Source organism: Podarcis liolepis, assembly GCF_965112155.1.
Source record: "Podarcis liolepis genome assembly, chromosome: 5".
In the NCBI taxonomy this organism is placed as follows: Eukaryota; Metazoa; Chordata; class Lepidosauria; order Squamata; family Lacertidae; genus Podarcis; species Podarcis liolepis.
This window is the reverse complement of record NC_139556.1, coordinates 24,486,743-25,640,175: the sequence shown is the minus strand read 5'-3', so window position 1 is coordinate 25,640,175 and position 1,153,433 is coordinate 24,486,743. Positions and strand designations below refer to the sequence as shown.

The 1,153,433-nt window shown below is 42.5% G+C and overlaps 1 protein-coding gene and 19 long non-coding RNA genes across 35 annotated transcripts in view; 11 read left to right on the top strand and 9 right to left on the bottom strand.

Annotated features, from left to right (window-relative positions):
* LOC310706662 overlaps window positions 1-1,007 on the top strand; it is a 6,609-nt gene extending 5,602 nt beyond the window's left edge. The window contains exon 3 of the long non-coding RNA XR_014526025.1: window positions 1-1,007. This exon is cut by the window's left edge and continues 1,100 nt beyond it. This is a non-coding gene — a long non-coding RNA (uncharacterized lncRNA).
* Window positions 1,008-93,426: 92,419 nt separating this feature from the next.
* Window positions 93,427-104,340, bottom strand: LOC310706632. Of its 8 annotated transcripts, none has more exons than XR_014525963.1 (7): window positions 103,915-104,340; window positions 101,866-101,972; window positions 99,415-99,582; window positions 99,147-99,244; window positions 98,534-98,544; window positions 96,348-96,442; window positions 93,427-93,705 (listed from the first exon to the last, which is right to left on the bottom strand). It is a non-coding gene; the product is annotated as an uncharacterized lncRNA (long non-coding RNA). The 8 variants fall into 8 exon arrangements; XR_014525964.1 differs by having other exon boundaries at window positions 101,884-101,972; window positions 103,878-104,339; XR_014525965.1 differs by having other exon boundaries at window positions 101,884-101,972; window positions 103,915-104,339.
* Window positions 104,214-106,799, top strand: LOC310706687. The gene is made up of 2 exons (XR_014526067.1): window positions 104,214-104,342; window positions 106,711-106,799. It is a non-coding gene; the product is annotated as an uncharacterized lncRNA (long non-coding RNA).
* Window positions 106,800-139,259: 32,460 nt separating this feature from the next.
* LOC310707623 lies at window positions 139,260-142,804 on the top strand. Its single transcript, XR_014526622.1, has 3 exons — window positions 139,260-139,348; window positions 139,760-139,895; window positions 142,614-142,804. It is a non-coding gene; the product is annotated as an uncharacterized lncRNA (long non-coding RNA).
* A 90,395-nt stretch (window positions 142,805-233,199) lies between these two features.
* LOC310706648 lies at window positions 233,200-252,840 on the bottom strand. Of its 2 annotated transcripts, none has more exons than XR_014525998.1 (4): window positions 252,716-252,840; window positions 240,097-240,229; window positions 235,018-235,142; window positions 233,200-233,326 (listed from the first exon to the last, which is right to left on the bottom strand). It is a non-coding gene; the product is annotated as an uncharacterized lncRNA (long non-coding RNA). The 2 variants fall into 2 exon arrangements; XR_014525999.1 differs by having other exon boundaries at window positions 235,018-235,139.
* A 12,958-nt stretch (window positions 252,841-265,798) lies between these two features.
* Window positions 265,799-267,430, bottom strand: LOC310707878. The gene is made up of 2 exons (XR_014526752.1): window positions 267,347-267,430; window positions 265,799-266,703 (listed from the first exon to the last, which is right to left on the bottom strand). It is a non-coding gene; the product is annotated as an uncharacterized lncRNA (long non-coding RNA).
* Window positions 267,431-267,552: 122 nt separating this feature from the next.
* LOC310706627 lies at window positions 267,553-293,186 on the top strand. Its single transcript, XR_014525952.1, has 4 exons — window positions 267,553-267,706; window positions 286,482-286,539; window positions 289,576-289,716; window positions 292,822-293,186. It is a non-coding gene; the product is annotated as an uncharacterized lncRNA (long non-coding RNA).
* Window positions 286,761-893,601, bottom strand: NRG3 (neuregulin 3). 2 transcript variants are annotated; one of them, XM_083502598.1, is made up of 9 exons: window positions 891,413-893,601; window positions 645,032-645,161; window positions 441,538-441,611; window positions 385,642-385,668; window positions 321,898-322,000; window positions 315,942-316,068; window positions 301,825-301,952; window positions 292,775-292,945; window positions 286,761-289,352 (listed from the first exon to the last, which is right to left on the bottom strand). In XM_083502598.1, the coding sequence occupies exons 1-9, from the start codon at window positions 892,161-892,163 to the stop codon at window positions 288,848-288,850; spliced, it is 2,016 nt and encodes a 671-aa protein (XP_083358724.1). In that variant the 5' UTR covers window positions 892,164-893,601; the 3' UTR covers window positions 286,761-288,847. The 2 variants fall into 2 exon arrangements, with proteins under 2 accessions (XP_083358724.1, XP_083358725.1); XM_083502599.1 differs by lacking the exon at window positions 385,642-385,668.
* Window positions 371,916-403,492, top strand: LOC310706765. The gene is made up of 3 exons (XR_014526159.1): window positions 371,916-371,942; window positions 399,154-399,250; window positions 403,459-403,492. It is a non-coding gene; the product is annotated as an uncharacterized lncRNA (long non-coding RNA).
* On the top strand, window positions 421,615-429,936 carry LOC310706637. Of its 2 annotated transcripts, XR_014525983.1 has the most exons (4): window positions 421,615-421,814; window positions 427,429-427,546; window positions 428,153-428,396; window positions 429,443-429,936. It is a non-coding gene; the product is annotated as an uncharacterized lncRNA (long non-coding RNA). The 2 variants fall into 2 exon arrangements; XR_014525982.1 differs by lacking the exon at window positions 428,153-428,396.
* LOC310707610 lies at window positions 663,369-669,296 on the top strand. Its single transcript, XR_014526615.1, has 2 exons — window positions 663,369-663,637; window positions 669,026-669,296. It is a non-coding gene; the product is annotated as an uncharacterized lncRNA (long non-coding RNA).
* LOC310708088 lies at window positions 857,762-860,430 on the top strand. The gene is made up of 3 exons (XR_014526842.1): window positions 857,762-858,009; window positions 859,659-859,847; window positions 860,185-860,430. It is a non-coding gene; the product is annotated as an uncharacterized lncRNA (long non-coding RNA).
* LOC310706685 lies at window positions 867,816-871,701 on the top strand. The gene is made up of 3 exons (XR_014526065.1): window positions 867,816-867,907; window positions 869,458-869,619; window positions 871,564-871,701. It is a non-coding gene; the product is annotated as an uncharacterized lncRNA (long non-coding RNA).
* Window positions 893,602-925,475: 31,874 nt separating the features above from the next.
* On the bottom strand, window positions 925,476-928,680 carry LOC310706774. Its single transcript, XR_014526169.1, has 2 exons — window positions 928,626-928,680; window positions 925,476-926,401 (listed from the first exon to the last, which is right to left on the bottom strand). It is a non-coding gene; the product is annotated as an uncharacterized lncRNA (long non-coding RNA).
* Window positions 928,681-932,036: 3,356 nt separating this feature from the next.
* On the top strand, window positions 932,037-1,012,394 carry LOC310706669. Of its 3 annotated transcripts, XR_014526038.1 has the most exons (7): window positions 932,037-932,630; window positions 968,559-968,662; window positions 982,499-982,614; window positions 984,957-985,147; window positions 985,289-985,391; window positions 1,011,952-1,012,062; window positions 1,012,163-1,012,394. It is a non-coding gene; the product is annotated as an uncharacterized lncRNA (long non-coding RNA). The 3 variants fall into 3 exon arrangements; XR_014526037.1 differs by lacking the exon at window positions 984,957-985,147 and having other exon boundaries at window positions 985,243-985,391; XR_014526036.1 differs by lacking the exons at window positions 984,957-985,147; window positions 985,289-985,391.
* Window positions 955,661-961,071, bottom strand: LOC310706737. Its single transcript, XR_014526131.1, has 3 exons — window positions 960,968-961,071; window positions 956,376-956,559; window positions 955,661-955,844 (listed from the first exon to the last, which is right to left on the bottom strand). It is a non-coding gene; the product is annotated as an uncharacterized lncRNA (long non-coding RNA).
* On the top strand, window positions 1,003,186-1,006,234 carry LOC310706739. Its single transcript, XR_014526133.1, has 3 exons — window positions 1,003,186-1,003,735; window positions 1,004,077-1,004,553; window positions 1,005,814-1,006,234. It is a non-coding gene; the product is annotated as an uncharacterized lncRNA (long non-coding RNA).
* A 25,309-nt stretch (window positions 1,012,395-1,037,703) lies between the features above and the next one.
* LOC310706680 lies at window positions 1,037,704-1,040,930 on the bottom strand. Its single transcript, XR_014526055.1, has 3 exons — window positions 1,040,812-1,040,930; window positions 1,039,475-1,039,792; window positions 1,037,704-1,039,346 (listed from the first exon to the last, which is right to left on the bottom strand). It is a non-coding gene; the product is annotated as an uncharacterized lncRNA (long non-coding RNA).
* Window positions 1,040,931-1,047,524: 6,594 nt separating this feature from the next.
* LOC310706667 lies at window positions 1,047,525-1,050,499 on the bottom strand. 3 transcript variants are annotated; one of them, XR_014526031.1, is made up of 2 exons: window positions 1,050,405-1,050,499; window positions 1,047,525-1,048,015 (listed from the first exon to the last, which is right to left on the bottom strand). It is a non-coding gene; the product is annotated as an uncharacterized lncRNA (long non-coding RNA). The 3 variants fall into 3 exon arrangements; XR_014526032.1 differs by lacking the exon at window positions 1,050,405-1,050,499 and adding an exon at window positions 1,049,443-1,050,012; XR_014526033.1 differs by lacking the exon at window positions 1,050,405-1,050,499 and adding an exon at window positions 1,048,763-1,049,436.
* Window positions 1,050,500-1,131,226: 80,727 nt separating this feature from the next.
* Window positions 1,131,227-1,139,647, bottom strand: LOC310706722. Of its 2 annotated transcripts, none has more exons than XR_014526114.1 (3): window positions 1,139,567-1,139,647; window positions 1,135,513-1,135,559; window positions 1,131,227-1,131,267 (listed from the first exon to the last, which is right to left on the bottom strand). It is a non-coding gene; the product is annotated as an uncharacterized lncRNA (long non-coding RNA). The 2 variants fall into 2 exon arrangements; XR_014526115.1 differs by lacking the exon at window positions 1,131,227-1,131,267 and adding an exon at window positions 1,134,764-1,135,178.
* Between the last annotated feature and the right edge of the window lie 13,786 nt (window positions 1,139,648-1,153,433).

The following is a 1,153,433-nucleotide window of genomic DNA, read 5'->3' as shown; positions in this document are numbered from 1 at the left end:
CAGTAGTTGCCTTTAATGGTACCCCAAACTGCAACCCACCCATGGCCAACCCAGGGACTGTTGACCGTGCCCTGAATCAATTCCTGAATTAGTGGACAAAAGATGGGGAACAGGAAGGATGGATAATCTGAGACTGTCCCTGAACTCCACCCCTCTGCTTTCCCCTCACTCCCCATCATCACAGAGGCCATTTTGTCAGGCAAAGGGGGTGGGGTAGGGTAGGGTAGGGGGGAGATTCATGTTGTTGCTTCTGGTTTCTAATTCCTTCCCTTTCTCCTGTTCTCCTGAGCAACCACCACACTCTGCAGAGGAGGAAATAAAGGGCTTTCTGTGGCCAACTCAAAAGCTGCCTTTAGGGTGTAGAGGAAACGAGGCAATTCTCCGCCTTTCTGCTTCTTCTAAACCAGAAATGTGGAACCTGAAGCCCTCCAGATACTGTTGAACTTTGTTTCCCATCAGCCCCGGCAAGTACAGCCAATGGACAGGGATCATGGGAGTTGGAGTTCAGCAACCTCTGGGGGCAGAAACGCCAACTTGCGCAGAAGAGTGGGATGCTAATGACATCTGCATGGTGCCAGGATACCGGGAGGAGCCAAATGCGACGGTAGCATGACTTCAATGGCTGGCAGCTCCTCTCTGGGGCTTGGCCTCATCCCACTTGATAAATACATCTGGAGATGTCAGTTAAAGTAATTTTGACATTATCGCCCTATACAGACAAATGGGCCCTACAAAAATATGTTTCAGAGGGGGTTTCAGGGGGAGACTTAAAATTTACAGCATGCTGCATGCTGAAGGAAAATTATATGAAAATGGTGTATCATTGAGATTTAACACCTACATAATTAGCCAAAATGTATAGAACTGCTTCAAATGTATGTTGGAAGTGTAAGGAGAAGGAAGGCACTTTCTACCATATGTGGTGGATGTGCAAAATAAAAAAGCATTCTGGGAAATGATATATAATGAGTTAAAAAAATGTTTAAAATAACATTTGTGGGGGACGGGGGGACGGAAGGTTTTCTACTAGGAATTCTGGATGCAGAAAAACCAAAGGAGCAGAAAAGATAATTCATGTATGCGATGACAGCAGCGTGGATACTAGTGGCCCAGAGATGGAAATAAGATAAACTCCCAACCAGAGACAAATTCCTGCCTCATTACATATGCTAATCATCTGGATACTAATTTTTGCTTTTTCCTGTAGGACTAATTGCAGTCGTTAACAGTCGTCAACAGGTTTACCATACCCATTGAGTCAACCACCCATCTCCTACTACCCTCCTGAGAAAAAACCCCACCCTCCCACTATATATAAGGGTCTGGTGACTTCTGTTTCAGTGTATCTGAAGAAGTGTGCATGCACACAAAAGCTTATACCCAGAACAAACTTAGTTGGTCCCTAAGGTGTTACTGGACAATTTTTAAAATATATTTTGGTTGATAAAGATGATGGACAATGCTGAAATGGCGAAAATGACCGGAAAAATCTGAAACCAAGAAGGTAGAAACTTTCACAAGGAATTGGGGGGGGGATTATAAGTTATTTAAGAGAAGACTGTAAACAACTAAAAACTTTGGCAGAATTATAGTAACACTTGTATTAAAAACTAATGTAAATATGGATATTTTTTTAGAAAAATAGATAAATTATATGATGCAGTATAAAAAGATTGACAGTGGAACCCATGGAGGAGTGGAGGGAAGTCTAAGGATTCGGGGATCCTATATGTTTATGTTTATGATTGTTGTTTGAATTCAAATGTATATTGTAAAACTGAATAAAAATATATATAATAAAAAAAGTTTTGGAGGGAGGAGTAGACAGGTGTGTACTGGGGAAAGTTGATTCATAACATTGGGATAAACATGGAGAAAACCCTACTCTTTGCTGCAGATGTTCTAAGGTACTGAACACTGGGGTGGGTTCAGATGAGGAGAGACACTTTCTGAAGATGAAAGAATACTGGATTCAGTCTGATCCAGGGGGGTTTCTGATATTGATAGGCTGCTTCCTCAAATTGCAACATCATGCAAACCTCACCACGGTAAACAGTTAATTTTTGTTCGTTGTCTTCTCACTCCCTCTTCTCCTTTTCACACTCACACACACTTTTTGTGTGTACCTACCTAACGGTATCTTTAACACCAGACTCGTCAGAAAAGCCGATTAGGATAAGGGATCGTAAATCATGAACAACCTGGCTGAATTAGCTCTTCCCAGAAGGCTTGTAAAAGATAGGATTTTTATCCACTCCTCATTGAAGCAACCTTAGCAAGCACTGTGTGCATTATAAATCAGCTCTCAAGCATGCATAATAACAGAATAGCAATTATCACTTGGAAAACAGGAAATGCAGCTCTTCGTTCCCTGCCAGCTCCCTATGAGAACAGTGACACCAATCAATAATTGAATGTGCCTGCCTATCTGTGGCAAACGTAATCTTGGCAGGAGCCCAAGGTCATGCTGGGTCAAGATTGTGAGATTTATCTACATATCTATCTATCTATCTATCTATCTATCTATCTATCTATCTATCTATCAGCAGTGCTGACTTGAGCCCCAGATTGAAGAGGGTAAAAGGAATTCATAGATGGAGAACGCAAGAATAGACCTCACTCCTGATTCACTAATCTGTTTGCCGCAGGCCAAATTTAGGACTTACCTAAATGATGGGGAGCCTTGCTCCCGACCCTCCGTATTTGTGTCTTCTTTATTTGACCATAGGGTACCCTATGGGTCTTCACCTCTGCTCCGTCGATCACATTCGTTCTCTCCACTTGAAAAGTTTAAAGAGTGTTACTTTAATGGTTTGGACTTGACATGTGACCCACCTGTCAAAAATATTGCTCAAATGCACCTTCCAGGCATTTTGGAAGAGACTGATTTATGCCTAAACCCTCGATCATGTTACGTTTTTATTCTACACTAGGAGGAACATAGGAAGTGACCTTAAAGCAAGGCAGATCATTTCTCCATCTAGTTCAATTCTGGTTGTTGTTTTTTTCTGACTGGCAACAGCTCTTCAGGGTTCAGGTAGGGGTTTCCCTAGCCTTAACATGAAAAGCATGCCCACAAGGGAACAGAGTGAATATTTAATTCTGATTTTAATGCAGACCTATCTGATTGTTAATTCCTGAAAGAACGTGCAAACTAAAATGCAGGCATCTTTTGGAATTTGCACTCCTCTGAATTTTGTGGTGCATTTTCCCAGCCAAAACAATGCGTACCTCATGTGTATACATGAGGAAAGTGTACAGCAAGTGTCTTACATACATGAAAATAACAGAAATCATGCTGTAAGCTGCTTTGGGACAGATTTCTCCATGTGAAAAGTGGAAGGAAGGAAGGAAGGAAGGAAGGAAGGAAGGAAGGAAGGAAGGAAGGAAGGAAGGAAGGAAGGAAGGAAATTGGAAAAGAAGCAAGCAAAAATTGTATACTGGACAAGACAGCATACAAAAATACGTATATGGGGATAAATACACACTACAATACTGATTAATTTTCATGTAGACTGACATTTTCACCAGACAGATAAGAAGTAAAACAAAAAAGAGCAACAAAATAAGAAATATAAAACTGCGCTAGAACAGCTTATTAATTAAGTCTACAGCCTTGGGTAGGATTGATTCAGAAATATTCAATTCAATATAGATCACAGAAGGTGAAGCTTTGAGAGAAGCACAAAGAAGAAAGACAGGGGAATATTACATATTTTCTCAGTCCAATGATCTTAGGACCCCTTCAGCTCCCCCACCTTAAGAAGAAGGAAATTCACTTATAGTGGTGTGTGACCTCTGCTTGCTGAGATGCGGAACTGATGCAAGCAAAGAATAAGAACCAAGGTCAATACTGGACTATGACTATTTTCAGGTGGGATTCAATCATACTGGCAAATTCAGGTTAAATTTGATTTTGCCTTCCACCTGCGCTGCATCAGGATGAATTTTGGCATCACATGGCAGGACAGAATCTCCAAGAAAGAGGTGCTCTCCCAACCCCACATTCCCAGCATGTTTGCAGTCCTGTCTCAGCGACATCTACACTGGCTTGGTCATGTCCACAGAATGGAAGGATCCCCAAGGACGTGCTCAGCAGGTAGCTGGCTTCAGGCACCAGACCCCTTGACAGACCAGCTCAGTGCTACAAAGATGTCTGCAAACATGATGTGGAGCCTGGCGACATCAACCCTGCCCTTGCAGTACCCGAAGACAGACAGACAGACAGACCATGTATCCATAACGGTGACCAGAGGAGGAATAACTGCTGGGAAAAACTTTGAGAGAAGAAACACCATGGTGCATATGCAGCAGCAGAGTGGGATACCTTCATCTGCCCTAGCTGCTGTGGGATGTGATCCATGAGAGGCAGTCAAGTACAACATTCCTTGTAATGCTAGAGAAGACATGCGAGGGAATGTTTGGTCCAGCCAGTCAAAACTTCCTGTTCCTTCTTATTTCTGCTCAGTTGGTGCAAGATGGGAAATACCCCAGCTTTCAACGGTACAGTGGTACCTCGGGTTAAGTACTTAACTCGTTCCGGAGGTCTGTTCTTAACCTGAAACTGTTCTTAACCTAAAGCACCACTTTAGCTAATGGGGCCTCCTGCTGCCGCTGCGCCACCGGAGCCCAATTTCTGTTCTTATCCTGAAGCACTATTTCTGTGTTATCGGAGTCTGTACCTGAAGCGTATGTAACCTGAAGTGTATGTAGCCAGAGGTACCACTGTAATACGTATTGATATAACCCTGTCCCAAATGGTGCACTTAATCACTGCTACTTTAATAAAGTGTCCCTTTAATAAATAGCTTTGAAACCACCGAAACATGTTTAGGAGACACTTTGCAAACAGAGGCTCTCTGTTTGCAATCTCTCTTTGGGAGAGTAGTTTTGCCTCTCAGAGCCCTTCCCCCTTGTACAATGCCGACTGCATCAAATTTCAATTTCATCAATGATGGAAAGTGTACCTCTGAGACCAAAATCTGCTTAGGCCAGCAGAGCAAATTTATCATCAAAAGCATTTTTAGCACATGACGGCAGGCGAACACCGTGCTAACGAGAGGACCATTGAAATGGCGGGCTTTGCTTTGTTAATAGCAAGCTGCTCTGAAAGCAGCATGTCAGCATTCTGCTGGCTTTCCTTTGCAACCCAACCCTCCAGCTTTCCAGCATGGCCTTTTAGGGTAATCTAACAACAATTCGTGACCTCCCTGGTCTCCTGCGTGTGCAAATTTGATGAAACCGCAACAGGAGAAATAACTTTTTCTAAAAAAGGAAAATCTGGATGAATCCTATGGAAACATTGACAGAAATAACAGAGCCTGGTGGTTTTACTTTCTGGCTGAATGATTCTCACTCATCAAAGTCACATTATATATTTTAATGATAAATTGACATGTGCCATTAAAATAAGACGGGGAATATGCAGGAGAAATGATTTTGAGGAGATATGGTGGGTGTTCGTAGAATTTGTACTGTTAAAATGGAAAGGAGTCAAACCATCGCAAGAGGTGTTGAAATTTTGGGAGGTTGGATAGTTACAACGGAATGGTCTCGGTGGTGGGGTGGACATTTTTATTCTTATTTATGTATGATTGTTACTTTGTCAATAAAATAAAATAGCAAAAAGAGCCTAACCCACTTGGTAGCAGCTAGGACCAAAAGCTTTTCTACAAGATCTTTTGCCTTCCAAAACTGCCAAAGTTTCAGTAATTGGAAGAGTCAATGTGGTGCTGTTCAGATACTGTTGGACAACAACCCCCATCATCCCTCATACTAGCTGAGATGACCAATTGTAGTCATCTAGCTAAGAGTTGTAGTCCAAGAAAAAGGGCTCTCCATGGAGAGCATTATGTTTTGTTTTGAGCGGGGAGCAATTTGGAGCAGAACAAATGATACAGGAGGGTGTGTGGGCTGTAACCTTCTCCTCAGCTGCTGCTTTCTCCACAACATCTCTCCCCCACTTAGCTTCCCTGGACTTTGTCCCCTAACATGCTAGTTTTGTCTGTGCAAGGCTACATTTTCAACATTGGGGAGGATTCCAACATGCAGTCCCCACCTTCATCCTGAAATGGTATAGCCCAGCTCACAGGTGCGTCATCCGACATGCCCTTTGTGTTTCAGGTCTCGATCCCGATACATTTCTCTCCTAAGTGAGTGTGGCTCAGATTTCAGCCGAATACACATACGCTTTGAACTGAATCCACAGCTTCTTTTTAAAAAATGGAGTCTATATTCAGCCATTAAGTTTTGAAATGCCCTTAAATGATTGAGAGCACTTTGAGGTATCTGCGTGTAAAGAGGATGCAAAAGATGTGTGATGTTTGGCATAGCCGCAATGTTCTCGATTGTAGGTAGAATTTGCTAGATTGTGATGAGGTTTTATTTGTGTGTGTGTGTGTATAGAAAACATTTTAAGGCTGAAAACTGGGCCCGGGATTGCAGAGATGCACATCAACTAAATGAGTCCAATTTGCCATAGTTTCCAAGTACAGTAAATACGTCCAAGCCTAATGGGCTGGTAGACACTACAGTTGATGGAACTCAGAAAAACAAGCTTGTTTGTGAACAACCATTTGAATGAAAAGCAGCTGCAGGTTTCAGCCAATGCACGACCGGCTTCCTCAGTTACTTCAGCAAACTGGGTCATCCTGGTGTTTCGGATGGTGGTGAAGAAAAGCTAAATACTCTCCTCTCAAATTACTTTCTCTCTCTCATTAAATACATAAATGTCCCCTTCTACTTGCAAACATTTCCATTTACCCCCCCACCCTCACAGACAAGCCACAAAAAATTTGAAAGGGCCAAATGTCTGGTTCATAATTAACTTCAGCCATATTTGCTTGCCACCAGGAGGGACAGCCTGGATGGCTCACTTGGTTAGGGCATGGTGCTGATCATGCCAAGGTTGAAGGTTCAATCCCCATCTGAATATTCTTGTGTTGCAGAGGATCAGACTAGATGATCCGCAGGGTCCCTTCCAGGTCTGTGTTTCTATATTCCTCCCTCAACCACTGGAAAACTGACAGCAGAAATGGCAAAGATAACAGCATCAATTAGAGGTTGTCCTAATCAAAAAATTTATGAAGAATGGGAATGCGTAAAGGTCCACATGAAAAGAGTTGGTTTTGGAGCTTAAAAATTCATATGCAATAGCTTAAAGGGCACAAGGAGATAGGCTAATTTCATAACAAAGATGGAACAACATATATAAACAGCGGGTAATGCAACAAAATAATAATAATAGTTGTTGTTGTTGTTTAGTCGTTTAGTCGTGTCCGACTCTTCATGACCCCATGGACCAGAGCATGCCAGGCACTCCTGTCTTCCACTGCATCCCGCAGTTTGGTCAGACTCATGCTGGTAGCTTCGAGAACACTGTCCAACCATCTCGTCCTCTGTCGTCCCCTTCTCCTTGTGCCCTCCATCTTTCCCAACATCAGGGTCTTTTCCAGGGAGTCTTCTCTTCTCTTGAGGTGGCCAAAGTATTGGAGCCTCAGCTTCAGGATCTGTCCTTCCAGTGAGCACTCAGGGCTAATTTCCTTAAGAATGGATGTGTTTGATCTTCTTGCAGTCCATGGGACCCTCAAGAGTCTCCTCCAGCATCATAATTCATAACAAAGATGGAACATCAAATATAAACAGCGGGTAATGCAACAAAATAATAATAATAACAGTATGCAAAGAAGATCGCACATGGGTGGAGAGAAGCAATGGGTCTTGGAGGAGGGAGATGAGGGCACTAATTGAAAAATTGTTAAAGATATATATAGGATTTAAGAGACTGAGAATGAGGAATTAGAACAAGGAAACAAACATTAAGTAATATTAAAATAATGGAATCTGAGAAGAGATTAGTATAAATGAAAACATGAGACTCCAAAAGAAATTTTGGGTGTGGTCTTTTGTAGTAAAGATTGTACACTAAATGAATAAAACAATAAAACGCAAAAGAAGAGGAAAACTGACAGTGAAATCCTATTTTTGTCTGCCCAGAATAGTCCTATGATTTCAACAAGAAACTCCCTATTAAATGCATATAAGATTGCAGGCTTTTTAAGCCATTGAAAATCTCAGCTGACAGTTAACCCCCCCTCCCCCCACTTCTAAGCACATCTTTCCAACCATAAGGTTAAAAACTTGCTCTTTAAAAGTGATTAAAGCTGATATTCACAGGAATCAAAGGATACCCTGCATTGTCCCTGTGCAATTATGGCTAACAGACACCTTGGCTTAGCTGGGGAATGAGAACGCTGCCACCTGCCTTCATGGGTATGTTGCAGGATATGAAAGAGCATGCAACACTATGCATGTTTAAAGAGGTTCCATAAAATCATTCATAATCATAATCCCCGCAGCTGGCAGCAAACACAAATTAGATATTCAGTGGAGGGTTCACTTAATACCAAATTGTAAATTAAATTTGCTTCCTCTTGTTTGTCTAGGCTATTGTTTACCCAGTGTACTTTGGAAGCATATGAGAGCATATAGAATTATAATTTTGTATATCATACAAAATTGCTGGCTTGGAGCAAAGGTCTGTTTTTGTTCCAACAACGGCCATCTAGATCAGGGGTCAGCAAACTTTTTCAGCAGAGGGCCGGTCCACTGTCCCTCAGACCTTGTGGGGGGTCGGACTATATTTTGAAAAAAATATATGAATGAATTCCTATGCCCCACAAATAACTCAGAGATGCATTCTAAATAAAAGGACACATTCTACTCATGTAAAAACACGCTGATTCCCGGACTGTCCGCAGGCTGGATTGAAAAGGTGATTAGGCCGGATCCAGCTCCCAGGCCCAGTGGCGTAGCGTGGGGGTGCAGGGGGGGCCGGCCGCACCGGGCGCAACTTCTGGGGGGCGCGCGCTCGCTGCCTCCGGAGTCGCTGAAGAGCCTCGGGCGCAGGCTGTAGCAGAGCCCCATGTCTCGTGGAACCGACGAGCTGGCAGCGGCTCTCAGCGCTCGCCGCGGTCCCCGCGGGTCAGGGCCGCGGAGGGCGCACCAGGCAGCCCCTCCTCACTGACGGGCAGCGTTCGCCTGCGGGGCTCGGCCAGTGCGCTGGGCTGGCCGCATGGAGTCGCCGAGGAGCTGCCGCCGCCTGCCATGCCGCCCTGGCTGCTTCAACCGCGTCAGACAGCCGGCTCGAGGCTCCTTCCGGCCGGGTCTCCCGACGGGGCGCTGCGGGCGGAGGCTCTGGCACCAAGCGCCACGCCGCCCAGGCTCGGGTCGCTGTCTGGACGCGGCAGCCCGCCAAACGCGCCATCGGCGGCGCTCTAGTGCCTGCGCACCAAGACTGCCCACCCGCCCCGACGGCCCCCCCACCCGCGCCGGAGGCTGGCCGACGCACTGGCCCCAGAGCCGCCCCCTCCCCACGCCAGAAAGAAGCCCCCTCCCTGCGCCAGAAAGAAGCCGCGTCGGGACTAGCCGGGCCGGGGAGGGAGACCGAGAAGGCTGCGCCGCGACGTCCAAAGACGCGCGTCTTGGCGCAAAGGGGCCCGCGGCACCCAGACGCGGAAGGGACCCTCTCCCCCTGACCCGCCACTGAACTGCAATTTCCAGCTCCCTTGGCAAATCCCAGTCCCCAATCCCCAAGATGCTTTATTTGAGGCAGGGGTCCTTTAATTGCAAAAACAACACCACGGAGGGCAGTAGTCACCACGAAGTTTGCCCCAGAGTAGAGCCGTCAGTATTAATGACCATGGTTAGGGGTTAGGGGGCGCAAATTACTTGCCTTGCCCCGGGTGCTGATAACCCACGCTACGCCACTGCCCAGGCCTTAGTTTGCCTACCCATGATCTAGATGGTTCTAGTAATCTGAGAAGCAGGAGCTGGTATTCATAAGTATACTTACGGGTGGAAAAATGGGTCAATTTCAGTCTCGCTCAATTGCAAGTTTTCCAACACTAACTTTAGTTCTCCACATTTTCCATACCAGTTTGTGATTTTTAAGTCTTCAGACAAATTCGTCAGCATTTTACCGTTTCTTCAAATATGCAAACTTTGTAAGCAATTTTCCTTTATCTGCACATTTTTGCAATACAAATTCCCGTAAAATAATGCATCTTTGTGTCTTCTTTTCTCTAATATGATGCACAGCTTGCCCTAGCAGATACATTGTTGTACACTTTACTTGGCCAGAGAACACCACTGCAAAATTCAGAGAAATGTGAATTTTGAAGGATGATTGTATTTGGACAATGTTTCGGACAGTGTCAATTAGGTAGTTGCCTTCTAGTGTGAACGAAATTGAAATTCTACCCCATTCTCAGGTATACTGCCTTTGTATATGGAGCTTCCATTTAGCTATTGTGGTGAATACTCAAAATCTTTTATCTTTTTTTTTTTTTAATCATCTAAGCTTATGGTCTGCACCACATCTCCAGACCCTCCAAGTGCCCCTATTTTCTAGGGACAGTCCCAGATTTACAGAAGCCATCCCAGTTTCTGATTTGATCCTGGAATGTTCCACATTTCCTTAGGACATCCCTATTTTCATCTGTGATGTGTTGGAGGGTATGGATTTATGCAACCCCCAAGTCAAGGAGATAAGTAACTATACAACCTTTAGAAGATGTCTGAAAGTAGTCCTGTATGGGGAAGTTTTTAAATGTTTTATTATGATTTTATATATGTTGGAAGCTGCCCAGAGTGTCTGGGGCAACCCAGTCACATGGTCAGGGTGTTGTTGTTGTTGTTGTTGTTGTTGTTGTTGTTGTTGTTATTGTTATTGTTGTTGTTGTTGTTGTTGTTATTGTTATTGTTGTTGTTGTTGTTATTATTATTATTATTATTATTATTATTATTATTATTATTAATGTCCCTATTTTCATTGGAGAAATGTTGGAAGTTATGCATGAAATCTTGCAGCAGTCAATTATGTACTCTGGTCTTTGTCTTGAACTTACTGCCCATCTTTTTCATTGAGTACAAATTTTATAAACTTCCCATATATCCCTCCCCCCAGTTGTCTTTTTTCCTTCACCAAAGAGTTCATATTTCTTTTCCCATCTTGAATGCCATCCATTTATACCCTTCATTGTTTAGCTCTTATTTGCCGACAAGTATTTTGGCAGCTCCTTATGTGTGCTGAAGCCTTCCTTTCTCTCCCCGAAGCAAACGTCCCTGCATTAAATGGTGAATGACCTTTGCTTAAATTGGCCGAGTTCTCATAATTCAAGCTGTCAAGGTTTTAGCAGGAGCTTCCCTCACTCCAGGCAGTAATGGCGAGAAGTAAGCTTATAAAACTGGGCCCATCCTGAGGATCTGTTTCCCACCACATAATCGCAGCCAGGAAGTTACGGAAGCCAAGTACAAATGACTTTGCAAGATGCAAATTAACTGAGCATGAAATCAGCCAACCGGGAGAGTCTGTGGAGGACAGACAAGGGGTCTAGCCAATGTGAATAAAGAAGACAAAAACAGCCCCACCCACCAGTACATTTTAAAAGCTGTCTTCGTCAGTCTTCTGAACTACTACAATTCCCATCATCCCCAATCAGTTTAGCTAATGGTCAGGGATGATGGGAGTTGTAGTTGAACAAGGCAAAGAGCACACAGATTTTAATTACTGGCAGAGTGAATAATAATGCAAAGAGTAAAGCACAAAAACACAAGACAGATGGCTCACATCACTTCAGTCACTGGGAACCTTTCAGGACAGCAATGGAGGGACTCTTGCAATGACCAGTCCGTAGCACTATATATATATATATATATATATATATATATATATATATATATATATATATAGATATAGATATAGATATAGATATAGATATAGATATAGATATAGATATATATATGTATATGTATATACAGTGGTACCACGCAAGACGAATGCCTCACAAGACAAAAAACTCGCTAGACGAAAGTTTTTTCCGTTTTCGATTTGCCTCGCAAGACGAATTTCCCTATGGGCTTGTTTCGCAAGACGAAAACGTCTTGCGACTTTGTTTCCTTTGTCTAAAAACAAAGACATGTTTTGTTTATAAAGTTAATTTATTTTGCCTTCAATTTTTGAACTGCTCTTTACAGTATGTGTGACTTTAAAGAGCAGTTAATAAACTGTTGTTGTACCAAATTTGGCTTTGTTTGGACTTTTTTTGACCATAGGAACGCATTAATTGATTTTCAATGCATTCCTATGGGATTTCGTGATTCGCAAGACGAAAAATTCGCTAGACGACAAAACTTGCGGAACGAATTAATTTCGTCTTGCGGGACACCACTGTATATATATATATATATATATATATATATATATTTGCTTTCGTAGATTTTCACGGGTACAGGAATGCAGGTTTTGGTGTCTTCGGGTGTCTTCCCGTGTAAGAGTTGGGGTGTCTAGGCGACGTTTCGACGAGGTCTCACTCGTCATCTTCAGGCTGGTAACAAGAAGCCGAAAGCACCAGCCTGAAGATGACGAGTGAGACCTCGTCGAAACGTCGCCTAGACACCCCAACTCTTACACGGGAAGACACCCGAAGACACCAAAACCTGCATATATATATATATATATATGTGTGTGTGTGTGTGTGTGTGTGTGTGTGTGTGTTACATTTCGTTAATTTTACAATTCATTTAACTTTTCAAAATTTGACTTCCGTCCTCCTCTTTCTACAGTTCCTTAAATTTATTTTTTCATACCTAAATTCATACCTAAATTTAACTTACTCATTTAGTTATCTACTGTAAATATATACTACTATACTATGTATATTACTATAATCCTGCTAATGTTTTTATCTGTTTACGATTTATCTGTAAATATTCAATAAACCATTTCCATTCTTTTATAAAGAGTTTTTTTATCTTGATTTCTTATTCTTCCAGTAAGTTTCACCATTTCTGCATATTCCATAAGTTTTTGTATCCATTCTTCCTTTACTGGGACTTCTGCTTCTTTCCATTTTGGAGCAAGTAACATTCTTGCTGCTGTAGTAGCATACAAAAATAAATTTCTATACAATTTAGCTAATTCTGTCCCTATAATTCTCAAAAGAAAAGCTTCTGGTTTTTTTTAAAATAAAAGTTATTTTGAACATCCTTTTCCATTCATAATATATCATTTCCCAATAAGCTTTAACCTTACTACAAGACTACCACATATGATAAAAAGAACTTTCTTTCTCTTCAGTCTGTAGCACCTTCCATGGTCTCAGTCTATGCTGAAGTTCACAGAGGAGAGTTTCCGTGCCCTTTTTATAACTTGCAAACATAAGTGATCCCACAGACTACACAACTAGACATCAGCACTTCTTTAATAGGCAGCTGAAGTTGAAACCTTGTTGCCTGTTACTAAGCAAGAGATAAGAACATTATCAACAGGTGTCTGGACACAAGGTAAGAGATGCAGCTGGCTAAGCAGAGGTCCCCAGTCTACCCCCACCCCCAAAAAAAGTATGGACATGCAGGGAGCCATTGTTGTACATTGCTAAGTTGGATCCTCCTAACAGATGGTCTATGTTGTGCTCGGCCCTGAAACTCTTCCCCAACCAAGCTGGTGGTGCCACAGTCATGCCACTGGCCTTTAGCCAATCGGCATTGTGGCAAGGTTGGGGGTATTTATTTGGCAGCACAACGTAGGGACTTCCTTTTGCTTCGCGCTGCCGAACACCCGCCCACCCACCCTCCCATTAATTAGGTGTGTTTGGCCTTGCTTTGGACTTCGGTTAGTCGCCTATTTTGGAACGGGGGCCGGGTAGGAATTTTCCCCAATGTGGCAGATTGGCTGTGGCCACTTGGTTTTTGCCTACCTCTTAGCAATCATCACAACTTTGTAAGGTTTGGCAGTTAGGCATTGGCTTAGGGAAATGTGGGGAGGGGAGGTGCGGCCATCACCTGCCCCTAAAATGAACAGGGTATTCCATTAAAGGAATCTGGGGGTCTGGATCTCGTCCGAAGCCTGGAGAGGGGCTAGGGCCATGCCAGGACCCCCGGGAACCCCAGGGGTGAACACCAGTCAATATACACTGATGGAACTCCCCCTGCTGGTTGTTTACCCTTACAGGCTTCCTTCAAGGTGGGGCAGGAGCCAGTTATAGTTTGATACCAATGCCTAAGTCAATACCAGTCACATTTGTGTATTCAATAAAGTTGTGGCCAAAATTTGCCCATTAACATTTAAACTAAATTCTGTCTCCACTGTGTCTTTATTTTCATGAGGGATGGGTTTTGTGGCTCGGAGCACAACTCCTCATAATACAAAGGTCTTCCACATTTCTAGTACACCAGGGATTAAGAGCACAGTTTTAATGCAGCCTTCTTATCTTTGAACATGGTGCCCAAAACATTCTCCTGCCTGAGGCAAATGACCACATGGTGCTCTTGAAACCATTACAAATAAGTAAGATGACTGGGTTGACAATTTAATCTTACCTTCAACATCACCTGTTGCACCTGAAGACAGCAGGCTAGCTTTGGGGCTGTAGGCAGGCCATGTGGCATTCCCAGTTCTGCCCCCCAATACCTTACCACTGCTCCTCACACCCAGGGCAGTTGATTCCCTCTGCCCAATAGCAGGGCCAGCTCTGAGGAGTTACCATCATTCATAGGACCCTGCAACACTTTTATTAAAGAGCAGCTCATTTGCAAACCATCACTGACAGGGCGTTGGAAGCAGCTTGCCAGGCATGTGTGACATGCATCCGGGTTAACGTGCAACTTAATTGCATCATGTCAATATGATATATATTTCTCTAATGGATTAGGAGGATATGATGGTTTGTGATAACAAAAAAGCACAGGTCACAGTCTGTCGCAGAGAGGCACTCGGTGTGAGACTTCAGCACCACGTCAAATGTCATCGTTCATGCAGGAAGCAAGAATTGGAAATCTCAGCTGTTGGGACACCATACATAGACCGCTGAATTATGATAAGGAATAAGAAAATGTAATGAACAGCAGCACCATCCCGATATGGCTTCCCCGGCTTGTATTCATAAACAGCCAATTACATCTCTCGGTCTAAATGGGAACCTCTCTTGCTCACAACTTTGTACCTTTATTATCTCCCTAAAAAAGATAATTGGCGGCAGGGTAGGCTGGCGTAAAGCTTCTATTCCAAATGCATTTGTCAATAAAATTAAAAGAGTAATTACTGAAAAGCGAAGGCGTAATATTTTATTAATGAGAGAGACTGCAGGAAGGCAGAGGTGGCAAGGAGAATTGGGGACAGCATGACTATTTATGACGGGAAGGCGTTTTCTCATTTCATAAATCTCCATCCCATAGGAGCCCGGCAGAATAATCCAGGCTTCTAAAATACTTGAATAGAGTGTTGCTATCAGCTTTCTCTATAACTCCGAAGGTACATGTATTAATCTAATTCATGAGCTATCTCACTGTGGTCACTTGGGTGATTCCATTTATGACTTACACTGCTCTTCAGGGACCCAGGCTGCCTGATAGGTTAAGCTCGAGAAGCCAGTGTTGAAATCCTAATTTAGAAGAGATGATCAGACTCATTTTCACCCACGACCCATATTCATAATATGCACATGCTTCAAAACCACACAAGCCGGCTAGCCAGAAATTGGCAATTGTCAAGGACCAAGCCTGCTGAGACCTTTGGCCATACCCCAGAGTCACAGCAGCCGTGGGTCAATGCCTCCTAGGTTTGAAAGGCAGATCAGCGTATATCAGGCTCCTAATCCAATGTTCAGCAAGGACTCACATTTGAAAAGGCAATCAGGGGACAAGAAAAAGCTGAAAGAGGTGGAAGAGGATGACGGAAGGCTGCAGGTATCCAGGTGTGAGGAGTTAGTATGGCTGAAGCTTCTGAGAGCAGACTGGAAGTGAAGATAAGGCAGGGTCCGTAAATGCAACAAGAGCAAGGGTGGGGAATAGGGATTTGAAAAGCGTACCTTAGACCAGCATTCGCCAGTCTGGTAACTGTGGGTGCAATGGTGCCCTGAGGTTTTCCCATAGCACCCACAAAGGCTCTATTCATTGCCTTTATGAGCTATGAGTTGGTGAAAGTGGTTGCCTTTTTCTCTTCTGAGAAGCACATGGAGCTGAAGGAGGAAGATGGAAGAGTGTCAATCATTCAACACTTCCTATTTTGGTTCTATGTACTTGTTAAGTGCTCTCTGTCTCTTAGGGAATGGGGGAGTCTATTTTGGGGGAGTGGGGAGGATGTGCCCAGAGGAAGGGTGAATGCTCTCAAAATGAATGCTTGCACAGTGTTTGTACATATGTTTGTACAGTGTTCTTTACTTAACAAGTTTTGGGAGAAAGTGCTGGACTGTGCAACTATGACTGTGCAGAAAAAGTTAAATCTTTCAGCGGAGAATATTTTATTGAACTATATACCTGCAGTAAGGAAATTATCAACGGAAATGGATTTTCCATGCCCTAATGGTGGCCAAGAGGTTGATATTGAGGAATTGGAAAAATAAAGATATGATACACTTTAGTCAAGGGACTGATGATATGATATCACTGGCAACTTATGAACGGACTGCTTACAGGCGCAGACTCTGTATGGATAAATACGATAACATTTGGAATGAGTTTATATGAAATGGAGTAGGCCGCTAACATTTACATAAGCATTAGGACAATAATACTATACCAAATTTATACAAGAATGTATGGGAATATAGTATATTGCTTTGTGGGGGTATATTTTTGCTTTTATATGTATCTTTGTTGTTGTTTTTCTTCCTCTCACTTTTCCTTCTCCCCCCCCCCCATATCACTTTATTTCTGAAATCACCTTAATAAAATATAAATATTAAAAAAGAGAATGTGTCCAGACGAGTAAGCAGAGGGCGTGGTATCTTGCCATTGTGCCCATGGCCTTAAAAAGGCTGTTGACTCCTATGTTCTAAACTTAATGAAAACCTTGGCTTTCCTGACAATTCATTACAGCTTACCATCTTGTTATACATTACTCCAAATTTCATTGGAAGTAAAACCTATTGATGCGTGGAAATCCCCTGAGAGATTTCACAAAAGTTCTCTCACAACCAATAAACTGAAACTGACACGGGGACAAATAGAAGAAGACGCCATCATCCTGGTATGGCTCCCCTTTATCACATACACAGCCCAACAAGACGATGACAAAAATCCACCAACAACATACAAATCAATATGGCTCACTTGATCCAAAACACCCACCCACCCCACTCACACATGAAAGAAAAGATCACCACAGCCAATCACAAACAAACAACCACACCCTAGGCCAACCCCAACCTCTCTCACCACCAAAGGAACACAAGTGAATAGCAGAGAACCTGCAAAAGTGACACTGACACAAAACCCCACATATATTAAGTAAAATAGAAACATCGCCACCCGACTCCACCTCTTTCCCCTTTTTCTTCCTAATGTCTCAACAAATGAAACTGATCTGTAAAAAATGCTACTTGGGAAAAAAAGAGAGAGACATTGCACATACTTTTGTAAACCAAGAAAATCTTTAATAAAAATACATTAAAAAATACAAAACAAAAGTTCTCTCGCAAACTTTTTTGGAGTTTCCCTTCAAAATCCTCATGTATTCTGTCTGAGAAGAAGCATCTCGATCTGCCATGTGATTTGCCCACATGGGAACCATAAACCCTTTCCCTTCCTGGGTGGCCGACGGTACATGCAGCACACAGTAGAGTGCCAGACATTTGTTCAGAATGGCTAGTGTTTCTCTCCAGCATATTCATCCCGCTGTCCAAATCACCCCATCCCCTGCCAAGGCTCTGAGCTGAAAGGTACACTGCAGGGCAGAGCGGTGTAAAATGGCTCCATCAACCCCTATCCAAACCTCTCCCTATGTATGTATCTGAGCAGGAATCAATCTCTTTTTTATAAAAAAAAAAGCAAAGTGCTTCATTTTAAAGGCTTCAGCTTGCCCTGACCATTTTGGCACCTCTATCTCTTAAATACAATAGTGTTAAAGACCCACCTGCCAAATTCAATAATGTCATGCTGTGTTTTCCCTCTGTAAATCCCCAAATCCAACAGCACCCACAACTGGTAATGCATTCCAGTCACTTAGGGCACACAACATGTCAATTTATAGATAAATATGTAAAATGAGAAGGAATGTATTAAGTATTTTTACGGAGCTCAGCTTTTATGCCAACAGAATGCCAAATGCAGCTCCTTTCCCCCTTTGCAACCCCAGCTCATGAGCAAATTCAAGTCAGGACTTTGCAGTCCACCTTTGCTCACCCCACCTTTCATCTGGGAATAATGATCAAATGGGAAAGTCTTTGAACTTATGCATGTGCTCTTTCATCTAAAGCTTTGCTATAGGTTTGAGAGAATGCAAGTCTGCCTGCCTGCTTACATGCCTGCCTGTTTATCTGTCTTCCTTTCTCTCCCCCCCTTTTTGAGGGTTTCTCAGCAAATCTATTTTCCATCCTCCTCGACATGTTGGTGCTTGGTTTGTTCAACCACTGTTCAGAAGGATCAGAAGGATCTTTTGCTGTCTCACGTCATGAACCAATTTGCAAAACCATCAGGCTCAGTCAGATGTGAGTTGTGGTTCGAGGACCCGACCCCGGTGAAGTGAAATGAAGACACAAGGACACGTGATATAAGGTTGATGGGCTAGAGAAAGGCCACAACTTTATTGGTTACAGCATTTGAAAAGGTATTGGCTTAGGCATTGGATCGAAACAATTGGGTTCTTCACCAGTAGGTGGAGCCTGTCGATGCTGATCCGACTATAGGCTCACCCCTGCTGTCACCGAGGGTCGTGCCAAGGCCTCCCGCCAAGCAGGCATCGGACAGAATACACGACCCCCAGATTCCTTTAACGGAATACCCCTAAAAATTGAAGGCATAGGCGATGGCCACACCTAGCACTTCCACACAGCGCAACACATTATTCCAATGCCTAACCTACCCACCAATACCACAAAAAAGTTGTGACGATTGCTACGAGGTAGGCGAAAAAACCAATTAGCCTAGTGCCAAATGGAAAAACTCCTACCAGGCCCCCCAGCCAACCAGGGCGACCAACCTAAGGTCCATAGCAAGGCCGAAAAACCTGAGCCCTAACTAAAGGGAGTGGAGGGTGGGTGACTCGTGAGGGGCGAAGGCAGGAAGAATGAGGCCGGGCGAAGGCTGGCGCTGCAGCAAAATGCTGCTGAACACGCCCCCACCGTGGCCCCCGGTTGGATGGCCACCGAGGGGGCGTGAGCGCCAGCCAGGTGAGTGGGCAGCAGGGGGCCACGCCCCCTGCTAGCCGGGGCTCGAGCCCCGACCACAACCCCTCCCCTCCCCTTCGGGGAGGAGAGTCTTTGTGGTTCGAGGACCCGACCCCGGTGAAGTGAAATGAAGACACAAGGACACGTGATATAAGGTTGATGGGCTAGAGAAAGGCCACAACTTTATTGGTTACAGCATTTGAAAAGGTATTGGCTTAGGCATTGGATCGAAACAATTGGGTTCTTCACCAGTAGGTGGAGCCTGTCGATGCTGATCCGACTATAGGCTCACCCCTGCTGTCACCGAGGGTCGTGCCAAGGCCTCCCGCCAAGCAGGCATCGGACGGAATACACGACCCCCAGATTCCTTTAACGGAATACCCCTAAAAATTGAAGGCATAGGCGATGGCCACACCTAGCACTTCCACACAGCGCAACACATTATTCCAATGCCTAACCGCCACCCGAGCTAAAGGCTCGCCGCCAATACCCTCAAAGCTGCAACCAATCCCAGATGTTTCTAATGACACTAGCTAACCAAAAATCATTCCCCAGATCCGATAGATGGACACCGTCATCCCGGTATAAAGCCTTGTCGCTAATCCGGATACGGTCATGATAAATCACTTGGCCATCCGTAAAGCGCACCCAACGGGCTACCGCCCGATTTACGAGTTTCCTGGTTCTTTCAATGGCCATCAAGTTTTGCGCACCGCGCCACACAGTTCTTTTCAGGAAGGAGGACCAGAATACTGTCGTTCTGGGACACGAGGCAGCGAATGCATTCAAGTCTCTTTTTATGCTTGACAACAAGTCCACACTCCTTTTGTTGACAAGGTCATTCTCCCCTAAATGAATCACCAGGACGTCGGGAGAGCCGAGCTTGGCTACTTTCTCCCGCAGCAAAGGCATCAGTTCTTCCCAACGCATGCCTCTTCTCGAAAACCAGGAAACTCGAACATCTCGCGGCAGACCAAGGTTGGGTGCCAGGCCGCAGCTCACCGCTCGCACGCGGGCCCAATGAACAATGCTGTGACCGCAAATCCACACGTTTCTTCCGGGCATAGCTGGGAATAAAGATAGAACAAAGGAAGGGTAAGCGGACTAAGGGGTAGGCGCAAGGTTGCGAATATATGACTTATAAACATTGGATTTCCACCGGCCCAACTCTTTTATCCTTTCTGCCGGCAACCCGAGGTGCGCGGCCGTGGTGGCGGCCCCGATCCTGAACGAATGTGCAGCGTACTCATGGGGGGGTAGGCCACAAGCCTCAATAGCCTTGCGCATTACTCTAGTGAATTGGCACCTCAACAGGGGCGACCCATCCTCGTGTATCAGGAACGGTCCCGGGATGGCGGGTCTAAGGCGGAGAAACCGCCTCGTGTCCTTCACCGGACATGGGCCCTGCTGGGCCGACGCCGTGAGCTTGAGCAGGACACCCTTGCCAGTCTGATCGGTCTTGGACTGACGCACCAGTACTGACACAGTAGATTCGGATAGCTGTACATCCTCACACAGGAGGCCGCGAGTTAAACCCCGCGCACTAGCTTCACACACAACCTCACCAACTCTGAGCGCCCCAAAAAAGGCTATAGCGTAAGCCGCAGAGAAGAGCCGTGCCTCAAACTTAGACCCACAAATTGTCCTGAGCTTCACGCGTATCTGAGATAGCAATCCATAAGAAATAGGCTTACGACCAACGGTCCTGGGCGGTTGTAACCTGCCCCAACCTTCAATGGCTCTACGGATCAGAAAATCGCTACAAGGGTCTTGCGCGAACGTCGCCTTTGAAAAGAAGCTGATGGCTGCTACATGGATCTTTAAGGTTTTCGTAGCACGTCCGAGGTCATCCAGATGGGACAAGTACTGCAGGACGTCATCAGTGGTGGGGGGTGTGTTATGTGACAGCCCAGACAACCCAAACCTGAAACCCAGGAAATCACACCAGGCCTTCTTATAGGACCTGAGCGTGGAAGGTGCCACAGACGCTAATACTCCCTGTATCACTTTGCGTCTCCAACGTTCCACAGGTACTCCGGAAAGGGTTCGGGCAACAGTTGTGCTCCAGGTGCGAGCGACCGGAAACGAGGAATCTGGAATCGAGACAAGGCGTCGGCTATATCATTATTGGCACCTGGTACGAATTTGGCTGAAAATAAGATATTGTACTCAAGGCAACGGAGGACGAACGCCCGCAGGAGAGAGGAGACCCTCACAGACCGCGATGACTGCCTGGCAAGAATGTTCACCACCGCCAGGTTGTCGGTCCTGAAGCACACTCGGTGATCTCGGAACTCCTCTGTCCAGATGTGCACGGCCACTACTATTGGAAAGAACTCGAGAAAGGTGAGATCCCGCGTGATGGCCTGACCCTGCCATGCTGAGGGCCAGCGTTGCGCGCACCAGCGCCCTTTGAAATACAAACCAAAACCTAAAGACCCTGCTGCGTCCGATTGAACCTGAAAGTCGGATGATAGATTCAAAACATCCTGCCAAAGAGAGACCCCGTTATATTTTTCCAAAAAGGCTGTCCAGACCTCGAGATCTGCTTTGACCGACCTGGGGAGGCGAACCCTGTGGAGGGGGTGTTTCAGACCGACTGACAATCTGGCAAGGCGAGCACAGAAGGGGCGTCCGGGGGACACCACCCTGCACGCGAAGTTAAAGTGGCCCAATAAAGACTGAATTTGCCTAAGGTTGATCTTCCTAAGCTTAAGAGTGTCCTGAATTAGTTGTTTAAGGGCTTCGATCTTTTCAACAGGTAAGCGGGATGACTGGGCCACTGTATCCAGCTCAATGCCAAGGTAAGTTAAGCGCGTGGCTGGTCCCTCCGTTTTCTCCGCCGCAAGAGGGACCCCCAGGTCCTCTGCCAGGGCTGAGAAGGCCTCCAGCAAGGAGGCGCACTCCCCCGTGTTGGCTCCACCCACGAAAAGGAAATCATCCAGGTAATGCGTGACCCCAATGGTATTTGCCCTGAAACGCAGGGCCCAGTCCAAGAACGTGCTGAAGGCTTCGAATGCCGAACAGGCAACAGCGCAGCCCATTGGCATGGCCCTGTCAACATAGTATTTTCCCTGAAATTTAAAACCCAGCAGCCGGAAATCAGCGGGATGTACTGGCAAGAGGCGGAAGGCCGATTCGACATCACACTTTGCCAACAACGCCCCGGGGCCGAAACTGCGGATCAACTTAACTGCCTGATCGAAGGTGGCGTATTTCACTGTGCATAACTCGGGCGGGATGGCATCGTTGACCGAGCCGCCCTTTGGAAAGGACAGGTTATGAATGAGCCTGAATTCACCGGGGGTCTTCTTGGGCACAATGCCTAGCGGAGATATGTGCAAATTTGGTATGGGGGGACTATCGAAGGGGCCTGCAACCCTGCCTGCGCTGACCTCTTTTGCTATCTTTCTTTCAGCAACTTCCGGTCTCTCTCTAACTGATTTTTGATTGGGTGAATCTTTTGCAATTAATGAACCCGCTATGGGAATACGAAACCCACTGGAAAAACCTTCCCTGAGGTAGGAAGCTGCATCCTTATCCGGGTAAAGAGACAGAAGATTACAAAGGGGGACGAGCTTGATGGGGGAAAAAGCCAATCCCAAGACTACCTCACCGTCTGTTCCCTGCTGCGGGGGCCCCCCTGGAACTGGGATGATGGAACCCCCGGCCCCCACGAAAGGGCTGCTTCCCCCCCTTAAGCAGGATGTAACAGGGTGGCCCCCGGCGCATCTTTCGCATTCGTGTGTGAATTTACAAGATGGCCTTTGGCAAAACCCTTTGTTGTACTCCCAGCACACCCGACGCTTAAAATCCTTCCTTTGGTCACTTCTGGCCGACCGATATGAGTCGACCGGCCTCTTTTCCACATAGGGAGCAACAGCCACGGACCATATACCATTCTCAATCTGATCCCAGCGTGCTAACGGGATCCTGGACGCCTTCCTTCTGAATTTTTTGTCATAGCTTATGGCCGCCGCCTCCCCTGAAAGGGCACAGGCCGTGCGAATATGTGAAAGGTAGGCGACAAGGTGAACCGCCCGCTTGGGGTAGGCAGCGACAATCGTCCCCATAAAGGCTTGAAAACCATCAAGCCAATTTTCAAACGTCCTAGGCACAGACGGGTATTTGCTCTTTCTCTTGCCATGCGAGGGCCTCTTTTCACCCCTGCCTAACTCCTCTGCTGGGGGCACTAATTTAAACATGTCCACAAACTCACCATTTAAGATCTTTGCTCGCAATTTAGGAGATAGATGATCCCCTGGTATAACATCTGAAGTTGAGTAGGTGGATGTGGTGGCATCTTTTAGCAGAGCCCCATCCTTCCACTCCTGGGTCCCCCCGAACTTTTTACGATGGCAATTGGCCCTCCTCGACAGGGCCCAGTCCGGAAGACCAGATACTTCCTCGCCCTTCCCCCAATAGGAACCTAGAGACGCGTCGCTATCATACTCTGAAGAAGTACCTGTATCATCATCCGAATCCTCCCTCCGAGACCTGCTCTTCCTACATGTATGCTTCTTCTTTTCGCGCCTCTTACCCGAAGGCTTCTCCGCGGTCGCGGCGGCGGCGGCGCCCTCTTCCTCCTGTCGCGCGTCTTCGGCTGCCGATGAAGCCTCAAAATCCGGTGACTGGGCTCTGGGCCGCTTGTCCTGCGAGCGATTGGAAGAACTAGGGGCAGCAGGATTGTTATTGCGAGTAGACTTAGAAGACGCTTTCCCCCCCCGCGCCTGAGCCCCGGATGCCGAAGCCCGTGACTGGGACCTAGTCCGCACCGGTTGCGGGTTGGAGCTCGCAACCGCCCCCGGCACATGCGTGTCATTAAATAGGGCGGCCGATGTACTAGGCAGTTCGTCCCATTGAGAAGATTGTGAACTCCCTGGGAAATCCTGAGTATCCGGGATGACATCAGGAGAAGAGGGGGGACTGGGGTTCGCGTCTGGGAAGCGTTGTTCGTATTCATCTATAAAAGATCTAAAGGCGTTTAGGAAGTGGGAGACGGGAGGCCTTGTATTATTCCCCCTGCCCTGCTGTCCCCGTGATGTGCTCTCTGCTGAGCTACGTGTGGCTACAGATGCACGCTTCCGTTTAGGAGCCATAAGCTGCGCCTTGTACAGAACAAAAGTGACGGTGTTTGTTAGTGTGTGTATGCGTGTGGGCGTGTGTATATTTTATTAATTAATTTATTTATTTTTTAATTTATTATTATTATTATAATTTTTTTATTATTATTATTATTTAATATTTTTAATTTTTTATTATTATTTTTTTTTTAGTTTAATTTATTGTCTATTTTTCTATTTATTTATTTATCTGTTTATTATATAATCGGTTCTCTATTTCTTTTTTATTAAACTATGTATTTATTCTCTCCCCCTGTATATTCCAACCACTATTCTTCAAGTATAGATTGTGCTAATTAGCCAGTCCAATATTGCTATTGCTATTGAATTAAATTGCAACTCCTGCTATCAACTGATTAGCGGATACTACAATGAATTCTCACTATTATTCACCAATCAATAATCAACTTTCCAACACCTTGTTAATATTATTGTTAATAAAACAAATGTACTTGCCAACTTGTCTGTGCTACCACTGTGTTGTCCCTAGGCAGTAAATCAAGTCCCCTTTGTGTGTCAGCCAGGTGAGGGCAGCAGCTTGGAGAGAAGCCACTCCCACTAAACTTCAAGTAATAAGCCAAGGAACTATAGGCGGCTCCTGACTGCTGCAAAGCTTCACTTCCTCATACAAAAGAACAATAGCCCAGCTATCCTCTGCCTGCCACAGGTATGAAAAGCTGGCCAGAAGCCTTGAAGGTGAGCCTCTGGGGAACAATAGGCTTAGTATTCACTTCCTCATACAAAAGAACAATAGCCCAGGGATCCTCTGCCTGCCACAGGTAAGATAAACTGGGCAAAAGCCCTTTGCAAACGTGCCTCTGGGGAACAATAGGCTTAACTATCGCTCGTAACAGTTAAATTGCCCTGCTGCCCAGCAACAATAATGGCGTTTCTATGGCAACATACGATCTAGCTGACAACAATAGCTATTCTTCAAGAGGCAACAGCAAGGGCGTTTGTATGTCACCCCCTAACGGGGTCCCCTTTAAACAACAGAAAGGCAGACCAGAAAATAAGCAAACACCTTTAAACAACAGCAAGGCATACAAGGAAATAAGCAAACACCTTTAAACGCCAGAATGGCAGGCCAGGGAATAAGCAAACACCTTTTAAACAACGGCAATGCAGACCAGGAAATAAGCAAGCACCTTTTAAACACCTTCACCACGTGAACAGAAGCCCAGGGAAAAGCAGGGGAAACAACCGAAAGGCAAACCGAAATAAGCAAGCACCTTTGGAAATAAGCCAACCAACCTTTTAACAAAAGAGAAGAAAGGGGGGGAGAGGAAGGGGGAAAGGGCTCAAAGGATTTAGAAGGATTGAAACTAGGTGAAATAGGAGATAGGAGGCCCCCAGCAACAGAGAAACCACTGATCCCCTTTTAAACTAAAAACAAGACTCACTAACTAGCCCAAGAAAAGAGGGGGGAACGCAAAACTTGCTGGGTTGGCTAGCACATGGGGAGCGCACCCAGCTCCACTGCTTTAAACCAACTTGGAAACAACCTTCTCTTCCACGTTATAGATCAACAGCAAGAGGAGAAGATACTAGGTAACAACAAATACCTGCCAGCTAAGCGAAGGAGAGCAAAATTACGGCCAGCCAGATGGGGGGGGGGGCAGAAGCGGAACTCAAAAAATGGCCGGGCAGGACTAAGAACACACACACACCTACGCCCAGGACTACTAGCACACTCACACCCGCACACACACAGAAATACCGAAGCGCCGGATAAGGCAAGCGTTATCAGAGAGGCCGCCAACAGTGAGGAGCCCCGTGAGGCCAAAGCACGTGGGCAGCAGCCTTGGTAAGCTGCAAAGACGGGGTCCCCCAAGCCAGGTGAGGAGGAGCTGCAGAAATCTCGCACGGTAGCCGCGGCAGCTACACGTGGGCTAACGCACGTGGGCAGCAAGAATTGCAAAGCAAATGGAAATGTAGGCACTCAAAGCCACGTAAACAGAAGTGGATGCGGCAACACGAGAAGGGATTGGGCGCAACCCACGTAGGCAATTAGCTTAAGGCAACTTGGCACCCCCCACCGTCTTGAAATTTAAATTCTACTGATGCAGGGAGAAACCCCCGGCAACGTCCTTTTAAACTCTTAAACTTCCGCCCAGCGCAAGGCTTCCAATGTTGAATTGCTCAAGCGGGATAATTAGCGGACACACACAAATCAGCGAACACTCACACACCCCGCTCAAACGTGGCGCTGCCCCAAGGATCACCCCTCTATGGAGGAAAGGGGAGAGAGGGTGAGAAGGGAGAGAGAAGCACAATAAGCAAACAAAACGCGCGCGTCAGCTGTTGGGCGGCCGAACACCGAACCGGAGACACAGAATAGCAGGAGCCGCCGCGAAGCCCAGGGAAAAGCGGAGGAAACGGACAGGCTAAACTCGTACTGAACAACACTCACCCCCTCAACTCACACACTCAACTCAGCCTAGCGAATAAACAACGTGACCCAAAATACTTCCCTGGCTTCTGCGGAGACCTCCTGACTCGTGAGGGGCGAAGGCAGGAAGAATGAGGCCGGGCGAAGGCTGGCGCTGCAGCAAAATGCTGCTGAACACGCCCCCACCGTGGCCCCCGGTTGGATGGCCACCGAGGGGGCGTGAGCGCCAGCCAGGTGAGTGGGCAGCAGGGGGCCACGCCCCCTGCTAGCCGGGGCTCGAGCCCCGACCACAACCCCTCCCCTCCCCTTCGGGGAGGAGAGTCTTTATGCAGGCAATATACTTGGCCAATCCTGATCATGTACAGTGTCCTATGGGGGGGGGGTTTGATTCAATGTGCATTGTTTTAGCACTGCCTTATCCCTTTTGATTGCATTTTTATTACTTAATGTAAGCCACACTGGGATTTTTTTTGGGGGGGGGGTCATTGAAATTTTCACAATACAGTGGTACCTTGGTTCTCAAACTTAATCCATTTTGGGAGTCTGTTCGACTCCCAAAACAGTTTGAAAACCCAGGCACAGCTTCCGATTGGCTACAGGAGCTTCCTGCACTCTCCGAAAAATGTTCACAAACAAGAACACTTATTTCCGGGTTTGCGCATTTGGGGGCCGATTTGTTTGACAGCTAAGCCATTCGAGAACCAAGGTACCACTGTACAATAAAGAAACAAACTAATCTACAGGAAATAAAGAAGAGAAAGAAACTCAACATAGGAATGAGGCAAGCTGGAGAAACCTACTTCTATTACGCCCTGTTGTTTGTGTTAGTTTCTGTTTGTGCCACTGTGAAGTGCTTTGAGTCACAAGGCTCTGTTTACATTCCAGACATTCCAGATTGTTGGAAGTCTCACGGAAGACAGGAGATGGATGTGATGTTACTGGTTTCCTGTTCCTTTGTTTTCCAGTTGCTCTCTGCTCTCACAGAGAGAGGATGCATTTTCTTTTCTGTCTGCGTAATTAGGAATAAAACTCATAAGCCATGTAGCTCATACTATTTCGTCCTTCTGCATGCTGCTGTATACTCTGCGTAATGGGAACATGCTTGGAGCCTTATCAGAGGCTCAGGTTGTTAATCATCGTCGGAGGCGATTCTGAAGGACTCGACTGAGGGAGTAGCTCAGTTGTAACGGAGCACAAGTCCGACAGTTTGTAGGACAAAGGCTGGCCTCCTTTTTTCACTGGGCCTATGACAGAAGCAAACATCAAACAGGTGAGGTTTACCTGGCAAGGGGACAAAATGACAGGAAAGAGGGAAGAATCACTGACTACATTATTGTGTCTGCTGTCCTGGTCTTAAAGACACAAGACCTGGGCCAGTGAAAAAGTTGGCAACCTTAACTAGGGCTGTGGGTTAATGCAGAATGCCTTTTAGTGAAGTTCCTATGCTTTTCTTGAGTGGCAATGGGGAATTCAGTATACAAATCAATGAAAAACAAATAGTTTCAGTTACTGCACTTTGAGAGACAACTCTCACATCCTTTTAATCTTTATTCTGTTAATAAATTTCCCCAAAGCAACTTCCCTGTAATTACAATTCTGATTCTATTGAGCATCTCCATAGTTTTGATGGCTTTCTAAATCATAACAACTGGCTGATGAACGACGTCTTGCCTGGTAATTTAGTTGCACTGTGTAAAATGGCTGAACTATGGTGTAATTAATGTTTATGTTAAGATATGCCATATGCTGCAAAGAACTGTATATGTGCATCTATTTAAGTGAGTCTTTCCTCTCTCCCCAAGTGCAAAACCTTTTGGCAGCAAATCCTAGAACAAAAAACAACAAAAAAGGAGAATCCTGGTATCTCTTCCATTGCTTGTTACATTTACAGTTCACTCATAAATTGGCATGAAATATGAGCTGAAAATATGCCGACGAGGCAGGAAGCAATTGGTGTTTCCATGGCAACTCAGATACCAAGTGAGATAGTTTTTCTTTTTGTCAGAACAGGCCGGGATCCAGCAAAGAACTTTTGATGGAAATAAAGCAGAGCAAATGCTTAAGGTCACCACATCTTATACATATACACAGAGGTTCTGGACCCTTAGCAGCTGCATGGCAGCCCAAAATTCAGCAGGTGTGGTGTTACTGTAGCATGGAGATGCCATCATGAAGGAAATGGCATCTGAAGAATTTCTCCCTAAAACAACTTCTTACTGAAAAAAATAAATGCAAGCATTTGTGAGTTTTTCATTGAGCCCTGTAGAAAGTCAATACTGTACTTAATTTCATGCACATATGTGGGGGAAAAAATCAAACAAACAACAGTTATGGCCGTTTTGGTTTCCCACTGCAGGTGAATGGGAAAACCCAAGATTCAGACCTAGGGATCCAGGAGGAATGTGTTGGAGAGAGAGGTTTGGGAGAGAGATTCCTATTCTCCAGTAGCAGAATTAACACCATGGCAATTTCTCCAAGCGCACTGAAACTCAGTTAGATTTGCATCTGCCCTCATCTACCTTTAAGTAAACATTCCTCATGAAAATCAGCTGGAATAAATCACAGACACTCAGCTATGTAAATAAATGAACGTTTTACAGTTTCCAAACAAGTCTCCACCCCTTGGCAGTAAACTGATGATGGAAAAGGGTTCCAAATGACTTAAAGGTGAAAAATACATGTTTCCTTAAGAAAGGATGGTATAATCTTTGGTTTAGCACAGATGCATGCTTTAAAATTTCATTCATGTGCAGCGTTTGCTGAGTTGGGAGCCAAACCACATGGCTCCTTCTTTGCTTGTTCCAGGAAGCACACAGACTAAGAGAGAAAAGGCCTGCTAAGCCACATTGACATTGTTAACTTGAGCTCAGGTCTCAAGTTAACCCTTTCATGCACACTAGTATGAGTCAGTAACTGTAAATTACAACAGAGTAATGAGTAGCAGTAGCCATTTCCCCCCAGGGAGATACAACAGCTGAGGCATCTCAGGCTTGCAGGCTGAATTTGGCCCTCTGGACCTTCTTCTAAAAGTTGTGTAGTTCTTTATCTCCTTGACATCTGACGGGAGGGAGGCACTACCGAGAAGACCCTCTGCCTGGTTCCCTGTGACTTCACTTCTTGCGGTGAAGGAACCACCAGAAGACCCTTGGAGGTGGACCTCAGTGTCTGGGCTGATTGATAGCCCTCTAACTGGCCCTCAAAACCCAAACCACACATGCTGCTTAGGCCTCACCTGCTTTCCCCAGGCCAAAGCATCTTAAGTCCCAAGTAAACCAGGAAATCTGATGGATGCTGAGCATAAATTTTGACATTAACCTCAAAACAAGAGCTTCCATGGTTAAATCTACATTGCTGTCTTAAATCTCTAAGTTTCAACCTTTCCAATGGAGCTATGTTTCCACTGTAGCAAAAACAAAAGAACAGAAAGTTACAAAATGAAAATATGACAATTTACTAGGATTTCTATGTCACCGGAGCTGTAATTTCCCTTCCCTTAATCCCATTCCTCATACATTAAGTACAAATGACATCAATTCACTATACAAGGCTTAGAATGAGACTCCTTCACTCGATAGGTATATTTAAGGAGTTTTATGCTATTAGAGGCTAGGGACTTGTCAAAGTAGGATTAACTTCTTTCCTGCTGACTTAATACTCCCCCAAATCCTTGATTATCCACATAAATGGTGGAGTTTATGTTTATGATTCATATGGAGGGGCATGATAAGCATTGTTGCAATTTCTCATTTGCCGGCAGCATTAAGAAATGTATTTCATTCTGATGATATCAAATATAAGGTTAATGCTGCTTAAGAGACAAAGTGTTGCATCTCTAAAAACAATTTTTTTTTTGCAAAAAAAGTGTAGTTAAGATCTCAAGCAAAGAAGTTGCATGCATGGGTTGTTTTTGTTGTAGTAGTTAATACTACTACTACTAATAATAATATTCATTAGGGGAAAATGTACTTGCAAGCCTAGTTTTGAAAGATATCAGCCATAATCTGACAGAGAATTAAGTGTGCATCAGTTGATTGGAATCAATTAGCTTCACTTTGGCTTCTGTTGGGCTGTGGCAAGAATTATAACAGGACTGAATGATAAGAGTTGCCATCAGTCCTGTGATTGTTCCCGAAACCTCCAAGTATCCTAATGAAAATAAGTCCACTGTAAGCTACTAACTGATCTTGTCATCCACTCTCCCTTTTCAATTCTTGTGAGGTCTGTTTGACTATCTGCTTGTCACAACAGATGAGGGAGGGATCCAGGAATCAGAATGGTCAAGAGGAGCCATAGCTGCCTTGTTTCCTGCTGAAGTGGACTATACAAGCATCTCTACTGAGGGTGAGAGGGGGCAACAATCTTAATGGACCATGACCATTTTAAAAATGAATCCACTATGCCTCCACTAACACCAGGTGAGCATACTCATTCAAACAACTGAAACGATTTGCACTGATGGCTGGGAGCCCGGGTGGCCCAGTGAAAAGAGTGTTTATTTGAAATGTGATCTACCTTTGAGGAATGCAGGTGGCATTGTGGGTTAAACTACAGAGACTAGGACTTGCTAATCAGAAGGTTGGCAGTTCGAATCCCTGTGACGGGCTGAGCTCCCATTGCTCGGTCCCTGCTCCTGCCAACCTAGCAGTTCGAAAGCACGTCAAAGTGCAAGTAGATAAATAGGTACCACTCCTGTGGGAAGGTAAACAGCGTTTCCATGTGCTGCTCTGGTTCGCCAGAAGTGGCTTAGTCAAGCTGGCCACATGACCCGGAAGCTGTACGCTGGTTCCCTTGGCCAATAAAGCAAGATGAGTGCCGCAACCCCAGAGTCGGCCACGACTGGATCTAATGGTGAGGGGTCCCTTTACCTTTACCTACCTTTGAAGGTGACCCGGAAACTACAATTAATCCAGAATGCGGCAGCTAGACTGGTGACTGGGAGCGGCTGCTGAGACCACATAACACTGGTCCTGAAAGACCTACATTGTAAAATGACTAACCAATGGGAACTCAGGGGGCAGAGTTAACTGTGTATAAGGTTTAAGCACAGAGGTTTTTAGGGAGTTAGAGTTAGAGTTGTTGAGAAGACAGTCTGGAGTTAGAAGAGACAGAGAAGATAAGTCTGTGGGTTGGGCTAGTCTGGTGTGAGAGAGTGATAGAATTTGTTAAGAGGAGTCAGTCAAACAGTTGAGATAATCAGAAGGTATTAGGAAGGTATAGGCCGGTAAAGAAACTAAAGTTAAGATACTGACAGCAATATTATCTGAGAAACCATAAATTTGTTAATGTTTGTAAAATAAACTTGTTTCTTTCGGTTCACTTTTAACAACTGACTGGACTCAGTGTTTTACCAGAGAGTAACTGGTTAGAGGGACGCGGGTGGCACTGTGCCTAGGGCTTGCCGATCAGAAGGTCGGCGGTTCGAATCCCCGTGACGGGGTAAGCTCCTGTTGCTCCTGCCAACCTAGCAGTTCGAAAGCACATCAAAGTGCCAGTAGATAAACAGGTACCGCTCCGGCGGGAAGGTAAACGGCGTTTCCATGTGCTGCTCTGGCTTGCCAGAAGTGGCTTAGTCATGCTGGCCACATGACCCGGAAGCTGTACGCCGGCTCCCTCAGCCAAGAAAGCGAGATGAGCACTGCAACCCCAGAGTCGGTCATGACTGGACCTAATGGTCAGGGGTCCCTTTACCTTTTAACTGGTTAGTGGCAGCGGGGAAGCGAGCACAGTGGTGTCACAGGGATCAATAAACATCCAGGGACCCTGTGTGATCACTGCAACGAGAAAGAGAAGAAACTGGGTTGTCAACTTTTCCACCGGCTAGCATACCTGTGCCTTAAAAGCAGCTTGAGACACAAATATTAGTAGAGGATAATGCTTTCCTTCCCCCACCTTGCTGTGAAAAATTTCATCCGGTAAGAACAAGGCATGCTACAGTAGGTGTTTCCCCCCCCCCCCAAAGGAAGGAAAGAACAAAGAGGCAAAGGTAAGGAAAAGGTAGAACAGAGTGGAACAAAAATACGAGTGCAACAATGTTCCAGAGAGAGGAAGGATAATTCTGCAGAAATGAGCACTTTTGAATGGAGTGTTTCCTGCAGCCCTCATTGGGTTCCATAATAATCAAACCCTTTGTAGAGCATCTTTTTCACGCAAAGCAGTTTGTTACTACGTCCCTGAACCCAAGTGTTCATGACTAATCATCAAGAGATAGAGAAATAGGTAAGTCAAGAGAAGGTGACTTGCTGAAGTGCACAACGCTCGTCAAAGACTTGGGTCAAGAGGAAGTTGAGAAGGAACACAGTGGTGAAAAACCGATGCATTTGAAGTCAGGGTGAATGGATTTTGGTTCAAGCTCAAAACGCAACATGGCTTACAACCTTGAATTACAGGAAGGAAGGAAAGTTGTCAACACTTTAGAATCCCACTTCGTCGTAAGCTGTTTTAATGGTGATGTTGGTGGAGGAAGAATCACATTTCCTCCATGCACCTTTGCAGAGTTCTATATTTATAGCAAAAATCCTGCCAAACAATAACCAGAAGGGTCAACTGTCATGGAGAGATTTGGTTTATCATATCAAAATACTTAAAAATGAGGGTTGGGAGGAAACAGGTCCCAATTACACTCTGAAGACTGATTAACAGACGGAATAGCCACTTAATTAAATAAGAAAGCTCCATTGACATTGCTGAGAAAAATAATTTCTCTCCATGTTTTTTCTTTATTAAGCACCCATGTTTTCCTCCTACCCATCAGGACAATTGCTGTTACAGGATTTGCACAAGTATGTGTGTGGTAGAATAGGGTCTCTAAGCTAACTGGAAACCAATATTGTCATGAATGGAAATGCTGCAAAATAAGAATTTTTCTTTTATTAGTAGTTGAAAAGGAAATTGACACCTAAAGCTGTTCCCGTTCATCACATCTTTGTGGGGTTTGGAGCTTTTAGATTTTTAGCTAAGGCTCTTTTTTCTGTCTAATAAGACTTGATGTCATCATAATTTATTCCTCTGTCAAGACTGGAGACCTCCAGTGTAGTGGGGCTTTCCTTAAAACATAATCCCACAGGTTTTTTTGTTTGCTTCTTCTTCTTTAGCTCCCTGAAAGTAGAAAACTTTCTTGTCAGGAAGTTTACCCATGGTCCAAAGTGCTAGTTTTCTGCTTTTTGTTTATTGCTTCAAGAGATCCTTTTTTCTACCTCAAGATTCTATGCAGTGCTACCTCAGGTTACATACGCTTCAGGTTACAGACTCCGCTAACCCAGAGATAGTGCTTCAGGTTAAGAACTGCTTCAGGATGAGAACAGAAATCATGCTTCGGCGGCGCGGCAGCAGCAGGAGGCCCCATTAGTTAAAGTGGTGCTTCAGGTTAAGAACAGACCTCCGGAACAAATTAAGTACTTAACCCAAGGTACCACTGTACTCTCACCTTATTGCATATGTAGATCGTGCCTCTACATTTCCCTAAACACTATTCCGTAAGCAAAGCATAATTATGCTAGATTGTTTTAGCTATAGACTGATTCCAGCTGTGCATATGAATTCTAAGGTCGTTGTGGCTATTGCATTCATTGATCAACCATTTTCAACTCTGGGAAGAGTCCTGAGTTTTTTGAATTTCCGTTAATGCTCTCGTATGTGGGGAAGCTTGATTCAACTAATCATCGTGGGTGAGATTACGGCTATTATCCCCTGCAAACCTTAGACATGCCATTACTGACATAATTTATGCAAACACCTTTGTTTTTTTATGTCTGTGAGCAGACTGGCCTTCTGGTAGAGATATGTTGCAAAGGTAGAGAAAGAAATTCTCAGCTATCAAACTGGGGGGGGGGGGGCTTTTGCAAGTCACAGTCGTGCTTATGGCAAAGGAGATAACTGCCTGCCTTGACAAGCTGCTGATTACGCCATTTGGAAGTGCTCCTATTTGCAGATTGTCTCAGCAGTTTAAAATCAGATATATATCTGAGTGCCTGCAACTTGAACCCTGCCCTCCTTTCCCCAGGTTTTTGAAGACGAAGGAAAGACAGAGCATCAGTTTTCTCATTCAAAGCAAATTTGCACCACCCCTGGATTGTCGCTAGCAGCAACTGTCTGTTGATCATTTCTCTTCGGGGCCTTAGTTGTTGGGCATTGCCTTCTCCCCAGGACACACCAGCAGTACACAAAAGACTGCCTACATCCTGATATTTGCTGATAGTATACCAAGGCAGAGCTGAAGCTACTCACCATTTTTAAAATCAATGCTCCCCCCCCCCTGCTCCCCATCCGCTGCACATTTCAGCACTTCTCCTTGCTTGTGGTGCAATCCTATACAGTGGTACTTCGGGTTAAGTACTTAATTCGTTCCGGAGGTCCGTACTTAACCTGAAACTGTTCTTAACCTGAAGCACCACTTTAGCTAATGGGGCCTCCCACTGCTGCCGCGCTGCCAGAGCACGATTTCGGTTCTCATCCTGAAGCAAAGTTCTTAACCTGAAGCACTATTTCTGGGTTAGCGGAGTCTGTAACCTGAAGCATATGTAACGTGAAGCATATGTAACCTGAGGTAGCACTGTAGGTGTTTTGATTAGTCCGTGACGTGCTAATTGATTTACTATCGGCAATTAGCTCCTTATGGCAGCTTCGGCAGGTCCGGCACACTTCCTCTGCGCGATTCTGCTCCTTCTTTTCCGTCACGCCCAGCAGAGTAAAACACAGCGGCAACTTGTCACTTAGTTTCCCACAAACACACAGAGCACAGTAATGTCCATTTACAGCTCTTTTATTGCATCATTTTCTCAGATATTTCCAGGACTTCTCGCAGACATGGCAAACTCCCTCTCTCTCTCAACGATCGGAGAGGAACAGCCAGGGAAGCTCCTCCCAGCTTCTAAAACTGACGTCAGAATGCTGAGGCATCATGGGAACAACTTAACCTCTTAAGTTCCAACTCCCATACCCCCTCTGCCACACATTCTGACAATACCTGTGGAACATCCACGTAACTCTCAGGTTCACACTGTGCGAAACTTACCAACGCACCTGTGGCTTGGTATCTCTCCGGTGGAACACCCTTCGTTGTGCGACTGGATCGCCTGGGCACAAACTCAGATGTTACCTCTGACTCACTGCCACCAGGAACTGTGTCCTCAGCATCATGGGATTCCCCCTCTGACTTAAAGCGTTTTCGAATCCTCTCCATTACACTCACAGGAGAACTGGGCTCACTCTTGGCCTCCCTTTTAACAACTTGTGGAGATGCCCCACCCTGCTCCAGACCTTGATCAGTGACCTGATCGTCATCAGCAGACTCAGCCGCTTCTTCCTCCCCCTCAGAATCTTCCTGTTCTGAATCAGAGAGACACTCTGAGAGAACATCACGCTTGACAGCAGCCTTTGACTTTTCATCCTGCTCATAGAACTCAGCGTGTTTGCTGATCAGCAGTTTACTCTGATCACCTGATGGGAACGCAAACCTCCATGCATGCGCTGCTGGCTCATACCCACAGAAGATCATTTTCCGGAACTTGGATCCATCTGGCCCCTGCAAAACTTTAGCCACTGGCACAGATGCACGCGACCCAAACCTGCGCAAAAAATAAATCTGGGGTTTCCTGCCATGCAACAACCCAAACGGTGTGTCACCTATCACTGAATTGTAGGTCCGATTCCAGGTGAAGCTCACATACCTGATTGCCTCCAGCCAAAACTTTGGTGGCAACCCAGACTCCTTCAGCAACACCTTTGCAGTCTGGACCAGAGCCTCACATCGGAGCTCTGCCTCCCCCCTCTGATTGGGTGAAGTCACTGTGTGACGTATCCCTTTCTTGTGAAAGAACCTCTGCAAAGCAGAACCTGTAAACTGAGCACCTCTGTCACTTGTGACAGCTTGCACTTTGGTGGCAAACCTTTGTTCCACCTCCTCAATCCACCTTTTGATCAGCTGTGCTGCATCATCCCTGGATTTGAGACCATGGGTCCAGGAATTCTGCGTAAAATTATCCTGCATCGAGAGCAGAAACCTTGACCCTCCCAGACTTGGTTCTTTTACAGGACCAAACAGATCTATGTGAACTAGCTCAAAAGGTTTTTCGGTTACCCTATCCACTTTTGGGTAACTGCACCCTTTTACCTTTGCATGTCTGCATGCTTCACAATCCATCGCACATCCACATTCTACAATGTGGCAACCGTTAGCGACCTCGGATAGCGTCTGTAGTTCTTCTACAGAGCCATGAGCTGTCCTAGCATGCCAAGCGTGTACACATGCATCATGATTGGGAATTGTAGCACGCAGTGCTTGTGCTTTCTCAACCTTCCCCTCACCCTCCAGAGACGTTTCAAGAATGAAAAGATCATTCTGCCCCTTTTTAACCTTGGCAAGCATCCTCTCTCCTTTGGAGATTGTGCACACATCACCCTGAAAACAAACCGTAAATCCCATTTTCAGTAGATAAGGCACAGATAAAAGACAGTGGTTCATCCCAGGAACGGTACAACACTCCAGCGTTTCCTGTAAAATACGAAAATGCAGATTTACAACGTTAGTCAAATTTCCTTTCTGTCCATTTGCAAACAGCACAGTTTTCCCGGCCGGAATTGCCTTGCAATTCCACCCCTCGACAGCAGGGGTCTCTGGAATCAAGTTGCGATTAGCTGCAGAGTCTATAACGAAACGAAACTTTGAGCCTTTCTCACAGTTGTTTTCAAACAACGCCAGACTCGCCGTGATCTCATACGTCTCTTCCTGGCACCTGGCACGTACACTAGCCTCAGTCCCACGCCTGGCTGTTTTCCCAGACTTGTTGCCATGGAAACCCGACTGATTCCCATGAGAGTTGTCCTTGAAAACATCCTGCCTTGCCTCTCTGCTCCGGTGGGGGCAATTTCGACGCAGATGGTCAGTTGAATTACAAATGTAGCACCGACGAACGGAAAACGCCTGAACCGTGCATTCCGCGGGCTTGGCTCCGCCTCTGCACCCCGAGCTCCCTGTGCCAGCTCTGCCCTCTTTTTTGCGTTTCTCTTCTTCGTCCTGCAAGCGTCCCGCCACGTAATGCAGCGTCAGCTGTTGCGGATCCTGAGACTCCAGAGTTAGACACAGATTGTCATAACTCTTGTCCAGAGAACTGAGCAAAATGTACACTTTCTGCTCCTCTGGAAAATCGACACCCAACAGTCTCAGCTGGTTAAACACGGCCAGCATATCAGTTACATGCTTCCTGATGCTATCCCCAGGACGTAACTTCATCTCAAACAAGCGTCTGGTGGTGTGGATCTTTGCCCCAGCCGTGGTTCTGTGGTGCACCCGTTCCAACGCCTGATAAGCCTCACAAGCATTTTCCAGGCCCTCAACCAAAGGTAGCTGCGAACCATCCAGGCTAAGCACGATTGCTCCCAGGGCCCTCTGGTTCCTCCTCTGGGAATTTCGGGCGTCTGCTATCTCAGCTGCTGTAGCTCCAGCCCCTGGTGTAGGAAGTGGCGGTCCCTGCACGGCCTCCCACAGACCCTTCGCCACCAGCCATGCCTTCAGCCTCCTGCTATATTCTTGCCAATTCTTTCCGTCCAATTTTTCGAAAGGTACGGAATAGGAATCGTGGCCTTCTGCCATGGTCTCCCGTTCTCCCCAGGGGCCCCAAGCTGTACTCACAAAAACACCAGCTCTTCCGGCTCCTGCTGCGTGGAGAAACGATTTCCGCTGTTCTCAGCTCTTGGCTCCACAGCACAGGCAAACCTTTGCGTCTTTCAGCTAGCTGCTTGCCTCAAATACAGACCTCCGCTTTCGCCAACTCCACTGCCATCCGAACGCAACTTCAAAGCATTCCAGCAGCCTCTAGTGACAAGTTTACAAGCGGTAATTTATGGTCCATAACCTGTAGGTGTTTTGATTAGTCCGTGACGTGCTAATTGATTTACTATCGGCAATTAGCTCCTTATGGCAGCTTCGGCAGGTCCGGCACACTTCCTCTGCGCGATTCTGCTCCTTCTTTTCCGTCACGCCCAGCAGAGTAAAACACAGCGGCAACTTGTCACTTAGTTTCCCACAAACACACAGAGCACAGTAATGTCCATTTACAGCTCTTTTATTGCATCATTTTCTCAGATATTTCCAGGACTTCTCGCAGACATGGCAAACTCCCTCTCTCTCTCAACGATCGGAGAGGAACAGCCAGGGAAGCTCCTCCCAGCTTCTAAAACTGATGTCAGAATGCTGAGGCATCATGGGAACAACTTAACCTCTTAAGTTCCAACTCCCATAAGCACTGTACATCAGAGACAACCTTCCAATGCCCACTTGCCAGTGGTGGGCAGAACCAGAGGTGAAAAGAGAGGATGTGTGTGGGGGGGGGAAATAATTTCACCTTTGTATAGTAGATTGTTTTTGACACACATAGCTTTCTCTATTAACCATTCAAACATGCAACGGGTGCTACCAAAGGGCCCATTCCAGCCAATCAAAAGCTCTTAGGATGGGGCAGTTATGAAGCCGGGCCAATGAAGGGTTGTGCTTAGAGAGTTCAAAGGGACAGACAAAGGCCTGGAGAGCTGCCTTTGTTCCCTGAAACTGAGGTTCTCCAACCCTGCTAACAGGGAGGGCCCTGCCACGGCCACCCCTATGTTGCACTGCCCCTGCCGAAGCATCCCTTACCTAGGTTGTGCAGCACCACCGAGCGGCACTGATGATGGCATATCGATGGATTTAGACACTAGGGGAGGATATATCGTTTGGTTATTATCCTTCTTTGCTCACATGAGAGAGATCAGCGGAGGACCATTCTTTGCAGCTTCAACTTGGAAGCTGAGACAAGGTTGATTTTGTCAGTTTGCATTTCTTAGTGCAGAAAGCATTGAGCTGATGTGTAGAGATCTTTCCTATTCTACTTAATTCAAGAGGTTCCTGGAAGCTTCTGGAAGCTTCTCTGTGTGAGAGAGGCAGGCAGAAGGTTGCTGATGTTTGGGTTATACCTTCAGAGAAGCTGAGTACAGCTGGCTTGAACTGGTTCTCTTATCTCTTCCAGTTAAGGTCATGTTGACTATAACTATAGGCCAGAAGGAGCCTAGGTCTTACTTCCTCTTTCTGTCTCTTTTCTTTCTGGTGAGATGTTCTGTACATAGTGTGTTTAGTGTTAAGGTTTAGGCTTGTTATACGTTTTTGTAAGTGCTGCAACTGGATTTTTTATTGACTCTGCCAATCCTGAATGTAAGGAATTTGTGACCCTTATGCTCATTTGCCTTCAGTAGCAAGTAAAAGCTCTGCTGGATTAAGTAGAGTTGCCTCTGGTCTATTTTTTGGTAACTCTGCTACGTGTTTAAGTTTTTTCCTCCCCAGAAGTGGCTGGAGCGACAGATTTAACCTTCTAGAAGCCTCCACAGCTCCCTTGCATGCCAGATCTCAGCAGAGAAGCAGGGTGGTGAGGTGGCCACTGCCTTTCCTCGTCTCCACCACTTCTGCCCCCCAAGTCAGGCATGACCTGGGAGTGGAGCTGTGGCCGGCTGGTGACTGTGGCCTTCCCCTCTCTTGGCCAGCCCAGGGGCGACCCTAAGGAGAAGGAGCCACCAACACTCCAGCCTCGAAGACTGGGCCCAGGCACAACTTCCCATCAATTTACATTCTACAAACTAGCCTATAAATGTCCTGACCCACTCCTGAAATTGGCAGGCAAACAAGCAATGTTCTGCCTACCAAGCTTGCTAACTAGTGACTACTGCCCTTCCACCTAAACAGCAAGATTTCCATAAACTCGCTTCCTTCTCATCGATATTTATTAAGAGTCTTATCAGCTTAGAACTGGAAACTGCCCGCGATTCAGTAAAGAATTGGAGAGGATTTCTTGTTACACTGGAGATTTCAGAAAGTACCTGGGTCGTAAAGCTAACTTCTAATAGCACTGTGTTTCTGTAAGTTATATCTATTTGCCTTCCCCCAGAAAACTAAGGTGACCATTTTAATGTCTGGAAAGGTGCACTAAATCAGTCCATTAAACTGCTCTAGAGCAAGAGCAATACAACTTGCATTTAAAGGGAATATCTAATAAAAAAAAGAAATCAAGAAAATAAACTGGAGCAATTTATACGAGCGCCCTGCAGCAGCCAAGCAACCTAATTCCTAGAACTGATGGCTCTAATGGAGGAGAAGAAAGTAAATAGGGCCATGTTAATTTTCTCTCACAGCCACTAGGAGCCTGTGGCTGTGAAGATACTTGAAAAGGAACATTTTTATAGTGACTATCTTGTTAACTGAAGCATCGTAAGCTTCCTGCTCATGAGCTGTAGTAAAGTGGGAGAGCTTGGTAGACTTGCCTGATGTCTCTCATTTTAAACTAAGGGTGATAAATTGAGATGGGGTGGAGCCCCTGCCTTGCAACTGGTCAGAAGCCCCTAACTTTTCACCTGAAAGTTTCGACAAGCGGTAGTGAGGGGCATGGGCAGGGAAGAAGCAGCACATGGGGTGTGTGTGGAGTGGCAGAGGTATTCACAAATGGGGCACCCGTCATATGCTGGATTCTTTTGCTTGGTTGCAAGTCACTTTGGAGATAATTCAACTGAGGACATAAGCCATAAATCTTAAAAATAAATAAAGTATTTCCCCCCGAGGTAGGCTCATACTTCCTTTTGCAGACCTAACTTTCCTGAACACTGACTTTCTGTAACTCAGGAAGGCCCATTTCACCTACCCAAAGTGTAACCTATGCTTCTTGACATGGCATATATTTCTATTATCGCCTAAGGACTTCTTACCTTTAAAGCAATGCCTGGCCCGGCGTCCTCCCCTTGAAAGATACATGGAACTGCAGCTATTTAAACATTTATATAGTGGCATTGCAAAATGTATGTCTACAAAGGCAGCTCTTTTTTTTTTTTTAAGCATGTAGGCATAATTAAAGCGGCAGATGAGTACATGAAATATTTAAGGATTCATTTTGGAATGTCTTAAAGGACTTTCCCCTAAACTGATAAAGGGATGTAGGCACTGGAGACTTAAAACTTTTACACAGTGTGAAGCAAAGAGCAAAATGAAATTGTCTAGTCCCTAACATGAACTAGTTAAGCCTGCTCCTTAACTTGAGCTTTATAAAAGCTGTTCCCTAAAGTCTGTGGCATTCTAATATTACCAAGCAATGGATTCCAGGGGGAATAGATCAGTGTTTCCCAACCTTTTTTGGGCAAAGGCACACTTGTTTGATGAACAAAAATCTCGCGGTACACCACCATTACAGCCCCGTGACGTCAGCGCGCAGCGTCACGCCGGGAGGGACGCACGAAAGTGAAAGTTTTCAATTTTTTCCCTCCCCCTTGCCAGGGAACCTCCAAGCTTTGGGGGTGGGGGGGGAGGAGGCAGCAAAGCGAGGGACTGAGGGACCCTAACCCTAACCCTAACCCTCACCGATCACCCGGGAAAGCATGCGAACGAGGAGCCCCCGTGTCCTGCTCCCGGCAGCGGACGGCACAAAGCGAGGAGGCCTGGACAAGGCAGCACGCTCCCCGCTCTCGCTGCATCGGGGCTTTTCTCCTCCAGGCTGCTTTCGAAGTCCCCTTCTCCGCTCCCAAGAGCCGGAGCCGCTGCTTCCAGGCCCTGTCCGAGCCCCGACTTGTGGCCTCACTTCGAGGAGCGCCTGTTGCTGGGGACGGGGCTGCATCCCCCTCAGCCGCCGCCTCGCTTCCTTCCAGGAGACCCGATGGCTCCCCCTCTCCCGCTCGCCCTCCTGCGCCCACAGCAGACCGAGACCTCCCCGCCCCCGCCCGGCTCGGCCCTACCTGGGCGCCTCCAAGCCTGGCCGGCTCCGCGTCGCGCTCCACGCCGGGCAGCTGCAGCGGGGGTGCGTGGCGGCCCGGCTGAGCGCGCCCCGGAGCCGCCGCGCCGTCGCTCGCGAGTCCCTCCGAGAGCCCTCGGGACTGACTCCGGAGTCGTGAGGCGGCGCGTCACCCAGGGAAGGGGCGGCTTCCCACAAGTCCTCCGGGAAGCAAACGCCCTCGCCCGCCTCCCTCCAGGCAACATCTCGCGGCACACCAGGCAACATCTCACGGCACACTAGTGTGCCGCGGAACACCGGTTGGGAAACACTGGAATAGATGAAGGTTTAGTCCCAAACCCAATGATGTCCTCACCTACACCCATTTACTGCCTCCATATGGCTGGAACGTGTCCAGAAGAGGGCAACCAAAATGGTCAAAGGCCTGGAAACGATGCCTTATGAGGAACGGCTAAGGGAGCTGGGCATGTTTAGCCTGGAGAAGAGGAGGTTAAGGGGTGATATGATAGCCGTGTTCAAATATATAAAAGGATGTCACATAGAGGAGGGAGAAAGGTTGTTTTCTGCTGCTCCAGAGAAGCGGACACGGAACAATGGATCCAAACTACAAGAAAGAAGATTCCACCTAAACATTAGGAAGAACTTCCTGACAGTAAGAGCTGTTTGACAGTGGAATTTGCTGCCCAGGAGTGTGGTGGAGTCTCCTCCTTTGGAGGTCTTTAAGCAGAGGCTTGACAACCATATGTCAGGAGTGCTCTGATGGTGTTTCCTGCTTGGCAGGGGGTTGGACTCGATGGCCCTTGTGGTCTCTTCCAACTCTATGATTCTATGATTCTATGATTCTATGATTCTATGAGTGAACAATTTCTATTCTATCTTATGGTACATTTTTGTGCTGTATATACAATTCCCTTGTTTGAATATATAGCGCTCAGCATCTCCACTCAGGCTACCAAATGTCCCAGCAATGACAAAAAGTGTTTCACGTCATCCAGGAAGGCATGTTTATTAAAACACCATATTTAGGACTGTGTGTAATTCTGCTCCCAAAAACTAAAACAAACAAAGAGGAAAACCCCACTTGCTTGAACAAGAGATGGGCTAATATTTTCAGCCAAGATCGCTTGGGCTATTTACAGGGAAAGAGCAGAAAATAAATTACTTGCTGATTCATTAGCAACAAGTTTCATTGAACTCATGGTTTTATTATTTTTGTAGGGCATTATTATTAAGGAATCGGGGAACCAATGCACTAGAGTGGTTAGAGCGTTGAGGCAGATCTACGCTCATGGTTTTTAACGCTAAGAAAGTGTTAAGGAATAGTTCTGATAACCTAACCATATCACAACAGACTTTTGCAGCTGTTGTTAAAGTTGCAAAACAATGGCGCATGAGACAGAGCCATGGAGAATTTCTGAAACAACAATGGGATATTAGCTCCACCCAAGGCATGATGGAGAACAGCAACAACCGGGAAAAGATAAACATAACATTTTACAAGGACAGGACGAAACATCACGGACAGAGAAATTGCCACAAACAGGAAGAACAAGGATACAGTTTGAGCACCTCATTTGTAGTTTTATATATTATTTAATGTGTCAATAAGAATGGAAGTTGTTAATATTGCAGTTGTTATATAAGGGATTGTTATTTTGACTGGAGTGTAATTGAAATTCATAAGATTTTGGAACTCAGAAATAAAGTAAATAATCAAACCATCAATTCTAGCATGCGGGAGGCTACCTAAATTATATAATCTGGTATTTGAATAATTGGTATTAGTTATTGTATTATAATTTGGCATTGTTATAATGAGGCTATTATTGGAATGTAATTGAAAACTAATAAAAATTATAGATAGATGATAGGTAGGTAGATAGATAACCTTATCGCCACATGGCATCCTGCTCTTAAGGTTGCTAAAATGTGACACATTTTAATGGAAAGCAGTTCTTTCACCCAGTGCATAGTTAAACTAGGTAATCTGTTCCCACAAGGTATAGTCAAGGCCACCAACTTGCTTTTAAAGGATTAGGCAAATTCATGGAGGAGGCAGCTATCAATGGCAACTAGCCATGATGGCTGAGTTCTACCCCCACAAAGCGTGTTCTCCCTCATGGAGAGCACGTGTTGCGGTGGGGGCTGACAAGACACCTCACTGTTGCTGGGCAAAAGAGTTTGGCCATCTTTAAGCAGGGGTGGGCTGTTACTGGGGAGATTTATATGTTGCCATTTATTGATTGACAGCCCTGTTTGTTAAATACACTGCATGCAGTGACAAGCTTCCTCTTTCGCTGTGTGCTTCGGATCACCCGCCCTCCCTCCCTAATGTTAGGCTGTTTGCTTGACCTTGCTATACCTGTCAGGGGGTCGTCTGCTTTGGGGCAGGGGCCTGGTAGGAATTTTGTCCATTTGGCTGATTGGCTGGTGCCATTTGGTTTTTGCCTACTGCGTAGCAAATCGTCACAACTTGTAAGGTTGCCGTTAGGCATTGGTTTGGGAATTGGTTGGTGGAGGGGTATGGATTTGGCTGTGCCTGCCCCTCCAAAATGCTGCTGCTGCAAGGGTTTTCCATTAAAGGAACCCAGGGGCTCGCCATGCTTTTGTCTGAACCCCCTGGCAAGGGGCTAGGTCCATGCAAGAGCCCCTGGGAGCATTCTGGGGAGAGGTGAGGCATGGTTCCCAGTCCCGTCTCTCTCCCCAGGTGACTTACCCTTTCTGACTTCGCAGGGGGTGCAAATGTCAGAGCTGTCCCCGTTCGGGGTCAGTTAGTCGCTACCAATGCCTAAGCAACCACTCACATTGCTGTATTTTTAATAAAGCTGTGGCCAAAATTATGCCAAAACCCTTAAACAAAAATCAAGTGTCATTGTGTTCTTATTTGGGGTGTCTTGGGGACCTTGACGCACAATTGGAGGAATCATGGCTCTGAAAACTGGTTGCTGGGGACCCTGAGCGGGCAAGTGAGAATGCACTTATATCATGTTTGGCGCTTACCATCATAGGTGTCTGTGGGAACAGAATGATGCACCAGATAGGCCTTTCATCTGATACAGCAGGGCTTGTCTTAAGTTGGGGTTTAGAAAATGCAAACTACTCCTTTTCTGTTTTACTTTGAAAGCAGGGAAATGTTAAGCAGGATGCTTGTGTTGCAGCTGCGCCCTCTTTTATTTTGTAGTGGCTGTTGCATTCAGAGCTGCTGTTGGCTTTGTTCTCAGCTGCTGGAAGCCGAGCATAAGGAAGCAGAACAATTAAGATTTTTAAATGTTTAATTACAAACCTTCCCCCCTCCCTCCTCGCTCCATGCTGCCTATTCCCTTTCAGGTGTGCCTTTAAAACCGAATAGCTTCCGCTACCTGTACTTAAATGGATCAATTTTATGTTAATTGCTTGAATGAATAGCCAGGTGGGGGTCTTCTAGTCCAGGCGACGATGTTATTATACGGCACAGAGGCAGTCTTGAGCAGGTGACTGTGTTGGAACCTGAGAAGCAGTTTATTGCTTTTAGAAGAGAAGTGAGTGGCCAGCAGATGGAGGTTTATTGAATTATCCAAATCTACTTTAATGTGAATATGCACAGGTTCTACAGGTGGGCTTTACCAAACGTATTGAAAGCATCAAAGCAGCAAATTTCAGTGACTCTCTCCCATCCAGGATGGTTCAGAACAATTATTTACTAACAAAATGCCCATCCATCCATTACAGAAAATGGGATATGTCACATGCCATACTGCCATTTCCCTATGCACAGAAGCAGAGGCTCTTCTCTGGATAACCACACAGGGTGAAGGCTCACTTGTTAACAAGATATAGGTCCTTTTTAGTGGTTGCACCAATATTGTGAAACATCTTGCCCCATGAAGGTCAGATGTCCCTCTTGCTAGCTCTCTTGATGGCTGTTCAATAAATCTTTGTTTACTTGTTTTCCCCTTTAAATCCAATTTAATCCTACTCACGGGTAGTTACTTTCAAAGTCAAATTGTCCCAGGAAGAAGTCAGCGCTCTCCGATAACGGCTATGCGGCTTCACTCCACGGAAGAAGCAGTTGACTCTCAGCACCGCACTGCTCACCCCGTCTCGCAATTTGGGGGGTTCCTTTCGCAATTTGGGGGCGCAAAAGGTGCCTGCCGAGTCCCCACGTTCACAGGCTTCACCCGCCTGTGATTTTTAAAGGGCCCCCGCTTCGTCGCAGCGGTCAGACCCGATCCCGCAGAGCTAGTCCCTCAGAGACTCAGAGGGAATCCGCCATTATCGATGGCGCCAACCCGGAAGTCCTTTATTCCTGCAGGCTTTCACCTGTTAAGTATTTTCTGCTCATCCAAAGGTTATGCTTTACCTGTGGCCTCAGCCTTTGCTGTATTTTTTACTGTTGAATTTTTATTGTGTTTTAAGGCACTATTTTGAATATATTATGCCACACTTCCAAGAAAGTCATTTGTGGTATGCCACATACCTCGTGGCAGCCATTTTGTGAGTGGTCACCACAGTACTTTCTCAAATGTGCCCAATGTCCTAAAATGGCTGGTCGCCCCTGAAGTAAGAACAGACCTAATCCTTTGTCTCTGATGATAGGTTGTCTATCCCCAAATTCCAGACCTGGACAGAGCACTAATTAAAAGCCTTGTTGGAAGAGAAGGTCTTCAGTAGGCACCAAAAAGCCAACAGTCTAATATTTAAGAGGAGAGCATTCAAAAGGTTAGTTGTCACAACACAAAAGGCTCAATTCCTATACTGTGTCTCCCAATAAGATGACATATGCAAAATGCCCTCACCAGAAGAGTGTGGTGATTTTATGCCTGATAGGTTTAGCTTCTAATCTGAGGCAATATTTTTACCAAGGCTGTTCATAACAATGCCTGGGGGTGGGGTGGTTGAATACTTTTATCAGTGCCATCATGTCTGTTCTGTGCTTTTGGTTTTCTCATGCATATATGGATCCTGTATTTTCATGCTTGCTGCAGTCTCCATTTTTTTTTTTATTCTAGCCCAGCTATCCAAAAGACTGCAGCCTTCTTGCCTCTTCCATAATAGCTAGGCAGGATTGGGGCTTACATAACAGAGTTTGCAAACATTACGTGATGTTTTATCGCTGTATTTATTATTTGATATTCTTATAAATGACTTTGGGGCCTCTGGTGTGCCAAAAGGTGAGGCTTCAAATATACGATAGATTAAATAAAAAGTGTTTTGACTGTAGCCATCTGATTAAGAAGTCCTCCCACGAGGAGGTCTACACAGAAGACGATGTCACATAACTGAGTTCAGTGCAAAGTGATGAACCTTGGGAAATAGTTTCCATCTAAAAGTATCATCCTTGTCTTTACAAAGCAGTTTCACTAATTAGACAATAAAAAATAATTTCCTTGTACCTTAAGTTCACATCACAGACAGCTGTCTGTTGCTGTTTATGGAGAAACCCACCAGGAAGGGCTGGGATTTACATTTTAAAGAGTAGTTTCAAAGATCATGTTTTATTGGGTGAATTTTGATTAAGGCCGACACATGAACATTCTGCTTGGAAAAGCAAATCTGCACCTAAGTGCACTTAGTGAAGAGATTCTCAATCCTGTGAATGGATTTTGGGCCAGCGACTCTTGTTTCTGATCCTCTCGCCACTTGCAAGCGCCCGACTATAGGCAGGCAAAGTCGAGCCAAACCTGAAAACCTGCCAAACTGGGGTCGGCTGCTGACGTTGCAGTTTAAAAATCAACCCCTCTTCCCAGAGAACTCTGGGAACGGTAACTCTGAGAATAGGGATCTCCTAACAACTCCCTACACCCTGAACAAACTACATCTCCCAGTGTGGCACTGACTGTAAGAACTTCATGGTGTTAGTACGGGCACATTTTTTTCCAGAAGAAAAGTATTGTTCAACTTCAACGGTGCAAAAGAAGAAGAAGAAGTTGTTTCCACACTCTGTTGCAGGTAGATATGGCTTCTAATACATTCCACAATAGTTCAGTGCTATTCTTCTAGAAAAAAAGGTGCTGGAATTCACCACGAACGCCTCCCATGTTCTCTTATAATGGCAATGGCACCCACCTGAGAGGAGCTGGAACTGAGGGGGGAAAGCCCTGGTATGGTTTCTTTTTTAAAAAAGTGCTAACCCAAAGGGACACTAATGGTCATTTAGGGAACACCTGTTGTTCACCATTGACTAGTATACTCATCCCGGTCCTTCTGAGCTAAAATGTCACCGAGAAGCTTTCCAAGAGAAGTAGACATAACCTTGAAAGTGAAATGTTCTTGTCATAATCCACCAGCTTTCATCTTGCCTTCCTATACACTGCCCTTGCTCTAGCTCATTGCTGCCTCCAATCAAAGTGTCTCTCCCTCACCAGAATGATTTTGCCTCAGTAGCCCATTTGCTTGCTATTTTTAAAAAGTATTAATTAAGGAAAGCTTTGCTTTGCTTAGTGTCCTCTCTGAGCACACACGTGTGAGGAAGAAGGATATAATTAATCCCCAGCAGAGCGCTGCTGTTCCAGGAGATGTCATAATCTCTGTTGTGATTCCCTGAGGACAATTGTTTGAGGCTACAAAACAGCATTTCAACTAAGAGCACTATTTAAGGAGCAACATGGAAAGCAGCTGTCTTCTTCATCCATTTATCAAAGCAGTTGCAGCTCTCCTTTTCAGGGAAGATGAGATAATAAATAAAGAGAAAGGAAATGTACCTGTCTTCTAGGCATTTTAATAAATAATCTATCTCTCTCTCTCTCTATGACATGATGCCAGGTAGATTGGCTTATGACAACTGTTTTTGTTGTCCTCATTAAGGAAAGTATTTAATGAGTTGATTCCATATGCATTCGTAATGCTGATTCATTCCCCACAATGCAGCTGTTTGAATCTGGTATCTGGTGACTGTCTTCTCTCTGTTGCTGGGCAGAATTGTCCACATCGTGCCCCCCCCCCATGTAGATAAGGAGCAAAAGTTACCGTGTTCAGTGGTGGCTGAAAAATTGTGGGAGAAACTGGAGCACTCTATGAAGAGCTGCAATGACATTGGAAGCAGCTGAAGACAGGAGAACTTTTGAAGAAAAGAGCCCTCTCTGGGATCAGAGAGAGGTCAACTTGCAACAACTGTATATAGAGGCTATGTTTATGTGTGCCAAGTAAAAGTGAACTCTGCTAAACATCTATTTCATGTGGTGAGCTTAACCACTTGACTGAAGCATCTGTGGCACATATTACTGTAAGTCACTTAAGGACCTTTGGGTGACAAGCAACTAATAAGTTTTATCATTATTAATCATAATAACATGGAAGCCACTGATTGCTTCTGGATGTACTCCAGAGTTCTTTGGTTTGTCACTTCATGCAAAAAACTTGTGCAAACAATAGATTAGGTTAGGAAACTGACATTCCAGGCCCTATAGATTTTCCCTGAGTCCCCAATAGGGGCCCTTTTCTCAAGAGACCTCACCTTATTATGCTTTTCGGGGGCTTTCTCTCGCACAAGCCCAAACAAGCAGCAAAATGAAATAAATGAACAAATAAAGCCAAGAATCATTTCAACCAGCTTCCTGTGTTGATGGCTCTTTATGATTCAAATGGAATGTAGGCTCCACAGGAAATAGAACACCATTAATATGTGGCTTCAGGTACACATTGTTGGTCTTGTGGTTTTGAGGGACATGCATAAGGTGGCGATGAAATGAGTAAGATTATCTGAGATCCCACTGAAACTTCCTACATGAATTTACTGCAAAATTCATTGGAAGCATTAGATGTGTGTTGATTTTTCTCATTGACTAATCATACTCATTTTATAAACCCAGAAAGAGTTAGGAAATCAATGAGGAATGATTCTTTCAAGGACTTACTGTGTAAACTGTGTGTAGTGATTTGTCAGCAGTGCAATCTTGCAAGTTTTGATATGGACCGACCCTTATATACAACTTGCCTAGATTGCGTAGTTATGTGATTTACAGTCAATTTCTTACAATTACATATTTCTCATGACTATCTTGTCACTGGTAGTTTTGAGTGCTGTTCTTTGGTTTTCTTACAGATCAATCTTGCATGTCAGCTGTTGGGGAATATGTGGGAATAAATAACTTTCTTTCACAGGCTTACACTATTTAAATTAAAGGCATATTTGCTGGCAGCAATATAACCCCTCGGTGGAAGGAGGGACAAGCCATTTTTCACAAAGAAAAACTGGGAGTTCTTTAAAAAAAGAAAGAAAAAGAAGCTGTGTTTATTCCAGTGTTGCATCTGGTACCATCGGAAGAACCCAAATCCCTGCAAAATACACACACTGACAAAGTTACCAAGGTATCTTATTCATTACCAGACCACCTAGCAAAGATGATCGCTGGGCATATTTATTGGAATTCCAAATAGTGAACAAGAAAACAAGGGATGAGAAGGTGGGGGGAACTGTGTGAGGGTTTATGGTGTTTGTCTGTGGATATGGTGAACTAGAGCCAAAAGTCCTCACCCACATTTACATTTTGTCATTTCCATCAAATAATCCCTGTTATGGGGAATGTTCAGCAGTCAAACCTAGATATTATCTATGTTTGCCTGAGGATTGCTGGAGGTATTCAATCTTGGTGAATTCCAGTATGAACTAACTAGCACTGTACCAGTTCGACAAATGTGCAGAATGAAACCTATCTATGCTCTGACTTCGTCACCTCCTGAATGCTCTGAATTAGTTCTCGGCTCAAAGCTGTGTGTTGGAGGGGGGATACTTAAGTGATATGAACTGGAAACAGTACTGGACAGCATGGTGGGGTTGGTGGTGCTCCACTGACCTTCCAACAGCTGACTTCCTGCTGCTTACAGGAAGTAGTGGGGGATTAAGGTAGAGGGGGGATCAGCACAGTGCTAACGCATTGGCAGAGCCAATCTGGTGTTCCTGCCAATATATTTGCACCATGCTGAATTCCCCACTGCCTCATCCTCTCCTTCCTAGCAAGCAGTAGTGACTTTGGTTTGGGGAAGTCAGGTGAGCAGTGCCAGCTGATGCCATCTGCTACTTGCCAGAAACAGATGGATTTGCCCATCCATTGTTTTAGCCATTGTTTATGCACAGAATGATCTAAAACTCTGCTGCAGCTTTCTTTGTTGTTTGCTGGAGATGAGCCCAAGCCACATAATTCAGACATCCAATTGTGAAATAGATTTATATATTATGAAGCTTCATTGTCGGTACAGCTATCCCGGTTCAGTAATCATCATGATGAAATGCTGCCTAGTTCCTCAGGTCGGGACAACAAAACTAATTGAAGAGATCAAAGTCCCATCTGGTTGAAATTTGTACAGCCAAGAAAGTGAATGACAAGTGTGTGCTATAGCATATTGAAAGAAGGCTACTTTATTCTAATGATACGGTGACAAACAGGACAGTTACCATTTAAATTAGAAGAGCTGAGAGAGGCAACAAAATGGTCAAGATGGAATGCACCTCTTCAGGGATCCAGCCAGTCAGTCGTGCCCTTTTCAAGAATATGCCACTCCATTCCATCCCCCTTTCCACCAGTTCTCTTTCTCTCTCCTAGCATTCTAGGAGCATTCTATGTCTGCAGAACATGTTTAGTCCTTTCTGAAGTGGGTTTCTTTGCAGTGGGACTTTGGCTCCCCCTCACCAAGTTTATTTCTCTCTTGTGTTTCTTTTCTTGTAGTTTCCCCAAGCCTACTGATACCTTCCTCTTTTGCGTGGATGCTGCTGCTTTGGCTCCAAGGGAACCTGCACTAAAATAATGAGCTGGCTATTTGTATACTTTCAGTAGTGCACTTGTAGTGTCTCCATACGTTTTAAAGAAGGTGAAAATAATGACCTACCGTATCAATGAATTTTGAAATCATACAGCCATGATGACACAACTAGCATGTTAATAATCATGTTTCCTGATTATTAGAGCAACTAACAGAATTTGTCCTCAGAAAATCCCTACAAATATTACCTTGTGATTATTCAAATGCAGCTAACTTGGGGAAGCAGGAGTAAACTTATTCCTTGTGAAATAGATCAAGAATCATGAATTACCAGAAAACGAGTTGTTGTCTTTTTTTTTAGGGGTGTGTGTGTCTGATAATAAAATTAATGCTCATTCAGGTAGTGTCAGAGATATTCTATAGTCTCAAATACAGAGTATAGCATAAATCACTGATTTGTTATAATACCTGCTTCATATCTCTGTGGTCATGGTTTGAAACCTGAGGGATGAGGAAACATTTCACTGGGAGCTTCACCAGCTCTGTCAAATATCTCAGTGATGTTCTTTTGTTTAAATCCATACAGCTTTGAGCTGGGGGAAGAGGACTTGGAGATCCTAATGACCCATGTCTAACAGAATAGCTGTGCAATCAGAGTTGACAGCCCTGATCATCTATTAAGTGGTGCTTATGTCACTCTGTAGCATTATGTGTGCAGCCTAGGTACTCTCTCTTCATCTCTTCTCCATCCCTTTAAGCATCTGATAGGGGTGATTTGCAAGCAGAATTATGTGTACTCTTGCAATCTTCTTTTGGAGAAATGTCTGGAGTAGAGGCATTTTCCTGAAGAATTTATATTTGGTCATGAGTTATTCTACAAGAGTATGCTGCACTCATACAAAAGTTATCAATAACAACTTACCACTTTGGTTGCACATTCCTGAACAAAATGATGTTCAGAGCATCTTTTTGCAAGTACATTTGCTGTAGTATTAGTTAATGCCAGCACCATTTTTCTAGAAAAAGAGGTGCCGGAACTCACCATGAACATGGCCCTCATTCTCTTAGAATGGCAATGGAACCCATCAGAAATGTTCTGGAACCCACCCGAGAGGTGCCTGAACTAAGTTCTGGTGAGTTCCTGCAGAAAAAAGCCCTGTAGAAAAAGCCCAAATGCAAAATAGACATTATGGGGTGGCAAGAACAAGAATAAGCTAGTTACAGTATTGTCAGTTCAGTCTTTAGGACAGTTTATAGACAGTTGAAGGTTGGGCCTATGAGTAAAAGGAAGAAAGGAATCAAATTCTTTCCCAGCTCAGAATCAAATCTAAGCCAAAGAAGTATTATGGGTCATAGTACTCACTTTGGATTTGAAATAAGCATTTACAGGCCAGGAAGACACACATTTACAAACTAGGAAATTCACCAGAGCTGGAACGCTGTAGCTCAGTGAGAGAGCACATGCCTGGAAAGAGAAGATCCTAGGATCAATCCCTGGTATCTCAAAAAATAAGGAACGCGAAAGATGTCTGAAATCGGAGAGAGCTGCTGCCAATCTTTCAGAGCTAAATGGACCAATGGGCTGAGTTGGTATGAGGCAACTTGGTGTGTTCCTACCTCGTGCATTTCCCATCTTGTGCAGAAATATGTTTCTTATTTATTGTCAAAAAGTAAAATTGTTGAAGAGTTTAATTATTTCCTAATTTATTTGTACTTCTTAAAAGTCAGCATTTGCTGCAATGATTGCAAGGGGATCTGTGCTTATTTGGTAGCTGTTCTGAGCTAATTTTTTGTTTCTAAAATTAAATCTCCTATTTTAAAATCTGCAATCGGATGTTTTGCCTGCAACACATAATTATGGGTTAATCAAGACATAACGCAGTGCCCCCTGCCTGCCTACCTTTCTGATTTGATCTCTCTCTCCTTTAAATCTTAGAATGCTTACTAAGAGCCCAGGAGTCAGGCTCTTTTCCAATACAGGAGATGCAACGTTTATGGTTTTGTTTTAATTGGCTGTAGAAACAGTCTCTCCTCCAGACGTAGGCTTCTGGGAGTGAAAAGGAGGCCGACACTTTCAATGTAGGCTTACCGACAACACAGTCCTGGACATATGTACTCTGAAATGAGTCCAGGGAAGTGGGCATTGAATTGCAGCCTGAGTGTCTCTATTTGTCTGGGATAGGCCAGGTCACGCAGTTGCATTAGGAAAGATTCGGGAGTCAAGAATGAAGAGAGAGATAAGGCTGAAGGACCGTTCAGGAAGAATGGTGAAAGACGACGCCAGGAGTCAAGTCCAAAAGGCAACAAGAGAAAGAAGCCTCCTTAGGGAGCAGTCATATGTCTCTTGATGAACCTGGGAAGAGCTTTACGGAATGGTAGGGCTACTGTCACATTCTCAATCCTGCCACACATGGCAGCCAGGGTGGAAGGCAGGGAAGACAGGCATATTGCTAAAAAAGCCTGGACCCTGGATTGGCTTTTTGATAGCCTTGTGCCAAAGAGTGAGCCAGCAGTAAATCACATAATTCATAGTTGGAGTTAACTCTTTATTAAGAAAAACATGATCTCGATAGACTTGGCTGGGTGTTAGGTCTAAGGAACAAGTAAAAGGTAAAGGACCCCTGGATGGTTAAGTCCAGTCAAAGGTGGCTATGGGGTTGCAGCGCTCTTCTTGCTTTCAGGCCGAAGGAGCCAGCGTTTGTCTGCAGACAGCTTTCCGGGTCATGTGGCCAGCACGACTGAACCATTTCTGGTGGAACGGAATACCATGACAGAAACCAGAGTGCACGGAAACGGCGTTTACCTTCCCACTGCAGTGGTACCTATTTATCTACTTGCACTGGCATGCTTTCAAATTGCTAGGTTGGCAGGAGCTGGGACAGAGCAATGGGAGCTCACCCCATCGAGGGGATTCGAACTGCTGACCTTCTGATCAGCAAGCCCAAGAAGCTCAGTGGCATAGATCGCAGCGCCACTCGCATCCCTGCAGTTCATTCCCAGTGGGTCTTCCTCTGAGACTGAAAGTTCCTGCCTCCCCACAGTCATTTACGTCTCCTCCTCTCCAGGGCTGTTTCTAAGCAATCAGAGACTCTGCCTGTGTGCAGCCTGTTACTGCTCTGCTCATTTCATCCCTCTTCTGGTTCTGGGGAGCTTGTTGCAGCAGCAGCAGGAGACACCCGTGACTCTGCACGAGCCTGACTCATCTCTGCCTCTTGGCCTTCCTCCTCTCACTCACTTCTGATTCTGGACTTCTCTCTTTTCCCCCCTCAATTTTTTTTATTCATTTTATAACACAAATAAAGAACACAAACAGAAAAACAAACAATACAAACAAATACTTTTCATATCCTTATTTTTCTAGACATTGTTAGGTGGGCTTCCCCAAGTCCCACCTATCTGATTTTCATTTTACTTCATCTTTAGCAGTTTACATATACAGTGGTGTTCTTGTTGTTGTTTAGTCGTGTCTGACTCTTTGTGACCCCATGGACCAGAGCACGCCAGGCACATACAGTGGTACCTCGGGTTAAGTACTTAATTTGTTCCGGAGGTCCGTTCTTAACCTGAAACTGTTCTTAACCTGAAGCGCCACTTTAGCTAATGGGGCCTCCTGCTGCTGCTGCACCGCCGGAGCACAATTTCTGTTCTCAACCTGAAGCAAAGTTCTTAACCTGAAGTACTATTTCTAGGCTAGCGGAGTATGTAACCTGAAGCGTATGTAACCTGAGGTACCACTGGTTCATAGTTTCTAACCATCTTTTTTATCACACTTAAAATAACTTCACATTTTATCACTTATAAATAATACTATTTTAAAATGCACTATCTTCTACTTCTAACCCTACATCCTATATCCAATTCCAAAGCTATTCTAAGATTTAAATATTAACATATTTTTTCAAATATTCCTTAAACCTGATTCTGGACTTATCTCTACCACTGACTCTCCCAGCTCACTAAGCCCTGTTACCTCTTCAACTTCTGACATCTCTTCCTAGCCTCTTTCCTCTTCCCCATCTGACCACATCAAGCTAACCACTGTGGACTACTAACCACTGTTACATACAATCTCACACTTGGTGAAGCCACAGGTTCTCCTCAAATTGCAAACCTGGCTAAGTTTCAAAAGTATCCCTCAAAGAGATTTTTATCACACACACACACACACACACACACACACACACACACACACTACATGAGAAGGGGTGAGGTGTTTTATTATTTCACTTTGAAGAAAGGGATCTTCTCCTGCAAGAAAACTCAGGGGAGTACTGCACAAATGATCATTTTGTAAGAGAATTAAACAAAAGGAAATGTGTCAAATAGGTACGAAACTCTGAGAGAGAGAGAGAGAGAGAGAGAGAGAGAGAGAGAGAGAGAGGGGCTTGTAAAGAAAGAAGTGTGACATAGGAAGGGTGGGAGAGAGAAAGAAAGAGAGCAGGGAGCAGCAAACATTTAAAAGTGTGTTTGAAATATTTGAAGTTGGTCCTAGGTCCCTGTTCGGGGCTTTCAGCTTTCATGTGTTTGAAAGCAAATGAGGTTTCTACAAGGTCAGCATTGCATTTAAACTAGGACAGTTTTTGTTCATCCTGATGATACAGAGAGAGAAAGCCAAGCCCTAAGACACAGGCGAGGATAGCAGAGCATTGTTGTTAAAAGACTGTTGCAGGAACCTTTTGCCTTCACTGGAAAGAGCTGGTTCTCGAGAGGGGGGTGGGGATTTGAGGCAGAGCGAGTACATGAGGGGGAGTCAGTCTTGGGGGCTACTTTTGTTCTCCAAAGCCTTTTGAAGATCCTGCTTGAAGATCCTCTGGTATGGCTGATGGTTTTAGTGCATGCATTTGAGGGCTGTTTTGCTTCTGTGCTGCATACGTGAATTTTATTCTGCTGGTTTGGCTTTTGGTTTTTTTTTATCCTGACATCCCTCTTAAGCTTTTTATGTAGTACGTGACGTTTTTATTCTTAGTTTATTCTATATGGCATCTCCTGATAAAATAGATAAAATTTGTTTCGTGAAATGTCTCATAAAGACAAGTCATAAATAAGAACTCTTTGGGATAGGAGTAGCCAACATGGCGATGCTGTCGGACTACAACTCTCATCAGCCACATTAGCTGGGCGTGATGGGAACTGTAGTCCAATCAGTGGCGTAGCGTGGGGGGTGCAGGGGGGGCCGGCCGCACCGGGCGCAACATATGGGGGTTAGGGTTAGGGGGCGCAAATCCATGGGCTAGGGGGTGCAAATTACTTGCCTTGCCCCGGGTGCTGACAACCCACGCTACGCCACTGAGTCCAATGTGTGGAGGGCACGACATTGTTTTAACTGCTTTTATGTATGTGACTGCTTTTATATATTTTCTAAAAATATATATAAATGTTTAGGGGTACTCTCATTTTTCTACTCATATTGAAATACTGCCCCTCAAATGAGGCCAAACATAGATTCACAAAATGTTTAGGGGTATGCGTACCCCTTGCGTACCCCGAGAAAAAAGCACTGTATGTAACTGTTTTTATTATATTATAAATCACTTGGGGATGCATCCTGGGAAGCGATTCATATATGAAATGAAAATATGGCGACAACAACAACAACCTTCTTTCCTTTTGGGAATTATAGGTACAGAGCTACCCAAACTGTATAGAAATTTATTCATGTATACAATTACAGCGGCAAGAACGTTACTTGCCCCCAAATGGAAAGAAGCAGAACTCCCGACGAAAGAAGAATGGATACAAAAACTTATGGAATACGCAGAAATGGTGAAACTTACTGGATAAATAAGAAACCGAGATAACAAACTTTTTATAAAAGAATGGAAATGGTTTCTTGAATATTTACAAACAATCTGCAAACAGATAAGAACATTGGCAGGATTATAGTAATAACCTGCAGTTTTATAAGAGCGTACAATTAAAGTAGATGAATAAATGATTAAGTTAAGTTAATTTGGAATATACAGAAAATATATGTTAAGAAAGTTAAGGAACCGCAAAAAGAGGGGGAAGGAAGTCAAGTTTTGAAATGTTAAAAATGATTGTAAAATTATTGAAATGTATCAAATTGAAAATCGTGTGTGTGTGTGTGTGTGTGTGTGTGTGTGTGTGAGAGAGAGAGAGAGAGAGAGAGAGAGAGAGAGAGAGGTTTAGGGTCACTTCACACATTATATATTTAACATGCAAGTCCACTCACAGCACTACCACATTTCCATTCCCTCATACAAAACCTGTAGGTTCAAGCTTAGCAACCAGCCATGGCTGGAAATCCTTCCCAGGCCATACAAATTTCCACACATTAATTTCCCTTTTTAATAACCCTTAGCCAGTCCTGCTAATGTGCCAACATTATGCTTCCACAGATGACCTGAGCTGTTTGCATATCGCTCATGTAAGCTAGCTGATCACTGTACAGGCTGAGAGAATCGCAGTGGATTCAGCTTACTTTTTTAGAAAGCAAATAATTTATGGAAGGAAAATCCAATGTGCTAATCATTGTTTACCAGTCTGGAGGGAAATGATCAGAGTACACAAATAAGAAGTGCAGAATGGAGTCTGTGTCTTCTATGCCTCTGGAGAATTTATCTCAGCTCCCAGGCAAATAGATTTGGTCTCAAACATTCTTTCAGTGTTAATCCCTTGAAGCTCTGTGTAATGTATTCGCAGCCTCCCTGCCCTTGCCTTACAAGCAATTGGTACAACGTTTCATTTCAAGGGAGTGGAAGAAAAGATGGCAAGGTCACGCTTTCTCTACCCAGTTTGCTGAGGCAATTGAATGTCATGATTCCATAGGCTAGCTGCCAGCTGGGCTGGACTTGAAATGTCTTCCAATGTGTACTGCCACAAATTTAGCTTAATCCTGCCACCCTGGAATTTTAAAAGTCTAATTTGGATTCCTCTCATGAAAGGACTCCTAATTCGATCAACCTCACCTGTTTCTCATGCAGAAGTGCTTTGTGTTACTACAAAGTGGGGAAGACCACCAGTAAAAGGACTTTTATATCATTTTCCACTTTATGAAAAGAACTGTAATTCTGTATTCTGGAGCATGAAGGATGGATGGGAGGAGAGGATGGATGTAATAATTAGCTGGGCAGAGAGGGAACCAAGTTTTCAGAAAAGGAAATTCTGGTCATTCCCTCACTGTGAGAAGTCAAGTTATGGGAAACCAGGCAGAGGGCCTTCTTGGTAGTGATGCCCACCCTGTGGTATGCCCTCCCATCAGATGTCAAGGTGATAAGTAACTACACAATCTTTAAAAGAAATCTGAAGGCAGCCCTGTATAGGTAAGGGTTTTTTTTTTTAAGGTTAATGTTTCCATATGTTTTTATATATGTTGAAAGCCACCCAGAGTCACATGAGCTGGTTACAATGAATAAAATTATTGTTATTGTTGTTGTTGTTGTTATTATTATTATTATTATTATTATTAAAAAATGAAGCACTGGCAGGGCAAAACTGTAGCCCAGCAATCGGGAACCTCTTACCTGTAGGGCTGATCAGGTCCGTCAAGCCTCCCCAATTGGCCTACGGGGCAGTTTTGGCCAAGCAAGGCCTACATCTGATGTCAATCCAGTTGCCCTCCATACAAACAACAGGGGAGTGCAATTTTGTCCTTTGCCTCAGGCAGCAAAATGCCCAGCATTGTCCTGCTGAGAGCTACAGTGAAGCAAACAGAAGACGTTGCTTTGTTGAGCAGGCAAAACCAGAAAGCCACCTCCAGTTTTTAATATCGGGATTGACCAATCCAGAGACCTCATGGTGTCTAGCAATGGCAGAAGCCCATCTTGCACACCCTGGGTTCCCATGCATGCCTGGAGAAGTCTTGGAAACCTGAGCAAACAGAGTGCTAGGTAATCCATCAGTCCCAACCTCACGCCATGAAATTCTGCCTCCATATAGTGCTAGATTACCCAACAGGCAGACGAAGAAAATGCTTAGAGCACCAACAAAGTAGTGGCACACACACAAATGTGATTTTTCTTTTTCCTTTTGGAAAGAATTTGACATTCAATTTTTTTTCAAGCATCAAAGTCAGACTTCCTCAACCTCGGCCCTCCAGATGTTTTGAGACTACAATTCCCATCATCCCTGACCATTGGTCCTGCTAGCTAGGGGTCATGGGAGTTGTAGGCCAAAAACATCTGGAGTGCCAAGTTTGAGGAAGCCTGCTCAAAGTAGTAATCATGGGAAAAATTAGTACTTCCTTACATTAGACACTCTTCCCTCATTTTTTCTGTTCAGTGCATAGAGCCTGTAAAGTTCTCAACCTAGCCCAGGCCCATTGCCTTGGAGACCCTGACAAACACAATCTATTCCTGCAAAACAGTAGACTTTTGAGGGACGGTCAAGAAACTTGAGGGAATTCAAATATGTGGGTAGGGAACTTAACAAAAACCAACTGAGCCCTTAAACTACTTTCAACAATAGTAGACCAAGCCTTCACTGTGCTCTCCACAGCTTGCTAAAAACATCCTTGTTTAGACAAGCCTCCCAGATGCTTAGAAAGTTGAGGTAATTTTAATCTGTTTTAGTAAGTTGCAAAGCAAAGTTGTGATTTTTTCTTGATTTTATTGTTTTATCTGTTTGTAAACTGCCTAGAGGTGGGGGGAAAGAAAGAGAGAGAGAGAGTTTACAATCAAGTAGTGTATAATTTTTATGAAATAAAATAAAGAGCATCAATTGAGATACATCTGAGTTTTTCTCTCATAACACTAGAGTTCAGCAACATTGAGTGAAGCTTATTGTGTCATGGAAATTCTGCTCAGTATTGATCCAGAGTAGATTCTAATGTATAGTTAGTAGAGTAAAAACTTAAACACATTGCAGGATTCCCAAAAAATAGACCCGAGGCAATAGTATTTCATCCAACAGAGCTTTACTGCTACTGAAGGCAAATGAGCATAATAGTCACAAATCCAATACATTCAGGATTGGCACTGTCCGTAAGACAGCAGACTTAACTTAAACTTACAATAACTTATAATGTCTAAACCTTAATACTAAACATATTATGTACAGAACACCACACCAGAAGGAAGGAAGGAAGGAAGGAAGGAAGGAAGGAAGGAAGGAAGGAAGGAAGGAAGGAAGGAAGAGAAAATGAAAGTCAGGCTCCTTCTGGCCCTATTTTTATAGTCAGCATGACCTTGACTGAAAGAGATAACAGAACTATTTTAAGCTTGTTGTATTCAGCTTCTCTGAAGGAATAACCCAAACATCATGAACCTTCTGCTTGTTTCTTTCACACAGAGAAACAAGCAACACTGCAAAACGGGAACTTCACAAACTTCCAGAACCCTCTTGAATTAATTAGAATAGGAAAGATCTTCACACATCAGATCAACACTTTCTGCACTAAGAAATGCAAACTGACAGAATGCTGGGCAATTCAGGATAGACAAAAGAAGGTACTATTTTACACAGTCCATAGCTGAACTAATTAAAGAATCTTTTAATGAGGGTGAAAGAGGAGAGCTCAAAATATGGTTTGAAGTTCAACATCAAAAAAACGAAGATCATGGCCACTGGTCCCATCACCTCCTGACAAATAGAAGGGGAAGAAATGGAGGCAGTGAGAGATTTTACTTTCTTGGGCTCCATGATCACTGCAGGTGGTGACAGCAGCCACGAAATTAAAAGACACCTGCTTCTTGGGAGAAAAGCAATGACAAACCTAGACAGCATCTTAAAAAGCAGAGATGTCACCTTGCCAACAAAGGTCCGTATAGTTAAAGCTATGGTTTTCCCAGTAGTGATGTATGGAAGTGAAAGCTGGACCATAAAGAAGGCTGATCGCCGAAGAATTGATGCTTTTGAATTCTGGTGCTGGAGGAGACTCTTGAGAGTCCCATGGACTGCAAGAAGATCAAACCTATCCATTCTCAAGGAAATCAACCCTGAGTGCTCACTGGAAGGACAGATCCTGAAGCTGAGGCTCCAATATTTTGGCCACCTCATGAGAAGAGAAGACTCCCTGGAAAAGACCCTGATGTTGGGAAAGATGGAGGGCATGAGGAGAAGGGGGCAACAGAGGACAAGATGGTTGGATAGTGTTCTTGAAGCTACTAACATGAGTCTGACCAAACTGCGGGAGGCAGTGGAAGACAGGAGTGCCTGGCGTGCTCTGGTCCATGGGGTCATGAAGAGTCGGACACGACTAAACGACTAAACAACCACAAAAGCTGAACTAATGCATTTGTTCTCATAAGAAGTAGTGGTGGCTGCCCACATGGGTGGCTTCAAAAGAGGCTTAGACAAATGGGGTATAATTTTATACTAACCCTGACGGCTTTATTCTGCCTCTGTTCTCAGATGTAGTATGTTTCTGAATACCAGTGGCTGGAATCTGTAAGAAGGTAGAGCGCTCTTGCACTTGTGTCCAGCTTCTGGGTTTCCTAGAGGCTCTGGTTGGCCTCTGTGAGAGCAGGATGTTGGATGGGCTATCGGCATCATCCAGCAGGCTTTTTAAAAAAATGTACCTACAATGAAGTCCTTTTTGATACAGCTGCCGAATTTTCTGTGTAACTTCAGTATGATGGAGTAGCTTTTCGAAGCACAACTTAAAATAAATGGTCAGAAAGCAAGCCTGCTCCAGGATAGCCCATTATCACTTTCTTTCAGCTTGATTGCTCTAACATCTTCTATTAATCATGTTGCCCACAGCTATGGTGAAATGCACAATTAGCTTATGAAAATCAACAGTAAAATGATGGCTGGGTTTAATTACTCACTCGTTTTTCCAGACAAGCTATCATTGACCCTGGAGTGTTACAGTCTCCCTTGGTGTGCAAGCAGGAGGATCTGCAACATTAGCATCCGTCGTCTTGGGAGACAATGGAAAAGTGAACCTTTGGGGGCAACGTTGGAGCAGTTACAGTTACAGTTACAGTTACGTCTCTCTTGTTGGAGAGTTACAGTGCCTATGGTGGCCATGGAGACCAATACAGGAGAGATATGTTTTGTTGCAGCTGGGGCAGATGAAAGCATCCGGTTTTGCTGCTACAGGTGCACCATAATGTTTCTTCTTTCTGCACTCCTCCCAGCGGTCATTCCTCCTCGGGCCACTGCTCTGGATACAGGCAAAAATGTTCCTTTTAAACCAGCACTTTAGTTGATCTGATTGACATCCTATGCACTTTAAAAATGTGGCTTTTGGATTTTTTTGGGGGGGTGTGTGATTCAGGTTGTTGTTTTTATTTTGATTATATAGTGGTACCTTAGAAGTCAAATGGAATCTGTTCTGGAAGTCCCTTTGACTTCCAAAACATTCGGAAACTGGGCACGGCTTCCGATTGGCTGAAGAAAGCTCTTGCAGCCAATCGGAAGCTGCGGAAGCCATGTCAGATGTTCGGGTTCCAAAGAATGTTCACAAACTGGAACAGTCACTTCCGGGTTTGCGGCGTTCTGGAGCCAAAACGTTCAACTCACAAGACATTCGGGATCCAAGGTACAACTGTATATAGTGGTTTTTATGTCGATCTTTTCTGAGACCTCCGGGTATAGGGCGGTATATAAATTCAATAAATAATAATAATAATTAATAATACACAAACTATCTCTAGGCACTGTGATCATCTACAAGGGATTCTCATACGGCTGAGTTAATGTTGCCAGCCTTCATGTCATGTTTGCAGTCATCTTTGTAATGTAAGGTTTGTCTGCTGACAGGCCTAGTCCCTGAAGCTAGCTCCCCCTAGAGCATGTCCGTGCAAATCCTTCCACTTTCCATTCTGTGTACGTGACCAAGCCAGCATGGGTGTCGCCAACACAGGAGTACAAACATGATGGGAACAAGGAAGCATCCTCCCAAGAAAGCATGCACAGGTATGTGCTCTCGAAGTGCTCAGCCTGGAATAAACATACAGTGGTACCTCGGGTTACATACGCTTCAGGTTACACACTCCGCTAACCCAGAAATAGTGCTTCAGGTTAAGAACTTTGCTTCAGGATAAGAACAGAAATTGCGGCGGCAGTGGGAGGCCCCATTAGCTAATGTGGTGCTTCAGGTTTAGAACAGTTTCAGGTTAAGAATGGACCTCCGGAACGAATTAAGTACTTAACCTGAGGTACCACTGTATACATATGCTATATACCACCACAGCACTGAGGTCCAGCTCCGTGAACCTTCTGGCAGTTCCCTCCCTGCGAGAAGTGAGGTTACAGGGAACCAGGCAGAGGGCCTTCTCGGTAGTGGCGCCCACCCTGTGGAACGCCCTCCCATCAGGTGTCAAGGAAATAAACAACTATCTGACTTTTTGAAGACATCTGAAGGCAACCCTGTTTAGGGAAGCTTTTAATGTTTGAAGTTTTATTGTCTTTTTAATATTTTGTTGGGAGCTGCCCAGAGTGGTTGGAGAAACCCATCCAGATGGGAGGGGTATAAATAAATTATTATTATTATTATTATTATTATTATTATTATTATTATTATTATTATTATTATCTACTCTGACTAGCGGTGGTTCTTCAGGATCATTAGCTGGGACTTTCCTCAGCTCCACTACCTGAGATCCTTCCATCATAGCACAAATAAGGCGTTTCTGCTGTAAGCTCATATTCAGACACTCCAAAACTTCCAACTTAGGCTTGATGTACCTTCTTGATTTGGTTCTTCCATCGGTGGTCCTCCTGATGGCTTCACTTGTTGCTGTCTGAGTGCCTTTGGGGAGGATCCAGTGATAGGCAACTGCCTCCCCCCCCCCCAGCCCCTGTTAGTTAAGATGGAAGCACTTTTTGCTGGAAAGGGAGGGGTGCAGAGCAGAGGCAGGGTAGCTCTCTTTAAGTTCCTGGCAGACAGATGTGTTTTGGCTGATCAGTTTCATTTCTTCAGCCACTGAGCTATTGTGATTTCAAAGTTCTCATCAATAAGGCTGCCTTCATGATCCAAAACAAATCAATCTTGAACATGTAAGCAGGTATTGGTTGCAATCCTGCTCTGGTCACGGACCATTTCAGTGCAATCCTTTGCTCACTCGTAGGCCCCATCATGTTCAGTAGAATTTATTTTCAGACAAGCATTATCTGTCACATAGAATAACTAGTGGTTCCAAATGGAGGTGTGCTCCCAGCCCCAGATGTGCAGGTGAGCATGGAAGACTGCTTCTATGAATGGATCTCCCTTGCTAGACCAAAAAAAATTGTCATTAAAGGCTGAATATAACATAAAATACACTGCAAAACCTGAACTTCACAAAATTTGAACATGAAATGCCACAGATTATGGGTGTATCATAAACCAATCCTAGCTTGGTCAACAATTTGTTCCCAGTTTTCCTGCAGACATATGACCCTGAAATCAAAAGAAGGAATACTTAATCCATGCAATGCATATTGGCATTAAAAAAAACCTTTTCTGATATAGCCTGGAGGCTTCAAAGTTCAAGGACTTTACTATTGATCTGTTTCATTCCTGACAGCCTTTTAAAAATAACTACCCACCCCAGCCTTCAAACAATACAGAATAAATGAATAAGTCAAATCATTTTCTCAAGCCAAATAAAACACTGCATTAAAAACTAAGCTTCTCTTCATGGGACTGAATACAGTATATTGCAATCGGAATGCTAGCTTTAAAAGAATAGGAAAGAAAAATACCCAGAAGGACAATCCGATCACAAATTGAGCAGCAAAGCAACTCATGTATTTTCATAATACCAGTTCAAGTGGAAAGGGTTAAGGTCAACAGCTAATGGTTTGTTTGCATGAAACGTTAATATCTGTTCTCCTGAAAATATTGGGGTTTTTTTGCTATAAAATATTAAAACATTTTAAAAAAAACATTTACTTTCCCCAGAGCAGAAGAGCATGCTTCCATATTTCAGAATTCACAATGATTGGTTCCCTTGGGTTAGAAGTATGAAGATTGGCTGGCAGATTTGGAGGTTGCTACAATGAAGGCTTGCATCTAACAGTTCTGAGAATTTTCAGGTGCCTGCTGGTTAATGTAAAAAAGGAATTTAAAAATAAATCTAGGGTTCTGAGTGACTCTTATTCCCAAAGCTTTCATGACATTTTGCTGCCAGTAGACTAATGTTTTATTGATAGACTGCCCAAGGTAGTGGTGTGACTTTCCATACTGACAAATGCTTGACCAACGTTTCCACATCTGATCCTTCTCCATTAAAACTTATGTCCAATGCATTTTCAGACTAGATTGTGATGTCTATTCATTTACATAATATTAGGAGATATATGAGGTCAAGTAGGGTCCCCCCCATGAACTTTCTTGCATTGTATCCTGGGATTTCCTTTAAAAACCAAAAACAATAGTTAACTTGCTGCCCCCGGAAACACATGGAGCCTCCACAAATTGGTTGTCCTTCTAGGCTAAGCCCTCCAGGCATTCCAGCTCTTCCTGGAAATCCAAACTGTTATTTACTAGTAGCCTATTGGACAACAGGGCAGTTAAGGTTGCAATACTCTATGCACATCCCTGGGAGTAAGACACACTGAATTCATGTGTGGGGCTGTACTGCAGGTACTTACAGCACAGAAGATTTATGCTGATAGTCACCTTAATGTATTAAATAAGTGTATTAATAGGATGTCTGAAGGCAGCCCTGTTTAGGGAAGCTTTTAATGTTTGATGTATTACAGTATTTTAATATCTTTTTGGAAGCCACCCAGAGTGGCTAGGGAAGCCCAGCCAGATGAGTGGGGTATAAATAAATTATTATTATTATTATTATTATTATTATTATTATTATTATTATTATTATTATTATTATTATTATTATTATTATTTCAATTCATTTGGCATTTAAATCATAAAAGAAAGAAAAAACACTGCTGCTAAATATTTCTTAGCCCTGTGGGGTGGGGTACATAATTCATAGCTACAATTTTCAAGGCTTTATTCAAGGCTTAGAAGGTTGTCCACCGTCACAATGTCACTCAAGCAAAATCTCCAACCAAGCAGAGGAACCGGAGTAAGAAAATTACGGTGAGGAAGATTAGGCAAGTTAGGGAGTATTCTCTTCAGGTCAGGGGAAATGCCAGCTACTCTCCCCCCAGTGATGCGGATTAATTATTGCACAACTATCAGAGGCAGAACTTGCGAAAGCCAGTTGGATAGGGCATGTAAGTCACCACAGAGCAGAGCTATGAAAACTCCACCTGCCCAAGCATCCTAAGAAAATGGAAGTATCCTAATAAGTTCTCTTCAAAACACTTACAGTTATTTAAGGTTGACGAGGCACTAGACAGAAAAGACAGAAGTCAACCATTTTCCTGTTTGCTGAAAACAGAGGTTTGCTCTTTAAATTGAGGCAAGTACAGTGGTACCTAGGGTTATGAACTTAATTTGTTCCAGAGGTCCATTCTTAACCTGAAACTGTTCTTAACCTGAGGTACTTCTTTAGCCAATGGGGCCACCCGCTGCTGCTACGCCACCACCACATGATTTCTGTTCTCATTCTGAAGCAAAGTTCTTAACCCGAGGTACTATTTCTAGGTCAGCGGAGTCTGTAACCTGAAGCATCTGTAACCCAAGGTACCACTGTAATGCCAAGCTGATCTTTCGTAAACATCGTGGCCAATTCAGATAGGATGCACTATATATAATGCCTGTTAAAAAAACACTGGGACCTAACTGGATTATTTATTTATATTTATTAAATTTATATATGGCCCTATACCCACAGGTCTCAGGGTGGTACACAGAATAAAATCAAAATATAAAACTAGAAAATCCTTAATCAAAATAAAAACAACCCAATAACCCCTTACCCCCTCAACCCCTCAACCCCCCCCCCCCATTTTAGAAGGGCATAGGATGTCAATCAAATCATTCCAAGGCCTGGTTAAAAAGGAACATTTTTGCCTGGCACCTAAAGGTGTATAATGAAGGCGCCCGGTGAACTTCCCTGGGGAGAGCATTTCACAGATGGGGAGCCACTGCAGAGAAGGCCCGTTTTTGTGCTGCCACCCTCTGGACCTCTTGAGGAGGAGGCACACAAAGAAGGACCTCGGAAGATGATCAGGGTCTGGGTAGGTTCATATGGAAAGAGGCAGTCCTTGAGGTCCTGAGGTCCTGAACTGTTTAAGGCGTTATAGGTCAAAACCAGCACTTTGAATTGGGCCCGGAAACCAATTGGTAGCCAGTGCAGTTGGACCAGAATTGGTGTAAACTGTCTTGCTCCGGTGAGCAACCTGGCCACTGAATTCTTCACTAGCTGAAGTTTCTGAATACGTATAACACATTGCAGCAATCTAACCTTGAGGTTACCAGAGCATAGACAACAGTTCTTAGGTTATCCCTATCCAGATAGGGGCATAGCTGGGCCACCAGCAGAAGCTGATGAAAGGCACTCCGGGCCACTGAGGCCACTTGAGCCTCGAGTGACACAAAAAATCCAGGAGTACCCCCAAGCTATGAACCTGCTCCTCTAGAGGAAGTGTGACCCCATCAAGAGCAGGCAATCTCCCACCCATCTGGTCTAGGGAACCACCCACTAACAGTGCCTCAGTCTGATCTGGATTGAGCTTCAGTTTGTTGGCTCTCATCCAGTCCATTACTGAGCAAAATGTCTGTCATCTTGGTGGGCGGGGCTTTTGTGTTGTGCTCCGGAATCGGCCCCTCCCTTTGGGTGTTCAGTGAAATTCAGTTAGAGAGGCCAACTGTCCTTCTTGCCTCATTCTTGCCTCATGATGTTGTTTTAGTTTCTCTCAGACACTACGTTATTGTGTTACAGTTTTCTTTATTATTAAAGCTTAGTTTCCATTTACGTGAGCCACTTATTTTTCTCAAAGGAAAAAAAAAACTCTGCTGAAGAATGGTGGAATATCTTGAACCGGGTGAGAGGATATTCCCAGTCTGACAGGGATTTTTTTAATCACCCCACCCTCCACAACGGTGCATTCGGTGTTTTATCAAAATACATAAAAGCAAGACACATGCTCTTGCCTTAAGCTGCTCACACTCTAATTTCAGCAGTGGGGGAGAGGAGAGGCAGAAGTGACCAGATAAATGTGATAAATATAAAATTGCAGCCTTCATGCTTGATTTTGGGTGCGTGGAGGCCTCCACAATCACATCTGCATACTCTCCAACATTTCTCTGATGAAAATAGGGACATCCTACCATATCGTTCTGTTTTCATGTTGGACATCCTAAGGAAAAGTGGGACATTCCGGGATCAAATCAGAAACTGGGATAGCTTCTGTAAATCCAAGACTGTCCCTGGAAAATAGGGACGTTTGGAGGGTCTGAAATCGCTGAGATAAAGTCTGACTTACAGTGCAGTTCTATGCATGTTTAGTCCATTAAGCCTAGAGTCAGCACAGATGCTGAGACTAATTGTTCAGTGCAGTCAATATTTATTGAAGTGTTTGCTTTTACTTTAGCCACATATTGCTTTGTTTTATGATATTGTTATGTTGATACCAATGTTGGCTGTCACTTTCTAATGCTTTGTCATTATCGCGAACTCCTTTGTGCAAAACGTTGTTTCTGGAAAAGCAGTCTACAAATATTGCAATAAAACACTCACAGAAAAGGAGCACAATAAACAGAGGTAAGTCATTTGAACTTGGCCCCAATTTCATCCTAGATCATTAAGATAATAAAATCTCCTGGTCAAGCTACTCCCATTGTTGATGAACCTCTCATTTTTCAATGGAAGAATTCACTCCTAGGTTCAAAGTGGTAATTCATACCGACAATCTGGCTCAAAGAGAGGTGGAATGAGTTGTTCACCATCTTTGCTTTAAACAGATATAACTGCAATTGGACTTGAACGTTTTTCCCTGTAAGAGCGAAGCTCATAAAATCATGTTGTTGGAACTATGAATGCTGTGCTTTATTTCAAATGTGCACGGCTGTTTCAAAGATACACACCCATTACATAGAAAGCATTAAGGCCTCGTAAAGAGGAGGCAGAGCCAAGACTTACATTGTTCTCGCAGAACATAATTGCAATCATTTAAAGAAACCTTTTTACACACTTTCAGATTTGTCCTGACTTTTCTATGCTCTGGGTAAATTAGCAAGCCTTGCAGGATCTTGTTCGTCCTGCATACGACTAATTGCCGTTTTGTATTTTCCATTACAAGGAATAGCAATAAGGCGGCCTCTTGTGCTCTTAGCTGTTGGAGGCTGTAGTGAAGTAAGTACTGTTTTTAACCATTTATGAATGATTCATTGCTTGAATGCAAACACTGAAGGGACAGGAGACAGAAAATTCAAATATTACACAAATGTTTAAGTGATCAGAATAAACTGGATAGCAGAGCGGAGAAGCAGCACGCTTTACACGGAAGTAAATCCGTAGCAAAAGGAAGAACAAAGAAACAGTGGGGTCACTCAGAGGAGAAGATGGTGAAATGCAAACAGGGGACACAGAAAGGGCTGAACTCCTCAATGCCTTCTTTGCCTCAGTCTTCTCCGATAAAGAAAACAATGCCCGACCTGAAGAATTTGGAGCAAATGATTCAGCAAAGGAAACACAGCCCAGAATAACTAAGGAGATAGTACAAGAATACTTGGCTAGTTTAGATGTATTCAAGTCTCCAGGGCCAGATGAACTGCATCCAAGAGTATTAAAAGAACTGGCAGATGTGATCTCAGAACCACTGGCAGTCATCTTTGAGAATTCCTGGAGAACAGGCGAAGTCCCGGCAGACTGGAGGAGGGCAAATGTTGTCCCTATTTTCAAAAAGGGGAAAAGAGAGGACCCAAATAATTACCGCCCAGTCAGTCTGACATCAATAGCAGGGAAGATTCTGGAGCAGATCATTAAGCAAACAGTCTGTGAGCACCTAGAAAGGAATGCTGTGATCACCAATAGTCAGCATGGATTTCTGAAAAATAAGTCATGTCAGACTAACCTGATCTCGTTTTTTGACAGAATTACAAGCCTGGTAGATGAAGGGAACGCAGTGGATGTAGCCTACCTTGATTTCAGCAAGGCATTTGACAAGGTGCCCCATGATATTCTTGTAAAGAAACTGGTAAAATGTGGTCTTGACTATGCTACCACTCAGTGGATTTGTAACTGGCTGACTGACCGAACCCAAAGGGTGCTGATCAATGGTTCCTCTTCATCCTGGAGAAGAGTGACTAGTGGGGTGCCACAGGGTTCTGTCTTGGGCCCGGTCTTATTCAACATCTTTATCAACAACTTGGATGATGGACTCAAGGGCATCCTGATCAAATTTGCAGATGACACCAAACTGGGAGGGGTGGCTAACACCCCAGAGGACAGGATCACACTTCCAAACGACCTTGACAGATTAGAGAACTGGGCCAAAACAAACAAGATGAACTTTAACAGGGAGAAATGTAAAGTATTGCACTTGGGCAAAAAAAATGAGAGGCACAAATACAAGATGGGGGACACCTGGCTTGAGAGCAGTACATGTGAAAAGGATCTAGGAGTCTTGGATGACCACAAACTTGACATGAGCCAACAGTGTGACGCGGCAGCTAAAAAAGCCAATGCAATTCTGGGCTGCATCAATAGGAGTATAGCATCTAGATCAAGGGAAGTAATAGTGCCACTGTATTCTGCTCTGGTCAGACCTCACCTGGAGTACTGTGTCCAGTTCTGGGCACCACAATTCAAGAAGGACACTGGCAAACTGGAACGTGTCCAGAGGAGGGCAACCAAAATGGTCAAAGGCCTGGAAACGATGCCTTATGAGGAACGGCTAAGGGAGCTGGGCATGTTTAGCCTGGAGAAGAGGAGGTTAAGGGGTGATATGATAGCCATGTTCAAATATATAAAAGGATGTCACATAGAGGAGGGAGAAAGGTTGTTTTCTGCTGCTCCAGAGAAGTGGACACGGAGCAATGGATCCAAACTACAAGAAAGAAGATTCCACCTAAACATTAGGAAGAACTTCCTGACAGTAAGAGCTGTTCAACAGTGGAATTTGCTGCCCTGCCAAGGAGTGTGGTGGAGTCTCCTTCTTTGGAGGTCTTTAAGCAGAGGCTTGACAACCATATGTCAGGAGTTCTCTGATAGTGTTTCCTGCTTGGCAGGGGGTTGGACTCGATGGCCCTTGTGGTCTCTTCCAACTCTATGATTCTATGATTCTATGAAATCAAGTTGGCCCATTTCCAAGTGGAAAACCTATAGTAGGAAATGGAAGCACTTTTACAGGCATGAGCAAACACCCTCAGCATGGTGGCACAAAAGCAACTGCACACAGGGACCTAGATAGTGTGCCTTTGATAAACGGCTCACAGCCGAATGTGTGAACTGTCTCCACTAAAAAGCAGCGTGTTTAAGTTGACATTCAGCAATATTTCTATCTGTGGCAATGTATTCAGTGATTCTAACTTATCAACAAAGCAATGACAAACCTAGACAGCATCTTAAAAAGCAGAGACATCACCTTGCCAACAAAGGTCTGTATAGCTAAAGCTATGGTTTTCCCAGTAGTGATGTATGGAAGTGAGAGCTGGACCATAAAGAAGGCTGATCGCCGAAGAATTGATGCTTTTGAATTATGGTGCTGGAGGAGACTCTTGAGAGTCCCATGGACTGGAAGAAGATCAAACCTATCCATTCTGAAGGAAATCAGCCCTGAGTGCTCACTGGAAGGACAGGTCCTGAAGCTGAGGCTCCAATACTTTGGCCACCTCATGAGAAGAGAAGACTCCCTGGAAAAGACCCTGATGTTGGGAAAGATGGAGGGCACAAGGAGAAGGGGACGACAGGATGAGATGGTTGGACAGTGTTCTCGAAGCTACCAGCATGAGTTTGACCAAACTGCGGGAGGCAGTGGAAGACAGGAGTGCCTGGTGTGCTCTGGTCCATGGGGTCACGAAGAGTCGGACACGACTAAACGACTAAACAACAACAACAACTTATCAACTCATTAGCATCAATTAGTGGATTTAGTTCAGAGCTGGATACTGTGTGTGCGTGTGCTTTAAAAAATAGCTATCTATTTATTCTTCAGACAATTTTTCATCCAAATAGTAAATTTAATGCTGAGTCAGCAAAGGTCAGTTAGTAGTGCTCACGTATTTGCATGAAGCTTGCTTGATGAGATCCATTGGGATATTTGATGCCACACATACATACATAAGATAAGATGGTTTGCTGACTGCATATCTTTGTTAAAGGGCAGTCTCTGCAAATTTCACCCATTGCCACATGGCAAGCTCAGCATCAATAAATAAACTGATCAGTGTTTTGGACTTTCCCAGCTGCTGATAATGGCAATGCTGACAAAACCCCTTTAACTAGGAAATATGGATGGGGGAGAATTCAGGCCAGTTTCATGCTATAGGGGCTGAGACCACATTTTATGTACGGACCATGAAAAGTTTGGGAAATGATCACCATGCTGAACAGTCTTTTTTAAAAAAAAAAATCCCAGAAGAAAGCCATTTTGTAACGATGGAAATCCCCCTCCAAGAAACCTGTTGATAGATCATGGAAATATTCACCTCCTTTCACAGTGCTGTTCAGATCAACTTACGCCTTCTGTTTGCTCAATCATTGCAGTGGCGTAGCGTGGGTTGTCAGCACCCGGGGCAAGGCAAGTAATTTGCACCCCCTAACCCGTGGATTTGCGCCCCCTAACCCGTGGATTTGCGCCCCCTAACCCTAACCCCCAGATGTTGCGCCCGGTGCGGCCGGGCCCCCCTGCACCCCCCACGCTACGCCACTGAATCATTGCTGATCCTGGTTGCTGCACCCTCCAACTTCCTGGCTTGGTTACAGGGGCTCTATTCTGTATTTTTGTTTATTTTTGTGTATTGTAAATTGCCTTGGGCCCTTGACAGGATTTATATAGCATCTTCCTCCATCAAATCAATCAGTCTGTGAGCAATCCAACTGAATTTGAAGGTTGAAAGGAATGATATCAGTTTGCTTAATGGCCAATCAGAAGCAGCTATAGCCCTCTTCAGATATTATCATTGGAAGAAGGAACATGAGTGGAGTGGAGCTGCAGAAATGCATACTCAGCCTGGAGCCATGTGACTCTTCTGCCTGCTTTGGGTGTCTACATCAAACTTCTACCTGTTTCAGTGAATACAAGCAAAAATGAGCACTAGCGAGGGCAATGTTTATGAATAGGGAAGCATACACACCCTCCCCCCCCCCGCAAAATGTTATAAAAATCAGAATTGGAGGTTGTTGTTTCTGACAGTGCCAAAAATGTTAGGGAATCATGGAATAGTTTGGGCTCAGTTTGATGGGAAAAGATGATCAGAACTCACATGCAACTGCTATGTCTTTGGGATGCCAGACAATGACTGCCTCTGCCCACTGTTACTGCCAGCTTCAGGGACATTGGTACCGCTGTGGTCTAAACCACTGAGCCTCTTGGGCTTGCCGAACAGAAGGTCGGCAGTTTGAATCCCCACAACGAGGTGAGCTCCTGTTGCTCTGTCCCAGCTCCTGCAAACCTAGCAGTTTGAAAGCACACCAGTGCAAGTAGATAAATAGGTACCCCTGTGGTGGGAAGGTAAACAGTGTTTCCGTGCACTCTGGTTTCCGTCATGGTGTTCCGTTGTGCCAGAAGCAGTTTAGTCATGCTGGCCACATGACCCGGAAAGCTATCTGTGGACAAATGCCGGCTCCCTTGGCCTGAAAGCGAGATGAACACTGCAACCCCAGAGTCACCTTTGACTGGATTCAACCATCCAGGGGTCCTTTACCTTTTACCTTTTTACTGCCAGCTTCAAGGAGATTGATAACTACAGAGCACAATATATCTCTTCCTACTTAAAAGAGAGGGATTGCCATAGCAACTTTATGCTGATACTGCTTGACTGAACATTGTGGCCTCCTGGTGATTCAGCCTGCTTGAAGGAGGCAGACTGGGCATTGTGATGTCATGATTATGATTATTGCTTTAAGGGGAGGGGCTAGCCATTGTGATCTCATTCTGACACCGGCTTTCTTCCATATCATTTTCCTTCTTCCCACAACTTCCTCTCTACATCCCTTAGTGCAAAGTAGATCTCTGGGTGATTTGCAGCAGATTGGCAATGATTTCTGATAACAACAGGAGTGACAAAATGCCCCACTTCAACTTAAGCTGTTTAAATGAAGAATGCTCTGGGTAACAGTAGGTGGAAGATTTTGAGCTCCATCCAGTTCAGATACTCAAAACTTAATTTCCAGGCTCAGACTTATTTAATTCTAAGTTTATGGGTTTTGCATCAGGGCTCTAGCTGGTGGATCTTGGGGGGGGTTATAGTTAAAAACAAGGTAAATCTGCAAATCTGAGATCTGCCTGCCCACAATGCTTTTTATAAACTCTTACCAGATTACTGCTTTGACACTATTCCTCCTTTAGATGACAGCAACCCTGACAGCTAGTCCAAGCAACTCTTCCTGAGAGGCAGCTTTGGCATTATATGTGGCAGGGGTTCACAAATGGTGGTCCGCAGACAACTAGCAGCCATTTCTGTAAAAATACAATTTAAAGGATTATACAGCACCTCCCAGTGGAAAAGGGATTAAGCATTCCACTTGTTCAGCAATTTTCAGTGGTTAGTGGGGGCGGGGCGTGTTTTGGAATGACTTGCCCAGGGCCTGAGAGCCAATGGTTCAGCCTCCTTGCTTAAACTAAGCAGCCTTGGGTCTGCTCAGTGGTTGGATGGGAGCTGGATGGGAACCTCCACTGGTGCTGCCTCCAGTTCCATGATGGAAGAAAGGCTGGTTATAAATGCACCATATAAAGAAATGTGAATATAATTCATAAAGGACCCCTGGACGGTTAAGTCCAGTCAAAGGCGACTATGAGATTGCGGTGGTCATCTCACTTTCAGGCCAAGGGAGCTGGCTTTTGTCCACATAAAGCTTTCCAGGTCATGTGGCCAGTATGACTAAACCGCTTCTGGAACAACGGAACACTGTGACAGAAACCAGAGTGCACGGAAACGCCTTTTACCTTCCCACTACAGCAATACCTATTTATCTACTTGCACTTGGCATACTTTCAAACTCCTAGGTTGGCAGGAGCTGGGACGGAGCAACGGGAGCTCACCCCATCATGTGGATTTGAATCACTGACCTTCCAATCGGCAAACCCAAGAGGCTCAGTGGTTTAGACCACAGCGCCACCTGTGTCTGATAATTCAAAGCACCCTACATATCTGCGGTCCGCCTGCCTTCTGTCTCATGCTGACCTGGAATTTATAGGCAAGCTATGGGAGCTAATGGGCTGTCTGGTGTCAGGACCATGCCAGAACCCAATGAGGATAGCAGTTTCCTTCTATTCCTTATCCTGGGAAATCTTGCTACAGGCACAGTTGAGCATAGGCTGAGGAATTCTCGGCTGTTCCTGACATAAATGTTGCTCTCCCTACCCTTTGGAACCCTTGTAAAATTGGACATCCAAGCCCATACCTGTCCCCTTCCCATCAGGACAATGTGACACAGCAGAGTTTGGGAAGATCTCTAATCCCTCTTTAAAAGTTGGTTTTGTAATTTCAATCTGTCATTAGGCATGCAACTTTCATCTACTCCTCCACCATAATTAGTGGTGGCCACATCATTAATTTCTGAATTAGCAAAAACAGTTGGTTTAAATTAGATCATCAATGAAAGTTAACACTGTAGACAGGAGGTGTTAAAGCTGTGCCGAGATGATGAATAGCTCGATGGTGCATTTAATCTCCAGGCTTGGATCTTGGGTAGAACAATGGGACCCTGTACATATTTTGATTCTAGTACGTAAGCACCCTAAAGAGATGGCAGGGTGGGAAGCGGAAGCCCCCCCTTTTTTAATCCTTGTAGTTTTAGTTGTTGTAAAGCCACTTTAGATGGGCTTTGCCTGGAAAAGTGGCATATGCAAATTTTAAAATTATTTTAATGAGTATGCATCTGGGGAACAGAGCTATGAGGGGATCTGGCAGGTGCATGGTGGAACCGACATACAGTGGTACCTCGGGTTACAGACACTTCAGGTTACAGACACTTCAGGTTAACCCAGAAATAGTACCTTGGGTTAAGAACTTTGCTTCAGGATGAGAACAGAAATCGTGCTCTGGTGGCGCGGCGGCAGTGGGAGGCCCCATTAGCTAAAGTGGTGCTTCAGGTTAAGAACAGTTTCAGGTTAAGAACGGACCTCCAGAATGAATGAAGTTCTTAACCCGAGGTACTTCTGTATAGGCAGAAGGTTGTCAAGACTGCCTGTAGCCCAGTCAACCTTGAATTGAACATTTTTAAATCACCTGCCAGGTGAGGAGGATCCATGGATGGAATCTCATTGGAGGATGGATGGATGGAATCCCATTGGAGGAGGTGGCACATCATAGCCCTCATGACCTTTCAACCTGAAGTCTTGAATGGCTCACCTCAATGGGCAGTAGCTCTAAGGAGTTGCTGGTTCTAGTTCTGATGGTACAATTAGTCCTAGCAATCACTGCAGAACTATGCAGATTATTACAATGGCTGAAGGTTGGTACTGGCACCCAGATCAAACTGTAGAACAGCTTTATTCTTATGTATCAATAAACATTGTCCAGCCCTTTACTGGTGTAAATAATATGGCCTCTTCTGCGTTGCCAAAAAAGGGACAAAAAGTGATACTGATTGTACCTCCTGCACAAAAAAGGACAAAAAGTGATACAGATTGCTTGAAATGTGCGTATGCTAATACATTTAACTAAGTGCAACTATATAAATGCTTACAAGTGGCATCAAAATAACTCAAACTTAGAGAAGACCTATTGAAATAAATGGGCTTAATATACTTAAATCCACTTATTTCAGTGGGTCTACTCAGAATACAGCTAACATTGCATATCACCCTATACTTTAAACAGAAATGCAATGTGTCTCACCATAGCAGGGAAGACTGTGGCAGATGACTGTCCTCTGTAAAGTAGGGCACATACGTACCCTTGTTGTGTGTGGCTTTGCACCTGACGATTGGTTTGGCTTTGCAGAAATGTGCTTCCCAAGGTTACTGATGACATTTCAACCAGACATTATGGGTACTTTATGAGGAAATGTGTTTTATTTTGTATGATGTGCTATGGCAAATGTTCAGGAAGACTCACTCTCGAGGTACAGCAGCTGTATGATATCTTGCATTTATTGTAATCTGGAGATGGCACGTGCAGTGTGTGTGGAGGGCATTTATCACATTTCCCCATGACCCACTCCATCACTGAGGTTGTTGCCAATGGCAAAACAAGAGGCAGCTCCTGGCCTCTGCCCAGAACTCAATAGTATGAAGACTACACATTGCTGGAAATGCAGGGAAATAATCCTTTGATTTCCCTGGCCCCAAGGATGGGCGTTCTAGTGTGGGGAAGGAAAGCAATGCGCTGCATCATCACAGATACACTGTCTCCCAGTTTCCCTTTTCTAAGTCAGTTAACACCAAGTTCTTGCTCTTGTCTGTTTTTGTCTTCCTTCTCTTCCACTCTCCAAATTAGGCAGACTCCTTTCCCGTATGCCTGACTGGTTTCCTTCTTCTCCAGTGACAGCAGTGTGCACTGGTACCTGAGAGAATTTACCCCAAAGCTGTGTCATCTCACTTAATATGGTGCCACCCTAGGACAACCACCCTTGAAAGTCATCGTTTAACACAGAGGTCTTGCCACTACCACTAGTAGAGAAGGCTAACCAGGTACAGGGGATCTGTATCTGAAGAAGTGTGCATGCACACGAAAGCTCATACCAAGAACTAACTTAGTTGGTCTTTAAGGTGCTACTGGAAGGATTTTTTTTGTTTTGACTATGGCAGACCAAAACGGCTACCTATCTGTAACAGGTATAGGGGAGGGCAGGGATGTTGAGGTTGACTAGGGTGAAGGTGTGATTGAAGTGGATTAGCTACCATTCATCCAGACATCAGATATGCTATAGATGGTTATATTTGCTGATGGAAAAGGAGACACACCCATGGTTCCTCTCACCTTAACCATATAACTCCCCATGAGCCATGCTTAGCACAGCAGGTGAGGAATCAGCAAGTATCAGGAAGAGAACAGATGGGAGAAGCTGTGGTTGTCTTTTCTTCTTCTGCAACAGGTCCCTAATTTATTCCCTTCCACCTTCAACCAAGCTGATTTGGTCTGAGAATTCTGTCTCCTACTGGTTGTGGTGATCCACAGGATGATGTCAATAATGACATGTAACCTGATTTACTATGATGTAATGCAACACAATGGAATTGATGATGTAACACACAGGTGGGAAACCTGCAGATATTGCTGTACTACAGTTCCCATAACCCCTGATCTTTGGCCACGCTAGCTGGGCCAATGTACGTTGGAGTCCAACAACAACATACATTATTGTACGTTGGGTACAACATTGCTGTACATTGTTGTACGAAGGGTGATGGCAGGTACAGACTTTTGTCTTTCAAATTTCAGCAGCACCCTGTGTGAGGCCAAAACCTGGTGCACCCCAACCTTCCATTCTGCATGTTTACTAGTCTATAGTGGTCATGCACTGTGGTGCCCATTGCAGGGAAACCAGTTGTGCTGCCCTAAATCTGCCTCTGGCGGCTTGTTCCCCATCCCTGATTTAATGAATAATAATAATAACAAGAATTTATTATTTATACCCCGGCCATCTGGCTGGGTATCCCAGCCACTCTGGGAGGCTCACAACAGAATATTAATAATAAAAAGTGATAAAATATCAAATATTAAAAACTTCCCTATATGGGGCTGCCTTCAGATATCTTCTAAAAGTCAGATTGTTGCTTATTTCCTTGACATCTGATGGGAGGGCATTCCACAGGGTGGGCGTCACCACTGAGAAGGTCCTTTGCCTGGTTTCCTGTGGATTCATTCTCGTAGTGAGGGAACCACCAGAAGGCCCTCGGAGCTGGACCCCAGTGTCCAGGCAGAACAATGGGGGTGAAGTCGCTCCTTTAGGTAAACTGGGCTGTGGCCATTTAGGGCTTTAAATGTCAGCACCAACACTGAATTGTGCTCAGAAACATACCGGGAGCCAATGTAGGTCTTTCAGGAACAGTGTTATACGATCTTGGCAGCCATTCCCAGTCACCAGTCTAGCTGCCATCCGTCCTCCAACCACCTCCAGATACTCACATAGGACATTCACCGCCTTCACTGGATTCTCATTTAAAAGAGAGGTAGAGCTGGGTATCATCCACATACTGATGAACACCCAGCCCAAATCGCCTGATGAGATCATGGTTGTACCCTAAGTTCCAGTGAATTTTATGGGACTTCATGATGATGATAAACGGAGTAAATATTCTTAGGGTTGTACTGTATGTCTGACATGATGGTCATATGGATGCTTGCAAACAAAGTCACAGCGACCACCATAGCTGCCAATCAGATTGCCCAGCAATGTGGAGCAAACAAGGCTGAAGATTGTTTGAACAAACTCAATAAAGGAAAATGGCACCTGCACCAGTTTATTTTCAGCATTTTTTAAAAAAATTGCATTGCACTTTCTATTGAAACTAAAGGCTATTCGGTGCAGTTCTACTTATATGACTCAAACAGTATTACATGTTGGCAAAGTATTCCCCCCCCCAATAAAAAAACCCCACATCAAAATGAACTTACATTCTCCAAAGAATTTTCTTTCCACAGAAGTAATTCATTCAGTGCCTTATTAAAACAAAAACCACCCTTCATCTTTTACTGAGCTAAAATTGCTTTTGGAAGGCTTTGAGAAAGTGAATATAAAATCCTGAGAGAAAATACTAAGAGTTAAAATAAATAAAGCACATGTCCCATTATCCATGAGTGCAGAGGTCTTTCTACTTTGTTATGCTCCAGTAATGAGCATAATGGTTTTATCTGCATAAAACCTAGATCCCATTACACAGTTGTTTTTTCTTGTTAAGGGTTACAATTATACAGGTTTCTGAGCTATTGAGGGTTGGGAAGGGACTACTTCTGCATAAACATTTGTTATGGCTTTCATCTGCAGAATATGTTTTATATAAAACTCCAGGCTGCCCAGCGGAGGTGCTGCTGGGACATTTCTAAATATTAAGGACCTGGAAAAGCTGCCTTCTGCTCTGATAGTTTACTGTGTGGAACATAATCTATGTAGCTCTTTAATATCACTGTTGTGGATGTTGTTAGTTGTTATTCATATATTCGACACACACAAACAAACACACACACTCACACATATCCATGGCATTTTACACAAGGCAAGTATGACAGGCCCCTATCTCAACAGGATGACAACATTGTACAACAGGTAAAAAGGTAAAGGGACCCCTGACCATTAGGTCCAGGCGCGGACGACTCTGGGGTTGTGCGCTCATCTCGCTCTATAGGCTGAGGGAGCCGGCATTTGTCCATAGACAGCTTCCGGGTCATGTGGCCAGTGTGACTAAGCTGCTACAGGCAAACCAGAGCAGCACACGGAAACGTCGTTTACCTTCCCGCTGCAGCAGTACCTATTTATCTACTTGCACTTTGACGTGCTTTTGAATTGCTAGGTTGGCAGGAGCAGGGACCGAGCGACGGGAGCTCACCCCGTCATGGGGATTCGAACCGCCAACCTTCTGATCAGCAAGCCCTAGGCTCTGTGGGCAGGCAAATGGTTCAGGTTGCTGAACTATTCTCCCACCATCCTGACCATTGGCATGCTGTCTGGGGCTGATGGGAATTTGAGACCAATGACATTTGAAGGGTCACAAATTCCCCATTCCTGCTTTACAGGGACTAGGGGAATGAGGAAGGAGCAATTCCAGAGGGACTAGGAGAAGGGAAGCAAAGAGGAAGGAAGCCAGTGAATATGAATGAGATCAGGAGAGGAACATATGAAACCCCATTTTATGGAGCTCGATATTTGATCTCTCTTCCCTAGTGGGTGGCTTTCCCCTCCAAAAATGCCTTTTTATTAAATATTTAAGCTGTATTGCCTTCATGGAACTAAAGTAGAGATGCATTTCTTACATCAAATAGTAAGAAATCCCATTCATATAATAGGATTGCAAAGCCATTACATTTGTTATTATCAATATTACACTTTGGTTTCCCAAAACGAATAAACGGGTACCTATTATGCTGAAGATCTTTTTTTAAAAAAATGTTTTTGCAGATCTCTTTGCTCCATCCTGTTAATTTAACATTTTCCTTCCATTTAGACATTTCAGCAACATATCAAACTTTAGTGATAATTAATATTCCGTTAATGTTTGAAAGATAAGATGAAGCCAGTTCTTATTTTTGCACTACTAATTTTAGCTGTGCTTAATAAATTTGAAATGAGAGGCTATTGTGCATTTTGTACCATGTTAGCCAATAAAGCCAAGCAGAATGACTTTGGAATTCAAGGGCAAACTGTTATTCATTATTCTCCGAATCTTTGATTATTTTAAGCCAATAGGTCTGAGGCTGTGTACACATTTACTGCTCTCAACACTGAGTGCACATGATGTTAGCCACAATCGAACTGTATCCTGTAGTTTCATGAGAAATACTGCTGTCTGTTGCATTTCCCTCTCATCCAACTTTCATCCAGCTTTCATCCAACTCGAAAGCATGAGCTGCGGTTAAACTGAAGTGTGCACATTTCAGATATCCTATGCACATGTGCAAGTGTGCTGGGCAAGACAGTGCATGGAAAGGTGTTTCTGAAGACACCTTCAGCATCCCCTTTGAAAGCCCTATTTTGCAGAACACTTTGCAGGCAACTGGAAACCACCCTTTCAGCTGATCCAGCTTTTAATGTACCTCACCCTGATGTCATATGACCTGATTTATGCATTCACTGTTTGTGCACATTATTTTGTCAGAGAATTGAATTGCAAAATTCAGAGAAGTGCAAATTTCAAAGGAGAGCTGCATTTAGTTCGCACACTGCTCCAGGAAGTGCAAATTACATTATTTCCCTCCTCCACCCAAAAAAAAATAGATGCTGGACCTCACCATTATGTTGTTACAGTAAGACACTGGTCAACAGGATGCAGTCCTGAACAGATGCTGGTTTGACAACAGCCAATGGAGGTGCTAAAAACTACAGAAAGCTGTCTCCCTAGCTGGCTTGATGGTCAACTGTCAGGCTTCAGGGAATCTGACCCCGCTCCCTCATGGCTGGCAGCCAGAAATGGGAAAACAAGAAATTATTACCATGGTATTTTATTCAGTATTCACAGAGATAGACGTATGATGTCGCCTCTTGGATAATGGCATTGCTCTGAGTAAAGTCCCACCCCCTCCGTCTCTCCTATTATATGTCATCCCTACACTGGCCGATCTGAGCTTTCTGCCTCTGAGCTTTCTGTTCTCCTACTCTCAATGCATGCCGGGACCTGGGGGGGTGGCGGTCTGGAAAGCTTTCCAAAGACACTGAATCTGTCAGCTGTCTCTCCCCTGGTGCTTCTTCTTCTTTCTCCTGCTCCTCTCCTAATATTTCTCAGCTTCTCCCCTCTGCAGCCTCTGAACTATGACCTTCTGTATACCACCATTCTAAATCTATCTTCTCTGGGAAGTGCAGGAGAAGGGGGGGCAGTCTCCATCATTCCTCCTCAGTCAGACATCACTCCTGGTTCTGGTGCAGGTCAAATAAATGTGCCCTCGACTCTCTCATTCTCTTAGATTTAGGCTGATGGCTAGGGCACCTTGGAAGGGCCCTCATGCAAACATGGCCATGTGCAATGCTAGAAGCCTGGCTGGAAAGCTTAAAACCTGACACTACTACATGGGAGATGGATTGAAGAAAAGGAAATACAAATTGGCCCCGCCTTGTAGCTTGACCACTTGCGGCTTGGAGCGGCTAGGAGCTAGCTAGAGTCTTAGATCTAAAAAAATGTGTAGACTCGCACACACTGGCAAGCTTCTGTCTTGACTTGAAATGTTTGTTCTGGGCTTCTCAGAAATATGTAACAGGCAGGGGGAGCACCAGCCCACAATGGCCCCCATCTGAGAGGTTCTGATCCCCCTCTGATCCCTTGTTTTACCTAGTAAACATAAGTATTGAGCAAAAAGACTGGTATGTGAAAAGTAAAAACATGTTCAGGATGCTCCCAATTTATATCTTCTGTCAGATTGAAATATATATACATGTCCCTGAATCTAGGTTGTACAATATGAGAGTGAGTCTTGGGTTTTTGTGTGCAACCCACATCTGTAGGACCTTAAATGCCAAGCCCCTGAGCAGATTCTGCTCATATGGACCTCCTGCTGCAAAGGAGGGGGGTGGCTCATAAATTTTGTTCATATTTCATAGATGCCATTTTACATGAAAGCCCCAATCTCAAGCAATCTCACTTGAGAGCAAGTCCCCTTGAGCTAAGTGGAGGCTCCTGCTAAATAGACATGAATAGTTTTGGGCTCAGTGGGGAAAATCTCTTGTGCATAAAATATACCTGTTGGAGCATGCTCTCACACACATTAGGAAGATGTCTGGCCATTCAAAATGCTACCAATTGTATTAACAGGAACACTTGAGCAACCTTGAGAAGAGAACATTCACACAAAGGAGAAAGCATTCGGCATGGTTAAGTGTTCCTGTTAGTCACGCTTGAAGTATAGGGTTTAAAAAGGCCCATTTCCCCCCTTTATGGCCCACGGTCGCCTTCTCCTTGATCTCCAGGTAAAGGCAGAATGGTGTGTTTATGACACCACTTGGTTGCCATGGAATCCATTATGCAGAGCACAACTTTGACCCTGGAATTTCACCGTCGGTTAAGGCCATTTGAAATCAGACGGAGGAGTGGTTTGATGTCCATGATTATAAACTTGGAGAATCAGCCAGAGCACAAAATGTGAAAAAGAGGCATCATGGATGCTGCTAATTATCTTCGTTATAAATAGAAAAGGCAGGCTCCATCTGCACAACTTGAACTCTCGCTTCAAACTTTGGATGCACCTGCATTTTGGGGTGTGGGACCACAAGATGTCCTCTCTGATCTGAACACATTCTGGATTTCTCAGAGGTAACATCTGCTTTTCTGTTAATTGGCAGTAGTGCAAAAAGGATTTCTAGAATGATGATGATGATGATGATGACCACAATCACAGTCACGATCACTTATTTACACCCCACCCATTTGGCTGGATTTCCCTAGCCACTCTGGGTGGCTCCCAACAGAATATTAAAAACACAACAAAACACCCAACATTAAAACTTCCCTAAAGAGGGTTGCCTTCAGATGTCTTCTAAAAGTCAGATAGTTGTTTATTTCCTTGACATCTGATGGGAGGGCGTTCCACAGGGCAGGCGCCAGTACTGCGAAGGCACATTGCATCGTGCCATGCAGTGTGTGTTTGATCTACTGGGTTTTATTGGCTTTCCCAGCTTTCATGCCATGTCTCCTTTGATTACATCACATAGTCCTCACCCCCAACCTGCTGCCTTTCCCCTGCCTCATTCCCTCCCTCCCTCCCTTCTACTGCTGCTACTTCCAGTCCTCCAAAGTCCAACTCCTTCAACTTTACCCACATGTTGCTGCTGCTCCTTGCTCACTCCTTGCCTCAGCACATGTTGGTGGCCTCTGCTTTCCTCAGCATCTCAGGTGCTTGCATGCAAGAGGCAAGGGGGCAGTAAGGGGTGCACAGTAGTGCTTACCTCTGAGTAGCATTATTAAGTGAAATCACTCACTACCCTACTTCAGCCTGACTTGCTCTCACCTTCTTCTTCTTCTTCTTCTTCTTCTTCTTCTTCTTCTTCTTCTTCTTCTTCTTCTTCTTCTTCTCTGAGCCTTGTAGGGACAATGATGTGCACCTCCATAACCGGTGCTTTATTTGATGTTATTTAACGTTATTTAAATTTTAATATTGTATTTTTACTTATTGCACGACACATGCTTATGTAAGCAGGCTTATGTGAGCAGCCTTGAATTCACTTTGTGGCAAAAGGTAGGATATAAGTGCTTTGCATAACTTTTTTTTTTTAAAGTGTCATAAACCATTGCATTCAAAAGCAAGTTGATGCAGTCACAATCAAAATCACATGACATGCACACCAGAGAGAAAGGATGCGATGGACCAAAGGAACTGAGTGGTGAGGCTAACTGGTAATGCTCTAATTCATGAATCAGTTTGAGAAAATATCCAAGTTAAATTAGAATTTGGAAGGAGTGGGATGCAAGAGAGAGAAATAGTAAGAAGAAAGGAAGGGAGAAATCCTCGCATCCCTAATCTTGAAAGCCTTTTGGCTGTTCAGTCTGGCCTGGAAGTGCATGGTCAGTACAACTGGGACCATTCAGAGGAGGGTGGGTACAATAATTACTACTACTACTACTACTACTACTACTACTACTACTACTATATTTATACCCTGCCCACCTGGCTGGGTTCCCCTAGCTACTCTGAGCAGCTCCCAACAGAATATTAAAAACACAATAAAACATCAAATATTAAAAACTTTGCTAAACAGGATTGCCTTCAGATGTTTTCTAAAAGTCAGATAGTTGTTTATTTCCTTGACATCTACAGGGCAGGCGCCACTACCAAGAAGGCCCTCTGCCTGGTTCCCTGTAACCTCACTTCTCGCAGGGAGGGAACAGCCAGAAGGCCCTCGGAGCTGGACCTCCGTGTCCGGGCTGAACGATGGGGGTGGAGACGCTCCTTCAGTTGAATCCAGCAAGGTAGGGTTGAATCCAGCAAGGTCATTGTACATTTGGAATGTGTGTTCAAGCAATTGAACTTCCCTGTCTTCCTCTCCCTGTGGTGCCCCTGCGTCCCACTTCCCAAATCTACTCCGGAGAGGTGGGGGGATGTCAAGAGTTGGAGGAAGTTATGGAAGAGGGAGGGCAGGGAGGAAGGAAGGAGGGTTGGGAAGTGTGTTTATCATTTGGGCATCGAGGTTTCTGCCAAAGTTCATCACAGAAACAGCAAACTACCTTAGGTTGCCACCCAGGCTGCCCAATTTCTCTTCTGTCAGTGCTCCCTTTCCTTTAGAACATGTGCGAAATTCAGAAATTCTGAATTTGCAGTGTGTCCTGGCATGATTAAGAAGGCTACATCTTCACTTACTGGTTTTATGATGGTCAAGGAGCTATGAAAGCAGAGTACCTCAGCTGAGAGGGAAGTGGTAACCTCTCCAAGGAACAACCTTATGTATCATTAAGGTGCACTTTATGCTACCCAGTGTGGGGAGATACGTCAGCAAAGCCAGTTTTGTTTCTATGCCTTCGGGGAACCTTGAAGCTCCTTCCCTGAGGTGCTTAGATCCTTGCCCCACCTGTAGCAACTAAGGGCATTCGGACTAATTCCTGCTCTTCTTCTGTTGCTGAGTTTGCCAGGGGAAAAAAATCAGGCTTCTTCGCTTATTACAAAGTGTTCCTTGGGCAGCAGCAACACAGCCACTCATTTTTAACATTACTCTTTCGTATGTTGTGAACCACCCTGTGATCTTTGGATGAAGGGCAAAATACGCATTTATTATTATTATTATTATTATTATTATTATTATTATTATTAACTACAATAGTAACTGAAGCTAAATACAATGCTAATTTGGGTTTTCCTGCTCAGGCAAAACATTCTGGAGAATTTTGAGGGCAGATGAAGAGCATCAATAAGGCTAGCAAAAAATGTTTGAAAGCTATTTCTCGTGCAGACAGCCAACAAGCTATGGGGAACACTCACTTCTCATTAGAATCCACTAGGTGCCTTTGAAAGTCTCAGCTAGAATGTCTGATGCAGTTTGTCGCTGACAATATAACAATACTCTGTCTTGGCAGGCCTAATGCTGGAGAATGGAATAATGGTCCACGTCGGGTGTTTAACCACTTAAGAAATTCAGGGTGATAAGCCTCTGGCCGGGAGGTTATGAGTCAATTGCGCTGCCATATTACACTCTGCTAGTTTCCAGTCACAGACATTTCAGAATTGTCACCCCCCTTTCCTCCGCCCTCAACCAAAATATGCTCTCCCTAGTGTGATACTGTCACATAGGAAACCTGTGGTGATACTTCTCAAAGGCAGTGACATTAAGACACCGCATTCAATTGAGCACATCGCCTAAGTGAAAAACCATTTAACCCTGGGTTTAATAGGTGCCTGCCATCCCCACAGACAAATGGATTGAGGATTGAGTTGAGGTTAAATCAGATTCAGTTAGAAGAAGTTGTGGGATGTGTGCTTTTTTTTTTTTTTAGCAAGTTAAATTAGAAAACAGCCTGTGGCAAGTTATTAACTTTTCATTAGGCTCAAACAAAAGAACATAATTCCTATTATAGCATGTCAGAGGCTTTATTTTTAGTAGCAGAAATGCAAAATAGTGGCGGGAGGAAATCAATGTAAACTTGTAAAATATTAAATCCGCTTAAGGCGTAAGTGCAACCTATTAAACCCAGGAACTAGCACTGTGGAAAGCAAACTCCTAGAAACTAAAGGCTTGGTTATGCTGGAGGGGAAAAAAAGGGTACCAGCACTATGAGGGAAGGGAATGACTTGGGAGATTGCTGAATGGATGGTGAACATTGTTCTTCTGCATCAGTGGTGAACAAAAAGAATTACCTAATGTTGGCTCCAATGGCTTCTGTGAAACAACCCAATGAGCTCAGTCACCAAAAGCAGCAGTAGGAAATATTTTCTGAACTTCCTATGTATTGGGGCAAAATAACAGATGGGGAGGAAACCACTCCCTTGTGGATTGCACATATTTATTCACTTATATGCAGGAAACGTTACAGGTGGTATGTCCTGAATACCAGTTGCTGGAAACTGCAGGGGAGTGCTGGTGTACTCGGGTCTTGCAGGCAGACTTCCTATTGGCATCTGGTCGGATGTGGTGAGAACAGGATGGCGGACTAAATGGACCTCTGGCTTGATTCAGCGGGATCTTATAAAGTACTTGCTAGATCAAGCCAAAGCCCTTCCAATCCAGCATTTCATCAACAGTAGGTAATCAGATGCCTCTAGGAAGCTCACAAGGCAGGAATGAAAATTATGATCACTCTTTCCTGGGCATATCTTTTAAGTTCCTCTGAACACAGAGGCTCCACTTAACCATCATGACTGATACCCGTTCACAAATCCTCCATTAATTTGCCACACACCCTTAAACCTACCCCTACCGTTTGGCCATTCTGGCCATATCTTTTTGGGGGTTCATCTGGCAGTTTGCAAAGAAGTACTGCTTGATGTCTTTGATGAACCAAATATCCATCAAATCTACCAGGCCTGTGAACCATTGTCAGGTTCAGTGAATTCCGATCCACCCCCCTCTCACGGCAGACAGCCGAGGAAGGAAGCTCTTACCGAGTCTTTATTCAATATTCACAGTGAGAGGCCTCTGTATGCTGCCTCTTAGGTTAATGGTGTTGCTCCAACTGAGCCCCTCTAATTTTCTCTGAGTCATTTGCTCTTACACTTACAACGCATGCTGTGTTCTGGGAGAAGGGGGGGGGGATCAGAAATGCTCTCCAGTGATAACATGTTAGCTGACTGCTCTGTCTCTGTCTCCCCCTTCTCTTCTTCCTACACCTTCCAACTCTTCAGTTCATCTGTATCTGAGCTGTGACCTTCCTCAAACCACAAATTCAATACTGCCTTCCTCTTCTCTGGAAGATTCAGGAGGAGGTGGGCGGTCTCCACCATTCCTCCTCAGTCTCGTCCCTGATACCCATACATTAAAGTTTACCCCTCACAGAACTAGAATTCCTGTCATCCTTAACAAAATACAGTTCCCATGATTCTTAAGGTGTGTGTGGAAAATGCACTTGAAATGCATGGTGTGTATGCAACCTGGGTGAAGCAAACATTGCATTTTGTGATAGAATCATAGATTTGTGTGTAGTCCTGGTTTCAATAAGTCAGCGCTGAAGACACAGCAAGGTGGGTACAGGGTTTTGGAGCCTGTGTGGCTTCTGGACATTGTTGGACACCAGCTCTCAGCAGCCCCTGCCAACATGGCCAGTGGCCAAGGCTGATGGGTACTGGAATTGAAAAACATCCGAAGGGCTGCAGTTCCCGCTTTCCTGAGCTAAGGCAACAAAAAAGCTATGGTGAAAAAGAGCTGACAGATGGAACTGAGCAACAAAATGGCTTACCAATGTAACATCTTGACCTGACTGAAGAGTAAAAGCAGGTCATGGCTTTAAAAATACAGTGGTACCTTGGGTTAAGAACTTAATTCGTTCTGGAGGTCCGTTCTTAACCTGAAACTATTCTTAACCTGAAGCACCACTTTAGCTAATGGGGCCTCTTGCTGCCGCTGTGCTGCCGGAGTACGATTTCTGTTCTCATCCTGAAGTAAAGTTCTTAATCCGAGGTACTATTTCTGGGTTAGCGGAGTCTGTAACCTGAAGCGTCTGTAACCTGAAGCGTCTGTAACCCGAGGTACCACTGTAGGACAAAGTGGAAGGTTACTGGATTCTCCTGATTACCTGACTCTCTGGCCAGAACGGCTCTGGCAGCTAGCTTGAAGGTCCTGCATTTCACTGTTGCGTTCACTATAGTGCAATGGGAGAGGTGTGTGTGCCTGCTGGTTTTAAGCTGTTTTGTGCCAATTCACACAAGAAACCTGTCCCAAACCCTGCTTTGAAACACAAGTGGCTAACTGGCATAGGCGCCAGGAAACAGTGGTACTACTGGAGAGGAAGTTTCATGCGACTGGGTGTGAGCAGACTCATCTGAGGTGGGCAAATGCACTATTATGTGCCCTAGGTTCATTCTTTAAGCTTTATTTGCTAGAAAGATAAGGCACTATTACATTGAAGAACTAGGAGCCCTCTGAGGATATCCTTCTCTCCTACAACTTTCCTAGTCGTTCCATTTTGTTGTGCATTATCTAATATGACTGACAGACTCTCAAAACCAGCTTCTACAGCAATTTCTAATACCCAAAGCTGAAGGATGCACAGAGAGAGCTGGCCCAACCTTCACTTTAATTACTTCTATAGCTATTGACATTCTGAATCCCAACATTTCAGTTTTGAATTTTGGTTGCCACATGGAGTCAATTCTGATCTCTTGTCTCTTAGATCTCCAGGGTTTAGCTCTGTCCTTCTGTGCCCAGAGAGGGGATAAGATGCCTGTCATCTCAGCAGCAAAATAGTGCATCTAGGTTTAGGCTGATGCCATATTGAACTACTTGTTTCCTCATAGCTGACACCGATGTAAATCACTACAGTTCATTGACTTCAATGGATCTGTCAATCTTCCCAAGCTGGGAGCCTGGCCCTTGGAGTCTCATGAAAATCCAGTTGTCAAGCTATCTGCCAAGATGTTAATGTTGTTCATATTACCCCAAAGTGACAGGGAGGAATCAGAATTTAAAGCAATTGTTTGCCTTTCAAACGCCAGCCATTGTGATGCTTTATTTGCTGCCTGCATCTGGCTGCAAACAACTGCACAATAGATCAACAAGTTGGCATCTGGCATTAAGCCAGCACTATAAAACATTATGGTAGAGAGGAAGGGAGGAAAGCCTTTACAGCAAGCTTACTCTGCTGATTGCCTCATCACTACAGAAACCCTCAGCTTAGACTGGCTAGGCGCCATTAAAGCAAACAAGCAGTAATCAGACCCGCACCTTCCAAAAGTAGTTTTTTGTCTTTTTAGAAACCAGCTTGTGAGACTTTTGTTATGCAGATCTGCCACTGGAATGTTGTATTTGTTCAGGACCCAGGGCTTGACCCCACCCTTCTGATGCAACTAATCCAGAACACGGCAGCTAGACTGGTGACTGGGAGAGGCCGCTGAGACAGTAGAAGACCGGTCCTGAAAGACCTTCATTGGCTCCCAGTACATTTCCGAGCACAATTCAAAGTGTTGGTGCTGACCTTTAAAGCCCTAAACAGCCTCAGCCCAGTATACCTGAAGGAGCATCTCCACCCCCATCATTCAGCATGGACACTGAGGTCCAGCTCTGAGGGCCTTCTGGTGGTTCCTTCACTGTAGGAAGTGAAGCTACAGGGAACCAGGCAGGGGGCTTCTCAGTGGTGATGCCCACGCTGTGGAACGCCCTCCCATCAGCTGTCAAAGAGATCAACAACTATGTGACATTTAGAAGACATCTGAAGGCAGCCCTGTTCAGGGAAGTTTTTAATGTTTGGTGTTTTATTGCTTTATTATTATTCTGTTGGGAGCCACCGAGAGTAGCTGGGGAAACCCAGCCAGGTGGGTGAGGTATAAATAATAAAGTATTATTATTATGGCTCCAGTTTATACAACTGTCTGTGAACCAGCCATCATGGGTTCAGAAGCCTCTGAGTGACTCTAACAGCCACTGTTACAACTGATCACCACAGGGATGGAAAGCCTCATTTGAGCTAGGGCTGCGGGGCAGAACTTGTTCATCTCCCTTTTTGCAGCAGATGGACTTGATCCAAAACTCCTGAACTTGCTTGGAGATTGGAACACAATTCCGTGAATACACACCCCTCCAGATGTGATAGTTTTGGCCTGCAAAAAGTGCAGGCAAAAGGAAACATTGACATAAAAATGCATGCAAAATTCATATTTTGCAGATGAATGCACTGGTTGTGTTTGTACGCCACCCTAAACCAAACAATGTTGTTGTTTAGTCATTTAGTCATGTCTGACTCTTCATGACCCCATGGACCAGAGCATGCCAGGCACTCCTGTCTTCCACTGCCTCCCACAGTTTGGTCAAACTCATGTTAGTAGCTTCGAGAACACTGTCCAACTGTCGTCCCCTTCTCCTTGTGCCCTCCATCTTTCCCAACATCAGGGTCTTTTCCAGGGAGTCTTCTCTTCTCATGAGGTGGCCAAAATATTGGAGCCTCAGCTTCAGGACCTGTTCTTCCAGTGAGCACTCAGGGCTGATTTCCTTAAGAATGGACATGTTTGATCTTCTTGCAGTCCATGGGACTCTCAAGAGTCTCCTCCAGCACCATAATTCAAAAGCATCAATTCTTTGGTGATCAGCCTTCTTTATGGTCCAGCTCTCACTTCCATACATATTCCATACATCATATTGGGAAAACCATAGCTTTAACTATACAGACCTTTGTTGGCAAGGTGATCTCTCTGCTTTTTAAGATGCTGTCTAGGTTTGTCATCGCTTTTCTCCAAAGAAGCAGGCATCTTTTAATTTCGTGACTGCTGTCACCATCTGCAGTGATCACGGAGTCCAAGAAAGTAAAATCTCTAGTGCAAGTGTACAAATGCACCCAAAGAAGGAGATCACAGCGTCTTGGTATCTCCTTGTGCTTTTGATGTCAGTGGAGTGCTGCAGCTAAGCCAAGGTATGGCTTAGCATGTCATCCAAACCCAGAATTGTGGTTTACCCCTCTCTCTTTTAAGCATGACCTACAGCCAAGATTTTTCCTGTGGCTGCAGGTTGTGTATCCTTTTGATATCTGATCCTGCAAATCAAACTTAAAGAGACCAACCACAAATACATTGCATTTATCTGTCTCAGAACGGCAGGATTCATTTCGTATTCCTGAAAATTTAATCCAATTTCTTTTTTAAACTAAAAAAGTGGGTTTTTCTCTCTCTCTTTTTTAAAACAACACCAACACCAATACCAACTTTTAAAGTTGGCTAGTACAAAAATCTGTGCCTTTATTTGCCTGAAATTTGGCATACTCCATCCACTCTGAAAGGGCTATTATGTCTGCAAATTCCACCCAAATCTGCCAAAAGACAAAAAGTGGTTAGGTTAGATGAGTGGAGTCCATCCCGAAGGCTCTTCCTTGAGAAGGCTGGAAGCTGAAGTTCAGATATTTACCACATGGGGCAGCCACATGCAGATCCTAGCAGATCCTGATTCATCAAGCAGCCAGGAAAGCTGGCAGGGTGGAATGCTGCAGGCTTGAAATGGAATCTGTGGGGTATTCAATAAGCATGGGAAGAAATATCATGCACAGGAACTATGATCAGTGCTGAGCACTGCTGAAGCCTGACCTGGAGCCGAGACTTCCGGGTTAGCGCCATCAGCGAATGGCGGAGTTCCTCCGACCGAAGGAACTGGCTCCATGGAAACTGGGTCTTCCTGCCGCGGCGAAGGTGGGGACCCGCTAGAAATCCCAGGCGGAGGAAGCCTGGGAACGTGGGGTTCGGCAGGGCACCAGAAGCGCCTCCCCTACTCACGGGGAACCCCATTTCGGGGTCCTGGAGTGAAGTGGGGTGAGTGGCGCGGTGCTGCGAACTGATTGCTATTTTCACGGAGTGAAGCCGCACAGCCATCACCGGAGAGCGCTGACTTTTTCCTGTGGACAATTGGATTTAAAACAAGTACCCGTGAGTAGAAACGGAAAATTGGATCAAGAAATATCTTAATTTGGCACCGAAGCGGGAAGGTTCAAAACAGGAAGTCCGCCTTCCGCTTTTTGTATATAGACTGAAGCAAAAACCTTGTAAGCTAAAGCCTGGAAAGTCGTTAAAAAAGTCTAAATTTCCTTCATTTATAAATACTGAAACCCCCTTGGAAGCAGGAGAAAAGGGGGGGGGACTTTGTTTAATGCCTGCAGGAGAGGGAGTGAAGAAATATAAGTTTCCACCGTCTCTAACCTGGGAACGGGGTGTCAGAGACAGAAATTGTTGGAGAGGTTCACTCACTGTGAATGGAATACTTTGACAGACAGCTAAAGAAGAGAAATAAACTGATTCCAAAGTTGCCTTTTGCATTTTAAAGAAACAAAATATCTGAAAAATGAAAGTAATTTTCTTTTGTTGGACTTGCCTTAAAAAGATGGATACAAATAGAAATTGTCTCCTCTAGAGGGAGCTTGCTAAATTGTTGCTGCAGCTTACTTGAGGACTACAGCTGTGAGATTAAGATCGTGGGACCAGTCCTTTTGACCTTGACTAAATATGAGGTGGGAGGAAGTTTTGGTGCTTTATTTACGCAAGACAAATGCTTTGTTGGAACAGATGCATGAGAAGATGGACTTGATGAATGAGAAAGCAGATTTGATGACTGTTGTAGTCAATAACTGTGGACAAATAGGGAATATTGTCACAGAAACCATTCAGGGACCAACTCAGGAACCTGTAATGATTGGGCAAGTGCAGAAGATAATGGAGGAGGTTGCGGTTGCACCTCAAATAATACAAATGGAGAGATCCGAGGCCCTGCAGGAGCATAAGCTGCTGGTTTTGAAGATTGAAGTTGGAGTGGGCCAGGGGGAGTCTGGAGCTGAGGAGGTTCTTAACTTCGGAGAGACTTTGAAATATGCTCTTAAATATTTTTTTGACTACATTGATGACTGTGGGGAGTGGGACTGTGGGGAACGGGCTGGTTTGATGAAGGGAAACGGAGATAATTTTGGATTGGAACCTCCCAGAGACCTACTCCTCAATGAGAAAGGAAAGAAATTAAGAAAGAGACCAACAAAAGACAATAAAAAGTGCAGGTATGAACAAGAAGAAGAAGATCTGCAGAAGGGACATGGAAGAGACTTAAGGGCCTCGGACATAAGATTACCAGGTTGATGGACTAGATGGAATGGACAGTAAAGACTGACATGACCCGAGACCAGGAAGAAGAGACGTTGGATGAAGATTGGAAGAAAATTTATAAAGAAAATTTTTTATTTAGGGAATTAGCCTAAAATTAATGAATAGTAGGGAAAATGTTGGAATGAAACTATATGGCTCTAGTAGAAATGATATCAGGAGTTATGTATAATTGAGTATTAAGTTTTAAGCTCTAAGGTATTTTACGGTAAGATAAGGTTAAATAAATTAAGGCAATTTGAAATAGGTTAAATTGTTAAGATAAATTATTTAATAAAAATTGAGAAAGATGGAAAGAATTTGCTGAAATAAGTAATTAAATTAGAATACAAAAAGGGAGGTGTGAGGAGGTCAATGAAACAAGCAAATGGAAGTTAAAGATATGTAATATGGGATTTGTGTCTTTTTTATCTTTTTTCATCTTTTTATTGTATTGTTGTATTGGTTTTTATGTTTTGGTTTTTTTCCTACTTTTTATGTATTGTAGTGTTGTTTCTTATTTTTTTCTTTTTTCTGTAACTCTGAAACCATTAATAATTTTTTTTTTTTTTTTTAAATGAAGCCTGACCTGGAGCCTTTCATAGTCCTATTAGGTCATGGGGAAATAATGCCTAGGTGTGTAGAATTATGCTGGCCCTCCAAGGGCATCATAGCTCTGGGAACAGAGCATTTTGCACTCTGGTTCTGAGTGGCTCAGCACGATGGGGCAGCAAAGCAGAGTGCTAGGGGTCATTGGTTCTAGCCTTGAAATCCCCCAATATGCAAGAAGAAAATAAAATGAAAATAGCCTAATAAACCATTCTCAAATTATTCTTCTGCTGAGCATGAAAATGAATATGCTTCTATTTCATTCTGCCCACCCTGTTGCACAGGTATGATTCAAAATGATTCATGTATTTTTATTATTTTGAAAAAAAGAAGAAGAAGCAATAGTTGCTCCAGGCGCTATAACGGCTAATTAACTAGGAACTATTTCACTTTGACAAGTCCGTATGACGGGATACTCACTAATGGATACGTTCAAGGTGTTCTGTTCTTTTCCTCCCCTTCCTAGCCGTAGTAGAAAATAGTAATAATGGAAAATAGCAACCACTTAACACTCCCTTAAAAAGAAAAAAAAACAGCCTAGTTTTTAAATTAATTACACATGCTCATACACAGAGCTAATGGGCATGGGAAGGCTTTTTTGTGCTTTTGCTTGAAGTCTCGGGTTTTGTGAATTACTAAGGCCATACAGAGGGGCAGATAAGACTATTCGAAGACTGGACAGCACTGATATCTTCCAGCACTCAATGCTTTAAACAGGACTGAATTCCCTGTCAGGTTATCTGCTTCATACAGCTTTTCTGGATTTCAGCTCCTTATGCATATATTTCTGTATCTGTGCCTGAGCTACACGGACAATTGTCTTTTCTAATTAATAATCTGTACATGAGTTAAGATACATCCACTATTTATTTGGTGTATTTTCTCTCCCTTATTTGGCTCATAGCATCCCCCCCCCCCCCAAAGACCTGGGCAAAGGAACAATCCCTCAGCTGTTTTTATTATAGATATCTCTCATTATTACTGCTGGCACTTATGTTTGCTCTATTGGCAGGAGATATTAAGGAAGGTAAGGGGAGAAGCTGTTTCCTTGGTGTTTAGCTTAATTGCACATCTGTGTTTTGTGCTGGTGGCCGAATGACCTTGACTTAACTTCTAGCATTGTTCATCTCCTTTGAGCCATTATAGTTTACATGCTAAATCACCATGCTGTTATTTCTGATCGTAGAGAGGGTGCTAATTTTGGTTTATATTACACACAGTGCCCAGAGATGCCACATTTCTGGAAACTGTATTGCCTTTATGGTCTTGTGAAGAATAATGAACACTAGGGGAAATACTCATCTGCAGATGTAGGGGTGTGAAAAGTTATTGTCAATCTTTTGTTTTAGCCATGTAAATTTCATCTGCAAGCAAAACAAAAATGAGCATCCTTTATTCACATTAATCTCTTCCTATACGTACCCCAGAACATAAAAAGAGACCATCTTGTCCATCGCCCCGAGGCACTTCCAGAACAATCTGTTTCTTAAGCATTCATCTTGAGTTGGCTATTTAATGAGCATTCATCCTGATTTTTTCGTGATTTTAGGTGATGCATTAAACCAAGCCGTATGAGGAATGGTTGAAGGAACTGGATATGTTTAGCCTGGAAAAGAGGAGACTGAGAGGAGATACGAGAGCCATCTTCAAATATCTTAAGGGCTGTCATATGGAAGATGGAGCAAGCTTTTCTCCAGCTCTGGAGGGTGAGACTCGAACCTATGGCTTCAGATTACAAGAAAGGAGATTCCGACTAAACATCAGGAAGAACTTTCTGTCAGTAAGAGCTGTTTGACAATGGAGCAGACTCCCATGAGAGGTTGTGGACTCTTCTTCCTTGGAGGTTTTTAAGCAGAGGCTGGATGGCCATCTGTCATGGATACTTTAGCTGAGATTCCTTCATTGCAGGAATAATTGGGTGCACTCTTCCCACCTGGGATCAAATCTATGCTTCCAGGTGTCATAAGAAAGCTGCAGAGATAATGTAGGATAGTGTGCACCCCAGAAATGATCTCTTTCAGCTTCTGCCTTCTGGAAGAAGGTACAGGATTATAAAGACCAGGACTAGCTGCCTGAGAAAGAGTTTCTATCCAAAAGCGGTTTTGGTTTTAAACACAGTGTATGGTAGTCTCTATGGGAGTATATTGTATTTAATTATGGGGTATCAGAGTTTTTAGGGGGTGAACCAGGCTGGGATAGCTGGGATTGTTGGTTTTTGAATGTCTGATGTAGATTTTTTCAATTTCGTTGTTCTGTATGGGACAATGACCATAAAGATTATCATATCAATTGGACTAGATGACTCTTGGGGTTCCTTCCATTTCTACAGTTCTGTGATTCTGAGTGCTATCCCACACTTTCCAGTGCATTTCCCCATCCCATTCCTTCTCACAAAACACCTGATCTTTGAGTGTAGAGGGTCTGTTTTACAAAACTTCCCAATGTACTATAATTGTGCAACCTGAATTTGCCAGGACATGATTGAATCCCACTTGAAAATAGCAACAGTCTGAAAGTGCTCCTCTTCTCACACCAGAAGCCCATGGGAAGGCCACAAGCAGAACATGAGTGCAACAGCAACTTCAGTTATTCCCAGAGTCCCTTACCTCTCTCTATCCTTTTGTGCTGGTCCCGGGGGGGGGTTACTGTGAGGCGTGGTCAGAGTCCGGTCCTGGGCCGAGGGCCTGGAGACTGTCCACCAAGGGCGAAGCGGAGTCCAAAGCAAGAAGCCGGGCGTGGTTGGGAACTCTGGAAAAACAGGTCTGGGTGCTGGCAGAAACAGGTTTCCAACGTCGTTGCTCCCACAACCTGGGCTGACTGGACTTTATCTCCTCTGAGGCCAGGGGCTGTCCCGGCCCACAGGTGACCCGCCTCTCCTGGCCTTAAGGCGAGCACTCCTCCTGAGAGAACCCAGTTCCCTCCGCCTCTCTGCCCTGAGCCTCTGCAGCTCAGGAGAGGCTGGAGGGTTACTGGACCCAGGGGGAGGCTCACCTTCCCCTGACAGGGCTGGGAGAGGCGCACCTGCCGGCAGTGGGTCCTCGATCACCTCCGGAACCAGAGTGGATACATCTGGTGTCTGCTCCTGAGAATCCGGCACAGGTGCAGGCGCTTCAGATTCAAGCCCCTGCCCCGGCTCAGCCGGCCCTGGAGGCGGGGACTCCTGTGCAGGCTGGGACTCCTCAGGTTCAGATTCTGAATCAGATTCCCAGGCCATCACACCTTTTCTTCTTCCTGTCTCTTGTCTCTTTCCTTGCTCCTAAGGAAAAGGGCTTGCCTTTTCTTGCTCATGAAATTCTGCAAAGCATCATGCGTTTCCACTGTGAAGGTATAAATAATATTGGCCATAGGTGCCATATCTCGATAATGATGGTACGTATTTGATGCAGCCTCTAATACCATCACATACTGGATACAAAGCCAGAAATAAAAGAGCAGGACAAATGACATGAACTCACACAAAGCCTGTCCTCTGAAATGGGAGGCTTACCAATTGAATTCTCGCTGATTCCTTGGTGTCTTCAATCAAGATCACATTACTCGGTCAGAAGGTTACATGTGGTAATAGATGCAAGGAAAAGATGCAGCCAGGGTGACAGAAAATAGGATAAAGCTGTCTTGGAACCAGAAGTCAGAAGGCTGATGGGGGCTTCTGTAACTAAATGGAGAGAGAGAATCTGTTTGGGGGTATTAAGACTAGGACAGACAGCAAAACCAAGCTGCCTGGTTATTCTGTTATCTCTCTCTATAATAGACAGGTATTGATTGTCATCTCTTTGTCACACTCTTGCATCACAGTGCAGCATAGGTGAAATATATTCCTAGGACATGACCATACCAATGCCGTGGTAAAGGCTATGCAGCCAGAATTAGTGACTTCCTTTTTCTTTGTCAACATGGGGCATGATGAAAATGCAAGCATCGTGAAACTGGAAGATGTTTCCTCTCCAGCTTTGCTCAGTCAGCGTGGCAATGGGCTAACTGGTTTGATAAACCCAGAAGATAGCTTCTCCTCTCAGCTTGGTATCTACAGTTTTTTTTAAAGGGTTCCATATGTTCAAAAATATAGTAAAGGTTCGCTATCTATGCTAGCATTTGATTGACGTTGGAGAGAAATTGAGTTGAGAAACAAGATTAAGGGTGCATATTGATATGGGAATGTATTAGATAAAATGTAAAAAAAATATACAATAATAAGAGTGCATTCATTTGTAAAAAAAGAATATACAGCAAGATTGACAGGAAGTCCGTAGTGTTGGTACAAATATTATTTTGAAATGGCTTTATGTCTTTGTTTTTTTCTTATTTCTTTCTTTGGGTACATGAATTTGGTATATAAACTTTGTCTACATGTTGGAAATTATATTATAATATGCCCTGTAATGTAATATGATGATGTATACATATGTGACATAAGAACGTGTGTGTGTGTGTGTGTGTGTGTGTGTGTGTGTATAGGGTTTCATAAACTCAGTGAAGTGATTTCTTTTTAAAAGAAGTTTAAAATTGCACTTGGTGTTGGGATCATACCAACAGCATTTGGGTTCCTGTCTCTAGGCTTACGGCATTTTGAGTTCTGGCAGGTACCTCAGCTTTATTATTAAGACGTGGCATGTAAATTCACCCAGACACGCAATATTGGACTTTATCCCAGACTAGGAAGAGGGGCAGAGCGGGCTGTCTATGTAGCCATAGTTAATATGCAGGTGTGCTAGCTGGAGTGCTAAACCTTGTTAGAGAAAAAAAGCAAGCCAAAATAAGACCTTGGGGGGTGAGATATGGATCTTCTTTTTTCAGCTTATTAAAATGGTGTCTGTTCTGGTTTGGCACCTGAGGCTGTTTGTTACTCTCTGTCTACGTGCGTGGGGTCTGCATATGTGTGGATTTTTGAGAGGGTAAATGCACTTAAATATTGCAGAACTTATAATTCTGTATGGACAGTAGCCATTAGTCATAAAGTCAGGCAACACATCTACAGGCACATCCACAAAATATAGTCCTTCCCCAAACTACCCATCTCTCAAGGGAATAAAACAGAATTATTGATACAGTGTTTACCAGCAAAAGAAGAGATATATATCTCTAGATACCTTATTGGACATTATTCAAGGCTGCTGAGATAATATATGTTTTTCAGAACATGGCATGTAGCAGTGTCACTCAGCTAAGTTTCACTTATGGAATCCAGCTGCATAATGTAATCAAAGCTAAGCCTGAAGTATTCACCTTAAAAATAAAAAGAACGTTTTTATCAGTACCAAAAACGCTTTCCCTCATTTGGCAGTTTTTGGACACTCCTTCTGAAAATTTCCACTGATTTCTTTTTGAATTGCCCTCACTTGCCCTCACTTCCTAGTCCTACATTTGATCTCGGTGCTGTCATCCAGTAGCCAAATCGGATGATTTATTTACTGGCATCTGGCAACAGCATCCCATCAGATGCAACATTGTGAGATCATCCTGATTTCTATATGATCCCCGGTCACATGTGCTGCTTTTTTGAAAATGATATAGTGAACCTTTCAAGCTGCAGAATGAAATAATGTATGTGATCATTGCCTCAGGGGTAGCAGGAAAGTTTCAGCATTATATTTTATAGTGAAGCTGCAAATATAGTTTTCTCAAGTGTTTGTTGAGTACTGTAGTACTCTTAAGGAGATCATGTGAAATCAATTATTAGTTTAGCGGCGAAATACACAAACATGCACAAAAAGGCAAGGACAGCAAATGTAACCTTTGAGAATCACTGCCCCATTTGTTTGGAAGATGTATGAACATTTTCTACTAGTCTGCACTCAGGGACATAGTTCCTGAGAAGTCTAGAAGGGCCATCCATTATACAGACCTTTATCAAGCATGCTAGTGTTTTTGCAGACAAATTAAGCAGCAATCATTTTGCTAGCCAACAACTAGGGATGGGGATAAATTCAATTCAGTTTACCTTTATAAGCAAACCTACCCAATTTTCACTTTCCTAGGCAATACACAAACTGAAACACAGCCTTCCTTTGACATTTGCACTTCTCTGAATTTTTCAGAGCAGTTCCCCTGCGAAATAATGTGTATAAAAATTCATATACTAAGGTAAATAAAAATAGCATTGAAAAATGCATTACATAAGGTGAAATTGGACAAAGGCATAGATTAGGCAAAACTGCACACAAAAGATGTGGCTATTAGGAGAAATTTGCACTACAGTGCTGCTGAAATATTTTTCAGGATTTCTCGATTATCTAACAAAAGCTACTCTTCACCTGGGTCCACCCCTTACCTGGCATACTATGACAAAGTTCCATTCCTGACCTGGCAAAGATCCTACCCAGGGACTTAATAAAACAAATATAAAAGAGTGAAAGTGTTTATGTGACTTCTTTCAGACAACATAGTATCTCCCTCCTAGAGGAAGACCCTAAGCAGCTGCCAAGCACATGATTTTGCCTGGAAGGAGGAAATGAAGCAGGATAAAAAGGTAAAGGTAGCCTGACCGTTAGATCCAGTCGCGGATGACTCTGAGGTTGCGCATTCATCTCACTTTACTGGCCGAGGGAGCCGGTGTTTGTCCGCAGACAGCTTCCGGGACATGTGGCCAGCATGACCAAGCCACTTCTGGTGAACCAGAGCAGCGCACGGAAAAGCTGTTTACCTTCCCGTCGGAGTGGTACCTATTTATCTACTTGCACTTTAACGTGCTTTCAAACTGCTAGGTTGGCAGGAGCAGGGACTGAACAACGGGAGCTCACCCCATCGCAGGGATTCAAACCGCCATCCTTCTGATCAGCAAGCCCTAGGCTCAGTGGTTTACACCACAGTGCCACCCACATCCCCCCATGAAGCAGGATGTATAATAATAATAATAATAATAATAATAATAATAATAATATATTATTTATACCCCGCCCATCTGGCTGGGTTTCCCCAGCCACTCTGGCCACTTCCAAAAGAATATTAAAATACTGTGATACATCAAACATTAAAAGCTTCCCTAAAAAGGGCTGCCTTCAGATGTCTTCTAAAAGTCTGGTAGTTGTTGTTCTCTTTGACATCTGGTGGGAGGGTGTTCCACAGGGATGGCGCCACTACCGAGAAGGCCCTCTGCCTGGTTCCCTGTAACTTGGCTTCTCGCAGTGAGGGAACCGCCAGAAGGCCCTCTGTGCTGGACCTCAGTGTCCGGGTAGAATGATGGGGGTGGAGACGCTCCTTCAGGTATACTGGACCGAGGCCATTTCGGGCTTTAAAGGTGAGCACCAACACTTTGAATTGTGCTCGGAAACGTACTGGGAGCCAATGTAGGTCTTTCAAGACCGGTGTTATATGGTCTCGGCGGCCGCTCCCAGTCACCAGTCTGGCTGCTGCGTTCTGGATTAGTTGTAGTTTCCGGGTCACCTTCAAAGGTAGCCCCACGTAGAGCGCATTGCAGTAGTCCAAGCGGGAGATAACCTATACTAAAACGTATCTTGTATATCCTAAAACGGTCTTGTAGCAGACTTCCAATGATCAGCAATAAGAATGGACAATTTTTGCTTTATTCATCCCTTGCACACTGCTTGCAAATTTCTAAACCTTTTGATCAACTAAAAAAATAGACCCTCTTTTGCAACACTAGCATTTGGGGTCACCCAATGGAGAAGAGGATTGCCAGTGGGTTCAAGACAAAGAGAAGTGCTGCTCCACATAGTGCATACAGTGTTACCTCAGGTTAAGAACTTAATTCATTCTGGAGGTCCGTTCTTAACGTGAAACTGTTCTTAACCTGAGGTACCATCTTAGCTAATGGGGCCTCCCATTGTCGCCACGCCGCCGCCGCATGATTTCTGTTCTCATCCTGAAGCAAAGTTCTTAACCCGAGGTACTATTTCTGGGTTAGCAGAGTCTGTAACCTGAAGCGTCTGTAACCCAAGGTACCACTGTACTGTACTTAAGGAATTTAGTACCTCGAGAGTTTAAGATAGTCACCATCTTAACTGACTAATTCATAGTCTATTAAGAACACCTAGTTCTTCATGGTAAAACTGAACTTCCATTTTCAGCCCTAGTATACTTGTAATATCCTTTGCTGATAAGGACAAACAGCAAGTGATGCCCTTCACCTTCATGCCTGGCTTGTGAGCTTCCAGAAGAACCTGTCTGATCACTGTTGGGTTTGGAACTTTGTTTGAACTGTCACAGCAGTTCTTATGTTAAAGGAACAGCAGAATCCCTGGTGCCATTAGGAGACCAAAGATGGTCAAATAACAGGAATAGTGACTTTGGAAAGAAGGTGTTAGGCTCAGAAGGATAATCTGCAGCAATGTGTCAGATCTGAGATGAAGAGGCCAAGATAAGATACGCCAGCAGAATCTTCTGGTTTTGTCGCTATGAGGATACAGGATGATGACATGACCTGTTGACCTCAGGAGAAAACAGACCTCACAATGGTGGGTGAGAGAGAAATTGAATGCCTAAGTGAACCTGAGCAGAATAGAATATGAACAGAATGGCAACTATTCACTACCAAAAGGTCCCCCCTCAACAAGGACAAGTAGCCAGCGGCTGGGGAGGGAATCTGTCATAGCAATTGCCTCCTCCTCTGGGTGAGAGAACTGACTGCTGTGACAGAACTCTGTAGCTGCTACTTGACTCCAGTGTCCAAGTCTGATCATAGCCTGACCCATTTCCTCATTTGTAAATTGGGGGGAGTAACCTACCTCAGAGGTTTGCTTGTGAAGGCAAAACAAATAAAGGTTGGAAAGCACCTCCCCAATTAAAATCCTTGTTTAGGGAAGCTTTTAATGTTTGATGCATTACTGTATTTTAATATTGTGTTGGAAGCTGCCCAGAGTGGCTGGGGAAACCCAGCCAGATGGGTGGGGTATAAATAATAAATTATTATTATTATTATTATTATTATTATTCCATCAAGTAGCGTTGACTTGTTCCATTTTTTGACCAGGGCCAACACAGGTGTGGCCAGGCACCTGTCCAAGACCCATGCTCCTGCAAGAGTCTCCTTCCCTTCAGCAATGCCGCTTGTGGGCCTGCCCCTTGTCTCTGGCTCACGGGGGAAATGGCGGGAGGGAGGAGCACAAGCAGCAGCCAGTAGCAAGTGCTGCAAGAAGAAGTGGGAACTCCTGAGAGTTACGTGACAGAACTGGATTTAACAAAGTAGAACACTGATCCGTTTTAAATGCATACATGGCCAACAGGATTCCACCACAACACTGATAAAGGCCAGTTCCCAAAGTTCCATCTGGTGGAGGCTGCCCTCAGCCATCCGCCAATGCCCTGCTTTCTTACTTATAACCAGGCTGGGATCTGACACTGGCTGTCAGCTCCCTCCTCCTTAGTATAAAAGTCAGCAGGGAGGAGGATGGAGGCAAAAACAAGGATTAGCCACTGATTTGTTGTGTTGTCAACTACTGTTGCCCTCCCTGCTTCTGCCCTACCAATGCTCAGGACCGCAATACCTCAAGGACCGCCTCTTTCCATATGAACCTATCCGGACCCTGAGATCATCTTCTGAGGCCCTCCTTTGTGTGCCTCCTCCTTGCAAGGTCTGGAAGGTGGCAGCACAAGAACGAGCCTTCTCTGCAGTGACTCCCCATCTGTGGAATGCTCTCCACAGGAAAGTTCACCGGGCGCCTTCATTATACACCTTTAGGTGCCAGGCAAAAATATTCCTTTTTAACCAAGCCTTTGGTTGATCTGATTGACATCCTATGCCCTTTTAAAACGTGGCTCTTTTTGGGGGGAGGGGGGTTATTTGGTTGTTGTTTTTATTTTGATTATATATATGGTGGTTTTTATGTTGATCTTTTCTGTGAACTGCCCTGAGACCTCCGGGTATAGGGCAGTACAGTGGTACCTCGGGTTAAGTGCTTAATTCGTTCCGGAGGTCTGTACTTAACCTGAAACTGTTCTTAACCTGAAGCACCACTTTAGCTAATGGGGCCTCCTGCTGCTGCCTTGCCACCGGAGCACGATTTCTGTTCTCATCCTGAAGCAAAGTTCTTAACCTGAAGCACTATTTCTGGGTTAGCAGAGTCTGTAACCTGAAGCATATGTAACCTGAAGCGTATGTAACCAGAGGTACCACTGTATATAAATTTTAAAAAGAATAAGAATAAGAATGCCAAATGGATACCGCCCCCCACTGGCTCCATCATATTGTACCTTCAAAAGCACGCACCTCAGAGAAGTATTTCCTCACCTGTGTTCCTACAACACGCAGACCCTCAATCTTCACGCCCACCTCATTTGTCATAACAACAGGCATTTTGATAATGTGCTCCAAAAGTACTATGGGAATGTTACAGTGATTCTTTCTCTATAAATCAAAGTTATAATTAAAGGAGGGTGAGGGGGAATGGAAATGCCTAACCGGAGTTCTTCAGCAGTTCATCAAAATTCTGCAAGATTCAGATTACAGGAACTCTTTATCAGTTCTTAAATTGCTTGCAACCCCTCACCTCATAGCCTGAGGGTGTACAATGTAAAAACGGAGAGAACATTCTCGGAGCATTTCCGTGCTCTTACGCGGCATTTATAATAACAGAGGCACGAGCAATCTTTATGTAAGAATATGCATTTTGTCTTGATGACTGGGGGCAGGTGAAGAATGTAACAGCTATGAATTTAAAGCATGCACACAATTCTGGAGTCTGCGGCGTCTGGATTACTAAACATCTCTAAGTGCCTTCGGGAAATGCATGGAGGTGGGGTTGCTGATGGCAGGGCCATTCATTTATTTTCAAAAATAGAAGGTGCCGTGGCAGGCAAAAATAGTCATCCATCTTCCACTCTATTCCAGGAGCAATGCCCTGAATCTGAGGCCAGAAGGCAAGGGCCATGGTCCAAAACACACATCCATGCCTGTAAATAAATGCATTTGAGTCAAAAGCCAGGGTGCCTTCCTTTTTGCAATTGTTGCCCCTTGGAAAACATCAGGGAGTTTTATTTCTTAGTCCCAGATTATAAACATGGGGGGGGGGGGCAAGCCACCAGGATGCGTATTGCTTCTCAGTATATAAGATGAATGTATCGCAGAGATGGGGATGCGGGTGGCGCTATGGATTAAACCACAGAGCCTAGGACTTGCCGATCAGAAGGTCGGCGGTTCAAATCCCTGCAACGGGGTGAGCTCCCATTGCTCAGTCCCTGCTCCTGCCAACCTAGCAGTTCGAAAGCACGTCAAAGTGCAAGTAGATAAATAGGTCCTGCTCCAGCGGGAAGGTAAATGGCGTTTCCGTGCCCTGCTCTGGTTCGCCAGAAGCAGCTTAGTCATGCTGGCCACATGACCCAGAAGCTGTACGCCGGCTCCCTCGGCCAATAAAGCGAGATGAGCGCCGCAACCCCAGAGTCGGTCATGACTGGACCTAATGGTCAGGGGTCCCTTTACCTTTACCTATGGCAGAGATGGTCAGGCACCAGGCTTGTGGGATCTATTTTGTTACTTGCTAGAACATTGGTGACCAGCATCAGATGGAAATGAGTGGCAACTGAGTGGCTGGTGGTACAGGAGGCACAAAATGGCGGCTTGAGGGATGGAGCCAGCTACCCAATGCTTCCCATGGGCCATGTACCAGGATAGCTATGAATACCAGAACCACTCTGCACACCTGCATTTCTGCAGGTGTGGAGGGAAATTATCCCACAAAAATGAACAAGCAATACCGCATAAAAACCTGGTCACAGACAATGATTGTATATGTGGCTTTTACAGGCCCAAGTTCAGCCATGTGCAGATATTTCTTTTTCTATTTCTTTTTCTCATGTTTTTACTTGGGACTGTGAAACAAGAGGTAGTCTGAAATGCTTGTGGAACTAGCACAATCACTCTGAGATTTAGTGATGGATCCCAATCCATTTTCTGCCTATCCCAGGTCCTCGGCTACCAACCAATCAGAAAAAGAACAGCCCAGCTAGTATTCTTCAGGGAAGTTTTTAATGTGTGAGATTTTAATGTATTTTTAATCTTTGTTGGAAGCCACCCAGATTGGCTGGGGAAACTCAGCCAGATGGGCAGGGTATAAATAAATTATTATTATTATTATTATTATTATTATTATTATTATTATTATTATTATTATTACTGCTGCTATCGCTTTTGGGACAGTTGCGTGTCAAGACCCTGAGGCCTCTCCCTTATGTTGAATAATAACACGTGGATACCATATCGTGCGCCACTTCAACCCGCTTCTCAAGGGCTGCCCTCCGGAAGACTGAGCACAGAACAGTGAGGCAGGCAGAAAGCTGGCTATCACCTGTTCCGATCCGGCTGAGAGGTGTGCGCATTGCTGTAAAGGAAACAAGCAGACAAAGTAAAATATGGAGGGAAGGAGACTCTTCCAAAAGCACTTCCTGCTGCGAAGCAGGGAAGGCGGATCTCCTGAAGCGATTCAAGGTAAAAGCTGGAATACTCAAGGTAGCAGGAGAGCACGTTGCAGATCTTACAGAAGCCGGAACAAGAAGGAAGATGTTGTTACGATATTGAAGCAATGCAGCCGCGAGCTGCTGGTAGCTTGAAAACAAAACATAATGGGAATGTTGGGACTGTTCCGTGGGAAACAGAGGGACAGTCAATTCACAGTGCAGAGGGCACCAGAATTAGCTCAGAGTGTAATATGAGCTGGACAGGAAGTGTTTGTTCTCTCTCGACTGCAGGAGTATGAAGAGAGCAGTCATGTTTTCTGTAACGCTGCAAAGACAGAAATAAAGGCATGTAAATATGTTTCTGTCTATCTCTTTCCCCTGCGGGGGGGGGCAGGAAAGAGGGGTGTGTTCTTCTCACACTGAGAAGGATCGCCTATCGCGACCTCTGCCTGGATCCTGCCGGGAAAGCAGACAGGGAGGTCAACAGGAGACCAAGCCGGGTGCCTGGGAGAGTTACCAGTTTCTCCTGATAAAGGCTTAATTTCCGACAGATCCCCCTGGCCGCACGGCTGATTTAAAGGGATAAGCCACATCCTCTGGCCAACCGGATTGGCTGGCCGGGACCATGACGTGGGACTCCACCAGCTCCCGCTGTGTGGGGAGGCCATGTGGCCTGACCGCAACACCACCCCACCCGGAAGTGGAACGGCTTTGTGCAAAAAGTACCCAAGTTTTGGAAAAGCAGCAGCAACAGGGATCATTTGATTTGCAACAGAAGTGCTAATTCTGTTCTCTGTTTTAAGTCTGCTACCCAGGAGGGTGTTGTAGGTGTTGCTTAGCAACCACACAGGTAGCATGTGCTATGATTGGATGTGCAGTTCTGAGGGAATTTTCCTCTGGATATTAAACTGAATTTGCTCCTGTTGTCAACAAGGCCTGTCTCTAAAAGACAATAGCTCCCTGTTTCTTTCTTCCTAAATTATACTCCATCTATCTATCTGAACATAAAGGTAAAGGTAAAAGGACCCCTGACCATTAGGTCCAGTCGTGACCGACTCTGGGGTTGCAGCGCTCATCTCACTTTACTGGCCAAAGGAGCCGGCGTACAGCTTCCGGGTCATGTGGCCAGCATGACTAATCCGCTTCTGGCGAACCAGAGCAGTGCACGGAAATGCCATTTACCTTCCCACCGGAGCGGTACTTATTTATCTACTTGCAGTTTGATGTGCTTTCGAACTGCTAGGTTGGCAGGAGCAGGGACCGAGCAACGGAAGTTCACCCCGTCACAGGGATTCGAACCGCTGACCTTCTGATCGGCAAGACCTAGGCTCTGTGGTTTAACCCACAGCGCCACCTGCATCCCATACAATACATACAACATACAATAAAAGCCAAACTAATCTGAATAAAACTAGAAACAGGAGAAAGCAAAACAAAACAAGACCCAAAAAAAGAAAGACAACAGAGGGAAAAACTGGAAGAAAAAGAAATACAAAGCCCACTATCGGGGGTGCATCTTAACCCTCATCCCACACAAAAGGTGGTAGGCCCTGCCAGCTCTCACCTGGGAGCTCCCCCTCCTTTTCCCACCCTGGGAGTTCTTCCCTTTCCTGCTTTTCTTGTTTTTGTTTTTAAAAATTCAGTTTATTCAGTAGAATGTTAACAGAGTTCCTATTTCTGGACTCTGCTTTATTTAAGTATCTTTGCAAACCGTAATCCCCCCCCTTTTTTTTGCTCTGCTTTTCAAATGCTGTACATTATGTGAATACACAGCCTTTGGGCCCAGGCGTGGTTTGAGCCACATGTATATGATCAAATTCCCATTATGTGGAAAGATGCTACAAAGAATCTGGACCCCATGAAGGTGTGTTCCCACTAAGGTTAGATGACAGGGGAAACTGGTTGTTGTGGTTCAAGGACCCGACCCCTGCTTGGAGGAATAAAGACACGTGGACACAGTATATAAGGTTAACGGGCAAGAAAAGGCCACAACTTTATTGATTACAGCAAGTTAGAAGGTATTGGCTTAGGCATTGGACCATGGAAGATTTGACTCCACCCACTTGGAGAGGGGTGAGTCTGAAGAGGGGTTAACCACCAATAGGGGGAGCCTGCTGATGCTAATACAACTATAAGCTCTCCCCTGATGTTACCGAGGGTTGTGCCATGGCCCCCCGCCACACAGGCATCGGACAGGATCCACGACCGCCAGATTCCTTTAACGGAATACCCAAATTTGAAGGGGCAGGCGATGGCCACACCTTGCCCTTCCACACACCAACAACACATTCCAATGTGACGAAAAGGTGAGCAAATGGGCTGAATGGCTGGCACGGCTGCATCTTGAGCAACAAACCAGGCCCCCAACAAGCCGCCTGATTGGTGCTCAACCGGGGGTATGGCGCACCAGCCATGTGAATGGGGCAGGGGGCATAACGCCCCCTGCGTGACGCGGGAATTGTCTCCATCCCACAACACCTCCCCTCTGGAAGGAGGAGAGGCCTTTTAGGCCGCTTCCATCGCTGTACGTATCCACAATATATCCATATTGTGTGCATTTTACTTTACAGCGTAAAACAGGCCAAGTAGTTAGTTCGCACCCCAACCCCACTTCCTTTGCAACAATCAATAGCTTGTTTGCTTTATATTCTAGTGCACCAACAACTTGGATATAATTCAATCTTCCAAAGGAGCAGACACACAAATACAACAGAATGGCATGTGCAGGGACAATAAAAGCAAGAAAACAAAGGAAAGAGTCATCTATTGGAGGTTGGATTTCACACTTAGCTTATTGGATTTTTCTCTCAGCAGCTAAAGATACACCCAAAACAAGATCCCTCCCCCGCTGTCGCCCCGCTGGCAAAAAATAAACCAAGCAGAAAACCAGCCCTGTTTTTTTCATCACTTGCTGCATCAATATTTCATATGATTCATGTGGGATATATTTCAAGTTGAAAATTGTAATAGTACAGCTCCATGGGGAACGGTTTACACTTAATATTCATTGATCAGCTCAAGGTATTCTGTAAAACTCATACCAAAACATCCAGACTATTTATTGTGATAACAATGGTCAGCAAATGTGTGTTTTATAAGCTTCAGCTGTATAAATGGCAGAGTTATCTACGATTTCCCTCCTCACCGACTGGAAGAGGTCATGGAAGAGATAACTGTTCAGATCTGGTTGCCGGAGCTATGAAGGTATGATCAAAGCTGGAGAACGGGACAGCCTGTCTCCATGTGGGAAATTTGGAGGTATCATTAAAGGGAAACTTGTCGATCAAATAGTTGTGTTGTTGTTGTTGTTGTTAACCAAACAATCAGTTCTTTTTTATATAAATTTATTTATTTGGTTTTTCAGATTAAAGTTTTACAATCACATATCCAACATAGAATATAAAGACAAGATTCCGAAGGATCTCCTGAACTTCCCTCACCCCCCCCTTTGTGGGTCGTATTTTTCATCATTTCCTCCTGCATTTTTTATTATAATCCAAATCTTTTACATCTCCGTTATGTTCAAAATTCAGCATTAAACTACAAGTGTTATTCCAACCCTACTAAGGATTTCAGCTGTTTACAGTGGTTTTTAAGATAAATTATTTTTTAAAATCCCCATTCCTTATTAAAATTTTGGTCTGCCCAATTTCTGATTCTTCCAGTCATTTTAGCCATTTCAGCATAATCCATCACTTCGTTTGCCATTCTTCTCTGGTAGGGACTTTATCTTCTTTCCGTTTCAGTTTTTATTGTATAAAAAAACACTTCCCAAAAATATGGGGATGGGCAATCGAAAGATACAATATTTTCAGACAGATTACTTACACAGTCATAAAAATTATGAAAGCCACCATTTTGTGCTTCAGCCACACCCACTTTTAACATGTGATTCCCCCAGAGTGTTGCCATTGGTCAATGCAGCCCTTGGCATGAAAGGGGTTAGCCAGCCTTGATCTATAGGAACATATATTTCTTTTCTCAAGCTGCAATCCTAAATGTACAATGAGAATTCAATTGGATTTTCTTCAGAGTAGACATGCATAGAATTGTGTTTGGAAACCAGTAAATTACCTGACTTCAGCCTCTGCTAAAAGTCCCAGTAGTGCTCATGCATAAGAGGGTAGAAAAAAGAAACACAGACCCCAAAAATATACAGTTCCATTTGAAATGCTCTTTTAGTAATTAATGCATTCTGGATTTTAATTTTCCAAACCCTTCCCTCATCTGAATTCTTGCCCTCTTATTAAGCCATTGCTTAAGTGTAATAGAATGAGCACTTGGCACAGAATGTTCCCAGGTTTAAAACCTCAGCAGTGTAGTTGTGAGAGTAAAATAAACAGACTGTTCCATAATCCCATTTAAGCTATAATAGTACAATTTCAGATTTAGCATGCAAAGGCTTCATTGACCTCAGACATCTTGCATTATTACATACTGAACACAATGCTTCAATGTAGGAAGAATAATATACTGGCCTACGTCATAGGCTGACTAGAATGATATTTGTGAAGTACTTTGAACATCCTGTATTTCGGTAGTCATTCCAAAATATGCCAGAGAACAGAGAACTTTCACCATTCATTAAATCTCACCTTTAATCCAAGCAGCTGTAGATGGTAAGCAAGGGAAGCGGGTGGCGCTGTGGTCTAAACTACTGAGCCTCTTGGGCTTGCTGATCAGAAGGTCGGTGGTTCGAATCCCCACGACGGGATGAGCTCCTTTTGCTCCGTCCCAGCTTCTGCCAAGCTACCACTTTGAAAGCACACCAGTACAAGTAGATAAATAGGTACCACTGTGGTGGGAAGGTAAACGGCATTTTCGTGCACTCTGGTTTCCGTCACGGTGTCCCATTGCACCAGAAGCAGTTTAGTCATGCTGGCCACATGACCCAGAAAGCTGTCTGTAGACAAATGCCAGCTTCCTCAGCCTGAAAGCGAGATGAGTGTCGTACCTCGTAGTCAAGTCCTTTACCTTTACCTTTTACCTTTAGATGGACATAGTTCTGCCCTTCCCAACTTTTCCTCACAACAAGCCTGTGAGCTGAGTTAGGCTGAGGGACAGTAACCATCCCAAGGTCACCGAGTAAGCCTCATGGCGAGCTGAATCTTGGTCTCTCAGGTTCCAGTCTAGAACTTTGACCACATTATAGCAATGGACTCCACATCATCTAGGTCAATGAGGGTGTTTCACATCTCTTTCTCTTTGCAGCTCTTTAAAAGGTATCCAATATTCTGCTACAGCCTCATAGGTCAGGAGGTACCTTAATCTCTCCCTGTTAGAAATGAATTATGAATTAATCCTTCCAATAGTTTGATATTAAGATTTGTTTTAGTGTCTATTTATTGAACTCTTTTTAAGAAGCTGATGTGGATGGCAATGCATTTTTTGATGGATTTACCTGTGTTTTCCTTTAACGTTTGTTGCAGGATCATAGAATTCTAGTGTTGTCATCCCGAGGGTCATCTAGTCCAATGCCCTGCAATGCAAGCATCTGAACACACAAGTCCCCCATCCAATTTGAAACCACACCAGATCCTGCTTAGTTTTGCAAATGTGCAAGCAGTTTCATTGCTGCACCACTGGGAGGATGCTGTGATGTCTTCGGGGAAAATGGTTTGCCAATGATGTAACTTACAGGTACAGTCCTACACACATTCACATAGTAAATTCAGTGGGATTTAGTAGCACTTAACTCTGAGTAGACATGCATAGTGTTGTGCTGCATAACTATGGCTACCAGTTGGATACAGGCCACATGGTCCACAGCACTTTGAAAGAGGAGGGTTCCAAAGGAATGGACTTGCTCAGTCTTGCTGTGCAAGAAAGCTGGTTCCTTTCCAGAAGCATAGTGATGCAGTCCTACCGCTCAATCCCATGACCACTCCAAGAAAATTAAATTTATGAAACGGGTGCTGATATTGACAGGGTTTCTCAGCCCTGAGAGGAGAGAGCCAATCCCTTTGATCTGAGTGTATTTCCTGAGACACTTTGGTCTCATCTCACTATGTAAACATATAGATCACTGCCTCAGTACTGAAGGGAAAAGTGAGTAACGTAGATGCTAAATCTCAGATTTAGGGAAGAATTTTACTTTCTGGCAGCTGGGCAAGTGTGATGCTGAGAAATTCAATCTAACATGCCCTGCTGTTCTTTGCTAAGTCACAGTGGACTCTGCATGGACAGTAGATGACTTGCCAAGAATTACCAAGATTATTCAGGCACATGGAGATTTCAAGGAAGAAGAGCAAGGCCCCGGGAGGTAAATAAGCTGCTGCCACCTCTTTAAATACGTAGAGTTGAGAATGGCAACAGAATCAGTCTACCTATCACAGACAGGCTAGTGTGATGCAAGAGGCCTGCTAGTGTGCTGTGAGAAACTCAATTAAATGAAGTTTCTGTCATCAGAGAAAACCGTGTGTTGCATCTGTGTATGTTTTCCCATTCCAGCCTTTCTTTCCCCTGATCAGGCTCCACCAGGACAGGTGAATTTGCTTCTCCTCTCCTAGAGGAACACTTTCATCCATAATTTCTGGTGCAGAGATGCAACAGAATTCCCCATCTTCAGAGAGACTGCTCATTGCATCTCGGTATAGATCAGGGCTCTCAGATTGTCTTCTTTATCAGAAGCCTCTCAAAATAGCAATATGCAAAAACCTAGGGGGTGGTGGTCTGAGGATGGACTGTCTTTCTATACATGTACCCACCCAGCTCTTTAGACTCAGAAGCACTGTCTCTACCCTGACCTTGAGAACACCAAATGTCTTTCTCAGAGTGGCCCAGTCAAGTGAGGTACAATGAGTGGCTATGGGAGAGAAAGTCTTTGCGGTGGCGGCGCTCTGGTTGTAGAATGCCTTTTCCACAGAGGCTCTCCTGGCAGCTACTTTTGCTATCATTTCAACACCAGCTAAATTCCCTTTTATTTTCCCAGTCCTTTTACCGTATTTTTCGCTCCATAAGATGCACCCGACCATAAGACGCACCTAGTTTTTAGAGGAGGAAAACGAGGGGGGGGATTCTGAATGAAACAGTGGATGTATGATTTTTGTGGTTTATGCTGTGGCCACAGATATGATACATGATTTGACGGTGAGTTTGGGGTAGCCCAATGTAAAAATCCTGAGAATCCATGTGGATCCGTGCTTTGTAACCATGTTTTTGTGCCATTTCAGCCCCTAATCCTTGATGGCTGGTTTACCCAGCTTTGAAGCTCCAATCCATAGCGGATGTATTTATTGGGTGAAGCCAGTTCAGACAACATGGACAGCAAAATATAGAACTGCTCTGGTATGAAGAATTAGGGCATTCTATTGCTTTCCTTAAGCTCTTGGTTTCATTGCTTGTTTTATAACATGTGTTAGAAGGCATACTGTAGATAGACACAAGTACACTTATGCATTGGAATGTTTCCATTCAAAACACACACTACCAAGGTTGAATAAAAATGTACATTTTATGGCTTAGTTCTCACCCATGTGATAAGCCCATGCTTTCCTTTCCTGCTGGAAACTAATGAAGATCTCAAATACTCATATTGTTCTACATGGCAGGACCCAAGGACAACAAAGGTGCCATAATTTGAAGCAGCTGAAGTTTCTGAATGCATTTCAGAGGCAGTCCTACTGTGTTCGTGGGAATCCCTATGTGTGCCCACCCAGATACAGTGGTACCTCGGGTTACATATGCTTCAGGTTACATATGCTTCAGGTTACAGACTCCACTAACCCAGAAATAGTACCTCAGGTTAAGAACTTTGCTTCAGGATGAGAACAGGAATCGTGCTCCGGCGGCACGGCAGCAGCGGGAGGCCCCATTAGCTAAAGTGGTGCTTCAGAACAGTTTCAGGTTAAGAACGGACCTCCGGAATGAATTGAGTACATAACCAGAGGTACCACTGTACAGATTTTCAGTGAGAGTAACAAAATCTTGTGCATGGAATCAACCACACATGGTTCTAGATGTTTGCTGAATCGAAGGCTTACACCCAAGAAACACACTTTCATGCATATTTGCAAGAAGGGGGGGGGGAGGCACACAGGCTATATGAGCATTAACTATTGTAAATTTAGGAGATATGCAGGTCAGTGATTACAACTACATCACCCACACCGACACTTTAATTTACGAGAATAAGAAGCCCTGCATGTGGAACCTGAGCACGAGCACTTTCTCCTCCTACCATTTGCAGCAACTGGCATCCATTTCTGCATGTTCTTTACTCTAATATAGACACTTTTTGTGCACTCTTTCCTTTAATATACCGTAATCATCTTCTTCTTCTTCTTCTTCTTCTTCTTCTTCTTCTTCTTCTTCTTCTTCTTCTTCTTCTTCTTCTTTTACTACTACTACTTCTTATAATTTATATACCACCCTATACCCAGGGGTCTCAGGGTGGTTCACAGAATAAAATAAAGATATAAAACCACAAAATACATTATAAAAATAAAAACAACAACCTAATAGCCCCTGGCCCCCGCCCCCCCCCCATTTTGTGGTTGGGGAACTGCATTGTAAAATTTGAGAAAGCTGCATTTTGGGCTGCATATTAGTTTAAGAGGTGTGGGTTGTGCGCTGAATTAACTACCCCTCCATCCTTAGCCGAGAGGGCATTTTCAGGACAACTTTTACCTTTCTGCCCTCCTCGAATCTCAAGCTGAAAGTTCTCACTGGCAAACTTCCGCATCAGTCTTAGGGTTTGTGAGAAAAGCCTGACTAAGCACTGGCAATGTTTCTCTTCATCAACTGGCTCTTCAGAAAGACAGATGCTCTGGTTTATGTTGGCGTTTTCTCAAGCCTGTGGGTGTTAGAGGAATTCTTATGCCCATCCGAAAACTTCATTAACATCCATTTTTTCTCATTCTCTCTGCTATCGCAAACAGGACAAAGCACTTCTTTTTAAATTGTTTAATTCATCCCCCTTGGCTGGAAAATCTCCCAGCACACTGAGATGGCTAAGAATCGACCTTCTTGGGCAGTTTTATGTATTCTCTGTGATCACAGGACCTGAACACTTAGGAGCAATTAGGCCCAGGAAAGACTGAAGGCTGTTTTAGGAAAACCCACAGTTGTAATTGGCATTTCCAAAATATGTGTAGCAAACTAGAAGGGAGTGACAGCATCCAGGTGTTTGTTTGTGTGCATGTGTTTCAATGTGCTGGAGCTGCGGCCATTGGTATTCTTCAGTTGCTAACAGATGAAAGCAGGGGCATTTCTTTCCTTCCCTGTTCTCACTCCAAGGATGCAATGCTAAGGCAAGGAGGGAAATCCATTGAACATAGGGAGTCAATGTGCATAGATTTGTGTTGCGCAGACCACTGCCTGAGATGCTGTCAAGGCTTCAGGGAATCCTATCCCTCCCACGGGGGGATGCCCAGAAGCAGAAAAACAAGAAGAGTTCTTACTAAGTAGTTTATTCAATATTCACACAGAGGGAGAGATGAAGGAATGTGGTCTCTCTTAGATAATGGCATTGCTTCAAGTAAAGTCCCACCCCCTCAGTCCCTCCTATTCTACATCACCCCTCCGCCAGCTGATCTGTGCTTTCTGCCCTTGAGATTTCTATTCTACTACTCTCAAGGCACACCTGGTCCTGGGGGAGGGTGGTCAGGAATGCTTTCAAGAAACACTGAGTCTGTTAGCTGTCTCTCCCCTCGCCGTCTTCTTCCTGCTGCTCTCCCAATATTTCCTAGCTTCTCCCCTCTGCCACCTCTGAACTATGACCTTCTGCAAGCCACTGTTCTAAATCTATACTGCCCTCCGCTTCTCAGGAAGGTGCAGGAAAAGGGGGGACAGTTCCCAACATTCCTCCTCAGTCCAGCCCCTGACAGAGGCCCACCGTCCACTATTGCACAGCGGCTAATTTCCATCTGGTTCTATAGTCAACATGGTTTAGTGCTTAGAACTCTGCCCTACGACTGGAGAGACCCAGACTTGACCTAGCCACTATGATCCACGCGACGGTCACCTCCAGACTTGATTATTGTAACTCACTCTACGTGGGGCTGCCCTTGAGACTGACCCAGAAACTCCAGCGGGTGCAGAATGCCACGGCGAGACTCCTTACGGGATCCTCGCCGTGGGATCAAATTCACCCTGTGCTATACCAGCTGCACTGGCTCCCAGTGGAGTACAGGATCAGGTTTAAGGTACTGCTTTTAACATTTAAAGCCCTATACGGCCTAGGACCCTTGTACCTATGGGACTGCCTCTCCTGGTATGTCCCACAGAGGAACTTACGGTCTTCACACAAAAACATCCTGAAGGTCCCAGGCCACAGAGAGGTTAGGCTGGCTTCAACTAGAGCCAGGGCTTTTTCGGCTGTGGCTCCAATCTGGTGGAACGCTCTGTCACAAGAGACTAGGGCCCTGCGGGACTTGACATCTTTCCGCAGGGCCTGCAAGACAGAGCTGTTCCACCAGGCCTTTGGCCAAGGCACAGTCTGACCCCCTCTTTTGGTAATCCTCATAGAACGCTAGCCCAATGGTTGCCATTAATTTGATCATGAATTGATTTTAGAATGAATTGATTTTAGAATGTATTTCAATTAATTGACTGTGATTTTATGTAAACTGTGTTACTTTTATTGTTGTTAGCTGCTCTGAGCCCAGCTTCGGCTGGGAAGGGCGGGATATAAATAAAATTTTATTATTATTATTATCCCCACTTACATTGAAACTCAGTAGGTGACATTTGGCCAAGTCAATCTCTCAGCCTAGCCTAAGTCACAAGGAAGGGGGACCACGAATTCCTCATAGGAAAGGTGGGATATAGGTGCAACAATCAAACAATCCATATTAATATACACTGCAACAGCCAGTCCTGTCCTGATTCAAGAGAATGTTTGTTCTTTAGGCTAAAGATACACTTTAAAAAAGACCATTGTACTATGATATGTGGTCAACAACTCAAACTGAATATCACTAGTGGCAGCAGGTGAAATGATCAATGAGGCACTATATAGTGGCTTAGTATCCACATGCAAATATTTATGGGCACGAGCACCAGGCTGACAAATCATTACTCCCCTCCTTCCCCCCCTGCAAAAGATTTAACTCCAGGTGACCAAAAGGATGGAAATGAAAAATGAAGACGGCGTTGATATATGTGTGTTAACACTAACAAGATGTCTAAAAGGTAGCCCCAATCATCCCAGGGTTGAAATATGGATAGTGATTTGCCCTAGCAGCAGAATAATAGGGACAGGGCACCGGGGACTCAGCTACATTAGTAAAAAAAAAGCAATACTTTGAACGTGTTATAAACATGCAACACCAGATGGTGCCGGAGAGCAAAAAAACTTTTCTATGCGATTTTCACATAGCATTTTTTTCTTTTTTATAACGATTCAATTTTTGACTTATTTATAGCGCCCCCCCCCCCAGTGTAGATCCATCCTCAGTGTGGGGTAGAAAATCAAGCCCAAACTTTACAGACTGCAGCAGGGAAGGCAGGGGTGGCATGGCAGTAGGGCAAGGATCATCTCTTCATTTCATTCAGCCCTTGCTGGTGGGTGGAATCTGGGAAGCACCAAGTCCCATCCATGGGAGTAACCCAGCATTGAACCCTGTTACGGTGCAAGCCAAGCATCCAGGGTCTTGCTGAATGACTGGGGTGAGGATTTCAGCCAGGCAGAGACCCCAACCTGAGCTTAGAGCATGTCATGGCAAATCCTCTCCTCTGGCTCCTTGCCATTTCTGCCTCCATACACACAAATGTTCTCTTTAAAAAATCATTTCTATTTGATTTTACAAATATAGAGTTAAAACAATACCATATATCCATATATAGAGATTCCTCTGAATCCCGAGACTTCCCCCCACCCCCTCCCTGGGTCCTATTGTCAACATTTTCAACTGTATATTATTTTGTAATCTATTTTTTGAAGATGAACATATTGTCCATAGTGTTTATTACATCACAAGTTTTATTAGAATCCTGCTAATGTTTTCATCTGCTTATAACGGACTCCTAAATAAATTATGAATTTTCTTGAAGTTTTTGTCTTCTTGGTTCCTGAGCTTTCCAGTCAGTTTTGACATTTTGACGTAATCCAACAGTTTGGTTTGCTATTCCTCTCTGGTAGGAACTCCTTCTTCTTTCCATCTCTGGACTAGTAGCGTCCTTGTGCCTCTTGTCACATACATTAAAACGTTTTTTCTCTCCTTCAGGCAAATGTTATCAATGCCTAGCAAATGTAAACCATAATTTCACTGAAGCAAATATATAGACAACCCCCCCCAACCTTGTGCATATTAAGATTGAGAAGAAAAATTCATTTCCCGCCCTGTCAACAAGTTACCCAAGTTGCTTAGTGAAGGCTTTAACTCCTTGTTGGTGGTGGGGAGGAAAGCTTCCAGGGCAAAATGGCCATGAACCCTCATAGGAGAGGCCTTTTAAAGCTTCTGCCCCCTCCCTCTCTTACAAGGACCATGAAGGAGGTTTTCCTCTCTTGGGGTCCAGTGAGAGCCCTAACATGGAGGTGGGACTCTGCCCAACTTTGCCGTTCTCTGGGCTCTGTACTGCCGGCAGGGATGGACTTGGTAATATTTTGTAATATGGCACCCTGTGCAAGTCTGAAGTTTGGTGCCCCCAAATGGACCTTCTCAATTATGGATCTTCTCAATTTTGCACCCCCTCTGTTTGGCACCCTTTGCAGGGAAACCAGTCACAACACCCTAAATCTGGCACTGCTGCCAGGCAAAGTTGCCCCACATGGCTTTAGTCTGCAAAGTGAGTGGCTCCAGTTCTTAGGCACCAGACATGTGTTGGAGAACACACCCCTACAGATCTAAATATGGGTGTTGCCTTCCACATCCTACACTTGCCCCAAACATTTTCATCAAACTGCCTATTATGTTTCACTTTAAGTAAACATAAATATGAGAGAATGCTGGATTTTCACTAAATGTGGGCTATCACCCTTCTCCAGATATGGGGAATGAATTTGTACCAACACCCACACAGAGAAGGTGAGTAATAGCCCTGGTATGGGTATCGTGAGACGACTGTATTTTTCTTGAACATCCTAGTCATTCAATATGTGCTTGTGAAGATGTGCAAACAGCATGAATATTACACTGGTTAAAGTACTTCTTAAAACTACCGGTAGTTCTTTGATAGCTGCAGAGACACCAAATAAATTTAGCTTTCATAACACGCCAAGTAATTTGTTTTTTTCCTTATTCAGAGATTTCAAAACCCTGCACACTGAGTGTAACTCATTAATCTATCCACTGGGAATGCAAAGCTCAGCTGGTGCCTAGAAAAAGGCTGCAGAAACTGACTACACAATCAGGATTGCTCCACCGTCATTAATAACGAAAAGGAAATACATTTTCCCTGTTGTCCTGATTTGCATTGCGAATAGAATTTTGATTTTGGGAGAGGGGTAGTTCCCCATTCCCTCTCAATCCAGCAATTCCATAAGGAGGTCCATGCTGCTATTAGCTGTATTCAGCTTTTCTGAATGGTAGGTGCAGTGCACACCACAGATGTGATTTGTTCAGGCACAGAAGAGGACAAATATTCCACACTGCATGAAGCACTTTGTGACATTGCAATGAATGAGGCAACCCATGCTCACCCCAACTCAACCTGCATATTACCATAGACAGGGCTGCCTGCAACCTCGGACCTCTTCCTTTCACCCCCTAATGTTTTTCTTAATGTGTTGTGATGTCATGGCAATTTCCAAAACAATTTCTGCACTTGATTGGCTGCGAAAGCAGGGGAAGGAAGTTCTAAGCATGAAGAAGTCCAATTATACACCTGCTACAACAAAGAAGTAAAAGGAATTGGGGAATGAGCTATTGGACCACATGTTTGGGGTTTGAGAGATCTGGAATGCCACGGAATGAAGGATCTCCCTAATGGATCCTGTTGCAGACACTTAGAGTTGTGCTTCTATCTGTTTAACTGCAAGTCTTCTTTGTCTTCTGGCTTTCCCTGACTCTCCATCAATTAGTGCCTGTCTTCTTGTTGCTAGAGCAGGGGTAGCCAATGTTGTGCCCTTCAGGCATTGCAGGGGTACAGTTTCCACCACTCTCATTCAAAATGCACAATGGTCAGGGGTCAGAGAAACTGTAGTCCACCAGTAAAAAAAATAGGTTCAGATCCCCATGGTGGGGTGACCTCCCTTTGCTCTATACTAGCTTCTGCCAACCTAGCAGTTCCAAAGCACTCCAGTACAAGGAGATAAATAGGTCGATTGGACATGGTGACATCATGCTGATGCTGCCAGCTCCAAGGACCGGCTATTGTGATCTCATGCTGATGCTCCCCTTCAGTTATTGTAGGCTGCCTCTCCAAAATCGGCCAGAAATGTTAGGGAATCATGGAATAGTTTGGGCTCAGTTTGATGGGAAAAGATTATCAGAACTCACATGCAACTGCTATGGGATGCCAGACAATGACTGCCTCTGCCCACTGTTACTGCCAGCTTCAGGGACACGGGTGGTGCTGTGGTCTAAACCACTGAGCCTCTTGGGCTTGCCGATCAGAAGGTCAGCGGTTTGAATCCATGCAACGAGGTGAGCTCCCATTGCTCCATCCCAGCTCCTGCCAACCTAGCACACCAGTGCAAGTAGATAAATAGGTACTGCTGTGGAGGGAAGGTAAACAGCATTTCCGTGGGCTCTGGTTTCTGTGACAGTGTCCCATTGCACCAGAAGTGGTTTAGTCATGCTGTCCGCATGACCCAGAAAGCTGTCTGTGGACAAACGCCGGCTCCCTTGGCCTGAAAGAAAGATAAGCACTGCACCCCAAAGTCACCTTTTACTGGACTTAACCGTCCAGGAGTCCTTTACCTTTTACCTTTTTCCTGCCAGCTTCAAGGAGATCAATGGCTGCAGAACACAATATATCCCCTTCTACTTGAAGGAGAGGGACTCCCATAGCAACCTTGTACTGCTTGACTGAACATTGTGGCCTCCTGGTGGTGCAGCCTGCTTGAAGGAGGCAGACTGGGCATTGTGACTTCATGATTATGATTACTGCTTTAAGGGGAGGGACTAGCCATTGTGATCTCATTCTGACACTGCTTGGCTGAAGGGCAGAGACTGGACATGGTGACATCATGCTGATGCTGCCAGCTCCAAGGACTGGCTATTGTGATCTCATGCTGATGCTCCCCTTCAGTTGTTCTAGGCTGCCTCTCCAAAATCAGCCAAAAAAGTTAGGGAATCATGGAATAGTTTGGGCTCAGTTTGATGGGAAAAGATAATCATAACTCACATGCAGCTGCTATGTCTTTGGGATGCCAGACAATGACTGCCTCTGCCCACTGTTACTGCCAGCTTCAGGGACACTGGTGGCGCTGTGGTCTAAACCACTGAGCCTCTTGGGCTTGCCGATCAGGTCAGCAGTTTGAATCCATGTGACAAGGTGAGTTCCCATTGCTCCATCCCAGCTTCTGCCAACCTAGCAGTTTGAAAGCACACCAGTGCAAGTAGATAAATAGGTACTGCTCTAGCAGGAAGGTAAATGGCATTTCTGTGTGCTCTGTTTTCCATCACGGTGTTCTGTTGCACCAGAAGAGGTTTAGACATGCTGGCCACATAACTCAGAATGCTGTCTGGACAAATGCCAGCTCCCTTGGCCTGAAAGCGAGATGAACGCCCCAACCCCATAGTCACCTTTGACTGGACTTAACCAGCCAGGGGTCCTCTAGCTTTAGCTTTTTAGTCCACCAGGACCACACTGACTATTCCTGCACTGCTGAAAACCTACAAGAATAATACCATGTATGAAGCACGTCAGCATATTGTAAGAAAGTCACATACATAACAATGCTACTGCTGCTGCATCAATGTGCAAGACACACGGCGTAGTGCAACAGGAAAAGGCATTGCTCAGAATACTTGCTGCCTATAACTTGTTACAGAAAATATTTAAGAAGAGTATATAAGAGCCCTGCTGAATAAGACCAAAGGTCCATCTCATACAGCATCCTTCTTCAGCAAGATCTGCTCTAGGTGCTCTTCAGATCCCAGCTGCAGCTCAAAACATCTGGAAGACACTTGCTTGGTGAAGGTGGTTCTACTGTATATGCTTGATAAATTTAATAATGCCTCCATCCATTTACCAGAAGCAAACACTATACTGGCTGATCTTTTAATTTTCCAGATCCCTTTTAAATGATTGGTGTTAACTCTGGCCAGACCAGCAGTTTCACATTTGTGTTCTTAATGAACACTTGGGGGAATACCATTCCTGGAGAGTTCTACAAGAGCAACATTGAGACTTGTCAGTTTGCATTTCTTAGTACAGAAAGTATTGATCTGAAGTGTAGAGATCTTTCCTATTATAATTAATTCAAGAGGGTTCTGGAAGCTTCTCTGCATGAAAGAAAAAGCAGGTGGTTCATGATGTTTGGGTTATTCCTTCTGGGAAGCTGAGTACAGCTGGCTTAAACTGGTTCTGTTATCTCTTCTGTCAAGGTCATGCTGACTATAAAAGTAAGGCCAGAAGGAGCCTGGGTTTCCCTTTCTCCTTCTATCTCTCCTCCTTCTGGTGTGGTGTTCTGTACAGAGTATGCTTAGTGTCAAGGTTTAGACTTATTATAAGTTATTGTAAGTTTAAGTTAAGTCTGCTGCAACTGGATTTCTTATGCACAGTGCCAACCCTGAATGCATTGGATTTGTGACCATTGATGCTCATTTGCCTTCAGTCGCAGTAAAGCTCTGCTGGATGAAATATTAATTGCCTCTGGTCTTTTTGGGGGGTCGGGAGGGAATCCTGCAATGTGTTTAAGTTTTTACTCTGCTAACTATACGTTGGAATCTGCTCTGGATCAATATTGAGAAGAATTCTCTGACAAGACAAAGGGGGAGAAAGCCGACAGCCTGGACCATCTTTTGGACTGGTTGTAATGACAAAGGCAGACAAGTTGGGGCTGGCTGAGGGCAGGCTGAAGTTGGTGCAGCAGTGCCCCATTGGCCCTAATGGACAAGCCTCCATTCGATGTCACAAACAATTTTGACATTCTATTATTTTTCAATGTTTTAAGATTATTTTATATGTGCTCACTTGTAAATGACTTCTGATGTCCTTCCCACACCCAACACGTTCACATTTTCTGATAACGTGGGGTATGATGACTCGAATGGTCTTTGGGCAAGGGGGCACAGCACAACTGTGAATCTCCTTCAATTTAACGACTTGCTACCTTCGCTGGTATTTTCATTTAATTGGTATTTTTCATATTATTTCAAACCAATTGCCTAGAACTTTGAAAGTAGAAGACTGGGAGAGTTAAGTGGGTACTCCTAATATGGAAAACAAACTCAAAGCTACACTTTGGTATATAATTAGTTTAACCTTCTGCTACTGATGAGCAAATGTATCTTGTAAAACCAAAGAGCATTTTGTAACCATTAGAAGGGGCAGGGGAAATTCGTATTTCCTTTTTTAGTGAGAAATTCACATTATTGTATATATTTTAGTTATTTATTTCTCTCTCTCTCTCTCTCTCTCTCTCTCTCTCTCTCTCACACACACACACACACACACACACACACACAATAGAGAGAGACATAATAATAATAATAATAATAATAATAATAATAATAATAATACACACACTAGAGAGACTAATAATAATAATAATAATAATAATAATAATAATAATAATAATAATAATTTATACCCTGCCCATCTGGCTGGGTTTCCCAGCCACTTTGGATGGCTTCCAACAAAATATTTAAAATACATTAAAACATCAGACATTAAAAACTTCCCTAAACAGGGCTGCCTTCAGATGTCTTCTAAAAGTCAGGTAGTTGTTTATTTCCTTAACTTCTGATGGGAGCGGATTCCATGGGGTTGGAGCCATTACCGAGAAGGCCCTCTGCCTGGTTCCCTATAACATCCCTTCTCGCAGTGAAGGAACTGCCAGAAGGTCCTCGGAGCTGGACCTCAGTGTCTGGGCTGGATGGTGGGGGTAGAGAAGCTCCTTTGGGTATATTGGGCCGAGGCCATTCAGGGCTTTAAAGGTCAGCACCAACACTTTGAATTGTGCTTGGAAACGTACTGGGAGCCAATGTAGGTCTTTCAAGATTGGTGTTATGTGGTCTCGGCAGCCACTCCTAGTCACCAGTCTAGCTGCCGCATTCTGGATTAGTTGTAGTTTCTAGGTCAGCTTCAAAGGTAGCCCCATGTAGAGCGCATTACAGTAGTCCAAGTGGAAGATAACAAGAGCATGCCACTAATCTTGCGAGACAGTCCGCGGGCAGGTAGGGTCTCAGCTTGCATAGTGGATGGAGCTGGTAAACAGCTGCCCTGGACAAAGAATTGACCAGCAGCTCCATGGACAGCTGTGACTCCAAAATGACTCCCAGGCTGCACACCTGGTCTTTCAGGGGCACAGTTACCTCATTTAGGAACAGGGAGTCCTTCACATCAGCCCGCCCCCTGTCCCCTAAGAACAGAACTTCTGTTCTTGTCAGGATTCAACCTCAATCTGTTAGCCACCATCCATCCTCCAACCGCTTCCAGACACTCACACAGGACCTTCAGCGCCTTCAGTGGTTCCAATTTGAAAGAGAGGTAGAGATGGGTATCATCCGCATACTGATGAACACCCAGCCCAAACCCCCTGATGGTCTCTCCTAGCGGCTTCATGTAGATGTTAAAAAGCATGGGGGAGAGGACGGAACCCTGAGGCACCCCACAAGTGAGAGCCCTGGGGTCTGAACACTCATCCCCCAATACCACTTTCTGGACATAGCCCAGGAGGAAGGAGTGGAACCACTGTATAACAGTGCCCCCAGCTCCCATCTCATCTAGACAGTCCAGAAGGATGTCATGGTTGATGGTATCAAAGGCCCACCGGCTGTGAGTGCTGACAGCCACTCCCTGGAAGGCCCTTTCCATCTGGCTTTGGGGGCAGGGCCCAGGCTCACCCTGCCCTACTTCTGCTACTCCTGGGAGGCTGGAGATACACCTACTGGCGGTGAGTGCTGACGGACGCACAAACAAACAAACAAACAAACAAACAAACACACTGCTTGGTTGTAAAAACAAACAGACAAACGAAGCAGTTTTGTAAAAATCCTCAAAGCAGGTAAAACCACAAAACTGCTTGGGCTGTTGCGATTTGTGAGGGCTTGTTAATGTGTAGCTATGCTGGTCCCGAGGGTTAACCATGTGGCAAGGTCTGGGTCCAGTCCGAGGTTGAGGGTGCAGTATGGAGGCTGTCCGTCAAAGCTGAAGCGGGGTCCAAGGCAGGGAGTTGGGTGAGGTCAGGAACTCTGGCAGAAGAGCAGGAACAGGCTACCAACAATGTTGCTCCCGCAACCTGGGACTGGGGCTGGCTGGCTTTTATCTGCCCCAAGGCATAGGGTGGTCCCGGTCCACAGATGACTTGCCTCTCCTGGCCTGGAGGCGAGCACTCCTCCTGCAGGAACTTAGTTCCCTCCGCCTCTCTGCCCTGAGCCTCTGCAGCTCAGGAGAGACTGGAGGGTTACTGGACCCAGAGGCAACCTCAGCTTCCCCTGATGGGGCTGAGAGTGGAGCACCTGCAGGCAATGTGTCCTCCATCACCTCAGGAGCCAGAGCAGACTCAGCTGGTGCCTGCACTCGAGGATCCAGCACAGGTGAGGACCCTTCAGGCTCAAGCCCCAGCCCCAGCTCAGCTGGTTCTGGAGGCTGGGACTCCTGTGCAGGCTGGGATGCCTCAGGTTCAACCTCCGAGTCCAAATCCCAGGCCATCACAGTAGCATTCCTTAATAGATTGTTAGAATGTAAGAATGGCCAACAATTATGTGGTTTGGACAAAGAATTTGCACTGTACTCTGCCTCCAAGTCCCTCCTAAGTTCACTTTGCAACATTTGGTATACTCATGTCGTATTGATCCATATGACTTCCACATAGGTTCTTTGTCCCTTAAAATCAGCTGTTCTTCATGCTTCAAGGTCCCAATGCCTATATCCACTGTTTCTCAAACTTGGGTCCTCAATTGTTGGACTACAACTCCCATCATCCCTAGCTAGCAGGACCAGTGGTCAGGCATGATGGGAGTTGTAGCCCAACAACAGTTGGGGACCCAAGTTTGAGAAACACTGCATATATCACACGTTTATGAGTTTCCATATTGTGAAACTTGCACCCATACCATTTATTAAGCTACAGATGGTGTGGAGCATATCTAGAAGAAGCCGCTGCTCCCACAAGTCCTCTTCCTTGATCTGGTAATACAGAACTCAAGTTTTTCCTCTAAAACACCAAGCTTTGTGGCAGCGGTAATTAACACATCTCATTTTCAAGCCTTGAATTTAAAGGCGAGAGAGCAGCTTAACCTTTGTAGATTTAAAAGGTGCATCGCAAAAACAACTCTTGTTTATTCCTGCACAGGACCGGATGAAGAAATCGTATTTGCAGCTGAATTTGACAGACAGCTTCAATCTGGCTATTTGTCTTCTGTCTGGAAGCCCTAATCCTGAATGCTGTCAAGTGCTTTTCTGAAAGGTTTTTCTTTTTCATCATTCTCTACATCAACATTGCCAAGCCATTGCCCCATTCAGCAGACGTCCCCTGCGAACAAGTGTGTTGAACGCAGATAAGGAGGCGAGAATTGAATCTCCTGCTTAAATTCCAGCTTGAATCCTTCCTATATATTTTGAAGTGAACCAGAACAGTACAGTCAACACCCCTTGTACCTGCTCCGCCACCTAAATAAATCTGAATCGAGGATTTCACCATACATGGGTTAAGTGAATAGGAAGTTTTCTTGGACTGTTATCTGAGGGTCTATTCTAAGGACATTTTGTATTAGAGACTGTTGGGGAAGAAAAATCTTACCCAGAGGTGGTGCCCTTGGCCATTCGTCAATCTGCCAGTGGCTGTTGTGGGATCATGACATTTTCTTACTGAAGCAAGTGAAAGGTATAGCACCATGATATATGACTTCTTGCATTTGCAGAGAAACATGGCAACATGATTTCCTAGAACCAGGTTTCCACTGAGGATTCCATTTTGTCCATATTAACATTTGCCTTTGTGGTTCCACATTTTGCATCCACAAATACCAATCCATACATCCACACTCTCCAAATGTTCCTTTTGCTAAAATAAGATACAGCTTGTGCTGCTCAAATTATCGCAGACCCATGCAGCTTTGTGTATTCCTAGCAGCACTGAATCTAGGAATCCTCCACAGGTAAATGCTCTATTGCCTCTTATTAATTTAATACATGCTGCAACCCTGCGCATATGGAATTTCTATATAACCCACTTATGTAGATTGCTATTAAAGTAGTATCAAAATTGTATTAATTAATAAATAAATGCTACCTTGGTTGTGAGTCCTGTTGAATTCAAGGGGACTTACTTCTGAGTAGACATCTAGAGGATTGCACTGCTGATCTCGTCCAAGGGCTTGGTAGGAAATCATACAGAGAATGTTTCATGTCTCTGTCTCCCTACTCTTCACCCCGCTATGACTTTTAGTCTAGGCAGGTAGGTGTCATTGTGATGGCTGTCACTGCAACCACTGATCATGTGTTTGGGAAACATGCAGTGCTATTTTTCTAGAAAAAGATGTGCTGGAACTCACTATGAACACGTCCTTTGTTCTCTTAGAATGGCAATGCCACCCAATAGAAAGGTGCTGGAACCCACCTGAGAGGTGGGTATTTAAAGGTAAAGGTAAAGGACCCCTGGCTGGTTAAGTCCAGTCAAAGGTGACTATGGGGTTGGGGCGCTCATCTCACTTTCAGGCCGAGGGAGCTGGCATTTGTCCACAAAGGCAGCTTTCTGGGTCATGTGGTCAGCATGACTAAACCGCTTTTGGTGCAATGGAACACTGGGATGGAAAACAGTGCACAGAAATGCCATTTACCTTCCCGCTACAGCAGTACCTATTTATCTACTTGCACTAGTGTGCTTTCGAACTGCTAGGTTGGCAGGACCTGGGACAGAGCAACAGGAGCTTACCTCATTGCGGGGATTCGAACCGCCAACCTTCTGATTGGCAAGCCCAAGAGGCTCAGTGGTTTAGACCACAGCGCCACCTGTGTCCCTGAAGCTGGCAGCAGCAGTGGGCAGAGGCAGTCATTGTCTGGTATCCCAAAGACATAGCAGTTGCATGTGAGTTCTGATCACCTTTTCCCATCAAACTGAACCCAAACTATTCTATGATTCCCTAACATTTTTGGCTGGTTTTGGAGAGGCAGCCTACAACAACTGAAGGAGAGCATCAGCATGAGATCACAATAGCCAGTCCTTGGAGCTGGCAGCATCAGCATGATGTCACCATGTCCAGTCTCTGCCCTTCAGTCAAGCAGTGTCAGAATGAGATCACAATGGCTAGTCCCTCCCCTTAAAGCAGTAATCATAATCATGAAGTCACAATGCCCAGTCTGCCTCCTTCAAGCAGGCTGCATCACCAGGAGGCCACAATGTTCAGTCAAGCAGTATCAGCATAAGGTTGCTATGGCAGTCCCTTTCTTTCAAGTAGGAAGAGATATATTGTGCTCTGTAGTCATCAATCTCTTTGAAGCTGGCAATAAAAAGGTAAAAGGTAAAGGACCCCTGGATGGTTAAGTCCAGCCAAAGGTGACTATGGGGTGCAGCGCTTATCTCGCTTTCAGGCCAAGTGAGCCGGCATTTGTCCACAGACAGCTTTCTTGGTCATGCGGCCAGAATGACTAAACTGCTTCTGGCACAACGGGACACTGTGACGGAAACCAGAGCCCATGGAAAAGCTGTTTACCTTCCCTCCAAAGCAGTACCTTTTTATCTACTTGCACTGGTGTGCTTTCAAACTGCTAGGTTGGCAGGAGCTGGGATTGAGGAATGGGAGCTCACCTGGTCGAATGGATTCAAACCGCCGACCTTCTGATTGGCAAGCCCAAGAGGCTCAGTGATTTAGACCACAGCGCTATCCGCATCCCATGCAGGTGGGTATTTAATGTCTCAGAGCACTGTGAGTTTCCCCTGAAAAAAAAGCTACTGTTTGCTGCCTGTCCTGTCAACCCCTTGTTTCTATTTTCAACAGCCTTTCCTTTCCTTTCCTTTCCTTTCCTTTCCTTTCCTTTCCTTTCCTTTCCTTTCCTTTCCTTTCCTTTCCTTTCCTTTCCTCAGCCCTGTTGACTTTAATTGGGCTTGCTCCCAAGTGTGTATGGTTAGGTTTTCAGCCTTATTTATTATGTTATTCAAAATATGACTGACCCACCCTTTGTCCATAGATTCCTGGGCAATGTTCAATAATCATGACATGCATACAAAAAAAGGCACCATGAAACCCAAGCATAGTGGCACCAATGTTTTCCGCCAACATTCTGAATGGAAAACCATTTTCACTCCTGAAAAACGTCCAGAGACCTTTTTTATTTTTTTGCAGAGGAGGATGTACAGTCGTACCTCAAAAGTGTGTGTCAAATATTTTGGCTCCCAAACACCACAAACCCGGAAGTGAGTGTTCCAGCTTGTGAACATTCTTTGGAACCCAAAAGTCCGATGCAACTTCCGTAGCTTCCGATTGGGTGCAGGAGCTTCCTGCACCCAATTGGAAGCTGCGCCTTGGTTTCCGAATGTTTTGGAAGTCGAATGGACTTCTGGAATGGATTCCATTTGACTTCCAAGGTATGACTGTATATTGCAAATATGCCTTTTGTTTCAACTCAGCACTAATAAAGAGTGCTACAAACCAACAATTTTTGGGAGAAACTAAATGCATAGCTGGATTCTTGTTGATTAAGGGCAGGGATAGAGTTGCCATGAGACAAATTCGAGTATATTGGAGGAAAATGCAAGGGAAGCAAAGAGTTTTAAATAGACTTGCAAAATTTTTGAATGGGGAACTTTGGCCCTCCAGCTGTTGCTGAACTACAGCTCCCATCAGCCCCTGCAAGTATAGGCAATGGTCTATGGTGATGGGAGTTGTAGTTCAGCAACATCCTGGAAAGACAACGGTTCCCGACACCTGCCTTGCATCAATGTTCCCCACCTTGGTGCCATCCAAAGGCTGCTGTATTATGTCTCCCAACATTTAGGACCATTTAGATTGCTGGTTGCGGCTGATGCGTGTTTTGCGCCAAAACATTTGGAGGGCAGCAGGTTGGAGAAGGCTGCCTTATATGAATGGCGCCCTCAGTGCTTTTTTTCTGGGGGGACATTTTGTGAATCTAATGGGAGAAGAAATTACATTTTTTAATTTTTTTAGTTTCTTCTCTAGCACGGTGAATTGTCAGTTCCATTGCTACCCCCAATGGCGGCCTCATTTCCTGTCACATGTTTCCTGAGTCTCAGACGGAAGCGAGTGTTTAATGTGTGAAGTAGGAGTTGGAATTTAGCACGGTGATGAATTTAATACTGAATCTAACAAGAGCTTCATTGCACTGAAACACTGTAGCCAACTTAATGCTTGTAAAATTGGTAGGCCCTCCCTTTGAGTTTGTTTAAGCCTTCAGTGTTTGTAAATTCATGGTTTTTGAAAGGACGACATCTGGTGACAGACACCAAGAGCAAGCAGAGGAATCAGGAAGATGTTAGTGCCCACAACCTCATGCCAATATGAAGTTACTGTGAGCTGTCAGCTGCGTAATATGAGGTAATGCATGGTTTTTGTACTTTTGTCCATTAACTGTATTTATTTTTCCCGATTTGAACTATAAAATTGTGATTTTTCTGGAGTAAAAAAGAGAGTACCCGTAAACATTTTATAAGAAAAAAAGCACTGGGCGCCCTCATATTTTAAAATGTCTGTTGGTAGCCCTGAGCAGTAGCACTTGGTGGTAAGCTGACTGAACCACATCTTCAAAATGTGTCTTGCTTTTAAAATTTAAGGGTAAGCATAAGTGATGCTATGTACAGTGGTACCTCGGGTTAAGAACTTAATTCATTCTGGAGGTCTGTTCTTAACCTGAAACTGTTCTTAACCTGAGATAGCACTTTAGCTAATGGGGCCTCCCGCTGCTGCCACACCGCCGGAGCACAATTTCTGTTCTCATCCTGAAGTAAAGTTCTTAACCTGAGGTACTATTTCTGGGTTACTGGAGTCTGTAACCTGAAGCGTCTGTAACCTGAAGCGTATGTAACCCAAGGTACCACTGTATTGTGGGTATGAGTGGCAGCAGAAAAGATACTTGGTTTCAAAGCTTTTGGGGATGTTTAATTAACTTCCTGGTGATGGAGCAAGCAGCGTTTAAGGCATCTGTCTTCAAAAATACTCTTTAAGTCACTCACTCCACAGATAACTACAGGGCTGGTCCCATTGCCCACATTGAAACAATCTACCTACCTGCTGCATTTCAAATTAATTTACCAGGATCCAATTGTAGGCATGCTGCAGATTTGGAACAACCATTTCTGCTCAAGCTATAACTATAGTTATGCTGGTGCTTAGCAAGAGCTCTCCAGATTGTCATTTCAAGTCATACCATGCGTGAGTATTCTGTTTACACTGAATGGCAATTGCCCTGCAACTAAATCTGAATCTCTTATTGGGAAATATTAAGTTGGGGTTTTGTGTGTGTGTTTCTTCTTCTGTAAACATGACTTAGGTGACTTTTTCACTAGAGACAATTTACCAAGCTGGACCTGATAATTTCTCTCCCCCACCCCCACATCACCACTTTGAGATGAAACTGGAACACATCCTCCATTTTCCCCCAACAGGAAATTTGTCTTGTTGTCTTAGTCCTGGAATATTATCTCATTTGGAAGGTACCCTGGGAGTAGAAATCGATTTGTTGGGAGAGGGACTCTGGTTCTGTGGCAGAGCATAAGGGCTTTCAGGTTCAATCTCTGCCACCTCCAATTAAAAGCAGATGGTGAGGAAGACCATCCTAAACAAATAAATGCCATCATCATCATCATCTGCTCAATATACTGTGGTTTACGTGCTATGTTCATCTTTTATTCTTTTTTTAAAAAATGACCTGGATTCCTCTCAAGCTTCTTACTCTGGGGTAGTATTACTATTCAAGATGTAGTTTGTGAATTCATGGTCTGTAGAACTGCAGTGTAGGCCTTTAAAAAACATGAAATCTCTCCCTTCCTCAGCATACATAAACAGATCAATAAAAGGATGTGGGGCAAAGTAGAAATCAGACATTGGCAAATCCATCATCACTATATTATCCTACTCAATAGCAATTGATTTGGGGTTTTGGAGTTCCAGACTAAATGAGAGTTGTAAACTCAGAGGCTGTAAAACAAATACAGGGGAGTTAGGGTAATGCATGCAGATCGCCCTGGTTCCATTCTATTCTATTGCTATTCTCCCCATTCTATGACGTGTCATGCGCTTTTCCAGCTTTATTCCTGGCAAGGAAGGGGAATTTAAGAAAGGAAGGTCCTAATTCTCTGGCAAAATAAAATGTTTATTCCTTTTGAGATTCTGTTTAATGCTATGTTTCTGGAAAAGCATATCAGCAGTGCTAAAAAGATCAAAATTATTTTAAATGATCCCCCCACCCCACAAAGGCCATCCAAAAGACCTTCAGAAGAAGAAAAACACTATTTATTCCCTTGCTAACCTCCCAAAGGAGTAGTGTTCTCCTTCTGTGGACAGTGGTGTTTTACAAAAAGATGCATGTGTGTGTGTGTGTACATGTGTGTGTATACTGTATTCCAGCACACCTCTATACTTTTGCAGAAGAGGAACACTTAACAAAGTTATAGCAAGAAATTAAGCTTTGTTTTTCCTTTGGGGAAAGCAGATTTAAAAATAAAAAATAAAAAAGAGCATTTATAAATAAAAATTCCTTCTGTCACAATTAGTGGGGACACCCACTACCAAGGAAGGGTGATAGTCCATGCCAGAATGGGCTGGTGGTTCCTTGTTCCTTAGACAGGTAGGATGGCAAAGTAAGAACACTGAAGGGAAAAGTGTGAGTTTAGTACCATGGACAGCGCTCTTGCAGCAAATGTCAAATACTGCATCCAAGCCACGTAGTGCAACAAAAGCGAGGCAAAAATTAACCCAGAACCTTAGTGGTATAAAAAGTTTCAGGACGTTGTGGGGCATCCCCTAATTGGAAACAAATAAACTTTTGCTGGTGGAAATAGTATGGAAAGCAGGATGGCGTATAACCAACTTGATACAATCATGGGCAGAAATCATCATGAATGCACAATAAAAAGGCATCTGGTATATTTTGAAATGAAGTAAACGATGGAGAAATTTCTCCTGGCAGAAGCTAACTTTATAAAGCCAGATATTTCTGCAAACACTGGCACTTACCCACCATCACTTTTTTTTTTTTTAACCCGCACAGATCAACCGTCCTTCTAGTTCATTGCTTTGCTGAAGTACTCTCCCTGAACAGCTTTTCTCTGTCTTTTATTCGCTATTGTATTTCTCGAGAACAACAAGTCCAACAAACTGCACCTGGCTATGATTAATTATTTAGCCCCAGGATGTGGCAGATGAACAAGATAACTAATTCATTTCAAGGGAGGCACCAGAGGTACTTATTTAGGTTTTAAATAAAGGGGGAAATGAGTTTCCTATAATGGGTTGTTTTTTGAACAACCGGGGGCGGGGGTAAGGTTCCTGTGAAAGCATTTCAAGAGTTGACTTTGTTTCACTTAAATAAGCAATAGTAAAACGATCCCCACGGGTATAGGAAGAGTGGCACAGGCTGGCAGGATTAGAACAAAACTTTCTCAAAGGGCAAGCATAGAAAAAGCCCCTGTGTTTGTGTTGGAAGCTGATTCAAAGTTCTCTGTGACCCCAAACAGGAAAAAAAAAAAACATATTACAGCCTTTCCAGATAGTTGATAGAGGTAAGGAAAAGGTAAAGGACGCCTGGTCAGTTAAGCCTAGTCAAACCTATGGGGTGTGGTGCTCAGCTCGCTTCAGGCCAAGGGAGCCAGCATTTGTCTTGCTTCAGGCCAAGGGAGCCAGACAACTTTCTGGGTCATGTGGCTAGCAGGAGAACTACTTCTGGAGCAACAAGCACCGTGACAGAAACTGGAGCTCATGGAAACACTGTTTACCTTCCCGCCACAGCAGTACCTATTTATCTACTCACACTGGTGTGCTTTCGAGCTGCTAGGTTGGCAGGAGCTGGGACAGAGCAAAGGGAGCTCACCCTGTCGCATATATTCGAACTGCTGACTGATAGAACCTGACATTGAGTGACCGTTTCAGAACAGTAGGTGGAGAAAGGGGCCTTCCCCCACCTGTCCCCCCCCCCAGCCAGGAAGTGTGCTAAAATGAGTGTTGTTATTTTTAATATGCGCCATGATTATATGTGCAGAAAATGGGAAATTGCTACGTTCCGCACACTCTCTCTGCTTGTTCTCTGCCCACCCCACCCTTGCCAAAAAAATTCTGTTACTATCCTTTTTGTTGAAATAATTCAATTATGCAAATACGTATTTGCATGCATTTCTGGCAGCAAGACTAGCAAAATCTGGACGTAAGGCTGGAATTCGTGCAAGTGTGGGAGGGGGAGATTTAACTAGCTACAATGGCCTAGGAGTACTGTAGGCCAGTACTAGGCATTCCTTAAGAGGCACATCTGCCACCAAAAGCAGCCCCATTTTATTACAACAACCCCATGAGACTAGGCTAGGTAGTCTAGCCTAGGTAGTAGGAGAGTGGTGGGGGATAGTTTCTAGTGACACTTTGTCCATGCAGAAACTGCATTTTCAGAGTATTAGAAATTAAGGTCCCTTTCCCAGTGAGTGCAGGTTAAGAGAGGCAGTTCCTCCAGAAGGTGCGCTCTTTAAAAAGAAATCACGAGAGAGCATGATTTCCAGAGAGTAAGTGTCGGCATAAGGGTCATGGAGCTCACAAACCCGTAAGAGCAAAGTTTCATGGTTTTGTCACTGGTGCAACCATGCAGTAGATTATCTGCCAAGAGCTGCAACAAATGGAAGTCCACTTCATTTTCTCATTTAATTAATGAATAAGGCACTGGAGTGCAACTTTTGAGGAAGGGAACGGTGCAACACAGTGGCAGGAAAGGATCTCAGCTGACCAGCAACCAAATGTGTTTATTTTGATAGGAAAAATGAGGGGATCCTGTAAGATTACTACTATGTTCCTGAGACAGAGACAGCTGGAGGAAGGAGGAAATTAATTTTTGTTGAATTTCTGAATTGTTTTTGAGTTGGGCTACTCCACTACCTCAAGCAAAGTTTGGATAGGAAGGGAGGAACAGTGGCTGTATAATGGCTGGTTTTCCTTCCATTTATCTCCGTATTCAGGATTTCATAATTACAATGGCGGGGAGGGAGATTAGATAGTCATTAAATAACAACCAATATTCTTGAGAAGCTCTTTCCACAATGATACAAGCAAGTTTCATTAACAAACGTCAGAAACCCAGAGCGGTCAAATAATCAATCACTCTGAGAATTGTACTCCCTGAGGGAAATAGGGGCCCCCTAACAACTCTTAACAGCCTTTGTAAACTAAAGCCCCCAAGATTTGGGGTGGGGACTGTTTAAAGTGGTACGATACTACTTTAAATGCATAGCGCAGTTGACACAAAATGTGGGCACAAGTCCCCTATTCCACATTTTTCTCATATGCCTATCTGGTGGATTTTAACACATCAGGGGGATGCAACCTAATGAAACAGGGTGTGGGACCGCATGATTCCCCCCCCCCCCAATGTATCTCCATCCAGAATTTCTAATTTATTCTAACAAAATGCCCAGCATTTAACTCAAGGGAAAAACATCAAATGGGCAAGTACAATTCCTGATGGTTGCTTAAACTTGTAAAGCAAGCTTGACTATGAAACAATTGTAGGAAGTATCACATGGCTCTTCATCATCAATCGGTGTAAGGAACATTCCTTGGTTACTACTGACAGTTTGCATTTCTTAGTACAGAAAGAATTGATCTGATGTGTAGAGATCTTTCCTATTATAATTAATTCAAGAGGGTTCTGGAAGCTTCTCTGTGTGAAAGAAACAAGCAGAAGGTTCATGATGTTTGGGTTATTCCTTCTGGGAAGCTGAGTACAGCTGGCTTAAACTGGTTCAAGGTCATGCTGACTACAAAAGTAAGGCCAGAAGGATCCTGGGTTTCCCTTTCTCTTTCTATCTCTCCTCCTTCTGGTGTGGTGTTCTGTACATAGTATGCTTAGAGTCAAGATTTAGACTTACTGTAAGTTATTGTAAGTTTAAGTTAAGTCTGCTGCAACTGGATTTCTTATGGACGATGCCAACCCTGAATGTATTGGATTTGTGACCATTGATGCTCATTTGCCTTCAGTCGCAGTAAAGCTCTTGTGGATGAAATATTAATGACCTCTGGTCTATTTTGGGGGAATCCTGCAACGTGTTTAAGTTTTTACCCTGCTAACTGTACATTGGAATCTGTCGTGGATCAATTTTGAGAAGAATTCCATGACAACTCCTTTTGCCAGAGCTGAGTAAGGGGTGCAGCTGTGGATTCCCCACCCGATACCGCTCAGCTTCCCAGTTTTGGGTCAATATACAGTGGTACCTCGGGTTACATACGCTTCAGGTTACATACGCTTCAGGTTACAGACTCCACTTAGCCCAGAAATAGTGCTTCAGGTTAAGAACTTTGCTTCAGTATGAGAACAGAAATCGTGCTCTGGCAGTGCGGCAGCAGCAGGAGGCCCCATTAGCTAAAGTGGTGCTTCAGGTTAAGAACAGTTTCAGGTTAAGAATGGACCTCCGGAACGAATTAAGTACTTAACCTGAGGTACCACTGTACATGGAATGTGATATCAGAACAAAGGGATTTAGAAGACTAAAAACAAAACAATGAACCAACTTCTGTTTGTGATGGATAAGTGCTACTGAAGCAGAAATAAATAATGAGCAACAGGTAGCAAGTCGAAAGGATTAAGGATGAAGACCCGCAGTGGGGGGAGTGAGAAGTGACACATCCAATGATGTCCTTTCTGGGTTGTTGTTTTCCCTCCTCTATGAATGCGATGGGCATTTATCGGAAAAGACTCAGAGCATGTGCATTTCAAAAGAAGCGTGTAGCAAACAGGAGTATGAGAGACTTGATCTAATCAGCAAACTGACAGAACTGCTTAACTCCCAGGGCACAGAGCTCGCTGCAAGGACAGATTCGAGCATGGAAATATACTGCAGGAGGAAAGGGAGTCTATGGCAGAGAGGAAGAAACAAGGCATGCAGGCTGACTTCAATAGCCGAGGCAATTTGTAGTGAAGTGAAAGATATATGGTTAGAAATATTACAGGAAATTACAGCCGCACTCCAGGGCAGGATAAGGTGGCAGGTCTGGAAAGCTTCAGGAGAGTGGATATTTTTTATTTTTTTTTAATGCCTTTTTAAAAATCCACCCTAGAATAGCGATCAAGGAGGATTTGAATTACCTTTGTACTGGCAGGAGTAAAAAAACAAAAAAAATCAAATGGCACAGAAAGGACATTTATTGTGCAAGTTGCTCTTGGGTTGGTTTTTTTATTTTTAGCCCCTCTTTTGTACAGAGCTGTGCAAAATGAATTAGAATCATAAGCACCGGCAGAAAAAAGGTTGAGTGATCAAAATATGATCAAACTGGATGTTTATCATACAGGTTGGGGTCCGTCAAGGTTTTTGCACACACAAGGAGTCACCTAAAGCAACTGTGGAAGTGGCGTTGAAGGAGGGCAGCAGCAAGCAGACCGTAGATTGCAGTCAAGGGTTGTATGGAGACATTTTTCGTCTGGGAGGTGAAAAGTAGTTACAGTTCAATCTAGTCCACCCTTTACCGGAAAAAGGAGTGGGGGTGGGGAACAAGCCAGGTTATTTTTCTAAATTGAAATATGGGACCACTCAAGTGATAAATAGGAAGTTTCCCATAAGATGGGGGGAAATAAGAGGGCTGGGTAGGATGGCATGCCTCTTTCCTGATTCAGTCCAAATGTGGAGAAATGTGATTCCTACCCACTTGGAATGCCGCTCCCACTTTGGCTGACCTCACTGGGATAGACAGTCCAAAAGTAAACATGGGTGGCGCTGTGGTCTAAGCCACTGAGCCTCTTGGGCTTGCCGATCTGAAGATTGGTGATTCGAATCCCTGCGACAGGGTGAGCTCCCATTGTTCTGTCCCACCTCCTGCCAACCCAGCAGTTCGAAAGCATGTTAAAGTGCAAGTAGATAAATAGGTTCTGCTGCGGTGGGAAGGTAAACAGCATTTCCATGCGCTCTGGTTTCCGTCACTGTGTTCCGTTGCACCAGAAGCGGTTTAGTCCTGCTGGCCACATGAGCTGGAAAGCTGTCTGTGGACAAACGCTGGCTCCCTTGGCCTAAAAGTGACATGAGTGCCGCAACTCCATAGTTGCCTTTGACTGGACTTAACGGTCCAGGGGTCCTTTATCTTTATCTTACCTTTAGACAGTCCAAATATATGTGCACATACAGCTTAGTACTTCTTCAGGCAGTGCATAGCCAACATGTAAAACTCACAGCCACAAGACCTGGTAGTGGGCACCAATTTGGAGGCCTTCAATGAGAATTTGATAAATTCCTGCCTCTGATAACACTTGCTGGAAACTGCAGGTGAAGAGAGTGCTGTTGTCCTCAGGCCCTGCTTTCTAGCTTTCCACAGGCACCTGGTTGGCCACTGTGAGAACGAGATACTAGACTAGACGGTCCATCGCCCTGATTCAGCAGGGCTCATCTTAGGTTCAGTGTGCTGAGCTGAAAATGGCATGATGGTTTTCCCCATTAAATTAAGAAATCAGCTCCACATTTGCTGCCTAAGTGCACTTAAATGTAGATGTGTAAGTGGAATTTGTATATTCCACCCCTGCTTGCACGTATGAGACCAGAAGAGGTGGATCCGGTACCCTGGATTTGGGAAACAGAAGGAGATGAACTGCATGTAGATGCACGCAAACACACGGAGTGGAGGCTGGTCTATTTGAGTGAATGGGGAAGTGCTCTACCACTCTCACCCTGCTCACAGCCAGCACTCATCTGCCTGCCTTCCTGTTTACAATCTGTCCAGGGGATGACATTGGCTGTGAGCTTGCTCCTTGTAGTCCCTGTAGAATGTAACAGGGAGGAAGGTGGGACAACACTAGACTTAGCTAACTCTGGCTGTCATGGGTTGTAGCTCTGTCCTGTGCTGGCCTCCCTGTCCTCTGCCCCACCAATCCAAATAGATACAGTGGTATCTTGGAAGTCAAACGGAACCCGTTCCAGAAGTCTGTACAACTTCCAAAATGTTCGAAAACCAAGGTGCGGCTTCTGATTGGCGGCAGGAAGCTCCGGCAGCCAATCGGAATCCATGGAAGCCATGTCAGATGTTCGGGTTCCAAATAACGTTCGCAAACCGGAACACACACTCCCAGGTTTGAGGCATTTGGGAGCCAAAACATTCGACTCGCAAGGCATTTGGGATCCAAGGTACGACTGTACTACTGTTCTTCCTCTCTCTCTCTCTCTCTCTCACACACACACACATGTTGGGATAGACTGGGAGTGATATATCATCTGTTCTATACCCCAAAAGAAAAAAATATATAGTGTATTTAAAGTCCAGTTTACAACAGAGCAATAAACCACAGTAAGGTAAAGGTAAAGGTACCTTTGCCCGTACGGGCCAGTCGTGTCCGACTCTGGGGTTGCGCGCCCATCTCACTTAAGAGGCCGGGAGCCGGTGCCGTCCGAAGACACTTCCGGGTCACGTGGCCAGCGTGACGAAGCTGCTCTGGCGAGCCAGCACCAGCGCAGCACACGGAAACGCCGTTTACCTTCCTGCTATAAAGCGGTACCTATTTATCTACTTGCACTTAAGAGTGCTTTCGAACTGCTAGGTGGGCAGGAGCTGGGACCGAACGACGGGAGCTCACCCCGCCGCGGGGATTCGAACCGCTGACCTTACGATCAGCAAGTCCTAGGCACTGAGGTTTTACCCACAGCGCCCCCCGCGTCCCTATAAACCACAGTACACCTGAAGAAATGTGCACTTTATTTTAAATTTCCTTCCAAAATGTGGGGCAGGGGAATGAAATTATATCAAAACAAAAAAAAAAGAAGGAAAGGAAAGGAAAGGAAAGGAAAGGAAAGGAAGAAAGGAAGAAAGGAAGGAAGGAAGGAAGGAAGGAAGGAAGGAAGGAAGGAAGGAAGGAAGGAAGAAAGAAAGAAAGAAAGAAAGAAAGAAAGAAAGAAAGAAAGAAAGAAAGAAGGGAAAAAAACAGTTTCACTCATTCAAATTCTGCTCTGGAAACACAGTTAGCCATCCCCAAAGCTGCCAAGCTTTTGGTGATTATATTTATGTTTATATGGATGAACATGTATTGCAGGGAGGCCTTCATTCTTCTGATATTTTAGACCTTTTCATGCCAAGCTGTCTGCCTACCCATGATATTCGTGTTCTGTTGCACAAATTCATGCCTGCTCTGTCTTGATGGTTAACCCTTTAATGCCTAATCCACTTCCAGATCATGAGTGACATGTTCCTGGGCAAGAACAAATAACTGTTTGGGTGGCCTTTGAACTACAAATCCACTATGCGTGCAACTGCGAGTAAAACATGCGTGCACATAATTATTCAGGGCTTTGAGCTGAAGGGAGCATTCAGAGACAAAAAAGAGAGGACAGAACTGCAATACAAATTAAATCCGCTGAAATTCATACCAAGAGGTGGATTTTCCACGAAAGCGTGCTGCTCACTGCAAATAATGGAATGGAAAACTGAATTGCTCCTATGGATTTTGCAGATGCTGTCGCCTAAAGAATTACGAGTGAAAGGCAGCATTTCCAGTGCTGGAGAAGGTAGTGCAAAAAAAAAAAAAAACTTGTGGTGTGTTTATATTTGCATGTGTGCTTGCATGCGAGAGTGTTTGCATGAGTGTGTGACTTCATGTATGCGTGTGAGAGAGAAAGACAGGGAGAGAGTGTTGGGTGCCTGCATGTCAGGTAAGTGTGTGTGTGTGTGTGTGTGTGTGTGTGTGTGTGTGTTATTTGCAGCAGCGGAACGTATGCCCACGCTGCCCAGGGCAGGCATGCAGGGCATGCCCCCAAGGGGGGGGCACAGAAGGCACCCTCCGCGAGTCACAGTTCAGGGTTAGGAGAGGGGCAGGGAAGCTATAGGTTCCTCACAGCCAAGGAGGGTTGGCAGCAGCGCTGCTACCCACTCACCTGCTCTCTTTCCCCAGGTCAGGCCTGACCCGGGCCCCACGGAGCTGCACCAGGCACAAGCACGGCAGCTGCAGCACAGCTCCTTCTGGCATGGAGTCAGGCTCCAATGAAGGAGCCTCCTGTGGAGGCACCTGCTTGCACCCCCTCTCAAAACTCGGCCCGGGACCAGGACACCCTTCTGCTTGCTGCCCATTCCAAATTGCCCAGCTGAAGCCTTCTTGGAGGGGTAGTTGGTTGCAGACCTGTTTGCTATGCTTTGCTCTTGTTGTTTGCAATCTGTAGCTGGTTCCTCCCCCCCCCCATGCAGTGGCATAGCTCAGGCGCCTAGCAAGCCACCCATTGGGCTGGGCGAGCTGGGGCAGGGTGCGCTGCATCGAGCCTCGCCACCCCCCCCCCAGCTGTAGGGTGGCTGAGGGAGAGGTGGCGGGCATATGGAAGCCCCACGCTGCCGTTTTGGGCAGCGTGGAGCCTGCAGGTGCCCGAGCCACTGCATCATATAGCCCATAGCCATTTTGTCACCCCCTTCAGAGATGACACCCGGGGCGATCCGCACCCCCCCCTTCCTATGCCACTGCTGATTTGTTGTAAATGCCTATGTGTGTTGTATGGGTTGTTTGTGCATGCATGCATGTGCATATATATTTGCCACACCCAGCACTGACTTGTGACTTTGGGAGGTGTGGCTGACCATCAATATGGCCCACAGGTCACCTTTTTTTTTAGCCGCTCTTGTCTTGAAGGATGGAGGGAAGGTTTTCATGTCAATATGTACCCAGCAGTTTTGGGCACAAGCAAATTGCAGAGGCAAAAGGAATTCTTGCTTGGGTGAAACCTCTGAGCAACTTACAAAAAGCAAAAAAGATCTTTGATAAGACGAGGAAGATTTGTTAAGGGTGAGGGATGACAATTTACTCCTGCCCCCCCCCCCCCGATTTATTACATTTACATCCTGCTATCTTGCATGATTTAGATTAAGGCTGTATAATTAAGCTTCCAAGATAGGGCTTATTTTGGACTTGAGCTGCTCCTTTCCCCTGAGAAAAACTGCCCTTTAATGCTCAATTGGAGCAAACAGGGATCAGGTTTCCCACAGATAGCCATTGGTTCTGATTTACTGCTAAGAGCAGATTTTCCCTGAGAAAGGAACAGGGCAAAGGGAAAGCCGCCAGGACACAATATGGGTCAAGCAGAAAACTTGTGCTTTCTAGGCATGGAACAAGTGTGGACGAGCCTTTTAGGAATTATAGGGGTAGAACTACCTAAGCAGTACAGAAATTTATTCATGTATGGCACTACAGTGGCAAGAATGTTATTTGCCCAAAAAACGGAAAGAAGAAGAAGTCCCAATGAAAGAATAATGGATACAAAAACTTATAGAATATGCAGTAGCAAAACATAATGGAAAAATAAGAAATCAAGATAACAAACTTTTTATAAAAGAATGAAAATGGTTTATTGAATATTTACAAACAAACTGCAAACAGATAAGGACATTAGCAGGATTATTGTAATAACCTGCAGTTTCCTAAGAGCATATATTTAAAGCAGATGAATAAAAGAATAAGTTAATTTAGAATATGCAGGAAATGTCAAAAAATAAATTTAAGGAACTGCAGAAAGAGGTGGAAGGAAGTCGAGTTTTGAAATGTTAGGATGATTGTAAAACTATTGAAATGTATATAACTGAAAATCATATTTTTTAAAATATTTTTTTTTAAGGAAGTGTAGCTGAGCCTGTAGTTTCACATGTAGGCTCCGACCCAAGTCTAGCACTCAACATACTCAGGCAACTACTGAGTGAAGGCTTGTGAGTGACGGTGCTCAGGATCAGACTATCATCCCCTATCATCCCCTATATTTCCCCTTCTTCACTTAATTTTAACTGTAAGCTGCCTGCCACCTGTAAATTTCCCACCGGATCATGCTACATTAGAGTATTGCAGAGAATGTGAAACAACATGAACTGAAAGACTGTGGAAATGTGGGATTTCTGTTGCCCATCACTGGTAGTCCCATGGGGCAGTTGAAGATGTTACCTTGGCCAACATCCAGTTGTCTCTGGAGCTGGTCCGGAGTTTGACCAGACCAGGTCCATAGAACCTCAGGAACGTTGCTGCATCCTGTGCCTTGTCAGACCCACATCCTGGGATGAAGCCTTAGGAAACAGCATCTACAAACAGCATGATGAAATACAAAACACGATCCCATCTTGCTCTTCACTTCTGAGCATCCTCTGCTTTGAAAGTGTCCTTCAATGGCGACAAAGCCAAAATAATGGGAAACCCCATGCATTTTTAAGGTGAACAAAGAGCAGAGAGATTCAAAGAAGCCATCAGCTGGCTATTGATTAGTTCACTTTTAAAGCTTCACTTTTCTGGCCGGCACATTCTTTCCCTCACTTGTAGCTATTAACTGGTTTTGATCTGCCATAGCTCACCCTATGGTATTGGGCAGTTCCCAGAAGGCAAATGCTTCAAAGGATCTTTCATTCCTGAACCAAAATCAATAGCACTTGTTCAGCCCTTCACGAGCAACCCTAAAATAACCAGCAAATCTACAAACCCAATAAAGGGCACTGGGTTCAACAGGGAAACAAATTTAAATGTGCAAAGCTTTAAGCGTTCAACATTGCTACAGTTAATAAGGCTGATGACACTTCTGTTGTAGCTGCTGACTTGAACGTCAGCTAGCTAAAGGCAGAGTAGGTAGCTTTGGGGGGTGTATCCAATTTTTTCGGGGACCATGATTCTTAAGATGTGTGTGGAAAATGCACTTGAAATGCATGGTGTGTATGCAACCTGGGTGAAGCAAACATTGCATTTTGTGATAGAATCATAGATTTCTGTGTGGTCCTGGTTTCAAGAAGTCAGCGCTGAAGACACAGCAAGGTAGGTACAGGGTTTTGGAGCCTGTGTGGCTTCTGGACATTGTTGGACACCAGCTCTCATCAACCCCTGTCACCATGGCCATTGGCCAAGGCTGATGGGTACTGGAATTGAAGAACGTCTGAAGGGCTGCAGTTCCCGCTTTCCTGAGCTAAGGCAACAAGAAAGCTATGGCGAAAAAGAGCTGGCAGATGGAACTGAGCAACAAAATGGCTTACCAATGTGACATCTTGATGTGAGTGAAGAGTAAAAGCAGGTCATGGCTTTAAAAATACAGTGGTACCTCGGGTTAAGAACTGAATTCATTCTGGAGGTCTGTTCTTAACCTGAAACTATTCTTAACCTGAAGCACCACTTTAGCTAATGGGGCCTTCCACTGCCGCTACACGATTTCTGTTCTCATCCTGAAGCAAAGTTCTTAACCCAAGGTACTATTTCTGGGTTAGCGGAGTCTGTAACCTGAAGCAGGGGACAGCCCATGATATCGTGTGCTGTCTTCACCACCCTCTGTAGGGACTTTCTGTCCATGGCTCTCAAACCAGTGTACCACACCGTAATACAGTATGAGAGAACACTTTCTATCATGGACCGATAGAAGGAAATCATCAGTTGCAACATTGTTCTTTCACAAGACCCTAAAGAAATGAAGTCTCTGTTGGGCCTTCCTAACCACCTGGGCTGTATTGACCTTCCAAGTAAGTAAGAAAAAAATGAAATACCGTAATACCTCCGTGAACGTCTGCCTTGTCTAGCAACCATTCTGTCCGTGGCAAACACAGAAGTACTGGAATGGGTTAGTTCTGGGTTTGCTGCTCGTGCAGAATAGTGCTTTGCGTGTGTGCAGAAGTGCAAACCGCTCCGCGAGCGTGTGCAGACGCGGTGCTTTGCCCTGCGTCCTTTGCGTCTAGCAGCTGGGGCTCCGGAACAGATCCAAGCCGCAAAACAAGGTACGGTTGTACAACTATTCTTAAAAACATACAAAAGTTAAAATCAATAAAACAATATAGCTCAGCATCAATCAGTGAGGCTAAGTGGTTCGTCTGACTCTGTGCTGGATATTTCATATTGCATTATTGTGGGTCCTCATCCCAATTAAGGAGTAAACATATTTTTTATCAACCTTACGCCCAGGCAAAACAATCTTAACGAAGGGAGAAACAACAGCAAGTACGAAACACATGAGCTGTCAACTTTGCCCCGATACTGTGTACAGGCTTTGAACAGCAATGAAAAAGGACCTCTGGATGTTTAATTAGCCTTAAAGAAGGAACACATACATCACCCCATGAATGGAGAGTGACAAAGGTAAATTAATTTGTATTTCACAAAAGGCTGCTGAACCGAGACAGGGTTATTCTCTTATTCCTATCAGTGTCGGCAGGCAAGCTTAATTTCATCAAAATCTGGCTTAATGTACTTGCGTTTCACAGCTATTAAGAATATTATTAAATAAAGGGAATCTTTCTCATTTCTTTGACGGGAGGGATGTCTTCCACACCGGGCTAATGGAAAATATGGTTGGGTTGTTCACATTTTTCAGTTGTGAAATTCCGCAGGGAATGTGATAGCGAGTGCAGAACGGTCTTTCCCCCTTTCCTTTTAAAAATGCATGGGCAGCTTTCTTCTGCTCCTATAGGGGAGAGAAGTGTGCCTTTGGGATGTATCATAGGCACATATTCTTTTTTTCGTCTATTTTTTAAATTAGATTTTTTAAAAATATAAACATACAACAAAAAAACAGTTCCAAATTCAAATATCGAGATTACTCTGAATCTCCTGAGTTCACCCCATCCCTTCCATGGGTCCCAATGGTATTCCTTCTAAATTATCCATACTCTCCGTTACTTTACAAACGTGGTTGAAATCCTGCTAATGTTTTAATCTGCTTGCAGTGGTCTCGTAAATAAATTATATATTTTTTCCATTCCTTATTGAAGTTATTGTCTTCAATAAGACAACTTCCCAGTTAATTTTGCCATTTCGGCATAGTCCATCAACTGGGTTTGACATTCTTCTCTGGTCGGGGTAGTTTCTTCCTTCCATCTCTGGGCTAGTGGCTGTTGTCGCATACATAAATAATATTTTCCATTCCTTTGGCATCTTGGTACCTATAATTCCTAGTAAGAGAGCTGCTGTTTTTTAAACAAAGGTTATTTTAAACACACACACCCATTTCATTATATATCATCTCCCAGAAATTTTTAGTTTCTTTACACATCCACCACATATGATAAAGGGTACCTTCTTTTTCTTTACATTTCCAGCAAATATTTGAACTTGTTCTATACATTTTTGCTAACTTGACAGCTGTCAGATACCACCTATCTACCATTTTCATATAATTTTCTTTCAGTGAACAACATGTATTGTAGATGTATATTTGTGCCAACTGCTCCCAACCTCAGTAGACTGTCCCTACCTAAGCACACTTCAGTGCTGATGGCTTTCTGACATGATCAACCACTTACAGAGAAACAAAGGCCTGAAGAGCAGCCTGCAGACCTTCTCCTCTCCGGAAACTCAGCCCCTATAGGCTATTCACACTCTGTTGAACATTGCAGATGAAGCACGGAGTATAACAGGCTACTAGCTGTGGCAAGCTGCAATGCAGGAAGGCCTCAGTTCCCAGGAAATGGCCCAGCAAATTCCAAAGTGCCTGGTCGGGCTTCTTTGCTAAGCCCAGATTCTCAACAGAACATCCAATACTAGTCAGAAGCAAGACTGAGGAGATATGGAGGGTGTTTGTAGACTTTGTACTGTTAAAATGGAAAGGGGTCAAACCATCGCAAGAGGTCTTGAAATTTTGGGAGGTTAGGTAATTACAATGGAATGGTCTCTGTGGTGGGGTGCACATTTTTGTTCTTATTTATTTATAATTATTGCTTTGTTGATTTTTTTTTATTAAAAAAAGAGAGTGGGTAACTGAACTCATGAACTGAACTTCACATTAATCTGTGAAGGAAGCTGTATGGTGTTAAAAGTATTTAACTGTCATAACTAAGTAACAGCAACTGAAGTATAACAACTGATTTTGAGTAAAGAAAGGTTAAGAGAAACTGTGACTGTGACACTGTGTTTAAGCCTGTGGCATCTTATAGTTAGTTAAAGTAAATAAGTTAACTTCTGCCTGAAATAACACATTTCCTGACTCACTTTGTTTCACAGATTTTTTTGTTAAGAAAACTTTTCTTGTTTGTTTGATCAAAAAGAAGAAGAAGAAGCAAAAGTCACCTACAGCATAGCTTCAGTAGCAACCAGCATTAATATTCTGCCCCCATGGGTCCCAAGGAGAGAAGTGGAGGTGGTACCTGAGAAATTTCTCCTACTTTTTGCTTCCTTTGAAATTATTCAGGAGTTTCACACAACCTAGCTAAATGTGCTGAGTTTGTGATGAAAGTGTCACCATTCATGGGATCTACACACATAAAAAACCCCACAATGCAGTGAAAATGCTTTTTTAAAAAAAGTTTGAAAAATACGTTGAATTTTGCATAGCTCACTTTCGCCATCTGATGTCACATTTGTATATTACACTTCACAACACATTTAAAATGTTTTATTTGCAGCAATGGAGCTGAGTCCATGCTGAAGTCCTAAAACTTGTTATAGAGGAACACTTTCAAGACTGGTTGTTTTCTGTCATGTTTCAGTCCCTTTTGCCGAGTATAATCGGGGAAGAACACCACACTGAATATGAGGCCCAAATCGGCAACAAAATCACTAGTGCTAAGGAGCTGAGCATAAAGAAAGAAAACCCCATTGAGGTTTCAACAGGCAGTGGGGAAGCAATGAATTATTTCAACTTCTTGGCAAGTAAATGTCACGCTCCTTTCAGAGAAATTGGTAGGTCACAAAGTAGCAGGATAATTTACTTCAGCACTGTCAATTAATGCTCCTCACTGAAGGTTGCTTCTCTTGGAATACGTCTGTGTGGCATTTCCCCCCCTGAAACTCTCCCTCTGTTATTGCTCATTTGCTGGGCCTTCACTTCCGCCTCCCCACACACATCAATAGCAAAGCACGACTGCATTCAGCGCTGCCATTTCCAGGAAATTTCCATAATATTACAGGTGCTCTAGTCATAATACTAACTAGGTCTGCCCTAAATTTGCTTGGGGTTAAGGGTGCCATTTCAGCACAGCTGGGGCAGTTTGACCACCAGCAAAACAAACTAGTTACAGGCAGAGACATGTTGGACTTTTAACAGACAGATTCCTTCTCTCTTACTCCCCAAACTGAATGTTTTCTTGCTGCTTTGAGTTTGCTATTGCAACCGAGACCTTAATTTGGTTAGGTAGATGTGGTGTTTTATTAGTTAAATATTGGCATTTAGTTAAATATTGGTATCGTCATGAGTTTGTGGGCGCCAGACCAATTTCTAAGACGGTTGCTGGCAACAACATGCACATTTCTAAATGAGTTTTCTGTCAAAGTGAGATTTTATAAACAGTTTTTAAACTGCTGAGAATAAAGCAGTTCATTCAGACAAGCGTGGATTATGGTGGATAACTCAGGTGGAATCTAGACACATATATAAAAAAAATGCTGCGAACATGCGTTTTTAGAAAAGCATTTTGAAAAATATATTGAATTTGCCATGAGCTCACCTTTGCCATCTAGTGTCACATTTGTGTAATGCACTTAAAACAAACACAACATTATATTTGCAGCTGTATAGCTAAGTCCTAATAAGTTTCAGTTTGCACATTAGACCTGGGTGCAAGTCAGGTCAGTTCATACTGAAATGCACTAAGTTTGAATTCCACATACCTCCTTATGAAATAATCATTCACATTTACAAGCTTGAGGTTCTTTTTGAGCAATGCATTTCCCATAATGCTCCTGATACCTTTTTGGTTTCTTGGAAGATTCCATCAATGGTGTTTCTGAAAATTTTTACACATCACTTGGGAAGACAGGCGAACTAATGCCAGTGTACTGAAAGAAGCAAAGATCACCAGTGTCAAAGCAATGATTCTTCAACATCAACTTCGTTGGACTGGTCATGTTGTTCAGATGCCTGATTATCATCTTCCAAAGCAACTACTCTATTCCGAACTTAAAAATGGAAAGTGTAATATTGGTGGTCAACCAAAGAGGTTTAAAGGCTCTCTCAATGCATATATATATATATAATGTAGTATAAACACCCACGACTGGGAAACACTGGTCTGTGAACACTCCAGCTGAAGAACAGCCTTTACAGCTTTGAAGACCACCTTTGAAGACGTTCAAACTCAGGGTGAAAAGCAGAAACGTGCCAAGACAAAGGCATGCTGGGCAAATCCTCACCATGATCAACTCCCACCCAGAAACGTATGTCCCCACTGTGGAAGGACGAGTGGATCCAGAATTGGCCTCCACAGTCACTTACGGACTCACTGTTAAGGCTGTGTTTATGGAAGACAATCTTACTCGGCTACGAGTGATCGCCAAAGAAGAAGATTCTCAGGTATGTGCTCTGCAAGAACAGATTGTTGTTGTTTTTTAAACACCCTTACATGTTCTTGGGTGCTTGCCAACTTCTCACATTTGAAGGAAGGCAGTGTTTGTGCAGTCCTTTGGTGTTTGTAGCTGAATGTGGCAGCTAAGATGCTTCTGCTTCTGGGGGCACCATTTTTTGGGTACCATTTGCATCCACCTAGGGAGAAACAGCCAAAAGAACAGCCAACACATGCATTTACATGTACTTACATCATAGGCTGGCACACATATGTATGTTTAAATCTTGTCTATCATAAATGTACAATGAGGAACACATGAGCTCCTTGAAGAAAATGTGGGATTCAAATGCAAATAGATAGATAGATAGATAGATAGATAGATAGATAGATAGATAGATAGATAGATAGATAGATATGGGCCATTCAAATGCATACATGTTTGATAAAGAGAGACATAAATAAGCAAAAAATTAAAAAGAAACTGATTTTCAAGACTGACAAAAGGAAAAAGAAAGTAGCACCCCAATTTTGCTCAGACCTAGTGTTTGCTAACTGTTGCAATTATTTCTAGACATATTAGAAGTGAATTCAGAGACATAAAGGGGGAAAACTGCCCCCATTATTTCTTCTGATTGCCTGGAGGTGCTGAGAAAGTAGCAAATGTGAAGTTTCCCCAAAGATACTAGTTCATATTTTAAAATAAAATAAAGATCAATAATGAATCTCATGACATTTGTACGGTGACGCCAATCACCATGTTTACTCTCCGTGTGATCAAACCACAGAATGATTAATAAAGTTGGTAGGGAAGCAGCTGACTGAAAATAATTGGGAAATAACAAGGTGTCAGTTTAGTCGTCTCCATAATAACAACATCCATGCAAGAGAAGGGGAACCTAGTTGATAATATGTATTTGGTTTATTACTGCTCAGTTAATGGCTGGAACTGCTTGGGAGAGACCACAGATCAGTGATGGGATTGTATCCCACCAAGTCACCATGTTAGCGCAAGGAATTCTGTCTGTGCAATGTGAGTTCACCTCCTTTTTCAACGGGCCTCCCAGAATCTCTTCTGGGGGTTCCCTCAACCACTTGGGGAGCATGTGGGAGAGAAAATCCTCTGGTGCAGGCGGAACTCCTTGTGTTAATGGTGCGACTTCTTTGGTTACAGCCCATGGCGTTCCAGGTAACAGAACGAGAACAGATATCTGCCTGACAGGTGTCAGGAACCTGGCAGTGGCTCCCGGCTGGTTGCCCAGGAAAATATAAAGACAAGGAAAACTTTCTTGCAGTCCTTTTTTTATTCCAAACTTTACAGAGAGAGGCTATAGAACCCAGCCTCTAAGATAATGGCGTTGTCCCAAGTAAATCTCCACCCCCTTCTTTCCCATTTCCTCACTTGTTGTCATCATCACCTCCTCTATGGGTGCTGCTAAATGCCCTCTGTCTTCAAGCTCTTTGCTCTCCTACTTTTAAGGCTCGCCGGATTCTGAGAGATGGAGGGTCTGGAATGCTTCTGATTGGATACCAGGATGTCCTTTTTTTGACTCCCGTGAGAGCGCAGCCCCAAAAGATGAACGTGACTCATGTGGGAACACAGACCTGAAAAACACATGCCCCAATTTTCCTCTGCTGCATGGAAAGTATGGCACAGACACATCTTCCTCAGCACAGCAAATTGAGGGCTATGAGGGACTATAGCTAGAGAGCTAATCGCTGAAGGAACAAGGGGAGTATGTCCAGAAAAGAAGTTGTGATTCAAGAAGAAATGATCCAATAGTCCAAACTCCAATACCTCAGCACTATAGGGAATTTCACCTCATTGCAAATCCGTTAAACTTTGCAGTGTATAACAATTGATGCTCATTCTTCCTGCCTGAGAAAGGGGAATGCATAGAGAGTGTGGGGGCACTTTTTCTTATTTTGGTAGGGTACATTCCAACATGTGACCCCTCCCCTCCAGTCTGAAATAGTACAGCCCAGGAAAGGTTATTTCTACACACCTGAAATGGATGTCCAATTTCAAATTACTGTCAACTAGCCTGGTTCTTTCAAAGGAAATGAGCTATAAATCAAAATAAGTAGATCTGGCCACCGGTGACATACTAGGAGTAATAGTCCCTTCTGTGAAGTCTGTTCATCACAACGCTGTTGGCAATGAAGGGCTGGTTTCAAGGTTACTCTTTTGTGGAGACAGATATAAATTTCCATATTTCCATATACTGGATAAACTTTTGCAATCCACAGCACATTATTAATTTTGCCACTTTAGCTTGCAGGTCAGGGAGTCATACCTGTAGATTACCAGCAGATTTACAGATGCCATCCCAGTTTCTGATTTGATCCCAGAATGTCCGGCTTTCCTTAGGATGCCGCTATTTTCATCGGAGAAATGTTGGAGGGTATGTAGTTATGTGACCACTGAGCCAAGGAGATGCAACCTTTAGAAGACACCTGAAGGCAGCCCTGTATAGGGAAGGTTTTTTTTAATGTTTCATGTTTTTATATATGTTGGAATTTGCAAGGTGCCCAGAGTGGCTGGGACAAGCCAGTCAGATGGGCAGGGTAATAACAACAATAAAATAATAATTGACGTCCCTATTTTAATTGGATTAATGTTGGCGGGTACGGCAAATTAGTGGCAGGAAGGGCCAGAACCAAAAGTGAGAAAGCCTGAACCAAACGTGAGTGAAGATTGCAGCATTACATAATCTCTCTCCCTCTCTCTCTCCTTCCCTCTCCATTAACACTTGATGAAGAACTGATTGACTGCAGAGGACTTCATCCTACTTCCACTGCTCTGTCCATTTTTGCTCTTTCAATTTCCACCCCCCACCTGTCCTCTTTCTGTCCCACCAGGTTCCCAAAACTCCACAGGTCACTGCAAGTCTTACTGCAAGAGGAAGCGATTCCCAGCAGGTTGGTCCTGAGAGCAAGAGCTGGCCCACAATCTCTGAAGGCTTTCACACAGCTTCTGAACTTCATGTTTCCCACACAAATGGATGAGAGGTCCAGCGAACCTCATCGTTGGGATTGGTGAAACGGCAGGAGATTGGAATGTTCGACTTGTCCTGTACCAACAGGAGAGTTGTAAACAAGGAGTGACAATGCTTCAGGGCTTGACCGCTCTTGTCTAACAACAGTGAGTGCCACATTGGTTGTACAAAAAGAGGCTTCCATTCCGATGCAACTGGAATGGAAACAAGAAGAATCAGCCAACAGGGTGGGGCATGACTACACCATCACACAAAATGGAAACTTGGAATCTGCCCGTTTAATTCACTCTAATCTCTCATATTCAGGGCATTGGTATGGGTCCAGCTGCAAATTCCTGACAGGTGAAGCTTCTCCACTGCCATCAACTTTTCTTGCAGCTTCGTACTTGTATCCTGGGTTATGCACCAAACATGTTTAAGCTTTGTTTTGGATTCTTCAGTCCTTGGTTAACCACCCACCTCCTTGTGTTAACATTGCTTCTTGACATGTATCTTCAATAAAACTCAAAAAAAAATTTTTTTTAAGGGATTAGCTGCCCAACTGTCAGCCAGATATTCTCATATACAGTGCCATATTTCATCAAGTTGCATGTCTACAGCAGCATCTCTCAGATCTCCCCTCTCCAACCCTCTATTAAGATGAATTGGTTCCGTTTGTTTGCAAGGCGCAATTGCCAGTTTCCGCTGCATCATAGCCTGGCGAGAATTTCCAGGCTGTTCTCCTGAAAGAAAATAATAAACCACAAGCCTGAACATCACTCAAACAAGCTGAGCAGCCACAGAGCAGTAGCAACCCATTACCAGAACAAAAACAACTTTCCAAAACCGGGAATGCTTTAAATGGGGGTTAAAAATAAACGTTGGCATACAAATTAGTCAGGGAAGATAAGATGTACTAAGGATTGCTGCTGGCAACCTTTCAGATGCTACAGCCTGTTAGCAGCTCCTATTTAAGTTTCAGCTGCTCAACAGCATTTCCGAACACATCAAAGTCCCCACGGTTAGTATGCAGAGATTGACTGTGATTTGGACCCATCGTTTATTAAGGAGCTGCTTAGCAATGCTCATGCATACCAATCAGGAAAGTATTTGCTGCCTCTTGAGGGAATGCCTAGGTCATAGGCTGCACAATCTGATCTGTGCTTACATATCACCAAGGTCTGGTGAGATCAAAGGGACCCTCTCCTATAAGCGTGCATCTGCAACTATATTCCAGATATGCACTCCTGATTTTCATAGGTTCCAGAATTTTCAGTACACGAATGGCTTTCACTTTGTTTCATTTTTTTTCATTTGTGGACCACCTTTCTACATTACAGTACTTAAGGCAGTTCACACCTACAGAAATGGCAGGATATGCAGCAAAAATCACATTGGTGTAACGATGCAAACCAAAGCTAGCCTAACTGAAAGCCAATTAACACATCCAACAATCCATTTCCCATGCAGTCTTATCAGATAATAGCAACAAAGCATCATCCCACAGGAAAACAAAACCACTAAACCCTAACTTACCAGAAATTAATCACAAAGAACCATGCCAGCACGAGCAAAAATACAACAAAATGCCGGAGACTCTGCAAAAAGGTGCATCTATGTCTACATCAGGGTTACCCAAACTTGGATCTCCAGCTGCTGTTGGACTACAACTCTGATCATCCCTAGCTAGCAGAACCAGTGGTCAGGGATGATGGGAACTGTAGTCCAAAACTAGCTGGAATCCCAAGTTTGGAAAACCCTGGAGCCAACTGTGGTGCAACTCCAGCAATCTGTTCCTTCTCCTGCCACTGAGGAGAATGAGGATCAAAGCTGTCAGCTTGCATCTCTTAGCATTGATCTGATGTGTAGAGATCTTTCTTATTCTAATTAACTCAACAGGGTTCTGGAAGCTTCTCTGTGTGAAAGAAACAAGCAGAAGGTTCATGATGTTTGGGTTATTCCTTCAGAGAAGCTGAGTACAGCTGGCTTAAACTGGTTCTCTTATCTTTTTCTGTCAAGGTCATGAGGAAGGCTAGAAGGAGCCTGGGTTTCACTTTCTCTTTCTATCTCTCCTCCTTCTGGTGTGGTGTTCTGTTGCTATAGTGTTAAGGCTTAGACTTATTATAAGTTCTTGTTAAGTTTAAGATAAGTCTGCTGCAACTGGATTTCTTGTGGACAGGGCCAATCCCGAATGTATTGGATTTGTGACCATTATGCTCATTTGCCTTCAGTAGCAGTAAAGCTCTGCTGGATGAAATACAATTGCCTCTCGTCTATCTTTTGGGAATCCTGCAACGTGTTTAAGTTTTTACTCTGCTAACTAAACATTGGAATCTGCTCTGGATCAATACTGAGTATAATTTACATGTCAAATACAACCTCCCGCTGGTGGCAGTGCCAAGAGGTGGAGGAGCCACCAACCATAGAAGCTGAAGTCCCACCCAGTGTTGCAGATCCTGTGTGGCAAAGAGGACTAGATCAGCAGACGTCGAAGGTTCCTCCTAGTTCTATGCTTCTGTGAGGATTGTAGCACTGTGCAAATAGTTAAGTAGCATCAACACATAATCCCAGTTAACCTGCCATCATTTCCAAAGGCTTCTCGGTTGCCCAAAGATGACCATTTCTTTTTAATAGGATTCTTAAACAGACCAATTAATTTATGCATTCGTTTATAACACCCATTTATGATGGTAGATCGCCCTTTCGATTTCACCACAGAGTCCTCCTGCAATAGTCAGGAAAGCTCAAGGGACATCTAATAATTTATTTGTAATTAACCTCCAGGATCTATGCAATTACCACAGCGAGCCTTTATGTATATTATTCAGACATTTTCATTAAATGCTTTATACCCTAATTTATTGGTGCAATATAGTTTTACTTGCCTACAGTTAATGATTGACTGGCAGGATGGACTCCAGCCGTGTTCTGCTGCAATGCTGTGTACAAATCAGTGGGTAACATCCAGAGGAATTTCATCTTTAAAAATATATATATTCTTATTAAGATTTTTTTTGGGGGGTTGCAAGGTACATACATTGTCTCTGTTTTCACACTGTAAAGTTGTTTCTACAGATCAGCCATATTCAATGTTCATTGACAACTGGTCATTGGACCTTGAAAGTTCTGTGGCAAATGAAGAAGAAGCAGAAGAAGAAGAAGCTGTTTCAGGGATGTCATGATCATCCTCTAGGACATGAGCTCTGAGTCAAATGATCTGTGTACTGGTTTGCCTTGTAGTGAACCCCTTTCCCATAGGATTGAGCTCCCCACGTGCTCAGCTGGGAATAAGGCCCAGTTCTGACAAACAGAAGCAAATGCATTTGGTAGAACTGGTGAAACTTCATAGAATATGTTTCTGTGCTCCTTTTGAACTTTCATTTAATTCTTTATCAATTTTATTTTAAAATGTTACTTACCCACTCTTCATTGCCAAACAATCGATTTTTTTTTTATTTTGCTAAAGCTGCAATCACTTACCTAGGAGTTAAGTCCTATTGAACTCTGTGGGGCTTCCTTTTGAGTAGACATGCACAAGATGACACAGCTGGAATTTATATGCATCTTTTGGCCAAATTGGGCCCCAAAACACACAACAACAGCAGCAATCCAACATATTATGAAGAGACTTATGTTCATACGACAGGGTTTTTCCTTCCTCTAACCTCCCGCAGCACACACACACACTCAGCCAACTCCACTTTTCAATCAAAATAATGCTAAAAATGGTTCACAAGGGCAATGAGACCAAAACATCAATATAACAATACCACAAAGATGATATCCAAAGATATCCAAAAGTTGAACAAATGGAGGGATACCACCTTGGGGTGCCATTTGGTTTAGGCCAGTTGCTGCATTGCCACTGTTGTTGTTGTTTTTAAGGCACCCATCCACTTGGATTCTTCTTCAGAAGCTCTGCTCTCTGCACAGGCCCTTTGTAGAAAAAGAAGGTGCTTTTGCACAGCTTTGTTATTTAACTTGAATTATCCTGTGATCTAATCGTCAGTATTTTTGGATAGTATGGCCCCAAATACTAAGATTCTTATCATGAAGAATAAGTAGAATGAAAGTCAAGGCCTACACAGCCCCAAATTGTGTTTTCAACTGCATTCAACCTCCAACTCCTTGTGTTACCATTCAGCTTCATTGTTTCAGTGTTTCACAAGAGACAAGCTGAGTGCAGGGATTTTCTTACTTCTCTGCTCTCCTCTAACATGTATTATATTTGATTCCCCATAACATACTGCTAGAAAACAATAATTTGGAAGTGTTACCAGTGAAGCAACTGTTGCTGTAATGAAGAACCCTGAAGAGGAGCAAATAAATCTTGTAAGAATTGTTCTTTAAGTAGATGGTGCTCTTGAGTATGGCTCCAACATTGTCAATTACTCTGAAGAGCTAATACGTATCTGAAAAACCTATGCAGTTTTGATATATTCGGGTATAGCTACATGAATAATTCTACATTAAACTTACTATTGCAGGAGTTCTGAACCCTTAACTCAGTAACACTCGAAATGTGTTGGGCACACTAGTGCCCCACAGGAAAATTATTTTTGTGCTGTAAGAATACCTTGAATCAATGTTTCCCAAACCTGGGTCTCCAGGTGTTTTTGGACTACAACTCCCATCATCCCTGGTGAGCAAGATCAGTGGTCAGAGATGATGGGAACTGTTGTCCAAAAACAGCTGGAGACCCAAGTTTGGGAACCACCACCTTACATACCCAAACAAAGAAGACTATCTTTGGTTTTCATTACCTCTGCCCATTATTTGCAAACCTTCACAGGTACAAAACTTTCCATGGTTGTAGCTTATTTACAGCATCTTATGTCTTACACTAAGAAAGCCTATTATATATCTAGCTTAGTATAGTCTACACTGGAGGACCTTGTTTAAACAGGGACACTCAACAGTTTTGTTGCAGGTGTGACTTGTAATTCATAAAAAATAGCATCAATAAAACATACAGCCGCCCAATAAACACATTCCATAATCCTAATGAAAAGCAACAATTAAATATGTCCCGCTAGGCAACAGAGGGACGCGGGTGGCGCTGTGGGTAAAACATCAGTGCCTAGGACTTGCCGATCGCATGGTCGGCGGTTCGAATCCCTGCGGCGGGGTGAGCTCCCATCTTTCGGTCCCAGCTCCTGCCCACCTAGCAGTTCGAAAGCACTCTTAAGTGCAAGTAGATAAATAGGGACTGCTTTATAGCGGGAAGGTAAATGGCGTTTCCGTGTGCTGCACTGGTGCCGGCTTGCCAGAGCAGCTTTGTCATGCTGGCCACGTGACCCGGAAGTGTCTCCGGACAGCGCTGGCCCCCGGCCTCTTAAGTGAGATGAGCGCACAACCCTAGAGTCGGACACGACTGGCCCGTACAGGCAGGGGTACCTTTACCTTTAGGCAACAGAGAATGATTTCTGAAAAAGCCAGCTTTTCAATTGATGCTGAAAAGGTAACAAGTGTTGGAACCATCCAAGCCCAATCGGAGCTCTAGAATCAGTCTCTAGAATTGCACTCTCATCCTTCCCACTTTTAGAAGGAGGGTATATGCACAGTAGTAGTAGCAATAAGGATTCAAATATTGTCCTTTAATGTTTGCTGTGATTTAGGAGATTTTTCTGGGAAGTAAAGTACAACCATGTGAAACCGTAGCCAGAGCTAAGGTATGGGATCCCTTCAGAATTTGGATCGCCATAGCACAAAAAATTACACCAGCAAGGTTTTAAAAATTAACACAGTCCTATGCAAAACATTGCCCTGCTTCCCCAGGATATCAAGTCTGGCATATTCACTGGGCAATTTAGCTTAGCTTTCCTGCCATGACAGTCGTTTGAATAGTGAGATCATATTCTCCAATCTGACAGCACTGTCATCATATTGATATAGAACAATAATACAGCTCAGAGCTGGGAAATGACTGCAGGACAAAGGCAGCGAGAGTTTTCAAGAGTGGGAGACTCATATGCATACAATGCAATTTTAAAATCCCCCTTGTAGAGAGCCCCAGAAAACTTTAATAATACTAAAATATTGATAGCAATTTGCATTTCTCTTCATATCTGCCCCGGAAAGCATGGCCGTTTAGAGTATATGCGGAATAATAACTGCAGAGTTTTCAAGGTTGTTATCCAAACTTAACAATTCAGTTTTAGGGACCTGAAATATAAATGAGGTGAAGGTGAAGCTAGTCAATATTGTGAATGCCATCCACTGGAATCTTCTCCCATGCCAGTTCCAAAAAAATCAGTGAGAGTTTAGCAAGCACACATTCATCTCAGTGGGGCTTGTATGGAAGTACATAGTACATTGTGCCAAAGGATACATTAGCAGATGTTACAAAGCAGGAACAGAAGACTACAGTATAAATCAGCAAATCCCCAAGCTATAGATTTTCTGCAAATCACATGTGGGAAGTATTAATTAACTATTATTATTTATGCTTCTCTGCTGTTAGCCTAAAACCAGAATTTGAAATAGATCTTATAAGCCACACCAGCCCTATGTTACGTTTTACCAGTGTGCAACTGTTTCATTGTCATGTACAAAAACAATTTGGCAGCAGGAATATAAGCAGGGTCTGTGTATACAAGGATTGGCTAACCTGTGGACCTCCAAAAATTGATGAACTGCAACTCCTATAAGTCCTGACCATTGTCCATGTTGGCTGATGCTGATGAGAGAAGTATGAAAAGAACGAGAAGTCCACAGATCATCCACCCTTTTCCTTCTCTTTCCACCTTTGGCATGGGAGATGATCAAAGACATCAGATGATGATGATAATTTATTATTTATATCCTGCCCATCTGGCTGGGTTTCCCTAGCCACTCTGGATGGCTCCCTACAGAATTAATGATGATGATGATAATGCGATAAAACATCAGACATTAAAAACTTCCCTGAACAGGGCTGCCTTCAGATGACTTCTAAAAGTCAGCTCGTTGTTTATTTCCTTGAACTCTGGTGGGAGGGTGTTCCACAGGGTGGGTGCCACTACCAAGAAGGCCCTCTGCCTGGTTCCCTGCCTGCACTTCTTGCAGTGAGGGAATGGCCAGAAGGCACTCGGCGCTGGACCTCAGTGTCCAGGCAGAACAATGGGGGTGGAGACGCTCCTTCAGGTGTACTGGGCTGAGGCCATTTAGGGCTTTAAACGTCAGCACCAACACTTTGAATTGTGCTCGGAAACCAATATAGGAAGCCAATATAGGTTTTTTGGAACTGGTGTTAGATCATCTCAGTGGCCACTCCCAGTCATCAGTCTAGCTGCCACATTCTGGATTAGTTGTAGTTTCTGGGTCACCTTCAAAGGTAGCCCCATGTAGAGCACATTGCAGTAGACCAAGCACATCTCTGATGGCTTCACCTTCAACTCAGATCTAGTAATTCCTCTCCCTGGATGCTGTTCTCTGCCTCCTGATCTCCGCCAATCCATCTACCTTCCAGATTTCCTAGAGAGTTGTGCAGGGAAAAAGAGAATCCCTCAGTCCCTGCTCTCACCCCAGTGCTGGATGGTGCCCAATGAGACTAAAAGGGTGGAAAGCAAGGCAGCCAACGATAATGACAGGTGGGGCCAGCTCATTCTAGTTTGGTCCCCATCCTGTTCCCTGCTGAGTTTTACACAAGCCAAAATGAGATTGAAGAGGAGGAAGCTGACAGCCAGGACCACTTACTGGACTGGTTCTAACTAAGAGGCCTCAAAATAAGGACTGCCAACATCTTACCCCCAAATATTAAGGCACGATTTTTGTGGCCCACAAAAAGCAACAACAGGTTGATCAGGAAAGGGAGAAGAGACACAGTGGAAGCCCAGCCTAGTGATATTAGCTGGTGGAAGAAGACTCTCTGCTTCTATCCTCCTCTTGAGAAGATTTCAACATGCCCACCTTAAAGGTCTGGCAATACTTTGGGGAAGAACTACGTGGGGAAAGGCAGAAGATAATAATAACAATAAAAACTCAGTTACGTAACTGCAGATTAGCCAGCAAGCTGAATGGTGATGCCATTATCCTGTCAGCCATCAGAGGCCATTTTCAAACTCTACTGTTGCCAGGGAAATAACTGCATTTCATATACATATAAATGAATGCTGTACTGGAACTGACAATGAAATGTGAGAGTTAGGACAAATCCCCCTTCACACACAGGCATTGGCTCTAGCAACCACAGAAGGCTGGTATGTCCAGATTTGGCCTTCATGCATAAATCCAACATATACAGGCCGAAACCATGTAACCAATCCCTCTTGGGGGCAGGGGGGAATTACTGATTAACCATGCAAGTAGTTGTGCATAGAAAGTGACAAAAGAAAAAATACTGAGGGCAGATGAGGCGGATAGAAATTAGGGCTGAGCTGAAATAGCCCTGTCCAAAACAATGAAGGAAAGCAATTGGTTTTTTTGTGCATGTACTATCTCTACCTCAACCCACAAACATCTGAGTCAGAAGTTCTCATCTAAGAACTTTGTCTTCTATACTGAGAGAAATGGCTGGTCTGGGAAATAAAATATGAAGAAAACAACCCTCCAGTTGAAGATGAACCTCAAGTTATCTGTGGGAAGCTATGCGGAAAGCAGTGATTCATACAGAACACCAACATATGCAAATCCTCAGACATCAGTAAACAAAGTTCATAGAACAAATTGCCAATTATACTAAATTCCCAAGCAGTAAAAAAGACTTAAGAATTTTCAAGGCTGGATTTTTCCCTCCAGCAGCTTTTAATGATTGATAATTCTTGCACATTTATTTGGGTCACAATTATCATTCCAGAGTTGCAACTCCTCCTGAAGAAGGCATATGATATGTTAGCGAAGATTACTTTGCTGCTGCCTTATCTTTACATTGCCGGCTGAAACTTATCAGGAATCTTACTGCAAAATGTCTCCCGTATCCTTCTCTGTGATTCAGCTGGCTGTTGTGACCACATGGAGACCATCAGTTTGTGGTATCGGCAGGCAAGGATGTATTCTCAGGATAGGTCAGGCCTGATATAAAGAATGACATAATCAAATATGGGATTATGCATCAATGGCAAAACAGGATATATAGTTTTGTCTAGAGGGAGTAAGTTGTTGAGTTATTGGAGAAGATACTGGCTCATCCTAGTTTGAAAGCAAGAGATAATTCTGGGGCAATTCTCTGTGCCTTCTTGATACCGCGTTTTTTTCTTTTCCTTGTTATTTTGAATCTCAGTTTTATTTTATCTCTTAAATAAGATGGGTGTAAAATAAACAACAACAACATCCCTGTCTTTCTGTCTTTGTGGTAAATAAAGCAACACCTTTGGCTTTCTGTTCTTTGGACTTTAGCTGCCAGTTCCTAACCTAGTGTGTTCGCCATCTAGATTTGGTTATTGCTTTCAATAGCACCAGCCTGGCCTAAGGGAACATCAAAGTCTTGTGCTAATGTGTTTTTTCACCTTTCCATGTTCCTTTTGGGGAATTAAAGTCGCCCTCCCGCAGGGGGAGATAAGGTGAATTTGACATTCTGGTAGGTCCCTAGAAGGCATTGCTGGGTGCCACAAAGAGAGAAAGACAGTATACTTGCAATCACACAATACCTAACCAATCCTGAGACTTCATACTGCCTGCCAATAGCAGGAATTGATGCTGCACACCCTTATTCCCTTCTGCCTTGAGTATGCATCAGTAATCGTCGCTCACTTGGCTAAGTCCCCAGCCTTGGAAGGTCTGTGGTCAAACCCCGGAATCCTTGGCATATGAGGCCTTAGGGTCAGCCTCCAAATAACTACATTGTCAAATTCTGCATTATTATTTAACCACACTAATCTAAAAGAATAAGATTATCCTTCCTAGCACGTAACATTCCTTCTAATGAAACATCCATCAAAGCTTCCAAAATCAATGGTGTATCTGACAGTTGCATTTGAGATGTTTATTAACACAACAGCCAGCACAGCCTGACATACTATTTTGTTTGGGTTTTCCTTTTCCTTTTCCTTTGCCGGCTTTGATATCTGCTAACTATTAGGATTTAGCCTGAAGAATCAATATGCATACCCCAAGGCTTATTATCGTGTTCTGAATTTCCTCCAAGTTGGCCTAGTCAAGAAGTCATTTCAACATAACCAAGCATGAGGAAAACAACTCTGGGCTCGATCCACATTCAGCTTAGCAGTGTTTGCATGACTATGGAACACTCTCTCTCTCTCTCTCTCTCTCTCTCTCTCTCTCTCTCTCTCTCTCTCTGTTTGTGTGTACACACACACACACACACACACACTGCTTCACAGCCCAAATCTGCAGATGCTGTGCATACAATCAGATAAGATAAAATAAAATACAACAGACAACAGACCCTATAAATTAAAAGCAATAAAACAATTTCTGCAATTCGACTCTGAAATCATGGCAGGTATACCTGGGGTCAGGATTGCCAATGAAATTCTACTCAATATTGATTCAGAGCAGATTCCAGTTTAAAGTTAGCAGAGTAAAAACTTAAACACATTGCAGGATCCCCCCCAAAATAGACCAGAATGAATTGTATTCCATCCAGCAGAGCTTTACTGCGACTGAAGGCAAATGAGCATAATGGTCACAAATCCAATATATTCAGGATTGGCACTGTCCATAAGAAATCAAGTTGCAGCACTTAAGTTAAAACTTACAATGCTTTATAATAAGTCTAAACCTTAACATTAAGCGTACTATGTACAAAACACCACACCAGAAGGAGGAGAGATAGAAAGAGAAAGTGAAACCCAGGCTCCTTCTGGCCCTGTTTTTATAGTCAGCATGACCTTGACTGAAAGAGATAAGAAAACCAGTTTAAACCAGCTGTACTCAGCTTCTCTGAAGGAATAACCCAAACATCACGGACCTTCTGCTTGTTTCTTTCACACCGAGAAGCTTCCAGAACCCTCTTGAATTAAGTAGAATAGGAAAGAGCTCTACACATCAGATCAATACTTTCTGCACTACGAAAGGCAAACTGACAAGGTTACTGTCTATCATGGCTGCCATGTAAATGGCTGTCACTGGCTGAAGCAGCTGCAACCAGGTCAGAAATCACAAGCCCATATCAAAGCAGAAAGTGATAGCTGCTCTGTCCCTGCCATTCACAGCCAGAGATGGGGGAATCTGTCCATTTCAACTTCTCATTTTTCTCATGTTAAGTCCAGTTCTCCACGTTTCCATGTCCGTTTGAAAAGCCATTAATCCTCATGAAAATTCACCAGAAAATTCTCCCAATATGGACATGTGTGCATGCAATTTTGCCCATATTCGATAAATTGTTTTGAAAAAGACGCATATTATGCAACACTATATGCACAAATGTGCATCTTAGGAGAAATTTGCACTACAAACCCATGAGCGCTTTTTAAATGAAAATCACAAATTGAAGTGGCAATGTGGAGAATGGAAGGTTGAGGGGGAAATGAGAAACTGAGAGAACCCAAAATCAACAGATCTACTTCCAGGTAGACATGGGATTGTTCTGGGCATCCCCTAGCCCAGTCTTTCCCAAACTTGGGTCTCCAGCTGTTTTTGAACTGCAGGTACCATTATCCCTGACCACTGGTCCTGCTGGCTAGGGATGATGGGAGTTGTAGTCCCAAAATAGCTGGAGACCCAAGTTTGGGAAGCACTGCCGTGCCTTAATAAAAAGTTCAGATCATTGTGAGAGTAACATCCATTCTAATGACAAAGCAGAGGCTACGGATTTATTAAAAGAACAGCAATGGGGGGGGAATTGCATGAAAATGATATTCTCCCACCAACAAGGGATTTTTGGAGTAAACTGAGGAAAAGAGCATGGATTGTGTGGCAATAGACTGGATGTAACTATGCAGAAATACCTGAGCATAAGAGTGAATATCTTGTCAACATTATTGCCCAGAACAATTTGTACAAATATTGTGCTCAACATAAAGCATTTAGAAGCTGTTGTATCATGAAGGAACGTAGCAAGTTGAAATCAAGCGATGAGAGGCAAGAACTTGCACACCAAATGAAATTATTGCTGCGCTTTCCTGGCTCAAAATCAAATGCTTGCCTAATACAGAAACCCAACAATGACATGCAATCAGTTTGCTTTGCTTAAGGGATCATCAGTGACTTGGAATAACAATTGATGCTAATGTCTTGTTCACAGGTCTAAAACAAATTTACTATATGAATAGGGATGCTTGTGTAATGTTGGGGTCCATATTCCAAACTCACCTGATCCTGGAATGATGGGTGGGTTGAAAGATAGTTCCCCTTCAGGAATCTGGACCTCAACTGATTTATAAAGGTGGTCTGAGGGCTGCTTTTTTAAAACATTTTTTTAAAAAACAACAACACTACAACTGTCTAGAAACAGTGGCATAGTATGGGGGGGGGGGCCACAGAGGCAGTTGTCCTGGGGGCAAGATTGTTAGGGGGTGCAAAATTTCAACACCCGGTGCTGCCTCAATAAAGCTGCACACTTTCGGCACTGATATCATAAGGTTCTTTTTATGCTCTTCTCTTTATTGATGAATATGCATCTCAAATGACCCAGCCTTTGGTTTACCCGTCATATCACAACTCATGGTCTCTTGAAACCCTGCTGCAGAACCCCAGACAGGTCAACTTTTTAAACTGTACTTGAGGTGCTTGTAGTTATTTCTTCTAAGGAGGAGTATGCAATAGGTTTCAATATCACACAAGTATTGCCGCCAGATAATGTTCTGTACTAGTCCTTGAAGTCAAAGGCCCAATTAAAGAAGTTGAAGTTGCAGAAAGAATGGTCCTGTCTGTACAAGGGCACTTTCCGTACAATTTGAAGTGCTTCAAACTCCACTGGTGATATCAAAGTCAGGCTTTAGAGTTGATGGGCTGGACGGATGCTTCTGGCATTTTAAAGCCATGTAAATCAGACCTGTTCTGAGCAGCAATGGACAGCAGGGTGTTAATGTGATTGCAATGGATGGCATTCCATCTTCACAACAGGGATGTGAGAATTAACTGGAAGATCTCCCTAGGGCAGGTACATCTTCAAACGATATAAAAGAAGATGGCCTCTCTATCTTCAACCTGTTGTTGCTTTTATTCAATAAACTCAAAGACTAGGGAGAGTGTTCTTCCTCTTGTTTATATAATCTACACTGGTGGCTCTTTTCAAGGTCCATTTAGCACATTACACAGAAGCAAATCTAGGTTTGCCACCAATTGCACACTCAGCAGGAAACCGAAACCAATCACTGGGGATCCCAGGTTTAAGATTTAAACTGACTGATATTGAAACCAGAGTCCTTTCTGTTGGGGGTAATTCAGACTGAAATTCCCAGGTGTCGAAAAAAGGTTATTTATGTATGCTACTACTGTGGTCCATGTTTTGTTAGACCCAAAATGGAAAACGAGGAAGGTACCAACAAAAGAGGAATGGCAACTTAAGCTGACAGAATATGCACAACTCGGAGACTTAACATACAGAATAAGAGAACAAGAAGAGCATACATTTAAAGAAGATTGGAAAACTTTTGTTGAATATATGGGAAATAATTGCGTACAGTTGAAAATGCTTGGCAGCATTAAGATAAATTCAACGGTGTAAACAAGTTTTGATGGATGCAATAATGGAATGGTATAGTTTTTATAAAATATGCAGGAATTTATTATATGTTAAATGAATCATGGGAAGAGTAGAAGGGACGTCATTGATATCTTAAGGCTGTAAAATGAGTATTTTAAATTGTAAAACAGAAAACTTAATAAAATTATATAAAAAATAAATAAATTGACTGATACTGAGTTTCACTAAATAGATTCAGTGTTGGTTTCCCATGCCCCCATCCTGATTTCCCTTCCCCCACTATGTGGCGAAGACAAGAAGCCAACCCCAGAGGACTGGATACTCTTGGAACAAAGGGCTAAGATGATTCTACATCACACTGAGATAGGGAAAGCATTGTGGCTTGCCAGATGAAAGGATACCCCTTCTCCTCCCTTCATGCGTTGTTTCAGCAGTTCTCCCAACACCTCTCGAGCCAATTTAGGGGGGATGATGGGAGCATCAGGGTGGAAGTCCCATTGCATAAATGGAAGCCCTTGCACAGGGCTTATGCTGATGGGACTCATTAGTTGGAATCCTGCCCAGTAGTTTCCAGCAAGTGATTTGTTTTTTCAGGGAAAACACTAAAGCCCAAAGTACTGTTAAATGCTTATTTAGTTATTATTAAAATTTATATGCTGCTTTTCCATATAAATATGCTCAAAGCAGATCACAGCAGAACAGTGTTAAAAACATGCCTTTAAAAAAAAATTCTGCTGATATTTGGAAAGCATGTTCCAGAGGCAGTTCCATTTTTTTTTAAAAAAAATCAAAATTAAAACAAAAATATTATCCAGAAACATATCATCCTTATTCCCCCCCCCCCATTTTTCCTTCCTCCTCCCACCCTCCCACACAACCCCCCCACCCCCCAGCTTTTCTCAGTCCCAGTCTTTGGTTTCTCTGAGAATGCTGTTTTCTGCATGTTACAAAGTTGTATAGATCCTCAAACTATTTAGCTGATTATTATCAATACAAAGTTTGTGAATGTTTATTCAAAGCCAGCCAAGGAGTCCAGTTCACTTTGTTGCGTCTTCAAATACTTTGGAAAGGGTTCCCATTCATCTTTCAAGTCACAGTTATCCTTGTCCCGTAGCAGTTCCATTAAAAACCTATTGCACTACTGCAAAGGAAATTGCACTACCTGAAAGGAACAAAAGACAAAGTGTGAAGTCCCAAACCCCACACTGTTTACTTCAGCCAGCGAAATGGGCACAATTCTGCAGGACAGAGTGTGGGAACAGAACACGCACATACACAAACATGCATGTGGAAATCCTTGTCAGTTGAGGCCGGGCCACCAAGTGTCAAAGGTCGAGACTGGGATTTGCCCTAACTATGCCCCCAAATGTAGCCCATTTGCCTTGCAACTTTTCCTAGTAGAAATCAATGGGAGCCAAGGGCAATTCTGCATAGCTCCATCCTGTGCTCTCTTTCACAGCCCTGCTCAAGTGTAATTCTACAGAGCAGAGAATTGGCAGGGTCCCCACCAGTTGTTGATGCCCTTTTGATGCTAGTGAACCCCCAGTAATTTACCTGCTTTTGTCCTTACTGTACAATTCAGCACTAGAGACAGATTCTTATTCTTAACTATTACATATGTGAACATGTCCTCTGATAAATGAACATGTCCCCTTTTAAGAACAGAAGCTGTGGCAAACTCAAGCTTTCAGTTATTGCTCAGGAACTCGACACAGTGAGTTGTTCCGCCAGCAGTGGTAGTTTTACCCAAATGAAAACGCAGATAAATTCTTCTCTTGTACTGAAAAGATTGTACAAACCGTCAGATGTTCTTGTTCCTTTAGAAAAGAACTCGGCGGTGTTCTACACTGGAAAAAAAAAAGATAACATGGAAGAAAGACATAATTATCTGAAGTAGATCAGATGAAATCATTACCATTACTACTGAGCAAAATTGTTGTTACACCGAGTGGCCGCGTCTAATTGAAGAATTCTGGATTCTTTTGGTGAAAAAGCTTGTTGAACTAAGAAGGATTTCTTGTTGCTGTCACATTAAATTAGCTTTCTCTTTCCCTCTCTCCCGCCAAACCCTGCCTAACAACCTACTGTCAGCACTGAAATATCCTGGGTGCATGTGTGGAATACAGTACGCTACAATCTATATTAAGTTACATATAGGATATAGATGATTAATCTAAACAATCTTCAGAATATCTAGTCTATAGATGTTAGCCCTTTTCAGGCAAGCATGTATGGAAGCAGGTGAGCAGGTTTGTGTGTACCTTGTCTCCACAGATCATAATGAGATCTGAAAGGTGGAGGCTCAACTAATATGGCTTCCTCAAATTGTCCATACTATCTGTAAATGGCAAAAGGTTTATGTGAGGATGGGAGACACTTTAAGGAATCAGTGCCAGATTTATTTATCGGCTAAGTAGGCTGAAGCCTAGGGTCTCTAAATCTAGGGGGCCTCACCAGCCTGCCCTCTCCCCAATGCCGCAGTCTCCCCTCTCCCAAAATTGCAAACCCAAGACTTCATGTGAGGGCAGGGCAACTCAGGCCCAGCAACTATGAGACTCAGGGATAGCCAGTGGGGCCCAATTTGAAGCAGTGGGGTGCAAATTGATTTTTCTTTTTTGTAGGGCCCCAGTTCAAAGCCAAAGTCTGCAAAATCTTATAGATATAAATAAAATCCATCTAGATTGCCTTAGGAGTGGCACGCGGGGCCCAATTTGGCCAAATTACTCCAATTGCCTTAAGGTCAGCCCTGATTAGACTGTGCAGGGGTTGGACTGACAAGCCCTGCACCTTCTGGGTCCCTCATGCCACTATTCAGAGTACAGACTCAAGGACTTGTTATGGAAATAAAGAGGGGGCACTTATTGGAAATCAGTTTTGTCACCTCTTCCCCACCCTACACTACAGCATGGCCATAAACCTGTACGTTCAACAACTGAAATATACACCCAATATGTACCAATGGAGATTTATGTTATTGCTTTATGAATGAACACTGTGTTTTATGAATGGACTCTGTATTTTGTGAATTACCTAAGAGCCACTAATAGGGAGCTCTAGAATCTGACAGCTAACCAATTGGGTACTACCAAACAGCAACCCCTATTGCTGAAAGCAGGTAACCAGCAGGGAACGCTTCAGCTCAGCCTTTGCCCTGTTGACTGAACACCCCCTGCTGTGCAGATAATGCAGAAAGTCATAAACTGTATCCCTTCTGGCATCCTGGCCAACTCTATTACACTAGTGTAAACCCTGGTGCACTAGAAGCCCAGAATAGAATCAAATAAAATCTGCTCATATGACTGATAAGACTTGTCAACCAATTCTTCCAAAGTCTTCCTAAATTATAAAGCTCCAAAATACAGGCCAAAAGTGAGCAGCTCTGAGAACGAGGCATACAATGGGCACCACCAGTGAAAAGGCCCTGCTCCATGTAGCTCCTGCCCTGTCATTTGATAGGGTGCCCACTTGCCCTCCTTCTTGACATGGAATGCTCTCTATTGGAGTCTCCAGGGCCAGTACAAAGACCATAAGAAGGGAGAGCAGGGACCTTGAAGTTCCCAACAGCTGTTAAGCAAGCAAGCAAGCACACAGGTTACCTTTGTCAGTCAGGATGCCTATGTCCTGGCCAGGCCTGCACCCAATCTTGTTTTTGGAGAATCTTGTTTGTCCTCAGTAACCAAAATTATATCAACAACATATACAAGGGGAAAAGTTGTTTCCCTTCATTTGCAAGGAATCATACAAAACAAAGTGGCACTAATAAAGAAAAGTTCCAGGGTGGCAACAGAAAGCAAACTAAAAATGCTTTTGCAGTTCATCAAAACTATCCAGCAATATCAAGTTATAGGAACAGAGTGACAACACGATGGCCAACATGCATGTGTAAGAAATGGAAGAAAGGAGAAATCACAAAAGAAGAGTATACGCAAGTAGCCAACTGGTGCAGGGAGAAGTTCAGGAGTGCCAAACGTCAGAATGAAATCGGGCTTGTGAGAAAGATGATGATGATTTTCCTTTGGCTATGTTTGAAGGAAGAGGAAGAACAAGCAAGCAGTAGGTGCATGAAGAAGATGGGGAAATGCTATCGGGTGACAGAGAGAAAGAAGAATTGCTCACACCACAGAGCCTAGGATGCCGATCAGAAGGTTGGCGGTTCTAATCCCCGCAACAGGGTGAGCTCCTGTTGCTCGGTCCCAGCTCCTGCCCACCTAGCAGTTCGAAAGCACGTCAAAGTGCAAGTAGATAAATAGGTACTGCTCCAACGGGAAGGTAAACAGCATTTCCGTGCGCTGCTCTGGTTCACCAGAAGCGGCTTAGTCATGCCGGCCACATGACCCGGAAGCTGTACGCCGGCTACCTCAGCCAATAAAGCGAGATGAGTGCCGCAACCCCAGAGTCGGTCATGACTGGACCTAATGATCAGGGGTCCCTTTACCTTTACCTTTACTTTGTCTCTGTCTTCACCCAAAGGGAAAGCAGTGCCCAACCTGGTGATAACAGAATAAACAATGCAAGGAGGAAGATGCAGCCCAAGATAGGAAAAAGATTAGATGATCGCAGTACTTTTTTTCCTTAAAAAATATGTTAAGGGGTACTCTCATTTTGACTCAAGAAAATCACCATTTAATAGTTCAAATCGGGGAAAGTAAATACAGTAAATGGACAAAAGTACAAAGAACATGCATTACTTCAGATGCCGTCCTTTCAAAAACTGTGAATTTACAAACACCACACATCCATATGCCACACTGCTTCACACATTAAACGCTTACTTCTGTCTGAGACTCAGGAAACACCATGATACGAAATGAGGCTGCCATTGGGGGTAGCAACAGAACTGACGATTCACCATGCTAGAGAAGAAACTATTTTTTTTTAAATAAAAAAATTAAAAAATAGTTTCTTCTTCCCAATTCACAAAATGTTTAGGGGTATCCGAACCCTTGTGTCCTCCCAGAAAAAAAGCATCAGATGATTCTGTTATCATAACTAATTCCAAAACACAGTGTCCCCCCCCCCCCCGGCGCACTCAAGGGTACGTAGTACCGCCACTTTCCCCCAAACGTTAAACGTGTGGCACTTATTGTAACAACTATATTAAAAAAAGCACTGCCAAAATGTATCATCTGTACTACAACACCTCAACAAACAAAAGTCAGAAAGAGAAACAGATTTTCCTTAGTATGACGCAGCACAGCATCTGTAGCTGTGCAAAATTGCAAGACACCTTGACATAGCAGAGTACTTTATCGCTAATTTGTGGAGAGGTGTGTTGATCCAAAATAGATCGGATCATGTAGTTACCATGACAATGACCTTCCAGATACAAGAATTTCTTTGTCTCTCTTCCAGATTCAGTTACTGACAGCTGTTCCGTCACCGGTGCCAGATGGAATAAAGTTTGGCACTTTAAATGGGAGAAAGATTCTCTTTGCTAGAAACCAATGCCATACTTTCATTCACTGGTTCTCCCTTCTTAGCTCGTGGATTTTCTGCCTATCCCCCCCATGCATGCACCCCCCATTTACTGGGCAGTCTATTCCATTCAAGAACTTGCTATTGCTTCTTCTGACAGCATCCCCATGGGGTGCCAATAAACAGAGGAAAGGCATGAATTTACATGTCTTACAAGGATCAACATTTCCAATCTTCTCAAAATAACAGCAGCTCTCAGTACGAATAAGGTGACATTTGGGATTTTGTGCATGCAAAATTTTGTGCTACAGCCCTTCTCCAGTTTTGTTATTTTATAGGAGAGATTTCAAAGTGATGGGGAGATGTTTCATCGAGAAGATTTACAGCAGTGTCTCAACAGCAGCTTTTTAAAATATTCAAGAGGAGGTGAAATTCAGGAGGGATTCCAAAATGAAATTTCAAGGTGAACATGGAAGTTCTCCTTGGAAAACATCTGAGGAAATTTTGAAGAGAAGTAGGAAGTCTTTGGGTAACAGTAGTGAAATATCTGAGGGGTACCTGCTCCATATCCTTCTCTGGGCTGGGACTTGTAGAATCATTAAAGCATGCTGATAGCAGGGACGTACTTTACAGATGTGTACATCTTTTCCTAAAATATATATTTTGTATGCATTATTCCCATAAAATATGCATTGATATGTGCATTTTTGAACCAAAAAAGCATTGCAAATTTTTGAGAGGTGTGAAATAATATAGCAGCATTCTGATCTGCCCATCACACTGGGCCCATAACATTAGGTTGGCTCATTTTGAAATGTGGACTAAAATGAATTTCTCTTCCATCCCAAGTTGGCAGTCAGTCAGTACTGAGGACAACACACACAAATGCCTCTCCTCAATACTTGATGCCCTTTGGGGAGCCCAGGTTCAATGGACATACTCTCTGTGCAATCAGCAAAGCAACAGTCCCCAAATTTCACTGAAAGGGAAGTTTGATGCTGAATTTGAAAGTTCTTGCTAAGGAGAAACAGTGGAGGAATACTGAGAGAAGCATAGAGTTCTAATAAGATTAGACAAATTTCTCCAGAGTGGAGTCTGCATATTCTGAATTCAAGATAAAATTTCTAGAAAACTACTAGGGTTGGTGTGTAGAATGGAAAATGTTCAACTGGTCAGACTGGACCTTGGCTATTTCTTAGGGAGAGATGTAATAAAATCAATGCAGTGGGAAATAATCTATTACAGTGGTACCTCATGTTAAGTACTTAATTCATTCTGGAGGCCCGTATTTAACCTGAAACTGTTCTTAACCTGAAGAACCACTTTAGCTAATGGGGCCCCCTGCTGCTGCCACACTGCTGGAGCACGATTTCTGTTCTCATCCTGAAGCAAAGTACTTGACCCGAGGTAATATTTTTGGGTTAGTGGAGTCTGTAACCTGAAATGTTATGTAACCTGAGGTACCACTCTATCATCTGTCTGTCTGTCTGTCTGTCTGTCTGTCTGTCTGTCATCGATTGCCAGCATATCCATCTCTCTCTTTTAACATTTCTAAGGTAGCAATTGCTGCTGCCATCTGAGATTATCTTGGAAGCTTATATCTGTATTTGGGTTTTACATTTCAGAAGCACAAAGGATTTGCTGCCTGAGAGGAAGGAAGAGTGCATGAGGAAAACATGAAGGATCCTTCACACACAATTGTTTATCCAGCCTGCACACACCTAAAGAACCTGGGGCGCGTGCGCGATTTGATCCCAGCACTTCTCCAGGGCTGTCATGATGGAATCCTGTATCTCAGGTCTACTACTGAGTGGCTTTGCGAGGAGTTTCAGAGAAACGCATTATGAATGCTGCTGGGATCATCTGCATTTTGCAGAGACTAAACCTAGAGGAAGAAGCCCTGAGGGCATTCTTCCAGGGGGTTAAACCTTTCCCCAAACATTACTGAATTCAAGTAGGCTGGTGCTTTCTTGCTTTCCATAATGCTACAGGAGATATGCTTTGAGTGGCTTTAGCTGCCTCCCCAAGCCCAAACACACACATTAGCATGAGGAAGGGTAGCAAAAGAAAATAAATCCTCCCCCTTTGCCAAACGAGAAACACTTTGAGAGCTTTGTCTGAGAGAAGAAAGGAAAATCCTGGCAAACCTCAAACAATTCGCACTGTAAAAATCCCCAACCAAGGTGGAAACAGCAAGTACAATCAATTCCACAGTAATCTGTGTCAGAACACTACATTAGGCCATCTGTAATGCTTCCCTGTGGTACTGCTGTGTTTGGTTTCTTATTGGCCCCTCTTAAAACTGCTCATCAAAAGGGCCTCTCCGCTACCAAAAGGAGGGGGGGGGGGACACAAGACAAATGAGGAGAGGCTGAACCTTGAAGCTTTCGGAAATGAACGCCAGGAAAGTACAAATTGATGGGCAGGCTGATCAAACCAGAGCACGGAAATCCACAGGACTTTTCCTCCTCTTGCAAGGAAAAAGGCACTAGCAGTCTTGTTTCCCTTCCACCATGAAACTAGCTGCTCTTGGATTCAATGGGGTGGATTAAAGTACAAACTTGGAAAGGACCGTAAGTGACAGACCATGTTGATTCTTCTGGCAAGAGCATCTGTGACAGCTTTCTGAGCAGATTATCCTATTTATCTAGCAAGGATGAGAAGACCAGTCTGGCCCCATTTCTTGGCCAGAGGACCAAGAGCTCCAGGCAACTGAGTCTGGAGAAAATGCCTGGGTTTGTGTGCTTGTTTGTTTCTATACATGTTTTCTATTTGTCAGTCTCAAACTTATGGAACTGTCAGCTGTTGGCATAGATCATCCTTCCCCAACCTGATGCCCCACAGATGGACCACAACTCCCATCATCCCTCACAACTGGTCATGCTGCCAGAGGCTGATGGGAGTTGGAGTCCAACATCACCTGGTTGGTTACCCTGTTCTAGACTCACACCTGAGCCTGCTGGGCACCAGCATGTCCTGGTTCTGGTCAAACATTCTCTGATGAAAATAGGGATGTCCTAGTCAATAAAAATAATTTTATTATTTATGCCCTGCCCATCTGACCAGTTGCCCTAGCCACTCTGGGTGGCTTTCAACATACAGTGGAACCTTGATTTTCAAATGTAATCTGTCCCAGAACACCGTTCGAGTTCTAAAACCGAAAACTCAATACGGAAGCAATACAATACAGAAAACTCAAAATGGAAGCCACGTGCATGTTAGACTTCCAAAAATTGTTTGAAAACTGAATCATTTTCTTCTGGGTTTATGGCGTTTAAGTTCTGAAATGTTGGTCAATGGAGCCGTTTGAAAACCAAGGTTCCACTGTATATAAAAACATTAAACATTTAAAAAAAAACAACAAAAAAACCCCTTCCCCATACACGGCTGCCTTCAGATGTCTTCTAAAGGTTGTATAGTTACTTATGTCCTTGGCTCGGGGGTCACATAAGCCCATGACTGATGAAAATAGGGACATCCTAGCATACCCTCCAACATTTTGCCAATGAAAATAGGGACGTCCTAAGGAAAAGCAGAACATTCCAGGATCAAATCAGAAACTGGGAGGATTTCCAAATTTCTGGGGCTGTCCCTGGAAAATAGGGATACTTGGAGGGTCTGGAACCAGAAGGTTGGCCCCATCTTTTAAATGACTGAAAAGGGTAAGAACAGGATACTAAGAAACAGTGTGTGCCTATCCCAGCCTTCCTTATCCAGGTGCCCTCCATGTGTGTTAATGAATAAGCCCAAGGCAACATAGCCAAAGGCCGGGGATGATGGGAGTTTTATACAATATCTGTTTTACACAATACCTGATAGTTCCATGAGTGAGACAAATGAGCTGATGAACTCAAGAGCCATTCTCAGATTTGAAATCCCCTGAGACACCTTTGACATGACATGGGTTAACTGAAGGCCAAATGGGAATTAACCATCCAAATGGATAAATAGAAAAATCATGGCCTTTGTTACAAGTGTGCAGAGGAGTTGACTGTGAGCAAATTGTGACCTATGAAAAAGATCTCAACAAGACTCTGCTCAAATACACACTGGGATTTCTTATCTATGTAATAAAGGATGCAGATGAGGGTAATTAATTACAAACAACGATTTTGAATAACAACCCTGAGTCACCACCTTCTGAAGCAACTGTTAAGTATTCTTGTTTCAGTAAACAAGCCTCTTGGGGACCATTCCTACAATGTGAGCATCATAATTCAGAGCATGGTTTCTTTGGCCTCATGTCTTCACATCATCTTGATCTTAAATCAATAGCGGAATCCTCACCTGAATCCTTGCTGTGTTGCATTATATATTAGTGTGATTGAAATTTCCCTGGCTATGCCGCTGGAGGGGGATTTTTCTTAATGAGAAGGGGCAGTGACCCATATTGACTAAAACCACCTATTTGGACCTCAGAATTCTTTCCCATTTTCCAGCAACTTTACAAAAACAAAACAAAAATAACCCCAAAATTCAACCCCCTGCACATTGTTTTGTCAGACATCTTAAGGCTGCAAGTTTATGCACACACAGGGACACCTTGTAGATTGAAATTAACAAATTAACACTGAACTACAGAGTTGCAGATATTTGAAAAATGAAAAGCAATATTGTTATACACTTTCAGAGCAATCCATTCTTGAGGTCTCAGTTGATGTCTTGACGAAATGAATTCCTTGGCGCAAAATGCCCCTATTTACACACTAAAACCACCTTCCTAGGACTTCTGCAATGCACTGTGCATTAAAATGGCAGCCATCTTACATATTTCACATAGCAAATTGTGGAGTCATTCTGCCCCAACATATTCTCCACTCTGTCAAGATAGCAAAACAATAATCATATTTTTTGCCCCAAAGAAATGGTCACGGAATCCTACAATTCTGCCTGTACTAATATGACTCTCCTTCAATCCCTCCTAACACAGGGAGAGTTTTTGTTTTGTTGTCCCAATTCTCACTGCACAATTTCACAATCTTAGCCATTTGCCTTGCAGCAGAAAGTTAGCCTTGAAAGCAAAATCTCGCTAACCCATTTGAAACAACAAACATTCCTTGTTTAAATACATAGCTTATAACCATCAATCTTCTTTGGACGTATGGACAATCCATGTTAATTTATACATCTGTGTGAGGATTGATGGATTTTTTTTATTGTTAATTTCAGCTGTCAATGTTCCTTTTTTCCTCTGTAATATATGCAAAACATATTCAAAGGATTTATCTATTATGCTTAAGGATGTGGCAGAATTCTGACAAAAACAGGAATGGGAGCAAAACCTGCCTTTGTTCACTTATTCATCTCATGTCAGAATGGAAATCAATCCAGGAAATCAATCTGTGTTCATTGTTCCTTCTGCTGTTGCTTCCAGTGCATAAATGATGCACAATTAATTGTGCCCCTCCCACCATGTGCATTGTGTTTCCATTGCATGGAAATGAATGGCGAGCAATAATGTAACACTATCATAACTTACATATTTTATGTAATCAGTTATGCAAGTTACATAATTTGGCTGCAGCAAACAGCAAGACAAATAAAATATTTTTGGTGGAGAACAAACTGCAGCAGAACAGAAACAGTTCTGCAAGCAAGAAATACAGGGTTAATGGGAAACAGTGCCTTCTTACCTCCCAAGTTTTGTGGCAGACCTAAACATGCATGGGAGCGAGTCCTATTGAAAACAGGTAAAATTCTGTGTGGGTAAAGAAATTTGAATCGTGCTGCACATATCCTTACAAATTTCCATGTTAAATTATTTCATTCCTACCCCTTAACTGAAATTCTAAGGCTATGAAAGTGAAGAAATATTTCAGCTGATGATCTTATCAGGACTACTTAATGTTGAATGCAGTGTGTCATCTCAAGATATATATAAAAAATCATTCTGCATATTTGTGCATAGAAAGGTTGCAGTAAGTATTGTTAGAAGGAGATGCTAAAAGCCACAGATTAACGAACAGCATTGGACGTGGAAGCCCTCTGAAAGGGATAAGGTTTGGGGCTGAATGTATATAGCAGAGAGCTGGAGGGTGTTTTGTTTAATCCCTGCAGTAAAAGAAAGATCATGCAAATTCATAGCATTAAGGCAGGAGGAGTCAGAGAACCACGTTTCATCAGAATAACAATTTGAAAATCTTTTGTTGGGACTGAAAATTGTATTTGCATCATTGACAAGAAATGCTGCAGAAACCAAAGCAGATGTTACTTTCATATTATAAATCATGGAAATCTCTCTGCCACTCAGCAAAAAACAAAAGAGCATGGGGGGAGGGGCATATCTGGATTTTGTGCAAATAACAAATGTTGAAGGGAATGATCAAGTGCCTTCAGTTTGTTATATGGAGATGCAAAGGAATGTGATGTCCAAAAATACCCCCTGGCAGGTGGAAGAGAGATGCTCGGCCCAGAGAACACAATTCTGTGTGCAATACTCTGGGAGAACATAAGCAGGGCTCTGCACATGATGTGCTGCAAGAGCACACACAAACTGTTCAGGGTGACAGGAGAGGATATATTGTTTATTAACACCCTTCCTAACTTGCGATAGCAAGTTCCTTTACTTAGCAGAATTTACTTCTTGTTGTTGTTGTTTAGTCGTTTATTTGTGTCCGACTCTTCGTGACCCCATGGATCAGAGCACGCCAGGCACTTCTGTCTTCCACTGCCTCCCACAGTTTGGTCAAACTCATGCGGGTAGCTTCGAGAATACTGTCCAGCCATCTTGTCCTCTGTCGTCCCCTTCTCCTTGTGCCCTCCATCTTTCCCAACATCAGGGGCTTTTCCAGGGAGGCTTCTCTTCTCATGAGGTGGCCAACGTAGTGGAGCCTCAGCTTCAGGCTGCATTTTAAGCTGCATTTAAAATCGTATTTTAAGCCGTATTTTAATTATTATTATTTTCTTTTTTCTATTATGTTTTATTGTAATTTATATTCAGTGTTAGCTGCCCTGAGCCCGGCCCTTGACGGGAAGGGCAGGGTATAAATAAATTATTATTATTATTATTATTATTATTATTATTATTATTATTATTATTATTATTATTATTATTATTATTATTACCAATGATATATCACTTTCATATAATTGTTCTCTTAAACCATAACATGCTGTAAACATTTTTACAGCATACATGGAATACATGTTGCCCTCACTTGGACAGTTTTAAGGAGAAAGCCCACTTTACATTTATGTTTACACTGCTGAAAATGCTCAGTTTTAGGAGGAAGTAAAGTGGCTTCAGTTCCACTCCCCCTGGAGCAATCTAAGAGGCTGAGGCAGGCAAGGACCACAGCCCAGCTACCTAGCTGACCAGGTGGAGCTCGCTAGCTCTGCAAGGAAGCTTGTGATCCTTCAGCTGGAGCTGGAACAGGTGAGGGTCATATTACTCATCAAGCCCAGATGCTGCAATCAGAATGCAAGGAACAATAGGGAAGCAGAACTGAGATGGTGTGCCTGCTTAACTGCCCATGTCGATGGACCTCAGCTTGGGTGTGTGTGCCAGGATCTCTGAGGGACTTTGGACCCGCGGATTGACCCTGGACCGGGAACTGAGTTGGCACCAGGTAGGCCATCTTGTGCTGCAAGCTGATGCTTGAAAGTGTATGGGAAATGGTATGTGAAATTGCAGGAGCCAGGAAGGTTTTGGCAAAACATGGGTGGGGCTTTTGTGCCCTTCGTAGTTCCTTGAATTTTTCCATGGCGCTGTGGGTTAAACCACAGAGCCTAGGACTTGCCGATCAGAAGGTCGGCGGTTCGAATCCCCGCGACGGGGTGAACTCCCGTTGCTCAGTCCCTGCTCCTGCCAACCTAGCAGTTCAAAAGCACATCAAAGTGCAAGTAGATAAATAGGTACCGCTCTAGCGGGAAGGTAAACGGCATTTCCGTGCGCTGCTCTGGTTCGCCAGAAGTGGCTTAGTCATGCTGGCCACATGACCCGGAAGCTGTACGCCAGCTCCCTCGGCCAATAAAGCAAGATGAGTGCCGTAACCCCAGAGTCGGCCACGACTAGACCTAATGGTCAGGGGTCCCTTTACCTTTACCTTTTAACCGCAGCAGAATAAATGACACAGATCTCATATATATGTGCAGCTCACATATCTCAGCCCCCATTGGAGAAGTTCCTTAAGCATTTAGAAGCTCTGCTGGACATGGAACTCTCCCTTGTAAAAGCCTTAGCAGTCCCTTTTTATTGGAAAAGCTAATACTGCGAGTTTTGTGTGTACGGAGCTCTTAGTTGCATTCTGTGATCAGAAGAAGACCATGATGATGGATTCAGAGGATTCCTGCAGCAAGATGAATAAACCCCCATTTTTTTAAATCTGTTTTTAATGAAAATTGCCAATATTTACACTACCGATTTCTGCCCAGACACAGAATACCGGCTATGTCCGGAAAATTCCAGATGTATGGCAACCCTATATATTATTCTTTTTTCCCCATCAGTGTGTCCACAACATACAGTGTTTCTGGCCAGCTTTATGCCAATTCTGGTTCATTTTAGCAGGTTAAAAAAAAGGCTTTAGATTTATTGCCCTTTACGTTTGCCAGCAACAATACAGAAAGTTTCTGGCTGGCAGAGAACATTTTTCTTTTACGTTTCTGGAGTGATTAAAAATAAACCTATTGGATCTTTCTGTCAACTTTCTAATATGCTCCCTCAGCGGAATTCAGATTTTTACCTTGTTATGTGAAGACCCACGATTCCAAGGTCATACATCTGCCACAAGGGTGCTCTCTCGCAAATGGAATTTCTGTTGCATTTTGAATACATTTAAGAGTCAGTTGAGAAAATGTATTTGTGGCGAGGTGAAGTAGCGCACAGTATTGACGGTCAGCCAGTTTAAGTGTTGGGGAAAAACTTCCATGTTGGGCCAGGCTAATTCAATAGGTGTTTAGGTAGCTGCCAAGCTAAATAAGAAAATTCCTCAAGGGGAAGTAGAATTATATACACACTCGCAGATACACACACACACACACACACACACACACACACACAGGTTTTTACAACAGTAAGGTCTGAGGTGTGGGGCAATTGGTTTTCTTAAATGGAACACTTTGTCTATGGAATTAAATGGAATGAAAATATCAATTCATTTGGTACAGATTGGGGAAGATGTAGGGAACCATTGGCCCTCCTGATGTGGCTGAACTACAACTCCCATCATTCTTGGCCACTGGCCATGCTTGCTGGTGCAAATGGGAGTTGTATTGCAGCAACATCTGGAGGGCCAAAGGTTCTCCACCCCTGGGTTGGTGGGAAGGTGCTGCAACTGAGAAGACCATAAAGGGGGAATAGCAGTTCCTCCTGTGTGCCAGATCCTGATGGCTCCTTGAGAAAGAAACAATTGTCCCCTCCACAAGCAATGGGGTGGGGAGAGATACAGACTAGCCTTCTCCAACTGGTGCCCTCCAGATGTGGATTACAGTTTCCATCATCCTTGACCATTGACCATAGTGGCTTGGGCTGATGGGATATGTTTTTTAAAGTTTTTATTTATATTTTTCCAATTTATACATTTCATTAGTTTTACAATCATTTAAACATTTCAAAGTTTGACTTCCTTCCCCGTCTTTCTGCAGTTCCTTATATATACATATTTAACATCTTCTGCATATCCAAATTCATTTAATTTGCTCATTTAATTATCTAATTTAAATATATACTCTTATGAAACTGCAGGTTATTACAATAACCCTGCCAATGTTTTTATCTGTTTGCAATTTTTCTGTAAATATTCAATAAACCATTTCCATTCTTTTACAAAAAGTTTGTTATCTTGATTTCTTATTCTTCCGGTAAGTTTTGCTATTTCTGCATATTCCATAATTTTTTGTATGCATTCTTCCTTTGCTGGGACTTCTGCTTCTTTCCATTTTGGGGTGAGTAGCATTCTTGCTGCTTTAGTTGCATACATGAATAAATTTCTATGCAGTTTAGGTAGTTCTAAATTGGGCTGATGGGATATGTCTGGCCTCACTCACCACTGTTATGTGCCCTCATGGAAGGTTGCCCATGGAAGATATAAGGCTTTCAGGATGAAAAAGACTCTCCAACTCTGGCTCCCTGGAAGAATACTCAATTGCTTCCTGTCTACATTTTGCGCATGAGGTTCAGAGGTCAAACCTTTGAAAACAGTTGTGGCCTCCCAAAACAGGAACACTAGACAGAGATGTAGGCGAACCCAACAGGCAACTTTACAAACCAAACCTTTACAACTGCACAACTAATTTTGTCGTCTGATCCAGTTGTGCTGCTGAAATGTGTGTTCCCTTGTACTCTGTTTCATTGAAACTATTGGCATTCATTTTTATTCTTCTAATCCTGTCTCTTACTTGGGTAGCTCTCCCCTCAATTGCATGACATGATTGGGGGGCACAGTTAGTAATGCTTAATGGTTACTAGGAGGGGCTTTATAAAGAAAATTTAGACCGTTATGAATTCCACTAGTTTTATTCAGTCTCATCTCTCCTCCTCAACTCTTCATACATTAATATCGTGTTTTTCATTTATTTTTCCTACAGAAGAGGAAGGAACACACAAACTTTATTCTATCAATGAATATCTGGAAATGGTAAGGACAAGGAGTTGATGTTTTTATTTAAAACGTGAATCTTACTGAAAATATTTTTAAAGTTCCTGATTCATGTTGAGCAAGTAACATCTTTCTTAAAGGCAGTGCTTTTTTTCCTAAAAAAATTGTTTAGGGTACTCTCATTTTCCTAATCACATTGAATTACTGCCCCTCAATAAGGCCAAACTTAGATTCACAAAATGTTTAGGGGTATGTGTCCCCCTGCACCCCCCCCCCCCAAGAAAAGAGCACTGCTTGAAGAAATCATGTTTTCTTGGAAAAAGTGAATGCATCATATGCTTTTGTTGTAGAAATATTTCCCTTGAATAAGTTATTTAATTGTTTTCATATCTCTCACGCGTTTTGCAATATTTCACTTGGTTTCTTCAAGTATTACACAGATACACAGACCATGAGGTTTATGGTCAAAGTGAATAATTTTTTCTCCAAAGGAAGCCTTAAGAAATTTTTCAAACTCTTTGAGCAATTATTACAGACATGAGTCTTGTCGGCATCACAAAAACAATAAACACAAAACAACTGGTGCCAACAAAACGACTAAGGATCAGTGAGAGGAGTGTACATTAAAAATTGCCAATTAGTAAAACAAAGTACTTACTCTTTGTTGTCATACCTGTACCAATGGGTAGGTGCTATGGTCTAAACTACTGAGCCTCTTGGGCTTGCTGATCCAAAGGTCAGCGGTTTGAATCCATGCGATGGGGTGAGTTCCCATTGCTCCATCCCAGTTCCTGCCAACCTAGCAGTTTGAAATAATGTCAGTGCAAGTAGATAAATAGGTACTGCTGTGGTGGGAAGGTAAACAGTGTTTCCGTGTGCTGTGGTTTCCATCACGCTGTTCCATTGTGCCAGAAGCGGTTTAGTCATGCTGGTCACATGACCTGGAAAGCTATCTGTAGACAAATGCCGGCTCCCTTGGCCTGAAAGAAAGATGAACACTGCAACCCCAGAATCGCCTTTGACTTGACTTAACCATCCAGGGGTCCTTTACCTTTTACCTTTTTCCTGCCAGCTTCAAGGAGGTTGATGGCTGCAGAACACAATATATCCCCTCCTACTTGAAAGAGAGGGACTGCCATAGCAACCTTGTACTGCTTGACTGAACATTGTGGCCTCCTGGTGGTGCAGCCTGCTTGAAGGAGGCAGACTGGGCATTGTGACTTCATGATTATGATTACTGCTTTAAGGGGTGGGACTAGCCATTGTGATCTCATTCTGACACTGCTTGACTGAAGGGCAGAGACTGGACATGGTGACATCATGCTGATGCTGCCAGCTCCAAGGATTGGCTATTGTGATCTCATGCTGACGTTCCCCTTCAGTTGTTGTAGGCAGCCTCTCCAAAACCAGCCCAAAATATTAGGGAATAATAGAAGAGTTTGGGCTCAGTTTGATGGGAAAAGATGGCCAGAACTCACATGCAACTGCTATGGGATGCCAGACAATGACTGTCTCTGCCCACTGTTACTGCCAGCTTCAGGGACATGGGTGGTGCTGTGGTCTAAACCACTGAGCCTCTTGGGCTTGCCGATCAGGAGGTTGGTCCCCACAATGGGGTGAGCTCCTGTTGCTCTGTCCCAGCTCCTACCAACCTAGCAATTCAAAAGCATGCCAGTGCAAGTAGATAAATAGGTACTGCTGTGGCGGGAGATTAAATGCATTTCTGTGCACTCTGGTTTCCATCACAATGTCCCGCTGTGCCAGAAGGGGTTTAGTCATGCTGGCAAAGCGAGGTGAGCGCTGCACCCCATAATCATCTTTGATGGGACTGATCTTTCATTATAAGCAATGATTAACAGTAGCAGAACTGCAAATAGTGATATCCTTTGCACAAGAAGCTTTCTCACAACAGTCAGGAGAACTCGTGACAGTTATAGTATTTCACAAACAGTGAGATTGAGCCGAGCTGACATGTTTTACTCAAGTCCAACCCAATGGACTGAGTTTGCACAAGGATAATATTGGGGGGGGGTGCAAGACAGCAAATCCCATCCCTAATAACCACAATCGAGGCCTTTCAATATGGCAAAAAAGCAAACACAGAGTTTGTTGTTGTTTACTCGTTTAGTCGTGTCCGACTCTTCCTGACCCCATGGACCAGAGCACACCAGGCACTCCTATCTTCCACTGCCTCCCGCAGTTTGGTCATGTTTGTAGCTTCGACAACACTGTCCAACCACCTCATTCTCTGTTGTCCCCTTCTCCTTGTGCCCTCAATCTTTCCCAACATCAGGGTCTTTTCCAGAGAGTCTTCTCTTCTCATCAGGTGGCCAAAGTATTGGAGCCTTAGCTTCAGGATCTGTCCTTTCAGTGAGCACTCAGGGCTGATTTCCTTCAGAATGGATAGGTTTGATCTTCTTGCAGTCCATGGGACCCTCAAGAGTCTCCTCCAGCACCATAATTCAAAAGCATCAATTCTTCGGCAATCAGCACAGAGTTAGGTCCTCTTAAAGAGTTCAAAGGTCTTGAAAACAAGTTTTATATTGTCTTGTGACCATAGTGTGTTAGGAGGCAAGTACAGTGGTACCTCGGGTTACATACACTTCAGGTTACAGATGCTTCAGGTTACAGACTCTGCTAACCCAGAAATAGTACCTCAGGTTAAGAACTTTGCTTCAGGATGAGAACAGAAATTGTGCTCCGGTGGCGTGGCAGCAGCGGGAGGTCCCATTAGCTAAAGTGGTGCTTCAGGTTAAGAACAGTTTCAGTTTAAGAACGGACCTCCGGAATGAATTAAGTACGTAACCAGGGGTACCACTGTAAGTACATATTTGTTTAAGCAGGATTTATGCCACACTGAGTGCTTTAAAAAACAACACACCACTCAAGCAGTATATAAATTTTATAAAGTAAATAAAAGCAATGCCACCACAATTTTGTGATGTCTGCCCTACAAATGGGGTGCTGCGTTTAAAATTCCCTAGTCCAGTTCCGCAGCTGGGGAAGCATGTAATACTGTACCACTCATGAGAATGCCAAACTGCTATTTTGGAGAGAGATCAGCAGACTGGATTGAGTCGTCTTCTTTTCTCTCTCTCTCTCAGCTAAACTCATTTGGTGCAACTGCCACTAGCAGGGCTATGAACACAGAGCGCTTGACCCTGCAGGTGGGTCAGCGTCATCAAGTATCCTTTCTGAAGGTAAATATGCACTTTGAATATATAAATAAATTAATGCCAGTTGCATTCTAAAATAAAATAAAAAACCCATTGTTTTCCTTCCCATATTTTCTTCTGTGTACCTGAAAGCAATATGACATTTATGTAAAACAAAAGCAGCTGCTTCAATTTACACGGTGCCTTTCCTGTACTGGGATGCCTCTATCCTTGGACTCATGCCAACAATTTTGATGGATGTCAGTAGATGTCTGAAGACGGTATTGCTTATTTAAGTACTGCTGGCAGAACCTAAGCTTCTATTCCTTCCCTTTACACCCCTCCCCAGTAGTATCTCAATTAACATGTCCATTGCTGGCAATGCTGTTTATTTGTTGCACTTTATTTAAAAAAAAGAAACGTATATGAGATTAACCGTGTTAATTCACCTATACATGTATCACGTACAAGGGACACAGAAAGCCAACCTCAGTGCTGCAAACATAATGTCAAACACTGTATCTTCAAAATTAATAATCAAAACAGGGGAATTAGGCCATCTTCAAGGATGTCGCCGATTGCTGCTCTGATAATAAATAAGATTTGCTTTGAAGTGACAGTCAATAAAATTGAATGTGCCAAAATAGCTAGGATGCCATCCAGAAGATTTATCTGCACTGAGCTGCTTGTCACTGCTAACCGCATTCTAATTGCTTTACTAATCTTCAATGGGAAGTCCATGGAAGAAGCATTTTACATCCATACCTCAGTTATGCACTAAGTACCAACCAGTTGCTCACACTCAAGATGCTTGCTTTGACCTATGTAGCTGTGCAGAGCCTTGGTCCAAGCATATTTTAGGAAACATCTGTCTGCTTATGAGCCTCCTTACCCTTTGAAATCTCAAATGAAGTGCCTGTTCTGAGTTCCGTATGCGCAAGAAAATCACAGAAATACAGAATTGTTGCAGGATATTGATAGGCATATGTCAGGGATGATGATGATTAAAAGTACACACACAGGCTTTAAATATTTGCAAAGAATGGCATATTATACGTTTTTGCTAACAAATATTTTTGAAGAAGTGTATAATGCCACTTATTAGGCCATTATGTGCTAATGGTTATTTCCTAAAGAGCTATACAATTTTATATTTTTGCTGGGTGCTGAGCAGGGCAATTTGTCTAAATCACAGCCTTCACTTGCACCTAGTCATTCCAGGAGTCCTAAATTCCCTTCTTCGGGAGTATGGCTGCACATCTGATTTCACTTACCTGGGAGTAAGCTCCATTGAATTCAATAGGTCTTGATTCCAAATGGTGCAACCCAGTGGGATTTACTTCTGAGTAGATATTGGGGCCCTGTTGCTAATTTCTTTCCATCCCATTCTATTTTTAAGGCAATTGGGCAGTGTGATTTAGCAGAGACATGCACAAGAAAACAGGAGACTCGGCTACATTAGTCAAAAAAACGTTTTGAATTTGTTATATAAATGCAACACTAGATGGCGCCAGAGAGCAAAGAAAATTCTAAGCGAGTTTTACATAGCTCCCCACCCCCCTTTGTTATAATGATTTAATTTCTGACGTAGTGGTTTTTCCCCCACCCTGGGACTGTCCCTGGTAAACACTATAGGGACAATTGTTGGGTATTGTCATCCTTCCATTTTTTAATCATCCTGGCCCTGGTGAGAAACTAATAGCGAGAAACTAATAATGCCAGAACGTTATTCCGAGACCAAGGCTGCAACTCCCACCCTGCAAAGTGGCCTGTTTCCAAGTCGTATCACAGCAAATGTTGCCACACATATCTTTTGCTTCTGAGGTTGGCATCTGGAGGCGGAGCAAACAGTATTACTCATCAGGCCAGATTCAGCCTAGAGGCTGCTAATCACTGATCTTTAATTCACTGAGAACGTTGCCATATGCTCCAAAGTATTTTAAATACCTGCACTTCATATAAACAAGCAATACCCGTGTTCATTACTCACACTGTTTAATTTGCTGCTCTCCTCGGTGTTGACTCTGAACCTTGAACCAAATCTTTGTGGTATTTTTTTTTACAATTCCCCCTCCAAAAAGGAAAAAAAAGAGAGAGAGAAACACTTGTTAGCGTTTCACAACCAGCAACCCTTAACTGTAACTGACAGACAGAATTACTTTGTACAGTATGGGCTTCTTAAAAGTATTGGGGAGATGAAGGGCATTTGCAATTTCTTTTTCCCATGCCTTCCTTCCTGTTGAGAGAAACGGAAAACAGTCGATAGAAGCATTTCATGTTCCTCTACACACTGTAGGGCCATGCTGGGAAGGAAAACGGAACATACACTTTTAGAAGCTGATCCTATGCCTTGTCACTGTGTATATAACACACAATTTGCTAAGCCATCATTTTGGTACATGTAGTGCTGCTTAAATATCCAAAGGAGCTGTCAAGTTCCATAACTGGGCAAACTCAATTGATATTGGTCATTGGATGGTACCATTTCAGACCCTTCTCTATGTAAGACTCTTCTCTATGTAAATCCCATCACCATTGAAAACTAGGAGGAGGTTCTTAATCTGTCCCAGGGGTTCGGTGCACAAACAGGATTTCAGAGGCCAAAATCCATTAGGATATTTTTATTCGAAATACACCCACTGAAAACCAGTGAATGTATTTCAATTAAAGTCCAAGTGTCAAAGAGAAATTGGCAACACATTATATGTAGATATAAACACTGGGGAAGGGGAAAATAAGGAATGGTGCGTGGAAAATGAGGATTCTGCAGAAAACAAAATGGAATATGAAGGTGCAGCTTGGCTTTTAAACTTAACTCTGCTCAGAAAAACATTGTTAGATTAAAATGAACTTCACTGTTGCTGAATGGCGCACTGGTCCACATAAACTCCAGCACATCAGTGACCAGGATACATATAGTCTTGGGTTAGTTCCCAGCTTCTGATCAGGCAGCACTGAGCTAGAAATCAGCTTTCTATATTTCTAAATTCAAAATTCAGATTCCAGAATCCTTGACAGTTATGTCAGGAAAACAGCCTGGAGTCAATGGCCGCTGATCCTTGTTTCCAAACTTCAACGTGCCCTTTCCAGTACAGTGCTACCTTGGTTCTCAAACACTCCTGGAGCCCATGGAAAATATAGCCAGTTTTCCTTCCTGCTTTGAAAAGCCTCTGAATAAGGTACATTAGAAATATAGATGAAATATTTCAAATGAAACTACCAAGTACGTCATCCAAAACAAGGTTTGACTTGCACGCCTTGCAAAAGTTATAAACTTTGGGCCAGCCTTCTAAGTCACATTTTTGGATGAAAAGTGTGTGTGTGTGTGTGTGTGTGTGTGTGTGTGTGTGTGTAATGAAATTCGGTCACATTTTTAAGTACCCTACCATTCTGCATAAAATACACATAAAATGTGTATGGGCTCTGCTAAAGTCAGCTGTAAAAGATTGAATCCTACCCCCCGCCCCCTGTGAAATTACTTAATGTCAAGTTCAGGAAATATACAACATATGAAATTCAAGATTGCTAATCGGCTGGCTGGCAATTTCCATCCTTATCGGCTAGTAGGCTCTGAGAGAAAAGCGCAATGCCTTATTGGAATCCTGAGAGCGCCAGCAAATGTAGGGCCTTGTTGATCGAAGCAGAAAGAACAGAGCCAGTTTCTTTCTGGCTGTTATTTAGACTTCAGGATAAAGAAAAAGAAATTATAAACCTCCCTCTGGCGTAGGGCTGGGGCAAAATATACTACTGCAGTCTCTTGAGATTCCTTTGGCCATTACTCTCCTTGCCCTTAAGGGAAGGCGAAACTAGATCTCGCCCCAGCTCACAGGAAAGAGAATGTTAACCTTGCCTCAAATAGCATCCTTTTTCTTTGCCACATAATTTATTCTGTTTAAATTCCTAATAGTGTTATACTCATAGTTCAGTTAAACAGGGACAACAATATGTTTATGCAGCTTTGACCTTCTTCTTTCCCATCTCATTTCTTCCCATGTGAGCAACCGGAGAAGGCTTTCATCTACCGACGCTAAGAATCAAAGCTATGAAAGAACTTTGTTTATAGTCTCTCTCTTCTCTGAAAAGGAGGGGGGGGGATCCTGTGAAATGAAGTTCATTCTTTCTTCTTCTTCCTTCTCTTCTTCTTTTTTCCTTTTGGGCAACCCTGCTAAACATTCTAAAAAGGCACAAAATAGATTGGATGCACCTTGCTGTTGAAACATCTGAAAGCATCAGTTGATGTAGCTTTTTCATCAAAAGCATCTAAAAGCATGTGGATGCTTAGCAATCCTCGTGGCAAGATTATAAACCACTGCCTAAATCCTGCATTTCTTTAGCTGCAGTGTCAAAATATGGCCAAATTCATCACCATCATTCCAGGTTAATTTACAGATGTGGAGGTTTCAATGGTGTGCTGGAACACACTTGCATGACTTAGGAAAACCACCAGTGGCTGGCAAGAAACATATTAATTATAATTATAATTATCATAATTTATTATACTCCGCCCATCTGGCTAGGTTTCCCCAGCCACTCTGGGCAGCTTCCAACAAAATATTAAAATACAATAGTCCATCAAACATTAAAAGCTTCCCTAAACAGGGCTGCCTTTAAATGTCTTCTAAAAGTCTGGTAGTTGTTCTCCTCTTTGATATCTGCTGGGAGGGCGTTCGACAGGGCGGGTGCCACTACCGAGAAGGCTCTCTGCCTGGTTCCCTGTAACTTCACTTCTTGCAGTGAGGGAACCGAAGGCCCTCGGCACTGGACCTCAGTGTCCGCGCAGAACGATGGGGATGGAGACGCTCCTTCAAGTATACTGGACCGAGCCTGGACACTGAGGTCCAGCTCCGAGGGCCTTCTGGTGGTTCCCTCCCTGTGAGAAGTGAGGCTACAGGGAACCAGACACCACTACTTTCTTGGTAGTGGCACCTGCCCTGTGGAATGCTCTCCCATCAGTTGTCAATGAAATAAACAACTATCCTGACTTTAAAAGACATCTGAAGGCAGCCCTGTTTAGGGAAGTTTTTAATGTTTGATGTTTCATCGTGTTTCTAATATTCTGTTGGGAGCCACCCAGAGTGGCTGTGTGGGCAGGGTATAAGTAATAAATGTGTTGTTGTTGTTGTTGTTGTTGTTATTCTGTGCAATATATTTAAAGCAAGATCCTAGCACTATAAACAGTCATGGTGTCCCCCAAAGAATCCCAGGAAATGTGGTTTGCAAAGGATGCTGAGAATTGTTGGGAGACGCCGATTTCCTTCGCAGAGCTCCCTAGGAAGAAGGCTTGATTGTTAAATGACCCCCATTCAAATTTTCATTGATTATATTATCTTCATTCGGGGGGGGGGGTAGTTTCTGAACTGCAGCATGCTCAGCTCCCTTTGACCCCCTCCCCCAAACAGCTTAAAAGCTGCTCAATTAGTTTAAAAACAGTCTGGTTCTCTCCTGGTTTGTGGAGCCTGTCACTTTTGTAAGGCCCAGCTTGCCCCAGAATGCTCCCCAGTGCCTGACAAACCCAAACCCCTCCTTCCTACACTATTGTCTCCTCCATGTATGCTGGAATCCCTGTGAGGGAGTGAGCTCCTGTCGCTCTCTCCCAGCTCCTGCTAACCTAGCAGTTCAAAGGCACACCAGCACAACTAGATAAATAGATACCACTGTGACGGGAAGGTAAATGGCATTTCCATGTGCTCTGGTTTCTGTCATGGTGTCCCATTGCACCAGTAGCGGTTTAGTCATGCTGGCCACATGATCCAGAAAGCTGTCTGTGGACAAACACTGGCTTCCTTGGCCTGAAAACTAGATGAGTGCTGCAACCCCATAGTCGCTTTTGATTGGACTTAACCATCAAGGGGTCCTTTACCTTTTTACCTTATTGAGACCACAAAGCTGTGCTTGTCTAGCTGATCCCACACGTGGAACCCGTAGCATTTCGGAGACCTTGTAGGTCCTTTTTTCAGCATTCTGCCTAGCAAGCTACATTATTGCTTCCAGGACCTTACGATTTGTGTTGTTTGGTCTGGCGAAAATTGTTTGGGCTCTCTCCAACTTTCCTGAGACATTTCACCTGAGGAGAAATCCCCCTCAATAGCCTTTGAAATTTACATTAAGCGAAACGTTGATGGGAAAGAACAAGTTCAGTGTTCTTTGAAGTTCACCGTAGGTGAAATGTATTGCGTACAATATTCATTCTCAGTCCTGACTCTGGCGCCATTTCTTTGCAATGTCATAGTTCAGTATGATTCCGTTACAAAGTATCTGGTGATGGGAAACGTTGGATTACAGATTGATCGGGTAGCAGTGTTGGGCCAGTGGAAACTGCTGGGTTAATTCACAAATGCTAACACAATGCTATTGGTCATGATAAGGAGCAATAAGTGCCAACCACTTATTTGTTGATGAAATCTGGAAATACTTGAGCATTATTGGAGGAAAGGTTCTTTGTGCAGGCAGCAAATGGGAACCGTTCTATTAAATTCAATCTGCAACAGAGTGCATTTTACAAGGAACTATTAGAACTAATTAATTGAAAAAATAGGATTTTTAATTACATAGAGCTAGCCGCTATTAGAGCCTTGTTGTCGCCAAACTTTTTTTCTTTTTTTTAAAGCTTGCCAAGTGCTATTTTTAACTCTGGATAATGATCTAAACAAATATTTGCCTGTTTGCTTTAATTCCGAGGTCAATTGAACACTTACGATTATTAAATGTTATAATTAGTCCTTGTTTCTTCTCTACAGTGTTCCAGGGACAGTCAGCAATACCCAGAGAAAAATTAAAATGCTGAAATGTGAGGTTTCACTCATTGGAAAATTAGAGCAATTAAATGATTCACAAAAACACAGCCATTTCATAGCGGGTCAGACGCAGAAGTCCAGTATCCTATCAGTTTACTGTTGATGAGAATCAACTGCCTCGCAGTTGTAATAATGCTGCCTCTGGCCAGTTAAGTGTCTGCCAGAAGTCGCAAATTATGAAATGGGGCAGTGCTCTGCTTATGAGCCCACAGACAAAATGGGCATTTTGGATCACGACCACGGTTGGCTACACTAGCATATCGAGAGTTTGTGCAGACGGAGAGGTGTTGTTGCCTAGCAGGGCTGCCTTTCTTGAGACGCAGACTCTGGCACTTTGGGTCAACTCAAACATGAACAGCTTTATTTAGGTATACTAGACAGGAGGCCCTGTTTACTCCTTGTCTGTTCCATGGCACAGTTGCTAGAAATAGACCCATTTTAATTGTCTAATAGTGTCAGGGAACTGCCATCAGCTCAGGGACGAGAGGGGAAGGAGCGGATGGATTACAGAGAGCCCCCAGGGATTGTGGGAAGCAGCACCTCCTCAGCGGAGGAAAGAAGCCATGCCTCTAGTGAGGAGGAGATGCAGGGCTCAGAGGCTGCAAGGCGGTGCCAGGACACCTTGCCTGAGCAAAGCGGGGAGGAGGGAGGTCCCCCGTTGCCCACGCCTTTCGTGCACAGTAGGCTAACGCGCCGAGAAGGGAGGCGTAGACTGGGGGTCAAGAGATTACTCTGCTGGGGAAGATTCAAGGACCGCCCACTCTCAGATTCTGCCAGTGAATGAGCGAGCCACGGAAGAGTGGCGCTCTGCATGGTGAAAGTTTATTTTGGCACCAAAAACAAGGCTTTACAGCTGACCAGGGGGGCATTTGCCTGATTGCTCTCGATACCTTTACAAATAGTAACAATCAGCCAGTGCACAGAAGCGGTGAGTTGGCAGAAATACAGCGGCTTTTGTGGAGTAATATATAAGCTAAAATATGAAGCAGAATGGCACATGCCCTATCTAAATGGCATCCTTTGCATGAACCCATTAACACATCGCCTCCAATTACAGTGGCTGGCCCAGATTGGTTCCGGGTTCATCAGCTTACATGGCAACTGTACCCAGTTGCTCTCATTTGGTTTAATGCAGCAATCCTGTCAAGAAATTGCGAAAACAACCCTCCCCTGGCCCATTACTTTGATTATCAGATTGCAGCCCCAATTCATTAGATTTGGTGAATCTGCTTGTTGAAACATCCTTTTAAGTTACCAGTGTGTCACCCAAGACAGATTTTGGTGATACACTGCACTTAGAGCAACCCTCTATTTTAACTAACCACTATCATCTCCTTATTCTTTAAAAATGAGAAAACATCATCTTTCATCTCCTTTCCATTTCCACTGTGATGTTATTGAAAATAAAAAGTTAGAGAAGGAAGGAGAACATCAAAGGGGGGTTGCATTTATTTGTCCCTTTCTCCTTAGTGGTCTTGTTTAGGGAACATAAGTATCTTTTTTTTTGCAAGGCCAGCTGCCTTCCTCTTCTCCCACCCTCCAATTTTTTCACGCTGTCGGTATTTATAGGGGAGGGAAGTTGGTGCTTTGCAAACATCGCTGGAAGGCTGTAATACTTTTCGTGTATCTGACAAGCCAAAATGCACATTTTCGTCATCTAAAAGGGAGGTGGATTAGATGATATGATCTCACACACAGTACAGTTGGCTCTCAGAAGGATGCTTTAGATTGGAAGACGCACACTGTTGTTGGCAAATAGGAGGCAAACATGTGGTAGCTTCAGGAAGACCGATATAGTTCCCAAACCTTGCTGAGGGGATGGTTGCTGCTATTCAGCTGGAGGTTGCAATCCTCTACCCATTTGGCACAAAATAGGCTCCATTTGGGACACAGGTGGGACTGTGGTCTAAACCACAGAGCCTAGGACTTGCCGATCAGAAGGTTGGTGGTTCGAATCCCTGCGATGGGGTTAGCTCCCGTTGTTCAGTCCCTGCTCCTGCCAACCTAGCAGTTTGAAAGCATGTCAAAGTGCAAGTAGATAAATAGGTACTGCTCCGGCGGGAAGGTAAACGCCGTTTCCGTGTGCTGCTCTGGTTCGCCAGAAGCGGCTTAGTCATGCTAGCCACATGACCCGGAAGCTGTATGCCGGCTCCCTCGGCCAATAAAGTGAGATGAGCGCCACAACCCCAGAGTCATCCGCGACTGGACCTAAGGGTCAGGGGTCCTTTACCTTAGGCTCCATTTAACTAAATTCATGTGTGAGTAGATACATAAATACTTGCACGGCCCCCATAAAAATGCTTAACAACTTTGGATTCCCCGCCCCCCCCCCCAAAAATGGTAGATCACTGCCAGTTTTTTATTCCAGGAGTAGATCGCAGTCTCTTGGGAGTTGGATGTCCCTGCCATATAGGGATGATGTAAGGAATACCGAGCTAGCCTGTTTTAATACAGTCAGTATTTTTTCCCCCTTAAAATAAAAATTAGGGGTACTCTCATCTTCCTACTCATATTGAAATACTGCCCCTCAATGAGGCTAAATTTAGATTCACAAAATGTTTAATGGTATGTGTACCCCTGCGTACCCCCAGAAAAAAGCACTGAATACAGTCATATTCACAAGGTGGCATACATGAGATTTTCCAGGCAATCTCCTGACCAGGCACAGCCCTGACCCAAACCCACTTTCAACATAAAAAGAAAAATGCAAATATTTCATATTATTCATCTTTCTAACTGAAAGGGCTAAGCCATGCAACTGAAAGTGCAGCTCTTTTAGCAGGTCACATATGTTACTTCAACCACAGTGTATATTGGCATAGATAGCATGTAATACTACTAATTTGCACTTTCTGAATTTACTCGGCCATGCCTCTGTTTCCTGTGCTAGTCTATATTTAAATGGCTCTTTGCCCTTTATGTACCTTCTTCATTATGTTTGGGGATGAATATTCATAGCACTGTTCAGATTGTTTGATTGCTCCAGCGTTGACCTTGAAAGTGCCACCTGTACAAAGCTGTAAATAGACTCATGAAGCCGTTGTATAATCTCAGAGGTGGGAAGAAGGGAGCATTGTTGAGTGCAGTACACAATTTTTAATAAAGTAAAACAAATGCTTATAAGGTCAGCATGCACGAGCTTTAATCTTGGCCTTTAACTGGAAACATCAGTGGTACCTTTCCTCACACTACATAGTTCTTCTTTGGAGGAGGGTAAATTGAATTACTCGGCTTCCTGCTGAGGGATGTGGAAAACGAACAGAACACTGCTGAGATATTCCACTATTTGCCTAAAATCATGTTATGTTTCCATTGAAATTCCTTGCATGTCTGTCCCTCCCCGCCGCAACCTTGAGTTGAAGAAAATAATAACAATAATAATATAATTTATTATTAATACCCTGCCTATCTGGCTGGGTTTACCCAGCCACTCTGGGTGGCTGCCAACAGAATACAGTCATACCTCAGGATAAATGTGCTTCAAGTTAAGTATTTTCGGGTTGAGCTCCATGGCAACCCAGAAGTAACGGAGCACATTACTTCCGGATTTCGCCACGCGCACATGCGCACATGGTCAAAATGACATCACACGCATGCGCGGAAGCAGCGAAACATGACCTGCGCCTGTGCAGACACACAGGCGTGGGTTGCGTTCGCTTCAGGATGCAAACATTCCATTTGCATCCCGAGGTACCACTGTATTAAAAACACAATAAAACATCAAACATTAAAAACGTCCCTAAACAGGGCTGTCTTCAGATGTTTTCTAAAAGTCAGATAGTTGTTTATCTTCTTGACATCTGATGCGAGCACGTTCCACAGGTGCCACTACTTAGAAGGCCTTCTGTCTGGTTCCCTGTAACCTCACTTCTCGCAGTGAGGGAACCGCCAGAAGGCCCTCGGAGCTGGACCTCAGTGTCCGGGCTGAACGATGGAAATGGAGATGCTCCTTCAGGTATACTGGGCCATGGCATCTAGGCAGTGGCGGCGCTTCATGCTCTGGCACCAGGGGGCGGAGAGCAAGTGGGGATGGGGATGGTGTGTGTCTTGGGGGTCGGGTGGGTTGCCTGTAGGGGTGTGGCGCGTGTTCTGGGGGCATGCTGTACTGCTTGCAGGGGCTGGGCGCCCAGCACGGGCAGGGGGGCAGTGCACTCCCCCCACAATCCTCTTCTTCCACCAGTGCATCTAGGTCCCATGTCTGAAGGAACGAGGTTCAGCATAGCTTGAACAGAGAGAACCATTTCTCCTTCACACATTGAAATAGCTATAGGGCAGGATTGAGGAACATGTGTCTCCACAGATGTTGGACTCCAAATCCCATCAGCCCCAGCCATGCAGCATACTTATGGCCAAAGATGATAGCACTTAAAGAGGAGTAAGACATCTGGAGGGTCACAGGTTCCCCATCCTTGCAATACAATGTATCAAAACCCTCCATGTACCAAAGCAGACTTGTTCCAGCAGGCCTTTAAGAATGAGCACTCACACTTCATAATGTGGATGCCCTTTGCATGATCGCCTGCGGGACTACAGTTCCCAGGGAACTTGCTAGTAAAAGGGGGCTGGCTTGCTTTTCAGCTTATTATTCAGAGGCTTATGCCTCAGTAATTAGTTTTGCTGAGAGGTGGGGGCAGCCCCATTTATAAAAAGGGGGCGTAGCTGACGATAGCCAGGCAGACGGCTCTGGAGATTCACCCTCCCTACCCTCCCTTTGTTTAATGTTTCATCATTTGTAGGTTAACCTTTTTCTTCCTGTTTAGCGAGCACTGCTACGGTCTTTGACTGGTTGCTGTTGAAGGACCAGAAAGAAATTTTCCTGCATTGGCAGGTTTTGTCTTCCTCATAGCAGTTCATCAAAACTTTGGCGGTTATGGCCTTGGGTGAAATCCTTTAGTCTTTTCTTCCCTGTAATTGGGGGAGGGGCATGAAATGGTGATTCACCTCCCTGTGGCACCGATTCCAGGGTCCCCTCTTAAAGGGGTTATATAATGGGTGTCACTGGCCATACACTGAAAGGGGATATGGGCTTGGCTGCCTGCCTACACTTATGCCTGGCAGAGCACCCCCATAGCCCAATTATCCCGCTGTGCCCCATTTCCCCTGGCTGGGGGGCTGGGAGGGATACATGTCCAAGGTCTAAGCCAAATCTTCCTACATTTGGAAGCTTAATAAAGTTTAATAAAGTTGTGGCCTAATTTTAATTCCATAACGTTGTCTCTGTCCTTATTCCTTTTCTTGTGATCCCTGGGGCCTGGGACTGTCGTACCTGGTCTTGCAATGGCAAAGCAATTGTATGCTGCCATTGTTATACTTGGATGGTGGCTTGTCTTTTCTTGCAGCAAATTATGGTAACCTACCCATTATTACTTCCATCATGGTAATTGAGTTCCATGAAATGAAGGAAGCAAAAATCAGATTGTTTCCCCTCTGACCATAATGAATTGTGTCAGTTGACATAGAAAACAAGGCAGGTTGTTGTAGGATCTGGTAGAAGGATCTGTAAATTGTTGAAATAGCAGAATACTGGTACTTGGGCAGGGACAGGTCTTTCAGTCTTCTCCTCAACAAAAATGGGGCAGGTAGCATCAGTTTGCTGGGCTTCTAGACCTAGCCCTGGACCTCAGTGAGAAAAGGGACTGGTCCTTGTGGAATGTAGTTTGAATGCTTCAGACACAACTACGGTCTTCGGCATATCAGTTTATATGTTTTAGTATTGGGAAAGGGTTTGACTTAACTTCCGGAAAAGTCTACCTGGTGCCATTCAGAATAAGACAATAAAGGAGTATGTGGACGAATAGACTGAGTCATATGAAAGTCCTGTCTGGTGGACATGACACCACATCCTCTGGCTTTGCAGATGTTTCTCATGTGTGTGTTGCATGTTCTTTTACAAACACAATGCTTGTGAAACATGGACCACTTATAAATGCCATCTGCAGCTCCTCGAAAGATTCCATCAACGGTGTCTCTGAAAATTTTTACACATCACTTTGGAAGACAGGTGAACTAATGCCAGTGTACTGGAAGAAGCAAAAATCACCAGTGTCGAAGCGATGATTCTACAGCATCAACTTCGTTGGACTGGTCATGTTGTTGTGATCATCGTCTTCCAAAGCAACTGCTCTATTCTGAACTTAAAAATGGAAAGTGTAATCCTGGTAGTCAACAAGAGGTTTAAAGACTCTTTCAAGGCAAATCTTAAAAAATGTAGTATAAACACCAACAACTGGGAAACACTGGCCTGTGAGTGCTCTAGTTGGAGAACAGCCTTTTCCAAAGGTGTCATGGGCTTTGAAGCCACTCAAACTCAGGAAGAAAGGGAGAAACATGCTAAGAGGAAGGCATGCTTGGCAAACCCTCGCCATGATCAATTCCCACTTGGCAACCTATGTCCCCACTGTGGAAGGACGTGTGAATCCAGAATTGGCCTCCACAGTCACTTACAGACTCACTGTTAAGACCGTGTATGTGCAAGACAATCTCTACTTGGCTATGAGTGATTGCCAAAGAAGAGAAGAAAACGAAGCATGTTCTTTAAAGCAGTGGTCCTTCAGACGTTAAGACTCCTCATCAACCCCAGCCAGTGTGGCTAATATTAAAGGATGATGGAAGTAGTTGTCTAAGAAAGTTTGGAGAGGCAGCCACAGGTTAGCTGCTCCTTTTCTAAAGAGCTCAGGATGGATGTCAATAATCCAGGAAGCTTTAGAGGCAAATTCTGGTCTCTCTGCTCTTATGCTGACCACATGGGCTCTCAGTGACTGCAAATATGAAGTTGCACAATCATACATATCTGACCTATTTAAACTGTAAACAACTCTTCCCATAGCAACTTGATTCCAGTTTTATCCCCTTCTGAATCTTTAATCAGACTTTATTAATAGCTATACTTCCCATTTTGAAACTAGATAGCCCTCGGGGTCCCAACTCTACAATTTTATGTCCTGAAGCTACCTTGAAGCCATCTTGCATTTTTACCCCAGACAAAGTGCCTTAAAATGACTTGAAATCTGAAACTGTTCAATAAATAGATTTGCATGCTTGAACTAAACGACTCAATGTCGCTGGCATTCTCATTATTCAATATTTCTAATTGGGGAGCATGCATCACCTTATTGACAGCGTTGCTTGAGGTAACTATGACGTGAATTGAGAAAAATGGCAAACACAGGCAATGATTATTATTATTATTTACATTTCTCAGACACCATTTTTCGACAAAAAGAGATTCAAGGTGACTTAACAAAAAAAATGCACATTTTAAAAATGGCAGCAATTTAATAAAAGTAATGCAAAAAAACAAGGCCACCGACCCGTAAAAATTGACACGGTCATCATCTGCAGTATTCTGAAATGCTATCTTGTCACAGAAAAGAAGCGTTAGAATGACCAGATCTAAAGATTCCAAGTATCCATGAATGGGAGAATATCATACAATCCTTATTCCTGCCATAAATCTCCCCCAAAGGAACTTGCTATTGTTGCACTGTGAGCCTCAAAGATCTGAACTTTTCCTGCTACAGAAATCTACTTCTGCATTTTAGGCCTGTGTGAGGTTTAAATACCAGATGGAATAGCAACTTTTCATTCTCTCACAAAAAAGTGGACCCTGCCATTCTGACATTTTTGCCATCTTAGTAGCCAGAATGTTTATGAATAGACAACAACAACAACAATAACAACAACATTTATTACTTATATCCTGCCCATCTGGCTGGGTTTCCCCAGACACTCTGGGAGGCTTACAGCATATATAAAAATACAGCAAAACACCAAAGATTAAAAAACAGAATATCATATACAGGCAGCAAACAAATCAATCAATGACATCATACCTGTGAAGCACTTCACGGATGCATGCATAGCACAAAACAAAAACAGGAGCAATGTCTATCAGTTTCAAGGCTCCAAATACATGATTCTATTCTATATGTATTTATTTTCATAAATTTATATTCAAGCTTCTTTCCCTCATGACATCCAAGTTGACACACACGTGAGACTTCCACCCATACCAGACGCAGGCCTTGCAGGAGCTCTCTTTGACATTGTTTCACATGAACTTTGACATGGGCGAATTGCATGTTAAAATGCACATCTGGAGGAAAACTTGTTTCTACATGAATGAAAAGATTCCTTTCTACCTCTTTCCCCGATGGACTGGGTTCCCAGGTGAAACAAGGTGGATTTTTTAAAAGGGCGAGAATTAAAAATGCAGTCGCCCATTGTTGTCTGAAATGGTAGAGTCCTAATTATTCTGAATAAGTTGGCTCTAATGAATGTTTCCAAAACACAGATCCAAGCGGACATTAGCAGAATAGATTTTTAAGAAAACTGGAGGAAAATAATTCCAATTTTGCTTAGTCAGTCCTAAGGCAAAAGCAGATGATTCCATTCTGCCCGGTGCCTATTGCTTTGTTGAAAACAATATTCGCATGGATTACCCTGGTCTTAAACATGTCCTGGGGGTCTATAATCACCTTAACTTCCACCAGAGTAAGATCAATAGCTCAATATGATTTCTGTATTATTTCCCCTCACATCTTGCAAGAATATATTTGCTCGTTTGCTGAATGCTTTTTTAGCTAATAGAAAAAGTAAATGTCCTGAAGCAAAGTTAGATTTTAACTATAGGTCCATGTCCAGCAAAGGGGGGGGGGGAGTAATTGTCCAATATAAACACAATCTAGGAGAAATGGCTGAGAAACAGATATTACTTAGCAAAAACAAAAACAAAACAAAACAAAACCCTAAAGCTTCAGTGAATATATGTTTTCCAACTGCATTGTAGTTTGCAGCCGTTTTCAGGAAATTTTCATGACAGGTAGCCAGCCCTGTGAGTCACACAGAGATAACATATTGCCACATGTTTTAATTCACTGCTAACCTTGAGGGATAGTATTTGCAGGGCTTTTTTTCAGCCAGAACTCAGTTCCAGCACCTCTCAGGTGGGCACCATTGCCATTATAAGAGAACAAGGGAGTTTCATGGTGAGTTCCAGCACCAATTTTTCCAGAAAAATAGCACTGGATATTTGTGTGTTGCATATGTTAACAGCGAAGGTCAAAAATGCAAAGGCTGTTGACAATCCTGTTTACACCCAAATGCAGGCCTTGTTTCCACAAGCATGAAGTTCACTCGACTACTGTGTATATTTAATGATGGATAGCTGAATGTGAGAACTTACAGCAAGGGTTGGGAACCCGCAACCTTCCAAATATTGTTGGACTCCATCTTCTATCAGCCCTGACCAGCATGGCTAATTGTAGGGGATTATGGGAATTGTAGCCCACCAATTTATGTAAGGCCACAAGCTTCCCACCCACCACCGAAAAGTATTGCTTTTGCAATGAGGAATTACCTGTAAATTTCTGCCTTGATGGGCATTATACCTTTAATGATCCAAGTGCAGAACATGAATGTGTGAACCAGGTTCTTGATGGAGTTGCCATCAACTTTTTACCTAAAGCAAACGTTGAAGCAAATTGAGGGTTCCATCTCAGGCAAATCATCTGAGGGATTTTGAGACAACCAGAAGAAACCAGAGGACATTTTTCAGGGGACTTTTGTACATTTCACTCTCTACAGCCAAAACTTTGGAGAATGTTCACATTCAGTGGTATATCATCTAGCATTTATTACACACGTGAGCAGCCTTGTACTTAACACTGCTCAGGAATTCTAAGAAACCAAAGAATCGGAGAAGTTTTGAAATAAGTGCTTAAAATCAGCGCAGTTCTGAAAGGTTCTGTCCACCATGTTTATTCAAGACTACATCCAATTGTATTCAAACCTAGTTAAAAACTTGTTTCTTGATGTCGGGAATCATGCAAAATTTGGTCACAATGTCTTAAGAGGTGTCCAAATGCATATTGAACAAAGAACGTCCCTAAATATATGGTAGATTCACTAATAGAACTCCATTACCGACAACTCCTCATTTTGTGCACTTACCTTGAATTTATATGATAACAGTAACATTCAAAGCTAAATCTGGATGTAATCAGAGCAGGATCTATGTATGGTGTGCTTATAATATAGAGGCATATTTAGGGATGCCTGAATAATTCAATATTCTGAGGCAACATGACCTGATTTGCACCTCCTGCATGAATGTGCAGATCTGAATGCAGTTATGCTTTGTTTTTCCCACTTCTTGAAATGTTGCAGTACAGTTCCTTACTCTAAAAAATCATCAAAATGCATTTAATCCCACAAATATGAACCCCACAATAACATGAGACCTGCAAACAATAAAAGAAAATTGGTCTTAACTTGCCTTCACATGTTTAAATTCTTGAGAATGGAAGCGACTGCACCATTCTCCCCCAAATGTGCTCCCTCAATCTTATTTAATTCAGCTGCATCTGATATTGGATTAAGTTTCCTTGGAAACATTGATCAACAAATCACATCAACACAGCAATAAGTGAAGAAGAATAGGACTGATATGTGGCCATTACAGATATTTGAAGACAATTGTGCTATCTTCCTTGATGTACACGATAAGCTTTCTTAGGTGATGCCATTGATTGGAAATAAGAGAGAATGAACACAGAGCTTCAGGCTCACAGCTTGAAAATGAAGAAGCGTTGTTCGTGCAACATTTTCATGCCGAGATTATGCTCCTCTTAAATATTGCTTTATTTCCTTTTCAAATGAATGAAGAGAAAACAATTTCCTTGGCCTCCGCACCAATGGATACTGTTACATTTTCAGCATTAGAAAGGAGGAAAAGTTGGTCACAGTATAGAAAGAGGGGCCACAATCCGAAACAAACCAAAGTGCACTTAAGAAGACCGGAGCCAATGGCTTTAGCATGCTGAACTCCCCTTTGGACTGTGCTCAGGGTGCATTATCTGAGGCAAGAACACTCAATGAGGTTGAAAACTAGGGCTAGTAGGGGGCATGGCCAAGGTAGACTCTTGAGGGGAAGCTAGAGAGGCCTGGGGGGGCACATTTGGCCTCTTCGCTTGATGTTCCCCACCCCTTCTGGATGATACGCCTGTAAAAATGAGGCTGAGCAAACAAACCAAAAACCTCACCTTGAAAACCCTGTTCGACAATGCCTTCCCAAAAAATATCCCTTCCATTTTCAGCCATCTAAAAAATTATTCGCAAAACTACATAGTTACTTAAATCGCTTGACTTCAGTCACATCATCCAGCAGATGAATCAGATTCCACATAACACCGGTCCTGAAAGACCTACAATGGCTCCCAATACATTTCCCAGCACAATTCAAAGTGTTGGTGCTGACCTTTAAAGCCCTAAACGGCCTCAGCCTAGTATACCTGAAGGAGCGTCTCCACCCCCATTGTTCTGCCCGGACACTGAGGTCCAGCTCTGAGGGCCTTCTGGTGGTTCCCTCACTGTGAGAAGCGAAGCTACAGGGAACCAGGCAGAGTGCTTTCTTGGTAGTGGCGCCCGCCCTGTGGAACGCCCTCCCATCAGATGTCAAAGAAATAAACAACTATGTGACTTTTAGAAGACATTTGAAGGCAGCCCTGTTTAGGGAAGCTTTTAATGTTTGATCTTTTATTGCTTTTATTATTAATAATAATAACAATATTCTGTTGGGAGCCACCCAGAGTGGCTGGGGAAACCCAACCAGATGGACAAGGTATAAATAAAAATCATTATTGTTGTTGTTGTGGCTGCTGCTGTTGTTGTTATTCACCAGGCAGTATCTTTCCCCAAATGTTCTAGGGTTCTAAGCTGAATATATTTAATCATGTAAGAGATCAAAACAGACTTTATTTGTGTGTGTCCCCAAGCCATTCTCTTGGATACATCTAGTGCGGGAAATGATTGGTGCACTTGTGGCAGAGGGCCAATGGGTAGTGGGGGGTTGGTTCTTAATCTTTGAGTTGCCTGAACATTCAGTTCCAGAGCCTGAGAGGAGTGGGGTTTTTTTTCTTTTGTTTTTTTGAGGAAAGGAAATAATTTAATGTTTTGGGGAGCATCTGCAGGGGGGGGGGGTCAGAAGGGGGGAGAAGACAGGGTTAAGGATTGCAAACCCTGTGTTTCTCCCATAAAGCCAAGTTCTGGCCTGAAACTGATATTTGTTAAGAAAGAAAGATATTTCTGGGTGTTTAATTTAGATCTAGTATAAATCACAGTATTCAGCTCCCGCCGCTCCCCCCCCCCCCCGCACACAAACAAACACACACCATTTAATCGCTGGCTATTGCTGTAAAAAAAGTACAATGTAAACAGAAATAATTGACTGTTCTGAGACTGGAAGCTATGATTAAGGGGGGTGGGACTCGAGACATGCCATAAATTAATTAGGATTAAATCTGTATACACTCCCAACCTTGGCAGGTTTTCCACTTTCAGCACAATGGCAGAGAAATGTTTGGCTCAGCAATGCACTTGACAGAAAGAGAAGCCGTCTCGGACTTCACAGGTTAAAACTGATATGAACTCTTAACTCAGCAGCCTGATGACTGCCTTTCCCTTTGTGTACACTCAAGATGTTCTACCCACTTTCCTGTTAGTGCTTGGTCAGCGTTCGAGAACATATGCTAAGCAATGTGCGTGCATGCGAGGGGGTTGGCTGGGGGGAGGAATCTGCATTGCTCTGATCTGGAAAAGATGGTTATATTAAGCCCCCGAGGTTTCTTCCTGCAGCTGCTTCCTTTCCATCCCCATCTGGTTCTCTGACCCTAAACCGACTGGACATCAACCAACTCTTGCAGCGCAGCCAACTTCCCCAGCTTTCCACTTCCCTCGCCAATAAAGAACATCTAACTAAGCATTTGCTTAAATGAGGCTTTTAAAGAAGAAGAAGAAGAAGAAGAAGAAGAAGAAGAAGAAGAAGAAGAAGAAGAAGAAGAAAACACGCACAATCCAAAAATACAAAAGCATTTCCCCCCAAAGGTTTCTCTCCAGCCATTTAATACTTTATCCCTCTTGATCCTGTTATGATACGCATTACTTATATATCTCAACTGCTTATGAGCATGACTACATGTTGAGGCTGGTTCAGCTGCAGGTCGGCACTCGCGATGCAGAGACGAGCAGAAAAGTGAACTCTTCATTCATGCAGTATACAATAATAATAATAATAATAATTTATTATTTATACCCCGCCCATCTGGCTGGGTTTTCCCAGCCACTCTGGGCAGCTCCCAACAGATAACCTAGCAGCATTCTGCAGCAACCAATTTATTTACATTCTGTGGGGGCAGGCAATTAACATTTGCAGCAATGTCACTGTAAAAAGCTGCTATACAATAGGAGTTATCAATGAAACATTATCTAGAACAGGCATGGGCATAATCATTGCTTATGTATTCTAACACTGTGACACCAGATGGCGCTGCAGAGTTCCATTTTTGCTTAACCCGATTTTTCATATATAGGACTCGGCTATGTAGCTGCAAATAAAATGTTTTAAGTGCAATACACAATGTGAAACTAAATGGCGGTGGTGAGCCTTATGGAAAATTCAATGTATTTTTAAAAATGCTTTTTAAAAAAAGTAATTTCAAAAAAAAATATTATATGTGTGTAGATTCCCACCAGATGTCAAAGAGAACAACAACTACCAGACTTTTAGAAGACATCTGAAGGCAGCCCTGTTTAGGGAAGCTTTTAATGTTTGATGTATTACAATATTTTAATATTTTTTTGGAAGCTGCCCAGAGTGGCTGGGGAAGCCCAGCCAGATGGGCAGGGTATAAATAATAAATTATTTTATTTTATTTTATTTTATTTTATTTTATTTTATTTTATTTTTCCACAAAAGTTTGCAATGTGTTTAACTGAAAAAGACTCATAAGGATATAATCAGCCTTCCCCAACTTATATAATTTTTATCAAATTTTCTGTTTTACAATTAAAATACTCATTTTGCATCCTTAAGATATCAGTGACTTCCCTTCTTCTCTTTCCATGGTTGATTTTACATATCATAAATCCCTGCATCTTTTACACCATTTCCCTATTTCATTATTGCATTCATCAAAACTTGTTTGCACTGTTGAATTTATCTTAATACTGCCAGCGTTTTCAGCTGTACACAATTATTTCCCATATATTCAATAAATGTTTTCCAATCTTCTTTAAACATATGTTCTTCTTGTTCTCTTAATCTATTTGTTAGGTTTGCGAGTTGTGCATATTCTGTCAACTTAAGTTGCCATTCTTCTTTATTTGGGACCTTGCTCATTTTCAGTGGCGTAGTGTGGGGGGGGCAGGGGGGGCAGGCCGCACCAGGCGCAACATCTGGGGGTTAGGGTTAGGGGGCGCAAATCCATGGGTTAGGGGCGCAAATCCATGGGTTAGGGGATGCAAATTACTTGCCTTGCCCCGGGTGCTGACAACCCACGCTACGCCCCTGCTCATTTTCCACTTTTGGACCATACATTTTATTCTCTATAACTATACAGGTAACTGGCTCTAATTCTAATAACAGCAGTGCTTTTTTTTCTAAAAAAAAAATTAAAAAATATTTAGGGGTACTCTCATTTTGACTCAAGAAAATCACCATTTTATAGTTCAAATCGGGGAAAATAAATACAGTAAATGGACAAAAGTACTGAGAGTCACAAAATGTTTAGGGTTATGCATCCCCCCCCCAAAAAAAAGCACTGAATGACAGGAATTACATTAATGACAATATAGATCCTGCACCCTCACTAACTCTCTTGCCCCAGAAGAAACACAAGTCTACCAACAGCTGATACACAGGAAACTTGGAAGTAGCAGAGGAACAATAATGAACAGAATATATCCATGCCAGGCTCCTTAATGAACCAAGGCTGACCTTCAGATTGAGGGCAGCACCAGCAACACATCCGGTCAAAAAGAATATGGATCAAAGAAAGGAGGATTGGAGTCCTTCCAGGGAGAGTTTAAATCCTGGAAACAAAATTTGGGACACAATTTTGCACCGTACACCTGATCTACAGTGAAGGATGACCTAAAGAATGTAGAGGACTTTCAACAAGACAAATTATCGGGAGGCTGGGAAATAGTTGAATTTGATCAATGGCTTTTCTAAGTCAGGGCAGCTCGGAGGAAAACGTACATTGAATGCTGGCCAGGCAAGAGGGGAAACAGAGCGAGTGTGGAATACATGTTGTCTGGGGAGATGACTCAGGCTGAGTCAGCTGTGGATTCATGACAGAAGCAAAAATGAAGCATCTCTGTGGAGGAACTCATTTTATTATAAGCAGATATCTAAGTGCTTTGTTCAAACCTGATGCTGCCTAGGGATAGGCTGTATCCTTTTTTTAACGTATTTTTTATTAAAGATTTCTTGGTTTACAAAACTATGTGCAATGTCTCTTTTTTCAAGTTACATTTTCTACAGATCAGTTTCATTTGTTGAGACATTAGTGTTACATTAGGAAGAAAAGGGGGGAAGAGATGGAGGGGGCCATGGTGGGTGGGGGTGGGGTCAGGCAGTCCCACGTTTCTATTTTACTTCATGTATGTGTGGGGTTTTGTGTCAGCGTCGCTTGTGCGGGTTTTCTTTACTATTCACTTCTGTTCCTTTGGTGGTGAGAGAGGTTAGGGTTGGCCTAGGATGTGGTTGTTTGTTTGTGATTGGCTGTGGTGAACTTTGTTTTCATGTGTGAGTGGGGTGGGTGGGTGTTTTTTTGAATCAGGTTAGCCATATTGATTTGTATGTTGTTGGTGGATTCTTGTCGTTGTCTTGTTGGGCTGTGTATGTGATAAAAGGGAGCCATACCGGGGTGAAGGCGTCTTCTTCCATTTGTCCCCGTGTCAGTTTCAGTTTATTGGTTTTTCTAATAAGGCTGTTTCCCATACTATTTGGTACCATTGGTCCATGCTTACTCCTGACAGGTCTCTCCAGTGTCTGGCTATAATGTTTCTTGTTGCTGAAAGTAGGTGGGTTATGAGTTCTTTGTGATGTGTGTGATGTGGAAGATGTTTAGTAGGGCTCTATCCTTTCGAAAACAGAAACCCAAACACGTGCCGTATGAATTGTCAGTTGATCTCACTTGGCTTTAGGGGGTGTTTCAAGCAACTAATACATTTCGGGCTCTACAAATGTTAGGACCAGAATGGAAGTTTCTTTTTACCAAGCCAGCCTTTGAAAATGATATAAGTCGTTTGAAAAACAAGAGATGAAGTCCTCCCCATCAGCGTATCTGGAATGAAGCTGTACTGATACCTGGACACCATCTAGGCAGGGTCGCACAGTGAGCAAAAAAAGATGGTGTAATTTTAATAACAATTTTAATTCTCCCCAAGAATAGAAGAATTAAGCATGTTTTCAAGGTGAGAAACGATCAAAACAAGGTGCAGGCTTTCTAAGAGGCTTAGTAAACCTGGTGGTATGAAACACAGTTTCGTATTACCTCTTTGTCTGTGCCCTATTCAGCTATTGACTCATTAGAGAAGAGAAGAGATATATGACGTTAGACAAAATAATTGCTTGCTTCCCAGATCTGTGGTTGGATTGAAAACTTGACTCTCTCCCAGATTTTGTAGTCGGAAAATGTTCCAGTGTGTAACTGCGGGAAAGTATAATGGCAGAAATGGGTTTCGCTTTTTTAGAGTTTGCATCTTTAGGATTTTGTCTCATTTTGTCTTATTGTCTTATTGTCCACTACCATGCTGACAGCTTTGGATTGTGAAGCCCTTTATAAATCTGTAAATTAATTAAATAAATGTGCTTTTGAAATAGGAAGCCCGGCGACACCTAGTTAGAGCCACTAATCCTTCCTTTCAAAGCTGGTTTAAAGCTTAAACAATGCCAGATTTTTTTAAAAAAAGCTCTGCACTATAGGGCCCCAGGCGGTCTGTGAAGCTAGGTTTTCAGTGTTGCCAATATTCGCACCATTCTTGGGATCTGTGAACCCATTACGAGAAACTTCGCCAGTCTTAGTGAATGCATTTGAAGATTATTATACAGATTCCGCGTGTCAGTCTTCGCTGGGTGCTTCATCTCTAAAGGCAACTCTCCGAGTCTACTCAAAGTTAAATGAAAGCCAATCCAAGAATGACCAGGTCCCCCATCTTCCCCAAAGGGCTCTAATCAGGAGTTTGTTTTCATTTGTGTGTGGGGGGGACATGTGGGGAGGAGGCTGAAATGTGCCTGCAAGCACCATGCCCGACATCCCATGTGTGTTGGCTCAATTTCAGACTTTCCCAAACTCCACTTCAGACCTGTCCTAAAATCAAGAACCCTGCCTCCAAATCCCTCACAGACCTGGAAAGGTCAGAAATGTAGTCAGAACAGCAGGGATGCTGGAGGCTGGGTTTACATGTATGCCCCTAACTCCTTTTCTATTTGAAACACAGACATGTTCACCTCAAATGGGTGAAGATGGCTAGTATATGTCACCAATCTCATTGGCATTTTCTGTTTACTTCTCCCGAAACTCCTCAGAAGCTTTGCCTAAAGAAGAGCCACAATACAGTTGTACCTCGGAAGCTGAACGGAATCCATTCCAGGAGTCCATTTGACTTCCAAAACATTCGGGAACCAAGACGTGGCTTCCAATCAGCCAATCAGAAGTCACAGAAGCTGCAATGGACGTTCGGGTTCTAAACAACATTCGCAAACCGGAACAATCACTTCCGGGTTTGCGGCGTTCGGGAGTCAAAATGTTCGTCTCACAAGGCGCTCGGCTTCCGAGGTACGACTGTATCTGCTTCAAATTCCGCCACAGACGAATTTTTAGCGGCACCCTTTCATATCGCGTGCTGTTTACTTTGGTCTCCGCTGGAATTTTATTGTGTGGAGAGCGGAGATTCATTGCCTTGCAGTGGAGTTTGTGATTAAATAGCCAAGAAATGATATGCTGTACACATGTCTGTTCCCATAATATGCCTTCATTTATGAAGGCAACACTAATCAAAGTATATTGCTCTCCTGTGCTGATAAATACAGGTGGTGAGTTAATGAGGAGAGCTAGTGAGGCTGGAGCTGAGGGAGCCCCTCAGCATTTAATACCTCATGGTCTTTGTGCCACCTCACGTCTTCCTTTTAGCCTCTGTAGCTCCTTGAAGCTAATTCCCCCCCCCTTACCTCTTTGGAGGGTTTCTTTGCCTGCAGCCTTAGAGGTGCTTTTGGGATACCTTTTCATCTTGCCATCTTATCTCTGCCTTGCAAATGCCTCCTTTCAAAAGAGAACCTTCTGAGGCACAATTATTTCCCTGTTATGTGAACAAGGCATTTTTTGGTCACGCCTTCTCTCTGACACTTGGGTTCCCAAATACGGAGGATAACGGCACACCGTGTCTCACTGTGCCGCGCAAATGCATCCCTCACAGATGTAAAACAGAAGGGCATTTGGCAACATTTGCAATAGGCCTGGGCACCATTTTCGTTTGGCTCTCAGCAGGTTGAGAAACACCTCCTATAGCAGCAGCTCAGAGACTGCAGAGCTCTTTCATCCACAAGGCTCGGGAAACATCCCAGGGTTGATTCCTTTGGAATTAGGTCAGGGACTGCAGAGATTCCTCTTGCTCAACTTGCTCAGATAGTAGCCCCTTTGGAGGGAAAATCGCATGCATCTTGCCCTTCACAGACATAGAGCAAAGTGGCCCTATGACAGCTGGAATTTGAAATAGATTTGATTCCAGACATTTTTTCCTTTATGAATTTTTTTGTGGGATACTCTTTGACTACTCAAATATTATCTGTGCATTTGACAGCCCCTTTCCCCTTTGATTTCAACATGCAAAATCATATAGTTGGTCTCTGACGGCATTTGATAGTTGGCATGATGTGGCATGTAGCATTTGACAGCTGGTGGCTATTTTGCCATAGTTGGGCACCATTTCTGCAGCAAACATGCAGGGATGCATTGGAAAGCACATTGCCATGGATACGTAACCTTTTTTCCCATGTCAGGGGCCACATTCCCTCACAGATATTGTACACACAGCCAGGAATAAAGGGACAGGAGACAAGTGTTGGTTTGCCATGCCTGGAAAGAAGTGGTTTGCTGTGGGAAGAGAAGCCAAGCAGAACTGATAGCTAATGTGTGGAGAGTAGGGTTGCCATATTTCAAAAAGTTGTGTGTGTGTGTGTGTGTGATTTTTTTTGATTGACTTGCCTAAGAGTCAAGCCAAAGCACCATCTAAGAGTCAAAGAGCCGCCTTTTGGAAATTCCCCCCCAGAAGTCAATTCTGCCTTTGAAATCCTGGTAATGTCTGGGAAAATCTATACGTATGGCAGCTCTAGTAGAGGGAGAGTTGAGGATGAAGAGGCCAAACTCTGAACAGTTAACTTCTATAATATTCATGAACTGCGTTGGAATCCCTTTTGGGTGCAATTTTAATTCAATATTTGACTACCTTGAACTCCCCACTGCACACACCTTAAAAACATTTCCTTGCAATGTCCCTCTAATAAATCTAAAATGATTCTCCTTCCTTATGTCCGTTTCCATAGTCGCTGTAACCCTAGCATGCGGCTGTGTTGTTGCTCTCCTTTTTACAACAGTACGGTGTTTAAAAAAGAAGATATAAATAATCTGACATCATTTGCTATAGAGCACACAGTGCAAAAGAGTTTTTGACAATTGTCAGCTGAGAAAGTTTTGTGTTTGAAGTTCGTCAAAATCAAAGTTGCCAAGAAATGCCAACATTCTAGAGCATTCCGTTTTGAATTTTGAGGTTCTTTGTTTTTAACAAAATCACAATGTGAAATGTGAATTCCTGTGTCAAAGTTGAAATGTCTGTTTCAAAATTGGAACATTGGGAAATTAGGAAGCTCAGCTAATCTCTTGAATGTTTGCAGATATTCTGTTCTCTGTCTGATGATCCCCTCTATGCCAGAACAGTGAAGAGAAAAGAACGATCTTATCTTTTTACACATAGAAATCCCGGTGGGGAAAATTCCTTAAAACTACAGCTTCTTGCTGAAGATGCAATTTGTTGTTTAAATTCATTAGTATCTGTGGCTTGCTGCAATAAAATGGTACATTTTATATGGCTCACAAAAGGGCTGTTTTATTGCTCCTGCTTTTTTGGTATTGCCTTCTGGGGATATTATGATCTCCCTCACCCCACAAATCCATTGGAAAGAGCAAGGCATCATGGTTTAATGTACTAAACTCTGTGCTAGCAGCATCCTTTATATAACAGATAGTTAACTTAGCATGTAAATGTATGGATCACAGAACTCACTCTGCCCATTTTTATTTACGCTCTTGACTGTCTGCTGCAGCTTATAATTATGTTCTTAAATCTCAGGACTGTAACACTCTCCAGTCGCCTTACAATAAATCCACATGTTTATTCGGCTTGGGAAGCACCTTGCTGACACTTTTAGCAGTATGCAAAATAAGTATTTCCTATTGAAAATACCAAATTGTGTGCCAGTTACATAGAATAATCTCCCGTGGCTAGGTCCCATCTCTTTTCTTGCGCTTTTCATGCCCATTCAACGTCTACTTTTCCCTCTACCTCTCATTTATATCTCTTCAAAGGGCAAATAATTTACCTCAGTGATGGAGCATCTGATTTGCATGCAGAAAGTCCTCAGTTCCATCTTTGGTGTCTGCAGGTGGCGCTGAGGAAAACTCATGCCTGAAGTCATGTTCTACTGAGGGCCAGATGGACCAATGATCTGACTCATTATAAGGCAACTTTCTGTGTTCTCAAAATATATCTCTTCGCAGTGGTTTAGTTCTGTGAGACAGGCAAGCTAGAAATGGCTGGAGCTGATGTTGAGATTATGTCTAAAGCAAAACTCAAGGGCAGGTTTTGGACTTTTGCCTCAGGTGAAACACGATCAATTCTGACGAAAGCCCAAGGAGTTTTGATAAGAGCACCGTCATGTAACAAGATGTCCCACAAATCCCAAGTACAGCTGTCACTAGATTTTGCTTAAAGCAAAATAATCTGAGATGAATTTTGAAGTTCCTACCCAGGCAAATATCTGATAAATCTTGAGAGAGGCAAAAAAAGAGAGTTCTGATGAAACAAGTTATAATTCTTGCATGTGTTGGGAGTGTGGGATAGGGCTGTGTAGAGGACTCACACGTCATTCAGAAAGCGAATTCCTTACAGATGTTGTGCCTACTGTGTTTTGATAGTAAAGCAATGGTCCTGCCTTCCCATACTGCAGCAAGATTACCCTATGCTGAAATATAGGCCACATCAGTACTTGTACTCCACCAACCCTTGAAGACACATCTGTTTAGCCCAGCATTTATCCAAACTCCTGACTTGAATCTCCTACTTTGATTGCTGTTTCAGCTGTTATTCTGTTTTGATGGGCTTGTTAGTTCCTGATTTTAAATTATAAATGTTTTAATGTAGTTGCATTACTATGCATTACTGGTGGCTGTGTTTTTAAAATGTGTTTTATTCTTTTTATTTTTCTATTGGCTTTTATTTATTTTTTGAACTGCCTTGGTGTTTCTTCTTGAAATGAATGGCAATATTAAAAAATGGTATTATCGTTATTATTAATTACAAGCTGAAGCCCATTTCCTGCTTTGAGCGCTACTATTTTAAATCTACTGTTACTCTTTTCCTCATGTGTTATGTCTTTCTTTGGATTTGTTTTTAAATTGATTTAAAATGGTGACTTTTCAGTGTAAGGAATTGGGGGCTCCAAGCTTGTGACAAAGATGTATCTTATAGAAGACTGGCCACACTCTCATGCCAGCAGTGAATTTTAATACATTTGTTGGGCAATTTGTGTAATATTCCTATATAGAAAGAATAGAGTTGCAACTCTAGAGAACAAATCTGGGCAGTAGCAGGCAGGAAGTTTAACCCATGTTTAACTATACACCTGAATCTATATAAGAGTAATAAGATTCTCCATACTGCTTGGTAGAATGATACACACACCTAGGCTGGGCTGAGAGAGTTTTGTATGGACTTAGAGAGTATGGACTGATTCCACTGCATTTAGGATGTAACAAGCATTTTTTTAAAAACCCATTAAGGATAGCCCAATGAAGTATCATGTCTCATTAAAAACAAATTATATGTTAACTAAAATTCCTCAGGGCCTGCAATGCATAATATTCCTTTTGCTACAGGTAAACAAATATGGTCCCTCAGTAGCGTCATTGGGTGATACTTAACTAAAATTCTCTTTATGGCTGGCTGGCTCTGGCACTGTTCCACAAAAAACAAATTAGCTGGCTCCTTGTAAAGATTAGAACATCAGGACAGCCAATTTTCCCCCCAGAGGGTTGTACCTGCAAATTGCTGATGCTCCTAAGTACCCACAGGGAAGAATGTACCGGCCAGTCTATTTTTGGTCAATTTTCATATGTGCTCATTCATAAGCCCATTCTAGATTGTTTCCTGGTTAATCTGTATTTTTTAAAAATACTGTGTGAACTTTTGCATTCAAATATGTACTTTTCTAACACATTTCCTAACAAAACACACATTTTGTTATGTTTCCTGTGTGCGGAACTGCACTGCAAAATTTAGACAAATGTCAAGGGTAATAATAACAATAACAGCTTATTTATTCATTTAGTTGCATTCCAGCACCACACATTAACCCAGAAGATGCAGATCAAGTCAATTTGTATCAATATCCACAAATAATAAATCTTCCGTATTCTGCCGCTGGCAGGACATAGCCTCAGGATATAGTTTCAGTCTGCATCTGGAGGAAGCAATGTTTGTAGAAGACTATATAGGAAAAGGGGGGGAGGAATAACTGTTTCATTTTTTAAATTACTGCTGAATGTTGGGCGTTGTTTATTTAACAGATCTTTCAAAGGTTGTATTCTTCTTCTTTTTCAATATTTAAGTTGTGATATGGGTTTCAGTGGGTAGGAGAGGATTTATTAATTGCATTTTATCCTTCCAGGCACCCACATGTGTTGGTTGAACAGAATTTCAAAATCTCATCCTTGGCAGAAAAATTAAAAGCATAGGAATTAGGCTGTAAAACCGAGTTTTCAGCAAGTCTAGTTATTAAACAAGCTGGCTCCCCTTTCTTATCAGGTAACAAAGAATTGGGCAACAACTTATAATTTTAAAAATAATATTTACTTCCTTTATAATCATGCATTGGTTCACAGCAATGACAGCAGTGAAAACTATGCAGGCAAAATACTTGTATTTCCTGTATAACCAGTTTCAGACATTTGCCTGAACTGGAGCAAGCAGAGGCATGTCTGCATCCAATGTTGGACAATAGAAGAGAGAAAGAGAGAGAAAGAAACAGGAAGTATCATATGCTCCTTCCTCTCCAGGAGAGAAGGGGAAATGACATCACACAGAGCCCTGTCTACCAGTGCTAATTGTATTTCTATGGTCTTAGTATCGGCCTATCAGCAATACAGCTCTGGGATTTAGCCCCTTCTCATTCTAACTAGCAACAATATGCATTTGTTAGGTTTGACAGCTTATCTACCACATAAACTAACATCATCATTTTATTTTTGTACTTTGTGGTCAAATCTACTACCTCTGTTGGACACTGATATTCCTAGTGTCAGAGATTTGTGAAATCCTCTAGAGGAAGTTTGCTAATCTTATCAAAATCTGCTTGGCTCCTCTCAAAACCCCTACAGATATTTCATCTGAGAAGAATATCTAAATTTCCTATGAAGTCTCATTTAGGTAAAACCCAGTGGCAGTGTAAAAAATGCCTCCTTGAGAAACCTGGCGAATCTTGCTCAAATCCTTACATATCTCCTCAAAATTCTTCACTTGAACAGAACTTCCAAATATAAATGTGGCGACAGCTCTAATCTTACTCCTGGGATCTTATCTGGTGCTATTTATCCTTGTTTCTGTCAAATTGGCTTAAGTTTCTTCCTAATTTATGTTGATGTTACTAGCCTTTGAATTATTCTGATTACTTTTAAATGAAACTAGCCAGAGGTCAGTTTTATATTGGGACTTTGTAATATAGTTGGAAATTGCTGGATGCGCCACAAATTTCACTATAGCTCCATTCACTCTGATCCAACTAAGATTGGCGTGACTTGTTCAGAAAGACTTCCATGCACATATCTTCAGCAGGGCACAACAGAGCACCACCGACCAGGGGAGAGGATTGGGACATTTCCCCCAGTTTGCTTGCTTGCTAGTTTGTTTTTGCTGTATGCCCCAAATAAGGCCTGTCTCTGGGATAAAGACCAGCTTTGGATCCAGCATATCTATAGTGTGCTGGGCCCGGGGGTAACCCTTGAAACACTGTCCAGGACCAGTCCAGAATCCAGAGGTTCTGCTAGGAGTCAGTCCGACAGGGCCAAGGCAGGATACGAGGCAGGAAACCAGGCAGGGGCAGGTACAGGATCTCAGGCAGGATCTGGCATACAGCAATGTTGCTCCCGCAACCTGGGGTGGGGTCCGTCAGCCTTTTATCTTTGTCGGGGTAATGGCCAGTCCTGATTCCCCGGTGACTCACCTCCCTGTTTTGCCCGAAGGCGAGCACTCCTCCTGCGAGTACTCAGGTCTCTCCTTCTCTCAGAACTTAGTCTCTGCAGCTCGGGAGACATTGGTGGGTTACTAAACCCAGGGCCTCCTCAGCCTCCCCTGACCCAACCGGTAGTGGAGCAGCTGTAAGTGATGGCCCAGCTGAAGGCAACGAGGTAATCCCCGCATCTGGAGCCAGGGCAGGCTCAGGCCCCTAACTTGGCCCAACTGGTATTTGTTGTAGGGGAACCTGTGCAGACTGGGACTCTTCAGGATCAAGCCCCAGACTTGGTTCAGATGATGCCTGAGGCAAAGGATCCGGTGCAGACTGAGACTCCTTTGGTTCCGACTCTGCACTCGAGTCCCAGGCCATCACACATAGCTACCCTTGATCTACCCCATCCTCCCTCCATAATGTCAGATTTCAGGGCCTTACACCAGCTTCCAAAGTGTTTGGTTGGTTCTGTGGAGTCTCCCACAGTGGTGGCTCCCTCTCTTCCAGTGCATACCAGTGCTGGGATGCCTCCACCTGTTATTTACCCACTCCAGTGGCACAAAGCTAAATGCTGTATGCATTGGTGTGGTTGTGCTGATGTCATAGACCAGTATTGTATCATCTCTGTGTGGCTTTACTGCAGGCAGGTGAAGCAGTTTCTCTTCTCCCATATCTTGCGATTTCCAAAACATTCTTGTCATTTTGTACACCCAAATGTACACAGGAAATGGCAACAAGTTTCTACAGAGGACTCTCTCTTCGCTTCTTGTCTCATCTGCCAGCCCTGAGCCCCATTCACTGTCTCCACGTCTGGTATTTATTGATATGAGACTAGGGTTGCCATAGTGAGGCATCTGTTCATAGTCTGCATTTTAATCAAGGCTTATATTTTGATCAGATACCTGTATTCTTAAAATGAGCTTAAAATATATTTTAAAATATCTGTATCTCTCATGCCAGGCAGCATCTCTCATGCCAGGCAGTGAGTGCATCGGCAGATGTGCTCATCTTAAAGAGGGCCCCTGGTTTATTGCGGTCATAAAAAGGCTGAGAAGCGAGGTCACTGACCTTACAAATTACAGAATAATCAAGTTGCAAAAACAATTATTATGCCTCCCATTTGAGACTTAAGCCCAAAGGGTAAATTGAAGAAGTTGCTTTTAGAACAGCAGCTGTTTTAGCAGCAAAAGGGGGGCTGTAAACTAAGAGGCTTCTCTCGGAAGTTGCTTTTGGAAACTGTTTTTTTACTAAGTTCCCTTTCTTCTAAAAATATATATATATTAATGTATTAAATATATAGGCTTAAATGTAATTATGCAAAGGATTTAGAAAGCATGAAATTTAGATGTTAGATTCTTATTTCATAGAGACATAGAGTCCTAGAGTTGGAAGAGACCACAGACCCATGCCAAACGGGAAGCACTATCACTCCTGACATCTGGTTGCCGAGCCTCTGTTTAAAATGAAATTAAAAACCATCTGGTTTGTAGGGAATAGAGAAAGAGGGGCCAAAGGTTATCTGGTAATTAAGGTGCCTTGTAGAGGTTAATGGCTACTTGTTTGCCATTTATAAATAGAAGAAAATATAGCTCTCTGTCTCCCATAAAAGGTAATAGGAAATGGGTGTATCTTATATGATTGGTTCTAGCAATCAGCCAATAGGAAATTCAACCAGGCTGATTGGACAGAGGCAGCCAAAGGAGGAGCAAGGGGACTGGGCTGAGGGAATATAAGTGCTGGCCATGAGGGCTGGCAGGCAGAGCATTGGTAACCATATACCACTGTGTCTCTCATTTATTTGTCTGACAAATAAATAATTATTTTAATTTCTCTATTGCTGCGTTGAATATTTCATTCCAGCTAAGCGTTAACCACAAGCAGAGTGCTACAATAGGTCTGGAATTTCCCCGTACATATCTGGAAGACTGCAGTTGGCAGTAGTGAAAATTGGCAAAATGTCCAGGACAATCTGGACGTATTGGCAGTGTCGTTTTTGCCAATTCGATTTTAGGCAAAAAACCCTCAACTTTTCTGTTCGGATTTTCACTGTTTGAAATATGGCAACCCTTTATGAGACCATCTTGTGTTGGAAATAGAGCTATGCAGGGGTCAGCAAACTTTTTCAGCAGGGGGCCGGTCCACTGCCCCTCAGACCTTGTGGGGGGCCGGACTATATTTTGGAAAAAAAGAAAGAAAGAACGAATTCCTATGCCCCACAAATAACCCAGAGACGCGTTTTAAATAAAAGCACACATTCTACTCATATAAAAACACCAGGCAGGCCATACAAATAACCCAGAGATGCATTTTAAATAAAAGGATGCATTTTACTCATGTAAAAACATTCTGATTCCTGGACCGTCCGCGGGCTGGATTTAGAAGGTGATTGGGCTGGATCTGGCCCCCGGGCCTAAGTTTGCCTACCCATGGGTGTTTTTACATGAGTAGAATGCGTCCTTTTATTTAAAATGCATCTCTGGGTTATTTGTGGGGCATAGGAATTCATTCTTCTTCTTTCAAAATATAGTCCGGCCCCCCACAAGGTCTGAGGGACAGTGGACCAGCCCCCTGCTGAAATAGTTTGCTGACCCCTGATCTAGAGGCACAATGCGATCTTGCACAATGCAACCTTGGGGCTCCTTCCAACTCTATAAAATATGCTTCCAGCAATGTATGCACAGGTTACTGTAGCCATGAAGCGCATGTGTATTTAAAATTCCAAAAGTAAATTAAAACAATGCAAAACAAAGCCTTCCCGGTTTCATCTTCACACAGAACATTATTGTGCATTTAAAGCTGCTAACCATGTCCAATGAACATTTAATTTACCTAATGAAAAAGGAGAGTATTTAAGCTAATGAAGTACGCAGCCCTTACTTGCAAATGCAAATAGAGAAAGAAACATTTCTTACCGAGAACAGTTGGCAGAGGGAAAGACACAGTTGTCCCCACAGCATTCAGACCTGCCTCTAGTCTCCAGGAAAGCAGATCTACGCAGTCCCAAAGTGGTATTTAGTTCAACTGAGGCTTGCTAAAAAGGAAGGGCTAATTGTATGTTCCTAAGCAGGTCTCTAATGTCTGATGAATAATGTTTTGCAGTGCACAAGTGTCTTTTCTAACCATCAGTCATAAACTGATGGGCAGCTATTGCTAAATACCTCCATGAAACTTTGATGTAAGGTTCATAATACAGTACTGTGTAGAGCAGACAGGGACTGTCCAAACCTGTGTTACTCACTGTCCAGGTCAAAGGAAAAGTACCACTTCAAAAGGTGTGGGAAACAGGCAGAAGGCAGCTGGGGAGGCAGAAAAAAAGCCTAATCTAGAGGGTAGCCAAGGCTTGATGTGGAAGATCCTCATTTAGGGTAGCTTTTAATGTTTAATAGACTATTGTGTTTTAATAATTTGTTGGAAGCCGCCCAGAGTGGCTGGGGAAACCCAGCCAGATGGGTGGGGTATAAATATATTATTATTATTATTATTATTATTATTATTATTATTATTATTATTATTAATTATGTTAGTTCAGCGGGAACCAACAGACTGTATGAAGGGGGAGCCATCCAGGAGTACATTGTATGGTCATTTTTGACTAGGTTTGTGGGTGACAAAAGGCATCAAGAAGGCGAACAAGGAGATTCCTGGCTGAAGGCATGGTTGATTCTGGTAATGCATGTGGCAATGTAACCACCATAATAATAAAAAAGCTTCTCTAGCAACGGTTCATTCCTGCTTATTGCACATGCACTGACACCATCCCATGACAACAACACAGTAACACTCACCTGTTACTCACTTGTGACATCTCAGCATCATAAAGGAATAGTCCCCCTGTTATTTTTGTGACTCGTGGCATGTGGGGGGACCCCAGTGTCTGCTGATCAGATTTGCACTGCTAAACAATACAGATGGCAAATTCCACCTTAGAAACACCAATATATATGACAAGATGATGTGGTATTATTTATTTATTATTTAAAACATGAAAGGGCCCACACAAAACACACCCTCCCCACTGTCACCCTAACCTATATAAGCGTCAGGTGGCTACTAGAATAAGCAGACTAAGGGGGGGGGGGAGTTAGAATGAAAGAAAGTGGGAAACATTGTCCAAAGAGAAAGTCTAGGAACATATTACCCCAGGTATCATTCAGAAGAGTCGGTGCTCAAAGAAATTAGGTATTTAACTTGGGGGACCTACCACATATATCTGAAAATAGGGGTGTTCCTTTGTTTGTTTGTTTGTTTGTTTGTTTGTTTGTTTGTTTTTGCGGGTTGAGGTCTCCAGGGCCACCCCAAATAACTCACACATCACACAGAAATTTTGGGTTTTTGGCATAATTTTGGCCACAACTTTATTGAAATACAAAAATGTGAGTGGTTGCTTAGGCATTGGTTGCGACTATCTGCCCCCCAGTGGGGGACAGACTGACATTCCGCAAGCCTGCGAAAGTCAGAAAGGGGGAATACATTTGGGGGTAGCAACAGAGCAGAGAACCTGCCCTCAGCCCTCCCCAAATGCAACTAGGGGCTCTTGCATGGCCCTAACCCCTTGACAGGGTTCAGACAAAAGCAATAGTGAGCCCCTGTATCCCTTTAACAGAATCCCTTGCAGCAGCAGCATTAGAGGGGCAGGCACAGCCAATCCATGCCCCTCAACCAACCAAACCATGAACCAATGCCTAACCGCAACCTTACAAGTTGTGGCGATTTGCTACGCAAATCGTAGCAAAACCAAATGGCACCAGCCAATCAGCCACATGGACAAAATTCCTACTGGGCCCCTGCCCCAAGAGCAGACGACCCCATGACAGACATAGCAAGGTCAAAGCGAACAACCCTAAATATAGAGAGGGGGGGACGGGCAATCCGATGCATGGGCAAAAAGAGGAAGCCCTAGTCCCATGCAAGGAGTTTTAGCATTTCTGGCTATCAATCAACAAATGTCAACATTAACTTCTTCCCAACGACAAGGGAAGCCCAATCACAACAGTGGCCAACGATCAATTAGCCCGCCCCACAACTTTGGAGTGTCCTGTCGGCCCCCAAAGCAACATGTGCTCTCCATGAAGGAGAACACACTTTGCACAAAGGTCAAGGGTTGGGCAGAAAGTGTAAACATGTTATAAAACCAAAAGTCTCCATCTTGTTCCTACTCAAGGTGACCCACTTCACAAAACATCCAGTGCTTGTGATGTACAGCTGGTCAATAGTAGCCTTAAATATTTTTGGTTTCTATTACAGCAAATGATTTTAATTATCCTATTGATATCCTCACCTGTTCTCCTAAGCGGTTCAAGACAGTATACATGGGGCCTTCACATTTTTACCTCACAAGAAATTTGTGAAGTAGCTTGGGCTGAGAGCTAATGGCTGGGTCAACATAATCCAGTGAGCTGAGTGTGGTTTTAAATCTGGGTCTCACCAATCCTAGCCTGATGTTCAAGCGGCTACACCTCACTGGCACTAACCAAAAGCCAATGTACAGTATGAGGCAGCTTTGAGAGCCATATAACTCGGAAAGCTTTTCCAGAATGGATCCATCTTTGGCAGGGAAGATCAGGCAATGATGTGAGACCATGCAGATCAGTCAATGTGGAAAGCGGTCCCTAAAGGTATAAAGTTTGAAAACCATTGCTGCATACTCTTTGCCAAGTTGTTTCAAGCGCACAGAGGGTGGAATAAAATATAGATATCATGGCTAGTGCATAAGCATAAAAAGGAATAAAATTGTTCAAATAGATTAATTGCTTTGAATTATGCATTGATCTTTAATAAATATTGTTGACAGGGGAGCAACTAACTCTGCAAACAAGGTCTTGCGGTGTTCTCTGAGACTGCGCTCTCAGTTCCAAGGGGACTTCCTTAATGCATCTAAAATTTCAACTGCAGAACCTAGCAGTTGCTTATTTTGCCCAATAATTAGAAGGAGATACCTGGGGAATAGCTATCCTTGCAGAGGTGGTTGCAGAACAAATGAACATATAAGCAGACAATTTCATGCACACCGGGTGTCTATTCAAGGAGTGCATTTATCACACACAAACAAAATATTTCTGCACTCTACCATATTTTTGTTCTCACATATGAGCTGTTATTTATTCAGTGAGCACTGCAAAGGTTTATGCTAGGGTACAAGGAGATAAAGAACTGCACAACTTTTAGAAGACATCTGAAAGCAGTCCTGTACTGGGAAGTTTTTAATGTTTGGCATTTTATTGTGTTTTTATATTTTGCTGGAAGCTGCCCAGAGTGCCTGGGGAAACCCAGCCAGATGAGTGGGGTATAGTAGTAGTAGTAATAATAATAATAATAATAATAATAATAATAATAATAATAATAATTTAAAACAGTACAACCTGCCCTCACCTCCACTTTAGGAATTTCTCTAATTGTACTGAAACTCATTCTTCAAAATTATTTGAATTTCAGGAAACCGTAATATTGCCTTTGGTGAAATTTAGTAGTGATTTTAGTCCCAGGTCTTAACACTAGCCCTGCAGTTCCTCCACATCAGGTGAGCCACTTCCTGGGGGTGGGCATCATACTTGTCTCCCTTTGGTTACTTGTGGTACCCATGCTTGTACAGACAGGAGGACTGCCCTGTTAGCTCAAACTAAAGGTTCTGTCCATATGTGTTTCTTTTTGCTTTTACTGTGGCATCCAAGATGCCTCTAGCTAGCTAACAGATCACAAATGCAGTGCAGATCCTCCAAGTGTCCCTATTTTCCAGGGACGTCCCTGATTTAGTGAAGCCACACTCGTTTCTGATCTGATCCTGGAATGTCTCGCTTTTCCTTAGAACGTCCCTATTTTCATGGGAGAAATGTTGGAGGGTATGGAATTATCCGACCCCGAGCCGTCTGAAAGTAATCTTGTATAGTGAAGGTTTTTCTTTTTTAATGTTTAATGTTTTATTATGTTTTTATGTACGTTGGAAGTTGGCCAGAGTGGCTGGGGCAGCCTACTAAGATGCATGGGGTATAAATAGTAAAATTTTCATTATGGATTAGGACGTCCCTATTTTCATCTGGGAAATGTTGGAGGTTATGGCAGTGGTCTTCCCTGCTGTCAGACCTCAGCATTTGTCACCATAGCTATAAGCATCATATGACGAGATCTTGTGGGGGTGGTGGCTTGGCGTTCAGATGACCAGGGGTGTGTAAGAAAAAAGTCAAAGTCAGATATTAGTGTAGATCTGATTTCTTTCCACAGGGCCTGTAAGACAGAGTTGTTCCGCCTGGCCTTTGGCTTAGAATCAGTTTGATTCCCTCCCCCTCTTTCTTTTTTCCTTTCTCCTCCTGTGAAGAGGCTGCATCTTAACGTTTTAATGTTGTATTTTAATCTTGTTTTTTAAGTTGTATTTTAATCAACTTGTTTTTATTATTGGTAGTTAGCCGCCCTGAGCGGGTCTTGGCTGGGGAGGGCAGGGTATAAATAAAATTATTATTATTATTATTATTATTATTATTATTATTATTATTATTATTAATTATCCACAGCAATGGATAGTGTTTTTCAGAAGGGAATGCTTTTCCCTCTGAAGTATTCGGAAGAACTTAAGAAGAGTCCTGCTTGATCAGGTCAAAAGCCTTTCCGGTTCGACATCCTGTTTTTACAGTGGCTATGCAGATGACTCTGGGAAGCAAGTAGAGAGGTCAGAATGAAAGTAAATGCAGAAAAGCACAGGTGGCCCAAGTGCCCACTGTTAATAACAGAATTATCACCATCTGCACTTTTCTGTATTCCATTTCCCCATGGCCTTATTTATTTTCTGTATTCCGTTTCTTTATGGCCTCATTATTCCATGCCCTCCACTACCACCACCAAGTATATATGTAGCTGTAGCTCAATATAACATTTGGTACATCTGATGCACTGGACTGTAGTCCACGAAAGCTTAGACCATAATGGTTCATCTTTCAGGTGGCACAATATTATTTGTATGGTAAAGGGCCCCCTCACCATTAGGTCCAGTCATGGCCGACTCTGCGGTTGTGGCACTCATCTCGCTTTATTGGCTGAGGGAGCTGGCGTACAGCTTCCGGGTCATGTGGCCAGCATGACTAAGCCACTTCTGGCAAACCAGAGCAGCGCACAGAAACGCTGTTTACCTTCCTGCTGGAGCGGTAATTATCTACTTGCACTTTGATGTGCTTTTGAACTGCTAGGTTGGCATGAGCAGGGACCAAGCAACAGGAGCTCACCGTGTCGCGGGGATTCGAGCCACTGACCTTCTGATCGGCAAGCCCTAGGCTCTGTGGTTTAACCCACAGCACCACCCACGTCCCTATAGGTAAAGGTAAAAGGTAAAGGACTCCTGGACGGTTAAGTCCAGTCAAAGGCGACTATGGGGTTGCGGCACTCACCTCGCTTTCAGGCAGCCGAGGGAGCCAGTGTTTGTTTGCAGACAAACTTTGTATATATGGTGTTTGCTTTGGGAACGAAGATATGCAAGTTCCTTGCAACTCTAATCTTCTGCAGTTGAACCAAGAAAATACAGTGGAACCTTGGTTCTTGAACGCCTTGGTACTCAAACATTTCAGCTCCTGAACACCAAAAACACGGAAGCAAGTGTTCCGGTTTTTGAACGTTTTTCAGAAGCCGAACGTCCGATATGGCTGTCGGCTATTGTTTCCAGGGTGCCTGCGCCCATTGGAAACTGCACTTTGGTTTTTGAATGTTTCAGAAGTCCAAAACAGATTACGTTTGAAAACCAAGGTACCACTGTATCTACCTGGCTGTTCTTTATTTCCACAACTAGCTGCAAAATAATTCCACAGTATTTCCCCTTCGCATCACGCACAAATGCAAATAAGAAGTAAGGAAGGAAGAAGGGGGAGGGGAGGACCTGTGGTGGTGGGGCTTCACTAAACATATAGCAAATGACTCCAGAGGAGTGAGGAGAAAAAAACATAAAATCAGCAGCAGATGCAACTGAAAATATTGCCTTATTTAATCTTCGCTATAAACATTATCATGTCTTCTTGAGATGTGTGTAAATTTGGCCACATATTTATTTTCATTAATTATCATTTTCATGAGGCTGCGTTGTGCCAGATGCATGTTAAAAATGTAGCAAGAAAGAGGGTATTTCTCCAGGTGGTTTCTGCTTGATTGAGATTAGAAAATGCTACCATTCCCATCAGAGTAAACCGGCATTTCAAGGTTCTTGGGATTTTTCAACCTCAAAGAAAAATGAAATATTCTGCATGAGGCTGAAGGAACTAGATACATTTCTAAATCAAGTGACTGAACCTAAACAAGTAATATCAACTGAAAGAATAATTGTTGCTGATTTTCCCAAAGCCCTTGTTTCATAGCCTTCTGCTTTAACCACTTGCTCTATTTATTCCAAGGAAACAATATGCTACCCAGCAGATTTCTAAAATGGTGCAGCCTAGAGGGAATGACACTATGCACTTTTCTTGCTTGTTTGACTTGGCTCTTGAAGCCATCTATCAATGTAGAGTGTTTCTTTGAGAGCTGGGGTCATAGTAATGATGGAATACTATGGAGACAATGGCAGGGTTTCCCACATTTGGGTCTCTGGCTGCATTTGGGCTGCAATTCCCATCATCCCTGGCTACCAGGACCAGTGGTCAGGAATGATGGGAATTGTAGTCCAAAACAGCTGGAGGCCCAAGTTTGGGGAACCCTGCAGCTACATTTAAGCATTGCAATGCTACCCCTTCAGATCAATAGGTCTTAAAAATGTTTACATGGCTATGAATATATCCAATTGGTGCCTTTGCACAAACAGAAGGACTTTTGATCCGAGTAAGACTTGATCTGAGTAAGACATATGCTGCTTTTTAAAGATGTTAAGACATATGCTGTTTTTAATCAAGGTCTTTGCTGATACCTTACAAGCATTTGTTAATAAACCGTAGAACCATATGTGATCCTTATAAATAAGCCCATAATTTACCATCACTATCACAGGTGTTCAGCAAAGCAGATAAAGTGGGCAATCTAAGGGGGGTGGGACCATAAACAACTGGCCATTTTAGGAAGAAAAAGGACTTGTACAAATATTCCCCTAATCTTCTGAGCGGCTGATGTAAAAAATGGACCTTTATAAAGTGACACACTCATGTTCCAATCTGAATGGACATGATGAACATGGGCAGATACCGCACGATCGGATTTACAAATGAAGATACAGCTTGACTGCAGAATTTCAGACCTTTATTATATGTGGTTTTCTTAGCATCATAGCATTGGAAGGGCCTATAATTAGGAAGTGGGGGGGGGGAGGCAAATGTCCAAAGATGAAATGGACTTGATGCAGATTATCACATAAACAGGAAAGTTGGAAGTTATGCAAACTGTTGCCTGTCTCTTTAAGAGGTCTCATCTGTAATAGAAACTCCCCTCTCTGGGTTTGGTTCTCTGCACAGCTGAGTGGGAACGATATGGAGTCTTTTCTTTGTGGAGCAAGCCCACAGCTTCTGTGCTGGGTGGTTAATCCGTTGTTCACAAATAAATACAACTATTGGAGATCTCCTGACCCCTCCTGCTTCCTGGTGTTAAGACAGAGGTATCTCAAGGTCTTCTCGCACAGTAAGTACTCTTTCCAGACTCATGGGATACTATGTAAAAATTTCTTGGGGAAAATTAATTGTGGTATCAATTACAGCCTCTTTCCTGGAGGAGTTTTGTGACTTTGTAGCTAAGCCACCAGTAGAGCTTAGGTAGGCTTGCCATATGTCCGGACATAGCTGGTATTTGGCCCTCATTGTGGTAGGCCATGTCCGAAGTGTGGATTTTGGTGAATTTCATTAAAAATAGCTCAAAAACTTTGTTGTGTGTGGGGGAGATTTTGCAACAACTTTTTTTTTGGGGGGGGGGAGCTCAACCAGTTTGCCCCCCTCCATTAAGCTGTTTTACAATTTAAAATACTCATTTTATGTTCTTAAGATATCAATGACTTCCCTTCTTCTCTTTCCATGGCTCATTTTACATATTCTAAATCCCTGCATATTTTACAAAAACTATGGTATACCATTCAGTATTCCATTGTTGCATCCATCAAAACTTATTTACACTGTTGAATTTATCTTAAAGCTCAGCAACCTGGGGGTTAGGGAAAGCTCAATACATTTGTACCCTCCAAGAAAAGAACTCAGCAACGTTTGTGTCCGAAAGTTTACATTTTGAAATACAGCAACCCTAGCTTAAGGAAATCTCCTGATATTCCGATTCCAGTTTAAAAGAGACTAGTCCTTATGACCAGAGAGAGCCAAAGACCTGTTATTGCCTGAGGCAAAAAACAAGATGGCCCCTTTCCCCACTCTGTGTATAGAAGCCTGCGAGAACAATGGGTTTGGCATCCTCCGCCCCACTTGAGGCAGCTGGCTAGTTTAGGGAGCCTGGGACAGGTAGTATCTGAAACATAGCTCTGTCCTCAAACAGAGTTAGGAAGACAAGGCAGCTGCCATCCAACACCTCCTGCCGCCTCATTTTGCCTGCTTACGATTTAAGGAAACGGTGGCATTTGAGAAACAGGCTTGGGCACCTCAGGCTGTGACTGGGGTGGAATCTAGACACATATCAAAAACGCTGTGAAAATGCATTTTGAAAAATATATTGAATTTGCCATGAGCTCACCATCGCTATCTAGTGTCACATTTGTGTAATGCACTTCAATGTTGCATTTGCAGCTGTACAGCTGAGTCTTTGGATTACAGTGGTACCTCGGGTTACATACGCTTCAGGTTACAGACTCCGCTAACCCAGAAATAGTACCTCGGATTAAGAACTTTGCTTCAGTATGAGAACAAAAATCGCGCGGCAGCAGCAGGAGGCCCCATTAGCTAAAGTGCTTCAGGTTAAGAACAGTTTCAGGTTAAGAACGGACCTCTGGAATGAATTAAGTACGTAACCAGAGGTACCACTGTACTGTCTGTCCAGGTGTTCACAGAAGGAGCCAAAAGTGCACATTGAGATTAAAGTGCCATTGAGCTGTGGGAACACGGACCTCTCTCCCCATTACTCTTTAATTTATCTCGGGAACCTCTTAGTTTGTGCTCCCAGAGAGCATCCCTGATATTATAGGGCCAGATTTGGAATGCATAAGCCATAAACTCCAGCATTCTGCAAATGATGCCTAAATATGCTTAGATGCTTCTAAACTGGTAAGCCTTTTAAATCAATTCTCCAGATACATTGTGAATTGGGGCTAATCTGAAATATGCTACTGGGAAATCCTACCTCAGTCTTTTTCATGGATTTCACCTACAACCTAAGATGACAGCTGAGAATGGCTATTTGAAGAGAATATTTTGGTTGACTGATGCCTAGACAAAACCACCGTAGGCACAGGAAGTGGAAAATCATATTATGGCACATTATTATGCTTGTTTACTCAGAAGTACAACCCACTGTGTTCAAAGGGGCTTCTTCATAAGTGTGAATAGGATTGCAGCCTTAGTGAAGTAAGGAGGGAAGTAAGTGTCATTCAAATGAACACTCTCCCTTGGTTCTTAGGGGTTTATCTGTTTACGTTTTTCAATCAGATATACCAAACTAGGTAAGATTTGCATTCTATGGAACGCAGAACAGCTGTTGCTCTCTTTACCAAGGTTGAATTTCGCAGAGTCTCATCCTGAATATAAAAGCTCCCAAAGCATTCATACCTCAAACTTGGCAGTGGGAACATCCCAAATACTATGCTATTCTAACCAGGTGGTGTGAACTAGAGTCCAAATGCATTGTGGCAATGGCAGACTTTGGGCTGTTGAGTTTCAGTGACGCCCTATGCAATGCCAAAATTCAGAACTCCCTGCCTCTCAGGCGCCATTCTATGACATTGTTGTGGCTTCCCCTGTGGCATCCTCTCAGCTAGGCACATGTTGCGAGCAAACTGGTCGTGCTCCCCTAAATGCGCCTCTGATTCCTTACTATTTAAGGAGGCCAAAAAAGAGGGAAAAACCTGGCTCAGCCAGGGCAGATGGCTTTCGTGTAATTTATCAAATGCTGTCAGGTGGCAAACGCCCTTGTATGTTATCTATTAATATTTTACATGCCAATTATTCCAAGCTGGCCATGGGTTATCAGATGTGCTCGGGGGTGCCAACTTGAAGAAGCTCTGCCCCACAGAACTGATCACATGACATGGCACACACACAACATTTGAATGACTGCCCATTAATTTTTTGGGGAGGGGCAAACCCTCAAATATTTTATTGTGAGGCTGAAGGGACCTCTGCCCCTATGAGTTCACTCCTATGAATGTGCTAATAACAGTGGTTTTTGAACATTTCCCAAGGAACCTTCGATTCTCTTGAAGCGCATCAGTGGTCCCTCATTGGTGAGATCAATGATGATGAAGCTTCCCTGAGAGGCAGCCTGCCACAGCTGACCTTCCTCTGCAATGTATAGCCGCAGTAAAATGTTGGGTGCATTTAGGGATAGGGAGGGAAATTTGGTTCAATTTGCATATAAAAGCTAGCCTACATAATTCACACCCTGAAATGTCATACCTAGTGGTTGCTAACCTTTTTGGGTCCGAGGGCACACTGAGCATCTTGAGAAGGTCCCAAGGGCACCATCACAAAATGGCTTCCACCAGTGGTATGGCTGAAAACAAAATGGCTGCCACCTTCCAGATAGCAAAATAGGATGGGAACATTAAATGTTTCAAAAAAGGATTCAATTTTTTAAAAATAAGAAATCTGTATTATCATTTTATTTTGGGAGAAGAAGCAGAACTTACACAGAGACTTTTTGCAATTAAACGGACAACAATAAAACATAATAAATCAGGAAATGGGGAGAGGAAAACTAGGACATAATAAAAACATGCAATGTAGCTTTGCATAGTGAATGTAAATAGAACATACAGGGAGAAGAATAAAAAGTAGGTTAATCTTCTACGAAACTTCTCCACATATTAGCCTGGGAAATTGGAGGTTTGGTGGAAAACAGTTCGAAATACTTTTCTTTTCTTTTCTGGGCTACATTAGGTCACGTTTGTTACATTCTGTTGCTGTTGTGCTGCTGTAGATTAGAGCCATAAAATTAAAGAGAACTGATTCCAGGAATAATTCTGAGTGCATCCATGGTCACAAATAAAAAGACACAATGCTCACTGGCAAGTATTTCCCCCTATCTTTGAAAAGTAGAAAAGAATTTAAAAATGCAAGGGAAAGGCACAGAAAATACATTTTAAAAACTTAATACTGTATTTTTAAAAAGTCATTCAAGCAGTAGTTGAAAAATACTTGCCCAGACTAATGTGATATTTGAGGCTGAATGTCATCTACAAGGTTCTCAAAATTTGTGGCATATGAGGAAATATGTGCTCTCCCTTCTCTAAGCAACCTAGAACCTCTGAAAATGGGTCCCCATAGCAGGAACGGATGCGTTCCTAAAACTGAAATTGACATATTCACCCACCCCTAGGCTTAATGTACTTATGAGGCAGCGCATCTGAAAGTTATGTGGACCAGAAATGGACTGATACATCCATCTCTGGCCTAGGTCCTGGCTACCACATTTCTTTCCTTCCTCCCTTACCTGCCACTGTTTTTAACAAATGACCATTCTGCCTCCTGGCAGAAATGCTGTGAAAGACTATACTGTTCAATGATTTGAGGACATTTCTGAAAAAGCTCGTTGAACTCTCCAACATAAACACTGAATGTGTGGGCAGGTGGGGTTTGTTTGTTTTTTAAAGCAAAAACACCCTGTTAGCTTGCTAAAGTGCAATGCTGATCTTCAAAGTCACATCTCGCAGTGCAGCCTTAAGCTTCCAAGTTAAGAGATTTGTAGCAGAACCCCACTGCACATGATCCAATGCAAAGCCCGCTTCTGATTATCGAGAGTGCTTTATTTCCCTTCGAAACATGAATGAATGTGTTAGAAGCCTCGTTTTTCACATGTGACTTCAATGCAAAGGGACATCTGATCACCCCATTCAATCTGAAAAGCACCATCTGTTCAGAGAGAGGTGAGGAAAGGATGCTTTTAGTGACGGCTAATGCACAAATTATTTGCAAACAAGAAGCAAACAGAATTAGGATAATTCAGGGGTAAAAAATAAAGCAAACAAAATGGAAGGGTTCACCTTCAGGCATCCTCTAAAAAGAAGCCAAAGCTCTGTAGGGGAAAGTTTGAAATAACTTTGAAAGTTAGGAAATAACCTTTTCGTTGCAACAACCATCTGCATTTCAAGCCCTGCATCTGGGCAGCCACAGGCAGGCAGGAGGAGGCAAAAGCAGGCGAAAAAATAAGTACAGTGGTACCCTGGTTCTCAAACTTAATTCATTCCGGAAGTCTGTTCCAAAACCAAAGTGTTCCAAAACCAAGGCATGCTTTCCCATAGAAAGTAATCCAAACAAATTAATCACTTCCAGACTTTTAAAAACAACCCCTAAAACAGCAATTTAACATTAATTTTACTATCTGAGACCTTTGATCCCTAAAATGAAAGCAATAATTAAATATTAAATAAAATTTAATAAATGTAATATAAAATAAATAAGACAGTATTGTAGATAATAAAAATAAAAAATTGATTTTTTTTTCTTCCCTGCACTGATGATAGTCATTGTTTGGATGGGGGGCCTTTATCCATTTCCGCAGTCACACAATCAATCAATCAATCAATCAGTAGCTGAACTGGGTTCCACGCAGTCACAAAAACAAATTAACTGAAAAAGCCTCAAAAACAAAAACACAACATAAATAGCAAAAAAAAAAAAAAGCGCCAAACTTAATCCGTTCCGGAAGTCCGTTTGACTTCTGAAATGTTTGAAAACCAAGGATCCAAAAATCGGCTTCCAAAAATCAGTCAAAAACCAGAACACTTACTTCTGGGTTTTTGGAGTTTGAGAACCAAAGCGTTTGAGAACCAAGGTACCACTGTACTGGTAGTTGAACCACCCCAAAGAGCTTTAATTTCCCAGGCTTTCTGGTGTCTAGGATGCTGCTGTAGCCGCATCTGAGCAGGATCGGACCTTAGTAATATGCCGCCCTGTGCGAGGCAATTTGACTCCCTCCCCCCAGCCTTCACAGCACTGGCTTAAGGTGGGCTTTGGGGATGAGGCAAAGGCTCTGGGAGGGTCCTAGAGCCCTCCTCCTCCTTCCCCAAGACCAACAAGTGCTTGCCCAACTTTGAGAAGGAGGCAGGAGGAGTCTAGGACCCTGCTGGAGCCTCTCACCTGCTTCCTGAAACTGGGCAAACGCCTACTAGGCTTTGAGAAGGCCCCCTCCTCAGCTGCTCACCTGGTGCAGCCGCACCGCTTGCAATGCCCCAAAACCGCCTCTGATCTGAGGCACCGGGGGTTGGAGCTTCACAAAGAGGCCTCCAGGAAGATCTGCCCCATCATTGCTATTGACCAACTCCTGTTCCATGCCACTGCCACCATTTTCTTTTGGCAGGGGGAATTGGGGCATAATCTAGGGGCTTGCAGGGGTCTGAGAGGAGATATTTGGCTCTGCCACACAGGTTCTGAATTTGTAACTGAGCGGATGGCAGCAGCGTGGAATTGAGAAATCCATTGTCCAATGCAGGTTGAGTGGACTGGAAGCCTGAACGACCCATTAGCCTGCCCTCTTGGCCACCATTCCTGACAGCTTGCTAGCTTATGCCTTATATATATCTCCTGTATCTTCTGATGTTTACCTGTGTTGTGTCCGCTGAGCTGAATGAAATTGCTTCATATTGGCCGTCTGCAGCTTTGAGTGTCGCTCTGCTTGGTTTTTTCGGTATGAGTTTTCATCGCTGAATTATGAATGAATCAACATCTGCTAAAAAAAAAATAGTGTTGGGAGGAAAATAAGCAAACAAACCCAAGGCAGGATGAAAGATGAGACCGAATTTATCTGATGTGCATACACCATTAAGTGGGAGGAAAGAAACAATTTATTGATTTGACTCCTCGCCGCATCATTTTTATGGCTCTTTTGGTTGGCTTTGCACAAGGTATTCATATGATGTCACGTAATGCGGATCCAATTTACAGTGAAAACAGTCCAAACTGATTGTCTGCTCTTTTGTTTATTTCAATACAATAACCCGCACATTTGTATGCGGTTAAGTGAACACAGCAATCAAGATTACAGCGATCTTCTTTGTAAAGCTTGAAAGGATGGGTGCTTCAGGAAAGATGTATCATGTATCTGAGTGTCATGAACTTGGTGAATATTATCTCTACAAGCCTCATATCTGTTCAGGCTTATAACCAACTCCAAAAGGGTGTATCATTTGTAACTTTCTTACCCATTTTCCAGTTCCTTCTCCTTGTATTCTCTCTCTCTCTCTCTCTCTCTCTCTCTCTCTCTCTCTCTCTCTCTCTCCCCCCCCCCCATTTTAATGGGTGAGGGGAGGTTCATCTGTTGGTACGTTTTTTTGTTTTGTTTATATCTTGTATAACCGTCCTGAGATCTATGGATGAAGGGTGGTATACAAATTGAATTAATTTATTTAATTTAATTAATTAATTAAAGGGTTTTGCTTAAAGGGTATTGGAAACAGACTCCAATTCAAATGAAACTATGGTTGTCCTAGGCACTGGGGGTTTAAAATGACCCTGATATAAACATTCTTGGCGGCTTTATGGTGTTGCAGAAATTAAGATAAGGAGGCCCTGTTCTCACCCATAAGTACCTGATCCTGTCACATGATAGAATATCCAGTTCTCTTTACAAGCAGGGTAGGTGACAATTCTGTCTGTACCCCATTTCTCCTCTAGATGTTCATAAGTTAGATGCCTCATCATGCAACCCCTGTGGACTCTTTAACACCTCAATATGAACCTCACTACATAAAGGGCACACACATGACACAGACAAACAACAAGAAAGATTGAGAGGTGGAGTTGCAACATCTGAGAAGGGAGCCAAAGGTGCCTACAGAGACAGAGAAGGGGTTGATCAAGCCATCTTTCTCCTCTCATTCACACTATTTGACCTATTACTCTGAAGGTACTCCTAGCTCGGATTTTCTCTCTCCCGAGCCTCAAGGAGGTTAGATTGGTCTCAACTAGGGCCAGGACCTTTTCAGCACTGGCCCCGACTTGATGGAATGCTCTGTCACAAGAGACCAGTGCCCTGTGGGATTTGATATTTTTCTGCAGGGCCTGCAAGATAGAGCTGTTCTGCCTGGCCTTTGGTTTGGACTCGCTCTGACCCCTTATATGGGATTTGGTATATAAATTTCCCCTTGGCTTTTTTGCTGGCCCATGTAAGACCAGCATGGATAGCTGTCGGGTGAATATCTGATGTTTCCTCCCTTTATGGTCTTGATTTATGGACTACTACTAAAATGAGGCTGCATTTTAAGCTGTATTTTAATTAACTGTTGTTGGTTTTTCCCTATTACGTTTTATTGCAATTTATATTCAGTGTTAGCTGCCCTGAGCCTGTCCTTGGCCGGGGAGGGCAGGGTATAAATAATAATAATAATAATAATAATAATAATAATAATAATAATAATAATAATAATAATTATTATAATTTATTATAATAAATAATAATAATTATTTCTTAATTTGGGTTAACCATTGGGAAATCTTCAGTCTTGCTCATGGTCAGTTTGCAGAGCATGAATGGATAAGCTGTGACCTTCCAGATGTTTTTGAATTCCAATTTCCATCTGCTCCAGCCAACATGACCAATGGTCCAACAGCAAGTTAGGATTTTGGAGCAAAGCACAGACTATTTAGTATGCACGTCCCCAGACATTAAGTGAGTGCTTCCTTCACCAGCAAGTATTGCTGGGTGTTTTTCTGTTTGCGGGATTGCTAGAGATGGAGGAAGGCTCCATTTTAAAAGGATTTATACACAGAATTTGCTAGTTCTGACCTGACTGAACTTTGTCTACATCAGGCTGCCACTTGCTTGAATGCCTGATAATGTCTGAACTGCTCGTGCATTGCATGTTTTTTTTTAAAAGATCCACTAATTATGTGCAGAATTTTATGCAGTGTGTGTGATATGAATCGAACCACATTCAGTACTTTATTTCTGCAGCATCATACATATAGTTAAATGTGCTTGTTACTTTAGGAATCCTGGAGTGTGTATGTGTAGCATAGATCTTTCATTCTAATAAAAACATAAGAATGTAATAGCACAGTTCCCATTGGAGGATTTCTATACCACATCATAATCATGGATTTGCATAAAGTCAGAGTGGATATTCTGATCATTTCTATTTTTAGCCTAGTATTTTTATTTATTAATTAAGAGGAGCAGAGCTCCTCCTGCCCACCCCCAGATGTGTGCACAGCCCATCCCCTAGTGTATATAATATTATGACTCTAACAAGTACAAAAATATAATACTATGTTTTTTTCAGTTGCACTAGTTAAAAAACAACTTGCTTTTCATTAAGACCAAGGAATGAGATGGGAGTTAAAAATATATCTGCAACTAAGCACGACATTGAGGTTTTTAGGAAATTTTATCTGTATTTAGGGCAGACCAGGGTTGTGCTTTCAGCCGAGTGTTTAGGATTATAGTGGAGACGTAAAACCAGGAAAGTGGGTGTACTTTTTGCAATGATGGTGCAGCAGGTGGAATTTGGGGTTTGAACCCCTCCTGAGCCTGGCTGTTCATTGGGTTGCTTCAGACAAGTCACTTCCTCAGTCAAATCTGAGGGAAATCAGTACTATAACTTGTACATCCATAACCTGCTAGCATAACAAATAGCAGTAACTGGCAAATTTTGTTTTTATTGCTGCTTAGTAACGACAACAAATTTTGATAATCATTTATTTGTCCACTTCCATAGAAAACTAATTAATGTATAATTTGCTAAACCAAGCACTGTTGATTTTTAATTAGCCGTGGCCTTTTTCATCACTACTCTCTTTCCATGTGTTGGTTTTTCTTCCCTCTAGTGCAAGCAATTTTGCAAGTGTTCATCCTAAGGACAGCCATTGGGTTCGTTATCCACATTGCCAGTGCTCCACCTGATCGGAAGTATAGGATAGTATTTTGGTGGCTGGATCACTAGATGGGGCTATAAACTACATCATAATCTCAATGTATGTCATCAGAACTCATATTACATGGCATAATTGTTGAGGATTACAAGCAAATTCCCAGGCAACAAATTATCCACCTTTTGTGCTTACAGATAAGAGCTGTAAAATCAGCGCAGATTATCCACGCCCCTAAAATTGGGGGCAGATTTTTGTGGAACGTTTGGCTTTCCAGACAAATTCCACTCAAAACTGAAGGAGAGGGGCCTGTGTATGTGTGGCAGAATGTACTAATTCTGCTAACATCCCTGTTTGTCTAACGGTCATCCTGGGCTTATCAAGCGCTCTAAACTCTAATTATTGATTAGGGTTGCATTTGTTGTACGAGGAGCAAGGAACAAGTTCTCTATGTAGTTGTACCAGCCATTGGTGTTGCCTGAAAGATTAGAGGACCTGGTTATAATGTTATATGCCACCCCTATCTCCTAGCGGTGTGAAATATCAGGGGTTTCAGGCACTTACCCAGGGTTTGTGTTTTCTTCAGAAACTAGGCACAATGGAGATTGTGGTGTCTTTAGGATATATGGTTTTATTTACACACATATATACAACCAGCACCTAGATGGAGGGATTGCAGAGCACATCCTATGAAGCTCTGGCTTCCCCCTTTCAGGTAGCATTGGATTCAAAGGACAGCAAAAAAGCATCCTCTGTGTCTCTGAGAGCCAGTGTGGTGTAGTGGTTAGGAGCGGTAGACTTGTAATCTGGTGAACTGGGTTCGCGTCTCCGCTCCTCCACATGCAGCTGCTGGGTGACCTTGGGCTAGTCACACTTCTTTGAAGTCTCTCAGCCTCACTCACCTCACAGAGTGTTTGTTGTGGGGGAGGAAGGAAAAGGAGATTGTGAGCCGCTTTGAGACTCCTTAGGGTAGTAATGAAGCAGGATATCAAATCCAAACTTCTTCTTCTTCTTCTTCTTCTTCTTCTTCTTCTTCTTCTTCTTCTTCTTCAATCCAGACTGTCATCCTCAGCTCACATGGAGTTCTGCCCCTTCTTTTTACAGCTAACCAACTCCAAGGACCTTCTGTTGGCCTACGTCATTCAAGGTTGAAACCCTAAGCCTGGCCTTTGCCTCTGCCCACTAGCACCCAGAAAACAATGGACCCCACTCCCCCTTGTCTGGCAGTCTTGCCCTCTGATGGTTTCCTTGATGGGCCATCACCAGCCTTGGCACATGGAGGGCAAATCTATACTGGTTGGTTATAACGCTTAAAATGTGTTATAAAAATGCAGCACCAGAGGGTGCTGTAGAGCAGCGATCTGTTGGCAATGGAAAATTACCTTGAGAGCTATATTACATTTCTTTTACAACGTTCTAACAGATCAGTGTAGATCCACCCCAGTTAGCTGTGTCAAGCTGGCTTGGCTCATTAGCATAACTAAATCCAGGGGGCTTCTGTGTTTAGCAAAGCTTAATCAAACCTGGATTAATTTTAACTTTTACTACATCTAGGAATTATGGGGGGGTGTCTGACACTCCAGAATTTAGGAGAATCTGCCCCCCCCAACCCATAATAGAACTAGATCATCATTTCCATCAGAAATTGCCCCTCCAAAAAAGCCACTCTGGAGCTTCATAACTGAGAAGGAAATTTAAATATAGATTTATCCCATCCAAATCCAACCAAACATTCAAACCACTACCCCACACTGGCTGACTGGGGATGGTATTGACAGCCATAGAATCAGCATTTCATCTCTAGGGAGTGGACTTACCTACCAGAATCAAAGTTGTCTAGTGATTTCAGAGAAGAGAGTACGAGGGATGTGTGTTATATATGATCCATCTGGTTCAGTACTGACTACCGTCAATAGCAGTGGCTCTCCATGGCTTCAGGCAGGATCCTTCCTAGTTGGTGGAAAGTATCATACTGGATTCACAAACAGGATCACATTATGGTGCTGGTTAACAGCAATACATCTCACCTTTCCCTCCCTTTCTGATACATAAATCATTAAGGGGCACCAGACACAGTGGAGTTAAAATATTTCAATGTGTGTTGGGGTGACTATAGCTAGAAATGAGAGTAACAGCACAATCCTATGCATGTATATTCAGAAGAAATCCCATTGAATTAAATGGGACTTAGGTACTCCTATCCAGGCATCACAGGACTGCAGCTTAGGTGCCATTCTTAACAACATCCTGTTCTTAACAAAACTAATGATTAAGGTTGATTGATCTGCTCACACAAAACCTTGCCAATTCATGTTTGTGGGAGAAATCCACCCAATGAAATTGCACATGGCAACATGTCCCATTAAACTCAATGAAACCAATGTCTGAGTCAGAGTTGTTTGAAGTTGGCACTTGTGATGGGGGAAAGAAGAACACAGAAGAGGGTTATTTTAGGATTCTTATGCTCTTTCCACCATTATTCCGAGGGGATCATTCCCCTGTAGAGTTCTCCATTGTTTGCTATAACAAAACTATGAAAATTTACTTGTTCTCTTCGTAGCAGAGATTAGATTACATAATACGAGAACTAGGAGACAGATAGCCTGCAGGTATTTATTAGTCAAAAGAAGACTGATAACATTATGTAAGGATAGGCCATATTATGAAAATGAAATCCCTGAAGTGATGTACATTTATTGAAAAGGGAAGAACTGAAAAGACATCTTTTGTATATATGTGCATTGAACTATTCCACTTTCTTGCTCACCCTCTCCTCTTAGGAGAAACTTCATTAGATATTATGGGAGAGAAAGTAGATGAATAAATGAGCAAATTAAGTTAATTTGGATATGCAGAAGGTATTAAAAATAAATTTAAGGAACCGCAGAAAGAGGGGGAAGGAAGTCAAGTTTTGAAATGTTAAAATGATTGTGTGTGTATATATATGTGTGTGTGTGTGTAATGGGAGAGACGCCTGTCCCTTCTCATCCTGTCTTGCTACCCTTGCCTAAGGTTCTCTTCAAATTCAGTATAATATAGCATAATATTTATATTCTGTCCTTCCAAAAGCTTTGCCCTAGATCAGCAGTGGCTCCTCTCCCATAAATGTTTAGTGGCTCCATTGACTCACCATGTCACAGGATTGGAGGAAGTAGCTCCTGCTGCTGGTCATTTTCCAAGTTAAGTGGCTGGGAGCTTAATTTTTTATTTTTATTTTTACTTTTTTATTTTAAAGGTATTTAAAATGTTTTCAGTAAAAAAATAATTCATTTTTATTTTTTATTTTTTATTTTATTATTTTAAAGGTATTTAAAATGTTTTCAGAAAAAAACATATATGACCATTTATACCCCACTTTTCCACAATATGCCATTTTAAAGTCCCTGAAATTATGATAAAGGATAATAAGTTAATAAATAAATCAGGTGTGAGAGCTCCCTAGAATGAACTATATGGACAATACAGATACACACACAAGCAGGTTTTCAATTGGAGGAAGGGGCCATTCGAACTGTTGTCCTGTGCCAGCCCTGAACAGGAAATAATTTAAAATGTGAGTACATTGCCACATTACAATTTAATTCTGTTCCCTGAACCTTGAGATGCCAATATAAAAATGAGTACATTCGCTGGGAAATCAATATGTTTCAATTAGAATAACATTGCCTTTCAAAATAAGCAACAGATCTGTGATACAATACCCCGTTACCTGGTAGCACTGATGGTTATTCTAACATGAAATAACAATAAAGGGTATAGCAAAGGCATATTATTTGATGTTTCTGAACAGCTTGAAGAGAAAGGGCATGATCCAATCAAGTTTATGTACTTGAAGGCTAAAAAAGAATAATCTGCATTTAGCAGAATGATACTGACTCATCGCAGTTTTCCTAGGTCCCATCTCCATGTATAATTTACATTATTCCTAGCTTGTCCACTGAAATCAGTGAGACCTAACCTTGAATGGATCATACCCAAATAGCTTGTGGGGTAGATTATATTGAAGCTAGTTTTATATTTTGCAGTAATGCCCTCCCCCCCCCACTTGGATGTTTATTTTAATGCTGTTGATTTAGTTAATGATACACACAATCTGTTATGATTTTAAGTAGTGTGGTTTTTAAAATTACATTGAGAAGGTTTAAACTTTTTGAGAACAACTGGATATGGGGTGTTCCTGAGAAAGCTACAACTTCTGGGGTTTTCTGGGGAAGAAGGGTAGATTGCTAAACAACTCTGGGAATGTAGTTCCGTGAAGAGAATAGGGGTCTGTCTATCATCTGTCAGTACCTTTAACAAACTAGGGTTGTGGGCCCAGGTGGCATGAGGTAGCAAGCAGCCAGGGGCTAACCAGGGAAGATAAAATAATCACAAGACAACCACTTTGGGATAATACAGGCCACCACATTATTTATTACAAATGAAAGCAAATCTTGGCATAGGCGTTGTGTATTTATCCAGAATCACCCAACCTGACTGCTGGTTGATTTGGAGGAGGGTTAATCTTGGGTTAACCCAGTGTGGTGTAGTGGTTAAGAGTGGTAGTCTCGTAATCTGGGGAACTGGGTTCGCGTCTCCGCTCCTCCACCTGCAGCTGCTGAGTGACCTTGGGCCAGTCACACTTCTTTGAAATCTCCCAGCCCCACTCACCTCACAGAGTGTTTGTTGTGGGGGAGGAAGGGAAAGGAGAATGTTAGCCGCTTTGAGACTCCTTAAAGGGAGTGAAGGGTGGGATATCAAATCCAAACTCTTCTTCTCTTCTTAAGGATCACCCCGTGGCATACATAAAAGCGGGGTGACTTCTAAGATCACTGTTGTGGAGTATTACTCTAACCCGTCAGCCCCCGCCTGGGCATAAAGATGGAAGCACCTCCCCCTGGAACCCTTTAACGGGATACCCCTATCCCTTGGAGCGGGTGGTGAGAGTCCCACTCACACCCCTGATCCACCTTGACTAGGTATACAACCCAGTGCCTTATCTGCCCAATCTGTGACAATTGCTATGAGGAAGGCAAAACCCCCAGACTGGCCCAATTTGCCTGGAGGACAAATTCCTCCCTAGTCCCAAATAAATTTAGTTTACTAATTAATTAATAAATTAGTAAATTTAGTTTACTAATTTATTAATGGCCTTCCACAGTGTCAAGGTGATTTACAAAATAACAAAAAAACAAATAGCATTGTATTCTTTAAAAAGAGATTTACAAACAACAGGGAATAAGCACCCTTTCACTCAACTGGAAAAGCTTGTTGAATCAAAAAGGTCTTCAATCATTTCTACAAAGCACAAAAATAGTGGGTACCCACTGTATCTCATGCAGGGATGTATGATGTTCGTACTTTGGGCAACAAATTAACATCAGGGTCCCTTCCAACTCTACAGTTCTGTGATTCTGTGATTTAAGTGTTGAAAGCAACATCTTTGTAAACCAAACTAAATGATGGCAAAACTGTTCTCATTCAAATAGGTTTTAAAAAGTGGGTTTTCAAAACCCTCTAGGACATTATAACCATTTTGCATTATAAAATACCATGTTTCATGTATTCCCAATTGCTGGTTTATGTCAGTATATCATACCAAATGGAAAAGGATTCACTTTGTTCTTTAGAGACACTTGTGCTTTCCTCTAGTAACTCCTTTCCATTTATATTGATGAATGAATCCAAAATCTAATTGTTACTCATTGATTGAACCAACTGCGCAAGCTGCTAGTTGTGAACAAGCTGATAACAATATTGCACAGCATAGATTCTCATCCACAAATGAACTAAAAATATCCAGATTGTTTAATCTTAGTATATTAGCACTTATTAGGCCCCATCAGCTACAGTTGGTCATTAACATCTGGATTCTGAAAGTCTGTAACAATATGTCTCTGCGAAACACTAGCACAAAAATCACACTTTTTGTTTCTATTGTGATTCAAGTAAAATTCACAGTGCTGATCCTCACCTCTGAGGTCCTAAATAGCTTGGCTGCAATATGGTAAGAAATCAGCACCAAGGAAGTACCTGTGCAGTAATGGTAGGTGTGTTTAGATATTGTGGACAAGGTGGCCAGGAGAGTTGTTGTAATTTATATAAGGCCTTTCATTTCGAGCAGCACCATAGTGGTTCACAGACAAATAAAAGCCAACAGAAATATAACAAAAATAAAAAACATAGCTGCCAATTAAAAATAAATAAATAATCTTACATACATACATACCCCGCCCATCTGGCTGGGTTTCCCCAGCCACTCTGGGCGGCTCGCAGCAGAATATTTAAAACACGATAAAACATGAAACATTTAAAACTTCCCTAAACAGGGCTGCCTTCAGATGCCTTTATAAAAAATACAGCTACCAATACATAAAATACATAGTGAAACAGCTACATTAAATCATAATTAAAATAAGACACAGATGAAACAATCCAAACTTGAAATTCAAATCAGGAAAGCAGGGAAATGGCAGCTCCACACAGATTGCTGCAGGGCTATGGGGCTAGGAATTATGGGACTGCAAATGATGTCACTGGAGACTGTTTCCTAGACTGTCATTTCCACCCAGGGATTGGTTCAGTAGTGGATGATGGGTGGGCAGGCAGTGCTCACATGACCTTGATTTCCTGTGGGGCCCATCACATTCTCCCAGTATGCAGTTGCAAGACAACATCAAGGTTGACCATGATGAAGCTTCACTGCCCCCTCTCCATCCCAGTATGGGGCAGGGACACAGACAACTGGAAGTTGGTTGTGTGCCACCACTTGATCCTGCCCACTACTAGATTGGTGAAATCTCTGGCTGCAAATGGGTTCAAACCCCAATTCAATCTTGAGCCACTACAGGAGGCAGAAATAAAGAACAATAGTAGTCTGGCATTTAAGTGACTTGCAAACAAGTTGTTTTTCCAGTCTGAGATACCTATTCTATGCCCTTAATTTGCAATAGATTCTTTAAATTTTATATGGCTTTAGATAAAAATTATCTGTTATATATGGATCCTAATCATTTCAAATTATACTCTTTGCTTCAGTAATAGCTTGATATGTTACTGTATCAGAAATGGCCAATTTGAATTTATTCATGAAAGGCAAGACAATCCATGGTCAACAAGCCCTTTCCGCATCTCCAAGGATGGATCGACCTTAATTCTAAAATGCGTATGTGGTTACATTGATGCCGTCACTTTCCATGGATTTTCCCATTAAAATGGGAATAAATATTGGGGGTTATTTTTCAATTGGCTGCTTCATAGGGGTAAACCCAAAGATAGACTTTGATTGCTCAAGCTACGATTAAAAATATATATCAGAAAATCCAGCAAAATGATTCATTGCTACATATGTCAGCAGCATTTATCATTCACATCTTTAGCTCCAAGAGCATATAAACTTTCAAGGATGGTCAGTCAGTGGACAATGTTTATATATTACTTAGAAATCAATTTCAAGATAGAACATTCTGAACTTCCGAACAAGGAATGAGGTGCACAGATGTTACGATGGCTATTCCCCAACATATATAGATTTGATTTATATCAAAGAAAGCGCTCTCTCTCTCTCTCTCTCTCTCTCTCTCTCTCTCTCTCTCAAAACAGACCCCTCTAACCTTGCTGGAACTATGGGCTGGAGCAAATACTACTTGATAGTCTCAAGTGTTGTAAAAATGATTTTATGAATAAACTAGGGTTACCATAACGTCTGGAAAGCTCAACAACCTTTGTGTCTGGATATGAAATATGGCAACCCTAGAATAAGCTAAATAGCTTTCATTGCTGCACTAAACTCAGTGTCTCTACCACTACTTCACTACATATAAAGATCTAGATATACTCCCTGGAAAAGACCCTGATGTTGGGAAAGATGGAGGGCACAAGGAGAAGGGGACGAGAGAGGACGAGATGGTTGGATAGTGTTCTCGAAGCTACCAGCATGAGTTTGACCCAACTGCGGGAGGCAGTGGAAGACAGAAGTGCCTGGTGTGCTCTGGTCCATGGGGTCACGAAGAGTCAGACACGACTAAACGACTAAACAACAACAACAACAGATATGCAAAAAACCCAATTTTTGTAAAACAAACAAAGAAAGAAGAAAACCCAAAATAACAGTGTTTGCATGATGTATCTGGAACCTTTTTGTACTTAATGCATAGGCCTTCCACAGTCACCATCTGATGATGGGAATAAAGGACAGGAATAATATTAGAACAGGAATTATATATATATATATATATATATATATATATATATATATATATATATATATATATATAGGAGCCAATACAGGTGTAGGTTTCGTATAAGGGAAAACATTTGAAACAGAGAAAATGGAAAAGACTGTAACAGCACAGAAGAAAACAGATAGGGGGGCAGCCCACAGGTTACATTATTCTTGCTTTTAATAGCAACTGATAATGTTTATTTTGAAGAAAAAGCAGTCATGGGGCCCTGATCCGAAAGGTCTTTTTTTGGTGGGGGGGGGGGACATTTACTACCACGGTGCTCCCTTCCTTGCTATTTGTCCATGAAGCTGCTGTGGTGGTGAACAGCACTTTTGGGAACAAATATGAGCTGCCTTGGGTGGCAGTGTAGTTTGGCCTAATATACTGCCGAAGCCAAGATGTTGAAGGCTATGAAACATGGTTCGTAAATGTTTACAGTTTCAACGGACGTTATGAGTCTAGTTCTAGCAGGTTATGGTTCTTTCTACTATGGGGCAAAGCGAACATTTGCCGCAACTTGGGGTGGGTGGTACTAGAATGTGATGCCCACATTGCTACTTTTCGCAGAGAAGACCATGCCCGTGAGAAATTTCTCATGTTAGTTTAACTAGAAATCAGAATGAAAACTAATATTCAAAAGTTGGCATACTCTAGTCTAGCTTCACTGCTCAGAATGAGTGCAACATTTCAGAATTCAGATACGAACTTTCAATGTGACAGTCTATTCCAAAATTCAAGTGCTCGTTGGCATCATCTAGGAAATATCAGAGGCTGTCAAACACTGTCAGATACCATTGCATGCCATCTGACAGATGCTATTGGATGCTAAATACTGTCCGTTACTAAAGTGCTTACCATGCCAGTGATCAGACAGCGACATCAAATGCCACATATCAAATGGCAAAATAAAATATGACAGGGCATCAAATATACAGAGAATGCTTGGCAAATATTGGAATATTCTGGAAAAAATATTCTGCGTTAAAATTTGCAGAGGAGCAAATTGCTCTCGGCTCTTTTGGAAGCAAATCAAAGCCTTTCAGCTGCTGTTTCGACAGAGGATTTGGAACCAAGTCATGGTGTGCAGGAATAAAGTGAATTAATTAGCACTGAGCAGCATGTGTGGTCCAGCAACATCTGAAGTCTGAGATCATGTAGTGATGCTGCCCCTTTTGATGTCAATATTGCTAGTTTTGCACACAGAATCTTGGCTTTCAGAGATAACCAGAGTGATGGAGGGTAGACACAGAGTGCAGGAGTAAAGAGGAAACAGCAAGGATTAGAGAGTAGGAAAGAATGGTTTGTTATCACAATGGAGAGAGATGAGTCCCTAGTATATGTGTATGTGTGTTTTATATGGACCTATATATACATGGACCAATACATATGGACCAATGCCTTTTAACTTATTCATACATGATCTGGTCATTGGACTGACAGATGTGTATATGAATGAGAAAGGGCTGCTCCCATAGGCATCTGGTGTTGGTGCCTGGGTACACTGAGATAGACCTCGCTGGGGTTCTTGCACCAACTGGAGAATGCCAGGCAGCTATGTCCGTCCCCCCCCACAAGCAACCCTTGGGATGATTCATCACTCTTCTTTCCCGATGCGCTTCTGCGACACATACTGTATTTGGAGATATATGCACACAATACAATAGCAGAGTTCAAACAGAAGCTAAGCATTGGATGTGTGGATTTCTAAGCTACTTTATTATGTACAAAACAGAACAAAAGAAAACATGGTTCCTCTCTTTCTTCATCCCCAAGACAGAAGAAAAACAAAAGTACTACACAATGGAACAGTGTAACTGAACTTCCGCTCTCATGACTCCAACAATATGGAATGTCAACACAGACATGTGATGAAAACAATCACACATCCTGCAACGGGAGGAATGAAATCCCAACATCTGGTTGGCTATGATGAGACATGTTTAGGATTGTGGTCTTCACATCAAGGTTGCATCTGATTTTTATAAAAGCCTGTAAAAAGAAACCAAGATTCCTGGGAGGCTCCTATCTATTGTCTCCCTTCTTTTAACCAAATATATTTGGTCATTTATTGCCATCATAAGGATTGTAGTCATGCACTACAGTCCTAACCATGCTTGCTCAGAAACACAATGGGGGGGATGAACTCCCTGTTGCATGTGGAATCCTGTACCAATTTTCCTGGGTTCAAGGCCATTAAACTCAAGCTTTTGGGTAGGCATGAACAGTGTTAAAATGTTTTTGAGAATTCAGCCTGAGTCTGCTAAGAGCTGCTGCTCCAGCTGAGAACTGATATTGGTGCTGACCACTGCTGTACTTATCAAATATTGAGCACTGCTGTAGAAGCAGGTTTCTTCCTGAAAATCTCCCAGGCAGGAAACTCCATACTGAGTCCCTAGTGCTCAGTTGCCAGTATAGTTAAGAATCTATTCCTAAAGTTTAGCACCTAAACTTTTAGATAGTCCTACTTCCTTAAGTGAATAGGAAAGAACCATTGTCCTGGTTGGAGTGCGAAGGGGAACCCTTTACATTCAAAACTGATGCCTTTGTCCTTTTCATGCCCCACATGAATATGAGATTAAAAAAGAATAATGAGCCTCTTACTGAAATCAAGGTGTAGAATGAGCTGAAAATGCCTATTAATGTGGGACATCCTGCATAATCCATCACTGTTACATGAGGTCATAGGATCAAATAGCAGGGTTTTTCTTTTCTTTTCTTCTTAAAGGACCAGAAACATTTGATGGCCATTCACTTTTTTAGATGAAATCCTAACAGCATTCAAGCTACTGCTTTCTCATTGGCACATAAAGTCAAAATATTTCTGTATGAATGTCATAGTCTCTAAGTCTATGTCTCACTTCTCACGTCATAGTCTCTAAGTCTAAGTCTCATAGTCTCACTTCTAGTAGTTCAGATATGTACTTTTAACCCAGTATATTCCATGCAATTTCAGTTCCATTTATATTATTTCCACTGCTACTCTAACCCCTTTGGCCCAGAATAAGGGGTGGTGATGGATTGCTCTGCCTGATGTGGCTTAGTGAGCTGCCTTTCCCAAGGCATCCTTTTCAGAAAGTTGCTTATAAACCTGTGAGGCAGGTCATCGTTTGTGGAAAGTAAAAGCAGACCTATGCCATTGGTGCAGAGTAGGGAAAAGTGTTGAGCTGAGGAATCTCTGGCTCTGCAATAGTTGTTGGACTCCATTCCCATCAGCTGGAGTCAGTGCGGCCAAAGTTAAGGGATGATGGGAGTTGTAGTCCACTAGCATCAGGAGGGTCAAAGGTTCCCCAGCCCTGCCATACAGAAATAAACCCGAGGAGACCCTTGAGAGTCCCATGGACTGCAAGAAGATCAAACCTATCTGTTCTTAAGGAAATCAGCCCTGAGTGCTCACTGGAAGGACAGATCCTGAAGCTGAGGCTCCAGTACTTTGGCCACCTCATGAGAAGAGAAGACTCCCTGGAAAAGACCCTGATGTTGGGAAAGATTGAGGGCACAAGGAGAAGGGGACAACAGAGGACGAGATGGTTGGATAGTGTTCTCGAAGCTACCAGCATGAGTTTGACCAAACTGCGGGAGGCAGTGGAAGACAGGAGTGCCTGGCATGCTCTGGTCCATGGGGTCACGAAGAGTCGGACACGACTAAACAACAATAACAACAAAAAATCAGACCAGGGGCTTAAGCAATGATTCATACACAGGGACATCATTTCTTGACAAGCATACATGCAATGGTTTATTTTGCACTAAGTTTTGAATGTGGTCCTGAAGGAAACGTGTGGTGAAACAGAAGTGCTAATGGCTTACAGGTGGCTGAAAGGATATCACTTGGGCTACAAAGTGAAAAGCACAAAGATAAAGACAAGCAAAGGAGCCATTTTTGATTGAGTTCATTCTATAAAAGCTGTTGGTACTTAACCGCACACAGAAAACCCTATTTTGGTTTCAAAGAAATCATGAAATGAAAGGCTGCAGTGGAATCACATGGTAACAAAAGCACAGTGGCAGCAGTTCTGGCCTCCCATAAACTTCTCACCCAGCACTCTAGAAAGAAAGGAAAATATTGGTTGAACTTTCAGAGAGCAGGAGAGACTTCCGTTGTCTTTTGAACTTCAGTGTTATCCGTGGAAAGTCAGTTTCAATTTTGTATGAAGAGAAATGCTTACCTGGTCATAAGCCTCCTTTTCATGCAAGATAAGAATTTTCACCGGGAAATTATTTGTTAGCAAATCTCAGTGTCAGCTCAATTCTGGAAGATACCGGTAACTATTTGTGTTTAAGGTTGTGTTGCTTGCAAAGAAACTGCTCTTTGCTACCTGTTTATTAAGGACAATGTTCAAAATACGGCCTTTTTCCTTAGAATGAGTAGTATAAAAGGGTATAAAAGTAGTATAAAATTTTATCTTACCTCCTCCAATATTGTCAGAATACAGACAGAGAGACAGTCATAGAAATATAAAACATGATATTCTGTGTGTATATAAGCCTAATAGACTAGATCTGAACAGATATCTTCCTCCCCTAGTTCCATCAAGGCCCTTGGGATTAATTTGGAGGGCTCCCTGGGGCTGAAAGGAAACTGCCTGGAAAACAATAGGCTTACTTCTGACCAGACATGTGTGGGTGACACTGTTAAGCATGCAATGTATATTGCCAAATCAGATCCACAAAGGTATACCGAGACAGGTGCCTTTTCCATGGCAGCCTCTCAGCTTTGGAATGTTCTCCTCAGAGACCTTCCAAAACTACATCCTAGATGTTGCTTGGAAGTGGTACAAGACATTTGGATTTTGGTCTCTCTGAACCAGAAGGGTTAGGGTAAAATAATTACCTTGTTACTTGTTGCAAGTATAGTTCTAGGCAATTAGGGTGGGGTGGACAGTAAATCTGACTAATCAAGAATTCAAGATCACAAACTAGGAAATAAGATTGGCAAACTGTTCAAAGCCATCAACACCTTTCCTCTCACATTACCCAAATCTCAACTCACGCCAAAAACATTATCCACCTAGGCCAGGAAACTACTAGTATAGCCAGTGCATTTTTCTGGGGGGATGCAGGGGTACGCATACCCCCCAAAAATTGTGAATTTTTGTATTTTTGTCCATTTACTGTGTTTATTTTTCCCGATTCGAACGATAAAATGGTGATTTTCTTGAGTCAAAATGAGAGTACCGCTATACATTTTTAAAGGAAAAAAAAACAAAAAACACTGAGTATAGCACAGTATAACTCAGTGGGAATTAATGTGCACTTAACATAACCCTAACCATACCGGACCCTGCTTAGCTTTGCACTTGAGGCTAGGATGCTTAATCCTTGGCTGATAAATGGATTAAATTTATAGCACAAGTCTGGAGCCCAAGGAGCCAAAATAGGCCACACAGTTAAAGGAATGCAGAAATAAATGTACTCATACCAAGCCCTGTTGAGAAAATGCAGAGAGAAATCCTTCCATGAAATTCATTTAGAATTATAAATGGTGCTAAGAGTTTTCTAGGAATGTGGCAATGAAAGGATCCATCTACATTTCAAAACAGCAAGACAATGCCATAGAGACTGTAGCCCTGACATATGTAACTTGACGAAGGCCACACATATTAACCTGAACGCAATTACAGAAAAGCCCCGTGAGCTAACAGACCTATTCATCTATGGTGTGTGAAACTAAGGTCATCTCAAATTACACAATGCAGGAAGCAAGCCAGGCTGTCACTCAGAGGCTGCAGACGAAACTACTGTGTATTAAAAGCCTGGCAGCAAAACAATCCACTTCTAATCACGAACCTTTGTCCTCACCAGCTTATAGAACTACTTGCTCATTTGAGCATGGGTAGCAAAAAGCTGCTTTGGTTTTAGTTCGAAGAATCAATGAAAGCACAAGCATGGATGAATGGAAGTTGATCCACTGGAGGAAATAGGAAGCTGCCCTTCCAACCTCTGCCCTCAGTTGGCCTACATCGGCCTGCCTTCTTACAATGAATCAGGGTTAAGCTTCCCCAGCACTGTAATACCGAGGACTTTTGTTGAAGCCTCTCCTGACCTGTTAAAACACAGGTCTGTATCTGCTGTCCTATCCTGGAATCTTCTTCAGGCTCTCCTACCAGACACCAGTCTGTTCTTCTAAACTGCCTCTCCCTTACCATTCAGCACCACGGACAGGTTCTCCCCTTGTATCTTCCGCATAAGCCAAATGTTTCAGCTACTCCATCCACCAAGCCACTTTGCCTACCTCTCAGGCCTTCCTTCTCAATCCTCTTCCTTTGCTGACATTGTCGTCATCTTCTGCCTGTCCACTAGGAATCACCAACTGACACCCAGCGACTAACATCCAGCTAAATACTCACTTCTTCTGCCTTCCACCCAGCCCCAGCCAATCACACTCTCTAGCTAAGAATTCTAAACCTGCAACCACCAATCGGAATATGAATATATCTTCTATTCTTCTTTTGCATACTGAGGGTTCTGTCTCCAACCCCTTTTGAGTGGTCAGTTAAACTCCCTGCCCCATGACAGTTAAGCCAACTTTCACCTGACCAGATAGAAGACTTCCCCCATCAAACACTTTGCAATGTATATAGTGACAGAATACATTACACAAGCCCCACTAAAACAAACAAGATTTCATCACACTGGGCAATGACTGTCATTCTTATTTTTGAACAGTAGGCTATGTTCCACCCACAATGAAGTCAGATGTTTGCGTGGCAAGTTCCCCAGGAAGAAATAAAGAAATAAAGACACAGGACACCAAGTATTAGGTTAATGGGCGAAATAGGCCACAACTTCATTGATTACAGGAATGAGCGGTATTGGCTTAGGCATTGGTCCTATCGACTAGCTGGCTTCAGCCCGATTGCATGAAGACCGGCAAGGGTTAACCACCAGTAGAGGCAGTCTTGCTGAGGCACGTCAACTAGGAGCTCCCCCGGGGTCACCGCTCAGGGGCATGCCTTAGGCCCAAACCTCCATAGGCTTCAGACAGGGCAACGCCCCCTGGAATCCTTTATCGGACTACCCTTTGCTGTGGGGGGAGGCGATTCCTCCCCCCCATACACTTAACCCTCCCTTACCAATGCCTAGCCACCAGTGCCAAGGAGTTGTGACGAGTTGCTACGAGGTAGGCGAAAAACCAATTGGCTGGAGCCAATTTGCCAGTTGGAAAAAATTCCTACCAGGCCCCTTGTGGCAACCAACCGAAGTCCATAGCAATTTTAAGGAGGCTGCCGGGAGGGAGGGTGGGAAACAGGAACAGCTGGCTGGCGCGGTGAAAAGAGGTGGAGCCTCAGCCACGCCGGCCCTAAATAGAGTGGGCCACGCCCCCCCAGTCAGCCAATTGGTGACACGGCCGAGGATTCCCCTGATCTCACGGGGGCTGGGCGTGAAGCCCGCAAGCCCACCTCCTCCCAAGCTCGGAAGTGGCTTTCTAACGACACACCTCTCCATCCTTCATCCAGCCAAGCAGGTGGTATTATAATAGTTCAAGGACATGTTACAGTCCGACAGAATCACCAGAGGTGGTGCAGAACAGTGAGAGATGTGGCCTGCAGAGGAGGTAGACCAGGTAGAGCATGTCATTTCAGGGGGTGAAACTTAATTTTTGCAAATTACTTCAGTGAGTGGTTTTCAGTTTTGGGGGTGTGAGGAATTATTACTTTTGCCATTGGACAACATTTAGCTTGGTAAGTCTATGTTTGATGAAGAAGCCCATAAACAGCTTGCACATAGTTATTGATGAGCTGGGGTGAATCCAAGGAAAGAAATGTTTTGGGTGACAGAGACATATATGAGAAGACCAGAGACAAACATGACTTAGCGTATAAGTACCGTAATTTTTGCTCTATAAGACTCACTTTTTCCCTCCTAAAAAGTAAGGGGAAATGTGTGTGCATCTTATGGAGCAAATGCAGGCTGCGCAGCTATCCCAGAAGCCAGAACAGCAAGAGGGATTGCTGCTTTCATTGTGCAGCGATCCCTCTTGCTGTTCTGGCTTCTGAGATGCAGAATATTTTTTTTTCTTGTTTTCCTCCTCCAAAAACTAGGTGTGTCTTGTCTGGTGCATCTTATAGAGTGGAAAATACGGTAGTTATATACAGTTGTACCTTGGTTTTTGAACAGCTTAGTTCTTGAACGTTTTGGCTCCCGAATGCTGCAAACGCAGAAGTGACTGTTCCATTTTGTGAACTATTTTTGGAAGCCGAATGTCCAACGGGGCTTCCACAGCCAACATCCTGCAGCCAATCAGAAGCTGCACTTTGGTTTTCAAACATTTTGGAAGTCAAACGGATTCCGGAATGGATTCCGTTCAACTTCCAAGGTACAACTGTAGTTGTGGTTCGAGGACCCGATCCCCGCGTAGTGGAATGAAAACACAAGGACACGTGATATAAGGTTAATGGGCAAGAAAAGGCCACAACTTTATTGATTACAGCAAGTGAAAAGGTATTGGCTTAGGCATTGGATTACGTCAGCTGACTCCACCCCCTCAGAGAGGGGTGAGTCTAAAACAGGGGGGGTTATTCACCAGTAGGTGGAGCCTGTTGATGCTAATCCAACTATAAGCTCTCCCCTGATGTCACCGAGGGTCGTGCCATGGCCTCCCGCCAAGCAGGCATCGGACAGAATACACGACCGCCAGATTCCTTTAACAGAATACCCAAAATTGAAGGCGCAGGCGATGGCCACACCTAGCCCTTCGACACACCACAACACATTATTCCAGTGCGTAACCTACCCACCAATACCACGAAAGTTGTGACGATTGCTACGAGGTAGGCGAAAAAACCAAAAAGCCTAATGCCAAATGGAAAAACTCCTACCAGGCCCCCCGGACAACCAGGGCGACCAACCTAAGGTCCATAGCAAGGCCAAAAGAAAACTGAGACCCTGAGCTCTAAGGGAGTGGAGGGTGGGTGACTCGCGACGGGACGACGAAAAGTGAGGCCGGAAGGCTGGTGCCGCAGCAATTTTGGCTGCTAAACACGCCCCCTCGCAGGCACCTATTTGGGTGCCTGCCCGTGGGCGTGGGCGTGGGCGTGGGCACCAGCCAGGTGAGTGGAAGGCAGGGGGCTAACGCCCCCTGCTTGAGGCGGAATCCAGATCCCGACCACAACCACTCCCCTCTCTTGCAGGAGGAGAGTCTTTGTATACTAGTGAGAGGGTGAATGAGAGGGAGTTGAGACAGTCCTCAATGTATATCTAGGAGACTTCATTTCAAATATCTTCTTAGCTGTAATGCTCATTGGATGACCCTGGGCCAGTCACAGTGTTCCTGTCCAAGGTTGTTGTTAGGTAAAATGGGACAAACCCCATATCCTCTTTGAGAAAGGTTGGAATACAATTTTTTTAAATAAATAAATAAATAAATAAATAAACAAATACTTATGGATGTTTTATGATGAAACCTAGCCCTTGGTGACCCTAATGCTTATATTAAAAATGTTTTCAAGAAACTGCATCCAGTAAATATGTGACTAATATTTAAATGCGCAATTGGCTTAAAAAACTAAATTTAAAAACAAAACAAAATTGGCGTTCTAAATTGTTAGAAATGAATGCAAATGTATCATAAGGATAGTAAAATATCATTAAAGTGTCAGCGGTGAAATTTAATAATCTTAAATGAAATTAAGGTAATAAATTAACCTAAAAATTAATTTAGTTTAGAATTTAGCATTGAGTTCATGAGTTAAATAATTATGTACTATTATAATTTTTTAAAAGATTGTAATGAGTAATTAATATTTAAATGTAAAATTGTACTCATAAGTATTCAGGTATGAAAGATTATATATCTGTAGTAACATACACACTCACTCACACACACACCCAAATCAGGTTGTAGCTTGAAAGAACTAATTTTAAATGATCTATCAATAAAATTTATTCAATGTTTTCTTGAAGACAATCCAAGGTTTGTGCAATGATTTCTCCGTATCTGAGTTATTAACATCTTATAACATTGTGTTATGCTGCCCCTGTTCTAATTTATAAAGTGTCAAAGCATTTAACCACTTGCATCCAAGAACACACACGAAGCAGTTGTTGTGCAGCCAGTGGCTCTTTAGTCCTCTTCTATTTTATTTAGTATTTCTGTTTCCTTTTGCTTTTCAGCGCTGCTTTTCCCATGACACAGTGCACAAAACCACACTAAAACCTTTTCAAAATTAAAATGTTGTGCATGCTTGCAGAGAGAGAGAGAGAGAGAGAGAGAGAGAGAGAGAGAGCGCATAAATTTTAAGATTTGAATCTGAAAAGTACTGTGGGCACAAGTCATGATTTTGGTGGGTGGCTGGATTAGAGGTGGTCTGATCACAGTGCCTGATCTTCCAAGAAGACATGACTGTCTGAGAGGCCTTTCTTCTGACTTATGTCAGAGAGAAGTCAAATTTGGACTGCAGTCAAGGCCAGTAGATGAAGTGACTAGATCCTGATAAGTAATGAAATAGTATATACAGAATAACAATCTGTAAAGAGGGACCCATCAATGTTTGACTGGTAGGATGGGGTGCCTAGAAATTTATGGGGCAGACTAGGGGTGCACCTTCTAAGGCATTGTGTTCCCTCAGTAAACCTTACGGCAGAATCAGACATGGCATATACAATATATCCTTCAGGTACATCCAGTATACCTGAAGGAGCGTCTCCAACCCCATCATTCTGCCCGGAAACAGGTCCAGCGCCGAGGGCCTTCTGGCGGTTCCCTCACTGCGAGAAGCCAAGTTATAGGGAACCAGGCAGAGGGCCTTCTCAGTAGTGGCACCCACCCTGTGGAATGCCCTCCCACCAGATGTCAAAGAGAAAAACAACTACCAGACTTTTAGAAGACATCTGAAGGCATGGGAAGTTTTTAATGTTTGATGTTTTATCGTGTTTTTAATATTCTGTTGGGAGCTGCCCAGAGTGGCTTAGGAAACCCAGCCAGATGGGCAGGATATAAATAAAGGTAAAGGGACCCCTGTCCAGTCGTGGATGACTCTGGGGTTGCGGCGCTCATCTCGCTTTATTGGCCGAGGGAGCCGGCATACAGCTTCTGGGTCATGTGGCGAACCAGAGCAGTGCATGGAAATGCCGTTTACCTTCCCACCGGAGCAGTACCTATTTATCGACTTGCACATTGATGTGCTTTCGATAAATATTATTATTATTATATTTATATACACACAAGCTACTGTATTAGGGGAATGGATGGAACCCACACAAAGCTAATGTTGTTATGTCAGATCATCTTCTGCATTATTTCAGCAGTCTTTCCTAGCTCCTCTCACCTGCCTCTAAAGCTTTTAGACTTTTGGATTTTCCATTTAGCCCGAGGTCTTGTACATGTAATCAAATTGTGGGAAACAAAAACAAAACCCACCCCCCCCACCCAAATTGCTGAGGATTTCCAGCTCCCTTGTACGCAGCAAGGTGACATGGTGGACCATTGATCATTTCACAAAGAAGACTGTTAAGTTAAGCTAATAAATCAAAATAGAAAAATAACTGATGGGAAAATGGCTTTCCTATTCATTTTTTGCATGTGTTCAAGGTGTACAGCCGACCATAATGCTCTGCATTTATATGGAAATGAAGGCCGCCTAGGGACTGGGTGTATTAATGTTCTTGCTCTAATATAATAGCCCGTGATTTTGTGATGCTATCTACATCTAGCCACAATCATCATGCCTAGCCAAGGTTGCAATAAGCAAGCAAATGGAGTTAACAGTACAGTGAAACAATCATTCACAACTTACGTAACTGTTTCAAAAACAGAAACAGAATGTCACTTATGGGTGCCAAATAAATAAACCAAGTCAGGAGTTATACAAAATTATGCTGATGGTGCCTATTTAGCAGTGTTTATGAGGGGGCAGCCATGTTTCTTCTGTCAAATTCCCCCAGGGAGCAATGCATTATCACCAAGCTTTGTTGATCCCAGGGGGACTTGCTCTATGTTCAATCTAGGCACATGGCAGCAAGGAGCTCTGTGGGGAGAATGGAGACACAATATATTAATAATAATAATAATAATAATAATAATAATAATAATAATAATAATAATAATAATAATTTATTATTTATACCCCACCCATTTGGCTGGGCTTCCCCAGCCACTCTGGGCAGCTTCCAACAAAATATTAAAATACAGCAATGCATCAAACATTAAAAGCTTCCCTAAACAGGGCTGCCTTCAGATGTCTTCTAAAAGGCTGGTAGTTGTTCTCCTCTTTGACATCTGGTGGGAGGGCGTTCCACAGGGCGGGTGCCGCTACCGGGAAGGCCCTCTGCCTGGTTCCCTGTAACTTGGCTTCTCGCAGTGAGGGAACCGCCAGAAGGCCCTCAGCACTGGACCTCAGTGTCCGGGTAGAACGATGGGGTGGAGATACTCCTTCAGATATAGGTTTAAAAGGAAAACTTTCTTGGATCAGAGGCAGTGCACAACCCTCAGACCACTTCACAACAGAATCTACTGAACTGCAGATTCTGAAGTCGATCATTGATCCAATCTGGGTCAATATTTGCCTGGATTACAATCATAGAATCATAGAGTTGGAAGGGTCCTCAAAAGTCATATAGTCCAGCCCCCTTCAACGCAGGAATTTCAGCTAAAGCATCCGAAACAGATGGCCGTCCAACATCTGTTTAAAAACCTCCAAGGAAGGAGAGTTCACCACCTCTCATGGTAGGCTGTTCCACTGCTGAACAGCTCTTACTGTCAAAAAGCTTTTCCGAATGTTTATTTGGAATCTTGAAGCCATTGGTTCGAGTCCTGCCAATGAATTGCTACAGATCAAACCCCACTGATGTACTCACAACATCGCTGACTTTTAAAATGCTGTTTAATGGAATCAGTTCACACATGCAGTTATGAGACATCTAGGGTTGGTTCGCACATAGTTAAGAACTGGCACCAAGCGGTGGTTTGCATGTTAAACAGATATCACAGACCGATACATAATGTATAGAACTTTTCTATAACCTCCAATCCCTGCACAGAATTTTTTGTTACTGGAGTCAGAGCACACATTCAGTTGAGTCATCAGGTGCTAAGAAGCCACTTAAGGGAGGATGTATAGCTCAAGTAGGACAGTGCATGCTTTGCATGCAACATCTCAAATTCAACCCCAGGCATCTCCAGATGGGGCAGAGAGATTCCTTTCTAGAACTCCGGAAAGCTCTTGTCTGTCAGCATAGATAATACTGTTCTAGCAAAACCAGTGTAATGACTCGGCATGAGTCAGCATCTTGTGTTCTACGTAACGAGTTCTGATGATATACCTGCATGCCTAAATTGACAATACAAGAAGAGGTGGCTATTAAATACTATCCTCTCTTTTTATTTTTTGCTGTTGCATATTAATCATGGATAAGGCCACGTTATATGAGAGTGATTTTGAGAATTCTTACATTCCCCCACCCCACCACCAAAAAATCTTTTCAGAAAGTTTAATGTGAGGAGGAGGAGAAATTTTCTCCCAGTCTCTTCGTCAACCATGAGGGAATTTGTTCTTGTGTTCAGTCTAGTTAATGTTTCATACTACCCTCTAGTAAAGTTCAAGTCAGAACGGAGCTCGTCTGGGTTTTGTGAGGATAATCCCTTTTGCAAGCCCTGTGCAGGCACCCATCAGAAGGCTATCTGTCTAAGTTCAGCAGAGCATCTCATGATCTGGGTGTCAGGCTGATGGTAAGATTTCATCAATAAGCAGCATAGAGCTGTCCGATCAATACAAGCCTAGATAACCTCATGCTATTTCCCCTGCCCCATGGGTGAAGAGGAATGATGTGTGTGTGTTCATACTTGGAACCGAAGCACAGCAAAGAGTCCCAAGTGAGAGACAAGCTTTTGGTGGAAAAAATACTTAAATAAGTTAACCCTGTGCTCATTCTGTTGCCATCACAGCACAGGTTTTGCTTTGGATAGTTATTGAACCACTGCTGCAAAGAGATGGCATCTTTGGGGACAGAAAGGGAAATAAAGTCAACTTGTCATCATTGTACAGTGGTACCTCAGGTTACAAACACCTCTGGTTGCAAACACTTCGGGTTACAGACTCTGCTAACCCGGAAGTAGTACCTCGGGTTAAGAACTTTACCTCAGCGTGAGAACAGAAATTGCACGGCGGCAGCTGGAGGCCCCGTTAGCTAAAGTGGTACCTCAGGTTAAGAATGGTTTCAGATTAAGAACGGACCTCCGGAATGAATTAAGTTCAAAACCAGAGGTACCACTGTATTGGACTGATTCAATTGTAGTTATTTTGAGAGTGGCACCATTTTAACACCACTGGGAAGAAAATACTTTGTTGTTTGCTTTGTCTGCTCACATCTGTGCTGGGCCTTAGTTTGCCAAGATGGGAAGGGCCATAGCTTGAGATGTTAAGGCCTCAGGAGGGAGAAACACTGGGAATTGCCTGACCCCGACACAGTTTTTGGTGTGTGGTTTTTTCACACCTTCACATCTCAAACCATTGCTCATTGGTATAGAGTACAGTGGTACCTCGGGTTAAGTACTTAATTCATTCCGGAGGTCCGTTCTTAACCTGAAACTGTTCTTAACCTGAAGCACCACTATAGCTAATGGGGCCTCCTGCTGCCACTGCGCCGCCGAAGCCCGATTTCTGTTCTTATCCTGAAGGAACGTTCTTAACCTGAAGCACTATTCCTGGGTTAGCGGAGTGCGTAACCTGAAGCATATGTAACCCGAGGTACCACTATATCTGCTTTGCATGCAGAAGAATTTCAACGCCCAGCATCTGCAAGTAGGCTAGGAAAGAACCCTGCTTGAAACTTTGGAGAGATGATGATGATGATATTTGTGTACCACCCTTTACCAACAGGTCTCAGGGCATTTGGAACATAAAATCACAATATAGAAACAAAAGATACATAATAAAAACAAAAACAACACAATAACCCCCCCTTCCCAGCACATTTTATAAGGGACTGGCAGTCAGTACAGACAATACTGAACTAAATTCACCAGTTGTCTGACTCAGTCTGACCACTTGGATCGTTTATTTATTTTTTAAAAAATTATGAATGTATCTAAGTGATATACAGCAGAAAGCAGTTAACAGTCTCATTAGAAAAAATATACAACAGAAAAACAGTAAAGCAGTTGTATAAAAGCTAAGGCTTTGCACAGCCCCCCTGATCTTGCCCCAAATCAATTTAGGGGTGCAGCTAATGTTTAAATGCAGCTGCATCTCCATCGCCCTGCTCCACACTAAGAGAAAGAGGGTTCAGTCTGCTGGCTGTTGCTTTGCAAGTGAATGGGGAAGACACTTGTGAGCCTGCAGGATTCGACCTTAGTGGGGAATACACCAGTAAAACAGACCTCTGCAGCTTTCCAACCCAGTCCCTCTTAGCAGCTCCAGGCAGCCCGGCCCAATCTAGGGCAGCCCAGAGTTCTCCTGACCCCAAGCTTGGATCCTTGAAAATGTGCTATATACCAATTGTACCATCCATGCACAAGGGGGAGATAGCAGTATGTTGGGAGAATCCCAAGCTTTGAGGAACTTGTGTGGGCGGGGGGAGCATCTTAGGGAGGAAAAACCCCTAAAGAAGGAAAATACCCAAACAACCAGTATGGAATGTTTATGTTCAGTAGGTACCCAATTCTGATTTACTGTTGTGGGATGGAAAATTGGGAGGCAGAAGAGAAAATGGAGTGGAGTATTCTGGGAGGAAGGCATGGCTGGCACCTGAAGGAGGAACACTTCACAAAGCAGCATTTTCTTGTATGGCCCATTTGTAAAGCAAATAAATGAAAATTTGCTTTATTTGAACCCTGAAGTCTGCCACTTCACCCTATCTAATGCAGCCCTGAGAAGCATTAGGTATTTAGACTTAATTCTGATTCACATTAAAGGCAGATTTTGCCAATCTATGTTCCTAAGACTCTTCACGTAAGGTTACGGCCAATTAAAACCCCACTGTACATCTCCTCTGTCTTTGTCTTTAGAAGAAGTATAGGAATAATCATGGCCAGATAATAGGATCACCACAGCTCAGAGAGATAACACACTGAAAATACTTGCTAATGAATCTCTGTATCCCCCCACTCCCTGTGTGCTTTCTCCTTACAACCTGCCCTACAGGAACAAAACAGTTTCTCAGCTGCAGCCATGCCTACAAAGAAAACTCATTATTAGCCAAAGATTTGCAGAGAACTTTGCTCTGCCAGCCAAGTTTGGTGAGTGGCCCCGAGCCTCAAGCAAGAGACCTTAAACTTTTTAAAGTCTCGGTGACTTGCACGAAATAGCTTGAGCTATCGAAAACCGAGATCTTCTAAAGCAGCAATTCTTAAACTATGTGCTGAAAGAGAACAGCAAGTGTGCCGTGAGAAATAAATTAGAAGTTTCCTGTAAGTTGAAAGCACCTCCCCGCAGATGAGACTGCCTGTTGTGTTTCACTGTGGGATGCACTGCTCTGGCATTGGCACATTCCACCACATTCCTATTTGCACTACAAGATTACATAGCTAGATAGATAGCCAGATAGATAGATAGATAGATAGATAGATAGATAGATAGATAGATAGACATGCCCCTTAATCACTGCAACATCAAAATTTCAGGCATTCAGCCCGGACACACAAGTGAGAAAGTGCGTTGTGGGGTAGTGTGTGCGCAGATGGCATATTGAGGCAGCATCACTCACCTGACCTCTGATTGGCTGTGTTGCTGCTGCTTGTCAGGAGGTAGAGAAGTGGCGGCGGCAAGCTCAGTGTCATAAAAACACCAGCAGGAGCACGAGATTGGCTCTGCAGGTGTGTTTCCACCTTGCTGACTTCCCTATCCTAGTAAGCAGCAGCAGCAGCAGCACAACCAACTGGAAGTCAGGTGAGCGTCGACACCCCATGGCGTGATCAACTGCTGAGCCTGTGTTTGCCCTACCCCTGAAAGTCCCCGTGTGTTCTCTGCCCAAAATGCAAGCATCCTCACAATAACCTGATGAGGTGGAATGTGGCTTGCAAGGCCAACATGCAAGCCCCTTTTCGACCTGCACACAAAACATGTGAAGGTTTGGAGAAGGTGTGCCTGGTGACCTTGCGGGAGGGCATGCATAGAAAGGTAAAGGTAAAAGGACCCCTAACCAATAGGTCCAGTCGTGGCCAACTCTGGGGTTGCGGCGCTCATCTCGCTTTATTGGCCTAGGGAGCCGGTGTACAGCTTCCAGGTCATGTGGCCAGCATGACTAAGCTGCTTCTGGCGAACCAGAGCAGCACACGGAAACACCGTTTACCTTCCTGCTGGAGTGGTACCTATTTATCTACTTGCACTTTGATGTGCTTTCAAACTGCTAGTTTGGCAGGAGCAGGGACCAAGCAATGGGAGCTCACCCCGTCGTGCAGATTTGAACCGCCAACCTTCTGATCGGCAAGTCCTAGGCTCTGTGGTTTAACCCACAGTGCCACCCGTGTCCCCATGCGTAGAAACAGGGTTTAAATTGGAGCCATGTATAGGGTTGACTCTATTCAAAGCTAGCATTTGAGGAGACGTCAGGTACTCGGCCATTTCTGACTTGTTAAATCTGTGATGAAGGATTCACCCATGGTTACAGTCTCCACCACTGCATGCTGCAGGCATCAAGCATTAAATGTGCAAATGTGGGCACACACTCTAGGTGTTGTATATTCATTTCTTGCCCAAGAACTGGTATCAGCTGCCAACTCTTATCATCATGTTCTATAAATCACGAAACTGTTTTGCAATTTGTGTAATGAGGGGAAAAAAGGTTGTTTGGGTTTTTAAGGTGTTTTTTTCTCCTCCTTTCAAATTCAGCACATTCTATAGAAAGAAAAAGCTTGCTGTGAAAGAGCTTAAAGAGGAAGTTAATAGTGCCATAAAATATGCATAATGTTTTAGTGAGAATCCATCTTCTTTTAGAAGCTCCTTAGAATTTAAGGCCTTAATGGGGTTGAGTATTTCTTGTGAAGGAAGAGTGGGAAAGACCGACGGAGAGAATTATCTTTTCATTTTTAGAAAGACATTATTTTCTTGTAATTGCAGCTTTCTGTGGTGATTAAAAAGCAATGCAAAATCTTTTGATTGAATAGATCTGTCTTCTTGTCTGAAAATTTTAGTTCTGATGGGTATACTGCCTTATAAATTTCATTAAAAAATTATTAAAACTTATATGGCTGCCCATTAAAGTCCTTAATAATTGTGTTACATGGACAGAATGAGTGCCATCTGTTTTTCCCTTAGCGCAACAGCTGAGTGGTAATCCAATTTATGCATTCCCCTTAATACATTCTTCTCGCTGTTTCAAATAAAATGCATTTTCTCTTTGACAATAAGCTTCACTAATTGCAACCTGGGCATAGGACTGATGCCTCATGTGTGCATGTGTGTGTGTGTATCAGCATTCACTGCTACTAACATTTTGAAATGGCCTTTAATTATTTTAATTGCTTTTTAAAAACACTCTGCTTTTTATGTGAACTTCAAATCCCCTTTGTTGGATAGTATAGAAAGCTTACACTGAATGAGGCAGGAACTGAAGCCCTTGCTAGGTGTTTGCTTCCCTTCCAAGACATGCATGAAAGTGGGGACACACTGTCCAAGTAGGTTTTGAACTTCCTCAGGGAGTGAACACAAGGAGAGCAGGCAGCCTTCTGCAGACGTTTGCCGTCAACATCTGGGTGGTTGTCAGGCTACATACAGTAATGTCACAACGGCCTGCTACTGAGTGTTAGTACAGCAATGCTGCTCACGTCTGTTCAGAAATAAACTCCATTGAACTCAGTGGGGCATATTCCCAGGTAGGGATCGGGAGAAATTCAATTCCATTCATATACAAAGGCAAACTTTCTGTTTCCAAAACAATGCACAAATCAAAACAGAGCTGCCATTCAAAAAAAATTGTACTTCTCTGAATTTTGCATTGCTGTTCTCCAGCCATGTTTGCAAAAATACCTACATTAAGGTACATTGTGCACAACTATGCACATATCAGTAAAAATAACATACAAGAAATGCAATATAAGAGGGGATTTGTTTTTTACAAAAAAAATTAGGCAAAGTTGCATACAAATGTGGATATTGGGGGGAAATAATTAAAATGCTGACAAATTTTCGTGATGGTGTTTTTAAAAATCACAAGCTGCTGTGGAAATGTGGAGAACTGAGTTTAAGCTTGGAGAAATGAGAAACAGGGAGATCGAAATTCATCAGTTTGCCCATACTCTTCCCAGGTATGTGGATTTAGGACTGGAGTGCTAAGCTTCAATATATAAAACCTCATTAAGAGACTTTGTCCCTTTTCTCCTAAATCTGAAATGACATCCCCTAACATCCACCTAACATATAGCATAAGAGAAGAACATACATTGAGAAAATATTGGAAAATGTTTATTCCCAACTGAAGAGCACAATAAAGCTGTTAGAAAGTCCCTCATAATACTCCAGGTATTCCTGACAACAACAGACAAAAGTTCAGGTAGAGTTCACAAAGAATTTAAGGAATCTGTGAAGTCAAGACAATGGTGGCTGTGAAACTTAGGGGGACAGTTCCACTATCAGTTACAGATGGTTCCTCATACCTCTTTTTCATGCATCTATCTCCCGATGTCATTGACGTCTTCATAAAGGCTTCAGGGCATGAGTAACTGTTTCCACAACTGCTGCCTGAATGGTAAGTTTGGCTGCAATTCTAAACACAATTCAGGCCATCTGATGTTTTGTTGGAGCTGCGCATTTGAAGCTCCTGGTGTAAAGGTGTTGTATGTGTGAGAGGAGAGAGAGAGCGAGCAGCTTTGGAGGCCACAATTTGAACAGAACCTGCAGAGAGGGAGATCTAATCCTTTCTCCAGCCCAGTCAAAATTGGGAATCCCCACAGCTTCTTTTACAAAAAGAACATTTCGTTGGGCTCCAAACGTGAAGCTCCAACATGACATCTCTGGCTCTTTCAGCTTTGAGAGTAAGTCCAGGTGAACTCTGTGAAATTTACAGAGGATCATACTGCACATTTCTCATTTGCAATAATGAGAGAGAAAGGAGGCTCTTCAGATAGAGAGTGAACTTAAGAAGCAGAACCAGACTCCATGATTACACACCAGCTGTCCTTATTTCCTGGTGGTTGTCTCCAGTAAAAATCTTCATTCTGACATTTATATCTCACTCCTGATAGGGGTCGAAGAATGTCAGTTTTGATAGCTCTCTCAGTCTCTTGTTTTCCCCGTCTTCAGTTCAGTTAAAGCGATTTCCACATCAGTTTGCACATTTTTTAAAAGTCTGCAAAAAAAAAAAGTCTGGGTTTTCATGCACACTAATTAATGCATTTTTGCTAGCAATTTCCCCTAATAAAACACATTGTCAAACATTATTGTTGCTCATAGATATATTTGTGCACACTCCCTTCTAATGTATGCCATCTTTGTAGGAGGAGAATGCATCATAAAATTTGGAGCAGTTCAGATTTTGAAGGACAGATGTGTTTTGATGCAAGTATTGGAAGAGGACGTTTGTCCACAAACAGCTTTCTGAGTCATGTGGCTAGCACGACTAAATTGCTTCTGGCACAGCGGGACACCATGACGGAAACCAGAGCACAAGGAAATGCCATTTACCTTCCCACTGCAGCGGTACCTACTTATCTACTTGCGCTGGCGTGCTTTCAAACTGCTAGGCTGGCAGGAGCTGAGACAGAGCCACAGGAGCTCACCCCATCGCGGGGATTCGAACTGCCGACCTTCTGATCAGCAAGCCCAAGAGGCTCAGTGGTTTAGACCACAGTGCCACCCACGTCCCTTAAGCTGGCAGTAACAGTGGGCAGAGGTAGTCATTGTCTGGCATCCCAATGACACAGCAGTTTCATGTGAGTTAGGATTATCTTTTCTCATCAAACTGAGCCCAAACTATTCCATGATTCCCTAACATTTTTGGCTGGTTTTGGAGAGGCAGCCTACAACAACTGAAGGGGAGCTTCAGCGTGAGATCACAATAGCCATTCCTTGGAGCTGGCAGCATTAGCATGATGTTACCATGTCCAGTCTTTGCCCTTCAGTCAAGTAGTGTCAGAATGAGATCACAATGGCTAGTCCCTCCCCCTAAAGCAGTAATCATAATCATGAAGTCACAATGCCCAGTTTGCCTCCTTCAAGCAGGCTGCACCACCAGGAGGCCACAATGTTCAGTCAAGCAGTACAAGGTTGTTATGGCAGTCCCTCTCTTTCAAGTAGGAGGGGATATATTGCGTTCTGAAGCCATCAATCTTCTTGAAGCTGGCAGTAAAAAGGTAAAAGGTAATGGACCCCTAGATGGTTGAGTCCGGTGAAAGGCGACTATGGGGTGCAGCGCTCATCTTGCTTTCAGGCCGAGGGAGCCAGCGTTTGTCCACAGATAGCTTTCTGGATCATGTGGCCAGCATGACTAAACTGCTTCTGGTGCAACGGAACACTGTGACAGAAACCAGAGCGCATGGAAACGCTGTTTACCTTCCTGCCACAGCTGTATCTATTTACCTCCTTGCACTGGTGTGCTTTTGAACTGCTATATTGGCAGGAGCTGGGATGGAGAAATGGGCGCTTACTCTGTTGCGGGGATTCGAACTGCCGACCTTCTGATTGGCAAGCCCAAGAGGCTCAGTGATTTAGACCACAGCGCCACCCCCATTCCTGGTTAACCCATGCCTAAGTTTTAATTCCAGTGAATGTACCCTGAATATGATTTAGTTGACTATAACCCTTTGGCTCCATTCATGGTTGGTTCTAGATCCTGCCACCATCATTCTGCATCCCCAGAGAAATTGCTCCAAGGGAATGCAGAGCTTGACAGAAATGAAAAAGGTGGTTCGACTGAACAAAATTTATTGAATGGAATGTCACAATACCAATAACCAAACAGATCTGATTTATAGCTGTCAACGTTTCCCTTTTTTTAAGGGAAATTCCCTTATTCCAAATAGGATTCCTCACAAGAAAAGGGAAAAGTTGACAGCTATGATCTGATTCTGTGATGGTATTATTGAGGGTACCAGGACAACTGGCAATTTAAAGGAGAATGTGAATATTTCCATGTGAAATGTTGAAACATTGCTGGAAAGGGGTTTGTTTTGGCATTGCTGATAATGTCTACCCATACAACCTCAGAACGTAAGAAGGGCCTGCTGGATCAGACCCATCTAAGTCAGCATCCTGCTCTCAGGCTGACCAACCAATTGGCTCTGGGAAGCAAGCAAGCTGGTCCTGGGTGCAGCAGCGCTCTCCCTGGGCATTCAGAAGCATGCCATGGAGGCAATAGGCATCTGAATAAGCCCACTAAAAATGAGTGGGTTTTGGCACAGCTGCGGCATTATGATGGCACTGTAGCAACAGCAATTTCCCCCCTCTTCAAGGTGTGATGTAACCGGGATTGTGAAATGCTACACTGATTCGATTGGAAACTCGGGGGGGGGGATTTCTTTACCCGTCTTCTCAGGCCAATAGCTGGCGTTGCAATATTTCTTGTACCCACTAATGAGAACATTTATTTTTAGATACAGACGAGTAGCTCAGTAAGTGTAGGTGGTGACCTGTGCGTGTATCTTGCCTGGTGGGGGAGACTTGATACCTCTGCCAACATATTATTGAATCTTGAACTCCCACACTGAGCCTCCACTAATTTCATTTAGTGCGCAAAATTCAGCACAATGTTCAAAATGAAAGATTTCTTTTATGAACTCTCCATAATGGGTGCTAAAGGCACTTTCTCCCCACCACCCCTCTGTCTGTCTCTCCCTCTTGGCCCTGACAGAGTGAGAGCGAGTGAGCTCGTGAGTTATATTCTGGTCTGTTAAATGTGCACTTATCTTCCCGACTCCATTCCCTGGCAACAATATTGCTGCCTCTTAAATATTATGTTGCAACTGAGAAAAATATTATACAGGCCCAAGATGCATGTGCAGCAATGCACCTACCAAAATAGTGGGAATGTGTATGGAAAATATGACCAGAAATCTGGGGAGGAGTTGAGTTGACAAATGAGTGCCAGTTCCAAAATTCCCTTGTTCCCATGCATCATTGTTCGACTTCCCTTTCTTTTATCCCTTGACTGTCTTGCCTCTACTTATTGCCTCTTCCACCTCACTCCCCTTGCGTTACCTTTTCTCCTTCTTTTTGAAGGCACTCAAGCTGGTTTGGGTCCAGCCCCTACCTTGACATCTCTAGGGGACTTTGGAGTCCTTAACCATCTTCCTTCCCTTTCACTCCAAGGCAGTCATTTGGCCAACTTATGCAATGGGTGTCTGGTTGTTCCAGTATTACCACTGGGATGAATTCTACCCTAAAATAACCAAACAAGCAGTAGATGTTGGCACCTTCTGGACAGAAGAGAGGTGAGCAGAGGTCTAACTGGGGAACCAACTGCATACCTGCCAGATCCCTGTTTTTCTCTTTGCAGCTCCCCAAAACAGTTAGCATAAACTTTCTCAGTAACTCACCCAGAAGGACACTTGAGAATATCTGAGGTGTTCTGCTGGATCAGGCGAAAATCCCATCAAGTCCAGCATTCTTTTCTTCTAGGAGCCAACCAGATGCCTTTTATATCACCTTTCCTGCTGTGTTCCCTTGGAAGTACATAAAGGTCTCGTCCACTTTGGTTGAATCTCCCTCCCCCCTCCACCGCAAACAAAGGTGGAGGGCCCAAAAGTCATTTGACTTCCAGGAAGATGGCAGTACTTATAATAACGTATGTGAGAGCCTCATGGCTTTTCCATTTCCCCCTTCGGGCCATGCACTCAGAAACCTAGCTTAGCTGATGCGTGTTTTAAAAATGGGACTAGATTGCCCTGAGAGTGACCCTTCATGAGGAAGCATTGCTAGTTCCAAGGACAATGTTCAGGGGTCTGCTGGGGAGGGGGGTGTTCTTTGTTGCGTGAGGTCTCAGCCATCTTGCAATTGCTGTCTGGAATGGCACCCTCTGTGAATGATAGGTTTCTTCTTGGGGGGGGGGGGTCGTGAGGTATGCACACAATTTATAGCAAAGCCAGGACTGGAAGAATTATGACAAATATAGACCTATTTTTTGGTACCACTCAGATTATTATCCTGCCCACAAGTATGGTTCTGCTGCAAACAAGCAGTGTAGATGTTGCTGGAATGGAGCAGAGAAATGGCATCCCATAATACCTTGTTTCCTGTGCCTTGTCTGGCCCATTTTCACCTGACCTGAGAGGACTGGAACAATCTGACTGTGGGCAGAAAGCTGCCCCTCCCCAAGAGGTTAGGACAGAACTATTAATGCAATGATTTATTATGTGATTGATTTTCTTTGTCGCTATATTGTGATAAATTGGTTCATAGACCCTTGTTTCATATCCCGATTATTATGTATTTTTGTCATGCCACGAATTGTTTATTCTATAAATGCAGACATAGTGGGTTAATGGTTTATGCCATTGAGTTTTGTACTAAGGTAATATTTTTGTCAGTTTTGCCATAAGCCGCCATGAGCATTGGGTGGAAAGGTGGTGTAAAACAAAAATCCTTATTGTCATTGTACATTATACATTTGGGTGCCTGGAGCAAAAGACATTTGGCACGCACGCACGCACGTACACGCACACTGTAAAAATAGAAATAATCAATTGTTGATATTTTGATTTTAAATTTATCAACACCAGCGACATCGGTGCAGTTTTGAAAACAGTGGTTAAAATCAACACGGTTTTGAAAAAAAAAAATATCAGTCCAGCATCTTGATTCAAAAGGGCACCCAACTGTATCCAAACATAGACAAAAACCTGCTCCATCATCTCAGGAACCACCATGCAACATTTGGTTAGAATATCTTAAGAGATACCCAAATTCATAGGGAGCAAACAAATAACTTTCCAAAAGATGTAAGTTCTGTATTTATATATTTCATATTTTATCTATATCTATATATCTATATATCTATATATCTATATATCATGCACACCCTCTCTCTCACACACACAATATGGATATATAGATCAAGACAGATACACTATATAGATATAGTCTCTCTCTGTGTGTATTCACTCTTCACTCTTATTCTTGCAAGGACTGACCCTGGCATGCCCTGCTGCCCTAGTAAGCCACTTTCTCCCGCCCTCTCTGACACTTTTCTAATGAACAACTTGTATGGTGCAGGAAGAAGCACCTCCAGATAATCAACAGGCAACGTAATGATGGTTTCAATCACTCTGATGATGTTGATGATGACAGTGATTAAATTGGCTACTTAAAGCACCGTCCTGATTAAAATTATATTAAGAGTTGCCGCTATACTGTGTTGATGATTTCTCACGTCTTTCCATTCTGTGATAGATCTTTAAAAAATATTCCAAAAATAAAGGAAATGACTAATTTTTACTGCACTTCCCCCCCATGCTGCTCTCCTGGAGCATAGCATGAGGTAGATTTTTTTGTCAGCTCAGGGAAAGTGATGACAATCAGGAAGGCAAGAATTTTACGTGTATTTCCAAAGAGAGAGAGAGATCTGAAGACAATGCTAGTCTCACTGACACAGCACTCTCTAATTACAAAATGATGACAATGAAACTGCAGTTTTTCAAATTTAGCTTTTGAGCCAGCACACATTAAAATAAATGAAAGCTCACTTAATTATTGTGACATCATCACGTCCAAAACTGGCATTTAATGGTGAATTCTGGAATTTGGGAGAGAGAGAGACAATACATTTCTGAGGCACTACTAAATGTCTATTGTATAAGAGGCAACTTGAAAATAAATAAATCAGAATATTCATAGACTTAAAGCAGACAATAGCTAACTTTTACCCCCTTCAGATGTTGCAGGACTACAACTTTCACTATCCCTATTTGCCCTGTTGGATGGAAGCTGATGTGAGTTGAAGTCCAACAATATCTGGAAGGGGTTAGCCACCCCTGGTTTAAAGCTTCTAGCAAATTTTCTAAGTTCATAGCTACCCTTGTCATCAACCCCTTGATGTATTTGGTCTTTGCTTATTCACACAAGCCTCAAGTAGGCTGGCAACATGCACATAGAATGTGAGTTTTTTTAAGGCTGTAAAAAGCATGTGGACCTTGTATATTGAAACAAAATTATCTTAAAGCCTTCATGTTTTGATGTAAACATAAAGGCTGTCTTTGTCTTTCATTTGCCATTTATTCTGAGTCATTTACAGCCTTGAATTGATTTGCTGCATAAAAGTATAAAAAGAGTTGGCGACTCTTGTGTTTGTGTTTGAGAAATAGAGGGCGAATTTCTTTTAATGTTTTGATATTGTATAGCTATTTATCATTTCTTAGGAGGTTTCCTATTTAAAGTGTGATCTGTATATGCAATATGGCTTCTATCCAAGGTGAAATTTTCCAATAATTTTCTAAGGATAAAAATAATGTATAAAAATGGCTCTTTGCATCCAGGTCTCTTCTCTCCCTGCAGAAAAATTATGTGGGAGGAGCACCTTGCTGCAAACAATTATATTCCTATAGAATATAATTTCAGACATAACCTATATTTAATTGGACTACGTGTATCCCTCCTACAGCCCATGGGGCAGTCTAGTGTAAAAACAAAACAAAACAAATGCAACATTATCTTAGAATTTCCTGAATCATTTAGTTTGGAAAGTATCAGCAAGAGAAATGGAAATGGAGCTCAAGATCAATTATTTCTAGGAATATTGAATATTTACCTTGGGCTTTTTTGACAAATACTTCTGAAGAGTTAATAGCTCAAAATTGAATAAGGTTAACTGAGAAGATGAGCACTTTATATTAGAGAAACTATATTTATTCAGTTTTGCAAATGTTATTTCATAAGCTTGGGCTTCAGCCTTTGTCAAACTAATCTGGGCTGAAACCTGTACTCAGCAAGGTGGGGTTTTTTCCTTCCACTTCCTCACTGGCTAGAACAGGGTAGCCAATGTGGATATTGTTGGACCACAGCTTCCATCATCCCTGACCTTTGGCCACATGGACTGGGGCTGATGGGAGTTGTGTGCTACAACATATGGAGTAGAGCAGACTGGTGACTCCTGGGCTAGAAAGTGATGTTGCTTGGAAAGGCCAAATCATGCTAGATTACTAGCCGCGGGAATCAGTTTCTCCAGAGACGAAGAATGGGGGTACACATTACTTGAACAACAATATGACACACACAAAAATAACCCCAGCAGAAAAAGCTTTACTTATTTTGCGTCTCCCTCTTTGTTGCTTCATGGGTGAGATTCAAAAGTGAGAGACTTGCCCTTCACTTTCTATGGATATCCTTTTTATCGATTTCAAGAAAACAAAATATCACTTCAGTATCAGTTTTTAGAACAACAGTAGCAGCAGCAGCAACAGCAGGAAAAGCTGCTTCAACTCCACAGAAGCTCAACAGAGGAGGCAGTAGTTGGCCTCTTTTGGGAGGAAAAGTGGGATTAAAAAATTGAATCCATAATGATAGTAATAATGCCTTTTTAAGGGACTAAAGGAAAGAATCCAGGGAGGCAACAGAAACCTATAAAAACCCCAAGCAGCCCTAGGGTCAGTATAATAAAATGGATAGCATGCCTTAGGCCCATCCACTTGAGACATTTAAAGCAGTATCATACCACTTTAAACAGTCATGGCTTCCCACAGAGAGTCACAGGGCTATAGCTTGTTAAGGTTGCTGAGAATTGTTAGAAGAGCCCTATATCCCCGGCAGAGCTACAATTCTCAGAGTGGTTAAGCAATCGATCCTCCTTTAAAGTGGCATGATACTGCTTTAAATGTATAGTGCAAATAAATGGGGTCTTATATGTAAAGGAAGCGCCTCCCATCCTAGCTAGCTCTTTAGGGGCAGCTGGGGAAAACAAGGCAGGTTTTGCTTTGGCTGCTCCTGTCAAAAGAATATGTTTCAAAGATGCCCTTCAAAGGGTGGTTTTTTTGTGTTTTTTGTAGTGGGAAATAGAGCGAGGGAGTGTTGTGTCTGCCTTGTAAAAGCAGAGTGGATTGCAGCACTCAAGGACAAAGATCCAACTAGCACAGTTCTGGGGGAGCTGGATTGTTCGCTCAGAGCACCTTCTGAGAAAGAAAGGAAGAAAATGAGAGGTTGCATTTAGACAACACTTTATTCAATTTTCCTGATGTTTCCTTACCTGGTAATTTCTTGTAATTTCTAGCGGAAGCTCAGTACTCAATTCCACGTTAATTCCTTCCAGAGGGAGGGAAAAATCTGTCTGCAATGCCTTTAACCTGGAAAGTTGCAGGACATAATTTGGGTCATACTATTCTTTCCCACTGTTTTTGTGGGTGCAAAGGATTTCACCTTATATCAGTTCGGTGATCTGACTTAACTGTCTGCATCTTCTGCCTAACGTAAGGCATGAATTCCAGACTTGCTCTGGTCTAAGTAGCAGTTCAAGGGGCGGCCATTTTGATCTGGCCATAGAATGGGGCTGTCAGTTTTCATCTGTGAGCTGGGCGCATTACAAGGTCCAAATTGCTTGCAACGCCTGAGCAAAATTTCAGCTCCCACAGCCAAGCGGACAAGAAAAAAAACGCTTGGAATTATTGTCGCGGGGTGTTTCCGGAGCTATATAACATGCACTGTAGTCTTGCATGAGAGGGCACTGATAATTAATGTGTTTTTAACAGTGGCAAATAGGATTCCGCAAGCTAGCTAAATTTTAACCAAGTGTCAGGCCTGCTTCTTAATAGGAATTTTATGAACCGCCCGCACTACATCTTATTGCGCCCAATTTAAACAGCCCCCTCGGAAGTCAGTGCAGCGGTTTGCCACGCCAGAGGGCAACTCGTTTCACGGATGGCTCAACTTAGGGAGATGCCTGTCTGAGCCATCAGTCACCCACAAGAATAAGTATCCCTTTTCTAAGCAGGAAAGTGGCAAGCAAGATGCCTGCCTCTTGCCTCTGGGTGGAGATGAAATGAACGTTTAAGTCCTTTCTTCAGTGTGGGAACACAGGCCTAGTTTGGGGAAACGGAATGAATCTACAGTAGTGCAAAGATGTCATTTTGTCCATTGTGATCTACTCTAGGGTAGGGATGGGTAAGTCTGTCAGTTTTGCTTTCTCTCAGTTTCTCATTTTCCCAATCTTGGGGTCAGCTTGCATCATTTCCACATTAGCTGGTGTCAGCATTTTATTATACATTTCCCCTGTTTTTACATATTTTGTATTCAGTTCTGCCAAATATGTATCTGTGCTGCAATCAATTTCCCTTAATAATACGCATTTTTGCAAGTTATTTTCACTAATACATATCTTTTGTGCACTTTCTCCTAATATACACATTTTTGACACTTTTAAAATGAAGGATAGCTGTGTTTTGGCTCATCTATTTTTTTCAGAAAGTGCAAATTAGGGCTAAACTGACTTCATCCCCATCCCTTCACTAGCCAATTGAAAGTGGCATATTTTTCAGGTGGGTGGGGGATTTAGTAATGTATGGAACAGATCAGGAACATTCTATATGGAAATATTAAAACAAATATACGAATCTGAGTCTAAATTCAAAATGCCCTTTATGGGCCTCTCTTGGTTATTTGGATTTTGGCAGTACAATAGGAATTGCTTTTCAATATATATATTTTTAAGCAAATTGAGAAGTACAGAAAAGAGTCCTTTCTATTTTTATATACTTACACTGTGTGTTCCAATATAATACGCAGAATTAGTTTTTTCTCCAAGTCAGTTAATCTGTCATTTTCAGCATCCAAGACTTTGGTTACATGTTGCACATTGAGCAGACAATAGCTGCATCCCGGGAGCGTGTTTTGACAACCAACATTTCTGTTAGCCATTCCTTGATTGCCAAAGGCTGGGTCTCCCCTGCCCCCCACTATCAAACCTATGCCTTCATAGCAGAATATTTAAAGGAAGCCTAAAAGTATATGAGATAATCTCTTTAAGGACGTTCAGTACTACTATCAATGGCTTAGAATTCCTAACAATCTCAGTCAATTGAGAAATAACTCCTAAAATCAAGGCTAATGCCCTAGAGTGGTACTAAGGGTTTCTTAAACTGAAGAAAGTATTTGTAGGAAAAGAATCTTGGGATTAGCAACTAGTAAGTGGAGCTACCTACCTGAAAGGGCTACTTCTTTCCCATCAGCTGGTCCTTAAATCCTTTTGCTGCTCCTTCTGAGGACCGCAGCCAAGAGTGTGATATCAATTCAGGGCTCAAATTGTTGGGGAGAGGGATGAGGTAGGGGCCTTTAATGCAAACCAGAAGCCTTGCCCCCTGAAGCCCCTCCAATCTGAGCAAAATCATTCCCCCGCTTTAGCCTTCTAAAAAAATAGTAGCACCGCATCACCTGCTAGGAACCAGAAGGCACTGCATACAAACACTTAGGACACATAGTCCTAATATAGTTCAATGCTTTGCAGAATTTAATTGCAAGCTGATTTGGAAGCCAACCTTGGCTAAAAAGCTGGTAAGATAAAACAAGGAAGCAAACAGTTAATGGTAACAGCAGACACTTAGTAAAAAACATTCCCATGCTATACCTTCGGCCACTGCCTGTGGAAAACCCCATGTCTGTGTGTTCCTCCATAAATTCCCATCCCCAATACATAGAAAATTAATGTACCAGGAAGATGGCGATAAAAGAGGAATGGAGAACCTCCAGCCCTCCAGCTCTTGCTGGGCTACGACTCTCATCAAGACTCAGCCAGCATGGTCAAGATGCAGTAACATATGAAGTGAAACAGGTCCCTAGGCACTTTGCTGCCTGAGGCAAAAAACCAAGATGGCTCCCCACCTCCAGTGTATGGGCAGAAGCGGACTCTTAGGCATCTTCAGTCCTGGCAATGGGCACCTGAGGGCAGCAGGCTAGCTGATGGGGATGTATAACAGGCACACATAGCTCTGACTTCTAACAGAGGAAATGGCCAGGGGTCCCCATAAGAACTGTGCTTAATGGCAGGACTGGCTCTGCATTCTATAGAACAGTTCTCCCTAACAACTAGTTTTCATTGTCTGTAGTAGATGTTGGACCATAAAGAAGGCTGACCGCCGAAGAATTGATGCTTTTGAATTATGGTGCTGGAGGAGACTCTTGAGAGTCCCATGGACTGCAAGAAACCTATCCATTCTGAAGGAAATCAGCCCTGAGTGCTCACTGGAAGGACAGATCCTGAAGCTGAGGCTCCAATACTTTGGCCACCTCATGAGAAGAGAAGACTCCCTGGAAAAGACCCTGATGTTGGGAAAGATGGAGGGCACAAGGAGAAGGGGACGACAGAGGACAAGATGGTTGGATAGTGTTCTCAAAGCTACCAGCATGAGTTTGACTAAACTGCGGGAGGCAGTGGAAGACAGAAGTGCCTGGCGTGCTCTGGTCCATGGGGTCACGAAGAGTCAGACACGACTAAGTGACTAAACAACAAGTAGTTGTTGAGCTTGTGGGAGCACTCAGTCACAAAAATCTGTAGACAGAAGAGTCCAGAAGCAGTTTTCCTACATGGTCTGCTGCTTGTACAAACTCAGCTTTGATGTGCGATAACTGGAATCTGGCCTTCCTCCTAACAGCTGGTGCAACCCAGGTTCACCCTGTGAGTTCTCTGCCATTTCACTCTTGACATGTGGCCCCTATATAAAACGCTGTGAATTCATAGGAAGAAGGATAATATTTACTATATCCCATAAATGTAACTGTACAGAAATCCACTTTATCTGACATAAACCACCATCTGGGCACCACTAACTGCAACGAATATGTCAGTGGGGGTGTGTGAGAGAGAAATCGGCTCCAGGATGAAGGCAGGAACCATCCTACAAACAGGCAGCCTGGAGCTAAATTAGCTTATCAAGCAATTTCCCTGCTGGTTGCAAAACCACTGCAGTCATAAAAAGAACTTGAGGTGGCAGCGGCAGAAGTAGCAGCAGCAGCGCTAAAGGTCAGAAACATGGCATTAATCAAAAATGTGGGATGCAATGTTAATGGCAAACTCATATACCGTAGAGAGTCCATATTTACAGACACAGGAATGCCGCCAGTTTGAATTTGTGTAGGTACCTGATGTGTTCTATTTGTGTACTTACAGGGGGCAAGGTATGGACACAATCTGTGGGGCAGACAGAAAGGCAGCAGTGAGAGGGGTTGAATGGAAATGAGGATGACTGGCCAACCAATAGGGTGGCTAGGTGAGAAGCCTGGTCTCCGGCATCCTTGGTTTTTTGTGTAGATGAGGGATTTTCACCTTATCATGCAGGGATAGCTGGATAGCTGGCTTTTGCTCAGCCTGCTCCAATACAAAGGAGGAAAACTTCCCAAATTTCCTTGTACTTATTCCAAATGTGCAAACCCCACCGATGTTAATTGAAGACAGTACATTTGTACTTTGGAAGTCGAACGGAATCTGTTCCGAAAGTCCATTCGACTTCCAAAACGTTCAGAAACTAAAGCACGGCTTCTGATTGGCTGCAGGAAGCTCCTGCAGCCAATCGGAAGCCCCAGAAGCCCCAATGAATGTTTGGGTCCCAAAGAACGTTCGCAAACCGGAACACTCACTTCCTGGTTTGCAGCGTTCAGGACCCAAAAGTTGGAGTACCAAGGCGTTTGGGATCCAAGGTTCGACTGTATATGTTTTGGCAGTTTTCATGCATATTCCATTTTAAGCTCCACACATTTGTTAGCATTGCACTTTTCGAAGAGTATTAAGTATAAGAGGACAACAACTGACAACAATATTGATTTCCATGTCTCCTTGTTGCATGGAATTGGATTACATTTTCTAGTTTGAGTTCTGACACCAGAGATAGAAGCCCATTTCATTCAGGCCCGCTTCAAACCTGCCGCTGACAGTCCATTGCTTTTAGAACTTTCACCCAAACTCCATGCTACAACACATTATTATTTTTAAACTGATGTACAGGATGCCATGGGGTCCCGTACTCACTGGTGAAGGAAGAGGAGTGGGGGGGGGGATGCACCGCCCCTGGCAGCGTGATACCAGTGGGGTGCCATCGCAGCTGCCCCCACCGCCCACGCTGGGTGCCATGCCCCCACAGGTGGCATGCTACGCCCCTAGGATGAGCACCACGCCCCTGGGATGCATGCCAGCCACACCCCCACCTGCTCTCTGCCCCCCCCCCCGGTGTCAGAGCATGAAGCTCCTCCACTGCCCGTACTATAACAAACTTCTAATTGGGCGTGGGAGCCTGGATCCATTTCCTGCCGAAACTTTCAATAGCTCTTTTGTCCCCAAGAGTGCAGTATTGTGCACTGCAAACATCAGGGGAAAATATACAATTCAGATCAGATATTTTCTCTGGAGCGGGGCTTCATGTGTCTGCTTTCTCCCCCTCCCCCAATCAAAATAAGGGTGGCCAGTTCAAGCACATGCTTGCCAAGTGTGTTTAATGTATACTTTGGCCCTGTGGCATCATTTGAGTGCATAAGCTGACGGACATTTTTATCAGTGAGAGGTCTCCCTTCCCACCAAAGAGCTAAGGAAAATAGCTAAGCAGCAAAGAACTTTTGAGTGAAGGCCCACAGGCAGGGCATAAATATGATAAATTTGGGAACTGTATGTAGCATCTCTCTTGCCTTTTATTATGAGAATGTTTCCTCAATATCCTCTCACTGTTCTAAAGAAAGCACCTGTGTTTATAGGCTCCTTACCTGGAAAATGTGCTTGTCTGTGTCTTCAGACAATCAGCAGATTGAACCATTGTCATTGGTGCTTTATTGAAACGTGGGGGGTGATAAACGACACATACACAAATGAGCACCTGCCCCAATCCATCCCACCCCACAAAGCCTGTGGGTCTGAATTATTTTTTAATAATACAGGGGGGAAACACACATTTTCAACTTTAAAAAATATATATATGAAAGAAGGAAATAGAAGGAAATATGCAGCCCAATCCTACACATGCTTTCTTTAGGAGTAAGTCCCACTGAGTTCAATGGGAATTACTTCCAAAGAAGTGGTACATAGCATTGCATCCTACTTGCAAACTTTAAAAAAATTATATTTTTATGCATCTTTGTTAGAGGCATGTACAGGAAATTCTGCTTTGCTCCTGTTGTGTTTCTCTCTTTTAGATCTAATGTTTTGTGATGGTACTGTTCCTCTAAATGCAGCCCTGTGGCTCTCAGAGTGCAAGCAGCCCTTGTTCACAGTTTTTAATTATTCGCAAAGAATGAAATTATTTGCAAAGAAGCAGATAAACTGAGCAATCCTATAGGTCAGAAGTAAAGCCCGCAAATTCAGCAGGGCTTATCGCAAGACAAGTAGGTATAGGACTGCAGCCTTTTGTTTGTGCATTTCTGAAAAAGATGTTCAGGTTTTCAGCACTGGTTCATGGAACCAATCCTGCTTTTGTCATATTTACAGTTTAGATGTTGAATATGTGATAGAGCATGTGAGACTCTTACCTATGTGCTGGTTCAAATCTAATTTACTGCAACATTCAGGGTTAAACCCACTGTTTCGAGTTTTTGTTTCCAACAATATTGGGAACATTTAAATGTTTACCGTATTTTTTGCTCTATAAGATGCACCAGACCATAAGACGCACCTAGTTTTGGGAGGAGGAAAAGAAGAAGAAACATATTCTGAATCTCAGAAGCCAGAACAACAAGAGGAATCGCTGTGCAGCGAAAGCAGCGATCCCTCTTGCTGTTCTGGCTTCTGGTATAGCTGCGCAGCCTGCATTCGCTCCATAAGACATACACACATTTCCCCTTACTTTTTAGGAGGGAAAAAGTGAGTCTTATAGAGCAAAAAATACGGTAAATGTGTGCATGTTGAATATTTTATCTGAACTAATGTTCAAATAGAGACCCCTTAACCCTAGGAAGATGGTGGCTATGGTAGGACACCCAGTGTTTTGTCACTGATGACTGCATGACTCTTGTTGACCCCAACAGATTTTTCACATGCAAAATAAAGGGTAGCCCACACTGCTGTGAATCAGAAGGGAATGATTCATTTCATTAGAAAGCATCCTTCAGCAATAGGTCACAATATCAGCAATAGATCAGATCCAGCAATAGATCAATGATCCTTGCTTCAGTAGGAGTGAGACACTTTCTGTAGGCCAAATATTTGTTTAGCTCTATAAAACCCATTTGCAGAAAGCTGAAAACCCCATTTGGATAATCTTTTATTGGACTTATGATCATTGAAAGAGACAAATGCTGCATCTGATTTAATCACCGAACAATTAGAGTTCTGTTCTGCTAACAGATCTGAATTTCTTTTCTCTTTAACTAAAAGAAAATAAAAGAACAATGAGAGTTGCATATCACCACTGCAAATGGTTTTGTTTGTTAGTTCCCTGAACCAAATAAAATGAATTCAACAAAAAAGGATGAAAAGTAGTTTAAGATGGCAGGCTGTAGTTTTTGAAACTTCAGTTACTATTGGCTTTGAGCTCTCTGGCTTTGTTGAATTGTTATGAGTCCTCCCTACTCATTGACCCAATTAGGATGATCATATATTGGCTTGATAAGCCCAGAGACCAATGAGCTTTTTGTCTGAGCACTCAGCCCCTGTTCTCCTCCTTTCGCAGTCATCTGTAATCAAACTTCCAAGTCTCCAATGAAACATAGTTTCCAGTTCCCTCCAAATTGGGAGACTATAGTTTGCCAATTTCAGAACAAGCCAAAATCTTAAACCAGCTTCAAATTGTGATTTGTGATCCTGACTTGTTCTGAAGTTGCAAGCAGAGCTTCCCAGTCCAAATAAAATGGATGCAATAAATGGGAAGCTGGACATTTAAACCTGCTCCTCCTCTAAACATTCTTCCTTGCTTTTCTTTAGAGTACCCTCTCTCCCTCCCTTTATTATTGTTGCCTCTTGAAGGGGCCGAGTTGGATTTTTTTTTTGGGGGGGGGGAGGTGAGATTCATTGATTGTCCTTAATGGTAAAGTCAGTTAAAGACAATTAAGTCCAGTCGCAGACAACTTTGGGGTTGCGGCACTCATCTTGCTTTACAGGCTGAGGGAGCCGGCGTTTGTCCGCAGACAGTTTTTCCGGGTCACGTAGCCAGCATAACTAAGCCGCTTCTGGTGCAACGACACATCGAAATCGGAGCAGCGCACGGAAATACCATTTACCTTACCGCCAGAGCGGTACCTATTTATCTGCTTGCACTTTGTGGTGTGCTTTCGAACTGTTAGGTTGGCAGGAGCTGGGACCAAGCAACGGGAGCTCACCCCGTCGCGGGATTCGAACCACCGACCTTCTGATCGGCAAGCCCAAGAGGCTCAGTGGTTTAGACCACAGTGCCACCCACGTCCCTTTGATTGTCCTTAGGGTTCCTCTATTCATTGCCTGGCTTCTGGCAGTGGCATGGTGTGGCAGCCTGTTTAGGGCATTGAATACGGGCAGGTAGGGAAGTGGTGGAATATAGGGTAAACTGAGGCATTGTTGGGTTGTGATCACTTTTCAAAGCTCTGCCAGGGTGCATGGTGAGGTTTAGGGGTGCCCTGTAGGCTTGGCATGCGCATGTTCGATGAACACTTGACAGCGGGACCTAGTGTTACTTGCACATATTTCTTTGAATTTGGATAGTTGGTTTATTGTTGCTTTGCAATTCCTCCAACTTGTCTCATGCGTCTTTTGGGTTTGGGGGCAAATGGGTGGTTGTGTGAAAGACTTTTTGGACAGATTTAATGTTTGTTTCCAAATTGAATACCATTTTCTAATTCATACTCCCATCGTCTATTTTATAGAATCATAGAATTGTAGAGTTGGAAGGGACCACAGGGGTCATCTAGTCCAACCCCCTGCAATGCAGGAATCTTTTGCCCAATGTGGGGCTCGAACCCACGACCCTGAGATCAAGGGTCTCATGCTCTGCTGACTGACCTATCCCTGGCCAAACTTACATGTTGCTCCCTTTGAAATGTGCATGCTCACATATCATTTCTGGAAAACCTGTGGTCCTCCAGATATTGCTAAACTACAACTCTCCTAATCTTTGACCACTGTTTATACTAGCTGGGGCTTAGGAGACTTGGAGTCTAACAACTTCTGCTCTCCACCTATGCTAGGGACGATATGGGATTGGGGGGGGGGAGCAACTCCCATCTCTTGCAGGAGTGCAGTTAGTGCCAGCGCCATCCGTTAAGAGTTTGGGTGTAATCTTCGACACTTTCCATGGAGGCGCAGATTGCAGCTATAACAAAGGCGGCATTTTTTCATCTCCACCAAGCTAAGCAGTTGGCTCCTTACCTCTCTCGCCCTGACCTAGCCACTATGTTCCACGTGACGGTCACCCCCAGACTGGATTATTGTAACTCGCTCTACATGGGGCTGCCCTTGAGACTGACCCAGAAACTCCAGCGGGTGCAGAATGCCACGGCGAGACTCCTTACGGGGTCCTCGCTGCGAAATCACATTCACCCGGTGCTATACCAGCTGCACTGGCTCCTGGTGGAGTATAGGATCAGGTTTAAGGTCCTGGTTTTAACCTTCAAAGCCCTATATGGCCTAGGACCCTCGTACCTATGGGAACGCCTCTCCTGGTATGTCCCACAGAGGAACTTAAAGTCTTCAAACAAAAACATCGTGAAGGGCCCAGGCCACAGAGAGGTTAGGCTGGCCTCAACCAGAGCCAGGGCTTTTTCAGCTGTAGCTCTGATCTGGTGGAACACTCTGTCACAAGAGACTAGGGCCCTGCGGGATTTGACATCTTTCCACAGGGCCTGCAAGACAGAGCTGTTCCACCAGGCCTTTGGCCAGGGCACAGCCTGACTCCCTCCTTAGGCAATCCTCACAGAACGTCTAGCCCAATGGTTGCCATTAATTTGATTAGAATTAATTTTATAATGAAATGATTTTAGAAGGTTTTATCATTTTACTGTTGTTAGCCACTCTGAGCCCGGCTTCGGCTGGGGAGGGCGGGATATAAATAAAATGTATTATTATTATTATTACAAATCCTTCAGTGGAGCCACGTTCTTATGAGAGTCTCCATAGCAGTCCCATTTCAGAGAGGCAACACCAGTGTGCTCATAGCCACAGCACGGCAGTTTCTTTAGGTCTCACCTTCCACCGATGTGTTACTACACAATGCATCCATGAGTGTGTTTTCCCTGTTGTGGGTGGGAGTTGCACCCATTGGCAGCAACTCAAGATATCAGTGCATCATTATAGTTATTTAATGAATTTTCCTACCACCAGCTTCCTCTCCCAATTTCCTTTATGGACTAGGTAGCTCAACAGCTGGGAAATGCCCAAAAGACTAGAATTTGCCGTAAAGGGGCAATTCCTCTTTCAGAATCTCTTTCAGAACCAAACTGCTTTTGTATCTTGGGGATTTACTTAGCAGTTTCCAGATGGTGGAGAAACTGCTAATGGGGCACTTTACAAAACAATCATGTTGTGCATTTTGAGAGTGTGTGTGTGTGTGAAAATGGTACACAGTGGCTTTATTCATTGAATGGATTGTTTATGCAAATGAAATGCATACACAAAAGATCACCATGTTTTTTAAAAAAGGAATTGGATGTATTCTGTGTTAGCCTTCCCACCCATTTCAAAATAGGTAGTCTTCATATTTTACAGATTAGAATGCTTGAAATGCTATGCATATCAGGAACAACCATTTGTGCACACCTAACATATGCAAGCACATTTGAGTACAAATCATAGGCGCCAACTGCCTGGGGCCCTGGGTGCCCGAGCACCCACAAAATTCCCCATGAAGTGGCCAGGCACCCACAAATTTCAGTGCCAGGGTCATGCATGCTGTATGACACCCATGGCCCCAGGCACCCACTGTCACGGGGCCAAGCTGGCACTTGTGGTACGAATGACTGTTCAGCGTCACAAGGCATAGGGAATGTCTATAACATATTTTATGGTCATCTTAAGATATGAGATTTTTCCTCATGAAACCATTAAAAATCTCCAAATACTGTCGGTACAGGTGATAGGCACTGAATTTCTGCCTTGATCAATGGCACACCTAGCTTGGACCAAAGCCCAGGAGTTCTGAAATATTGACTAATGAAATCACTGGCCGTCACTTTATAGATGGATGCCTTCCCGTGCCTTTGAAATGACCTGTTTCATATGATGGTTAAAGCAGAGCAGAAATTTTCCTAGTACCTCCTGAATTTGTGTACCTGTGTGTGTGTGTACATGCAGCAACTTGCTATACTATTTTGTGCAGTCTGAGTAAGGAATTAAAATGCTAGACTGAAGTGAGCGTGGGGGGGGGGGAGAGAGAGAGAGAGAGAAGCGTTCATAGTACAAACTGTTAATTCAGATTAAGAATTACCCGTGCCAGCATATCTTGACACACCTCCCCTGCATCGAATTTGTGAGATGAAGTTGTATTCTTAACAAATAAGTACACTAGTCTTTCAGATGGTTAATATTAATGTCTCTCTATTCAAACATGCTGAAAACTGAATAGAACAGTTAACATATAACAGTCACACATCCTTTGCTGGATACAGAGAGCATTGCTAACACAAATGGAAGGTTTCCCACCGTTTCAGATCTTCATCTCTCATGTCAATTAAAAAAAGAAACCAAGAAACCACATCAACTGACCATTAATACATTGCTGCTCTGCTCTTCCTCCTTTTGAGGATGGCAAAATGATAGAATGCTTTAAGAAAGGCATTGCCAAAATCAGATTTGTTTTTTTCTCTCCAGCAGAAATCATGCAGTGTGTTTCCAGTAGATTTTTAAGACTGGTTAGAAGGGGAGGTTCTTTGTTTGCTCCCCACTCCAGCAAAACAGCCAACTCTGTGTTCATTGTCTTTCCCTATGATTCTGGGTAGCACCCCAACCCCAACCCTTTTTATCCAATCTTATGAGAACTTCTGACATTGGTGGAAAAGTATAATTGGTGGTACCATTCTGGATCAGATCAGTCAGAGTTTGCACTGAAATACCGCTTTAGTGAAAACACACAGCAAAGATTAGAGCCATAGAAAGTTATGTAAACAAGACAATTCCATCAACATTGGGGAAAAACAAAAAAAGGATTTGTGTGTCTACGGATTTTGAATTGTGTCGGGGATTTGTGAATGGAAAGTAAAACAAGTGGCATTTTTAAAGCATCTTTATCCAGTTCATTTGACGGGGAGTAAAATATTGCTTTCTTCTCATTATCACAGGAACATATCTACTGTGCTATTTTGGAAACCTGGCTCTTGAGAAAACTTGGGAATCAAGGTAATGCAATTTTTTATAACAATATTCTGGCTGTGGATTAGAGTATTAATGTATTCCATCTATATAGTGTGCATATATTTTAGAAAATATGATCTCTACCATTAAAGAGGGAAGGCTGTTTGGTCTATTTTTTCCCTTTTCTTTACTATAGAGAGTAATTTGTACAAACAGTTTAAGCAGATGATACTCTTGTTTAAAAAATAAAAAAGTACTAATACATAGGTTGTTACTGAACACAAGTTCTTTATTCTGATGCCATATTGTGGTTTGTGGTTAAATAAAAACAATACAAAAGAAATTTCAAGTTCTTAGGAAAACCCCAACTGGCAAGTTTATCTTATTTTTAAGGACCTGATTTTGTGCTCACCCAGATCTCCATTAATATCAATGAATATTTTTCTAAAACCACTTTGGCTCAGTGGATTGCACGATGTGTAAAAGAAGCATCTGAGGACAGATTGCTGCTAATGTGTCCATTCAAATTCAGGGGTCTCCCTACACTTAGGATTGTGTGATCCAGGTTTTAAGGTTGAAAACCTAAGGGCAGCTCTGGCCTTTTATAATTTGCAGGGAGAACAAGACTTATACTTCCCATTTCCATGTAACCCCTGAAGGAAAACCGGCACACGTCCCATACAATGAGATGTGCAGCTTTTGCTAAGGATGATACGGAAAAGCAGGAAGTGCCAGAAAGCTGAATTTTCTGTTTTTATCATCCAATGCTGCTCTACACATGGACAATGGGAAATTAACATACACAAACTGAGCATTTCCTCTCCGAGGGGCCCAAAGGAACTTTGGATCATGTCCAGTGAAGATGCTTCACTTGGTTATGGATCAGGTTGAAAGTGAATGGGAATATTAGACATGAGAGTAAATTAAAGTGACAATCGCATATATATATGCCGAATACAGAAACGCACAAGATCCTCCAGGCCCCTGGACAAGGAGTTAATAAAATTAAAACGCACACGTATGCACATACTTGAGCAGTCCCTCTGGAGTTCACAAATGACTTCCAAGAATAACATTCTGACAATACTCGAAATTCCATGGCAAACGTAATGTGGTTTAAGGTGTGGGCTTTTGTTGTGTTGTTTGAAAATAAAATGAAATAGGTAATATACACACAGGCTGCGTATCTGCCATGAGTAACCTTCCTCACAAGTGGATTTTTTTTTCTGGTTTGATATTAAGAGGGGGAGGAAATTGTTTCCAAATAAAAGTCGTTGATAGCGAGTGCTGATGTGAGAAGAAAACATCCTTAGATTTACCTACTAGAGTAGTGCTCATTTGGATCAAACCTCCTGGTATTAAAAATAATAATAATAATACCATAAAGCATCCACACTTGCTGAAGTGCTAGAATTTAAGTCTTGACGTAACACATTCTAGTTTTTGCAGGAGAGTAACATATTTGCATTAGGGATATGCTTAAACTCTCCTGAGAAATGTTACTAGACTTACCAAACCATCACTGGAGGAGGACCTAAATTTTCAAATCCCTTTCTCCCTTACAACAGCCTCCTGCAGTCCTGCCAAAGCTGCTATGACTTCATTCAGAATTCCTTGTTTGTTTTGCTTGTGGAACGAATGGCCAAACTGACGTTGGATTTCATTTCCAGTGATATTTTGGTACGGCTCATTCGGATTTGTTTTACAAATCTGGATCAGTGACAAAACTCTTGTGTTAAACAGTGGTCTGAATTGTGGAGGCTGTGGGAGCCAGACTACTCAAAAGGGATTGTGGTTAGGAGGCATGGGGGAGCATTGGCACTGGGCACAATGCCAGTGTCACCCAAGCGAGCCCCATTGAAACAGCGAAATAAGAACAGTAACTGTGCTCTTGCTCCCATTCATTTCAGTGGAAGATGCGCTGGTAAAATGCCCAACAACAGTTCTCATGTAGCACTCTTCTGAAATTCATACATCTAAGGTGTTGTGCCAGACTAAACCTTCAAACAGGACATCTGTAAAATTGTGAAACTGTGTTTTGTAAGCCCGGAGGAAACAACAGAATAAGGGGTGGGAGAAAACTGGAAGAAAGGAAGAAAAAATAAATAAATCAAAATTTCTGATTAAGTGTTTTCCCTCCTGGTACCTCTCTTTCCCTTAAAAAAATATTTTGTTAAAAAACACTGTTATGAGGGCGATAGACTATTTGGTTTCTTCTAAGTAGATGCTCTTAAATTAATGCATATAAATAATTTGTATTTAATTTCCTCTCTTTCCTGTTTAGCAAAGCTTCAAATGCACAGATCCGTACATCCCTCCCACCCCCCACCCCTACCCCCACCCCCGGTCAAAGTCACTTGACTGATGCTGAGTCTCTTTTCATTTCACTTTTTAAGACAAACTGTGCCTCTTGTTCCGATTTCACCACAGGACTCATGGGCAGAAATGCTGTGTTTTCACTTGTACTGTTCTTGGCGTCGGCATTTGACAGCGCAAAGTCCTCCGACCTCCTTGTGTCAGTCAGGATTCGGATCTGCTCCTGGACAGTTTCTAACAATATTTTGACTTCTTGTTGTTCTGCAATAAGACAACTGCTGGCTGGGGCACTCACATTAACAAGTTCAGTGGAATAGGAGTTTTTGCACCATTTGATGCCTGTTATGTCTGAAACGTTTTGTGTCTGCATGCAGGCTTCGTCTAAGCCCACCGAAGGAATGATGGGGACGGAACTGGCCCGTGGAGATGGATAGCCAACCATATCCTTTGGAGCCACGCTATTAAAATAAGAGCTTGTCTCTCTTGAAGGCAGTTGCATATTTATTGAAGTATTCTGTGGTGTTTTTAAACCAGTAGATAACCTAGAGGAGAGGAAAGGTATGAGACTTGTTAGCTTTTCCAAAAGGCACACTGATACAGCAGGATAGATAAATTCATTTCACAAAAATGTATTGGGAGATGCATGAGAAATTGCACAAGTCCCTGAGCAATTGCACTAGACTTACTGAAATTCCTTCACCTTTTCTCAGCTGCTCTGCCTCTAAATTTGCTTCAGATTTAATTCTGTGAAAAATTAATTTTCAGGGACCAGGGTGCCTGAAGGGAAACTTCCTTCCTGTTCCATATACTGAAGTCATATGAAATCTGGCAAGTGGTCAAATGAGGATCAGACATTTTCGATAAGGGCAACCTCCCCATGGAACTCTCTGCCAGGGAAAATTGTTGGTAAGTTTTAGAAGCTGGTGAAAGTTGATCATTTTGTGGGCTGATGCAATGAAACTGCTCCTATCATGACAATGTAAGTTTGCACAACAGTCATGTTTAAATGGAGGTTCCTGCATAGTCAGGTTTTTTCCTACCCCAACACAGGACTGTTATGTTAAATATATTGGCTTAATTCAATTTATCCTTTGGTGTTTCACTACTTTATTCCTGGCCTCTATGTACAGTCTTAAGTTTAATACAGTCCACTCATGCTTTCCCATTTCTGTTGGCAAAAAAAATTAACATCCAGCTATTTGAATTAGCCTGTCTGATCAACCAAGTGGCATTTTGCATCCAGTTGTAACATGGTTTTATGACAAATCACCCTTTCCCCTCTGCCGTCTTCATAGCTCTAGTGGATTTTGTGCCAGTGGGATCATATTGTTTGGAGCTGGACTTTGGAGTGGGGGAATCTGTTGTGAACTGATGTGTATCAATCTGAACTCAGGGGATGGTTTATCCCTGTAGGTCATGGCATGAGCAGGGCTTTTTTTTCAGCAGAAACTCACTGGAACTGCGTGCAGTACCTCTAAGCTGGGCCCTGGAAGTGGGAGGAGATGCCTCACCAAAGCACCTTTGCACCTCTGGCTCATGAGGAGTAGGGCTGGGCGATATCTGTTTTCCAACATTGTAATATACTGGTGGCGCTGTGGGTTAAACCACAGAGCCTAGGGCTTGCCGATCAGAAGGTCGTGGTTCGAATCCCTGCGACGGGGTGAGCTCCTGTTACCCGATCCCTGCTCCTGCCAATCTAGCAGTTTGAAAGCATGTCAAAGTACAAGTAGATAAATAGGTGCCGCTCTGGCGGGAAGGTAAACGGCGTTTCCGTGTGCTGCTCTGGTTCGCCAGAAGCGTCTTAGTCATGCTGGCCACATGACTGGCCAATAAAGCGAGATGAGTGCCACAACCCCAGAGTCTGTCACGACTGGACCTAATGGTCAGGGGTCCCTTTACCTTTACAAAACACTGCAATATGGCAGTATATCACAATGTTGGAAAGGAGCTCATGTCAAAGCAGCGGCGAAGGGAGCAGGCTTCCTCTCCATCACAGGAAGGGAGAGACAACCTGTACGCATCTCCCCCCATCCGCTGCCTTGAGACGGGAAGGCTCAGATGGGGTGGCGGCTGTGCTGCTTTGGGCCTTCCTGCCCCCCAGATCAGCAAGCCCCATGTCCCCTCCAGCATGTATGAGCCAGAGGGACATGTGGCTTGCTGAAGCGGAGGGAGGAACAAGCTGCACTGCAGCTCGCCGATGCAGCTTGTTTCTCCATCTGCAACAGGAGAGCAGAGTTTGGTGGTGGTTTCACTTAATGGTATGTCGCTGGTGAAACCACCACTGCTCCTAATCTGCCTCCAGTGCCCAGTGTGCTGAGGGAGAAACAAGCTAGAGGCAGTTTTACCAGTGATATACCACACGGACTGAAGCCAGCATCACACTCCGCCCTCATACAATGCAGAGGGAGAAACAAGCTGCCTGCGTGAGGTGCCAATATAGCTTGTTCCTCCCTCCACTTCTTTAAACTGCTTGGCTGAGGAGCGCGCTGCTACCTTGCCTCGGCCAAGCAGTTTTACGGAGCCCTGACCTGCCAGCAGTGGGGTGGAGTGGGGCCTCTGTTAAAGTTCTTCCCCTCCCCCGCTGTGATTGTGTTCCTGATTGCTCACAGGTAGGAGTGGGATCACAGCTGCTCAGCCCTCAATAGAGAAGTTTAAAGACAGTGTGGGCACCAGGCAGATGCAGCCTTGCTTGGCTACTGCCTGGCTGCCCACATCCATGAGGGGGGCTGCATCTTTCTCCCAGAAAGATACAGCCTGGTCCTCCCAGTGGATGGCATCCAGGCTGCTCACCGCAGCCCCAGCCCAGTGGGCTGTGTCTTACACAGAGCCTGACAGGCTCCCTGTGCTTGGGGTACTGTCACCCCATCTTCAGGGAGTTGGGGATGAGGTAGCTTGCCCCCCGCCCCAAGCAGCAGGCTGGGGCCAGCTGCATTAGCCCCAGCCCACTGGGGTGAAAGTGCCTCAGCTCCCACGGTGAGAGCGGAGGCAGTTTCACCCCGTGCCAATGCAGCATCTTTCAACATGGCGGTTGATTGCCAAACCGCGATGTTGAAAACACAGCATCGCCCAGCTCTAGTGGCTTTGTTAAACTGTTCCGCTGAGGTTTGGCAGCCGCATGCCCCTCAGCGGAGTAGTTTAAGGAAGTCTCCTGCCTGTGCCACCTCTTTCTCCTGTGTGAAAGTGGCTGAGGCAGTCTGCCCATCGGAAGGCAGCTGCACTCACAGGGCTGCCTCAGCCGCCACCACCTCCTTTACATGGGGTGGGCAGGCCACCTTCCTCCTGGGAAAAATAGGCACACCATCTATCCGTGCAAAGGTGGCTGAGGCAGCCCCCAAAATGGAGTCCCACCCCAGAACCCAAAGAGGATGTCTTTGGGCTGGGGGGGGGTGGATTCTCCTTATGAGCCAGAGGCAGCCTCCCTCACATAAGGAGAATCCACCTCCCAGCCCAAAGACATCCTCTTTGGGTTCTGGGGTGGGTCTTCTCAGGGAGGTGCATTCTTGCACCTCTAGTACTGGGCATGAGTATAAATGAGTGACATAAATATGACATGAGCACTTTGCTTGCCCTTGGTGCAGGCCTGATATGGGCCTCACCTCAAGAAATATTTCACACTCTGAAGTAAAGCACGTTGCTAGCAAAGCCTGTTCAAATTCCTGAATGGAGGCCTCCAAGCTAATGGTGGTACAGGAGGTAGACGAAGAGATGGCCAGGGTCAGTTAATCACTCACGATCACAGGTCTGGCAGAAGGGGGTGCCATTTTGTGGTTTTCCTCAGGTGCCAGCATGTTTTGGGCTAACCTTGGCCCAAAGGGAAGGGTATTGCTGAAAGCTACCCAATAAGCTTTGGTGTTCATCGAATTTTTTTAGACACATTTTTTCATCTTTGTCTACTTTTTCATGTTTTGCTTTAGTTTGAAGCTGATGGAAACATTGGCTGGCTCCTGTTGTTTTTCTTGCCTACCTTTGACAAGGTATTGTCTCCTGATCTGTGATCCTTGACTCTTCTAGTTGTTGGTATGCTGGTCCTGTGATCCCATTGAACCTGCCCCGAGGTAAGGGAGGAGTCCTCCGAAAGGCATTCCTGTGGAGCATCCCGGTTCGTTGACCTGGGCTGCAGCATGAAGAGAGACTTCTGGGAACAAGGACACAATAGAAACCATCAGAACTTTCATCATGTAAACCCATGGAAGATGAAATGCAATATTACTAAGTCATGGAGTGCAGCATTTTAATCCTGTTTTTTTTTTATAAATGCCAGTTCAAAATTCTACAGAATTAGTGAGTCACAATTCTAGCTTTGCATTTTACGCTTAGTTTTCTGCTCCTACACCTGGAGAAATAGAATAAAGAGATTGATGCTACAAATGTTGAAAGCATTTGTTCTTGTGAGAATTTATTGTATGCTTGTCTGATTCACCCACTGTGGCTAGCCCTGCTTCTGGAGGCTCAAGAGTTCAAATAAATCTGTGGGTAATTCAGACATGGCAATGGATCACCACAGTAATGCCTTTGATTCAAGGAGCTACAGCAGAGAGATGTCCATAATGGTATGAGGTACTTTCTCCTGCTAATGCCTGCAGCGGGATAGCGTTCAAAAGCCACACCCCTGAATCACTGCCAAAGTGGCAAAACAGTGTAAGGAGCAGCCCCTTTCAACTGCATTTACACAATTGTTACCATCAATTAGCTCTTGTTCCAGACTCTGAGCTACACCATCACTTTTCCATTGAACAAAGCTGGAACTTGGAGCAGGCATACTCTAAACAGTCAAATATACCCAGCTCTTCCTCGAGGTATGTGACAAAAATCACATATTCCAATTAATCAAGCAGTGGCTCTACGACCACAAAAGACAGAGCTTGTTACCTCATACTCCGAGATCTTGTTCTCCCGGGGGCTTAGGTATCACAATATCCTACAGAACCTGTGCCAAATATCTAAAGGATCTACTACTCCCTTCCCATCGAAGAGCCTTTATGCTTGCAAGACTAAATGCTTTCCTCTCTGCAGTGACCAAAGGCAGATTCTCACACATTCCATTTCAAGCCCGTTTGTGTGTCTGCAATCAATAAGTACCTGATTCAATGGACCACATTCTCTTAGATTGCCCTTTACACACCAACTGATGCTGAGCAAAATGTTGAACCTCCGGCCCACAACTCCGAGAAGAAGCCAAAGAAGGTTTCTCCTGGCAGATCGGGACAAAGATATTACTGCTTTAGTAGCTTCCTTTTTAGCCACAATTTTACCCAAAAGGGTTCCCAATGAACTATCCTTTCGGAAAATAGACAGGGCATTGCAGAATATCCAAATGCACATGGCCATAGTGGGACCTTATAACTCTTGATAGCTTCACCCTTGTTTTTTTTAATTATTCCAGTTACTTGAAACATGCCAATAAAGGTATTTGATTGATATACGCAGCTCTAGATCCTCCAGAAAGCACCTCTGAAGCAGACAGGTTGACAAGCCTAAGATGAAGCCCAGATCAAAAGGACATGTCTGCCATGTGACAAGTGGGAAGAACAATTATGAATCCATGTGTTTTGGATCAGGACATCACTGATGCTCCAGAAATGTATGAGAAAACAAGGCCAACTTCCTGACACCACATTCTGTCCACATACTAATTCTATACTAGTTAGGGCTTCAGGGTCAAGTGAGGTCCTCTTAAGGAGGAAACATATCACTGTCCTTCAAGGCAGAGGGTACTACCCCCAGTTAAACTACAAAGCATTCATCACTCCCTGGACTCGGTCAACATCTACTTTCCTCTGCCTTTGTGAGAACCAATCAATTTACCAAGACTGTTGACAATCTAGGTTGTCATCAGTTAGATGCTCGAAATGTTGGTTCAATGTGGACACCATGCCTAGATGAAGAAACTGGTTAAAAAACAAAGCCATGCTCACATTTTCCTCCCATTGCACATGCTTGTCTCCCCGTGGAGGCAAACAAGTTTATGAAGCACAAAACACACACCACTGCGTTTACAACAACTCCGAGAACAAACACTTCTTTTCCCGTATGTTACTAAACAAAGCTGATTATCCATCACGTTATGGACAAGCACTTTCAGAAGCAGATTTTGTTTCCTCCAGCCTGGAAAGCTTCAACAGGAGGGAACACTATTTAGGCAATCAGAATGTGAGACAGAAATCAAAAGGTAATTTATTGCGTGCAACATCTGTCTGAAAACTTGAGGCGAGGGCTTGTGCAAAATCTGTGCACCTGCAGATGCTGCAACATACTTAACTAGGATTCTTCGCAAGAAGCAGAAGTCTTAATCTGGCTGGGAAGATCCCTAGGAAGGCATTAGAACTGTCAGCATCTAGCTTTTGTTGGCAGGTAAGCCGATTACAGCTGTGCAAAACAAAATCACAACCAATGCAATGGATCCCAGGGTGCTTTTCATGGGGAAGACAGAGACCTATGCTGAAGCGCTTTTATCTCTGGGAGAGAGGCAAGCAAATGCTTTGCCCCCTCCTCTTTGCCACAGTTTCCAAGAAGAAGAAAAGAGGGAGAATAAAGCACACATTATGTGCTTCCTCTAGGACCAGTTCATATGCCCACATCTTATTTGCTCTGTCTTTGCACTTGCATGGGACAGTGAGCAAAAGCTCGCAAGCTGTGATGCATTTGGAGTGCTGAATCTGTTACATATATATATATATTCTCAACAGAAGAATATTTATACTAGAATATTTGTACTAGAGGGGAAAGGGAATAAATGTTAAAATGCACTCAAAGTTTCTGAATGTGAAGGTTTCCAATTCCTAGGTTCAATATTAGGTTTTACCATGGAATTAAAAATTAGGCTTTGGGGAATATTGATCATTTTTATAGGAAAAAAATATGAAACAACATCAATGGTCAAATACCATTACCTTTTAAATACAACAGCGTACTTTAAAAATGCAGTCAAATGCAAAATAAAAATTATACTGCATGCAAATATGTCAAGTATAGAATATTATTGTAGGTCAGCTATCAAATATGCTAATGTGCTCATCACATGCCAACTATTAAAGGTAAAGGGTAAAGGGACCCCTGACCATTGGGTCCAGTCGTGACCGACTCTAGGGTTGCGACGCTCATCTCGCTTTATTGGCCGAGGGAGCCGGCGTACAGCTTCTGGGTCATGTGGCCAGCATGACTAAGCCACTTCTGGCAAACCAGAGCAGTGCACGGAAACGCTGTTTACCTTTCCGCCGGAGCAGTACCTATTTATCTACTTGCACTCTGACGTGCTTTCAAACTGCTAGGTGGGCAGGAGCAGGGACCGAGCAATGGGAGCTCACCCCGTCGCGGGGATTCGAACCGCCAACCTTCTGATCAGCAAGTCGTAGGCTCTGTGTTTTAACCCAAAGCACCACCCGCGTCCCTATGCCAACTATCACATGGTGGAAAATACCAGCTCACAAATATAGACATCAGCTATAGGGTATGTAGGTATAAAATGCTTGGTGAATATTTAGCAAATCTTTGATTAATCAGGAGAACATGAAAATTTGAAGAGGAGAATTTTTGGAAACAAATTACAGAAGGAACAAGGGATCTCAAGAAGTCAAAGAGCCTTCCTAGTAGAAACATAACTGTAAAGAATGGACAGTTGAGCCCCACAGACAGCGATAAAACTTATGAACGCCAAACTCTGTGGTAGACTCTGGCTAGCAGACACATCCAGAGGAAAATTATGCTGATGGTTTATATTTTTAGGTTGTCCATCAACCAATTCCTCTTGGTAGTTAACTTGCCAGATTTAAGTGCTCTTTCCCCCACTGTGAAATCAATACATGAGGAGACCTCTCATATACTACTTTTAACTTCTAGATATTGTACAGATCACAGCATATATAGCACAAATTGCTGCATAGCCACAACTTTCAGCTCATTCAGTTCATTTTTGCTTTTCCCAACTCCCTGTACATTATCAATGATTATATTGAGTTGCATCAAGATTCTTTTTCGTAAGGTGTTTTGCCACATGTACACAAGAATGAAACACTGCACAAGAAGAATCCTGATCATACGTACTTCTAATACAGAAGTAAATCTGGGGGTAAATTAGAGCGTAGATTCTAGTGGATTCTTGTAAATTCTAGTACTAGAATTTATACAACATATAGGCCTACAATATAGGCCTTCTGGGACATTTTCAACTGCACAGAGATAAAGTGTCCTCAAATTGCAGCCACTTGACATCTATAGTTTTCTTTCTGTATTCAAAAATTGCCTGGTGTTTTTTTTTGGGGGGGGGGGGTTGTCGTTTTAAAAAAGTTCATAAGAAAACTCCCTGAATTTTATATTGGGTGCTTTTTGTTGTTTTTGCCAACCTTTTCCCCAAACAACAACAACAAAAACCCTAAAAAATTAATCCAGGGATACAGATTTAAGAGTTCCAGCAGTTTTATTTTTGAAAACCAAGAAAAGTCTGAGACAAAAAAGAAGTCCAATAAATCGATTGATTATTGCCACTGGGGTGTTTTGCTTTTATTTTGTCCTAGCTAATGTTAATGTATTGGGGGTTTAAAAAGGGGGGACGGGGACCAGACACCAATTGTGTGACTTTTTTGGGGAAGCAGACTTTAGTGCCTTTCCTTCTGAGATGGCACCCATAGCTGTATGGGGGGATTTTACGATCCCAGGATACATTTAAATTTAGCCCGGAGTAGAAAATCCACACACCCCAAAAAAATCCATTTGTGTAACATTTTTCAGGAGTCTAAGTTAGTGAATCACACTAAGATTGTGTTTTCGCAGTGTTCTGCCAATGCACATGCACATGTTGGTACTATGGGCTGGGGAAAGGTTGCAAAAGAATAGGAGGAACTGAAAACTGTGACAAGCTGCACATGTTCCAGGGGAAAACATTGTTCCAGACATTCTTCCAGTGAAGCTAAAATCCAGGAGTAGCAGAAGGCAAGGCAGAGACAAACCCACTGAACAAGAAATGAACAGAACTTGGAAATGTATTTCTCCCTGGAACATGGGCTGAGAATTCAGATTCACATCTAAGCAACTAGTCACAAGTAACTAAGCTTCAATTTTGGCTTTAAAGCAAGATTAGTAGGTATATGGGAAATGTGGATGCGAGAGAAACAAGCAAATCTAACTATCTATTTATCTAATAATCTTAGCTGACATTTTGCAGGATAAATCCATGTTTGTGGGTCTGCAAATCCAACTTACTGCACTTGTGCTTGTACTCTGAGGCAAGGTAGAAAAAGAGAAAGGAAACGGGTGTGCCCATTTCAACACTTAAGCACATTTTGTGCTATAATGCGCACCAGTTTGTGTGACATTTTGGGGTGGGAAACCAAGTACTCGACCAACGCAGAGAATGCTCAGAAAAGCAAAGATATCTGAGATATTTGGTATTTATTCAAGCGGAAAAGGCAGTGGAAATTAAGGGACTGATTTTGCACCTCCCTAATTGAAATAAACGAGACTCAACTGTTTAACTATGTGATTAAATCCCACTGATTTTAATGGGACTTGCATGTGTCAAACATCCTCTCTATTAAGCTTCACTGGGTGCTATCCAGAGGAAGCTAAGCTTTCTTAATACTCACTGGAAAGAATAGGATTGAATGCATGTGGCGAAATGCTTAAGTTCAATTGATTTCAAGAGTTCCTGGTAGGTTCACCACAATGCTTCTTAAGAACCAGTGGAAAAAGAAGATAGTTAAGAAAATAAAGAAAACATAGCAGAAGAAATTAAGCCACAGCACTGGAATCGAGAATTTATACCTCAGTACTAACAATATTTATGTCAGAGTAAGTCCACAATTGTTTCAAGTATGTGAAAAGAGTGCACCCATGCACTCTTATGTTTTTAAATTTAAGCTCCTGCCTGGATTGCTTTTCAGAATAAAAACTTTGCTGCCATGGGGTGTCCGGCATCTTTTTCAGAGAATCTGTGAACGTGGATATGAGTCAGGATACACTAGATTACTCCAGCAATTTTCAGCTAAGATGAATTTCAAAGGTGTATGCAGAAGTTCTTGAATGGACAAAACATCAGTGGAATTATAAAGGAGGAGAGGGATGGATGTGTCTCTGTGCACAGAAACTCTACAGTTGTGAGACCCAAGCCTTGGCGAATGTCTCACAAATTCCAGGAGTAAATATAATTGGTTGGATCCAAGCATAGTTATGCTTAGAGATAACCACTGACATCAATGGGATGACAATGTTAATGTTCAAATGAAGTCAATGGGTCTAGTATAGATCTCACCCAATATGACTTGTGGTTAGACTCTTCTGTTTGAATAGCTCTAAATGATGTTTTAAGTGTGCACCTAAATATGTCACTTGTGAATGTGGTAAATGTATGTATCTCACATGTACATTCACCTGAAAACCAAAATTGGCTGGGGCTTCCAGCAGGGCACATGATAGATGGCACGTCTAGATTTGTTACTCTGTAATTTGCAAATGGCTCTACTTCTGCTGGGAGCCTGAAACATTTATAAATCTTGTTGTAAGTTAGCTTTAGTGATAATTGATATTCTTCATAATTTCCCAATTGACTTTTCCTGCAGGTCAATGACCTTTCACAGAAATGAAGTTCCCTTCTCATGCCTTAAGGAATATAATGCCTTCCATGATAAACACCGTCAGGTCTTATTGAAATTCTTTAACCTTCCCTCAAAACTCAAATTGACATTTTGCTTGAGCGGGACTTTGAATTTGCCCTGAATTTTGCTTTAGGTAGAATCAATTTGGTGGTGACTTTTACACAGGCACCTGCATTTCCTAGACTGATCTAAAAAAAAATATTGCACAAGCAAGAGTTTATCATGATGTATTTACTGTTATCATGCTATATCTGTCTGCTGAGAAGAATCAAGTGAAAAACCCCAGATGACTAATCTGTCTCTTGTACAGTATTTGTAGCATAAAATAACTTATAAAGCAATTGCACAATGCATACAATCAATGTTAGGCTTATAAATCACTGACATTCAGAAGTCTATTGCCTGTTCTAAAAAACAATGGTCTGGTGTATTAAATAGTAAATTATAAAATGACAAAAGCAATCACCTATAAATCAAATCAGGCCCATGAATCTGCAAAGGCACATATTTAAAACACCAATACTTGCAAAAAGGACTTTCATTACTGCATCCTTTTTATAAATAAAATAATTATTTTTATATAACTATGATCATTATCATATTTATAGTTAAATATGATAATGGTCATATTTATATAAATAGAATTGTTTTATTTATAAAAAGGATGCAGTAAGGGAAGTCCTGTTTTAAATAGTTTAAATACATTTAATAGTATTTTAAAGAATCATCAGATCACCTTGTGCTTACCCTGAAAATGCATTGTGGATTTTGGATATTAAAATTGAATGCTGAGTTCTCCAGCAACTACAGTGACAAGTGTGGAGGTGCATCCACTCCTTGTTCCATTCTATGTGGTTTCACAAGCACTAAGGCCAGTCTCTCCTCCCCTGATGAGCTACCTCTGCCGACAGACTCTGATAGCTGATCCACAGACTGCTTGCAGGACCCAAAGGGCTCTGCAAAACTGGAAACTCCATCACATTGAAAGAGCCAAAGGCTGCGGGAGTAGGCACTGGTTCTTTAACTGGCCAAAAGGCAACACCCAGGGTGGGACTGCAGACAATGGTTACCTTACTCTGCTCTAAAATTCAGGTCATGGATCCAGGACTTTGCTGACACAGTGGGATGTTTGACCTCATGTACAGGAGCACTATGGGACGTGAGTGGCGCTGTGGTCTAAACCACTGAGCCTTGGGCTTGCCGATCAAAAGGTCGGCAGTTCGAATCCCCACGATGGGGTGAGCTCCCGTTGCTCGGTCCCATCTCCTGCCAACCTAGCAGTTTGAAAGCACCCCAAAAAGTGCAAGTAGATAAATAGGTACCGCTCTGGTGGGAAGGTAAATGGCGTTTCCGTGTGCTGCTTTGGTTTCGGTGTTCCGTTGCGCCAGAAGCGGCTTAGTCATGCTGGCCACATGACCCGGAAAAACTGTCTGCGGACAAACGCCAGCTCCCTTAACCTGTAAAGAGAGATGAACGCTGCCACCCCAGAGTTGTTCGTGACTGGACTTAACTGTCAGGGGTCCCTTTACCTTTACAGGAGCACTATCCATGGTTCTGAATTCCAACTTCGTTGACTTTTGTATTGCCCTGCCAGAGAGAATCTGGATTTTCTGACCTGCCCTTGTTTGGGCTAGCACACCTCTCCTGTGGTCAGGTGGATGAAGTGTTGTCTCTAGAATTATAGCAGCAGTGAGGAACCTCTGATACTCAGATCTAATGAGGTGTGCCAAATCTTTCAGTTTGGCCTGCGAAGCCACTTGGCAAACAATGCTCACCTGTCAATCACTTGACAACATATCAGATAGAGTCATCTATTATCTCTGTTCTAAGGACCACAGAGAGATCCTTCCAGCCACCCCCACCCCGGAATTGGAGTGAAGAAAACTGGAATTGTCAATGGGGGGGGGGACATCTAGTTGGCCACTGTGAGAAAAGGATGCAAGACTAGGTGGGCGATTGTTCGCTCTCAGGTGAATATATAAAGCAGCCATTTTTCATATTGAGTTCTATTTGTTTGGGGGGTGGGCACCGAGAAAATCTGGTCATTGGCATCACTGTCTGCCTACAAGAAGATGAGTCATTAACTTCATGAACTGAAATGAGGCAGGAGAGTGGGGAAAATCTTCTATTCTGATGGTTTCTCAGAATACAATTGCCTCCTTCACTGGTCTGTGACTACAGCTTTGATGGCATCCTTAATACATCCTCTAGGCCTTTTAGAAAAAAAGAGAGAGAAGAATGTGGAACACGGAGAGCAGAAGTAATGGCTGTTTTACATCTGCAGTGGAAGAAACGCTGGACATCTGCTTAATGAACAGATCAAGGCTCCTTCCATGCCATACACTCTTAAATGTCCCCCTAGTCACTGTGTACGACTGTGCTGCATATGTATCACAAAACAAATGTCAATTAAGAGTCGCTTCCTTACCTGTGTGGCTTCATAGCCTGGCTACCTCTGTCAGGAGACAAGGCTTCCGGAAAGGACTGAGTTCCTGAAAAGCTAGATTCCATCATTTTTTCCATCACTGGCTCTGGATGTCTGTTTGCCTTTGAATACTGTAGCAAAGAAAACAAGGGGCAGGAAGAGAGATTAACGGTGCATTAATAGCCATGATATGACTCCGTATATGTAAGTACCATGAGATAATGTCTGCTCATGGCACAAAAGCAGGAGTTGCCAGATTTTGATCTTAAAAACACCGTACGCTTCCCAGATCCAGGGAGTGGGCTTAGATTGTGCCAAGGGATAAGACCTGGTGGATCAGGTGAGCATATTCTGCTACTAGCCACAATAGCTATCTGCTATTTGCAGGGAATTACAGGTGGGAGAGCAGTGTTGTGCTTCGTGTTCTGCTTGTGAGCTTCCTACAGACATCAGGTTGGCCACTGTGTGAACCTGAGCTTGGAAAGTTCATTTGAAAGCTAGTTCCAGCTCCAGCTCCTCCCCTCCAAAAAGGATTTAGTTCAGTTCCCATCAATTCACAGTTCATCCTCCTGGTCCTTCAGAATTTTACAAGCTGTTCTGCTAAAGTATACTTAAGAAGACTCAGAAAGTCTCAAAAGACACACCCAATATAATGAGAACAATTGTGGTATTTATTTCTCCCCGAACACTTGTGATATTTATACTTGAGCAGGAGCAGCACTTTTCAGAGAGGTACATAAATGGTAAATGCACAGAGTTAAGTACGATCAAACCCACAGAGAAAGACTATTTGCAACAGATATATTTTATTTATTCTCTAGGTTTCTTGCAAGACCATCAAATGCATACATAATATGCCTCTTGGTCATTACAGGGAGGCTTACTAATACTATGCCACAGTGCAAATGCGCCACCACTCTGGCCTTAAGGGGCTGGAGCTTGCAGTCACTTTGTCACACACACACACACACACACACACAGCCATTTGCACCACTGTCACAATCATGGTTCCCACCCCCCAATAATCTTGGGAAAGAACAATGGTAGGAATTGTACTCCATACCCTTAACAAACTACATTTCCCAAGATGCTTCATTCTGTTAAAGAACTTATCATTATTTATTATGACAATCAAGAAAAAATAAAGATAAAATTAACCAAATGCAGTGCTCCTAAGGGAAGTTGCACAGCAATGTAAGACTGATAAACCAAAGCAAAATCAGTTCCTTGACATTCAGAACATCTCAAAGCTGTACAACATTTTTGAGACAATACTGGGATCCAATTTGCCACAGAAACACTTTGCATTCTTTTGACTTTGATAAACTTAGACATTAAATCAAATTCTCAAATTGCATCTGTCCATTCATTAATACTAGCTATTATTGGCATACTTGCTATAGCAACCATATAAGGAAATAGTTCTTGGTGTTCTTTCCTCATTGACTCAGCAGTATAATTTAATAATAATAGCAGAGGATCATACGAGATTTCATAACCTAATTTTTTTTATATTAAATCTGCAATCTTTTCCTAATATTCTTTTACCCCATTGCACTTCTGCCATATGTGATATAGTCTCCTGTTTCTTTCCGACAAGTCTTTGGGCAATTCTCATTTCCTTTACTTATGATTTCAGGAGTTACATACCAACTTAGCATTATTTTAGAATAGTTTCCCCTCATAAGCATGTGTATGGAGAACATGTTTTGCCATAGTCCAAAATGTACCCCAAGTCTCCATTTCCAACATCTTGTGCCCACTTAATCATTTGCGAGGAGGTGGCAGGAAATCAGCTCCACTTCAATGTGGTGAGGAGTCGCGGTGGACCACGTGGCCACCCACTCCCTTCTGGGGGCGGGGGATGAAGTTCCGTGTCACCCGGAGGTTCCTAGCCACACCATCATCCAGCCAGCCAATCCGCTGGCTGGGGAGGCATGGCCAGGACCCATTTAAACTGACGCAATTGTCACAACTTTAAGAGGTTTGGCAGTTAGGCATTGGTTGATCTCATGATGGGGGAAGGGAGGTGTGGCCATCACCTGCCCCTCCAAGCTTAAGGGTATTCAGTTAAAGGAATCCAGGGGTGTGGATCTTGTCCGACGCCTGGGGCAGGGCTAGAGCCATGCCACGACCCCGTCAGGAACCCAGGGGGAGCTCAAGTTGGTTTGCATCAACGGAAAAGTTGATTTGAGGATTAATGAGGTTCAGCACATGTTCAGTATAGCACAGTTTCTGCATAGCAAAGACTGCGTTTTTGAGAAGCTATGTAATTATTTAACTGGGAAATTATATTGGAGGAATTTGGAGGCAGGGGGAAACTAAAATAGAGTTATACTGATGCATTGTCAGAAAATAAACACATATTATGTGTATGCACACTGTTGTTTGCCAGAGTTTGCCATAGAGTATATACACTTTATTGTTTGCAAAAGTTTCAGCTCCTGGTTCTAATCAGCATTATGACAGCTAATTATTTTATGAGGAAAATATTAATTCTTTATTTAAACTGAGGCAGAAAAACCTTTTTAGTTCTGGTGACATTTGCATAGCTATTGACGAAAAACAAAACAGCTTGTCTCAAAAATGCAAATTTTGCATTCTGAATCCTCCCCTTTGTATATCAGTAGATTATTTTGACAGATGGGTGGGGCCCCATCCACCTGCCAATCACCTGACATCGCCATGACATCAACTGAGCATATTTCCCCCCTTTATAGTGTGGCAGACTGTACTACAAAAAGCAACTCCAAGCCAAGTGAGGCATGAAGTTACACAGCCTTCTCTCTTCAGCAATTGGCTGCTCTACCAGGAACACTGTCCATGCTATCTGGGACCTATGGGAGTCAGAATCTAGATGTTGCTGGATTCGGACTCCCATAGGCCCCAGATAGCATAGACAGCGTTCAGGGATATTGAGAGTTGGAGTCCAATACAGGCTTCCCAGTCCTCTTTTAATGAACTGCTCAGGACTTAATAGCTTGAAGGGATCTGGAAGAGGGAGCATGCTTTGGCCCGGTGGTCCCACTAGTCAGTGGAGAATGGGGACCCTGGCAGAATCTCTGCAGCTTCTTTCTGAGAGTGCATAGACTATGAAAAGCAAAGAGTGGGATAATTACAGCTAGAATGATGTAAGCTAAGACAGCATTGTCCAAACAAGGTGAGTTGTGCAGGACACCCTATTTCCCATTTCTCTCCTTGCAAGTCAGATGGGTTGGTGAGATATTTGGCAGATCTTTAGTCAAGTATTCTGAAAATCAATGAATATCACTAAATAAAGTTGTGGCCCTCAGCTCAGTCCGTCTAATCTGTTTTGTCACTTGATGCCCAGGCACAGGGCAAATAATAATAATAATGTTATGATTTATATCCTGCCCATCTGGCTGGGTTTCCCCAGCCACTCTGGGCAGCTTACAAGACACAAAAAATTGTAAAACATTAGACTTTTAAAATTTTCCCGATACAAGCTTGCCTTCAGATGTCTTCTAAAAGTTTATTTCCTTGACATCTGATGGGGGGGGGGTTACAGGGCGGGTGCCACTACCGAGAAGGCCCTCTGCAATAATAATAATTTTATGATTCTTAAAACCGTTAGTTCCAAGACTTCTCATGGATAAAAATCAACTCCCTAAAAGAAACTTTACAGATATGGCATTTTAAACCATTTTAAGTAACTGAGATGCAGTGGGTTGTCTTTCAGATAAACAGAAGTCTAAACAGGTCAAGGTCTATCATTATGCTATTCGGTGTGAAGTAAAATTCTGCAGTGTGGAAGGCTTCTCACAAAACAAAAGCTGGATTTATTAAAAGAGGGTCGAGGAGGAGGGGTACAAGATAACTGTGAAATACAGAGGTAGCAGGGAGGAAAAGGAAAACATTTCACACTTTCAATAGAACTTTTCAAAACTGAACCTGCACCCTACAGGAGGAATGTAAATTAATACTTTATTAATAATTGTTTTTAAAATACCCCCCCAAAGTGCCCAAGTCTGTTAGATTTTTAAACAACCAAGAGCTAAACCCCCCCAAAAAAACCCATAGCATAAACTACCAGCCATGTATACTGACTCACAATAGGTTCACAACGCCTGGCTCCAATCTAGCACCATGTGCAGTACTGGATTTACATATAAGCTAAACAAGCTATAGCCTATGGCCCCACTCTCTTGGGCCCTCCCAAAAAATATACTACTTCTTAATTGTATTTCACTATTAATATACTTCTTCTTAATTGTATTTCAGTTCAACAATTACTTTGATAAAATACATATTTTGTAAAAGTAAAGGTAAAGGTCCCCTGGATGGTGAAGTGCAGTCAAAGGCGACTATGGGGTTGCGGCACTCATCTCACTTTCAGGCTGAGGGAGCTGGCATTTGTCTACAAACAGTTTTCCAAGTCATGTGGTCAGCATGACTAAACCGCTTCTGCCACAATGGAACACTGTGATGGAAACCAGAGTGCATGGAAACGCCATTTACCTTCCTGCGGCAGCAGTACATATTTACCTACTTGCACTGGTGTGCTTTCGAACTGCTAGGTTGGCAGGAGCTGGGACAGAGCAATGGGAGCTCATCCCGGTGCTGGGATTCAAACTGCTAACCTTCTGATCGGCAAGTTCAAGAGGCTTGGTGGTTTAGACCACAGCGCCACCCACGTTTCCCTAGGTAATATGTGGACAAAATCCATGGCTACTTGCTGGACTGAAGCAACAGTTACGCTACCTTGGACTGCAGATCTTGGGAAATTGTCAAACACACTGTGGAAAGTAAGCCATGAGCTGCGTCCATCTTGCCTCTGCACCTGTCCTTTAGCCACTGGAGTTAACTTTTCATTGCCAGGATTCCCTGAACTGCCATTCTGACTTAGGGAGAGTGACAGACTGACTACTCCAGGTTGAGTATTACTACTATGTGATGTCTCTACCTGTTTCTAGCTCCTTCTGTCCAACAGCTGCCCTTTGTGATCTCATGATTATGACGCCTGCCTGAAGGAGAGACTGGCCATTGTGACTTGGCGCTAATGCTGCCAAAACATTGGTCCATGCATGTCCATTTGAACAAAAGATGCTAGTCCCATTCCCACACATTACTAGTTTAATGCCACCATAGGCCAGGGTTTTCATCACTATCTTCATCTTTCCTCTTCCCCAGTGCAACTTTCAATGCTCCCAAGGCAGCCAAACACCTCCGTCTAACAGTCCTTTCTCAGGCATGGGGTAAGTGCCCCTTAATTCCTGCTGTCTGTCTGTGGTAGCACCTCTGCTATTGCCAGTTACTGCCTGACAGTCATTTCTCCAATGAATGGGAGCCACTGAAGCACCAGCAGCTACTGGTGGGAAGGCAAAGGGCCTTCTCGGTAGTGGCGCCCACCCTGTGGAACGCCCTTCCATCAGATGTCGAGGAAATAAACACCTGACTTTTAGAAGACATATGAAGGCAGCCCTGTTTAGGGAAGTTTTTAATGTCTGATGTTTTATTGTGTTTTTAATATTCTGATGGGAGCCATCCAGAGTGGCTGGGGAAACCCAGCCAGATGGGTGCGGTATAAATAATAAATTATTATTATTATTATTATTATTATTATTATTATTATTATTAGGAATCAGAGAACCAACTTGAGGTGGGTTGCCATCATTCTCATAGGAAACAATGGAAAGCTGAAATGAAATGAAAACTAAATACAACTACAGTGGTACCTTGTGTTAAGAACTTAATTCATTCCGGAGGTCTGTTCTAAACCTGAAACTGTTCTTAACCTGAAGTACCACTTTAGCTAATGGGGCCTCCCGCTGCTGTCGTGTTGCCACCGCACGATTTCTGTTCTCATCCTGAAGCAAAGTTCTTAACCCGAGGTACTATTTCTGTGTTAGCGGAGTCTGTAACCTGAAGCATCTGTAACCTGAGGTACCACTGTAAACTAAACTAAAGCATGCACCCCATGCACCCCTAGAAGGCAGAAAAAGGGTCCTGTCCCATCCCTTGGCCACTATGGAAATGTTAAACTAAAAAAAAAGAGTTACTACTTGCTTGGCCCTGTCAGCTAACCTGCTGATATTGCACTGCCTGAAAGTGAAGTGAGCCAAGTCAGTTGACTCCTGCCAAGACCAAGGAGAAGGACTGGCCCCTTTAAGCACTCATGCTCCGTGCCAGCCCAAGACATTTTGGCACCTGAGGCAAACCACAAAATGGTGCCTTCCCCCTTCCAGGAAATGGTGGGGGGGGGATAAAGATCTATATTGGCAGCAAGTGTGGGAGGAGACCGCAGAGCCTCCTATTCACCAAGAGGCTACTGTCGAGGCTGCACTGAGGTAGTGGCAGATCTGGCCTCTAAGGAGGACACTCCCTGTTGCTGCCATTGCAGTAGAAGTAGTGCAACTCATTGGCGATTAATATACATACTTTATCAACCTTCTGAGAAAAATACAGAACATCAAAGCCACAAAGGCTTGCGAACTACCCAATCTAAAATGAACTTATAATGTCCGGTTTCAATAGATTTTTCAAATGCTTAACTCGGTCTTTTAGATAAGTTCATGAAGATACCAACAAAAGGTAAGTTCGGTGATATTCACAATACCGAGAGGTGCTAGTAGAGTTGTAGAGACAGGGTGCCGGCGTTTTGCACAGGTTGCCTTTTTCTAGCCTTATTGCAGTAGAAGTGGCAACACTGAGAGCGGGTGATGCATTCCTTAGAGGCTGGACCTTCTGCTCCTGTGAATCCTGCCACCCAAGGTGGCTGCCTCACCTTGCTTCATGGGTGAGCTGTCCCTGCTGGGGCAAATGCTGGCTGCCCACTGATGGGGCTGCACAAGGCCATTTAACCCATGGGTAGGCAAACTAAGGCCCAGCACTGGATCCAGCCCAATCACTTTCTAAATCCGGCCCACGGACAGTCTGGCAATCAGCGTGTTTTTACATGAGTAGAATGTGTCCTTTTATTTAGAATGCATCTCTGGGTTATATGTGGGGCATAGGAATTTGTTCATTCTCTCCCCCCCCCCTTCAAAATATAGTCCGGCCCCCCCCCAAGGTCTGAGGGACAGTGGACCGGCCCCCTGCCGAAAGTGTTTAACCAGTTTACCACCTTCCTGAGCCTTGTGCAATAGGGGCCAAGCCCCTTCTAGCCAGATTTCACTGGTGCGGGAGTGTTGCTGAAGAAGCCTTGCATAAAGTTGTTACTTTGAGGAGTAAATTCAAGAAAAGGTTCCACTTTCTTGCTCCTCCTTCCTCATCTGTGCTTATTTTCAATTTCCTTACATGTTTAAAGGCCCATGTTCATAGCTGGAATCTGTGCATGATTTGTCTTTTCACTTAGGGTCAGAATTGCCAAGTGCACTTTGAAAATGCTTTTGCTCCACATGGCAAGCAACCCAATACCCTGTCCAAGTGCAGCGAATTTGCTCTGGCTACTAGATCAGCTTGGCATTTTGGTACAGTAAAAGGCTTAATTGTGCTATTATTGTGAAAGTGCTTATTGTCTCCTGGCTGATTATATTTGTGCTTGTTGTTAGAGCAATTACTGAAAAGCACTTTTGAGGCATGTAGTTAAATAAATTAATGAATAATGATAGCATTTAAAAATAAGCTTTTGTGCAAATTTTCCAATTATTCACAGTTTCATGGAGAAAATCAACTGTCAAATGCAATTACCTAGCCACTCACTAGCAATTTTCCACTCCTACCTCCCAAGGCTGGCTGTCCTAAAGAAATCAATGGAGACAGCATGGTCCAAACACAGAGGAGACTGACCTCACAGCCAATTTCAACCCCTCACACTGTCGTGGAATCAGCAGTGTGATCTTGGTTGGTCCTGTTTCCTAGTTTGTTTAAGAGAGGATTGCTGCCTTCATCTGCGAAACACTTTGATAGCTGGTGGAGGAAAGGCACTACATGTCAGCTCTAATAGAAATGGTAGCTAATGGTGACGTTTAGAATAGGAAGTGAACCGCAGTTCAGCAACAAATCATGTGCTTTGCCTGCATAAAGTTCCAGGTTCAATCTCTGGCAGACTTCCAATTAAAAGACTGCATATAGCACAGTTGGAAAATACTCCTTCTTGAACGGCAAAACTGCCACCAGTTACAGTAGGTGATAGTGGCCGTTGCTTGAGACAATGATATGAAAAACAGATGGGTGTTCCCCAGTATAACTTTGCTGGAAGTGAAAAACTCTCCTCTAATGTTATTATTGTCTCTCAAAAGTGACAAATCCCCATAGCCACTAATCCTGCCCAGGGGTGTAGCATGAGGGGTCATGGAGCAGGGAGGCCATAGCCCTAGGCACATGATTTTGAGGCGTCATGAACCAGGTGCCCACATGCAGGTGCATGCCCCGGGCACCAGCAAATGCTGCAACAACACTGATCCTGCCTGTTCCATCATGTATATCCTCTCTGCTCAGTGCTGAAATGAAATTTCATTCACCCCTTCTTCCATCTTGACGGAACCATGCATGACACCATGAGGGATTAGGCTAGAAAGAGATTTAGGAGGGGGGCATTTAAATTCTGGTCCTCAGATGGTACAGAGGTTCAACCTTTGTCCATTAGATATTGGGGCAGGAAACTGCATTTGTGGCTCAACTGAACGTAACACAGAGTTGGAGCCGGATTATCATCGTATTAAGAGTAAACCTTTAAAACTAACTGGACTTTATAGCTATGGCTATATGGGATGGAATTCAGTGTGGTGCTAAAGAGATTGTTCCAACAGCACAAGCATCTTTGTGTGCCTGATGGAACAATCTTCTTGGATTTGTCACTCCAACTACATGCCATTCTCTTATAATTTTTATAGATTGGTTCTTATTTGCAAAAGTTTCTTAAGTTTCCATCTATGAGGAGGGAGCTGATGTATGGAGCAAATAACACTAAGGTACCTTTTGGTTACCTAGCAGTTCAAAAGCATGTCAAAGTGCAAGTAGATAAACAGGTAGCACTCTGGCAGGAAGGTAAACGGTGTTTCCGTGAGCTGCTCTGGTTTCACCAGAAGCGACTTAGTCATGCTGGCCACACGACCTGGAAAAACTGTCTGCGGACAAACGTCAGCTCCCTCGGCCAGTAAAGCGAGATGAATGCCGCAACCCCAAATTCGTTCGTGCCTGGACTTAACTGTCAGGAGTCCTTTACCTTTAACTTTACCTTTCAGTTATGTACTTCCATGACTATACATTGGCTTTCAATCAATTAATACTTATTTATTCCCTTTCCAACCTCAGTAAATAGAAATGTGCTTCACTGAGAGGAACATAGGTGTTACACACATTTCCATGGAAATGAAAATAAGACAAAATATTGACACAGAATATTAACAGCTCAAGAAGATTGTTAGGCTGCATCCTTTTCCCCTAACATTGTTTTCTATGTACAAGGAATAATCTTGTAGGCAAGAACTATGGGTGGACTGAGCAGCCTAATTCAAATGTTTTAAAAGTATGCACAAAAAGTATTTAAGTTGTACACAGTTGGTATACACTTTTAATGTAAAATACATCTTTGTGGACTTTCTACATGCCAAAACTTCATTACAAAATTCAGATAAATGTGCAATCTGACTGGGAGTTACCTTCTGATCTACAAGCAAATTCAAGAGGGTTGGTTCAAGTTAGCCCACTGAGGAAAGCCGACCAAAGAATTTCTCCCCCATCAATTGTAGGGACATACTATACAGTAATGTGATTTGAAGAAAAATTGCCTTTTTAAAGTCTTAGTGGCACTCAGTCACAGGTCCATCCCATCCCATTACATGCCATCTCTAGCTTTTCAGTTCTCCCCCCAATAATAAATTCATAGGAACCACACATATCTGGTCCATACTGTTCTTCTGAAGTCATTTCCAACAGAAAACACACAGCTCTGTTTCTCCATAATATCTGAATCAGGAGAGATTGTTAAAGCTCTAGACTGATTTCTAAATGCAGTGGTGGATCTGAGGAGGGCCAAGAAACTGTGCTTGAATCCAGAAAAGATGGAGACTCTTGGGGTAGGTTGTTCTCATGTCTGAAAAATGCCCATTCTGAACAGAGTCACACTCCGGCTGCAGCAGCAGATACACAGCTCTAGGGTACTCTTGAACACAACATTGTCACAACAGGCCCATGTATCCTCTTTGGGTAGGTGAGCCTTTTACCTGCTTTGCCTGGTTCACCAAATATGAACATTCTTGGACTGAGATAGCCTGGCCACTGTAGACCATACACTGGTAACCTTGAGGGTGGATTACTGCAGTGAAATCCATGTAGGGTTTCCCTTGGACCTGGCCCAGAATATCCAGATGGGGAAGAATGTGGTGGCTAGACTGCTGATAGGGAACACATAGCTGCCAACACGGGACACTACTGTTAAAACATCCCCATCTACTTCTGAGCCTGGTTCAAGTTCCCTGTATTAATTTACAAATCCCTAAACAGGTCCAGGGTTTTTACTGATTTATAATTTTTGAAAAATGCTTTGATTTTTGAATTATTTTTTTAAAGAAATAGGGGTAGACAATGCTGACTTCCAGACTGGTATCTGAGCATAAGGAGAACCAAAGACTCATCTATTCTGGCACCCTATTCTCACAGGGCCCAACCAGATGAAGAAAATAGTAGCCATCAAGAATACAGAAGCTGGCTGTCCCTGAAATCTGAAATATGTACCTAATTTTCTCTTAGAAAATAAAGAATGAAAAGGCTCTTAAATGTTATATAATTAGGTATGTCTGTTACTTCCTAAATATAGTGTTGCCGATCGTAAGTATTAGTTCCACATCTTACAGCGTGAGACGTATAATGTCAAATGTAACCCTCCTAATCTGAACCTTCAGTGAATTTAGGGAGCTCGCAATTTATTGAGCAGTTTGAAAGAAGAATGCAAATGAGAAAACATGCCATTTTAAAGCGCTGTGTGAAGTGCTGTGTCACAGATGAAAAACACCTCTTGAAAGCAAACATCCATGTTTTTAACCTTGCATGCAGATTTGATAATCAAGCTATTGAAGCTTTCGTTGGCACAGAGGTGAGCGAGGGAAGAGAAGGAGGACTGTGGTATTTTTTAACTGCAGTTATGCAAACAGCTGAAAACATAAATGAGGCTAGCTGAAGTGAAAAGCAAATTTGCAATGCATTTAAAACGGGCTGCAAAAAGGAAGTGGCAGGATTATAGTCACTTCCTTGCATTTACATAGCATGGTCTCTTGAAAACAAGATCCCAAAGGGACATTGAATCTGGCACATATGTACAGAAGGGTCTTTCTGCCGTGCAAATCCAGCCTGTCAAAGCGCTAAGGTACAATAGTATACCAAGCTATGGGTAGAAATGATGGGGGGGGGGGAGTCCTAATCCACCATGGGGTGGCAACCTGTGGCCATAGGCAGTGCTATTTTTCTAGAAAAAGAGGTGCCAGAACTCAACATAAACGCCTCTTATAATGGCGCCAAGACTGAGTTCTGGTGAGTTCTGGCTGAAAAGCCCAGGCCCTAGGCCTAATGCTGAAAGCTGCCTGCAAGTGATCAGTTCAGGCTGCTGGCAAGATCATAGCTGTCAAGTGTCCCTTATTTGAAGGGACAGGCCCTTATTCCAGCGCCATGTCCCGCTGCTGTCCCTTATTGATGGATGTCCCTTAAATGATGCCCCTTAAATTTCAAAGGAAGCAGCTCCTCTCCCTCCCTCCCTGCCGGCCAGGGAGGAGGGAGGCTCCAACTGTGTTGCTTGGCTGTGTTGCTCACCCAATAAGAAGTCTAAGAACGACTGGGGGGGTGAAGCTTGCATGCCTTGTGTGGGGCTAGTTAATGCAAGCTGAGGGGGGTTTTGAATGGTGGACGCCATTTTGTTGCACGTGCTGCTGCAAACTTTGCAGTGCAAAGCCAGGCCGGGGAGTCATCTTAAGTTGAGGCTACATAGGCCTTGTGGTGCATGTGATTCAGATTCTATTCAGTTGAACCTCTGGTTACAAAGTTGGTTGGACAGTGTTCTCGAAGCTACCAGCATGAGTTGACCAGACTGACCAGACTGCAGGAGGACAGGAAGACTGGAGTACCTGGAACAGGTGAGGCTGCAGGTCCCTTATTTTGGCTGCTGATCCCTTATTTTAAAGGCTGCTGGTCCCTTATTTTCAAATCTGTAAGTTGACAGCTATGGGCAAGATCAATCAAGTTTTGGTTCCAGCAGTCTGCTGGGCAGGGAGGAAGGGCGTTTGATGGGGAGAGGGAGAAAAGAGAACAGTAAAGATAGAAATACAGCCCTCCTTGGGTTCTGGCCATGCCCACTTTTTTGAGGGGGGGGGTGGACACAGTGCTAACCAGAACAGCTTCCATTTTGTAAAACTGTATTTTGCAGCTGCTGGTGGCCATTTAAGTTGTTGTTTTCTTAACCCCTAAATTACCCAGAGCAGTATTATTTGGGGTCAGCTTGTGGGGGGAAACCTGAGCTTTGCGAATGAGGCCCTCAGAAAAGCATAGGCAGGCAATGCAGTCAGGGCAATGTGACTGGACCATCCGGTCACCATTAACAGCCAGGCAATTCCGCTTTCAGTCAGGGGAACTATAAATGCTATGAGCGGTCTGGAATCTTTGAACAGAAAGGAGCCGGCACCCTAACAGTCCCCCTGGGGGCAGAGGAAAGCCGCCACAAATGAGCCACAGTCCCCACTAAGTGGCTCACATGAAGGGTAGCAAGTTATCATTATTATGGTTATTATGACTGTAACTATCAGGGAGGGCAAGCAGATATCTTGGACTGTCTCTAATGATGGCTCAACTTGTTGAAAGGCAGTTTAAGTTTGGTGAGTGGATGAGACAGCAGGGCAAACCGGGCTTTGGTTTTCGGCAAAAGATCTGTCTGGGCAAAAGCTCTTTGTGCGCCCAAAGTGCAGCCTGTGCTGTTATGCAAAGTAACCTTCAAGTAGAACGCAACCTTCAATTACGAGATAGTCAATTGCAATGCATAATGAAGGCACCCCATTAATCTTGTCTTTCCGGGAGGTGAGAAGAAAGAGAAACGAACTATCAACACCAGTAAAATGGAGCATTAAAAACTGAGATGGAGAATATTCTTGCTTATGGGCTTTGAATCCCACTACCTTGATGCATCTGTTCATGGAAAGGCAGTGACATTTCTAAGATAAACAACAACAAAAATAATGAAGGACTGAAGCAGTAGGAGTGTGTGTGTGTGTGTGTGTGTGTGTGTGTGTGTGGTTTTTGATGATATTACTTTTATGTATTCCTATCACTATCAGTACCATGGTTCAAGGAAAGAACCCAATTACTTTAAGAGCATAAAAGGACAGAAGAAGATGTGGCTCAAAAATATTGATGGGGAGCTTGACACTAGGATCATACAACCAACTCTGTGTGATCTGCATTGGTTCCGATTTGTTCCTTGGTTCAGAGTGTGATACTGTCAACCTCTGAAGCATCATGCAGCCCAGGACAAGGTTACTTCTAGAATGGCCTTCTGTCCAATCTTTAAGGTCATTGCACGAGAACCTGATCATAATCACATGCTGATTTCTGCTATTGAAGGCAAATGAACAGGGAACAATAACGGAAGATAGCAACTCTAATTACAGTCCCACAATCCAACCCGGGGCTCTGATTCAGCACCCCTTCAATTATGCTGACCCATCCTGGGTCCACTTAGGAACCATCTGCCTCCAGACCCAAGTTCTGAATTAGTTCAGGCTAATGTTTAATTTGGAGTTTCTTACATAGCCAGCATATAATTGAAAACCTTGTGTGGAGATAACTAAATGTGTTTTTTTCTCATAGCCTGCTGTTTTGCACCATAAAGCTATATAGTTCCCAAAGTCATTGAGCCAACATGGCTGGCTGTTCAAGGCAACTTTTTTCCCCCTACATTCCATTTTGCTCCCTGAGGTTTTCCTATAAATTTTACATCTATTCAGATGCTGGCGTTTACTATGGCAAACCACGACAAGGCAGCATAATAAAGCTCCAATTTGCACTGTTTTAACAAAGACCGTTGGACAAATAAAATGATTCTGTTCAGTCCCCCCCCCCCATTCCACAGCACCACAGGTGCAAATTAGTGGCACATCTGGGGGTGACGAAAACCCAAACCATCAGCATTAAAGCATTCAACCAGTGAATTAAGGATGGAGATTGGCAAAGTTACTTACATTTTGCAGCTGGACTCGGCTTTCGGCCCTGGTCTCTGATTTTGCCATCATGCTGGAAGCATTAAGGCTGTAGGTTTTCCCATTTCGTGTCTCTTTCAGCTGTTCCTGAATAAGTTTTGTTTGCTTTCTGCAAAGAAGAAGAAAAAAACAAAAACAAAAAAATGTCCAGATAAAGATGGGCAGTGATTATTATTTTCCTAATCTCAACTATTCTAATGTGGTTTCTATTTCCAACTGTCCAAATATTTTCAATGACCACAGACTAGAACCGAAACCTTTGTGAAGGCAACCCCACAGTAATGTAGGGTTTATGCTGAAATGAGGGATGAGTGAATCTGTCTGTTTCAGCTTTTCATTTTCCCAGTCTTACTTTCATTTCTCCACATTTTCACATCAGTTTGCATTTTAAAAAATAAAAAAAATAAAATTCATGACAACTTGTAAATTCATTTAAAAAACATTAAAATTCATCGGCATCTTAGTGCAAAGTTCTCCTAATATGCACAGTTTAGCTGTGGTAAGTGCACATTCCCCAAGGCTTGTGTATATTGACCAGGAAATATGCAATATGTGGTTGTTCTGCACATTAACAATATCTAGTTGTTAATGCACATTAACCACTGAACTTCCATTCATCTGAACATCTGTTATTACCAACAGTAGAGCTGTATGCATTTGTGGACAGAGAAATTGGGGAAAGTACCTCAACAAAATGCTAGAGCAGCAAGGGAGAAATTTTCCTACAGGTTCTCAGGGGTGGGGAATCTTTTTGTTTGTTTCTTTGATTCTTTTTCACTGCTGCTGCAAGTGGTTACAGCAGCAATAAGCCTACTGGCAGCCTGGCCACCATTCTGCATCCTTCACAGTGCTCTGGAGCCAGGGTTGTTCTGGAGCATTGTGTGGGGAAATGGAGAAAAATCAGAGAAAATTGTGCAAAGTGCCCTTTTTTGGTAGGGGGGACATGTTCTCAGAAGAATATGCCTCATCTTAGCAATAAATAAGCTTTCCTTTTTGCAATTAACACTAGAAGTATGGCTCTATCTGCAACCATCCCTGAAGCTTGATCTATAATTTGTAACAGAATTAACACAATTTCACTGCAAGTGAAATTCCACTGTGGAGTATGCTTATTTGGAACATTATTACAAACATCCATTTTAAAAGAATTGGGGAACAAACGTTCATGGTTCATGGGAATTATATGAATTGCATGTTTTATGTGCTTTTTAAAAACAGTTGTTTTTATTAAAGGATTTTCATAGTTATCAAGTGTACATACAACGTCCCTGTTTTCCATTCACATAGCCTTTCCTACAGATCAGTTACATCTGATGTGAGACACTACTGTCATAGACAGTTTGGTGCAGGGTGGAGGGAAAGAGAGAAAAAGAAGTGGCTTTTTGTTCTTTTATGTGCTTTTTAATTACATCTCTCACTTCTGCAAGCATCAGTACATTGCTGGCTGTCACTGTATATCTATCTACACACACAAACTCAAACCCGCCACATCTGTGGCTGATTCAAGGGTGTGAACTGCCAGAGTGGCTTGACCTATTATGATGTCAGAAGGATCATTGTGAGACGAAACTGTTCTGATGTTCTGGCTGGGAACTGTCCATTCAATTTGAAAACACTTCAGCTAATTTGGCCATACATATCATGTCCCCACCCATTTTCGGACCGTTCTAGTAATCAGAATATCTGAGGAACGTAGGAAGCTGCCATATATTGAACCAGGTCAGCGTTGTATACAATGACTGCCCACAGTTCTCCAAGCTTTCGGACATGAGACATTCTCAGCCCTGCCTAAAGATGCCAGATGGAACTTGGGAGCCTTCTGCATCCAGAGCACATGCTTTTGAGCAGTAGCCCTTTTTGGTTGTTGTGAGCTAGTTTCAGATGCTTAGCTGGTGAGAGAATACCACAGCAATTTCGAGACTGCTGCGGACGACTCATATATAAATGTATTTTGTTCCCCGACCACCACAGTGGGTAGATGGAGTTCACCTTCAGGTATTTCTCGCCTCAAAACAGCTTCACCTGATTCCTTTTTCCTCAGAGGATGCCCTATCTGTGAATGAAAGCTTAGCTTGGGGAAAGTGTTTTTCAAATGGAAAAATGACCAAAGGGAAAGGGGTTAAACCGCTTTTTTACACCCACCCTTCTTTCCCTGAGACTTGCAAGCTTGTGCAGGCCGATTTTTGCCACAAAAATCCACCACACAGAGCCTGCTGCAATGTACAACTTGAGCCAAAGTGAGCCAGTTGGTCCCAACCTTTTTTTTTATTTGTCACACTGACTGCTTGAAATGTGGCTCATACCAACATTCAAAGGTGAAAATGGGCAGTCCCAGGCCAATGTTGTTAATGTTTTGGGGGAACAAACAAATAAACAAACAACAACCAGCAAATGATGACATCTGGCAAAATGCTATTGTCAACATGAAGGGATGCTTGTCCAAAATGTGGGGAGATGTATTCACAAGTGTAGGGAACTGCTAGGTCTGTTTGTCCATGTAGCTTAGTTTTGCCTGTGCTGACTAGTTTGCTGCTCTCCAAGGTCTCAGAGGTCTTTCTCATCACCTAGTACCTGAGTTTTGTAAGTATGCTGAGCATCACCCCTTCTACATGCAATGTATGTGCCACTGAGGACCAACACATGTTCCTCCTTCAGCATCCATTCTTATACCTCTGCATTTCTGTCTGCAAATAGAAACCCCTTTCTCCAGCTTATGATAATTACAAAAACCCAACTTCTACATATAGCCATTGCAATATGTATCTGCCATTGCAGATATTTTTAATTTGATTGAGTGTTCCCACAAAGGTCTACCACTGAGCTCTTGTCCCTTCTGATTATTTCAAAATGTTCATTATACTCATTAGGGGTTGTCAGCATTCACACATTAATGTCAATGTTCACTAAGTTATGGGCATTCCCTATACCAATAATATGCCCGGATATACTCTGATAGTTCGCCGTCATCTCTCATAATACTAGAACCCTCTAACAAAGCTGAATGTCGAAAGAGTCAGGATGGGCAAAAGAAGGTACTTCTTTACAGCTCATATAAAAGGGTGGAATTTGCTCCCACGGGCTGTAGTGATGCCCATCAACTTGAATGGCTTTAAAATTCAGACAAATTCAGAGATGGCAAGGCTATCAATGGCTACTACGCACAATGGCTGTGTATTACCTCCACAGTTGGGAGGCAGAAAGACTCTAAATGCCAGTTTTTGGGAATCACAAATGGGGAGAGTGCTGTTTTGCTCATGCCCTACTAGTGAACTCCCCATATATCTCTTGCTGGCCACTGTGAGAACAGGATAGGGGATCAGATGGGCCTTTGGTCTGATTCAGCAGAGCTCTTCTTGTGTTCTTAAGAGCCACCCATCATCCAAGAACTGCAAAATTCAGCAATACTAAATTTCAAAAACTTCTGAAATTTTCACATTTTAGACTCATGACTCAGTCACTTCACATTCTAGATACATATAGGGAGCTATGGTAGATTCTGATAGGGCAAGACCCTATATTGTTGTGATATATGCACATTGACTCCTGGTTTCCTGGTTTAAGAACCATGAAACTGTTGCTTGCATAATTTGCAGCTGATGAACTATGTGCCATAGCAAGGACAATGAGAGCTACAGAGAAAGCTTTGATTTTATTTGGTCAGTGAAGCCAGTTCAATGGTGGGGGGGGGGTCTGTTCTACTCAATAAAAATTAAGAAATTAAATAATGCATTTGTGGATTTGAGTATTCCAAGGATGCCAAGCACAGGTTGTACAATGTGTAAGTGTGACATCCGAGAACACAAATTTCCTCCTTCAGAATAATTATCTAAAACACAGAACATAAAATGAAAACATAATGGTTAATCATAAAATAACAGAAAAGTAATCAATGCCTTGTCTAGACAGCATTTTATTGCAATGGGCATAGGTCTAATAGGGACATATATTATCAGTTTCTACTTTTTTTTTTTTGGTGGGCATAAACTGCCAGAGTCAAGTGCACTTAAATTCTACTTATTTCAATGAGGAATAAAATCATGTCCTGAAATTTCTCCCATTGAAATTAATGGAACTTAACCTGGGCTGCATCATTCTCTGACTGCTAAACAGTCCCCAACCATTGTCCATCATTGACTTTTGATGCAGTATGGTTCGCCAGAGAGCTTTTGAGTGGCATACATGTTCCTCTCTCTTCACAGAAACAGGATAAGAACAGGAGGTGACACGAGGGAAGAAGGACTTGTCCTTTTCAAAGGGCCTAACATTTATCACACAAAAGGCACTCAGCCTAAGAGACATTCAAATCACTTTTTGAATCACCTCCTCCATTTTCTAGGCCCAGTTCCCAGGACAGCGGCCTAAATGTGATGTTTCTCAAGGGCAAAACCAGATTTTGGTGGCTACTAGTAATAAATTTCAGTAGGTTATAGACTTGACTGAAGTAGAAGTGACATCAATTGCATGAATGCACTTAACATGCATATTATTTGTTAGGTAAATTACTGCCATAAGGAAGTCTGAAGAAAAAAAAGGGGGGATTATAGCTGTAAAAGATCAAGTAAAAGAAAAGAACAAGGGAAAATTAGATTAATGTAAGGGGGAGGATTTGCTGAAATGAATTTGGAAATAGGGATGCAGAAAGGGGAGGTATGGGGAAGTCGGTGAAGTAAGGCTTATGAAAAGAAAAGATTTGAAATTATACTTGTGTGTTTATGTGTTTGTTTGTATTGCGTATTGTAATGTATGTGTTTTTATAAATGTTGAAAAACCAATAAAAATTTCATTAAAAATTTTCATAAGGAAGTCTGAAGCATTGGGGTGGGGGGCAGGAGAAGTATAACTCTTCCTTTCCTTGCTAAGTTCCTGGCACAAACTGCTTCTCCGTAGTGACTATTTGCCTTTGGAGGAAGCCTACACTGCGGGCAATGGAGGTGTCTCTTGAAATGCAAATAGCCAACGTGAAGTGTTCATTTTCGTCAGAACTGTAACGGGGAAAGGAAGTAAGAGTCAAACTACGGCTTCCCCAAAACTGCAGTCCTGAGGCTCCTCTTTACATTCAAAAAATCTGCAAATTAAATGGATTACTGCAATGAACATCACATCATCTAGGTTGGCTCCAAATGTAATTTTAGTGTGGGCTTGAGCATGCTCAATGGAATTTTTGACTTTTCCTCTTTTAATGGCAGACCCTCATGCTATGTAAGAAGCTGTTGTGAGGGGAATAACAACTCAGTGCCCATGACAAACCACAGTTCCCAGGATTCTCTGAGCGACACCATGAATGTTTGAAGCAGTATAATACTGCTTTAGAGGTGTAGCATGGTGCAGACAGGGCCATTCTCCCTTCCTTTCTTTCTAAGCAAGCTTGGACCTTCATTTATTAACTGCCAGCAGCCCAATCTTGTGAGTCATTGAGCAGTTTGAGCCATATAAACTACCAGGCCCTCTGCATCTTCCGATATATAACCGATAAATCTGTCATGAATCAAAATAGATACACTCGAGCCAGATGCAGACATTACCATACTATGAATTTATTTATTTTATGGATCACAAAATTGTCGCCAGGATGTTCAGCATTGTTTCACCCAAAGCCAGTTTTTGTGATATATGAAAAGCTGGTAGGAAAATGATGCATTTTCATGCCTTTCCAGAAGATCAAAGAAGATTAACCTCTTCAAACCCTTCCCATTCATCTGTGTTCCTGTATGCAAACTCTGATAAATGACATTATGAGTGTCAGTCATGGAGATGGCGGGGGCGTTTTTACATGCAGGGGTTTTGGGGGGGAGGGGGAGCATGTTAACTGACAAGGAAATAATGTATATCGGGTCTCTGGTATCTTACTCTCTTCAGAAATAATGCCATGGAGGAAAAACACAGAAGAACTGAAAAAGGCATAAGGATGACAGGACAGAGGCTAGACAAAGGCTCTTACTTTGTTTTGAAGTAGAACGCTGCACAGATCATGCCCACTATGACTATGCCAAAGACGATACAGGAAATAGACAGCACTTGTCGCTGGTAAACCTCTTCGCTCTCTGTGGACAGCAAAATTGAAAATTATGGCAACATTAAACAGCAACATCTAGAAATAGGGGAACTTATTATTATTATTTTAAGGGTGTGTGAATCAGCATGACACGTTCTTCATATGGCGAACAGGAAGTGTGCTGATTTTGGCTTGGAGAAACCATCCCCAACTTAGGATCCCCACCTGCATGCTGTTATGAGAGACGTGGGCCTGCTGCACTGGCCCAAACAGAATTCTCCCCCCAAGGAGACCCTAAAACATGTAATCAGGATTATGGCATGAAGTGGTGCCACCACATTTTGCGTTTATGTACCCCGGAGGGCAGGGAAACGTATGATCTGGTTATATGGCTCATCAGACAGGAAGTGATCCTACACATTACAGGAAAATAGGATAGACTGGACATGGAGGGGCTTGTTTGATGTGGCAGTCCTGTATCTCAAGTGACACATCATCCCATCCATGGGATGTTATCCTATACCCCCACTTGCTAAGGGACATGCATGCAACTGTGCTGTTAGTTCCTTATATAAGACTTTGGACTTTCGAGAAAAGGAGCCAACTTCTCGTGAGGTTCCCTTCAGGTGACTGCTGTGGACCTTGAAGAAAATGACTATGGAAACCAAGGGCATTTATCTGATGTGATTGTTATCCAATTCTTCAGAAAGCTATATAAATAGCATCCATAGGGCAGGAGGGAGGTGGTGGGTGAAAGGTTGGAAGCTGGACTCTATTTTTAATACTCGGTCATGTTCATCACTTACAAGGCTCATTGGGATTCACTCATTTCATGGCCACAACCCCATTCCTTTAAAAATGTACAGGGTGGTTTGGGGGTTATTTTTTTGCTTTGGACTATATAGCACTCCTGCCTAAGCCTCCACGTTGTTCCCCCAGATTCCAAGTGTACAAACAACATAAAACACTGAAAGATTTACAGCGCTGAAAAGAAAGGAACAAAGCCAAACCAAAAAGAAACCCCTGCAGTTTGATAGAGTTGGATGAAAGCCAAAGTCTTTCCATAGTTTCTGATGTGCTCCACTGCACAGGATATTACTTTCATGGGAATTGTGTAGTTTATTTTTGGGGAGCAGGGGGTGGCAGGCAAGGAGGGGAAGCAATTGCCTTGGTAAACATCACTGCTGCATAATTAACTTGAAGAGAAGGATGAAATGGAAATCAAGAATATGAGAAAACATTCTGTCTCATGTGAGGACAAGCAGTTGACAATTAATAGGCAGCTGGAACACCGTATGTGGAAATGAATCAATAATTCTTTAAGTGATTTATTTTAATTTCAAAAGGCTTTTTTAATATACCAACTGAGTATCAAATTGGCTGGATTATATTGCTACCTGTTAACATATGACAGGAATTAAACATAAGGCTTGAAGGGGAAATGTATAGATTCAAAAGTATGGATGGATGTTATGGGCAAATATTGGCGTGGGGGAGGAACCCTTGCTCTGGTCAAGAAATCCAGGCATGCATCTGACTGTGGCCCCATTAATTCCAAATGAGGGAGCAGAATTGAATGAGTGAAAAAAAATGACCACTGGATCAGCTGCTCTCACTGAAATGAATGGGGAATCTTTAGGTGACAATGAGGGTCAGCAGGACAACTCAGACTCTCGTGCCCAGGAATCAGTGCTGCTCCAGAGTAATTGTTTTTGTTGTTTTACAACAGAGTGAAAACCATCCTCCCCCTCACAACAATTTGTGTTGATTAAAAAAATAAAATAAAAACCCCTTCTTTTCAAAAGGAAAGATTTGAGCATGCATTTAAGTCTCCCATTTAAATCCATAGGACTGAAAACCATTTCATAAACTGCAAGGCGATCTGCATACAAATTGGATTTGCAACTGAGCGTACACTGGGCAGGGAGATGCAGACAACTCTTGTTGTTTGGAGCATGTTACCTATACGATACATGCATTTCCAAACACATGGTTGTCTCATTCACACATTACATTTTTAGGGGCACAATGTGTGCCCTTAGAATTGTTTTACTTTGAGTGAATAGTGCACAATATGTTTTTTCAGCTGAATTATATACTTCAAAAAGGTTTAATTCTTTTAAAGTGTTACCAACAACAGAATTACAAAATAAACCTGTTTGAACACAGGAAAGAGCATGTTACAAAAACAGCGGTAGATAATTATTTTTCACCCACTCAGGTTCAGAACTACAATCAATAATTGTAGTATATATCCAACCATACTAGAATCACCCACTGAGTTCAGCTGTAGTTACTTATTCTCTCTCTCTCTCTCTCTCTCTCTCTCTCTCTCTCTCTCTCTCTCGGGCTAACTTCTTCCAGGGGTAAGGGCAACTGGAAAGCAGTGTTCAAGTGGGGGAATGGGAGCTTGGTAAGGGAGGAAGAGGGGTGGGTGACAGGGAGCATTCACTAGAGAGGGGTGTCTGGGAGGCGAGGAGTGGAGGAATTCAGGAGGTAGACAAGACTGGAGGCAAGTAGTGTCCTTGATAGCTGGGAAAGGGGAGGAAGGAAGTGGAAAGGCGGTGCCGGCAAAGGTGGCAGAGGGGAAGGAGAAAATGGGCTGCAGAGAGTGGTCCGGATCGGGTAGGGCATGGGCGTGTGTTGGAGGAGGAGGAGGAGTTTGGATTTGATATCCCGCTTTATCACTACCCTAAGGAGTCTCAAAGTGGCTAACATTCTCCTTTCCCTTCCGCCCCCACAACAAACACTCTGTGAGGTGAGTGGGGTTGAGAGACTTCAAAGAAGTGTGACTAGCCCAAGGTCACCCAGCAGCTGCATGTGGAGGAGCAGAGACGCGAACCCGGTTCACCAGATTGCAAGACTACCGTTCTTAACCACTACACCACACACAAATCTGCCCTCTCAAAGGGGAAATTTGATGGGGGGGGTGGGATCGCGTGAGAGTGCAGGGCCAATGAACGCACATCCCGGTTTTCACCACCAGGAAGTTGGAGGGTATGAAATTGAATCCCTCACATGTCCTTAGCCCAGGGTGGATCTAGACACAGGAAAAACAACAATGCTATAAATAAGTCAGAAATGAGATAACAAAGAAAAAAATCTCTACGGAAAATCGCGTCTTGAAATTTCCTGCTCTCTGCCGCCATCTGGTGTTGCATGTTTATAGCACATTCAAACTGCTGTTTCTTTACTAGTGTAGCCGAGTCCTCAGTCTAGCTTTCAACTGCCTCTTATAGTCAGGGGTATTCTTTTGCTGGTGACAGCCTCCCTTCTCTCTTAGTGGTGGATTCCCCCCCCCATCCATTCATAACCCTCTGCTTCCCCTGCTTTTGTGCCCTTTACTTAGCATCTGTTTCATCACTAGGTCTTTCCACCTTCCCTGCTCTTCTCCAGCATTAGAACAACTGAACCAACTGCTTGAAGATGGTTCCCTATCTGCACAAAATCCCTAAGCACAGACTCCAAGGTATATTGCAGTACAGATGCCAAAATGCTCATAAATTACACCAAAACTTGAAAAACCAGTGGTTGTTATTTTTGTTTGTTTTTACTTGCTTGTGTTTGGCTTGGCTCTCACACATAAAACACTTTGGAGGGCTAGAAAGTGGTATAAAATTGTTGTTTTAAAAATATAAATAAATAAACTGGAACCTCCTCTATTGGTCCGAACCTTCATTATTGGGGATATCCTTGATACCTACACATTAATGTAACCCAAAATAAAGAGGTGTCTGTCAGCTATCACCTTGCAGCAGATATTATATCAAGCTGTAACAGAGGAGGAAAGAGAAGGGAGCATTTGTGGTGAGTGCCTCCTCTCCTTGAACCTTCCCGTATCAGCTAGTTATCAGAACATCTTCTGATTAAGAACATGAACCTGAGTTCATCCGTTTCCTTCTCCCTCCCTCCCAATCCATTTTCCTTTCACATCTTGTCTTTTTAGAAAGTAAGCCTGAAGGCAGGGTCTGTCTTTGTGTGCATGTGTGAAGAGATTTTTTAAGCTGCCCAGGAAGCCTATTTTTGACCGAAAGGGGCAATTAAGAATAAGTAAACAAATATGATTCAATTTCTTTGAAATGATTATCATTCCTAGGTCTTCAATGTTCCACAGAGCTTTCAAAAATGAGCATTCAAAAATTAATTTTCCTCTTATACTGTGTGTTCTACTCTGTGCAAACAAATGGGTGGAAGAGATTTTCTATACACCTCAAACTGAATCTTTCTATTGTACATTGGCTTCCTCAAGACTCAGGCACTGTTTGCACAGCAGGATCAATATTTCTTTGCTCTTATATATTTTGTTCTCTTTCCCTCCTTTGCGAGACACCTCCCTTTTCTTCCACTCACATCTCCCCACCCCCAACCTGAATCCAAATTCCTCATTTAAAGATCTCTTCAATTGCTGATATAGAGCATTTAAATTGCCAGTGACCCAGAGAAGCAAACTCTTCTTTCCGTACACCTCCTCATTCCAATGAGCCGAGTGCATCTAATAAACCAGCCGAGAGAATGAGCATGTTTTGAAATCTTACCTAACTATAGGTGAGATCCAGCAAAATATACAATGAAAAAGTGCGGAGGTGTGATTAGGAGACCTTTGGCAAAGCATCTGGTCCTTAGGAATTACATCTTGAAGAGTTAAACTGTCAAACCCAAACTTTTAAGAAATTGATGCAAGCACAGAGTCTTATCAGGGAATGAGCAGAAAAGGCTACATTTTGCATAATCCAAATAAATATTCTGCAGGGACTGAACATGCTAACTGCAAATTATGCTGTGTCACATAATTTAAACACACACACACATACACAAATTTAATTATCTCTAGAAGCGGTTAAGCAATTTAAGTTGAGTAATTAATTAAGCAGAATATGGATTCAGTGACTGGTTGACTGTATCGGTTGCGCAGATACATATTGTCATAAAACGAATAGCAATGGCAAATGGTTTGGGGAATTCAGAGGGCCTACCCACCATGACATCTGCCTTGCTCATTGTGATGATGAAGCTGGTTCTAATAAATGCATAGCATGGCATCTGGCAAGCTATCAAGTCAAGGTGCATGATATTCTACTATTTGACATTAACAATTAAAGAAAACAAACCACCTTCTCCTTAAGGGATGCTTCCACAGCTAAAAGAAAAATGATCCGGAATGCTATCTTGTCACATACACCCAAATTTTACTTTCCCCACAATGCAAATAAAACACAGGATTGTAGTTGACCCTGAATCCCTTCCTCCTCAAGTGTCCCTAATTGATGGACCCTATGAGGGTGAAAGAGGAGAGAGCAAAATATGGTTTGAAGCTCAGCATCAAAAAAACGAATATCATGGCCACTGGTCCCATCACCTCCTGGTAAATAGAAGGGGAAGAAATGGAGGCAGTGAGAGATTTTACTTTCTTGGTCTCCCTGATCAGTGCAGATGGTGACAGCAGCCACAATATTAAAAGACACCTGCTTATTGGGAGAAAAGCAATGACAAACCTAGACAGCATCTTAAAAAGCAGAGACATCACCTTGCCAACAAAGGTCCATATAGTTAAAGCTATGGTTTTCCCAGTAGTGATGTATGGAAGTGAGAGCTGGACCATAAAGAAGGCTGGTCGTCGAAGAATTGATGCTTTTGAATTATGATGCTGGAGGAGACTCTTGAGAGTCCCATGGACTGCAAGAAGATCAAACCTATCCATTCTCAAGGAAATCAGCCCTGAGTGCTCACTGGAAGGACAGATCCTGAAGCTGAGGCTCCAATACTTTGGCCACCTCATGAGAAGACTCCCTGGAAAAGACCCTGATGTTGGGAAAGATGGCAGGCACAAGGAGAAGGGGATGACAGAGGACGAGATGGTTGGACAGTGTTCTCAAAGCTACTAACATAAGTTTGACCAAACTGTGGGAGGCAGTGGAAGACAGGAGTGCCTGGCGTGCTCTGGTTCATGGGGTCATGAAGAGTCAGACATGACAGGACGACTAAACAACAACAACAACAACAATTCCCCTTTCCATACAGTTTCATTCCTTTTTGTCTAACCCAAGAGTTATCAAGTGCTACAGCCTAGGGCTTAGCCTCTTTCACACATGCTTGCCCACACAGAAATAACAGCCTTCCCTGCATACAGAAAATGGTATATCAAAGTTACAGCCCACCAAGTGCCTTCCTCCCTAATGTACCAGTTTTCATGGGAAAGGATTCAACTTTATTCTGAAGTGCACTGAGAGCAGCATGTGATACGTCTCCCCACCAAGATCTGATGTTGGCAGTGTCCCTCGAGAGCCATAAGGCATGGTTTTGCTGCATGCATCAATCAGCTCAAATTCACCTGTGCCATCAAGTGGCCTGCCATTCAGGACTGAGTCACTGCATGATGTGCTGTGCATATACAGTTGCAATCAAAAGTATTCAAACCCCCATTGCAAATCAGATTTATTATCAAAGTTTACCAGACTTTCAGCTGTTTGCGATGAGCAAAGTGGAGGGGGCAATATTCTTAACAAGCTTTAAATTACCATTCTTGGACACGGTATTAGATTGCAAAGTCTTGTGAAGACCTTATACAGTCATTCCTTGGAAGTCGAACGGAATCTGTTCCGAAAGTAAGGATTTTGGATTCTATTCAATTAACTTTTACTCAGAGTAGATCCACAGAAATTAATGGCCATAAGTATGCCGAGATGGCAAAGCTTACAGTAAGAATTAGAAACCAGGAAGAGGAGGTCTTTAATAAAGAATGGGGAAGTTTATAATTTATTTTAAAAGCTATTGTAAACAATTACATACATTGGTAGGATTGACAGAAAACTTGTAGTAAAAATTTGAACTATGGCTTGACAAAGAAGTTATAAAAATAGAGTTATGAAAGAGAAGCAGAGGGGGAAATCATTACATTAAGATCAACAATGGGGGGAGGGAAGTCAAAAGGGATTGTATGTTTATGTATTTAATTCATTTGTTTATGTAAAATAGAAAATGCAAAAATGATTTTTTTAAAAAAAATGTAATTAATAACCGTAAGTCACTTAGGTCCATTATTTTCCATGCATCTACTCTGAGTTAGTTGAATATGCCCCTTTATAATGAACAGTTTGAAAGCAAAAATAGAAGTGAATTTTTATTTTTAATTTTGCCTTTGAAAAAGATATGTAGAAAAAGAAAAAGAAACACTTTGTATTATGACTCAGCTAATTAAGACAAGCAGAATTCCATTTGTCAGGAATTAAAACAACAAGGACATTTCTGTCCATGACTGTGTGATCTATTAATTCCTTGGCATATTAAGAAAATTTCAGAAGAGAGTGGAAAACGTTCTACAAGATAATCGTGTCAAAATGCTTCATGGGTGCAAATTCATACAACTGCAATTCATGGGGTGTGACAGCCCTGGTCTTTCCTGCTGTCAGTCAGCTGATCAGTAGCATAGGCTCATGCCTTCTCTGTAGCTGCCTTGGACACCCAGGCCCTCAGATGCAGGGGAGCTTCAACACTCCTTGGAAAGTAACATTCTCACTGGCTGTATTGTGACATCAGTAGAAGTTCAACCAATCACTATTGGTGGCAACCAAATCCCCAGCTAGCTTGCAGTAGTGGCTGGTGACCATTGGAAGAGATAGGAGGAAGAGACACAGGAGACCAATGTTAGGTAGAAGCAGAACCAATGGCAGGCAGAGCAAACTATTTCTACTTTTGTGCCTATCTTCCTCCCTGCTGAATTCTACAAGTTCAACACTGAGACAAGGAGAAGCTGTCTGGATGGGTGCTGGTAGCTCAGTGCTCCATTCACCCTAACAGGCCAGTCTGAGGGGCGGAGGAAGGGGGCGGTGGGGGCGATGTGCCCTGGGTGTCATCACTGGGGGGGGGTGATATTTGGCGTGCCACCTGCCTGCGACTCCCAAGCCTACCCCGGGCTGTTGGGGAAAGGGGAGGAGCTGTGCCGCCTTGCTGGCAGCCTCCACCCCTTCCCCCTTCATTTAGTTTTTTAAAAATAATTTTCATTAAATTTTTCACTTTTATCATATTCACATTTTTTTACATAATTCTATAACTTAATACATTGCTCTATAAGAGCATCAACCTCCTTCCCCCCCTCTTTCTGACTTCCACATACCTTTCCATATTCTTCGCTTTTCTATAATCACTTATTTACCTTTTATCATATTATAATATTTCACCTTATTATCAGTAATTCAGTTCCTTATATTTACATTACAAAACATTTCAGTTCAAACCTACAAACATTTTCAAATGTTTACAATTTTCTTTCATGTAAGATATAAATTTATTCCAGTCCTTTTGAAACAGTTTGTCACACTGATTCCGGATCTTCCCCGTCAACTTGGCCATCTCTACGTACTCCACCATTTTAACCTGCCAGTCTTCCAGTGCTGGAAGTTCCTGCTGCTTCCATTTCTGAGCCAGAAGTGTCCTTGCAGCCGATGTGGTCTTCCCCCTTCATTTTGACAGCTCAGGGAAGGCTTGCAATTTATATAATTCCAATGAACCATGAACTTTTGTTCCCCTGCTCCAGGGCTGCCTCCTGGGGGGGGGAAGCCTCCCCCAAGCTGTCAAAAGGAAGAGGGAAGGGAGGATGGCTGCTGGCAAAGTGGTGCAGCTCCCTCTCCCCCTCCCGCCCAGGAAGCAGCCTGCCATGGGCGGCTCGCTCCACCCCTCTGGGCGGCTCGCCCCCTGGAATGCTTGCCACGATGCCCCCCATGGACACTCGCCCCACCCGCATGGCCCCACCCCTGGGTGCACAGCATGTGTGCCACTCTGGGTGCCAGAGCAGCTAGCTCCGCCTCTGACCAACCTCTGCTGGTTTTGGAAATGATTAAAAGGGCACCTAAAGAAATGCAGTGACGCAGGGGGCACTGTGGGTTAAACCACAGAGCCTACGGCTTGCTGATTGGAAGGTCGGCTGTTCGAATCCCCACGACGGGGTGAGCTCCCGTTGCTCAGTCCCTGCTGCTGCCCACCTAGCTGTTCAAAAGCACGTCAAAGTGCAAGTAGATAAATAGGTACCACTCCAGCGGGAAGGTAAACAGTGTTTCCATGTGCTGCTCTGGTTCACCAGAAGCGGCTTAGTCATGTTGGCCACATGACCCGGAAGCTGTACGCTGGCTCCCTCGGCCAATAAAGCGAGATGAGTGCCGCAACCCCAGAGTCGTCGGCGACTGGACCTAATGGTCAGGGGTCCCTTTACCTTTAAACAAATGCAAACAGGGCACCCTGATCTTCTGTGATGTCCTCAGAATGGAGGACAGGATAAGTGACTCAGAAGCTCCGCAATGGGAAGAGAAAGGATAATGGTCAGTGGCTTTACATATGAGGCTAATGCAAAATAGCGCACTGCAGAGCAACAGGGTCTACACATTCGTGGACCCTTTGAAAAAGTGCTCAGATGTTTGGGAACAAATGGAGAACAGCCCCCAACTCCAGAAAGCTGAGCAGTGGGATTCTGTGTTTTAAAAGAAGGCTACAGCTGTACAATTCCAACTGTGTGCATAGGAATCTTGTGTGCATTTCTCCACATCTGGCTAGAGAATGGAGTATGTTTGCAGAAGTCTGCTTTGGGGTGCATATTCTCTGAGTTGAAATGGGTCAACGGGAGAATGTGCACCCCATCAGCGTTTCAGCAATAATTGGCTGCTACTTGTGGTCCACCATGCATGCTGCAAAGATAGTGGGCGATATTCTCCTTGGAGACTAATAAAATATATTGCAAAAAAATAAAATAAAAATGGTTTAGGCACTTCAATATTAGACTGACCACAACTATCATGCACATCAACCACTGACTTTAAATTATGAGCTACTGATATAATATTTGAACTTTATTGGCTTATAATGAGTTTTTCAGCTGTGACTAAAGCTCAGGCATATAAATTTAATTCTAACAGAGGCTTTGGGAGGGTTTGCTATTCCATTCTATTATCTGTGCTATCAGTGGTTTTATGTATCAGAAATATTTAAAAGCTAACACTAAAAAAAGCTAATACAGACTGCACCCAAGTGGATATTTTTTTTTTTTTTTTTGTGGGGACAAGGGTTGGAGGGGAATTATATAGATATATTGCATTTTTAAAAATTTAAATCCATTTTTAAAATTTCATTTACAGTACCACCTTGTAAAAACAACAGGCTTAAAAGGAAAGCTGAAGTTAACAAAAACAAACTTGTCGGAATCCCTTACAATGGTATCGTGGTTAACTGTCAGATACATTACGTTAGAGGCTGTTTTCCATGGACAAGAGTGACTGTCAGGCAAAAAAAATTTCTGACGTTCAACCATTATAAGGATGCAATAATGCATGCATTGTAATTAGTAGTTTGGGGTTCCTACTGAACCCAGTTGTCTTTGTCCATGGAGTTTTCTTGGCAGGGATACTGGAATGGCTTGCAGGTGGATCACGTTTGGTCAAAACTCTCCACTATGACCTGTCCATCTTGGGTGCCCTGCTCGGCATAGTTCATAGCTTCTCTGAGTTATTCAAGCCCCTTCACCATAGCAAGGCAGTGATCTGACTGCAAGAAGATCAAACCGATCCATTCTTAAGAAAATCAGCCCTGAGTGCTCACTGGAAGGACAGATCCTGACGCTGAGGCTCCAATACTTTGGCCACCTCATGAGAAGAGAAGACTCCCTGGAAAAGACCCTGATGTTGGGAAAGATGGAGGGCACAAGGAGAAGGGGACGCCAGAGGATGAGATGGTTGGACAGTGTTCTCGAAGCTACCAGCATGAGTTCGACCAAACTGCGAGAGGCAATGGAAGACAGGAGTGCCTGGCATGCTCTGGTCCATGGGGTCAAAAGAGTCGGACACGACTAAACGACTAAACAACAACAACACTGAACCCAGAGACCTGAAAATCATAACAATCATGATTTAAAAGGTCCTATAGCTCATCAGAGAGTTGTTCATTCTTGAAAGACAAAATTCAGGAACCTGAGTGGGCCCCGATGGGGAAAAGAATGGATCCTGGCAGGTAGAGATGAAGACACCTTGTCTGAAGCCCAGCAGTCAAAACACAAAGGTTATACAAAACCTGTGGTTGATCTAAGGCAGGAATGGTGAGGATCTGTAGCCCTCCAGATGTTTTTGGACTACAGTTTCCATAATCTCTGAACATTGGCCGTGCTGGCTGGGACTTCCATGTTGCCATCAATAAATGTTGAGTGAGTGGTGGTTCAAGGGACTAGAAGTGCAAGGTTAGTATATTCATACTTCGACATTCATATATTCGACAGTGGAATTTGCTGCCAAGGAGTGTGGTGGAGTCTCCTTCCTTGGAGGTCTTTAAGCAGAGGCTTGACAACCATATGTCAGGAGTGCTCTGATGGTATTTCCTGTTTGGCAGGGGGTTGGGCTCGATGGCCCTTGTGGTCTATTCCAACTCTATGATTCTATGATTCTACTTTTCTGTGCATATTTAACCATTTCATGGTTACAGCTTGCGTACCGATTCTGTATAGCAAATAATAATGATGTGCTACGTGTTGTGTGTGTGTATACAAGATTAGGGAACAGAGCCAGAAAGAAGACAACGACAGGATCTTATTGACAGACGGGAACAAATGCTGAAAAGTTTGGCAACCACTACTTTAAATCTGCAGTCTTTCAAAACTCCATGCATATTAAGGCCGCTTTAATCAACACAAGCTGTATAAATCCAGGGCCGAGTGAATACAGGAAATGATTGCCAAATATTTGACTGAAACAAGAAATGAATTAACTTTCACCAGGCTGATGCCCCTTTTAATTCTGCAAACATTCAACCTTAGCATCAATTACTTGTGTAAATGATTGCAGGGAGGGGAATCTTCAGCATGGACAAGAATGGGCCAATCCTGCACTTTAAGCTCGTAGTCATTCACCTCTGACCTGAGTTTCTAGACATGCAGCCTTAAAGTATGGTCATTCATCCAGCCAGACTCAGTATTAAGAGTTCTCAGATGACCTGTACACATTCACAACAATGCAGCTACGTGGTCGTATACTGATGTCAATGCATGCTGCATGCAATCTGCCAGCTCAGGTGCATGGCTCTGTGAAATAAGATGCAAATATGTTGATCAGCTATTTGGAAAGGGAGCTTCCTTATACCAGGTCAGGCTATTAATCTGACTACCCAGTACTGTCTGTTCTGGCCTCCAAGATGTCAGGCAGAGGTCTTTCCAATCTCCCACCGCCCGATCTTTTTAACTGGAGATGCCAGGATTCAATCTGGCACGCAAAACATTTGGTCTTCTGCTACATTACAATATCTTTCTGTTCCCAAACAAAGCACCGGTGGGTTGTATGTTGTTTTACAGGGCTACAAATGTGCCCTCTTGGATACTTTGCATGCCCAAGTCTGGAACTGATGTGGCTGAACTCAGAACAAAGGAGGATATGCCCTGTTTTACTATGGTTGATGTTGGAAAACAGAATTGTTGGAACTACAACCCCCATCGTCTCTGACCACTGGCCATGCTGGCTGGATCGAGTGGAAGTTCGAGTCCAGCAATATCTGCAGGGCTGTAGGTTCCCTATCCCTGACTTAAAGGGCAAAAGGAGGGTTTTCCCAGACTCTCAAAGCCATTAAGCTCAAAGGAAGCAGGGATCCTTGAGGGCCTACCTGTGTGTGATGTAGCCAGGCCTCTGTTGGCATGTTAGAAGGGAAGGCTCTGATGGCCAATGAGTGGGAAGTGTACTCTTGGGCTCTGAGCCAAGGCAGTTACCTGAGCAGAGGTAACTACCATATCTTAAGTGTTGATACCCGGACTTCCAGTTCTCATAACCCCAAAGGCTTGTGTGTTGACTCTTCATTACTGGCTTGCATGGAACTCACCATCCTAGAGACAAGCTACTGGTCACATGATTTTCTTTGTCTCAGGCATGACATCATGAGGCAGCAACAGCAACAACAACCTGGCTGTATTCCTTGTCTTTCCTAGTGCATAAATCTCCGTCACTTCAAGGATATTTAATAACCCAAGAATGGCTATTGTCCAAATTCAACTACGAGTCCCATTAAAGGAAACCCATGCAAGGACTTCTGCTAGTGCCATGTGCCTTAGCCCCATTTCTTGCCTCTGCACATCTCCTCCTCCTCAATATTAGCTCCAGGGGGCCAGGAGAAACCCCAGAATAGCATATAGGGGGAGGAGAGGGGATCTTTCTGTCTGGCAAGCTGAAATGCTTACGCTAATAGAATGACTGCCATAGCACTACATTGAATTCCCCCCTATGTGCCTTGAATGTCTAGTAATTGATAGCATGACCCAGGAAACAGGAAACTGAAAAATAAAACCTGTAATCAATACCATTCTGATTAAAAGGACACCCTTCAGTGGTGACCCCCTCGCCTCCACCACCTGGTGTGGCTTCTGCAAACTGTTGCAGCTTATAGGTGCCATAAGTCTATAGGTGTAACACAAGTCACATGACACACTCCTGCATGGGCCGCAGTCAAGTCCCTGAGGTACAATAAAAAAGCTAAAGGGACCCCTGACCATTAGGCCCAGTCGCGGATGACTCTGGGGTTGCGGTGATCATCTCTATTGGCCGAGGGAGCCATCATACAGCTTCCGGGTCATGTGGCCAGCATGACTAAGCCGCTTCTGGTGAACCAGAGCAGCGCATGGAAACACCGTTTACCTTCCCGCCAGAGCAGCACCTATTTATCTACTTGCACTTTGACGTGCTTTCGAATTGCTAGGTTGTCAGGAGCAGGGACCGATCAACGGGAGCTCACCCCATCGCGGGGATTCGAACCACTGACCTTCTGATCGGCAAGCCCTAGGCTCTGTGGTTTAACCCACAGTGCCACCCACGTCCTTGAGGTATATTGGATGCTTGAGAAATGGCCTAAGACCAGGGTGGGGAACTTTTTCAGCCTGTGGGTTGCAGTCCATTCATGAGTCACATGCCAGGCTGTGGTGGGTAAGGCCAGAGGTAAAAATGAGATAAGTAATAAATATCACCTTCATACAATAGGATAGTTTCTACACATACCTCCACCCAGGTAAGAACAGAGTTCAAGTGCACAACCTAGCCAGGCAAAAACCTTCCAGGAGTGTCCAGTTCATGGCTAGTGGTGGGTGTGGCTGGGGAGGGGCATATTCCAAGAGTCCCGCGGAGTTGCATTTGGCCCTTGAACCCAAGATATTCCATTGTTTCACACCTAAAACGGCACCCTCCTCCTGATGATAGAACTAACCAAGTGAATAACCGACCATTATTCACCCCTAGCTTTGCCTCAAGATCTGTCGCCTGAATCTTGTTGCAAGGTTCAGGACAGAAGAAAGAAAGCACAGCACTTCTTCACAAAGCACACAGTTCAGCTATGGAACTCCACTCCCACAAGAGGCAGTGATGGCCACCATCTTGGACTGGAGAAACTCATGGAGGCTAAGGCTATTGATAGCTACTAGCCATCACAGCTATGTTCTTGTTTTCAGAAGCAATAATGCTTCCGAATGTCAGTTGCTGGAAACTACTGAGGGGAGAGTGCGTTTGTGTTCAGGTCCTGCTTCATAGCTGTCAACTTTTCCCTTTTCTTGCAAGGAATCCTATTCAGAATAAGGGAATTTCCCTTAAATGTTGACAGCTATGTCCTGCTTGCTGGTTTCCAAGAGGCATCTGGTTAGCCATGGTAGGAACCAGATGCTGGACTAGACGGGCCACTGGCCTGATCCAGCAGGCTCTTCTTAGGTTTTTAAGAACTAACTCGCCCTCATAGTTGGACCACTGGGGTGATGTTTCACCAAGCGGGTTTTCCAAAGCAACCCCAAGAGCTGTTTTGCTTGCACCGTGCATTGTTCAAACAACCACAAACTATCCAAATAGGAATCCTTGTAATAAAGCAATGATGCCAAATAAATAATGTATGAAAAACACACATTCTTCATATACCATTCTCTGCATTGTTCAATAGCCTTCAGCTATTTGTCTTGCTGTAACTTAACGCTCACTATTCATGCGTAGTTTGATAGTTTCAAAAAGGGTGGTCAAGGGATGAGAACCGTAAGATTGATATTTATATAAGCTGAGCAAATCATTGTAGCTTGGGGTTTTCATATCCCTCTGAATCTCCACCTCCCGCTTACAATGCAAAAGTTATAATAGATGTAATCTTCAACGTAAATATAATGGTCAAAGGCAATCAAGGGCTCGGAATTAGTATTTTCAACCCGATGCAATTTTGTACTTGATAAAATTAAGTGAAGCATGCTTAGCATAATCGTATATGACCTGATTCACAATTCCTTTAATCACAGGCTGCATGCTGCAAATCAGTTACTCCAGAGTAATGCAAAAGAAGTCAATGGAACTTTTGTAGATTGTTTTGATTGCTACAATGTATTTTTAATAATAATAATAAATTTTATATATTCCCCGCCCTCCCCAGCCAGGGCGGCTAACAAGCAATAATAAAAACAAGTTGAATGAATACAACTTAAAAACAAGATTAAAATACAACATTGAAACATTGAAACATTAAAATGCAGCCTCATCACAGGAGGAGAAAGGAAAAACGAAAGAGGGGGAGGGAATCAAATTGACTCCAAGCCAAAGGCCAGGTGGAACAACTCTATCTTACAGGCCCTGCGGAAAGAAATCAGATCCTGCAGGGCCCTGGTCTCATGAGGCAGAGCATTCCACCAGTGTTGAAAAAGCCCTGGCTCTGGTTGAGGCTAATCTAACTTCCTTAGGGCCTGGGACCTCTAGGGTGTTGCTATCTATGGACCTTAAGGTCCTTCATGGGGCATACTGGGAGAGGCGGTCCCGTAGGTACGAGGGTCCTAGGCCGTGAAGGGCTTTAAAGGGCTTTTTATGCATCATTGAGTCTGATTTCAGACAAGCCATTCTTAAATGCAAAGAGATAATTTCGAGATCTCTTATTTTTCTTGTGATTATTGCAGGGAAAGCCTGCACAACTTCTGACCAGGCAAGCTTAGAAATGTAGAATCATAGAATTCTAGACTTGGGTGGGACCTTGAGGGTCCTCTAGTCCAATCCCCTGCAATGCAGGAATATGCAGCTGTCCTATACGAGAATTGAATCTGCAACTTTGTCTATGTTCTAATCTGTGCATGGGTCCAGGTAAGGTAAGTCAGCCAAGCTTGTATCAAAATGCAGAGTAAACAATATCCCCCCTTTCCTATTTCCAGGAGTCCTGGTTCACTAAAATGTGAATGCTCAGACTCCCCCTTCTCTGTTCAGGCTGCAGGTAATGCTGACACAGCCAATTATGACCCCTTTTTTTGGCCATTATATTTGGCTGCTGTGTACTAAATTTAATTGTTTGTGTTACTGACAACAATTAGGGACACAATCCAGGCCGAAGTAAGCAGTTTTTAAGTCCCACAGGTTTCTGCGGGAGATTTAACTGCATAATTAACTCTCCCATAGTAATCAATGAGACTTAAATGGGTTTAACTCTGGCTGGATCATGGCTTTGTGTTGGAAGGAGGAAAAAAAAAAGGTTTTGAGACACAGGGAAAATGTCTCGTTGACCTGCATGTCTCCAGTTTTGTTTAAAGAATGCAGTCCTTGACTCGGTCACCAGGTGGTGTGTGAATGTCAAATCAAAAGCTGAAAACAATCTCCTCAGCAATTCCAATTAAAAGGAAGAGGGAGAGGGATGGAGGGAGAGAGATTTGTAATGTAATAGGTATAATATGTGAACAGCTTAATAAAATCAGCTATTATTGATTAGTAATGCTGACAATGTAATCAGTAACAGTGACAATGTCTATAATTTGGCATATGAATTTTTCAACCTCAAAATGTTCTCAGGACTCACCAGGGAGCTTTTGACCGATTCAAAATTATTAAATGCAATTTTCAACATGCATTGTCAATGTTGAGAAGTCCAGGGCCCCACAGGCAACTGCACCGGCACTATGGGCCTTTAATATGAACCCCTTGCTCCAGTTCTCCACATTTTAAGATTTTTTTGTGCAAATTTCTGCTAATAAACTTGCTTTTATATGCAGCATTCTATTTTCTGCTAATATATTCATTTTAAGCACATTTCCCCATAATACACACATTTTTGTAGACACCAATTGGAGACCGGCATCGCAGTATTCAGATAGCTGTGAATTTGGGCAGCTCTCAAATCATTTCAGAAAGTGTGAATTTGTCAGATTTGTTTTCAAATGTGAGCTGAATTTATCTCCCAGCCCTTGAATGAATATCACCAGGGCTTTTATATATATAGAGAGAGAAAGAGGTGCAGGAATTTGTTGACCAACCAAAGTTGTTCTTTTAGGGGAAAGCATCCTCCAAAAGTCGAGCTTTTCTTAGGAGGGAGCATCACCACAGCAAAGGTATATACATTGCCAACTTGCAACATCACCCTCCGCCTGGGCCGTGCCACAGCCTCCAATGCAAAGCCATGATGCTGCCTGCAACCTCCGGTGAACACCTCCAGACACTGTGCCACTAAACAGCTGCCAGAACGCAACAAAGAAGTGCCAGAACTCACCAAATAGGTGGCGGGACTCAGTACCGGTTGAAAAAAAGTCCTGACTATCGCCATGACTGAAAAGCATCCCCATCTAAGCTACTATAGTACGAAGCAGATGAGAAAGAGCTGTCATAGCATCCACACTTTTAAGAATTCCTAAAAGAAAACTTTAATCTCACAGACAGATGTAGAATTGCCATCAGCATGTCAGTTACAGTGAAATGTGAAGCAAACCTGGGTAAAGAATCTGAGGAATTTTAAGGAAAGGGTTTAATCAAGCCTTCAGACATTTTTCAGGAGCAGAATCAGCGCATCTCTAGGTTGTCAATCACTGGATGTAATCTAAAACAACATTTGAAGCAAATGTGGATGTCTCTGACCAGGCAGAACATCTGGGGAAACAAATGAGTGAATAGCAGCATGATTCCCCATGGATGTTTTGCAGACCTTGGCTCTTGGCCGCCCTGCTTTCCAAGAAGCAGGTTGCTTTGTTACTGAGAGATGCACCTTCTAAAAATTCATCAGCAACATTGTTGCATGGTTCTAGAATTTCACCGAATGTGAATCAAATTCCTGTTTGCTTTCCTTCTCTGCCAAACAAAACCTCAGCTCCTAAAGGTATATGATTATATTCCCAGCGTTACACAGCCAAATGCTGTGGTGACTCTTCACTGAATGCCTTTAGATAGTTTCATAGACCTATTCACACATCAGATAACAACACTAGTAGGCTCCGTGTTCTACCCTGCCCCATTTCGCCACATTGGATGTAATAAGTGAATAACCCCACACCCACCAAATTTTGTTAGGGACCCAGCTTATCAGTAGATTTCTGCATTTTTAGGGCTTCTATTGAGGTGAATCAGGTAACATAGACGGAAGACAAAAGGGGTGTTTTTTTGAAGAAGAAAAATAGGCTAATGAAATTCCACATGGAGGGTCTGCATACACACACACACACCTAGATACTTAACAGATTTTCCCTAAACCCAATTTCAAGGTTCGTTCTGAGTCAAAGCAACTAAAAACTGTAAAGGAAAAACCAAAGGGATAAGATTTGCACCATTTCTATGTTGTTGGATTATTTGGGAGGGAGGGGTAGCACCTTTAGTTAGGAAGAGATCTAGAACCCCCCCCCCCGTATGTTTGTGAGTATGGACACTTATAAACTGAGCCCAGGGAAGGCACATTTATTCTATGTTCAGATTCTATGTAAGTGTCTAGTGCTAACAACTCAGTTAATGTCATGAGCCCCCACACTGCTGCCAGGAGGAAGCTTGTATTGGCAGGTCTTGAAATGGGAGAAGGAAGAAACCAGGAGGGGGGTACTGGTGGGAATCTGGATGAAAGGTGAGGGGATCTCCTTTTCTTTCCCAACTTCAGCTGCTTCAGAATGGGGAGCAGGGATGCTGGCTCTTTCCCCCGCCTCAGTGGAGGTTAGAGGGGTTATGAGCAATTGAGGTGGGAGGTAGCACAGTAGGTGCCAATGACTGAACAAGAGTCCCAACAGGAAGGTGAAGTCTTGTTGCCTAGAAACAGGCACCACCTTCCCAGATGGGAGCAGACCCTGTTAGAATTGCTGATCTATGATTGCAGTCATGGGATTGTTGTCTATCACATGACGGTATAGGTTTTGACTCCACAGAGTGGGAAGTGACGAAGACAGGATGTTTGTGTTACTGTCTTTCGTGAAGTGGGACTATTGTCCTTTGTTCTTTTTCTCTTTGCTGTCTGATGCTGGGGGGGGGGGAGCCATGTTGCAGTGCTCCGTGTGTGTTTATATGTAAATAAAGTAGATTAGCCCAAATGCTGAGTTGCTGAGGTCTGTTACGCAACTGCGCAAACTCTGCAGATCCCTAAGTGTGCCGGTGTCGGTTGGCATCGGTCGCTGTGATGTTCAGGCTGAAGAAAGCTTATGAAGCTCCCGAATGATCGACCAGGAGGGAGGGAACATGCCAGTCGAGCATGTGTCTCAGCCAGAGTCCTACTCGAGTGTAGGCTGAACTCCTGACAGACCCACCCACCCTGATGGGAGTGCATGCTTGCAATCCCAACTTTGCTGCAAAGTGAGGAAGTCTAGTGGAAGTTAGTGTACCATTCTTCATCTTAACAGCTTGGCAGGTGGGATGTAGGACCTTGTTGGGACACCTTCATTGCTTCCATTCAGTTCTGAACTTCTTCCATTGTTCTTGAACTTCTGAATTGTGACTCCTGCCAAGCTTGTACTGTTACTAGCCTGAATAGAAATGTGCCCCCCCCTTTACAAGTAATAGCTGCTGTTTACGTGTGTTACATGGGAGCATTAAATCATCACAATCTCACTTGTTTCTCTGTGTCACAGTTATTCATAAATACAGATCCTGCACCCAATATAAAGCAGTTTTCCAGTAAGTGCATGTAGGATGCACCTTTGTTACCAAACAACCTTAAGCAAAAACCCTAACAATCAAGGTCAGCCATGTTCCTTATCAAAAGAGCACATTTATTTTTCCTCTTTCCCTTTTTTAAAAGAAAATTTCATTTCAATATAGGGCTAAGATTAGGAGATATAGAAGAGAAAGGGGGGAGGCAGTCATAAATATTAATGCAGCTGAATGTTTGAGCATCCCGATCAAATGTGCAGTTGTTATGAAAATTCCTTTTTATCATGACAAAGAATAAACAGATTTACATCTGTGTGGTGGAGGGAAGGAGTTTGTAGATTGTCTTCTTTTCTATCACAATCTATTTCATACTCAGAACCTATTTGTGAACACACTGCTAACAAATAATTTCCTTAGTGTAGGGAAATACGCTCCCCCTTTATCATTCACAAAAGACTGACAGGTGCATCTGTCATGATGTTAATCTCAAATTAATATTCAGAACTATATATTTGGGAGCAGAATTGGGTCTTTACCACATGCTGCTGCAAACATGTCTCCAGATCCCAGGCAGGCAGAATGGGATCGGGGGGGGGGGGAGAGGGTTTGGAAAACAATTAAATACCCCCACCCATCCATCACTTTTTCACTGCAGCTCAAGCTCCCCACTTCGTCATTTATAGCTGTTTGGTGATGACCCAGGTTCCCTGATTCCAAGTCTGAAACCAAATGTGTATTTCAAGGGTTAGCAACAGACTGGTGTTTGACTTCTCAAATTCTGATAATTTAGCATTTTGGTGTGCATCACTCCTTTGCAAATCAATGTCAGTCACAATTTGTTTTGCTAGTCTACAGGTTGTTGTTTTTTTATATAAGGGTTAAAAAAACCCCAAATGGTTTTTAAAAAGTGAAGGCAGGGCCTTTTTTCATTCAGAACTCACCGGAACTCAGTTCTGGCACCTCTTAGGTGGGGGGCATTGCCATTATAAGAGAACAAGGGATGTGTTTGTGGTGAGTTCTGGCACCTCTTTTTCTAGAAAAATAGCACCGAGTAAAGGTAAATGTGTAACATCACGCAGATGTCTAAAGCAGAACTCAAAGCAAAACTAGCAGTTCCTTCCCCTCCACACCACAAGAAAGCAAAAGTGTTTCTACGAGGCTGGAGGGATTTTGCAGTATGTCCAAAACATTCCTGAATTGACTGAAAGTGAATTTTGAAAGTGAATGTGCTTGTTACAGCTCAGGGAAAAGTATCAGAAGAATGTGGTGGGAAACCATTAAAATGTTTTGATACAGCGAGAGAAATATATCAGAAGATTTGACATAGTCCAGCTTCAGGCATCTGATTTTAGAGGAGGCATATTTTTTTCTATCCCCACATCTCTTACTTAGTTGTCCTGGCAACCAATGAAGGTCTGGTTTAGAACCACACAAAGTGCCCATAGCTTGTGGGCAGAGGTTTTAGATGGGACCTTTGTGAAATGGGAGCAGCCACAGAGGCACTGTTTAATTGAGGAACTATGCCCCAACCATTTGAAAGGGTAGCATTAAACTGGATTAAATGAACAGATTGCATTCACAACCCAGTCTTAACTATATTTATTCAGAAGCAAGTCATATTAATTTTAATAGGACTTTCTTCCAAGTAACTGTGCTGCCAATTACAGCAGTCCCTGATCTCTCATTGCTTTATGTTTATTTTTTATTCATTTTTATACAATCAAAGTGTGTGTGTGTGTGTGTGTAGATAGATAGATAGATAGATAGATAGATAGATAGATAGATAGATAGATATGAGAGAAAAAATGAATATGAAATGCAGCATAGTCACCCATATAGCTAAAGGGTACAGCACCTAATATTCTTCATTGAATTAGCTCAACAACTGAGCTCTAAATTTGCTTGTGCATTGTTCAAATCAGTTCCTTCTTGAAGGGATCCCTGAGCTACCAGTTCCTCTGTGACAGAGACATTTAGTAATTATCCTACCTGTTCTTCATTTTGGGGGCGGGGTAGAGGGAGAGAGACTAATTCAACCAGCCTAATGCATCTTAAAAAGCAGAGACATCACCTTGCCAACAAAGGTCCGTATAGTAAAAGCTATGGTTTTCCCAATAGTGATGTATGGAAGTGAGAGCTGGACCATAAAGAAGGCTGATCGCTGAAGAATTGATGCTTTTGAATTATGGTGTTGGAGGAGACTCTTGAGAGTTCCATGGACTGCAAGAAGATCAAACGTGTCCATTCTTAAGGAAATCAGCCCTGAGTGCTCACTGGAAGGACAGATCCTGAAGCTGAGGCTCCAATCCTTTGGCCACCTCATGAGAAGAGAAGACTTCCTGATATTGGGAAAGATTGAGAGGACAAGGAGAAGGGGACGACAGAGGACGAGATGGTTGGACAGTGTTCTCAAAGCTACTAACATAAGTTTGACCAAACTGCGGGAGGCAGTGGAAGACAGGAGTGCCTGGTGTGCTCTGGTTCATGGAGTCACAAAGAGTCGGACACGACTAAACGGCTAAAAAACAACAACAAATGTAGGGCAAGCTGACTTTGGGTGAAGCTTCTCCACCACTATCAATTCACCCTCTAAGGAATCATTGTGGGTTGCCCATCCCATTTCGCCACCTGAAGCAAACCAGGAAGGTGCTGTCCAGCCCCACCCAAACCCTCACTTATCAGGGTTTCTGGGTACTGGCAAAATTGCATGGGAATCCACTGCAACCACTTCTCCTTGCTTCTCTGACAGTGCCCATGGGTGGGGGTAGGGAGCACCTGCAGAGATGCTCTTTGGATTTTGCCACCTGAGGCATCTGCCTCCGTTTGTCTCATTAATGGGTCGGCCCTTTTGTGGTGTCTTAAAAACATATAAAGCTCACAATTCTAAAAAGGAAAGGAAGCAAGCTTCAAAGAAGTTCCAGGTTTCCCTAGAAATCAGTTTGGAAACTACTGATAATGTAAACTAACACGGCTCGGTGAATTTCAGAGGAATGACATGGGCAAAGGAGACCATCCCAATCTCTATTGTTGTTTCAAAGAACAGCTGATGATTGACTGAAGAATTTATCCATTATTTTCTGACACTTCCTTTTCATGCTATAAGTAAAATGTTAATTCTGTGAAACCACCAGAGATGCATCAGGAGTAAAAATGGGCTAGTGAGCTATTCCTGTTTCTTTCATGTTGTTTGCTATTCCTCGGCAACCACCACAAACATGCCATATCTCTCTACACATGCAGAACTGTCAGTGAATTCAGTATTTTGGAAAACTGCTAGCACCACACCCTATTTCATATTAAATCTGGTGAACTATGCTAAAGGAGAAAGCTTTTGCTATTTCCCCCTGACTCCGAGAGCATTTTGCCTGTTCCCACCAATACCTGGGACTGAGAAGAGGCTTTACCTGCTTTTTAAAAGTAGGGATATTTGAGGAAATGGATTTCCATGCATTGAGATGCAAACTGCCCTGCCCCCTGCCTCTTAAAGTTATGTGCTGAGTAAAATGTATTTATTCTTCAGATTTTGCACTTTTGCAAATTTTGTGAAACACTCCTCTGCTCAAGCATAACCAAAAAAAAAATCTTTAAAACATATTTTTGGATAAAATGCATATGTTAACATTAGAAGTATATTTAAACCCAAATTTTCATTTGTGTTGTGCTTATCATTATTATTATATTTATATGGAAATGGGATGGAATGGGCTTATGAATGAACACATGCAAAATGGCACAGACTGGAAATAAAATGATCTATCCATTCCTGTAAAAATGGGCTCCTTCTGCCACTCTGACCATCTAGATCAAAGGATGTCACACTTTCTTCCTGTTAGTTATGAATTATGAATGAATTATTTTGATATTATGATACTGAGGTTATTATGAATCTATTAGGAAACTGTTTTGAATTATCTTTTATTCAGAGGAGTAGTGTGTAACAATATATTTTGCTTGTTGTTCTGCAAGCTGCACTGCTTTGAGTGTAATGTGTACAGAATAGCAGTATGCAAATAAAGAGAGTTTGAATTAGAGATTTCTATTGCGATGGGACATCAAATATATATATATACTATCTACTTCTATCTCTTTCCAGGGGGTTGTAACTTAGTCTGATGCAGCAAAAACAATAAAGTGAATGTTTTCTGTTCCCTGAAGACTTCTCCCATGAGAAAATGTGTTAATTTTTAAGGTGCCATAAGCCTCTTCGTTGCTTTTACTATCAACTTGCTTCCCTCAAACAAATCTGATTAAGAAAATGCTTAAGAATGGAAGCATTAAAATTACCCCCCCCCCAAAAAAAATGCATTACACACACACACACACATACATATATATATATTACACACAGTGGTACCTCGGGTTACTTACGCTTCAGGTTACAGACTCCGCTAACCCAGAAATAGTGCTTCAGGTTAAGAACTTTGCTTCAGGATGAGAACATCCTCCAGCGGTGCGGCAGCAGCAGGAGGCCCCATTAGCTAAAGTGGTGCTTCAGGTTAAGAACAGTTTCTGGTTAAGAACGGACCTCCGGAACGAATCAAGTACTTAACCCGGGGTACCACTGTATACATATATAAAAACAGCTTGCAAAATTTGTAACTTAGTCAAAAGTGCATACAAAAATGCATTCATTAGGGGAGAAAATGCTGAAGTTTTATGGTTTCCTTATAGAAAAAATCTCAAGTTGCTGCAGAAATCTGGAGATCTGATTTTCAGATTACAAAAAGTAGACAATGAGCGAACTGAACTGGAGAGATCCTGCTACCCCTAATCTGCATGGTGCCGTTTTATCATATGTGTTGCTCCCCACCCCAATTGACAAGCTCTGCTTCAACACAGTGGAGACCCCCAATCCTTGAAGGCATGATAGAAGGTGGAAGTTTCATATGCACAGGCTATCGAAAGTGCAAATAAGTGTTATTTTGTTCAGCCACTCAACCTCTCATTGCCTAGTTTTGAGATGCTGTGCTTTGGCAGCGACTCATTTGTGGCTCATCCAAGCTATCCACCTGGCTTTTGGGGTGTAGGGCAAGAACCGCAGGAGATGGGAGACTCCGGTAATATATGGCACAACAGGTTGTGCAGCTGATCCTTGCTCACCAGAAGTTTGGGAATGGGTGGGAAATGGTGTGGGTTGTGGGGGCAAGCAGCACCAGATTTAGGGTGGTGCGGGCAGTTCCCTGGTACAGGGCACTGAGCCAAGGGGGAACGAAATTGAAAAGATCCATTTGGGGATGCCAAATTTTGGCCTTGCTCAAAAGCCTGCCCCCGAGTTGGCGGGGATGGTGGGTGAATGACCGCCTAACACTTTCAAGCTCCTCCATTCTTAGTGGACCCAATTCTAGCACATATGTGCTAACCTCGGTTCACAAGGGTGGAAGGTGCTAATGCTATTTGCCATGTGCTTTGGAGAAGATCCTGGGGTGCAGTGTGGGATCATTTGCCTGTCAAATAATTTTTGGACCATTTTTCAGCAACAAGTCTGAGGGTGTCTTACTAGCTTTCATCAATCAAGGATGGACAAGCTGTGGCCTTCGATATATTGTTGCATTCCATTTTCCATCAGCCTCAGCCAGCATGGCTAATGGTCATGGTTGAAGGAAGTTGTAGTGCAACAATATCTGGACAGCCACACATTCCACACCATTTCATAAATTGACATATTGGATCTTAACATAGAATCAAATGAAATAATCAAATGAAAATGTGCACGACACATGCAATTTGAATCCCTTATTTGCTGAACATTAGTTTTCAACTTACGGTAAACCAGGACAAAGAAGTTAATTTGAACATATCCTAGGAGCCACCTGTTGTCTCATTTATTTTTTGTTGCAGTAGCACATCTAGAACTTTAGATGACCATCATAAAAAACCATTATAACACATTGTGATATTTAGCTACTGGTGATTTTCTACAGTGCACCCCCTGGGACAAGTATTTGGAGAACAGATACGCACAGTCTAACCCAACACTGGATTTCACCAAGTGAATTGCAACAGCTCAATATAATCAGAAGGTGATTATACAATAAAGAAACTCTGTTACACTCCGCAGGATAAAACTCTTATTTACTGGAAGTCAGGGCTTAATCAGTTTAATCGGCGGCTTACTCAACTAAAGCTTTAGTGATTACTGATAGCAAATTTTAATTGGCAGGGATAAGACTGAAAAGCAAACCTGTTTATTGTTTGAAGCCATTTTCCTTCTATAATGTTTTTGAATGTAGAGATGGTAAATGTTGCTCTAACCATTGGAGTAGCTTTTGATTATTAAACTGTACCTTTTTAAATACTACTTCATTCAGTCTGAAAATTCCATTTACCTGCAGTTTTGTAAACGTATTTAATTCATTTGACTTATTATTGGAACAAGTAAACAGGCTGAAAGCTCTGCTTTACATAGGATTTTACAGTAGTCTAAATTTTGCATATGTATCCAATTGCTTAACATAAATCAGCTGAAAGCACCAGTTCCTTCTCCAGTGTTTCTCACCATCCTCCATACTAGACAAAGGAAATCCCACTCCTGGGTTCAATTGATATCCTACCTTTTTTTCTTATTTTACTTTTTGCAGGGGGAAAAACCCTCTGACTTCTGAGCATATGTATGAGCACCTTCAGGTCCCATCAGCGTCCCAACATGGTCACTGGGAATGTGGCATCTGATCCAATGAGCCCACCTAGGAAATGTTGTTTGCTCAAGAGGCCTGGCAGGTAGGTTCCTGACATAGCAGGAACAGCATTGCAGGGCATGGGACTAAAGGACCCCAACTCTACAGTTCTAGGATTCTAGTCTGCATGCTCCCAAAGGATGAAAGGTCCTATATCTGCTATCATCATCACAGCAGCTGCTGCAGCAGCCAAGTAAACAGATGAGGGTGGGGAAAATGGATTGGAGGGATTTAGGAGTTCTTCTGGAGTCTGGATTACAATAAGAGCTGCAGAACTCAAGAAGCAGAATGCTCACGTTTGTACTGACAGTGAGCATTACAAGCCGGTACATTATGCATTCTCAGCCAGGGAATTACAAACTTCATCAATGTTTCTAATCCATGATGAACTAGTTTTTTCTCTCTTTTTTGGCACGGGAGATAATGGCCAAGTGGTGAGAATCATCACCATCATTATGCAAAGATGGTGAGAAAAGAACCATATTAAAATAGAAGCTTTGAAGGATGGAATGACACACTGTAAAAAAGACAAGTCTTTTGTAGAAAGCTGAAGCCGCTTATCATCGTCTTTCTCTGGAGGGCATGCCCCTGACGTGGGAGGAAAATACACGATGGTTTCAGGACATGGGCTACGTTCCCCTGCATGTTTTCGAGGGGAAGTACCATTTTCTACACTGTGCTTATGTAAGATGAAATCCTGCTCTAACAGAGCAAGACAACTGAAAATTCTGGTGTTACGAACATTCATTCATAGCTATTGCTACACACTCACATACTTAGTAGGTCTCCTTTGTTCATCGCCATGGTTAGGAAAATGGTCTCTTTCCTAATTGCATTAGATAAAATAAAAGTCAGCACATAAATAGTCCATCCCTGCCGGAAGACCATGGGGTCCGAGGGCTTGCCACCGGCTCAAAACTATTTCTCTGCTTGAGACTCAAAATGTGTAACCTGAGAAACATTGCCATGCAGGAGACAACCACAGGGGGCAGCACACATCCATCGCTCCTCCTGGGCAGGGATAAAAAGGCAGAGCTTTGATCTGTGGCAGCTAATGCAGGAGCCATTATTAAGCAAGCAGTTGTAAACCTACTAGCTGCTGTGCTGTAGTAAGTGCCTGTCACACTAATAGGAGCTATGCCATTGGATTCCTTTCTGGAGGGCTTGAGTTGTGCATCTAAACATAACAGAACAAAAAAGCAAACACAAGCACACGCGCACACACACACAGCCCAATCTTTCAGAATCTAGGTCTATGCTACAATTTCTTTGTGTCTTGTGCAGCAGCTCATCACTGTGTTTCCAACCATCACACCAGAGCAGCACTCAGAATAAGTGAGACCAGCAGCTGAATTTCTGAACAAAAGCTTCCTCCTCTTCTCCACTAATAATTTAAATGGGTGGCATAATAATCAGTAGGCATGCCCAGGACATAAATACATGTTTGCCAAATGGATATTTTTTGTCATTTTTTAAATTTACTGTTCTGTATTTTGTACATTTGTATTTTCAATGCTCTCTATTCCAGTGTTTTGAATGTTTGCTGTAAGCTGCTTTGGGTGCAGCTCATGGTGGGAAAGTGGAATATAAGTAACCTCAATCAATGGGTCAATGTTTCCAGCACTTTTCTTCTTTTTTAAAACACATTTATGAGAATACATTAATCTGGATTTTTGTGAAGAGTACCACCAGTTCACATTCTGTCATAAATCAGTGGCCATATACATAATGTGAACTGGAGAAATTGCATTTCTAACCACTTGGAAATGCACTTCAAAGGCAATGTCACTCAGCGCCTGTCAGCTGATAGGTACTGAAAGACAGCACTTTGAAGAGCATTTCCAAGCAGTTTCTATTGGAAATGTGCTTCAAAGGTGATGCCTTTCAGCACTCATCAGCTGATGGGTGCTGAGAGACGTTGCCTTTCAAATGTCAAATTTGGTCCATGGGGCTTGTGAAAATAAGAATATTGGCATACTGGGCTTAAAAGGTCCCCCACCCCTAGTCTAATGGGTAAAAATTCATAAAAGAAACAATTCAGGTTCTACAGCAATGCACTTTAAGTCAATGGGCACTCAAATTTGCCTTAACCTAAGAAGAAGAAGAGGAGGAGGAGGAGGAGGAGGAGGAGGAGGAGGAGTTTGGATTTGATATCCCGCTTTATCACTACCCGAAGGAGTCTCAAAGCGGCTAACATTCTCCTTTCCCTTCCTCCCCCACAACAAACACTCTGTGAGGTGAGTGGGGCTGAGAGACTTCAGAGAAGTGTGACTGGCCCAAGGTCACCCAGCAGCTGCATGTGGAGGAGCGGGGACGCGAACCCAGTTCACCAGATTACGAGTCTACTGCTCCTAACCACTACACCACACTGGCTCTCACACCACACTGGCTCTAACCTATCTAATTTGCTTTTATGGGTCTCCTTCTCTTTGTCTCACTCGCCAACTCCCCCACAGTATCTTGGCCTTTGGTTTTCTTATTGCAGGCATGGCCAAACTTGGCCCTCCAGCTGTTTTGGGACTACAACTCCCATCATCCTTAGCTAACAGGACCAGTGGTCAAGGGCGATGGGAATTGTAGTCCCAAAACAGCTGGAGGGACAAGTTTGCCCATGCCTGTCTTATTGGCTGCAAGAGAGTCAGAACGGCAAACCTCTCAACCAATAGAAAACCAGCAATTCCTCACTCAGGCAGGGAATTAATATCCTCATATAAACATTCCAAGGCTGATTAGATGGGCTGTTCATTGCAATATCTTCTATCTAGAAATTAATAATTCCCCCCATACTTATCACTCAAAAGTTATTCTCACATATGTATTTGCAAATGGACACTGGCACCTCCAAATTACCACTATGTCTGCCCTTGATCTGAACTGAATATTCAGAAATATTCAAAATGCTCCAAAAATGTTCAGTCCTTAAATGCAATGCTTCAAACCTTGATTTTGGGTGTGGAATTTTGTCTTGGCATTCAAGCAATTTAGACTTTTGGCCCTGTTTTGACTTTCACAGGCATGCAATATGAAATCTCATTAACATAGCCAGTAGATATTAAATGACACTACCTGTCAGTTCTCAAAAATGGGGGAAAAAATCTTATCAGTCCTTAATACTGTCTTATATTATAGACTACTACATGTTGTTAGCTATCAAATTTCAATGATCAAGTACCTAATAGTGGCAAATGATAACAAATGTAAAATACAGGCATCAAGTATTCATTATAAATAATCTGTAATAAAAATCTACAACAATTCATGGAGAAGGGTTATTTTGGAAGCAAATTTGTTTCTGCTGTAGTCTCCATGCAACCAGAAACAGTAGCATGTGTGACAGGGACCCCTATGTTCCACATTAAACTGTTAAATGAAGCAATTCAGAAATTTGGGATAAGGTGCTGTTAACACACAGAAGACACAAAGCTCTGTTTCTCTTTTTCATTTGGCTTGTGAGGCAGTAGAGACAGCAATGAACTGGGTAAGGGCTCAAAAACGGAACTCCGTCCAGATAAAACAGAGAACCTTTGTAGTTGGCTTGCCTGGCCAGTGGAGGTAGTGTTTAATATATTCTGGATAAAACTGCACTCCCTCCTAAAGTATCAGGTTTGCAGCTTGGAGGGTCTCCATAGATCCAGAAAGCCCAAACATCTTTCAACAAGAAGCTGGTGGATGAACTGTGATTCCTCCATCAAGCCACAGTACTTTGGTAAGCTCTTAACTAGACGATTGCAATTCATTGGAGATGGTGCAACCTTTGAAGGCTTCCAAGAACGTTCGGTCAGTAAAAAACACCACAGCTAGGTTGCTTACTCAGAAAAGCTACAGCAGGGGTGGGCACAATGCATTATCAGAGTTCAGGGACACATTCTGGTAAAGCATAAATACTCAGGGGTGAAACAGGGCCACTGAGGGGGTGTGGTGTGGGCCAGATAATAGACACCTAGAACTGAGCATCTCCACTCGTGAGCTACTCAGAACATATTCTGCTAGTGCTGAAATTGCCTACCTTCTCATTTCTGGCCCAAATTCAACGTGCTGGTTATTAGCTATAGCAACCTAATGGATTGCTAAAAGAATTTGAGAAGGATTGCCTTTGCACTGCCTGAGCATGCCCAAGTTATTCTATTGTCATCAGAGGCCATTCTCCAAGTCCTTCTGCCATCTGAGGCTATGCAGCTGGTGACCAGGGTCCCAAAGAACCTGGCACAAACTTTTGAGACTTTCCATGCCTTCTTGAAAAGAGGCACATCCTTTTAAATTTGCTAAGTATTTCCAGAATGCTTTTGACTCTGAATATATATGCAAAGGATTAGAGGGAGGGCATGCTCGATCCTTCCCCATGTATTTTAAATTTTGCTGCAATCTAGTAGCGATGCTGGAAGTGGATTTTTTGCGAATGCTGAAGAAAACAGATGTGATCTACAGATCCTAATTGCAACGTCCTTGTCACTTAGATGTCACACTTCTCCAAAAGATGCAATACAGGCTTCAAAAACTGTTAACAAAATCTGTTGCACTACATGTAATTTAGGATAAAATAACTAGAAGTGTGCACATTGGGATAAAATATGTATTTAAATGCCTATCTGTGCATATTTTTAAAATAAAGATTAATGCAGAAACAACAGAACAAAAGCAACTTATGAATGAATTCATGTGAAATTCTCATCAATCAGAAATAGAATGAACAATCCAGTGAGATAAATATACAGGTTATCTTCAACCAGTTTTTATTTTTTAAAAAAATATTTTAAAAATTGCAAGGTTCTATGTCTGTAAAGCTACTGAATAACGACAGAGCTGAAGCTACGAGACTTGGATTTTATAATGAAACAAAATTCATTCGTTCCCCTCTCATTTAAACAGACAAGTTATTTATTTAGAGTCTCTCCAGTTTCCTACTCTCCCTGGGAAGCTAGACCCCCATTTTACTGACTGATGGTTGCACTTCCTCAGCAGAGAGAGGCAATAACAGCAAGCTGCAAACCCCTTTCCCACATGGGGAGCTCTTGGCTTTGAACTATTAGAATAAATGGAAGCCCATTTTGGCTTTTAATTATTTATACAATTTAATTTTAATATAAGAGCTGGGGGGAGCAATTAGATCTGGAGTGCAGCACAACCCATGTGCAAAGAAAGACAAACACATTTCTGAACAAGGAACCATTTTTTCCCAATAGTGAGAAAGGCTTGATGTTTAGAGCACAGCCTCCAACAATTTAACAGTTCAGGGAACTCAAACAGTAGCAGGCCACACATATTGTGGCATACAAATCTTGGAGTAAATTGCAACAAACATTCTTCAGACTAATGGAATCAGTAATTTGCTGATGGTTTTAATGGTTTTTAAGCAGAGGAGGGGGAATTCTCCCTTGAATTGGTTTGCGTTAATAGCTGGAGCAATGAGTGTTGTGGTAAGTTCAGATGAACATGAAAATGTGATGTTTAAGAAGCTGAAATCATGCAGATTTTCTCTGCACAAAGCAAGTCACAGAAATTATGCAAAAGTTGTTTTGTATACCTAAAAGCACACAGCCAAATCAATCAAAACATTTACCTAGACACAAACTACATTCAGGTTCTTCATGCATATTATTTATCTCTATGGAGATATGTATTTATTTATGTAGAACATTAGTGTATTAATCTGCAAGGCCCTTAGCAATATGCACCTTGAATACCTTAAGAAATGACTTTGGGGAGTGTCTTAGATGAACAGCTCACATGTACCAGAAGCCACAGATTCAGTCTCAGGGGCTTGACTCTGGTGAACTCTCTCCCAGCTGAGGTTAGACAGCCCTGCTTCCCAGCTGAAATTTTGTGCTTGACAAAGAATTATTTCAGTCTTTCTTTCTTTCTTTCTTTCTTTCTTTCTTTCTTTTTGCTGTTTTATGACTTTCAACTGATCTTCTTGCCCCTTGTAAGCTTTTTAATTTTTATGTACACTGCTTAGAAACTTTGGTAATTAAGCAGTATGGAAATAAATTAACTTTTTTTAAATGATATTTTCTGATGGGCATTCTTAGGATGTAAAAAAATCTAAGGACAATTTCTGAAGGCAAATGATTTTCTGATCTTAGAGGCTGTCTATGTCTGTGGCCTCTTTCCTTAAGGGGGGTGCACTGGAGCTCTGGGTCATTAAACATTGTGCAAGGTAGGGTAGGCTGAGAGTAAATTACTGGCCTAAGCTTAAGGACTGAGTTTGGATTTGAACATGGATATCCCTGGTCTTAGTGTTATACATGAAAATATGCACCCCAATGGCTTTCAGTAGTCAATAATATTGCTCTAGACTGCAGTGGTTTCACAATTAGCTAGGTACTGTGAACCCCCTGTTTTTCAAAAGCCAAGTCATGGACCCTCTGCTTTTGAAACTTTTGATACCTCTGTGGTAGATTTTGTGATGTGAATAGCGCCATAGACCCACCGAGTGGGTTACACAGACCCCCTGGGGTCTATGGCCCACCAATTGGGAGCCACAGCTCTAGAGTGTTGTGGATCAAGGCTGGTCTATACACTGGACAAAATTGTTTCCTCACTGTAATTATTTTACATTAGCATCCACATGCTGGGTGCCACTGAAAATATGCCGAAGAACAATACCCTTGATGAATGACAATATCTAGACTATATATTTTTAAAGGCTTTAATACTTTCAAAGGAAGTCAGGAAAAATTGTGAAGCAAGGCTGTGGAGGAAAATGTATCCCCAAAGGGAGATCATTAATATTTTTTCCTCATTTGATAATGTTGTCATGGAAACAGAAGAAAAGGAACTCTGTATGAACTTCATTTCAATGTATTCAGTTGCCTGTTCATTGTCACCCAATCAACATAAAAATGGGGCAGGCACCCCTTGCCTAAGAGTGTCATAAAACATCTTAATCAAAACAGGCATCAGGAATACTAGGGAACAGTTCCTTTCATAAACAGCCCATCAAATGTAAAATTATAAAATGAGGGTGCAGGTAAAGTCTAAGGTGATCTTGTCATTTCCACTTCAGTAATGTATTATATTAGACTTCATAGATAAAATTTATTAGCTAAAAAACAATGACATTTCCAAAGAGATGAATAGGGAAAGAGGCAGAGGCAGAGATGATGGAGGCAACAATGCTTCTAAATACCAATTGCTAGAAATCACAGAAGGGGAGAGTGCTCTTGTGCTCGAATCCTGCTTGTGGGTTTCTCACAGGCATCTGGTTGCCCACTGTGAGAACAGGATGCTAGACTAGAGGGGCCATTGGTCTGAGCCAGCAGGCTGTTCTTATGAGAACTCTGTCCCCTTAAACAAGGCGGTAAGGGAAAATCTAGCAAATTCAAATCTCCAGGGCCTGCTGAGCTACAACCAAGGGTGCTAAAGGAACTTGTGGCTGTAATCTCAGAGCCCTGTCTATAAACTGAGAATTCTTGGGTGAGGTCCCTAAAGAAGAGAGGAAGGCAAATGTTATTTCCATCTTCAAAAAAGGGAAAAAAGAAGACCTAGGTAACTATCAACCACTCAGCTTTCTCAACACCCCTCTGGGATTGCTTCTCCTGCCCTAAGTTATGATTCTTTCCCTTGCTTTGTCCTACAACTAGATTTTGTTGCTCCCCCCAAATCTGGCTCTTTTTCTCCTATCTACTCAACATTGCCCAGTTTCTCCCCACCCCCAGCACACCTCTGATTCTCCTGCTCCAAGCTTTACTTCCCTCCAAATGAATGACCATTCACTTATATAGGAGAAAGTAAGGGGATGTCCTCATGGGTATCATTAGTCCAATATAATGACTAAGTTTTGGTGCACGGAATCATTCATTTGGATTATGAAACCAAATTGAGCCAAGAACTCTCTGTGTTACCTGGTGTTCCATGATGGGACTAAACAAGGGGGGAAAGAGAGAAAGGATAATTGTGTGGTGCAGGAGAAGACTAAAAGTTAGAGAACAGTAATCATGAAGTGAATAAGTAGTATATCAGAGAGAGCTGGAGCAAGAGGCACACACAGGGAAAAATAAATGACTATATATAACTCCAGAGCCACTTCTAAATTAATAGCAAGCACTTCTTGAAATATCAGGGCCATTTATTCCTCTCATTTTATTTCATTCTCTGGCAAACCTCTTCAATGGTTCAACAAACCAAAGATTTGTGTTCTTGAAGAGTTTGATAATAGGGTGGCTAAAAGGAGACACACAGAAAATTTCATACGATTTCAATCTTTTCTTCCTCTCTCTGTCCCTCTCACACACAAACATACTTGATAGAAAGGAAACAAGTCCGTGTTTGGGTCACAGTGATATCCTGCTGGACTTCTGCTCTGCTGTCTTACACAAGATGCCCAGCATGCTGTCTAGCAGGCTTTCTTACGAGGAGACCAACCAGTGCAGTTGCCACCCAGATTCTCTTCATGTCCTGGAGCTGGACCTGTATTTCTATATTCCTCTTTGTCTGCAACCCTACACATATTTATCTGAAAGTAAATCCCTTAGAACGGGGTTCACTTCTGAATAGGCATCATTAGGATTGTGGAGTTAGGCAGCCATTTCTTTTGTTCTCCAACTGGCTATGCTTATATCCTTGTTTTTAGAAACTGAGTTTACTTGCTGTAGAGGACATGCCTACTGTCTGACTGGAGAAATGAACTCGGGTATTTTTGTTGTGGGGTGAGGTATTTTCTGCAAACTTCCATAAGGTAAGATGTACTGGAAGCCATGACAAACCTTGGGAAACAACTCTGTTGCTCATTCACAAGGCCTCTGGCATATTTATCAAACAATGTAGCTTCAAACAATCCTTTCCACATTGATTTTTTTGGAAGGAAACACTTCCGAATTTGCCACATGCCCCCTATGCATCACTGAACGAATATTCTAAGAAGTCTTCTGAATGTACATTCAATTTATGTGTAATACTGTGACTTCCTAGAAGGTATCCAACACTCCATTGTGGCTGCATGTTGCTGGGGTGATTGTAGTTAGGAATGTAAGAAGGCATTGTTTTCTGTTGTATCCTATATTCATTGCCTCCAACTTCGCTTCTGTTCTGCCACCCAAAACTATGCTATCCATCTCTCTTTCTACCGTAGCAACGTTATGTAAGTTACATCTCTCATAAAATCAATCACACAAATTATATCATTATGTTATTCCACCCCATTCATTTCAATGCAAAGGAAACACAATGAAAATGGCGGGAAAGCATAATCACTCATGTAGCATTTGTTGACCTAAAGCAACAACAAAAGTGGATAGTGATTGCATTTGCTGTAGTGATTTCCTTTCCGGGTATGGGACGAAAAAGTAAACAGCAGCCACTTCCACTCCCGTTTCTGCTTCAATGGAATTATCCAGCATCCCTAGTTGTGGTAGGCAATGTATTTCAGGGAAGCTTGGCCAGCATTACTGCTATTCTCGCTAAGAAACCCCTAATATGATTTCAAGGAACCCCAGTACACAGTCTAAAAGACACTGGCGTATCCTGGATTCCAGGGTAATTTTAGTGGATAGAAGGTAGACTGGATAGCCTCCTGGTGGCCTATTTGTGCAGGACCATCTAGTAACAGCAAAGAATAGTGGACAATGATGACATTCATCTGATCAAGTAAGGTTCTTCTTGTGTTCTTAAGCCATGCATACACGAATGCTTCAATCAGATTTTGTTGTTCTCTTGTTTTGTAAATGAAAAATTCAGCAGTGGACCTTGGGATCCCAGTACAGTCATACCTCAGAAGTTGAACAAAATCCGTTCCTGAAGTCTGTTTGACTTCCAAAACGTTTGGAAACCAAGGCGCAGCTTCCGATTGGCTGCAGGAAGCTCCTGCAGCCAATCGGAAGCTGTGGAACCCGCAATGGACGTTTGGGTTCCAAAGAACATTCGCAAACCGGAACACACACTTCCGGTTTTGTGGTGTTCGGGAAATGAAACATTAGACTTGCAAGGCATTTGGGATCCAAGGTACGACTGGATAAGAAAAGCAGCAGACTATGCCAAACTGAAATCAGCCCACCCACATATAAATAAACTCTTCAAAACTTAGTAAGATGGTGCCTGAGCCTACATACAGCCAAGAACGGAAAAGTCCAAAGCCTATTTATCTAAAAACTCTAAAGCTCCAACTTTTCCCAGCTTTCAGAATATTTGCATGTCCCATTCACAGCTGTATCTGAATATAAAATCTGATAGACAGAGAATGTGTGTTTCCTGGATTTGTGATAGCATATGCAGGGGGGAAATCACTAAACTAGAAAAGTATTGAACAGGTTCATTATACGAACAAAAAACCCATTTCCATTTAGTTTTAAAATTCCCCTTTGAATAGCTGAACAAATTCTTATAGTGCAGTCTTGGAAATGGCTGATAGCAGATGGAAATGGGGAAATGGATATTCACTCATTTGTCTTTCCTGCTAAGAATTTTGGATTCAAAGTGAAATCGTTGTCTGTCTGTATTTTTTTTTAAAGATGCATTTCCTGAAGTGCATGACAGCAGATTTAGAGTCCAATCTACATTCCACTGGAGACAATGGCAAAACACCCATTGATTTTAATAGATCTGGATTGCACCCACAGAGAGGAAAATGAAACTACCATATGATGAAAGACACCATATAGCCTAAAGCTAAAGAAGCTACTTTCAAAACTACAGTGCTGCTCAGGAATTAAGAAGTAAATTAAAGCTATCTGCTTTGGATAAGGAGCTAGACAAAGTTTTCATTTTGCCTTAAAAATAAGTCATTATTATAGATCATGGAAATATTCCACAAGATTCCACATAGTACATAAAATATGGAATGCAACTATGGAATTCTCTTCCACAATGTGTAGTGTTGGCCACAAACCTGGATGGCTTTAAATTTTTACTTCTGTTGGAGGTACTATGTCTCGATTTCTGGTGGGAGTATTATTGCACTCAGGTTCTGGTTGTGGGCTTCCCATGGGCATGTGGTTGGCCTCTATGAAAACAGAGTGCCGGGATAGATGAGTGTTTGGTCAGATCCAACAGGAAACTTCTTACATTTTTACGATTAATAAACTGTCCTTGATTCAAACTGAAATCCATTAATTCCACCCCAAGCTTTCCCAATGATTATAAACCCTTCCTCAATACAAGTGGTATTTTGTAGATTTTCCAGAAAAGCCTGGAGAAGAAGAAAAAAACCACACAGATGGATCAAGTGCCCCATCTTCCCTGCAGAACCCTCCCTCATTCTTAAACATAAAAGCCACTTCCATCCTACAGAGGAGGTGGGATTGCGGGCTTCAAGGTCCCATCGCGCGTGTGGTGGCTGGAGCCCAGCCCCCTCACGATTGGGGGGATCCCCGCCACGTGACCTACTGGCCAGCCAATCAGCTGGCTCTGGGGGGTGGCCTGCCCTATTTAAGGCAGGACGCGGCCGGGGATCTCCCTCTTTGCCACCTGCCAGTTACCGAGAAGATGGTGTGCATCTTTCTGATGCGGGGAATGATGTGTGGTTGGCTGTTATAATTTCTGGGATTAGGGATTGGTTGTAGGTTTGAGGGTATCGGTGGTTAGGCATTGTTATTGTTCAGTAGATGAAAGAGGGGAGGTAGCGCCATCGCCTGCCCCGCATATTGAAGGGTAGTTCGATAAAGGATTCCAGGGGGCGTGGCCCTGTCCGAAGCCTAGGGAGGTGAGGGCCTAAGGCACGCCCCCGAGAGGTGACCCTGGGGGAGTTCCTAGTTGATGTGCATCAGCAGGACTCCCCCTACTGGTTGTTTACCCTTCCCAGACTTCAAGCAGACAGGCTGAAGTCGGATATAGTCAGTTAGAACCAATGCCTAAGCCAATACTGCTCATCACCTGTAACCAATAAAGCTGTGGCCTTATTTAGCCCATTAACCTTAATAATTGTGTCATGTGTCATTATTTCCATTGTGAGAAAGGAGAGTGAAGCAGAGACTACAATCCCATGCCCCCTAGCAGGAGCATCATTTTCAAATTAAGGACAGGGCCTCTAAATACTGATTACTTTATTTATCCCCATACTATTCCCAAGACAAAGTTGCCATCGTCATTTTTTTGCCTCTAAAGGGGAGTGTGAGGAAGCTCCAACAGGCAGTGGGGTTGAGCTTGACTCATATTTGGAGATGTCTGAGAGCCCAGGTCAAACTGAGGTTTTCCACGATAGGTGACATTATTGCCCCAGTACTGAGTGTGTTCTCATCCTTACATGCACTGGGCTTAATATGCAACATCTTGTGCAACATTTCTCTCTCTCATTGTTTGTGGGGGGGGGAGGGGGTAACTGTATGGAAACCCTTTGCTTTATTTTGAATACTTAATATGAAACTGCAAATTTGCAATTTCACTCCCAGAAGTGGAATTCATGCTTATTTGCAGCATTCCCAAAAATGACCATACAATACCACAACTTTTGATGCTGCTGAAGACAGAAAGAAGTTGAGATGGGGGGAAATGCAGAAATGTATGTCTTATTATACAGTATAGCAAGTTCATAGCTTAACAATAAAGAAATAAAAGAAGGCGGCCAGCAAAGTAAATACAAGGTGTTAATGTATTCATTCATGCATAATGCAAGAAATATAAGATTACAATTCTGGGTAGGATCCCCCCCCCCCAAAAAAAAAGCAATATGGAGACTAAAAGAAAATTATTATCATTATTTTTTAAAAGTAAATAAATAAGTTTACCATAATGAACTGCAGAAGAGCCCTCTACAGTGAAGTAGATAGACATGCAATCCTTGTTCATTAGAATCATTGGGGTTTTACCATTTATTCCAATGGGACAAAGACTTCAACAGCCCAGGTCTGTGATAAAAAGATGCCCTTATAAACAATAGCTGAACAGCAAAGTGGCAATTCCTTGAACCGAAACCCACAGGGAGAAAGACTATCTTCACAACTAAGCTATCAACACAAGGGGCATTATTACGTTAGTACGCTAAACACACACACAAAGTACTGAAGGAAGAAATGAAGAGATTGAAGAGAAGAAATTGAGCAGGCAATAAATATGACAAAGGGATAGTAGACTTGATGGATGGTGTTCACTGCTGGAACCATACAAAAAGGATGTTGGAAGTGCAGTGCTCTGAAACAGTGTTATGGGTAGAGAATTCCAAACTAGAAGATTAACATGTTATTACTGACATGTTTAATATTAATAAGAATGAGATTCTTTCACAGATGTGGATTGCAAAATATTCGAGAGCCAGAGTTCTGAACTATTTTGGTTTTTGCACAGTTGGTCAAAGGGCCCCAATTTTAGTCTTCCCCAATCTGGTGCCCTCTAAATGTTTGGGCTAGAACTCCATCCCTGTCTATTCACCATGTTGGCCAGGAGTGCCAACTTGAATAAATTATTGGAGGGGGGAATATAAGCTCCACCCCACACAATTAATCACATGACACAGCATGCACACACACACACACACACACACACACACACACACACACACCATTTGAAGGGCAGTGTCCATTAGCTTTTCCATGATCACTGCAGATGGTGACAGCAGGCACGAATTTAAAAGACGCCTGCTTCTTGGGAGAAAAGCAATGACAAACCTAGACAGCATCTTAAAAAGTAGAGACATCACCTTGCCAACAAAGGTCCATATAGTAAAAACTATGGTTTTCCCAGTAGTGATGTATGGAAGTGAGATCTGGACCATAAAGAAGGCTGATCACAGAAGAATTGATGCTTTTGCATTATGGTGCTGGAGGAGACTCTTGAGAGTCCCATGGACTGCAAGAAGATCAAACCTATCCATTCTGAAGGAAATCAGCCCTGAGTGCTGAGTGGAAGGACAGATCCTGAAGCTGAGTCTCCAATATTTTGGCCACCTCATGAGAAGAGAAGACTCCCTGGAAAAGACCCTGATGTTGGGAAAGATGGAGGGCACAAGGAGAAGGGGATGACAGAGGACGAGATGGTTGGACAGTGTTCTCGAAGCTACCAGCATGAGTTTGACCAAACTGCGGGAGGCAGTGGAAGACAGGAGTGCCTGGCGTGCTCTGGTCCATGGGGTCACGAAGAGTCGGACACGACTAAACGACTAAACAACAAAGCCCATTAGCTTTGGGAGGCGGCCCCCTCAAATATTTTCTTGGGGTGGTGAAGGCACCTGAGCTGCTAGGAGTTGGTCCTGCAACGCTGGCTGGTGCTGATGGAAGCTGTAGTCCAAAATATGTGGAAGGAACCAGGCTGTGGAAGGCCAATATGAAAATTTACACATATGACCTAAGAGCATACGGAGAGTCAAGTGGGATCAGATCAAGGGCTCCTCTACTTTACTATCTTGCTTCCTTAAGTGACAGGTTACAGGCTTCTGGGAAGCTCACACTTAGGATAGAAAGCAACCATTTTTTGTTCCAGTGTTGGGGTTCCCCAAACTGCTTGTGACTTGGGATGAGTGGCACACTGCCAGGTCTAAGGAGATTACTGCTGATCCCACTCACATATCTTTCGCGTATCTGCTACTCTGTCCAATTCTGGCTGCTTCAGAAGCACCAGCTGCCAAGGAGGAGAACGAGTTAGGAAGAACAGGGAGTAAGGGAATACACCTAAACAGACTGCGGCAGGAGAAGATTAAAATCAAATAGAGCAATCAAAACAAATCAATACCCAGGTAAAATAAGAGGAATGAATGAAGCACAGAGAGTCAATGTAAAAATGAATTGGTTTGGAATGAGGGTATGATATGGAGGAGAGAATCTGCCATGCAATCCGCTCACAAGAATTAGCAGTAGGGGGACATATATAATCAATAATTCTGTCTGCTTTCTATATCATTTTAGTACATGCAATGTTTGATTTATGTAGCTACTGCATTATCTAAACATCCACGTCCTTCCCTTTTACAGAGCAAATGAAGATCTATCCCTCTGAATGTGACACCATATTTATTTTGTCCTACTTATGTCAAAAGGGGACACTGGCTTGGCTCACACACATCAAGCTCAACCAAACCCCAGCTTAACATGGACATGCGAGTATGTTGGCTCCTGGAGAGGAGATACTTTCTGCTTCACTCCTCATGGTGGTTTGGCTGCTGCACTGGGAGATCTGGTGAGGGAGTAGGAGGCCTCATCTACTTGAGGCGAATAGCTTGCCATCTTATTCTCTACAAACAGAGCTGGCCCTTCTCTCTGGCAGAGTAAGGCAGTAGCCCAAGGCAGCTTATCTTGGATATTTTGAAAGAGCACTGAAATGACTCTTACTGTATATTTCACTCCCAGGGGATGGGACTTTCAACCTCAGGTGTCGAAATAGCTTGGTCAACTTTGGGCACTATGCACCTTAATTTGGGGTGGGGGACATTTGCTGTTCCACATCATGCAGCAAAATGTCCTGGGCTGGCCCTCAATATAAATGTTTCTACAAAGAAAGGATGAACGAGTCCAACGAACTGGAGGACTGAGCCCCCACCTCCCCGCACCAGAGGCAGATTTAGAGCAGTGCGTCCGGTTCAGCTGCACTGGGTGTCAAGGCTAGGGGGTGGCCCAGAGCACAGCAACTATGACAGTGATTTGAGCAGAACAGAAGGCGAGGCGTGGGAGGTGCTGAATTTTCACCTCCCTCAGGGCATCACTGACATTCAAAACAGCAAAGCCCACCCCTGCCTGCAGCAGCATCTTCCCTTCTACATGGCTGCTACACATCCATTCCCATCTTCCCCATGTCCCAAAGTAAATCAGCCCAACTCGCTCCCTATTGCCATTCTTTATACCTCCAAGACAACGCCCTCAAAAAACCCCACACCCCTCCTACAGTACACCTTTGCAAGGCAGTGCTGGCAAACAGCTCCTCTCACTATGTGCAGCATCATGGAAAGTTGTGCTGCAGTGGCTGCATGCTTGAGACTGGAACTGAGGCCCACCCCGGATCTCTGGCACCCTCATTGGCCCCATGCCCCAAAGGTGGCATCTGATTGGCTGAACTATTGCCACTCTTGCTCTGGCGCCATGATTCAGTTGAAGATGGTGAATGTAGCTGTTGTGCATTGTGCCTCTGTTACCTGTCACGCAATCACCAATGTTGTACTTTGGTCTTGCCGTCCAGCCATAACGGCACCACAGCAGACAACAGCCCCCCCCCCAACAGCACACCCAATTTCTTCACTATTAGCCCTAAGCAGTTGATGTGGAAAAGACAAGCTCTCAAGGCAGAAACACTAAGAAGCAGAGGCCTGTTTCGCATACAACAGAGCCTAAGAGCAGTAATATTTCTTCAGCTGTGGGAAAGCACTTCTCAATGGGCAAAAGCAGTGATGTGCTGGGCCAGTTTAAAGATGGTGGGCTGTTAGGTGCATTGTTGACTAACAAAAAGCATATATCCACACGAGCACTTCACACAGTAACATTGGTTTCAAAGGCTTTTAAGTGGTCATAAACCTATTTGCTCATGCTACTCATCCACCACGACCCCAGGTGACCGATGTGAATGAGACCTATCTGCACTGGCATTTATGCATAAAAGCCTCATTTCTTTCTAAAGTCTGAGGCTTGCCATGTGGCCAACCGACACTGTATACAAAACTGCAGAACATGATCTTTATGATGCCATTCACCAAATTAACAAGGATTCTCTTTTTCTGTTTGCTAGCTGCTAGATAACGGCAGTCTCCATGAGATTGACTGAATATCCCTAAGAGCTTGCTCCAAGCGGCATTATTTGCAATGTATGTGGGTTGCAGCCCAATTAACTCTCATGGAATATGTGAGCTTTCTGTATCAACAGCTATTAGTAAGCAGCAACACTGAATGTTATAGGCATATTAATAACACAGAATGGCTTAAACACCTTCGCAGAATGATTACCAACAATAACCTGAAATTGTAGTGCCAAGGGTGTGAAATGTGGGAGGTACTGCTAACCGGCTAGGTCTGTTTCCTCACATTTCAAAGCAAGCATAAATGCATAAAAGACGACTTCAGCTATCACACGCGAAAGATACCTCTTTTTGTCTGTGAAAGCAGATTTGCGCAGAGCCCCCCAGTCATAAATAGCAATGCAACTTCTTCCCTCTGATTTCTGGCACTCTTGGATCTGCCTACTCCCATGTTGAAATCAAAGAGGATGTAGGAACAAGGAAGAGCAAAGAACAAGGTGAATGGAAAATAAGTTTTGACCATACCTCAGGACTAGAGAGCTCACACACAGGAGGAACCCTGTAAATGTTCAGAAAATCAGAAATGTTTTGCTCAGAGTTCCCTAGTTGAAACCCAACTGAGAAGTCACTCGTTTTTTCTGCCTTTCTGTTATTTTTTTTTATTTATTTGTTTGACCTGCTTCCATTAAAAATATATGAAAGAAAACTTTAAAAAATGTTTTTAAAGAGAGAATTCAATGCTTCAATGAATTTCAGTGTTTCAGTTCAATAAAGGTGGGAGGCTATTGGGTTTTTTTTTTTGTTACCATGCTATGTATTTTTGTGATTTTATATTGTAAACTGCCCTGTAATCCTCAGGTGAAGGGTGGTATTGAAATTTAATAAATAAAAATTTCCTCAAATTGTGGGGTGAGCCCTGCTGGAGGGCAAGGTTCTAGGGAGGGGGAAAGAGTGGCTGGGGCAACCCAGCCAGATGGGCAGGCTATAAATAATAAAATTATTATTGTTATTCTCCTGCAGCAGACAAAGCTCAAGGCACTTACCTTCCAGCAGCAGCAAGGATTTAGCATTGTAGCCAGCAATACTGCTATGCTAGCCATGAATGTTTTGCCTTCAGGTGCAGCTGCCTCATGTGATTAAGTCACAAAACTACAGGTTGGGGCAGCTTCCTTTGCAGTTAAGTACCCTCAGGCAGCCATTGGACGCACCTGGGCAGCAAGGGATATGTTTGTATGGAATTGTATGCAATTCTGCCTAATATACAAATCTTTGCAAAGCAATTGCCCATAATACAATGCATATGTGTATGTTACTTTTACTAATGCATGCATTTTAATCCATGCTTTAGCCTAGTCCATGCATTTTTTACACACATTACTTGGCTGGAGAACTGCATTGCAAAATTCAGAGAAATGTGACTATCAAGGGACAGCTGTTTTCATTTTCATGCTGTTTTAGAAAGCGCAGTTTAGCTGGGTTTGCTTTTATATGCAAACTGAATCAAATTTCTTCTCTATCCCTACCTGGTAGGCACAGGTGACCAGGAATTGAAAAAGAGGCAAGTAAATTGGCAGGCAGGGGGAAGGGAGGAAGGGATTTGTCCAATTCTCCTCAACCAGTCCACTTGCTTTCCACACTGGCTATGGAGGAACAGAAGCCTTTCCTTACGTTCTGTCCCTCCTTAACCAAACAGTTTGCTAGAAGACTTTTTAAAATTGTTATCATTGGCCAGCTAAGAGCTTAATATCCTATATTTCCATGCTGGCTGTGGAAAGTGGGTTTGCCCTCCCGCCCCCAGCATAAAAACACATCCTACCAACCTTTAAGTTGGGGAGTAAATGAATTGTAGCCCAGTAGCTTTTTGTGGGCTAATTAATGAATCAATATACAGTGGTACCTCGGGTTACATATGCTTCAGGTTACATATGCTTCAGGTTACACACTCTGCTAACCCAGAAATAGTGCTTCAGGTTAAGAACTTTGCTTCAGGATAAGAACAGAAATTGGGGTCCGGCGGCGCGGCGGCAGTGGGAGGCCCCATTAGCTAAAGTGGTGCTTCAGGTTAAGAACAGTTTCAGGTTAAGAACGGACCTCCGGAACGAATTCAGTACTTAACCTGAGGTACCACTGTACAACTGACTGTCAAAATTAGCTTTACAAATCTGCATTAGAAGGAGCGGCATTTCCCCAGCATTCTATCGCCTCTGCAAACATTCTGAGGTTAAGGAAAAATAAACAGAAGGAGAGTACATAGGGATGAGCACACTGCTCTACCTTTCTCCATCACTGTTTCTGTAGGCCTCAACTCACAGAGCAAGATTGTGTGAAGTTGGTGCCTCTATGGGTACAGGAGAAGTTTTGGGAATCCAGAATTTTCACAGATACTGTGGGGTCCCTGCTTCTCCTAGTCACTTCCATTCAACTGAGACTTCCGGGATCAGTTGATGGCAGGGACTGCAACTGGTGTGCTCATCCCTACTCACCCCTCTCAGACATCTACACTTCATGGAAAAGCCTGCAGAAAGCTTATGAAACTCAGCACAAGCCTGCAGAAAGATGTCTTAAAGACTAGATTCAAAAGCTGTCACTTCAATGGTACTCTTTTACTTACTTCCATGCAAGTACACAGCGACCATGCAGTAGATTGCTGCTGTTGGGGAAACTGATTGGTTTAATCCATATGTTTCTGCTGATACTTGATCATTCTGAAATGTTCTGTTTTTATTCCTCCCCTCTTAATTCCCTGTACATTTTGAAATCAGTGAGCTTTTTTGCATTGTGTTTGGTCAACCTCTGAGAAACACTGTAGTATCAAAGGTGTAAGGTTGGAGTTGGATAGGGGAGATATATACCAAAAACCACACTGTCCTGAAATCCACAGAGTGACTTTAGACAAATCTCTTTCTCAATATAGGCTGCAATCCTAACCCTGTTATCTGAGCGTAAACTCCACTGAATTCAATCGGACCTATTGCTGAGTATGGATGGGCAAATCCAACCATTTTAGTTTCTCATTTTTCCATGCCAAGCCTACATTTAAATCTATCTTTGCTGAACAAATGTAGTGGATATAGAAAAGACCAGCACAGAGGCAAAGATGCCATTGTTATGGCTTCATTAATATCCCATGGAACTGCATCTTATAGTAAGTAAAATGTTCCTTTGTTTCTCTAAAACTGATTAACCGACTTAACATTGGTGTATTCGTTTTCTAGGCATTCATATTTTATGAACTCAGCAATTTAACTCACGTTGCAACCCCAGTTTTTCAACAGTTGTATCATTTGCAGTGACAAGAGTAGCCATTCTAACTGCAAATGAGAAAAACTTCAAAACGCCCCTCTCAACATTACAGTAAGTCTGAGCTAATTTGTTCTTTAGCAATGACTCCTAGTAACTGCACTTCATGGCTAATATCCATCATCTCAGTCCACTAATCCAAGCTACCAATGGATTAAGTTTATGGAAATGCAAAGTAAGGGGGGGAAGCAAAGGCTTGGGAGCAGCGAAAGCAAACTAGGAGATGCAAGGGGAGAGGATGAGACTGCTTACTTCTTGCACATATTCATTCATATGTCACATTTATTTATTAGATGTATCCAATTGTCACCCAAGGGCTCATGGTACACTAAGTTCTCTAATTACATACTCTCAGGAATACTATGTGGAAATGGGGGGGGGGGGAGAGAAAATGTCTGAGGTCACATCCACAGCATACATTTAAAGCACAAGGCTTCCCCCAAAGAATTCTGGGAAATATACCTCTCACATAGCTACCATTCCCAGCACTCTCAACAGTTTAGTTCCCAGGATTCCATGGTGGAACAAATATGCTTCAGATGTGCTTTAAAAATGTGGTATGAATGTGACCTTGCTCAAGGCTGCCCAATGAGTTTTCTGGCCAAGTGGGGAACTGAATTCCCCACATGCAGAGGCAGGACTCTGGGCCAACATTTCCTGAAATGTTAAGACTTGGAGCATAGGGTTTCTCCAGATTGAATTTGGAGGGGCACACTCTTCAGGTGCTTAAAAAAAAAATACATATATTTTCTCAACCAGTTTACTAAATGATGGACAGGCATCCTCCTTGCAACGTACAAGATTGATAGTTAATTTTTTATTTTTTATTTTGTTTTCACACTGCTCTTCCTCTCAGTTGGGAGGCTTCTGTTTTATCTACTCTTCCCACATCAAACAAGTGTCTGGAGTGATGCTCTGAAATTCCCTTGTGCCTGGCAGCTGCAGGTTGCATCAGGGAATCCTGGTGCATTCTTCTTACCTTCTTCAGGATGAAGGTACTACCCATATACTTGCAAACAGAGGGAGGATAGATCTTCTTCAAGCACATCAATTTTTCAAGTCACATTTCAGCCACTTTCATGGTACGCTAATATCCCATTCTGAATTGTGGCCATCCTGAATTGTATGTTCACTCTGGGACCCATCACAGACACTCTTTGCCCCATACGTTAAGAGAAAGCAAGCTGGAAAGTCTCTACAGCAAGGGCTGGTTCTGTCTCATAGGCTGGACTGCCAGACATATGTGGAAAAGAATTAAGAGTTGTACCAGGACATTCATGCATTAAATGTAAGGTAAAGGTAAAGGTACCCCTACCCGAAGGCCAGTCGTGTCCAACTCTAGGGTTGTGCGCTCATCTCACTCTAGAGGCCAGGAGCCGGCGCCGTCCAAGGACACTTCTGGGTCACGTGGCCAGTGTGACGACGCTGCTCTGGCGAGCCTGCACCAGAGCAGCACACGGAAACGCCATTTACCTTCCCGCTATAAAGCGGTACCTATTTATCTACTTGCACTTAAGGGTGCTTTCGAACTGCTAGGTGGGCAGGAGCTGGGACCGAACGACGGGAGCTCACCCCGCTGCGGGGATTCGAACCACCGACCATACGATCGGCAAGTCCTAGGTACTGCGGTTTTACCCACAGCGCCACCCGCGTCCCTTGTAGGACAGCGCAAAATCTTCCAAAGTATTTTTGCGAATATTTACAAGTTGTCGAAATGTGATATCAGATGAGGCGCCTGCAATTGGTCATGAAATCAGATGCACAAGTGTTGAGAAGGGCAGGATTTTTCAAGATTTCCACTTGTACTATATGTGGTTCACCATTTGAAGACACAGTGGCCTAGTTTAATTGGGGATGGTTCATCAATCTAAAGCACAGACTGAACTGTATTATTTCGAGATTAGAAGTGATGTTTTATAATAATAAAATACGGAGGAACACCATATCCTTTCTCTTGTTAAAACATATTCCCTCAACAACAAAAGTTATAGGGATACATGGATATACAGTGGTACCTCAGGTTACATACGCTTCAGGTTACAGACTCCACTAACCCAGAAATAGTGCTTCAGGTTAAGAACTTTGCTTCAGGATGAGAACAGAAATCGTGCTCCGGCGGTGCGGCAGCCGCAGGAGGCCCTATTAGCTAAAGTGGTGCTTCAGGTTAAGAACAGTTTCAGGTTAAGTACGGACCTCTGGAATGAATTAAGTACTTAACCTGAGGTACCACTGTATTGATATAATTGTTCTTCTATTCAGAACCAGATATTCAGATTCAGCTTACTGTGAACCTATCCATCTTCAACCAGACATCTCTATTGGATATGTTTCTCCATTCATTAGACAAATCTTGTATAATCACTTTTTTCATGGATCCATAATTACTTTTTATAACTGTCACTATATTCCAGTGCTTGGGGGGAAAGTTCTATTATCGTTCCAGCAGGCATTCTAAGTAATAGTTTCTGTTGTACAGTGCTTAGAAACTATGGCGTTAAGTGGTATATCCATTGTAGAAATAAACAGATATTTGGGACAGCTGTCAATTTATAATGTGGAAATGGGCTTTGTAGGTTGCTTGCATAAAGACGTGGGTGGTAGTGATGATGTAAGGAGACCGCAAAATAAAGAAATGAAACCAAGAGAGAGAGTATTTTATTTAGACTCAGTACACACATCAGCAAGCAACAACAACAGCATTAGCCACATCACAGCACATTTTCTTCTCTTGCATTCCACTTCCTCTGAAAAGAAAAGAAAAACATTTTTTTTAAAGCAAACAGTTGACTAAGATTTTTCAATTTCAATTGTCTAAATTGTTTTCCCAGTTAACAAAAACAAGCAAACAAAAACCCCTGGTGGATGCATATTACTTTCTTTTCTGTCCCATATGCAGCCACGGCGCCCACTATTTCTAAGCTGAAAACCCTTCCCTCCCCAATTCACTGATTCATTCTAAGCTGGCAGATTTGTGGTGTGTTTCAGCAACTTACCCCCCAAGTGGTTTGGGGGCACAAGATGACTGGGTAGCGCCATCGTTTTGCCTTTCATTGTTTTGTTAAGGTGTTGTTTTGATGCTGCCATAAGCAGCGCTGGCAAGTCGTGTGAGGGTATTGCTGCAAGGGAGTCGAGAATGGCACTCAGACATTTGGCTCCACTGGCCATTTGGATCTCCTTCCATCTCACCCTTGTGTCCAAAATTTGGGCTGGGAAAACTCTCATATTAGAACTTTGGGCTTGCTTTCTCCTTCCGCACTTACCTGCAGGAAATTACCTTCTTTCAGCTTGTTACTTTTTTTCCACGGAGGAGAGAGCCATCATGGCTATTAGCCATTATGCCTATGCTCTGCCGCTGCAATAAGGAGGCATTATGCTTAATACCCATTGCTGGAAGCCACAGGAAGGCAGAGTGATTGGGGCTTGAATTCTGCTTGTGGGTTTCCTGCAGGCATCTGGTTGGCTGTTATGAAAACAGGATGCTGGATTAGAGATCCAGCAGGTCCTTCTTATATTCTGACTTGAAACAAGACTTTATTGGATGCTAAAAGCATGGGCTTTATATGGATCTGGTTGCGTCTCCCAAGCTTCACTGCATGTGTTGTCTGAAATAGTCCTAAGGTAGGGCTGGTCTCTTATTCTCTTGATTACAGGAATGATTAGGTGGAACCCTGATCAGTTTAAATCATTTAATCATGCAACACTGTAAAGTGAATTCATACGCGTTATTCTGGGGCTTACCATTTCGCTGTAGCTGGATGCAAAATGCAAGATGCAGTTGCTTTCTAGCCAAAATACATGATATGATGGTGGAGAATCAGTCCTGGATGTGTGAATGTAACAAAAATGTTGACATCTGTCAACATAGGAAAAAATCATGTGCCCATAAGAGCAGAGAATAAAAATTAACACATTTAAACTGAAAGTAGAATGTGTATAAAACAGGAGGTGTCTCCACTTACCTTTGTAGGAAATGTCACATCCCAGGAAAATGCACCAGCAGTAACTGTGCTGCTTCTCTTCTGACCACGTGTCTGGGACTGAATATTTCACCATGAGTTAAACAAAGCCTTAACTGAGAAGAAATGTCACTTAGAGAAGAGTCAGTGTTACAAGATAGGGGCAAGTCTTCCTGTGATCTTCATGCTTTTAAAGTTCTAATCCAGAAACCCACTGCTCCCAAGAATACTTGTACAAATGGAGGAATGTTAATTTGAAGCTCTTTCATTTCTTATTTTTCCAATCCTATATTCATTTCTCCACATTTCCACATCAGTCTGTGAATTTCTTTAGAAGTTCAGCATTTGAGTGCATTTCTTTCATAATTTTGTTTTGTACATGCACTTTTGAAAAAAAATGCACATTTCTGTAAGCAATTTACCCTAATGTGATATTGCAATGTTATATTCATTAACGTATGCATTTTTAAACCATTGCTTAGCTGGAGACCTGCAACACAAAATCTGGAAGTGTGCGAATTTTAGAGGCTAATCATGTCTAGGTTCATATACAGTTTCAAGAAAAGCAAATTATATAGTTTATCATTAAAATGTTAAGAAAATCAAATTTCTCTCCCATCCCTAATTATGTCAGTTGAAATCCAAACTCGTCCAAGCAAATGTGTTCCGAATCGAAGTACTTAGTGGCTTCTTTCACATAAATCTTCACCGATGTTGAAATCTGAAATGCATTCTTAAAACACATAAACCACTATTCCTTAAAAAGGACTTGAGACAACGAGCAACATTTTTTAAAGACTGTATTAATTTCATCATTAATGGAGAGCTGGTGTGATTCAGTGAAGTGAGTAGGCTTATGAGAAGGCCTGTGAAGGAGGAAGTTCCTAGTCTACTGCTTCTTCTGCCAAGAACTCACTTGGTGGTCTTAAGAACATAGGAAGCTGTCTTATACAAAGGCAGGCCATTGGTCCACTTGGTTTGGCATTGTCTACACTGACTGGCAGTGTACATACAGGAGCATTAACAGCCCACATCTGAAAGGGTTCCACCTTTGAACACTCAAAACCTCTATACAAATGCTAAGCATTACTACTAATCTAAGCTTTTCAACTGTTGGCTTCATAATATTCCCCTGAATTCCAATACCTGGAGAATGCTCCTTATTGGTTCCTTTGAAGATGACTCACCTTACATCATGTTGACACCTGATAAATGACAGATGGGCAGCCCCGCCTATCTGCCAAAGTGATCTGCAGGAGGTCAGGGTGAGCTCAAGTTCCGGCCTGCTAGGTGGATCCTGTTTTCCATTCCTGGACTAAATGCCTATTCCCTGATCTCATGCTTGGTATCATTTTGGAGGTCTCCCTGCCTGTTAGGTGGACTTTCTTCTAAGTCCCCCTGTCAGGACTGGATTTTCAGTATGAAAAACATTCTGAGAATTAGATAACATAATTAATTGCTTTTAGCTGTCATCATTCCTAAGTCATCTATCAAGCACTGTGCAGTTCTTTCTACATGATGTTGATAGCCCCAGAATTAAAGTATTGTTAGTATAATGTATTTGTTACCTTCTAACATGAGTCAAACTTTTGTGATACTGAATTCTTAAGTACCTAGAGAAAAAAACTATGTAAGTCTTGCAGCTCATCACAAATTCCCAGTGTCATATTCTTGGTATTTCTAATGTCAAATCCCTTGTACTGTTACAGACTTATCATGCCAGACAGCAATATGGACAGAGTAGCAAGCAGGGCAGGCAAATATATTTAATGTCTTGTGCTGCTGAATTTTTGGTTGCAAAATAGTATATATCGTTTGAAGAGTTTTGCTGATCTCATCGTTAGCAGAGGCAACCTCTGTGGCTTGGTAAAATTAAAGTTTGACCGTAACCACTGACGGTATAATTCAAGGTGACCAATTAAATTTAGCTAAGCATGTCATGTACTTTCAGAGCCTGATTCCCAGTGTTACTGTGGTAATGTTCACTTGCAATTATCCGTGTGCTTAGAAATGGGGGATGTTGGTACACATTAGCCAAGGGAGGAAAACAAAAAAAAAGGAAAGCACTGATTTTCACTTCTCCCCTGCCTTCCAGAAGTGCCTGCAAATGAAACAAAGGCACCCTTTCCCTTTTCTCCCACCCTCACGTTTTTGCATGCAAGCTTTAACTGAAGTTTAGTTAGACACATTTGGTGGAGGGGAGAGGGGAGGCAATGATGTTTTTTGTAGGCAAAATTTGTCCCTCCAATGTTGAAGTCTTAATATTGCGTTGAGGTTTCTTTGGAAAGTAATGGTCTTCTCTTAAATATGGTTCTGAAGTTGTTGTTTTTTATGAATGTCAGCATTATTATTATTATTATTATTATTATTATTATTATTATTATTATTATTAATTTATTTATATCCTGCCCTCCCCAGCCAAAGCTGGGCTCAGAGTGGCTAACAACAAGTAAAAATAGCACAGTGTACATAAAATCACACAGTCAATTAATTAAAATACATTCTAAAATCAATTCAAAATCAAATTAATGGCAACCATTGGGTTAGAGTTCTATGAGAGTTCTATGATTACAGAAGGAGAGGGGGGGGTCAGACTATGCCTTAGCCAAAGGCCTGGTGGAACAGCTCCATCTTGCAAGCACTGCGGAAAGATGTCACGTCCCACAGGGCCTAGTCTCTTGTGACAGAGCATTCCACCATAACTAGCACCACTTTTAGCTTTTAGCTTTTTTTCCCTTCATTTTTTCCCCAAAACCTTCCCTTGCTGACTGTTACCCTCACTTTCAGTCGCTTCTTTGCATGACCAAATAGTGCCGATCTTGTAACATTATCCCATTCACTGAGTGATCTCTGATCATACTCAGCTGATCAGCTCAGAAAGGAGGAAGAAACAGTAGGAAGTGAAAAGGCAGTACCAAAAAGGTTGAAAAGGAAAAAGATGAATATTCACACAAAGCCTGACTTGGGAACTCCTCTATTTATAGGGCCCATATGAGGCTTAATCAGTGCTAAACAGACAACTATCCCTTCTCAGAGAAACTGGATTCTAAACGTTTTGCTGTTGACAGTTTTGTTCCTCATGTAGTTGGAATGTTACAAACCATCACATCAGCTCAGCTCATTAGTGCCAGAAGCTTCATTGTCAAAAATACAATATAGCATAACTGACATTTCATTATTTGATTATAAAACTCACAGAACAGACCCAGAGAGGCGCCTCCCAACATAACCCGGACTAATTTTCCAACATGGAACGTGAAGGATTTTGCTGATTTTTTTCCTGAGTGGCACTAATAAGATTCAAATAAACCTTTAGGACGATTTCTATATGCTAAGCTCTATTTCAGTAATCTTGACATTGTAAAAATGCCAGATGCCAGTTTGTTCGGCGGAAACACCTGCTGAAGTGCTATATTCATGCTACGGCAATATTTAGTTTAGAGTCACACATGGTCTGGCTTTATGCCTTTCGTGCATAAAATTGTTTATGGTTTATGCTGTTGACATTGGTTTGGTCACAGGCTTAGGAGAATGCTCCTTCAGAATAACAATTACATGTCGACTGCCAGTGAAATGTTCCACCCTGCCATGGTTCAGAAAGGATTAGAATAACAGTGACTTTGTACAGTCCATGTAAGTGGTAAAAATATTTGCATCAGGGAGAAGAAACATGCAAATTCTGCTTTTAAAGAGCTTTCTCTTCCCCACTCAACACTTTAATGTTCTCTGGCTGTCCCTATTAAAATTTAAAACATGCATTTGAGTGCCACCCTTTGGATTTAAGCCCTCTGCCCCCAAGTCTCTAGAAAGCCATTCCACTTCTGAGTGGGATGGTGTTGCGGTCAGATCATGTGGCCTTCACACACAGCGGGGGCTGGGGAAGCCCCATGTCATAGCCCCCGGCTGGCCAATCCGGTTGGCCGGGGGCATGGCTTACTCCAGGGGTCAGCAAACGTTTTCAGCAGGGGGCCGGTCCACTGTCCCTCAGACCTTATGGGGGGCCAGGCTATATTTTGGAAAAAAGAAAGAAAAAAGAACGAATTCCTGTGCCCCACAAATCACCCAGAGATGCATTTTAAATAAAAGGACACATTCTACTCATGTAAAAACACAGGCAGCCCCCACAAATCACCCAGAGATGCATTTTAAATAAAAGGACACATTCTACTCATGTAAAAACACCAGGCAGGCTCCACAAATCACCCAGAGATGCATTTTAAATAAAAGGACACATTCTACTCATGTAAAAACACGCTGATTCCCGGACCGTCTGTGGGCTGGATTTAGAAGGTGATTGGGCCGGATTCGGGCCCCTGGGCCCCAGTTCGCCTACCCATGGCTTACTCCTTTTAAACCGCAGCACGGCAAGTGGATCTCCCTCTTGTTCTGGCTTCTGCAGATCTCCCGCCCTCCCGTCCTCTTTTCATGCATTCAACATATTGGCCTTGCTATGGACCTCGGTTGGTCGCCGCTGAGGGGCCTGGTAGGAATTTTTCCACTTGGCAAATCGGCACTCGCCATTTGGTTTTTGCCTACCTCATAGCAACAACTTTGTAAGGTTTGGAGGTTAGGCATTGGTAAAACCTTGTTCGGGGGAGGAGAGGTATGGCCATCACCTGCCCCTCCATAATAAAGGGTATTTTGTTAAAGGAATCTGAGGGGCGTGGTCTCTGTTTGAAGTCCAGACGGGGTCTAGGGCCATGGCACAACCCCTGCCGGTGACCCTGGGGGAGATCCTAGTTGATGCGCATCAGCAGGGTTCTCCCTATGGGAGGTTAACCCTTGTGAGACTTCCTGCAGGTGGGCAGGAGTCAGATATAGTCAGTTCAATTCCAATGCCTAAGCCAATTCTGCTCACATTCTGCAACCAATAAAGTTGTGGCCTAAATTTTGCCCATTAACCTAAATATGGTGTCCACACATTCTTATTCAACAAAAAGGGGTGGCTCGGGGTCATGACACGCAAGTGAAATCTCTGAGGGAAGGGTTGGATACTTCTTGATTCTTGTGCTCAGGCACAAACACATGCATGTGCACGAACCCTGGCACATCAACCGTTGCTCTTTCTGCTGTTTTTCACACTGCTGCTAGCAAGATTTATTTTGAACTGTTCAGATATCACAGACAATCGTAGTGTTTCTAGTGTAGTATTAAAGCAAAATAACATCTCTCTACTTTTTGATAAGATTGTGACTATGCTGATCCTTCCCTGCCCCCAATTGTCCAAACACAACATACAAGTGCACCGCTATTCAGATACCTATTACCTCCTCTCCAGATGGCAAATGTGGCTGAATGAGCTGCAGATTCTCTACAAAAAGTACAACCACGTATGTTCTGAGAATGTGTACTATTTAATACTTTATTTATATTCAAAAAAAGAGGAAAACCTGCAGTCAGTGTTGCTTTCCCAATCCATTTGATTTAGAAGCTAATGCAGGACATATTACAGGCAGAGAAGGGGTATCAGTAATAGGGCCTTTGCTTCTTTTTGTGAGAAGGGGGGTACTCGGATAGTGACCTTTAGTGTGGGATTATAACTAAAACCCTAAGCATGTTTACTCAGAAGTAAGCCATCTTGAAAGCAAGGGGGCTTACCTTTGTGTAAAGCCATTTATGATTTTATAGCACAGTGTTAATAAGTGCTAAATCATACCCCTATTTTAATCTACTGTCAAGGAGTAATTATATATATATTAGGAGACATCTGAAGGCAGTCCTGTATAGTTTTACTATGTTTTTATATATGCTGAAAGCCACCCTGAGTGGCTGAGGCAACCCATTCAGATGGGCAGGGTACAGATAAATAACTACTACTACTACTACTACTACTACTACTACTACTACTCAATTATTATTTACAGGTTTCCCCTCCTTATCCTGCCTTTGTTCATTCACTTGTCACTCTTGCCTCTCCCATTCTTCCATTCTGTCCCTTCTCCTCTGCCTTTGCTATTTTCACCCACTGTTTGCAGTGTCGTCGACATACTTGGGACACAGGTACCTCTCTCCTTTTCCCTTCTTTATTTCACACTTTTTGTAGCAGACACTAAATAGGGAGATGGAGCCCGCCATCTTCACTTCCTAACAAGTGTGCTTGTGTGATACAGGTGTTTGCAAACAACTGTTTGCCACATTCAAATATTTGCATTTTCATATGTACAGTTAGATAGCTCCAGTGTATATACACACATATACAGTGGTACCTCGGCTTACATACAGCCCTGTTTACGAACTATTCAGCTTACAAACTCCGCAAAACTGGAAGTAGGTGTTCCGGTTAGCGAACTTTACCTCAGTCTACAAACGGAAGCCGAACGGTGGAAGGGCACTGGTGGCAGGAGGCCTCATTAGGGGAAAGTGCACCTCAGTTTAAGAACGGATTCGGTATAAGAATGGACTTCTGGAACGGATTAAGTTCATAAACCAAGGTACCACTGTATAAGCTGTGGCTCTCCCAATGTTAGTGCTGATTTAGGGCATTCCCCCATGCATATGAAGCTTCAAGGAGTCATTGCTCCAAGGAGGTTTGCCATGTGAACATAAAACCCACATTAAAAATGCATTAGCCTTGCTTTCTCTCCCTCGTGATGTGGGAAAGTGGTGTGAACTTTGCTCACATCACATATTTGGAAACCCTCTACATTTTGAATTAAAGCAGTGCTTTTCCAACCTCTTTATCTTTGAGGAACTCCTCCCATATCAGCATCTAACAAACCTGCATGCGTTGGCCACAGAAGCATCACATATTGCAAGGGATTCTGGGAATGTTCTAGATTTCACAGTTGGTTCTCATTCGGTGATGGGTCAGGTCTGCTGTCTGTTTGTTGGGTCTCAACAAAATAAGATAACATTCGAGGCCACACCCTACTCTCTCGTGTCACTGTACACTGCTGGGGAAGATTAGAGGAGGTGAGCACCCTGTTTTCCCAAGGAAAGTTAAGCACCATTAGGGATGAGGGAATCATCTGCTGAACTCAGATTCCAAAGTAGGCTCACCTGCTTCAATTCAAGTGGAACATGACTTTGGTCAGTTCACAGTCCACTTCAGAATCCACAGTATTACTGATTCCTTTACAAGGACATACGGGGGTTGCTCACTGCCCCCACTCCTCTAAAAATGTTATTGAAATATACTCAGGGTTGAGTGTGAATTTCATGCTCTTTATTCAGCTCATAGTAGCAATGAATGAAACTTTCCCCAAAAGTCCAGCTATAAATACATTATTTACACAATGGGCCCTGCATGATTGGCTAATTCCAGGCTGCTCCTGTAGGCCAATCAGATAGAGAGAGACACCTCCTCCAGAAGCTTGATTGGCTGCTCCTGCAGGCAAATCAGGTTGCTGATTCACTTCATCCAGGAGCCTGATTGGCTGCTCCTGCAGGCCAATCAGGTTGCTGATTCACTTCCACCTGGAGCTGGATTGGGTGGCTCCTGTGGACCAATCAGACTGCTGCATTCTGGATCCTATTGTTCTAGGATTCAGCTCAGTACATAACAGTTTTTCTTCTCTTTCTTTCTTTTCAAAATAGAGTAGCCAGTCACCCACAGCCTAGAGCAGCTAATACACGGGGCTCCTTGCTGCTGCACACTTTGGGTGCAGATGCAGTAAGTGCTCTGTCATTTGATGACATCCCATCTCTCTCCAGAGGAACTTTGCTGGGGGGGAAACATGGCTGCCCCTCCCCAACACCTTTTTCTGTCAAATTCCGCCTGAGGGTGGCAAAACGCTAGCACATTCCATCTCTCCCTGTGGGACTCGCTTCTGTATTCTCAAAGTGTGAGGCATCAAGGAGTCCCCCCACACAACCCACTCCAGGCTGCGAGCTACCTTATGTCCTATTTGGAAAAGTTCAAAAGAAGATTTTGTTTTATTTGAGGGATGGGGGCAGTGTGCAACCCTCAGAGCACCTTGTAAGAACTTAACTTTTTATGTTTCTGCAGGATTTTCCATTAAAAATTCACCTGGAAAGTCACATGAATTGCTGGGATGGACTAGGCTTAAATGGGCCTATCCATCCCTTTGCACCATTACACCATTAATAATAAGTGCCCAATAAAGGAATCTCAGGGTTTGTGGAACACTGGTTTAAAGTATTGCAAAGGATTATATGTGGTAATCTAAACATATCTTCAGAAAGTACCCACTATTGCTGGCTCCCAAAATGTCAACTGATAAGCAGTACGTGAAATTATTACTATTATTTTCTGTGGGAAATGAAAGCTGCAGCCCTCTATACAGTTACTCGCAAGTAAGTCCTGTTGAATACAGTGGGACTTACTTCTAAGAAGACATGCACAGGACTGCACTAAAGAAACATTTTATTTTATTTTATTTTTGTAGAAAACAAACATCATAGAAGCCAGTGTCCAAATCCTTTCAAATAAGCTAACTTCCCACTCACAGTTTAACAGCTGTTTGCTCTGATTTTTATAAGGTTCCCTCATGAGTGTGTCAAAACAATGCTTTACTTCATGTCACCATTAGCATAGCTGTAAACAAACTGAGCCGGTGGTGGGAGAGCTTCTGTCTGAAATAATATGGGTAAGTGACATGTTTCGCTTGTGATTTTTTTTCCTGGAGAATTTTAGCTGACTCTGTGCCTTGAGCATTTCAGACACTCTCAAAAGGGATTAGGCAAAGTGTCAGGGGGAAACACTGACAGATCTGTGTTTTCTAACCCAGAGAGGCATTGGCTTGAGATTGCTAACAACAACAACAACAACAACAACAACAACAACAACAACAACAACAACAACGTTATATTATCTGATAGGCATTCACTGACACATGAGGTTTTGCCCTACAAAACACAGCCCTCCCATTGGTTTCTACAATCTCACACCAGTTAAATATCTAAGCTATGAGGATTCAGGTCTTGTAGACTAAAACACCATAGCCTAAGACACACTGACAGAGGCATTAGCAGGTGCCTGCAAAGATACAGCAGTGTTTTGCAAGATGCAATTTGGGCAGATCTAACTTCCTATTCTTGAGACTCAACTGCCATTCCTATTCTAACAGATTGCACTATGAGCCAAAAATGCCTTAGAAGACCATTTTGGGACCTATTTTTATTTTCTTCCAGAAACTATTGAGTCAAGTATCCTTCTTAGTTTCTCCACCTGAGAAAAGGGTCAGAATTTCAGGAAACAGTTAATATAATTTGGAATTATTTGACTATGGTTAGAGGCAGCAAGGGGTTTGGTTCTAATCCTTCCATTACTCTACTTTTAGTCCACTGTTTCCTCCATCCATCAATATGACCTAACAATAGAGTCTCGTCCAATATTATGCAAACCAGAATTCCTCAAAGGGAAGTTTTCAGGGGTGGGGAGAAGGCTGGAGTATTTCAACTCTATGCAACTCCATCACCTCAACTTTATTTGGAAAGAAAAGGCCCTGTTGCTTTTTTCTTCAGATGTTTAACCATGTGTACTTTTAGAAGGGAAATTTTGAGAAATCTTGATCTGTTTCCCTTCTAATGCCTAAAACAGGTTGTGTATACAGATTATTGTCTCATGCCTGGTGATTAGATCATTGGAAAGAGGCCTGCTGAAGGTAGAAGAAAGCTGAAATCCTACACACACTTACCTAGGAGTAAATCCCACTGAAGTAAATGCAAATTATTTCCAAGTTAACAGCTATAGTATTGTGTAGTAGAAGGCCCTTGTTGTTGTTCCTTTAACCAGTTCTAAGAGGCCTGTTGTTTGTAATCTTTGTGGCACCACTTCCTTGTCCACCCCTAATAAGGAACTGCATACCTCTGTGTGACCATATGATTAACTTCACATTATCATGAATATGTATTTTAATTTTCAAATCTTTCACTTCCTCATTTCCTTGAAATTCATCATCATATCCATTGCCTCATCCTTTGGCAATGTGTTTGCTTTGCAAGTAGGCTTGATGATGTTCAGAGCAATGGCTGCTTCTTAAACATAGAGCCTTAATTTCCTTCAGCTCTGAAAACAGTAGCAGTACTGTACTCAGTATTTTAAATTTTTGCCATAGTAGTAAATGTGCATTAAACTTGGATTTTCACCATGGACTCATATGATCCACTGTAATGGTTGCATGTTCAAGTGTGGAACAGTTACTGATTCAGTTCTCCCAATATTGCTTCATCTAGAATGGTTACAGTTCTTCCTTATCAACATGCAGTTATATTTCAGTGTTTCTCATGTAAACAGTTGCTTTGGGCTGCCTGTATCTTTCTCAGTATTCTTTGGTGTTGTCTTCATTCCAAAAACACAATCTTATTCATTGCCCAGCTCTTGAATTCTTTTATTTGCTTGAAGCTGTGCTGTGTTTGTAGGCTTTTGCTTCTTTTGCGTCTTTAGGCATACTTTAAGAATAAATTCCCTTTTCCCCAGAAAACTCCATACTTTCCCATATGCAGGGAATGGGTTTTGTGGAAATCACCCCCACCCCAGAAGGGCAAGCTTCCTTTTCTGTCTCAGCCTCGGTACTTGATTTGCTTATTTTTGGCTGCCATCCTATACCCGCTTACCTGGAAATAGACTCCATTGAACTCAGTGGGACTTACTTTTGAGTATACATCTATAGCAGGCATGTCCAACTCTATAGAGACTGTGATCTACTCCCAGTATAATAAAACTGGGAGTGATCTACCCATTGACATCGCACACAGCTGTTGAGGGGGGAGACCTAAGTTGTTGAGCTTTTTTTTAGGGGGCGGGACCCTTGCATTAAATAGGTGGTAAAGCTAAAGGGACCCCTGACCATTAGGTCCAGTCGTGACTGACTCTGGGGTTGCAGCACTCATCTCGCTTTACTGGCCGAGGGAGCTGGTGTACAGCATGACTAAGCCGCTTCCGGCGAACCATAGAAGCTCATGGAAACACCGTATACCTTCCCGCCAGAGCAGTACCTATTTATCTACTTGCAGTTTGTCGTGCTTTCGAACTGTTAGGTGGGCAGGAGCAGGGACTGAGCAACAGGAGCTCACACTGTCACGGGGATTTGAACCGACGACCTTTTGATCGGCAAGTCCTAGGCTCTGTGGTTTAACCCACAGCACCACCCGCTTCCCTGCATTAAATAGCTCACCCTAAAGCAGACTTCCTCAAACTTGGCCCTCCAGATGTTTCTGGCCTACAACTCCCATCATCCCTAGCTAGCCGGACCAGTGGGCAGGGATGATGGGAATTGTAGCCTCAAAACATCTGGAGGGCTGAGTTTGAGGAAGCCTGCCCTAAAGTCTGCAGCTCTCACTCATTCACACACTTTAACCGCAGACGCAGGAAAATAAGGCATTCACTAAAGCACCAGCGCAATCGACCATGATCAACCAGGAACGCCACGGGATCGACTGATGGATCGCGATTGACTGGTTGGACATGCCTGATTGCACATTTAGGCAGCGATCACATGGACTTTAAGAATAAGCAGCTCAGAACACAGTGGGAAGTATTTCTGCACAGATTTGAAATACATGCCCCTTTTTCAGTCCGCAGCTTTTGATCTTCAGTACAGTGCCAGTCACTTGTATTTCAGTTACTTCCATGGCACATGCAAGATCTAGGAGTTCTGTTACTATACCACAAGCCAATGTGGTGCCCTCCAGATACAACTTCCATCAACCACAACCAGGGTGACCAATGGTCAGGGATGATGGGAGTTGCTGTCCACCAACATTTGCACTATGTTTGCTACTCCTGACGCAGCACCAGAATTAGAGAGTCCTGGCTTTGTCAGATGAGCTGAACTGCAATGTTGCATGAGCTTTGATCTGATCTCTTTATCAGTGTTTCCAAATGCTAAATGTCTCAGCCTCATATAGTATTCATCTATTCCCTCTGCAGCTGGCCATGTTGCTTTCCCAAGCATACATATTTTAAACTCAATGTTGGCTTTAGGGTCCAAATAATCTAAAGAGGCATTTTACGTCTGCTTGGAACTTCTCCTCCTGCATAATGCAAAAGGCAAAGCTCTTTTCCTGGTATTGTTACTGTAAAGGCCAAGTATATATTTTACAGTCCTATTGTCCATTTTATCCCTCACCTTGTACCTGCAGTGCTATCTGAATGTACTTCCCATCATGAGGACATTGGCAGTCCTCAAGAAGCCACATTGCAATTGGAGAACTGACACCTGCAATTTGCACCTCTTCTGTTCCCCCAGAGAAGGAATCCATTTTTTCCTGTCACTTGTTTGCTTTCCCAGTCCATTTCTAGGCTTGGATTTCTCATCTGTACTGATGTGCAAAAGCACAAGCAGCCCACCTTTCAACATTTGAAAGGAAGAGCCAAAAGTCCAAATGGCTTTTGCACAACTCAGCCACTCTTACAGTTTTCCCCCTTCAATGGCAACCCACACAGAATATTGCAGGGGAGGAGTCAGCAAATGCCTCCCTACTTCCAATTACCCATTTTGCTGAGATATGGGATTTGTTTGCTGGCAATGGGAGGGCTGGGAGGGGAGGACCTGTTGTGTCACGTGTGGGCAGATCCCATTTCAAGTTGGCCCTAGACTCAAAGGAATCTGGGATCAACTCTGAAATAGACCACACCCTTCTGAGACAGTGGTATATGCCTCTTGAGCCTGCACCTACCCCCACAGTCAATATTGCTATGCTTTACCTCATTCACCAGATAGACTATTGAAGGAAACCCTCAGTTGCCTTCAACTAACATCTTTGATCCAACAGCTTTTAACTTGCTTTCTTTCCTCACCTCCACTTCTTCTGTGTGAGCTGCCTTCATCTGAAGTGACAGACACACCTTTTCAGAACATGCCACTGCACAACCAGTCTTACTGTTCTTCAAAACATGGCTTCTGTAAAAAATATATGGCTGACCAGTGGCTATGAACTCATAAGGTTGAGTTTCAGTCTCTCCTTATAAAATAGAAAGCTTTGTTTTATACGGGCACTTCTCGTTTATCTTCAAAAGGATTTTCTAAAGCTCACAATCCATGTTGCAATTTTTATCTTTTATCACCCTGAAACTTTTTCAGCTCAAAGTGGCTCTCTCACAGCTGCTTTTTCATTTGTGAGGAGAAAGATGCAGGGTTCCCTCATCTTTCCTTTGCTTTCTACTCAGAGATGAGATGGCAACTCAGAGAGGAAAATTTTGAGCTGAAAATGACAGAAGAGGAATCTAAAGGAGCTTCTCCCCAATCTAAGCCTGAGATGCCCGATAACTCCCGAATAGTAGATAGTTGTCACAAAACTTTCATTTAAACGCAGCAGCTTTAGACCTTGTCATGACAAGTCATGGCAATGTTTGGGATCCTGCACAGTGCCTGAAATTCTTTCACAGAATGTAACACAATAGATTTTTTGAGGATTTAAATATCAACAGCAAATTTAAAAGAAAATTGAAAGCTTACCCATGAATTCAATTCCTAAATGGTGAGCTATACACCAAGGAAAGCATGTAAATGAAGGACAAAAGAAAGAGAAGGTAAACATTAGTAAGGAGCCATTGAAACCAAATACATTATTACAAGCTGTAAGCACAAAAACATTTGAGCCTCATTCATGGATGTATCAAAATTGCTAGGATACTCCCATATGACACAGAATGATAGAATTTGGTGCACATATAGTCCAAAAGCATTCCTGTTAATAGACAATACATATAATTGGGACATTTGTACACCTCTCCATCAAAGCAAGTGTACCCCAACATTGTTATGGAACTTCCACACTAAATCCTACATGTGTAGAATTCGTAGCACATACAGTCAAAAGATGCTGCTTCCCGGAAAAGGTTGCCAAATGTATATGAAGTATATCCCCCAAAAGTTGAAGTTTTCCATGTCTCCAAAAATATATTAAAAAACATATATTACAATACAAGGCCCCATGATTAATAAATGCATTTAGAAATGACACACATTGGGGGCATGTTGGACTGCAGTGGAGGAGAAGAGGAAGGGAAAGCCCTATTATTTGTGGAAGAGAATTCTGACTTTTGCCTCACAGGATATCACCCATTTTAGGGTCCTTCACATCAACTAAAACCTGGAAAAAGATTATCCAAGACAATATGGTTACTTTACTTGAAATGTCTAGAAAGAGTGCAGTTATACACGTCTCCCTTGGTGTTTTGTTTTTTTTCTTGTTTATGTATTTCATGCAAAAGGTTCTTTTCCTTCCCTTTCCTTCATTCTGTAGGAATTTATACTTGCAGGTATGGTAGCTGTTCTTTTGAATGACTGTACTTTAATCATAGTTATCATTGTTGTTGGCTTGACGTTTAAACAACTTACAATTGCTAGGCAACCTCAGAAATGCAGGGTACATCATGAGAGCAACAATGCAAACCTCAAAAGCTTTTCTCATAAGTGTTTCACACAATAGTTCGGCAGTGTTGGTTCAGCAATGTTCAGATGCTTCAGAATGTCCTGTACTTTCCGAAGTAGCTAAAAATAAATGCCACCTGGAAGAGAGACCTTCAGAACTCTGAATACTGATCATGTATGCTTTATATGGAATTATTTAAAATAGAACACTGCTTATCTCACAAGAAATAGCTCCAAGTGGTATCGGGAACCTTCAGAAACAAATATCTGCTTACATTATATAAGTTTTCAGCCTAGTTTTTACACTGCTATGGCTACAATCCAGCTGGAAGTTCTCTTGTAAGGCCCACATAACACACCAATCCTTTCCTGACTTGCAATTTTCACACTCCATGTTGCCCCCAGCAGTAGCTTTCCTCCCTGAAGATTTCAAATGGATGAAGAGCAACACATTATTTGAGTTTCTACTGGGTAAAAGGACCCATTTGCTTTTGATCTAGGTCTCCTCTTCAGTGAGACTTGTTCAGGATAACAAACCTGCGAATTGTTTCCAGGATGTGTGCTTCTTAAAGTACCGTATTTTTTGCCCTATAGGACGCACTTTTTCCCCTCCAAAAATGAAGGGGAAATGTGTGTGGGTCCTATGGAGTGAATGCAGGCTTTCGCTGAAGCCTAGAGAGCGAGAGGGGTCGGTGCGCACAGACCCCTCTCACTCTCCAGGCTTCAGGAAGCTATCCACAAGCCGTGGGAGCCCGGCGTGAAGTCGCACAACTCTCCCACGGCTTGCGGAGAGCTGCCTGCAGGCTTCGGGCTTCCGGAGAGCTGCCTGCATCCCGAAGCTTGGGGCGCGCTGAGCTCAGCGCGCCCCGGGCTTCGGGCAGATATCCAGAAGAATGGGGAGACCGGCGCGACTTCCCGCAGGGCTCCCTAGGCTTGCGGATAGCAGCCTGTTCTGGGGGCTGGGGCCGGGGGAAGCTCGGGCTTCCCCCACCCCAGCCCCATGCCTGGGGGGGAATAATTTTTTTCTCTTTATTTTCCCCCAAAAAACTAGGTGCGTCCTATGGGCCGGTGCGCCCTATGGGGCGAAAAATACAGTATATGTTTATTTTGTAACAGACAAAAAGCATCTGGAGAGCATCCAGTTAATAAGAGATGGACAAAATCTCATTATGTCATTCAGACTATCAATGGCTAGCCCCTTGCACCCACTGAAAAGTTCACCAGGGTAGCTTGAAGTTACAGAAATCCAGTTTCCATGGTGTTTTGATAGAAAATAATCATAGTGATGCATAATTTACCAAACATTTCATATTGCCCACTGATCATTCATGCAAATAGGCTTGCATTTTGCTGTACTTTGATCATACACAAAAGCATACACAATGGCTCTGTTGGATAGCTAGAAAGGGCTAGGCATACCTTTCACTGAAATTAATGGCTTTCACCCCAGACCATTTAATCCTACACTGTAATGTTCTAAAATATATTTGTAGTGGTGGTGAGGCTGTGTACAATGATTGACTAAAATGACACAGTGGCTTAGGACTCTTAAGACTCTTGTTGACTTACTATGATGTCAAAGAGGAAGCAGGCTGAAAATCCTATGGGTGGAAGAGTAAGCAATAAGCAGCCTTGGAAAAGAGGACCAGAGGCCCCAGAAACATGGGTCAAGGTAAGGCAGAAAAGAGCTGGTAGAAAGGAGATGGGACTACAAGTAGAAGTATAGTGCACTGGGATCCACAATTAAATTCAAAATAAAACACTATATATTTGGCTGCAAGACTCTTGTCCCGTTGATTTCAGTGGGACTTAGTCATGCCTAACTTTTTCTGGATTGTATCCCAGAGATGTGGAGAATCTCATTTAAAGACATATGAACATGTGAAGTCCAAACTATGGAACTGTTAAGGGATGAGCTCTTATGCTGTGAGGTAAGGGAAAAGTCACAGCTCAGCAGGAGGGCACAGGTTTGGTATGGAAAAGGTCCCAGATGCCATCTCCAGTATCTCCCAGATTGGGCTGAGAAAGACTCCTGTCTGAAACTGTGGAGAACTGCTGCTGAATAGATTGACCAATTGTTCCTATAATGGTTATTTCACTAACCCTTATTTTGAAATTATAGAAATATTTGGCATTCAAACACCCAATGTGTGCTTGAAAGATAACACTCAACCACGTTATGATACATGACATCCACATAAGTGTTTGTCTGAGGAAAAAATATGCTAATACAGTAAATATTTATTGTGCATGGTTTATTTGGTTTGGTAAACCAGCTGAGATACCAGTAGTTTGCTTCCTTTCCAAAATATGTTATCTGATCTCCAGGAAATGAGAAATTCAGCTATAAAGCAAGATCAAGCTATGCTCCTTTTGAAAGTCTATGCAGAAGATAAAGAAATTTTATTTTCAAAACTGGGTCAAATGCGTTACAGAAATAACAATGCTTTTCAATGGCAATCTGCCATCTCCTTCAAAGGAACAGTGGTGTATGATAACAGAGAAAGGAATACTGTTGTCTTTTCTATTAAAAAAAGGTGAATGGGAAGTTGTGTATGTTTGTGAAAGCCTATGAAAGAAGTGCTTTGTTTTAAGAACAGGCAAACAATCAGAACTGAAACAATGTTCCCCAGTCGTCAAAAGCTGAGCATGTTTGTTTGATCCCAGCCATTAAAAAGGGGGAAGAGGGTGTCACCAGTAGGATATAGGGATCCTCTCGAGAAAGCAATTCTACCCCATCCCAAAATGCCTCTGGTCTTCTACAAACATGATGTCTCCCCAAAATTCTTCCTAAGGACCTTCACATTTGCTTGAATTTTGCTGCAGATAAAATTTCAGTGGAAACTAGTGGTGTCCAAACTTTTTTCAAAGAGGGCCAGATTTGATGAAGTGAAGGGCCGTGGGGGCCAACCAAGATTGTTGACCTTTTTTTAGGATTGGAGTTGTTGAGCTTCTTTTAGGATTGAAGTTGTTGAAGCTTTTTTTTATTGGATTTTAGCCCGGGAAGTAAATTGCCACTGACCAGCGGGCCGGATTAGGCCCCCAAAATGGGCTTTGGGCATGCTTGCTCTAAGCAAAATGTTCCTGCTCTAGGGAGGGCGGGAACGGACACCCATTGGCAGTAGAGAAACAACTCATCAAGGTTAACTAGATAGTTGCTGAAGCTGCTTGATAGTTTGATGTCAGTGATGGCTGGTGCTCACTGGGAATCTTAGGGTGGAAGGCAGAGAGGTTAACCATAGGTTGATTCAGAGCCAGTGATAGGGAGAGTCAGCTAATTCATATTTTGGTCCTGTTCCCATTCTGAATTCTCCAAGGGCAAAACTGAGACCGAAAAGGAGGAAGCTGATAGCTGGGGCCACCCCCCGAGGTGGTTTTAAATAAGAAGGAAGACAGTTGGAGATGGTCAGGGGTTGGTGGAGCAATGCTCCATTCACCCTAATGGACTAGTTTCCAAATGCATGTCTCACAAGTCTTCTCTCCAGGTGTATGAGGCCAAATAAGGCTTTTATTTTGAAGCAGACATGTTTCTTTTTAGATACAGGAATAACTAAGGCCCATGATACCACAAAACACCTAATTGGACGTCTCCCAAGCCAAAGTCCCTTAGATGGAAGAGCAAGAGTTCCAAGGAGGCATTTTTATAGGGAGGGAGTAAACCCCTCCTACCATTTTGCAGTCTTCATTGGGAAAACACCCCCCTACTGTACGGGCAGGTAGTCCCTCCCCCTACGTGGCCTGATCACCTTGGCAATGTCTCCCAAGGTGGGATTGGGCAACTGGCTAAGGTAGGCGGAGACCTCCAGGTATCCCACCTGGGGAAGGTGAAGCCTAGCCTGTGCTAATGGTACCGCATAGGGTCCAGGGGGCTGTGCGCGAGCATGCAAAGGGTGCCCCCCATTTAATGTGGGGAGTGGTCATGGCAGGAGTATTCATAGGTGGCATGACACTTGATTATCAAATGCCAAAAAAATAAAGAACAATGGATAGCCATTGCATACATTTCCTGTTCATGAGCTTCCATGGACATCTCAATGGCCACTTGTGGTCTGGCCCAGCAGTGTAGTTCTTTACGTGCTTTTTTCATTTGCCAGCAGAAAGGCTAGAGTGACAGCACTCAGATGACACCTTAACTCGACCACGCAGCCAGGCTTTGTTCTTCATGGAGTTCTTTGTGCAAACAATGTGAATTTTCATTCATGCAAATTAGTCCTAAATTAGCTTGAAGCGAGTTCCACATACCCTTAAGGGACAGAAAAATCAATGCAGGGAGGAAAATCTACTACCCTTTCTTCCCATATAAGGTGGTTCGCAGTGCTTTAAAAACTGACACCAACAGAGCTGCATAATATAGTCCCTGAAGAACCCTAATGGAATACCAAAGGAACAATGGTGACTGGAACAGCTTCTCACAAAAACCTTTCTTTCAAGGTTCAGGGCAGACAAGAGGAATAAACTATTGATTTCAGCTCCCTGCAGTTAACATAGCGCAACTCACTTGAGTCTGCTCTTTGCTGAACAGCTGGAGTTGAAAGCCCCTTTCTAACTTTGGAAAAGAAAAGATAATGGTCAACTTTACATATTGTGAAATGTTAGAGATATAAATAAAGTGGTACCTCGGGTTACAAACACCTCGGGTTACAAACACTTTGGGTTACAGACTCCACTCACCCAGAAGTAGTACCTTGGGTTAAGAACTTTACCCCAGGATGAGAACAGAAATCGTGTTCCGGCGGCGCAGCAGCAGCAGGAGGCCCCATTAGCTAAAGTGGTACCTCAGGTTAAGAACGGTTTCAGGTTAAGAACGGACCTCCAGAACGAATTAAGTTCATAACCAGAGGTACCACTGTAACAGCTTACCTAAAAGATTACGGTGTTTTCCTGCTATCTTTCATCAGTTCAACAAATTATTCTTGTTTAATAGTACTGATTAAGATCTCTTTACAACCAGCCAGTGTGATATGTAATCTATTTGGGCACTACATTCATTTCTAAAATTGGACATGTCCTGGGCAAAATCCAAACTAAATGTGTGGTATATTCAAATAAGCAGATCCAAGTGATGCCTGCAACAAAATGTTGCAGTGTGTGGTTTTCCTGTTTAGGGTTCCAGCCAGCCTGCTGTGCCTTCTTTCAGGATCTTCCCTTCCCAATACCTCCCTACTTTCTTTCCTCTTGCAACAATTAGCTTTCTAAAGTTGTTGGGGGTCCCCCCCTGTAAATCTGAATACTTTGTGGCTCTTCCCAAAGCCCACTAAATACCTCCCTCTTAAGTGAAGATGGTGCCATTTTGCCAGCATAAGAATCCTGCTATTAGCATAAATGATTTTGGGCTGGTGCTATTTTTAGCACAGGTTAATATCCTTAGTGTCCTTCAGTATGACAGAGCTGCATGTCTGGAGTGGCTGCCCAAGTTGACATGTCCAATGCAGCCAATAGTATTTAAGTCTAACATCAAAACAAATCAGAACAAACTCTAGTGTTGTTGCCACTGTGCACTGAGTTGGGACTCTAGAATCCATCAGCTAGGAGTGCTCTGTCTGCAGGCAAGAACATTATGCTAGTGTTATTGGATTAATCCCTGGCTTTCACTTTTCTTCCTACTCACAGATGAAATGATCACATTAATGATAGTAAGCCTTCATAGGGAGACAGACAATTACAGGATTTAATGTATCTAATTTAAAGCAAAACTCATATTTTGCCTATGATTCCGAAACAGGGGTGTTTTATTCTAGGGTGTGTATATACACAGCCATAAAGTGCACTCATTATATTGTTTGGATATCATTTTGGGGTGTTTGTTTTGAAAGCACCTTTTGGTTATAAGCCATCTTGCATTTTATAGAGCATTGCAGAGCCAGGCGCAGTGATGCAAAGAATGTCTACTAAAATGCTTGTAGGACTTTTAATATTGCTTGATGTTATGTGACATTTTCAGAAGACCGTTGTGATCATCAGGAGATTAGGAATGATGCTCAGCAATTATCCATTTTGGTGCCCAGGCACAGGCCTAGATTGAGCATCTGATCTGCAGGTATAATATTGTAAAGTTGTAGACTGGAGTCCTGAAAGACTTTATCAAATTCTGCTAGAGTTAGCACTGCTGAAGGAATGCAAAAGAGAAAAGCCATGAGCTGTGATTGATATGTGGCTATCTCCGAGACACCAGGGGGAAATCACATGCTGTGATAGCTGCACCTGTAATCTTATGACTCATCCCTTTGATCCTCATGGAAGGGTTTTAGGTTCTCTAACGTGTGACTCATGTGGGCACAAGTTATGCACAAGCTAGCTTCCTTAGTAGGTTACAGCCTATAAGTATGAGAGCTGAGGGAAAACCCAGCATAGACCAGAATGGTTTTATGTGTTAACCAGCTAGAGGTGGGGAGAGGATTATTTACTGTCATGTCTTAGGGTTCTCATTTTTTTTTTCTAATTTCCCTCCTCATTTTGCCTCATTTTTCAATCTTAATTTCTTCCCATTTCCACATCAGTGTGCTATATTTATTTCTTAAAATCCTCATAAAAACTCATTATTTCACTACCCATTTCTCCTGATAAACACAGTTTTCTAGGCACTTTAGCCTAATAGACAAAGGGCTTGCAAGCAATTTCTCCTAATGCAATGCACTTTTGTATGTCATTTTCATAAATGCATTCATTTTTAGGCACATTTTACCTTGGTATATGCACTTTTTGCACCCATTACTTGGCTGGAGAAATGCACTGCAAAATTCTGAGAAGTGCCTATTTTGAGGGGTGGCTGGTTCATATATTGTTTCATATAGGGCAAATTTGGTAGATCTTTACATATAATCAAATTTCTCCTCTACCGTGCTCCACAAAATTGTGCTTTGGTCCTCCATCTTCCTCTGTCCTGCTTTTCTGTGGCTTATAAAGCAGAACCAGCCCCTCACTTGCATCTGTTTTTGCAACCCCGCCCAACTTCAGTACACCTGAATTCCCCACTGTTGGTGTGGGTTGGAAAGCAAGCAGCCTAAGCAGCTTCTCCAGCCTCATTGCACGGTTTTCAGTATTCTGGTTGGCATTGGTTTAAGTTGGGGGTCAATGTAAATATCATCCACGCTTCTAAGGGACTGAAGGGGGTGAAGTGTCATGCAGAGAGCAGCATGCACTCTTGTGGCAAAGTAGTTGGGAGCATTGAATGCTCACTGGCGAAGTATGAGGAAAATTTGCCTCCATTTGCATGAAATGCAGAATGCAGCACACTTCATCCTGCTGCTTTCAGATACGGCAGAGGGGCCCTTTGTCTGCACGCACAAAATACCAAGCAAAACATTTTACCTCTTGCCCTCCCTTCAAGTTCTTTAATCTAACTCTGCTAATTGCTTTCCTCAGATTCCAGGATGAAGATGAGAAATGAATATTAAAATAATAAGTGAAAATTCAATTATAACATTATAATGCGACACTATTCCCCAGTCTATCAAAAGATTATTCAGGAAGGAGAAAGCAAAAAACATCCAGCCCTAATTTAAAGCAATACATGCTATAGCTTTCACAAATGGGTATAAAAATTAGCTAACCATTTGAAAAATGCAAAGGGCTTGCCTTATATACACCCATCAGGTTAACAAAGCATTCATCTTGAGATTATTATATTTCGTCTGGATAGTTGCCAACTATCCCCACATTATTCCAGATGCAGATTGTAATTATTTCCTTGGACAATAGCACTTAAACTTCAAACCCCCAGAGAAGGCATCTTGGGGCCCACAGCCTCATTTCATGTGGGTGGGTCGAAAGGGGGGCAGGACAAAGGGTATGGCAGAAAGTGAGAGAAAAAGAGACATTTGCTTACTTTTGGACCTGGTCCCACCCACAACTGCCTGCCCATCACTTGCCAGACAGCAGCCTCTAAGAAATTGCCCATCATGGTGCCCATCATCAGTTATTGCCCATCATCAGTTATTTGTAGTCACTAACAACATTACTCTATGCACACGGTCAAGGTTCTTGCATTAGTCACCCTGCACTGTCCAATCTGAGCTAGAAAACCATACTATATACCTTTTTATGCCCTTTCTAAAATATTCTGTTCTTTTCAAGCTCAGTTCGCCCATGAGGTGGGCTGAGGCAACTGGAGGAACAGGGAGAAGCAGTAACTTCCGACTAGATCTTGCCACCACCCACTTCTCCTCCTTCTCCCTGTCTGCCTGACACTTCTGGAGAAGCGGCTGTGGTTTCTGGTGTGATCCTGCTGATCCCTGGCAAGATGTCACCCAAACCCAGAACCATGCATCCCTGGAAATCAAAGTTTCAGTAGGGATAGGTGGCAGCAGCAGGACCATCCCATTTTGCCTCAGACAGGACAGGCAGCCCCTGGCTCTTCTAGAATGGGTTGAGCAGTCTTCTGGGTTGTTGGAACTACTTTGCTGTTTACAAGAACCCCAAATTCTACTGATTAGAGCCAGGTGCAAAACTGGAGCCTAGAATGAAAGACCTGTGTGCCTCTGAGCATATAGTGATGCTAGCAGAACTTAGCTCATCCTTTCACAATGAACTTAGCTCATCCTTTCACAATGAAGCCAGCTCCATTACATATTCAGAATAATCTTAACCAATGTTTCCATCACACAACCACAAACAATATTCCTATTGATGTTTTATAGAATCCTTCTTGGACTGCATGAGATGGACAAGCCTTTTATTAACCCAGGGCATTCCGAAATACTGGCTCAGATCAATGAATGGGCTTGTTGCAAATTTCTCACAGCCCCCAGGGAATTACCCTCAGAACATGGTGTAGCATGAGAAGACACCAGGATAAACAAAGGGCCTACAAAGCTAATAACTCCAGGTCACTCAAAAAAGAGAAAACAATCAGTTCTTAGAATACTATTGTGTTGCCACCTCCATTTGGACTGGGGGTGTCATAAATATCTGATACTTTAAACTGCCAGTGCAAACAGGCAATGTCCCAAACCAGCAGAAAGGTTGATCATATTATCACCATATCCAATACAAAACAAAAACTAGTGACTGCAAACTGTTGTGCAATTGGCTTAATATGATGCACAACAATTCAGATCTGCATTAAATGATTTTCAGAAATGTGTGTGCTTTGAATGGAAAATGATGCACAATTAAGCCGCTTGCAGGTGGTAATAGGCATGCAGCTAAGGGTCCTAAATATATGATAATGCTGGACAGGAAAGTTGAAATATCAGTGCCCAGTGATTTGTTTTATGTATCCTTAGCTTCCAGTGGTATGCATGGACTTCTCATATCGACCCCAGAAAAAACAACAGTATGGGCCTTCTCTTATCCGGCCATTTAAAACTCTATCCTGTCAACAACTGCAGTACAATTCATTGTTGTCCTTTTGGACATTCCTTTGGGGGCTGTTGTTGACTCTCTCCCAGAATCCCACATCCAGCTATGCCACAGTTGAGAAAACTGTTCAAAAATAAATACTCTGTTGTTGTTTTTACTGTGCAGCTATTACAAACAAGCAGAAGAAAAAGAAATTACCTACTGGCATTCATAGCCCTGACATTTTGTATTCCAACACCATGTCAAATTAACAGTTTACTTGAGAGAAATACCCCCAGGATTTCAATATATTGCAAAGGCAAAGAGGGGAAAGAATTATTTCAGTGACCTTCACAAAGGTTTTCCCTTCCTTTTTAGAAGCATAGCTAAGCAAGTATATTTAGATAAATATGATGTTGATTTGTGCAGAGATTTTCCAAGCAAAAACAACAAATAAGAAGTCAACCAATGCATAGAAAATGTGTCTGGTTTTGGATTATGATCTCTCTGAAACATAAATTCATATTTTTTGTTCACACAGGGCCAGATGCTCAAGCTGATTTTTTAAAATATGTCTATCAGTCATGAGTCTTACAAAAATGTTATCAATAACTACCAAGCAGTTGGAAGTTTGGGCTTTCCACTCACTGGCCCCAGTAAATTCCTTAAAGCTCCTGACCATGAAAAGTACAGTGGTGCCCCGCAAGACGAAATTAATTCGTTCCGCAAGTTTTGTCGTCTAGCGAATTTTTCGTCTTGCGAATCACGAAATCCCATAGGAATGCATTGAAAATCAATTAATGCGTTCCTATGGTCAAAAAAAGTCCAAACAAAGCCAAATTTGGTACAACAACAGTTTATTAACTGCTCTTTAAAGTCACACATACTGTAAAGAGCAGTTCAAAAATTGAAGGGAAAATAAATTAACTTTATAAACAAAACATGTCTTTGTTTTTAGACAAAGAAAACAAAGTCGCGAGACGTTTTCGTCTTGCGAAACAAGCCCATAGGGAAATTCGTCTTGCGAGGCAAATCGAAAACGGAAAAACCTTTCGTCTAGCGAGTTTTTTGTCTTGCGAGGCATTCGTCTTGCGAGGTACCACTGTATCAGCTGGCTCTTTGATGATTTCATAATAAACAGCATGTTCTTCCTCCATAGAGAAATGCTGTTTTCTAGAAATATCAGCTCCTCAAACCATTCATGTAAATTGTCTTAAATAGCCAAAGATCCCAGTGGACTCAGAATAAGCTGTATTAGCCTGTCTCTTTCCATTGACATCTAGTATTATTTGTATGTTCAATGATGATGTTAGGATGCTGAGGGAAAGGAGGTCCAATGTCAATTATGCCTTTTCCAGCAAGTATTGGGTCTTCTTTCTATTCCCAGCTTCCCAGAAAGTCCTGAGAGGATGAGAAGTGGGGCAGGTCCAATCCATCCCAGAAGCAGTATGGTAGAAGTCGAAGCCTGATGACATTATCTTATGCCCAGTAGGGATGGACAGATCAGCCTATTTCTGGTCCAAGTGAGCTTTACATCTGGAAGTCTGCTATTTGGGGAGGGAAGGAAGCAAGAACAGTTGTTCTAAAAGATGAGACAAGAATGGAAAAGAGGGGTGAAAACTGACCTCCTCTTCTCACCAACAGACGCCACACTCTTTATATAATGCTAGACTTGGCTTGGAAGTATGTCAAGCAGCAATTTGTATCTGGGCTACTGATAGACTAGTTATCCTGTATTAAGTCCATTTTTGTGTTAGCTTCCAGAGCCATTATGGTCTAAACCACTGAGCCTCTTGGGCTTGCTGATCAGAAGGCCAGCAGTTCGAATCCCCACGACGGGGTGAGCTCCCATTGCTCTGTCCCAGCTCCTGCCAACCTAGCAGTTTGAAAGCACGCCAGTGCAAGTAGATAAATAGGTACCGCTGTGGCAGGAAGGTAAACGGCATTTCCATGCGCTCTAGTTTCCTTCATGGTGTCCCATTGCTCCAGAAGCGGTTTAGTCCTGCTGGCCACATGCCCCAGAAAGCTGTGGACAAACGCCGGCTCCCTCAGCCTGAAAGTGAGATGAGCACCACAACCCCATAGTCGCCTTTGACTGGACTTAACTGTCCAGGGGTCCTTTACCTTACCTTTACCTTCTGTACAGCACAACACCTTACCTCCACTTAATAGAAAGCTTCCCAACAAGTATTCTGTATTTAAAAAAAAACATGCAAGACATCATAATAGATTGTAAGATCTATTCTATACCAGTATATCTACTCTTCCTCAAGATAGTGTTGACACTAGCTCTAACCAGTAACACAACATCACAATGATTTAATTAAATCCAGTACTGCACCTTCCAGGACAAGTCTTTTTAAAAGGTTGCACTTATTTCTTTTACAGAGAAGAATTGAAAGGTATGTTGTTGCAAGAAGTCTTCACCCACCCTTCAGAAATAATTCACTACACCAGTCATTACGGAACATTCAACAAACATAAAACCTTTTGATCCTATTTAAACTGGTGGGGGCAGTTTTATTAAGATTGCCAAATGTTCTCTGCAAGACAACATTGTTTCACTTTAAACAGAATGTTTAGCACATAATGCATGCATGTTGAATTAACAACAGAAATATAATTAAGAGATTACATTAAGCCAACATTTTACTTAAGACTGGAGCACAGGGTGCAATCATGTTGATTGTATTGTAACAAGGAGGGAGGGGGATATTATCCTCATAGCATGCTTTTCTAGACAATTAAAATGTGTTAAATAAAGGCTCCAATTGGTAAGTCTTTACAAACTTGGAATTGTTAGTAAAGGCTGCAAGGTTTTGTTATTGTGCTCAAAGCAGATCTGTCAAGCCATGAAGGGAGTTCAAATGAGGTTCAAATGAGGAATTGGGTGGTTTAGCCCCTTCTGTGTGTGACCAACATGGCTAATATTAAGAATATCCTTTAAAAGAACAGGATTGAAACAAATAACCAGTTTCCCCTCTATCATCCAATAAGATAGAAGCTAGAAAACCTGGGTGGTGGCTCATTTTGCTCCTTTCTGGTTTCCCAGATAGCAATTTAATGATGGGTGGGTGATGGTGCTGCTTTTGAATGGAAGGCAGTTTCAGCTTCCATTCAAAGTGAGCTATTCTGGATTTAAAAGAACCGATTGGTCTTCATGTTAGAGATGGACGGGCTGGTGAGGCATTAAAGGTAGTCAGTGTGGAAGGCATGACTGATTATAAACCCTGAAATGCTAAATACTGTAGTTGCAAATGGTTGGCCAATATGTTTTTGTTTTTATGTGTTATATTTATATATTCTCATTGACAGGGCTTTTTTTTCCAGCCAGAACTCAGCAGAACTCAGTTTCCAGCACCTCTCAGGCAGGCACCATTGCCATTAAAAGAAAACAAGGGTGGTGTTCACGGTGAGTTCCAGCACCTCTTCTTCTAGAAAAAATAGCTCTGTTCATTGAATATGCTTAACCTTTTTTTGGATAAATATTGGTGATATTCCTTGAAAAGAGGATTCTGTGAACTTGCAAGCTTATAAGTAATGACACCTGCCTGGGAATGCTTAAAAACTACTTTTTCTTTAAATGGATAGTGGAATTTGTGAGTTTGGACCCATCACACCCAAAATCAGATGAAGTGAATCCAAAGACACATTTTAGTTGGCCATCTTGACTCAAAATGGTGCCCAGCATCGAAACAGCAATGAAGGCTGTTGCCCACACCTTGGGAACCTTTGTGCCAAGTTTGGCAACAAAGAGGCAGCCAAACCTATGCCAAAAAACAGGCACAGTCGCACTGAAGTAATGTTTTGATCCACCATCTTGATTCAAAATGGCGCCCACATCCAAACAGTGACTAAGACTGCCACTCCCACCTTAGGAACCCTCATGCCAACAATATCATGAGAGGTGTATGAACCTATGTCAAAAAATGGGCAAACTCACACCAAAGTGACTTTGGATTTGCCATTTGATTCAAAATGGTGCCTCGTGTTTAAATGGTGATGAAGAGCACCACCCTCACCTCAGAAACCCTCTTGCCAAGTTTGGCGACAATATGTCAGAGTTGTCCAAATGTACAGAGAACCAACAAACAAATGGACAGACAAACCACTTTCCAAAACATCTACAGTGGTACCTCAGTTTTCGAACGTAATCCGTTCCGGAAGACCGTTTAAGTTCTGAAACATTCAAAAACTGAAAATGCAATAGCCCCCAGCTAGGCCTTAGGATCCTGCACTCAGCGGAAGCCGCATTGCATGTTTGACTTCCAAGGTGTGTTTGAAAACCAAAGCATTTACTTCCGGGTTTACAGCATTCGAAAACCGAAATGTTAGGCAACAGAGATGTTCGAAAACCGAGATACCACTATAGTAGGTTGTATTTGATCGGCATTCCATACTGTGAACTTCCACAGTTCTCCATGTCCAGACTACTTTTGTTCTTATTGTTCCTATCAGCAACCATGAAATAGATTTCCAAGAAGCTACAAGTTTTATTCTTTCAATCCTCTTGTATTTTTATTTGGGCAAAAAAGATTGAATTGGCCAAGATGTCAGAGGCTCCAGTGCCTGGGATGTAAGCCTAAAGCAGAAAAATATTATGGGGCAGGAAGTTATTAAAGTATCAAGTATACTATAAAATAAAATGATGTAGAGGGCAAAAAGCTGTACAAAAACATGTAGGATTTGGAGACAAGGAGGACCACAACCATTGCAAAGCATATAAATATATTTGAACTCCAATCATGCAAGAAACCAACTCCTTGGCAACAACAACATAGCCGACAGCACACGTCAAAAGGTGACTTACAGCACATCCCAATGCATATTTACTGAGCTCCTCCTGGGCAAGTGTGTATAGGACTGCAGCCTTAACAGCACACTCTCATGAGATCTGAGTACCTCAAAGTACAATAAGTTCAAGATCCTATTAAGTCTAGAATAAAAGGTGGGAGTCATCAAAATTAAATGTTGAGAGAGTAGAATGAGCAGAGGCAAAAGTCTCTTATCCACCAAACTGTGAGTGCCAAGTAGCCTAGAGCAGAGGCACATATCTTTCAGCTTAGTTCCAGAGGCACATGTCCTCTAATACCACCTCTCTATTCCTCCTTTCCCTGTGGAGGAAAGTGACAGAATAATTTCCTGGTAGAAATGGAAATCATGGGAATGGGTGACAGGCCATTTTGGAAACACATACAGAGAGAATAATGGGACACAGCCGTATTCAGTGCCGTCTTTACCTGGGGGTGCAAGGGATGTGGGGCACCCGGGCACCAAATTCTGGGGGGTGCTGAATGTATACCAAATGTATACCAGTCCCTCTCGATCGGTGGCAGTGTAAAGCAATGAGTTCGCCCTCCCCTAAAAAAGGACAACAACTTTGGCCTCCCCCCTCCCCCCAAAAGCTCAATACAAGTTAATTTGGGGGCAGTTAAACTAATTTTGGGGCGCTGGGTGGATCTTTGCACCCCGGTGGCGCATATGCTAAAGACAGCCCTGGCTGTATTATCAGAAAGAAAGGGCAGATTCTCACAAAAGTGTAAGTAGTCATGTTCTGATCATGTACCAAAAAGTGTCTCTCAGCCTTGCCAGCTTGGTCTGATTATTGTTGACCCCACAAGTTTCAAGGAGGGATATCAGCTCAAAATGCATCTCATCACCAATTACAGACAAAGTAAGTGTCCTAGGGTAAGAGTGCCTGGATCATGGGGAAGGGGGGACATTGTAGCCAGTTACAATTGGCATTGTGAGCCTGTTATTTGTGAAGTTGTTGGCATCACTAGACGTGCAAATCTTTTCTGGGACAGATTCGGGGAACTCATTCCATGCCTGTTCCTTAACCTCTTCAGTCTCGGGCCAAATTGAACCAAAGCCTAATTAGGTAGAACTTCAGTTCCTCATCACTTCTTATCCTGCCCTTTCTGTCTCTCTCCAGTCCCTTTGTTATCTTCTTCATTGTATAATTTTGACTATTTCCCGGAAGCAGAGACTTCCTGCCCCTCCTTTTGCATATATTACTCTCAACAGTACAGAGTAGTAATAATAATAATTCCTTTCACCTTCCCTTCACCCTACTATCTTAGAGAAATAAATCACAAGACTTCTTCATTGTGCAGAGTTTTCACCTTACAGTAATTAGAAGCCTAATGGACAATGATGCAACACCCATTTACCACTTTTCAATTAATATCTAGGTATCAGAGAAGCACACTTTTTATTACTGACAGAACTGTTAATTATCCCCAAAACATTTCCACATTTTCATTTTATGCCTAAAGCTTTGTGAGAATAAATGGGCAAGACATTTCTATTAATTTCAAAAAAATGGGGGGGGGGGCGGAGGAGGGAGAATCCAGCAAGTTCTCGTAACTATGCTATAAGAGGTATTATAATTGATATGCAGTGGGCACATTAGGAATAACAGTGCTCTTGCAAAAAAAAACCTATTAAAATTGTTTGGATTAAGAGGTTTAGAAATGAAAGAGTGCACAAGTGATTAAAGGCAGAAGTCTGAAGCCACCTAGTTTTTAAAAAATTGCCACAGAAGGCATTCCAACTATTTATGTATTTGGTCTGAGCTCTGTAGACCTCTGATGTACAACTGGATTTCCAGTTTGAAGAGGGGATGGAGTCCCCAGCCACTATTCCTTTCTCTAAGCTACTGTCAAGATTGGGCAATTGATTTCTCTTCTATATATAGAAAGGGGCATTTACACAAGAGGCACAATCATAACTCAATATCCCCAAAAAGTTTTGTTCAAGCAAAAACCAGTAAGATTGCCAGTAGCTCAAATATATATATTTCTAAATTAAGTGAATGAGCAAAATGGAAAATAAGATCCAATATAAGCAAATGCAAAGTCATCCATTACGTTGGGACATAATCCCTCAAACTAACATTTACAATCAAATAATCTGCTGCTGGTGTCTAACCAGTCCTGGGGTCCTAGGAAAAAACAAAAATGAAAACAGTGAATGTGTCCATATGGAGCACAACAGCCATGAAAATGTCATGCTAGGGATTGCTCCCATGATTGAGCTTCTCCATACAAATAATACTACCAATAAAATTTTAAAAAATAGAACTGTGCTTGTTATCAGATAAATCAGAGCAACAACATCACAGCCAAGCCAAGAAGCTTATACACATAACTCTTTAGTTTTCATAGCAGAATAGTATGCAACCTTGATCAGGTTGGATTATGGTACTGACTTTCTTTGGAACAGATGTAAGAAAGTACTGCTGCTTCAAATTCTGGCCTTAGATGTGAATAAAAACAAAATGATGTTGTTTCAGATAGTGGCAAGTACAGAACGACGGTGCATGTCAAGTTTCAGGTATTTTCAGATGTTAACTGCTACTAAAAAAGCTGTTTTCAGTGATATTAAATATTTAATACTTGCCAAATATTCACACATTTGCAGGTGTTTTTTATATTTTGTTGGAAGCTGCCCAGAGTGGTTGGGACAACCCAGTCGGGTGGGGTACAAATAATAAAATTATTATTATTAGGGATCATATGACATCAAAAAGGGGATTTTAAAAAGAATCAGGGATCAGCTTCGCTCAGGATTTCCTCAGCAGGTACTCCTTTTGCAGATTACTGAATTCACCATCAGTGCCAATCAGCTGGTCGGTCTTGCCAGCCAGCCCTGCTTGCAAAGAAACAACTGGGAACTCACTGTAAGCTCCTAATTGTTCCTTGGGAGCCATGTCCTTATTTGCTCCACATCTATGATGTCAGGTCTGTGGCAGGTAGGTATGATTAAGTATTGACTTTGTTGGCCAAATTGAGATGTGAACTGGGTCTAACTCATTAGGCTTGCAGGGCATAGGTTCCTCACCTCTGATCTAGTGTGATGAAGCATTCTGCAGAACTCAAAAACTATTCTGTGATATTTTGCTTAGCCTAATAAAAGGGTTGCCTTGGTGCAGATTTTGGAATTAAAAACAATTTGTCTGGTTTCTGGAGGCAGTCTATTTAACACTTTGTACTGCCATGCTGTGATTTTTGAATGAGTTGATGAGAAAACCTTGGCATGTCCAGGAGGAGATAAAAGTACTCACATAACCAGAAAAAAATGTCCTATTCTGATAAGGCTTAATGGCCATGCTGTGCACCAATACCTGCTAAGAGATAGGGACATAGCAGTCAAAAATGGATTATCTTCTCTGGAGCAGGGAAGACACTCATGCTTCAGATTTTTATTAAGGGCACATTCTTAAGACACAAGTGAACTGGCAAGGGGAGGGGGTGCTTCTTCTTCTTCTTTTTTTTTTTAAGAACTGCTACATCAGGTAGCACAGTTAAGTCCCAACCTAAATTCAACAATGCTGGACATTTGTGAATGCTAAACTTCATAGTTTTTCAGTCCCAGAGTGGGGGAAACATTGGAATTTATGAAGTCCATCTAGTCCAATACAATCCAGTGCAGTGTCGGATTTGCTTGAGCTTTGAATTTTGATGAAAAGTTTGCCATTTGAGGAGGACAAAAGTCCTTATTAAGGAGGTGTGCCTTGCTGTTTCTCCTGCAGCTTTCCCCCTATCTGCTGCTGTTATAGTACCACTTTTCTTTTTTTACTTGAGCAAACTTCATTACTCTATTGAAGGCATAGGCAAACTCAGCCCTCCAGATGTTTTGGGACTACAACTCCCATCATCCCTGACCACTGGTCCTGTTAGCTAGGGATGATGGGAGTTATAGACCCAAAACATCTGGAGGGCTGAGTTTGCCTATGCCCATTCTATTGCACCAAATAATGGGCTGAATTATCTACCTACATTATGCAAATATTCAGCTTTTCTCTTTTTTTAGATTCATCTCTGATAATGAAAAAAAGGTTCAGCTCTTGGTTTCCACTAGCTGCTGCTGTTTCCATCGATTCCCCTCCCTGTCTTGAATAAGCTGCATTGTGTGAAGTCACCTAGCACAGATATCTAGGCCAGTGTTCCCCAACCTTGGCCCTCCAGCTGTTTTTGGACTACAATTCCCATCATCCTTGACCACTGGCCTTGCTAGCAAGGGATGATGGGAGTTGTAGTCCAAAAACAGCTGGAGGCCCAAGGTTGGGGAACACTGATCTAGGCAAAGAGGATGACACTTGGTGAGTAAAGCATGTTTTGCATGCAAAAGGTCCTAGATTCAATTGTTGGTAACTCTAGATAGGGTTGAGGTGCCTGGGGGCCACACATGCCAGGCCATACTTGCCAGGAATCCCTGAGTGGTTTTGGAGGGCTAGAATGGGGTGTTTCTGTGTGTATAAACCTCTGACTATTCTGTGGTTAGAATACAACCTTCTGTATAAAGGAGAGAGTCCTGTGTGTTTCTCACACCATCATATGGTGTATATATAATACAGAGCTATTTGACTCAGTATAAGAAAGCTTCCTGTGTTATAATGACCGCATGGTGAATCCATGAATGACGCTGCATCTAGCATAATGCTGGTGCCACTTGGCATCAGTAAATAAAACATTTTGGGTGTGCAAAATCATTCAGTTTTGCCTCCATGGTGATGCCACTCGGGACCATTTGGGGAAGAACTGAAATGCGCCTTCAGTTTAAAAGGCCTTATTCACATGAGGCAAATTTGTGGGGCAAACTTACCAATAATGGTACTTTTGGTAAGTCATGAACTGTATGGAGACAGAGGGGGAACAAGTTGGGGGACCCCCAAGGGAAGAAGGCTCAGAGCCCGGGGAGTGATGATGGGGCAATGATGAGTGGTCAGACTGGGAAGAGGTGTCAGAAGCTTAAGGGTTAACAGGGTTCAGTGAGTTGGGAAAGTCTGTGGCAGAGAAAAGTCCAGAATCAGAGGCAGAAGCTGAAGCAGGTGAGTGGGAAGAGGGAGGTCAAGAGGCAGAGATGGGTCTGGCTAGTGAAGAGTCATGGGTGTCTCCTCCCCACTGCTGCATCAAGTTCTCCTCCCTCCCTGACTCCCAGAACCAGGAGAGGTATGAAACAGGAGGAGCAAAGGCTGGCTGCACAGAGGTGCAGTCTCTGATCGCTTGCAAGAAACCCTGGAGAGGAAGAAACATAGATGGCTATGGGGAAGTGCGGACTTTTAGTCTCGACGACTGATTTCATGGAGTAAGACCAACAGGGCCTGAAACTCAACCAAGTCTGTGAAGATCGTGTTTCGCTAATAGCAACTTAAAACTTTGAATTGTGTGATTTCCTGATCAGTTTGCTTGGTGACAAGTGGCAACTGTGCTTCTGATTACTGACAGGCACCATTTATTCCCAACAGAGCACTGCTGTCACTTGGATAGCTTCATGGGAGAAGGAAAGAAGATACAGTCCCAACCAAGGAGGAGTGGCAGATCAAATTAATGCTGAGATGGCAAAACATACTAGAAGAATAAGAAAGAATTTTCAACAAAGAATGGGGAAGATTTGTAGATTATCTGGGGGGGGGGGAATGTAAATAACTAAGTTCATTAGCAGGACTAACTTAAAACAAGCAGTTAAATATATGTATGATGGAAAACATTTGGAGTAATTAATAAATGGACTTAAGGGAAGATGCAGTATTGAAAATGTAAACATAAGAAACCATAGAAGTCAGGAAAGTCAAACTGTGTATTTTGACTGGAAAATTTATTTAACTTGTATAAGTATCTAAAATTTCAAAGATCCACAAAAATGGATTGTTTCAAGACAACACTTTGTGATGATGGTACACAATTTTCATGATGCCAAATCACAGTGTTTCCTCTCTTGAGTTTGGACTTTGTTGGGGGGGGGAGGAATGGCATCAAAATTAGAGCAGAATTGCCTTCACTTTCTGGACAACAGATGTGGTGGTGGCAAAATAAAGAAAGAAACAATGTGGAGTAAATTTTGTAAACCCTACCCTGCACTAGGTTTTGGCTTAGCCCTAATTTAAACAAATTGATGAACAGTTTCAGTTGTTTTGTTTCCATTTAGCTGAGGTGAATTAGAGTAAGTTTCTGTAGCACCATATGAAGCGCCCGTTTGTTCAATTCTACCATGCTTCTTCTAATGCAAAATAAAGGTATTAATCACTCACTCTCCTCTTTCATAAAAAAACAAAACAACCCCCCCCCCAAAAAAAACAAGCCCCCTAGCACTCATTCTGAAATTTTCCATGGAGGTAGTGCTTTTTAAAAGAAGTACATGTGCATGTGTGCCTGTTTCTGTTTAGTTGGCAATTCACAGTGTAAAGTTAACTTGGGAAAAGTACATTAGGATTAATATAAAAGCTAAAATCAAAACAAAGACCAACAGGCTAGAGAAGTTGGCTAAAGCGTATTCAGCTTTGTTTTGTTTTTTTTTATGTAACAGGTGTGCATTTAATGAGACTAATGCAGCTAAATGGGAAATCTAAAAAACAACAACCCAGCAAATAAATGGAGGAAGCTTTAAAACAAAAGTTTTATGCTACATTATCTCCTCCTGTTTGCCGCTTCTCTGTTCCAACAGACGATTAGAAAACATAAAACAATAAACCAGCCATGTGTGGCTTGACATGTCAGTGGCAATCATCCCATTACCATCAAAACCCCAAGACATTTGTGCATAATCTACTCATTAGCATTTTTTATGGGAAACAAACAAGTGGAAATCACTCCCATTTCTGTGCCTCAGCGAGTGGCATGTAAAAAGTAAGCGAGTTTACAGGCTTACTCAAATGTAATTAGATTCCTCTCACATGTTAAGTATGGGGCTTGGATACAGTAAATACCAATTCCAGGGTTTCATATCAAGGTCAGCAGCCCCTGTTGAATAGGGAGGCCTACCCAAAAGGCTGGGACTCAGCTACAGTGGCAAAGAAAAAGTGCTTTACAACTTTGATGGCAGAAAGTGAGGAGGAATTAAAGAACCTCTTAATGAGGGTGAAAGAGAAGAGCACAAACTATGGTCTGAAGCTCAACATAAAAACCCCCTAAAATCGTGGCCACTGGTCCCATCATCTCCTGGTAAACAGAAGAGGAAGAAATGGAGGCAGTGAGAGATTTTACTTTCTTGGGCTCCATGATCACTGCAGATGAGGACAGCAGTCACAAAATTAAAAGATGCCTGCTTCTTGGGAGAAAAGCAATGACAAACCTAGACAGCATCTTAAAAAGCAGAGACATACCCGGCTGACAAAGGTCCATATAGTTAAAGCTATGGTTTTCCCAGTAGTGATGTATGGAAGTGAGAGCTGGACCATAAAGAAGGTCAATCGCCGAAGAATTGATGCTTTTGAATTATGGTACTGGAGGAGACTCTTGAGAGTCCCATGGACTGAAAGAACATCAAACCTATCCATTCTTAAGGAAATCAGCCCTGAATGCTCACTGGAAGGACAGATCCTGAAGCTGAGGCTCCAATACTGTGGCCACCTCATGAGAAGGGAAGGCTCCCTGGATGTTGGGAAAGATTGAGGGCACAAGGAGAAGGGGACAACAGAGGACGAGATGGTTGGACAGTATTCTTGAAGCTACCAGCATGAGTTTGACCAAACTGCGGGAGGCAGTGGAAGACATTACTGGGATTTCAAAGGTGGAATTGACATGGGGGGGGGGATTTCCGAAAGGTGCCATTTTGTCCTGGATCTTAGGCAAGTCAATAGAAATATAATGTTGGTTATTTTTTTAATATATATGGGCAACCCTAATTCAACCCAATTTATCCCTCACCACCTATTCAAAACAGCCCTTCTTCACACACACAAAAATCCACCATCAAAAGTTGTTCCTTGCTGATGAGGTCAGATTATGTGTTTTCCAGTAGGTTTCAACTCCTCAGTCTCTAATTTTACTAATTAAAAATTGGCTGTAATATAGATTCACAGTATAGTGGGACGCCATGACAGTATTTCACCCCATCATTCCAGCATATTGTTCTCGTGAATACATAATTTCCAGCACAGCGTCCAACCAATTAACATTGCTGGCAGCAATTTTGTATATAATTTGCAGTCCGGCAATAATGCTTAAATAAAATACAAACTAAGCAGGCCAAGTGGACAGCATTTAGTGGAGGATGCAGCTGCGTGGAATGTGAAATTCAATTCAAGACTGTCAAGGATTGCCTGCTGTTACCTCCTCCTTGTGTATGGAAGGTGCCCTTTGGCAACATAAGAATCCACACTCTGAGAATGAGCTTGCTGTTGTTTCAGTCTTGATTTCAATTTGAGATGCAGACATTTGTATTTGATTTGGTTTTCAATATTCTCAATGGTGGTGGTGCAGAACCTCTGGTCCACAGAGCCATTTCCCCCAAACCATGCCCATCTATCCCTCACCTGACAGCAGGTAGGGTAGGTATAAAGACTGGTGCTTATAGCAAGTCCTGATCAGCAGCTGTTTGTAATCCATATTTCATTGCTCATGAAATCTGAAATCAAACCGGAAGTGGGGGATACAGCATTTTCTATCCAGCCAGCTTGCAAAGGAAAAAACTTCACCTGGTATCATGGTGATGTTAGGTGGTTAAGTGGAAGGAAGGTCTGGCCCAGTGGCCCAATCCAGTTCCCCGCTCTTTGTCTAGGAAAACAATCCCAACCCTTCTCAAGCTGCTTCTCTGATCCTTTGCCATCCCCAATAATTAACAGCTGCTAGTTCCTCAGTAGGAAAATCACTGTCAGGTCAGAAAGCAGGCTGACACAATAGAGAGAGATGCTATCACTGGCGGTCAGAAAGAGTGATAGGAATGAAACACGCAGGCAAAATGAGGGTGCTTGCAATGGCAGTATGATTCGGGAAGCAGACCCCCAGAGGGGAAAATCAGCAAAGTATTTTGTATCCAAATTAGTACACTGGAGCTCAAAGCAACAGTCATTTGTGGTAAAGATTCTACAGTGCCCCACCTGTGTATTGCCAAACTGTGGCCCCAGCTCTGTGCATAGCTGTCAACTTTTTCCTTTTTTAAAGGGAAATTCTCTTATTCCGAATAGGATTCCTCGCAAGAAAAGGGAAAAGTTGACAGCTATGGCTCTGTGACAGGATTTCCTTTGTGTGCTTGCAATACAAGTTGCCCAGCAGGGATGCTAATCCTTGTAATTCCTGCTTTACCCCCTCCTGCCCCTACCCTCTGACTTAAAATTGCTGCAGACTTTACATCCCAGACCTTCCAAGGGCAGGCAGCTGTGACATAATAGTTAAATGGAAATTAAATCTTGCTTGCTTTCTATTTAGTTTTAGTTAATGCAATAGCCAAAATCAAATTCACTAATTCCATTTTCGTCATTGTATTAACTAAAATTAAATGCACATCTCTAGTCTGGAAGGATGTAGCTCCATCAAAGCAAAATAAGTACTGACTGTGATAATGGGCACAGCTTCCTGGGAAACTGAGCTTTAAATGATATTTCTGCACCTTTGTGATTGATAGGACTAGCCGGTAATCAGGTGGATTTTAACAGGGCTCTCCAATCCTGGGGCTCTGAGGGAAGGATGTTGAAGGAAGGAACTAGTTTTGTTCTTCATTGTTTCTTGTCCTTTGCTAGTTTTGCCTCTTAAGAGCAGCAGTGTTAAAAAATCTAGTAGAGTTAGTTGGAAGCTTTACTTTTGCCTGGGATTCAAGGCGGCTCACAGATAAAAATAAGAACATAAAAAACCATTAAAGAAGAATTAAACATAGCTAGAAGCAAAACTACACACACACACACTTTTTTTCAAAAAAAAAAAATCATCTATTTAAACCATACAAATAATTTCAAAAAAACAACAACACATTATGGCACAAGCCTTTTCATCGAAAGCTGTCAGTTCCCAAAAGCCTGTTGGAGCAAGACTGGTGGAAGGACAACAAGGAGGGAACCAGCTTCTCTAGGGAGGATGTTCCAAAGTCTGGGGGCAGCCACTGAGAAGGCCCTCTGCCTCATCCCTACCAACTGTGCCTTTGAGGGTGGCAGAGCTGAGAGAAGAGCCTCGCCTGAAGATCTCAAAATCCAGGCAGGTTCAACGAGGTACTACAGTCTTTCAGATAGCTTGGACCTAAGCCATAGAAGGCTTTATAGGTCATATAACATGTGGACGATTCTTTGGCATATCTATAGAGGCTCCTCAGCAAACAAATCAACATGCAAAGTGTTCCCTCAAGCTGGAAAGTCTGATAACCAACTAGGCTACAGGAGCACATTCACAGCAATATTGCATATGTTTATCAGTACTTCTGAGCACCAACATTACTATTTTACTATGTATAAAACCTTCCCGAGTATATATTCTGATTAAATGCCAAATTCCTTTTGTCGCTGAATAGTTTTTTCTAGTAAATATGCTCCAGAGTATCTGACAGAAGAGTGATTTCCCCGGTGGTAGCACCCAAACACGATCCTTCCTTTGTTCATATTCCCTTTCAGATAAAGTAACTTGGGTTATTTTAAGATTTCTCTAATGGCACATTAGCACTTCCAGGGATTCCCCAGGGTCCCAATTTACTGTTTAAGTAAAGCACTCTCAAATGCACACATGCCTCCATATCATTTCCATCTGATGACTTTGCAAACCAATGACATAATTCCTTTCAGCCAAATCCATTCCTTCAGAAATAAATATAAACTCATGCACCAAGGTATAAACTTCACTTTAAAAGACAGTAAGATAACAATGGTAAGTGGTACACCTACAGTAATTTATTTATTATTAACTGCCTGCCTGTTTTTAAACTGTCATGTGGATGTATTAATGACCCAAGCCAAAAATGAGGTGGGGAAATTGTTCCTGGAATGTAAAAGGTAAAGATAAAGGACCCCCGGGTGGTTAAATCCAATTAAAGGCGACTATAGGGTTATGGCACTCATCTGGCTTTCAGGCTGAGGGAGCCAGTATTTACCCACAGACAACTTTCTGGGTCATGTGGCCAGCATGACTAAACCACTTCTGGAGCAACGGAACACTGTCATGGAAACCAGAACGCATGGAAACACTGTTTACCTGCTTGCCACAGCAGTACCTATTAATCTACTTGCACTGGAGTGCTTTCAAACTGCTAGGCTGGCAGGAGCTGGGACAGAGCAATGGGAGCTCACCCCGTCGTGGAGAATCGAACCGTCCAAGAGGCTCAGTGGTTTAGACCACAACGCCACCTGCAGTCTATGTGGACTGTACCACATGAGGCTCCAGGAGATTTTACAAAAAAATAAAATAAATATATGCCAGTTTCTCCCCCCTCCCATATTTTTTGGAGGAGGCAGGCTTCCCCAGTGTCCAAAAAAAATCAGGGGGTGGGAGAAGGCCAAGCACTGTCAAGCACAGCTCAGCTTCAGTGAGCAGCTCTTTCCCTGCCAGGATGACCATTTCACAGAGTTTCTCCAGGGGTAGAAGAAATTCTCCAGCTGTTTCAGGGATGGGGCTCACCATTGGTAGTGGGAACAGCACAGCTTCTGAAGGGGAGGGGTGAACAAAAGACAAATCTCAGAAAATTTCTCAGGATTTTGTCCCCAGAGAAACTTTGATTCCACTTTAGCCAACAGAAGCACCCGACAAAAGCAGCGGAAGGCATCCACAGCCATAGGGAAGGCTGCATCACCAAGTGATCTGACTTATGTTGTCATTAAAGTTAAAACCTACTTATTGCCTTTTATGACTGCAAAGAAGATGAGCTGCCACAGTGGCAAACGGCAGGGAGCTTGGGTATTATTATGATTATCCATGTGCAGCTCAGAGTCCCTAAGAAACAAATAATGTCGAGCTAGTCATTTTACGTGGCTCGGATTCCATGCAAAACAGGTAAAATTTACATCAAGTGCATAAAAATGCTTTGGAAAGAAGGCAGGAGCAATAATTCAGCCCTCTGCCTGCCCTGCAAGGAAGGGAATGAGATAGAGAGGGAACATTCTTTTTCAAGCTGCACATAATTGGAATTCTCTGGCCACAAGAGACAAGTTTGTGGAATCCAGCCATGATCACTAAATGGCAACTTTGTGTTTGGAGGCAACATACTGCCGATGACCAGACACAGGGAGCAAATAATATGGGAGAATCATTGTCTTCATCTTTAAAATCAAAATGTGTAGGCTCAGCTCAGTGGTCTCAGATGTAGGTCATAAAGGGTAGCACATAAGGCAGGTGGGGTGCTTAGGTTCATAATAATAATAATAATAATAATAATAATAATAATAATAATAATAATAATAATAATTTTATTATTTATACCCAATCCATCTGGCTGGGTTTCCCCCTGCCCCCTAGGCAGCTTCCAAAACATATAAAAACATAGTAAGATGTCAAACATTAAAAACTTCATGATACAGTGCTGCCTTCAGATGTCTTCTAAAAGTTGTGTGGTTACTCATCTCCTTGACATCTGATGGGAGGCATTCCACAGGGTGGGCACCACTCCTGAGAAGGCCCTCTGCCTGGTTTCCTTTAACTTCACATCCAGCAATGAGGGAGCCACCAGAAGGCCCTTGGAGGTGGACCTCAGTGTCCGGGCTGAATGATGGGGGTAGAGACGCACCTTCAGGTATACTGGGCTGAGGCCAATTACGGCTTTAAAGGTCAGGACCAGCACTTAGAAATGTGCTCAGAAATGTACAGGGAGCTAGTAAAGATCCTTTAGGACCAGTGTTATATGGTCCTGGCAGCCACTCCCATTCACCAGTCTAGCTCCCACATTCTGGATCAGTTGTAATTTCCAAGTCACCTTCAAAGAGCATGTTGCAATAGTCCGAGCAGGAAATAACCAAAGCATGTACCATTCTGGCAAGACAGTGTGCAGCAGGTAGCTGGGTCTCAGCCGGCGTACCAGATGGACCTGGTAGACAGCTGTCCTGGACACAAATTGACCTGCGCCTCAAGAAAATCTGGTTTATGGAACTCTCCCCAAGCCACAGCCTTTGTTTGGTCTCTTTTGCACACCAGTTTGGGCCTTGGAGTCGTGGCACCTGCTCCGTGTTGGGGGTGACTCCCCAGCACAGGGTCAGTCCCGCTGGGTTCCTATCAGCCAGTATGCAGGCTGCCTGATGCTGAGTAGATGCCCAGTGCCTTAGCAAAAGCTACCTCTTACCTGTAATCAATAAAGTTGTTGCCTAATAATTCAACCCAATACTAATCTCCTGTGCACATTTTCTCATTCCTCCCTGCACTGGCCACAGACATCATGTTCCTGTGGCAGCAATCAAAGATACTCCTTTGAGAGTCTTCCACCATTGAAAATCTTGAATTAAAAGGTGGCATATAAGCAATAAATAAACAACTCTGTGATGGCCAGCATTCTGTAAGTCTCAACTGCCCAGTGAGTCAAGTATTACGACGAATGTTACCTGCTCACAAATTCTCCTCTGAATTTCTAAAATTGCAAGACCATGGCAACATTAAACATGGGTGGAGTGTGTTCATGATTGGGTCTTCAAGCTGTTAGAGCCACTGCCACACAGGAAGTTTTTAAAATGCCAACACACAGCAAGGGATTGTCTGTTTCCATAGTATTTTTCTTGTGATTCCCCACTGCGTTTGAGCAAAATCTGTCCAGCATTAGCATTTCATGTTCAGGCTGTTTATCCACAAAAATGGATTTGATTTTTTTTTCCTTCATGCAGAGCTGAATCATTCTTGAGAATCACATGTGAATTATTATTTGTCATCGGCTCAATTAAGCATCAGCTTCTTTATCCAGTTCTCCATTTAGTGATTATATTCTGAAGCATATTGGCAACAATAAGCATGCAGCTTTCATGTTTCAGAAGAAGCAAAGCACATATATTGGTGATACGCCTTTTCCCCACCTCAGAAAGCTGACATTGTATGCTCTGTACCCCAATGTATGTGATACTATTTGTTGTATTTTTCAGGAAGTTCTTGTCCTTGAAAGGCATTTGCAAATTATCTTAAAAATGATTCTGACATAATAGATGCATCAGTTTCCTCCAAAATCCCCACTCAATATAGCTCCAAGCACGTTGGGATTGTCTGCTAACCACGGTCTTGTATTTCTTTCTGTTTTTATTTTGCCATGTTTAGCACACAGCACACAGAGATGTTAACACTTTTGCTAAATGTATCATTCAATAAGACAAGAAAGGTTCAAGTTGAGATATGCCTGCTTTCCTCCCCTTTCTTTTTTTTAAAAAGAACAACCCAAGAGAATATTGCAGGTTGTCCAGAATATCACCATGCTTACACTCTGGTGCTATAAGGGCTGTTTCAAGTGTGAATATGTACATAAATCCAGAATGCCCCTTGAGAATAGTCAGATGAGGGTCAAATTCACATGCTTTTATTTCCACATCTCCTGTGCAATGTTGATACAAAATTGACACACATTCAAAAACACATTAATAGAAATCTCCTTGAATAAAAACTAGTCTCTACAGTTGGTCAATTCTGACACGAGTATTTTTGGAGGAGGATGGCAGAGAGAAAGAAGTCCTACAATTCCAAGAAATAGGATAATAATAATAATAATAATAATAATAATAATAATAATAATAATAATAATTTATACCCCGCCCATCTGGCTGGGCTTCCCCAGCCACTCTCAGGATGAAGGTAACAGTTAAGGAGAGGGGAAAGATGGGTTAACAATAGGCTATTCTAAGCTGCGTTTCCAAGAACACAGTATTATTTTGCAGTCTCTTTGCTCATGTGCTGAGGAATATTTTTCTGCTCTGCTTCATGAAAAAATAAACATTTTAGTGTGAATAAAACATACTGCGGCACTATGGAGATAAGTAACTTTCACTAACTTCTGAAAAGAATGTACAAACAAAAAAGGAAGTTTTCTTTCTTCCAGAAGATGTGTTTTTGTGTGTGTGTGTGCTTGCACAAAACCACCTCCCTCACTGAAAAAAATACCCCAGCCCCTGCCCTCTGACATCTTACCGTAATAAACCCCTTATCTCCCTTCCAAGTGTTTTTCCCCCAACAATTAGCTACTAATTGCAGCTGGTAAATGAAACATTCACACCTTATACTTAAAACAGAAGGCTGCCACCCCCAAACTTGATTATTCATACAAATGAATATGTGAAATTTAACTCCCTTCTTCAACTGCTTTTGACCTTTATTGCCCTTTTAGGAATTTCAGATGTATGAATGCATTTTAAGGCACCAATTTTGAATATCCACACATGGAAATCATTCATAAACTAGAAAAGGGGGGAGGAACCCTTGCGCTTTTATTTTTGTACAGGAAATCCTTTTGGCATTATAGTATTATATCTACTATACATAGCCAGACTGTACTGCAACTGCCAGTGCCTACAGCATGGGAAATTAATGGGAAGTGGGGGGAATTACGATACAAACAAATGATTTTGACTGCTTTTCAAATGCAATCTGTATCCTTCAATCTGACTGTGGACAGCTGATCCAAATTTACTAATAAATGTAAAAAAAAAAAAAGAAAAATAAAAAGCAGCCTCCAGGCAGACAGCTGGTTCACAGAATGACTCTGTACATTTTTTAAAAGAAAACCCCTGTATTTACATCAAAACTATTCATTTCAGCAGCCAAAGACTACCACAATGCCAGTGCATAATGAAAAAAGGTTATTCTTTAATGCCAACCTCACTCAAAGAATATTTGCATCACTGTGCACAGAAATATGCATGTGTATGACAGAAGGTTACCCAAGGATCAATCACCGAAAACAACCACTCTTTACCTCAGCATTAATACTATTTCTTTCTTTAAAATTAGTGGGGAGTGCCCAGATCGGGGATTTGTAAAAACCCACAAGTACCGTGATATTTAAATGCACAATGCAATCTGTGAGTTTGGACTCATCCCACCCCAAAAATGGGCGGTCACAACACAGTCAAATTTCAGCCCACCATCCTGAATCAAAATGGTGCCCAGCACCCAAAAGTCAATGAAGACTGCCGCCTGCACTTTAGCAACCCTCATGTTGAGTTTGGTGGCGATATCTCAAGTTGTGTCCAAATCTATTCCAAATAAGTCACATCAAAGTCATATTTAAGTCCACCAACTTGATTTAAAATGGCCCCCAGTATTCAGTGACAAAGTCTGCTGCTCCCACCTTGAGAACCCTTGTGCCGCGTTTTGTGATTATACCTTGAGAAACAGCTGAACCTATGTAAAAAAAAATAGAAAAAGAAAAAGTGCCTGCCAGCTTCTCTAGTTTACCTTAATAAAATGGAAAGATAATTGCTTCATATTGGTTTTTTGATGATACTTTTTGTTTCATTGTACCTGTACATTGCCTAGATATTTTATATAAGGGAGCAGCCTATAAATATTTTAATAATCAAATAGGACAAATAAATATGGGTGAAGATGGTCCTTTAGACAAGCTTCCTCCCAACTATTTAGGGTTTTCACGATCATCGCCAAATAGAATCATAGTTATATATCAAGGTCAGCCATTATCTTACACAGTCAGATCAGAAGTACATTGCATGCTATTAATATTTTTTGGGGGGTAGCAATTTAATATTACATTCCATATTTTAATAATCTTCCAATAAGTTATGAATCTTAATTTAGACTCTGATTAACAAATGCCTTATAGAAAAGACTTCGTTCCCCTTACTATATATTGCGACAATGCAGAAATAAGGATACCCAGATCCATCGCTGAGGGTAATGCGAACTGCTCAATTTTGTGCTTCTTTCCTATTGTGCCAGGTTCCAGTCCCCGATACCTCCAGTTAAAGATAGCATGGCTGATAAAGACCACCACATGACTGATCATTGAAAAATCTGCTAACAGTCAAAGTAGGTGGTTCTGAGCCAGATGGACCAATGGTCTGAGTCACTGGAAAGGCAGCTTCTTATAAGGAAGTGATAGGAAAGGAAAGAAGAGGGCTGATGCTTGGTCCTTTTTTGCAGCAACATGGGGAACATTTCACAGGCATACCGAGAAACTTAGCAGATGGAAAAGCAGGAGCAGGGCATTTAATTTGTATTAATAGCACAGATTTAGACATCTTTGTAATGTTTACAAAAGCAGACAGAACGTCTCTTGGAGCTATGAGTAATGCTTAACATCCTTGAAGTGATACATTGATCAGGATGCAAGAATGAGATTTTATTCTGTCTTTTAAAAAATATGAAATAAACAAAAAAATCCTTGTCTGTGTTGGGAGCAGATCCTTCCCTTGGACCTGGGGAATTACAACTGAAGAATATGGGGTTACCAAAATGAAGGTGATGGGATGGAAAATAAGCTTCCCCCCCAAAAAATTTCAGCACTGCTGATTCCCACTCCTCTATGAACATCAGCTCAAAATATTTCAGCTTTGGTACAGCACAGTAATCCATAGGAAATCAATCCAATATTATTCAGAGCCCAGTTGCTTTGTTAATCACGGTAATCTTACTCCGATAATAATTTTAAGCAAAAGAAAACATTTCAATAATTGTTTCTGTACTTAAGATAATAAGAGTCATCAGTTCATTTTCTTAGCAGAACATATGGCCATTTTGTGAACTAAATGCCTTGTTATCACTACAGGAAAATGAGGCCTTATGCCATATGAAGCTAAATTAAACATGCAATACAAAATACAACATTGTGGGTTTTATTTAACTAAGCTTTATTAAGAGAAGACCCATTGAAGCTAATGGGTCTAGCTTAGCCACAATTGTCCATTTCAATGGGTTTACGCTGAGTACAGCTTAGTTGACTAACATGCTGCATGCTTCGCCATTATTCTATAGGCTTTTCAGCGGTGTGATATTCTTAATAAAGAATGCCTCACATCTCTATTTTCATCAGTCTTCATTGGGCTCTTTTGAGGGGCTGGCTCTGTCTACTTTGGGGCTCTTTGTTTTGTGTTTGTCTGTTTACTGACCTGAACTTCTCCATAGCTCACTGGATGTGAGGGCAATCTGGCTGCTACATCTGTCACCCCATTGATCACCAGGGTTGATTCGGCTGATCTGGCTGGCTTGGCGGGTGTCCCCTTCCTCCCTCACCGCTCCATGTGCATCCCATGCGCGCTTGGTGGAAGAGGACGGCCATCCCAGATAGAAGGAGTGTACTGTTCTTCGGTCAAGGGTATACAATAGCTGCGCTCCCCTGCTAGAACCTCCAAACCAGCTCCATAGCTCACTATTTTGATTTCAAATCTGCCAGCAGTCAGCCATGTGAGCTTACAATTATTAGGAGGAAGTGGTGATGGAGATATCAAAGGAATTCTGAGGAGAGAATTTGAGGCTTGAGAAATTAGGTGTTGAAAGTGACAACTGAAGGAGCAGCTAAATTAGTTTCTTCTAGGCTCACTGTGCAAAGCAGTTTTAGCCAAGTGTCTCCAAGGACTGATATGTTAGAGAACTGGAACCTTTATGGCCTGTATAAAGTGATTATGATCCTGGGCTACATAACTGGATTGGGTCGTCTCTCTGCCCTCCCCCCCCCCCATTCTATACAGTGGCAAAGCATGAGCACTGTTCCAGAGTATTTCTCATTCTCATGTATATTATATCTATTCGAAAAAAGATTGGTTAATGAAGAAATTATATATCTTTCTACTCACGAGTGCTGAACTAATTGGCTGATGAAGAATTCAGCAAACAGTAGTTGTTATCCGGAAACACTGTTCAGCAGGGTTCAGAGTTGGACATCAGAATCAGACATTTGCTGATTATACAAAGCTACACAGCTTGCTCTCCGCTGGGTAAAGTCTGGCACCGTGATTCATTTAAGGACTTTCAGAGACTTTCAGAGACTTCAGTTTGTTAGTTTTGATGTTTTGAATTAGTTCATAAAGTTTTTCACATTGTAATTGTTTCTGGCCATCGTGTTGCATTTGATATTGCTGACTCCCCCCATTCTATACAGTGGCAAAGCTACCTGCTCCGGCACCGGGAACAACGTACAGCCGGGGGTGTGGATGGCGCACGTCCCAGGGGGGCGTGATGCACTGCTCGTGGGGGGTGCACCTCAGGGCTGCGCAGCAAGCAGTGCATGTCCCTGGGTGTGTGCAGCATGTGGCGCACATCCCAGGGGTGCACTCGGGGCGACCTGCCGCCCCCGCCCCCACCATTGTCCGCCAGTGATTATATATGCTATAAAGACTTCCCAGTGTGGATTGATATATGTATACAGTATTAGAATTTATCATTACAACTTTAGTTTGTTCTATGTGAATTAGTATTCAATCAATTTTATAAGATTATTTCAATCTCGGTAAGTTTTCCATTTTTGGTTGAAAGTGTGTGATGAAAACAAAGCAAAAAGTCTGAGACTGTAGGCCATGAAATAACTTTAAGCTTTATACATCCAGACCAAAAGAGACACACCTGAAATGCAGGAATTCCTGTCCCTCTTCTTTGAGTGTCTTATTCTTGCAGTAAAGACGGCTTGGTGATACATCACTTCAATTAAACATTCTAAATGTCACTCACTGGTAGCTCCCCGCACTTTACCCACCTTTGAAGTCTCATTCATTCAGAATGTCTGACAAGGTTGTGCAGTGAAACATGGAAAGAATAGGAGACTGTGTGCCAGAAATGAATGAGAAGACATTAACCCTTACACTGCCATCCAATTTCTAAAAAGCCTCATCTTTTCCCCCCTTTTTTAAAAAATGGTTTCACAGGCATTTTATTTGGGGTGGGGTGGGGGTTTGTATAGTGATGGTTAACTGTTCTATGAATGAGCAAGGGGCCAGACTACTTTAGACCATAGTCAACAAAACTGCCCATTGCCACACAGTTAGAAAGATGTAGCCCGCCCACCCCCTTTGAGAAATGTTGCTAATATTACTTATTGGCGAGGAACAACAACACCAGAAGACTTAACAACAAGCAGACCCAAACCCATATAAAACAAAGAGTTGGGGGTGTGTGTGTCTAAAATAACAATTTCTTTTAAAAAAAACCCAGAAGCCTTCCTTTTAGGAATTCTAGGTACCGAAATCCAGAAGGGAGCAGAAAAGACTGTTTATGTATGCAACCATGGCTGCGTAGATGTCATTGGCCCAAAGATGGAAAGAAGATAAAGTCCCTACCAGAGAAGAATGGCAGATCATGTTGATGGATTATGCCAAAATGGCTAAAATGACCGGAAGAATCAGAAATCAAGAAGACCAAAATTTTAATAAGAAATGGGGGAAATTTATAATTGATCTTAAAAACCATTGTAAACGGTTAAAATCATTAGTAGGATTGAAATAACACTTGTAGTTTAATGGTTAATTTTAGACACAATTGAGAGGTAAAAGATTTGGATTATTATAAAAGATGCAGGAGGAGAGGATTAACAATAGGACCCACAAAGGGGGCAGGGAGGGAGCTTTCTCCATCCCGGGAAGGCAGGGAAAGTGAAGGACTGAGACTGTTCCACAAGCTGCGTGTGCTTACCTGACCTGTTGGATGTGTTGTGGAATGAGGCCTTCAGGATCTCCAGCCATCAGTTTTCAACCTGAGTAGCTGTGCAATGTAGCTCAGGATCTAAATTAGACCATATCCCTCTATAGGACAGAATGATCAGGACCCTCTGCATGCTATCCATATACAAAGATCCAGATTGCAGCCTATTATCTGAAATTAAATATTATGCAAGTTGTGGAACAGATCAATATCACTGGTTTTTAAAGGCTGTAGAAAAGAAATTATATCATTCTGTGCTATGGCCTCAGTGGATTTTGGCCAGCACAATGAGCCTAGATATCAGTGTTTTCAAATACCGCTCTAATGTTTGAACACCAACACTGGACAGCTACTTGCCACAGCAACCCATCATTAATCTATCTAATTCCTAGCCATCTATATCAGTTAAACAAATGAAACCTCTACCCACAGCAGAGGTGATCCTCCTGGACACTGTCAGCAGCCCCAATGAGAACAAGAGATATGTCAGCTCTTCCATCACAAGTCCATTGTGAAGTCATGTGTGAGAGAAGTCACAGCCATGCTGAAGATAAAGCATTGTCTGCCTCTGTAGCTCTGCCTTATCTTTGTGTAGAGGTCACGGTCTTGTGACTCCCAAGGGCAAATACAGTGAGACAGTAGGAAAAGGGAGCGAAGATGAAACTCACAAGCTCAGAATGCCCAATGATGAAAAGAAGTAGTATTGGGGCAAGGGGGAGAAACCTCCAATGGCTTCTGGTATGTTTTTGAGAACAACTCAAGGTGCTTATGCTCATATTTAAAGCTCAATATGGCTTAGCACCCAGGAAAATGAAGTTATACATTCTCAGTTCCACTTCTTGAAGTCATATTTGGAGTTGGTGACCAGAGAGAGCCATCTCAGTGGTGTTACCTTGCCTGTGGAATTCTCTCCTGGTGCCAACATTATTGTGTGTGTTTTTGGCATCAGGCAAAGGGGTATTTAGTCTCTCAGACTCTTTTATTATTGAATTTTTTACATACTGCTCTTCCATAAAGCTTCAGGATAAAATATAAATAATGTTAAATAAGTAAGAAAATAGAAAGCAGGATTTTCTTTGATCAGTCCTGAACCTAATGCCCGCTGCTTAGCTCTACAGAGTGATCCCAAGTTATAGTTATGGGTGAGGAGGAAGAGAATCAGCTATCATACCAAGTAGAGTACACGATGGCTCAACAGACAGACCTGCAGTGAACCCTTGTTCATGAGTCCAGAAAGATCTTTATTTAATAAGAGGTGACTGTCGGCTGTCATTTCATGAAGAGAAAACTGTCATGTGAATCAGACTTTAAAGAATGGGAAAGATGGCTGGAAACAGACAAAAGATTTTGAGAGAGTTGAAGGCAGTATGACAGATGCTCTGTTACCCTTAGGACATACAGGCTTTTTCTTAGCTCACTCTTGTCTCTCATCAAATAAATTTTGAAACTGGCAAACCTTTGTTACCACTGGTGATAGTGGGATAAAGTTGTGTACAAAAGGCAATGATTTATGTCTCAATACAACCTTCAGTTATTTTGGGGAGGGGTGTTCTTCCTTCTCCTGACTTGGTGCACCTTATTTAGAGTTAATTCCTACAAACAATATTTCAAAACCTGTTGGAATATATTCTCGCCTTAAAACAACTTACAGCTCCATCATTGAGAGCATACTCAAAGCATGTTTTGCTCAAGGTGATTTCATTTCCCCCAATTACCATGACACTTTTGATTCTGTGTGGAGGAAGAACGGGGCATACTCATTCAGAGAAAAATTGCTTCCTACCATGTTGCTTACTCAAGTGGGAATTTCTATTACCCTGTGCAATGGGGAGGAGATGCTTAATTTTTAATGTCTGTAAAATAAATTCAGATTGTTTCCTTAATAGAAATGTCAATCTCAATAGCCAAAGGATCTCTTCAAGAAGGTGGGGCGCTTTTTTGAAGTGTACATTGAACCACCAGCATTAAGATTGGTATCTTTGAGAGGAGAAACAGCTATTTTAGTGAAAGGATTCATATTTTCCTATTTGAAATATCCATCTGTTCCGCAAATGCAAGATACAGCATTTTAGCAGCAAGCATAGTTTATTTACTCCCTTCCATCTTTAAAGATATTCATCTTTTTATACGTGAGCTCCCCTCTCTATGCTATTTGATTCGGCTGTTGAAAATTATCCTGATTCACAGTGAATTTTGTACCATAGAGTTCCATAGGGACTTATTTCCTATGGGCCTGATTGGAGCCTGTTCTGGACAGACACAGTGAAAAGGCCAAATCCAAATTGCTTTATTGCTTAGCAAAAGACCATCCTCAGCCATACAGCGGTACAATGGAAATCGTGATATCACTCAAAATAAGAATAACATAATCCATTGCAATAGCAGAAAAGGAGAAAGTAGGCTAGCATCAGACCCAGCTGAGAATAAGCCCAACCCTGTAAACTCTTAGATTTGGTTGAGTAGCTATTTAGTTAATAAAGTGTTTTTTTCTTAATTGGTCTATTGCCTTCAGAAAACACAGTTTGATTACCTCCTGGCTGATTTAAAGCTTAAGAGTAATCAAGGTTTTGAGGCTACATAATCAAAGGCTTGGTATCAAAAGGCACTAGAAACTGAGTCACTGATTAGCAGTAGATTCCAGCTGGACCAAAAGTTGCTCAAACAAAGCATCACTGTCTTATTGAATTAATTTCTACATGATAGTGGTGGTCACTAGTTAAGCCTGCTTTTTAAAAAGGATTAGATAAATCTCTGGAGAACGTAGGTCTATTAATAAACCATTAGCTATGACACATGAGGCCTGCAACAAAACATTGCAGTGGATCTCATCTCCTAACACCAGTGTTTGTGTTTAACAGAGCTGGAATCACTGCCAGATTTGAAGCCACAGGGCAGGTGCCTTAAATATGAGGTGGTCAAGGGCTGCTTCACTGTCACCCCCCCCCACTCCTCCTTCCTCATTCCCTTGCTAAATTTGAAATTTTGTTGCTGCTGTAGCTGTTGATATGACATTAGCATGGGCACTCTTCCCTGCAGTCTGAGGAATGGAGGAGTCCCCATCTTAGAACAGGGAATTCTGGGTGAGGTGGCCCAGGAGAGTGATGGTGCCACTGCTGTTCTTGCCTCAGCGCAACATCAGTAGTGGAGGGGCTCTCCGCAACCACATCACCCAGAATGCCTCACTCTAAGGGAGGGTCTGGCTAGCAATCACCACCTGGCTCTACTCTTGGGGGGGCAATAGCGAAATGGAATAATCATCCTTGCAACAGTCCCATTTTCTGATATATGTCCTTGGTAAATCACTGCCCCCACATCCAATCCTTATTATTATGGCTGTTTGTGCCATGACAGTTCATGGTCTGGTGGCACTATCTTCTCCCACAGTGGTTCTCAAACTCTGGGCCACACTTTCAGAATAGAAATTTGCTTGCGGCGCGCTGAATTTTTGTTAATTAGAAATACCGTACATTGGAAAACAAAAATATCTCAGCTAGGATCGTCGTTAGTATCATTTGATGTTCTTGCTCTCATTTTGAAAATAAATCTATCCATATTCTTTAAAGACAGAGATAGAGATTATATAGATAGATAGATATACATGGAAATGTTTAAATGTTTCTTTGATTGTCCTCGAATCTTCCTGCCTCTCTTGCCATCCTCTCCTGCCACACCAGCGAGGCACACCACATCCTTTGAGAACCATTGTCCTACTGGCTGAGATTTCTTCTTCTTCTTCTTTGGTGATCACTCATAGCCGAGTAAGATTGTTAAAACCATGTTTATGGAAGACAATGTTTCTGAAAGTGACTGTGGAGGCCAATTCTGGAGCCACACGTTCTTCCACAGTGGGGACATTGGTTTCCGGGCAGGAGTTGATCACCGTTTGGATTTGCCAAACATGCCTTACTCTTAGTTGGGATTTACTGCACAAGCAGTAAATGGTGCTTTGCTTTAAGTGCACTTCTGTATTTCAGGCACCAGGAACAGTGGTAACTGCTAATGTACACAACAGACAATGGAGGAAAGGCAGCAGAAGCCTTGGCTTCCTGCTCTTGATGTTGGTGATTTTATAAGAACACCTTGCAATGGTGTTACAGTGGAGGGACAGTGTCAGACAAGTGCTCACTCAGTATCAACTGAGCCAGGTTAGAACAGCTGTCCAGTTAACCTCATTTAGGCTCAACATTTTACTGCTCAAAATTTCAGCTTAGCCCTAGTGTCAAAGACCAAGGCAGGACCTCGAATTGTGAAATGTTGTAGGTTTGGCTGACTTTCCTTTCAGCAAAGTTTCTATATCCTCCCTTCATTTTTATTGTGGAACTTTAAAGGTATTCCCCAATCCCTGCAGGATAACAGCTAATTATTTCAATAAAGAATCACATTTCATTATAATGCTGCTTTCTGCAAGATTCGGATAATCCTCAAAAGCCAAGGCAGTGCAAATATAGAAGGATTGTGTAAATTCAAGGAAAAATACATACCAGAATCCCATGATGTACCGAGTCCACAATTTCTCTAATGAACCCCAAGTTTATTTCAGTGAACTTGAATCTATGCCTGACCAGAGTCCCCATGTGAAAGAAGTGGCATAACCATACAAATTGCCTTAATAAGCATTGTTAAAGCAGCAAAAAGGTTCAATGTGAAGAATGAAGATAAGAGATGTTCACTCAGATTTAAATAAGAGCTAGGCTCTGAGTCAGTGAGCCTCAGAGTTCCTTTCATGCAGCTGAATGCAAATTTTGATAACGGAATATTAGTCATTTGGGGAGACACTATTCTCTGTTGTTTGGCCCATGTTGCCATTTATATGAGACACCTGAACATTTCTCAGGCATGTCCAAAGTCCGTTTTGGCAGCCTAATCCAGCCTGCCGGTCGGTTTCATCTGGCCCCTGTGGCAGATTTCCTGGGGTAAAATCCTAAAAAAAGGTCAACAACTTTGGTGGGCCCTCACGGCCCTTCACTTCATCAAATCTGGCCCTCTTTGAAAAAAAAGTTTGGACACCACTGCCTGAAATGAATGGGGAACATTCAAAACTGAAAACACAAATTCAAAATTGTGTGGGGGGGGGAAACTTTATGCTCTGCAAACTGAACTCCACATTATTTCCCAGGATATTTTTTTTAAAAGTTTTATAAACATTCAGGAAGGTATTATTACAGTATGCAGCCAATCACATTATGATGATCTAAGCCAGCCTTTCTCAACCTGTGGGTCTCCAGATGTTGTTGAACTACAACTCCCATCACCCCTAGCTAGCTAGGTCAGAGCTCAGGGATGATGGGAGTTGTAGTCCAACAACATCTGGGGACCCACAGGTTGAGAACCACTGATCTAAGTAGATGTACAGTCAGTTGAGAAAGTATGGGCATTCTAATGAAATATAAAGCATGAACTTACCCAAAGTGATTGTCCTATTGATTTGAATGCAGACTTTTCCCATATTGCCCTAATTCTGTCTGCACTGGTTGTATTGGGCCCAATTTAAGGTGCTACTGTTAGTGTGTAAAGCCCTAAATAACTTAGGATTTGGGTATTTTATGGTAAAGTTCAACCCTGAGCTCAGGTGAGGGGGCTTCATATGCAGGCCTGCTGGTGAAAACCATGGTAACATGGTTGCTCACCATGTTAGGATACTCTGAATCTCCTCCTAGAGGCATGTCCAGCCACAATGATGTTGACTTTCTGTCACATAGTGAAGACTTCCCCCCAATTTTTTTTTTCTGATTAGTCTACTGTAGCCTTTAGATTTCCCTATTTTATTGCATTCATTAGATTATAGTAAATTACACCAATAATCTTAATAGCATTGGGGTTTTAATGTATGTATTGTTTTATTATGACTGGATGCCACTTTTGGACCTTTTATTAAAAAGCATTGAAAAGTAAAATATTTTATCCAATGCTGAATGTGTGGAGTTTCATGGACCGACCCCCCCCCCGCCAGATTTGCTCTGAAGTGTCCTCCTCTAGAGCAGATTTTGAGGCTGGAGAGAGGAGACAAGGGGGAAATTCTGTTCTTAATGCACAATGATGGCATAATAAATCAATCAATAGAAAGGAAGTCTGAATTATTATTATTATTATTATTATTATTATTATTATTATTATTCAAAACCTATTAAAATCCTTACAGGTATCTCAGGAAAGCATTATGGGACAAAGCAATTCCTTACAACCTTTCAAATGGCTACGCTGAATATTTAGTACAGAATACAACTAGTACCCCCTAGTAGCTGGTATTCTGGCTCAACATATCAATGGTTTTTTTCATTGACCTTGACTCCTGTTTCTGTGGCCACTTTGCTGAGAGTTGACTGTAAGTGCTCACTGTTTCATTCAATTACAGCTTTAAATTGGTGATTAGCCAATTAATCCTCACAGAACCCGGAGGGATTCAAGTGTTATTGAAATCTGCAAAGTGTTTTTGAAGATATCAAAGAAAATTCAAGTGCAGCATCCTCAACGTGAGTAAGACCATTACAATAATGAACTTATTTGAAGGGCAATCCACAATAACAGCTGTCGAGAAACGAAGCCATTTTACATAAAGAAACACACATTGTGTTGGCTTCATGGAATCCTATGTCAGCTTTAAATATAGAATGTGCAAACCAGGTCATACATTTTTGCAAAACAGAGCATATATTTATGCAGCAGTTCAGAAGTAGTCAGAAAAACATTATTTTAATATGATAGCCTTAACTCTAGACACTTCAATCCAGTAACTGTTTTGTTCAATATTTTTGGTGTTTCAGAAGCCAACAAAAAAGATGGGTGACTATTACAACCAACTTTAAATTTTAAAGAAAAGAGGAAATCCAGCGGATCATATTTTTAAGTCAAGTGGGTAGGACTTGTCCCTTTTACATATGTATATACTTGAATGAGCACTTTAGGTGTTGGTTTATTGCTGTTTATATATTTGAGTATTTTGAATGTAGAGTTTGGTTTTGGGGATAAATTTATTTTGGTATGTACTTCCATTCATGGAATGATGGGGTCTGTTGGGACATGTTTCTACACCAAGACAGAAGTGTGTGGGATTCTTATCCAAGAGATACTGTTTGCAGATGAAGCATTGCCAATAGCATACTCCGAGGAATCTCTACAGCGACACATCAATCTTTGCCCAAGCTTGAATGGAGTCTCACAAAGACCAGCATCCTGTGTCTAGACATCATCAGCACTCCATGCGTCAGCACTGATGAGCACATGTTTGAAGTAATAGACAACTTTGTCTTCCTCTCCATCAATGCTGAGCTGGACTAGCTTCTTGGCAAGGCAACTACAACAATGGCTTGCCTCTCCAAACGGGTATGGAATAATGTGATGCTAATGTTCAATACCAAGATGAAGGTCTACCAGGCTTGTGTGTTGAGCATGCTGCTTTGTGGAAGTGAGTCGTGGGCAACTTACACACTCCAGGAGTGACATCTCAGTGTCTTACATATGTGCTGTGTGTGGAAGATTTTGGGCGTCACATGGCAGGACAGAGTCTCAAACAAAGATGTGCTCTCCCAAGTTCACATTCCCAGCATGCTTTCACTTCTGTCTCAGGGACATCTACACTGGCTTGGTCATATACATGGAATGGAAGGTGGCAGGGTCCCCAAGGACATACTCTATGGCAGGCATAGGCAAACTCGGCCCTCCAGATGTTTTGGGACTACAGCACCCATCATTCCTGACCACTGGTCCTGTTAGCTAGGGTTGTAGTCCAAAAACACCTGGAGAGCCGAGTTTGCCTATGCCTGCTTTATGGGGAGCTGGTTTCAGGCACTAAGCCTATTGGCAGACTAAATCTGCATTACAAATGTGCCTGCAAACATGACATGAAGGCTGGCAGCATTAACCTGCCATTTGGGAATCCCAGTAGATGACTGTGGTGCTTGGAGACAGACACACATTATTTGACTGGAGAACTGCACTGCAAAATTCAAAGAAGAGCAAATCTGAAGGATGGCTGTGTTTCAAAACGTGCAAGTTAATTAGATTCACCTTTAAATGTGAACAATATCTAATTTCTTCCCCATCCCAAGTGGTGAGGTGCAGGTGTCTGTGTTTCCTGCTACCATGTGCTAAACTTTTAATGTGATCCAAAGCATGTGCATTCCAAGTAGGCCCTGACTATGACTATACAAGCAAAAAAATAAAAATAAAAGTTGGGTGGTACTCATTCGTAATGTCTATTCACACAGTGATTTAGTAGTGGTGATTGCTTCAGATTGCACATTAATGGTGGTTAGATCAATGCTTCCAAGGACCAGTGTTGAACTTTCTCTTTGCTAGCTTGGTGTGAGAGATATCCAGAATGCCTTTGTGAAATCTCATTGTTATTATCTCTTTTTTGCTTTTCTCAGAACAATCCGGATGCTTCCTTCCAAAGAGGAAAGCCAAATTTACATTGAACTTGCTTTCTACGTAGAAAGTCCCCCCCCCCCCATCCCCGAGTCACAACAGAACATCCACTGCTGATCAAAGTTTCATCTACTATGTCCAAACTATCGTCAGTATTGCTGGAAGGTCTGGGTTGAACTTTCCTATTTCATTGGAATGTGTAACAATGTGGGTGGTGGTGAAACATCATTGCCAATTACCACCAGGATATTCTGTATGCTAGACACAGATAACTCCCAAAGTTATACTTTGAGCCTAATGACCTTGGATTCCTGCAAAAAGGCATTTGTAAGAAATGGTATAAAGTGGTGATGATGCATACAGCATGTAATTGGAAGTCTCCAAAGCAACTATACAGATAGCAGGGGTTAATAAAGTTTGGGACACTCTGCTTTATGTGCAAACTTAAGCAAACAATGAAATCTAATTGTTTTACAAAATAAATATGGCACCAAGATTCTCTGTTTGTTTTCCTGTGTGGAAGGCCTTTAAGATGCTGATCAAATTCCAGTCAGTTACAGATGCCTGTATTTTTTTTTCTGACTAGGATGTATATATGATATATAACTTATATATACTATAGTTAGGGAGCTAGTTGTCCCAGAAGCATAATATATTAAAGACTGCAAAAGGCAGCTTTCTTTATTCCTTAGGTGAGCTTTTTGTACTGGCGTGTGATATATATGTGTTTTTCTTGCTTATATTTTGAATTATGTTTCAAAATAAAAAATGTATGGGGGAGGCAGGGGAAGAGAAGACACCAAGGGCACACACAATTTGACTAAAACCCTGCCATTTTCAATTTATTATTATTAATTTGAGGGTCCCAGTTAAGGGATGGGGCATTTTTGTGCTTCCTTCAAAATTCCTCAAATTCCTTGACTATGCTGGAGCCTGCAAATCCACCTCTTTCACTTTAGGTTAAACTAGACTGAATAGTGGGTCATATTTTCATACCCTCAATGCTCAAGTGACTGTGTCACCCTAAGTTACTTCACTGTTGTGAGGGGAAATTGTCTGAAAACAATGAAATAGAGAATGTGCTTTTCACGTTGTCTTTATTTGTTCAGAGCCACTCATATAATAGTTCTTTACAGCAGAAACGGTTAGAAGTTCATCACACTGTTTAACTGGGGTGGTTCGTATGTTGGCAAAACTAGTAATTTTCTGGGGCATGACTCCTCACAGCCTCACTATATTCACAAAACAGCACGAGCTACTTTGTTCAGCTGGGGCTTGCAGGAGAGCCTCTTTAAGGCAGGTCCATCAAGTTGGCTCAGAATCAAATCAGATCCAACAAAGCAAAGCACATCAGGACCTGGATAGCTCCGAGTGAGCTTTACTGACTGAGCTGTAGGAGATGTTGTCTCAGCAAAGGACCAGAGTCATCTGAAGAATCAAGAAGGCTAGCAGGACCCCTTTTTCCAGTAGTTGAGCTGTATGCAATCCCTAAACGGCCTGCACCTGACTCCAGCATGGCTGTGGATCAGGAGATGCTACAGGGGAGTCATCCCCAGAGTATGAGGGAGAACCATGTTTTCTGGCTTGGATAATGTAGGAGGAGTGCTGAGGCCCTCCAGAGTATAAACTGTGTCTCAACCTGTGACTCAACCTGAGTGCTCATTAGATGGTGCCGGAACCATGGTGCAGGGGAAATGATGGAAACCCACCCCCATTTCTGTGATTATTCTACCCATTTTTAAATGCGAGGTTCCACATATATGCATATGTGCCTCATTCATTTTCCACTTCTTACATGAGGTGGCACATATGCCATTGTGAGTAAACCAGTTTGTGTGTGTGTGTGTGTGTGTGTGTGTGTGTGTGTGTTTGGAGGGGATGTGTTTTAAAATGTAATCAGGCCAACTTGATAGTAGGGTGCCAACCATTTAGCCTTTGCCATTTAAGAAGCATTTCAAAGGAAAGTGGTGCTGAGTCCATGGAGCTGGAAATTAGAATAACTAGGCAGGCTGCTAGGATCAGGCCCAGAATGGCAAGTTGTAGGATTCAGAGTGCAAGTTGGCAAAATGCAGGGGAAATTGGGGGAGGGGAGAAAGAGGACAGCCAAGCTCTCTATTATCATCTAGTTCCATGATAACAAAGGAACATTCCATGTTGCTTCCCAAGTGTCAGAACTCTGAGACATGAACCGAGTTCCTTATGGATATAGACTGTCACAATGCCAAATGAGTTGCCATGAATTGCGTGTGCTTAAGCCCAAAGGCTATACAACGCAACCAGCAGATAGGACCACCAATTTCATGTCCCTGATTTAACTGAACATTTTACAGGGTTTGTCCTTACAAATAAAAGATAATTGCTCCCATTCTGAATCATCTGCCCAAGACTACCCAGGGAATCCATAAACTGGTTGTATTTTGAACCCAGGTCTCCTTTGTAGAAGTCCAATTATCTGTCCACTGAATGACTTTGACTTTTAAAGCAATTGCTAAAGGTGGGGGAGACATGCTTCATTTACAAGCTATCTTTCTGACTTCCAATAATACCCCATATTGATCACCACAGGTAATTTCAACCCTTTCTGTAATGAAAGGTCAGTTCTCTGTACTTTGAGACTGGGAATGCTATCGTAGTAATACTGGTGCATTATTTTATAAATAGTCAACTCATTACTGTTTCAATTGAGAAATGCTAACACTTCAAACTTTCCAGCACCAATCATGCTCAATCTAGACGCTAAATAAAACAAATCTGGAAAGTATCCCAGGACGGGCCTTGCCAGAACCATTGTTCGTAGGCCCCAGCTGCAACATTGCCTGCTGAAACTTTAGATTTTCTTTGCTCTGCTCCTCTGAACTTTACCAAGGTTAAGGCAAATTGGATTGGTTTTGCCTGCTAACAGCAACCAGGCCTGTGAATAAGCACCAATTTCTCTGGAGAACAGAATCAATGTGGACCATAGTGCTGGAGAATGAAATTTGAATCCACTATAGCATATGTACCTGGTAGAGCAAAGTTTAGTTTAGCCTACCCACTAGGGGAGAGTGGTTATGTAAGCTTTCAGAATATTTAGAATTAGCCAAATTGACAGATATAATAAGACAAAAACCAAAAAGTGAAGTGAAAAAGGAATGGGAGTGTCTAAATGAATACCTTAAAAGCCAAGGTTCGAGGACAGAAATCTGCCTGAGTCTAGAATAACCTTGTGAAGTGAAAGAATAAGAAAGGGGGATTTATATCTGGATGCTAGGATAGAGATGATAAGGAAAACACAATGAGAGGTAAAGGAGGTGCTGTGGGATTGGTGGAAGTCAATGTTTGATTTCTTTTTAATGTTTAGATTTTTAACTTGTAAGATATGGATTTTTTGTTTTTTTGAACGTTGGTTTTTGTGTTTTGTGTATTGTTATTTTTCAATATTTTTTGTGTTGTTGTGTGGAAAATACTAATAAAATTTACAATTAAAAATTATTATTATTATTTTAAAAGGAAGAGCCTCCTCTTGGTTAACAGGTAAGGTCCTTTAGGAAGAATGCCACCAAGGAGGAAGGGCTTAATCTCTGCTCCCAGACTGAGTTCAGAGGCAGAAAGAAAGCTCATAAGCCTCCACAAGTACAAACTACATATAAAAACACAAGACACAACATTCACTGGTATAAGCTCATTATGAGAGTTCGGCTTGTGTCTTTTCTGTTCTTTAGTGTCTTTCCTGTTCTTTTTATTTCAGCTCATCTCTCTATGTTAATTTTGAATTGATTCTGACAGTCTAGTAAAATTCTCATGAGGTGATGAAACAGCACACCAGTGTCCACATTAAATGACTTGTGAGCTTGGATAGCTCCGTTGGTGAGAACATGGTGTTCATAATGCCAATGTTGCAGGTTCAATCCACCATATGGGACAGCTGCATATTCCTGCATTGCAGGGGGTTGGACTCTATTATTCTATGTAGATAATAATAATAATAATAATAATAATAATAATAATAATAATAATAATTTATTTATACCCCCCCCCCAATCTGGCTGAGTTTCCCCAGCCATTCTGGGTGGCTCCCAATCGTGTGTTAAAAACAATACAACATTAAATATTAAAAACTTCCCTAAACAGGGCTGCCTTTAGATGTCTTTTAAAGATAATATAGCTGCTTATTTCCTTCACATCTGATGGGAGGGTGTTCCACAGGGCGGGCGCCACTACAGAGAAGGCCCTCTGTCTGGTTCCCTGTAACCTCACTTCTCGCAATGAGGGAACCACCAAAAGGCCCTCGGCGCTGGATCTCAGTGTCCGGGCTGAACGATGGGGTTGGAGTCACTCCTTCAGGTATACATGACCCAGGCCATTTAGGGCTTTAAAGGTCAGCACCAAAACTTTGAATTGTGCTCAGAAACGTACTGGGAGCCAGTGCAGATCTCTCAGGATCGGTGTTATGTGGTCCTGGCGGCTACTCCCAGTCTAGCTTCTGCATTCTGGATTAATTGCAGTTTCCAGGTCAACTTCAAAGGTAACCCCACATAGAGTGCATTGCAGTAGTCCAAGCAGGAGATAACTAGAGCATCTAGAGATAACTACATAGATATACTCTATGTAAATATTTTGTACCCACCAAAATTTTACATATGTTGTAAGTACCTCAAGCATCAGTACGCAAGCTCATTTGATTTTTTTACCTGCAGTCAAGTTGACTTTGCTGAACCATGTAATCCTGTGTGTCCTTGTTAAAAAAAAAAGTGTGAATGACCAAAGAGGGTGGGAGTGGAGGAGGAGAGCACAAGAGTGTGGAAGCCTTTGAAAACTGCCCATGTTCTCAGTGACGCTGCATAGAAATGATGTTCCTAGGTTCACTGCATGATGTTTCTTAGTTGCCAATACAATGCTTGTGTGTCAAACATCCATTTTGAAGTGTGTTTGATGGGAGAGAGACAACATTAAAGCACCCATGAAGAGCCAGCTCCTTCAATTTTTTAAACTTTGAACTTGAATACTGGGGGGGGGGGGGACACGACAACCATGAGCACAGCAGTCAAGATAGATGTGGCGTATCTTTTGAAAACTCTCTTCAACTTAATTGCCTATATATAGAGTGCTTTCATGGTTATCCCCAAATACCATCTCCAGGTGACCTCTCCTGCTTATATTCATTTCCTTGGGCATCAAGAATTATGACTGCTGAAATGCTGAACTTCCCTGCTTTGAGGCCAGTAAATGTGATCTGACAAGTTACTGGAACAATTTCACCTTCCTATCAATGCAGAAGTGGAGAAAAGCGTATTAAGAACAGCAGGTCAACAGTAAGGCACCATGGTAAAGGTGCGTGTATGCTCAGAAACAGTCTGGCTACGAATAGAAAACAGGCCAGTTTAAAAAACTAAATAATAAGTATTTTTTTAAAAACCCTCCAAAGTTGAGGTACCAAACTTCATTGCTGAGCTGTGGATTCAAGACACTTCTAAATGAGGCAAAACCTGGACAAAAACCATGCTAGATACACCAGAGGTTGATAGTGATCTCTTGTTTTGTTTTAATCTAATTGCTAGGTGGTGTTGATGGTGGGGAAACAGCCCAGAAACTGCTAATACATTGGGAAAAGGCTTTACATTTACACAGCAAACCCAATTCCTTTGAGGAACACAGGTTGCCAATGCAGATGGTGCCTTCGTTATCTTGGCAAGCGCTGCGGCATGTGTTCTTAATGAAACCAGTAGGACTAGTTGGGCAAAATGTGAGTCCAGAACCACAAGGGTTCTGCAGCAGGATGCATATGCTACACTGCACTTCCCCTTGATTCATGAAGATTATATGCCAGTGCTGACTGAAGTCCAAAGAGGCTATTTGTTGGAAGCCTGTTTCATTCAGTTGATTGTGTATGTAACTTATGGAAGAGTGGTGAATCTGCATGCCTAAATGCCTGACTCCATGTGGAAATTTCACACCCGTACACCCCAAAAAATGCTTTGAGCATGTGAACATTCACCATATTTATGATTCTCTTCAGCAACATTGTTCCCCTTGATTTTTTTTGCTTCTTCGGGGTCATCCTCCCAATCCCCCTCCTCTTTGGATTAGTCATACACATATATATTTAAATTAAAACACATTTATTCAAAAGTTAGCATACAGCTTTGTCCACTGCCGTAATATCACAGAATGATCACTCCAATCCTCAATCCCTCATCACTGATGTATATACATGACAGTGATGAGAAATTGAGGATTGGAGTGATCATTCTATGAGTATGTGTGTGTGTGTGTGTGTGTGAATGACAATATATATATATATATATATATATATATATATATATATATATATATATATATGCAGGTTTTGGTGTCTTCAGGTGTCTTCCCGTGTAAGAGTTGGGGTGTCTAGGCGACGTTTCGACGAGGTCTCACTCGTCATCTTCAGGCTGGTGCTTTCGGCTTCTTGTTACTGGAACAGAGCAGGATCTCAGTGTTTGAGTTCCTATAAATACTGTTGAGGGGGTGTGGTGTATAGCCTCCAACGTTCTGGGCAGAGAGGAAGTTCCCAGGTTAGTGTGCCTTTTCTTCTTTTGTTCCTTAATTACTTGAGGGATATCTTGAGTGATTTCTTGAGTGATATTCTGAGTACCACTTAGGTGGGTCATTAGGTGTGGATTAGTTGCTAAAGCTTTCGTGTCTTGACCTCTTGAGCTTGTGAAGAGTTTTTCTGAGAAGATGGCTGTACTGCACTTAGTTGTGCTCTGGCTTGGCTTCGTGTATAGGGGCGAGCTGTGGTTTTGTGCCCTGTGCCAGCCAGATCTGTGTAGGGATTGCAGGGGGGTGCAGCATCCGGAGGTGCCATTATGGTTTGGCTACTGGATGGTGTCTGTAATTTATCTGTGGAGAGGGTCTGGGTTTGGGTCTGGTGTGGTTGATTGGTGATGGCGTTCTGTGTGCCTCTGGTTCTGGTGTCGGTTTTTGTGGGGAGGGCTAATTTCCAGATGTCTGGCAGGCGGGACGTGTCGTCACGCTTGTTCATGTTGTGAGGGTGTTTCTCTATCTCGATGGCTTCCATGATTATTCTCTTGTGGTGATGTTCCATGTTAAAGAGCAATTTGGAATCTGCAAAATTAATTTCGTGTCCTGTTTCTTTCATGTGTTGGAAAAGAGAGGAAGTTTTTTCTTCTTTTTTGACGGCATTCTTGTGTTCTGCGATACGTGCATTTATTCGTCTGTTTGTTTGTCCAATGTACGTGGCTGGGCAGACTTTGCAGGGTATTTCATAGACCCCTTGGTTTTCCAACTGGATTTTATCTTTGGGGTTTCTGAGGATATTGGCTATTTTTTGGTTGGTGCAAAAGGCTGTTTTGATATTGTGTTTATGGAGGATTTTGCTAATTTTATCTGTAGTGCCCTTGATATAAGGAAGGAGGGCCATGCCATTGTTTTCTTCTGTGTCTTGGTTTTTGGGGGGTGTTTCTTTTTGGATTAGCTTCGTAACCCTGTTTTGCTGGTATCCATTGGCGATTAATACATTTGAGAGATTCTGTAACTCAGTTGTCAAGTGGTCTTTGTCAGCCAGGCGTTTGGTTCTGGAGATGAGAGTCTTGGCTACGGAGTTTATTTGTGCAGGGTGGTGGTGTGATATATATATATATATATATATATATAGGTTTTGGTGTCCTCGGGTGTCTTCCCGTGTAAAAGTTGGGGTGTCTAGGCGACGTTTCGACGAGGTCTCACTCGTCATCTTCAGGCTGGTGCTTTCGGCTTCTTGTTACTGGAACAGAGCGGGATCTCAGTGTTTGAGTTCCTATAAATACTGTAGAGGGGTGTGGTGTATTGCCTCAAAAGTTCTGGGCAGAGGGGAAGTTCCCAGGCTAGTGTTCTTTTCTTCTTTTGTTCCTTAATTACTTGAGGGATATCTTGAGTGATTTCTTGAGTGATATTCTGAGTACCACTTAGGTGGGTCATTAGGTGTGGATTAGTTGCTAAAGCCTTCGTGTCTTGACCTCTTGAATTTGTGAAGAGTTTTTCTGGGAAGATGGCTGTACTGCACTTAGTTGTGCTTTGGCTTGGCTTCGTGTATAGGGGCGAGCTGTGGTTTTGTGCCCTGTGCCAGCCAGATCTGTGTAGGGATTGCAGGGGGGTGCAGCATCCGGAGTTGCCACTATGGTTTGGTTACTGGATGGTGTCTGTAATTTATCTGTGGAGAGGGTCTGGGTTTGGGTCTGGTGTGGTTGATTGGTGGTGGCGTTCTGTGTGCCTCTGGAAATTAGCCCTCCCCACAAAAACCGACACCAGATCCAGAGGCACACAGAACGCCACCACCAATCAACCACACCAGACCCAAACCCAGACCCTCTCCACAGATAAATTACAGACACCATCCAGTAACCAAACCATAGTGGCAACTCCGGATGCTGCACCCCCCTGCAATCCCTACACAGATCTGGCTGGCACAGGGCACAAAACCACAGCTCGCCCCTATACACGAAGCCAAGCCAAAGCACAACTAAGTGCAGTACAGCCATCTTCCCAGAAAAACTCTTCACAAATTCAAGAGGTCAAGACACGAAGGCTTTAGCAACTAATCCACACCTAATGACCCACCTAAGTGGTACTCAGAATATCACTCAAGAAATCACTCAAGATATCCCTCAAGTAATTAAGGAACAAAAGAAGAAAAGAACACTAGCCTGGGAACTTCCCCTCTGCCCAGAACTTTTGAGGCAATACACCACACCCCTCTACAGTATTTATAGGAACTCAAACACTGAGATCCCGCTCTGTTCCAGTAACAAGAAGCCGAAAGCACCAGCCTGAAGATGACGAGTGAGACCTCGTCGAAACGTCGCCTAGACACCCCAACTTTTACACGGGAAGACACCCGAGGACACCAAAACCTGCATTCCTGTACCCGTGAAAATCTACGAAAACATATATATATATATATATATATATATATATATATATATATGGTCACATATATGATCCCACCTAATTAGGAGTCATGGTAAATGGGATTATGTCAAAACACTATGTTGCTAACCTGTTGTTTTTTGGGGTTTTATTTTTGCCAATGTCACAAATTTTAGTGAATGGGAGCAGTTATACTAGGTGGTTTCATCTTAGACCTACTTCCCTCCCTTCAGCTTGCAGGCTTCTGAATTTTACCTGTGATAATTTGTCTGCAGCAGAGTAGGTGTCTCTATATATTGGGAAATGTTTGTGGGGATACATATCCATTGTCTACTGTCTATCCCCCAAATCTTACTGGCAGACGTACAAGTTTTGTCTGCATGACGGCTGTTAATGGAGTACCCCTCCGAAGGGTCAGAGCCAACTGGAGTACTCACTGGAAGAAAGAAGCTCATTTTGTTGACATAATGCCAGGCACAAGTGAAGAGTGGAAGTCAATGGTGCATGAGAAGTATTAAACTCTGCACTGACTACCACCTCCCCTTCAAAATGTGATTGTTGCAGAACGGTTTCCTCCCCACTGCCCTTAAATAAGATTTCCGGTAAAAGATTAGTTCACACTAAAATCTCATGTCAAATTTTGAGTCAAAGTTTTCTTGCAACCATAACCGAAACACATTTGTTTCCCCCAGTTATTCTCTGTGGAGTTTTGTGATGAATATCCACTAGGTAACTCTAAGTAGATGAATATTCTGTTTATATTTCCAGGACTTTGATATTAAAATGTGATATCTCATGATATTTGAGTTCAACATTTGGGTCAGGATCCACAGTGCTTTCTGCAGGTGTTTTTGTGTGTGCATGGGGACATCAGCAATTTTTACTTCATCTCCTGTGCTTTCTTGGACACCACGATAGGTTTTGTGCTAGCTCCTCTTCCGTACAGCAGCTACTGTTACAAAAAGACAGAAATCCCCATTCAGAAGAGCACTCCAGTGTTCTCAGAACAAACGGAGGGCCATATTCAGTGGGTGTGCTCCTAACATCCATGTGCCCAATGACTTTGCCCCACTTCCAACACTCATGAGGTCAGCAGAAGGTCTGAATGGGGAACCTATGCATGTACAGGGGTGTGTGTGTGCAGAAGCTTCTCCAAGTGATGGTGATTCCCCCATTGCAGAAGATTAGTAATTGCAAGGAGTCTACATGCACTGGTTCCCTGTTCAGACCTTCAACTGAACACCTGGGGCTGGAGAGAAAAGCCAGTGGGCAAGTTGTCATTGGGCATGGGACAATGACTACATCACTAACCCCACTTCTCTGTGTTTGCTGAATACACAGAGAGTTTTTCTGAATAAGGCTGCAATGGAAAGACTGGACAGGCAACCAAAACTGACAATGGGGAGCAATGGTATTGCAAATACCTTCAAAAACTATCAGGTTCAAAGTTTCATAGTTGAACTCCATACATCCATATCTCTTTGTACCTACATTAGCCTTACATTTTCCCCTATAGTACACCATGACTTAATTTCCACAACAGAACCAAAATATCAATGTCTACCCTTCTGATAATAGTTTCAAGGCTGTACTATGTCAAGTTCAAGCAAAAATAGAAGTCCAGGTTTTAAGTTGGATCCCTATGATGTGTGGAACTCCAGTCAATGTTGCTTACTGTTCCTATTTTACCAATAGGGATGTACATTCAGTGAATCCAGCCTACCTAACAGCTTCCAAACTTATAGATGCATGAAGTTTTAAATGGATGGAAACACAGGCTGATTTGTCCCAGGTCATCTTACTACAACAGTTAATGGCAAAGGAATAAAGAAAAGGCCACAATGCAAGGCACAGGACATACAATACAGAAGAGCAAGTCAAGAAACTTTGGCAAAATGACAAAGAGCAGCAGCAAGAAGGGGGGGGCACAAAGAGGAAGAATCAAATCCCAGCCTTCATAAGGGAAGAAGCCCCAACTTTCAAACACGAACCTCCTGTTTTGTAGACTCAAAAAACAGTGAAGAATCAACACTGGACTTCATTTTATATTTTAAAAAAGAAAGAGTAAAACTGCTAACTGAAAGACTTTGATGAGTACATCCTCTTTTTGCGCTTCTGGTGTAATATGCTAGGTTGCATCTCTCAAGCCCACCCCCCACCCCCACCGCAGTGAGATGCATGTGTTCACAATTTATTTAGTTGTTTCTTCCCAGTTTTCTCATTCTCAGGACAGCTGACAATCATTTTTTAAAAAACAAAACAAAGCAATCCCCTACAAAATACTATTCAAGTCCCTTCCAACAAATGTAGCAACAGCAGAAACTCAGTAATGAACAAACAGGCCCAGTTCAGATGCAATACTAAACAGTGGTTTAAAGTGGGCTGCTTTCAACCAACCATAGTTAGGAGAACTAACTACAGTTTGTCCAGGTTCAGATGTAATACTTGGTTGCAGTTAGTCTAAGACAAAAGCAAAAATTTTGAACTCCTCCCAGCCACATCAGAAGAGGAGGAGGAAGAATATGTGAGCCGGAGGTTCATGGTGGCTTGTTCCCATAATGATAAATCATGACTTACTGTAATGTCTGAACGTAACATGCATACAATAAAACCAAACAGTGATATATTTCCAACTACACACTATTAACATATAGATAGCATACAGGTATAGAAAAACAAATCCCCACAACCATGGGAACCCCCCCCCCATGACCAAGAATTTGAAACCAAGACAGGGTTATACTGAGGAAAGACAGTGGCTATCTCAGTTTTTAGTGGGGTAAAGTGAGGACCTCTTCCAACAAATCATCCCGGACTACAAGCATGCCCTACCAGCTATAATGACAAGCATTTTGCTTGTATATATTCTTAAAAGCTGGTGTATTGTTTTCAACTCACAACAACCCAACGATAGGAAATTCTAGCTGGGGCTAATGGGAACTGTAGTATAGCAAATTCTGGAGGGCATCACATGCCCTGTTGGAGAGACAGTGGCTAAAGGAATATGTTATTCTGTATAGCTTTCCCCCAGAAAATATAACATGATGAGGAAGACTCAAGACTATTTCATTATACAAAATACTTTACAAGCTCCTGAAATGGGTTTTGATGTAATTCTGACAATGAACAAAAGGTCACATCATATGGCAAAGGTTACCTCCGGCATGTAATAAAGACAGAAGAAGAAAAAGGAAAAAAGAAACATTTGACATACTTGGATCTGACAAGATTGAGTCGGTTTTCGGCAAAAATTGGTCACAGCGGACTCCTTGGTAGCCCTCTTTGCACCTGGGAAAAAGGGGAAAAATGACAAACATACGCATGCGGTAGTGACAGGCTAATTGCAAGGCATCAGTCAACTGCAAACATTGCTCAGAAGGCTAAGACAGAGCTAAAACGTTTTCAACCACCTGGAGCAGTAGTACAAGTGGTTCCCAAACATTCTGCCTCCAAGAAAACCTTTCAGCACCCCCTCCCCTGCTGAGGAACCCTATATGTCTGCCACAGGACCCAATGTGTTGCAAAGGATCCTGAACCACTGCCTAGGATGCACACTTGGTCCACACACTTGGCCAAATATGTGGGGCCTCACCTTTGCTCCACTTCAACTGAAAGGTTACTACCTTTTTATGCTTAGGGCAGAGCAGCAAATGGTGCCTCCCTCCCAAAAATAATAATATCCAAGGTGCATAATATAATACCCATAGTACCCAAGGCCAGTCATTTTATTTTGGCACTTAGAGAGATGCCACAAGCACCCTTCCCCATCCATGGCAGGAAAAAGAGCAATAGTTGTAAATAAAGTACTAATAAATCTAAATTAACTAACTCACAATTTGCTGCTCTCTCATGACAACTCAGATCAGCTGCTTGAAGTGGCCACCTCACTCTGCCTAGCGACAGGGTACCTAAGGCTACATCTCCTTCACAAATATGACCAGCAGCCATAGAAGCTGTTTCAGCGTGGCAGGATTCCCACTTGGGTCTTTGTTATGGCATCAACACCACAATGTTATGGCACTGAAAGGTTAAGTTTTCTGGATATTAAAATATGTTCCCTAAGACCATTAAAGGTAAAGGGACCCCTTACCGTTAAGTCCAGTCACGGACGACTCTGGGGTTGTGGCACTCATCTTGCTCTATAGGCCGAGGGAGCAAGCGTTTGTCCACAGACAGTTTTTCCAGGTCACGTGGCCAGCATGACTAAGCCACTTCTGGCGAAACCAGAGGAGCGCATGGAAACACTGTTTACCTTCCCGCCAGAGTGGTACCAATTTATCTGCTTGCACTCTGACGTGCTTTCGAACTGCTAGGTTGGCAGGAGCTGGGACTGAGCAATGGGAGCTCACCCCATCATGGGGATTCAAACCACCAACCTTCTGATTGGCAAGCCCAAGAGGCTCAGTGGTTTAGACCACAGTGCCACCCATGTCCCCTTCCCCCCTAAGACCATTACTTGATACCATAACAAGAAAATGGTGAAAAACTGGGTTTGCTCTTTTAAAGAATGTGCATAATATTACAAGAATTTCCAAAGTTGCCATGAAACCATTTTTGTTAAAAAAATTATCATCAAATCATAAATTACCCTTTTTAAAAAATGTGCAGGGGTTTGAACCCAGGTCTCAGTGGTCTCAGTGGTCCAAGTATTATCAGTAATGGGGAAAACAAGAGATGTGCAATTCATGGATAAACCAGCCCCATGATCACTGCAGTCCTGTATTTCTTCATTTCTCTGAGTTTTTTTACTTTGACTATTTTGATGTTTCATAGTAAGACTGATCTTTCACTGGTGAAATGACCCCCTAGCAATCTGTTCAATCTGTTTCTGCCCATGGAGGCAGAAGCATACTGAGGCTACAAATATTCGGAAGTACAACCCAGTCAATATGGGAAATCCTACTCTGACAGCCATAAGGATTTCTAGCCATTATTGCCCGATTCTTGTCTGGATTTAGCTTCAATTGACTTATCCACAGACAGTTTCTAAACACAGTTTGACACTTAGTAAGAGAGAACTTGGGCTGGAGGAAAAAGAGAGATATTTGGGTGTCACCGGAACAATGATATGGAATTTCACATCTCTGTATAAACTCACCCACTTGTATCAATAGTAAGAGAGAGACAGAACAGAATTTTGTGGATCAGGACTTTGAAAGGGCGTGGGAGAATGACAAGAAGCTGTTATATTTGGGGCAGCATCAAGACTCCACACATCCTCAGACACACAGTGGTCACCTATATTCCTTAAGTATCTACTACCTAGCCATCCCCAATGGTCTCTGAGTATCTAGACTGTCCAGATGGCAATTGACAACTATGGAATACAAAACTACCAGCATCACTAGGTATGTCTCTTGAAAATAATTCAGAAATTAACCCATCTAATTCCTGGGGGAGGAATAATGCTTTCATTGAACAGCAGAATTTTCATCATATGGAAGTCCCTGCTCCTAGCACTTGATGGCTTTATTTGGGAAAGTTATGGAATACAGACCAGAACCAGAACTTGATTTCAGCAAATGGGGATGAATATATGGGACACAGTGGGACAGGACACCAGTGAGCGCAACGGCACTTAATTATTTTTCCCCCTATCGCCGTTGGACCCACTCTCACTTGATTATGTTGCCCCGAACTCTCAGAACAACCATTAACCCACAGGCATACAAATGTTCCCAGAGCATAATGTTGAGGGTCCTTCGTGAGGGGAAAACTAAGAATTGGAGTCTCTGTTGGGTTTTCTTTTTAAATAAACAAGAACACTTTACTTAAAATCCAAGGTAACATGCAGTGGCGTAGCGTGTGTTGTCAGCACCCGGGGCAAGGCAAGTAATTTGCGCCCCCTAACCCGTGGATTTTAGCAGGGGGCAGAGAGCTGCGAGTGCCAGCGCCCCCCAGATGTTGCGCCCGGTGCGGCCGGGCCCCCCTGCACCCCCCCACGCTACGCCACTGGTAACATGACAATGTAGAGGGATAAAACTTAGGTACTGCTTTAGAGTTTGGCTCCTTTCCAGGGTTGTACTTTACTTCAGACACACACCCCGTTAAACAGTCCTGCTCCTAAGGTATCTTCCGTATTACACTCAGAGTGGGTGTTTATCTTGAACCAACTCTCTCTCCTGACAGTCCCAAAATCTCCAGCTATACTCTGGTTTCTCTTCAGATCGTATAAATCTTTCGCCTTTTACAAAATCTCCAGCTATCTCCCTACCTAACTAACCTCAATTCCCCAAACCCACCTCCGAACCAACCAACCTCACTCCCTTTCCCTCCTCACACCAACCAACTTCCCAAATCCAACCAACCTTCCTTCCCAACCAACCTACTGTCTCTTCAGAATCCGTTCCTTTTATATTTTCCCTCCTGAAACCTCAGCCAATCAGAGGCTGCCATGCGTTAACCCTTCTTTTAACCAACTTTTCCGTCACACACAACCATTTAGGGTTTTAAAGATAACCATCAAGAACTTGAATTAGGCTTAGAAAAAAATCAGTAATTGAAGAGATATCTTTCCTATGTTGTCCCTGTTAGAAGACAAGTTTCAGAGTTCTGCACTAATTATTGTTGGTAATGATCTGCAACAATTTGTATTAACAAAGTTATCAGGCTGCTGATATTCACTCCATTTTTTTGTAGTGCTTCTAAACTTAATTGCCGGAACACAAGCATAAAACCAAGACTGTTTACAAACTATGCACCAAGGAATTCAAATTTCTGTGACATGTATGAATAGTGAAAATTGAGAGAATTTTCATATTTTTCCCCGTTTGCTAGTTATGAGAAAGGGCAAAGGATTATGTAACCTTTGTCCACAGGAATTTAGGCACAATCATTCCATGTTCTGGCTTCTAGAATTTCACCAAATTATTGGATATCAGCTTCAATCCCACCCTCTCAATCTTGAAATCTAATAAAACTTTGCCCCACATGCATACTGGAAATGAAAATTGAGGTTCTCAGGATATACAATTCTGTTTCAACCGAATCACATAAACGGCTGTGCTTGAACGGCAGGACTGCAGAACTGCATACAGTGGTACCTCGGGTTAAGTACTTAATTCGTTCCAGAGGTCCGTTCTTAACTTGAAACTGTCCTAACCTGAAGACCACTTTAGCTAATGGGGCCTCCTGCTGCTGCTGCGCCGCTGGAGCACGATTTCTGTTCTCATCCTGTAGCAAAGTTCTTAACCCGAGGTACTATTTTTGGGTTAGCAGAGTCTGTAACCTGAAGCATATGTAACCTGGAGCGTATGTAATCCGAGGTACCACTGTACTGCAATACTCTTGAGCATAACACACAAGTGGTGTTTTCAAGGTGCGAAAATATAAGAGCTCCCCTTTCTTGATTCGTATGACCCTAAGAAAATAAACACTCCTACAGTCCGTGCTGAAGAAGACAATACATAAACACAAAAGATAGAAAAGAACTTTCAGCAATGTGTAATGGAAGATGGACATGGGGCTACAGATTTGGGGGGTGAAATGAATTCAGCATGCTCATAAAATATGCCAGTATTCTGAACCAGGCAACCCTGACCCTCTCATGTTCTCCAGTTGAGACTGCAATCTGAGCAAGATGTTTCCCCCATTTATTTATCTGGCTGTGGTGACAACAGAGTCAGGCAGGGAAGTAGTTAAATAACTCTTGGTCCCTGGCATTTGAAATTACATTTCCTAGTATTCCTGCTACCTGCAGCAGTGCTGTGGTAGCATTTCAAATTTCAGAGAGGGAGGGGAAAGAAACCCCCTCCCCATCACCATAAAGCAGGCGTTTCAGGTCTCACAGAGGAGCTGGAGGGAGGGACCCATCATCTCCTAATGCCAGGATTGACTTGGAATCAACTCTGCTTTTTGGTTGTTTGCTTGGTTTGGTGACCCAGTTCAGAACAGAACAGATGCGCTTGGCCATTGCTACACACGTTTCAGGGCTCCTTGTCTGGAGACAAGCTTAAAAGAAGCAGGAAGACAGGTGCTCAGTCTGAGAGCTCAGTCTATGCCAGAGTGCCAAATTGCTCAGAGCAAGGCCAGTGTCTGTAGCTTTGTAGGACCAAGTAAAATCCTCTTGCTTTTGTGTGTCACCTGCTCCTTGCTGAGCTGGCAGTTGTAACCCATCCCTCTGGGTGCTCACAATTTGGCTCCAAAAAAACTACAGTGTAGTCCAGGAAAAACCTTCTTCTGGCAAGTAACTGTTATGGCACAAAGTATGCGATACCTGGGTTCGGATAGCCAGTTCAGGGCCTGTGACATTTTCAAAAGCCTTCCCATTTTTATCTGCGGCCCATTGAAGCATATGGGAAAGTGAGTATTCGAAACAGCAAAAAAACCTACGTTTAAGGGATTTGACTCACGCAGAATATGAACATGACATTATGTCTGGCTGTGGGTGGTCTCATCAAAGATGATAGCGCTGTATCCTCTGAGTGATTTGGCTGAGAAATTTCTCACTTCTACTGAAAGAGTGTTCACACCCACCAGCCCACTTGCAAATTTGTACCACATAAATATACTGTTTAAAACTCTAAATCAGGTAATTATTAGGGTTGTCTTATCAGAAATTATAGGGGTTTGCTGACATAACTTATGTCAAGAAGAGTAAACAGAGTCCCCCCCCCATGCGGCGGCAGAAATGAGACTGCAATTTTCAAACAAGTTGACAAAAAACTACTAAAATTTTCCTCTTTAAAGATGCACTTGACATAAATTGCAAGTGAAACGCTAAAAGTGAAGAAATGTTACCAGTATCTGCATCTATATCAATGTTTATTTACTCAATTTTCATTCCTTTTTCTTTCCTTACTGAATTAGCTTAATTAAATGAAATAAGAGTTGAAAGTAGGTCAATATTAAACCTTCCATGTAATTTTTATATTTTCCCTATAATCTATTCAATTTAAATGAATCTGGTTTTCTGCACTTTTCTATATTTATTCTTACTTCTCTAAACGTAAATTTTAGATGTAAAGAAAGGTATATTCTTTATCCTCCCATTATTGAGGTAACAGGTGTCCTCTCTGAGCTCAAATAAGGGGTGTGTGTCGTACTAAACATGCAAATAATGGGAGGATGAGGGGGAGCGGCATCCAATAGACAAACAGAAACTTTGAAGACAGTTCCTAAGCAACAGACGTAGGATATTTGCTGGTTGATCATTTTATTAGATCTGACATACATAATTGATTTTAGGAATGAATTACATTTGCAGTGACATCCATAAATTCACAGTTTTGCCAGAAAAGAAAATAGTAGCCTGCCTGCCTACGCATGCCTATGTAAGTGTACAGACATTATTCACCAGTTTTGATAGCTGGATTTTTCTTTTAAAAATAAATAAATAAGTGCTGCCTTATAGATTTTTATTGGCCTGAAAGTATTCAAAAGTGGCAATTTAGATGAAGCAAAAATGTTTCCATACATATGGAGTTATAGTTCATATCAGGAGGGCCAAACACACCTGATGTGCCAAGTGGGATGATGTCACAATGCACAACATGAATAATTATCAAATAAAAGCACACACAACAAAAAGCCCTCAACAGGGCCTCTGGAGCATGTTCAAAGGCTCTGATACACCTGCCCCCTGAGACCTTGTAGAAAAAGATGCAACCAGTGTCATTACAACAGTAGCATCCTATACTGCTAGCCAGGAATGCATAGAGATGCTACACTGAACCCCTTCCCCAATATGACTTTCCCCCCCATTTGGAAGAGGGTGGCAGGATATTAAGTGGCAGAGGTAATCATAGTAGAGAGCAGGATTTGGGCAGTAGGCCATGTCTGTGCTGATTCTGCTCAGAATTAACATTACCAGCTCTTTTTGCAGAGCGTCCCTGGTGAATTTTGTTGTTGTTTAGTCGTTTAGCCATGTCTGACTCTTCGTGACCCCATGGACCAGAGCATGCCAGGCACTCCTGTCTTCCACTGCCTCCCGCAGTTTGGTCAAACTCATGCTGGTAGCTTCGAGAACACTATCCAACCATGTCGTCCTCTGTCGTCCCCTTCTCCTTGTGCCCTCCATCACTCAGGGCTGATTTCCTTAAGAATGGAGAGGTTTGATCTTCTTGCAGTCCATGGGACTCTCATGAGTCTCCTCCAGCACCATAATTCAAAAGCATCAATTCTTCGGCGATCAGCCTTCTTTATGGTCCAGCTCTCACTTCCATACATCACTACTGGGAAAACCATAGCTTCTACCATACGGACCTTTCTTGGCAAGGTGATGTCTCTACTTTTTTAAGATGCTGTCTAGGTTTGTCATTGCTTTTCTCCCAAGACCCTGGTGAATTAGCATCTTGCTAATTTGGTTGTGATTTCTAGCGTCTACATTGACGACTGCATGTGTGGAGAACTGATGTAGATTTCTGTCTGTTCCTTGCTAGACTTTTTTATTTTACTTTTCCAGGTTGCTGAAGTGCACAAGTGCTTGTGCACAATGATGAGCTGCAGCACAAAAACGAACCTTGATGTTAACTGTTTCTACAAGGACATCAAGATTCTTTGGTGCACCCAGCACTTTTTGCCTCAATGCACACAATCACTTCTGCCCATCAGGATAAAAGAAGCGGAATACACACCAGTGGGCAGAAGGCATTGAAAGCCATGGAAAGCTGCACAGGCACCAGTAGTGGAATTAATTTTAGAAACTCTCCATGCTAAATTAGGAGGGCAGAGCAGCCTGCTGGCCAACCCACAGAACAATACCAAAATGTACAAAAGCCCACTCATCCCAAATAGATGATTTAAAATGGGCATTACCTGATTAATTCATCAACTTCCAGGATTAAGATTCTTTCTGAAAACCACACACCACAGGATTTATTTCAGAGCCCTTCTTGCAAAAGAAATACTGAACTGGTATCAGATGTGATTTATGTGGTCCAAAAGCAACATGGTGCTCTGTGCTTCTCTTTATTCTTATTCAGATGGTGTGCTTGGCTGGCTTCCCCTGTCACCATCTAAAAGAGATTATCCAGCTGGCTCTCATTCAAGCCACAAAAAGCTCAAGCCAGACCAGACTGAAGTAATGTCAAGGGAGAGAGCACAACAAAACAAACACCCCTAGGTCCTTTGATGGAGGAAATGCCTCCTTTTCCCTGTTTCTTCAGCTTCAAAGCCTGCAACGCATGTGACAAGTGTAAAGGTGAGCTTGCAACCACCCTCCTTAACTGCCCCCCAAACCAAGCCACACAGTTCCTTCCTTGATTCTTCTGTCCCCACCCTGCCATTTTCTCCATTTCCCAAGGTATAAAATCCTTATTCTAAGGGAGGTGGAATAAACAGGCAGTGGAGGGAAGGGGAGCAGGAAATAAGAGTGGGCCCAACACCAAATTCTAAGTGCTCCAGCTTCTGCACAAGTTTGGAGAAAGGTCTAGCCCATGCTGGTTCCATGTGGATTTTTTAGGAGGAATCAGCACCATTCCCGTAACCAACACAGAACTTTTTATATATACTGTATTTTTCGTTCTATAAGACGCACCAGACCACAAGACGCACCTAGTTTTTGGAGGAGGAAAACAAGAAAAAAAAATATATTCTGAATTTCAGAAGCCAGAACAGCAAGAGGGATCGCTGGGCAGTGAAAGCAGCAATCCCTCTTGCTGTTCTGGCTTCTGTGGTAGCTGCGTAGCCTGCATTCGCTCCATAAGACGCACACAATTCCCCTTACTTTTTAGGAGGGAAAAAGTGAGTCTTATAGAGCAAAAACTATGGTAGTTAAGACAACACAAAATGGTCATTTCCCCTTTTCTTCTCTTGCTGTACAGAGGCACCCACCTCCCCATTTCCTCCAAGAGTGATCACATGTCATGAAGTTGCATCACTCCCAGGGAGTCTGTTGCCATAGTTTCATTGTTTTCATCATAATGGTGGCAGGAGACCCTTCAGTTACTTGGCCAGTTGTAGGCAGCTGCAATTATTTTAAAATGGAAAAAAGCAAGAGGAGACGGGCATCCCTTGGACTACCCCATATGGAATCCACAAGGTTACCAGGGGATTTGGCAGATTTCCAGGCAGGAATTCAATCCAATCAGCACATTTGGCAGATCTGCATATTTACAGCTCTATAACACAGTTCCATTCAGGTCAGTGACCTATTGGCCTCTGAAAAATGAAAAGTTCTTTTAACATTTATTCCTGTCTGTCAAAAAAAACCCTATAACTTTCATTGCTATCATCTGCACCAATGTTATAATCTGTTCTCAACTCTTTTTACACTGTGGCATTTTTTATTTTTTTACAGTTCAGGCTAATTTTTTAATGTTATTACTTTCAAATTTGGAAAGCTGAAACATGTAATTAAGACAACATCATTCTGAAATGCCACTTCCTGTTCATTATATGTGCAGCTGCAAATTTGATGAATGTCAGGGAAATATGCCATCTGAAAGATCGGTGCTGGAATTTAGAGAAATACATAAAATAGCAATCTTCAAGGTTTTCAAGTGAGATTTTTAGTGATTCTGTGTTTGGGACTGTCAGCAATGGAACTAACCTTAGAGCAGTAGCAAAGCAGAGGAGCTGACTATTGAAAGCACCTGATTGGGGAAATAGGGGGGAATGCTGAACATGAGCCCAGACCACAGATTTCTAGAATAAGTGAACAAAGTTGTAGTAGTTGTAGCTCATATGGTCAGTAGTGATACTCATCTAATAGACTGGTGTGGCTATAAACCAGTGTATTGAGGATGCATGCAGTATATATATGTAAATACCTACAAACACCTTTTTTCCAACTTGGAAAATATCACAGTAATCAAGCCTACACACTATGGACTATGCATTCATCAGCTACCATACAATATGATCTTACATAAGCATGGGGCACTTGCTCCAGTCTTGCAAAAATAATTTCTGCCCAGCTAAATATGTGAAGCAGTCTTAAGGGGTATAAGTTATAGACTGCCCAACTCCACAGAATGATTTCCCAAGAACCATAATTTCAACAATGGGAATATTTATCTAGATTTTTTTTTCCCTTCCCGATAATAGTCTCTGACATTTCCCATACACTATTGCTCATATCTCCCTGTTCTTGCACAGTTTGGCTGTGTTAGCAGGGGGATTTTGAGTACGGAGGGAACTATACATATAAGCTCTTTTGACAACTGTCTCCTTGCTGCCAGGGTTGTTTCTGGAAGACTGCACTCAAGAATTATCAATGCATAAAGCAGAGCAGATTAAAATGATTAGAAGAAAGACCTGACATTGATCAGCTGGGAGGATGTACAGTAATTGGTGGTGGTGAGTTAGAATGAAAGAAGAAAGATTCAAACAATTAGAGAGATTGAATATATTGTGCTGCCAAAGTTGGGGGGAGGGGAACAACTCCAAACAGAAGGAACTGCATTTATCAGTTCCAAATGCATGGTGAGATCTATGAAAGCTAAGACTGCCAGAGACAGATTCAGGCTCTAGTGAGTCATCATGAAAGAAAGAAAGGAAAGAATAGAGATAGACACTAAGGATGACCAGTGGTGCTAAAAGTGCACTGGGTTCTGCAAGATTTCGAAGCAGGGAAATCAAGCATAAAAACCACCCTGAGATCTATGAATGGAGGGTGGTATTAACAAAAAACAATATATCAATAAACACAAAAATGAATAACAGGGAAATGCAATGTTTCCTCCCCACCCCACTTCAAAGTCTCTTTTATTTACAGAGAAAATGTATTTTATATATCACTAATGGTTTTCCCAGTAGTGATGTATGGAAGTGAGAGCTGGACCATAAAGAAGGCTGACCGCCGAAGAATTGATGGTTTTGAATTATGGTGCTGGAGGAGACTCTTGAGAGTCCCATTGACTGCAAGAAGACCAGACCTATCCATTGTTAAGGAAATCAGCCCTGAGTGCTCACTGGGAGGACAGATCGTGAAGCTGAGGCTCCAATACTTTGGCCACCTCATGAGAAGAGAAGACTCCCTGGAAAAGACCCTGATGTTGGGAAAGATGGAGGGCACAAGGAGAAGGGGACGACAGAGGACGAGATGGTTGGACAGTGTTCTCGAAGCTACCAGCATGAGTTTGACCAAACTGCGGGAGGCAGTGGAAGTGCCTGGCGTGCTCTGGTCCATGGGGTCATGAAGAGTCGGACACGACTAAACAACAACAACAACAAAAGCTGAAAATAAGTCAAAATTCCTTTTAGAGCAGGACAGGACTGTGAATGTAGTGGCCAGTTGCAAAGACAGCAACAAACAGCAACGTAAAGTGCTCCTGCACTTCCAATAGTTGTGTAGAAGAAGGAATTTCAGACCCTGGGTGCAATTGTAATGAAATTATTAGAGAAATTATTAGAGGTGCAGGAGCCTTGAACTTTTTTTTTTTTTGCACCTGGCCACCATAGTGAAGAACGATAGACGGGACCAAATATAGTCATTGGTAAATAGTGTCTAAACAAGAAAACCCCTAGCATTCAACTAATAATGGCCCAAGTTGCAGACCCTCTGCTGTTTTTAGAGGCATTTTGCCCCTTTGATCTGTCTTTTTTCTCCTTGTGGCATGAGAAAAAACACACCTTTTGCAGAATTTACTCCAAATATTCTCCACCATTCCCCACCTCACCTCCCTACAGTGCCTGGATTCCAACATCTGGGGCCTGGAAAATGTTGGTCAGACTACCAGCTCTGATACTGCTTATGGAAAAAGGAAGTTGTCTGATTGTGACCACTAATGGTGAGCCCCACCCACAAGAAACTGTGGGATGAAACTGTTGAACACTTCATTCCTCCCTTGGAGAAATTGGTGCTCTTCTGGGCTACCTCCTCAACTGAGGTTGAAAACAGTTTTCACTCTGTCAGTATCACTGGGACTCGAGCCAGGAGTCTCCTGGTCCATGTACTGCCACACATCATGATGAGTCAAATGTCTATGGAGCAGGTGAGAACATTATTGTCCAAATAGTCCACTGTGTGGTTCTCCACCTGCCCTCAGTCTGCCTCTGGAAGCAGCTGATTTAATCTCCTCCTTACCTGGGTATGAATAACTCTAGTTCAGGTAGAAGATGCTACAGTCTTGTGTGGTTCCTAAAGTCTCTTTCTGGATGTGTCTTTTTGTCACCCTGCCTGCCTACCTACCTTTTTATCTTCTAGTTTTGTTACCTGTCTGCCTCACAACCATGATTCTGGCTTCCTTGTCCATTTATCTGCCACCTTTACTGTGAAGGTCCTGTGTGAGTGCCTAGAGGGGGTTGAAGGATGGGTGGTGGCTAATAGAGGTTGAATCCTGACAAGACAGAAGTACTGTTTTGGGGGGACAGGAGGCTGGTGGGTGTGGAGGACTCCCTGGTCCTGAATGGGGTAACTGTGCCCCTGAAAGACCAGGTGTGCAACTGTCCATGGAGGTGCAGGCCAATTCTGTGTCCAGGGCAGCTGTTTACCAGCTCCATCTGGTACGCAGGCTGAGACCCTATCTGCCCACAGACTGCCTCGCCAGAGTGGTGCATGCTCTGGTTATCTCTTGCTTGGACTACTGCAATGCACTCTATGTGGGGCTACCTTTGAAGTTGACCCGGAAACTACAACTAATCCAGAATGCGGCAGCTAGACTGGTTGACTAGGAGTGGCTGCCGAGACCACATAACACCAGTCTTGAAAGACCTACATTGGCTCCCAGTATGTTTCCGAGCACAATTCAAAGTGTTGGTGCTGACCTTTAAAGCCCTAAATGGTCTTGGTCCAGTATGTCTGAAGGAACGTCTCCATCCCCATCGTTCTGCCCGGACACTGAGGCCCAACGCTGAGGGCCTTCTGGCAGTTCCCTCACTGTGAGAAGACAAGTTACAGGGAACCAGGCAGAGGGCCTTCTCGGTAGTGGCACCCACCCTGTGGAATGCCCTCCCATCAGATGTCAAAGTATACAACAAGTACCAGACTTCTAGAAGACATCTGAAGATAGCCCTGTTTAGGGAAGCTTTTAATTACTGTATTTTAATATTTTGTTGGAAGCCGCCCAGAGTAGCTGGGAAGGCCCAGCTAGATGGGCGGGGTATAAATAATAAATTATTATTATTATTACTGCTCTTTTACATTCTTGTTCAGTTCTTCTTTAGATGGACCTCTTGGTTTGGATACTGGCCTTTGATTGTCTCTGCCTCCACAGACTGAGCCATCGCCCCTATTCTGCACTTATGGGACCATGCTTCCTAAAGTCCTATGTTCCCAGGCCTTTCTATGGGATGTGTCCCAGTGCTCCCTTCCAATTCTGACATACATTTATGTGTATCGTGCAGCCATGAGAAGAAGCTCCTGTGAACATCTGAAAGCAGATAAATACAAGGCTCTGTGCTTACACTGGAGCCACAAACACACAGGGATGAAATCCCCTTCGCTGCTCGACCAAGTCAAGGAGGTGATGATTAGGTGGGCTTTGGATATAGGGGAAATTATTAGTTTATCAGCATGGGAGGAATTATGGAAAAAGAACTGGAAATTTACAGCCTGTGAAACATTAAGAGAAAATCTAATCAATATCTTTTATAAATGGTATTTAACACCGGCCAAAATAGCAAAAATGTATAAAACGAAAACAAATTTGTGTTGGAGGTGTAAGAATGCAGCATATTTGATGGACCTGTGATAAAATAAAAAGTTTCTGGGATAAAGGTTTATGATGAATTAAAAATAAATAAATGTTTAAATACAACTTTGAGAAAAATACAGAAGCTTTCCTATTAGGGATAACAGATAATGATAGAGCAAAAGAAAATCAAAAAGTATTTCTCTGTGTCACAGGTCTGACGAGGATCTTAATTGTCAGAAACTGGAAGAAAGAAATCACGCCAACAAAAAAGGAATGGCAGGATAAACTATTAGATTATACTGAATTGGCCAGACTAACAGAGGCAATCAGGGGCCACCCCAGACAAGAATTTCAAAAACAGGGAAAATGTAGAGAATATTTTATCAAGCAGTACCCCCAAATAACCACCTGGACTTGTTTCAATTAATTCCTACAGGAGGATTTATGGTTCTTAAAGTTACAATTTGAGATAACCAGTAATAATTATCTATACGGGAAACAGTTTATAAGAAGTAAATAAGGAAGCCATGTTCAGGATAAAGGAAGTCTTTTGTTTCTTTTTTATGTTTTTTCTTTATTGTAAGTGTCTTGTTAAGTTTGTTTTGTTTTAGATGTTATGGTGGTAGATTTATTGTTTTAGTTGTTGTTGTAGTAGATTTCTGTTGTACATAACTTCAATAAAATTTATTTTTTAAGAAAAGAAAACCCCTTCCCTAACTGCCCAGGAGAAAGTAAAACATGAAAGAAATGACAGGGGTACTTGAACGGTCTCCCTTTGGTTGGCAGGTGACAGACTGTCCCTTTAAGGCCCCGTTTTTACACAGAGTGCAGCAGTTTCAGGCTGCAATTCATCAAAATTGACCCGTTAAGGAAGGAACTGTAAGAAATACTTAGCAATACTAGTAAGGTTAATTGTAGCAGCCAGCACTGATTAGGCTCAAGTGTGTTGCCGAAATGCCACTCATACAGGTGCAGGCTTGACTGACACCATTTGTGAAATAATGGGGAGCAAGAGGGGTAATCAGGTCTTACACGTAGGATAAATCGGCCATTTAGTAGCAAACCCCCTGAGAAACACAGTTTCGCCTGACCTGTATTTGCAATCCAGTCTGTACCACAAAGAGCACGCCTAGCACTCTGTTTCTGAAACTCAGCTACAGAAACGCCACACTATTTGTAGACTGCCTCAAAAGATGCATGCTTGCTGTATCCTATATCTGACAAAAAAGTGACTAAAATGGAACCATACGAAAATATGCCATTCAGCAGCTACTTAAGAGACGCGATGCCTCACCATCTCTTGAGAAATTTCATGACACCTATCTAAAACTCTTTAGTTTCCTCAGCTGCTTTGGGTGAGTGAGGAGGGACCCACAAATATACTTAAAAGTATATACGTGAATGCAACTAGTGTGTGAGGTCCTAACTTGACTCTGCTTCAGACAAGCATTTGAACCCTGGACACTTCACAGACATGCATCTAGACTCCTGTAGGGTTGCAGGGAAAAGCTGCTGAAAAGAGCTACAAATATTGGCGGCGACAATATGGTTAATTTACACAACCATCTCTCACAGGGCCTTTGCTCAAAATCCCTGCTCCCCCCCAAAACCTGTTTCCCCCCCTTTTTTAGAAAAAGACACCACTAAGGAGCTTCATGGCATATATTTACCTATAGCATGTTATTTGCCCTCCAGTGTGAGTAAAACGTATTTGCTGGTATATACTTTTGGACATTAATGATGTTTGTCATTGCCAAGCTTTATATAACAACAGCAGCATTCATATGAGGGTTATTCTTCCCCGTTCTTGAGTTGATTAGACCTTTCATACAAACTCTTTATCACCATGAACGCTGAATGGAATGACTTTTTTTTTAACAACAAACAGTAAAAATATTATTACGTTTCTAAATCTTTAACCACCAGCTATTTTGGATAACATACACATTTAGAAATTGTCCTAATCTTACTGACCTGTCCTATATAAAAGAATAAAAGGAGATGCTGCCCTCTTCTAAAAGACATGCATTAGTACCTTTCAAGCACTAAAGCGCAATTGTGGTTGTTATGAGCATTGCAAAATGTCATCTAGCAGTGCTATTCCTCTGTAGGGCTAGGGAAACACATTGGGTTTCCTTCCAATAGTGACAGAAGACAATTGGGTCTGCTTCAGTGACTACCACCTTTTTCTTTTATAGTTCTGTGCAAAGAACTATACATAGCTACTCGCCTGTGACAAGAAATAAGAGCTTCCAGGTGATCAGGAAGCTTTACCAAAGTGAAGCTGAGGGTAGCTGCACCCGTTGAATTTCTACCTGTTATGCAGGCCTTGGAGGCATGGATTCTCTGTCAGGAAACAAGACAAAAAAGTCAAATATATTTGTTTTTATAGATTCAATGATTGAATTAATTCAAGTTTATTCAATTAATTAAATTAAATTAATTGAAGTCCTAGATTTTTAAGTAAGGACTCTTGTGAATGGACTCAACACCCTCTCCAAATATATAATAGCATAGTTACTATCTTAACTATGCAGAAGAGGAGTTTATAATTCATCATCACTCAACTGTGGTCTAATAAATGCCACATAAAATGAGCCAGGCCTATGATTCCCTACCTCTATAAACAAATATTGTTTTAGGAAAGGAATTCTGTATCATTAACTTGTGCACAACATTTGATTCCCAATAACTTACAAAGGATTGCAGAGTAACACCTTTCTGTTAATATTTACAGGAAACTAAGCCAGATCAGGAAACTAAGGACAGATCGTGAAGCTGAGGCTCCAATACTTTGGCCACCTCATGAGAAGAGAAGACTCCCTGGAAAAGACCCTGTTGTTGGGAAAGATGGAGGGCACAAGGAGAAGGGGACACCAGAGGATGAGATGGTTGGACAGTGTTCTCAAAGCTACCAGCATGAGTTTGACCAAACTGTGGGAGGCAGTGGAAGACAGAAGTGCCTGGCTTGCTCTGGTCCATGGGGTCACGAAGAGTCAGACACGACTAAACGACTAAACAACAACAAAAAGCCTCATCAAACCCTGAAGGGCTTGCTTCCAAGTAAATGTGCATAGGATCAGGCTCCAAGTCCAAATAAAAACTAGGCATCACCACTGCAGGGGTGTAACTTGCATATTCCTGCAACCCACAACATGTCACAGAATCAATTTACTTAATTAGTAAAGCAAAGAGGGTAAAATGAAACTCTTGCCTTTCCATTTATTAAAGGGGAAAAGAAGGAGAAAACTAATGCAGTAGGAAATATAATCTGTTTTCTCAGAGAGAAAAGCCATTATGATTTGTGTTTAGAGATGTGTCATTTCCATCTCTGATGCAGTGATTTGGTTATGCATCTTCATTCACCAACAATTTCTCAGCAAAATGGCAAAGCTTTTCATACACAGACAGTACCACCACACTCAAGGGAGAACAGAAATCCGCAGGCATAGTCCATTTCACATGATGTTCTAAGTTCAACATAGTGAAAATTCTAGCTGAAGTCAGGCTTTCCCCCCCAGCTGGAACTCTGTTCTAGCACATCTCAGGTGGGCACCATTGCCATTGTAAGAGAGCAAGGGAGGTGTTCCTGGTGAGTTCTGGCACCTCTTTTCTTAGAAAAATAGCTCTGGCTGTAGTTATGAGGTTTAGAGTCACCACATTATTTTTTTCACCAGCTTGCTGATACTGATTTTATTTCCCAACTCCTCCAATTGGAAATAGTTGCACTCTGCTCCCTTCCAAAGTGCGGCTCGGCTTCCCTCAGGACTTGGCCACGGCCAGGCCAGCATTTATTTTCCTCCTTCCCATACTTATATTGTGATGGAGAGTAGGTAGGAAAGTCCAGAGAGGACTGCAACCAAGGAGACTTTCAATCCTCTGCTATGTACTGGTTTAATTCATTTATCCAGGCTCAGAGGGAGTCAATTGGGCCACATCAGGCCTGACAGAAAGCATTTCCCAAATCCTTGGGAAAAGATTGGCATGATCAGCCAATTCCAAATCAAGAAGAACAGAGGGATACCTAAGCAACACTATCTACAGGTTACTAGCCCTGAATAAGTTTTTATTAGGCTATCTGCCTTCACCTCCCTGTGTTAGTCACTTCTGGCATGATGGACAGCCTGAAATGGAGGAAGGGGAAGACCCTGGTAAAATTGTTGTTCATAACCACCCAGCATCCATGGGGTTAAACCAGTGGTGCCCAAACTTTTTTCAAAGAGGGCTAGATTTGATGAAGTGAAGCACCGTGAGGGCAAACCAAAAGGCCAACCAAAGTTATTAACCTTTTTTTAGAATTGAAGTTGTTGAGGTATTTTAGGATTTTACCCCAGGAAATAAACTGCTACAGGGGCCAGATTAAACTGACCGGTGGGCCGGATTAGGCCCCCCAAATGGACTTTGGACATGCCTGGGTTAAACACACAGATATTGTGACATTGTAAAGAGGCCAAAATATCACAGCTGATTGTTTTACTTTTTTAATGTAAAATTACATTCTTATTTTAACAAGCTCGTTCTTAAGAGATTTAAAGCTTAATCTGCGGAATGGTCTCATGAGCCATATCAGGAAAAATTAAAGAGCGTTGATAGCGATAAGTAATTTCTTTTCAAAACTATCTCATCCCACAGAGAAAGTTAAAGGTAATTAAAGTTCCACAAATTTCTTACAGCTTTGTCTTTCAAAGGCACATACGCAACCGATCCCCATAATACCCCTTGCAAATAAGGGGCTGGATGGTTTATCCAAGAAAATTTCCCCCCTAGGTCAAACGCATATGGGAACTTTCTATTTGTGCCCTTCCTTCCTTCTTTCCTTCCTTCCTGGCAGAACTGTGTGATTGCAAATTCTCCAAAACTCTGAAATATGAAAACACTATCATTTTTCACCCCTCCCTTTTGAGACAAGGCAGAATAACTAAGGCAAAGGCGGATGCAACATTAAAAAGACAAGCCACAGCAGGCTCTTCACCCACAGTATAAGCCTGGCTTCCTCCAAAACTTGCCATTTTCATGTGGGTTCATGATGGCACCAGCCACATCTTATGACAGCAGGTTCCATAAACTACATCCTGTGTGAGGAAGGACTTTCTTCGCTCTGAATCTACTGGCAAACAATTTCATTGGGCGACCTTGAGTTCTAGTATACAGTGGTACCTCTGGTTATGAACTTAATTCGTTCCAGAGGTCCGTTCTTAACCTGAAACCATTCTTAACCTGAGGTACCACTTTAGCTAATGGGGCCGCCTGCTGCCGCTGCGCAATTTCTGTTCTCATCCTGAGGTAAAGTTCTTAACCCAAGGTACTACTTCCGGGTTAGCGGAGTCTGTAACCCGAAGTGGTTGTAACCCAAGGTACCACTGTATAAAACTGTGAGAAAAAAATGTGTCGATATCCACTCTACACGTACCTCTGTCCAATGTACCTCCCAAACTCAAATTTTTGAAGGTGACTTCCCGTGTTCATCCCTTCGCCGCTTGCTTGGGAAGAATAACCGGTAGAGAACCACCTTGTATACTTGGTTCCTCAACCAGCTAGAATTCTTCCATGGATGCAGGCCTGTGTGTGCGTTGTATGTAGGCACACACATCTCCAATATACATATCACGCTTGAAGTGAGCCAACAGTGTGACGCGGCAGCTAAAAAAGCCAATGCAATTCTGGGCTGCATCAATAGGAGTATAGCATCTAGATCAAGGGAAGTAATAGTGCCACTGTATTCTGCTCTGGTCAGACCTCACCTGGAGTACTGTGTCCAGTTCTGGGCACCACAGTTCAAGAAGGACACTGACAAACTGGAATGTGTCCAGAGGAGGGCAACCAAAATGGTCAAAGGCCTGGAAACGATGCCTTATGAGGAACGGCTAAGGGAGCTGGGCATGTTTAGCCTGGAGAAGAGGAGGTTAAGGGGTGATATGATAGCCATGTTCAAATATATAAAAGGATGTCATATAGAGGAGGGAGAAAGGTTGTTTTCTGCTGCTCCAGAGAAGCGGACACGGAGCAATGGATCCAAACTACAAGAAAGAAGATTCCACCTAAACATTAGGAAGAACTTCCTGACAGTAAGAGCTGTTCGACAGTGGAATTTGCTGCCAAGGAGTGTGGTGGAGTCTCCTTCTTTGGAGGTCTTTAAGGAGAGGCTTGACAACCATATGTCAGGAGTGCTCTGATGGTGTTTCCTGCTTGGCAGGGGGTTGGACTCGATGGCCCTTGTGGTCTATTCCAACTCTATGATTCTATGATTCTAAGTGCAGTCATCAAAGAAACAAATCAAACCAATTGCTTCAGCAAGTCAAAGAAAGCTTTCTACTCTGCAATTATTTTGCTGAAACTTCCTTTCCCCCCTCCCCCTTGCCTCTCTATGAAAGTATGCAGGACTTTTGACCCCTTTTTCCTAGTCTGATTCTGAAGCCAGAGGAAACAAATGGGAAATCAGAAGACAAGGAGTAAGCAATAGCATGCATATGGCTTGGAAACAGTCCTTTATGACAAAACAGATGGCTGCAAAAAAAGAGGGGAGTCAGGAAACGGTTCTCAAACATGGCTGATGTTATACTAATTAGACTATCAGAAGGCACCTACAGAAAATCATTTCATTATAATACTAACATTTGTAAAACGTCATGTCACATCTACTTTCCATCAACCTCTGTCAGAATTTAGTGCAATAAAATAAAATAAAATATTCATGTGAGGAAGTGGGGTGTTGGATTTTGGGGGGGAGGGGTTGTGCAGTTTTATTTCTTTCCATATTCCTTAGTTGTAAAGGCTGTGGTGTGTGTGTGTGTGTGTGTGTGTGTGTGTGTGTGAAATAGAAATCTAAGGTCCATTTCAGGAAATGAGGCCTGAGGTGATCTCCAGCTGGACTGGAAAATGGCCTCTGTATCATCTATGTCTGGCATACTAATAGTTTATTGTGTGAACCAGGAAATCAGATGTGAAATGTGCTTACAGCTTTTGGTATGATTTTTCCATCCTTTCAGGGAAGAGGAAGGATCTTGCATAATGTCATGAGCATTATTTGCCTGGCTCACAGAAGATGGAATTTACTAGGTGCTGATTGTGCACATTCCTGAGGCCTAGTCATGGTGCCAGGTATTAAAATGACATCTTTGCAGACTCATATGTCCTAAAGGTTACAGAAGCAACAACAATTGATAAAATGCATTTAGTGGCGGGAGTAGCCGCAAACTTCTGATACTTGCATTGCCTTGTGCTTCCAACTTTATTGCTTATACAGTGGTACCTCAGATTACATATGCTTCAGGTTACATACGCTTCAGGTTACAGACTCTGTTAACCCAGAAATAGTGCTTCAGGTTAAGAACTTTGCTTCAGGTTGAGAACAGAAATTGTGCTCCATCGGTGCGGCGGCAGCGGGAGGCCCCATTAGCTAAAGTGGTGCTTCAGGTTAAGAACAGTTTCAGGTTAAGAACGGACCTCCGGAACGAATTAAGTACTTAACCCGAGGTACCACTGTATATTCAAGGCTTCATTTACTTGTGCTTTTCTCAACATGGTTGCTTCCATACCTGTGCAGGTATGTATAAAGAGCTCAGACCATACGGTTCCACTACTTCATATGTTTACAAATCAAGTAAATCTTTCAAAGGTGTGTGCACACACACCAAATACCCCTTACAAATAAGGCGCTGTATGGTTTATCTTCAAAACAACTAAATGAATCTGAATAAATTTCATTTAAAATGGACAGCATTGTCACCCCATGACCAAGTACTGGATCGCTGCTTTACATTTCACAAAAAACCTGCCATCTGTGGGCAGGATATTTGTTAATTAAATCAAGATTTTGAGATCCTTAAGCCATCTGTTAAGATATTTTGTTAAATTGCTTTCTTCAGTCACAGCAAAAATATGCACAAATGAGCTGCTTGTTCCTGATAGGGGGATGCATCTTAAATGAAACAAGCTATGCACTCTTGGAACATTGCTAGCCAATGAACCAACACTGAGTTCAGTTGCTAAAGAGCCGAAACAAAAAGATATTGTGGAGGCTGAATTCAAATGAGTCTAAGGTATTGCTCTTTGAATAGAGCCTTAAAGGTAATAAGAGTCTACTGATGAAACTAAAATCAGTGAATACACCATGGTGCCTCAATCAATTCAACACACAAATCAGGCTCCCAGTTCTATAAGGATAAACCCAGTTAAGAACAATTGCGGATTTTTAAGAGACCCATCAATGAAATTCAAACATTTAATTTGTCAGATAAGACTACTGCTCCCAAACTGCAGGTCAAAGAAAAAGGGACACACAAACAGCCTGTTGTGTCCAAAATCTTTTTGTTTCCCATTTTTATTCCTTCACATCAGTATTCAATGGCTAAATGCGCCATATTATAGAGAACAAACAATATATTCCTATTATAGAGGATAAACAATATACTCCTAAAACATGGCAACATTTTCAATGTCACCAGTCCAATTTTTACTGCAGATTTCTGCCTCAAATTTCAAAATTAGACATTGTTTAGACATTGTTTTCATTCAGGCAGGTGAAATCTCCTAAGCTGCCTATTACTCTCAGATATCTTCTAATTACTGTATACCATTGAATATAAACTCTTAATGCTGTAGAACATTAAATACTAACAAATAAAATACAACAAATGTTGGGTACTCACACAGTGAAATATTCAGTAATATCTGGCACCTGTTTGAATATCCAGGGAACACCCAATAAATAAATAAATTCAAATGGCTGTTTTGAACAGCACTATTAAGGATTAATTTATTCCAGTTTTAATGATGATCAATTTTCATGGGTAATTCCGAAACAGTTTCCAGGAATGGTGTGATTCCAGGAAACACATCCTCCTTAGCAATGGCTTACGATACAGTCATACCTTAGGCTGTGAATGCTGCGGGTTGAGCGTTTTCGGGTTACGGACTGCACCGAACCTGGAAGTACTGGAATGGGTTACTTCTGGGTTTCAGTGCTCACGCATGCGCAGAACCAGAAAATGACATCACACACATGTGCAGAAGTGCATCACGCACGTGCGCAGACACAGTGCTGTGGGTTGCGAACATGCCTCCTGCACGGATCATGTTCGCAACCTGAGGTATGACTGTACACTATATGCGCTTACGTAATTTCTGTCTGTCTGTCTGTAGGATTGTTCATTCTCCTTTGCTATATTGACTCAGGGCCCTCCCTACCATACAACGTGTTGCAGGCCGAACCATGAGTCTCAAGAGGCTGAGGTGGTTCAGGCTCATCACTTCTCATATACAGCAGCCGTGGATAAACTGTAAATACTGTAAAGATATGTGCAAGAGGAAAGCACCAACATAATTTGTCCTGGTTTCTGTTAACAAAGAATTCAGCTACAGTGGTGCCCCGCAAGACGAATGCCTCGCAAGACGGAAAACTTGCTAGACGAAAGAGTTTTCCGTTTTGGAGGTGCTTCGCAAAACAAATTTCCTATGGGCTTGCTTCGCAAGACGACAATGTCTTGCGAGTTCCTGCTGGTTTTTTTCCCTCCCCCCTTTTTCTAAGCCACTAAGCCACTTATCAGCTGATCCGATCAGCAGATAAGCCGCGAAAAGCAGCGAAAAGCCGCTAATAGCACTAACAGCGCTAAGCCGCTTATCAGCTGATCCGATCAGCAGATAAGCCGCTAAAAGCAGCTAAAAGCCGCTAATAGTGCTAATCCGCTAATCATTCAATGGGCTTGCTTCGCAAGACAAAAAAAAAAACCGCTAGACGAAGAGAATCACAGAACGGATTCTTTTCGTCTTGTGAGGCACCACTGTATACAGCTGCAAATATAACATTTTAAGTGTGTTTTAAATGCATTACACAAATGTGACACTAGATAGTGCTGGTGAGCTAATGGCAAATTTCATATAGGTTTTAGAAAGTGGGGGGGGGGCATTTTCATAGTGTTTTTTACATTTGTGTAGATCCACTCAAAGTTTCCTTAGATTGTTTTCAGTATCCACTAGTAATCACTCCTAAGATCCCCACAGATCTCTGATGGGCCCTGCCCCACAATTTTTAAAATTTGTAAACCTACCAGGGCTTTGCAGAGCCAGGCAGAGGCCCGCGCCAGGTAGATAATGTGCCCCCCTTTTTTACCCTGGGGATAACTGAAGTCTTATAAATAAGTAAGTATATAAATAATATTCACAAAAGTTATGCTGACAAATAACTTTATTTCAAGGCTTGAACTGTATCTGCATATAAAGACAAAATGGAAAATATAGATTGTGAATATGCTGACCGAGGCCCCCTTTGGAATTGGAGGCCCAGACCAAGTGGCCCATATCTCCCCCCCTCTGTCTGGGCCTGAAACCTATTGTTAGGATGGGGAAAATGAGACTGTTTTTCAGTCTGTGTGGCTTTTGTGTGTGTTCAAACATTAATCTATTTCATCCCATTTCCACATTTTTAAAAAATGCAGGCTACTTCACATTATTGTAATTTCAAAACGTACTTTAAATGTGTTGTCTCTCAAATACACAATTCTCAACATGCTTCTCAAAACACAAATTTTAAAAGGAATTTTGAGCCAAGAAGTGTAAGAACATTTGGAAAATGAGAAAAATGGTGGATAACTATTTGGTGGGTAACCGATCCATCCATTTGTCTGGGAGATCAGATCAGGTCAGTTCGTATTGGAACTGACAAAAATCAAATTCCTTAAGCAACCCTCACACAGGCTTGGATAATCAGCCCTGCTGCTATTGTAGCTATAAGGAACAGCAAAATTGTGAAAATGTGGTTTAAAAACAAACAAACACAGCCAATATGATTAATAGAATGTCTGCTAGAGAACTGAAAACAATCCCCTATGCAGGAATCACACTGCATTGTGTAAAATCCTGACAAATTTCAGTGGCAGCCACAGCAAATATCACTAAAAAGCTAATAGGTGCAGCTAGTAACAGCAACCAAAAGTACTTCTTAGTTGGTGCTGTGGCCAGCTTCTTCGTATGAGAATAGAATATAGAAAGGCAGGTTTTCTGTAAACATAACCCTTGTAATGTTTTACTGCACTTGTGGGTGCTCTTGCAGAAGAGTCCAGCTGTCTCTTCAGTTTTAAAACTCTGAGCAGGTGTTCCCCACTTCATCTGACTGCAAATGTTCAAAAGTTGCAAGTCATGCTAAAAAATTCAGGGATGAAAGGAAGGGCTTTGAAATTTGTCCCTCGGCAGAGAACAGTGACAAATTAGTAGAATTTCCTTCTGCTAAAAACACGACTGGTGCCGGACATATTTTGCATTTCCACGCCAGGTCAAACACTGCCCAGGTATTTATGGAATGTTAGCTAACCGCTGTAACTTGGTGCTGTGGTTTTCAGATTGAAATTTTAGATGCGTTTTGCTTCTTACATACTCTTGACTATTGGAAGTGCTCTTCTTTTTATCCTGTACTGATGACTGAGAATTTTGCAAAGACTTATACAAAAGGAATGACCTGATTGGCACCGCTCAGATTAATGCCTATCCACTGAATTTTGCACTCCTCCATATGTTGCAATGCAGTGCTAGGCAGTTCAATATATGCATTTCAGTAATTTTGAGAGAAAATACACATTTAAATTCAAGGAAGTAAGCGTCAAAATACATATTTAGGGTTATGCCCAACCAAATTATATTTAAATTAGACATGATATAAAGAATATATGTACTTTTAGTCATGCCCATTAATTTCAGTGACTATACTCTGTGTAGGGTTAACAATAGATGCAAGCCTTATATTCTAAACTATAGGACTCAAACCATTTTAAAGAAGTTTGACCTAGTTAAAAGAGCTAAATGCATATTTAAATATATATGTTTGAGAGACTTTTTGTTTACATAAATGCAGTTTAATGTGCAAACAGACCTAAATTATATAAAATATGCTGAAGTCACAAATATGGAAAAAAGTCCCAAATTACTTCTTGTGTCTTGGGACATATATTAGTGCAGCCTTCTGACCTGTCCTCAGGGCAAGTTGTTGTTGTTGTTGTTGATGATGATGATGATGTGGCAGAAAACAGCCACAATTTGCCTACCCCTAGCTTAGCGGGGGGGGGGGTTGTAGGGGTTGTAGGGGGCTGTAGGAACACATGCTTTGCTTGCAAAAGGTCTCAGTTTCAGTCTCTAACATGTCCAAGTAGATCTGGGAAAGATTCCTGCCTGAAAACCACGCCAGTAGAAGTTGACAATACTGCACAAGAGAGACTAATGGTCTGATTTCGTATAAGTCAAGCTCCCACATTCCTTCCAATCAATCATTTACTTTATTTGTCTGCCATCTTTCCAAAGTTAAAACCAGGTGGCTTACAGCATACAAAAAATTTACCTAGCTACAAACATAACAAAAGTAGTCGTAAACTATAAACACAACATCCAAAAGTACAAACCAAACTGAACCATTTCCACATAGATCATAAGATCTAAAATAAAGAAACAATAACATAAATAGCAGCAACCCCCCCCAACAAAACTCCCTAAATAACACCTCAGTCCAAGATTCCAGTGGTCAACGGACTCCTCCAAAATAACCTCAGATTTTGTTTCAGCACTATTGACTCACAACACTAGTAAATAACTGTCTCAATAGACAATAGAGTGGGGGTTTAATCAAACTGCTGCACTGCGGCACCCAAGTGTATATGGAGGTCCTGGGCTGACCAGATGACAAAAACCTTCCCCCCAGCTTAACAAATGGGGACAGATCCAGAGAGCAAGGATATATATATTTTTAATCAGGTCTGCCTTTGGGATGAAAATATCATCTAGCGAGCTTCCAAGAATCCGTCAAAATGAAGAGTACAGAATTTCCCTCATGTGTCCCATTCTCAGGCACAGTGTCGAAGTATTCCACAATGCCACTACCGAGCTTCAGGAGGGGGTGGGGTTGCGGGCTCACGACCCCGCCCACACTCCCGCGGGGCTGGCCCCAGCCTCGCAGGAGCTGGGGATTCCCTCCATTAGCATACCCACGCACCGCCAGCCAATCGGCTGGCGGTGGGGGCGGGCCGTCTACGGGCCATTTAAGGTCAGGGCAGCCCTCGGCTCGCCCCTTTTCTCCTTTTACCCAACGTGGTTTCCCACCCACCCGCCCTTTAGGTTTGTCCTTGACTTTGCTATGGGTTTCGACTGGTCGCCGCAAGGGGCCTGGTAGGAGTTTTTCCATTTGGCTAATTGGCTGGATTTTGAAGCCACTTGGTTTTTTCGCCTACCTCGTAGCAAAACGTCACAACTCCCGGGTTTTGGCGGTAGGCATTGGCCGGGGTATTGTCATGCAGATGAGATCGGGGGGGAGGAGCGCCATCACCTCCCCCAAGGCTTGGAGGGTAGTTCATTAAAGGACTCCGAGGGGCGTTGCCTCGTCCGAAACCTACGGAGGCTAGGGCCTAAAGCGCGACCCCAAGTGGTAACCCCTCGGGGAGCGCCTAAGGATATGCATCTCGGGTGGCTCCCCCTGTTGGTGCTTAACCCTCACCGGTCAGACTGGTTAGTCTGGTAGGGCCAATGCCTAAAGCCAATACCACTCTTGCCTGTAATCAATAAAGTTGTGGCCATTTTCGCCCATTAACCTAAATTCTGGTGTCCTGTGTCTTCATTTATCCATCTGTGGAGGGGGAGGAAATAGCCACGCAAACATCACATTGTCTTTAGCTGCTGAAGCTCATGAGTGAAACCACACGGTCCACAACTTTTTCCAGCTGAATCCACCTTTGCAAAAACATCTCACTGGGAGATGTTGCAGCAGCAGACAATAAATCTGGTAAAGTTGGAGTGGTGTTTCCTTTAAAGTCCATTAAAAATCCTAACACCCAACAATAGGGAGGCTATTAATAATGGTGCCACAGGATAGAAAAACACTCCTGTGCTGGGCCACACATATTGATTGGTCTAAGGCTACTGATTGAGAGTCGATCATGGCTTACTTACTGAGAAGATGAAATGTTTCAGTTTGTCAGCAGGTGTGTTAAATTGAATGTTCTCCTATTTCCCTGACAGGAAGTGGTTATTCATGTTTGCTGGCAAACAACAAGGAGCTCTCGCTGTCTCCATGTACCTAGGAGAACATTTCACAGACCCTCACAACTTGCTTATTTATGATTATATCATCCCAGAGGGTGTTTTTAGCAATACACTTCATCAGCTAGCAGGACATAAGTCAACATGGATGTGAGATGATGTAGGATACACACACATACAAATTACCAACTCCATGGGTCATATTTGAACAACAAAATCAAAGCATGCATGTGTGCATGATGTGTTCAGTGATGTTTACTCCTAGCTAAGCATGCATAGGATTTCAGCCTAACTTTTGTTGTTTTTACCAAATGGAGGTTGACAGAACATTGCTCTCAGAATGTCCGTTTCTTTTTACTAAACGAAAGAGTGTTCAAAAAATAAAAATTCCAAACACAACAACATAGATTACCCTGAACTTTCAAGTGTCATTGTTCATCACCAATTCCTTACTCAAGAGCTAGAAAAGAGGTGGGGAGCCAGTGCCCCCCCCCAAATGCTGTTGGCTCACAACTCCCATCCTCCTGACCATGGGCCATGCTGGTGGGATATGATGGCAGTCAGAGGCCAACAACCGCTGGAGGGATTAGGGCCGGCCCAAGACATTTCGGCACCTGAGGTGAACCACAAAATGGCATGCCCTCCTCACCAGGGAAGAAGTCACATACGTCTTGTTGAGAGGGCAATAAACATGCATAAGAGCGCATAATCTTGCCTACTATGTGGTGGCGAAGGCTGTGAATCACAATAGAGGAGGAAATCAATTCAGGACACATTTAAAGCTGCATATATAAAATTTGTACTTTCAGAAACAATATGCAAATTGGAAACATAGCTGCCCTTCAAAATTCATACATATCCAATTTTTGTGATTCAGTGGTCCAAACAATGGTTATAAAAATGCATGTATTAAGGGAAAGTGTGCATAAAAATGAGGATATCAGTGAAAATATTATACAAAAATACTTTATATTAGGGGTAATTGCTTGCAAAAATGTGTCCTTTAGTCACAACTGCATATAAAAATATGTTTATTGAGATATATTTGCATTAAAATGCTGAATTATTTTAATGAAGGTTTTTTACAAAAAAAATATAAATTGCTGCAAAATTTGGAGAACTGAATTAAACATTGGAAAAATGAGAAACCGAGAGAACTGAAACTTACAAATCCATCCTTCCCTTGCTGTGAAGAAGGCCTATTTGCTGCCTTCATTTTATTGTTGAGTAGCCCGCCAATGGACCTTTCTCAACTTGTACAAAGGTTACTTTCATCTACTGTAGTCAGCGGTGGAGCTAGCCGCTCGGGCACCCAGGGGTGGGACAATCTGCCCAGGGAGCAGGATGATTGCACCTGGGGGTGCCATCCGGCATGGTGGCGATTGTGCCCGGGGAGGACTTTGTCAGCCCCCCCTCAGGGATGACGCCCAGGGCGGACCACTCCCCCTTCCAGTTTTGGGGCCTGCTCAATTTTGCAAGACTCTCTGAGGACAAAAATGGGAAGACTACAGAGGTGTGATGCTGTGAATGCAATATTGTTACATTTATCGTTTTGACATGTTTTTCTTCATGTTGTTATTATTGCTATGATTTATTGTGTTATTATGAAATTGTTCTTGTGATGATTGAGCTCGATATATACGCCTGTTTTCTTTGTTGTAAGCCATGTTGAGTATGATACCCTTTGTGGAAAAGTCGGATACGGATAAAATTGTGAATGAGTAACATTCGCAATGGAGCCGCTTTGTAATTTTTCCAACTGTTGCTGCAATTATCTTGTTCATGCAGCTCAAGAATAGGAATAGGGAGCCTGTGGCCAGCAGTAAAAAGTGAAATGTGTGGCAGCACCTACCTGACTGCTTAGGTACTGAGTTTGTGCTGCTTACCAGAAGGGAGAGTAGGAAGGAAAAGGAGGTGGGCAGGAGGTGTTGTACAAATGCATGAGGAAAACCACCAAACCCAGGGCCAGCCCACCCAAGAAGCAAGAGGTCCCAACCACCTCAGTTGGCAGGATCCCCAGGGGCAGCAGATCCTGATGGAGATCTTTCTTCCCTCCCATGTTTCTGACATTCATTCACTGGGCTATTGACACAAGTGCACCTGAATGCTCTCTCTGACACTGTGGAGCTTGAGCCAACCCCAGGTTCATTGGGGAGCTTCTCACAATGGAACAAACATGGAGACACTTGGACTGCAAGCCACATATGGGTCAACTCTCGAGTATGGCTGATGTTCGCTATCGCTCTATATAATAAGGGGATAGCTGCTGATAAAAAATGGTGTAACCTGTGTATCCCTGTAAATGTTGCCATAGGGCTTGGAATGGATTGTGAACTTTGCTGGTATTTATTTGAGATTGGGGGGGGGGGGTGTCTTCATTTCAATATATGAAACAATATCTGGATAAGCTGACCAAAAATAAAGGATTAATGGGGGGGGGCTGTCAGCTTTGTTGAAAGATCCAATTTATGGGCTACGCTAAGGCTTAAAAGTGCTCTTCTTACACTTTATTCTATGACATAATAGGGCAATTCTTATTTTCATTGAGACCCTTTTATGCTTCATATGCCTCCGGGCAACATAATTACAAAATTGTCAGGCAACAAAAGCTTTAAATGTAAATAAAACCCAGGAAAACCTATTCTGAATAAAGAGGATTCTCTTCTAACTTGTTCCTTTCTCAGGGCAAAATAATGATTTTATAATGACGACTAGTAGTCATTGTAGCGTTGTGCTGAATTTGTATTGTGTACTAGAACATTTAGCTATTTATTTTGGATATCTGATATGCATCTCTCCAACACAAGTTTTCAAAGCACTTCCAGTAGCAAAATACAAAAGATCAATACCTGAGATTAAAAATTAACAGTTACAGCACAACGCAGCAGGAACATATTCAAATGAAAAACAAAAAGAAATTATCTAAAAGACTTTGGAGAATAAAAAGGCTCTCAGCGAAAAGACAATAGTTAATTCTAGGCAACCCTTTTTGAGTAGTGAGTTCCAAACTGGGGTATCACCACAAAGAAGACCCTGCCCCCAGGCACCACTGTCTCACCTCACTCAAGGGCAGTGGTTTTGGAGAATTTAAGCATCAGGGCTGTGTTGAAATTGGTTATATTGTTTTCTTGTCAGTATTTCTAGCACAGTTGAAAATGTCTTCCTTTTTCAAAGATTTTTCAGCACATTTAAAACTGTCTATGTATTCATTTACACTGCCACCTCCTGCCTTTTCTCAGCTGTGCTCACCATGTAATTTTCATATGCCCTGAATGGCATCATTGCATAACAAAAATCTAACTGGATACAAAGTGCAGTGCGGCTTGTGACCACACTACGGCATGCACTCCCATGAAGAAAATCCAGAAATTTCAAGTGGTTGCCACTGTTCTAGTAATGATAGGCACATGCTCAACAAGTCACATCACACCTGTGTTGAAACATCTACACTACTGACTACCGGTAATTTCTTTGAGACCAATTCAATGGGTTTGTTTTGATCTCTAAAGACTTAAATAATCTATCTCCTGTGTATTTCCAAGAGCATGTCTTCCCATATGAGCCTTGCTGAAATTTTAGATCACTTGATGAGGCCCTACATCAAGCCACAGTCAATGAAGCAGATGAAAGGCAGAAAAACTCAGGATTGTGGAAGTAACATGTCATTCATTTTCTATCTCTAGAAAGGAGATGTCTGTTTCTGGTGTGAGCCTGGTTTCTGTTGTGGTTTTCTTTGTTGCCTCAGCTAACTTTATATTGCACTGTCCATTTAGATGAGAAGCATTGTGTGATGCTCCTTCTCTCTCTTATTGAATCATTTCACATAATCAGAATTATCAGCAAAGATCATGCAGCTGTCATTTATTATTGGCTGGAGAAAAGCAGTTGAGAGGCATTGTTGCCTCAGAAAAGCAATGAACAAGAGGGAGGAGGAAGCCACTGCTAGTCTCAAACCAAGAACCTGGAGAATTAGACACTACCTTCCTGCTACTATGCTATCAAGGCTGCTGGCCAGGGGAGGTTACTATAGGTAAATCCAGCCACAAAACTCACAGAGTCTTTCCAGTCTGGGAGGTCACGTGAGTGGACATGACAGTCTGGTATCACAACTAGCAAGCATAAAGTCAGGTTCGTTGACTTCCTTAGTTTCAGCAGCTTGTCACCAAGAGAGGCCACAAGTTTTGTTCTATGCAGCAGATTTATGGCCTGTCCTTAGCCCAGGAGTGGGGAACCTGTGGCCCTCCAGATGTTACAGGTCTACAACTCACATCATCTGAAATGGAGTCTTGCGACACCTGAAGAGTGAAGGCTAGGCCCTCTCCAACTCATCTGCCTGAACCCTGTCTCTATCCTAAGTGCTTGGAAGATGGGTTAAACACCCCACCCACATGCTCATCAACAAATGTCCTACTCTCACTTTGCATGTCAGCAGCAAACAAGAGGTTGGGAAACCCATGTTTCCCACCACCAAATGTGATGTTCTATCCTGAGAAAATGCTTTTCTGTTAGTTTAAATATGCACAATACAATCAGTAGGGGTGTTTACTCAGAATCAAGTCTCATTATATGACTTCCAGGTAAGTATGCATAGAAGATTGCTGCCTAAAATTATAAAAGCACCATTCATAATCAGCCAATGCAGCACCAAAGATTAACCAGAAAGAAAACAAAAATGGGTCAAAACTTGTGAAACAGCAAGCATTCATGCAAGCCGAATAGCACACAAACAACCTAGAGGAAACCATCTATAAGAAAACAAAAGCTATTGCCCCCAAAGACAACTACCGCTGATTATAAACGCCATGGAAAGCATATCCAAACATGATGAAAAGCAGCCGCATATCTGCAAAAAAGGTTCTGCCAAATGAGGAGCCAAAACAATAACAATAAAAGTTTTGAGAAATGAACGAACGCATATTAACAAACGGCAAGAAAGGAATTCACACCGAGAATTATTTTCTGGTGCTATTCAGATAAGGATGTCTTTCCCACATGATCTCAATGAACTGTGTATTAAAAATGCATAAAGCTCTCTTCTAAAGGGATAACATTCCATTAAGGATTCCTAGTGGGTACTTGTAGTTTTTGCTTCAAACAGCAAATGGAATTATTTGGGTGGTGACCCCTTCCAAGACACAGAGAGAAGAAAAGTTGTTATGAGATGGACCGTGTGATTGGCACACAGAGACTGTGAGGAAGCTAGCTCAGCCACAACAGGTAAGGTGTAAAGGGAAGTCTTCTTTCTACACATAGCTGTTAGTCTCTTTCTGCATAAAACTGCTCCATTTTGGGGAAGTTTTGCTCCTCTTTTTCTCTTGCTTTCTGAGAAGTCTTGCTCTAGGTTTTTCCCTGCTTTTGCACACACTGTTACGAACCTGCTCTTCACGCCTAGCTGACCACATCCACAGAACCTGATTACATTGTTAACATGCTATGATCAATCATTAAGTAACAGACATCCCAAGCTCATGGAAAACAAACTGTACCTGCTCTCCATGCCTAGCTGACCGCATCTACAGAACTTGATCGTTATATTGTTTGTGCCAATTAATCCCTAGTTACATGTAATCCCCACCTTTCAGATGTAATTCCCGCCTTAGTACTTATGTTAACCAATTACAAGTTTCTGTGTGTATGTATCAACCAATCAACCACAGGCCCACCTGGGGCAATGCTTGCAATATTCAATAAAATAGGCTCTCAGGGCCCGCCCTGACAGACGCCTAGCTACACCTGCCTCTCTCGTCTCCCATGATTTTTCATTTCTACATCTGGTGACCCACGACGTGCCAGATCCCTTGCGCAGCCGAGCAGTCAGCCAGCCTCATACTTCACTCAACTGGAGAAGTCTTAGCCGGCTACACCGTGAGTATGGGGGGGGAGCTTACAAAGTCCCAGAAAGTGCATGCTACTGAACTGCTTCATTTAGCCAGACAGAGAGGTGCAGGTGCTCATGTTTCTTTAAAGGAAATTGAACAATTGCTAGGTGAGATCGCATTCCGATGTCCCTGGTACCCCGAGGCAGGCTCCTTGGGGGTAGAGGCTTGGCAAAAGATTGGAAAAACTTTTTTTGCAAAACCCAGGGCTCCTATTCATTGTCTGCTAACTTGGCAGAAATGCGCAGTTGCCGTGGCAAACTTAGGGCCCCTGGCCTCTCAGGCGTCTCCCACGGCTCCTGCACTTCTAACTATTGCAGACAATCCCCCTCCTTACCCCAAGCTTTTGCCTCCTGCACAATCCTGCCAATCCCTCCCTCCTTTGCCTGCTTCCACCTCATCCATTCCCCCTTCCCCCCCTCCTGCATCTGCTCATACAGGAGCTATGCCTCAGCCCACACCCATTCCCCCTTCCCCCCCTCCTGCATCTGCTCATACAGGAGCTATGCCTCAGCCCACCCTCATCCCCCCTTCCCTCCCTCCTGTGTTTCCTTTGCCTGCACCTGCTTCTTCAGAAGCTGTGTCTCAGCCCACATCCACTTCCCCCCCTCTTCCTTCCCCCCCTCTTTCTTCCCTCCCTCCTTCCACCCCTCCCTTGCCTGCCTCAGCTCCTGCCTGTTTCACAGGAGCTGTTCGTGTTGCACTTTCTCAAGCCAGGCAAAAAGGTCTCCTTTCCTTAGAGGAAGAATCTGAGTGGGCTGGTGAAATGCCATCAGCTTTCCCTGTCTCCAGCTCAACCCCATCAGCTTTCCCTGTCTCCAGCTCAACCCCATCAGCTTTCCCTGTCTCCAGCTCAACCCCATCAGCTTTCCCTGTCTCCAGCTCAACCCCATCTGCTTTCCCTATTTCTTATGCAAACCCAAGCACAGCACAACAACAGGTGCTATACGAAACCCTTTCTTATTCTGTAATGAGAGAATTGAGAAGGGCCATTGTGGATTCCAGTTTAAAATCCACTTATTTGACAGGAATGCTGGAGGGAATAGCAACTGCTTCAACTGCAATCGCCCAGGTCATTTTGCTAAACAATGCAGAGCACCTGGCGGTGGGGCGCACAGGAATGGTGATGCCAATAAGGCTAAACCTTCCAAGAAATGCCCAAAGTGCGGTAAAGGCTATCATTGGGCAAATCAGTGCAGGAGTTCGGGAAACTCCTTAGGGGCCCCACTCCCGGGCCAGGACAAATAGGGAGCCCCCCCTCCGCCATTAGTCTCCACTATTAAAACCATCTCAAAGGATACACGCTCTGATTTTACCATCAACTTAATTAATCAAAAAACCAAAGACACTGTTTTACCTGGTGAAATTGTGCTTATGACCACCCAATTACCTCCTAAAGTCGCAGGCTTAATTTTACCCAAATTTTCTGCGGCCAAAGAAGGAATCCAGGTTATTCCAGGAGTTCTGGATCCTTTATCCCACTCTTGATATTGCCGCTCTGTGAAATTGACTAACGATTGTGATGCTTTTGTCTCCTTTTTCAGTAGGTCTGAATATATCTCTTTAGTTGTTTCTCTCTTAGGAGTTCCTGGATTGGCTGTACGGAATCGTATGAACATTAATTCTTTAGCTTATTCTGCAGAAAAAGCCCTGAATTTTACTTCAGAAGCTCTTCACCTTTTGAATAAAGAACAGAGTGGACTACATAATGGACTTTTACAAAATTGCGCTATAGATTATTTGCTGATGCTTCATCATTATGGCTGTGAACAAGTGGACAACATGTGCTGTTTTAATATTACTGATAATTCCAAAGCCATCCAAAAGCAGATCTCTCATTTGCAAAATCTTACACACCACATTACACAAGACGTTAGATTTTCTGGCCTCTGGGGTTCTTTCACCCAGTGGCTTACTGCTTGGCTACCTAATCTTACTTGGCTTCGTAATCTCTTTCAATATGCCCTTGTCATTATATGCATCTTAATTTTGTTATGTTGCTTCCTTCAATGCGTTCCTGGCCTCATAAGCCTTTTCTCTCGGCTTCTCTCTCCCCCTCAACCACCTAATAAACTTCTCGCCGCCTACTTTGCGAAATGGCAACACCAACAGTAAACCTAAGGTGAGATGTGGACGGGCTTATTTTGGGCATGCGTTGGCAAACCACGTATCCCGAAGTATTCTTGTCCCATCGACCCTGGCGAACTTATTTTGGGCATTTGTTGGCACACCACTAATCCTGAAATATTTTTGCCTTATCTACCCAGAATGCCTCGCAAACAAGAAAAGAAAGGGGGAGATAAAGGGAAGTCTTCTTTCTACACATAGCTGTTAGTCTCTTTCTGCATAAAACTGCTCCATTTTGGGGAAGTTTTGCTCCTCTTTTTCTCTTGCTTTCTGAGAAGTCTTGCTCTAGGTTTTTCCCTGCTTTTGCACACACTGTTACGAACCTGCTCTTCACGCCTAGCTGACCACATCCACAGAACCTGATTACATTGTTAACATGCTATGATCAATCATTAAGTAACAGACATCCCAAGCTCATGGAAAACAAACTGTACCTGCTCTCCATGCCTAGCTGACCGCATCTACAGAACTTGATCGTTATATTGTTTGTGCCAATTAATCCCTAGTTACATGTAATCCCCACCTTTCAGATGTAATTCCCGCCTTAGTACTTATGTTAACCAATTACAAGTTTCTGTGTGTATGTATCAACCAATCAACCACAGGCCCACCTGGGGCAATGCTTGCAATATTCAATAAAATAGGCTCTCAGGGCCCGCCCTGACAGACGCCTAGCTACACCTGCCTCTCTCGTCTCCCATGATTTTTCATTTCTACAAAGGTGGGTGTGGGGATTGCTGGGAAGGGGAGAGGGAAGTAAAACACACTTCTGAGATCCCTTCAGTAAAATGTTCAACTTTATCCCCATGACTTGAGTTTCTATTGGAGTCTAATATGGTTGCACTGGGGCGCAGGTGGCACTGTGGTCCAAACCACTGAGCCTCTTGGGCTTGTCGATCAGAAGGTCGGCGGTTTGAATCCCCGTGACGGGGTGAGCTCCCGTTGCTTGGCCCCAGCTTCTGCCAACCTAGCAGTGTGAAAGCACGCCAAAAGTGCAAGTAGATAAATAGGTACTGCTCCAGCGGGAAGGTAAACGGCGTTTCCGTGTGCTGCTCTGGTTTCGGTGTTCCATTGTGCCAGAAGTGGCTTAGTCATGCTGGCCACATGACCTGGAAAAACTGTCTGTGGACAAACACTGGCTTCCTCAGCCTGTAAAGCGAGATGAGTGCCGCAACCCCAGAGTCATCTGCAACTGGATTTAACTGTCAGGGTTCCTTTACCTTTGCGGTTGCACTATCAACCTATGGACCTACCTGCTTACAAACTACCTCCTTGCATTCCAACACAATCCACCAAGACAACAGAACCCAGCTTGGGACATGACAATGGGAGTTTTATGGCTGACAATGGCTTGTGTCCCTAACATGACCCTCACTTCTAGGTATCACAAAGGTGTGTCAGGTGCATATGTAAGGGATCACAGGTGTCCTTGCTGTGTACAACTCTTCCATATATGCCCCTATCTGGTGGGAATCATAGCTTTTGCACTGGTATGGTGGGTTTTTGGGGGAATTACGTTTGTAGTTTGCGACGTGTGAATGTGCATCCATGTAATTCCCATTTTCACATCACAGAGATAAAAAACACAAGCCAATGACTTTGGCCCTTGAGGGAGAAATAAAACCATCATCTCTGCACCCCTGCACAGTGGAGTGAAGTACCCCTCCACACACTTGAAAGTAGGCACGAACAGGGTTTTACAAAACACCATTGCCATCTACTTTTGATCTGAATGAACAAATGAAAAATAAACCTAATACACTGAGGCAGTGTGACTTCTTGGAGGGGTAACTATGTAATTTTAAAATCCCCCTTTTGTCAAGAAGGTTCAGGCAAACCTGGAGACCATATGTTTCAAGCTTCTAGATGTGCTTTCTAGTTTTTGATGAATATGTCTCTGTGGGGCTGTTTCTGTCAATGGCAACACTTTTAATGGCTCAGAATTTGCCTGCTAGCAGCCACCTGGTAATAACATCGCTACAAATTACTAGGGTGCTCTAGAGTTTGGAGGCAGATTAAAAAGTAATTGAAAGGGTGGGCTAAATTCAATTTAGCAGCCATAAAACCTTGTGTTAGCCATCTCCTTCTGTACCTTACCTTACGTTGAACTGATTTCAATTAGAAAGTTCCATTAGTTAATCAGATTGGTCAAATAGTGGTTGGAGGGAGGGGGGAGCCTCATATACTTGAGTAATTTCATGGCACATGGCTCTTTTGTTACCACATTTTTAAAATCTGAAAGTGTATCATGTTTTGCTCTGTTTGTTTGGGTTCTCCCCACCCTGCCAGTTTAGGTCAGCTTTATATGTATGTTCTAATATTGAAGCACACAATATTTTCTAATATTGCCTATGATCAACATATCACTTTAATGGGTCCCGATTAACAATCATGCTACATGTACTGTGTTGCATGGCACAGTTGTGAGGTTTCTGCTGATAACGATATGGGAGTTTCCAATTAAGGAAAACATTCCCTTTTTGCTTGTGCTTAAAATTTTGCGCAGCTCAAAACACAGCGGCAAATTTTCACAAAGCATCATGGGAACAGTGACCATTGGTTGAGCAAGAAAGGAGTGTGAATTGGTGGTTACGAGTATAAGACTTTTAATCCTCACTATGTCAGGAAACACACTTTGCAGGGTGGTTTTGAAGAGATAATGTGGATTTGGAGAACTCCTTGAAGAAAATGTGGTATATACCTGGGGGGGGGGGGAGAGAATGACTATAAAAATGTACTGCCCAGTATGAGAACCAAAGAACTGGGGGCCTTTTGGGGGAGGGGGACAATATTCTTGGGTGTAAGGTGATAAGACTTTTTTTTTTACATTCACATATAAATTCTCTTATGCCCTCATGTAATTGGTTTGTTAGCCCCATTCAGCCTAGCCTTACCAGCAGTGGTATTTCCAAGGCTTCACAGACAGTTTTTTTAAAGTCTTGCTCAGGGCAGAAGGGCCTTAGCAGCCCCTACGGGTGGTCTCCCAGATATGATGCACATTGTAGGGTGGCCCCTGACATTGGTCAACCCCTATTAGCCATTGATCAGCAGGAGGTTGGTTGATTGCTATATAAATAACAAATGCCTATGCCAAAACCAGCATACATCTGTAACCAATAAACTTGTGACCTTGTTTTATCCCGGCACTGGTGTTTTGTGCCTTAAACTGTGTGTTCACCCCTCTCCCTTCATGGCTTCACTGCGCCTGGGCCTGCAAATCCTTGCACTGACATGACATGGCAGTTGACTACCACTCATGGTATATGTGTCAAATGTGATATGTACAGAAACTAGAGTTTGTGTTGTGCAACAAGTCATTCTATAACACAATATACTCAGAGGTGTACCTAGGGGTTGGCAAAGCTGGCACAGGCATGGGACAAAAATCACCTATCAGACCATGGGGGGTATTGCAAATTTGTGTGGCATCGTGCTGCCACTGTTGTAGAGAGATCAAATGAGATATATGTATCCTGTTCTTCTTGCACCATGGCACAAAGGTGTGCAATTTTTTTCCACCCTTCCCCCTTGTCTCACACCCACTCCAGACCGTTAAAGTACCTGAGTTGTGTAAAATGTGGTAATTTCTAATGTGGCTACTGCAGCAAAGTGTTTTTTTTGGGGGGGGGAGCTGATACAACTCCTTGCCAATAGCATAAGGGACCCTAGGTACACCTCGGAATATAGTGTATTATATTAAATAGTGGATTTTGCTTGTTGCTTTTTTCAAAACAAAGCTATATTCCATATTGTTTTGACAGATGATCAAAGGTCCAACATAGATCAGCTCAATAATGCTAAAGGTATCAGTCTGTACTGATTGTAAGGGGATGCTTTTGGGATTCTCTTTTACTGAAACATTATGCATAAAGACTTTCCTAGGAGCTCTGTCAGTATCGCCTTGAGGCCTCCACACTCAAAAGGAAGCCCTCCATGTCACCTGTGACTTTGACTTTCTCACAGTTTGTTAGTCCAAAGCTTCAGAGCTTGTGAAATCCCAAGGGTCTGTGTTCCAGTTGCTGCACCTCACCAGGAAAGGCACACTGTAAAATGCTGAACATTGTTATTTTGTTGTCTATAGAGCTAGAATTAATTCATTTGGGTAGTGACCAACATTAGTGCACATCAGAATTCTTAAGTAGCTATATGCAAAGTTTTAGCCTGATGTGTTTTGATCAGTTGGACTACGAGAGTGGGGTGGCAAAATTTGAACCAGGGTTTTCCTGGCTTACCACTATAGTGTATCTGTTATAGAGTTGGGCTGCAATGGAACCCACAGTGAGATTCTTGTATGGGTCCTCCTGTCATGAAATGTATTGTGGGTGGACACTAGCAAGAGGGCACTTTGGGCTGTGGTGCCCAGAATATGGTATGCTTGGCTCCATTGCTGCATGCTTTTAAATAAACAGTAGACACTTTTAGTTTTCCAGGATATTGCTTTTCTTATAGATTTTACTGCTACTGCAGCGTCAACCTTATTGTAAATTGTTTTAGTTGTTGCATTATTGTTGTTGATGGCTGCTTTATTGTTTGTAAACCATATTGATTATATTCTTACATTAAAAAGTGGGACAGAAAATTGAGATTATGAAAAATCTTACAGCTAGTATTCTGTGAGCACAACTGAACAACTCCGAAACAGGGCAAAATGAAAACAATGCTAGTCTATCTACAAAGGACATTGTATTTTTTCTGTCCACTTAAGTTAGAGGTAATTTAATCTGTCTGCTTTGTAATATTTGTTATGTTTAAAATGGAAAAAAAATGACAAGCAAAAAATAAATAAAAATTCCAAGACATATTCTTCATAAAACAGAAAATGACACTGGGTTACCCGTGCTTTCCCATTAGTGTACCTGGTGGATGCACATTCTTCATATTTGTTTATTAGCTAGTAAGTTAAATTTATATCCTTGTTTTCCTCCCTGAAGTGTGATTCAAGATGCAAAAAACACAACTCCAGCTAATCATGGAGCCATGCAATAACAATATACACACTTTTGCAAAGCAATTATTGCCTAAGATAATGCATTCTGTGTCTTGTTTGCAGCAATATATGCATTTTATGCACTGCAAAATTCAGGGTATTGTGAATTTCAAAAAGATGGTTGTGTTTCCGAAAGTGCAAATTAGGTAGGTTTGCCTTTTAGTGTGAACTGAATCAAATTTCTCACTCATTCCTAGCTATGAGTCAGTTCACGTTCAAATCTACCTTATGTAGTAATGAATCGCTTTCCCCACTTGAAGACAGCGGCGTAGCGTGAGTTGTCAGCACCCGGGGCAACGCAAGTAATTTGCACCCCCTAACCCGGGGCAAGGCAAGTAATTTGCGCCCCCCCAACCCCTAACCTGTGAGTTGCCACTGGCGCTGCCGCGCAAACAACGCTGCTTGCCCGGAGGAGGATGGAGGCAGAAGCAGCCGCCGCCTGTGGCTCGGCCGAGGGGATGGCGGCGGCGGCAGGGTGCAGAGGCTGCCCGTGCCCGGCCAGGCGTCAGTGGCGGCGTCGGCGCTGCTGCAGCGGCTGCTCCTCCTGCGAGCAGTGAGCGGAGCGCAGCCACAGCGACTGCGGGGGGCGCGCGCGCTAGGGCGCAAGGCTGGCGGTGGCGGCGGGGAGCCCGGCGGAGGAAGGAACTTGTCCCTTCCCTCTGGACTCGCGCCCCCCCCAGATGTTGCGCCCGGTGCGGTTGGCACCCCTGGCACCCCCCACGCTACGCCACTGCTTGAAGATGTCATATGAAATCAACACCGTGGGTTTTATGCAGTGTAGTGCAAAGAAAATGGTTTCAACCGTACAAACATTTCTGTTTGACAACAGAAAAATCTCCCTGACCCTCTGGAGCAGATTTGGGGAGGGCTCGGGGACACACTGAGAGAGGAATGCAATAATTTAGTTGAATGCAACCTATAACTATCTGATCTTTATTATTATTATTATTATTATTATTATTTTCAAATAATTGGATCACAAAGAGTGGTAGCTCCATTCTGGTTAACCAAAACACCAAGCCTCTGACATTCCTGCTCTAAAAGGAAATAAAATCAGAAATAGAAAGACAGGCACCGGAACAAACAATCTAACCTTAGACATAGCTGTGCTGCATTTGAGAATTATCTTTGCTAACTTCCAATTTATCTACTGAAGGAAGATGTCACTTAAAACACTTCACTATTTAAAAAGTCGGGATAGTAATAAAGCAAAGGAAAAGAGTAGAAAAAAAAACAAAACAGCCATTTTGTCAGTAAACACCAGAGGATTGAACTGGCAAACCTAGCTGAGAGAAATTGTATTTGGAGAGTTAATCCTCTGAGGGTGGAGTTAATCAAAGTTGAACTTCTAAGTGAATCTACAGAGACTTCTTTGCCTCCTGTTCCTGCAAATCAAACTGCAGTGTGATTCAGGTTGTGAAACCCATTGCAAAGCTCATACCAGGGGATTCACTGAGCCATGAAAGAGCATAACCCACTACTGTAGAGCGGTTAAGTCTTTTCAAGAAGGAATCAGTCGGGCTAACAAGTTACTTCAGCAGTGGAGCTATACTGTCAGCAGCAAATGCAGGTCTGTTCTCTCCCCATTCTCCCATAGAAACCCTGCCTGCCTGGCTTGTTCAGCCTAACTGAGGTTCCCAGATGTGTACTTGTTGCATCAAGTGAAGAAATGCATGAGAAATGCAGATGGCATCTGAAAGTCTAAGTAATCCCACCTGCTACTTCTCCACTATAAATTCCTCATCTGGAGAAGCAGTGGCTAGAGTTTGCCACCCAAGGTTTGCTAGTGGCAGTATTGTTGTTGTTTAGTTGTTTAGTCGTGTCCGACTCTTCGTGACCCCATGGACCAGAGCACGCCAGGCACTTCTGTCTTCCACTGCCTCCCGCAGTTTGGTCAAACTCATGCTAGTAGCTTCAAGAACACTGTCCAACCATCTCGTCCTCTGTCGTCCCCTTCTCCTTGTGCCCTCCATCTTTCCCAACATCAGGGTCTTTTCCAGGGAGTCTTCTCTTCTCATGAGGTGGCCAAAGTATTGGAGCCTCAGCTTCACGATCTGTCCTCCCAGTGAGCACTCAGGGCTGTTTTCCTTAAGAATGGATAGGTCTGGTCTTCTTGCAGTCCATGGGACTCTCAAGAGTCTCCTCCAGCACCATAATTCAAAAGCATCAATTCTTCGGTGACCAGCCTTCTTTATGGTCCAGCTCTCACTTCCATATATCACTACTGGCAGTATAGCTGGCACCAAAAACATGGAAATACTTTGAGAGAGCCTTCTTCATGCAACCACCATCATGTGCTTGAATTCATGTAATGTATGAGTCAGTTCATACATAAACATACTCATCAGCATCAAAGTATATGAAAACAGCTCATATACCAGAGGGAGAACATTCATTTTACTTCAAATACTATAGTTATCAGTGGGGAACAATTTGCAGGAGAGAATGAAAAGACATCTAGTGTGCCTGGCCATATCAATCAGATTTAAAGTTGGAGCATGCTTAAATGTAGATGATCTACAGAATCACTTGTATAACGTGATTATGCCATTTCAGACTGTGGATAGGAAACAGCATGTTTAAATTGCTCTTTGAAATAAATAAAATAAAATATAAATTGCTCTTTTTAAAAAAGGATTCAGTGCATATAGAAAACTAGCATACGAGAGAGAAAACAAGGCTGGAAATGTTATTCCTGATAAGCTAGTTTTCCATAAACACAAAATGTTGCTATGGAGGTGAATTCAATACACACCGGCAATCACCTGCAGTGAAACCACCCACAATTCTCCTGATCATGAAGTTCAGCTATGAGAGATAACCATGTAGCAATTCTTTTTAACATGCATGAATTCCATGGCTGGAAGCATCAACAAACATTAGGAATGAGGCACATTGGGCTGCTCCCAATTTATTTTTAAAAATGTGAATGGGCTTCTGTGAGTCAATCTCATATAGCAGGGATAGCCAATATGGTCTGTTGTGAATGACAACTTCTTTCATTCCAGAGTTTTAATGATCGTTCTGTGGGAAAATGATTGCTTGCAACAATAAGAACTTTGCTCATGCTCTCATGTACAAGCAATCATTTTCCCACAGACACCCCAGTATGGGTGGATCAGTGGCCTTTGCCTAGACAGAAGCTTGCAGTGGCAGCCCAGTTAATTGCGGAACAACTTGAACTGGGGCATATTGAACCTTCTACCAGCCCATGGAATACGCCTATTTTTGTCATCAGAAAAAAGGCATCTGGGAAATACCGTCTGTTGCACGATTTACGAAGGGTTAACAACCAATTGCACCCTATGGGGACCTTGCAACCTGGCATTCTAAATCCCAACATGTTGCCACAAGACCATCAGCTTGCAGTCATCGATCTCAAGGACTGTTTTTTCTCTATCCCTTTGGCACCACAAGACAGACAGCGTTTTGCATTCACTTTGCCGGTCCTGAACAACTCCAAGCCAACCCAGCGCTTTCAATGGACGGTTCTCCCACAAGGTATGAAAAATTCTCCGACCTTATGCCAGTATTTTGTGGATAAGGCGCTTCAGCCATTCCGTGAGCGCCACCTAGCGGTCATCTGTTGTCATTACATGGATGATATTTTAATTTCATCATCACACATCCCTGACGCTCTTATAGAGGACCTAATCCATACTCTGATGCAAGCAGGATTGACAGTGGCTAAAGAAAAAATCCAGCGGACCTTACCTATTACGTATCTGGGACACAAGCTGACAGCATCTGCAGCCATTCCAGTTATGCCTCAACTACAGTTTCCTGGTCATCTTAGACTGGTAGATTTACAACAAATCCTTGGACAGCTGAATTGGATAAAGAGTTATTTGGACCTGCCCACCTCTACCTTGTCTCCACTATTTTCTGCCCTTAAAGGACATAAGGATCCAGCAGACAAGATCACAGTCACCTCTGCAATGGAAGACGCTCTAACCACTGTGAACAACCATCTCCGCAGGTGTATGGTGGACAGGATTCCTTCTCTTTCCATGGCACAATTATCACTTGCAGTATTTGCCACCCCGCTCCTTCCAACAGCTATATTGTACACCACAGGCCAAAAGCCTGGGACTGTGTCTATTGTGGAGTGGCTTCATTTGCCTCATACTCCTCCACGGAACGTGTATGCTACACCCAACAGCGTCATGGACCTTGTTATTAAAGGCCGACATCGAGCCCTTGCCCTTTCTGGAATGGACTTACAGTCAGTGTACCTGCCCTTCTCACAGGAAGAATTTCAGCATCTGATGATGACAGCCGTTTCTACCCAAATAGCTTTTGCTGATTTCTTGGGAAAAATCTTTCACACTCCTCCTAAAGACCCTCGTTTGTCTTTCCTTACAGGGCTACGTTATGTCTTGCAAACTGCTTTGTCCCCCTTACCCTTACCCTCCGCCCTTACTGTGTTCACTGATGGTACCAAATCCAGAGGGGTGGTGGTGTGGGAAGAGGAGGGGGGATGGAAAAGTTTGTATACTACTGAGCAGTCCTCAGCACAACGTGCTGAATTGGCAGCTGTAATTTTGGCATTTCAACAGTTTGCTAATATCCCTTTCAATCTCATTGTGGATTCTCAGTATGTATATAATCTTTTGAATGTCTTACCATTGTCTTATATCACTCCTGCTATTGACAAAAATTTGTTTACATTGTTTTCCACTTTGCAGAACTTGGTACAAGCTAGAACTTGTCAGTTTTATGTTGCCCATCTCAGATCTCACACTGGCCACCCTGGGTATTTGGCAGAAGGTAATGCCCGGGCAGACCATGCTTTGAAAACTGGTATTTTTTCATTGTTTTCAGACCCATTTGAAAGTCATTCTGTATTTCATCAAAATGCTAAAGTTCTGGCAAAATCTTTTTCGTTGCCCATTTCTCAAGCTCGAGACATTGTGTCACAGTGCGCGGTATGCGCTAAATCTCCCTCAGTCATTCCTTTTGATGCAGTCAACCCTAGAGGCCTGCATCCTCTGGCAATCTGGCAAATGGATGTCACCCACACGCCTTCTTTGGCTCCATTTTCTAGGGTACATCTCACTGTGGACACTGCCTCTGGCTATATCTGGGCCTCTCCGCTCAAAGGAGAGACCACTCGACATGTTATCCAACATTTAATGCGCTGTTTTGCTGTTATGGGAAAACCCCATACCTTAAAAACTGACAATGGCCCTGCGTACACTTCTCAGGCCTTTTCTGATTTTTGTTCTTTGTGGGATATAAGGTTGACTCATGGCATTCCTTTTAATTCTACAGGGCAGGCGATAGTCGAGCGTTCTCATTTGACCTTTAAGACCCTTCTCAACAAGCAATTGGGAGGTCGATCGCCTACTGTATCTGAAATACCTAATGCTGTACATCAAGTATTGTTTACTCTAAATCATCTTTTGTATCCCCACAATAAGGATTTTACGCCTGCTGAACTTCATTTCCGGAAGGAAGAAGTATTGCAACGCCCTTTAGTGTCTTACAGGTTGCTTCCAGATCCACAGTGGAAGGGTCCAACTTCCTTGATTTCCTGGGGTCGAGGATTTGCGGCAATTGACGTAGACGGAGTTCCCCGATGGGTTCCAGCCCGCTGCGTTCGACCTTGGCGCTCTTCTGTTGCCTCGTCTTCGCCCAAGGAGACACCAGCGCCTTGAAACCGTATTTTACGCTGTTTGCCGATGATGACCTCTCACCTGACCTCAACCCGCATTGCAGTTGGAGACATCGCCATATTGATGTGCCCTGGATAAAGTCACTTTCCACAGCTGTTCCAGTGTTTCCTGGCACGTTGAAAGGCCATCTTCAACCCTATCGCGTTGGCCCCCCTTCCCCCTGGGAAGCCACCGTTTCTACCACTTATCGTTACAGTTTTGCCGCCTCTTGTCTGGGAAATGAACCTGGCTTTGAAGGATGCCCTCGTCAGACCGGCATCGCTTGGGTTTTGCCCCCCAATAGCGACCATCCCATCTGTGTCGCCACGTTTCGTTGGGCTTGGATTCTTGGCTCAGCAGTGCACGGAGCAGTACATGAGGCCTATTTACAGCAAATGGGCTCCTGTATCTGCAGAAATGGCTGTGTGGCTTCTCCTGGATTGTGGTTTTTACATGCCAATAATCGAGCCACGAAATATCACGCAGGTTGCTCGGAAACAGCTATTGGAATAATTCACCATTCTCACCCTTATTGCCCCCCCGAGCAACCAATTTGGCATCGTCCTGAGTGGCCCCACAATTCCACTTCAAACGGGTGGAGCCTCTCCGGGAACTTTGTAAAGCGCCGCTTTCGTCGTGCTGCTCTCTTGCAGAAGACCAGGAGGCCTGAACTTTATCATCAGATTTGGACTAACAATACTTACGTTAGAGATATTAATCATTTTGCTTCTATGCTTAACCTTTCTGATTGTTGGATGTGTATGCATATCCCTCCTCAATCAAAAAGATCTGGCATTTTATTACATGGTATTCCTATAAATGCTTCATATAAGATTAGCAATAATATGAAAGACAATCGCATAAGTTTACCTCCTGTATCTCTTTCGCTTGTAGAATTAGCTCCGTATTGTTTTCATTTTAATCACAATAGCAAAAAATTTTTAGGTCATTATCCATATTGTAATTGGACATATGAATACATTAATGGATCTTCTTGTTTTCTAAATGTTACAACCATGAGTGGTAGGCCAAAGGTCTTAATTAATAATGTCACAACCTACATGACCTATGAACAACAAGCTGCGTGTAGAGACTTTTATATTTGGTTCGACTGGATGAGAAAGAGCAGCAGAACTACATGTTTGCTTCAATCTGACTTATGGTTATTTTGTGGCACACATGCCTACAAAGAAATTCCCTCTGCCTTTTCTGGTACCTGCACGTTAGGCATAGTGGTACCCTTGGTGTATAAAATAGATAAGCTCCCAGCGGTCCGTTTGCGTAACAGAAGGGAAGTACAATCACCTATTTCTCAATATACAGGGACAGCCATTTCTAGGTCCCTTCTGCCTTCTTTAGGCGCAGCCATGAATTACCGTGATTTGCATAAATTGGCAAACTGGACAGAAAATTTGTTTAATTCCACCATTTTGGCTTTAAAAATGATTAACAAAGAAATATCAGAAATAAGAAATGTAGTTCTTCAACATCATTATGCTTTAGATGTGATCCTTGCTTCTAAAGGTGGAATTTGTGCCTTAATTTATTCTCATTGCTGCATGTATATAACTGATCAATCAACCAATATCTCTGCTACTATTGATCATATGGAACAAATGATAGCTCATAATCCTTTGAATCCACCTGAAGGTTTTGATCCATGGGAGTGGTTGTCTTCTTGGTTACCCAATGGAGTATGGTTAAGAAAAGTATTATTGATTGTAATTGCATGTGTTGCTGGATTCGTCGTGGTGTGTTGTTGCATTCAATGCATACCCTCTTTGATTTCCCAATGCACTGCATGGTGGTACCGACCACGGCCCACCACAGGGGTTACAAGAGGAATTTATGTTGCAAAGTGTAGACGCTTAGGCAATGAAGTGTACGATTTGGACTAATGGTCCCTCTTTTCCTCTAATAATATAAATAAGAAAAGAGGACATGTGGGAAAATGATTGCTTGTACATGAGAGCATGAGCAAAGTTCTTATTGTTGCAGGGTGATCTCATAGCTAGAAGCATCCTTGGAGCATGAATAGCGCGTGAACAGCTCGTGCTGTCCCATATGATTGGCTAACGTAGCATGGCCTGATCGCTCGCACGGTTTACGAAGGTCTTTATCTGCTGGCTAGAACAAATTGCTTGACTTGTATTTTTTGTATCCTTACTTGGCTTGTATCTTTCTGATTTTCACACAATAAAAGCTGTGCTGCATTAGCCCTAGGAGCTGCCATATTTCCCTAGGAGCAGCCATAATTCGGAACCTATCTTGGTGTGAGACTGATTTTTCTCTGGATGCCGAGCTGCAACTCGACATCGTTCCAAGGTTTCCAGGAGATGGGCAAATAATCCAAGGAACAGACTATCACCTGCTTATCTTGGGACCTTTTCCAGTTCCAACAGTCCCTATGTTCACCAGCTTCCCTAAGCCACCAAGCATAGCCAGGCTCTGTCTCCTGACCCACAAAGTGTCATCCCTACCAAGCTGCCAATCATCTCAACAAGTTCTACCCCATGACTTACTTATAAAGCACCACCCTTTAGCTTCCAGGCTCTGTTTCCACATCTCATGATCTCATCCTAAAGGAACTTGATTTAATGCATAGCTGTGCTGAAGTGCAATCACACCAGCTTTTTATAGGTTAGGCCCCTGACCCTCCTCCACGGTTCTTCCAAAGTGATCTTTATTCCCTGGTGCTGAAAGAGCAGAACAACTGGTCAGCTGTGTGCTTAATTATACAGTCATACCTTGGAAGTCGAACAGGAAGCTCACAATAGTTCACAAACTGAAACAGTCACTTCTGGGTTTGTGGCGTTCGGGAGCCAAAACGTTTGAGAAGCTGTTTGAAAACGAAAGTACGACTGTATTGAGAAATGATGAAAATTAGGGGTTGACTTTTCTGTCAATGCTCTGCTTTTATGAAATTTCCTTCCCACTGAAGACCACAGGTGACCAGCTTCCTTGATTATGGGGGCTGTTCAAAACAGATTTGGGGGAAAGGGTGTTTGACCTCTTACTTTGAACAATACTGCTTCTGTGGTTATCTTTTAAATGCAGGTGCTGTTTAAATATTCTTGCAATACAACGCTATCTCAGAACAAATAGTCTACCAGTCAAAACACGGCATATCAAGTGTCAGGATATAAACCTAACAAGTGATTGGCCTGTGAAAACACTGGTACTTCAAAATGGTTTGCAGCCTGACTTGGCTGCATGTGCCAAAAAAACCCCTGCAATAGAAGATAAAACAGCTTTGCAGTAATCAAGTAAGAATTCAACCTTTTTTTCCGCATTTCACATAGTCTCTGCTCTGTGCTGCTAAGCCAAGGATATGGGGAAGAGAGGCATGTTAGACCTGTCAATATGTTGAAGTGCCATATAGGATAACATCTAGTGAAACATTGAGAAGAAAATGTTGTTTGTAGATCTATTTCTCAAACCCTAAAACTGCAGAAATAATTTATTTCTGTTGTATAACTACTACACACACATGTCTTCATGGCTACAAATTTTGCACTGCCATAGAACCTCTGCCCACTTTGGAGAACTGAAACTCAACAGTGGCATCTAGCGGCTGTTCATTCTTGACAGAAACAACCTCACTGTTTGCTTTGAACTGTCTCCTAGAACACCATCACTTTCTGCTTGACCTAGCTAAAATACAAGCAATTACTAGGAAAACCAAGCAGGTATTTAAAACCAGATTCACTACGGTGCTAAGCATTTTGTCAGATTTTTTTTTTATTGTGTAGACAATTGCCATTAAAATAAAGCTCTCCCTCAAACAAATGAAGACAGTCCAAGAGTAAGTGAAAACATACATTTTCAGAAAGGAAAGCTGTCAAAACATTAAATTGTAATGTTCTCCAAATAATTTAGATTAAAAGAATCATCTTGGCACTCAACAACATTTTGGTTTTAAGAAGTAGCCCATAACTTTCTCACGGCAAGCGTATACAGGCAACTCCCTATTTGCATGGGGGTTATGTTCCAAGGCGCCACACATTTATGTGAAATTGTGCACACTGGAAACCAGACTGCAAACATCCTCTAAACCTCTGGAAGCCCTTGAAAAACCCTTAAAAAAACACCAGGAACCCTTACTAGACAGGCATGCATAGTGACAGTGGTGGCTCTCATTCTTCCTCATTACTGAAGGACAATGTGGAAAACAACAGTAAGGTGGGTAGACCGGTACTTTGAAGAGCTTGGCCATAGGTCAGATTCACTTGCTGCTGATGGTGCGGCTGACAGTGTCTTGCAGAGGGAACATGGTGATGGGCAGCTGGCACTTTTGTCTCTTCAGCTGGTGAGGGTATCCTTGGATAGCTTCCTGGTCCACATATGCAGCTTCATCACTGGTACCAATGTACTTCAAGCTGAAGCTGCGCTTGAAGTGGACCAGCCAACCGGAGCTGGCATGGAACTCATTTGCAGGCTGCAAACAGCTTGAGAGCTTTCTTGCATAAGGTGCTGCCATCAATTGGAATATGCTGGTGGTTCATGTCCTCTAGGTTCAGTGCATTGTCTTCACCAAGACCTCATCCCACACCTGGACAGTGACCTTCACAGTTGTACCTGCTGTCACTGATGCCTGGATTTTCTTCTCCCATATCTTAATGACATATGCTGGACTCATTCCTGTCATACGTCCCTGCTACTACACACATGGTCATGCCATCTCATAAACAGTCCAGCACTCCCAGTTTTCTTCCAACATGGGCACCACTTACTGCTTCTTGGGTCTGTCAGCACCATTGGAAGATGGTGGTACTGTGCATTTAGGTGCCATCTAAAAAAAAAGGCTAAACAATTTCTAGAAACCTTCAAGAAACCCTCCCAGAACTCAAAAAACCTTCACAAGACATTTTTCCTCCTCCAAAAGCTCTGCCAGAAATCTGCCAAATTCCATCACAATCGCTACCTCCAAACCTCCTCCTTCAAACTCCAACTCTCCACAGGCCTCAAAGATCAGTGCAAGGGGTCCTGAGATTGTACTTGCAAAGGCTCATGCATTGCATACATAATATTACTGAAAATAGCATGCTAGAATGATATTAAAATAGGTACAATGTAAAGAAGGAGAAGAATGAGAGTACTCCATTTGTGCTTATATAGTAATTCTCATAGAAGCCTTTTGTGTATAGTTCACCAGAATAGAGGAAAGGAGATGACAGGAGTCAGGCCAAAAGGAAACAAGGGAATTAGGATTATGAGAGGGTGAAGGAGGTCTCAAAAATGAAGGGTAAAAAAATGGCATATCCAGAAGGAGAAGAGAAATAAAATGTGGAAGAGGGAGGGGGAATGGAGATGGACAGTCTCAGAGAGTTGAATGGAAAGGACCAGAAGAAACCTACAAGATATTGATACAACCATTTGGTTGCAAGCCTCTATTGTTACATGACAAGTTTAGATGTGCATGATTCCTTGTCTTTCTGTACATAAAAATTGGACAAGAAGTGTACCCATCCATGTGTTTGCAAGCAGCTGCCCGAGACAAAGAAAGTATGATAAATATAAGAAAAGGCCTTTCAGAAAGTAGGCTGTTTACCGGACTGTGCTTCATGAGGTCAAATGGCCAAACACCTTTCCTCGTGGGGGCTCCATTTCCCAGCACCCACACAAATGTACAAAATGACAAATGTTTCAATGTACATTGGCTCAAGTAATGCTGGAGGCTGGTGACAGCTGCAATTCCTCACTAACAGAAATGCAATTCCTAAAACCTCTATGGGTCCCTTTACGGGCCCTTGGTTGAAAAGTGAATCATGTTATCCATTTGATACTATCCCTCACAATGCACATTTTATAGTGTGGTAAGACTACAAGGTGGATTCAGAAAGTAGCATAAAAATGGCCACCCACACCAAATGTTGACAATTGCCATTATCCTACAAACAGTCTCATATAGCGAGCACCTCATAAATAGTATCACATCCATAGTTCAACACACCCTCTCATTCACATACACACTAAAGGAAAGATTGAACACTATGAATTACACCCCGTCATGTAAGAGGTCAACAACAATGTCTCTAATATCTTCAGAAACTGTTTTTTTTCACAGAAATATGCCTCTGATCCAATGTTACCCACATAATGAAAGAAAATATAAACAATAGTTTCAGCGAACAAATTTATTTAATTAAAGGAGAGCCTTATCATATGCACTCAATAGATAAATTTAATGTGTGAGGCTGACATTGCAGCAGCAGGCTTCACCCCAACCTACACTCATCTGCTTCAACATCTGCAGTACATGATCACCCACATCTATAGGCATTCATTCTAAGCAGAGATAACAAATAACAAAAGGGAGATTAGGCAGATATTCTCAGTGAGAATGGTAGATAATTTGTTGCAAGGAAGCCCTGTGGGCAATTGACCTAACAGAGCACGGTACTGTGTGATCTCATCCCACCTTAACAGACACACATATTTGGTGAAGATTCTAATAAGTATTTAAATATCTGGGGATGGAGGAAACATTTAACAATTTACTAGATGACAAGCAATAAGACAGCCAACATTTTCAACAGGGTGACTAAAAAATGGCAATGGGAAAGAGAAACTGTTACAAAGAACCCAGACACCTAATTAACCAAGTGTTCGTAAGAAGAAGAAAAAAGTTAATTACATATTTATTTCGAGTATGTTACTAAAATGTTTGGTAAAATATTCCTTTCAGGATGTAGAATAATAACAGGGGAGAGTGGTTGTATTGGGAATACCACTTAGCTTCAGTTGGCCAGCTCTATTTGTCATAAACCATCTTGAGCATGCAAATACAAGATGGGTGACACCTGGCTTGAGAGCAGTACATGTGAAAAGGATCTAGGAGTCTTGGTTGACCACAAACTTGACATGAGCCAACAGTGTGACGCGGCAGCTAAAAAAGCCAATGCAATTCTGGGCCTCATCAATAGGAGTATAGCATCTAGATCAAGGGAAGTAATAGTGCCACTGTATTCTGCTCTGGTCAGACCTCACCTGGAGTACTGTGTCCAGTTCTGGGCACCACAATTCAAGAAGGACACTGACAAACTGGAACGTGTCCAGAGGAGGGCAACCAAAATGGTCAAAGGCCTGGAAACGATGCCTTATGAGGAACGGCTAAGGGAGCTGGGCATGTTTAGCCTGGAGAAGAGGAGGTTAAGGGGTGATATGATAGCCATGTTCAAATATATAAAAGGATGTCACATAGAGGAGGGAGAAAGGTTGTTTTCTGCTGCTCCAGAGAAGCGGACACGGAGCAATGGATCCAAACTACAAGAAAGAAGATTCCACGTAAACATTAGGAAGAACTTCCTGACAGTAAGAGCTGTTCGACAGTGGAATTTGCTGCCAAGGAGTGTGGTGGAGTCTCCTACTTTGGAGGTCTTTAAGCAGAGGCTTGACAACCATATGTCAGGAGTGCTCTGATGGTGTTTCCTGCTTGGCAGGGGGTTGGACTCGATGGCCCTTGTGGTCTCTTCCAACTCTATGATTCTATGATTCTATGATTCTATGATTCTATGAATACTACTGAGAATGTTGGTCCAGCTTATATCCATCTAGTTACCATTTGGAAACTTGGGGATGCAAGGATGATCGAAAGCTTTAATCACAATTTAATGCCACATATTTTAAGTACAGACATATCCCAGTACTTGTAACAATCACATTATAATGCATCATTTATTTATTTTTAAAGTGAGACCTAATATGGACATTTTATTTTGATCATCATGCCTTGGGCCTCTGGTTCTAAAACGTGGATAGCCTTACTTGCTGGGCTACCACAAAGTAAATGATATGAAAGCCTTACATTCCCATATTGGAATACTGCTGCCCTTAATGACTAGAGCTAATCTTACCCTATAATGAAGTAATTATAATTGCTGTTTTTGCTCAATATTTATTCTTATTATGGTAGTTTTTTCTAGCATACCAGAGGGAATTATCATCCCAGATGCATCAGATAAATAGGCATTCATATCCAGTTGAGGCTGGGTGGCCAGAACCAGCACAAGACATTTTGTTGACTCAAAACACACACACACACACACACACACACACACACACACACACACACACACAATATGATGATATGATGCCCTCATTCCATATATAGAAGTCACCTAGGCAGGCAGTTCCATTACACTTCAACATCGGTAATGGGATAGCACACCTGAAGGCAGCAGGCGAATCACACACAAAGCTCTGTCCTCCAACATTTGTTGCTGCTCTCTGAGCAACTGCTGCTCTGCATAATGACAAGGGCAGCCCTTCTGATGAAATTCCTCCTAAAACGGAAATGGTGCAGCTGCACATTGGCTTTTGGGCCTCCAACGTGGGGGCTAGAGAGACCCCCTGCAATCAGTTGAAAAACAGTTATTTCTGGTAGGGAAGGGCAAAGCAAGGTCATTTGTTCTCAGGAGAGTAGCTGGATCCATGCTAGTTCCCACCTTACTGTGGTGTTCTTCCTGGAAGCAAAGGGATACTTACTTCAAAATAATACTTCAAATTTCACCCACCTTCTCTGTCATGCATGAAGCGCCGAACCCTCTAATTCATTGATATCTACAGGGTAGACTCAGGGTATTCTACAGCCTACTGACAAGTTCACGTGTCCTACAAATGGAATGTGGTGATTTGAGGTTTTATGCAGCCTCCAATTTTATAAAGATCATGCCAGCTCATGTCACAAAGCTCAATCGTTTGTGAACTGCTGGTGCTTAAAGCCAAAAGCTAAACATTCTCTTTCAGCAACACATTCATCCTTTGTCCCACAAACCTGTTACTATAGTGACTGTTTCTCTAGCGTAGCTTGCTATGACATTTTCAAGTGGTTAGCTGCTCTGTAATTTATGACTAGATCTTAGGAACTGTTGCCCAAACAGCCCTTATCCCACTGCAACAGTTGGTACGACAAAGCAAATAACTAAATTAGTTCCTTCAAAATTTCATGGCAAAAGGTTTTCCTCCCCAATCCCACCCCAAGATTGTTAGGGCGAGCATCTCAAAAGGAAAGAAAGAAAAATCAGTTCTATAATACAAACTATATATATTTTTACTATGTCCTTGAACATAGCTCAGGCAATATAGTTTTAAAGACATATCAATGCTGTCATGGAAGATGGAAATGCTTTGACTTGTCACGGCTTGATTTTGTTCTCTTCCCAAAACATCATCTCTTTAAAGGGATGTACCAAAATTGGCTAGGTTGGTAGAAAGAGTAGCATATATATATTTTGCCATAGATACAACACATTGGCCTCGTTCACACAACCCACTAAACCAAAGCTTTGCTTAGCCATTTTACTCCTCCCTGATCCTTTTTGCTATAATTATTTTTCTGCATCAACTCAGCATTGGCAAATTCTAACTAGTCATGTATCAAACTTAGGCCACAACTGCTTAGCTACTGAGTGAAACAAGATGGGAGAGCTGGATTGATGCTTTGAAACCACTGAGATATCATCCTGATGGTATATATGATGCTTTAATATAGATTTTTGATGACACAAGCCTAAAAAGGTTGATCTGGAAATACTTCCCAATTTGAAGCAAAGCCCTTGCTGGTGCAATTTGTAAGTTCGCGTTTGTGGTATCCCCAGTGGCATTGCATGTGCACGTGTACCAGAGTGGTGCACGGGCACACTTGCCAGGTGATGGGCATGCACCAGGGGGTACAGGTGTGCCAGGGGGTGGGGCGCAGAGAGTGAAGGAGGCTACTGCAGCACCCCAACCCTCAACGCTGACCCCACCAGAGTGACCTCACTCCAGAGCAAACCAGCCCTCCTGTGCAAGGGGGAGCCTGGTCAGCTGATGTGGAACTTAGCAGGTGCAAAGCAGGCATTCCCATGCCAGTGCCATGTCCTTGTGCTCTTCTCTGCAAGCATTGGTTCCTCTGATACTGGGAGAGGAGTGCCAGACTGGGCTGCACTGGGGGTGCCTGTTTGGTGCCTCCAGAAAAATCTGTGGCCAGGGCCCCTTTGGCACACAAACCCATGCTATGACCCTGGGTATCCCTTGTTCTATGGAACAACATCCTTTTTGGAATCCATCTTACAAGCAAGAGACCACAAAATAAGGAAGCTGATTTAAATTCAGCTACAATTCAATTGCAAGTGACAAAGAATTGCTTTTTGGGCTGCAGGCATGTTGAAGGTTTTCAACAAGCTTTGATAGATGCCACTGAGATTGCAAAGGAGCTAGAAATACTACCAAACATTGAGATGAACAAGTCGGAAAAAAGGTGAAAGAAATTGTAGTTGGAGTATGAGGCCCAAGAAGAGACATCACAGGATCCAAAGCAGAAATTCAAAGCAGGTTTCTGGTATGCTGTCTTAGACATGCTGAAGAGAGCTTACAATAGCTACAACAATATAACTCCCTGTTTGGTGTCCTGAATGATATATACAGTATCAATGAAAAAAATCTATTGAAGGTGCAATTAAGGCCTACGGGAAACAAAAATATTGATGATGAGTATCTGTGCTGTGCTACAGCAATAGCTCAAAGACTTCCCAAGTCCATGCTGCCACAAGGAGTACTTCTCTTCATGCTACAACAAAAACTGCTGGATAATGTGCCAAATGTCTCCCTTGCTCTAAGCTTCCTTCTCACACTTCCAGTCAGTGCTATCTTTAGCATATGTACCGCCGGGGTGCAAAGATCCGCCCAGCACCCCCAAATTTAGTTTAGCCCCCTAATTAACTTTTATTATGCTTATGTCAGACACCACACTTATGCCTTATCTCTTGTTTATGAAAGAAGGGAGGAAAAAGAAATAAACTTTTTTATTGCTCATTTATTTACAATACACTTGTACTTAAGTATACAACACCACCACACTTAAACTTATAAATATTGTTTAGGAACATCAGTCGTGTCAAAGGTGCCACTGACCCCGCTGCCGCATGGCAGCTCAATAAAATACATAACATAATATTTTGATGTAAGAATTAATTTCGCATGCATGGTGCCATTGTAAATGACAAGCGCCATCGTTGAGTCTGAGAAGCGCCGCCATGGTGAATAACAAGCGCCACTGCTGGTGCGGCACATCTTTGGTAAATGAGCACACAAAGTCGAAAGTCCGTTAGTGAAACAGTAGATATACATTTCGGTAATACCTACGTATATATGTATTTTGCTTTTCTAACTTGATCAAAATTATTTATTATTTCATAACAGGTAGATAGTTAAGAGCTTTAGGCGGCTTCAGCAGCGGGCACCTGGTGCTCCCCAGAATTTGGCGCCTGGGTGCACTGCACCCCTTGCACCCCCGGGTAAAGACGGCCCTGCTTCCAGTGTCAGTGACACGTGGTGAACCCAGTTTCTCAAAGCTCAAATTTATAAAAACTAACTTATGCTCAAAAAGGCCCACTTGACCTAAAGTAATTTGTGACAAAATCAGAAAAGGAAAAGGCATGCAACGTGAGATTTGTATGTACCCTATATTGGAACTTTTATGAAACTTAACTTTTAACATCACAATTTACAAGACTATTCCAAAAAGATTTGTGTGCTAAAACATTTTCTCTTGTATTTGAGAAACATAATGGAAGATGGTTGTATTACTTGTTCTTGCAATTTAAAATAAATTTAGCAGTTTCAAATTTTGTGTTTTTATATTTTTCTACAAGACATCTATCTTTGAAAACTGAAGTTAGCAACAACATGAAAATGGGGTGAACAAGTAGTTAGGCTTGCCCAGAGCACAAAATAGCCTGGTATCAGCACTGTGTGTAAATGATGACTAATCATTTACTAATAGGCAGGCTCTTTCGGAGATACTACTTGCTTTGTCTCAAGCTACAGAAGAGGCAGCTCTTTAACTTCCTCTTCCCCAGTACGCATGCCAACAGAAATTCTGACACAGTTCTCCACTCCTTATAGACCTTGTTTGCTAACTTCTGAAAATGGGAGCACACAAGATATCTGATAGGGAGTCTGTTCAAGGCTGTGGTCCAATATGTTTTGTCACCTGAGATGGACAAAAATGGCACTTCCTACGACTCAGTTCCACATCCAGAAGCCAACCAGCCCAGCAGTTAAATTTTACTTCATCACTGGCTATGGGACAGTGACCTTCATCACTCAAAAGGGAAACAGACCAGCTTTGGGGTTTCAGGCCACATAGCATACACAGCTTTGTTTCTCAACTCTTCACAGCCACTCCCTGCCCCCTACCAAGCATCTGCTGCTTGAGGCAGACCTCCCACTCTGTCCAATGGTAGGATAGGGCCTGATATTGCTATTCACATGAGGGTGGTGAAAAGCCCATGCCAATGGTTATGTAGGAGACTGTTGTGACCCTTCAACCTTAGCTCAGTTCTAAATATAGTTGATGCTAAAGAAAATCACTTGCTGGCCTGGGTTGTGATCTTTTTCTGGGAAGCCATGGCATGACTGCAATTTGGAAAAGTGTAATAGGCATGTAAAGGTACATCACTTTCAGCCTACGCCACACTTATTTCCAAACGTTAGAGTCTTAATTCCCTCTCAGACATATCTTCTTTAGAAATTGTTGATTCAACATAATGGAAGTGTTTCATTCATTTGCATTTAACAGCATGTTCATGGAGGTTCTTAAAGAGCTATTTAAAACCAATTAACCAATATTACCATGTCAAAGGGAATTACATTTAATAAATTTTCTACTTTTATCTAATTTTTGTTTCAGTAATTTTTACTAAGATTTGTTAAATCATAGGTTTCAGAGTCAGGGAATCTCAAAAGCATACAGCAATGGTGATAATTGTTAATCTAAGGCAAGGTGTCCTCCACCAAGGGTCGCAGAGGCATTCTACGAGTGACACAATGCTTGTTTTTGTGTTTTTTTAGGGGGGTGGCTGATGTGTGTGGATAAAGCATTCCTAGCAGACAGAACTTAGGGTAATGTCAAACAAGAATGGACTTGGTGAACATCTGGATAATAGATAATTTCCTCACAATTTCCCTTCTTGGCTTTTCCCATCCCTCAAGTCTATCTATCTCACTAATGAATGGTGAAGTAACTTCAGATGGTATCCATAAGAGAAGAAGTGGCTGCCTTATTTTAAGCGACTAAGAGCCTACCTGCAGTCATTCACAGCTCAGTACACCTCAGAGCTGGTTCACACAAGCATATTCACAGTTGGAGGAATGCAACATCCTCAGGTGACTTGCATGTGAGAATGGGTTGTCACAGCTCTAAGAGTGCAAATAAAATTTGCATACATCCAACTAACAATGCTTTTCAAGGGAAAGAGTTCACACGTGCAACTGCAGTTTGGAGTACAATGCCACAGTACAGTCAAACTTCAGTTGTCAAATGTAATCCGTTCCGGAAGACCGTACGATTTCCAAAACGTCTGACAACCGAAAACAGAAAGCGGAAGCCTCAGTACAATAGGGAAACTCAAAACGGAAGCACGTTCAGCTTAAAAATTGTTCGAAAACCAGAACAGTTACTTCCGGATTTTTGGTGGTCGGAAGCCGAAACGTTCCAAAATGGAGGTGTTCGGGAACCGAGGTTTGACTGTATTTTATTATGAGCTGGCAATTACTACACCCCTCTATAAAATAAATACAATAGTCAGGCCAAAGTTACAAAGCACAGAGAAAAATTACAGACACACAGTGTGGTGTAGTGGGTTAAAGTATTGGGCTGAGCTCAGGTTCAAATCTCCAGGTTCCTGAAGCTTGCTGGGCATCCATGACCAGTCACTATTTCTTGGCCTAGCCTAAACCTTAGAACATTGTTTTAAGATAAAATGTGGGCGGGGAGAGACCATATATACTGCCCTGAGCTCCTTGGAGGAACAGCAGGATACAACTATAGTAATAAATAAGTGTGTGAACCTGGCTTCTGGCTTCATCTGCTACCAACAAGCACCACCAGCCATCTCTTCTGCAAGTAGCCGAAAGCATTTATAATGGCAAAAAAACTGCAGTGGCATATTTTTAGCTTTAACTGTGGAAGTGAGGGGAACCCATTCCCCCCCCCCCCGAAATGACTAGTGTTATTGGAACGTGCTTAGCTTCACTTAGGTTCCTGGGATTTTTTCTTGAATAGAAACCTCCACCCAAATTTACACAGGGATAGAGAATGAACCATTGGTGAGCAGTGGGGTACTGCTAACCTTAAAGCTTAATAATGTCACAAGGAGGCTGAGATATATGTGTGTTCTTTTTTACAACAATCCTTCAAGGCTACCTGCACTCCACAAAACCCTTCAGAGGATTTTATGCCATCCTCCCAAGGGTTTTCAGAGAGTGCAGGTAGCCTGGGAGGCTCTGGGATAAAGCCCAAGGACTGTGTTAACCAAACACACAGGATTTGCACTTTCTAAAACAAATCAAAACCACCATCCTTCAAAATCCACACTTTTCTGAATTTTGCAATGCAGTTCTCTAGCCAAGTAAGGTGAACAAAAATACACATACTAGGGTAAAAGGTGCATGAATATGCATACATTAGTGAAAACAACATGGAAAAATGTGTTATAGAGGAGGAAATGTTTTGCAGAAATGTGTATCTTACAGAAAATTGCCAACAAAAATACGCATACAGGCAACAACTGATTTACATACGCCCAGAAGTGGCTGGGAAATGGGGCATAAGGGGACAGAGCAGGGCTTATGCCCCCATGCAGATCAGTTGCTATCTGTATTAGGATATATGAACACTAAAATGCTATTGAATTTTCCCAAGGACTTGGGAAAATCACATATGTTGAAACATGGAGAATTAAATTTAAGATTGGGAAAATGAGAAATTGTGAGAAACTGAAATTGACTGATTTGCTCCTCCCCAGAGCACACTTTGGCCATCTAGTAATGTCATCAAACATTAAGGTTACTGCAATTCCCCTACACCCACACAATTTCACACTATTTTCAATAGGGATTTCTTCCCGGCCCCCAGCAAACATCAGAATTATCAGCAGAGCACTAGTGAATCCACAGAAAGAAAAGGCGAAAGGTTAGCTGGAGCTAAAGAATAGATACTGAGGGTGTTGGGAGATGCTGGTTGATGAATACTACAATGTGAAATACTGAAGGGCCTTCTTTTAAGTGAGTATCTGGCTGTGATACATGGAATGCTTGGAGTTATATTGGTGGCCTCCAATGCTTTTGCCCCGCTCTCTACACATGGATCAAACAGAATTGTGTCCACAGTCTTTCTTACCCATCATGACTTTTTAAACCACTACTTGTTATCTGTTAACCAAACAAGCTATAAGACATGTTTTTCAAGCTTGATTTGCTATCTCAAAGTTTATAAACCACATTGAGCCATGTCTCACTTCTGCTACAAACCCCTATGAGCTTGGCAGAGAACTGACTGGCCCAGTGAAATAGGGAATCTGATTGAAAACCATGAAGCTGCCTGCAATTTACATTTGGTCTGTTCTGTGAAGGCCAGGCTAATGGTGAAAAGAACAAGCACCAAACATTTCTATTCTCTCAACAGCCCAGGAAAAGATTGCCTCACCATTAAGCATCCATTTTACAATTTGCTGCCAACATTCATTGTGAAGGGGGGGAAATGCTTTACACAAATAACATTTTCTTTTCTTAGATATTCTTCTTTCTAGGCATTTGGGAAACACGCAACAGCTAGGGCTATTTGTATCACATATATTGCTTCTGGCTAACAGAGAAATGAACACCATCCTTTATAAGAGTCTGCCAGTTTGAAATAAGCAGAGACACAAATTCATCTTTGGATCAAGCAGATTAAGATTCATTTGGTTGTTATGCATTGCTTTCTGCTGCTAAGAGGCAAGTTCTCTCTCGCGCGCTCTCTCTCTCACTTTTTAAAAATCCAGCTTGCAAGCATGAAGCCACAGATTCCAGGCTTCGGTTCCAGGTTCATCTGCACACATATTTACTATATGATCCAGTTAACTTTAACTTGCTAATTTGTCAATATCTGTCATATTTCCAAATACATGAATGTAAATAATAGTATTTTTCAATTTAAAAATTGTTTAATGTTAGGGGGGAAACCTAGCTGTCCCAAGCATATTTCCAAGTGCAGGAAGCTTCTCAGTTTTTTTCACCTCCCTGTGGTCAGCAAATCAGTAAGTTTTCACCAATCATCTTTAGTTCTTTAATTGATTGTTGCCTACAATTCCACATCACCTGCAAGCAAACACTAGAATGCCACAGATATTCTAACAAGGATAAGGTTAACTTCCAAGGAACCAGCACTGTGCTTCCCCAGCTCATGCAGTTTTACTAGATCTGGCAATTTAGTGCAGGCTATACAGCAGGGTGGCGCTATGGGTTAAACCACAGAGCCTAGGACTTGCCGATCAGAAGGTCAGCGGTTCGAATCCCCGCAACGGGGTGAGCTCCCGTTGCTCGGTCCCTGCTCCTGCCAACCTAGCAGTTCGAAAGCACGTCGAAGTTCAAGTAGATAAATAGGTACCACTCCGGCGGGAAGGTAAACAGCGTTTCCGTGCGCTACTCTGGTTCGCCAGAAGCGGCTTAGTCATACTGGCAACATGACCCGGAAGCTGTACGCTGGCTCCCTCGGCCAATAAAGCGAGATGAGCGCCGCAACCCCAGAATCGGTCACAACTGGACCTAATGGTCAGGGGTACCTTTACCTTATATACAGCAGGGTGCTATCAGGTCAACTCTCAAGTTTAAATATTTCAATTTTGTATAGCATACTAAACAGCTCTTTGAGTAGCTCATTTTGGCAATGCCAGCAGTCACTGGACCCCACAGCTTGATCTGCAGTATAGGAAGGTGATGGTTTGGTGAGTGAAGGAAAGCATTCATCCAGAGTGACTTCTTCTAGCACTGCCACACAAACTAGATATTATTGCATTCCAGCATAGCATTTAGAGCCAGGAAATCATAGGGGGAGGGGGGGGGAAGTTGCCTATTTTAGAATCTGCTTGTAATGCAGAGTTCTTTCTAAATTCACATCCTACACCTACACAGTTGTCCAGGCAAAATAGTCCTGAATAATAAGTCAGGCCTGTTAACATTATATGTAATTAATGACCACTATAAGAAGCTAATTGAATATTTAGCATCAAATCCACAACATGTGGACTTGCAGATTTACAAACTTGAAAAAAGCTAAAGCAGGTGTACAGGGTTACATTCGCTTCAGGTTACACACTCCGTTAACCCAGAAATGGTGCTTCAGGTTAAGAACTTTTCTTCAGGATGAGAACAGAAATCGGGCTCTGGCGGTGCGGCAGCAGCAGGAGGCCCCATTAGCTAAAGTGGTGCTTCAGGTTAAGAACAGTTTCAGGTTAAGAATGGACCTCCGGAACGAATTAAGTACTTAACCCAAGGTACCACTGTACTGAATTATTAAGATCCCTGTATCTTAAATGCCAAGTGTCTAAATCAGAGTCAGGGAAGCAAGAGATGTAAAAGAAAAGCGGGGGACGGAATGTATTTGGATTATTCCTTCTGTTTACTAAAGTTCATAAATTCAATTAATTGCATTAAAAAAACAAAACCATTCCACTCATCTGGATTTCTTCTATCACTTGTCTTATGAGTGGCAGGGAGAGTCACAGGCCCAGCTATGTGCTGTTCTCATGACAGTGCACAGCAGAGACAGGTAGGCTCTCAAACAGACTATTATTTCTCAGAAAACAGCAACAGTGAAACATGGCCAAACAGAAGCCAAGCAAAAGCTGCTAACACAGGGAGAGAGCAACCCCAATTCTGAGGCTCAGAATGACATCCAGTTGGGACTAAACCATACCAGGCAGCTAACAGAGCACAACAGGAACTGTTCAATTACCTGCCCCCTCAAAGGTACATTCAATATACCACCATCACTATTCCTATCTGTGTAAGACAGGATAATGTATCCTCCAGTTAGGGTCCACTATTAGAATAACAGGCCATGCATCTCTCTCTCTCTCTCTCTCTCTCTCTCTCTCTCTCTCTCTCTCTCTCACACACACACACACACACACACACACACACACACACATTCATCAGGGCCTGTATGGAGCTAAGAAAGTCATGTTTGAGTAAATCAGACCTCAGAAACGATTCTGCAGTAGGATAGCACAAAGCTCTGTAATCCAAACATAGGGGGGAAATGTCAGGCTCCGGTTCTAATATTTATAGCAATCTCTCCGATTCAGAGATGCTGCACTACTTGATAACTGCAAGAGCTGATGCTGTGCTCCATTTATGACTGAGCCGATACATATCCCGCTCAATTTTGCCACCCCTTTTTGGCAATTTGCATATACTCTGATTTAGTTCGTGACAATGACACTTAGATAAATTGCATTGGCTATGAAAGGACACCCAAAGGGACAAGAGAAAGGGGGCCAAGCAATGGTGGAGACTATGGTTGCTGCCAGAACCAGGTCCACAAAAAGGGTTCTGAGGGCTGAGCATATGCCAGCATCTTAGACCAAAATTCTTGAGGTTCCCGATTCAAGCTCCAGATCCTTTGAAAACAAGGGGTAATGAAAATATGCAAAAAGCACTACCTCAAATCTATTAGTTTCCAGGAAAGTACTTATTACCTTGCAGTAAACAAACACATACAACAGCTTGCACTTTATAGCTAACGTTCATGATCCAAATCTGTTGTTTCAAGCACGTGGACAATTTGCCAATTGTGCTGCTACTTTAAAGCGAAGAATCCACACAAAAATGTATTAAGGAGGAATCCAAGTGGCTTCTTTAATCTCCAGCACATTCCCTGACCTTTGCCTTTTAGAGTTTTGTAATGATGGTGAACAAAAGTTATCTTCTAAAATAAAGTGAGAAGGCGGTACAAATGGTGATATAATTCATACTTTTTGAAGATCATCATGCAGTGATGTTGAAACACATACTGTTCTGGAAATTACACATTTTATCCCTACCTACTTGCAAGATGGTGTTACCAGACCATTTTATTCCAAAAATGAAATCTGGGGAAATAATGTAGAAGGATAAATCAGTAGAGAAACTAGAGAATATTGGGGTTTTCACAAATAACAGAGCCATTCTTTTTTCTTTTTTTAGGATGTGCCTTTTGAGACAAAAACACACACACTAAACAAAGGTATGTTTCTCATTTCAAACAATGGTGCTTCAACTAAATAATAAGTAACTATTATTCACATTTCTTTCTTCTGGTGCTGTGGTTAATTAATTGCTTGTGTGGCGCCACCTATGCAGAATTAGGGGACATTTTAGCTGTTTTCAGAGTGGGGTGGGGCAAATGTTATTTTTATGTAAACTGCTCGAATAACTTAGTTGAATGGACAGTATGTAAATGTAACAAATGATTATTTAATTTAGCAGGAATTTTTGTTTCAGTTTTTAAACGCCAGCTGAAAACCTTTTTATTCTGTCAGGCTTATGCAAGCAATTCAGAATATATTTTTCTGCAATAGTTATAAGAGTTTAACTTTTGTATATAATTTTGATTGTATGGTTTTATGTACAGCTGTGAACCGCTTTGGTGTTTTTTTAATGAATTGGCAGTATATAAAGATTTTTGTAAATAAATGAAATTTGGGAAACACTAAAATTTCTGTGCTATCTTAAGTATTATGTCTTAAAAGCAGCACTGGAGTAGTGGCATGGGGAATATCTTTCCTCTGATCAGTTGTTTTATCCTTAAACATGATATCAAGCTATATGTAACAGTGTTAGATTGAAAGACAGCCTATGGGTAAAAGAATTAACTTAGCTTTTCATTTTCTAACCTTAATCAAACCAATCCCTTGGCAGCATAAAAGTGCAATTAAAAATTATTTGGGAGAGCTTAATCTATCATTAGACAATCTATATGTGAATATTCTGTATATATAATCAGACATTCACTGTATTATTGTAATTACACTCTGTAATCCTCAAAAGGATATTTATCATAATTTAAAACTATCTGGAGTTAATTGCAGGTGTCAAGGGGTCCAAAATTAAATTTATAAAGGTTTTGCAATATTAACCACAATTTAATGGATTTACAAAGTAAGTAAGGAATGAATGACACTGGCAAATGCCTTTTTAAATTGTTCCTCGCCGTCTTCCACACCCATACCTATTAAAAATTAAGGGAACCAAGGCAAAATGAATTGGACATTAAGTGTTCAGTGAAAATCATGCAAGTGATTTAAGGTTGTCCATTGACTGGCAGGGAGAGAGTCTTTTTATACTACCAAGGTTTGGTTTTGTTAAGGTTAGATTAAATTGTTTGTTTGTTTGTTTGTTTTTTAATAGCCTGGCTTGCTCTTGTGCCTTCAAAATAAACTTGACCTATAAATCAGTAGATGATAAATGTATCACCTTCTAGTTGCTGCTGATTCAGCTACTGTTAAACACACAAACAGATACAGGATCCAGTTAAAACACTAAGGTGGGCTCAGAACTGCATTTCCCTTTGAAGTCTCCGAGGATGAAAGGTGAAAATGAAAACTGTTTGTGTGGAGTGTACAGACCAGAGATGCTACGTCCTCCTTTTTGACAATGACAAGAATCGGAGAACATGTAAAACCAGTTTTAAGGCACCTGTACTGGCTACCTATTAGCACTTGGGCCTATTTCAAGGTGATTTTCCGTCTTACTAAAGGCCTACAGAACCTAGGTTTTTGCGTAACTCAGGAAGGGCTTCCTCCCAAACTTCACTTCGTGTCTTCCTGATCACACCTCGTCCTGCAAATTTTATTTTGCTTTCTTCTTGACCAGAGTTTGCACTGTGGGTATGTGAAGCAAACAAGGCTTTCATGGGTGTGGCTCCCTTCTTCTAAAGCACACTACCCCAAGAAATGCCACAGGATTCACTAGAGAATTATTTATTTATTTATCATATGAAACAGAACAACTGAACAGCTCCAAAAATTGTAAGAATCAAACAACATGTTTAACACAACAGCAGCAGAAAACCCCACTTCAAACATAGACCGTTTAAGAGAAGCAAGCTAAAAATTAATTAGCATGGAGTGAAAGCTGGATCTAGACCAGGGGTAGGCAACCTAAGGCCCATGGGCTGGATGCGGCCCAACCTCTTATAAATCCGGCCCTCGGACGGTACAGGAATCAGCATGTTTTTACATGAGTAGAATGTGTGCTTTTATTTAAAATGCATCTCTGGGTTATTTGTGGGGCATAGGAATTTGTTCTTCTTTTCAAAATATAGTCTGGCCCACCACATGGTCTGAGGGATGTTGGACCAGCCCACGGCTGAAAAAGGTTGCTGACCCCTGATCTAGACTTAGTTTCTGTAAATGGAAAGGGTACTTCTGCAACAGAAGGCTTCTGATTCCATGGAGGGATCCTGCTTGTCACAGCCTATGATCTGGGGACCTTGCAGTACATAGCAATGGGCTACAATGAGGACATATTTCATATTGCCAGTGGGAGAACAATCAATATCTTACTCAGGGGTCTCCTGGCCAGAGGATGCAGCCCTGACTCAAATCCCCATAGTGCCTGTTTCCTCAGCCCTGCAAAAGTAAACGACTACAAAATATGGCAAGCATCCTTCAGCCAGCCAGCCTCTCCAGGAATGTGGAACCTGCCAATCTTTATGTTCTGTGAGCCTACATAAGGTTTCAGATCAGTGCTTGTTCCTGCAGAGGTATATTCTTTATGCCTCCAGAAAATGGTTGTCACTAGGGCCTCCTTGGAGCTGTCCAAGGTTCTATTCTTGCTCTTTGGTATGACTTGGCTAAGACCAGCCCCAGTCCATTTCTTCTGCAGGTCTCAATCTCCCAAGAGTGGAGGCAACTTCTGTCAATCTAAATATTGGTGAGCAACTAACAAATATGTTTCTATTGTATATTACTTAAGATATGTTCCGATTTACATTTTTAATAAAGGGTGCAGGCAAACAAAATCAAAACAAGGGTTGGCTTAAGCAGAACTCTACCTGCCTTGATTCTCTTCAAATAGATGAGCTCCCCTGGTTCAAATGATTGCTACACACACACACACACACACACACACACACTTTTCAAGCATTGCTACTCAAGGTGAAACACATTCACATTGGATGTTTTACTTTTTTTTACAAATAAGACAACTTTCTTTGTTTCTGTGCAGTTGGATTTCCCCCTCTTTGGGTTGTGTGCCAGCATAAACTAGGCTAGCAACCTAATAATTAATTCTGAAGTCCCGATTAGCTCAATAGGATTTATTCATAAGTAAAGACTGCAGTAAAGCATCCATACATCATGGCAACAAATAAGAGCATCTCCTCTGCTACAAGTGAAAGGAGCCATCACTGTCCTTAGTTGTATTCTTTGCCTTCAATTGTCTGTGTGATAATTGTGGGCACCAAACATTCCAATCCTTATTCAAGAGTTCATGACAGCCACTTTATTTGTAGACATCTGTACATCTTGGATATGTTGAATGGTAGTTGTGATCCCCATTTTATCACCCAGTGACCCAGTTCTGATCTCACAGCTTCAGTCTTTGTTATCTTGGTTAATTTCACATCATCTACAAACCTTGCTTTGACATTCTTAGATTCTTGTTGGGCCATATCTGAAACTTGACCCAGTTGGTAAGTATATTTCCTTAAATTTGTGGGACAGAAATCTCTCTTCAGATTATTCTCCTAATGGGAGAAATGCTGTTCTTTTTCATGAATCATTAGGATGGTTTAGCTTCCTTAACAGCCTGGGCATTTAAAATAAAATGGTGATGTCTAAGATAATTATTGTTTATTAGGTTATTTTGCATTATATTATGTTTTCTACATTCTGAGTAATAAGTAGTCAGAGCTATAAAGTTCCATAATATGTTAATGTGTTAAAATGGAAATTCCTCTAACAGCATTCATTACTTAATTGCTTATAAATATAGCAATCATAATCTTTCTTTTTCTGTTTGGGATCAGCAAGATTTAGCAAGGGAATGAGTGGAGCATGATCTAACACAGGGACTATCAATGTTATTATTTTCCAGAGGGGGGAACTCTGTCCTCCACAAGGCAGGGAGGGGGTGGAAGACTGATTGCAGAGCTTCTACAAAATGATGGTGTAGACAGGAGAAAGGATTCTACTAGGAATCATTCAATAAAATTGTGTCAAGGGAGATTCAGGAAAGAGATAAAAGTAAGTACGAAATATAGTACTTCGTACTATACATAGCGCCTTGATGGAATTCACTGCCACATAATATGGTAATAGTCACTAAATGACAAGGAGATGTGTCTGACATTTGTTTGCCTTTACAAAAGTGGCCAGTTCACAAATGAAAAAGGCCAGGGAAGACGCTGTCCACAAAGAGTCTGGTAAATCACTAACCTGTATTTGTACTGTTTGCATAATCTTTTCTGCATTTCTTCCGCTGATTTTGTGTGTTCTTTTAAACAATTACCAACTTGTTTAGGAAGCAGCACATGGTCTGCTGGATTTAGGTTTAGATTTACTGCACTAGCACTGGAGAGAGATTGATTGATGGCAGCTTATGAATGCGCTGTTTGGTAGAAGTCTGGCTGGAAGCCTAAAATAAATGGAGTATGCCAGCAGGCCTGTAAGGGTTTTGTGAACCAATGAATTTATCCCTAGGTTTCCAGGATGTCTGACTATGTAGTAAGAACAACTCTGGTGAAAGCCGTCAAACTACATCCATCGTGCATGCTGATAATTTCCAAAGGCTCAGAGCAGCAAATGGTACAAAGGCAGATATGAAAGGCAGAATGTTAACACTCTGCCATGATCCTCAACATTCACTATTTTCCCTGCAATTAACACTCTAAGCGGAGGATAGCTTAGTAGTACAGTGCATGGTTTGCAAGCCGAAGATCCAAGGTTTAATCCCTGTCATCTCCAATTTAAAGAATCCCAGGTAGCAGTTACTGGGAAACATCTCTGCTTAAAGCTTCAAAGGAATAAGGTTGCAACCATGTTCCCACTCCACAGAGAAGGTGAGTAAATGATCCCAGCATTGCAGGATGCAAAACAAGTGATCAGGATGGGGAGAGCCAAGTAGATTGGGCTTGTTTACTCTGCTCCCTCCTCTTTCTTGCTAGTCAGCAATACTGGCAGAAGACAAGGGCCAGACTCTACATATCAGTTGCTGTCATTCAGTGGCACGTGATGGGAGAGGGGGCAAGGCAGGAGAAGTCAATGTCGAAAAATAACTTCTCTAGGTCAGGCTTTTGTATTGTGCCCATCTCTCCCACAACCCCTTGTCTCATTTTTTGGGGTGTGATAAATTGGTCGTGTCTTTATTTATAAAGGTCTCTTCATTTAAACATGTTGAGTTATTGGTGATTTGATTTGTATTTATAGCCATACATGGCAGTATGGCACATATGTATAATAATTACACAAGACTATGGTTACCAGATTTTTTTCAATGAATCCGGGGGACCCGCCCACCCTTTTTTTGAAGCTGAGTAGCAACAAGGAGTCAGTAGTGGGGATGGTGAGGCAAAAGATCCTGGTCCCAAACACACATGCATATTGTATAAAGGTGCAAAGCCCTTCTTTCGCACCCTGTGAAACATAAATGCGCAGAGTTTTATTAAAATCTGGGCAACAGTGCGCTGCCTGCCTATGACTCCTGAGCCTTCCCCAATCAGTCAAAACAAAGGGGGAAGGGGGCAGGAGATCTGTACCACCAGACATCCCCAGTTCCCCTTCAGCAGTGGCGGCAGCAGCAGCAGTCAGCAGCCCGGAGCCAGCCTGGTAGGGCAGTTTTATCCAAGTAGTAATCAGACACAGGGAAATAAGTTTGTATCCTCAAGGATACAATTAAACCTTAATTTAGCTTCATGGTAATGGGGTTATAAGCAAGCCCATTTCCCCTGGTTTTGGAGCGTGAGGTTGCACAAGTTTCCATTTCACCTCCAGCTTGATTGGTGCTGAACCTCTGATTTCAAAAGATGCTGAATGTCATCATTCCATATAGCTCGTTGTGCCCCAGACAGGCATTTTCTATGTGCCTTCAGATCGTGTTTTACATGGCTGCTCACGGGGAGAGGGCCCCATACTCTTGTAACCCACAGGTTAGCGTAATGGAGTTCATCTTTATATTGTTGTTGTTATTTATCATCATCATCATCGTTATTATCATCTTTTAAAGTCAGTCTTCTCCACATCCTGCCCTATGTGAAAACCAGTGCTATGCACCCAAAGCCACCACCAGTTCCAATTAAGAAGTTACATTTCTTCCTTTTCTCCACTTTAAATACATTTATCTGCACGGCTGCAGCAAAAACAGAAAAGCTTCTAAAAGAAAGGTTGTCTCAAAGTTACTGGAGCATCAAATTACTGCCTCTTCCACCTGAACTTAATGTTAGAACGCTTCCTTAAAAAAAAACAAAAAAACTTACTTAATTCTGCATATCTGTCGAACAAAGATAGTAATCCGAGAGGTCGCATGCATTGTTCTGGTGCAGTGACTACAGGAACTGAGCCAGAGCTAACGCACTAATTTGAACAAGCAAGTCTGTACCCATCGACAGGAACCGATAACGACTCCTGGCACACATTTTACGTGCTAGCAACTCAAGTTCCTTACAGTGCAGAGCTTGCTCAGAAACGCCTCCCCCATCATTAAGCAATTATAATTTCACTGAAAAAGATAGAAAAGAGAAAAGATAACCCATCCTAAGCCAAAATATCCAGTGCAATAAAAAGTGATTCCTAACAAATAAAGCAGAATATCTTGTACTATTAAATATTTAGCACAGTGCATATAATATATGCAACATTGCTGCCCATTAACATCTGTTATGCTAAATCTCTCAGAAAACAACCACCATTCTGGAAAAACTAGGTTCAAAAGGTGCCTATTAAAATCCTACTTTTACACTTTTTTCATACACACACACACACACACACACACACACACACACCCCAGCAAATTGATTCTAATAGAATGTAAAGACCAACAATCACCTGCCCATTGATACAAAAAAAAAAAAAAAGCCACTAAACTTTTTCCAGGGACACTATACTCATGTCAAGTAACTGCCACTTTTTGAGTCAGTCCTTTACAATCAGAAACGGCCTACATTCCTGTCATCTTCTTCCTTTTATTTCTCCCTCACCTTCCTCCTTCCCCTTTTTGGTCTGCAGGAACTGGACTGTTTGGAAAGAAGGAAATTATATTTCAGTGTGCTGATAGCTGTGAGAGGCTTCCAATTATCACCTTGAAAATGTAGTATTTGAATGCAAAAGATGGCTACCCAGCTACCCATTGAATCCAAAACACCATAGTTCTCCTAAATAAAAGAGAGCTTTTAGTTGTGAAAAGAAAAGAAAAATCTGATTCAGGCCTAGTTTTCATAAACAACAAATGAGGTAGTAAGTCTGTGTATGACACTAGTGTTATAAGAATTCTAAGGTCTCATATATATATATATAAATCATATGTTCATAAATTTACAAGGCAAACACATACATAAGTATATAAACCACATGTCTGAAATAGTACAGGAGAGCAATCCTGAAACCATTTTGACTCTCCCAAACTGACCTCAAATATTTCTCTGAAAGGAGGAAGAAAATGGGAAAGCCTCTCCATTGTCTTTTGCTTACCTGTCTCAAGGGTGATTTGTGTATGAATATTTAGCATCTCAAAAGGAATGGCTGCCCAGGTAAAGCAATCAAGTGACCATTATCAGTATCCTGCCAGACAGGATTTCTGTTGTAGACCGCCCCCTGTGATGTATTTCTGCTGTCACCCACCTCCTTCTGTGATATATGTAGGATGTTTCGGGGGGGGGGTATTGAGCTACAGGGAGGGCAAATTCAAAAGTCTGTATAAGGGTTTGCACACCATTGTTCTGGGTCCCTCCTGCCTCCTACTTGGGGGGGGGGGAGTTAGCACCCTGTTGCAACAGTTAATAAAGATCAGGCTTACTAGCTGCTTTGCTTCTCAATATTCTCTGGTTGGCCTCTGTTATTTTCTCCTTCCAATAGGGAACCTACATAAGGACTCTATAGGGCTCTATAGGGCAGTTTTTTCCCCTTATAACAGTTTGGCTACATTAAGCAACATTATACCATTGCTAGCTCCAATTCATGCCCCCCCTTCCTTTCGTACCAGAATATCTATTATACGCCTTACTGCAGATGACACTTACCCATCTGATCAGATAATTGTTTTCCTAGTTCCTCGGAGTCTCACTGGGGAGAACAAACTGCAGTGGCGGGGAAGGGGGAGCATCACCTTTCCATCTTTTTAATGCCATGTAATCAAAAAATCTTAGACACACAATTAAAAGTTACTCAAGTGAAGCTAGCCATAGACCACAATTTGCTAAATAATTTATACTGAAATGTTCTTCCTTCCTCATATCTGAGATGTTCAAGACAGGCAGCCAGAATCTTTTACTCGAGTCTATGGCATCTCCCCAGCCCCTGGTGAAATTATTATTTGGACGTACTTATTGCACTATAGCGGGGCTGTTAATAGCCATATATTTGGTCACCCACATTTTTAAGCAGACAGGGAAGCTTTATAGCAGTTGGGTTTTGTTTTACAACTTACAAGTTCTGTGTGGGCTAGTAACATCGTTGCAGGCTAGCCATTTTTTATGAGGGCTATACCTTGGTGATAGAGAATCTGCTTTGAATGCAGAAGGTCCATGGTGTAATCATCTGCATCTAGGGTAGGAAAAGACTCCTCTCTGAAACCACAGAGAGCTGCTGATGGTCGGTGCAGACAATAATGTGCTAGATGGACCAACTGTCTGGCTCAGTATTTGTTGAGAATTTCCATTCCACCTTAAGGAGCAGACATGGGATTGTTACGTGTCACATGTCTGTTTATATTCCAGCACAGTATGCTGGGAACTTCCATTGTGTGCATAGCTTTTGCTTTTCTCTGTCTCTCTGAGAAGACAAAGAGAGAGACGACATATTTCTTTGTCCTGATTTATGATTAATAAATCCGTAGTTGTAGTATGCTTCCACATGCCTCACGCCTATTCTGTATGCACAGTTCGCTCGGCTGATATAGTGTGCCCTGGCTTTGAAGCCTGGGTCGCTGATTTACGACAGAGCAGAGGCCGATGGGTCTTCGCAGAGGGAGGCTGGAAGGAGACGACTCAGCTGGGGGCTAGTCAGCTGGCCCTTCGACCCTCTGCATGCTGACAGTATTCCTATGATAGTGTAAGAATTTAGAGACCATGTGGAGAGGATTGATGACATGGAAATAACCATGCTAATGCCAGGTGTTTAATTCAGCATCTGATGTGACCATTCATCTATTGCAGTGGTGGCCAAACTTGGCCCTCCAGATGCTTTGGGACTACAACACCCGTCATCTGTAGCTAACAGAACCAGTGGTCAGGGATGATGGGAATTGTAGTCCCAAAACATCTGGAGGGCCGAGTTTGGCCACCACCGATCTATTGTGATCCTATTTAATACACATGGTTTCTACACGCTCAGCACTTGGTGAGATAAAACCACACAGAAGTGGTATTTGTGTAAGAGTCAAGCCCTACTTGTCGGTATCTGACAAGATTATAGTGCCATGAAGTCATATACTACCTATTTTTTGTGCTTTATGCTCTCCTCAGGGAGGCTCACCTGATACTTTATTTACTTATCTTTCGGCACGAGGAAAAAAACATTCTTCTCCCAAGCTTTTGGCTAATTAATCAATCTATGTTCTTTTAAACTGGAAGTGGGGTATTGTTTTTGTTTGTTATTATGGTATGTATTTCTGTGTTTTTATATTGTAAATTGCTCTGATCTTTGTATAAAGGGTGGTATAGAAATTTGATAAATTATTACTATTGTTGTTGTCATCACTATACTCTTTAATGCAACATTAATATGAAAAGTGATGCAACTGTAACACTGAATTTATGAAGTGAGAGGCGAAGGTGACAACCTGCCCTTCGAAGAGTTTGAAGGCCTGAGACTTCAGAAGAAGTCTAGATAAAGTTTTAATGGATGTAATAATACTGAGGATCATAAATTGCGTGAAAACAGAAGGCAACGAATTAGAGGTCTTCTCTACAAGCTACAGAAAAAACTTTAACCTTAAGCTAAGACATTGACTATGATTTGGACATCCCATGTGTCAGAGAGCAAAGTGACCTGCCACATCAAAACCATTTCCCCACCAGGCTGAGAAGAACAAACACAAATATATACAGAGGGAGGAAATCTGACTCAGCACAGAAATGCAATTTCTCTGGGACAGATACTTGACACTGTCAGCATAAAGATGACATTGGGCGATGCTGGGATGAAAATGAAATTGATTTTTGAAATACGGGATAGAGGAATTACTTCGAGGTGACTCTCTTTCTCTCTTCCTGGATGATGATTGCCACTGGAGACAGCATGTCTGCTTTTGAGAGTGAGGTTCCATAGATTTTATCCTAAGTTCTTCCATTGATCTGCTATGTGCCTTTTGCTCAGTCAGATGATACCTCACCTTACCGCTATGTAAAATGTTCATGTCAATAGATCTTTACCTTGGAGGAGTCTTTCGAGATTAACGAGGGTTGCATTTGCAAAATATTTTGCTATCAAAAAAGCACTCAAATGGTAAACATCATTTGCATCTATAAAGTTCCTTTCCAGCTTTGCTGAGCTGTCAGAGGATGATCTGCCAAAGGTACCTGGCTTTTGCTAGTGCACAACTTAATATGCTGCAACATATTTCTCCTATTCAGGCGGGTGGGAGAGGTGTCCCCTAGACAGCTATATAAAAAAACCATTCTTCATAAATGAAAATAGATATGGAAACACTATAAAAGAAACTAGAGTTGCATCAAATGCTTTCCCATTTTAATATTCAGTTCAAAAAGAGAAATTCAAAGAGGACATAAATGGGAGGGGGGAGTCACTGAGACTGTTCACTTTTTCACATAGATGAGGACAAACAAAAGCCAATTGAGAATCAAGAATCAATGAAAATCAGTAAAGAGGGGATACTTCCAAAGCTACCAGAAATGTTCAGCAAAACAAACACGAGTATGAATTTCTTGTTTGTTTTGTGCTTCCATATAAATCCTTAACAAAAATGTTTAGTCATTGTGGCACCATGAGAGAAACCTCCGGAGGGGGGGGGGGAGGATCACTAGCTACAACAAAACTCTTGGCTTCCCTCAAACTACCTCAAAAGTTTCACCTGAGGAAGAACCCTTTGATTTGAAATTCTCTAAATGTCCTCCCAAGTAGCAAAGACCTTTTTACTGTAATTGTCTCTCCAGTCAAAAATCTAGGGAAGCAAGGGGATAGTAGAATTCTCCTCCTCACTATGGCATGTTCCAGACAACTAGATTACAAGCAGTTTTTACAGGAATTTAATCAGATGTTCATCTGCATTCACTCAGTCTGGATCAAGGCCAATCCAAAACATTTTGCAGCCTGGTCCAAATGGCAAATTGGAGCCCCCTTTTCATATACAAAAGCTTACTGGATTGGCAACTGAATCTTATATTGATACTGATGATGGGACAGCATCCTCCTGAAGGCATCAGGTTAGCCATAGGCAACCTGTCCTCCCAACACCTTGCCACATATATTTTCCTTGATTTATGAAACAAGGCAAGGCAGTGCTACAACATACATTAACTTTTGATTTAATACAAGAAACATCAATCTTTATTTACTTTCCAGTTCATTCTATCCCACTTACTCTCTGCAGTTGGCCACACCCATTGCCTCCTTGTTCCTTGCAGCCCGTCTCTTAAAGGAGCCCTAATAACCATTCTCCAGTCTCCAGCACCTGCCTTACTCTGCCAAATGGTAGGACTAGGTCACAATCTGGATATATGACCACTGAAGTAATGTAAGAATTCCACCCAGGTTTCTTCCACCACATCAAAATGGCCAGGTTAAAAAATATATATCTGAGTGACCTTGAATATCTTTTTCATAAAATGCATAAAAAACTTCAAAGCAGTTTACAAAAAAAATATTCCTTTTAGTTCTTGTTAACAATGCATGTTTACCATAAACGCTTCTCTGGAAGGAAGTGAATGGAAGACAGCCTATTGGTAGCTTAATGCCTATCTGGACTACATGAATTTCTCAAGTATTTTCATCCTTGAAGGTATGTAAAAAAATAATAATAAAATGATATGCTAAATAGTGCTAAATAGATAACCAAATACATCACAGTATCAATGGAAATGGAAAAGTAATATCATATTTGACACCATTAATGTGTGAGGCACTTTGCAAAATAAACCAAGATGACAGTTGTGTGCATCTAAAGAGATGACGCTGCCCTTTCAGTACTTTTTTGTGATGTCAAAAAATCTGAAACATCTCCATTTTGAACTGGCCTGCAGCACTGGAATGCAGCAAAAGAAATTTCCTCAGCATGCCTTGTTTCGTGGGGGATGAGGTTTCTTTCCCCTTCCTACAGGCATTTTTGGAAATCTCCCTACTTTGTTCCATGCCGTGGCTCAACTGTGAGCTCAGCCCTTTCAAAAATCTATGCTGATTTCTAGCATGCAATTAACCAAAACAGTTAACAACCATTACTCTTTCAAGAGCATCTTAGAGCAGATTCAGCTTATCAGTTCACTGGACTATTAGCAGATGTAACCAATACATTCACTTCTGTTAATACCCTTCTTTGTTTTTTGACTGAGCATAGTAATAAAGACTTCATCCCCCCCCCCTTTCCCTTTTGCTTACCAAGGTGCACCTACATTCGAGGAAATGGCAGCTGCCAGTTACCAACCAAAGTAAATCAGTAAAAGGCTTTGCTCACACCTTGAGGAGAAGCAGTCCTCATCAATCTCCATCACAAGTGGCCCAGATGGAAACCATCACAGCTGTGACTTGGTATAATTCATGCCACTCTGCAAATCTTTTCTATTGATCTATCTGCTTGGAGTAATCTCTGTATTGAATTTTCTGATGCCCCTCATTACACTTCCCTGACTTCTACAATGTCCCATTTCAAAATGCAGCTGTGCCACTGGTGAATGAAGAAATGGAATGCCCAGACCTTTCTAGTATCTCACTATTACAGCTGTCTATCTTTTTCACATGGCTACATACAATCTTCAGCCAAAGGAAGCACACATGCCCCTAGATGTGAATTAAAAGTACTTCAGGTGTAACGGTTGTTTTGGCTATGGATGTCCCGGTCTTGGTCATGCTATGTAGTGACAGCAGGCTGGTGTTCCCCCTCCCTCTTTGTCAACCAAAGAAATTCTTAAAAATAGCTGCAATGCATATAAGATTCTCATCAATAAAGTGACTCGACTGCTCTAGAATATATGCATGATTTTAGTAGGAAATTGATGCTAAGCAATAGCCTGGTCTGATGCACAATAGCTAACCCGATCTGTAGGAAAGAAATGACCTTTTTGTAGGTCAGATGCTAACATAATCTGTTCTGCTGTCCCAATTCTATTTGTATTCTGTGGAGATCAGTGAAATCTGTGATTTGCACAAAGCTAAGTGAAATGGATCACACCAGTGCAGACCTTACCTGGCAAAATGACTGTTTGAACAAACAAACAAGTCTTAAGATGAATAAAATGCAAAATGAGAAAGGCACAATTTGCATGTCCTTCCAAGAAGTGTGTGTTACCTTCCCCTGCATCTTAAAACTAGACTCTCTGCAATGCATTGAAGTGAATAGGGGCCCTTGATAACTGTCAACCCTGCTGGGGTGAGTGGGTGCAGAATTCAATATGACTTGTCTCCACTTACCCTTCTAATAACAGATAGGATTAACATAGCACTGTCCATGATGGCAGTACTGAACACAGTAATGCAAACAAAATAGGCAAAGTAAATTGAAAAAAATATTGCTGTGATTAACAACAAAATATGTTTCAAACATCATGTGTCCCTATTTTTCTCTCTCATTTCTACCTCTGTGTCACAGGGTTGCTGACTGTCCCCTACCAACACCGTCACCACATGACCAATTCAGGGAGGAACATTCGGCAACACATGGTAGGCTAGCCTTTGTACACATAAGAGGCTTGTTTCAGCCCACTGTGGTTGCAAATCGCATTGAGAATTTGTGGGCTGTATGCAAATTAATTGAAACAAACAATGGATTTAGTACAATAGTTTATTGTCCAAAACTCACATATACGTGTACAAAAGTCACATATATGTACATTAGTAACAGATATGACCTCCACTATTTTTAAGCAGCATTTGAACACGGTTTGGCATAGAGTCTACTAGTTTCAAACCACACTTGAATCAGCGCCTGAATGAGCTTCTCCATCATCGTACACTCTACAGCACAGAGGCGACTTTTGCATATAGCCCACAAATTCTCAATGGGATTTACATCCAGGGAATTCCCTGGCCAATCAAGTACCTGTATTTGCTGCTCTGTCATGAATTCCTTCACCACTTTTGATGTGTGACAGGGGCTAGGTCCTGCTGCAATATCCCAGTACCGCCAGGATACCTCTTTTCCAGCTCTGGAATAACTCTCTTTCATAGAACCTCAATATATTGTGGCGAGTGCATCATTCCTTCTATTGACTGCAGGCTTCTGACACCACAATAACTGAAGCATCACCAAAACATCTTGTTTTGTGGGTCCTTGCCATAGAAAACATGCTCTGTTTCAATTAATTTGCACAAGGGTGTAAATGTTGATAGTTGCCAATTTTTGATTTTTCCTTTTTACACACACAAACATGTGTGTGTGTGTGTGTGTGTGTGTGTGTGTACAGTACAGATATATTGAAAAGCTTTCTGAATTGAGTTATCTACAGGTTTAATGTCTGTTAACTTGGCTGCTTGTATTTATTACTATACTGCTGTCCTGCTGATTTGTTTTATGGTTTGCTGGTTTTTATTGCTTTAGAATCTTATTGATAGCTGCTGCAATCTAGCATCCATATAGGATGTAAAGTATGGGGTATATAACCTTTTAAATAAAACTTTTTGCATATTGATAAGAGATATTTTCAAACTTAGTAAACTACTGCCACAGCAAGTGGTGAATTCCATTGCTAAAAAATGGATAATTTCTCCTCCTAGGGAAATTTTGTGAAATAGTTTCCCCAGTTTCTCTGTCCAGAAATATGATGGATTATTACTAAAGGCCATCTGAGCACAACTATTTTGAACAAGCAAATGACAGAGAGAGTTACTGACTTGTGTCACCATTTGCTGAATACGTTTGGTTCATCTAGCTTCAGGGTAATTCGAACGTTATACATTTAACTTTTACTACACAAGAAAGCTGCGCATAAGAATTTCCCAAGTACCTTGCCCTGATTAGTAATTGATTACCTGTTTCACATTACTGCTTTCAATATTCATTCTTAATGATTTCATTAAATGTGCAGGGCTCGATAAGCCTCATTGCCATAAAGGAATGGGGTTTTCATTCTGAGAGGGAACTAGAGTGGACAGTACAAATCATGCTGCCATTGGCTCCATAATATTCTTTGACATGGGTAGATACTGACTTTTAACTAGTTACAGCCTAAGTTATTATACCCTGTGGTGCTAGGGCTCATACATAACTCGACTGTGGTTTACTGAAAACAGAAGCAAAAGCTTCAGATCTCCTCTTTGCAGCCATGAAAGAGAAGAAGGGAACAGGGAACCCATGATCCCAAGGCTCATTCACATAATGATAAAATGTAATTTTTTGTTGCATCCGAATGCAGTCCCTTTCTTTCATGTACACATTCTATTTGCAATTGGCAGATTATTAATATTAAAGCAAACAGCATATAAAGTCATGCTAAGGATTTGTGCTGCACTGAGTTTTCACAAGGATTGATTTTTTTTTTTCATTGCAAAACTTCTCGTTCAAGGGAGGGAAGCCCCCATTCACGTAAAGTAGTTTGAGGAAAGAGTGGCAGGGACTGACTGCACAGTGGATTGCCTCCTTCAAAGGGCTAGTGTAAAGGAGACTATCCATTCTGCAATCTGAATTCCTCCAACTTTTTAAACAAAATATCTGCCAAGGGAGTAGAAACAATGCAGCGAGCACTGGGGATTGTCTTCTTTTGAACTCCAAAAATGCTTGCCTCCTTTCAAAATGCTAAAGTGATATTATCATTTTAAAAGAGGGAAAGGAAGCAAACATTTTCATCCCTTTTTCAGACATCGTACCCCAAAAAAGATCACCAAAAGTGGTAGAAAGGTTTTAAGAAGCTGTAAAGGCAAGGCTGTAGTGCGGATTAATGAGATAATGTCAGGAAAGCATCTGAACACTAAAGCAACAATGACTAAGCTTTTCAGCAAGTGTGCCACATAACAAGTCCAAGGAACAAAGCACACATCCTGATTCACACTGCTATACACATGCAAGGAGCATGCCTTGGTGTAATTCTAGCCCTCGTCTCCTGAGCAAGAGAGAGAGAGATAGGAAAGAGACGAGACCTAATTCTAGGCCCATACACCCCCAGACTTCAGTCTAGAAATAATGACAACCTCTCACTGTTTGTGGTGTTTTGCTGCAAGTCAGTCACCTATTCCCCAAAGTGCTCTATAAATGTCACACATTATTAAACTGGGTAAACAGCTGGTTATTTTGTTGTTGTTGTTGTTTCCTTTCTGTCCAAAAGTCAAATCTGTAAAACAGGATAACAACAACAGTGATGATGATAATGATACTAGTATTCATCACACAAAACTCTGTGGAATGAGCTACAGTGGTACCTCGGGTTACAAACACCTTGGATTACAAACACTTCGGGTTACAGACTCGGCTAACCCGGAAGTAGTACCTCGGGTTAAGAACTTTACCTCAGGATGAGAACAGAAATTGCATGGCGACGGTGGCGTGGCAGCAGCAGGAAGCCCCATTAGCTAAAGTGGTACCTCAAGTTAAGAGCGGTTTCAGGTTAAGAATGAACCTCCAGAACGAATTCAGTTCACAACCAGAGGTACCACTGTACTGAAAAGCAGAGCTGTAGTCTCTTTTAGATATTGTAACAGATGATGCCCTTTGTGGAGGGTGGGGTTAGGTCAACTATAGTCGGCAAAGAAAAGGATAACAATAGCCATGGCACTGCAAAGCTGTAATTCTGTAATTTACCTCTGAGGGAAATGAGCAGGATTGCCAAAACATCCAGGTAGGGACTGCAAAAGCAGCCCAAAGAGCACTGAGCATGTGTAGTGGCTATGCAATGTTATGGTGGCTGCCTGTTGGACAAGCTAAAATACAACCATAACAAAATAATACACAAGCAGCAGCAATCACATATCTTTGAAAAGTCTTTTCTACTTTCCTTGTAATTCCTTCCCTAACACAGATTTTGCCTTTTTCACTGCCACAGCTCATCAAATCGACAATTTTCATTGAGATTGCCACTGTGACCAAGTTTGCTTTCCAAACAATCACAGCTAGCTCCTACCTCATCACTACAATTAATTTTACATTTAGTGACAATGCATTCCTCCTGGAGAGAAGGTACCAAATGCCTTCGGGAACATACTCTCAGAAAAGAACTGCCAAAATGTAGCTAGGTTACATACCCAAAAAACAGACACCAGTGACACTTAAAAAGTGATAATGAATTCAAAGGTATTACCACCTACTCCACATTCAGTAAACGCCAACTGCTAATTTTTGAAGCTGTGTTTAAACAAGGTTAGACACAATCCAAAATGAGCCTGTAGTTTCTTGAGAAATACTGCTGTTTGATGCATTTCCCCCTCAAACCAGGTTCAGTCTGGCCAGAAAACTTGACATATTCACTCTTGGACTATGAATCTCAAATAAGCAACAGGCTGGCAAATAGTTTTTACAGACCCATAAAGAAAACAAATAACAATATCTTATTGCACAATGTATCGCATGAATAAGCAAAATTTAGAAACTATTGATCAATGCAACATTAGACTAACCTGTGCTTTTAAATGGCACAACAGCAAGATCTGTGCTCTTTCGTAGGAAACCATATGCAATTAAACCACTCATCTAAGTTCCACATTTATTTCTTTATTTAAATATTAAAAAATGAACAGAACCACACATTATGTGCCTTTTAAAATATTGTATAGGTGGATGCTCACATCTTTGGCATTGTGGCTGGTAGTCACATAGGTCTTACTGAACGTATAGACCTATTGAAATAAAGGACCTAAACTTATATATGTTTATTAATTTCAATGGATTTACTCTGAGTAAAATGTTGTTGAACACCACCCTATATTATCCTTTATGATGGAAAAGTAAGTCATACGATTTGGAATGGAGAACTATGCAGAAGTAAATGACCAATGAAAAATTATTTGGAAATAAGAGGTGGGATCAAATCTGCTTTTGGAGGACTGTTTCTCCAACTGGATGGAAGAATTTGTGGATATGAATATATACTTGGAAATTAGAGGTATGTGACACAGTCGCCAACACACCCCTCAAAAAGATTCAGTCTTTTGTTTTGCCACAAAATTTCTCAGATATTTTACCCAGAAGCTTGCTACAAATTTTGCTTTAGGGGAGATGCAGCATTCATGCACAGTACCATAAAATTTCCTCCTCATATACTTCCAAAGCTTCCTCACACTTTCCTTCATATCCATTTTTTGTCTTTGTCTTTCTAGGAACCACCTTATTAGGTTGCTCCTTTCCTCAGCGATTCAAGCAGAGTACTCATAGTTTGACTACCAAAACAGTAAAGGTAGTCAACAGCTGGGGCAGGTCTGCACAACTTGAGAATGAATGCAGCAGATCAGCCTTGGATGAGGCCTGCCAGGTGATTGACAACTTCCCTGCTTTTTCATCCCGGGCAGGCAGCAGAAACAGAAGATTTATAGAGTTGCTGATGGGTACTCCATAAGACTGCTCAGCTGAAATCAGCTTGGTGAGCCATAAATTGTTCAGCCTGACCTAGGATGTCATCTTGGGACCATTGCCCAGGACAAAACCTCCATGCTCTATTGCAAGGATCATACCTATGAGGTTTTAAATAAAATCCATCCCTAAATGGGGTAAGCATGTACCCCACCTCTCCAGCATGTCAGGACTCTCACATTTCCTGTAATGCTTCAAAAAGAGAAATTACAGATGCTTTACTAAGAGTTTAAAATGTGTCAATTACAAAAAAGGGGGGAGATTTGTAAATATTTTCTTGCACTTTAATGATCATTTCAAAGAACCATGGCAAAAAAGACACAAGTCTCAACTGAAATCAAGAAAGAAAGACAGTACATTGGGCTCAGACCAAGTTACCTGAACTTAGGTCCCACTGAAATCAATGTGAAATGTTATTTCGTGACTAGGTTGAGTCTTAATGGTTTTAATGTGAATTAAATTAAACTAGTTTAGTCTGTGTCCAAAAATAAAGATAATCTCTAAGGGAGGGGGAAGTGGTAAAAAAAAAACCAAAATCTGTTACATTTTAAACATACATTTGAACGGGGCAACAAAGCAAAACCAGAATGTGAGCAGATGAGCAATAATATACAGAGGTCTTTCCCAACCTCTGGGAGGAAGACCTTTCATTGCCTACAGACAGTCACCCAATCTTAAACAACTCTTCACACACAATAATAGAGCAACCAGACTTAACATGGGCACTGGTAGCAGAGCCTGCAATAAACACAGATGCCAACCTTACTGCCACATACACCCAGACAACACCATCACTGGACCCAACAACATCAAACATACCACCTCAGCCTATTTAATTGCTCATCTTTTCACATTCTGTATGCCATCAAATGCCAGCAGTGCCTTTCAGCTCTCTATATTGGACAAACAGGCCAAACCCTACGCCAAAGGATAAATGGACACAAATCTGACATCAAGAATCATAAGACAGAGAAGCCAGTAGGAGAACACTTCAATTTCCTTGGACATTCAATACAGGATCTCAAAGCAGCTGTCTTATTACAAAAGAATTTCAGAAATAGACTTGAAAGAGAAGTTGCTGAATTACAACTTTTACTAAACTGAAAACTATGGAGAGACCTGGTCTGAATAGAGATACTGAATTCTTGTCTCATTACATATGCTAAAGCTATTTTTGGTCATCTGCATACTATCTCTTGTTTTTTCCTGTAGGACTTATTTTTTCCTGTAGGATTTGTAACTGGCTGACTGACCGAACCCAAAGGGTGCTCATCAATGGTTCCTCTTCATCCTGGAGAAGAGTGACTAGTGGGGTGCCACAGGGTTCTGTCTTGGGCCCGGTCTTATTCAACATCTTTATCAACAACTTGGATGATGGACTCAAGGGCATCCTGATCAAATTTGCAGATGACACCAAACTGGGAGGGGTGGCTAACACCCCAAAGGACAGGATCACACTTCAAAACGACCTTGACAGATTAGAGAACTGGGCCAAAACAAACAAGATGAACTTTAACGGGGAGAAATGTAAAGTATTGCACTTGGGCAAAAAAAAATGAGAGGCACAAATACAAGATGGGTGACACCTGGCTTGAGAGCAGTACATGTGAAAAGGATCTAGGAGTCTTGGTTGACCACAAACTTGACATGAGCCAACAGTGTGACGCAGCAGCTAAAAAAGCCAATGCAATTCTGGGCTGCCTCAATAGGAGTATAGCATCTAGATCAAGGGAAGTAATAGTGCCACTGTATTCTGCTCTGGTCAGACCTCACCTGGAGTACTGTGTCCAGTTCTGGGCACCACAGTTCAAGAAGGACACTGACAAACTGGAACGTGTCCAGAGGAGGGCAACCAAAATGGTCAAAGGCCTGGAAACGATGCCTTATGAGGAACGGCTAAGGGAGCTGGGCATGTTTAGCCTGGAGAAGAGGAGGTTAAGGGGTGATATGATAACCATGTTCAAATATATAAAAGGATGTCATATAGAGGAGGGAGAAAGGTTGTTTTCTGCTGCTCCAGAGAAGCGGACACGGAGCAATGGATGCAAACTACAAGAAAGAAGATTCCACCTAAACATTAGGAAGAACTTCCTGACAGTAAGAGCTGTTCGACAGTGGAATTTGCTGCCAAGGAGTGTGGTGGAGTCTCCTTCTTTGGAGGTCTTTAAGCAGAGGCTTGACAACCATATGTCAGGAGTGCTCTGATGGCGTTTCCTGCTTGGCAGGGGGTTGGACTCGATGGCCCTTGTGGTCTATTCCAACTCTATGATTCTATGACTAATTGCAGTCATTAACAGCCATCAACAGGTTTACCATACCCGTTGAGTCATTTACCCATCTCCTGCAACCCTTCTGAGAAAAACCCCACCCTCCCACTATATATAAAGGTGTGGTGACTTCTGTTTCAGTGTATCTGAAGAAGTGTGCATGCACATGAAAGCTTATACCCAGAACAAACTTAGTTGGTCTCTAAGATGTTACTGGGCAATTTTTTTATTTATTTCAATAACATACAGCATTAGTTTCCTCTACTCAAGACTTTTCATGTTCTCTTTTGATGCTAGGTCACATTGCCCACCTTCCCGCATTGGATGGGAACCAAAGTATCACACAAGTAGCTCCATCCACAGGCCTCTGGACTGTTTATTGAACAGCAGCCCCCAAAATTACATGCAAACCCATTTCTGAAACTGAGCACACACTCATAAGTGGTTTATAATGGTTCAGTACTCAAAAGTGTTGAAGTTTTGAGGATGGGCAATCCCACTGGGAAAATGCTCAAACTCTTGAATATGCCTAAAATAGCCTTTAGGATCCCGACCCTGGATATGATCTTTTGTGACTCATTCATGCTCCCTTACTCACTTCTCCGCCTGCAACTCTTTTTACTGATCTCTCTCTCTCTCTCTGCTTTCCTATATCTTTATCAAAGACACCAGGGCACCTGAGATTCCCTTCTGCATAGCAATGCCGTCAATTTTATCACATAGGCTTCATTAAGAGAAGTGTACCATAAATTATTAGCTATGGTGTGAAGGTCTAAAGTGAGCCTAGTTAGATTGCCTTGTGCACTGTGAAATGTCTAGGAAGTCGACATAATTAATTTATGGAATATTTAACTTGCCCAAAATAGAGTTGGAGTTAATACTCACTTAGCACCAGTATGATTGATATTCTGTGAAAATGGGCAATTGCCCATGAGGATCCCTCTCTCTCTTCAAACAGAGCACAAACTCTGACCTTGTAGCTTGTCTGATCTCTCTCTTGAATCTCTTACATGGAAAGCAAATTTAAAATAAAATAATAATAAATCCTGCAATTGTTCCTAGCCTTTAGCCGAGTTCCTTCATTCCTGACAAGCATAGTAAATTTGACATGCTGCTTCTAAATTCACTGCCTTTCTGCAAATAAATCTTACTTGGGCCTTCCTTGTTTAAACCAATAAGCTACCCCAGGGGCATGGATTCCAGTGTGAGCACCTCACATTTTAGAAATGAACAGTTAATGGAACTACAAAAAGAAGAGGTTACCCCAAGGGAAAGATATTGTGGAAAGAATCTAGAACAATAAATATTATGTCCCTTTTTTCACAGGAGATCCTTTCAATGCCTCTCTCATTATGGGCACAGCGCTATGCTACAGTTACTATTTTGAATAGGGAATACACATCTAATGGGGCCCCATACTGCTTTCCTTCCCCCAAACACCCCTAGCTAATATTTGCCTCCAGAATGTGGTTTAATCAAAACAGCATATTTGGTTGCAAATAACAGCTGGAGGGTGGGGGTGTCAGAGGTCCTGCAGCAGATTTTTCTTCAAAATAAGTGGCCTATTTCAGAATACTTTTTAGCAAGGGGGTTTATCATACCTTGCCATTTTACCCCAAGAGTTCCACATGTAAGTCTGTATTTCACTTGATAGCAACTGAAAAGTTTGTTTTGCTAGTCCCTCAGGCTCTGAGGGTTCTATTAAAACAGAACAACCATTTCTCTGGCGCTTTAATGAAAGACAAGCAAAACTGTTTGCTGTCCTTCTCAACCATTAGACCAAGGAAATTATTATTGGGAAATTTAAATTAGCATGATTCCTTGCTACAATGTACTGAGGCAACTGCCTCAGGTGATGGAGTGTGGGCAGCATTAAAGGGTGTCAATTTGCCATTCTTGTTATTTATTCTTCCACCATGTGGGAAGGCTTGGCATGTTGCCTCAGGTTCCAAAATGGCGTCTACTGTCCCTGCAGACAACCCTATCAGACAGGCCTAAAGCCTGTATGGTGCCATGGGGCTGGTTGGGAAAGTGAAGTGAAGGTAATTTCAATTGGTGATTAAAAAAAAAAACACCAAGGGAAAAAAAACCAAGCAAGAAATAATGAGGTAAAGACAAATTCCTTTTAGTTTGCCTGTCTTCCAAGTCATGTGTAAAATCTTTCAAGGAGCTGGAGCTGGAGTTTATAAATTGTCCACATTTCACAAGCATACAGTAAAATGCTGGTAGTACAATAGCTTTTTAAACAACCATTTTTCACATAAGCACACAGCTGATGACTGAAAACAGAATGCTATACTAGACAGACCACTGGCCTGATCCAGCAGGTCTTTCTTATGTTCTTGGGTCACTATATTGTACTTCCATATCATGCAACATTTCTACATCACTGCAATCCACTATGAGGATATGAATGGCACCAGCATGGAAACATTTTTCTTTGATGCAAATGTACCATTGCTGGCTGGTTGTATTAAGTTATGTATGTTAACTGGGCTGGGCATAAGAAACATATTCAGAGAGAAGGAATGCCACACAATTTAATCCTGGCCGGAAACTTTTGCCCTGGAATTGAAATCTGATATGTGACTTAATTAAAGGGGATATCCTTCCTCATCTCCTGGAGGCAAAATCACCCCATCTTCATAGCAAAACTCCTAAATATTTGTATTCCTTACTATACCTTCTCTGTTAAATTTTAAAGAATATTTTCAGTAGCAAAAACGCTAGGTTGAATGACTGATACACACGAGAAATCAAAAACTCAAAATGCACAACAACCTCTCCTCCAAAGACCTTTTGTATGTGTGAATTATTAGTTAATAATGTCGAGAAATAATTCTGCTTGAAGCACTGACAAAATTCTCCAGAGCAGGAAAGCAAAACAAATGCCAAAACAGGCTATTTATAATGTCTCCAGAAAACCTGCAGTCAGAAGCTCACTTCTCACAGCAAAAGAAAGGCATTCTCTGCCTCCCCATCCCACACATGCTGTAAGCGCACAGATCACCTCATTTATTGTGCCATTTCAATGGGTATCACGTAACAACATACTGTGTCTGCCTGTCATTCATCACTAATAAATAAATAAATATCCAGGGAAGTAAACTGAGCCAAAATCAGGAAAGCTGCAGAAACATTCGATCCCTAGATAATTAATCATCCGCAATAAGTGCTGTGATTATTCTAGCAATAATGCCTGACTTACATAGGTTGCCTCCAAATGATCAGCATTTTGGGGAAGGGATTCAAGTGTATACAGTGGTACCTCGCAAGACGAATGCCTCGCAAGACAAAAAACTCGCTAGACGAAAGGTTTTTCCATTTTCGATTTGCCTCGCAAGACAAATTTCCCTATGGGCTTGTTTCGCAAGACGAAAACGTCTCACGACTTTGTTTTCTTTGTCTAAAAACAAAGACATGTTTTGTTTATAAAGTTAATTTATTTTCCCTTCAATTTTTGAACTGCTCTTTACAGTATGTGTGACTTTAAAGAGCAGTTAATAAACTGTTGTTGTACCAAATTTGGCTTTGTTTGGACTTTTTTTGACCATAGGAACGCATTAATTGATTTTCAATGCATTCCTATGGGATTTCGTGATTCGCAAGACGAAAAATTCGCTAGACGACAAAACTTGCGGAACGAATTAATTTCGTCTTGCGGGGCACCACTGTACTAGGAATTTAGGTTTGTGCAATTAGAGTGGATTAAAGTGCCCTGAGCTCATCTAGACTTCCTTTTGCATCAAGGTTCCAACACACAAGTCTGGAATTTAAAGCTCTGTGTCTGAGCATTTTGTTTTTTGTCCCAGCGCTTTCCCTGTGTGTCATAGTCTCATTGCAGGTCCACAACGTTCAGAGCTCAGTGGAATGGGAGGCCAGCCAGCCAGAAGAGTCTCTGGTGTGTACTTGCCTGAAGGCAGAGTCAGCACCTGAAGTCGGGTCCAGTTCTATGGTCAGGCGAACACCAATCTGCCTGGTCAGATGGTCCAGGGGTCAGGGAATCCAATGATCATGGGGTGAAGACGAGCCGGAAGCAGCAAGGTAGGGCCAAGAACTACAAGTGTTGTTTCCATCATCTGACTGCCACTGGAAGTTCTGCTTAAGAAGGCTAAAGACTACTGGTACTCATCAGCACCTTCTCCTCTGAATCCTTGAAGGCTGATTGGCTGCAGGTGGAGTCACTCTACCTTCTCCCCCTTCAAACTGCTGTTCAGCAGGTATAGCTGGCACTAGGAAAATACATGTTTTACCACTGAATTGGAGCAATCAATCGGGTTTTCCATGGATTGCTATTTGCTCTGATTTAGCAATAAAATAGTAGTTTTCCCTGGGAAAATACTGGGACAAAAACAATTTAAAGCATGGACTTGTGCCTTGAAAGTGTAGCAGAAAAGGAAGTCTAGATGAGCCCTCCATCTGCCTAGTGCAACAAATCCAATTCTTCTTTTTAAAATGACTTTGCGGTTAGGGAAGTCACAGGGAGATGTGCAGAAATGTATGGGGTGAACAATTAACAGGAAAACACTGCAGAAGCAAATTAGGTGAACAGTCATTTTCATATAAGCTCTCCCCAACAAATCCGAATAAATGCCTAATAAAGAATGGACATAAGCTAATGTCTGCAGTTGCCTTGCGCAAACAAATCAGGATGAATGCTCAATAAATAGGTCATAGTCTCCTCCAGACAATCTATTTATAGAACGTTCCTCCTGACTCACTTGCACAAGGTAAAAAGGTTCCTCTCTTAATACCAAGAGCAAACAAACATAGGTATTTGGACAATTAACGAACTGGAGCATCAAAAAGGTGATGGTGGCGTTAACTAATGTTTTTGCATCTCTACTGTGTCCAGTACCCAGGGACTGCCTGCACTTTAATATCACAGTAAGAATGGGGGGAGAGGGATGCGGGTGGCGCTGTGGGTTAAACCACAGAGTCTAGGACTTGCTGCTCAGAAGGTCGGCGGTTTGAATCCACGCAACGGGGTGAGCTCCCATTGCTCGGTCCCTGCTCCTGCCAACCTAGCAGTTCGAAAGCACGTCAAAGTGCAAGCAGATAAATAGGTACCACTCTGGCGGGAAGGTAAACAGCGTTTGCGTGCACTGCTCTGGTTCACCAGAAGCGGCTTCGTCATGCTGGCCACATGTACGCCGGCTCGCTCGGCCAATAAAGTGAGATGAGCACCACAACCCCAGAGTCGGCCACGCCTGGACCTTTAAGAATGGGGGGGGGGAGTGTTAAAGGAGCCAGAAAAACTGTAGGAACTGCTTTAATGGCGTTGGCAGTAGATAATTATTTTCTTTGTTAGGGAAATTACAATTAAATATCCAGCATAATTATTAGAACATAGCTGACAATTTATTTGGAAGGTGAGAGACATTTTGGCAAAATGGCAGGCCCTAGTATTCTCTCACCCACCCACCTAGCCATATGGAAGAACTAATCTAGTTCTTGGTGATCTAGGTCTCTGCAAAGGAAACAAATGACAAGCTGCAGCAGACTTTTGGAGAGAGAGCTTGGGCTCTCTGCCTATCTTAGGGTTTTAGCTGTCTCTCCTGAACATCGGAGATGGGAGCTGTAGACTTTGGTTGTCAGGGTGCTTAGCTGTGTGCTGAGCTGTGCTCAACCTGAGCAGCTGCAAATAAATGCAAATACTACAAAATGCCAATAAGCTTTCAATGACCTCCTTCAAAGGAATGCAAACACATCTAATTACAACACTAACTTCTCACCACTGGGTAAGTATAAAATTACACTAGTTCACTTTTTTAAAATGCAGAAAATATTTGCATATGTAATCAAAGTAAATCCCAGACCCCAAAAAACCCCAAAGGAAAAAAAATAATGCTTTCATGTGCATTCAGTGACCTATCTGTATCAAGCAATTTAGCAAAGATTTTCATAGATATTACCAGGATAGGCAGAGGCTAGACTCCACTTACATTTAAGAACGAGGCACAATATTTTTGAGATGAATATTTCAGAAGCCAAAATTGTCAGGTTCTCAAAAGGTTTTGCCTATGACCTTTGATTACTTTCTGGAAGAACTTATTATTGAGTTGAAGGATACATTTTTATGTAGTCATTATGTTTTGGCCATTATGGAGAGAGAAAGGGATGGAAAGTACAGAGAAACTATATGGAAGGGTCATAACCTCCTGAAAATGAGTTGAAGAACGAAAAGAGCCTCTGCTAGGATTCAAGGCCATGGCTAGAAGCTCATCAAAAAGATTTTGCATACCCCTTTTTGGCTCTGGGGGCATCCTTCACTCAAAATTTCAATTTGTTCATCCACGGTTCCCTCTAATTGCCCCACTGATTCACTGTACTTAAACAAATGTCTTAACTGCAGTTTCTACATTTTTACAGGTCAGGAAGGCTTTGGGCATAAACCAGTGAGAAATAATCACACACGAATAAGAGCTGTGGAGGCATAGTAATCTTGCACTTTTCTTTTTCTTTTCTTTTTTTCCAGTATGCAAGAGAACATCTCACTACATTGTAGCATCTTATTGCCAAGTCTGCATCTTGTAATGATTTTTTTTTAAGCCTGACAATCAACTGGTAATCTATACCAGCTCTGGCATACCTTTTCCTGGTGATTATGAGCAATAGGGGGCCTATGTTGTTAATATGATTGGGTGGGAGGGCATTACCGAACAATTCATTACAGTCACAAACCATCTTTACCATATGTTTATTACAGACACCCCTCCCCCAATTCTGCATGGGTTTCATTTCAGACCCCCGCATGCATAAATTGCATAAAGCGGGGAGCAGCACCTTCTAAAAAGCCTTTAAACGGCTATTTCCCCTGCTCTCCAGCGCTCTCTCCAATCCAGACCAAAATATCTAGAGTGGGAGTTCTGAGGCCGGCTGGAGGCTGGGCGGAAAGCAGCTGCTGCTACCACTACTGCACTACCCCACGTCAGCTGTTCAGCGGGGAGGCTGAGCAACGTTAACAAAGCCCTGCTGCACCTCCAGCCTCTGGGGCTTTCCTCCACCCTCGCTGACATCCTCTTCAGCTCCAAGGAGGGTCTCCTCATGAGCCACAAGGACTCTCCAGCTCTCTCCCACCATTTCCTACTATGATTCCATTTATTTATTTATTTCCAGGCACCACACGTATATGTGGTCATGAGTAGAACATGTGTGGGTGTGCCTGTAATTTGTATTGAGCATAGAAAGAACTGGGGACGTGGGTGGCGCTGTGGTCTAAGCCACTGAGCCTCTTGGGCTTGCTGATCAGAAGGTCAGCGGTTTGAATCCCCGTGATGGGGTGAGCTTCCGTTGCTCTGTGTCAGCTCCTGCCAACCTAGCAATTCGAAAGCACGCCAAAAGTGCAAGTAGATATTTTACTAGGCATTACAGGGAATGAGATAAATAAGAAAGAGAAGAAGTTGTTTTTATATGCAGTGACAGCAGCAAGAATATTGATGGCTCAGAAATGGAAGCAAGAGGAGCTGCCTACAATAGAAGAATGGAGAACTAAAATGATGGACTATGCGAAATTGGACAGAATGACAGGAAGGATCTGGAATTGATGAGATCAAAGATTTACAGAAGATTGGGAAAAGTTTATTCAATATTTGCAAAAACTAAGTGATAACCAGATTACGTTTGTAAGTTTTAAAGAAGTTCTGTGATGTGAAAATGTAACAATAAGTAAAAATAATGAATTGAATCTAATAGTTTTAATAACAAGGGGTAGGAATGTGTTAAAAGTGATAAAATGAAGGAAGCTCAGACAAATTGAGGGAAGTCAAAAATGGAATTAAGATGTAATTAAGAAGCTGAAATGTACAATTTTGTTTTTTGTATTTGTAAACCAATAAAAATATAATTAAAAAACAAAAGTGCAAGTAGATAAATAGGTACCGCTCCGACGGGAAGGTAAACAACATTTCCATGTGCTGCTCTGGGTTTGGTGTTCCGTTGCGCCAGAAGCGGCTTAGTCATGCTGGCCACATGACCTGGAAGAACTGTCTATGTCGCTGGCTCCCTCGGCCTGTAAAGCAAGATGAGCGCCACAACCCCAGAGTCGTCCACGACTGGACTTAAGTGTCAAGGGTCCATCACCTTTTTATAGAAAGAACTGAGCTGGATTTTCAGTACCATAGACAGCGACATGACTAGGAAGATACCAGAGTTTGGATAGGTCTTCAGAACACATTTCTGAATAAGCCTCTCTCTGGACTCCTTGTATGCAAACTGCAATAGTGAAACACACACCACACAGATCTCCTCTCTCTCTCTGATTCCAAGTGACAAAGATATTCATTAAGTGGAACTTTACTAAATTCACTAGTTATCAAAGTGGAAGGCAGAATGTTAAAACATGCAAACATAAATTCTCTTCTTTGTTTGTAAATAGTGAATGTCTGCAAGCATCAAGCTCTGGCAATTCCACACTTTGAGATATCATTAATAAATAGAAGACAGCAAGATTTATCACTGCAAATCTTGGTCTATTAAGCTTTCAGTCATAGAGTACTGAGCCTTCTTTGGCCCGTGATTACCCCAAACCATTGAGGAGAAACCTAATACAGTATACAAATTTTCTTTCTCGGACATAGGAATCAGAGCAGCAAATGAATATGACTAAAGATAACAGCAAAAAAATACAGGCACAATTACAAGTTGAAGACATTTATCCAAGCTTTATATTCAATTGATCATTCCCCCACTTCCATGTAATGAATGTTAAGCCAAAAATCTATCTAAGAAAACTACACTGAATTCTTTCCAGTTGAGAATGGAAGTCACTTATCCATATGGAATGATCAAGTTAAGCTGAGCCAAAGACTTGGCAAGATTAGTCAAAACTTGGCTTTAAAAGCTTGAAGGAATAAAACAGCCACCTTGTGTAAAACAAAACAAAAAACTTACCCTTTATTGTGAGAGATTGATGTTTGTTTGTGTCTGCTACCACTGCTGATTCGTTATTTAGCAGGCACCAAGGTGCAGTACCATGATTGTTACAATTATGAAACTGGGAGTGAATTGGTGGAATTAAAAAGTAGAGTGGGTAAAATACTTCTGTAAGTACTTCTGCTATGTATAGCTTTGCACTGTTTGGTTATACAAACATCTAATGAAAAATAACAAATGTTTATATACAGACGTTTTATTTAATTTGGACCATAGAAACTCCCGCACAGCTAAGTCAGATAATGAGAGCAGGAAAAAAGTTTGCTACCAAGAACTGAGGTATATTTCACCAGCAAATGGGCAGGAGGCATTGGTTACAGATGGTAACTTTTCATATTTAAACCAGTTGTTCTTTATAAAGGTCAAATACAATATCTTAAAACACTGGAAGAGAGTCAGATCTTCATTAATCAAAGCATATTGGTGACAATTTATGATTCCATTAGTAAGTGTTTGCCATTTCCCCCAGAGGTGAAGTCTAGGGGCAGTGCTACATAATTTAGATTCCTTTTGATAATAAAGTGCTGGAGGGTGCTTTTTCTTTTCTTTTTTAAGTTGAGCCAAAAGTTTTCCATGGAGAATTTTCAGCTCAAAATTAGGTGCTGGTGTTCTTGAAAGGGCAGCAATTTCCATAAGAGAAAACATGTTTGAAGGATTCCTAGGAAGGGGCTTTCTGTTGGTAACAGCAGAAAAATGAAAGTGGGAAAACAGAACACAAAACAAAACACTGCTACTGGTAAGGTCCCACAAACCCTTTGAACAGTTTTGCTCCCCACAAAAAATGCTGAAATGCCCCCTTCCTCCTGTAAAAAAATGGGGTGGTAAAAATTGGATGTGACTTTTAAGAAAACGACACAAATACAAATAGAGCCTCTTTGAAGCAAGCAGACTAGATCAGTTTGGAAATGCTTTTTCTTTAAGAACATATTTTATTGCAGGCATGTCCAACAGGTTGATCATGATCACCGGAGATCTTTGGTAGATCAGCGGTAAATCACTGGCTCCCCCCAAAGAAGCTCAATCACTTTGGCTTCCCCCCAAAAAGCTCAACAACTTTGACCTGAACTAGATAACTGCCAGTTTTCAATTCTGTTAAGTTGAGTTGAGTTTTCAACTCTCAGTCTCTTGGGAGTTGGCCACCCCTGTATTATTGATTTTTCAAACTTAAACAGAATTACAGAATAATAACAACAAATGAAACTCCCTCCCACCCTCCTGATCTTATATGAGAAAGAACATGCCTTCAAAGCTTCTTCCAGTTCATGGCACTCTATGCTACCTACTTCTAAATTCTCTACAAACTTACAATTACAAACTGACCATAATCCTTCTTTTCTCATGTATTCACCACAGACCTCACCCTGCAGGTAAACTGCTCTGTCAGGAAACAATCTCCAGTCATTTGGTTCTTCTGAGGAAACATCAACAACTTGTTCCTATTAGCAAGTAATCACCTTCCCAGATGAAAAGAACCCTGCAGACATCGAACCACATTGTTTATATACTTTCTTTGCTTTGAGTTTCTTTGAGATGTTGGTACATGTGACCTGTAATGATTTTCTGGAACTGATTTATGAACATCTTTGTGGTGATTTCCCTTCCTCTGTTGTACTGCTAACAAGTTTTTAATTTATTTTACAATAATTTTATTTTACGTTAGAAGCTTAGAAACTCGTTATTACCGTGGGCCTATATAATCCACCCTTGCCAAATACAAATAACTCTATGGGAATTGTGAAGCACTTTTACAGCCAAATTTTATTCCTAAATCCATGGCATCACAACATAATACAATACATAATTATGGGGGGGGGGGGGACTTTAGCATAATCATAACAATGAAGTGCACAAAATGTTAAAAGAGAAAATCCACAAACAAACTAAATGAATCCTATATGAAACCAGTGCCTCTGTAATGAATCTAACAACAACAACAACCACAACAAATCTAGAGAAGGGGCTCCCTAATGTTTAGTCAGAATCTCCTTTCTTGTAACTTGAATCCAATGATTTGAGTACTACCCTCCAGAGCAAAAGAAACAAGCTTGCTTCATCCTCCATGTGACAGCCCTTAAGATATTTGAAGATGGCTACCATATCTCCTCTCAATCCCTTCTTTTCAAGGCTAAACATACCCAGCTCCCTCAACTGTTCCTCAAAAGGCTTGGTTTCCAGACCCTTGTTCATCTTGGTCACCCTCCACTACACACATTCCAGCTTGCCAATATCCTTCTTAAATTGTGGTGCCCAGAACTGGAGACAGTACCCCACGTGTGGTCTGACCAAGACAGAAAAGAACAGTGCTATCATTTCCTTTCTATTGATGCAGCCTAGAATAGCATTATAAAGCATGTTAAGCTTGTGGTCTACTAAGACCCCTAGATCCTTTTTACGGTTACTGCTGGCAATCTTATATTTGTGCTGTTGGTTCTTCCTGACTAAGTACAGAACTTATATTTGTCTCTGCTAAAGCTCATTTTGTTCTCCAATCTATTACAGTCATCTTGAATTCCAATTCTCTGTTCTGTTCTGTGACATCAGCTACCCCTCCCAGCTTGGTTTCATCTGAAAATTTGATCCCCTCAATTCCTTCATCCAAGTCATTTATAATGACATTGAACAACAACGGGCCCAGGACAGAGCTCTGTGGCACCCCACTTGTAACTTTATTCCAGGAAGACAAGGGACCATTAGTGAGCACTCTTTGGGTTTGATCAGTCAACCAGGTACAAATCCACCTAACAGTTACCTCACCCAGCTACATTTTACCAGCTTCTCCACAAGAATATCATGGGGGACTTTGTCAAAAGCCTCACTGAAATCAATATATACTACATCCACAGCATTCCCTGATCCACAAGCTTGCAACACTTTCAGAAAAGAAATGAGATTCATCTGGAATAGTTTGGCATGCCAGCTGCTGAAATTCCCTCTTCTGCACGACTATCAAAGGTTGCATCTAGCCACTCTACTGTACATGCATGATACCCTTTTTCTATCAGGTACAATGTAGTTCAGGTACAATTTTGATTACCATGATTTCCCCCCTCTCATGGTTTCACAAATAAATTTTTACAGGAAACCAGTCTTAAATCAAAATGGCTGTTTTATTAAATACATTTTCAGTAGCCATAAACATTCAAAGCAATCAGGTTTCTACCAGTAATTTGGATAGGCAGATAATACAATTGAAACAGTCTTCTATCACATCCAGCATGTGTGACATTTAATACTTTATATACTGTGTAATATATTTTCTGGCACCAACCTAAGAATATTGAAAACCCACACTATCAAGATGAGGCTGGGAACTACCTAGTAGCATCAATATAAGATAAGGATTGTGGAATATATGCTGTTTTTATTATGATTAGAAACTGCAATTTCATCCGCTGCGAAGCTATCCAACCTCTAACTGTACAAAACAATATTGTCTTCAAGGGCAAAATCAATGTAAAAAAATCAGGAGTGCAAGAATTCCTAGGACCTTGGTGGGACTTATTTTAAAAGGAACCATACTTTGAATGAAGGCAATGGCTGAATGGGGAGAAATGCTGGTAACAGTCACTGACATATTTCTATGTGAGCTGAGAGTGAGCCAAATAAACAAAGGTGTGCAACTGAGGTACATAACAGAAAAAATGGGGAGAGAGAGCCTTCGTTGTTGTTGTTTATTCCAGTGGATGGATACAGCCTTTTTGTAGACATTAAGCAGGCCAAGTCTAAAGCTATTGGACCAGCTCTACCTCTTAGTTGATGATTAATTCCGGAAAGGAGGGTAATCTAGCTCAGCAGTCAATATTTCTGCTACTACAGGCCCTTGTCTCAAGGCCGTCTTACCCATAGGGGCTAGGGGTGCGGGGCACCCGGGTGCCGGGCTCTCAGGGGTGCCAGGCCAAGAGTCCAGGCCCAAGAGTTGAGTCCGGGGAAGAGCCCGTCCATCAGTTGGAGCCCTGTGGTGGGCCCTTCTGCTGCTGGCAGCTCTCCACTCCAATCCCCTGCCCTCCTGTCCAGCGTCTGACGGTGGAGTCATCGTCAAAGTCTTAAGGTGCCACAGCACCACGGGATCAAAGCAAGTGGGTACTCTGGGTCCCCGGAAGGGCTTGAGCGAGCCATCCACAGAGGCTTGCCACTAAGGTGCCCGGCGGCCACCAGCCTTAACTTTCCTCCTTCCCTTTCTCTGCCTCCCAAATTTTAGGCACCTTGCTGGATATGGAGGGCAACATGTGAACAAGGAGGGCAATGCAGGCGACATAGAAATTGGCTCAGCAGAGTCCCTGGCCATTTTATTTTATTTGTAACCCCCCTCTCTGTCGCCAACACCCGGCATCCGACTGAGCTCTGGCTGCAGCAGCTCTGTGCAGAAGGCAGGTGGGGCCCCTGCCAGGCAGATTTTTGCACCCTGGCACTGCATACGCTTAAGACAGCCCTGCCTTGTCTATACATGTATATGATTCCACATGAACACCCAAGACCCATAACCTAGAGCTGCAGTGTACTACAACAAAACTGCAATTTCCAGAAGATGGGCGGAACAGGAATGAGGCAGAAAGTCAGAGATTAACAAACCTGATTGTGCAGCTTAGTACAAAAATAGGTAGAATACATACATAGACAGCAGCCAATTTGAGCTGGCAATTATTTGGTTAAATCTAGAGAAGGAAGAAGGGAAGAAGAATGGGAACACTGGATGAAACAGAGCAATGTAGGACTGATATAAGAAGGTGAAGGAGACAGGAGAGCTAGATAAGCCAGACAGATGCAAGGGGAAATGGTACAAAACAACATAATGAAAACGCTTTCTTGCTGAACAGAAGAAAAATTACTTCTTTAAAAAGACTGTTCTTATGTTTTCTCAATATATATGAAAGGGGATATATAAGAATGAATAGGCTTGATTTTCTCACTGTGGATGCTGTGTGCAGAGAAGAAAAGAAGAAATAACTGTAGGGGGGGTGTCATTTGGATCTTTGAATATGAGTTCCTAAGTTTAATGATTGTGGGTCCACTAAATGCTTTGTTCTTACAGTGTCTTTCTCAATTTTCCCTGTATTTCTCCCTTCCACTTTAGGGCTTTCATACTCCTATCAGTAGTGCACAGGCAAGGCTTTGATTGGACTAGAATGTAATAAGGCACTTCGTGTTCTGGAGGTCCCATGCCTGAATTGAGGGTGGGAAGCCCTTCTTTATCAATGCCAATAAAGGCCTTACAACTTCTTTCCCCCCTTGTGACTAATTCTGTACCAGTTCATCTTCCCATGCAAAATGGGAAAACACTTAAAATGGCACAGTATGCGCTCTTGGAAACAATTAAGTTACAAGAACATTCTTTTGGAGAACGACTTATGGAGTGCCTCTTAAAACAGTATCTCTTGAACCAAGCCTGATCTCCTAAACTTATTTTTACCTCTCCCTCACCACACACTTCTAAAACATCTGTTCCACACCATAATGTGCAGCATTCATTGCTATTTGCTGATGTGTGTGGGCCCTAATCCAACACTAGCATTACAAAGTGGAAGACAACGAGCCATCTCTCATCTCTTATAAAACCATATGCAAGGAAATAACATGAGAACAAAGAAGCAGCTCTTCCCAAATCAAACTTGTATTATGGAGCGAATGAGGAACGATGATCTCCCCTAATCCAATGTCAAAACAAAAAAAAATTCATTCCAGTAGCACCTTAAAGACCAACTAAGTTAGTTCTTGGTATGAGCTTTCGTGTGCAAGCACACTGTATCTGAAGAAGTGTGCTTGCACACGAAAGCTCATACCAAGAACTAACTTAGTTGGTCTTTAAGGTGCTACTGGAAGGAATTTTTTTGTTTTGACTATGGCAGACCAACACGGCTACCTATCCCTAATCCAATGTGAATCACTTCATAAAGAGCATTAATTCCCCTTGTTTACTAACGCACATCCGCCAAACCCGAAAGTCAGTTGCCCTGTTGTTATCTTTTCATTCAGCAGCCTAACAGCCCACAGATAGAAGCTGTTCTTTACCCTGTTGGTGCGACTAATCATGCTTCTATATCTTCTGCCTGAGGGCAGGAGATCAAGAAAGTGCCGGCCAGGGTGGGAATCATCCCTGAGAATTTCCCTCACTCTCACTCTCGTGAGGCAACGTTCTTCCGCTATTTCATCCAGTGGATTCACGGGACAACCCATAATATCTTGTGCTGTATTCACCACCCTCTGTAGGCACTTCCTATCAGTTGATGTGAAACCAGTGTACCACACCGTGATGCAGTAGGAAAGGACACTTTCTATTGTTGACCGGTAGAAGGAGATCATCAAATGTTGATTGACATCGTTCTTTCACAATACTCTGTGGAGATGGAGTCTCTGTTCGGCTTTCTTAACCACCTGGATTGTATTTATTTTCCAAAACAAAAAAAATCCTTCCAGTAGCACCTTAAAGACCAACTAAGTTAGTTCTTGGTATGAGCTTTCGTGTGCAAGCACACTTCTTCAGACACACTGAAACAGAAGTTGCCAGATCCTTCTATATAGTGAGAAGGTGGGGAGGGGTATTACTCAGAAGGGTGGTGGGAATGGGTGATTGGCAGATAGCTGAGATGAGCCTGTTGACGACTCTTAACGACTGCAATTTATTTTCCAAGTAAGGTATTCACTGAGATAAACTCATAGGAATTTAAAGGAAGAGATTCTCTCCACACAGCCCTCCCCAATGTGGCTAGTTCTCCTCTCTTCCTCCAACACCATCTCCTTTGTCTTGCTGATATTAAGGTGCAAGTTGTTCCCTAGGCACCATGTAGATATTACCAACATAACAAAAGTCATAAGCAATAAATAAAACACATCAAAAAGTACACAGCCAAATGGAAAACAATTTCCACATAAATCATGAAATCTAAAGCTAAGAATACATCATTAATATCAATCGCAATTTAAAATGACATAGATAAAAAAATATAAACATTTTTTTAAAAGGAGCCCTCTGCCCAGCAGAAGCAGCAGCAGCTGCAGCAGTCCTTTATGAAGCCTGCCAAGCCCCACCCCAAGCCAGGTGGAGAGAAGCAGGGCAGGGAAGTTGCCATCCTGAACTTGCAAGTTCCAGTGCCTCTCAGGTGGACACTATTGCCATTATAAGAGAACAAGGGAGGTGTTCATGGTGAGTTCCAACATTTCTTCTAGAAAAATAGCACTGTGGTGCATCTATTATACAATTTTAATTTGTTGTGGGGATTCACTGGGGTGGGGGAAAACTGTATCAAATTCATTATACAGTTAAACGTTTGATGATTTGGCTGCAATCCTAAACATACTTTTACATACCTGGCCTTTCTGTACACTACCGACAAATACCAGGATGCTGAGAGGATGGGGCAGGTCACAGGTGAGGTCGTTTGGGTACATTGGCAGGAGGGCAGAATTGGCTCCACCAGTGTGTCTGAACCACTCTGATGCCATTGCTGCCAGGTTTTGTTTTGGTGGGCAGTAGTGACCCTGTTGCTGGGAGGCCAGGTCTGCAACAGTGCCTTTGCCCACTGACCACCCCCATTTACAAGGAAATAAGTTTTATTAAACTCTGTGGGATTTACCTCTGAGTCAACATGTATAGTAGGACTGCTCTCTTATTGCCCTAATGCTTTTAGTAAAAGCAAAACATTTGGAAGTGGTGAAAGAAAAATGTTTCCATTGCTTCCATTGATGTTTGATTAATGCACGGTTTATAGTTAGCTGACAGAGCTGAGGTTTTATCTCTCTACAGATCTGTCATCTGTTCAAAAGACCGAAGTAAAAAGTCTAGAGAGAAATAAATCTTTGTTTGATTCCAACACATTTCACAACTTTCCCTGACTTTTCATAAATTAATCTATTTGTCCAGATATTTTGCTGAGAAGGCAGCCAGGGTCAGACTCTGGGATTAGATGGTCCCATTAAGACCTGATGCAGTTTCCTCTCTGATGCTCTGGAGGGAAGATTTTCTTGTGCTTAATAATTCTTTAAGTAGATTTGCTTGCAATAGTGTCAGCATTTCTGCCTTCAGAATTTTCCAGGATATTTATTATCATCATATTCAACCTGCAGTGCCACAATTCCAAAGCATCTATTTTTTCCCCTCAGTTAAAAAGTCAATATATCCTTTTTGAAATACAGGCACATTATCTTTCTTTATCGTTTCTCTGCTCATGGGGTGAGAAGTCAGTTGTGGTAAATATATTTTAATTGCATTTTTAAAAGAACATGTTATCCACAGAATCCCTTTCTTAGTGTTTAGTTACTTCAGCAGTTTTTTTGTTTACCATTCCCTGACAAATATAACTGTCTTAACTAAGCATTATGTAGACAGTGATCGCTTGCATCCTGAGAAACTGTAGAGGTTGGATCACAGCCACTGGCTTGCTTCCAACCTCGTCATGTACAACCAAACTTCTCAGCATAGCCTATGTACATACATACATACATATTGTACATACAAAAGCTCTACACAAGTTTCTGGGACTAGAAGCCCTGCAAAAAGCAGAATCTGCTATCATGCAGAGAGCCTCTACACATAAATTCCACCTCCCCTCATACATTCAGTGTACACAGAGACATTGTCTCAGTAAGACTCTAGTCCACAGTGAAGACAATTGTCACTGAATATGAATATGAATATGTCCACTGACTATGTAGACCTATATTTTGGGGGCCCTGAAGCTGTTATGGGAACCCTTTCACAACCAGCAAGAAGAAGAAAGAAGCTGTTATGGGAACCCTTTCACAACCAGCAAGAAGAAGAAAGAAGCTAACCACACTTATCTTCTTCAGTGGGGTTGTTCCATGACAGATCACCACTACTGACTCTCAAATTTTGGGACTGTTGAAATATACACTGGAAAAAAATCAATTTGAATCTTACAACTCAAATTGGATCTAGTAGACTCAAAAAAGTTTTAGCAATGGGGACTAAAGTTGTTTGGGGGCATCTTTGGGATTGGGGGCCCTGAAGTTTAAGCTTCATTAGTTTCATACTAGTTCCACCCCTGAGCAATGGCCCTTCCCATTTCCTAATATGACATTTATAAAGTTATAAGATGACTGACACAATAGACCTCTATATATTTACCCGTTGAAAAATGAAAGTGTTAAATTATGGAAAACTGACTTAAAATTTACAGATTGTTCTCTATTGAAGGAGAACTACATGAAGATGATGTACAGATGGTACACAACACCAGTGCAGTTAGGGAAAATGTACAAAACTAGTTCAAATATATGTTGGAAGTGTAAGGAAAAGGAGGGAACATTTTATCATATGTGGTGGGATTGTAAAGTAATTAAAAAATTTTGGGAAATGATATACAATGAACTGAAGAAAATGTTCCATTTAACATTTGTTTAAAAACCCGAGGCATTTTTGTTGGGGATTGTAGGGAAAGACCTGCCAAAAAAGTTGAAAAACATCTTCATGTATGTGACAACAGCCGCGAGAGTTCTGGTAGCACAAGGATGGAAGACTGAAGAAATCCCAACTAAAGAATCATGGCAAGAAAAACTGATGGATTATGCAGAACTGGCAAAATTGACACATAAGCTACGGGACAAGGATAACTGTGACTTTAAGGATGAATGGGAACCTTTCACAAAGTATTTGAAGACGCAACAAAGCGAACTGAGGGAAGTCGGGGGATGTGGTGGGGGGATGGGTTCTGGGGGGGGCGGGAGGAAAAATGGGGGGGGGAAATAAGGATATGTTTTTGGAAAATATGTTTTGTTATAACTTTGAATAAAAAAAATATTAAAAAATAAAAAATAAAAAAATGAAAATGAAAGTGTGAAGACCAGTTATACAACTTCAATGATTGTATGGTGAGACATGGACGCAGCAGTACTTTTTCCACCTATGCCGTTGGGCCTGCTCTCACTTAGATAAATTGCCCCCACCTCACTGAACAACCCTTTACCTGAAGGTTTCTTTTCCTTTCCTCTTAAAATTCTAGCCCAGAGTATCCTGCGGGAGACCTTTATGAGGGTATATTTAGTAAGTTGGAGTCTCAGACAGGTTTTCTTTAAATAAACAAAAAAAGATTTATTTAAAGCAAGGCAGTATATAACACTGTGGCAATCACACAGGGTCCCCGGACGTTTAATGGTCTATTGATCCCTGTGCCACCACTGTGCTCGCTTTCTCACTGCCACCAACCCGTTACTCTCTGGTAAGACACTGAGTTCAGACAGTTGTTAAAAGTGAAACAAAAAAACAAGTTTATTTTACAAACATTAACAAGTTTATGGTTTCTCCGATAATATTCCTGTCAGTATCTTAACTTTAGTTTCTTTACCGGCCTATACCTTCCTAATACCTTCTGACTGATTATCTCAGCTGTTTGACTGACTCCTCTTAACAAATTCTCTCACTCTCTCACACCAGACTAGCCCAACCCACAGACTTATCTTCTCTGTCTCTTCTAACTCCAGACTGTCTTCTCAACCACCCTAACTCTAACTCTAACTCTCTACCCCCAAAAACCTCTGTGATTAAACCTTATACACAGTTAACCCTGCCCCTTGGGTTCCCATTGGTAAGTCATTTTACAATTAGTTAACCCTTTCCTTATGAACCCAGTATGATGTCACACACCTAGGAGGGCAAACGCCACAAACACAAATGGATTAAATTTAGGTTACTTCAGGAATATAGTGTGATTTCACTTTAATTTGTCCTCAGTTGTTTTTGCATTATAGGTTTGGTTCCTTTATATGGTGATACTTTCTTTCAGTTATCCACCCCCTTTAACAATCCTGCCCCTGAGTTACTTTAAGTAATAGACCAAAGGGTTCTCCACACCCCCTCCCTTCACTGGGTCTGGGAGTTTCTTCTTTTCCTTAGAAGAAATAATCTCTCCCCTCCAGACTAGATTTGAGTCCCAAGTAGGCTGTTCCATTCCAGCTCCTACTTCTCCTGGCTCAACCACTGCCTCCCAGTAAAATTCCGGTCTATTCCTCCTACAGGACACCACACATTGTCCTTCACAATACGTTCCGAGTGGAAGTTGGTTTTTTCCAGAACCAACTCTTTCTCCCATTCACTCTTTATACCTCAACCTGTCTCCCTACCTATGTGACAACCTCTCCAACCTCAATTCCAACCCACCTCAACCAACCCTCTCAACCCCCACAACTACCTGTCTCTCTTCAAATCATCTCCTTTTAAACTCTCCTTCCTGGAACCATGGCCCATCAGAGGCTGTCATTCATTAATCATTTGCTGGCAGGGGGGGGGGAACACTTGTTGATCCAACCTATCCAGCAAAACCAACTTTTTTGTCACATATGGCATCACCACATAATAGACTCACAATGAGAATTCCACAGGTACATTGCACAGAACATCTACCTAGACTGCCATGCTGAAATATAACCAAAGGCTTCAAGGATTGCTTAAATCTTAGATCAGCAACAACTTGTTTACCTTCTCAATTATGGTGGCTAACAAAGCTGGTTGTGTTTTGACGTTTCCTTCATGTATTATCTGAAGACATTCATTTCAAGTCCTTTTTAGATATAGTCATATACTTTGAACAATGAACACCTTTTTGAAAATTACTTTCAAAGTCAAAAGCTGTTTTTCACAGAAATCAAGCATCAAGCACAGCAAATTGATCCTGTCAAAAGGTTGTCTACCATGGTGTACAATGTAATTTTTGTGGGGACTCAATGAAGAAGGGCTTTTTTGAATAGGTTTTAAATTCCTATTCAAATTATCATGTGCTTTAAATCACAAACTCTTTTAGATTTCTCCTATGTCAAAGGAAAGTGCGCCAGATATATAGAACTAAAAATATACATTTTTTTTTAATTCTTCCAAAGGGAGTATGTTGATTACACACATCAGGATTCTCAGCACAGGTGTTGTGATCATTCTGCTTGCTAACATAACCCTAAATTTTTGCTTTAAAAAGAAACCTGCTGTGACATTTTTGAGGTAGAGCTTCATGGAGAACTGCAGAGGCTTTGTTGATTAGTGGTTGATCCCAGGCTACGTAGGTGCTAGAAGCATGTGTGCATGTATATCTAGTGTGGCTTGGGGCTGCTGTAAGTGTATGTTTTTGTCAGTGAAGTATTAACTATCTGCTGTTTGTCTTCCTTGGCTGGGACACTATGCCTTCTGTTGCATTATGAATGAAACAAAATGGTGGTGATGGGCAAATGACTTAAAATCCTCAATGGAGATCCTTTGAACACAGTGCCACAAGCACTCACAAATTAAACAGTAGACACTTTTGCTACCCACTTAGACAATTCATTCAGAGACAACAGAAACACTGCTTAGTGAGGGGACATTCCCCAATTCCAGATGCAACCAGTAACAATTTAGCAGTAGTCAGTGCTTTTTTTTTCAAAAGAATGTTTATGGGTACTCTCATTCCGTCTGGGGCTCAGGAAACACCATGACAGGAAATGAGGCCGCCATCGGGGGTAGCAACAGAACTGATGATTCACCGTGCTAGAGGAGAAACTAAATTTTTTTTTTTTTAGTTTCTTCTCCTGTTAGATTCACAAAATGTTTAGGGTTCTTCCCATCTCAGTCTGCCTCTCCATTTCTTATCCCTTTTCTTCCTAATGATCTGGAATACCTAACATCGGGCATTCCTGAAAGTTTCCTAACCTGCCAAGTCAGGGATGAACTCTGTCATTTCTGTCCACATACTTTTACTTCCTGCTTCCAGCTGTTTTTGACCAAATGTCCCCTGCTGCTCTCTCACTCTTCATTGTCTCTCTTCTCATATTGTACTGCTCCTGTGCCTACCAGTCACCACCTGGTCTCTCGAGATCCTCATCTCCACTTCTCTCTCTCACGCACATGACACAATTCAGCTGGTTGAGCCCCACGGTATTTTGGGTACCAGACAACGCCTGCCTCTCCCTCATGAGGATGCTCAAATACCATCTACCACCATCTGGTGCCCCCTCCTAAGCTTCCCCTGTGGACCATACCGAAAATAAAAGCTGGGGGGGGGTCATGTCAATGCCTGCTGTTCTGTTGCTTAACTTCAGCTTGCCAAATGTGTCCCTCAAACTGCCCAACTCTGGAAGACTCTGCAAGTTGTCAACCTGTTGTTGTTTGGATTGCTGCCAACATTTCACTGTCTGTCTCCATTATCCCTGCTACTATTGATACAAGGCCATTCTGGAGTACTCACTCTGCATCAAAGAGCTGTAAAAGCTGGGACAAGTGCCTGCCAGCACTCCTCCTATCATTGCTTGCTACCCATTTAAGTCAGAAGGATGCTGCTGGCTGCTGCCTGCTGCCTGCTTTAATGACAGTGAGACTGACCTGAAGGAGGAGACTGGCCATTGTGACCTCATCCTGATGCTGCTTGCCTGAAGGATCCAGAAACTGGAGTACAGTGGTACCTCGGGTTAAGTACTTAATTCGTTCCAGAGGTCTGTTCTTAACCTGAAACTGTTCTTAACCTGAAGTACCACTTTAGCTAACGGGGTCTCCTGCTGCCGCTGCACTGCCGGAGAACAATTTCTGTTCTCATCCTGAAGCAAAGTTCTTAACCCGAGGTAATATTTCTGAGTTAGCAGAGTCTGTAACCTGAAGCGTGTGTAACCTGAAGCGTATGTAACCCGAGGTACCACTGTAATGTGTTTGGGTTAGAAGTCGCCATCACTGTATCTTTGGAACAAAAATTTAAGTCTTGAAGGAAAATAATTTCTTTTCGACCATCTATTCTAACTTGATCTCTCTTATTCAGTATGTGTAGCTGATGGTTTGTATCATCTTATTTACACTATGAAGCATAGAACTGCCATTTAGCCTGGAAACAAAAAGTAACATTCATAAATATTACAGTGAAAATGCCACAAAGGCTTTTTGAAATATAAATGCCAAAAGAATAGACAACTTTAATATGTTGCATCATTATGAAATATCTTGCTATATGCCAGATCGAGACAAGAGTAATGATAGACGCAGAGTTTGACAGACGAAGAATTAAACAGATGTGCCCTAAACATTTTTTACTCTGATGGCTGCATTCAACATGACATGTTTTTAAAAAGCTAAAGCTCTTGCATGTAGAAAGAAAGAAAGAAAGAAAGAAAGAAAGAAAGAAAGAAAGAAAGAAAGAAAGAAAAGCATGAGGAAATAGGAAGAAAATATTTGCTCTACTGTATATTTTAAAACTATCTTGAGGAATAATCTGAGCAAAGCAAAAACTATGATACAGAACAACAATGAATAAGTCAGCTGGTCTAAACGTAGTAGGTATAATAAAACAACAACAGCAACAACAACAATAATAGATATCACAGGACTATTAGGACCGCAAGGTTAAATGTTCAAATTGGCAAAACATATTTATGGGTGTCTTTTTGAAGGAAAATATGTACAAATGAAGATGTTACAGCTACCATTCATGTTGTCAGAACTAAGGGCCATAATTAGTATTTTATTCTAAATGTCAGTTACGCGAAAGGTGCAAAATAGCTGCTTCTTTTTTTTAAGTGATCTGGATTCACAGATCTGTCCATGAAATTTTGATTTCAGCAGTTAAACTTGGCACCCACCAATCAGCTAAAGCTTTGATTTAGGGAAAGTTTATGGGAGGAAAACCTCAGGAACAGGAGTAAATGTTCTCCATCTAACCCTCACAATTCTTCCAGGTCACCTCCCCTCTCCCAGTCCATACCCCCCAGTGGTTCTGCTGAATGCCCATCTCAAAAGCTTTTGCCTGGTTGAAATACCTCCTTGAATTCTTGCTTGCATGGATGGAGAGATGTGTCTGTCTGTAGAAACCTCTGGCTTCCACTTAGTTAGAATGTAGCTTCCCGTACATTTTGTTTCCTTGTTTCCTCACCCACTTTTCCCTCTGCCCCCACCCACATTTTGCCTCTCAGACTGTCCACCACAGACATCACCCTGGAAGAGTGCCCATGAAGAAACATGTCTCTTGAACTGAAAAAGCTCCCCAACCCTGATTTAATTGACCAACATACCAATTAAACAGTGTGACCCTAGATGTTAATGATCACAATTGTACCCTTCTCTCCCTCCCTTTTTTGCCCTTACAACTAATTTGAAAAAATGGGTCAGGAAACAAAATGGCTAGAAAATCATTTTCTGAGAAATTTCAGCTGAGCCCTAATCACATCCACATCTCTACCAACGTTGGGTTCACCTTATAGGATTTGATGCGAGGGGTCCAGCTGTCTCCACTGCTGCACCTTCCATGTTCCCTAAATACAGCAGCATTTGTGAAATATGGTAATGAGAGCAGCAGCAGCAGCATTGGGGAGCCCATGCTAGGGTGGCCATGTGTCCCACTTTTCAAAGGCCAGTCCTCTGTTTTGAAGGGCTGTCTGAGGACAGTCCTCACTTGGTTTGCTTATGAATCACCTTTCAGATAAATTTCAATGTGATTTACAACCATGCAGTGTAACAACTAAAAATAGGTTTTAAAACAATACGAATCAACACCCAAGGCAGAGATCTGAAAATGTTTTCATCCAGGTGGAAAAGCTTGCTCAAGCAAAAGCATTTTCAGTTCTTTCCATAAGCTAGAAAGTGGGTCCCTGTCTTTTCTCAACAGAGATGCAGTTCCTGCTACATCTAATTATAGTGACAATTCAAAAAATAAAAATAAATAAAAATCTCTATACAAATAGAACCATAGAATTGTAGAGTTGGAAGGGACCATTCAGATCACCTAGCCCAACCCCCTGCAATCTCATCTGAGCTATATTGTATGAGAATTATTGCCCTCTTTTGTCTTCTGTTTTGGTGGCATTTTTTTTTGGGGGGGGGTATACTTCATAACTGGCCATCCTTATCCCAGAACTGAGGCTTCTGTTGTACCATGCACCAGTTCCCTTGGGGAAGTATAATGTTCCTGCAGTCCAGCAGTCTGCTGTGGCAATATTCTCAGCCATAGACACCTAGCAGCAGCCTATAATTCTATAAGGATTGGGGAATCTTTAAAGAATATTTAGAAAACTATGGAATAAAAGGAAATATATTGGCAGAATTAGACTGATCCCTGTATTGTATGAATATAAGTTTGTAGGGAGGTAAAAAGAAATTATATAAGAAATACTGTATTTTTCGCTATATAGGACACACCCAACCATAGGACGCACCTTGTTTTAGAGGGGGAGAACAAGAAAAAAAATTATCCCCCTCTCTGCTCAGCGCCCCTTCAGCGAAGCGGCAGGAGAAATGGAGCCCCTTCCATTTCTCCTCCCGCTTGGCTGAAGGGACGCTGCACAGCTCTCCCTCTCTGCTGAAGCCAGGAGTCTTGCTCTCCCGGTTTCAGCAAAAGGAACCTGAAGCCTGCGGAGCGCAGCGGGAACTTGCTTCAGGCTATCCCTGAAGCCTGGAGAGCAAGAGGGGTCGGTGTGCACTGACCCCTCTCGCTCTCCAGGCTTCAGCGAAAGCAATGCGAAACCTCCGGAGCGCGGAGGGAGCACTCCCTCTGAGCTTTGGAGGCTTCACGTTGCTATCGCTGAAGCCAAGGAGCCTACATTTGCTCCACAGGACACACACACACACACACATTTCCCCTTAATTTTTGGAGGGGGGAAAGTGCGTCCTATAGAGCGAAAAATACCTTTGCTACAAAGTAGGTTTGTGGGAAAGGGAAAGGGAGATAATGACTCTAGGAGGATGTGCTTTGGACCACTCATGCCCATAATGATGTCATAAGGGGGGAAAATCCTACCATTTCTATTACTTTAGGTGGGGAATTATTTGTTTTAACTGAGCTCAATCAGTATCAAGAAAAGGCTTATATATTGTGAATGAAATCATGGAGGGAAATGCAGGAAGATTTTATAACACTGTATTTGTTAAGCCAGGTACCTGTATACATCCTGGTCTTTTATATGATGCAAGGGAGATTCAGAGACTCAACTTGTTCTCCTAATATAGGGTTTTGACTGTTTTCTAAGAACCAGTACTGATTGACAGCTGGAACATTTGTTGTAGTACTCACAACAGTGGGGTGCCTATGGACATCTGCCACAAGATAACTGAAGAAGACCATTTTCCTGGAGCAATATGACAGCAATCCTGGATTATTTAAATGTTTGCATTTATCGTTTTGGTTGTAAGAAAGGATGTGTGTGTTAGAAATGTGTTGCAGCAGCAAATAAACAAAACAGAAAACAAAAACAGGTGATGGTTCAGGCATAAATGCACATTATCACTTGATGCTGCCATGAGCAAGGTTTTCTTGAATAGTTTTTTATGCTTAAAAGATCTATGCAGTTATATAAAATTTTCTTCAGTAGCCAGCCATTTCAATGATTTTCTGTGGTATTGCTTTTAAATGTGTTTAATGTTTTCATATTATCGTACACTGCCCTGATATTTTAGGAGGGAACAATTTATATTTATTTATAAATACATAAGAAGCACACAAATGTAAAACAGCCCCAACTTTTATCATGATCAATTGTGGACTGGGCCAAAGTTACACAATGACAGATACCGAAGCCTAGTGATTCCAGTTTGTGATGTTGACGCAACTGTTTGTTTGGGCAAACAAAGAATTCAGAAGCGTATTAACCACACTCCTTTTTCATTTCCTGGCAGAATGACCCTGCTATTGTTTATGGGGTCAATAAAGCCACAATGAAACTGGCAGTGCAGTTAAACTAATGTGTGTGTACTTGTGTGAGTTTTCAATGGATTTCTTTAGCCTTCCATGAATACCTACATCCTATAAACAAGCAAATGAGAGGAAGGCAGTTAACACTTGTCCCCTGCATGATGCCATCAAACTTAGGTTATTTATGAGGGGAAAGATATTTGGCTGTGTCCCCCACTTATCCAAATAAAGCTTCTGTCCCTATCATGTTTGTTGTATCTAATCACTACAATCATGCAAATCTAATTTAGAAAGCCAGTCAACTGCAGCATAACCTATCATCTGCTCCACTAAAGTGTTCCATGGGCATTTTTTTATTTATTATCGAATAACTTCTGCTTATATTTACAGTATCCAAACCACTGCATTTCTCTAGGGAAGCCATTGGGTCTCAGCCAACAAACCCCACACCCAATATGCAATAAGGACAAAAATGCTGACCTTCTTTTACTGAGTTGCTTGAAAAAATAATTACTGAGGCAATGTATGTGAAGCATTTCAATCACAACTGGACAATCTTTTCACAAAGATCTTATATTGGATCCTCACAACCCTTTTCCCAATTCTGCCTTGGGAATGGCTGCCCAATAATTTTGAACCGTCTGTTAATAATATTATAGAAATCTCGATTTCTAAAACGGTAGCTGTGTGAGTCTGTCACAGTTAAAACAACAAATAATCTTGTGCCATGGTTGTTTTCAGAAATAACCTGGCCCAGTAATACCAACCTTCCAGGGCTAGTAGTTCAGCTGCAATTAACTATCATTAAAATGCAGTTTTTAGAAGCTTCTCTGAGGTGCTTTTCACAAGTCCTGCTTCCAGAAGTCTCAAGGACTTGTAAAGCATAGATTGGTACATGTCACTGAAGGTGGGTACTCCTTTCCTAAATCCATATTTTCTCTTGTTAAAAGGTGAGGCTGGAATTACTGGATATATTCCTTTGACTATGCAGATATTCTTCTGCAGGGGGGTAATTCTGAGTCATTCCCCTCCAATCCATTACAGTCATACCTTGGAAGTCAAACGGAATCCGTTGTGGAAACCCGTTCAACTTCCAAAATGTTCGGAAACCAAAGCGTGGCTTCTGATTGGCTGCAGGAAGCTCCTGCAGCCAATTGGAAGCCTGGAAGTCTCATCAGATGTTCGGCTTCCAAAAATAGTTCGCAAACTGGAACAGTCACTTCCGGGTTTGCGGTGTTCAGGAGCCAAAACGTTCGAGAACTAAGCTGTTCAAAAACCAAGGTATGAGCGTGTTCATTTTATTTCTTACATTTCTATACCACCTTTCCCTCTAAGGAGCTGAAGGTGGTGTACATGGTTCTTCTCCTCCCCATTTTAACCTCACAAACTTGCAAGGCTGAGAGGCTGTGGCTGGCCCTAAGTTCGTGGCTCACTGAGGTTCGTGGCTCAGTGGAGATTTGAATCCTGGTCTCCCACATCATAGACAAACACTTTGATCATTACATCATGCACTGGGGCTGCTGGAGGGTGGCAGGCTGCCTCTTGGGCCATTTAATCTGTCTTTGGAAATGGACTTTGACTCTTAGAACCCTGTAAACACCACTACTATGGAACTTACTCCCATGGGCTACAGAATTTTTATAAATATATTTTCCATTATGTCCTAATTTTCAGTTATCTGATTTCCTAAAAATAAATCTATTTTCATCAGTTGTGGACCAAACTTCCTCTGCAGTTTTGCCTTCTGTGTCTTTCTACATTTTTTTGATGCACTGTTATGCTATATCCTGTTGGTAAACAGATGCTTTGGTTTTTATGGGAGAAACTGAGGCACTAGAGGAATCATAAAAGGGAATGATACGGTGCTCTTTTTCAAGTTGCAGCAAGCAATTACTATCATTTTTGCAATTTATGAATTTTAACATCTAAGCATGCAAGAGAAAGTGATTGGTTAAAAAAAAGAAAAAAAGGATAATCTATAGTGCCCTGGGTCTTCACAGCACTCTAGAGGGTGATTTAATCCCTTAGGTGTGAAGACCCCAGGCTGATTGCATCATATGCGATGTGTGCAAACTCAGATGTGGTGTTTAACACAAAAGTCATTTTGACCTGTGGGAATGCATAGTCTTCAAGGCACAGAGTGTTCATGTGGAGCCGTTAACTAGAAAAATCCTATGCATCCCTATGTATATTTATGAGCAGCTGTGCCAATAACTTTCCTACAAAAGAAGGAGCCAATAGCTAGAAAGGCAGCCATATTCTCAACGTAGTAGAAACAACAAAGGCTGGCAACAATCTAAAAGATTAGAAAATTAACATGTAAAAGCCATACTGGTATAGTACCTTTATTTCCCCCATCAGATGTATTTGTAATAATATTGAAATAGTAATTTCCTTTGGCAAGTTTTGTTATTTAAATGCAGATGCTTTCACTTCTTAAAAGAAAATGATAACAGGCATCAGGAAGTCAAAGAAAATAATGCCTAAATCTTGCAGCACAGCAAAAGGCTAAACAAACAAAAAGGAGAATGGCTCCTGTGCTATAGTACGCTGAGTGAGTTAGGACTATTGATTGAGTTATTAAGCAAGTAAGGAGGAGTGATTTCTGAAGCCTATCAATGTTCTCAAATGCTCTGCTGTGCTATACAAATGTGTCCAGTTGTTGTAATATTACTGTCAGGCTGGCAGACTGGAGGCAAAGGTGGGGTTGGGGATTCTGAGACTAGGACATTCCAGCTATTAAATGGTGAAGAATAGATTGCTTCAGGTGGCACATTTTAGTGTTCTACTGAAGACGCATTGAACTGTCAATTATTATATTATTATCTCTGCCATGGGTTGGGATATTCTGCTTCAGGCACCAAAATATATCTTGTCACATCAAGGGTTACAGAATCTCCTTGAGCAAATGTTACACAGGTGGAAGAGCCAGATCTTTAAAGGACCTGGTGACACACTTTGTTGTGAACCACCCAGAGATCTATGGATGAAGGGTGCTATACAAATAAGTAAATAAATAAAACAACTAGCCTTCTTGTGTCACCTGAGCTGGGCTGATAACTGCACTCCCACCTTCTGGTCGACTGCAATAGTGGTGCTGAAGCTCCTCAGAGAGCAGGCTAGCAACTCTCTTCTGACAAGATACCACGACAAACAGAGCCATAAAGCTACAATCCTGGATTGAGACCTTTGGTGCCTTCTCATTTTAATGTCTGGTATAGGGTTTAGGTAAGTTTTCTGCAATAAGGGGAAACACATTGGTTGAGATTTCCACAGGGAACACTTTATAAAATTACTTCCTCCTCCTTAACTGCAAAACAGGGGCTATCTTTTAAATTATGGGCTGTTGAGAACTATGATTTATGTCAAGGAGAAGCTTTACAAATTCACTGACCAAACATCACCTTTTGCTAGAGATTTTACGTACACCAAACAGTACTCAGATAAAGCCCTTTTGAAATAGCAGACATGCTGGAAAATATTTTCACATGAAATCTCATCTGATGCATTAAAGTACAAGCATATATATTTTCAAGGCTCCCATAAGAATATGGACATGATATAAACATGAAATATTTGTTTACAGTTTTGATCATCCAACACAAACACACATTTTGTCCTTAAGTTTTTGAAGACATCCCCATATACAAACAATAGCTTATATTCAGAAAGGTTAAAGAAGTCTATAGGCTGTGTGGAGATACGTAGCTCTGCGTTTTGAATACTTTCATTGTTTTTATTGTTTGTAACCTACCCATAATTTACCAAATTTCCTGGGTACCTGATTCCCCCACCTATTTTCTTGAGTTAGTAGCTGTAGGAGTTTACTAAATGCTTGAAGTCTTTACCCAGGTGTGACACAGCTTAGCAATGTAAAAATGTAGACTGAATCAGTTTCCTGGCTGGGAATTGCTTGGAGAGAAAAACCATCATGTAGTTCAAAGGAAGGTAATGGGTGATGGACCCAGTAACCTTGTGCCAAGCAGCAGAAGAGTGTGAGCCTCTCCTAGCATGAGAGTATAGTGAGCAGAGACAAAGGATTTCAGTGTTTGATGATGTAAGCTGGGAGGGGGAGGTTGCCAGGGTTACAGGGTGCACGATGTCACACAAGAAAAAGATATCCTTTTAAAACAGAGGTTTGGAGCAATGGGGGAGAAAACTCCATGTGTGCTGGTTGGGAGATGCTGTACTGAGAGACCAGAAAGCATGGCTGGCTTCTGCTCTGGACCCAAGCTTGTTGAAGCTATGAGGGGAGCAATAAGAGACATTAAGAGCAATAACATCTATATGAAGCTTCTGGGAGAGATCATCAGGGAGTTTGGGCTGGGTGTTCATCAGTATGAGGATAATAACCAGCTCTTCATCAGAACCAGTGAGGGCAGTTGAAAGTCCTGTGTGAGTGTCTGGGGGTGGTTGGAGGATGGATGGCAGCTAACAGATTGAGGTTGAATCCTGACAAGACAGAAGTACTGTTTTGGGGGGACAGGGGGTGGTCAGGTGTGGAGGACTCCCTCATCCTGAATAGGGTAACTGTGCCCCTGAAGGACCAGGTGTGCAGCCTAGGAATAAATTTGGACTCACAGCTGTCCATGGAGGCACAGATCAATTCTATGTCCAGGGCAGCTGTCTACCAGCTCCATCTGGTACGCAGGCTCAGACCCCACCTGCCCGCAGACTGTCTTGCCAGAGTGGTGCATGCTCTAGTTATCTCCTGCTTGGACCACTGCAACATGCTCTACGTGGGACTACCTTTGAAGGTGACCCGGAAACTACAACTAATCCAGAAAGTGGCAGCTAGACTAGTGACTGGGAGTGGCCGCTGAGACCATATAACACTGGTCCTGAAAGACCTACATTGGCTCCCAGTACATTTCTGAGCACAATTCAAAGTGTTGGTGCTGACCTTTAAAGCCCTAAATGGCCTCAGCCCAGTATACTGGAAGGAATGTCTCCACCCCCATCATTCACCCAGGACATTGAGGTCCAGCTCCGAGGGCCTTCTGGTGCTTCCCTCACTTCGAGAAGAGAGGCAGAGGGCCTTCTCGGTAGTGGCGCCTGCCCTATGGAACGCCCTCCCATCAGATGTCAGGAATATAAACAACTATCTGACTTTAAGAAATCACCTGAAGGCAGTCATGTTTAGGGAAGTTTTTAATGTTTGTTGTTTTATTGTGTTTTTAATATTCTGTTGGGAGCTGCCCAGAGTGGCTGAGGAAACCCAGCCAGATGGTTGGGGTATAAATAATAAATTATTACTATTATTGTTGTTATTATTAGAGCAATAAGACTATAGAACTGTGTAAAAAAATAGCTTTCCTAATATAACCTTTGATTTTTAGTTTATTCCTAACTTGTTTATTCTTGTGAACTGCCCTGAGATCCTTTGGTGAAGGGCGGTATATAAAACTAATAAATAAGAATAAGAATAACAACTAATTGAGGTGTAGTGTTCCGCACTCCCCTCTACCTAAACTCATGTGTAAATAAACAGGTTTTTTTAAAGACACTACAGCACAGGTTCCCAAACTTATTTGGCCTATCACCCCCTTTTCAGAAAAAAACAAACCTAGTGGAAATCTACATTTTTAAAGAAGAAACAGAAAGATAAAGTGACAAATTTGTGTCGGCGGACTTGACCACTGATTGGTTTTAACTTGCATTTTGTGTGTTTATTTGGAAAATAATTACTATGACTTTAACTCTATGTTACATCACCAAGCATCATTAAACAACAGATGAAACGTGTATGAATATTTTTTCCAAAATTCTCTTCTTTCTTTATGCTTCCACCAACCCTTTATTTTTATTCAACGCCTCCCAATTGCACCCTAGGCTACTATCGCCCCCCCTGGATCATTCCAGTACCCCCTAGGGAGCGGTATAACCCACTTTGACAAACACTGCCCTATGGTTTCTGCCGTGACTCATTCCGAAGGAATACCAACCCTGGAATCATGCTACCATTCGGCAGAGATTGGGGTAACAATAGAGATAAATGTGCTCTTAAAAGTGGCCGAATCACTCATTGTTGGTGATGATGACTCACAATGCAATAGTATTTTAGAAATGCAATCTGTCAAGAGAGAACTCTCAACATATGAAACTGTCTTACTGTTGACCTTCAACCTGCAGTGGTTCTTCCAAGGTCTCACCTTTCTCCTTGAGATCTAGTTGCAGCCCTGCTATCAGAGTTCCTTTTAAACTGAGATGCCAGTGATTGACCCCGCGCCTGTCTGCAAACAAGACAGATGCTCTACTAAAGTTATGAGCTGCTTGCTTGTTTTATCAGCTATACCTCGGACCAAAAGGGATAAAGACACATCAACTCCCTATTAGAATATATAAAGACGAAGATATATTGCACAGCAAAACTTGTTAGCACCTCATTAGGACAGATGGTACCAATAAAAAAAGAATAAATAGCCTGGAAGCAACACAAGAAGAGAACCTGGAGAAAATCCACCAGTACTTATTACAGAACAATCTGTCTGAGGAGGCAGCATTTGTTGAGCAGAGAATGGAACCAAGGAGTTGAAAGTCACACTAATAGGAGTAATTTTGAACCCTGGAGGACCTTCAGCCAAATGATGAAGCAAGACCTCAGATAAGCACCACACAATGCTTAAGTGTATGATTTAAGGCATGTGTCTCCTCTTCTGCATGTTATTAACCTTATCTCTCAGTCGCTCTTATTTCTCAAGACTATTCAACACCATCCCAGTAAAGGGGAAGCCCTTTGATTTCATCTTCAAAAAGAGCTGTGGGGAACAAAGTTTGTTTTCTAAGACTGATATAATGAGCTACTTTCTGGACCTCCCCAGATCATTAAAATGTTCAGGCGAGCTTTTGAAAACAAGCTCTTAGATTTATCTGCCTGATCTTCTGTATCCTACAGAGCTGCAATTCCAGCTGGTATATCTGAGATGACAAGGAACTTGAACATTTGCTTGCCTTTATCTAAAATGGTCTCTGGTGGACTGTTGGAGGGGGAAAAAACTGTTCATGAAAATGGCCATATTATTAAGCATACCAGGCTCTCTTCAATGAAGTCGTGACCGTTGGTCTACCTAGCCCAATATGGTGAATTTCAGTGTTTTCTCAAATTTCTGATGCTATGATAGCATCAACCGTAGCCCCCTAACTTAACCTTTCCTGTGGTCTTCACCACTGCCATCAAACAGAAGCCATTTGTTTCCTAGTAATTCCTAGTAATTCCTTCAAATTCTGTAGTTTATAAAAGCCCAGTCAACTCACTGTACCCAATAATGTGGGAATGCTATCAAGTATGTGGTGAAAATTAAGGCATCAGACTAAGATTTAAGCAAATTAACTTTTACTAAAATATTTTAAACAGCAGCAATTTAACAGATATTGGGCAATATCTAATTTTGACAGCTCACAAATGCAACAGCGATTCTACTATCAGGAGCTAAAATTAGGATGCCTTTGAGTGTGCCAACAGGGAACCATAGTAAGAAGTATACTCAGTGAAATATCCAAGTTTCCAGGGTTCCTTTTCTTTCTTTAAAACTTTGTCTTTCACTCATTATTATTTGTGTACTTAAACAGTGATACCCAAGAGGGCATAGGCATACTGAACAAAAGTAATAATCATAATAATAAATTAAAGCTTACAACTTTTCTAAATGACAGGATTGCCACTGGCCTGCAGCTGATGGGTTTAAATCCACAGATAATTCAATTGTGACACATTTCTAGTCCAAAAACTGTGATACACAAGGCATCATAATGGAATTATGCTAATAATAAAAGCAGAATTGTAATATTTGTGTGGGCTTTTTTAAAAAAGCTAAGTAATGACAGTATTTTGTTTTCTAAAAACACTTAGATACAAAGAAACAAGCACTTGCGAACCAGTGCCTGGGAAGAAAACAACTCTCATGTGATGAAGGCTGGCATTCTTCCTTTATTGGGTATTTTAATCTGCTAGGGATTTGTTTGCAGTTATGTAATGATAACAAGCTAATAGTTCAGAAGTATAGCAAAGAAACATGTTCTTTTTTAAAAAAAACAAAACACCTTACAAACAAAAAAATACTGTTCTGGTTTTGACATCAAAGAGACCTCAAACAAATCATTAATACAAACAAACAAATCAAACACACGAGAGGGTAGAGTCCATTTTTACATAAAATTTAAATTAATGATTTTTTGTCATTGCACAGGGGTACAATTAGACAGGGCTAGTATCTGGTGGTGTGTGTTAAATAACAGATACAACAAAAGAGACCCCAGAAACTGAAAAGATAAACAGCAACAGTATTGGTTGTGTAGGCAAAATAACATAATAATAATAATAATAATAATAATAATAATAATAATAATAATAATAAAGTATTCTTTACTGCAGGAAAGGGGACGCTGTGACTTGCCAGCTATTTCTGGACTAAACTCCCAATATCCATGATGAGTTGCATTCTGGCTAGGGCCACACCACCAGTCAATGACATTTCATGAGGAAGATTTGGGGCATTATATGGCAGGATAGTCTCAAACAACGATGCGCTCTCCCAAGCACACATTCCCAACCTGCTTGCACTCCTGTCTCAGCAACGACTACACTGGCTTGGTCATGTTGACAGAATGGGAGATGGCGGAATCCCCAAGGACACGCACTATGGGCAGTTGACTTCAGGCACCTGGCCCATCGGCAGACCAACTCTGTGCTACAAAGATGTCTGCAAATGTGACACGAAAGCTGGCAATCTCAACTCTGCTGCATGGGAATCCTTTGCAGATGACCACAGTGCCTGGAGACAGAATCAGGTCATGCATCCATAGCAGTGACCAGAGGAGGATTGTCTTCTGGGAGGAGTGAAGAGTGAAGGAATTTCATGGTGCACCTGCAGCAGCACAACTGGATGCCTTCATCTGTCTCATGTCTCTCCTCTATTGATCACCATAGCCAGAGCAGATATTGTAACTCTCCAAGAGTTTGACTTCAGCTCCAAAGGTGCCCCCTCCACTGGTTCCCAAGACAGAAACCAACAAAGAGTCATTCAGCAGAAGGAACATTGTATCATGTTTGGTGGGGATGCGATAAAATTAAAAAGCTCTGGGGGAACATATATGAAGGATTGAAAAAAAATGTTTAAATTAACATTTGAAAAGAGACCGGAAGCCTTTTTGTTAGGAATTGTGACAAAAGATATCCCCAGGGATAAGATAAAAAAAAAGCAATGACAAACCTAGACAGCATCTTAAAAAGTAGAGACATCACCTTGCCAACAAAGGTCCGTATAGTAAAAGCTATATGGCGCGGCGGCGGCAGGAGACCCCATTAGCTAAAGTGGTGCTTCAGGTTAAGAACAGTTTCAGGTTAAGAACGAACCTCCGGAGCATCTTAAAAAGCAGAGACATCACCTTGCCAACAAAGGTCCGTATAGTTAAAGCTATGGTTTTCCCAGTAGTGATGTATGGAAGTGAGAGCTGGACCATAAAGAAGGCTGATCGCCGAAGAATTGATGCTTTTGAATTATGGTGCTGGAGGAGACTCTGGAGAGTTCCATGGACTGCAAGAAGATCAAACCTATCCATTCTTAAGGAAATCAGCCCTGAGTGCTCACTGGAAGGACAGATCGTGAAGCTGAGGCTCCAATACTTTGGCCACCTCATAAGAAGAGAAGACTCCCTGGAAAAGACCCTGATGTTGGGAAAGATGGAGGGCACAAGGAGAAGGGGACGACAGAGGACGAGATGGTTGGATAGTGTTCTCGAAGCTACCAGCATGAGTTTGACTAAACTGCGGGAGGCAGTGGAAGACAGAAGTGCCTGGCGTGCTCTGGTCCATGGGATCACGAAGAGTCGGACACGACTAAACGACTAAACAACAACAAGACAAAAAATAATAATTGTATGCAACAGCCGCTACAAGGATTCTGATCGCAAAAAAATGGAAGGGAGATAAAGTCCCGACAATATCAGAATGGCAAATTAAATTTTGCAAATTTATTGAATTGGCTAAATTGATGGCGGCAGTCAGATCACAAACTAATCAAAATCTAAAGAAAGAATGGGTATGTGTTGACGAACACATGTCAAAATGATGTTCCAAAAGTGATGCACTGATATGTTTAGACTGAGATCCACAAAGTTAAAAGGAAATAGAAATAAGATTTCAAGGTTAATTGTAATAATATATTGGTGAAACACAATTTTTAAGATACCGTAACAAAGCTAATAACACCAAACACGGATGGAGGGAAGTCACAGGGGGAAAAGAGGGTGGAAAATAATTATTTGGATATATGTATGTTGAATGTATTGTTAAAGTGTCAAAAGAAGGTTTATCTATTTTTGTTCATACCATTGTACTGTTGTGATATGGTAAGAATTAAATAAAATATTTTTAAAAACCAAAAAAAGCAAGAGTCATTCAAACCCGAAATACCTTAGAGATGCAGCACATCATCCTGTCTCCCCTAAATTTTAATTTGTCTGGTCCCCCCCCCCCAAAAAAAAAGTAAGGCTCTTAAGTTAAAGCACACATAGGTCCTGTATAAGCCCATGAATTCAATTTCCAGCATGCACAGACAGAGAAGGAACTTTCAGTGGATAGACCAGAATCATACAGAATAACATGTATGTTGTGACATGCAAAAAATTACCTCCTCCTGTTCAAAACTGAGAGGGGAGGGGTAGTTGGACACGCTGTTGGCAAATATACTCTATAAGCAGATTTTGTTCATACTTTAGGGAAAAATGCATGGAGGGGTTTGCTTTGTTCTTTAATTCTGGTTGAATTTTGCTTAACTTGCCCCATAATTGGACTCATGCTGCAAACACTGGAAAACCAAATAAATTAATATATGATTATAGCAAAATGCCTATTGCAAACAAAACCCTATTCAAGCACCACTGAGGCATAATTAGTAATAATTGCAGCAGACAAGTGACAAAATTCTACTTAAAACAATTTTATCAATTTTAAAATGCATACAAACACCGCTTTTCATTGCCATGGTTTGATTATTTGCAAGCTATAAATTGGGATATGTATAACAAGAGTAACATCTAGCATAATGAAAAATGTTCAATCCTGGAAACACAATTGAGAATCTACTGCTAATGCAGAATGTGGAAACCTGGCTGCTGCTGATGGTTGGTAGATAACCCATAAACCCAATATTTGCTTGTCTGCACTGGCTACTACTTAGCTATGGTTCTCGGCTCAAGATACATTAAAGCCCCTTAGCAGACTGAGTCCTGCATAGTTGTAACATCATCTTCTTCCATATATAGACCATGCTATACTCTTAGATCATCAGTCCAGGCTGTAGATAACAGCTCAGAGGACACACATTGGGGGCTTTTTGGCTGAATTGCCCACCCTCTTGAACTGTTTCCCAAAACTTAGGGTGCTCTTCTTCCAATATTTTTTTAACGCTGCCTGCTGTAGTATTTCTATACAGTGGTACCTCGGGTTACATATGCTTCAGGTTACATACACTTCAGGTTACAGACTCCGCTAACCCAGAAATATTGCTTCAGGTTAAGAACTTTGCTTCAGGATGAGAACAGAAATTGTGCTCCAGCGGCGCAGCAGCAGCAGGAGGCCCCATTAGCTAAAGTGGTGCTTCAGGTTAAGAACAGTTTCAGGTTAAGTACGGACCTCTGGAACGAATTAAGTACTTAACCTGAGGTACCACTGTATTCCATGGATTTCAATGGAAGATGTTGAAGCACATGCTTCATTTTAACGCTAAAATGAATTGTAGTCTAAAGCAATAAACTTTGGCTGGATCATGTTTGGAAAGAGCATTAACCAAACGGAGTAAAAGCAACCTGAATAAAGCTGAGTAAACCGGGTAAAAATCTTGAATGCAATTCTAGCATAATAATGCTGATTCCCTAGAATGGTTGGTCCAGTTTACTTGCAGCATCGTGACTCTCTCAGTTTGACATCCATCAAAGGTAACACTCTTGGAACTTCACTTTTCTTCTACAAAATTCCTATTTTACAAAGGATTCTGCACTGCTTTAAAATACCACATAACAGACCATAGTGTCCCCCCGTAGGATGGCAATATTCAAACACTTTCCCATCTCACAATCTATTTTTTCCTTCTCTTTACTACCATTCGTTCCATCGTGTCTATTTTTAGGCATTCTATCCCATTCTTCTCATCAAACATCTACTGTACTTGCAAAAGTCTTATAACACAGACTTGAAAATAGTGACTCACTCAGTCACCAATAGCAAAGCCAGCTGACCAAATGGGGAAGCTTTTCTTTTTTTTACTTAATCTTTACTGATTTTATACAATGACTCACAGTTGTATTTCTCCATCAATAATGTAAATAAAAGAAGTAGTATAAATAGAAGAATAAGGTAAAGTTATTCCCATATTGAGACTTCCCTCGTTCCCAACCTGGGAACAATTCTATATCAGCTGCATATTAAACCACATCTATTTTGCAATTATCCAATACTTCCAAGAATTATATCACATTACAGGAGTCATTCAAAGCCTGCCAAATATTTAAATGTTTACAGTGATCTTTTAAATAGTGTCTGTATTTATCCCATTCTCTGTTAAACTGTTGATCTTCTTGATTCCTAACTTTCCCTGTCAATCTTGCCATCTCAGCGTACTCAAATAATTTCGTCTGCCATTCCATTTTTGTCGGTATGTTCTCTCCGTTCCAACATTGGGCTAACAGCATTCTCGCAGCTGTGTTGCATACATAAAGAATCTCCTTAAATCTTTTGGTATTTCTACACCTATAATCCCCAGGAGAAAGGCTTTTAAACTGGGGGAGCGTTTAAAACTGTATTGTGAACTTGATGTAAGGTTGTTGTTACAATCCTAACCAATATGGATGCAGCCAGTTTATCAGATGAGGTAAAGCAAGCATGGAACTAGGGGAAAGCATCTTAGGTCTGTCCTTTGGACATGCAAGGTGATAGTAATGCTGCTCCCACCATGGCAGTGCTCATTTCCACTTCACGTTGGTGGCTTAGACAGCAGTAAAATGAGACAATAAAACCCAATTAAAATAAAACTGTAATTCCCCATACTAAAACCTCAGTAGAAACAAATTCAATTAGAGTAGAACAGTAAACAACCCCAAGAGGGACTCACAACTAGGGCCTGACACAACCGTGCCTGCTTCACATATGTTCATTTATCATTCCTTTCCATCTTAATATACAATTAAATATACATATTAATATACAATTAGAAAAAGAAAATCCACACAAAAATGTGTATTTAAGGATATATTTTTTAACAAAAACACATTTTTAAACATATTTTCCCTCACGTTACACATTTCCAAATACATTTTATTCTGAAACACTCATTTTTACACACATTTTGGTCTGGGGTTTTTAGTCAAGAACTGCATCACAGAGGTTTGATAAATACGAAATCTGAACAATGATTTTGTTCGGAACTGCACACATTTTGGGTGAGGGTGGTGTGGATCAGACCAATTTGTATCAGAATTTGCAAAGAACAGATTCCTCAAGCAACCGTTACCAACACGAGACAACGTCTGCCTCCGCCTCACTTAACAAATGCCATCTTGAAAAGGTGGTTTCTACACAGCTCCCAGAAGCTTCACACCAAGGATTTCCCTCCACAACCTACAATAAAAACTATAGCGATCACCAATTGAGCAAAAACCCATTATTGCTGAAGGATCTTGACCAACAGTACATTGAATTCATTCTGCTAGAGCCCATTCTGCCCTTTCTTCTGAATCCCATGTGTTACTACCCTATTCACAACATTTCCGCTTTTATTTAGTTTTAAATCTACACTCACTTTTTGACCTTCTGAAGGTTTTAATTAAATCTTCCTATAAGGCAAACTAGGGACAGTGATTTGGCACCTCTGGCAAAATAGGGGCAGTTGGGACAAGTGAAACATATCTTGATTAGCATATGTGCATATGGTACTTGGGGGGTATATCCCACTGATGAGTGCAAATCCCACTAAGAGGAACTTACTTCCTAGTAAACATGCAAAGGGTCAGACTGTAAATATAATAAAAGAATACAATAAGCCATAAAATATTAAAGCAAGGTCAAGAGATGTGGGAGGGAGGAAATGAAGTAGCAGATTGCTAATTAACATTTTTATTATCTTGTACAGAAGCAAGAGAGGGCTGCATGTAATTGCTTTTCTAGGAAGAGCCATAACGAGCGAAATTCAAAAAATGTTGCATCCTATTCTTAAATAGCACAGCTCTTTCAATTAAAATGTTCCTGGCTAAAGTGTCCTAGATAAAGGAGCTCTGGGGACGCATTCTGTAAGGCTGCTTTGGTGAGGCAAATGGTGACTGTGCAGCACGGCCCTAAGCATGTTGATTTGGCATCAAGTCCCACTGATTTCACTCCCTCCCCACTTCAAGGGAGGGAGACCACTTCAGGTGACTTATTTAGGGATATCGTCAAATGGCAGAAAGTTGTCCATTGGAAGGATTATTCCTGTATTATTTTTTTTACACTGGTGGATTGAGGGGGAATTCAAGTAACAAAATGTATTGGGTCACCTCTAGCCAATTTCCATGTGAGACCTTGCCTGATACTAGAGGTGAAGTGAGTTGTGTGTCCAAGGTCCCAAGCCGCCCCCCCCCCCAATTTGTTGAATAAAGACACAAGGACTCAATATTTTAGGCTAATGGGCGAACAAAGGCCACAACTTTTTTGGTTACAGAACGTGAGTGGTATTGGCTTAGGCATTGGAATTGAACTGACTATATCTGACTCCTGCCGGCCATGCAGGTAGTCCAGTAAGAGGTAACCATCAATAGGGGGAGCCCTGTTGATGTAAATCAACTAAGAGCTCCCCCAGGGTCCCCATTGGGGTCGTGCCATGGCCCTAGCCCCTCCCCAGGCTTCGGACAAGATTCACACCCCCGGATCCCTTGGAATAACCTTAAAGTGGAGGGCACAGGTGATGGCCACAACCTCCCCTCCCCCAAACCAGGTTTTACCAATGACTAACCACCACTCAAACCAAGAGGCTCACAATTACTGCTGTATTTTTTTTACATTGGGAGACTGATGGGGGAATGCTGCTTCAGGTAACAAAATGTATTGGGTTACCTCTAGCCAATTTCCATTTGAGAACTCGCCTGATATTAGAGGTGAAGTGAGTTGTCATATATCTCTACCCCTGAAGCTTAACCCATAGATCAACTTTCTAATCTGTGCATGGGTATTCTGGGGATGAAATCCTCCTCAACCCTATTTGGTATGCTCTGTCAGTAAGTAGAGATAATGGGTGAATGCTTTGAATTCCATTCCACCTCAAAACCGAGGCCAAAATGAGGGGATTCTACAGCACCTTCTGTAACAGTCTTTTCACTGCCTGCTGCTTCCAGAGTTCCCATTTCAGGATCTTGGGGTCTAACTACATGTTGGGGTAGAAGACCTGCACTGTAAAGGGCCAGGTGAGGGAGCAATTTCAAGTAGAGAACTAGCAGGCTAGGAGCCCAAAGCCTTAACCAGCTGTTCTACCCATAACCTCTCCACCTAGTGACTTTTTTCATAGACTTGTTCTGTGGCTATAAATAGGCCTGGTGATGAGAAAAATGTCTGGGGAGTAGAGTTGTGTGTGGGGGGGGGGAGAGAATAGCAGTAAGGGACAAGCTTCAGGAGCTCTCTCCCACCTTCTGCTTGAAGTCACTCCCATGCCCAGTGCTCTGCTGTTTTATAGAATTTCATTGTGATCAGTCAGAACATGCAATTATACCTCATGTGAAGGAATTGCAACATACAGACCCTCCAAGTGTCCCGAGTTTCCAGGGACAGTCCTGGATTTACAGAAGCCATCCCAGTTAGGATAATAATACATTATTATTATTATTATTATTATTATTATTATTATTATTATTATTATACCTCAGGTTAAGTGCTTAATTCATTCCGGAGGTCCATTCTTAACCTGAAACTGTTCTTAACCTGAAGCACCACTTTAGCTAATGGGACCTCCTGCTGCCGCCGCACCGCCGGACCACGATTTCTGTTCTCATCCTGAAGCAAAGTTCTTAGCCTGAGGTAATATTTCTGGGTTAGCGGAGTCTGTAACCTGAAGCGTATGTAACCTGAAATGTATGTAACCCGAGGTACCACTGCACTGACATCCCCATTTTCATCAGAGAAAGTTTTGAGAGATATGAACATACCAGGCACTATTGCTCTTCCAGCCGCAGACTACTCTCAGAATTTCACCACTTGCAAGGTCTCAAGGACTTAGGTACCATGGCTAGGAGGCGAGAACTAGTTTATCTACAATTCCTAATTGAACCCAAGAATTATTTGGCAGTCTTCCCCCATCCAGTCAGAAGGGTATCCTCTTTGGATATAATGAGACAGCAGTACAAGATGAATCCAATTTTTTATTCTTTGGAAGATGCCTGAATCCTCTCCTGACACCCTTGGCAGCCTGTAATGTTTTAATGATGTGGTATAAAGTGATTCTTGACAGTTCCACTTAATCGGAAAACCTTGGATATGGTTCTGAATAAGTAAATACCTACAAAGCCAAGGCATTAAATAATGAAATTATGTTTGCAAATACTGTACCTTGTTCTTTGAAAATTCAAAAAAAAAAAACTATCTAAAAAAATGTTAGTGTGAAAGGAAGTGTGCAGGATCTGGAGTTGGGACTGTATCGATTCTCCTTGCAGGTACCAAAATATTTTTCCTCAAGATGGAAAACCCAAAATGGTAATGTGTGTGTGTGTGTGTGTGTGTGTGAGTGAGTGTGTGTGTGTGTGTGATAGAGAGAGAGAGAGAGAGAGAGAGAGAGAGAGAGAGAGAGAGAGAAATATAATCAGCATTATTATTATTATTATTATTTAAAAAAAAACGGTATTCCTGACTGAGAAATACTGCAGTCAGGCTTTGAATGTCACTTAGAATTATATGATTGATAGCTCAATTTTTGAACTATAGATAACATGAAGAGGTGTTGCTAGAAATGTGGGTCAAGAAAGACACAAAATATTCTGTGGAAAGGCATCAAACCTGAAATCATCTATGATATCACGATCTACCAAGCACATTTCCAACCAAGTTATCCCTTACCCCAGGCTGAATATACAAGGTATTGGCAACCTTGTATAATGTTTAACCTTCAAAATTTAAAGGCCAAAAACTTTGCTAAGCTTTAAGTTCAAGCAGATTTATATATTCTTATTGCGTAGGATTGTGGGGAGCAGCCCGTTCTCTTTGTAAAACTTTGCTGTGGACTTGTTTACATTAGCAGCCTGCTCAAATTTTAATATCTATTTTATTTTACAATTATTAAGCAATTAAACTGAAGTATTCTGAAGCAAAGAAAAGAGTCTCTAAATAATTAAGTAAAGGGACCCCTGACCATTAGATCTAGTCGCAGATGACTCTGGGGTTGTGGCACTCATCTCGCTTTAATGGCCAAGGGAGCCGGCGTACAGCTTCCGGGTCATGTGGCCAGCATGACTAAACCGCTTCTGGCAAACCAGAGCAGCACACGGAAACACTGTTTACCTTCCTGCCGGAGTGGTACCTATTTACAGACTTCCGGGTTAGCGCCTCTGGCAATGGCGGATTTCCTCTGATCTGGAAGAATCCGCTCCGTGGAAATCAGGGTCTGGACCGCCACGGCGAAGGCGGAGACGCACTAAAAACCACAGGCGGGAGAAGCCTGTGGACGTGGGATTCGGCTGGCACCTTTTGCACCTCCTCTACTCGCAGGGAAACCCGGTTTCGGGGATCCAGAGTGACGTGGGGTGAGTGGCGCGGTGCTTCGAATCGACTGCTTCTTTCACGGAGTGAAGCCACATTGCTGTTGCTGGAGAGTGCTGATTTTTTCCTGTGGACAATTGGACTTTAAACAACTACCCATGAGTAGAACGGAAAATTGGATTTTTAAATATCTTAATTTGGCATCGTAACGGGAAGGTCCCAAACAGGAAGTCCGCCTTCCTCTTTTGTAAATAAATTGAAGCAAAGACGTTGCAAGCTAAAGCCTGGAAAGCCTTTTGTAAAGGATTTAATCTCCATTGGTTAAAATCACTAAACCCCCCTTGGAAGCAGGAGAAGAGGGGGGAAATTTTAGATCATCTAAGCCTGCAGGAGAGAGAGTGAAGAAAGATAAATTCCCACCGTTTCGAACCTGGGAACGGGCTGCCAGTAAGATCGACGTTTTGGGAAAGTTCATTGACTGTGAATAAACGTATGCTGACAGATAGTTAAATAAGAGAAATATATTGTTTCCATTGTTTCCTTTTGCACTTAAAAAGGAAAATTGAAGCTAACTTTGTTGCTGGATCTGCATTTAAAAGGATGGATACAAACGAAAATTGTTTCCCCTAGAGGGAGCTTTTGAAACTGTTGCAGGAGTGTAGCTGGGGAATTTTCCAGCTGTAGAGATTAAAGACTGTGAGAAACAGAGACTGACCTTGACAAGAATGTTGACAGAAGAAGCCTTAGTGATTGCATTTTGCAAGATAAGTGCTTTATTGGAACAGCTTCATGAGAAGACGGATGCAAGGATTATTAAAATTGACAATTTGGGACAAAAAATGACTGATTTGGGACAAAAAGTGAATACCTATACAGAAACTACTCAGGAATCGATTCAGGAATCTGTTTTGACATGGCAAGCTGTGGAGAAGATGAAGGAGAAAGCTGTCGTCGAATCTCAAGTAATTCAAGTCGAGAGAGCCCCGGCCTTACAGAGGCAATTTGATGAATATAAGCTGTGGCCTTCTACGATTGAATCTAGAGAAAGCCAGATTTGGAGGGATGGAGTCCCGCTTGGTTTGGAGAAGGAAAGTTGGTCAGATCTTCAGGGATGTTCTGGCTTTTGGGATCTGGATTTGGGTCAGGGAGATTGGAGTTGTGGGGGCCCTTAGCTTTGGAGGGATTTTGAAACACACTCTGAAATATCTTATGGACTTTAGTTCTGACTATGGAGAATGGGCTGACCTGTCGAGAAGGAATAAAGACATTAAGTTGGAGGTTCCCCGAGATCTACTCCTCAGTGCCAAAGGAAGGCAATTAAGAATAAGATCTGCAGAAGATAAAGTAAAGTGCATGTATAAATATGAAGAAGATCTGCAGAAGGGACATGGAAAAGAGTTAAGAGCCTCGGACAGAAGATCACCAGGTTGATGGACCATATGGAATTGATAGAAAGGACTGACAGAACCCGAGACCAGGGAGAAGAGATGGTGGAAGAAGATTGGAAAAAAGTTTTAAAAATTATTTAGAGAAATATTGTAAAATTAATGAGTGCTGGAAAAATGTTGGAACGAAATTATACGGCTTTAGTAGAAATGTTATAAGGAGTTAAGTATAAATAAGTTTTAGGGTTTTAATGGTAATATAAAGTTAAAATAAGTTAAGACAATTAAATGACAGGAAACAGTGAAAGATGGAAAGGATTTGCTGAAATAATTAATAACTAGAATACAAAAAAGGGAGGTGTGAGGAGGTCGATGAAACAAGTTAATGAAAGATAAAGATATGGAAATATTGGATGTGTTTTTAATTGTTTTTGCTTTTGCTTTTGTTTTGTTGTATGGTGTCTGTTGATTTTTTTTTTTATATGTACTGTAATATATTGATTTGTATTGTTTATTTTTTTCTTTTTTACTTCTTTCTGTAATTCTTAAACTTTTAATAAATATTATTTTTTTTAAAAAAAAAAGAGTGGTACCTATTTACCTACTTGCACTTTAACATGCTTTCGAACTGCTAGATTGGCAGGAGCTGGGACTGAGCAACGGGAGTTCACTTCATCGCGGGGATTCGAACCGGCGACCTTCCGATCAGCAAGCCCTAGGCTCAGTGGTTTAGACCACAGCGCCACTCGTGTCCTCTCTAAATAATTAGGGGACTCTTTAATAGTCTTTAACCCAGGATAGCAATTTTGAATTAGAGTTTACTAGCAAGCAACTCCATTTTTATTTAGAAAGCCCCACAAGCCAGCTTAGGGATATATGTCTTTAACTAGCTTTTTTATCTGATTTAATTTTATTGATGTTTTACCTGGCATGGCTTTATGACTTGTACTTCTTATGCTATTGCTGTTTTATTTATTCTGTTTTGTTGCATTTATAGTTTATTTGTATTTGTTTTTAGCTGTTCTAAGCCCCATTAGGTGGGCTACACATATAACTAATAAATACCACAGTAAAATAATAATAATCTCTGCTATCCAGTTATCACAATGCATAGATGTGCTAACTTTTCCATGTGCTATTTCCCAGACTTTGTTGTACTATCATTCACAGGGCTGATATTTGCCAATAGTCCAGGGATCTGGACATAGTTTTAGGGTAGTGTTGTACGGCTGGGGGCCATTTCTATTGTGCATCCAAATAACCCAGCCTTTATGTAGGGAGGGCAAATGGTTCACATCTGAAATGTATAAGCATTAACACCATTATGTTTTGTAATATAATTTAAGAATCATAGTGGGGAAATGTCAGGGCAAGTTGCTCATCAGCAGCTGAACTGGAGCTGCTGTTTAAACCTAAATGTTAGTGCATCCCTTAAAGCAAACAAAGGAAATCAATATAATCCAATTTAGAGGCTGATTTGTGTGCATCTTGCAATGAATTTGAATATGCCAAGGGCTAGGATGGGCACGAGGCAGAGTATCATAAACGAGAATCTATAGGAATGAGTGACCAAGGTACAGGGAAGGGGGAAAACACATACCATATTTTTTGCTATATAAGACTCACTTTTTCCCTCCTAAAAAGTAAGGGGAAATGTGTGTGCATCTTATGGAACGAATGCAGGCTGCACAGCTATCCCAGAAGCCAGAACAGCAAGAGGGATTGCTGCTTTCGCTGCACAGTGATCCCTCTTGTTGTTATGGCTTCTGAGATTCAGAGTTTTTTTTTTCTTGTTTTCCTCCTCCAAAAACTAGGTGCGTCTTGTGGTCTGGTGCGTCTTATAGAGAGAAAAATACTGTAAATTTTCAGGTTAATTCAGGGTGGGAAATGTAGTACTGTTCGCTTTGGACCTCAAAGTGGAAAATGGAGAGATACCAAGAGGAGATAAAAAATTGTTTATGTATGCAATTATTCTATTCATAATTACTAAAATAAGAGATAACTGTAATGTGTGAAAGATGGATTGAAAAAGGTACAAATGCTAAGATATAAAGAGTAACTTGGAAAACCATGTGGTGGGAGGGAAGGAAGTCGGCGAGCTCCAATAGAGCAAAAAAAAAAAAAAAGTAAAGTAGATAAGAATGATGTGGTTATATATTGCAAAATGTAAAACCAATAAAAATTATATATATAAAAAACAAAGTGGAAAATGGATAGCTTAAGATGGTGTGACTGGCAGGTCTTTCAAAATAATAGACAATGCTAGTACTTTTTATTTATCAAGTCCAGGATGTGAAAACTTTGTGGTGAAAAGGAAAAAGAACATAAAAGAAAGGGGGAAATAAAATATTAAAAATAGTTAAAACAAATTGTAGTCACAAAAATAGGGTGGGTCGTAAAACTATATATCATTCCCAGGTGTCAAATGCCAAAGAAGGAGGTAAAGCTTCAGCTTATGATGGAAACTGCATAATGAAGATGCCAGAGGTCTCTGTGTGAGGAAAGAATTCCACACTGCTGTGTTCAAGAAGACAAAAGAGCTACAAGATGTTGAAAACATCTAAAGAATTTTCTCAACAGTTTATTAGATCAGCAAAAAATAGCTGGAGAAAAGCACAGGAAAAATAATTATACATTGACCTAACCTAAAACCCAATGTGGCTGAAAGCATAAACAGAATTCATAGCTTTCTGTATTGGAAACTGCAGCTTTCTGAATGCCTATATTTTAAATAAGCCACTCTTAGTGGTCCCAGACTCAAGCGGGGAAGAATTATATAAAGTTTTGAGGATGGACTGCTCAGAAGGCCTGAATGGGGCCTCTCACTGTTTCATGAATAATCTGGAATTGACCTGTGGTGGACTTATAAAAAGAAAAAGGGGAAAAAATCTGACCACCACTGACTGTCTCTCTTTTTGAAAGTCTGTGAGAGATGGGTAAAAAGAGGAGGACAATTTCTCTCTCCTGAGCTATCAAAGCAGAAGGGATGAGTTGTTTTGACCTGCAAAATTATCCAGGAGGACATTTGTTTTCCTCCGGAAACTCCTCAAGCACAGAAAGGAAACAGCTCTAGGATGAGAGCTGCTTTCTAGTTTTGCCTAAAGTGAAATTTTGAGACGAACTCAGAGGTTCCTGCTTAGGCAAAACTTCAGAAGAATTTCAAAGGATGCACCAAAGAGATCTGACAAGACTAGTGAAATCTTTCTCTGCAGGATCTGAACACAGAAGAAAAAAATTGCTTAGCCGAAGCCTGCACTCAGAAAGTCGAATTCACCTTGGGCTATTAGGTTTGTCCTCCTTTTGTGAAATAGAAGCATTTCTAAATCACTTCTATCCTTGTTTTCTGAATTATTTATATTATTTTAGCCTCAGCTTACAAAACTTGCATCTATCAAAACTTGCAAGGGACAGGCAAATCTTTCAGGGGAGAGAGGAATGGAATTCTGGGAGGAAAATTTCTTCTTTCCATGTTCAGGCTAAAAATAAGCTTGGAAAAGGCCATCCCGTCCAGGAAACATAATACTCAACATGACCTTGGATAAATGAATATGTTCATGTGCTAACAGTGTGAAAAGCTAGATACTTGGAGTTGTTCATATTCTCACTCCTTTGAAGAATATTTTGGGGAGAAAACTACTAACTGCAAGTTAAATAGCAACAATTGGAAACGTATGTTATAAGGACAGTTCATTAGAGGACCAAAATAAGTTCATAATAAAATATTGGGTTGCCATTGAGAGTGTGTGTGCATGTGTTTGTGTGTGTATGTGTATGTGTATGTGTATGAGCCCACAACTTCTGAGGCCCCATTGATTCACAGGGGTCAGCCAACTTTTTTAGGAGCGGGCCAGTCCACTGTCCCTCAGACCTTATGGGGGGCGGATTTTGAAGGGGGGGGGAGGAACGAATTCCTATGCTCCACAAATAACCCAGAGATGCATTTAAAATAAAAGTACACATTCTACTCATGTAAAAACACCAGGCAGGCCCCACAAATAACCCAGAGATGAATTTTAAATAAAAGGACACACGCTACTCATATAAAAACACGCTGATTCATGGACCGTCCATGGGCCAGATTTAGAAGGCGATTGGGCCGGATCCAGCCCCCGGCCTTAGTTTGCCTACCCATGATTCAGATCATGCTCAATGCAATCTGGCTATAACACTGTTCCTACAAAGTCATGTACTGTTAAGAATATTTTAGCAATGTTCTAGCCTTTAATTATCATAAACCCAAAGAGGTTACAATCAATATATTGGCAGAGGCATGCAACAGAATAAAAAAGTCACTTAGGACAATAAAATTAAAATTCTCCATCTAATTTCAGAAAGCAATTCAATCCTCCTCCTTCAGGTGCCAATTTATTCATCACCATGTTAAAACTGCCACTATAGTGGCACTGTTTCCTTACAAAATTCTATCCAATACACTTATAGCAGCACAGTGGCCATCACTATGATGGATAGTGTGTATAGGAGGAGTGTTTTCAAATTGCAGAGGTGAAAATGCCTTTGCATTTCGAGACAAACTCCTGACGGATCCCTGCAAGCTTGGGCCAAGCTGCTCAATCTGCCCCTCTAATTATTAATGCAAAAATTTATCCATGTTTTCTGTGTTCTGTTTCTGCTGCAATTTCACATCTTGTTTCATAAAATAGTATCCACTTGGGTGGGGGATCTCCCCAACTCAAAGTATTGCTGTGATGATAAAAGCGGGAGAAGGAAAATCACGTGTGTAGGAATGAAAAATCACGGGAGACGAGAGAGGCAGGTGTAACATGAGGCATCTCTCTGGGCGGACCCCTGAGAGCCTCTTTTATTGAATATTACAAGCATTGCCACGGTGTGCTTGTCACTGATTGGTTGATACATAAGCATAAGGTGGGAATTACATGTGAGAGGTGGGGATTACATGTGATCATTTATCATTGATGGAGTAAAGGCTGGGAATCGGAGCTAGAACTAGACAGGCATGAAGCCTCCTAATTGAATTGTAACTAGAGATTAATATGGCACAAACAATATAACAATCAAGTTCTGTAGATGTGGTCAGCTAGGCATGGAGAGCAGGTACAGTTTGTTTTCCATGAGCTTGGGATGTCTGTTACTAATGATTGATCATAGCATAAGACAATGTAACAATCAAGTTCTGTGGATGTGGTCAGCTAGGCGTGAAGAGCAGGTTCGTACAGTGTGTGCAAAAGCAGGGAAAAACCTACGAGCAAGACTTCTCAGAAAGCAAGAGAAAAGAGGAGCAAGGCTTCCCCAAAATGGAGCAGTTTTGTGCAGAAAGAGACTAACAGTTATATGCAGAAAGAAGACTTCCCTTTATCTCCCCCTTTCTTTTCTTGTTTGCGAGGCATTCTGGGTAAATAAGGCAAAAATATTTCAGGATTAGTGGTGTGCCAACAAATGCCCAAAATAAGTTTGCCAGGGTCGATGGGACAAGAATATTTCGGGATACGTGGTCTGCCAGCGTATGCCCAAAATAAATCCGTCCAGGATCGATGGGACAAGAATATTTCGGGATACGTGGTTTGCCAACGCATGCCCAAAATAAGCCCGTCCACATCTCACCTTAGGTTTACTGTTGGTGTTGCCATTTCGCAAAGTAGGCAGCAAGGAGTTTATTAGGTGGTTGAGGGGGAGAGAGAAGCCGGGAGAAAAGACTTATGAGGCCAGGAACGCATTGGAGGAAGCAACATAACAAAATTAAGATGCATATAATGACAAGGGCATATTGAAAGAGATTACGAAACCAAGTAAGATTAGGTAGCCAAGCAGTAAGCCACTGGGTGAAAGAATCCCAGAGGCCAGGAAAACCAACGTCCTGTTTAATGTGATGTGTAAGATTTTGCAAATGAGAGATCTGCTTTTGGATGGCTTTGGAATTATCAGTAATATTAAAACAGCACATGTTGTCCACTTGTTCACAGCCATAATGATGGAGCATCAGCAAATAATCTATAGCGCAATTTTGTAAAAGTCCATTATGTAGTCCACTCTGTTCTTTATTCAAAAGGTGAAGAGTTTCTGAAGTAAAATTCAGGGCTTTTTCTGCAGAATAAGCTAAAGAATTAATGTTCATACGATTCCATACAGCCAATCCAGGGACTCCTAAGAGAGAAACAACTAAAGAGATATATTCAGACCTACTGAGAAGGGAGACACTTTAAGCTCCTAGGACAGTGGTGGCCAAACTTGGCCCTCCAAGTGTTTTTTTTTTGGGGGGGGGACTACAACTCCCATCATCCCTAGCTAACAGGACCAGTGGCAGGGGATGATGGGAATTGTAGTTCCAAAACAGCTGGAGGGCCAAGTTTGGCCACCACTGTCCTAGAAGGAAAGGTGGATGATTATGGTAAATGTACAAAGGGTTTTCAGAAGGGGAGGGGAAAATTCAAAATCCTGCACTTGAATATATTTAATATTAAATTGAGAACTGCCCCCTTTGCCCTTCCAAAATGGTATCTCTCACAAAAATAAATAAATAAATAAATAAATAAATAAATAAATAAATAAGTAAGTAAAATATTTCCCTCTGGATTTTAAAATCCTTACGGGCAATTAACAGCTCTGGAGTCTATACAGAATTCATGAGTAGGCTTACCAGTGCATGTATGGACAGGGGGTGAGGCCAGTGCCACAAAAGATATTAGGCCAAGGCCAACTCAAGGCTGTTACATGTATATTTTCCTGCTTAAATAAATAAAAGCAGCCTTAGGAGGCGGCACATTTAAGTGAAGGAATGGCAGAGGAACAGGCGGGTTCTTAACACTATCCTCTAAAGATATTTTACCGTAAGCTAGACAAATAGGCATCTTTTGTCTCTTTTCTTATGGTGGAAGCATGGGCAGAATGAAAAGATGGCCAAAAGGTTAAGCAGCGCATGTGTACAGAGAGAGAAAGAGAGAGTGGAAAGAGAGAGTGAAGCATAATATTTCTCTGCTCGAATGTTCAGAGACTTAGATGGCTGATTTGGTTATGAAAGATGGAAGGGGGCAGAAAAAGCCAGGAAAAGATACACATGTCTGTGTATCACATATAGTGTGACTATTAGCTGAGAAGTGATGCAGTAAATGGAATAAAATGTGCCTGCACAATGCCAGATTGATAAATGGAAGCTAGTACTCACACATTATGCTCCATATTGCCCATTTAAATTTCCACAAATATAGCCTGCTTTGTCAAAAATGGAACCGCTGAAATGACATAATGCATGGGCCCAGCATGCATGTCCCATCTGTTGACATTATTTGGATCCGCTAAGATGTGTTTACAACAGACCTAAAAGGACCGAATGAGACCAAGCTTTTAACTACTGTTATAAGTACAAAGCTGGTATTTTGTTCTTTAAAAAACAAGCATTTGTTCTTTAAAGCCATTCATTCCACACCAGTCATGGAAAGTGACCTAACATTCCCTCCTCCCACCCTGTTCTATTAAGGTCCTGATTGGCTACCATGCATACTTCGCTGGGCAGAATTGATACATAGCATGGTAACTGTTTCAAAATCTGATCTGAAACATTTTGGTATGGGCAGGATTAATTGATATCCTCTTCATATGGTGGGGGGGGGGGCTAGAAAGTTGTCTTCAATGCAGCTCCGGATACCCAGCACATCAGAGTAAGATTAAATGGAGGATACAATTTCTCCTAAAATGTCCATGTTTTGTTGAGATTACTGTTATCACATGCAAAGTTTCTTTTTTTGATCCTTTTGCCACTCACATATGCATTTTGCATTCATGTGATAAGAGAGCATTTCACACAAAAAAATCAAGCTGCATTTGCGAAGGGCTTGTCCACATCTGAGCTACTATTTCATTTGCTTGCATTCAAACTGGCCCGGAGTAGTCCAGTCCCTTAGGTCTTTGAATTTGCATGTAAAGAACAACTTCAGTATTTTCCATTCATACCAGCAGGTGTTTCCTTTTATGATTTTTCTTGTCTTCAATTTGGTGGTTCAATTATGCTAAATAATTACCGACAAAAAGCTATGGTTTTCCCAGTAGTGATGTATGGAAGTGAGAGCTGGACCATAAAGAAGGCTGATCGCCGAAGAATTGACGCTTTTGAATTATGGTGCTGGAGGAGACTCTTGAGAGTCCCATGGACTGCAAGAAGATCAAACGTATCCATTCTTAAGGAAATCAGCCCTGAGTGCTCACTGGAAGGACAGATCGTGAAGCTGAGGCTCCAATACTTTGGCCACCTCATGAGAAGAGAAGACTCCCTGGAAAAGACCCTGATGTTGGGAAAGATGGGAGGGCACAAGGTGAAGGGGACAACAGAGGATGAGATGGTTGGATGGTGTTCTTGAAGCTACCAGCATGAGTTTGATCAAACTGTGGGAGGCAGTGGAGGACAGAAGTGCCTGGCGTGCTCTGGTCCATGGGGTCACGAAGAGTCGGACACGACTAAACGACTAAACGACTAAACAACAATTACCGACAGGGCATGGGTTTGGATAGCTATGTGTGCACCTTGCTTTAAAAAAAAAAAATCCCTTGTCCAAGAAGTGCACAAAAGCACATAGTCAGTCAGCTGTGAATTTGCTTGTGAAGTATTCTGGTTTTGTGCAAATCTGAGGGATCAAAAGAAAAGAAAAATTCCTCTGTTCATGATCATACTGGGAATAGTTATGAATACAGCTGGAAAAGAAATGAAAGTATTGAGGAAGTAGTGGGCATGAAAAGCAGAAGCAGAAAGTGACATTTGATCTACCCTCCACACAACAAATAATCTGTGACCCAAGTAGAGTGATTTGGAGCCTGATTTTTCTCCAAAGAGCTTATTCCTGTATCAAGTAAGTCCAAATTTATGGGGGAAAGGATAGAGATTGCTGTTGTAAAGTCATGCAAACCATGCAAATTAAATGGAAATGCAAACAGCTAAAAACATACAGTAAACTCTGGTGTGGAGAAGCCCTAAGGGACCAAGAGTAGTCAGATGAATCAAGTTCAGGTTACGTCAGATACAAGCAATTACAGTCATCAGGGATAAGCTGCAATTATCAGCTGCTGTGACTTCTACTTGTATGGTAGGTTGTTTGAAATAATGCCTCACTTTATCAAAGTTTATTCTTTTTCAACAGAAGGAAGTTTATCAACATGAAAACACAACCAAGGATGCATCAATATTGCTGGTCTTATAGAAACTATTTTCATTCCTTGAGTTTTTTCAGATGTATCATCTGAGGATAAATCTTTAAATTAGTTACAGATATTGCTTCAGGCAAAATCCATTGAGAATTTAGGGAATATATAGCACCCCCTTGAAGAAAAGGGAAAAAAAGCCAATTCTATTCAAACTCTTTTTGGCTTCCTTCAAAATAAATAAAATAAAATAAAAAAAAGTTTTGCCTGAAAAGGAGATCTAAAATTGTTCCAACATTTGCTTTGGGTGAAATGTCAATAAAAATTCTGAACTAAGCACCTTTCTCGACTATGTGAGCTGACTCAACACTATGCGCCCAAGCACCCTAAAACGCAAGCACCCTAAATCACTTAGTGCATAATATGTCATCAGCAAACACTTCTTCATCATGTCCAACCTGTTCAATCCATCATTTCTAATCCATCAAAATCAACTATCAGTTTAAAGAATGACTGTATGATGAGAACACACCCAGCCAGCAATTTTCAAAGTGTGTGGAGTTTCCGGGAAGGACATGGGTAAAAGGCCTCAGGTTTAGTCCCCAGCATGTTCAATTAAAGGAATTCAGGTATGGCTGAGAAAGAATGAAGATAGCCACTAAGTCAGAATGGGCAGTGCTGAGGTACATGCAACAGACATTACGACTATAAGGCCACTTCTTAGGTTCTTTTGTTTTGTTTTTCTCTGCAGTGTTTTTGTACCTCAATAGAAATGAACGTCAAGCACATCTCTGCAATGCTTTCTAAATTTACCAGGGGGAGAAAGACATAAATCACCCTCATGTCTTTTGACTTTCAGTTAAATGCTAGAGAGCTAAAATGGCACACGCTTGGAAATGCATAGGAAGATGGACAGACAGATGGGAAACTCCCTTAAGAGCTTTATCAGCCACCTGCCATCCTCTAAATGGAGCTTGATAATTAATGTGGCTCCAGTGCCAGCAGGAAAGACACTTCTTCCATGGTTTCAGAGGCAACATATTAGTCCATTTAAAGGGAAAGTTTGCTGAACTTTCAGCTTAAGATTCCCAGACGGGTCTCTTTGAGGAGACGTTGTTTTTGAAGGCAAAAAAGAAAAACTCTTGCACTGAACATCATTTAACTTTGAAAGCCAGAGCTTAAAACAAAGCTATCACAATGAAACCAAATCCAAAATTTCTCAAGTTTGTCCTGATGACATAAATGAGTAAACTGAAGCAAATGCTTGCTTTTGGAAAGGGGGGCGGGGAGAACTTCCTCTGCAATTGTTAAGAGTATGTGGAACTGGTAATCATTCCTGGGATTATTTATGTGTTTTAAAAATTATCTTCTGTCACCTGAAATTTTTCAGAATGATAATCATGAAACATTAGAAGCAGAAGTGTGAGCACCTTCAGGGCTTTTATTTAGCCAGAACTCACCAGAACTCAGTTCCGCTGCCTCTCAGGTGGGCAGCATTGCCATTATAAGAGAACAAGGGAGGCATTCATGGTGAGTTCCAGCACCTCTTTTTCTAGAAAAATAGCACTGAACACATCAATAAATAGAAACAAGAAAGATGGGCATCAAGCTAATGCTTGCTGTAAAAGAGCTCCAGTAAAAAATGTTTTGGTCAATCACAACATTTTGACAGCACTCTTCCAGCTAATTAGGGTGACTTTGAAGGGCTCCCTTGGTAAGTGATGCTACATATTCAGAAAACTGTGGTTGGCCTTTACACACAACAAGGTGAAGCAACCTGCTTCAGGCAGCACCATGAGTGGAGACAGGAAATGAAGGCTGCAGTTGGTAACTCGGTGGGGTGGAGGACTGTCCACTGTTTCTCCCCCTTCCCTTCCCTATTAATTACAGTGGTACCTCGGGTTACATACGCTTCAGGTTACAGACTCCTCTAACCCAGAAATAGTACCTCGGGTTAAGAACTTTGCTTCAGGATGAGAACAGAAATGGCAGCGGGAGGTCCCATTAGCTAAAGTGATACCTCAGGTTAAGAACAGTTTCAGGTTAATAATGGACCTCCAGAACGAATTAAGTTCTTAACCTGAGGTACCATTGTAGTTCACTGTTATGTCAGTACAATGAATAAAGGGTCATGGGCTAGACTTGAAAGGCTTTATTTTCTAGGCAGCCATAACTGCACTCAAGAAAGAACACTTGGTCTGAATTTCAACGACAAGTGCATTCTCCCAAAAGAACACATACAAAAAAAGCTTATATATCATACAGTTCAGTACATCCTAATGCAACATCTCCCTGTACAGTATATACGAATGATGGATGATGCTACTTTATTTCCGTTTGCAGTCTCTTATAATGGCTTATAAGAAACTTAGTAAACATTTTGAGCATGCAGTAATGGATGTTCGTGGGGGAAAGTTCACTTTGTGAGACCTCTGAGCCTTCAGGATGGAGGAGAGATGAAAGGAACGAAAAGAGGAAGGGAATGGGAGAGGTAGGGCTGATACCTTGGAAAGTTACTGCCAGTCAATGTACAAGGTGCAGTGCTGAACTAGATGGACCAATTCACTGAGGGTTTTCAAATGTGCTGGGGGGCACCACAGTTGCCTGCTTCAGACATTTGCCTTTCACAGGTTGAAATGCAACAGAAGTGGCGACAGAGGGGGGGCAAAGTTAGTGTGCCTGCCCTATTGCTCCTGGACATACAGTACTCACTTCCTGCTTTTTGTAATACCTTAAGAGGGCTTAGGGAAAAGCTGGAACTATTCACTGGCTTTCAGCAATTCTTCTGAAAGTCCTTGCATATTCATTCACATTGTCCTCCCTCTAACTCTCAATTTGCTTCATTCGCCATTGATAACTTTGCTACTTAGCCGAATCTGATCAGCTATGCAGCATAGCAACATCATCCCATACACTGCGTAATTTCTAATTGACTGGGATCACTCATGTGAATCCAGTTAGATGGAAGCAACAGTAATCAGCAAAGAGAGAGAGAGTGCAAAAGAGAGAAAGTGGGGAAAGAAAGAGAGAGACAGCACCAAAGCAACTGCAAAAATTGAGTGGAAAATGGTCCCTCCCAAAACAAAGGCGAATATTCTCTCCCTCTCTCTCTCTCTCTTTATTATTTTAAGTTTTACAATGTTTACACCAATTATAAATTTATACCGTACATACATGGGAGCAGCCAGGATTTTTGTAAGGGTGGGAGGCTTTTGGAAGGGGGGACAGACTCTCAGATTTGTATTGATTTTGATTTAGGGGGGAAGTAGCCCCCTGGCTACATCCAGGCATACATATAGCATCAACTTGCCTCCCCCCCATCTGTGGTTCATTTCCATTTTTTTTCCTTTTTCTGCTGCATATTCTAGTTACTCCTTGTTCTGTTTATACCATTTTCTATTCTGATTTTAAAATTTCTGCTCTTGTTATTCTAACCCTGCTAATGTTTTGAGCTGTTTACAATATTTTTCCATATATTCCACATTCCCATCCCGCACCCACCCCACTTTTTCTTCCTGGTCTCTGATTTTACCAGAAAACATTTTCTCATAGAGTTTTGGAGGACTTCTATTTACAGCCTGTCAATCAACATATGATAATACTCTGCACCATCCCAAGACCCAATTCACATATGCATATTCCTGAGCTGAGCCAAACCCCCTGTGAATTTGTAACTGACTCACTGCAATATTCACCACTGTTAACCAATCTTCCCACCTACCTAGTTCCCCACTTCCCAAGCAAATTTTGAACTGAACCAAGGGAAGTCTAGCCAATCACCAATAATATTCATGACTCACACAGCACTTATGTTTAACGTATTTTGCATACATTATTTCAGTAATCCTTAAAACAACCCTCCCTATTACACTGGGGGAAATGCTGCCTTATGGTCTTCATGATCATAAAATTGGGGTGGAGAGTTTGGTTCCCCCCTCCCATTAAAATAGCCCCTTTTTCCTTCAGGAGCACTGCCACTACCTGAAAGCCCAGGAAACAGAAGGAACCATGTGGGCCTCCATACACACCTCCGTCAAACACTATAAAATAGATTTATAGGCCTTGGCCAACAAGGCATTTGAGAGAGAAAATCAGCAGGTGGCCAGTCCATGGCCCTGCTCCTCTCCTGCCCATACATACTACAGCTCTGCTACAATTAGGATTGCTGTATTTTGAAGAGCAAAAAAGGGGCACATTTACCCATTTCTACTTTTAACTATGGATCACTATGATGACTCTACCCATGAAAAGGAGGGCGTGTCCTGGAAAAAGAGGACATATGGCAACCCATATGACACATCCCATACTAGAACTGCCCTCCATGAACCTCCAGGGGGGAATGGAAATTCTTACCATGAATTTCTATTCCCGGGGCTCCTGGAGCTTCTGGGGCCCACCTCTCATTGGAGGTAAGGTCATGGAACATAACAGTAACAAAAGGGCCATAAATTATTAGCATAAGGCACCAGGGTAGGCTGTTTTTTCTCTTGCATCTGTTTCTCGGGTTGGTCACACTCTGGAGTACCATGGACAGGGACCATAAGTAGAGACAACACAAAGTGGACACCTCAGGATGGCGTCAGATAAATCTATGGTGAGTCTGCCATAGGGCTGAAGGGTCTGTCTTGCTCTGCCAACTGGTCTGGAAGCGGCGAAATGACTCCTCCCCCAGGATGATTCCAAATTGAACCCTACCTACCTGATAGAGAGGAGAAACCAGGAAACAGGAAGCAGCTGCCAGTGGCAGATGTTGGGCCTTAAATTTCAGTGGCACCCTGTTTAATGCCAAATTTGGTGCCCCACTGCCTTTCCCTTGTTTGTCATATTTGTGGTATCCCTTGCGGCACCCTCTTGTCTTGGCATCCAGTGTGGGCAAACTGGCTGCACTCCCCTAAATCTGCCTCTAAGCTGCTCTTCCTGTTTCCTAAGCACTTGCCTGCAATGGCAGGGCCTGAAGAACTGTTTTTTTTTTTTTTTTTAAAGGAGGAGGCACACAATTTAGCAGTGCCCAATTTAGTACCCAGAAAGAGGCACACAACTGCCAAACAGTGAGTGGATGAGGAGCAAAAAGGAAAAAAAATAGTTAATTTTTAAAATAAAACATAAAGGCCACATTTGTGGCAGGGGTGTTGTGGGGGAGCTGGAAGCAGGCTGTGGGTTGGCCAGCTCTGCTATATATATAGCTAAAAGGTAAAGGTAAAGGACCCCTGACATTTAAGTCCAGTTGCAGACTACTCTGGGGTTGCAGCGCTCATCTCGCTTTACAGGCCAAGGGAGCCAGCATTAGTCTGCAGAGTTTTTCCGGGTCATGTCGCCAGCATGACCAAGCCACTTCTAGTGCAACGGAACACCAAAACCAGAGCAGCACACAGAAACGCCGTTTACCTTCCTGTTGAAACGGTACCTATTTATCTACTTGCACTTTTTGGTTTGCTTTTGAACTGTTAGGTTAGCAGGAGCTGGGACCGAGCAATGGGCGCTCACCTCATCATGGGGGTTCGAACCACCAACCTTCTGGTTGGCAAGCCCAAGAGGCTTAGTGGTTTAGACCACAGCGCCACTCAGAAGTAAATCCCATTAAATACAAAGGGACTCATTTCCAGGTAAATGGGTACAGCCTGAATTTCCACTGCTGAGTTTCATTACTGCCTCAACTCCATTCTTTCTTTCCATTTGCCAGTTATCTATCTGCAACTGATCATCCACTTTGCTTGGTTATTGCCCTTTGCTCTTTTTTAAGATAGCTAAACTCTCAACAGCTATACAACCTATAATTTAATTTCACCAAAGGATTTAATTGCCACATTCCCTCACTCCTTTGGAAATGCCAGAAAGCAGGATAGATGGTAACTGGAGTCTTTTTAACGTATTAAATTCTTGAGGCACTTGGATGCAAAGTGCAACAATGATTTGCTTTATGCCTCCAAACCACAAAGAATAGCCTTTTAAAGAATAAAGCTAAATATATTCCTTAAAGATACTGTTGTCCTCATTGTTGTGCCACTGAAGCAGTGAAATGTGTATCATTCAGACAGACTGTCCTAGGGGAGAATCTATACAAAATGGAATTCTAGCTAATAAGTTTGAAAAATGTTTACTAACTGGTACCCAACAACTGACCTGGAAGGACCTTTTTACTGAAAAGGAAAAAATAATTAAGAAGAGGTCATTTAATGGTAGTGGTACAATATTGCTAAATTTTGAGAAACATAAGCATAGCTCAGATGCCCTATATAGTTTATTATACAAAGGCTTTGTGAATGAAGCCCACAGTTGATGCGCCATTTTGTGTTAGCATTTGTACCAGTATAATCTTCTGAACGCTTGGAGGAATGTTAAAATGATCCATATTTGTCTTCTCTTGCTTGTCCCCTTCCTCAACTGGTACCAACCTTATGTGCATGCATCAGGGCCAGCATCAGTGGAGAATGGACCATTAAGGCCAATGGGTGCTGCCCCACCAACCTCAGACTGCTGTCAATCAGCTCTCACCTGCTTGCCTTCCTGCTTAAAAATGGTCCAGGGGATGGAAGTGCCTACTGTCTTTCCCCTCCTTTACTTCATGGGGACAAAACTAAAATAGTTGGTTCTGCCTGCCCTTGGCTCCAGCTCCACATATTATTGGCTCTAGCTCAACCCAACAGACACCACACAGAATTGATCAGCATTTAATATAGCCTTGTAAATATGCCCACACAACCAATATTAGCCTGAAAAATATTTTCTGCTTTTAAACAGCAGGGTATTCAGAGAAAGACAGAGAGAAGGAGGGAGAGAGAGAAAGAAAGAAAGAAAGAAAGAAAGAAAGAAAGAAAGAAAGAAAGAAAGAAAGAAAGACAGTGGTACCAGTGGTTCTCCAGAAGTCCATTCCAAAACCAAAGTGTTCCAAAACAAGGCGTGCTTTCCCATAGAAAGTAATGCAAAACAGATTAATCCGTTCCAGACTTTTAAAAACAACCCCTAAAACAGCAATTTAACATGAATTTTACTATCTAAGTGTATCTGAGTGTATCTGAAGAAGTGTGCATGCACACGAAAGCTCATACCAAGAACTAACTTAGTTGGTCTTTAAGGTGCTACTGGAAGGAATTTTTTTATTTTGACTATGGCAGACCAACACGGCTACCTATCTGTAACCTTTACTATCTAAGGAGACCATTGATCCATAAAATGAAAGCAATAATCAATGCTGTACTATAAAATAAATAGACAGTATTGTAGATGATAAAAATAAAAATTATTTTTTTCCCTTACCTGCACTGATGATAGTCATTGTTTGGATGGAGGGCTTTTATCCATTTCCGCAGTCACACAATCAATCAATCAATCAGTAGCTGAACTGGGTTCCACACAATCACAAAAACAAATTAACCAAAAAAGCCTCAAAAACGCAAAATAAATAGCAAAAACAAAAGCGCCAAACTTAATCTGTTCCAGAAGTCCATTTGACTTCCGAAATGTTCGAAAACCAAGGTGCAGCTTCTGATTGGTGCAGGTGCCCCGGAAACAATAGCCAATGGCTGCATTGGACGTTCGGCTTCTGAAAAACGTTTGAAAACCAGAATACTTACTTCCGGGTTTTCGGCGTTTGATTACCAAGGCATTTGAGAACCAAGGTACCACTGTAGCAGGTTTGGTTTTGATGTTGTATATGGAGGGGGGCTGATGAAAAGAGGGCTAGAACTATTGTTCAGGGTGGGTGAGGTGTGCCTTCCTGATGCTTATCAATGATTCTGGTCCTGACCTGCTCAGTGGTTTAAGCAGCTACCAGTCCTTTACCCTGCTAACCTACAAATTGCAATCAGCCTTCCACATATCTCCCCCTGCCCCCTGCGCCCAACACCTTTGCTTCACCCTGTGTTGGACAGTACAGGAACCAAGTCTCACAACACGTAATTGAAACGAAGCCTATAAACATGAACAATAGCATTTCCTTGTATCCTGCTCTTGTTATTCTGTAGGGATGACAGATGAATTCATTCTTGTTACATTTCATAGAAAACTGACCTGATCTTTACCTCCCAGGCTAACCATGGTTCTCCCTTGGATTTCTCGCTTCTCATTTTACTCACTCATCAGCATCATTCTGAGCTTAGTTATATCAGCACATAACTTAATTACAGTGGCTACACAGTGTGTCATGTCAAATGGTCCAGGAAGGGTGGACATTGAAGCTTAAGAATTCTCCCATGCCCCTGCACATATAGTACATGAGAAATCAAAATGGACTAATGCATGTGTGACTAGGCTTTAGGGGGAAAGGAAGTTAGACTATGCCAGCATGACGTACTTTGAATCATATTTTTGTTTTGAAGATGACTAGTTTTGATTTTGTTTAAGATAGTGGTATCTGCCCAGAACCCTTGAGATGTGCCACTCTGCCAGGATATGTGGAATAGCTATGAAGAGATTCTATCTATATTGTAATGCATCAAAGAACTGGGGGGTGCCGCCACCTCTGTGGTACCTAAGATCTCCTGACACATGGGTTTGTCAGGCTAAAGTATCTTGGCTTGCCTTTGCTTGCTCCGATCCCAGGGAGAGACAGGGACCTTGGGTAGAAGAAACAAAGACCTAGCAAAAGAGGAGAGTAAGAGCTTGAGAAGACTGCAAAAGGAGAGGGTAGGGGGGAAAGAGCAGGAAAATTAGCAGCCTTGGAGGATACTGGGGGAAAAGAGAACACAAGACAGAGAAATCCAAGCTGAAAAATGGGAGAGAGAAGAAGTGTACATGACCAGGAACTGTAGGAGAGAGGAAGGCTGAATTTTGTTGTTGCTGTTGTTGTTAATTTTAAACAGCTTTGGCTGAAGGATTCTAGCAAATCATGAAAGCTTCTTACCACTTAATGCAAACCAACCCAAGGAGCGTTTGTTTCCATTATCAGCTTGCTGAAATTATATTTCATGAAAAGGAGAAAGTTGTTTCATTTTATATGTGCTATCGTCATCTCACAATCAAACAAAACTGAATCAATCAGAGTAGGAATAAACAAGGAACTCATTTATGACCTAAGTCAACCAACATATTATACTGGGAGATGGATGTTGTCAGTTCTTTTTTGTGTGCATAGTGTGTTGGAAATTACCCTCTACCCTTGCAATAGCTAACATCAATAGAAAAAGTCATTTTAGGTGCAAAATTGCCCCTTCATTTTCCTTTTCAATCTGCTCCCAATATCTACATTCAATTCAAGTCTGAACATTTTAGCACATTAAGGTTGGCAAGTAGTGTTATTTGGGATTTTCTTCCCCATTAGCCATTACTTGCTCTTTATCTTACTCCTGTCTGTGCTATATTTGAAGACAACCATTTTTGTATGCCTTTCTAGCAAAGAGGAAAATAATTCAAGATGAGCTAAAAGACAAGATTATCATTTGGCATAACCTTGACAGAAATCAACCCTTCTACTTTTCCTTTTAAAAAAATAAAACAGAATATTCTTTTCTATTACACACAACCACAATGCTTCTGAAACAATGGAGACAAATAAGATAAAAGCCGTCAAGGTGTATATATTGTTGCATGCACCCTAATCTCAGAGTGGTGAGAGACTTCAGGGGTCCCAGCAAGTATCTAGGGTTTGTTTCCTTGAAATGAAAGTCAGTGGACACTGTGGTGTCCTTAGGATATATGGTTTTATTTACACATACACACAACCTGAGCATAACATGGAAGAGCTCACAGCATTAACACTCCAACAGATCTTGCATCCCCATTAGTTTTCCAGGGAGACCCCCAAAGAGAGCCAGTCAAGCCCCTCTGTCTCCTACCAGTTCCCAGCTTCAAATCAGACTAAAAACAAAGGACTAGCTCTTGAATATTGTTCTCCTACTTCTAGCATGAGGTGGCAGTCAACCAGGTAAGAGGGGAATAATTCTGTGATAACCATTAGCTAGTTGTTCTTATGGCAACATGGCTAGTTCTTTAGTTATGCAGTTGGGGTGCTTAACCAACCTAGCTAGGGACATTATCAAAACAAAGAGATTCGTTTGACCAGTTCAATGGTTCCCTTCTACCACAAACCATAACCTTACAGTTACAAAACCAGAGGCTTATAATTGTATGTTATTAATCCAATCCTTCTTGGGAAGGCTATAATCTCTAACGGTGCCTCCAAAATATCTGAAATATACAATGATTTTGTTGATGAATAAAATAAAATCTAAAATAAAATAAAGCCCAAGGGATGTATAGAAGGGATGGGATTTAACTGTCAATCACACAACTAGAATAATTCATGGGTATGTGGAATGAAGAATAGCTGCCAGAATGTAATACATCAGCCCAAAGATATGCAAAGCAACACAAGCAGTGGAATGAACCTGTGATGGTTAAGGAAGAGACACTGCTTAGAAGTCCTAGACCAAGTGGAGATTGGTTCCTGATTTTGCTTTGTTTTTAATTATTCTACTAAAAGTTTCTTAGAATTACCGTTTTTTTCGCCCTATAGGATGCACTTTTCCCCCTCCAAAAATGAAGGGGAAATGTGTGTGAGTCCTATGGGGCGAATGCAGGCTTTCGCTGAAGCCTGGAGAGCGAGAGGGGTCGGTGCACACCGACCCCTCTCGCTCTCCAGGCTTCAGGAGAGCCCCACCGCCAGCCCCGCAAACTCGGGAGACAGCGGGAGGCGCAGCGCGCCTTTCCCGCTGTCCCCCGACTTGGTTAGAAGGCTGGCGGGGGGGAGAAGCCTGCTCCTCCCCGTCGCCAGCCCCGCAAACTGGGGGACAGCGGGAGGCTTCCCCCTCCTCCAGCCCCGCAAGCTCCCAGAGCCATGCCAAAGTTGCACGCAGCTTCGGCATCGCTCTGGGTCCTGTTCTGGGGGAGAGGGAAATTAAAAAAAATTCCTTTATTCCCCCCCCCCCAAAAAAAATCTAGGTGCGTCCTATGGGCCGGTGCGTCCTATAGGGCGAAAAATATGGTAGTTTACTGCACATTCTGTTGGTCTTGGTCCAGTTGGGTTAGGTTACTATCAGACATATTCCAGCAGGTCATCAAATTGAATTGTTAGTTGCTCATAGGCTATGCACACAGTGTGGTGGATAGAACTGGTGGCATCTCTGTGTTATGCACTTACTTGACCTGCCTGGGATAGGACCATTCTTCCATATGCATGCACAGCATGATTTCGTTGGGCTAGAAGTCACGCTTAATAACACATTCCTTCACCTGCTCTTGACTTGAACCTTCCTAATATATTCCAGATTGTGTTGACTCATTAGTATTTCACATCATTTTGTAACCCTTCTTCCGTGCCATCTCACTTCACCGATCCAGGAACCACACATTAAACAGCTTGTGAGCTAATATCATGCATGGATCTCACTTACTGGCTGTCTTGCTGTTGTTGTTTTTTAAGGCAAGTGATAAACACTGTGGGAATTTTAGTTGTGAGTGATGAAGAAAGAGGGCTATTTCCCATAAATATGAGAAATGTTTAATCACATCTCACTATTTTTTCAGTAAATTCGTTGAAACCATTTAGGGAAGATAGCATTTTAGTATTATATGTTTAATTAACAGTATGCAATAAAGGGAGGAATTATGGCCTACATCCATAGAGCTAAAATTTAGGTTTAAGCAATGGATTTATGCATGTCCAGATGATGTTTTTAATGCTCCCCATCCTGCAATGCCATATCATTAATGGCTTTTGAAATTCCCTTCTATTTCCAAAGCAGGTTGCCACACAACATGTGATGGTAGTGAGAAGAAAGTACCGTATTTTTCGCCCTATAGGACGCACTTTTCCCCCTCCAAAAATGAAGGGGAAATGTGTGTGCGTCCTATGGAGCGAATGCAGGCTTTCGCTGAAGCCTGGAGAGCGAGAGGGGTCGGTGCGCACCGACCCCTCTCGCTCTCCAGGCTTCAGGAGAGCCCCAGCGCCAGCCCCACAAGGTCGGGGGACAGAAGGAGGCGGAACGCCGCCATCCCGCTGTCTCCCGAAGTGGTTTGGAGGCTGATGGCGGGGAGATTCTGCCGCCAGCCCCGCAAGCTCCGGGGACAGTGGGGAGGCGCAGCGCGTCGTCCCGCTGTCCCCGGACCTGATCTGAAGGCGGGCGGCGGGGAGAAGAGCGCTTCTCCCCACTGCCTGCCCCGCAAGCTCCGGGGACAGCTGGGAGGCGCAGCGCGTCTCCCTGCTGTCCCCGGACCGCATCTGAAGGCGGGCAGCGGGGAGAAGAGCGCTTCTCCCCGCTGCCTGCCCTGCAAGCTCCGGGGACAGCTGGGAGGCACAGTGCGTCTTCCCGCTGTCCCCGGACCTGATCTGAAGGCGGGCTGTGGGGAGAAGAGCGCTTCTCCCCGCTGCCGGCCCCACAAGCGCCTGGGGGGGGAAAATATTTTTTTTTCTTTATTTCCCCCCCAAAAAACTTGATGCGTCCTATGGGCCGGTACGTCCTATGGGGTGAAAAATACGGTATATCTAAAGCTCTGGGGATTTGTTTCACCATTCTTTATATTCTGACCATTATTTCTGCACAGTCCCACAAAGGTGACATTATTGCTGTCATTCCATGGACCTTATCTGGAAGTAAGCTCTATTGAATTTAGTGGAAGTTAGGTTTGAGTAAGCATGCAAAGGCTCAGGTTGAAGCTTCTAACACATTTTGTCAGCAATGCAAGAAGATGCAGGAAATGAGGCCAGAAGCCACAGGGAAAAATATGGTGCAGATCCAAAGTTAAATTCATAAATTAAATTCATAAATTCATAGCATTGGCGAGATGTGGCTTGCTTATCCATGGCCAAACTCAATAGAAGCCTTCTGCATTTGTGCCCATGTCCCATAAATCCATTCAAGAACAATACACACATACTGGTAGAGTGTGATTTTGACAAGTCATAAAACATGCATCCCCATGTGTTTTCCCTCAAGAGCTATGAGCATAGTAGACGATATTATTCTCTACCCTGTGTAGGAAGGGAGGGGCTTTAGATCAACCACCTGGGAATCTTCTGTCCACATTCAGTCCAATCCTATGCTATATGAAGGAGCTATGAGTGTCCAACAATGTCTAAAATTACTAACAGACTTTTGATGACGTAGACAAATGATTGAAAACCTATCACCTAATAATAGCATTGTATATTTTTTATCCTGCTACCTGCTTGTTTGAATGCATAAAAAAGAATAAGAAGCATTTTCCCCATAACTACCATTTTCACTTTCTTCTCTGCAGTGGTTGTGCCACTAGGAGTTGGCTATTTGGGGCCAAACTGAAAAGCATAACAAAACCTATGATTTGACCTATGATGTCGCCAAAGCAACTTTCCATCTATCAAAGTTTGGAGGTAAATTGCTCCCTAAAACCAAGAGTGATTAAGAAGACTCTGGAATATCAGTTTGATTTTAAGGCTCCTTATAACAAAACAAAAAAAGGGGGGGCTTAACATTCCAGTTCTAGTCCTGTAGTGTCTTCTGAAGCCAATAAAATTATTTTTATTATTTTTATTATTTTTCTTTGTAATTTTTCTAAAAATAAATAAAAGGCAACCTACAGAAATATCTCTCTCTGTCCTCATACACACACACACACAGCTTAAAACCAAACAATAAAACAAAAGTGAATACACATAATGCTAAAAATGTACCTCATTAAAATCATCCAAAATTAAACTAACAAAATCTGTAATTAAGAAAAAAACAAATTAATTAATGATAAGTAAAAACATCCCATCAGTTGCCATCAAATTCCTAGCAGCAGAGGAAAGTTTCAATCTGGTGTCTATTGTTATTATTATTTATCATCATCACCACCATCCAATAATATTCAAAATATGCAGAAAATAAGGAACTAGAGGTGTACACCCTAAAGGTGTCCACCGGAAATTAAAAGCTTGGGGAGAGACTCTAATTAATTTATGAGAATGATGTAACAATATATGGTTTTGACTGTGACAATTTATTGTAATAAATTTAATTTCTGCCAAAAGCACTCCACACACTAGCAGAGTTACCATGAGCCTGATTTCACTTCAAATGAAAATCTCACAGTGCCAAGCACCACCACTAGCCTGGCAAATACTCTTCTTCCTAGTTTTGTCCTGCAAAGAGCATCTGTGTTCAAATTATATTTTATGACCTCGGGGATAACTGTTTGCAGTATTGATCCAACATTAAAGTGGTAATTTATGCACCCTGGTTCCATACTGGACCGCAGCAATGGTTTATTTTATTGACTTTCTGACTGCTCCTTGCATATATTTTACAGTTGTAGAGAACACGGTTAGCAAGGTCATCCCAAACAACAACCATTTTGAGACTCATTCCTTTCTCTCACCAACTCCTGCCCTGGCCATTAGCTATCCATTTAAATCCTGAACCACTGTGTATTACTGCTGTGTCTATACAACAAAGCATATCTTGGATCAGGCTGTCCATTTTGCTTTGGTTGGTTATAATTTTATCAGCTGAAGCACTACGAAGTGTGAATATTTTGGCGAATCTCTTCAGAAGCCTTTAATGGCTTAGCTCATACATACAATGGAGGAGGCTGCATAAAGAGCCATGCTTGATCTAGGTAAGATTGATATTCTAATCTGAAGTCCTCTCTCTAACTGTGGCCAGACAGATGCAAAAACAGGGAGGTAGTGAGGAACGCCACATGTGAAACACAGTCAATGAGAAGCATGGCCAGTGAGCATGATCCTGCTCTCCTTTCATATTTATGGGAGAGCAGCCACTTGCAATTGGCGTGACACAGCCCAGACAGCTGACCACCTCATCTGCCCTTGGGGAGCACTAGGCATAATCAATTGGCAGAAGCACTGAAATCTATGGCGAAACTTTCAAATTCATGGGATTTGGGTTAGTGGCCCAAACACTTTCCCTTCATCAGTTTCCATTTAAGAAGATCAATTTTTAAGCTGAAATTTGATACAACGTTGTTGTTTTCAAGTGCCATAAAATATTAGTTTTCATCCCTTTGATAAACGACTTATCATTAGTAAGCCAGCTGAAATCCGCTACATGTCCTCTACTATATTTTATTGATGTTAGACAATCTATTCATTTTGATGGGAAGAGATTAAAATGTGAACATGCTCTCTTGATTCAATTCTCCCATATCAATGCAGAAAGTGTCAAGAGACTAAATGCCATTCTCTAACATCAGCTTCTGGTTGCTAAGTATCCATCAGAGAAGCATCAAATTGTAATCACTTGCTCTTGGGACTGCTGCTGAAGAAACAGAAGCAGGCATTGTCTTGTTGTTAACACAGATAATAATGCTGAGTATCAATTTATTTCCCTCTTTGTGGTGCCGGTAGCCTCATTTATGAACATCTTTGCTTACGAAACAAAGAATTTTACATACCATGCCATGGTAGGATGCATTAGTGACAGGTTTATCTCAATGGGTTGTTCACATCCTAGCTATGAAGATGCATGGAACACTTCCAATAAATTTTAGAGGAATTTCCTCTTACTTATTAGCTAGAACAAATGTCATCCAGAAGTCCAAAAGTTCCAGCAAAATTTCACTTAAGGTTGCTTTCAAATTTGGGCACAAGATGTAGGTCACAACATTATGATGGAAGATTGGGAAAAAATATGGAAAACTGACTTAAAATTTACAGATTGTTCCCTATTGAAGGAGAATTACATAAAGATGATGTACAGATGGTACACAACACCAGTGCAGTTAGGGAAAATGTACAAAACTAGTTCAAATATATGTTGGAAGTGTAAGGAAAAGGAGGGGACATTTTATCACATGTGATGGGATTGTAAGGTAATTTTAAAAAATTGGAAAATGATATACAACGAATTGAAGAAAATGTTCCATTTAACATTTGTTAAAAAACCCGAGGCATTTTTGTTGGGGATTGTAGGGAAAGACCTGCCAAAAAAGTTGAAAAACATCTTCATGTATGTGACAACGGCCGCGAGAGTTCTGGTAGCACAAGGAAGGAAGACTGAAGAAACCCCAACTAAAGAATCATAGCAAGAAAAACTGATGGACTATGCAGAACTGGCAAAACTGACATATAAACTACGGGACAAGGATAACTGTGACTTTAAGGATGAATGGGAACCCTTTACAAAGTATCTGAAGATGCAACAAAGCGAACTGGACTCCTTGGCAGGTTTTGAATAAACATTCACAAACTTTTTATTGATAATAATCAGCTAAATAGTTTGAGGATCTATACAACTTTGTAACATGCAGAAAACAGCATTCTTAGAGAAACCAAAGACTGGAACTGAGGGAAGTTGGGGGGGTGGGGGGGTTCTGTGTGGGATGGGGGAGGGAGGAAAAATGGGGGGGGGACAAGGATGATATGTTTTTGGATAATATGTTTTGTTATAATTTTGAATAATAAAAAAGGCTGCTTTCAAATTCTCCTTGTTATAACCTCTCCATAGATTTTGGAATTCCAAATCACTTTACATTAGAAATTCTCCATGGTGTTGTCTCTGCTCCCTGATAAATAATGACCACACTTTGCTACATCTAGGCCATGTTTCATGATACAATTTTGAGTATTTAAGGTCCTGCAACACTTTGCTGCCACGTTCACATCCCTCTTTGCTCTCCACATTGCTGCCACGTTCACATCCCTCAGTTCTCTCATGTCTTTCCCAAAGAAATATTATTTATGTGCACAAAAGCATTGAATAAAACACTGGGGGGGGGAGCTATCTTGCCATGACTGGAGTGCAATTGCACAAAGGTTCTTTTGTGCATCTTACCCAATAGGATTGGTGAGCCAGGGTAGCACTGGAAGCTTCCATATGATGTCCCCAGCCCACCTGAAATTTTCCATAGTCAGCTGCCCAAGCTGTACCTTCTTCTGCTTCTTGAGAGAGAGGAAGAGACAAGAGACACTCAGGGCAGAGCTAGAGCTCCCCATCTCAATCTCTAGCAGCTAACGAAAAGGCAACACTTAGGAAGGATACTATGGAGAATTTGGGGTGGGGAAAAGTTTAAATAGGACATTTCTGCATGCAATTTGGCAGGCGTTAGCCACTCTGAAGAGGCCACTATACTAGCAAATGTCATCCAATTCTGTCAGAAGTTAGTGATTATGCATTATAGCATTGTTGTTGATATTCTAATACTTCATGAGAGGCAAATAACCTATTTTTCCCCAAGGCAAATTTGGACTCAGACCTTAAGTTGAAATGGAAAGTATCTGAAGTACGTTGGACCAATATTTTACAAAGCAGTGCATCAGGATCTGAGCCAAATCTTGTCAACACACACCTCTAGTTTCTGGGATCTCGCTCTGTATTATTGCTTGTTGCTGCTTTGCTTTGCCTTTGTTGAAGAGCTCTTCCTTATTACATGCTTTTGAGACAGAGTCCACTTATTTGTCTCACAGAAATGCAGGCAGAACCTGAGCAAATCTTAACTGTAATTCCTCTGTGTAAATTCCTACCAAAGGAGAGTTCAATTTTGTGTTTCAATTTTGAAACTTTGAAATTGCCATGACAGCTCCAGTTCTTCAAGCCTGATACTTCCCTTCTTTGTCCTCCCTCCTGCTTATCTTCTCTGTTGTCAGTCTCTATACTGTTGTGATTTAGATTGCAAGTTCCTCAAAAGAGGGGTATAGTTGTGGCACTTGGTAAACACCATGTACCTTTATGGCAGTATATAAATCATTGTCATCTTTCAAACATAAATGCTAGGAAAGCATCACTACAGGTTCAGAGACACCATCACAATAGTGAATACAGTTCAGTAATTATCAAGGATACTAGGTTAAATCAAAATCCATACTTCTGTCAGTAGCATTTTTTTTTAAGTAGCAACAACAACAACAACAACAACAACAACAACAGTGTCTCTCTGGAACATTGGAGACACACACACACAGAGAGAGAGAGAGAGAGAGAGAGAGAGAGAGAGAGAATGAGAATTTGGTGTTTTAACCATGTTATAAAGACTATAAATGTACAAACATACAGAGTGCTCACTAATAGTTCCTCATCATCCTGGGGGGAAAACAGTTACAGGTAGGGTGCCAGAGGGTTCTGTCCTAGGCCCATTGTTATTCAATGTCTTTATAAATGACTTGGATGAAGAAATTGAGGGGATGCCCATGAAATTCGCAAATGACACAAAACTGGGACTGACAGGTAATGCTGCATAAGATAGAAGCAGGATTCAAGACAACCTTAACAGATTGGAGAACTGGGCCCAAACTAACAAAATTAATTTCAAAAGGGACAAATGTAAGGTTCAACACCAAGGCAGGAAGAACCTGCTGCACAAATATAAAATGGGGGATACCTGGTTTGGCAGTAGTAAAGGTGGAAAGGATCTAGGGGTCTTAGTAGTCTACAAACTTAACATGAGTCAACAGTGTGATGCAGCAGCAAAAAAGCTAGTGCTATTTTAGGCTGCATCAACAGTAGAATCATAGAATCATAGAGTTGGAAGAGACCACAAGGGCCATCGAGTCCAACCCCCTGCCAAGCAGGAAACACCATCAGAGCACTCCTGACATATGGTTGTCAAGTAGTGTCCAGTCAAGGGAAGGAATAGTCCCATGCTGTTCTGGCTTGTTCAGACCACACTTGGAGTACTGTGTCCAATTCTGGGCACCACAATTTTGATATATAATTTAGGATATTGACAAGCTGAATCATGTGCAGAGGAGCGCAGCTAAGATGGTCAAGGGTCTGGAAACCAAGTCTTATGAGGAATAGTTGAAGGAGCTGGGTATGTTTAGCCTGAAAAAGAGGAGACTAAGAGGAGATATGATAGCCATCTTTGAATATCTAAAGGGCTGTCACATGGGAGATGGATCAAGTTTGTTTTCCCCTGCTCTGGAGGCTAGGAACCAAAGCCATGGATTCAAGTTACAAGAAAGGAGAATCCAATTAAAACTTAGGAAGAACTTTCTGACAGTAAGAGCTGTTCCAACAGTGGAATGGACTCCCTCAGGAGGTTGTGGACTCTCCTTCCTTGGAGGTTTTTTTAAGCAGGAGTTGAATGGTCATCAGTCCTGGATGCTTTAGTTGAGATTCCTGCATTGCAGGAAGTTGGACTAGATGACCCTTTGAGTCCCTTCCAACTCTACATTTCTGTGATTCCATAAAAACTCTTTCTAGCTGATAAACTCATTTTCAGTGACGTTGTGGGCAGGGCAGTGTATAGCCAGCCAGGGTCAAGCCTCCTTGTTCCTCAGACCAAGAAGCAAGACTGAATTAGAAGACTGAATTATAGAGGTCATGAAGTTCCACCAGGCCATGCCAGAGCTTCAAGGGAGATTCCCTCCTGGTTTGGTTGTTCACCCTGAAGGTCCACCCCTTGGCCAGATCTGGGTGGTAAACATAAAGCTGGAGCCTTACCTGGATTTTTTCATACCAGCTACTGAAGACCTGCTGTGGGCTATGAGCCCCAAGCTTTTCACGCAATGAAACAGATCACCATAACTTCCATGCAAGCTGGGCAATGATAGGACTTTATCACTACCTCTCCCATCACCATGAAATTATAGATGCACTTAGTATTTTGACTTTTAACTATTGTTGTTTTGGTTCACTTTTCTGTTAAGACTTTTCCTGCAGTAGGGGGAAATGTTTAAGAAGAAGAAAATACTAAAGTATACCTTTTGAAAATGTCTCCAGTTTACTAGATATGAAATGTTAATATTTTGGCCAACAGTCATGTATGCATGTGAATACACACACACACACACACACACACACACACACACACCTAGTTTAATGAAAATCATTCAAATAGAACCTTCCTGTACACTGCAAGAATTATCACAAGGGGGCATACTGAAACATGGTCACTTGTTTTAATCACATTTGGCATGAATAAAACTCTGGTTAACTTAAGCATTTTATATCTCCAGAGGCAGAGATATGCTGGCCTTTTAAAAGCCAGCTCATCAGTAAGGCCAACCTGGCAGCTGTATCGCTTTACTTGAGGGCTAAAGGACCTGGAGTATCAAACCACTTGCAAAGTCAGCTCTGAACCCTTTCAGACCTGGAGACCTAGAGTGCAGGCTGGTCATGATGTTTTGGCACCTCATCATCCTAGTAAATCTTGGGAAACTGGAACACAGCCTGTTCCTTCCAGGCTGCTTTTGTCTCACTGTAAATTTGAAACAAAGTCATGCTAATGCTGGATGTGTGGAGCTGGCCAAGGTTCTGAACTCCCTTGGCTTACTACAATGCATTGAGCATTGTGCATTTGAAACCATAGATGAGTCCAGCTTGAATGCACTTTGTTCAAACAGATTTCACGGTCCTTTCCATATTTGTTTCCCTGCTTGCATGCTGGTAGTAGTGGATTCAGATGAAGAGTCACCAGAAGTAGGGGAGCTTATGGGATTCAGGTCTTGTCAGTCCATACTAGGGATGGAGGAGAAAGTAAGCCAGTCTACATTTCAAAGCTAAGCAAGCAAATTAAACAGCCCTGGACTTATATGCAGATCTGGATGTGGCTATCAGTTGGATTGTGCAACTCTGAATTTTGCAATGCCACCTATGCTCAAAAAACGAGTGCTTTTAAATGAGACTGAACAATCCTATATATGATTGATCACATATGAAAATAACATGGAGCAGAAAAAGACTGATCCATCCATCTCCAGCCCACATTCACCCCCCCCCCGCATTTCCCTAGTACCCCTAGCTTTTTCCTGGCTCTTGCCATTCCAATGCATAGGCTATTTCCTCTACTCTGTTAAATGAATGCTAAATTATGCTGATTGAAAGTGACTGCTTTACATAACCCCTCATAAATAGCATAATTCTAGTTCTAAATTCCTGTCTAGCCTTCTAAACTTCTGTTGCTACTGCCATTTTCTCTGTGGCACTGTCATGTTGGTTTCTTGGTGTGTGTGTGTGTGTGTGTGTGTGTGTGTGTGCGTGCCTGTGTTATAAAAAATAATTTTAATCTGCTACTTAGTGAGTCACTGTACACAAGAAACTGGTAAGTTCAACAACAACAACAGGCTCACTATATTATAGAGGCAGGTGACAGCAAAGAACAGTTGTTGTTATGGACAAGAATTCCAAATATGTCTTGTCAAACAGTTGGGTGGGCTAAGCTTCAGCCCACCTTTGGCCAGCTGAAATGCCACTCCAGTAGGGATTCCTTTTCCTTTCTCTGCTATTCCTTCCTATTGCAGGTTTTCTGAGACACTGACAATAGTATTCATTTATACTTGTGAAATATTTGATGCTGCTGAGGGGTGCTGAACATGCTCCTGTGGCATCATGTAGAACATGCAGCCTATTAGATGCAATACAGCTCTGTTTACAAACAACCCGAGAATATATGGCTAAGGTTTGCTGGCTTGGATGTGAAGCCCAGGGGAAAGACAAGTTGACAGGACTTATACATCAGCTCCAGAAGCCTCTTTCTAGATTAGAAATTAAAATGATCCCAAGTGACAGTCTTCAAATTAAGAAGGAACATGGAGTGACAAGGAAGACAAAATGCCTTCTGAAATTTCAGATGTATTTTTGTGTGTCTGACCCAACCCTTGCAGCAGTTAGTATTCACATTCATATGATATCAAGAAGACAGAACAAGAAAAAATAGATAGAAAAAGAAAACTTCTCAGCTGCTAGTAAAATTTGTAATTGCCACCTGCCAGGAAACTTGATAGTGAATAACACAATAGTTTTCTATTAAGCACTGAGTACATTAAATTGGCAAGATGGTCAATACAACATGCGTTGTAATTGCTACACATTGTCCAAGATGGGAGACCTCTTGCTGCAAATTATCACATCTCCCTTTGTTATTTTGAAAGCCTAAATGTTAACATCCAAAGAGAGACCCACAATTCTAACAATACAGCCATGCACGGCACTGAGCTAGCATGCTTGAGAAATAAACAGCATTAAACTTTTCTATTTGCCATGCACATAACTCTGGTCTGATCTCTCTCTCTCTCTCTCTCTCTCTCTCTCTCTCTCTCTCTCTCTCTCTCTCCATATGTACACTTGATGATGATGATTTTTAGTCATGCAATCCCCACCCTCTCAACAAATTGGGTAAGAATCAAACAAACCGGGCTTCCTTGTGTCAGCTGCTCACACAGAGGACCCAGATTACACTGGGAGGTAGGAACTTTGAGTCTTGTAGACAGATGTGTGTGTCATTCTCCAAACAAACAATGCCAGTGATCTCCCTGGCTGAATGTATTCCAAAAATGACCATACAAAAGTATGTGTGTAGATATGTGGTTGGTCAGCAGAGAAATCACTTAACAAGACCACCCAACTGCAAGATGTGGATGCATGCAGAACATTCCTGTAAGAGCTGGCACTCATGTACAGTGCCCCGAGCTCATTGGAAAAAGGACCTCATGCAAATACACTACACACATTCAGGGGGCTTTCCATCTTACTCTGCATTATATACATCATCTTATCAATGACAACCATTAGGGATTTCTCCAGTTACTTGAAAAATGGATTGAATCTGGCACTGCCACATATCCCAAGCTCTTGAGAAGGGGAGGGATAAAGGACAAAATAAAAATATAGCCAAACAAGCCACATTCCCTAAAGTGCTGACTTCTTCACCAAACTTCTGGTCAGCAACTAGTTTCTCTGAGGGCTGCCAGGAGAAAGAAATGGTGGTAGGAGATGCAGAGCCACTATCTTCACAGCCTAAATGGACCTGTCAGCAAGTTCTATCATCCTAAACACCACTAAATTGGAATTGTGGGAGGGAGAGCATTCCACATCCCTCAAAGGGGGCATATTTGACCTTCAGGTCTCAACCCATAATTTAGGCACATAAAGGTTCTGAGTTTGAAAAAATAATGAGTGACAACACTGTTGGGGTTTATCGGTAGAAAGTCATGGAGATACATTTTTCTATAACTAAATTTCATGTAAGGTATGTGAGAAGTTATAGCCAAGTTCACCAATATTAAAAAAATGTGGAAGTGCTAAGTAGCTCTAGGCATAATTATCCATTTTTATATAATTGTAGGAAACCTGTGCTTCATAAATATTAATTTGATCTATTGTCTGCTTGTGTGACTGGTTTTCTATAAATGCCAAAAGTGTCGTAATTACCACTCAGAGTATTCGTTATTTATCTGCTTTCCAATTTGAGCAAATGGAAAGGCTATTTAATCATCAAGTTACACAAGGGGGGGGGGGAACATACATATAAAATGGGCATGGCAATTGCTCTCTGAGGCCCACTCAACCCTTTAATGTTTCTAGCTCATTGTACGCCCTCACTAAATAAAATCTTTGGTGTGCATTTGGAGAGTTGGAAGCAGAAATGAGGTTCCAAAAGTTTCGCAATCTTGGGTGAACTTTAACAGGCACTTCCAACCTAAGCTGTATATGACCAGGCAAGAATGGAATTACAAAACAAATAAATAAAAAATAAGATGCGGCAAAATATCCTAGCTATGTATGTGTATTTATTTATTGACTAAAAAAAATCTATATCACCAACACTGAGAAAAGTATAATGGTTCAAATTCTGATAGGGATAAAAATGCCCTTCTGCTCATGTCCCCCCATCACACACTGTATGACAGGATTAAGGAACCAGATCAAATGTGGTCAACACTCTACAGGCCGCATTTGACAGGACACATGTCTGTCAATCACCTGATGTCACATCAGGTAGATTTGACTCCCGGCTGATGCAGCGTGGCTAAATGTTAACAGCATCGGAGCAAACTGCAGTTGCAAAGGAACAATTGGGAGCATTAGAACGTGCTCCCAGCTGTTCCTTTGCAGGGCTGGCTTGTATTCTGCAAGCACATTTTAAGATTCCTGATTGTTCCTTTCCTGTGGCACTTTTACCTGTCCCTCACATGACACCAGGTGATCAACCAGCGAGCGTGACCCACAAAACAGCTTCAAAGGCCTGGCATTCCTAATTAGCTCACAGATTAGCTGTTCACCATTCGTGCTGCGTTAGTACCTAGTGACATGCTCATGCAAAAAGAACTCTACACTGGAGTCCAATCTGAATGCCTCTTTGCAATAGGCAAGTCCCCATATGCATACAGCAGAAAGCCGCAGTACAGATACACATTGCACAGCACTTTAGAGAGTTTGTGTTTGTAGCTTTATCTCCTCTCCTCTCTTTAGCAGCAAAGACAGAGAGTTCCAGAATCCCTTACTTCCCTCTCTCTCTCTCTCTCTCTCTCTCACACACACACACACACAGAGCAAAGCCTCTCTTGCAGTGCAAATATATGGGATGAGTGTACGTGGGGAGTAGACCTGCAGTTTATTAAGAACACTGGCAAACCTCAGTGCATTTAAATTCCCTGTATTTCTCGTTTCAAGGTATTCTAAGCATGTGAACAAGACTTCACTGATTGCTATACAATTTCCAGAGGCAGCTTTCACCCCATGCCATATTGATAACTCTGGCCATGAACCATTAGCATGAGCATGTGCCAGCTCTTCAAGCTTGCTGGCTATAACTTGTTCAGCAGGTGCTCCCATTGACACCTCCTTCCCCACAAGCCATTTGTTTTCAAATTCCTCTGATTTATTCATTTTTCATTTAAAGTAGCTTGATGCTCGGCACGGAGAATGGCTAACCAGGAAAAGGCCACCAAGACGCAGGTGCACTCAATGGATTATGGTTTGTGTAACAATTTTATACTGAAATTTGCAGCTAATCCAAAACTAGTCCCCTTGTTCCTTTTCCTTTCTACTTCCACTTTTTTATTATTTTGGAAAGCAAAAGGCACCTCTGTTTCCCAGCACATTTTAGCACTTGTCCTGAACACATTTCTTTTGTTTCATTGCTGTACTTCTCAGTGCAGAGAGATGCCATTAAGGAATATGAGAATGCAATTACTTGCTTCTTGTTTTGCACCGCCACGACCAAATTTGGCACCACATGTGTAATTTCTACAGCTATGTTGAATATTCTCTAATTTTGATATTTGAAAGTAACACATGCAACACAGCTGAAAAATTACTTTCCAAAAAGCAAAACCATTTTATCAGAGGTTTGTGCTGTTTCAATACTGGTCAGTGTTTTTTTCCCTATGCCACTGTCATTCCTTTGCAGTATCCTTTCTCTTCTTTGCTCCTCATTTGCCCACACAAAGGCTGTGCTGACCAATGCAATACTATGCCAGTGTGATAACCCTGGGCTGCATCCAGGGCTCTCTGCACACTAGGCCAAGGCCGTGTGCAAGGGGAGGTGTGAGTTTTCATCTTGTGCAACAAAGAAAACCAATGCAGCAGCTGTGCTAGCAGAAACTCATTGTGTACCAGGTTGCATGTTCTATAGCCAGCAACCTGTTTAGGTGTTCTCTTGTGCAACAGGGACTTGCTGGTGCAAAACAATTTGCTGCATTGGGTACAACCCATTGTGTCTGGTATGATGTCATCACAGGCATGCCAACAAAATTATGGGGGTGCCTTTGATTGCTGGTTGAAGCAACAGGCTAGGCAAATAAAGCTAAGGATTATGAGGATGAAACAGAGGAAGAAAAAAGGCACTGAGATTAAGCAGCTGCCACAAGAACAACAACAAGAAGGCACAGTGTAGCATGGAAGCAATTCAAACAGTTGGTGGTGAATTAGGTATTTCTTTGAGGAATCTGTTCAGCTAGGTGATGTCTCCAAGGCTGGGAAATACAAGTATCAGCTGATCATGCTTGCCTCAAAACAAAGAGAGCTTTTCAACTAATGACAACTTATTCCCCACCCACCCCCAATTTTACATGCACTCAGTTATATGCCCATATTTTTTTAAATGCATGAAATAAATCCCATTTAAATCATATTAATTTTGTATGTTTTTCTATTATCCCACCTACTGAAATATAACTTTTGAATGCATTTAATTCATTGGATTTCTAAACCACTCTGCATCTGACAATCATGAATGGTATACAGCAATGCACAAAAACCCTACATTAAAAAAAGCCCAGAGAACTCTAATAGTCATCTCAACAAGCTCTGAGTGTCATCTACAGCCTTGCTGTTTCCATTTCCCAAAAAAGCCTGAATGGAGAAAAACACTTCAATTATGGCAAAGAGACAGTACAGTGGTAACTTAGTAGCTGAATGGCTTGGCTCCCGAACAAATCAGCTCCCGAACGCCGCAAACCCGGAAGTGAGTGTTCCGGTTTGTAAACATTTTTCGGAAGTCAAACGTCTGACGCAGCTTCCACAGCTTCTGACTGAGTGCAGGAAGCTCCTGCAGCCAATCAGAACCTGCACCTTGGTTTTCAAACTGTTTCGGGAGTCAAACGGACTCCCAGAACAGATTAAATTTGAGAACCAAGGTACCACTGTACTGTATTTCTAATGGGAAGGAATTTCACAAATGGGTAGAATATCACCTTAAACTGGGCAATGCTACCAGCCAAGCCTCCTTCACCAATCTCAAACACCAGCCTGAAACATACAGGGAAAGATGCCCTGTCACATATTTAGGTCCCCAGCCATTCATGGCTTTGTTGAACCCTTAAATTGGACATAGTAATGTATAGGTAGCAAGCACAGCTCCTGCAGAAGCAGAATTATATGGCTTCCCCTTGGGATACTAATGGAATCTCTTCACATTCAATAAAGGGAAAAGGCTACAGGTAGCAAAGTTAAAATGTACTAAAATATATGCAAATATAAAATATACTGTGCTACCAAATAGAGATTTTCAGTATACATATATTTCTTTCATCTTACTGACATGGCAAAGGGATTCATTTTGCACGCCACCTACAGCCCTTTTATAAGTCATGTGCATCACAACCTGTTGTAGCAGATGATGGACAGTTTCTAACAATGCTCCGAATTGCCTAATAATTTTATGCAACATAATTGTAAGTCTCTTGCCTCTGCGTCAGCCCTTGCTTTGGCCTCCGCTGAATACAAATGAAGAGGGAAAGAGCTTTTGCTGAGCTTTATGGCACATAATTAAACTCCTCTGCTACATAATGCACAAGCAACACAAAAGTAGCATTTTGTTCAAAACATAACAAGGATGAATCTTAACCAAAATATTTTACCTTCTTTCTGGCCTTCCTCACCTCCTACACAAAGTTGCAAACATTGAATTTTTTAAGTAGGGTTGTTTTAAGGAGAGGTTGGATGGCCATTTGAGATTCCTGCATTGCAGGGGGTTGGACTAGATGACCCTGAGGGTCCATTCCAAGTCTACAATTCTATGATTCTATGAAACAGATGGAGAAATGAATAGCATCTAAGGAATGACAGACAGCAACATCTGCTTTATAAGGTAAAGAGACTGAGAATGTAGCTGCCTTATCCTCATGCTTCAAACTGTCTGAAGCTGGGTATCATCTCCCAAATACTTTGGTGGAGGAGTCATTGAAATCAGGGTCTTTGATGTTTGCGTAGATCCTCTCTTCACTTGATAGATACCTTTATTCTTTGTGCAAAGGAGCATTTCCTTCCAGAGCATCACTCATCGAATTTTTGAAATGGCATCAGGACTAAGCTTCTGTGGGTGTGAACACCCACTCACACAGAGTAACCTAGTCCATCTCAGGGGATTGAGGGTGGGCATTTAACATCACCAAATGAAACAGATGAAACATCAAAAAAGAAAGAAAAGCTTACCGTATTGGCCCGAATATAAGACACACCCGCAAATAAGCTGCACCTTTAGAATTCAAGGCTTATTTGTGGATGTGGCCCGCCTCCCGGCACTACCGCCCTGAATGGAGGACGGCTGGCACTCAGGGCCCCACTCCCCACGCCAGCACTCAGTTCCAAGCATGCTATGTGCCTGCCTTCTGACATTACTGCCTCCCAGCACTCCTGGCACTACCTCCCCAAGCCGGCAGCAGGGAAGGCTTGGAAGTCGTGGGTGGGTGGAGCTTCCTGGGGGGGGCGTACCGCTTTGCTGGTGGCCTTCCCCCCTCCCCCCTTTGTTTTGACAGCTCGGGGGAGGCTTGGGAGTCGCGGGCAGGTGGGCAGGTGACGCATCGTTGTCCCGCACCCCCGATGGCCCTCCTGGAATATAAGCCACACTTTTAACTTTTCACAATCAGAATTTGGAAAAAAAAAGTGTGGCTTATATTTGGGCCAATACGGTACATCCAACAAAATGTTGTGATATTGGGCCTTAGGTATCTGAGAGACAGAAGCCCCAGGAACAGGGCCTGAGGGAAATTTAATAAGTAGTGTGTGGGAAGGTTGAGCTACAAAGAAATGTAGGAAGCCCCACATGCATAATAGCAGTTAAGACAGATGGAGTCAGAGCTGACTGTTGTAAAGGCAAAGTCCATGCCTGACTCAGTCAGGGAAAACCAGTGGGCTGCCTTGGATCATGGAGTCTAAGGGCCTTTCCACACTTATTTTTCCTTCACTCTCTCCAGGTGTGGTCAGTGCTTTAAAGCTCTGTGTCTGAGTGCCCTTTCCTCTGCGCTCCAGCACTTTCCCCACATAATCCCACTTGCTAAGCCTCAAACTCAAATTAATGTTTGCTCCAGTTGAGCACTAAACAGCAGGGGGGGGGTTGGGGGGAGCATGGGGGCAGGGAGGACATAGAGCTTTAATGTTGGGACCATACCTGGAAAGAATAGGGCAAAAGTGTGGATAAGCCCTAAGAGCTGTAGGTGAAGGGCATCATAGCCTTTCAGTCAGAAGCTTAAGAACATAAGGAAATGCCTTCAGGATCAGGCCAATGGCCCATCTAATCCTGGTCTCTGACCCCTTGCCTATTGTGAATCTGATCACAGACTGCCCTGCACCTGTTTCTTACCTATGCCATTATTTGGTCACAGAACAATTGAGACATGACCTCAGACTGTCCTGTCCCTGCCTCTCACCTGACTCTTGGCTTTGGATATCCAATTACAGTGGTACCTCGGGTTACATATGCTTCAGGTTACATACACTTCAGGTTACAGACTCCACTAACCCAGAAATAGAGCTTCAGGTTAAGAACTTTGCTTCAGGATGAGAACAGAAATCGTGGTCTGGCGGTGCGGCAGCAGCAGGAGGCCCCATTAGCTAAAGTGGTGCTTCAGATTAAGAACAGTTTCGGGTTAAAAACGGACCTCCGGAACGAATTAAGTACTTAACCTGAGGTACCACTGTACTCAGACCATAGTCTTGGATTGACCCTAGATACTGCTTCTGCTTTGGCTCACATTGATGTTGTCTCTGGCAAGTACCCTAATTACTCTGGCAAGAACCTATGGGACCGCCTCTCCTTGTATGTCTCACAGAGGACCTTATGGTCTTCAAACAAAAACATCTTGGAGGTCCCGGGTCACAGTAAGGTTAGGCTGGCCTCAACCAGAGCCAGGGCTTTTTTGGCTGTGGCCCCAATCTGGTGGAATGCTCTGTCACAAGAGACTAGGGCCCTGCGGGACTTGATATCTTTCCGCAAGACAGAGCTGTTCCACCAGGCCTTTGGCCAGGGCACAGTCTGACCCCCTCCTTTGGTAATCCTCACAGAACTCTAGCCCAATGGTTGCCATTAATTTGATTTTGAATTGATTTTAGAATGCTGTGTTACTTTTATTGTTGTTAGCTGCTCTGAGCCCGGCTTCAGATGGGGAGGGCGGGATATAAATAAAATTTTATTTATTTATTATTGATAGCTCAGTTGGCCAGAGCATGGTGCTGATAATGCCAAGGTTGCAGGTTCGATCCCTATATAGGACAGCTGCATATTTCCTGCATTCCAGCGGCTTGGACTAGATGGTCTTCAGGGTCCTTTGCCTCCCAACTGTACAATTCGATGAGTCTATGATTCAGGAACCTTGTGAGAACAAGACACCACTCCCAACTGTTGCCATTTTATAACCACTAGGATTATTACATTTAGAGACTTTATCCATCACACAAAACACAAACACACGCAGAATAGAGCAAAACTCTGGAATCTAGACATTTTAACTTAAAATACTGCAGAGCTGTTTCCCCCCACTGCATTTCAAGTAGCATTTGCACATGCTGAATACAGCACAAAGGGGATAGGGGTATCCTTGCCCAATGCACAGGACCTGTTTCCCCATGCCTGCAACACCCTCCAAACCACTATTCAAGGAAACTGTCCTTTGCACATGTGCTGTCATCTGCACATGCCCAATGACTGTCTTAACTGTACACACCTCAGCTGAACCTTGGCTTGCATATATTCAAATCAGATGGAAGCTGGTTTGAGGCAAAACACAACAAACAGGAAAATTTCTCAAAGAACTCCAGGACGCATATGGATCGAGGCTAAGAGAACAAACCCCAGTGATGGGAGTGTGCTGGAGCTGGACTAAATGGTAATTTGTTCACAGCCTGTGGAATGTGCCCTTGAAATGAAGTTGATCCACGTAAGTGCCCAACCATTAACTTCAATTGGTTTACTTATCAGCTGCATTCCTGCCTCTAAGAAATTTTAAAACACATAAATATACTAATTTAATTCCATGACAAGTATATAGGGCACATAAATAATGAGTAATAGTATTTTATGGACTCTATATAAGTGGATGCTAAGGTTGACCCTGTGAGTAAACATAGGTAAATTAATAACTTCTTTTATCATAGGAAAAATAAAAATAAGCCTATCTTGGCACAGCTTGCAATATTTTTCCCTCCTTGTTCTGGTCTCTGATTAATTTTTCATGGGCCTTAAATTTCCTCAGTGCATAAGATTAAGACCTGCAGCTCACCTTCATTTATGCCAGAGCTCACAATGCTCTGGGCATATGATTAAACAATATAATCACTGGCTAAGAAACTATGGGAGGCTGCTAGCTATAAATAAAAAAACTCCTTCAGACCTTGGTTCTTCTTACACTTGCAAGCTAGGAACAGCTTTTTACAGAGACCCTATTCCTCTGACTGTAATCCGTTTTAATTGTTTTTAATTCTGAATTTTAAATTGTTGTAAACTGTCCTGAGACTTGCTGGTGGTAACAACAACAACAACAGCTTAAAATCCAACGATCTTAGACTTCAATCACATTGTTTTCAGGTGTCCTGTCCCCATCAGGATCGGAAGGACAGAAACATCCTCTCTCTGCTTTCCATGATGAGGCTGAAAATACCGTCCATACTAATCTGCTAAGCTTGCGACTAAGAATAAGCAAGTCTTTAATGTGTTCTCTTAGCTTAGAATCTGCCAAGACATGCAAACCAGGGGGCATCACTTTCTTAAAAATGGCCTGTGAACTGTGTGTGATGAATCAAGACACATCAAAGAAGTGCTTCAGTTAAATGTGTTGTAAATTTAAACAGGGAAAACAGGTACAGAAAATCAGGACACTACAGCACCATCTGGTGGCACAATGTTCTATCACATATACAACACATATAAATTGTGTTTTCGTTACCAATATAGCTGAGTGATGGGTGATAAGCCACAATTGTTGACACTTTCTAAGATAAGGGACAGTCCTGTGGCATGAGTAACGTATATTAAGAAAAGGGAAACATCTGGCAACCACTATCCCACAGGATAATGTGTTAATTAAGCAATTTACTATCTTCTCACTTGACCTTGAAAATAGAAAATCACACCAATACAGCAGCTGCTTTTCTTGCTATGCAGAGAAGAATGGATCATTTGCACCTAGCTTTTAACATTTGGTTGCTAACTTTAGGCATTCTACGGGCATATGCTAAACTAAAAATATAGCTATATACCACTTCAACTGTCTTAGCTTTTCAGAGTAGCTGAGAAACAGTTTGAGCAAACTTCAGCCTGACCATTAAATACCACCAAGGAAAACATTTTCTGAATTTTCTACACAAGTTAATTGAAGCATCCCTTTGTGCCACACACATATGCATATAATACCACTTCACTCCTTCCATTATCTATAGCAGGCTTTCTTATTGTAGTAGCCTTTTTGAAAACTGTATCAAATATTATTTTTTTATTATTTAAGAAAGACTTTCACTTTAACATTTTGTACTAATGGCTTTCTGTATTTACTGAAGCTCCAAAATGCACCAAAATTACAGTTCTTAAGGATAATCAATGCTCTTAACAAACCCATTATTTAGGCAATATTGATATGGCATGGTACCCTATCCTGTGGTTAGTTACAGCTTCATCACTACCTGAGAACAGGATTGCTATCAGTGGGATGGATTCAAGTCCTAGATATGTCTGTTCAGTGGAAAAGTCACATGAATCTATTTAACTGAAGCTACCATTTAAATGATGAGACGTGGGTGGCACTGTGGGTTAAACCAAAGAGCTTTGGTTTGCCAATCAGAAGGTCGGCGGTTCGAATCTTCTCCTGCCAACCTAGCAGTTCGAAAGCACGAAGTATAAGTAGATAAATAGGTACCACTCCGGCAGGAAGTTAAACATCATTTCCATACACTGATCTGGTTTGCCAGAAGCAGCTTAGTCATGCTGGCCACATGACCTAGAAGCTGTATGCCAGCTCCCTTGGCCAATAAAGCGAGATGAGCGCCTCAACCCCAGAGTCATCCGCGACTAGACCTAATGGTCAGGGGTCCCTTTACCTTTACATTTACCATTTAAATGCGGGTGCTCCTCCATATTACAAGTACCCATTTTTCTAACTTTTTAAAGGGAAGAGCATTAGAAAAGAAGCACTAATTGTTGTGCAGTGAAGTAAAAAACGCAGTCTTCACAGTAAATGAATAAAACTTTACTGAGGCAAAACATACTTCTTTACAAACACATAATGGATGGAGAGCAAAGTAAAACAGAAGAAGATTAGACTGGACTAGGCACCACACACTGAGCCCATTGTATTTATTATTTCTAGCTCCATGTGTCTTCCTGTAATTGAAACAATATTTGTACAAGGAATGAGTCATCTAGAGGATGAATCAGAGTCAGCTAGCTGAATGAGTCTGCACTTTTCAGCATTTCCCCAACACTTTCTACACTTTACTGCTTCTGCTCTCAAAGACCTTTGTCACATGACACTAATCACCCCCCCCCCAATGTCTTTAATAGGGTTGCCAAGATTTACTGGTCGCTGCCACCGCTTGTTTGCCTTTAACAACTGGTTCACTGGGCAGGATTAGCAAGGTGTTATATTATTTCCCATACCCTACAAAAATCCTGCTTGATTTCTGTACCTTGTATGGCTGTTAAAGGCACAGGAGCAGGCCCAGCTGGGAGTCTGCAAGTTAACTGGCAAGCTTAGCCTTTAATGGTTGCAGTAGAAAAAGAAGACATTTAACAGACACTGGGCACACATAGTAATAAAGCTGACCCATAATTTTCCCTCCTTTCCTCTCTTGATGAAGCCTCTCCTGTGCCTTCAGAAGCTGCCCATCAAAAATCCAGCCATTGTGTACCACAAAAGATATTATCCCACTCCAACTATTTTAACCATCTCCTGTGATTTCTTCCCCCTTTCTCCATTGACATATTTAACTTCTAACCTCTTAGCTTACCTGAACTGTAAACACTTCAAAGCTGACAGGCCTGGACTGTGAGGACTTTGGTATCTCTCTCATGTTCCCTCTCCAGTCCTCTTTCTGTAACTCACAGAAATGCACCCTAACTGTCATCTTCCAACTGACCTTCTCTACCTGTCAATCACTCAACATTCCAGTCACCCTTCTCCCTCTGAACATAACCTTCTTTCAAAACAGATTCATACAGCCAACCCACACTTAACATAAGAATACAATTGTGGCCCTGTCATCAATTAAACAAAATATAGTCTTGCTTGACAGTTCCCAGGACAAGGGATATTTCAGAGAGCTAGTTAGTAGATTCCACCTGGGAATTGCCTTCCCCCATCCCTTCCTGCTTCAGTGGAAGTGAGGAACAGGTTTAAGGATTTAGATTTGGTGGACAGAGTGCCTGAAGAACTATGGATGGAGGGTCGTAACATTATACAGGAGGCAGCAACTAAAACCATCCCAACGAAAAGGAAATGCAAGAAAGCAAAGTGGCTGTCGATGGCAAACCTAGACAGCATCTTAAAAAGCAGAGACATCACCTTGCCAACAAAGGTCTGTATAGTTAAAGTCATGGTTTTCCCAGTGGTGATGTATGGAAGTGAGAGCTGGACCATAAAGAAGGCTGATCGCCGAAGAATTGATGCTTTTGAATTAGGGTGCTGGAGGAGACTCTTGAGAGTCCCATGGACTGCAAGAAGATCAAACCTCTCCATTCTGAAGGAAATCAGCCCTGAGTGGTCACTGGAAGGACAGATCCTGAAACTGAGACTCCAATACTTTGGCCACCTCATGAGAAGAGACGACTCCCTGGAAAAGACCCTGATGTTGGGAAAGATTGAGGGCACAAGGAGAAGGGGACGACAGAGGACGAGATGGTTGGACAGTGTTCTCGAAGCTACCAGCATGAGTTTGACCAAACTGTGGGAGGCAGTGGAAGACAGGAGTGCCTGGCGTGTTCTGGTCCATGGGGTCACGAAGAGTCGGACACGATTAAATGACTAAACAACAACATGTTACATAGATTGATGGGATGTGACTGGATTGCACGTGGCTCTTCTCCATCTCCTATCACCAGGGAAAGCCCCTCAGACTTTGAGGGCAGTTCAAGGAGGCAAATGTAGGGGCAAGAGCCAAGTGGGATCAAATAGACTATCCCCCTTTGGGAGGAAGGGCAGAACATCAATTTAATAAATAAATATTCAGAATTGAGTGAAAGAAATGTCCCACATGGGAAACACAAGCTGCAGGCATTTAACCTTAAGAAATGTAAATTACTAATGATTAAGTTGCCAGTAGGGCAAAGCCATTTGGAAAAAGGCTTTTGTTCTAATCAGGACTAAGGGATCACTATCAGTACTTATGCCTACTTCAGACTCAGTGATTTGTTACTTCCCTTTCAGACACGGTCCTGAGTGTATGCATATTGAGAGTAATTTTCTTTTAAAAAGAAGAAGGACATTCTTCTGGAAACTACAAAGAGTTTTAACATCCCAGTTTTAACAATTCTTGTATCTTGTAACAATTTCAAGATTTTACCTGAATGACAGTTATTCCGAGATATTATGTTTCCCTTCACTCTAACAGAAACCCACACATCATTCCTAAATGAAAAAAGCTTCTACTCACAGCATAAGCTGTTCTCCTAAGGTGGAACTCACAGCCAATTCTACAAAGACGCAAAACCTCCAACCACCAAACCACAAACTACTGATATGCCCAGAGCTGTTAGTCAGAGGCATGTGATTAAAGCTCTGTACAGTCATTAGTTTCTGTGTAGAAATGGAAGCACAACGGAGGAGATTAGGGTTACATTCCAATATATGTGCACAGGTTCCCTACGCATGATCAGTACTGTGTAAAAAGGGAGGATAGCAACTACAGTTACGCTTTTTTTGCAAATGACACTGGGTGAAGTTATAGAGATCAGGGGGCAAAACCAGTAATTGCAATTCAATCCCCTCTCCTATATGTTACCTTTTAAACAAAGTATTGATGAACAAGTTCAAACAGAATGTAGAATGCTGGGATGCTCCAAATGTAATATAGCTCATTCACCTAGTGATGCTCAGCACATAGGTATACTAGAATTTTATGCTTGGCATTGACAGGATATAAACTGATTCCCTTGCCCAGTATGCATGAAAATCTCACCCTGGACTTTTATTTTATTTATGATGGTTATAAATTGTGTTCTGCCTAAAGGCACACAAAGCAAAGTATAAACCACTAAAACTATAATAGGCTTCATAAAAAACTAAAAAAATAAAAATCACAGCACAATAACATTTAAAAACAACAACCCAGCACTGATAAGATGACAGAAGCATCTTATATAAAAAACAGCAACAGCACGCAGCAGATGTAATAAGGGAGTTGGCAATATAGATCTTCTATGGAAAGGTGCATCAACAGAGAAGGCCCTGATTCTCACTGTCACATATTCTACTTGACAAAAAACAAATAAATAAGTAGTAGAGCAGACTTCCAAATGTTGTCATAGACAGCTCCTGAATCACACTTGCATGCATTGATTAAATGGTTAACCTGAGTCCTGAGCTCAAGTTACCAGAATGAGTGTGGCTTAACAGGACCTCAGCAGGCTCTGCTCCCCAGTTTCTCAGTCTCTTTCTCTTCATGCTTCCTGGAATGAGCCATGCTGTCAATGGCTCCCAGCTGCAAGAAAAAACAAGTGAGCTGAATTTCTCCAAAAGGGAGGTTTTAAAGGAAACACGTTTTGGGTTTTTTAGTCATTTAGAACCTTTTTCATCTTTATTTTTCCACCAACGGGTGGAGACTTGTTTGCTGTAACTTCTGGAAACTCAATGAGTAAAATATTCACTTATTTGGAAAGTGTCTGTGATTCTTTTCTAGCCTAAGTATTTTTGTGGGGAATGTTTGTTTAAAGGTGGAGGGGGGAATATGTAAAATCTAACCAAGTTTTAATGTGCCTGGAGCAATCGTCATTCTGCTTAACTCTACTACAGAGTTAACTCTTCCAAACCTCTCTCTCTCCAACACCAAATACTCACTTGTTTGGTCACCTATTCCAATTAAGAATGAGACACAAAAGGCTAACATAGTTACGCATGGACAAGTGAGCTAGTATTTTTTCCCTATGTGTGCTAGTAACTCTTGTGGACTTAAATGCAAGGTTGCTGCATGATAGATGAGCTCTCTAGCCCTGTATTACAGATGGGACATTCTTATAGTAAGCATAATGATTTCCCAGAGGAGTACAGAGAGAATAAACCCCAAGCTGCATCTGCAACAGCACAACCAGACACCTTCATCTGCCCAGCTGAAACAAAACATGTCTCTCCTGTATCGGTCTCTGCAGCTACATCAGGCATTATAACCTTCCAACAGTTTGACTTCACCCCCAAAGACACACTCCTTCATTGTCTCCCAGGTCAGACGAATGCCAACAAATCTCATTTCCCCTTTCTATCTTAAATTCCATGCTCTGTCCAGTCATTAACTTTAGCCTAGAGGATTTCATTCACAAAATATATATGATGTGAAAACACTCCATTGTTGATTAATTTTCACTTTCAACACACACCTCTCTGCTTCACATTTTTTATCCATAGTCTCCTTCTAACAACAAATGTGCTAACTTTGCCAGCAGAGTAGGTTTTATTTCCAAAAATAAAGACACAGTCAGCAGGTTTTTATTCATGGCAACAATAAGCAATATGTTGCAGATCTTATAAATAATAACATTTCCTTATGGATTAATCCCACATTCAAAAACCCATGTTGCATGCACGATAGCATACAATGTGAGCAGTTCATTAGCATTGCTATACAATTTCCTCATCGGTCTATTCAAAGAACAAAGCCTCGGCTAGTATTTCATTTCTATTTTAAAACACGAAAGGACCTGATTTTAATTTCACAAAGCCCAGCATATTTTTACTGATAGTACTTGGGGTGGGGAAGAGAAATATACCACCAGCAATGAAAATGGAGCAAGGTCTCTCTGGAGAAGAGTATGAATATCTCACTGACTAAAATTCAGCTTATTATAAGATTTATTGGGGACTTTATCTTTGCTGGTTTTACTTAGTTATCCATCATGCATGAGGAACGACAGGCTTTAACTTTGCACTTTATCTAAAATTCATGAAGTCTGGTTTCAAGGAACATGTTGCATACATCACGACTGTCTCATACATTTGCTCTTGGCTGAGAAATATTCCATGGCACTATTTCTGGAAAAGTAGATTCCTCATCAGGCATGGTCTACCCATGTAGCAAAGCATGGTAGTAGAGTCTTGAAGTGCTAGAATGGACTATACCATTTCAAAAGGCAGGTGTTACTTTATGTTCTCCAATAGATTTATCCTTGAAAGTGTACCTTTCAAGAGTCTATCACTAAAAACAAGAACACCTGCATAATTTTAGCATTCTATATCTGTAATCTGCAACTGTATAACTTCTAAAGCAGTGTGTTTAATCTAACACTGGGCAGTGTTACAGAACAGCTCCAACTAAAAATTATTCAGTTATGTTTAATAGCTGGACAGGTAGGTACAAGGAGATGAAATAGGCCTGACAAAGGAACAATTGTCACTATGGCATGCCTCAGGGCTCATGTGTATATACTTATGTGCATGTGCATTAGTGTCAAGATGCAATTGCCCTTTCCTCACATAAAAATTAGGCAGATTGTGAGTTCCCACACAAGGAAACAGCCTCTTACAGGAAGTCATGTGGCTGAGGGCTTAAAAGCTCTGCCAGTAAACAGAGCTGGAAAGGAACTTTACTCTCAACCTCAGCTGGCTCTGGGTTAGAAAGTTTTCACCTTTGCTTAAAATGAGTGACATCATTTTGTGTCAAAAGTTCCAAAGCTTTCGTCACAACAATCTGTGGAAATGGCACTGGGAAGGATCAAAACAGTAGGAAGGCCTTCCTAAGGTATCTTGCAGAGGAGAAGATCAAGGCATGTCCCTAGTTCGGGTGGGGCCTGGCCTTTCCTAAACCTCTCCCCCGGCTGCCCAGTAGGATCCTGGATGCTTGGCCTGCCTCACACCAGGATCCAACACTGGATAACTCCCAAGGGTGTAATTGATGTTTCAAAACCATTGAGCAGGTTACCATTCCAATAGCAAGTGCTTGTTGTAATGCTAACTCAATCTTTGCCCTACTGCCATGCCAACTCCGCTTGTTGTTGTTTAGTCATTTAGTTGCATCCGACTCTTCGTGACCCCATGAACCAGAGCATGCCAGGCACTCCTGTCTTCCACTGCCTCCTGCAGTTTGGTCAAACTCATGTTAGTAGCTTCGAGGTGTCCAACCACCTCGTCCTCTGTCATCCCCTTCTCCTTGTGCCTTCAATCTTTCCCAGCATCAGGGTCTTTTCCAGGGAGTATTCTCTTCTCATGAGGTGGCCAAAGTATTGGAGCCTCAGCTTCAGGACCTGTCCTTTCAATGAGCACTCAGGTCTAATTTCCTGATTTCCTTAACTGCTTAACTGTCAACTGCTTAACTGCTCTATAATCAATAAAGTTGTGCCATGAGTTCACCTAACAGTCTGGTCTAATGTTCATCATTCCCACTGCACTCACAAGCCACAAAATCTGTTACTGTCTCACGGTATGATAGGTGAGGTCACATAGTTCCAGGCATGATCTACTGCACACACACACACCAAATAGTTCTATCATCTACCTTACAAATTACAATCCCTTTCTGCAGCAACTACATCCTGTGTGATATTCTATGTAACTCCCATTAAAAAGAGAGGTGGAGTAGTTAGACCTCTAGCCTGCCGGCCTTCACATCTCTAAAAGCAAGCATCACTCTAAGTCACACTCCTCTCTGGCTTCTGTTGATTAGATACATGGCTAGTGCTGTCACTTAGTCCATGTAAAGATTTGGGGGGGGGGGGACAAAAGACAACTCCTTTCCTAGGAATGTGTCTTATTTTAACACAAACTGCAGGATGAAGATAACACTCTTTCCACTCCTGAGCCCATTCAGCACATTTTTATCATAGCCAGATCAATATCTCATTGATACATGCTCTGCCAGAAAAGCTGTAATGTTGCATTCTTCCTCCATTCAGTAATAATAATTGATTTAATGCTCTAAGTTTGAAAGCTATGGCAACACACACAGTGATTTATAAAGTAAATGGGCTATTGTTCTAAAAAAGTTCATATTGGATAGACCTCAGGAAGAGTGCAGCTAGGTAAAGTAGTTATGCCTTTGGCAAGATTTTCTGGTTAGCAAGTTATGCAGGCACATAAGCAATTTAGCACAAAAGTAGGAGCCATAATTTATGGCCATTGCACTGTCGGAATCCTTTGTGTAATTAAGGACACTACATGAAAGGTAAGCAGGTACAGTTTAATGTGCTTCACCTCCTGGTAGGGCCAGACAAGTAGTTTTCAGCCAGTCTAAATGCGTAACTTCTTTTTTTATCCTTACACCTAAATATATGTGAAATATTTCCCTTTATTTCCATGGATATGTCTGTTTTGCTGGATGGAATCCAATGTTAGTCATAAGTAGACCCATTTCCCAAGCCAGTGGTTCAGGTCCTAATGTAGATCTGAATCATTGCAGTGCGTTTCTTTTAAATTTGTAATGTCTGGATACACAAGCACTTCTGTAAATAGTCACTGGCTTAAAGCCACATCACGTTTTCAATCAAGAAACAGGATTCAAAGTGTATGCATTCTACTCTGATGGGAACGTGAGTCATTATATGGTCTAAAATTGGCTTAAAACATTATCTTTCCCACTGGGAAATAAATGACTTATGCCTAGAGTCTGTAAAGTTTGTTGCACACGTGCTTGCATATCCATTCTAAAACTGAGTGGACTGCTTCCCCCCTTGCCCTTCATTGTTTCAGTTTAACTAGGATAATTTCCAAAATCCGGTATCAAATTGTGTACAGTGCCAGATCTTTCAGGTTTTTTTCAGGGGTTGCTCCTCTTTTTCATACCAAAGACCACATTGAATCATGGCCAGTCCTCTGAAGGCTGCAAGGTAAAAAGGGTACGGACAAGGTAGAAAGGTGGCTTTGATCCTTTATTGTTATTCTTTCTTCCATTAAGCTATGCGTATTCATCTTTTGCCACTGAAGTTTTACTCCTTTTTGCATTCAGCTCCCCATTCACCCCTTATCCCCCTTATTTCCTTCCATCCCCCTGTATTACTCCTTTTTGCATTAAGCATCCAATATTCATCCCATTTATTTTATTTTATTATTACTTTATTATTTCATTTCATATTGCTTCCACTTTCTATTTTCTCCCCCTTATTATTACTTCTTCAGTTTGCTCAACATCACCCCCTCCAACAAGGAACCCTTTCTTACTACTTGAGATCAACAGATGATGCTCACTGCTGAGTGCAGTCCAGTTACGTTGATATTACCATTATTGCAAACATGCCAGATGAAAGAAAGCAACACTATTAAATGGGCTGGCAGAGTCTTCCCAAGCTGGGGTACATGGCGGACAATCATTCATTCATTCATTCATTCATTCATTCATCATTTTATTTGTATGCCGCCTTTCCATAGTTAAAACAATGCTCAAGGCGACTTACAACATGTCAAGATCTACATAATTACCAACACAACAAAAGTCATAAACAATAAATAAAACACATCAAAAGGTGCACAACCAAATGGAAAACAATTTCCAGATAAATCATAAAATCTAAAACTAAGAATACAGCATTAATATAAAACACAATTTAAAATGACATAGATTAAAAATAAAAGCAATTTAAAAAACAAAACAAAAACGGAGCCCTCTCTGCGCAGCAGAAGCAGCAGTCCTTTATGAAGCCTGTCAGGCCTCGCCTCTTTGTAATGACCACCAGCAGAGGCTTCTCCCCTCCCCCACTTTTTAAAAAAAATGTCCATGTGAATATTTCACCCCATAATGCCTCTGTGGAAGGACACATCATGATGGAACACCATTCCAGGGCATTTGTTAGGGGGAACTGCCCCTAGTTTTATCATAGTGTTTTCTTTGCTGCCGTTGCAATTTAAAGGGAGGATAATTTATCCTGAAAGGCAGTTTAATAACCCATTAAACCACGCCCCTGGCCAGGCATTATGCCAGGATGCATCCTTCAATGGCAGCACCACTGCTGCCACTTTCTTGCAGCACCAAAAAAGGCACTTGAAATGGTGCCACTGGCCCTTAAATTTTAAGTCCCCACTCCCCAAATTAGGAAGGTTTTGCCATCTTATTCCCCTGCCCTCAAAGTGGATAAATTTTTGCAGCCAGAGAATGGGACTGTGGTGGTGAGGAAGCACTTTTGATCCATCACTATTCCATATATATCCAAAACCAAGGAAGAAATTAAATGAAAATTTGAGATGCATCCCTCAGCCAGTCAGTCCATTTTTAGTTAATAATAAAAATAATACTGTATTCACAATGTTCTTGATCTTGTTACATGACACTTATTGGCAAATGTATATAAACAGTACTCTCATGAGAATCTGAAAGCCATGGATGTTCACAGCATCCCCATTTACATTTTGATTTGTAACAGGTTTTCCAAAAATGTCTAACAACACTAAAATTAGAAGTGCATATCAAACGACTGTAACAGAAAAGGAAAATCTCATGTCATCTCTTATTTGTCATGTTAATTACACTTCCACATAATGAGCTTGACACTGGTTTCATAGTAAAAAATACAAGCTTTCAAATTAATTTAAAAGAGCCATTCTATGACATACATCATGCAGAATGTGATAGAGATAAAACTCTGTAGTTTACTATATTCAAATCACAGAAGGGTGTGTGTCATATCTGAGGAGAAAGGGCTGTAACTGGTGGTAAGCATCTGCTTTGCATGCAAAAGGTCCCATGTTCAATCCTGGAGACGTCTGTATAGGATGGGGAATGTCTCCTTCCTTAAGCCCAAGCCCGAGAGAACCACTGTCAGACATCTGTGTAGACACTACTGAATTAGATGGACCGATGGTCTGACAGAACAGCTGAGATAGATTTTCTATCTCCTGAATACTCCTAAGCACAGGACCAATGCTATGCTAAATCTCTATCCCAGTAGTGTGCTAGTTTTATCTATGCTGATGTGTTTTGTTTTTCGTTTTTCGTTTTGTTTTGTGGCATCCATGTTAAGAATGCTTCTACCTCAGTTTACCTCTCCTTCTTTCTGAAAACTTAGAAATTCATAAAAGGAGGGAAGGTATGGGAAAAAAGGCTATGAGATCTGTAAATGTTGCCAAGGAAAAGCATTCATAAAATGGAAAAAAACAGAGAGTTGTACATAAAAGGTAAGGGACCCCTGGACGGTTAAGTCCAGTCAAAATTGACTACGGGGTGCACACTCATCTCTGCTTTCAGGCCAAGGGAGCCGGCGTTTGTCTGCAGATAGCTTTCCGGGTCATGTGGCCAGCATGACTAAACCGCTTCTGGCACAACAGGACACTGTGATGAAGCCAGAGTGCACGGAAACACTGTTCACCTTCCCGCTGCAGTGGTACCTATTTATCTACTTGCGCTGGTATGCTTTCTTCTTAGAAGGCTTGCAGGCAGCATGGAGGCAAACACAGCCTGTGCTTGCCAAAAGCTGGGGAGCTGCTTTTGCTTCCATCTAGTCTGTGCAAGTAGATAAATAGGTACCGCTCTGGCGGGAAGGTAAACAGCATTTCTGTGCACTGCTCTGGTTCGCCAGAAGTGGCTTAGTCATGCTGGCCACATGACCAGGAAACTGGACACCGGTTCCCTCGGCCAATAAAGCGAGATGAGCGCCGCAACCCCAGTGTCAGCCATGACTGGACCTAATGGTCAGGGGTCCTTTACCTTTACCTAGTCTGTCTCCAGACCCATAAATTTACTTTAAGGCAAGGAAAGGTAGTATTAATTGAGCCTTTTCCTTTTAGAAACATAGACAGCTCAGTGGGGAAAATGGCATAACTTTTGCTGAAAAGAAAGGAAGAGGAGAAAATAGATGAGAAAGAGGAGCTTGAAGAAAGAGTGGGTGAAGTATGCTTGAGGGAAAGGGCCGAGGACTGTGAAGCCAAGGGTCTCTAATGGGAGAAGCAGGTCTGAAGAAATGTTATTTAAGATTAGGAGCAGTCATATGCTGTGGAGGAAGAGGGAGCAGGGGTGCAAGGAAGAGCTTGGTTAAAGGAAGTGAGACAAAGTAGAAGGGGTGGTGGAGAACCTATCTAGTTTGCACTTCCTGAAGCAACAAAGAAACCAAACTGCAGCCACTGTTCATAATCCGCACTTATCCGCATTTTGCAATGCAGATCTCCCACCAAGCAATATGTACAAAAATGCATACATTAGGATGGTGCATGCATTAAAAAGGCATACATTTGAGAAAAATAACAATCAAAATGTGTTATATTAAGGGGAACAGCATGGAAAAATGGCTACTTTCTCTGGCAACCGCAGCCTAATGAGCCAAGGGAGCACAAAATTGCTAGCTCCAGAGCCTAGAACCTGGAAGAATGCTGCTATTGTATCTTCAGGACCTAGACCAATAAGTGCCAAAGAGCAGTGTGCATTTGGCTGGTGTTCAGAAATGAATTTCACAAACTAATTTGACCTTACCAGTCAATTCTTTGACTGCAGCCTTCAAGTTTTTCTTCCTTTGGACAAGTGAAAATTGCAAGAACTGTGGCAGAAAAAAGCCCAAGCCATATTACTGTCTTAAAAGCTCTCTGAGCTTTATTCCACGTGGGCCCCAATATTGCTGTCCTGCAGAGAACAGTGCAGGGCAGAAAGATGCAACACAGTTGGAAGATATCAGCTGAAATGGAAGACCCACAGCTAACTCTGTCTCAATATGCAATTACCAGTAGCCAAGCTCAGGCAATGAAATGCAATCAGAGGCAGAGAAATATAGGGGATTTATGTCTCTGCTATACAGCTCAGAGCTTGCTGCTCCAACAGAATGAAACATGCACATCTGTGTGCCTCCATCACCTTCACTGAGTAGAGATAATTTCAGTAAGGAGGAAGGAATGAGCAGCATATGATTGCGGGGAGGGGGGAGTTGTAGAAATGTTTACAATTTCTTTGCATCACAGTTCTTTTCTTTTCTTTTCACAAAAAGATCCAAACAGAGTATCAGGGGAACGAGTAGGGTTGTTTTGTTATTTAAGTTAAGCACAATGTGTTGGGAGAAACATATGAATAGGAATAGACAAAGCAGTCTCTTAGACTATTGCACCACTACTTCCTAGCCCCTGCTTGGACACATTTTGGAGGTCCCAGGTCTCAAGGTGGTTAGGTTGGTCTCAACTAGGGCCAGGGCCTTTTCAGTACTGGCCCCGACTTGGTGGAACACTCTGTCACAAGAGACTAGGGCCCTGCGGGACTTGACATCTTTCCACAGCGCCTGCAAGACAGAGCTGTTCCACCTGGCCTTTGGTTTGGACTCAGTCTGACCCCTTATGTTTCCCTCCCCTTATGGTTTTGATCTATGGGCTACTTTTAAAATGAGGCTGCATTTTAAATTGCATTTTAACCTGTTATTTAAATTGTCCCCCCCCCCATTATGTTTTTACTGAAATTTTATTGGTGTTAGCCACCCTGAGCCCAGCTCTGGCCGGGGAGGGCAAGGTATAAATAAATTTTTTTATTATTATTATTATTATTATTATTATTATTATTATTATTATTATTATTATTAGAACCAGCTCCTTGATGCATTCCAATCACACACACATGTCTATGGCTCCTTGGAAGGCATCTCATTCCATGTTCTCTATTGCAAGGACCAGGGAAACAGGGAAATTAAAGAGAGATCAGGCGAAAGGAAGACACCGAAAATATGCTGTGCAAATAGATGGCCTTTTAACAGAACTATAATTTTCTACACAGGCTGGCATTTTATGTATGTCATAACCTTGCTTTATTTTTGTTACATGCAAAAGCCATTTCAATAATATAGAAACCGCCCCCTCTTTCCATTTAATAATCACAGATATGGTATTAATGCTACAGTTGCTTATAATTACTGCCCATCAAAGTCTGTTTTTCTTCCTCTGGTGTTCTTTCATAACCAGTCCACCTAATAGCTTTGCTGTGCCATTATATGCATGTGCCTTTTCCTTCCTAAGGTCAAACAATCTCGGTTTTAAACACACGTATCAAATTAAAACACAAAAACAAAAACCAGATACGTCAACTCCAATTTGGTCAATAGGATTTAGATGCTAAATGAAGATGTCCACAAAATCAGATTAAATAATCAACCTAACATTTTCACTTGACAAACCATCAGGGATGTCATGATAGTCTACCAGGATCAATTTCAAATGTAGATGTTGACATTTCACTAGTGCAGACAAGTATCCTGACCCCCCCATTTTTTTTGTTTACTTTTTCATTACATTTATATCCCATCTTTCCTCCAAAGATGTTCAAACACTAGAGCAAGCTCAAAGAAAACCAAGGTAAGGTGTCACAGAATACATGAATCAGAATACAATTCTGATGTCTGACCTCACAATGTTGCTCTCAGCATTCTGATGGTCATTCAAATCTGCATTCTCATGTACAGGCAGAATAATCTGTCAACACACATGTGCTACCTCACAGCTTAATGCACATTAGTTTCTCTAAATCTCTCTTTTTTTTGTGGGGGGAGGGGGAGTGACACCAAAAACCTGTGTGAACATAAGTTGCTTAGGGGAGAAAAAGACATTCTGCAGACTTTCTGTGGATATCCAAAACCAGATAAGACAAAGCAGAAAATTCCAGAGAAATGAAGGGGCAGGATTTGCAGATCTCTATGCACTGCGAACACATGAATACCAAGCCCAGGCTATCAACAACTTTGAGGCTTGAACCAAGACTAGTTATGCTACCTTTGGCTGTGTACGCAATGAAGCCTCAAAACTCAGAACGCAGAAGGGAACCGAGTGTGGAAAACTACCCCTCGCAACTGGCAGACAGTATGAAGCTATTGGCCACAGTGATCTCAAAATCACTTCGCCTCAATGGTAGGCTCTTCACAAACAGGTTAATTTAAGCTAGGTGCTGCCAACAGCTACCAACTTGTGTGGCACACTAGTTCATCCTTTCCTTCACACCCTGCACATGTTCTTCCATCTCCCACTCCTTTGGAGTCATTTGCCTGGGTGCAAAAAGTAATTTCAGAGGTGAAGGCAATGGTCTTAATTTATTTCACTTGAAAGAAAGAGAGAGTGTGTCTTCTTTGAAGCCCTGTTAGTGAAGTAACTAAGTAGGGCTGTTAACTGTCTTTGAATCCCCACCAATTATCTAGTAAGGAAAAGACTGTTGAGAAAATAAAAGTATAGGTGGATCAGGAAAAGACAGAAAAAGTATTATTAACAGATACCTACTGAAGAACTCACCAAACTTTATTCAAGTCTTCTTAAGAAAGAGTGTATGATGTCCCCACAGTGTATGAAATTCCCAATGGATGTGGCATTTATGATTAGGCTAGATACAATGAAAATACTACAATATCATGCCCCCATGTATGGATAGGGAAGATAAGCATTGCTAAATGGGATGATCGCTATGTATCCACATGTAGACACATAGACTAAGTGAGTGCTCCTGTTACAGTGGTACAAGAGAAGCAAAACAAAAAGCAGTACTTTCCAAAATGTCAGATAGCTGCAAGCACACTTTGCTCTAACTTATAACTGGAAGCACACTTCACTCACTCAGTTTAAGACAACTCGCTGAAAGTAAACCCAAGAGACAGGCAAAGCCTCTTGCTTCTCAGCTACTCACTGAAGATTTCCATAGGCCGAGCCCATGAGGCAGGCCAATGCAGAAAAAACTCCAATGGAGCAGATTGCATGTCTAAAGCCTTTTAATCTATTTGCAGTTGACACTGCTGATACATCATTTCCACACTTGACCCAGAGTCTCTTTTGAACTCCCAACTTCATTTGGTCTAGGGGTGGCCTTGCATTATAGCTCAGTCACACCAGCTCAGGGGAGCTCACCACAGTATTTTTGTCTTGTCACTTGTCTAAGTCTGTTACCTGACTGAAGATGCAACAAATAGCCACCTCCAAGGGTGCATTTCAGGGGTGGGGAGAGGATCTGAGGGTTGTTCACATGTTACAGTCAACAAGTGTACACAAACAGTTGAGCTGTATGCTTGATCAGCTATTCACATTTAATGTTCAACAAGTTTACAACCTGTGTACCTGCGTACACAAAAGCTGAGCTGTACAAATCAACAGGGATGCACTGTTTCACATGAACAATTGCACATGTGCAGAGACAACTTGTAATTGTGTATGGTGTAATGTGTGAACAGCCTTCAATTATATCCAAATGCAGTCACAGGTGAATCAGTCACAGTCTCTCTCTCTCCTCTCTCTCTCTTTCACGCACGCACACACACACACACACACACACTCTTAAATGTATGTGTTTCAAGTCACACAGTGTGCAGCACACTCATAGTTTTCTCCTGACACTCAGTCTGAAACTTCCCACTCTAAATAAACAAAGAGATAGATATATTTCGGAGATGGAAACTGACTACTGGAAACTGAACCTGAACGAGTTTCAAAAAGCACACAGTAAAATCAAATGGGGACAGCAGGGGAGAAAAACAATGAAAATAAGTAACAGATTTGCTTCTCTGTGGAAATTTATTTGCATAATGACATCCCAGTGTGGAGGTTCAGAAACCGCAGTTCCCAGGCACTCTGCAGTTCCCACAACTGCAGCCGAGCTAAACGACTTTACATGTCTGAGCAGCAGCATACAACTAAACTTGAAACGGCAAAAAAAATGAGAGCTTTGAGATGGTGCCATCCATTCTGATTAGAATCAACGTCAATTCCCTTTGCCTTATTAAGAGTCTGAAGTGACTCAGAGGCATTTGTTTCCAATTCTCGTAATATGGAGCCTTTTAGGTCAACATGTTGGAACCATGGGGGTCTAAAAGAAATCCAATGTACAAAGACAGCCATATTTTGATTCCTCCCCTACAACCCTTATGTCCTCAACAAGCTTTCAAACATTTTTTTAAAGTCTTTCTTTTTCCAAACTGTCAGCTGAAGACAGCCTTTTGACTGCCAGGATAAAACAGACCACAAAAAATGGCATAAGTTAAAACTACCTCTACATCAGTACTTGACAATAACAGTATTATTTATAGCTTCACAACATATCTATGGCCATGATGTTCCACAGATCTTTCGATCTTTGAATGTCAATATCACAGCAGTGGAATTGTTCCTTCACATTCTATTCCAACCACATGGCATTATTTAAACACCAATATAAAACCCCAGTGCCAGACTAGACCATTTCTTAGGGTAATATAAGCGCAGGTAAGCTGTTGTTGTTGTTGTTGTTGTTGTTGTTGTTGTTGTTGTTGTTGTTACACAAACTGACAGTATTGAGGGGCAGGGAAGGACCAGATTAGGAATCAGAGGGGTAAAGGGATCCCCCCCCAACTACAGTCCTGATTTCAATCAGGAGACCTTCATGCCAACAATTTGCATAAGGAAAAGACCATGCTACTGTTGAAATGGGACACGGGTGGCGCTGTGGGTAAAACCACAGAGCCTAGGGCTTGCCGATCAGAAGGTCGGCAGTTCGAATCCCCGCGATGGGGTGAGCTCCTGTTGTTCAGTCCTAGCTCCTGCCCACCTAGCAGTTCAAAAGCATGTCAAAGTGCAAGTAGATAAATAGGTACCACTCTGGCGGGAAGGTAAACAGCGTTTCCGTGCACTGCTCTGGTTCGCCAGAAGCGGCTTAGTCATGCTGGCCACATGACCTGGAAGCTATACGCCGGCTCCCTCGGCCAATAAAGCGAGATGAGCACCGCAACCCCAGAGTCGGCCACGACTGGACCTAATGGTCAGGGGTCCCTTTAGCTTTACTGTTGAAGTGAATGGAAAAACATCAGGAAAAGGAAATGAAGGTAGACTCACACACTCCTGCATATTCCTGCCTCAGTGAGAAATTTCCCCACAGTGTGTTTGTGGCGTTCGTATGGAGCCCCCGGTCGTCTCACGGACTATTGACCCGTACGCCACTAATCTGCTGCCACCAATCAGGTCCTCTCTTGTAAAACCACTTTAGTCTCAGTCAAATTCTCAAGTTAATAAAGAAGAGTGTACTTTATTTCAGACACAAACAAACTTTTACGGCATTCCAAATGTTGTTACTCTTTACTTTCTTAGTCTTATTTTCCTCTCTCTATCTCTTCTACCTCCCCTCACTCAAGAACCCACTGCCCTAACTGTCTCTCTATTTCCAACTGCCTGCCAACTGCTTCTCCAACTGCCTTTCCCAACCAGCCAACCCACTAAAACCAACCAACTACCCACCAACAACTCTAATAAACCTCAGGCTAAGCCCTTTTATACACATGTAGGCTCTGCCTCCAGCTTTCCTATTGGTCTACATTTTTAACCCTTTCTTTTTCCCCTGTACAGACAGGCTCTAAAAGATTTCCCCACAGTGTGTTATAATTTTCTTAAACCACACACACCATTTAAATTGTTAATGCAGGATTTTGATCTGAAGTAGCGCTCTCTCTCTCTCTCTCTCTCTCTCTCTGTGTGTGTGTGTGTGTGTGAGAGAGAGAGAGAGAGAGAGAGAGAGAGAGAGAGAGAGAGAAGAGTTTTAAAAACCCACAATCCTCCCAACCTACAACCACACCTTGCACTGTGTTGGACATTTGTGTTGAATTTCTGTCGAAAACAATAACAGTCTGCACTTAAGAGCACAGATACTGAGCTAACATATTGTCTAGTTTGGCCCTTAGCACAGCCACATTGTCTTTTATATGGTAACATAACTGACCAAGAAGATGCTGTCTTTGGTGGTTTAGTAAAAATTGCCTTGCACAACATTTACTAAACACTCTGTGGCAAAATTCCTGGCCTGCCTCCATTGTCTATAGACCTCTAGCTTCAGGTCATCCTGCAGTAATTGCTTTCAGCAGAATCCCTGTTAAGCCCTAGGGCCTAGGGCATCTCCCTGCCAAATCTTCTTCTTGTCCACAAGCTGCTGCCCATTTCAATAAGCAATGGTGGCCACTCTAACCATATGATTCCACTGCTGCCCATCTTAAGAGGAGGAAAAGATCTTGCCCATTTCAGTGAGAGACACGCTAAGAAATGTGTCTTCATACACATGCTGCTGGCCTGAGGAGGAGAGGGCCTGGCCAATGTGACCTCATGTTGATCTCACTTAGCTGAAGGAAGAGTGGGCATTGTGACCTCATGCTGATGGTCAGAAGCGAGACTGGCCCATATGCCCTCCTGAAGGAGAGAGAGAGAAAGACACCGTGCCCCCTTTCCTGTGTCTTGCCAAGCACCTCAACAGGAAAACTGCCTTTCCCCGCTTTATCAACAGGTTTGTGGCTGGAGGGTGGTGGTGGCGGTGGCACTGAGGTTCCTAATTCCTCTGCGGTTTTGAACTGAAAATATTACAGGGACTGGAATGCCCTGGAGTCCAGCAATTAAAGCAATTTGATTATTACTAATGTCCTCAGAAAACTGCTCACTCCCTATGGTCAGAAAAGGAGCTCAGTTTGAGAGAAAATGGCTCCTTATTTTGCCCTGTCTCATCTGCTGCAGGTTGACTCTAGGATAGGACACAACTTGTTATATACGCCTTATTTTGTAAGCTGCTTTAGGTGGGAAATGTTGCAATGTGCAATTGAATCTGAAGAAATAATTCCAACCAAAAATTAACCCAGCAACTATTAGGCATTTTTCTCACCAGAAGGGACATCGTAGTCAGCAACAACAACAAGAACACCTGCCCATCTGACTGGGTTGCCCCAGTAACTCTGAGTGGTTCCAACGTATATAAAAACATAATAAAACATTAAAAAACTTTCCTATACAGGGCTGCCTTCAGATGTCTTCTGAAAGTTGTATATTTACTTATTATATTGGCTCAGGAGTTGCCTAAGTCTACACCCACCAACAGTTCTCGGGTGAAAATAGGGACATCCTAAGAAAAAGTAGGACACTCAGATCAAATCAGAAATTGGGACGATAAATCTAGAGCTGTCCCTGGAAAATAGGGACAGTTTGAGGACTTCACATGTCCCAGAGTTTGTGTTGCTGCTGCTGCTGCTGTTGTTTTAAATCACTCTGAATATCAGAAACACCTAATATGACATCACAAAGCTGCTTTTGAAACTTTCTGTAATTTCAAAAGTAGTTTAACATGCAAGCTGCTTGTTGACCCATCAGGCAAAAAGTTGGAGTATAAATAAATAAACAACAAATTAATTGACATGCGATGGTGCTGTCCTGTAATGCAGGCAACATGCTAAACTCCCCCCCACACACACACACACTCCTCAATCACTTATCAACATATCTGTAAATTAGAAAGTGTCAACCAACAAAACAAGTGCAAAGGTCTCAAGGGAATGCACAATGTCTTGTTTGCATGGTCTAGGGATCACAGCCTATCCTAATTTTCTGATTCTCGACCTATTAACTTGCCGGCCTGATTTTTGTTTCCTGCAGAGTGGCAAAACGTATAATCATTATATATTCAAGGCACCTCAACAAAACCTTTGCTTAGCTATGTGCATATTATTTAATTCCTCATGGCCCCCTTTTGAGGTTATTAATCTGGATGACTATTTGAAATAAACAACAGAAAATCAGCTCTGAGTATTACTCCTCCTGTCTTTGGGGCATTACAAGTCAATTGAACTGTCTAAATGAGTTATGCCTGGAATTAAAACATCCATGCCTTAGATTCCACCAGTGCAGCCCTGCGCCTTTAAGATAATCCTGCGACTGCAGAGTTGCACCTTCATTGGCAATTCATAACTCGCACTGTGTTGTGTGTGCAAGCTTCAGTGCTTACAAAAATAGGAAGGGATTCAGCAAATTAAAATGTTTAGTAAACAAAGTTGTCCAAAGGGAAATCATTAGCAAAATCAGATCCTCTGAAGGTGCTCAGTGGAAAGTAAAATTGCTTCATTACATAAAACACTAGGCACAGTGCATACTGAGTTCGACACCTGTCGGAGGGGTAGGCCGAAAGAGAAACAAAGGATTTCTTGCTCCGTAACAAAAACATATTGTTTGTCTCAGTGGGCAGTAAAACTTAGATATCATTATAGCTGTATGTGCAGGTCTAGAGAGAGGCTTATTTATTTATTTTATATTGTCAAACTTTTCAAATGATCCCCCCCCATAGACTTACATAAAAACTCCTAGAATATAAACAATAATAGAGTATAATGTACGCAGCAAGTTAGAAGCATAAATTAATATTGAACAGGGGGAAATGAAAAATTGTCAGGAAAACTCACTCTCCCCAAAACATTGGTTGTATTCAACTAGGTTTTACTCAGAATAGATCCATTGGAATTAATTAACACGACTAAGTTAGTTCCATTGATTTAACTGGGTCTACTCTGAGCATAGTTTAGTTGAATGCCACCCTATATTAGTAGCCAAATGAAATGCAATTCTGCATGCACGAACACAGGATTCATGGTGTTCAGTAATTTATTACACTATATATAAAATATATCCCCAGACAGTTCCAGATGCATTTCAGCAACCCAAAAAAACAGACATTTGGCACATATAGGCTGTGCTTGAACGTAATGGTAATTGTTTTAGCATTCTGAAAATAAGCTGCAGGTGAAGTGTCACCCTCCTGCAGCAGCAAAGAGACATTTGGATGTTTTTGCCTCTATTGCAGAGTAACTATAGCTTCTTATGACATTCAAACCCAGAAAAATTCCCCAGTAAAATTCTATTTCCTATTCCAAAATACAGTATTTCTCATTTGGCAGTTGATCTTTGATAGTTGGCATGCAACTGGTTTTAGTAACTGCAAGTTGGCATGCAATGGGATTTAGTATTCAAGTGTATTTTCTTGACTGCATGCAATGATAGTCAACATGCAATAGTAATTAGTATTTGATAGCTCACGTGCATTTCTCTTTTTGTTAGGATGTGACTGCATTGCACTCAAGGCAGTTTACAACTTTATTTTATCCACATTTGTTGTACTACTGACCTAATTCAACACGTGGGAGAAACAAAGACCCCCAACAAGTCACAAGTGCTCAAACTTTCATATTTTGAATGAAAATTTGACCTCGATATATAGCTTCCAAATTTGAATTGTTTTGAAATTTCATGTCCACAGCAAACTTTCAGTGGCGGCCATTAGGAAGAAAAAGTTGGAAGAAAAGAAAAACACTAGCGGGCATTGCTAGAAAGACTTGAGCAAGATCATCCCCATCAAGATTTTGGTCCAAAGTGATTGTCCAGCTATGCAGTTGTGTTCATTCTATACTGTAGCCATTCAATAAACACAGGACCCACCCCCATTACATCAATCACAAAGATGCTGCCAGGAAAAGCTTCAGGGATCTCTGTCCACTATATTTAGAATCATAGGGTTTGCCATCCCAGCATAGTGTGCCTTCATGCGATGGCATGAATCTAAGCCACGGGTCAGCAAACTAAGGCCCGGGGGCCGGATCTAGCCCAATTGCCTTCTGGATCCGGCCTGTGGATGGTCTGGGAATCGCAGCGTGGGGATTCTGATCGTTTGGGCTGCTCCATTTCCACCTCCCTCTCCCTTACACATTCCGCGGCGGCCCTCCTCCCTCCCTCCTCCTGGCTTCTACCCGCCCTGCCTAGAGGAGGATGGGGGCTGGGCTTGGCTGAGCCATGGTTGGCTGAGCTCCATTTTAAGCAGCCCCTCTCTGGAGCCAGCCCTTTTGTGCCACTCATTGTCCCTCCGCCACCGCCAGCCCCTGCCACTTGCAAGGCACAGGTAAGCAGCCACTGGAGCTTGTCCAGTGCTGTGGAGAAGGGAGGGGAGAGTCGTGGGGGGATTTTTTTCTTTCAAAATATAGTCCACCCCCCCCACAAGGTCTGAGGGACAGTGGACTGGCTCCCTGTGAAAATTTTTTGCTGGCCCCTGATCTAAGCAGTGAGAAACTGTAAATGTTCTCTTCTGGGTGAGGATTCTTCACTAAAGTATTTCATGGCAGCATCCCAGTGGACAGCATATAGTCTGCTGTTGATCTTGGTGTAACCCACCCTGGGACCTAGTGAAAGGCAACTGGTAATAATTATAATCTGTAAGCTGCCCAGAATGTCTGGGGAAACCCAGCCAGATGGGCAGGGTATAATAATAATAATAATAATAATAATAATAATAATAATAATAATAATAGCAATAATCCTTTTTAGACTATAAATGTGGGGGCAGACACTGTGGTATTTTTCTTGATGTGTACCAGGTACTAAGAGCCTTTCCAGCTGAAAAGCACAATATTAATGCTTTGAATAAACAAATAACAAAATATTTGTTGGCTGTCCTTGCCATACTTCTAGAAGAACTGTGTAGCTCTCCTTCCCTTCCCAAAAATTTGTCGGTGTCAGCCTAACAGATTGTGTTTTTCCTTCAGTGAAAGTTAACTAACCTTGCAATACTGGCTTGCCAATTAAGTGCTTTTCTCTATCCAGTAATGTCATTTCCGTTCCGTTTGACCTACATGTTGGAAGCAATCTTCTGTAACGTTATGCTTTGCACCGTTTCAAGTCGGGGTATACCAAAAAGACAGACATGAAAAAAACTATATAGGATTGTTAGCATTCACCTCTAAGCATTTTATAAAGTGAGTAAAAACACTTATTTTTTTCAGAAGGATGGAGTGTCTGTTTGAATGTTTAAGATGATGTTAGCACTTTTTTCATTATATCATATTTTATTTCAGTATTGTAATCTACCTTGAGGGCCATTTCACCAGATAAAGACAAGATACAGTTAGTTGGTTAGTAAGTTAGTCAGTTAGTCAGTCAGTCAGTTAGTTAGTTAGTTAGTTAGTTAGTTAGTTAAAGTGATGTCCAACACTATGGCCACAACTCTACAGAATAGAAGGGGTGCTTAATTCCATTGATTTCAATGGTCTTAAGCAAACCTAACTTTGTGATGGCTTGTGGCTGAGATGGTAGCAATCCAAAAGATATGCACTTGCACTGATGTTTTGTAGGTGCACATTTTGCCTCCCATCCATTTTTTGTTCAGAGCCAACCCCAGGCATATGTGAAGCTTCTCCAAGACTTTTTTAAAAAAGGTTTTGAGGATTGGACACAAGCTTTTTAGAAGTTTATTAATCTGCATGTGCTATTTTCTGTCCCACCCTCAGCCACATCCTCTGTACACAGTCCGCGTAATATCTTGGCCAGAATGCTAGACTTTTCCCGGAGAGACCAGCCTTCTCACTCATAAGCTCCATCCATCTCAGTATTGTCTGGACTGACAAGAGATACCAGGGACTGGATCTAGAACTTTCTACATGTGAAGCATTTGCTCTACTAATGAGCAATGCCCCTTCCTCTCAGTTTAAACTCCTTCACATGGTTGCTGTGAGAATAAAATCGCCAAGCGCCAACTATGCCACCCTGCTGGAAAGGATGATGATGGATGATAAAGCACTTGTGCTGTCAAAACCTTAAAAAAAAGACCCTCAGGGACTTAATAAGAACTGAAATGGGGTTTTAACAACAAGTTCTAATCAAATTGCATATTTGGTTCAGCAGAGTTAGATTACTCATCTTCAATCCACTTGGAAGAATCCACTTGTTGGTCATTGACCGTATTAAAGATATTTGATTTGAATCCACTTTAAAAAAGAAAAAAGCAAGGAACCAGGATGGTGACATATAGGCAATCTATATTTAGCTTCTCAAAGTCATAACTTTGTGTTGCTTTACTTCCCCCATTTTAAAACAATAACAGCAGCAGCTTTGAAGGAACTTCATATTTCAGCATTCATTTCTTCCCAGACAGGTTTTTTTTAAAAAAAAAAAAAATTGTGCCCAATGGTAGATTTTTAAATGAGTTTCCCTAGGTGCTTGGACTCAGATTGGGGAAGTTGTTAAAAGCAACAACAGAAATAGTAGATTTGGGTTTTTTTGTTTTTTGTTTTTGTCACTCAGTATATTATTTCACCTCCAATTAGCTCCATTTTTACCATTCCAGTCTTATTGTGTGTACCAGAGGCTGCTTCACTTTACCAGCTGCCTCTGAAATAATGCATGATGGAGGTTTGAAAAAAAGTTGCTCGCTATAAATTCCATTTAAAATCCTCATTTGAAAGTCATTTGCTGACAATGTCTTCTGTCAGTTGCATTGTTTTGTCCTTCACACTTTCTTTGAAATGCTGAGGAACGATGCACACATAACACACAGTGTGTGTGAATACAGACAACCATTTCGCACAGGCACCCCCGAACTTGACCCTCCAGATGTTTTGAGACTACAACTCCCATCATCCCTAGCTAACAGGACCAGTGGTCAGGGATGATGGGAATTGTAGTCCCAAAACATCTGGAGGGCCGAGTTTGGGGGTGCCTCATTTAGCAGGTGGGAACTTCCAATCTACATGAGAAACTAGGAAGCTTATGCAGTGGGAGGAGGAGAGGACCGGGGGTGAAGAAGGAGCCTTTCCCCATTCTCTGGAGCCTCCTGGGAAACCCAGCAAAATTGCTGTACCTGGAACTAAGTGTGGAGAGTGCAGGCGAATGGGACACAGTAGTGGGCAACCCTGAGGAAATATCATCCACCTTGGGCCTGTAGCATCCTGCCAAGCAGTAAGTAGAGTTTTACCACTCCTCTGCTAATCCATTTTTTCCCCAGTTGGGTATGGATGTGTGGAGAAATTCTCCTCATTCGGCTGCATGACATAAACAAGCCGCTTGCCAAACAGTTAAATGCACAGCATGGTAAACTGCTGCTTCCTAAATGATTGCCTGGGGACGCGGGTGGCACTGTGGGTTAAACCACAGAGCCTAGTGCTTGCCAATCAGAAGGTCGGCAGTTCAAATCTCCATGATGGGGTGAGCTCTCGTTGCTCGGTCCCTGCTCCTGCCAACCTAGCAGTTCGAAAGCACGTCAAAGTGCAAGTAGATAAATAGGTACCACTCCGGCGGTAAGGTAAACGGCTTTTCCGTGCGCTGCTGTGGTTTGCCAGAAGCGGCTTAGTCATGCTGGACACATGACCCGGAAGCTGTACGCTGGCTTCCTCAGCCAATAAAATGAGAAGAACGCCGCAACCCCAGAGTCGTCCATGACTGGACCTAATGGTTAGGGGTCCCTTTACCTTTACCTAAATGATTGCCTAGCTTGGCCACAGGATTCAAGGAGACTCACAGACCTATGTAGATCTACTCAGCATTAACTCCTGTTGAAGGAAAGGCAGGCCATGATCCCTACTGCTCACAAACATGCCAGCCAAACTGTATTGGCTGTGCTTCAGAAGCTATGTGACACAGAATCAGTGCTGTGTAGTGGTTAGAGTGAAGCTCACTGAGGGATCGCTGTCTCTCAACCAAACCGAACTCACAGGACTGCTGCAAGAACGCAGTCAGGGCAGTCTTTACCCAGGGGTGCAAGGGGTGTAGGGCACCTGGGCACCAAATTCTGGGGAGTGCCAGGCACCTGCTACTGAGCCCCCTAAGCTCTTAACTATCTACCTGTTATGAAATAATAAATAATTTTGATCAAGCTAGAAAAACAAAATACATATATACCTAGGTATTACCGAAATGTATATCTACTGTTTCACTAAAGGTCTTTCAACGTTGTGCGCTCGTTTACCAAAGATGTGCCGGACCAGCGGCGCTTGTCATTCACAACGGCATGTTTTAATTTCATCACTTACAGTTCAAATTCGTTTAGAGAAATCGTTAAAAAAATAATGTTAATTTTTGCTAATTTTTGGCATTTTCTTTGACTAACTACTTAGTACTTAGGGCTCTACTACACATGGGTTTCAGCACGTTATTTTAGTTTTCCATTTCTGCAAAAACGCGCCTAGAGCACACACTATGAATTCCCCAAGCTGCATTTTTTACGACGAATGCTAAGCGAGAAACACATTTCTTTTTCCTCCCTACTTTCGTAAACAAAAGATAAGGCGTAAGCATGTTCTCTGACATAAGCATAATAAAAGTTAATTTGGGGGCTAAACTAAATTTGGGGGCGCTGGACAGATCTTTGCACCCCGGTGGCACATATGCTAAAGATGGCCCTGAACACAGTCAATATTTATTCTCCTGTGTATACCACTTTGAGCTCCTAGGAGAAAATAAGCAAGCTGTATGAAGGGCGCCCAGTGCACAACTAGTGGGCGTATCTGCTTGGAGGTGTGTGAGAGGCAGATGCAACCCCAGTGCTCTTCTCGTGTAATTGTGAATACATGAAGGGGGCCCCTCTTAGGATACGTAAAATAGTTTTACTGTTGGGTGGGGTGGGGAAGAATACTGGGAGAGATGGAATATGGAAATATGCCCTACCCAGAAAATTCTGGGGCAACCAAAAATAATGACTGGAAAATAAAAACCCACCATACAGCTGTACATATTCCTGTCAGAAACTGTACAAGAAAGAGAACATTTCTTTATTTAGCAAACAGCAGCAGAACTGCTGCAGCAACAGGATGGCGTGATTCTGCTAGACCCACCACTCAAAGGATGCAATTGCCTGAGTGAACATGCCAGACATTTGGAAAGGAAAATGAAGTGTAACAACCTTGAAAATACAGCAAATAAAAGACAATTCATGGTTGATATTCATCCCTGCTGGCACTTAATCAATAGAATCCATAGCCTTATTAATACAACCAGTGCCAAGCATCTGCTGATAGAACACATTCAGTGACTGAACACATAATGGCTATATTCATTTTTATTTAATTATTTCCTGCCAATATTGTACCACCTGTTGTTCTCCTTACTGAGAATAGGGAAAAACAACACACACAAACACAAAATCTGCTTGGAGGAATGCATTCGCTTATGACGACGTTTTAACTGGATTTGGGGGAGGGGGCAGGAACCAACTGGCTTGAACTCAGTAGGTCCCATCTTAGGGCTGGTTCATGCACAAATGTTCCTCAGGCATTTTGGAATTCAGGGTCAAATATTAACATGTATTCATCACCTCTCCCCTATTATGAGATCCAGTCTTGCTTATTGAGCCACAGCTATGTCGCTGCTGCTCTCTGCCTGAGAGATACAGTACTCTGTTTCCTCCACCACCCTGTTGCTTCCACCTCACTGATTCTTTCTGCTCAGAAACCATATGGGCTGAGGTGGTTTTGAGAAATGAAAGCTCTTCCCATCGACTCCTGCCCTAGGCTTAGCAGTAAGTCTGAGCTGGCTACAAATACAACCGTTTCCTAAAGTGCCTATAAAGTTTTATGATAGGTTTAGCAAGTTGATGCCATAAATCGCCACGCTGCATGATTCAGAATAATTAATTTAATAAGTGTGTCATATGAGGAAAGTAAATAAAGGGGGAGAAGTGAATGATCAGTGAAGCATATAGGATTGAAAGGAATAAACAAAATCGCCAGCCAGCACAGAATATTAAAAGCTTGATGGATTTTTTTCTTCTTCCTACCCTGCCCCAAATCTTCCTTGAGGTACTTCTTTTTTATTTTTATTTTTTTTTACCTTTTATTTTGCTTTAAACAAGTACATATAAATATAGACAACCAAAATTACAAAGGAAAATTTCTTAATAGTAATGAAAAAAACTACAAAAAAATACAACAAATATCAAAATACATGACACAGAACATAAGCAACTATGGGAAATATAAAAGAAAAGAAAAAAGAAAAAAAGAGGAAAAAAAGAAAAGGGAAAAGGAAGATGAGCCAAAGCAGGAAAGCTCATGTATTGTACACTTCCGTGAAGCTCACAACAGATCATTATTCTTATCAGTTCTCTCTATCTGCATTCCAAAGGAATCCCTCATCTTGGTATCAGGGAGCATTTCTCTATGTGGTATCATTCTAAACATAACCAGGTCTTTCTTGTTGAGCCCTTGTCCCCTAAATAATTATTTAAACATTCCCATTCTTCTTTCACCAGTTTTTTAGGTTTATCTCTTATTGCATCTGTCAGCTTTGCGAGTTCCAAGTACTCGCACAATTTGACTACCCATTCCTCTTTAGTGGGTGTATTTTTATCTTTCCAGTGTTTTGCCACTATAACCCTTGCTGCTGACGTTGCATACATAAATAGCCTAGTTTTGTTTTTGGGAATATTATCTGAAACCATTCCTACTAAAAATTCTTCCGGTTTCTTGCTAAATGTTGTTTTTATCAATCTATCTCTTCATAAATCATGTTCCAAAATCTTTGTATCTCTAGACAGGACCACCACATATGGTAGTATGTTCCTATCTGTTCCTTACATCGCCAGCACTTGTTATTATTTGATTTATTTATTTTTGCAAGTTTTACAGGGGTCAGGTACCACCTATAGTACATTTCACAAGATTTTCCCTTATAAGGAAACAAGCCGTGAATTTTATATTTTTAATCCATAATTCATTCCAAATATCGGGTTTGATCATATGTCCCAGGTCCCTCTCCTATTTTACTGTAATTTCTTTGATATTTTCCTCTTTTCTTTGCCAATTCAAAAGTAGTTTGTACATTTTTGAAAGTGTCTTTGGATTATTATATAAAATATCCTTCTCCAGATAGGATATTTTTTTGTCAAATCCTTTGGTTCTTTTACCCTTTTCAAGGGCGGCTTTTAGTTGATAGCACTCCAGCCAGGTTATTGCCTTCTGTTTCAATTCGCTTAGGTCCTTTATTTTCGGGTCACTACTTGTTTCCTCTACTAAATCCTTATATGTCAACCAATCACTGTTCATATTTATCCTGTGAACTGACATAGATTCCATTGGTGACAGCCACCATGGTGTTTTGGTTACTACTGATTTTTTACTCCTTTCCCATACTTAATATAATGCCCTTCTCACAATATGATTTAAAAATCCTTTGTGGGATTTAACCTTGTCATAGCCTATGTAGTCATGCCACCTGTACACAATATCCCATCCCTCCAGATCTAGGACTTCCGTGTATTTAATTAATATCCAGCCCTTAATCCATGTCCAGCTCGCTGACTCAAAGTACAGTTTAAGGTCAGGGACCGCAAAGCCTCCTTTTCCCTTCAACTCTGTTAGTAGCTTAAATTTTATGCGTGGTTTTTTCCCTTGCCAAATAAACTTGGCAAGGTCTTTCTGCCATTCCTTAAAACACTTTACGCCTCTAATTATAGGTATTGTTTGGAACATTTTAAATGTGTGGGGGGGTTTTTTGGGGGGGGGAGTGTTATTTGGTTGTTTTTGTTTTTAAGTATTCTGTGTTTTTATATAGTGATATTGTGAACTTCTCTAAGACCTGTGGGTGTGGAGCATTATATAAATTTAATAACTACTACTACTACTGCTACTACCACTCTAGCAATAAGAATTTCACTATTTAGAAGCATTTGTGTTCAAAGCATACAGGGGACCTTTGTATTCAAAATCCAAAGAGTGCTATTAACTGTAAATTACAGGATCACTCATACAAGAACCATTTTCATAAACTTTTTTTTAGTGGAAATGTGAAAGAACTCTTCCAAATCATGATTATAAAAGTTTGTGGTGGAGCAATGAAGGGATCAGGGGAAAAACGTGTTTTGGAGGTTGATTCCACCATGTGATCTAACAGTCAGTGCTAATCATGAGCATCTTGTTGAATATTTCAATTACAGCAATCCAACAATCAATTCTACAAGACATAAGACATAAGATATGGGTAGGGCTAGTTTTGTACAGAAGCAGCATGAGTCAGTCACTTCAGTCACCAGATTTCAGACAGACACTGCTTTACAGCCTTTAGCTGTGTGTTCATTTAAAAACAATAACTAGTGACTCCACAGCAGGGATATGGGGCCACCATTTTGACTTTTCCTTCAGCTGTGGAAATGTGAAAGGCAAGCATTGCCCATGGGCAACTGTGACATTCCTTTGAAGCTGTCCCTATCTTTAAAATAAAAATGTTGCCTAATGTATATGCAGAAACAAGGCATACAATATTCTACACCAGATTAAAATATATAATTGGTTACTAATGCTCTATTTTCACCTGATAACTGCAATAGAAAGGGATCTGGATTATCTGAATAATTATATATAGAAATTGCTGGAAAATATAACATCACAAAAAGGGGAAGTCTGATCTGTGGGTTAAATAGCCCCTTGCAGGAGACTTGGTACTGAATATAGATTGGATGTTTTGTTGTTAGCCAATATCTTGCATACAACTCATCCTCTCTGCAGGTCGAGGGCCCATTCACAAATTTCTTCCCTAGAAGCCCCAAACTTCCTGAAGTCAACCCTGTATATAATACTGAGTATCACTAATTAAACTGTACTGATCATTAGAAATACTTTTTCTATTGAAACAGGATGTGTTATTATCTCTTACTTTCAAACATAATGCAAACTTTAATCACAAGCGGGAATTATTATTATTATTTAAAACAGCTTCTACCTGCAAAATGTATAGTTTTCCTTGTCCTCACACTTCATATCCTCCATGTTTCGGGAGAACCTTCTTAGTGAAGATCATTTTTTATCATTTTATAATTCTTAACTCTTCCATTACAAGATTCTCTGATAATCACAAAAAAGAAGACCTGACCTCTTGTGGTTTCCGCTCATTTATGATCAAGAATAATATTTTAAATATTTTCTCATTTCTCCCCCTCCTGGGATGCAGTGGTGATTTGCACTGCTATTATTGATGCCAAGTATATTAACACTTACCGGCAGTGTTTGTGGGAGCCTGTCAGGGTTTCAATGACAAAACATTCCCCATCGTTGAGACAGTATGCAAGATCCTTATCTTTGCATGGCTTAAAGTGCTCAGATTGTTCAGTGGAGTATGTTGTGGTATCTGGAGAGAAAAAAACAATGGAGAGAAAATGCTGTCAGTATAGGAAAACATATTAGAGAAGTATGCCCTTGGCCAGGTTGCCAACATTTGGTTTCAAAAAACAAGGACAGGGATGGTAGAGCTAGGGGATAACCTGGACTGGAGATCAGTGATGAAAACATAAGAAGAGCCTGCAGGATCAGGCCAATGGCCAACATCCTGTCTACACAAAGTTAAACTGTAAGACCAGGAGTACTTTCAGAATAGCATCTAGCAGATAAAAGGCTCAGATCCATCAGAATACAGGGTCTACTGTACTGTAGTTCAGAGACAGAGTGCATAGTTTGCATGCAGAAGATCCCTGGAACCTCCAGGCAGGGCTAGGAAACACTATTGGCTGAAACACTGCAGAGTCACTGCCAGTTAGTGTAAAGAATGCACACTCTCCAACATTTCTCCAATGAAAATAGTGGTGCCCTATTCCAGAGTAATAGCAATCACCCTGAGACCTGCGGGTATAGGACAGTATACACATTTTAACAACAAGAAGAAGAACAACAACAATAATAATTTAATTATTTATATCCCGTCCATCTGACTGGATTGCCCCAACCACCTTCCAACATATATAAAAACATAAAAAAGCATTAAATGTTAAAAAACTTCCCTATACAGCAGGGGTCAGCAAACTTTTTCACCACTGTCCCTCAGACCTTGTGGGGTGCTGGACTATATTTTGAAGGAAAAAAATGAACGAATTTCTATGTCCCACAAATAACCCAGAGATGCATTTTAAATAAAAGCACACATTCTACTCATGTAAAAACACGTTGATTCCCAGACATCCATGGGTCAGATTTAGAAGGAGATCGGGCCCCTGGGCCTTAGTTTGCTTACCCATGCTATACAGGGCTGCCTTCAGGTGTCTTCTAAATGTTGTCTAGTTACTTTTCTCATTGGCTTGGTGGTCACATAACTCCACAGTCTCCAACATTTCTCAAATGAAAATAGGGACTACCCTAAGGAAAAGCGGGACATTCTGGGATCAAATCATAAACCGGGACAGCTACTGTAAATATGGGACTGTCTCTTGGAAAATAGGGACACTTGGAGGGTCTGGAGAAGCTGAGATCAATAAAATATTGACTAGAAATACTTTTTCAATTCAATCCCTTTAGGGCTGAAAACACCCCGGGGTTATGTCACATATTCTACAAACAACTATGACCACTCAGTAGCGATAGCAACAGAGATCTCAGTAAAAACTGAAAGCTGCAGACACTGGACTTCTCATCAGAGACAATGTAGTAACCCTACTAACCCTAGTCAGTATTATCCCAATACTGGAGTCAGACAGGTTGCAAGGTGAGAGAACTTTTAGTTACCACCACAATCATTTCCCTTCATAGCTTTACTCAACCCTTTCAAACTGTGATAACTTGCCAAGTAGAGCATATCTAGAAGAGGGTAACTGAAATGTCATGCAACAGGAGAGAAACCAGGGCCCTTTTTCACCTGGAATTCACCAGAACTGAGTTCCAGAACCTCTCAGGTGGGCACCATTGCCATTATAAGAGAACAACTTCATGATGAGTTCTGACACCTCTTTTTCTAGAAAAATAGCACTGGGTGGGACTACCAACTACCAAACAGCAAAGACCAGGTAAAAATAAATAAATGGCTACTTAATGTGGAAGAGACATTTTTAAAAAAGCTCTCTCCGGAGTTTGCTTCATGTTGCATTCGTTGTAGTTACAAGATGAAAAGGTTTTCCACACAATATGATTTGTTTGTTTCTCCCAAGACCACACATATTTTTGTTACAACATTGTTTTGAAAGGGGACGCTTGGAACATGGTGCTCTAAAGAGAACCGGAGCAAGCACATTTTTAACTATGAAAGGAAAACCACTGCAGGGATTACCGAAAACACAGGTTTCAGTTTTACAAAACTGATCTCCTTCAAGAGGATTATTGCAAAACCTTGTCCTCTAAAATGTGAACATGACACAAGTCACTCTGTATGCTGGGTCCTACAAAAGAAAACATTTAAAATATATGGCATGGTTCTCTTGTATTTCTTAACTGATGACTCTTCAGTGCTCAAATTACAGCCACGTATCAGCTCTATGGGAGCTAAATACCCCTTTCAAGAAATCAAATGTTGCAAGTGAACATTCAGAATCGGCCAGGGATCCAGCCCCACAAAATCCAGCACAGAGAAAACTAGTATGTAAGAGAGGAGGCTACAACACAACATTTCCTCTGACATGTAGTAGTTGTCAGGGATGCCAACAGAATTTTCTGGGCCTAGTACACTGCAGGTGGATTGGGCCCCTTCATTCATTGCCAGCCACCAGAATCTTTTGACAAGATCTGCTGCTTATGTGCATATATTAGCATAGCATAACCTACCTCAAAAGGTTGTTGTAAATATAAAAGACAGAGAAAAGGAAAACATATACAAGCTTAAGCTCCTGAGTAGAAAAGCAAGATACAAATAGAGATCATATAGTTAAACAATGAAATATACTCCCATTGAAGCCTCTACTTTGGGCCATGCCCCTATGGAGGAGTTGGGACCACTCTTCATTATGCTCAAGGCTACATTCAACTTCCTTCTCACATTGGCATTTACCTCTCCTGGAAAAATCTAGAAGCAATTCTTCCCTACATTGCCTATAGTCCCTAAATACTCAGGTGCTCCATGAAACTAAAGCTAGGCTGTGACCAGGCAGGAATGGAACCAGGGAGCATTTCAAAACTGTTGGATGGAAATGGTGAAAGGGGGAACACATAGGTTTAGTGATACCACAGCAAGAGGATGTATACCCTGAACATCTTAGCTAAAGTCACCAATTTTCATCTCCTGGGTGCACTGAAATTTCAGGAAGGGTCATTTGCAATCAATGTTCTCATTATTTCCACAGTTGCCACAGCCTAAAACCTTCATTGCACATGCCTGAACAACAGCTACTCTGGCTCACCATCCTCAACTAAGTCAATGCCATTCTGTACGTCAAGATAGCCTTTAATTTTCCATTACCCATTAACCATGAATTCCTTCGGCAAGCTAAATAGTAAGAAGTTACATTCTATTTTTTAATCAGCACTTTTAAACTGCTGCACGTTCAACATGCAATACAATGACAATCCAATTCCATTCAATTAGATTTCATCTGACAGCCACTCTCTGGTGGATATAACACCATATTACGGGGTTGGGGTGAATCCTACTTCTGGAAATGTGAAATTATAGTAATTTCAGGAGCATCATTCTCTTTATAGAAGGGCAGTGAGTGCCCAGTGCCCTGGTAGTCATTCAACTGTAATACAGTGCTTTCACTTCTGCATTACAAAAATAAGCTTGACAACCTCTGGAGATTTATGCAAAAGATGGAACATTTCCAAAAAAGGTGGTGGGGGTGGGGAGAAAACCAGAAACCACCAGCACAATTTTGTGGAATATATTTCATAAAATGGAAAATGGGCAAAATTTTAGGTATACTGGAAACTGACTTTTAGAAGAGCTTATTCCTTATTTTCCTTAGAGAGCTTTGAAAGTAGTTTCTGTTGTGGCTGCAGATGGACAAGGAACTTTTAAAAGGGCTGAGAGTAGTTTGACAGAGGGGGTTTCTTCTCCATATAAATATTTCATTTTATTTTATCCGTCCATTATTGACTCTGGTCAAAACAAGTATTGTAGGGTTTCATGACAATATACCGGAAGAAAAGGGGAGGGGATTATTTGGTGCACTGTGGAGGGTTGTACTGTAGGGTTAAAAATTAACTATGTTATATCTGAATCCCTTTATGAAAATATTGCCCCAAAGGGCATATGCAGATCAAATGTGCAATGCGGATGACACCTAAACTTTAAATCAATTAGCTACGTGGAGGTACAGATTCCAAAAGAACCTAAATATTTTGTATGCCTTATGAAACCTTATTTAATATATGCCCACTGAAATAATTAGTAAAGAACTGAGAAGCTGGACAATCTTAATTGATGTCCTTCTTAGGTGGAGTAGTAGAGGGGGTGAACACCAGTCCTCCCCCAGCTGTTATTTATGTTTCAGGTGCTTCTGATTTCAATTCCAGAAAAAGTGCATGGGAAATGGCAAACTTTCAGGAATAACTTTAGTTTTCAGAATATTTTCAGAATGGACGGCTTGCTTGTAATTTACTGTAGAAAAGGACAATCCACCCAGGGGGTGGGGCAGGAAAGTCCACATCTGAAAATACATATACAGTGGTACCTCAGGTTAAGTACTTAATTCGTTCCAGAGGTCCGTTCTTAACCTGAAACTGTTCTTAACCTGAAGCACTATTTGTGGGTTAGCGGAGTCTGTAACCTGAAGCATATGTAACCTGAAGCGTATGTAACCTGAGGTACCACTGTATTATGAAGTTTTACAGTTGCACTAATTAAATTATATAATACTAAAGAGAAGCCTTGGATGGAGGTGAACTGACAGGATTAAATAATTTTCCATTGTAGGCACAACTTCAAATCCATATGACTGCAAAACTCTGCAATATGTTTTGGTGCATAAAAAGCACGGCAATCTAAATTAATCCCAATTAGATCTCCACAATACCCAGATCTGCCCTTCTACAGCATGGGCAAAAAGGCACAATTTAGGAACTGGGAAGCGGCTGTTCCAGCTTTGGAACATCTGTATCACCACATGTCCATTCATTGATGTACAGCTGATAGATGAGCATTCATGACAGAGCAAGAAGCTGCCTTATCCTCAGACAGAACAGTGTGCCACATACCTCACCCCTCTGACTGACAAGGGTTTTCAGCCCTTCTGCACAGCCCCTGCTCCCAGACCTACATGCAGGTGTTGCCCTAGGAGAGGGTTCTTCTTCTCACTGGCTCTACCCCTTAGCCAACCACCATTCACACAGAACCTTCATTCACAAAGACAGAGAAGCAGAACTCAACTTAACTCGCTCCTCTGGGTGATTTTCTAACTCAAGGTCCTGTTCAGCTTAAAGACACGGCAACAGACAGCAGCAGCTCCCATCTCTCTCCCTCTCCCTCTCCCTCTCTTCTTGCACACTTGCATCAGGGCAGGAGCCAGCCAGTCTGCCTTTTAGACAGCCACTCTCAATGCCTTGGCCACCAACAACATGTGCTGTGCAGGAAGACACCTCTCTAGCCTTGTGTTAAAACACAAAGCCCTAAAAATATGAGGCCACAGCACCCTAGGGCAGTGTTTCTCAAACCTGGGTCCCCAGCTGTTGTTTGACTACAACTCCCATCATCTCTGACCGCTGGCCCTGCTAGCTAGGGATGATGGGAGCTGTAGTCCATCAACAGCTGGGGACCCAAGTTTGAGAAACACTGCTAGGGACTGCCTAAGATGGGCATGATTTAAGGTCAATCTTCCTATTTGGTTACAGTGGGTAGACCTGGGGCCGTCTTAGTCTGGTAAGGGGCCCTGGTCTACCTCCCATTTGAGATGCACGGTACAGTGTTGTGAATGCATGATAAATGGGAGGGTCTAAATAAATAGGGAGGAAATTCTACCTAGACAATGTTGAAACTGCTGTGCTCTATTCCTGCCTACATCAGAGGAAATATATATATATATATTTAAAATCCACAAAGCCCACTGAGATCAACACATGTACTAGCTACAATGCACTCAGATAGTTGCTGGGGTTGTATTCATCTGTGGCAGGAGTGCCCAAAGTCAGTGAGATTTTGGAATGAGGTTCACAAGAAGGTGATGATCATAACCGCACAAAGAATGGTTAAATCACCAAAACTTACTTGGTGTGCATATCTATGAGGCAGAGGTGTGACTCACCAAAGCATACCAACAACTTTAAAGTGTAATGTGAGAACCATCCCTCGCACTAAATGACAGATGAAAAACCCTGTTTTTCATTCAGTGAATAATATCATTCTTTATCATTCTCACTTTTGATATGAAACAAGCATTTAAGGAGAACAGGTTCATGCCAACAGTGGCATGCCACACATTTTCCAAATACTAAATGAAAGAAAGGGTTAGAAATGTTGCTAGATAGCCCCTGACAATACATAGCTGTGTCTTGTTTGCCAAAAGAGACACAAATATATCAGCTTGCCACTGAATACAAATGAGAACATTTTTAGTACCCGCAAAACACAGGCAATTTCCTCTAGATTTATGCATTCAACTCTATGCACCACTCTTAATCAAGCTCGGAATTTCCCTGTGGCAGTTCCATGGACAAGAAAACAGAGATGACATTGTGCAGAACAGTAGACAATAGTGATTACCCCAGTGTACAGCTTTATGGATAAAATATTACCTATTTAATCTCAAGCTCCACCTACTCTCACCCATTCAATTCATCTTGAAATGAACCCAATTCATCTTGGTAAGATGCAAAATTCACTTTGAACTGATGGTAATGATATCCCTCCACTACCAAAAAGTAATATAAATTATCAGTCCGTATTTTTCCCATCATGGAAGCTTGGAGGACACAACAGGCAGGAAACTAGACATGAACTTTGTTGTCTCTCTACATTAGGAACAGCAACAGGAAACTCCTGATTCTCTCCAGATACAGCTACATCCAGTGCCACCTACTAAACTATATTAGATTTGTCCACAGAAATACTATGTTTGAATTACATTTGGGGTGATAACCAACTAAATCATACACAGAGCAAATCCACAGAAATCAGTAGACTTGAGTTACTCATGTCCATTTTTTCAACAGGTCTACCGTATGACTAACATTGGATAGCTAAAGTTATCATTATGCTCAAATAATGTTTTAAAATTATTTACCCCTTTGTATGTCTTCTGCTGTATCATTGCAGATATCAGGGCAGATTATAAGGAATGTATTCATCTTACTTTAAAAAACAACAACTGTGTAGCTGATGCTGATTTGGGGGGAAATACAGTTGAAAATGGTATTACTGCAAATAGGCACTGTAAGACTAGGAAGATTTCACTACCTCCCACCACAGCTAGTTGACTGGGTCTTTATCAATCTTTTTGGTGAATTTTTGGGAGACAAAATCTGTACCTCTGCACCAGAGTTCTTTGGGAAGCTCCTCTGCTGTCACCGTCATTTGTGTCTGCCAATTTCTCTCCTTCCCTATTCTCCCAAGCTCATCAAACTGTGAGGAACGACAAGAAGTAGGGAAAACAGCATGGAGAGAGAGCAGGCAAAAGCCAAGGGGGTTTTAAGGCAGGAGTAACCAAAATGGCAGCTAAACATTGTAGACCACATACATCTTCCATCATCCCAGGCCGCGCTGAATGGGGCTGATGGGAGTTGTAGTCCATTGGGCACCACATTGGCTACCTTCATTTTCAGGAATTCCTTACTCTGGAATTATGCAGAGCAAAGAGAAGGTCTATGTTTTAACTCTTCTTGGTGAAGGAGTCTGTTTTTTAAAAACCTTTGTTATTACTACCTTCTTCATTTATTTATATTTATTTCAAACTAATTTTGAAATAAATACAACAATAATTGTTGAAATGTACTCATAATAAGACTAGATCTATTAGGAAGTGTATACTAATATGCCTCATTGTGGTTCAGCAGATCTCATGGGAGGTCATTTGTGTTAATAATCTTGACATCAAATGGCATGAATTATCGTTTTAATTATGATAACTGATTGTAAAATTGTGTTATTAAACCTTCAACAAAGTTGTTAACAGAAAAGAGAAAGAGAGAGCTTTTTTTGTGTCCCCCGGCTACAGACTTTGCTCCCCCACCCCCCAAAAAAACACTTTTGGGAAATCCTGAGATGGAGGGGAGCAGGAAAACAAAAACAGGAAGATTGTTAACAAAGAATCCAATCAGTGATATCTTATTATGTTCTTTGAACTTACTGAGATCTTCTAGAAATCCTTCAGAAATATTTTCCAAACAGTCATCATGACCTTTCTTAACCTTTCCCCCCTTTCTTTACTAAAAGTAAACATACTTAAGTTCTTCTCATATGCTTTGGGGAACTCTTATACCCACAAGGCTCAATGTCCTATACTGCTGATCTTGGTCTGCTAACAAGGCTGGAAGCTTTAGTTCTCGACAATTTTGGAAGGTTTGCTGCTACATTCATCACTTCATTCCAACTTGAATCCAATTGTAGCCTATGTGTTTTGCTCTCAGCACAAATTTTGTTACGTGTTCGCATTATCTTGACAGGTTTGGCAGACACTCGCGCCTTCCCCCCTTTTTTTAAAAAAGGGGGAGAGCATCTTGACATTTTGCCTTGCCAAAAATAGTAAATAAATATTTCATAGCCCTTTACCATTAGCATTGTGTGCAAATGGTGGGGCTGGATGGCTGCCATATTTCTCTTATCAATATTAACATCCCCAATATTTTACTATGAATGCAGCCATCATAATCATCTGTGGGCATTTATTTCTACTTCCAACCCACCTCAGGCTCTGTTCTACAGTTTACAGTTATTATTCTCAGAAATGAAATGTGCTTATAGGGATTATGCCTGACAGAACAGAGGGTAGTTTTAGTGGTGGCTTGTGGGAATCATCTTAGACAATAAGGGGAAAGTTTCAATGTGCCTAGTGCCTCAAAAGGGGCACCATTGGGGGTGAGGGGCTGATGGTTCTCTGAAATAATCTGCGGCCTGAGGCGGGCCTCTGTGGGCCTTCCTGAGGCTGTGGCGGGTTTCCCTCCTCCTGATGCATGACGTCAGAAGTGCATGCTGTGTGCCCCAAGGTGTGGCTTGCTGGACATCGTTGCAGGGAGTGTAGAGAAAATAGAAGCAGCATTTAGGCCAAGTACAAAACAGCTGACCACTTTTGTTCCATATCTCCTCCTCCTAACATTTTAATCCTTCTCCCAGAAACCCTGAGAGGGTGGCTAAATTCTTGCAACTCCAGGTCAGAGCCTCAGATCTGACAACCCTACCTGCAGAATGTGTCCCTGAACCCTGAAAATGCCTGTTGATTGCCTGGTTGGAGGACACAGAGTAGTGTGTGAGTGTGTGTAGAAAGTAGCCTGCTATGCAAATGGACACTCATGGCCGACTTTTGCCTACCACTGGCATGTGACCCTGAAAGGTTGCTCAGAAGGCAATGAGGCCCTCAGATGAGAAAGTGTCCTCCATCTGTGCCTTAGACATTCAACAAACTCACTGTGTCAAGTATAGGCTGATTACTGGCTTGTTTCCAGGGCCAATTTCAGCTGCCTTTTATTATGGCAATACAGTGGTACCTCAGGTTACATACTCTTCAGGTTACAGACTCCGCTAACCCAGAAATAGTGCTTCGGGTTAAGAACTTTGATTCAGGATGAGAACAGAAATCGTGCTCTGGTGGTGCAGTGGCAGCAGGAGGCCCTATTAGCTAAAGTGGTGCTTCAGGTGAAGAACAGTTTCAGGTTAAGAATGGACCTCCAGAACGAATTAAGTACTTAACCCAAGGTACCACTGTATCCTAACAACTATGTCCTGGGCTCTACTTACATTAAGGGAATCATATCATAGCAAGGAGACTGGCGTGATCTTGGACTTAGACCTCCCCACCCCCCTATTGAGATGCTGCTGGTTATAAAATGCTCTGTGTGTGTTCCTATTACTGCAGCAGCCACCTCTCCCCTGATTGTTTCCTTCAGTGCTACAACAAAGTTTAAAAATCAGAATAACAAGGGGAGGAGCATATACACAGGTTCTTCCCACCTGATGATATCCTTGCACGGAGGACAGCAGCTTTAATGGAAAGATCTATAGATACCATAGAATTTTAGAGTTGGCAGGGACCCTGAGGATCATCTAGGCCAAGCCCCTGCAATGCAGGAATATGCAGCTGTCCCATATGGGGGCTGAGTCTGCAACCTTGGCGTTATCAGCACCATGCTCTAACCAACTGAGGATATGACCCTACATGGTTGCAGCTTGCAAACCAGACCATGTTAGCACAGGAAATTTCACGAGGGTAGTAGATGAAGGGGCAGTGATTGGTTAGGCAAGATGAAGCGTTGTACCCTCAACCATCTCCTTCTGTTTTCTCATGGTTACAGGTACAAATAAGGGGGAAACATCTGTTAGACTTATGGAGCAACTTGTATGGATTAGAGTTCATTTCGTCAAAAGCATTATATGCTATCCTCAGGTATTTGAGGATCCTCTAGTCCGCAGAGCCTTATGCCATAATAAAATTATTAATCTTCAAGGTGCCACAAGACTCCTTTGTTGTTTTTGCCGCAGTAGACTAACAGAGCTACCCTTCTGAAGATCAGGTAAGAAAAAGAAAACATCCAAAGTAAGTCTCAGGAATTAGTGAGATTTTAATCAGGTAGTATGAGGAGGTGGCACAGAGAAATTCACAGTGAAAACCTTTGCTTATCTACTCATTGAGTTTGATGGGGCTTACTCCATCGTAAGTGTGTACAGCATTGCAGGTATAGTCGTATCTTTTATACGCTTGATGTAGAAAAGCATCCCTTGTTGTTAAAACATGTGCAGCTGGAATATATATGTGTGTGTGTGTGTGTGCGCGCGCGCGCGTGCGCGTGTGCGCGCGTGCAACCTAACACCACAGAAGTGTTTAGTTGCAAAAAAAGCTATTTGTTGTCAAAGACTTGTTAATAGCTTATCTCACTGACAATGTTGCCCTCTTCCAGAGAAGCAGAGAAGTGGGTCAAGGAATCTGCTTCAGAGAAAGGCAAGGTGGAGATAAATAATACAATTTTAACCCTCAGCTGGTTCCATCTTCCAAGGTAAAATGTCTAAAAAATTATTATTCACTACAGCATCTATCATTCTGACATCCTAATGGTATGGGAATATACAATCAGGCTATGAAACTTTTACATTATTCTCAGAATCCTTTCACATAAAGGGATCCATACATCATTCATTTTATGTTATGTGTATTTTTTTTTAAAAAAATCTTGTTTCCACCCCTTTAATCTTTTCACTGCCTGTTTGAATCTTTTACTTCAGAATCCCGAAGGAGATATAAGAACAGTGGAGGAGAGTCTGTAGTATAACTGTGAATGGGTGTGCTCAATATAGCTTGCTCTGATATTTATTTCTGCTAAGCAACATGAATAGATGCGTTAGAAGGGGGTTTGCCAACATGGTGACCTCCAAATATTGTTAAACTACAACTCCATCATCCCTGACCATGGACCATGCTGGCTGGGGCTGATGGGGACTAGAATCCAAAAATACCTGAAGGGCACATCTGTTTCTGGATTAGAAATAGATTCCTTCTTCAGTGGCTGCAAACCTGAAACAATGGCAGCAGAATCGTCTCTTTAAATGGATCTGCACCAATTACATATAAAGCAGAGGGTTACTAAACCCTCCCCACAATTTAGCTTTCTGGAATCACTGATCACTGATCAGCCGGGGGCAGGAGAATTATCACGGAGTGCAGATTGCAGGGAGGTATACCACAATCAGGGAGAGGGGTTAATTCAGACCCTGACTTGAAATGGGACAGATGTCACACCCACTTTGACCCTGAACAGGAAGTTAGTATCAGGAGCAACAAAGTTTAGTGCAAATTGTACTAGGATGGGTGCCAGCTGTGAATGCACTTCCTTCATAATAAGAAATCAGGCCTATTCTGTCTTCAGAATCTCTGCCATAAGCCCAGCAGCATGTTACTAAATTTGTCTGGAAATGTGCCATCAAATCCCCACAGGTGACAAAAGATTCCAAACTCAGCTTATGTTTAGATAAAGATGTTCAGCCTGCAGAATGGAATCAAGTGTAGATTCAAGACTTTGCAGGGTATTTTTACTCTTGAGAGTCTGGCATCTAATAAACTTGTGTAATGTAAGATCACATCATGCTCTATAGTTTTAAATGATCCAGAGTGGAATCACCCCTGGAATGGCAACATGCAGAGCAAAAGTATGGTAGAACTAAAGTGCTCTGAGTGCAATGACAGTATAGAAGCAGCATAAACAGTGTAATAGTAGTCTGCAAACTATCTTCTTTCTCTGGTACCTGTCATTCCACTCTGGAAATGTATTGGGGGGCACTGACCTTGAATTAATGAAATTCTGATCTAATAATAGTGTGAATTATTCAAAATACAGAAGAGGAATCTCAGTATCCTTGCCTTGGTGTCAGATATTGTATCAGTATTAACAAATTGGTTTCCACTCTTCCAGATGCTTCCATGACTATACTGAGCAGTTATCACAAATAATATTTCTTCCTGGGTAATTAAATGCAAGAGACAATACCTTTACAGATGTGCATCTGTAAAGAAAGAATCATTAAAAAGGCACATCTAACATCTGTTTCCTTACTAGGGATGGGTGACAAATTCCATTTGGTAAAAATTTAAAGTCAAATCACTCAAATTTGCACTTCATGAAACAATATGCAAACTTAAATACAGCTATCCTTCAAAACGTGCACTTGTTCAGTTTTTTTCCTTAATAATCATTTTTATTAGTTTTCAGTTACAGTCCAAACACTTGTTCAAATTTTGTGATGCAGTTCTCCAAATGTTTACAAAAATGCATATTGCAGGGGAAAGTGTGCATAAACATATGTGGATCAGGCCATGGCTACTACTGTTCAACAACAGGAAGCTTCTAAATGTCCCAGAAAGACACCAAACTTAAGAGTTGTCCAACAAAGGAGTGGGCTGGCTGGGGGTTCTACTTCCCCATCATTCAGCTACACAGTCATGCTGCCCATCTGCCAGCTACAGAAGGATTGTGGGGGACTTGGCTTTTGAGAGTCACATATCCATTCTGAAGGAGGTGTAGGAAGCTGAAAGTCTTTTTTTCTAATCAGCATGCAATATGTGATGTTTGGGAAATCTTATTACCGAATAGGAAAGAGACTATTTTAAGACGCCTACACTAGGAATAGATCTAGACTTGTGGCAGAATAAGGTGAAAATGAGCTGGTAGAATCAACTGCAATGGGGAAGTCGCTGTGACATTCCAGGATTCTCTTGCACGGGCCTGGTTGCTCAAGGTCACTTGCTAAATCACCCAGTTGCCCCATTGAATCTAGACATTCCTGACTGGTCCACACAATATCTGTTGTCATCACCTACTGAGTTAAAGAAAGAAGCAGGACACTTCCTTTATTTAGGCTCTCTTGGATGAAACTTGTTTTTTTGAGATCCATTTCAATCAGGGTTTAGCCTCTGTTTTGGTATGGTAACTGACTCGATTACTCTTTTTGATAAACACTGTCAAGAGAAAGATGAGAGAGAGAGAGAGAGAGAGATTGGGATCTCTCAGCAGCTTTTGATACCATCGACCATGGCATTCTTTTGGAGTGGCTGTCTGAGTTGGGAGTAGGAGGCATCATTCTATTCCAGGTCTACTTGGATGGCTGTTTTGAGGTACATTGTTTGTTCCCAAAGAGCTTTTAGCATGGGGTTCTGTGGAGTTCTGTTTTAGCACACACCCGCTTGATGCCTACATGAAACGGCTTAGTGGGATCATCTAGAGTCTTGGAGTATGTTGTCAGCAATATGCTGATAACCTATAGTTCTACTTCTCCTTTACATCTGTAGATTAAACATCACTACCACCACTTAATTTATACTACATACACAAATCATGTGGGGTGTGATATCCTAAACTCAAAATCCACACTGGCCAGCACATAGGTAGATAAAATCGTAAACATAATTTTGTTTAGGAAGCATCAGATCAAGGATATGAACAGAGTTCATAGTAAATAAAGAGTAAATAAAGAGTTCTAATATCCGAACCCAACAGAACTTGATATTTCTCTTTATAGCCATCACCATAACTTTTACCTCATTCTCTCCCTCCGTTTCTTCCCCTTCACTCTCTTCTGTGTCTGCTCAGATATGTATCTCCACCCAACTGTCATTCTGATCCAACTGCCACCACCTGCCACACACTCAGACATCACCCAGCATTCCATCACATCCTCCTACTGCTATTCTTTCTTCCATCCACTCTTCTATTATAGTAACATGTTTAAATCTCTCTCCAGCTTAACTAGCTGCAAGCAGAAAACTAGCACAGCAGGGAAAGGGGCTGGCTACAGCCTCTCCTTGATGTGGCTGTGGTTTTCATTCTTCGTTCCTTGCAAAGAATAAAGGTAAAGGGACCCCTGACCATTAGGTCCAGTCGTGACTGACTCCAGAGTTGCGGCGATCATTTCGCTTTATTGGCCGAGGGAGCCAGCATACAGCTTCCAGGTCATGTGGCCAGCATGACTAAGCCACTTCTGGCGAGCCAGAGGAGCACACAGAAACTCCGTTTACCTTCCCGCCGGAGCGGTACCTATTTATCTACTTGCACTTTGACGTGCTTTCGAACTGCTAGGTTGGCAGGAACAGGGACCGAGCAACGTGTGCTCACCCCGTCACGAGGATTTGAACCGTTGACCTTCTGATCGGCAAGTCCTAGGCTCTGTGGTTTAACCCACAGCGCCACCCGCATCCTATTTGCAAAGAACAGGACAGCACTGAAAATGGCATTGCTCAGCTAAGGTAGCACAGCCATTCTACCACTTTGGGACTGTGCCACCTCATTCTGCTGCATGTGTAAATTTAGCCTAAGAACAGAGATGGGGGGGGGGGAGATATACTTTGAATTTTTTAGGGAGATAAGCATTTTACACGCTGCTTCAATTGTTATGCTTGTTTCCTAGATAATTTAGCAAGGAAAAGAAACTTCTACGATATTGAATGGAAGGAAAAGCTGATAGCACATTTTACCAGATGCTACTTACATTATTGACAAAATATCTACAAGTTTCAAAATAAATACTGTGCACAGATTGCTCTGTCTGCAAACTGTACCTCCAATGGCAAGCAATTAAAACTAGCTTTAGACATTTCTGCTTAGACACCTACACACCTAGATTTATCATTTTCTTTGCTTACATCAATCCACATACTTCCTCACATTCAGAACATCAGTTAATAATTCGATATTTTCTCACAGCACAAAGAGCTGCATTTTTTTAATACATGGTGTTTCTTGGAACAATTCCCTTTATGTATCCTAGGGTAGTCACATACTGCAAGAGGACATGCATCACCCTCAAATAGAATGAAAGAGGGCAGATATTTGAATAAAAATGCATTTTCTCATTTCTGTGTATCCACAAACATTTGGAAGCAATGACTACAATTTAGATAGAAATACAATGCCTCTCAGAGAACATAGTCAAGTGACCTGCATGCCTGCCTGCTCAGGCTATTGTGCAAGTGCTAACAAATTGCAGATGGACAACTCCAAGACCCTGGTCTTCACTCTCTTGGAAAGAAAAGCCCTTCAAATATAGGATGCTTTTCAAATAGAAGACTGTCCTCTGCAATTGTATGTCCATTGCTGGATTTGAGTAAGAGAAACTTAATAGATTTTTGGAAATAGAAACTGAAACAAGTGCTCCACCTTTTCAACTGGCAAAATTATAAGCACCATCCTATAAGTTCACCAAAGTTTTGCTTCTTAAGGTACTTTCAAAACTGAGGACTAATCCACAACCATCTCATGCTGTTCAAGTGTCTTCAAATGGGGGGGGGGGGTCCAGTTAGAAACATTCCTTTGTATAGTTTACAGAAGATCATTCCATATTACGGGGGGGGGGGGAGCATCAAGAGCCAGACAATGCACTTAAACTCTGGCACAAGTTGCAGAAGACCAGACAAAGCAAGGGACAGACAATTAATCAATGTGTGATACATATTACTTCAGCTGACAGGTTTATCCCAGACAAATCTGCATGAGAGTTCTGAAAGACTTCCTTCAATAAGATACAGTGGTACCTCTGGTTACGAACTTAATTTGTTCTGGAGGTACATTCTTAACTTGAAACCGTTCTTAACCTGAGGTACCACTTTAACTAATGGGGCCTCCCGCTGCCGCCTTTTGAGAGGAACCCAGCACAGCAGTAATTTTCTGCTTTTGAGGTTAGCCACAGCTACTTCCCAATTAATAACCCTGTGAGTCTACACCTCATGATGATTAAACTCAATTCAGGAAATCCCAACTGAAATCTCATCCTGGCCATGACTTACTTAAGAGTTGTATCCAACTACATTGTATTCAGATTATATACATTATACACAAAGTGTGGGAAATGTGCTGTTACATCAAGGATCTGTTACATTGATAAAGGATTGCTTTTGTTTTAGTGGTTGCTCTGACCAAGTGGATTAAAGTTCAACACAGGACGAACATGACAGTTAAAGGAAAAGGAAGGCAAAATATTTCAGGAGGAAAAAAGAAGCTTAACAGATTTCAAGAAGACTGGCAAAAAGTTTACTTGTAAGTAAAGAAAATAGTTGAAGAATAAAGAAAGTTAAACTGACAAAGAAATGAGATATTGCAAGAAGGAAAAAGAGCTAAAATGCTGTGAGACAGATGAAGTACTGTGGAAGAGTATAGAGAACAATACTGGAATGCTGTAGCAGAAAAAAGCCAAGAAAAAGCTGCAAAGTGACCCAGATGCTGTACTGAGGAATACAAATTGTTACCTATTGGCTTGGTTAGTGAAGCAGCAGTCTACACTTATCTGGATGTGTTTTCCTCTGTGATCTTTATATTTAACTTATCAACAACTGTTCAAGGTGTTTCTAAAATTAATTTGTGAGGTCTTATTGCCCCCCCTCCCAACTGCATTCACTACTTTATCTGGTGTAACAAGCTGGTTAGTCTAGTTTTTAGGACGTCACAAAGGTTAAAGGCCTGTTCAATGGAGGCAGTTGGAGGGGTGGGGTATTCACTTGGTAGCAGCAGTGAAGTATGGGAGGGTGAGGAGCTGGGTGTGGTTTGCTTGCTTGCTCCCTCTCTCATGGTGCAGACCACACCCTCTGCCTTTGCATCTGAACACTTGAAAATTCAGTGCAGCAATGCCAAGGTGACAAGCAGGAAGACTTAAAAGCCATCAGGTGGCCTAACATCATGACCACAAACCTGACACCCCAAACAGCACTCCTTTGTGAATGGAGCAAAAGAGCCACTCCTAATTTGACACCCAACTGCAGTTGGCCACTTTCCATTTAGTACATCAGATACCTCTGGGAATGAGGCTAGTTTAAAAATTGTTTTAAAAAGAAGGAATTAGTAAGAAACTCCCCCTGTTAGTTGCAACTCCCCCCAAAAAAGCATTCTTGCCTGACCCCTGAATAATTTCAAACATGAATAATTTCAACCATTGTAACGTGGTCATTCTCTGGACCTGTCCAGAAATAATTCTATCCCAACTGGTGCTCTGGCTTTTAGTAGGAATTCTTATTGGAGAGGCATATAGCCTGTTCAAAAAACACAGTGCTCATAGCATATGCTCCCACCCACTTCTAGTCCCTTGCAAATCAGTAAGACAACCCCATCACCAGAAGCAGGGAGTTTCCACAGCCTTAAACAAATGGCTGTCATGCACTGGCACATCATGTGCACCAGAACTATAGAAGCATCGCTGTTGAATCTTGACATTCCTGTTTCCAAATCGGGGAACGCAGATCAAATTTTCATTGAATTGGGCTACCATCAGAAAAATGGATTGTGACAGGATTTTCAGTCAAGCTTTGGATTAGCTGCTTCAGTCCTAGAAGCCAGATTAGTTTGTGCCAAAATTTCAAAACCTATGCCCTGGAGATGGTGCTTGAAATAGCAGCCAGAATCTAATCAGGTAGTTTTGTAAGATTTCATTTTGAATGACAGCAGTCTCCATGGATCTCCTATTCATTATATATCTGCTACTCGGCTGAATTCCTCTCCCCACTCCTTCCTTTTCATAGAACTTGGAACCTGAAAATAGGTAACGATAATCTCTGCAATCAAACCAAGACGGAATTTTACATTCTATTTAAATGTTCTGCACTTAACTCTTCTGCAAGCCTGCCCCATCATCACTATTATAATTCATATATTGATGAAATATGTTAGGTATCCAACAGAGCAGAAACAAAATAAAAGGATATACTTTGTGAGTACAGACTTTATGGAAGCAGTACCTGAACTTTGATGAGGAACACTCTTTTGCCAGTCAGAATTAATATTTGAGACACGTCACTGTTACCTCTGAAGAGGGTTATTTTTTAAAAAACGAACATTTAAGGCATTATCCAGTTTTTAAAATGACCTCCTCCATGTTTGTTTATTAGTAATTTACCCGGGCATGCTTTCAATTTATGTAAACTCCTTGGCAGAGGCACTGCCTTGGGTCCCAGGTTATGGGTGTTCAATAGCGCCTGTGATATAATGTGACATTGTGATGTCATGATGTTGTGTCATCACAATGTCACATGGCAGTGGCAGGGTAGCCTTTCTGAGGCCTCGCAGGGTCTCGGAGATTAAGTCCAAGACCTTGTGAGATCTCTGAACATAACTTCTGGTTTCTACCAGATGTCATGTTCAGAGGCCTGGCAGGACCTCCGACATCGTCTGGGAGGCCGTGTCGGGGCTCCGATGCAAGTAACAGTAACCGGAAGTCACATCGGAGCTCAGTGTTGCTGTGGAGTGTTTTCTAAAATTCCCAGGTGAACAATTAAAGAAAGAAATAAGCAGTCTTCTCTGAGGGTGAGTAGTTTTGCTGCATCTCCCCAATGCTACTGCTTGGTTTTGTGGTTGCCATATGTCCTCTTTTTCCAGGACACGCCCTCTTTTTAATGGGTATGTAAAATGAGAGTCGTCATAGCGATCCATAGTTAAAGGTAAAGTCAGCAAATGTGTCCTCTTTTTTGCTCTTCAAAATATGGCAGCCCTAAATGTGGCAATAATGGGAGCCAGTGTGGTGTAGTGGTTAAGAGCGGTAGACTCATAATCTGGTGAACTGGGTTCGCGTCTCCGCTCCTCCACCTGCAGCTGCTGGGTGACCTTGGGCTAGTCACACTTCTTTGAAGTCTCTCAGCCTCACTCACCTCACAGAGTGTTTGTTGTGGGGGAGGAAGGGAAAGGAGAATGTTAGCCGCTTTGAGACTCCTTTGGGTTGTGATAAAGCAGGATATCAAATCCAAACTACTACTACTACTACTACTACTACTCTTCTTCTTCTTCTTCTTCTTCTTCTTCTTCTTCTTCTTCTTCTTCTTCTTCTTCCCAGGTCACGATCAAACCATACATTTAAAGCACTATTAACAGCCATGGCTTTCCCCCAGAGAATCGTAGCTTCTTAGGAGCTGCAATTTCCAGCACCCTTTAAAACTTAATTTTTTCAGGATTCCACATTCTATTAAAGTGGTATAACAGTCCTTTAAATGTATGGTGTGGAGGTGACCCCAGATGCTGCTAGGGTGCATCCCCCCAATACTTTTAAAACTTGCAAATAGGGCTTTTTTCAGCCAGAACTCACTGGAACTCAGTTCCTGCAATTCTCAGGTGGGTGTCAATGCCATTCTAAGAGAGGTGTTTATGGTGAGTTCCAGCACCCCTTTTTCTAGAAAAATAGTACTCCCTGCAAGGCTCCAGAAAGACAGGGGAAGAAGGAGGAGGAGGAGGAGGAGGAGGGGGAGGAGGAGAGGGAGGAGGAAGAAGAGTTGGACTTGATATCCCACCTTTCACTCCCCTTAAGGAGTCTCAAAGCAGCTAACAATCTCCTTTTCCTTCCTTCCCCACAACAAACACTCTGTGAGATGAGTGGGGCTGAGAGACTTCAGAGAAGTGTGACTAGCCCAGCAGCTGCATGTGGAGGAGCGGGGACGCGAACCCAGTTCACCAGATTACGAGTCCACCGCTCTTATCCACTACACCATGCTGGCTGAAGCATTGCCCTCACTTTGATTTGGTGTCTTGATGACGCCACATGAAGACATTTGGAAGTCAAATGAGAGGGCAATCCTTTATTCACACTGGAGACTAGTGGGTAAGGGAAGTTTGGGTGGGGTGTCCCCACCCAGTGGGGACAAGTTAAGTTCATCCCACACTGCTAAACCCGCCCCCAAACTTTGAGGCCTGTAACCAAGTTTCCTCCAAGTGGGTGGAAATGTGATGGGGGAGATGACAGGGAAGTTATTAAGTTAGGAAGAAGCAGTGCAGTTTCAGCGAGGATCAAAGATTCTGTGACTGGCAAGATATATCAACTCATTAGGCCTATTGCTGTTCTAGGGCAACAGCACTGCAGTTGACACCCACACATAACTGACATACTCTGTCATATGCTTGAAATGTTGAGTGTTGCCAAACATCAGGCAGATGCACAATCTTGCTGTTAGTACCGTGTAGCTGCTATTAGTTATAGCTGCTGACAGATGACAGCTATCAGACTGATTTACATTTCAAATCTTATGGCAGTAAATCTGATAACCAAGGTTAGCATCTGCATGGTTGTTAATCATTTTTTCCCCCTTTCTCACAGATATTTCGCTTGCTCTGTTGTTTTTTAAAAAGCCTGTATGCTGAGCATCAAATTCCTACAATTTGATGTATGGGGCAAATCTTTCCTAATTAGCTAAACTTCATATTTTCAGAGGAGAGAGAAAACTTAGAAAAAGAAAAAGAAAATCTAAGGGTTTTTTCTCTGCCATTAGCCATGATTTTATGGCATCAAACCACACTGCCCATGTTACTTCAGGATTAGGCACACAGACAGAGAACAGAAATCTCTGCAGAGTGGCCAGCTGTTTATTTTAACATTTATTGGCCACCTTACCAAAAGAAAATAAGTAATAATTTCTGTCCAAGTAATAAAAATTAGCACAAAACCAGCAATAAAACTTAATGAACAGAGCTGTCATGAAATATAGGAAAGCAGAAAGTTTTTATTTCACAGTCCGAAAGCTGACTGGGGTGGGAGGATGTTTCACTTGCCTCCTGAAAGCGTGCAGAGAAGGATTCACAAGAAAGACCTTAGCCTGAAGCTCTTCTAATTTAGTACCAAGGGTCTGAGGAATTTTAACCAGTACAAGGGCTGTCTTCTGTCTGGATTTTCCCAGACATTACTGGGATTTCAATGACGGAATTGACGTCTGGGGGGGATTTCCGAAAGGTAACCCGTTGTCCTAGATCTGGCAAGTCCATCATTGTTGTTGTTTTTAGGCGTTTTTGTAGATAACATTCGGGTTTTCGGGGTGTCCTGGTTTTTACTTTTTGAAATATGGCAACCCTGTCAGTACATTTATTAATTTATCAACTAAGCTTACATTTGTTTGCATATTACCAACTTCAAAAAAGGGCTTTATTTGTGTACTGAGGGAAGTGAAAGTTTATTTACATATGAATAAACAAAGGGTAACACACTTTGATAGACTGAAAGGCCATATTTTATATTTTCTTTGTCATTCATGATTACAGTAATACATCAGAACTGGGATTGCTCCACAAAATAAATAAGTCTGTTTTTAAGTTATAGCACCATCAAGTACAATTTCTCTCAACAACTAATCCATTAAAGGCTAGTTGATTGACTACCAACTGAACCCGAAACAGCAATGTGGCACAAAGGGAGGCTTCCTTTGCAGGACACACACAAAAGTTGCATATTAATTATGTTAAACACCACACAATGGTAGGGAGCAGAGATGTACAGTATTAAAATCTCAACCAAAACTTAATTGAACTCAAATTCAGAGGTGAGAATACAGAAGGAAGTCAAAAGACAGAACTTGTGATGCTTCTAGGATGAGCAGAGCATTCTGCAAGTTAAATTGGAGGCTTCAGGAAGGAAACTTTTTTTTTTTACATGCATTTTAGTGGCTACACTTGGAGCAACCATTCCCATCCCCCCTTATCTACAAATGGATAAAAATCAAAATAGCGGCAAAAAATATGTCCTTTGTAGAACTTGTCAGGTGGCACTCCTGCATTTAAAACTAATATCAGAAGCAATTCTAACTTAAGTATTAGTTTAAGTCACAAAAGTGCCTCCTGAAATCATATGGGAATGATTTAGAAACATGCATCTACCGAGATGGTTGGACAGTGTTCTCGAAGCTACGAACATGAGTTTGACCAAGCTGCAGGAGGCAGTGGAATACAGGAGTGCCTAGCATGCTCTGGTCCATGGGGTCACGAAGAGTCAGACACGGCTAAACGACTAAACAACAACAACATCTACCGACAAGAAATACATGGGCATAGCAAGTTTTATGTCTTGTAACAGGCAAAAAAAATCCTGCCACCATAAGTTCCCTATCTAGTAACATAGATGTTCTGGGCACAGGGATCAGTCAACCAGAGAATCTGGGAAGAGGTTTGAGAAGAGAAAAATTAGAGATTTTGCTGTTTAAAATATTGGAGCAGGCCAAAGGCCCAATTGCCTCTGACTGGAAATAGAACATAACCAGCATGTATTAATAGACATATTTATCTTCCATAAATATGTCTATCCTTCTTTTAAAGCAGTGTTTCCCAACCGGTGTTCCGCGGCACACTAGTGTGCCGCGAGACGTTGCCTGGTGTGCCGTGGGAGGGAGGCGGGTGAGTCGGGCGGCGAGAGGCGGGGCGGCGGCGGCGAGGAGAGGCCACCCAGCGCGGGGCTCTCGCCGTCTGGCTGCCTGCGTGGCGCTGACGTCACGGGGCTGTAACATCGAAAGAAACCTGGGAATCCAGGCTGCGGACAGCCAAACTTCGCCTTTTCTCTATGGCCAGTTTTCATCCTATCATATGCTAATACGTCTACGGTTGAAGCTGCGGAAGGGCGGAAGTTCCTGCGGGGAAGAACCGTCCGGTGAGCCCCGTGATCTTGGGAAGCTGAGTTTCCCCCTCGAGAACCGCCCGTCTCCCGCCGCCCTTCTTCTTCTCCGCTGCCCGCGTATGGTCCCGCCGCGTAGCATCCTCTCGGCGCCCAGAGCCCGGGGGGCTTCCTGCTTGCCATGGCGAGCGGCAGCAGCCTGGCGGCGGTAGCTGGCCTCGCAAAAGCTCCCGCTGCTGGAGGCCCCTTTGCGCCCGCCGGCCGCCTGCTCCTGGGAGTGCCGGGCAGACCTGGCGGGAGTCCTGCGCCTCGTCCCAGAGGGGGAAACCGACGCCTGCGAGCCCCTGGGACCCCCGCTGAACGGGTGAGGAAGGCGCCCGAGACTGGGGGGGGGATACACACGCCCCAGGTCGCGGGCCTTCCTGTTCTCTGGAAGGAGCCCCGGGAGCCGTGGGAAGGAGGCGAGGGGCAGCCGAGACGGGGCCTCGAGGGGCTTGGCGGGGGGCTGCCCCTCTTCCAGACACCCCCCAACCCCCCAGAATGACCGCCAAATGCTGAACAAGCATCAAACAACCACAGAGGCTTCTGCGTCGTGACTCAGCGGGCAGAGTGTAGGTGTGTTTTTGCACGAAAAGGATCCCAGGCACATCAGTTCCCGGCGTCGATCCCTGCCTTGGAAACCTTGGAGAGCTCCTGCCCTCCAAGTGCAGACCCGCCGCTGTCAACTTTTTCCACATTGAACCCAAACACATTGCACTTGGGGGACCAGCTTCTTAAATCTTTGGCCATATAGTTTGCACGGTTGCACTTGGCACTGCGACCCAATTTGGATCAATTGGAAGACCAGTGGGTGTAGCAGCAGCCTGGCAAGAATAGGCTCTTGTCCTCATTCCACCTTTTCAATCCACCCTTCCCCCTCTGGGGTAGCTTTCTTACTTGCTCTAGAACAGTGGTTCCCAACCTTTTTTTGGGCCATGCCCCACCTAAACATCTCTAAAATCCTGCCCCCCCCCCCATGACGTATAATTCTTATTATTCAAAAAGTGAATAAGTAAAAAGTGACCTTTCCCCATCTGGCATGGTGGTGTGCCTCGAGATTTTTTTCATGAAACAAGTGTGCCTTTGCCCAAAAAAGGTTGGGAAACACTGTTTTAAAGCCATCCAATTAACTGTTTTTCTTCAAAATGCTAAGAACAACCGAATATGAATAGCTAATTGCTATCAAAACCAAAATTTAGTTATTTTTAAGGCGGATTGGCCCCAAAACAGTGAAGATGGAGAGCTCCCACCTGTTGCAGGAAATATATTGTCTCCTCCCCTTATCATTTCCTACCTAACAGGAGCGGCACTGATAATGATCTGCCGAGTGGTGTGGTTCAGGTCAGAAGGGATGAGATCTCAGGCATTCAATGGATGTCATCCATCCCACCCCCACCCCCCCTTTGTCAGCTGTAGAAGTGACCTGCAAGCCGGAACCCATTACTGCTGGTTGTGAATTTGCATGGAATTACCAATCACATTTTAGCTTCCTTATACACTCCAAAATTAAATAATGTTGTAATCTGCACTGCATCCTTTGGCTACGGCAGGCTATAAATCTCAATTAATAATAGGTTGTGTTGTTTTCATTTTCCTCTCTTTTTTAAAAAGAAGCATTCAGATAAGAAATGACAGATACATCTTTTATTAGCACTAGTGTTGCATTAAGGTGTAATCAAAACCATTCATCTGCTCAAGCAACTATTATGTAACTTAAATGTTTATTAATGTATTCTTGGAAATGCCAACATATATCTTTCCCAGAGAATTCAGTTCAAAGAAGAAATCTTATAAAACATTTTCTAATTTAACTGCCCCCCCTTGCTTCTGGGATTTACTTTTTTGTATCTGATCTCTTGCTTCAGAGAAGTTACTTCATGCGCAGAAAAGTCAGAAGAGCAGACATCTAGCACAGCATTCTCTTGCTAAGAGCAAGCAACCACTCAGATGTCTCTGAAAGCTCTCAAGCAGCACATCTCCTGTTGTTTATCCCCAGTTTCTGATACTATCTTGTGTGCCCTCTGATCATGGAAGTTCCACTTAGGATCATAGCTAATAGCTTTAACAGGCCTGCCTTCCAGGAATTTCTCCAATCTTTTCCTTAAATCTATTTAATGTAGAGGCCACAATCACAACTTCTGGTAAGAAGTTCAGGCTGTGAATCAATATTAAAAGGACAAGAAAAACCCTCATTTGCGTGTAAGGCACAAGATTGTGCTATTCTGCTTCCTTTCCAATTGCATGCTTTTGTTAAGGGACACCACACAGTATGTTTACACATGACAACAACAACAACAACAACATCCCCTCCATAATGTGCAGAATAGGAGTGGGGAACTTTAAGCCCCTGGTCATAATTAGGACCACCATATCTCTCTGTTTTGCCAACAAAGTGCCATTTTGACCAAAGGGCCAGTTGCCACAAGGAGGCCATCTTGGGGAGCAACCTCATAAAAAATGTAAAATGTGTTTTTAGCAGAAAGGGAATCTAAGAGGAAGGGCAGGAGGAATGGGAGCAGCACATTGCCTTGAAAAGGAGGTCCCAGGAAGTCATGGGAACACGCAACAGGGGCAGTTAGAACAGATGCAGCAGTAGGGGCTGAAGGAAGGAGCAGAAACAGCAAGGGCTGTGAAGGACACAGTGGGATAGGAATCACTAGACAGCACCTTGCATCTTGCGGCTCTCATGCAGAGGAGAGGGGATGAGGTTATAAAACTTCCCACAGAACAGTAGAATAATTGGCTCGTTTTTGTGGAAAACAACAATTACGAGGGAAAGGGAAATTATGTAGGGCATGAGGGACACAAGATGGTCTGAAACCCATATGCAAATTGCACTCCTTGGAGGTATCAATTTGCTTGTAGCTAGATATAGGCCTTCTAATGTTAAATTATGCATACAAGAGACTGATTTGCCACAGTGCTGCTTCACACAGAGAGCAGAAGACAAAATACAGATGCTTGCCTCCACAGCGTTTGGAAGCCACAGTATCTAATTCACAAAGCAAACAGCATTGTTCTATCTGCTTATGGTTTTCCAGATGCTCAGCCTGAGAGAGAGAAGCTACTAAACTAAAATTAGGGTTACTAGGGAAATACTGGAGTGTCTGAAACAGTTATTGGGGTCAATGGGTTTCTTAAGGAACATGATACCATGAACACATGGCTGGCTTACTAGGAAAAAGGGGAATTTGTGTGGTCTTAATATTCACACCATAGGAAGAAATTAGACGAAATGCTGTTGAAGTTTAGCTAGGCAAAAGAAAAGAAAAAGTTTATCACTTCAGGAGAACTATTCTCCCCTCCCCAGTTTCAGGATAAAATAATTGTTCCAGGACCCATAATTATGTTGGTTACAGAACTGCACCATCTGGAGAAGGCTTTCCACCAATAATATCATTTTAGCATCTCTGATTTGTCCCTGTCTACACCACACTTAAAACACTATCCACGACTTTCCCATAGCCTGTTAAGGAAGGTAGAAATAAAATACATTAATAACATGTAACTTGAGGTACCTCAAAATCCACAGCTATTGACCATGTCTCAGAGGCTCCTGCCCCTAACAATAGACCACAACACAAAACTCAGCACAGGATTGACTTTCACATGTTAGTAGCATGAAATATTTTTCACTGTGCCTTGAAATACTTCACCATATAATATGACTTATGGCCATTGATCCTATGAAACACTTGCTCAGGAAGTGAGCCCCATTGAACACAACTGTCATGACTTCCAGCTGCAGCGAAACATCCATAGAACTGGGGTGTTTGAAGTCTGGGGCCTCACCTTTTCACAAAGCTCCCACAGTGGTACCTTGGGTTACAGACGCTTCAGGTTACAGATGCTTCAGGTTACAGACTCCGCTAACCCAGAAATATTACCTCGGGTTAAGAACTTTGCTTCAGGATGAGAACATAAATGGCAGCGGGAGGTCCCATTAGCTAAAGTGGTACCTCAGGTTAAGAACAGTTTCAGGTTAAGAACGGAGCTCCAGAACGAATTAAGTTCTTAACCAGAGGTACCACTGTATTGCTAAAGTGGAGAAACGTGCTAAGAGGAAAACACGCTTGGCAAATCCACACCATGATCAATTCCTGCCCGGAAACCAATGTCCCCACTGTGGAAGGACGTGTGGATCCAGTGTTGGCCTCCACAGTCACTTACGGACTCATTGTTAAAACCGTGTTTATTGCTATCCTTTCTCCTCTCAGTTTCCTCTTTTCCAGGCAAAACATACCCAGCTCCTTCAACTGTTCCTCATAAGGCTTGGAAGGGACCATGAGGGCCTCTACATACATACATACATACATACATACATACATACATGAATAACATGATGCATGAGAGGTCAGGCATTGCAGAGGTGATGCAGTATGCCCATGGATACCCTGAGCTACTTTTCAAATGCCTGGCAGTCATTGTTATATCAGAAAGCATGTGGTACACTTGCACTTCCTGCAAATGTGTGATATTCATCATACACTCTAATATGTGTAGATCCCCTTCAAAAGCATCACAGAAAATAAATGGGTGACTCTTAGTGAACATTAAAGGTAAAGGTAAAGGTACCCCTGCCCGTACGGGCCAGTTGTGTCCGCCTCTAGGGTTGTGCGCTCATCTCACTTAAGAGGTCGGGAGCCAGCGCTGTCTGAAGACACTTCCGGGTCACGTGGCCAGCGTGACTAAGCTGCACTGGCGAGCCAGCACCAGCGCAGCGCACGGAAATGCCGTTTACCTTCCCGCTATACAGCAGTACCTATTTATCTACTTGCACTTAAGGGTGCTTTCGAACTGCTAGGTGGGCAGGAGCTGGGACCGAACAACGGGAGCTCACCCCGCCGCGGGGATTCGAACCGCCGACCATACGATCGGCAAGTCCTAGGCACTGAGGTTTTACCCACAGCGCCACCCGCATCCCTAGGAGACTCTTAATTTCTGCACTATGTGAAATAGTTCCAACAAGCAAAACATACAGCAACTGCAGCCAACAGTATTTTTCAGAATTTTTCCAGTATCTCAGCTTCTGGTAGAACACTCTTGACAGCCCCCTCCCTGCCTTTGCAGTCAATCCAGATGAACCAAAATAGTACCCATTAATAAAAAATAAGCTCCAAAGCCAATTAGCTCAAGTACTCTTTAGCAAAACTTTCTCAGGATTTGCATCTGGGAGAAAGAGAGTTTTTCGTGGGTACAGCTATACACATAAGAGTTCTCGACACACATTATAATGAATGTTCACAGACTGGGGGCACAGCCTGTTGACACAATATTGCTCCCTCCCTCCATGCATATGATCTTTGTATTTGGCAGCCAACTCTATGCAACTGGTGAGACACAGCATCTGCTTGCAGTGAACTATCTATGCCAAAAACAATTTTAAAAGATGCAGCTTTCTTGCACCCAGGAAATTTATGAGTTATGCAAACAATTGGGGGTGGGTAGACCAGTTGCTGAAAAGGATAATAAATAAATCAATCCCCAGACTTATTTACTTACGTATGTATTTTAGCACGTTCTTCAGCATGTGATGCCAGGGTGGGATTCAACATAATTAGAACAGCAACAATAGTAAAGCTATAAAGAGCAGACAAAAATACAACACTAAAATTGAGTCCTAGCTACATGAATCGCAGCAACGACCAAGATTCCATAAACACTGAGGCAAACAGGTAGGTCTTTGCCTGGCACTAAGAGACCCAAAGCTTCAGTGCCAGATGTGCTTCCAGGTATCCTCTCCAACTGGAGTCAGCTACAAATAGATAAAACATGCGTCCAAATATAAAATGTGTACATATTCATTTGCCCATGGAAAGGGAATGCTTGCTTCAACAGTGAAGCAGCTCAGAGTGGGAGCTTGTATAGGAGCTGGAAGCTCTACTCCTTCCTGGCTCTCAGGGAGGCCCTAATCCAAGAAGGTTATTCCATGCATTTCCTTCTCTTCCTATGTTACCTCATGTGTTCTGCAGCTGAGGCCTTGAAACTCCTGCTTGGCTCACTCTCCCCTCTACTGCTGTGGCCCTGGGGGGCATGCAGAAGGGTCTGAGAGCTATCCAGGCAGCTGGTGTGGGACCCCAAGTCCTGGGGCAGGGATGTCTGGTTGGAACAGTTCTTTGAGGTCACTGGCAGTGTGTAGATAGCATTATTATTATTATTATTATTATTATTATTATTATTATTATTATTTCCATCGGTCCATAAATCTTAGGGTGCTTCACAACATAAAATTACAACATAAAAAAACAAAACAAAAACACAAATAAAAATCAGAACAAAATAAACTAAATAATCCCCCCTTCTCAGGGTCAAGAGGCTAGCAAGGCAGATCTTCAGGGTGGGGGGTTCTTACTTCCCTGCTCCTCCTCCTGAGGAGACTTCAAAGTTTGAGCATGTCTGTACCCTAAGGGTAGAACACTTGCCTACAGCTTAAATCATATCCTCTCCACACACAACAAATCTACTATGCACACAGCAAATTCAGGGCATATCAGAGCTGGCCCATCAGCAAAGAGACTGGCTGGTCATTTTGCATACAGGCCTAAACAGATTGCTTTTCAGACACTTTTTGAATAAATAGAATGGGATAGCAACAGCACCCCCTAGATTTAGGGCTGATTCATGTATTGCACATCAGACATTCAGAGTTTTGTATCTCCTCAAACACTAATGTGTTGGAGCGAGTAGAGTTCACAGTGTAACCAGAGTCAGAGAAATGTGGAGTCCAGTCTCAATAGGGAGGTGAGGGTGAGCAGAATGAAATGAAGGATGACAGGCTGGGGTTACATAGGGCTGTGCAAACGCAGCCCGACCCACAGATGGGACTCAGAACATGTGTGTGTCAATGCCCCCCATGGTTGTATTAGGTTCATTCTGAATTCAAAATAAACTGCACATCAGCAACTGGTATACTGGCATAAATGCATCCTGCTCAGGGGAATTATATGGGCATGGTTTCTGAATCTTTTCAGTCTGTAACAGTCATAACATTTTACACAGTAAAAGCAACTTTTACCCTGTCCCCCCACATTCTATCTTTTTCTCATGACCTGAGGTGTCAAAGACAAATGGTACCCAAGTCACTGCCACAGACCTGTTTCTTCATGCTTAGCCCAGGTGAGAAAGATGGAACTAGAAACCAAGGTCTGGAGCGGAGAAGGAATTTGTTGAACAGGGCTTCAGAAGGGAAGGGAGAAGTGGACAGTGCTGAATGGGGAAGCTGATTTGGAGTGGCGATATTAGGAGTTCAGGTTGCTTCAAGAGAAATGAAATGAAAGGTAAGAGGTTTGGAACCCTCCTCCTTGACTGTGAAATTTAATGGACAGCAGTCAGTAATACTTTTATGTAATCCATCATAACCCTGCATAGTGCAACTGGAGATATGAGATTCAGCAATAGATTTTAACAGCAATGTTTACATAATATTCCAGTTAATTATAATAAAAGATAAATAAGAATCACTGGACCGTGAATAAAAAAAGTCATCACATACTAGAAAGATCCAGAGCTGAATTGACACAAGAAAAATTGTTATAATCTGAAGTCTTAAGTTTCTACTTTGGCTTATTTTGAAATAATATATATATATATATATATATATATATATATATATATATATGCGCAGGACTGATGCTGATGTTTTGATATTAACATTCACCTGTTTTGATTGACATGAATGCAAAAGGTTTCCTAGATTCTATGACACATTGGCTGTCAAATTCTATCAACTGCTGAATGTCTGATGTTTTCAGCTATTGACATCAACTGGATACTAGCTGTCAAACAGTATCCAATGTTGCCACAGAAAGAAAAAAGGTGGATACCACATTAAAGAGAAATCTGACACCACCAGATGTTCCTAATTCAATCTACTTTTAACCTCTGCAATCTGGTTTCAAGCAGCAAGGTCTAATTCACAACCGCACTGACCTTGGTGGTAAAGCAAGTGTCAGAGCAGGGAAAGAATGAATGCTCGTGAATAATATATGCAGCATTTGGACCACCAGAAGGTTTTCCTTAATGTGGAAGTCATGTATGTGTCCCTATGTCATCCTTATTCTCCATCATCATGTATAATTCACTAAGCCACAAGCAAGAAGACACTTTCTGTTTGGGCTGGAACTAGAGCCTATCTCCTGAGCTCTTGATAGGAGCACACAACCTCATTTTTAAATGCACACCTCTTTTTTCTTCCGCAATGCCATTGTTATCAACAGGAAGAAGATACTAGAAACTTGAGTCTACAGCAGATATAGGAAGCCAGCTACACTTCTAGCTGGGAGGGTAGTAAATACTACATCCAGCAGAAGTGGTGGATGTAGCACCCTGGACAGCTTCAGGTGCAATGGTAATACTCAAGACTGAGACCTTCCTCCTCAACCTCTGTTTCAAGAAGGTTTGGGTGCCATGGGCATCTGGCTCCAGATCCCTCTCACAAAAGTTTAGATCATGCATGAATAATCTTCTCTCAGAACCAATGAAATCCACCCTACGCCTTTGTTAGGAATAATGGTTTCAGCAGAAGACATAGCAGAAGAGATAAGCTCTTATTTACAAGTGCCAGGCAGACACCTAGCATTAAGTCCTTTCCAAATACAAGAACAGCAGTACAGCATAGATGGTTTAAATACTATTTACAGTTTTAACTGCCTTCTCATCAAAGTGCAAGACTGTTCAGAGAGCATGTGAGCCCCTCAGTACGCCATAAATGGTGCTTCCAAACAGCATGAACGACTTTTCTCTGCTTCCGTGCCGAGGCATCTGAAACAGCCAGCTTGGAGTCAACAACATTTTATGCTGCCAGAAACATTTGTGTTACTGCCAATTAATCTGTGGTCGAGTAATTGGAGAGTGAAAGGAATGGATGTCAGTCTAGTTATAATGCTGTGCCTTTATATTTAATGAGTAATGAGATCTGTCATATCTACAACTACCAATAGGAGGGAGACAGCTGTGGTTATTAGCTACTTATGAGAATAAAGCATATTTACTAGTAAATCCTCACTTAAATCATTCCTGTTTCCAGAAATTACACTCTCCTTACTATTAACACAAATGACATGGAGGTCACATGAATGCTAAGGGTGTGTAAGGCCACCATCATTTTTCTCAGAAGGAATTTTGACAGTCCATCCAAGCTGAACACTGCTAGCGGCATATTTTCTCCCCACCACACTGTTCTAGATACGAGCAGTTCCCACTACTGTTTTCAAGCTTAGAGCAGCTGAAGAGATCAAACTGAGGTCTCCCCAACCAGTTAGCTATTTGTATGTGTGGGTGGTGATATTTTTCTAGAAAAAGAGGAACCAGAACTCACCATGAGTGCCTCCCTTATTCTCTTATAATGGCAATGGCATTCGCCTGGGATGTGTCGGAACTGAGTCCCAGTGAGTTCTGGCTCAAAAAGAGCATGGTGCTAAGTACCCAGGCAGTGTGGGGACAAGTCAATGACCATGAGAGGCCAACACCACGCAAATTAGCTCTCACCCCATGTATAATTAAATCACAAGGGAAATGTGCTTTGTATAGTGAATTGGGGGTCTGGCTTCTCCAAGTGAGCTTGATGGATATTTCTCAGGAGAATTCTAGTTTCTCGAGAGTGTGAGTCAGACCAGACTTTGGGTCCATGGCCTTCCCAGTTTATCAGAAGCCATGGCTGGTGCTAGCAATTGGGAACGTTGAACAGTTGCTGAGAGCCAGACCAGTTTGGAGGTCAAAAAGGCCAAGAGCCACTGCTGTTGATTCTGGGACACTCTCTCAATTCCATGGTGACATGGCCAAATCAGAGGGAATGATTGCACAGCTTCTTCTGTCATACCCCGCTCCCCTCTGAATAGTACTTCAAGACTGCAACAGAATGAGAGGGGCTCACTGATGTTATCCTGCCCCGCATATCACAAAACCTGGCACTGCAGATCCTGCTGAGCCTCGCAACCCCAGCCTCATTCTTGTAGCTCTTGCTTCAGCCATGGGAAACCATGTTGATTCATTCATATTGTCATGGCTTGGCTTTAAAAGGGTTAACCTAAGCCCTGCCCTTGTAAAGGCTGGAGTGTCAGCATTTTTTCCTGCCTTGGGCTACTGGAGCAGCTGAGCATCTGGAGATCTGAAAGCCCTTAATTCCCCCCCCCCCATGTTGCCATTCTGCAGTTGGCTGGTGCCTGTGTTTTGTGTATATGTATGTGGCTGACATGGATCATTACACACTGTAACCACTCCTTTGAAACCATTACAAGATCAATGCCGAGCTGGTTCAAGGATACTGCTAGGTGTTTTGATTGGGCAGAACCTTAGTGTGCTTTGCTAAATGAGGCACAACAGTATGGATTGAAATTGGGGAAGGTGGAATTAAAACTCACCAGGAGCAGTAATAAAGCCTCTTGGGTTTTCCCACTCCTCGCCAGCCTTTATGATTATTATTTCTTTATAATGCTCTGAACATTTAAAAGATTTTTACAGGCTAGTCTGCCCTATGGTGCAGCAAATGTCTTGTTTAGTGGGCAAAGTTCCCAGACAAAAGCAAAAAAGATGCATTGGATATTACCGCTCTTCCTGCTTGCACGGTAAAAATGTCATCCCTGTCTACTATTCAGCTTAGCAATTCAGACCCCATGGTACTGGCAGCAAGAAAGAGGCCTTTGAAATTACCTTTAATTATGACTGCTCAGGCAAATTGTAAGTTGAGAAACACAGAGACTAATTCTTCAAGTAACGTTTAGAAAAGCAATACTACAGTGTGGTCTAGAGGATAGAAACAGAGAATTTAAAGATCTGAGCTCAGTTGCTATGAGATCCAGTGGAACTGCCACGTAGGTTTGGTGAAACCATTGTGTTTCAATCTGAATTCTCAACATGCAAAATTGGCCTTATAACAATGGTAGGTGTGACAACTAAACATAGTTCGGGGAAAATTTAAACGTGAAAGTAATTGAACATGTTTCAGTTCATAGGGCTATAATTTTATGTGCACCACCAGGTTACCAGCTTCACTTTGTGGTGTTGAAACTCCTCTTCCCTCCTGGCAAATGTTCCACAGGTCAAGTCTAAAATGTTGGTGTAGTATCACTCAAGCACACTTAGATATCTGCCCAGCAATCCATCTACCCACCCACACATACCATGCAACATCCAGTACATGAGTGTTTGTCATGAACCTATTGTGACTATTTCCTGGTTCATGAGAGGCAGGCAAGAGTACAAACCTGACTCTCTACCCCAGCCAGGGCCATTTGCTCTCTTGCTCTGGTATAACAGAGTGATGCCCCCTCGTTCAAAGGGCAGACCCAAGAGCAGGTCCAGGGACAGGCTAAGCCCCCAATTTTTTTAATGGAGCCATCACAAACAGCTTGGGACATGTATGTAGAGGAATGCCATTGGCCTTTGTCTTCCTGGCAACTGTCCTGGAAAGCAAAACAACAATTGTTGTTGCTGCTGTTTTTGTTGTTGTTGTTGTTTTCCTGATCAGTTGGTAAGGCTAAGTGCCAAGACACTCTGCTGATTTGTGTTTTTCTTGTGGCTCCCATCCAACAGGTTAGTCCAGTCCCATCTCACATTTTGGACAATCACTTTGTGATTCTAGGTATGCAAGAACCTATGGGGAGAATCTCAATTATACATATACACACACACACACCACAAACAATGTACGGGGATGAAACACTTGGAATATAAAACGGGGGAAATAATCAATAGGAAATGCAGTCAAGCTCTGGAAAGGCTTGCCTTAGAAGAAATCACACAAAATAAATGCCTGCTTACATATCATCAGATTTTGTCTAAATTGCAAACATCAATATGGTTTGATGCAGTTAGTATTATTATTTGTTAAATTTCTATACCACCCTTTATTTGAGGGCAGCTAACAATATAAAAGCACAAAAATACATACCATAATAGCAAACCAAAACAATAACTACCACCCCCACCACACATACACCATTTAGAAGGTCATAGAGTGTTTAATTTGCCAAAGGCCTGGCGGATGAGGAATGTTTTTGACTGGAGCCTAAAGATATATACTGAACGCAACAGGTAAGCCTTCCTGGGGAGAGCATTCCACAAATGGAGAGCCACCACAGAAAAGGCCCATTCTCATGGTGGTTTTAGACACTGATTGTGGAGTCCAGGTGAGTTCACAATCCATGACGTGTTGCGGTCCCGAGCTATTTAAGGCTTTATAGGTCAAAACCAGCACTTTGAATTGAGCTGCTAGTGGAGTCGGGTCAGGGTTGGTGTTATATGCTCAAACTGTATTACACCATTGAGCAACCTGGCCACTGAATTCTGCACCAGCTAAAGTTTCTGAACCATTTTCAAAGCCATGGGCTCTCATCCAGTTCATTACCAAGGCAAGACAACAGTTCCCCGTACGATGCAGATGTAAAGGAGAAGGAGAGCTGTGTGTCATCAGCATACGTATTGCTGACAACATATTCCCAAACTCCAGATGGCCCCACTCAGCAGTTTCATGCAGATGTTAAACAGCATGGGGGATAAAATGAGGCCCTGAGGAATCCCACACTGAAGGCTTCACAGGGCCAAAGAACACTCCCCAAGCATCATCCTCTGGAAACGACCATCCAAGTAGGACCAGAACCACCACAAAGCAGTGCCACCCACCCCTAACTCGGACAGCTGCTCCAGTAGGATATCATGATCAATGGTATCAAAAGCCGCTGAGAGGTTGAGAATTAGCAAGGGCACATTTCCTCTGTCTCTCTCCCAACAGAGGTCATCATACACGATGACCAAAGCAGTTTTTGTGTCAAAACTGGGCCTAAACTCTGATGGAAATGGATCTATAAAATCAATTTCCCCTATGAGTGCCTGGATCTGGTCTACCTACTCAACAACCTTGCCCAAGAAGGGGAGATTGGCAACTGAGTTCTTTCAAATCCATGGAGAATTTCTTGAGAAATGGTTTTACCACTGCCTCCTTCAAGCAAGCAAAGACCATCCCCTCCTGCAAGCAGGCATTAATCACCTCCTTGGCCCAGCCAGTTGTCCCCTCCCTGCTAGGGGGCAAGGGTCCAGAGCACAAGTAGTTATCAAAATGATATAGCCTTACTAGATTCCAATGCTAAATGTTTGGTATCAATATTAAAATGCAGATCTAACACTGAATATATATATATATATATATATATATATATATATATATATATATATATATTTGCTTTCGTAGATTTTCACGGGTACAGGAATGCAGGTTTTGGTGTCTTCGGGTGTCTTCCCGTGTAAGAGTTTGGGTGTCTAGGCGACGTTTCGACGAGGTCTCACTCGTCATCTTCAGGCTGGTGCTTTCGGCTTCTTGTTACTGGAACAGAGCAGGATCTCAGTGTTTGAGTTCCTATAAATACTGTTGAGGGGGTGTGGTGTATAGCCTCCAACGTTCTGGGCAGAGAGGAAGTTCCCAGGTTAGTGTGCCTTTTCTTCTTTTGTTCCTTAATTACTTGAGGGATATCTTGAGTGATTTCTTGAGTAATATTCTGAGTACCACTTAGGTGGGTCATTAAGTGTGGATTAGTTGCTAAAGCTTTCGTGTCTTGACCTCTTGAGCTTGTGAAGAGTTTTTCTGAGAAGATGGCTGTACTGCACTTAGTTGTGCTCTGGCTTGGCTTCGTGTATAGGGGCGAGCTGTGGTTTTGTGCCCTGTGCCAGCCAGATCTGTGTAGGGATTGCAGGGGGGTGCAGCATCCGGAGGTGCCACTATGGTTTGGCTACTGGATGGTGTCTGTAATTTATCTGTGGAGAGGGTCTGGGTTTGGGTCTGGTGTGGTTGATTGGTGATGGCGTTCTGTGTGCCTCTGGTTCTGGTGTCGGTTTTTGGGAACTTCCTCTCTGCCCAGAACGTTGGAGGCTATACACCACACCCCCTCAACAGTATTTATAGGAACTCAAACACTGAGATCCTGCTCTGTTCCAGTAACAAGAAGCCGAAAGCACCAGCCTGAAGATGACGAGTGAGACCTCGTCGAAACGTCGCCTAGATACCCAAACTCTTACACGGGAAGACACCCGAAGACACCAAAACCTGCATATATATATATATATATATATATATATATATATATATATATATATATGTGTGTGTGGTTGATTGGTGATGGCGTTCTGTGTGCCTCTGGTTCTGGTGTCGGTTTTTGGGAACTTCCTCTCTGCCCAGAACGTTGGAGGCTATACACCACACCCCCTCAACAGTATTTATAGGAACTCAAACACTGAGATCCTGCTCTGTTCCAGTAACAAGAAGCCGAAAGCACCAGCCTGAAGATGACGAGTGAGACCTCGTCGAAACGTCGCCTAGACACCCCAACTCTTACACGGGAAGACACCCGAAGACACCAAAACCTGCATTCCTGTACCCGTGAAAATCTACGAAAGCATATATATATATATATATATATATATGGCAGGGCAAGATTTGGCTGATATGCTTGTTTCAAAGTGTTTGCTATATTTAGCTCACACAAAGACAAAATTGGATTCTGAAAATTATTTCCCTCCGGCTCTGCCCAAATGTTTAATTCTATGAATTGTTTCAAATTTATGGTATGAGCGACCTTGAGCTACTATAGAAAAGCTACATAATAAAGATACCGTGGTCAATTATCTCTCTCTGCTAAGTTCTCTCTATATAAAAAGTATGAATCACTGTGAATCAAGTTCTTCCCTGTAGAATTTTAATCAGGAAGGATGACGTTCTGCACAAGCCTTGCGCCTCCACATGAAGCTGGGCCATAACTCTCACAGTCCTTGACCATTTGCCACATTGGCTGGGGCAAATGGAAGTCGGATGCTGACATCTGGAGGGCACTAGGCTGTTCTATACATTATGGCTGAGCTCATAGGTTGCTGCTCTAACAGGAGATGGGGTTCTTACTGTTTTAGGGTTCTTAGTGAAAGGCAGCAGGAAAGGCTTAAGGCAGGGCCTCCCAACCTTGGGTCCCCAGCTGTTTTTGGACTACAACTCCCATCATCCCTAGCTAGCAGGACCAGTGGTCAGGGATGGTGTGAATTGTAGTCCAAAAACAGCTGGAGACCCAAAGTTGGGAAACTCTGGCTTAAGGGAAAGGCTACGAATGTTTCACCTCACGTTATTGTTGTGGATGGTTAAAAAACAAGCAAACCAATCCTCCTGTCAGGCTGGGAATATCCTGTCACTCACCCAGTTTAGGATATTCCACCATTCTCCAGCAGAGTTTCTCTTCTTCCAGCAAAGGAAGCGCCTCATGTATATGTCAAACAAAGCTTAGTAATAAAGGAAATTGTCACACAGTAACATGCCAGGAGAAACTAAAAGAACACCAGGAGGCAAGGAGGACAGTTGGCCTCTCCAACTGAACTTCCCTGAACAGCTGAAGGGAGGGGCCGATTCCGGAGCACAGCACAAAAGCCCCGCCCACTAAGATGACAGACATTCTGCTAATCAAATGAGGCCCCAGGGTTCTGCTTCATTGTTTCCTCTCACGCTCTTCAGAATGCAAGAACTTTGCAAAGAGTGGTAGGCCTGCATCCTGACATGCCGGAGCTGATTTTCAGGCACTCCTTAAGAAATAACAGAACTAGGAAAGAAGAACTTAAATATTGTATATACATTGTTTATTATATGTTCTGTATAAGTTTTTGTATTGATGTTGTTTGCTTGCTTTCATTTCATTTTTGTTAGTTTGTTTTGTTTGTTTTTGCTGTTCTTTACTATGTTTATGTTCAGTTGCTAAGCAGTTGGCTCCTTACCTCTCTCGCCCTGACCTAGCCACTGTGATCCACATGATGGTCACCTCCAGACTGGATTATTGTAACTCACTCTAAGTGGGGCTGCCCTTGAGACTGACCCAGAAACTCCAGTGGGTTCAGACTCCTTACGGGGTCCTCGCCGCGGGATCACATTCACCCAGTGCTATACCAGCTGCACTGGCTCCCGGTGGAGTACAGGATCAGGTTTAAGATGCTTTAAAGCCCTATACTGCCTAGGACCCTCGTACCTATGGGACCGCCTCTCCTTGTATGTCCCACAGAGGACCTTACGGTCTTCAGACAAAAACATCTTGGAGGTCCCGGGCTACAGGGAGGTTAGGCTGGCCTCAACCAGAGCCAGGGCTTTTTCAGCTGTGGCTCCAATCTGGTGGAACACTCTGTCACAAGAGACTAGGGCCCTGCGGGACTTGACATCTTTCCACAGGGCCTGCAAGACAGAGCTGTTCCACCAGGCCTTTGGCCAAGGCACAGTCTGACCCCCTCCTTTGGCAGTCCTCACAGAACTCTAGCCCAATGGTTGCCACTAATTTGATTTGAACTGATTTTGTAATGAACTGATTTTAGAATGTTGTATTATTTTACTGTTGTTAGCCCTCTGAGCCTGGCTGAGGAGGGCAGGATGTAAATAAATAAAAATTATTATTATTATTATTGTATGAATGTGAATGTTTGTGCTATTATATATATATATAGAGAGAGAGAGAGAGAGAATTCATGGAAGTTACAGTACAATGGTATATGCATGTCTGATCGGAAGGGGACACCTTTGTGTTTAATGGGTTCTACTCCCTGGTAAAGGGGTACAAGGCAGTGATCCAGGTTTAGGATTGGCGTTTGGGTTAGATCAGAGTTCTTGTACCTTTAACAGCTCTCTCTCTCTCTCTCTCTCTCTCTCTCCAAGCAGGACCAGGTTGAAGAGAGGCAACAATGACTGTGCTCACTCCAAAGGCCCATGGGGCAGCCATTTTGTAAATCTCAGCACTCTCTCAAAATCCAAACTGTGCCCTGTGGCCCAAAAGGTTGGTGACACCTGGCCCATGTTATGGTAGCACTTAGGGGCAACACTGTCCTGGGGGGGGGGGTAGTGAAGACGCACTCAGCACCCCCCCACACCATGGAAGATACTATCATATAAAGACTCAACAGATGACTATACTCCAACATCATGGCTTTGGACTCCCAGGCACTGATCTGCTGCACGGGGAAAGAAGAGGATGAGCCAGGGTACAGCATGTGTCCCATTTCCACAGTACATGGAAGAAATCTTGTGTTGTGCAAAGATGTGACCAAAGAACCTCCCCCCCCCCCCCAAGCATAACAGATTATTGGTACTGTTTAAGTGCTGCACCACTGCAATAACGCAAACTGGAGGAGGGGTAGCTGGACTATGCAGTCTCCCTTAAACTACCCAGCCAATTTTAAAGCTGAAAGTGCTGAATTCTCTCTCTCTCTCTCTCTCTCTCTCTCTCTCTCTCTCACACACACACACACACACACACACACACACACACACACACACACCTATTCCCCCTTATACGGATATGCTGTTGTGCATACTGGGGCCATTGTGAAGGCAACAATCGGAGCTGTAACTGTATTAAGGAATTGTACCGAGTAAATACAGATCACAATCAACTTGCAAACAGAATTTTAATTAAGTGCTGCCAGGAAACTGCAATAAACTCACCATACCTCATGTTTTATTATATTATTTCTATCTCTTTATCGTTTGTGTGGCAGCAAAAGCTATGGAAGATGGGGTTTGGCAATGCAGAGAACAGCAGTGAAATGGATACAAAAATAATGGCATAAATAATGCCACCATGGCTCCCGGGGGAATAGGATAGTCTATAAATCTAAATAAAAGAATGAACAATATGGATGGCGATTAGAATCCAGTTTCTCCTACTTACTTTATATGCATTAAACAAGAAATGAGCTTGTGTTATCTCAGCCACGAATATGTAAAGAGAAAACACTCTCTCTCACTGTGTATTATTTCAATACATTGATCATAATAGATACAGAAAACTTAAAACAAAGCAGCGATTGGGGGTGAGAGTAAGCATGTAAATGATACAATATTGTGGATTTACATAGGTGGTTACATGGGTAACAGGATCTCACCCAAACATCCTGATGAACAAGGTTTGTATAATCTTTCCCTGTCCTTTTAGTCTAGAACCAGAATGATTCCCATAATTCCAAGACACATGGCAAATGTACTGTACAAACTTGCCAGCAGGCATCTGTAAGAGGGTGGCAAGCTTGGGCGCTGTTTGGGCCACAGAACCAACAGAAGGACCATTGCCCTACAACACCATGATGTTCATTCAGTTTGCATGCAGCACCCAAGGTTAGGTGCCCTGGAAGCAGGATGCCTTGTCTGAGGGCCCATAGTTCTGGAGTTGGCAGTGTGTCAAACTGAGACCTCTCTGACATAACCTTAGCATAGAAAAACATTGCTGCATGCATCCTGCTCTAGTAACATTAGAAAGTCTGTGTCAAATGTAAGAAGAAAGAAGTCCTTTACTGAAACAGGATTGCCATCTAACTGAGGAGAGACCAGCCTGAATGTTTGCTGTTTCATTTCTGGTTTTCGGAGCAGGAAAGCAAAGGGCGAGGTAGCACCTGCTTTTCTACCTTCCTTTTTTGGAAGGTGTATGATGAATAGACTCCTTTCCTTTATCACTCCTGTAACGCAGAAGGTAGGCAAAAGAAATGGCTCAGCAAATAAAGATGTGGGAGTTGCCTGGTGTGCAACAAAAGAGCAAAGCTTCTACTGCTCAGAGGGGAGTCTGCACAAAGCTTAAGGGCCATTTTCATACATGCATGCTCATCACTTGATGTCAGCAACCTAAAGTGATGGTTTGCATGCGTGGAACAGCCTTCCCAGAACAACTGAGGCACAACATCAGGCAGAACTTTCTGATGGTAAGAGCTATTCAAGAGTGGAACAGACTCCCATGAGAGGTGGTGGACTCTCCTTCCTTGGAGGCTTTCAAGCAAAGTTTGGATGACCACCTGTCATGTATGATCTAGTTGAGACTCTTTCATTGCAGGGGGTTAGAGTAGATGACCCTTGGGGTCCCTTCCAATTCTATGGTTCTATGTTACATCAACAGCCATGCTACAGAAGAGATACTGTCCTGGCCCAGCAGGTTTTGTTTACGTAGATTTCTTCTTGCTTCGGGCACTGAGACTCTGTGAAGCACAGCACTTGGAGGAGAGAAGCTTTCAGCGGCTCTGTTGGGAAGCTTCTTTAATGCAGCTCTTAAGCACTAAATCAGACAGATCATCCACCAGAGTTTCCCTTGCCAGCTAGGAAGATAGATTATTATAAGGAATTTAAACAAACAATTCCCATTGTCCATCTGGCACAGATCTTGAGAGCCCTACCTTGGAGCTGATTCATATCAACTTCTCAGCGTTAATAACTTGGAAATCTCTCATCTTATACAACCTCTTTGAAGTGAATTATTATTCATTTATTCTCTTTTCTGCCAAGCTCTCTGGCTGAGAAATACAGGATTGGCTGAGATAGAAGGAGGGAGGGCCCCCTACTTGTTCTTATTTTGCTCCCTATGTTTAGCCCAAAACCACATTGCAACTGAAATGGAGGATAATAGCACTGCGAAGTTTAAACTTCCCTTAAAATAGCTGTTTATAAATGAAAGAATGATTTCAGTTGCTGCTAGAAATTCTACACTCTTATCTGTCACAAATGCTTTAGCACAAATTTAGGATGATTGGTTACAATCTAGGGGGGTGTCATGCAAGTCCATCAGCAATGTAGTCTCCAGCATCCTCATTTTTACTGTATAGTTCACAGTACTGCAGATGACAGTTTAGTTTATATTAAAATTGAAGGTATTTAATAGACTATATTTAATATGCTACCAAGGCAACATGGGCTCTTGACAACTAGCAATAATATAAAAAAACAAAACTTTTGTAAATATTTAAACTCACACAATTTATCAGCCAACCAATATGACCCAACCAAAGCAAGTAAAAGCCACTAGACTCTCAGAACGAACAAAAGAACATCTGTATTCTAAAAGACATCAACAGCTGGCCTCCCTAAGCAGAGACACCCTTAAAGAAAGTCCTATCCATGCCCCCTGCCTTGTGATCATATGAACTGTCCTAAGGGTAAGGGAGAATAATACATGCCCTTACTGTGACCATCAGCCACCTATAAAACACTGATGTGAATGAGGATGGTGAAATGAACTGAAGGGCTCAGGAGCTCATGGTCAGTGACACTCCTTCACATGAGAATATGGTGTGTGCACGTTGCTGTATCCTGAAGGGAGACATCAACATTTCATATAAGCAGTTTTTTATTTGCTCCGTTTAAAGCAGGCATAGGCAAACTCGGCCCTCCAGATGTTTTGGGACTACAACTCCCATCATCCCTGACCACTGGTCCTGTTAGCGAGGGATGATGGGAGTTGTAGTCCCAAAACATCTGGAGGGCCAAGTTTGCCTATGCCTGCTTTAAAGATTTGCAAAAATTGTCATATTTGCCTGAGAAGGAACTTGGGGGATAAATCCAGCCTCATAAAGCAAGAATGCTCTTGTTAATGCATCAAGGGGTTAAGACCACAGAATAAGCTGTTTTGCCAGACATACTGAGGTGACAATCCCTCATATGGGGAGAAAGGGTTAGCAAAGAGCTCTTTTTAAACTCTCTTCTACCACATGAATCTGACCAGAAAGGATGTCTGGGCTGATTGCTCCAAGCCCAGACAGCATGTTTTGAAACATTTTGCTCAGTTCTGAAACTAAGTTTTACTACCGACAAAATTCAGGAAGCCAGGGACTGAATCAATGCAGAATCTGAGTGAATCTCACTTCTTTTCATCAGGACCCAGCACCAGTCATTGGCTAGGAGACCATGACTTCACTTGGCTTATCAATAAATATTGCTAATGCCAACAACAGTAGCTCTAATGTGTAAAACATGACTAACCAATGTGGTGCTCTCCAAATGTTGGGCTACAACTCCTATCACCCCTGAACATTAGCCATGCTGGCTGGAGTTGTTGTCAAACAATATCTGGAGGGTACCACACTGAGTATCCCCACCAGCACGTAAAATACATCCCAGAACATAGGGCTTCCTCCTAGTAAAGATCCCAGGGACAAGTGCATTTTGGCTTCCTTAGCTTGTGTAACCTTATTAGTAAGATGAATGCCAGTTGCTAACACACACACACACAACGCCACACAAATATGGTCTGCATTCTATTACAAAAAGTAATTAAGATTTCCCTCAAGTCACAAGCAGAACAGAAATGTGGTCAGGCAGATTAGAATCATCCATGGATGCTCAATAGGCATTATGCATTACCATCTCTCACAGTGCCTCTGATTTACAGTGAGTGGTGGACAGCTTTTTGCAATTGTGATGAATAAATTGCTAAATCTCTGACCCAGATCACACAATCCTGTTCTCATCACTGGCCTTTTGCTAACTGAAGAAGCTACCACCCAGCTCACCCCAATTGATGGGGGTAATGCGCACACCACAGCAGCAAGCAGCAACAGCGGCAGCATCTCCTTATGTAACTAAACAATCATCTGTTCTGAGAGGTATTAATAAAGGCCAATGGCCAGAGTTAAGCATCTAGCATGTAATTAGAGCGTTTAATTAGATGAAAAAAGAAAGGCAGCAGTAGCCAACTTGAGCACAGTAAGAGAAGCTAATACCAGACTACCAAATGAAAGATAAATCACATATATAGTTAAACAGTGGGAGGGTTGCAAGAATACTTTAAAAAAAAATAAACACAAGAAAAAGAAAATACTATGTCCTGTAAAAAGGGGCAGGACACAAAAAATAAAGCAAGTTACGAACCCTTTGCATAAATATTTCTCCAGTGGCTTGTTCACATGGATATGGGCATTTCTTAACTTCACTTGATTATTCAGTAGCCCACAGGATTCCACGGAAAACCACAAGGTGAAATGATACAGTGTTTAGTTGGGGTGACTCTTTCATAAATGCAAGCTGTTGTTCATTTACAGACCTCTATCATTTCACATAGCACTTTGCAGAGTAACATAGTAAAGAAGGAAGGTCCCTGCCCCAAAGAGCTTACAGTCTGCATGTTGACAAAAACAACAACAAAGGAATGGCAGAGGCAACAGTAAAACTGGGCAAATATGAGCAAATGAAGTTATATGCTCAGCTGGAGAGGAAGACTATATAAGGGGTTAAACTACTGCATCATGGAAGAAGTAGGTCTTGAGGAGAGATTTGAAAGGAAATACAAAGAAGTGATATCGGGTTAGCCATTATGGAAGACATTGCTGTAGAGAACAGTGTACGGCAGTAACTGCAGTCTACAGCCTTTACCTTCAGATCTTATCCAAGAAGGCAAGATTACATTGAGAACAATTATTAATCCCAGGGAAATAACTCACACCCCTGATTTTGCTACAAATTACATTGGGTCATGAGACACCTCATATGCAACTTGCTGGGGGATTTTTATTAGGAGAAATACCCATATTATAAGGGTCTTCTACATCAGGTACCACACAGTAGACCAGTAGCTAAAGCACAATGGATCACCCTCAGGTGAGCCTTTAAAGCCTCTGCTCTAGACTAACTTCCTATTCTAGAGAGCTCTGGAGCCTCAAAGGGCCGACCCTTTGGCTTGAAGATGGGGAAGCTTTCTCCATTCCATAGCACCCCACCACCACTCCCTGCACCGTTGGACTGGTAATGTACACAAGGAGACATCTGATTCTTCATGATCAGAGGAAGGTGAGGGTCTGCACTCTGGCCCTGTAGGCTCTGATGGCCTGAGAAGATCCCCTGGGGGCTCCTGCCCAAGTGCCTCAGGTGCAATGGTCTCTGATGTCCAGCAGTCTACTATGATAATAATAATAATAATAATAATAATAATAATAATAATAATAATAATAATGATGATGATGATGATGATGATGTATTATTTATACCCCGCTCATCTGGCTGGGCTTCCCCAGCCACTCTGGGCGGCTTCCAACCAAATATTAAAATACAGTAATACATCCAACATTAAAAGCTTCCCTAAACATGAGCCCTGAACATGACCGAGCTCCCCATCTGGTCCTCCTGCAGCCTCCAACTCAGTGTATCATTTATCATTGATAAATTCAAGGGTCATCTCCGCACCAGCCTGAAGATGGGTGCTTTTTTGGTCTTTTACTAGCCCCTCACTTAGCACACTCACTCCACAGTTCAGCAAACATGGGAGCCTGATAAGTTGGGCTTGGGGGGGTGGCACATTTGAGGGTGCCAGCTCAGACACTGGACCACCAGCTCCTTCCTCAGGCACATGTCTGTAGAGGTTCAGATAGGGATTGGGACGAGCGTAAAATAAAAGCCATGGCAATCACATCATTTCCTACCAAATCTGATTACCTTCTGCACAATTTGTACTTGTTCGTTATGTCTGAAAAATGTGAGGGTTTCTTAAGCAGGGGGGAGGGGGTATTTTTGTGACTCAGGTTATAGATTTCATTTTTCTCAGTTTCTTAAAGTATTCCTCCTGCAATGGTCATTCCTCAGTTTTGGCTCGCTTACTGCCACAGCAAAGGTGACTGCTACATATCTCCTAATGAAGATAAATATCCCTTTCCAATCAGGCAGCTATGTGCTCTCCAAGGCACCATGACTTGAGTATGTGACAATGTTTTTCATAAAGGTACTGAGAAGGCATTGCACCACAAAGCTACTTGTTAAATTTTCTGACAGGGGCTTCACACACTATACCATTAAAGGACATAGAATCATAGAATCATAGAGTTGGAATAGACCACAAGGGCCATCGAGTCCAACCCCCTGCCAAGCAGGAAACACCATCAGAGCACTCCTGACATATGGTTGTCAAGCCTCTGCTTAAAGACCTCCAAAGTAGGAGACTCCACCACACTCCTTGGCAGCAAATTCCACTGTCGAACAGCTCTTACTGTCAGGAAGTTCTTCCTAATGTTTAGGTGGAATCTTCTTTCTTGTAGTTTGGATCCATTGCTCTGTGTCCGCTTCTCTGGAGCAGTAGAAAGCAACCTTTCTCCCTCCTCTATATGACATCCTTTTATATATTTGAACATAGCTATCATATAACCCCTTAACCTCCTCTTCTCCAGGCTAAACATGCCCAGCTCCCTTAGCCGTTCCTCATAAGGCATCACTTCCAGGCCTTTGACCATTTTGGTTGCCCTCCTCTGGACACGTTCCAGTTTGTCAGTGTCCTTCTTGAACTGTGGTGCCCAGAACTGGACACAGTTCATTTCACCCCTCAAAGAATTCTGGACCTTGCAGTTCACCCCTCACAGAGCAACAACTCTTAAAAAAATATATTAAAAATGCATTTACTCAAAAGCTTTATTTAACAACTCCAAACAACCCTTAACAAACCGCATTACCTAGAATTCCTTAATGGGGGGAAATGTGATTTGAATGTGCTTTAACAACATAGTGTGTACACAGTTTCTTCCATTCCTAATCCATTTCTCTTCTACCCAAATTTTCCTCCCATCTCTTCTAAAGGTGTCTCCACACTTTCCATCTTTCCCCTCCACAGTTCATCAAAGACATATCTACTCGCAGGCATCTCAATGTTTTTCCAAGCCCCACTCTCAGTTACATTGCCACTTTATTCCCTCTATCCTTTTCATACAAATGGGCGAAAAATACTGACTCTTTCAAAGATTCACATTGTTCATAAACAAGTCCTGTTAAGAGTCCTATAAACAGCAGGAGTTATACATTATATGAAATTCAGGGAAGTGTTAGGGAGTCAGGAAGATTGCAATTAAGGCCTAAACACAGGGGAGGGGGTTATGCAAATAACTGAGAAATAGACTAACAGGAGGTTTCAGAGACAGTAAGATTAGAGAAATAATGGTTGAGAGAAAATGATGAGCAAGACACTAATATAGGCACTTGTCCCAAATAAGGGAGGGTAAAGAGAAGCTATCTCCTGAGTTTCACTGAGACCTATGGTTGGACAATCATAGTTCAATCCAAGGCTCTTGGCAAAGGCTCAAAAAGTAGGTTCAAAATGCATTGACAGCTAGCTGCTTCAGCCATCCGATTGGTTATCCAGCAACTTCAGGCCTTGTGTACAAAGGCTAAGAGTTGCATCTGCGGCTCCACCCACCTTTTTTGCTCTGGCACCACCTACCAGCAGCCTGGGGGCCTTCTTGGTAGTGGCACCCAGCCTATGGAACGCACTCCCATCAGATGTCAAGGAGATGAATAACTATATAACCTTTAGAAGACATCTGAAGGCAGTCCTGGCATTATTATTTTAATTATCTATTCCTGCATGAGAGGTATGCTGAAGTTGAACTGCCACACCTTGCACCAAATCCCTCTAATAGCACCACACTAATTGCTTAGGGAGGGGAGACCAAATCTGTCCTGAATATATGTGAATGAAGCTCAGCCCCATGAGAATCTCTCCATCACTACTAATGAATCAAGTTTTTATCCAAGGCCCATTCCCCTAGGATCAGGCTCCCTTGGCAAATTTGTGTCACAGTTGTAACCATGCCTAGAATTTCCCATGTGTATCCTCCATATTATTTCCATCGCTACGTGGGCAACCAGCACCATAACATTGTACAATTTGCAAGACTTCGCTTATTAAAACAATCTACTGTGAAGCCTGAATTTATGAGAGCCTCAGCTAACAGAAAACAAAAACTCTGAGATAAAAAAAAACAAGTGGTTGCTTTGAGCATAATTTTAATTTACCAAATACCAGATCCTAAGCATTAAGACTCTCCTGTTTGTAAACAGGCAAAGAGAATTACCGGAAGGCAATTAGAGACCATGCCAATCAATTTGCTAATTGATGTTATTTGCTTAACATTATCCAAGGAAAGAAAGGAAGCAGTGCTATACTTAGCAATATCCTCTCTAAACAACATATTTGTATGGTCTAACACTAGTCTGGGTTGCTGATCAATGATCAATATGACAATGTCCATATACTGGGGAAACCAGAGAAGTCTGTCAAGAACAACTATAACAGAACAATTCCTATTTTAGGTATAAGCCCTGCTCTTCTTCTTTTCCATTTCCTAAGATAGAAACTTTTTTCCTTCTTCAGTCAACTGCCATGAAATTTCATTGTAGCAGAACTGCAAGTTGAAATCACACCTGTCATTTATGGGATTCTGGCAGTACAGCATGCAGTTTTGTCTAATATCCCATCCATACCACAAACAAGACCTTACAATACAGGAATGGAATACAATGAACATAAACTCATTAATGCATTGGCACTGATAAATAAAATCAAAGAGGGTTCTTCAAATATGCAATCAGCAGGTGTTACAATTCCAAAGTGTCCCCCCCCCCCACCTTAGCTGGAAAGTCAGCTCCTACATATAAGAATCTTCCAAACCTTATTATTAAATTGCTTTGTATTTGAACCACTATTTATTTTATAAAATGGCATTTAGCTGCTTTCTTTTTTGTGCTGAAAATTTCCATAGCCTACCAATATTATATTATATTACCATATTGAAATTTATAGGGGCCATGGGTCAGTAGTGTTTGGGAGAGGCGGTAACTCAGTGGCAGGGAGCGAGGTTTGTACGCTGATGCATGTCCCAGGTATTTTCAGTTTAAAGCATCTTGCAGAGCTGCAAGAGTTTCTGCCTAACACCCTGGAGAGAGTGACTGATAAACCAAATTAAGTCTGTAGTATGACTATGCCTCTAGTGTACTAGAGAACATGAGAAAAAAACTCAGCATTCCGTTTTGTGTTCATTCCTCCTTTAATCTTAAATATTCTTTCATTGGCAAGTGACAAAAGCTTATTTTCTTCCGTTTCCGTCAGCACTGTTGATTTAGCCAGCAGCATACCTCTAAGTGCTTATAAAAATCAGAGGCTCTTATGTTATGAAAATGCCTTTAGATTTCATAGAGCACTTAAAACTCTAAGTAAAATGCTTCGAGACAGCTTTGAAAATGCGGAGACTCACTTGTAGATTTATGCCATTCACTATGTCAGCCTCTAAACTAAAACATTTAGCACTTAAAAAGGGAAAAGGAAAAGTGGAAGTGCAAATCTGGAAAGAGTGACAGTTCATGAAAAGGAAGAATTTAAAGTAGTATAGTCACGGGTCTAAGAGCTTCTGCATAACTGCTGCATCTTTTGTTTTACAACATTTAATCGCCGTCACCACTTTGCACCATTTCCAATCTTAAAAAGTACCCAAAGCTTTATGTAGACAATAATATAATGTAGTGGACAATGTATTATTTGAAACATGCCCCACATTGCAGACAACATAGATTAAAACAAGACAAAAGAAGACCTTTATACTCTATAAACATTCAGTGTCAATTGAGTTGTGGTTAAGGATAACCATGTGCCTCAACATGCGCTAAGAAAGTTCTATGATCCTTGCCATGTGGTCACTGATATAGAGTAATTAGAATGCCACTAGTGGAGTTTTTGCCTATCCTCATCAGAGAGCTTGTTAAAATTATTGAAAGGCTGAATTTCCCCTAGTGTGACAAAGCATTGCCTATGAAGTAGTATCAACTCCTAGTAGTCAGAGCATACCAGTGGCATATCCCTTTTCATGTGGTTTTAGTTTCTCAGAGAGAGCTGAGTGGTGGCAACTCACAAGGTCTTCTTCTTCTTCTTTGTATAACAATATTTATTAGATAGCAGCAAATGATAGAGGCATCAGCTTCTATTTGGCTAAACAGAGAACACTGTTCAAATCCAAGGATGCCCAACCACACTCTAGGCCAACCCCAACCTCTCTCAGCACCAAAGGAACACAAGCAAATAGCAGAGAACCTGCACAAGCGACACTGACACAAAACCCCACACATATATTAAGTAAAACAGAAACAGCACCACCTGACCCCACCCTACTCACATTCCCCCCCTCCACCTCTTTCCCCCTTTTTCTTTCTAATGTAACACTAACGTCTCAACACATGAAACTGATCTGTAAAAATGTAACTTGGAAAAGAAAGAGAGAGAGATTGCTCATACTTTTGTATACCAAGAAAATCTAGAAGAAGAAGAAGAAGAAGAAGAAGAAGAAGAAGAAGAAGAAGAAGCAGCAGCAGCAGCAGCAGAAGCAGAAGAAGAAGAAGAAGCAGAAGCAGAAGAAGAAGATCCAGCACAACACTGTCTTTGGCCCTGGAGCTGGCACACAACTTCATGGACAGAATATAAGGGGAGTATCCAGATAATAATAGCGTGAACAACATCTAGGCTAGGGGTCAAGTTTGGAACAAGACAGGCATAGTGAGAAGGGCCAGGGACTGTCTAATGCTCACCACTCCTGTAAGAGCTCCAAGGTCATGATTCCAGACTAGGTTAATTGATCAGCAATGCAGGCTAAGGCATGTAAGAGGACAGTCAAGAAAGAAGATCTCGACAGAGCAGCTGGGAGACAAATTGGATGTGAAAAGGCTGAAAGAAGCAAAGCTCTAAGAAGGAGTCAGTAGCTCTGATCAACTGGATCTCGACTATGCCTACTTGCCTACTTATGAGAGCAGAGTGCTTTATGACCTAGCATATCCAGTTATGTCAACACTCTGGATGAGCCAATCAGAAATAATGACATGGCAACCTCAGCAGACTGTTCCTGGTTGATGAACCACAAACATCTTGAGACATATTGCCCAATGGGAGACTTATAGTGCAGTTCTGCAGTCTGAGACTAGGCTGCAGTTTTCAAAAAAGAAAAGAAAAAGAGATTCTGGAACAATTTGTACATCACTCAGCACATTACAGAGCTGCTTATACACTGTTCTGGGCTTATTTGAAAATATCACATGCATGAAAATAACAATGTAGTTTCTGCCCATGAAATCTTCCTATGTTACTAGACAGCATGGGAAAAATCACATTGGAGTCGCTCCCCTTAAAAATGCATACTGCTATGGTCATAAAGTGAGAATAAATATTGTCAGTGTAGTTGACAGTGATGAATGGATAGAAGATGCTTACTTAAGTGAGTGTTGGTGGTTTTCATTGGCTGGGGGTTACTAGCTACCAGATATACCACATCGGCTTGAATGGGGGCTGAAGAACAACAGTTTGGCAGTTGTGCTGTAGCTGGAGAAGGAGGTAGAACTCTAGATTTTGCAACGGGCTGATAGCAAAGAGCTTTGGAAGACTTCAGGAATGTGTCTTTTGATATTGCACTGTTCCCGGGCGGTAGTCTGCTGCTCTATCCCAGCTATACTTGTATATATGTAAATTGATATATATTACACAATTCCATAAGTATCTGATCAAAATCACAAGGAAACTAGACCCTGCAAAGTGAGTGGCTCAGAAACCCTCTTACCAGGAAAGTGGGGAATCTTGAAGTGTATATATAATATATCAGGTCTGCTTTCACTCCTTAAGATGCAATCAAGCAAATGTGGTCAACTTGTTCCAGCTCCTTCATTATGAAAGTACAAGCAGACAAATCCATAGCAACTGCTCTTTTATTGACATCAGAATTTATGATACTGCATTTACTTAGTTGTCTAGTAATTTCTCTTTCTTTTTAAAATGACAAAATGATGTTGTCTGTTCACCTGCATTGGTATCCTGACTGCCTAGAAGATGAGACTAAATTTGAAACTGCCAAAGGTTTTTTCAGTCATTCCTGGAGAAATGTATTAATTCTGAATCAAAACCCTCAAACAGTTGTCCATAGGCAAAGAAAATCCCTGTCTGCAGACAGTAATAGTGGTTTCTCAGCGTAAAAATGCATATGGTGGCTGCAGACCAGTGGCTGGCTTATTATACAGTCAAGCTTGTTCTTTGAATTGGCATCAAAATTATTCAGGTACAATAGGAGAGTGTAGAGCCATACTTCTCAAGAGTATTGGCCATCGTCTGAGCACAAATGTATATGTATGTTATATGACTGTGGAGTCTTACAAATATATTTCCCAACAGGCCCTGCTATGGCTTGCATCTTTGACCTAGGGAGTAGGGTTGTTATCCCGCAGAAATGAGGGGAAGAGAAAGGATGATAGCCTGAGAGCTGCTCTGGAGGGCTGGTGATGCATTCAAGAGATGGAGAAGAATCATCATGACTACAGTTTGAAAGCAAACATACCCTTAGTTTGTTGCTAGGCAAAGAACCTTTATGGGAATGGCCCTTGGGAAAGAGACAGGAAGACCAAACATAGCGTTGAAACAGTGCAGGCCTACTAGTACATGGTCAAAGCTTGGGCTTTTGCATGTTTAACTCAGTTCTTTTGTGCCCCCCCCCCCCGATGTGGCTGCAAGTTTCCCTGTCTACTTACCCGATTAATTTATTTTTGGTTAGCTGTGTGTCAGTGTGTGATTGCTGAAACTCACATTGCTAACAATGATCGTACTTGCACACTTAGGTATGTATATGTAACATTGTGTAACCACAGTAGACACAGGCACATACTCAATAGCCTCCCTCCAATGTCTCTCTCTGCTGTGGTGGATAATTTTGACATATCAATTCATTGCCCAACTATTCTTCATGCGGAGAAAGACCAGAAGTTACGGTCAGATATCCAAAACAGTGATTCATGCAGAAGCAACTTTCTAGGTGTACGTGAGATTTATTGAATCATAGAATTGTAGAGTTGGAAGGGGCCATGAGGGTAATCTATTGTGTCTCCCATTTTAATTCAGAGAAAAGAGTGTTCCAGCTATCAGAAATTTGAGGAATGAAATTCCATTGTTAAACTGTTGGAAGTACATGTGCCACCCTCCTAGACAGAATAACAATAATCTGTCCCATCATAGTCCTCTAACTCATAAATACCCTCAACTATACCAGTCTGACATTATCACTGTCTTGAAATTCAAGTTATGGAATGACACCAAAGATCAGCAAAATATAAAACTGTTACCCTGTTTTTACATATTTATTATAGAGAATGTTCTTAATTTTGTGAATGTTCCTGCTTGACAGATATACACGGTTGAGTGCTGACCATCATTTTGGTGGCCATCAAAGTCCCTGGTGTCTCTCTTGAGTTTTTGAATAGTGGCAAACCAACATTCACTCACATATTAACATAACAGTTATAGCCAAATTGCAGTTGTTGATCCTAGGATAATTTTACACCCTGCTTCTGTCCTGAAGCCTTTGGCTTTGGATGGGCTCAAAATTTATATCTGGAATCCTCTAATATGCTACTTCAGTTATTTCATTCATCTTTCATTTCCCTTCTTTTATGTATTCATGATTGGTTCCCACAGGCTCCTAACATTTGAGGACCAAGCAGACAATTTGATGTTAGATCCAAATGCTTTTATTTCATGAATCTCGTAAGGGTAATTAATTAAATATTGCAAACTATGTAAATCTTTAATTTAAGGACTAAAAGAGAACAAAATGAAATCTTGCCATACTTAATTATTAATCCCCTCCAATCATCACTGAGACTGCTGTAATTAGAGAAAATGAGACAATAGTAAAACCATTATAACAATATATTATGGTTTACTTGCTTTGTTTAGAGTGAATTTGCTCCTACATTGCAGCCACAACAATTCAGATGATAATCTGCCTAAAATATTATGTATTGCAACTGGAGTTTCCCTTGCCTGGTATTAGCATGTTTCTGCAACTACAGATCACTGTCCCACCCCACAGACAAACTAATAGAGAAACACATATTAAATAATAATAATAATAATAATAATAATAATAATAATAATAATAGAATTTATATTCCACCATTTCTCCCCAAGGGATCCATAAACTGCTGCTCTGATTTATTATTTGACTCTGGTGGTCTTCAGTGGCCTGTCCCTGGCTATTTTTTCTTCTGAAAAAACACTAACATTTCTTCTTGTCGTTTAGTCGTGTCCGACTCTTTGTGACCCCATGGACCAGAGCACACCAGGCACTCCTGTCTTCCACTGCCTCCTGAAGCTTGGTCAAACTCATGTTCATAGCTTTGAGAACACTGTCCAACCAACATTACTACAACAGTCAAATACATCCCAACGACAAAATTCAGTGCTTTATGCTGCACTTGTTGTTGTTCTGTTTCCAGAAGGGAAACAGTAAGTTGTAAATGCCTGAAATTTGGGGAGGTTGTGTGGGTGGCAATTTGTGAAAATGTTCTAGAAGGACTACCCTCTAGGTCTACTTAAATGTGAATTGCAGAATCAAAAGTATGCCAGGGAGATGCTTTGACCCACACAAAATTCAATGAAGATTGCCCTGCTTTCCCTCTAAAGAGTTCAGAGTGGTTTACTGGTTACCTTTCATCCCAGGCAATTTGCAGGCCCAAACTTGCTTAGCTTCAGCAACAAACCTAAACAATGTGCCCTCAGGACCATTCTCCAGCCGCCCAAGGCAACTTTCTCAGCCTCTGTGACCACTGCATGCAAGAATTTAACAAGAGCTATCAAAAGGCTATGCCAGGTAATTTCAGAGAGAGTGGTGATGGCTGACCTTATCAAATTCTATATCGGTGACAGGTTGATTCATCAAAGTCACTCGTAAAAATGTGGGGGTTTGGGGAAAACATATTATCTTCAGTCTAAAGCAGTTGCAATGACTTATTTTACTGCGATTACTCTATTACCAAGATGCAGTGGAGGAACACAACAAGAGGCAGAACTCAGCATGCTAGGCTTAGACTCAGGGATGAAATTTGTCTCCCTGTATTGCCACAGGATGCTTCCCTGACCTCAAAGTAATCAGAGCGTGGAGGTACACCAACTTCCAGTTCATCAGCCATCAGGTGACACAAGAGAGGTTCACTGCACTCTGGAAAGCCTCTGATACGGGTCCAGAGTCACTGAGAGGTACCAGACCCACAGCCAGCAGGGCCCCAAGATTATGAGATTTCTTTAAAAGATTAATGAAAAAGTATTCGGTCTTCATAGAAAGAAAGTTACAAAGAGAAATGTTCAGGTGCCCTTCTAAGAGATTACTGTGAAATGAGCCTGCCTGCTTCCATTGGTCAGTGTTTTTCACATATGAATGAAATCAGGGCTGTGAATTGTAAGGGAGCAGTTTTGATAACAGGCAAAAGAATCCCTGAGGTCCTAAACAGCTTATCTCTCCCCCCCCCTCCTTTGGTGCACTTTTCTTGATTCTGCCTTATTTTCTAGCCTTGAAATATCTAGTTTGCTCCTCCTTTCCCCTTAGCAACCAGGCTGTATCTTTCCTGGGATGAATTCATCTGAAATCGAGTACTCCTTAGAAATTGTTTTCTGCAAATGCACAGTGAATGCAGGCGGATGTTAATGAAATCTACCACCACCACCAAATGGTAAACACAAAATGCAAAAATTTTGCAGAGAAGCTTAGATGTGTTGCAGGATCTCCAGGCGCTTCTTTCAAAAATCACTGTATAGATAACTTACAGTACAATGGTGTACATGTCTACTCTGAAGTAAGTCTCTTTGTGTTTAACAGGGTTTACTCCCAGGGAAATGGGTACAGGAATGCAGCTTAGGCTTCGGTTTAGCATTGGCAAGGCAGAAAAAGGTTATACATTTCCTAGTGTGGACACACAATTATGGAAAGGCTGTTCACATTCTGTCAGACATTTTTATTACATGAGTGGCCATTGATGTATTATTAGGCCCTCTACTCCCATCTGCAAAAGAGGACACACATTTGCAAATGATGATGATAATAATAATAATAATAAATTAATACCCCACCCATCTGGCTGGGTTTCCCAAGCCTCTCTGGGCGGCTCCCAACAGAACATTAAAAACATGATAAAGAATCAAACATTAAAACCTTCCCTAAACAGGGCTGCTTTCAGATGTCTTCTAAAAGTCAGATAGTTATTTATTTCCTTGACATCTTGATGGGAAGGCTTTCCACAGGGTGGGTGCCACTACTGAGTAGGCCTTCTGCCTGGTTCCCTGGTTGCGTATGGTGAGGCATATGCAAATTTTATGCAAATCAGTGCCCTCTTTGGGGTCAGAGGGCCCAACCCATATGCAATATACCGGGCCCAGAAAATCCTGCTGGCATTCTTATCTGGGTTCACAGTCTGAGCAACTGTAACTAAAGCCAAGGTTCTGTCAGATTGCCCCTAGCTGCTTGCCTACTTGGCACTTCCTTTGCCGCCAGACTGCCAGGCCTGATAGTGTCCTTCCAGCTTCCTCAGCAACTCTTTTATCAGTTCTGCATCGACAGCATTTCCCATGCTCTCCTGCACCACCATCATTATTTTCTCAGTACATTTGCTTGATGTTCACCATGTGCCTGCTATCTATGCTCTATCTGGCTGGACACAATGGTTGAATCCTTTTCTCTTTGGACTCAGCTGATTTTTTAAATCTTTCCGAAGAGCGTTTTTTAAAAAATGAATCTCCATGCTTCTCCCAATCCACTTTCCCCATCTCTGTCATTACTCTTGTAGCATGGGCTCATGATCATAACAACAACACCATTTTCTTGGTGGCAGGCTAGCGTAATAGAACGATGATGCTCTGTATGAGGGTTTCTAAAAGATGTCCCTTAATAAACTCTCAATAACTCTGACGCTGCTGACAAGGGATTGGGGAAGTTGTATAAAACACAGCATCAGCTGATCTACTCTACTAACTGCAGATATTCCGAGGTTCTTTTGGGGTCACATGGGAGCAACAATAGCAACAGCAGATCATGTTGATGGAGAACTACCACTAGGCAGAGGCCTCTTAGCTCAGATATACCTGTTTCAAAGTACAGAACCATATTACCAGCTCATCTCCCTGTATCTCCAAGAGTTTACTTCCAGTACAGAGGTCCATATAGTTAAAGCTATGGTTTTCCCAGTAGTGATGTATGGAAGTGAGAGCTGGACCATAAAGAAGGCTGATCACTGAAGAATTGATGCTTTTGAATTATGGTGCTGGAGGATACTCTTGAGAGTCCCATGGACTGCAAGAAGATCCATTCTTAGGATCTTCCATTAGGAGGAACCTAATAGAAGCTATCCATTCTTAGGGAAATCAGCCCTTAGGAACCTATCCATTCTTTGGGAAATCAGCCCTGAGTGCTCACTGGAAGGACAGATCCTGAAGCTGAGACTCCAATACTTTGGCCACCTCATGAGAAGAGAAGAGTCCCTGGAAAAGACCCTGATGTTGGGAAAGATGGAGGGCACAAGGAGAAGGGGATGACAGAGCACAAGATGGTTGGACAGTATTCTCGAAGCTACGCACATGAGTTTGACCAAGCTGCGGGAGGCAGTGGAAGACAGGAGTGCCTGGCATGCTCTGGTCCATGGGGTCATGAAGAGTCGGACATGACTAAACAACTAAACAACAACAAATCTTAACTTGGTTACCTCAAAAAAGGTGCTTGCTAACATTCTAAGAAAGCCGTTCCACTTCCGGGCGGGTCGGTCTTGTGGTCAGGCCACGTGGCCTCCACACACAGTGGGGGCTGGTGAAGCACTGCGTCATGACCCTGGCCAATCCAGTTAGCCAGAGGGCGTGGCTTATCCCTTTAAATCAGCCGTGTGGGAGAGGAGGTGTGGCCATCCCCTGCCCCTTCATTCTAACGGGTATTCTGTTAAAGGAATCTGGGGGTTGTGGTTCCTGTCCGAAGCCAAGGTGGAGGCTAGGGCCATGGGACAACCTTCCAGTGACCCTAGGGGAGCTCTGAGTTGATGTACATGAACAGGGCTCCCCTACTGGTGGTGAGACTTCTTGCAGGCAGGCAGGAGTTAGATCTAGTCGGTTCAATTCCAATGCCTAAGCCAATACCACTCACATTCTGTAACCAATAAAGATGTGGCCTAAATTTTGCCCATTAACCTAAAATATGGTGTCCACATGTTATTATTCAACATAAGGGGGAGGCCACGGGGTCTTGGCACGCAACTGGTGAACAATACAAATGAGGAAAAGAGACTGAATGTGGCAATGAATTAAGCATATATTTCAAGCTCACTTATCTCAATAAAAGAACTTTCAGAATCTATACATTTAAAACAAAATTTCCAAAAGTTACATCTCACTCTAGTGATCAATAAAGTTCATAAAATAAAATATAAATATTGCATAACAATATGCGAGTAATTTTATTTTAGCTTATGCACTGCAGCTCAAAAAGAAACAACACACTTGAAGTACAACAAAGAGCAGAGAAAGCCAAAAAGAGAAACTATATCTGTCGTCTTTCCAGAGATCAACAGGAATGACAGAAAAAGTGCAAAAGGTAGAGACAGATCATCACAGAACTTCTGGCCTCCTAACAGAAAACCTCCTAGATGCAAGCCCTGGTTATCAATGAACCATAGTTGAATGTGTGAACTGTTTTCATGTGCAAGAGATAGGAATGGGCAGATAAGTCTATTTCTGCTACAGGTCAGCTTCACATCCATTCATTCATAAATCTGTCCTGTCCTACTTTGAATCAGTTTGTGTGAACTGCAAATAAATCATTCACTTCAAAATGCTCACTGAGCAAAATTCTTGAGCATCCCTACTAAGAGGTGCTTTGAAGGGTCTGTGATCTCTGGTGGCTCGTTATGAATCATCACTTGATGCTACTTGCATGTTATTACTTATTTTATTTATTTATTTAGTGTAGCCAAAGCCATTACAAAATATAAGCTACATAAAAAACAGAATAAAATACACCACACTGTTAACGATTATCAAAACCAGACATTCTTTCAGATAAGAAGAATGCATGTTGATGATAGATTAAAAGAGAAGCTGCCTCATAGTGAAGCAATAAAACTGCTAGCACATTTGCAAAGCTAAGCAGCGTCTGGTGTGACTGCAAATTGGATGGGCAACTGTGTGTTGAGATTCCTGCATTTCAGGGGGTCAGACTAGATGACCCTCAGGGTCCCTTCCAACATTATAATTCTATGATTCTAAGAAAGTCACATCAATGGTCCACCCAGTTCAGTACTGACTATCCACTCTTTCAGGAATAAGTTTTTCCCTGCATTACCTTCCAGGCCAGGGACTGAACCTGGGATGCTTTGCATGCAATCATCTGCTCTACAACAGAGCTACAACCTTTCCCCAAAGTGTTTTATAATCCGTTCTTCTTACCCTAACCAAAAAGTATCCCAGATTTTGTCTGGATAGCCTCCTACACCTTCAGGGCTGCATAAATTCAATTCCTCTCTGAACTGCCAGAAAACTGAATGACAGAACTGATGATAATCTTTATCTCCTCTAGATTTATTTGGTATTTTGAATTGTAGGGTTGAGGCAACTAAAACCTACAGCAGATATTATTGTGGCATTCAGTGTTTGATGTACTGAAAGGTTATACCTGTGTTCTTTAGATCTAACATGAATATACAATTCACTACCTTAAAGTCACTTGAGGAAATTAATGATCATTACTTCAGCTAATTAGCTGACACAACTGAACATAATTAGCCAGCACTACAAACTGAACAAAGATTGCAAGATCACAATAAATAATCACAGGTATCAGAGCAAATATTTAATTTACTATGGAAACTGGCTCTTAAAAGATATTTAAATAGTACTCACAAGGTAAACTAAATGCCAAAATTGTTCTGTATTTAAGGATTTAAAAAGGGGAGAGTTACATGCTGACTTTTTGTGTGGGGAGATCGTATTCTGCTTGGTAATTCTTACTGCTGCAAAATAAGCTGAGCTGTGAGTGGGGGTGCTGCAAATATCTGTGATCTTCCGCTTCCAGTTCTGTGGCACATAAGCAGGATTGAAACTATAATAAAATCCATACATACGTGTAGCAACTGAGCACGCAAACAGATATGAAATTAAGAGGCAGGGTGGTACGAAATGGAGTGAGACTGGGGAGACATGTTCACTGCAAGGACCTGGGTTTGAGAGAACACAATACAGTGCACTTTTCCAGACTAATGATCTTCAACCGATTAGTAGAGCTTGTTGAGTTGAGTGGAGCAATGCACTGAGAGAGCCATATAAAAGAGACTGTCTTGCGGTGAGGACTTGACCCATTTTGCTACAGGGAAGTCTGAAAGCACTCCTAAATGTGGGACTATCTGAACTTCAGCGCACACTGACAACTGTAAGCCATTTTCTCCCTGGACTGTGTCCAGCTTAAGCAAGGTAGACAACGCATGGATCAACTTCTTTTCAAATTCCACCTTACAGAAAAATAGACAGCAGCCTGAGCAAAAGAAACTAGGTAATTGTATTTTATTTGTTCCTCACAATTGCAGCAAGAATTTCCAATGGGATACCATAGTCAGTCCCATGGGTTTTATGCATTGGAAAAGTGCTAGAAGCGGGCACTGGAACAATACATCATAGAAACATCTATGGGGACGTGGGTTGCAGTCTGCAGGTGTCTAACAAACAACTTCCTTTCATGAATCATTCAGGAATATCTGTCCAAAGGCGCTGCTCTTGCACAAATTACACTGAAATGAATGAAGCTAGATCCTGGATAGCTCAGTTGGTTAGTGTGTGGTACTGATAATGCCAAGGTTGCAGGTTCGATCCCCGTATGAGACAACTGCATCTTCCTGTATTGCAGGGGGCTGGACTAGATGTTCCCCAGGGTCCCCCTTCCAACTCTACAATTCTATGAATCTAAGTAGAAGTAATAGTTGGCAGGCCGCTGAACGTAATGGTGCCACAGCCTTTGATGTTTGCTTTTAACAAACATGCAATCATTTATATATGCTTACATCCGTTGCCTGAAGCCCTATTTAGTAATCTAAATAAGAGAACAACAGATCCTTCAGGCTGGGATGGTGCAAGTTAAAATGCCAGTGTCTTCAAGAGTCAGGTCAACGGAAGGACTTTCAGAGGACAGCTCTGTGGTTATGAGCCACTAACATAAATGCATGGGTGGGAGCAAAACTTGCACAAGGCAAAACTCTCCATCTACTAGCAGTGGGGCTCCAGTGGGGCTCCAATGTGTGGGCACTCTTGCTTGCCCACAATTTATCAACCGCAAAACCATGGCCAACTTATGGTTTAATGTGAGAATGAATGAGAGAGGGCTGTGATGTAAATAAACAGTAACAAATATATAGCCATCAGTTCCTCCTTTGTGCGCCTTGGTTAGCCTGAACCTGTTTTGTGCAGTGAAACTGGAAGGAACATACCTTTTAGGGTCTGGGGAGTCTGCTCAATGAAATGACAAGAGGGGCTACAGAAGGGATGTAGGGTGATTCCTTCATTGGGTGGGTACCATCCTATCCTTACATCAGGGAGATTGGAGCGTACAAGGTAAAGAGGGCATCCTACTTGCCTTGCAGAGCCCAGTCACAACACAACCCCAAGCACTGCCTATACACAACCCATTGCAGACTGAATGGATGGAGCAATGAATAGGTATCATTGTACTACAAAATCAGATGACCAGGGCTCCATACTATCTTGTGTTCAGCAAAGGAAACGACGGCTAGTCAGTTCCATCTGGGGATATAATATTACCAACCACATTCTCAAATTCTCTTTGCTTCAGTGGCCAGTATTTGGATATACAAATCAGAGAACTGGGAAACAGTATGAATGGAGCAAATGATGCAGAGAAAAGGGAGAGATGTTTTCAGATTTTCAAAGGCAATAGCATTAAGCACAACATACGCTGCACACTGAAATTTCATCCTTCGAGTGAGCAAGAGGAGAATGCCCGTTACGGCGCCACAGAAAGAATGCAGGAGAAAACATACATATAATTCCAAATAGATTCCATGAACCCCCCTTAAGAAACATCTCTTTTATTTCTGTTTATCATCCTGGGTGTTGGGATATATAATGTTATAGATTTGTGCCATATAATGCAGCTGTTGAGCATCTGACTAGCTGAAAGGGGCTACAAAGCGGCTTTGTCTATGTGCTGCACATGTGAAGCAGGGTGAATACCCTTCCTTTTCTCTGTCTTCCTCATTTTATGCAATTCCACAAAGAGGAAGCTGTGAGATACCAACCAGAACACTCGCTAATGCTTTACCTCTCCCAGCCCTGTAATGCAGCTCATAGGTGTTTTTGTTTCTTTAAAATCCATTACTTATTTGACAGCAATATATTCACTCCCAAGAGCGTGCCACTTGACAGATTTTTAAGTGCAAGTAGGTAAAAAAGCCCAATACAGCTTTTAAGACAGAGGCTACAGTATCAGCAAGGGAGGAGGCTGGATGTACAATATTATTGATAATTATTATCCTTACAGTACACAGCACCTTAACACAGAAAAATCCTTTCTCCTCAACGACAATCAAGTTTATATCAGCACTGTCATTTTAATTTCATAGAATCACAGACTCATAGATTTGGAAGAGACGACGAGGGTAATCTTGTCCAACCCCCCAATGCAGGGATCTTTTTTGTCCCACATGGGGCTTAACCCACGACCCTGAAACTAAGAGTCTTGTGTTCTACTGACTGAGCTATCCTCGACTCCGCCTTTCCGTCTTCTGCAAGAGTCCCCAAGGCGGCTCACATAAAACAATAACATTCAATTGTAATGGGTATGTAATTAAAGCCATCCAGTCTATAACAAGCATCTGCAAAATTGATGAACATAAAAATAAACAGTACAGCCCCCCCCCCAAAAAAAAGCGATTGGCAAGAGAGTTGATCTCAAATTGAATATAAGCTCTCCTAAAATGAGCTAATTTAGGTGGATTTGGATCAGACCTCAAATTCAAATAGCTCCTTATTCTGAGTACTATGCTTTGGTATGCTCTCATTGATTCCCAATTTTAAATAAATAGTGGAGACTAGAAGCACTTCTAATTTCCATAGCAAAGCTTTCAAGGTGCTGCAGACTATGATGGTCGCTGTCAGTCCACCCAGTGGGCAAGTGCAAACTGAGGAGTCTATGCAGCTACTGGGACACTTTCTGAATTTTTAGCTTTGTCCTGGAGTTTGTAACCTGTGAGCAAGCTCCCTGGACAAGCCCCTAGGCCTAGAGCATGGGTAGGCAAAATAAGGGCTGGGGGCCAGATCCAGCCGAATTGCCTTCTAAATCCGGCCTGCAGATGGTCCAGGATTCAACGTGTTTTTACATAAGTAGAATGTGTGCTTTTATTTAAAATGCATCTCTGGGTTATTTGTGGGGCAAGGGAATTTGTTCATTCCCCCCCTTCAAAATATAGTCCGGCCCTCCCACAAGGTCTGAGGGACAGTGGACCGGCCCCCTGCTGAAAAAGTTTGCTGACCCCTGCCCTAGAGTCAGGGGAATTGGCTTCCTAGAGTGCTACCCAACAATTGGCAACGAGGCTATGAATTTATTTAAGATTTTGACTGACAGGTTGCGAGACCACCTGAGAACTGAGATCAGGCATAGTGGCTCAGGAAGCTCAATGGGGTCTTCCAGCTGGTTCGACAAAGAGTGCAAGCAAGCTAAAAGCCAGATGTAGAGAGTTTACCGTAAATATAGGAACTCTCTTTTACCCCCTTAATTAATGAATATGTTTCCCTCAGACAGAAGTATAAACTTCTGCTAAGATGGGGAAAAAAACAGAAAGCAGAAGATGCTTGGCATATCTTAATAAAGGCGTACAATATCAGGCCTTCTGGAGAAAGCTTGTAATGTTCCAGTGTATACCACTGGACCCAATGAATGGATGCAATACAGTGGTACCTCGGGTTAAGTACTTAATTCGTTCTGGAGGTCATACTTAACCTGAAACTGTTCTTAACCTGAAGCACCACTTTAGCTAATGGGGCCTCCTGCTGTTGCCGCGCCGCCAGAGCACAATTTCTGTTCTCAACCTGAAGCAAAGTTCTTAACCTGAAGTACTATTTCTGGGTTAGCGGAGTCTGTAACCTGAAGCGTATGTAACCTGAGGTACCACTATATTGTCATTCACTCTATCATGGGCAGGATGATGATGTCAACCAAATAATGGAAACTTTGGAAACTTTGGCAAATACTCATGTAACATGCAGCTGCAGTGCATTTATGGGGGGAAGTACAGCTGTATCAATTTCCCCACTTAGATCTCCCCGCTTAGGAGTCTTCACACCTAGATTTCAAGCCTCCAGCCTTCCATGCATATTCTTCTGATTATTTAGTCGTCTGAGAGGACTGTACCACATGAATGATTGAAAGAGCTCTTCATATCACTTGACTTAAAGGTAAAGGTAAAGGACCCCCTGACCATTAAGTCCAGTCGCGAACGACTCTGGCCGAGGGAGCCGACGTTTGTCCGCAGACAGTTTTTCCTGGTTATGTGGCCAGCATGACTAAGCCGCTTCTGGCGAAACCAGAGCAGTTAACGGAAATGCCATTTACCTTCCCGCTGGAGTGGTAACTATTTATCTACTTGCACTTTTTGGCGTGCTTTCAAACTGCTAGGTTGGCAGGAGCAGGGACCGAGCAACGGGAGATCACCCTGTCACAGGGATTCGAACCGCCGACCTTCTGATCGGCAAGCCCAAGGCTCAGTGGTTTACACCACAGCGCCACTTGCGTTATCACTTGATTTATTCATGGTTTATTCTTCAATGGCACTCATTCCCTCTCTATCTCCAATGCCACCATTTCTATTTGGCCGCCTTTTACAGGCACCCCCTTTCCCACCAAATAAAAGCTCCATGCTGTGTTTGATCTATATGCACAAGACAGCCACAAACACAGGCTCCGCTTTAAAAAGAAATGGAAGGAAGCCTGGAACATCCCCTCCATCTCTGCAGTCCTTAGGCCAAATGTTCCTGGGGTATTCTCCCTGCTTTGTCCTACTCTGCTTAATCTCCATCTCCTTTTAATTCTTCTGTACATTTTAATTAAGCCCGCTCTGGGTGCCTTGAACATTTTTCTATTCAGTGAAATAGTATGCCCGCTCACCAGGTGGGCATCTCCAAGCACTCTTAGCTCTGTTCTCAATGGTGTATTTTTCATAGCAGTGTGCCTGCTTCTGGCACCGCAGGGGTGGGGAAACACATCATTAGAGAACATTTGAATTCAAAAGATGCATTAGGGGAAGCAAGACAGCTGCATTTTACTGATTATTTTGGAGGTGTAAACAACTCTGATGATACCACCGCTGTAATTTGTTGCACAACACGGAAAAGGGAAGAAACATACACGCTAAAATCTGACACACAGAACTATAGTAATATAGTATTTTCTTACACTTGAAGAGAAAAAGAAAAAGAACACAGAATTACTGCTTGCTTTATATACATGGTTCCTGTTTGGTAGACCAATAGTGGCTGTGGACAAGAGTGCTTTCCCCCCACATCAATTCCTGAAAAGCATGCATTTAGCCACCATTATATATACTTGGCAGTAACATGACAATTAGATGTGGCTGCTTTTGTAAAGTGTTCAGAAGCTTAAAGCGCTGGAAACCCCAAACCCTAATGCTGGAAGAAGTTCCCAGAATCCAAAAACATGGATCTAAGCAGAAAAGGGGGCCCTGGAGGCAGAAAATTTCCGTGTGGCAAGATTATTTATTTATTCTATTTCTATGCAACCTTTTCTTCCAAGCATGGACCCAGGATGGCGTATACAAACTGCTCTTGCGTTTTATATTGTTTTAATATTGTTGTGATATTTAGGTGACTAGATGGGATGGGGTTAATAGATTTGGAAGAAGACTGCCTTAATGGCTATGGAAAGGCTGGCAAGTATCTCTATGGTTAGGGGAATGACAAGTAAATGGCCCACAGTGAATAGAAAATGGTCAGGAGACTATTATTATTATTATTATTATTATTATTTGCCCCCTTGGCTCAGTTCCCTGTGCAGGGGCACCATCCACATTGCCACTGCAGTGCTTAAGTTATGCCTCCACCTTCTCTCAAGCTACACACACACACACACACACAAAACAACAACACACACATTACAAAAGTTCCCTAAGGCTCTAGCGACCTCCTTCCAAAGGAAACCCAACCTTGATAAGCATTGTGCCTCTATGACGCATGGAGTGCAACATCAGTGAGCCATCGTGAGAATATTTATGCTGAATACACAGGTTAAAAAACATAATAAAGTGTTACAGGGAAAGGGGGGGGGAAGTACCACAAAATTCTTTGGACAATATAAGTGGAATGGCTGCACTGAATGACAAAACAAACTGAACATGCTTTGCATCGTAAGCATGGATATCTACTTTATTTCTGGGAACTGTACCATTAAAGGGCGCCATTAATATTCAGGATGAAACTAGACATTTAGCAGCTAACATGGGATTGGGATTGTCATCACTATGCAATGCACACACAGCTTTTAAAGGTAGCAATGTACCAAAATTAAAATGGCACACACATGTGTGGTGGGCATTAGTTTCAAAAGAGGCTCACTGAATTAAAATGGCCGTTCTTCCCAGTTGCCTTTGTCACCTTTACTGTGAAGAAAGCCATACATTTACGCATGTGTGCACCATTCACAATCGATGGCACCCAGTGTGTAAGGCTATTTAAACTCAGACACTTTTGAAACTTTTTAAAAGTAGCAACACACAATTTGGTTCTCCTTCTGGCTGCCCCTTTGCTCTCTTCACGCAAGAAAGACTTGCCAGAGTCAAAGAACAGTTCAAACATCAAACAGTTTAATCATCATCATCATCCTTTCCCAATCTGTGAGCAAGAGTCCCTGCGAGAGGAAGAAGTGAAATGGGGGAAGTAAAAATGGTTTTGTGACCTGAAGTGTCAGTACAGAAATATGAAAGAGTGAATGCTTAGCTGCTGTACATTACACAGGCAGTACATGTTGCCCAGACTGCACACTTAGGCAGAGATATGCCTTGTATGGATTTCTTGGATGCGCATTTCAGCCCAGTAGAAGCGAAATGAGAATGAAGAAACCAGAAAAATGGGGAAGCTCACGTGCAAATAAAGCATTAGGTGAGCAGGACCTATGAAAAAAAGAAAAGTAGATAGACATGAGAGGAGCAGCATGCAATCATTCCCTGTGCTGAGGAAGATGGAAGCAGAAGGGAAAGCTATACCAATGTCCCTGGGGCTTTCTTTGTAACTTCTGTAGATGGTTACCAGCAGTGGCAGACGGGTACTATGGTGCTCTGTGCAAGGCCAAAACTTGAAAACTTTCCCCCAGTCCTTGCACCGCTCCCCCAAAGTGGGTAAGCAGGTGCCCAGCTTTGGAAAGGAGGGACAAGGGCTCTGGTAGTGTCTAGAGCCCTCCGACCTCCTTCCCTAAGATGCGAAAGCACTAACTAGGCTTTGGGAAGGAGGACAGAGGTATCTAGGGCCCTGTCAGAGCCTCATGCCTCCTTCTCAAAGCTCAGTGCCTCACTTACTGGGCTTTGGGATGGCGCTCCCTCAGTTCAGCATCCTGTGCATGCACACGGCTTGCACATCCCTAAGTCCACCTTGGCTACCACTAAATTCCTAAGTTCCTGCAGGCTCCCATTCTATGAGAGTTTAAGATATTTCTCCCCCTTTCCCAAGGTCTCAAAGGGGTAGTCAGCAAACTGGCCACTGGGCCAAGCCTTATATCTTCCCCCCGGGTTCTTCAGAAGCCCTCTTCTACAGAGGGAAATGACCATGCTTCTTTGTAGAAGACATTGCTTGGTGCTCTCTTCAGGGTACCCTTGACTAGTTCTGGGGAAAACAACAAACAAAGATTCATGGAGAAAAGTATGAACTTGCTGTGATTTTGACAATGAAGCTGAAAACAAAAGACTACTAAGAGGTAAGGATACTACGGATATTCCTTAGTATCCATTTCCCCTGTGGGGGAAAAAAGAGTACAATTTGATCAGTACTGATGGAGCCACGAAAGGGGTCAGAGTAACTGTGCAACAATTCAGGCTGACATTATTCTCTGTTTTTTGTACTTTTGAATTGGGAAAATGTTTCATCAGACTCATTGATTTTTGCAGATGCTGTTGCACACAGCATACACATTCAGAAATTGCAAAACTAATGGATATCCAATAACTGCATATTCATTTTAGGGGTGAAGTGTTGCCAACACAATGCTTATATTTGGGGCAGGAGGCACTGGAATATCTACAAAAACATACCGGATGGTTTCACGCTTCCCAATTGAAAATGAAACACTTAAGTGATGCAAGACTTTTCCACCTCACATTTGCCTTCTGCATCTTTTGCCTCTGCTCTGTCTACACACTTGCCAATTTTGGGATCTGGCATCTGGGCCCCATAAGATATTCAATACAAATGAATTAAACATGGAGAAAAGTACAATGCATGCCTTCAAAGTTTCATTTGCTGGAACTGCCTATAATTAGCTTGCCCGGATGTTACAATAGAAATTAAAATATTTTAAAATTTCACAAATGTGATCTGGCTTCTGTCGAATTATCTACTCCAATACAGGGGATTGAATGGATTTCCTGTCACTAAATAGGTTCCCATAGTGAAATCCTTTTATAAAGGCTTCTCTGCATTAGATAATAAATTGCATGATAATTTTACGATAAAGATAATTTTTGATAAAGAGCCTAGAACCTCAAACTACTTACCACTGTGAATGTGCAAAATGGTCCATAATAAGCCATTTTACTCTCAACGCATATATATTTCTTCCATGTTACAGTAAAACAGTGAGTGCATACTGCCATTGTACCATATGCTGATATCTAATGTGTGGGGAAATCCTCCTTCCTGTCTTTCTAGGATGAATTTGCTTGCAAAAACACACATTCTTTTTTAAAAAAAATGTGTGCAAAAGATGTAAATAAATATTAAGGAGAAATGCATATGAAAATGCATATGAATTTTCATGTGGACTTGGAAAGAAATCAGAAACATATGCAGAAACTAGTGAACAGAAACAAACATTGACTGACCCCAGGGAACATGGGTTGTCTGTCTGGCCTAAATGTTTGTTATGGCTTAGAGCAGCACATATTATCTCACAGGATTCGAGTTTCTAGTGGTCAACCAGTAGTCACTGCTAGATGGATCTTTCCTAACTTGGCAAATGGGGAGAGGGATGAAGGAGACGCATAGATGGGAGGCCAAACTGAGGTCTGTGGCTTATGAGCTGCACACAGGAGGTGCTTCACTGCACAGATGGTCTTCTAGCAAGAATTTATAACTGGTACATAGAAGAGTAATGATCAGTCATAAGGTGGAGCACTATAACGGATGAGTGATATTGCTTGGGGCCTCAGGAAACCTGTTGTTTTCAAGGGAAAGTGGGGGCTTAGGGAACAAAGCTTCATTTTAGCTTGCAGAGGCCGTTGACTTGAATCCACTCGGCACACACAACTGACAGACACAGCAATATCCACAATATTGCCAGTGTGGTACAGTGGAAAGTGCGAGATGTGGTTTCAGAAGGTCTGAGCTCAGTGCCTTCTGAACTCTGAAAACTCCCTCGAGCCAGAAACTCTCACACACCCCAACCTACCGCAAATAATTGTTGATGTGCGGTTAAAGGTGTGCCTGTAGGGGGTGGGGGTGAATGTACTGCCCTGAGGAAGGGAGGGAGAAAAATGAAATAAATAGATACACTAAATTTCTGCTCTGTCCTGCAAACCTGGAACATTAATTGGCTCAATAAAGTTTCCTCAAATGTCTACATACATCTTCCTGATCTGACCTTGTAAAGACTGAACTTTTAGCTCGAAGCAATTAGGAACACTAGCAAACTTATACTTTCACCACAGAGCCGTTATCTCTGAGGCATATTGCTTGTAATGATGCATACCGCAGGCTGAACAAAGAGATTTACTCACCCAGTACTCTGAATAACCCAGTTATTCCGTTCTTTAAAATAGACCACTCTAAATGATATGGTCATTCAGGCAGCTCCTCTCATTAATCAATGAGAAAGTACAATCTCATAGTTCATAATCAACTCTAAAGTGCATATATATATATATATATATATATATATATATATATATATATGAAAAAACCCAGGTGACCATTTCTAAAAGCAATGTAAGAAGGAATTGATACAAAGCTCTAAAACAAACATTGAAAACTGGATTATAGATCAAGATGGGAACGGAGGTGTCTTTCGGGATTAGTCTTTTGGGGTAAGACCCTTTCAGACTGCTGGTAGAGAGCTAAACTGGGGTGGTAACTAGATGGAAAGGGGCATCTGTGCTGAACGTCACATCAAAAGAGAATGGCAGTGAAGAAAAACATAGAGGAAGAAAGGGGGAGAGAGTTTGGATTTGATATCCCGCCTTTCACTCCCCTTCAGGAGTCTGAAAACGGCTAACATTCTCCTTTCCCTTCCTCCCCCACAACAAACACTCTGTGAGGTGAGTGGGGCTGAGAGACTTCAAAGAAGTGTGACTGGCCGAAGGTCACCCAGCAGCTGCATGTGGAGGAGCGGAGACGCGAACCCGGTTCCCCAGATTAAGAGACTACCACTCTTAACCACTACACCACACTGGCTCTCTCAGAGAAAAACTGTTGCTCAGCTGGAACAACTATGGACACAGTGAACCAGCCGTTTCTATCTCTGGAGAGTCATTGGGCATTTCTGGAACCCTGACTTCCACATATTTTACCCATGTTAGATTTTTCACTCCCACATCCCAACCAATTTGGTATATCTCAGGCAGGGCAGTGGAGGGTAGGGAGAGAGGAATACAGATTGGCTTGTCCTCCTGATCCATCCCTGGTGTATGAAAGGGCTGTTTCCTCCTTATATTTACCATACAAAACAAATAGCAAAGCTTTCTATGCTCTGTGCCATCGGAGTTCCAACTCCAAAGCCTTATAATTTATAAAAGCATGGAGAAAGTGCAGCAACATTACTGTCAGCCTCTGATTGCCTCAGAGTTCTCCATCTTCACACTTGCCCTGAAAGTGATCTCCGCCAACAGAGATTTGGCTTCTTTGGCTGAATCTTTCCAACAAAGTTCAGTGTGTTTCTGGGAATCTCCTATTCCCACCCTTGTGCTCTACTTTGATTTCTTATGCCATTGTTTACCCAGTCAACAGCATTTGCCTTCAGGCAGTACACATGTTACATATCTTTTGATACCCAAAGCGGGCTTTAATGGATTTTCCCAGTCACGGAATGTACAACATGTTTTGATGTAAGCACAGTAATCTGTGATCTCAGGTTTAATTTTTGATAGAACCTTTAAAGTATTCAAGAAGCTTGGAGTGTCAGACTTATGCCAATATATCCTGGTGGCATTCATGTCACACCCTGGATACATGCCAGATACTTCATCACTCCCCCTACTTCCAATGTTCAGGTTGCATTGGTGCTTGTGCAGCCAAAACAGCACCACCACCCCACAAGAATGGGTCATCAGCAGGCTTTGGATATCCCACAGTTTGCAGACGTACAACCATATTAACGGGGTGGACACCATAAGGGGCCCAAAAGAGCAATGAGGGCTGAGCCTGCCCATTGGTGGCAAAATGCTGTCTGGACCCCTCCCCCTTGAAAACTAGGAGAGAGAAGAAATGGAATGCAGTATCCTAAAACAAGATTACTTCATGGTCCTTTCCAACTCTATGATCTTCACATATTTTTTTCTAACTCTCATCTCTTTCTTGATCTTGTTGAAAAGAGATAGGGTTTTGTTTGTTTGTTTGTTTACCAGTTCTGCTAAAAATACAAACACTCCTCATGTATTATATACGTAGTTCCATCTCTATTTGGGTGACCTCTGTGGTGAGGAGTGGCTATTATCACATTGTCACACCAACTGTACCCTTTCCTGAACAGGGGTAGCTTCTCAGGCACAGCAGCTGGGTGCAGGGGAGACTATTACAGAATGTTGTGTCCTCCCCAGAATGCAACACCTGATCAAGGCGTGGTGCAAATGCAATTGCAGAACCAACCTGCTGCTTCCTGATGGTGTGTTTGCACTGCACCAGCCTCTCACTGTTTCCCCATTCTCTCCCAGTAAGCAACAATAAGCTGCTGGGAAGCTAGTGTAGCAGCTCTGCCCCACAGAGGACCTCATCTGGGTGAGCCCTGTCTCCATTCCCCCCTCCTTTCTCCTTGTGTTTGAATATAAATTGTTAGTCAAATATAAAATTGTTTAGTTGAATATAAATTGGAGTTGGTACCTGGCCTCCTGTACTTTGTAAAAGCACCGTTCACAAAGTTAGTGCAATGAGGCCATCCAAAGGACATGCTAACCACCCTGTGACCACCGAGAATCAAATTTACTACTTGAGTTGAAACATGCAGACAAATATGTCTTTCAACCAAATCTCATAGCACATTGTTTGTTTGTTTGTGACAGGCTTGGTCAATCGACATATGCAAAATGAAGTGGAAAAGAAGGGGTAGAATGAAGTGTACTACTTTAAAGTGATGATAGATTGCTAATGCTCTTTTATATGAAAAACTCCCTGCAATTAAAACAAACAAAACAGCAGGGAGCAATCAGGGCTAGAATCTCCCCACCCCCTACTTTCTCTTTAAATGGATAGGTTTGTTGGTTTTCACCCCACGTGAAATTGCCTGAAGTGCAACCCACTCTACAACGTTACTATGCTACCACCTCATTCTGCTGCATATCTATACCATGCCGTAGAATCTAAGGCCAATTAAAACAGCAAGAATTCCAGAATGTGTCCCGGAATCAGTCTATGAAACATTCATGGGCAAATGTTTCTATTTTGACAATATTCTGAGGGCAACTTTCAAATTTTCTATGTCCTTGTGCAACCTTTCCTTTAGATTATATGGGACTTTTAAAGGGTTGCTGGTTTCATTCCATGCTGTATTTGTCTCCCAAGGCTTATCCTTTGATCTTACTCTTTTTTTTTTTTGTCCCACACCCAAACTACTGGCATAGCAAGAAAGCAATTTTCTCCAGAGTCAGAATTAGTGTTGCATGATGAATTATTCCATCAGAGAAGATGCCTAGTGATGCACTATATACTTTCCCAAAAGGCTGCATGCATTCTCTTTCACAGTGCCCTAGTTTCCCCATATGTTAGCTCAGTATGCTGTCACTATACCATCTGATTGGCTCTGTTTTCCTCATACTCTACAAACTTCCTTAACAAACACAGCCAGCTTTAATCACAAGAGCACATCTTTTGGACTTCCAGGAACACATTTCTCCTAAAAATAGCAGTTGTCTGTATTTTTCTGCCCCCAGACTGACAATTTCACCTGCAGTCAAGGCTGTTTTCCAACTAAATATTTTTGGTTAATTAACTGGTCAAAAGGAAGATTGCCTAATCAACTGATTAAATATGGATATGTCTACATTTAACCCAAACCTCCATGTTTCAAGATATCGACAAGCATGTAAAGTAAGGTACAATGCAAAGAACAGAACAAAATCAGTTGGCCCTTTTATCTAACCCCTTATTACAGAAATCAAAAGTAGCAACCTAAAGGTTTTGCCGCTGCCTCTTAACTCTTAACTCTTAAAGACTTCATGATGTACAATATGGAGGGATGTGAAAAACAGATTCTTTTATTTCTGCCATTTTCTCTCCTTTTTCTGACCTACAATCTCAGATATCTGCAGAAACTCCCTGGAGTGGATTGGGTAGCATTGCTTCCTAAGAACCAGAAACATAAGCCAGAAATGTGTTTGAATGTGCACACAAGTGCAGACATCCTCTGGCTATCTCATTACTTTAATAGGATGTGTGTTCCCATAATGCAGGGATAGACTACAACTTCAAGCATCCCTGACCACTAGTATTGTGGTTGGGACTGTAAGGAGCTGGGAGACCCGCAATACCTGGGACCCAAATATTCGTCACCCATGCAATAATTATTAGGAACTTATGAAGGTGAAATATAGATCCAGACCCCTGGTCCTTCAAGCCCAGTACTGTCTACACTGATTGGAAGGATATCAGGCATGGGTCTTTCCCACTGAGCTATGGGCCTTCCTGACCAACTACTCAACTGCCTTGTGCAAGAAGCGGCTGATAAATAGCTCCAGACAGAACATAAATCAGACAGAAACAAAGGCTTCAGAATAACTGGCTACAGTAGCATGGTGTCAGGAAGTGGGCAGAGGAGGAATGGTGGAGACTGCCTCCCCAGCCTGACCCTTCCAGAGAAGGAGAAAGTTCAGAATTGCAACAGGCGTTTAAGGGACATCACAGCTCAGAGGCAGATGAGGGGGAAAGCTGGGAAATAATGGGAGAGGAGGAGGAAGAAGAACCCAGAACCTGGCGAGCCTTGAAAGTAGGAGAGCAAAGAGCTCAAAGGCAAAAGGCCCTTTCCAACTCCCATAGCGATGACTCATGAGGAAGTGGGAGAGACGGAGGGGGTGGGGTATCACTAGGAACAACACCTTTACTCCAAGAGGCTGCATTTCTAAGCCTCTCTCTGTGAATCTTGAATAAGAGGCATTGGTAAGAACTTTCCTCGTCTTATCCGTTCCTGGCAACCTACCTTGGGGCAACCTACCTCTGACACCTGACACATATTCACCATATATGGGTCGGACTTATCCAACTTGACATGCACTTTGATTTGCCTGATCCATGAGCTCTCATAGGGAAGTACTCATCCGTTCCAAACACATAAACATGTCCATGTCATCCTGACATAATGCGGTCTCCATCCTAACTAATTCAATAACACTGTCCAAAGTCACAGTATCCACAGAAAGGACAAGAAGTTCAGTATTACATCTGGCCCAAGGATTTTCTCCATCTCAAACAGCGAAGTAATTCAACGAGCAATCTTTGTGCCTTACACCAGCCACTACAAGGTGTCCTCTGGTGGGTGTAATGGAGGATCTGAGGCAGGAAATTAACAAAAATGAACACAAATCGCTCCTTGCCTTGTAGACCACTTGACTAGATCAGTACAATAGGCCTCTTCAGACCACTAGGCTTCCAGCGTCAGACTTCTGAAATTGCATTTGATTTGGCTTTTGTTGCCCATGAAAAAGAAAACCCTCTTCCTCCTCTCAATGTCGTCTAGTTGTAAGGAGAGAAATTTTGGTGCAGTCCCCTGAGGCTAGCTAATGAGAGCTCACCATATGCTTCTTGACTTCTTCTGAGATTGCTGTGTGTTACATTTACAGAGCAGTTTCCGAAAGCCATGTCAGACTTCTTCGGATTACATTAGCAGATTGCTAATGGTCCATTGTGTCAGTTGCCATATTTTAGCAATATTTATTAAATTGTTATGAGGCATGAAGTCGCTTGGCTTTACCTCTAAGATGATGAATGGGAGGTGAGAAGATAGATGGGTTTGTTACTCTGTGCAAGCATCTTGTAATTTGCTCATTTGTATTGTTCACATGTTTCTTGTTTCTTTTTTTTTGTCTGCAAAAACAACTGAAAATGTAAATTTCCATAATGTTTAGCATGTCCTGCAGCAGTTACAAAATGGAGGCTTCCACAGAGGTCAATTCTGAATTTGGATGAAGACACAGGAAGCAAAATTCATTTACATGTTGTTGTTGTTGTTGTTTTACCTGATGTAATGCGTTTTTTGGGGGTTGCCCTTGAAGGCTGTAATGTGACTGTAATGTGAAGGCAGACTGTCAGGAAGTCCTGGAAGTCCATATTTCAGCTAAGACACAAATTTTAAAAATGTGGCTTGGGCAAGAAAAGCTTAGATCCTGTGCAACTTAAAGATCATCTTTTTTAGGGATGGAAGGATTGGTTAATTTATATTTCATGTCAATTTTGCACATGTTCAATAAAAAGTCAATTCCATCCCACTGACGGCAGATTTAGTCACATTTAAAATGGGCAAATTTATGTGTGCACTTTCCCCTATAATACACATTTTGTATGCATACCCCCCCCCAGAATACGCATTTGAGTGCATTTTTCCTCCATGCAATACATATTTCTGTATGCATCACAAAATTCAGAAGAGTAAACAACGCATTTGCTAACTGTGTTCCAATCTGTGTATAAGGCTGGGAACTACAAATTAGGTCAGCTCACTTTGAAATGCAGACCAAACAAAATTCTCCTCCACCCGTGTACTGTTTATATTACATCAGGTGAACTTCTTTTGAGTGTACTTCCTGCATATCAAAAGCATATGGAACATATTTCTGAAAGCCTGATTCACACTCTGCAAACCAGTCATGAGATGATATCACAGCCAAAATATCAAAGCATCACTAACAAACATAGAAGTAGCCTAGTAGTATCTAGTCCTATGACTGCCTTGTCCATATTATGTTCCCAATTGGAAAATACCGTTGGGCACTCACATGAAGGTAATCACCTTCCTCTGCTTAACCCTATTGCCCTATCCAAGTAGATCTACCTAACTGGGCAAAGTTTGAATCGGTTTTTTTCTGTCATTCTTTTTCTTTTCTTTTCTTTTACTTACAATCCTTTCACTCCCTGCCCCACCCCCAGTTGTAAATTTGCAAATAAAATACAATAGAAGTTCTTTTATTTGTGAAAAATACATGTTTCACCTCATAGAAATTTCACATGCAATTACCACATCGATGTTGTCTTCAACTAAAATCACTCACTATCTTCTAAAATATTTATCCCTGACCAGCTCTGACCTTGGGCATGTGTGAAGTATCTGGCGGGGACCAAAAAATTGGAGAAATGTCAGAACAGAAAAATGATAGTTCTAGAAGTGTCAGACAAATCTCAAGAACTGCTCTGTGGGGCAGATCATATCTTTCCACAGGCCAATCTGTTCATAGCATTTCCAGGCAATGTGCTAACATATGCCATAGAAAGTGGGCACTTCTTGATTTCACCTGAGCACACCTTGATAAATCTACATTTTTGACTGGGATTATAACAAATGAATTTAAATTAAGCAAAAACTTTCTATGGTACACACGCACCAAAAGCAGACTATTTAAAGGCAGCATCTCTCACAGACTATGTGACAATTATAAGAGAGAAGTTGTGGTAACCATGTTTTCTTGTACTAGCAAGAAGAAAGTTTCTACTCACTCCCAACTAATTGAGAACTAATTGCATGTTGGTACAATGGATTTCCCAATTGATATAATAGATTAAAATGTATACCATTGTATTCAAAAGTAAACCGAAACGAGTCTCGCTAATGTAAATTAGAAACAATTTCTACACAGTATGTGGTAGCCTTATCGACTTTCCCCCATGTGCATCTTGAATGCAATGACAACTGAGAGAATATAAACTTTTCTGCCGGCAAAATAAATTGACGGGATCTTAATATTTACAGCCTCTGCCATAGAAAGTCAATTGAAAATGAACCATCAAGCGGGCAGAGGAGAACTGTATTGCTTTCCAATAGCTGTCTGTCATTTGAAGTTTAGCACTCATCGTTAGATAGTGATACTTTGAATAGCTAGATAGTCTAGCTTTTATGCTGTCTGATAGCTACACAGAGTTGGCGGCTTAAGCCCAACACTGATGGCCTGGAGATATAGCTGCATCCAAGTCAGACAGACAAATGACTGGCTGCAGAGATGAACCCATCTAAAATAAGCTACCCCGAGTTTTGCTTCTTTGCACACCAGGGATCATTTGGGGGCCTGTACGTTTTGGGCCTGTACATATGGACACATTTGCAAAGGGGGGAAACTGCCATGGGCACCACTCACAGACCCTGCAACAAGCAGACACAGCAAACTATTATAATGGCTACAGTACAAGGTTTCTTTCAAGTCTAGTTTCAGCAAGGCTGGGGGAACCTCTGTGTGACAGACAAGGTATGTGCACTCATGATGGCACCTGCTGTAAACATTAGGTATACTGAAGGGGCTTTTTCAAATCAGAAATACTCCCCAAAGGAAGTCTTAGTTGAGTCTCTATATGAATTATAATCATAAATTGGCATATTAATAAAACAATGGTTTTAGAGGGAAAGGTATGCAGGGTCCGCCAAAGGCATTTTGTTGCCTGAAGCAAAGGACAAAATGGGATACAAACACACACATAAGCACACATTCAGAAGCCAACTACAGACCCTCCAGGTATCTCTATTTTCCAGGGACAGTCATGTATTTACAGAAGCCTACCAGTGTCTGACTGATCCCAGAATGTCCCCCTTTTCCTTAGGAAGTCCCTATTTTTATCAGAGAAATGTTGGAGGGTATGGAGTTATGCAACCCCCAAGCCAAGGAGATAAGTAACTATACAGCCTTTAGAAGACTTGTGAAGGCAGCCCTGTATGGGGAAGTTTTAAAATGTTTTCTTATGCTTTTATATATGCTGGAAGCCACTGGGACAACCCAGTCAAATGGGCAGGGTGTTGTTGTTGTTATTAAATAAAAATAAAGGGACCCCTCATCATCATCATCATCATCATCATCACCATTTTTTACTTGTATGCCACCTTTCCACAGTTAAAAAACAATGCTCAAGGTGGATTACAGCATAACAAGATTTACATAATTACAATTACAGTCGCAGACGATTCTGGGGTTGCGGTGCTCATCTTGCTTTACTGGCCGAGGGAGCCAGCCTACATCTTCTGGGTCATGTGGCCAGCATGACTAAGCCGCTTCTGGCGAACCAGAGCAGCACACAGAAACGCCGTTTACCTTCCCGCCGGAGTGGTATCTATTTATCTACTTGCACTTTGACGTGCTTTTGAACTGCTAGGTTGGCAGGAGCTGGGACCTAGCAATGGGAGCTCACCCACCGACCTTCTGATCGGCAAGCCCTGGGCTCTGTGGTTTAACCCACAGCGCCACCCGCATCCCTGGTATTATTATTTAATAGGACACCCCTGTTTTCATCGGAGAAATGTTGGAGGGTTTTTGAATTTCATTCAGAATTGCTGACTCCTCTGCCGCACATAAGGGCAGCAGGTAGCTTAGGATGAAATATCATTTAGTACACATTACTATGTTGTCAGATGTTTCCCCACCATTCCACAGTGCCCATCCCCTGAGGGAGGCACCTCACACTATCTATTGGTAGGGCCAGCTCACTTTATTTTCAGACGAGTATTGCGGCAAACACCTTCTTGGAAATATAACTTCCTCCAGTGTGGAATAAGAGAGAGGATGAATCTTCTAAGTTGGCACCTGTCGTCTTAGACAGGCCATCGTTTGGTGGCTGCATGCATGCTTTGTATAAAGAATCCCTGGCAGCTCAAGTTAGGGTTGGTGAGATCAAGGGCTGCCTTTGTCAGGCAGTGCATGCCAGCCTTTCTCATCTTTGGGTGCCCAGATGTTGTTGGACTACAGCCCCCATCATTCCTAGCTAGCAGGACCAGCGTTCAGGGATGATAATAGTTGTAGCCCAACAACATCTGGGCACCCAAGGATGAGAAAGGCTGGTGTAGACAATACACAGTTACAAAGACAGCTTTGTACAAAGGTGATTTCCTTACATTGCCACCTACATTTTTACATAATGCATAAGGACATTAAACATTGCATACATTAAAAATTAATATTTAATGATATGATCTCCAGTTAACTGGTGCCTTTTTAGCAAATAATTCAATAAATGTTACAATTCCCAATAATTAATATGCAATAGTCTTTTTAATGCAGGCTTTTATCTCTGAGTACTACTGGTCCTTTTACCGGGAACTGCTGACTTACTTTTGAACTACACAGATATTCACAAGGAATAAATTGGGATGTAAAATTGTGAACTGGTATGTGGATAATTTTATCATCTGAGCATTTCACTTCCCACACATCTCTTTCCACAGCCTCTTTTTTTTAGTTTTGTTTTTTAAACGATTTTTGTGCTAGTTATAGAGCATTATAATACTCATCTGAGGGAGAAAAACTTATTAGAAACCAATGAAAATGACACTTAATGACTTCCAGTACAGTGGAGCTTATTTCTTTCGAGATGCAATTAGAGCATATAAAGGATTACATAAATATTTCACTGCAGTTAAATGATAAATACTAGATACACTTCAACAAATCCAAAAACATTAAGGAGTCACAATCCTTTATAGGCTAAGAACCTTCCTGCTACAAAATGAATGCTTACTTCTAATATTTCAAACATCGGCATACATTTTAAATAAACATTATTAAAACTTGCAAAAAATAGTTCCGTATTATCCATCTTGATCCCGTAGCTAAATGCTGAAAGGTCAATTAAGGAGTGAAACCTTTGTAAAAAGACCTTTGTAAATACAAGTGGTTGGCCTTCCTTCTACATAGCTCCTCATATTTATTTATTACAATGTTATCCTGTTTCAGATTCTGCCAGGGATCTCAAAGCAGCATGCACGGGGCTGCCCACGTTTATCCTAATGACTCTGGGAGGTAGGTTAGTGTTACAAGTGAATTGGTGCACAGCCAAACCATGGTGTGCAGCCTCTCAGAGAACAGATTGTGGCTGCTTTGCTCCTTCCTCAGTCCTGCTGCTCCTGCACTGCTGCGAGATAAACCAGGGGTCAGACTGACATGCTTCCCAAACCTGGGATAATGGTTGCGTTTCAAGACCCCCAAGCCACCCCCAGGAGAATAAAGGCACAAGGACACAGAATTTAGGTTAATGTTAATGGGCAAAATGTAGGCCACAACTTTAATTGGTATTGGCTTAGGCATTAGCATCAACGGCCGATATCTGACTCCTGCCTGCCTTGCAGGAAGTCTGGAGGGGTAAACCACCAGTAGGGGGAGCCCCACCGATGTGGATCAACTTGAGCCTCCCTGGGTTCGTGGCTTGGCCCTAGCCTCTCCCCAGGCTTTGGACGAGATCCACACCCCCGGATTCCTTTAATGCAGCCTTTCTCAACCTGTGTGTCCCCAGATGTTGTTGAACTAAAACTCCCATCACTCCTAGCTAGCAAGGCCAGAGCTCAGGGATGATGGGAGTTGTAGTCCAACAACATCTGGGGACCCACAAGCTGAGAACCGCTGCTTTAATGGAATACCCTTAAGCATGGAGGGGCAGGTGATGGCCGCACCTCCCCCCCCCCACATCGCTATTCCAATGCCTAACTGCCAAACCTTACAAAGTTGTGATGATTTGCTACAAGGTGGGCAAAAACCAAGTGGCTGGTGGCAATTTGCCAAGTGGAAAAAGTCCTACCAGGCCCCTCAACAGCGACCAACCGAAGTCCATAGCAAGGCCAGTGACCCTACCTAAAAGAGGGTGGGAGGGCGGGAGATCTGCGGTGCGAGGCTGAAAGAGGAGCTGCCAGAGTGGTTTAAATGCCCCCACAGCGCCCTGGTTGGCCACCTGGCAAATGGGGTGGCTGGGTCACCCTCAGCGTGACGCAGGATGCTATCCTGCACCACGCTGAGGTGGGAGTGGGGCCTGGCGGCCTGAGCGCAACCTGGTCCCAATCGGAAGCGGAACCGATTTCTCTCACTTCAGATAAGCCAGAGACTGTCGCCAAGATGTGTTCTATGGCTTGCCACTCGGGGTTTGTCTGAAAGAGACAAAATACCAGCCTGGATACAGACAACATGCTAGGTCAAGCAGCGACTTAGCTTGCAGCATGGTGGGTGAGGCAGGATATAAAGCCATATTCCCTGCTTTTTCATAGATTTCTCCATAAGCAAACAAGTGAAGTGTAGAAGGTCTATCCTTTTTCCGAGTGGTTATTTCACAGCAGGTGATTAAATGTTACTTCAAGTTTGGATGCATCTAGATACAGGAGAATTTCCTTTGTCCTACCCTCTGCTACAATTTTGAGGCGCACACACACACATATATATGTGCTTTTATTTGGCATATTACAGAAAAAGCTCTGCACAGCTCACCTCTTCAGGCTTCCCTTTTGAAGTGGTGCTTGAAGGAAAGGTGGCCTGGATAAAAATCAATGCTTTTTGCTTGCAGCCAAATTTACTGCAGTGAATGAAAGCCAACACCTATTGACATTTCTGGCAGAGAATTTAACAAAAGAGCAGCTCAGGAAAATAGAGAGGTTTTTTCCCTTCTTCTTTCATACCAGCCTGAGCCTAACTGCTGAACACAGCATATAACAGTAGCAAGGAAATCATTACCAAGCTGCAATAGAGTGGAGAAGACTTGGGACATTAATTTTGAGCGGGTGCATTATTTTTGTAAAAAAAAAATATAACCAAAAAAACAAATAACCCCACCTTTGATAGCTGGAACTAGAATGCTCTTGAATTGGGTATCAAACGTTGCTCAAAATGGAAAGCAACACAATATACAATGGTGGAATTCTACCTGTTGATAATTCTAAGTGCAATTCTAACTGTTGATTAGAACTGGCTCACAAAGCAATTTTATCTCTGCACCCCTGTTTCCCTACCAAATTTTAATCAATATATAATTAAGATTTTGCCCAGTTTCACTTGACAGAAGTCTCCAACGGAGCTTTCGGATAACTAGACACCAGTGCCTTGCTTCCTACATTATCCTGTTGGCCTGGCAAAGGAGGAGTCTGTTGGCCTGCTCTCTAACCAACAATGCCATGAGCTAGAAAGTGGCAGTGCTGCAACTTTTAGTTTAGCAGTTGTCAGGTGACAATAGAGCTTGGATCCTCTATTTAAGCCATGTAAGTGAAATCTGAAGAGCTTCCAGACTGTCCATAGCTGGGTACCTCCTTGATGTTTACTTTGCCTCAGGAGCACAATCGCTCACATGTATTTCGCAAATACGAAGTCGGACCATCTCTGAAAATAAGCTGCCTGATTAAAATATCTCTTTCATTCACACCTGTCTTTGCTTTTTCCCTGACTCAGAGTGACATTTACACACAGATTTGTCACTGCCTAGGAATAAATTGTTATATTTCTACTGGAGCCCATCTGGCGGATGATTTTTTTTATTTTTATTTTAAATAGCATGCCATGCTTTCTGAAATCGTAATAACACTTACTCATCTTCTGATAAGGATGAATAAAGGTGCTTTGCTTTTGTACCTCTGCACTTCAGGGCGTTGTAATGTGACACCAGCATGGAGTTTTAACTACCAACTCACACTCTGAAACACGATTCTGAACTTTGGGGGCAAAGCTCTGTGCTGTGCCTGTGACCCTGTACTGGCTACATGCTAATGAGGGCACTTCCGGATGATTCCACCTTTGGTTTGAGATCACGTAGGACTCCAGACTGACACCAAAAGTACTAAATAACAGCACTGTATTTTGGGTGGCATGGAATGGGTCACTTGCTGTCAAAACTGAAACACAGCATCAAGAAATAATGTCATTTAAGTCAGAATGTGGGGAAAGGGGTCATTTGGATACTCAGCTACATGCACACACACATTCTCTGTGGATACAGAACAAGATAGATCTAATTTTGATTTCTAGGTTACCCCAGCAATGGAAAGATGGACATTGATTTAAAAAGATACTCGGAAGAAGTAACTCTTCCCAGTCTTTAGACACCAATAGGAAAAACCAGCATTTCCTTATGAATGTATTGGGCAAATGGATATGTTTCTGATTGGCACTAATAACTTATCTATCATTCTTTGCATCACATATACAGCATTAAGCACTTATTTCACACTCATAAAATTAAAATGTATTGAGCATAATGATCCTCTCTTTTAATACTGGCTGACACCTGTTTTTACTGCATCAAAGCCCTTTAAATGGTGTGCTTATTAAAAGAAATTATTGCTTTACAAGAAATGTCACAGGAAATTTTTATTAAGCGTTTTGGGCTTTTATTTTACTTTCCAACATATCTCCCTACAATAGAAGTAAAAAAAATATGCACAATCAAAGGTATGGTTTAAGTTGGCTGTGATGTGATTGACCAGCTGGAAGTGAGAGCTCATAGCATCCCAGGCTCTTCTTTCTCCACCGGATGGTGGAAGGAGAAATATTGTTCCTGTCTTTGTTGGCAACACCCAGAGTGGAGCATGGAGATTTCTTGTTTCAAAGCAGACAGTGATGGGACCATCACTATTTCCCAAGTCCCAATTTTGTTTTATTTTTGTTAAGTATTTGCTGCTTGTGAATCCTGATTATTTTCTCTCTCTGGCATGCAGTTTAGAAACCTTTAAATATTATCTTGTGCTTGGAAATGTCATTCTTTGGAGCTGAGGTCCCTTTTCTCCAGGTTTCTGCAAATTAATTTTTCTGAGCAAAGGGCAGATGCATCTTGTGTCCGGTGCACTTGCATGCAAATAAAGGTGTATGTTCAGGAAGGCTTGGTTTACTTCACTGCCTGCAATTTATCACACTAGAGCTCATAAACATTTGCTTTTAGCTTTTGGTAAAGTATTATAGAACCATTAGACTTTTCTGTAATGGGTCGGATCCAAAGATCCGCGAGCAGTGCAAACAGAAGGGCAGGGGAAGTGTCATGGACTGGTTGGATGCCAGGAAATGGGGGCAGAAACTAGCTGGCGAACCACCAAGGGGAGAAGGCTCAGAGCTTGGGAAGTGGTGGTGGGACAATGATGAAGGTTCAGATGGAGAAGACTGGGAACAGAAGGCTGAGGAGGTAACAGGATTTAGTGAGCTGGAAGAGTCAGTGGCAGAGGCAAGTGCAGAGGCAGAAGTAGGAGGGAGAAGAGAGGCCAAAAGGCAGAGAGGATTGGGATGATGAAGAGTCACAGGTCTCCCCCTCTCCCGAGTAGTCCTCTCCCGAGAATCAAAAAGTATACTAACACTGCTGAATGGGTCCCCACTGAAAAGAGGAATGGAAGCATTTTTTAGACAAAATCGGGTATCTCCACAAAGTGGAAGCGGAAAGCACAGAGCCTTCAAGGAATTGGGGCTAAAACTGATGTTATGGAACATAGCAGGTTGGTGTTCAAAGAAGAATCGTAAACAGTTGATGAATTATTTTGAGCAATTTGATATTATTCTGCTACAATAAACATGGCACAATGACTCTATAAGTGTGTGAGAGCGTGAGATACATAGAGCTGTATGTGTGTGATGCAAAGTGCAAGAGAGTGTGGCACAGTGCAAATCCAGTCAGAACTAGCAGAGCGGGTGCAAGTGGCATGAGCAGGGGGACAAAGCCCCCCTGTTGTTATTATATTTGTTGAGAGCTCCTTTGAGAATGATGACTATAGAACTAGATATTGACTGAGGTCCAGCACCGAGGGCCTTCTGGCGGTTCCTTCATTGTCAGAAGCCAAGTTACAGGGAACCAGGCAGAGGGCCTTCTTGGTAGTGGCACCCACCCTGTGGACCACCCTCCCACCAGATTTCAAAGATAACAACTACCAAACTTTTAGAAGACATCTAAAGGCCACCCTGTTTAGGGAAGCTTTTACTGTTTAATAGGTTATTGTATTTTAGTGTTTTGTTGGAAGCCGCCCAGAGTGGGCGGGGTATAAATAATAAATTCTTCTTCTTATTATTATTCTAATAAATATTTGAAAAATGTAAAGACAAACAAAGCCATCACAGAGATATGTTTGGGGCTGGGGTAGAAGAGGCAACAAGGGACCACATACAGTGTCAGGGTAACGTGGCAAACCCGGAAGTGTGTTCTTCCGGGTTTCACTGCGCATGCATGCGCAAAAGCACTCTGTGCACATGTGCAGAAGTGCTCTGTGCACCTCAGATGTGCACAGAAGTAGCGCCATAATTTTCAGGGTGCGCACAGACCCCCGGAACAAATAAAATTCGTATCCGGAGCATCCACTGTATTGCAAATGGGTCAGTGGATCCCTCCCCCGGAATGTAAAGTTAGGATTAAATGGGGGACAAAAATATGGGTTGGCATTTTGATGCCAATGTCATATGGATGCTGAATGTCATATGGATGCTGAATGTCATATGCATGCATTAGAACCTTTGGTCCCACAACGCCCACCTGTCCGGAAGCACACTTCATTTCAGAAACCAACTGCGAAATCAGCCAACTGGAACAGGATCTGCCGCACTCCTCCTAGAATGCATTTCACATTTATTCACACGCTACATGCTGAACTGTAAGGAAGCTGTCACTCGAAAGCACATTGCCAGCATTTGAATTTCCTTTTAAAATCAATTCACTAAAACACAGCAGATTATTTCCTAAACCATCTGATTTATGCATCCTGTGCTGTTTTTAAAAGGCATATTAAAGAATTAGACAAATAATTTACACCTAGTTGGCTTCAACAGATGTTGCAGACAGGGTGGAAAATAATGCTTATTTACATTGACAGGAGATATTAATATAATGTACGAAGATGAAAGGAAAACACTTACAACCCTAACAGAACCTGGAGTGCAACTTTTATTAGCTCGGATAGTTTCCAATTTGCAAGATCTGCAGAATAGGATACAGTGATGCTACAAGGCTGCAGGGAGAGTGCAGGCCTATGTATACTTGTAAGAGTAATGCCCACTAAATCCATGCATAGGATTGTGGACAAATTGTGTGGTGGGGGAAGGTCATCAATCTTTATATTGTATCATCACATTAACTAGTGCAGTGGACTAGACACTGTCTAGGAATGACAGAGAAGTTTGATTCAGCTTGCATTTAAAGCAAACCCACTTAATTTGCCTGTTCTAAAACATTGTGAACCCAAACACAGACATTCTTAGAAATTCACACTTCTCAAAATTTTGCAATGCAGTTCTGCAGCCAGAGGTGGATTTAGGGAAGCATAACCGGTTCAGCCAGGGACACGGGTGGCGCTGTGGGTTAAACCACAGAGCCTAGAACTTGCCGATCAGAAGGTTGGTGGTTCGAATCCCGGCGACGGGGTGATCTTCCGTTGCTCGGTCCCTGCTCCTGCCAACCTAGCAGTTCGAAAGCACATCAAAAGTGCAAGTAGATAAATAGGTACCGCTCCAGCGGGAAGGTAAACGGCGTTTCTGTGTGCTGCTCTGGTTCACCAGAAGTGGCTTAGTCATGCTGGCCACATGACCCAGAAGCTGTACGCCGGCTCCCTCAGCCAATAAAGCGAGATGAGCGCCACAACCCCAGAGTCGGTCACATCTGGCCCTAATGGTCAGGGATCCCTTTACCTTTACCTTTTTAACCTGTTCAGCTGCACTGGGCACTGAGCCTAGGGGGCGCCGCAGGGTATCACAGCTATGATGTAGTGAATTGAGCAGAACAGCAGACAAGTGGCGGTGGGGAAGTGGGGGAGAGATTGTCACAGTCCAGTTTACAGACAGTTGAAGTCCTGGCTGAGGATGTCGGGACCGGGGGCAAGACGGCGGGGTGGGAGCAGGAACGGGAAAAGCACTGCATCTGAAATGATACTGAAGCTTTATGTAGTGTTATGGCCTATTTCCAAATGCAAGACATCAGGTGAGGAACATGCTGGTATAAACCATCAGTTGTATCAGTTATGAAAAGAGTGAATTATTGAAGGAGGAGAAACTGGGGGTGGATTGGTTTGGTGTGCATGTTAGGAGACAACAAAGAAGGTAGCACCCACCAGAAAACCTTTAAGACTTTCTTAAGGAATACGTCATGGCAATAATGACTCAGGGAAATCAAACACAAGTAATAGCATCTGAATAGTAATAGCATCTGAAACAACCCTTCCTTGGTTACAATTCACTGAAGGAAAATTTGCTGGGAAAGAAGAAGAAGAAGAGTTTGGATTTGATATCCTGCTTTATCACTACCCGAAGGAGTCTCAAAGCAGCTAACATTCTCCTTTTCCCTTCCTCCCCCACAACAAACACTCTGTGAGGTGAGTGGGGCTGAGAGACTTCAGAGAAGTGTGACTAGCCCAAGGTCACCCAGCAGCTGCATGTGGAGGAGCAGGGAATCGAACCCGGTTCACCAGATTATGAGTCCACCGCTCTTAACCACTACACCACGCTGGCTCCTGCATATAAAGTTTTTTCTATATGTCAGGGAGAAGGTTTGTTTATGGAATATGGAGGAATATTCAAACGTATCCCCCCCCCAAAAAAAATTTAAACTTGCTAATGGAAAGGGGAGTTCAGAATCAACACCCACAGCTTCCCACCAATACAAGGAGAGACCAGATCCTTCCAAATGTGTGCTTGAACTTTATTTGTCCCATGTTGGATTTATTCTCCAATACCAGCCACCATCCCTCACACCAAACTGTTTCTCATCCCCAAGTGCCTTGGCAAAGAGGCAGGAATGGTTGTAACAGCACTCTGTTGTGTCAGCTAGAGAGCAAGGAGTCCTGGAGGGCTAAATTACCTCCAGGGAAATTTAAAAGCGTGCCAGGTGGGCATGTCAATTCACTGGTACATCTTTGTTGCTTATGTGCAGATCTGCACTCCTGGCCTTGATTTTGGACTCATTAAACTTGGACCACTGCCAGTCTCACTCTACCTGTCATCTAGCCTGAGCATAATGGCTACTGTGACTCATCACCTGTTCCTGAGCTTGTATGTCTTTTCTGCTTCAATAAAAATCTTTCATTTACTCTCCTGTAAGAGATCTTCTCATCATGGTAAGTGAAGGATCCAGGACAGTACCATGGTTACTACTGCTAGCTCAGCAGCATGGCAGTATTAACACAAGAGGAATTCATAGGAGAGATATGTAGGAGTCACAAAATTCACTTTTCACGATCTTTCATTGCAACTGTCACTAAATATTCAGAGGTTTTATTCACTACTCTCCCAAGTGTTCACAAAGAGAAATTGCAAAAAGAGAAAGAAGAAGAATGGAAATTGACATAAGCTAAATGGAGTTCACAGATTATTTCTCGCACTTCTCCAAAGACCTACACAATTTGTTATTTCTGCAAATTAACAATGGCCTCAGATTGTCCGAGTTCTACTTTATTCACCAATGCTGTCAACAAAGATCCAGAGTTACTAACACAATTAGCTTCTTTTGTCCTTCTCCCCATGAACCAATTCTCTTTAAATAAATGGAAACATGGATTAAAGCAGCAGCAGTGTTGTTATTTATAATGGAACACACCAACTTGGATTCAGCACCATACAAATGTGCTCACTCCTTTTAAAATAAAAATAAGCCCCTACACTTTATAACTTGTGTGCAAGATGCATTTCCAGTAATATACAGTGGTACTAAAAACTGTATGTCGAATCTTCAGGGACCTTATTTCCGCTATATATTCACTAGTGCTTGGGCTTGGGATGCAATAAACTTTTAGTGGTATATGAGACAGCAATATATCTTATGTGTTTTTTGGAACTGGGAGAGATAAGCCCTGATATTAACAGGGCTAAAGACTAATGATGCTTTAACAGAACCAATAAAGTAAAGGGAGGTAGTGACCATTCTGCCCCCACATACTTCAACTGAGCCATCCATTAACTCTTTCATGCATGCAGAACAAAAGGCTCAGGTTGCTTCTACCGCTTGTATATTTTTATCCTCCAGGTTAAGAAAAGTTTTGGTGGCAACTCTAAAGTGAAAGTTGAAGTAAATTTGAGAGTCCTTCTCGGTCAGAATATCCAAGGAATTTCATGCGAATCCGAACACATTAGAAAACCTTCCAGATTTATTAAAATGCCACACTGATAAGCACAGAAGTATTTTATCCAAGAGAGATAACTGACTCCATGGATTAATCAAGCCCATATCGTTTAGCGCCTGCATGGTAGCAACACAGATTTGTCTAAACAGTGTACATACCAAAGATGCTGTAGGTATAACTGCAAGAACAAGGTATCGAAACCCATACTTGTGGGGGAGTTGGGTGCCCCAAACATAGTGTAGTGTTTGTTTCAATATCCACAATCCAGGAAGGATATGATGGGCAGGGGTTTGGGTTGGGTTTTTGGAAGACGCCTGTATGTGAATTTGTTTTATGTGTGTAGATCAGTGCACACTGACCAACACACAGTCTTCACAGTAGGGCTCTATTCCGATGGCATGAAGTAGTCACGACAAACTGGTAGATTCCTATCTGCTGCAGCCTTCATCCACCTGCAAGCACTCCAGTTGGAGAACAGCCTTTACCAAAGGTGTCATGGGCTTTGAAGACACTCGAAGTCAGGACACAAGGGAGAAACGTGCTAAGAGGAAGGCACACTTGGCAAATCCACACCGTGATCAACTCCTGCCTGGAAACCAATGTCCTCACTGTGGAAGGACGTGTGGATCCAGAATTGGCCTCCACAGTCACTTATGGACTTGTTGTTAAAACCGTGTTTATGGAAGACAATCTTACTCGGCTACGAGGGATCACCAAAAATGATGGGCAGGGATTAAAAGGGCATGTAGTTGGCCTCGCTACTGCAAGTATCAGCTGCATGAGGTGAAATTCCAAGGCAAGGTGTTTAGGAAGCATCTTTAAGAGGTTTTAGCAATCACTTAATACTCCCGTTGAAATCAGCTTCACTTGAAAATGTTCTACTTTGGTCTTTCAAAGTGTGTGCTGTAATTCATTGTGGAGTCCACACTCTGACTTGGAATAGTTTACCATATGAACACTCCTTGTGGTTATTTATTTGTGTCACTGGTTTGGCCATGAAACTGATATCCACAGCATGAAAACAAATATTCCAAGGAACTAAGCCAATGAGAAATGCCAGCAAGTTAGGACTTGTCTAACTATGAGGACCTATGGGAGACTGCCCACCCATAGTTTTCTATAAGTCCAAAAGAATAATATAAAGGGGGGAGGGATGCATGCATCAGCTGTAGATGGCACATGTTTACTTGTAAAAGCAGGGAGGCATTTTTTTCCTGATCACTGGGTCTTCTGTACTTATTTATAGAGAAGCCCAGTTTCACCCATTTAAAGAGCAAACCAAACCAGATCTACCATCAATAGCAATTGGAAAGGAGCCACAGTCAATCTCAACACTCTGGCAAGTATATCTTTATGATGTATATGTTTTTCATACACCTGATTGACACATTCATGTAATTAAATAAATAAATAAATAAATAAAATTATTCCGTAAAACAAAACTTAGATACATCCTTATGACAACAAGAGAAGGAAGGCAAGCAAAATGTGCCAAACCAACCCCTTTTTGTTAACTTTACTGCTGCCAGCAGATGGATCTCTCTTCCAGCTACCCTGGCTACCTGCACTAAAAAGCCCTTTAAGATTTTGGACTCTAAACTGGCTTACACTATTCCCCTCTGCTACTAACAATGGTATATCATATGTGCATGAGGTGAATTACAAGGTTGCAGATGATTTTTTTGTTCCAACCATGTAATTATTTATTACTCCTCTTTCAACAAACCTTTAAAAATATTTATCCCAGTTGAGCTCTCTCTTGGATTTGAATTGTTGTTGTTTTTTACATATGTGCTGTTGTTGTTTTAAACCATTTTATATGTATAATTGTTTTTAATTCTTTAATTGTTTTATACAGTGGTACCTCAGGTTGCAAACGCTTCAGGTTACAGACGCTTCGGGTCACAGACTCCACTAACCTGGAAATAGTACCTCAGGTTAAGAACTTTGCTTCAGGATGAGAACAGAAATTGCATGGCAGCAGTGCAGCGGCAGTGGGAGGCCCCATTAGCTAAAGTGGTACTTCAGTTTAATAACAGTTTCAGGTTAAGAACGGACCTCCAGAACAAATTAAGTTATTACCCCAAGGTACCACTGTATATGTTATTATACTGTGAATTGCTTTAGGGTGTCTCATGGGAAATGATTCGTAAATGAAATAAAGTTTCAGAAAATCTAAATAGCTTTTAATAAAAGCTTTTTTATTGGGTATTATGTGTGTGGAGAGTGTTCGTGCTGCAGTATGAGTAAATGCCCTGAAGGCAGATAAAAATTAACACATTCAGCTAAACCTTTTCTAGATAGTTTTTCTACTTGTTCCTTTCTGCTACAGGCCACACTCAATATTTTTCTAGTGTTATTGCCCTCTCAGCCCATCACTTTTTATTGCTAAGACTCTTTAACTATTTTTCAGTTTAACCTATATAAAATATTTGCACCCCTCCCATTTTTTTATTCAATCAGAAGGACAGCAGAGTCCTATTTTAGTTTCTCCACAATTGTCAGGTTCCTAGGTTGAATCTTTGACCCTCCTACGCAAAAGTTCATGAGAAAAATGTTCCCTTGAAAATTTTTGACTCGCCAGTTCAGAATTTTCCCTGGTGTACTTTTAACCTTCTTGTGCACATTTGTCCCACTTGTACAGAAGAGCCTCTAAAATCAAAAGCAACCATATAACCAAATAACAACCACATAGAACACAACATGATGGAACAGTTTCCTTCCTTCCCTCTTGATGGCATTATGCTAGTTAAACTTTTGTGTTTCTGCCAATCTCAGATTGTGAAGTCAGAGTAATCCCCCCCTATTATTTGATAGTCACCAATTTATCATTTATTCAATACATGCTTCTTAGTTCTTCCCAGCTATATGCATGTTAATGAGCTTGTCTGAGATACCTTTATTATGCTATCAGACATCCTTTATTATGCAGTCAGACGACTAACTGAAGACACTTGATACTGTTATGTTTGCACTGGTAAAATGCTACATCTGAGCCCAAGCCACTTCTCTATTAAAAACCCTGATATTGAGATTTCTGAAGCCTTCATTTCTTCCTTTCAAAGCTGATCAGATAAAAGAAAAAGCACCGGTTTTAGCAGGACCTTTAAACAGAGCAAAGGAGAGCCAAAAGGACGAGAGAGGAATTAAAATGTCCTTGTACAGCTTACTGTACACACTTCAACGGATCAGTGACCACAAATTTATGATCACTCGAGTAGAAAAGTGAAAAGTGTGACAGTGCAGTCAGGGTTATTGGGATCATGACAGAATAGTACAGGATGGGTTATTTAGCTTCCTTACACTTACGGCTAAAACAAAAAGGAACCATTGGAACTGAAGGCATATAGAGGTATCTCTAACTACATTAAGGTTGCATAGCATAGAATAGATTATCTATGGGCATAAACAATGTGAAAGTTCAATAAATACCCAGGGATTTTAGAAGACCATAATTAGCTGGCATGTCTTGTGGTTATACTCCAAATCTTCATGAGTAATTACCTACCAAGACAAGCATAGCCCATCAGCCATGGATAGCAACTAATCAGAGCTTACTGTAATGTTCTGATTTTGCTGACTGCTGTCAAGCACCCACAGATCACAGTACGCAAGAACCAGCATGCTGTATTAATTAGTGGGTCTAGAAGACCCAGATTCAAATCCCCACTCAGCCATAAAGCACATTAGGCAACGTGGGGTCAGTCACCAACTTTCAACCTATCTTACCACACATGTAATATATTGCCACTGCCATTTTTGAACACCTGCTTAAATGAGATGCTGAGTGGCAGTGGCAATACATTTATCTGTGTACATTTGTTCTTATGAAAATCCAAAGTGAGGAACAATGGGGGGGTGTAAAAGAAAAATCAGCTGCAGTTAAAGCCTGTGGGTATCCACAAACCACAAGATTCGGTTTAAACCCCAATTTGGCACCAGAAAACAACCTGATTCGGTTTGAAGGTCACCCAGTTTGGTTCAATTTCAAATCCAAATCCCAATTTGGAAAAACAAAAACCTTTGTGCCTGCTCTACTAGGGGGAAATAAAATGTGTAACCCCCCTGCCTTTTGCAGGTATAGTAGTACCTCTTGAATGGATAAAGCCTGCCAAATTACAGACCAAGGGCTTTTGCAGCTAGATACCTTGTCTTTAATGTTGCTGTTTTCCTTTCAGCAGAACTGTATGGCATTTCCAGGCATGGTAACAACTCCTGAGCAAATAAATCCTGCCAAATCTTAGGTTGATAGCTGCTGTGGTTTTCCTGAAGAAACAGCCTTTATAGCTATGGGAGTTGTGGGCGGGGGGGGGGGTTGGTTGGTTTGTTGAAAAAATGATTAACTTATTGTTTTGTAGATAATTTTTATGAAAATAGCACACATCATAGAGGACCCACGGGCTAATAAATCTGTCTAATTTTAGAAGGATAAATGTCGGGGGGGGGCGGGGAAGGTTGCATGTGCCAGCAACTATGATAGGAGGTTGAACTACAAAGGAATTTGCTGTCCTCCCTTTAGATCTGTGGGCAATTATTTTATGATGAAAATGGCATACATTGTAGAGATGATCCAATGAAAGCAACCTTTAAAAAATCAGGTGCAAGGGAGTTAAGATGAACTGGGGAGGGAGGAGGGACAGCCTTAGACTTGCATTCTGCACAAAAAGTCACAGAAACGCACAGAGCTGATTTGACAGGAGTGGGTGGGTGGGCATGCCGAAGAAATAAATAAATGAATAAAATAAATAATAATAATAATAATAATAATAATAATAATAATAATAATAACCTTTATTTGTATCCCACCCTCCCAGACCGGGCTCAGGGTGGCGAACATCAAATATACAGTGGTACCTTGGATTAAGAACTTAATTCGTTCTGGAGGTCCGTTCTTAACCTGAAACTGTTCTTAACCTGAGGTACCACTTTAGCTAATGGGGCCTCCTGCTGCGGCCGTGCTGCCACCGCATGATTTCTGTTCTCATCCTGAAGCAAAGTTCTTAACCCGAGGTACTATTTCTGGGTTAGCGGAGTCTGTAACCTGAAGCGTCTGTAACCCGAAACGTCTGTAACCCAAGGTACCACTGTAGAACATTGATATAAAATCAAACAATAATTAAATCACCTCCTAAAAACAAGTCAGGATCAAATTAGAATCTGAATTAGATGGCTTTCCGCAGGATTAGGGTTGGGAACAGTAAATGCTCATCAGGCCCAACTGTGTACGCTGATCTTATATGGGCCTGTGCGACTTGCATATCCAGCACGTTCAACGTGAGCACCACTAAAATAACTAGCAAAGATAACAGAGCAGGCAAGAGCAAGGTGATACATTATTGCTGAACCAATCCTGCCTCCTGTATCAAAGCCGCTTGTGCACCACCAGCTGTTCTGTTTTGATTTGTTTTCAAAGCCTAGCTAATTTCTATGCAAGAGCACACACACACAATATATAGTACAATTCAGGGTAGTAGATCTGAGCCCAGATAACGGAGGGCTTTAACAGATACAATGAATTGTGTATTGCAAAACCAACAAAACTGGTGATGCATTATAACCACTTTGCACAGGCAACAACTTTCTGCCCCGGATGAAGCTTCTGAACACACTTCAAGGCCAGCCTTATGTAATCAAAGACACCAACTTGTAAAGTGACAGATATAATCTTGATTGTTTCAATAATTATGCTGTCAGCCAAGTTAATTTGCATGCATGAACCAAATACAAATTCTTGAACATTAATTAGCATATTAGATGTATAACAAAGTCATTTCCCTTCCCCAGGGAAATGGAGTTGCGGGCTGGACACAATCCCACCCATGCGTGGGGGTGTGGCTAGCCCCCTCGTCATAGGGAGTCCCCTCTGTGCCACACCCTAGGCTGACCAATCCAGTCGGGCCAGGGCGCATGGCGTGCAGCATTTAAGCAGCCCACCGGTGGGAATGCACCCCTTTTTTCTGGTTCCCACTCACACAGTTCTGATCTCCTTGCTTCCTCCTCCCACGTGGCGCCAACACTGGACCAACAACTAAAACAACAAAACAAGTCTCAACTAAACAACAACTAAGAAAGTCTCTGAGTTTTCATAATGCCTTGATTTTCATATATCATTACCAAATGCTTGGAGGAAACTCAAAATAATTTGTTGGGATATTATTGAGAACTTGTTATTATTCTTATGCAACAGGCAATTGCTGTGTTCATACATCTGTTTCCCCTCACCTCTAAAAACTATACATGGCTAACAAAAAACATCAGTATATGCTAAGTGAGCTAAGGTTATGGGTTTTCTAGCAAAGGGCTGAGGCATCTCAAACTGAAGTTAGTGGCAGACTTGGGGCTTTCAAATTTTGGTGGCACCCTGTGTGCCGCCAAAATTCGGTGCCCCCACCTTTTCCCTTCCATTCTAAGTCATTGTTGTAGTGCCCTCTCAGCTGCGAATGAACTGGTCATGATCTCTTAAATCCATCTCTGCAGAAGTCCCAACCAAAGGTGTATAGGCATTCTCCAGAAGTAATTCCTAGAGGTAGACCAGGCAGTCTGTGTTTAGACAAAAATTAAAGAGGGGAGTAATCAAAGGGATTAGTGTATATTGTCTCCCTGCTTATTTAACTTATATGCAGAATTCATCATGCGAAAGGCTGGGCTGGATGAATCCCTAGCTGGAATTAAGATTGCTAGAAGAAATATGTACAACCATAGATATGCAGATGACACAACCTTGATGGCAGAAAGTGAGGAGGAATTATTATTATTATTTTTTTTTTATAATAGTTTTTTTATTTGCTTTTTTCCAGGGTAAAAATACAACATCATTGACACTACAAAAGCAGTTTTTACAGAAAAGAAAAAGGATTATAAAAAGAAAAAAGAAAGAAAAAAAAAGAGAAAGAAAAAAGATTCACTTTTTCAAATCAATTTTCATAATCAACCAGACTTCCCCACATCCCCCATCCCCTGCTTTCTTTACAATAAAATAAACAGCAAATTAATACCTTATTTCAGTTGTTTTTGTGTTTTCATTTAGTTATATTATCCATAATTTATACATTTCTAAATCTTAAACTTAAATTCTCTCATTTACCAATTTCAATACTGAGGCATATTTTTCCAAAGTACTTAGCAAACTGTCAACATTCATATAACTTATAGTGTTTTTGTAAATAGTCCTTAAATTTTTTCCAGTCCTCTTCCACTGCCTCTTCTCCCAGATCTCGAATTCTGCCCGTCATTTCAGCCAATTCCATGTAGTCGATCAGCTGCGAATGCCATTCTTCCAGCGTGGGTAACTCCTGTGCCTTCCAGTATTTGGCTATAAGGATTCTTGCTGCTGTGGTTGCATATAAAAAGAAAGTTCTATCTTTCTTTGGCACTCTCTGGCCCACAATGCCCAGGAGGAAGGCCTCTGGTTTCTTGTGAAAGGTGTATTTCAACACCTTTTTCAATTCGTTATAAATCATTTCCCAAAAAGCCTTCACCCTCGGGCATGTCCACCAGAGGTGAAAGAAAGTTCCTTCAACCTCCTTACATTTCCAACATTTATTGTCAGACAGATGATATATCTTTGCAAGTTTGACTGGGGTCATGTACCACCTGTATACCATTTTCATAATGTTTTCCTTTAAGGCACTACATGCCGTAAATTTCATACTGGTGGTCCACAACCTTTCCCAGTCTTCAGACATAATGTTGTACCCTATGTCCTGTGCCCATTTTATCATTGCTGATTTGACTATCTCATCTTGGGTATTCCACTTAAGCAGCAGATTATACATTCTTGAAAGCACTTTCGTCTTAGGTTCAAGTAATTCTGTTTCTAGTTTTGATTTTTCCACCTGGAAACCAATTCTTTTATCTTTTTTAAAAGTCTCTAAGATTTGGGCATAGTGAAACCAGTCTCGCACCTTTCCTTTCAATTTTTCAAAACTCTGCAACCTCCAGTTATCACCATCTCTTTCAATTATCTCACAATATTTCAACCAGCCACTCTCCATGTTACGTAGTTTTATAGCCTTAGCCTCAACCGGTGATAACCACCTCGGGGTCTTACTTTCAAATAAGTCCTTGTATTTAGTCCAGACAATAAGTAGAGCTTTCCTGACAATATGGTTTTTAAACAGTTTATGAGACTTTGCCTTGTCATACCAAAGATATGCGTGCCACCCAAAAGCATTACTAAACCCTTCCAGATCTAGGACATCAGTGTTTTCTAACAGGAACCAATCTTTCATCCAGCAGAGAGACGCAGCTTCATAATACAGTCTTAAATCCGGCAGGGCAAACCCCCCTCTTTCTTTTGCATCTGTTAAAATCTTAAATTTTATTCGGGGCTTTTTGCCCTGCCAGACAAACTTCGTAATGTCTCTCTGCCACTTTCCAAAACATTCCACCCTGTCCACAATCTGAAGGGTTTGAAACAAAAACAGCATTCTTGGCAAAACATTCATTTTAACTGCAGCAATTCTTCCTGACAAGGTAAGTTTCAATCTTGACCAAATTTCCAAATCCTTTTTAATTTCTGACCAGCATTTTTCATAATTATCCTTAAACAAATTCAGATTTCTCCCAGTCAAGTTAACCCCCAGGTATTTCACTTTTGTAACCACATTTAATTCTGTTTCCTTCTGAAACCCATCTATTTCTGACGATGTCAGGTTTTTTGCTAAAACCTTAGTTTTTTGTTTGTTCAACTTGAATCCCGCCACCCGACCAAACTCAGAAATTAATTCTAGAGCTCTTTTTGTACTGGTTTCTGGCTCCTGTAATGTCAAAACCAAATCGTCTGCAAAAGCCTTAAGTTTGTATTGCTTTTCTCCGACCTGTATTCCTTCCACCAGCTGATCCCTCCTAATCAAGTTCAGCAACACCTCCAGGACAGAAATAAATAGCAAGGGTGATAAGGGACACCCCTGTCGTGTCCCTTTTTCAATTTTGAACTCCTCTGTCACCACGCTGTTTACTATCAATTTGGCCTTCTGTTCTGAATAGATTGCTTCAATACCGTTTTGGAACGCCCCTCCCACTCCCATCCCTTCCAGGTTTTTCTTCATAAATTTCCAAGATATATTATCAAAGGCCTTCTCCGCATCTATAAAGATCAAAACTGCTTTCGTATTCATATTTGTCTGTAGTAACTCCAAAACATCTATAATATTCCTGGTGTTGTCAGACAAATGCCTACCAGGGAGAAAGCCTGCTTGGTCCTTATGAATTACTTCATTCAAAACTTTTTTCAGTCTATTTGCTAAGATGTCAGCAAAAATTTTATAATCCACGTTTAGGAGTGAGATGGGACGATAATTTTTAAGTTGGGTCTTTTCAGATTCCAATTTTGGTATCAGGGTGATGAATGCTTCTTTCCACGATTCTGGTGCCCCCTTCCCTTCCATAATCTGGTTGCAGACCTCCATTAATGGCTGTATCAAATAATCCATCAGTGTCTTATAGTATTTGGAGGTAAGCCCGTCTGGGCCTGGGGATTTGCCTATTTGCATATTCTGAATGGCTCTTTCAATTTCCTGTTGTGTTATTCTACAGTTCAGGGCTGTTCGTGTGTCTTGTGTTAACTTTTGCAGGCCATAGCTCTTTAAAAAGTTATTTATTTCCATCTCTGCTTGTGGTCCTTGAGTATATAGCTTTTTGAAATATCTCTGGAAACACTTTCTGATTTCTTCTGGTTTCTGAATACATTCTCCTTCAACCTCCAGATTGGTAACAAAGTTCAATTTTTGCCTCTTCTTCAGCTGCCAAGCCAGCAGCTTCCCACATTTATTTGCCGATTCAAATGATCTTTGCTTCATCTGTTTAATTTTCCATTCAATTTCTTGATTTATCAATTTTGTATATTGTACTTGGTAAAATTTTATTTCTCTTAAGACTTCTTTTGATTTTGGGTTTAGTCTCAGTCTTTTTTCTCCATCTCTTATTTTATCCAAAATCTTGTCCTTTTTACCATTCCAGAGTTTCTTCTTAATAGTGTTCTGTTGTATCAGAAACCCTCTCATAACGGCTTTGCTCGCGTCCCAGACTGTTTTCTTTTCCACTGAGGTGTTCAAGTTTATTTCAAAATAGTCCTTCAACGTTTTTTGGGCCTTCTTCACAATCTCCTGATCTCTGAGCAGATGGTCATTCATTCTCCATCTGAAGGATCCAGCTGGTGTAAGTCTCAAGTCCATTTTTAAAGCATTATGGTCGGAGCAGGTTTTAGGGCAGATCTCAGCCTTTTTTGTCTTGGGTGCCAGTCCTCTTGATATCCAAATTTGGTCTATTCTTGTCCATGATAGGTGGGCCTCAGAAAAGAAGGTTCCCTCCATGCCTAGAGGGTTCTTTGTTCTCCAGATGTCTATCAAGTCCATGTTGTCTGTGAGTTCAAAAAAAGTCTTTGGCAGTCTGCCATCCTTGTTCAGATTTTGGTTTTGTGACTTATCCATATGGGTAGAGACTACCCCGTTCATGTCTCCCATCAAAATGATATTTGTATAGTCAATATAGTCCAGCATTGTCTCATGCAGCCTCTTGAAAAATTCCGACTTCCCATCATTTGGTGCATATATTCCAACTATCAGAAATTTTTCTCCTTGTGATTGTATTTCGATCGCCAAAATTCTTCCTTGTTCATCTTTAAAAACCAATTTTGGTGACAGGCTCTCCTTTGCATAGATCACTACTCCTCTTTTTTTCACCTTGTCTGATGAAATAAACTCTTGACCTAATCTCTTGTTAATTAGTACTCTCCTGTGGAGCCTGGTCACATGTGTTTCTTGAAGGCAGATAACATCCAATTGTTCTTTTCTTAATATATGAAAAATCTTCTTCCTCCTTTCAGGAGAATTTGCACCATTAATATTCCAACTAAGAAGCTGCAGAGACATCCTGGGTCAATTTATTTGTCAGCAGGGGGATCTTTTTTATCTTCTTCACCTGGAGGTGGAACCGGATTGAAGCCAAACGAAGGAGGTGGCCAGGGTCCTGCTACTCCTTTCCGAAGATCCTCCCCGTGGTCGTTTAGAAACTTTTCTTGCTCCTCTGCTGTTCTGATTCTTATCTTCCTCTCTTTCAGGGTAAAAGATAGTCCTTGAGGGAATTCCCACCTATAAGGGATTTTGTTGTTTCTCAGTAGGCTTGCTAAATCCTTATATGTAATTCTTAAATCCAAAAGCTGTTTTGGTATATCTCTGAAGATTTCTGCCGTCTTCCCCTGAATCACCAATGGGTTTTTGAAATGTAGGCCGAGTATGTTGTCTTTTTCTTGCTTAGATCTCAAAATGATCAAGCAATCTCTTGATTTATCCTTCTTAACCACTCTTCCTAGTCTGAAAGCGGTGACTATTTTAAAGTCCTTTTCTTCTGTCAATCCCCAAAATTTGGAGATTTCTGTTGTCAAAAAGCCAATCAAGTCCTCCTTCTCAGATTCTGGGATATTTCTCAATCTAAGATTATTTTCCCTATTTTTCAATTCTGCCAGGGACAGGTACGCTTGCTGTTCCGTTACCTGTCTACTGAGTGGCCTCACCTCCCCTCTTAATTCCTCTATCCTCTTTTTATTTTCCTCTGCTTTAGTATTAACTTCTTCAACTAATTTCCGGTTTTCTGTTGTGACTTTTTCAATACCACTTATTGCCTGTGTGTTTTTAGTAACCTGGTCTGTCAATTTATTAATGGAAGCTGTCACCTGGTCAAATTTAACGGATTGTTCATCAAGTCTAGCTGCCTGTTCGTCAGCTTTCTTATTCAATGCTGCCAGTTGATCCAATATTTCTTTAGAGACAGGATCTATCCCTCCAGCAGCCATCTCCCCAAAAGATGGTTGTGTAAATTGTCCTTCTTGCAGACCTGTCACAATTGGGACAGACGATCTGCGTAACTGTCCAGGCAGAGTTGTTTGCACAAGTTCGGAATGTTTTGCTTTCCTTCCAGCCCTTGTTTTTGATGCGCCACTCATTCCACAGCTGTCCCGGATTCAAGGTCAAACTGTAAATCCCATGGGAAACAGTCCTGAGAGAGTAAACATCCAGAAAAAAAACAAAGAGAAAGGGAAATCGGCAGTTCTGAGACTGTTAGTTCTATAATCCAGTAGAGGGAGCTCCCAAAAGCAAACTTGGAGGAGAGGAATAGAAAGATTCCGCCATTAAATTCCCACAAAGGAGGAGAAAGAGAAAAAATAAGGATCAAATAGCATCCAAAACAGGGGGATCTTGCATTCAATTTTAACTGCAGAGAGAAATAGTTCTTAGCGAAGGTGCATGCAACAGTTCCCTTTTCTTTTCCAGATACAAAATAGCCCGATCTAGTTTTGTAATTTATATACAGTTACCGCAGTCCGATACAACTTATATCCAGGCAGGTCGGGGGCCGGGTTTCGAAACTTTGTAATCCACAGATAGGGAAGAGGAGAGACCACAGTTTTAGTCCAGATACGAAGCTGTTATAACTTCTTTTAAAGTCAAAGCAGTCTAAATCAGGTTTGCCAAGTAAATTCCAATTTCTTTTGAACTCCTTTCAATGCTTCCGCTTTAAAAGAATCTTTGCTTGATACTTTAGGCAGAGCCGGAAGACTGACTTCCTTTTTAACGTCTCCCGCTTTCAGCCGAATTTCACCAATTTAGTTCTGATTTAAAGCTTTAAATTTCTTACTCACGAGTAAGTTGTTTCGATCCAATTGTTGAAGGAAGAAAGGTCAGCGCTAGTCAGCAGCAGCCGCGCGGCTTCGCTTCCGCGGAAAGAGCGATGGATTCACAGCACCGCTACCCCCTCCACGTTCCGATACCCCTTACGGGGTCTCTTCTGCGTATCCGAGGTCGCTTCTGGTGCCCGCCGAACCCCACGGCCACGAGCTCACTCTACCCGTGGTTTATCTGGATGGGTCGTCGCTGTGCCGCAGCGCACGACCCTTTTCCGCGGAGCCCCTCTTCAGCAGCTGAAGAGGACCGCCATTGCTGAGCGCGCCGCCTCCGGAAGTCGAAAGTGAGGAGGAATTAAAGAACCTTTTAATGAGGGTGAAAGAGGAGAGCGCAAAATATGGTTTGAAGCTCAATATCAAAAAAAACAAAGATCATGGCCACTGGTCCCATCACCTCCTGGCAAATAGAAGGGGAAGAAATGGAGGCAGTGAAAGATTTTACTTTCTTGGGCTCCATGATCACTGCAGATGGTGACAGCAGCCACGAAATTAAAAGATGCCTCCTTCTTGGGAGAAAAGCAATGACAAACCTAGACAGCATCTTAAAAAGCAGAGACATCACCTTGCCAACAAAGGTCCGTATAGTTAAAGCAATGGTTTTCCCAGTAGTGATGTATGGAAGTGAGAGCTGGACCATAAAGAAAGCTGATCAATGAAGAAATGATGCTTTTGAATTATGGTGCTGGAGGAGACTCTTGAGAGTCCCATGGACTGCAAGAAGATCAAGCCTATCCATTCTTAAGGAAATCAGCCCTGAGTGCTCACTGGAAGAACAGATCGTGAAGCTGAGACTCCAATACTTTGACCACCTCATGAGAAGAGAACACTCCCGGGAAAAGACCCTGATGTTGGGAAAGATGGAGGGCACAAGGAGAAGGGGAAGACAGAGGACGAGATGGTTGGATAGTGTTCTCGAAGCTACCAGCATGAGTTTGACCAAACTGCGGGAGGCAGTGGAAGACAGGAGTGCCTGGCGTGCTCTGGTCCATGGGGTCACGAAGAGTCAGACACGACTGAATGACTAAACAACAACAATCAAAGGGACAGGTTTCAATAGTTCCCATGGCTACCTGGACACCTAAAAGAATGTATTTTTGAAATTCAGAAAAGGCACCAAATATTGATTGCTACCGATTATGATTTACAGCCTAAGACACACTTTAAAACAGGGGTGGGGAATCTTGTTGACTCATCAGGCCTGATCTTTTCAGGTAGGCAGGGCAACCTGCCTGTCAATCATTTGATACCATGACACCATCAAGTGCACTCCCACCTCCCTGTCAAATCTGATCCACATGGTAGGGAAAGAGATCTACTTTGTCAGTGTGTTCCCCACAACGTATGCACTGGTGAAGCAGCACCCAGCAGGATTGCACCCTGCCAATCAGTTGACATCACCTAATGACATAAGCTGATTGATAGGTGGGTGTGGTTTGGAGAAAATGACATTGTGAGGCAAACTGGAGCCACGGATTTAAGGCTGCTCATCAACTTTTCATCTCAAAATGCAAAGGGGGGGGGGGGGATGTGGCAGACAGTAATGAGTAATCCAGTGTGGTGCCCAAATTCTTCTGTCTTCATTAGCACTTTTCAAAGACAGCAACCAAAACGTACGGTATAGCTTCATTATGCTTGCATTTCAACAATGACCGCATCAGCAATTAAAATAATAATTTCAAGTAAGGGGAGAAGCCTACAAAATTCCAATTATTACAATACTGAGTGAATAATAATAATAATAAATATTTCCTTGGGGATGGGCAATGGGCTTTTCCTACAAACAGGAGGCATACATGTCAAAAGCTTTGGGGCAACAGTAGTAGCACATTTATCCTAAACACAAACTTTGACATAAACACAGGCCATTTTTAGACAGTACAGTACCTACCAGTCTTAAAACCTACAACAATAAATATTTTTAAAAAATTGAATTTGTAGAAGCAAAACCCAAAACAGAAATGCAACACTTAAAATAAATGTAATATAAAGGGTGGTGAGTAATACTGTGTTGTAATTTTGTGTTGATAAACAGATCAATATTTTGCTGTTGGTCCATCAGAACTGTAACGGATTCATTATCGGTCTACAGAATTCGTCTTAGCCAATCTAGTCTTGCATAGGTTTTGCCGTGAATTCCAATGCGATCAACACCTCTCAGACTAATGCAAAGTGTAATCATTCTTCAGATGCCATACTCTTCTGAATTTTGTGATACCATTCTTGACTCAAAAACTGCACCAACATGTATTTAAACAGGATAAAATGTGTTCAGAAATATGTACATTGAGATACAAATATAAAATACACATCTAAACACATTTGTTTAATCCGGGTTTTTCTATATTTATAATGCAGATTAACATGGAAATGGGATGGGGTGGATTTATAACCACTTGTTAACTGCACCATATGGAAGATTATCCCTGGTTATTTACCCAAGGCAAGACACAGATTCTCAAATAATATTGTTCTAACTGACAAGCAACAGTAAGTTTTGTTTATATTCTGGAATATAAAACGTTACCCTATTCACTCTAGTGTTCATTGCTATGAGTAAAAGATGCCCAAGTTAATAATAAACACGACTCCCAGAATTTGAACCTTCGGTTTGCAACAAAATCACTCAGCACTCCGGACACACATTGACTGGGAAGAAATGTGGAGTATCTGTATTCACCATGCCTGTTCAACATCTACATCCCTTCAGATACCTGGAGATTGCTCTAAGGCAGGAACAAAACAGTCCCTGGATGCTTACTAAAGCTAGTTCCTGTCTTTTGTTTAAGTTCCCCATTTCAACCATGAAGCTCTTTCAAGTGGGAGAGATCAGAAGAAGCTGAGAAAGTTGGACCAAGGTAAGGTGCAGAAAGAGACATGTATTAAGTCACAGGCAATTTTGGTATCAATATGGCAAACACCCCAAGAAATATTGATGGAAACTTTGCTACTTCTCAGTAATGTTCCTTATATCATTGGTTTTCAAGGAACTGTGAGTTCTAATACTGGAAGTGTGCTTTTGGCTTGCAGATAACACTATTTCAAGTAGCTCCATCATAAACAGGAAGTCAAATTAACAGGAACTCGTTAGCCTTGAGTTATGTCGCTCTTTATTGCAATATATTTTAATTAGCGTTTACAAGACAAGCTTATGAGACGTAGTGAAGCATGGGGCACCCAAGATAGGTGCTTATGGCATTCACTTCTGTCTGTTTGATAATTACAGTGATATATTGCACACTAAGCAGGTTATTAGAGATGTTCAGAAGGGATATTATCTTCACTCTCCAGGAGGGATTTTATTTTTGCATGTTGTTTGGAAGAAACATGCAAATATATATTTATCTATTTCACCAACTTGGGGCACAATCCACCAGAACCTGGACATAATTGCATTGCCTCCTCCTGAACCAGATCCAGCACTTGGAAAATTCCTTTCAAAAAGGAACTAGATCAAGTTCATTCTGCCCAAAGTGAAATTTTACAGAAAGAACTAGTTCAGATCAAGTTTTCCATTCCTAGAAAGTTGCTTCTCTGCAGTTTTCTCCAGAATTCAGAATGTTACAAGCTGCTGTGATGTAGTATCAAGTCCAAAAGGAATTCAGGGGCTACACACAAGTAATACGTTTGACAGACAGAATTCCAACAGGTGAAGCTTTCCCCATAATTGTATTTCGTTGCTAGGAAAGGCTTACACCATTTTATTCGTGCGGGCCACACAGCTCTTAAAAACGCAAGGCACCATTCACTTTGCTCCTGTACCTACATCTCACAGCAAGCTGCTCCTTCTGATACAGAGCAAATATCATCAGTGGGGAAGAGACAGGAAATAGCTCTCATTCCTTCCTTCCGATTGCTTAGAGACAGTGACTAACTGACTTGTTCACTCTGCAATTTGGGGAAGTCGTTCAGTTCATTTCGCTGTTAAGCAAGGCTGATGTGACACTAGCACCCTGTGAGCTTCCCAGCTCTTGGGGGTGGCAACCAAAGAACTGGAGAGTAGATAAACTCTCAGCACAGAAGCCTCAAGCAATACTACAGTATGTGTTTCAAGGCACTGACAGTGGGAGATGGAGGGATGCTGTTTTCAGGGTCAAAAACAGGATTTCTCCACAACATCTAGTTCCAGCTTTGGCTTCTTTTGGAAGAATACAGAAGATCCCTTCTCTCTAGGTCAACTCGGCAAACAGACCCATAACCCCCAGTGTAATAGAGGCCTAGCTAGCTTCAACTAGAAGTTGGGCATTAAGTGCTTCCATTCTCATGCTGGGGAACACTTTTCCAGCTGAGCTTTGACAAGCACCATCACTTTTCTTCTTCTTCTTCTTCTTCCACATTTAGGTGCCTCTTGAAAACTTTTAAAACACCAACGGGCCTATACAATTGTCTAAAATGTCCCTTGGGACGCCAGTCATTTTAATGATGGTTTTGTATTGCTTTTAGAAGTTTTTATTTTGTACACAGCCCTGCGAGAGCATGGTATATAAATATTTTTAAATAAAAAAATAAAAATAGCCCAGCCTTAAATCAATACTCTTCCTTGATTTCAGGCCCACAAATACTTGACAATAATTTCTTCCCCTACTTGTCCCCAGCCCTTGCAATTAGTTGGGATGAGTACTTGAGCAACAATTTTGCTTTTCAGTCAAAGTAAATGACAACCCCAACACAGTCCAGGAGACTACTAAATCTTCCGTTGCCATTTCCCTATAAAGAATTAATTGTCACAAATTGTCTCTTGAAGAGGAATCATTCATAGAATGATTAAATTATCAAAACCCACAAGAAGATGATAATATCTAGGTTTCCATGGTAAATCATTAGATCTGGGGAATGGCAGCAACATAAGTTATCTGTGGTCTGCAATTCTAAACAGGATGAGAGAGAGACTGCATCAGAGAATAATTGTGGAGTATAGATTTAAGCAATTTGGCAGAAGACATTTGAAGGACAAATGAGGCTTAGCCCAAAGGATGTGTGTGGGCACTACTCTGAGTTCTACAGCTGGGGGAACAGCTTACATAGTGGATAGCGTCCAAGCCAAATGATGTGTATTCTCTATTGTTGTTGTTTATTTACCCCCCCCCCTATAACTGGGGGTCTCAGGGCGGTTCGCAGTAGTAGTATTATATAATTATTGTGTAATATAATATATTAATACATTAATATTACTATTAATATATTAATATTACTTGCATTATAATCATTTGTCCTTGGCATCTGTCTGTCTCAAGACTATGGGATGCACCTCTGGGGGTGAATCAAACTGTTGGAGAATCACAGAGCCTGCTGTGTCTGCAGAATCTGGTAACTGTCATCAGTATTACTATCATTATGATATACCGTATTGGCCCAAATATAAACCACACTTTTTTTCCAAATTCCGATTGTGTAAAATTAAAGTGCGGCTTATATTTGCGACCTTACACCGCTGACAAAGCGGTGTGGCTCCCCACCCCGGAAGCAGCCCAGGAGCACGGGGCAATGGCGCCCAGCCCGCCTGGCTCCCCCAAGACATCAGAATGAAGGGGAGAAGGGGGTGAGGCTGCCGACAAAGCAGCGAGGCTCCGCCCCCCCCAGCAGCCTGGGAGCATGGGGCAGCGGCACATAGCCTGCCCACCACTCCCAAACCTCCCCTACGCTGGCTGAGAGAAGGGGGAAGGGGGGAAGGCCTCCGGTAAAGTGGCGCAGCTCCCCCCCCCCCCCAGAATGCAGCCTGGCTCCCAAGCTTCCCCCAAGCCGCCAAATTTTAAAGGTGCAGCTTATTTGTGGGTGTGGCTTATATTCAAGCCAATACAGTAATTAATACTGGGAAATTGCTGCGATAGGAAGCAGAAGAGTAACTTGCCGGCACACTAAATGCATGAACACAGCAGTAGCTACAGTGCCCATCAAGAAGTGCAACAGAGGGTGCCACAGAGCTGCAGCAAACCTTAGACTGTAGAAACGTGTCAGATTCTCCTGGTTGAATTCAGGAGGAGCAGAATGCAGGGAAGAGCAAACCCACAGAACAGATTAGGAAATACTTGGTCATCATTAAAAGGCAGCTGCTTAAGACATCAGTAACTTTAGCTCTATCCATTTGGTAAGGAAGGAATGCCCCCCGCCCCCTTTAAACTACACAGCAGGCCTGCACAACTGGTAAAATATCCCACCTGAGGACAGTCCACCAGATCATCACTTAGCATTGTTGCTTGCATGGAACTGAAAAGGGGGCATGTCAAATACATGGTAAGACCCAATCCACACTCAGAGAACTGCATGCATCTTGATGGGTGGGCCGCAGACTGACTGAATGAGGAAAGGCACTATCTGCATCTTAAGGATGAATTCAAGGTCAAGGAAGGGATACCTCATTTGGTGGTCAACAGAAGAGTGTGCAATCTGAGTTGGCCACCTACAGTCAGTCATTCATCTACCTAGCTAAGTACATACAGAAATTGGATTACCAATTCCCCTATGGAGAGCAAGCAATTGCTTCCTTTGTTGACCGAGATGCCATTCCACAGTTGGATGAGTAAATAGCTTTTGATGAATGCTGCCACCAGATATGAAAGAAAGGCAATATCACTTGCCTAGGGAACAATAACTGTGTACTGTCACCCTATAAACACGGATTTATTATCAAGTGCCTTTGATGTTTTTTGTGTCATCATGGTTTAGTGGATAATGTGCTAACTACTTTATGATATTTCTACGTTTAGGAGTTTATTTCAAGACAGTGCTGTCAAAGAATGCTCATTTATCAAGTACAGAATATACCCATCCCAAAACATGCAAATACAATGTCTTATGCACCACAACGTATACCTAATGTCTGCATTTCAACAGCAGACACATTTATCAGTACATTTTTCATATAACAGCAGATTTGGCGGGGTTATAACTGCATTAAAGGCATTGCAAAAAGACAGAATTGTCACCAAATGAACACCCTCAAACCTTTTATGGATTTAAAAAATGGAATATATTTGTATCGCACTCTCACACCGAACACTGCCTAAGCTGCACCCACCACAAATTACACATTGCATGATTGATCAGCGAGTCCAAGAGTAGACAAACTTTTTCAGCCCAAGGGCTGGTTAAGAGCGGTAGTCACGTAATCTGGGAAACTGGGTTCGTGTCTCCGCTCCTCCACATGCAGCTGCTGGGTGACCTTGGGCCAGTCACACTTCTGTGAAGTCTCTCAGCCCCACTCACCTCACAGAGTGTTTGTTGTGGGGGAGGAAGGGAAAGGAGAATGTTAGCCGCTTTGAGACTCCTGAAGGGGAGTGAAAGGCGGGATATCAAATCCAAACTCTTCTTCTTCTTCTTCTTCTTCTTCCTTGTGGTTAACCTTCCACAATCCACACACTAGTGATGGCTGGGACCAGAGGCAAGAGTGGGCAGTGGATGAGAGCCTTACCTTTGAACAACAAGTGTCATGGCCTGACTGGACACAGAGGAATGGTGGGAGGTACCAGCTGGGGAACCCCCAAGGGAAGAAGGCTCAGAGCCAGGGGATTAGTGGTGGGATCATGGTGAGTGGTCAGAGGCAGAAGATTGGGAGGAGGTGGTGTCGGAACCTGAAAAGGTAGCAGGGCTTAGTGAGCAGGAAGCGTCTGTGGCAGAGAGCAGTCCAGAATCACAGGCAGAAGGGGAGGCCAGAGAGGAGGGGAGCCAAGAAACAGAGATGAGTTAGGCTGGTGAAAAAGCCAGGGTGTCTCCCCTTCCTGCTGTGACAAATTCCCCTCCTTCCTGTTCTCCCAGGAGCAGGAGAGGTATTAAAAATGAAGCCCTCAGATTTGCATAAAATGGGTATCCTTAATGCAGGCATACATCTATAGCAGGCTTCCTCAACCTCGGCCCTCCAGATGTCTTGAGACTACAATTCCCATCATCGCTGATCACTGGTCCTGCTAGCTAGGGATCATGGGATTTGTAGGCCAAAAAACATGTGGAGGGCCAAGGTTGAGGAAGCCTGATCTATAGTGTCTTTGTGCAAGAGGTCATGGAAACATGCCCCCACCCCAACTATTTGCTAGCTACAATGTAAAAGTCAATAATGTAAAGGTCATGACAAATTTAAGGAAGGAAGGAAGGAAGGAAGGAAGGAAGGAAGGAAGGAAGGAAGGGAATTATGTCCTGTCAGCAACAAACAATATTTTTTCATATACAAAAAAGGCAGACCACAGATAAAAAATACTACTGTTTGGTTTGCCAGTTGAATCTATGTGATTCCACAAAAGGGTTAATTCCATTCCAAGCAGGTCATAGGAAATGGTTATTTATGGGTATGGTTCTTGCCAAGTTTATTACACATCTTCCTTACTGCCATCCCTCATAAGAGAAGGGAGTAAGGTGAAAGCAGGAGCCTTGCTTCAGTAGCTTTTATGCCCAAGAAGAGGAGGCTGCATAGCAGTATCAAGTCCAAAAAGATATGACTGGACAGCAGGTAAAAGACCTGGTATATGGCTTTTGTGAAGTATGAACATCCCCTGAGGGTTTAAGAAATTGTGGAATACATTCCATATAAAAAATATCTTGACATCCTATTAAGGAGAAACCTTGAAAATAGAGAATGTCTCCCTCCACCACTGCCATCATCCCAGGACTTTGCCATATATATCTGAGAGTGTTAACCATTTAGATCGCGTAGAAGCCTTGGCCTTCAAAGAAAACAGTGCACTCGTAAACAAGTTATCAATCATAGAACTTGCCACAGTTCCAACTGGCTAGTCATCATCCCATATACACTGTTATAGAGCTGTTTTATCCCCTTGCTGGTGTGTTCTGTCAGCTCAATTTTAGAAGCACGTTTTATTGCTGGGAAATGCATTTTTCTAAGATATGTTAGCAACTGTTAAATGATTTTATTACACTTGTATCCTGCTTTTAGTTTGGGAAGTCTGGAGCAGGTTGCCTGGAACTCGCTGTCGGTCTCTCACACGAGAACGCACCAGGGTTAGACTTCCTTAGCTTTAACCATCTTTCCACATATGTTGTGATCTCAAGTCACTGCCTGTCCAAAGAACAGCCAGCTCTTCATTAGGCTTATCAGGGCTGAAAACCACTGTGAGATTACTTCCCGACCACTGTCCCAAAATTGTTGTTGTTGTTTAGTTGTTTAGTCGTGTCCGACTCTTCGTGACCTCCTGGACCAGAGCATGTCAGGGACTCCTGTCTTCCACTGCCTCCGGCAGTTTGGTCAGACTCATGTTGGTAGCTTCGAGAACACTGTCCAACCATCTTGTCCTCTGTCGTCCCCTTCTCCTTGTGCCCTCCATCTTTCCCAACATCAGGGTCTTTTCCAGGGAGTCTTCTCTTACGAGGTGGCCAAAGTATTGGAGCCTCAGCTTCAGGATCTGTCCTTCCAGTGAGCACTCAGGGCTGATTTCCTTCAGAATGGATGGGTTTGATCTTCTTGCAGTCCATGGGACTCTCAAGAGTCTCCTCCAGCACCATAATTCAAAAACATCAATTCTTCGGCGATCAGCCTTCTTTATGGTCTAGCTCTCATTTCCATAAAATGTTGTTCATACAATACAGCCTGCTCAGAATAAGGTTGCTTTTCAAGAGTGGAGGGTGGGGGAGAAACCTGAACTTAATTTTCCTTAAGCAGCGTGACCTTCAATCTGTGAGCACAAACCTCTGGTAAAGGCAGAAACAATTAATGATACAATTGGCAGAATCAGCAAAATTATCAACTGGTAAACAGACAGTGGATAGCTGATAATCACATTCCGTAAATTGCTTTACGTTTGTAGTGTGAACAACCTCCTGCGGTTTTTAAAAACTGAATTATCAGCTGCAGCTGCAGCCTAGAAAATTCAAAAGACCCAATATGATAACACTGGTCTTTTTCATCACTCCACAGTTCCTTTCGATGGAGAAGAGAGCAATTTAGCATTTTATGTAACACAGTTTTGCTTTCCTGACTACCACTTGACAGCTTTCATCATAAACTCAAACAGCAAAAGCAAGTGATACGAGAGATTTCCCAAAACAAAACTCACAGATAAAGGGGTCTAGCTAATTGCTTAAACTCACAGCATTTCTACATGCTGCAGATGGCTTAAAAATGGATTAGATGGATAAAGTTGTACTTTGGAAGGAAGCGAAATAAAATTCCCAACACTTTTTCGAATGTGCTTCCCTTGACTTCCATAGAAATGGCAATCTGGAGACAGTGGGGCTGACTGCAGAAGACTTCACATGTAACAGTATGATCTCATCTTGCATAGGGGTTACATTCTAGGGTTAGTGTGTATACACAGAAACATGTATACCCAAACCACCCCCACATAACCATCCTTACCTTCAAAGCAAGGCAGAGAACAATTTGTTTAACATATTTGTATAAAGCTGCTGAGAGTAGCCATTGGGACCTTAGGGGCAAGGTGCAACGTGTATGTTGTATTTCTCCATTACATCTGATTCAGGAGAGGCTATATAATACCAGGACCAGTGTGTGGATGCAGTGGTGAGAGTGAAAAATCTAATAGATGCCTGGTGCGTGGGTGGCTCTCAGATCCAGGAGACTGGCCAGTTACCTGTCCTGGGTGGGGTTGCAGTCCCTCCGAAGGAGCAGGTACATAGTTTGAAGGTACTCCTTAAACCATAATTGTATGTCAGCTATGACCATTCCTGGACACTGGACACTGTTGGTCATGTGCTTGTAACCACAAGACTGAATTATTGCAACATGCTCTTTCTGAGGCTGCCCTTGGAGCTGGCTCTAAAAACTTCAGCTAGCACCAAAAACTGCAGCTAGTCTATGACAGGAACAGACTACCATTAACACATTATGCTGGTGCTAAACGACCTGCACTGGCTTCCTATTTGCTACTGGGCCAAGTTCAAATTATTGTACTAGTGCACAAACCCCTGGATAATTTGGACCCAGGATACTTTAAGGACCACCTTCCCCTGTACACCCCAAGTTGAGATCATCGCAGGATAATGCCATCAATGGTTCACAATGGGCCAAAAACCTGACTCGTGTCAATGAGTTGTGCCTTCAGTGTTGTAGATCCAATTCTATAGCACAAATTACCACAGTAAGTTAGACAGGTCTATTGTCCTTTGTTCTTTCTCTCTTTGCTGTCTGATGAGAAAGAGGAAGGAGCTAAAGCAGAATGCTCCAAGTGTATTATATGTAAATAAAAGTAGATTAGCCAAAATGCTGTGCTACTGAGATCTGTTACGCAAACTGCGAATATTCTGCAGATCCCTAAGTACGCTGATGCTTCTTGGTATCTTGGTATTATGATGTTAAGGTTGAATAAAGCTTTTGAAGCTCCTGAATGATCGACCAGGAGGGAGAGAACATGCCAGTTGGGCATGTGTCTCTGCCAGGGTCCTACATGAGAGTAGGACGATCCTAACAGTTTCCTCCACACTTTTAATAGATTATAAATTCCCAAGGTTTTAAATTTTGGAAATTTATGTTTTAAATATTGTAAACAGCCTCGGCCCAGTATACCTGAGGTTACAGGGAACCAGACAGAGGGCCTTCTCGGTAGTGGCGCCCGCCCTGTGGAACGCCCTCCTATCAGATGTCAAGGAAATAAACAACTATCTGACTTTTAGAAGATATCTGAAGGCAACCCTGTTTAAGGAAGTTTTTAATGTTTGATGTTTTATCGTGTTTTTAATATTTTGTTGGGGGCTGAAATAAGATATTATTATTATTATTATTATTATTATTATTATTATTATTATTATTACTCCTATTGTTGTAAGGTGCTTTGAGAGCTACATGGTGAAAAGCTGGATACAATTTTTAAAATGAATGAATGAAACTTACCCATCACTGCCCTCTCCCCCACATCTTAAGTGCTGGAAACACCATACTGTAGTGTAGACCAGTGTTCTTCTACCTTGCATCTCTAGATGGTGGGGGCTACAAGCCTGGTCACTGGCTAAGGTGAGTGGGAAAGGCGGAAGTTGTATTTGGGGGCTTCAGTGTTTCAGTTTCTATACTGAATACTTCACCTAGCTTTTCCTGCAGAGTGTTTTTTTGCCCAAGCAGATGATCAATGCAAGGTCTGGAATGGATGACCTTGAATTTAACCAAGGGTATTCTGCAATACTAGTTGGGAAGATCAAAAAATGGTTCCATCACAGACATTGCACATGTAAAGATGTGAAGGCAAAAGGAAATAAGGCAATTTTTCTTTATTCCAGGAGTCTAGTTGGTGGCTTGGAAAAAGAGGTGATTTGAAAGGGGTAAGCTTATTTCCAACCCAAGCAATTATCTCCCACAGTGTATTGGGAAAGCTGTAAACCTCTTTCACCAAGCAAATCAATACGCCATTTAAGATAATCACCTGTTAAATTTATTCATACACAAACCCTCTAAAAATATTCCAGCCGAGTTTCATTTTTCAAGTGCAAAACAGGTTTTTAAAATCTGGGGGAAAGAAAGTATGTTTGTCTTTCCTTTTTAAAGCCGCAGCCCTCTGTCCACTTCACTCTCCTCTCTGTGCCTACACACCTCTTCAGTTTCCTGCTCTAGTCTGCTTTCACATCAATATTTGCCATGAGAACTTGTCCTGCCGTGGAGGATAATGCTATCAATGGCTACTAGCCCTGATGGCTGTGTGCTACCTCCACTGTCAGAGGACATATGCTTCTGAATACCAGCTATCAGAGAGCAGGAGTAGGAGAGTGTTTCTGCACTCATGTAACGGGACGACTTCCTATGGACATTTGGCTGGCTACTGTAGGAACAGAATGCAGGACTAGCTGGATCCAACAGGACTCTTTCTGCATCTTTAACAGAAACAATTCTCATGATGAAATTGAGAAAATAGATTCAGTATAGGGTGAAGCTGGCACCTAATTTTTTTGCCATGCACCAGCCAGCAACTCAAAGTTCTATACAACAGAAGTACATAATTCAGACACTAATGCATGACGAATCCACATTATTATTTGTTTACTTTCTTTCCTCTGATTTCATGCAGCGTCAAGGACTTTTGGTTTGTAGGTCTATCTGCCTTGCAACATTGAAAAAATTCATTAAGCACTGGGCTTCCCAGCACGGACATGCTACTTTCTATTAAAATTCCTGTGAGTTGTTATGGCAGACATACACATGTGGCTTAATTTAGCCCAACAGAGTAGGAGCAATTGATAAAGTAGCTCAATTTCTTAAGAAGTTGTGAATAGGATTGCCGCCACCACCCTTCCCCCCCCAAAAAAAATCTTGCTCCTCAGTTTAATTGCCTCTGAATACAGCTAAAAGATCACTTGGGGCAAAACGCTTTGGAGAAAGCATATGCCAATCCTTTTCAATAGTAAAAAGGTTCTATTTAAAAAGTATAACCAGAACACCTTTTGAGTGCATGCAGAGAGAGCCTCTTGCTATGACCACAATATTTTCTCTAAAAAGAAAAACTCACATAAAGTAGAAGAACAGGATGTAAAAATTGAGCAAGCATTCTAGAGTTTTTAATCCTCCTGTTCTCGAAGGGGTGGATCTACACACAGGGGGGAAACGCTATAAATAAGTCAGAAATTAAATTGTTATAACAAAAGAAAAAAAAACGCTACGGAAAATCGCAAATATTTTGTTTTGCTCTCCAGTGCCATCTAGTGATGCATGTTTATAACACATTCAAAAGGCTGTTTTTTGACTAATGTGGCTGAGAATGAAATATTGGTAAGGACAGCAAAATTCTAGGTAAAAACCTTTTGAGCACCTGCCAAGTTAGATCTCAGGGACAGTCTTGGTGGCATGCTTTTTACTACTGATGTTAAAAGAGATTCCCTCATGCCGGTTTTGATTGACTGGTAACCCTGCAGTTTCCTTCTTTGGACAAATCTTAGAGTAGAACCACACATTATAAGGAGGCAAACACAAAGTTCCAGAACCTCAGGGGAAATTTTCAGGAGAGAATTGCTGAATGGAAGGGTGGCACTCAACCTCTTGCCTGCTGATTCTATCCCCCTCCACACAAACACCTGCTTATTCTCTTCTTCAGATCCAAGACCAAATATAAGCCTGACAGGAGAAAGCCCAGGAGGGAGGGACGTGGAAGGGTTAACCACCCCTCTCCTGTCTGCTGAAAATCCCACCACCTTAATGGCTACATTTTAGTGTTACCTGGGAATTGAGATTTAACAATTACAGAGTTGCAGGATGTAGCAAAGGTAACTTCAAACCATTTTCGTAACTGTGTAGGAAAAGTACCCCCTCTGTCCTCTACTCAGGTAGAAGAGAGGTAATCATAATTATGTGTGGCGGAAAACTCACAAATTCTCACAAAAGTACATCCAAAAAGACACACCATCACCCCTAATATCAAGAATCAAGCTTTTGGCACATAAATTCCTCTTCTTTCTACTTAGATCTGAAAATTACACATCATTCTCCTTCCATACTTCAATTAAAACCGTCTTGTCAACTGTAATTTAAAAGTGCTTTCCTTCCTGAGACATGTAATTGGAAACATAGACTGAAAAGTATACCGGAATTGCCGAATAGTTTTGATAATGCAATACTCTACTTTTGCAGCACTTTAAAAAACTATGCTTTCTTATTTATTTCATACTTCCAATGAATCAATAAATATCTGCATACTAAGACTCAAGCTATTTTGCTTCCTGGGGTTACACAAAAAACAAAAACCCTCCCTTCCCCTCCATATATTATTATATGTAAAGGGGATATGATTCCTATCTAAACACCCCCCCCCTGCAATTGCAGGCACTTTCTTCTGTTCTGAACTATAACTGAGTAGCGCCAAGGGAAGGAACTGCATTCAATCAGGTAAGCCTCAACTACATTCTGAATGGTGCATCCCAGACAGATGCCTTTCCACCTCATTGAGAAGTAGGTATTAGGCACTTCGCCTTTCATCGCTCTGTCTGAGATCTTCCAAGACACATAAGACCCTAAGACTAGTGATGGATGGTCTTTCTTCAGCTGAATTTGGGTCAGCGGCTAAGTTAAAAGGGCCCAACGTGCCAGGAGAAGGATGGTTGTGCATACAGCAGTGGGGACATTATTACACCATCCCAAGGGCTAATAGCTAACATACAAGGGCTAACATGAAGTAACTTCCAGCTGAGAACATCTGCTCAGAATGTGCTGGGCCATACTGGATTGAAATTCACAATATTTAAACACACATCACATGACAGAATTCCTGATACCTTCCACTGCAGCAATGCCAAAACATAAATGAAACAACTAAGATCATTGTGAGGATGCTTCATTTACAAAGCTGCTTATTGAATATGATTCCCTCTGCTTCTTTTTTTATGAAGCCACACCTTAAACAGATACAATGCAAAATATAGCTGCAAAGAAAGAGACAGGATACCGGAGCCTCAGACTGCACTTCTCCTACAGATGTTAAACTGTCATGCAATAAACCAAATCAGTTAACCCTCATGCAATAAAAACAAATCTTTATTTAATCTCTCCCCCTTCTCAGAAAGGGATTGCTAATATATTGCATCCATCTGTAGACTGATTGTCTTTAAGAAATGATATACTATTTAAAACACACACGGTCTATTTAAGCACTAAAGGAGGTCACTCCTCAGAGAGTTGCCATAGTAACCAACCCCGGCAATGACTTGAGAAAGGTGTTGCTTGATCTGCTTCCTTAATAAATGTGGATCTGCCACACTATTGCACCCCCACTATATTTCTAGCAAAAGGTGCCTTAAAAGGCCTTGTTCATTTTATTTCTAATGCCTACAAGTAACCCATGCAGTGAGTTGAATACTGAAAGCCATTCTTGCAGGCAGACAGGGGTGGGGGACCTTGAGTATCTTAAAAGCCATATACATTCTGCCACAGTTCTCCTGCTTAAAAAGCTGAATTGTGGCAGGGAAGAATATGATGTAAACATGGCAATGAAACCTTACAGCCTATACAGTGGTTAGCATGAGTAAGCGTTTGACTTTTCATCCCTATGGATGTTGCCCTTCAAAGCAAACCCTGCATCTGAAAATGGCATACCCCTATTAGTTAGTATGGAAGGACGATTTTGTTCTCATTAGCAATGGAACAGAAACCAGGGCCACCCCATGAGGTGGGGTGAGGCAGCCACTTTGGGGGGGGGGGGTGAAAGCCCAAGAGGTGGTGCCCCACCCTTTGCACTGAGAGCAGAGAAGCGGTGCAGGCAGTGGCGCCAACTTCCATCGAGATGTTGCAAGATCTCATCAAAACGTTGCAAGATTTTCCGCGATCTTTGAGAGGTCTTGCAGGATCTCACCAGAAGTTGATGCCACTGCTGCTGCCACTTTGCGACTGTTGCTACACAACCCATGTAAGGGGGGCAGCGGTGTGGTGGTGGCCCAAAGGGCCACAATAAATGTGATAAAGTGTATTCTTGTAAACCCTTGAGTGTGCTTCTAACACAGAAGTTATGGTAACCTGTTGCTTTATGAAACTGATGATTTTGCAAGTTGCCCCCCCCTGCCCCCCCCCAATTGGGGCAGAAATACAGCTAATATGTGAATCACAAAGAGCTCATAAACTAGAACATAAGTTGCTACATAGTGCAAATGACTACACATAACACAGGTTCCCAACATGCTTACTAACACAATGTAACAGAAATTAGAACTTTACCAGAAAGCGGTGGGAATCAGAACTGAATCAGCAGAAATTGCTAACGCTTATTGTGCACGTGTATTAAACATGAAATGTACATGTAAATTGAAATCCTTTGTTTGAAATGTTATAAATACCACCAACTGTACCCTTGGGCGGGGTTGCAGTTTTGCGAAGCAATTTGACTGTAACCTATGGCCTTGCAATAAACGCTGGACTCCTAAGTCCTCTCGTCTCTGAGTTTTATTGGCATAAACTCAGAAGATAAGCCGTTTTTGGCTTACAACAGTGGGACAGCGACAGGGCAGCATGTCCACATTTAGTGCTGAAATGGGAGTCACCACCCCCGGGGAAAATGAACTCCCCCAGACAGGAGAACCTGGAGCTTATTGCAAGTGGAGCCTCAACGCTTTCTGAATTTTAAGCCTTATTTGTCATCAGCTTGATCAGCGCCACCCCTCCCAGCCAGCAGGAAACTCTGCTCACTCCCACACCCATTCCCCCCAAACTTATGATTATGAAAGGGGTGGGAAATGAGCAGCAGTATATTAATCTTTAAGGCTTTTGGACGTACTCCAGGGGCTGATCAATGGCAGAGAATGTAGTTAGTGCCCAATGCCTCCCAATACAGAGGGCAGGAGGAAGCACTTGGAACTACATTTCCTGGTGCTTTTCTATGGCAATGTCAGTCAGTCAGGTCTTAAGGAAGAGGCCTTTCCCTTTGTTGCAAGCACTCCTTTGGCGTTAGTCTCTCCACTTCCACTGAAACAGTAAGCATTAGGAAAAGGATGACTGGGGAGAGGGCTGGCACCAATAATATGAGCTAGAACTACTGGGAAAGCCTCAAACTCCAAGAGGTCTCCAAGTAAGCTCAGAAAGTTCAACTTAATTTACAAATTGTGTCAAAGGAAGCGAGTCATCACTGGACTCCCCAACCTACTCCGTAGCCAGCAAAGGGAACTTTGAGCATCTTAATCGCGGTCTTGGCTTCCAAACAGCTCATGGCCTTTCTTCGTGCCAACGTTTTCAAGTTTTCAATTCTGAGAACTAATCCTCACATATCAGATAAGCTGGGAAACGGCTCTAGCAAAAGTTGCCTGGAGACTTCATTTTTGGTGGCGAGCACCATATCATTTGTTCCTATTAGGAAAAAGAAAAGTGATCTTGCATGTAGTACAAAGTAATGAAGAGAACGTGAGGAATAACTGCCCAATGTGGGGTTTGGGGGAGGAAAAATAAAAGCTTCTAAATGTCAGTGTGAGTTTGCTGTTGAAAGGCGCAACACTGAAAGTAGTAACCATATTACTCTATTGCAGAAAATAACATCAAAGTCAGTTAAAGGCACATGAATAGGGCCAACATAAAAAGTGGCAGATTACTAAAAAGAACAGCTTCAGATTAATATTCAGAGAAAGAAGGGTCTGCCCCATTAGAGAATCCGACTTTGTAAAAATCAGTACTTTACAAAAAGTTTAATGTTGCTAAGTTGAACTGGGGCCTCCTTTCTGCACTGATTTGTTTCACCCAAAGCAAAGCCACTGAAACATTCTTTATGGTTCCCCCAAATTTACATTTTACACAAGCAATAAACAACACACACAAAAGTTACCACCACCCCTCAGGAAATGTGACTTATTCTCATATGTTGTGCTTGATTTTGAACTCTCGTTGCGGAGGGTTCAACCTCTGTGTCATTCTGTCGCCATCACCCAACAGCTTCCTATTCATTCTTTATTGACTCCTTAGCAATATTATATATAGATATAGATATAGATATAGATATAGATATAGATATAGATATAGATATAGATATAGATATAGATATAGATATAGATATAGATATAGATATAGATATAGATATAGATATAGATATAGATGATATAGATATATATATATCATACATATTGAAAGCAGCTTAATGTTATCTCTGCCTCTGACTGGGTACAGCAAAGCTATAAAAAATCTTTTTAAGGTGATAGCACAAAAGCAGCATGCTGACAATGTGATTTAGATCTGCTTTGGACCAGAAAGGAATGTAAATCCTGTTCAAGTTGAAGCTGAAATAATGAATCCTACTTATCGGCCAGTGGCTAGAGAATGTGGGGGGACAGTCCTGTTACTGGAAAGGATGTGGTTTGGAAAATGACTCAGCACCTTATTATTTCAGACCTATTGAAAAACACCAGAGAGATTTTTTTCCATTCGTAGGCCTCATTCATCTCCTAAAATGTCAAACTCAAAGCTACTCCCAATAAGACAGCAGTAGTGCTAGGTGAAATTGTTTAAGAATTATTTCCCCAATTACCAGATTTCAGAAAAGCGTTCAATTTTCAGCTTACCCAACATGCACTGCTCTGCTCAACGGTTAAACATAGCACCAAAACAGCTACATGAGTGCAGGCAATCCTTGTTTTGAACAGGAGTTATGTTCCAGACCCCTCCCACAACCATGTGTCAGTGGGGCCTGCGTAAAGCATTCCATTCCCCCTTTTAGTAACATTTTAGGGTCAGTTCCGGGTTCAGTACCACACGTGTGCGCAACCGCACATCAATCAGTCATTGCCTGTAAAGGGTTGCATAACATACATTTTGGTTCCAGTTGCAGATAGGTAGCCGTGTTGGTCTGCCATAGTAAAAATAAAAAAAATTCCTTCCAGTAGCACCTTAAAGACCAACTAAGTTAGTTCTTGGTATGAGCTTTCGTGTGCATGCACACTTCTTCAGGTACATGCACACTTCTGTTTCAGTGTATCTAAAGAAGTGTGCATGCACACGAAAGCTCATACCAAGAACTAACTTAGTTGGTCTTTAAGGTGCTACTGGAAGGATTTTTTTTATTTTATACATTTTGGTTATTCCAAACATGACTATGCCAAGTTGAAGAAGCCAAGGAGACATCGGTAAGTGGAGCCAGAGCCAATGAGTGTTGGAGCAAGCTAATTCTAGCTTTGTCCCCCTCTTCCTCCCTGCTGAGTTCGATATGGGTCAAAACTGAGGTTGAGAAGGAAGTTGACAGCCAGTGCAGGCATGTGGTGTTGGTGAGAGCATACCAAGGTTGGTGGGGCAGTGCCCCATTTGCTCTAATCGGCTAGCTCCCAATGTCTATCTCCTCTATAGCATGCAGCAACAAGTACAGAAAAAGCTGAGCTCATAATCATTTCCCATTGCTTCAACCTTTTCTAGCCAAGTATGTTTGTGTGCGCGCTGCTAAACGTGACATTTCCAAAGGGGCTGGGGTGTTGTTTGGGGTGGGGTTTGGGGGCAGTTGTTGCTGTTAGTTCCTTGTACCTTTTAAGAGTTATGTGGAAATTGTTCAGTTTGGTTTTGTATTTTTAATGCTTTATTTGTTCTTTATGACTACCTTTTATTACACTGTAGCTGTTGTTGTTTTTCTTGTAAGCTGCTGTGAAAATTTCCCTGTGGAAAGGGGGCACACAAATAAAATTACATATCAATGACAAACCTAGACAGCATCTTAAAAAGTAGAGACATCACCTTGCCAACAAAGGTCTGTATAGTAAAAGCTATGGTTTTCCCAGTAGTGATGTATGGAAGTGAGAGCTGGACCATAAAGAAAGCTGATCGATGAAGAATTGATGCTTTTGAATTATGGTGCTGGAGGAGACTCTTGAGAGTCCCATGGACTGCAAGAAGATCAAACCTATCCATTCTTAAGGAAATCAGCCCTGAGTGCTCACTGGAAGAACAGATCCTGAAGCTGAGGCTCCAATACTTTGGCCACCTCATGAGAAGAGAAGACTCCCTGGAAAAGACCCTCATGTTGGGAAAGATGGAGGGCACAAGGAAAAGGGGACGACAGAGGACGAGATGGTTGGATAGTGTTCTCGAAGCTACCAGCATGAGTTTGACCAAACTGCGGGAGGCAGTGGAAGACAGAAGTGACTGGCATGCTCTGGTCCATGGGGTCACGAAGAGTCGGACACGACTAAACGACTAAACAACAACAACAAAATGTATGTATGTATGTATTCCAAGGCAAAAACAGAGGTTTCTCCTTGGAATAAGGCCTTTTAAGGAATGTTAAGGAATGCAACAGTTTGATAAGATTCTATAAAATCCTAACTAGCATTGAAAATGCTACCTGGTGTGCTTCCAATGCTTCAAAAACATAATATTGGGAGGAAATTATTTTCCAATGTTACTGGATGGCGCCAATAATCAAATAAAGTGAACCTATCCAAGAAAATGAAAATTATTGCATTTTTAGCCCACTGACCATTGTGCTTCCACCTTTATCAAGCTCTAATTTTTCAGAGTAAAGTCTGTGCGCAGGCTTCTAGCTCCAAAATGAGCCTACACTGTTTTGAAACCAATTCTGTTCATGTTTTGCTATCGCGTAGGAATAAGATCTCAAGCGTTCCAGTATCTTCACAAACGCATACCCTTTCATCTCATGCAGGCCACTAAAACTGAATGTGAAATCTGCTGGCTCAGAGGTAGTAATGAAACTCAGCACACATTGTGTACTGAAGTGTCAGGTGGGCTTCCCCAGAACTGGTTTTCTCCATGCAACCTGAGGTTACCCAGCTCCCTTTCTGCCTCCTTGCAGATAAAGCCTGCCTTTAAATCTATTTAGAGGCACAAAAGAGGTTTGTGAGCCATGCCCTATAATTAAATTATCAAATTCTTCCCAGGCCTGTGTTGCACAGATTGCTTCTCAGAAAGAGGCCAACCGTCCAATTGCATGCTGTGCATTAAAGCCTTGTTTGAAGTAGGACACTGGGATCCTCCACTCTATAATTCACAATAGCAGGAAACCAAAAGGCATTCATGACAATTGGCAGCCTGTCGTTTCCCCTCCGTCTTTAGAACTTCAGTTATGGTAGCTCAGGATTAGGATGAAAGTTCAGGGCTGGATCACGATGCCTTCCTTTCCCCTTGCTAAAATGGAGACCCCAAAGTTATAACAGCCACACAAAGTTATAACGACCACACAGGACACCAGTAAATGTTGCTTTCTGCCCTTACGTGATCTTTTGTGATGGAGAAAATGGTGCCCATAGGATGGTCACTTACACACATGCAAAAGGGGGCAGAAGAGGACACAAATTTGCCCCTGCTAATTTATATGCATAGATGCTAATGTATAAATAATTTATTACAATCTGAGTAGAAACACAACTCACATGGCAGAGCATAAATAAGATAAAAAGAAATCAAGGAAAGGAAAGGAATGCCAGCAAAGCAAATCAGAAAACATGTCCTAAAAATGGCACAATGGGTTATCTCAGTAATATCTATCAGGGATGAAAAGCAGGTAGAAATCTTGGTTCGTTGCAAAATCTTGGAGTAAGTGGTTCTCATCAGTCATAGATGCATACACTGTGCTAAAATTCACATGTTCAGAAACTGATGTGTTCATGGTGTGTGGGAGGGGGAAGAGTGGTGATGCGTGTGTGTGTGTGTGTGTGTGTGTGTGTGTATGTATATGTTTCTCCCCCCCCCCCCCCGCCTTCTTCCCTGATGGGACATAATGCGGCTTACAGATAAAGTAAAAACACAGAGAAAAAACAACTAAACATTGATAAAATTAAACCTATATAAATATACAAAATCTTTTAAGGTAAAGGGACCCCTGACCATTAGGTCCAGCCGTGACCAACTCTGGGGTTGCGGCGCTCATCTCGCTTTATTGGCCGAGGGAGCCGGCATACAGCTTCTGGGTCATGTGGCCAGCATGACTAAGCCATTTCTGGCGAACCAGAGCAGCGCACGGAAACACCGTTTACCTTCCCGCTGGAGCGGTACCTATTTATCTACTTGCACTTTGACGTGCTTTCAAACTGCTAGGTTGGCAGGAGCAGGGACTGAGCCATGGGAGCTCACCCCATTGCGGAGATTCGAACCACCGACCTTCTGATCGGCAAGTCCCACAGCACCATAATTACGATAAAAACAGCACAGCAGCCACCTTTTCATTAAAAGCAGTCAGTTCCCAAAAGCTGGTTGGAACAAGAAAGTCTCCAGCTGCCAGTGGAAGGACAACAAGGAGGGAACCAGTCTAGTTTCTCTAGCGAGGGAGTTTCAACGTCTGGGAGCAGCCACCATGAAGGCACTCTCTCCACCAGGCACGCCTGTGAAGGTGGTGGGACCAAGAGAAGGTCCTCCCCTGGAGAACTCAAAACCCAACCAAGTTTGTATGAGGGAATATGGTCTTTCAGAAAGCTTGGTCCTAAGCCTTGTAGGGCTTCATAGTCATAATCAGCACTTTGACTTGTGCCCAGAAATGGACTGTTGTAGCAAAGGGAGCAGCTACCATGTTATACTCCCTTATAACCGGCCCCAGTCAACAATCTGGCTACAGCACTGTGAGCCAGTTGAAGTTTCTGAGCACTTCTCAAAGGCAGTTCCTGACAGCTTTTCGGGGTGTGTAAATACTTGTATCTTATCTGAGACCTTCAGACACGTCAACCTACAAGGTCACCAACATCTGCGGTGATGCTATGTAAGGGAGTTCTTACCATATTTCTCTTCAGATGAAAGTTTGCAAAGACCTGCTCAGGCTAAGTATCTGATTTTGAGAGAAGTTTAAAAGAAAGCCGGGGGGGGGGGTAATACTTCCTCAAGATTTGTTAAATGTGTTGGGGTGCCCCAAAAGGTTGAATCTCTCCACCAAGCAAGGATTCTGTTTTCCGATGCACATCTATAGTATAAACAAACCAATTTTCATTATGACAGCAGACCTTTCATTTCTATGCCATTCTTTCGAGTTCCCTCAGAGGATCTCAAAGATAAGCTGTAGTTGCCACATCAACCAGTGATGACAGGTGTTCCAAACCATTGATGTCACACAGTCCTTCAGTGACAGCGATGGATCTAGGAGCACTCCAACATTAAATGCACCTGCTCTTCATGGCTCTGATAACCACCCATCCACAGAGTCTCTGGCTGAATTAAGTCACAGTTTATTAGCACATGACTACATCCAGGCACTAGTCTAGGACATGCATAGCTTTTATTGATTTCAGCAACAGAGAAGCAGAGCTGGCTGTCATCAGCATACTGTGGACACCTTGTCCAATATCTCCTAATGACAATCCACAGGGGCTTTACAGTGGTACCTCAGGTTACAGACGCTTCAGGTTACAGACTCCACTAACCCAGAAATAGTACCTTGGGTTAAGAACTTTGCTTTAGGATGAGAAGAGAAATTGTGCGGTGGCGGCGCGGCGACAGTGGGAGGCCCCATTAGCTAAAGTGGTACCTCAGGTTAAGAACAGTTTCAGGTTAAGTAGGGACCTCCAGAACGAATTAAGTTCTTAACCTGAGGTACCACTGTAATAATAATAACAACAATAGAAGCAATAAGAGTTATGAGTAAACAAATTGAAAACTAATCTAGACTGGGGGGGGGGGAGGCCAATTTATTCAATTCCTGCAAAGATCCTTACTTGCTTATGTTGTTTTGTGGCTATTTTTGAACCAGTATCAGCAAGGGGGAAAGTGTGTACTATTGGCAAAAAGTGATGGCAGGCATTTAACTGAGGGTTTTTAAACAGTTAATTGGCTGGCTTTTAAATTGGCTTGCTCTTAATTTACCAGTCAATTCAGTAACTAAATTAAATACCATTGTCTGTATACCGGTTAGGGAACATTCAACAGAGGTAACAAATTCTTCCATCTAAAGGAGGAAACAAGAGGTATAAATAGTTTATTTTAATTGTGTGTGTTTTCCATTGAAGCCTTCCTATTAATATTATATGCAGCCTGTGATTAATAAAGAAGAATTAACTGCATGGATTACTGCTCTCAACAGTGAGAAAATGACAAAGCAATTTCCCAGTAATATCATATTCTACCTACCCCTCATCAAGCCCTGTTTTTACACCAGGTCCACTGAAATGAATCTGTGTTCTATGAGACTAATGAGCAGGGACGAACCTCTCAGGTAAATACAGTCGTTCTGTTCAATTTATGTCTAGATGCAATATCTAGATTTGTCGTGTTTCCGTGCATGTGGTTCAGTGCTTTGGATGAAGCCTCTTTGGGGGAGGCCCTGATAAATATACTATCTTGGGCAGACTGTCATTTAATGATTTCTTGGAAGCAGGCCTCTCCTGTGATAGCAGCAGCTCTCGGGAATGGCCTCCCTATTACATTATAGGAGGAGGCACCAGATATGAGGCACTTTAAATAAAAGCTGAAAACTCATCTATTCTGACGAACTTTCCTCAGCTCTTATGTTTTTAAACTGTGCTGCTAAGTTTTGTTTTGTTGGGGTTTTTTTGTTTTTGTTTTGCCTTTCTGGGATTTTATTATTTTATGTTGTCTTTTAGTTTCACTGTTCGCTTCTCTCTCCCTCTCTCACACACGCACAAACACACACTAGTTATCATTTTGTGAACCACTTAGAGATTTTTATGAGACGTAGAAACACATGATACATTGAAGAGCAAACACACACATAGGAGGGGAGAATGATGCAGTCAATTATAATCTGCTTTCACAGAAGTTTGGAGTTATGTTTAAGCCACCTGATAGACTGGTGGCTTTGAATACTGTAGCTTAGCCTTCCTCAGCCTGATCTCCTCTAGATATTTTGGGATACAGTGGTACCTCAGGTTACATATGCTTCAGGTTACATACGCTTCAGGTTACAGACTCCGTTAAACCAGAAATAGTGCTTCAGGTTAAGAACTTTGCTTCAGGATGAGAACAGAAATTGTGCTCCAGCAGCGCAGCGGCAGCAGGCGGCCCCATTAGCTAACGTGGTGCTTCAGGTTAAGAACAGTTTCAGGTTAAGTACGGACCTCTGGAACGAATTAAGTACTTAACCTGACGTACCACTGTACAACTCCCATCAGCCCAAGCCCATTCTGGCTACAGATGATGGGAGCAGCCTTCATAACACATGGAGGGAACCAGGTTTGGGAAAATCGCTGTAGGTCTCTGTTGGAAGTAATGCAGGCCAAATCAGAAGCCATCATTCCTATTGAATGGGAAGAAACAATGGGAAGAGTTTTTAAAACTCTAAAGATTTGGGTGCTTGCTACATACTGTATTCATTTGAGGCCTTCTTTCATCCTCTGTTCATTTGCAATGTCATTGTTTGGATATATCTATATCTATACACCCACATGTGACATTCACATCTAATGGGTTGCAGCAACTCAGCGTCAACACATTTTCTTTTTCGATTAGATTTTTTTAAAAAAAGAAACAGGTTAGAAGAAAATGGGAGAGTGAGAGAGAAGGCAGACAGGCAAGTAAAATTAAAGAAGATTGACACACGTTACCAAAAAAGTAGATCTCATGTTGCAGTCTGGGGAAAGGTGGATCCCCCGTGCCAGCCCCGTGCCTGGGGGAGGGGGGAATAATTTTTTTCTTCTTTATTCCCCCCCCCAAAAAAAAACTAGGTTCGTCCTATAGGGCGGTGCATCCTATGGGGCGAAAAATATGGTATATGAAGACACTGTTATCACTAGCAGCTACCTATGTGTTTACATAGATATGCTTTCAAAAGTAAAGACGGTTAACTGCCAATATGTTATTTCTTCCGGAATAGAATTTTTATGTGGTAGAGCATTCTAGCTGGCACAGGGGTTTCTCAGACTCAGTGTGTGTGTGTTTCCTGAAAGATAATCGCACAGGTAGGAAATCGCTTCGGCTGCATTCATCCCAACCATTTTAGAAATATACAGCTGTTTTCCCTTAGAACCTGACACAATAAAATAGAAAAAATCCCCATCGAGTTTGATGCCAGAAATATACCTCTGTTGAAGATGGCAATGAGTGTCCCCCTTCTGCACTCAGTTTGAGGATGAGTTACAATAGCACAACCCAGCCAGGGATTTGATGCTAATAAGTCACGCGGCAGACTCCAACTCATGTCATAAATCATAAGCCACATATACAGCTCAGCACGGGGGAGAAAACATATTATGCACAAATTGCAGAGAGGCAGAGTATAAAGAATGAAAAATAAGGGTGAGGAGGTTTAAAAGGTAAAATGTACTTACATCAACAAAAACCAGCACTCAGACATCCATACATCCACACCCATACCCTCCATACATACATACAACCTACTCAAGAATAGGTTAACACAACAGCTGAGTTTCAATGCCCTGAACTGTTAAGGTTTTTATATAACCCCTCAGGGGTCATCCTCAATTTTGATTAAAGAGACAAACTTCACCAACATAAAATGCAGATTTCCAGTAAAAGCTTTACTCCCCCTCTTCAGGTATTGCATGAAACAGAACACTATGTGTGAGCCCTGGCTTATGCCTCTGCAAACATGCAAAGCTAGGGAATTAAAGCACCAGAATTATTTTTAAGTACCAGTGGTGGCTGTTTCCAGTGAGATCTCGCTGAAACCTTGCGAGATCTCATGAGCTCTGAGAGGTCTCACTGCCACCGATATGCGGCGGCTGCCATGCAACCCAGGTAAGGGAGGTAGTGGCGGCAGAACAACACTTTCCTATTTTGCCTCAGGTGGCAAAATGGGACTTGCTGCTCTCGGCTGTTATCTATCACAGAGGCTGCTTCTCAAAAGTGTTGCTGCACTAACACAAGGAGGAAACACAATATGGTCAGCTTAGATCTTCACTCCCTCTCATAGCAAACTTGGGGTCAGCTTCAAAAAACAACAAAAGGGGAATTGCTTCTACACACTTAGAGGACATTCTGGAAACACAGATACCAGTAAATTTGTAAATGAAAGGAAAAGAGAAAATTCATCAACATTTTATTGCAAACTTAACCCAATATCCCAATTTTTGTATGCAATCTATATGCAAACAGTTTTAGATCTAGCCTAGCCATGCTGAAGCTTTTCCCCATTCTGATTGGAGCAACAAGAGGAATCTGCCGCTCCTTAGTCAAGCTTCTTGTCACAGAGTTGTCTTGCCTTTCTTTGCCAAAGACTCTCCTCCCTGGAAGAGAGGGGAGTGGTTGTGGGCGGGAGACCGAGCTCCGCCCCTGGTAGGGGGCATTAGCCCCCTCCCCTCCTACCTGGCTAGCGCCCACGCCCACCGGAGGTGGCCAACCAGGTGCCTCCGGGGGGCGTGTGTAGCAGCTTAATGCTGTGGTGCCAGCTCCGCCTCCTCCTCATTCGTCGTCGTCCCTCAGCGAGTCACCCACCCTCCACTCCCATTTAGCTCAGGGTATAGGTTTTTGGCCTTGCTATGGACCTTAGGTTGGTCTCCCTGGTTGGCTGGGGGGCCTGGTAGGAATTTTTCCATTTGGCATTAGGCCTTTTGGTTTTTCGCCTACCTCGTAGCAATCGTCACAACTTTTGTGGCATTGGTGGGTAGGTTAGGCATTGGATTCATGTGTTGTGCTGTGTCAAGGGCTAGGTGTGGCCATCGCCTATGCTATCTACCGTGGGTTATTCCGTTAAAGGAATCTGGTGGTCGTGTATTCCGTCCGATGCCTGCTTGGCGGGAGGCCATGGCACGACCCTCGGTGACATCAGGGGGTGAGCCTATAGCTGGATGAGCATCAACAGGCTCCACCTACTGTTGAATAAACCCACCACCTATAGTCATCCAATGCCTAAGCCAATACCTTTTCATTGCTGTAATCAATAAAGTTGTGGCCTTTTCTTGCCCATTAACCTTATATCACGTGTCCTTGTGTATTTATTTCACATAGCGGGGTCGGGCCCTCGATCCACAACAGCTTATTCTCAGCTCCAGGACATCATCATCATCATTAATTGGATTCAAATACCGTTTTTCATTCTAAGATCTCAGGGTGGTTCACAGAATAAATCAGCAAGACTAAACATACTAGTATTGAACATACACTGATGTCAAAATGGCTGCCAAGCATCCATAAACTAGTTGGAAAATGGAGGAGGCTGTGAGGCCTCACAGGGATGGCCCAAAACATTTTGCCACTTAAGGCAAAGTGGCAAGTTCCCACCCAACCTCACCCCACTGTGCACAAGTACCCTAGGCCAACAAAGTTACTATGTTCTCAGAGGCAAAAAATCCTCTAGGCACCTCTCTCCCTCCCTTGAAGTAAAAACGCAAAACAAACATAAAATCAGGGCCGACTTATCTATAGGCGCTAGGGGTGCAGGGCACCTGGGCTCTGGGCACTCAGGGGCACCAGGCCAAGAGTCCAGGGCCTGAGAGCTGAGTTTGGGGAAGAGCCAGTCTGTCGGTCAGAGCACCGCGGCAGGCTCTTCTGCTGTGGGTGGCTCTGCACTGCAAGTTCGGGGGCAACTGAGCCAGCGAGACGCTGAGGTGGGGTGGCTGGCCGGCTCCACTCTCCTGTGTGCCTGGGACTAGGCAACGGGGGGGGGGGCACCAGACAGATCTTTGCACCCCGGTGCCGCATATGCTTAAGACAGCACTGCATAAAATAAATAGCTAACAATTTGCTGCCCTTTCATAACACCTAAAATTAGCTGCCTGAGGAGACTGCCATACTTTTCCTAATGGTAGGGCTGGCTGTGCCCTCTCACCAATCTACTCAGAGCCAAGGGAAATTGTTGTGGCAGGAGTCTATCCCACCAAATATCTGATCTAGGAAGAGAGAGATGCACGACACTGTTTGAGAATAAGATAAGGAGACAGAGTTCACAGAACGAATGTTAAATGAATTTTTAAACAAGTCTTTGGGTATTTTGTTAGGTTTGGGTTTTTTAAAAACAACAACAACAAACAATTGTGTCAGGAAAAACCACAGGACACCAAGTGAAAGGCATTCAAGAAGAATTTAGGATGTGTCTTTTGAAACACTATTAGCATTAACCAAATTCACACCAGTAATCTGGAAAGGAAATTTGATTTTCCTCTTATTCTGTATGTCAGCATGGTCTGCTTCCAGCAAATCAGACTCCCCAAATCCCATACCATATGCCAAATGAAAATAAATAAATAAATCAGAAAATACTAGTCAAAAGGAAAACTGCAAGCATCAAATCTGTGTAGGAAGACCTTAAATAAGAAATCACATTTTCTAATAAAGTTGTCTGCCTCACTGTATCCAATAGAAGCTTGCAATTTTGATCTATTGCTCCCAACAATCTGTCCTTGGATTTAGTGCAGTGACCTCAATAAAGCAACTGAGGTGCTAGTCACCAACTCCCCTTTTGGGATATTCTCCACAAGCATGATGGAAGAGACTTTGGAAATATTCTTTTAAAAAGCTGGATCCAATTCCCCATTGATGCAGTGCTGTATAGGATGGTGCTGGGCAGATTAAAAGAAGAGGCAGGATGTTGACAGGCAATTACAACTCCAGAATGGAGGACTTTATTCACCTGCAGTTCTAAGTTCCAGACATTCAGCAGAATGCCTTTTCACTCCACATTCTTAAGCCTTTCTCATCAAAATGTAAACTTAAAGGTCCTTTAATTTGGCAGCTGGAAGTTAAAAATAAACAATCTTCCATATTAATGAAAATAAAATTGAAATGACCCATGTCATTTTTTAGGGAGGATTTTTTTTTTTGCATTTTCATAGAAATGTATAAAGCAGACAACCATTTCAAGATTCTATGTACGCAAATATCTGCTTCTTTGATCTTGTGCCCCCCTGCCCTACCTCACCCTCCCAAATGGGTTGCTTTAACAGGTTTTCATAGACCTACACTCACCTACTTTTGATATTTCATCATAAAAAGAGGAAAGATGCAGTAATTAAAAGTTCATTTCATTCCATTCTATCTGAAACCATACCTACCACATGTTAGAGATCAGATCCCCTAAATTATTTCAGTTCCCATTAAATCTATGTGCAAAGAGGCTATTATTTTGCTGTTTTGCGATTCATCACTCAGAGGTAGTGGTTTTGCTGCTTTATGGCGCTGAAACTGCATTTGTAACGTATTCTCTGTTCTGTGCTTACCTTCTGCAGCAAACCATGCTGCATTTATCCCAGCAAGCAAGTGGGTGTGCATTTCAGATTATTTCGACTCTGCTGTATCAGCTGACATTTGTTGCAGAAAAACCATATTCTGTTAAACGAGTTTATACTGTTACATTTCATTCCCTGCATTTTCTTTTGCTACAGATGAACATTGGAGTGTGTGTTTGTGTGTGTGTGTGTGTGTGTGTGTGTGTGCGTGTGTGTGTGTGTGTGTGTGTGTGTGTGTTTGTGTGTGTAACTCTCTGTGTTAGAAATCTATTCACTACACAGCTGCTTATGCATAGATCTTTTTTCTTCTTCAAAAAATGCTTTCATAGATTGTAAACATATAATGTATAGTCAGTCTGATAATATGAGAATTACACTGGAAGGCTTGTTTCTCCCTCTGTATTCACTCTAAGGGTAGATAGACAACTGTTGCCAGGCACCATCTAGGGCAGGGGAACCTGTGGAGCTCTCAATGTTGATGGACCACTATTTTCATTATCCCTGCCCAATTGACATGCTCATTGGGGCTGTTGGGAGTTAGGGTCCAAGAACGTCTTAAGAGCCAACGTTTTCCCATTCCTAGGTTGCTTCAACAACAAGCAAACCCAGACGGGATCTTAAAATGGACTATAGCCTCCTCTGCACAATGAGCCTCACCGGGACTTTTATTCAGTGAAAACTCACCAGAACTCAGTTCCAGCACCTCTAAGGTGGGTACATTGCCATTCTAAAAGAACAAAGGAAGCGTTCATGGTGAGTTCCGGCACCTCTTTTTTCCTAGAAAAATAACGCTCAGTCCCACCCCTTTGAGTGAAGCCTTTTAATCTTAAAGGAGTGCAAGAACTTTTGACTCGGGCAATGCAGAAGAGTCTAGAACTCTTCTACCACCTCTGAGCTGAAGCCTGAGAAGGACAACGCAACATCTTCAGGTGGTGGCATCATAGGCTCCTTTGAAGCTGGGATTCCTGAGGAGGCAGGGATGACACCTTGCTGAGTCTTCCACCTTCTAGGTAACAAATCTATGCCCCTAGGGTAATGGAGTCACTCTCCTTGCTACCAGCTGCAGGACCAACACTTTAACCCTTACATTGCCTACCATGTTGGCCCTGAGTATGCAGCCCAAGTGTTTCCCAGCATTTTGAGGGAGGCTGAAGATGCCCTGCAAATACTTGATTTCACATTCAGTGGGGACATCTTAACTTTTGGGGTGGGGATTGGTTTACCTTTAATAATAGATGAGTGAGGATGTTTTTCTTCTTACTGGAAATAGAAGCCTTTTACCACTGTTTTAAGTGGCTAGGCTGTCCTCAGCAACCCAGCGATGCTCTCTTCTAATGGAGCAGCCATATTTCTCCCCCAGGCCTCTGGCAAAAATGACTCCTGAGGAACAATGATATGTTATGACCCAATGAAACACGTTTGTTGAAGTCTATAAGATAAGTTCCTTTTGACATTCTTTTTCCTTTTCATACTTCAAAGTTCCCCATTCACCAATGGCACTGCATAAAGAATTGTTTTGTTTCGTTTAAAAAACAACAACCCAAAAACTCGGAACTTTTTTAAAGGAAAACAATAATCAAAAATTAAAATCATATTCAAGTTCTTTGTCTCTACCTTATGAAAATCTGAAAATCTGTGAGTCATGCAGCAGTTGCATCCTGCATAATAAGTAAATTCTGTATGTAGCAGGAGATTGATCTAAATCAACTCCAAAGTACCTTCCAACCCTATGATTCTATGAAAATCACATATCTACTCTTGCAGAACAGTGTTCTAATCATGTAATGCCAGGTCTGGGAAAGGGAAAATCTATGCACACGTAAAGGAAGATGCTTCATGCATCTCTACATATTGTCAATCCTTTATTTAGGATCCTGAGGTTTCTGTGAATGCATTTCATCATGGTCAAGGAGCTAGGAATGACTCATTGGGATTCAAGTGAGATGCCAAAACCGCCATCTTGTCCTTAGCATTTAACGGCCTTCAGGAATAAAGGACAGTCAATCCCAAAATAGCACCGTCTTATGCATTAGTAATGCAGAAGAAATTTCTGTTAGCAGTGTGTTTACACCTTTTTCAACTCCCTGTTATTTTCAGATAAACTCCCTGCTGGTTTGTGCCTCAGAAAGGTTCTCTAGCCCCCAGATTTATTTTTCACACTTTAGCTTGATGCGCATCATATGAGCGAATTCAACAAGAGTTAATAATAATAAAGGACAAATGCATTTCCCCCCCTTTCTCATGGAGACAGAAAAGTGAACTACTAACAGAAACAGATCTAAGATTCATCATAGTTTTTCTTAAATGTGTTCAAGAAATTTGTGAAACAGTCAAGAATGACCACTTCTGCTGGCTGGGTAGGAGAACTGAAGCGTCCCGGGCACTGGAACAGTGAGATTGTCTGCAGAGTCAGAGGTGGGTATATCACATCCACTAATCTCTGCTTGGGGTGTGTGTGAACTATTCATAACTATAGCTGCAGATCCTAAGGGCCAAACCAGACATTATGCTAAACACTTATGTACAATTTATATGCATATTTTACACATGTTGTTTTTGTTGGCATCTGTCTTTCTCAAGAGACAATGGGGTGTGTCAGTGGTAGTGAAGTCAAACTGCTGGAGAATCACAGCGCCTGCTGTGGCTGCACATACTGGTAACTTGTAACTTCCAGTAGCAGCACTGAAGTGTTTTCCAGGGCACAGGCCTGGGTAGTGTGGATGTAGGTCCTGGGCTGTCCAGATGACAAGACCCCCCCCCCAGCCTCACTGGTGTTGTCCAAAGGAAAGCAGAGCAAACAGCACCAACAAATATTGCCAGCCCTTCCCAAGCGACTATTTAAATCAGAAGGGACACCTCACCACAGCTCTCTGCATTCATGCTTGATAACCCTCCGTATCTGTAACATTTTAAGAGAGAGAAGACCAGCTTCCACCATGCCAAATGTGTACCAAGCTACAGTTCTAACAACAGAGATCCAGAGACCTGGGTTGCAACATATCTAGTCCAGTCCTGGATTTGAGAACAGTTGTCAGTAGCCACATTCCCTCCCCTCCTAACCATCATGCACCAAAGGATGGCAACCAAGAGTGCTATGGAAAGCTGCCTGCAAATGCTAGCTTCTTCAGATGACTCAAGTCATTTGTTTAATTCACATCCTGTGAGCGAAGACAACACGCTTGCACGGATGCTTTGCTACTTTGTCATGCTGTTTTTCTGGCAGTTTTTGAAGGGAGTGGGGGAAAATAGTGAATAATTCGCCTTTACAGTGTAAACACGCTTGTTGTATTATTTAACAGGAGGACTGCTTATAGAGCTCACAGAAGTCAAATGTAAAAGCTTACAAACGGTGAATCTAAAAAGTTTCCAATGTGAACCTTGTGCTGGCTTCCTATCAAATAGGTCAAGGTTAATCTGACAACACTATTCAAAGCCCACTTGGCAGGAAATAAACTCCGTCCCATATAAAAGTTATTTACCGCAGCACTTAATTTTCCATGCTTCATTTCTGGACTGTGCTTGGCCATTAAAGATTAATATTCATAAGGAGAATGGAATTATTCATTAGATTTAAACATGACTGTATTTCAAAGGCATAGTACCCATCAGCACTTTAAAGGCTACAGTGTATATGGGTCTATCTTCCTTTTAAGCCTTAGCGAAGATGAACTGTGCTGTGTTTTACTCTCTGTTAATCAACACATCTGGAAGATAATTTCAACCCAGTAACAGAACAGCCACTTCAGATACAAGGCAATATACACCCATATCTGATATATATTTAAATAAATTCCTTCCTGAGTTCTGCTCTCAGGACAAGGGACAAGTGGACACTTGAAGGAGGAAGGGGGAAAGGTAAGCATGAACGGTTTGCGTTTCTTCCAGAAACCCTGCTTCCTGGCATTCCTGGGGAAAGACCTAGATATCTACAGTGCAACCCACTGTTCTGTCATGTATCTTCATATCCCCTGATGCACTGGGGTGGGAGCCTTGTTAGAATAAAGTTATAAACTCAAACCAAAAAGCAGTCTGTCACTGATGGGGCCTCCAAGCCAGCTTAGCCCTCTGAGGCCAGGGGCAAGTGTACCCGGCTGCTCTCCCCCTGTATGCGCCTGACAACACTTTCTGGGGGGGGGGGGGGAGGCAAGCAGGAGGTGGTGGAGAGAGACTGAGAGAGAAACAGGAGGTAGAAGCCATGGCTTCTTGTTTTAAAAGAATGATGCCCCCTTCCACAAAAATGGAGGCATCCTATTGTTTAAAAAATGGTCTGCAATCTGTTCCACTGCAGGAAACTCCTGCAGCCAATCGGAAGCTGCGGAAGCCCCGTTGGACGCTCGGCTTCCAAAAGAATGCTAGAAAACCAGAACACTCACTTCTGGTTTTCGATTGTTCAGGAGCTGGAATGTTCAACTCCCAAGGCATTCGGGAGCTGAGGTACAACTGTATATTACTCAGAGGTATACTGCCTCTGAATATGCACTGAAGTTCTAACCTACTGTGGCGAAAGCCACTAGCAGAACTAATCTTCCATGAATATATGTAGTCTTCTTTTCCAAAGCCACTTATGATCCTTCACCACTGCATTTGCATTCCATTTGAAATTAAGAAAGCCTCCCTTTATAACAAACACAATACACACGTATTTTTACTGTTTCATGAGCAGCAGTTACCAGGAGAGGACGGATGCAAAGCTCCCCACATGCCCTGAATTCAATCCCTCAGTGCAGTTGTGCACTAAAAGCAAAAGCCAATTTAGAGCGTTATAGCATGATCAGTGCAAACACCGCAGCAAGGCAGATAGTCACCATATTTATTATGCACTAACAAACCCATCAGGGATGTGGGTGGCGCTCTGGGTTAAACCACAGAGCCTAGGACTTGCCGATCAGAAGGTCGGCGGTTCAAATCCCCGCAATGGGGTGAGCCCCATTGCTCAGTCCCTGCTCCTGCCAAACTAGCAGTTTGAAAGCACCTCAAAGTGCACGTAGATAAATAGGTACCGCTCTGGCGGGAAGGTAAACGGCGTTTCCGTGCGCTGCTCTGGTTCGCCAGAAGCGGCTTAGTCATGCTGGCCACATGACCCGGAAGCTGTACGCCGGCTCCCTCGGCCAATAAAGCGAGATGAGCGCAGCAACCCCAGAGTCGGTCACGACTGGACCTAATGGTCAGGGGTCCCTTTACCTTTACCTTTAACAAACCCATCATACAGTTGGAAAGTTGAATGTGCTATCTGTCTGCCTGTATCTGTGAACTTACGGAAAAGGACTAGCTCTCTCCCCTTCACATGATTCCCCATCAGTGTAGACCTATGAGTATAGAGCGGTATTCAAATTTAATAAATAATAAAAAATATTTATTAATAATAAAAAATAAAATAATACTCACTGGTGAAGATGGAGGGCTGGCTTTGCCCCTACTGCAACATTGTCCCTGAGTGCACTGACAGTGCAGTGCATTTAACCCCTCCCTCCCCCTAGGGCAGTAGAAGGTACCAGCTCTTCTACATGGGCAAAGGTAGAGGGATTCCCTTGGGAAAACAGAAGCCAAATCTGACCTGACCCCATTGGACATTGTGCCGACAGAAAGGGACACAATTTACACCTTTTCATCTGTATCCCAGATTGCCACCCATTTACTTTGTCCCACAAAATTCGATAGGAACTACTGAAATCTGAGCTGGTCCCTATTTGCATAGCCTTGGATAGTGCTCTGTTTCTCTATGGAGTGTCAGAATGTGGCAGAATCTTGTGATTTTAAAGGATGTAACCAGCCCCCCCCCCAACTGGAGCTCACCAGAACTTAGCTCTGGCACCTCTCAGGTGGGTACCATTGCCATTATAAGAGAACAAGGGAGATGTTCATGGTGGCACTTCTTTTTCAAGGCTTTCACACTGGATGTAACAGAGCTAAAACCACCTGCTGAATTACTGGTCATTAGTGTTTAGAATAAATCTACTTCCTAATTGTAGCTTTCAGCCTAGACAGGATCCTGGGTAACTGCATGGTAGTCCATCCTAGGTTTTTTGTACTTTCTATTTTGCTTTGTTTCTCTGTGCTTTTGTTCTTGTTGCGTTTGCATCCAGTGATGTGTCCCTGGGTATTAACAATCTTAGAAAGCACTAGGCACAAACGCTTATAAAGCCCAATATAGATGAGGCAGATTAAATGGCTAGGGATGAAATTTTCTGTAAATCTCAGTGTAGTGTTTACCTGCAAAAAAATCTATCTCGTATTATTATACATATAATAGCAAATGCATTTTATATCCATATACATTCCAAGGTACCTTAAAGTTACCAGATACATACAATAATGCAATAATTGTATACAAGCAATTGTTTGTCAATATGTACAGCAGAAATGTAGTGCTGCATGTGGTATCTCTCTTTTATACATGTTATATACACAATAGATTATTATTATTTGCATATAATTAGTTGGGCTTAATTAATTGGGCTTAAATCACCACCCCCCATAACGTGCAAGCAGCTGGAACTTATTGTTATAAGTTTGAGGGTCTGACCCCTCTAAGCCCTAGAAATTAATAAATGGTAGGATTTTGATTATTTGGAGTACTGAAGGGAAGATTTCAGGCTAGTGGAAAAAACACGGGCTAAGCTTCCTTTCCAAGAGAGTATCTCACCTGGGACAGAGGTGTTAACATGACAAAAGGTGTGGATGCCCCATCTAAGAGGAATCTGGGGCCTGGGCAGACAGAGGTTGCCAAGGTGATCAGATGTGTGTGACAGAAAAATATTGTTTATAGCAAGGTGTGGTACAAAGAAGGAGGGAGAGGGGAGAAATAGATTTGTCAGGAGGTGAGCTGGGAGACGGGCCTTGGACTCCAGTGCTGCTCTGCTGTGAGGAATATGCCCCTCTTGCAATGACAATGCTGTAAGATCTGGACTCCCTCCATCTAAATTCAGGTGTGAATATGTGAGTAAGTCTGTTTGCCCTCCTAGGCAAGTGGTTTTGCAGACGGGCTCTGAGTCACTCAAATGGCAGGCCAGATCGTCTGCCTGCCGCATATTGGCCTATGGTGGCAGAAGATCTCAGGCTTTCCCCTAGGCACAAGACCAATTGACCAATGGCCCCGCACCCAGGGACAGGATAAACTGTGACCGGCCAGGCCATATTTCTAAAAGCTACAGCAGTCTCCACCATGACTTGCTTCTCAAAGGAACAGAGACCCTGAGTGTGTGCCTGGTAACCCCCTGGAATCTTGCTACCAGAGAGCCAGTGTGGTGTAGTGGTTAAGAGCGGTAGACTCGTAATCTGGGGAACCGGGTTCGCATCTCCGCTCCTCCACATGCAGCTGCTGGGTGACCTTGGGCCAGTCACACTTCTTTGAAGTCTCTCAGCCCCACTCACCTCACAGATACAGATAGGTAGCCGTGTTGGTCTGCCATAGTCAAAATAAAAAAATTCCTTCCAGTAGCACCTTAAAGACCAACTAAGTTGGTCTTTAAGGTGCTACTGGAAGGAATTTTTTTATTTCACCTCACAGAGTGTTTGTTGTGGGGGAGGAAGGGAAAGGAGAATGTTAGCCGCTTTGAGACTCCTTAGGGTAGTGATAAAGTGGAATATCAAATCCAAACTCCTCCTCCTCCTCCTCCTCTTCTTCTTCTTCTTCTTCTTCTTCACGTGACATAGAATGGGGGTGCCCAACTTTTGCAATGCAATCAAGAGGTAGTCCAATGTGGACAAAGCTCATCACAGAATTACCAGATTCCTCATATGAATTCATCTAAAACCAAGTCCATCACCATTAATGGCTCAAGTCACATCACAGAGATCAAGTCAAACCACTCCTTATTTTTGTACCTAGAGCAACTTCTGCCATCATACATCTGTGGTATATTAGCTTGCAATTACTTGGGGTATTCTAGAATGCTGGTTGGTTATGATAGAACCATAAAAATAACTAACTCTCCTCCTCCTTATTATGAAACAGGAGACCCTTCAAATACCCCAGGAAACACAGCAATAATAGCAAACATGATGGAAAACACTCAGACGGTAATTCTAGGGCAAGAACTAGAGAATACATCCTCCCGCTATGCTAAGATATGGATTTGACTCATGCTCCAATTAATTTTATCTTGTTTCACCAAGATATCACCAGCCATCTAGTAACCTGAAGAGTCAAATATGGGCTACATATAGGTATGCACAGGCCTTGGGCTGGGTATGTCCACTACCATTAGTGAAATTCTATTACAGGCGATATAAGCTTACCAGATCCTGCTGCTTTGTGTCTGAAACACTTAAGAGTCATGCAGATACACACAGCAGAAATCTAGAGATTTAGAGATAAAATTGTCAAAGGAAACTGGAATGTTAAAAAACAAACAAGTTGCTCTAAACTAGAACAGTTGTGAGGAAGGCTAGAATAAAGTTATTCATGTACTTACTGAAATTATAACCCACTTTTCTTTCCTAATGGAAACCAGGTGGCTAACAATATTGTTACAGGCTGCCCCAATCTCTGCCAACTGATAGCAAGATTCTAAGGGTCTTGGCACTTAACCATGGTTTGTGTTCCTTGGGAATGAGGCACAGTGGAGACTATGGTGTCTTTTGAAATATGGTTTTCTTCACACATATATAAAACCAGAGTGTAGGATGGAGGGGAATACAGCATTCACAGCCCAAGAGCAGCCAGCTCCTGCCATAAGCCCAGCAGCAACCCATCCAAACAGGCATTACACTGAACCTTGGGTTCAAAACAGCAGCACGCCCCCCCACCGTTACCCCTGCCAACCCCCACTTGCCCAGACTCCAAGATCTTCCTTTGATGTCTTGATGAGTGGTCATCATCAATTTCGTTCTCCTTAACTACTTCTACCCAGGCAATGCCCTGGGCTGAAAAAGAAGCTTTGCCTGCCTTTTTGCACTGTTAAATCCAACCCTGTCAACTCCCCTTAATTCTCAAAACACTGATTAAACACCAGCACTCGGGAGTCTAGAAGAGATCAGGGCGTCCAGAAACCCAGAGGAGTCAGGGCACCCACAAACCCGTAACAATCTACTAAAACAAGAAAATTAGCATAAAGAACTCATCACATAAGACAAATAAAACTATAATTAAGATAAGTATGGCCCAAATGAAATCAGATCAAATAAAATGAAGGGCATGATCAATACATTTTTTAAATTGAGTATTTATACCGCACCTATTAACTGAAGTTCTTGAAGCAATTTAAAAAGGTAAAGGGACCCCTGACCATTAGGTCCAGTCGTGACCGACTCTGGGGTTGTGGCACTCATCTCGCTTTATTGGCCAAGGGAGCCGGCGTACAGCTTCTGGGTCATGTGGCCAGCATGACTAAGCCGCTTCTGACGAACCAGAGCAGCACACGGAAACGTCGTTTACCTTCCCGCCAGAGCGGTACCTATTTATCTACTTGCACTTTGATGTGCTTTTGAACTGCTAGTTTGGCAGGAGCAGGGACCGAGCAACGGGAGCTCACCCCGTCATGGGGATTCAAACCGCTGACCTTCTGATCAGCAAGTCTTAGGCTCTGTGGTTTAACGCACAACGCCACCCGCGTCCCTGAAGCAGTTTACAATAACCTAAAACACAGAGAGAGACCAAGAGACAATGATACAGTTGTCAGTACAGCAGGTAAAAGGTGTATATAAGTGTTGCCTTGCTTTTCACCAGTGTTCCAACAGCTGCCATTCTGCAGCTGAATCTGATGGCCTAAAACTGACTGTTGAAGTGGCTAAATGTTAGTTCCATACAGGCCAGGACTTTGGAAGTGAGGAATACTAGTTTGGAGAATACTAGTTTGGCTCTGATGAGCATCCACAGGGAGCAAGCAGTGGAACCATCATGTATCTCTTAACAGATTTTATTTCTCAATGAAAGCAAGATCTCAGCAGAACTCCCCAGCAAATCCTAATGTAGGAAAGATTTAGATGGAAAAATATGCTTGACTTGTGTACACTGATCCCTCAACTGATGTATGATTTTGCAAGCGATATTCACTGTCTTGAATTGGGCCTAAACACAAACAAGTCAACCAGTGATGTTTATATAAAACCAGGGTTAATATGTTGTCACCTGCCTTGGTACTAACTGAAAGCAAGCCTGGCATTTTGAACTACCTGTCATTTCTGAACTGTCTTCAGATTCAAGGTTCCTCTGCTAATTCATAAAGCGTGTTCTCATTAAAGGAGAGCACGGGTTGCGGATGGGGCCAAACAAGACACCCTCATGGTTGTCAGGCAGGATAGTTTCAAGGCTTGGATCAGATTGGTGGATAGAGTTACTGGGGTAAAATTGATGTTGCCAATTTTAGGGGAGGGATCAGAGGTTATTTAAGCAAGGTCCACAGCTTGTTCCTTTCTTTTTCGCTGTGGACACCAGATCTCCCGCCCGCCCTCCTTTGATTGGGCTTTGCTCTGACCTTGCTATGCCTGTCATGGGGTCGTCCGCCTTGGTGCGAGGGCCTGGTAGGAATTTTTCCTTTTGGCTGATTAGTGTGTGCCAATTGGGTTTTGCCTACTGCGTAGCAAATCGTCACAACTTGTAAGGTTGGCGGTTAGGCATTGGTTAAATTGGTTGGTGGAGGGGTATGGATTGGCTGTGCCTGCCCCTCCAATGCTGCTGCTGCACGGGTATTCCGTTAAAGGAATTCTGAAGCTTACCATCCCCTTCGTCCAAACCCTGGGGGCAGGGTGCGGGCCGCGTAAGCTTCAAGGAGCATGCGGGGAGTAGCTGAGGGTCTGTGTCGCAGCTCCAGCTGACCCTGATCTTGTTCCTCCGCACTGACTCACGGGAGTCAGTGCTGTCCCCCAAGGCGGGGGGGACAGCTAGTCATAACCAATGCCTAAGCAACCACTCACAATTTGTATGATAATAAAGTTGTGGCCAAAATTATGCCAAAAAACTTAAACAAAAATTATGTGTGATGTGTGAGTTATTTGGTAGGGGTGTCTTGAGGACCTCAGCACGCAAAGCCCTAAGCAACTTGAGTCCAAAGATCATTAAGAATCACCTGATTCTTTATGCTCCACCTCAATCACTAAGTTTTTCTTATGGGACACTTTTGGTGGTTCTCCACAGCCCCTAGATTCGGTTGGCTTTTATTAGGGACTGAGCCTTCAGTTTGGCAGAACCTGCTATGGGGAAATCAAACCTCAAAGAAATCAATCCTCAAAGACTCATAGAATTCTAGAGTTGGACGGGATCCTAAGGACCACCTAATCCAACCCCCAGCAGTGCAGGAATATGCAGCTGTCCCATACAAGGTTCAAACCTGCAAACTTGGTGTTATCAGTACCACACTCTAACCAACTGAGCTCTCTGCCTTGCCTTCTTTCAGATGATGTCTGCAAATTCTATTCAGAGAGGCATTTGGAACACTTGCTGTTATTATTTTGCCATCAAGTATTTATTGATGCTTTTATTGAACTGAATGTAATGTTGTGGTTTTTATACTATATACCACATTGCTGTATTTTTATGAAAGTGAAGTCTATAAATATTTGTTTATTTATCTCCACAGAGAGGCTATTTCAGTGGGGTAAATATTTACAAAAAAAAATATATAAAAATGTCACCCCACTGGTATTTCCTGTGGCTGTTGATGCCCAAAACACCTTTCTTAAACTGTGCTGCCACTTCCATCCTGGATAGTCACATGGGTGATTTCATCAAATCAGAGATCATGCAATAAAGCGGATTTCATCAAAGCACTATGTAGACCATGAAATCTTGCAAGTGAGCCACTTGCTGAAGAAAAGTGCAACAGGGATGGATGGTCATATAAATGAATGATCCAACACATTTGCAAGGAGTGCTGAAAATATACCAAGAAGAGGCAGCACTTCTTTGCAGTTAAAAACATTTGCCAAAAAAAGAGCGGCTCTTAGTTTAAGCACAGCTGTAACTTGGACCACTTGACAAGCTAATTCGCAAATAAGCTTTGCATACATGGATAAAGGAACATTCATTCCCATGAAACTGAAATGTCATGATTCATGTGGGAAGTGACTCTCTTAAATACAATAGTATAACAGACCCATGTGCATCTTTTCTCCCTTGTCCAATATCACAATTACTGTAGTTCTCCCTTTCCAATGAACCAGCTGATTATTATTGTCTTTCAAAGCATTGGTAGGATTCTGTTTCAATCTGTGCAATGTCTTGTGAACTTGAACGGTTCACACAGAGAGCTGCTTGGAATATTTTGGTTTTCTAAATGTGCACCCAATGAATCAAAGGCAGAATACACTAATCAATATTAGCTGACAAAACCCATTACACAGACCAAACTAGTTCTCTGTGGTGTGCCAGACTGTTGGCACAAAAGAATTAAATATAACAACTAGAGCTTCTTATTAATTTCTTAGCAACCTGTTCAAGAAGCAAAACACAAAACAAAAAGGCAAAACACACTCAAAAGATGCAAAGGTTGCCATATCCACCGGTGTTCTGAAACCTTTATACAACATTAGCCAGCAAATGATATGTGCATTCAGTCCTTGCCCGCATTTGATAAGTGAATAGTCCATGATAAGGGTTTCAAATTTCATGGCTAATAGGTTCACTGATTACTAGGAATTGTTGGTATTTAATTAAAAAAGAAAAATACTCAGCCAAGGTCATTATTTCTCTAATGGAAGTTGGAATATTTTGCTGCACTTTCTCACTTGTCACCACGCCACTGGCATGCTAATTAACTATCTCCATGCAACACTGGCCACATTGGAATTTGGTTAGTAAATGCAGTATATAAGGCACATCCAACTCCCAAGAGACTGCAATCTACTACCAGTAGATCCCCCCCCCTTTTTTTTTCTTTTGGTGTGTGTGGGGGGGATTTGATCCTGTGATCGACCTCCAAAACCCTGGCGATTGACCTGTTGATCGCAATTGACCTGTTGGACATGCTTGCCATATATAGTAGAACCAGTTTTTGGGTTCCATCACTGTCACTCTCTAGCATGACTGAAAAACAGAACGGGGGATATGAAAATGAAGTGCTGTGGCTAATCCGATAGGAGCAAGCTACAATTCCCCAAGTGGTTTAACAATCAATCCCACTTCCCAGGGAGCTCTGGAAATTGTAGCTCTGTGTGGGGAATAGGAGATCTCTTAACAACTCTTCACTTCCTTAACAAATTGCAGTTCCCAGGGTTCTTTGAGGGTGGCCATGACTGTTAGAAGTGGTATAATTGTGCTCAAAGGAATGCTGCGGTGTGGCCAGAGTATAGTGGTACCTTGGGTTAAGAACTTAATTCGTTCCGGAGGTCCGTTCTTAACCTGAAACTGTTCTTAACCTGAAACACCACTTTAGCTAATGGGGCCTCCTGCTGCTGCTGCGCCGCCAGAGCATGATTTCTGTTCTCATCCTGAAGCAAAGTTCTTAACCCGAGGTACTGGGTTAGTGGAGTCTGTAACATGAAGCATCTGTAACCTGAAGTGTATGTAACTCGAAGTACATGGGGTTTGGCAGGCTTGTTTAATACAAAGCAAATATTGGCTTCAGACAGGGCCTTCTCCAGGTTTGAAGGTGCCCTTGGCAAAGTGTAGAGCATGAGACTCTTAATCTCAGGGTCGTGGGTTCGAGCCCCACATTGGGCAAAGATTCCTGCATTGCAGGGAGTTGAGCTAGATGATTCTCGCGGTCCCTTCCAGCTCTACAATTCTATGATTCTAAGTAACCTCTGGGGGAACCCTTCCTATGTTGATTGGCTCCAGCCATGGGTCACTTGATAGCTATGGCAGTTGGCCACAATATTCCATTCTAGATTTCCCACAATGCCCCAGATGAAGGGCAACCGTCAGTGCCAATGGGGTCACCATAAGCTACCTGAGAGTGCTTGGTGCTGGTGCCAAGCAGGGACGCGGACTTAGAAAAAATATTGGGGGGGCCCGGGAAAGCTCATGAATAATAAATAAGCTCATGAATATGCAAATAAAGTGGCTCCGGCCCTAAATAGGGCAAGCCACGCCCCCCAGCCAGCCGATTGGCTGGCTGGGAGGTGTGGCCAGTCGGGATTCCCCTGTTCTCGCGGGATTTCCGGCCGGGGCTCTCCGATTAGGGCGCGCGGCTGGCTGGCTGGCGAAGGAGCAGGTGGGGAGGAGGCGGGGGACGGCGGCGGCGCTCTGCTGGAAGGGCGCCCGCCCGAGATTATTGGGGGGGCTGAGCCCCCCCAAAATTTTTTTTGAGGGGGCTCGAGCCCCCTCAAGCCCCATGGAGTCGGCGCCTATGGTGCCAAGCCTGGGTTTTAAATAACAACTTCATACAGAAGAGAAGGTAAAGAACAGTGTGTTGTTTTTAAAAATAAACTATGAATAAGACAATTGCCTATCAAGGCACGATCCTGCCACCCCCTACACATCTCTGCAAAGCCAAACAAAATTCAGGGCATGAGTTACACACACAAAAATTCACTGAACGACAGTCATTATCCAACAACAACAACAACAACAACAACAACAACAATTTATTTATACCCCACCCATCTGGCTGAGTTTCCCCAGCCACTCTGGGCGGCTCCCAATCAAATGTTAAAAACAGTACAGCATTAAATATTAAAAACTTCCCTAAACAGGGCTGCCTTCAGATGTCTTTTAAAGTTAGGATAACTGCTTATTTCCTTCACACTACCGAGGGCGCCACTACCGAGAAGGCCCTCTGTCTGCTTCCCCGTAACCTCACTTCTCGCAATGAGGGAACCGCCGGAAGGCCCTCAGTGCTGGATCTCTGTGTCCAGGCTGAACGACGGGGGTGGAGACGCTCCTTCAGGTATACAGGACCGAGGCCATTTAGGGCTTTAAAGGTCAGCACCAACACTTTGAATTGTGCTCGGAAACGTACTGGGAATTACCTTCTCTTACTGGAAACAGTACCTGGTGCTTGGTTCCAACTGAGCCAGGGATACAACATTTATTTTGGGTGATGTACTTAGGTCAAAAAGAACCACACAAATAAGACAAGGCAGGAACAGTGATGGAAAAGGTGGTTGTAACATAGAGGTAATAAGAGAAATGGCACAGGAACAGAGCAAGGCAAGGGTAAGGGGAGTCTGTATGAGGGGTAGCACTCAAAAAAAAAGGGGGGGGAGTTTATAGCAAAAACTGCCAGCACCCTAGGGGAAAAAAGGGGGGAGATAGTTTCAATACAGCCTCCAAAGAAACCAGGTAGCATATTTGTCTTCCACTTTTAACTAACTAACAAACAAACAAACAAACAAACAAACAAACAAACAAACAAATAAATAAATAAATGTGGGTCCATTCCAAGGATTACAATTTTTGCTAATTTAGATTACTCACATAGCGTTCCCAGCAAAACACATATCTTTGAAACAGCATCCAAAGTTTCATGCACTACCTTCCCTCTAGAAATGGAAGTATCTTCCATCGACATGACAAAATTAGAAAATTACCGTATTTTGCGCCCCATAAGACGCTCCGGCCCATAAGACGCACCTAGTTTTTTGGGGGGGAAATAAAGAAAAAAAAATTTATTTCCCCCCCAGGTGCGGGGCTGGAAGAACCAGGTCGGGGAACAGTGGGAAGGCACGCTCTGCCTCCCCGCTGTCCCCCGAGCTTGTGGGGCTGGCGATGCACCAGTCCCGGGAGGGCAGGCAGCTCTCTGCCACCATCCCGAGCGGGGCGGGACTTAGCGCCCCGCTCGGGATGGCGGCAGAGACCTGCCTGCGGTCCCGCGACGGCAGGCAGCTCTCTGCCGCCATCCCGAGTGGGGCGGGACTTAGCGCCCCGCTCGGGATGGCGGCAGAGACCTGCCTGCGGTCCCGCGACGGCAGGCAGCTCTCTGCCGCCATCCCGAGTGGGGCGGGACTTAGCGCCCCGCTCGGGATGGCGGCAGAGACCTGCCTGCGGTCCCGCGACGCAGGCAGCTCTCTGCCGCCATCCCGAGTGGGGCGGGACTTAGCGCCCCGCTCGGGATGGCGGCAGAGACCTGCCTGCGGTCCCGCGACGCAGGCAGCTCTCTGCCGCCATCCCGAGTGGGGCGGGACTTAGCGCCCCGCTCGGGATGGCGGCAGAGACCTGCCTGCGGTCCCGCGACGCAGGCAGCTCTCTGCCGCCATCCCGAGTGGGGCGGGACTTAGCGCCCCGCTCGGGATGGCGGCAGAGACCTGCCTGCGGTCCCGCGACGCAGGCAGCTCTCTGCCGCCATCCCGAGCGGGGCGGGACTTAGCGCCCCGCTCGGGATGGGGGCGCAGAGCTGCGCTGGTCCCAGGACCGCAGGCAGCTCTGCACGGCCACCGGGAGCGGGGCGGAGCTTCTCCCCAGCTCCCGGTGGCCGGGCAGAGCTGTGCTGGTCCCGGGATTGCAGGCAGCTCTGCGCAACCCTCGGAGCCGGTCTTCCGAGGGTTGCGCAGAGCTTCCTGAAGCCTGGAGAGCGAGAGGGGTCGGTACGCACCGACCCCCCTCGCTCTCCAGGCTTCAGCGAAAGCCTGCATTCGCCCCATAAGACGCAGGCACATTTCCCCTTCATTTTTGGAGGGGGAAAAGTGCGTCTTATGGGGCGAAAAATACGGTATTGGCAGTCGTAGCTTTCCCAATGTCACTCTAAACTCCATGAATGTTACAATTTTTGTCCCTTGTTTGATGTACAATGGGGGGAAATTGCAGTATAGACATAAAACTGCCAAAGAAGTATCATAAGAATCCAGCAGATGATAACTGTGACTCAGGATGTAGGCGGCATAGATTAGGGATCTGAATAATTAGGTTCAAGCTGAATCAGGAAAACGATGGGGAAACAGGCAAGGAACAGGGAAACAAACAGGGAGAATTCAGGACAGGAAGCAGAGGGACAAAGTAAGGCACTGCCAAGGAGTTGCTGGCCAAGCTGGTTAGCAGCTTTGTTCCGCACTGAGCTGAGCGGAAATTTCTCAGAAAAGATTTTCTGTTAACATTTTCTGATCATTTTCTTTTTCACCTCAGCCCTGGGGGGTGGGGGAAGAGTGATTCTTCAGAATATTTTCTTCTACCCCACGCCATTTTGGAAGATGTAAAATGGCAGCCAAGCTGTTAACCTCAGAAAATTTCATCACACCCTGGAGAATATCTGGCAACATGCTGCACCCCCATTTAGGAGGAAAGTGGCATTTTCACAAAGCTGTAGTTCTGCCCCCCTCTGCAAAAAGACAGAGTGTAGAACCAAAAAAGCAGAACAAGCCAACAGGCATTTTTGTGAGCTTGCATTCAACAGCACAGTGAGGCTGAGGAGAGATTCCAGGCAGATTCCAGGCAAAGAGATGACCAGCCATCTCAATTACTCAAATAACTAGGGTAAGAAACAAGAATAGAGTGTATTAGTGCAGTCAGAAGGATTTAGGATGCAACACTGATGGCCACAGACTTCCTGAAAAGGTAGAGCTTTTTGAAGTCCAAGAATTATGTTGCAAAATGTGCAGAAATTGTACATAAGCCTCAAAGCTTGTGGCATTTTTGCATCACCTTAAGGCTCCCTCTGCTGTTTGGTCTAGACTTAATCCACTCCATCCTGCCTTCTACTCTATCACCTCCCAAAAATCATGCATGTCTTGGGCATGGGAAGGAATTCAGCTTGTATATTAATGGAAAAATTCTCCTCTCCCACTGATAATTGAATTTGTGATTCTCTTCATCCAATTTCCTTCTACATCTCCCTCTCTTAACTCCCATAATTTACCCAGCTGGTATATCTGAAATCCTGCTTCTTGCTAAGAATCAGGTTTGGTCAGGCAGAATCTTAGTGTCCTCCCATACGCCAGGATAGAAATTGAGTTTTAGCATCCCTTCTTCCGGTGTTTGAGAACAGCTAGCATGGTCAAGTGTCCCTTTCTTCTCAGCAGTCAATAAGGAAGGCCCTCCACCATTGTATAAAGTGATTTTAGAATATGAACCCTGATTTGATTTGATTTATTTATTAAATTTATATGTCACCCTTCATCCAATGACCACAGGGCAGTTTACAGTACAAAAACACAAAAATGCCTAACATCATGACAAAAATAATAACCCCGCTGTGTTCCCCTGCACTTCTGCAACCCACCACATTTTCCATCCTCTCAAACATTTCTCCTTCTGCTGCAATCTCTCCACATTTGCAGCAATCTCCAACTTGCTCCAAACCTCTTTACCCAGATTGCATCCGGTAAGTACTGATTTAAGCAATCACTGCCCTGAAATCCTCCAATTGGATTTCATTTGTGTCCATCTCCCCTATACCTTCCCATCACCCACATGAGGCTATGCACTTGATTTCAAGCTGGGGTGCAGAGGAGGAAGTAGAGTGCGTGATTTACTGTTGTTTTTCTTCTAAGCTATTTCTAATACTTGGCAGTACTATTTGTGTTTATTATGTGTTCAGGATTGTGAAATGCCAGTCTTCATTTAAATACTTTAAAGTAAACTGTTTAATCTTACGTTTTTACTTTAATAAATCATTCTTGCTATTGCTTCAGAAATTCTTATTTCTGGCTTGATTATTCTTTTAAACAAGGTGCCTTTTCACAGTGATGCTTCTTGGTTTGAAGTCTAGACATTTCAGGTGAATGAATGTGCTAACCAGCTGGTTAACTAATGTGCATAGAAACATGGTTAATATAACAAACATGTAACATAAAAGGCAGAACTGAAATGAAAACTTCGTTATTATTCATTCAAGACTAGAGGATGTAGTAGTGCTGTGCCCCCAACATCCTTTTCTCTGCCAGCTTTTCCCCTGACTTTCCCCATCCTGATTGGGAAGGTCCAACAGGGTTCTTTGCATGTTCAGCTAAACATGCTTAGAAAACCCCCTATGACAGGAAACTCTGTGCAGTCAGGGTTTCCAATAGTTTCAGGATTCTAAACGCATCCGGTCAACTGTGCCAAAAATCTGTCTTGAGACCATTCCACTCAACTCATGAAGCTCAAGATAGACGGAACTGATGTCTATTTCACCTTCACAATTTACATCTCTCCTTCATTTACATGTTTGTTTGTTTGTTTGTTTGTTTCAATGCCTGCAGATGACTAAGTGAGGCTTCCCATTATATTATATTCGAACCTCTGAATTTGGGAATCCCTTCGTCTAAATCAGGAGGCAGGCTCAGAACAGTGATTCATGCATAAACACAAGGAGTTGATCCATCTGAGGGCAAACAATTATTACTTTCACACTCTAAAAAAAGAGAATAGCCTGGTCATGTACCACAGAAGCATGCTTCCAAGTTCCAAAAATTCAGAACGTTGGGGAAAGCTGACCTATACAGTAGAAGGGAAATTTGCATTTTGTGAGAATTTGATCCATTACTTAGATTACTGTGAATTTTGGATTGCCAAATTTGTTCCATTATTCTGCTCATGCAAATGCAATTACACACAATCTTAACCAGGCATGCATTTTCAAATCAAGAAACAATTCAGGGTGGGCGACTTCCTTGGAGATGAATTACAGTCGGATACCAATACCCAAGTACAAAGTGCATGTGTATCACAGTCCCCCATGAAAGAACCATATATAAATCCATGTATAAATCAATCACAGCTTCTTTTTAATAAATAACAACAACTGAGCCAGAGGCCCATGCAGACCTGGTTCTGTCTACGTGAGCATACCCTTCATTAATTAAAATTTATCTGAAATCCGCATCAGGAAATGTCTCACAATTAGCAACCTTAAGGTCCAACATGAAAAGACCACGGTTCATCAGTTGTTCTTCCTTTTGTTACAAAGTTGCTCCTTGAAAGCACATTCAGCCCCTTGCAACAATGCAGTCGTTCCCTCCTTCCTCCCCAACAAATGAAAGGGTCAGTCATCTCATTACCTGAAACAAAAACCCGAGTGCAGCTACATTGTTAGAACCCTTAATAACAGGAGAGAAGCACTGCAGAGGAGAGAAGGGCACGAGAAACAATGGTGTCTCTCTCATCATTTCTAACACTCGCTGAAATCCAATCAGTTGGGTCAATAATCAGGGGACCTTGAAAAGACAAACCAGATCATTGTTAGAATGTAATTAATCCAAAAGAGTAGATGCATTTGGTTGTTACTGAAAAGACTGAAACTGCATTCCCAACAATGCCTCTCAGAGAGCGAGTTATTGGGCAAAAGAAAAGGCAATTTATTTACTTTTTGCTTTTTGTAAGATTTAATTATGCCTTACCCGAAAAATACAACAACAATACAGAATTGCAATGCAATTCACTAAAACAAGAGGACAAAATACACCAATTTTTAATCCTGAATAGAAAGGCTGAAATAATAGCTATATGCATTAATTACAACTGATTTCACTAATTAAGGTAGCTCTCATTTTGGCAAGATGTCACCAATATGCAAAAAAACATCCAGTTCTCTTTTATTTACCACAATATATCCTAAAGTGGTAGTCTAAGTTTTGAACCAATGTTTGGGGGGTACATTTGGTTGGGAGTTCCAGTTTTCATTATTCCTCTTGCCATCTTAGTGTTGGTCTACTGTAATGCGCTCTACGAGGAGCTGTACTTTAAGATAGCCAGGAAACTTTGATTTGGCCAGAATACTGCTGTCAGATTATTATGAGGAGCTAACAACCCATACTGTAGAATGGCAGCTTTACGTTACTTTCACAAGCTGCTCACCTTCAATTGAATATGGTGGCATTAGCTTTTAAAGCCCCAAACAGCCTGTGGGGCCAGATCATCTCAGGAATTGCATCCTCCCATATCAGGCTCCTTGAGAACCATTCAGCCTATGGGGCCATTCATTTTCTCCCCTCCACTGGCAAAAATAAATAAATAAAATATCTTCATGGGGACAAGGGAAAGGGCTTTCTCTGTCGTGGGGCTAGACTGCAGAATAATTACCCAAAGAGGAACTTCTGCCCCATTCTTTCCCCACTTCTATGCAAGTACAGTTATGCATTTCCTGGGGGAGGAAAGAGGGCATGCACCACCAGAATACGGGAAAGAGGGCACAGATCTGCATAAAACTCGTATGATAGTTTACATGTACAAATGCAAATTTAGAAATAATTGCTCTAATTTAACCAAAGATAGATAGGATAGATAGATAGTATTATTAATATTTTGCTTTCCCCCAAGGTGGGATGCACAGTTTCCCCCCTCCCCATTTTATCGTCTCAACAATTCTGGTATAGGTTAGGTTAAGAGACAATTAGTGGCTCAAGGTCAGTGAGTAAACTGAGTAGGGGATTTGAGCCCTTGTCTCCCAGGTCCTGTCTAATCTAACTACATGGCTGATATGCTGGCTAGGCTTTATGGGTACTGTAATATTAAATTTCTAGAATCTAGAGAACCAGGATGGCTAAAACTGCAATAGGCTGACTGGCTTGCTATTTTGCATAGTATTTGGTTTTGCAAGACAGAGCCCCATGGAGAAGGATTCATTTATTAAATTTGCATACCACCTCCACCTGAAGATCACTCCCCTGAAGGAAGTGGTGTGACCTTATTCCTAGATCCAATGCTGAAGTGGCCCCTGTGAAGTGAGAGAGCTCAGGATCCATCTCTGTGGCACACCAACAAAATTTCCTTTCTGCCTCTCTGGTTCAGCACCAGGAACATCCAGTATCCACACAGACTGAACTCTTGGTGAGAAAGATGGATTTTTTGTGGGTGGCAGCAATTCTTTACCCCAGCCCTCCAACCTATACTGGTGGTCCACTGAGTACCTAAGGAGGACACAGCTGGGTCAGGTCTTTCCTGTCCAATTCATTCATCTAGGTCTCATTAACATATACCAAGTTGGCTGCCTCATCCATGGTCAAGTCATGGATGAGAGTTGTCTTACTAAGGACTGACTTAGCATTCACCAGCAACACCATCAGATGGGAAAGCTGGTTGGCATGACAACCCAAATCTTGTGGCTTAAGATATGGTCCAAAAGGTGCCACCATCTTTATCATGTGACATGTATATTCATTGCACCCCTTTTGTAAATCCATTGATAATCAATTCTCTAGCCCAGAGGTAGCCCAGCACAATGCCCTGCAGATGTGGACTACAGCTCCCATCATCGTTGACTGAGGCTGATGGAAGTTGTAGCTGGAGGGCAACCATAATCTGGAGGGCACCATATTAGCTACCGCTGCCCTAGCCCATTACCTTTGCAGATCATTCCGTGTGACTTGTGGGGATTTACCTATAGGACCCAAAAAAGAATAAAACCTAGGTTTTTTTTAGCTAGCAGACAGCTGAGAAAACTGATAACAGATTTACAGCGGCTTGCAAATTAGAATGCCAGGTCACTCGTAAACCTACCCTGGAGAAACACTCCTAATAATTACATTAATTAATTTAGAGATGCCCAATCTGAAGTTACTATAATTACATGTTACTTTATTTATTTATTTTCTGGCTAGGATTTTTATGGTATTTAGACAGTACTAGTTCTTATCTTACAGCAAGTGAGAAAGAGAGACATTCAAGCTGTCTTTTCTAGTAAGGTCTGAGAGATCTGCTAAGCCAGTTAAACAGTAGTATAGTTAAAAGACGGTACCACTTTAAATTCATTCCAGGACCTTCCGTCCTCCTCTGTAATTAGATCAGCATGCACTGCACATTAAACAGCAGTCAACAGAACAATTACTGCCAGAAATGGCTATGGCTTTAATAGAACAAATGAAAGAAACAATCAGCCATTGGGTAGCATATAATGGAGGAGTCATAAAGCTGTAGAGATTCTCAGAACCCCAAAATGGTATTACTGTCTGACAAGGATGGGCACAATACAGAAATGTTAGCCCAAACAAATTCTGTTGAAATCAGTGGGACCAAAAGCATATACCTTATTGATTTCATTGCAACTTAAGCACCTAAGATTGAATCTATACAAATGACTATTAAGCAACTGGTAACGAATTTAGTGCTATGTAGCTTTGCTTATTGTATTAAAGCTTACTGCTCCAGAGAAGGTTCACAAGGCTGACTCCTGATTTGCATATTCTGATTTGCTACGACTTGCATTACCCCGACACCAAGCCAGAGGCTTGGCAGTTACACAAGCCACAATTCTCCCATAAACCAAAGGCTGCACCACTGTTTAAAGTAAATTTGTGTGCACTGGTTATGAAGGAACCAAATATGCATTAACCATTGTTTACAGTAATGCACTCACGAAACGAAGAGTGTGGTAAAATCACTCCAAAGAAGGGAGCTGAAAAACAAAATTTGCTGATGGCCTGTATTAGTCTAACACTGGCTTTACTTTGTTCAAATGAAGATGCGATTGTTTCATGATTGACCACTCTATCAGCTGAGAGAGAAAACAGCGGAGGAAATATAAGCAGACCTCCAGCCAGCATCCAACAATACGAGAAGCCTGAAGATCAAAGGAGGAGGGGAAAGGTAGATATACCTGGAAGCAACTGGCAAGAGCAAAAGCAGTCTTCAAGAGCACTAAGGCTGGCAGAGCTTACTTATTCATACAAAACACCGCCTGCAGGTTCTGCGATGTGACTTACATCACTCCAATATGTCTTGATCAGCATGATGGTGAAACATAAACAAGTGACCGAGAGACATGATTTAGGAACCACAAAGTCTTGACCACCCAGGGACGTCTTAAGCATATCCAGCGCCGTGGTGCAAAGTTCCCTCCGGCACCCCCCCTCCCCATTTCCCAGAGTTGTCAATATTTTCCCAAGTCTCTGCGGGGATCACTCTCCTCCCGTGGAGGCTTGGGAAGGAAGCTGCATGCCCGAGAGCCATATGTTTGATGGGGAGCAGCTGGCGGGCGTGCAGGGAAAGGGGAGGCCGCCGGCAAAGCCGCACAGCTCCCCCACTCGCTGGGGTGCCCCTGAGAGGCCAGCGCCCTGGCGCAACGAACCACTAAGCCGTATGGGAAAGATGGCCCTGTGACCACCTCCCCCCAAAATGGAACCATCAATCGCAAAGCACTTAAATTCAGAGGACCACACCCTCTCTGACACAACATAGTGGTTACTGCAGTAGAGATGTCATATGATCATTTTAAAAAGAAAGAGAAAGCTTCTAGATCTAGAGAGGTGACACCTTAACATCACATGACAACAGCCTGGAAGACAGTACCTGACATCACTCAGCAACAGCAAACACAACACTTCTGGATATTCCATCCTCATTGTTCTGTAACTGCCACTTTGGCTGCAGCATCCTTTGAGTCACATCAGGTAGGCATTTTGCTAAGAGAATTTAGTAGCTCTGTTTCATTAGTCACTGTAATAAATATATGATTTTGGTGATTTAACCATAGCTTACCAGGGCAAACTCATCTAAAGTGCTGTATGATGCTTTAAAATGTGTATGTACCTCGCTTAATCTCATGTTGGCCTCACAACAAATGTAAAGGATATTACAGACTGACCCCTGGGACAATATTTGCCACAGTCCCATTGTGTGTGTGGGGGGGGGGGGGTCCCCAAGGGTCCCAAAATTGTGGTAATTGAACCCCTGGATGTGGCTGCTAATAGGGAATTTATGATAACCTATCACTTTAAGAACTTGCTGAGAAAGCTTTATGACACTGCTGAAAAAGTATTTTGCTCTGCAAGATTGCCGCCCCTTCCCAAGGGGCAGAGAATAGCTAACACACTTATCGTAAGGACACAAGCTATACACGCAGGTTCACAAAGTACAATTGTTTTGCGTAACACAATGTATTCATGCGAAGGCCATACAGACACGGTGGGAATCAAAGCCACGTCAGCAAAACAGCTGATGCTTATGCTAAGCTTGCGCACGCATACTAACATGAAACGTATCCAGTCTGAAGGCTGCTGTCCTAAGGCCTCTTAAAGGTAAAGGTAAAGGTAAAGGTAAAGGTAAAGGGACCCCCTGACCATTAGGTCCAGTCATGGCCAACTCTGGGGTTGCAGCGCTCATCTCGCTTTATTGGCCGATGGAGCTGGCGTACAGCTTCCGGGTCATGTGGCCAGCATGACTAAGCCGCTTCTGATGAACCAGAGCAGCGCACAGAAACGCTGTTTACCTTCCCGCTGGAGTGGTACTTATTTATCTACTTGCACTTTTATGTGCTTTCGAACTGCTAGGTTGGCAGGAGCAGGGACCAAGCAATGGGAGCTCACCCCGATGCGGGGATTCGAACCACCGACCTTCTGATCGGCAAGTTCTAGGCTACTTGGGAGTAAAGCCTCAGTGAATTCAGTAAGACTTAACTTCTGGTAAGTTTCTCTAGTACTAAAGATATACCCACATAAGCTCTCAGAAGACAACACAAGAAATGGCTTACCATCATAATTAATTCACCCGCTTATCGCAGCCTCCACATTTTGCAAGTATCTTCTAAAAAAGCAAATCTAGTCCATCATACCATATTACTGGGGCAACATTTAAGCGCTTCATGCAGCCACCAGAAAGGAGGATCTTGAGTCCTGAAACCAGTTCTGAGCAACCCATGACACACAAAGTTCATGCAGCCTCCATTCTCCCTCTGTGAGCCCCCGCATCCCCCTGTACTTATTTCATCTGCCCCACCAGCACTGGAGAAGGGAAACAGCTGGCAGGCACACAAGGGGATTCGTGACAAAACTATAAATGCTCTTGTTTCATCAAAGATGATAAAGGACTGTAAAAAGGGATCACAGAAAACAATTCAATTCTAAATTAAAGTTCAAGCCATTCGGAATAACTGTATCTAGGCAGGAGATCCACTTTGACTCTAATTGTAATAAGATCTTTTTTGAATATGTGTTATGAGGTCTCAACCTATTTTTCTGTAGCTTTTGACACCCGCCAGTTGTCTCCTAATTTCTCTCATGTAATCATTGGCACCCATTATTACTACAGCTCCCCCTTTAATGTAAGGTTAAAATGCACCATCATGCTGTTGTTTCCTTATCAGAGTATTATAAAAGTCAACATATACCAAAAGGTTTGCGAATACAAAAGGCTCCAACCTTGTTTCGGCACTCTGAGGAATTTTTTTAAAAAATGGATTGTTACACGGACAAAACCACAAAGCATGGGGGCTAGAGTGGCCCTTTGAAAACACATTCTAGGCACTGTAATCACTGGTGGTGAACATGCAGCTCATGGGTGCCATCTGGCGGGGCAAGGGCCCCTAGAAATTTTGATGGAGGGAGCCAGGCCCCCTCAATACAGTGGTACCTCGGGTTACATACGCTTCAGGTTACAGACTCTGCTAACTCAGAAATAGTACCTTGGGTTAAGAACTTTGCTTCAGGATGAGAACAGAAATTGTGCTCCGGCGGCGCGGCAGCAGCAGGAGGCCCCATTAGCTAAAGTGGTGCTTCAGGTTAAGAACAGTTTCAGGTTAAGTACGGACCTCCGGAACGAATTAAGTACTTAACTCGAGGTACCACTGTATGTGCCATGCACACACTATGCGACGTGCTGATGTCACTCGCGCAAGTAGCATGGCATGCGGGTGGCACACCAGCACAATGTGCAGCATGTACAAGTGACATCAGCACCACATGGTGTGCCCGTATGACATGAGTATGTCACACAGCATGCATGGCAAGGGCATGGCACATGGCACCGGCCCTCTCAATCATAGGAGCAAGCCAGTGTGCTTGATGCAGCAGTTTGCTTGCCTGCTTACTCTTCTATCAACTATCAGGATAGAAAATACTATCATTATCATTAAACATTTCAGTTCTTGAACTGGTGAACTGTATTCAAATTCTCTGACAATTTGTAGCATTGCCCTTTAAGGATGTTTGCCAGTTAAATGCTTGTTTGTATGTTTGCGTACAGGAACACAGTCAAAGGAAGAGAAAGAAAGAATTTGACTATTTAAATCTTAAGCTATCCTTTGGTTCACTGTAATGGCCATTCAGTGAAAACATATTCTCTCTTCGCAAAGTAGGAACTGCCACCATTAATATCATTAAGTATCCAAAGTTTCTATTAAATGTTCCACTTAATTTCAAACAAACTTTTTAATTGAGTAATTTGAATGCTTTAGTCTTGTTGGCATCTTTGTTTTCTTTTTGGAAGGCACCATGTACACTAATGGTGGTGTATAAATACTTAATTATAAAAGAAATCCAGCCCACAAGGCAATTTAAGAAGCAACATTCCATTACTTTTCCTTTGGCAAATATTGTTACGTAAAGCTTAATTATACTTCAGGGGTATGTCCTTGGGGTTATCTCCTTATAAAGAGGCTAGTTGTTCATTATTAAAACACACATACATACCCCAATACATTTTTTGAATCTGTAGATAAAGAAGCAACAGAAGTTTAAGTTGGGCTTTTTTCTTTTCTTTTTAGCTTATCCTGCTGTAAAACACAATCAGAATTTTTTGTTCCACTGACTGCACACCAAAATTGATTAGAAAACTATATGACCAAAAATTCAGATTAGGTTCCACAAATACAAAGGCTATTTCATTAATGCATTTCATCTCTCACTTTGGGAACTAATGTGGTAATTTAGAAAATGCTATTTTTTGTCCTTCAACAGATGATTGCAGGCAATCAACATGCTGTCTGTCTTGTATACTGCCATTTTTAATATATCTTCCTATAGCAAGCAAGGAAAACGTCCTTGAATTTCATAGTGAAACGGCAAGATGTTTATCAGATTTATTCGTTAACGTCAGTTTCCACAGTCTCAGTCTGCTGCAGAGCTTCAAACTATACAATCACCCATTAACGATAAGAAGCGTAGCTAGATACACACAGAAAGTATTGAACGGATGACCTTTGTGCATTAAACAGAAACACTTTGAAAGGCAAAGGATGGTACATTGCAAGATCCTTCTGCTCAGTAAAGCACAACACTGTAAACAGAAAGAGTTGGAGATCATCATGAGGACGGGCTTCAGTTATGTTCTCCCATACGCCTCTCATTGTCCTTTGGCTTCTTCAATCTAGTTATTTCCTCAGCTTCTGACCTAACTGCTTCACTTTATTATCACAGCGGGCCTTGAAAAGCAGAGTTGCTATGGCTTCCTTGATTTCCATTGGCTTAATTCCTCTGAGGTCACAGCAGGACTGGAAATTGTAGACGAAAGTAATTGATGTTTAGAAGCACTTGGGAATACATACAAGCTACACCTTATATGCACCTGAAAATCATGTCATTGGCCCTTATCCCATTCATTCCAATAGGACCTAGACAGTAGAAGCCCATGAGGTGCGGCAAAGCTGCAGAACTACTCTTCAGCATTGCTGACGTTTACAGTACTGGGATGAGGACAGGATATATCATGACAGCAGAGAGGTTGAGACTGCAAAAGCACACTGGTGGAAGCACTGGATTGCCTCTGCTGGTGCAGCTGTGTAGCCCCACTATAGCCCCCTACACACTCCAGGGAAACTGCAGCAATGCCAGCATTGAGAGGATGGCTCAAGCCCATCACACAGGCCATTGCTGCTCTGGCTTTGCTTCCTTGAAAAGACGGCCACTGATAATAAACCTGCCAATAAAATAATGCAATGGTCCACATCATTTAAACAAACCTGCGGCGTGACCTGGAATACTGTGCATAGCTCAGGAAATGATATTTTAGAGGTGGGAAAGATGCAGAAAAATGGCAGCCAAAATGGTCAGGAAGCTAAAGAAATTCCCTGCAAGGTTTATTGTATTGTGGTTATGATATAAAAGAGTGAAGTTAGGGTGCAGCAAAGAGATAGAACAAAAACACCACGGAAAATGGGATGGGAAGTTGATAAAACAAAAGAAAAATGCCTTACCTATTGGAATTTTTATGTGAAATTTGTGGGAATTTAGTATTTATTTTTTAAAAAAGCAATTCCCAACAAGGAACAGTTACAACATCTAGGACTTCTTACTTTTAGAAGAAGAAAAAAGGCAAGTTAAGAGGAACATGGACAAGGTTTATAAAATTATGTATAATGTGGAGAAACTGGATAAAGAGATGTTTTTCTCCCTCTCATATAAAACTAGAAGCCAGGGCCACCCAATGAAGCTTATTGGTAGGACATTCAGGACAGACAAAAAGGAGTACTTAGTGCATGAAACTTGCTGTCACAAGATGTAGTGATGGCCACTACCTCAGGCAGAGAGGTAAAAAAAGGAGACTAGACAAATTCATCAAAGATCATTAGTCACAGTGGCTGAATGCCACATCCAGGATTAGAGGTAGCATGCCTCTGAATACTGGTTGGAGGGGAACAGTATGGGAGGGCTGTTGCCCTCAGGTTATTCATATGGGCTTCTCAGAAGCATTCAGTAGGAAACAGATTGCTGAATTCGATAGGAGATTGGTCTGATCCAACAGGGTTGATCTTCTGTTATGCTCTTAACACAAAATGTCCAAACTATGCATTCCTATAGGAGGAACTATATAAATCACAATGGCAAATACAAACACACACACACACACACACACACACACACACGTGTGTGTGTGTGTACACTGCCATTCTTCCAAATGAAATTCTCTCTCTTTGGCTTAGAAGCTCCCAGATCATAATATGGCTGATGGCGAGACACACTGCAGTACTCGCAACTAGCTGACAACTCTGCAGCAGAAATCAGTCATGCCTGAAGTAAACAGGGCAGAGCCAGACATACTGATGACAACACAGGGACTGGTCAGTCCCCAGCCATGCACCCAAGCTATGTAGAGATACCTCTACTCTCAGAGAAAGCACACTTTACTGAGGCCTTTATTCTACCTACTACCAGGTGGGGCGCAGGTGGCGCTGTGGGTTAAACCACAGAGCCTAGGACTTGCCAGTCAGAAGGTTGATGGTTCGAATCCCCGTGACGGGGTGAGCTCCCATTGTTTGGTCCCTGCTCCTGCCAACCTAGCAGTTCGAAAGCACATAAAAGTGCAAGTAGATAAATAAGTACCACTCCAGCGGGAAGGTAAACGGCGTTTCCATGCGCTGCTCTGGTTCGCCAGAAGCAGCTTAGTCATGCTGGCCACATGACCCGGAAGCTGTACATCGGCTCCCTCAGCCAATAAAGCGAGATGAGCGCTGCAACCCCAGAGTCGGCCACGACTGCACATAATGGTCAGGGGTCCCTTTACCTTTACCTTTACCAAGTATAGCTCTGCTCTTCTTCCTCTTATCATAGGGCTCACCCAGACTTCCCTTTGTGCTATGTTTCTAGGCACAGGTTTGGGCTTTAAAGCTCCGTGTCTGAGCGGGGTTTATTTTGTCCTGGCGCTTTCTCCAGGAAACCCCACATTTTACCTATGCCTGGTAAACATGGCGCAAAAGGACATATGGATGAGCCCTTATGTACCTGCTGGATTGAGACTGAGGCATTCCCATTGCCCAATGCTAGTGCTGTCAAAATTAGACACATTAATACTGGAAACATCACAAGAGCCTGACCATATATATTAATGTGGCCATGAGGGATTTGAGAAAATTTACAGAAGGAATTACCTAAAGATTACTGAGAAAGAGATGCCTCATAGATCTCAAAACGCAGACTGATAATCCCAGAATTCATTTACTAGCCTTTATTTTGCTAAGGCCCCAGAGTCTGAACAATCCTTTAAGCTCTAATTTGGCAGCTGGGGAAAAAAATGAGCCAGAAAGCAGCTGTTTGTAAGGATTTCGAAAGCTAATGAGGCCGATACGAGCGACAGCAAGTTGCACAGGTAACAGTGTGTCTCCACCATTGGCTAGGTGCTGCTGCTACCGATGGAATAGTTTCAGGCTCACGTTATATCCCAGTAAATCTGATAAAGGAAGGTAGGGGACGAATCTTACTACAGGCTGCTGACAGGCCTTCAAGTGATTAAGCTTATTGCGGTGATCTTCAAACCGAAGCCCCCTGCAAAGAACTGCCAGGTGGTCTGCACTGCCACATCTGTCAAAACCGAGCTAACATCTGCCAGTTCCCCCACAGAGAACTTTCTGTAGTCCGGCCTCAGATTTCTCAAGAGACCCCCTTTCTTAAAAGCTATGTGACAGATATCACACACACACAAAGCTCTATATAAGGATGCTTTCCACCTTGTGCAGTTGATTCCTATGCGATGCAGGGTGCGGGGGGGGGGGGGGCTTTGCTAGTCCTGTGGATTTGACAAGGACATAAAAATTGCTACAGTCCTGAGGGTCATTTTCTTTTTCTGTGAGGTTGCCCAAGGCAGTTTATTTTATTTTTTTGCAAGGATTGCCTTGTGGTTTTTAGCTGCAGGTCCCTGGTGGAGAGGAGAAGCAGGTATCCCTGTCAGCTCTGCCTTGCTGCATTTTTTCCCCACCAAACGGGAAGAGAAGAGGAAAAGGTAGAAATGTGTGATATTTGTCACCTTCCTTCCATCTTCCTACACAATGCTATCAGCATGTTTGAGATGCTTATCTGCAAAAGCTTTAAGTTGTCATCTCCATGCCGATCCAGATCTTTGTTGTGTATTACATCTACGCTATTATCAGTTGATTCAATATTTCATCTGCATGCAAGTCTAGTTGCCTGCTTTCTATTATTTTTTTTCTTCTTCTTTGCAGTTTTTGGAAAGAATGTCATCAAAACTGCCTCATGCTTGGGATGCTTATCTGCAGTATCACATTGGCGGTTTTCAGCTGGATGAGAAAAATCACAAATATTCATTGTGTCCTAGGCACAGGGACACTGCTGCAATATAAAAAAAAAGACTTGTGGATCAACAGAAAAGGAAATATGGAGTGTACTGGGATTGGGGAGAGCTGTAGGAACAGAAATTTCAGGCTCAAAATTACAGGGAAAAGAAGGAAAAACTGAGGAGTGGGGTCAAAAATGCAGCAGGCTTGCACATGCAGATATAGAAATAGTAACTGTAATACTGAAACTAGGATGGGGGAACAAGATTCCTAATACTGTGGATGCATCTTGTGGAAGAATGCAAAATAGGCAAAGGTTGTGTACTACAAAATAAAAGGGTGACATTACACAATCTTTTCCTTCCAGTATAGAATAATCAACATATTTTTCGTTCTATAAGACTCACTTTTTCCCTCCTAAAAAGTAAGGAGAAATGTGTGTGCATCTTATGGAGCGAATGCAGGCTGCACAGCTATCCCAGAAGCCAGAACAGCAAGAGGGATCATTGCTTTCGCTGCAAAGCAATCCCTCTTCCTGTTCTGGCTTCTGGGATTCAAAATATCTTTTTCCTTGTTTTCCTCCTCCAAAAACTAGGTGCGTCTTATGGTCTGGTGCGTCTTATGGAGCGAAAAATATGGTGCGCCTAATTTCTACCCAACTGATTTTTTTTTTTAAGGCAACAACCAGATGGTCAGTAGCTGGGGGAAGGCTAGGCAGAGCAGTATCACTGCATTTTTCAAAGGCCCTGTGCAGGCAAACCTAACACAGTAATGCACATTCAGCCATTATTTTTGCTGAGTATGAGGGAGTGGGTGGGGAATCAAAGACTGGATGCAAAGCTTCTGAGCAAGTAACAATGCATCTAAAAAGCACCAATAAAAGTTCAACAGCAAGGCTAACCGCAGAGGTGGATTTAGGGCAGTGGGACCGGTTCCCCCACATTGGGTGCCGGGATGAGGGGGCGCTGCCAGGTGATGCAACTATGACATGGTCCACGCACAGAACGGAAGGTGAGAGGCTGGGTGGCACTGAATTTTGGTTTCATACAGGGTGCCACTGAAATTAGAAAGACCAAAGTCTGTCCCTGCTGCTGCTAACCTGTCCACTCTTAAATCCATCTAACACTGGTTCTCAGAGATAGTGGTATAGAACTGGGAACCAGCTCTGGGCATGTAAATTTCTAGCTATGGCACCTGGTGAAGTAATACTATTAAGATTCACACGACTCATATGAAGAGACTAACAAGTCCAGGAGCTTGGAATCAAATGTGATTAATTAGCAAGAAAGAAGTGGAAGGATGGTGGCGGCATACAATGTTAAGGCTCCATTTTGCCAAGGGTGCCAGAATGCCCTAGTTTTGCCACTAATTTCTGGCAAAAATGAAACTTTTATCAACTTAAGTATTTGGCCTTCCTGTATGGACTTCAGCCTGGGATCTTTCGATTTACAGCTTGATCTAGCAGCTACTGCTCAGTTAAATAAAACAGTGCTCAGTGTTTTCTACGAAGTTATCAATTCAATTGTAAACAATATATGATGGAGAAAATATCTCTAGAAAACACCGTTGATTTTGGCAAGGATTGGAACATAAGATCTCCTGAGATCCAACATCTCTACCCAAAGCTAGAGAACCTGTTAAAGAACAAAGACTGCAACAGTGAAAACTCAGCTTTATTTTCACTTTATTAAGGTCTCCAAAGTATTTACAAAAAGGTTCTCCATCAAATTCATAGGCGATTCCATTTGCTTCATGATTTCGCTGGGATGATTTACACATATGCTCAGTAAGACAGAAGCTGGTGCCTCCATTTGTTTTATGTTACTTTTTCTAAGAAAAGGCAATGGGATTTGTCTGCTTAAGCCAGTGCTGAAATGGTTTTTAACCACTCTAAGCTTATTCTATTGCTTTTATGATAGCTGGGGATGGTGATTTAATAATATTAATGCAGATCTTTTTTATCATGGGGATGTATTTGTGATTACACATATGTTGAATTTTTATGTTTTTAATTAAAGCTGGCTTGTGAGGGCTTGGACTTCAACAGTGGCTAAAAAAATATTTAAATAAAACAATTACATTCTAATACTGGGAAATCTCTTACAATTCATGGAACTGAATATGTGCAGACAAAGCACTCATGAAGGGAAGTTTTCATATTTTGTCATGTTCTTTTCTGAGGGCCTGCATAAATGTTGAGTGCTGGGGGAATAATCAGAGTATCGGGTTAAGATTAGAGATGTGGGAACTACCTTAGACAATTCCTCTTAGACAAGACCTTAATTTTATGATACTTGAGTTTGAGAAATGTTGCTGCTTTAGGAAATATTTCTAAAAGTGCCCTCTATATTTGTTTGAACATCAACCTGAGTTATTCCAGTAATAAGAGGAGGGAGAAGAAAGACTTTTCACTGATCAGAGGTTGGCATATATTATATTCTCTAGCAAAGAAAATTTTCTTTGTACAACAGAATCCATATATTTAATTATTTGATTGTCCTTTATGTACTTAAACTCTCCTTTTCAGTACTTAGATGACAAGAAGGCCCTTTCCAAAGCAAAACTTCTCATGTAAGCAACACTCTCAAAATGTTTTAACATACACTGTAAAATGCCTAGGGTTTTGTTTAAATATAAGCAGTATATAAATGTTCTCTGGTTTTCCAGAGATTTGCCTTGCTGCAGAGATGCACTTCTGGTCTGAATTTTTGTTGCTGTCCAGCTGAATTGTGGCGTATCTGTTTTTCCACATGGAGATTCACTATTGGCTGGCTGTAGAGCCAAACACATACCAGTAATTTCTGATAAGCACTAATGAGGAGAAGAAACATAAGAACTGCCAGTTTTTTTTTAAAGGGATTTATTTGACTCAAAGCTTGCAATCTTGATTACCCAAACTGTGACATAATAACCTGAACATGTGTGAGGATTTGTAGCTAGTCCTTTGGAACATCAAGCTAATAGCAGCTGCTTATATAAGATCCCTTCTTTGAAAGCAGAAGACTAACCTTCCACACAGTACAGTGTGTACTGTCTCAAATCACGCCCATTAGGGTTCTTTTTGGTTTGTTTAATCTTCCCATTCTCTCTCATTTATTAGCCACACTTCACAATTGTACTGTCAGTTTAACAGGAATCATTCTTTACCTTACAGCATGCAAGTCAACAGAGCTGCAAACAGCTCGAAGGGTGCTTCCAGTCAGTTGCTATTTTGGGGTTGAATTCAATCATACTGCCAAAATTAAGGTTGTGCAATTAGTTGATTTGATGCTCTTGTGCAACAAACCTACTTTCTACGATAAGGAGAACGAGGGGAAAATGCACTGCAAAGTGTGAAATAGCGATTGCTTGATGCAACATGATATAATCAGTAAACAAATCTAGAACAGTACTCAATGACCAGACATTTAACCTTGCCACTAACCTTGTGCAAACAGGTAAGGGTGAATGTTCAATAAAGAGGTGACCTGGAAATGGCCCAAGTTTATTTCTTCCTTGGGAACGGTGACACGCACAGAATCATTATTCTATTGTGCTTGGGTGCAGCTAAAGTGGGCTCCATTCATGCGTTAACCACATTTCTACATAGGAGCATGTCAAACAAAAAGCTAGGATTGCATGATTGCTGTCGGACAGGGATGCATGTCGCCTGTATCCCTCCAGATGTGATTGGATTAAAACTCCCATCAGCACCAGTCAGTGTGGTCAAGGGAAGATGAAAGCTGGATTCAGCAACATCTGAAGGAGCATAGAGTCTCCATTCTTGCACTAGACATTTCAAGAGAGAACTGAGCTGGGGATAAATTAGATATCCTCCCCCAATCTTGAGCCAATTCAGTGTCCATTGCACTACCATTTATTCATTCCCCGACCTTTTCCCCCAAACCAGGGCGTAAAGCAGATTTTAAAAAATTAAACACGGATAAAACACAGAACGATCATAGTTGAAAAGTTAATTAAACTATAATGGAATTAAAATGATGTGAAAAACCAATCTCTTAAAATACAGATAGTAAAAGCACAGCTAGTAAAAACAGCACAGCACTATTAAAAAGCCTGTTCCTTAAAAGCAATCAGCGCCCCAAAACCTGCTGGAATAAAACAGTCTTCACCTGCCAGTGGAAAGACAACAAGGGGGGAGCCAGTCTAATCTCACTAAGAAGCGAGTGCCAAATGTTGGAAGAACCCATCAAAAGGGCCCTCTCCCATGTCCCCACCAAACATAGCCATGGTGTGACTGAGAGAAGAGCCACAGAGAAAGGAAAATGATGGGGACAGAATTCCCCTTCCCAACTTTCCGTAAGCCATAATTCTCTTTTACCTAGCATTGGTGGCATTTGGGAGATAGATGCTAAAGGGGTTTTCTCTGCTGCTGCCACCTGAGATGCAAGTGTAGAAGTAATGAATTATTCTCCAGACCAGATTACAATTTAGGACCAAGAAAAGCTATTCAGTGGCATAGGGGCAGAAATAAACAGCATGGAACTTGTTATGTCACATTCATATTCAGAATCAAATAATTCCAGAGTCACCTTGTTTTACCTTGGGGGAAACTACGCAGTTTTTAAAGACTTGAATTGTGGGCCTAGATGCACGGCTGTTCCCCCAGACCCAAATTTGCATGTTGGATAATAAACCGCTATCACAAAAATGCTGTCTGTGAGCTTTCAGTGCTCTCACCGCTCAAAGAAACCAACCTTGTATTGGCTGCCCCAACCACACAGGGAGGTGGAGTGCTCTGCACACATCGCACCACCAACCTACATAGACAATTATAAACCAGTACACCCACTTGTCTGCAGGCAGACGAGTGCCGTAACAGCAATCTTTTCTATGATGAATCACCACGCTAAGTTTCCAGAAATGCCACAAATCACAAAGGCCAAAGGTTCACGTGAACTCAAGTTCGATGCACTCCATCAAGTCATGTTTACTGTCATCAGTGTTTTGAACACCAGAAAAGAAGCAACGACTGTTGACCAGCTTGGCTACCTACTTTAAAACAAAAGGCACTGTCAGGGAACTGCCATCAGTGCCGGAGGGAGAGAGCAAGTTCCAAGGGGATCCCAGAGAGCGTCCCGGGAGTGGGAGAGGCAGCCCATCTTCTGGGGAAGGGAATCAGCGTAGCTCCAGTGGAGAAGGGGGGCAGATGGGGGAATCGGCGAGGCAGTCCCATGACTCCTTGCCGGGGACCAGCGGGGAGAGGAAGGGTCCTCCGCTGCCTACGCCCTCCTTGCGCAGAAGGCTTCTGCACAGGGAGAGTAGGAGGAGACTGGGCGTCAAAGAGCTTCTTTGCTGGAAGAAGTTTAAGAAACTCCCACTGACGGAGGCTGCCAGCGATTGAGACAGCCATGGGTGAGTGGCTGTCCGTTCAGGAAAGGTTCACTCAGGCAACCCAGCCAGGTGTTGGGACAGGCTTACGCACGAGCAACCCCTAGAACCATTACAAGCACGTTTGATACTGCACATTATTGAGACTTGAAAGAAGTGTTCGCTACGGCTGGTTCTAATGGGCTGTAGCACTGCCCTGTACTAGCCACAGATAAATCAAGCAACAGATCAGTGTGAATCCCAAAGGCAACAATTCTGTCAGCTGTGGCGAACAACAACAACAACAAAACCCTCATTCAGTGAACACAGCAGCTATAACCTAGATGCAAGTCTCGCAAGGGCTTAGATCTTGTGCAATACCAGCATAAGCATCAAAATGTTTCGTAAGTTGAAAGCCAGTTACGGAACAACAGATTTGCTGGAAGGATCTATCTACCAGCAGGGAAGGGGCAAGCATTGATGCATCTTAATGCCACAGCTGAAAGCAACTATGAAGCATACCAGCATGTCAGACTCAAAAGGAAGAAGACGCACAATAGGAGCAATTTTCTTTAGCAGAATTCTGCATAAACTTCTGTATGAGATCTCAGCATTTGTTAAACAAGCAAACAAACAAAAAACAAACAAACAAACAGATATAAATAGACAAAGCTCATAAGAAAACTAGTGGGATTCTTTTTCCAATGGAAATTTTTACCCGAAGGAGCGGGTGCGCAGCCTGGGAGTCATTTTGGACTCGCAGCTGTCCATGGAGGTGCAGGTCAATTCTGTGTCCAGGGCAGTTGTCTACCAGCTCCATCTGGTACATAGGCTGAGCCCCTACCTGCCCGCAGACTGTCTTGCCAGAGTAGTACATGCTCTGGTTATCTCCCACTTGGACTACTGCAATGCACTCTACGTGGGGCTACCTTTGAAGGTGACCCAGAAACTACAATTAATCCAGAACGCGGCAGCTAGACTGGTGACTGGGGGCGGCTGCCAAGACCACATAACACCACATAAGACCTACATTGGCTCCCAGGAGGTTTCCGAGCACAATTCAAAGTGTTGGTGCTGACCTTTAAAGCCCTAAACGGCCTCGACGCAGTATAGCTGAAGGAACGTCTCCACTCCCACTGTTTGGCCCAGACACTGAGGTCCAGTACCGAGGGCCTTCTGGCGGTTCCCTCACTGCAAGAAGCAAAGTTACAGGGAACCAGGCAGAGGGCCTTCTCGGTAGTGGCTCCCACCCCATGGAATGCCCTCCCATCAGATGTCAAAGGAATAAACAACTTTAGAAGACATCTGAAGGCAGCACTGTTTAGGGAAGTATTTTTTAATGACTGATGTTTTAATGTATTTTAATCTCCTGTTGGAAGCCTCCCAGAGTGGCTAGGGAAACCCAGCCAGATGGGGAGGGTATAAGTATTATTATTATTATTATTATTATTATTATTATTATTATTATTATTATTATTTTAGATGGCCCCAAAAATACATGTCCTACTTCTACAGTTATACAGCAGCCTTGCACCAATCAGCTCAATGTCAAGGTTCAAGGAAGAGGCACAGGGTGGTTTGGCTGAAGGTCGACTTTAGACAGAAAGAGAAGTAAGGGGAACCAAAGGGGTGCTCAGCCATGAACTTTGCTGTGGTGGCCTTGAGGCAGTTCCTATCTTGGATTCATGGTGACGATGGAGTGGATTTACAGAGACTTGCAGAGAGAGAACATGCCACAGAAGTGAGTGTGTATGCATGCGTGTTGAAAGACAGCATGTGTTAAGCAAACCCTGGAGTTAAAATTGTAGCAGTCCTTACCACCAGTGCTTAGTAAAGTAGCCCTCAGCAGGATTTGAATTGAGTACCGCTGCAATATTTACTTGAAGACTATTTATCCTGCTATTCGGCCAAAAAGACTCCCAGAGCAGTTTGTATTAGATACATTACAAACAACAGTTCCTTGTTACTGTGACCCTATATGCATTTATCTATGAACAAGCCATATTTATGTCTTTGGGACTTTAGCCTAAGTAAACATGCATATGGAATTCAGTTGCACGTCCTCAATTTAAAGCCAGCTGTGTGAACACAATGGACTGTCAACAATCACAAGCACAACCTCTGTGTGTCTAAACATTTCCAGAGCAAAACACGAGTGAAGCACAGATAATTTCTCCTGCATTTTTGACCATTCCCCATGGAAAAATGAGAAAAGATACTGCATTCCAAAAATGATCAAAGGGGAGAGAAAGTTTGGTGCAATTCTCATTGTTAGGTGAAGGGTTTTCTGTTGTGCTTACCTTACTTTCGAGGTGACTACAGATTACAGATTGTTTGTGTGTGCCCTTTCTTTCATTCTACACATCTCTCCAGCCTTCTGGAGTGCCCAGTTTTCTTGAATTCGCTTTAAAGCCTTCAGCTGGGCTTTACTGTAAACAGGGGCCTGTGAGGAGACTGTCTTCTGCACACCTGATAGCTATTTCTTTTCAAGTGAAGGAGTTTGTGCTTTGCTGTTTTTTAAATGAAATCAGTGATAAGAGGGGTATTTTTAAAGATAAAAATGAAGGCCTTCCCTTAAAATGAAAATAGAAACTGCACTGATCTCACATGCTCAGTAGCCAACCTCTCTGGCTTCCCGTGTTTTAATTAAAACTCAAAGGAACATATAATCAGGACACTCCTCCCATGAGCCTCTTACACATCAGGAAGTGCAGGCAGCTGGAGGAATGTTCAAATGTTTAATGGGAAGATCTTAAGACTGACCAACCAGTCAACAACCAAAATTATAGAGAAATTCCAATAAAATTAAAAATTGCCCTGAGGAGAATCAGAAAAAGGGAAGCCTCCTTTCTAGGGAAAGAAAATGTTCCTAGAAAATGGAGGGTAGGTTTTAGCTCAGTTCTGCCTTATACAAAGCTCATGACATAATCGGGGTAATTCCAGCAAAGGGAGGTCTTTCCTGACAGCATTACTATTCACCTGTGGAATAACCAAAGTTGCACAGAAAGGCACTCTCTGCTGCTGCTGTGCTGTTTTGGATCCTTCATATGGGAAGTCCTCCAAAGCTATCTGAAGATAGTAGCAGAAATTCTGCAGCATCCCAAGGTCATTCTGGGAACTCTGGTTCATAGAATCATGGAGTTGAAACGGACCCTGAGGGTCATCTAGTTTAACCCCCTGAATGCCAACAAATGGTTGCAAAGCAGCAGCATGATGTCAAATTCTGAGGGGAGACTTTGCTAGTCAAGAGAAGTGGCGCTTTCCCCCTCACCATCCCCTGTACAAGCCAGTTTCCTCCCAGCTGGGTTGTGGGAGGAGCTCAAGTGGGATTGTGGGACTAGAGTGGGGCAGATGGAGAGATGCCAAGCCCTTCTCCACAATCCACAACTTCACTACAAATCCTGTCTTCTCACTGCTAGTCTGAAGCAATTCAGCAATTGCCAGCATTCTCAGAGCAGTATCTGTTGCCAAACGTGTAATTCTGCCTCTATATATATTTAATTTTGGCCAATAATTCATAGAGGAGGAAAACAGAGCACATGAAACACAGTATAATGCAGTAAGTACAGTATTAAATGGATAACTAAAAACAATGCAAAATATAAAAAACAGAGGGAAATATGAAATAATTATATTAAAATTGTAAAAAAAGCAGAAGGTATCAATAATTTTAAAATTAAGCCTGTATAATTTTTCAGAGGGGTTGTAAGATATTTCTTGCTCTTAAAGGCAAACTTCCAGGCAGGGTACAGCATGATGTTTGCCATTTTAAAAGGGTTTGTTTTCTTGCACAGTTCTTAAAATTATACCACATAATTTGATTGATTGATTGATTGATTGATTGGGTCCTCTTGAAGAACTACAATAAGTTTTTGCTTCAGTGAAGCTTACCTTTTGTACATGCTTGGGATATGCAAGCCAAGGGAGTTCAATTTTTGTTTAAAATGGGGGGGGGGGTGAGCTACAGAAGTCGTGTTTAGGATTTAGACCAGTGAAAATACAGACAGTAATGGCTAACACAATCCCACAGGGGCACTCCAGACAAACAGGAAGAATCTATAAAATAAATATGCACCCTCTGGCTACACACAAAAAGAGCATATGCAGCATATAGTACATCTGCTCATATAATCCACAGGCTTTACATGCTTGGCTATGCAAGCCATCTCATTGAAGAATTAAAATAGAAAGAAAATCTGGGGCTATGGAAGGTCTCATCCTTCTACAATGAACTTCACAAATATATACATGAGTTTCTAGTCATGACAGAAGTTCTGTAACAGTACACATGGGTGAAACATGTTGTTTGACTGAAGAATTGCCAGTATTTTCCCGTTTAATGCAGAATTACCATTTCCATAGAAAGTAAAACAAAAAATCCGAAACACTGAATCCATATTAAAGGGATGCATTAAGAATATAGGATGGCGTTTTGATGAGGCTGTTTTGTGGATGCTGTGAAAAACTTGCATGCATGAGCAGCACCGAGTTCTCAATAAAGGGCTATGGAATTAACCCTGACATACTTGAAAGATGGGGTTCAGTCGCCATAGCAAATGAGCACTATGATTTGATGGGATGGGGAACCTCAGGTCCAGAGCCCAGATGTGGATCTCCAGGCCTTTCTGTTTGGTTCTCAGGATCCTCTTCAGGCCACCATCTCCTATGAGCTCTGCTTCCTTCCCTCCCTGAGAGATTTTGATGGAGTGGAATGCATCCTTGAACTCTTGATGATGCCTCTTGCTTCCCTGGCTAGAGGATAGAGGTGTGAGTACGTGTATAAACTAGGCTACTGTACTGTTATAAGTTTATGTGGGGGCATGACTCCCCTAAATTCCTGGGTGCCAGATCCTCCCATAATTCCTGGATTTAGTAAAAGTTATAACTAATCAAGGTGTGATTCAACTATTCCAAACATGGAAATCCCTGGGCTCAACATGCTAACGAGCCAGGCCAAGCTGGCAGAGCTCGCTGAATGTGGTTCCTTAGGAGGACAAAGGAAGATGATGGCCACTCATTGACACACCAATGAAAACCATCAACGAGGCAAAAGATATTGCAGGACACAGAGGGGGGAGCCCACCCTGAGCTATAGGTAATTAGCAAAAGCCAATATCAAAGTTGGGAGATAGAAGTTTCCAGTGTTTCAGTGGGGGATGAGGTAAGTGAACAGAACCAAGTGTCCCATTTGCAAGCTGGAGCATGAAGGAGGCAGTATTTTTTATGTTGCAGAGAGGGTCAGACATGATGTTTGGGGTCTCTTGGAAGCTGAGGCTGCAGTAACAGAAGAGGACACTCTTGGGATGTGAATGCTATGAACTCTCCCCATCTTAATGCAGGTTGCATATATGCGTGCGTCAAATAAACCATTCAGCCATCCACACAAACACATTCAATTATGGGAGTCAAACATGTGAATTGCTTTATGCGTAGAAAGTCACTAGACTACAGAATTCCTAAACATTAGTTCAGTTCCCCATGAAAAGCTGTTTCTGTATCCAGTTTAACAGAATCATTTTTTCTCTTGTACTTAAAACATGTTGAGTACCTCTGTTGATTGCTTGTTTGTAGGACTGGGACACTGAGCACCTAATTAAGCCTGGTAAATTAAACCCTTTGTTTAGTATATGATTGTGATATGTAACTTAAAAATATTTTTGTTCAAATGAATATTTCAGCAATTACTTACCAAGCACCAAGTTTTACGTGTGGCTAAAGCCACAATGTTTTTATTATGCTGACTTTGTATTGCTTTTGAGATTAAGCATTTTCTACATAGCCTGATTATCTTCCTATATACATAAAAATGAAAGGCTGTCATCACGCAGCCTGCATTGGAGGATGTGAAGTGCCACAGCACAATACAGGATTTGCATGAATCCTATGGGGAAGGGGAGCAAAAAGGAAGGCAGGCAGTACGACACCAGTGGCCATTGCATGTGAGTGAGATGGGAGTAACATTAATGGGGTAAAGTGGTAGAATAAAATAAAAGGGATGGAGAAGCAATGAAAGGGGAGAAAGTGGTGATTTAAAACAGTGGCAGAAGTTTGAATAGAGTGAACGGGGGTAATATTGGGGGACAGTCTAAAACAGATTGGTAGCACCAAGGGGACGAGAACCCAAAAAGCAACACAACGCCTCAAAATTATGGTAGTAATGAAATTGCTGGCTATCATATGCATTTTGACATGTTTTCTCTTTCAGGGGCTCTAGCGGAAAAAAAGAACATTTGAATTTTTCATAGGGAGGAGTATTAATTTGCATTTACATAGAGCTTACACATTAATGAGATCTGTAAACCTTATAATCACTCTATTGGATCAGTCACATTACTCATTATCACTCAATTACAGGTAGCTGCATGTTCTTAAGTACATTGTCAAAATCAGGAGGAGTAGAAACTGTTCAAGGAATAAAAGCTTTTTTAAAAAATTGAAATTCTGCATTTGACACCAACATGCTGCATACAGAGAGCAGCTTCAAATGCATGCTTTCCGCATTAAAAGAGCCAATTGTTGTCTTCTGGTGCAGTGTTACGTTTTTAAAGCACGTTAGGAGAATCGGCTGCTCAGGAGGTGCATTTATGGAAAAATGCATATGCAGGGAACAGCAAGCAGCCTTTGGTGTGGTAGGCAAAAATTCTAAGAAACTCAGAAGCAAACAATGAGGCGCAATGCTTACATGTAGCACATGGACATTAGGGGAGTCAAACAATGGGTTGTGCATAGCTCTGTGTCTTCCCAATGAAGTGTGTGTCTGGATTTTTAAGCCAGACTCTGAGCCCTTCTGGACATCCATTTTATTGAGCAAAAATCAGCATTTGTGCTTATGATGTTATCAGGGAGATTATCACGCTTTCAATACTATTTGCATGTGCAAATGTTATGGGGCTGATACACTGCCTTGTTTGCAATAGGTGCTATGGCTTCCTGCTAAAATCCTGTAACATTGCATAACCGAAATATTCCAGGGTGGGGGTTTTGTCCAACCTGTTGCACTATATAGCACCAATGGCAATAATGCAGGAACACTGGGAGAGCATTGCAGAACAATCAGTAAAGCAGATGGACATGTGGACGGGCTAGTATAATTCCAACCCGAATGCACCAATCTTATGTCAGTGTGAAGGAGCATCTACACCCCCATCATTCAGCCCAGACATTGAGATCCAGTTCAGAGGGCCTTCTGGTGGTTCTCTCATTGCGAGAAGTAAAGTTACAGAGAACCTGGCAGAGGGCCTTGTCGGTAGTCATGCCCACCCTGTGGAATGATTTCAAGGAAATAGACCACTATCTGACTTTTAGAATACATTTGAAGGCAGCCCTGTGTTGGGAAGTTTTTATTGTGTGAGGTTTTACTGTGGTTTTATAATTTGTAGGAAGCTGCCCAGAGTGGCTGGGGAAACCCAGTCAGGTGGGTGGCATTTAAACAATAAATGATGATGATGAATATGCTGCAGAATACAGTGGTACCTTGCAAGACGAATGCCTCGCAAGACGAAAAACGCGCAAGACGAAAGAGTTTTCCGTTTTTTGAGTCGTTCCGCAAGACGAATTTCCCTATGGGCTTGCTTCGCAAGATGAAACGTCTTGTGAGTTCTTGCGAGTTTGTTTCCTTTTTCATAAAGCCGCTAAGCCGTTAATAGCCGCTAAGCCGTTAATAGCCGCTAAGCCGCTAATTGCCGTGCTTGCAAGACGAAAAAACCGCAAGACGAAGAGACTCACGGAACGGATTAATTTCGTCTTGCAAGGCACCACTGTATACCTGCAAACAAAAACCATCCTGGAGAGGCCTTCTGCCTTGGATATAAGATGTGGCTCCTCAAAAAATTGTCAAGCAACAGCCACATCCTAGAAGGCAAAACTGGGAGAAGAAATCTTGCGTTCCTCTTTAGTTGAGCTCGGGTAAAGATCAAAAGATGGCTTCAGCCCCAATTATCATCGTTGTAATAGACTCTGTGTTGATTTGCAGATTTGTCTACAATGATTCATTCATTTGGAGAGAAATGAGAAATAGCTTCAAACTAAAAATAAGTATTAAAAAATGATTTAAAGAACTAAACTTTGAACTCATAGGTCCTCTTGTGTAACAATATAAGAATAATGGTACTTAATAAAAATCCATTGTATGGGGGTTGGGGGGCGGGGATATCTCCTACAGTCTCCTCTCCAAGGTTGCAATGCCTGGTACAAACAGAAGTCTAATCTCCATAAACTGACGTTGCCTATATATAGCACGAGTGCTGTAGCATGAGTGCTGGTGGACCGTATCCAGCCACACCATATATGTGTACTGCTAATTTTAGTGAAATGAAAATTATCGTCTTGTTTCTTCAGTTTTTGACAGACAAAGAGGTCTTGCAGGCTACATAAAAGGCAATAGGAACCCATGCATTGAGACTATTAGAAGTTTGTAAGGTCATTTCATTTAGCAGCTACGGGCAACTGATGGTCCACAGGATGGATCCAGAACCCCAAATGCATTCTCTGGCCCCAACGGCCTCATCCATTTTTAATCAGGATGTGATAAAAATATATATTGTTCACAGTTTCATTTGTAAGATAGAACAGCAACGAGACAGTAGCCTGGTTCACACAACACTGTATGCCAAACTATGGCTTGTTGCTAAAGCCAAAAGCCCACTTGCACAATCAGGACCATCAAGTGATAAGGATCTTGGATTGTACCACTGGAGGCAAGAGGAGATTGTCTGTGCATGTTTGGATGTTCCCATTAAAAAAAGACTCCCTGCATGAATGCTCACCCCTGCAATCCAGGAAAGCCTTATCACTTGATTATGGAAATAGGCTGCATACCCTCCTGTTTACAGCCTTCGCACTCCCACTGCTTTTTTGGGAAGCAGTGTACACATGGTGTAAGCCGCAATCCATGCCTATCCTGTATCTATCTTGTCTTTTCTTGCGCAATAACTATCTTTTGATGCATTTCCTTCTAAACCAGCTTCAACTGGAATTGAGAAAAATATAGTAATGTGTAAACAGCCTAAATTAGCTCCATGACACCAGAAAACATGTGCATGCATACATGAACACTCACACACAAAGCTTCAGGAATTTAGTTTCTGAACACAACTACAACCACCAGTATGTGCCAAATTAAATTTAATTGGGACACAAGTCACATCCACTCAATATCCCTTTGGTGTTTCCATCAGTCCCTGGAGCTCCCAGAAGAAATGCAAATAAAATTATAAATAAAATCAGCAGTAAAGAGAGACACTTATGGACTTCAGGGCATGTCAGGGACCAGCAGGAGCCGGGGGGGGGGAGGCAGAGGAAAAGGAGGAAGACCTGGGGAAAGGGGCTGGTGCTTTGTGGGGTTCTGTGCCACTAATGAGGAAAAATCTTCCTCCATCATCAGTGCTTTCCCCGGTGCCAGTAGGAACTGTGAGGTAGTTGGCGGATGAGGTGGAAAAAGGGGAGCGAGAGCCAGTGGAAGCAGGAAGGGAGCAGGAGTTGAGGGAAGTCTCAACGGAATTTTGAACACTCAAAGCCGTTGGAGTTCTCGGATGGGATCATGCCTCCATATTCCCCTGGAGTGTCCCCCCCCCACACACACACCACCGTCTCCACAATTGAGGAGGAGTTTGAAACAGAGCAGCCTCCGAAGAGGTGCTAACAGTTACTCCAAGGGCTGGGGGGGGGGGGGTTCTGTGGAAATACTCTGTTGCTCCAAATTGCCAAGACCGGCACCAATTTCTGTAGCAGTTAACAGCTAATTAGCGAGGGATTTATCATATATCATGTGCACATTGGGAGCTAATATAACCAAGTTTCTCACCAACAATGAACTATAAAAATCTGGTCACTTATCCTTTTGGGTGCACGGTGTGGGTTGGGACAGGAAGGGGGCAGCTACAACTAGAAGAAAGTCACATTGGGGGGAATGCCCAGTAAACAAAAAGCAGGCATTTCCAAAATTGGAAGACAGGATACATTTAGAGCAGTGATGGCTGCAGATGCTCGATTTGTTTCAGGTTTCAAAACACAGATGAAAATGGCACTTTTGTGAAAGATCAGTCAGTGTTAGCCATCTATAATTTGTTTAACAATGAAATTCCGTTGGGTCTGGGCTTTCAGAATAAATCAGATTAGATTCAGCCAGTGCCCCCTTCTGACCTTAAATCATCACATACAAGAGACTAGCCGCATTACTGCATCCAAAACAGACTGAACCTTCCGTTTTGTTCTGTTTCATGTGCTAATTGGAAGACTGTGAAATTATGGAACACCAGCGAGAAATTATAGATGCAGAAATAACAGACACAAAAGCAACCGCATAACCAAAATGAGAGAGAGAGGCAGCAACACTTTTCCAGTTTCACAAGCAAAGCCCTAATTCAATTGCAGCCAAGGCCATGCTTTTATTATATGCTTTATGCAGGCTGCTTCCCATTCCATTTGGCTGTTTCCTACACAATCTCCACATTATAATGTGTGCCCACCTTGTGCAGCTCTTGTCACATTTATACCTGGTGAAATAGGCCACATTTCTACAGCTGGTGGGAGGGGGGAGGGATGTGGCAATCAACATTTATGATTTCTAAAATTGTACAATAAGAGGCTAAGAATTTTTCTGAGAGTTCATATAAAGAATCCTGAAACCAGACACTGGTGGCCCCGCCTGGTTTATTGTTTTATTTATTCAACAAGATTTATTGACTGCTTAATTAAAAATTATTTGTTCAGCATTTACATAACAGGTGACAACAGATGAGGGCAGAGCAGAAGGGGAAATGTTGCCCTAACTGATCTTTTCCATTCCCCAGACTTGTCCATTGAGTCACACCTGCTGATTCAGACCAATGGGCCATCTAAGCTAGCATTCAACTTTCAGCAACAGCCACTGGAAGCTCATGTGAATGGCAAGTTCCATCTTGTTCTGTCATAGTATCTGGTAACAAATGTTAACCTTCCTCTCTACAAGAGGGTCTATAATATAGTTATCATGGCTAACGACCACTAATTTAGATCTTTCTCAATAGCCATCTTGTCATTAAAAAAAAAAAAAAAACTTACTGAGAAAATGTTCTAGTAAGTCCCATCTAGTTTTCCACTGTAGCATGGCTCTATTGCTTGAGTCATCCAATGTTGTTTGCTCAGGCTGTGTACACATTACCAGCTTTAAACACAGCTATGTCATCCATTTTCTCAATTTGGATTGAAGCTGGTTGGGGGAGCACACATTGGAACCCAACATTTCATGAAAGGATAGATATAGAATAGATAGGGATCATGGCTAACAATCTGTGTACACTGCTTCCCAAACTGGCAGGGGAAGCACACTGGGTGTGAAACAGGAGCATGTACATAGCTGTTGTCTAACAGCTTTATTTATTACAGATATATCTTGCTTTTGGTCATGGCAACAAACATGGTCCTCCCCTTCATTATATCATTACAACCACCCAGTGAGGTGCATTAGGCTTCCGGTCTGCTCCTCCTCACTTCTTGCTTAAAGGGTTGATACCCTTTGGTCATGTCAACTTTTGTGTCCATCACCACAGTTCTATAAAACGCCCAAGAGAAAGGAGGCAAAATGGAATTGTGTGATAAAAGATTGTTGTTGATTATTGTATCATAATCTACGACAACTCACAACACATCAGACAGGAGAAACTTTCCCCTGCTGCATGATTATGCCTTGAGCATTCAAATCTTGCTATGTTTACACAAAGTACCAAGTAAACTGGAAGTAGCTGAAGACACTAAATATTCAATATGTGCAACATTAGTTAGTCAAATGCATTTTACAGAAATGGCCTAAAGGCCAGCTTATACAACATGGAAAGTATTAATGGATAGTGCAGCACTTCTTAGAAGAAGAAGAAGAAGAAGAAGAGTTTGGATTTGATATCCCGCCTTTCACTCCCCTTCAGGAGTCTCAAAGCGGCTAACAATCTCCTTTCCCTTCCTCCCCCACAACAAACACTCTGTGAGGTGAGTGGGGCTGAGAGACTTCAGAGAAGTGTGACTGGCCCAAGGTCACCCAGCAGCTGCATGTGGAGGAGTGGAGACACGAACCCGGTTTCCCAGATTACGTGACTACCGCTCCTTACCACTACACCACACTCTGCATGTCATTTGTTGAAAAGATAAAAAGCATACTTGTAAGGATAACAGAAAGCAAACATTGCTCTCCCCCTTTTTTTTCTATGAAGGGTCACTGCTCTGGACACAAGCCACAGATATGTCATCTGTATTCTACACACATTTTTTAAAATGGATGGATCGTCTTTGCAGTATGAACACACAAGGCTGTCCAGAGACAAAATCCTTGACAGGTGTCTTCAGCCAGTAAAGGTCAGCCACTGTTGACACGGAAAGGCAACATAAGAAGATAAATGAAGACTTAGAAATGCTATTCGATCCCACAGTTAGTACTTGGAGATGTGAAAAAGTTTTCTAAAGAATTTGTCTAGAAGAGTGCTTTCAAGGAGAAAAGCACAGGAAAGGTGGGTGAGTGGGAGCAGAGTTTAAAGCTAAAGACTGTGTTGTAGAGTTTATTGTTGCTTATTGTGCTCATCTTCACCCAGCAGAGTTTAAAAATGCCCAAAATCAACTTGAGGCATTCGTATGCTAATGCACAGCTAGGGTCATCATCTGCTTACTTGGTACTTGGCATACAAAATTTCATAGTGGGAGAAACACAGGGTTGTGTCCACCTTGGTTCTTCTCAGAGTAGATCTATTGAAAATAATGAGCATGACAAACTTGGGCCCATTAATTTTAATGAGTACTTTTAAGTATAACTTAGTCAGATACAACCCACAATCTATCATCCTTTCAGTGCTCTGTTTCCCACAAGGCTGATGGTCCTCTTGGAGGTGAAAGATCAATAAAGCTACCCAGTTTCCATTAGGAAGGAGAAAGCTGAATATTTTTTTTGTTTCAAGAGCATCTGCAGCAACCTAACACACCCTGGGAGCCACCAAGCCAAACACAGCCCACTTGCCACATACAGTGATCTGCAGTAGCGTAGCATGGAGGGGGCACAGGGGCAATCGCCCTGTGCACAAATTTGTTAGTGGCTCAAAATTTCAGCACACAGTGCTACCTCAATGCAGCTGTGAACTTCTGTAACTGGGCTCTGTTGAAAATGGCTTCTCCATGATAACTAGGGATTGATCTCTCCAGACAATGGGACACCTTTCCTTTCCTTATCTCACTGGCTGCAATATCTGGGTGATGTGCATGCCATTAGGCAGTTGAATGTGCATGTATACTCTGCCCGTGTCCCTCCCACCCACCCCCAGGTGCTGGCAACCCCTGCTATGCCACTGGTGACCTGCTGGTTACTGCCAGATGAGGCAGGAATCAAGCACATGAGCTTTTGCAAGTTTGGCGAGTCGCCAGTGTTTCAGGCCAGGCCTACATCAATGAAGAGCTCTTCGTGCATCAAAATGAAGGAAGCTGGTCCTGCCCTCAGGCATGCAATTTAAGGGCCATCCTTGCTACCATGGTGCTCACATCTCTCAGCTCTGAAAAGAAGCAATCCATTTCACCCTTCCCTTAAAATTAACAGAACCCTGCCCCTCAAATCATCACTTGTGAATGCAGGAGCAAAGCCAGAGGTGATGGGACATGAGATAGGCCTCAGTTCAGACAGGTAAGCCTCAGTCATCGAATGCTGAATAACCAAGTGCAGAGAAACAGGGAGATGGATGTACATGTGTAAGCTGGTCCATTCTTTTTTTAAAAAGGGAGTTGCGCAATCTAGTTTCCCTCGAAAGCAGTGGGCATTTTGCCATATAGTTGATAGGAGATGGAATGTTTCATGCCAAGCAATTTCAAAATCAGAACAAACCAAATACAAAAATTCAGTCCACCTCTAGCTGGTTTACTCATTTGTAGACTCATATGGAAATGCTTTTTGCTCATAAATACTCTTGGATAGGTTAGGTCAGAAAGTGCAAGAACTACAATGACAGCCCCCCTTCCCCACATGCCCTCCTGTTCTGATGCTCTTTTTGGGTGGTTCTTGAAGGCCATTGTGTTCCTGCATACATGCACACAAGCACACAATATCATGTTGTATCTTCTCTAGAACCCTCATGGGAGAGTCCAACAAGCACAAGTTAAAAATAGACAGTAATTTAATTGTCCTTAAAGGAAGACCACCAAACAACCAATAACGTAGAATGTTTGAAGTAGCAGCGGCATGCTGATCACCCCTGAAGCCAAGGAACCAGGGAGCAATTGGGATGGTGTAAATTCCCCAGTCATTCCCAACCTTTGTGCTGTAGTTGCAAAAGGGGGACACAATCACTCCCTTCTTTTGGTTAAAATCACCAGATTTCGTGCAAGACCCATACAGCATAATGGCAAAGATTATGCATGGGTCTCAAACAACAAGTGCTCTTTCAAAACTGAAGATGAAATATTCTAAGATAATCCCATTAGGTTTTAAGTCAGCAGATCGTCACAAGTAGAATCCACGCACATCTGATATATTGCCCCCTAATGGCATTTGAAATAGTACATGAAAACATACAGCACTGTTTTCAAAGGAAATTATGCAGCAGCACTTTATGTGTATGTATAATACATGAGACTATATTTGTACTTCCACCAATGCAACCAAAGTTTCCATTCAGAAAGTAGCTGCATAAACCAAAAGGAAGGTAAAGGTTATTTCAGTTACGATGTATAAAACTGACTGATAGCACTTCAATATCTCATCTATGTGAATATATCTTGCTCCTGAACAGGGTTTAGTGGTGGAATTTAGGTTTTCTAAACTTCTTGCAAAGATTTTGAGGATGGAGCTCACTTTGAAGCGAAAATTGCATGATGCATCCATTCAGACCAACTGTATTGACAACTTCAATAGCACCTTCCGTTTCATTTCTCTTACACTGCCTTGCCATTTTAAGGATTTGCAGAAACTGAAAAATAAGATGGCCTTTATTAAGCTAAATCTGATGCCTTCAGCTGTTTTAGAAGGAAGCTTCAGAAATATGCCATATTCTAAATGTACCTGTCCTTGTGTTTTAAACTAGATTGTAGTCCTTGTACAAATGATTCTATACTGTATTGTCCTTTGTAGAAGGAGTTGAGAGAACAATACTTCTCTCTGCAGTAGCTGAGGAGAGGAGAAAATGCTTAAGACAGAATGCTTTGTCCTGTCAGGGAGATTCAAGGATTGAGATTTTGTGCTTTTATTCACTTCGGTTTTACATGATTTTCTTCAGATTTGCACATATTCATTTCTTTTCTGTTTTATGTTAACATTTGTTAAAAGAAGGGTGTGGGGTTTTTGTTTGTTTGCTTGTTTTAAAAGTGGGGCACACTGCACTCAGTCTGCTGACTCACCACCCTTTCCACCCTTAACTCCACTCCACTCTGTCTTCTCCAGCCTTCTCGTCACCTCTCCAGATCCCCGTAAGCCTCTGGTAAAGAGCTCTCCTTATTTCTGCCGTCTGTTTAGCCGGTCTAAACTAGTCCCCCTCTCCAAACTCGAGTAAGACTTCTTGGGTTGTTTTGGGGGTGCAGAAAAGCCCCTCAAAACCTCTACCGTAATGCCAGTTCTTCAGCGTTAATTTCTGTTGTGAGGGATGACCCCCTTTTAGCATTCGATTTGCAACTTCTTAATTTTGTCTGTTTGTTAGTCCCCCCTCTTTGTTTCCCCCCTTTTTGTATTATTGGGGCTTATATAACCCCTTTATCGTTGTATATATATATATTTTTTGGGGGGGCACTCCTTGAATTTGTGTCAATATCTTACCGGAGAGTCTAGCACTAGCTCATGGGGTCTGGAGGTGAAGACACCGGAGGGCAGTCTCGCTCCTTTGCGCTGAGGTTCTCCCCTAAATTCCTTCTTTAAGGTGTCCAATTCTAGTGTGGGGAAACCCCTTTTTGCACTGCTGAGCCTCTGCTCCCAGGAAATCCACCCAAGTAGGGGCAACTTATGCCTCCCATTGCTCCTGCTTAGCCTCTCCAGGTGCCGAGTCTGTCTCGAGCCCCTCAGAGCTCAAACTGCGACCCGATGCTGAGAGTGCTGTTCTGGAAGCCTGTTATATACAGTTTAGTTTTATTTTGGTCTGAGTTAACTTCTACTGACCTTGTGTTACTTTTGTAACTGTTAAACTTTTGTTTTCAAATGGCCTGATGACTAGATACAAGGAAATGTATCTGATCTGAAAATTGCAACTCAAAAACTTTCTCAGGGAAAAGGAAGAGAATATGCTAAGGGTAGCCAGAAATCCTCATGCCTATTTGATAAATCTCACTGCATATATGGTACCTCTGGTCCATATTACTAAAAAATACACCCATGCTTTCAAATAATAGTGAATATGATTTGATAACCTTTTGTCTCCTAGAGCAGGAATAGCCAACCTAGGAATTGTAGCTCAGTTGCGTTCTTTAAATGTGCATCAAATGTGCTTTAAACGTAGTGTGGACCTGCCCGATGTTTTTTAGACTCAGTGCAAATTTCCCATTCCTGTGGATGCGAAAGAACAACAAGGCCAGGGATGGCTAGATATTCACTGTGTCTGTTGAACACAGCTGTGCTGTAAAAACCAGTAAACTCAAAATGAAAACCATGCAGGTAATTGATGTAGAAATGAAGGGGCGGGATACCGGCAGCACTGTGCAAAGAGTGAAAAGACCTGTAAATACGAGATACGATTTGGTACTCTCATCACACAAAGTCTGTGTGGCACAAGCCAAAGAGAGAAGCCCAGCTTGCATAGACGGAAAGGAATGTGACAGATGTCTCCCTAGACTGAACAAACAGTTTTCATTCCTTCCCAGAATGGAACATAAAAGCCACCATTCTCATGGTGTGATTGTTCTGGTGGGTGTTTTTTTTTTTTTTAAAAAAAAACTTGCTGGCTGGGCTCACCATCCCATAGAGCATCCTCACTGTAGCACAGGGGTTAAATGGAAAGATACAAGGATGGGGAGCATAGCACATGCGTTGTATACAAAACATCTCTGGTGCACTTTGTGGAAACCCCAGATAAAAGGATCCCTGATAACAGGACCAGGGAAGATCCTGGAGGGCTGCTACTAGTCAAAGGGCACAAATGGCTGTGGCAAGGTCTCCTCTGGTCCAGAAAGGACAGCTGGTATACAACACAAAACTTGAAAAGGACGCCCTACAACATTTGTATTGGGGCACCAGATTGAGGAGTGCTTCGAAACTAGGCAACTTCACTTTCAAGGGAAGTGCAACTCTTGAAGCGCTGTAAATGGGGGGGGGACCTTTTTCTGATGGGGGGGCAGATTTTTATTTCCCCCATCACTGGCAGGTCAAAGATGGCAGATGGGCAGTCACATGACATCATAGTGACACTGGATGATGCTTCCCTTTGAAGCCCCAAAGCAAGTGAATTGTGAACCTCAAAGCATGTGAACCATGGGGCTTTCCAACAGCCCTATGAAAACATTATTGTGTGGGGCTGTAAACTTCCTTGGTTTGAAGGAGAAGCTTAAGTGGGGTTTGTGTGTGCATTTCAATGCCTCCTGTACACCTTCCCAGAGCAGTACAGGGATGTGAACAAAGGACTTTCAAACACCCTGCCTCCCCCAGTGTTTCTCCTTATAATTTTATGTTGTGAACTTACCTGAGATCTATGGGTATGGGGTGGTATACAAATTTTAACAGCAACAACCGCCACTTCAGTGATTTGAAGGAGAAACAAGGGGTGGTAGTTTGAAGGCATGCTCCAATCCTGTCAGCTGATGAAATGGGAGTGTCTTTAATGCCCCCCACTTCTCCTTCATGGTTTGAAGGAGACATGCCCTGAGACCTCTAGGTATAGGGCGGTATATAAAGTCAATCAATAATAATAAAACAATGCTGAGGTAGTTGAGGGCATGTTCTTAACCCTTGGATACATTCACAGATAACAAATGGAAATACATGGTCATAAGGATGGGTAACTTTTGTGTGATTTGAGGAATAAATCAAATACCACTAACAACCCACATGTAGGTTGTCTTTATGTCTTTGAAACAGAACCATCATTTTCTTTTCTTTTTAAAAAGGGTGCATGTGTGGGGGGTGTCTCTGACCTACTTAGTTTAAGATTACAGTACAGTAAAAGATGCAACTGCCACATTTCTAAAAAAAGAACTAGTAGGCCTTTTAACCTTTCCTGTCTTATTTATAGTTACTGGAGCTAATCTATTATGTAGGAATCCCGCCTTTTTTTGGGAAAGGTTTCCTTTAAGCATTAAAGGTTTAACTGAGAGTTTCAGGGCTCCTCCTCCTCTTCTTCTCCTAACAGTAAATGTGTTTTAGGCACATCAGGGTCATTTAAAAATATTTTTACAGATATTTTTCTGGTTCATTTTACAGATATTTTTCTGGTTTGTGTAAAGCTGAAGATCCATTAAAACAACATGCAGCTCTATTACAAATCTGCAGTAAATAATTTCAGATCAAATGTGTGTGTGTGTGTGTGTGTGTGTGTGGTTATGAGAGAGGTAAATTCCAGGGTGAAGTCAGTGATAATTTGTAACACAAAGAATGAGGGATCCTAGGTCACCTGAAAAAGGAATGCATTTATTGTAGCAGAAGTTTTCATGATCCAGAATTATGGATGGGTGAGAAATTTGATTCAGCTTATGTATAAAGATGAACCCAGCTAATCCGTGCAAGGCTGGGATCGAGGGGTGTATGGCTGCCACATCCCCACATTGCCCTCCCCAAGGCTCGGATCTAGGGAGGGTGGCACAAGGAGGGCATGGCAGCCATGACGCTCGGGGCTGGTGTAGCGCCAATGGCGGTAGGGTCTTGGTGGGTGTGGTGGGCTCTGTTTGTCCTCCGCCCCTTGCCCCACCTCCAGTGTGTGCACAAAGCGGTATGGAGAAAGGCTCCTCCATTGGTCAAGCCCCACACTTTTAAAAATTCAAGCAGCTAGCAGTTTCTCACACATGTGGGACTTCAGGATTAAATATGCTTCCCCAATCCATTCCCATCAATTTGCACTGTCTAGGACATGTTGAAATGCATCAAATTGCACAGGAACAGGTATGCAGAGAGACCTCGGTGGAACAGCTATGGGGAAAATTTCCGCATGCAAAGAACAGTTATGGGAAGGGTCTGAGTGCAGAATAGGAAACAGAGCTTCTCCTGTTTGCAATGTAATGTGCAACCTATATTACATACAAAACATCTAGTGCTAAAACAAACTGACAAGATAAAATTCATCTTCCTGCATTTGTAGCAGTTAAGGCTGTCCACTGTTATATGTACCAAGAAATTTCATCTCCAATTCATAGTATAACCGTGTTAAAGCATGTAAGATATTGTTTCAATTTTGCTTCAGACTCGGAATATAAATGGAGAACAATATTACATTCTTGAAAATTGCTTTTTGATGGCAGTGGGGGAAAATGTTTTATAGGAGGGCAGAAACCACCACTAGACAAAGACTCTCGAGAAATGCAGACAGATTTATCCATGGCCTCTTCCCATGTAGCAAAACTATGGCCTAAGAAATGTGTGATGCTCAGGGCTCGCAAGAACAACAATCTGTAGTGCTATTTTCTCCACACTACCAATATTGCGAAATAACATTTCCCACTCATTTTCGACTGATCTGAGCAGATGGCTTACTCTACAGCCCAAGGTTTGGGGATGAAAGCTTCCACAGGCTCAATTCATAATGAACTAGGTACATTTGGGCTGAATTTGGATGGAGCCTGAATTAGCTTATTTTAAGGTACATCTATTCCAGTCTAGGTCTGGGTGATAACTGGTTTTCAACATTGCAATGTATCACCAGTTAAAATTGTGATAATACTGACATATCGCAATGTCTGAAATAAGACATGGAACATTGGCTAGCTTCAGTTTTTCCCACGTCAAGATTTTGCATAGTGCATGCACACACACAAACACACACACACCATGATTTGGGATATATTAGCAAGTCAAAAATTATGAAACTGATATCAGATATGGACTTCAGACTGGTTTTGGACAATATATCAATATATCGCCCAACCCTATTCCAAGCTCCAGGTTTCATCATGCTCTTTATCTCATCAGGAACACGAGAAGACCTGCATTTCTACTTCCACCCACATCTGGGGAATGGGACATAACCTGGAGGCTCCTTTGCAAACCATTGCCTTTGTCCTTTATCTCTCCCTACAAATTTATCTAATAGAGACTATAAGAAAGGCAGCTGCATCAGCTTTGGTGCAGCAACAGTGTCTTGGGGGCTGGGGTTCCTGGGAACAGCAGTTTCCCGCGGGCTTCCGAGATCATGGGAAAGACCCATATTTCTGCACATGTAGGCATTTACCTGTTAACAGAGATCTACTTCCTGTACAGTTTGTCCAGATGGCAGCCTGTTGACTTTAAGAAGCATGCAAAAAACATTAATTGCCTTTTGTTTGTTAGCTGTTTCTTTGAAAACTTCTCTGCATTGTACACAGGGGCGACCTATAGCCCTCAGCATTGTGGGTGCCAACCACTGTAACTCGGACCTGCAATGTCACGTGCACATGCCTGACATGCAATGTCACGTGATGTTTTTGGAGGGGGGCCCCTCCCCAAATGTGGCATGATGTTGCATGTCATGTGTGTGATGTCACACGCCTGTATGCAGTGTGTGATCTCAGACGCACAACACGCAATGTCGTGTCACATAGTGCAGGTGGGAAAAGCGGGGAAGTAGGCCTAATTCTCACAACCCATAAGCTGTCTGCACCTCTTTCAATGACAGGTGCAATCAAATGCTTCTTTTTATTAAGAAGAATACTAGAAACAAAAACAAAAAACTTAGCATGATAGCCAGACATGTTAGCCTTTTTATGTACAAGTACTTCTTTTAAAAAGAAGAATATTCAATCACATGACAGACACACATGCCCTTTGCAGTCCCTGACACAGATTTATCAGATATAACTGAGGACGGTTACATCTGAGGACAGGACCTGAGTTATGTTCTGCACACACTAGTTTTCAAACTTTCAACCTTCATAAAGAAGTTTCCACAATTTGTCTGTCAAAGAACAGCACAAAGTGCTAATCTGCCATTTGTGAAGGCGAGGGAACTGAATGCACATTCAGTTCATGCAGGTTACTATTGTACTGGCCAAGCTTGTTGGGCCACACCTTTATGTCAAGCAGGGATGCTAGAGAAATTTAATTTCTGGAAAATCCAGTGCAAAATGACTCTGACTAATTACGGGAACATAACTATCCTTCATATTTAACGCTTCTCTAAATTTTGTGATACAGTTCTCAGCTAAAACAGGTGGGGGTGGAAAGTGTTTTTAAAAACTGTATTTGGAACAAAAAAGCTTTAAACATATGCATATTAAAAATGCACGCTTAAATAATATGCTACTTGCAAACGTTCCTAGTTGTTTTTTTAATCCAGAGAATAATGCAGAAACAGAACACATTTGAAACACCTGCAAAACTGACACCGGCCAGAAACAGACTGATCTGTCCATCTCTAAAATAAAAAATGTGCCTTGAATATGCCCAACCCTCCTCTATAACTGCACACTGGTGCACCAAGGCTACTTGTTTTTCAGGTAAGCTTGTCCACTGTTATTGATCTTCTCATTGAGAAACTCCAGGAAGTTTCCAAAGAACCCTAGGATACCATGGAATGTGGTTTGAAAACCACTGTTCTAGATACAGAGCATTGGCATGCATCAATATGGTGCCACAGGAAAGAATGATCTTAATTATTTTCAGCATTATGCTTTAGTCCCAGAGAATGATCTGAAGGCACCCAGCATGGTTCAGCAGCTGGAAACTTTGGTAAGCCAAGGTGAGCTACTTAGACGGAGAATATATAAATATAACAAAAAAATAAAACATAGAGGAAGGCCGCAATAAGCTCTGCACAGACACAAATGTGTTAGACTTGTAATCTGCTCAGCTTTTTTCTTTTGGTGAAGTGAAAGCTATATACCAGGAGGGTTGCAACTCCTGAAAGGGTGGCTGCCTCCCGCAGAGATAGAAAAATCAGCAATGCCTTGCCGTATTGCTTCCTCGCCATTATAATATCCTAAGATAAGAGTTAAGGTGTTATTGTTGGTTGTTAAGCAAGTCCTTGTTTGCCCAGTTCCCCCTAAAACTGCCCAAAACAGGGTAGGTTAAGACTATCATCATAGGAAAACATGAGGTGTATATAATGAAGTCTTTTTTGAAATTTAAGCAAAGCATCACCATGTAGCCTTCCCTCATAGGTGGCTGTTGTGCATCTGCAGAAAACATGTCCTAGTACATGGCAAAGTGCTAAGAATGGCAACAGTGAGAAGTCCCAGACACCCTTTCATCAGCAAGGCCCAGTTAACATGTTACTTCCTCTATGAGCTCAAAGCAAAGGAACTACTCAGGATTCCACAATTTTTTAAATATGACACACTCCGCCTCCTGCACCCAATCACCAAACCGTTCACCTATTTCTTGTTGCCTCTGGTATATAGTTCAAACACTCAGATAGCCAAATTGCCATCGTAACTCTGCTCATTCTTCCAAAGTGGAGGTAAAAAAAGACAAGATGATTCATATTAGAAATGGACTCAGAGTCACCCTAGCGCCACTTAAAAAGTAAGAGGCTTAAATACTACAGCACTCAATCTCAACACTTGCTTGCGTGGCACACAAATCAAACAGGTTTAAAAGGAATGCTCCATTTACAGTCACAGAAGGAGCCGGTTCAAATTCACAAAATATGTCAGGACCAGAGTGAAATTATCAATGGATTGAGAAGTAATGTCACCAAGTTGTCAGACCTTGTCCATCATTCAGAGATGTACGTTACCCAGTGATCTCATGTATTTCATTCAGGGAAACAACAAATACAGCTTATTTCTGTGATTTAACCTTTACAACTCTAATTTGCTGTTTTAATCAATAGAACAATGGTCAAGCTACCAGTCTGCCCTGCTCCCATGACCTGAGTCTCTGGTGAACATAGCATTTGACAGAACAGCTAATTATGTTGTGCCTTGGTTCTAGCCAAACTCTGACAAACTATGTTTTAGCTGCAAGCCTATTCACACATTAGAGAGGTGCAGTGCAATCCTATGCAAGTTTACTTCGATGGAAATTACCACTGTGTTCAGTGGGGCTTCCTTCCAGTAGAGTAGGCATAACATTGCAGCCCAAGTCCCAATGAAATCAGTAGGACCTGCCTTCAAGCAAACAAGTATAGAATTGCTCTGTTGAGCTTTTACTTAGGTTAGTCACCTTGTTCTTGTCACTTAAATGTAAATTTAAAGTCTTGTTTGCTAAATGCTGAGGCAAGTCAGGTCATTTTAATTAAGATGTCTCTTATTTCTAATTATTGAATTTATGTTCTCCCTCATTATGACTTCTCTCTTTTTCATTCATCGAGTCAAGCTTAGCATGGGGTAATCTACTCCTTATTAAAATCACTATTGTTCGTTCGGATATGGTTACTAACATTCTTAAATTCCTGTAAAGTCATTAGCTTTTAAATTGATCCAAGTGGTCTGCTTGCTGACTGATAGCTGCTGGGAGGCTTGGGAGAAGAATAATGCACACTCTGTACCCAGAGAAGCAGGAAGTCCTTTCTGCTTCAAAGCTCCTGTTCCACACTCCTAACATGTAGAATTTGAATTATTTGCTTTGCATTGTAAACTAACAAGGCAGCCTCAAGTACAAGACATTCCTTGGGCTATGAATAAGAGAAATGCTAAATTCGTGAAAGCATTTAGGTTAGTTGCCCAGTGATTGCAAAACATATTTCTTATGGCTGTTGCTGACCTACTGCTTCAGTAAAACGAGCATTTAGGTTATGCAACACTATTCCAAGCTACAATATGTGAATGCATTTCATTACATATATGTATGTTAATATGCATGTACATTAAACTGAACGTTTATTTAGTCCTTCTAAGGAATTCCCTGATTATTGGCCCTCACTGGGCTTTCAAAGCAGCTCTCATTAACATTCATAATCAAACAGGCAAATCCAAAATGACCATGCAGTTGAAATGACAGCACAGCAGCAGGAAATACCAGCTTTCCATCTCCCCACTGCAAAGCACAGAATGTCTTTTGAAACCGAAATGTTTTAACTAGCTTCTAAAAGACAAGCAGCAGATCGATCACATGAGTTGCTCAAGAAAAGGAGCTCTAAAATGCAGGGTGCCAGAACCATGAAGCTCATGGGTTGTTCCATCCCAACTTTAAAAAGAAGGCTACTATAGCGCTGAGAACAACCCAGGCACTCCCTGATGGGGGAGTGGAGCATTCTTTTCTGCAAAAAGAAAAAGGGGAAAATGTACCACTTTAAGACAAGCCCATTCCAGCCGCCACTCCTCAATCTTCACATGGGTATGAAAGTCCTGCAAAATGAGAGGTTAATTTTGGCTCAGCCTTCCAACCTCTTATCTGCTATTGTTTTATTACTCATTTAGGGTTGTAAGCAATTCTTTTGTTTTATTGGCAGAGGATGATGGGAATTGTAGTCCAAAACTTCTGCAGAGCACCAGAGATGTGTGAAGGCTTATTTAAACAATTTATATATTGCATTTCATGCTAGCAGGATGTTAGTGGTAGAGTATATGGTTTGCATGGGAAAGCTCCCAAAATTCTATCCCAGCACCTCCAGGTAAGACTGAGAAGGGCTTCTTGTTGACAGTTGCTGACAGTCACTTCATGAATTAGGTCGGCTTGGAGGTCCATAAAGGCTACCTCCAGCTTTTGTAGGCCCCAGCCTTAGTGAAAAATGGCAACACATGAAAACAAAAAGAAGGCACCCCCAAAAGAGAGAGTGGTTTGTTTCTATAATCAGCTGATCGAACCTGCATTTATATGTGTGCACCAGAGAATCTGATCCTACCACTGAGATTTAATTTAAGGTCATGGCAAAGGAAATTGCATAAACTCCACATGTCCCTATTTTGCAGGTTAGCACTTTTTTAAAAAGGCATTTAAAAAAAAAAAATAGAAGAGAAATTAAAAATAGAGGACAAAGCAAGACATAGTTTACCAGGGAGAGGTTGGAGGCATTGACATCTGCCCCAAAACTACAACAATGGATGGATCAAGACAAGGAAGGAGCTCATGGTTTAGAATGCTAGTTATCTAGCTGCTTCCCGGAGCTAACGGAGAAGTAAGTGGATGGAAGGACTGTGGCATCCTATTGCAGCCACCAAAACATATCTCCAAATCTGCTAAGCTTCTCTTGTTGAAAGTTTAGCAAAACATAATCGAGTTCCTGCTCTACATACATGCCGAGTTGAAAGCCAATCACAGACCTGCTGCTCCTGCAATTATTATGCACTTCACTACCTTTAACACTGATTATATCTAGAAGAGGTAATTACTCATATGGAGAAGTAAAGAAGAAGAGCTCTTATCTGACTTCCCCACTAAACTGTAATTGCTTACAATAGCATGCAACAATCACGGGAAGAGGTAGAGGCCCTTTAATGTTTGCAAATAAAGTAGCATCCTACCTTAGGAGCTACAAGCCTCTATGGCTTTTTGCTGTTGATTGTTTGTTTGGTATTGTTTTTTGTTTGTTTGTTTGTTTGTTTGCAGTTTTCAAGGATATTTCTTTCAAAGGCCATTTCTTTTTTTAAAAAAAAAATACAAAATGCAAGTACCGTTTTCTGAGAAAACTGCAGCGTACAATCTTGGCAACAACAGAACAGGCAAGCAGAAATAACATCTCTCTGTTGAGTCTCATTATCATCAGCTATTCTCAAAAGCAAGGTTGGGAGGGCACATATTAAGTTTGTGAGAAAGCAGTTCTTTTAAAAAAATCTATTGATTGTAGCAACATGATTACTGTTAGGGCTATATTTTCAGAGCCTGTTCATGTCTCTGTAGTGCAGTGAGTCAGTGTGTTTGGCTGTCAACCAGAAGCTTGTTGGTTCGAACCCATTCAGGGATGGCTGGGGGCAGGTTTTCTGCATTGCAGGGGGCTGGACTAGATGATCCTCTGGGTCCCTTCCAACTCTACAATTGTATGATTCTATATGTTATCTTGGAAGTGAAAGCTGGACCATAAAGAAGGCTGATCACCGAAGAATTGATGGTTTTGAATTATGGTGCTGGAGGAGACTCTGGAGAGTCCCATGACTGCAAGAAGATCAAACGCATCCCTTTTTAAGGAAATCAGCCCTGAGTGCTCACTGGAAGGACAAATCCTGAAGCTGAGGCTGCAATATTTTGGCCACCTCATGAGAAGAGAAGACTCCCTGGAAAAGACCCTGATGTTGGGAATGATTAAGGGCACAAGGAGAAGGGGACGACATTGGACGAGATGTTTGGACAGTGTTCTCGAAGCTACGAACATGAGTTTGACCAAGCTGCGGGAGGCAGTGGAAGACAGGAGTGCCTTGCATGCTCTGGTCCATGGGGTCACAAAGAGTCGGACACGACTAGACAACAATAAGTTATCTAAAAGTGGTTCCTTAGTGTAGTGGCTGAAAGACTGAGCTGTGCACCAGCAAGTCCCAAGTTCAAATTTTGCCCCTACCGTGAACTAAGTAGATACACACATAAGCAAGAAACCAGCTTGCTTACTTTGAACAAGGAACCGCACAACGCAACACAAGACTCGCAGTACATACTGCTGTATACAGAGATACAAAATAGCTAACAGAAAGGCAGCCATGTGGATAATGTACATAGAGCAATGCAGGGAGTTAGCAGGTGCTTGGCTGACATCTCCCTGATGGGGAATGTAAAGTAGCCTTGCCAAGTCAGACCAGCACCCATTTAGTCCCACATTCCTGCTTCCAAAAGAAGCTGGCCGGATGCCTCTTGCCACTCACAAGCAGCTGGGTGTGAAAGTGATCATAATTTCAGTGCTAATATATTAAATCTATATGGCAGTCGGAAACCAGAAGAGACGAGGCAGCAGACTGTTCAGCACCTTCTCCCCCATATAAGTTGTCAGGCTGTAAAACCGAGCACAGGAGGGTTTTTATACAAGCCCAACATGGCCCGGATATAAGTAGCTTGATTCCTTCCGGCTGCCTGGCTGCTTTCTCCCTTCCTGCCACTGTTAGGCAGCTGTCGTAAAGCATTGAGGCTCAGCTTGGACTGACCCTCCACTTGTAAGCACTTGGTGGAGCAGAGAATAAGGTGTCCGGGCCCTGCTGTTAGTTCAAGCCCTCCAGCACCATCCTAATGCAGGAAAAGCTAAGTGTCTCAGGAAGTTTACAGAGGAGAAAGAGGTGGTATGTGTAAAGCTTTATGCCATTGTGAATGGCACAGACAGAATGGATAGAAATATTTCTCCCTCCTTATAGCTCTAGAATACAGAGAGTTAGGGAATGAAACGGGTTGGCAGTAGGTTCCAAAGAGACCGAAGAAAGTATTCCTATACCCCAACAACACAATTTAAAGAAGCCATTGCTTCCTAGTGGTGTAGCAATAAAACTGCTTACACATTTGTAAAGTTAAGCAGGATCCAGTATGGTTTCAGATTGGATGGGAGACTGTGAGTTGAAGCAGGGGAATTGACTAGAACTAGATGAACTGCAAGGACCCTTCCAACTGTACAATTCTATGATTCTACGGGGATTCTATGAAATCCTCAGCATGATTGAAATTCGCATACATTTCAGTAGCTTTTTTAAAAAAGAATGCTTAAACAAATTCAAAGATGAGAGAACTTTCAAGATGTGTTATTAATGGTAGCTATGTCCAAGTTCAGTGTCCACTGAATGTCAAATGCTAGGGACATCCAGCAGGAGAGAGCTGTTGCCTGTGCTAGAAGCCAAATGCTGATTGGGGGCAGATCCTCAGCATGATTGATCCCTCAGGACTCTTCTTCCACCTGCCACTTATGCAAGGACACTCTTGTCTACACGCAGCACCTTGCCCTGATCAGATAAATAGTTGACTGGCATCCCAGACTCGTGTATTAATTTTCATAGCCCTCGGTCAGAAGAAAGGATGTAGGCTGCACCTCTCCTCATTCTCGTTAGGAAGATTGTCATACTGGTGCAGTCTCAGATTTTAAATGACTCAAACATTCTGCAAATGGGGATAATGAACACTATAAATCTGACATTTACAATGCTTTATGCGATTTCCCAGCAAGTTCCTTTGTCTCCTGTTTATAATCAGGAAGAAAGAAAAGGAGCCGCCTCCCTCAAGCTGCAAAAATATGCCAAAAAGATTACTGTTTAACTTTGTAATGTGTGGTAGTGCACGTACTTGTGCATCATAGTATTCCTTACGTAAATATCAATGCCATAATCCTCCCAACAACATAAAAATGTTATGAATACACATTAATTACAGGGGAAGAGTTTAAGCGTATGTTAGTAAGAAATTTTAGATGTTTTGCTTTTCTAAAGTGCTCTGCAGCAATATACGTTCTAATTGTTCTTTGGTGGAGCCCCTTTAGACCTCCAGAAAAATCAGGTGCTAAAACTTCTTCCTGCCCTCCTTTCTCGCTTCCTCTGCCCTCACCACACCTCATGCTGCCGTGACAGCAGCTTTGACCAAACTGCGGGAGGCAGTGGAAGACAGGAGTGCCTGGCGTGCTCTGGTCCATGGGGTCATGAAGAGTCGGACACAACTAAACGACTAAACAACAACAACAACAACAAGTGCTTGAAAGAAAAAGAATCAACAACACTCTTCAGATTATGAAAGTTCCTTCCTTTTCACTTGGAGCTCATTTATAGTCACTACAGGCAAACAGGAAAGCAACCATGTAAGCAGTTATTGACAAGCCCACTACAAAATTCTATCACAAGCTGTAGATACTGGAGAAAAGGGGATGATTTTTCTTTTTAAAAGGCTGTTCCTCAGGGCCGTAAAACAGCAAAGAATAATAAAATGCTAGTTCCTCTGTATGAATGACTTAACCACTTAACTTCTCTTAATTGCTTGAGCAAACCGTATGATTTAAAAAAATTATTTTACATTTGCAGACATTAACAAAGCTATATGGTATATTGCTGAAGCTGATAAACAACCTAAGTGATGGTGCCAATAATCATTTTGAAAAAGAGATATGCCTCTATCAAACCATTCCAAGAGGCTAATTTGCATCCCGGCCTGCTGAGAACCCCTTGCTCCCTGCTGTCCTCCATCACCATAATGGAGAGCAGCAATCCACACATTGCAAGGTACCAAATCCATATAACCTACTTTTAGATGATTGCTCAAAAGAGATAGCATGACGTCACAAAACCAACTCACTCACTCTTTTTTACTACAGTGGCCCTACGACATGCGAAGAGTTCTCGTCTAGCAATATGCACACACACAGGCAGAGAGGAGCTGATTCAGATGGAAATAATTAGCTTAGAAAAATGAAATCATTGTTTGATGTTAATTCAAAAGCATCTCATCCCCCCCTTGCTGGCAGAAAGAAAAGCAACCTAACACCAACAATGCAATGGCGCTCCTAATGATATAACGTGGTACCTTGGGTTAAGTACTTAATTCGTTCCAGAGGTCCATTCTTAACCTGAAACTGTTCTTAACCTGAAGCACCACTTTAGCTAATGGGGCCTCCCGCTGCCGCCGCACCGCTGGAGCACGATTTCTGTTCTCATCCTGAAGCAAAGTTCTTAACTCAAGGTGATATTTCTGGGTTAGAGGAGTCTGTAACCTGAAGCGTATGTAACCTGAAGCATATGTAACCTGAAGCGTATGTAACCCGAGGTACCACTGTATACCTCTCAGACTCATCTTTCATTAAAATGGGGACAACAATCAAATTAAATTGCATAGCTCCTGCTTGTCTTTAGTTAAATAACGCAACATTATTCAGGGTGGCTTGATCAAACTATATTTTATCACTAACTGGGCAGCTAAAGACAAGTTTCTCAAGCAATACCGCTGAAAGTTCATTTGCCTCCCTTGCACCTTCTCCAGATGTGATTCGTTATCATATTCAAACAGAAATTTTAAAGTGCTTTTGCAAATTTACATCTTTGTTTACCCTCACAGCAGCTCTAAAACGTCAAATGCCACCAAATCCCTTTTTGCAGCTAGAGAATAAGGCTGCATGGTGCTTTCTGCAACCTATAATTGTGCAAAGGAAGAAGAAGATTTTATACCACCTGAAGGTAGGACTTTATTCTCTGTGGCAGCATTCCTAGCTTCTCATAACCCACCCCCAAGAGCATACCACATAGAATTAATCTATGGTTTTGCAAATGTAAAAATTGCCATATTCCTCTTTACTGCCGTCGTTTGTTACATGACGTCTCTGTGTGTCATTTAAAATTGGTGATGGATCTAGAGAGCCACTGGATTGTATGTCGTTGTTTTTTGTAAATAAAGAAATAATGAAAAATCAGACACGGTGCATCTCCTCAGCATCCCTGCAGCCCTGTACTAACATATGTAGGAACGGCCTTCTCAGTTGTTGCTCCCGCCCTCTGGAATGCCCTTGCATCAGATGTCAAGGAAATAAACAACTATCCGACTTTTAGAAGGCATCTGAAGGCAGCCCTGTTCAGGGAAGTTTTTAATGACTGATGTTTTAATGTATTTTAAATATTTTGTTGGAAGCTGCCCAGAGTGGCTGGGCAAACCCAGCCAGGTGGGCGGGATATAAATGATAAATTATTATTATTATTAATAGGCAGTTACCTAACAATGAGTTAAACCATAGGCCCATCTACCTCAGTATTGTCTATCATATTATCATAGAATTGTAGAGCTGGAAGGAACCCTGGGGTTCATCTAGTCCAGCCCCCTGCAATGCAGGAATATGCAGCTGTCCCATATGAGGCTCAAACCTGCAACCTTGGTGTTATCAGCACCACACTCTAATCAACTGAGTGCTGATTGCAGAAGTTCTCTGGAGTTTCCGAGTCTTTCCTAATCCTACCTATCAAGGAGCCAAAGCCCTTTCGGGCAAACATGCGTGAGCTGATTGTGGGAAGGGGTCAGGGAACATACAAAACCCTGACCCCAACTTCCCCGTGTGTGAAGGCTCCACTTTACACCTTGTGTCGGCACTGGAAGAGAGTGCCTCACACATGGAAAGCTATAGCAATAGGCAATATCAAAGCTAGCTAATTTGGCTGGCCATGGCTACATAGACAAGGAGAAGACAAAGCGTAGCCATGAAATCCACCGACCGCACCACTTTTTTTTTTTTTATAAATTTTTTATTGGATTTTCAAATTTTTATGACAACACAACACACACATGAAAGACAAAGACAAGAACACGTACAGTTTCAGAAATCTTACTTTCTTAACCTTGGTCGTTGACTTCCCCGCACCCCACCTCCTGCATTCCACTTCCCATAGTTATATCAGCAAATTATTATTTTATCTTCTTACCATTTTGATATTACATCTTTTGTAAAAAATTAAGTTCTTTCCTAAGTTGGACTCGAAAGTCTCTTCCATCAATTTCCCATTTTTTATAAAACATAAAACACATTAACTAAAACCAAAATCATAGGCGTTTTTTGAAATTCTGTTTTCCCCTCCTCCCATCCCCGGTTTCCGTCCCTTCCCAAGTACAAGTCCAAAATGGCATTTCTTAGCCTGGATTCCTCACGTCTGAGGCCTTCAAATCTATTTCAGTTCCTCTCCGCCGGTTTTGTTGGTAATCCTTCATGTTGGTCTTCGGATCTCGAAGGAGTTGTATCCCAGTCAGGCCAGATTTTCTTCCCACAAAATCACTTGAAACCAGCTGCTGCAAAATTTCCACCAGTCCTTCAAATTCCAAACCAGAATAGAGATACAGATAAGAGTCAGAATGAAAATAAAGATAAAGGCCCCAGTCATATTTCTTCTTTCTTTTAAATTCTTGGATTCCCAGTATTCCAGGAGCCTTTTCCTTCATCTTGCGGATCTTTTGCAGATTTATACTCCACATAATCCAAGGGTCTTCTTGTTTATAATCCATTTGTATGGGCTTCTGATTTGTACCTTCCATCTGTACTTTCTCCTGTACTTGTTTAGTCTCATTTCCTTCTTGCGTTATCTCTTTCCACTCGGCTGCAGATTTTTTCTCACTCAAGTCCTCCATACTTTCAACAGAGTTGCTTATTCCAGCAGTCAAGGTCATAAGTTGTTTGTTCATGGCAAAACTCTGCTCTTGTAGAATTCCCACAAGATAGAATGTTTTTTCTAGCTCAGCTAGTAAGTTTCCATCCACAGCCATTGTAATGTCTCAGACTTCCCCCTAGGGGGAATCTAGTTACAATAATCTTTTCCCAACAATCCTTTTCCTCTTAATTTATTTCTTTGTATCCAAACACTTTAGTTAATTTATATCAATTTTAGTCCAGCGAAATCTTGAGTAACAAACTCTTTCACTTTAAGTCACCCGTTTGACAGCTTTTGACAGCTGTCAAACTCCTTTCCTCTTCAACAGGCTTAAAAGCAGAACTCTCCCGGGCCCGGGAGGGGGGATTACAAACGGCAAAAGAAAAAGTTCCAAAACACCACTCTTGCACTCCAGCTCCACGCTTCTTTCATCCAATCGTGGAAGTTACTATCCTTTTAAACTCACCCCGAAAGGGTAGGCTCTCCAACTTAGTTTTCCTGCTGTTGCTTTAAATAATCTGCAGGAGGGGGGGTGCGGACTTCCCTTTGACACATCCCCCGGTCGTACCAAATTTACGAATCAGTATTTTAAAGTCCAGGTTCCAATCTACTCACGGGTTGCTTCTTTTTTGAGTCCAAATTTGAGGAAAAAAGTCAGCGCTCTTCAGCCATGGCACACGGCTCCGCTCCGCTGGGGTAGCGATCTACTCCCAGCACCACGCCGCTCTCCGTACCCTCTTCGTGGGTCGGGGAGGGCGCTTAAGGTGCCCACCGAGTCACCAGGTCCTCAGGCATCCGCGCCTGAGGTTTTTGAGGGTCCCCGCGTCGCCGTCGCGGCAAGACCCGTCCCCAGCAGAGCCGATTCCCTCCGGAGCTCGGAGGGAATCCGCCATTAGCTGTTCGCGCCAACCCGGAAGTCCCACCGACTGCACCACTGGTAAGTGTCACCTGTAGCTTCTCTCCTACTGTTCCCCCATCAGGCTAGTTTTGAAGTAAGGCCAGTGCACACTGGGACATATATGTTTAAACTATTTCCCAGTGTGCAGCGATACTAAAGGTTTGTGGCAGATTTACAAATCTGGATCATTTACAAGTTTAGCCTTTTCCTACCCCCATGAGCTCTGGGAGCAAAACTCTTCAAAGTAAGCAGCTACTCTCATTGGTGGTTCCAGAACCACCTTAGTCAAAAGAGATCAATACAGATCCTGCCACATCGTGGTTGCAGTTATGACCATCCAAAATGTCCGACAGACCATGGCAGGGATCCCTCTTTCCACTGCAGGGCTACAGTGTCATTTTAAAAAAGGAACTTGGTATTTTATTAACTTATTATTAACGTAGCTTATCTTTTTTATTTTTATATAACCATCATAAAGTGACCTTTAATGTATATTAATGTATCTGAACTGATAATTAACTTAGATGCAAAAAAGCATATTTTTATTACATTTCACTTTACACAGAGATATGCTAGTCTTGAGTAATTCATGCACCGAGATGGTGCCAGAGTATTTGTGTTTATAGGTGCAAAACCAGGCATGTGTGCGTCTTGGCATAATATAACCACAATTCAGCTTATAGACATTATTCATATTCAGTGCTTTCCATAAACTTCTCATCTTTTTCTTTCTGACAGCCTGATCGCATGTAGCATCCTAATAAGAATTCAGGAGCAAGATTCCTGGCACTGATGTTCAATATTAACTTTCAAAGTGCAGCCTTGCTATTGTTTAATATTTCAAATGTTGCCTTGTGTTAAGTGTGAGACGGGCCAGGAATGGCAAAGTAGAGGCAAGCAGTCTCAAAGAAGGAAACTAAACCATAATTTCACTCACAACCTTCAGGAATATTTGTTTGTTTGCTCATTATTCTATGTATTTTAAACATTCATATGCTGCTCAAGTCATCTAGTCATAAATACAAATATAAGTGAATCAATTTTTACATTCATTTGTGTAAAAGAGTAGTCAGTGGCAGAACAAATTCTGGGATGCGGGTGAATGGAGGAAGAGGTTAGAATTATTTCACTTGGTGATATTTTATTTGGCTATCTGGGCATTGCAGTTTGAGAAATCTGTGAGGGGGGCAGGGGTCATGTGAATAGAAAGCTGTAGAATCCAGGATTCTCCTGTTGAAAGGAAACCACTTGAAATCTCTTAGACCACTTTAAGTTGTTTAAGGAAAGAAACCATAACAAATGCTCAAAACAAACCATCAGTGTTCTAGCACACACTGCTCTGTGGTCCCCACTTCATTCCCCTTCCACTCCTAGCTAGCAAACCACGAGCCTTGACTTGTTGCATCATCCAAACTCATTGTTCTTTTCTCTCCTTACAATCGTTAAACAGGAGGCAAGATTTGTTGCTACTTTACTACTCATGGTTTGTTGGAAACAAGCCATGAATTGGGGTTCAGGCAACATGACAAGCCCAAACTGGCAGGTTGCCGCTTCCAGAGCAGCTTGGCCAGGGAGCAGGAGAGCAGGAAAGTGAGAACTTTTGATCAGTCTTCACACTGCACATGTTAAGTCACTGTTAAAAAAATGGTCTATTAGAAAAATAGGTAACTTGTCCTCAATGCCACTTCTATACCTAAGGGCTGGAAAGTGGTCAGTTTAGCTCCAAGTTGTAAAATGGGATCCAGGGGGTATCCAGAAAATTATAGGCTGATTAATATAACAGTCCACCAGAAAACTGGTGGAAGGTGTTATTAAAGCATTAGCAGCATACAGAAGACCAGGTCTTGGGGGCAATGTTGCAGCTCCACTGGTGCAAAGGTCTTCTCTGTGTGTGACATAACTCCCGCTTCCTCTCCTGCCCTTTCCAGCCCTCAGTGTGACCTCAAAATCAGCTCTGAGGACGGGAACCCTTCAAAGCAGATTTTGTGGAAATGGTGGGCTGGGCAGTGGAAACTGAAGTCCCACTGCACCCATAGAATCCTGCTGGCATAGCACTGAATACTTTGTTTTGGTGTTCTAAAATGGTACGTCCTGTCTCACTAACCTTTTAGAGTTCTTTGAGATTATCAAGCATATAGACAGATGCAGTCCAGTCAATACTGTGTACTCAGATTTTCAAAAAGCTGAATTCTCCTACTTTCCCTCCAGGAGGAATAGGGCAAGAATTTTAATGTGGTTCCAAAACACACACACACACACACACACACACACACACACACACACTGCTTTTACCAGCCTCTTTGCTATCAGGCTTCATCAAACTAGCTCAGTAGCTCTCTAATTTATTTCACTGGGCCACACTTTCAGAACAATAATTTGCTCACCCCACACCAATTTTTTATCGATAAGAAATACCAAAAACAGCTCCTAGCAGTACCTAATTTATAACATAGAAGGCAATAGCTTTATAATATGATAAAGCAATATTCTGAAAGTATAAAAAGATGTAGCTACATAAGAACATGAATCATTCCCCAAATATAATTATAAACTAGCCTCTTGCATATGTACCTTAAGTATTTATACAAACTCAGTGAGAGGTGTGAGCTTGCTTTTGCCGGGTAATCTCATTAGGTCTAATTTGGGACTAACTCTTTTCTAGAAGATTTTATTAAAGCTTTTTCAAAATACAATAAAATAAAAACTTAATCTAATTAAAAACAAAAGCAGAGAAAGAAATAGGAATGGAAATGCAGAGTCCTCTCTCAAAGGTAGCTCTTAACCCTTGTCACTCACAGAAAGTGGTGGACCCTCCCAGCTCTTACCTGAGAGCTTTCCTTTCTTCTCCCCGTGAGACAAACAAACTCTCATCTCCTCAACACAAAGAAGCCTTTCTCTTTTCTGATCTTTCATATTCGGCAGAGTTGAAAATCCCTGTTCATAACAATCTGTCATGGAGAACTCTAGAAGAATAAGCAATGCTCTCGCTCTCATTTTGAAATGATATCTATTCATATTCTGTAAATATAAAAGAATTACTTTGATACTATACTATACTACACTGAAGTGTCCTAATGTTTCTTTGATTGTCCTTGAATCTTCCTTCCATGCCCTTTGAGAAGCACTAACCCAGATGCATGAATAGGTATTGGGATGGAAGCTCCAATCTCATGTAACCTACCTTGCCTTTCTTCCTTTTGTCTATTTCTTTTGAACACTTCCCCTCCCCTTATTCAGGTAGTCAGTCACTTCATTTTCCACTTTGGGTTAGCCCAACACCAAATGACACCACCAGAAAAAACCATTTATAAGCACGTTCAGTCACAGCTGAGTTGGATGATGTCCCATAGGCATGGAGCGGTATGGAAGGTTGGGCCACCCTGTAGCTCCCAGCTACATCAACAAAGCCAACTAAAGCCCACCAGCCATTCATGGTAACCCAATGGGGACTCAATAAACTACCTGTGCTTTGTTGCCTGCATAATATTGTAACCAGATGCCAGTGATATAGTCCCTGGCTGGCCACAAGAGGTGGTTGATGTGCTCTGCTGAGCTTGGTGGGTCACAACAATTAATGCAAGTCTACTGTAACCTTTGTCTCCTAGGAAGCAGTGTCTAAAAACATAGTTCTCTCCAAAGCAATGTAAAGGGCAGGCATATTTAAGTATGTTCAAATAGGGAGGAGTTCTCATCCTATTGATATGTGGAATACTATGAATGCACACTCTTTCTCAATTGCAACTGAAGTGGCTTTGCTGCTCTACACCCGTAAATAACGCTCATTGAAATTGCATTTCCATTCCTTCCTAGAGGCAGTTGTTCAAAGGAGTAAACATACCCCGCTGATCTTTAATCACTGCTCAGCAGTAATGAGGTCATCTATTTCTATAGCTAGCTGGCCAACTATCAAAACCTAAATCTTGCAAATACTGTACAAAGCCACATGCAAACAAACAGCCATTTGATGACTGGGCAAATATTTCTTAAGACTTTATACTACAGAGGAAATTGTCACCGTTAGCACTTGTGCACAATAAAATATCTTATTGTTAGCACATAAACTAGACTGGATGTGGAATGTGCAAGAAGAAGCTGCCCTCTTTTCTACGCCATTATTATTTTTTTATTCACCAGGTGCGGTGAATATTCATATAGGAGAAGAAGAAGAAGAAGAGGAGGAGGAGGAGGAGGAGGAGGAGGAGTTTGGATTTGATATCCTGCTTTATCACTACCCTAAGGAGTCTCAAAGTGGCTAACATTCTCCTTTCCCTTCCTCCCCCACAACAAACACTCTGTGAGGTGAGTGAGGCTGAGAGACTTCAAAGAAGTGTAACTAGCTGAAGGTCACCCAGCAGCTGCATGTGGAGGAGCAGAGACGCGAACCCAGTTCACCAGATTATTAGACTACCGCTCTTAACCACTACACCACACTACACCAACCTTGAATCTGACTCAGCAAGATGGCATGAATTAACTTTATGAGGTGATAGACAAATATAAATCTTAATCAATCAAATAAAAATAAGAATATCACAAATAAATAAATCAGCCCATGTTCATCAGCCATTCCTGGAAAATATTGGTGGTCTCCAAAAATACATTTGCATTTTACTTCTCACAGGAATGAATGTAAGGCTTATCCAATCTAAGATAAGAAACTATTAACATCAGTGAAGGACAGGGGTGTTAAAGGTTTTCAAAGAAGAGCACTCACAAAACTGAGTGCTGCTATTGTGGGTCAAGCACGGCTCACTCAATCACCCTTTGAGCTCTTGCTGCCTTTGCCTGCACCAAGACTCCCCTGGGGCAAGAGGAGGTGGCAGTGGGTGGCCTAGCTCTTCAGTGGAGTGTCATCTCCTGCTGAGGATTACAAGTCCTGACGTGAAAGTAATGCTATTTGCACCAGTTTCCATCAGGGAAAGGCCCTTCCATGACTCATGTCCCCAGTTAAACTTGGTGGGCCCCTTGGGAGTGAGCAGGAGCACAGGATGGGTGGAGGTGGAGGTGGCCGATGCTTCAAGCACCCATTAGCAGGGATGGGTGTATATGCGAATCTAAGTTTCTCTCAGTTTCTATTTTTTTCCAGTCTTAAATTCAGTTCTCCACATTTCCACATCAGTTTAATTTTTTTAAAAATAAAATCCTCCTGAAAATACATCAGCATTTTTGTGCAAATTTCTCTGAAGGGACAGATTTTTTGTGTGCCATTTCCCCTAATGCACACATCTTTACAAAGCAATTTCCCCTAATATAACGTATGTGGTTTACCCTAGTTATATGCATTACTGTACATATTATTTGGAGAATATTGCACTGCAAAATTCAGAGAGGTGCAAATTTACATAGGTTCACCACAGAATGTGAATCAAATTGAATTTCTCCTCTATCTCTACCCATGAGTGTTTGCCTGCACTCTCTCTTTCTCTCTGATGGAGCACAGGAAACAGAAGTAACATGGCAATTAATCCTTTCCCTCAGAAATCAGTGGGGAATTTTGGAGGGATGACAGCCTTACTTTGCAGCATCTCTCTGTTCTTTTGAGTGCAGCCCATGTTGCAATCCTAAGCACTCTTGCATGGCAATTAGCCACACGGCCGCTAATTGCACTTACTTCGGCATCATACGCACTATCAGCTGATTAGTTAACCACTGAATACCTGAATACACTGAAGACCTGCATCACTAACGTAAAAGGTTGTGGTTTCATTGCAAACGAGAGGGTTGTTGCCAAAAATATGAACTTATCAATTTTGGAGTATGAATTGGTCCAAACGTAACCCGCAAAATGCACACCTGTATTATGAATTGAGCACCATTTCCCAGAAATGCTCCCACCATGTGCCCTCCAAAAGTCCTTCTCCAGCTCAAAACACAGAAACGAGATTCTGCAGATGCATGGCCAGTGGACAAGCCAGTAGCTTTATGGGCACTTACGGAAAAGTCATATCCCTGACTCTCACAAAACACTTGTAATAGGTTGCTGGGGAAACTGCAGAAACTACAAAGCCAACTACTTTGGAGGTCCACGCACAAAACGTATTTATTGTGAAGCCTTTACTCTCTTGCCATAAAGCCCTTACTCTCTTGCTAATTGCTATGAACTCTGTGCCCAGACCCCATACAAATCTACAGCTCTCTTGTTCTCAGGCATGCTTATTTTATGAAGCGAGTGGCAAGGAAATCCAGAGTGGCTCTTCACCAGGGCTGATGCTTAAAGCTACAATTACCAACGCTGTAAGCCAGAAAAGAGGTTACGGAAAATAAATGGTTCTCCCTCCCCCAAAAAACCCATGTCAGTACTTGCTATGAAAAGTGTTAACTACCAGCTCGATTTCATATCAAGCTGAGGAGGAAGATAAGGAGGTAACTTGAACTTTACAACACTGTGGCAGCTAGGCTATATTACACCACAAACACATGCACACTTGTCCTGCTGCAATGGGGACAAGTTAAGGAGAGTTCACCTCTCACTGACTTTTGCTTCTTTATTCTGAAATTGAACCAATGCAGAGGAGGACAAGCCTCAGGGCTATTCAGGTTGAGCAATTCATATTAAGACAGTCAGTATTGTCTAGTACAGGGGTCGCCAACGTGGCACCCACAGGTGCACATGCACCCAAAGAGGTCTTCCGTTTCTTCACATTGCTGGAATTAGGCTTGAAAGAAGTATTCTGATGTAACAATGGAATAGGCTTGAGTGTGTGGCAATGCATGTGTGACACTCAGAACAAGTTTCTTCGGTGTGTAAATATGCCCATAGGCCCCCAAAAGTTTGGCCACTGCTTATGTGGCAGGCCAGCTAAGAGGCTCGGGAATCACAGGTTGTGAGGAAGCTCTGTTATGACAGATATTCCCCCCAACCAAGCCCTCATGTGACAGCTGCAAGCAACCACATGAGAATTATGCTTATGCTATTAGGACCTTTTAAACATCAGAGAACATATCAGAACATCTGACTGTCTGATCACAAGCTGCTTCCCTCAATAGCTGAGCTGTACAAATCAATAAGTGTGCCTTCCTTCACACTAACACTTGTACATCCCTAGAAATAGCTTGTACCTGTGTTTAGTGTAAAGCATATAGGAACCTGGCATATTATGCTCCAAAGCCCTCCATTTCCCTGCCTCAAAATGTGACTTGTGATCCATCTTCTTTCCCCACATTTACCAAAATGTGTGGTCAAGACACATTTGTGGTTAGGACTCATCAGTCTCACTCACAGCAGGATCAATGAGGCTGGAGGTGACATGCCCTCCCATGGGCAAGAACTGCAAGCCCCACTTTAGATGTAGCAGCACAAGGAAATCTCATTGACATGAGTTGTCTTTTCTCTGCTTGCATGTAACACACGGATGCAGGTCCAGGAAACAAATGCGGACTTCCAAGGCTCTCCCTCCCAAGACACAACACCTCTTTCCAGGCAATGTCTCCTATCAGAGCTGCTTTGTTTCCTCCTTGAGTGATTTTGCCTGACTGGAATGTGTCCTTGAACTCTGATAATGCCTCTTGCTTGTCTGGATGGGAGATACAGAGGAGTGTGTAAGTGTGTGTAGACTCAGGACTGTGGTGGTGGGACACAGGGAACCAGTCTATGCAAAGGACAAGCTGGAAGATGCCAGATGCACAATGACTGAGTGACCAAGGGGGTTCTGAAGAAGGAGGCCCTTCCAGGACAGGGCTGGGTGCGGAGTGTCTCAGTATGAGTGCAGACTCAGACAGAGAGGAGTTAGAGGTTTCCCTGCTGCCCAACAGCTAGGCACTCCCAGGCCTGCTGGCTCTCCTCCTCCCTGACACACTGCTTGAGGGGAGTCCTGCATGCTGCTGAGCAACAGGCCAGATGGGCCCAGAGAAGAAGTCCGTCCCTCCACTGCTTTCTATGTCTGCTTGGAAGAGTGAGAGGCTAGAGGGGGAAGGTGGGGGGGGGGAATGGTTAGTTCCAGCAATGTCTTCAGCTAGGTGAGATGAGCCAGAGGAACTCTACTGTGTTGTTTAGTTTCTGTGAATAAAAGCTAATTGCATTCCATGTCTCAAGCCCTTTCCTGACCTGTGGATGACCTGTACTTGCCTGACAGCTCCTTGACATCTGCCAATTTTCATTTCTGGGCTACCTTCCCAAGTTGACAAGCTCTACCTGCCCCTCACTTCCCTCTACAGCACAGGCAGAAACCACCTTCTTGACCATTGGACCCACTACTGGTCATCTCTGCTCACTCCCATTGGCTACCCTCACCTGGTTAGCTAGCCAGTCAAAGCTGTTTCCTGGAGTGTGACTGCTGTAACATGCTGACAACCTCTAGGAGCCACAGGTGAGAGTTGAGTGCAGGGTGGGGACCAAAGATGGACAAACTACCCAAGAAAGAGCATGATGTGTCCCTCACCAGAGGTACTCCTCCCCTAATATCCCATATACCCCAACAGTACTCAACAACATGACTGTGCTAAAAGCTCACTCTAGGAATCATTATGCTTTAAAAAAATCTGTGGGTGTTATCTAAGACACAATCGTTTTTTTCATCTGCACAGCTGCACATACACACACAGTGCAAGCAAGAACAAAACAAAACCCAAAACCCACAGACATATTTGAAACTGATAGAGCTGGAGATGAGGGCAACAGGGAAATATCAGCATGGGATGGAGTTCTGTGTCGCCTTAAGGAGGACTAATCATTCAGTCACACAAGCAATTTTCATGATGCCTTGTTCAATAAAATAGAAGTGCCCTCCTATCTTGTATTGCCATGGTTACGGGAGAAGGGAGCGAATGTATCTGATACAGGCAGGCAACTTCCAACTCAAAAACTCTCAAAACTACTCCCCTCCTTCCATTATTATTTTACCACTTTAAAAAGAATCCAGAGACTTGTCTCAGAAAGGATAACACATTCAGTAGAAGGTGGAAACTAACTAATAAGAACAGACTTCAGGGGGCTCTTAGCATGGTGCTGTTGACGGCCCCAGAACCTCCCCAAAACATGCAATGCAATTGCACTTTTGTGTGTGTGTTGCTGCCACTGCCACAATAGCACCAGCAACACCACTTACAGCCACCCTCACTGAGTTTCAGGGTAGCATTTTAGTGGTAGATTTCATTGATGTATGGGCGGGGCAATTTAAAAGGTGTTTTTTTTGGGGGGGGAATTAATGGTGAAAAGCCATGGCATATAGGAGCCAAGCTTGACACCCATTCACAAGCAGCAGCACTGTCCACCCACTGCTAAAATGGCAGTACAGGGATCCCATGAGGAAGACAATATGGTAACAGAGCTGGGTTAGGCCAGCTGGGGCCCTTCTGAGCTGCTGGGGTCATTGGCCAGTACCTGACCAGAGACTGGGAACCAAAAGGCAGAAGAAAATTTGGTTAACTCTGTGGAAACATTTTATTCTAACATGCAATTAACACTCAGCATTAATGGATTTCAGTAAGTGAGCAAGTAGAAAGTTCTGTTCGCCATCTCAGCTGTACCATGCCATTGATTATTAACAGATTTACAGAAAATAGAATCAAGATGGAGACCGGAAGAGTTAAGGGCAAGGTAATTTGTCCTCAGCTGTCACCCACATGTCCTTTGTTTGTTTGTGAGTCAGTTTTCGTAAGTAGGGTTGACAAGAATACAGACCAAGGCCATAATGGTTCATTTATTATTTCCGTGAGTAGGATATGAGAGTGTTAAGCAGAGCAGAGGACCATCACACCCTGATGGAATAATTTATAGGATGACTGCACCATACAAACAGGAACAGTTTGGATAAGTGTGTTGCTGCCCGATATCACTCCTGTTTATAGTCAGGCCATTTGATATCATAAACATGCTGGCATTCTAATGAGGGACACAAGATGATGCACAAAGCATTAAAACTCCCTTCTCCTGAAGATACACCAAAAGCTCATGTTTGGGAATCCTCTGAAAAGCAGTGCCTTCAAAAGCTTGACTTGACAAGACCACCCAAGCCAGCAAAATAGATTCTGAACTAGTTAGATCTTTTTTTAAAAAAAAAAAATCCTAGCACAGCAAATAGGTTTCAGCAAGGACTGAAAATGCTGAGTCAGAGGATAAACAGCAACAGGAGTCCATATAAAATCTAGACTGGTAGCCCACACTCAAAAATGGGCAAGAAACCTCAGGCTTCTCTGGTCCTCAGGCCACGTCAATCCCCAAGCCATACTACTTTCCCTCAAACCACACCACCTCACAGGCCCCCTTCTGCACCTGCCTAGAATGCTGAACTGTGATAATGCCTCTTGTTTCCCTGATGGAGGATGGAGAGCTGTAGGGGAGTTGTTTAGTACAAAGGTAAGAGGACCTTTGCTCTTTCCACTGCCCTCTGGCCCCAGAACGTTGTCCAAAAGGGTATGTGGGCCAAGGTAGGAAAGGGTTATCAATTCTGTTCTAAAAGGGAAAAGGATGTACCCAGTGGCTGAAGATCAGACCAGCAAATGTAAGAACACTGTTGCCATATCAGTTATGAGCACATTTCCTGTGATTGGTTAGTTGCTATGCATGCAAATAAGAAGGGAGGAGTGCTTTTGTGACATCAACAGTTGCTCCAACATCATTCACACTCAAAACTGAGCTCTCTGGTATTTTCCTTACGTTTGAGCTGAGGGTAGGGATTGGTGGTATGACCATTTTTATCACAAAGGCAAAAGAAGAGGGAAGCAATGTTTCTTCTCCTACACAGATCCCAAAAGTAAAGAGCCACTGTGCTTCTCTACCCTGTGTGATAGATTTTAAGCAGAGATATCACCGAATTTCTCCTAACTCTATGGCATATTTGGCACATATTTGGCATAACATCCAAAGAAATCTGAAGAAAGCCAAAGGATTTGGTAAGATGCTGGTTCCTACAAGAGGAGTGGGATATTATTATATAGGTTTTGCACTGGCCCAGAATACTACATCATGATCTAAAGTGCAGCCAAGCCAAGCCCCAGCTTCCCAACAGTAATCTCTTTCCTTCCGTTTTGAAAGCTAAATGCACTTGTGTTTCCAAGCACCAATATAATTGCCTCAAGTAAAATACAACTTGGCAAATAATTTACATTGCAAGATTGTGAACACTTAAGTGCAGCGATAAGCTTCCTGGCATGATCAACTAATGCAATCTTACCATTACATGGATCTGCATTGCAAATTGCTCTTTGGAAATCATAATATATTTGTTCAAGAGAAGCTTAAATGGGATGCTTGGATATTCAGTAAAGTCTGGTTGCTTCATCATTGTGATATATAATACACACAAGCACACACTTTCTAGGAAAGCAAGACAAAAGTTTCCCTCTTGAATTAATCTTGTTGAGAAACTCATGTTGCAAGTTTGCTGCCAGGGCCTTACGATTTCTCTGAAAAATATATTGTTGTGCCATGCCTAGAAACTTTAAGGGCTTGCTAAACTTGTGGATATTATAATTTCACCTGAAAGTCCCAGTGGGCATTCAGGTATGGTAGAAAAGGCTTTAATGGTCCTTAATGGCTTAGAATTTTAGGCCTAACCCTGCTCCTGACCATAGCTTCTCACCTGCCACTAAAGTTTCCCCTGAACAGCCTCCCGTCCAAATCCCTTTTCCTTGTGCATCCTGCCTTTTACTCATAAACCTGAGGGCAAGGATTGATTCATTTCTGATCTTTGTAAGCTGCTCTGCAAGCCTTTTCTTGGCTGAAGAGCCAGCTAAAAATGCTTTAAGCAAATAAACAAAACAAATGAAACAGTACTTCCCTTTGTCCATTCTGAAGCTACTGTCAATCAGTTTTATTGGGTGGCCCTGAGAATTTTTGGAAGACTGTCAAAGGTATTTCACGCCGCATCATCCATATGTTACAGCATCATCATCACGTAACACAGGGGTGCCCTTGTGTGTCCCTTCCTGTCTATTCCAAAGAGAGACAAAGCAGTCCCAACATCACGGGGCAGTTGTAATGCTCTTTCCCACGAATTTGGAGGCTGCAATCTAATGCACAGTGACCAAGGAGGGAAGAGAAAAGAACAGCTGCATATCATTGGGCTGCATGCATTTGCTCAGGATTTTCTGTCACAAGAGGTCAGGTTTTTCCCCAGCATCCCTTGCAAGGCTCACAAGCAGAGCTGTAGCAGCCAGGTGTCAGGGACTAGCAGGCGCCAGGGAGTGGGTGTAGCCAGAAGATGATCCAGGGGATATGGGTAGCGATTTATGGGGTTTTGTCAGGAATGACAGGATGCACCAGGAGTTGAGGGAGAGATGGTGTCTGAAGGGAGGGGGCTGCCAGAATCACCTCTGTTTCCTCCCCCATTGTCCACTAAGACTAGAAGGGACTTGAAGACACAGTGGCAACTTCCATGTAGGCTTAGGCCCACACTGTCAAGCGAGGGTACTTAGGTTTTGCAAGCGGGCATAGTCCCACCATTGCTCAAACAGTCCAGCTCAGAGCACAAGCCACCAGAGAGGTGTTTGTGTGTTTAGTGCACCAAAGAACTAAACTACCTGCTGTTTGTCTTCCTTAGGCTGGGTGTTCTCAGGACACCAGTTTTACAACTTGCCGCAGACAAGCAGCTGCCTTTGAGACAGCCGAAAGAAGATGGTGCTGCAGGAGGAGAAATCTTCCTCGTGGCAGAGAACCAGCCTAGGGGCTTTTGTTTGTCCATATGAACTGAAGCATTTTATCTCTGTTACTCACGACAACAAAGAAGCTGGTGAGGGTTGCAATGATTATTTTCTTCATATAAAGAAAAACAGGGTACAAAATGGATTATTATTCCATAGTGTAAAATGGATTACTTTATAGGCTCCTGACAATATCTTTCATGTACAGTCATTTGTCTAGTTTATGAAATTGTTGTCCATATCATTTTCTCCAAAGCTTTTATCTCTTCTAATGGTATTCAGCCAACCCTCAAAATGACTGCTTTCTCAGATGCTCTTTCTATTGCCGCTGTGCTCCAGGACTTCTGCTTAGAAGCTTCACCAACCTCTTTTCTATCTCCTTTCCACCCTCCATTCATTTTCTACACTGCGTTGGCTGTGATCCAGAGAAAGGAATAAGGTGGGTCAAGAGAGAGAGAGAGAGAAAGAGAGAGAGAGAAATTCTCTCATGGAATGGCAGCAGCAGAAGCAGGAGGAGGAGCTGAATGCAAAAAGAAATGAATTATTCCCTAACTGAGCTGCCCCTAGCTGTTGGAGCTGGTGACCAACCTGCAAGATGAGAAAGCTAGCAGGCTTTGACCTTGAATATATGAATGGAGAAGATCAATCCCTGTGCTATATAAATAATAAATGCTAATAACTTTCCATAAATAAATGCCATCAGCTGTTTATTTGTGCAGGGGGTGGGGGGAAAGGATTTTGAACACAATGAAATTGCAACCCAATGAGCAGCTTGATAGAGAGGTAGAAAGAGATCTTGATGCAGCCTGCAAAGCTCAAACAAACTGGTTGAGACTCTTTTCTTTTCTTTCAGCTAGCATAGTGGTTTGTGTAAACCTGAGACACATTATTAACTACAGCATAGATCTAGACAATTTGAAGCTACCTATCCACATCACATTTCAGGATTTTGTGACAAGCCATCTCTAGAGATGCCAGGGATTTAACTTAGAACCGTCTGCAAGCAAAGTAGATGTTCTGTCACAGGAATAGGAGCCTTCTCTAGATTCTGGGATTGAAGAGGTAAGGGAATCTGGGAGAGGAGGAATTGAGGCTTTGAAAGACAGCAGAACAATGAAAATGGTGTGGGAGGGGATGTCAGGAAAGTCTGGGCAGTCTAGATGAATGATGAAAAGAAGGGAAGGACCTAGAGAAGGAGTGGAGGAAGCAAGTGAAAGAGGAGAGGTGTACATAAGCTGAAGAAATGAGCAAGCTCACATAGCAATTTGAAATAAGTAGACCAATAGTAGTTCATATGGTGCCTTCCAGATGTTTTGAGCTACAGCTCTCATCAGCCTCAGCCTGCATAGCCAATGGCCAGGGATGCTGGGAGTTGGAGTCCAAAAAAGCTGGAGGACACCAAATTGGCTGCTCCAGAAGCCACATCTTTGCTGCTGGTATCTATGGCCAACCAATAGCAGTGCAATATGTGAATCTTCAAAAAGAGCAAGATATGTATAATCATTGTCTGAGAGGGATTTTTTTTTATTAAAAAAAAGGTAAGAGAATGTACTGAAAGTATGGGGGATTTTAACAAATGCAGTGCTAAAAATAATTATGTTCATGTGTGTTACAGATATTCTTATCACACAAAAGTGTGCCACTGAAATGAAGGCTCTATTGAAAAAATAAAGTTCATCAGTTTGGCTCTTTTCCTTAAAAAGGGTATTTATAACTATGTCTTATAGGTCATTAAATCCAGCAAAAAGAAGCAGTACTTATTCCCACAGAAAATTTGCCAACATTTGGGGGCTATTTTAACATAGTATATATTACCCAAATTTAGTTTCCTTCTCTGCCACATCCCCTAAACAGTGTATCAGTTATACTGGGCAGCCATGGGGAAAAACTCCTGGCAAGGAATTAAAGTATTAATCAGTTTTTGCTAATTGAGGTTACCTAGATCATGGTATACAGGGACAACAAATTACAAAGGTGACTATGGCATTCAAAACACATCTGTTAAAGTCAAAATTAATGGATATGCAAAATTAAGTTCACTTTCTTATCGATTTCTCACAAGCTGCACTCAACTCTAGAAAGAGCCATCAAAGATGATCATCAGTTAGATGTCAGCAATGAATGGCTCCAAAAGCAAATGGCTAAGCTTCCAATGATATAGTCCAATTAGATCCTAATTATTTACAACCTGTCATTGGAGTCAATGATGGGAAAGGAATTCCTTTGGTTCACTTTTCACAGTGGACTAACTTGATGCTACCAAACCCCTTGCAGATCACAATGCAATTCCCAGTCAGATTATGCACTTCTCTAGATTTTGCATTTCAGTTTTGGTGCACAAATGGTGCATATAAAATACATATTTATGCAAAAAAAGTGCACAAAATGCATATTTTATGGATGGATGCATTGAAAACTGCGTATTCTACCTAAGAGTTGAACAATTTAAATGCAAAAGCAATTACATGACGCAGTGTGCACACACTATTTGAATGGCAGTGCCCACCAACTTTAGAGGGGCCCCAGCCCCCTCAAATATTTTATTGTAGGGGCCGGAGCACCAGGAGTTGGCTTCTATGTTCAGGTGAACCTGCAGGTGAATCACAGCACAGCACTTTAGAATTGCAAGGGGATAGAGAAGTTGCCCCGCCATAGCACTCAGGTGCTCTGAGTTTCAGAAATCCACCACATGTGTGTGCATGCAGTAAGCTTGTATGTGTGGCCTGTAGAAGTTTGAGATTTGTCCAACCTTCAATGCGGCCCTCAGGCTGGAAGGGGTTAGCCACCTGTGTCTTAAAATTCCTTTCCATAAATTGAAAACTTGGGAGTGAACCCTTTCAAAACTTTAATTGTAGGCAACCCCCAATTTGTGCAGGGGTTGTGTTCCAGGTCATCATGTGCAACAGCGAAGTGCATATAAGCACTTGTACATGACTGTGATGCATACACTGGTGGTTGCACATCAATTGGACATGCATAAATTGGTCATTACCTGTATATGTATGTGAAGCTGGAAAACAGAATGAGTTCCTCATTATCTGCTTAAAAAAAATAATCCAGTTCTTGTCTTCACATCCCCCTTCATTTCGCATTCATGAGGCCTAGAAATGTACTTCAGAATAATAAAAAAGATTCAAAAGTGTCTTTGGGGCTGGAAGCAAGTTACAGTAACACCTTGTCCTTCCCTGTTCTACACCAAACTACATCAAAACTTATGGGTTCTCTCCAATTTTTCACCATCTAGAAATGCACTTCACGAAATGATACATACATTTAAAATCTCTTACACGCATTTGTGAAGGACTTTTGAAGGCTTTCAACCTGTGATAATAGAAAGTACAACAAAATGTACTTTGTAACGATAGTGTAGCCACTTTGACTGGAAGGTAACCCAGATACGAAATACATAAGTTATTGCTGGAGCAAGAACATGGCTGTCTGAAAAAAGTAGTTTGTACAGAAATAACTGGCTAATGGTAACTCCTATTTGCAAATACTCAACATAGGCTCCATCTGCACTATATATTTAAACAGTGGGGGTTTTTTCTGTAAAAAAATGTTTAGGGGTACTCTCATTTTGACTCAAGAAAACCACCATTTTATAGTTCAAATTGGGAAAAATAAATACAGTAAATGGACAAAAGTACAAAGATTCACAAAATGTTTAGGGGTATGTGTACCCCTGCATACCCCCAGAAAAAAACACTGCATTTAAAGCAGTATCATACTGCTTTAAACGGTCATGGCTTCTCTAAAAGAATTCTGAGAACTGTAGTTTATTGTTGGTGCTGAGGGCTGTTAGGAGGCCCCAATTCCCCACACAGAACTACAACACCCAGACTAGTTAAACAAACAATTCTTCTTCCTAGGGAACTCTGAAAAGTGTAGCTTTTCATAGAAAGCTGAACAGTGAACAGTGTATATGGTCACTGACGATCTCACACTAGAATAATGAAGCGATTCTCTTCCCTTTAAAGCAGAACCCTTCCTGTATATTTCACCATATTATGTATGGTTGATGAACTTTAAGCTAGAACCCTGAACTGTAAAGTTCCTTCCTCGCCCTATATAATTGCATCTAATTTTTTCAGCTAAGTTTATTTCTGGGTGTTGTCTAGATTTGCTTACACAGGGCTTTGTTTTTGTTTTTTAAAAAAGCTTTGAAAGAGCATTCAATCCACTATGCTGAGAATAAAAAGCAGCCATGTCTTACATAAATACCTCTATATTTCTTGTTGCACAACTCAACTAACACCTCCCATTAGATGTTAGCAATCCTCCAGGTCAGGATCTGTGATGTTGTTGCTGGGGGAGGTTTACCAGAACAGAACAAGTACATACAGTAGAATCATTTGAGATCTGATATCTGTTCTTCGCGCAGTTGGCTGGGAACCAGGGCATCACTCTGCAGCCTCCAGATAAATATAGATTTGTGTATACACATTGAAGAGCTAAAATCTGGAATATGATTCTTCTTCAACTCTTCCCACCAGCTTTTCCATCTATGAGTATACATCCTCATGTAAAATCACAACTTGTAGAATGTGGTCAACAGCGATTTTTCTTCACGTGACTTTGGCACCATATTCTTAATTCTGCTTTCGTTTACTAAAGTTTACTTTAGTCATTTAAAAAGAAATCATGAAATGTTGTCTTTATTACCTACTTGCAGGCTTCTCACAAGCATCTGACTGGCCACTGTTGGAAAAGCAGGATACTGTAGTAGATCAGGAGTGGCGAACTTGGTGCCCTTTTGATATTGTTGAATTACAACTCCTATCAGCCCTGGTCAGCAGTGATGGGAGCTAGATTCCAACAGCCACATTGGCTACCCCTAGGCTGAATGGACCCTTGCTCTTCTCCAGCAAGCAGGGATGGAAGAAGGCATACATTTCCATTCCAGACTGTATTTGTCACATGCAGCACCATTTCCATTCTGCTACAGTTCACCCTCCATCAAAAAACATATTATTTGTCTGGCTGTATGCTGTGGTGGTAGCATGTAAATTATGTATTTTATATAATTAATTAGGAAACTTATGGTGCATAAGTTACATTACCATTCCATTATTCCACATCATTCATTTCAGTGCAAAGGAAACACAATGCAAATAACAGAGTGGAATCTACTCAGTTACATATCGTTTCTGGACTCAAAGCAACAACAGTGAATACTGATCATATTCACTGGATTGATTTCCATTCCGAATATGGAGTGAATAAGCAAACACCAATAAATTCCACTCCCAGAATCCTCTGCTATCCTTATTTGGCCTGCACATTTATAGAAGCCAACAGGTTGTCTTTAGGATAGACTACCTTCCTTCAAGCTAACTGGAAGAAATAGAAGAATCCAGGAAAAGAATAAAAATGAAAAAAGCGCACAACATCCAGGGGAAGGTATGCCTAGAAATGATAGGAAACAAAAGGTATTTAACTGGCTTTACATTTATGGGGGGCGGTTGGCGGAAATCAATGTCAACATATATTCAGAGAGTTTGGACAAGGGAGAACAACTTTCCATTTACAATATTGTTTTTCCAATGATGCAGTTCTTATAAAACATTAGGCACAAATCAGGGGTGAAATTTTTACTGGTTTACAAGCAGGGATGAAGCCATGTGTAGAAATGAAGTAGACAAAGAAATTCTTTCTCCTGTGATATCAGCAGGACAACTTCTGCAATTAGCTGCTTTGTTTTTAAATAGAAAAAAGTGAGATATACATTAACAATAGCAACTGGAAACAGAGATGAAGTGTGAGCACATGCCTTTTCTCCAACAGCGTTTCCTGCAGTGGCTTTCAAATATGTCTTTTCGCATTGACATCTCACCTGCCACGAAACCTCTTGGTACACAAGAAGATTTGAGGGCAGGGTCAGCTAATCTGCAGCCCACAGCCTGTATCTGTTTAGATCCATTCTAGTCTTGTTTCAGGCCTGGCCATGGGAATGAGTTGTCCTTGGTCTCCCTGATGGATGAGCTTTCTAGAGAGCAGTGACCTTGCTCCTGCTTTTTGTTCTCTCATTGGCTTTTGATATCACTGCTTGCTTTTTATACATGCAAGTGCGAGTCAATAACTGTATATTCCAGCAAATGTGATGGAGAGGACCGGGCAATGCAAGCTTCTATTCTTTACAGATTGTTCTATGAAGAGCAAAAGACAGAATTTTCACACCTCACTGCTGAAGCGTTCAGCATTTCAGAGAAAGATGAAAAGAGAATGAATGCTAAACTTAAACTTGGCCTCATTTTTTTTTCCAGGTTAAAAAAGCTGGGTCCTGGGTCTGAAAAGGTTGAGCTCTTACAGCAATAGAATGACCAGGCCACAGCAGTAAGTTAAACCAATGAGATCAGTGGCATCAAGGCCACCTCCCATTTTCATGATAAATGCTTTCTGACACCTAGTGGCCTCCACTTGAAGGCCACCTGCAAACTCTGCCCTTCCAACTGGCAGTGATTACCATTTGTTGTCATATCAGTTACTTTAGCAGGAAAAAGCAAAGAGTTCCCGTGTTCTCATAACACTGAACCATGATTTAGCTTTGTGAGAATGAGCTGCAATGAACTTTGGGCTCCCTGGCTCCCCCTCCTTTGGCACAGCCACAAGGAAGAGATTACTTCTGCTTCAGATTAACCACATTTGTTGAAACAAGCCAATTTTATAAGCTATGGTCTGAAGCTAGCCTATTTCAACAAACCGTAGTTAAGATAAATGGCAGTTTGTTTGAGTTCAACAAGCTGTACTTAATCCAAAATGGAAGCGAGAGCTTCTGAACTCCTCTTCACAGTCACACTGTGCAAATGCATCCATTGCTTTGAAAACTAAGCCCGTATTACATGGCTTCAGTACCTACAAACATCAGAAGCGACATTAACCCATTTTGAAAAGGAGCAGTGCAGAATCTGAGAGACTAGAAGGATTCTTTATTGAGTCTGACTTAGGTTTATTTCTCTCAACTTGTCAGAAAGGGGCATAAGCCGTTTTCATACTTTTACTAAAGATAGCTTATTAAGTGCTAAATTTTAGCAAATACAGGATTTATCTGCCCACTTCAGCAGGCACCTACACTAATGTTCACACAGCAAAACACAAAGCAACAAAAGAGCGTTAACCTTTTATAGCTTCTGTTTGCTCTGAATAAAATCACTTTTCTTATTAGTGCGGCTAAAAGCTCTACTGACAGTAAAGTTTTAACACACAAACTGTGCATTCCATTTTATTACTGTGTATACTTTCTAAAAGCATGCCTTCCTGTATCACCGCAAACATTTAAGATCACATCTAATACTTTAGATTTTAAGTGACTATCCAAGATGAGATAAATAGTGCTTCAGGATTAAAGGAACTTAGTGTAAATAGCTGGTGACAAACTGAGGCTGGAACTATACATTACTAAAGATGCCCTGAAGATATCTTCCATTTCCATTTTCAGGCTGAAACCAGTTTTTTCAGATAATAACAGTCCTTTCATCGTGAGAATGCTTCCCCCCCAATCCTATCTGATGTCATTGCTTTCCCTATCTGCTGTGTCTTTGTTATTATTTTCCAGATTACCATTTCAGTCTACTTCAGAGATGGGGAAGCACAGGCCTGGAGGGTCACATGTAGCCCTCCAGATCTCTCTGTCTGGCCACACCCCCTTTCCCCAGGCCACACTCCTCACCTGCCCTGCCTTAGACAATCCATGAGTGCTTCTGCCTGCCTGGAATGTGCCCTTGATCTCTGATAATGCTTCTTGTTTGGATGATGGAGGATAGAGATTGGCTTGTGAGTGTGTGAAGAAACTAGCCTACTTCACACGGGTAAAATGCGCATTTCCTACTTCTGCCCCTGACTCCACCAGCCACTGGCATGTGGCCCCTAGAAGGTTGCTTCGAAGTGCCTTTTTATCTTAGCAACTACGTGGGCAACTGATATGAAAGGTTTCCCCATCGTAGGGAGAAAGTAATGCCTTTGTGACATCATCTGCAGGCATTACACCGCTCCCCACCAATGGACAAGAATTCTGAGATGTGGGGATTGGTGCATTGGCTAGTGATGTCACAAAGGCAGTACTTTCTCCAAGCACAGCCACTGGAGCAGGCTAAAGCTGAGCTCGACTGAAGGGAGGACAGGAAGGATGCAGAAGTCTGAAGTAAGGATGAAGGTAAGCCGGGAGACAGAGGAAATGTCTCGCCAAGGGGCTGAGAGCAGGGATCGAAAGAAAGAAAGATGGGGTGAAGTCAGCTAAGAAAGGAGGGCTAGGGAACTTAGGGTTCCTGTCCTGCTCAGCTTCAGTCCTTCTTTATGATCAACTTTCCATATGAGTTCTCAAAATCTGGGAATTCACAAAAGGTACTAGAGGAGCCATACGACTGATCATTAATTATTTTTATAACGTGAAGCAATCCTGTTTGTTTAAGCTGTGTTTCAATGGGTATTGTGTAATATATTCTGTCAGTTGTAGTGTCATGTACAGTGTAATGTGTTGGATGGGGGAAGCTTTCTGTCTAGCTAGATGGGAGTTGGTTTAACAGTCACCTGGGGGCCAGAATGGCTGGGTACTAGCCAGTCAGAGTCCGTCCATGTTGGCTGGTGCTTACTGTTCATGATGGACAATCAGAAGAAGACCACAGAGCAAGAGGATTGAGGAAGAAGAAAGAAGACCTGAGATGAAGGTGGCGGCTGAAGACTTGTTGAGGTAGCCAAACCACTTGGCTCAGGCTGAAGTGGAGATTCAGGAACCTATATACAGTACAGCATTGCAGGACAAGGGGTGAGAGGCAGCAGAAGCAACATGCACTTTGGAACTCCAGGCTCTGGTTCTGAGCCTGGGTGTTTCAGGGCACTTTTCCTACCAACAAAGCTACCTGAAAAACTGCCCAAGTAGTTGCAATAGCTCTTGTGAGTGGCTTATGAGGTTTCATAAAGAGCTGCCATCAGACAAGGAAACTTCTCAGTGCTGGCACAGAAGCACTTGGGACCACAGATGTGTTGGATTAAATCAGTGCTTCCCAAACTTGGGTCTCCAGCTGTTTTCAGACCAGAATGCCCATCATTCCTGACTAGGGGTAATGGGAGTTGTAGTCCAAAAACAAGTTTGGGAAACACTGGATTAAATGAAGTAATGACTTTATCCATTACTTCATCTGGAAAAACCAAATAAGAAAGAAAGAGAAAGAGAAACAAAAGCAGTTTTTTATAGTGGCTAAAAGGGGTGACAGCAGGTCAACCTGAGATACACAAGAATGACAGGAAAGGTTCAAAAGTAAATTTGTTGCAATAGGTAGATTATTAGACATCCAAACTTTCCGCAAATATTAAAACAACATCAAGCATGGATCTATAAAGCCTAATTCATTGACACACATCCAACAGAGCTTTACACTGCTCTTCTGGCTCACAGCACTGCCCCTTTCCAAGAGAAATGAGGCAACTTGTATTGAAAAAATGTCCTTTCTCTTGGATGAATAATATATAGCTACATTAACTTTTCACCCCAAAGCACATGAATAAGGTATTAAAGGCGACTGCTGATAAAATTGCTGGCAACAGCAGTACAGAAAGGGGAGCTGTGTAACTGGCAGGATGAATGGGCCTCTTACTTATCACCATACATAACTAAAAGATGAAACCAACAGTTTGACTATCAAATAAGTTTTTATACATATTATATTATTTATCGCATATGCTCAACCAATCCCAACTTTTCCATAGTGCATCGTTATATATCAATTTGGAACATGATAAGAATATTCCACTATGTCCCACTGGACTCTCCCCCCCCCCCCACCACCAGAGAAGGGAAAAGCAGTTATTCCCCAGAAGAAGGTTTTATTACAAGTACGCAGCGAGCTTTGTGTACCACACCAAACTGAGGTAATCATATGTCTGGAGAAACCTTGTGAAATACATATTATTATAACTCAGAATTTGACAGGGACTGATAACAAAACTTTGAGGAATCTAACATTATTCCATTTTTTCTTCCATCAATCCATGTGGGAAAATAGCTGTATCTTCCCAGGTTCTGGGTGATTTATGTCTCAGTGAACATCCTACCCAGCCTCCTATTTGTGTGCTTGACTCCTCTATGCAATTTTTGCTGTACGGTGGTAACTTGAAAACACAGCTCCATAGAGTTTGCTTCACATACTGGCCATTGTGCAAACCAACTGCCTACCCAGTTACAGTGTTTTTCATCCAATCAAGTAAAAACTGCCAAACATGTGCAAAGCTGCTTACAAGAACACATGGGTCGCCCTCCCTAGGAATGCATTTTCCAATAGCTATCAAGCCTCAAACCATTGCACACAAGGATTTTGGACTCATTGTCTAAATGATCTTGCTATTAGGAAACAGTTCAGTATGTTCTTATCTTAACATATTTGCCTAGCTTTTGACTCACAGTGTAGGCACAGTCCACAAGCCATGAAAGTCAATGGAAAAGCTACGGTTTTCATGTTTTGTTTTGTTTTGAATCCACTCTCACATTGCCTTCGATTCCTAATGAAAAGCAGGAATAGCCAATGTGATGCCGCCCAGCTGGTGTTGGACTCCAATTCCCATGATCCCTAACCATTGGTGATTCTGGCTGGGCTGATGGGAGTTGTAGTTCAGTAACATCTGGAGGTCACTCTGGGCTAAAGCATTGCTTCCTCTTTCTTTCTCTTAATTAAACACCATTTCTCTAGCTTGCCCAAACCATTTCCTGTGTCCACTGATGGTCCAACTCTCACCCCACCATTTATTATATTTGTTTAGGTGGTGTTGTTGTTTTTTTTAAAAGGTTATAATTGTGTTTCAACTGGTTGTTCCCTACTCTTGCCAAGGCAAGGCTCAACTTCAGAGTAGCCTCATACAGCCACATTTTTTACCATCATGCTGTAAAAGGAAAGAGGATCTCCAATAATTGCGTTATCAGAACTGGTTTCAACACATGATGGACTTCATGTTTTTGATAAATTTGCTCAAATGTGGCGGTTACAGAATTCACTCTCAAAATGAGCTGGAAGGAACATTAGAAGCCATCTAGGAGAAACCACTCTGCTCAGTGCAGGATGCAGCTACAGCAATTTTGGCAAATATTTAGACAGTCCCCACTCAAATAGCTCCAGTGAAGGAAAGAGACTACCACCACTCAGGAGATTCTTGCTCCACTGTTGAACAGCTTTTACTGTTCCAAAATTTCCTCTGAGATAACTCCCTGGAAGCCATTTTGGATCCTTCCACAGGAGCAAAATGGAATACTTGGATTTATGGAAATGAGGAGGGAGATCAAAATTCAAAAGTAGCAACCCAATAGCATCAAGTAAAGAATGTGTTGCCTAATGAACAGGGGTATTAGAAAACCAATCCAATAGTGATGAATGGGTGGGGTGGCCAAAAAAATACTGGAATTCTCCACCAAGCCAAAAGGGGGGTCTCTTGATCAAGCATAACCCACAAAGCAACCTTGGGTATCTTTATGTAAACAAGATGCAGTGACTCAGCAGACATCACACCTAAAATCTAAATGTGTTTTACAAGCACACATAATTTTATTTCAGTGAGTTGGAACACAATAGAAAACAAGATTTTAAAAGGATTGCTAGAAAATAATCTCCAGTGAAATAATCCCAATGTAATATACTTTTAATTAGTTAGATATAATCTTGCCATATCTTTTTATGGGATTGTCATTAAGAGAAAAATACAAATAAAGCCCTCTGATAAATCCACAGCTGCTTTCACACTGGCAGAAAATTCACAGCATGCAAGTTAATATTTTACAAGAGTTATTTTCTTCTCTTTAATCCTATAAATTTCTTCCTCTCTTTAAAGGCTTCTTCTACCTACATTTGAATCCCTGCCTTTAATGAGCACATCAGGAAAACACACAGAGAGAGAACCACAGTCACATACAGCTGCCAAAAATATTGCTAACATTAGTATAAATACATTTTAATGATCAGAATGGTGCATCTCTGTGTACTTAGTCTTTCATATGCAAGCAAGCTGCAAACCAGAAAGGACAAGAAGCAGTCTTTAAATGACACAGTTCTGGGAACTGGGTCGCTCGGGAAGAAATGAGCTGTAACTGGCTGCTGCAAAGTGCTTCTGTTTCTCCCTGTGAAGGGTGGTCAGGGCAATGCCCAAGGGCATCCATTTCTGAATCCAGACCTGGGCTGGCGATTCTGAGAAACAAAACCCTGGTTGTTGGGTAGCTTACTAGTTTAAATCCCATATTTTGCCCAGGAGATCCCTTGTACAAATCCTGTGCTCCTGAAACTGATAAATAAAAATAGCAATCAACCAGCACAAGCACATTCGAAGATTGTCAAACGCTGAGGCATATCCAGTTACTAAAACTGTGCACATGATAGTGGATTATATCCATTTGGAGAACTACAAAAATCGAAGTTATCCAATGCCTCATTCCATGAAACCTGAAGGCTCAAACCAAGACCATAGCCACACATCATGTTGAACTATGTTTTAGCATGGGGGTGGCCAATGTGTTGCTCTCCAGATATTGTTGGACTATAATTCCCACCATTCCCAGACAAGAAGGCCAATGTGCAGGGATGATGGGAGTTGTAGTTCAATAATATTGAGGGACACTACTTTGGATATCCCTGATTTAGCATGAGCCGGAACAATCCTGAGGATGCCTCAGGCTTGTGCACTGCCACTGCCACTGCCATGCAGCTAAAAGCACTAACAGCAGCACTGGGGTTTACTTTTCCTGAATTTCAGCTTGTCTTGTTATCTAGACATGGGCTTGTTACTATAATGAACTATGGTCAGTTTCGAAACAAGCCAACTTCGAGCAGTGGTTTTCAAGCTATTTGTTAAAACTAACCAGAGTTTTCAATAATCCATGCAACCTGAGTCTGGATGAAACAATCTGAGGCTGAGGGAAAGCTAGATGTCAAAGTTATCCTCGTAGTAGGAGAAACCGAAGAGGGACATGCAAAACATAGGGTTTCTTTGGTTAATTTCATCTCATGCACTTCACACTAAATCATGGCTTAGCCATACTTTGTGCAAACTAAGCTATCTCTTAGGTATTCTGAAGCATCATCCACACTTTCCTAAGCAATCTCTCAATGAAGCCATCAAAGGCAAGCATTCTAGGCACCAAGCTTCAACTAAAGCAGTTTTAAAGGCAAATTTAGAGGTCCTTCCTTGGGCAAACATCTTGGGTATTTTGAAAGAAAAAAACCACTTTCAGTAAGACTTACAAAACCTCCTAATGGTGGAGGGTATCTGTGCATCCTTAGTTTATTTCCCATGGAAAGTTTTAGACTGGTGAACTCTGTGGGAAATGGATGGAAATTCAGCAATTTCTCTAGATATTCCCTTGATATTCGCAATGCTTATTATACTGCTCCATGCCCCCAAAGGTCCTTTGGACATTTCTTCTCTCACACATTCTTCTTTGTATTGAGTTGAGTTTACCTTGAGCTTGATGTGTCATCTCAATTCTAATTTTCAAGGGATTTGATGCTCCCTTTTCTTTTTACCCACTACACTCAAGCAAAGTGCTACAAAGTAGTGCTCATCATCTCAACTGCATTGAATCAGATGTTACTTCCTCCATGTGGCTATAACCAAAGATACACAATGTGAAGGACTTCAGTGAGTCTGAATTCATCCCATATTAACAGCAAGACTCCATCCAGACTTGTGTTCATTTGTGGGTGTATTCTGCAGCATTTTATTGATGCAATAATAGCGCATTAGAGATGGATTTATACTGGGCTGTCCACATATCATTCTGCCTTATTAGTTGTTCTGCAATGTCTCTCCAGTGTTACCATGTAAATTGCCATTTGGATGGGCACTCCTGCACTGTAGCACAACAAAGGTGAGACAAAAAAACATTAAAAATAAACTGCAACATTTGTGGTTTAAAATGTTAACAGATTTCAGGAGGAAGTTAGAGAACATGCCACTGACTGGAAATGAACAGTACCAAAAGCAGGATCTCATATAACTGTCCCAATACCACCATGAGCAGAAATCATCCTAAATGCCCAGACGAAAGGACGTCAGGAGGGACACCAAAAGATGTAACTGCCAGAGTTTTCTTCCTATTACAATAGGTTTTCTTTAGTTCAACAGACTTATCTCTTTTGACAGGGAGCACTGATAAAATTATTTCCATGCAATTTAGAAATCGGGAAGTGATACGACTCACTGCACAGTGAACCAGGCAAAGTAGAAAATCACATTCTACTCACTGATGACTTTAATTAATATCAGGATTTTCAATGGTATACATAAATTATAATTCTTGTACAAAATTTCACCCTTGCTCTCGTTTGTCCTCACACTACCCACTTTGAGGTAGTTAGACCAAGGCTGAGAACTTACAACTTGCCCAAGGGTACAAAGAAATCCAATAGTTGAGGAAAGCCTTCAGGTCTGAGCTACTTGGGTGGAGTCCAATTTTCCTCCCAATGATAACCATCTTCAAATGTTTATGTGTCACTTCAGAATTTCACAACCAGCATCAACAGAAACAATGAAGAATTGCATTAAAACTGTATCTAGACATGCTTATAGCAAATGTTAGCAGTATCATACCAAATGATATGGACCCCCAAATGTCAATAATGCTCAATTTCCAAACACCACCTGTAGTCATAGCCAACAAATCCAGATGTTGCTGACCTAAAACTTCCATCATCCATGGCCATTGGCCTTGTTGGCCAGAACTGAAAAGAGTTGGAGTCTGAAAACATTAGCTACCCTTGTCCTACTGAATGATAATACATTCCAGCTTTAAAGGGATACTGGTCAATCTCATGGTTCAGCATATATGTTATTCAAAGGACTTCTGATCCCATGTGGAAAGTAAAGCGACCCCAGTTCGAAAAAATTAGATATATTTCATGAATCGTAAGAAATAAAGGAATCAGTTCTAGCCCTCATGAATGGTGAAGATCCTTTTCACTTGCAGCAGGACTGCTTCAAAATGTGTTAATTATGTGATTGGAGGGTGGAGGGGAATAACTTATAAGTGACAATTATTAGTATCTAAACATGAAAGTTTATTTATGCCAGAAGACCTTAAACTGCTCTTGAAACTAGATCTTTATTATTTGGGTGGTATCCCCTCCGCCCTCTCTGTAGCTAGAATGGAACATCCACCCAACTCTTTAACAGTAAAAAAAAAATCCTGTAAGAAAACAACTGCACCCCTAGCCTTGTTTAAAAATTAGTATTTACATTGGAACATAGGGATACCCAAATATCTCAATGGACAACCTTGGGCATCCCCAGTGATGTTTCTGGCTCCCTCCCCCTTTCAACAGCAGGTCCCCACCCACCATGCCCTTCACACAACTTGTTTTTAAAAAATCCTCTTTCAAAATGAAGTTTCACCAAACCAGGACCTTCAATAAACTGAAGATCAGTTGGGCTTGGATTCAACCAGGTTCTGTTTTTGGAAAATGCTTGGCCTTTCATTCAGGCCTTTCACTTCTAAAGAGTTACAGAAGTCCTTGGTGCTTTGCGAAGATGGATTACATCTGTGTTCCACATAACAGCCCTGTAAGGTAAGCCAATGTTGTTTGATCTTGTATGAGAAGCTGTAACAAGGAGGCAGTAGCTTGCCAATGGGCACGGTTCACGGCATGGTTCACGTCACATACTCTTTATCACTACACTGAATGCATGGTGCTAAGGGATAGGCTGATGTAAACAAAACACAATGCTATGCTGAAAAAGAAAACGGGGACAATAACACACTGCCTATGTTAAGTGTCCTTCAGCCACAGGGCAAAGTAGCAACAACAAAAAATGCAAGTAAACAGCCATTCACAGGAGAGCCCCAGGAACATAGCTTCTAAATGCAGTTATTATAAAGCCACCTCCAACCTAAGCCAGTAGTACTGAAATTTCATAAGGATAATCCACTCAGTTAAGTTTCTTGCCCCATTGAACCCTGCCACCGCAAAGCCTTTATCTTTGATACTATTAAATGAAGGAAAAATTACCATACCAATTCAGCGCAGTTTATCTCGGCAAGATTCAAACAAAAATCCCATTTCTCCATGGCAAAGCTTCTCGCAGTTTTAGAGAGGGCATTAATTCTCCCCCTCCCAACGTAAAATAAAAGGCGGGGGAGAGATGAAGATAACCGCACATACATAGCATAGCATAGGGGAAATCCATTAGTTGCTATTTGTTTAGTAGCTATTACTGGAAGAGTTCAATGCCAAACAGCTGGAATAATTTAGTGCTACTTTATTTGCAATTCTCAAGTCATTCATCCACAGACCTATTGTGATGGGGGTGCTGTTGTTTTTAGCATTATGAAGCCTTTCAAAGGGGCTTGTTCTTAAGATTTCCAAACATTACATACAAATAAAAACAACTTAGATATTTTTTGTATCTAAGTTAAGCTCAGAGTAGATCCAATAAGACTGACTTTGGATAATGCTATAGATCATTTACAAATAAATGGAGCAGGAGTTCAATTAAAGGAAAGGGTAAAAAATAAATTTAAGGAAGGTTAAAAAATAAATGGGACGCGGGTGGTGCTGTGGGTAAAACCTCAGCACCTAGGGCTTGCTGATCGCATGGTCGGCGGTTCGAATCCCCGCGGCGGGGTGAGCTCCCGTCTTTCGGTCCCAGCTCCTGCCCACCTAGCAGTTCGAAAGCACCCTTAAGTGCAAGTAGATAAATAGGTACCGCTTTCGAGCGGGAAGGTAAATGGCGTTTCCGTGTGCTGCGCTGGTGCCAGCTCGCCAGAGCAGCTTCGTCACGCTGGCCACATGACCTGGAAGTGTCTCCGGACAGCGCTGCCCCCTGGCCTCTTAAGTGAGATGGGCGCACAACCCTAGAGTCGGACACGACTGGCCCGTACGGGCAGGGGTACCTTTACCTTAAAAAATAAATGCAGGGAGGGGAGAGAAAGAAAAGCACCCTAATAAATGTATAGTAGTAACCCAGCTGAAGTTAATATGTTCTGGTTTATAATTTAATGAAGCATAATTATCTTATGTACAATATTTTTCTGTCTATAAGACGCACCCTATTTGGGGGCACTCAGATTTAAGAAAATGGGGGGAGATGGCCCAGAGTATGACACCCCCTAATTTTTGACATTATTTTTTTTTGGGGGGGAATCTAGTCTTATACACGGAAAAATACAGTATTTATTTTATAAAATTTATATACCACTTCATAAAATTCCATCAAAGCAGTTTACTATCTGCATATGTAATGAAAGTTACCCCAAGTTTCAATTCTGTGCACACCTGTCTAAGTGAACTGCATGGGACTTCGTTCTGAGCAACTATTGTATGATTGGGCTGCAACTGAAAACTGAGCCAACCCAACATGCAAACACATCAGTCAGCCCCAAAGTCATTCTAAAGAAGAAACACATGTTGCAAAAGGCTTTGAAGGATGCAGTACATTTAAGGGCACACCTCCCGTGGGATCTCTGTCAGAGAGGGTCAGTCCCTGCCCACCTTGCAGTGGCATGCTTTAGGCTCTCAAATTTCAGTGGCACCCTGTGCAATGCTAAAATTCGGCGCCACATGCCTCTTGCACTCTGTTCTACATCATTATTGCATTGGCCTCTTTGGCACCGGTGCTCAACTGATCATGCTGCCCTGAAACTGCCTCTGTTACCTTGTCAGAATGGAGGACAAGTTTTGCTCTCACTACAACAGCCTCCTCAAGTGTAACTGTCATACACTTAAATGGAAGAACATAAAGTGTTACTCAGGGGCAATACTAAGGTACGGCCTAAATTTGTTCCCTGTGCCAGGTGACCCCCCTCCCCCGCTTCAAATGGAGCATGTACAGCTTCTCCATCCATGGCCAAATCTTGGGTTCTGTTTCTTGGTGATGATAAATTATGATGAAATACCAAGAATTGTCTTTTTAAAGGGAGAGATCATAAATTATATGGGTTTTTATTGCATGCAAAGAGTAGGAAAATATTAGTGTTGCAGAATGCAAGGTCATTTTGAGACATCACAGTGCTACAGGATATAAATCATTCTAAATTGATTTCATTAAGATCCTGATTGTATCTTGGAAAACAGCAGCCCCCAGCTACCCTGCGTGTGTCTAAATCACCTCCAAATGGAATAGTGAAAAATAACCTTTGCTGTTCCCATAAAGAGACCACAGAAGACACTGCAAGAGAATCAGTCTGTCTTAGGTCAGCTGCTTTGCTTTACGAGTCCTGAGAATGATCCGATCTGTGAAAGAAGCTCACTGCTATTAATGCTAATTTAATGGTGTGCTATTATGCAGTGCTACAGCCCCTCTATCTGGTAACAGCCAGCAATCAAGCCTCCGTTTATAATGAGCTAGAAATCTAAAGTTTCAGAGGAGTGAGAGAGAACCAAACTGTTGTGAATTGTGTGTGGAGGTGTGTGTGTTTACACCCAACTGATTTCATGCCATTGAGATTTTAAAGAGAGAGAAAATGCATTATGTTAAAAGTGTCCCTTGAAGCTCAAGGAGATATTCCAATGCCTGCAGAGCTTTTGAAGACAACCATTTAGATCTGTCAGTACAACAAAGCCAAAAGGTAAGTTTTCAGTAACAGACACACATCTTGAGAGGGTTACTCATCACCATTAAAAATAATAACCAAGTTTCAAGGTCTTTAAACAAGTCATGGCTGGTGGATTAGGGAACCTCAAGTTGATGTGGACAAGGTCCTCTACTTTGACAAGGTCCTCTACTTTGGGTGTATCAATTTTCCCCTTTGTCTCATTCTTTTTCTTACTCACTAGAGTAAGGAGGTGCTCCTCAAGTGGGAGCTTTGTGGATAACAAAGGAAGAAAGGAAGGAAGGAAGGAAGGAAGGAAGGAAGGAAGGAAGGAAGGAAGGAAGGAAGAGAAATAAGGGGGGCAGTATGTTGTCAGTCAGACCAATCTTGTACGGTGTTACTTAGAAAGAAGTGCCACTGAGCCTGATGCAGCCTTCTTCTAAGCAAGCAAGATCACTTGCTCCTAAATAAGTGTGCATAAAATTACAATCCTGTACACCAGGGGTAGGGAATTGTCACTTTGACTAGGGAGTGAGACTTCCCATGTGTCAGTAACTCAACATCACTTGACACAAGGTGATTTTCCAAGTGGGCCCGAACCTCAATGTTTAAAATCTCTGATAGAGGACAAGGATCCAGAGATCACGTTAAAGGTGGCCAAATTTTGCACAGTTGCCATAAAACTTAGGGAACAAGACTAAGGCATTAGAAGCAAATTATAGATAATATGGTAGAGATTAAGCCTTAAACCATATTTAAACTGCTGCCATAATTGTATTGTTTATCGTTATATTGATTGTTAATTTAAACTTAATTTTATTGTGTTTCTGATCTGTTTAGCACGGTATGTGAGTCTGGTCTGGGACCGTAATAAATTCAATTCAAAGGTGATTCAACTTCAGAGGGAGACTCCTCAGTCTTCCTTTGCAGGTGCAGCTTGAATTTGAGTTGAGTGGTGAAAGGATTTTGTTCCTTTGAAGTCATGGCTCAAAATGCTGCAAGTTTGTTCCTCCCCGTTGCATATCCCGTTGCATTCTCCTGCCACTGTTCACATCAGAGTGGAGGAAGGGATGCCTTCACGTGTTTATTTGTTTCCACACACCAAGTGAAGTTTCTTTCTGCACCCATGCTGTCATCAGCACATGCGCAAAAGTTGCCTGAAGTGTTCACACCACAAAAGAATGGCAGTTTCCATTTTGGAATCAGATGGAAGCTGATTTGAGGGAAGGTACACCAAAAAGGAGTACCGGTATTTCTCCAAAAGCTATGGGATACAGGTGGACTGTGGCTAACATCATGTGAACCTGGCTTAAAAATACTTGTGGTGGGAACATGCTGGAGCCATAGGAAATGGTGATGTGAACACACCTTTAGAGTGCACTCCCAATTCCTCCTTTTCTATTTAGCCTCTTGGGTTTACCTTCTGGCACTTGACATCATAGCATGCGAATCAATGGACAGATGGGGATGATTTGTGCTATACCACACTGAGGGCATTAGGCCCATGGGCTGCAGGTTCCCCAACACTACACACACTTCGCATGGAAATAAGTCCCATGGAACTCATCAGGACCTACTTTTGAATAAGTATGTATAGAACAATCAATTGGAGCAAAGTGCACTAGTGATTCAGGTGTGTAGACTGATGCTAAGAATTAAGGACAGGGTGCCTCTGAGCAAGTGGTTAGTGCCAGAACCAAGTTCATGAGCTCTTTCATGCAAAATTTCACTTCTGCTTCTCACCTAAGCACTGTGTTTCAGCAACTTAGTTTACAGGGACAAAGGTGTTTTTTTTGGTGTTGCTGTAATACAACTGTGTGTGGGGAGTGTGTGTGTATCAGAAATCCCTTGCCAGTCTCCTCCAAAATATCTACCATTAGATCCCAACCTATCTTCTGCCTACCTCTGCTCTATAATATACACAATTTGTTTGAGTCTTTGCTGTATATGGATTCTATATAATGCACACTATCTTATAAGTGGGTTTTAAAGAGACTTAAAAGCCAAAAATTGCGAATTTTTGCACAAGTCCACCCATTGTCAAAGTACCTCCCCCCCACACACACATGCACACATAGAAGCTCCATCTAAAGATAGGTTTGCCCCCATTCCCAGCAAGGAAAAGAAAACAGCTGGTGAAAATTTGCATAGATTAATTATTTAAAAGGAACATGTAACTATTTTGAGATTGCCCACTACATCACATTGTGGGATAGGGCAGCCAGATGCAGAGTAGGAAAGTAGCTTCTGTACCTTTATAAGCTAAGCAAGCTACACAACTGAAATCCCTGCATCTATGCAGCTATTAAAGGTACAGGGACTCTTTTCTTCTTTTGCATCAGGCCATCCTTATTCTGGAAGTACCAGGAATAAAACAACTGGCTGATAAAATGCCATCATGACAAATAAGAGATTGATAATATGTTTTGTCTACATAGTGCCCTTTTTGAGTGTATGAAATATTTCACATACATAATGTCAGCACCATGTCCCACTATTTTTGGAGATGTCCCACTATGTTACTGCAAATGGAGGAAGATGCTGAGCAATGTTACCTTGCCCAAATGCAGCCTAATCCTGTGCATGCCTGCTTAGAGTAAGTCTCACTGAGTTCAATGGGGCTTACTTTCCCAAGCAGGTTTGTTTAGGATTGTAGTAGGCATAGAAATGCCATGGCAGAGATGAAATTTGAACTGGAGACTTCCTAGTTCACAGACAAGCTCTCTGAATGTGACCTACTGGCTCTCATTTCTAAATAGTCTCTCAGACTCAGATATTATGTTCTTAAGCCTTAAGAACTTCAGAGTAGTGAGATAGTAGGCAGCACTTCTGCCTCCTGGTGCGGGGCTCAAAAACGATCCATTTGCTTAACTTCCCCTTTCCTTCAGTTGAATAAAGCAAAAATCCAAATACCTGCCCAAAGCAAGCACACCAAATGTTGCTATTTCAAATCTTGCCTGTCCCCTCACTGACCAAGCTTTGAAGGAGGGTTATGGCCTAGATTGTCCCTGGATTAAGGTGCTAATACTTATAAATGCCCCAAGGGTCTTGTGTTCCTATATCCCATTACTGTCTCTTCTGACCACCAGCAGCAGCAGGTGACGATATTTCCTATCATCTGGTACCAGATCACCACCTCCTTTCCCAGATCACTATATTTTTGATGAAAATGCCAAGGATTGAACCTTGGTCTTCCTGCATACCCCAATGAGTTATAGTCCTTCCCTTGCTTGATGGTGGGGCAAATAAATGTCTTCCTGGTCACAGCAGGGTGGGCAGGTTGGACATCGAGGAAATTGAGAGAGAGAGGTATGGTGACTGTGTGCCAGCTTCTGTTTTCAAGTATCATTTCATCTGAATTTGGAGTAAACATTTCCAATGAAGTTTCTTTAAAAAAATAACAACATATGTAAGGACAAAGTGCCTCTGACTTATACGGTACACCCCCTCCCTTTAAAAAACAACCCAAAGCGCGCATGTGTGTGTGTTTGTATAAAACAAAATAAAGAAAACATGACTCCTGACATAAACTTTCCCCCTTGTTTTTGCAGTTTTCTGTGCAGACAAATTAACAGAAAAGTAAATACTGGATAGGCTTGGCAACCCTTATTCTATCTATCTATCTATCTATCTATCTATCTATCTATCTATCTATCTATCTATCTATCTATCACATCCCACCTTTCTTTTGCCATAGAACTGAAGGGGGCATACAGCCCCCAGTGGTGCAATGGGTCAGCGCATCTGGCTGTTAATCAGAAAGTTGGTGGTTCAAAACCACCCAGGGATGGCCGTGGGAAGGATTCCTGCATTGCAAGGGGTTGGACTCGATGACCCTTGCAACTCTACAATTCTATGATTCTATGAGGTTCTGGCACAATCTCTTGTCCAGGTACTGAACACACTCTAACCTGCTTATTTCTGGCAAGGAGGTTGCATCATTTACCCTCAGACCCTACCCTGGGACAAAAGGCTTGGGACGCAGGTGGCGCTGTGGTGTAAACCACAGAGCCTAGGGCTTGCTGATTGGAAAGTTGGCGGTTCGAATCCCCACAATGGGGTGAGTTCCCATTGTTCAGTCCCAGCTCCTGCCCACCTAGCAGTTCGAAAGCTTGTCAAAGTGCAAGTAGATAAATAGGTACCACTCTGGTGGGAAGGTAAACGGCATTTCCGTGCACTGCTCTGGTTCGCCAGAAGCGGCTTAGTCATGTTGGCCACATGACCCAGAAAAACTGTCTGTGGACAAATGCCGGCTCCCTTGGCCAGTAAAGCGAGATGAGTGTGCAACCCCAGAGTCGTCTGCAACTGGACCTAATAGTCAGGTCTACCTTTACCTTTTAGAGACATAGCATCTGATTCAGTTGGAAAGTCCTGTTTCTAATCACTGCTGGCAAAGAATGGCCTTTAGCTGTCAACATGAAAGCACAGCAGAATCCTTCAGAGATATGACCCAAGTACAAGCAGTGTAGCTAATTATTCCACTTATTTGGCCAGAGCACCAAAGTACCACATTCTTGATAGAAGCTGGACTGTCTTAGGGCCAAACTAGGCCTGACACAGGAGATCTATACAGTATAACCTGACACCGCCCCCCTTTAAAATTCAATGCAGTTATGGTGAGGCCTCCAAATTCATTTGGAGCCGGGGGGCAAAACAAATCCCTTTGCAGACTGTATATCACCCCCAGTTTTGTGTTCTCCATGCAGGAAAATTTACATAGACCTTTCCTCTGCAAGTAAGAAAGTAAATTAGGAGGCCTGTTTTTACCAGGAAAATGCTTTGCTGGCTGCTGCTCTGATCAAATTCAGAGGCCCCACAGTTGCATCCAGCCATCATGAAATACTCCATTTGTCTCCTATGCTACATCTAGTTTGGTCATGAATGCATCATATATAAGTCCGAGTCAACTACCAGAGCTGCTAGTGGGGCGCCTTTAGGCACACATCTACTTGCAGAGGTCTTCATTGATGCCCACAGCATCCCCAGAGTCCTCCATTGGAATGAGGCTGGAAACAAACATTCTGCTGTAGCTAATTGAGTAGACTGCATCATGTGTTTGGTTGCAGTGTGCCTCTGGCAACCCCTGGTCTACTACACAGCCAAGTTCCCCCCTCCCCAAGCCATTTCGCTGCCCCTAGTGACCACACAAGCTGAGATACATTCCCCAAGATGACATGTGGTGACTCAGGTGATGTCAGGATGTGGCCCAATACACGCTGCACCTTACCACCCTGTGTGCAGAGTGCAGAAGACCTTGGACAGCACCTCTTGGCATGTACAAAGCTTTATTGGTATGTGTAAAAATATCCCTTTTCCACTTCAGTCCCCAGGGAGTCTGTGCAGACTGGTGGGCCCTGTACAGAGAACTGCTGACTGGCTGCCTAGGAAGGCCCTTTGCAAGAGGCATCCCTGGAGTGGGCCAGGGCATCAGGTACTAGTATTCTATTATTTTCACTGCAAGGCTTTTGGGAAGACCTCTGGAGAGCCACTGCCAGTCTGTATAGACAGTATTGAGCCAGAGGCACCAAAGGTCTTCCAAAGGCAGCTTCTGGTTTCTGTTCCATTACCACCACCTCTGCCCTAACATGCCATATGGATATAACGCCTCAGGTACCATAATGCCTTGGGCTCTCTAAAAGATTGCATTGTAGGTTCAGCTGCATACAAAAAGAGGGCAGCTCCACCTCTTGGTAAAGTGCCCTCTCATGGGTCTTCTTCAGCCTATTGGATGCATTATCTTCGGGAAAACTTTCCAAAGGGTGTATGCTAGTGATACACTGGATCAGGAGCAAAGGTGAGTGGAGCAATGAACACAAAATGTACCCTTGAAAAATATGCTAGCTTCTGCAGCCACCTATATCTCTATCCTTCATCCAAGGAAGCTAGAGGCATGATCAGCCTTCAAGGACACACCCCGGCCAAACAAAAAACACCCAAGGAGGGTTCAAAGCAAGGGTAGAAGGGGGTGTGGCCTGAGAAGAGGTGTGGCCTGGGGAGAATCCCAGAGGTCAGGTTTAGAGGGCCCCCAGGCCTGAGCTTCCCCAACACTGATGCAGAAGAATCCAGGTTTAATCACTGACATCTCTAGTTAAAAGTAGCTCATATTGAGGTAGATGAAGTGGTGGGTTGTTGTTGTTGTTTGATGCAGCAGCATTGTCTGTTCATATGCAGATCAGTATTGTTTCAGACAAGAATTTCACTAATACATTTTCCAAGGAAGCAAGGTTCAACTCAGAATGGACTTCAGTATATATCTGGATGTGTGTCTATGAATTTAATTATTCTGGGGTTTTTTAAATAAAAAATTGCTTTACAGTAATTGTAACCCACTGTGTGTGTGTGTGTGTGTGTGTGTGTGTGTGTGTGTGTATATGTGTGTGTGTGTGTGTGTGTGTGTGTGTGAGATAAGAATTATTTTTAAAAAAACAGCAGAAGGAGAGAAACATATTTCTGCTTAGATTTCCAGAATGTGTTAATAATTCCTTTGCATGCTCAGGGCCTAATCTGCTGTCCAATGAAATAAATGCCTTGGCTTCAGTTCGGTTGTGATCAAGGTCTCACCACACTGGTAAATGATGTGTCAACTGAACTGGGAAGTGTTTTATGGGCTGTGAAGAGAGCAGGCTTTCAGCAGTGTGCGCCTTCGCCTCTGAGGGGTTTACTGTCCATGTAAACCTGTTGCTGATCATTCCCCCTCAGCCCTGTCATCAATATTTTAAAATTAAATGTCTCATTAAAATACAACACTATCTCAATAAAACTCCCCTGAAATCAAAATATTAGATTCTTCCCCTCTCCCCTCAGAAATCCAAAAACCCAACCCTGATTTCTTGAACAGGTGGTATCACCATCAATATCATGCTTTATCTATGTAATAGTCGTGTGTCAACATTCTCTCGCTTGTCACACTCTTCAAAGCCCAACATGCCAACACACTCTGGTGTTTCCAAGGCTCCACCACACATTCTAGCATAATACCAAGAAACAGAAGCAATGGCAGGGACAGACAGATGAAGGAAATGGAGATAGTGTCTGGTTCTGGACATAGTTGCAAAGAGGCAAAACTGATCCCAGACTGGGCTTCCCTGGGGGGCAGTCGTAACCTTACATCAGTGCACCCTTATACTTTATTCCATAATAAAATGAATGGTTCCTAGGTACTCCTGAGAGGCAAAAAACAAAACAAAAAACATTGCTCCTGGGGCTTCCCCACCAACCATGTTTCTGCCTCCATGCGCAAGAATCCCATGTGAGAGGAGGAGGGCAATGTGTCTATGTGCACTCTTTGCAAAATACCCACAGGGGCCTCTGCAATTTAATGGACTTCTTTCCACACACACACTTCTCATAATAATGATGAGCATTTACTAGCTGCACATAATTGATTGCAGTAGGTAAGCTTTATATTTCTGAATGAGAACGTGAAGGAAATTAAAGCAACCTCGGATAGCAGTTCAGGCTCATAGAAAGAGCTTTCTCTGTTCTATTTCTCAAAAGGGTATTGATTACAATTTCTGGAACACTGCTCTATTTTGGCTCTTCTGCATTATGTGATCCAGCTTTGGCTGCTCTTTGTTTCTCTGCTAGGCCACAAATTAATGCAAGAGGAAGCAGTTTCACTGCGCTGATGAATTCTTGCTGGAGACCTAGTCTGAGTATAATATTTCAGTTTTACATAGCAACAAAGTCACTGTAGAACCAAAAATATCAAAGGGGGGTGGACTCTAAGGCTATCAACTAGTTAGTTTCCTCAGTCAATTGACTGTCTTGCTTGTGTCTGATTAAACAGCATCATTAACAGATTAAATATTACATTATTATACCAACTGCAAGTGATCTTCTGAGGAACTGAAAGCAGATTACCGTTTCTCTCAACTAAATAACGCAGGCAAGTGTTTGGAAAATTAACTGCAGCACATCAATTGACTGAGGAGCTGCAGAGGCATATACTGTATGCAACAACAACAGCATAAAACAGGGGCGCTTCTAATTTCAATCCAGTAATCAATTTTTAATCTGCAGTGCATGAACCTGTCGATTTATATACTGATTTGATCAATGCTTTCAGCCCTAGAAGAGCATATATTATGGGGAGGAGGGAATCATTTCACTTTATAGTAGGAACTCTTAAAATAAGGTTAAAGGGGTATGCTTTTCTTTTAGTTAAGATGGTTTCCGGTTCAGGATATAGTTGGTTTCTGGTTCAGGATTAGTTCCCTATAGTCCTGGAGTCCCCGGTCTTTGTTTTGTATTTTTAAATGCCAAGGCTCCCTTCAGTGGTTCAAGACACACCCTTTTGAGTTTCTCTCCCTTTTGCTGCACAGAAGATGGAAAATCACCACCACCTCTTCTATCAGAGTCTGCACTCTCATGCAAGGATGGGGAATCATTTGCCTTCCAGATGTTCTTGGACTTCAACTCCCACCACTCTTGACCCTAAGCCATGCTGGCTGGGGCTGAAGTAAGTTATATTCCAACAACATCTGGAGAGCCACAGTTTCCTCACCTCTGTTCCATTTTTGCAATCAGGGCAGATTTCCAGTCCTGTAACACTCCTACCCCACCCCATAAAATGGGACCAGTTGATGCTGAAATGCCAGGTTGTCACTATGCAAATGGAATTCTCCTGTTCAGGAACTCTTATGGGGGGGGGGAGAATCCCTCACTGCTCTAGTCATTTCCCCCCCAGTATGACTATGTATGAATATGTTTCCTGTGTGAGGCTGCAAATGCTGGTCCTTTGAGAAGCTATTCTTCCAAGTCTGCTGCTCTCACCAAGCCTCCTGGCAAGGAAACATTGTATTAAAATTACAGTGGTACCTCTGGTTACGAACTTAATTTGTTCCAGAGGTCCGTTCTTAACCTGAAACTGTTCTTAAGCTGAGGCACTTCTTTAGCTAATGGGGCCTCCTGCTGCCACCGTGCCGCCCGCGCACAGTTTCTGTTCTCATCCTGAGGTAAAGTTCTTAACCCGAGGTACTACTTCCAGGTTAGTGGAGTCTGTAACCCGAAGTGTTTGTAACCTGAGGTGTTTTTAACCTGAGGTACCACTGTATTATAACACATGTCCAATACAAGATCTTTGATTAAACTTTGCTGCTCCATCCGGTTTGTACTGAGGGCAAGTGCTCCTACTGTTCCACCCTATTGATGCTACTGCTACACTCCCAGCCTCTTGTTACCATATACAAATGGGTGTGTTGCCCTGAAAGAAGCCAAAGCAACTTCAGAGTCCATTGTTTGTCTGTTTTCATTCTTCACACCTACAACTCAGGCTTCCTTTATACAAATTTAATAAATAAATAAAATTGTGGCAGATTCCAACAACCTTGTGCCCTCCAGATATTGTTGGACTACAACTCCCATCAACCCCAGCCAGCGCAGGCCAGCAAGGAAGAGAGTTATGAGGAACAGTTGAGAGAATTTGGTATGTTTAGCCTGGTAAAGAGGAGATTGAAGGGAGATATGGAAGCCATCTTCAAACATCTAATGGGCTGTCATGTGGAGAATGTAGCAAGCTTGTTTTTGCCTCCTCTGGATGCTAGGACCTGAACCAATGGATTCAAGTTATAACAAAGGAGATTCCGACTAAACATCAAGAAGAAATTTCTGACGGTAAAAGCTGTTTGACAGTGGAACAGACTCCCAAAAAAGGTGGTGGATTCTCCTTCCTTGGAGATTTTTAAGCAGAATTTGGGTGGCCATCTGACATGGATGCTTTAGTTGAGATTCCTGCAATGGAGGTGGTTGGACTAGATGTCCCTCAGGATCCCTTCCAATTCTACAATTCTATATAGCCCTACAAATTCTGGAGGGAACAAGTTTGGCAAAGTCTTTGTTATTGTGGCCGGTGTCTCATTTTGAGTCACCTATGTGCTAAGGAATAAAATTAAAATAAGATTCTGAATTATCTCCAAGGGGGCTCATTGCATATGGGTCTTGCTTGTTTCTGCAGATAAAGAAAAGTGGACGACTCTGAGTAAATGATTGTTCATTGTTCATAACAGCTGTAAGAGAAAAAAGCTGGGGGGGGGGGGGAGAAAAGCCTTTTAAAAAAACCAGCAAAGGTCTCAAACATCACTCCACATGAATTCATATCAGGCACTCCTCTTTCAAAAACACCAGGAAGACATTCACAAGGCCTACCTACAATTCAATATCTCTGATGCTTGTATGTCACTTTAAACCACCACGGCTTCCCCTAGTGGATCCTGGGAAATGTGGTGCTGAGAATTCTGTGAGATATCCTGAACCTTACCCTTCCACAGCACTTCTGTTTCCAAAAAAATATTAGTGGTTAAACAGAGCATTGCATATTTGCCTTTAGTGTGTGCCTTTCTCCCATCAAGACAGACACACAAGAATTTGCTCAGCATTCTCTTATATATATATATTTTCATATTCACACAATACTGTAGACCCAGTTTTTATATTTTATTGCTATTATTACTATTTTCAAGAAACAGAGTCATAGGAAGAGCAGAAACAGACAGCTGAGTCCAGAAACTAATGTATTTGAATATATTCCTTTTATCTACGTTTCCCCCCTTTCCTACAAAAGGCCTTAAAATGGAAGGGGGAGAATTGAGGATCAAAGCGAGTGAAAGATGTAGATATCAGGTCAGAAGGTTGAGCACCCACCAAGGAAAAATTACAGTATCACTTCCACTCTGTTCCCACTGTAACCTGATAGAAAGATTATGTGAAACAGAAAATTGTGCAGCTTTGGGGAGGGTGGGGGAGGGAGAGGAATTCCACATGCCCTATAAATTCCAATCCTTTTTTATGTAATCTATTTAATCTCCCGTTAATGATAATCACAGGCTATCAATGTGCTCAAACAGGGTCAATTTCTGGTGGATTTGCACTTCTTATATTTTGTGCTTTAGCAAAGCTGCAGGGGGGCAGGGAAGAGCGAAGAGGGAGGGAACACATAGGTCTAAACTCTGATTTAAACAGTTATATTAGCAAGATCTGGACCAAGGATTGCTTGCAAACATAAACAGTCCTTGAACATATGTGTGGCATGGTGTGTGTGTGTGTGTATTAGAGAGAGAGAGAAAGAGAAAATGGGCTGGTTAGGGTGGGTAGTAGGTCCTGCCAGCTGACAGTCATCTATTAAGCAGGTTCTATAATCTAAGGACTCAGCAAGGTTAGAAAATCATAGTGGATTTACTAGTCTTCTTACAGACGGAGTTGGATTGGGGGAGGGAATTAGATGGGGGGGGAATGGGCTGCAGGGTAGCATTTCCAAATTTCACAACATCCTGCCTGTCCAGCAGCAGACAATAAATGCATTTGGGAAATACCAGATAGGTTTCTGCTCTGAAGGAGTTTCAAACGCAAGAGGGGGCATGGCATGAAAAATCAGGCAGTCTCTGGAGGGAAGCAAGGAGAGGAGTGAGGAAGGTGTGTTTCTGCATTTCAGCTTCATTTTCTGTAAAGGAATGAAACCCTCCCCAAATCACAACAAGGACACTAGCCAAATGCAACTTAACAACCTTCCAGCTGCCTCTTGCCTGTTGACCACAGGATATATTACCTCTCACTGACCATCTCATGTACTCTATCCTCTTGGGCTGATTCCCCCAGGTTAATTCCACACACACCCTTTGCTTGATTTCCTCAAACCATAGCATCCGTTGGCTCCCACATATTGCTCTTCAGCCTAGATTATGAGCAGCAAACAGCTTTAGAGGAATATTTGAGAAAGAACAAAGAGGAAACAAATTATTTAAATAAGAAAACCCATCAAATTGGGAAGAGAGTGCAGGGTAATAAAATTGGTTCAGAATGGGATTTACAGTGCAAGTCTATGTCTGCCTACTCAGAAGTAAGCTCTGCTGAGTTCTATGGAACTTACTCACTGGTAAGTACAGGAGTCCCATCTTCATGTAGCAACCCAGCTTCTAGCTTGCTCTACCATATCAAAGAAGACAGACAAATACCCAGTTATGATCACAGGCCCTCCACTCCTTAAATAGTGGTACCCAGAAGTTGGCTGAGCAGAGAGAGAGGATTGTGATGATATTTGTCCTAGATAACCTTCACAAGAGAATGTACCCAATCCTCATTTTCAAATGAGAGGGGTGAGGAGAATGGATTGGGGGTGTGTGTGTTAGTGCTGGAAACCAATAGCCTAAGAGGGGGGAGGAAAGATCCCCACCCATCCACCTATCTGCCTAGGAAATATTCCCCCCCCCCACTATATATATATATCTCCTTCATAGATGCACTCGTTTGATGAGGCTGGAGCGAGCCTCACAGGAAGAGAAAGGCGACTTCCCTGAGCTGATGCATATATTCATGGGGTGTGCTCTCTCCTCCATTCTCCTGAAATGGAATTGGGGCTCATTATTTTGCAATGGCGCAGCACCCTGGGGAAGGGACTGTGGATCACAGTTGGGCTGGAAAGCATTTCTTGTCTTGTCTTTTCTAAAGGTGGGAGGGGAATGGGAAGGTGAAGACAAACACACCAGCACAGAGGCACACACCCCTTGTCAAACAATCCTGAGCACAACCTAACCAAAGCTCCAGTCCAAAGCACTAGCTCTCAGTTTTAACTTCCTCTTCATCTCCTTATAAGCCACAGAACCATCAAGGTCAGCATTTTTCTCCCTCTAGCCCAGGCCGCTAACAAAAGCCCTTGAAAGGACCACGGGTGAGGTCCCCAAACCTGCTACATTCCTTTTTCCTCTTGAATTGGGTGTGTGCATTGATTTTGCTTTGGAGGGTGGGGTAAGGCAAAGCCAGAAATGACGAGGTGGGGGTTGGCTCCTCTCTCTCTCTCTCTCTCTCTCTCTCTCTCTCTGTTGTCTTGTGAATGAATTCCACCTCCAAGGGCCCATTAGGAGAGTTACATCTCCATCATCATCACCATCACAAACATCCAAAAGAGGAGGGAATCTCTCCTGAAAGAATCCAGGCTGGAAGAAAAGCCCAGACAAACTTCAAGGAAGCCTGGTTGCCTTTGGGTATTTGCACCAAGTTACAAGCACTCGAAATCAGGTCTAGAACAGAGACATTTCAACAGCACCCCACCCCCTCCATATATATATATACATAAAGAATCACCCAGACGCCAACAACCCGGATTCCAAAAAAGGGAAGGGGGAAGCCTTCCCCCTATTGACGCAAAGCAAGAAGTTTGGTCTCACTTACGGTATTTGGGGCTGGTGTTGGCCTCTGGCGTGGTGGTGGTGCTGGCCTCTTGGAAGGGGGATAAGGTCCAGGACGGAGCAGAGTCCTGAAGATAGGTCTTGTAGGAGGAGGTAGTGTATGCCGCAGTGGGCCAGATGGGCAGAGGCTGGGTCCCAGGGGTGCCAGGCGCAGGGCGGGAAATCAGGATGGTGGTGCTGAAAGGGACAGCGGTGGTGGTGGTGGCAAGGACGGTCGGGGGCGCGACCGTGTGGCGCGCCGTGGTGGATCTCGGCAGGCCGGCGCGGATCGGGCCCCGGGTGCCCGGGAAGCGGGTGGGCGCCTTGGTCATGGTGGTGAGGCGGGTACTTATCCGATTGGGTGTCCTCGACGTGGTGGTAGTGGCCGTGCTGGTGGTGGTGGTGTCCACGCTTTTGGGCGGCGTGGTGGGCTGCTTGGAGAGGAAGAAGGGGTCCTGCTCGATGCCTTTGGAATCCATCAGCTCGGTGGGCACGTACTCCTTGACGGAGCCCACCACGATCCACTTGAGCAGCATCAGGCTGAGCCCCAAGCCCACGAAGCCGATGAAGAGGGGCACCACGCACAGCCACGTCTGTTGCCGGTTCCACACGATGCAGTCGCTGCAGCGCACCTCGCGGGCCGCCGGGTCGGCGCCCCCATCGCCGCCGCCGCCCGCGGGACCCCCGGCTCCGGCCGCCGCCCCCTCCTCGGCACCAGCTGCGGCACCCGGAGGAGAGGAGACCCCTTCGCTCATCCTCCTAGGGGCCTGGCACACCCTCCCCCCGGGGAAAGAAAAGGCATCGGGGGGGAGCAAGAAGCATGCGGAGCAAAGGCGGCGAGGGAGGGGGCGCGCAAAGGCGAGAAAGAGAGCGAGCGAGCCACAGAGGGAGGGAGGGAGGGGTGGGGAGGGAGAAAGAAGAAGATCCCACAGAACGGAGGGGGAAGCTGCCGTCAGTTACCGAAAGGACATTTCCCCATTCAACCTAGAGCTCTGTAACCCCCCCGCCATCACATATACATCCACACGCATTCACACAACCGCTGCTGAATCAGCTGGAATGGCCGAGCTCTCCCCATCCTCCAGCAGTGCTGAAGTAGCCTCCTTTTTTACCTTCGATTCCCCCCCCCTCTTATTCCCCCCCCCCAAAAAAAATGAGGAATCCGCGGCGCTTCTTCCCGCACGAACCCAAAACAGCAGTCCCCAAAAATCCACCTCCTTCGATGGTGATGATGATGATCCTTGGGTGCTGGGGCTGGTGTGGTGCTTTTTCTGTCTCCCCCTTCTCGTTCCTAGCCCAGAGATCCGCATTCAGCAACAATCACGAAACCCATTTCTCCATACGGAAGCGGGAGTGGGGAAAACAAGCTCCTCTGGCTCCTGGTTTTGGGTGATGATGTTGAAGATGCCCCCCTTTCCACCCCACACCCCAAGCAGAAGCAGCAGCGGCTGGAGCAGCGGCGGCGACATTCCTCGGCTGCTGGGCTTTCTTTCCTTCTTCCCCCCCCCCTGCCCCCCACCTCCTTCTCCTCCTCCTCCCCGAAGCGACGGAGCAGCAAACTGCACCTGTTATTCAGCAGCCCTGCAGCCAACCCTTGGACAGCACTTTAAAGCGGAGAGACCAATCCGAAGGCAGCGCGGAGGGAAAGGAGAGCGAGCAAGCGAGCGAGCCGAGGCGCAGACGCGGCGGGAGAACCGGGAGCCGCTGCCGCCGCCGCCACCACCAGCCCGGCATTGCTGACAAGTCCAAGGCGACATCCAAACTGGATCCGGGAGGGGGGAAATAATCATTAAAACAAAGCTACTCAATCAAAGGAGCTTCCAGCAGTTACATGAAGCGGGGAAAGGGGGTGGCTAAGGCGGAAGGGTGGGAAAAATCACACATACTGTACACCAAAAATATATATTCCTTATTGGGAATAACAATCCTGCCGAGGGAGGCGGCGAGGACTGTTCCGCGCGGGTCTCGGCGCCCCCTTTGGCCGGGCAGGCAGCCCTCTTTCCCGGAGGCTGAGTGCTCCTATTGCAGCATGTTGGGGGTGCGGGAGAGGCTGGTGCGCTGAGAGTAGGGGGGCGGTGGCGAGGATGCCGCCTCCCCGTGGCCAAGCCTCGGGGTGGTTTCTTTATTGCGCACAAAGATAGCGGAACGATCCGGGCAAACCCCCCTTCGGAGTGGGAGGGGGGAGATCCGGTAAGGAGTGGGGCGGTAGGTGGATGGGTGGGTGGGCAGCCGCCGCCGCTGCCTGGTCGGTTCCGGAGCGGCTGGCGTTCCGGGCGAGTCTTGCACTCCTACTGCGGCTGCATGCCCAAAGAGGCGCGCGGGTGGCGCGGAGACGGGGAGGAGCCAGCAGGGCGCGGCGGCGGCGGCTACACCTCTGGCGCGGAATGCCTGCCCGAGCGGGTGGCTCGATCGCCGGGTCCGGGACTCGTAAAGGCACTTGGACTATTGTTGCAAGGACTACCGGTAGTTGCTGTAGACAGGCTTGGGAAGGTGAAAAGAAAAAGAAGGAAAGGACCAAGTGATAACGCAGAGTTCACTGGGGCAACTCACTAGGCAACAGGGGTGCCAACTTGAATAAAATATTGGGGGGGGGGAGATAAGCCCTACCCCACACAATCTATCACAAGACATGGTGCGCACAGATCATTTGAATGGCAATACCCATCAACTTTGGGGATGGGGCCCCGCAAATATTTTTTGGGGGAGGGGGCAAATGACCTCAGCCCCTAGGAGTTGGCTCCTATGCTAGGCAAGCCGCTAGCTCTCTTTGCCCCCGTTTCTTGCTTTAGCTGAGATTCCTAGATTGCAGGTGGTGGAATAGATGATCCTTGGGGTCCCTTCCAACTCTACCATTCTAGGATTCATCTGCAAGGTAGGGATGGGCATAGCGAGTGATTTCCTTTGCTGGGACGTTGTGAAAGATTACCATAGAAAGGTATCAAGTATTTATGTTACTACCGCCTACAAGGTCGCCTAAAAAAGAAAGCAAAGACCTGTAGGATCAGACCATCCAGTCCAGTACCCTGCCTCCAAGAGCCAAATGTTTATGGGAAGCTCATAAACAGGAAAGGAGGGAAGAGCGTCTCCCCCATTCATTCTTATGCCCCAGCTTCAGAACACGGAGATTCCATTTAGCAACCGGAACTAATGGTCATTAATCTCCATGGCTACTTCTTTTTAAAAGCCATCTAAAAGGTCTTAAAACACTGTGGCATTGACTTCCATAAGTTAGTGCTATGCTGTGTGAAACAGAGGGTGGAATTCAAGTTGGTTTTACTCACAGTAGACCCACTAAAATTAAGGAACCTTACAGGGCTCACCCACACCTCTATCCTGTGATCTCTAGGCATATGGGTTCTAGAGGTTTTTCTTTACTCCCACTACTTTCCCCCAGGGAAACGCACTGTTTACAGCTGAATTGTGAGAATAGCATTAATCGTGATTTCTGTGGATTTGTCACTGGGCAAATGGAAGAGTTGATGAACCCTTAGTCATGTTCATGAATTTCAGTGGTTCTATTCTGAGTAAAGCTTGGTAGAATGCCACCCAGTACTTCCTTTTGCCTGTTCTGCATTATCTTAAGAGGTCTAGTTTTACAAGGAAAAACTTCCTCTATCCACTATCAGCACACCATTCATAATTTTATAGTGTGTCCTCCTTCCATTGTCTCCTCCACTCTAAACTAAAAGTCCCAAATGATGTAGGCTTTTGGCACAGGACATATATTCCCACCCCAAATAATTTAGGTTGCCAGATTTGGCACCTTTCCTAGCTCCAGTGTATCTCTTTGAATATGAATTAATAAAATGGTACACACTATTCCAAAGGTGGGTTTACCATAGATTTCTATAAAAGCATTACAATACTGGCAGTTTTATTTTCGGACAGTTCCCAGAGCTTGCCCTTTTCGCTGTCATTGCACCCTGAGGCTGTGTACACATTACACAGTTACACACTCCTTATCCAGTGCACTCCCACTGCTGGTGTTTGAGGATGTGTACATACTGCATTAGCCACAATCCATATCTATCCTGTATTATCTTGAGAAATAATATTGTTTGGTGTGCTTTTCTTCAAACCAGCTTTCATCATATTTGTAAACACAAGTCATATTCACTTCACAATTAACTTGAGACGTGTGCATTTAAGACAGCCATTGCACATGTGCAGATGACAGCTTCACAAATGGTTCAGGGGTGGGGTTGTAGGCATGGGGGAGCCACACAGGTCCTGTGCATCAGGCTAAGACACCCCCATTCCCTTTTCTAGTGTGTACAACAATGTGCAAATGAAACTTGAAATGCAGCAGGGGAAACAGCCTCACTCGGTTTTAAGCCGCTAATGTGTATATAGCCAGATTTGTTGTTGTTTTATAGCTCTCCACTATAACGTGGTACTCAGCACTGAGCTTGGGAGATAAAGAGCTCTGTCTGCTCTTCAGAGATCATTCTCTAGAAATCAGGCAGAGTGTTTAATCTCCTGATATAAGCACTGAGCACCACAGTAATACTATGGGGCTAGTCTTCCCATGGCTTTCCAAGCCAGATCTGTGTGTCCTTTCATCTTGAAACCACTATGTTTGCATTTGGTGAGGAACATTGTCAAAAACTTTATCTAAGTCCAAGAATATATCTACAGATGACCCCATCTAAGTGCTGGCTGATACTTTAAAAAAAAAAAATTCCAGAAAATGTGATGAAGCCAGGCTGATTCATCCTCAGCAAAGCTTGTTCTTCTATATATTGAACAATTCTGCCTTTGATAATGCTTTCTACAAATCAATGTACCACTAGTAAGGTGGACAGTTCTGTTATTTCCAGATCCCCTCTAGGTCTCTCTAAAAAAAGAAAAGAAAAAAAGTATGACATTGGTTAACCTCTAATCCTTTGGTAAAGAGGCTGATTTTAATGATGTGCATTTTTTTGTTAAAACTGAAGCAATTTCCTCTCTGAGTTCTTTAAGAGCTCTTCACTGAATGCCATCTGTCCTCTGTGATTTTTAATTTGCATTTTGTCAGTTAGCTTTAGAACTTTATCATTTGTCACTTCTTTCTGACACTTCCTCAGATGCCCCTGCTCAAATACAGCACTTCAGACATGGCAGTCTGTCCATCATCTTCCATGATGAGCACCAATGCAGCTTGCCTGCAGTTCTCTTTCAGCCTTTGGTACTGCTTTCAGTCCATTGTCTTCTGAATATCCTACTACCTCCTTAGCTAATTTACTGCTCTTGTTTTTTAAAAAATGCTTGTGTTTTTTGCCTTTAACAATTTCCTCTTCAAATACTTTCTTTGCTTTGTGTGCCATCAATTTGCATTTGTTTTGATGCTCTTTTTGAGTTTTGCATTTGAGCAAAACTTCAACCTCTTAAAATAACTTGCTGTTTAGTGTCAGACAATGCCCCCTGCCCAAACGCAGCACCTCTCACTACCTGGAGGATACAGATGGAGAAGAAACATAGGATGTTCATTTTTTGGTGGGGAGGAGGTCAGTACTTTCTCTTGGTCCCTCCCTGCTTGAGAATATCCACCAGAGATGGATTTAAGGGAGGGAAAGCAGTTTGGTCACACTGGCTGCCGAGCCTTGGGGGTGCTGCAGAGGGTGTTCCAATTAGGATTTAGAATGGAGTGCAAGAAATGGGTGGTGGGATAAATTTTGGCATCACACAGGGTGCCACTGAAATTTGAGACCTCAAGGTCCACCACTGCTCCTGCCTTCTTCAGACTCAGAGGATCAACCCTCAATAGCATCCTTTCACAGTGTAGCTGCCAGTGCCTGCAGAAAACAACAAGGACTCTTTAAGTCAGCACCAGCCAGTTTTCTCGAGAAGGTAAGGTCAACTACAGGATAGGCCTGGTTAGCCTATGTAAGGCCTGAGATGCCCCAGTTCTTTGCTACATTCCAAAATTCAGCCAGCAGGACCACTGGGAAATGCGCAAGGTCCTGACCTACTAGAGAAGATAGGAAGCTGCCTTAAACTGAGTGAGACCTTGGTCCATCTAATTCAATATTGTCCACACTGTCAGTAGCTCTCTGAGTTTTCAGGCAGGAGTCTGCTCTTGGCCTCCCTGGAAATGCTGGAGATTGATTCTAGGACCAGCTCTGTACAGCAAGCAATGCAATATATGAACACTACTAAACCAGAATTTAAACAGAACCAACAGCAGTCAGAAACAGTAGCAACAGTGCAATGGAAGGGATATCTTCACTCCCACAAGCCTATGCAAAATGGTGCATCTTGACGTGACATCAAAATGTACACAATGATTAGACCAGATGCATGTTAGAGGGAAGGCACTACTCATAGCCTGGGGTTACCACAGTTCATAGGGTAGCTGAACAGCCAGCAGGGCCTTTGCTGCAAATCTGTATGGGAAGAGGTACTCCTTCAGATATTTGGGGCTCAAATTATTTAGGGCAGTGTGTGCCAATATAAGCACATTGAACTCAGAAACACACAGGTAACCAAAACAAGTCTTTAAGAACTGATGTACTATGTGCCTAGCCAGTAGTGCTTGCCGGAACCCCGGCCACTGCAGTTTGTACAGTCTCAGCTTCCAAGCTGTCTTCAAGGGCAGTCCCACATCTTCAGGTTATCAGAGCATGGAGCACTGCAGCCACACGCTCTATGTTGTATTGTCATACAGGTGGGACTTGCTGCAAAATGTTGCAGTATGCCTTCATCTTCGACCATGGGTGCTCCAGCCAGCCAGGAATATCCTGCCCCAAGATTCTTCACTCCATTCTTCCCACTCCATTTCCCCATTTTCTTTTCCAACTGGCAGCATTTCATGGCTAATGAATTTGCTTATTCTTCATTTGGCTGGGATAAGATGACCCGTTAGGCTTCATAATAATGATAAAGATTATATATACTTTAGCAAACCTTAGGGGAATCCGGAGTATGCTGATAATACCATCCTTTTGTTTTTCATTGACCCCATTTTGGCTCCAATCTGGTTGGCAAGCATCACTTGATTTTGCTTTTAGAGTGTGATTGGCATCCTCTTGGACTTCTTCATAGCCTTTCACATCTGTGGTGTACTCTTCCTTTGATCTAAGCCTCTATTATAGCAGGGTTGTGGGGTTTGTTTGGTTTTTTTAAAAAAAGAAAAACTTCGATGCTTCTTGAAGGGATTTGATCAGCCAACCCTCCCTCTCCCATGTCCTTTTAACTTAAAAGACCTAATTATTGAGAAATTCTGTCTTCTTCAATAAAATGTTGGACTTTCTCGCCAATTTTCCTGTCTCCAGTGTTGAATTTGTTCCCAAGTCATTCAGGAACACATTTCTAACAAGATTCTGAGCACTGCTCAGTGTTAAATCAAGAGTTTCCTCCCCTCTTGTCAGCTACACAACTAACTGTTCTCAGGCACAATCATTTATCCTATCTAGAATTTTTGTTTCCTCTTCATGATCTGAGTGGACACTTTACCCAGTCAGTGGGAGGATAACTGATATCACCCATTATCGTGACGTTTTTCTCTTGCTGCCTTCTTTCTCCATCAGTACAGATGTCCAGAGAAATGTGGCAAAGCCTAACCAAGATCCAAAATTCACCATGCATGAGAATGAGTGACAGAAAAAAGTGTGTGTGTGTGGGGGGGGGGGGTTCTTGTTCTTTTCTTTTTGTACAGTAGCAATATAGATGACCAAGCAACCATGTGGCAAGCTGGTCATCCATACTTACCCTATGCTATGTTAGGTCACAGGACAGGCTGATGTGTGTAGGAGTACAGCTTGATGTGGGATCACAGACCATCTGCCTTATTTGAGCCCTTGGGTTGGAGTTGGTAATGTTCATCCCTGGTCATACTGTCTAGGGCTGATGGATGTTGGAGGCCAACAACATCTGGAAGGGCACAATGTTGATGGCTCCTGCCTTGGCTCCTACTTTTATTTTATTTTGGCTTCCAATCAGCAACTATAACAACTACAGCAACAGCACACAACATCCCCACCACCATCTTGAAATCAGTTATTAAAAATGGCAAATTAATCATTTTATTAACAGTAATAGCTGCTTTTTTGCTGTGCAGCTGTCATGAATTGGTTGGCAACACAGAATTGCTTTGGCAAATGTCTCCAGTCTCTAGGGCATTTTTCGTCCCTTTTTTCCTATCTTCAGAGTACAGGGATGCAGCAGAAATCAGCTTCTGATTGCGACTGCAATCCTGAATCCACTTACCTGGGAGTAAGCACGGTTGAACTCAATGGGGCTTACTTCTGAGCACTCATGCATAAAGTTGCACTGCCAGCCATGGCTGTATTTGGAAAGAAAAGGTGGGTCATTTGCATGTGTTAAATTTCACCCCATTATCAAATGGAAAAATGCCGCTTTTGTAACTGAGGTTAGCTACTTTCCTCTGATAGCTTTGCTGTTAGAAGAATCTGAACCTACCTAGTGTATTTTGGTAATTCACCTTTAGTTCACTGATGGCAAGTTATCTTTGAATTGCCTTTTATTAGCCCCATAATAGGTATCCTGAGAAAGTGAAAGGCAGAAAAAATGTCCATTTCATAAGTTATTCTATTTTCCTTGAAACTTTTCCCCAGAGTAAAAAGAAGCTCACTCCTCTGTGGTCACACACCAATGACATTAAAATAAGGCATATCTTTTCCCTATTGTTCTCCCCAGACATTCTTCCTGAGCCCTTTGGCTACTCCCCTTCATTGGAGATCAGAACTATGTATGCCACATACCTGTTACACAACCCTGACACTAGCCTGCTGTCCCCAGGTTGAGCGCTGTCCCTGTTACCAGTGCTGAAGCAAGATTCCAGTTGCCAGAGCAGGCAACTCCTGCACACGAAATCTGTAAGGGGGGGGGAATCTTTATCTCAGGTAACAAAATGGCCTGGGTAAGCCCTGTGTCTTCACCCACCCACCCACCCCAATGCTGCTACAGAGATTCTAGCAGACATTGTCCTCACACGTTCAAAGTAGAACTAGCTCTGCCAGCTAGTAAATGAGTTCATAAACCTGTTTCTGGAGGACTGGACCACTTGAGACTGCAGGTAGGCATGTACCACTGAGTGTTCCTTCATCCAAATAAATGTATAAATCCTTGCCCATAGATAACTAAATTCCTGAGAGAACTGCTTTAGAATACCCTTCCTAATGACGTTCGAGCTTTCCATGTACAGTATCCCCACACCAACACACGTGTGACAGGATTCTAAATTGTTTCCCCACCTGCAGTCTGAAGTGGTTCAGTCCACCAGACACATCTGCTCATCTACTGTTTCTGGGATCTCTGCCACAGTGCATGAGTTTGACAATAAAGATGATCCTTAGCAAATATCTGCTGTGCAACTGTTGCCCCATATGTAGCCATTCCTTCTTGCTGGATTTTTCAACTTAGTTTAAAGAGACTGTGGTATTTATTTCCCTCTACACTGAACACACTCTTATTACAGCATGCAAGAAGCTAAGAAGATATGATGCTCAAATAACTTTTTTTCACAAGGGCACAAAATCTGTTTGTTTGTTTTTGTAAATATATAATATCGCAGGATCTTGATTTAATCAAACACCATATTGCGTTTTTGTACCCGTATATGATGCCTTTCGAATGCTACATTTTCTGGTGGATGGTGGACAACGCAATTCCCTTTGCTCTTATTAGATTATGTGTGCTGAAAATGTGCACATGATGCTATGTTGATAAACAAAATAGAGGTGGAAACTATATATTTTTGAATTCATATTATTCATTCATTCATGCACACACACACAACAGTGCAACAGACATTTTCTCAGTTGGATTAATCACACCAATTTATGGCAACCTGAAGGGCAGATTCTGAACTGCAACATTACTTTACTAATTGCTAGTTCTTTTATGTATACATATTATTTGATTAGCATAGCCTTATCCAAAGCAGTCTTTCTTATAAATGCATGTGAGGCTGTTGTGATATTTCCAGCATGTCCCTCTCACTTCAGGCAGTTGTTCTTTATGTATTGAGTAAACCTGTACAAACTCTGTGAGTGCAGAGTACAAACTCACAATCTGTACATACCATTTACCAGTTCTAGGCCAACGTGTGGAAAAACTGTGTGCAGAGGATCAGGTAACTCAGATTCTTACCATTAACTGAAATTGGATCAGAATATCAATGATTTTTAAAATGCACCCGGCAATGTGTTTTTTGTTTTGCTTTTTGTTTAGGACATTTCCCCTCAAATAGTTGATGGACAGTGTTGTTGCTGTTTTGCCATAGCTGTAAGGTTTATAAAACTGTTATTTTTAAGAATAGTTAAACCACCTTAGATCTCAGAACAAACCATCTGTTGATCCTTACTAATGATGGGCAAATCCTATCATTTTGGTTCTTTCAGTTTTAAATCCTTCCAGTCATAAGTTTCCAAGTTTTTTTTTTTTGTCCTCCTGCACATTCATCACATCTTAGTGTACTTTTCTCCCAATATAATGTCTATATGCAATTTTGCCTAATATGCACATTTTTGCAAATTAACTTTCCCTAATATAATGCATGTTATAATGTATTTTATCTTCACTTATGTGCACAGAATGTGCACACTTTACTACAGCATATGGATTTTTGAACACATTACATGGCTGGAGAACTGTATTGCAAAATTCAGAGAACTGTGCATTTCAAAGGCAACTGTGTTTCATTTCACATATTGTTTTGGAAAGCATGGATTATATAAATTTGACTTTAAATGTGAATTGGAACCCTCCTCAACCCCTAATACTGACCCATCAATGGGAGTGGAAGACTAACCTGTCTATAATTCTTCTAGTAGCCTTTTCTATTCTCCAGCAGCCTCAGGGGTCAGTGTTCTCAGCTCTGCTGACCTGAAGTGAACGTCCAATGGCTATAAAGAATACATTGCTCTTTTTTTTCATTTCCCTTCTCCTGCCTCACTTGCACTGTAGCTCACCATGTGGTGATAAATTCTAGCTTGTTTAGTAGGCTACCTGAGCACTGTATTGCCATGCTCCCTGGCAGCAGGTGTTGAACACTGCTGAACAGCAGACTCTGAGTAAGAATTCCAGTGGCTGAGTTAAAGAGCGTGGTGGCAATTTGGAATGTTAGCAAACTGCCACTTAACATTATGTCAGGCTGGTACAGGTGGCAAAGTGAGTGACAGTTCATTTCAGACATGGGAGGGATGCCCACTATCTGAGGCTGTGAAATAAAAGATTGAATATCCAATTCCATGGTCAAGCTCACGGGATTAAAAAAAACAAAAAAACAGCCGTTTTCTGTAGCAAGGAAGTATCATGTATCACGGCACCACCCTTACCCCCCTCTCTTTATTTCCTCAGCCCCAAATCACCCAGGATCTATGTTTCCAATCCCCACAGTGTCGCACAATATCTCAAATTATAGCTGAAACAATGCCAACAAGACACCTCTATGACTCAAACGTTTGCCGTGCCTCACTAGAAACAACGACGCTGGCAATAAGAAAATAAAGAAAGAATAACCAAGAGCCAGATTCAAGATTGCTGGAAATCTCTTTCTATGGACTATTTTATATTAGCAGCAGAATGATGTGCTAAAGCTTTCCAAGCAATATATTCTTCAGGGTGCAACTGGAGCCTGAGTACAGTGGTGCCTCGCAAGACGAACGCCTCGCAAAACGAAAAACTCGCAAGACGAAAGAGTTTTCGGTTTTTGAGTCGTTCCGCAAGACGAATTTCCCTATGGACTTGCTTCGCAAGAAGAAAGCCCATAGGGAAATCTCCAGGGACCTCTTTTAAAATGCTGGCAGTCGGGAGCAAAGACTTTTGCCCCCCGCCGGCCTTCAGAAGAGGTCCAGGACCTCTTTTGAAGGGCGGCGGGGGGCAAAAGTCTTTGCTCCCCCCGCCTGCCTTCCCGGGACAGCGGAGACTTCTCCGCTGTCCCGGGCGATCTTAAAATGCTGGCGGGCGGCGGCGAAGCCTTTGCTGCCAACCCCCAGCATTTTAAAAGCCCCCGAGGCAGCGGAGACTTCTCCACTGTCCCAGGCGATCTTAAAATGCTGGCGGGCGGCAGCGAAGCCTTTGCTGCCGCCCGCCAGCATTTTAAACTCGCCCCGGGACAGCAGAGGCTTTGCTGCCGCCCGCCAGCATTTTAAAATTGCCCCGGGACAGCGGAGGCTTCGCTGCCGCCCACCAGCATTTTAAAATCGCCCCGGGACAGCGGGGGCTTTTAAAATGCTGGCGGTCGGCAGCAAAGCCCTCCTGTCCCCGGAGCTTGCGGGGTGGGAGGTGGGGAGAAGGGCTTTTCTTCCCACCGCCAGCCTTCAGAACAGCCTTCTGATTGATTTTCAATGCATTCCTATGGGAAACTGTGCTTCGCAAGACGAAAAACTCGCAAGAAGAAAAAACTTGCGGAACGAATTAATTTCATCTTGCGAGGCACCACTGTATTTGAATGGTTCTGACATACCAGTAGATAGAATTTCTTCTACATAGAAAATTATTGGACCAGGGCCTTCTACATGAGATACTATCTGCGAAAAACACTAATAATAATAATAATAATAATAATAATAATAATAATAATAATTTTATTATTTGTACCCCACCTGACTAATTGGGTTGCCTAATTGCTTAATTACTTGCTATTTATGTGTATATAGTCCACGCTTCACCAAAACAAAATCGAAACTGAAGTTAAACAATAATAGTAAAATTACATAATTACTGTACAAATAAAACAGCAGCAGCAATAAAAATCCAGTCCAAAGTACCTTCCCCAAAGGCCTGAGGAAAGAGGTATGTTTTCATTAGACAGTGAAATGACAATGTGATAGTGAGAGATACTTCTAATGGGAGGATATTCCTGAGGCAGGAGTCTTCTTCTCAGAAAGCCTCATTGATTGTGGCAACCAATAGCAGGATTGCCTCCATATATCTTAACACACAGGCAGTGGCTCCAGGACTCCAGTTAATCAGCAACTAAGACAATGCCTCTGTGAAGAGTCAGATAGCTGCTATGAGCACTCTGTGTATGCTCTTTAACGATGCTGTTTCTGAACAAGTTTATTGTCTTCAGTAAAGTTTCATACTGTTTATAAAGAAGACTCTGCATTGATTAATCTACCATTGCGCAACAAACTTCTGGACCATTTTCAAAGGTAGACCCATGTAGAGTGTATTGCAATTGTCCAACCTGGAAGTTACCAGGGCATGGAGCTATCTCTGGCCAGAAATTGTTGTAGTTGGTGCAACAGCAAGAGCTGGGTGTAAACATACCTAAGGACCAAGACCAACAGGGCCTCAAGGGACAAAGATGCTTCATGGAGCACCGGAAAACTAGGTGTCTGCTCCTTCAAGGGGAGTGCAACTCTATATTGAGCAGATTGATCTATCATTTCCCAGACCTAAGAGCTGCTCACCTATAGAACCTCCCTCTTGTCTAGATTCAATCTCAGTTTATTAGTCCACATTTAGCCCAGTACTACCCACAAGCACTGATTCACCACCTGCACTGCCTCTCCTGATTCGGATGAGAGATAAGGTGGGGTATCATTTGAATATTGGTGACCTAAAGGCCACATCACCCCTATGCTAACCTTTCCAATTTCTTAAATGACATAACAATGAGTAAAGTTTAGAGCTCTCAACTCCTTATGCACTCATATTTCCCTCTATATTGTAGTGTGTGAAACTATGCTTACAGTGCCTGTGTATTATCTGAGTGGTCTAGGTTAATTCACAGACATTCAGAATGGCATATCTCAGAAAATAGTTGTATTTTGGAAGAAGACAGTGTGGCTGAAGGGAATATTCAGTGCCAAGTGCCATATAGTAGTCTTTAGATAGTCTTTAGATTTGTGTTGGCAGCTTCACTTGGGTGAGAGTGATCTTTCTCGACAAGGTGCTTGGAAATTCAGCCTTTCCAGGGAAGAACACCACACTGAAGGAATGAGTGGAGGGAAACCCCTCACAGTCAAAATTAGACTGCCATCTTCAGCCTGTCTCAAACTGAATGCCTGTATGTGCAGCACCTCTGTAAATAGAGAGCATTGAGTTCAACACCCTTTGGATCTGCGACTTTCTCTGTGCTGATTTCACAGAAGAACTGGATAAATATATGGGAGAAGGAAGACACTCCATTTATTCATGCTAGTTAGACAGAATCCTTGCGATTCAACAGATCATAATGATATTAATAATAATAATAATTTTATTATTTATACCCTGCCCATCTGGCTGGGTTTCCCCAGATCATGTGCTGGACTTGACTTGACCAAAGTTACAGTTCCTCCTTGAGGGGTGAGGCACGAGGAGCTTGGTTCAGTGGAGCCAATCCAACCCTCCTGTCACCACATGCTGTACCACCCTGAGCAACCTGTGCCTTGCCCTCTCCTTCTTGGTAATCAGCAGTGACCTCCTGTATTGGGGAATCAGGATAGGAACAGAGCCCCACCTACATCACTTCACCAGTGCAACTGCCTATTCATTATAAACACTTTGGGATAACTTGCTTGGTCATGGCCAGCAACTGCACAGGTCTAGGGGAGTCCTTTACAAGTATGAAAAATGCTTATCTCCTGATTTCTTATCTCCCACTGGCAGTTAAATACTTTGTTTGCATCCAAAAGGGCTGCAGATAAGTGGTACAGTTTTCATGGGGCCATTTTGAAGCTGCATCCAAGTCTTTAATGAAGTCGCGTTGATGCCAAAATAAGAGAAAAGACATGGAGTAGAAAAGTTGCTCTGAAAGAAAAACACTATCAAAACTCAGTATTTAAGTTTGGCTAATGGCCAAAGCAGACAAACTTTAATAGGGTTGCCAAATCCACTGTTGCTGTTACTCTTCCAGTATTGTTGTTACTACTGGCCTTGCTCCATTGCCTTCCACTGCAGCCCCAAATACAGAAATTTAGGAAGTGAAGGTTTTCCTGCCAGAGAGACAAGATGGGGGAAAGCTTTGCCTGCATATTGATTTCATTTTTAACATCTTTTATAGATTTGTTAAGAAGTGAAAATATAAGGAAAAGAAAGAAAACAAAGAATGAAAAATGTAAGCCATAAGATGCCGCAGCCTGAAATGACAAACATACATACACATTCACCTGCATGTTAATTCCTGAATGTTAGGCAGCTGTGAAGTAAGGCACAGAAGCAAAAACTGTGGCCAACCAAAGTCCTTCTAGAAGCTCATGTAACATTTTTAATCACCAACCATGGCAAGAAAGAACAAACTGGGCAGTATACCAGGACATATGGCTGTGAACTTGAGGCACGCTGGATGAAGATGTCATTTCAATACTATATTTCACACTGCGCCAAGAGGAAAGATTCAGATACTCTTGTCTTCCAGCATTATATTCTGCCATGGCTCATCTCCCCCCCCCCCCCGAAAACAGTTCTCCTCTATAAATAATGGCTACAGGCTTTTCCAGCAATATATATATTGCTGACCTTGTAGAAATCTCACTGAAAACTCTATAGGGGACAGTAATTGGGCCAAATTTTGTACTCTGATGCCAAGGGCATAAATACATAGCTCCATAAATATCAAAGGAATAGTAATTACTTTGCATTTATATAACACATTTCAAATGTTCAAATGCACCTCACATCCATAATCTCAGTTGCTAATCCTTTTAGCACCAGCCTGGTAAGGTAGGTCAGTATTATTGTTTCCATATTATAAAGTAGGAGGAAAGGTTGAGACTGAGAAAGCAGTGTAGATCTAAGGAGTTCTGTGAGAGAAGGACATGAGGTCATCTGGCACCCCTTTCATCTGCTACTCCCCTTCTGGAAACCTTAAGTTCATACTAAGCTATGGATTGGCTTTGCATTATGTGAGAACCAGCTCTGTGTGCCTTCCCACAGTGCACCATGACCAGCAAACAGGACCTAGAATGGCATTTTGATGGTGAAAGGGGTGGGTCTATGCAGACAGAAGCAGGCTTAATTCCCAGGGACAGGAAAGAAGGTTTGGTTCTATCTACACTGGGCCCATGTGAGCTGTCGTGTCCTTCTCAAGGTGCCCTCCAGCTGGAGGATGGATGAGAAGAACAGAACAGGGCAGGGTGTAAAGTGACACTGTGGGGGGGGGGCACAGGGCACTGTGAGCTGTTGCGTCCTTCTCAAGGCACGCTACAGCTGGAGGGCAGTGTGAGAAGAATGCAACAGCTGATGATGCAGCAAGGTGTCGTGAGGAATGTGCCTCCCAAAATCTGTCTGGTGTGACTGTCCTCTTAGCCCCCCCCCCCCCCACACTATGCTACTATCTGGCCTACATACAGTAATACCTTTTCAGTACTGGCCCTGACTTGGTGGAACGTTCTGTCACAAGAGACTAGGGCCCTGCGGGACGTGACATCTTTCTGCAGGGCCTACAAGACAGCAATGTTCTGCCTGGCCTTTGGTTTGGACTCAGTCTGACCCTTACGTTTCCCTCCCCTTATGGTTTTGATCTATGGGCTACTTTTAAAATGAGGCTGCATTTTAAATTGCATTTTAACCTGTATTTTAAATTGGGGTTTTTTCCTATTATGTTTTTACTGTAATTTTACTGGTGTTAGCCACCCTGAGCCAGGCTCTGGCGGGGTAGGCAGGGTATAAATAAAATGTATTATTATTATTATTATTATTATTATTATTATTATTATTAATTACCTCTGGTTTTGAACAGTCCTCCTTGCAAACACTTCGGGTTACGATCTTCACTAACCTGGAAGTAGGTGCTCCTAGTTGCAAACTTTGCCCAGGAATGCAAGAGGAAATCATGTGCCAGAGGCACATGCGCAGCAGGAGGCCCCATTAGCGAAAGCGTGCCTCAGGTTAAGAATGGTTTCAAGTTGAGAACGGACCTCCGGAACGAATTAATCACACTGTAGTGTGATTCACTGGGGGAAGCAGGGGGAAAGATTTGGAATGTTAGGCCTGACCCCTGCATCTGATTGCAAGGTGTAGTGTATTAGAGGAGAAGTACAATTGTGTGGTTGGGAGAGGAGCAAAATTCTCTTCCCTCCCCCAAGACCTGTCAATTAAACTTAACAACAGGCCTTCCTCCAGTAACACAGCAATAATAATAAAATAAGATCTTTGCTAAAAGGGAAGGAAATTGTGCCGTCATGAGGTTTGATCCAAAGCCCATAGAGGAAAATGGGAGCCTTTCATTTAAATTGAATGAAGTTCCATCAGGCCCTAAATGCACAAGCGGATATTAATATCCATCTATCAGTGTTCAAGCTGAAGGGTATGGAGAGAGAGAGAGCTCTTACCTGGCTTTAGAGAGTTTGCCCTCTCAAGATAATGCTAAAGTAAGCCTGATAAAGATTATTATTATCTTGGCCAATAAAAAATGCTTCCTGTGACTGTGAAAAGTTATTTTTCTTCTGGGAATAGACCAGATCATAGAAGATAGCTAGCACAAAGCCAAAATTCCCAAAGGAATAGTTTTCTGCCCCTGTTCATTTGTTATTGCAGTGTTGAGAGCCTAGAAACTGCTTCCTGTGATCCAGTCCCATCACAAATCTGGCCGTTATTTTCAGCTTCTGCATCATCACTCTACTCAGAAGTTCTCTGGCCTTGCCTCTTAACTCATGCCAAGCTTTGTTGAAAGAATCTGTTCCGAGATTCTCTTGTAACTTCTGACCTTCTCTAGCAGATTTATAGTGAGTGAATCTCTTTCTCTTTTTGTTGATCAGATATAGTGAGAGAAACCTGTGCCACTTCTGACTCTCTTAAAGGCTTGGTGCCAAGTGAGAGACATAACCCCATCCTGAGCAAAGAGTATGTGCCAAAGTTGATGGGCACTGCCATTCAAATGGTGTGTGAGCACCACATCGTGTGATCAATTATGCGGGTCAGGGTTTACCTGCCCCTCCATATTTTATTAAAGTTGGCACCCCAGACCGCTGCAAAGACCTGTTGGCACAAAAATGGTTTTCCAGAGATGCTTGGAAGTCAAAAGCAAGCATGTCAAACTCTGCTGAAAGTGTTCCACAGCATGGGACTGGTGACGCTAAATGCCCAAGTTCTAGTGGAGGCCAGACAGTCTTCCTTAACACTGGAGACAACTAACATTCCTCCTTTGGATGATCTCAGCAATTGAGCTGGGATAAAAGGGCTCAGGCAGTCCTCAAGGAATCCTGGGCCCAAGTTGTTTAACACAAGAACCTTGAGCTTGGCCTGGTAGCATATGAGTAGTCAGTGCAAATGTTTTAGCAGATGCTGTTGGGCATCTACCCCATCATCAGTCTAGCTGATGCATTCTGCACCAGCTGGAGCGTCTGAAACAGCCCCAACATAGAGTGCACTGCAGTAACCCATGATGTTAGCAATAAATAGACTATAGTGGTCAAGTTATCCTGATACCCCTGTAACTCACATGCCAGATGAGTGTGGTCCTCACTGAGGCTTCCATGATCCTGCTCATTCACATCAGCACTCAGTAGGAGCAGGTAGTTTCATAAACAGTTCATTTTGTTAAGAACAGCACACACAACTACCTTACAGCTAGGCAGGGCAGCTCATGTAGTCTTTCCTTTATCCCCAGAGCAAGAATCACACCCAATGGGACCGGGCAAGTATAAAGGGGGGAAACAAGATAGTTCCACCGCAGCCCCTTCAAGTGTATATTCAGTATGCCATACAGAGAATGTGAGAGGAAAAGGCCTCTCATTTCATGTTGGGCATCCAGGGAAGGACGAGTGGTGGTTAGCAGAAATAAATTTATGATGGCACATTACACATACCCTTGCCGTTTGGCTCACCAATGGCCCATTGGATGTTGGCTGGATCCAGTTAATTCTGCAGACTTCTAATCAGCAACAGGAGTTCTACTAGTAATGTTGGGTTGACCGTGTTTTAACTAATGTTGGGCTGAAATCCTCCCTCACCACCCATCCTGCCTTCATCTGGTGGCAGTCACATATCAGGGCAATCCAGAAACAGGATTTTAAGAAGAAATCAAGATCATCCACAGTGGGCATGTATCCAAGAGTGTTCATGATCCAACAGCAGGGTTGTGAGGCAAAGCCAAAGTTAAAAGCAGCACAGCTGTCAAAAGGTAGGCAGGATTGCAAGATTGAGTCATTAGCAGGGATCAGTAATACAAAGTTGAGTCAGAGTAGGCCACTGGAACAAGAAGCCGGGCTACCTAAAATGAAGGGTTTGCGTTGTTCTAGCAAGTAACAAGCAGGCTTCAAATGAGTTTATGTAGCCTTGTCACCCAGGCCCAGCTGCAACTGGTTAACTCAGTCTACAAAGTTATTGGCTCCCAATGAGTCTTCATATCCCCAAGAAGCCTGGTTCTTCTGCCAACAAGTGATTGCCTTTACCTGTACCTTCTGACACCAGCATTCCTTGGAGCTTGGAAGTACTTAAATCTTCCTCTCTGGTTATGCAGGTGGGTCAGGTACCTTGTCCACAGGTCATACTGCAGAAGGGCCACCAGAGATACTGTACTGAAAGTGACTCGTGTTGGAGTCAGGAGGCCACATAAGGTCTTCAGACTTGAAAGCATTGTGATCTTCATTGATGGAGGAGCTATCCTGGCTTGGGCTTCAGCCAGGATATGAACACCACCCCCTTTCATGGAAATATGCCCCCTTCAAGAGGCAAGGCAGAAGTTCTGTTTTCTTGGTGGTGGTGAATCTTTTGAGAGGGTTGCTGTTTACCTCACTGGGTCTTACTAGGAGATGTGTCCAGTTGTGGAGACTGCCTAGTGCCACTTTCTGCTGGAGCAATCCAGAGGGATATAGCATCTCTCCTGACCTAATACATCCCAGGAAGCGTGTTCTGTGGGAGGTTATGGAATAAAGTCCAATCAGGGTCCAGGGCTATTAAGCATGCCCATATTTTATGTAGCTGGGACCTTCAGGATGACTCCTCTGACAAGGATTGAGCCTTCAGATACCCCAAGCATGACCTGAACACTTATGTTCCTGTCAACACTGCAATCTGAATTTTCACCCATAGATGCATTATTCATAGTATACTTTCAGCTCCGCAATCCTATATTAATATCAGTCTAATCAAATGGGCCATTTGCTTCTTTAAAAGTCATTAAAACATTGCGAAATTCTTCCAATACAATTAAAATATCTTCTTCTCATGCTTGAATAATGCAAAACCCCACTAATACAATTAAAATATATCCATCTTGTGCTTGCACATACCAGCTTATTATAATATAAAATGTAGGCCTGGAAGCCTTATTTGAAAGTGAGCTGTGCAACAGATGTTTGCCTTTGCCTCTGGGTTCCCTACTTCACTTTTTGTGAATTAAAATAGAACATACCGAGATAGACAAAATATGATGTATAATTATTCTAAACAGAAACCATTCTTGCCGATGCTTTTACATGAAGCACACAAATTCATGCCCAAAGCCCCTCGCTTGGAGAAGCATTTCCTCCTTTTGAAAGATTTTGTTCTAGATAACCACAATCAGAAAATGGGTCTCCTTCCTTTCCAGCATTGCCAGTGGATTTTGCCTATTGTGAAAATTTTGTATTCCTGCCCAGGTGAAACGTCTGAGGCACTCGAAAGGAAGCAAATAGAGTTTCAATAGGACTAGTGAGATTTCTCAGTGCAGGAGGGGATTCTCAAACACTGGTGATTGCCTGGGAGTTTTGATTAAAGCAACATGTCAAGGTGAATTTGAAATCAGGAATATCAAGGGAGGGAAAGGAAAAAGAAAAAGGAGGTATGATAGGGCTATTAACATTTCTCAGGTAGATTCTGTACACTTCTGTTTCAGAGAATTGAAGCTGTCATTCCAGCAATAATATTTTCAAACCTGATGGGGCTTTTCTGAGGGGGGGGGGGGTTAATCAGGGCCAAACTGAAGGTGTTTTTCTAAAAACTGTAAATAGCAGGTATGTGGGGTGAACCAGTGGGGGGGCAGGGGCGGTCTGCCCCGGGTGCCATATCTGGAGGGGTGACAAGAAGGCACCCCACAGGGTGCTCACTCTGCCCCCCTGGCCACGGCAGTGCGAGCAACCATTGTGCTACCGCCGCCGCATGTGGAAGATCCTCCGTTAGTGGCTGCAGCCGTGAGCAGAGGATCCCACCACCGTTCGAGAGGCTCCGGTGGCAAACCACTACGTACAACATTTGCACAGTGTCGCACGTGTGCGCTGTACGTAGAGATGCTGCACATGAGCCCTACATAGCAACGCCACACATGCATCGTACGTAGTGACGCCACACATGCGCCCTGCGTAGCAGCACAGCTGGCTGTTTGACCTGCCCCGGGTGTCAGTTGCCTTCGTTCGCCACTGGGGGGAACTCCATGTGCAGGATGGAAAGGCTGCTTTAACCCTTTGCTCCCTGTTGCAGTCCCAGCCTGGATTACCCTCAATACCCCTTTGTCTGCTATTAAGATAATTTCCATTGGAACAAAATGGGAGGTTCCCTTCCAGCAAATAACAAGCACTGGATTGGGTTTGCATTATGGGGAAAACAGTAGGATAATTTGGTTGATTTGACATCTAGATCTTGAGTCCTGTACAAAGCTAATTTACTATTTGCTACTTACACTTTAAAAACTATACTGCAGCAGCCAATTGCCTGCACACTTGTTGCATTCACTTTGTGACCACATATTACATTCCACTGTATTCTATCAGATGCAGCTTTGCATGCCAAATGTAGTTGAACACTGCATACTATAACTACATTCCAGTCAACAATTACAATGAAATCTAAAGTACCATCTAAAGCATGTCCATGATCAAATACCAAATAGCATTTCATGTCAACTTTTATATATGCACACTAGCTAATAATAGGAAAAAAGTCAAGGTGGCTAACAAATGTAACATTAAGGCAATTTAAAAATACAGCACTAGTTAAGGAAAAACAGCAGTCAGAATTGTACTGAAAGCAGCAAATAAGCTAAGTAGATGTTACAGCAAAAGCATGTTAAAGCACACACACACATGCAACCCACACCCTGGGCCACTAAGTGTGCTATCTGGTAACTAAAACTCGTAAGAATTTGTGTCAGGTGATTGATATTAGGAGGATATGCCAATGTTAAACCATTACAACACAAAAGATAAAGTTTTTGGTCACCATCTACCTCCCTACAATTGTTGGGAATACCCTCAAAGAAAGTCCCACCCCCCCCCCAGCAATTTTGTACGGGAGCAAGTGAACCTTGAGAGTATATAGCCAAACATTTTCACATGCCCAATGATATTTGCTGACCTTCAGCACAATATTTGTTGGTTCAGAGAATCTTCAAAGTTTATGAAGGCTCATTTTGTGATTTTTGGGGAGTAGACACATTTCAGTCCTAACAACCCTACTTCCTCAGGATAAATTTAATCAACTACCCTGACCCAGCAGCACCTTGGCAAAATCCATTAAAAAAACCACAACAGTTTAGAGATCTTTTCTTCTAGTAAGTGGTATATCAATTTTGTTAAATAAATAAATAAATAACTGCTAACTTGGTAAACAAGAAGTCCATAATGCTGCAACATTGGTTTTACCTCTTATAAAATGTAAGATTTTATAGTTCTAGACAGGCAGGAGAGGGAATTGTGTTGCCATTCATATTCTTGCTGGATTACAGCTTCCATAGTTTCTGAACATTGGTCATGATGGCTAGGAATGATGGGAGTTGTTGTCCCACATCCTAGTCTTGGTATATTCTTCATTACATACATACTATTGAATAGCAGAAGATCCCTTCCCCCATTAGCAAACCTAAAAAAAATCAATGTATAACTTTGTATAATATAATGCTGTTGGTGTGTGCATGGCTTCTTAATAGGTTCTAAGATTCTGAATAGGTTATAAGATTACCTTTTTCTGGACACATATGCAGTGCATACTTTCTCTTGGAGTTACTAGAGCTTTCTAATGTAGCTGGTATGTCAGCTTCCACTCTTGGTGATATGTAGAATTGATGTTTTCATTCCCTGCTGCTGGCAATAACTATGGACTTGCTCCCAGTCCTATCAAAAAAGTATTTTAATTTGAAAATATTTCCTCAGCACTGGAATTGGACTCATTCCTTCACATTTACTTCCTTTGGGTCTTGACTTATTATTCAAAGACCTCATTTGAAACCCTCAGCCTGCCTCGGAAAATGTTGGGGGGCTGAATTATTTCATGGTGTGGTTTTGTTTTGAGAACTCTGCTTGACTAGGTCAGGAGGCATGCCAAATATTTCAAGAAAATTTGCCTTCTGTTGAGTCTGCAGAGCCAAGCTGCATAATTCTTAGGAGAGGCAAATCAGTCTATTTCCAGTCTGTGTGACTTTCATATGTGATCACACACAAATCTGCTCTGTCCTATTACTGGATGAATCTGCAATTTACTTACTTACTTTCTTTTTTAAAAAAAATTATTTTTATTGAGATTTTCAGTTAAACAGAAAACAGAAAACAAACCAAAACAAACCAATTTACTTTCTTAAAATCTGAATTTTAAAACATATTAAAACATGTATTTTAAAACACATTCTCTTGTGAAATACATATTGGAAATTCTGGAAAGGTGGAAACCAGTGGATAACAAAGTTCTGAAATGCACATTAGTCCAAACAGAGCAAGTTAGTTTATTTGAAATTCACAAAGACTGGATTTGCCAATCCATGTTATGCAATTCATTTTGAGAAGAGGGCGGGACATAGCTTCAGTTGGTGTAAACTGCTAACATCTGGCTCCCCATATGGCTGAGAAGCATTTATTGCGATACCAGGACCAGTAGGCACTATAGCAGGGATGGGGGTGGGGGACTTGTGGCGCTCCAGATATTGCTGAACTACAACTCCCATCATGCCCAGCCAGCATGGCCAGTGATCAAAGATGATGGGTATTGTAGTTTAGCAGCATTTGGAAGGCCACAAGTTGCGCACCTGTTTGCTACATTTATATTGGCAAGTGTGGTAACTATAGCTGGTGTGTGTTTGTGTGTGTCAGACACGCAGGCACTGCAGTTGCTGACTGGCAGCTGAGTGTGTTAACTGCATTGTATGAATGTGATATGAAAGTCCATCTTATATCTGACAACGTGTTCACACTTAGCAGTTGTTCCAATCATCAAGTGATGAACATGAATGTGTGAAGTGTAGTGACTAAAAATGTAAGCCAGGATTGTGAGCCATACTTCAAATCTCCTCCATTTGTGAATTTGATGGATCGCCTAAAGCAAATTAGTGACCTTTAGCCTTCCATCTGCAATATGGGGATATAATATTGACCTGCCTTGGAAAGATTATCAAGACATGCATGAAGAGCCGTCAATATTCTAATGTCATTCCAAAAGATGTCAAGCATTATTACTATTAATTGGGATATCAGAAACTGTTTTTTTTTTAAAGATCAGGAAATATGAACATTCAAGCAGGCCACATGAGGTTTGTCAAACAGGCCCAGATTTCATGCTAGGGAAATGAAATTAGCTTTGTACAGGACTCAAGATCTAGATGTCAAATCAATCAAATTATCCTGGAGCAAGGAATATCAGGTGTGGCGACCTGTGCAGGATCAAGACAGAAAGGGCAAAAGGCACAAAGGACTGAATGCAATTAAGCACAAGGATATGCCAAAAAGGTCTGAGTCAAGCAATCTGGAAGACAAAATGTAGTTGGTAGCTGAGGGCTGAGGTATATTAATTGCAGAAAGTGCTATATGGTTCTTCATCAGAGGTAATAATGAACATGGATGTTGATGGAAAGGATTCAACGTAAAATGTAGAGCAAACAGAATAGCTTCATCATCTAGCTGTTCTTATAACTCAGCCCATAGAATGGCAGATCTAGAGCTTGAAACTATTGTCCTGGATTTGTGGGAGACTTTAGGTCAACATCTATATTCATGATTACCACTGAGCTCCCAGGTATTATTTGATGTAATATAATCTGTGCTCAATAACTGAGTATGCCTTGTATTCCAGGGGAACCAGGAACAAAGAGGTACCACAATCAAGGATGCAAAATTGTTATGTAGGCATCGTTGTTGTGTAGGGGAATATTAGGCATAGCCTGATTAAATGTTTGCTCAATTCAGTGTTGTCCTAGTAAGTAGCTCTGGAGGAAAACTAGTCAGATAAATCAGTGACGGGCTTAGGTTTGTATTACCATTATCCATACTATCTGGCACCCTTTTCTGAAACAAGGAACTGGAGGAGATGAGTTTATTGTTCTATGAGCAGGAACTGTTTGGTGCAAATGAATCCCAAACTAGCATAGAGCTTCCAACATTTCAACACTAAAATAGGGGCTTCCTTATACTTGTTAATATTCCTATTCCCACAGTTCCTTGGCAGTGGAAGTTGGCAAGCCTCTCTATTATGTCCCTAGATGCGTTACAGTTTGGGGGTACAGCACTGAGGGCAAGTAAGTGGGTTTCATCTCTGCATTGGAAATGTTTGGCGGTTGCTGAAAATACCGTATTTTTTGCACTATAACACTCACCTTTTTCCTCCTAGAAAGTAAGGGGAAATGTCTGTGCGTGTTATGGAGGAAATGCCTACGGGTGGCATGCCTACGGATTTTCCTCCTCTAAAAACTACGTGCGTGTTATGGTCGGGTGCGTGTTATAGAGCGAAAAATACGGTATGTAATCAAATCTTTCTCAAAAAGGAGGATGCATTGAAGGAGGTGAGGTCAGAACCTTGACTCATACAGGGATGCAGTAGACATCCTCCTCTACGGATGACAACTGGGGCTCCTAAGAGCCTTCAGCTATTTAACTAATTCCTCATGGTGCACTGTTTGTGGATTACAATGTTGCAACATTATATTATAAAACTGAAATTGCTTTGCTGGAGGGGAGGAGAAGGGCAGAGGCAGCAGAAGGCAGGTGAAGGTTGACCATAGAGCTTTTTGAGCTTAGTGCTTATCCCTCCTTTGAAGACTAACCTTTTATTTTGGCTGGCTGTTGGGACATGATTATTATTTTTGAATTTGCTTCCATAGCCAGAAGCAAAAGTAGAGAACACTGATTTTACAACAAACACTGCAATTTGAGTGGTAATTTGTGGTGGAAGGGGAGGGAAGTAACCTTTTTGCTATTTTCCTCCTATGAGTGTGTCTTGTGTTAGACCAATCATGTCAAAACTTCTGTAGGCTTGCGCCACGCACTCTTAGCTGCCTTTACACCAAGACCAGAATGATATTTGGGGATCCAAAAAAAAAAAAAAAAAAAAAAAAAAAAGAATTGAAGGAAGGCAGAAAGAGCATCCAGCCTACTTGTCCCTCCCCAGAGACCAGCTTAGTCTGCTTTTCTCTTTCAACCCCCAACTTACACATGTGTAGCCTGAACCAAGTAACAAGGCACATGAAGGCTTAGAGTTCTCTGAGAGTTTCGTAGAAGCAGAGCCAGGGCTCCGACAGCCAAATTGTAGGAAGTTTATTAAGACTAAAAGGAAAGAAGGGAGAAAAAAGTAAGAGGCAGAATGTTGCTTCAAGAAAACGAGAACATAAAAAAGTTTTAGTTCAAGTCTATCTATCCTATTATTATCTACTTTCAAATTGACTTCTGATCTCCTCATGTGCAAAGGTATCAGCGTTACTGGTCAGTTGAGAGGAGCAATTTTGAAGCATTTTGAGGGGCAACGATTGTATGGCCACAGTTCACTTTTAAGGGGTTTTGGACCCAGGCGGGACTTGATCGACATGCTGGCTGTTTTGAGCCAATAACATGTCATGTCACGTAAGCCAGGTAGATAGCTTGACACCTTTTGGACAGACAGAACCTGTCCTGTGCTCTTGTGTATTCAGGCAGAGATGTGACTCCTTGTTAAATTAATCACAAGAGCAGGCTTGCTGCGTGGACACCTACAGAGTTCCACTGTGTGCAGTGCTCTCAGACCAAGTTCAGTAGATACCTACTTTTCAACACTGCCCCATATATATATATATATATATATATATATATATATATATATATATATAGTGCTCTGCAATTTTTTTTTAAATAAAATAGTGTTATCTGTATTAACGTCCCCTTCCCCATCCTCACACCTCAGCTACTGAATGAGTCCATAATACCACAAACAATTATGCTCAAGAATGGTTAAAGGCAGACAAGCCTTTCAGGGGAAAACTCCCTCAATCCATTACATTTCATCCCCAAATTAAATGCTTTGTAATGGACCACAAGCTGTGCTCCTTGGTATAAATAATGCCCCGACTTCCTTTTATATTTATCCATCGTTGCAAAATAGCTCAAAGTGTTTGAAAATAGCATTAAATGAAAATGTGTCTGTGAAGCAAAGGAACTGACTGTGAAGGGAAGTTTGTTCACAGGGGAGCTAGGGGGGCTTCCACTCTTGCTCAGAGGGGTTGGCATTTTTATCCTGTGGATTAGCTGGCTAGTTTCAGTGGCATATTTCTTCATTCATCTGTATTTAGCCCCCCTCCCCATTATAATAATGTGGGAGACAGGTAGAGCAGCATTGGGCATGTTGGCCCCTCCTATAACTCCTTATTGTTGTATTGGGGACTAAGCTTCTGCAATAGGGACAAGGGATGGGGTGGGGGAGAATTCAAGTCAGTTTTATCACAAATCTACCTAATTTGCACTTCCCGTAACAATATATGAACAGAATCATAGCTGTGCTTTTAAATTTGCTGTGCTTTTCAATCTCCAACCAAAAATATTGTGTACAAGAATGTGTACATTGGGAGAAAGTGTTCATTACAAAGGAATATTATTAGTGGAAATAACATACAAAAAATGCACAGTAGAAGGGGGAAATTGCTTGCAAAAAGAGATACAAGAGTGTCCATATTAGGAGAAAGGGCACTAACATGCTGGTAAATTTTTGTGAGTTTCTAAAAGTTACAGACTGGTGCAGAAATGCACCTAATTTGGGGGAAATGAGAAAGCAGAATTGGCAGATTTCCCATCCATAATTGGGGGGGGGGGCCTGTTTTTTGTTAATAGGCTTCCTGCTTGATTCAGAACCCTGAAAAAGCAGATGTTCAGCTCCCAAACACACATGGAGGGGCAGGAATAGTGATAGGGATGTGGAAGGGGGGGGGATGCTCACCCCTTTTCTTTCCCCAGTAGGATGATAAGCATGGCTGAGAGGAGGGACTAAACAAGGCTAACCTATCACATTTGTGGTTTGCTCTTCCTCCAGGGGAGCACAAAGCTGGTGCTGAAAGTTGTCCAATTTCACCTTGCTTACAGCCTTGTGAGTTTGGTCGCCCCAGTGCATCACCTGGTGAAGTAAGGATCAGAGCCTTACACTTTGTCAATTTTTCCAGTGTAACGCCATCCCAGTGCTGCAAAGGTGGCAGGGGCAACTGGCAACCTGACTCTATAACTGTCACCCCACCTGCACCACCTGTTCAAACCACTGTTATATCACCTTAAACAGCTTCCCCCAAAGAATCCTGGGAACTGTAGGGTTCTGACAGTTCTTAGGAGATTCTTATTCCCCTCCCAGAACTGCAATTTCTAGACTAATTTAACCACCAGTCCTTCTTCCCTGGGAACTCTGGGAATTGTAGCTCTGTATAAATGTTTTATCTAAGGGTTGACTGCATAGTGTTGCTTGCTTGTATTTATCCAGGTTTGGCTGGTTCTAATGGCATCGAGTGGATTGTTGATTGAGGATGCAAAATTAAATTATGTGAGTGCTTGCAGTGTGGAACGTGTGGTCTGAAGGTGTGATAAAATAGTCAGTTTGAGTATATTGGTTTAATGTTTTCTTGTGTTTGATGTGCGTCGATCATGTAACAGTGTGCTTGAGTGGAAATGAAGAGTATGTATTTCTAGCTGTAGTTATATTAAGCTGCAGTTACATTAAGTTGCTATATAATTGGATTGTTTTGTGCAACAGTACGATTGATTGATGTGTGCTGGTTGGGAAATGAGCTGATTTTCTTTTGCCTAATTGTTTACCATGTTATGTTAAAAGGTTGAATTTATACTTTTTAGTTGATTTTCATTTGGAATATTTTAGTTCCTGATGCTTCGAGGGCATTTTGTTTAGCTGTTTAATATATTGATTATTATTATTTATTGTATTTTTGTAGCTGATTTTTATAATAGCATTTATTTTGATACTAAATAAGATGTTCTATTCAGTTGTCAATCGTGCTGTATAGAATGCAGAAACCCCCCCTTTTCTTCTTTTTTTAAAAGAAGTTTTAAACTATAGCATACTGTGCAACTGTCCCATTTTAAGCAGTATATCCCAGATTTACAGAAGCTGCCTTGGCTTCTGATCCCAATCCCAGACGTCCCATTTTAGCTCCCATGTTCTGACCTCACCAGAGTGCAGAACCCAAGGACACACGTTTTTTGATGCCCTTTGAAATTTCTGCTGTGTAAATACTCCCAATTTGGAATCCTTTTTGTGAATTGGTTCTTCAAATTGCCACTGAGAGAGGACTGTTTTATAGCAAAGTTTCTTGCTTAGCAAAAGTTATTTCCAATAGAATTCAGAAATCCAATCAGCTTCTGAAAACAGCATTCTTCTCTTCCAAGATCTATTTTTGAATTGTTTTGGTACACTGTTCTCTCCACATGCATGGAAACATCTTCCACACACACACACACACACACACACACACACACACACAAATGTAACGAGTTCTGTTCTGGTTCCTATGCAGTCACTAAGACTTAAATTATTTAGAAGTAAATGAAAACTTCAGGGGTGAATGTGTTCTGTCAAATGCTGAGCTTCAAAACACATATTTACAAATAATGAAAGGATAGTGTAGGATTCGGGAGGTTTGATAAATATTTGAAAAGCATTATATGTGAAACATTTCTAATAAACATGAAATTACAGTGGTAGCTCGGGTTACAGATGCTTCAGGTTACAGACGCTTCAGGTTACAGACTCCACTAACCAAGAAATAGTACCTTGGGTTAAGAACTTTGCTTCAGGATGAGAACAGAAATCATGTGGCGGCGGCGCAGCAGCAGGAGGAGGCCGCATTAGCTAAAGTGGTGCTTCAGGTTAAGAACAGTTTCAGGTTAAGAACGGACCTCCAGAACGAATTAAGTTCTTAACCCAAGGTACCACTGTACTAGGTTGCCAGATACATAATTTGGGCCTGGTCTTCTGCTTACTAGGGTTTGCCAACTTACTAAAATCATGTTTTTGATACAAGATGCATTTTAATCATGACCCAATAACTGTCCAACTCCCCAAAGCCTTCATCCAACTCACAAAGAACTCGCTTGAATGCACAGCCTTCCCTTTGCTTGGCAGTGCTTTGGGAGTGTCAGAAACAAAGGTGGGACAGGTTTCCTCCCCTCCCTTCGCATCTGTCTCACCAGCATGAAAGGAAGCAGGGTCTATGGTAGTTGTAGTTCTTTCAGGGGCTCCTACGGTTGCCCCAAACAGTGTCCCAGGAGAGCGCAGGGCTCCTGTAATTGTAGAAATCATTGCAAGAATCATGGCCAGGATTCATAGTGCAGGCAGGATTTGAAACAGGGACTTCTTTGGTCAGATGTTAGCCTTTCAGCCACATCATGACACTAGCGCCTAATGGTCTCTTTGGTTTCTCTTTTTTCAAACCAGACAAGCTGGTGTCACTGGCATAAGGCCCAGCTGAGCATCCAATGTCTTCACTGGCACTTCTTCAGAGCCTGCCAAAAGCGGCCCTTCGAATGGTAGGGGCCTCTTGAAAAGATTCTGGGCCCGTGGGTATTGAGTCGTTTCTGTCCGTCACTGTCTGTAGTAAATACCCCAGGAAAAGGCAAAGAAAGCTGCTTTTGAACGGTGGGTAATTCAAGTCAAGTGACTTCGGCAAATGGGAATTTCCCTGCCTTTGCTTCTACTGTAGCTGTCTGAACCAGAGGTAATATGTTTCTGCAGAGATATTAGTTTGCTTGCGAGTTCATGACAAACATTTTTATTTCACCAGCGCGCAGGCATGTGATTCCTTTATGCAGCGCTACAGTTCTAACAAAACAAGCCAGAATAATGAACTGAGGGGAGAGTGATGTTTCAATCAGTTTAGGCCCCTTCAGAGTCCTTGCAGCTGTCACAGCCTCAACTGTGCACTCACACGTACCCGCATGCAGGAGGAATGTGAAATGCTGATGATGAAAGCGGAGGGAGGGAGGTGTCATTATGCTTCGCTGCAGCAGACATGTGATTTGACAGCGAACATAAAGATTCTCCTCCTCCCAGTTCCTCACCCAGGTATTTCTTTCTTTCAGAGGGATGATATCAAAATGCTACCCTTTGTGAAAAGACAGGCCTCTTTTTTTCCCCACAATGAAAAAAAAAAAAATGCTGGAAGAAAAATAGTAAGTTGGAATGGATCGAAAGCATCACCCAACCCAAGCACATGCAGGGCCGGGATTTTATAACTATGTACAGCCACTCAGCCAACTTCTGTGCAGGGAGAGAAGTCATAATAATAATAATAATAATAATAATTTATTATTTGTACCCCGCCCATCTGGCTGGGTTTCCCCAGCCACTCTGGGCGGCTTCCACAGAAACCAAAAAACACTAAAATATCATACATTAAAAGCTTCCCTGAATAGGGCCACCTTAAGATGTCTTCTGAATGTCAGGTAGTTGTCCATCACCTTGACATCCGATGGGAGGGCATTCCACAGGGCGGGCGCCACCACGAAAAGGCCCTCTGCCTGGTTCCCTGTAGCTTTGCTTCTCGCAATGAGGGAACCGCCAGAAGGCCCTCGGCGCTGGACCTCAGTGTCCGGGCAGAACGATGGGGGTGGAGACGCTCCTTCAGGTATACTGGGCCGAAGCCGTTTAGGGCTTTAAAGGTCAACACCAGCACTTTGAATTGTGCTCGGAAACATACTGGGAGCCAATGTAGGTCTTTCAAGACCGGTGTTATGTGGTCTCGGCGGCCGCCCCCAGTCACCAGGCATGCTGCACGCAGGGAGCCAATCAGTAATGGGCCAATGCCGATGGGAGTCACCACAAGGGGAAGACACCCATCGGGCACCACCTTTTTGAAATGCCATCAATGGCCAATGAGTTCGCTCATGTCAAAGTGGCAGGTAGTTGATGGAAGGGCCCCAAGTAAGCAGCAGGGAAGTGAAGATAGCCCAAGGTGAGAGACTGGGAGAGGAAAGGAAAGCTCCCAAGTGAGAGCTGGGAAGGTCCATCATTTTCTGTAGAGGCTGGGATTAAGAGCTGTCTTTGGGTAGAGAGAACAGTCTGTATTTGTGCACTGTTTTTGTATTTGAGATACCCTCCTGCTGATTTTCTCTATTTTTTTCATTGTTGCTGCTACAGTGGTATCTCAGGTTACAGACGCTTCATGTTATACATATTTTATTATTTCACATTATAGGCAACCCCTGATTTGGGTGGGGGTTGCATTCTGGGTCATCTCATGTGACGGCGGAGCACGCATAAGCACCCATAAACCCATTCTGCCCCCTTTTCCAGCCACTTCCGGCTCACCACAAGAGTGCAGTTGCACATCAATTGGACACATGTAAATCGATCGTCGCCTGTATTAGAATTGTACATATATAATTCTTCTGATTTTTATGTTGTGTAGATACTATGCGACTTATCCACATGTGTGTTCTATGTTGTAAACCACCCTGTGGTCTTTTGATGAAAGGTGGCATATAAATTTAACTAGTAAATTAAAACTAATAAAAGAAATGTATGCCATGTTGTTGTTGTTTAGTCATTTAGTCATGTCCGACTCTTTGTGACTCCATGGACCAGAGCACACCAGGCACTCTTCAATGTATGCCATAGGGATAGTAATTGTTGTGTGTGTGTACTGTATTTATACAAGTTGCCTACAGGAGTTTGCACTCAAGAGATTCTCTGTTTCCTCCAACTCCCTAGGAAAGTGTCTAATCCCACTGCCCACAAAACACGGTGCGTGCTGATTTTTCTTGAATGCCTAGACAAAGGATGTTTATCCCAACACAACACATACAATGATAACAAGCAAACTGGGATCACAAAAAAATGAAATGCAATGCTGTAATGCTGAAATACAGTGCTGTAACAAAAAAGATTTATAACATAAATCTATTAAAAAAAACATAAATCTAAAAAAACCCAAATGCATTTTGACCAGAAGTTTTCCTTCAGTGGTCACTGTTGCATGAATGTGCTGTTTGGCATATACACATATAATGAATGCAAAAGCATTTTCAGGAATGAAATTAAGCTATTTTAAAGAGCTGCATAAATCAAAAGTAATAAAACCTGTAAATAACATAAAATAGGCAAACAAACTTTAGTTTCAGTGGCACAACCAGCAAAAAGCTGCTACTTCTAGTCTCTAGGTATTCATGCAAGCAATGTTTGAATCATAATGTTACTCTGCCATGGTGGCGGCATAACTTATATTCCACTAGAGCAGGCTTTCTCAACCTTGGTAGTTTTGAGACTACAATTCCCATCATCCCTGACCACTGGTCCTGCCAGCTAGGGATCATGGGAGTTGTAGGCCAAAAACATCTGGAGGGCCAAGGTTGAGGAAGCCTGCACTAGAGTAATGGGACCTACAATGAATCCTCAAGAATAGGGTTGTCCCTTTAGGCTCCCAGCTTTGTCCTAGAACACATAACTCCCTTCCTAATACTGAACCATTGAAGGGCCTTTATAACCCACGTTACCTCTATATCCTCTTCTATGCAGAAGTATAATGCAGATTTGTATTAGTTAGTTACCTTCTTGCATCCATATCTCCCACATAAGTAAAAACAAATGAGCCAAACAGAGGTGGTAAGAGTCACAGGAAAAACTTTAGGTTTTGAAATTCAGAAAGAAAGTTACCCTGTTGTTTTCTAAAGTTCAGTCTTGAGAAAAAGAGGGGGAAAGGTGGTAGATAAAAGGGGTCGACAGCAAAAGTTAAAAATTAAAAAAAGAGTGCAGGTTATTGGCTGCTGGTCACATCATCATCTTAGCGCCTAACATCTACATGGTGCCCTTTAGATATTGTCAGATTATAGTTCCTATTATTTCTGACCAGTGGGGCTGCTTGGAGCTGGAGCCCTGACAATAGAAGGAGGGCAGCTCCTTGACGACCCTCGAGCTATTGGTACACAGTAGAAATCAGCAAATATGCCCTTTCCCTAGGTCAAGTTGAAAAGTGATAGTAAGGTAATGCTCCCCTAAAGTATGTATTTAATACCAAATGTAATTGAACTGAAAGTGCAAATACATGTTTCCACAGCAAGAAATTGTCAGAGTCAGCAATGTAAAGGGAGTGTATTACAGAGAGCCACTTCCATCTAATTGTATCATTCTGTTTTAGTCGTGAATGCTTGCGCTAGAAATAGTCTGAGAAATATTTCCATCATCTCTTTTGGCAAATGTCACATGTTTGGTGCGCCCCATCCTTTTAGCTCATCATCTGACTAGCATCCCCTGGAACAGATCTGCTGGTCTTTGCTTTGTGATTAGTCATGTGTAAACACTGAGATTTTCATGGGCATCCATGTCTTTGCTCTGGGGTGAAGCATTTTGCCATTTCTGTGCTATTCTTTGCAATGGCTGCGAAGCATCACCTCCTGAATTTCCATACATTTGTAGTTGTCACAGGCAATTTTCACTGTCTTCATGGTTTTTCCGCCGTGCGAATATCTCGGCTTCTTTTTTTTGCAAACACAGACATACCGTTAAGCAAGTTAAAAAATGTTTCGTTGTAGTGCTTGAGACTCAAAATGTGATGGCAGGAAAAGTGCTATGAAAACACCGACATGCCATTGATATTATGCATACATCATGAAAATAATCTCTCTATAATAGCCGGTTCCCAACGTTCTCCTGTCGTCATGCTCTCTCCTCAACATTCTGTTGTATTCCATCATCATAGACTGCCATGACAACGGTGCAGTTCCACTGGGAGCTTACTGCTTGATGTACTCTTACTACGACTACCACACTGTTCACACTTGACCAGTATTACGGTAAATAAATTACTGCTGAAAGCTCAGGAGCAGTTTACAGCTTTTCAGGAAGCTCCGAGTTAAACTTGTGCACAGGTGGCCTCTCAAAGTTCATCGTGGGCAGAGAAATTGGGGGGAGATCATTCCACTGGAGAAGTAGATATGCTTGCTCTGATGTCACGACCTCTTCAGCGCTACATTGAAATTCCATCCTGCAACTGTATTTATGTTATGCTCTTTACCCCAAGGTAATGCAATGCATGACAATGCAACATTTTAAAACAAATAACCACCACAAGAACAGAGTGGATCCTAAAAATATACATCTTTAGTGCCAACAGGCAGGGTAAAGAGGTTCAGACAACACTGTATAGTGAAGGTGTCGGATGCATCTCTATGGGGAGGGAACTCCCCAACTTAGGGGCTGTCACAGTCAATACCCTCTCCCAGGGAGCTATTCTGCCACAGAGGGTGGTAGAGCTAACAAAAGGCTCCCTTCTGCTGATCTAAATGCCCAAGAGGGTCAGCAGGGAAGGAGGCGATCTATCAGATATTTGAGGCCTCGGTCATTTAAGGCCAAAAAAAGGCAAGCTCTATATTTTTACTGCCAATAATTTATCACATGAACAAGTGGTTTCTGCAACTTTATTGATAAAGCTCAATCCCTAAGATTAGTTTTTTGCCATATTGATCTGGTTATGAGCTTCTTCTTCTTTTTTTAAAAAATATTTTAAAAATCTTCCTCTTTCCATTTTTTCTCCATTTTATTTTATAGCCTTTGCACTTATTTGAGGTGTTTGTAAATTAACCCATCTCTTTTTTCTATCTCCATTTGAGAGGCCTGGCATATACGCTCGCCATGTTGCCCTTTATGTGGTAGAAGACTGAGCACCTTCCACACACAGATTGTCATGTGTGTGAGAAAGGCATTCTGTGTTAATTCTGCATTGCACAGACATAGAATAAACACAATCTCCTTAACGCGGGATTAAGTACATTGTAGAAATGGATATGAGTATCTTCTCCATACAAAGAATGGCATCCACCTGTATGAACAAGGAGTTTGGATTTGATATCCCGCTTTATCACTACCCGAAGGAGTCTCAAAGTGGCTAACATTCTCCTTTCCCTTCCTCCCCCACAACAAACACTCTGTGAGGTGAGTGGGGCTGAGAGACTTCAAAGAAGTGTGACTGGCCCAAGGTCACCCAGCAGCTGCATGTGGAGGAGCAGAGACGCGAACCCGGTTCCCCAGATTACGAGCCTATCACTCTTAACCACTACACCTACTGATCCAACTACTAATCCAAACAAATTACCTTTTAACATTGCCACTTGCACACAAAGTTAGGGGAAGTGGGAAAATGCTGAGTTTTTATAAAGGTCTTTCTTCCATTGAGGCTGATATGGGGGTAAATGTTTGTGAGTTTAGCATAAAGCTGAGGATTTTGTACAGTGACTAATGTAAGAGAACAAATGGGAGATCACATAAAAAAAGGGGGAAAGAAAAGCTCAGAAACATATCTAATGACATCAAGTTATGCAAAATGAGTGTGCTAGATGAACGAACCATTTGTAACAGCACATGGAACCAACTCTCCCCTTCATAGTCATTACTTTTCTCAATGTTGTTACTGTCAGGAGTTCAGCTTACACTTGAGTAGGACCTTGGCAGAGAAACATGCCCGACTGGCATGTTCCCTCCCTCCTGGTCGATCATCCGGGAGCTTCATAAGCTTTCTTCAGCCTGAACATCACAGTGACCAATGCCAACCGACACCGGCACACTTAGGGATCTGCAGAGTCTTCGCAGCATGCATGACAGAACCCCAGCAACTCAGCATTTTGGCTAATCTACTTTATTTACAAATAAACACACACGGAGCACTGCAACATGGCTCCCTCTCTCTCTAGCATCAGACAGCCAAGAGAAAAAGAACAAAGAACAATAGTCCCACTTCACGGAACACAGTAACACAAACATCCTGTCTTCATTACTTCCCACTCTGTGGAGTCAAAACATATACCGTCATGTGATAGACAAAAATCCTATGACTGCAACCATGGAGCAGGAATTCTAACAGTTACCATGATGCGACATAAAGAACTTTTTGGAGCAGTAGAACACATGCATTGTATGCAGAAGTTCCCAGGTTCAATTCACGCAGCCTCTGATGTGAAGGAACTCTGCCCTCTGAGAACCTGGGTAGCCACTGCTAGAGTAAAAAATACTGAGCTATGTGGACAAATAATCTGATGTGTATAAAACGGCATTCTGAGATGATCCTTTGGATGAACTCAATTACACCAATATTACTGATAGTGACTTTATAGAGATCACCCTGCGAATCTGTCACTAGAGCTTGGACTACGATGGAAAGACTGCACTTTCCAAAGCAATATGAAAATAAAACACAGCCAACCTTCAATATTTGCACTTACCCAGTTTTGTCATGAGGTTCTCCAACCAACCAGTGTTCACAAAAATGCATATCCTGGGGGGAAATGTGGATTAAAAATGAATGTATTGGTGAAAATATCTAAAACACACACACAAATATGCATTATATTAAGTTAAATTGCTTGCAGAGATGTGTATATTAGGATAAAATGCATTATTGGGAGAAAGTTACACTAAAGGGCTAGTGAATTTTCACAAGGATTTTTTTATGCAAATTGCTGCAAAAATGCAGAGATTTGAATTTAAGAATGAAAAAATGATAAGCTGACAGAACCGAAATTGGGAAATCCTGTCATCCCTAGGCTTCAAATTACTCCCCTCTACAACGCAAAACATGTCAAATGGGAATCGAATCCTCCATACAGGTAGCCAGTTTGTGTGGCCTTTTCTTAAGGGGAAAGATTCAAATGAATTGGTTATCTGTACAGTCAGACATCCATGTGGAACATCTGTGTCACGTGGCATTATCTGTGTGGTGGAGAAGATTTGTGCCATACCTCTTTTCACCGGAGAGACTAGCAAAGGCCTGAGCTTCATGTGTGCTGTTTTTGAAGCATGGGTGTTCTCCAGGTCCAATGGCAACATTTCATACTCACACTAATTTTCCCTGGAGGAAAAAAAAGGATAACACATATTTTGCACACAAATCAAACTGAACTATTGTACTGTAATATACAGTAATGTGAAAGGCGGTGTGAAAGCAATGAAATGATTCAACCCTTAAACGGAAGACAGGAAGGAAGAACATCAGCAGTGCCATTATGAGTTCCAAGCAACGCTATCTCACTTACTGGAACATTATTCACATGAATGGTCAAATCATTAAGATAGAGATACAGCCCTTGATAATGTGAACACTTTGTGTTGGCTCAGAAATTGAATTATCACTTGTCAGGAAAATGTAAAACAGGAATTGCAGGCTAGCATAATATCTCTGTCACAGCTTTCCCAGTTTGAAGACTCAGTGGAAGTAACAAAGGAAGCAATAGCTGCGAGGAAATGGATGCTAACGCTCAGCTCGCAAAGAACAGCTTTTGAAAGAGGAGTTAAAAGTTAGGGTGGAGAAAATATGTTAATGTATGCATTAACAACTGCATGTGAGTTCACATTTTGTAGTAGAGGCTTCTCTGTCAACTGACAGGACACACAGCAAAGATGGAAAAGAAGCACATAAACTGCTGTGATAAATGATACACATCATTAACTTATAGAATTCGCTTCTACAATGTGTTGCAATGGTCACTAGCTTGCTCTGAGTTTGGTCAGCCCCAGGCTCAGACAGCATGGCCCAAGTCAAGGATGATGGGAGTTGTAGTATAGCAGCATCTGGAGGGCAAAAGGTTTGCCACTCCTGGATTAGACAAATCCGTGGGTGACAGATTTATCAACAGCTAATGTTTGCTGGGATGAGCAGAATGAAGGTCAAATCTCCTAGGCAACTAGCTTTTCGCAAATGAAGTTGCAGAATGAAGCATCTAAACATAGTTCAACTATATTGAAAAGATTCCTGCAAAGTCGCAATGAATGAGTAGGAAGCTAATTAGTTTCCTTAGGCACAGCCTTACCAAATTATGTTATTATTTATTATAATATTTGACTAATATTTGCACACTGTCTTTAAAAGTAAATCTCTAACAAAGCATATGAAAATGATATAAAATATGATAAACACATACATTCTTTTTTATATAAAACCAACCAACCAACCAAACAAACAAACCCATAGTTTCTCATGACTAGCAAAATTGATCAGAGCAATAGAATTGAGAAAAGGAGGTAATGAGGAGCCCAAGAGCATTCTGAAAATAGGGTAACCTTGGCCTGGTGCCTAAAATTCATTACCGTAGAACAAGGCAAACTAGGGAGTGAGTTTCACAGCTTTGGAGTCACCACAGAAAAGACCTTCTCCCATATTGCCACCCACCATATATGTGGGTGGGGCAGCACGTCCAGTAGGGCCTCTGAGGGAAATCTCAACACATAAATGGGTGCATATGGAATTAAATGATCCTTATGGTACCCTGAATCCAGGCAGTTTAAGGCATCTCCAGCAAGTATGGGCAGTGATCAGGGATGATGGGAGTCACAATCCAGCCACATCTGGAGGACCGCAGCTTTAAAGTTTAGGGTTTTAAGGGTTAAAAAACACAGCACTTCAGATTGGGTGTGAAAACTATCTTCAAGTCTGTGGCAAGGCAACTTATACCACTGCCACCATATATTATCACTTATATACTTTGCACCCTTAACTTACCCTGTACCCTAGTAATTGTGGCGTGTAGGCATGGTACAAAGCCTGTCAGATATAGTTACTATATTTTTAAAAAATACATTCTACATTCTTGTCTATTACATTCTTGTCTATTGATGACAAGGTTATGCAGCAGTGCACAAGCTTACGATATGCGCCTGTCTCTTTAAACGGACACACACTCTGTTAACCTGCTGTTGTCACTTCAAATACCAGCCACTCATTTTACACTTCTATGACTAAACCAAGACAGCTTTGAGGAAGCTGTTAGTTACGTTGTTGTTGTTGTTGTTGTTGTTGTTGTTGTTGTTGTTGTTGTTGTTAACAATAATAATAAAGATTTCTTTGTTTACAAAAGTGTGTGCAATGTCTCTTTTTTCAAGTTACCTTTTCTACAGATCAGTTTGATTTGTTGAGACATTAGTGTTACATTAGGAAGAAAAGGGGGGGGGAGAGGTGGAGGGGGCCATGGTGATGTGAGTGGGATCAGGTGTCCCGATGTTTGTATTCTACTTAATGTACTGTGGGGTTTTGTGTCAGCATCGCTTGTGTGGGTTCTCTTTACTATTCACTTGTCTTCCTTTGGTGGTGAGAGAGGTTGGGGTTGGCCCAGGGTGTGGTTGCTTGTTTGTGATTGGCTGTGGTGAACTTTGTTTTCATGTGTGAGTGGTGTGTGTGTGTGTGTGTGTGTGTGTGAGATTGAATCAGGTTAGCCATATTCATTCGTATGCTGTTGGTGGATTCTTGTTGTTGTCCTGTTGGGCTGTGTGTGTGTGTGTGTGTGTGTGTGAGAGAGAGAGAGAGAGAGAGAGAGAGAGAGAGAGAGAGAGAGAGATAAAGGGGAGCCATACCAGAGTGAAGGTGTCTTCTTCCATTTGCCCCTGAGTCAGTTTCAGTTTATTGGTTAGTTTTTCTAATAAGGCTGTTTCCCATACTATTTGGTACCATTGGTCCATGCTTATTCCTTTCAGGTCTCTCCAGTGTCTGGCTATGATGTTTCTGGCTGCTGAGAGTAGGTGGGTTAGTTAGTTACCCTGTTAAAACACTTTTGTATGTACTTAGCCCTGGGTAAACCTCACCAACACTATAGCTGATGACTTTTTTTGTTGGAAGCCCCTATTTCAATCCCTGCTGACCTTTCAAAGTGCAGCTCTGCTTTGGTTGCCCTGTTCCGGAATGTTCTTTGTGTCTCTTACCAGGCCCCAAAGAGCCCAACATTCCAAACTGCCTCTCAATTCTTCTCCCTCAAGCCTTTTAGCAGGTTTTCCCCTCTTCTCTTCAGTCAGAGCCAAGTAGCTTGGTTACCAAAGCAAGTCTTTGGCAAGTGAGCCACAATGCCTTCCCCTCTCATGTCTTCTTTCTTCTTCCTCAGTCCTCTCACTTCTCCCTCTTTCTGGCTGCCCACCACAAGCACCAGCCACTACATACTGACCACGACTGACCAGCACCCAGCATATATATTCACTTCTTTTGCCCCACCCCCAGCCTAGCCTCAACCAATCACACCATCTGACTAAGAAGTCTAAGCCTGCAACCACCAATCAGGATGCGTGTTCCTTCTCTCTTTCCGTTGCTTGTGGGAGTTCTATCTCCAACTCCCCTCAGTGACAGTTAAACCAGCTTTCCCCTGAGCTGGCTGAAGTCTTCGCATATCAATAGCTGTCACAACTTAATCAAAATACAGTGGTACCTTGGTTCTCAAACGCCTTGGTTCCCAAACGCCGAAAACCCGGAAGTAAGTGTTCCAGTTTTCAAACGTTTTTCGGAAGCTGAACATCCGATGCTGCTGTCAGCTATTATTTCCGGGGCGCCTGCACCAATCAGAAGCTGCACCTTGGTTTTCGAACATTTCAGAAGTCAAACAGACTTTTGGAATGGATTAAGTTTGGCGCTTTTGTTTTTGCTTTTTATTTTGCATTTTTGAGGCTTTTTTTGGTTCATTTGTTTTTGTGACTGTGTGGAACCCAGTTCAGCTGCTGATTGATTGTGTGACTGTAGAAATGGATAAAAGCCCAAACAATGACTATCATCAGTGCAGGTAAGAAAAAAAAATTCTAATTTTTATTATCTACAATACTGTCTTATTTATTTTATAGTACAGTACATTGATTATTGCTTTAATTTTATGGATCAATGGTTTCGTTTGTTAGATAGTAAAATTCATGTTTAATTGCTGTTTTAGAAGTTGAAATGGATTAATCTGTTTTGCATTACTTTCTATTCAAAAGCATGCCTTGGTTTTGGAATGCTTTGGTTTTGGAACAGACTTCCAGAACGGATTAAGTTTGAGAACCAAGGTACCACTGTATGCAGGATTTCTTCACAGAGCCAACAAAGTTGTTGCAAACTTAAAGCTATAGGCTCCATACAGCTGGAATCTGTTAACACCCCGGTTGCAATTTCTATTTATGTATTTGTTTTGCAAAATTGACGCATTGTATACAAAACCCTCAAAGCGCCTTGCAAGAGATAAAACAGTAGAATCGAGAAACCTTCACAGCCCTACTCTGAAACATGCAAACGTCACAATACTAAAACAGATGAAAATTACCTCAGCTTTCTAGGCATCTTTATAGACTTGTCTAAACTGGAACATTTTTAGCAGGCAATGGAAAGAGCACAGAGAAGGCACCTGCTTTGATCTCAATACGAAAATCCCCAAACTCGGTTCCATGGGTGACTCTGAGTCAACTCCCTGGGATAATTTATTGTTGCACACTGTTTCTAAATTTATTGTACATTGTTTTAATTGCCTGTCTTAACCATATTTGCACATCAGTTTCTAATGCTGTGAGTGTCATCTATTTCAGAGGCTTCTACTCTGCAGCCTCTTATAGTTGTTTTAACTGCGAGTCTTTTAGTTCTTACGCTCTTACAGTTGTTTTAACTGCATGTTTTTATTTGTTTTTAGTTCTTATCTGTTTTAATTATCAGTTTTTATCCATCCATTATCTGTGTTTAATCTTGTATTTTATTCAGATGTTTTATCCTATGCTTGTTTCTTTGTCCTTATTTGCTCCAACATTTATTAGTTAAAAAAAATATCCTAACTGCTATTTTATTTATATGTTGTTGTTTTTTATCCTGGTCTGTGACCGTAATGAAGTTTATACTTAGCATATTTGATCTCAGTAGGCAGGGAGTTCCAATGAGTAGATGCTGCCACACTGGTTGATTGAGTTCACAACTTTTAAAGGCAAGGCTATATAGAGAACATTGCAGTAGTCTAATCTAGATATGACTAAGGCACAGGGCTGGTCAGAGAGTGAGGGGTGGAAGATGGACAGAGCTGTGAGTGACTTGAGCCTGCTTTAAGTAGCCTTCTGCCCTCAAGTGCAGTGAAGGACTTTGCCACATCTTCTGCATTGTAGAGTCAACTGCCAATATCCTTTTAAAATGTGGGTTTTTTGGGGGGGAGGGCATGTTCTTCAGTTGCATTTTGATTATGTATTCTGTGCTTGCATATTGGAATTTTATCCCGTGGACCACCCTGAGACCTGTGGGTATAGGGTGGTATATACATTTAGTAAATTAATAATAATAATAATGATGATGATGATGATGATGATGTGGTGGGACAGCAGCACTTTGAGATCAAACCCTCCAGGAAGGAACAGATCAATCTTTATCTTTTTCTTAGATAATGTTCTGGTTACAAGTGTTACAAGTCAAGGAACGGGCACATTTCCCATGAAAGACAGTTTCTTCCAGACCTGGTCCAACAAAGTGACCTGCACTGATGTCATGTTCAATAATATTGAAAGCCACTGAAAGGTGCAAGAGTTCCAAGGAGAATTCAGCAGAGTTGCTTTCTTCCTCATGGAACACACTGGTTCCTATCATAATAATAATAATAATAATAATAATAATAATAATAATAATAATAATAATAATAATACTCTGCCCATCTGGCCGGGTTTCCCCAGCCACTCTAGGCGGCTTCCAACAAAGTATTAAAATACAGTGGTCTGTTAAACATTACAAGCTTCCCTAAACAGGGCTGCCTTCAGATGTCTTCTAAAAGTCTGGTAGTTGTTGTTATCTTTGACATCTGGTGGGAGGGCATTCCACAGGGCGGGTGCCACCACCGAGAAGGCCCTTTGCCTGGTTCCCTGTAGCTTTGCTCCTCACAGTGAGGGAACCGCCAGAAGGCCCTCAGCACTGGACCTCAGTGTCTGGGCAGAATGATGGGGGTTTGAATTTCCCCCCCTCTGCCTCTCTTAGTGGTGGGGATTTTATTATTATTATTATTATTATTATTATTATTATTATTATGGCAAGAGGTGTTTGTGGAATCTTTTAAGCTTACAGAGGGCCCATCAGGTATTTAGGTCTTCCCATCAATAGCACATAATCCATGCGCTCATCGGAGTATACATAAATGTCCATTAGAGCCAATATGTGCAGGAGTAATTGAATATAAATGAAACATTAGATTCCATCACTAATTTGAGTTCACATGCATTTACAGCCATCATTTCCTTGGTTTCAGACTTGTAGAAAGGTAGCAGTGTTGGGAATCTTGTGTTCATTTATCCTCTCGGGGTGGGGGGGGAGCTGTTTCTTGTGTAGTCCCTGGCATCTGTTCCTGAACATGAGCAGCAAAACAAGTATAAATATAAAGAAAGTAGTTTCTGAATTGCTGTGGGTGCTCTGTTGCATCATCGCCCCCTGTGGTTTCTCATCAATTGAGAATATTAAAGATGCTAAATATAAACCACATTCAAGTTGGCAAACACCCCAAACCAAAAGGTAAATGAAGGAGCAGATAATTAGATTTTGGAACAATTCAAGCCCACTCTGATGTGTAACCTGTTCACAAGCAAGGAAACTAATCAATTATGTCTGGGACTTTCAAATCATTGCTTTTGGGGGAAAAATATGCAGCAAGTTACTGTATAATTTCCCCCTGCTTTTTGCTACCAAATTCAGATTAGTTTTAAGCGTGGGTTCTGCAGGTGAAGTGAAAAAGCCACGATGACAGCCCTTTGCTCTAGGTTAGGATCATTTTACAAACAAAGTAAAATAAAATAAATGACAACTCAGTTTACACAAACCTGGTAATGAGCACTCTCACTATATTGTGGGTGCCTTTTGCGGGATCACGTGCGGTGCTACGGTCCCCAGGGAACTTTCTAGTAGAAGGGGGCTGGCCTGCTTCTCAGAGGTTCACGCCCAGCCTCAACTTTAAGTTTCGTTTCCTGGGAAGTGGGGCCAGACCCCTTATAAATAGGGGAAGGAGCCAGTATTAGCCAGGCAGACAGCTCTGGAGATTCACCTTCCCTACCCTCCCTTTGTTTAGTGTATCTTGTTTGCAGGTTAACTTTTTCTTCCTGTTTAGCGGGCGCTGCTGCGGTCTTTGACTGGTTGCTGTTGAAGGAGCGGGAAGAAATTTTCCTGCATTGACAGGTTTTGTCTTCCCCGTAACAATTTGTCACAACTTTGGCGGTTATGGCCTTGGGTGGAATCCTTTAGTCTTTTCTTCCCTATATGCGGTGTGTGTATGCGAAGTGGTGACTCACCCCCCCCCGTGACGGCGATTCCAGGATCCCCCTCTTAAAGCGGTTATATATATGGGTGTCACGGGCCATACACTGAAAGGTCGTCAGTGAACTGCCTGCTACATTTATGTCTTGAAGAGCACCCCCCTATCACATTTACCCTGGTGAGCCCCAGTCGTCCGTCCCCCCCGCTGGGGGACTGGGAGCGGTACACGCCCAAGACCTAAGCCAAGGTCTTCCTACATTCGGACGTTTAATAAAGTTGTGGCCTAATTTTAAGTTCCTATAATGTTGTCAGAGTCTTTATTCCTTCTTTATGATCCCTGGGGGCTGGGGCTGTCGCCACCTGGTCACACAATAGCCCAATCAGAGACCACTTTAGCTATGATTTAACCATTCCACTTGACTTTTTTGCTGCCTTGACTGATAGTGTTCTGCTAGTAAATCTCTGTTATTGCACCAGAGTATGTGATATGGGAGCAGTGTGTCCTGTGTTGTGGTACCCATATAGCATACTCAGAGTGGTCATTGTATTCATACTCAAGTAGACCCATTGAAATCAGTGGATTTAAGTAATTTAAGTCAATGATAGTAACAGTTGGTATAAGGCAGCTTTGCCTCTCCAGATGTTGCTAAAGTAGAACTCCCATCATCCCTGATCATTGGCTAAGAGGACTGGAATTTCATAGACTCACAGAGTTGGAAGGGACCCGAAGGATCACCTAGCCCAACCCCCTGCAATGCAGGATAATGCAGCTGCCCATACAGGGATCAAAGCTACAACCTTGGTGCTATCAGCACCATGCTCTAACGAACTGAGTTACATATGGAGTGGAGGGACACAGGTGGCGCTGTGGTCTAAATCACTGAGCCTCTTGGGCTTGCCGATCAGAAGGCCGGCAGTTTGAATCCCTGCAATGGAGTGAGTTCCTGTTGCTCTGTCCCAGCTCAAGTCAACCTAGCAGTTCAAAAGCATGCCAGTGCGAGGAAGATAAATAGCGTTTCCGTGCACTTTGGTTTCCATCATGGTGTTCTGTTGCTCCAGAAGCAGTTTGGTTATGCTGGCCACAGGACCCAGAAAGCTGCCTGTGGACGAACGTTGGCTCCTTTGGCAGCGGCAGAGCAAGTGGATCGGGTGCCTGGGGTGGCGCGGGGCGGCGCCAGCTGCCCACTGGGGCGGGGCAAGCCAGCGCAGGACACTCCGTAGAGCCTCTGAGGAGTCTGCATGCCTCCTCCCACTCACCCACTCTACAGATGAGGGGGACTGTTTGGGGCAGCACAGAGCCTGCGGGTACCCAAGCCACCATGTCACTCCCAGGAGAGACGTGTGGCTTGGGCGCACTGCGGGCCCCACAGTGAGTGTCTCCTGGCATTTTGTCACCCCCCTCAGTGGTGACACCCAGTACGACCCGTCCCCACCGCACCTCCTTCCTCCGTCCCTGTCCTTCAGCCTGAAATGAGATGAGTGCCGCACCCCATATTCGCCTTTGACTGGACTTAACTGTCCAAGAGTCCTTTACCTTTTTAGCTTACATATGCAGTATCATAGATTTACCATCCTTCATGTGGTTTTAAAGATAATTGGAAATCCAATGAATTTATTTTTAAAAAACTGAAAATAATGTGGTTTCATTAATCTTCCTATAGTCTGAATTTGTGACGTGTGTGTGTGTGTGTGTGTGTGTGTGTGTGTGTGTGTGTGTAAGCAAATCGTTATTATTTTACAAAGTTACCACCCAAAATATATCAACATTGTCAACTGTTAGAAATAGACTTGACAGGCATGGCTTCCCCCAAAAGGACTCTGAGACTGGTAGTTTTGTTAGAGAGCAAATGTAGTTCTTCGCAGAACTACGGTTCCCAGAGTTCCTTGCTTGGCAGCCCTGATGGTTGAACAGGCTTGGGTATTGGCTTAATTGTACATAGCAGAAATACCTTCCTTCTCTCACGAAACTCACCCTATAAAGAATTTCCCACCACTCGACAAAAACAGTATTTATGAAGTTGAGATTTCTGCTGGTGTCTGCCAGGATTATTATAGGCCTCACATATCTCCTACTGCTGTGCTTGTTCAGTGTTAGGTATGAAGGAGCTAGCATTGTAAAACTAATGGCTGTAGAATTTCTCTCAGTAAGTTTCCTCAATAAAAGAGGAATGTGTGTTTGGTAAGGCTGGGCAGATATTTTGCTGAGCAGTTAATCTGACCATTCTCTGGGGTGGAGGGGCAAAAAGAAAATGGGCTAAAAACTGACAGGGGTCACTGGGAAACGCTGAGTATATGCGTATTTTCTGGAAGTGTCTGACTATCCAATTTTGGGGGGATAATAGTTAGAATAAACTATTGCAGAAGTGACAGGTTATATGTTACCCTGAGAGCTAAAAAGATACTTTTATGATATCTGAAACACGTGTTACTAGAAATACAAGGAAATTTACTGACAATTGCAAGAATTTGCATTGCTAGGTATTGGGGGGGGGGGAAGCAATGCTCTAGATTTGGCAAATGGGATTGAGAAAATAAGGACCACAGTAACATTGATTGAATTAACATGTTATAAAAGGGCCAGAATACCAGATAGTAGTGTAAGTTAATGGAAAAAATAGAACTTTTTATGTTTTGTGTTGTCGGTTGACAGATAAATAGCAGGACAGCATTCAACCACATTCAGCATTTGCCTTTGCGTAAGACTTTATATAATAAAGAAAACAGGCCCTTTGGAATAGTTGTTCCCTGAAATATTTGCTCAAACAAAATGAACTCTCCAGTGGCATCTTGTGTGTGTGTGTGTGTGTGTGTGTGTATGCGCGCGCGCACGCTCCAATTAGTAAATATCTCAACAGGCATCCTAGGAGCCATGGAAGTTGTTCAAAGCCTAACTGTGTCATGATGTCAACTATAGATAAAGGTTTGCCATCCTTTTTTTAAAAAATAATAATAATAATCCAGCAAATGATATAATTGACAAGATTTTCAGGAGGTTATAAGATCTATCCTTGTTTCTAAATAGCAGGTGAAATTGCAATAGTATAGTTTCAAGGGTGCTTCCCAGCCAAAGGAGTTAACTACTTATTGCCAAAGATAATACTTACAGTTGCTTCTAAAGTTCTGGATATCTATGCTTCCCATTCTAGCAGATAGGCAGCTGTTCCCAGATCCGCACTCTATGCCGGAACACTTGCAGCAACAGGGGAACCCCACCACCAGTTTATGCACTTACCCCCGAGAGGCTGGGTACACACAGCCATAGACTACTCCTGTGAGGAAACTTCCTCTGCCCTTCTCTTCTCTTTTCTTTTCTTTTCAAATATTTTTTATTAGTTTTTACACATATTTTCCAGCATAACATCCTTTTATACACCATTTCGAAATTTTTGGCCATCACAGCCTAAGACTTCCTTCAACCTCGACTGACGGTTTTCTAAAGCCTTTCTAATTATACATTTTGTTACTATAATTATTGCTATAAACTCAAATTTCCAATACATCTATTCTTAACTCTTTTCACAATAATTTATAAATTACTCCTTACAAAACTTCTCTTAACCCTATAAGCGATGTCAATCGATTACAATTGCTTTCCAAATATATCGAAAACTTCTTCCATTCCTCTAGGAAAGTCTGATCCTGCTGGCTCCAAATTTTCCCTGTTAGTCTTGCCATCTCAGCATAGTTCATCCGTTTCTCTGCTCCTCTCTTTTTCAATCCCCTCCTGGTTCTGGGACACAGTGCTGCTGGAGTAGCACCTGGGCCTTCACTTGCCTGACCTACCTCTCCCTCCACTTCTTCCAACCCATCCTGTGCTCCACACTCCAGCTCTGAAGCTCCCCCCTGCCTCCGACTCTTGCCTCCTGGCTGGTACAGGCCCCCACAAACCACCGCCCCCCTCTCCTGAGTCAGACTCCAGTCCCCCTTTCCCCTGGTGCACACTTTTCAGTGTCCTGTCAGTCCCTGACATAGAAGTGGGGGTGGAGGAGAGCATCTCTGGTGCTTTTGGTGCAATTTTATGCAATTTTTTAAAATTGGTGGCATCCTATGAAGTACAGTGGTACCTCAGGTTAAGTACTTATTTCATTCTGGAGGTCCGTTCTTAACCTGAAACTGTTCTTAACCTGAAGCACCACTTTAGCTAATGGGGCCTCCTGCTGCCGCCGCGCCGCTGGAGCCCGATTTCTGTTCTTATCCTGAAGCAAAGTTCTTAACCTGAAGCGCTATTTCTGGGTTAGCAGAGTGTGTAACCTGAAGCGTATGTAACCTGAAGCGTATGTAACCCGAGGTACCACTGTAGTTCAGTTGGCTGGCACAAAGACTGTGAAATGGAACTTCCCTCCCTCCCCTACACATTCCATACATCTCTTCTTCATTTTCCTCCAACTCTCTGCAGCATATATGGGGAGGGAACGGGGTGTATGGGGAGCAGAGAGTGGGGTAAGTTTTGCTCCGCAAATGGAAATCCTCACGCTAACAGAACTTCTTCCTTGGGTGATGCCTTATATAATTTTATGCACTTCTACTGTGGTAAAAATGTAACAGGAGAGGGTCAGGTATCGTTTTACCCACTCACCTCCTCTGGCTGCTCAAGAGGGCTGCCTCTTGGTGCAGATATTAATTAAACATTATTTTAAAAAAATTGATTTTGGGGTAGCAACATGCATTTGCTAGTGTCCATTTTCTGAAAAGGAGGGAATGGGGCAGGAAGATGATCATGGGAAAGGAATGAGAACTGAAATGCCTAATAAAAACTGACAGCTAGAGAAAGGGACTAAAATCATGTAGAGTGCTGGAAATGGCAGCAAACTTCCCAAACCTGGTGTTAGCTGGCAGAAAATGTTCTATTCTGTCACGTTTGCAGATGACAAGCTGACAGGAAGGAAGCCCTCAAAATAAACTTATTCTCACTGAATTGCAGCTTGGGCTTTAAAAACATGAATAGCTCATATCACAGAAAGTTTAAATTGAGCGAATTAACCGCCATTCAGAAACGATCGGCTGTGGTGTGGTGGGTGTGGGTGTCTTGACACAGACTGACGTATTAACCAAGCAGAATGGAACTGAACAGTAAGTTACAAATTTAATTCCATAAATTCTGAATTTTGGGAGGCCCAAATTCAGCACTCCTAGGGGTAGTATATGAATGTGATCCCTATTATTTGTGCTACAGGCAATTCTAAAGGATCTCAAGAAAATGTTCAAAACTAGAAGCACTATTCTTATTGTTACCTTTGCTTGATTTTAATGAGAGATTTTATTATATCTTCATCTCATGATCAATTCAGTTTGAAGAACAATTGGTTTATTATATCATGTGGTCAGCTGGCAAAACTGTTTCCCCCTTTTATTTTAAAACAACTTTTGTATTTAACAACAATAAATGTCAGGTGAACATTTGGTCCCTTGCAATCTTCCCAAATTGGCTGAAGCCCCTTTCAGATCCTTTGAAAAGCTGACAAGCTTTATAATAACGCCTGCATTAGCATGAATCACTACAACATCTGACATTTGGGGAGAGAAAACCCAGAGAAACCAAATGGCGTAAAGTTCCATTAAAAAGAGAGTTAAGGCTTAATGGATGGAAAATGTCAGTGTCCAAGAAAACCAAGGAAAATGCTAAATTGAGCAATTCCTGAACCCAAAGACCGAGGGAAGCAGCAATTCCTGACCTCACAGCAGGACATGTTGTGTGAAACATGTTGACCTGTGAGCCATAATTTTCTCTCACTCTGTCTATGCCCAAAGCAAGATATTCTACAACCTGATTTTGCAGAAATTCTGTTGCACTTATAATTGGGGAATGATGATCGAACACTTCTGCTCTCTGCAGTGTAGCCAGGAGGAGAAGGGAAAGGAGTTGCAGTGCATCATTCCCCTACAACCCTCCTAACAGGACAGGGGTTTGTTTTGTTTTGGTCTGTTTTACACCTAATTAAACATTAGCCCTACCACTAAACTGATTAGGGGCTAGATCCAAGTCAGGTGTCCCCCAGGTCAGGTCAAGGCCCTGGATGGATTCAGATGTACAGAGCCCTCAAACCAGTGCTTTTTTTCTATTAGGGGTACTCTCATTTTGACTCAAGAAAATCACCATTTTATAGTTCAAATCGGGAAAAATAAATACAGTAAATGGACAAAAGTACAAAGATTCACAAAATGTTTAGGGGTATGCATACCCCTACATCCCTCCAGAAAAAAAGCCCTGCCTAAAACTAACAAATTGCATTATCCATTTATCTCTCTCATTTTGTGGGGTTTCTTAGAATCCCAGGACAAAGCTGGCTACTTTCAGCTAATCCTTCATAAAGGAGTATTTCAGGCATAGTTCACACAAAAAGCACATGAAGTGGTAAACCTTGCACCCCAGATTGTACCGCTGTAGCCTCCAGGCAGGGTGTCCTGAACCCCTGAACCTGGTGGCAAGTCAGTATGTCAAGCCCCCAGTCCAGGGTCAATCCACATGTCCAAAGGAAGCACAGTCCCACAGAGATCCTGGAGCATCCATGCTGAGGTCCTTCAATATACGCAGTTGAGCAGACACAGCACCTCAGCTCTGCTGCCCTTTTGTAGTTTGTCTGCTGATTGCAGCATCTGAGCTTGATGAGGCAGGTGACTCTCATCTGTTCCAAGTCTACTCCAGCTCAGGAACCACACATCTCCTGGCCAGCTAGGGAGCTGGGCTGTGGGCCCTTGCTTGTCTCAGTCTCCAGTGCCCTGCCCACCACTCCCTATGCCCCCCAAGCCCATCATATTTGTGGAGACAGGGGCCCCTCTGGCTCTGGTGATGGGTTCTGCTTCTCTGGTTCCTGTGCACTGACCCCCATCCCCTCATCATCATCCTCCGTAACCCTGTGAGTACTTCCTTCCCCAACCCTTGCTTGCCCCTGTATGTCCCAGTCCCAGCTACACCCTTCACCAGGATCCTTTTCCTCCTCCCCGTTGTCCTGCCTGTTCATGACACGGGATCACATGGTTAAATGCTTATGTATGTGTGGAGGTGAAATATTTGCACACAGAAAACTAGCATATCAGATAGAAGGTTAGATCTGAACTTTTCCCACAAACATTCTAATTACAGTGGTACCTTGGTTCTTGAACTAAATCCATTCCGGGAGTCTGTTCCGATTGGCTACAGAAGCTTCTGCACTCAGTTGGAAGCTGCGGAAGCCACATCAGACGTTTGGCTTCCAAAAAATGCTTGTAAACCGAAGCACTCATGGGTTTGTGGCATTCAGGAGCCGATTTGTTCAGGAGCCAATCCATTCGTGTACCAAGGTACCATTGTATCTATATGCAAGGATACTGGGGTTTTGTTTGTTTGTTTTAAATGGAAAAGCATGCAGTCATGTGTGCCTCACACCCCAGACTGCCAGTCTACAGTTTGAAGTGGTACGGTTCAGAAACAGGTGTAGAAATTCATCTGCCGCTTGTCTAAATGATAGCCAGTTATTAAGAAACACAAGGAAGCCTTCTCCTATTTTATTTCACAAATGACTGTCTTAAAATATCCTCTTGTGTGTTGAATGAGCTCTACCGGTCTCGTTCCCCTTTTCAGGGTAAATTGCTTTAATCTGACAGCTATGCATTGCCAACTTGCTAAACCGAGTTTCCAAGCAAGCCCCAAACTACGCACTCTGCCTTGTCTTGGTTATGGATTGCAATAAACTATATTGATTCTAATTTGCCAAAACTGTTTTGCACAGTCTCAAGCTCCTTGCTGATTTGTCACCTGACTTCAATTCTCGTGTTTAACAAAGCATCTGTCAGTAGCATAGCCCTGGATTTGCCTTAAACCAATTACACAAACCCGTTTTGGGGGATTGCATGAGTAAAACTGCATACAGTGTGTAAGCAAACAGGATTGCCACGGAATATAGCTAATCCATTAAAAATATCTCTACAGATGGACAGAGAGGGGCTTTTTTTTAAAAAAAAAGAAAGAAATCCACTGATGCATAATTCAGGGCACTTCAAAGGTATGATGATCAAGAAGCCTTGCTCTTTCATATATTAAATGCCGTTTTTAAAACCTGTGGCTCAAAAAAGTGTGTTTGATTATGATGCTCTAATGAGATGGGCATTGCATGTAATATAAATACTTGCCAGGTAATATGATAGTTCAGAGTAACTGTGAATGTTCAGTAATACCCACTTAAAATGTCTGTGGTTCAAGAAATCATATAAATAAACTTCATATTCCCAAATTGCTTTCGGTTTATTTTAAAAGAGGCAAGAAAATATCTTTGGAAAACCAGTGGGTGGTTGAAAACAAAATGGCTTGATTCAGATGTACCTTAGAAATTGTCCTTTCTACTGGTTAAATGCCAAGCAGTAAACTAGATATGCAGTTTTGACTACTGTACGTGTTTTTGCAAGCAATTTCCCCAAATAATCTTTGCATGTAATTTTTCACTAATGGATGAATCATGCATGTGTACTAATACAGCGTACACGTTTTTGTACACCCTGTTTAGTTGGAGAACTGCATTACGAAAGTCAGAGAATTTCAAAGGATAATGGTTTTCCGGTTCACATATTGGCTTGGGATGTGTGATGTAGACAGTTTCTCATTAAAATGCAAATAAAGTTGATGCTGTCTTCTATCCCTACATCCAACTCAGTCTTATGTTACTTTGCTGCTGCTTTGTTCACTTTCTGATGTTGCACTAACAGAGCAGAATTTTCCCAGTTCTTGCCAAGCTCCTTGAACTTAATTTCTCTCATCCCTCCCACCTCCTTTTGTCTTCTTGAGTCCTTGGGCACTTTTTGATGGGCAGCACGCTGATGTTCAAAATCCCCCAGAGACATCTACACACTTGAACTTTGGTTGCACTTTTCCTGACCTGGAACAGACGTGGATCAGGAAAACTCATAGGAAATAGCAGTCAGATGCATTCCTTAAGTGACACAGAAACAAAAGCTCCATGCAAACTGGGTTCCATTTTAAAGCCTCTTTGCACATTACATTTTATTTTTGTCAGTGTACACCTATTTATTTTTTTTACACTGTACACCTACAAATGTAAATCGAGAATGGGAGAAACAGGTGTCTGAAAACAGAGATTTCAGGCAGTCAGCTTGTCAGAAAGCTGGGGTTATTTCAGCTATATATTCATATATAGGTTGAAGATAACAATAGTGGTCTTCAGTATTGGGTCACCAGATATTGTTGGACTGTACCGGCCATCATTGCCAGCCAGCTTAGCCAATTGTCATGGATGATTTGAATTTTAGTCCAACAACTTCTTGTGACCCAAGGTTGAAGAACACAGTCCCAAAATTCCACACTTCTCTGAATCTCAGAAACTGTGTGGCCTGCCATGTTTGCCTAGATACAATGAGGAAGACCCATGACAATGCAGGCCCCTCCCATTCTGACCTAAAACTATCTCCTGAAATATTGTGCAGAAGTGCCATGTGATTGGTTCCTAGATCTTTTCAGGATCAAGGTCTGGCAACTGTGGCAGATGAAGCTGGTTGTTGAAAAAGCCTCAGAGCAGATAAAAGTGCCAATGGCAAGGTTCATGAGAGTGTGAGGTGCATGGAGCAACAGACACACAGGCAGATGTGGGCAAGGGCCATGAAAGTAACCCAGCAAGGCCAAGTGGAGGAGTTGGACAGCTTCCATCAAGGAGATGTCAGCAGATTGCTTCTATGACTCTGTGATTCTTATGATTTCTGGATTGCTGGTGGAGCTCCATAAGCTCTTCTCCCTTAGCAGGCCAGTGGTGTCTCTTCCCTTACCCTGATTGGAGTGTAGCTGCTTCGAGTGTCTATAGGATTGGTTGAATGTCTTCCTGTTATGTACAAGGCCTAAGACTAAGAAGGACAAAACCTCTATTCCTTTCTCCTTAAATGATACAGATTTTGTTCAGTTTGCTCGGTAAACTATTATCACATTTCTCTGGGGACTCCATCTGCATTATGTAAGTGGCTTTATTAACAAGTTCTGAGGAGATGTAGAAGCTTTCTCCATGAGATCAGTACCCCTACTTTTTGCAGATTCAGAGCCCATGTACCTGGATTTTGCTGCTTGGATGATTGCAGAACAGATCCAGTCCTTAGGTGAAATCTGATCCTGTGAGAAGGTTTTTTTAAAACAACAGTCTCTGCTAATAACACATCCAATTGTGTATAATTTCCTCCTGCAAAGCATTGCAATTTGGGACTTCCATAATCTTTTGCATACAACCCACTCATTATTAGCTGCTGCAGCTATATGCAAATGCCAATTTTCACATAGCGTGATCGTAGGAAAATAGCTATTTTCTCAAGGGATGAGGTACAGTGGTGAAAAAATGCCAACTTATACTGGGTATAATTCAAAAGATGTTTCATTGGTTTCAGCACTGTGAGTTAAAATTCATATGCTTTTTAAAAAAAACCCACACATAGTGGGAAATAATTATCTCTAATGCAAATGTCATTGCAGTGTTAAACTACTAAAACCATTGTTCCAGAGTTGTAGACATCTAGAGCAGCCCTTTGTGGGACCCGTTCCTTGAACTTTCTTTCATGTGTGTGCATGTGTATAAACAGCTTCCAGCTATACAAGAAAAATCTATGCAGCCCATATCTTTTCCAAAAAAACCTTCAAGCTCCATTGTTCACTGTTCTGGCCATTGAGTGAGAAGGCTAGGGGGCTAATCGACAAGCACTTGCCTTTTTTATTATTAAAATGTGGTTATATTCTCTCAAATTGTTTAATAAACTAAATCTTACAGAGCAATCCTAACTAATTTAAAACTATTCAAAACTCTGTTCAGGAGTCTTTGGGAGGGGCTACTGCTGGCCCTAGGTCACATGGTTGAGCTGAACAGGGTTTGGAATAGGTGCAAGTCTCTCCTTGACCTGCCCTCACCACAACCCCAGAATGACCCTTTTGGGGGACTTAAACCTGCATAAGTTATGCGCTCTTAAGTTTTGATGGCTGAACCATGGAAAGCCCAAGACCCACCAAATCAAAACTCTTTCATCCTGGGAGATCTCCGGTTTGGGATGCACGGTTAGACTACCTGTGCTGTTGCACACTGATGCATAATGCTCCCCTGGCTTCTCCATTGTAAGATCTCCAGCTATAAGTCTGGCTTATTTTTTCTGCAGCCCATATTCCCCTTGTATTGCTAAAATGTTTGACAACTTTTGCTCTAACTTTTAGCTGCCGTGGTGAATATCGTTGTGGGCACAGCAGGGAAAAGGCCCACCAGAGGCAGGTAAACAGAGTGGAAACCCAAGGAAGAAAAGCAAATCTAGAATCCAGGCAAATTAATTATGATGTTTTCACGCAATTTTATCTGGTATGAGCTACAGCCTGGGCTAGGGCAACACAATGCACATTGATACTGAGGGAGCCATTTACACACTGCTTCCCTGGTGTTATCAGTTGGTGGGATATAATGAATGCAGCTGACATGACACATATCCAAATTAGCCATAACCAGTTGAATCAATTGGCTATGGCAGTGTTTACAAACTTCCTAGCCTCAGGGAACCCTTTCCATATTTGACTGCCAAGGATCTAATCTGCACTGTATTCTTCTGGGGCACATTCTAGAGCACACTTGTCAGTTTACGCAGGCAATCAGCCAGGCCTCAGATGCCCCCAACGCTCCCTCCCCTTTGGTTACAATGGAAGATCAGTGATGGTGGATCAGCTGCCAGTCATTAAGAAGACACAAGACAATAAGTATTAAAATAGTCCAAAGAGGAAGTTAAGTCCAGAAGTTGTCAGATCTTCCAACAGGTTTCACAAAGGGACAGGCAATGTCTACCCCATTGCTCAGAATTTTGTTGAGAGTAATTGTATCTTGATCTGATTGTGATGGTGTGTTATCAGCAGCCTGAAGAGACAGCTGGGTGGAGAGCAGAAGACACGATTATCTAGGGCCAGGGGAATACAGCAGGCAGGGGAAGCATGGATAGTAGTCAGGCAGGTAAGGCCCATGCTGACCGTTGCCCTGGCAAAGCCCAGTTCTGAATCTTTTCTAGGTAACTTAAATCTTTTATAGGTAGCATCTTCAGTGGAAACCAATTGGATGCTTAGGTGGATAGATTTGGCTTGGAGCCTGGGAGCACATCATAGCCCTGGGAACCTTTTGCTCTCTAACCCAGAGTGGCTCAGTGCAGGGGGTAGCCAGAAGAGAGCTAGTCCTTCCTGTTTCTAGCTTCAGCAGCTCTTTTCAAATGTTTAATGGGTGTAAATGAAATAACAATAACAATAGTAAGGTAAAGGACCCCGGATGGTTAAGTCCAGTCAAAGGCGACTATGGGGTTACGGTGCTCATCTCACTTTCAGGCTGAGGGAGCCAGTGTTTGTTCACAGACAGCTTTCCGGGTCATGTGGCTAGCAGGACTAAACCGCTTCTGGAGCAACGGAACACCATGACGGATACCAGAGTGCACGGAAATGTTGTTCAGCTTCCTTGCACAGTGGTACCTATTTATCTACTTGAACTGGTGTGCTTTCAGACTGCTAGGTTGGCAGAAGCTGAGACAGAGCAACGGGAGCTCACCCCGATATGCCGATTCAAACTGCCAGCCTTCTGATTGGCAAGCCCAAGAGGCTCAGTGGTTTAGACGACAGCACCACCCACTTCCCTAGCAAATGAAACAGACACCCGACAGCATGGGATTGTGGTAGCAGACTCTGCTGAGTAGACTGTCAATGGTTTCTGCTGTTTGCAAAGGTGGGTGTGTTCCACCCAGGGCTGAGTGAGACCAGCCCCACTTCATTTGTGGCTAGAACTATGGAAGAATCTGCTGGGGGGGATTCTGCTGCTGTACTGGGTGAAGAAGACCCTCCTCAGGGAGATTATGACAATTGAGATCAGGCAAATGCTCAGCAGCCATTTCTGATGGATTATTTTTGAATTATGAGTTTGTACTGGTTTGTTAGATTGCTTGTTTTTGCTTTGTTTATATGCTGTTGTGTTTTTGGAAATGATTATATTGTCGGGAATGTCGCTTGCTAACTTTTAAATGCTTTTTTTCGATTTTAAGCTGCTTTGAGCTCAATAGTGTTGGAAAAGTATCATAAACATATTCAATCAAAATTGAACACCCCATAAGTATCGACTTGCCCAGGGGATTGGACATCTTGCATATATGCATATACAGAACCCAGACAAGTGGATTTGTTGCAACAGAGAACTTTTAATCCAGTTTAATTGCACATATACATTTCTGGTATACAACCGCATCCCTCTAGCAAAATGGAGGGGACCTGAGATATGTTCTGGGCAGCCATGGTAGACAAGCAGTATGGAGAGATTAGTGGAAACAGAAGTAACACAGAGGTTGGGATCTCTCTCATAAACTAACCAAGGACTTAGACATGACCTTCAGTGTTTAGTAATGTAAGAGAAATTCAAGTCTGACTGGTCATGCATCCAGAAGAGCTAAATTAATCTATCAAGCTTCAAGGTGAAAATTGAAGTGGCAAATATGAGGGAAATGACTTTTCCAATAACACGATCTTCAGCAACTCCTGCATTCCAGGTCTACCCATTCAAATAAAATTGGGAGTGGAAAAATCCTGTGATTGATTTAGAAATACACAATTGGCAATTAAAAGAGCTATAAATACTCCCTTCTCCCTATTCAAGCCTCCTGAGAACTTCCCTTTGCTTCAAACACAGCTGCACTGGTGTCAGTGAAAGTTTTGTTTTTGACCTTAGCAGAACCAGTAGAAAAGAATGTATTTTTTAAGGACATTTCAAAAGCATTTTTAAAATATTTATAAAACCCATGCCAGAGACTAATGGTATCATATGATATAAAACATGACTTTTAAGATGCTCCACTAATTCCAGGTTCAAAACAAACCATTTTGTACTAGTGTTTCCTTCTGCTCTCCTAAGGTATGAATGGGTTAGGAAGAACATGACCAGTTAATGCCACTTCATCCTACCTCAAGTACCTATAGACATACATACAAAGAATTGCTTAGAATATGTAAGCTAAGCATTCTGTTCTTCCAGGACCAATACAGAACCTGTGACTCTCCAGCTGCTGTTGGACTACAATTCCTATCATCCCTGACCATTGCCCATGCTGACTGGGGTAGATTGGATTTGGGTTTCCCCGCTGCTGCTGGAGGCAAATACAGGCTCTCAAACTCACCCTTTGCCTAAAATTGACTATGATTCATTTTAGTGATTCTGAGAAGGACCACCATGACCTGCATGCTTCTCTACTGGACTTCTTGTACAGGGTCTCTGGGAAAGAGATAGCATTGTAAGTGACCATCACAACCCCTCAGATTCCGTTTGACCTCCAGCCTAGAAATCCTACACAAGGTTAGAGACACCCACCACGGTTCCATGAGTCCCTTTCTCCATCATTGTCTCAACCAACAGTCCACCAGGGTCCACTGATATCATTTCCTGGTGGTGCAGACTGTGGCCAAGCTTGAAGGACCCAATACTATTGATATATATGTATATACTTTTCAAATTTTACAAATACTTTTCAGCAACCATCAAAACATACATCTTATATCCATTGACTCCCTATTCACCCCTCCATGGTATTTTTTTTGACCTTATAAAGCTGCTATACAGTGGTACCTCAGGTTACATACGCTTTTGGTTACATACACTTCAGGTTACAGACTCCGCTAACCCAGAAATATTGCTTCAGGTTAAGAACTTTGCTTCAGGATGAGAACAGAAATCGTGCTCTGGCTGCGCGGTGGCAGCAGGAGGCCCCATTAGCTAAAGTGGTGGCTCAGGTTAAGAACAGTTTCAGGGTAAGTACGGACGTCCGGAACAAATTAAGTACTTAACCTGAGGTAGCACTGTATCACTTATATTTTACCCATTATATATGTTAATTATAAATCATTAAACTATCACTTCTCATCAGCTGCTATCCTTCAATTCCTGCATATGTTTTAACACAACCATTTTTTCCCCCCAAATAATCTACAAAATATTTCCATTCTTCAAGAATTTTTTTCTTCATTCTGTTCTGTAATTCTCACACTTAGTCTAGCCATCTCAGCATATTCCATTATCTCCATAAGCCATTCTTCTTTCGTTGGGGCTTTCTCTTCTTTCCATTTTTGCTCACAGTGTATTCCTGCTGCCGTCCTAGCATACATAAAGAAATTAAACAATTCCTTCATAAGCTTTGGTCCAATTATACCTATCAGAAAGACCTCAGGTTTCTTGGGAATCATCACAAAGGGGTTAATTGTCAGTCCTCTTAAACCACCCACTTGCCTTCTATGGTATGACATCTTTCCAGCTGCTTGATTGGAACTGGTCTACTATTTTCAAATATAGTTTTCATTTAGAAAAGCACCGTTATTGTGTGAGAAGGATAGAACTGGCAGAATCTGAACACACACACACACGGGGGGGGGGGGGGAGAGAGAAGCTTCATCGTTTATTTTTTAAAGGCACATCTTGTCATTCCATTATTTCAGCTAAAAATATGGGGGAATTGTTTATGGCTGTTTTCCATTATTCCCCTGAAAGATATTTTGTTCCTGCTTTGCTGCAACATTGCTACATTGTCAGAACACAAGATCAAGGATAAGAATACTCATAAAGCCATTCTGGCAATCAATAAAAATCTAATAATAAAAGAGAGAGGGCTGGTAGATGCTAGATATTAATTATCGGAACTCCCGTAAATGCACAAAAGTTGAGCTTCGACACTAATAGGGTTCCAGTTTAATAGTGACACTAGTAGGCTTTCAAGGGCACTCATTCATGCAAAGGAAAGCAAAGTTAATGGCAAAGCACAGCGAGAGGATGTAAATAATAATGAGTCCAGCATATGTTGCCCTGATTTGGAAGGAGAAAGAGGCCTCAGGGTTTTTTTTGGGGGGGGGGCATTTTCTCACATCTCCGAGTGGGGGAAGAGAGTGCTAGAACCCCAGAATTATAATGTATTTTTTTCAGAATTAAAATCAGGGGAGCTGCTTCACACGAATGACATCCATGCATGCAAAAGGTATTTTATGAATGCCAGCGTGCAGTGGATTCCTAGTAACACTTTTATTGCCTAAAAGTGACTATGCAGCCCTAACAAACTCCCTCATGCAGACCTTACTTGTGCTTCAGTCCTTGTCCTAGTTCTCCTTTTGCTTTTTGTGCTATACTACATAAGGCATTGCCTGTATTTTTGTGGAATCACATTTGGCTACAAAAGGTTTGCTTTTTTAATTGAGTCGAGAGCAAGAAGTGCCTGAACTCAGAAATGTTTCCTTTCTGTGTTTCAAAAGAAGGCCAAGTCAGAGCAATGTTCAAGGTCCTTTTCTTTCCCTGCTTTTTTTTGGGGGGGGGGAGGGCAGAGAATAGACATCATTAACTGATCTGTTAGAAAGCTGTAGGAAGTGGTTTCCGTACCCTTTGGGTGGCATGGAGGATAGCTTCTGCCCCAACAGAATGAGAGATGAGGGAGAAAGCTTGGGGGGGGGGGTATGTATTGTTGCTTGCTAATATGTCAGTATTTTTCCAGGTTTTTCTGAGTCTCATTGGGTTGACATGTGAGTGGGTTGTTGATTGATGTGAAATGGACTTATGGGAGTGGTTTCAGAGTGTGGAGAATGCAATTGCGAAAGTATACTAGAATAGTAAGCTTGCATATATGGGTCCAGAGTGGTTTTGTTTCTGATTGATACAATCATGTAAGAATGTTTTTGGGAGGTGCTGAATGGGATGTATTTTTAGCTGTAGTTAGATTAAGTTGTGTTTATTGTTGTATAGGTGTGTTGGGGATTTAACTAGGCTGGCTTGTTAAATGATTGATTTGGCATATGGTTGAGTTGGTTTTCCTTTTACTTGCTAATCGCTCTATTGAAAATTGTGGAATTCATACATTTAGTTGATTTTCATTTGCAACATTCTATTTTTTATGTTTAGAGGATTTTTTAAAGCTGTGTTTTACAGTGTGAATTCTTCCCTTGTGTTTTTGTAGTGCAAATGCTTATTTTGATGCTAAAGAGGATGCTCTATTTCATTGCTGATTGTATTATTATTATTATTATTATTATTATTATTATTATTATTATTAATACCCTGCCTATCTGGCTGGGTTTCCCCAGCCACTCTGGGCAGCTCCCTATAGAATATAAAAAACTGTGCTCAAATATTAAAAACTTCCCTAAACAGGGCTGCCTTCAGATGTCTTCTAAAAGTCAGGTAATTGTTTATTTCCTTGACATCTGATGGGAGGGCGTTCCACAGGGCAGGTGCCACTACCAAGAAGGCCCTCTGCTTGATTGTGTCTTATAAGGTGTGGGAATTCTCTGGGTATGCGGGGGTTGCTTTGTTGTTGTTCCACTTTAAGATTTGCTTAAATATAAATGGTATCCAAACTGTCCAAATAAAATAAATTAAATGTTTTACAAATACCAGTCACCCCAGGCCTGGCCCTACTGTTTGGCAGAGTGCAGCCGCCTCCTCAGATGACAGTGAAGACCAAATTGTGAGCACCATGTAGCCTGTCCTGTACCCTCCGTAAGTTAGCCTGCTGTCCTCGGGTGCAGTGGAGCATGCTGTCCTGTCACAAGAGTTGAGGCAAAATTCTGGTGCCAGTCCTGTTGGCTTCCATATGTAGAATGGAGTGGAGACCTTGTTCTCACATAACTTAAATGTACTGTGTTGGCCCTGCTGCAGGGCTGCCATCCCAGTTTTGTTCTAGTCATGTCTAATGAAGGTTCAGTAGTCAGCTCTACATAGTTCAGTTGGGTCAGTTGTGTTAATTATAATTGTTTCATTGTGCATTGTAATGGAAAATAGCTCTGTATGTGTATTGCTGAAGGTTTAACATTGGAAAATTCCATCGAAGCTTCAGCTGTGCTGGTCAAGGAAGCTGCGCTATCCCTCCAGCTCATGTGCCAGAGATACAAGATGGCTTCCACAGCTGACAGGTGGGAAAGCAGTGGCAGCAGCTACTCTACCCTGCACACCAGATGCTAGGTAGGAAGCCTCAGCAAAGCACAGCTGCGTCTCAGGCTCCTGAGGAGACTCTCCCCAGGGCCCTTTTTGGGCTCTGGGGAGAGTTTCCTCAGGAGCTAGAAGGACTCTCCAGGGTGCTCCCAATATATTTGATTTCAGTTACATACATGGAAGTGCAGAACACAACCCCACAAAAATTAGGAGTTGTCTGTATGTAAAGCGATAAAACAAATACGGGATTTTTCCACCCTTCTGTTTGTCTTGCTGCTTTCGCCTGGGAATACCCACAGTTACCAATGAACAGGAACAGGTGTTAATTGTTGGTGAGTGTGTGTGTAATGTTTATTCTGATTTTCCCTAGTAAACAGTGGATTTTCCCAGGGAAAGGGGCAGGACAAATGAAAAACTGATCTGAGCCGTGCCTAGAAAAAGCCTATTGGGCCCATGCTTTCTAGGCACAGGACAAGCAGAGGTGTGGGTTAGCCCACAACCTCAAAATCCATAAACTAAAATTGTACTCAATCAATACCATTCCACGCACAACAATTCTGTACCCACTAAGAGCGGCGTAGCTAGCCGCTTGGGTTCTCGGGGTGGCGCGCGCGCCCTGCAGCCGGGGGCGGAGCAAGCTGCCCATTGGGGTGGCCCAAGCTGCCTATGGGGGTGGGGCGAGCCAAGGCAGGGCATGCTGCGTGGAGCTTCTCCGCAGCCTCCCCCTCAACTGTAGGGCAAGCCCCAGGCTGCTCGAAAAAGCAGCATGGAGCTTGCAGGCAGTCCGCACACTGCCTCCCCCTCAGGAGAGATGTGTGGCTCAGGCACACTACAGGCCCTGCAGTGTGATATGCAGGGCCCTCCTAGTTACCTAGCTACGCCTCTGAATTAGGCAGATTCATGGAGGAGAGGGCTGTTGAAGGCTACTAGCCATAAAGGCCGTGCTCTGCCTGCAAAGTTGGAGACAGCAATGTTTCTGGGGTTTGGCAATCACTCGAGGTGGTGTAGGAAGGGGCATGCGGTGGGTGCGGGAGTTATTTTTTCAAAAACACATATTTTTGCCATTTTGTCAACCCCCTCAGTGATGACACCCGGGGCAGACTGCACCCACCACACCCCCTTTCCTATACCACTGCCCACTAACACACTCTTACCTCAACATTCACCCACTTTCGCCCACATGAACACTTCTCTATCTGAATCTCTCTCTGAATTCACTTCAATTTCATTTTTCAGAGAATTCACCAGAAAACAGCACAAAGCAGTGAATTAAACAGCTCACTGCTGGGGCTACAGCTGCACCATTTCCCTGCCTCCATTTGCAACTTCAAAGCTCTAGCACGTAAAGGAAAAAACAAACAAAACAAAAGCATTTTGCTTGACAATCAGTTTGTCATTCAGCCTTGTTTTAGGACAGAGAACATGGTCAGGCGGGAAAAACAATTTGAACTTATATTGGTATAAGGCCTACAGAATCTGTATGGTAGCATCTTAAGTTCTTTTTCAGATCTTCAGAGGAAGAGAACGGATAACCTTGGAATAAACAGCCCCTTTCTCTGCAGAAAATAGACACAGTTGTCACAATTAACACACTGGCTTCCTGATTTGAACAAGAAAAATCAATAGCCCATGGGTCTATTTGCATGACAATTTGGGTATTTGTTTTCAGACTTGTCTGAATTATCTCCCTGTCAGTCATCTTGGGACAATATAGCTAGATGTATCTGTGCTTTAAATGAGGAACTGATTAGCAATAGCTTACGTATCCCGGCCAGCTCAAGACATTTTGCTGCCTGAGGAGAAGGTCAAGATGGCACATACCATTTGAACTGGTAGTGAATAGACAGTATCCTTCACTACACTTGGGGGCAGCAAACTTGTGTAGTGGGTGCAGGTCAGCTACATGGGGCTCATAGCTCTGTCTACTCCCCACACCTCAGCATCTGAAGGTGGTAGTGGTGGAAATACCCATGTATTAAAAAGCAAAGGAACTGTGCCCTTGACCAGACAACTGCCTGCTCCCAGAAAAAGAAGTTTAGAGACATACTGAGATATCACACACCCTTTCTCATGGGTGCTAACATCACCTGGAGAATTTCTTTCGATCCTGTGCCATGGGAGATTTAGTCAAGGGTAAGAGAGAGAGAGAGCAGTCCTCGGCGATGACCTTTAAATATCATCTGGAGCACAGTTCATTTGAGGGATGTAGCAAGCCAGCAAAGCATGATTGCAGTGACATTAAGATAGGGTTGCCAGATGTCCAGGGATGACCTGGAGAGAACAGGAATTGACAGCCTCACCTGATGTCCAGGACAACCATCATTTTTAGACATATCATTCTAAGAGTACAATAGGAATGGTATCAAAATCAAATAGCAGTCTAAAATAGTAATGTACTAATGTTGTCTCTTATGGGCTGTCATCTTGTCTCTTCACCCTGTCAGGGTTTTTTTGTTTTTTTTTTACCTTACAGGAGAGAAAAAGGATATGATTCTCCTGTTATTTCTTTGCCTGCCTTGCTCCCTCTGTGACCTGAAAATACACAGTGGTTATCTTGTTGAAAGGCTGTTTTGCACATAATGTGAAAGTGGTGACAGTGGATTCTTCTTCTTTCTCAAGTGTCTATAGTAGCCATGCACAGTGTGTGTGTTTGTTTCTGTGTGTGTATGTGTATGGCAAAACACAGGCTCTGCCTAAGAGAGCAGTCTTCTCCAGGTTACCTGTTTATTGAGCATTCATCCTGATTTGCTTGCAAAAAAAAAAAGCTTGCACAGAGGTTATGCTGAGCTGTCCTTCAGAATTGTTTGTGGTGCATAGGGATGTAAGAAGGCATCACTTTTTGTTCCAACCTGTATTTGCCACATGTAGCGCTGTTTCCCTTACGCTTCAGTTTGTTCTCTGCCAAAAACATTATTTGTCTTGTTGTCCACTGTGATGAAATGATGTACGGTACTTTACATAATGTCAATGCAACTAGATTAATTTAGTATGTAAATTAATTCCATATGCAAATTAATTAAGTTACATTATTCTACTCCGTTCATGTCAATGCAACACAGTGCAAATGGGAAGAAAAGTAATCAATTATGCATTGTTCGTGAACTGGTGGCAGCAACAACTGTGAATGAGGTTGGTTGGAAGTGTTAGCAAACCTTGCAGCTTGGGTGAATTAGATTTGAATAATCATAGTTGCTGGAGTTCAATGGCTTTATTCATGCAGGAACTATTTACAGAATGAGTGATTAGAGAGAGAAAAATGGCAGACATCTCCCAATCTCATAATGTCTCAGCTTTTAGGGGTGGAGTTAACTTAGACAAAGAAGCTATAAACAGGAGGTGGCTACATCACTAGACATGTGTGTTTTAAAGTAACATATGTATTAGCTAAAAGCACAAGAGGATTAAATGCATTTCCTTTTCTCCAACAGTAAGAACTCCCCTCCCCCGAACAGTTTGTGGAGGGATGAGAGGGTGGGCTTATTCCATCTAGTAAGCCTAAATGCCTGACAGACCGCTCACCTTTGTGCAATATTGAATTCCTCCCCATGTCTCAAGCCCAACTATTTTACCTTGCGAGAATTCTGGTTGCCCTATTCAAGCTAGGCACCTGTCTCCTGGCATCCATGAACTCTTGAGCAACTGCCACAAGTTGTCAAGAAGCAGCACCACTGTGGCAGGATAATCCATGAGCTTTCTGTGTAGCAGAAATGCAGATTTGTGTGGTTGAGGTGGACTAAAATCAACTGGAATGGGCAACTCAGCAGAGATACCATTTCTTGGAAATTGGTTAGCGGCAGGTGTGTTTCTGAACATTTTATCTGCTTGTGTTGTTCAGTGATGTGAATCTGACGTGCCCCCGAACAACAGCAAGCACACAGATGTTGAGCCCCTTGAGGTTTTCTCTGATGTCAATGAGTATCATGAAGCCATGCCTTCTGAATAAAATTAAGACCTTCAATTACTAAAATGGTTTCTCTCCTGATCAGGCCTGCCCTTTCCCAGATACACTCCTCTTGATCTTTGAGACACACAAATCTTTGTGTCTCTGTCAGGCTGCTATCCTTTGAATAACACGTTTCTTTGACAATCTCAGAATTATATAGATATGTTTCTCTCACTTGCATTTCAACAATATCAAAATATTTGTGTGGCTAGATAACTTGATACAGATCAGTATCACACAATGCCACTTTAATTATATCTCCTCTGACTTTTAAATGATGAAAAGATATATCCCATGTTTAATTTGGTGGTGCAGTTTATTTGTTTTTATTTAAAGAGATATTTATAAACCACCTACTCATTAAAAAATACTTAAATTAAATCATTATAAATTATAAAATCATAAAATATAAAACAAATGATTTAATCTGGTCCTGATGTGTCAGGGAGCAATTTTTCTATATGTACAGCTTCATTCAGAGAACAGCATAATTTTCATATAGAAAATCATATTGTGAGCTTTGAATACAGACTTAGTAAAACAGAATATAATGCAATATAGCATTTAGAAAATATAGATTAAGAGTGACATAAGAATAGCATTATAATTGTGCTGTCAAAGCAATCAGTTGTTTTAATGTGAAGCTTAGGCTTGCTGTTTTTTTATCTAGTTGAAGATTTGTCCTCAGAACTTCCGAGCTGCCTTAGTTTTTTTTTTATTATTAAAAAAATAAGGAACTCTAGGTTTCCTATCATTCTTAGCACCTTAGAATAAAGGTCATTGTCACCCAATCAATAGTGTGGGTCCAGATCATGTTGTTTTCTGCTAGGTGAAGGAGAGGTGTGTGTGACCAAGGGCTAAAAAGGAGGAGAGAAAAATGAGCCTGTGAAATATTTTATATTGATCAGTGACTGAACCAGGTTTTTCCATCTTGCCTCTCAAATTCATCACTTAAGCAAACCCATGACAGAAGCTGCTAAAGGCCGGCCATAATCTAACTAAATGAAATCACTGCTTTTTGGCAGTTATTCACATTCTTGCATAGTCTTTAAAACAATCCAGTAATGTTATAATTTCACATTTGTTGAGGTGCCCATTGGTGTTTTCTTTAGCACCTTATCCCTGAGACCTAAGGTGCCAAAATGTGTCACTGTGATTTAGCAAAGGTTCCAAGCAACTCACTTTTCAATTGTCATCCATTTTGGCCCAGCATGGCTGCTCCAATGTTTACTCAAGTTGGTGGTCAAGTTGGGCCTAGCAAGGCCCAGATGTGCATCAAGGGATAGTCAAGATTTGAGGCTGCTGCTGCCAATGTTATTCTGCTTCCGTCATTCTGGACAGATTCATCGGAGCCACACAGGTGCATTATAACAACTTCACTTTTGTTTGTTTGGCAGTTTCTAACAGGTGGCGAGCTTGTTCATGTGAAGTGACTATAATCTCAAAAACCACACAGTCGTTAGTTTTCAAGCCAATGCAAAGCTATGAAAGCTTGGAGAGTCCACCCCACCTCCTTAGCAATGTGTCTAGAATTTTGTACGCCAACTTTATTTCAAAGAATCCCAAGAGATACATTTCAAAAAGTGCAACGTACACTTGAGCTGAAATTCAGCATGTTTAAGCCTTAGTGATTTCAGTGGGTGAGATGTTACGTAGTCAATGTGGAAGCAAGCTCTTTGGGACAGGAATCTTTTATTGCTTGTGTTTCTCTGCAAAGTGATATGGTTTGATATCAATAGCAGACAATTCAGAGAAAAATTAATAATATCTCTCAATTTCTGCTAAAATATAGGCATTGCATTCACAATTAAGCCTGAAAATTGATGGGAGTTTTTAAAAAAATGAAACAAATTTATGTGTGTAACATTGCATATGACATTAGGGCTGTACCAAATATTCTCCAGTTTCAATGGGTGTGTGTGAAATAATAATTATTTTTTTTTTAATACCCCGCCCTCCCCAGCCAAGGCCGGGCTCAGAGCGGCTTACAAGCAATAATAAAAACAAGTTGAATGATTACAACTTTAAAAAAAATTAAATACAACATTAAAATTTTGAAATATTAAAATGTAGCCCCATCAGAGGAGGAGAAGGAAAAGAAAAAAGAAAGAGAGGGAGGGAATCAAATTGGCTCCAAGCCAAAGGCCAGGCAGAACAACAAATCAATAGTGATTTGGGTGTGTCGAACTATCTCCCTAAAAGCCATTTGACTGTGCAAATGTACCCTCTTTTCACTCCTTTTCTTTTTCTTTTGCCTTAGTCCTTGCTTTACAATCGCCATGGAATCATTTCTTCTGTCACAGTTACTGCTACCCTTTCTTTCCAAGAGTATTGATGTGTGTGAATGTTGGGTGTGTCTGTGTCCCAGCCAAATGAGGATTATGTAATGAATGAGTAGCTATTGCTGCACTAGATAGCCATTACAATTTGGCTACATGATGATACCACTGAAGGTAAATTAAGACAATTGAATGTGAAGACAATAGATTGATCATATGGGTTATCCCAGCCAATCAGGGATCACACAGCAAACATAAGGGCACCACTATGCTACATAGCCAATCATTTTTAGTTATGTGATGATATCATAGGGGAAGCATGAACACGAGAGAGAGATGATAAATAAAAAATAAACCAGTATAAAATAAAAGGCCATTGAAACAGGACCCCCCCCCCCAAGATTCTGCTGAATATGTTCCTGAAAGCTGGTGGTAGTTTCAGATCAGACCCACTTACCATAACTTCCAGTTTTCTTTTTTTCCCCTTTATGGTGATGGTTTATTCCGTGACAACAACTGTTTTGCATTGGTGCTGGTTCATTTGGTAGAATTAACAGTGATTCTGGGCATCTGTGTAGTATATTGTGACCTCATTGACGGGGTAACCATTGAGGACTCAAAGGATCCATTGGATCAATAACCCATAAAACGAAAACTATATTCACGGCATATTATAAGTGCTCTTTGGGAACTATCAGAGGCTATTGTGAAAATAATCCACATGCCTAAATGTGTGCTTAATTGAGTATGCCTTGAAATCCCTAACTACACATTTAGTCCATCCAAACTGTGTGTTTATACAAGACTTAAATACAGTACATTTACTTCAATGAGCAACATGTTTTTTTAATAACAGTGTAAGATAAAATCCTCCAGTAAAAGGAAGGGCAGTAACCAGAGAAGAGATTTAAAGCAGGGTCCTAAGGAGGTGATGGGAGTTTGCATTCCTTACATTGTGCAATCTTTATGCTCTCGGGAGCAGGGAAAGTCAGCAGAAGCAGAGTCAACCCCTAATTATGCTTGTATTTGCACTTGCTGCTTGAACTCCAGACAGGAGCATTGTTTAATACTTAATTTTGTGTTTATATATTACAGTGGGATGTACTTTATCAGGAAGATGCCTGCAGTTCACAGGTTGCTTTGTAAACCAATAAATGTTTAATTATATTGACCAGTTTGCTGTCTCTGTGCCTCTAAGTGTAAATGCTCACAACCGTGCTGAATGGTGTTGATGGAAACAGCTCGCATTGTGAAGGCCAGGGTATATATACATTTAGCAAATTAGCAGGATAATTGTTTTTTTCCAGGATTCTACTACTTCATGCACCAGCAAGGAACTGCATTATTCCTCCCCCACAAAACCCCCACAAATCAATTAAGAAGATCTAAACTCTTCTCCTTGACATGTCAGTTTTCTATGTGTGGGGGAAGCCCCCCTCCAAGAGAGCCCTTAAACATAAGATTTCCCTTTTCCTACACAGCCTTAACTGAAAGAGTCTGGAGAGCTAGCAGTACAGTGGTACCTCGGGTTAAGTACTTAATTTGTTCCGGAGGTCTGTTCTTAACCTGAAACTGTTCTTAACCTGAAGCACCACTTTAGCTAATGGGGCCTCCTGCTGCCACCACGCTGCCAGAGCCCGATTTCTGTTCTTATCCTGAAGCAAAGTTCTTAACCTGAAGCACTATTTCTGGGTTAGTGGAGTCTGTAACCTGAAGCGTATGTAGCCTGAAGCATATGTAACCTGAGGCACCACTGTATATTGTTCCCATTTGACAGGGCCAACTCATTTGAGGGGAAATGTCCCCCAGATGGGCTTCCTCCTCTGCCGGAGGACCCAAGTTGACTTCCCTAGCTGTGGTGACATGATTGAAACAGTCCTGGGAAGGGCTATAACTCAACTCTACATGTAGAAGGTCTCAGGTTCAGTCCCAGCATCTCCAGGTTGGCTTGAAATATTCTCTGTCTGAATGCCTGGAGAGCCACGGGCAGCCAATGCAGAACAGGGGTAACTAACATGGTACCCTTCAGATGTTGTTGAATTACAACTCCCAGAAGCCCCAGCCAGCTGTTGGGAAACTGCCAGGGAGATAGTGTCCATCATGAGCCCCCAAGCCGGAGTTCTGGACGTCCATCGGCCTCCCGTACTCACGCAGATCCAACAGTTAGGGGCACAAAGCCTTAGAAATTCCTAGCCACATTCCAGGGCTTGGTGCACCCTCTTTATCAGCAGAAACACAGCCAAAAGCTTGCATCACAGAAGAGCATAATTTACAGACTTTATTTAGCGTTTAACAGAACAAAAGAAAACACGTCCATTCTGTCAGCGTGTCTGAGCCGACTGAAAACGAAAGGAATATCAGAACAAAAACATCCTGTGATCAGGACATGCGCAGACTCTGTGACTCACAAAAGCCTGCTCCCTTTTAAGGTGGAACGGAAATATCCTAACATCCTCCCCCTTTCCGTGTAACCTGTTGTACCTGTGGTTCACCCAATTGCAACCTTTGTGTGTAAACCTTAAGTTGTTCTTTGTTAACAACCTTAGACAACAGATCAGCAGGAATTTCATTTCCTGCCATGTAGGACACCTGAATCAGTCCTTTCTGGATACACTCTCTTGCACGATGTAACTTAATCTGCAAGTACTTGGTTCTCTGCTTGCAACTCTCGGAGTTCAGCAAAGCCAAACAAGATCTATTGTCTTGATACACTTGTACAGGACATTTCACGGACACCCTGATGTCCTTAAACAGTTGCATCAACCATTCACAATCCATGAGTGAAAATGACAGAGCATTGAGTTCTGCTTCACAGGAACTTAGGCTCACTGTTGTCTGCTTCTTGCACAACCAGTCAAACAGGCAGTGGTTGTACATGTAGCATACTCCAGAAGTGCTTGTACCATCCGTGGTGTCACTTCCAAAACTTGCATTTGCAAAGATTTCAAGACCTCCAGTCTTCTGACTGGTGAACCTCAGCCTGTAGCGCATAGTCCCTTTCAAATAGCGGGCTATGCGCTTCAGAGCTTTCCAATCCTGAACCGTAGGATTGTTGGCATGTCTGCTAAGCAGATTACAGCTCACAGCTATGTCAGGTCTTGAACATCTGGCAATGAAATTCAGCTTGCCTAGAATGCATCTGTACAGCGTTGTGTCAGAAAACGCTTCAGCAGTACTGTCTACCTGGTAACCTGTCACCATCGGTGTGTCTGCTGGGTTTGCATCAACCAAATTCAACCTGGTTAACACATCAGCAATTTTCTGTGTTTGGTGTACCAGAAAATTACCTGTTTGGTCTCTCTCCACCTGCAGAGAAAGATAGTTGGATACCTCACCAAGATCCTTCATGTCAAAGTGCTCCTTCAGTTGAGCTAGGGTGCTTTGGTAAAAAGCCTGATTCTTCCAAAACATCAGAAGATCATCAACAAAACATAAACAATACAGTTTGTTTTGCCCCTCCTCCTTGACAAACACACATGGATCAGCTTTGCCCTGGTGAAAACCTAGAGAAAGCAATGTCTCAGTGAGTTTTGTGTTCCAACACCTGGCACTCTGCTTGAGACCATATAAGGATTTCCGCAGTTTACAGACCATACCCTTCTGTATCTCCATCCCATCAGGTGGAAGCATGAACAGCTGTTCATTCAAAATCCCGTACAAAAAAGCTGTATTAATGTCGTGGTGGGAAACATGCAGTTTCTCCTCCGCAGCGACCTTGAGCATCAGCCGAATGCTCTCATATTTGACTGTGGGAGAGTAGGTCTCGTGGTAATCCTGTCCTGGTACCTGTGAAAAACCTCTGGCAACCAATCTGGCTTTGTGTCTGACTACCTTGCCATTCTGGTCTGTCTTGGCCTTGAAGACCCATTTGCTGCCAACCAGTCTCATTCCTGGGACTACCGGTACCAGTTCCCAAGTTTGGTTCCTGTTCAAGGAATCAACTTCAGCCTTCATGGCAATTAGCCAAGGCTCAGCATCTTTAGAGGTCAACTCCTGAACCTCTTTGAAGCTTGAAGGTTCCCATACCTTCTCCGAGCTACTAAGAACAGCAGTTGCTGTCTTAGCAAACTCATCAGCATACCTCTTTGGAGGTCTGCCTTTGGTCGCCCTTTCAGATCTGCGTACTAGACGCAAGTCTTCTGGACTCATCTCCTCTTTCTTAGGAGAAAAGTGACCAATGGTGAACAGTGGTTCTTCCAGTTCATTGTCAGACGCATCAGATGGTCTGACTGAGGCCTTTGCGCTCTGGTAGTCTGCTGTGTCATCACTCTCACTGACATCAGCAGCAGCGCCGCCCACTGAACTGGAATCCGAACTCTGATCATCATCATCATCCTCATCCTCATCCTCATCATCATCCTCAGCAGCTTCCTCAGCTTTAGCTGCTTGCTTGACATCACCTTCAACCTCCTCTGGGTAACACTGGAAAATTCCCACATTTTCCCCCCACTTAGGATTGTACTCAACACTCCTTGTGAACTTAATGGACTTAGAGTCAGTCATCCATACCCTGTATGCACCTTTTTCGTACCCCATGAACAAACCATGTGCCCCACGCTTCCCAAGCTTGTTGGTTTGTTGTGTGCGTACCCACATGTCAGAACCAAAGATTTTCAAGTGTTTGGTGTTGGGTTTCTTGCCAAACATCTTCTCATAGGGGGTACAACCAATGGGTGATGACAATCTGCGATTATAGGAGTAAACCAAATTCCCCAGAGCCTCCCCCCAAAACTTATCAGGGAGATTGGCATCATGCAACAAGGTTTTGATTCCTTGCAGCAATGTCTGATTTGCTCTCTCCGCAAGCCCATTCATCCATGGCGATCTGGGCGTTGACATGTCATGCTGGATTCCCTTCTCAGTCAGGAAAGCTTCAAACTGCTGAGAAGTAAACTCCCCGCCCCGATCAGTAAATAAACAAGAAATACGTTTACCGTGCACATTTTCCAACCAAGCACAGAATTCCTTAAACTTTGGAAACGCTTGCGATTTCTGTTCGAGCAAATACACATGAATGTACCTGGAAAAAGAATCAATCAGAATCATGAAGTACCTTGCTCCTCCTATAGAGGGCGCAAGTGGACCAACCAGGTCCGCATGCACTAGCTGGTAGGGTTTGGAAGCCTGCCTGCTAGACTCCTTGCCTTTTGGAGCAACCTTCACCTTGTTCTCTGCACAAGATACACATTTCATGTGAAATTTACAGGGTTTGATGTTCAAACCTTCAACCACCTCTGGCATCTTGGCTAGTGCCTTCCAAGAGAGGTGACAAAACCTTCGATGCGCATCGTGAATGCAACCTGCATGAAGAACTTTGTTAGTTTGTGCAACACAACAAGAATCAGCATTTGACTCAACAGCAGTGTCATCATAAGTTATATGGAACAAACCATCCATAAACTTTGCATGCAAATAGTCCTCTTTGCCTTTACTGATGACACAGACGCTCCTCTTGAAGGAAATCTGAAAACCACGCCCAGTAAGCTGTGGGACGCTCAACAAGTTGCTTGCAGCGCCTGGAACATATAGTACACCGCTGATGGTTGTGTGCAAACTTGCAAGTTTCACAGTCCCTTCTCCTGCAATCTGCAACGTCCTTCCATCAGCCAGGTGGATCTCACCTTCCTGTGGCTTGAAGGAGATAAAGAGATGCCTGTCCTTGGAAATATGGCGGCTGGCACCTGAGTCCACAATAAATCTGCCTTTGGCTGTTGGAGCAGTCTTTACAGCAAGCAAACCCTTGTTTTCCAGTGGCGTGGGCTTTTGCAGCTTGCCCCCCTGCTGCTCCTGGTCAGCAGACGTGCCTTTAGCCTTTGGTGAAGCTGTGCCAGCAAGCAAAACCTTGCTTTCCACTGGCTTGGGCTTTTGCAGCTTGCCCCCCTGCTTCTGGTCAGCAGACGTGCCTTTAGCCTTTGGTGAAGCAGTGCCAGCAAACAATGCTTTGTTTTTCTCTTGCGCGGGCTCTTCACCCTCCCTCTGCTCCTGGCCATCTGTAGGCATCTGTTTACCTTTGCCTTTCCGGCCTCTGCAAAGGCGATGACCTTGGTTCCCATGAGAAACAGAGCTCTCAGCTGCCGACTCCTTGGCTCCCCCTGGAGGCTGGAATGCTGCCTGGGATGACGTGACGGTCAGCTCCCCCTGCAGCTTGCAACCGGTGCCCTCAGCATCCCTGCACTCATTCGCATTCTGGGAAACAGCTAGGACCTCCGATGCAGTCAAACTCTGGGCTGGGATTATTGGTTTGTGAGCTTTTTTCAAAGCAGTCCACATTGCACGTGCAGTGGTGTTGCCAGCCAGCGTCTTAATTTCCTCAAGAGATACGGATAGGACTATTATGTCTATCGCTTTCGAATCAGCTGATTTCCATCTCTCTGTCAGAGGAACTGGGGGGGCTTCACAAAAAACATGCCACACCCCAAACTGACGCAGCAAACTCTCACACCATTTTGCCCAAGGTTCATAATTCTGCCCATCCAACTTAAGGGACTGAGCATCTCCAGAAGCTTGGAAAAACTCCATTTCAGCTTTTGGCAGTAGCCGTGAGTCTTCTATGCCTTCAAAGACTCCTTATCTTGGCAGCCCATTAATCACGAACTCTTTGGCTCGGCTCCCAGGCCAATTAAGCCTTGCCGGAGTTCAAAGGCTCTTTGCCGAGGTATAACAGAAAAAGCGTCCGTCCCTTTCGCTTTTCCCCCCTTCATACCTCTTACGCAGTCTGTTGCAGCTTTACTCTCCTGTAGGTGCCGTGAATCTGGGCCCGAAACCTTGTTGTTGGGAAACTGCCAGGGAGATAGTGTCCATCATGAGCCCCCAAGCCGGAGTTCTGGACGTCCATCGGCCTCCCGTACTCACGCAGATCCAACAGTTAGGGGCACAAAGCCTTAGAAATTCCTAGCCACATTCCAGGGCTTGGTGCACCCTCTTTATCAGCAGAAACACAGCCAAAAGCTTGCATCACAGAAGAGCATAATTTACAGACTTTATTTAGCGTTTAACAGAACAAAAGAAAACACGTCCATTCTGTCAGCGTGTCTGAGCCGACTGAAAACGAAAGGAATATCAGAACCAAAACATCCTGTGATCAGGACATGCGCAGACTCTGTGACTCACAAAAGCCTGCTCCCTTTTAAGGTGGAACGGAAATATCCTAACACCAGCATGGTCAATGGGATGGTGATAGTAGTCCAATACCACTTGGAGGTCATCTCTGAACATACTGAATTAGATGAACTAATGGGCCGGCTCTGTATGAGGCAGCTTCCTGTGTTGTGTCCAGTCTTGTGTTCTTGTGGATCCTCCAAACCAGCCAAAAAAATTCCAAACTTGTGTACATGATGTTGATTTGTATTCCTGTAGGATATGTGTAGGAACTCTTACAGGAACACAGCAGGGGTGAGAAGAACCACATCATGGTTCATCCAGTCTACAGTTCTGTTTCGCAGACGTTATAAAGAGCCAGCCCAGAAGAAACAGCTGCCACAGAGAAATAGTTGTTGGGTATAAGTAACCTTGTGTGCCTCCAGTAAAAACCCAACACCAATAACTTGTGAATCAGGCTTTGGCCCATTCCATTTTTTTAAAAAAATAAATATTGGTAAAAGCATAACTACTAAATTAAATAATGGGGCAGATTCCCCACTGGTGAGATTTGACAGACCTATTACTGAAGCCAAAGAACTCTCTTGAGGATGTTAGTTAGAAAGCTAACTCCCAGCATATTCTGTGTATATATGCAAATCTAACAATATTCTATATTCATTTTCATCCATTTGGTATGGATTATTCCCACAAAACATTTTTCCCATTTGTGTTTAAATTATGTTCCAATAGTGGGATGATTGCATTTAAATGGCTTATACATATTACTCAAATATAATGTCATTTTCGTCTCAGGTGGTAATATTACTCTCGTTAGATGTCTCATAAGGGGAGAGAAAGGAAAATAATAAAGAGATTCCAACTCACTATCTCGCTTGCTGTATAAAGGTTTTGGCTTAAGAAATCCATCTTATTAATTCTCTCTTATATTTATCTTTTCTTTACTCCAGCAATTACCAAAGTGGTGACGTTCTGAAGGCTAAATATAACCTCGTTGTGATTGAATTTAGTCTGGATGTCAAAAGGGAACTGTGACCATTTAATAAAAAATAAGGTACGGGTCCTTTTCTTTCATGGTGTACAGAATTATATGCCCAAATGCTGTGAGCTAAAGACCAGTAAGTGGGAAGTTATCAGAAATATATGAGAAGCTGAGGATGCAATTTTCTAATTCGTGAGCCAAATTAGGTTTCAATTTTTGCTCATTCAAGAAGATGGAACTCATTGGGATATTTCTATCTGCCTATCAGCTTTTGCAGTTGGGAAACCTAAGGTTACATTTGCTTAAGGAGCACGTTTGCCAGGCTCAGGAGATGGAGGAAAGGAGACTTGCTGAACAGGAAGCCCCCCAACTTGGCTAAACAAATAGGTATTTTCCCTAGCCATTGAAATAAGGTGTGAGGGGTGTTGTGGGCTGGTTCCACCCCTCCCTCAAACTGCAGCTGCTCCCCTACAAAGCTCACATTTGGAAGCGACTCTGTGACCCCTCAAAAGGAACAATTTCCCCAGGAGCTGGAGAAAAACAGGCAAATAAATAATAGCAATAATGAATACAGCAGATATTCACTCCACACACAAATGTAATAATGCTTTTGACTCAAAGCTAGAAAAGAGGAAGCCAAGCCTTAATCCTGGCAAACTTTCCAGGGTCTAGTGTGGCTAAGGCACACATTTCATCCGGACCATCTAGCCAAATGGCCATCCATTTTGCCTTCCTAGATAGTCAGGTCCAGACAATACGTACAGTCATGGTTCCATTTCAATAGGAAATCTGAGTCTGGGAAGAAGATGGGGGAGCGCCAGGCAATCTCAAGAAGATTCACTTAACAAAAATAAAAGCTGTGACTCCCAGTGGAAAGCAACCTGAAAATTCTCAAAGATACTGGAAATATAGTTCCTGTAGGGCAGTTTTCTATGAGCCTCCAGAATTTTCAGTTTGTTTGTTTTTCTTTTTGCTGAGGGCCTCCCAAACTTCAACACAAGCAACATTTTTAGGCGGTTCAGAGGATTTCATCATGGGATAATTTCAAGAGAAGCTGATAAGAGTTTTTTCTTCCTCAGAATGGAGGAGGAATCTGTTTTAAATGGATTTCCACATGGAATTTGGCAGTTCTTCCTCAGAATGGAGGAGGAATCTGTTTTAAATGGATTTCCACATGGAATTTGGCAGTTCTGGACCAACTTAAGCTTTGCCTGCATTGAACCATCACCAGTCTTGAGTGCCTGCTTATGTCTGAGCCACTCATACACTGGCCTTTAAAAGATAAAAGCCTGCTCTGTATTATGTTTTTATTATTGTACACTGTCCTGGGATCTTTTGATAAAAGGCAATAAATAAATTGAAATAAAAATGACAACAACAATAATGGCTTTTTTCAGTCAGAACACCTCTCAGGTGGGCACCATTGGCATTCTAGGAGAATGAGGTAGGTGTTCATGGTGACTTCTGGCACCTATTTTTCTACAAAAATAGCAATAAGAATAAAAATATGACTATATATATATATATATATATATATATATATATATATATATATATATATATGAATGAAACCCCATGCTGTACTATATTTCCACAACATAATTTTAGGGAAGCTTTCAATTTTTGACGGACTATTGTATATTAATATTTTGTTGGAAGCAGCCCAGAATGGCTGGGGAAACCCAGCCAGATGGGCAGAGTATAAATATTATTATTATTATTATTATTATTATTATTATTATTATTATTGGCACTTTATGCAGTTCTATGCATTGTTGGATTTATATTGCATTTATCAGTGTATGTGCTAGTTACTTTTAAGAAACCTGGCGTATATGCATGCCTGTAAGATTAAATGTATAATAATGTATATAATAACACATAATGTATGTAATATATGATAATTATTTGTATTTTTAATGGAATGGGAGGGCAGGAGCCTCACTTCTTGTTGAGATTTAGGGCAGCATTCCTACAACATGGTTAGCAATGAAGTTATTTGGAATAAATTCATATTTGCTATGTGTTCTTATCTCTGAGAAAAAATCAAGCACTATTTGGGCTTGTATTTTTCTTTATAGAGAAAGCCAGATGGAAGATTCTCCCCATCAGTTCGTGTACTGCTTTATTGGGATTCGATAACAAACAAATTAGGAGTGAGATTAAAATGTCATTTTTAGAAGGTGGGGATTTACTGCCCTAAATTATATGACAATTAATGTGGAAAGGAGCCATTTTGTCACAGATGAGAAATTAGAGGAATGTGCAGATTTCCCGAGCAATGTGTGAAGGATAAAAGGGAAGGGGGAGAGGATAATTTGATGTGAGGAGGAGAGATATTTTCCCCCTCCCTCAGCTGACCTACATGGCTAATGGGGGGGCTATGTTTGTCTATGTGCATGTGTGCAAGAATGTAGGGTGGTCACACAAACTGTTGGCATGCAGCCCCCCCCATGGGGTTATCCAAGGTGAATTCAGCCCTCTGACCCTCAAAGGGTTCGCCACCCCGATCTAGAATGTTACAAGGGCTTCTTGGTGGTTAAGTTCACAGCCAGGAAGGCTTGTTAGTGGAATAATTTGATTTAAAATGTATATAATGCATGTTGGACTTACTCCTGAGTAGACAGACACAGGATAGTGCTGTGAAACGTGCTCAGTTAAATAAGACCTGTTAAAATTCCTGAGTAATCTTAAAAAATTGTTCCTGCCTGCTCCCTAAGTGACAGCAATACAGTGGTACCTCGGGTTACATATGCTTCAGGTTACATACGCTTCAGGTTACACACTCCGCTAACCCAGAAATAGTGCTTCAGGTTAAGAACTTTGCTTCAGGATAAGAACAGAAATTGGGCTCTGGCAGCATGGTGGCAGCAGGAGGCCCCATTAGCTAAAGTGGTGCTTCAGGTTAAGAACAGTTTCAGGTTAAGAACAGACCTCCGGAACAAATTAAGTACTTAACCCGAGGTACCACTGTACTTGATGTTAGGTGCCCCCCATGCCTAAGGATGAGGGAATTCCCCCTATTGTGTTATTGTTCCATGGGTTTGCTCTCTCCTGTTTTGCACTGCTCCTGAATTCTGATTTAACTTGGATAATTTCTAAAATTACATTTGGAATTGGAGCATGCAGAGCGACTTGTAACTGCTGCTTCCATTTCATTTGTGTGGTCTTTCTGCCTCCCCAGTGAGCAATATACGCTCATGAAACACTGCAAACAAAAGGTGTGGTTGGATACAGGGCTTTTTTCAGGGAGAGCTCACAGGAACTCAGTTCCGGCACCTCTCACGTGTGAGCCATTGCCATTCTAAGAAAACAACGGAGGTGTTCATTGTGAGTTCCAGCACCTCTTATTCTAGAAAAGTAGTACCAATTTGAATACCTGTCTTATCACGATTCTTTTTGTAGTCTCTTAATACACTGAAGTGCAGATGTCAAACACCCAAGAAAAAGAACTTTGGTGCAATCATGTCTACATTAAGGTTGCTTTTTCTAGTTGTTGTTGCAGTACTTTATTTGTTTGTGCATGCCAATTAACAATGTAGAATGGTGGGCCGGGGGGCCAGGGTGCATGAATGAATGGAAGGAACTGGAAATTGCAGGAAAATGTGCATACTCAGGAATCTGTGTTAGCTGGAAATAACAGGAACATAATTGTGCCAGAACTTAATGGAACAATGATCATGCAGCAACATTAGGGCTGGCTCAGGATCCAATGGGACATTCTGTTGACTTCCACTAGTGAGGGTCCTGCCAGTGGCATTTTTGACTGCTCATCTATTTGGTGGGATGAAAGGGGGAGCTCTGTGCTAGTGGAGACTGGCAGAGCAGTGTGGAAGGACATGTTGACCCAGTTCAACCCCCAACCCCCCACTGCCTGGTGCTAAGGAGGTATGGGTTGCCCTCTGGCTCCAACTCTGGAAATAAGGCCAGCTAATTTGGAATGCCATAATCCAGGGAGAAATCTGGATGAGAAGAATTTTGGGAGCTTCTCTAACCAACCCATAGCTCTGTGGAAGCTCTGCATAACTGAGATCTTCCATTCATTTTCTTACTGGCATTCCGTTGTGCACTAGAATTGCCATAAGTTTCATTCATAGAAAAACTGGGAACTCCTGTCCCACGTATTTTGAGATAATGCATTGGGTTCTTGAGTTTTTGAGACGAAAATATGAGAAGCCCAAACCATCAAGTGTCAAAACTTTCTTAAATGTGCTGCTCCATGCTGAATCCATTCACATTTTGAACAGGAAGGCTCTTCTTCAGAGGAAATTACTCAGCAGTTAGACAGAAACAAATGGAGCTTTTCTGTTATCTCCAGGGCTGTCGACTGCATGTACAAATTATAAAGCGACTCGGATGGAAGACGCCTTCCAAATGACAGGCGACATTTACTGTAATGCAAAAACAAAACATACCAGGAACACTTTGGGGAAGTCCCAATGACACTTCGCCAAACGCACAAGCAAATAAAACTAAACATCGTTTCTTATGATCAAACTACATGATATTCACAGCTGTTTGCCACTCTTCTCTTGTGTTTTTCCTTGTTTTTAAAAGCAGAAGGCAGCCTCTAGTACAGTGATGGGACACCTTTGGCTCTCCAGATGTTGTTGGATCCCAACTCAGATTAGCCCTAATTTTAGGTGTATGTCTGCCATTCTTTCTAAGGTGCTATTTTCAACTTGGCTCCAGCTAAGTTGGAGATTCTATTAGGGGGGACCCCAAACTAGATCCTAGTCTGCCCAGTTGTGCTCTCAGCCTTCCATGGCATCCTCCATTCAAGCAAAGAGAAAACTTACATGTTGCCTGTAGGAGAGTTTTTTGAGTTTTCGCCAACCTGGTGCCCTCCATGTGTTTTAGAAGACAGTTCCCATCCGCCCACAGACAGCCATTTGAGGGCACCAGGCTGGTGAAGTTTGCTTCAACAAGATGACAATGAGGAAATACATGCCACTGTAGTGTTGTTGTTGTTGTTGTTGTTGTTGTTGTTGTTGTTGTTGTTGTTGTTTTATACCACCCTTTATCTGTAGATCTCAGGGCGGTTCACAACAAGAAAATTACAATACAAACCCCCAACAAAATACTTAATAAAAATAAGAACAAAAACAAACCAATAATTCCCCCCCCTCCCACAACACATTTAAAAGGGTACCTGACGTTGATCAGCCCAAGGCCTGATTGAAGCGAAATATATTCACCTAGTGTCTAAAGATGTGTAATGGCAGGTAGCCACTGCAGAAAAGGCCCATGCTCATGTTGCCACCCTCCAGATATCTCATGGAGGAGGCACATGAAGAAGGACCTCAGGTGGTGATCTCGGGTTCCAGGTAGGTTCCTATGGAAAGAGGCAGTCCTTGAGATACCTCAGTTTAAGAACAGCGCTGTTTACAAACTATTCAGTTTACAAACTCCGCAAAACTGGAAGTCATGTCCCACTTTGCGAACTTTACCTTGGTCTAAGAACAGAAGCCAAATAGTGGAAGGGCACCGGCAGTGGGAGGCCTCATTAGGGAAAGCATGCCTTGGTTTAAGAATGGTTTTAGTTTAAGAATGGACTTCCGAAATGGATTAAATTAAAATTAAACCAAGGTACCACTGTATTGTCGTCCTGAGCTGCAAAACCTTACTGAGCATGAGAATGATGAAAATGAATTTGATTCCACACTTCAAGACATAGTACAAAACAGCATTTTACTTGATAAAAAGCTTCCTCTATTGAACACTCTTTTTTAAATGCTCACTTCTGCCTCCATTGAAGGATTTTGACCCAGTAAGGAGACTTTAAAAAACCAACATGAAATTAAGATACCACCTGGACTAAACCACACTTTGGGTAAAAAATGTAACCTGCTGTTCTTTTAACATTCAGGTATATTTTAATGCTATCCTTGGGCTTCCTATGTTAACTATCAAATTTCACCCTTGACCTAAGTGCTCTCCTCTGGGGGCTGGGGGAGAGAGATACAATTCAAAAGCTCCAGAGCACTTTTTGTTTTACCTAATAGTCTGCATGGTCATTATGCAGCAGCATTTGTTTGCCACATAATAATGATTAATCTCATATTCACTGATGCTCTTCAGAAGATGCCTATGGTTATTTATACGTGTTTCCAACTCACTCGGTAATTCTACTTTATTATTGGAAGGACACATGCAAAATAGACATTGCAGTGAAATATAAAGTCAAGAACTGTTATGTACTGAAGTTCTCACCCTGGGCCAGCAGGGGGATACTGTAGATAGTTTTCACTCAGGTCCACATATGCAAATAAGGGATTGAAAGTGACGTTCAGTGATTGGATAGTTACAGAAAGTTGTTACAGTTGCGCGGTACTGGAGCTCTATATAAGCAGGCTGGCTGAACCCTTCAGTTCAGTTCTGTTCTGGCCTGTGAATAAACAAGAGCTGTTTGAAGAATCGCTGTGTCATCTGGTATGTTCACCCACAACTTAACAAGAACACCCCACCCCACTACTGTCTGAGTTCAGCCCTGCATCTTGATCAGACCAAAGGTCTATCTAGCCCAATGTCCTTTTCCCAATTTTGACTAACCAGTTGCTTCTGAGAAGACCACAAGAATGGGATGGAAAAAATCTCTGTTTTTTGCCCCTTCCCAGTTGCTAGTGTTCAAGTATACTGCCTCTGAAACAGGGAAGATTACCCAAAATGGCTAATAGCCCTTGATACACCTATCAGTCATGGTTATGTCTAATCCACTAGTTTCTCAATCATGAGGAAGAGAAATATATTCATGGAGCAGCATATCTAACTATTATTTATCATGACTTATTTTATTACATTTATATTTCACCTTTCCTTCAATGAGACAACAGCCTCTTGAGACAGGCAAGACTGATTAGCTTTGTTTTCACCTCACCTCTGTGATATCACTGTGTAGCCTAATCTGATTGACTAGGTAGCATTGTGATGTCATCCTGTTCAGAATGGTATTCCTGAAAGGCTTGGATCACTCATGTAACAGATCCATGTAGAGACAAAGAAGGACAAACCAGAGGAAACAATGGCGCAGAAAAAAGGTAAGAATTAAAAAGACAAGGAAATTGTGTGTGTAGCGGGGATTTCTATTCAACTAATATCACTATTTTGACTCAAACAAAACAATATTCTTCAAAGAGCAGCATACATCTTACAAGTTATGCCTGAAGTACTCTTCACAAGTAAGCATTTAAAAGAGCAATTTATATTTTTAGAGACAACATATAACTAGAAATTATCTGGTAAAGGGCATTGATAAATTCAATCTACTTTCATTCAGTAGCCAATAATCTGAATTAACTCCAAGCGATGGGTTTTAACAACATAATTTTGGCAAGCAACAGTGGTGACTCATTAGAGAACCAATGGAAGTACAACAGACTAAAAAGCAGATAAATCAAGAGTTTTCTCTTATGAGTATGTCATAAATGTTATAAAAGCACAGCCACAATAGCCAAGCAAGCAAAGCCATAAATCTGAGGCTATCTGAGATGGTGGTGGGCAGAGAAAATTTTGCTTAACAAATTTTGTCTCGGGGGGCTTCCAGAAAACCTGGTTAGTGAGCAAGTTTGATGTGCACGACCGTGGGATCCAGTTTAATGGCACAGCTTGAAAATTTGTGTGTGTGTGTGTGTGTGTGCGCGCCACTGAATCACACCTGCAAAAATAGTGACAGCATCAAAGTGTCCAAGGTCCTGAATATAGCCATCAGCTTGCCTTTTTCTGTCGTACCCCATTCATTATGAAGATACCCATCATGTGCAAAACGTACCCACATCCAAAAGGTCCCAGATTCTGTCCTTTAGTTCAAAGATTATCAAGTTGCAGGGCTGACAGTGTTCAAGGCACGGATGGCCACAGCAAGACAAAAGTGAGTGAGATAGATCAACGACCTGATTTAGTATTATGGTACCTTCATATGGTCATATCAGTGGGATGCAGCTAGCAAGTGATTAATGTAGTCTGCACATACAGCCCAAACATGAGGTGGGAACTATGTGTCTGTGTGATAGATTTGGGGAGGGGCAGCAGGGATATTCCTCATCTAAATGTTACTCTGTCCAAAACAAAAATTGATGTACATAGGAGATTAAATATCAGAGAACAGAGTTCTAATGAGGAGTGGAAGGCAGATGCAAAAGAGGACAGATACTAGGGTAAAACTAGATGCTGAGGTGTTAATGCCATGGACCCCTCCATCTTATGCTCAGGTTGTATAAATAAAGCCATATACCCTAAAAAGACCACAGTCTCTACTGAACTTCATTTCAAGGAAACCGAACCCTGGATAACTGCTGAGCTTGCTGCTTAGAGACTTAATAATAACACCCTCCTCCTCCTCCTCCTCCTCCTCCTCCTCCTCCTCCTCCTCCTTCTTCTTCCTATTATTTATTAGAATTGAAGAGGAAAGGGATGGGTGGTTCTTTGGCCCGAAAACAAAATGGTGGCAGGCTGATATGGTTTATAATGACATGTTCCAGCTGCTCAGGAAAAATGAGGTGTTAGAAACAATGAAAACTCACCTGCTTCAAAGACAAAGGTGAGGTAAAAACATACAGCAAGCACCTGGGAGACTGAAGTTGTGTAAATAAAGAATAAATCAAGCTCTGAAGGTTAATGCAGCCTTTAGACAAACTGAGAGAATTTGGGTGATCTCTTTGAGTTTGTTGGGATGGTGACGTCTTGCCATTATGATGATGGATAAGCATGCTAAGGGAGTAATCATCCATGTAAATTTGTCTGACATCAACATGAAGTGGGAATGGGGACGCAACATAAGCTTCTGCATCCAATAAAAAAACAAATAAGGTGCCAATGGAGTGCATTTGTCAATAGAAAAGCACTGAGAATGCAATGGGGGGAGGACCCATATGTAACCAGCTTTCCTCAAGCAAGTACCTTAAAGGGGGGAATAAGGATTTTATTTTTTGCTTCACGTGGGCCTAAGAAAGGATCTTTAAAAAGGTGTACATTAACATGCTAACTTTTAAATACAGGGCAGGCAAATAGTTTTCCTGCAGTGGCGTGTGGTAGAGTCCCCACCAAAAGTGAAATTTTGAGAAGAATTCCACTCAAAAAAAAAAAAATGTTGAGGGAAGCCCAAAGTATTTTGATAAGACTAGATATATTCCATGGGGAGGTTCTATTCTGCACATCCCTACCTGGGACACACAGAGAACTTGGGTCAAGTTCTTAGTTAAACTGTCTTGCAGGGAGGTTGTGGGTGCCACCAGCCTCACACCAGCACTAGATGTTCTGCCAGGGGTCCAGGGCTGGCACAGAAACCCTCCAAACACTTGGCAGATGGCATTTGGCACCAAATTTCCCTTAAGGAAAAAGGGAGATGGCTAGGCTACCCTCCCAATAAACTTCCCCTATGAATAGGGAGGCTTCTTTTTTAAATAATGGATGTATGGATAAGAATGCAAATATATAAACCCTTCTCCCCTTCATTCTGAATGATGCATGCCTCTTCCAAATTGCCTGTTTATTGAGCATTTACTCTGGTTTGTTTGCAGAGAGATTTGTCAAACAATGGTTATCCTAGGCTTTTTGGTGCATTCTGCCATCACTTGGCTTACCACAAATAGACTTCTTCTTTTTCTTTTTTGAAGAGGGGAAACAGGTTTCAAGAGCACTTAATCCAATTTCAGTCAATCTATTAATAAGTCAATTTTAAGTCTTGTAGGTTGATAAGGGAGCATAAACCTAGAGGGGTTTTTTAGCATGTGACTTCAACTTTGGGAGAAGCCTGCCCACACTGACCTTAGGATGTGTGAGCAGCGCTCTCATGACCTCCATTCCCAATGCAATACACAGCCAAGCTGGATCTCTGTGTGGACTGTGTATATTCTAATAGCTACTAGGCACTGGGGTAGTTATGTTCTAGAGTGATACATCTCTGCAAATGACCATTATATGTTGCTTCTGCTCAGGGCTGACCCGTGAGAGCTTGTGAAATCTCATGAGATCTCGCCAGAACCTGTTGCCATTGCCTCTGCTTTGTAGGCACCACCAGATAAGGGAGGCTTCTGTGGCAGCACATCAGCACATTACTGTTTTACCTCTGGCAGTGAAATGGGACGTGCCACTCCTGTTTATTCTGGATGAAGATATGTTTGAATTCTACCTCCATCCATACGTGATGAATCTCCACAACATCCTGATCAGTTAAGCAAATCAGTTAGGCAGCAGGGCAAGGAATCCCAATGATAGGCTAAAACCATGTACCAGAGCTAAGGGGTGGGGGAACAGGCTTCTTCAGTATGTAATTTTTGGAACATGTAATTTATTTGCCAAGGTGCAAACTGTTTTCAATAAAATGTTATCCCGCCACTCCCTGCCTTAAGTGCTGAGTTTGATATTGGATAGTAGGGGGAAATGATTCACGTCAGAACCATGCTGAGATTTATGCATAGCACTTGAATTGACTCATGAGACATTTTGCAAGGGGTGAAATTATGTAAGAAAAGCCATTCAATGAAAGACAAGGCACTTTGTCCGGCAACACTTCTAGGCATTTGATATACAAATCCCACCCACTTGGATCCCACCTGCGCGTTTGGCCTTTGTGACTCAAGCATTATGACTGGGAACAATAAGGATGTGGCTTAAATGGAAGCGCTTGACATCTCATGCTTAAAAGGGGGCTTGGCTGCAGTGGTCTATTGATGTCAACTTAATGAATCTAAACACTGACATAAAATCAGCTGTGTTGATGGAGCCCACGCCTACAGTGGAATATTTGGTGTAGTTCTGTAGTTCTGCAAAGGGTAGGGAGACTAGGGATTTCTAACAGAGAATCTTCAGCGCCTCTACCAAAATACAATTCTCAAGGTTCTCTGAGGGAAACCATGCCAGTGAAACTGTTATTAACATAATACTGTGGAACAAATATTCCCTTTATATTTTGGGAGCCACTGTGGATAATTGCTTAACTTAGTCTTATCCCATGACTTCAAGTGTGTGTATTCAGAATAGCAGTGTTAATTTAAGAAGGTGTGTGCATGTCTGTGTGTTTAGGACTGTAGCATTAACTTGTCACTCATCAGCAGAGCCAAAAGTTTATATATTAATGGAACAACATGATTATGACTGTAAGAAGCTGGCTTATGCTAAATTAGATCACTGATATATCTTTTTTTTTTTAAAAAAATATTTATTACTTTTCCAACAATTTAAACACACAAAAAAGACAATACAATACAATACAATACAAAGACACTACATGACACTAACACATTAAACTAACAAAACAAAACAAAAACCGTTTGAAACATATCAAACAATTTCAATATCTTATCTTTCATTTGCTTATTTCAACGACCTCCTCACACCTCCCTTTTTGTATTCCACTTCTGTTAATTGTTTCAGCAATTCCTTTCCATCTTCCTCTGTTTTCTATCCTATAATTATCTTGACACATTCTAACCTTATTTTTTCCTTTAATACTCTATTAATCTATTTATACTTAGTTCCTTATAACATTTCTACTAAAGCCATATAACTTCATTCCAACATTTTTCTAACATTCATTAATTTTACAGTATTTCTGTAAATAGTCTTTAAACTTTTTCCAGTCTTCTTCCACCGACTCTTCTCCCTGGTCTCGGATTCTGCCAGTCATTTCCGCCAGTTCCATATAGTCCATCAACTTCATCTGCCATTCTTCCCAGGTGGGTAAATCTTGTGTCTTCCAGTACTTTAGATCACTGATATATCTTGTCCAGTAACTTCTCTGACTGTAGCTCTCCAGGATTTCAGGCAGAATTTTCCCCTGGTCCTGAAATATGAGATGCTTTAGCCAGAGGTGCTGACTTACTAGGCTTGGGACCTTATCTATGCAGAGTATAGCTATGGATCCTCTGTTCCCTTGAAGTATAGAGCCTGGGTTTCTTTCCTATAAAATATGAACCTACAATCTGAATAAGGTATTTCACACAAAAGCACCCTGATGGGCAAGAAGCTGAATTTTTAAAACAAACAGACCAAAGGGCACCCGCCTCCCAAGTCTTTATGCATAAGATGACCAGATGCATAACGTTCCTTGAAGGAAACACTCTCTGCTTTTTAGTTCCATCTGCTGGCAAATTGTTGGAGGCCTCACAAATGCAGCCTGAACAGGGCTCCGTATCATCTATGATTTATGTGGCTGGCATTTATACTTTACATCGAAACCATAGTCCCCAAATGATTCGTCTTGAGCAGTTTGGATTAAAAAAAGGATTACAGGGAGCTTTAAGGATTTTGTCCCCTTGCCTGAGCTCAACCCCTACAGTTCATTCAAATCTAGGAAATGATATGTGGATGGTGTCTGTTGGAGGCTCAGAAGCAGTGTTAGCATTGCAGGCTGGCCTAGTCCTCTAATTTTTGTGATGGTGGCCTTAGTTACTGGCTAACAGTGGAGCATGATTTGGCTATAATCGGGAGAGAAGCATGGAGCGGAACTTTGGAATTGATTAAGGGAGCCAAAACACACAAATTCAAGTTTTTCTTGAAATTCAAAGAGAGACTAAGAAAGGCTTCTAGTTGCCATCAGAAAAGCCCAGCTGGATCAGATCAAAGGCCCTGCTAGTCTAGCATTCTGTTTCTTGCAGTGACCAGCCAGATACTTCTCAGAAGCTGGCCAGTGGTTCCTGGAAGCAGCAGCCCTCGTCTGCTGCTTGTTCCCAAGATTTGTTATTCAGGGGCCCTGTGCCTCTAAACCTGGAGGTTCCATTTTGTAAAAGTGGCAAATCAGTGTGGTTGCGCGTGAGGGGAAAATTAAAATGGCACCTTGAGACTCCAAGCTTCTTTACTCAGGCTCATAGAGTTCAGTGGGATCATCTCTAGGGAAGCTTGGATGATGTGGTTGCAGCCTTGAAGTGACAAGTGGGTCTCTGAGTGAGAGCCTACCAACTCTATATGTCAGCTAGCTAGTTGCAAACATGTGTGACTTAAAAAAAAATATTGCACCAAGATGCAGTATTTTGCAGCTGAGCCTTCAATGCTACTCAGTATTGAATGTTAAGGCTGTCACTTCTGACTCCAGACATTGCACTTGCGCAACCTCACCGAAGCAGAATAGTCACGGACCCTCCTGTACATTCTCTCTGCAGTGATCTTATCAGTCCATCCTTGCCTGCTGCACAACACACCTGCATGCCTTCTTGCGCGAGCAGGTGAAGGAGACAGATGACTGAGCTGTAAATGGAGCATTACTTCATCCATACAATTGCTTCTGCTGCTACATATGCCTACAGCAGGAGGTATTGTAGGTGATGGGCTTGTTGGCTCCCTGCAGCCTTTCTCCTTCTGGCCATCACTGCCATGACATCTGTCACTGCCACTATAGAACAGGAGTTCGATAGCACTGCTAATGGCTGACAACCCCAGTGTACCTGAGTATTCAGCACCAATGCAATGATTCTCCATGGAAAGTTGCAAAGTATACAGGCAGAGATGTTGGTCCTTATGATCACAGTTGTGTAATTCTGCAGAACACCGGCAACTGCTTGGTGGTAGGTTCATAACAGAACAGCAACAGCCACAAAAAGCAAATCTTCACCCAATCCCTAATGGATACATGGGATACAGTGCCACTAGATGTGGTGATAACCACCATATTAAATAGCTTTTAAATTAATTAATGGGATATAGGCCTACTGACAGGGTGGGGAACCAGTTGACCTTCAGATTCCAGTTCACATCAGCCATAGGCTGCATGGCCAGGACTCAAATGTGATGGGAGTTGAGGGTTGCAGGTTTCCTGCCCCATATCTATTCTTACCTGTAAGCCTACATCTAAATACCAGGCAACAGAGGAGGAATGTTCTGCTTCCCTGAGGCATCTAGTGGGCCACAGTCAGAACACTGGACTAGATACGTCTTTGGTATGAACTAACAGGGTCCTTCTTCTGTTTTTATTCCCAGGCTCTGCTGTGTTGTATATGGCAAGATTGTGGGCAATGGGACTGATTGCCAGAGGATGGTTATAGATATCTCCCCTTCACTGAACTTGTAGTCAATTCATCTCAGGGTGTCATAAGGTAAGCCAGCCCAGTATAGAGTTTTAAATCATTCAAACAGATGGTATGTGAGGCGGTACCATTAAAACACTCTCAGATGAAAGCTAATACAGTACTACTATACTTTGTTTACCTAGCAAGTGTTACCACAATTCCAGAATGGCCTCTGTAGCTGCATGGCAATATAATGCAGTAGGATGAGAAATCTGTTCTCTGAAAATCTAAGTGCTTCCTTAATACATCTTGTCTAATAATAATGATCTGCTATCATGGAGCCTGGAAAATGATTTGTCAATACAGAGCATGTGCTGTAGATTCAGAAGCAAAAATCTTTGCTCAGTTAACTTTGTGCAACTTTGGACATCTATGTTGGAATATAGGAAACCCCCCAAAGTCTGCCTGCTGGAGGATTCAACAGCTTCCCTATCTCTACACAGCCTCCAAAACAGCTGGTAAAACTCCATGTTAAGAGACCGTGAACTGCTGCTTCCAGACACTGGGGAGCATTTGGGATACGATTTCACCCATCTGCTGCAATTGTAGTGGAACATTTAGTATGGAGACTCTTGTGGCCTTTGTGATTCCCAATAAATCCAGATGAATTAGCATGGCATTGGCCTTATTCAGCTTTCCCCCCTTGTGCACCTGCAAACGTACGAGGGAGGAGAGTGGGGTCACCACTCCCCTCTGTCGTGCCACCATTGCCTGGTCTGTGCACCTCGATAAGGGTGACTTCTGCAAGTGGGGATCTTGCTGTAAGCATGCAGGCTCCTCATGCAACTGAGAACTTTGAGAGATCAGGATTTGAAATGCTTCCATTTTGCCACACGGCAAAAATTACCCTTGCAACATGTGAGAGGCATGTCAATCAGGCAACAATGATATAATACAGGGGGCAGGTCAGGAACATGTGACCCTCCTTCCCCCTTCCATGCAATTAGATTCATGTGAGGAGGAAGACCCAAGCCTCTCAAGGAGGGGGTGTAGCTGAGCAGGGGTGTAGCCTGGTGGTAAGTCTCAAGGGCCAGACAGACGGTAAAGAGTATATGGGTTTGTGTGAGGTGAGACACAATAATCACAGTAAGAGACTTTATCGAGCTAACAGAACTGAACAACAGGGGCAAAGCAACGGCTTATATGTATTTCCAAAGGCTCGGACCACTCCCACTCTCAATGTGATTGGCTGTTTAAACCTGCAAGCTGTTAATCGTAATTCAGAGTTTAAGAGCCAATGCCAGTAGCCCAAAACCTGATAATGCTAAAGATTGGATATCATGTATCGAATCAGAACACAGGGGCTCAGAATCCTTAGTCTAGACTCAAGCTCAGGCAAACACAGACCACTGAATATACAACAGAGGGCTCACCCACACTTCTCATTGTCCTGTTATATTTAGGCAGGGGTCTGATGGGGTTGGGGTTTTTTTTGGGGGGGGGCTGTCGCTTTCCTCAGGGAAACCTGTGGTTTACTGCCAAATTGACAAACGTTAATCCACAATAACATTAGTTCCAATTAGCAGTAAAAAGGGAGTTTTCCCAGGGAATGTGGCGGGACAAAAGAAAAAGGAAAACCTTTCTGACCCATGCCTAGAAATCACAGGACAATTAGAAATTTGGGTGAGTCTACAGAGGACAGAGGGCTGCATTTGCCCCCCGGGCCTGAAGTTCTCCACCACTGCTCTAAATGGTGTACCTACAGCAGGAAGAAAATAATATGAAGCATTTCAGAATTGCAGTTTGTATCAGGAGCGCCTTATTTGCATCATTATTAGCATGATTTATCATAGACTGCTTTACGATGCAGCTTGATCTGAAAATCGGGATTGGAATATTATGAATGATGTGGTGAATATCTCATGTGAGTCTCGTGCAAGTCTGCTGCTTCCCCTTCCCCCAACTCCTAAGGAAGGTTAGCTGTGATGAAAGAGAGATCTGGGGATAAACAACACCCACAGAAGGAGGAGGAGAAGAAAGCCAGCCAGTGGTTCCTCCTTTCCTGTGTATAAGACTTCAATCCCCTCCAGCTTTTAGTTTTTTTATATATATAAAACAAAACCTGGTGGCAAAAAGGCTTCAAAATTCCGAACAGGAAGAGCTGGCTGGGCAGCTTTTCATGTGAGAGGCATTAATGTGTAGTCTGGCTCTATGTTCCCTTGAGCTCCTCCTGAGAAAACATCTGTAAGAAGGAGCCGCATTTAAATGCAACTGCATGCTTGCAAATAGCCCACCACAACAGCTGAAGAGTGACTGGTGAATCTGTTTCAACAACAGATTCTTTCTTGTTATGTAGGCTAATTTGTGAAGAGTCCCTTTTCGGCATTCATCGTCAAACTGAAATTTAAACGCCTTGACTTCCTGTGCAGGGAAATAACAGGCTTGGGGCAGGGATGGGAATCTGAAGCCCATGGCATCCACACTCTCCATCTGGCCCTCAGGAGTCTTCAGAGGCCAGCCCCCTCTCCTGAACTAGATGGCCCTTGTGTTCCCTTCCAACTCTATAGTTCTGTGATTCTATGGTTCTTTGTACACCACCTTCTGCGCCATGGAGGAAAAGGTGAGAAATAAATGTTTTAAAAGATAAATTAAAAATAAAAACTGCTTCTGCCTGACACATGGAACTAAGAAAGCTTGATGTAATTTTCTTTCAAGATCAAATCATTAATATTTTGACCCATTGTCGTGGGGCTCCTAAAAGGTGTGGGACCCATAGGCAGGTGTCTACTCTGCCTATTTGGTAATCCGGCACTGGAAACAGGATGGAACAGGCTCAGGAGTGAACACATGATAAAGTGACAGGGGTGAATACTAGAGGTTTCCACACCTACTTCGTTTGTGTGTGTGTGTGTGTGTGTGTGTGTGTGTGTGTACTTTTGTCAAGTTCCCAAAGTAGGCCAGTGATCAAATAGGACCAGAAATATTAAAGCACAAACAAATCACCTTCATTAGTTCATCAGTTTCAATTTTCCTTCCGCCGTGTTAAAAAAGACAAGGACGCCATTGTGGGGAAGACATATGGATGACGTTTCCTTTTTGTGTCTATATTTGCTGCACTAAGCTTCTCCTTTTTGTTTGGCATATCCCTCTTTCCCAACCTGTTTTCTCCTCCTCATCTTCTGCTGCCCGTAAACCCACTTAACAGTCCATTCCCAAATCGCTTTCTTTCATTTGGCAATGTGACATCCTCGTACTGTATGGTGAGGCTCGTTGACTCGTTGTTTTCCCTGTGTAGATCTTTTCTCAGCTCTTTTTGAAGCCCTGTATTTTACACTAAGATGCTTTAATTCCCCCCATCTGCCCTGTCTCTCTCTTGATCAGTTGCATTTGCTTTCCATTTCCATTTATTTCTTCTTTTCTACCAAGGGCAATGGAGCCAATATGTAGGGTCTGAAGCCAAATACAGGGCTGATTCTGTTACAGGGCATCCTCACCACTCCTTGAGACCCTTTTCTGGAGAGGGCAAATGTAGAACCAGAGGGATGAATTTGTATCTAGATCAGCAGATAAAAATGGTGCAAGGCTACATGTTTGCTTTTGAGAGCCAGTGTGGTGTAGTCGTTAAGAGCGGTAGTCTCGTAATCTGGGGAACCGGGTTTGCATCTCCACTCCTCCACATGCAGCTGCTGGGTGACCTAGGGCTAGTCACACTTCTCTGAAGTCTCTCAGCCCCACTCGCCTCACAGAGTGTTTGTTATGGGAGAGGAAGGGAAAGGTGAATGTTAGCCGCTTTGATACTCCTTCGGGTAGTGATACAGTGGGATATCAAATCCAAACTCTTCTTCTTTGAATGGGACATGAGGTCATACCAGTAGAACTCCTGTGCTTTAGAATTGGGAGTCATGCACAGTTCTGCTGGGATGCTAAACTGTATGCAAAATAAGTACCTAAAAATAGCAAAAGATCAAACATTGCTCCTGCTGACTCACTAAAAACCCGAAGCTCAAAAGGGAGAACATATGGAATCCATTTTTCCCATGACTGAATAAGCAAGACTAATGTATGTTGCACATTGGGAGTAAAGAATGGATTAATAAATGATCCGAAGACTGAAGGACAGGGCATAAAAAAGAAAAAAGTGTCATTACTGGAGATCAACAGAGAATCATACATATCAAAATGTGGCTGAACTTCCAGATCCCTCTCCAAACAGAGCAAGATAATAACATACAAAACACAACGTAATTTGAAAACCTGCCTCTGCCCCTAGAAAGCTTCCCTTGCTTAGTTTTTGTGGATTTTTGTCTTGGGCAAGTGATGCTTCTTTTCAGCAAGGCAGAAATAGTCACAATAATAATTGGGGTGGTGTTTGATCAGCAATATTTCTTCCATGAAACAGCCAGCTCAGCTCAAATGCCTCCCCCCCATCAAACAATTCAGGGGAACTGGTGGGCATTTAACTCAGCCATGTTGTGTGATCCAAGTGATCAGTGATCCTTTTATAAGCTATAGCAGTTGCACAAAGTATGGCAGCAACTGGCTAACCCACGTAGGAATAGAGTCTGCTATTCATTTTAGAATATTCCAGCATTTAACTTGTGCAAATTCAGCTTTATGTGCAGGGCCAGAAAATGTATCATTATTAAAATAAAATAAAAGGGGCGGACATCAAGTGGGCGGGGGGAGTGGGCAATCCCACCTGCCATAGTACCCACCTTGTGAGAGAATTTGGGGGTGCAGGGAGAGTGTATATGTATTTCTGAAAATGTTTATGTTTAACTTATTCTACAAACTACCTTTCATCATCAGTTGGCGGAAGCACCCAATGAGAGCTTTTCTTTCACATAATATAATGCTTTGTGACTGAGTTAGAAATCGTTTATGCAATTCAATGCAATATATATATATATATATATATATATATATATATATATATATTGGGACATTCCTTTATTATTAATTGCATTTGTATACCAACCTTCATTTGAAGGTGGTTAACAACAGCATTTCACAAACTGGATAGCATGGACTTAAGTTTCCTTCCACAGAATTCTCATTGCAAAGGAACACCTTTTTCAATTTTTGAATGAGTCGCTTGATCAGACCTCCTCATAGGCCCAAGCTAGATCATAAAATCATAGAATCATAGAGTTGGAATAGACCACAAGGGCCATTGAGTCCAACCCTCTGCCAAGCAGGAAACACCATCAGAGCACTCCTGACATATGGTTGTCAAGCCTCTGCTTAAAGACCTCCAAAGAAGGAGACCCCACCACACTCCTTGGCAGCAAATTCCACTGTCAAACAGCTCTTACTGTCAGGAAGTTCTTCCTAATGTTTAGGTGGAATCTTCTTTCTTGTAGTTTGGATCCATTGCTCCGTGTCCGCTTCTTTGGAGCAGCAGAAAACAACCTTTCTCCCTCCTCTATATGACATCCTTTTATATATTTGAACATGGCTATCATATCACCCCTTAACCTCCTCTTCTCCAGGCTAAACATGCCCAGCTCCCTTAGCCGTTCCTCATAAGGCATTGTTTCCAGGCCTTTGAACATTTTGGTTGCCCTCCTCTGGACACGTTCCAGTTTGTCAGTGTCTTTCTTGAACTGTGGTGCCCAGAACTGGACACAGTACTCCAGGTGAGGTCTGACCAGAGCAGAATACAGTGGCGCTATTACTTCCCTTGATCTAGATGCTATACTCCTATTGATGCAGCCCATTGATGCAGCCCATTGATGCTATACTCCTATAGATGCTGCAGTCTGCTCTTTCCGTAACTCAAATTCATGATGACACAGTTGTCAAAACAGTACTTCTCTGTGTTGGCAGAAATCCTAATATTTGCTCTGTCAATCATAAGTTTATTGCATGACACCACTGCAGAACCTTTTTCATGCGCACAAAAGAAATTCCTACAAAATCATCACTTGCACAGAGAGGGTAGCAACACTCCATAAGATTTTTCTCCATAGTGCACGTACTCCTCTTTTATATGCCTTTTAAACATAGAGAGCGGGTGACTGGCTTCCCTTTATTATTCATGAGAAGAGATAGAACATGTATTCTTAAAGCAGCACCTGAAAATAATTTGCCTTATCCTCGTCTCATGGTTGTAATACTTTTAACGCCCTGCTCTCCCCGCCACTGTAAAATATTCGACAAGAGAACTTTGTATCTCTTGCAGCTTTGCCCAACAGAGCAAGTTGTTTTTGGCATCCGTCTGTCTCGAGAGACAGCAGAAACAGTGGCACAGAATTAGGGAGGCGGAAAGCTGATCTTTCATGGAATTTGCTAGTTTGAAAATGCTGGTCGAGTGGAGCGAACAACATTTTACAAACCTGTGTGCAGGGGATTCCTAGTATAAATTGAAAGCTTATACTATTAGAAAAGCCTTTATGCACTGATATGGACCTGGAAAGGAAATAGTTGCAAGCCTGTGGGACATAGCATTGTTATAAGAACACTGTGGAGGGGGAAATTCCTGCAACAACAACAACAACAACAACAACAACAACAACAACAACAACAACAATAATATTTACACCCCGCCCTCCCCAGCCAAGGCCGGGCTCAGGGCGGCTATGCAGGGGGTTGGACTTGATGACCCTTGGGGTCCCTTCCAACTATAATTCTATGAAACGGCAACTGATAATGAGAGTCCTCATGACTTACACTGTTTCAAGAGGACATTGTGGGGAAGGGGAGAAGTAGTGGCTGCCAACAGCACAATGAACAACAGGAACAGAACTTTTGCTGTTCTACTGCTACTGATGGTTTTAGTGCGAATCTCCTTTGACTGCTTTTTACTAAGAGGTGAGGTAGAAAAGTTTTAAATTAATTGAGAAAATATTTTTTTAAAAGAAAAAAAGAGAGAATACCTCATACTGTACAGTGGTGCCTCGAGTTACAGATGCTTCAGGTTACAGACGCTTCAGGTTACAGACTCCGCTAACCCAGAAATAGTGCCTCAGGTTAAGAACTTTGCTTCAGAACGTCAGTAATAGTTGCAAGGTAGATATAAGAAATTAGATATATTTAGAAAAAGTTTAATTATGATAAAAGTGTGTATTGGCAATAAGTAATATGAAATCGAAATATGGAATAGACGGAAGGTTCGGTCTTTAGTATTAAGACCAATATATGTTTTATTGTTTGCTAAGAAAATTATGTGTCTATGGTTATTTCTGTGTGTAATTTGGTATTTGTGTTTTTTTCTTTTTTCTTGCTGTATCAATAAAAATCTTTTTTTTAAAAAAGGACTTTGCTTCAGAATGAGAACAGAAATCATGCGGTGGTCCCGCAGCAGCAGCAGCAGCAGGAGGAGGTCCCATTAGCTAAAGTGGCACCTCAGGTTAAGAACAGTTTCAGGTTAAGAATGGACCTCCAGAACGAATTAAGTTCTTAACCCGAGGTACCACTGTATGTCACTCCCACTTTGGAAACAAGTCAGTGTAACTGCGAAGCCAAATTCTGCAGCGAGATCTAGATGAGCAGAGAGTTTTGGAAACATCATTGATTATGAACTGGAGAACAAACTCTCTAGCACTAGTAGAGCTGTAGCTTTGTGATCCTAGTCTGGTCCTGGAATCCAAGTTTTCTCAGCATAACAGGCCCATAGCCACCAGACAAAAACGCTGTTTGTTACCCACCTCATCTCTACATTCACATCAAAGTTATGTCCTTGCATATTCAAATAAGGCTTTTCAATCACCATGAAGAGAAATCTCCAAAGCCAGAGGAGCCAATTTACTGATGTTGCTGTGGCGATATTTTAACATGGATGATATTAGGAGCAATTGCATTCTCTCCACACCCACCCCTTTTCACAAGAAGCTTCCGTTCTGGTGCATCTGTTGTTTCCATAGTAACGAGAAAACACTAATCTGATACCATGGTTGCTCCTGACTCAAGATAGTTACACTTTGTTACAATTATCTTCTCTTGAATGTTAGGAAGACAAGGTGGTCCACAAATGCAGCTGACACTTGGAGGAGTGTTGAAAACAAATATGCAGATACAACGTGAGAGAAATGTTGAGCTGAAGTATTGTATCGGAATTAGCGGTTATAACGAATCGTCAAATATTAGTTATTTATTTTTCTATTATGTTGCTCTTTCTTTGGTGACTCAGAGTGATTTCTTTTGAGTGGTTTCTCTATCTAGGTAGTGATCAAGCTTACACAAGGTTTTCTACAGCAAAGCTAGTGGTCCAAAATTAATTAATTTATAGCACTGGGCACAACGCAGTGTACTAACCACTATACGATCACGGCCAGGTTTTCAAGAAGTTCTGTGAGGAGTATTAATGGAAATATTGTTAAAATGGAAAAGGAGAGAAAATAGGTTAAGAGATATAAAGGCAGTATTAAGTCAGGAAATGCATAAGAAGTGATGTAAAACGGAAGATTATCAGAGGTGCTGATGGAAGTCTAATAATATTGTATTTGTGATAATTTTGTGGGGTACGTTTTTTAATTTTGTATGTCAAAAATCAATAAAAATATTTTTTTAAAAAATAATTTATAGCATTGGGCAAACGTTAGTGAAAAAGAGACAAATGCCATTGGGGTTGTATTTAGCTCTTTAAGATTAACTCTTCTACGGTGGTGACTCACAACTCCATGAAAGAATGACTTTACAAAAAGCATATACAATATAACAGGGGCAGTGAACGTTCTGGGGGCCCATGACTACATTTGCAAACTGGACAAAATTTCATGGCCACTACAGACACATATACCACAACCTATTATAAGCACTACAATAGAATGTGTATTTTGTCCCTAATTTCAGTGGTGGGATGAGACTCTGTGGAAGGCCTCTGTGAGTAAGTGTTCTCATGGGTGCCATGCTGTTGACTAATTTTATGCTCTACAGGAGGAAGATCATAGCTCACCGACAGAGTATATTTTTGCATGAAGGTCCTAGGTACAATCCCCAGTAATTCCAGTTAAAAGGGATCAGCAAATATTATTGAACAAAACTTGGGTGAGCATCGGTCAGGTCTCAATATGTTGGCTTAAAGTTTCAGGGTTCTTCCAACTTTCAGACTCCAAGGTAAAGGGTAAAATCAAACACTGGGGAACTAGAACCCAAGGGGCAAGACACCTTGCTGCTGGGATTTATGACAGTTTCCACTAGCATCTTATTGGATCAGGCTGCTGTCAAATGATTTTTGGGGGGGTCTCATTTCCTTATGACCTTTTCTTTCACTTTCAGAAACACAGAAGTAAAAAATAAAAAAACCAATTTAATCAAAACTCCAGGACTTCAAAAATGTGTCACTCATTACTCATCTAATTAAATATCATGCTCTGCAGCTTGTAACAGCCCATCTCAATTAGCACATGGCCAAATACATTTCAGACTACGTTTGATGAGCCATTTTTGTTGTTGTCTTATTTCATGATTTACAATTCTTTTCTTCTTTTTCTTTCATTTCTGCATGAAAGATAATGTAATCCTGTGTTGTACTCAACAGTTTTCATGACTCATTTGGGAAGACTGTGTCAATCCACATTCATTATTAAATGGACATGAATGATAGGAAAGTTTCATTGGAGTTGGGGTAGGGTTGTGCCTTCTGGGTGCTGGCCCCATTCCTGACCCTCAAGCAGCTGAGATGCCATTCACAGAGAGGTCTACACACAGAGCCTTGGGACAAAAATGTAGGGTATGGATCACTTCTGATATGTGCGCAGGCCACTGGAAGTAAGAAATGGAATGTGCAGAGGTGGGGAGGCAAGTAGCACATCGGGGACAGGATTCCAACCCTCCTCCCCCATGTTCATTTATACACTGGGAAACTGCAAAGAGCTTGCTGTAGAGAAAATTCAGAGAACTTCAATAGTGTGTAATAATGTGTTGGGAGGAGATAGTCTGAAGACATGTCATAATGTAACAGAAGTGAACTTGTTTAATGTACAGTGGTACCTCGGGTTAAGTACTTAATTCATTCCGGAGGTCCGTTCTTAACCTGAAACTGTTCTTAACCTGAAGCACCACTTTAGCTAATGGGGCCTCCTGCTGCTGCCACGTCGCCAGAGCACGATTTCTGTTCTCATCCTGAAGCAAAGTTCTTAACCTGAAGCACTATTTCTGGGTTAGCGGAGTCTGTAACCTGAAGCGTATGTAACCTGAAGCGTATGTAACCTGAGGTACCACTATATTAGAGAACATGGTAGAAGTTTGCCTACTCTTCTCCCATCAAGCTACATACTTTAGGACAGTATATCTGTTGCTCTCCAAGACACTGGACCATGGATCAGTGAGCCAGTCAATCATCCATAGACCCAGGGTCATGTGCTAATGCTAGTCACGTTTATCAGGGACAACAAAGCATACTGAGATGTGGCAATTCCATGCAGCCAGTTGAATGTGTCATCTGTTTGGCTGGCAGCAAATAACAATCATATTTGAAGAGGGATATTGCATGCCTCAGTTTCCCCTCTTTAACCATATCATTTTGTTTATTTTGGGCATTCATTTTCATTTATTATGGGCATTATTCAGACAAAGGAATGGACTTTTAAGTCCCAAGTGATTTCAGTGGGAAAGTGCTAACTCTGTCACTGAAATCAATGGCACTTAAAAATGTATTTAATGAGGGCTGAATTGTGTCTCATTTTTTAAAATATAGTTTTCCTTGGCTCCCATAATGGCTAACCAGTTTAATTCAACGCAATAAAAAACAAACCCTATAATATGTCTTCTGGACATATGAAGAGAGCTGGCCAGATATATTTGTGTCGGGAGATCTACAAGGAGGATACAGCTACAAGGGATGCCTACTAAAATTAAAATTATCAGGGTTGGGGATTTACAAAAGTCTTCCCCCTCCAGTTTCTGTTTCGTAACTCAAACAGCCTCCATGTCATCAATTTTCCCCTCAATTCTTCAGTACTCATCCCAGTTCTATTTCCAGCTGATCTCCAATATGCCATCCCCTTTCTTGAGCTAGAACACTCTTAATTCACCAGCTGACTTTCCAGCAAATAGGAGGTTAAGTCACTTACTTTAAACCCACATAAGCTCAACACTCAGCACCACATGCAGGGTTAAATTACTCATCACCCTAACTCAGAGAACACAGAGCCTCAGTCAGTGAGGGAGATGCCAGCTCATCCTTCAAACATCAAAGCAAGAGCTTCATCGAAAGCAGGGAAAGGCCAACTGGTACAAACAACTTTGATTTCTCAGGCTCGTAGATCATCAGTTCCTACTGTTTTACAGGGAGCTGCACTAACAACAGCAGCCCCATCTAAAGAAGCTGAACAGCCAACAGCTGAGGATATGGCAACAGGGAGTTCTAATACCCTCCTAGAGGAAATGTTACAACAATTTGCAATTTTGAATAAAAAGGTTGATGACCAATCGGCAAAAGTAGACTTAGCCATATCTTCAATTACCAAACTTTCTGAACAGGTGGCTAAGCACACACAAGATATTGGAAATTTAAAGGACGCTACATCTGAAAATCGGAAATTGGCCGAGGCTGCGAATGAAAAAGCAGGTGAAGCAATTCAGAAAGTGGAGGAATTGAAAGGAGAGGTAAGGCCGCTACACAAACAGATCAGTGACCAGCAGGCCTACTTGGCTTTAGCGGAACTGAGAAACAGGGAAAATAATTTAAGATTACGTTCTATCCCAGAGATTGAGAAAGAGGATTTGATTGGCTTCTTGACTGCAGAATTTTCTAAATTCTGGGGTATAAAGGAAGATACAGATTTTAAAATAACAACTGCATTCAGACTGGGAAGAGTTACCAGGAAAGACAGGCCTAGAGACTGTTTGATTATCTTAAGGGCCAAGCAGGAGAGAGACAAGCTACTGGATCTACATTTTAATAAAGCACTTGAGATCCAGGACAGAAGAGCACAATTCTACAAGGATATCCCTAAACAATTATTGGATCTCAGATCTAACTACACTGACCTAGCTGGACTTTTGAGAGGTAACGGAATACCGTATAGGTGGGAGTTTCCACAAGGCATATCATTCAACTACAAAGGAAAGAAGATCAAAATCAAAACAAAAGAGGACAGCCAGAAGTTTCTACACGACCACGGAGAAGACCTGCAGAAAGGAACAGCAACTCTTTGGCCTCCACCAGAGTCTGGGGAAAAATCAGCACCCTTGGATTCGGATAAAAAAGAAGACGCTTCATAAGAGCAACAACAGACTGATACAGGATGTCTCTACAGCTGTATAGTTGGAATATTAATGGCGCAAATTCCCCGGAAAAACGCAGAAGGATATTTCACATTTTAAAGAAAGAAAACTTGGACATAATATGTCTGCAAGAAACACATGTGACCAGGCTTCACAGGAAGGTGTTAATAAACAAAAGATTAGGCCAAGAATTTATTTCATCAGACAGAGTCAAAAAGAGAGGCGTGGTGATCTACGCAAAGGAGAATTTAACACCAAAATTGTTGTTTAAAGATGAACAAGGAAGAATCCTGGCAATTGAAATACAAACCCAAGGAGAAAAAGTTTTGATTTTAGGGATTTATGCACCGAATGAGGGGAAATCAGAATTTTATAAGAAGCTACATGAGACATTACTGGACTATCTGGACTATTCTAATATCATTATGATGGGAGATATGAATGGGGTCGTCTCTACTCTTATGGACAAGTCACAGAACCAGAATTTGACTAAAGATGGAAGACTACCAAAAACTTTTTTTGAACTAACTGACAATATGGATTTGATTGATTTATGGAGGACAAGAAACCCCTTAGGTAAAGAAGGAACTTTCTTTTCTGAGGCCCACCTGTCATGGACAAGAATCGACCAAATTTGGACAACTAGAGGGCTGGCACCTAAGACTACAAGAGTAGAAATCTGCCCAAAGACTTGCTCCGACCATAACGCTTTGAAAATGGAAATGAGATTTACTACTGCTGATTCCTTCAGATGGAAAATGAATGACAACCTACTAAGAGATCAAGAGACTGTAAAGAAGGCCCAAAAAGCTTTAAAGGACTATTTTGAAATTAATTTGAATACCTCGGTGGAAAAAAGAATAATCTGGGATGCAAGTAAAGCGGTTATGAGAGGGTTTCTGATACAACAGAATACGATCAAGAAAAAACTCTGGAATGGGAAAAAGGACAAGATACTAGAGAAGATAAGAGAAGGAGAGAAAAAACTAAGATCGAATCCAAAATCAAAAGAGACTTTAAGAGAAATCAAATTCCATCAATCACAATATACGAAATTGATAAACCAAGAAGTGGAATGGAAAATCAAACAAATGAAACAAAAATCCTTTGAATCGGCGAACAAATGTGGGAAACTGCTAGCCTGGCAGTTGAAAAAGAGACAAAAATTAAACTATGTTACCAATCTAGAAGTTGAAGGGAAAAGTATTCAGAAACCGGGGGAAATTAGGAAGTGCTTCCAGAAATATTTTAAAAAACTCTACACACAAGGACCCGAGGAAGCTATTGAGATTGAACAATTCCTGAAAGACAATGGCCTACCAGAACTATCTCAAGAGAAGAGGTCAATCTTGAATTGTAAAATAACACAACAGGAAATTGAGGATGCCATTCAGAATATGCAGCTAGGCAAATCTCCAGGCCCGGATGGACTTACCTCCAAATATTATAGGACGTTAAAAGATTTTTTGTTACAACCACTAATGGAGGTTTGCAATCAGATTATGGAGGGGGGGAGAGCACCAGATACGTGGAAAGAAGCATTCATCACACTGATACCTAAAGTGGAAACTGAAAAGACTCAACTTAAGAACTATCGTCCCATCTCACTCCTAAACGTGGATTACAAAATATTTGCAGATATTTTGGCTAACAGATTTAAAAAAGTACTAAACGAAGTAATTCATAAGGACCAAGCGGGCTTTCTCCCAGGTAGACACTTGTTTGATAATACTAGTAACATTATTGATATTCTGGAACTTTTACAAACAAATATCAACACCAAAGCAGTGTTAATCTTTATTGATGCGGAGAAGGCCTTTGACAATATTTCTTGGAAATTTATGAAGAAAAATTTGGAAGGGATGGGAGTGGGAAAGGGGTTTGAGAATGGAATAGAAGCAATCTATTCAGAACAAAAAGCTAAGTTGATAGTGAACAATGTGGTGACAGAAGAACTTCATATCGAAAAAGGAACACGCCAGGGGTGCCCCCTCTCCCCTTTGTTATTTATTTCGGTCCTGGAGGTTTTGCTGAACATGATAAGGAGGGATCAGCAGGTGCAAGGAATTAGGGTCGGAGCGAAACAATACAAACTGAAAGCATTTGCAGATGACTTGGTTTTAACATTACAGGAGCCAGAACCTAGTACCAAAAGAGTTCTGGAACTGATTCAGAAATTTGGTCGGGTGGCGGGCTTTAAGCTGAATAAACAAAAAACCAAGGTGTTAGGGAAAAACTTGACAGTTGAGGAAACAGAAGGGTTTCAGAAGGAAACAGAACTAAACATTGTTAAAAAAGTGAAATACCTGGGGGTTAACCTTTCTTCCAAGAACTTGAACTTATTTAAAGATAATTATGAGAAATGTTGGACAGAAGTGAAAAAAGATCTAGAAATCTGGTCAAGACTGAAACTATCCTTGTTAGGCCGAATTGCAGCTATAAAAATGAATGTTTTGCCAAAAATGTTGTTTTTGTTCCAGGCCTTGCAGATTGTGGACAGAATGGATTGTTTTGGAAAGTGGCAGAAGGACATTTCTAAATTTGTCTGGCAGGGCAAAAAGCCCCGAATAAAGTTTAAAATACTAACTGACGCAAAGGAGAGAGGGGGGTTTGCCCTGCCGGACTTAAGGTTATACTATGAAGCTGCGGCCTTCTGCTGGATGAAAGATTGGTTCTTGCTAGAAAATACTGATGTCCTAGATCTGGAAGGCTTTAACAATTCGTTAGGTTGGCATGCGTATCTATGGTATGACAAGGCAAAAACATTTGGAATGTTCAAAAACCATATTGTCAGAAAAGCAATATTTATGGTCTGGGGAAAATACAAAGACTTATTGGAAAGTAAAACTCCAAGGTGGTTATCACCAATCGAGGCCAAAGCTCGGAAAAAACCCAATATGGAGGCCTACTGGCCGAAGTATTGGGAAATAATAGAAAATATTGGAGGTAATTGGAGGTTGCAGAGCCTTGAAAAATTACAAAGTATGGTGCAAGGTTGGTTACATTATGCCCAAATCAATGAGGTTTTTAAGCTAGATAAAAAAATAGGATTCCAGGTGGAAAAATCGAAACTCGAGACAGAGTTGCTAGAACCAAAGACCAAGTTATTATCGAGAATGTATAACTTGCTGCTTAAATGGAACACTCAGGACGAGACAGTTAAATCAGCTATGATAAAATGGGCTCAGGACATCGGTTACAATATCATGTCTGACGACTGGGAGAGGTTATGGACCACCGGTATGAAGTTTACTGCATGTAATGCATTGAAAGAAAACATTATGAAAATGGTATACAGGTGGTACATGACCCCGGTCAAGCTGGCTAAGATATACCATTTGTCCGATAACAAATGTTGGAAGTGTAAGGAAGCTGAAGGGACATTCTTTCACCTTTGGTGGACCTGCCCAAGATTGAAGGCCTACTGGGAAATGATCTACAATGAGTTAAAAAAGGTGTTTAAATACACCTTTCCTAAGAAACCAGAGGCCTTCCTTCTGGGCATTGTCGGCCAGAAGGTGTTAAAGAAGGATAGAACCTTTTTTATGTATGCTACAACAGCAGCAAGAATCCTTATCGCCAAGCATTGGAAGACTCAAGATTTGCCCACACTGGAGGATTGGCAGACGCAACTGATGAACTACATGGAATTAGCCGAGATGACTGCAAGGATCCGAGACTTGGGAGAAGAAGCAATGGAGGAGGATTGGAAAAAATTTAAGGACTATTTGCAAAAATATTATAAATTATATGAAATTTAAGATGTCGTATGATTTGGAATGTCAGCCCCAGTAACATAAGTGGATTATTTATGAAAACTGATTTATTTATGAAAGAATCAAAGTTTAAATGGGTAAAAAGGAAATAATGTAAGATTCTTAAAGTTATTGGAAAATAAGAGATTTAAACTTAAACGGTAATTGAAAGTACAAAAACACATGAAACAAGGTTACAACTTGCTGATAAATTTATTGTCGAGAATGCACTATGGGGAGATGTGGGGAAGTCCGATAGAAATTTGAAATAAGTTGTTGAAATGGTCTGGTTTTATTGTTACTATGTCTTCTTTCTTCTCTTTCTTTTCTATTCGTTTTTTCGTGCTTTTTCTTATTTTCTTTTATTGTTATATCTGTAATGTGAAAAAAGACGCAATAAAAATTATTATAAAAAAACAAACAAACATCAAAGCAATATACTGTTGCTAAGCACTCATTTGGTCTCCACTGAAGGACATCAAACAGCTTGAACTCACCCATAAAAAATGTTGGGGTTTTGGATCCGAGGCCCAAAGTAGCTGGATTTCAGTTTTAACTGCAATGGCTCTCCCAGTAAAGCACCCAGTAGTCTCTCATTAAGAAAAGAGTTCACATGGGTGAGCTTTGAAGACCAGGCAATGGTGGCTGTGATGTCTTTGGCTCCAGGAGATGGAGAGAAGAATATTGGGGGGAAAGTGAAAGTTAGAAACTTTCTGGAATTATGCCCAATTCAATTCTACCAGCTGCCTATTAGTTTAATGATATAAATGTGAAAAAGTGTACATGGCATTTCCTTTGTGCATACCACCCTTGTCTCCCCATCCCCTGTTCTACTTAGAAGAAAAGAAAACAAGAAAGGGAATTAAGAGATGTGGGGAACAGGGGTAAAAAGAAGGAGATACAAGAATCAGCAATCCATGAATTTCAGCTAAAGCAGGCTTCCTCAACCTCGGCCCTCCAGATGTTTTGAGACTACATTTCCCATCATCCCACTGGTCCTGCTAGCTAGGGATCATGGGAGTTGTAGTCCAAAAGCATCTGGAGGGCCAAGGTTGAGGAAGCCTGAGCTAAAGCATCTATAACAGACGGCCATCTAACTTCTGCTTAAAAACCTTCAAGGAAGGAGAGTCCACAACCTCCTGAGGGAGAACATTCCACTGTCAAACAGCTCTTACTGTCACAAAGTTCTTCCTGATGTTTAGTCAGAATCTCCTTTCTTGTAACTTGAAGCCATTAGTTCGAGTCCCACCCTTCAGAGCAGGAGAAAACAAGCTTGCAATGCTCCCTCTTCCATGTGACAGCCTTTGAGATATTTGAAGATGGCTGTCATATCTCCTCCCAGTCTCCTCTTTTCCAGGCTAAGGATACCCAGCTCCTTCAACCAATCCGCATAAAGCTTGGTTTCCAAACCCTTGATCATCTTGGCTGGTCTCCTTGAGAGATCCTATGGTTGATACTTTCACACTAATTCCTTCATAAATATTTGAGAAAAGGAAACCAGATCCTACCCCAAGTTGCTTGAACTGCTACTTCAACCTCAGGCATTAAAGCAATGTTAAGAATAAAGTGGAAATGGGGTGCCCGTGTGCCCTACTTAACAGAAGTCGCTTTATTAGAAAGGGTTTCAGAAGATAGTCCTCTCTTTGAAGTGCTGTTCGCTGTAAGCCTGGCTTAAAGATAGAACCATAAGAGGGAAGAACAGGCCTTGAACTTGCCCATCAATAGCACCTCGACACCAGACTGAGCAGGCAAACAGGTCATCTGTTTACAGTCTTCCGCACTATGGTGCAATGTATTGCATTTCTGTTTAATTTATAGCAATAAGTTCTAAATATACATCTTTACATATAAATTAGCAAACACAAATTTTATTGACTCTTGTTTCCTCTTTTGTCCTCTTTTTTGGCAGTGTCTAAGTAGACAATGATTTGGGTTTTGTTTTTTTTCTTCAAACAACAACAAAAGCAATATTTCTTCATACTAATGTTAATTCTTACAAGGAGTTGGGCAAACTCTTCTGCAAATATTAACTAAATTCATGGAAAGCACTTGGGTTTCTTAAAGTCAATATGGCCTCTTGTACAAGGTCAATATAATTGACGTCCTCTGTACATACAGTATGTGCATGTGCACATTTTGCTTTTCGTTCTTGCCGCTGTTCCCTTTTAATAGAGAAATGACTAGCAGAAAATTGATATGTTTGTAAGATAGAATGACCCTCCCACTGTACTAGTTTTATGTGATTAATTTTAGGGCGCATTCTGACAGATTCCTTCAAGCCTTACTTTATCATGAATCTATGATTCGTTTAAAATGAAGACTCAGCAACTATTTTAGGTCGAGCTGGGCAAAACCTTTCACAATGATCATTTTCAGCTGCACGAGGGCTGGTGCATGCAAAGTGAATAGAGCTACAAAAAGGCAAGCAGGGCAAAGAGCTTCGACAAAGTTGCTTTTGATTTTTGCACTGTGTTTGCCCCGTTAAGTGTGCAAAGTGGTCTGTTTTCTGTGTGTCGGGACTTCTACCTGCTGCAGCGGTAGGTATCTGTGTCTGTCTGTGTGTGGCTCTCCTCTCAAAAGCTTCCCTGCCAGGAGCACTTTTTAGAATGACCGCGTGGCCATGCAAACTCACATGATTAGTACAGGAAGTTCTGGCAGCAAGGAAACTTCTGAGAGGAACCCTGTGCTGCTGCAAGTGCAAATGGTACTTTTAAGAAAGGCGAAGAGGGGATAGAGAACCGTTGTCTCAGCATAGCTTTATGGGTCAAGGCAGAGTCATAGTGATCCATTCCCCCCTCCCTGTGTGTGTTCACCAAGCTGTTGACCCAAGGAGTGGACCCAGTCATTTTTGTGATGACTCCTGTATCCAGTGCTGGATTTACGTATAAGCTAAACAAGCTATAGCTTAGGGCCCCACTCTCTTGGGGGCCCAAAAAAAATTAAAGGAAAAAACTGGATGTACATTTCCAAAATAGAAGATAAAGAACAAAAAAAAAAAAAAAACCTACATAAAGCAACAGTGTTTTGTGTTGTACATCCTATGATGTAAGTAATGGGCCCCGCCCGCTAGCCTGCTCACTAAAATATCACTGGTTTGCTCATTTCTATATATAGGGTGCCTACATTCTGCATGTGCAAATGGCTTTAGGTACCTATTAGGTCCATAAATTACCATATAGCATATATTCAACACAAAAAACAGCAACAATTTGTTTTTGACAAAGGACAGCTGGACATATAAAGGGCCCCATTACCTTCAGTAGCTTAGGGCCTCAACAAACCTATATCCAGCCCTGCCTGTATCTTCTGGGGTTTTCAGTTATGGACTTAAACTTTCCTAGGGTAAGAATAGGGATTATTCCTAAAACTGTGTGCAACTGTGGTTCTGTTGGGTTCACATATGTGTGGTAGTAGGTACCGGGAAATCAACTAGGTTTTCCAAAACATCCAACCAGTTCTTGAAAAGGCCATCCTTCCTTGTAGGTGCTGCACAAGACATCTTGCCAACCCTTTGGAGTGGATTCAACATGATGTCTTTATCACCCAAGGAATGGTGATTCATCATTATCACATAAAAGGTGGTATGCTATAACTGCACTTTTTCGCTTGAGGTGTGCACCTCCCAAAACAACCTGTTTGCTTTGACCCTGGATGCATTTTGTCTGTCATCCGCTACATCCCTTGGACTAGTGGTTGTTTCTGCTCCACTATCTAATTTAAGAAAGATTGTTACAGCAGCTACGGCAACTGTGCTATACCATTCTTGTACTCTGCAAGTCGCTGAGATGACATTATACCTATCAACAATGTGCTCATAACCTGTTCCACTTTCGAGCTGCCACATTTTTGCAAAGTGGCTTGTTCAAGAGCATTTGTAGGACAATACTCAGAAGACTAAACACAATCTAGGCTTCTGTGTGTTTCTACATCTATTGCAAGCTCTGCTTTTGGCTACTGAAAAGCCCTCTTGTGGTGCAGATTGTGTTGGAGGTTTTGCAAACTGCAAAGATGCTTTCATTTTTGCTTCAGCAGCAAGCGCTGTTGCTTCAGCTGATGTGATTTGAGCCTGGGCCTTCACTTTGTGGATATCCACAGCCTGGAAGAGGGTGGAAGACCCTCAGGTTTTTTCTTGAGTTCACTGTCAGTTAATGCTGATCTCCCTCATCACTAAATCTCAAAAGAGCAAGATTCACAGGCTTTGCTTTACATCTCAGCTGCTTGTTCCTGGTGTAGGTCTCCACTCAGCCCGTATCTCTGTTTGTTTGGGAGTCGGAGATGGGGCAGGGAGGGTGCCTGTCTCTTGCAAGAAACAAGGACCTGCAGGACCTGCAGCTAGGTGGTCTCTAGATACCTTCTGCAGTAGGAGCCTTTTGAGCAGTAGGGACAGTCAAGACCCAGCCCTTCCTTTTTGTAATAATTTTTATTAATTTTAACATCTAAATTATAATACATACCACAAAACTTCACCACTTATACAATCTTTTTTGGACTTCCATCAGCGCCTCTGATGATCCACCATTTTTTTCACTTCCTATGCATTTCTTAAATTCATATTGCCTTTAATTATCTTAAATAACCATCCTCCTCTTCATCCATTTTTGCAATAGTTCCAATAATTCACCTCACAAAACTTCTTGCAAACCAAGACCCAGCCCTTCCAGGCCTGTTGGGAATGAGCCAGAGAGAGAATTACCTAGCTTACAACCCCTCACACCCTTCTTTTTAAACCGACTTCACAGGAAAACATATTGCTGGCCAGCAAACGTGACCAGGGATGATGGGAGTTTTTGTTCAGCAACATCTGGATGGCCAACGTTTCCCCGCAGCTGCCTTATTCTATAAAGCCATGTGAGAGCTCAGCTACACTAAGAGACATCGACTTGCCATAAGACACACTGTGGGTTTTGTGGCTGAATGGGGATTTGAACCCAGCACCCTACTCATTGCATCACACAGGCTTTCTTTAATTGCATCCACAAGACAATACGGAATCGGCACTAATATTGGCAGCATCACTCTGCAGTTGTACAAAGTACAAAGCAAATTAAAAATCCGCCCTTGAGCTAATTCCTGTTTATTTACTCAAAAGCTCCCATTGATCCCTGTTTGCCTTTCTCCAAAGCAATGTACACAGGATTACAGCTGCAGAAATTAAAATTGTTCTTAGTTGTGTGTTTTTTTTAAAAAAGAAATCAAACCAAATCTTGATATCTTTAAATACAACTCAGTCCTAGCTATGTTTACTCAGAGGTAAACCCCACTATGTTCAATGGCATTTAAAGGTAAAGGTACCCTTGCCCATACAGGCCAGTCGTGTCCGACTCTAGGGTTGTGCACCCATCTCACTTAAGAGGCCGGGGGCCAGCGCTGTCCGGAGACACTTCCGGGTCACGTGGCCAGCGTGACAAAGCTGCATCTGGTGAGCCAGCGCAGTACACGGAAATGCCGTTTACCTTCCCGCCAGTAAGCGGTCCCTATTTATCTACTTGCACCCGGGGGTGCTTTCGAACTGCTAGGTTGGCAGGCGCTGGGACCAAGCAACGGGAGTGCACCCCGCCGCGAGGATTCGAACCGCCGACCTTTCGATCGGCAAGTCCTAGGCACTGAGGCTTTTTACCCACAGTGCCACCCGCGTCCCTAGGTTTGCAGTCTTAGACAGCCACAGGGTCAATTCAAAAGATGGAAAACATCACTGTTTTATCTTGTAATTGCACTACTTTCAACCTTGTCCTGATGTATTTCATCAAAGGCTGCTTGGCTGCTTTCATGCTTTATTTCATGGCAGGCATGCCATGAAAATGGGAAGAACCAGATTCCTGTATTAAAAATCCTTGGCCCAGTAAAATATTCATGGTACTATAGGCTTGTTTGATTTTCAATAATCTTACCCAACAGGGCCTGTAAAAAGGATGCAAACCAGAAGTGATACTGGCAGCCAGGAAGATTCAGCTCTCTTTGATACAACGTTGATGCGAATACAATCCCATTCCCTTTCAGACATATGCAGGTGTCAGCGACCAGAATGAGGCCCATTCTGTTTAATAGTGCTCAGTATTTCCCCTCCCCTTTGACAAGCCAGTGCTGCTGCATTCATACGCAGGTAAAGCTTTTATGTACTGCAGCACATAACATTTTGCTTATGACAGAACTGCTCTTTAAAATATGGGCTGACAATTCACCCTCCCGGCTTCTCCAGTGTCTTTACCTGCAGGAGGGGAGGGAGAGCGCATAAATTTGGAATAAGGGCATTATAAAGTACTTCTCCCCCCTCCTTTTGTGATATCTTGACATATCTCAACCTCTTTTTCCTATCTACAACATGGGAATAGTGATGGCTGCTGGATGGATTTGGGGATAAGTGGGACACGTACTGCAAAACAAAAGCAAAAATCACAGGCACCCCGTCCATCAAGGGATGCATAGAAGCAGGATTCTGTGGCTGCTACTGATGTCCATGTACATAAAAACATAAGAGCCTTGCTAGATCAGCCCAAATGCCCACATAATCCATCATCCTATTGTATGCCAAGGCTCCATGAGCCAGTCACTCCCTATGTGGTGAAATAACCAGTCAAGACAACAGAACAGAGGTTTTTTGGGTTCAAATACAGATATGAAAGGTCTGGCATAGGCATTAGGTGAAGTGTGTCTAATGATAAACCACAATTGGGGGGCCGCTGTTGTCGCATAAAGAAACACTTTTATTTTCATTTGGGATGCTTATCGTTAGAATGCCTAATAGGAAAGCTAATGTTGTTGTTTAGTCGTGTCTGACTCTTCGTGACCCCATGGACCAGAGCACGCCAGGCACTTCTGTCTTCCACTGCCTCCCACAGTTTGGTCAAACTCATGCTGGCAGCTTCGAGAACACTATCCAACCATCTCATCCTCTGTCGTCCCCTTCTCCTTGTGCCCTCCATCTTTCCCAACATCAGGGTCTTTTTCAGGGAGTCTTCTCTTACGAGGTGGCCAAAGTATTGGAGCCTCAGCTTCAGGATCTGTCCTTCCAGTGAGCACTCAGGGCTGATTTCCTTCAGAATGGATAGGTTTGATCTTCTTGCAGTCCATGGGACTCTCAAGAGTCTCCTCCAGCACCATAATTCAAAAGCATCAATTCTTCGGCGATCAACCGAAGCTAATAGGCTTCTTTAAAAATGTATGTTTTAGCTTATAATTTTTTTAGTTCCTCATAGATCATATCCCATTTTTTTATTATTTGGGGGCATGTCCACCACATGTGGAATAAGGTTCCTTCATTTTGTTTACATCTCCATCACTTATTGCTGTTATTTTTATTTTGGCTAATTTGGATGGGGTCAGGTACCACCTGTAAATAATCATCATTGTTTTCTTTTATCAGATAGCACGCAGTGAATTTTAAGTCTGTTTTCCAACATGGACTCTCTTCATGTGAAAATTCGTTTAGGCACAAGGTTTTGTTCGACATCTTTTCCATGAAGACAGATGCACAAGAATTCATGCAATTTTCTGCCAAGGGCAGCTGTTCTTTTGGATTCAGAGGCAATAAGTACAGTTATGGGTGAAGTCCATGGGATTTAGTGGTGGTTCAGCAAACACTAGACATAAAGCAACCTAGTTAGATCATATTAATGCATAGCAGAAATAAAGCATCAGACCACCAATCAAGATTGTAATTCTTATACTGATTTGGTTGCTTATGTTTCCTTCTTAGGCATGGCAGCAGATGGACTCTCTAGCAGCTAGAATGGGTTGACACATAACACCATTCTGATCTCTCTCTCTCTCTCTCTCTCTCTCTCTCTCTCCTGGTCTTCTTTCCCCCCTGGGTCTTCTACCAGAATTTGCATTTATAGGCTGCAATCTGCTGAGTAAACTATCTGGTGCATTGCTCACACCCATGTGTACTGAGGCCTACAGTTATACTTTAGCTTAGTTGCACTCAGTAACTTAAAACTGAGCCTACATTGAGCTTGAGCTGAAAACTAGGCCTAAACTTTTGATTTGTAACTCACTTCCCTACTACCGAGGTTTGCACTATTGTCAGGGTTGCCATATTTCAAAAAATAACAGACAGGACACCTCGAAAGTTGTTGAGTGGTTTTTCAATTGACTTGCCTAAGATCCAGGACAATGCACCAACTTTCAGAAATTCTCCCCGGGTGTCAATCCCACCTTTGAAATCCTGGTAATGTCCAGGAAAATCTGGATGTATGACAGCCCTACACTATGTAGAACTGTATATATGGGTCCCCACCCCCGTCCCTCTCCAAATATGATGCCAGGATGCTATCAGGTGGCATATGGGGAGTTGTCCTACAAACCTGGCAAAGTTGACCTGCGGTGGGTTATGCTTTGCCAGTGTGCTGGTGAGGTAGCACTTAGGAGGATTGAACTCATTGCTCACTGGCTGATGAATGAAGGGTTCAGTTCTGCTATTTGCAGGGGTCTCCTTTGCCAGGACATTTCCAGTCAAAGCAACACCAAGCAAGGTTAAATTCTCCACTGTCCCCTGATGAGCAGAGGCTTTGGTCCTGCTCTCTGTAGGGCTCAGCTGCAGAGGATTGAATGCCACCCCTACCCATCAGCTGACCTCACCCAGTGACATCAGTTGATTGACAGGTGGGCATTGTTTTGTGGAAATTGCTTAAGGGCAAAACTGAACCCACTGGTAGGCCAATTTTGGTGCATGGGCTGCTGTAGTGCATGCTCTATACCATCATCCCTAGGCAGCAGGACCAGTGGTCAGGGATGATGGGAACTGTAGTCCAAAAACAGCTGAAGACCCAAGTTTGGAAAACCCTGTTCTATACATTATAACATTATAATGATGTGCATTGCCATGGAGGGAAAATGCACAGTGCAAGGATATCACATTGCAAGCTGCATTATGTTGAGGAAAACAAAAAAATGGAAGTGGCAGCAAAAGCAGCAGCCCTGTGCTTCTTCTATCATCTAGTTCCACCCGCAGACAAATGGGGCAATAGGATGGCCTAATAAGATTGCTCATTAACCACCTGCCAGCCAAAATATAAGAGAACGGTCTGATTTATTGTGGAAATAAAAGAACACACATTTTTTAGAAAGGAATTATGTCTGCTGGTAAAAGGCACAAACGATCATTGCTGTGCTAGAGACAAACATGCACACAAACCCTGTTAAAAAACCCAGACCTGGTTTTAAACTCCCCCACCCACCCCCAGTCATGTTCCACTGATTTTTAATGAAACTTGTTAAGTTTATTGAGTTATAAAGGCTTAGCAGATGCTTAATGGCCCAATCAAGTAATTAATTGCTACTTCCGGTTGAACAATGTTTTGTCAATCAGCCATGATGGCAGGTTTAGTGAAAACAGTTGATTATTTAAATGCTCTAATCATGCATACTTAAAACATTTTTGGGGTGGGGGTGGGGAGGGGCGGTTACTTAAGCCAGTCTGAAGAATTCTGTTCTCTTTGGAATAGCAAAGGCATACGGTAATTAAAACAGATGTGGTTAACATCTTTCTCTAGGGGAATGAAAACTAGAGCAATTACTGATGACGATGGTTCTTTAGAAAACCAAGCAAAGCAAAGCAGTTTCTGTGCATTAAACATCTAGTCTACTCATAACCTTCTTACTTATAACCGTTAATTTTTTTAGGGATTTACTTACATTTTATTAATTATGCATCTATAAAGTATGAGTGATAGCAGATAAATTTGATTCAGTTAAAGGCAAGCTAATAAAATTTGCACTTTCCAAAACAATACATTAACTGAAACACAGCCATCCTTTGAAAGTTGCACATTACGAATGTTGCAATGCACTTATCCAGCAAAGTCACATGTACAAAATTGCATAAACTAGGGTAAGCTGTTCATAGAAATGTATATGCACAAGTAAAAATTATTTTAGAGGAAATTGTATTGTGAAAATGTGTATATGAGGGGAAATTGCATATAATTCATTTTATTGCATGTAAATATATGCCTATTAGGAGATGTTCTGGCTAAAATACTGATGAATTTTCATGAGGAATTATTTTTTAAAAAATGCAAACTGTTGTGGAAATGTGGGGAACAGAATTTGACAGGAAAAATGAAAAATGAAGGAACCTGACATTGACCTATTTGCCCATCCCTAGTTCAGACACACAGATGCACACACACCTCTTTCAACAGGCTTGTATGGGAGATTTAATATCTGCCATGGTCGAATTGTTTTTGCTACTGTTAATTTCATCCTTTTGTCTCCACTGCATTGCTCTTGTTATTATATTCCTAAGATGTTGATGATTATAGCACATCCTAATATCAGGAAGGTTAGAAATATTTTAAATACATAATGTACATATTTATATATAGGGTGGGTTAGAAATATTTTAAATACATAATGTACATATTTTTAATAGCAACCCTATCATACTCATAATATGAGTAAGTAGGAACTAAAGTGCTTTGGTTGTATGGGAGGAATCATTTATGGGTGAGACCAACAGGAAAAGGAAACAAGGGAGTACAGTACAGTATATGACTAGTTTCAGTTTTGTATATTGCTTTGTGGCAACACACTGCTAAGTATAGCTTGTTTCAATTTAGTCTGTGGTTAATTCATAATTTTGCAAATACAGTCGAACCTTTGTTTTTTAACGGCATTCAAAAGCCGAAAACCCGGAAGTAAATGCTCCTGTTTTCGAACGTTTTTTGGAAGCTGAACATCCCACGCAGCTTCCACTTGAGTGCAGGAAGCTCCTGCAGCCAATCAGAAGCCACACCTTGGTTTTCAAACATTTTGGAAGTCAAACGGACTTCTGGAACGGATTACGCTCAAGAACCAAGGTACCACTGTACTATAATAAGTAAAGGGTAAAGGGACCCCTGACCGTTAGGTCCTGTCGCGGACGACTCTGGGGTTGCGGCGGTCATCTCGCTTTATTGGCCGAGGGAGCCAGCATACAGCATGACTAAGCCGCTTCTAGCGAACCAGAGTAGTGCACAGAAATGCCGTTTACCTTCCTGTCGAAGCGGTACCTATTTATCTACTTGCACTTTGATGTGCTTTTGAACTGCTAGGTTGGCAGGAGCAGGGACCGAGCAATGGGAGCTCACCCCATCGCGGGGATTCGAACCGCCAACCTTCTGATTGGCAAGTTCTAGGTTCTATGGTTTAACCCACAGCGCCACCCGCATCCCATCTGTACTATAATACTTGGGGCTTAATTCTGAGTAGATATAGAATTGCACTTTTTTCAAAAAGGGCAAAGTGGAATGTAGAAAATTTCCCATACATTTAATATTGCTTAGACCAAATCACTCATTTTATTTCATGTGTCAAATCACTCCTTATAATGGTGTCTAATCTTGAAAACCCAAAACCCAAAGCAATTCTATTCCAGCCATTTCCCTTGGGGAATTTGACTACATCCTAATCTACTAGTTCAGAAACACTTTTTCCTTTCTCTCCGACCATTTCTTCCTAGTTATACTATCATGTATAATATTACTATATCATTAAATAAACCCCTGTTCTCCCTGTAAAATACCTAAAGGCTTTTACAATCTAAACCAAGCTGTGGCACTGGGGGCTCTTAATCCTTCCTCACAAATTCAGTTCTTAGCTCTTTTTTACAGGTTTGCTCTTCCAGCATTCTAACACTTTCTCCCAGCCTTAAAAAGAACTGTTTTCGTTACACCTCACACATTTACAAGATCTTTGTATTAACTGTGAGTGATTTTGCATGAACTTTTAATTTTTAGAGCAGCTACAAACAAACAAGCACTCTTGAAGAAGCACCTTTTAAATCAACACCATGAGGCTGTTGAAGCAGTCAAGCCTATTGTTTTCATGTTGCTGCAAACTTCTCAATTTGGTAGTAGCAAGCTTTTGGGGAGGTAGCAGGTAGCTACAGAGAAAATGCTGGCATCACAGATGCAGCCATCATGTAGAGTGACCCTTATGAGTGCCACAGAAAACTGGGAGTGGAAAACAATCCAGGTTCCAGCTGTAGATTCAGGACCTGGTCGCCGATTTGAGACGTCAATATTTGTGGGCCCATTTCAATTTAGATTTGATATGGCATGGTGGGTCTACAAAGGATTCTGAACAACACTTAGCTTGTCTTGGAGCCTCTAAAGTTCAGGGTAGGCACTCTAGTTGGGCTAGAACTCCCATCATCCTTAGCCATTAGCTATTCTGACTGGGGCTTATAGGAAATAGTGTCCAAAAGAACTGAGAGCGCCCCAGGTTGCCCTCCTCTGCTCTAAACTCTGATGTACAAACAGCGCCATTATTGCGAAATCAGGGCCTCCAAGCCAGTTGCAAACACCATGCTGCAAAATCAAGCCTTTCCAACCACTCCCTCTGGATGACCAGTTTCTCTGACCCATTAGATTTACGGGAGGCACTGGGGGTTGTGGAAAGAATCTAATTCATGCTCAGAAGCTTTCAGGATGAACAGATTCCAGACCCTCTAAGTGTCCCCATTTTTCAGTGACAGTCCCGGATTTTCAGAAGCTGTCCCAGTTTCTGATTTGATCCTGGAATGTCCCACTTTTCCTTAGGACATCCCTATTTTCATCAGAGAAATGTTGGAGGGTACGGTAAGACGTCCCTCTTTTCACTGGAGAAATGTTAGAGGGTATGGAGTTATGCGACCCCCTGAGCCCAGGAGATATGTAACTATACAACCATTAGAAGACATATGAAGGCAGCCCTGTATAGGGAAGTTTTTCAATGTTAATGTTTTTATATAAGTTGGATGCCACCCAGAGTGGCTAGAGCAACCCAGGCATATGGGCAGGGAATAATAACGATGATGAAATAGGATGTCCCTATTTTCATCGGAGAAATATTAGAAGATATGAGATTCCAACTGCTTTCCGTGGGCATGGGCCTATGCGAAGTGACAAGCTGATCTATCAGAGTCCTTTTATAGCAGTGATGGCCAAACTTGGCCCTCCAGCTGTTTTGGAATTACAACTCCCATCATCCCTAGCTAACAGGATCACTGCTTTAGAGGTTATAACCCACATTACATTTTGTTACAGGTGAAGTCCTTGCTTTAAACTCCAGTAGCGGGTGGCGTTGTGGGTTAAACCACAGAGCCTAGGACTTGCCGATCAGAAGGTCAGCGGTTTGAATCCCAGCAACGGGGTGAGTTCCCATTGCTCGGTCCCTGCTCCTGCCAACCTAGCAGTTCGAAAGCACGTCAAAGTGCAAGTAGATAAATAGGTACCGCTCCAGCAGGAAGGTAAACAGCATTTCCGTGCACTGCTCTGGTTCACCAGATGCGGCTTAGTCATGTTGGTCACATGACCTGGAAGCTGTACGCTGGCTCCCTCGGCCAATAAAGTGAGATGAACGCCGCAACTCCAGAGTCAGCCACGACTGGACCTAATGGTCAGGGGTCCCTTTACCCTTTACCTTTAGCTTCAACATATTAAAAACTAACAGGAATATTTTCTTTCTCCAGAAAGCCCTGGTAACAGATAGGGATTTTCCCCTCTTGTTAACCACAGGATCTTGATTCTACTTTCAGAGGTACCAGAACACCAAAGCAGCAGCCAAGGATATACAACAAGGAGGAGGATAAGGGGAGAGATGGGGAAAGAGGGACATACATTAACAAGGCATTCTCCACTATTCAACTGTAAGTGACAGAAACTATCAGTAAAACTATTCAAAATGGCATTGTCAAGGTTTGTTAGGTTTGGACTACACAATCCAATTAACACGAATTCACCCTGCAGGAGGCTGGAGTCAAGCATCAGCAACTATCCTTGGCTGAACTGTCAAAACTCTGCAGATTTCAAAGATGGAAGATGAGGCAAATGATGATGAAGAGCTTTGTGAGTTTTTTTGAAGTCCAGTTGTACTGCTTTTACCGATATGATTGCTCTATTGTGTGAGCTCAGTTTATTCATTGGAAGACAACCATGGAGCAAATATTCAAAATAATAAAACTTATACATACACAAATAAGTGAGTACCTTTTCATGAACCTTCTGGCCACCAAGCTGTGGGGAATATTATTGTTACTTAAAATATGAAAGACCATCAACATTCCCATGGAGATGAGTCTGCTGACATTTTCCTACATGTTAAAACTGTAGAAATCTTAATAATTGGGCAGTCTTTTCAGTGCTAAGACTCTGGCAGAGTTCTGGAGCAGAATTAGAGAGGGTTGACCATGAGGAGGAGAGCTAAAACACAAACTCATTCAGGGAGCAGTAATCTTGTGGTGCACCGTCTGGTCAACCAAACAATTTGAAAGGCGTGCTACTTTGTTTTAGCAAAACCTTTACAAAGCTACCATAGGTTTAGTAGCTCCTATTTCAGCTGTGGTTTTAATTCCCTGCAGAGTTATCAACCACAAGGCTCCTACAACTCCAAATGCCTTTTATAAAAGTACAAATTGAAGGAAAGACAAATAAACTATACTAGTTTCCAGAGACAGTTCCGTTGCATTCTGTTATTAGCCTGCTTCATTTTACATTTGTTTTCCAGAGCCAAATTTATTTTATTTTATTTTTTGGGCTCGTACAGTACGGCAAGCACTGTAACAGGTTTTGCTGACTTGGGGGGGGGGGAGCTTGTTCTGCTAGTTAGGCTGTCCCTCTGACCATCTGTTTTTCATGCCTATTTTCCTGATTTAATATGCTTCTTCATCATTTCAGCTTGCGTCTCAGCCTTTTCAAATAAAAAGTAAGCAATAGCATTGACTTAGCATTCACCTGGTTTCATTGCTAGAAGCAGAATATCTTGACCATGTGCTGTGGATGGGGGAGAGGTTGCTTCAAGCTGTGTTACCATGCGGTGTGAGGGAATCTCCAGATGCATTGCTGGGAAGGGCAGGGGGAAGAAGCACATTGCTTAGAATGAAATTGCTCAAAATTTGAGAGGGGGAATTTCATGAAATGGCAGGCAACCTAAGTGTGGAAAACATTGCCTTAAAAACAAGCAAGACCTTGCCTTTTGGTTTGGAACTCAGATGGCATCATCCAAAGTATGGCCATGATTTTTCACAGCCACAAGACCCCCTAGGTATGCAGGAGTATATCTGTTTGTGAATTAAAATGGAAAGAATATGCCCATCTCTAGTAGCCATAATGCTTCTGGTCCATTCAGTTATTTGGCTGGGAATTGTGGAAGCAAAGCTGTTTCTTCCACAGCTCTGTAGGTTTGCCCTTCACAGGGTGAGACCCTTTCAGTCAAATCCTCCCAGGTTGCTAAATGTTACAGTCCAGCCCAGAGAGATGCAAACAGAACAAACTTTTATTGACCCAGAGCCACTTCGACATTTCTATAGGGGCCTAAACAGAGTAGGACCATGACAGAACTTTGACTCAACTGCCCTTGGGGGTCTACCTCTTTCCCCTCACTTTCCCAGACTTTAACTTATTTGTTTACTTTTACTTAAAGGGGCAGCAACATAATAAACATCAGAAAGGGCGAAACATGTACATTCATTTCTCTGTAATCCCCTTTCACATAAATAAGCCTCCCAAGAAACTAAGTTACTGCGTGGCACACATGTACTATTAATAAAAAACAACAACCTGAAATTAAAGGTACTAAAAGGTACCCACCCTGAGACCTGTGGGTATAGGGCAGAATATAAGTTCAATAAATAAAAATTTTAAAAAGGGTTTTCCTCTCTGTTTCTGTAGTTGCCTACTGAAACAAATAAAACTTGGGATAGACAAGGAGTAGATTTTTGTGTGTAGGAGCTCTCGGCAGAATTCTGGTACAGATACAAAATTCCTGATCTGAGCTGGGAATGTGCTCAGAGGCACCAGTTCCTTCACAATTCTGTCTGTTCCCCTGAGCAGCTTTGACTCCAGATAGTCTTCGGAGGTGGCATAGGCCCCTTTTGCTCCATGTATCATGGTTTGCAAAATGTCCTCTTTGTGCTTTATTTAGAAATTTATGCTTTGTCATCTTTTTCTATCACCTTCCAAATGTCATGGCACTCCCCCATTCTGAAAAAGAGCTAAATTCCTCTCTCAAATCAGCTGTCTGATAATTGTCAAAATGAATACTTGTTCCCTTTCCCCATATTCTGTAAAGAATTACTGGAAAGCAGCCATTTCCCTGACAATCTGTCTCGGCAACGTTTCTCCACGAGCTGCAATCTGGCTTCTCTGTTACTTGTACTACAGCCCCCTGCAGTGCTCTGGGTCACAAATGATTGATTTGTACTGTCAAATTATAATGATGATTTGGTGCTTTCTCTCTCCCTGCCCTGATTTTGGATATCTACCCTCTTTTGCTGCAGTCTGCCATCACACAATCTTTATCCCCCCCCCCCTTTTAGCTGAACCCTTTAAAAAGTTTTTAAATGAATATCGAGAATAGAATCAGTCTGTGCAATGAATAACAGCTGAGCATTCTCTCTGCCACCACCCTGCCCCATAACACTTGATTTTAACAATGAAAACAATTCTGTGATGCCTTTAAGGAAATTCAGCTCCACGATCCGAAATGAATATTCAATGTGACATTAAAATTTCACAAATTTTGATGATGCAGGTTTGAATGCAAAGCGTACTTTTCTTATATGGAATAGTTCTTACATTTTTTTTAAAAAAATATATTCCCTGTTACATCCCCATAGATAGATAAGAGTTGTCCATAGGAATTCATAGGAATCTCAATGATTTTAAGGTGAGAGGGATGGATTGCCAATGTGCTATCCCCATCTCAAAACCTTTCCAGAGGTAGCAGCAAGAATAGAATTCACCATCTTACCGAGTTCTTATTTAGTGTGAATTTTTTTTTGTGTGTGTGTGTATAATTTATTATTTGTTTCCCCAGCTATTATGGGTTTCCCCAGCTATGGGGCTATCTGTCTAGCCCATTTTAGTGTTGGCTAAGTTCAAAAATCCTCCTGGAGCTTTAAGTGTGTATTGATAAATGTACTTTTTCTGACTGACGGTTGAATAAAAAGGTTGATTGATTGATTGGTTTCCCCAGCCACTCTGGGCAGCTTCCACAAAGACCAAAAATACACTAAGATATCACACACTGAAAACTTCCCTGAGCAGGGTACCATATATACCATATATACAGTGGTACCTTGGTACTCAAATGCCTTGGCTCCCACACAAATTGGCTCCCGAGCGCCGCAAACCTGGAAGTGAGTGTTCCGGTTTGTGAATGTTTTTCGGAAGCCGAAAGTTAAACATGGCTTCTGCCTGAGTGCAGGAAGCTCCCACAGCCAATTGGAAGCTGCACCTTAGTTTTCAAACTGTTTCGGGAGTCAAATGGACTCCTGCAAAAGATTAAGTTCAAGAACCAAGGTACCACTGTATATACCCACTAATGCAAATTCCAAACCAAATACAATTCATTCTCCATAAGGTATGTTGGGAGGGGCTGTGGCTAGAATAGAGTGATTCGTATCAGCTCTGCCGTGTAATTCGCACTGAATACTGCAGCTCATACTGGGAGTGGTTTACCAAAGTGCTTGTTTACAAAGCTATTGTACTACCAACCTTACTATATGCTTGTGAAACATGGACCACTTATAAACACCAACTCCAACTCCTCGAAAGATTCCATCAACGGTGTCTCTGATAATTTTTACACCTTCTTTCATATGATAGTAGACACTCACTTGGGAAGACAGGCAAACTAATACCAGTGTACTGGAAGAAGCAAAGATCACCAGTGTTGAAGCAATGATTCTTCAATATCAACTTTGTTGGACTGGTCATGTGGTCTGATGATCGTCTTCCAAAACAACTACTCTATTCTGAACTTAAAAATGGAAAGCGTAATGCTGGTGGTCAACAAAAGAGGTTTAAAGACTCTCTCAAGGCAAATCTAAAAAAAAAGTAGTATAAACACTGACAACTGGGAAACACTGGCCTGCGAGTGCTCCAGTTGGAGAACAGCCTTTACCAAAGGTGTTATGGGCTTTGAAGACACTCAAACTCAGGACACAAGGGAGAGATGTGCTAAGAGGAAGGCACGCTTGGCAAATCCACACCGAGATCAACTCCTGCCTGGAAACCAATGTCACTTACGGACTCATTGTTAAAACCGTGTTTATGGAAAACAATCTTACTCAGCTACGAGTGATCGCCAAAGAAGGAGAAGAAGGTTTACAAGAACCTTTCAGTGTCATCCAGCAGCATTAGACCCACATTGCAGGTCAGTCAGAAGCCAATAGATAGTGCTTGGTTGTCCTTCACTTTGCCCATGTGATGCAGAGACCAGAGTGTGACTCCCTCAAGCTCTGCAGTCCTGAATCAGCACATACTGAACATTAATTGAACCAACTGTTGTGTATATTTATGGAACTTAACAAACAGAAGTATGCAGACACTCAATAAAGAATGAGAGATAATGCCCTACCTAATCAACTGACACAGCAAGCACTTTTGGTCACCAGCCCTTTCCTTTCTGGTACTCTCACTCATCCCGATTCCACCTCACTGTCCTGCTGCCCTTCTCCATCCATCCATCCATCCCCCACATTCTTCTGATGTAGCAGCACTGCAATATATCATGGAAGGACAACAATGGGGCAGAGCTCTTCCTTTTGAAGAATAAAAACTCATTTTGGTATGCGAAATCTCTATTTCTTGCCCTAATTTCAAAAGATATTATGTAGATGAAATGTCTATGGTTGGTAAAAAAAGGGGGGGGGCAGGGAGAGACTCAGAGTCATAAAGTAGTTAAATAAGTGTTTGCATGTTTATCTCAATAGGAATTTGACAGCTGTATGTTATTTGTGACCTGCAAACCATCAGTAGGATTAGGGGCATGCTTCTTCTGAAAATAACTGTCAGCTTGAAGTAGCAATTACAGTCTTTGGGCTGTTTTGTAGCATTTGGAAATAAAACAACAGTTCCATTTCCTTTGGGGAAAAGTTGTTTGAATATGATTTTCTAAAAGGTTGCTAAGACGGGGTCAAATATGCAGCTCCTTTTCTTATGGCCTAAGAAGTTTGTAGAAGGAAGTGGATAAAGGAGCAAAGAGGGAGGATTGATGAGGAACTGCCTAAGTGACTGCCAGGCTCTCATTTGCCAGGGTAGAATTTGAGAGGAGAACCCCCTTTCCTTTTCCCACCATGGTGAGACATTTTGGAGAAAGCTTCCTTTGAACTTGGCCCCCTTTATCTTGATTTTGTGCATCTGTCAGCGCTCACTAGAGACTACTGGATAAGGGCTACTTACGAGCTGATGAAACGAGATTGAGGGGATATATGAGCAGGCAGTGATAAAGATTGGGTCTCACCTGTGCTGGCATGCAAATATCACTGATTTACTCAGCTGTGCCACAATTACATTGCTAATATATTTACTCACACAAAATTGGATGACCAGCTGGGGCCTATTTATGTTGCTTTGGAGAGCTAGACAAATGAAGCCCACTCAGCCATGTCGCTGTTATACCTTTGTCTCATAATCAGTGCACATGATACATGCGCCTGCTGAGAGAGAGTGCTCTCAGTTCCCACAGTCTCTTTGAATGCGGATTCCCCTTCGTGTGGCATGGCTGCCACTTATTAGGCTGTGTGTGCACATTTCATTTCACTTTTGCTGTGTATACTGCCTTAAGGAAATCAGCCCTGAATGCTCACTGGAAGGACAGATCCTGAAGCTGAGGCTCCAATAATTTGGCCACCTCATGCGAAGAGAAGACTCCCTGAAAAAGATCCGGATGTTGGGAAAGATGGAGGGCACAAGGAGAAGGGGACGAGAGAGGACAAAATGGTTGGATAGTGTTCTTGAAGCTACCAGCATGAGTTTGACCAAACTGCGGGAGGCAGTGGAAGACAGGAGTGCCTGGCATGCTCTGGTCCATGGGGTCACGAAGAGTTGGACACGACTAAACGACAACATACGCAAGGTGGTTGGCAGCAACAAAATATACAGCAAATGACACACCCTATAATAATCTAACCCAATACAAAAGTCGTAGCAAAACATAACTTTAAAATGGAACAGCTTGTATCAAATAAAGTAATATTCAATAATCGATTAGGATATAATAGCACACAATAAAATTAACTCTCAAAACATCAGCAAATGATAATTAAACAGAAATTTACTCTTAACAATTACAATAAATAATGACCAAACTATGAAAAAACCCCCAAAAACCCTGCAAGTCACAATGCATAAAATACCACAATACATGCAAAACTCATGTAAGAGAATCAAATTGGGAAAGACACACAACTTATAAAGCTATTTCTTTTAAATCCCTAATCTGGAGAGAAATGCAAAAAAATCTGGGCACTGTCAGGTACACTTAATGGAGTTGCAATTCCAAGCAACCATTAATAAACTACAGTGCCCAGAATTCTTTCAGGAACAGAATGTGCTTCAGTTGTGCTTTAAATGTATTTTGAGGAAATCAGCATAGCACTAAGGAGATCATTCCATCTGTACAAGCATTTCAGCTTGCCAGATGGAATGATCTCCCCTCCCCCCCATGCTATTCTGGGTTTTGCTGCCAAGCCAATTGGACAGGTGCAGGGGGCACACAAGGGAAGAGAGGGCTGGAAAGCCCATTGGTTAATGGTAGACTTTGCATTGGCTTCTGCTAACAGATTTCATTCATTGAATCAGGTCCATCGTGTGTAGGCTGAATACACTGTGGGTTAAATCAGTAAATACATACTGAACCTTGCTACTTACAGTCTATGGCTTCTGCTGCTCTGCTCTACTTCAAGATCCTAGAAGCGGGTCAAGGAGAACTGGGGATCTTCCACTTTGCTGTACACTACATACATTTTTAGTGATGACTTCAATTAAACACATTAATTCAATATTTTTGTTGTATGCTGCCTTGGGAGGGATTATTTTGAAAGGCATATTATAAATAAACTAAAATAAAACAAACCCTGTGATGTAGGCCAGTGTTGAGTGGTTCCTGAGGAAAGAATATTGGTTTTGTCTGAGGCTGTCTCGTGAGTTTCATAGTAGAGGAAAAATCCGAATGAAGCATCTTCCTAGGTCTCAGTTTAATCCCTAAAACACTGGTACACAGTGTTTTATGATAGTTCTTGACCCACCCCCTATTTGTCCATCCATTACATACCAGCTAATGTACTGCATCAAACTAATGCCCTTTCCAACAGGCTTCCATTAATGCTATAATTTGGATTGGTAGTGGTGTGCACGAACCTGATCAGTAACAATTTTATGAGGCTCAGAGAAAGAAACCCACTTCCATTAGGTTGCCAGGGGTAACCCTGGAATGTTGATTTTATGGAAGCTAGCTGTGTTCATGTGGCAGTTGGGAATTGGTTGGCTCATGTTGAGAAAATGGTTGAAGATGGCTTGGCTGATGAAAGCGGATAACATCTGGCCCAGGGAGGACAACAACTGTGAGAGAGAATATGTGCAACATGTTCAACCATCATTTTATTGTAGTGCTGAATGAAAAGATATGTCTGCCTCCTTAAATTAACTATTGCCAAAGCTTCTGTTTCTCCCTCCCTCCCTCCCTCCCTCTCTCTCTCTCTCACACACACATAACCAAATGGTCAAGTGTTTTCTCTTACAGAAACATGGGGCACTAGGGTTCAAATCCCCAGTAAGCCATGAAGCCTACTGAGTGAGCTTGGGCCAATCACCTTCTCTCACCCTAAGCTACATCACAGCCAAAGCTATTTGTGATGATAAAACGGAGAGGGGAGAAGTGTCCTCGTTTGAGAAAAAGTGAGGTATAAGTGTAACAACATATATGCCATTATTATTATTATTATTATTATTATTATTATTATTATTATTATTATTATTATTCCTCCCCAGCCACTCTGAGTGGCTTCCAATATAATAAAACGCCAAACATTAAATTATGAGGGACACAATCGGAAGGCTGGTTCAAGGTGTGTCCCTTGAATCTCTTTTTGTAGTAATGCCAAGTACACAATAATGATGCATATAGAATACCCATTCTCCTGCTTGCACTCATAAAGCATCATACAAGTAGTGCAACAACGGGATATGATTTAGAGAAGGCACCCATGCTTTCCCAAAGTCACTTGCAATAAAGAGAACATAGTCATCCCTTTTTGTAGGCTGGTTACAATGTTTTTACCACTTTCCCTGCAGCACAACTGAAAATGCAGTCATTGTTAGAGTTGCCAATTTGTCACTATTTTATTGTTCCAATTATCTGGTTAGATAATCTGTAGGGTCTGAAAAGCAAGAAAACAAATTCCACCAGGGATGACCCATTTAAGTTTGCCATGCTCCATCAATGGCCTGCTAGATTCCAACGTGGTTTCTCCTCTGACTTACAAGGTAAGCTCTCTTTTTCCTGTTTTTGCAGTGCAAAGCTTCTTGGAGGGGCTTCAGAGCACGGCATACCACAACAGCACTAAGTAAAATGCATTTTAAAAGGATGCAGGAAGCAACCACACATTGCATTCTGCGCAGTTCTGTTCAAAAAGGGCCACTGTACATGCAATAAAGTTTCTGCCTCCACATTGTACTGCAAGCCCTGAGTTCCAGTCCCAAGTACAGTGGGTGAACCAGCTTGCAGAAAGGTTTATAGATCTGTAGACTGGGGGTATGTACACATTAATTAAGCACAGCAAAGCCATTTCCCACCTCTGACTTTCAAGTTGCACTTGCACCGTAATGTACACATCAGAGAGGCAGCGAGGATGTCTTCACTTGACAAACATGTTTACTCACCTCTGTGTTGTTGTTGTTTAGTTGTTTAGTCATGTCCGACTGTTCGTGACCCCATGGACCAGAGCATGCCAGGCACTTCTGTCTTCCACTGCCTCCCGCAGTTTGGTCAAACTCATGCTGGTAGCTTCGAGAACACTATCCAACAATCTCGTCCTCTGTCGTCCCCTTCTCCTTGTGCCCTCCATCTTTCCCAACATCAGGGTCTTTTCCAGGGAGTCTTCTCTTCTCATGAGGTGGCCAAAGTATTGGAGCCTCAGCTTCAGGATCTGTCCTTCCAGTGCGCACTCAGGGGTCATTTCCTTAAGAATGGAGAGGTTTGATCTTCTTGCAGTCCATGGGACTCTCTAGAGTCTCCTCCAGCACCATAATTCAAATTATCAATTCTTCGGCGATCAGCCTTCTTTATAGTCCAGCTTTCACTTCCATACAGCACTACTGGGAAAACCATAGCTTTTACTATACGGACCTTTGTTGGCAACTCACCTCTGTACCACCCTGCAAAGCTCCTATTTGTGAAGCTATCATCTGTGCATGTGCAGTGGCTATCTCATAGGTACATGCATGGTTTAAATATGAAGCAAATGCGGGATGATGATGATGATGATGATGATGATGATGATATTTTTATTGTTTATACCCCACCTATCTGGCTGGGTTTCCCCAGCTACTCTGGGAGGCTTACAGCACATATAAAGCATAGTAAAATAACAAACATTAAAACTTCCTGATACAGGGCTGCCTTCAGATGTCTTCTAAACTTTATGTAGTTCTTTATCTCCTTAACATCTGAAGGGAGGGCGTTCCACAGAAAGGGCACCACTACTGACAAGGCCTTCTGCCTGGTTCCCCATAACTTCACTTCCCACAATGAGGGAAGCAACAGAAGACCCTCAGAGGAGGACCTCAGTGTCTGGACTGAGCTAAGTTAAGTTTTCTAGTCAGATTTTGCTGGTCTGAGAAAAGACAAATCAAACAGCAACATTTCCCACAGTGCTTTGGTGTACCCATGGCACCGTGGACGATTTAAAGTGATGGTTTCATAAACCACCTACTGCTTCCGTCAAGTAAGTCTGAAGTTGGGGTGTGTGAGATTGAAAGTGGCACCTCAGGCAGCATTTTGTGAGACCCCCCCCCCCAACCCTGGAGCTAGTCCTGAGCAGTATTCTTGAAATACTGGGAAAGTTGCCATCTTTAGATTTTGCACTACTTAGCCAAAGAGGAGTGTTTTAGTGAAGCAGATGTTCTTGACACTACAGCAGAGCATTACTTTGACCAGGAACCCGCTCTATGGCATGTTGTATAACACATATACCATTAAGATCCTTATTTCCTAACGGTATTTGATTTGGCCATCTGTATTAGCCACTGAAAAAATAGCAATCTTGGGTTTGATAGATGAGCTCCTTTGGTTAAATGACAGTCTGGTGTTGCTGATACGAATATAAATGAATGGAACAAGGAGACAGAGTCCCAGTGTGCCAAGCTGCAGTGCATATTTGCCTTATTTTATGCCATTTCTGCTTGAGATTACTGAAAATACATTTCAGTCACCATCCGCAGCCATTAATTTTAAGGAACGTATCACTTTGGACGGAAGGCTGAATTGAATGGGCATTAGCATCACTGGTAGTTATTGTTAAAATGCTGGCAAAGTTGGGGATGGATGGCTGTTCTGGTGGAGAAGGGCATTAAAGACCACACACAGCTGAACCTCTGACAGTGGCAGAACATGGAGAAGGGCCTCTCTCAGTGATATCCTTGGGTGGGCAAGTGCAGTTGGCTGAAAGTTGTCCTTTAAATATGCTATGATTTTTGCTGCACTATCCTTTTTGCAGGAAGCCTCCGTCTGAGGTTGTAGGTTTAAATCCTCCAGTCCTAACGTGAAGCCTGCAACATTAATAATTTTAATTCATGGTGAATGAGCCTACCATCAGTTATTGCTGTTGTGGATAAATGAAGCCTCCAGGTACAGACTGTCAGATGCAGAAGACAAAGAACAGGAGAAGGCCATCTCTTTTGTGCCCGGCTTCTGATCTTCTATAAGCATCCGGGAGGTTGCTTCTTTGAAAGAAGCATGCTTGATCAGATCAAGCAAGGCAATTTTTCTGTCCTTAATAATTAAATAAATCAGATCAAAAAATGATACTCCTCTGGTGTGCTGGAGTGAGGATGGGGGAAGGAGAATGAGGAATCTTGGAGTCTGATAACCACCATGGACTCATGCAGCAATGGCTCAGGTGATGATATGCCTATTAAAGACAGTGGTGCCCACAAATTGGCCTCTTCAGTTCAGTATGGTTTATCACAACACCTTTAGTATTAGGTTATTTTGAAGTGTCCTATTGCCAAAGCAGACAGTGGATATCCTTGTCTCTTTCCACAGATTAGTTCAGGCTTCCTCAAACTCAGCCCTCCAGATGTTTTTGGCCTACAACACCCATGATCCCTAGCTAGCAGGACCAGTGGTCAGGGATGATGGGAACTGTAGTCTCAAAACATCTGGAGGGCTGAGTTTGAGGAAGCCTGGCTCAGTTGATCGGTTAGTTCATCATTTAGTTTAGGGAGAGAGAAACCAGATTGTGTTGGCCTCCAATTCCCATCAACCCCAGCCAGCATGGTCAAATGTGAGGGACAATGGGAGCTGTAGTCCAACAACCACTGGAGGGCCACAGATTCCCCATCCCTCATTTACTTGAGTAGTAATTCAACAGGGATATCATCCACTAATTCATTTGCTACATTTTAAGATAAAACACCAGTTAAATCACTACTTTACTCAACATGAAAACCACCAGTTAGCTAATTAAAAGCAATACCCAAAATAGCAACACATTCAGAGGTCTCTTGTTATCCTCTTTATCTGTTTTCTATTATGGTGCACATTCCAAGCCACCGGATATAGATGAGCCATAAATTATTCGTCTCAGATGTAACCGGAACAGATGAGGCTCCCTAGTGGTGCCATTTTGGTGGCACCCCTCTGCACCTCCCTGAAGGTGCCCCCTCTTAAAATGTTTAACTGAATAGTTCGACATAAAGCCTTTTCCATTTGTGATCAGGAATGGCACACGCACTTTTCTTCGTACTAAAAGGCAGTACCTATCTTCCTCCTTCAGAGGAAGGCGGAAAACTCTTACCCCCTGCTAGGTTTGCCCCACACTATGATCTAAAGATTCTACTTCATTATGCTTTTCTTAATAGAATAAAGAGATATCTCTAGATACCTTTTATTGAAAGCCCAAAGCTCAAATCCACAGAATCACACCTCACTGCAGGAACTTCTTAATCATCAGAAATAAATGCAGCAGGTAGTAGAATGCTAACTGTAAAAAAACCAAAAACCAGTTAATTGATTTTGTTCAAACCAGCCTTGAGCCGTATGCTTAAAAAGCTCTTGAAAGAAACACTAACTGCAAATTCTTTGTTGTTCTGAAATTTGTAATATTGCTAACAAATGAAATCACCTATATTTCTATAATCTCTCCTTCCACCAAAGGCATCTTTACATGGTAGGTATCTAAGGAACAGATAGCTACTGCTTGCCAGGATGATACTCTCTAATTATGATCTCCTTTATGACAATGAATCTTCTCAAAGCTACCAGCAGAACATGGCTGTGAGTTGTAACTAATACCCGCTGAAACATACTGGAACACTGAACAGCAGTAGCAAAGAATCCTGGATAGAATGAGGCACAAATGGCCTCTCAACATTATCTACTCTGTTTGTGGGCAGAAAAATGGCGTGGAAGGGAGACATTTCAACAATTTTTCCAGAGGGAGGAGAAATTCTCTAAGAATTTCTCAGGGGTGGGGCTGATCACTGAGGAGTGGCAAGAACACAGCTTCCCCTTGCCATCGCTCCCTTAAAAGTTTTGTTTTGTTTTGCTGCTTCTGCAAAAGGCCCCTGAGGTTATGCTGGCAGCCCAGCCACCATTTTGTATCCCCAACAAAACCCTGAACCTAATGTCATTCTAAGGCTGTGTGTGTGTGTGTGTGTGTGTGTGTGTGAAATGGCAGCTGCCCCAGAAGAAATAGTGGTGCATATTCAGAGAAAGTTCTGGAAGTGGATTTTTCTTTCAGACTGGTGGTGGTGAGAAAAAAAACAACACTTGGGAAGGCATATTTCTGTGGAATTTCCACTCTGCTCTAACTCAGACAACAATAGGACATAAAAAAGCTGGTAAGAATACCTACAGTGACTTGGGACCCCCAGCAGTGGGGGACTTTGGGCTTTCAAATTTCAGCGGCACCCAGTGTGAAGCCAAAATCTGGTGCTCCCTCCCACCTCTGGCCTTCTGTTCTAAGTCAGTGTTGTGGCACCCCTCCAGCAGCACCCTCTTGCCTTGGCACCCAGGGTGGGCAAACCGGCCACGCTCCCCTAAATGCGCCTCTGCCCACAGAATGGCTTTACAATGTAGTCCACAATCATGGAGGTGTGTTGAGAAGGGGCCAGTGTTGCAAAGCCAGCACTTGGAGCCAGAGAACTTGGCAGACCAGGTAAGATGACTTCACACCATTACCACCTACCATCATTGCTTCTTTGTTGCTCCTTCAGGAAGAGACAGGGGAGCCAGCTGTGAGATGTTGATTCTGGTGAGGAGACCCGCTTCCCAAACTGGAAGCTGCATTTTTAAAAAGCAGGCTGCTATAATCCACCGAAATGCAGCTGTACTAGCAGCAAATGTTGGGACAGAATCCCTCTGTACACACCTCTCTGCAAAGGCAAGGTGCACTGTTAAGTCATTTTTAAGAGAGTTTGTGTACTGGTCCAGTAAACGCTTCCGCTGCGCCACCAGCAACAGCTCTCTTTGCAGAGCATTAATTAAGTCCAGTGCAGAGATTCTTGTTGCAGTACAGGCTTCAGAGTCTCAGCAGCAAAGAAATAACGACACAGGGAAGCCTGTCTTTCCAAAGACAGGTTTATTGCAGAAAGATAACAGAAATACCTCCGGAGCTTTCAGACATTTTTGCTTCACGCCCCCACAGGCAGAGAAAACAAACACTCTTTATATACTGAGCAACTTAACAACTTAACGAGCTTGACTACTTAAAGTCACATCACATTGCTAACTTGCCAGCGTCTAGGTTTCACACCCTAACACCCCCTCTCGCTGGCAATACAAAAAACAAAATTACTTCAGACCCATTTCTTCACAAAAGTTTTCATGCCGCTGAAACCCAAGCGGTTTTGTAAAACCATCAGCTTGATTTTCATGACTGGGACAGTAATTTAATTTAACAATTCCTGCTTTTACCGTTTGACAAACATTTTGAAAGCGGATATCCAAATGTTTTGTACGACCTTTAAACTGCCCATTTTGTGCTAACTTAAGACACGGTTGATTATCACCCCATACAGTGATTGGAGTGATGGCCTTTTCATACATCTCTTGTGCCAAGCATTTGTAAAATTCTAGATCTCTACATAACTCAGATAAGGCACAGAACTCAGCTTCTGTTGACGACAAAGCAATCAGGTTCTGTTTCTTGGATCTCCACCCAATCAGAGAGTTACCAAATTTTATTACACAGCCAGACACTGATTTTCTATCCTTTAAATTTGCCCAATCACTATCTGCCCAACAAGTAATCTGTGCTTGTCCTTCTGAAGATAATTCAAGGCAAAAATCTTTGGTGTATTGTAAATATCTTAACACTCTTTGAATTCCTTTCCATGCATTTACACTAGGTTTCGAAGCTTCTCTGCTGAGTAAGTTAACAGCGTAAGCAATATCTGGTCTACTCCATTGCGAGAGATGAAGTAGGCTTCCCAGTGCTGACTGAAAGATTTCAGCACGCTTGAATTCAGCACTATCCTTGAACTCGTTGTCTTTTACAAAACCCATTTCCATTGGTGTTTTAACACCTGCACACTCTGTCATGTTAAACTTTTTCAACATTTGCAATATCTTGCCTTTTTGATTCAGTAGAAAACTGCCATTTTTGGTCCTATCTATCTGAACACCAAGATAGACCTTCACATCACCAAGATTCTTAACTTTGAAGTGTTTATTTAACTCTTTGGCTAGTTTTTTTACTTGTTCTTGTGTCTTTGAAGTATAAATCAGGTCATCTACATAAACAAGCAAAGATTCTTGAGCATCTCCTGAACTTCTGAAATATAAGCAATTGTCAGCCTTGCTCCTGCTAAAACCAATGCCTACCAAAACGTCATTCAAACACTCATTCCAATTATGAGCAGATTGCTTGAGTCCATAAATAGATTTATGTAGTTTCCATACCTGATTTGATTTACCAACTTTCAATCCTGGCGGTAGCTCCATATAGAGCTCTTCAGCCAAGTCTGAATGAAGATAAGCTGTAGAGACATCAAATTGATTCACTTTGAACCCTTTCTGAGCAGCAACTGCTAATAGTGCCCGTAGGGTTTCACTCCTTGAAGTGGGTGCATAGACTTCGGAATAATGTAACCCCTTTCTTTGCGTAAAACCTCGAGCTACAAGCCTTGCTTTGTACTCTGGTTTCCCCATCGCTGTTGTCTTTATCCTGTACACCCACCTACAACTTACTGCCTTGGCACCTTCTGGCAGTTTGGTGATGGAAAACACACCCAGTTCTTTCATAGAATTCAACTCCTTTTGCATGGCCTCACGCCATCTACTGGCCTCCTCCTGGGGTAATTGCTCAACCTCCTCAAAACTTTCAGGTTCGCAATTTGCCAAACCAGCCCAAACACTAATAGCTTGGTACCTTTCAGGAGGTTTACCTTTGTTGGTACGCTTAGAACGCCTTAACAGTTCCTGCGATGTTCCTTCAGTTTCCCCCTCTGACCCAGAATCACTAGTCGTCACCTGTTTGTCACTAGTAGTTGAAGAACTTTCTGATTCTGACTTTACACGTCTCTCTTGCTGTACAGGTGAACTTTTAGAGCTAGAAGATTCTGACTTTACAGACTTGGGTGAACTAGGCGATTTCTCACCCTTGTCCTCAGACTCAAATTCCTCAGTCTGTTCTGGAACTAATACCTGCCCTGGGGCCTGAGTTTCATTGTTACTGTTCACCACATCAAATAGTATGTCAGGATTTCCATGAATCTTATTCCAACCATCCTGTTCACAAAATTCCGCACTTCTGCTGATTGTGATTTTCGTTTGATTGCCTTCTACATTCACAAATCTCCAACCTTTTGTGTTTGCTTGATAACCACAGAAAAACATTTCTTTAGACCTAGGATCGCCTTTCCTACGTTGTGCCCTAGGCACCAGCACATAAGCACGACATCCAAAAACTCTTAGATGATCAATTTTTGGTTTTTTTCCAAATAGCATGAAGTAAGGAGTGTTGCCTACTGTGCTATTGTACACTCTATTAAAAGTATAATTCGCATACAGTGCAGCCTCAGCCCAAAAACGCTGTGGAAGTCCAGAATCAAACAGCAAAGCAGCAATGGCTTCCTGTAATGTTCGAAATTTTCTTTCGGCAACTGCATTCTCCTGTGGTGAATAGGGATTGGTAAGTCTATGAACTATACCTTTCCTTTTTAACCACGTCTCCAGCGTGTGGTTCACATATTCCCCACCACGATCTGATTGTATTTTACGTACCCTGGTGTCAAATTTACATTCAACTTCTTCAATCCAATCCATCAGGATGGAAGCTGCTTGTGATTTTTCTTTCAGAAAGAAAACCCAACTAGCCCTTGAAAAATCATCCACCAAAATTTGCATAAATCTCGCACCTCCAAGCGATTTGACTGGCATAGGGCCACACACGTCTGTGTGCACAAGTTCAAAGGGTTTCTTGCTTACTCTATCAGATCTAGGATAGTTACATGTCTTAACCTTAGCATGTTTACAAGCACAACAATCCAGAAAATTTGGACAGGGTTTAATGTTACACTCCTCAGCTAAATCTGGCATCTTGCTTACATACTTAAAGCATATATGAGCTAACCTTCTGTGTAGTAGATGTGCACAACCTGTATGAGGAGCCTTATTTACACACTTAGCTTGCGCTTCACCTGTTGAACATCTACCTGCTGCTAACTGCTCTTCATCCAAAACAAAAAGCCCATCCTCACAGGGAATTTTAACTCGCTCCTTCCCCTGTTTCGAAATGGTGCACACATCATTTTCAAACTCAACCTTAAAACCACTTTTTACCAGGCATGACACACTCAAAAGTCCATTCTTCATTCCTGGAAGAACAAAAACAGGAAGGTTAGTTTGCAAACAGTTAACATAAATTGTGCCTTTAAGGTTCATTTCTCGTTTACTATTGTCTGCTATAGTCACGGTTTTTGCAACTGGCAATGTCTTGCAGTTCATCAAGTGGCCCCTAGATGTCGCTGGAACTAAACTGTGACTTGCTCCACTGTCAATTATCCACTTCAAGGTTTGTTGGCTTCTTTTAGGACTCTGTTGTGCTGCCATTGCAGATAGTCCCTTATCAGCACCTGCTCCCCCTCTGGATCGTTGATTCTTGTAGTTCTCATGTCGTCTTCCCCTGTAACTCCGGAAACTGGCCTTGGACTGTTGAAATTCCTGTTGCTTTTCTGGACACTTTGCTATCAAATGAAACCTGCTGCCACATCGAAAACATGACTTGCTGGCCATAGCAGACACTTGTGAGGCTTCCTTACAGCTCTGCCTGCTAGTTTCCCCACGCTGGGAATTATCTGAACATCCAACCCTTGGGGTATTTGAATTATCAATACGTTTTCGATGATGTTGATATTCTTGCTCACACAATCTACCAGTCACATAATTCATATTCAGCTGGTCCTCTGGCAAAACTTGTAAAGTTAGTACTAAGTTTTCAAACCCTGCATGCAGGCTGCTAAGCAGAGTATAAACTTTAATATTTTCAGGAAAATTCACACCTAAAGATGACAGTCGGTTGAAATACTCAGTCATCTGTGACGTGTGTTCAACCACACCATCCCCTGGCTTCAGTTTCAACTCATACAAAGCACGTATAATGTTCACCTTCTCTCCGGGCGTGGATCTATGGTGAATTCGCCTAAGAGCTTCCCAAATTTCAAATGCAGACCTTAAATTTTCCACATGAGGTAATTGGGAATAGTCTATCGATACCATCAACATGCATCTAGCTTTAGTGTCCATTTTATCATGTTCCCTGTTCTGAGCATGTGCAGCAGCCTGTTGCTCTGCTGTGGCATCTGCTGCAACAGCCACAAACGGCTTTCGCCTCTGGACATAGTCAGCCCACACTTCTTTGGCTTCCAACCAGACTTGAGCCCTCTTAGACCACTGCACGTAATTAGCAGAGTTCAACTTTGTAAAGGGAACCTGGAAATTTTCCACTGCCATTCTTGGGGTGTGCTGCTACTCCCTCTGTGTGCCCTTGCTTCTCTTTCCCCTTGGGATTTGTTTTACTCACTTTTCAGACGCCTCCAGCCTCCTCTGAAGCCTTTAAGAGCTGGATTTACGACCAAGCCGGTCTTCTCTCATCCGAAAGCTGCTTTCACTTTCTCTGCACACAATACAGCTGTAGAAACGTGGACGGATCCATAACCTAAGAGAGTTTGTGTACTGGTCCAGTAAACGCTTCCGCTGCGCCACCAGCAACAGCTCTCTTTGCAGAGCATTAATTAAGTCCAGTGCAGAGATTCTTGTTGCAGTACAGGCTTCAGAGTCTCAGCAGCAAAGAAATAACGACACAGGGAAGCCTGTCTTTCCAAAGACAGGTTTATTGCAGAAAGATAACAGAAATACCTCCGGAGCTTTCAGACATTTTTGCTTCACGCCCCCACAGGCAGAGAAAACAAACACTCTTTATATACTGAGCAACTTAACAACTTAACGAGCTTGACTACTTAAAGTCACATCACATTGCTAACTTGCCAGCGTCTAGGTTTCACACCCTAACAATTTTGGTAGCTGAGGCAGAAAAGCCATTTCTTCTCCTCTCTGGCAGGAAAACAGAACAATAAATTAAATAACTAGAAAATTGCTGCCCTTCCGTGACACCCCAAATCAGCTATCTTTGGTGGCTGCCTCACTCTGGCTGATAGTCGGCTAGCCTTGCCTAAAGTCTATCCCATTTTTTAAAAAAAAACTTTTATTTGGAATTTGTGATTGATGTGTATTTAGCATGGATTGTAACACCTCACTGCAACCTTACATCGGTACTATGCTATAACCAGGGCTCTTTTTTTCTAGCCAGAGTGCACTGGCTGTTCCTCCTCCTCCTCCTCCTCCTCCTCCTTCTCCTCCTCCTCCTCCTCCTCCTCACCTGTTATTTTCAGAAGGTAGCATTATAATTCTTTGGTTTTCCAAAAGCAGTTTCTGTGCTTCTTCATCAAATGTAGACTTACCAAGCTAAATGTTGTCCAGTCACATAAATAAAAGCAGATTTGAATTCTTTGCACCAAGAAATATATTTTTAAGACCCCTCACTGAAGAAATTTGCAAAAATTAAGTTTCACTCATAAAATTATAAAGCCCTAATGAGGCATACTTAATTCCTCCCTCTCAAAGCCTTCTCCCTTTCAATTTCTGTATGGTGAATAAACAACAGTATGTGTCCCATAGTCTGTGTTTGCTGCCACCAGTGTAGTTCTATTCTCAAACATCTGTTTCCTGGATAGTTACTGCAAATATAGATTCCATTAGTGTATTGTGAAGTCAGGACGCTAGGGCTGTCTACATAAGGAATGAATACACAGTTTGTTCTACATACAACCACATAGTAGGTGAACAACAGCTACACAATTCTTCTCTTTGAACTACTGAAAACCTGGGATGCATTTTTCTGAACTTCAGATGTGCAGAAAACAAAGAAAAGCTCTCCCAAAGATGTCATTCTAGCATGAAACATAAATCAAATCTTGCCCTTATTTATTTAGGCCTGTTTGCTGAGTTAGAATTTAATAGCTTTTGAGTGACAGAGAGCATTACTGTCTACCACTCGTGAAATCTATCCGATCAAGATTCGTGAGCAGACAGTTTTTATTTATAACCTGTTGCTTCTGCATCACTTATTTTTAAGCTTTGAGGATTCCGATATGCTTTGGAAATACTTTTAGCAATGCATGCACACCACTCCTAATTCAGCTAGGACAACACTGAAATAAATGTTGTGGAACTTGGTGCAGACCGCTTTCCTCTGTCATGAAATATTCCCTGGTGTGATCATGACCTTCAGTATGAATTGCAAATCATGTGGAGGACCAATTCATGTGATTTGGTATTTACCAGAAAGTATATATGTCTTCTGCATTGTGGAGGCCCCACTCTCCTCCTCCAGCACACCATTTCAACTGACTGCAGAAACCAGGCAGTCTTCAGAAAAATGAGGCTATTGTAAGGCTCACCCAAATGACTGCTTTCTTGATGACACTCACTAAAGGCTAATGAGATCTGAGAGACCAGCCAATTGTTCATCATTAACCTGAGCCAGTTATTCATTTCTATTAGGTCTGCACACTTTCATTTGTTTAATCTGTAGATTAATCAACCAAAGGTTTAGTTGATTACTTGGTGGAGCTGAGGTACAAGGGCAAAACTTCTTTATTTTTTAGCCTTTGGAGGTTCTGCTGTGTTTATTTAATAAGGAAGGGGAAAGAAAATATTAAAGAGAGCCTTTCCTTCTAATAATGAGCATAGCTTCTATTTACTGGGGCTAGTTTCCCCTAGCCACTGACCTAGGAGTAAGCCCTGATGAACTTAATGGCAGTACTGAGTAGACACTCGTAGATCACACAGCAAATTGTAAGTTCACCCAAACTAGTTTCATTAACTCAAAAAGAGACCTATAGAAATTGTAACGTGCACATTTATGTAATTGATTAAAAGAAGAATGATCAACTAAGATTCTTAAATCAGTGGACAGACTCAGTAACTATTTCAGTTTGTCTGGGGATATCAGCACAAGGATGCTTGAAAGACATGTTTTCCTCTCATCTGCTGGTAATGTGTCCTGACATAATAACAGCATGTAGGCTCCTGGGCCATAGTGTAGTATATTTGTGCTCAAAGAAAACATGCCAAAACCGAGTGAAGGTCTTGTGGCATCCCTGCAACCAGTGACCTTGGAGCTCAGCTACAAAGATTCAAACCCCCATCTGAAACTTTCCTTCCTCCATTGCTTTTCCCAACATACATTTAAAATAATAACCTATACACAAGTAGACCAGGTGATGTAGTGATGGACTACTGGATTACTGATATACTGATGGTTACATTTTCTTTCTTCTTTTGGTGCATGTGAGTTGAATTTTTTAAATAAAACCCTATATTTAATAGACACTATTTTTAAGCAAAAGGAGCTCAATGACAAGCAAATAATTTGCAATGTAAGATTTAGTATTCAGAGGCATAATTGGGGAATATATTATATTGTCAACATTTAGCTATGATAATCAACTTTAATCATCCCAGTGTCGAAAAACCTCGAGCTTTTACATTCATTTGAAAATAATTTATTCTAATATATTTTGTATTCATGCAGATAAGCTAGTACAAAAGTTCTTAAAAAAAAAAGTAACCTGAAAAAGAAGTAGATCTAAACCCAGTTAGGAACATGGTATGTTCGGAGGCAGTCCTGAGATGTTGGGGCCTGTGTTGAAGGAGAAGGCACAAGATAATTCTAAGTATGTGTCAGAACAATAGCCACGTTCAACCATCTATCTGAAAATACAATGTTTAAAAGTGGGGCAAGGGCACATTACCAGCACACAAGGAAGACAAAAAATGTGGATAAATAGGTTATATTTATTAAATATGACAACTTGAGGATCTACAAGACCAATTAAGTAATCAGATTCAACCAAGTGTGGGGCGGAACAATCTTAAATAGCCTGTCACCACCTCTCCCCATTGGGCAAAATCGCCCATCAAACCATAATGTTTTCCCCATGGGAGATACCACTTCTCCTCTTCTTCCAGGGAAGGAGGGGTGTGGCAAATTTGTTCCCTCCAAAAATGGTGAGAACGGCATACGCATGGCTTGGCGCCAACACATCTATCCCTTTGTGGGTCATTGCTGATATTCTCATGAACATCAGTAGGACTCTCCACTTGATCAGGGAAGACCCTGCTTTATCAGCTCACTAATCTCCTAGAGGGCTCTACTCATGTTCAAGTGAATGTAAGTGAAAACCTCTTGCAGACATTTCCTGCTCAACAAAGGTTGGGATAGAGGAGGAGTCCATTTAAAAGGAGGAGGAGTCCATTTTAAATTGATTTACGCACGGAATCTGGTGCTCCTGAACCAATTGAGCTTTGCCTGCATTAGTCTGTCTCTTGCATCTAGCAGCTGCTTGTGTCCAAGCCGTTTGTGCATTGTCTGAAATGCAAAATTGTATGAAAAAATACGTGTGTGTGTGTGACATATACAGTAAATGGGTCAAGCTGCATGTGCTACTATATCTCTGCAGCATACAGTGGTACCTTGTTTCTCAAACTTAATCCGTTCTGGAAGTCCGTTCCAAATCCAAAGCATTCCAAAACCAAGGCGCGCTTTCCCATAGAAAGTAATGTAAAATGGATTAATCCATTCCGGACTTCTAAAAACAACCCCTAAAACAACAATTAAACGTGAATTTTACTATCTAACGAGACCACTGATCCATAAAATGAAAGCAATAAACAATGTACTGCAGTCACACAATCAATCAATCAGTAGCTGAACTGGGTTCCACACAGTCACAAAAACAAACTAACCGAAAAAGCTGCAAAAACAAAAACACAAAATAAATAGCAAAAATAGGCGTCCCTCAGTGTAACACTCAAAACGGAAGCATGGCACTCAAATTGGAAGTGTAACACTCAAAACAGAGCACGTTCAGCTTCCAAAAAAGTTCGCAAACCAGAACACTTGATTCTGGGTTTGCCGTGTTTGTGTTCCAAGTTGTTTGAGTACCAAGGCCTTTGAGAACCAAGGTACCCCTGTACTTTTATAATAATCGATACAAAAGCATCTTATATGGTTATATGTATTATGGTATCTGTTTACGTGTTACATTAGAGTGTGCATGTATCTACTATGCACATTATGCCATATGTGTGGTATTGCATATAATGTATGAGAATTGTTTGCATTTTTAGCAGAAATGATTAAAAAAAATCACTTCTCATCAGGAATTAGAAAAAAAAAATATCTGTGTGGATGATCTCAACATTTAGATTTCAGAAAAATTGGGAAGTCAGAGACCTTGTTTTTAAATATTATGTCTTCAGGCTAGTTCAGAGCACGGGACTCTTAATCTCGGGGTTGTGGGTTCGAGCTCTAAGTTGGATAAAGTTGCACGGTGGCGGCGGGGGGGGGGGGTTGGACTAGATTATTCTCATAGTTCCTTACTCTACAATTCTATGATTGTATGCTTCTTGGTGAATACCTCAGGACAGCCAGTGGTTAAGTTTGTCACATTTTCTTGACATAATAAACAATCACAGAACGGGCTGGAGATTTTCAGGCTAAAACAACTATAGTCAATGCCCCTAAACATTTTGTGAATCTAATGGGAGAATAAACTAATTTTTTAAAAAAAATGTTAGTTTCTTCTCTAGCATGGTGAATCATCAGTTCCGTTGCTACCCCCATGGCAGCCTCATTTCCTGTCACGGTGTTTCCTGAGTCTCAGATGGAAGTGAGCGTTTAATATGTGAAGTAGGAATCTATCACGGTGATTGGTCAGTTTCGTTGTTACCACCTCCAATGGAAACTTCATTTCCTTTCCCAGTGATTTTCTTGAGTCAAAATGAGAGTACCTCTAACTTTTAAAAAGAAAAAGAAGAAAAGCACTGAAGAAGACTAGGTGCAAGAATTACTTTCATAAGAACTGCTCTGGTGGAATGTGTCTGGTAGGATCAAAGGGCGGACCTAGGAAATTTGGCTGGCCTGTAAACCTTCATTTGGACCCAGACCTTCAAGTGAGCAATATCCTCACGAGCCTATTGCTCTTCAATGCTATTATCTAGTCAGCCTGAATTCTGCACAATGCTACTTGGAGCTGTCCATGGTTCTGCTTCCTTCCCTGAACACTTGCCTTGCCTTCCTGGTCTTCCATGCATAATGACCGAGTCTGACCGAGGCATCTGTCTCACAGCCATAAAGACCATAACTCACAGGTAGATCACATGCAGAAGATTCCATGTTCAGTCCTAAGCATCACCATTATCTGTATCAGTTGGAATCTATCTTCCTTGGCTAGTGCAGTGACTCAAGATCAGCCTGCAACCTCAGCATAACCTAACATTGATATGATTGCCATTTTGCCCCATCCTAGGCACTTAGTTACTGGTGTCACTGTTCTCCGAGCATGTTCCCACATCTATGGGCATCTCATTTGATTTTGCCATATATGGCTACAGTGAACTTGAAATGTGAGAAATGGAAATAGATTGTACACGGGGCGATGCAGAGTTCTACCTCAGATGTTTGATCTAGGATGGACCATTCACTCATGTAGGCTGTCACAGGATGTTGCAGTTGTCAGCTGATAAATGTGCAGTGTGGAGCAGCCCTCAGGATTGGGCTGTTCACTCCCAGTATAAGTGTTCTACCAGGCAGATCGCAAACAGAAAAAAAGGTGTTGCTGGTGAGCTTTTTAAATAAAACAGATGGAAACCACTAAATTACTTTAATCAGGCGATTGATTGGCTTCTTTTGTTCTGTGTCATGGTTACCAAACCAGGAGGTTTGAAAAAAAATTTTTTTTTCTAATGCATATTTTAATATTCTCAAATGGAACCTTTGCTACTCCATCATGGTAGAAGCGCAATAATGATCAAGACACATGGCATTATTAGCAGAATTAATGACCACCTGAGGTTAATGGCCCAAAGCAAAAGCCTCCAGCCATCAACTGTCTCAGCTGTCCATTAATCCCTGGGAAACGGTCTGTGCATTCATCAGTATTGCTCAATTGAAAGGTGAAGTTTCTCTGTTTGATTTGCCTTTTCATAAAATAAAAGCACTCTAGTTTTGTCATGTAATCACTTCTACATTGATTACCCGGGGGGGGGGGAGAAGGTCGTCAAAATTAAATTTGCCTATTTAATCACTGAATCCACATTAAATATTTGTTATAAATATTGCCTTCCAGTGCCTAGTGCATTATAATAGGTACACCAATGAATGTGTGGACATTGATTAAAACATCGAAGTTATACAACTATAAGTTGCCTGTTGTCTCCCTCTCCTAAATCTCACGTGCTTGATTTTGGACTTTACAGAATATATTTAGAAATTCAGTCCATCTTTAATGTATTGGTGATATTGGACAGTTAAAACTGAGGAGAAAAATATACTGATTCTTTTTTTCTTTTTTTACATGACCTAATATGAATTCACTTGAAATGTTGGTACATGAAAAAAGCAATACCTGATGACTGACCAAATTACTAGCAAATATAGGTTGCATTCTGCAGTCACAAATATGCTTCCGGCTGCTGCTGACATTTTGGAAGGTGGTGTCAGGGTGAGGAGAAATTCCCACTTTCTTTTTTCTAGTAGTGTGGGTTAGGAAATGCCAGCTTTCCACCTCTTATGGGAGTTATAAACATTGTTTATTACGCCCACCATCAGCAAAGCCCAGTGCGTAGGCAGGCAGGCAGATGCTACAATTGTTCATACAGAGAACAAGGTGAGCCAGGGTAATTTTTGCAGCAAGCACACCCTGTTCCTGCACTCCCACAATATTTCTGATCTAGGGGTGAATGGAACCCCCTGATAAAGTCTGATAAGCTTTATCAAAAGTCTTACGCCTTCCCTTGAGAGGCATTTCTCCTTTGCAGAAACTTCCAAATCCAGCTGACTGCTTGTGACATCCTCCAGATGGCTTTGCAGGGCAGGCAAAATGGGGAGGGGTGGTCAGTCTAATTAGGCTTGTGGGCCTTCCCTAATGCTGGTTTAGATGATGCTTAGGAATATTTCCTCTTCAGGAGAAATTCCGATGCTCTGAAGACATTGTGTCTTGGTTGGGCCAGGGGCTTCAGACAAGGCCTCCCATTTCCTTCAAACATCCAGTATGTGAGGGTGCAGAGACCCTCGGGAGAGGGCCACTGGGGCTGTGGTGACCCAGTTATGAATGCCTTTTTTCAGGGAGCCTGGCCTGACACCAACAATATTATCCTTTAGGCACCAGGTGAAAACCTCTCTGTTTGGAAAGCATCTCTATGCTTCTGTTTGCTGTGGTTTATTTTCCGTGTTTTATTAGGGTTGTTGCTGTTGTTTTTAAAAATGGCTGTAATATTAAAAATGTTTTTATTACATTCTGCGTTTCATTAGTTGCTACACTGCGGATCATTTTGCATTGTTCCTTTTAATGGGTGCACGTATTTAAAGGGATGATATGATATGTTGTTATGTTTTGTTCTAGAATTGTACGCTGCCTTGTGAGGGCTGTTTTGCAGCTGACAAAAGCTTTCTATTAAATAAATAATTCCACAAATAAACTATTACTGGGAACCAGACTAGAAACAATTCTGGACGTAGGGTGGCATATAAATATTTTAAATAAAGGACTCCTCCGTCTTACCCAACTTTCTGGCATCTATGTTACTTTCAACAGGAGCAGAAATAGAACCAATTTTGGAGTGACAGAGAGAGGTGGGGGGAAACACCCCAGGCAAGTAGTTTTCCCATTCACTAACCCCTTATGAATTCATTGAAGGAAAGGCCCGTATCACACTTTAGAAATTCAATTTGCTCCTTTAGCGACCTTCCCCTTTCCTTTCTCTGATGTTGCCATTGTGCAGTCCATATTGTAAATTTAAGGGTCTCAGGGATGAAGTTGCTGCATTCCAGATGTTGTGGGACTGCAGCCCCTAGTCTGACCATTGGCTGATCGGTGTAAGAGATAAATAAGTAGCAGATTTATCTGAAGCTCTCCAGAAAATGTGTTCTGTGGCCAACCTTTCATGTTTTGCACTGTGCTATACATTATAAAGTGAATGCCTATTTCAGCGCCTTTATATTTAATAGACTTTATTGTAGACATGACAGGCTGCCCCTTCTACCACTTTCTCTGGCTACACTAATGAAATCAAAGCCTTCAGAAATATTAAAACTGAAACACTGAAGGTCTCATATAGTTATGTCACAGAATGTCAGTGCTTTAAATGGGATGTGTATTTCATGTCTCGTACTGCATTCTGCTAGTGAAATATCAGTTAATTATACCTGTGCAGAAAGTAGATCACCCTGCCCCCCACTTCGTAGCTGCCAGATGGTGTTGAGCAGATTTAGTTGCTTCACAGAGCAGCTGAATTTTAACCAGGTAATTCTGATGTTAGAAACAGCAATTGTACCTCAGGTCTGTGTTTGGCATCTCCAGCCTACAGTGCAATAATGAAATGTTTGAGTAACAATTGTTACCTTGCCTTAATACTTGTGTAACCATTGTTCCTTTTATTGGGAATGGTGATAATTTCCATAAGAAAAAAGATCTTCCCCCTTTCCTCACCTGTTTTGCACAATCTTCTATCATTTCATCTGGGACTCTTCCCTTTCCTTCTGAATTGATTTGTTGGCATCACTGAAGAGAAACTGAGAGGTGAAAGTATCTGATAGCAGTTGGAGGTCCTGCAAGTCTTCAGCCAGTATTTTTTTCTCTTTGAAACTGTATGCAGAAATATAATTGTCTTTCCTACCTTTAGAGTGCCACCAGAGTCTTTGTGATGTCAGCAGCCATTCCACCAATCCCCACGCTCATCTCAGTCCTAGTTGCATGACTTGCAACTAACAGATTTCACACTTCAGAAAGGCACAACCTTCCTTGACCCTGTAAAGCCTCTCTTCCTCATGGAGGGGAGGTGCTGTGGGCGGGACACGATCACAGCATCATGCAGGGGGCGTTATGCCCCCCTGCCCCACTCACCTGGCTGGCGCACCACGCCCACAGGTAAGCGCCCAACCAGGCGGCTTGGAGGGGGCATGGTGTGCGGTTTAAGATACCACTGCACCAGCCATTTGGGTGGCGGTTAGGCATTGGAATGTGTTGTTGGTGTGTGGAAGAGCTAGGTGTGGCCATCACCTACCCCTTCAAATTAGGGTATTCCGTTAAAGGAATCTGGCAGTCGTGGATCCTGTCCGATGCCTGCTTGGCGGGAGGCCATGGCACGACCCTCGGTGACATCAGGGGAGAGCTTATAGTTGTATTAGAATCAACAGGCTCCACCTTCTGGTGAATAAACCCCCTTTCGGGCTCACCCCCTCTTCGAGGGGGTGGAGTCAATCTGTCGTGATCCAATGCCTAAGCCAATACCTTCTCACTTGCTATAATCAATAAAGTTGTGGCCTTTTCTTGCCCATTAACCTTATACACTGTGTCTGTGTGTCTTTATTTCACAAAGCGGGGATCGGGTCCTCGAACCACAAGCAAAAGTTCATGGAAGGGGAAATGTTGCCATATGGACGTGAACAGAAGTTGGCACATATTCCCACATTTGGTAGCTTTTCACTAGCATTGATTAAGCTGGTCACTTCATGTGTGTTCATGCTCCTTAGTGAAGCTGGAGCCACAGCATTCCCTCTGTATATGTATTTCTAGGGGTAGACTAAAACAGCTTCCCAACCCTGTTCATCACCCACTTTTGCAGGGACTGCAATATAGACAGGAAATGATCACCTGCCATCAGTAGTGGGTGGTGCTCATTGGGATTGACAGGGCAGAAAACAAGGAGACCAACGGTAGGTGGAGCCAGAGCCAATGACAGACAGAGCCATCTCCCAACTGGATGTGAGGCAGTAGACAAGTAGGGGCAGTACTATTTTTCTAGAAAAAGAGGCGCTTAAACTCACCATGAATGCCTCCTTTGTTCTGGGAGCCAGTGTGGTGTAGTAGTTAAGAGCGGTAGTCTCGTAATCTGGGGAACCGGGTTCGCGTCTCTGCTCCTCCACCTGCAGCTGCTGGGTGACCTTGGGCCAGTCGCACTTCTTTGATGTCTCTCAGCCCCACTCACCTCACAGAGTGTTTGTTGTGGGGAGGAAGGGAAAGAAGAATGTTAGCCGCTTTGAGACTCCTTAGGGTAGTGATAAAGCGTGACATCAAATCCAAACTCCTCTTCTTCTTCTTCCCCTCCTCCTCCTCCTCCTCCTCCTCCTCTTATAATGGCAATGCTGCTCACCTGAGAGATGCCAGAACTGAGTTCCAGTAAGTTCTGGCTGCTGACATCACAGACTCTGGTGGCACTCTAAAGGGACGCACTCTGGGTGGGGGTTGGCTGACGATAGACAGGAGTTGGCGGGGCAATGCCCCCTTTGCCCTATTCGTCTATCCTCCACTGCTTCCAGAAATGTCATGGGTTAAAAACCAGGCCATGACTTACAAGACTTCTTTTCTTTCCAAAGGGCTGTGAAGTTGAGATAACTTTTTTCCCTAACAGAAGCTGTGGGGAACATTTATTTCTTAATGTGCTGCAGGCATAAAGAAATTAGCCAGGGCCTGAGGACTGAAAGGGAACCCAAGAAATATCTTATAACCACTTATCGTTTCACCTTAAAGAGCTCTTTTAGTTGCTCAGTTTCCTGCCCAGACACTATGGCAGAATTCGTTCCATAGTGACTCAAGGGGGGAAATGTCACATTGTGAGTCATCAGTGCCATTTAAAGAAACATCTACATTTTCCTTTGGGTCTTATCCTTATTACGTGACCTCAACCTGCTTATGTAAGAAGACAGCCTGATAAGAGGTATAATACTCTTGCCTAAATAGGGTCTCTTTAAAGAAAAATAGCTAGGTGTTTGAGTTAAGTCCTCTGCAGTGAGGAATATAGACAACCCAAACTTCCAAATATACTCTTTATGGGACAAGAGAAATGCCTGCACTTGTGGATGGTTATAAACAAAGAAATCTATAGTAAAGTACATGCTATAATGTTCTCCTTGCAGTGGCTCAGCTCCATTAATCCAGGTCTCCACTAGAATTGGCGCAGGTAGCAGCCTTTATTATTTGGAACCACATTTGATCGATTATAATCAGAACTTTGTAGTAAGGGGTCACAACTGTGGTCAAAAACAGCAACCCAATTAAGGACTTTGATCTATTTTATCAATCCAGCAAACCAGTCATCAGCTCCTTGTTATTTTCAATTCATTTTTATAAATAAATGCAATTATTCATCTGGCAGCCCCACACCTGTCTCCCCAAATATCCCCATAGCCTTGCCCTGCTTTTAACAACCCTTCACCCTGATCCCATTCTAAACTTCACTATGACCATCACATTCCTCTATTACAGTTTGGGGAGTAGCCATTGTTGACAGCCTGCCTATGATTCTGTGCTGCTATAGCCTGCACTGGAGGAAAAATAAGCCCTGCAGGTTGTAGGTGTTGCTCCTCCATTATTATTATTTTTGCTATCGCCAGGCAAGTGATTCCTTCTATCTCCCCTTGCCAGTTTTAATTTTTGGTCAGACATCAGCCAGTGAGCTAAGCCTATAATAAATTAAATTTTGGGACAACATTAAGTAAATACTGCGTTTGGTAAAGTGCTATGCTTAAAGATACAGGACTCAGCTATACAGCTGCAAATATAATGTTTTAAGTGAGTTTTAAGTGCATTACACAAATGTGACACTAGTTGGCAATGAGCCCATGGCAAATTCAATATTTTTTCAAAACGCTTTTTTTAAAAAAAGCATTTTGACAGTGTGTGGGTTTTTTAAAAATATGTGTCTAGATTTCATCTGTACAGTATCATGTGCGAGTAATAAAAGCCCCATGTTCCTAAATGTTCTCTAAGTATTTTTGCGCTAATCTCTTGTCCATTATATAATTTCTGCTCTTTCTGTTGGGAGGCAATTGGGTCTCTGGAATCAACGTTTCTTGAGGGGTTCAGATGACGCTCCCCACCTACTGAAGGAATGCATGGGGATTCTTGCAGGGCCACATGGACCCATCCTACCCCTTGCCACTGCCTCATCCATCTGCACATTAGGCCAGCGTCTGAAGGAATTCTAAGTGCATACAGATGTTCATGCACAGAGCTGCTGCATAGCCTTCTATGATAGCTCTCAACGCACATGCATAACTGCACATCCTAGCAGAATGCGCCATTGGCAGGGTGTGTGGCTACCATGTGCATCAGTGGCAGAGGACAGCACTACCCCCCACTGCCCCACAACCAAATTTCACCCCTAGAATTTTGAAGTTCTAAAAATTGCCTGGTCTGTTTTCATGAATTATTTTTTTAATGTTCTTCTAGTTCAATGGGAATTCAAGAGGAGTACAAAAGAGGGGAAATCAAGGCTGAAGGGGTTACAGTCCTGCAATACTTGCATCCTACATGGCTGTTGATCACATAGTCTAGGCCTAAGAAACCTAGATAAACTGGTATAACTCTAATTCTAACTCCACCCCTTTCATTAACACAATCACTACATGGTTTACTAACCTGTGCATAATGGATTTATTAAGGCAGTCAAGATAAAATGAACTTCTGTCATTGCAATTGAATTAGGGTGTGCGTGTGTGTTTCATTGTTAGCATATTCTTAACCAAATCAGGCCTTGGAGCATGTTTCAAATAAAATATACACACAATAAACAACTGGAGATTTTTCATCTCTTCAATGAATAAATTCATTGCTAATGGAAGGCAAAGACCGAATAAATCATTCCTTAATTTAACCTTTTCACTCTGGATAAGATCAGCTAAGTTGTCACCTCCCACTTATAAGACTACATCAAGTGCAATGTGCAACTATTCTGAATTGTTTACCACTTGATGAAGAAAAGTATACAAAATCCTTGAAAAACAGCCAGCTTTGCATGGGAAAACAGTATGGCTGCAGCAGTATTGAGGAAAAGAAGAGAGAGAAAAAATCCTCAATATATAATTTTTAAAGAAGAATTTGTAGGCTGATAAGGCATCATCATGCATCAATGGTTACTATAATTAGTTTTGACCTGAATAAAGAACTGTGTATGATTTAGATGTGGATTTAAGGCACCCCTCGCTTCTTGTGCTTCTGTTCTAAATCATTGTTGTGGTGCCCCCTGTGGTACTGGTGCCCAGTGCAGCTGAACCAGTCATGCTACCTGCATGCAAGGCCCAGAATGCACAATGCAATGAACAGTCTCCACTCTATGTTCCAATCCTCTTTGTCATACAGTGTGACAAATGTGTCCCCCCCCCCATCTTATTTTACAGGAGGGCAACGGAGTGACAGTGACTTGCTGACGATCACCCAATTTGTCCACGCTGCTAATATGTGAACACTGTCCCAAACTAAAGTTGGACTTCGACGCCATTCACCCATTCAATAATAATTGCCTTTTCTTCCCAAATTGACTTAACTGTTACAGTTTCAAAGAGGAACGGAAACATTGCCCCTGAAAACTCCTTGCAAACCATGATTTGTGCTATAATCTTTTGGAGTCTATTTTACTGATGCTCCCAATTGAAGCAAATGCCAGGCTTGTCACATGCTGGTAAAGCTAATATCAATATTCAACTTTTTCCTTCTGCTGTTATTATGCTGTGTTGATGGGCTGTGCAGGTTAAGGACGAGCACAGCAAAAAGAAAGAATGAATCTCCATCCCTTCTAATAAGTCTTGGAATAGCCATTTCACTAATATTCATTCCAAAGGTGGCGCTAGCAATGAGTGGAGTCAAACAGGTCTCATTTTATGATACAGAGAAAAGTTTATTGGATGCTTTTATCAGAACTCTAAATGCACTCTGATTTATGTTGAGCAATAATGCTGGCAGTGATGGAGATTTTTCTGAATGAGAATCACCTGCTTGTATATAGGTAAGATTAAACACCCACTCAGTAGATCTTCCAGATACAAATCAATATCTATATCTATATAAATGAAAAGACATTGAAGGCAAGAACTTGTGTGGATGGGTTTCTTACACAGATGAGGATGTTTTTCAGCCCAGCAGCCAAATTTTCTCATTCACAGTCATCCTATACCTGTCAACACGATTTGACTGGGACATCCCAGAATTACAGAAGCCATACTCTGGTTTCACCTCAGATCATATTAATCTTTCAGAATTAAGGAAGCCACTCCAGTTTCTGACTGGATGACCCATTTCCAGCACCAAGCTCTCCCACAAGAGCTTGGCACCAAAAGATACATGTCTTTCGCATGAAGGAAGACACCCAATTTACAGCCTAGGGAGGGGGAGCTGGTTGTGGTGAAGGCCAGGCGGCCCCCACCAGAGGAGGAGAAGCCAATGGAGAAGAGGACGATAACAAAGAAGAAGAGGAATAGCTGGAGGTGCTCTTGTGATGCTTGCTGAGGGAGCTGCTGTCCGTAACAGAAACAGGGGGCTGGGACAGGGAAGCCCCAGCTGGCTCACATGAAAGCACGGCACGGAAAGACGCCTGTCCCAATTTTAATTGGCAGAATATTGGAGGGTATGTGTTGTAACATGAGTGCTCAGCAGCTGCGAAGTAGCAGCTCAATGTTTACATCACATGATGTGTTTGCTGGGTCTGAGCGTGAGACCGGATGTTCGAAGCTCTTCTCAGAGTTGTGTTCTCAGTGTAACTTGAGACCTTCCTGTTGTTCCTGTAAAGGCGGAGTCAGTCAGTTGTACGGAGGCTTCTGAAAGAGAAGTCATGTCTTTGTACAGTCTGTGAAATAAAGTAGAACAAAATAGACTACTTTTCAGACTGTTTTCTTTCTCCTGCTGGCATGCAAGGGGGAAGGGAGTGTGCACCTCTCTAGAGGGAGGTGTCACTTATTGAAGACCTCCCTGGTCTGTTCGGATACCAGCCAGGGTAGATCGCCAGCAACAGGCCCCGAGTGCCTGGGAAGAGGAGTCAGCCTTTCCTGAGGGGGCCAGTTTCCAACAGTATGGTGTCCAGAGTGCAAATTCCACTGGTGGCTGCAGCTAGAGAAGAAAGTGGGTGGGGCAATGGATGGGATTTCTTAGTAGGCTACATTCCAGGCACACAAAAAGGGTTTGGCGCACGAGTGAGCGCACGCACACACACACTATCCTGCATTTGGGCAAGCAAGAGGCAATATCGTGGTTTAAGGGTGCATTCCAGTGAGGAAAACACACTCAAGGTGGGTGTAGAGCAGAGCTGGAGAGGAGATGTAGCTGGGGAAGTATGTGTCTGGGAAGATTCTCAAGGACTAGATAAAGGGACCTGGGGACCATATTTAGCCTAAGGGTTCTCACACCCCTGCCTTAAAGAAAAGCATACTGCATGGGTGGTCCGAGTCCAAAGCAGTCATGTTCAATTAAACCTATAGATGAAAAAAACGAGCCCCCTCATATCCTACCCCATCCCTTAATGCCATATTGTGCTATACTATAGTGTGACGAACAAACAAAATCCAAACCGTGATTCTCTTGATTCTCAGTAGCTGTGTTCACCAGGGGCAGGAAGCAGATTTAGTCCACACTCTGTTCCCAAGGGACCCGTTTACTTTCTGCTGTGTACATGTTAGGTATCACTCATTCCCATGGAGAAATCAATTCTTGGTAATGGTGTGTGTATGTATGTACGGGGGGGGGGGGGTTCACAACCCTGACAGTAGGTGACCAGGAAACACATGCAATGGAAACAGTATGCATCTTCTCCATCCTAAAGTCCAAGACTATGAGTGAGGGACAATGTGTCTCTGTCATCCACAACACACACAAAACAGGGATTAGTTTCAAGAAGCAGGAAGCAGACAATGCAGAGTCTGGAGGGGATAACCATTCCATAGTTCCTCTGGGCCTAGTCTGTAGGCCGTATTCAGTTCGAGGAACCAATTGTAGGTTGGGGGAAGCATGCCAAGCCCCAGCTCTTTGCTTTCCCAGTGTAAATGGCCTTTGTGATGGATGGGAGGGCTGGGTGTCAGGCGAAGGAAAGAATGGGGAGCTCTCCATTCCTCTCCCATCATTTCAACTTGACAGGCTTTTAGCTGGCACTACTAATGATAACAGTAAGCATTTCTTTGCTGATTTGCTGAGCATTCAGAGTGTGACACATACATTATCTCAGTAAAAAATGGAAGTATCTCGACAGAAAATGTTCAGTGGTGCCTGCGCTCTGTATCACAAAGGCAAAGCTCACCACCACTGACACTGTGCTAATGCATCAGGAGGTCTCTTCTGCTTCCTTGACTCCCACCCCCTGATGTTAATAGCTAATGGGAGGTGTCTGTCAAGAGTGTTTCCTGGCAAGAAAGTTGGAGTTGGAAGAGGAGGCATGAGACGGAGGAAGAGAAAACATAACACGGATGTCAGAGGTAAGGGAAGCCATGTGCCCTTAGGGGGAGGGGCAATTGTGCAGGCTCATCAGGGTGCCAACTTGAATAAAATATTGGGGGGACAAGTAATCCCCAACCCACATAACTGATCACATGATGTGCTGCATGCAAACCATTTGAATGGCAATGCCCATCAACTGGGGGCAGCCCCTGCAAATATTTTATTGGAGGAATTGGCTCCTATCAGCCTCATTGTCCCTTGATTATGCTGCTTTATAAGAATAGCATGCAAAGGTGCTCTTGACTAACCTGTGTGCTCATTCTAAGACCAAATAGCCATCACACCAGCCTTCAACGATTTTATTTTCTCTGGAGTTTGGTACATCCGCAGTTGATTATTCATTGCCAAATCATTAATCTGAATTCTCACACAGGTTATCTCCACCTAAATTCCTATAATGGTTTAATAAATACAATCTTTCTTAAGAAAAATGAACCCTATTAATCTCCATATACCTTTTAGCCTGATGATTGTTCAGATTCTCCACTGTTAAAAATGCGACTGAGCAAGCTGTAGTCTCAGTTCATTTCCTGGGAGTGTGTACATAAACAACATTTATCACAATAAATACCAGTGTGTTCACATACTTGGCTGGTTCTATGGACTCCTGTTTTTGTGCTTCAGGATCTAGGCAGAAGGCCTGGCTTTCCTATAAGATCTTCCTGAGATGTAGCTAGTGTGAGGAATTTTTAAAAACTGGGCTCCATTGCACAGACACTCATAGGGAATTCATTCTCTTGAGGGCTGATCATCGAACAGTCAAACTGGCAACATCTATGCACAAGAGGGAGGTATCAACAGATTTAGGGGAGCCCTAAGGTTCACAGAAGTAGAAAACAAATAAACTTCTTCAAAACCCAAGAGAAGGAAAGAAAACCCTGAGGACTGAGCATACTCAGTAGCCACAAGTGCTATTTGTTGGGAGCAGGCAGGATGAGAAGACCTGTAACACTGATAAGTAAATAGCTTGCCTCGGGGGTCTATCAAGGCCACCTCATTTTTTCCATTTTAGACATGCTGTGGAGCCCATTGCCAAATGCCATGCCTGTTTGCTAACCATTGCAACAAACATGTATTGTTGTTGAGGTTTTTTGTATTTGTATCTTAAGAAACCTAGAAAGGCCTATAAAGCTCTTTAGGCTGCAGGCACTCAAAAGGATTCTCAAAGTATCATTTGCTTGCACCATTTTGCTTGAGAGCCTGGATAGCTCAATAGCTGCAAGTTTGCAGGTTTGATCCCCGTATGTGACAGCTGCATATTCCTGCATTGCAGGGGGTTGAACTAGATGATCCTCAGGGTTCCTTCCAACTCTACAATTCTATGGTACTATGAAACTTAATAATAATAATCATTTTATTATTTGTACCCTGTACATCTGACTGGGTTGCCGCAGCTACTCTGGGCGGCTTGCAACATATATAAAAACATAATAATATACATTAAAAATGCTTCCCTTTTGTGTGTGTAAATCTGCCCCGACATATAACACGCAAAATCAAATAAGTAAATTACAGTCATACCTTGGGTTACAGATGCTTCAGGTTGCGTTTCTTCGGGTTACAGACCGCTGAAAACTGGAAGTACCGGAACGGGTTACTTCTGGGTTTCGGCGGTCGCGTATGCTCAGAAGCACTAAATTGCACTTTGTGCATGCGCAGAAGCACAGAATCACAACTCATGTGTGCGCAGACGCGCCGCTGCGGGTTGCGGATGCTGCAGGTTGCAAACGTGCATCCCGCATGGATCACGTTCACAACCCGAGCGTCCAATGTATAAGCAGAGCCCCCTACTCTTTACTCCCCAACAGCTGTAGCCCTCCCAGCTGCCTCATTCTGCCTCATTACATGGTCAGTTCTGAACTATGTCACAATGCAGGACTAGGCAGTTGCTTTCAGTTTGGCTGTCAAATCCTATGCAGGTAAGATATAGAAGGAAGGCCTATATTTGTTAATGTGGCACATGCCAGAACTGCACAGCAGCACAGGAGATAGCACAATGATATTCTATGGTCCCATTATTAAGTAATTTTCCTGTTCTTATGATAATTGTGCAGCTACTGAGTGTGTCAGCACTCCAGGGTCCATTAATTGTACTCATAATGTTTATCATTCCAATTTCTGTCAGCCTATAACTTCGAAATCGCACATATTTAGTAACAGTTAAAGCAACACATACACATAGTACAAGAAAATGTTTTCACTTCATCAAAGCTGTTAGCTGCTTTCAAAATTATCTGGATGTTCTTGCCCAAGAAGAGACCTCAAAAACTGCCTCGGGAATTCAATTGTAACAAAATTCAGTTGCAGCCCTCAAATTGGAAATGCTAAGAACTGAGTTGTGGCAACTTGTACGTCAAGACTATATCCTTGTCTAGTCTAGAGTAGATGCTACAGACCAATTTGTAAAGAATCATAGTCGTGTTTCAAATTTGCCTCACAATAGCTGCGCTTCAAATCCTAGTATTCAATTTTGGAAAAAAAAAGAACAGATAAAAAGGAAGAGGCCATTGGCCCATCTTGTCAGTATAGATACCATGTTGTATACCATATTGGGGCAAAGTTGGGAATTGGAAGCACTGAGATCCCAAACATCCTTTAACGAATTGATTAATGTTCAGCAACATTCAGAGGGCCATGATTTTCCATACTGGATGTTGTTGTTTAGTTGTTTAGTCGTGTCCAACTCTTCATGACCCCATGGACCAGAGCACACCAGGCACTCCTGTCTTCCACTGCCTTCACAGTTTGGTGAAACTCATGTTCGTAGCTTCGAGAACACTGTCCAACCATCTTGTCCTCTGCCGTCCCCTTCTCCTTGTGCCCTCCATCTTTCCCAACATCAGGGTCTTTTCCAGGGAGTCTTCTCTTCTCATGAGGTGGCCAAAGTATTGGAGCCTCAGCTTCAGGATCTGTCCTTCGAGGGCTGATTTCCTTAAGAATGGATAGGTTTGATCTTCTTGCAGTCCATGGGACTCTCAAGAGTCTCCTCCAGCACCATAATTCAAAAGCATCAATTCTTCGGCGATCAGCCTTCTTTATGGTGCAGCTCTCACTTCCATACATCACTACTGGGAAAACCATAGCTTTTCAAGGCAGGTTCTTCCCCATGTCATATTAGCTTTATTGTATGAAATACTTTGCAGGACTCTAGCTTAGCTCTCACCTTGGGGTTTCTGTTTCTGAGAGCTGCACATGCCATTGTGAATAAGATCCAACTGCCTTGGAATCTTGGGAGATTCAAAGCTATTCATGGGTCGGGTGTGCTGAACCGCTCTGAGAATTTTTCCCTGACTTCTTCAACCTGTTTTGGCTCCCCACACAATTCTGCAAATGTTTAATTTAAATCTTGATGAAGTGTAGGTGGCTGTTCCAGTTTGGGCAGAGAAGATCATCTTCTACATTTTGTGCATGCTTTCTATTTCAAGCTGTAAAGCGATTTATGGTAATACTGTATGGGAGCAAGCAGAAATGTTATGCACTGAGGGTGGTGTTGAAGCTTTTAACATCTGTGCGAGCATGGAAAATCATACATGATTAATTTATTTTCTTTATGTCTCCATACTCTTCTCGGAAAGCACGGTTCGCCTGCTTCACTGTATTAAGAGGCAGAAATGCTGCAATTCTTTACAATCAAAGCAGGTGTAACCAGACTGTTAAGGGAAATTTCTCAGCATCCCCTGTACAGCTGCCCAGTCAACCGGTCAACCAGTCAGGCATGCTCAATTTTTACAGCTCCTGCAGCAAACAACAGCTACGCCCACAGCATTAGATGTTGTGTCAAGCAGTGTGCTTTGGCTGTGTGCAGGTGGCACACTGTGACATGCTACAATCTGAGGCCTTTTTATTATTATTATTATTTTACTCCAGTGAGGTTTGAGAAAGAAGACCCTAAATGTTTAAAATGCTTTTATCCATGGAATTATAGGAGTGGGAAACAGGGAGGGGAAAAAGAGAAGGAAACATTACACGAGCGACATGCAAAATCTGTTCTTTTCTGCCTTCCCACATTCTAGTACCTGTCATGGCTATGGCTAGCTTTCCCCATATCTAGACCCAGAAGGCTTCAGAGGGAAGGGGAGAGAAAGCAAGAATGGAGTAAGCCAAGGGTCCTGCTCTGTTGACCAAGCAGGTCAACAGGCTCTGAATGTCTTTACCAGGACTAGCCAATCTAAGCAGCAGTGGCTGATGTGGTAGGGTGGACCCACTCTCACTACAGTGGCATCACTGCAGCTCACCTGTATGGGGATGTAGTGCAGTGGGTAGCGATGAGAAGAGGGCTTAGGAACAGCTGTTCCAGAAGTGCTGCACTGGTGCAGCTGCACAGCCCTCAGTAAGCTTCAGCAAGTGTTGGGATGGCACTGTCCCATTTGAAATTCCTTGAATTGTTTTTGATGAGGTAAAAGGTAAAGGTAAAGGACCGCTGGATGGTTAAATCTGGTCAAAGGTGACTATGGGTTTGCAGTGCTCATTTTGCTTTCAGGCTGAGAGAGCCAGCGTTTGTCCACAGACAGCTTTCTGGGTCATGTCGCCAGCATGACTAAACCGTTTCTGGCACAACAGAACACCGTGACAGACACTACAGTGCCCGGAAACACCGTTTACCTTCCTGCCGCAGCAGTACCTATGTATCTACTTGCACTAGCATGCTTTCAAACTGCTAGGTTGGCAGGAGGTGGGAGAGAGCAACAGGAGCTCACTCCGTCGTGGGGATTCGAACCGCCGACCTTCTGATCGGCAAGCCCAAGAGGCTCAGTGTTTAGACCACAGCGCCACTTGTGTCCCATGCTTTTTGATGACAACCCTACATGAAAACAAGGGGCTGCCTTCCCACAGGCTGAAGATGGATATACCAGTCCATCAGCACACCAAGGCAGTTCAGGGTAACATAATCTCTTGGGCTACTGATTACCTTAACCTGAGGTAATCTGTTGTTGGCATCTGACTGCCTCAACAGACAATGGAGTGCACCTTAGGGGGTGAAGTCAAGCCGCTGGAGATTCATAGTATTTGCTGTGGCTGCAGAGACTGGCAACTTATAAATGCTGCCTCCTGTGCTGTTCTTCTGTATTCTTGGCACCAAAGTGATCTCTCCATTGCGCAAGACTGATTAGTGTGTATGGAGGTCCTGGGCACCCCAGATGAAAAGACACTCTGCCCCTTGGCCTCAATGATGTGGTCCAAAGGAAAGCAGAGCAGTACATTTGGCACCAGCTTGGCTGCAGGAGTTGCCCAAAGGAGCCATACAAGGTGCCATCCAACCATCTTAGGGACTCTACTCCAGATTTGTGTACACCTTAGCCTTTTCTTTTCCCAAAGATGTGCTACAACACAACATATGCACTTTTTCCTCAGGGTTTACTCCCAAAGACTTTATCATGAATGTGTATGGCCGCAGTGCTGTGGAGGTAATCCCAACTTTGTTAACTGTGTAAAAGGAAAGGCCTATGAAAAGCAAATTAAATTGGTTGTTTGAGTACCTAGATGGGGGAGTTTGCGAAGACTTATCTTAAAACATACACAGTGGATTCTCTGAGCCACATCATGAAGCACCTGATGGGCTGATTAATAGTTTTTCCAAAGTTGCAGAACAAACTCCAGTGACATCCAGAGACAGTGAAACTGGTTTCTTACAAGGCTTGTGGAAGTTGGCAAATGCAAATCATTATTCTGCCTACACAAGAAATGAAACTGCAGCAGTCACCTGCGAGAGATGATGTGTCAAAAATTAATGGAGCTCTAAGAAACCATATTCTACATTGGTAATGTGTGTTATGTGTGGCCCTCACTATACACTGTTGCCGTGAGCTACCTTGATTGCCCTCTCACCAGCTTCTGCTCTGAAAGGCTGTTCAGCACAGATGGGAGGATAGCAATAGACAGAAGAAGTTGCCTGTCTGTGTAGATTGTCTGTATCTTATCATTTAGCTACATAAATCAGTCCCGGATACCAAGAAGCGCCTCCAGCTGCTTTCCCTTGGCCAAGACTTTTCAGCCATGGGTCCTTCAAAGAGCAGTTTTTGAAGGCTATACTTGGCCACAATGAATTGAATAATGGACTTAGAGAAATGAATAAATACGCTGCAGTCTTCACATAAGCATTTCAGTTCAATGCACAATCAAATGAAATGTGTGATTTAAACACTGTTTATTATCTTCAGCAGTTGCCTAAGCATAGTAGACGTGCACTCCCTGTCTTCTTCTTTTTTAAAATAAACACGTGTTGTTTAGTCGTGTCCAACTCTTCGTGACCCCCTGGACCAGAGCATGCCAGGCACTCCTGTCTTCCACTGCCTCCCGCGGTTTGGTCAAACTCATGCTGGTAGCTTCGAGAACAAACAAAAAACTATTATAGTTCACAAGAGTGGGAAAGGAAATAGGTATACAAACATTTAAAAACAAACAAACCAACAAACTGTCCTAGCTGCTCTTGCCTTCTTAACCACATTCAACGCAAACTAGATTTCTTTACACTATTTAAAATTGCCTGGCTAGACATTCTTTTCCCCATCCCAAATGAAAAGAACTTGGATGAGAATTCATTTTTTCAACCAGAGCATTTTTGTCCTCTACAAGTGAATCGCTTGTACATTGCTGTACCTGAACCACCTTCTGAGCCCTCCTGAGCGTTCCCTACCTGCTGTCTTCTGTTGCAAAGAGAAAAGAGGGCAGGGAGGTTTAACTCTGGCACAGCAATCCCACACGAAAATTGTAATAAATTTGCAATGTGCTCAGTGCAACTTAAGACCTGATTGTGTTGAATTATACTTAATTGATCTTTTATTCTTGGAGAAGAAATGGCGTTCAGGGTAAGGATGGATAGCTGGGTCTGTAGCCAAGCCTGAGTCAGTTTCACATGTATTGCTTGCAAAGTCTATTTCCATCCCGTTTCTTCAATGGGGAAAAAAATGTGCACCGAAAAATCAAAAACACATTTTTAAATGTGTCTTCTTTCAATTAACACATTTCTAAATATAGCTTATCTTCAGCTATTGATTACTATATACACATTTGCAAAAATGTAGAGATGCTTCAAAAGATTGCAACTCAGCAGAGCCATGTATGAGTTTATTACATTGGATATATAACTTGGCTGCCGGATTCTAAATTGTAAGAATTACTAAGAATGAGAATCTGGTCCTTAACTGCCACAGTGTTTCTTGCTCCTCACACCATGGCATAGGGTGCTGTCTGTATAATACTGTGCAATACATCAGGATTAATGGATCAGCCTATTTCCATTTCATGTCAGTTTCACATAAGTTCAGTTGCAACACCATTGCAGTCTGTTTTCTGTGGGTGTTTTTTTAAACTGTGTGGAAAAAGCTTCATTTATCTTCCATGCATTTTATTTGTACACTATTGTTTCTAAAATATGCTTCTCTTGTATGCATTTTCCCCTAATAAAACACTTTTTATATGATTTTCTGTGCATGTCCCCCTAAAATATGCATTCCCTCCCTCATAAAATATGCATTTTTATGTATGCTGTACACATTGCTTGAAGTGGAAATGCATTGCAACATGTGGAGAACTGTGCACTTTGATTGTTAACTGCATATAAGCCTGGGAGATGCAAGATGCTTCACTTTAATTTGTGGAATATCGTTCGTCCCTAGGACTACAGCAGCACTTTTTCCTACTTTGGACTAGTCTTGCTGTGGCAACCTTGCCCAAAAGGCCACTGAAACCTCTCTGACCCATTGATGTTAATAATAATAATAATAATAATAATAATAATAATAATAATAATAATAATAATAAATAAAAAAATAAAAAAATATTATACCCCACCCATCTGGCTAGGTTTCCCCAGACACTCTGGGGAGCTCCCAACAGAATATTAAAAACACAATAAAACATCAAACATAAAAAACTTCCTTTGCATGGCCCAGTATAGCTGAAGGAACGTCTCCACCACCATCTTTCAGCCCAGACACTGAGGTCCAGCTCCGAGAGTCTTCTGGCAGTTCCCTCACTGCAATAGGTGAAGTTAAAGGGTACCAGGCAGAGGGTCTTTTGGGTAGTGGCGCCCACCCTGTGGAACACCCTCCCATCAGATGTCAAGGAAATAAACAACTATCTGACTTTTAGAAGACTTCTGAAAGCAACCCTGTTTAGGAAAGTTTTTAATATTTGACCCCAGCCAGATGGGCGGGGTATAAATCATCATCATCATCATCATCATCGCCATCAGCTGTCAAGCAATAAAAGGAGCTTTGGGAAATCTTTTGGGGGCTGGCACCCAGGACAAATAACTCATCTGACCACTTAGATAGCTGAGGCGTGATTTCAGATGAGGCAAGCTGGAACTTTTCCTAGCTGCAGCAACCCACACAGCTGTAGGCTGCTGCAGGGCACTGGCAAATGCTTTGTCACTGCACGGCTACCTGAAGAGATCTATCTGGAGGGCTTCTGTTTGTTTCTTCCAACTGCTAGCACCACCTAGAGCAGGCTGGCAGAAGCAACGGCGTTCTGGTTCCCCCATTTGTTTCATGCGACCAAACTCAGCGCAAGATCATGCGACCGAGGACAGTTGGCTTCCAACGCCATCCGAAGCAGCTCAAAAGACATATTCAAAATAGCAGAGGACATGTTTCATTATATAGTCGCGCTGGCACAGAGAGTGATGACAAGGCTGGCCGCATAAAGGAATGAGCCAGGTGGACAGATGAATATTGGAGGGAGAGATCAATAAAGCAAAGTCTGGTCGGGTAAGCAAAAATGCAAGCCAAGGCAGCTGACATTTACAGACAGATATGCAGACAGACAACTAATAGGCACACAGAGCCCGTCAGCCCCAAGTCGCATTATCTAGTGTGTGTGACTCAAAAATGAGGCATTTTGGTTTGATTTTGTTCCCTGTTACTCCATTTTCAAAGATGCCATGAAGATTGATTTTTCTTTTGTTTCTGGGTTTTCCATCAACATACCTCAACGAGTGCAATTCATATTATTTTGCTTGTATGTATGGATTTAGAAAAATGCAAAAGCCATGACCCTGCTCCCTCTCTCTATGGAAATAAATGGGGTGGAAGAGATCCTTATTTTATTCTGGCATGTGCCCCTTCGTAAGCAAAATGCAATAAAAAGAACTTCTTTCGTCCAGCAATCATAACATTAAAAAAAGAAGAATGAAAAAATAGAAGTATAAGCACAGCCCCCCCCATCCCATATGAAATTCATATGAGAATTGTCTCCATTTTATTACAACACGTAGGTTTTTAAACAAATATTTCAGGGCACAGCAAACATCAGGTTTATAGCAGTCATGGCTTTGCGAAAGATTTGTGGGAGCTGCATTTTGGTGAGGATATTGAGAATTCAAGTTCCCTAGCCCAACTCATAGAACTGCAATTGTCAGGGTTCTTTGAAGAGATGGAAGGCTTATTAAACTGCCTTGGTATTTTTTCTTGAAATGAAAGACAGTATATAAAGTATTTTAATAATAATATGTTTTAATAATAAACCAGTTTAAGCCTATAGTTAGGGCTGGATTAACCTATCTATTTCATTTCCTCTCATTTCCACATTTTCCCAATCTTAAATTCAGTTTTACTCAGTTTCTCTAAAGACCACTTGAATTTTTCTCTTTTCTCTGCTTGCAATTTCCCCTAAGGTATGTAAGCAGTTTCTCCAATATACATAGTTTGGCAAGCAGTTTCCCAATATACATAGTTTGGCAAGCAATTTCTCCTAATGTGATACATATTAAAAACATACTTTCCTTCAATATAAGGTTTTTATATGCTTTTTTTGGTTGACGAATTGTATTACAAAGTTCAGATGAGTGTGAATTTCAAATGCTAGCTGTGTATGTGCATTGGTTCAGGAAGTGAGAGGTAACTAGATTTGCATAAAAATATGAACTGAATGTATTCACACTCATTCCTACCTGTAGTGTAGGCTGCCATCCGGAGTACTGATGGATCATATAATTAATAACTTTTTACATACCACAGTGTTTCATATAACATAAATCTTGATAAATAATGACGGGTGGACAAGAGAATAAACACACAACAGGCTGAGAAAAGTCTTCGGGAATATATATCAGCATCTATGCCTAATGCAAGGGGTGAGAGTAAAAAGAAGTGCATGGCATTTCTTATCCCTTCGGGGTAGAAGTTCGCCGAGGTGTCATTCTGATATTTTTTTTTCCAAAAAAGGAGAAATAGCAGAATTATCAGCTCACAGCTGGAATAAAGAGCATTTCCTCTGCAGTGATTTTGAGTAAAGCAGATGTACACATTATAATGGGTCACTGAACAAGGGCTAGTCCAACACAGCCAGAGAGCATGTCTGTACGAATTCCTTAAGCAATTTATCCACATACTGTGTTTGCTCAGCACCAGCCTGAAGACAGGACTTGCAGACGGCAGGAAATCAGAGATCAGGGATGGATTTTCAAAGGCCATGTGGAAGCTCTCACCCCTCTCCTCTCTGATCCATGAGCCACATTTTCTCATACAGAAATTTATTCACATGCAGCATGTGCACATCTTGCTCTCACTTGTTCAGCTAGCACACAGTTCCTTATTCGTGAAGGGCTAGCAATATTCTAAAAAAATAAGTAGCAGTAAAAAGGTAAAAAGGTAAAAAGGTAAAAAGGTAAAAAAGGTAAAAGACCCCTGGATGGTTAAGTCCAGTCAAAGGTGACTATGGGGTTGTGGCGCTCATCTTGCTTTCAGGCTGAGGGAGCCAGCGTTTGTCCACAGACAGTTTCCCAGGTCATGTGGCCAGCAGGACTAAACCACTACTGGCGCACGGAGGACCGTGACAAGTGCCAGAGCGCACAGAAACGCCATTCCCGCCACAGCGGCACCTATTTAGCTACTTGCACTGGTATGCTTTTGACCTGCTAGGTTGGCAGGAGCTGGGACAGAGCAACAGGAGCTCGCCCTGGCGCTGGGATTCGTACCACCAACCTTGCAATCAGGAAGCCCAAGGAACAGGCTCGTTGTTCTCTTGGAAAAGGAGCCACTGTTAGGATGCAGTTGACAGAAGGCTTTAAATTGGTGATGTGAGAAATGTGAGGCAGGGACCCAGGGAGTACGCTGCCACTTAGTTCTGGCGGGAATTATAGGGAGGGAATTATAGGGAGACAACCCAAAGCAGCTAAAGAAGCTTTTTTGTGTGTGTCCATAGACTTGAGTGGACCAGCTGATTCTTTTTGTCAATCTCTGATTGAGGGAGGCAAGGATGGGTTAATACATGTTAGGATCCTCAACTATGGCTGGACCTACGCTGACCAGTTTAATGTTATTTCTCCCTCTTAGAAAGATATTAAATATGTCGTTCTAAAATGTCACAAGGCACACTTGTTACTTAAAATGGTTTTCAGCTTGGGTTTTTTGGCTTTGTTTTTGTTTTTTATAAATGTAAGTAATAACCAGCCAAAACTCTGGTCCTCTCTTAGCTCCTGGTCTCTGGTTGCTCTGCTGTGCCCTCTGGTGCCACATTTTTATGAAGAAGCAAAATGGCGGGAGGAGAAACTGAACAACGCCCCTCAAATACCATTGGGGGGGTCAGAGTTTGAATGCCATTTTTTTTTTAAAAAAAGGTAAAATGCTACAAAGGGACATATAAGCAGTGTTTCATGGATATAGCAGCATAAAACGATGAAATATTAGGTGATAAAAAGACAAGTTAATAACACATTGTGAATGTAAAAATTAGGATGCCATGTGTCCATCTATGTTATCAAAACCCTTCTTAACGTTAAAAGCCATCAATGTAGGTCTGCCCTATGTCAAGGTTAAGTGGCCCCATAGCATTACCACCTCCCTCGGGTATTATTCTTTAATTATGTAAAACTTAAACATTATTTAGTTATTTATTTACTTAGAGGCCGCTCATATTTGGAGGCCCTAAACTGTAGCTTACTTGTGCATATATCCAGCACTGTGGGGAGGGGTACATTGACCTGCCCCCCCCACTGCCTTATCAATTACCATTACTATCAATGAAAACAATGTAAATGTTCGCCTCTGTCTTGTGACCCCAATTCCCTTAGCATAAGACTGTGGTCCATTAACAGCTCCCGAGATTGTCTCAGGTATGCACGAGTCTTGACCATGGCATCTGGAATCCTCACAGTTAAGCTGACAATATAAAAAATAACTTTGCAATTTGGGGGTCACTACCTGGTTAAGCAGGAACGTGGGTGGCACTGTGGTCTAAACCACAGAGCCTAGGGCTTGCCGATCAGAAGGTTGGCGGTTCGAATACCCACAACAGGGTGAGCTCCCATTGTTCAGTCCCAGCTCCTGCCCACCTAGCAGTTTGAAAGCATGACAAAAAGTGCAAGTAGGTAAATAGGTACTGCTCCGACGGGAAGGTAAATGGCGTTTCTGTGCGCTGCTCTGGTTTGCCAGAAGTGGCTTAGTCATGCTGGCCACATGACCTGGAAGCTGTCTGTGGACAAACGCTGGCTCCCTTGGTGTGGTGTAGTGGTTAAGAGCGGTAGTCACGTAATCTGGGTAACCGGGTTCGCGTCTCCGCTCCTCCACATGCAGCTGCTGGGTGACCTTGGGCCAGTCACACTTCTTTGAAGTCTCTCAGCCCCACTCACCTCACAGAGTGTTTGTTGTGGGGGAGGAAGGGAAAGGAGATTGTTAGCCGCTTTGAGACTCCTTAAAGGGAGTGAAAGGCGGGATATCAAATCCAAACTACTCTTCTTCTTCTTCTTCATTGTCTGCAACAGTGAAAATATGGTTTTTGTACTAGCTGCAGAAAATTCTGGATAAACAGCTCAAAGAGTGTGGTGATATGGTTCCATTAAACTAATATAAAAATCACACACACAGACGTGAGGCTGATCTTCAGCTTCATTCATCAAACAGGTGAAAACACTTACCAATGCTTTTAAATCTACTTTTGATAATTAGAATGCATGAGCCGCATGCATAATCCTTGCATATGCGGCTGCTGCGAGCATGAGAGAGAATTGCTAAGTTGAGCTTCCAGGCATAGATGGATTTTAAAAGAAGCATTGCCAAATAGAGCACCTAAGGTTTTGAACTGCTAAGACAAAGCAACTGCAGGAATTTTAAGGAAAGAGGAAAAATTGCTTCGATAATATCATCTGCACTTTCAGGGTGGGCAGGGGGAGTGGTCTGCCCCCTACATCTCCGGGGAAATTTAAATTGAACTTGGAAGACCTACTTGTGTGAAACGCGGGGGGTTGCACTTCTCTGAACGCTAAAAAAATAAAGACAACTACAGGGCTACTTATCATTACATTTGGTCATTTGAAGACAACCTGATACGATGGCATCAAAAGAAAAGATTCATTTCTACCATCTTCATTTTAACTAGCTGCGGGTTGTTAATCTTATCCAAATGTTAACTATCTTGTAATAAATAAATAAATAAATAAATAAATAAATAAATAAATAAATAAATAAATAAAACAAACCACCCCTACCCACACAACCTTGAGGGTGCTTCTCAATAGGTTTTTTTTTTTTTAGATTATTCTTAAGCAAAGTTGCACACATGAAAGAGAGGTTTAGTGAAGGGAATTCTCACCTGAACTTCCCATGAGCCCTCCTCAGTTCGCTGTGAGTACTCAAAGCCTTTACCTATTTGTTACCCTACCAGCTGTTTTGGCTGCCGCTACAGAATGGTCCCTGGCATGTGGCTGCAGCCAAGGACCCTGGGAAACTCAGTGTTCCTAGTGCACCCACAGAGCCTAGGGCTTGCTGATCAGAAGGTTTGCGGTTCGAATCCCTGTGACTGGGTGAGCTCCCGTTGCTCGGTCCCTGCTCCTGCCAACCTAGCAGTTCAAAAGCATGTCAAAGTGCAAGTAGATAAATAGGTACCGCTCCGGTGGGAAGGTAAATGGCGTTTCTGTGCACTGCTCTGGTTCGCCAGAAGCGGCTTAGTCATGCTGGCCACATGACCCGGAAGTTGTACGCCGGCTCCCTCGGCCAAGAAAGCGAGATGAGCGCCGCAACCCCAGAGTCGGTCACGACTGGACCTAATGGTCAGGGGTCCCTTTACCTTTACATAGTGATTTAGGGACCGGATGGCAAAGGGTAGGGAAATGCCGTTTTTTAATATAAAAAGGTTTTGTTTTATTCATTCATATATTTATTGAATATATTGTGGTGTGCTTGTTATGGTTTCTGCTCCCTGCCTTTACTAGTACAACAATCCGGAGCCAGGTTAGTTTGAGATAACTGGTCCAATGTCATCCAGTCAATTTCTTGGCTGAATAGGGGTTTGAATCAAAGTTTTGCAGATGTAACTCCTGCATTGCATTCATGACAACACCTTTGTTCTTGCAGATGTTGTCGGACCCCAATTTCCCATCAGCCCCAGCCAGCATGGCCAGTGGTCAGGGACGATGCGAGCTGTAGATTAGCAACAGATAGATGGCTACAGATTAGTAGGGTTGCCACCTGTCCTGTATTGTACAGGATTGTCCAGCTCAGTGAACTGCAAGAAGTGAGGTGACAGGAAACCAGGCAGAGAGCCTTCTTGGTAGTGGCACCTGCCCTGTGGAAAGCCCTCCCATCAGATGTCAAGGAAATAAACAACTATTGGACTTTTAGAAGACATCTGAAGGCAGCCTTGTTTGGGGACATTTTTAGTGTTTGATGTTTTACTTTGATGTTTTAAGTTGCTGGAAGCACCCAGAGTGGCTGGGGCAACCCAGTCAGATAGCCGGCATATAATTAACAACAACAACAACAATTGTTGTTACAATGTAAAATGCTATGTCCTGTATTGATTCCTGTTTTACAGTTTGGAGTATTCATTTAAGCAACCTTAAAATATCAGTGACTTCCCTTCTTCTCTTTCCATGGTTCATTTTGCATAACACAAATCCCTGCATATTTTACATAAACTAAACCATTCAGTATTCCATTATTACATCCATCAAAACTTATTTACACTGTTGAATTCATCTTAATGCTGTCAACGTTTTAAAGTGTACACACTTTCCCCTCATATATTCAATAAACATTTCCCAATCTTCTTTAAACGTATGTTCTTCTTGTTCTGTTATTCTATATGTTAGGTCCACAAGCTGTGCATATTCCATCGGTTTAAGTTGCCATTCTTCTTTAGTTGGGACCTCGCTCGTTTTCCATTTTGTCCTGTATGCAGTTTGTCCTGCATTCCCCCTATTTCCACTCCGCTTCTGCTCTCTCACTTCTTTCCTTTCCTTTCCCCCCTTCTCTCCCTCTCCTCATCTCTCCCCCGAGGAGGAGCAAACCAAGGCAAGACTTCCATGTTGTCACTTCCAGTTCCCTGAGCTTTGACTGGGTTAAGGCAGCCATCTGCAGAGCTGCACCCTGGGAGCAATGGGCCTTGTCCCTCAGAGAGCAACACGCTCTAGAAACTAGCAGTTTTGTGTCAGTGCAGCCCAGAAGCCTGAGTTCTGAACATAGTTATGTGCTTAATATTTGAGAGAGGACGAGAGTGAGGGAGAAATAGCTTCCCACAAAGCTTGCCCTCTCACTGCCCCCTAATATTTCATTCAAAAATTTAACATGTGGAACAAAGCTCATCCCCTCATCAGAACATGCCCACTTATCTATTTTTTGCCTTGGGCTGCATACATTGCTGTACAATACTGTATCTTACAGTACTGCATGTTTGTGAAAGCTCATGTATTTCAGCACCAGGTAGGAAAAAGAATTCCCCTCCCCCCTCCCCACTGCCACCCTGTCCTGTATTTTGCCAAAACAAAGATGGAACCTTACAGGTTAGCTACCCCTGCTTGATACAATCCTGGCTCTTTTGTTAGCCACCTGAGCCTGTGTGATGAGACAGACTATCAATAAACAAACAAAGGTCAGCTCTGTGATTACACTACACTTACAAAAATGAGACACTTGAGCGTGGATATCAATTTGCATGTAAAGCAGCTTTCAAGAGCCTTCACTCTTCTAAGAATGATGCACAAAGGCATGAAAGGAAACACCAACTCTTGCATTTGAAATTCAGCATAATTGTTTCTTAAAGAGAGGCATTCAAATCAATGATAGCTAGGAGCTGCACACAGTCAAAAACTTAACACTGTTTTTATCAAACCAGGTTGTACATTTCTGTGTTTGTGTCCCCCACCCCCAGTCACAATAAGGAATATTTTAAAGCTTCATAATGGCGCAATTATATACAAGTCAGTAAAAAGAGCCTCTGTCCTTTTTTTTTTTGTTAATTGGTGGAGATAATATATACACAAGGGGGTTATAATTTGTCTAATTTGTTGTGCAAATTAGGCAGACACTTTTCATGGGAGAGTCTGCAATTTTCTTAAGAAGCCAAAAGCAGTAATAAGAACACTGAATCTGAAAGAGTTGTGGGTTGGTGTCATTATCCCGGAAGGAAAATAATCGCTAGCTGCTTCAGTGTACGGAACATGTATAGTGTATTATTTACCTTAATAATGTTTCAAATGAGATGTATGAAAATAATCTTGAATAATTGCACTAATCCCAAAGACGCCATGCTGTTCGAAATTATTTTGTGTGTGTCGTGTGAAGGAACCCTTTCTGGAAGTGAAAACAGAGGCAAAATGTGGGCCAATGAGAGCCAGAACATTAGGATGAATTGTGGGCACTGCCCCACCAAACTCAGCGTGCCCTCAGCCAACCCCCACCTAGATACATTAAAAACAAGACAAAAGTAAAATACATTAAAAACATTCCGCCCAAAGGCCACAGGTAGTTAAAGGGCAAGGAGCTGGTTATAGAGGAAAGTTTCTACCTGGAGCCTAAAGATACATCATCATCATCATCATCATCATCATCATCATAATTTATTTATACCCCGCCCATCTGGCTGGGTTTCCCCAGCCACTCTGGGCGGCTTCCAAAAGAATATTAAAATACTATGATACATCAAACATTAAAAGCTTCCCTAAACAGGGCTGCCTTCAGATGTCTTCTAAAAGTCTGGTAGTTGTTGTTCTCTTTGACATAATGATGGCACCTGGCAAGCCTCCTTGGGGGAAACATTTCACAAACAGGGAGCCACCACAGAAAAGGCCTTGTTGCAGAGGCAGGACTCTGAGATCCAAATTAAGTTAAAATAAACTCTCCCAATAAATCTATCACGAGAGTGGGATGCTCCGGTACCATAGCAAGGGTCGTAGCCCAGGGGTAGAGAATTTGCTTGCACATAGGAGGTCCCAGGTTCAAATCCTGGCATCTCCAGGAAGCGCTAGGAGCAGGGGCAAAGGAAGACTAACTGGCACCCGGTGTGGGGTGTTGAGGGGCGGTGCAAACCACCCGGTGGTGCATGCGTGGCACTGTTATATACGGCACATGTGTGGTGGTGCTACATGCGGCGCATGAACCATACATAGTGCACTGCACATGTGGCCGCCAGGCGGTTTGCCTTCTTACCACCTTCCTCAGAGATGGCACACAAGGTGGACCGCCACCCAGGCCCCTTTTTCTCCACCACTGGTTAGGAGTGTCACCTGTCCGAAATCATAAGGCAGCATCCCATGTATGTGCCTGGCAAAGTTATCTTAATCACACACAGCAGAATATGTTTGTTTTCTTTCCCATAGCCACTACATGTAATGAGCATGTTGATGTCGGGCACTATGGAAAACTTCCAATGAAAACACTCTGCAACTGGTAGCAGCTCTCCATGCACTCTTCTGTCATCTTATCCCAGTGTGCATCCGACATCTGAGATCTTCAGAATTGTGATGATTATTAAGATTGCAGCTGCCATGCTGCACAAATACCACTTTTCTGCCCAAACACCACAAATATCCTTGACAAGATGCAGCAGCATCTTTCGAATGATGAAGTGCAGCAAATTTTGATTTATGAAGGGAAGGAGGCATCCAAACTGCAATTACAGACACGGCAGCCAGCACAATTTGGTGATTAAGTGCTTTACTGGGGTGGGGGTGAGGCAGGAGAAGGGTTGAGTTCGGATGCCTGACCAAGCCCCAAGCCCCTTTTAGTCAATGTGTTTCAGGGTTGTAGAAGCTGAGTGGATAGGTAGGAGGAAGATAATGGATATTTATGTACTACATTTTAATTGTCATAAGCCACTCTGGGGCCAATTTTGTCTGAAAAGCAGAGCAAAATATGAAATAAAAATAAAAGTTATAATTATTACATGAAGTAGACAATCAAGAGGTTATTGAAATCCAGGCGCCTGGCTGCATATACCACCCCACTGATAACTTCAGTCTTTAGTAATCTTCACCGTGATCCACAAATGTCAAAGCTCTGCTCATTTACTCAAGTTTAATTTTGCTTTTGACATGAATATCACTGCAAGAAAATAAGCTTTGCAGCCTTTCTTATATCAATCTTCTTTGGTTGCCTTCTCTTCTTTCCTTAATCAAAACACAGCTTTCTCCAGAAAGGCTCCATTACTGAATTTTGAGAGAGAGAGAGAGAGAGAGAGAGAGAGAGAGAGAGAGAGAGAGAGAGAGAGGTACACACGCAGTTGCCTTTTGTTATGGCAACATCTTTTGATGGAGAAGGATCACTTATGGCAGCAATAGGGGTGTCTGGTCTTGAGTTCTTGATTTTGTTACCGGAAAAATCCGAGGGCTCCCTTGGACAAAAAGTACAGACACCAACCCGAGTAAACTGGAGCAAATCAGCAGCCTGTAGGCTTGGCCTTTATTGAACTGTTGCAACAGGGTGTTCCCCTCACTTGCAGGAGAGAGGAAAAGACACAGAAAATGGTGTGCAAGACCTTATAAAAACTTTTGAAATTCTCATCCTCTAGGTCAAGCCCACCCCCAGAAACATCATGCATACATTACAGAAAGGAGGGGTTGAGGGAGGAGTTGTGGTGGTAACCTGAGTGTCCTGTCACTTTGCTGGTTCCCTTCTCCTCCTCCCCATGAGTCATTTTCTGAAGACAAAAAGTAGTTGCAGTTTCCTGCCCCCTGAGGGAAGATCTGATCATTGTCCTTTGTTCCAGTCCATGCTGAATCCACTCCCATATGCAAGTTCTTTGTGATCTTGATTGTCTTCTGTCTAGGACCATCAGGGTTGGCATAGCAACTGGGCAGGGCTCCTGTGGATGTGCTGGGCTGGCCTGTATCAAACCTTCCCCATTTTGTAGTCCTTCCTTCATGGAGTAAAATAAAAGTGGAACAGTGCAAATCCGATGTATGGTTGATTTTCTATGAATTTATAACAGAAGTGTAGTGTATGTAGTGTGTGAGTGTGTGTGAAGTTTGTACAAACTGAATGATGATGGGGGGGGGGGGTTTCCTGCTACAATTTCCACAAATGCCCCAATCTTTTTGCAAACTGGCATCACACATTCAAGGCACCAATCTGCAAACAACGATGTGGTATTTGCAGTGCAGAACTGGAATCAAGTCGAGCATTACATACATTGCACATCATTTCTGCCATTGGCTTAGCTACTTGACAGCGGTTCCACATCTGTGCAGGATCACAGCCTGTCTTATGCAAGGGAGGCAGGGTGTGGTTTTGCTTCCTCAGTTAGGTTGATGGGGCATAAGAGGAAAGGAAGACTGGCTGGGTTGCAATAATTTGTGCACCAATCCGTGTCATATCACAGCAGCACCAATATAAGGTAGCAGTGCCTTTCCAGGCTACAGTTGTTTGTACAGTAGAAATCCATCCACCATCCAATTTCAAAACAGAACAAGATGAACTACTGGACTGAGTAGGGGAACACTTTTTCAGCAACAGCAAATGTACAGGGGTTTGTTGTTGGGACCAGAAAACCTCAGATATTTGCTGTCACTTGACTAAACACCAAGGCTAATACCTCTCAGAGGGACGCAGGTGGCGCTGTGGTCTAAACCACTGAGCCTCTTGGGCTTGCCGATCAGAAGGTCGGTGGTTCAAATCCCCACGACAAGGTGAGCTCCCATTGCTTGGGCCCAGCTCTGCCAACCTAGCCGTTCGAAAGCATGTCAAAAAGTGCAAGTAGATAAATAGGTACTACTCTGGTGGGAAGGTAAACGGCGTTTCCGTGCACTACTCTGGTTTTGGTGTTCCGTTGCGCCAGAAGTGGCTTAGTCATGCTGGCCACATGATGTGGAAAAATTGTCTGTGGACAAACGCCGGCTCCCTCGGCCAGTAAAGCGAGATGAGTGCCGCAACCCCAGAGTCCTTTGCGACTGGACTTAACTGTCAGGGGTCCTTTACCTTTACCTTTTAATACCTCTAAAAGAAAATATTTAGTTAAACAAATACCAAACCTAGGAGCTGGTGTCCTAAAATGGAATTTTCCATGAACAGAAAAATGCAAATGGTTATTTTAATTTTTTTCTTGTTAGCATAGCTTGAAGTAAGTAATTTCAGAACTCCCTCCCCCCCAAAAATCTGTTATATCTAAACTGTTACCCTACTTTTGTGGAATATCCTATATCTGAAAATGTCATTTTAAAACGAGACCTCTCCACAGGGTATTACGTCTTCTCTTAATTTAGTCATATTCTCACTGAAAGTCAGTTGTAACAAGTTGGGGGTGGGGAGAGGCTGCTTACTGGGATGGAGGGGGTGGGGTGAGATGATAGGAAGCTCAGCATGATGCAAACACACCAACAGGAACACCAGTTTGGCCCTGCCAGTGCATTCACACTACACTGACCTCAGCAGTTGGGAGGCCAAGTCCTGTTGCTCCATCACACTGTCCACTACTGGTCCTATCCTCATTAAAACAAAATCACTGCTTACATTCGGTGATGTTTTCTATGTTTTTTTTAAAGCAACGGAATCAAACCCAAGAGCTTTCCTGCAACTGGAAACTGCAATCTAAGAACCAACTTCCCATTACAATGGGGGAGATACTATATTTTTGCTTTTGAAATACTTTTTATTCAAATGTGTCCTTGGATTTTGGAGTTCACAATTAACAGAGCTTTTTTAATGAAGTGAAAGCAGTTCATTAGTATTTCTCCTTTATCACACACATCATTCTGAATTTCATACAGAGCTGCAGCTTTCAGTTCCTTTGCATCTTTTCCCTTCTCTCTGTGTTGCAGATGTGCATACACGCATCGATAAAAACACTGAAAGGGGATAAAAGATTTTAGCATGATCATGCATGCAATCACATCAACAGTAGTTTTGTCCAATATTTATGGGCACCATTTCTTGTTTCTTCTTTTGTGTGCGTGTGTCTTAGGACTCAGCTACATTGGCAAAGAAAAAGGGCTTTATGTGCATTTTAACACTGTGACACCCGATGGCGCTGCAGAGTTCTGTTTTGCCCAACCCGATTTCTCATACAAAGTTTACAACACATTTGACTGAAACACGTCTTTGATGTGTCTAGATCCAGCCTTATTTTACTCTGTGCACTTGTAGTTTTGTACCTTTTATTTTTCAATAAAGAATATAATATATATATAAATATATATAAAGAATATAAAATAAAAATACTTTTGTCCAATAGTTTATCAATGCATGTGATGGCTCTGTTTTACCTCAACTGTCCAAGGCAGTATGACTCTGAATAGAATTTGCTCTACTCAACTCAGTTGGTAGGTCCTGGGTCTAAAAGACTGTTGCGTTGCTCCCATTTTGGAACACAAGGAGCTGTCTCAGATCAAAAGTTCATCTAGCTCAGTATGGCCTGCACTGATTGGTAGCTGCTCTTCGGGGTTTCAGACAGGGAGTTTCAGCCCTATATGGAGATGCTGAGAATTGAGCCTGGGACTTTCTGCACACAAGATGGATGCTTTATCGTTTAGCTATGGCTCTTGCCCAACAGAAGAACGGAGCCTTCATTTTAACTGGCACTACTAATCGGCACCTGTTCTGCCACCCTTCTTCTGCTAATTGAAGCTAGATTGCTATCTGTCAACTTAACCACTAGCAACTATTTGGCTCATAGCTTCTCAAGAATGATCCTTTTTAATTAGAAGAACAGAAAGCAAGCTCCATCACCCTCCGCACCACATTCTTAACAGAGCTAAAGCAGAGCTTGTGCAGCTATGTGGAAACCCGAGATAATCAAAGACAGCCCTCCTTTCATTCTTGGATTAAGCCAAAGTCATAGCAGGCTTGATGCAGATCTATGGACCAGAGTAATTTCATTCTTGTCAATGAGCTTGGATTCTGTGCTGCAACATCAGAACCAAGCCACCTGCAGGAGGTTTTCCTTGCCAAATTGCAGCAATTACCATGGTGTATTACACCATTGGGCCTTGTCACCGTGGCTGTGCTTGGTGATTTTAATTCTTTGTAAAAGGTGCTCAGGAGCTGCGATGATCAGATCCTGAGGTGTCTTTGTTTTTGCACCTTAAGAATAATGTAATGTTGCTAATGCACAAGGGATTCCCACTCCATTCCTCTCCTAATGGAAAATATCCCTAGCCCAATTGAGCTTTTAATCAATATTCAGTAAGGCTGCCAACTTTTTTTCTCCCTGGCAGGTCTTCTGTGCCTCTGACAACTGCATGGCAAGCAGAAAATCAGCAGGTGAATCTTTCCCAGTTACTGCATCAGCAAGCTGGGGGAAAGCTCTACCTCCTAAATTTCTAGTTAGCCAGCGCTTACAACTATCTGTAGATATGGGCCATTAAGATTCACAGACTCCAATTCCTTTCCTAACCCCATAATAAACAATACAAGGGGAGCTCCATCATGACTTTGTTAAAGTAGAATTTATCAAGAAGTTTGATTCTGTGCATTTAGGATTCAACTGAAACTGTGGTTTCCTGTCCTATTAGAACTGTTCATTGACGTAACAAAGTGGCTGATTGTGTTTTCCTGTTCATGGATGGTGCAAGACAGCCATTCCCTCTAAGCAGCACTCCACTTCTCTCCTTCCTCCCCTTTCTGCTTTTCTTTTCCAAAAGGCATGGTTGTGTTGTCAACCTCAGGGTTCTGTAGGATTGCCATATGCCCGGAAGTTCCTGGACATATCTGGAATACTGCAGTCGGCAGCAGTGTCCAGGTGGAATTCAGACAAATGTCCAGGAACATCCAGACGTATGGCAAGCCATGTCTGGATTTTCACTTTGAAATATGACAACCCTAGGAGATGCTGATGGTTCCTTCTGATGGAGCCTTAGCACAAATGCTGATTCAAAATTTCCAAAAGATACTTGCAATCAAATCAAGTAATATTATCAAATGGAACTTATGAGGTAGGGAAAACCCAGGACCGCCATTACAGGGATGGATGGAATTTTCAAATGGTGGCGCTTTGTCTTGGATCATAGTCAAGTCAATTAGAAAAAAAAGCTCAACAACTTTGGGAGCTTCTTTCCTTTTTTAAATATGGCAACCCTAGAAAAATCCCACTCAGATTGGTTTAGATTCCAAACATGCATGCTGGTTATACAGATAAAACAATGTGCCCATCCACATGCTTTGTGTTATTTGCTAGCAGTTCTCAATGGATCACTAAATCAGCATCTGATACCAGCAATGTATAGTTTCTGCTGGAAGCATCCATGCTTACAAAAAAAAAAAGCTACAGCCCTGTATCAGTGTTCCTCAAGTAATGCAGCAATAAAACTGCTAGCACATTTGCAAAGCTAAGCAGGGTCCGGTTTCAAATTGGGGGACTGCTTGTTGAGACCCCTGCATTGCAGGCAGTTGAACTAGATGACCCCCAGGGTCCCTTCCAACACCATGGTTCTATGAAACGACTGCTTATGGGTGCTGGGAATTCAGGGTGCGCCCCGAGGCCCCCAAGCCCTTTCCTAGTAAATAACTTCAAACGGGCACATAATTTTAGTTTAAGTTTTTGGGCGAAATTTAGGCCACAAAACAAATTGAGCGGTACAGTGGTACCTTGGATTACATACGCTTCAGGTTACATACGCTTCAGGTTACAGACTCCGCTAACCCAGAAATAGTGCTTCAGGTTAAGAACTTTGCTTCAGAATGAGAACAGAAATTGTGCTCCGGCAGCGCAGCAGCAGCAGGAGGCCACATTAGCTAAAGTGGTGCTTCAGGTTAAGAACAGTTTCAGGTTAAGTACGGACTTCCGGAACGAATTAAGTACTTAACCCGAGGTACCACTGTATTGGCCTAGGCATTGGTCAGGGACTATAACTGACTCCTGCCTCTCTGGCTGGCAGTCTGAAAGGGTAAACACCAAACGAGGGGGCAACATCAGTGAAGATCGATTGAAGCTCACCCTGGGGTTCCTGTGGTCCTGGGATGGCCCTAGCCCCTCAAGCGGACTTTGGACGAGATCCAGGACACCCAGATTCCTTTAACCTATTTCTGGAGGGGCAGGTGATGGCCACACCTCCCCTCCCACACACTTCAATAAGCCAATCCCTAACCGCCAAACCTTACAAAGTTGTGACGATTGCTAAAGGGGTAGGCAAAAACCAAGTGGCTACATCCAATCTGTCAAATGGAAAAATTCCTACCCAGCCCCTGCTCCAAAGCAGGCGACCCAATCCAAAGCAAGGCCAAAGCAGCAGCACCTAAAATAGGGAGGGAGGGAGGGCGGGTGTTGGGTGGGTGTTGGCAGCACAAAGCAAGTGCCCACCCCCATTGCGCTGCCACATTTATAGGTCCCCAGGACCATGCCACTCGCCCCAATTGGCCCAAACAGCCAAGCACAATCCCGGGGCCCAACAGACAAGCCTTGGGCCATGCCTAGCAACAACACACCCCGTGGGGTTGGCTTAAGGGTCCCGAGAGCAACCAGGACCCTCAATTTAGGAGGATCCCATTTGTGCCTGCTGCCCACTTGACCTCCATGCAGCCAGGGTCCTATTTATGCAGAAGTCCATACCTCATCCCTTCCTTCCAATGTTGGTGGGTACAGATTGCACCTAGAGAGCCTTCAGGTGCTCGGGTTTATTCTCCTGTGCAAACAGGACTTGAGATGCCTGGAGGGTAAAGGCAAGGCCTCGTTCTATACTCAGTGCCCATCTGCACAGCATTTATCAAGGAGTAGGAACACGGGTGGTGCTGTGGGTTAAACCACAGAGCCTAGGACTTGCCAATCAGAAGGTCAGCGGTTCGAATCCCCGCAACGGGGTGAGCTCCCATTGCTCAGTCCCTGCTCCTGCCAACCTAGCAGTTCGAAAGCACGTCAAAGTGTAAGTAGATAAATAGGTACTGCTCCAGCGGGAAGGTAAACGATGTTTCCGTGCGCTGCTCTGGTTTGCCAGAAGTGGCTTAGTCATGCTGGCCACATGACCCAGAAGCTGTATGCCGGCTCCCTCAGCCAATAAAGCGAGATGAGCGCCGCAACCCCAGAGTTGGTCACGACTAGACGTAATGGTCAGGGGTCCCTTTACCCTTACCTAGGGAATCTTCTTCTTCTTTGTCTTCTTCTCAGAGGGCCAGATCTTTATCACCCCACTCTCCAATTTCTGACACCTGGCATCATCATGATAGGTAGAACTGCCCACCTAGTAAAATTGACTCCTGGGGCATAGTGGGTTAGTGGTTCTACTTTGCCGGCACATTCTCCAAAGCAGCACTCAGCAGGATTGAATTCTCCCCTCACCAGCTGATGAACAGAGACTTTAGTCTTATTTTCTGCAGGGGTCTGCTCTGCCATCACATTCTCTGGAGAGAACACTTTGGCAAAGGAGCACCAAGCAGGATTAAATTCTCTGCTCACCGGCTGAAAAGCATTATTTGATTTGGTCCACTGGATGAAATAAGGTCAGTCTCATTAATTATGAATTGGCTTTGGCTAAGTGATTTGGAGCACAGATACATGGAAGAGGTATTAAAATATAGCAACCAGTTGTCTTCATCTGCTTTAATGGTCAGCCCTTATTATTTCTAGCTCAGCTAAAACCGTGCGGTTAAATGGAGATATCGCGAGCCATTTTGCACAGATAACAACTGCAGTGACTTGGGTCCCAGTAACAAATTCTAAAATATCAAAATCAACATGTCAGCTATTACAAAACCATTCTCTCTCTCTCTCTCTCTCTCTCTCTCTCTCTCTCTCTCACACACACACACACACACAAATTGAATTACAGTGCACTTCCATATATGTTTATGAAGAAGTAACTCCCATTGAGTTCAGTGGAGTTTACTCCAAAGTAAGTGTGTATAGAACTGAGGTTGGAATATTAATACAGTTTTGAAGATGCTTGAACTCAAGAAAAAAGAGAGAAACACGCTAAGAAGGCATACTTGGCTCACCATGACCTGGAAACCTATGACCCCACTGTGGAAGGACATGTGGATCCAGAATTGGCCTCCACAGTCACTTACGGGCTCACTTTTTAAACCATGTTTATCTAAGAAAACCTTACTCGGCTATGAGTGATCGACAAAGAAAGAAGAAGACACTTTTGGTCTTTCAAACAGAATGCCTCAGATGGTGAATTTGCATGAGTTTTTGCACTCTTTCCAAATTGAGATTATCAGTGAGAATGTTTGGTACTAGTAACTCTTGCTACCATGCCCTGAATTACTCATTTAAAACTTAGGAGAGGACAGAGGAAACTTGCCACACCTCAAAACTATATATGTATTGGATATAGTGATCATTGTCATCATTACAGTGTGAAAACTGAAATGGGGTACTGGACCAGACTACCTTTGAGGACTATAGTATAATATCTGGACTTCTATTGAAGCTGTTAGAAAATAGCTTGTTGATATTATATAGTGTGTTCTTAAACTTAAAAAAAAAAATGATCATTGTCAATCATTTCTAATGTGGGCACTTGGGCACAAGTAGATTTCAACTCAAGACAACAAAATCAGCAATACCGTATTTTTCCATGTATCAGACTAGGGATATTTAACAAAAACAAAATTGGTTTAAAATTGGGGCTCGTCTTATACACAGGTAGTGTTAAGGGGTGTTTTCTTAATTTGGAGTCCCCCCAAATAGGGGACGTCTTATACATGGGGGCGTCTTATACACAGAAAAATATGGCGATCCCTTTTTGGCCATCATATGAGGCCTTTGACACAACACCCCTCCTCCCAGCATCTCTCAGGTTTGGCTCACTCACGTGACCATTACCAGAAAATACCCAGTGTGTGTCAACATCTGGCTCCATGGTGGGTATGGATTTTCTGAACCCCAGCCATGTTTGGCTTCTGCATTGTGCTAAAAGGTCAGTATAAGTGGATTGTAGCATGTGCCGGCTGCAGTGGTACGACCTCTTCCCCTCAGCCCGTGCAAAATTAATAGAATCCAGCCTGCGCAGAATATTTTCTGTCATTAGCTCTGTATGAAGGCCTTAGTACCGCTATTCACTCTGCAATTCATGCTGTCCCAGAACTTGCGTTTTGCCACTTCTATGAGAAACGCAACTCGTCCCCTCACCGGCGCAATTGGGGCAAACGTCTGCAAGCTGATCTTCACCCCATATCCCCCACCTTATTGCGCTAGAAGTTGAACTGGCCCGTAGTAATTAGAACTATTTCTCCAGCTTTTGCACATGGGATCAAAATAATTCCCTTTTAATCTGCTCTGTAATTTAGAGAATGCAAACAACTGAGCGCTTGCATACAATGATAAGGTAATTACCATGTATCATAATTAGACTAACTATAGCTGCCATATAGGAAGCCCTTACATGGTGTTATTTGTGCCCAGTGACTTAAAGTGTTAAAGAGAATTCAATAACATTTGTTTCACATGATCTCCTAGTAAGGGAATTCATGCGCCTCTCTTAATTAAATGGTAGGTCTCTTGACAATTATCTATTATTTTGCTGGTTGCTGTTCTTGCTACATCCAATGCTACGGAAGTCAGTTTTGTTCTGTCTTATGCTGCATTTCTTTGTCCAAATCAAACAGCAGGTGGATGAGAAAAGCAATTATAAACAATCCTCTGGCACCTTAAAAACTCAGGTTGTGATCCTAAACCCATTTACCTGAGAGTAATCCCTTCCCCGCTGAATTCAATAGATCACACCTCAAAACAGATGTGGTTAGGATTATGGTGTTAGTCATCATATGCCCTTTACCAATTCTCATGTTTTAAAGGGAATCCTATAGGCTTGGAAGCTTCTGTTCTCTATGGCTGCAACTGGCTTAACCATTCCCAATGCAAACCACAATTTGTAATGTGGCTTAACCCTATGTGTACTCACTTGGGAAACAGTCATATTAAGGTGGCACTTGCATTCATTGTGGCTACGCTAATTATAAACGCCACCACTGTCAGGGAATTGGAGGCAGAGAAGGGGGAGAGAATGGGGACTTATAGAGATAAGCCTCCGTTACTTAGCAGCTGTACTTCCTCGGACGAGGAGGGTGACCAAGGGCTGTCAGGAAGCAATGAATCAGAGAGGGGGGAGCAGCTTCCGGGGCCCAGCCACTCTCGTAACAGAGGAAGGAAGGGGGGTGGGTTCAGGAAGTGGATATGCTGGAAGAAAATGAAAGCTTCTTCAGTCTCTGCAACTGACTCACCATGATGCAGGCTGACTCTCAGAGCTCCTTGTAAATAGCAAGAAGAAACCAATAAATCTTGTAAATATGGCTGGGTTCCCGGACTCTTATCTCTTCTAGCACTCACCAATCAACCCTGACAACCACCCATGTGTTGCGGCATGTGGAATTGGTTGGAGTGGGCTTACCCCCAGAAACTTATCCACTGCTCCCCATGTCCTATTGAATTCAGCAGGGTTAGGAATCCAATTTAGCACGCAATTCTAACCCCATTTCCCTGCAAGTAATCCTTTCCCTATTGATTTCAATGGGGTTTACTTATTGACTTGGCTAGTAACATATTTATTTTGCATAACCTTTCATAGGCTCTACTGAGAACTGTATTTTATTCTTTATGTAAATTGCCCAGAGAGTGCTGTAGTACAGAATGGATGGATGGGTTTACAAAAAAGGGGGTGGGAATACGTAGACCCACTGAAATTAATAAACGTGACTACATTGCGTCTATTAATTTCAGTGGGTCTACTTTGAGTGAAACATAGTTGAATGCCACTCTAAATATATAAATAAATAAGATGCTACATTATCATGGGCCTACTTAATCAAGATAAAATCAGACTGCCCCTTTCCAATTAGCAAGAAAAATGTTATTATCACCTAAAGAGGGGCAGTTGTTTTTCTAGAATTAGAAAGCCATCCCCAAGTAATACTGAAACCACACCCACAGAATCAAGTCTGTTAATGAATTTTAACCCAACAAAACTTCATGCTGGAACTCTGTACAAAAGCTTTTTGAGCAAAACGTAAGGCCCCCAATTATGTAGACCAAGTCCATAGACATGCAAACTATCATCACTATCATGAGTGATGGCTAGGGACAGGGCTTTCCACAATGAGCCAGTTTCGCCACAACCCCTTGAATGCTGAGTGTATCTGTGGTCCAAATTATAGTAGTCACTGCTATTTTCATTTAACTTCCCCCCATTTTCAAGTGCAATCTTTGAATACTTTAAAAAATGCAAATTAAACAAGCATGTGTGCTAAATAAAAATGCAATTTTTAAACATTGTGTTTAATTTGGGCCTACGCTGATCTTGCGAAGTGGGCTATGATGTCTTTTTATGGGCAGCCACTGCTGACTGACATGCTTTTCTAGCAATGCCTGAAAGTTGCTGTGTTTCTCACATTTGTGCCTGTTCATTCCTTTCAAAGAGACTGAGCTGTTAGAGTTGCCTGAGAGAATTTAGGCCAATACTTTCACCTTGATTTCATGAATCTCCTAACATTGTCTTTCTGGGCAGAGGCAACCTCTTCTCTGGTCAGTCACACCACTTCTCACTGCGATAAGCCTTGGGCATTTTGCCAGCCCTCAGACGTTTCAATTTCTTAAGAATCTGTTCTACTATGTGCTTGATTTCCTCCCGAATGTCTTCTTTTACCCCCTGGGAAATTTGTTTCCTAGCTGAGTTCCCTCTTTTCCTCTGGGAAGTCATGAGAAAATAATTCATCTAATTTTTAACAAGACACACCTTTTGTCAATAAACAGTCTGTTAGAATCCTTGGGCCCTCCCAGTAGACTCCATAATTAACATCTTACTCTGAAAATGTCATATTTACATTTTATAATAAACTATTTGGGCTTTGTTTGTGTTACCCCTTGCTGTTTTTCCCTGTTGATATTTTCTTCTCAGTGTGCCAGATAGACATGCTCCTCCCAAGCCAACTTGCACACGTTATTTTCTTTTTCCTAGTCGTTATCACTTATGACAGTCTCTTGGGCAAGCCTCTCAAGCCTCTTGAATCTCTTTGACTGCCTCTGCTGCTGATTTGCTTCAAACCCTTTCCTGGACATTCACTTTGCAAACTGACACTTGTGATTCTTTGAAAAGCCATCTTCTACTGTACTGTTTTGGAAATATCTCACACACACTTGTGAGACAGTGCTAGCGTGGGTCCCACAAACATGATGCAACAACTTTTCTGAAGCTAGGCAGAGCTGGGTCTGGTTGACGCCAAGACGGCAGACTTTTTGGTAGAACCCAACATATGCTATCCCAAGAAAGAAAGGAGGGATATGAATGTAATAATTAAGTTGCTGGCTGACATGTGGCATAATTTTATTTATTTATTTGATTCCCTTTCTGAATCACTTCTCCTAAAATATCTAGAAACTATAAAAACAGCAACAATAAAAACAATTCTATATGTCAAAGGAGTTAAAAACAATTCTGTATCAGAAAATATATACATATATAGGAATGTAGGTTGAGTAGTTAAAGTACATAACAACTGGCCATTGTACATATTCAGCAGACCTCATGGAGAATGTGCACACAATCCTTTGACATTTCCCAGTCAATATGCATAATCTCCCATACGAATTTTGTACATTCTCTGGCCAGTGTTCATAATCACCAACAGACTGTGTGGAATGTGCATATTTCAACTGTATTAGGTACATTCTCTATTTATTATGCATAGTTCCCAATATAAAATATTGGGAGAGAGGGGGCAGAAGCAGTCCTTAGTACTCAGGCCAGTGACTAAAGGGGAAAACACCTAACTGTGTTAGGTCCTAACTGTTTGTATTCTGGGGTGTCTAGGTAAGAAAAGACCATTTTCTGAGAGTTAAATGTGTAAACATACTAAGCAGCACTTATCTCTCAATAAAGCCCAAGTTATTTGCAATATTCATATGCTAATCACAGGGTAAACACCAACAGGCTAGGAATTGCTCTCTAGACTACAATATAAAGGAAAGGAGGGAAATCCAATCCAGAAGAAAATAACTAATCCTTTTATTATTATCACATACCAAAAAGACAATAACCAGAGGCAGAATGAAATCCGTATACATAATGCATATTCACACCAGAATAGAACAAGGGGAGAAAATCCAAACAGGATAAATTAAATTTACATTGTGTTGCTTCATTATGCACGAACAAATAAAATTTAAAAAGCCATAAAAACCCAGCCATAGATTATGCTGCACACGAAGAACATGAACATTTAACTTTTTTATTATTATTATTTAAGGCTCCTGTTGCCTTATATTATAGTACACTAAAAACAGTAGGGAAGAGACATTAATAAATCCACTTTCGAGACGGAAAATTGTAATGTAGGAATCTGAAAATAACATAATAAAACTCCCTTTAAATCATCTTAAATCCCTTAAATAAGGCTGGTGAAAACATCGTAGATCACAACATGTCAAGTTTGTGAATAACACTTCTCAACTAACCCCCCCCCCCACCGCCCAACTCTCAGCATTCCATCCATATTAAAATGGAACCAATCCAATCTCAAGAGACTACAAAGTAAGGGGGGCATATTCTTAAAAATACAGTTGCCAGAAACCACAGGAGGAGACTGTGCTACTACATTCAAGTTGTCAGGGCAGAGTCAGAACTCTCAGAGTCCCCTGACATGAAAGAGAGTGTTTGGCAAGGACCAGAAGCAGCAGAGGAATTTGTGCCTGGAGAGGAGGGGGTTGAAGGGCCCAGCAGAGTAATGGCAGAGTCTGTAAATGCAGGGAACAAGGAAGAAGTGGCAAGTGAGCCGGCAGCCTCCCAGGCACCGCAAGGGTTAAGCTCTGAATTGGAGGGAGGAGGGAGATTTACGTCAGCTTGCACCAGACGTGAGATGAAGAGGCAGGACCAAATAAGGGTCGTAAAGTTCCCGCTAGGTGCTGGAAAAGGGGGCAGAGGTCATTGGGGGTATCTGAATCAACGGACTCAGACTAATGGTAATTAGCTTGTGATGCCTTTTGTAAAGGTAAAGGGACCCCTGACCATTAGGTCCAACCGACTCTGTGGTTGCGGCGCTCATCTCGCATTATTGGCCAAGGGAGCTGGCGTACAGCTTCCGGGTCATGTGGCCAGCATGACTAAGCCGCTTCTGGCGAATCGGAGAAGCGCACGGAAATGCTGTTTACCTTCCTGCCAGAGCGGTACCTATTTATCTACAGTGGTGCCCCACAAGACGAATGCCTCGCAAGACGGAAAACTTACTAGACGAAAGAGTTTTCCGTTTTGGAGGGGCTTCGCAAAACGAATTTCCTATGGGCTTGCTTCGCAAGACGACAATGTCTTGCGAGTTCCTGCTGGGTTTTTTTCCTCCCCCCCTTTTTCTAAGCCGCTAAGCCGCTTATAAGCTGATCTGATCAGCAGATAAGCCGCTAAAAGCCGCTAATAGCGCTAATAGCGCTAATCTGCTAATCCTTCAATGGGCTTGCTTCGCAAGACGAAAAAACCGCTAGACGAAGAGAATCACAGAACGGATTCTTTTCGTCTTGCGAGGCACCACTGTACTTGCACTTCGTGCTTTCGAACTGCTAGGTTGGCAGGAGCAGGGACCGAGCAACGGGAGCTCACCCCTTTGCAAGGATTCGAACCACCAACCTTCTGATCTGCAAGTCCTAGGCTCTGTGGTTTAACCCACAGCGCCACCCGCGTCCCTTTTGTAAATACTTGTAAATAAAGATCATAAAAACGTCAACGGGTATGAAGTGGTGATTACAGCAAAGAGAGAAACGTATCTCCCTGACAGAGGTTCTGCTGGTGTGTTTTCTCAAAGGCATTTGGCTGACCACTGTGAGAACAGGATTCTGGACTAGATGGGTCATTGGTCGGATCGAGCAGCCTTTTCTTATGGTCTTCCGTGTTTAATGTGGCATTTCAACATTCTCTGATTCATTTATTTTTTAAAAAAGTACCAAGGAAAAAATGTGCATTCTTATAATCTCCGTAAAATTGTAAATACGGACCTGCTGATAATTCAGTACTTCTATATATATTTCTGAAACCTTCATCTAAGCGTTTAAAGCAAGTTCCATGTTTCACCAGCTGAGCTGCAAAGGTCTCCATTCTCCTCTCCTATGCTGCTTCACTGCTCATTGCAGTGATAGAAATAGAGTGTAATTAAAAGTATATTTTTACTTACAAGAGGAGGAGGGAAAGGGAAATCCATATTTGGACACAAGTTGCAGGTGGTGTATTTTGCTTTTGGGGTCTCTGTGTGCTATGATGCAGTGAAACGATTTTAGAGTAAAAATTCTGATTTGAACCATCAAGACTTCCACATTTTGCTCCCTGTATTACAGTGGTACCTCGGGTTAAGAACTTAATTCATTCTGGAGGTCTGTTCTTAACCTGAAACTGTTCTTAACTTGAAGCACCACTTTAGCTAATAGGGCCTCCCACTGCCACCGTGCGATTTATGTTCTCATCCTGAAGCAAAGTTCTTAACCCAAGGTACTACTTCTGGGTTAGCGGAGTCTGTTACCTGAAGCATCTGTAACCTGAAGCGTCTGTAACCCGAGGTACCACTGTATCTTTCTTTTACAGCGGACGCTCGGGTTGCAAACGTGATCCGTGCGGGATGCACATTTGCAACCCGCAGCGTTTCCAAACTGCATCTGCACACACGCGGGTTGCAATTCGGCGCTTCTGCACATGTGCAAAACGCAATTTAGGGCTTCTGAGCATGCACGACCGCCGAAACCCAGAAGTAACCCATTCCGGTACTTCCAGGTTTCGGCGGTCGGTAACCTGAAAAAACGCAACCTGAAGTGTCTGTATCCCAAGGTATGACTGCATTTGCAAGAATTATGATAGGGCTGCAAATGTATCAGATGCAAATCATACATACACAGAGTTAGGTATCTCTCTCCAAAGATTCATGCAATATGAATTTAGAAAAAATTTAAAAAGTGAAAAGTTACTTTTGTAAACTATTTATATTCTTGAGCTTGGATAGTTTTGCCAAGAAGACAATATTTTGTCCCTAAGGATTGACTTTGTAAATGTATAATTTCAAAGCATTTTCTACATTTCTGCTGCTGAAATCTGTCAGTGAGGCAGAGATGTTATGGGCTTCAAGCAGCCCAGAAGAGATGGAGATATCAAAACATGTCTGGTGTATTATCAGAATATACCTACCTGCCAGTTTCCCCCCAGGAAGCAAAATCTGGCCCACTGCAGATGCACCAAATTTTTTCATTGCCAGTTTTCATAATCCTTGTTTTTAGATTAGAGATTCTATACAATTTGAAGAATTCTTTAATCTGGCAAGGGACGGACATCCTACAAACCTAGCAAAGGAATTAGTCCTGGTACCAAACTGACCCTTCCACAAAACAACATGGGGCAGCTGTTTTTTAATTCATTAATTATTGCATAAATTGTCAAAGGGAAAGTGCCATATGAATTTTCTACCTCGGGTACCATAATGTCTTGAGCTGAAACCAAAGCTGCATCAGAACCGAGGAAGAGACCTTTCCCCTTTCATCCCATGTGGCAGGAGCTCTAAACTGTTCCAGCCCCAACCTGGTACTGATGCAGACTGAGGGCATGTGTTTGGGCCAAGGAGGATGGAATGCTAAAGATGCTAAGGTCTAGTCACATATGCCAGGTTCCACCCAACTTTCATGAGCACAGCATGTGTGTGATGTCACATGGCAGGAGGAAGCCTGATGGGGCACTTGCAGCCATGGGCAGACCCAATGGGGCCCACTGCTGTTGCGGGTAGGCCCAATGAGGCCCATCATAGCTGTGGGTAGGCCTGGTGGGGCCTATTGCCACCATGGGAGGGTCCGACAGGGCCCATCACAGCTGTGGAATATTGAGGGTCCCCAGCTCCCTCCTTGAAATTTTATTGCGGGGGGGGGGGACTCAACCCCCTGTCCCCCTGATGGAACCCCTGGGTCTAGTATTTGAAGAATACTCTCTATTGGCAAAATTGGAAATTCAAGAATTCAATAATTAAGTTTCAGATCAAAATCAGACTCATTACATTTTTTTATAGGCAGATTATAGTTGGCAGTCTCATTGGGGTTCTTCTTTGACCTCCACATCATTTAGCCCCTATAGCAGAGATCCATACAGAACAGCAGGCAGCCATATATGAAATGTGGTCTGAAAATCTACAGCAGGCCTGCCTGGGCATTCAAGAGATTCCATACTGCTTGTCAATCACAGGGATGGATGTTACACAATACTGTTCCCTCCTGGATCTCAACACACACACAACACCTTTTAGCTCAAGAGACTAGGTCCCAGACTCACACATTTCTCTGTTGAAGCACCAGTGCCCCTGAGATATAACTAGGCCACCTATTTATTTATTGCCTTCCACACACAAATCTCAAGGCAATGTACAAAATGCAATAGAAACCCCTTTTTAAAAAGCATTGGAAACAACACGTAAAACAACAGCAGATAAACTTAAAAACAATCTCAGAAAGACACTCTTGGCAGAAAATCTGGGACCTTCTGCATGCAAAAGAGATGCTCACTATGGTTATTAACCCAAGCTATTGCCCTTGCCCTTCATAGGGGTATGTTTTTCTTTTCACCTTCTCCTAGGCAGATATGTTTCCATTTCACTTGCTACTTGCTACTCCTGAGCTTTGAAAGAGCTCCCACCAGCCCAGGTTCCTTTCCTGTAGTCCCCGCTAAAGGACAAAGACAAACGATAAAGAACATGTTGAATTCCATTGGCTTCAAGCAAACAAATGAGAACTGTGCATTTCTGCCAAGTGGATTATCTCTTCTTGTTATTATTTAAGAAGGATTAATTGTGAACAAAAATCAGAGCACCCTGTTTATTTTGGGTAACTCTGATAAGCCCTAGTCAAATAATGAAAAGTAACTGCTTGGGGCATAAAATAAACATCCCCTAATTCTTCTCATTTCCTTGGCATTATCTTAATGCTGTCTATTATTTCATTATCCTAGATTTTTGATGCATGCCTTTAAAAAAATACTTTGGAAAGAGCATAATTCATTTAGAGAGATTCCCCCCCCCCCAAAAAAAAGAAACCAGCACTATGTTGTACAAGACAAAGAAGAATGCAATCTCCAGAACTTTGTTAACTGTACTATGAACACATATAATGCAGCAGTTTTCCATTTAGATTTATTTTATAACCTTATGAGGATAGTTGGGGGATAAATAAAGGTTCTGTGCAGAATGAAGATCAGAGAAGTGGATTCCATGGGTGCAATCCTCCTGTCTCTCCCATTTGTTGATTCTTCTCACATTTTATGTTCACAACCCACGTGGGGCCTAGGGAGCTGTCTGCAACAGAGTCAGACCATTGGTCTATTTAACTCAGTTTTGTCTAATATATAGACTGGTGGTGGCTTTCCAGAGTTTCAGACAAAGGACATTTCCAGCCCTATCTGAAGATCCTGGGGATTAAACCTACAACTTCTCCATGCAAAGCTGATTCTTTCCCACTGAGCTGCATCCCTTCTGCAATGTACAGTGGTACCTCAGGTTAAGTACTTAATTCATTCCGGAGCTCTGTTCTTAACCTGAAACTGTTCTTAACCTGAAGCACCACTTTAGCTAATGGGGCCTCCTGCTGCCGCCGTTGTGCTGCCGGAGCCCGATTTCTGTTCTTATCCTGAAGCAAAGTTCTTAACCTGAAGCACTATTTCTGGGTTAGCGGAGTCTGTAACCTGAAGCGTATGTAACCTGAAGCGCATGTAACCCGAGGTACCACTGTAGTCTGCAACCACTGGTCTAGCAAAATTACAGTAGAAACACTGTTTATATGAATTATAGCAAGGGGTTTCAGTTTAGTTACCATTTTTTTCGCTCTATAACACGCACCAGACCATAACACACACGTAGTTTTTAGAGGAGGAAAACAAGAAAAAAAAAATTCTAGACGAAATAGTGGATATATGATTTTTGTGGTTCATGCTGTGGCCACAGACATGTGATCTGACAGTGAGTTTGGAGTAGCCCAATGCAAAAATCCTGAGGATCCATGTGGATCCATGCTTTGTAACCACAGAGGAGGGAAGGAAAGGGAACCATGGATCCTCTGCTCACGACTGCAGCAGATCCCCCCTGCCACCCGCAGGCATTCGCTCCATAACACGCACAGATATTTCCCCTTACTTTCTAGGAGGAAAAAAGTGAGTGTTATGGTGCAAAAAATACGGTACATTAAAAAAGTCAACAACATATATTGAAATGGTTATTATTTCCCTTTCCTAAGCAAAGTGATATGGGAAGCTTAAAATAAATTAACACATAGGACCAATGTGGTTGCAATCCTAGGCTAATTTATTTGAAAATATCATTGAATTCAGTGTGTTTGGACTTACGTCTGAAAAGCTGTGCTTGCATGCATAATTTAATTTCATAGAATAGAATCATAGAATCATAGAGTTGGAAGAGACCACAAGGGCCATCGAGTCCAACCCCCTTTGTATGCTGTTTTCCCACAGTTCAAACCATGTTCAAGGCGGCTTACAATATAAAATAATAATAATAAATTTTATTTATATCCCGCCCTCCCCAGCCAAAGCCGGACTCAGGGCGGCTAAAAGATGCATGGCTACAACATAACAAATAAACAAGAAATAATACATTAAAAAATACAATACCAAACTGAACAACTGACTCATAAATCACAACCAAATCTAAAATAAAGAGACTTTTTACAAATTACTTAAAAATACAACAGAATGAATTGGACTCCTTGGCAGGTTTTGAATAAACATACACAAATTTATCGACTGTTAACATAGTAAACAGATAATATAAGGATTTATACAATTTTATAGTATGCAGAGAACAATATGCATTGAGAAATCAGAGAGAGGAGCTGAGGAAAGTCTCGGGGGGGGGGAGGGAGGGTTTGATGGGGAGGTGGCGGAGAAAGGGGGGAATAATGAATTTGATATGTTGTGATATTTTGTTATGTTGAAATTGTTAATAAAAAAACCTTTAAAAAATAAAGAAACAAAAAAAGCAACAGCAACAACCCCCCTCCAAATAAAACACCCCAAACAACACTGCAGGTTTATCAGTTCAGCTAGAAGCAGGTTGCTAATTGTTCATAGCAAAGATGTCTGACTGGACACAGCAGCTGAAGCAGTTATGTGGCCATGACAATATTTTCTCTGTCACCTAGCACTAACTGTCTGTGATATTTGCTTTCTAAGAGATTACAGTGTTACCTCTGGTTAAGAACTTAATTCATTCCAGAGGTCCGTTCTTAACCTGAAACCATTCTTAATGTGAGGTACCACTTTAGCTAATGGGGCCTCCCGCTGCTGCCGCCGCACAATTTCTGTTCTCATCCTGAGGTAAAGTTCTTAACCCGAGGTACTACTTCCAGGTTAGTGGATTCTGTAACCTGAAGCATTTGTAACCTGAAGCGTTTGTAACCTGAGGTACCATTGTATTAATTAACGTCAGAATCTGCCTCCCCAATAAAGTTCTGTGAAAGCTACAATTCATTCTGTTCAAAAAGGGGGGGGGTCAGTTTGTGCCCCTGCAGAGTTGGGCTGTGAGGAACACCTCCATCATGCTGACAAGGGGTTTTAATCCAACTATGGCAATACTGAAATTAATGAAACTAAGTAATGCCAGTTAACTTCCATGGGTCTCCTCTGACTAGGTCTAGAACTGATGACATCCCATCTGTGAGATGGAGAGGAGAATATTGCAGCAGCCCCTCTACCCCTTCTTTCACACAGTGTTTGTGTGCTATGTGGGCATTCCAGAAGGGCACCGATCATTTGTGTGCCCAGATTGTGCAATAACCCCAACCTAATTGGGTGGTGGGTGGTGGTAAAGGCTCCAGCCATTGTGGTACATGTCAGAATTGTGTTTCTGTCATGGCAAGCAGCTCTCTTCCTTAACACAGGACTGGGAAGAGGACTATTTACTTCACACATCCATTCCACAATGAAGTGTCCCATGGAGACAACATGGAATGCTGACACACTTGGAATGAGAAGGGTCTTGCATTGCTGTCAATTGGAGCTGTGTAGCGCAGTAGTTTGCCAACAAAGGTCCGTATAGTAAAAGCTATGGTTTTCCCAGTAATGATATATGGAAGTGAGAGCTGGACCATAAAGAAGGCTGGTCACCAAAGAATTGATGCTTTTGAATTATGGTGCTAGAGGAGACTCTTGAGAGTCCCATGGACTGCAAGAAGATCAAACCCATCCATTCTTAAGGAAATCAGCCCTGAGTGCTCACTGGAAAGACAGATTGTGAAGCTGAGGCTCCAATAATTTGGCCACCTCATGAGAAGAGAAGACTCCCTGGAAAAGACCCTGATGTTGGGAAAGATGGAGGGCACAAGGAGAAGGGGATGACAGCAGTGGAGTAGCGTGGGGGGTGCAGGGGGGGCCGGCCGCACCGGGCGCAACATCTGGGGTTAGGGCAAATCCACGGGTTAGGGGGCGCAAATCCACGGGTTAGGGGGTGCAAATTACTTGCCTTGCCCCGGGTGCTGACAACCCACGCTACGCCACTGGATGACAGAGGACGAGATGGTTGGATAGTGGTCGCAAAGCTACCAGCATGAGTTTGACCAAACTGTGGGAGGCAGTGGAAGACAGGATTGCCTGGTGTGCTCTGGTCCATGGGGTCACAAAGAGTCGGACACGACTAAAAGACTAAACAACAACAACAGCACAGTAGTGCCAACTTAGCCCAGTGATCGTGGGTGCCATGCAACATGCATGGCCCTGGCACTGAAATTTGTGGGTACCCAGCCCCTTAATGGGGGATTTTGTGGGTGCTTGGGCACCCAGGGCCCCAGGGAGTTGGCACCTATGGTATAGAGCCCAGCAGGCATGAAAGGACCCAGGATACAGTTGTAGTTCTTTGGGTGGCAGTGGAGAAGAGAAAGGTACTAATTAAAGAGTTGGGAGTTCAATTATCGTTTCCATTATCCACAAGGTGTTACACACACTAATTACATTACAAGCTTAGAAAGGGAAGCCGTGTGTGAGACAGCTGAGTGCTTACATTTCAGTCTGCCTTCTACTAGCGTATTGTTCAACAATTCAAAATTTGAGGTACTTGTTGAGCTATTTTTGTTTGAAATTTCAGGTTCTTTCAGGCGGCTGCTTCTCACTTCCCGCCTCCAGGTTCTGCAGCTATAGAGCGATGCGCAATACTAGCTCTACTCAAAGCCAAGGGAATTGAATCAATTTATTCCACTGGTTCTACTCTGCATATGACTTAGATGCTACTCAGCAATGGAAGGGGTGGTTTGAAATTTGTAAGTGTACTCTACTGGACACTTGTTCTGGAACTGTATACATCTGTCCTTGGATTTCCCTCACATAAGAACACAAAGGATAAGTTTCTTTCAACTCAAAGTGCCTGAAGACCAAGGTAGGTCAGAAAGGATGGCTGTCGATTCTGTCCCCTATGCTGAAAAAGCCTCTGGCCTTTCGAATGTAAGCTTTGTAACCAGGACACATCCATCAGGAAAAGAATACAAGAAACATCTTGCTGGATCATTTGGTCCATTTCCAGCACTTCTTAGACAGATACTTCCAGGAAGGCCACAAGTAAGGTATGAAAGGAATTACCCTTCTCCATTGTTATGGAGAAGGGCCCATAATTCAATGGTTACACATCTGCTTTGCATGCAGAAGGTTCAAGGTCGAATCACTAGCATCTCCAGCTAGGATTGGGAGAGACCCTGGTCTGAAATGCTGGACAGCTGCTGTCAGTCAGTGCAGACAGTACTGAGCTGATGAACTAATGGTGTGACTCAGTAAAAGGCAGCTTCCTATGTTCCTGCGTTAGTCTCCAGCAGCTGGTTTTCACAGGTAGACTGCTTCTGAACATGGAGATTCTATTTTGCCATCAAGGCTAATAGCCCTCGATGCTGTGTAAGCTAACAGAATGCTGTCACTGCAATGTTGTGCCCACAAACAAGTGTACTGATATCCAGTCAGAAATAATGAACAAAGTATTTAAAAATAATTAAGTTGTGTGTTTTTGTTTCTCAATCCGATCCTTTTACGCGGTTTTGTGTGTATTGTGGTATTTTATGCATTGTGACTTGCAGTTATTTTTTACTGATCATAGTTTAGTAATTATGTACTGCAATTGTAAAGAGTGAATTTCTGTTTAATTATTATCTGCTGGTGTTTTAAGAGTTAATTTTATTGTGTACCATTATATTCTATTGAATATCACTTTATTTGATATGTTGTTTCACTTTAAAGCTATGTTTTATCATGACTTTTTGTAGTGGATCAGATTATTCTAAAGTGGATATTCTTTGTTGTATATTTTGTTGCAGTAAACCATATAGTGATATAGAAAAGTGGTTTACAAATTAAAAGTGAAGTGAAATGAAACAAAATCCCTGCTGACCAATTTGTCTAATTTAAATTATACATACCGACTGTACATTCTCATTCTGAATTTAGCAAATCCAAAGAATATAACATTCTGAAGTGTAATTTCTAATCTTCAAGGTTAGTGAAACTGGACAATGGCTGGTTGAGGCCTCAAATAATTCAGATGATCACCATCATGTTCCTTTCTGCATGGGAGTCCCATCACCTGACTCTCCACTTACATACTGATTTCACCTAGTGTTTGTTGAGTCCCAACACTTCTGCCACCCACTTAGCTACAATTAACGACAAAAATGAAATTAAAAGCAATCAAGTTCCTAAATACAGGGGGGAAACCCATCAAATGTGTATCTGGAATAAATCATGTAAAGTAAGTGCATAAAAGTCTTCCTAATGCACATCTGGGCTTTTTAGTGGAAATTATAGATTCCCAGCACCATAACAGATACTACTTCAAAACACTGTTCAGACAGAATACTTCCCCCCGCAAATGAACAAAAACAGCAAACAAACCTATATACAGTCTATTTAAAAAATCATTTTGATATAAAGCCATTTTACCACCTGTCAGGGGTTTAGGAGCAGAGGCAAGGGCAAGGGAGGAAACAGAGAGCGAAGGGGAGGAGGCAGAAGAAAAGATGAGTGATGACGACGACCCGAGATCCCCGAGTCTTTCCAGTGAATCAGAGGATTCACAGAAAGGAGCACCAGTGGCCAGGGCAAGGGGGGAGTCTAGGGGGGCACCCCAGGAAGATAGAGCCAGAGGGGACTCAGAGGAGAGCAGTTGGAAATCGGGACCAGCGTCACCGCCAGAGAGCAGGGAAGAGGAAAGGAGCCAGGGGGCAAGCGCTGGCAGCTCACCACAGGAGGGAGGGCACGAGTCAGGAGTGGCCACACCTCCATCGGGGAGCGAAGAAACGGTTAAGCGGAAAGTGGAAGGTTGGGCGCGCGCGCCAAGTTCAAATGCAGAGGAAGGTGGCGCAGTAAGCAGCCCGGAAAGGGAGCCAGGTCCTAAAGCCCGGCGCAAGGAGACAGGAGGGTCCGGGGGGTCAGCGTCAGAAGAATCCCGGAAGGAAGAGACCCCGGGGGGTAGAGGGACCCAGAGGAGGACAGTCAGGCGGAAAAGGTGGAGCTGGGCTAGGATATTAAGTTGGTGCACACGGGGCGGAGACTCAGACGGAGCTTCGCCGATCTAGCTACTAGACGTAGAGTTGCGCGCAGCAGCGTGAGAATGGAAACTGTAACTCAATAAAGACTTTTACTTAATGATCGCTGGCTAGCGTGATCCTCTGTGAGCTAGGATCTTCAAGCAGCTCTGACACCACCCAATTTCTGAGTGTTTTTAAAGGTTAAGGAACTATTGCAGTGTTATTTTTGAGATATTTATCTATTTGAATTGACCACATCACATGACAAAGCAAGAGAAAAGTTAGCAAAGAAACAAACAAACCATGGGCAAGTAACACAGGTACAGAAGGGGGGGGGGACAATTACTAGGGCTGTGCACCAGCCCCAACTGTATCAAGTAGATTCAGAGGAATCCAGGTGTTGGTTGGGTTGAGATAGCCTCATATTGCCACAAGTTGGATTGCACAGCTCAGGGGCTGTAGATGTAGATGGGGAAAAGGAGAAGCAAAGGAAGAAGTAGGGGTGGACAGATCTGCCTTTCTCACCTGACTTCTCCTTCCTGCCAGGCCTCTTCTTCCTCCAAAGTAGAACTGGACAGGATTTAATCATACCACTCACCTTTCTTTGCTTCTTTGTGAGTGGCTTCCCTGAGTGCAGAAAAGAAAAGTACTAATGAAAGTGTTTGGGTTCAGTTATCCTTTCCATTATCCACAAGGCATTATGCACATTAATTACATCTCAAACTCAAATCAGGGGGCTTGAACACAGTCCTACCATTTAAATTTGCTTAGAGCAGAACTTTTATCTAGCCTGAGTATTAGTTATACTGCAACTCTTAGTTGCAATCAGGGAGGAAAGAATCTACATGTGTGATACCTCCAATCACTGGGAACCAACAAAAGTGGCACCTAGCTTGATATGAGATGTGTGAGATGGCAGGTAGACTGCTGCTGTCTTGTGGTAGTCTCCAACCCTCAGCTGTTCTGGGTGCAGTGGGCAGAGTTTATTCTGCAGCTCTCCTTGTTTATACTGTCTCTGTGCAAGAAAGGGAGCTTTTGAAAGCAAAGGGCTGAAATCCATCCTCATTTGACTCCACCCCTCATCAGCTCCTGTTTCGGGCACCACCAGTCCCCCCTCCATGAATTTGATTGGCCCCTGAATGAGAGGATCCACTTCCTCAGGTATTGGTGAATCCCTAATTCTCTCCCTCATCCTCTGGCTGAGCACTCATATAGGGGAATCTGTGGCACTGCAATGTCACTAGGGATGGGTGAATCTGTTGGTTTTGGTTTCTCTTGTTTTCTTTTTTTTCCAATCTGAAGTTCAGTTCTCCATGTTTCCACATCAGTTTGCAAATCCTCGTGACAATTCAACAGCATTTTAGTGCCAGTTTCTCCTAATAAACACATTTGTACATGCAATTTTGCCTAATATATTCATTTCTGCAAAGTGGCTTACCCTAATAGAATGCATTTTGTGTGCTATTTTCACCAATATATACCTTTTCTTTTGCACACTTAACCTAGTATATGCATTCCTGTACATTTTGCATGGCTGGAGTAATGCACTGCAAAATTCAGAGTGTGAATTTCAAAGGATGGCTATCTTTTGGTTTCTCACCCATCCCTAAATGTTACTCATGTGAACAAGTACTTTTGTTTTGAAAAAAACAATTCCTGGCATATTGTCAGAATGCACTAAGCAGCTGTGGAAAGCTTAAGCATTTGGACAATATTTCCATGGACAGTATGTGAGAGAGGGGGGAATGGTTTGATATGACTGTTCTTATATTTTAAATGTGAAGCTACTAAAATAAATCACTATTCATTCATAACAAAAAATATTTTCCTCATCAGTGAGAATGAAAATTAGATCCACTAGAAAAGCAATTTAAAGTGAATTCCTCACACTGCAAAGTTTATATGCCATGCAGAAGATTTAACTTGTGTGTGCAAGTATAACAATTAAATCCAAAGGACAAAACAGAACTACTGAAGGGATGGCAATGAGTTCTCTTGCTCATCCCACCCCCTTTACCAATAGATATAATGCATTGTTTTGTCCAGTATTCAGAGAAGAAAGGGCATTCTCCTCTTCTTTCTTTCTTTCTTTCTTTCTTTCTTTCTTTCTTTCTTTCTTTCTTTCTTTCTTTCTTATTGAAGTTATAGTGCCTATGAAACTAAGTGCGATCAGTGGACCATTTAAATTTCAATTTCAGTATCTTAGGGAGCCTCCAGACTGTCAGTATTTTGTGGGAGTGGTTCAATTGCATACCAAAACTTTAGGTATGGGCATTTAAAGTGGTTAAAAGCACTCTGCGACACACTGCAACAAATCCACATAAAAACAGCAACAGACTTTTTGGGGTTTCGAAAGTGATGAGGAAATTCATGGAAAAGTGTGAGTGGGACGAACAAATGGCTAACAGGAAGACATTTAAACACTCTACAAGCAAATCAGGAAGACTGCTAAAAAAAGAAGAGTGGATATAATCTTTGTGAAAACAAATCAGGATGAATGCTCAATTAGCAGGCTGTCTGGAGGGGAGGGACAGTTGTTGCTGTGAGAGTTATAGTGCCTTAAATAAAACATCACCAAAGCAGCAAACAGGCTGAAAGTGTACCATGGAGGAAAACGTTGACGATACTGCAGGTGCATGTATGAAGAAAACCTTTGTCTGTTTTGTACCCCCACCTGAAAAATGAGCAAAGCGAGGCGTGCATTTTATGAAAGGGGTGGAAGAAATGTTCAGAAAAGGTATCCCCTCTCTGCGTTGGCTCAGCACCCCTTCTGTAAAAGAACCACCAATAAGTAATGTCAAAACACTGCCACAATGCATGGATACGTCTTCACTCTAGATAGAACAACAGAGGTAGTCAGTAATTAGGGGCAACAGCAATAACAGAATAAGATAAAACTGTTAGAATTCCTGCTCCATGATTGCAGTCATTGGATTTTTGTCACATGACGGTATATGTTTTGACTCCACAGAGTGGGAAGTGACGGAGACAGGATGTTTGTGTTACTGTGTTTCATGAAGTGGGACTATTTTCCTTTGTTCTTTTTCTCTTTGCTGTCTCATGCTAGAGAGAGAGGGAGCCCTGCTGCAGTGCTCCATGTGTGTTTATATGCAAATAAAGTAGATTAGCCAAAATGCTGAGTTGCTGAGGTCTGTTACGCAAGCTGCAAAGACTCTGTGGATCCCTAAGTGTGCCGGTGTTTGTTGGCATCAGTCGCTGTGATGTTCGGGCTGAAGAAAGCTTTTGAAGCTCCCGAACGATTGACCAGGAGGGAGAGAACATGCCAGGGTCCTACTCGCATGTAGGATGAGCTCCTGACAACACCACCATCTTCAAGTATTTCAACTGGGAAAGGGTAATGCAAGTAGAAAAAAGGTTGTGGGCTGTGCCTTTAGCTTTGTCCCCATCAACAGATGCCTATGCTGGATTCCTGTGAAGGTCATCTAGTCCAATCTCCTGCAATGCAGGATTCTTTTGCCATTGGGCTGTCTACTATCACCACTGCCCATTACCTATGCTGTTTGAGGCTGATGGGACTAGGAATATCTAGAGGGCCAGAAATTCCCCCTACCTTGCAAATCCAGGTCTGTACAATCTGTGGTCTACAAAACAAAGCATAACTAGGTCTATACAGTCCCATCTAAAGCTCCTGTTTTCAGTGCCTTGCTAGGACTACAAAAGTACCTGGCTGGACACAATATGGCGTAGTAAGGGGCAGTTTTGCTGTGTTTACTTTGGTGGCTTGCAAGTAGTACTGGCCTCCCATATATCTCTTTCCTCTTTCCTTGACTTATACCCTAAGCTCAGATGAGGCTTTGAGCCAAGGGACCAATTTATTTTGTATCTGAGTACCTTCCAATACCTCATTCTGCAATTAGAAGCCTCCTGTGGCTGCTATGAAGATTTTCCTTTGCTGTGCATGTGGAGAGATTTATGAAAATGTTTAGATTTGCCTCTTTGTTTTGACAAGGGATTGAGCAAATTTATCAGGCGGGATTCAAAGTCACAGTGAGGCAACGATCTGGGCATTAATGTTGTCATGCATATAAGGCACTTGTGAACCTGCAGACAAAATAAAAACAATCCTCCATGCCTTTGAATGTCTTAAGAGAGATGATGAAGATGAACTGTTTTCTTTAGGTGTAATTACTGGGGATATTAACATGTAAAGAGACCATGAAATAAAATTAAAAAGACTGCTTCAGTTAGAAGGGCAGAACCAGTAATTTCCACCTGTACCACATTTTAAAAAAGATTTTGGAGATTTCCTCTTCAGAAGGTAGATTCTGATTTCAATTTATGCCTGTATGAACCAACTCCATTGAAATAATTAGGTGGAGTTTTGAAAACAGGTTAATCAAATCACGGCAAAGTCTTCAAAAAGGAAAACTTTCCCAACAATATTTTGCCAACTGCCCTGTTTATTTGTAGTGGGGACTTTGGAGATAGGAAACGGACACCCTCCATTAGGAGGGGCACAGAGAGAATTATGTTCATTATTAGGGATAGGGGAGAAATGCAATTTGGGTCACATTTGTAATGCAAACCTATCTAATTCATGCTTCTTAAAACAATATACAAACTGAAATACTTCACATTTTTGTGATATTTCTCTAACCAAATAATGTATAGGTAAAAATGTATATTGGGGAAAGTGTGCATTTTGCATAAAAACATATAATACAAGCAAAGACACAATTTAATAGAAAGATTTGTTTTTAATTGTGTGTATACCAGCGGATAGAATTTTTGGGCAATGCTGGGTACTAAGAAACTAAAAATATTGCAATTCATAGCTAGATAATTTAACTTCTTAGCTTAATGAAAAAAATATATGAATTCATTCAAATGCTATTGGGTAAACTATACTATGCAATACTGCAAAATGTGCTTAAAATCAGTGCCTTTTGAAAGGTTCAGGCCATAACCTTGATTCAGAAAGGCATCCACACAGAGACAAAAACCTCCCCCTGAATCTCAGGAACCATTATGCAAACTTTAGTTCTGTCCTGCTTTGCGTGGCAAGTCCCCTCCCCCATGTGAAATGAAGAGACTGGACACGTTATTTAAGGTTAATGGGCAAAAAAACGCCACAACTTTATTGATTACAGAATTGAAAGGTATTGGCCTTAGGCATTGGCTCCTATCGACTACCCAGCATGGAGACCGGGAAGGGTTATCCACAAGCCGTGGGAGTCCTGTTGAAGTACGCCAACTAGGATCCCACGGGTGTCACCGCTTGGGGGCGTGCCGGAGGCCCTTACCTCCCTAGGTTTCGGACAAGGCAACGCCCCCCAGAGTCCTCTACCGGACTACCCTTTTCCTTGGGGGAAGGTGATGGCGCTTCCTTCCCCCCATTCATTTGCATAACAATTAACCCCTGCCAATGCCTAACCGCCAATACCGCGGAAGTTGTGACGTTTGCTACGAGGTAGGCGAAAAAACCAAAAGGCTGAAAGTGCGCCAAATTGGAAAAATTCCTACCATCCAGAGTCCATAGCAAGGTCATAGCTAGCTAAGCCTAAGGGTGGGTGGGATGGGAAAACCGCTCAGCTGGAAAGGGGAAAGAGGGCGGTCCCCGGGCGTGCCTGGCCTTAAGTAGGCTAGGCCACGCCTCCCCAGCCCGCCGATTGGCGGGTCCGGGTCGAAGACACGCCCGGGGATTCCCTGGATCTCGCGGGGGCAAAAGGCCAGCCCCCGTGTGTGTGGGAGCGGTTAGCCCGCAACCCCCTCTCCTCCCAAGCTCGGAAATGGCTTTAGATGAAACCAAATCCAGCAGTCTCGAGTCCACTCACAGGGACAATCCAAAAAGCAAGATCTGGTTACAATCCCAAGTCAAAACACAATGGCACCATGAGTGGCAAGACTCAGAAACAGTTCAAGATCAAAGCACAGGGAAGAGCCCTCACTCACTAGATCACAAAGCAAGGCAGGGAGCTAGAAGCAGGAGGCTTCTACACTCGCTGCATAAGCTGTCAGAGCTACACCCAAAGTACAGCCACAGGCATCAAAATTGCTAGAGGTGTCTGCTTATGAAGAGTTGTCTCCTCATAAGTAGCCACTTACTCTGTGGATTACTTGTTCTTTTGGGCTTCATTTTATATAGCTTGGTTCAAAACACAGAGCACAGATTGAAGTGGAATCAGCAGAACATGACCCAGAAACAGCTGAGAAAGTTTTCTGAAGATGCAAGGTGAATCTTATTCTCTGTGCACACCCCAGTCATCAACATCTACAATAAATATGATCCAGTAGCATGAAAATGTTTAATCTGCCCCCCAAAGCAAACAACACCAAAACACATTCTATTTTATGATAATTTGTTGAGGTTACATTTCCCCATAATAATGAAACATACAGACACGCCTGAGAAATTATCCCATATTGTTAAAATTCAGAGAACAAAGTTATTCACAGAAAGGCTTAGAGGTCTGTTCCTGAATTTATTCAAGTGTAAACGAGAAAAGAGAGCAGCCCACTTTTAGAGCATTTGCTGTGCATTCACATAATAATCAGAAATGTTGGTGGTCTAGAGGAATGCTCATAAGTGCTCAGGAGACCACTCCTCATGGAAGGCCTGGCTCTGTTCTGCTGGAGAAAAGGGTGATATCTATTCGGTACATCTGGCCTAGGAACATTTAAGAAAACACACAGGAGCATCTTGTGAGTAACTTTGTAGTCTGGAAAGTGGAGTGCTCTTCTAAGGTTCTCAGAGTACCGTGTCAAAAGGATGCAGGTGGTGCTGTGGTCTAAACCACTGAGCCTCTTGTGCTTGCCGATCAGAAGGTCGGCGGTTTAAATCCCCATGATGGGGAGAGCTCCCGTCGCTCTGTCCCAGCTCCTGCCAACCTAGCAGTTCGAAAGCACATCAAAGTGCAAGTAGATAAATAGGTACCGCTGCAGCAGGAAGGGAAACAGCGTTTCCATGCGCTCTGGTTTCCGTCACGGTGTTCCGTGTGCCAGAAGTAGTTTAATCCTGCTGGCCACATGACCTGGAAAGCTGTCTGTGGACAAACGCAGGCTCCCTTGCCTTGAAAACAAGATGAGCTTTGCAACCCCATAGTCACCTTTGACTGAACAGTCCAGGGTCCTTTACCTTTACCTTTCTCAGAGTAGCAGCAGTGGGCATTTCTACACACATAGTTTTTAACGTTAAGGAAGGGGTTTTGATAACATAGATGGACACATGACGTCCTACTTTTTACGTTCATAATACCTTGTCTTTTTATCACTTACTTAAATTTTAATTGTTTTATGCTGCTATATGGTGAAACATTGCTCATATGTCCTTATGTAGCATTTTGCCTTTTGTTTTTATTGCATTCAAATCCCCCCCCCATGGTATTTCAAGGGTGGTGAAAGGCTGGGAAGCACAGATAACAAAGGACAGGGGAGGAGGGAGGAAGAATTAAAATGTGACACCAGAGGGCAGGGCAGAGCAACCAGTGACCAGCAGTAGGGAAAGAAACAGCATTTTGGAAAATGGTGTGTCCAGGTATTACTTGCTTTAGACAAAAATACCAAGGTAAAAAACATTTTAATTAACAAGTATACCCTGTGAAATTTGAGAACGGCCTATCTAGTATCATTCTAATAGGGGGAAATGACGTTAAACAGGTCAGTGTACATTCAGCCACAGACAAGTTCAGTGCTTTTCCAGAAATGCTGAACGTTTCACTAGAGAGTAAGCAAAATAATAATTTAATAGTTAATGTTGATGGTTGGGATGGTGGAGTAAGAAGTGAACCTGCATTGGCCTCACCATCAGCCTGACAAAGACCAACATTCTGGTTCAGGACATCATCAGCACTCCATGCATCAGCATTGGTGACTACATGCTTGAGGTGGTGGATGACCATGTCTTCGTGGGCTCCACCTGAATCAGCAACCTTTCAATTGATGCTGAGATGGACAAGTGTATTGGCAAGGCAGCTATGGCAATGGGTCACCTCTCCAAAAGGGTATGGGAGAATGTGATGCTAGTGACCAATGATGAAGGTCTACCAGGCTTGCATGCTGAGCACCCTTGAACACCCAGAAGGTTGCTGTGATAGTGCATGGTCCTTGGACTAAAAATGGTTCTCTACCTATCCTTTAAAGTTACACTGGGATATTTATTGTTTTGGCCACAGAAGCTACCCCTCTGGAATAGCAACCTTCTTTGTTATAACATTCAGTTTCACTGGAAAAAGCAGAGCACCATTATCTTTCTTTAAAGAGCTGGGACGCCTCACTCATCCAGGACCACGTATCCTCATTCGCTTTTCTTGTTCTTCAGCACAAATACCCAGACTTTCATCTGATCGATCACATGATTCTTCATTCTATAAAATGTTCAGATCAAAGTTTGTCTTTTATAAATCCCACCTGCCACAAGTGAATTAGCTTCTAAGCAAAACAACAATATCGTAACTTTATGATCTTACAGTTTCAGTCAAACGGCTGCACCAATTGTTTCTAAACCTGCCCAGTTTCTGGTGGTTTTCTAAAGTAATGTTGAATTTTGTTCTTAGGAAAGAAAAATAGTTTCTGAACATACTGCCAAAAGATTATTTAGAATAGGTAATAGCTGAATTAAGCGAAGACGGGAGTAATGAATTATTTGGGGAATTGTGATCCTGGATTTGTTTTGGTCATGTTAAGAGACATACTGATGCTTTGTTGTTAAATGCCAGGCATTTGTTGAAATTTTGGCAGAACTAATCCCCATGGATGCTCTGATAAGCCTATTTGTGATATGTAGAAGACCAACAAGACTTTCATCAGGCCTTCAGTTATTGAGCCAACTGCTGAAGCTGTAACTCCAGGGATGATTGGAATTCTTTTGTAAAAGGGGAAAAAATGTTGCTGGTCCTTATCTTTTAGCGTCCTTTGAAATTTCAGCCACTTTGTCCAAATAGCAATCTCCACATTTGCCTCCAGATTAACTCTTTCCCAATTCTATTTTGTGCAGGTGGTTTTCAGAGTTGCTTGCAAGTTCAGCCTTCAGTTTAGATTACTACAAATGTTTTGTTCATGGCATTGTACTTTTGAAGATTGTCCAGAAACTTCAGTCAGTTCGGATGACTGCTGCCAGGCTGCTGACTGGAGCCAGGTGCTAGGATCCATCTCACCAGTGTTTAAACAGCTGCCCTAGCCCCTGGTCAATTTCCATAGTTGGTACTACCTTCCAAAGCCTTATATAACAGGGCAGGTTCAAGGTATTTTGCTGCTTGAAGCAAAGAACAAGTGGTTTTCCCTCCAACTCCATGTACAAAAGCTGACCAAACTAGCAGTTTCAACACCAACAAGAGAACAGCATGCTCCACCACAATGGAGGGCAGCAGGCTAGTTTATTGATTTTTATTTATTTATTTATTTATTTATTTATTTATTTATTTATTTACCAGGGTTTGCATGCCACTTTGCTGTAAAAACCTCTAAACAGTTTACCACCTAGGTGGCCCAGCACAGAAGGCATGGCACATACAGCTCTGCCCTCACTGCTGCTCCACTCTCCCCCCCCATCCCCCAATCAGCACCTACCACTTGATGCGATTTGTCTCACCCTGCCTAATGATAGGGTCAACCCTGATGGCTTGGAACAAGTACTTGAATCACCTGCCTCTGTCTCAGCCTACTCAAACACTAAGTCAGGTCACAGGGCACTGTTTGGAGGCACTTGAGGTCACCTCCTTGTTGAAACTAATGCTTTGGCATCTCCCCCAAACCCAGTAGATAGAGGATCAAGAACTGCATTGAAAAATATTCAACATAAATTCTCAAAGTTCTAGCACTATGCAAATGTCATTCCCACCCTATAGCTGGAGTGTGTTTGTTCCCTCCTTTCCTCAAAGATGACTTGGAAGAAACGACTTCCAATGAGAGTGAAGACCACATGAGGTCATTGAGCCAACTGGGAAAGGGGGTAGACCCTGACTTTATATGCTTACTCCTCCCCTACACCTTGTTCTTAGCATTTTTGCTAGACATGCTCTCCCTCCCTAAGTGCATTGTGGGCTTCACAAATGGACATTTGAAGAGACTAAGTAAGAATTGGGAAGCGGGGATTTATTGATTGGCCTTACAGTCCCTTATTTCTTGCCCACTTCACACTGCTGGGGTGAATTTGATTGGCTTCAGGAGTGGTGTGGCATTGAGTCTGGACAAATGAGGAAGGGAGGGAGAAAAACATTAGTTATAATGAAGCATTATTGGGTTAAGGGCACCCTTTATGGAACTGGCAGTGCATTATGGTGAGACTTGGAATGTGCCCTTTAGGGAAGTCATGCACATTTTGGGTGAACTCTGGCCAGCAGGGCCTGGCTGTATATGTTGGATTCATACCAAAGGTCCACGTAGCAAAAAAAGGGGTCATTTCCCCTCCCTCCTTAGCTGGGGAGCCACAGCCTGTGGCTCCATCACATGCCCAGGTGCCTGGAGGGACACTTCCTTATCAGAGTTAGATAAAATGCTCACCTACCCTTACTTTTTGAATTTGGTTAATTTGGTTTATAGTTCCTCTAAGTTGTTATATTAAGCATTATCATTATCTGAGTGCTTTGTCTTGTGATGCTCCTTTATGGGTGTGGGGGACATAATTTTCTGCCTAAAAATATATTCTACCTGAAAATAGAGAGTTTTTGGAGCTGAAATGAATTTTCTTTTCAATTTTCAATCTTCTCCTTTGTGAAGGTTGACTTCAGATGTTCTCTGAACGCTTGAATATTTTCCAAAAGTTTGAATGTATTTTTAATATATTTTTTTACTTATTTATTTAGAAGAATGTATCTCACCTAATCAAAGACTCCCTGACTGGTAAACACAGAACAATTTGAATCAAATATCAATATACAGAATTGTGGGTTTGAGCCCCAGGTTCGGCAAAATAACTCTATAAAAGCAGCAAAATTTAAAAGTAGGTATACTTCACTTATTTGATACTTAATGAAGTTTTATTTTACAATTTGTTATCTGACTGTTAATATTTGACAGCACTTAATAATTGGCATGCAATTTATTTGATAGCTGGCATGCAGCGACAGTTACCATTTGACAGTATTGATAGCTGAGATGCAATTACACGGCATAGTGGCTTTCAAGCTTTCCAGAAAGAATAAGCAGTCTGCCAAAGAAAAGTACTGGATAATACTATTGTGCAATAGTGTTTAAAATTTGACGGTATTTTATAGTGGACATTCAATGCCATTTTTAATCAAAAAACGATGGTATTTAGTGTCTCCCTGTGTTTGCGAGATGACATGGGACTGCAACAGTATTGACAGCTGATGAAATTTCATATTTGAAGCCAACCAAAATCGTAACCATCAAGATACATTAAGCCTATTTTGAACTCTGAGGTTTCAAAGTTCGTTCAAAGTGAGGATTTGCATTTGAAAGTTCTTTAAAATCTGAATGTCAGCGCTGTTCAATTCTGCAATTTTCTAATGTTTGGGAATATTCATTTCAGGACCACAATTTCCCCCATTATTCTTGCACAGAAGCTTTCAGATTGTCTTCACACTGCTCAGGAGGTGCACAATGCCGGCACTTTCGTTCTGCTCTCTTTGGGAACTCTGTCAACAAAATGTGTTTTATCCATGGTGCTTCAGACATAAACCTTGTTCCTGTAAGATTTCACTGCAGCAGGCAGTTCAAACAGTCCATCATCTTTGCCATTATCTTCGCTGCCCCATGAGAAATGGTGAACTTCTTAGAAAACACATTTTGTTTTGAGTTAAAATATATCAGCAGGTCGTCTTTTTTGGGTTTGGTTTTTGCTCTCCTATTCTCAGGCTATATAGACATTTCTGCCTCCCGTCTTGTATGCGTTAATCACAGACCCCGTGGACTACAGCAGAGTTACACAGGGATCCCCCCCCCCCATCCTCAAGCCCTTTTAAGTCATTTGGTACCCACAAGGACCAAATCCACAGAGGGGCTTTGGAGAATGTGGCAGCTAGCCTTGTCTCTAGATACTTTGGCATCACAGGTATTGTGCAAATAGGCACTATATATCACAATATCTTTTTCTTTAAAAAACAACAACCAGCAACTTGAGTACAGGGGAGAGGGCGATTCTTCTAAACAGTTTCTTCCACTTTCTTCCAAACTCAGAAATCAGCAATGTTGCACTATTGCTGCTGGCAAACATTCTACCAGCAGTCTCATCCATGCCTCTAGTCAGTGCCAGATTTACGTATAAGCTAAACAAGCTATAGCTTCGGGCCCCACTCTCTTGGGGGCCCCCCAAAAAAATTAAAGAAAAAAACTGGATGTACATTTCCAAAATAGAAGATAAAAAACAAATAAACTAAAACCTACATGCAGCAGCAGTGTTTGGTGTTGTGTAGGCTCCTATGATGTAAGTAATGGGCCCTGCCTGCTAACCCTGCTCCCTAAAATATCACGGGTTTGTTCATTTCTATGTACAGTGGTACCTCGGGTTACAGACGCTTCAGGTTACAGACGCCTCAGGTTGCAGACTCCGCTAACCCAGAAATAGTACCTCGGGTTAAGAACCTTGCTTCAGAATGAGAACATAAATCATGTGGCGGCAGCAGGAGGCCCCGTTACCTAAAGTGGTACCTCGGGTTAAAAACAGTTTCTGGTTAAGAACGGACCTCCAGAACGAATTAAGTTCTTAACCCGAGGTACCACTGTATAGGGTGCCTAAATTCTGCATGGACTGGTTGCATGGCAACATGTGCAAATGGCTTTAGATACCTATTAGGTCCATAAATTACCATATAGCATATATTCAACACACACACACACAAAAGTGACAATTTGTTGTTGGCAAATGACAGCTGGATATATAAAGGGCTCCATTACCTTCAGTAGCTTAGGGCCTCATCAAACCTAAAGCTGGCCCTGCCTCTAGTAGTCAATCTTCTAGCTATTTGTGCCCACTGAAGAACCAACTTAGCTATTAGCTTAGGGGGAAAGGTAGGAAAATGCCATCTTCCCACTTAATGGTGATGACATTATGCCCTATGCCAGTTTAGTTGAGCTAAACTGTTGGATGGAAATCAGATTAAGGACTGCCTCCTCCCTCACACATTGCCTAAGATACAAAGAACATCCTTGAATGCCCTCCTCTGGGTCTTCCCACTATCTGAGGAGTTGTAGGTGATGATCAGAGATAAGATCTTTTCAACTGCAGCCCCTCAGCTTTGGAATGATTTTCTTCTCGGGGCCAGGTAAAGCCACTCAGCCCATTTAGAAATTAAAAATCCCTTATTGCATCTCTTAGGTGCAATAGGAGATAAACCTAAAAAAATGGTGAAAGAAGAATGGGAATGTTTAAATAATTATTTAGGGGACAAGGGCTCAGCAAGAAAGATCTGGCTATGTTTAGAATGATACCGCATAGAGAAATGTTCTGTGATACCAAGATGAGGGATTCCTTTGGAATGCAGAGAGAGATAATTGATAAGAATAATGATCTGTTGTGAGCTTGACGGAAGTGTACAATAGATGAGCTTTCCTGCTTTGGCTCATCTTCCCTTTTCTTTTTCTTTTTTGTCCTATTTTTCTTTTTTCATTTCTTTTATCTTTCCCATAGTTGCTAATGTTCTGTGTCATGTACTTCAATATTTTTTGTAGTTTTTTAAGGTTTTTCCCCCATTACTATTAAGGAATTTTCCTTTGTAATTTTGGTTGTCTATATTTATATGTACCTGTTTAAAGCAAAATAAAAGTTTTTTTAAAAAATAAATCTACAAAAAAAGAAAAGAAATTAAAAATCCTTTAGTCCTGGCTCCCCATTTTAAAGGAATGTTTGTGCCAACACCTTGCTGCTCTACTATTATATTTGTAAGTCGTAAAGCATTTAATTATTTTAATACATATTTTGCCAGCCACTCTGAGAGTCTCATGGGCTGAAAAACAGAACATAAGTGTTTTGAAATATAACACTAAATCTGATTAGGTGTTATTATAATAATTCATTAAATAAACACATATTCCACTCTTCCTTTTTATTGTTTATTTTATTGTTTATTGAATTTATATACTACCCTATACCTGGAGGTCTCAGGGTGGTTTACAAAGAGTGCAAGGCAGCACACATGTGTCTGTTTTTACCATGTTAGCATCATAACAACACTGGGAGGTAGGTTAGACTAAGACAGGGGTCTGCAACCTTTAAGACAAAAAGAGCCACTTGGACCCGTTTCCAAAGAAAAAAAAACCTGGGAGCCGCAAAACCATTGCGACATTTAAAGCATGCACGCCGCTGCCCTCCGATCTGACAGCGGGCGGGAAGGTGACGTCAGGACGGTGCGTGACTAACGCACGCACCGCCCCCATGCGACGTCACAGCCAGTACAGCGCCCGCCACAGTGGGGAGTGTCAGGGCACACAATGCGCCTCCTCCCCTCACTAGTATCCACCCCGGAGCCGCGGCAAAGGTGTAAAAGAGCCACATGCAGCTCCGGAGCCACGGGTTGCAGACCCATGGACTAAGAGATAGTGTCTGAGTGGGGAAAAGAACCCAGGTCTCTCTGCTTCAGCACTCTTAACAACAGTACCAGGCTGGCTCTAAAGATCATCAATCTGAGGATACTTCTTACCAGTGTTTTATTTTATTTTATTTTTTAAAAAATATATGTTTAGGGGTACTCTCATTTTTCTACTCATATTGAAATACTGCCGGTCAATGAGGCCAAACTTACATTCACAAAATGTTTAGGGGCATGTGTACCCCTGCGTCCCCCACCCCCAGAAAAAAGCACTGCTTCTTACTCTCTAGAAATTCAGCGTTTCTGTCTAGAGAGCAATGGGCACCCTTGTCAATATGTTCTAGTGTGTTAGCTTCTATAGTCATATATCCTATGGACCATTTAATTTTAACACATTGCTATTAGAGTCAGTCACTAACACTTAACATGGAGCTGAATTTCTTGAAATACATTTGGTCCAATGGGCAGAAAAATATCATTGAGTCTACAGTTGCCAGATCAGAACTTCCAAAAGAGAGGATACTTTTGAGCAATGGTGTCTGAAATAATGGCAATACATTATGTTCTATGGAACTATTAAGGTGTGGAGGTAACAAACTTGCTATATTATGTGGGACTGTTACATTTTGCAGGAAGACCGTACTTTAAAATATTGCCACCTGCTCCAGTATAATAATAACAATAACAATAACAATAACAATAACAATAACAATAACAATAACAATAACAATAACAATAACAATAACAATAACAATAACAATAACAATAATAATATATTTATACCCTGCCCATCTGGCTGGGTTTCCCCAGCTACTCTGGATGGCTTCCAGTAAAATATTAAAATACAATCATTCATCACATATTAAAAGCTTCCCTAAACAGGGCTGCCTTCAGATGTCTTCTAAAAGTCAGGTAGCTGTTTATTTCTTTGACATCTGATGGGAGGGCGTTCCACAGGGTGGGCACCACTACTGAGAAGGCCCTCTGCCTGGTCCCCTGTAACCTCAATTCTTGCAGTGAGGGAACTGCCAGAAGGCCCTTGGTGCTGGACCTCAGTGTCCGGGCAGAACAATGGGGGTGGAGACGCTTCTTCAGGTATACTGGGTCAAGGCTGTTTAGGGCTTTAAAGGTCAGCACCAACACTTTGAATTGTGCCCAGAAATGTACTGGGAGCCAATGTAGGTCTTTCAGGACTGGTGTTATGTGGTCTTGGTGGCTGCTCCCAGTCACCAGTCTAGCTGCCGCATTCTAGATTAGTTGTAGTTTCTGGGTCACCTTCAAAGGTAGCCCCATGTAGAGCACATTGCAGTAGTCTAAGCAGGAGATAACCAGAGCATGTACCACTCTGGCAAGACAGTCCACGGACAGGTAGGGTCTCAGCCTGCATACCAGATGGAGCTGGTAGACAGCTACCCTGGACACAGAATTGACCTGCGCCTCCATGGAGAGCTGTGAGTCCAAAATGACTCCCAGGCTGCCCATCTGGTCCTTCAGGGGCACAGATACCCCATTCAGGACCAGGGAGTCTCCCACACCTGCCTGCCCCCTGTCCTCCGAAAACACTATTTCTGTCTTGTCAGGATTCAACCTCAATCTGTTAGCTGCCATCCATCCTCTAACTGTTTCCAGTAAACATGAGTTTTCCTGGGGAAAACACCAGGACAAAATAAAAACAAAACAAAACTGCTTGAACATGGAGGAAGAGCCCTAGAACTTGCAGCATCCAATGCAGCTGAATGTTGGAAGATTCAAGAGAGACAAAAGAAAGTATGGAATTCACTCTAATATGAGGCAGTGATGGCCACCAACTTGGATGGTCTTAAAATATGATTAGACAAATTCATGAAGGATAAGAATATTGTCATGGATCTAGGGAAAATCTGTTACTGAATGGTAGAATTAATAAACAGAAGCATTTAAATAATATTTGGAACATGAAGGGAAAATACAAGCTACAGAACTGTGACAGACAATGAATTCCTGGGTTAGCTTATGCAAACCAGCCTGGCCAGGCTAGCAAAGTACAGAGCCATTGAGAAACAAAGGGAAGGCAGGTACTGGGCTATTAAGTGCAATTGGCAATGCAAAAATCTATCCTTTCCCCCCATGCTCTTACACGTGGACGGATGCAGGACATTTGGGAGGTTGCCAAGATGACCGAGGGCCATGATGTCACAGAAAAAGGGGATTTTGAAATCTAAAGGTATTCTGGGAACCAAAAGGCACAGGTTGGTAGAACTCCATGTGGAGTTGGCTGGAGGAGGCTCCACCAAGAGGCCGTGATTGGGAGCCATCACTGACTGCTGCTTTGGATTGAAGCTCACTGAAGCTATGAGACGGGCAATGAGAAACACTCTTAGGCTATAACGTTCTGTACCCTCTCCATGGAATACATTAAGTGTAAATATGTATAAAATAAACCATATTTCTTAAAGACACTAGTCTCTGCTGTACCTTAATTTTCCCAATGAATATACTGTCATTGAATTCTACTCAGTATTGATCAAGAGTAGTGTAATGGGTATGAGTTACTCGTGCGTAAACTGGTGCCTTTCTCGGTTAATTTGCCTTGCTAAAACTTTCTGACTGCACAGCCCCTTCTCATGGTGGCTGCCTCAGTCACTGGCAGAATCCGTCAGTGGGCGTTTCTTGAACCTCTTCCAACATAAAAGTTGTTTGACACCCAGTCTCCTCCTCCTCTCACTGCGCAGGAGTCTTCTGCGCAGGGAAGGCGTGGGTAGCGGAGGACCTGGGCTCTCCTCACTGATGTCCAGTGAAGAGTCCTGGAGCCCTCTCTCCACTTCCCCCGTCTGCCTCCCTTTATCCCCGATGTTGCGCTGATTGGCTTCCCCCTCTACTGAGCTGTTTCTCCCCCTGCTGCTGGGTCCTTCGCCAGCATAATCTGGGAGCCTCCCCTTCGCCTCTCGCTCCGATGTCAGTTCCCTGACAAGTAGATTCCAATGTATAGTTAGCAGAGTAACAACATGTTGAAGGATTCCCAAAAAATAGACCAGAGGCAATTAATATTTCATCCAGCAGAGCTTTACTGCTACTGAAGGCAAATGAGCATCATGGTCACAAATCCAATACATTCAGGACTGGCACTGTCCATAAGAAATCCAGTTGCAGCAGACTTAACTTAAACTTACAATACTTTAGAATAAGTCTAAACCTTGACACTAAGCATACTATGTACAGAACACCACACCAGAAGGAAAAGCGATAGAAAGAGAAAGCATGAAACCCAGGCTCCTTCAGCATGAACTTGACAGAAAGAGAAAACAGAACCAGTTTAACCTAGCTGTACTCAGCTTCTCTGAAGGAATAACCCAAACATCATGAACCTTATACTTATTTCTTTCACACAGAGAAGCTTCCAGAACCCTCTTGAATTAAGTAGAATAGGAAAGATCTCTACACATCAGATCAATACTTTCTACACTAAGAACTCCAAACTGACATATACAACCCTGAGCGAGTGCCTGGAACCCCCGGAAAAGTTGCTACCACTTGGTAGAGACTGGGGGTGAAGCATAACCTGCATAACGATATTGATGGCTGCTAGCCACAATGGCTGTGTCCGACCTCCACTACTGAAGGCAATATGCTTCAGAATACCAGAACTACAAGACATGAGAATGCTGTTGTGCTCAGGTTCTGTTTGCCTGCTTTGCATAGGCATCCATCTGGTCACTGTGAGAGCAGGATGCTGGACAAGATGGACCATTGGCCTGATCCAACAGGCTTTTCTCATGTTAACTTTCTCCTATTGAAATCCAGAAATGCCCACTGATGTGATGTGATAGTGGGAAAGAGTTGCCACCACTGAGCAGAGATTTAGGAGAAGCGGGCCATGGCTCGTGGGTTGACCTCTAATGCCACCATATCCTCAATCCTGGGGAATCACTCAGCAGTGATATCTGTTTAGGGCTACCATACTATATCACTTTTTCCAGCTGCTGACATCAATGGGATTTCACAGGGGAAACTGCTTGGAAAGAAAAGGTGGCTGCTCCCTTAGAGGAGGATTCATGGAACACTGTGTGGCTTACCTCCGAGTAACCACTTATAGAATCATGGCGCACACCATAACTAATGTTAGCTGATTTGTGGCTTTTACGTGTGAGGACGCATGCATGTTTCCCAACAGTTTAATGACACAGAACTTATCTACTGTTGCAAACTACCTCCCATTTTAGTTATATGTCAATAAATTTACATGGAACCTCATCTTAGGAAAAGGGAATTTGTGACTGCCTGAGATTGAATTAAGTATTCTGACAGAGTACAATAAGTAATTTCCAATTTCACTGAACCCTAAAGGGATTGGAATATTTGGAGATTTATGTAGTGGCTGTGTTAGATGAAATATTCTGTTGTGAATGATTCAATTATCTCGAGAAAGGGGTCTAAAATTGAAAGGTTTGAATAATTACCTTTTGGGGGAACCTTTAAAAAATATTATTAAAATGCTCTTAAGATGTGATCAAGATAAGGCAATATGCAGATAGCTGTAGCAGCGAACGTGTTGTGATAAATATTTGCATAGCTGAGCAATATTAAAAATAGAGACAAATTCCTCTCCTTGTGGAAGATTCTAGTATCTGGACAGTTTGGGCATATTTGCTTATTTAATGTAATCTCCTCAGCTCTCCACTTCAATAAATTCAAATGGTTCATAATAATTGCCCAGCCCTAGCAATCTACTCTGTTTAAATGGCTTGAAAATCATAGGAAATGTTAAGAATATTGGAAAATTCATTCCAGAAATAGGTAACTGCTGCCTCCTGTGTTGTTTTTGCTGTGTTTGAAGCATCAAAGTGACCTCCCTGGGGTGCAGGCCTGGGCAGTATGGATGCAGGTCTTGGGCTGCCTAGATGACAAGACCTCCCTCCTTTTATAGAAAAATAGCACCTGCCTTATTTCGGATCTCTCCCCACTCTATTGTGTGCATTCATGCCACTTTCAGGCCTAGGACATGCCAATAATGTCCATTGTATGCAGAAATGAATATGGAACTGGAGATGGGCATCCCCAAATAATATTTAGATTACCCAAAATCATACATCCAGGGGAGTGTCTTCTATGGGCTGGCATGCCATTTCATCCAGCCCAATGCTTGGTTTGGGTGTAAGAACATAGTTCAATGTCTGGGTATGTACTATGTGAATATGGAACTGTAGTTGTGCATCCCAAATTAAGCTTTGGACCCATAAAATCTTAAACCTCTAATTCAAGATAAATAACCACTAAAAGATTCCACACCACCACTCAGTGCTTCATTTGAGTGCCAGAAGCTGTTGAGAATGGTGCTCCTCACATCAATAAGATCCAATGTACACAGAAAAGAATATGGCCCGGAGGTGTGCACCCAACATTAAGTTGTGGGCCACCCCAAATTCTCAACTCTATGAGGGTGTCTTCCACAAGATGTTGCAGCATTGTGCCCTGCCTAACGCTTCCTTTGGGCATAAAATAATTAGGCCACCTCGGATCAGACATCCACATCTCTAAAAGTGGCATACTATTGAATCTGTCTGTCCTAATTGTTTATCTGTGCCCAAGCATCCAAACAACAATAAAGAGAATATTCTCTCATTCAAACAGAGTACACAGATCTTATAGCTGAGAAGACTGTTGCATCTAGGAATCACACTAGGACATAGAGAAATTTGTTGTTTGCATTAAACACTTATGGGAAACTTCTGTCTAGGTAGAGTTGACACAACTTTTCCCCCAGTGCAGTATCACACCAGAATGCTGATGTGGAAACTTGGAGATGACATAGTTGATGCAGAGGGAAAGGAAAGAAGGAAGTTCTGGTGCCCACGTAGAATCATTTGCACATCAGGGTGTGCAAACCTCTTGACATTATTCCTTCCTTCCTTTGAAATCCCTTAGATGTTTGGCCTGAGAAAGACCCTCTCCATTCATGTTGAGTTTTGCTTCAGGCAAAATCCACTGACAACCTACAGTTGTTTGAACACCCCTGAACAATTCTCTAGTCTTCTTCAAACTTCTGACTTTCCTCAAAATTCAACAGTTGTTTCATCTAAAGGCGGAACTCCAAAATTCACCCCAAAGTTTGCTTTAGGTGATGTTTCAGTGACACACCTACTATACATCCGTAAAAGGCTCTTTAGGTCCCAACCATGATGGAATTAATGCTCTTCATTCAAACATTACTAGGTAATGGACTGTGTCAAAAACATAGACTGGTTGCACTTTTATAGGGAGCAGAATAGACAGTGCCAGATTAAACCATGTGGAGACCTCTAGGCAGTCAAAATCTTGAGGCCCCTTACACTGAACTAAGAAAGCTTGATTGTAATTTTATTTCAAGGTCAAATTAATATTATTTTGATCCGTTGTCACAGGGTCCATAAAAGGCATGGTGCCCATAGACCAGTGCCTATTTGGTAATCTGACACCGAGAATAGATAATTCAGTACATGATATTTCTATGAAGGGGTGCCCATGCAATCATGCAGACCCTTCCCCAAGGTTGTGTGGCTTGCCACACCCCTGCCATCCATGTGTTAGGTGTGGATACTCAATACTGCCATGGAGCCCACTATTTTGTACCCATGCCATCATAATCCAATTTGTCACACACATATAGTAAATGAAATAACTGAGTTATGCAAATCTAGAACAGGGGTGACTAGCCTGTGGCCCTCCAGATGTTGCAGCCCAGCTCCCCTTAGCCCCTGCCAGCATAGTGAATGGCTAGGGATTATGGGAGCTGCAGTTAACATCTGGAAAGCCACAGGTTTGTCTTGATTCAGAGACTCAAGATCAAAGACAAATAAAGAACAGTGGTGATGAGATATTGCAACAATTCTAGAACTCCACTTGAGCTAAAAATAGTCCATTGGCAAATAGCAGCAGAGTTTTTGAGCCATTTCATTAATCAACGGCTATAAATAGATAGTATATTGCAGCTTCAGACAATGAGTTGGAAAAATAACCCTTCTCAAAGGAAGCAAGAGTAGTGACTCTTTTTACAGATGCTGAACATGGAGACTCCAATAATTGTACAGTGTTTTATAGTTTTACCTGGCAATTTAGGAAAAGAAACAGATGGTCACCTTTGAAACACCAGCATAAGAGTGGGTCTCACTGAACCGTGTTACATCCCTGGTGCTGCTGCAGTGTGCTTTTTGCAGGACATATTATTGTAATTTTGAATGCTCAGAACTTACTCTAATATCCCTCCATGGGCAATAGGTTTTATTGCCAATCATTGCTTTATTCTAGGGTTGAAATGGATTTTCTCCCCACCCAAGTATACCCTACAAGAGCAGAAGAAGAGCCCTGCTGGATCAGATGAAAGGCCCATCTAATCCACCATTCTGTTATCAGAGTGGCCAACCAGATGATTAAGCCCACAATGATTGCACTCCTTCCTGCGACTTCAAAGGCTGCCTCTGATCCTAGAGGTAGTATAGCATCACTAGTAGCCACTGATAGTTTTATACTACCTGATTTTTGTTGGTGGCCACCATCACTACATCTTGTGGTAGCACATTTCATAATTTAACTATGCTGTGTGAAGACCCTGGGTTCTCCCTCCCCCAAACCAGAAAAAAAAAATCTCCCCAAAATCTGCTCAGAACCATCTTCTTTGAATGCTGAAACTCAACATTCACTGGATGTGTGATGAATATTTGGTCTCTGTATTAGAATGTGATACTAATGTCCAAGATCAAGTTGAAGGTCTACCAGGCTTGTGTGTTGAGCACGCTGCTTTGTGGAAGTGAGTCATGGGCAACATACAACCGCGAGGAGTGATGCCTCAACCCCCTTCCACATGTGCTGCGTCACATGGCAGGACAAAGCCTCAAACAAATATGTGCTCACCCAAATTCATATTCCCAGCATGTTTGCACTTCTGTCTCAGCAGCATCTACACTGGCTTGGTAATGTCCACAGATAGCAGGATCTCCAAGGATCCTCTATGGGGAGCAGGCTTCAGGCACCGGGCCTACTGGCAGACCAAAGATGTCTTCAAATGTGACATGAAGGCTGGCAACATCAACCCCACTGTGTGGGAATCCCTTGGGACAATCACAGTGCCTGGAGATAGACAGTCAGGTTGTGCACCCATAGCAGTGACTGTAGGAAGAATGAATGCTGGGAGTAGGGGGGGGGGACCACAATGGTGCATTTGCAGCAGCACAACCAGATACCTTCATCTACCCCAGCTGCAACAAAACATCTCTCTCCCATATCCGACTTTCAGGACTGGAATCAGGTGTAGGCCAGCAGCAAAAACAATAAAGCACTTGAGGCCAGTGAAGTTAAATCTCTATTCAAGGAAACAAACCACAGCTCGGGTCTATTGATCTCAGCAAAGCTTTCTAGGAGGTCTCACGCCAATGAAACAGTTGTGAGGACTCAAGGCCCCCACTTTCCCAGTGTCCACTAGGACTCCTCCTCTCCAGAGTCTTTCCCATGCAGTCTCAGGCTGTGTCTGCACACAGCCACCTTCTGTCTGTTTCATTCTTGGATACCAGAGGGGAGGGGAGATGGTTGCAACAGGAGGGGAGACTTCCTGGGTTCTTCAGCAGCTTGTTTCCTCTCTGCCTCTGGGCCACCCACTCGTCCAACCTCTGCTTTAGCATGAGTCTGAACTGCTCTCTGCCACAGCCTCTATCTCAGGGGTCAGCAAACTTTTTCAGCAGGGGGGCAGTCCACTGTCCCTCAGATCTTGTGGGGGGCCGGACTATATTTTGGAAAGAAAAAAATGATGAAAGGGCACCACGAGCCCTGGTGGCTGCTTACCTGTGTCTTGTGAGTGGCAGGGGCTGGCAGCGATGGCAGAGGGATGATGAGCAGTGCGTGAAAGGGCTCTGGAAAGGGGCTGCTTAAAATGGTGGCTGCTTGAGCGCAGCTGCTGCTGGCAGCAACAAAGCCCAGCTCTCTTCCTCCTCTAGGCGGGGTGGGGAGAAGCCAGGAGGAGAGAGGGAGGAGGTGCCACCAGCGCCGGCGTGTGAGGGAGAGGGAGGGAGAGGGAAAGAGTGTGTGCCCTGGTGATCCACGTGGCGATTCCCGGACCGTCCGCGGGCCGGATCCAGAAGGCAATTGGGCCTGATCCGGCCTGCGGGCCTTAGTTTGTTGACCCATGCTCTACCTGTTCATTAAACCCATCAACTCTCCTCCTGACATGTCTTCCACCTAGTCTGTTCCTTTCCCCTCTGGCCACTCATTGTCATCCCACCACCAATCCCCTGTCTTAGAGCCTTCTTCCCCTGGGGGGTTCCCTGGCTGGTGCCTCCCACCACTCCTCTGTATCTAGCCAGTCCAAGAGAGTCTCTACAGTCAAAGCAGGTGCTGTAACTCTCCACCGATTTGACTTCATCCCCCAAAAGTTTATCCCTCCATTGTCTTCTGATAGAGATGGATGCCAACCTGTATTAGACATCTAATGGCATTGGCAGTGTCATACAACTAGTCTCCTGGTGGCGGAGGTATTGCTACTAACTGAGAAGGAGAGGGAGAGGAGGAGCGGTGATGTGTGGTCACATTTGCAAGATCCCTAGATTGGTTCTGTTGAGGTGAACATCCTTCCCACCACTTCACCTCTACTGGTAAGTGGCAGTGACTGGTAAGGGGGGGGAACTGGAGTCTCCAAGCAGTTTTGAGCAGCCTTTAACAAACTGCTGTTCCCCCGATTCATTGCGGGGAAGCCATGATTGTTTAAATGATGCTTTTAAAATTTAAAGTTGAACTGTTGTACTGCAGATGGGACTCTGGACAAAGATGGGACATAATGTTGGAGCGTTGTAGAGAACAAATCCCCTTAGCAGCCAGATCCAACCATCATTCATCATTTGTGTGTTTGTTTGTATATATATCTGCTCACTCACACATGCATACAAACAAACTCAAAACACAGCCGGATTTGGATAGCAGGAATCTCAAATGAATTATTAAAGTGGATACTGAAAGCTTATCAGCACCTGTCAGTCAGGTGATATCTCTTCCAGAAGCGAAGGTCAAAAGAGGAACTACCGGCCTTTGGTGCATTTTTGCATCTGATTATGTCCAGATGAAGATGCAGGCAGACAGGCTACAGGCAACCAGGGGTGAAATCCTGCCATCTGTCATCCCTTAAAGCAGTCACAAAACATGTCATTTGCCTGCATACTTTCCTTTTGATCCCCAACAGTAGCTTATAGGAACTAGCTGATTTGGAGCCTGGAACAGAGTAGACGTGTTTGTTTGTGTCCCTCTCTTGCAGGTTTCTACGTACCCTTTCCTTTGTCAATTTAATAAGTGGGGCCAACAGAATTATCCAGCTGCCACATACAGTCCTCTGTGTGCATTCCTGCCCCCATCTAGCCACAGAGAGATCACCTGATGGGGATGATTAATAAGGGGCAATATCTAGGCACACACTAATTATAAAATGGAGAATCTCCAGCCAAAAAGCTTTAATTAGAAAGAGAGTCAACAGATATGAACAGATTTCCTAGGGTCTTTCCAGATGAACAAAATACCCTGTAGTTTATAGTTAATGTCATGGTGATCCTGTGACAGTAATGCAGTATCCTGTCCACATGTGCTGTAGGAATGAATGCCATTATTTCAGGCTGGCGGAATAGCCTTAATTCAGGCTTTTTTTCAGCTGGAACACACTGGAACTTAGTTCTGGCACTTCTCAGGTGGGCACCATTGCTATTATAAGAGAACAAGCGAGATGTTTGTGGTGAGTCCTGGCACCTCGTTTTCTAGAAAAATAGCATTAGCTTTCATTCTGATCCCTTAAGCACTGGAGTAGTGGCACACTTAACCCCTGGCAAACTGTTTTATTAAAAAATAAAAGAAATAAAAGCAAAAAAAAAAAGTAAATAAAGGATGAGGTCTTATCTGCAAGCAGGATAGTTTTACTGGAGTTCATTATTTTCTTTTAAAAAGGGCTACATGATTGATCTTGCAGTTCAGTTCTCAGCTTCAAATGAAGTGAAGCATTAATCAAATCATGTATATTAATATAGGCATTCATTTTATATAAATGCAATGTTTCCATTCCCAAGATGGCTTACTCTACTGAGCAATAAAACAAAGAATAAAATCAATGAGCAAGCCAAAACATACTTCACAATACAGTGATTACACCAATTAAAACAGCTGAGGGATTATTAAAACATTCCAGCAGAACTAAAACTAGATTGTGCACTATTTTGAAAAGCCTGGCCAAGCCTTTTTAAAAAGTCTTCACCTGGTACCGTAATATATCAGATTAAGCACCAGGCATGCCACCATGTGGATAGCATTCAATGTGTGGACTGTCACAGCTGAGAAGGCTCCCAGTCACCATCCACATACCATGTGAAATCAAGGTGACCTCAATTGTTAACATGGCCTCAATTGTTAACGATGGCCTCAGTTGTTAACATACAGGCAATAGCAAAGGTTAATAGAGCTAAACAGGTAGCCATGAAATTCACAAGCAGGCATGTTGAAATTGGCAGCTCTTCAAATAAACATAGAGTTGTCCCAAACCATGAAACTTTCAGAGGTGCTGGGAAGTGAAATGGCACCCTGCCACTTCCGGCAGACGGGCTGGAAGTAAATGATTGCCCCTTGCTTAAGCCAAACTCTTTCAACTGTATTCAATAAAGTTGTGGCCTGTTTTGATCCAAGGTCAGTTTTTGGTGTCCTTTGTACTTCTTGGTGGATTAGGGACAGAGGAGTCATGGTACCTTGGTCTGCAAACAATCTAGAAGTTGTATTTTGCATTAATGAAAGTTTCTGAGAAATCTTCTAAGGCGGTTGCATATATAACATACTGCAGTAGTCTAATGTTCCAAGGTGCCCAGACACTCAGGGAGGGGTACAGCCTTAGCTGTTGGGCAATTCATTCCACTGAGGTCATTTGGGGATACAAAATAAGACAGGATCCCAAAGCACCTGAAATAGCAAACCAGTTACTTTGCAGTGTATGGAAACCTTTGTGCAGACCATGATTGAAACCACTTCCCAAATTCATTGAACCACCAACCCCCATCTGGTGTCAGTTCAGTTACTGACCCTCATTCAGTCCATTTCTGATCGATTTCAGCATCTCCATGGTGATAAAAAGAAAACATAGAGCTAAGCTTAGTGGTGGAGAACCTGTGGCCCTCCAGATGTTGATGGACTCCAGATCCCATAATCCTTTATCATTTATCAAATTGAGTTGGGCTAATGGGAATTGGGAGGGAAAAGAAATTTGATTCAGATTTTTTGCATTTAAAGGTTTACCTAACTAATTCGCCATTTTGAAAGCAGTGTCAGAACCCAAACAAACTCTTCAACTCACACTGCTCAGCATATACTGAGATAATGTGGGTAAAAATAAGATAAAAATGTGGGGGAACTGCTTTGCAACAATGTATATGTTAGGGAAAACTGCATGCAAAGGAACATGTATTGGGAGAAATTTACACTGAAATGCTGATGAATTTTCAGAACTTAAAAAAATACCAGAGTACTGTGGGTAACTGACTTTCAGATTAGACAAATGAGAAATGGAGAGAAAATGAAACTGACAGATTTTCCCAGCAACAACATTTAGAGAACTACCCGTTCTGCAGTACCCTTAAGCATATTGACAATACCTTCCTTCAAATCTCCAGTTGCTTTTATCTACGTAAATAAGTCAAAATACCATAACACAAGTATCCTTCTGTTGTAAGATTGCAAGCTTCTTGGAGCAGAGACCAAATAATTTACAGGTATTTCAAAGATTCAGCACAGCTTGTTTGTTCCGTGCATCTGGCCCCAGCAGAGTCTCACCACATGCTACAAAACCAAACGCTAATGGCTTGATGTCGCAAGGTTTCTGACATGAAACTCTTTGCAGTCTTGTCATGTGCCAGGTAGATGTTTTGGTCAATATTGTGACCCTGCACTGAGCAAGCAATTCATTAGTGTCAGTTCTAGCAGGGAAGCAAAGTTATAATTTTATACATTCCAGTGAGTACTTTTTAATCATATTTAAAGTGCAGAGACCTTAATTAAGAAAGGGACACTGTGAGATTTGCATGAGGAGAGGGGGAAAACTAGCTCTGGCAAGAAAGGTTTAACAGATATGCTGCAGGGCAGAGGAGATTGTCCAGGACTATTTTTTTGAAAGCACACATTTAAAATGTGTTCTATGTTAACAAATGGATATGACTGGAGTGAATGAGGTAATCTGTTTATTGTTTCAAACTTGTCATTGATGGGATTACAATGACGGATGCTGCCTGGGACTCAGCTACAGCTTTTGTGCCCTGCTTGTGAGCTTCACAGAGACGTCTTTGTGGACACGGTTGAAAGCAGAATGCTCTACTAGATGGACCCTATGTGTGATCTAGCAGGGATCTTCTATATCAGCAAAGTCAAAGAGATACAATCCCTTTCACCCCTCAACCATTTGGCTGTTGTTGCAGGCAATTTCATCTGGAGCATTCTGACTTAGCTCCTTCGTCTTTCTCACTAGAGAGCAAAGAGAAAGAAACAAAGGACAATAGTCCTACATTCCGGAACACAGTAGCATCAAAACATTCTGTCTCCATCACTTCCCACACTGTGGAATGAAAACATACACTGCCATGTGATAGGAAACAATCCCATGACTGCAAACACAGAGCAAGAATCCTAACATATACTCTACAAGGTTCAGGAGAGAATCTCAGAGTTGACACAGAGTGTATAACATTAAATAAACCAGGGGAACTTCTGGCACACCCATCTCCATATTTGAGATGGGATACCTGCGGTCCTTGAAATGTTGTTGGGTTTCAGCTCCCATAAATCCTTACCATTGGACATCCTGTTGGGGCTGCAGAGAGTTGGGAGTCCAAGAACAACTCAGGTGCCACAAGTTCCCCATCTGTGCCCTAGATGTAGTGTGGGGGTATATATTGAACAAACCCCTTTGAAGTAAGTCAGCCCACACTAGAGTATAACTTCAGAACCGTGGGCATGGATAAGGCTGCCTTTCTTCCTTATTTTCTCCTTGGGCCCACAAGAGCTGAACAACATTTCTTTCCTAGGCAAGGCACTTGAACAAGTAGTTATCAGACAAATCCAGGCACTCAGGGATGAAACACATTTTCTAGATCGATTTCAGTCGGTTCCAGCCAAAGATCTTTCTATTTCCCTAAGCCCTGTAAGTCATGTTGTAGCTTTTATCATTATTTTACCTCTGATATTTATTCTTTGCTCTTTATTTTCCTTGATCTGTTTCCCATCTTTCTTGGTGTTCTAAAAGCTGTGCAGTATTTGATTGCATTTTTTATAGTATTGTTGTGTTTTTCATAAGTTATTTTTATTCCATAAATTGTCCATGGAATTTCCTGTTGTTATTATTAGGGTGGTCTATAAATAATGCAAGCAAGCAAACAAATCTCTCTGTTTAGAAGTCAGTCATCGCCAGTATCCAGCTAGACTGGTCAAGCAGCAAAGTGAAAATCAGTAATGAGTAGACCACATCGCCATTTTATGTGTTGAAGGAGTCAATAGGAATTGGCATTTGTTGGTTATTTACTTGAGTCAAACCTCTGTTCTGAATCGCTCAGCTTGCAAGCCATGTTTTCTCACTTCTTGGTTCAACACACTTTCTGAGACCGCCCAGGATAAATTGAGTTCCAATCTTAAATCAAGGCAAGAAATCAGAAGTCCTGTGAGTTGCATCCTTCTTGGGAAACTTTCCTACACTTTTCATCATATCAACTGGCATGTAGGTAAGACGTCATGCAGCAGTGCCTCTGGATTGCCTAAGTTGAGAAGAAACTTTTGGTGGTCTACACTTGCCTATTAATGCTTGCTTACCACTGATACATGGGATTGCTGGTACACATATATTTTTTTTCTAAATTAAAATGGGAGGCACATGTCTCTCTTATACTTCAAAAATGCCCATACACATAGATTTTCTTGACCAGCTCCCAGAAGAATTAGAAAGCTGTCTTACACCAAGTCATACCATTGGCTCATCTAAGACACTTTTATCTACTCTAGATGTGCATCCCTAAGGTTTCAGATTGGGGTATTTATTTCCCAGCTAGATAGAGCTTGGTATAAAGACACCTTTTTGTGTTCCTACCATTAGTTCTAATACCAAATGACTCAACAAGGACCTATGATCTGTCTCTTGTCCAAGATGACTGGAGCTCTGAATGGGAGCATTCCTGTTAAGGACTCGGGATATGTAAAAGCATTGTCCTGTGTTATTGCCACCCTTACAAGGCAGCACCAAGATTTCTCATACATTCCTAGCTGCCATATATGATTGGCAAGGTACATTTGGCTTAGTGTGATCCCACATTGTGCAGACCTGCCCTTTTAATACTAAGAAGACTATAAGGATTCTTTTTATGAAAGGGCGATCACCTGATGGAAACATTAAAAAAATATTTGCGGGTTCATAACATTAATTATATTTTCTTTTGCAAGCAGATATTAAGGTAGAAGAATACATGTCAATATGTGACAAGTAGATTGATTCAGCTTGGCAGTATTTGTAGAACCCCTTATAACCCCCAACTAAATTAGTTAACAGAAAGTTATGAAATAAACATCCTTGCAGGCTTACGTAAAGTTGAACAGCAGAAGTGAGATAAGCAGTGTGAAGTGAGACTAGCTTGCTTTTCATTGTCAGAATTTTGATATGGGCTCTGTTTATAGCTTTAATCCTTAAGAGTGTGTCTACACAACACCTCTGGGAAGGCAACATCTCATTTCTAAGAAAACACTGAGGCATTACAGCTAGCGTATCACAGGCGCGCTGCAAACTGTTATATTGCCAATATACCAGGAATGATTAAAAACAAGCACAGGCATGCCTTACAGTAATCCTGCATTTCTTATTAGACTTCCTAGCATCTGTCGAGGATCCATTATTGCCAGGAGAGAGAATCTGAGTGCCAAGAGCAGTAGGTGGCCTTTTGATGACCTCTGGTGCTTCTTCTGAACCTTCAGGGTGATGCACACAAGTACACTTGAGACCCTCTGCATTTTGCTAAATGTATCTAGCTCTCTCTCTCTCTCTCTCTCTGTGTGTGTGTGTGTGCATTAAAAGCCCTGTTGAAAAAACCCCATATATTTATTATTGCAAGTATTTTTTTATGTAGTTAGAAGATAAAGAGATATGGCAAGAACATATGGCCCAGACTCAGAGGTTAGGAAACATGGCTGAATCTTCCAACCATGAGGACATGCCCATCCAGTGCTAATCTTCACTATAGTTAGACAAACTATATTTTGAAAACCATCTGTCACTATGGTTGCAAACTGAGGTGCAATTCTAGCTATGGTTAGCAATAGCGTGGACAGGTGTGCATTGCCAAAAAAGAGGATTTGCAACCAAAAAAACAAAAGGAGGCACCATTCTGCAAAATAATTGCATATGCTAATTTTTATGTATATATGCAAATGTTGAAAGAAATATTATAATTTAAATATTAATACAATAGTGGGGAAGGTACCAGGGGACTTGGGTCCCCTGCTCAGTCTGTTGACTGGGAGCTGCAAACTGTTGATGGGCAACTTGGGACCTGGGATAGCTCAGTGGACTCTTAATTTCAGGGTTGTGGGTTTGAGCCCCACGTTGGGCAAAAGATTCCCTTCCAACTCATGGTCCCTTCCAACTCTAGAAATCTGTGATTATTAACTTCAGGGCTCCATATCTTTAAAACAGACATGGACTTGACAGCGCTCAAATAGAGAATACCTTCGAAATAGAGGACTGCAAAGTAGAATACATGACCACCCTCTAGCCAAAAAGCTCATGAAGACATAATGCCCACAAGAAAAATGGGAGCTTGGGCAGTGTTAAATCTGTACCAGGTTTCCCCAAAAATATTTGTCAAAATGAGATTTCCTAGTCTTCATAGGCTTAATTTTCATACAAAAGAGAATGAAAGAAGAAGAAGAAGAAGAAGAAGAAGAAGACTAATGGCAGAGGACAGGAGAACAGCAGGGTGTTAGGCACATACTGTGGAACCCACCAGCTGCATGTATATATAATTACACATGCTACACTTTCAATCCTAAAATTGTGTAGAGCAATAATCCAAAATTTAAGTAAAACTGTTCCTTTTACCCTAACGCACTGAAGGCAACCTTCCCCCAACAGAGGAAATTGCTTGCCCACCTGCGACTTGATTTGTTTCTGCTAAATCAAGAAGTCAGAATACCGCTTTGAGACTTCCAGAATATTGGCAGATTACTCAGTGGCCTATAATCATGTACAAATTAATTTGGGAATGGGGAGAAAAATAACACTATATTCTCAGGTTTCCTGGGATGGATTCATAATTAATGAAGGCATCTGTAAGGATGCGGAATTTTAGTTCAATGAAGTGGATCCTAATGAAATAACTCCAAAGGGCTTGTTAAATATTAACAGGCCACTAAAAAAAAATACTGAAAAAAAATCTAAGGTCACTTTGGGCCTCAGCTTGGTGTACAGCTTTATTAGCAGCAATGAATCCACACCCTTCCACAGATATTTTCTGTAGCTTGTGACTTTGGTAAGAAAATGAGATACTGACTAGACAGAAAAATGAGAAGCTCACTAAAAACTGAAAGCAGTTCACTGCATTTTTAAAAACAAGGGAGTGTGGTGGAGGGGGCCCAAATATTATCTACACTTGCCTGAATTGCATTGCTCTAATAACATATCTATCTATCTATCTATCTATCTATCTATCTATCTATCTATCTATCTATCTGCTGAGGACACTGACTGGTATACATCAATTATGTCACAGCCTGGCTGATCCAGAATAGGTAACTGAACAAACAGTGGTAATTCAAAGCAAAATAGTGAGCATCATACAGTCCACATCGTTTAAATTCCTCCTTTTTCCAGTTAGAACTCTATTCCTGCAATACAAGATCTGATCTGACCAAATTTCAGAGGTTTTTAAATTTTATTTTAATGTTGCTCCAAGCCTCTTATTTTACATTAGTTGTGCTGATTAGGTTCAGAGAGGAAAGACAAAATATTCTAATGGCTTTAGCCGCAAAAGCAGAAGGAGCAACATGTCAGACAGCCACCAAACTATTGGCCATTTAAAATCTGGGGATAGGAAAAATTATGATGGGTACTATGAGCAAAAGTTTGGAATTGAGAGTGGGTGGGTTCCAGGTTCCCACTGAATCTTCAGACTCTGGAGAACTTTTCTGAAGGCTTCCGGGATTTTGGTGAATATCTCTGTGTACAACATTATATTTCAACTAGAAGGCATTCAAATGCCTGATCACTGCAAGTGACTAGCAATGGAGAGTGAGAGGTAGGTGGAAAGACAGTACCATGTTCCTGGTGTTGGAGTGGTTGGGGGAGCAATTAAATGGCATCTCACAAGTACACACCAAGGCTCTTCTTTTTAAATATGAAAAGAAATGTGGTGGGGAAAAGGGTAAAAGAAGGTAAATAACAGCAGGCACCCCCATTTCATTTGTATGTTGAAAAACATGCAAGCTTTTGGTTTCTCAAAGGAAAACTCTTGTTTTTCAGGGTTGGTGGATAGTATCTTTCAAACACAGATATGGTAGGGATACATTCAACTTGTCCACTAATTGAAATCTGGCAGCCTCCTACCATCTTTGTGAAATGATATACTGGTATTAATTATGCAGTAGTAAATAAAACAAATTAACTGCAGCCTTCCGGCTTGTGATATATTCTCAGTGTGGCTCTTTCAAGAGCATCCAGGTCTCTGAAGCAGAAAGACAATTACAGCATTCTGAGCCTTACCATCAAATAAGGGGTGCAGTGTCTTCTTACACCAGTTCTGTCTAATTTTTGTCTTTTGCAGTGGCAGTGTTGCTGGGGGAAATTTCACCATGGTACTACACCAGTAAAGTTCTGCAACATTACTAGTAGACTCCACTGGTATATACAGTCGTGTTTCATATCCTATCCTCATTGAGCTTGCATAAATTGATAGGATTGAGATTTTTTATTGTAATATCTGAAAATTTAAACCATAGAGGCCCATTTTAGCAGAGACTGGAAGACTGTTGCGTCAAACTTTAGTTATGGATGAGATCTGCCATTTCATTTACCATTAGTATTCATGAATATGGCTTTTCTGAGATGGGTATTAGACAGAGCTTGGACAGAGCAATTTATATACAAACTGATTCAGACTGATCCCTTTCCCATCATGAATTGGTTTTCTTCATATTTTCTGTTATCAGTACCATGTTGTTTGGAATTCACCTTCCTTTGACTTGGTGATTGTATGTATGAAAGGAATATGACTTGTGTTCCTTGTTATTAATACAGTTATTCCTATTAGCTAAATAAGCACATAACCATGTTGCATTTTCTCCACACTTTCAGGCAACCCTGATCTAGAGTATCAGCTGCCGCAAACCTTCACATTAGCTCTAATGACTGTTTACTTTGCTTCCCATAAATCTCTCCCCCTAATTACTTGGGCTTGCTGTAGGATCCGGCACACTAAGATGCTTCTAACTCTAATCATGTTATGCTGAGTCATTGCTAGTTTACTTTCCCTGCAAGATAAATATGCTCTGAGGATGATGGGATCCAACATTTCCCTCAGATAATGTACCTTTGAGAAATGATAAAGACTGTTTCCTGCTAAATAAGCAAAAACTGATTCCAGTTATTTAGGAATCCATTCTTGCTCACCTGTTGTTCAAGCACAAACAGTAGTTGCAGGAACTGTTGCACTACCTTTGATAATGAATCCAAAGATCTCTAAAATTAACAAATCCCCAATCATGTTATTGGGATCTTGAAGTAGATAGTGTGAAGGCTGGAGTTGCTGAATACAGAAAACTCATGCACAAATGCTGAAATAGAAAAACGTGCATGCAGGTTTTGGCGCTCCTTACTTTCCCCAATAGGACCAGAGATTTTACTGGATTTGTTTCCTGGAAAGATGGCGGAAATTTATGGAGTTTACAAAGCTTACTAGCAATTACATGAGGGGTGGGGGAAGCAAGCAAGCAAATAGCTCTAGTCTTTAACACAGCACAATTCCCTCAAAGAAGCAGCATATCCTCTGCTTGCAAAAGCCAAATTTGTTTCTTCGTTGCTTGCTACATTCAAATGCCAAAATATTTTCCTTAGGCCTATATCCAGTGAGTCCAGTAGCTGGTAGTCATTGGTTATCGGAGGCCTCTGGAAAGCACTTTTAGCTAGCAAATGATCTGCTTTGAAAAGTTTACATAGCCAAAAATTGTATTTGCAATCTATGCCCATTTTGAGGTTTTATTCTACAATCAAGTGGTATGTAAATTTTATGAATTAAAAGCAAATAGATATATTAGTCAAAACCTAATTTAATTTCAGACATCCAACTGCATTCAGTATGAAATAGGTGTGTGTGTCTTCCATGCAGAAACAACCCCCTCTAAAAAACAAAACAAAACCATAAAACCAACAACTCCAAGCTCCTCCTTGCCAATCAATCACACGCACAAAATGACCTGACCAGCTATTATTATCTCCTCCTCCTCCTCTATAGGTCAGATGTTCAGGTGTGTATGTAAAAGCCAGCAATTTGGTGTGCTTGCCTTTTTAAAAAAGTAAAAGTCCTCAAGAAATAATTCCTTTGGGTTTTCATTCCAGTTTTCATCCCACCAACTCCATGCTCTCTGAGGAACATACGCTGAAGCCATGAAATGGCCCATCGAGGTACTTACTTATCCACATAGACATGCCAATGAGATTTTTCCCTTTACTACTTAAGAGGATTATCCTGAGATAAAAATATGATCCTCTCACATACATTTTTAGATACATTTGGACAGTTTGTGGCACGAGCTTTCTGCTGAGCAATCAAACAATAGCCTACCACCACACAGGGAGTCAAACTCCCCTCACTTTTTTCTTTTGCTTGTGCCAATTAGTCATAGTAGGGTGAATGAACGCTTTCCTTTTCCTTTCACAAAAAAGGGACTGCATTCATAATGATTAGCTAGTCTTCAAACTCAAAATAATATGTAGCTTTGATTGCAATAGCTGTGATTCCCTGCATCTCTTCAGATGATTTCATGTATGCATTTCTGTTATGCAATGACTATAAACATCAAAGGGTTGCTTGCATCTATGGAAGCGACAGCACACATCACAGAATGATCAAGTACCACAGATGGAAATTTTGTATCATTTTGCATCAGCTCAAACACAACGCTTTTCAGAGAAGGCAGTTCGCAGGTAATATATGAACAAAATATATGAACGGTAACTTCAAATGATGTAGATGTCGCTAGGCTGTAGCGCATTCTTTTCTCAGGTGAAAAAGCAAATGGAAATATAAAAACATCCTGCCTGTGCATTAACATGTCTGGGAGGTCAGGCCTGAACAGGTGTGGGGGACTGGACTTCCAACTCCCATCAGCCCTGCATAGGCAAGGTGCTGGAGAGTGTGGTGGCAGTTCTTCATGCTTGAGAGAAATTGATTATCTGGGCTCTTTTCATTCTGGGTTCAGGCCAAGGCATCCCACTCCATCTGTCTCAGTCACCCTGGTTGGTGACTTTTGTGGGGAGACAGACAGGGGGAGTGTTGCTCTGTTGATTCTCCCTGGCAGCTCGGCAGCTCTCTGGAGCAGCTCTTGGGGGTTGAGACTGGAAAGTAGGAGACAATTTCCAGAGAGTAGCAATGGGGAACTTTAAGTCCACACCCTGGGAGCTTGGTATTCCACAGGGGTCCATCTCATTCCCCAGACTATTTGACATTTTTGTGAAGCCCTTGGGGGATGTCATCAGGGGTTTGAGAATGATGTGTCATTGGTAAGCACAACTGAAGGAGGCAACACTGCAGCTCTCCTACAGTGTCTCCTACAGAGAGCCAGTGTGGTGTAGTGGTTAAGAGTGGTAGACTCGTAATCTGGTGAACTGGGTTCGCATTTCCGTTCCTCCACATGCAGCTGCTGGGTGACCTTGGGCTAGTCACACTTCTTTGAAGTCTCTCAGCCCCACTCACTTCACAGAGTGTTTGTTGTAGGGGAGGAAGGGAAAGGAGAATGTTAGCCAATTTGAGACTCCCTAGGGTAGTGATAAAGTGGGATATCAAATCTAAACTCTTCTTCTTCAGAAGCCCACACGGGACCCATTGGTTTAATTCCTCTTATTGCTTTGTCTAGCGCCAATTCCACATCTTCTAATCATTTTTGTTTTGTTCTGGATCTCAAATTCCTATTGCAACCCAACCCTTTATGATAGAGTCTATGAGCTGCCTAAGGTTATAATCCTGGCTCTTCAGCTAAGTTTGTCAATAGTCCTTCATAATCACAATCTTCACCCTCTTTTTGAATTATTTTGTGGAACTTGTATCTTTCAGCTTTATTGTATTTATTGGTATGCCGTGTTAGCACATGTCTGTAACACAGTTACTGCACTACTTTTCCTCTCGTCCTGGATTAGCTGCATGCTGTTAATGACATTCGCAGCCTTGTTTTCAGGTATGAGCATAACTTATGCACTATATTCTGCTCTTTTCTGCATAACCTCTTGCTTGCTTGTGTGTGTGTTTGTGTGTATTTATTTTCCAAGATTCAATAGCTTTACCTGGGCGTTTGAGGTCTCTCTCCATCTCTTCAGCAGTTTATCTTTTATTCTCCACTGCTTCCTCTATGAAGAAGGAGGATCTGGAGGTTTTTTATTATTAATTTGTCAAAATAAGAGTTACTGTGTTGTATAAAAATACCCACAAAACACTTTTCTCTGTCTATTCCAGTTGGCTAGGTGGTACGAAGACTTAGCCAGTTCTGTTACCAGCAGCATTCAGTCAACAAATTTAAAGAGACAGTGTAACATTCTTACATTTGGCATCATCACTAGTTTTACCTTTTCAGATCATAAAGCATGTTTGCTCTGGATTCTAGACTTGTTAAAAACTGCTGATCACCCCCCCCCCAATTGCAGGCCCCGGGTGTTTTATATTGAAATGTTGCTTTGACTTGGCAGAAACTAGACCAGGTAACTCAGATAGAGAGAGAGAGAGAGAGAGAGAGAGAGGAAAGAAAGAAAGAAAGAAGGAAAGAAAGAAAGAAAGAAAGAAAGAAAGAAAGAAAGAAAGAAAGAAAGAAAGAACTTCTTCGTTTTCCTGAAAACTGTCTTTAGTGTGTAAGTGTAGATTTCCTTATGGAGGTGGGCAATACACTTTAGCCAAATAAGTTATTCTAGCCCAAAGCTGGAGTAAGCCCTTTATGTAAGCCTACAATTTTGGGTGGATTCCAAAATCAGATTACAAATTAATACAAATTAAAAAGTAAATGCATCGCCAACACACTGGCAGCAGGATATCTTCCCAGAAGCAGTTTTGCTTTCCTTCTTGATCTCTCTCTCTCTCTCTCTCTCTCTCTCTCTCTCTCTGTGTGTGTGTGTGTTTATTGCCTTGGAATTTTATCTGTGCAGACTTCCTTGAGAGTCAGGCAAGCTTCATTCTTGCTGCAAGATGAAAGGAAAGGGTAATCCTTGAGTCCTCAGGCTCCTAAAACATCATTTAATGTATGCTTTGTAGTTCACATCAAAGGTGGAGAATTGCACACAACATGCTAATTGTTCCTCAGAATTTGCCTCTCATTATTTTCTATTTCTATATCATTGTTTATATTCTTGGCCACAGTGGCTTATTTCCTAGCCACAATAACAGCAGGAATTGTATATTTTGTCCTGTAGCGTAATATCCAAGGCTTGGGCCTGACTAAATATCAAATCATTTGAGGATGTTCACAATTTGCAATATTTTGCATTCTGCATTTAGATCTTGTGTGTTCTGCAGAATGTAGAACCTTGTAATAAGGCATTTACACGTATAAGACTCCTGCTTGAATTTCCTAGATGAATATAATAACTGCAGTCACATTGCTTTTATTGAAATGTTCACACACGTGTACTCAATAACTTTTAGAGTAGAGCTCAGACCAGTTGGATGATGTTCAGGCTTCTTCGTTCAGGTTCCTCCCTGCTGGAAGGGACCATCCTCTGATTCTGTCCTCTGAAGTACCTCTCTCCCCCAAACTTCAGAGAAGCCAAAAGCTAGAAAATAAGCTAAGCCAGTCATTTCCTTGAGAAAAGTGAGGCTAATCAGCCTAAGTAATGGTTGAATTGGCTGTAGATCCCCGCAGAGTTAAGTTTGTTTGCCATAAGGAGCTGTCCAAGGTGCTGAATGTGGTCTTTCTGTCTGATTCAGACTTGTGGCTTAGCATTGCCTGCTTCCTCTGCGTACTTCAAAGTCCCCACAGAACTGCATACTCTAAAGGCTCTTTCTAGCCAGCTGTAAGGTTTAAACCACCCCCGCTTGAAAGTCACATTGTATATTTTTCTCTCTCCCCCCTCCACAGACACACATACACACTGCAGAACATCCTTGGTGGTAGCTGTGCCCTGGCCACTATTAGCTATCAAACCTTAACTGGCCACTGAAGAAGCAACTTCCAGAAATGTGTGCCCACTGAAAAAACACCATCTGAGCCTCAGCAAGCAAAAAACATAAACAAAAGGTTGTACCTTAACAGCCATTAACATTAATATTACTTCTGTGGTGCAGTTAAATTCATCACAGGCAATGACATCCTTTACACCTTTCCCTCAAAGTCCAAGTAATGCCATAATTAATTATATCTGAAGTTGTGTTCCTATTGGAGCTGTCAACTTTAAAAACGATGTAGTTGATAAATTATTTGCTCAAAACTGATTTATTAATTAAAATGTAAATAAATTTGCATATTACCAAAGCTTCACTATAGATGCCCTTTTGAGATGTTGAAGGAAGTGTGAGGACTTAACATTTAATAAACAAAAAGCTGTTTCTCAGTGTTATAAGGAAAGGCCATTCTTAATGGTTTCATTTTTCATACAGTAACACACCCAAACCAAAACAGTCTTAAAAACAATAAAATAATCACAAGTGTTCTCCAGCCTACCAATTAAAATGGGTCCAGACTGAATAATCAACCAAACTCTTAGTTGATTAGTCTATCAAACCAATTAAAGCTTGCAGCCCATGACTTCCAGTCAACTCTTTTCATGAGCAGCATATAGTGGTCCTGAATGAAGATATACAAGTGGATCTCCATCTTTTACAGAATGGCACAGCCAGCCAGTTCACTCACAGCCTGGTATGGGTGCAGACCTCACTTGGTGGATCAAGGAACTAATTTTAAATCATTTGAACCTTGAAAACTGGCTATACATTTCTGTCTCCACGCACTTCTGTTTCTATAAATAACTGACTGGTAAGACAATTCTCTCTTTCAGAAAGTCATAACAATTTCTTCTCATCTCCATCCTTTAAAAAGTCCTTTTAGAGTACATGATGTTTTGACAATGTTTATTTAATCATTGTCAGCTGCTGGAAGATGTTGTTCTGCAAGCTGTCCAGAGATGGAACATACTGTCACAGTTAATATAAACGGGTGAATATTTCAACATTTGATGGAGCTTTAGAGAATATGCAATCTGATGCTGAACTTTGAAACTTTCTTTAACTATTTTTTATTCTGGCACTTGGAGAAAGAAGGAAAGATTTAATGGCCTCCTCTAGTAATCATTTGTATGAGAGGTAATCATAATACAGAATGTTTGCAATTTTAAAAAGGAGGTTAGGCATGTGATGGACAAGTTAGGAGTAGAGAGGCTCCCAAAATTCTCCTCAACCAGATGCCTCACTGGATTTTGGAACTCTACTCTTGTTCCTGAAGGGGAATGGATGCATTCAGAATGTTTATTTTTCAAAATTTCTACAGAGTTCCAGAGCTGACAATCTATCCTCTATACTACGCTGGTCCCTTAAGGATGATAATGGTATGGTTTGCATGGCACTTTAGAGTGCTGAAATCTCTTCACGTACATTATCCCAGGAACCTTTACAATCACAATGGTGGGGTGGTGGAGTGAGAATGGGAAATATGCCCATGATCACCCTGGTCATGAATTTAGGGTGGCGAGGAATCATGAACTGGTTTCTCTTCCTGTTTCACAGCTCAGTCTCCATAAGCAGCTGGAAGTAAGCCCCACTGAACTCAATGGGATTTACTTACAATACATGCCCACAGGTAATAAAGTTCACGCAATGAGAAAGTTCAGTGGGGCTTACACCCAGCTAAGTGGGAAATAGGATTGCGATTGGAGACTGTGCTTGTAGCCACCATGCTACAGTAGTTCCACAGCACTACTGGTAACCGGGACCACTGTGAGGGAGCTACCCAGGCCAAAGTGCTGCTTGAATGCACTTGAACTCTCTTGAATTACTTTGTACTCTGTCAGGCTTGAGGAATTCTCTCCCTCCCCCCGACGGCACCAAGAAGCAAGGATGAAACATGAAAGTTCTTACTATGGTTTATTCAGACATAACGGTAAAAGACAAATAAATATGGTCGTTCCTCAATGGTGGCATTGCTCACACTGAGCTCCTCCCCCTTCCCTCTCTAGCAACAACACCTGCTTCTATGGCGTCTGTCCGTGGACAATTGTCTCTGTGGTCTTTGTTCTTGTCCCCTTAATGAACACCACGTTTTTTGAGGGGGGCTGGTTATGCTGTCCAGTGACATGTCAGCTAGCTGATTTGCCTCCCCTCCTCCTTACACTGCAAACTCTGCTGTTTGCCTGTCTGAGTTGTTATCTTCCTCAAAGCCCTGCTGCAATTCGAGACTGCATTTCTCCTCTCTGGAAGCTACAGGAGAAGCAGGGAGAGACCTCCACCATTCCTCCTCCTCTGTCAGTACAATCCCTGACATACTCCAAGGGCTGGGTTTTGTACGATTTTGCAAATGGATTAAAAAGAAAAACCTAAATCCTTTAGAACTTCAGCTTTACTCTTTTAAGAATCATGTACAAGCTTGAAAAAAATACTTCTTGAGTGTGTCCCAATATGACATTTGACCATGTGATTGTGAACACAAATAAGCTCTAAAGAAAAAGGAATCATACAGGCAAAAAAGGAAAACAGCAAACATTACTGAGTTAAGCATACAATGAAGTCAAGAGCTCATCTAACAGTTTAATGTCTTCTGCCTCCTCTGCCAGCATTCTTGTTACTATGACAGAATGATATATGACCGTTAACAGCTTAAATCCTTAGAGCGATACCTAAAAAGTTTTTTCCCCTGTATATTTGGATTTTTTTGGGGGGAGGCTCCTGCCCCCAAAAATAATACTTATCAGGGCCAGCAGATTCCCAGCAGTGATGTAATGGACTGCAGCTGAAAGCAAAAATGTATTTGTTTGCTTGTTTAAAGTATTTATGTGCTACCCTATGGCTTATAAAACTGCCAGGACAGCTCATAAAAAACCATAAAAAGAATATCAAGTACTATAACAATGGACAGAATCTTGTACAATGGGTAAACAACATCACCCGGCTTCAGTGTCATACTGGGAAGCCTGGGGCAAACAAGGTCTTTGGCTAACCCTGGAGAGACACCAGGTTTAACTCCAACAGATCTGTCTCTTTTGGGAACATAACAATTTTGTTCATTCACGTTCCACATTAGAAATGGTAGGTCCGAGTGTGTGCATTATAGATATGTTTATTACCAGAAACAACAGCACAAGAGGTCTGGAGGGTGGCAACACAAGAATGGGCCTTCCCTGCAATGGCTCCCCATCTGTGGAATGCTCTCCCCAGGAAAGTTTGCCTGGCGCCTTCATTATACACCTTTAGGCAAAAATGTCCCCTTTTAACCCTTTGGTTAATTTGATTGGCATCCTATGCCCTTTTAAAATGTGGGGGGTTTTGCGGGGTGTGGGTATTGGATTGTTGCTGCTTTTATTTTGGTTATGTCTTTTGTGCTTTCATATTTTGATTTTAATCTGTGAACCGCTCTGAGACCTCTGGGTATAGGGCGGTATATAAATTCAAAAAAGAAGGAAGGAAAGAAAAAAAGAAAGAAAGAAAGAAAGAAAGAAAGAAAGAAAGAAAGAAAGAAAGAAAGAAAACAAGAACAGGAGTGCTCGGAGTCTTTCTCTTCATCGTAGCCTCCCTTACTCTGTAATTTGTGACCTGGCATCATTATGCAATGTCCTAATATCTACCAATGGCAGGTAGCATTTCTGCTTAATGTCAGGGTCAGAGTTCACAGGCCTAGTCATATGAAGTTCTCTCTTTTCTTGCCTAGATGGTGCATACATTCCTCAGACATCGGCTTGGCTTTATGACACAAGGGCTTTCTGTCCAATGCCACGAGATCCCAGGTTGTACATTAGTCACATGTTCTCTTTCTACATGGCTCTGCTGACGACTCAAAGGAACACCAGAAGCTGTCTCAAATCGAATCAGTCCACTGGTTTATCTAGATCAGTACTGTCTTCATTAAGTGGCAGTGGCTCTTCAGACAAGGATATCTCCCAGTCCTACCTGGATATAATGGGAACTGTACCTGGGATTGCTTGTATGCAAAGCACACAATCTACAGCCATTCCCACGTGAATACACTTGGTCCCCAGGAAGTGATAGTGAGTGAGGAACTGGAGTGCCTAAAGGAAAGGATCTGCCAAAGGCTCTACAGTGGTACCTCGGGTTAAGAACTTAATTCGTTCTGGAGGTCTGTTCTTAACCTGAAACAGTTCTTAACCCGAGGTATCACTTTAGCTAATGGGCCCTCCCGCTGCTGCTGCACCGCTGCCGGGCGATTTCTGTTCTCATCCTGAAGCAAAGTTCTTAACCCGAGGTACTATTTCTGGGTTAGCGGAGTCTGTAATCTGAAGCGTCTGTATTGCTATTAACATCAGAAAAGAGAGGAGATTAAAGAGTCCTTTGCCTGCATCTCTGCTTGGGTAGAAGTGAGTTAGTGGGCGCAGGCAATGTTCCTGAGATCTTTCAGGAGGAAGGGCAGGATGTAAATTCAAGAAATAAATAATCAGCATTTGCCCAGTGCAAAATGTGTCCCTTTTTAAAAGGAGTTGCCAGCCAAGGATATAAAGCATAGGAAAAGGACCTTCCCTCTCAGGTCTATTTTTTATATATATATATATAATATATATATGAGTTACAGAATCTCTCAAATGTGTTAATCGCCAATGGATACCAGCAAAACAGGGTTACGAAGCTAATCCAAAAAGAAACACCCCCCAAAAACCAAGACACAGAAGAAAACAATGGCATGGCCCTCCTTCCTTATATCAAGGGCACTACAGATAAAATTAGCAAAATCCTCCATAAACACAATATCAAAACAGCCTTTTGCACCAACCAAAAAATAGCCAATATCCTCAGAAACCCCAAAGATAAAATCCAGTTGGAAAACCAAGGGGTCTATGAAATACCCTGCAAAGTCTGCCCAGCCACGTACATTGGACAAACAAACAGACGAATAAATGCACGTATCGCAGAACACAAGAATGCCGTCAAAAAAAAGAAGAAAAAACTTCCTCTCTTTTCCAACACATGAAAGAAACAGGACACGAAATTAATTTTGCAGATTCCAAATTGCTCTTTAACATGGAACATCACCACAAGAGAATAATCATGGAAGCCATCGAGATAGAGAAACACCCTCACAACATGAACAAGCGTGACGACACGTCCCGCCTGCCAGACATCTGGAAATTAGCCCTCCCCACAAAAACCGACACCAGAACCAGAGGCACACAGAACGCCATCACCAATCAACCACACCAGACCCAAACCCAGACCCTCTCCACAGATAAATTACAGACACCATCCAGTAGCCAAACCATAGTGGCACCTCCGGATGCTGCACCCCCCTGCAATCCCTACACAGATCTGGCTGGCACAGGGCACAAAACCACAGCTCGCCCCTATACACGAAGCCAAGCCAGAGCACAACTAAGTGCAGTACAGCCATCTTCTCAGAAAAACTCTTCACAAGCTCAAGAGGTCAAGACACGAAAGCTTTAGCAACTAATCCACACTTAATGACCCACCTAAGTGGTACTCAGAATATCACTCTAGAAATCACTCAAGATATCCCTCAAGTAATTAAGGAACAAAAGAAGAAAAGGCACACTAACCTGGGAACTTCCTCTCTGCCCAGAACGTTGGAGGCTATACACCACACCCCCTCAACAGTATTTATAGGAACTCAAACACTGAGATCCTGCTCTGTTCCAGTAACAAGAAGCCGAAAGCACCAGCCTGAAGATGACGAGTGAGACCTCGTTGAAACGTCGCCTAGACACCCCAACTCTTACACGGGAAGACACCCGAGGACACCAAAACCTGCATTCCTGTACCCGTGAAAATCTACGAAAACATATATATATATATATATATAATTTGCATTAGGGTTCTGATTGAACCATTAAATTGTTCTAATGGCTGATTGAGTCATTAGATTAATTAGTTCAAGAACTTACGATAAATTAAAAAGACTTCCCAATTAATTGGGCATTTAAGGGGGGGGGGCATCTATCCAAGTACTTACAACAACCACAGAGGAAAGCTGCCACGTCACAGATTTATTAATTTATTTAGTATTTACCTTCTTCCTTTTCTCACAAGCTTCCTATCCTGAGACCCCAGGGTGGTTAACAATATTCATAAAATGCAACATTAAAAGAACTCCTCCTGGCTCAAAGAGTAGAGGGTGATGCCTGCTGAGCTATCTGAACATCTTTTTAAAGTATATTTTCTTTCTTCGGAATTGTTTTTTGTATGTGTGCATTTCTGTGCATATAATTTAAAGCATGCTTCCTTTCTTCATAGCCATTATTTTTATTCAGAGGTATATTTCATCAATCAACGGATTGTTTTATATGATCTGAAAATTTATTTAAGGAGTGGTAGCCCCATGTTTGCAGGTAGTGCTTGGGTGAAATCAGTTTATACCGTAACAACAGGCTAAAACGGAGGCTGTTACACATCAGTGTGTTGTAAAATATGCACATTTTACTGCTCTAATTTGGTCTAATTGGCTGGTAGTTTCTCTTTGTTCGGTGTTTTTGCATGGCTTTTCAGTAGTCGGAAATATCTGATTCCTCACTATTACTGGGAACGCAAACGGAAGAATTATGACATACAAGAAAGTAAATGGAAGTGGATAATTGCAAGCCAAAGTGGATGTTTTGATCCGCTTGTAGGGAAAACAGGTGGCAGGAATTTCATTGCCAACATGTTGGTTGCATAAATTCCAGCCTCTTAAAATAATACCTATAAAAACGGGCTATTTAAAGATCAATTGAATGTTGATAAAAGGCATCTTCTGAAGAGCGCGGTGGAAAATGTGTATAATTTTCAAAATAATCTGGGGAAGATGTTGAAGGTTTACAAAATGGGAGAGGCTGGTAACATTGCCAACTCTTCCCTTAAGCATCTAACTTACCAGTCTGGTGGTATGGCGTGCAGTGTGCCAGAAACTTCCCAAGCCAGCTAATAAATTAAGCAGAACACGATGCATTGTCAATGCCATCTGCTGCAGGTCTCAGCACTGACACAGAGCAGCAACTTCTGCCCCAAACGGATCAGGCCCTCCTCCAAATGGTGGTATTGGCCACTCTGAACCCAGGCTTGTGGCTTACCTCTCTCCAGACTAACCATGTGCTGAAAGCAAGGTCTATCCTATGGTTTCTGGTTTGTCTAGGAGGGCTAAACAATGAGCTCTAGTCTAGGCAACATGTTAAGTCAAACCATAGCCATCTGTCATGGATGCTTTAGTTGAGATTCCTGCAGAGCAAGGGGCTGAACCACATGACATTTGGAGATACCTTCCAACTCTACAGTGTTATGATTCTATGCCTTAGCTCAGTGCAGCAGCAAATTGACTGGGGAAGAGTGACGTGGCCAGAATTTCCTGAAGCCTGCACATTTGTGCATTTGCACTATGCCATGGTTTGGCTTGACATGACATGCAAATCAGGCTACTGTCTGTTATTTGGATTTCAGAATTGCAACAACCATGACAACTAAATCAGAGAAACCAGCAAACTCACAGAACACTTTCGGCAGAAAAGATGCCCTCTACATTTCACTGATTGCAAGTATCTACTAGATATATGTTTCCCGAAGTGTCTCTTTCTCACAGACACAAGAACAATGTCCTCAAAGAATCATGTTTCATAGAATCATAGTGTTGGTAGGGACCCTGAGGGTCATCTAGTCGAATCCCCTGCAATGCAGGAATCACAGGGTTATACTTCCACGCAGCAGCTCTCAAATTTCACTGGCTTTCTGGGAGAGCTATCCATTGGTAGCCAGTTCAGAAGACTTTGCAAAATCAACCAGTGTGTCTATTTTATCTGCTTTCTACCAGCTTTCATATCTTTGAAGGTTATTGTGTGGGAGCTGAACTGAAACACTCGCCAACCCTCTGCGGTTGGCATCATTGAGAATCTGGTTGCTGTATGACATGCATGATAAACCCACGATAAACAGCTACCTTTAAAAGGAGAACTGGAAAGAAATGATTTTATTAAACAGACCATCAGCTGCACATCTCACAATGTGATACAACATTACTGAATGAAAGAATGTTGGGTGCCACAGCTGATACACGGGGGGGGGGGGGGACACAACACAATTTAAAAACCACAACCAGCCATCTGGCCCTCTCCTCCAAAGAGCAAACAAACAATGTGTTTCAAAACATTTCAGTTCTGTTAGCCATATCCTTTATGACTTGGAAACATTTCCTATTGTGTCTTCAGGGATATTATTTATGAATTCCCAAAGTTTGAGAATTCATATGGAAAGGTGGACTGAAGCTGAGCAGGACAGGAAGCCTAAGTTCCCTAGCCCTCCTCTCATAGAATCATAGAGTTGGAAGAGACCACAAGGGCTATCGAGTCCAACCCCCTGCCAAGCAGGAAACACCATCAGAGCACTCCTGACATATGGTTGTCAAGCCTCTGCTTAAAGACCTCCAAAGAAGGAGACTCCACCACACTCCTTGGCAGCAAATTCCACTGTCGAACAGCTCTTACTGTCAGGAAGTTCTTCCTAATGTTTAGGTGGAATCTTTTTTTTTTTGTAGTTTGGATCCATTGCTCCGTGTCCGCTTCTCTGGAGCAGCAGAAAACAACCTTTCTCCCTCCTCTATGTGACATCCTTTTACAGTGGTGCCCCGCAAGATGAATGCCTCGCAAGACGGAAAACTCGCTAGACGAAAGAGTTTTCCGTTTTGGAGGTGTTTCGCAAAACGAATCTCCTATGGGCTTGCTTCGCAAGACGACAATGTCTTGCGAGTTCCTGCTGGTTTTTCCCCCTCCCCCCCTTTTCTAAGCCGCTAAGCCACTTATCAGCTGATCCGATCAGCAGATAAGCCGCTAAAAGCAGCTAAAAGCCACAAATAGCGCTAATAGCGCTAAGCCGCTTATCAGCTGATCCGATCAGCAGATAAGCTCCTAAAAGCCTCTAAAAGCCGCTAATAGCGCTAATCCGCTAATCCTTCAATGGGCTTGCTTCGCAAGACGAAAAAAACCGCTAGACGAAGAGAATCACAGAACGGATTCTTTTCGTCTTGCGAGGCACCACTGTATACATTTGAACATGGCTATCATATCACCCCTTAACCTCCTCTTCTCCAGGCTAAACATGCCCAGCTCCCTTAGCTGTTCCTCATAAGGCATCGCTTCCAGGCCTTTGACCATTTTGGTTGTCCTCCTCTGGACACGTTCCAGTTTGTCAGTGTCCTTCTTGAACTGTGGTGCCCAGAACTGGACACAGTACTCCAGGTGAGGTCTGACCAGAGCAGAATACAGTGGCACTATTACTTCCCTTGATCTAGATACTATACTCCTATTGATGCAGCCCAGAATTGCATTGGCTTTTTTAGCTGCCGCGTCACACTGTTGGCTCATGTCAAGTTTGTGGTCAACCAAGATTCCTAGATCCTTTTCACATGTACTGCTCTCAAGCCAGGCGTCCCCCATCTTGTATTTGTGCCTCTCATTTTTTTTGCCCAAGTGCAATACTTTACATTTCTCCCTGTTAAAATTCATCTTGTTTGTTTTTGCCCAGTTCTCTAATCTGTCAAGGTCGTTTTGAAGTGTGATCCTGTCCTCTGGGGTGTTAGCCACCCCTCCCAGTTTGGTGTCATCTGCAAATTTGATCAGGATGCCCTTGAGTCCATCATCCAAGTCGTTGATAAAGTTGTTGAATAAGACCGGGCCCAAGACAGAACCCTGTGGCACCCCACTAGTCACTCTTCTCCAGGATGAAGAGGAACCATTGATGAGCACCCTTTGGGTTCGGTCAGTCAGCCAGTTACAAATCCACTGAGTGGTAGCATAGTCAAGACCGCATTTTACCAGCTTCTTTACAAGAATATCATGGGGCACCTTGTCAAATGCCTTGCTGAAATCAAGGTAGGCTACATCCACTGCATTTCCTTCATCTACCAGGCTTGTAATTCTGTCAAAAAACGAGATCAGGTTAGTCTGACATGACTTATTTTTCAGAAATCCATGCTGACTATTGGTGATCACAGCATTCCTTTCTAGGTGCTCACAGACTGTTTGCTTAATGGTCTGCTCCAGAATCTTCCCTGGTATTGATGTCAGACTGACTGGGCGGTAATTATTTGGGTCCTCGCTTTTCCCCTTTTTGAAAATAGGGACAACATTTGTCCTCCTCCAGTCTGCCGGGACTTCGCCTGTTCTCCAGGAACTCTCAAAGATGACTGCCAGTGGTTCTGAGATCACATCTGCCAGTTCTTTTAATACTCTTGGATGCAGTTCATCTGGCCCTGGAGACTTGAATACATCTAAACTAGCCAAGTATTCTTGTACTATCTCCTTAGTTATTCTGGGCTGTGTTTCCTCTGCTGAATCATTTGCTCCAAATTCTTCAGGTCGGGCATTGTTTTCTTTATCGGAGAAGACTGAGGCAAAGAAGGCATTGAGGAGTTCAGCCCTTTCTGTGTCCCCTGTTTGCATTTCACCATCTTCTCCTCTGAGTGACCCCACTGTTTCTTTGTTCTGCCTTTTGCTACGAACATACCCATAAAAGCCTTTTTTGTTGCTTTTAACCTCTCTAGCAAGCCTGAGTTCATTCTGTGCTTTAGCTTTTCTGACTTTGTGTCTACACGTGCTGGCTATTTGTTTGAATTCCTCTTTGGTCGTTTCCCCCCTTTTCCATTTTTTGTACACATCCTTTTTTAATCTTAACTCAGTTAAAAGTTCTTTAGATAGCCACCCTGGCTTCTTTAGGCACCTTCCATGTTTCCATCTCATTGGTATTGCCTGACGTTGTGCTTTTACTATCTCCCTCTTAACAAACTCCCAGCCATCATGAACTCCCTTTCCTTTTAGTATTACTGTCCATGGGATCTCACCCAGCACTTCCCTAAGTTTTTCTCAGCTGACTTCACCCCATCTTTCTTTCTTTCGATCCCTGCTCTCAGCCCCTTGGCGAGACATTTCCTCTGTCTCCCGGCTTACCTTCATCCTTACTTCAGACTTCTGCATCCTTCCTGTCCTCCCTTCAGTCGAGCTCAGCTCTAGCCTGCTCCAGTGGCTGTGCTTGGAGAAAGTACTGCCTTTGTGACATCACTAGCCAATGCACCAATCCCCACATCTCAGAATTCTTGTCCATTGGTGGGGAGCGGTGTAATGCCTGCAGATGATGTCACAAAGGCATTACTTTCTCCCTAAGATGGGGAAACCTTTCATGTCAGTTGCCCGTGTAGTTGCTAGGATAAAAAGGCATTTCGAAGCAATCTTCTAGGGGCCACATGCCAGTGGCTGGTGGAGTCAGGGGCAGAAGTAGGAAATGCACATTTTACCTGTATGAAGTAGGCTAGTTTCTTCACACACTCACAAGCCGATCTCTATCCTCCATCATCCAAACAAGAAGCATTATCAGAGATCAAGAGCAAACCTCTGGATCTATAGGTTCAGTACCCTAATGGCTGATGCTTTTAACCTGACACTTATGTGCCCTATTTCCCCTCAAATACAAAAATAAATCTCTTGCAGATGAGGCACTCATTAAATTCTGGGCATTCTTAAAATTGCCACCAGATCTCTCAGCATTCATTTGAAAGCCCAGCTTAGTTACTGAGAAAAGCAGAAGCCAAAACATTTAACTAGATTGTGTTAAATCCACTTCAGTTTTGCCATCTGAAGCACGTGGGTGATTTCCTCCAACTGTCATTGATTTTTTTTAAATTAAAAAAAATAGAATTAGTCATTGTATTCTTCCTGACTATGAAAGGAAATATTTATAAAATGCTCCCTTTTAAGGATTTCATCAGCATGATAGCATCAAGAAGCTGAGAGAAACTTCATTTTTTTTCTTTTCAGAAAAGCTACCAACAGCTTTCTTAAAGGAAAAAAAATGAAGCAAATTTGGAAGGTTATTGCTGAAATAAAATAGCAGTGGAATTCCAAGGTTATTTATTTTACTTTATTACATTTATATCCAACCTTTATTCTATCATGGAACCCAAGGTGACATTGTGGTCACCCATCCAGGAATGACCAGATTCAGGGCTGTTTAGCAGGGTGATAACCTTATGTGTCTTAGCTAACTCATACCCTGAGTTAGCCAAGATAATTTCAATAAAACTAGGCATCATTTTTGAGGGGAGTTCTGCTGAATTTTAGGCTGTCACCACATTTTACTTAAAGCAAAATTTCTAGAGAGTTTGGGGGTTGCTTCTTAGGCAAAACCTCTGACAAATTTTAGTGGAAGCAGAAAGTTCTGCAGTACACTCCTTTAGTATTAACCAAACAAATATACCAAATTGAAGGGGAAAAATTGTGTGCAAGTTTATCACCCAACCTTTCCCCTCCACTCTCTCCCCCTACCTCTGGGATACCATATTGTCTTACACTGAACGTAACAAAACAAAAAAACTTTATAATCTGTACAAAAAGAAAGAGATGTTGTACGTTCTTTTGTATTTCATGAACATCTTTAATAATAATGAAATATAAAAAAGAGCTATTTCTTGAAGTAAAGTTACTGCGATGTTGTGACTGATACAATTACATATATTCTAATACTTCGCTGGTCCACAAGGCTCTGATACATGGGGGTAAATTGATTAAATATATTTAAAGGCTTTAGGTATTGCATTGGGCTGCTTCCCCACAGGCAATACATTACATTACATTACAGTACACTAATTCATTTGAAATTGATATGCAAATTATAATCCTCCCCACATTCAGATCACAGGAGGCAGAGGAAGGAAAGTCAAGAAGTGTCAATCTCAGATAGAAATGTATAGGAAAAAGTGGCTATGATGAGAATAAAAGCACAAATAACTTTAAATAGGCGAGAAGTCACTCTGGACAGAGGAAATGCAAGTATGATGTGAACTAGAGATACATTGCCTTAGGGCAATTGGTTCTGACCCTCCTAGTATCCCTACTTTCCAGGGCTCTCCCTGATTTAGAGAAGCCGGCCCAGTTTCTGATTTGATCCCGGAATGTCCTGCTTTTCCTTAGGATGTTCCTATTTTCATTGGATAAATGTTGGCGGGTACAAGAACCTTCATTGAACTAAAGAGCTGGACAGCAGGGGCAAAGCAACTGCTTATATACATTTCTGAAGGCCTGGGCCACTCTCACTCCCAATGAGATTGGCTGACTAAACTTCCAAGCTGAGAATCATGACTCAGAGTTTAAGGGCCAGTGGCAGAGGCCCAAATCCTGAAATGTTCTGTGATTGGATATCATGTATCGAATCAGAACATAGGGGCTCAGAATCCTCAGTCCAGATTCAAGCTCAGGCAAACACAGACCACTGAATACATAACAAATAGCATGGGTTATTGGCCTTTGTCTGTGGTCCAAGTTTAACCTGACAGACAGCTGGAAGCATCAGTTTCCTTAAGTCTCAAGTAAGCATCAGAAACTTCCACTGGAGAGATGAGTAGGATGATGATTCACAGTTTCTAATGAAATGTTGACTTCATTCACACCATGCATAGGCGTCTTGTGCCTCCTTTCTGGAGATGGGGTGATTAATATAGGGGAGCAGCAATATAATAACAGCAGCAGTACATCAAGCGAAAAGGTTGGCATTAGTGAGAATCTCCCCAGCACCTTGGTAAACAGAAAGGTCTTGACTAAATATCACACAGGATACAGATGATACAAGCAGCATCAGGCAAGGGCCTACAATAGACTTCCATAGGACTGGTTTCCCATAGATGTGGATTTTCCATTGGTGCCATCAATGTACATGGATCCAGTTAGAGTATAATGCACACTTGAGAGTAAAGTGTAAGGGGACCCAACCCTAAGGAGGATGCAATCTTTATTGCAGCATTAGAAAAGACAAGAAAATATTAAGGTGGGTGGAAGAAAGAGGCAATAGATGCTAGAAAGTCCTTACAACTCAGGGGCAGATTCTCCTGCTCAGCGTTTGTGTATTGCTAAACGTGGCTGCTGTTTTGCCAATGCAATCCCTGTCTGGATAATTTAAAAGATCTAAACTGATGAATTATTGTGATATTAAATGCAGGTTAAGCAAATTGTATCGCTTAATGATCCTTGACACTATGTTGATCAAACTGCCTGTCAAACTGATAGGAAGATTTCTATCAAATGGCTGATTTCAGGAGATATTTATTATATGTCTCCATGTGACAGCTGGGATCAGATGAGGCAAGATGATTTTACAGCTCCCAGATATGGAACACTTGGCCTAGAATGCTGATGCACCATAAAGCCCCAAACTACTTACCTCACCAACCCAAATTAGAACAAAAGTGATGGTAGAAATAAAGGAACTTGAAAGCCGTTTTATTTATGATTTTGTTTTAGTCATGTGAAATTAATAAAAACATTTCTACATACTTCAAATAGTCTTTTTTTAAAAAAGAAGATACTAAAATGAATAATTCAATATCACAAATGTTCTTTGAAACTGTAGAACAGCATTGTTAACAGATTAAACATTTAAAATTACAGAAAAAGATGACACATTGGATAAAGCCCCAAAGAAAGTCATAAAAAACAAGTACATCAGATAACACATAAGGTGTTATTTTATCCGTGGGATTAATATTGTATGGACAAGGAAAAAGGGATGAGCATGCTCACTCCTATCCCCTTGTCACCCTCCACAAGTTGGAGGAACGCGATATGGAATTTTTTCTCATCAAGTAAAATCCGTGGGGTGGTATTCAACTAAGTTTTTCTCAAAGTAGACTCACTGAACTTAATGATCATGACTAAGTTAGGCCCATCTTAGGGCTGCCATCTTTTCCCAAGACACATCCTCTTTTTCATGGGTAGAGTTGTCATAGCGATCCATAGTTAAAAGTAGAAGTTGGCAAGTGTGTCCTCTTTTCTGCTCTTCAAAATATGGGAACACTAATTGAATTTCCTCTGAGTAACACTTAGTGGAAGACCAACCAATGGTACTAAAACATGCTGGAATCCTACAGGTAGAGGATGCTCCCCACCGTAGATAGTGGCTCTCCAGCTCATGAAGAGTGCTGGAGACCCAAAGGCACACATCCCTGTTTCCTCCTCTACACGATGTGAATGGTTTGTTTTAAAGGAACACCTGAAGAGGGCTCAGTATTGATAGCTGATTCCACTCAGATCATGTTTGCAGGGCTATAGCAGGCTAACACAATGTGACCCTCCAAACCAAATGTACCTTTTGAAAGATTATCTTAAGAGACAAGACCTTTGCCTTTCCCAACCATCTAGAACCATCTAGAAATATGTATAAAACAGAGCATTTTTGCAAGCCCATGCACTAAACCCTGTTCCTGGAGCCCACCACCCATAAATGAGACATAACACCCATGTATGGGTTTAAATTAGGCCACAACTTTATTAAATTCAGCTGTAGGAACCTTGGCTTAGGCCTTGGAAGGGATCCCTCTCATACCCCACAGGGGCTGAGGATGCAGAGGGCAGTCAGGTGTTGTGGGAGGGGACTGTAAAGCGTGAACTTACACAACGTGCCCTCCCACTTCACCAAAGCCAGGAGTTTGACCTCTATGCCGCCGCTTTACAGCTAGTGACTCCCACAATCAACTCTTTAACGGGCCCTGCAAACACTGCCATATGGGGGTACATCAGTATGCTGCCCCCGACTCACAGATAGATTATAGAATACCAACCAAGGCCTAAAACCACCAAAGTTGTGATGAATCGCAATGGGGAAGACAAAACCTGCCAATGCAGGGAAATTCCTTCCCGGTTCTGAATACAGCAACCATCTTATGACCATAGCAGCGCCCGCTGACCTAGGAAGCAAAAGAAGACCATGTTATATTTTAGGGAGGGTTGAGCGGGTGAACCAAAGTGAGCCTGGGCCGAAGAACACTGGCTCTCGCCCCACCCCCAGCTGGCAGCCCATTGGCCTGCTAAGATGGGGGCGGAGCAATGGCCACCCTGTAGCAAGGTGGGTAGCACCTGGCCAGGTAAGCCCACGCAGTGTTGCAAACCCCGCCCCCCTCTTGGAGGGGGTGAGCGGAAATTATAACACCACTCTGATTATAATCTGGTACAATCATTGGTAGCCAGAGACTATTGCTTTCGGGCCCAGGTCTATTTCACAGGCCACCAACTGCCCATCTTTGGTATTCATCTTACATTCTTTTACTGTGTGAATTCTAAGTATCTGTTTATCCAATCAGAAATTGGAAATCAAACACCATGTGAGTTACACGAGCGCTCATAACCTAGCAACTTATCAGGAAAGCCAATTTACATAAAAAGAGAAATTGGTTCCAAATGCTATTGTATTATTTTGGGAACTGAGTAACTCAGAAAAATTATGGACGGTCTGCCAGCATTCTACCAGGAGGAAGGAGGGGGGGGAGAGACTATTTATTGTTGGTAATTTTATTGGATATGAAATATTTGTTCAGCTGTGCCTAAAATAAAACGGCTTTCTGCTTTTTAAACTGTGCTGTTTATCACACAACTAGGAGCCAAGTGTCATATTCATTTTAGGTGGCCAAGAATTAAGTGACCAGGAATAAATATCACATTAATCTGCATTCTGGAACAGGGAAATCAACCATTATTTTTGGTACATTAAGGCAACAGCTCTTAGCCTCATCTATTTAAGGATATTAGACTCTATTTTGCTGTTTGGGGGATAATCTTGTTCATTAGCACACTGTGCAAAAGCACTCCTTTGAATTATACATTTTTTAAAGAAAACTCAGCATTTACTTTGTCCATTAATGTTTAATATATACATTATACTAAATTTGGCTTTGGGGACTTTAAACCATCGAGCATAAAGAGAAAGCCATAATAATCAGTTATCCTTTCCCCCAATACTTCACTCCAAGCAGGGTTTTCTGTAAATTCTGGGGATTTAAACATTAATGCACCAACAGAACTTAATAGGTCTCCTGTGAGATCAATCACGTGTCAAGAGTATTCATACACAAAACCAGGAGGCCAAGTGATTCCAGGCATAGGTGAGGCAAGGACTGAGATGGGGAGATCTGTTGAGTCACTATCACCTCCTTAGACGTGATGTCATTGTAATATACAGCCAACAAGGGCCAGAGATTATCACAAGGCTTTTCTAATGTAGGTTGCCATATGTCTGGATTTTCCCAGAAATTTTTGCTGCTTTCCACCCGGACACTGTTTCCAACTGCAGTATTTTTTGTATGTCTGGTAAATTCCAGATATATGACAACCCTAGCTTAGTGTGTGGGAAAGTACTGTGCTAAAGATTTCTCAAGCATTTTCCCCGACCATTCTCCATCTATTTAGGAAAAAAATTATGAAAGGAGGAGAAAAGTTTGGTAAAGCTCTCACGGGTGGGATGCAGAGATGTTGCCATGGTTAACTTACTTTTGAGGTGTCTGTGAGGTTTGTGAGTGCCTTTTCATTCTACAAATCGTTTTGTCAGGAGTCTGTGTGATGCAGCCTTCCTGGGTGCCCAAAATTTCCCGGAAATATAGAGAGGCTGCCTGCTATGTGCCTGACACTTATTTGTTGCTTTAAAAAACAACAACACGAGGCCTTTATACTTTTCGGGAAAGGACTAACCTTATGAACAATATCAGCGACTGCACTGACCTCTTGTGCTTAATAGTTAGCCTCCCTGACTCCCTGCTCAGGGGAAGATATCATGAGGTAATTTCTCTGAGGTAAAGCTCAGGGGAAGATATCATGAGGTAATTTCTCCCATCAGTGTTTTTTCCCCCCTGGGGAACTGGAGGGGGGTGCCAAGTGCTTGAGGAGAAATATTTAATGGAAATGAAAGCACACATACACACCCATGAGCTGGTAGGAACATAGATTTGTGAATTAAATTGCAGAATAGGTGGGTCTTTTTGGTACTAACAAGTTGGTTCAAGGACTGTCTCTTTCTTTAAACAGCTTACACTAGCTTACATCTCATTTGTGGCTGTATGAGAGAGGGCGAGTGGGGAGAAGACAGAAGAAGATGGCATAGGACATTATTAAATGGGGAAAGGAAGCATGTTAGAAGGGGTGGATGTCTTCTGTTGCAGAAGTCTCCGATCATTCTGTATTATATTACTATACAAGTTGGCAAGGAATAAGCCCAATAAAATAAAAGAAGAAATGGCAACATGTGCAATGATGGTGCAACAATAAAATCAAACCACAATTTAAAATGCTCAGCTTTTTATACATGTAGTAAAAGGTAGCAATTAAGCAACCTGCAGGATAAAGTAACCAAAATGCATTATGCTTGTTTGACAAATGGTTTGTACTGCCTCCCCTGTGACTTTATTTAAACCAAGAACTATAATCACAGGATTTCAAAAAGTATTCAGCTGTTCAGTACTTGGGAGTTTACATTGTCAGATTTATTAGTCAAGCTTAAAAGACTTTAAATGTTGTTTCAATGGGTGTAAAAAACAAAAATGTGCAGATTATTTATAGGATAAAACATTATCTGGAAACAGATCTAACTGGCTCACTACAAATTATATATACTTTGTGAAACCAGCTAGAATGGTACTTCTCTTCCCACACAGAAAACTGAAAAAGCTGAGAAGCGCCTCTCAAAAGCTAAGTATGGCTTCCTATTTGTTGGGAAGAAGGCAGATACCCTCTCTCCCATTTAAAAGGAATTTATTTGTCAAATCCATATTCCTGACCCCCTTAGTAACGGTTTTTGGTGGAAAACCAAACTGGCCAAATTCAATTTTCTTTTTTACAGATTGTATAGCCAAGTGCACTCAGTGAGTTTTCTCCTTTCTTAACTTGCATATTCAATCAAACCCCAAATGTTGTCACAGTGCATAAATCTGCATCTAGTATATATTTTGAAAAGTTTGTCTCTTCTCTATGCATTTATATACCTCTTAAGTCAGGTGTCACTAGCCTTTTTGGACCAGTGAGCACATTTTGAATTTTGAGAGTTCTGTGGGTGCCAGTCACAAAATGGCTGCCATAGAGGACATGGCACAACACAAAATGGTTGCCTTGAGAAGCATAACAGAAAATTAGAGAATAATGTCATTGCTGCTTTATTCCACTTGCACCGCAGACAATCTCATGCTTACCACAGAAAGTCAACTTTTGTTCTGCCTTTGTCCAGATTATGATAGTGCAGCTGTCAAAGACACAATAACCCTGATTTTCCCTATGTCATCCCTAAAAACTGACAGGTGGGGGCAGTCAAGCTAGCTCATTTCACAAAAATTGCTTAGAATGTTACCTGCACAGTTTGATTAATAACTTTCTTTCTAAGAGGGCTAAAGACATAGTCATGGAAGGCAAGTTGATCAATAGTTACAGAATTCCGGAATAGAATAGACTTTTAAATAGGAGTAAAATGTGGGTTAGAATTTTTTTAACAACATTTATTTATCGCTGAGCAAAGTTTTGCTGGCAGCTGAAGCTGGAATGGGCCCAGCTCCCAGAGGAAAGAACCTAATTCCATGTTTTGTTGGATGAATCAGAATAATTTGCCAAGCCCCAGAAATGATGCATGGCCAATAGACATAAAATAATAGACAGCTGCTTCTAATCACAACCTAAACAATTCAACCTATTACAGTACAGGTGGGAGAATGGGCTTATTACATTATACCCAAAAAGTAAAATTCAAAAATAAACAGAGAAGAGACCAAAGAGAGAGAAAATAAGCAAACAATAACCAGTCCTATTAGCAATGAATGTCAGTTCCTCTTACTCATAGAGACCTTGCTTAGTGGCTCATTTTAAATATATATTGATTTTTAATGCATACTTTAATTTCTTTTGGGACTTTGCAAACTAAATTCCATTTTAAAATTCATAACTCAATCAATAAAGAAGAACAATGGATGACTTTATGCCTGCAGTTACACACAAATGTAAATATGCTGTGAAGCTTGCAATTTCGTTCTAGTACCAAATGTAACAGAGGCCTGATTTTTAAAGAACTATTAAAGTTTATGAAGGGAGTTGAATATGTAGGAAATCTAATCATATCAAGAACTTTATGTACAAGTGTGAGGGCTTATTTCTCTATTACTCATGGTTAAGGGGAAGGAATGTCTGTTGGAGGGCCCAGCAGTTATGATCAGGGAAATAGACAAGCAATGGTGTATCTGAGAAGAATTGCTTGTCAAAATTGGTCAAACCATTTTCTTTCAGGCTTATTTCCTGAATTTGATATAAATTCTTCTGCTGCTCAGATGACTAACCACACTCCTGGAATGTGGTCAAAGGGCCTGTAAAATATTTTGTCTTTTCTGAGAGAAAGAAAAGCATAGCTCTATAGTGAGGGTAAAGCTCCAATTTAGTCTGGTTTACAGCTAGTACCAAGCACGGAATCTGCCCTACCTGCAAATAGAAACCTGAAGCAGTTTACCTGCTTGGGGTTTGGGTTTCTGAGATCTTCTCTTTCCACATTCTTGCCCAGTTTAATCTGCCCTTGAGAACATTACCTGGAGAATACCTCATTCAAAGATGAATAACGGTCCATCATTAGCATTTCAAGTCGGGTTTCATCCAAATTGAATTCTGGGTGATTTTAGGTTTTGGGGTAAGTGAAAGATGAAGTAGAATCTGGGGTCTATATCAAAACCAAATAATCTCATGGACAAGCATAGCTCAGAGTTTTTCAGCCCATTTATCACACGTGCAGATAACATATTTTATAATGAATCCCAATAAATGTTACTATTAAGGATACTTTGATAATATTTCAGCTTTATGTGAGGAACTCACTGGATTCTGGTTTGCAGTGAGAAAAATATATTGACATCATTTAAAGCAACGTACGTGAACAATACGTGGTGTTTTCCTGAAATTATTAACAGCAGCAGGTCTTCTTGGGATATATAGAAGAAGAAAAATGGGAGAGAAATCTGCAGTTTGTAATTACAAATGATCATGGCAATTGCAGGGCTGTAATCAGTGCTGCTGTTCCACTAGCACAGCAGACATCCACCTGGGACACAAAACTTCCTCCTCTCTCACAGCGCACACTTACCCCACCTCCTCAAAATCGATCCATAGTGTTGGATAATCCTCGGGAGCTGATTTTTGAGTGAGTACAGGGAGATGCCGGTGGCGCTGTGGTCTAAATCACTGAGCCTAGGGCTTGCCGATCAGAAGGTCAGCGGTTCAAATCCCTGTGACGGGGTGAGCTCCCGTTGCTCAGTCCCAGCTCCTGCCAACCTAGCAGTTCAAAAGCACATCAAAGTGCAAGTAGATAAATAGGTACCACTCCGGCAGGAAGGTAAACTGCATTTCCGTGCGCTGTTCTGGTTTAGCCAGAAGCGGCTTAGTCCTGCTGGCCACATGACCCGGAAAAACTGTGGACAAACGCTGGCTCCCTTGGCCAGTAAAGCAAGATGAGCACTGCAACCCCAGAGTCGTTCGTGACTGGACCTAACCGTCGGGGGTCCCTTTACCTTTACCTTTTACAGGAAGAGGAGAGGAAGTCCCACTTTGTGAGCAGAACTTTGTGTGAACACCCACACACCATTCAGTGGCACCCATAGTTTTTGCACAGGGGTGAAATATACATTCTAGTAGGGAGGGAAAGTGAAGCCACCTTGAAATGGCATCTAACCCCTGATCTTAAATGATTTAATAACACAGTCATTCATATTTTGGGAAATGTAGGGCTTTGAATGCCAATCCCTGTTATTGTTACTGGACATTTCCTAGGAGCCAAACATTATGGAACATTGCACCAGATGGAAGATGTAATATGTATCAGAGGGTATGCTATGCTTTTAAATATTGTGATCTTAAACTAGAATATTCATTGGAAACCACCAGATGTGCCTACGGAAAGAAGCAGGTCTCTTGCAGAGCACATAGAATCTTTCTGAGATTAAAAAGCTGCATAAATTACTAAGAGTGCTGCATTATTACTCAGGATTAATATCCAACTTTTCTTCAGCTTCTGGAACTGATTACTGAATGCTTCAACATGTTACAATGGCTTTATTTGCTATCCCTTGAGCTGCTCTAGGAAAGGAAACACTTTCTCTTTTTAATTTTTAATTAAATGCTCTCCAAATCACACAAAAAGCAAAGGGCCACAAGAAGAAGAAAAATCCAAAATCCATTTAAGGCGTTTTATTGAACCAATCAAAATATCACAAAATGGACTTTCAAGTTCTCCATAACTCTTCATCAGGCTGGATGGTAAAGGCTGCACACTATTTTGCGACATATTGGTGGGTGCAATAAAGGCATTTCCCCAATGTGGTTTTTAGAATCTTAATTAACTCCAATGCAAGAGTTACCTGTTTATCTATTGCTAGCAGATGGTACCCAGCATTACTCGGGAAGTCCAAGAAGCTAAAAAATATTGAGATTCATAAATGGATAATTTAATTTTAATTTTTAAAAGTCCTGAAAGGAAAGTCCCTGGAATGTAAAGGTACTTCAGAGCGCCAATCAAATCTCTATTTCTTTCTCCCTTTCCTTGCACAACCTGCTGGATGTGGCCAAAGTAATAAACAACAAGCCATGGCTAATAATGCCCCAAACGGAGTCAGCAGCCCAACTGAAGCAGTGAGGGGTAAGTAAAAACAAAACAAAATCCATTGGGCAGGCCAAATGAGCAGATGAGCTGGAAAAAATCCTACCTGGCCATGAATTGACCAGAAAACTTGCACTGCAGCCTAGGGCAAGGGAAGAAGCCCTCATTCCTGGCCCCATGTTGACATGATATGTGGATGCATAATGTGTTGGGTGTCTCCATCATGCCTTCCCCCAATGTTTCAAAAATCACCACTATCTGTACACTATGGGTGTTGGGAGTAGGCATATGTTTTACAAGTTGAACCTTTCCATTCGTTAAGTTAAACACAGCTATGTTCCATGAAGTTTACTCCCCAAGTATGTATATCTAGGACAGCAATCATAATCATACCACAAAAAGGTTTAGTTTTTGAGATATCCCATTTACCCTGATGAGCCCCAGCTCCCCCCAGCTGGGGGCTGGGAGGGATACATGCCCAAGGCCTAAGCCAAGGCCTTCCTACATTCGGAAGTTTAATAAAGTTGTGGCCTAATTTTCATTCCCTATAATGTTGTCAGAGTCTTTATTCCTTCCTTATGATCCCTGGGGGCTGGGGCTGTCGCTGCCTGGTCACGCAATATAGCAGGCATGAAAAAGCCTACAGCACAATGTAATTGTGTGCAAGGGCCTCAGGGAGTGATTCATACTTTGAGAATGGGGTGTAACAACCAAATAAAAAGTCCCCATGCTCATCTATGGAATGCTGGAGGGTATGTCAGAACCATTTTTAAGCTTTCAACTGTTGCTTAAAAAGACTGCCTAGGTCAAATTCTGATATGCCAGGTTTGGGGTATGGCAAATGTAACTGGTCCACAGCACCGCTGAAAGCATTGTTAGCAAGATGTGAGCAGCTGCTTTAAATAAGGCCTTTTCTCTGATGAAACATCTTTATTCATTGAGGATTTTTTAGTATCCAGAATGCATGTTACATTGTGCAAAGTACAATATTATTCTATCTCCATTCTCTCAGGCTTCAATCTCTCTTCCTCACCACTGAAAAAGAAAACCCACAAGATTAATTTAAACTGATAGAATACAATGAAAGGCAAAGAACTTTATTCTTCCTCTGAAAACAGCTGTTTAAAAAAAATGCTACTTTCTTGCATGGTGGGTCTGTGCCAAGTTTATGCTAAATATTACTATAGTTTCTGTGTTTAAAAAATTGTCATGTCCAAGGCCAGTGACACACACAAAAAATCAGCCATCAAACCATTTCATTAGCCAGCTAGCCTTCCTGTCTGTATAAGTGCATACCACGCAAGAAGGAAGTGTCACTAGTTGTGAAAAGTGGCTATTGGTCAGTTTGAGATGAATGTATGTGAATTTTCCACTGTGAGACATCTTACTGCATGGGTAGATATGTTCAGGAAGAGTGCTGGTGCCAGGCAGTTTAGCACTCTAGGCAAGGCTAACTACTTGCACCCTCAAATTGTCTTTTTGCTAACTTCAGTTTTCAATACAGATGTCTTGTAGAAAAAAATGAAATGCACAAAACTTGAAACTGCTGAATTTATTTTAAATTGCAAGAATAAGTAATACATCAGTCTTTGATTAACTTTCTCAAATACAAAAGAAAATGATTTAACACAGAGTTCTTTTGGAATAATCTTGTGAATTGTGATGATGAAAATTTAAGTCTCATAAAAATTTCAATATCAGGCACATACAAATCTCACTTTGCTTGCCTTTTCCTTTGCAAATTTTGCCACCAATTTCTTTGGGTCAAATGCTGATACTTGGGCATGTTCAACTGAACATGCCAAGCCATCTAGTTTCCTCTGCAACATTATTTAGCATATGTAAGTTTTTATAAGTTTGAGCTTTGAGAAATTGTGTTCACCACTTGCCACTGACATTGAAAGTGTCAACGAATTGTAAGGCCATGTCTAAGACACCCTATTAGAAATCTGCTTTGAATTTCAGCTTTGGATGTTGTGGTGCCTCTTCTTGGGCCTCAAACTGATGTTTCTTTCTCCTTTTTCTAACATGTTCTGTCTCAAAGTTTGGCTGTGTTTCTAGCTCCTTTGCAATCTCAATAGCATCTATCAAAACTTGTTGAAAACCCTGATCACATCCACAGCTATATGTAGCTCAATTGGTTAGAGTGTGGTGCTAATAATGCCAAGGTTGCAGATTTGATGCCCTTATGGAACAACTGCATTGCAGGAATCAATGGTCCTCAGTGCCTCTTCCAACACTGCAATTCTATGTTTCTATGAACCAATGGTCCGATTCAGAATTAGGCAGCTTCCTGTGTTTCTATGGATGAAGCACGTGGCAAGAAATGGGCAGGCTCTTGTGTCCTCTGCAGCACAATGGTGTTAACTGTAGCTACTATCAATATGTATTTAA

Bases quoted from the DNA above. Each gene is read 5' to 3' on its own strand.
- NRG3 (XM_083502598.1), bottom strand. From the start codon at position 892,163: ATGAGCGAAGGGGTCTCCTCTCCTCCGGGTGCCGCAGCTGGTGCCGAG. The intron at 385,669-441,537 runs GTATGTCAAATG...CTTGGTGTATAG, and splicing joins CTCAATCTTGTCAGATCCAA to CTCACCATTTAGGAATTGAA. The intron at 289,353-292,774 runs GTAGGCAAGAAA...CCTCTCCTCTAG, and splicing joins GAGACAATACCTTGTCAAAG to GTTATCTACTGGTTTAAAAA.